Genomic DNA, 1153433 nt, shown 5'->3' with positions numbered 1-1153433 from the left:
TGTGGAATCTAAAAAAAAAGATACAAATGAAGTTATTTACAAAACAGAAGAGACTCACAGACATAGAAAACAAACTTACGGTTACCAAAGGGGACAAGGGAAGGGGGGATAAATTAGGAGTTTGGGATTAGCAGATACAAACTACTATATATAAAATAGATAAACAACAAGGATTTACTGTACAGCACAGGGAACTATATGCAATATCTTATAATAAACTATAATGGAAAAGAATATATATACACACATATATAACTGAACCATTTGCTGTATAACAGAAGTTAACACAATATTGTAAATCAAGTATACTTCAATAAAAAAATAGAGCATGGATGGCAAACTCAAATGCCTACCAGAATGGGCAGCTGACGTGAATGAGCAAAGTGACTCAGGCACAAGACGGTCAGGAACTCACTATGGCAGGGTGTGGACTGAGGCAAACTGCAGAGTTGTGCTCTAGCTGAAAGTGGCAGCAGCTACTGAGCAACAGCCAACCATGTGAAACTGTGGATCCAGTGTAGCCAGTTCTGCCAGCTTTCAAAATAAACTAGAGAACCGTATTTTTTTTTTAATCTTTTTTGTTTAATGTTGGCAATGAAATCAAATGGAAACCTCTGCAAACCAAACCTAGTCTTCAGGGCTGCCAGTCTGGGACTTCTGTGAGAAAATCTTTGACTGGCACAAGGCTGCAGAAAAACACAGGGCTTTTTCTCTCACAGCCAGGAACACTTGCTTTTGCCTTACATCTGATCCTTTCAAAAAGGAAACTTTTTAAGAGGAGTGTTTGTGGGTATGTGTGGGTGTGATATGCAGGCTTTGAAATATTTTAAGCTTATGAAATAAGTATTTATTGCATTTTTTTGGTATATTCTATTAATTAAATGTGGAAAATTGTCATATTAACAATTAAAATCAAGTTGAATGGTATTTAAAAGTGAAGTTCACTTCAAGGATTCAACAATTCCACGAATCTTTCTCCACTCTACTTTCTGTTAACAAATTCCATTTCTATTCATTCATTCATTCATTCAACAAACATGTATGGCACACCTTATGTACTAGGCTCTATTCCAGGTGTTGGTGATACAATAAGACAGACAAACCTGCCTGCCTTCATAGAACTTACATTCTGGTGGAGAAGAGAGACAATAATTAAACTTAAAAAGAAAATTCCACCATACATATAGAGAAGGAAAATAGGGAACTTTGGAGTGTAGGTGGAACTCAGGTTCAGAAGTTTCAGTTCAAACGTGAAAAATGTCTAAAACTATAATCTGACTTGATTGGTGTTTTGAGACATCTTCAAATGCTAAAAAGAAATCATATCACAATTAATCACCAACCTTGTTTAGGAAGTGACTGATGTAAAAAGTTTAGGTCATTGGAAGATAAATAAGGAAGTGAATTATTAAGTGTATGATATAGGAATACGAGTGCAAGAGCTTACTATATTATTGTTGTTATATCACAGTACTCATTTAATTGCTTTTTAAAGTTGATAAAAATATTATTTTTAATTCAATCGGTACAGAAAAGTATAAAGAAAAAAAATCATCCAGAAATAGGTATCATTAGCGTTAGCTGAATTTCATCTTTGCATATATAAGATAGAAGAATGGATGGATGGACGGATGCAAACAATGCCTTTTAATAACTGGGATCAAACTACACATGCACAGCGTCATAGAACGTGTCTGGGGTTAAAATCTTGCCTCTTCCACTTTCTGGTGAGTAAACATGACTTATCCACACTGTGTCTCAGCGTCCTCATTTGATAATGAAGATACTACTTATTCATTGTATTTTTGTAGGTATTAAAGGAAGTAATCCATATACAGCATTTAGGGCAGCGTATAGAATATACTAAATGCTCAACAAATGTTAGCTGCTATTATTATTTGCTTCATCAGCCCATTCATGATATTGGTTTGATCCTAACATTATTTTCTCAATTCTGCTATCTCCCTTTTCTTCTCATTTTGTTGTTTCCTTATCATCTTTTAGCTATTTATTTTCTTTTTTTCCTCTTGTTTCATTGAAGTATAGTTGATTTACAATAGTGTGTTAGTTTCAGGTGTACAACAGAGTGACTCAGGTTGTTCTAACGTGGGAAATGCTCTCGGGGACGTATTTTTAGTTCCCTGACAGGCTGCGTTCCGTGATCATTTCCTCTCCTCCCCACTTCTCTTCCCCTTCCTTCCTCCCGGCACTCTCGCCTATTTGCCTCGCTCTCCCTTCTCCCTTCGCTCATCTTAGCTGCTCATCTCTGGTTTCTGTTTTCTCTGATATGGCATGATTGACTTCCCTTTGACCTGTCTTCCGTACCATCTCTCTGTTCTGTCCTGTTTCCTCGCACTGGTATTTTCATGCTGAGTGTTTGGTGTTCTGTGCGTCACCTGACAGCCTGGGAAGAGCATGGGAAGAAGAGGACAACTGAGCAGAGGCGCCGCGCTGTCCTGGCCGGGGCACCTGCTCTCTGCTCTCCCTTCCCAGATTCCAGGAGACGATCTGTAGTACCCGGGTTCACTGCACTTAGTGGGGAAAGGAAAGGAACTCATCCCTGCGGTGATGCCCTTTTACTTCAGATTATATCTCGCCTTTCAGTGTGGATCCTGGAGATCTTCACCACCATCCGATTCTGCCTCCATTTTTCACTCTCTCGTTTTTCCAGACCCTTCGCATGGTCACTTCTCTTAATGCTTCCTCTTCCCAGAGAATCTCAGCTCAGTGAGCATTATCCCTGCAAGATTCTCAATTCTACCTTAACTGGTCAAGGGCAACTTCACTTGCTTTTCTAGCAAACAGTGCCATCTTCTGCAAAGAATAGTCATGCAAGAAAAAGGATGATTTGTCTTACTTGTCAGTGAGAGGAAGACAAACTTAGAAAGAAACCAAATGCCCAATAATAGGGAATAGTTAACAATGAACAGAACATCCTCTCAATAGGATATATGGAACTATTAAGAATTCTATTGATAACACAACCTTTAATAATATGACCTCAACTATGTAAGAATCATTTATACATTTATTTATTTATAATATGGAAAAATATATTAAAATATTTTAGTATTATTTTAGATTGAATGATTATGGGAGATTTTTGTTTTCTAAATTTTCTACAACTTTCAAATCTTCTAGATTATATTACTTAGACAATCAGCAAACAGAATCCATAAAACATTATTTAAAGAAAAAAGTAATTGTGTCCAGTTTAGCATTTTCAAATGCAAAATAAGACAGAAATATATAATTAGAAAAGACCTACTTCCTCACATCAAGGCTGAATCTTATTTGTTTTTCTTACAACACAAAGACTCAGATATTTATTTTTTACTAACATACATCATAACTTACCAAATATGAATAAGAAATGCCTTTTGTGTGACAAAGTCAATTCTGCAAAATTGTGTGATGATGACTTTGGTAGGAACTAACAGATCTGCCAACATAACCTCCTCTCCACGTGTCATTCAGCTAGCTATTTGTTCTTTCGGAGGACTGTTTTTACCCTAAGGGCCAATTTCATTTAAAAAAAAAAAAAAGAAGAAGAAGAAGAAAATATGCTGATGAATTTTATGATTTTCCTGCTTTTTCGACTGCCTGAAAAATCAAGCCAAGCAATGCCAATGTTCTACCTTTTAGGGGTAGACACAGATTGCCCCCACCAAAACAAAAATCTTAGACTCTGCCTGGTCATGAAGAAAGCTGCTGCTTGTCCAAAGAAAGGCATGAAATCAGGAGTTGACAGAGATTCTCATTCAGGAAAGAATTGTCACCATTTTTGCTGTGCTCTGGCCAGAACAGCATATGGCAGCCCAGCTGACAAATATAATCTTTTCCTCTTTTTTTCCCCATTTCACATGCACATTTCATTTGTGGAATATTAAAACTTCACACCAAGTGCCTGTTAACCCCTTGGCATCCCAGCAGCCCTCGTCTGGGATGTGCTATTTCCCAGGATCCTCTCGTCCAGCTGCGAGAGGGTTAAGGCCAATAGAGAGAGAACCTGTGGTCAGAGGCCTTCTGACCCTTCCCTGCGTCCGTCAGGAAGGGACGACTCTCAGCATTTCCAGGCAGAGCTGTCTTTATGTTAGAAAATGCAGAGCTTCCTGGCTATGAAATATAAACCACCTTGTTTCCCTGCACCCCAGAGCCTTTCGGTTTCCCAAAACAAGAGGTATCTTCAGACACAGCTGTCCTAACATCCTGCTGTCCGTGGGGACCCGAAGGCAGGCCCGCTGTCCACTCCCCAAGCACACTGTTGGCCCCAGTCCTGAAGGAAGAAAGTCTGCACACCTGCTCTACATAGAAAGAGCAACTTGTTCACATCTTCAGCACCCTCCACAGACATAAGCACTGGGTTCAGCTTCAGATGTGTTTGCTGACAGAGGCAGCGCTCACACTTAGCCCTATTACACTGCAGGACGCCCCCTGCGTGCCCAGGCGGCCCAAACGCACTTCCAGCTAGATGTTTCTATATATGTGTCAATGCAAGACTTCTCTTTCCATCCACTCCCTTATATTTTGTTTTTCATTTACTAAAATTGCCTAGCATAAAATAAGGCACTCAATATATATTTGCTGAATAGACTTCAAACACACAAAAAAGGCAGAAAATAACACAAGACATACACCCATGGATTCACCACTGAGATTAAGCAAATTTTGCCATATTTGCATCCAATGACTCTCTCTTTTTTAAAAAATAAGATAACAAAATGTTTCAGGAACATCAGACCACACACCACATTCCTCTTCTACCCGGTTAACCACGACTCTGAAGTTGCTGTGCCTTATTCCCTTCCCAAGTGTTCTAATACATGCATGTATCCATAAAACATATAGATACTAGTAGTTTGTCTTTTGAATATTTTCCATGCTCTATGTAACATTTACATATATTTCACCCTTAACATTGTTTCCTTTTTTTTTTTTTTTGATGTGGACCATTTTTAAAGTCTTTATTGAATTTGTCACAATATTGCTTCTGTTTTATGTTTTGGTTTGTTGACCCCAAGGCATGTGGGATCTTAGCTCCCGGAGCAGAGATTGAACCAACACCCCCTGCAGTGGAAGGCAAAGTCTAAACCACTGAACTGCCAGGGAAGTCCCAACACTGTGTTTCTTTGTGCAAGTTATTTATGTTGATATCCATAGATCTAGGGCACAATTTTAACTGCTTTATACTTTCCCATCGTTTCAATAAACAAAGCTTTATACATTCCCTTAATAACAGACAGATTATTCCATGTTTTTGCTATCACAAACAATCCTGCTTTGAACATCCTTGATCACATATACGTATGACATATATTCTCTAGGGTGGGGACCAGTCCTAAACTATCGGCATCTTCAGTTTTACTAGACTGACAAAGTGTTTTCCAAAGTGATCATAACAGTTCTGGTTTTCATCATCCATTATAAAAGTTCCTGTTTCCCACATTCTCGCCAACATTTGGTGCAATCAAACTTACTAATTGCCAAACTAGTATGTAGGTGATAGCTTATTGTTGAATTAGTTTTCATCTCCCTAATTATTAGGGGGGGTAGGGCAGCCCTTCTTATGCTTATTAGACATTTGTTTTATCTGCTTTGTAAATTGCCTTTGCCCGTTTTCCTTTTAGATTGTTTGCATATTTCTTATTGATTTGTAGAAGTTCTATATAAATAGTATCACCTTCTCTAAGCCAGTCAATAGCTTATTTTTTTTGTTTTTTGCTATATCATTTTTGCTATATATAAAGTTTTATCATCATCATTATCATTATTCCTATTATTATTGAATATAGTCAAATCAATCCATGTCTTATGGCTTTTACTTCTTGTGTCTTACTTAGGAAAATTATTTTCCCATACAACAATGCTAAAAAAAAATACACTCTTGTATTTTCTTATACAATCAGTTCGGCTACAGTGTCTGTTCTGAAAGTGTAAATTTGTTCCAAGACAACTGTTACAGTAAGAAAAAATGTGAGCATAATACAAATATCCAATTTGTTTCTGTACAATTCCATCAGCTAGAAACATTAGGTAAATGCAGAGAACAGCACACAACCTAACCAAGCTGTGTAGGAATACACACAGCGCACGCATGTGTGTACCTCAAACATCTACCAGCTACCTCTGATCACAGGTATGTTATGTGCCACACCTGTTTACATCTGGTGTTACAACTTTCCATGAGACCTCAGATAACCTCTTTCCACTGCCTCACCATAATTCACCAGCTGAAACTCTTCTCATGGCTGCTCTACAAGTAACCTGTCAGTTTTTTCCCAAGGTAAAGTGCCATATTTACTGTAGTATTTATGTATTTTGTAACCACTTCATACCTGAAAAACAGTGCTTCCAGTTTCTTCCCCTATCTTTCTTTTTCTGTGTCAATGATGAAGTTTTTGAGTGTTGCCCCCCTGATTCCACTTCTCTCCTAAGCCCTGTGCTTTTTACAGTGAGATTTTGCACGGTGGGGGATTTTTAGGAACACATATATTGCTGACTGATGAGGTTTGCAGTCTGGAATACTGAAATATTGAGATCATTTTTTTTCCAAAAGAAAAACTACTTAGCCTCCATTTTAATTATTACATATTTCTTTTACTTTTCTTGTCTCATTTCACTAGCTAGGACCTCCAGTAAAAAGTTGGATTAAGGCTGAGATCAATGGTATCAGTGAATTTGAATGCTTCTCAAGTTTCATGATTTAAAATATTTGTTGCAGGTTTTCAGAAGATATATTTTCTCAGGATAAGGAAAAGCCTTCTAGTCATAGTTTACTAGACAAGATTATCATGAATCACTGTTGAATTTTATCAGATATTCTTTCTGTATCTATTAAAAGGATCATATGGTTTTCTCCTTTAATCTCTTTATGTGCTAATTTAAAATAATGGATTTGTCTAATGTTAATGCTAAACTATCCTTCTTTTCTTGAGATAAATCCAAATTAACTATAAAATAGATATATGTGATAAACATATACATATATGTGTTATGTATTACACATGTATATTTTTCTATAGTTTTGTTTTAGCATAGCTAACGAAAAATAAAATTCACTTATTTTAACTGTACAGTTTGAGGAGTCTGGGGAGATGCATATAGTTATGTGACTACCACAGTAATCAAAATATTCTGGAATTCCCCAAATCTTTGTCTTCCTGCAATTTTACAATGAGATGATTAAGCTGTGGTTTCCTTGAACTTTACCATACATGAAATTTATTGAATTTCTGGGAACTGTAAGTTAACGTTCTTGAAAAATTTAGGGAAATTTTGAGCCTTTATTTCATCAAACAATTTTTCTATATAATTTTTTCTTCTCCTTTTGGGTTTCCAATAGCATATATGTTGGAATTATTCATATTGCCTCTTAGCTCTTGAGATTGTTCATTTTTCTTTACATTTTTTTCTCTTTGATTTTTGGATTGGGTAACTTCTATTAAACTGTGTTCAGGGAAATAGTCAATCAAGTCCAGGAAGCACAGAGAGTCCCATACAGAATAAATCCAAGGAGAAACACGCCAAGACACATATTAATCAAACTATCAAAAATTAAATACAAAGAAAAAATATTAAAAGCACCAAGGGAAAAACAACAAATAACATACAAGGGAATCCCCATAAGGTTAACGCTGATCTTACAGCAGAAACTCTGCAAGCCAGAAGGGGGTGGCAGGACATATTTAAAGTGATGAAAGGGAAAAACCTACAACCAAGATTACTCTACCCAGCAAGGATCTCATTCAGACTCGACGGAGAAATTAAAATCTTTACAGACAAGCAAAAGCTAAGAGAATTCAGCACCACCAAACCAGCTTTACAACAAATGCTAAAGGAACTTCTCTAGGTAGGAAACATAAGAGAAGGAAAAGACCTACAATAACAAACCCAAAACAATTCAGAAAATGGTACTAGGAACATACATATCGATAATTACCTTAAATGTAAATGGATTAAATGCTCCAACCAAAAGACATAGACTGGCTTAATGGATACAAAAACAAGACCATATATATGCTGTCTACAAGAGACCCACTTCAGACCTAGGGACACATATATACTGAAAGTGAGTGGATGGAAAAAGATATTCCATGCAAATGGAAATCAAAAGAAAGCTGGAGTAGCAATTCTCATATCAGATAAAACAGACTTTAACATAAAGACTATTACAAGAGACAAAGAAGGACGCTACATAATGATCAAGGGATCAATCCAAGAAGAAGATATAACAATGGTAAATATTTATACACCCAACATAGGAGCACCTCAATACATAAGGCAAATGCTAACATCCATAAAAGGGGAACTCGACAGCAACACAATCATAGTAGGGGACTTTAACACCCCACTTTCACCAATGGACAGATCATCCAAAATGAAAATAAATAAGGAAACACAAGCTTTAAATGGTACATTAAACAAAATGGACTTAATTGATATTTATAGAACATTCCATGCAAAAACAACAGAATACACTTTCTTCTCAAGTGCTCATGGATCATTCTCCAGGATAAATCATATCTTGGGTCACAAATCAAGCCTTGGTAAATTTAAGAAAACTGAAATCGTATCAAGTATCTTTTCCGACCACAACGCTATGAGACTAGGTATCAATTACAGGAAAAAATCTGTAAAAAATACAAACACATGGAGGCTAAACAATACACTACTAATTAACCAAGAGATCACTGAAGAAATCAAAGAGGAAGCCAAAAAATACCTAGAGGGGCTTCCCTGGTGGCGCAATGGTTGAGAATCCGCCTGCCAATGCAAGGGACATGGGTTCGAGGCCTGGTCTGGGAAGATCTCACATGCCACGGAGCAACTAGGCCCGTGAGCCACAATACTGAGCCTGCGCGTCTGGAGCCTGTGCTCCGCAACAAGAGAGGCCGCGACAATGAGAGGCCCGCGCACCGCGATGAAGAGTGGTCCCCACTTGCCACAACTAGAGAAAGTCCTTGCACAGAAACGAAGACCCAGCACAGCCAAAAATTAATAAATTAATTAATTAAAAAAAAAAACCTAGAAACAAATGACAATGAAAACACAATAACCCAAAGCCTATGAGATGCAGCAAAAGCAGTTCTAAGAGGGAAGTTTATAGCAATACAATTCTACCTCAAGAAGCAATAAACAACCTAACATTACACCTAAAGCAATTAGAGAAAGAAGAACAAAAAAACCCCAAAGTTGGCAGAAGGAAAGAAATCATAAAGAACAGATCAGAAATAAATGAAAAAGAAATGAAGGAAACAATAGCAAAGAACAGTAAAACTAAAAGCTGGTTCTTTGAGAAGATAAACAAAATTGATAAACCATTAGCCAGACTCATCAAGAAAAAAAGGAAGAAGACTCAAACCAACAGAATTAGAAATGAAAAAGGAGAAGTAACAACTAACACTTCAGAAACACAGCGGATCAGGAGAGATTACTACAAGCAACTATATGCCAATAAAATGGACAACCTGGAAGAAATGGACAAATTCTTAGAAAAGCACAACCTTCTGAGACTGAACCAGGAAGAAATAGAAAATATAAACAGACCAATCACAAGCACTGACATTGAGACTGTGACTAAAAATCTTCCAACAAACAAAAGCCCAGAACCAGATGGCTTCACAGGCGAATTCTATCAAACATTTAGAGAAGAGCTAACACCTATCCTTCTCAAACTCTTCCACAGTATAGCACAGGGAGGAACACTCCCAAACTCATTCTACGAGGCCACCATCACCCTGATACCAAAACCAGACAAAGATGTCACAAAGAAAGAAAACTGCAGGCCAATATCACTGAGGAACATAGATGCAAAAATTCTAAACAAAACACAAGCAAACAGAATCCAACAGCACATTAAAAGGATCATACACCATGATCAAGTGGGGTTTATCCCAGGAATGAAAGGATTCTTCAATATAGGCAAATCAATCAATGTGATAAACCATATTAACAAATCGAAGGAGAAAAACCATATGATCATCTCAATAGAGGCAGAAAAAGCTTTTGACAAATTCAACACCCATTTATGATGAATACCCTCTAGAAAGTAGGCAAAGAGGAAACTTACCTCAACATAATAAAGGCCATGTATGACAAACCCATAGCCAACATCGTTCTCAAAATTGAAAAACTGAAACCATTTCCTCTAAGATCAGGAACAGACAACACTGTCCAAGGTCATCACTATTATTCAACATAGCTTTGGAAATTTTAGCTACAGCAATCAGAAAAGAAAAAGAAATAAAAGGAATCCAAATCAGAAAAGAAGAAGTAAAGCTGTCACTGTTTGCAGATGACATGTTACTATACATAGAGAATCCTAAAGATGCTACCAGAAAACTACTTGAGCTAATCAATGAATCTGGTAAAGTAGCAGGATACAAAATTAATGCCCAGAAATCTCTTGCATTCCTATACACTAATGATGAAAAATCTGAAAGAGAAATTAAGGAAACTCCCATTTACCAATGCAACAAAAAGAATAAAATACCTAGGAATAAACCTACCTAAGGAGACAAAAGACCTGTATGCAGAAAACTATAAGACACTGATGAAAGAAATTAAAGATGATACAAACAGATGGAGAGATATACCATGTTCTTGGATCGGAAGAATCAACATTGTGAAAATGACTCTACTACCCAAAGCAATCTACAGATTCAATGCAATCCCTATCAAACTACCAATGGCATTTTTCACTGAACTAGAACAAAAAATTTCACAATTTGTATGAAAACACAAAAGACCCCGAAAAGCCAAAGCAATCTTGAGAAAGAAAAACGGAGCTGGAGGAATCAGGCTCCTGGACTTCAGACTATACTACAAAGCTACAGTAATCAAGACAATATGGTACTGGCACAAAAACAGAAATATAGATCAATGGAACAGGATAGAAAGCCCAGAGATAAACCCACGCACATATGGTCACCTTATCTTTGACAAAGGAGGCAAGAATATACAACGGAGAAAAGACAGCCTCTTCAATAAGTGGCACTGGGAAAACTGGACAGCTACATGTAAAAGAATGAAATTAGAACACTCCCTAACACCATACACAAACTCAAAATGGATTAAAGACCTAAATGTAAGGCCAGACACTATAAAACTCTTAGAGGAAAACATAGGCAGAACACTCTATGACATAAAGCACAGCAAGATCCTTTTTGACCCACCTCCTAGAGAAATGGAAATAAAAACAAAAATAAACAAATGGGACCTAATGAAACTTAAAAGCTTTTGTACAGCAAAGGAAACCATAAACAAGACGAAAAGACAACACTCAGAATGGGAGAAAATATTTGCAAATGAAGCAACTGACAAAGCAATAATCTCCAAAATTTAGAAGCAGCTCATGCAACTCAATATCAAAAAAACAAACAACCCAATCCATAAATGGGCAGAAGACCTAAATAGACTTTTCTCCAAAAAAGATATACAGATTGCCAACAAACACATGAAAGGATGCTCATCAACACTAATCAATAGAGAAATGCAGATCAAAACTACAATGAGCTATCACCTCACACCAGTCAGAATGGCCATCATCAAAAAATCTAGAAACAATAAATGCTGGAGAGGGTGTGGAGAAAAGTGAACCCTCTTGCACTGTTGGTGGGAATGTAAATTGATACAGCCACTATGGAGAATAGTATGGAGATTCCTTAAGAAACTAAAAATAGAACTACCATACGACCCAGCAATGCCACTACTGGGCATATACCCTGAGAAAACCATAATTCAAAAAGAGTCATGTGCCACCATGTTCACTGCAGCTCTATTTACAATAGCCAATAGGACATGGAAGCAACCTAAGTGTCCATCAACAGATGAATGGATAAAGAAGATGTGGCACATATATACAATTGGATATTATTCAGCCATAAAAAGAAACGAAATTGAGTTATCTGTAGTGAGGTGGATGGACCTAGAGTCTGTCATACAGAGAGACGTAAGTCAGAAAGAGAAAAACAAATACCATATGTTAACACATATATATGGAATCTAAAAAAAATAAATGGTTCTGAAGAACCTAGGGTCAGGACAGGAATAAAGACGCACATGTAGAGAATGGACTTGAGGACACGAGGAGGGGGAAGGGTAAGCTGGACCGAAGTGAGAGAGTGGCATGGACATATATACACTACCAAATGTAAAATAGATAGCTAGTGGGAAGCAGCCGCATAGCACAGGGTGATCAGCTCGGTGCTTTGTGACCACCTAGAGGGTTGGGACAGGGAGGGTGGGAGGGAGACACAAGAGGGAGGAGATAGATATGGGGATATATGTATGTATATAGCTGATTCACTTTGTTATAAAGCAGAAACTAACACACCATTGTAAGCAATTATACTCCAATAAAAATGTTAAAAAAAATAAGACAAGCCTTAAAATAAATAAATAAATAAACTATCTTCAGGTTAATTGATTCTTTTCTATAATATTTCAAATATCTTTTTCAGTCTATCTGGTGGATTTTCATTTCAGTTAACATAGTTTTCAGCTCTAAAATTTTCAATTGGTTCTTTTCACAATTTCCATTTTGCCATTGTGATTGCCCATTGATTCTCTTATTATGTTTTGCTTTAATTCACTAAACATATTTTAATCTACTTCTTCAAATATAAGATTTGCTTTGAAGTTTTCATCTGCTAAATCCAATATCTGGACCCACTCAGCCACTCAGAGTAAGTTTCTATTAACTATATTTTTTTCTACTTGAGTAAGGCTCACAAGTTCCTGCTTCTTAGGATGTCTCGGAAGTTTTGGTCAAACTTGAAATTGTACATAATATATTGGAGAGACTATACATTCTGTTGTGTTCTACTGACAATTGGCAATTAATTCCTGGATTCTAAATGAAGAATCTGTATCGGCTGTGATGTACAGCCACTGATGTCTCTGCTTAGGTTTTTCCCTTCCAGCTTCTGATTTTTAGCCTGGCCCCCTAGCCATCTCCCCTCCTCCTAGTAATTTAGTGATCACCCAAGGATTTGGGAAGGGATATACTCAGTATCAGCCTTGTGATGGGTAGGGAACTCAATCTGTAAAAGTCTAAGGAAACTCACACCCTCATCATGAGCATCTTGCCTTTCAAGGACAGACCTCTATTATCTATGTGTGCTTTTTCTCTGGGCACTTGGGGAGTCTCTCATTTACACACATAGCTTAGAGTCAACTAGACATTTGGGAAGTATTTTCTTTGATTTTGGATCTTAGTCTTACTAAAGATACTTTTATCTTACCCTCAATCTTGATTTTTATTTTAGGTATGTGTTAAATTCTAAGTTGACGGTTTTTTAACTATATTTTGAAGGTGATGGTCCATTGTCTTCTGCATTATACTGTTACTAATTAGAATCTGCTTCCAGTGTAGCTTTTATTCATTTTTAGAAAATCTGTCTTTTCTCTCTGACTACTTTTACAATCTTCTCTTTGTCTTTGGTGTTCTGCAGATTCGCTATGATCTATTTCTGTGGATGTATTTTTATTTATCTTGCTTGGAATGTGTTGTGTTTCTTGAATTGGTAGCTTCATGTCTGTATATCAGTTCTGGAAAATTCTCAGCCATTGTCTTTTTGAATATTGTCTCTTCTCTTTTCGTCTCCTTTTCTGGAACTCCTATTAAATGTATGTTGAACTTTCTAATTTTATCCCCCATATGTTTAAAACTTCTTTTCACATTTGTATCTATTTGTATCTTCAAATGATGTTCTGGGTAATTGAATTACTTCTTCGTTTTCTAATTCCGATATGTCTTTTAGTGTGTTAATTCTTTCTTCAATTTTATTCAGTTATTCTAATAACTTATCAATGGATTAACTAACTGCTTTTGTTTTTCTGGTGATGGGAATCATGCCAATCATCCCCCACAAGACCAGAAGCTCTGTGAGAGTAAGTATAGGGTCTCACAGTTATGTCTCCATTACACAGCACAGAGCTGTCCATTTGCAGATGCAAACCAACCAACAAGCCAACAATTGAGTCTTTAACAGACTAATTTGCATTTCTAGAAATTTTATTTTATTTTCTTCTTGTCTGTTTATTTCTCATATTGTATTCTTAAGTTTTTGATTCCTTCTTTTACATTTTTAATTATAATAAATATACAGTCTCCATCAGATTATTCTACTGTCTAAGGTTCTAATCTTCCTGTTTATATATGAGTCTGTGCATGTGTGTTGGCTGACTCTTGTTCATTAGGGATTATTTCCATATATGTTTTGTAATTTTGGACTCTGAGCTCATCTACACTAAGTCTTTACCATGGAAATTCTGTGATATGGTTTGAGGAAATGTCCCTCCAGAGTTTAATGTTTGCTTCATCCTGGTACCAAATTTCATGTTGAATTCTTGGCTTAAGAGTTTCTAAATAATGCTAACAGTATAACTGTAAACCTCAACCCCTCATGAAGTTCAGTTTTGGGGTTTTAAACTCTTATGAGATGATCATGATGATAATGATGATAATGATGATGATGATGATTTCACTGACGGCGTAATCTGAGCTTTGTGCAAGTACCTTAGTTCTAACTTCTCACCTCATGTAGTCTTAAAGTCTCATCTTTTGTTGCTACATGATCATTAAAACCCAAGCCCCTAGATGATTAAGATGGACAGTCTCTCCCAGAATAGCCCCAAAATTAGCTTGCATGCTTCTTTCTTTATTTTATTTCTCATATGAATTTCTAGCACTTGGGGAATTTCCATTTTATTTATTGAAAGCTCAGCCATGCATGCAAATTAATGTTGTTGTAGTCTATCCAGTATATATAAATGTTTTGAGCAGGAGAATTTTACGATGATTTTGGTCCATTGTCTTACCAGAAGAAGAATTTCCATTCACTCTTCAACTCACTCCAATTTGGTTCTCATCCATATCATGCTCTGAAATTACTCTTGTTAGAGTCATTAATGACATTCACGTTGCCAAATACAGCAGACAGTTTTTTTGTCTCCTTACTTGGTTTTCAGCATTACTTAACAAATGTAACTACACCCTCCTTTTAAAAGTTCTTTAGTCTTGGCTCCTGTGACAACAAACTCTTCTGTCTTTCTAATTTTCATTAGTTAATCTTTGCCTCAAGGTGTCATCTTCTTCTTTGCTGCCCGGCTCAGCCCTAGGTACTTTTATCTTTCCATATTTTCTCCCACGATGATCTCATCCATTCCCATGGCTTTAACCAAGCCTGTATATGCCAGTGATGCCCAAATATAAACCACTAGTTCAAACCTCTACTTTGAACTCCATACTTGTATATCTAAAGACTTTCTTGAGGAGTGAACTCAGATATCTCACAAGCATCTCAAACATGTCCAAAATTAAAATCTTGATCTTCACATCAACCAAATTAATTCCTCCTCTCGTCTTTTCCCCTCTAGTAAATGGTCCTTCCCTCCACATTAATATCAAGAACCATAGAGAATCATCCATGATTCCAAATTCTCCCTTTCTACCTCTCCACATCAAATGTATTACCAACTTTTTGTCAATTCTTCATCCTATATTCTTCTCAGTTTCTCCACTGCAACCACTATGGTTCAAACAACTATCTCTTCTCTGAACTCCCAAAACAGCCTTTTATCTTACCTTCTGCTTTCACTATTTCCCCCTCTAATTACTTCTCTATACAACAATTACAGTACTCATTAAAACTTTAAAGTAAATTACATTACTCTCCTGATTAAAACTCTGTAATGGCTTCCCATTGCATTTTAGATAACATGTATATGCCTTCCATGGCCCCTACCCTGTATAATTTGTCTCCTGCTGCACCCTAACCTCCTCTCATATTATCCTCTGCCTTGCTTACTCAGCATGCGGCAGCACACCAACCAGCTCTAAGTTCCTTGAATCATCAAGTTCTTTTCCAGATGTAAATACTGTGTTCCCATGCCCAAAATCTGTTTACTCGTACATTACCTTGGCTCTCTTGTTTTCACCTTTTAGTTCTCTACCAAAATGTCACTTCTCTCACAGTTTAAATGTGACTTCTAAGGAGAGATCTTTTCTGTAACCCTACCTAAATGAGGTTTTCATCCTTATTCTCTATTATTGTGCTCTGTTCTTTTCCTTTTCAGTAATTTCCACAATTTTTAATTATATATACTTTCTTTGTTTCCTCACTCACTCTTTGCTTTCCCACTTAACTCTTACTTCCACGCAAATAGGGACCAAATTATTTCGTTCAACCAACAACTATCACAATGATTTACACTTAGTTATCCTCATAAATATTTGTGGACTGATGATGGCACTTATTGGGAAAAAAAGAAAAGAAAAGGGAAAAAAAGCATTTGTAGTGGTGGTGTTCAACATCAGAGAACAGGAAAACTACCTGAGATCATTAGCTCTCAGTATTTGTTTGCAAATGTATTTAATGAATGAAGGAAAACAGCATTTTTTTTGAGGTTCTGTAATGTTCCAGGTTTTTTAAATATGTGTTATTTAATTCTCACCTCTAATTTGAGGTGGATTTTATTTTACCTAATTCATATAAGTAACTTGAAGAAGAAGCACAAAAATGAAAAGGGGAAGATCCAGACTTGAAACTACTTTTATTGGGTCTCCCGATTCTAAATAGAGAACTCTTTCCACAAGGCAATGCTCCCTTTTGAAAAAAAAAAAAAAATTGGTTAAACTGGCAAATGGTTTATGCTTTATGACATCTAATGAGAAGCACATGACACATCCTTCTGATTGTCATCTTCATGGGCATCTACTGTTTCTATTGAAGTTCATCAGCATAGCACATGAGCCTGTGTCTAGACTTGAGGGGCAGCATTGAAACAAACTTGTGAAAGAAACATTTCTAACGTGTTCTAAACAGGTCTTGGCTAAACCTCTCATTCTTTTTTAACTTGCATATATTTTCTAAGTTCTTGATGTTGTTCATTATATAGTTGCCTAGATTATTGAAATAGCTAAAGAGTATACAAGATTTTTGGTGAAGAAGCTCACAGAATTTGACACTGAATGAAACAAAGCCTTTGAAGTAGAGCTTAACATGGTAACACAAGAAGACGTATCATGCCTTGTTCAAGTCCAGCCATATTCGATGATAGAAAATTAACACAACACACACTGAGTTAAAAACTAGGTCCTGTTTTCAGCAAATTGGGAAGTTTATTTATTTGAACATATTGACCTTTACTGTTTATTAATTTCTTATCTAAGAGAAAAAAAAAGAAAAGGACAACTTAGTTCAAAACCAATGAATTGGGCTTCCCTGGTGGTTAAGAATCCGCACTTGGGGATGTACACGTGGACATCCTAGGGCTGATTCTTAATCACTTCCACAGTGGTTAAGAATCCGCCTGCCAACGCAGGGGACATGGGTTCGAGCCCTGGTCCGGAAAGATCCCACATGCCGCAGAGCAACTAAGCCTGTGCACCACAACTACTGAGCCTGCGCTCTAGAGCCCGCGAGCCACAACTACTGAAGCCCGCGCACCTAGAGCCCGTGCTCCGCAACAAGAGAAGCCATGACAATGAGAAGCCTGCGCACCACAACGAAGACCCAACACAGCCAAAAATAAAAACAAATAAATAAATTTATTTTTTAAAAAAATGAATATAATGATCCCAAATCTGCTCAAGCACCTTGACAGCCAAATCAGTATCTTCTATCAGTATATTTATCCTCAGGATTCTGGATTAACAAAATCACTTTTGTTGGTACTTTTTACCCATTAAACGTTTTGCAAGTCTTTGAATTCTGTGGTATTTTGGGGCTGTTGCACAGAGAAGGCTACACATACCTTTCATCACTCAGGGAAGATGTAGGTCCACACACAGGATCACCAGACATCTCTGTGTGCCTCTAATAGTCTTGGTTTAGACCTGTTGTCCAGTGTAATTATTAAATAATTTCCCCTTTCTCACTCCAAATTATCCCAATGTGGACAACAATTTGTATGGAAATCAACACATACCATTTTAGAAACTATATTTTAATGCAGTGCCTGGTGAGAAAAAACACTCTCTGGGAAAGAAGCTACCAATCAATGCTAATCCTTCACAAAAGCATAAAGTCACCTTGGAGGTGATGCTCTTCAACTTATATGTAGAGATGAATGGCCTCCCTTGGTTGAACACATATAAAGTATGAAGTCACCCATACCCCTGGAGGAAAAATTAAATGGGACTCCTTGTAGCTTGTCAGACTGTCCCTCATGCTCCTTAGTAGACAGAGCTGGATACAAGGTAGCAGGTATATTTATATAAAGATCAAGCAGTCTTCTGGGGGGAAAGAGATTAAAATGTTGATGTCTTCCATTTTTAGAGTCAATCACATTATACCTCTCTGATGAGTTTCTAGCTGAGTTTTGCTGGTAGGAAAGGAAACCCCTTGGTTTCCCAAAAAGGAACATTCCAAGGAGTCTAGACTGGGAACCTAGAATCAAAGCTGAAGCCTGGAAGTTCATTAGCAGAAAGGTAGTTGCCATATAGTAGCATGATGTTTGTACTTTGGGAATGATGGCAGAGCATATAAAGCGTAAATTAAGACCTTTAACCATGAAAACCTAAAAAAGAAGTGGATGGTCTCCTCTAAAAAAGAAGAGACTAAACCGGGCAGCATCAGCTTTCAGCGGCCTAAAATTAAGAGCCATCTAGAACCTGAACCCACTGGTGGACTGAAAAGAATTTCCAGTGTTCTCCTTGCCCCGTATTTGGAAGCACAAGTCACCTCTTGAGACTAGTAGATGTCTAGAGCTCTTGGATAATTCAGAGTCAAGGAAAACCACAAGAAGCAGAAAATGAACTTCCTGCTAATATGAACCGATGAAAGAGATTTCATGAAAATTGGGGAAATAAAAGAAATATGACTCTACTGTTGCCCAGCAAAAAAGATACCCCTCCAAATCATCATCCTAATTCCTACTCGAGACAGTCAGGACATTTCCCAGTGTTTAAAGAAGAATCAGTTGGTTGTGAGGAAAGCCTCCCATACATGGTATCTGGAGCAGAAAGGCCGTTGCTCTAACCAGCCTCCTTAACGCCGGGCTCTCCCTATCGAAGTCCATGGACAGTGTGACTTAGAGGCAGTCATATGGAGAGAGAAAGGCAGAGACAGAGACATTTTCAACAATGACAAGAAATCTGCTCATGGAAGAAGAGAAGCAAGCAATTAGTTAAGTGTAACACTGGCTCCTTAATTAAAATCTCCCTTTGGATTCAATCTCTTCCATGGAATGACATTTAATAATATTGAGTCATAGTTATGAATGAGTTTGCCCAAATGTTTTCTTCTTTGATTAAGATAAGCATTGCCCATAGAGAAACAACCTTCCAGGTTAAGTCATCTATGAATGGAGCTTTACCAAATCTTCTTTTTCTTCTGGAGCTCACATCTCCTGTGAGTATGGCCTACCAGACAGTACTATGAGCACATACTTTTCAGAAAGCTACCAAGCAAGACCAGGTGTCCAGCACTATTGCCACTCACTTCCACAGTAAGAACAGACGTATATACAGTTAGCGGTTCTGACCCTCCACAGCTGAAAATCCCGGTATAATTTTACAGTTGGCCCTCTATATCCACAGTTCTTCATCTGCAGATTCAACCAACTGGGGATCGTGTAGCACTGCAGTACATATTTATTGAAAAAGAATCTGCATGTAAGTGGACCTGTGTAGTTCAAGGTCATGTTCACGAGCCAACTGTACATATAATTACATGTATACATGCATACACAGCAACAAAAGACATCCCTCCACTTAAAGAGCTGCAAGAGGATGAGAAAGACTGAATCTTTATTGTACTTTCAAGATAAGATTACCATTTCCCCCTGACATCTTCTGAAACCATGATGGTCAATCTGCCTATGCTTCCACTAAAACATTTTGTTGAGGGTGTAAAAGAGCAAAGGAGGGAAAAAATGCAGTAACAAAGCTTTGGGTTTGAAGGATTTCCTTTTTCTGGCATCAGCTGCTTTTGAAAAATAATATTCATGGCCAGATTTTTGTATCTATACCTCTATTCCACTTCACTTTCACTGTTGTTTATGGTGGGTCACTTTCAGAGGAACCAAAGAACCTCTGGGACAACAGGGACAAGTCTATTTGCTCTTCGCCATGTGGGTCCAAGGGTGTCCCACCTTTGGATTTTCTGACACATTCAAGACCAGTCAGGCTTAATTCATTTGGGCTAAACCTGAGACATCAAGGATGATTTTCTTTTGCTGGAATTATAGTTAGTTGTGAATGTGTCTAGTTAATGAGATCTTGAGGATCAGGATCTATGTTGTATTAATTACTGTGTCCCAATAATAAACATCTGTGGAACGGAAACTGGACTATTACCATGATCTTCTAGCTGGTCTCCAGTGACAAGTGGCAGAAAACCTAACCCGAATGGCTTATGCAAAGAGGTGATTTATTGGTTCATAAAACTGATAAGTCAGGTAACAGCATTAGCTTCAGACATGGCTGAATTCAGCTGTCCAAAGGAGTCATGAGAACTTGACCTCTTGGCTTAGTTCTTTTCCTCTGAGTTTTGGGCATTATTCTCAGGCAAGTTATAAACTTTTCAATGCAAGATGCCTCCTACTTCTTTATTTTCCTGCCCTCCCAGGTTCAAGTACAGCAAAATAGAAGAAGCCTGTTTACTAGTGTCCCATGAAAAACTCTGAGGCTTATTCTAATTGGATAGGATGAGTTACTCATACAGCCAGAGGAGCACGTCCACTACTGGAGCCCAGGCAACGTCCAGCCCAGAAGTGTGAGAGTATCTGTCGTCTGTTTAGCACCATTTTAACACTTAAAAAGCACTTACCACCTGCCAGACGCAGTACTAGTTCTTCACAATAAACTCAGTTAATCCTCACAAAACCCCAGGTGGTAGAGGCTGTCACTAACCCCAGCCTGCACGTGAGGACCTGAGACTTGGAGAGAGTACATCCTTGCTGCAATGTCTGGCGAATCCAGGTCCTTAACCCCTGGTCATGGGAATTTCCATCGTCCCTGAAGGGTCTTACAGAACTTATATTCTACCTTGAATATGAAAAAATAATAATAAATGAGCAGTAAGTTCTCCTAGGTGTCTGGCCCAAAGAGACTGGTGAGAGGCCTTCGGGCTGCCAGGCTGAGAAGCCTGGGCACCTGCCCCTCCTGCCTCCCCACCGCTGAGGGGTTTCCTCTGCCATGACTTTTTAACCTCTTTGCATCTCCAGGACATCTGTCTCCTCTCCACCTGGGCCTCTTCTTCCTCCGTGCTCCTTGTTCCGGCATCTGATAATACTCTCTTCAGGTAACGTGCCCGACACATGAATTTGTTATGTTAAATGTCGGGAACAGCAGTTTGCTATTAACTATTTAACAGACAGCGTATCTGAGCTGAACACCGCCAGGTAGAGCTGCTGTTTTGATGTTTGATCAAGGACGTATTATAATTATCATGTCAGATGCTTAGCGGAGGCTTCTTGGATTTAAAAATCCAAAGCAAGGTGTAAGAGTGGATCAGCACGGCATTCAGTCTGTCAGTTTCACTGCTGTGCTGTTATTGCTGATGCGTGGCTTTCAGACGAATGAGATCATTGAGGACAGTTGATGCAGTCCAGTGTTATTTCTATACAGTGCTGCTGAGGCTATTATTTGACCCCCCAAATCCATGTGACACTTCTGCCTGGACACGTGACTTCCCCATGAGAAACACATTTCCCAGCCTGCTTTTGGTAAATTAGAATGTAAGTAGAAGTGACATGTGACATGACACATGTGACATGACATCCACGTCACTTTCCTTATTTTTTTTTTTTGGCCACATGGCTTGTGGGATCTTAGTTCTCCGACCAGGGATCGAACCCAGCGCCCCCTACCATGGAAGCATGGAGTCCTAACCACTGGACCTCCAGGGAATTCCCAGTACGTCACTTTCTTAAGAAGGGATCCTTTGTCCTGGATTCATTTTTCTTTACCCTTCCTGTGAGCTGGGACACAAATGTGGTACCTGCAACCCAGGGATGAGGGTGAGCTATTCTCCAACCAGGACAGCTCACTTTGGGGCATTTGTATGGTCTCATAAGAGAGAAAAATAAACCTTTGTTTTCTTTAAGCCACTTTGATATAGATCCTCTTTGTTTAGCAATTAGGCCTCACCCTAACTAATAATAATAATACACACGGACTTCGAACAAAGCAAAGAATTGTGTTCCCTTAAGTTAAAACGCAGTATAATCTCATATAACGTAGAGCTGATCTTTGTTATTCACAGATTCCGTATTTGCAAATTCACCTATTCACTGAAATGTATTTGTAACCCCAAATCCAAACTCGTGGCCCTTTCACAGCCATTTGCGAACATTCACAGAGCAGAGAAAACTTTGAGTTTCCCAACTTGCCTGACCCCTGTGGAGACTGAACAAGGCAACACTGGGCCTTCTTGTTCCTGCTCTTTGGCCGCAAACAAGTGTCCTTTTCATGGTATATTTAGTGCCACATTTTTCACATTTTTGTGCTTTGGGGTGGGAATTCCACTGTTTAGAATGGTCCCAGGCATACTGTTGAAGCACTGCCTAAGTGTTTCCAAGCACAAAAGGTTGTGATGTGCCTTACAGAGAAAATCCACGAGATCAGGTTCCTTGGCATGAGTGATAAAGAGCTGTTGGCCCTGTGTTCAGTGTTAGTGAATCAACAACATATATTAAATAAGGTGTCTTTAAACACACATAAAACAAAGTTATGTATGATTAGTTGATGAAAATGTTGTAACCAGAGGCTTGCGAGAACCTAACCCTCTACTTTTCCTGAAAGTGATGGTTCATTATTCACCAACTCAGTGTTTGTGGCCATTTTATAGAACCTAACTATCGTGAAAAATGAGAATTGACTGTGTTGACTAGACTTGCCCCCTATATTGGTATTATCATGTGTCCCATTCTAAGTGGCACTTGCACACTTTGCAGGTAAATGAAAAAAAAAAAACCTGTCAGCTTTACTTATACATCTAAGGATGGGGGAGGGGCACAAATCAATAAACAGTAAACTAAAAACTTATTTGCCTGCATTATAGACGTTTTTGGTCAATAAGACTGAGAATTGAACTCAGCACATCCTACCTTGACAAAATACCCATGGTAGAGAAATGTAATCAAGAAGGAATCCCAGTAAAGAAGATGTGGCACATATATACAATGGAATATTACTCAGCCATAAAAAGAAACGAAATTAAGTTATTTGTAGTGAGGTGGATGGACCTAGAGTCTGTCATACAGAGTGAAGTCAGTCAGAAAGAGAAAAACAAATACCGTATGCTAACACATATATATGGAATCTAAAAAAAAAAAACAATGGTCATGAATAACCTAGGGGCAAGTTGGGAATAAAGATGCAGACCTACTAGAGAATGGACTTGAGGACACGAGGAGGGGGAAAGGGTAAGCTGGGACGAAGTGAGAGAGTGACATGGACATATATACACTACCAAACATAAAATAGATAGCTAGTGGGAAGCAGTTGCATAGCACAGGGAGATCAGCTTGGTGCTTTGTGACCAGCTAGAAGGGTGGGATAAGGAGGGTGGGAGGGAGGGAGATGCAAGAGGGAAGAGATATGGGGATATATGTATATGTATAACTGATTCACTTTGTTATAAAGCAGAAACTAACACACCATTGTAAAGCAATTATACTCCAATAAAAATGTTAAAAAAAAAGAAGGAATCCCAGGAGGTGTCCAGATCAATCCCCTCTTCACACAGATGATGAAACCAAAGCCCTGAGGCTTAAAACCACACTCTTAGTTGGTACTGATGCAGAGCAAAACCCCGGGTCTCCCAGCTCCCCAGCCATGTCTGCACAGGCTTGCTGGGTCATGGGAAGAGGACTGGCTCTTTGGTGTAATGAAAGGAGGAGATGAACTGAGCACTGGAAGGAGGGAAAGTTGGATGGAGAAGCAGGACCACCTGATTCTAGGGTCTATGTTCCTGACTAGGGGCAAACAGGCAACTTCTAACCTATTTAAAGTCAACAAATAGATAACTAATGAGAACCTGCTGTATAGCACAGGGAGCTCTATTCGGTGCTCTGTGGTGACCTAAATGGGAAGGAAATCCAAAAAAGAGGGGATATATGTATACGTATGGCTGATTCACTTTTCCGTACAGCAGAAACTGACACAGCAGTGTAAAGCAACTATACTCCCATAATAAGTAAATAAATAAAGTCAGTCAACAAAGAGTCCTGACTACACAAGACCCTGTACTAGTGCTGGGTCCCTGAACTTACTGATTTCCCAGCAGATGAGTTTATTCCTCTCAAGAGTGAGAGCTCCATGTTTTGAATGGAGTTAGATGCCTGACCCTGAGCTCTGCCTGCCACCCTGTTTCAATCCTATGACTTTGGCATTCTTAGGTGGCCTAGTTTTAAGGACCCAAACCCTTTCCTCCAACGGTATCACTCACGTCATCACCATTAAGTACTTATCACGTCTAAACAGTAACTTCTTGATTAGAGAATATTCTGTCATCTTTTTTAACTTCTGAAGCATAGTTATTTGATATATGAATTTTCCCAATGCCTCTCTGTCAGGATGTTTGAGGATATGAATCCCATTGAGGGAAGCCATAGTGTGTTCCTGAAGATGAAAGAGCCGTCTCCCCCTGGCATTACCTGTGATGGGTGTGTGGGTCAGGAAGTCTTAGAAGGTAAGTTTCTAGAGGACGAGAACCTGAACAACGAGCACGGACTACATGCAGCTAACCTAGTGTGGGGACTTTTTAAAAAGATCAGCTTACACGGTGACTTCGGCATGCTGAAACAATGTCTGCACGATGCCAAAAGCATCCAGATGGAAGTGGAGAACTCAGCCGCCAGCACATGCTTCATCTGCACTGATGTCTTATGGAAACAGCCAGCACGGATCTCTGGGGCCTGGAAGAGTTGCCGGGCAAGAAGCCAGAGGGGAGAAATATTGCCAATCTATGTTTAAATTAAATTAATTAACATTTCTATAACTCTCTACGTGGTATATATTTTTATTCACCTCTCGATCCTCACCTTGGCCACAGGTAACCACGAGAGTGGCTCGATTTAAGGGCACCAAAAAAAAAAGGCACACATGCATGGAAACACAGCACTAAGTTTGGAATCACCAGTTTCTACAGATTAAAAAGCAAAGAACCAAAGTTCCCTTCAGAAAACAAAGAAAAGTGATACCAGATGAGAGGCAGACACACAGCCATGTGCAATAAGTTTCTCAAGTTTCATGGCAACTAGGAGATAAAAACGAGTGGCTGTATGAAGAGAGCACCAATGACGTGTTTCCTGGAGCAAATGCAAATTCCTGAAGCCTCTTAGCTCAAAGTCAGATCTCATATTCAGGGCAGACAGAGTTTTCTAGAACATTAGTCACTTCTCCACAACAATTTAAACTTGCACCCACTGTGAGATGATTTTTGACGCCAACGGATATTCACAGATGTCTACACTCAAAGCCCTGCCTGGACTTCCAAATTCCACCTATTCAACAGCTTCAGACAAAACAAGATTGTAAAGTTACTTCCAAGCAGTCAGATTTGGGGATAATTATGCACTTCCTAAGCTGCAGACTTGAAAACCCAATAGAGTTTATGATTCATGCCCTATTTACAGAAGCATTATATTTTCAGTATTCAATGTACCATGAATTATGCATGTTAGAATTTCATAATTGTATATAATCCTACACATGAAACAGGTACTCCAGCCCTTCTTAGAATTATATCTACCAAAGCTTTCAATGGTAAACACTATGATCATCGCCACATACTTGAAAAACACAACGTTTCACGTCAGCAGTCAGCAAACTATGGCTGGTGGGCCAAATACAGCCCACAGTCCATTTCTGTGTGGCTCAGGAGCTCAGAATGGTTTTTACAGTTTTAAGAACAGTTGACTCTTGAACAACACAGGGGACAGAGGCACTGCCCCTCCACACAGTTGAAAAGTCCCTTATAACTTGACAGTTGGCCTTCCCGAACCCTGGTCCCGCATCCAAAGATTCAACCAACTATGGATTCAACCAACCATGGATCGTGTGGTACGACAGCATTTACTATTGAAAAAATTCCGTGTATAAGTGGACCCGCACATTCAAGCCCATGTCGTTCAACGGTCTATTGTAATTGTTTTTAAAAATCAAAAAAACAAAGCAAAAAAGTAAACAGAAACAAGACTATGCAAAGGAGACCATATGCGTCTGTAAAGCCTAAAATATTACTGTCTGGCCTTCTACAGAAAAAGTTTAGTGACCTATTTTATTTTTAAAGATCGTTTTTTGATTGGACCATTTTTAAAGTCTTTATTGAATTTGTTACAATATTGCTCTGTTTTATGTTCTGGTTTTTTGGCCTTGAGCCATGTGGGATCTTAGCTCCCCGACCAGGGATGGAACCCGCACCCCCTGCATTCTAAGGTGAAGTTTTAACCACTGGACCGCCAGGGAAGTCCCCTAGTGACCTATTTTAAATGATGAGCTGCAAATAAAATGATTTTCTTTTACTTTATTTATTTGATTTGATTTATTTTATTTAATGAGGTGCAACAATACCTGAGCTCAGAGATGGAGGCTTTGATCTCTCGTGACGGACACTGACTGCCAAAAGTTCTAAGTAGGAAACTCTGGGACGGCATTCAGACGTGGCAGAAAGGATGCTACTGTATTATCAATCAGATGGAGGAGGGTGGAATGGAGGCGCAAGCCCCACACACTGCCCTCCCTGCCTTATCCCCTAGGGGGAGATTTTTTTAAGTGCAGTTATATTTATATATGCAATTAAATGTGCAAAGGTAGGAAACACATTAACAATGCAAGACTACAGAGCAAAAGCCAGCCTGGCCTGGAATACATCATGCCACATGTTCACTGGGTGACTGAAATTAACTTTGCAGAGCTGCATACATTAATACTTGCACCCAGAAAATTCAGGTCATTGTTTGCAACTGGGCCTCTCCACAAGGGTGGTTGTAGTTTAGGTGCTCTAGAACCCCGGAGACTCTACACTCAAGCTTCACAATCAAGTATTCAGATCATTTTAGGAAATATTCATAAATATTGGAGGAGTGTTACAAGAGCCACGGACAGCCTGGCAGGCTGCTTCCTTCTAGCAGGTTACATATTTTCATGTGCCAACTCTCTTCCTTCACCTATGAGGGAAGAGAAACCAATCTCCAAAGAGGAAGGCCAGGTACTTCCCTGGAGGTCCAGTGGTTAAGGCTTCACATTCCAATGCGGGTTTGATCCCTGGTCAGGGAGCTAAGATCCCACATGCCGTGTGGCCAAAAAACCAAAACATAAAACAGAAGCAATATTGTAACAAGTTCAATAAAGACTTAAAAAAAAAAAAAGCATTCAAAGAGGAAGGCCAGTTCTGGGTCTGCAGTTACAGGTTGAGAGCAGTAAATAAATTCCTTTAAACTCTGACAAGGACATAAGCCAAAAGCACCACCTCGTTGTCGTACTTCAGTTTCAAAAGCACAGCATGGTATATTTCTGTGGCATTGCTTCAAAACGTATTACCTCATCAATTCATTTCTGAAAAAGTCAAAATAGTGGAGGCAGTCTATTTTGCCAACATTTTGAATCAAAGCTGTTTTGAGTTCTCCAGGCACCAGAAAGCAGCGTTACTTAATGAGCCACATCCTCTCCCGGCACTGGTGCAGCTTTTGGGTTCAGAGCTGAACATAACTTAGTCGTTCATTGGCTCATTCACTCAACAAATACTAATCGAGAGCGGACTAGCTGTCAGATACTCTACTCAGCTCTGGAGACACAAAAGTGATCAAAACACGGTTTCTGGACTCAAAATCTAGAAGAAGAGGTAGATGCGTACGCAAGCAATTAAGGGGCAGCGTAGTGACTGCTGTGAGAGGAAAAGTTTAACGTTCTAGGAGAGCGTGTAGGACGGGCATTTAGCCCAGATCGCTGCGGACGGGGAGCACGGAAAGGCTTTCCAGAGAAGCTGAAGCCTCTGCTGAACTCCCAGAGACGAGAAATCGGACAACACGACTTAACTTGCACCAGCACCTGAGCGCTCAGGGCATGTAAGTGAATAGGACACCCTGCATCTCCAGAGGGTGGCAGGGACTTGGAGAGGAGCACGATACACGCGAGATGGCTCAGGGTAGGACTGGGGACAGCCGTGGAGCGGCAGGGACTGGGCCACACCCAGTTATTTTCAGCCAATCAACCTAATGAAGCACTTGTGTATACTCTCCTCAAGAGACCTATCTGGAGAACTGGGACAGAAAGGCTGTAACGTAGAAGTATATAACAAAACTATCACGAGTTCTGGGGAGAGTGTATGTCCCAAGGGCTCCCTCTGTGTTCATTTGCTAGGGCTGCCATAGCAAAGTACCACACACTTGGTGGCTTAACCAGCAGAAATGTATTGTCCCCCAGTTCTGGAGGCTGGAATTGCACAATCAAGATGGCGGCAGGGTTGGTGCCTTCTGAGGGCTGTGAGGGAGAGTCTGCCCTGGGGGTTTGCTAGCCATCGTTGACAGTCTTTGCAGACGGTGTTCTTCTTGGGTCTCCACATCATGTTCCTTCCGTACATGTCTTTTCCTCTTCACAGGTGTTCTTTTTATAAGGACATCAGTCATATTAGATTAGGGGCCCACCCTACTCCAGTATGACCTCATTTTAACTAATCACATCTGCAATGACCCTATTTCCAAATAAGGTCACAATCTGAGGTCGTGGGGAGTGAGAACTTCAACATATGAATGGGGTTGGGGGGGGGGCATAGTTCAACCCTTAAAACCCTCGTATAAGGCAGAGTCAGGGAACGTCCTTCCTGCTTCTCCCCACAGAGCAGCAACGACCATCTAATGACGCCTATGAGTGGAAGGGGCCAGCATCCAGCCCCCGGAGCCAGGACCTCAGGGTGCCAGGGTGACAGGGACAGGGAACAACAGGAAAAGCCCAGCATAAGAATAAAACTCTCTTAGATTGGGAGTTTGGAACTGACATGTACGCACTGCTACATTTAAAATAGATAACCAACAAGGACCTACTGTAAAATAATTAATTAATTAAATAAAAAAGAATAAAACTCTCCCTTTCAGCCTCGAACCCCTAGGTAGCGCCTTCCTCCACGCTGGCATTTCACCTGTCCTAGTCACTGGCTCACAGAAGCTGGAGCGAGGGCCCCCGGAGGTGAGCAGTTTGTCAGTGTGCCCCTGTACCCAGCAAGGAGGTCAGATAGCCCTCCCGGACCATGCAAAGCAGGCTCTCTCCAGCCCCCAGGCTACGTAAGGACGGGAAAGGAGGACAGAGGAGGACGAGGAGCGGGGGTCACCTGGTCCTGCCCTGTCTGAGAGGCTAGAGCCCATGGCCGAGTGTTATTTCCGAATTCGGTCAGTCACACCAGCACAGCATCACCCGCCTGCAGTCACCCTCCTGCCAGTGGGGGAATTAGGCTAATTATGTCTCCGGGCAGGTATTCCCCTAGTTTCAGGGGAACGTAGGCATAAGTAGGAAAGTTGCTATGGAAAGAAAGTGTGGGCCACGACAGGATGGTGAGTGAGCAGTGAATGAATTCCCCAGAGGTCCGTCCTCCCCAGAGCTTTTGCCTTTGCATTTCAGACAAACTTCTAGAAGCAGGACAGAGGAGACCTCAAATGGGGTCATTTAGGAGGCTTGCATGTCACAGGTGTCAACTCATCTAATTATTTTACAGATGGGGAAACTGAGGACTCGAGACATGAGGACACTTGCCTAAGGTCTCCCGGCGGGAGAATCACCATAAACACCTTATCGCCAAACTTTCCATTCAAAGCTCTTTCACAACATCATTCTGCCTCAAACTGCCTGGCACCCTGTATAAGCTCACTAAGGCTGCCTTAACAAAGTACCCCCCGGAAATTTATTTTCTCACAATTCTGGAGGCTGGAAGTCTGAGATTAAGGCATCAGCAGGGTTGGTTTCTTCTGAGGCCTCTTTGCTTGGCTTGTAGATGGACATCTGCTCCCTGTGTCTTCACATGGTCTTTCTTCTGTGCACGTCTGTGTCCACATTTCCTCTTCTTATAAGGACCTCAGTCATATCGGGTTAGGACCCACCCTAATGACCTCATTTTACCTTCATTACCTTTTTAAAGGTCCTGTCTCCAAATAGAGTCACGTTCTGAGGTACCGGAAGTTAGGTTCTCAACATATGAATTTGAGGGGATAGGATCCAGCCCATAACATCCCCCCAGAGGCTTTTCTCAGGAGTTCCTGCTCCATGACCTGCTTTGCTGGTGCCACATGACCCTGATAGGAAGGGACCAATGAGCTCCCAGGGTTCTGTTACCCAGCGGCCCAGCAGCCAGAAAGTTTCTGTTGTGACAGCTCTGCAAGCAGGGATGATGGGCTGGACCAACTTGGGCTCTTTGGGGGTGGTCTGAACTCAAGGCATGAAGAAAACACTGAGCAGGATCTTCGTTAAGCAGAAGCAAAGGATCAGGCTAGGAGAGCAGGGTCTACAGAGCGGTGTGCTCTGGATAGAACCACAGCCCTGCTGATGAGGAGAGGAAAAAACCACCTGGACCCCAGGGCCGGGCTGGGCTCTAGGTGAACGTCCAACACCCACATGGCTCCGGCTCGGGAAGGCCCCCAAGCTGTGCCTGGGTTTTGAAGCTGCTGGTGTGTGATCTTCCTTATTTCCAGGAGTATCTTGATGTTAAAATCCAATCAACAAGTGAATGTAACCACCACCTGAAATATCCGTGGCATCCAAAAGAACCCTGCTCTAGATCACTCTTTTTTTCTCTTCTCATGTAGAAAATGCACGTTCCCTGTGGCCACGAAAAAACTCACGCATATGCTCTCTATTTTCTCTGAGACTGTGAAAGTGAAACAGTCTGAGGGGTTGAAACAGAGCTGAAATCACCCTGCTCCCTGAAAAAAATGGGAGAATACGCGGGAAACAAGAGCCTGGAGAAGCAGAGTCTATGATGGTCACACAGCAGTGGACCGCACACTTTCTACCTGTATCCTGAGTTGCGTATAAGACAAATCCGACTTCAAATGCAGTGGACGGAAGGAAGAATGGTAATTCATTCAACAAACCTACCATGAATGTCCTCCCCCACCGTCTGCACTGTATTCCTCACTGTCCTTTTGAGAACATTTCAAAACAGAGAAATTTCAAGAGTCCAATGCCATTTATCTCCTTGCTTCTAGTTCACCCCGTTACATGGCAGTTGATTACCCATCTGTCCTTCTCACGATAGTACCTCTAGGTTTGGAAGCAGTTATATTCCATCCTTTGCCATTACATTAGAAGGAATGATTTTTTTAATATACTTCTTTACCTTTTTCCCTTTTAGATTAAGCCCTCTGTTTCTTCGCCCACATCTGTTGTTCCACTCTGGACTCACTTCAATTTTGCCTTCATCCTTTTGATAGACACAATCCCCAGATACACTATAAGACTTCACAGTCATTAGCTGTAAGCCCCTCTGGGGTAGAAAACAGGTCCCTGGTTTTTGTTCCATTTCCCCACTGCGTCTCCCTCACATGGATGGTACCTGACTCATTCCTTCATGCAGCTTATTTGTGGCCAGGGGCCACTGCTCCCCCAGGGCAGTGGGACTCTTCACTTATCTCACATGGAGACACTAAGATCCTGGACCTCTCTTACCTTCTAAATGATGCTTAGTTACACCACTGTCTCTTGTTAATATCTTCCCTTGCTGACCTGAAGCCACATCGAGGCTACCAGTTTACTTCTCACCCCTGAGTCTTTCCATCAGCTCTGGAAAAAATCCAGATACGTAACACACACTCTTCTCTGACCCTAAACTTGCTCAATTGCCAATGGAGGGATTCGAGGTTGGTCAGAAAAACATGTTAACCTTGGTACGACTTCCCCCAGCAACTTCGAGATCCCTGGACCAAACCTTCCTTTTTAGAACGAACAATTTCTTGCCAAGAGATGCCCCAAAAGGCTTCAGAGGCAAAAGCACACTGACAGTAGCTGACGAGGATGCTGCAGGGTTAGCTGAGCAAATACACACTGTACCTCCTGTGGGAAACGGCTGGGGGAGGGGCAGAAGCCTGTGTGGACGGGGGAAAGAAAGGTGACTTTTTTCTGATCACGCCTAAGTATCCCTTTTTCGTAAAACAGTTGAGCTGTTAACTTCCATGCTAAGGCACGTATGCACTTTGGAAAGGTAATCTGAAGGCGAGGTGAGCCATGACAAACAGGGACGGCTGGCCTAATTGAATCATTTGATCTAAGACAGCTCCACTTGCTGATCCTCACTGCAGCCCACGCTGGTATTAGCGAGTGAATCATTAGCCATGAAATCATGTCGACTTTCCCAACTGCAGCGCTCTTGACACGACAGCGATCGCAGCCTGCCTTTCATTATAGCCCCGAGAAGTTCTTTAGTCTGTCAGGAAAAAAAACAAAGCAGCCTGGGAAACTTCTGGGCTTGGCCTCAGAAAGCCATTTGCTCCAACATGCCAGGGAGAGCGTTTCAGAGAAAGACAGGGTGCGCGTTGGCTACAGGAGCAAGCCGGGGGCATCTCAGCAAGCTCACCCAGGCTGGATGCGCCGAAGCCTCCCGGGCGTGCACACCTGCAGGTGAAAAGCAAGAGCGACTTTATTTTGTGAGCGCCAGTCTAGTCACTCGGGAGAGTGGGCTCGAAGTGGAGTCGTGGTAAATACTCTAACACCTGACCTACAGACATCCCTGAGGGAGGCTTCACGTGTGGCGGACAGTCCTGTCATCTCTCATTTAGTTTTTGCAAAAGGAATGCAAGGGGCGAGTTCCTCTTTTCACCGGTCTTGTCAAAGGTGGTGAGGCATTTAAGGGAGTGCAAATGGAGGGGCCGGTCCGCTGGGATGTGGACCAAGCCCTCGGGTCCAGGCAGCACGAAAGCTTTAGGGAAATGCGCTACCTCCTTAATTGGCTCCCTTCTTTGGGTCTCCCCCTCTCAAAATTGCACCCGAGGGGACACTGGCCTCAATTCCCACCGCAAGCAGAGACTGGGACAAAGGCTTCTTTGGAGGAGGAGGAGGAGGGAGACAGAGGAGGAGAGAAAGCCAATACCAGACAGCTCTGAGTGCAAGCGACAGAAAGGAGTAAGCTCTCATTCACGTGCTGCTGCGCCCCGCTGGGCAGAGGCAGCTCCCCGGGGATTCACTCCTCGCACCTCGAGTGTGTGAGCGCGAGCGCTCTCCTTGGCCATGCCACACGGAGCGTCAGCACCGCCCGGGACAGGGCAGCCAAGGCGAGCGCCGTCCAGCTGCGGCTCCACAAGCTTGCAGAGCCTGCCCAGAGTTGGTCTCTTGGTCTCAGAGATGGGCCAATAAGATGTGAAAGAAATCATACTGATACGAGTTATCAGAAACACAAGTGTACCTTGGAAGCCGTTCACAGCAGGCAGAATGTAGACAAATTGACACATTCAAGGATTTCCCCAAAAGTCTGAGTAAACAACAACGGCATTTGCAGATAACTATTATACTGAAAATGACACTGAATTTAGAATGGAATATAGACGAGGCCAAGGAACAAGAATGGATATGGCTCACTTTCACAGCCATCTAAACAGCAGGTGAGTCAAAAGCAATGATAGAAATTTCTTAAAATGAATGTTGAGTTGGAAAGCCCCCTGACGCTGTAGGTACGTGTGTCCATTATGGACACAACAATCACTCTGAATCACAAACTCCCAGAGTTGGAGAGCAGCTTGGAATTCATCTCCTCCATACCCTTGATTATTACGAATGAGATAATCAAGCAACTTCAGATTCCGCTGCCAGGTGGTGGCAGACTCCATCCTGAACCCAGGCCATGCTTCTCTTGCTGGCAAACTTGAACCACAAGATCAGTTTCACCATCTGATGGGAGCATGGCACACCGAGTGAGAGCAATTCGATATCTAGAGTGGGTCGTTTTGTGACACCCTAGTCCTCTACACAGCAAAAATATATTCATAGTAACCATGACATGAAACAAATAAAGATAAAAGCCAGAAAAGAATTGCAAACAATGAAAAAATTTGTATGTACTGCATAAATATAATTATGCCAGGAAAAACACTAAAAATTTTAAATTAGAATAAATATCATAGTACAAGAAAGGGGGAAAAAAGCACAACTATTTATCCAATGGTTTTTAAATGTACCTAACAGTTTGAACTTTGATCCATTAGTTACAGTTTGATAGAATAATATTTTATGTAAATCACTGTCCGGTACATAATTTATAAATTTTAATAAAACCAAAATGTCAGCAAAAAGTACAATTTAGGAATCATTAAACAGTGCCACTTGTGTAACTTTTCATTTTCTTGATTTTGTAATAGATCTAAAGAAATTAATAATTTTAATTAATATTAAAATATTTAAACATATTTTAATATGTTTTAATTTTAAATGCATATTTAAATTCAATAAAATGTTTCATGCAGAGCTAAAATTTGTCTTTACCAACAAAAATCTTACACTTGCCATTTGCACTTGGTTTTACTGTTTTAAATTGTAGATATTAATAAAAACTCCAAGTTGTCACACAGAATGGATAGAGTTAAAGAAATGCAAATTCTCCTTCTTCATCTTGACAATCACTGTGTTACTGTTGTTTATTTCTAATCTATTTTTTAAACTCAGGGATGTGTCACACCCCAGGGATGAGCATACGAACTACACCTAAAGCAAGGCAGGACCATTCGGAACCATAAGAACTTTCTCCTGAGATGAACATGTAGTGTTTACATGTCAGGGGCCAATTGTGCAACCAGGAATTCTTTAAACTAACTTCAGTGTAGAATATCATGTTTACTAGAGGATAAGGAATAGCAATATGCTAATTAAAATATTATTTAAACTCAACAGTAACCCCAACAATCGTCAGAACTTAGATCACAAAGGTTTTTTTCAGAGTATTTTGTTACTGACATTGTTTAGATTGCTGCTAAATGGGACAATAAAAAGCAGACCAGGACTTCCCTGGTGATGCAGTGGTTAAGAATCCAACTGCCATTGCAGGGGACACAGGTTCGAGCCCTGGTCCAGGAAGATCCCACATGCCTTGGAGCAACTAAGCCCGCGAACCACAACTACTGAGCCCGCATGCCACAATTACTGAAGCCTGCGTGCCTAGAGCCCATGCTCCGCAACAAGAGAAGCCACCGCAATGAGAAGCCTGCGCACCGCAACGAAGAGTAGCCCCCATCGCCACAACTAGAGAAAGCCCGCACGCAGCAATGAAGACCCAACGCAGCCATAAATAAATAAATAAATAAATAAATAAAAAAAAAAAAAAAAAAAAAAAAGCAGACCAGCTTTTGGTCGATTTTATAATCGTTTTTGAATTCTCCACAGTTTCGTCGTCTTGTGTGCCCTGGATGGCCGTCCTGTACCGTGAAAGCCACTACTGACATGAGTGACAACAGGCTGGCTCTGGTTTAAGAGCACTGGGGCAGCTTCACATATGCCAAGAGTCTGTTGTCAGGACAGACCCTTGTTCCCATCATGCTCCCTTCTTCATGCTCATGTTCTGAGATAATGATAGAGCTTTATTTATTTCCCTGTCACCTATTTCTGAGGCTTGACTTTAGCCATTTTTTTCTATCAAAAATTTCTCCCATGAAGAGTTTTGATCCTTAAGCTTGTTCAGAGATGAAGATAAACAAGCCAACCTCAAGGATTTGAGACCCCAGCATTTAAACCATGACTTTTTAAAAATCACATGCTGCACATATGTGCAGAAGCCATACCTTCAATGCTCCATAGCTCTGCTCATGTTTAAAAATTAATCTGGGGCTTCCCTGGTGGCGCAGTGGTTGAGAATCTGCCTGCTAATGCAGGGGACATGCGTTCGAGCCCTGGTCTGGGAAGATCCCACATGCCGCAGAGCAACTAGGCCCGTGAGCCACAACTACTGAGCCTGCGCGTCTGGAGCCTGTGCTCCGCAACAAGAGAGGCCGCGATAGTGAGATGCCCGTGCACCGCGATGAAGAGTGGCCCCCGCTTGCCGCAACTAGAGAAAGCCCTCGCACAGAAACGAAGACCCAACACAGCCAAAAATAAATAAAAAAATTTTTAAAAAAAAAGCATTACTGAGGGATCTCAGATTCTTTAAAAAAAAAAAAATTAATCTTATTTAATCAGGTCAACTTGACCATGTCCAGTAATCGATGGACAATGTGAGGCCTGGCAACATAGTACTTTCCAATGACTAACACGCCTGCATATATATGAGGAATCCAAGAAACAAGAGAAGTCAAAAGACTTTCCAGTAGTCACACTGTAATTCGTTGTAGGCCCTGTGTTCTCATCCCCTGCTTAGATCCCTCTCCACTTGAAAGCCATGTTCCCTACACACATTGCCTAGAATCCAGAATGGGAAGATGCCACTGAAATACATGAAACTACTCAGAGACATGACAGGGCATCATCAAGTGCTACGATGAAATCCCTGGAAATTTAGGGAGGTGAAGCTGACTGGAGATGTGAATAAAGGGCCGGTAGGTGAGATGAGGCTTGAGGTTGGCCTTTGAGGCTCTTCAGGATGAAAGAAAATGGAGGAGGAATGGACTCCTGCCGTGGTCCATCAGCGAGGACAGAGGAGCCCCAGCACGTGAGGGAACTATTGCAGGCAGGTCATGTCACCTCTCTGAGCCCATTTTATTCTCTCCTAAATGAGGAACGGGCACAGTTGTAATAACACAGAGAAATTTTATTCTCCAGAATCCCTCATAAAATAAGCCTGTATTTACTAGAAAGAAATACCGTGATAAGCAAAAGCAGACTCAAGTACCAAAGGTATTCCAGTAACTGTTTAAAATAAGAAGAATTTGCAATTTTTTTGAGATGGAGTAGGAGAGTGAGAAGAGGGGAAAAAAAGAGGGAGAGGTGGGTCAAAATAAATGATAGAATGTGGTACCGGATATAATGTGACCCCCTTCTAATGACCTCTCAGATGCTCATTAAAGCATACCCCAAATCACACGTGCTTAGCGTGACGAGATTTCTTATGGATACTGGTAGGGGATGGAGTTCTGCATCCCAGGTGGTCATGGGCCAAAACAGGTGCAGCATCAAGGATGCAGGAGACAATTGGCTTCTGTGCCCCACTGTACAGCGTGAGGGCTCTGAATTCATTTCCTGGGGCTGCCATGACAACTGACCACAAAATGAGTGGCTAAAAACAACAGAAATTTATTTTCTCACAGTTCTGGGGGCCATAAATCCAAAATCAAGGTGTCGGCAGGCTCATGTTCCTTCTGGAGGCTCTAGGGAAGAATCTTTCCCCGCCTCTTCCAGCTTCTGGTGGTTCAGCAATCCTTGGCACTCCTCGGCTTGTACCTGCATCTTTCCAAACTCTGCCTCTGTCATCACATGGCCTTCTTCCCTGTGCATCTCTGGGTCTCTCCAAATTTATTTGTCTTTATAAGGACACCAGTCATTGGATGTAGGGCCCATTCTAATCCGGTATGACCGCATCTTAACTTGATTACACCTGTAAAGACCCTATTTTCAAATAAGGTCACATTCACAGGGTTAGAACTTCAAGGTATCTTTTTGAAGGACATGATTCAACTCACAATAGGTCCTGATATATCCTTGAATACTTTGTATGTGCTTTACTATGAGAAGCTCAAAGTAGCTATATAATAATTGAGTCATTAACTGACAGGCTTGCAGAAATAAAGACAATCCACTTTCATCTGGTATTTTCATATAAGGCCTTTGGCTCCTCTTTGCTGGCCCAGAGTGGTGAGTCTTGGAGAGTGGAAGGCTGGAGTTGATGGATCCTTACAGCCTCCCCAATCTGACAGTAGTTCCAGAGAAGCACTAGGTCCAGGTGATAGGGAAGATTCATCTGCTAACAGGCACTCAAATAGCACAATGCTTGGCCTGGCCTCAGAACTCATCAGGTATCTCTCTGGGTACATAGCACACGTGAAGGCTCTCCTGCTCTGTTTCACCCCTCGCCCTTTCTCTTCCCCACTCCCATGCGGTTTAGGTCTGTGGATCCCAAGTATAGTTGGTACTTTCATCTCATACTACAAAATCATCCACCTCATTATTACACAATTCTGAACGCACGCCATGGTTGATTACATTTTTACTTCTCAGTTGTAATTATTACAAAACCCTAATCAAGGCCTTTCGTAGAACTCCCAATTTAATATACTGTCTGGTGACTTTAGGTCACATGCCTTTCTCCTTGACCTAAAAAAACACTTCCAATTTCCCTCTTCTGGGCTTGAGAGAGTCTGATGAGTTTTAAGGGCTCTTAGACAGCTTGTCTATTTTCCCACATCTCCTTCCCCCTCTGATACTAATACTCTTTGCTGATCCACCACTCTTGCCCCATCTATTGAAGCCAGCCTTGGAACATTTTCAATATTCCCTCACTTAGCATCTCCATGGAACTCTCATAACTTGCTGTTTCAGCCTTTGCTGTTACCCTTATCAAACACACACACACACACACACACACACACATAATTTCAGCTGTGTTGTCAACCCCTTGAGGGCAGGATCTATGCCTCGTTCCTCTCTGCATGTTTTATAACATTGAGCAGAGTATCTAACATATGGTAAGTTTGTTTAAAAAAGTATGAATATCATGAAATTAAACACGGGAGGCTTCTCTTCCATCTTTTCAGGGCCCGGACTCCCCCGAAATCAGAACATTCTAAAGGCAGTGAAGCTCACAAAGAGACATGCATTTCATGTCTGGCTTATTCACATGCACAAGTATAACATCCTACTCATTCTAAGGAAGAGATTATGTTTATGGAGATAGCGTAATTCTTCCAGGAATGAGCCAGGATTGTGCTAAAGATCTGGTGGTACGAGACAAACAACACACCTTTGTCCCTGCCATGAGGATATCAAGGAAGGAAACACACTTCAATGCTCATCTTAAAATGTGCAGCAGAGACCCGGCCCTATGCAAATGAGATGCAAATCTGTTGCTATTGCACAGAAACTGGAAAAATCCTACCAGGCTGAGCTCCCTTTTCATATTTGAAAGAGGACTACCATGCTTACCCCACCCTTTTTGGGCTCTCTGGCCAGCTTCCTCTTACACTGTAACAGGCTTGTCTGAACAAGCTAACTTTTGAATCAAGGTGCTATAGACTGAATATTTGCGTTCCCCCCAAATTCATATGTTGAATCTTAATGCCTCATCTAATGGTATCAGGAGGTGGGGCTTTTGGGAGATGCTCAGTTTGTGAGGGTGGAGCCCTCATGAACAAGATGAGTGCTTTATAAAAGATGGTCCAGAGACATCCCTTGCCCCTTCCACTCCGTAAAAACACAGCCAGAAGGTGCTTGTCTGTGAACCAGAACCTGCCAGGGCCTTGATCTTGGACTTCCCAGCCTCCAGAACGGTGAGCCACGAATTTCTACTGCCTATAAGCCACCCAGCCTATGGTATTCTGTTAGGGCAACCAAAATGGACTAAGGCCTAAGGAGAGCAATAAGGCTTTCACACAAGCCCCTCTAAAATGCTATGTGACTAAGCAAAAGTTAGGAATAATGGAATCTTTGGCAATGGGATCAGTTGCTTTCAAATTTGTGATTTTGTCTCCATTTTTCACAATACAAATACCTCCCTGATTTTTTCAGGGTTAATTGAGCAGTTTGGAAGAGAATGTACCCTTTTTCAAAGCTGTCCAATGTTTTCCCCAAATATTTCCATTCCTTATTCTTACTTGATCTGCACATCATTTTCTCCTGAGCAGACAGCATGCTGTGTGCCAGCTGGACCTGAACTGCAGTAGGTTTGTTTCCAAGGTAGGTTCGTGTCCAGGGCATTGATAAAAGACCAAAGAAAACTGACCAGGAGAAAGAAGATTTTCTAGGAAAACATGAAGCAAAACAATCTAAATCTGGATGGTCACCATTATACATCGGGTGGTGGAAAAGTTTTTAAAGCATAACGTCAGATGCAGATACTACTCTACGTCTAAAAATCTATTTTTCAATCTATATTCCCATGCCTCCATCTCCTTGCCCACTACCACCTATAGGAAGGGAGGGAGGGAGGGAAATTTGCAACAATTTGTTTTAAGACCAAGTAGTTCTGTTTGAGTCCCCCAGTCTTCACAGCACATTATAAACATCACTAACTGCTTTGTAATTAATAATGTAAGAATTTATTTTCAATCAACAACACAAAATACTCCAAGCATCATCAGTGAGCCACTTCTAAGTTATCTGCTACCCAGTTCCTATCAAAACTCCTGCTGTTAAAAGCTATATAAACAAGCAAACAAAAAAATTCTCTGAATGGTACACAGCAGATCTCCTTCTGTTCTATCCTTCGACCTCTGGGAACTATATTATTTAAGTCCCTCACAAACGTGTTCTCCCTGAGTTGCAGTTTCACAATAAGGGAAATTCATCCCTGTATCTGTTATTAAAATCGTGTTGAGGTGAAGGAGGTGGTCCACTGTCAGACGTGGGCCGTGGGCCGTCTGTAAGCGATTTGCTTTGGAATTCAAGGGACAGAAAAGCTTAGTTTCGTCTGGGGAAGTGGATTGGCGACTGTCCGGAGAAATCTGACTCCACTTTTTTTTTTTTTTAAAGCAGAATCTGAATCAGTTGGTTTGGGACTGGACCTGAGATTCTGCATTTTTTTTTTAACCTTTATTTATTTATTTATTATTTTTTGGCCGTGTTGGGTCTTCGTTTCTGTGAGAGGGCTTCCTCTAGTTGTGGCAAATGGGGGCCACTCTTCATCGCGGTGCGGGGGCCTCTCATTATCGTGGCCTCTCTTGTTGTGGAGCACAGGCTCCAGATGCGCAGGTTCAGTAATTGTGGCTCACGGGCCTAATTGCTTCGCGGCATGTGGGATCTTCCCAGACCAGGGCTCGAACCCGTGCCCCCTGCATTGGCAGGCAGATTCTCAACCACTGCGCCACCAGGGAAGCCCCTGACTCCACTTTTGATCTCTGAAGGCTGACGGCTTTTACCCCCCCTCCCCTCCCCTCCCCTTGTGCCCTCATCTGGGCCAGCTGATAACAAAGCCTCTGCTTTGGCACCTGCAGGAGATTAAGACAACAGAGGGCTTCACCAGGCCCCACCTCTAACCACAGTAAAAACCCCGTCCAGCCTCCTGTTCTTCCTCTCTCAAGCCCTTTCGGCCTGCTGGAGAGGCCTGCTGTGCTCTCCCCCGAGACCTCACTTAAGTCAGTAACAAATCCTCCTATACGCTCTCGGTGTGTGTGGGCCATCACCAATGTCGACGTAAACAAATTTTGGGTCGGCGGGGGGTTCCTCCTGCTTTGGCAGAGTGACCATCACAGCTACCTTCTGTCTGAAGTGAGGACTAGATAATGTGTATCTCCCTTTTGATCTTGACCACCATAAACACCAAATAACTGCGGCAGCCAGTGCGGGCTATTTGTGGACCCCTCCAAGTCAGGCAGATGGGCACCTCGTGGTTATGGACATGAACTCCCAGACCCAGTTGGAGGCCCCTTCTTCATGCATGCCTAGTGCCCTGGACTCCCTTGTCACACGAGTGCTTACCAGTCTGACTCTCCAACAGACTGTAAACTCTGAGAGACTGCCATTCCCAGCACCTGACACAGGGTGAGCACTGAGCAAACGTTTGATGAATGAATAACTGAAAGAATGAAATTTAGGTAGAGAAGCGATTTGCATAAAAGCAGGGCAAAGATTAATGTATCACAGGAAAAAAAAAAAAAAAGAGATTTCTTCTGTAGCTTAGAAAATGAGAAATACCCAATAGAAATCCCAGCCTCTGATATTCTAGCACAGTTATGCTGCAGTGTGACATCTAATTGCCCAGGTCCTACACCACCACAGCCCCCCTCACTGAAATACGGGCACAAATCACAATTTACTTCCCAAAAGTTAAACTTCATTAGATATTAGTTTAATTTAATGTTTTCCAGATTAATTCAGGATTAATTTATATCCAGACATTTGCTCAGCCCAAGCAGTATCTCTCCTTTCTGTCATTTCTATCATCTCACAGGCAGCAGAGAAAAGGAAAATGTATGGTGAAGAAACGCTAGGATAGAGTAAGTAGGGGGAGATTTCATTAAACTATTACATATCTTTTCCTGGAACGTGGAAAAAAAAAAACAAACTATAAATTTGCCGGTGAGTAGAGTAGTATGCATATCAGGAAGCCTGGTAAACAAAAACTTTGCAGATATGAGAATTGGTGTTTACAAGATGACCTGAGCTGAAAATCGGATACTGTACTTAACGCTACATATTCTTCCGAAGTCTCATAATGTGTATTTATGCCAAAAGAATCTTTTATCCTTTGTTGCTAGGATTTGTTTTCAAACAGAACAAAAAAAAAAAAAAAAAAGATTGTTGATATTTGATAAGTCTCTTTTTTGTGCATGACTGTCTTTTCCAGAATCACAGGGTCTTAGAGCTCAAAGAATTGGGGGTGGGGGAGCTTCGCCGGTGGCGCAGTAGTTAAGAATCTGCCCGCCAATGCAGGGAACACGGGTTCGAGCCCTGGTCCGGGAAGATCCCACATGCCGCAGAGCAACTAAGCCTGTGTGCCACAACTACTGAGCCTGCGATCCAGAGCCCACGTGCCTAGAGCCTGTGCTCCGCAACAAGAGAAGCCACCGTGATGAGAAGCCCGCGCACCAAAGCGAAGAGCAGCCCCCACTCGCTGCAACTAGAGAAAGCCCGCGCACAACAACAAAGACCCAACGCAGCCAAAAATTAAAAAAAAATTTTTTTTAAAGAATTGGTGGTGGGTTGGGGTGGGGCGCCCCCCCCCCCCAAATCAAGCCCCATGGAATTCACACCATTTTAACACACTGCCCAAAGCTTAAAACAGGTCAAAGCACAACTGCACTGGTGAAATTGGAGGCGGGATTTAATCCCTCCCCCATATCCCCCTCATTCTCAGGAGCTGCCACCCAAGTACTTCATCTTCAGTCCCAGAGCTCAGCAAACAGTCTAAAATGCACTCATTTAATCTGACCTCCCCATTCTACAGGTGAAAAAACTGAGGCAGCCAGGGCCAAGAGACTTGTCAAATTGCACTGATAAACTGTAACATATCCAAGTTAGACCTGAGACTGGGTCCCCCTAAAACCAAGTGCCCCTGCTGAGTTTATGATTGACCTCTCTATCCAGAACTTTATTCCCTTTCTCGTCGTGCCCCTGGTTCCCCTCAGGATTGACCTCAACTCTGCTCTAGCTCCTTCTCAAGCCCACTCCTAGATCCTTCTCAGGCAGACCCCCCGGGGTGTCGATGGACGTTAGTCTGATGCTAAAACCACCACTCCATGTACTCGGTAAGTGTCACAAACTGAGAAGAGTGGCCCTGCGGGCTCAGCTGTGTGAGATGGGACTCTGGTGGCTGCCCTTGCTTCATGCTCCGTTCCTGGTCCTACTTCTGAGCTTCACTCTTCCCTGGAATATTCTTGTCACTATGGCTCTTACCTCCAGTACACAGACATTTTCCCTATTATTGTCTCTCAATCTGATCCAATCCATTTTTCATCTTCTAAAATGTCCTCAAATCTTCTGGTCTGCTGTCTGTTCCCTTTCCTTGATTTCCAGTATTGTTATGCCTTTATTTACTTTTATTCTTTATTTTTAAGCATCTTTTCAGGCACTTCAACAGGACTTAGGGAAACAGGGGAAATTATATCTATGCTCAGCTGTCCATCTTGAACGATGTTCCGGTATTTTGAAATCCTCGATTGGGATGCTAAAAGCTTCCATGGTTTAATGGAAAAATTAAAAATGTGTCCACACTCATGAAGTCATGTACCTTGCCAGCTCTGAGGACAAGTGAGGAAGACCACATGTAAGTGATCAGCAAGCAGGTCAGCCCTGCTCACTTGGCCACTCCCCGACTTCCAGGTGGGTTAACACCCCACCTAACAGCCCCCTACATAAGATAAGAACCTGGCACCAGTAGGAGAAAGACCTAGAGGCTGCAGTCCTGACCAAGACTCCCAAAGATCAATAAATAATCACAAGGGAAGTAGAGATATAGGGGAACTCAGGGATCAGCTAGTTCAACATCTTATGTTGGCCCCTAGGCCCCATGAAACCCTGGGAGTTGAAGCTATTTCATCAAGGCTACATCAGAATTAGTGATACACTCAGAACTTGAACCCAGATTTTTTATACCTAGATTATGACTTTTCTACCCTTCTGATGGTTTCTTTTTCTCCTTTTCTGTTTACTGACCAATAAACCAGAACAATTACCCTCACCAGTAAGTTCCTCTCTTCTGTCCACCCCTTTTGCCACATAACTGCCTCTCTCCACATAACACTCAACAGTAGAGCTCCCCAGTGCTTTGTGACCACCTAGAGGGGTGGGATAGGGAGGGTGGGAGGGAGACACAAGAGGGAGGGGATATGGGGATATATGTATAAGTATAACTGATTCACTTTGTTATACAACAGAAACTAACACAACATTGTAAAGCAGTTATACTCCAAGAAAGATGTTAAAAAAAAAAAAAAAAAAACAGTAGAGCTCCCCATGCATACAAAATCCAAGATGGCAGGCTTACTTTTTGTAATCAGAGATGCCAATATTACCCACTGACTACAGCTCAAGTGAATTCCGTGACTATTAAGCACCTAAGAAATAGAAAGCATTGTACTAAATGTTGCAGGAAATACTAGGATGAATACAAACAATTAAGACAATAGAGAGACATATAAAAAAAAATGACCAATTATGGCCAGTTAGCCAATTCATTAGGGGACTGGTGAAAAAAGACAAGTGAGGCAGACATTACAAGTGCCCAGGGCATCTGGTCTTCACTCCCTGCAGGCGTATCTCAGCCGCCTTGCAGGTAGGTGGGTCCAGGTGACTCATTCTGGCCAACAGAGAATACACGTTATGTGTCACTTCCAGGCTGAGAAGAAGGAAAGCCCACAGGTGATTCTCCAGATTCCTTTTCCTGCGCTGACAACTAGAGTGACCACTGGTTGCAATAGTGCAGCCACAGGATGGGGGAGCCTCTCTAAGCCTGGGGCCCCCAGCGATTGTCTGGAACAGTTTCCTGCTAACCCACGTGGGGCACGTAACAGGAGCCAGAAATAAATGTTCGTCCTTTTAAGCCACCGTAATTTTTGTTACCAGAGCATAATCTAGTCTACCCTGACTAACTAGAGAAGCCAGTGAAAGAAACTGAGAAGGAGCAGTGAGAAATGAGAAGATAGCAAGGAAAAGGGGATCATGTGATCATGGAAGTTAAAGGAGCAGTGAGGGATTTGTCACTAATTTAACAGGAAAAAGTCACTAGGATTTTGATCTCCATATGATAATCATTCCATCAACCCTTTCTTCTTAAATACAGCTTCACTCTGCTTCAATAATTTCCTTGGATAAAAAAGCACGTTTAAAAATACCTCATTGCAAAAGTATAAATTTGAAATGTGAAAAACAAATGCATATTGCAATCAGACCAAAATATTTACATGATGTACAACATTAAATAAGTAAACCATTAGAGTAGTCCTTTTGAATTGAGCAAATGGAATCCAAGAGAACAGCTGTTAATATTATCTTCCTCCATAAAGAGAAACCTTGATGACTCATTTAGAGCTTCATAAATTGTAGCCTTTTCCCTGCTTGGTATAAAAAGGGTTTTCCCATCCAGTCTGTTATTTGGTATACATGGCTAGACTTCATATGCAGCGTAAGATCCTATCTGCCCATTTTGTATCCTGGATCAGGAAACTCCCTGTCCACCCAAGCACCACGCACCTCATCCAAGAAAATTCACTAAAAATAAAGCTGGAAAAAATACACATATTTTAGTGGCAATCTAATTCCTCCTATTTATTTCTTCATAGACCCAATTCCAAGATAGCATGCTTTTTGAATATACATAATGCATTACAGAAGAATCACAAGAAAGTAATTCTTAAGAGATAAATCATCTCAAAACAATTTAAAGTTTTTGTGTATGCCTCTGAAATCGCATCCTTCTCCTTTTCTTTGCCTGAGATAATTGCTTCTTTCTATTGGCTTTACCTGCCTAAGCCCATTATCTTGGTGACAGTTCAGAACACCTGGCCTTATTCTCCAGAACTGTAAATATTTCATTGGACTGCTCAACTGAGCAGTCCTGGTTTGGACTTCCCAAGGAGTCTTAACTGAGAGAGCCCTTGTCCTATTCCCAGATCTGTAATATTTTTACCACCCAGACAAGCACCCTGTGAAGAGGAAGGGAAAGATTTGTCCACTGTCAGCCATTCTGCCCTCTACAGTATGGAGAATGTTCAAAGGGTAGCAATCAGTGATATTTCTGAGTGTCTTAATCACTTTGAAATTGTATAGGAAGAAAAGAAAAAAAAACAGTTGTGGCAGGTATACCATACCCTCTTTAATAAAGGCACTAATAATTCTCAATTATTAAGGGATCTATCATTCAGTTTAGAGCATGTAGGTGGGCACCATGAGAATATACAGTATTTTCAGGGGTCTAGACTTGGGAAACTCAATTCACTGCCACAAAACCATGAGCAACCTTTGCTACTTACTAGTTTTCTGCAGAAATGAATTTTCACCAATGAACAGAGAAGCTGAAGAATAATAAACGGAAGGTGAGATGTTAAAGGCCTCATGTCAAAGTTTCTATATATACATCTTTAAAAGTTCAAGTTCTTCATTTTAACTATGTGTAGCCAAGGCAAGAACAGGATTCTTTGAGAAGGCATTGACCAGATTAATGCAAACAGAATCATGCCATCCCTAATCTCCCATGTTTTCTTTGAAATGTATACAATAAACCAGATAAAATCAATCAAATCAACAGAATTTCTTATACTTTAATAACTGATACAACCACAGTGGGGAAAAATTGGCATCACCTAGTAAATCTGAACTTGCACATACAACCCAGTAATTCTACACCTAGGTATATACCCTACTATATGTCCTAAATATATACCCATAACTTTTTCACAATTAAGAGAGATATATAAGAATGTACATGGCAGCATTGTTTGTGAAAGCAAAAATTGAAACTACTAAAACCCACAAACAGGAAGTTGGATAATTCTGGAACATTCACACCTGGATTACAATACACATAAAAACGAATAAGCCATAGTTATACATGTCAACATGGATGAATCTCATGAACTTACCAAAAAGGGGGCAGGTAACAAAATAATACATAGAGCATAATTCCATTTTGCCAAACCCAGGCAAACTCAAACAACTGTTTAAGGTTACATACAATCACACAGAGTAAAACTATAAAGAAAAGCAAGAGAATAATTCACACAAAATTCACTATAAGGGCTACTTAGGGAGTGAGGAAAGAGGAGGATGCAGTTTTGGAGGGACATATGGTAGGCCTCAAAGGAACTGGTCATCTTCTATTTCTTAAGTTGGGTAGTGGGCAAATGGGGTATTAGTCCTTAATATACATATGTTACATATATCCTTTGTACACGACATAAAGTTCATACACAAATTATTAAATTTAGTGTGCATAAGAATTCCTGTTTAAAACATATATTAACAGGACCAGTTCTCGGGGAATGTGTTTCAGCAGGTCTGGGGAGTAAGGGGAGACCTCAGGTTCAGCTTTTTTAAACAAACATCCCAGACTCACCTGCAGGTGGTCCATGCAGGGCCGTGGACCACCTTATGAGAAATACTAGATTGTTCTTCCTGAGTTATCAAGGTTTATACCAGAGGTTTATGGGCTTTCTCAAATGAAATCTTATTTAAAAAAAAAAAAAGTTTGTAAAAAGAATCAAAACAAGGGGGTTTTGGTTAGTGTTGGGAAAGAGGCCCCAAGACTTGGTTTTTGGTTCTTCCTCTCCCCACTCTGATTGCAGCCTTGGAAGCAGCTCTAGAAGTCTGTAACTCTGGGACCAACAGCAGAAAAACGTCCAGTGTCAATCCCATTCAACATAATCAAAATAAAAAGAACCCATTATTTAGGCTTGACTATAAGACAAAGGCAAGCTGGGAAATAAACCTAGGGTATATTTTAACCAGAATCTGTAAAATGTGTTTACTAATATGACTTGATTATGCACACGATTAGCATATGTGAAAGCACCATGTCTAATACATAGTAGGTATGCAATACAGCTTAAGTGAATAGGTACCTGATTCATTCAGAACCTTCGATAAAATAGGATTTAAGGCAAGAGACATTATTCCGTGATTCTGAGTTTTGGGTGCAATTTACCACAGAGTAATAGCCACAATTTCTTCCACTGGAATGCTTCCAGGCAACAAAAGTAATGGATTTGTTAAGGTACCCATGGCAAACCCCAGCACCCTGAACACCTGCTGAAGGAAAGAATTTTCTAGTTACAAATGTACTTTGAACATGCTGTCTAGAGCAGATCTACCCTGCATGAAACATGTAGCCAAAGCGAGAAAGGAATGGAATGGAATATTCAATAGGGAAAAATAGGTGGGTGGTTACATATTGGTGTAAATGGAACATCACGTAGAGAAATGTGTTCTTTCTCTCTGAATTTACATTTTACACACAAATCATATAATTAATACTAGGCCATAAGCAAAACGTCATGAAGTGGTTTTGGGGGCAATTTGCTAAATTGTTGCCACATATAGAGTCCCTCTCCAACAAATACTGGTCAAGACTTACATGACCTGTAATGGCAAAACGAACACAGAAGTTAGTATTCTGGGTGAAAACCCCCTTCTCCTCATAAGCCCATTGGTTTCTGTTGATTCTCTTGGCGGTCACTCAAGAGAAGCTGGCATGGGCTGTTGCCTAGCAACAGTATGCAGTACACTTTTCTACCCGTCCGTGGAAATGCTGTCTCTGGACCTCGTGCCATTCAGCACCATGGTTTTGTAGATGATGACGATCTCTCAGGAACTCTTCTTCCCTCCCTCCAAATGAGTGCCTGAAGAAGGTTATTGTAATACTTACCCCTTCATCACAAACACTGCACTTGGCTTAACAATGACCAGGAAACAAGAAGGGACGTCCACTGGCAACCCCTAACTTCTCTGACCAACGAAAGAGGAACCAATAGGATCATACATCTTACTGAGAATGCAATATATTTTCTTTAAACTGTGACTGTTTCACACCACCCATAGTAATGTTTAATTAATGCTGCCTATTGCCAGACGTAGCACTAAGTGTTTAGGATATCGTATCTCAACAACACAAACATTGTTTCTCTCCTCATGGACCTTATTTGCCTATTCGTGAATCTTCCTAGAGGCTAAATGTTCACCCATAAAAATACATTCCAAACCCTGGTGTATTCCAGCTAAAATGGGAGGTCCTATTTTTTTAAAGCCAATAAATATTTTCAAGCCTAAATCAGATGACTAAAATCCGAGTTGGTCAAGGTCAGGTGAATCCAAGTTAGGAACTCCAGAAAATCAAGTCAGATGACCAGGAGTCTTGTGTGAAGTACCATGCCCCACAGAAATGGTATCAAGAATTTTTTGACACTCATAGTCATGTCACACAACTGAGACTCTTAAATCCAAAACAAAGGATAAAGGTTTTCAGAGAAGATGTCTCTGAAAGGCCAGAAACTACCTTACCAAGAGGTACGAGACAGATAAAGGACCAGTGTCCATCCTGTATCCTAGCATACAGGCCCAAGGACACCCAGAGAACGTACTGAGAGCTTCATTCAAACATCTTCTAACCTATTCAGAAATATGTTCTAGAATCCTCCACAGAGGTAGGACCAAGAGACCATGACAACTGTTTGAGAACCCAAAGGAACTTGGGATACTTGAGTGTTCTTTAAAGAGCCATATCACTTAGGAAGAAAATACGTCCAATTTGAGGAACAGCAAGACAAAGCTATCAGCAAATGTTTGGGAGTAGAAAATGATGACAATATTAAAGAAACACAATTATTGAGCAAAAGCCTGAGTTACTAAGATCTCTAGGAAAGGGACAGGGGACACTGGGGTAAGAAGAACAATATTAGGACCAAACACCTAGTGATTCTCCTAGAAGTGTATATAATCTAATTTTCATTAGAAATAAATGAACAGATCTTGAGAAAGTGGTATGTTCCTCAAGTTAATCTAAATGTGAACCAGCCACTATGCAAACTTGTCACAAGGTGAACCTAAATCCACAGAGCCCGCCTGCCCATGGAAGTCTGGAGGGCATCTTCAGGGCCCTCTGACTGTGCTGGACCAGAAATGAATGAGACATTTTGTAACATTTCAGGAAAGGAAGTGGGGGGGGGGGGGGGAGAGAGAGCAGAGGGAGAGGAGAATTTCACCAGAAGATTGAATTATGAAGATTTTTTGTAAGTGTTCTAGCCTGATTTTCACCTTATTTAATCCCAGATAAATGCTTTCTCTCCAAACTTTTTAATTAAAAAATAAAATAGGCAATACAAAGTTCTCTGAAAATTTTTTCCCCTTCAGAAACAAAACAGGCTAACAACGAAAAGTAACCCTATCATTATAGTTACATAATGAGCAACTTCTTAAAAAGAAGAAAAAGACAGAGATTGAAAGAAAGAGAGATCCCAAGGCAATTAAGTTTCATGTTCTTGGTTGACAGAAATTACTTTAGTGACAGCCGTACATGTACATAAATGCATTGGTTTTTTTTTTTTTTTTCCCCAAAGTATCTTTTTTGCCTTTATTTCCTCCAGAAGATGGTATAGAGGTGGAACTCAATTATTATTGCCTTTTCACTGACTGTCTGACAGCCCATCTGGGTAGGTGGTAACCATGGTGTGGGCTGCAGCTAAAGCCCCCTTTGTTTTTTTGTTTTTGTTTGTTTACATCTTTATTGGAGTGTAATCGCTTTACAATGTTGTGTTAGTGCCTGCTGCATAACAAAGTGAATCAGCTATACATATACATATATCCCCGTATCCCCTCCTTCTTGTGTCTCCCTCCCACCCTCCCTATCCCACCCCTCTAGGTCATCACAAAGCATCAAGCTGATCTCCCTGTGCTATGCGGCTGCTTCCCACTAGACATCCATTTTACATTTGGTAGTATGTGTATATGTTACTACTACTCTCTCCCTTCGTCCCAGCTTCCCCGTCCACCCCCGTGTCCTCAAGTCCGTTCTCTACGTCTGTGTCTTTATTACTGCCCTGCCACCCACAGTAATGCCACCCATAGTAAGTTCATCCGTACCGTTTTTTTAGATCCCATATGTGTGCATTAGCATATGGTATTTGTTTTTCTCTTTCTGACTTACTTCACTCTGTATGACAGACTCTAGGTCCATCCACCTCACTACAAATAACTCAATTTCGTTTCTTTTTATGGCTGAGCAATATTCCATTGTATGTATGTGCCTCATCTTTATCCATTCATCTGTCGATGGACACTTAGGTTGCTTCCATGACCTGGCTATTGTAAATAGAGCTACAATGAACACTGGGGTGCGTGTATCTTTTTGAATTATGGTTTTCTCAAGGTATATGCTCAGTAGTGGGATTGCTGGGTCGTATGGTAGTTCTATTTTTAGTTTTTTAAGGAACCTCCATGTTGTTCTCCACAGTGGCTGTATCAATTTACATTCCCACCAACAGAAATGCACTGCTTTTAACAGCAAAAACAACGTATAATAAATCCTAAATGGGCTCATTTCTCAATGGTACTGACTGCCTACATGACCCACATATACTTGGGTCATCCAAGCTTAAACCACTGTCTCCCGCCACAGAAATGTCGGAATCGCCATCCCCAACACACCTCACACATTTTGCCTTTTTCAAATTGCAAGATGGGTCAACAGAGATGTCCTCCTTTTTAGGCCCCTGTGCAAAGTTACCTCCCTCACCCGCTTCCTGATGGAGCAGCGATCAAAATGTTGGAGTGCCTGAAACCATAGCCTCTGCAAGGAGTCAGCCAAATAGCCTCTTCCCCGGGTAGGGGACAGCTGGGGGAACTCCTAGAGCCACGTTGGCCCTGAGCACTCCCTGCTAGCTGTGCTGAGTGATGGCGCTGAGCCCGCACGTGCCCTCCGTTCACTGAGGAATGACATGGATTCTCTAACAGAATCTTAATGGCTATGGTATTTTTTTAAAACAATTCCTCATTGATGTGACTTTACTGGTAAGGCATTTTCTGCCCACCCGCCCAGCCCAGCCCCCAGGAAGACCCATCCCCTGTGAGGCTGGGGTTGAGAAGAGGCTGTGACTCAGGACTCACCTCCAGAGAGAACAAGTGGAAGGAAATCTCACTCCTTCCAGCCCAGGAGGGTGGGGGAAGGAGAGAGAGATCGAGAAGGGAGGGTCAGAGTGCCCTGACTCACCCCGCCTCAAGGCCACCTCTGTTCCCCAGGTGAAAACCAAAAGCAGAGAGGATTTCCCTGTTTTCTGTTTAGGACTCTGAGAGGAGATGGTCCCACAGGGTGAACAGAATCTCAGGGAGGCCTGGTTTCCCTCCCATGGTTGTCCTCAGCTCCTGCATAGCCTTTGGAGGCAGCCAGAAGTCAGCAGATGGCACTGTCTGAGGAGCGCTGGGGGGATAGTGACGGGGAAGATGACCAGGCTGGGGACTAAAGGGAGTCAAGGCAAACCCCGGGGGGAGAGGGAGAGGGGCGGTGGGCCGAGTCAGCAGGAGGAGCCCCAGGCCCTCCCCGACCAGCAGGGAACAGACCATGAGTTCAGCGGCTGGTGCCAGAGGGTTGCACTGCAACAGAGGCCGGTACAGAGGCACATGCGTGCAGGCAGACACGCGTGCACGGGCGCACACACGCACCTTCTGATCTGATCCTGCCTAACTTTACAGCCGGTTCCCCACCCTCACTGCCACCAGAGGCTCATGGCACCCTGCACTGCTTGACCACTTATAGCTCCCCAGAGGTGACATTCTGGGCTGCACCCCCATGCCTTTGCCCTGCAGTTGTGTCTTAAGGAGCCTTTATCCTCATGTCCACTTGATAAACTCTACTCTAAAAGATCTAACCCAGGCCTCTCCATCTATGAAGGCTCACCAGCCTCTCAGGCAAAGCTGATCATTCACTTGCTTGCATCTTGTCTATTTCTCTGTGGTAGAACTCAGAGGGTATTTGTATTTGACTCTATTTCCCCACCAGACTGAAAACTACATCTTACACATCTCTGCATTTCCAGCTCTTAAGACAGTACCTGGCTAAGAAAAGGCTCTCACAGCTGTTTTTGAAGTGGATTTAGAGAAATTGGCAAAATAGAAACAGCTTAATCTTTCTGTTAGAAAGCCCCAAAAGTGTTTTTGTTAAGACATCCTTTAATGACTTCCCGGGTGGCGCAGTGGTTAAGAATCTGCCTGCCAATGCAGGGGACACGGGTTCGAGCCCTGGTCCGGGAAGATCCCACATGCCGTGGAGCAACTAAGCCCGTGCGCCACAACTACTGAGCCTGCACTCTAGAGCCCGCGAGCCACAACTACTGAGCCCATGAGCCACAACTACTGAGCCCACACACTGCAATTACTGAAGCCCATGCACCTAGAGCCTGTGCTCCTCGGCAAGAGAAGCCACCGCAATGAGAAGCCCGCGCACCGCAACGAAGAGAAGCCCACACACAGCAATGAAGACCCTACGCAGCCAAAAATTAATTAATTAATTAATTTAAAAGAAAAGAAAAAAAAAAAGATATCTTCTTTAAGCCAGGAACTGTACTGTGCACTTTTACATACACAATCTCATTTGATCCTCACCCCAACATAAAGAGTAAGCGTTATCATTGTCAGCGTACAAATGAGTAATCCAAGGCTCAGAAAGGATGAAAGGACCATCATCCAAAAACACGTAACTAGGAAGCAAAGGGCCAGGGTCAAAATCCACATCTTCTGATTAAAATGGGAGGTCTCTTTTCACATCAGAGGTGTCTACACTGCACTCTACTACCTGTAGAAAGGTTCATACACAGTAAGAATAACACTGCGTAAACCATGGTTTGTATTTCATCTTTAACATCTTTTCACATGATTATAATTTAATAGCACCAACTCACATTAGTCACTTAAAGTTTCTGTCCTAGTGGGCAGCAGACAGGGTGGGGAGGAGACTGGAAAGCCTGGTGTCAAAATCCCCCCACCCTCATGGGCAGCTGACACCTTATAATCGTTGCTGGGTCTCCATGTGACTATGGTCAAAAGAAGAAGAAACGTTACTGGAGTTAACTGTGAGGCAGCAGCTGAATGAAATAAGGACTGGAGGGTGACTCTAGCAAAACCAAGCGAAGGGTTTTAACGATGGACACATTTTTCAAAGAGACGAGCTTTTCCCAGGCCCTACTGGGTGTTTCTTTGAGTTATCATGGTGAGTCATGGGTTTGACAAAGCCTTCCCTCACAACTTTGAGGCACTAGGAGGTTGTCAGAAAACTCACACTTGTGGTGGAGATCTGTTTTTGAAGTCGTACAGAATTACCAATCAATGAGTTCTCGCATTATTGTTTTACAGCTGGGGGCATCTGGATGAGAACCACAAAAGGACCGGGGTTTGTACATCATGAATTCTAACATCCCGAGATGTTTCTGGTCTCACTGTCACCTACTCTGTTTGCCTTTGTTTCTGGAGACCTGATAGCTCTCACTAATAGGCTGATTAGCAAAATCTTTAATTCTTCTCAGGTAACTTTTAAAAATTATTATTACTGCAGATGCATCAAATCCTCTAAGCAAGGCTACAGAGGATTTGGGCTGTCTGTCTGTAATAAGCTCCTCTAGGCAAATACCCATGTGCCAAGCTGTGGGCAGACATGGAATTATAGAACAGATCACAAGTTCTGAAAACCATTTTATTGGTAGTAAACACACTCTCAGAAAGGAACGGCAATTGGTCAAGATATAATACTCAAAGGGTCAGCTTGGCACCTGGCAGGTAAAAATGCTCTAAAAATATTTCCCAAGTAAAAAACGCTGTCAATAAACCCTCTACCATGACATCAGTTGCAATATTCTTCAATTTTCTATCAAGTTCCTATATGATATAGAGAATAGAGAATAGATTTACCTTTTTATTCGGAATAATTTTTAAATTTGCCTAAAAATACAGAGTACAACAAATATCCATATTCCCACCACTCAAAATTAATCAATGTTAATAGTCTGTCACACAACATTTTTTGATAAAAGAAATAATAACTAACATTCATTGAGGGTTAACCATGTATAGTTAGTATTCCAGGTTCTTTACATACATTAATTTGATTAAATCTTACAAAAACCCTATGAGATAGGGTTGTTATTATCTCAGTTTTACAGAGAAGAAACTGAGGTATAGAATTTTAAGATCATGCCAAGTCACAGAGATTTAAGAGGCCACATTAGTTCGCTAGAGTTGCCATAACATAGTACCAAAGATTAGGTGGCTTAAACCACAGAAATTTATTATCTCATAATTCTGGAGGCTAGAAATCTGAAAGCAAAGTGTCTACCAAATTGGTTTCTACTGAAGCCTCTATCCTTGGCTTGTAGACAGCTGTTTGCTCCCTGTGTCCTCACATGGTCTTCCCTCTGTGTGTGCCTGTATCCTAATTTCCTCTTCTTATAAGGACACCAGCATACTGGATTAGGACAGACTCTAATGACCTCATTTTTAATTTAATTACCATTTTTTTAAAGGTCTTGTCTCCACATACAGACACATTCTGAGGTACGGGGAGTTAGGGCTTCATCATATGAATTTCGGGGGACACGAGCCAGTACATAACAGAGGCAGAGCTGGCATTCATTCCCAAGAAGCTGTGACCTTGTTGTCCACAACACAGCTGCCTCTGATAACACTGAAATCCCATCACACACTTTCTCACACCCAGTCTCCCCTTCCCAGCCCCTCTTCATACAGGCAGCACCATCACAAAATCCATGTTTCTTTTAGAAGTTGCCCTACATAACATGCATCCTTAATTTTACAATTTTACAAGTTAACATATCTCCACCCTCTCCCAAACAAGGTAAGAATCTTAAAATGTCTTAAATTCTCTCCAAATAGCATCCCATGTTCGCACCTTTCATGTAACTGAGGTCTAGTATCTTAACCATCATTTTAACCATTTTCCTCCCCAGATCAGTTAATAGTGCCACTGTCTATTAGCCACTATGTATCTGGGCTGACCAACATGTTTGGTTGATTTCTTTGGTCATGACTTCTTCTTGCATTTGAGCTCATTTTCCTCATTGCTGAAGTGTCTGCATGAGCATTTCTTTCAATGAGGGTCTGAAAATAGGAATGTGCTTCATCTGTGTATATCTGGAAATGTCTTCATCACTCTTACTTAGTACACTTTTAGGTTCAAGTTGTTTTCTCTCAGTGCTTAGGTACAGGATTCCAGTATTTTCTAGCATCTATTGTTCCTGGTAATTAACTCCTATAATTTTAATTGTCATTTGTTTCTAAGTTTGAGAGTAACCTGTCTTTTCTCCCTGGTGTCTTTAAATAAATGTTTTCCCTCTTTTTTCTTAAAGTTCTGCAGTTTAACTATTATGTGTCTAGAGATAGATTTGTTTCTATTTACCTTGCTTGGGACACATGTATTTTTCCCATTCTAGAAAACGCTCCATCATTACTTCTTCAGTACTCTCTTTTCTATTCTTTTTATTTTATTGTTCTATATCTCTAATAGAAAAAGTTGTCATTTCTCATTGTATCTTCTTATCTTCCACGTCTCTTAACTTATCTTCATTTTCTCCAACTCCTTATGTCTCAGTAGTGATTTCCAGGTCATTTCCTGCAACACTATTATCTGCTTTACTTCACTAGTCCTCTCCTCCTGTGTATCTAGACTATTGTTTAACCTACAGGGCATATATTTCCTTCCAAGGCATAAGTTCTTCCAAAAATTCTCACTTCCCAGCATCCTGTGATAAGCTAACGTTCATTTCAAACAGCTTTGTTCATAAAGCTCATGACGCTATAGTAAAATGTTTTCCCCAGATGCAACAACAACAGTAAAAAAAAAAAGTCCAAAACCTTACTGCAGTAGTCATTTTTAAAGCAGTTCATAGATTATCTATTATATGCATTGCGTTCACCAAGAATCTGCACTAAGAACGGCAGTACAGTAAAGCAATGCGTTTCCCAGAAATGGTAATGAAGTGCAGCCAAAATAGAGATAATTATTTTAATTAATGGTAATGATTTTAACGGTTGAACATTTTAACTAATTAATTATGATTGATTGCTTGTTACTAATCAAGGAATATGATTCAAAGTTGTAATTGAAAAACCAGGAGCAATGGGTTCTGCAGAGAGCATGTCACAACCCTACTGGGGTCAGGAGCGTAACTTCTGCCTTGAAAACTGCTTTCGGGAGCATTCCAGTCCTTTTTCTTTCATTTAGTCCTTAAGATAAACTGCTAGGGTGTTGATTTTAGTTCCATGTTTAGGATCCTTCATCAGAAATGGGAAACAAAATGTGAAAAGTGAATATATTTGAAGAAATACATATATTATTTTTACAGTTACAGATTTTAATACCATATTATTCGTCTAAATTTTATTCTTGTTAGGCTTCAAGTCTAAGCATTCTTTCTTCAGATAAAGACTCTAGATACAAGAAGCTACCCAACTGGTCTATTCAGACAATATGAATTTTTTTAATAGCATACTGCCTGAGAATTAGTTTACCAGTACTTTTATGTTTAGTACTTAGACATTGGATTGTTAAACCTTTTAAAATCTGACAAACTAAAGATATCACAGAGAGAACTCCTGAGAGCAGAGAATTAAACTTCTCTTCACTCTTTATTCTTCTAATGAGTTTATCGAATTGAGGCAAATCAATATCTCAACATAACCTGGGATTTATCTTGTGATTTACTAGTAATTCATTCTGCATTAGTAAGGGGTACCTTACTATGGTAAGGTGGTTATTTTCATCCTAAATAATCCCTTTACCATGAGGAAAAAGCCATGCTGTCTCACTTTTATTTGGTAGATAAGGAGAGCATTCTCACTCTACAGAAGGAATCGTAGGGTGAGAATCGGGCGTGGCCAGTTTGGAAAAGGGCAGAAGGTCAGTGTAGCCGTGGTGCAGAGTGTAAGGACAGCAGAGTGGCAAGAAATGAGGCTGGACGGATAAGTGAAAGCCAAATTGTAAAGTCTCTTGTTTGTCATACTAATTAAAGAGTCCTGTGGACCAGGAGGAAATACTGGAGCTCACTGGGAGGTGGAGGGGGGATGACATAATCAAATGTATTTTAAGGAAGGCCATACTAGTGCACCTGCTGGAAGATTGCTGGGGATGAGGAAAAGGTCAGGAAGGATGCTGTCCCTATAGTCCAGATGACAAACAATGAGAACTTAGACTAAAGCAATGACAGGGGGCATCTCTGGAATAAGAGTGCCTGGATTTGGTTAGCAATTTATGTATGTATGTATGTATGTACGTATGTATGTATGTAATTAACAATTAAATGCATGGTGACTATCGAGGAGGTTCAAGCTTGAGGGAAAGGATTGAGCTCAGTTTGGAACATGTTAAAATCGAGGTGCTGAGGACACTGGTTATTTCATGTTGTATCCACTTCTTTCTGACTATCCCACCCAAAAACTACACCTCAGCAACCTGTTGTCCGCAGCCATGGTCTCCAGATCACATGTCTACCTTTCAGACTAGACTTCATCCAAAGTCACAGGAGGTTCTACCACCAGGGGAAGTAAGTCTGGGAGCAGAGCCTGTGCCTTTGATTGGCATGGGAGCAAACACACAAACGTTGCCAACATCACACTATTTTTTCTACATCTCATGGTCTAATCACTGATTTTTCAACCACTCAATTCATACTGCCTCCTCTGACATTATTTTAATCATAGTCTTTAAAAGCATTGGCTATGGGTTACTTTTGAAAAATGTGTTCAGAAAGAGTGGCTGGTCTCCCTTCTTTTCTTGTAGTAAATTTCAATGCCTAATTACCTACAATTGACTCTGTCTCCCATTGCCCAGCCCATACTCATAAGGATCTAGTTCCAGATTACCAGACTCCTCCCCTTTTTTTCCTCCCTGCTGTGGCCCTGTTTTGATAAATGCACTGAGGCCCAAGAGACTCGACTGTAAATCCCTGTAATTCTTTCTGTCCATAGTCAGGATTAGACCCAGGGCCTCTGAGACCATGGAGACTGCAGTCAGGGGTCAAGTGACTTAGATGTGAAGAGATAAGAGCTATAGAATGTGGAAATCAGGCCATTCCCTGACAGGCTGGGATACTAGCAGCATTTGCAAACATTTCTCCTTTTCATAATCTTGTGCTAAAGCTCTGGAGGCATAGGAAATACCTTTATTCCTGTCAGATATCACCAAGGTTAAAGTGCACTGTTTGTATCTCAGCCAAGAAATTTGTTTCAAAATCAAGGGAGAAGTGGACACAGAGTTGAAGGAATAATGATATTCAGATCATCAGCTCTTTTTTATTGTCTTGCTGCAGACTGTCCACTCAGTAATTTACCCTTGGACATTTTTAGTCTCAGGTCAGACTTCCTTCTGCCATTTGGCATTCTCCCAGGCCCCATCCTTTTCCATCAGTCAGTGTAAACATTAGCCAAGCATAATTAGGAAGGTAAATCTGCTGGAGAAATGATCATGATTTCATTTAGAGTTAGCCAATGTTAAACAACGGATAGTCAGTTAATTTTCTTTTGCTGGAAATTTAAAAACAAATAACAGACTAATCATCTAGATACATCTAAACTGCATCTAAATTAACTGCTACAGCTTGTTTTTCTGATAATAATACTTCCAGCTATGTTCTCATTTCAGTACGAAGAAATGAGTCTTTGGGTAGGAAGAAAGAAGGGGCACAAAGACTGAAGGGAAAAGTAGAAAAGGACAGGAATAGAAACCACTGTATACCATAAGACTATCAGTTTAATTTAGGTGTTGCCGCTGCAAACAAGATTTACTACTTATATTGATTTGCAGAACTGACAGTCTGTTTTGCCAGAATGATCAACACTAGCAAGGAGCTTCCTACTGTTCAGCTGTGGATTTAGTCTGGAGTCACAGAAGAGGATAATATGCTTACGAGTAGCACCTCTCAGAGTGTGAAGTGCACCTCCTGGGCTGGCAATCTAACCCTGGTTCTGGCAGGGCCCCAAGCAAGGTGAAGGAAAGGGAGGGAGAGATGAATGAATAATATTTCCTCTTTTCCTTAGGATTTGCCAAAACTAGAACCTGGCATTGAATACTCAGAAATACTCCACAGATAGTTGCTTTCACGTGCTGGATTGAAATTGATATGGCTTAGTAAGTAGAAAAATGAGCACTGGGTGTTCTACCCATATGGCAAACGTAAGAGCCTGACAACACCTCCTTTTCTGCCCCATCACCAGCGTTTGCATGTTCCTAATGTTCTGCCTTCAGAAGAGATCTGGATCTGGGATTCCAATCATTGAGTTTTTAAAAGTTCTTACAGTGATGTCTTCAAGATCACGATGAAGGCAGAAGGTTCCCAGATGAAGCAAACAGCAGTATTCTCTTCTGTACCTATGTAGCTAGCCATATCCACGCACTACAATGAGTTAAGCATCTCACAGTAAATAACCTTGCTGAAATAAAAGCCTTAATTGTCTCAGCCTCAAATGAATTATAAATATAATCCATTCACCAATTACATATATGCACAGTGGAAGTTATTATGGTGCAGCAAATGTATATCTTATGTCCAAAGATGATGTTATTATTATATCCCGTGACAGAGTTTTCTCTTTGGATCATCTCTCCAGCAGTGGTAATGAGGTCACACATGGCTGCTGAAATGCTTTCATTTCTTATTGCTGGTGACAAATATCGCCATTTGTTACACAGTTAGCCAGAATCGGGGCCATTATAGCAAAATAGGTTAAAGTTTGTGGATCATTATTACTATCAAGGTTAATTTTTTTACTACCAACAAAATCTGCATAGCCTGTAGACTGAGGTTTTTAAAAATGTTGTATGCTACACTATAAAGCAAGGAAGCACATTATGTACATTATATCCTGTATGTAAATTAAATTGGTTAAGGTAAAATGTTATTTTCAGTAAATTAGTATTAAAATAAGAATGATTGTGAAGAAGAATTCCTTATATGTGGATGATAATTAAATAGAATTATAAAGAGAACCAATGAACTCTTCTCTGAGAAGTTTATAAGTTCTAATTTTGTTGCTTTAGACCAAAAACTAGTACAGAACTAGAAAACAAATATAGGTACAAACGTATATAATTAAGTTATAAAAACTAAATAAAATTAAATAAAGTTAGAATGAACTACTCGGCATTCATTTTGAAAAACAATTAACTACACAGCTATGTCACCATCTCTTTTGAACTCCAGGTTTCAAATAACTTTAGTTTTAGTTTTCTGAAGAACTCAGTACAAACAGTATCTACAGATTTTAAATATTGTGTCACTGTCAGTAACTGACCACTTCTAATATTAATCAAGAGTAAATACTAATTAAAATCTGCTTAGTAACTTACCCCATCGTTTTAGATAAACAGATAAGTGAAAGATGACAAAGGATTTCCCCTATCTTTCAAGCTCTAGATACAGGGTCCCTAGCTAAGGAGATAATATTTGACTAAGACAATATAATATTATGAAGACACAGATTAGGTAATCTCCTGAGGAGGTTTCTTCCAGCTCTGTGACTATATATTTGGGTAATAATCATTAGAAGAAAATGCACTGTCCTTTTAATTTGACATTATTATTCCCTTCTTTCCCCATTCTCAGGATATGTGCTTCGAAGCAGCCTGATGTGAAAGATGAAAGCAAGAAATTTTTAGTCAAAGAATATAGGGCCTTTGCTCTACCAGTTACGAAATCAGCTTCTTTAAAATTATAATGGAACTAAAAACAATACTTTTCCCTACATTCCTTACATGGTGACTTTCAAATGGCACAGGAATATGAGGGTAGTTTGTAAAATGTAAAGTCCTATATAAAGGTTAACGTTGCACATTATTTACTTGTTTTTTCTAATTTTCATAATGATAAACACTAAATCAGACCTAATTGAGCTTGATGAAATGCATTTTCTCAATAGATGGCCATAATTTAGGAATGCAATCTGACATTGAACGGGTTTGAAATTATGTAAAACTAAGGGACAAAAAAATACAGCATCTATAATCAAAACCTCACTGGGTGAGCTTATCATCAAACTGGACACATCAGAAGACAGGATTAATAGCTTAAAGACATAATAATAGAAAATATTCCAATTGAAGCACAGGTTAAAAAAAGATTAAAGGGTGAAAACATAATAAATATGTGAGAAACATGCTCAAAAGTTCTAAAGTGTGCAATTGGAGTCTCAAAACAAGAGAAGAGAAAGAAAGAAGCAGAAGCAATATTTGAAGAAATAATTGCTGAGAACATTCCAAGGACATCAAGAAGCCCAATGAACCTCAAGCAGGATAAATATAAATTAAACCACACAAGGTCACATCTTAGTCAAATCCTGAAAATCAAAGAGAAAAATCTTAAAAGCAGTCAGAGAAAATTCTCCAAATGAGCCTGCAAAGGAGCAACATTGACTGAATGCTGACTGACTTTTTTGTCAGAAACTATGAAATCCAAAGCAAAATGAAAAATCTTCAAAATACAGAAAGAAAAATCCATCAGGCTAGAACTTTACACCAAGTCAAAAATATCTTTTAAAAATTAAAATAAAATAAATATTTTTCATAAAAAATGAAAATATGCTATTAATCACAAGCAGATACGTCTTACAATAATAAACTAAGAAGAGTTATTTAAGGTAATAGAAGATAATTCCAGATAGAAATACAGAATGACAGGTAGAGATGGAGAACACCAGGAAGGGTTTTGTTGCATGAATATAAGATATTTGGAACTTCTTCAGTCATCTGGTAACTGTGAAAGATATATTCTTAATAAATGGATGATCAACTCAAAAGATAGAAAAGGTCCTTAAGGTACCAGTGAGCTACAGAACCAACCCTGGAACTGCCTACTATAGACTTCTTAAGTTAGGTAATAAATGTTCTAATTGTTTAAGAAAATACATATTTTTTAAAAGCTAGCAATTTTTGTTTCTAGCATTATGGCCTGTTAGATGCTCTGAGGATACTCCTGCAGCAGAATGAATACATTCTAGAGAGGACACAGTCTTTGCTGCATTGCTTTTCTTGAAGGAAGTATGTGGAGCCTCCAAGGACCACCCTCGTTCCTCCCAAAATAATCAACAGTCAGCTGGTAGGTTAGGGTTGCCCTGTGAGTGCATATTAACACCACCATTGAAGCCTAGTGTTCTGTATATGTCTGTTAGGTCCATTGATCTAAAGTATAGTTCACGTCCAGTGTTCCCTTACTGATTTTCCATGGATGATCCACTGTTGAAAGTGGGGTACTGAAATCCCCTGCTATTATTGTATTATTGTCTATTACTCCCTTCAGACCTGTTAGCATTTGTTTAATACATTTAGGTGTTCTGATATTGGTATGTATATATTTAAAATTGTTATATCCTCTTGCTGAATGGACACCTTTGTCATTATATAATGACCCTCTTTGTCTCTTGCTACCTTTCTTTAACTTAAAGTCTATTTTGTCTGATATAGGTATAGCTACCCATGCTCTCTTTTGGTTTCCATTTGCACGGAATCTTTTTTTCCATCCCTTCACTTTGAGCCTATGTATGTCCTTAAAGCTGAAGTGAATCTCTTACAGGCAACACATAGTTGGGTGCCTTTTTTTCATCCATTCAGCTATTCTATGCCTTTTGACTAGAGGATTAAATCCATTTATATTTAAAGTAATTATTGATGGGTAAGGATTTATTATTGCTACCTTGTTAATTGTTTTCTGGCTGTTTTATAGTTCCTTTGCTCCTCTCTTGTTGCCTTCTTTTGTGAATGATGCCTTTCCATAGTAGTATACTTGATTCCCTTCTCTTTGTCTTGTGTGTATCTACTATAAATTTTTGGTTTGTGGTTACCTTGAGGCTTCCTTGAAACATCTTATTGATATAACAGTCTATTTTAAGCTGACAACAACTGCAATTGCATACAAAAATCTAACCTTTTACTCCCCTGTATTTTATGTTTTTCATGTCACAATTTACATCTTTTTCTATTGTGTACTGTGTATTGTTAATATAATAATTAACAAACTATTATATGTAGCTATAGCTATTCTTAATACTTTTGTTCTTTAACCTTTATAGTAAAGTAGTTAACACTCCACCATACTATAGTATTAGAGTATTCTGAATCTGACTATATACTTACCTTTATCAGTGTGTTGTATATTTTCATGTTACTAATTAGCGTCCTTTCATTTCAGCTTGAAGAATTCCTTTCAGCATTTCTTTTACAGTAGGTCTAGTGGTGATGAATACCCTCAGCTTTTGTTTTGGGCAAAGTGTTTATCTTGCCTTCATTTCTGAAAGGCAATTTTGCTGGGTAAAGTATTCTGGATGGCAGTTTTTTCTTTCAGCACTTGAATATATCATCTCACTCTCTCCTAGATACAAGGTTTCTGACAAGAAATCCACTGAAAGCCTTACAGCGGTTCCCTTGTGTGACAGAAATTTTTTCTCTTTGTGCTTTTAAAATTCACGCTTTGATTTTAGACAATTTTATTGTTATGTGCCTCAGAGAAGTTTGTTTTGAATTGAAATTATGGAGTGACATATTAGCTTCATGAACTTGGATGTCCTAATCTTTCCCCAGGTTTGGGAAGTTCTCAGACATTATTTCTTTAAATAAGCTTTCTGCACCTTCTCCCGCTCTTCTTTTTCTAAAACTCCAATAATACATAGATTGTTTTTCTTAATGGTGTCTCATAAATCCCATAGGCTTCCTTCATTCCTTTTTCTTTTTCTTTTTGCTCCTTTGACTGGATAATTTCAAATGTCTGTCTTCAAGCTCCCCTACTTCTTTCTTCTGCTTGGTCTAGTCTGCTGTTGAAGCTCTCTACTGAAATCTTCAGTTCAGTCGTTATATTCTTCCGCTCCAAAATTTCTGTTTGGTTCTTTTTTTAATGTTTTCTATCTCTTTATTAAACATTTCATTTTGTTCTTGTATTGTTTTCCTGGTTTTGTTAAAGTGTTTATCTGTGTTCTCTTGTAACTCTCTGGGCGCCTTTAGAACAATTATTTTTAATTCTTTGCTAGGCAATTCATGTTTCTCCATTTCTTTGAAGTCAGTTATTGGAAGTTTACTGTGTTTCTTTGGTGGTATCATGTCTTTCTGATTCTTCATGATTCCTGTAGCCTTGCCTAGGTGTCTGCATATTTGAAGAAGAGTCACCTCTTCTAGACTTTATGGACAGACTTTGGTAAGGAAAGATGTTCAACTGTGGATGGAGGCATGCTGGAGCATGCTGTTACCCTAAGTCTAGTGATAAGGCCATGTGGCATCTCTGGGTCCAGGGGTGTGGGATGTTTCATCAGCTCAAGACACTGAGGCCCACAACGTCAACAACTGCATGGTCTTTAGCAAGTACTGTGGGGAGTTTCAATAGCTACAAGAGCTGTTAAAGTTTTCAGTGGTGCTTCCAGGTCCAGTGGATAGGGACCAGGGAAGGTAGTAGCAATGGTCAGAGTTATGATGTGCACACAGCTGCGGGAACCAGCAGCAGGTGCCTGTATAGTGGCAGGGGTGGCTGTAGACACACATGTAGTGGTGGGGGCCAGGGTCAGCAGCAAGGGCCAGAGCCAGCTGCAGGGGCCTTGGGTGCCAGTGTGCACTCCTACGGTGCAAGGTCTCACTTTGGGCATGCACCCAACACTGGAGGCCAGTGACACGAGCTGGGCCAGTGGGATGCTGACGCATACCTGGAGGGGCTAGCTCAGTGGTGCAGGCCAGTGATAGGAGCTAGGGTTGGATCTGGGCTCACCAGCTACAGGGCCCCTGGATGTTGGCATTCCTGTTCCTGAAGTTTCTCCCCTTGAGCATACGTGCAGCATTCGAGGTCACTGATGGGGGTCAGTTCAGGGGCATGTAGGTGCACAGCTGAAAGAAGTGCTAGCTGCAAGTGAGCCCAGTGGTATAAGCCAGTGACTACAGATGGGGCCAAAACTAAGCCAACTGTGGGGGCCTTGGTTGTTAGCATGTATTTCTGTGGCTGCAGGATCTCACCAAGGACACATACAGACAGCAGGCCATGGCAAGAGTCAGGCTGGCAGCATGCAGATGCACAGCTGGAGGGGCTTAACCTTAAGCACACACTCAGCAGGAGGGGTCACCATCTAGGTTAGCATCTTGCACTCATGCAGCCACAGACTCTTGGACTGGCTGCTGGTGTGAATCTCAGGCTCCAGTTGGGCATGGAGGAGAAAAATGAGTGGTGAGGAATCAGGCAGCTGGCATCAGTGAAGGTGAATACATGTAGGGCAAAGAACAGTGGAATCTGCAGGAGGTCCACTGCAGTTGTGCTGGCCACTGGGGTCCTCTGTAGAGCAGGTCACTGGAAACCACTTCCACTGTGTGGCTAATACTGGTAGCCCCTGCCCTTCTTCCTTGTTCCTAGCCACCTCTATACATCTCAGCTTTGCCAGTTTCTAGATGGGATGAAACCAAAGCAGGTCCTTCATACAGTGTCCCAAAAGTTGCAGGAGTAGAGAAGCTGGTTGCTCACCCCACTCTCCCTTTCCTAGCAAGAGGAAGTCTTCCTAGCTGAGAAAGTCTCTCTTGGTGCTGAGCAGTGCTGGCCTGGTTGATGGGATGACGCAAGCAAAATGCATCTGTTCTTCTTTCCCTTTTTGTGTGGTTATTCTCAGGTGTTTTGTTCCATTGTGTTGCAGAAGTTTCTTAAGTAGACACCTGAGCTCTCCCAGAGCTGTTTTTGCTTGTGGATAGCTGTCTAACTGTTGATCTTGGATGGGGGACAGAGGCTGGGGTCTCCTATTTTGCCATCTTGGTAACATCACTCCAAATATTTCCTAATATAGTCACTGTTGATAAGGAGTTCTTTGGGAAAGCTTACATTACTAAATGGTTGTTCATAACATTCTCAAGAGCAGCACTGTCCAATGGAATTTTGCACAAAGATGGAAGTTTTATTTACCTACGCTGTCCAATATGACATCCATTAGCCATATATGTTTATTGAGCACTTGAACAGTGGTTAGTGCAATTGAGACACTGACTTTTTAATTTTATTTATTTATTTTTTGGCCACACCACACGGCTTGCTGGATCTCAGTTCCCCGACCAGGGACTGAACCCAGGCCGCGGCAGTGAAAGCCCGGAATCCTAACCACTAGGCCACCAGGGGACTCCTGAATTTTATTTAATTTTAATACATTTATATTTAAGTAGCCACAAGTGGCTAGTGGCTACCATATTGGTCAGTGAAGCTCTAGAGCTGTGCTACTCGAAGTGTGGTCTCAAATCCCAGAAGTACCAGCATCATCTGGGAGCCTCTTAGAAATGCATAATCTCGGACTTCACACCTACAGAATTCAAATCTACATTCTAATATGCCCCTATGGTAATTCATGCATACATTATAGTTGATAAGCCCTGTTTTGGAGAATCTGACCCTTAAATAAGGCTACATTAATTGGTTGGAGTTTTGTTTTGTTTTAGTGTTTTCTCATTCTGAAAAAATGAAGCAAATGACTCTAAGTCTGAATCCAAGGAGTGTGGGACCTTAAACATACAATGTCTTTGTGTCTTAGTTTCCATATATCTCATATACAAATCTCAGTTCCACAGCAACCTATGTCACAAGATTATGCATGGGAATTCTTTCAGTATCATGCAATTATAAAGTATAATTCACAATAGGAAATAATCATAATTTGATCTGTATAATGTTACCTCTAGAAGGGCCCATGCAAATAACATTTCATAACTAAGAAAAGCCAGTCCTTCAAAAGTCATTTTCCCTGATTTCATCTTTCTGGGCATTTTTTTAGTCTCATGCCTCTGTTCCTTCAAATGTCTGTTTAGCATATATATCAACATATGGGCCATAGCATACAGACCAACAACTTGCTGTCTCCAGGTGGGTAGTAATTGGCTATGCAGGGCCGTGGATTGGTGACATTGTGTGTGTGTCTTCAACTCATCCTTCAAGATGCTGCTCATCTTCCGTCCCTGACCCTGAGCAAAGTAAAAGAATCACCACCTCCTCTGAAGCCCCATTGTAAACTGTGTCTGCTTCCATAATGGCATGTATCACACAGTGTTGTAAATGTTTCTTTACTTATGTTTCCCCATCACTAAACTATGAGCAACTTGAAGAAAGGGAAACTACATATAATTTGTCTTTGTAACCTCCATGACCAGTACAGTATTGGTGTATAGTTGGAGTTCAGTGAATATACAAGGAAATAAAATGAATGGATGTTTTTCTGAAGTCAGATGGCCTTGGTCAGAGCTGAAATTGATTGTCTGATCCCATCCAGGTCAACGCTCTTTCTTCTGTACCCTGTAGCATGTTTTAGCACAGATAGCAATCTTGGAACATTTGGGGCAACAACCATGAGAAAAAGAATGCCATCTTCTGAAGTAACACAGATCGTAAGAGAAGCAGAGTAGTGCCACTTAAATTCATTCAGTTTATCAGAGGCTCCCTTAGAGATTGTGTATCACTTGTATACCTGGTGAAATCGAGCAATGAAAATCCAAAAACGTGATTAAGAAAAGAACAAAAGCAGGACATTTGTATTTAGAAACACCAATTTATACCTATTAGGCTTTGTGAAAAGATGTCAGGCAGTTCTAGGTAGTCACCGTCAAGAGGAAAGTATGAATTTCATCTGCTATTCAGAACTCTTAACATGCATTACATCGATTGTACTTCTTAAGGGTTATCTGGGTAAATGGCCCAGTTGTAGCTGAGAATGAGCATGAGAGTGACAGTGGGACAACAGAGAGAGAAAAACACACGAAGGTAGAGGGAATGTATGTAGGTGGTAGGAGAAGGTAGAGGGACAGAGGAAAGGAGTTTAGATGAATAGCCAAATTAAGCTTTTAAAATTATATTAATGGCAAAATTTAAGATATGCATATTAACAAAGGGTACTTAATCCCCCCCCCTTTTTTTAATCAACTATGAAGGGTCCTCTATTCTTGTTGGTCTTTTTTATATATTGACAAAAAAAAATTTTTTTTGAATTTTATTTTATTTTTTTATACAGCAGGTTCTTATTAGTTATCTATTTTATACATATTAGTGTATACATGTCAATCCCAATCTCCCAGTTCATCCCACCACCACCACCCCCAACACTTGCCCCCGCTTTCCCCCCTTGGTGTCCATACATTTGTTCTCTCCATCTCTGTCTCTATTTTTGCCTTGCAAACTGGTTCATCTGTACCATTTTTCTAGATTCCACATATATGCGTTAATATATGATATTTATTTTTCTGTTTCTGACTTACTTCACTCTGTATGACAGTCTCTAGGTCCATCCACATCTCTACAAATGACCCAATTTCATTCCTTTTTATGGCTGAGTAATATTCCATTGTATATATGTACCACTTCTTCTTCATCCATTTGTCTGTCAACGGGCATTTAGGTTGCTTCCATGACCTGGCTATTGTAAATAGTGCTGCAATGAACATTGGGGTGCATGACTCTTTTTGAATTATGGTTTTCTCAGGGTATATGCCCAGCAGTGGGATTGCTGTGTCATATGGTAATTCTATTTTTAGTTTTTTAAGGAACCTCCATACTGTTCTCCATAGTGGCTGTATCAATTTCCATTCCCACCAACAGTGCAAGAGGGTTCCCTTTTCTCCACACCGTCTCCAGCATTTATTGTTTGTAGGTTTTCTAATGATGGCCATTCTGACAGGTGTGAGGTGATACCTCATTGTAGTTTTGACTTGCATTTCTCTAATGATTAGTGATGGTCTATTCTTGCTTCTTTTTGCTTGGGTTGCTCTGCTAAGAATAGGTGAAGCCAGTGGGCAGCCAAGGAGCAAGGTGATCACACACGCTCTAAAACAGCTCTAAACTCTGTATTTGTTTTCTATTGCTGTTGTAACAAATTACCACAAACTTAATTGCTTACAGCAGTACATTTATCTTGCAGTTCTGTAGGTCGAAAGTCCAACATGGGTCTCCCTGGGCTGAAATCAAGGTGTCGATCACTGCTGCCCCTTTCTGGAGGCTCCAGGGAGAATCCATGTTCTGTTTACTTAGGTTGTTGGAAGAATTCAGTTCCTTGAAGTTGTAGGACTGAGGTCCCTGTTTTCCTACCAGATATCAAGTGAAGTCTGCTCCCCAGTTGTAGAAGCTGCCTACACTCCTTGAATCACGGTCCCCTTCCCCCATTTTCACAGCCAGCAGTGGTGGGTCAAGCCCCTGTCACACTTCAGATCTCTCCTGCCTGTTCTTCCCATTGCATCTGTCTTCCTCTGCCTGCCACATCCACTGTTAAGGACCCCAATTACACTGGAATAAGCTCCCTATTTTAAGATCTATAAACTTAATTCCATCTCAAACTTCCTTGGACAAGTGCGACAACGTATTCACAGGAGTTAGGGGATGAGATATTAGGGGATGTACATCTTTGGAGACCATTATTCTGCCAACCACACCTACCTTCACTAGACAGAGGCCACAGTGTACATCCAATAGGCCCCTCTTCTCTGCCTACTGGAAAGATATCAGCTAGGAAACAAAGCTTCAGACAAGACTAGGAGTGAATTTACTGGTATCTGTGTGCACATGCCATTAAAATGTCTCAGGCATTCACTCACATGGTCACTGAACAAAGGTTTATTGAAAACCCATTGTGGACCAAAGGTCTCATGGTAAGTACTAAAATAAAAGATGGCCAAGTGCCGGTCCCTGAACTGCAGAAGCTGACAGTAATGTGACAGACAAGAAAGTCAACCAACCACAATGCCATGTGGTGAGTGTGTGGTGAAGGTAGGTATGAGGGCAGGGAGGAAGACAAAGCCACATGGAGAAGGGGGTTCTAAGGACGCTTCTAGAAGGAAGTGCAGCCTGAATAACAGGGATGATACACACAAAGGCTGTGAGATGTCAGGTGTGATGAAGTCTAGGACACATCTGAGGAAGTGATGGGAGATGAGCGGAAGAGGAAGGCAGGAGATGGTTCACCAACATCATGTGTGTGTATCGTAATAAAGAGTCTGGATGGGACCTCAAAGGCAAAGAGAATCCATTAAAGGATTCTAAGCAGAGCTGGCATCAGATTTTCTTTCTTAAAAGATCACTCATGAAGCAGATAGGGAAGGACTAAAACAGTAAAATTGAAAATAATTTCCAAGCCATTCACTCAGGGGTGAAAGAAAGCTCTATGTGTAAAATTAAGCCATAGACGCTGGTATGAAGAACTGTTAAATGCTACTTCCTCTTTCAGTCTCAATTTGTGAATTCTTTGTGGTAATTGTATAGGGACAATCTGAAGGCACATTTTTTTCTCCATAGGGTGTTGTGGCAATGCTCCAGGGAGATCTGGAAACTGGCACAGCAGGTCTCAAAATAGTCCAATACCCAAGAGCACAAGATCTTCCCCCACACTATCGTCTTTACTTTATTCAAACCACAACCTCCCCTCCCATAGGCCCACTCAACTTCCTACAGAGCTAGACTCCTGGGAAACCATGTCACACTTTAAATCCAGCAAAAGACATTTCTACTTAAAGAAATCCTATACTTCCATAACATGTCTTCTGTGTATAAAAGTAATATATTTCACAGTCAAAAATTTAGAAAAATATAAAGAAGTTTTGATGTAAATTCTTTCATTTTTTTCTATAAGAACGCTTCTAAAAATGTGGTTATACTCTAATGCTTTTCTGTTACCTCCTTTTTTTAAACAACACAGTAGGAGAATTATTTCATCCTTAAATATTATTCTAAAACATTGTTTTAATGACTGCATAGAAGTCCACTGTATGAAAGTACTACAATTTTCTTAACATAATTTATTAATCTTCTAGTATTGGTTCTTTCTTTTTGCTTTTGCTTTTTTTTTTGATACCATAATTAATATTATAATAAAAAAAACATTTTAAGCATCTTCAATTTTCTGAGAATAAATGGACTCCTTTTGAATTTTTTTTCTTTCTTATGTATCCAGAATATTTTTTAAAAGTTAGCCATGATCCTTTTTGGTGAAAGGATAGTCAGGACACAGTCGATGACTAAAATCTCCAGGGAGAGAATATTTTAGAACTAGGGATTAGCAATACATAGAGAGATACAAATGTTTACTAAATACCTACCATGGAAAGCCATGCTAAGTGCTGGGAGTATAACCACAGCAAGATAGACAGCCTCACACTCCCTGAGTTCACAACCTAACCAGGTAGAAACAGTTAGAGAAATGACACTGGAGAATGAGGTTAGTACCAACGCAAAAATTGCACCTATAAATAATTTTTTCAGGGCTACAGATTTTTAAGCCTCACTGTCTACTACTAATTCCTCATCTTTCACGAATGTTAATCAAAGTTACCCCCACATCTATACTGTTTCTTTCATTAGATCTTAGACCTTATATGCATCAGAGAACATTTTGCCTTTGTTAGGATTGTAATATCTTGTTTTGAATTTTGAAAAATGGCTCCTTTCTCTGATAGAAGGTCACTCAGCCATACCCCATTAGCCCTACCCTAGTGGTATTTTTAGATCCTGATGTGTAGATCGGTGTTTGAGGAACACAGAATTCTTAGTCCCCGAGTCAGTATCTTCCAGGCAACCACAATCTTAGATTTGTCTTTTTTAAAGGTTCCCAAATTCATGTTTCTTAATGTAAGACAAACAAGTAATGAATTAGATCATCTGCTTAGCTTTTTAAGACTTAAAAAGACCTCCCTATTTGCAGCAAGCTAGGCACTTTTTAACTCAAAGTTTCCAATAGAAAAGAATATTTGCAAAACAAAAGAGAAGGACAAATGGTGGGGGTGGAGGGGCGTAAACTTTTTCTGAAGACTGTGCTAAACTCTTTCGCTATTTAATAGATAAGAATGAATACTGCTGTTTAACTAGATCCAGTCTCTGAAATATCTAATTAAAACTGATGTGCTTATTTAGTTTCCAATTCATCACAGGTGGGCCCACATTAATGTGAAAATGAGAGTAAATTACCAGCATTTGGCAATCTCACTGAATGTCATTCACATTATTAGCTCAAACCTCAAAATGCATTGTAAAGTGTGGTTCATAGGTAGGGCACTGTCTCTCCATGCAAATAAAAATCTTCACTGGTGGGCTGATGGAATTTCACTTTTGTGTAAGGGGCTCCCAGTGGCAAAGTCCACCTACTCCAAACACCTCACGCGTGACCCAGTGGAAGCCGCCTTTGTGGAGGGTGGTGGGAAGGGATGCTTCCTCTCTTTCCAGTCTTAACGTCTCCTGGGAACGACTCTTTACTTTGGCCCAGCTCTCTTCTACCTTGTTGACCGGAGCTTCATATAAAATTCAGCTCATTTCACTTTCTGGAAGAGTCCGTTCCTAGCGGTCCTCATGAAGGACAGCAGCTCCCGTGTCATCCTAGCAGACAGCCACGTCCCCGCTGCAAATGGGCCCTGAGCCCCTCAGCCTTTCTCTTTTCACATCTACAAAGTGTTAAAGTCATCTTCCATCTAATTCATCGGCGGAAGGCTCTTTACATAGTGTGCTGAAATGCATTCTGGAATATCTCATAGATTACAATCTTCAACGATGGAGGACAACACTCAACTATGTTCTGTCCACACAACTTGGACAGTGACTGATCCCAAAACCACTTTCATTTTCCACTTTTTCTACAGCTTCCAAATCCACGTGGAAGATAATTCCTTTCACCGTTAAAGCACCCACTGTTACAGGCTAATTTATAAGCAGGATAAATTATTTCAGGGCCATGGAAAGGAGGTCAAGAAAGCTGTCACTTTACTGATTGACTGACTGAATGGCCATGGGATCTTAGTTCCCCGACCAGGGGTGGAACCCGAGCCACGGCAGTGAAAGCGCTGGGTCCTAACCACTGGACCACCAGGGAATTCCCAAGAAAGCTGTCACTTTAAACATACACTCACACATTCATACCCCCTTTATCTGCTTTTAATGCCCAAAGTCTTAAATGGAAATGTATTCTTTTAGCTTAAAGTTCTGAACATTTCAGACTGAAAATTCAGCTTTCTTGTATATGAATGACCAATAAATAGATGATTTGGTGCTTAATGTCACTAGAAGTCTGGGTAATACAAATTAAAGCAACGAAGAAGTACCCATATTCACCTACTGCCTTGATAAAAGTTTACAAAATTACGAACGTGCTGTGCTGGTGTAAGAAAGTGGACAGACCCCCCCCTTCTCATACATTGGTGGTGGGAGTGTGAATTGCTACAAATGTTTCATAAAAATAATCTAGCAAATTTTACCTTATGTGTATTTTATCACAATTAACCATTTTAATAATAATATTAAATAACAATTTAGCAGTAGCTACTACAATTAAATATATCCAAATCCACTGACTCATCTCCACCTCTCCACCTTTGGGAATCTAACCAATAGAAATCAATACACTGGTATATAAGAATATATGTAAAAAAAAAAAAAAAATTTGTTTGCAGCATCATTAGTGACATGCAGGTGCAGAGGGAGTAGACAGCTGAACATATTGAGTATATTTATACTATGGAAAGTTATGTACTTTATAATGAATCATTTATTATTTATTAACCTGAAAAAAATCCATGAAATACATAGCTAAGTGAGAAAAAAGTTGCAGACTACTATGAATAAAAGGCAATACGGTGCAGTGGTTCAGAGCATGGACTCAAGTTAAATTTTTCTTGGAGCCTATATTTTTAGCACTGTGACTGTAGGTAAGGTGTTTACTCTCTCCAAAGCTCAATTTCCTCATCTATAAAATGGGTATGAAAAATTAATAGGGATGGTACCATCCATATCACAGGGTTTGAGTAAATATTAAATAAAAAGTGATACAAATAATATACTGAGGGGCTTCACTGGTGGTGCAGTCGTTAAGAGTCGGGCTGCCAGTGCAGGGGACATGGGTTTGATCCCTGGTCCGGGAAGATCCCACATACCGCGGAGCAACTAAGCCCGTGTGCCACAGCTACTGAGCCTGTGCTCTACAGCCCGCGAGCCACAACTACTGAAGCCCACGCACCTAGAGCCCATGCTCCGCAACAAGAGAAGCCACCGTGATGAGAAGCCCGCGCACCACCTTAAAGAGAAATTGAGGAAACACTGCCATTTACCATTGCAACAAAAAGAATAAAATACCTAGGAATAAACCTACCTAAGGAGACAAAACACCTGTATGCAGAAAACTATAAGACACTGATGAAAGAAATTAAAGATGATACAAACAGATGGAGAGATATACCATGTTCTTGGATTGGAAGCATCAACATTGTGAAAATGACTCTACGACCCAAAGCAATCTACAGATTCAGTGCAATCCCTACCAAACTACCAATGGCATTTTTCACTGAACTAGAAAAAAAAATTTCACAATTTGTATGGAAACACAAAAGATCGCGAATAGGCAAAGCAGTCTTGAGAAAGAAAAACAGAGCTGGAGGAATCAGGCTTCCAGACTTCAGACTATACTACAAAGCTACAGTAATCGAGATAGTATGGTACTGGCACAAAAACAGAAATATAGATCAATGGAACAGGATAGAAAGCCCAGAGATAAACCCACGCACATACGGTCACCTTATATTTGATAAAGGAGGCAAGAATATTCAGTGGAGAAAAGACAGCCTCTTCAATAAGTGGTGCTGGGAAAATTGGACAGCTCCATGTGAAAGAATGAAATTAGAACACTCCCTAACACCATACACAAAAATAAACTCAAAATGGATTAAAGACCTGTAAGTAAAGCCAGACACTATAAAACTCTTAGAGGAAAACATAGGCAGAACACTCTATGGCATAAATCACAGCAAGATCCTTTTTGACCCACCTCCTAGAGAAAGGGAAATAAAAACAAAAATAAACAAATGGGACCTAATGAAACTTAAAAGCTTTTGCACAGCAAAGGAAAACATAAACAAGATGAAAAGACAACCCTCAGAATGGGAGAAAATATTTGCAAACAAAGCAACTGACAAAGGATTAATCTCCAAAATTTACAAGCAATTCCTGCAGCTCAATATCAAAAACACAAACAACCCAATCCAAAAATGGGCAGAAGACCTAAAAAGACATTTCTCCAAAGAAGATATACAGATTGCCAACAAACACAGAAAGGATGCTCACCATCACTAATCATTAGAGAAGTGCAAATCTAAACTACCATGAGGTATCACCTTATACCTGTCAGAATGGCCATCATCCAAAAATCTACAAACAATAAATGCTGGAGAGGGTGTGAAGAAAAGGGAACCCTCTTGCACTGCTGGTGGGAATGTAAATTGATACAGCCACTATGGAGAACAGTATGGAGGTTTCTTAAAAAACTAAAAATAGAACTACCATATGACCCAGCAATCCCACTACTGGGCATATACCCTGAGGAAACCATAATTCAAAAAGAGTCATGTACCACCATGTTCATTGCAGCTCTATTTACAATAGCCAGGAGAGGGAAGCAACCTAAGTGTCCATCGACAGATGAATGGATAAAGAAGATGTCACACGTATATACATGGAATATTACTCAGACATAAAAAGAAATGAAACTGAGTTATTTGCAGTGAGGTGGATGGACCCAGAGTCTGTCATACAGAGTGAAGTAAGTCAGAAAGAGAAAAATAAATACCGTATGGTAACACATATATATGGAATCTGAACATTAATAAATAAAAATGGTTCTGAATAACCTAGGGGCAGGACAGGAATAAAGACGCAGATGTACGACAGACGAATGGATAAAGAAGTTGTGGTACATACATACAATGGAATATTACTCAGCCATAAAAAGGAACAAAATTGAGTCATTTGTTGAGACGTGGATGGATCTAGAGACTGTCATACAGAGTGAAGTAAGTCAGAAAGAGAAAAACAAATATCGTATATTAACGCATGTATGTGGAACCTATAAAAATGGTACAGTTGAACTGGGTTGCAGGGCAGAAGTTGAGACACAGATGTAGAGAACAAAGGTATGGACACCAAGGGGGGAAAACTGTGGTGGGGTGGGGATGGTGGTGTGCTGAATTAGGCGATTGGGATTGACATGTATACAGTGATGTGTATAAAATTGATAACTGATTAAAAAAAAAAAAGATGCAGATGTAGAGAACGGACTTGAGGACACAGGGAGGGGGAAGGGTAAGCTGGGACAAAGTGAGAGAGTGGCATGGACATATATACACTACCAAATGTAAAACAGATAGCTAGTGGGAAGCAGCCGCATAGCACAGGGAGATCAACTTGGTGCTTTGTGATCACCTAGAGGGGTGGGATCGGGAGGGTGGGAGGGAGACACAAGAGGGAGGAGATATGGGGATATATGTATATCTAGCTGATTCACTTTGTTATAAAACAGGAACTAACACACCATTGTAAAGCAATTATACTCTAATAAAGGTGTTAAAAAAAAAAAAAAAAAAAAGACTGCAAGTCTCATGTCTCTGAAACTGCCACAATTCCAGGCAAACCAGGACAACTGTTCACCCCAAATAGAGGGCAATAGCCAGCTGGGTCTGTCTCACTGTTTTAAGGATCTTTCCCAAAGGTCCTACCCTAATAACTTCTGCTCAAACCTCATTGGCTAGAACTTAGTCACATGGTACCCATTTGCAAGGAAGGCTGGGAAATGCACATGGCCACCTAATAAAACACTGTGTCCTGGTAAACAAAAGAGGAACAGGCAGTCTCTTTCACACTTAGTGAGCCTGGAATGGCACAGTCCTTGGAACCCCATAGTGTTCCTTAACCCTAAAACTCTATTCTGAGCCCAAGAGCATTCGTAGGGTTCAATTCTAAGTACCTCCCACAACAGAGGTGATAATGACTCAAGAATTTAGCAATTCAGACCACCATTTAGATGAGAAAAGCTGGGCTGGGCTATTAAAACTGTAACTGCCTGGAAGCTCTCTGTGGGCTCTGGATCCCAGGGTCCTGTGTAAAATGGCCCCAGCAAGGGGACAAGGACTGGGTTCCACTGACACCCTTCCAATGAGTGTGCATCTCCATCCTGTCTAAGCTCTAGCAAGCAGAAGAAGGAAGAAAGATCCACAGTCCTACCAGCTCTGACAGGGCCCTGATTAGGGATTAAGCTTTCTCCAATCCCGTCTCCACCCAACCACGGAGTGTCGTTTTGAAGAATCATTTGCGGTAAATGAAGAGAGAGGAGCGGTAAGGGCAAGAAATTGGTAGAAAATAATAGGAAAGAAGTGCTATCATTTGATGAGGGTAATAACCTCTCTAAACTAGTGTCCTACTGCATTAGATTTTCCATGAAATTATTTAAAACAGCAGGGAATCAAACATCCCCACATTATTAACTTCTAGTGGGTGCTTACTGAAGAAAATCCAAGGAATATTTATGCGTCTCATGCAGAGGTTGAAACTTAATGTCACAGACTGAAGCAATGAAGCTATGGTATCCTGCCTGTATTGTCTTTTGTCAATAATAGGAATCACAGCTGTATTTCCTGCTTGGTGAACATGCAAAATTGTTCTTCAGCCTATCGCGATAAGCAGAACATCAGTCATCAGTTTCTAGCTTATGGCAGCTTGTTATATAGAAGAATAGGTTTTATTGCAGCTGGTCCTCACTTTTCAGGTAATCTTGGTTATGAGAAACACTAAAAGTTGATACACAAAGTAGTGTATTCTTTTCAGATTCTTTCCTAGGAAGAAACATAATGGTCTGAAAGCTTTGCCCCCATAGCCCTCTAATTGTTATAGTGAACCATTACACTGCCTACATGAGGAGAACATCCAGCCATAGCTGATCACATTATTTGGGAGTAAATCTGTCACAACCTGAGTCATTGTAGAAGTGTTATGGTCAAACATGTTGAATTATGGCCAGATTTTAGCATTAATTACAATAATTATATTATAACCGCCATTTCATCATAAAAACTAGTTTCATTATGACATTTTGTTTTTTGTTCCAGAACTTCCAAAATCCCAAATTGCAAGAGGAGCTTAGAAATAATGTTTGATCAAGGTTACAAAATGTAAGTTTTTACAGATTTATGGTTTTTAAAAACAGCATTCAAATAAATGATAATTAATATACAGGAAAGCTTGCTAAAACTGATGGGACTGCATACTCCCTATAAGTTAGAAGGATTTAATTTTTGCAGTTTTTTGAAGAACTGTGCATGTATAAATTATAGGTAGTTGTGAATTCCAAAGCTATAAATATACTGGAGGACCCTGGTGGTATCATACTGAACAGCTGTTTGCAGAGAATAAGCCTCTCCAGTACCCTGAGGAAGGCACGGAATATTGAAATGTTGGTTAAATGTTCAAACTGTTCAAAGAATGAATACCTCTGAAAACAAAAGGAAAATAGGAATGATGTCCTTGGGTTTGTAGCTTGGTCTGAGTAAGCGCTGTCAAAAGCCATTTCCAGTCTTTTCTCTCCCTCCCTTTCCCTCCTCTTCCCTCCCTTCCTTTCCAGAGCAATTTAGTTTAAAAGCCATTAGCCAGAGCTGAGCAAGGTAGGTATCAGCAGAGGGGAAGAAGGGCGCAGGTCACGGTGGCCCAGAGTAGCATATAAGAGCCCAAGCCAGGTGAGAATGGCACCCAGGAGGAGGAAGGGTGACCCAGCCCAGCGTGCTGGAGCCTGAGATGTCTGTGATGAGGGTACCGAGGTGGAGCTTGAGAGGCTTGACGAGGTCTCCATGCATGGAGGGGAAGGCAGCAGTGGCCGGCGTAAGATGCCAGAGCCCCAGAAGGAAGAGGCAGGTATCCTGAAGAGGGCACCTGAGCCCAGGTGTCTGAGTCCAAGCTGGATGACGAGGATGTTTAGGTAGAGGGTCCCATAACGGGGTGTCAGAGCCTCAGCAGGATGAGAAGTGTGCCCAAACTGGGAGGAGGCGGGCGATGAGCAGCCCAGCAGGGGTGTCGGGACTGAGCAGGGCTTAAGCATCCACATGAAAGGATGGCCTCGTACAGCATATCACAGGCCTAATGGGGAGAAGAGGGCATTTAGAGAGAAAGGGGACAGGAGACGGTGGTGGTGGCCATCATGGACTGTCAGAGCTCAATGGGGTAAAGAGTGTCCAACATGGGGGCTGACCCAGAGCCAACTGTCTGAGTTCAAGCAGGGAGAGGAGATTGGACCCCAGGAGGGCATCCTAATGCCACCTGTCAGAACCTGAGCAGAGTGAAAGGGTGAGGAGGAGGGTTCATGGGGTGGGGGGCAATGGTGGCAGTGGTACAGCATGGAATTTTGGAGCCCAAGTGGGATAAGGTGGTGTACTAGAGAAAGGTGACATCACGCTGGTATCTGAGCTGGGTAATATGTTGCCCAAACAGGGCATGAGGGGAAACCCAGCAAAGGGAGTCAGATACAGAGTGGGGTGTCCATGAGAGATTGGAACCGAGGGGGCAGTGATAGGACTTTGGCTACAGTCAGGGATTGATCAAATAAGCGAATGTGTTAGGGACAAATGGGAGTCAGATTTCTCACTGTCAAAGAAAAGAACTGCAAACATGGAAAGGAGAAAACAAGCATGAGCTGTGTGGTATTCGATTGGAATTCAAACTGTCGGTATGAGTTCATGGTTCTAAACATATTTAGACACGTATAGATATACACACGGATACAAATGTGTGTGTGTGTGTGTGTGCACGTGCACACATACGCACACGTTACCTGGGCCAGTCCGATGAGAAGGCCTGAAAGGAGTGTACCCCAACACCTAGTGCCCTGATCTTCATTTGTAAATGCGATTTTTCAATTAAAAGCATCAAGACTCTTTGCAGAAATGGCAGATTCCAGAGCTGGGAGAGGGTATTACGGAAAGAGCTGAAACTTTTTGGGTGTGCCGGAAAGGAATTGCTCAAAAGATGATACAGACGTGTCGAAAGGACACAGTGCCAGCTTGAAGGGGCTCCTGCTGGCCAAACTTGAGACAATCTGAACATCAAGACAGTAGTAATGAATTTTTAACTCATTCAGTAGTAACAGGAATCCATGAGCCTATACCCATGTACATAAATAAACAACAAATAAATGTACAAGTAAAGAAATAAGAAGTTTAATGGCGGGGGGCAATAAATACGCCTGTTAACTAAAATGTGTAGAATAAAAATAGAGAGAATTGAACCCTAAAAGAAAAGAAAACATATTGAGATAGGATATAACCACTTTAAGAGTTTAAAGACTTCAAACCTGGTTGGGTTGTATTCCAGAGCATATATGAACTTTCCATATGCATCAGAGAACCACAATTGGTAATTTTCAAAGAATTATAGAAGATGGGAAAGAGGCTAGAGATTGCACAAGGGAAAATACCCATTATCACCAAACAGGGAAAATGCTATCTCTGGCCCTTCCCATTAAATGTATTAATCCCCAATGGCCCCATTCCTAAATGGATTGGTGAATGAGTTATTCTTTAGAAAAGACAAAGGTTTTCACTAGGATTTAGCACAGATCCATTATGAACAAGTACATCAAACTATCTTATTTCCTATTTTCTTAGGGAACCAGACAGATTACAAGAGAAGATGTCTAAGTTGACAATGTATCTTTTTTTAAGCAGGATATATTTTACAAACTCTTTACGATATCTTGGTTAAAAAGATAATGATCAACATAATGGACTGCTATTTATTGTGCTCTTATTATGTGACAGATGTGATGTCAAGTGTGTAATGCTCATAACCACCCTAGGAGGTAAATACTGTTATTCCCTATAGCCATTTTTTCACATGAAGAAAATGGAGCTTTAAAAAATTAAATAACATGCCCTAAATCATGTAACTACTAACTGGAAGAGTGGAAATTCAAACTCAGAACTATCTACAAATCTCATCCTCTCAATTCTTATAAGGAACACTACAGTTAAGTATAATCACAGCTAGTTGAATAATTATCCCCAAACAGCCCACATTAATTAATGTCTACTTGACTCTAATTATGGGCCAGTTATACCTGGTGAAAATTTGAAAACATTGGTTGAATTTTTAAGTTATTTTTTAGCTGCCCATACTGAGTAAGTTTAATAAAGAGTCTACGTGAGAAAACAATGAAGGCCTACACAAGGCTGGGGACTGCAAGGCTATATAGTGAGGACAGACTAGGTACAAAGAGAAATAAGACACAGTCCCTGCCCTTCCAGAGCTTACAAACAGCAATTATAAAGCCAAAATGCATGTGCCAAAAGAAGCAGGGATACAGCAACAGAGGTTCCAAAGAGAGAGATTATCTAGTGAAAGACATCAGGAAAGCATCATTGGATAAGATAATTTTACAGGTGGGCAACCAGGGATGAGTGGTATTTTACAGATGCTCTGGAGAGCAAAATCCAGATGAACAAGAAACCTCGAGCAAAGCCAAAGAAGAGGGATGTGTGAGGCTTCGTCAGGGTAGAACAAGAATTCCAAGTTTACGGATGACCAGAATGCACAGCATAACACTGTAGCAGATGAAGGTAGACCTTAGATCACACTACAGATTACAGACGTGTGTAATTTTGTTGAGGAACCGCTATCAAAGACGAGTTTCAAGAAGATGAAGCATTCAATAGTGCTCAATGAATGAATAATTGGCAACAATTTTGAGGGGACATTAGAAAGAGGAGAGAGTGGAGTTTGAGGAGGGTCAAGTTGAGGTACAGTATGGTGGTCTGTTACTCATATTTCTCATTGATCCATGGCTCAAATTTGAATCATGGGAGAGAGTTTCTATAAAAAACCATTACAAACTACATGGGCTCTTACTGAAATTTCTATAAACTATTTGGAGCCCCAAACAGGTTGCTTTTTAAAATATATAAAATATATAATGATGTATATTAAAGTGGAGGCAAAGGATACCTCCAAAGTGCAGCTGCTATTGGAATGTCAGGAGACGAGAACAGAGTCAGCAGCTGGAGCAATGGAGCCAACCAGCATATACCTAGGCTAAAGAAGAGTCAAAGAGAACACCACCTCAGATCTTGAAATCTGCTTTACAGATGGCTGGCCAATTGCAGCAATAACAGCATGAGCATAGAAAGAACACTGGAGTAAGCCAGAGCAGGCCAGAGAAAAAGTTAGATGCCCTGCTGAAAACAAAATGAGTAGCTTATGAACCCACATGAGACATACTCTGGGAACTCTTTGAGCTGAGAGGAACTTGATTTCACTATATCTGAGGAGTCATCATGACATTGGTATTCTGTCCATTTATTTGTTCTGATGTTACTTTTATACCCAGTTATTTATAACACTTGCAATTAATACCTCTTCTAAGATACAACATAGAATAAAGTAACTGTAAGTAGACAGTGCATACACACACACAAAATCACTCTGCCTGGTATGCATAATTTTCAGTCCTCTGAAGAATTAATTTGTATTAAAGACCTCTCTTACATAATTCATGTGCTGTATCTGTCACAAAATGCTTCTAACTATTTTAAATTTCCATTTTGAAATAATTATAGATTCATAGGAAGTTGCAAAAACAATACAGAATCATCTCATGCATCCTTTACCCAATTTCCTCCAATGATTACATCTTGTATACCTGTGGTACAATATCAAAACCTGAAAATTGACATTGGTAAAATCTGTGTGTATAATACTATTCCATTTTGTCACAAATAAATAAATGTACCAAAATTTGTTAACTATTTGCCTATTGCAGGACATTTTGGTTGTTTCCAACTTTGACTTTACAAATAAAGTTCCCGGGACTTCCCTGGTGGTCCAGTGGTTAAGAATCTGCCTTCCAATGCAGGGGACATGGGGTCAATCCCTGGTCAGGGAACTAAGATCCCACATGCCGTGGGGCAACTGAGCCTGCGCCACAACTAGAGAGCCTGTGTGCTGCAACTACAGAGCCCACATGCTCTGGAGCCCACACACTCTGGAGGCCGTGCGCCACAACTAGAGACAAGCCCGCATGCCACAACTAGAGAGAAGCCCACGTGCTGCAGTGAAGAGCCTGCATGTCACAGTGAAAAGATCCCTCATGCCACAACTAAGACCCGACGCAGCCAAAAAAAATAAATTTAAAGAAAAAAATATATAGTTCCCATAAACATTTGTGTATAGAAGGGGAAAAGGACTTTCCAATGAAGAAAAAATTACTTAATAAAGAACACTACTGGGGAAATTGAAAAATTTTAATATGGACTATAGGTCAGATGTCAGTTTTGTGTCAATGTGAACTCTCAATGTGGAATTTTGATAATTTTACTCTGATTATGTAGGACAGTGTTCTTGTTTTTAAGAAATGCACACTGAAATATGTAGGGACAAAGAACCATTTAATTTCAAATGGTTCTGGAGAGAGAGAAAGCAAATGAGGCAAAATTTAAACAATTTATAAACCTGGCTAAAGGTATACAACAGTTCTTAGTACTATCCTTAAAACTTTTCTATACGTTTGAAATTATATTAAAATTAAAGATTACAAAGAAAAGTACTATCAGAAGGACAATCTCCTTTGCATATTTTAGTTAAAGATTCTTGAAAAGTTGAAAAGAATATTAGATGTGTGTCCAGTATAGAGATCCTTTATCTATCCTGAATCTAAACAAGTAAAATGTAGTACTAGTTTTCTCTTTCTTGCCCTCCATTCTTTTGAGGTACTACTATCATGAAAAAGATCTGATCAAAGAGATTTTTTAAATGATGTTACAAATAAAAGATTTGTATAGGATCAGCCAACTTTATCTTTGACAACAACATCCTCACAAAGACCATGTGGCACAGAGGCTTGGGGGTCTGACCTCTGGACCCATGAGGCTTGGGTTTGAATCCTGGCTCCACCACTTCTAGTCGTGTGACCTTAGGCAAGTTGGTTGACCTCCCTGTGCTTCAGATTCTGTGAAAGAAAGAGAGAGAGAGAAAGAGAGAGAGGAAGGAAGGAAGGAAGGAAGGGAGGAAGGGAGAAAGGAAAGAAGGGAGAAAGGAAGCAGAGGAGGAGATGGGGAAGGAGGGAGGGAGGGAGGGAGGAATAGAGGCAGCGATGAAGGGGGAAAGAAAAAGAGAAAGAAAAAAATAATAAAATAATATCTACTTCTAAGGGATTTCTTGAGTTTAAAATATGTTTATATCTAAAATGGTTAGAAGAGTGCCTGGCATATATTGAGTTTTATACAGGACTTTATGGCTATTAAATGAGAGAATTAAAAACAAGTCCCTGGACAGATACAAAAACTGAATGCTCCTTTTTTTCTAGGCATTTTTTCTTTGCCTCATAAACCTCTTCAAATTTGTATTAAACTTCATATTCTTTTACCACTTACATCAGTGGATAGATCATCCAGAAAGAAAATCAATAAGGAAACACTGTCTTAAATGACACATTAGACCAACTGACTTAATAGATATATGCAGAACATTTCATCCAAAAGCAGCAGAATATACATTCTTTTCAGGTGTACATGTTATGTTCTCCAAGCATGATCATATGCCAGGCCACAAAACAAGTCTCAATAAATTTAAGAAGACTGAAATCATACCAAGTATCTTTTCTGACCACAACAGTATAGAACTAGAAATCAATTACAGGAATAAAACTGGGGAAAAAAAACACACACACACACACAGCGTGGAGACTAAACAACACGCTACTAAAAAAACCAATAGGTCAGTAAAGAAATCTAAGAGGAAATCAAAAAATACCTTGATATGAATAAAAATAGAAACACAACTTTCTAAAATCTATGGGATGCAGCAAAAGCAGTTCTAAGAGGAAAGTTCATAGATATTCAGGCCTACGTCAAGAAAATAAATCTCATATAAACAACCTAACTTTACACCGAAGGAATCAGAAAAAGAAGAACAAAAGCCCAAAGTTAACAGGAAAAAGAAAATAATAAAGATCAGAGCAGAAATAGATGAAATAGAGACCAAAAAAAACAATAGAAAAGATCAATGAAACTAAGAGCTGATTCTTTAAAAGATAAACAAAATCAAAAAACCTTTTAGCCATGCTCCAAGAAAAAAAGAGGGTCAAAATAAGTAAAATTAGAAATGAAAGTGAAGTTACTACTGATATCACAGAAATACATTTTGTTATACAGCAGAAACTAACACACCACTGTAAAGCAATTATACTCCAATAAGGATGTTAAAAAAAATAAAGAAAAGAAAAAAAAAGAAATATAATCATAAGAGACTACTACAGTTATACTCCAAAAAATTGGATAATCTAGAAGAAATGGATAAATTCCTAAAATATACAGTCTTCCAAGACTAAATCAGGAATCAACAGAAAATATTAACAGATAGATGACTACTAAAAAAAAATAAACTAAATCAGGAATCAATAGAAAATATTAACAGATAGATGACTACTAAAAAAAAATAATCAAAAAACTCTCAACAAACATACTCCAGGACCAGATGGCTTCACAGGAGAATTTACCAAACATTTAAGAAGAGTTAATACCTACACTTCACAAACTGTTCCAAAAAAAACAAAACAAAACAAAACTGAAGAGGAAGAAATACTTCCAAACTCATTCTTTAAGGCCAGCATTGTCTTGATATCAAAACTAGACAAAGACACTGCAAAAAAAGGAGAGAGAAAAAAGAAAAGAAAAAAAAATTACAGGCCAATATCCCTGATGAACACAGATGCAAAAGTCCTCAACAAATTCAACAATACATTAAAAGGATCATACATCATGATCAAGTGGGATTTATCTCAGGGATAAAAGGATGATACAATAGTCAGAAATCAATCTACATGATACATCGCATCAACAAAATGAAGGATAAAAATCACATGATCATCTCAATAGATGAAGAAAAGGCATTTGACAAAATTCAACATCTATTCATGACAAAAATTCTCAACAAAATGGGTAGGGGGGAACATACCTCAATATAATAAAGGCCATATACCACAAACCTACATCTAACATCATACTCAATGGTGAGAACTTGAAAGCTTTTCCTCTAAAATCAGGAACAAGACAAGGATGCCCACTCTTGCCACTTTTATTCAACACAGTATTGGAAGTCCTAGCCATCGAAATCAGATAAGAAAAATAAATGAAAGACATCCAAATTGAAAGGAAATAAATAAAACTGTCACTATTTACAGATACCATGATATCATAAAGATTTCACCAAAAAACTATTTGAACAAATGAATTCAGTAAAGTTGCTGAATATAAAATTAATATACAGAAATCTGTTGCCTGTCTATACACTAATAACAAACCACCAGAAAGAGAAATTAAGAAAAAAAAATCCCATTTACAATTGCATCGAAAAGAATAAAATACCTAGGAATAAATTTAACCAAGGAGGTGAAAGACTTCTACTCTAAAAACTATAAGACACTGATGAAGGAAATTAAAGAAGATAGAAATAAATGGAAAGATATCCCCTGTTCACAGATCGGAAGAATTAATATTGTTAAACTATCCATACTACCAAGAGCAATCTACAGATTCAATAAAACCCCTATCAAAATGCCCATGGCATTTTTCACTGAACTAGAACAACAAACTCTAAAATTTGTATAGAACCACAAAAGACTCTTAATAGCCAAAGCAATATTAAGAATGAAGAACAAAGCTGGAGGTATCATGCTGACTTCAAATTATACTATTATAGTAATCAAAACAGTATGGTACTGGCAAGGATGTGGAGAAAAGGCAACCCTCGTGCAGTGCTGTATGTAAACTGATATAGCCGCCATGGAAAACAGTATGGAGGTTTCTCAAAAAATTAAAAATAGAACTACCACAGTATCCAGCAATTCCCCTTCTGGGTATTTATCTGAAGAAAATGAAAACACTAATTCAAAAAGATATATACACTCCATGTTCATTGCAGCATTATTTACAATAGCCAAGATATGGAAGCAACCTAAGTGTCCATTGAAAGATGCATGGATAAAGAAGATGTGGTGTATATATATATATAATGAAATATTATTCAGCCATAAAAAAGAATGAATTCTTGCCATTGGCAACAACATGGACGGACCTAGAGGGTATTATGCTAAGTGAAATAAGTCAAACAGAGAAGGACAAATACTGTATGTTTTCACTTATACATATGTAAAATCTAAAAAAAAACAAAACAATTATAACAAAACAGAAACAGACTTGTAGATACAGAGAACTAGTGGTTCCTAGAGGGGTGGGAGATGGGGGGAATGTGAAATATGTAAAGGGGATTAAGAGGTACAAACTACCAGTTATAAAATAAATAAGTCACAGAGATATAATGTACAGCCCAGGGAACATAGTTGATAATACTGTAATAACTTTGTATGGTGTGTAATGTATAAAAAAAAACAAATCACTGTGCTATACAACTGAAACTAATATTATATTGTAAGTCAACTATACTTCAATTAAAAAAAGAAAAAAACTCCATCTTCTTTTAGGGTATTTTTATTTTCCTGCTCTTTGACAAAATGTTTCTTAATCTTCAGCAGTAATATATCAATATGGAGTGACAGTTTGACAATATGGTTCTCACTTTTCATAGTATAAATTCAAAGACAAATTGTGAACGAGTCAAGTGAAACTTGTAATTCACAGCTGTGAGGTCACACTAGTGAATTATAAGCTTTTCATTATGTCAGAATTGTGAATTAAGAAGACTTTTTTTCTGTATTTCCTGTCAGACAATTTATTAGCTACCCTGCTATCACAGGATTTTGCAGCATGCCAGAACCAGAGAACACAGGGACTGTATTGTGGCAATTCCAGAAGAACAATAAGAATTCATATATGTACAAGAAGAATGTTAAAAAGGAAACAGTGATGATCTTAAACTGTACTCCTCACAAGTTCAGAGTCATCCCTGAGGAGCCGTTAGTTTTCTCTAAATTGAAGCCATCGCCATCCCAAATTGAGGGAAGTTATCTTTTTATTGTCCCCTCCTTGTTAGCACCATCAACTATCATTTCTCAAAAGCCACAAAGGGTGTAATTCTATACTGTTTTAAAAAATTAAAAGATACTCTTGTTAACATTAACCTCACTATTATTACTGCTATCATGAAACTCTCAGTGACTATAACCTGCATAGCCCTTTCATGTCTTATTTATTATTCACATTGACCCAATGAGGTACTATATTATATGAGTATATATCCTATATAATTAGGTATATACAGAAAGGTACTATATCCCCATTCACTTATGAGGAGATTGAGGTATAGAAAGCCTCCAAGAAATGATAGAGGCTTATCCAAAGTCATGCCACGACTAAAGGTCAAAAGCAGGAATCATATATTCAGGTTCCAAGTCCAGAGATTATTTCCCACTTTCCACTAAACCTCCTTCTCTCTAGAAGCATGCAACTCAAATAAATCTTGGTGCTCCATACAGCCCAGTCTCTCTTCAGTGTCACATTTGAAGAAGAGTCCAGTATTCTAAAGTAATTTTTTAAAGTATTCCAACATCTGCACCTGCAAATCTTAAAGAAGATTTACTCCGTTTCAGTTTCTACTCTACAGCCACACCAACTCCTGTTTTCTCTTGTACCCTCAAGACTCTTCCTGCTCAGAGTCAGTACAGTTTTTGCCACTTGTCCCCTTTCTCCTTTCTTTTGGTCCTTCTAATCGTGTCCCTCTCTCAGTGGCCCCCTAATTCTGCACCCCTAAGAGTCCAAGAACCAAGCACACACAACCAAATGCTCCTTGAAGTTCAGGGAAGTAGACAGACAAAGGAGACAAAAATAAAATTATTTTTTCATATATAAATACTGGTTGGGATACTGGAAGTTTGTAATACTCACTCATAAATCTTATCCCGATTTTTGTAGTTTCTGACCTTGCTAGCTTGAAGATTATAGTACTGATGACAATATTGTTTTATATGCATGTAAGTGTGATGGGAAAACCAACACTTGGCCACCATCCCTTCCCATGCCTCAAGTAGTCCAACAATTGTTGGACTGTGCAATTCCCTAAACGTGTGTGCACGTTCCCTAAACGTATCATGCTCTTTCTAGCTTCTAGATCAGCACTTTCCACCTTTTACCCACCGTGAAACATTGAGATACACAGCAGGAGTTGCTGCAGGGGCCAGGAGGCATCAGTGTCTGCACTGAGGTGACCTATTCAAGGCACTCCAGTGAACTGAGGCTCACTGACGGTGCCCTCAGTTCTGTGCCTTTGAACATGCTGTTTTTCTACCTAGAATAATCTTCCTTTCCCCTCTCTCTCATTTGTCTAGTCAGCTCCCCGCATCCTTCAAGACATGACTTAGGTGATACATCTCCCAGAATGTCTCCCCGTGGCTTTTCCAAGGCCAGTGAAGGTGATGGGCCCACAGAATTTCTGGGCTTATCCTCATTTTAGTGCCCCTTACTGACTTGGTATTTAGCTCCATCTCCCACTAGACTGTAAGCATCTTGCGAATGGGAACTTCATTCAATATATATTCTCTATATATTCATTTTGATATTTTTGAGGGTACCTAGCAAATGGTTGGCGCTCAATCACTGCTATTTAATGAATGAATGAACTAGCGAACTCTTCCTAGATATATGGTTCTAGATGTCATTGGTGGGGCTTGCAACCCTACTCCTAAAAAAGAACTCACCTCTGATGGTCCTGGCAGTGTCTTCCCAACATAATCACTCATTACTCCTACTACATAACATACTTTTTAGACAAATAGAACAACTTCTGTACTTTCATTCTTTCAACATTCTCGGTTATGAATGGGTGAAGGCAAACCATTCATTCCACAGTTATTTACTGAGCACCAGCTGTGTGCCAGGCACTGTGCTAAACAAAACCAATCAGGTCCTTTACTACACAAAGCTCAATAGATATGCAATAAATACAGACATTAAGACAGTAATTAAATAAATAATTCATTGTTGCCTTTGTGGTATGTGCTGCAAGTTTCTCCAAGCGCTATGAGGACAGACAATGACAGATCTAACTGGGCTGTGACAGCCAGTTGACGTCCTACCTCCTCATCTCTCTCGTCAGTTACAGCTGCTTCCAAAGGGCCTTATTGGCAGGACCATGAACCTCTGGGAAAGAGCTGAAGGGAAAATAATGTCTTCCTTCAAGGAACTCGTCTACCAGAGGCCCATGTATAGGTAATGGTTCCAGTCTAAGAATATCTGGCCAAGAATCGAAGTCACTCAAGGAACCTGGTGGTTTTTTCACTTTCATTGAATATGTGCTTATTTCATTTTTTGAAATATCCTTTTTTCCACTTAACAAATATTTAAATAGTAGACCACATGTCTTTCACGTACTGGAAAGCCTTCCTCTAATCTCTGTGTGCCTCCATCATTTAACTTGATGCCACCTCATGCAGCAAGTGTCCCCATTTCCTCCAACCCAGGTGTGTCATCTGACCTCCCATAGTACTTACCTGTACCTCTCATGTCACCTACCATTTTCTGTGTATTATCTGTATATTATCTTTAGAGATATCCCAACTTTTGAGAAAGACAGAGGGAGGAAAGGAAACTGGGAAAGGAAGAGAGTTACTGACATGTGATGGCCTCAAGGACGGCCAGTCCAATCACTAAAGCTGATTAGTATCCCCTAAGGAGTCAATATTATCATAAGCAGGATGGGGAACACAAAGGATGTTTAAGATTTAGTCACTATCTCCAGTAGGCTTCTCAAGAGAGAGGGAAAAGATAGTACTGTAATCTTTTTAGACATGATTTGTAAAAAATGTAAGAATACCAAGATAATTGAGCCACCTCTAAAATGGAAAGTCGGTGCACATACCTGATTCACAGAAGATTTGATATGGTTAAATATATGTTATGGTATATGGTCCAACTTAGTGTTTTTAAATTGGATAATATTGACTTTAAAGCATCTTTCTCCTAGTTTTCAAAATAGTCAATGCTGAAATAGCACCCGTCAAATGTGTCCCTTGACTGTTATAACAAGCTTGTCCTAGATACAAGAAAACTAATTACAGAGTCTGTTTTTCTCCCTTTTCTATAAATACATTCTAAACAAAGGGTTATGATCATAATTAAATACACAATATATTTCTTGAAAAAAATAAATGTTTTCTTAAGATTTCATTCTCTTGGCAACATCTCCACAGTAGCCAGAGCAATAAAAAATTTAATCTTGCCCAAAACGTGAAATTTTAGTGACACTGGGACTTCTGGAAAGCAGTCATTACACACCAGCATGTTGAAGGAGTGTATTTTACCCATGAACTTGACAGAGTCCTCTCATGAAAAAGTTATACATACTTATGTTTGTGAATTTAGTGGTAAACTGATCTTTTACCTGCCTAAATTACAGTCATTTCTTTCCTAAATCTTGAGATTAACCAACCTTTAAGAAAACTGAGGGGATGTGGGGATATATGTATGCATATGGCTGATTCACTATGTTGTACAACAGAAACTAACACAGCATTGTGAAGCAATTATACTCCAATAAAGATGTATACAAAAAAAGGAAACTGCAAAAGTTAAATTAGAATCACAGAACAAACTCCATTACAACGCAAATAATTTTGAGCCAGCTAGAAGTGTACTTGGAGTTCTAAATCGGAATATTTTATCATTAGATTTGCTTGTCACTTTAGAGGTGAAATTAGATAAAAGAAATCTCTTTTCTTTTTTTCTCTTTTCTAAGATCCTCACCATATTTTGACAACTACTGGAAATTATATAAGGCAGTCTATGATTAGCAGTTAAGAGCATGGATTCCGGAGTCACACCAACATGAGTTCAAGCCCTAGCCTTGCCACTCACTGGTTGTGTGACCTTGAGAGAGTTCATCTTTCCAAGGCTCAGTTTCTTACCTATCAAATAGATGTAATAACTGAACTATATCATAATAATGTTGTAAAGATTAAGTGAAGATGTGTAGACTACACGTGTGTACACTACATGGCTGGCATGTAGTAAGTATTTTGTAAATGTTAGCTATTTATTTCATTATCATCATTTATTATAATATATACTATATACTATTCTAGTATCATCCATTGTCCATGATCTAGGCTACCTTTTTAATCCACCTCCTCCCTACCCTATTCCCCCCCCAACTTTGTGAAATACTCGAGCCAATAAAAGATCCATGTGGATGAAGTTCAGGTGAGGTTATAGTGGTGGAGAGCCTACACTTCCCCATTACCAGGTTGTCACAGGATGTCCCAACATCCCCTCTGAAGTAGTGTCAAAAAGAGTCAAGTGGGGGGCTTCCCTGGTGGCACAGTGGTTAAGAGTCCGCCTGCCAATGCAGGGGACACGGGTTCGAGCCCTGGTCCGGGAGGATCCCGCGTGCCGTGGAGCAACTAAGCCTGTGCGCCACAACTACTGAAGCCCACGTGCCACAACTGCTGAAGCCTGCACGCCTAGAGCCCATGCTCCGCGGCAGAAGAGGCCACCACAATGAGAATCCCACGCACAACGGGGAGTGGCCCCCACTCGCCTCAGCTAGAGAGGGCCCATGCGCAGCAGCGAGGACCCAATGCAGCCAAAAATAATAAATGAGATAAATAAATTAAAAAAAAAAAAGTCAAGTGGGAAACTGGAACTTTTATTCCTGATGGGCAGTAATAGCCCTCCCTCTCCAACAGTGGGGACCACATAGGAAGCCTGGATTTCCACCCCACCTGGCAGTAATGAGGTGACCCATGCTTGCATCCCCCACTCCAAAAAGACATAGCAATCTTAAATATGTATGCACCAAATCACACAACTACAAAGCACATTAAGCAAGCTAATATAACTGAAAGGAGAAATAAGCAAATCCACATTTATAGTTGGAGACTATAATTCAACACCCCTCTCTCAACAATCGATACAAGACAATTGAACAAGACAGAAAATCAGCAAAGATATAGAATTCAACAGCACCACCAGCCAACAGAATCTAATTGATATTTATAGAATGCACAGCCCAACAAGAGAAATTATATTTATTTCAAGTTCCCATAGAAAATACATTAAAAACAAACCATATCCTGAGCCATAAGACAAAATTCCATAAGGAATTTAAATCATACAGTGCATTCTCCCACCACAACGGACTCAAACTAGAAATCAGTAACAGAAAGATGACAGGAAAATCTTCAAATGCTTGGAAGCTAAACAACACACATATATAATCCATGGATCAAAGAAGAAATCTCCAGGGAAATTTTCTTTAGATGCATTAAACTGAATGAAAATGAAAATATAGCATACCAAAATTTGCTACATTTTGATGGTATGTATCAATAGCTAAAGCAGTGCTGACATTAGAAATGCATACATTAGAAAATAGGGTTAGTCTCAAATCAATACTCCAAACTCCCAACTCAGTAAGTTAGAAAAAGTAGGTAAAAGTAAACCCAAAGTAAGCAGGAGGAGGGAAATAAAGAGCAGAAATCAATGAAATTAAAAACAGAAAAACAATAGTGACAATCAATAAAACAAAAAGTTGGGTCTTTGCAAAGATCAGCAAAATGACAAATCTTTAGCAAGAATGACCAAAAATAAAAAAAAAGAAAGAAAAGAAGAACATATAAAAACTACTACCATCAGGAATAAAACAGAAGCTATCATACAGACCCTACATATAGCAAATGGATAAAAAAAATAATACTAGTACCAACTCTACACACATAAACTTGACAACTTAGATGAATTGGACCAATTTCTAGAAATGCAAAAACTACTGCAACTAACCCAATATAAAACTGATTATTTGAATAGCCTTATAACTGTGAAGGAAATTGAATTTGTAATTTTAAAACTCCCAAAAAACAAGTCTCTAGACCCAAATGGTTTCACTGGAGAGTTCTACAAAACATTTAAAGAATTAAAACCAACCCTACAAAATCTCTTCCAAAAAAATTTAAAAAGAGTGAATACTTCTGTATTAGTCAGAATTCTCAAGAGAAAGAGAACCAATGGCATATATATATATATATACATACACACACATGATGACTATTGTTAGGGTTTGGAAACCTGTGCAGAACCACTGGCTTCATGGGGTAAGGGACAGCCAAGAGAACAGACTAATGGTTTCTTAGACTACTGGTGTGTATGTATTTCAAATACTTTAAGTGTAACATTATGTACTGCCTTGAAGTCAATTTTTATTTCCCTGAGACACTGTTGCATTTGCTTCATACTGTTGATCTGCATGCAACAAGGAGTTCCTGCAATGAACATACTCCAACTTGGGCAACCACTAAGCCATCTAAGGTTAAGCGGTTATCTACTAGCATATGGGCAAGAGACTCTTGGCTCTGAGTTAGGCGTGTGGGGCTCGGGAGTCTTGGCACTTGGACGAGGAGAGGGCCATGACCACGTGCTGGTTGGCACTAATGACTTTTGATTGCTGTGCCTCGTGTTGTGCCTGCAGTGCCCAGTATGGTGGTGACCCCATGAACAAGGAAATCAGGAAAGGCACTTTATTCGGTGGGACGTCAGATTTGAGGGGGGGTCTATACAAACTTAAGAATAAGCCCAGAGTCACCAGTGTACACTGACAGGGGTAAAGGACTATGGGAAAGGAAGCAGGGTATATACAGTATAGTATAGATGCCCCCCCACTCTGGACGGCAATAGACCCCATCATATTACTACAGGGGGCTAAGAGCACACAGTTCCCTGGCCGAAGGTCACTTACGTATCAGGAAGCGTTGAGCATGAGCCAAACAACTCGCCTGTCAGGGCAGCAGCAGCAGATGTAATATTGCTTCCCTGTCTTGTGATGGGTGCAGATCAGGGGTGAGTACAATTGGGCTGCGCCAGGAGAGCATGGGACAGAGAGAGAGGCGTAGGATAGGATATTTGGTCCCTCCTGATCAAGGACTGGACGGCTTACAGACCGCGCAATATCGCGGTGGTGCAGGCCTGTCGCGGGGGTCTTCAGGTGGGGGCTTGTCTGGCAGGCCCAGCAGTTGCAGGCGTGCAGTGCCTGGGTGGTAATTTCTGTGAGATGGACATACACATGAGAGGTGTTGGTTAAAGCTCAGAGATCTGGCAAGAAGACGGGGACCGTCCGGTTGGTATGGGAGGCTCCAGATGTCCCCTTGTATTTGTCGGGTACCAGCTCATCATGCAGGTGGAGACCGGAGTTAGGGTTGCAATGGAAGTAGCTGGACCCAACCAAAAGCAATTCCCCTCTGTGTTTAGGAGGACTCAGAGGATTGAGACAGCCTCTAAGTGGCCGTTTAAGCAGGGGTGGGGACCTCCAGAGAAGGGTGAGGAGCTATTAGGCAAGCAGTGTTTTGGGCCCAGTGCGCCACTAGGCGGCTCGAGGTGGTGTCAATCCTCATGTGGTTTTTCCACCCACAGTTTGGCAGAAGGCCTGCATGCAAGAGAAAGATGGGTTTGAAGTTAGACATACTGTATTGCAAATTCCAGGAAAAGAGAAAGTCCAGGGTATCAAACTGGTGGAATCACAGGCGGTCGGGGCCCAGGGCAGCTGGCAGCGTGGCACTCAGCAGCTGGTGACTGGCTGGGGCCGTGGGAACAGGAGGCAGGCTGAGTGTCTGATCATGATGCCATGGGGTGAAAGGGATGGTACTTGACCAGCGCTGTCAGTGAAGCACAACAACTCTCTAGACCCAAGCGGCTGCCCGCCTGCAAGGGACAGCGGCAATGGAGGGGCCACTGGCATTCACCCATCATCAAGGAGCAAGGGGCTGATTACAGGGGAGGCCACTTCCTCCTGCAGCTTAGAAAGGCGCCCTTGATCAAGTTCAGCCCTCTTCTGAAGGTACCATTTCCGTTTCAACAGAGAGGATTCAGTAGCTGGGCCAAGCTGCTGGGTGAGGTTTCATGAACCTAGGGCATGGGGGGTACTTGGGTTCTGAACCCCACTGCCTAAAAGCCTAGGTCTCTAACAATGCCCAATAAGCCACAAAAAATTGCCACTCCAAAGGCATACAGCAGGAGACCGAGGGATGGGGGCATCTGGCCCAGCACCCCATGGCAGTCAGCAAGCATCACGCTTGATCCATAAGCTCCAAAAGGTGTGTTCCTCCATGTCCTGGGCCTCAACTCAGAGGTTGGTACTGCGTGGCACTAGAGGAAGGGCCTGTTGTGTGGCCAGTTGTACCAGTTCCAGGGCACATTGCTGTTGGGGTCCCCAGGTGAAGTTGGTGGGTTTTCTTATAAGTGGCCTCATAAACTGGCCAAAAGAACAAGAGATGTGGTATGTGCTATGGGCAGAACCCAAAGAGGTCAAATAGGTGTTAGACCTTTTTGCGTGTCTGGGAGTTTTTAAGAAAAGAAGCTGTTGTTTGACTGCATCATGAATTTGACTGCTGTCAGAGGAGCAGACAATACCCAGGAATTTAACTGAAGTGGCAGGACCATGAACCTTCTGTGGGACAATAGCCCCACCTCCACTTTAAAGGCCAGTAATCAGCATGATCGAGTCTTGTAAGAGTGTATGGTGGAGCCAGATCTGAGGTAACCATACCATCACCACAGAGATGAAACACTGTCAGTTTTCTTGGAGGAATTTGGTAGATTAGCCCAATGAGGGCTGCAAGTAAATAATAAGGCTTTGAGCAATCCCAATTATTTATTTGGATATTGGAACCCAGGTCAGCACTCTATAAGGAACTTCTGTAGTAAGACACTAAATCACAGGGCCTGTGATGGCAGGGAGTTTTTTTTTTTTTTTTCCTGTCTTGTTTGCTGTGTATCCTTTGTACCTGGCACAGAGGAGGTACTCAATAATTATTTACCAAATCAATAAATTCATAGCTTCCAACACATATGAATCACTGGCATTTAGTTACTATCAGATTAACTATCATCCTAAAATTTAGCATGACTGGAGGTTTCTAATGTGCAGGTTCAATTAACACCTGATGAAAAATTGTTCCTTGGCCACATGCTTCTGCATTTAGACAGACCATTCCACTGTCACTGATGAAGAACCACATCTTCCAGGAACTTTGACACGAAAAGACCTTGGTCCCACCCTCATTCTACCCAGAGGTACAAATATAAATAGAACTCCCTTCTGCAAGCATGACCTTCTGTGCTGTAGTTAAGCCTGTCTTCTCCCTCTTCCATTTCCCACCTTCTTCTCTTTATCTGGGAGATAGGTATAAAACTCTCACTGTTGCAGCCTCGTGAAAGAGCCAGAGCCAGGAGACCATAGCTAAGCCACGCCCAGACTCCCAACCTCCAGAAACTGTGAGTTAATAAAAGTTATTGTTTTAAGACATGAAGTTTGGAGTAATTGGGGTAATTCTGATTTCAAAATTAACTTACAGATCCAAGAAGTTCAGTGAACTTCAAGCAAGATAAATACAAAGAAAACCACACCTGGTCACATCAGAATCAAAATGCTGAAAACCAAAGGTAAAGAGAAAAATAACATACCACATATTGGATGACAACAATAATAATGACTAACTTCTCAATGAAATCAATGGAGACCAGTGGCAATAAAATGTTCAAAGAGAGCAATAGTCAACTCCAGTGAAGACCCTTCAAATTCAGAACAAAATAAAGACACTTTCAGAAAACAAAAGCTGAGAAAAAAAACTTCAACAGTAGACCTGCACTACAGGAAACTCCAAAACAGCAAGCAAGCAAACAAATACATAAATAAATAAATCTCCAGGTTCAAGGGAATAACATCAGATGGAAACTTGGATGTATATGAAGGCATAATATGTACTACATATGGTAAATATATGGATAAATATAAAGATCTACATTTTTTAAAATTTTTCTTAAAGGACAACATACTGTTTAAAACAAAATAATAACATAATAACGTAGGGGCTTACAACATATGTAAAGCAAAATATATAGCAACAACAGCACAAAAAAATGAAAGAGGCATAAGTGGATTTCTATAATGTCGAAGGTTCTCACATTTTACGTGAAGCGATTCACTCTTAATTCTAAGTAGACTATAGTAAGTTAAGAATATATATTGTAATCCTTGGAGCAGCCACCAATAAATAAATAAACTAAAAAGCCAATATAAAATCTAAAAATAAAATGAAATACAAAAAAATACTTGATTAAACAGAAACAAAGGAGGAAAACAGGTACTAGAAGTAGGTGGGACAAATAGAAAACGAATAGTAAGATGGCTGAGGTAAACTAAACCATATCATTAAGTATCAATACATTCCATGCAAATGGATTAAACTCTTCAACTAAGAGGAAAAGACTCAGAATGATTAGAAAACAAGACCTAACTGTATGTTGTATACAAGGTACACACTTTAAATATAAAGTTACAAATTGGTTGAGTTTTTTAAAAAATAAAAAGCGACAATGCACACAATAAGCTGATATGACTAGACTAATACCAAAGTGAACTTCAAAACAATAAGTATTTCCAGGAACAAGTAGAGGTATTTCATAAAGGAAAAAGGGTTAATTCATCAGAAAGACATTACAGTCTTAAGTGTGTATGCACCTAAAAATATAGAGTAAATATTTATAAAACTAAAAGGAGAAAGAGACAAATCCATAATCATGATTAAATATTCTATCATTCCTCTCTCAGTAATTGATAAGACAAAGAGATAAAAAAATTAATAAGGATACAGAAGATCTGAACAATATTATCACCAATTTGACTTAAATCTACCAATAACCAAGAAATTTAGAATTCACATTCTTTTTAAATGCACATAGAATTTTATTCATGAAGTAGACTATATGTTGAGTGCCAAAATAAGTCTCAATAAATTTCAAAATGTTGAATGTTAAAGTATGTCCTCAGAATAAGAAAAATTAAAAAATAACAACAGGACATCTTTTAAAAATTCCCAAAAGTTGGAAACCAAATAATATACTTCTAAACAACCCATGGTCCAAAGAAAGATGACAAGGAAAATTAGAAAATACTTCTAATTGAATTATAATGAAAATACAACATACCAAAATTTCTAGGATGCCACAAAACCAGGGCTCGAAAGGAAATTTATTATTTTAAATGCCTTTATTAGGAAAAAGTTCACTGAGAAAAAAATTATAATAAAAGCTAATAAATTGAAAGATATAACAGTTCATGATTTGGAAGAGTTAATATTATTAAAATATTATCCTTCCCCTAGTTGATCTAAAGATTCAGTGCAATCCAAATTAAATCTGAGCAGTTATTTTGAAATTGGCAAGCTGATTTTAAAATTTATATGGAAATGGAAATTACCAGGAGTAGCCAAAACAACTTTGAAAAACAAGAACAATGTTGAATAACTTAAACTACCTGATATCAATACTAACTACAAAGCTATAGTGATCAAGACAATGTAATATTGGTGTCAATACAGAAAAATAGATAACAGAACAGGATAGAGTTCCCCAGTATACAGCCAACTGATTTTGACAAAGGCACCAAGTATCAATGGAGAAATGATCAGGGTTTGTTTGTTGTTTTTTGTTTTTCAACAAATGGTGTTGGAACTATATACCCACGTGAGGAAAAAAAATTCACCTCAACTCCTATCTCACCAACACATAAACTGATTCAAAATGAACTATAGACCTAAACATAAAAAAATTAAAACTCTAACACTTCTAGAAGAAAACTGAAGAATATCTTTTTGACCTGGAGGTAAGCACAGATTTCTTAGATAGGACACAAAAAAATATTAACCGTAAAAGAAAAGAAAAAAAAAGGTTAATTAGACTTCATCAAAATTAAAACTTCTACTCATCAAAGGACACGATAAAGAGAAGAAAAAGGCTCCTAAGGCTGTTAGAATGCCCCTAAGAATTGAGCACCATTGCCCAAGCAGTGACTACACACCAGCATCTCCCCGTATTGGCTTTCACTTTTTCCTAGTTCCTCACTCCTGCTCCCTGGGGTCAAATTCCAAAATACCCACACACAGCCTTTCACCTCAGGCTCTGCTTCCAGGGGATTCCAGGCTAAAACAATATTCTAGTCAAGAAATTACAGGTAAAGTCTCTTGGCTAGGAAGAAAGGGAAACTAACACTTCCTGAGCACTCAGTATATGCCAGACGCTCCACATTTGCTATTGCACTTGACACTCACCAGAGCTACGAACAGGGAAACTGGGGTCCAAGTTATTCAAAGTTACACAGTTTTTCCAGGGCTACAAAATACAGGTTTCTCTAACTTCAGTTTATACTCTTTCTTATTCTCCATGCTGCTCCTGGATACCTGTCTTTGACTACGGTCTTAGATGTATTTTTGGAAGTGAATTGTCATGATAAATAATAACAATAGTAGCTATTATGCACTGAGTGCCTACTTATGCCAGACAATTAGCTAAGCACTTACAATTAATCCTCACTGTAATTCTATAAGCTGTTACTATCCCCATTTCATTCAATTGAAAATGGAGGATGGCTGGGGTTAACTTTCCCAAGGTCCCCTGCTAGCAAAATAATAGCTAATATTTGTGTTTACTATGTGCCCCTAACATCAATAATTTCATTTAATCCTCACATCCACTCATGAAATAGGTTCTTTATGATCATCACATTACAGAGCCAGCTACTCCAAAGTCCATGGGTATCTTTTTCTCTCCCACGCTGCTTCTCATGACAAGAAAGGGGAAAAAGGAGGAATGCATAACCAGAAAAAAATGTATAGTCTACCGTGATCACTTTCTATATCAGCTGTGTTGATAAAAGACTTGGACAAAGTGCTCTGAACAGAGCAACGCTCTCACCAATCAGTGCCTACTAAACATATGACTGGCATATGGCTATTTTAAGGAAGAGTTTCTTAACTTCACCACTATTTTGAGCAGGGTAATTTTTTGTGGTAGGAGATTATCCTGTACATCATTAGATGTTCAGCATCATGCCTGGCCTCTGACCACTAGATGCCAATAGCACCTGCCCCTCAAGACAACCAAAAATGTCTTCATACTTTGCCAAAATCGTGCCTAGTTTAGAACCACTGGTGTATGATATTTTAACCAATCCTTTTAATTCTAAAACTGAACAAAGCATATCAGGACAATGGTTCTCAGGAGAATTCCACTTTGGGGGGAACTGAATTGTGGATATATGAACAGACTCACAACATCTCCTGCCCTACTCTTACTTCCTCCCTCCTACGCTTTTGTCCCCAACTCCCAGGGATGCCACCCACCCACTAACAATAGACCAAAGCACTGGAAGAGACCTTATTCCTGGGCCATGAGGGTCCTCCTATTTCTCATCAGATATTTCGCCTCTGATTCAAGTTTTTTGTCTAGCCCCGATTTGCATACTGTCATAATCAGACTAAGAACAAAACCTATGTAATTGGCTCTGCCTCTAAACGACAAGCATACCATGTTAAGAACACTGTTTCTATATTTACAAATCCAAGACATGATTGAAAGCATCACGCTCTCACCGTAGGAACAATATTCCCATAATCAAACATCCAAAGCAAACTGTATGATTATTTGTATTATCCAGGATTTCAAGGCTCTGTTTCAGGGCAGAGAAGCCAAGTAGAAATATGCCAACTTATTCAGTAACCCCCTTTCTCCTTCATACACAAATAGAACTATTGTTTACATTATTTTGTCCAAAGTTTTGACATGAATTCCCCTAAACATTCTAAATTTATGAGTTACAAATAAATGTTACTGAGTCAAATCTGTAAGTAAGAGATATGACTAGCCTAAAAAGACCATAGAAGGTTTTCAAATATTTTTCTAAACTATCCATTCTTTCTGGCATAAGTCATGAAACAGTACAATGTGTGTGTGTGTATGTGTGAGCTACAAGGTGGCAAACACTATGAGTGTATACTCTCTTAGTAATCTGGCCAAATAAAATGTCCTTCTACAAAGTTATTCTGTAAATAACTTCTATAAAGTTCTAATCATGTCTTTTAAATAAATCTCCACAGGTGTAGTTAAAATGGTAAACTTAAAGACAACATCAAAATGAGTCCAATCATGAAATTTATCCTTACAAGGAATATTTTACATTTATATAGAGAGGCACTGTTTTCCACTTCTAAAATATGTATTTGAAAGATTGAGAGCCACACAGCAGACATCTGGGCCCTCCCTAATAGAATAGGTTTTATTAGAGTCACAACCCAGTGAAACCAGAGAAAAAAATGTACTTTCAATTTACAAAATCTTTATATATGTATGATCTAGTCCAAGCATTCAAAAGAAGAGATAATTGCATAAGTTAAAGAACTGTGACTTAATAAAAGTTAAAAAGTAATTGGTATCAAAGTTAATTAAACTTTGGATCTTCATTCTTTTGTTCCAATCCCATTTTAAAACTTAGTGCTAAAGTAAAAATGATATCCATTAGGCAAATAATGACAATGGAGACTCCCTTTATGAATGTAGCAATGTGCATAGACCAATGTACATCAAATAAATAAATATCTATACAAATTTTCACCTGAATGAAAATTTAAATTAGATTTTGCTTTAAATGAAAATCTGTTTCTTACAGAGTCATTGTGAGAAACAAGATTATACATGTAAATATACTATAAATCTTGATATGTTATGTAAAATGTGGCATTTGTTCGATTTTCACACAAGTTTCCCCAGGTATTAGCTTAGTGAAATATTTCCAATGATACGTACGTACCATCTTCCTGCTATCCTCCTCCTGCTAAAATCGGGATAAATACCTTACCATAAAGTTATGTTCTATTAAGAAGTTAGAAAACAGAAATTATACCCCTTCAAATCAGTGAGCAAATCACAAGTAAACACTAAACCCCTTTGACTCACCTGCCTTGGCATTTTGTTCCATTTCCTGAGTTAAAAGTCGCTCTTTTGGCATGACCCAGCATATGTACCCAGCTCCTCAGCTTTCCTTGGATTCCTCTGCAGCTGCTAAGTCTTGAAAGCAGCAAGGAGGCCTCCTCATCTGGGCCCCCAGAGCCCATCTCTTCTCTATTCTCTGGTTACTTGGTCTATGATTGCTAAGTGTTCCACTTTCTGGGAAACTGCACACAGGTGGTATCCGATTCAGCCTAGCCCACTCTATGTCGGAGGGCATGATTTTAATACATCCAGAAACTCTTCTGATGCTGTCAATGCCAGGGAGAAAGGAGCTGTAACTCCTTCTTTTATTGTTTTCTTTCTTGCCTAAAAGTTTGTTTCTCTTCTTTATTGGATCTCCAAAGGTCTCTTGAGGTACATGAGGCATACGTGGATTGAATGAGAGCCATGAGACAAAAAGTTAGACTTGGGCAATTACCTTAGGATATACAGTTTTTGAGGAAAAAAACACAGAAAGATGTCAGCCAGATCCAGAGTTCCTTACTTTCCCCCAAACTACAGAATTGTTAAACCTCATTACAGAGGTCTCCAGTATACTGTTTTCCTCTGCACTGTGCTGAGTTGTAAATGTTATTGAAAATTCCAGCCATGTAAAATTTCCTAGGGCTTCCCTGCTGGCGCAGTGGTTGAGAGTCTGCCTGCCAATGCAGGGGACACGTGTTCGAGCCCTGGTCCAGGAAGATCCCACATGCCGCGGAGCAGCTAAGCCCGTGTGCCACAACTACTGAGCCTGCACTCTAGAGCCCGCGAGCCACAACTACTGAGCCCACGCGCCACAACTACTGAAGCCTGCGTGTCTATAGGCCATCCTCCACAACAAGAGAAGCCACTGCAATGAGAAGCCACCACAATGAGAAGCCCACGCACCGCAACCAAGAGTAGCCCCCGCTCGCCGCAACTAGAGAAAGTCCGCGCACAGCAAAGACCCAACGCAGCCAAAAATAAATAAATAAAATAAATTTATTTTTTAAAAAATTCCTAAATTCTACAGTGTCTTTTCTTGATCTCCTGAAAATTTTCGGCTAGCTCCATTCACATCAAAATACCCTCAAACAAAAGCAACAGTAGATCGCAGAGGAGGAAATAATTCTCCATTAAAACACAGAAGGCTCAACCACAAAGGCCCATATTGAATAACAACCAAATGTTGCAAGCAAAGCTGAGTTCCCAAAGGCTAAGAAGGCCCCATGGTGGATTATCTCCCAATGATAAGCGTACATCTCTATTTCCAGGAGTACAATTTTGCTAATCTAACAATGCATGGGCACACTGAATACAAAGTACTTAGAAATGGTAAGTCCACATTTGTGACATTTGATGACTGGCATAATTAATAATGAGGCCATACAAAACTTAGGGTAGGTGGTGACCCTCTAGCTAAACATCACTACTATTCTGAACTTTTTTAGCAAATTACCTAAGCACTCAGCATTGCATCCCCTGTTCCCCATTAATGCACATCTTCTGGTCTTCAAAACTAACTAAAAACTCACTTTCTCCAAAAAATCTTCCCTGAATAGCCATCACTGCCTCTGTTTATTTCTTCCTAACACCCCTTCAATTTATGTTTAACCTGCGCTCTATTCATGTATAATGCTGACCTGGTGTTAAGTATGTGTCTCTCTCAGCCTGCAAATGGTCTCGTTGTAAATTAACAGAAGGAATATGCTTCATCCCCTAGGTCACTTACAGTGGAAATTACTGAACACTCGCTTTGCACTTTGTGCCTGTTAATTCATTAGTTCCTCACACTAATAACTGAGGCAGTAGACCAGCTGCAGTTCAAAACCTTAGTAAGTAGAAGAGAGACCCAAAAATGTCTCTCAAACTCACCCCTTATCTTCTCTCTCTGCCACCATTATATACCTAATAGCAGGCTGTGCCCAGTGAGAAGACAAAAAGTATTATTTCAACTTAATTCAACCAACATTTATGGTGAGTCCAAAGCAAATAATTGTGATGGACACTGTAGAGCAGTGAATCTCAACCAAGGATGATGCTTTCCCCAGGGGACATCTGGCAATGTCTAGAGACATTTTTGGTCATCACAACTGGGGAGAAGGTGCTATTGGCATCAAATGGGTAGAGGCCAGTGATACTAAGCACCCTACATCATGTGAAGCGAGGGGACCAATCTGAGGAAAACACTGGCTGGCTGAGGAGCAGTGCAGTTGGGGTGGGATACAGGGTATAAACAGGAAAGCAATGAGAAATAAACTTGGAAAGGTAGTGGGGCTTGTAGTTGCAACATACCATGGAGACCCAGGTAAGGAATTTACACTGAATTTGATACCTAGTGAGAAGCTGGCTCCAGCTAAACGTAGCTATGAAAGCAGCGTCAGAAGGAATTGCAGTGGGAAGAAATAAGAGGCAGGCAGATTTGCTGGAAGCCTTGTTTTACAATTGTGCAATTGAGATGCAATGAGGAAGCACTAGGAGTTGGGTTTACAAAATATGTGGAATATAAAATCCACATTTCTTGCCAAGTAACTCTATGGAATCAATACATATGGAGTGAATAAGCCAAAAATGATTGCCTAGTTTTGATTCTGCATAGAAAGAGGAAACGCAGTTTGAAAGGTTTGGGGATGGAAGGATTAATAATTATTTTCGGACATAATGGGGTGCAAATGAGAGACGTGAGACCACTGTGGCACATTTTGGAGCACAGGATTCTGGAGCACAGAATAAAAATGAAGGCTAAAAAAGGGAGACTTGCAAGAAAGTAGATGTTAACAATGGTGCCTGTGGACATGAAACACAGCAGGAGACAAGCGAAAGGCCCGAGGTCAGGATTTTGAGAAACTCCTCCATTAGTTGACAAGAGGAAGAAGGGAAGCAAACAAACAAGCAAACAAACAAGAAATGGAATGGAAGGGAATTGGGAAGAGAATCCAACAGTGCTATGTTAGATAGGACAAGAAAAGAGAAGGTGGTCGGGCCCATGAAATGCTACAGAGAAGCTGGGAAAGATGCGGTGTGAAAACAAATCACTGACCTCGACAATTAAGAGATAGTTGATGGCTCTGAGTGGGCAGTTTATGTAATGTGGTCAGGACACAAGACAAATTACAGGGGTGCAAAGGAGTTGATGAGAAAGTGGTGCAGCCTATCATGATGGAGATATTAAGATAACTCTATAATGTACAAGTCTTAACCTTTCTTCTCTTTGGAGCTGCTGCGCCACAGCATCTGTGTGGCAACTTTGGAATGTGACCAATTATCACAAAAGATAATTCACTGGGGAAAATACAGATTACCTAAAGAACGAATGACTCTTAAAAGGTTATCTTTCAGCTATTAAGTTATATGACACTTGAAAATTCTTTCCTGTGGAAAAAAGAAGTTTTTAAAAGTGATTAGATTTCTAGACCTAGATAGTCCGCCAAACTTAAGTCATAATGTACTAAAAATATTTCAAATATATCTAGAACATTATTTAGAATTTTTTTTTAAGAATATTATTTTTTAAGAAAAAATAAAATGAGTTTTTATTCCCTCTCGTGCTAATTACTGCAATATCAATTTTGGAGGTTGAGAATGGTACTTTGGGGATATCAATAGCTTTGACATTAGAGAAATCAGCTCTCTACATTGGTATAAGGGAAAATATTTTACTACATTTGCCTAGGAGGGTAACTCTATAGGCCAGTCCCCTCCCAGCAAATGGGGCCACAAAAGACCCCAGTTATGAATCACAAAGATCTCCCCTTTCCCAACGTTGCTCCTCCCTGGTTTATGTTGTCAGTTGTAAATTATGGTTATAAGTTGGGAATGCTTATATTACACACAATTACCCTCATAAGGGTATTAATTTATTCAATAAATATTTATTAAGGTGAAGGTGACCTTGTCCTGAAGGCTGGCTGACCAGAAAAGGAGTTGGCCTTTTATCAATACAAAGTTTAATGGCTACTGGTCATAGCCCAGCACTCAAGACAAGGATTCCCAGTCAAACACAAGGCTTGGACCACCACCCTCAGTGATGCCACAGGAAGGAGCTTGCATTCCAGATCCTGAAGGCTTACATGGCAAATCACACCACTGCCTGTCACAGCGTAGAGCTACAACTACGAAAACTGAGTTGCAGCTCCCTTATCTGAGCAAGAAAGAGCTGGTGTCACCCCATACGCAAAAAGAGCTGTCAGGACAGGACTGGAGCCAAGGTTCTGCCATTGTGAAATGCTTTTGTATTCAGGGAAGTGGATGATGCTTATCCAATCATGCAGCTTAAAAGGCCCATAGCCTAAGGGTCAGGGACCCTCTAGTCTAACATCTGTACTCGCTAGATCCCTTTGCAATGCCCGGGAATGTGACGAGAAACAGGGGACCTGTTATGGCCCCTGTCTCCGTGAGTTCTCCCCATAAACGCTGCTCCAGCAGGCCCCTTGCATGTGCTGCTTGGCCATTTGCCCTTGATGCACAAGTACCGACAATAAATCAGGCACTGGAAACACAGAAGTAAACAAAACAGAAAGTCCCTGCCTGCAAGCTTACACTTCCCTGGGAAGAGAGAAAGCCAACAAACAAATCAGTAGATAATGTACCAAGTGGTGATAAGTGATATGAGGCATAATAAAGCAGTGGGAAGAGAAAGATCATGGAGGATCAAGGAGGTATACAGGGTGGACTGCAAAAGTGATACCTGAGCAGTCGCCTAAAGGAAGCGAGGGATTGAACCACGTGTCTGTGCAGAGAAAAGCATTCTTGGCAAAGAAGACTCAGTTCAAAGATCTTGAGACAGGAGAATATTTTGTATGTCGAGAAAGAGCAAAGAGGCTCTTGCTGTTCCAGGAGATCAAGAGTAGAGAAGAGTGGGAGGAGATGAGGTCCTTCAGACCATGGCAGAGGCTTTGGATTTTACTTTGATCCAGATGGAAAGCCGCTGGAAGAAGCTGACTCGAATTTCAGAAAGATCCCTCGGGTTTCCTGTGGAGAAGAGGCAGGGTATGGAGAAGTATCTGGTGACATGTAGAAGCAGGGAAGTGATTAGGGACGGACTGTAATAATCTTGGCAAGAGATTTGGTAGCTCGGAGTGGGATGAGTGGTAATAGAGACCATGAGAAGAGGTTGGATTTGGGAAATATTTCCAAAATTGAGCTGACAGGATTTTCTAGTGAATTTGTAAGAGAAAAGTTAAGAATGACACAATTTTGTGGGGTTTTTGGCCCAAGCAACTGGAAGCCATTTATTGACACAGGGAACTGTAGGATGATCACGTCTGTGGAGGCAAACTGAGTTCAAGCTGGGACACGTTAAGTTTGAACGGCCTCTTAGACCAAGAAGAGATACTAAAATTGCATATATATCTCCTGCCATTCAGAGAAGTCATAGGGACAAGATATAAACTTTGGGAGTCACCAGCACAGAGGGAGCATTTAGGCACACAGGCGAGGTCACCTAGGAAAGCCATGCACTAAGATGTGGTCTGGGACCTCTGCAGATCCCCAAGATCCTTTTAGGAGGTCCACGTGGTCAACATTATCTTCATAATATACTGAAATAACATTTGCTTTTTCCATTCTCATTCTCTCACAAGTGTGCAGCAGAGTTTTCTAGGGACCACATGAGCTGTGTTACGGCAACAGATTAAATGCAGAGGCAGACACGAAAATCCAGCTGTCTTCTATTAACCCAGGCATTAAAGAGATCAGCAAAATGTAAAGCTATGCCACTCGCTGCTAAATTTTTGTGTTTTGGAAAATATAGTTATTCTTCATAAAAGTATGTTATTTGGAATTCCCTGGCAGTCCAGTGGTTAAGACTCCACACTCCCACTGCAGGGGGGCACAGGTTTGATCCCTGGCTGGAGAACTAAGATCCCACATGCCTCACGGTGCAGCCAAAAAAAAAAAAAAAATGTCATTTATGTTAATATGTAATGGGTTTTGTCAGGGAGGAAGAAATTTTACTCTACACTTCCAGGTTCTTCTGGCTGATCTAAGAATTAAGTTGACATGAGAAAGATTAACAAGAGAAAATCAAACAAAAGTTTAATAACATGCATACATGGGAAAATCCCAGAAAAACCTGAGTAACTTGCCAAAAATGGCCAAAACTCTCACCTTCAATACCATCTTCAGCTAAAGACAAAAGAGAATGTTGAGGTAGTAGTGGTTTTGGACTTCAAAGGGGAAGAAAGCAATTGACATGGAGATGGAAAAGCAAATGTTTGGTAAACAAATGCTTGCTGGGCCAGGAATGGACAGTGGGACACAGAGTTGACTCTGATCTGTAGGCCCTGCCCAGTGTCCCCCACCTCACTTAGCCCATATCCTTTGCAGACTTCTCTGGCCATAGCTCTATTCCAGGCACAGACCCTCTATCTAAGTTCTTTTAGGCAGTTAAGGGGAAGGTCAAAGTTTCTCCCTGAGTCTTTTGGGCCTTGATGGTTTTCAGCTTGAAATAAGCCACATGCCAAAGAGACATTTGGGGGCAGCAAGGCTTTCTTCCCCATACAGTTTGTTACTGTTATTTTTAAACAAGTTAATGAATTCTTTACATTTCTTGGTTTCAATTGCTAATATAATAATTGTCAGTAGAAATAACCCACATAAGCCAAAGCTCTTTGGGATCCTCCGTAATTCTTAAGAGCTTTAAGAGGTCTAAGACCAAAGAGTCTGAGAACTGCTGACCTGGGAGTAAGTATGGAGGGGAAGGAAAGGAAGTCTAAGAAAGGAGGTAAGAAGGACGAGGAGAAACCTGGAGGGAGAATGAGAAAAAGTCACCAGTGAGTGTGAAGGAAAACCATGAGAGAGTATCCAGAGGGCAAGTGAGAAAAGTTTTTCAAGAAGGGAACAATCATAATCATTCTCCTATTTTACGGTATTTGGATTATTTCCAATTCTAAATAACTGTAAAGAATGTTGCAATGAGGGACCTCCCTGGTGGTCCAGTGGTTAAGACTTCACCTTCCAATGCAGGGAGTGCGGGTTCAATCCCTGGTCGGGGAGCTAAGATCCCACATGGCTCTCCGCCAAAACATAAAACAGAAGCAATATTGTAACAAATTCAATAAAGACTTTAAAAATGGTCCACATCCAAAAAAAAAGAATGTTGCAATGAATACCTTTGCAATTAGAGCTTTTCCTATATTTTTTTGCTTGTTCATTCAGATAGGATCCAAATATTGAAGTCAAACAGTATACATTTTTAAGACTCTGGGTAGAATTGTCTAATGACTTTTCAAAGAGTTCTTGGCAATGTATATAACAACCAAAAATGTATGAGAGTGACTTTTTCCCACAAAACTATCTCATCTTTGCTCTGATTTTCATAATACTTGCTGAAATAGTGAAACATGCTATCTCATTTCATTGCATTGTTATTATTACTGTGTTTCTACAACTTACCATGTGCTTGTTATTTCTGTATGTCTCATGATATATAAATCACACATTTCCTTTATTTTATACATTCTAGTATTGGTGTTATTTTTTTCTTATCCAACTGTTCAAACTCTACATATACTAATGGTAATAATCTGATGATAATACCTAATGTGTTCTGCTTAATGAAAATATTTTACTGTATATTTACCTTTTAATTCTAGTAGGCATTTCTAACCTCACGTGATCTTAAAATTCAAAAAGGAAAATAAACGTATGTCTATAACATGAAGTAGCAAAATGAAAAAAAAAAAAGGAGGCAATCAACTGCATCACATGCCACAGAAAGACTAAATCAAATGAGAACTGACTCTTAGATTTGACAAGGCAGAAGTCCACAGTGACCTTGATAAGAGTATTTTGTCAGAGTGGTAAAGGCAAAAGTCTGATGTAAGGGAATTCAAGAAATAATGGGAAGACAGGGAATGGAGACGGAACCATGATCAACACTTAATGAACTCAGTTTAAAAAGAAAGTAGACATACAGGGTGGTGTCCACAGTGGATATGACATCAAGAGAGAATGTTGTTGCCTTTTTCAAATAAGGGTGTTTTAAAAGATAGTGTATTAATGGAAATGGTGAGGTATAGTAAGACCATCAGATAAGAAGACAATTGCCATTGAAAAGATGGTTTGTTGTATACTCACAGATCCTGAGAGTGAGTACACATCATGCCACAGGGGGTCACACTGAGAAGCACCATGGTCAGTTGTGAGGTTAACGAGAGAAGGGGAACTTCATCGTGGTTTCTGTGGGAAGGAATGAGGAAGGCAGGGCAAGAAGGCTTAGGATTGGCTGGTTTGAATAGTTTCTGTGGGCTCTGGGGCAAAGGAGCTGTCCCTTGTTGTCTGGTACCTGGCCCTGGGGTAGGTAGGGCAGGTGTATAGTGGCCCAAAGTGAGAGTCTGATAAAGGAGATAGTTGGGGGTGTAGATTCTAGATTGGTTGGTTTGTATTTGATTGATCAGTTGATTGATTGATGCCCCAAAAGGGAGATGGGTAATAAATGAGGAAGGCAGGAGGCCAAGGCAAGGTGAGTCAGGCATATTATGAGGTTGTCCAGAACAAGGCATGTCTGGCATATGCATGTAGGGCAGGTGTTAAAGCATCAAGTTTAAAGAAGCTAGAAACATGATTAATACAGAAGACTGTAATAGTGTGTTTATGTGATGATGAGAATTATCCAGGAGTTAGGGGGGAAATTGACCATTTAAGAAAGGAGACACACTATAAAGATGACTCAAAGACTTTTGAGTGGGCAAGAGGGGATGGGATCCTGTGCCTTAAAGAAGTATGGATAGTTCTTTTATTGTTATAGGTCAGAAGGAAGAAGATGTGGGTACAAATCTAAGCATGTTGGTAGATTTGGTAATGGGAGTGTACAGAAGCTCTCTGCAGATTACTTCCATTTTCTCAATGATGGAAGGTCATCAGGGGAAAGTAATGAAAGGACAGGTGATACTGGAGACTTGTTGGAAAGAAGAAGGTATGAAATAATCACATAAGAGAGCAAGAAAATGAATTGACTAGAGAAATGTAGCAGGATTCACTTGAGCTTAGTGGTCGTAAATTTAAAGCAAGGCTAGTTAGCAGAGTTGTGTGTTTTCATCTGGTCACAACCAACTAGAATATTCAGTGATGGCCACACATCTTAAAATCCTTCTCAGCCCTGAATTGAGCTCTGAGGTTTGGGATAATTTTTTGGCCTATTTTGGCACGTTTCATGATTTATCTCTTTCTTTTTCTTTATCCTTTAAAGCAACCAACATTTAGCCCTAGATAAGTGATGACCACATTTAAGTTTAATCATACAAGCTATGATTATGCTATGTCTCCTCCTGAACAATTGGCTTACTAAGGAAAAGAACCTAAGTACTATTAACAGGTACTCAACAAATTCTGAATAGGATAAAATGTTAATGTCCTTATTTAACTAGGATAACACCCACAATCACCACCAAATTAAACCAGTATAAACACAATGTCATCAATACTGCTATCACTTGTTCTGTCTTCTGGGTGTTATGCACAGCAGTGATGACGATTACAAACACAAAGTTCATCTCTCTATTCTCTCAGTTTCTAGTTATCCAATTTATTATCATAATTGACAGTTTTCGCCAGAATCACATTTGTTAAGAGCAATCTAAATGCTGTAAGGCCCATGTTGAAGAAAGAAAATGTGTCTAATCTTTCCTCATCTCCCCATTGCTAACTATAATTAGCTCTTTGAGATTTTTTCATAATCGTCTGGAATCCAGACCTAATAAAGATCATGGTACTAGAGGTAATCGGGAATTCTCTCAACTTAAAACACAAACATAATCTGAAAATCTCCTGTAAGAGAAGACGGTATGATCCCTATACACCGGCCCTGTCAGAAATGTGAAATATTCTCTATAAGCCCTAGTAGGTGAGATTGTGGTACTGTTTCTAGAAAAAAAATGCTCTCTGTTCAAAACTAGCAAGGGCAACTACTGTGTACTGCGTATGACCTACTATTCAGAGGCCTTTCACTATGACTCCTCAAGACTTGGTCCCTGAGACTCTGCACTTCTAGGCTTCTGGACACTCAATTTTATAATTATCATTAAGAATACCAAGAACTCAACATGAGTTATTTTCTGTAATCAATTCAGTGGAAACCACCACTTACCTGGTGGTTAATGCGCACTTGTCATCTTTCTACCTGCCCAACATCTCCAGAACAAGCTCCCTATGTTTGAGGAATTCCCCCCACCATAATCAGCTTTGCCTTTCCAAGACAGTAACCAGAAAATGCGTTTTTCTTGCAACTAAGACACCAACACTTCGGGCTCCGCCATCAGACACGCCCACAGGAGCCTTGAACTTGGAATGGAGCAACCTGAGGAAGACAGACTAGGGCAGAATCCACTTTCTGACTAGGGTGGCAAAGGAGGCATCTGGCTTTTGTGTAAAATAATGGCAGAGCTTCTAGTATTTGCTGTCCCACATCAAGGATATGATCCCAGATGGCGGAAACATTGACTCATTCAAAAGGAACCACAGTGTGTCTCTGCTATCGTGACTGGCTGTGTTACTTCCCACCTAACTCAGCAATCCCAGAAATTCCAGAGCTGATCACTTTTAATATGGTGTTTTTTAAACTGTTGTTCACAACCCATTAGTAAGGTGTAAAATCAATTTAGAGTATCACAATCAGCACTTTTTTTCAATGAAATAGAAGAGGAAAAATGTTTAAATCTCATAAAAGAAGTATTGCTCCATTCAAATTTTTTCATTTGTATTATAAACATGTATGGATACATGAAAACCACAATGTAAAATGTACTTCTTACTGAGGAGAGTACCAGTCAAAAATTCTTTTCACGAGTTCTTTTTCTGTTTTAGCTAGCTAGAGTACAGGTTCTGTTGTTTGCAGCTCAGAATCCACTGATACTGTCTAATATGAACAGACCAGGGGTGCATCTCATTCTCATCTCTTTCCACTGTCCTCTAAGCCCTGCTGATTCATCATCTAGTGCCTATCAGTTAACTCCTATCTCATACCCGACAGAAAGTTAGCTCCTCCCTAAGATGCATGTCACAGTTAGTCTATGTGAAGGGCAACCAGGAAGAAATTCTGCATAAAACTAAAATTCTATAGTTTATGTAGATATGCATGTTTGTGATGTTAGTTATACTTGCCTTAAAATTTTCTCAAATGAGCATGTTTTATGAAGTTGAAACTGGAGGCTGTAATCACCACTTATTTATGCATTTTTTTCTTAATGAGAATCTCCATCGGTCCCAAGCGTACTCTTGACTCCCCTGAGTGGAGTTAGGACAATCTAACCAGGCACACCTTTCTCAAAAGGAGATGTCAAAGACAACAATTCCACCCAGCTTGATGTTGATAAGAAATGTGTTTCTGGTTTTCATCTACAGCATACAGTTTCTGGTTTTCATCTGTTACCCGAACATGCTGCCAAATGCAGTATCTATCCAAAGTTGTGCACCTTTTGGATGCCTAAAGAGTATGTAGCCCCCAAATTCCTCTAGATACAGTACAATTCACTCTTGCATTAAGCCAGAGGAGCAGAATTGTATCCCTAGAATGTATAGATTCGTTCCCTTATTGAATTACTTTGTAGATGACTGGGGTCCCCTCCACATCAGGTGTGCACTGGCCTTGGTGCTGTTTCATTACCCCTTGCTCATTTTTATATTTTCCCTCATGAACTCTTTTGTATGACTCTGCAGTATTTCATAGACTCCTGCAAACAGACCACCTTCAAGTCTTCTTTGGAACGAGACAAGGTATAAACAAACAAGCAAGGTCCCTTTCTTTTCCTACCCATACCCCACACACAGAAGGCCCAATTCGACTCATGCCTCAGTTACCGTAAAAACCTTCTGGCTGGTTTCCCTGCCTCTGTTTTCTCCTCTCACAGTGCGGGATTCCTCTTCCTCAATATCGTTTTCATCACTTCACCCAGCTGCTCACAATCGCGGTTACTTGGTAAGATCACTGCTGTAGATGTAGTCTTCAGGCTTGCATTCAGAGCCCTCCATCATGTGCCCACACACTTCCAATTTTATCTCTCATGCTCACTGACAGGGACCTCTGCTCCGGGTCATTCAAAATGATGCCAGCCTCGCCTTACCACTCGCAACCCTGCGAGCCCAACTCCCGCAACTACTATCTGTATCACCTTCGGAAAACCATCTAAACTGCAGCTTTCAGAAAAAAGAATGTCTATATGTGTATAACTGAGTCACTCTGCAGTACAGCAGAGATTAGCACAACATTGTAAATCAACTATATTTCAATTAAAAAAGAAGAAAATGGGAGATGGACCTAGAGAATATTATCCTTAGTGAAATAAGTCAGACCGATAAAGACAAATACTGTATGATATCACTTATATGTGGAATCTAAAAAATAATACAAATGAATGTATATGCAAAACGGAAACAGACTCACGGATATAGAGAACAAACGAGTGGCTACCAGAGGAAAGAGGGAAGGAGGGAGGGACAAATTACGGGTATGGGATTCACAGATAAAAACTATGTACAAATGGATAAACAACAAGGATATATAGCACAGGGAATTATAGTCAGTCTTGTAATAACTTATAATGGAGTATAATCTGCAAAAAAACACTGAATCACCATGCTCTGCACCTGAAATTAATATTGTAAGTCAACCATACTTGAATTTTTAAAAATTTTTATTTAAAAAAAGGAAAATGGGAATAATACTTTGCATTTTTTTTTGTGAAAAGGGATAGCATATGAAACTAGATTAACTAAATACATAATGAATAAAAATGTCCATCTTCCAAAGTGCCTGGCACATAGTTGGCACCCAATATAAAATGTTTCTGAATATACTAGTTTTTGCTTCTGCTCATACTATTGGTACAACCCTGAAAAGCTCTATTCCCTCAGTCATTAGTTCCTGAAGAGTAGGCAATGGGTACACAGCCCGTGGAGTCAGACAAAGGGAGGTCTGAATCCTGGCCCACTCCACTTACTACCGCATCACCTTGGGGGGGGGGGTAGCATCAGCATCCTTCTGTGGGGCTCCTCCCTGGCTCTGCTGAAGAAGTGGACCCAGGAGCACAGGGAAAGATGTCCAAGACACGACTGATACAGTCATGGGAACATAATCAGTACTGTAACTTCTACTGCTGTTTCCTCCATATTAAAAACTGATAAATGTCTAGTTTGGTTCGGTTTGCAATAAGGTGGTTGAGGTGTTCCTTTTACCCACAGCACCCAGGAAGGGTTACAGTTGAGGTAGAACAATTAACAAATAGACTCTAAGGGTAAGATTTCATTTTCTAGCTACTAGTAAGCTGAGAACAAGCCCAGCAGTAACTGTATCACCTCCTCAAAGGGCCCCAGGCTAAGAAATAAGAAATGGTAATAAATGGGACTTGTGATGAAATAAGAGCTTCAATTAACCATAATACTTGATTCCCAACACACTCAGGTTATGTATCTCATGTTACTTTTATATATCCAAAATATAGAGCTTGACAATGAGCAGGTGCTTTGTATTTACTTTTGACTGAATACAGGCTTTGTCGCCTCTAAAAATACACGACACAAATCACAAAGTCACTTTCCTTCTGTGACAGAGCATCCTCACAAAGAGTAAGAACTCCCATTCATCAGACCCAAAGACAATCCATGGTGCCAACAAATTTTGTCTTGGCATGGCCTTCCTTTATAAGTCTTGCTCATTCTAACAGCGTGCCCTTCTGTAGTTCCCAGTATCTCTAGGTATTAAATTACTGCCTGTAGTTGGTCCTGCCAAACCCCAAAGCAGCACCCGCATCACCTACCCCACCCTACCTTATCCCAGTTCCGAGCCAACTTTCAACCTGTCGTGGAAGGGAGTGACAGAATTCAATTTCCTCTAGGTCCATTCCCTAATGCCCCTTCACTCTACTCTGATTTACCTTACACTGTGTGTTAGGGGTGGAATTTTGTCTCCCCCCATCCCCCAAAAAAGACATGTTGAAGTTCTAACCCCCAGCACCTCAGAATGTGACCTTACTTGGAAATGGGGTCGTTGCAGATGTACTTGGTTAAGATGAGGTCATACTGGAGTAGGTGGGCTCCTAATCCAATATGACCGTGGCCTTATAAGAAAAGGAGAGAAACACAAAAGGAGGAGCCGTGTGATGACACGGAGACACAGGGAGCTAACACACTGTGAGTCTTGCATCTTTCCCAGACTCACTCAGAGCATGAACTCCTCTCCTTACACAGCCCTAGACAAAAGGTGTGTCAGCCTTCCCTGTGCCGTTCTGCGTTGCCTTGAGTTCCTTCTTCCTGAAACTGAATAGTGTAGATACCAGTGGATTAATGGATGCCTTTTCTTTAAAGTCTTTGCACTTTTTTTCCCCAGCAGGAAAGAAGTGTCAGGGCAGTGCAATGACATTGAAAGAGGAGGCCCTTTCAATTCAACAGTTAAAAGCCCAAACAATGTGCACATCAACTACCATAAATACCATTCCCATTGTTTCTAGGCATCACATACTTCGAGCAGCTCAGGGTAATACTCTCTGTCTACACTGACTTCAGAGAGCTGAGCTCTCCTCATCCAGTCGTGTTAAATTCAGGAAAAAATGGCAGCATTGGTCAACTGTACCACCTGCAAAACAGAAGCGAGTATTGCAAATGCAACCAAGGTCTTGTCTGATGTCAGGTGGGGTGAGAGTCCCAGGAATGGAAACTGTTTAGCTGATTCCTCCCATTTTTCATTGTTTATGTTTTTAATTATATCCCAATTCAATGAAACACTCCAAGTGTAGGACACAGATTTGACTTTTAAAAACCAGATGTCTCATGTTTTGGGTCCTCCTTTTAAATTAACATAGGCAAACAATGTTATCTCTGTGTTAACAAAGGAAACCATCTCCCCCGCCCTTTGTGTCCTCCTGGCACATTTGCTCAGGACAGAACTGGTGCCAATTCAGCCAGTTCCTTTATGGGAAATGACATTCGGCAGCCGGGCCTGGATCTCCCGTAAGCCTCACATACTGTGGAGGCGGCTTGGAGGCCGCGCTCCGCTCAGTCAGATGGTGCCCACAGCTGCTGTGCACTGCTCTGACCTCCTGTGCACCGTTTTCCCTGGGCTCTCCCGGAAACTTCCCCCCTTCCCGTCTCTCTACGCCCCTCTGCCCACAGTAAGGAGACGCTCCCAGGGGACCCACAAGTCCTTGGCAGGATGATTAATAATAATAACAACAACAATAATAATATACTTTTGGGGAGCAGACTAATAGGAAGGGAAATGAAGTATACTTTGTAGTTTTTCTTGGGAGGTAGGATTTTTTTTCTCTCCCTTTGATAAAAATGTGAGCGTTCTGCTCTTCTGAAAGCGCAGGCTCCGGTTCTATGCTTAGCACCAGGGGCCAGAGAGGTTCCATCAGGGTGAATCTTTGATTTCAAGGCAGCTTTGGCTCCTGTTTCTCAAACCTGGAAAGCAGGCGCAGAGAAGGCTCGGGCATAGCTTAGAAAAGCCATTCAGTAGGTGCTGCACAGACCTCAGAGAGAGCGAGTGAGCGAGCGCGCAGTTTACAATTTCCCCTTGTAAGAAGTGTGGCTAGCAACCTAGGTGGGGAGAGAGATGTGGGTGGGGTGAACTTATACATAGTTATTTTATACTGTGCCATCTTGCAGCAGATTTTCTGAGAACTTTGTGTGGGTTTGTTAGGGAAGTAAAAATTGGGTCAGAATAGTTTCACACTCTACTACAACATGCCTTGCGTTTTTTTTTTTTTTATAGCCTCAATTTAGGCAAATCATATTCATGTATCATTGCTAATTTTCAAAACAATGACACAAGAAGACTTCGGCTAAAAAGGAATAACATATTCTAACCTACTCTTGTTTTTCCCGAATCTATCACTTCAACATTATAACAAAGGACTCAGAACTGATCTGTAAATATCATTCCTATTTTGCCAGGAAGATGGTTACCATATTTTGTGTCGAAAAAGTGTATTAAACCTGAAATTTTTTTCAAAAAAAAAAAAGAATGTTTTTAAATGGACACAGGATTTTCCACTTTTATTTAGTGACACGATTATCAAATTTATGACTGAAAGGAAATTGAGAGTGCCATAAAATATACTGAATGACAGAATCAGGATTCAAAAATTATTTCAATGCAGCAAAATTACCGGAAAATCTGACGTGATTATATAGCACGACTGTAACATTTGTTATAAATGTAAATCCTGGCACTTGGGGCTCAAAAATAACAATTATATACGGAAGGACGAGGTGGCTACAGTTAAACAGCAACCTTTGGGGAAGGACCAAATAAATCTTGCTGAGCACAGACTCAGCGTTAAGTGACCTGCCAAGCAAGTTAACATCGCAGACAGCCTTTTAACGCCAAAACGAACTCAGACAAGACTCCAGCTCTTCTAACCACAGTCCAAGCCTCGCCTGGCATCTGGAACCTTCTTTGCTTCTAGGTAGTGCTCACTAAAAGGAGCCCACACAATCCAGACCAGTTCTGAAAATTGGAAGATTCCTAAACACTTTAAAAACCTGATGACAGGGGCTTCCCTGGTGGCGCAGTGGTTGAGAATCTGCCTGCCAATGCAGGGGACACAGGTTCGAGCCCTGGTGTGGGAAGACCCCACATGCCACGGAGCGACTAAGCCCGTGAGCCACAATTGCTGAGCCTGCGCGTCTGGAGCCTGTGCTCCGCAACAAGAGAGGCCACGATAGTGAGAGGCCCGCGCACCGCGATGAAGAGTGGCCCCCACTTGCCGCAACTAGAGAAAGCCCTCGCACAGAAACGAAGACCCAACACAGCCAAAAATAAATAAATAAATAAATAACCTGATGACAGTTACGGACTTTCTGTGCAGAAAAATGCATATATATATATATATGTTTATATTCCCTTTCCAGATGTTCACAGATTCCTTAGAAGATCTAAGAGCGACAGTTACCCATGGATCCTCGATTAGGAACTCCTGATACAGAACACAGCCAGCGCAACCAGAATCAGCAGTGCTCTGGAACTGAGGTTCATCTCGACTCTCACATTGAAAGGCCTGCTTTGCTCGTACCTGCTGAAACCCAAGACTGAGCTGGGCGGCTCAGAGCAGCAGTTGGTGACTTTCACCAGAAAGTTGTTATGCTGGCTTTCTACCATCACAAAACCACGCGGTGCAGTAAGTTCAACCATCGCAGCAAATATCAGTCAACTATCTGAAATCCTTCCTTACGTGAAGAGACATGCAACTAAATCGTGTTTGTCCGTTTTGCATAATAGTTGTAATAATGTTAGCTAAGATTTATTAAGCACTCACCACACGCCGCCGCCCTGCCAAGCCGGTGTGAACGTTCTCAGCAGAGCCTCACGACAGTCCTGCACGGTGTGGACCACTGTTCGTCCCGGTTCAGGTGAGGACACTGGAGCAGGAGAAGGTGGGTGACTTAGCGGTGCTCACGCCCACACCACCTGTCTGCTGCTAACCTCAGCACCATGCTGCGTTGCCTCCTGGGGTGATGAACAGAGCGACCTATCTTCCTTCAGGAAGTAGTGGTGGGCGTCCCTGAACTGAGCTCTGGTTACCAGGTCGCATTCACCTGCAAAGACAAAGCAGAACACTCTTTTACTCACAGGGTTAGAGGCTTTGTTAAGTTGCTACCCTTTTAAGTTTTCAATCTTAATTTTCATTTTGCATCTTCCTGAAGGTTTGTGAAGGAAGGACCCTCACCTTTTGTCCCCTTGTGTTTATCTGCTACAGGACCTGTCCTCTTCCAGCAACCTTGAGTTATGAACCTTTGATGTTTGGGCTTATATTCTAAACACGTGACTCTTCACAGTTGTCTTTTTGTTGTTGTTATTCAGTATCATGGCCCTGACCTGAACCCAACACTTTTCATAAACGGGTATGAACAAATCTGGGAGTACTTCCTAGCTCCGGCTCCAGAGGTTGAGTTAATAAAGCTCACCCTGTTGAACACCAGCTTCCACGGGAACTTTAGGTTGTATAATCTCTTTTTCTTGTAGGGATTCAGTGATAGAAGGCAAGATGTAAACTAGAGATACACGTGTCTGGTCCTTCTCTGCCATCTCCCTGTAACTATTTTCTGATGTGCAAGCTTGCACTTGACAGTCTCCTCCCCCTCCCACTTCTCCCACCACCTCCCTTTTCTCTTATGTCCCTAGGCCTTCAGATCCCACGAGTTACCCTCTTTTTCCTCTCTGAATTTCTGGACCAGAGAATGTTGGCTATCCATAAGAGAGTTCCACTTTGTGCTCACTGGACCAAAGAAAGCAGATAAATTATTACGAGTCACTGTAAGTTAACAGAATATAAAATATTCAGATCATACAGTATGGTCTCCTCTGACGTGAGCCTTGTGCTATGGAACTCTGAGTTTGTTTTAAAGAATATGAGAACCCCCAACTTAAACAGCAGCAGGAAGGAAGGGAGGAGATGCCCCCCTGCCCTGATCTCACTAGAAGCACGTTTCCAGCACGCTTGCCCACGATTCGGGTTCCTGCATGATTGTGCCTCACAAATAATCTCACTGCACATCAGGCTGGGAAATGAACACTGGCAGAGGCCTGCTAAATTCTCTTAAACTGGCCCCTGGAGGGAGCAAAACATCCCCAAATGCATTTGTTATATATCAGGGTCATATTTCTAAAGATTGTCCTTAGTATGTATTAACAAAATATCTCCTAATAAACATATCTGATAAATCATGATGATGGCCTCCATATTTCTTTGTTTAATTCTCAGTTTCCTTCTAAGACCTTCTTGAAGTTTGGTTGTAATGGATCATTACATCCATAATGTGCTCAATGTTGGAGTGAATTTTGAACAGTTTTTAGGCTGCATACTGTTTTCTTCCAGATAATTTACTGGATTAAAATTAGCAGTGTGAAAAGCTGTAGAGAAATCTAAATGCCTGCCAAATCAAAGAAATAATCACATTTTTATGAATATTTAATATCATAGTCATGGCAAATAAGGCAAGTAATTAGTACTTACCATAAATTTGCAAAGTATTATTTTATGTAAATGTTACATTCTACTAGTTTGATATGAATTATTCATTGTATAACCAGACACTGACACAAACCAGTAAACATTTAAATCTATGTGCTATTAGTTTACCTACCTTCGATGATTTTGTGTAGAATATATACATATTTTTTTCTGTGAATCCATGTTTTCCCTCTTGCCCCGCAAAGGGACAAAAGACAATGAGAAGAATGTCATTTAAAGCCATCTACGATGTATTCAATAGTAAAGAAACCTAAGATGCAAATGTGAAATATGTTGTCTCCTCATGTGTACCAATGGAGAGCCCCCATCTCTGCCTCTGCCTCCCCACCCATCATGTGGATTTTTTAAATGAAGAGCAGCTATGAGTGACGTTATGAAAACGAACGTGGAGAAAAATAAATGTATGTTACAAACTGTACAGTGAGGACTTAACTCTATCCAAAAGAGAGGTCTGGCCTTTGTCCTTAGCTGCTGAGAGGTGATTTCCAGGCTCCTGGAAGGTCATGCCTAACAGCAATGTCATTGTTTGCCTGGGGCTTTGGCCACCAGACAGTCTAACAATGTGATTTATCTTAAGCCACGTGGCATCAGCTGCTCTCTGGAGGAACTGGAGACTAAAGGTATCAACCCATCTCTGGAAGGGCTGGAGACTGAAGAACAGCCATATGGGCAATCTGTGATGGAGCCCCAGTAAAAACTCTGGACACCTAGGCTCAGGTGAGCTTCCCTAGCAGGAAATGCTCTGTGTGTTGTCACATGTGGATGCCAGCAGCTGGAATGCTGTCCACATGTCCATGGGGAGAGGACAACAGGAAGCTGGGCATCTGGACCCCTCACGGACTCTGCCCTGTGCATCTCTTCCCCTGATGATTGTAATCCGTTACCCTTGCCCTGTTATAAACCATAACAGTGAGTGGAACAGATTTCAGGAAGTTCTTTGAGTCCTTCTAGCACATTACTGAAACTGAGGATGGTTTGGGGAACCCCTCCGAAATTTGCACTTGGCATCAGAAGTGAGGACAGTACTGTGTGAAGCCCCCTCTAACCTTGCCGTTGGTTAAATTTTGCATAAACAGACAATGCAAGGAGACACTGGATTCTGTACCTGAGAACTGAAACAGAACAGCATCTCCTTAGGGGGTGGCTCTCTAAGCCCATCACCAGGCTGCTGTGATAGGTTTTTCCTTCCCATCATTTTTTTCCTGAGAGTCCCACTGCCTCTGCCCTAACTTTGAGAGGTCAGGTGAGCTCTGATCTGATCCCAGAGGTGCAATATCGGAGAGGACCAAGCCATAGGAGTCTCCCAAGCAGAGACTCTCTTAAAAGTCATGGTGCTTCCAGAACCTTCACCATTCTCTGCACAGCTCACTTCCTGCCCTCCTTCCAGTCTGCTCACACATCACCTTCCCACTAAGGCCTCCTTAATGTTCTTACTGGAAATTAAACCACTTCCCCCTACCCCAGCTTCTCTATCTCCCCTTCCTGCTTTATTTTTCTTCACAGCACATACCTCTAACACACTATATATGTTACTAATTTGTTTTATTTTCTGTCTCCACCCATGATAATGTAAGCTACCATTAAGGCAGGGATTTTGTCTCGTTTTGTTCACTCTTATCCCAGTGCCTGGAAGAGTGACTGGGCATAGTGGGTGCTCAACAAATACTTGCTGAACAAATGAAGGATAAAGCATTCTATACAGGAAATGCTTAGGGGAGACAGTGTGTCCACAGGAGGTCTGGGGAGTTTGTCCTGAATCTGACACACTGTTTTCACTTGGATTACATTTAACGTAACAGTAAAAAGGCAAAGTTTTCTAGAGATTTTTTTAATTCACCCTGGTCATAAGATTCATAAGATACTAGGGAGAAAAAGAAGTTTAAAATTTTCAGTGTCAGGGCAGAAAGAGGGTAAATCCCACCACTATCAGGAAAGCCTATCTTAGACTAATTCAAGGTCATTCTCGTTTCAGGAAATTCCTAAGAAGTCACAGTAGCTCTAGAGCAAAGGTGCTCAAAATGACAAAAGGGATGAGTGGAAGGGAAAGGGTGTTGGTAAAACCTGGAAAACATCTTAAATCCTGGGTGGGAGGTGGGGAAAGGCAGAGTAGTTTGCTTAGTTCTATCTGAAGGCAAAAGCCACAGGAATCAGCATCCCCACATCTGCTCCATATTCACATTGCCCTAAGTTTTCCACCCACATGTCCTTTGGAAATATTTAAAAATCTCTCGGTCGATTGTTTCACTGGGATTCCTGAAACTCACACAACCAGCCAGCAAGATTCTTAACACTGCTGATAAAGAATCACTGCAAAAGAGGGACTTCCCTGGCAGTCCAGTGGTTAAGACTCCACGCTTCCACTGCAGGGGGCACAGGTTTGATCCCTGGTCAGGGAAAGAAGATCCCACATGGGGCCAAAAAAAAAAAAAAAAAAGACTCATCAAAAAAGATATAACCCGAACTAAACACGTGTCTTCCAGGAGGGGACACAGGCTAAGTCAAAGCCATTACACTCATGGGGCTGTGATGAAACAGGAGAGTCACTAATGTGTACTGGGTATTGGTCCACTTGTTTTCCATGTGGTCAGTTTCAGACTTGGCCTTTCCCTTTATTTAGGGAGCCAAAAAAACATGGTTACTACCCGGCCCATCCTGGCTCTATAAATATCAATCTGAGAAAAGAAGTCCTTGAATTTCAAGAAAATAGCAATCAGACCAGTGAGGGAGTAGCAATGACAAATGGCCCTTAACACTATTCACTGAAAGAAATGTACTAAATGGAAGTCTCTTAAAGGTTGATGAAAGTGACAAAGAAAGTTTATAGAAGACCCTTTAGCACCATTCTTATATTGAATAAAACTTGCTTCTTTGGCAGGAGAGAGAGAAAAATGGGAAGGTGATGCTCAAAGTTTCAGTTCTGCAAAATAAATAAGTTCTGGAGTTCTACACAGCATGGAGCGTATAGCTAACAATACTTCATTGTATACTGAAAATTTGCTGAGAGAGTAGATCTTATGTTGAGTGTTCTTACTACTACTACTACTACTAATAATAATAATAAAAGGAGCTGGAGGAAACTTTGGGAGGTGATACATCTATGGCACTGATGGCGGCGATGGTTTCACAGATGCATGCTTATCCCCAAACCCATCAAGCTGTATACATTTAATACGCACACCTTTCTACATGTCAATCATACCTCAATAAAGTGCTTTCAAAAAAAACTTGCCAAGGGACTTCCCTGGTGGCGCAATGGTTAAGAATCCGCCTGCCAATGCAGGAGACTCGGGTTCAAGCCCTGGTCCGGGAAGATCCCACATGCCACGGAGCAAGTAAGCCCATGTGCCACAACTACTGAGCCCACACGCCTAGAGCCCGTGCTCTGCAACAAGAGAAGCCACCACAATGAGAAGCCCGCGCACCGCAACGAAGAGTAGCCCCCGCTCGCCACAACTAGAGAAAGCCCGCGCACAGCAAAGAAGACCCAACGCAGCCAAAAATAAATAAATAAATTTATTTTTTAAAAAAATCTTGCCAAATTGGTGCGACCACTATGGAAAACAGTATGGCGGTTCCTCAAAAAGTTAAAAACAGACCTACTATATGATCCAGCAATCTCACTTCTGGGTATTTATCTGAAGAAAATGGAAACACTAATTCAAAGAGCTATATGCACCCCCATGTTCACTGCAGCATTATTTACAATAGCCAAAACATGGAAACAACCTAAGTGTCCACTGAAGGATGAATAAAGAAAATGTGGTATAGATACAGTGAAATATTATTCAGCCATAAAAAAGAATGAAATCTTGCCATTTGTGACAACATGGATAGACCTTGAGGGCACTGGGCTAAGTAAAGTCAGTCAGACAGAGAAAGACAAATACCATATGATCTCACTTATATGTGGAATCCAAAACAAAGAGCAAAACAAAACCAAAAAACAAGCTCACAGATACAGAGAACAGATTGGTTGTTGCCAGAAGTGGGAGTGGCATGTAAGCAAAATGGGTGAAGGTAGTCAAAAGATATAAATTTCCAGTTATAAAATAAATAAGTCATGCAGATATAATGTACAGCTAGTGACCATAGTTAATAATACTGGATTGCATATTTGAAAGTTGCTAAGAGAGTAGATCTTAAAAGTTCTCACCACACACACAAAATGTTATAACGATATGTGGTGATGGATGTAAACTAGACTTATTGTGGGGATCATTTCACAATATATACAAAGACTGAATCATTACACTGTATGCCTGAAACTAGCATGCTATACATCAATTATACCTCAACAACAACAACAACAAAAACCTTGCCCTTTGCCCTGATACAACCATGCTCACAGAAACAGACCATTTCAGCAGGCAATATTATTCAGAATAAATAAATGAAATGAAATGGTTGAACTAAGTGAAGTCAAGGGATTGAGATAGTGTATAAAACTCTAGAAAGCCCTGTTTTACAGGAAATTTCTTTTCAAAATTCCGATCACTCAATTCAATCTTTCTAAGAAAATCAACTATGAAGTTAGATTTCCTGGATTAAAATCTAAACTTCATCACGTAAAATCTATATGACCTTGAGTTGCTGAAAAACTTCACCAAATTAGAATAACAACGTCACCTCACATATGACTGTTGTGAGGGTCCAACGGCCAATCTCCATAAAGCACGTAGCATAATGTCTGGGACAGTATGAGTGGTCTGGCTAAGTGCTAGCTGTTTAGTTATTGTTTTCATTGTTAATCTCACTCTTCCATTTTGAATACCATTCCACTTTGCTGATGAAAAAGATATTGTCTAGTTAGAAACAAGCAATAGAACTTTTCTACTTTGGGGAGATTTTGTTTCCCCTGTGAGCTCTTCATTCAAATGCACGTGTAATTAATTAAAGAGGAAGCAGAAGAGAAACTTTAAATTTCATGTTGTTCAGTGGAGGATGCGTAGATATTCACATATCCACATGAACATAATGCCTCGATTTTAAAACTCAAACACTGACTTAATGTAACCAGATGTCAAATAAACCACTTCAACTTTAATTTCAGCAGAGGCTCCTAGACAATCAATATCACATTTCAAAGTGAGATGCAAGGCCACCAGTCAGAACGTGCACAGGACTTGCTTAAGAACTGGGATTTAACGCTTTGCCAACTCCCCATCCTCAGCCTAGAAAAGATTAGGAGTACTTTGTTATAAAGAAGAAAAAAAGAAAAAAATTAAAAAAAAAAAAGGAGTACTCAAAAAAAGAGTCAGAGATTATAACAGGACTTTGTGGAGAGCTTCTGTGTGCTGTGAGTGGCAGTCCTCCCCAAGATTAAGGGACTGGGGTACAAGTCAATGCATGCCACTGCCCTCCAGTCTAAGGAAGGGACTTCAGTGGGATCCCTCTGAGAGCTCGACATGCATCCTCTAGAGCTGGGGGACATTGGGGACTGGAGTCTGATGCTGGGACTTCCAAAGGGAGGAAGATGACGGCCAGGAAATCCAAAAAAGAGGAGCGATATGTATACGTACAGCTGATTCACTTTGCCGCACAGTAGAAACTAACACAACATTGTAAAGCAACTATACTCCAGTAACAATGAATTTAAAAAAAAGAAAGAAAGATGACGGCCAGCTACTCTGACATGGAAGTAAAGACGGCTATCAAGGCCGGCATGTGCTCCCAGGATGAAGGACTCCTGAGCGTCTTCATGTGAGAAAAACAGCACAGGAGTAACTCAGGACCTACCTGGCTAGGTGAGGTGACCCCTACAGCGAGGGAACTGCTGCATTCCCAGGCTGAGAACCATATCTGAGACGAGCCAGTGGAGACACACGAGCGGTGAGAAAACGCCTTCTTGTGTGAGTGTGAGTGTGTGTGTGTGTACACACCGTACAAGAGAAAAGTCGTTTCACAAATCAGCCAAGTCCGAGGAACACCCAAGCCAACAGCAAGACCTTCCTGCCGCTCTTTCCTCCCCCCACGCCATCTCCGACTCCGGCACTGCACAAGCACAGCTCTGTATGGGGCACGGAAGGAAAGAGCACCACCGCCACCCCAGCGGCACCCCACCATCCTGCAAGGCTCGAGCTAAAGGAACAGCTGACTATCAAATGAAAATAGGGGTTTTACCTATTAGCCTAGCGTGACATATTACTTACAAAACTGACACGGATTTATTACTAAAGATAATCAGAGGATCTTTCGTTTCCTGGAAGTAAGCAGAAAGTCAAGAAGCAAGCCCTAAGGAGGGCAGGGAAAACACAAGCATTTGGGGCGATGAATGAAGGTATTTTCAGAGCACGTCTTGTGAGTCCCAGGTGCTCGACGATTAAGTTATTAGGCAACATCCTTCCCAAGCTCACCCAGTCGGTTCTGCCATACGCTTTCCACACCTGATAAGGCAGCATGACACCAGGGGTGGCACCATCGGGGGGGGGGGGGCTGGGAACACGGGGACTGTTGGGGGCCCCCAATCTACCTATACTAGCCTCACCCCCCTGACACTTCCAGGCCCTCCTGGGGGAAGCAGAGGAGGCCCCAGTGGTGTCTCAATGCCCACAGCTCCTAGCAAGCCCCCTTTTTCCAGCCCACACCCGACTGTGTAGCCAAGAGCTGAGCAGGGAAAGTGATGGCAGGAGTGACTACTGCCGGTTTCAAGTTGAGTGGCCTGACAATATCGAAAACTGCCCCCCAAGCAACTCCACTGAACCATTTTCCTTCCCATCACCAATATTTTTTACAATAAACAGAGGGCCCCACTCTGAGAGATTCCCCTACGGTTGTAATGGCCAGAGAAGCAGTCATTTCAGGTAATACCCGGGGTCTCCCCACACCCAGCCTTGCCCAGCCCAGGCTTGTTTCTAGCAATGAGAGAGGGGATGTTGTTAAATTTAGACCTGACTCGGAAAAGTGTTATTTCTAAACCTAGAATAAAACTCGAAACATTTGGAATTTGTATTTCATTTGGCTCTGGAGAAGATGAGTTTGAAGCTGCTGCAGACTTTGTGATCTTTTTCCCTGGGGAGTCTCAGAGGCTGGGTAGGCAAACGTTTGTGTCAGGCTGGTAGAGCGCGGAGGCCACGAGGTTTTGAAACACATGGACTAGAAAGACGGCATTTCTCAGCACTGATTCGGTTTGTGGTAACCATTTCCGGCTCTCCTCTGTGAGCTGAGACATTGTTAGGTGAGTTGGTTCATCGCCCTGGGAACAATTACCCTTCGTAGCCAGTAATTCTTCCTTACGATGCTGAAACCAAAAGTTCCATTCTTTGACTTTGTCAGGTTCACCACAGGAATGGCTCTGATTCTTTTATCTACCCTAACATGACACACACAGACACACAGACACTCGTACGCACAGAAGAAGTCCACACGTGGGAGGAGGCATCTGACAAGCACGATGAGCAGGAGGGAGCTGGGGAGCTGAGCCACGTGCTCTGTGGGACTCTTCTTGGCTGGAAGGGTTTGGTCTGTGCTCGCAGGCCACATGCCGTAAATGAGGAAGTCCGCTGCAGCTTTGACAGGTAAGATACAGCAAGTGCAGATCAGAAGTCAACTCACAAAACCACGCTTTTGACAACACACCGTGACGCTCAGCGGGAAACATAAAAGTTGCCAGTTGGCCCAGCAACAAGGAGAAGCACATCCAGGAAGCTTAGCTTCCTCTCTCCCGCAGTAAGGGGACAGCCCCTTGTGATTTCAGGTTGGCACGCAGAAACGATGAGAAAGGGAGACAATGATTGCTTATGATCAAAAGACTGTGAGGAAGAAAATAAAACAGTGGAAGTCACTCAGTGCATTGTGCTCCTTCCGGAACCTCGTCAGTACACAGTGAGTGTAAAAGACAGGATCGAGGACCAGAGAATATGAGAGCAGGAGACAGGAGTCTACCCACACAGACAAAAAGATGGGGCTCGTGGAAATGTTTGCCTTTCATTTATTTTGAGCAAACATTTCCATCCTGATCAGCAATTTCCACCTGGTATTCTTCAAACCAGATAGAAGTGTAAATTATTTAAATACATGATCTTCCATTAGCTGTTGAGCTTAAGTGCCTCAAAAAAAAAAATATTTTTTTAAGTGCCTTCCAGGATTCTAGAGAGCATTTGCACTAAGATAGATAAACATATTTTCAAGACACAACTCCAATGACAGCAATTTTTAGATTTTAAAGTACAGTCAGCATTAGCATCTATAAGTAATTATGACTTCTGCAAAAGACTGTTTACACTGTAAAAGTAAAATCAGAGCTAATGAGCTAATTAAGGTTTTTTTTCCCCTCCGCATGACATTATTTCATAAAATCCAAACATGTTCATCATGGCACACTGAAGCACTATCATGACCCATCTTAAATTGTTTCCCTCATTCAAGATTCAGATATGTTTTTTTAAATTTGTTTTTAAGTAAAAATTTGAAGATAGGTTTTGAGTTTAATCAGTTCCCTAAGGGGAAATGTTAGCACTCATGATAATACAATAACCACTGTGTTTATGTGTGTAGGCAGTGTGTGACAAAAAAAATTCATAAGAGTGAAGACATCATAGTTAACTTCCAAAACTGTAATTACTCACTTGATCATGGAATTATAAAGGGAAAATGTTACAGTTAAATATTCAAGATTCAGAAAATTTCAGAAATTGAAAAGACTGTAGAGATCACTTGTTCTTGTTAAAATACAGATTCTGTATTTGAAATCCCTCCTCTTTTATTCACTCTGTCAATATTGTTCTTTATCTCATAAGTTCTTTTACATGGTTTTTATTCCCTATTTGACTTTTCTGCCTTCTCTTTGCTCCTCCCACTCGAGGTGGAAACCGTGCCCTTGGAGATCTAATCATCTCCTTTCCCATAATCACCATCCTCCTCTGTCACAGAATCAGACCATCTCGGAGTGGACAGGGGCCATGGAGGGTTCCCACTCCATCACCCCATCTGAGGTTTCTGTTTTAAACAAAATGGATTTACCGGACCTAGCTCTTCAGAACCCCTGCCTTTTTGTCAAGTTAATTCCTGCTATTGATGGGACTAATTCTAAAATACACTTTCTTTACATTGTTGAGGTTTGAAAGGCTTCTAAATAACTTACTTCTTTGCCTCAACCAAGTTCAGAATTGACACACAGAGCCAGGAAGACAAAATTAAAATATAACCTTTGTTCCTGATAAAGCTGTTGGAGAATTTGTCTCAGACAGGAGGGCTCGTTAACGATGCAGGACAGAATGAAAATTACGAACTGGGTCAAAGGAAGTATGGGAGTGCTGTAATCACAGGCCCCCTTTTCCCAGCCCCCGACACTGGGTGGGCCAGTCCTGCTAAGTTTACTACAAATCGAAGAACAGACAGGTACACACATTCTCTGCAGGTCGGGAAATTGAGACCCAGGTTGAGAAATGAGCAAACTCTATTCCTTCTTCTCAGACTCACCTATTAAACTGCTCTTACTCTGCTCATTCCTCTCCCCTCCAGTAAGAGTGAGTACAGGATTCAGAGAGAGGCAAGGAGTGTTAGGATGTCAAGTCACAGGCAACAAGAGGAGTGGGGACAAGCATTTCCCCTGAACATGGACTTCTACGAGGACAATGTAACATTAAATTTGCCAAGTCTCTCCTTACATATAAATACATTCTCTGGAATTGGCATAAATGAAGCTACCCTGCTTGCCATTAGTTATCAAGTCTCCAAGTGATTTCCATTAGCTAGCACAAATTTATCATACAAGGCATCATGCCAACATTTTTGAGGGATACAAAGTATAAGACACTGTATATGCCCTCAGGATGTTTAAAAATCTAGTTGGGGGGAATTCCCTGGTGATCCAGTGGTAAAGAATCCGCCTTCCAATGCAGGGGACGCGAGTTCAATCCCTGGTCGGGGAACTAAGATCCCACATGCCGCGGGGCAACTAAGCCCACGCACCACAACTACTGAGCTCGCGCACCTCAACTAGAGAGGCCGCGTGCCGCAAACTACAGAGCCCACGTGCCCTGGAACCCACACGCCACAACTAGAGAGAGAAAAACCTGCACGCCACAACTAGAGAGAAGCTCACACACCACAACGAAGATCCCGCATGCCGCAACTAAGACCTGACGCAGACGAACAAATAAATATATTTTTAAAAAAATCTAGTTGGGGACATTAGACTTGAACAAGTAAAATTAAAAGCAACTCAAGACAATACTATGAAAGATGTCATAGATCAGCACACAATTAACTTCCACCTTAACTGAAAGTAAAATAAGGATCCAGAAGAGGAAGAAATCTTGATAGGCTGGGGTGATGGAACAATGTCTTACTGAGGAAGTGTAGCCTAGATCTTCAAACACAGATGAGGCTTTGGATAAAGAAGAGGAAAAGGGAATAATACAAAAGTTCTGGAAGAAGCCAGAGGAAAAATCATAGCCCACAGGGCAAGTGTTTTACAAGGGAAATCTTGGAAGGCAACATAGGAAATCGACAACAGAACGCCAGAGTTCTAATCTGCGAAGAAAGGTATGCCGCCTCCCTGAGTCTCAGTGATCCCGACCATAAAATGGATATTTCACAGTTACCACCTCAATTATTTTATGAGGATTAAGTAAGGTAATATATGTAAAGCAAAAAGAACATAGTAAGCACCCAATAAATGTTTATTATTGTTTTTATTATCATCACTACATTTATTACCAGCTAAACTGCCAATGATTTCTGGAGCATTTGCTGATAAAATTTATTTAATATAGAATTGATTTGGCCTCTCCTCCTGTAGTAACCTGTTCAGACTTCCCTACATATCAGTCTTTAAAAAAAAAACTTTTTATTATAAAAAATGTCAAACATTTGCAAAATGTTGTATTTGCAATAGCATAATAAACTCCGTATGTACCCACCACCCAGATTCAACAATTATCAACTCAAGGCCAATCTCATAGTTTCATCTAAACTCTACCCAGACTATTTAAAAGCATATCTCAAACCTCATGTCATTCCATTCTTAATTTTTCAGTATGCATTCCTTTTAAAACACATAACCACAATATCGTTATCACATCTAAAAATACGATTAGATATCCAAACAGTGCTCAAGTTTCCCCAAAGGGTTCTTTTACAAAATTTTTTTTAGTTTATTTGAGAAAGATTCCAAATAAAATCCACACAATGCAATTACTTGATATGTATCTTAAGACTTTTTAATCCATAGGTTCCATCTCCATCTCTCTCCCTTTTTGGGGGAAGTGGGAGTGTTCCTTAAAACCTTTTTTTTTTTCTTTTTGGCCGTGCCATGCAGCATGTGGGATCTTAGTTCCCTGACCAGGGATCGAACCCAGGCCCCCTACATTGGGAGCACAGAGTCTTAACCATTGGGCCTCCAGGGAAGTCCCTTCTTGAAACTTATATGTTGAAGCCACGTAGTTTTTCCTATAGAGATTCCCACTGCTTGGGTTTTGCTGTTACATCCTTGTGATGTTATTTAACATATTTCTCCATCCCCTATATTTCCTATAAATTGATAGGTATTAATGCTTCCTCAGATTCTAGCTCCATTTTTGGCACAAGCTGTCCTTAGCTGGAGTGTACTCTTCTATCAGCGGACACTAGTGTCCTGATACTTTTCTTTTCTGTTAGCAGTCATTTGTGATCATTATCAAGATCCATTATTTCCTTAGTTCCAAAATGGTAACTTTCTAATGTTTTCTATCTTCATTCCTTTTTCTTTTCCTAGCTTGAATATTTCAGTAAACTTCCTCCCCTCATCAATTATTTGATTACTCTGAGGTCTGATTTATATAAGAGTGATAAGATAAATGCTTGATTTTCAAAATAAGGAGTTGGTTCCCTAGCACTCTCCACAGGTGATTATTGAGGGTATTTTTGCTTTTGATTCATTATTAAATCATAGTTGAAATGTTTCAGTCCATAATAGCTATTATTCATATTGATGACTAAGTGGTCTAACTGTTTGCATTGGGGGCTTCCTCAAGTTGACCCTTGAATCCTTTGAACACATCCCGAGTAATCTTTGGTCTCTGTGCTCTGCACTTGATGAGATGTTACAGGTTCATCATGAACACTTCCTGCCCTAGAGCTGCCATTTTTCCAAAGAATCCTGGTTCCTTTGGGAAGGAAACGGTGCTGACATACCAGGACCTCAGCATTAAGTTTGCTGATTACTACTGGGGTGGCCTTTATTTCCAGGCCTTTTCAGTGAACAGAGCTAGAAACATGTTAGTAGTATTTTGTTGTTGTTCTAAGGTAAGATATATCATGAATTCAAATTTATATTTCTGATTTAAATTTAGGACTATATGTTTTATAACTTAACCTCATACTACATCTTTTGTCCTTTCTCCCATCCCCAAATCCTGTTTCCCAATAATATAAACAGAACTACTCACTTTATTCACACAGTACACATTCAACAGTCTGAAAATAAAAATTCCAACACTACCACCTATGATATGATCACTGAAAACAGTTCAAGATTTTTTTTTTCAATTCTATTTTCTTTAGGGCATATTCCACTAGGGAAATAAGGTCAAAGTATGTTTTAATGTTACTTGAAATAGTTTCTTTCTATATGGTTGGCCACAAATTCAATATTCTGGTGATTCATTTATTTCATTTTGCTTTTAATTTCTAGAATTTTTAATTTAATTTTGTTTTATAATTTTGTGAATATTTACATGATTCCAAAATCAAATCTATAAAATAGTGTCTATTCAGAGAAATATTGTTTCTACTCTTGTCCCCTGTACTACATATACACATAAACACACATACACTTTTATAACCTCTGTTGTGGATTGAATTGTGTCCCCAAAAGAGATATGTTAAATTCTAATTTCAGGTACCTGTGAATGTGACCTTATTTGGATATAGGGTCTTTGCAGATGTAATCAATTTAAAACAAGATTATACTGGATTAGGATGGATTCTAATCCAGTCTCCCTATCTCTTTAAAGAGAAAGGAGAAGGAGTGTAGTATCACAATCTTTCCCCTTCTATTTACCTCACCTTCTTTCCTGGCAAATGAATATCCTTCTCATTTTCATGGCCTAATTTAAATAAGTTCCTAGATGATAGGAATGGTGATGCTAAACCTGCTTTATATTGTATAATACTTTGTATGATGTGTTGCTGGTGCTGAATAATTGTTAAATAATAATAGTAATAAATGTTATGTACTACCAGCAAAAAAAAAAAAAGAGAGAGAAAGAAAGGAGAGGGAGATTTGGACACAGAGACGTAAACACACACAAGGGAAGACGGACGTGTGAATATGGAAGCGGAAACTGGAGTGAAGCAGCCACGAACCAAGAACACCAAGGATGGCCAGCAAGCACCGGAAGGGGCAAGCCTTCTTCCTGAGAGCCTCCAGAGGGAGTATGGACCCACTAACACCTTGATTTGGATTTCTAGCCTCAAGAACTGTAAACCATTGTTTAAAGCCACCCCATCTGTGGTACTTTGTATGGTAGACCTACGTATCCTCACTCCCTACACCCTTGGATGAGTGGTACCATACTAAACACATTTTTCCTCCATCTTACTTTTTTTTTTACCTAAACTATATACCCTGAAGACTCTTCATAGTAGTATTTACAGACATTCCTCCTGCCTTTTTACGGCTGCACAGCACTCCAGTTGTGGATACAGCTTCACTTATTCAACTAGTTCTCTACGGATCAAAATGTGGAACTTTTCTAACCTTTTGCTATTACCAATAGTACTACTAATAGACTTCAGAATGACTTCTTTATATTTTTGCTATAAATTTTTGTGCTAAGTTCCTAGAACTGAGATTGCTGGTTATATATAATATTGCTGAGTATTACCAAATTCCTCTCTTAAAGGTTTTCCCATTTTACATTCACACAAGCCATGTGTGAGATTGCCAATTTCTCGGTGGACTCAACAACAAAGTATGTTATAAAACTTCGGGATTTTTGCCAATTTGGTAGGGGAGAAATGGTTTCTCTTATGAGTAAGAATATCACTCTTCTACAAGTAAGCAAAATGGAACACACATATATTAATAGATTCTTTCTCCTCTGTCTTCTCTTCTTAGTCAAGCTATAAGATACCAAGGTAGCTCATATTTCTCTTTTCTTTTTTGAATGTTCAATATTAAACACATTTCAGATCAAAAAATCACCTGTATGATATTATTTTTAAAATTCAAAGATGTCATCCCACCTCATCAAAACTATATTACACTTAATTCAACAAATGTTAATTTAGCACTTATTAAGCATCAGGCACTGTACAAGGTCCTAGGAAGTATTCAAGAAGGAAATAGACAAGGAGCCTCTCTTTTAAAACCTTACCACCTAGAAAAAAATATAGAAAACTATGAATAACTCCATAAAGCTCTGTATAACTATATAAGGCTATATAAATAATACTAATATAAGCATGTATGCACACACATACAAACATAGATACACATGATAAAACAGAGCATTATTAAAAGAGCTGTAAAAGGATTCACTGAAGGAGCAACTGGTTAAGAGGATTACATCAAAACTTTGTTTTTAAGACACGTTGCTCTGAGGTAATACACTACTTTATAAGCATAAATATTCCTAGAAATAGCAAAACACTTGGCTATATAATCATTCACAGCTTAGTAAAAACTAGCCCACCCAAACATTTTCCCTTTTACAATCACCTGAGATCTGCTGCCTTTCTAGATGAGAAATCTCCCTAGAAATAAAAGGCCTGGATACGGTGTGAAATGAGAGCACTTGACAAGCAGAAAATAACAGGAGAATATGAGGTGAACTAGAAAGGCTGTATAATATCATGGGATGCGTTGTTAAGAGCTGAGGCTCCAGAGTCATAATGGACTGGATCTGAATCTCAACTGTGCAACTAACTAACTCCATAACTTTGTGCAAGTTTTTGGAGCAGTCTGAGGCTTAGTCTTCTCATACGTAAATGATGATAAAAATAATAATATATATATTCCAAAGGATATGTGGCTGTATTAATTTATTTTTTAGGAATATAAATGCTAGCTCTGATTTCTACTTCCAGGTAGGATAAAATAGTTCGTGGCAGTCAGTGTTCCCACTGAGAACAACTAAAATGGCTTGACAGGAAAAGAAAAAATCTGGAGAGTGAGAAACCATAGAAAGTAAGCCGATGTTATGCAGCTGCTTCCCCCTACCCCCTCTGGATGCATTTGCTGATTATGATGGCAAGGTGGTGAATGAAGGATGTAAGATGTGCCTAAGTAGAGGCTGGGGAGACAGAGAAACCAGTAAACATTTTGGCAGTCTTGGGGTTCAGAGAGACAAAATTAGAAACATGAGGGCTATGTTCCTGGTGAAAAAGAAAGGGAAACAGAGCCTGCCACACAGCCAGTTTCCCCTGAGATACAGGTTGACTCCTGAAACTGTATGAAGCCAAGAGTTAAACAGAAAGACTCAGAGAAAAGCAGAGTTTTGGACAGCCAAGCTATGTTACAAAGCAAAGATCAGATTCAGGAACTAGCAGAGCTAAGGACTCTGGTGTATACACCAGGTTCTCAGTTGGAAATTCCAGAGTTCTGTGTGATAAAAGTGGCGCAAACTAGCAAAACCACAACTCAATCTTCAAGGTGACTAGCCTTCAACCTGTCCAGTAAAAAAGGGAGAACCCTCTCTGCTGGAAGATGATATTACCTAGAGTCTAAATTATTTTCATATCAGTATCTAGCAAGCAAAAAAAAAATTTTTTTGGCTAAATGCCATGAGAAAACCATAGGACCAAAAACGTTCTTAACACAGAAAATAGATGGTAGAAACAGACTCATGGTTGATTCAGACTGAGTTAGACAAAGACTTTTAAATGACTATCATGAGGAGGGACCTTCAAGAGGGCAGAGGAGTAAGACTTGGAGATCACCTTCCTCCCCACAAATACATCAAAAATACATCTACATGTGGAACAACTACTACAGAACACCTACTGAATGCTGGCAGAACACCTCAGACTTCCCAAAAGGCAAGAAACTCCCCATGTACCTGGGTAGGGCAAAAGAAAAAAGAAGGAGGGAGGGAGCTGTGAAGGAGGAAAAGTTTCCACACACTGGGAAGCCCCTTCACTGGCCAAGACGGGGGGTGGGCGGGGGGAAGCTTCGGAGCCACGGAGGAGAGCGCAGCAACAGGGGTGCGGAGGGCAAAGTGGAGAGATTCCCGCACAGAGGATCGGTGCCGACCAGCACTCACCAGCCTGAGAGGCTTGTCTGCTCACCCGCCGGGGCGGGTCGGGGCTGGGAGCTGAGGCTTGGGCTTCGGAGGTCAGACCCCAGCGAGAGGACTGGGGTTGGCTGCATGAATACAGCCTGAAGGGGGCTAGTGCACCACAGCTAGCTGGGAGGGAGAGCAGAAAAATATCTGGACCTGCATAACAGGCAAGAGACCATTGTTTTGGGGTGCGTGAGGAGAGGGGATTCAGAGCACCGCCTAAATGAGCTCCAGAGACGGGCGCGAGCCGTGGCTATCAGCGCAGACACCGGAGATGGGCCTGAGATGCAAAGGCTGCTGCTGCCGCCACCAAAAAGCCTGTGTGCGAGCACAGGTCACTCTCCACACCTCCCCTCCCGGAAGCCTGTGCAGCCCGCCACTGCCAGGGTCCCGTGATCCAGGGACGACTTCCCCAGGAGAACACACGGTGAGCCTCAGGCTGGTGCAACGTCACGCTGGCCTCTGCCGCCGCAGGCTCGGCCCGCCTTCCATACCCCTCCCTTGCCCCGGTCTGAGTGAGCCAGAGCCCCCAAATCAGCCGCTCCTTTAACCCCCTCCTGTCTGAGTGAAGAACAGACGTCCTCAGGCGACCTACACGCACAGGCGAAGCCAAATCCAAAGCTGAACTCCAGGAACTGTGCGAACAAAGAAGAGAAAGGTAGGGCTTCCCTGGTGGCGCAGTGGTTGGGAGTCTGCCTGCCAATGCAGGGGACACGGGTTCGAGTCCTGGTCTGGGAAGATCCCACATGCCATGGAGCAACTGGGCCCGTGAGCCACAATTACTGAGCCTGCACGTCTGGAGCCTGTGCTCCGCAACAAGAGAGGCCGTGATAGTGAGAGGCCCGCGCACCGCGATGAAGAGTGGCCCCCACTTGCCATAACTAGAGAAAGCCCTTGCACAGAAACGAAGACCCAACACAGCCATAAATAAAATAAATAAATAAAATTTGAAAAAAGAAAATGCTCCCTATTAAAAAAAAAAAAGAGGGAAAGCAATATTTAAAAAAAAAAAAAAAAAAAAAAAGAAGAGAAAGGTAAATCTCTTCCAGCAGCCTCAGGAGCAGCAGATTAAATCTCCACAATCAACTTGATGTGCCTGCATCTGTGGAATACCTGAACAGACAACGAATCATCCCAAACTGAGGAGGTGGACTTTGTGATCAACTGTAGACTTCAGGTTTGCTTTCTGAATCTGATTTGTTTCTGGTTTTATGTTTATATTAGTTAGTATTTAGAGCGTATTATCACTGGCAGATTTGTTTATTGATTTCGTTATTCTCTTCCTTTTTTTTTCATATATTCTTTTTCCTTTTTCTCTTATTCTGCGTGTGTATGTGTATGCTTCTTTCTGTGATTTTGTCTGTATAGCTTTGCTTTTACCATTTGTCCTAGGGTTCTGTCTGTTCGTTTATTGTTGGATTTTTTTCTTACTATAGTTTTTAGCACTTGTTATCATTGGTGGATTTGTGTTTTGGTTTGGTTGCTCTCTTCTTTCTTTCTTCCGTTTTTTTCTGTTACTTCTTTATTTTTAATACTATTTTTTATTTTAATAACTTTACTTTTTTCTTTCTTTCTTCTTTTTTTTTTCTCCCTTTTCTTCTGAGCCGTGTGGCTGACAGGTTCTTGGTGCTCCGGCCGGGTGTCAGGCCTGAGCCTCTGAGGTGGGAGAGGCGAGATCAGGGCATTGGTCCACCAGAGATCTCCCAGCTCCCTGTAATATCAAACAGTGAAAGCTCTCCCAGAGATCTCCATCTCAACGCTAAGAACCAGCTCCACTCAACGACCAGCAAGCTACACTGCTGGACACCCCATGCCAAACAACTAGCAAGTCAGGAACACAACCCCACCCATTAGCACAGAGGCTGCCTAAAATCATAATAAGGTAAGAGACACCCCAAAAGACACCACCAGACACGGTCCTGCCACCAGAAAGACAAGATTCAGCCTCATCCAGCAGAACACAGGCACCAGTGCCCTCCACCAGGAAGGCTACACAAGCCACTGAACGAACCTTACCAATGGGAGCAGACACCAAAAACAACGGGAACTATGAACCTGCAGCCTGTGAAAAGGAGACCCCAAACACAGTAAGTTAAGCAAAATGAGAAGACAGAGAAATATGCAGCAGCTGAAGGAGGAAGGTAAAAACTCACCAGACCAAACAAATGAAGAGGAAATAGGCAGTCTACCTGAAAAAGAATTCAGAGTAATGAGAGTAAAGATGATCCAAATCTTGGAAACAGAATGGAGAAAATACGAGAAATGTTTAACAAGGACCTAAAAGAACTAAAGAGCAAACAAACGATGAACAACACAATAAATGAAATTAAAAATGCTCTAGAAGGAATCAATAGCAGAAAAACTGAGGCAGAAGAACGGATAAGTGACCTGGAAGATAAAAGAGTGCAAATAACTACTGCAGAGCAGAATAAAGAAAAAAGAATGACAAAAATTAAGGACAGTCTCAGAGACCTCTGGGACAACATTAAATGCACCAACATTCAAATTGCAGGGGTCCCAGAAGAAGAAGAGACAAAAAAAGGGACTGAGAAAATATATGAAGAGATTATAGTTGAAAACTTCCCTAACATGGGAAAGGAAACAGTCAATTAAATCCAGGAAGCACAGAGAGTCCCATACAGGATAAATCCAAGGAGAAACACACTAAGACACATATTATTCAAACTATCAAAAATTAAATACACAGAAAAAAATATTAAAAGCAGCAAGGGAAAAGCAACACACAACACACAAGGGAATCCCCATAAGGTTAACAGCTGATCTTTCAGCAGAAACTCTGCAAGCCAGAAGGGAGTGGCAGGACACATTTTAAGTGATGAAACGGAAAAACCTAAAACCAAGATTACTCTACCCAAAGGATCTCATTCAGATTCAACGGAGAAATTAAAACCTTTACGGAGAAGCAAAAGCTATGAGAATTCAGCACCACCAAACCAGTTTACAACAAATGCCAAAGGAACTTCTCTAGGCAGGAAACACAAGAGAAGGAAAAGACCTACAAAAACAAACCCAAAACAATTAGAAAATGGTAATAGGAATATACATATCGATAATTACCTTAAATGTAAATGGATTAAATGCTCCAGCCAAAAGACGTAGACTGGCGGAATGGATACAAAAACAAGACCCATATATATACTGTCTACAAGAGACCCACTTCAGACCTAGGGACACATACAGACTAAAAGTGAGGGGATGGAAAAAGATATTCCATGCAAACGGAAATCAAAAGAAAGCTGGAGTAGCAATTCTCATATCAGACAAAATAGAGTTTAAAATAAAGACTATTACAAGAGACAAAGAAGGATACTACATAATGATCAAGGGATCAATCCAAGAAGATATAACAATTGTAAATATTTATGCACCCAACATAGGAACACCTCAATACATAAGGCAAATGCTAATAGCCATAAAAGGGGAAATCGACAGTAACACAATCATAGTAGGGGACTTTAACACCCCACTTTCACCAATGGACAGATCATCCAAAATGAAAATAAATAAGGAAACACAAGCTTTAAATGATACATTAGACAAGATGGACTTAATTGATATTTATAGGACATTCTATCCAAAAACAACAGAATACACGTTCTTCTCAAGTGCTGATGGAACATTCTCCAGGAGAGATCATATCTTGGGTCACAAATCAAGACTTGGTAAATATAAGAAAATTGAAATCGCATCAAGTGTCTTTTCCAACCACAACGCTATGAGACTAAATATCAATTACAGGAAATAACCTGTAAAAAATGCGAACACATGGAGGCTAAACAATACACTGCTAAATAACCAAGAGATCACTGAAGAAATCAAAGAGGAAATCAAACAATACCTAGAAACAAATGACAATGAAAACACAATGACCCAAAACGTATTGGGTGCAGCAAAAGCACTTCTATGAGGGAAGTATATGGCAATATAATCCTACCTCAAGAAACAAAAACATCTCAAATAAACAACCTAACCTTACACCTAAAGCAACTGGAAAAAGAAGAACAAAAAAAACCCCAAAGTTAGCAGAAGGAAAGAAATCTTAAGTATCAAATCAGAAATAAATGAAAAAGAATGAAGGAAACAATAGCTAAGATCAATAAAACTAAAAGCTGGTTCTTTGAGAAGATAAACAAAATTGATAAACCATTAGCCAGACTCATCTAGAAAAAAAGGGAGAAGACTCAAATCAATAGAATTAGAAATGAAAAAGGAGAAGAAACAACTGACACTGCAGAAATGCAAAGGACCATGAGAGATTACTACAAGCAACTATATGCCAATAAAATGGACACCCTGGAAGAAATGGAAAAATTCTTAGAAAGCACGACCTTCGGAGACTGAACCGAAAATATAAACAGACCAATCACATGCACTGAAACTGAAACTGTGATTAAAAATCTTCCAACAAACAAAAGCCCAGGACCAGATGGCTTCACAGGCGAATTCTTTCAAACATTTAGAGAAGAGCTAACACCCATCCTTCTCAAACTCTTCCAAAATATAGCAGAGGGAGGAACACTCCCAAACTCATTCTGCGAGGCCACCATCACCCTGATACCAACACCAGACAAAGACATCACAAAGAAAGAAAACTACAGGCCAATATCACTGATGAACATAGATGCAAAAATCCTCAACAAAATACTTGCAAACAGAATCCAACAGCACATTAAAACCCACGATCAAGTGGGGTTTATCCCAGGAATTCAAGGAATCATCAATATACGTAAAGCAATCAATGTGATAAACCATATAACAAACTGAAGGAGAAAAACCATATGATCATCTCAATAGATGCAGAAAAAGCTTCCGACAAAATTCAACACACATTTATGATAAAAACCCTCCAGAATGTAGGCATAGAGGGAACTTACCTCAACATAATAAAGGCCATATATGACAAACCCACAGCCAATATCGTTCTCAATGGTGAAAAACTGAAACCATTTCCACTAAGATCAGGAACAAGACAAGGTTGCCCACTCTCACCCCTATTATTCAACATAGTTTTGGAAGTTGTAGCCACAGCAATCAGAGAAGAAAAAGAAATCAAAGGAATCCAAATCGGAAAAGAAGAAGTAAAACTTTCACTGTTTGCAGATGACATGGTACTATACATAGAGAATCCTAAAGATGCTACCAGAAAAACTACTTGAGCTAATCAATGAATTTGGTAAAGTAGCAGGATACAAAATTAATGTACAGAAATCTCTTGCATTCCTATACACTAATGATGAAAAATCTGAAAGAGAAGTTAAGAAAACACTCCCATTTAGCATTGCACCAAAAAGAATAAAATACCTAGGAATAAACCTACCTAAGGAGACAAAAGACCTGTATGCAGAAAACTATAAGACACTGATGAAAACACTAAACATGATACAAACAGATGGAGAGATATACCATGTTCTTGGATTGGAAGAATCAACACTGTGAAAATGACTCTACAACCCAAAGCAATCTACAGATTCAATGCAATCCCTATCAAACTATCAATGGCATTTTTCACAGAACTAGAAGAAAAAATTTCACAATTTGTATGGAAACACAAAAGACCCCGAATAGCAAAAGCAATCTTGAGAAAGAAAAATGGAGCTGGAGGAATCAGGCTTCCAGACTTCAGACTATACTACAAAGCTACAGTAATCAAGACAGTATGGTAATAGCACAAAAACAGAAATATAGATCAATGGAACAGGATAGAAAGCCCAGAGATTAAACCCACGCACATATGGTTGCCTTATCTTTGACAATGGAGGCATGAATATACAATGGAGGAAAGACAGCCTCTTCAACAAGTGGTGCTAGGAAAACTGGACAGCTACACGTAAAAGAATGATACTAGAACACTCCCTAACACCATACACAAAAATAAACTCAAAATGGATTAAAGACCTAAATGTAAGGCCAGACACTATAAAACTCTTAGAAGAAAACATAAGTCGAACACTCTATGACATAAATCACAGCAAGGTTCTTTTTGACCCACATCCTAAAGAAAGGGAAATAAAAACAAAAATAAACAAATGGGACCTAATGAAACTTAAAAGCTTGTGCACAGCAAAGGAAACCATAAACAAGACGAAAAGACAACTCTCAGAATGGGAGAAAATATTTGCAAACAAAGCAACTAACATAGGGCTAATCTCCAAAATATACAAGCAGCTCATGCAGCTCAATATCAAAAAAACAAAAACCCAATCCAAAAATCAGCAGAAGACCTAAATAGACATTTCTCCAAAGAAGATATACAGATTGCCAACAAACACATGAAGGATGCTCAACATCACTAATCATTAGAGAAATGCAAATGAAAACTACAATGAGCTATCACCTCACACTGGTCAGAACGGCCATCATCCAAAAATCTACAAACAATAAATGCTGGAGAGGGTGTGGAGAAAAGGGAACCCTCTTGCACTGTTGGTAGGAATGTAAATTGATACAGCCACTATGTAGAACAGTATGGAGGTTCCTCAAAAAACTAAAAATAGAACTACCATATGACCCAGCAATCCCACTACTGGGCATATACCTTGAGAAAACCATAATTCAAAAAGAGTCATATACCACAATGTTCATTGCAGCTCTATTTACAATAGCCAGGACATGGAAGCAACCTAAGTGTCCATGGACAGATGAATGGATAAAGATGTGGCACATATATACAATGGAATATTACTTGGCCACAAGAAGAAACAACAAACGAAACTGAGTTATTTATAGTGAGCTGGATGGACCTAGAGTCTGTCATACAGACTGAAGTAAGTCAGAAAGAGAAAAACAAATACCATATGCTAACACATATATATGGAATCTAAAAAAAAAACTGGTTCTGAAGAACCTAGGGGCAGGACAGGAATAAAGACGCAGATGTAGAGAATGGACTTGAGGACATGGGGCGGGGGATGGGTAAGCTGGGATCAAGTGAGAGAGTGGCACTGACATATATACGCTACCAAATGTAAAATAGATAGCTAATGGGAAGCAGCCACATAGCACAGGGAGATCAGCTCCGTGCTTTGTGACCACCTAGAGGGGTGGGATAGGGAGGTGGGGAGGGAGGCGCAAGAGGGAGGGGATATGGGGATATATGTATACATATAGCTAATTCACTTTGTTATACAGCAGAAACTAACACACCACTGTAAAGCAATTATACTCCAATAAAGATGTTAAAAAATAAATTAATTAAAATATCATTAAAAAATGATTGTGATTAATATGATCAAGAATATACATATATATATAGTTTTTTTTTTTGGCGGCATTGGGTCTTCATTGCTGCACATGGGCTTTCTCTAGTTGAAGCGAGCAGGGGCTACTCTTCATTGCAGTGCACAGGCTTCTCACTGCGGTGGCTTCTCTTGTTGTGAAGCACAGGCTCTAGGCGTGCAGGCTTCAGTAACTGTGGCTGGCAGGCTCTAGAGCGCAGGCTCAGTAGTTGTGGCACATGGGCTTAGTTTCTCCGCGGCATGTGCAATCTTCCCAGACCAGGGCTTGAACCCGTGTCCCCTGCATTGGCATGCGGATTCTTAACCACTACACCACTAGGGAAGCCCAAGAATACATTTTTTTGAAATACAGAAAAAATAGATTAAAAATGAGTATTTTACCAGAGTTGAAATCTATACAAAAGGATCAAATGGAAATTCTAGGAGAAAAATATATAACCATTATGGATTGAATTGTATCCCCCCCAAATTCATGTTGAAGTCCTAACACCCCAGTACCCCAGAATGTGACTGTATGTGGAGACAGAGCCTTTAAGAGGTAATTAAGTTAAAATGAAGCCGTTAAGGTAGGCCCTAATCCAATATGACCAGTGTCTTTATAAGAAGAGGAGATTAAGACACAAAGAGACAACAGGGATGCAAGTACACAGGGGTACAGCCATATAAAGAGGTAACAAGAGAGTGGCCATCTGTGAGCCAAGGAGAGAAGCCTCAGAGGAAACCAATCTGCTGACACCTTGAACTTCCAGCCTCCAGAACTGTAATAAAATGAATTTCTGTTGTTTAAGTCACCCAGTCTACGATATTTCTTATAACAACCCTGGTAAACTAATACAAAAACTAATACATAACTAAAAATGAGAACTCAATAAATGAATCTAGCAGTAAAATGAACATAGCTTAACAGGAACACAGGTCAATAGAAAATATCCAAACTGAAGCATAAAAATATTCAGAAAAGATGGAAAATGGAAAAGAGCTAATTGACAAAGTAAAGAGTATTATTTGTATATAATTGGAGTTTCAGAAGGAGAACAGAAAGAGAAGGGGGCAGAAATCATATTTGCAAAGATAATGGCTAAAAATTTCTGGAACAAATAGAAGATATCAACTGATAGAGATTCAAGAAGCTCAACAAATCCCAAGAAGGATAATACAAAAGGAAACCACTCCTAGGCATATTCGAGTAAAACATTAAAAATCAAGAGGAAGGAGAAAAAGATACATTACCTTCAGAGGAGCTACAATAAGCCTAACAGTTGATTTCTTAATAGAAATGATGGAAGCCAGAAAATAGAGGAATTATATAAAGTGCTTAGAAAAAATAACAGCCAACTTACAATTCTATATCTAGTGAAAATATTCACTTAAAAAATGATGGCAGGGACTTCCCGTGGCACAGTGGTTAAAAATCCGCCTGCCAATGCAGGAGACACGGGTTTGAGCCCTGGTCTGGGAAGATCCCACATGCCTCAGAGCAACTAAGCCCGTGCACCACAACTACTGAGCCTGCGCTCTAGAGTCTGCGAGCCACAACTACTGAAGCCTGCATGCCTAGAGACCGTGCTCCACAACAAGAGAAGCCACCGCAATGAGAAGCCCGCACACCGCAACAAAGAGGAGCCCCCACTCGCCACAACTAGACAAAGCCCACACGCAGCAATGAAGACCCAACGCAGCCAAAAATAAATAAATTAATTAATTTTTTAAAAATGATGGCAAATTAAAGGTTTTTCAGACAAAGGCTGAGTGAAGTCATCACTGGAAGACCCACATTGAAAGATATATTAACTAGGAGTACTTCAGAGAAGGAAAGTTATCCCAGATGCAACACAGAAATGTAAGAAACAATGAAGAATGCCAAAAATAACAAAAATGTGGGTGCTATGGACTGATTTTTTGTATCCCCCATAATTCATAAGTTGAACACCTAACCTCCAGTGTGGCTGTATTTGAAGATGAGACCTTTACAGAAGTAATGAAGGTTAAATGAGGTCATAAGGGTGAGGCCCTGATCTAACAGGATTAGTGTCCTTATAAGAAGAGACACCAGAGAGCTCTCTTTCTCTTCTCTCCACAAACATGCACTGAGGAAAGGCCACGTGAGCACATGTAACCGTCTGCAACCCAAGAGGTGAGGTAGCACTCATCAGACACCAACCCTCTTGGCACCTTGATCTTGGACTTCTCAGACTCCAGACTGTGAGAAAATACATTTCTGTTGTTTAGTACCACCCAGTCTATAGCATTTTGTTATGGCAGCTCAAGCAGATTAAGACCAGGGGTAAGTGAATGAATACTGACTGTTCAAAACAATAATAATAATGTCCGAGGGGTTTAAAAACATGTTCAGAATTAAAATGTGTAACAATAACACAAAGTTAGTAAAGAGGTAAAAGAAGTAAAACTATTTTTAAATTCTAGCATTATTATGGAAGTCTTAAAATTAATCATTCATATTAGACTGAATAATTTAATGTATGCTATAATTTCTGTAGTAACCACTAAAAAAAAAAGGACAGTATGATGTATAATTAACAATACAGGAAAAATATGCTATGATAAAAAATATCTGATTAATCCAAAGGAAGGCAAGAGTGAAAGAAGAGGACACATAAAACAGATGGGTCAAATAGAAAACACATAGTAAGATGGTAGCCTTAAACCCAAGTATATCAGTATTTACATCAAATACAAATGGACTAAATATGCCAATTAAAAGAGTGTTGGAATGGATTTTTTTAACTATATGTATAAAAAATGTATACCTTAAATATAAAATGCTTAACATGATGCCTGACATATGGTGTCCCCAAAAGGGAGCTGGTGGTGGAAGCTGTAATTAATATCACTGTGAATGTAATTACCAGTTTCCCAAGGAACCAGGATGAAAGCTCTTCAGAAGATGTATAAAAGGGGTGTGGCTAGTTCACAATTGTGCCAATTATTGGTCCACAGAATAGATATCAAAAGTTCTTTCCATGAAGGCACAATATGAGTTGAAACCAAATATTACATGCTTACATGCTTTGCTTTAAAATTTTTCTTCCTTATTAAGATATTTTACACTGTGTTCAACCAACCACTGACTTATACATAATGAGAATTTGGAGGAAGTTCGTTATCCCACAGTGACCATTTACAGATTTTAATTACTTCATCAAAACAAGGAGTTTTTTTCATATTTAGCTAAACATTAAAGCACTCGGAGGCCAATGTGGTGATCGTTCAAAGTAAACAACTGCTCCAGATATTTGAGGCCTATTTTATAATCCAATATTAATGCTTTAAAGGTAATCTACATACACTGATAAACAGTATTTCCCCAATGAAAATCTAACTTTAATTACAAAAATTTCTCTTTTTTCTTCAGGAAATTTTAGACTTAACTGTTTAAAATTTTGAGAAAAGAGTAAGAGTTTTTAATTTTTCATTTTGAAAAACTTCAAACAACAGAAAACTTACAGAAAAGTTGCATAAGTAGAACAATGAAACTCTTCACGTTGATTTACCAATTTCTAACATTTTGCCACATTTGCTGTACATTTCTGTCTGTCTCTCTCTCTAAATATACACACATAGCAATTATTAGTTTCCTGAGCCTTTTCAGCATAAATTACAGACAACATTACTCTTTACCACTTAAGAGTCTGAATCTCTTAAGAACAAGAATAGTTTCTTGCATATCTACAATATAATTATCAAATTCAGAAAATTTAAAATTAATACACTAGTATTGCATATTGTATTTATTTTATATTGTATATGTGAAAGATGCCAAGAGATCTTAAAAGTTCTCATCATAAGAAAAAAAAACTATAACTATGCGTGGTGATAACTAGACTTACTGTGGTGATCTTTTCACAATACATACAAATACTGAATCACTAATTTGAACACCTAAAATTAATACAATGTTATTGTCAATCATGTCTCAATTTAAAAATAAATTATTTTTAAAAACTGGGGCTTCCCTGGTGGCACAGTGGTTAAGAATCTGCCTGCCAATGCAGGGGACACAGGTTCGAGCCCTGGTCTGGGAAGATCCCACATGCCGTGGAGCAACTAAGCCCGTGAGCCACAATTGCTGAGCCTGCGCGTCTGGAGCCTGTGCTCTGCAACAAGAGAGGCTGCGACAGTGAGAGGCCCGCGCACTGCGATGAAGAGTGGCCCCCGCTTGCCGCAACTAGAGAAAGCCCTCGCACAGAAACGAAGACCCAACACAGCCAAAAATAAATAAATAAATAAATTAATTAAAAAAAAAAAAACTGATATACTACTGTTAACTAAGAGAGTCAGTATTTAAACTTTTGAAATCTAGCTCATATGTGATGTCTTCGAGGAAAGCTTCCCCGACTCCTCTTCCTGCCTGATCATTTTTGTCGGTTCTTCTCTCCCACCTTTTTACTTTCCATATTATTTTAGTGTTGTGCTTGTCCCAGTCCAATTAATTTCCTTTGCATCTTCTCACCTATCAGACCATGGTATTCTGGAGGGCAGAAACCAGGTGTTATTTATTTTTGTAGCCCCAATGCCTAGGACAGTGCCCAGCACTTGCAGATACTCTAAGAAATATTTTCTGAATGAATGAAATGAATGTTATCTCGCCTACTTGGTTTTCTTCTTTGTTTCTTTACCCAAAGCACTAGATCAATGATTTATGTTTAGCTGACACTGATTTATGTCAACTTAAGTATCTCTACTACATCAATTAGACATATTACATTACTTCACACCCATCATAAAATTTGTCTGTACATTTTTAGTCAAAATTTGATCTTTCCAGCTTCTGCCCAATCACCTACTACTGCCGTATAACCAGTTCATTCTAAAACTAATAATATTTTCAAAGGTACATAAATGATCAGAATGCATTCACATAAGAATTATAAAGCAAGTTATTATCAAGCAAAGAAAAGTAGAGGTTAAAATTAATATTTGTGCTCTATGTATACTAGGCTTCAAATTTTAAATAACTCCTCCTTCCCTATCCTTTTCCCACAATCAGAAATGGGATAGGAAAAGAAATTAGAGGGGAAGGGAAAAAGGAGAAAAGTCTGCTGAAGTTTAGTAATAAAAGCTGGACTTGTATCAAGACAGATGTCATTTAAAAGAGAGCAGTCCCAACTATGCATGACAAAGGAGAAAAGAAACATTAAACAGTGGCTTCCATCTATCTCAGTATCTTCTAGATCTAAAGATTCCATCAAGGAACATTCACTGAATGGTTACTATTGTCCAATTCTCTGATAAGTTCAATCACACACTTTATCACATACTTTATCTCACTTTATCTTCGCAACAAACCTGCAGCATCATTGCCATCATCATCCCGTTCTAGAAATAAAACTGAGGTTTAGAGATTCCACATGCCTTACACAGAGCCGCAGAAGTATTGCAGCATTTCACTGAATGCTTTTTTTTTCAACTTTGATCATAAGACTCACCATTAACTTATGTTCTAAGAAAAGAAAAAATGCTGAAAGTTAAAATAAGACAACATGCAAAGATATCATTGAATTGAAAATGCACCTCAATAAAAATGTGTCTCCAAATCAATGAAATAAGATAAGCAGAAGAGCCGGGACTTGAACACTGGTCTGTTCATCTTCCAGCCCAGGGCAAAGTCTGCCTGACCTTGCCAGAGTCAGACATGGTGCTTGCATCCAAACAGGTTGATGTTGGGGATTGCAGATTCCTAAGGCTCAGAGGCGCTGAAGGAAAAGTGACATTTTCTGACCAACCCACCCAGGTAAGAAAGATCAGGGGGTACCTCCCTGGGAGGTAATGAGTATTCCATGCTAACGAGTGAAAGCCTTGAAAGAGGACACAGAGAAAGGCACACAGGGGAGACACCATTCTCTCAATATTCCCCACAACACAACCAAGAGCTGCAAGCAATGGATCTCGCACTGGAAGGCCTAGACACAGAAAAGTTCAGAGACCTGCCCAGTAGTGCAATACCTCAGGGGAGGAATCTAAATGAAAACGCAGAGTTTCTCACTCCCAGGCCTATGCAGAGTCCACTGTGGCATGCTGCTTTCCCTGCACAACTGTGATTCTTGCTGAATAACTGAAGCCCAGGCTTTGTCCATATCAGGAATATTACTGTTTGATTTTTCCCAAAGGGACAGCTGCAAACAGCTGATGCCTCTGCTGGTACTGAAATTGCTAGAGAATGTGGGAAGTTTTTCTAGTTTTTGGTTGGAAAAATCTCCAGGCATTGCACTGGGAAGTGGGGGTCTTCTTAGAAGTTTTTTAAAAAGTGCAAGACTATATGGGTGGGAAGGGAGAGAGGTTAATGAGATGCTTTTCTGCAAGGCAAAACTGCATCTGAGCAGTAAGTTGTAAAAAAAAAAAAAATTTTAATTGTAAATGGAATAACCCAGCCCCTAAGGAACTGAGATAATGCAGAATAAGTTCCAGCTAAGGGAAAGATGTGGATTTTAATATGCACACGTTAACAGCATAACACTGCTCACATACAAAGACCACAAAAACACGCTCCATTCCCCCTGCCTCACCCCAGCAAAAGAACAAATCACAAAAGCTGAGTTACGAAAGAGAATTTCTTCAAATAGAAATTCCCAGATGTGAATTCACAAATGAAGAAGATTGGCTGTAACACCGCCGTATGAATAAGACCTGTGATCTCAGCCTGACAATCCCTGCGGGGGTCACAGAGCAAGAACAGTGTCCTGTCCAGCAGCAGAGTTTGTGTTCTTTGCCATATGTAGCTGCAAATTCCTTTCCACAATGCTTAGTAGTTATTTCTCACAGAAATACTATTGTTAAAATATCTATGGTTTTCTTATATCAAAAAAAAAAACAGTTTGAAGCAGGCACAGAAATATTTGGTTACTTGCTTTAACAAAAAAACAGTAAGTCCATCAAAATTCCCAGGTTGACGCAGAAGAACATAAACAAAACACCTCTTTCTCTGCTTGGTGGTGAAGAACTTAAGGGGAAAACAGAATTCTGGAATGGCTTTTCAGGCCCAAACTTATAAAAAGTTTCAAACAGCTGAGACTCCCAAAGCAAACCAGTCACTCACACTTGCCTTTTTCTCCTCTGTTATCTCACGGCCATAGAAGAAGTACACAATTATGTACAAACATTGCCTACCTAACAAAAAAAAAGAAAAAACAACAAGCTTTAATTGGTCTTTAAAAAGATAGTGTCTATATGGAGTTAGTACATGTGAGAATTAATGAAGAATTCATTTGACGGATGAAGCAAATGAAAAAATAAGAATGCTAAGATTCTGGAATTTTGTCTGAATTTCTGCTTTCTGTAGAGGGAAGAAGCTTGAATTTCGAGCCAGGAGACCTGGGTTCAAATCCTATCTATGTCATTTCCAGCTGTGTGAAGCCTCTCATTTATCCACTCTCTGCCTCAGTGCCCCCCTTATATGGTGGAGGAAAAATTCCCCACAGCATACCCTTGCTGAGAGAGGAAAATGAGATGGTGAAATCTCTTAGCATAGTGCCTGGACTCAATAAAGGTGAGCTGAATATTAATTCGGTAGCCAAAAAGAAATATATTTTGCAGACAGCAAAAAGCACAGTCTGAGAGACTCCCTTGAATAAGAGTCATCTATCGCAAAATATTGTCACTGGGCTTTCCTGGTGGCGCAGTGGTTCAGAATCCACCTGCCAATGCAGGGGACACGGGTTCAAACCCTGGTCCGGGAAGATCCCACATGCCTCGGAGCAACTAAGCCCTTGCGCCACAACTGCTGAGCCTGCACTCTAGAGCCCACGAGCCACAACTACTGAGCTGGCACGCCACAATTACTGAAGCCTGCGCGCCTAGAGGCCGTGCTCCGCAACAAGAGAAGCCACCACAATGAGAAGCCCACGCACCGCAACGAAGAGTAGTCCCTGCTCACTGCAACTAGAGAAAGCCTGCACAGCAACGAAAACCCAATGCAGCCAAAAATAAAAACAAATAAATAAATTTATAAAAAAAAAAATACTGTCACCAAGAAAAACTCTTCCTCATTTGCTCGAAGGCAAACAAGGAATTAGAGGGCAAAGTTTATTTTATTTTATTTTATCTGTTTTTGGTTTGGATTTGGTTTGGGGGTTGATTCCTGGTTTGGTTGGTTGGTTAGTTGGTTGGTTGATTTGGGGTTTTTGGTGTGTGGTACCTACAACGTCAGGTACTCAATAAGTATTTGTTGGATGGAATTAAAACAGGAAGGAATTTGGTCAGAGACCCTGTCCTCTCTGTAATATACTGTATTCCCAGGACTTATCGCAATGCCATGTAGATATCACATTTTTAATGAATTTTTGTTGTATAACTGAATACTAGTTTTCAGCTTTTTCTTTTTTTTAGTTGATATAACTGACATGTAACATTACATTAGTTTTAGTTGTACAACATAATGATTCAGTATTTGTATACACTGCAAAATGATCACAATAAGTCCAGTTAACATCCATCACAACACAGTTATAATTTTTTTTCTTGTGATGAAAACTTTTAAGATTTACTCTCTCATATGTATAACCGATTCACTTTGCTGTACACCTGAAACTAACACAAGATTGTAAATCAACTATACTCCAATATAAATTAAAAAAAAAAAAAAAGATCTACTCTCTTAGCAACTTTCAGATATGCAATACAGTATTATTCGGGTTTTTTTTTTCTTTTTTTTCCTTTTTACTTCTTTTAATGTGGCTAGTTGTAATTTATTTTTTTTAACATCTTTATTGGAGTATAATTCCATTGTTCCTAACAATGGTGTGTTAGTTCTGCTGTATCACAAAGTGAATCAGCTATACATATACATATATCCCCATATCCCCTCCCTCTTACGTCTCCCTCCCACCCTCCCTATCTCACCCCTCTAGGTGGTCACAAAGCATGAGCTGATCTCCCTGTGCTATGCGGCTGCATCCCACTAGCTGTCTAGTTTACATTTGGTAGTATATATATGTCAATGCCACTCTCACTTCATCCCAGCTTACCCTTCGCCCTCCGTGTGTCCTCAAGCCCGTTCTCTACGTTGGCATCTTTATTCCTGTCCTGCCCCTAGGTTCATCAGAACCATTTTTTTTTAAGATTCCATATATATGTTTTAGCATACGGTATTTTTCTCTTTCTGACTTACTTCACTCTGTATGACAGACTCTAGGTCTATCTACCTCACTACAAATAACTCAATTTCACTTCTTTTTATGGCCGAGTAATATTCCATTGTATATATGTGCCACATCTTCTTTATCCATTCATCTGTCAATGGACACTTAGGTTGCTTTCATGTCCTGGCTATTGTAAACAGTGCTGCAATGAACATTGTGGTACATGACAACCTTTGAAGAGTCATCTTAGTGGAAATGGTTTCAGTTTTTCACCATTGAGAAAAACGTTGGCTGTGGGTTTGTCATGTATGGCCTTTATTCTGTTGAGGTAAGTTCCCTCTATGCTTACTTTTTGGAGAGTTTTTATCATAAATGGGTGTTGAATTTTGTCGAAAGCATTTTCTGCATCTACTGAGATGATCATATGGTTTTTAACCTTCAGTTTGCTAATATGGTTTATCACATTGATTGATTTGCATATATTGAAGAATCCTTGCATCTCTGGGATAAACCACACTTGATCATGGTGTATGTTCCTTTTAATGTACTGCTGGATTCTGTTTGCCAGTATTTTGTTGAGGATTTTTGCGTCTATGTTCATCAGTGATATTGGCCTGTACTTTTCTTTTTTTGTGACATCTTTGTCTGGTTTTGGTATCAGGGTGATGGTGGCCTCGTAGAATGAGTTTGGGAGTGTTCCTCCCTCTGCTATATTTTGGAAGAGTTTGAGAAGGATAGGTGTTAGCTCTTCTCTAAATGTTTGATAGAATTCGCCTGTGAAGCCATCTGGTCCTGGGCTTTTGTTTGTTGGAAGATTTTTAATCACAGTTTCAATTTCAGTGCATGTGATTGGTCTGTTTATATTTTCTGTTTCTTCCTGGTTCATACTCCAAAGGTTGTGCTTTTCTAAGAATTTGTCCATTTCTTCCAGGTTGTCCATTTTATTGGCATATAGTTGCTTGTAGTAATCTCTCATGATCCTTTGTATTTATGCAGTGTCAGTTGTTACTTCTCCTTTTTCATTTCTAATTCTATTGAGTCTTATACCTTTTTTTCTAGATGAGTCTGGCTAATGGTTTATCAATTTTGTTTATCTTCTCAAAGAACCAGCTTTTAGTTTTATTGATCTTGGCTATTGTTTCCTTCATTCTTTTTCATTTATTTCTGATCTGAGACTTATGATTTCTTTCCTTCTGCTAACTTTGGGGGTTTTTTTTGTTCTTCTTTCTCTAATTGCTTTAGGTGTAAGGTTAGGTTGTTTATTTGAGATGTTTTTGTTCTTGAGGTAGGATTGTATTGCCATATACTTCCCTCATAGAACTGCTTTTGCTGCACCCAATAGGTTTTGGGTCGTCGTGTTTTCATTATCATTTGTTTCTAGGTATTTTTTGATTTCCTCTTTGATTTCTTCAGTGATCTCTTGGTTATTTAGTAGTGTATTGTTTAGCCTCCAGGTGTTCACATTTTTTACAGGTTATTTCCTGTAATTGATATCTAGTCTCATAGCATTGTGGTCGGAAAATATACTTGATGCGATTTCAATTTTCTTATATTCACCAAGGCTTGATTTGTGACCCAAGATATGATCTCTCCTGGAGAATGTTCCATGAGCACTTGAGAAGAAAGTGTATTCTGTTGTTTTTGGATGGAATGTCCTATAAATATCAATTAAGTCCATCTTGTTTAATGTGTCATTTAAAGCTTGTGTTTCCTTATTTATTTTCATTTTGGATGATCTGTCCATTGGTGAAAGTGGGGTGTTAAAGTCCCCTACTATGATTGTGCTATGATTGTTGATTTCTCCTTTTATGGCTATTAGCATTTGCCTTATGTACTGAGGTGCTCCTATGTTGGGTGCATAATTATTTACAATTGTTATATTTTCTTGGATTGATCCCTTGATCATTATGTAGTATCCTTCTTTGTCTCTTGTAATAGCCTTTATTTTAAAGTCTACTTTGTCTGACATGAGAATTGCTACTCCAGCTTTCTTTTGATTTCCATTTGCATGGAATATCTTTTTCCATCCCCTCACTTTTAGTCTGTATGTGTCCCTACGTCTGAAGTGGGTCTCTTGTAGACAGCATATATACAGATCTTGTTTTTGTATCCATTCAGCGAGTCTATGTCTTTTGGTTGGAGCATTTAATCCATTTATATTTAAGTTAATTATCGATATATATGTTCCTATTACCATTTTCTTAATTGTTTTGGGTTTGTTATTGTAGGTCTTTTCCTTCTCTTGTGTTTCCTGCCTAGAGAAGTTCCTTTAGCATTTGTTGTAAAGCTGGTTTGGTGGTGCTGTATTCTCTTACCTTTTGCTTGTCTGTAAAGGTTTTAATTTCTCCGTCGAGTCTGAATGAGATCCTTGCTGGTAGAGTAATCTTGGTTGTAGGTTTTTCCCTTTCGTCACTTTAAATATGTCTTGCCACTCCCTTCTGGCTTGCAGAGTTTCTGCTGAAAGATCAGCTGTTAACCTTTTGGGGATTCCCTTGTATGTTACTTGTTGTTTTTCCCATGCTGCTTTTAATATTTTTTCTTTGTATTTAATTTTTGATAGTTTGAATAATATGTGTCTTGGCGTGTTTCTCCTTGGATTTATCCTGTATGGGACTCTCTGCATTTCCTGGACTTGATTGACTATTTCCTTTCCCATGTTAGGGAAGTTTTCAACTATAATCTCTTCAAATATTTTCTCAGTCCCTTTCTTTTTCTCTTCTTCTTCTGGGACCCCTATAGTTCGAATGTTGGTGCATTTAATGTTGTCCTACGGGTCTCTGAGACAGTCCTCAATTCTTTCATTCTTTTTTCTTTATTCTGCTCTGCAGTAGTTATTTCCACTCTTTTATCTTCCAGGTCACTTATCCGTTCTTCTGCCTCAGTTATTCTGCTATTGATTCCTTCTAGAGATTTTTTATTTCATTTATTGCATTGTTCATCTTTGTTTGTTTGCTCTTTAGGTCTTCTAGGTCCTTGTTAAACGTTTCTCGTATTTTCTCCATTCTATTTCCAAGATTTTGGATCATCTTTACTATTATTACTCTGAATCCTTTTTCCGGTAGACTGTCTATTTCCTCTTCATTTGTTTGGTCTGGTGGGTTTTTACTTTGCTCCTTCATCTGCTGTGTATTCCTCTGTCTTCTCATTTTGCTTAACTTATTGTGTTTGGGGTCTCCTTTATGCAGGCTGCAGGTTCGTAGTTCCCGTTGTTTTTGGTGTCTGCCCCCAGTGGGGCAGTGGCTTGTGTAGGCTTCCTGGTGGAGGGGACTGGTGACTGTGCTCTGGTGGATGAGGTTGGATCTTGTCCTTCTGGTGGGCAGGACCACATCCGGTGGTGTGTTTTGGGGTGTCTGTGACCTTATTATGATTTTAGGCAGCCTCTGTGCTAATGGGTGGGGTTGTGTTCCTGTCTTGCTAGTTGTTTGGCATGGGGTGTCCAGCACTGGAGCTTGCTGGTTGTTGAGTGGAGCTGGGTCTTAGCATTGAGATGGAGATCTCTGGGAGAGCTCTCGCCAATTGATAGTACATGGGACTGAGAGGTCTCTGGTCGTCCAATGTCCTGAACTCGGCTCTCTCACCTCAGAGGTTCAGGCCTGACACCTGGCCAGAGCACCAAGACCCTGTCAGCCACATGGCTGATTGATTCTGCTGTTCTCAGAAGGATCCAAATGGGGTGATTTGGTTAGGCAGCTGAAGAATAGTGGAGGATATCTCTTTTCGGAGCAGTCCCTCAGAGCTTTATGGGAGGCTGTCTTCTGAGATTAAGTGCTCAGAAAATTCACCAACTAAAACATAACTCTCAACTTTCAGGTTGTACATTTTTTTTCAGTCAACAGTTGAATGATTTGTTGAACAAATATTTGAAATGTAAACAATACTCATAAAACTAAAAGTTACTTTTATTAAAATAACAGGTAGCTATCTATATTTAGTCTAAAAACAAAGAGTTGGTTTGGGGCTGTGGACTGGGAGGCCTGAGTCCTAGTGGGGAGCCACCTGCCCACCAGGGGCTCCACTGCCTTCACGATGGCCTCTCTAGCCCAGCAGCCCAACCCAGAGGCTCCTCCCTGAGCCCGCCAGGAACATGGCCCCGCCGACTCCCCCACAGTAGTATTGTTAACTGTAGTCACCATGCTATGCATTACATCCCCGGGACTAATTTACCTTATAATTGGAAGTTTGTATATTTTGACCCCTTTCACCTATTTCACCCAGCTCCCCACCCCTAACCCCTGCCTCTGGCAACCACCAATCTATCCTCTATATATATAAGTTCAGTTTTTTGTTTGTTTGCTTTAAGATTCCACATATAAGTGAGATCATATGGCATTTGTCTTTTTCTGTCTGACTTATTTCACTTAGCATAATGCCCTCAAGGTCCACCCATGTTGTCACAAATGGCAGGATTTCCTTCTCTTTTATGGCTGAATAATACTCCATTGTATATATATACATATCACTACTTTATCCTTTCATCTGTCAATAGACACAGGTTGTTTCCTTGTCTTGGCTATCATATTGTTGCAATGAACATGGGGGTGCAAATATCTTTTCAAGATAATGATTTCATTTTCTTCAGATAAATACCCAGTGAATACTAATTTTTAAAATAATAATTTTTCAAGTTCTTTTCCTGTTACATTTTTAAATTACCTTTCTGAATTTCATTTTCACTACCCTTTACAGGAGTTACAGCCTCTCCATATTGAAATAGAAAATCCAGACCTTGTCTGACTTTCAGTATTTTATAAAACTTTGTCTTGCCAATATCATGAAACTGTCCATAATACAATATTCTGTCCAATTATCCCCCAATTTAATTCTCTCCCAACTGTTTTCACCATAACAACCCATGTCCCTGGGCTCCTAGTATATTATGCAACCAGCTCCATAAAAGTTCCAAGAGCATCTGAGTCCTCCCAACCTCTTGACCCAAGTCCACAACTTAAATTTATCTGTTTCCTCATCCAGCATCCATCTGCACATTTAAATAACATAAACTCCATACAGCAAAGAGGAGAAAGGAACTCTCATCATTAATTATGCCTTGGTCACAAGAGGGGCCATCAGAATTCTCCAAATCCAAAGGGAATGCCAAATGCCCCAAATGAGTTTTTCCTCCCATAAAGAAATAGAGGCTACCAGAGAAAAGCAGTCACTAGTCCCTTTCTAGCTGTGACCTGGGCTAGTTACTGCACTGCTCCCTGATGCTGGTTCCTCATCTTAAAATTGAGATGATGATAGTACCTACCTCATAGGCTTTTTATGAGGATGAAATGAGGTTTATATATGAAGACGCTGACAAGGCATTTAGTAAGCTCTATCAAGTATGTATTTTTTTTAATGTTAAAGAAGGTTTCTAATCAATGAGAAAGTAGTAATAAAAAAAAAAAGGCCTTGGCAGTTGCCTCCTAAGCTACAGTGTTCATAACCGCATGTAAACAATGCTCACAAAATAAACAAATATCAGACAAAGTCACTCTGTGGATGCAGGGGAATAAGGTACAGACAAGGTTTGTTCAAGGCTGTGTGTACAATGAGACAGAGAAAAGTTTAATAAACATCCCTCACCCATGACTAAATGAGTAACTTCCGCTTCTTTAGCAATGACAGCTCTTCAATCCTCCTGATTCCCAGATAACTACCAACATAGCCAATCATCCAACTGACCCTACCTCCTGACAGCATCCCACCCAAAACTGGCCCCTGCCTCTTTAAGCCCTCCTCAGAACTACCCAGCACAAGCCCAGATCCTACAATAAGCCCCTCCGAGTCCCTCTGAGAGGTCTCCTTTGCGTTCTCTGGGGCGCATGCACCCTCACTGGCTGTGGCAGCTGTGAACCTGTCTTTGGTTTGACTCCAGATGTGTGCCTGGCATTCTTTGCCTGATGGGCCATAGAGCAATACCTCCACCAACAACAAAACCAACAGCTATCACTTACTGAGTGTTCATTCTGTGCTAGAGACCTTCTAAAGGGCTTTACACGTATTAAGTTTAAAGACAAAAAACACAGGCTCAAAATGGTGTCACTTGTGGTAAAGCCTGTAATATTAAACCTAGATTTAATACCTGACCTAAATGCAGTTTTGACCTTCACCATAATAATCTTAATCAATCGGTCTGGAATCTTCTGGTCATACCCCCTCCCCCAGAGGAAGAAGAGGCAATCTGCATGATAAAACTCCTGCCATTCCCTCCCCCTAAAAAGGAAGATATCCTGGCCTAAAAGTAATTCTTGCTTTTCTTTTGCTAATAGCGCCTTTGCCTCAGCCTTCTTCCTATAAAAACCTTCCATTTTGTACAGCCCCGCTGAGTGCCCTTCTAGCTGCTGGAAGGGATGCTGCCTGATTCATGAATCACCTAATGGAGCCAATTAGATCTTCAAATTTACTGAGTTGAATTTTGTTTTTTAACAAGTTGGTGGCAGCAGTGGGATTCAAAGTCAACTTCTGTTGGCATTCAGGGACAAGAAACACAGGCGTGGCACCCCACAAACCCCATGTTGAGTTCACTGCCTTTCTCGCCATTTCCGAAGGTCATTGGTAAGTTCCTCTGGATTGAGCTCTGCTCTTTTTACATTCAAGCTCCTGATCAAATTGCCTTTTCAGGTGACAACTCCCCGGGTGGAAAACCCCAGCCGTTAGTTCTGTCCCTGGATTCCATGCTGGGAACTGCTAACAGTTTAGTCAGTATTCCCTGCTTGTTTGGAATCCTTCCCCAGATGCCACACTGGGAACTACTGGTGGCAGCTGCAGTTCTCCATTTGGGTGGAATCAGTCTGCAGTCCCCATCCTTTTAGTTCTGCAGGTTCAACCCTTTCTCCCAGTCCCAAGTCCCATGGGAACTGGTGGTGGTGGTTGGCCAAAGTTGGACTGGGCCCAGCTTAAGAACTGGACCAGGTCTGGGATCAGACTAGGTCTGATTTGAAAATCAGACTGGGTTTGGGATTGGACTGGGTCCAATTTGAGCTGGACTGGTCCAGTGGGAGGCCTCAGGTGGATATTAAGTAAAAGCTAGTTGCTAATGAGAATCTTGGAAGTACCTAGAAGCTGATTAGTTTGGCTCCAAAAAACCCAAAGGTCTAGCTAAAGAAAAGGGATCCTTTACATCCAAAGAGTTGCGTGTACCACCTTCCCATACACCTGCTTATTTTACAGTATGTTTAGCAACTACAGTCCCAGAAGTTGAAAATATCTAACAAGATGGCAAGATTTTACTAGAATTACAATGGCCATTATGGGGAACACTCCAATTATAGGATTATTCATTAAAGAAGCACACTTGAGAACAAGGGATCCCAAATTGTACAGACAGAATGGGATGCCTACTTTAATTGGTATGCAGAAGCTTAAAAAAGGCTTCATTAAAACTCATTACAAAAGGCTAATGAAAAATTAAGACACAAGAAGTACCGAAAACGAAAGATGATGGAACTGACATGACCCCTACTCTCCCCCGACTTCCTTTTTCGTCTGAGTACTCACGTTTTACTAATTCTTTGTCTAAACTGCCTTTCTGCTCTGAACAGACTACTAGACAATCACCATTTAAAATAAAACTACCTGAGGTTGCAGACAAACCCACTCAGGTAACTTTCAACCCTTGGTCAAAGACTGAATGGGGAAATCAACCTTTTACAATACATAGATGACCACTTCCCGCGCTCAGTTACCAAAAAGGCATCCATTAAAAAGTCCATTTATTTACCACAACAGTTAGCTGAAAAAAGACACAAAGTCTCTAAGGAAAAATTACAATTCTCTCTAGACACTGTTCACTACCTAGGTCATAATCTAAATGCTGAAAGAATTCATCAATCTCCAAAAAGAATTAAGCTAATCTAAGAATTTCCTAGACCCACAACTAAGTGACAGCTTCATGGATTTCCAGGATTAGTTGTTTATTGCAGATTATGGGCTCCTAAAAGCTCTCTGTTAGCTTCCCCACTCTATGAATTGACTAAAATTTCAGTCCCTGAGCTCCTTCCTTGAGAAGATAAACATGAGCAGGCTTTTATAAAACAAAAACAAGAGCTCCAAGAAATGCCTGCCTTAGGGCTACCTAACTATTCAAAATCTCTTACTTTATTTGTGCACAAAAGAGATAACCAAGCCCAGGAATGCTCACACAAGAACATGGTAATAAACATACAGTAGCATGCAACTTGATTCAGTGGGCTTACGCCTATCCCAGCCACCTTAAGACTACAGCAGCAACTACAAAGTTAGTAGAAGTGTCAACAGATGTAACCCCAGGAAATGCCATTATTTACACACTCCTCACATTGTCCAAAGTCTTCTTAACCCTAAATTGACTCAACATTTCTCCGCAAGCAGACTAACCTATGAGATCCTTTTGCTTTCACGTCCTAGTCTACATCTTAAATGCTGCAATCTCCTAAATCCTGCTATGTTACTACCTCTGCCTGATGAAGGCACACCCCATGACTGCGAGCTAATAATGTCCCATTTCGTGACATCTCGTCCTGATTTATGAGATACTCTTTAACCAATCCTGGTTTAATCTTGATTGTCGATGGCTCATACATAGAAATGAAAAAGGGAATTTTCAAGCTGGTTATGCTATTACTACCCAACATGACCTACTTGAAAGGGGAAATCTCCCACAAGCTAAATCAGCCCAACAAGCAAAGCTCCGTGCCCTTACCCAAGCACGCCAGTATCAAAAGGACAAACTGTTCATACTTATACCAATAGCCAGTATGCCTTTGGGATCATGCATGATTTGGGGATATTACGGAAACAAAGGGGTTTCTTTATGCCCTCTGGAACCCCAATCAAACATGGGCAACAAGTAAATACTCTCCTTACTGCTAGTCCCTTACCTTCTACAATTGCTGTCGTCATCACTGAGGCTCACACTAAAAGGACTAAACCTGCGAATCAGGGCGAAGCCCTGGCTGACTCTCAGGCTATAGCAGCAGCAACAGAATCTACACAGGTTGCAGCACATGTGGATGAAGTCCACTCTGCTTCCACGAAAACTGGCCCCTCATTGCCCGACTTCTGCCACCCTGATGTCCTTGTAACATGACAACTGTCAGCTCCTGAATCCGAGAAATTAAGACCGGTGAACAATGGCTGAAAATGAAATGAACAGTCAGGGCTGGGGGAAACCCCACAGACGTCTGCTTGGTTTTCCCCAGCTCCCTGGCAGACCCTGTTTTTCATTTCTGCATTCCTTCACCCGCCACGGCGCATTTAAGATGGCCGAAATTATGAACAGACATTGGTGGGGAGACATCTATAAAATTTCAAAAACGGTTTACCAGGAATATCTGACCTGCCAGGTCTGTAACCCTGAAGAAACTATTTTTTGTCCACAGAGGCCTCAGACCTCCTCCCTCTGGACCCTTTGAGCACCCACAGCTGGACCTCATTCAAGTGCCCCTCAGTGTGGGTTATCAGTATGTTCTTATTATTGTATGTATGCCTTCGGGATGGGTTGAAGCCTTCCTCTGCCACAAGGCCGATGCCCTCACAATGGCAAAGAAACTGTTAGAAAATGTGTTTCCCACTTGGAGTGTACCTTCCACAATCTCCAGTGACTAAGGCACCCACTTCACCAGAAAAATTATATAAGCCTTCACGAAAGCCTGGCAAACTTCTTGAAATTATCACTGTCCCTATTACCCCCGATCATCAGGCAAGAGAACTAATGGGATCCTCAGACTCAAAACTGCTAAACCTGCTGAAACTACTGGATTCTCTTGGCCTAAGATATCGCCTTTGGTCTTGTTCACTGTTCACAGTACCCACTTTGGGAAACATAAACTCACCCCACAGTGGATGGTCCCCGGCAGACTGATGTCTATTGGTATACAACCTTCTGCTGATCCTTGCTGTCTCATGCTAGGATGACCAGCTACTGTAAGTCTCTAATGTCTTATGCTCAAGCCTATCATAAACAGGTTAAATAAGCCTTCCCAGATCCCAATTCAAGGGATCTTATTGGTCACAGTCTAGAACCTGGTGACTGGGTGTTCTGGAAATGTCATCAGAGGAAGACAGCCCTTGAGCCCTGTTGGAAGGGACCTTACCAGGTGCTCCTGACCACAGACACTGCTGTGAAACTAGAAGGTACTGAGGCTTGGGTACACACGCATCTCACAGCTAAGGAGGACTCCACCCGACACCTGGTCCTGTACTAATTCCACCCAAGACGCCAGATCAAGACTTCCTACTTTGGCTAAACATGAAACCCTCTCTTCTCTTTCTTCCTTTTACTATGGCAATGGTCTGGAAAGATCACGCCCTCATCTATATCTCCCAGGCCATTGTTAAGAGGGGTAACCTTTCAAATTACCAGATTTGTCATCAAAGATTCCAATCTATCCATAATTATCTAGGTCAGGTGTGTCCCCACTCACCAAGCACTCTTACCAGCAGCATCCATCTTCACAAGGCATTTAGGGTGACTCTTTATTTCAGGCTGGGAGATTCACTTCCCACCTCCGCTAAAAACATGACTAACTCCAAGATTGAACGTGTAAACACAGCAATCCCTGAGAGTAAATCCATACACTGGTTAGGAATAGATACAAATAAGAATATGATCAGAAACCTCTCCTTAGCTCTTGGAGACACTGCCGATTCCATTGTTAACATGTTAGCTGTCCAGCAAAGATCCTGAGACTCTCTGGCCAAGGCTGTTGCCTTTATTATCCTTAGCCAAGCAAAGAGGTATCTGTGCTGTGCCCAACACCACCTGCCGTACTTGGAGCAACACTTCTGGGGAAGTTGAAACTCAGTTACGTAAGATCACTGAGCAAGCCACTTGGCTTAAAAGGATGACTTCTTCAGTGGGGTCTTTATTTGATTGTTTTGGGTCTTGGGGACCATGGTTTCCAAGTACACACCACACATTTGGAATTATCCTACTTATTATAATCCTAACAATCCCATGGTGACTTACATTCTCTCAAAAGCTTTAAATGCATGTTCGCAGCTACTAACTCACAACAAATTGTCTCCCTAAGACTGGAACTCAGAAAAGAAACAGAGAGAATGACCGACCTAAAGATTGTGAACCTGAAGCTGTGACCTATGAGTGTCAACGGAGATTAGCAAAAACACCATGACTATGGATACTATCAAAGACAAACAAAGCTGTGAGGACCACAGAGGTGATAGTAACTCTAATGCCTAAAATTGTGATCACATCTCTGTTAGGCAGAGAGTCTGATCAAAAGGGGATAACTGTTAAAGAGAAAAACCACAGGCCCAAAAGGGCATCACCTGGTCTAAAGCCCATGATACTAAACCTAGATTTAATACTTAACCTAACTGCAGTTTTGACCGTCACCAGAAATGTAATCTTTTTTAAAAAATTTATTTTATTGAAGTATAGTTGATTTACAATGTTGTAATTTCTGCTGTATGACAAAGTGATTCAGTTTTATATATTTATATATACATTTTTTCATATTCTTTTCCATTATGGTTTATCCCAGGATATTGAATACGGTTCCCTGTGCTATACAGTAGAACCTTGCTGTTTATCCATTCTATATATAATAGTTTGCATTTGCTAATTCCGAATTCCCAATCCATCCCTCCCCCAAACCTCCTCCCCCATGGCAACCACAAATCTTTTCTCTATGTCTGCAAGTCTGTTTCTGTTTCATTGATAAGTTCATTAGTGTCATATTTTAGATTCCACATGTAAGTGATATCATATGTTATCTGTCTTTCTCTTTCAGACTTACTTCACTTAATATGATAATCTCTAGGTCCATCCATGTTACTGCAAATGGCATTATTTCATTCTTTTTAATGTATGAGTAATATTCCATTGTATATATGTACCACATCTTCTTCATCCATTCAACTGTTGATAGACATTTAGGTTGTTTCCATGTCTTGCTCTTGTAAATAGTGCTGCTATGAACACTGGGGTGCATATATATTTTCTAATTACAGTTTTCTCTGGATATATGCTCAGGAGTGGCATTGCAGGATCATATGGTAGTTCTATTTTTAGTTTTTTAAGGAACCTCCATACTGTTCTCCATAGTGGCTACACCAATTTACATTCCCACCAACAGTGCAAGAGGGTTCCCTTTTCATTACACCCTCTCCAGCATTTATTGTTTGTAGACTTTTTGATGATGGCCATTCTGACTGGTGTGAGGTGATAACTCATTGTAGTTTTGATTTGCATTTCTCTAATAATTAGTGATGTTGAACATCTTTTCACGTGCCTGTTGTCCATCTGTATGTCTTCTTTGAAGAAATGTCTATTTAGGTCTTCTGCCCATTTTTCGATTGGGTTTTTTGTTTGTTGTTGTTATTGAATTGTATGAGTTGTTTGTATATTTGGAAATTAAGCCCTTGTTGTTCGCACTCATCACAGAAATGTAACCTTAATGAACCAACCAGTCTGGAATTTTCTGGTCAGCACCAATGAGGTCATCTGTCACGTGGGCCCTCTCCATTCCACCCCCCCCCAGAGGAAGAAAAGGCAATTTGCAAGATAAAATTCATGCCCTTCCCTTCCCCCCAAAAGATGCCCTGGCCTAAAAGTAATCCTTTCTTTTCTTTTGCTAATAGCTCCCTTGCCCCACGATTCTTCCTATAAAAACCTTCTGTTTTGCATAACTCTGAATGCCCTTCTAGTTGCTAGATGGGATGCTCCCCACATAATTCACGAATCACCAAGTAAGGCCAATTACATCTTCAGATTTACTCGGTTGAATTTTGAATTTTGTTTTTTAACCATTTTTAATCCTCACAACAATCTATGTTCTGGACTTAGAGAAGGAAAGTAACTTTAGTAAGCAGAGGAGTCAGAATTCAAACCTGGTCTGCCTGACACAGAGCTGATGCTCTCAACTGCTGCATTCCACTGAATCTCTCCCTGAATGAAAATCAGTTGTCTGGGCAGGCCTAGATATCCTGTCTCTTAAGTTGGAGTTGAGCACATCTCATCCCAATTCTGCACAATTATTTACCAGCTCTTGTTTATTGCCAGAGGGATGAGAAGTTATAAAGGGGGGATGTATCATCTCCCCAAATGGAGTAGAGTTTCATTTTGTATTTGCAGCCGCATAAACGTGTAACTGGGCCTACTAGTTTTAACGTGGAGCTTAGAAGAGCTTCTCAGGTGAGGAAGCAGGATGGCACAGAGGAAGGAGACCTGAGTTCAGTCCTGGCTGCAACCCTCTAACAATGCAGACTTCAGGCAACTTAACCTCTCTGAAGCCTGGCTTCCTATTCTGTAAAATGGGCATGATGATGCCCACCTCAGTGGGAGGTGGTAAATGCCTGACACAGAGAATCACTGGCTATATGAACGCTATGGTTGCTACCATCGTGGAGGGGAGCGAATTTCAGTACCTGCAGAGAGAGCCTGCAATGGCTCACACATCCTGAGAAATCATAAAAGGCCCAGATGGGTCCTGTTCATGGTCGCTGAAAGTCATGGAGGCCATCGGAACCTGGAATGAGGACAGGGGCAGGAGGGCAAGGAGAAGGAGCCATTTTAAAATGAGGGGAAAAAAAAAAAACCTTGTCTGAGATCCTTGTTTCAGGACATTCTAAATTTTAGAAACCGTAAGAATTCAGACCCACAGGGATTTCAATTCATACCCACTGGACAACAAATTTTCATCTCTGTGGTAATCCTGGAGATTTCATAGACAGGCTTCTGAAAGCGAATGGGAAAAAAAAAATACACACACACACACACACACACACACACACACACACACACACATATATGTACTTGCATAACAGAAAAGAAAGCTAAAATTACTACCAGTAAATGAACAATTCCCTATATTTGCCACGAATATCTCTTTAATGAACTGCCACCTATTCATTAAATGGGAGGAAGAAATATGAAGACAGGAGATGGGAAGGGGTGGAGTAGGGGGGCCAGAGAGGGAGAAGAAATCACTTTATTTCTAACATGATGCAGTGAGATACAAATACAGTCAAAGGGGTTAATCTAATCCCTTTGTGAAGCACTGAGTCAGAGAACAAGACAAAAACAAATCTGTGATCTGGAACTTCCCAAGCCCCCAATTGGGGGGATTAATGAGGAGTACACGGCTGTGAAATTACGTGCCCTCTGAGTCAGGAAAATGGTCCTACTGGTGCATGACCTTGAAATGAGGGGATGCAAACTTCACCTGATCCACAATTACCGAGCCCTGGAAGGAGGGGCTCGGGGAGAAGGGAAGGGGGGCACGTGAGAGAGGCTGTGTGACATTCGGAATATGAAACCCACAAATCTCAACCGACCCGAGGCTTGAAAGGGGGATCTAAACACAGTATAAAATATTCAGAGGACTTTAAAAGGATGCTGGCATTGGTGCGGGAAGCATGAGTAGGCAAGCCTGTCCTCTTTATTGACGTGAAGTAGATATTTTGTGGCTGTTGTTATGGACTTAGTGATGTTTGCTCTGTTCAATTTTCCTCTTGCAATGAAAAATCGTTGTGAGATGATTTCTAGTCTTTGCTGCTTTACATGACAGTATTATCAAGGATTCATCAAGAGGCCATCTGTCGAATTTATGAAAAAAATATGCAAAAACAAAACAGATGAAAAGGAAAGAGCAAGACAGACTGGTCCAGGGGAAGATAGATGTGGCAGCATGTGCCTCCGTGTGAAAATTACAACATTTAAATACTGCGGAATAAATTACTGTGCCGAAAAGTTAGCGATGCTCTCTCACTTTGGGTGCCACCCTTACCCTAAGGACATAATGAAATACATCACATAGCAAATCACCCTTTCCTCGGACTATTATTATATTCTAATGAAAAATTAGGAGAGGAGAGACACATAAACCTCAAATGGGAGGGATGAAAATGAGCCAGAGTGGATTTGCTCCACTACTGAGCCATGAGAAGCTTCTCCAAAATGCACAGTCCATATGGAAATAAGAGTTTTCCCCCGCTATTTATTAGGAAGTCAATAAAATAAATTACAGATTGTGTGAAAAACTGAAATAATATATATTAAAATGACAATGAGGCTGGCCAAGCTTACACCCAAACTAGATGGGTTGTAAAAACAATGTATTTCAGAACGGAAATGGGAAGGAACAGAGAGAAGCCTGAGGATACAAACGACCAGAGCTGTGGTGCTGCCCCCTGTAGGCGAGACCCAGAACCACCACTGCTGGAGAAGGAAGGACCCAGACCGCAGCTCTACCAGACCTGAGCACTGTGGGGACAGATTCCTGACAGACCGTGCATGGGGGCAGCTCCCTTTGGAGTCTGCTTCCAGCCCCTAAATCTCATAGCTTCCTCCTTCCCTTGGGGGCCATGTCCCTCCCCAGTCCCCTCCATTCCCCCCTCCCCTCCTAGAGTCTGATCAATAGGAAAACTTCCATTCTGGTGCATTAAGAAGATGTTTAACAGTGTTGCTAAATAACATATTAAAGTATAATGCTCCAAACACACAATGAAGATAATAGCTGGCACCGGTTCTTAGATTCCAAAAGAATGAGAGGAAAAGAGTGAAGTCCTATCTCACCAAGAGCCAAAGAGGGTAATAAGTGTATAATGGAAAATTGTGAACAATCAGAGTATAAGCTAACACTAGTCTAAGTGCTGTGCACTGATTAACTAGTATAACCCTTGCACTAACCCTATGAGATAACTATTATTGATCATTGTTCCCCATTTTACAGATAGAGAAATTGAAGCACAGAGAGATGTAAGTATCCCATTCAAAAATCACACAGTTATGGTACAGGGATTCAAACCCAGGCTGGCAGATTCAGATCAGAGCACCTGTTCCAATCCACAAAGCTTTAATGCCCTCACCCTAGGAAGGCAGCTGAGGTTCCTCATTAATTTTGCTTGAAATGTTACAAATTCTTCAATCAAGAAGTGTAAGAATTTACAGATGGCCAACAGGCACATGAAAAGATGCTCAACATCACTAATTATTAGAGAAATGCAAGTCAAAACTATAATGAGGCATCACCTCACACCAGTCAGAATGGCCATCATCAAAAAGAAGTCTACAAATAATAAATGCTGGAGAGGGTGTGGAGAAAAGGGAACCCTCCTATACTGTTGGTGGGAATGTAAATTGGTGCAGTCACTATGTAAAACAGTATGGAGGTTCCTTAAAAAAACTAAAAATAGAGTTCACATATGATCCAGTAATCCCACTCCTGGGCATATATCCGGAGAAAACCATAATTTGAAAAGATACATGCACCCCTATGTTCACAGCAGCACTATTTACAATAGCCAAGACATGGAAGCAACCTAAATGTCCACTAACAGATGAATGGATAAAGAAGATGTGGTACATATACACAATGGAATGTTAACTCAGCCATAAAAAAGAATGAAATGCTACTTGCAGCAACATGGATAGACCTAGAGATTATCATATTAAGTGAAGTCAGACAAAAACAAAGATCATATGACATCACTTATATGTGGAATCTAAAAAAATGATACAAATGAACTTATTTACAAAACAGAAATAGACTCACAAACACAGAAAACAAACTTATGGTTACCAAAGGCGAAAGGGTCGGGGAGGGATAAACGAGGAGTTTGGGATTAATACATACACACTACTATATATAAAACAGATAAATAACAAAGGCCCACTGTATAGCACAGGGAACTATATTCAATACCTTATAATAACCTATAATGGAAAAAGAATCTGAGAGTAGATATATACATGCACGTATAACTGAATAACTTTGCTGTACACCTGAAACTAACACAACATTGTAAATCAACTGTACTTCAATAAAAAAAGAAGTGTAAGTATAAAAACTATGCCTATGAAAAACTAGGTTGGACTATATCATCCCTCCAACTGTCGAAAACCACAACCCTAAACAGCTCTGGCTCTCTCTCCTAGTTTGCCCTCTTTCTGAGCAGTGGAGAATGCATATTTACAAGTGTTCCCTTCCATCTAATATGAGACCAAAGAAAATAGGGTAATGATAATAAACACAAAGAATACTAATGCTAACAAAAGGTGGAAGGTGACAAGTGAAGCCCAAAGGTCTGGTTTAAGGGAACTAACTACTTGGAACTAAATTAGGTCCTTCCAGAACGCTCTCCAGTTTTACTTTCCATACTGGAGAATCCTGAAACATATTAGATCTATGATATATAAGAATTTGTAGAAATTTTATCAATACAACCAAAACGTCTCTGACCTGCATGGAACATCTGATTAAAGCCTTCACATCTCAACTAAAGCGCTGCGTGTCATTATTAAACCAATGGTTTACAAAAGAGTAAATAACATTATTTGGGAAACGAAAAATAATTTCAGTATTCAAAACATGCAAATAACATTATAGACCCTACATAAGACTATATTAGCTATGTTGGTCCATGTAAGAAAATTTTAAGTTGAAATTGTCTTCCTCATACTTTCAACATAAACAGAATGTTGACCCACTTTAATTCAGTACCTTATTTTATTTTCAACTTTACTTTCACTTTTTATGGAATTATGATTATCTGTAAATAAATACTGGTCTATATCCATTCAGGAAGCTTACTGGTCTCAATTCACCTGGTACTGATGGTGATGAGATTATCCACTTGTCCTTCTGAAATTCACCAAATGGATAATATAATAAGTCTCCCCGTGCAAGCATCTCAGCCATAGCAAGACTGGGTGACACTGTCAGTCATCAATTCCTCTTTTCTTTCATTTCCTATTACACGTAAGCACAATAGACACTGACAACACCTCTTAAACATGTAAAAATAAATTTTTATATATTATTTTTCAAATTATAAGTATAGTAGGATCATATTCATTGGACATCTAATGTAAGCCCAGTCCTTAATCCTAAAATGCAAGGATTCAAAATGCATTTTTGTCTAATTTCTATCTAAAATGACTCCCAAAATGGGAAAAAGATTATACACTGATCCTCTCACACCTGCTGCTAACAGGTTCTTTGGTTTAGTAACTCAAAATATCTTTACTGATACAAGTAGCTTAGATTGAGTCAGATCTTCCCAGTGTGTGAATTAGCCCAGGACATAGCAAAACTACTTCCAGCTACCACAGTGGCCTCAGACAAATTTAAAAATGGATAAACACAAAATACTTTATTTACCAGCAGTGTTTACCCAAACACTTTCACTCTCAGTTCTCCTGTTTCTCCTATGTCACCAGATTAGAGGGCACCCTGCTGCCAAATGGACCATGTGCAGACATCTTCATAAACAGGCATGGAGAGTTGGACTCTGGCTAGTCAAGATCCCAGTACCTGGGATTACTCTCCAGCCAGGAATCCTTCAGTAACTGAAAATCTTACTGGTTTGTATATGTGTGTTAAGAATGAGTTTGTTCATTGAATTACAGTCTGACTTAACTTGCTTATCCTTGACTCAGTGTCCCTGATAGACCTTGAAAAAGACATGATGTTATATATACATCACCCCACACAACTACTTCTAAAATACGATCTCTTCTAGCTCTTCCATTATTTCAACTTTTCTTCACTTCTGTGTCTATTTACCATTTAATTATACTCTTATTAAATCAGAAAGTCACAATTGGATAGGCCTTCACAGACGCATATTTGAAGCAGTTACTGATGACGTTTTTCTCTCTGGAATGTCCTTGTATTTCCCATCCATCAACCCATCTTCCTTGGTCTCTTTCTAAATTAACCTCCTCCAGGAAGCATCCTTTGATTACCCTAATCCACAATGATCACTGCTCTCTACTGTTATATATTATTTTTTTCTCATATGGAGAACACAATGAGCTATTTATGTATTCTTTATAAACTGGGCCTTATATATTTAGGTGTCCATTACGTTTGTTGAATTTAAGCAAATTCTTGATTTATTTTTGTAATTTATCTATTTAACAAAAATTATAACATTTGTAAGTTTGTTACTTTATAACATGTCCCCTATGTGAATATAAAAGTAAATCATTCGAGGATATTATTCTTAAATTTATAGCAGGGAACTCCAAAATGTACAGACAGCTCAGGCAGCTCAATACCAAAAACACAAACAACCCAATCAAAAAATGGGTGAAAGACCTAAATAGACATTTCTCCAAAGAAGATATACAGATGGCCAACAAATGCATAAAAAGATGCTCAACATCACTAATTATTAGAGAAATGCACATCAAAACTACAATGACGTATCACCTCCCACCAGTCAGAATGGCCATAATCAAAAAGTCTACAAACAATAAATGCTGGAGAGGGTGTGGAGAAAAGGGAACACTCTTGCACTGTTGGTGGGAATGTAAATTGATACAGCCACTATGGAGAACAGTATGGAGGTTCCTTAAAAAACTAAAAATAGAATTACCATATGACCCAGCAATCCCACTACTGGGCATATACCCAGAGAAAACCGTAATTCAAAAAGACACATGCACCCCTATGTTCACAGCAGCACTATTTACAATAGCCAGGACATGGAAGCAACCTAAATGTCCATCAACAGATGAATGGATAAAGAAGATGTGGTACATATGCACAATGGAATATTATTCAGCCATAAAAAGGAATGAAATTGGGTCATTTGTAGAGATGTGGATGGACCTAGAGTCTGTCATACAGAGTGAAGTAAGTCAGAAAGAGAAAAACATATATCGTATATTAACGCATACATGGGGAATCTGAAAAAAATTGGTATAGACGGTCTTATTTACAAAGCAGAAATAGAGACACAGACATAGAGAACAAATGCATGGATACCAAGGGGGAAAGGGGGGGGGATGAATTGGGAGACTGGGATTGACAGATATACACTATTGATACTATGTATAAAATAGATAACTAATGAGAACCTACTGTATAGCACAGGGAACTCTACTCAGTGCTCTGTGGTGACCTAAATGAAAGGGAAATCCAAAAGAGAGGGGATAAAAAAAACAAAAACAAACAAAACAAAACAAAACAAAACAAAAAAATAAAACAAAAGAGAGGGGATATATGTATACATATAGCTGATTCACTTTGCTGTACAGTATAAACTAACACAATATTGTAAAGCAACTATACTCCAATTTAAAAATAAAATAAAATAAATTTAAATATATATATAACATAATAGGCATTTCAAATGTAGTAGTATGTCCTAAACAGAATTCTTAATTTTTATACCCAGAAACTGTCCCTCTCCCAGCCTTCATTATTGCTAAAATTGTCACCATCATTGACCCAGTTTCTTAAGCCGAAAACCTTGGATCATCCTTGTGTCTACTCTCTCTCATTGCTAACTCACTATTGGTATTTACGAATGCCCTTGTTACACCAACATCTATAAGATGAGAAGAGTGGTATTGAAGGCTGAGATGCTTCTTCTGCACATACAGCTTTTGCCAAATAATTTTTATAAAATGAAAAATAGGTGACTATTGTGATAGTGAGAACTAAACAGAGACTGAAGATAACCGTTCTCAAAATGTTTAAAGGTACCATGTTTCATTTGGGGTAGTTTTATAAAACATACCTCAAATACTGAAGAATCTGAGTGAGGGTTCCTCTGATAGTATCCAATAAACGTAGGTATAATAAGCCCTTACATTTGCATGGGGCTAAACATGCATCAGCCCTATTCTTATGGTTAATGACAATATTTTATGTTCTCATTGTAGTTTATAATGGCTCTGGTGCCTGTTATGCCATCTCTCCCGACCACAGCACCATGACAACTATTATTGCCATTTTACAGATGGAGATGCTGGTTAACTTGCCCAAGGCCACTTCATGTGTCACTGCTGAAATTCATCCCAGAATCTCAATTTCCCGATGCCTGGTACCGTGCACATTCTACTAGAACTGTCTCTGGGCAATCCTTACCCTATGAAATCAGTTAGCAATCCCAAATGTGTGTGTATTCACATTCACCACACATGTATGCACCTGTACACACAGGGGTGCACGCACAAATACATCCACACACACCACACTGAGCTTCTTTACGGTCACCAAAGAATCAGACTGTTTGAGGGAGTCCACATCTACCCTCCGATTCAGTGATCTGCCTGCCTGACTCCCTTAGACGAGGATATTTCAGGAGAAACCGGAATCAACTGAGACCCCATTAATGCACATTAAATTTGTCACTCCGCGCACGACAGCACCCCACAGTGGACTCGCTGACACCAAGGATAGATGCCCCCTCCCGAGCCCCCTTGGTACACAGAGGAGACAGACCTCAGGCCCAGGAGGGGCGGGGCGTGACACCAGAGCTACGGGGCCAATATCCCGAGTGGCAGCCCAGCCTCAGGATGTACTTGGGTCCATTTTATTCATTTTAATGCTACTGCCTTTAACAGAACAAATCACTTTTGATCTGGGCCTGCTCAGCACGTGAAGAGGAGGCTGAGAGAGCCTGCGCTATCTTCGTTAAATAGCTGCTACACCAAATAAACACTAGGCACACCACACAGCCTTTCAGAAACGAAAAATAAATCATCACCCAAAAGCTTCTTTTACAAACCCACAAATCATCGGAAATATAAATGCTATCCTTTCTCTCCCCATGTTTTAATAAATACTCCCCCCTCCTCTTTTTGCAGACTCACTCAATTACAATATCACTATCGGTTCACATTACAGGTCAGAGATATGGGGCTTAATGTATGTAGAGCCAGTTCTCCGCTCCTAATAACCTGTCATTCCGGGGATTTGAATGTCAGAATACAGCCTGCCGCGGTAATGCTGGTCGGCAGCCCGGTGATGAAAACTTTGGACAAATCATGAAGAACGCTCCAGATCCACATCACTGGAAGGTTACCAGGGAGAGCCTTTCATTCTGCTTCGACCCCTTGATCTGACAAGTGACACCTACAAAATGAACAGCTCTCCAACTTAAATTGTTTAACTGTAGCCTGATCTGTTTTATTATCTTGCTAATCCGGATATCAGCCGTTTCATCAGAATGGAAGATATGCATATCATGAATTATTTTGACACAGGGACCTTTTAATTTTTGCCAGCAATATTTCACTGCCCCAATCAGGGCCTGCAGTCACCGACGCCCTTTGCCTCCTGGGATGTCAGAGGACAGCACACTCCTGACAGCACCAAATCATCCGGGAGCTGTAACGAGCCATTGCTGCAATTATTATTAGCTCCTGTACTCATGCATTTCATTACCGCGCAGGCAGCCGGGGCCTTGGGGTTCAGCGGAGGCTTCTTCAGCAATCTCTGCCATTTTATGGGCTTGCCGAGCTCCAGGGTCTAATTTCCTTTTTCCTTCCCCTCAGTAGACCAGGCAAGGTGAATTTCTAATACAAACAAGACACTAGGCAGGCACTGCAGGAAAAGCAGGCTCAGTACAGGACATTAAGCAGCGGTAAGGCAGCCTGAACGGCCTACTTGAAGTTTGTGAAAGCAGTGGTTACTCAGCAATACGGTTGGCTACAGAGAGTAATAAAAAACAGTTTATCCTGGAAAAGAAGGCTCCTTTCTAAATTGCAAAGTGCTATGAATGCTTCCTCCCTTCTCACCTAGATTCTGTTTCTTAATTTCTCTCTCCCCTGCTAACCATTTTCTTCTTTGGAATGTGCATCCTAAGAGGACGCAGCCCCACTCCAAGCCTGGACCACGTGATCTGCGCTCCTCATCCTGTGCCCTGGCCTTGTGCCGTGAGCACACCGGAAACGCACTGCCGTCTTCATCTTCACTCTGACGCTGTGGTGGGTCGTGTCGCTCACCGCACTCAGGGTACCTTCTTAACGCGGAGCCGAGGGAGAAAGAAAGGTTTTTCTACTCTCACAAACAACTGATGCCGTATTTACTTTGGAGGCACTGGGAATCATGTAATTTATTATGTTTCCTATCTTGAGATGGCCCCTAGAAGCCTCAAAACTAAATCCGATGTTCTCAAAAAATTAAACATAGAACTACCATATGATCCAGCAATCCCATTTCTGGGTATGCACCCAAAAGAATGGAAAGCAGGGATTCAAACAGATACTTGTACACCCATGTTCATAGCATCACTATTCACGACAGCCAAGAGGTAGAAGCAATCCAAGTGTTCACTGACAGATGAATAGGTAAACAAACTGTGGTCTATACATGTAATGGAATATTAGCCTTGAAAAGGAAGGGAATCCTGATACACACTGCAACATGGATGAAAAGTGAAGACATCATGCTAAGTGAAATAAGCCAGTCCAAGTAAGACACGAATACTTTATGATTCCACTTTTCTGAGGTATCTGAAATAGTCAGATTTATAGAGATAGAAAGCAGTTACCAAGGGCTGGGGAGATGGGGAAATGAGGAGTTATTGTTTAATGGACGCAGAGTTTCCATTTGGGATGATGAAAAAGTTCTGGAGGTGGATCGTATGATGGTTACACAGTAATGTAAATGCACTTAGTGCCACTGAACTATACACTTAAAAACAGTTAAAATGAGGGAATTCCCTGGCGGTCCAGTGGTTAGGACTCAGCACCTTCACTGCCGAGAGCGTGGGTTCGATCCCTGGTCAGGGAACTAACATCCCACAAGTCGCAATGCGGCCAAAAAAAAAAAAAAGTTAAAATGGTAAATTTTATGTTGTGTATATTTTGCCACAATAAAAATCTAAATTTGCAGCCAGTCTCTAGCAAATGTAAAGGATCTCAAGGCATGTATATTGTATACTTACCTCATTACTGTCTTCATTTATTCTTCCTACCCTTCCATTAGCTTTGCTTTATTTTCCTCACTGACTTTTTAGAAATATTACATTATTGTTGTGTGTTAGTTTTTGTACTACAATGACTTTTTTTTTTTTTTTTGGCAGAACAAAGAAGGAGTTTCTTATTAAAATATACTCATTCTGGCAAGACAAAGCTAAAGCTGTTGGTTATTGTATGGCAGGGAGAGAGTAAGTGAGAAATACGTTTTTCTGAAGTCCATTAGTGACAGTGAGATGAGGCAGGAAATCTCTGAGAGGCAAGGCTGCCTTCTTACTCCTTGAGTTGAGGGAAACCACTGTCTCCTCAGTGCCGTCAAGAGACTGTCCAGAGCTCTCCTGGGCCCTTTCCCCCAGCTTTCTACTTAACTTACATCATCATCTCTCTCGCCCACACCCAGCCTCCCATGGGTGTCCTCCCCGTGAACTCTCACAGAGCCCCAGGCTCAAAAGGACACTTGGTTTCGTGCCCTGCTGTCAAATATTGAATTTCTAAATAACTTTTAAACAAGGAGACCCAAAATCTTCATGCTGTACCTCACAAACTGTGCAGACTCACAAATTATATAGTTGGTCTTGGGACTTCCCTGGCGGTCCAGTGGTTAAGACTCCACACTCCCAAAGCAGGGGGCATGGGTTCGATCCCTGGCTGGGGGATTAAGATCCCGCATGCCTCACGGTGCGGCCAAAAAAAACAAACCAAAACAAAACAAACAAAAAAAAACACTAAAATATGTAGTTGGTCTTGCCCCCACCAAACAGTGAGCATCGTACAGGAAAAGAGTGTCTTTTCTTTTTTTTTTTTTGGCTGCATCACCAGTCACAACCCCAGTGCCTGATAGGCAATTACATAGGACATAGTCAATAAATATGTTGTACAAATGTTGATGGAAACTAAAGAAGCCCTTTATTTCATAGAACTAAATACTCCTTCCTTGAAATCAATATATCAAACCACCCATGCCAGAAAAAGCCTGCAAAAGCAGCAAGGGCATTCTTCGTGGGGTGAAGGAAGGCTCATGAATGTGACCAAGAATGAAGAAGACACCATGTCCCTTGCTCTTTCCTAGGCTGGAATCCACACACAGAAATCAACTTTGATGTGAGGAATGTGATGTGTCCACAGCTCGAGTGGTCATAGCTCAGCCACTTGAAGAGAGAATCACGCAGGGATTCATCCCAGGCACATCATCATGGACACTATTTTTTAAATTCTCCAGAGATGTGATTTTCCCAAATTCCCTAGGTAACACGGCCTATCCATTTCATGATTCTTCGCACTTTCCCTGGGAAGTAAGGCTTTAAGAGCTCTCCATTTGACTAGATAGAAACTCAGAGACAGGGAGTAGAGCTCGAAGAAACTCATGAGAAGAAGCAGAAAGCTAAGGAAGGAAGACAGAAATGCGGACAGTTAGAAAGAGAAAAATGATCATCGTGGACCAGAGCTTACAGCTCCCTTCAAGTCCAAGGCCTTTACAATATCAAACTTCCAGAGAAGGTCATCCAGAAGTTTTTTGGGGTGGGGAGGGCGTCCCAGATCATTTCTTCCATTTCCCAAAACCTAACAAAATTTTAAGAAATTTCAACAGAAGAATCGTATTTTGGGGTCTTGGAAATTTTTCATTTAATTTCTACTTACCCTGGAAGATCAGGGGCCAGGGTAAATTCAGAGATGTTAATTTGAGGCAGGAAAAGGGAAAATTAGAAAATTGGGTGTGGAGGGTAAGGACAAGATTCGAGAGGAGATGGCGCCCAGGGCAGCATTTTCTAATTTGCAGACTTTCACTAAGCCGTCCCCCACCCACATGCTCACTCTGTTCCTAACAGCATCTTCATCAATTAAGATGCTATGAGACTGGCAGGCTCCAAGATCAACAGTACCATCCACATATTCACTATTCCACTGGCAAGGCGAACAATTCCGAATATTAAAAGTAAAGCGACACATTCTGCCATGCCTTTTGTATACAGACAGCTGAAGCTGCGTGAAAGTTTGGCACCAAAAGGCCAAGTACCATATTTTCAGCCACCCACACGCCAAACCCCATAATAACTACAGACTCTACATGTGAAATTTTCAGACATTTGCAGCGAAGGAAAACTAATAGTCATGTTTCTTCGTGTGCTTCCTTTCCCAACAGGGCAGTTTCTCAACTTTAAAACCTCATCAATGTAAGCTAAAGAGAACAAAGGGTGCTGCGGAGATCTTTTCACCAGATGTCAAATGGTGCTTATTTATTTAAACAGAAAACCCCACTTTGTACATTTTGGTTCATTTAGTGGTATGTGCTCTGTGACAAGTATTTTTTATGAGTAGAAAGCTGCCACCAGTGCACTTAAGTTACAATAGGGCTTCAGGAAAGTCTGTTAACTGAAACTAAATATTGCTCTTTTTGCTTTTGGTTGCAATGTAAATTCCATTCCCATCCTCCCTCTATAACAGGAGAAAAACATTGTTGCTGAAGTCATACCAGGACTAATACTTAGTCCTTCTTCTGTGGTCATGTCTAGAAGCAAAGATGTTCAGTTCACTGAGCTTTTTAAGGTGCAATGTGTATAATATAAGCTACAAGGTAATTGATTTTCTCAAAGATAACAACAGAAAACTTATTACAGTCAGCCCTCCCTATCCGCAGAAAGGACTGTAGACTGTATTTTATTATCCGACTGTAATTCCCTCCTGCGTGAATATTTGGGCTCCTGTAGCCTGAATGGGCCATAAGAACCTAAAGTCTGAGAGTTTATGTGTGCCCAGTGAGGATAATAAAATGGTTAGTGCAACAGTCCTCTGGGCCTCTGCGAATAAGGAAAATGTTACATAGTTCTATACAACAAAGGTCGGGATGGCCCTCATTCTGCCCAATAGAAAATGCAATTTTAGATCAGACCTCTGACAAGAAGTGTCTCACCCATCAAAGATGAGGTGTTTGAGGTACCCTGGGCAGAGATCTCACCTTGTGCACAACAGGCAACTATATGAGACATGTATTCCCAGATTACCAAGTCATCAAGCCACATTCTACAGAGCAGAGTGCAGACTGCCAACCCCCTTAAAAATACAATGGATCAAGATTGTTTATAAGAAGAACTTTCAACAAGTACAAAAAAGGGATCTGGGCATTTTCCGGTAGTTTAAGCCTCCTGATAGAAGAAGCAACCTCCCAGCACAGAACAGCCTGAAGCACAATTGAGGGGGAGAATTTAGGAAAGGGTCAACAACACTTGGACAACGAAAGAGGAGCCCTGGCTGAGCTTATACAGACTATTCACTTAGTTATACTTGCTGAAGGATTTTCACCAGTTCCTTGATGAGGAGAAATTGGTGGATTAAACCAGCAGCACTGTACACCATCTATAATATAGTGCACATAATTTTATTTAATATAATTTTTCAGAAAAGTGTCACAGTTCTCATCCCAAACTATGCTTTATTCATATTTAACTGTTCTTTTTCAAACCCAATAATTCATTCAAGTTTATGTTAATACTTAGAAAACTAGCTTAAAAGGGGTCAAAATATTGTTGTAGTGAAGATTTAGATATCTTTATTTATCAGATATCCATAAATGGAGAATCACAGATATCCACTGGTGAAGTAGCATCGTTCTTACAGAATGCTAACTTCCACTTCTAATCAATTTGGTGGCTCATGTTTCCTGAGAAAACGCACCACTACAAAACAGCTGGAAATATGGATCATTTTTCTTACTTATTTTGAAGGAATATCTAAGCTCACAAAAGAAGTAAGCAAAACCTCTGGGAGCCAAAAATAAAGAGTAAATTGAAAACCAGAGTGGTAAGATATTTCTGAGCTTTTCACTGCATTGAGAACACCATCAGTGCATGAGAGTACCAATTTCTCCACATCCTTGTCAACATTTTTTATTCTCTCTCTTGTTTTAGCAACCCTAGCGGGTGTGAAGTGGTATCTGTGGTTTTGGTTATCTTTTCTCTAATGACTTAATGATCTGAAGCACTTTTTCATGTGCCTATTAGACATCTGTATATCTCCTGGGGAGAAATGTCTACTCAAATCACTTGCTCATTTTTTTTATTTTTTAATTAATTTTTATTGGAGTATAGTTGATTTACAATGTTGTGTTAGTTTCTGCTGTACAGCAAAGTGAATCAGATATACATATATATATCCACTCTTTTTTAGATTCTTTTCCCATATAGGTCATTACAGAGTATTGAGTAGAGTTCCCTGAGCTATACAGTAGGTCCTTATTAGTTATCTATTTTATATATAGTAGTGTGTATATGCCAGTACCAATCTCCCAGTTTATCCCTTCCCCCCACTTCCACCTTGGTAACCATAAGTTTGTTTTCTACATTTGTGACTCTATTTCTGTCTTGTAAATAAGTTCATTTGTACCATTTTTTTAGATTCCACATATAAGCAATATCATATGATATTTATCTTTCTCTGTCTGACTTACTTCACTCAGTATGACAATCTACAGGTCCATCCATGTCACTGTAAATGGCATTTTTATGTTCCTTTTTATGGCTGAGTAATATTCCATTATATATATGTACCACATCTTCTTTATCCATTCATCTGTTGATGGACATTTAGGTTGCTTCCATGTCCTGGCCATTGTAAATAGTGCTGCAAATTGGGTTATTTGTCTTTTTGTTGTTCATTTGTAAGAGTTCTTTATACATTCTGAACACAAGTCCCTTAATAAATGTATTATTTGCAAATATTTTCTTCCATTTTGTGGATTATCTTTTCACTTCTTTATAGTGTCTGTTGAGGCACAAAAGTTTTTTTGTTTTTTGTTTTTTTACTTTTTAAATAGATTTTATTATTTGAAGCAATTTTAGGTTCAGAGAAACTGAGTGGCCCCCACTCATGCGTGGCCTCCTCCATTATCTACTTCCCCTCACCAAAGTGGTACATTTATTACAACTGATGGACCTACAAAGACACCACTATCAGCCAAAATCCATAGTTTACATTACACTTCTCTTTGTATTGTACATTCTATTGGTTTGGACAAATGTATAATGACATGTATCCACCATTATAGTATCATACAGAGTAGTTTCACTGCCGTAAAAATCCTCTGTGCTCTGCCTATTCATCTATTCTCCCTGCTAAATCCTGACAACCACTGATCTTTTTATTGTCTTTATTGCCTGTTCCAGAATGCCATAATGTTTGAATCATACCATATGTGGCCTTTTCAGATTGGTTTCTTTGACTTAGTAATAAGTATTTACTTTTCCTCCATGTCTTTTCATGGCTTGCTGGTGCATTACTTTTTAGTGCTGAATAATTGCCTACTGGTCTGGATGTACTACAGTTTATTTGTCCATTCACCTAATGAAAGGCATCTTGGTTGCTTCCAAATTTTGACAATTATGAATATAGCTGTTACAAACATCCATGTTCAGGTTTTTGTGTGGACATAAGTTTTCAACTCCTTTGAGTAATTACCAAGGAGCACAATTGCTAGATAGCATGGTAAGAGTATGTTAGTTTTGTAAAACACCACCAAACCATCTTCCAAACTGGCTGTACCACTTTGCATACCCATGAGCAAAGAAAGAGAGTTCCTGTGGCTCCACATCCTCACGAGCATTTGGTGGTGTCCGTGTTCTGGATTTTGGCCATTTTAATAGGTATGTAGTGATATTTCATTGTTGTGTTAATTTGCATCTTCCTGATGACACGTAAGGTAGAGCATCTTTTCATATGTTTATTTTTCATCTGTATATCTTCTTTGGGGAGGTTTCTATTAAGGTCTTTGACCAATTTTTTTAATTAGGTTGTTTGTTTTCTTATTGTTGAGTTTAAGGAGTTCTTGTTATATTTTGGTTTTTTTGGTTTTTTATTTTTATTTATTTTCCTTATTTTTTTATTTTTTATTTTTTTTGGCTGCATCAGGTCTTAGTTGCAGCACATGGGATCTTTGTTGAGGCATACGGGATCTTTTCTTTCATTACGGTGTGGTCTCTTCATTGCAACACTCAGGCTTCTCTCTAGTTGTGGTGTGCAGGTTTTCTCTCTCTAGTTGTGGCACACAGGCTCCGGAGCGTGTGGGCTCTGTAGTTTGCAGCATGCAGGCTCTCTAGTTGAGGCGCACGAGCTCAATAGTTGTGGCACGCAGGCTTAGTTGCCCCGCAGCACGTGGGATCTTAGTTCCCCAACCAGAGATCAAACCCGTGTGCCCTGCATTGGAAGGTGGATTCTTTACCAGTGGACCACCAGGGAAGTCCCTAAAGTTCTTGGTATAGTTTGGATAACAGTTTTTTATCAGATGTATCTTTTGCAAGTATTTTCTCCCTCCCAGTCTGTGTCACTCTGTTAACATTGTCTTTTTTTTTTTTTTTTGGCTGTGTTGTGTCTTCATTGCTGCATGTGGGCTTTCTCTAGTTGCATCAAGCAGGGTCTACTCTTTGTTGCGGTGCGAGGGCTTCTCATTGCGGTGGTTTCTCTTGTTGCAGAGCACGGAATCTAGGCGCGCAGGCTTCAGTAGTTGCAGCACTTGGGCTCAGTAGTTGCAGTGTGTGGGCTCTAGGGCACACAGGCTCCAGTAGCTGTGGCTCGTGGGCTCTAGAGCACAGGCTCAGTAGTTGTGGCAAACGGGCTTAGTTGCTCTGCGACATCTGGGAGCGACAGATGGGATCTTCCCAGACTAGGGGTTGAACCCATGTCCCCTGCATTGGCAGGTGGATTCTTAACCACTGCACCACCAGGAAAGTCCCTCTTAACACTGTCTTTTTGCAAAGCAGAAGTCTTTAATTTTAATGAAGTCTAAATTATCAATTCTTTCATGGATTGTGCCTTTGATATTGTATCTAAAAAGTCATCACTATACTCATGGTCATCTAGGTTCCCTCCTCTGTTATCCTCAAGTAGTTTTATGGTTTTGCACTTTACATTTAGTCCTGATCCATTTTGAGTTAATTTTTGTAAATGATGTAAAGTCTGTGCCTAGATTTTTTTTATGTGAATGTCCAGTTGTCCTAGCAGTGTTTATTGACAAGACTATCTTTGTTCCATTGTATTGCCTTTGCTCCTTTGTTAAAGATCAGTTGACTATATTTATATGGATTTATTTCTGGGATGTCTATTCTGTTCCATTGATTTGTCTATTCTTTCACTGATATCACACTGTCTTTATTACTGTAGCTTCATGTAAGTCTTGAAGTCAGGAAATGTTAGTCCTCCAACTTTGTTCTTTTCCTTCAATATTCTATATTAGCTATTCTGGGTCTTTTGTCTCTCCATATAAACTTTAAAGTCAGCTTGTTGATAACCACAAAATAACTCGCTGGTATTTTCACTGGCATTGTATTGAATCTATAGATCAAGACTGGAAGAACTGACAGTTGATAATATTGAGTCTTCCTATGCATGAACATGGGCTATCTCGCCATTTGTTTAGTTCTTCCTTGACATCTTTCATCAGAATTTTGTAATTTTCCTCATATAGATCATGTACATATTTTATTAGACTTATCCTAAGTATTTCATTTTGGGGGGTATTAATGTAAATTTTTTTTCATTTCAAATTTAACTTTTTAATTTTTGGTATATAGAAAAATAATTGACTTTTGTATATTAACCTTGTATTCTGCAATCTTGCTGTAATCATTTATTAGTTCCAGAAGGTGTTTTTTGGTGATTCTTTCAGATTTTCTATATAGACAATCATGTCATCTGCAAAGCAAGACAGTTCTATTTCTTCCTTACTAGTCTGCATACCTCTTATTTCCTTTTCTTGTCTTACTGCATTAGCTAGGACTTCCAGTATGATGTTGAAAAGCAATAGTTAGAGGGTTCACTCTTGCTTTGCCCCTGATCTTAGTGGGATAGGTTCCAGCTTTTCATCATTACATATGATGATAGCTGTAGGGGTTTTTCAGATATTCTTTATCAGACTGAGGAAGTTTCCCTCCATTCCTGGTTTACTGAGAGTTTTTATAGTGAATGGGTATTGGAATTTTCAAATGATCTTTCTACATCTATGAATATAATGTGGTTTTTCTTCTTTAGCCTGTGATGTGATCATTACATTACCTGATTTTCGAATATCCAGCCGCCCTTGTATACTTGGGATAAATCCCACTTGGTAGTTTTCAATGTTTTATGAAATCTAATTTATATTTTTTCTTTTACTACATGTGCTTTTCAAGTCATATCTAAGAAACCATTGCCTAATCCAAGATCACTAATATTTACACCTATACTTTCTTCTAAGAGTTTTATAGTTTTATGTCTTACATTTAAGTCTGTGATTCATTTTGAGTTTAAGAATGTGTGTGGTGTGAGGCAGGGGTCTGGTAACCTTTTTACTCTTATCCTCACACATAAAATACATTCACTGCCTCCCCAAGAGGTACAAGACTTAGTCCTATTTGATCACTATATTCATTTCTGACTTTAAGGTGGCATGCAGTCCTCTCAATCAGATGTTGATGTGGCTCCTCAAGGCTTGGTGACCTATGAACTAAGAACAAAAGTCACCTACTCTTCTAATATGCAAAATACAGCAGTGGAGTTGGATCAGGATAACTACAGTAAAAAATCCATTTAGAAATAGAATAAGAGACATCCAGAAATTACTCATCTTGAAATCCTGCAGGAGAATCCATATAAAAGTTCCATATCCAGGGAGTTTGTGGGGAGATGCAAGCACCCTGATTTGACTCTTTTCTATGCTCTCAAAGGAACTGCCTTGGGAATGTTTCCCTTGATCTCTGAGTTCCTCCTTCTGAAAGGTGCTTCCATGACCATTGTTCTTCATAGCCATACTTGATGTGGGCATTGGGAAATATCCCCTACTTGGAGGTTAAAGAGCTTTCACAACAATAAGTAAGACTTTTATGGAGAAAATCATAAACCTTTATCAAAAGGTATTTTAAAAGAGCTAAATAAGTGGAGAAATATGCCATCTTCAAAAGCTGAAAACCTTAATATCACGTAGATGTCAAATCTTCCTTAATTGCCTAAATTGATATATAGAGTCAACACAATTCCAATCAAAATCTCAGCATGTTCTTGTGTGCATGTGTGTAACTGAAATTTGATAAGGCAAGTGTAAAATTTATACAAAAGATGAAGGGGCCAGAAACTCCTGAAAAAGAATAATAAGGGAGGAGGATTTACCTTACCAGATATCAAAACTTATCAACAGAATAGAATACAGAGCCTGGAAGAAAATCTACACATATATGGTTTATAGCTGGCTGTGCAAATCAGTGGGGAATGGATTTTCAATACTTGGTGCTGAAATAACTGGTTATCCATTCTGGGGGGAAAAGAAAGTAAATTTCTACCTTATACCTTGCCAAAAAGAAGGAAAGAAGCTGGGGGTAGATTTTAGGTGGAGTAAAAATTCAAATATAAAAGACAAAATGATAAAACTTTTTGGAAACAACATAGGAGACTATCTTTATTACTTTGAGATAGGGAATGATTTCTTAAGATACATAAAGCATAATACATAAATTTTAGAAGATTTACAAATTCAACTGCACTAAATTTAGATGCTTCTGCATTCTTTAAGTACAAAACAAAGTGAGGATTTGTGTGCAGAACATATTTTAAGACTCCTAAAAATCAGTAAGTAAAAGCCAAACAATCCAATAGAAAAATCAGTAAAAGACTTGAAGAAGCACATCACTACAGTAACCTGAATAGCCAATAAACATAGGAAAAGATGCTCAAACTCTTTAGATATGGACTGAATACAAATTGAAACCACAATGAAATACCATTTTACATTCACCAGACTGGGAAAAGTTTAAAAGCCTGACAGTATCAGGTTAATAAGGATATGGGGTTTGAGTTAGCACCACTGCTATAAAAAGTAATTTGACGTTATCTGGGCCTTCCCTGGTGGCCCAGTGGTTAAGAATCCACCTGCCAGTGCAGGGGACATGGGTTCGAGACCTGGTCCAGGAAGATCCCACATGCCACGGAGCAACTAAGCCTGTGCGCCACAACTACTGAGCCTACACTCTAGAGCCCGCAAGCCACAACTACAGAAGCCCGCGTGCCTAGAGCCCATGCTCAACAAGAGAAGCCACCACAGTGAGAAGCCTGCGCACTGCAACAAAGAGTAGCCCCTGCTCGCTGCTACCAGAGAAAAGCCCACGCGCAGCAACAAAGATCCAACACAGCCAAAAGTAAAATAAATAAAAATTAAAAATAAAAATACTTTATAAAAAAAAAAAAATGAAATGTTAACCAGAAAATTCAGGACAATGGAAACCTCTGGGAAGAGACATGCAGAGATTTCAAGGTGAAGTTCCTTTGGGGAGTCTGGGGCTGGGGTGTATATATCTTCCCTACCTTTTCTGGAGATATATATATATATATACACATACATACACACACACACATATATATATATATATATATACACACACACACACACACAACCCAGCACCCCCCAGATTCCTTGTAAGATAAAACATTAATAATTCATCAGCTTCATTATTTAAAATGTTTTATGATTTTTATCGGAATATATCTTCATGTGAATTTCTCAAGACTGACTTTGCCAAAACACTGTGAATCTTCTGGCTTCTCAGTTTTAGATCGTTTTTAAAAATGTAAGGAGGCAGGGAATAGTAACAGATTCATCCATAATGAGCTACTGCAAACTGTGCTCTTGATAATATTCCTTCCTTATATCCTTTGCCTCAAACACTTGACACTTAAACACCTTTTACAGTTACATTTTACAGCTTCCAAATGAAGGTTAATGGCAGTTATGGAGAGATTAAACCTAGAAAGACTTTGGTTAGACCTAACAATGAGTTTGGATGTGAGAAAGGAACTGACGGCCTTTCTTTGGTAATCTGTTAAGAAGAATATTGGAAAGAGACTAATAATGATGAATGGCATGAAACCATCTCCTGCTCTAAGTCAGAGCCCCATTCACATGCCACAGTCTAAAGATGGGTCTGGTGTTAGAGGTCAGACAAAATTCCTCTATAGATTATTCTCTTCCAGAATTTTCCATGACGAAATCATCATCTTGCCCATTGGTGTCTCAAGTACTCGTGGCATAACGGCCAAAACTGCTCTGAGCTTTCCAGTGGATAACTTCAAGAGGGGCAGCCCCGTGTGGCGGAAGTGCACGGGCTACGTGGCAGCCCCGTGGCAGCGTCCCACTCCTCCACTCACCATCTGTGTGTCCTTGGAAAACTGATGCAATACCTCCTCGCTTTAGTTTTCCGATTTCAAGATAAGAGAGATTATCACAGAGTTGTTCTGAGGGTTAAAGGACTCAATATATTAAGCACCTAGTACATAGTAGGTGCTTCAGAAAAGTCAGTTGCCTTCCCCAGCCATTCTCTTCACACTGGCAAATGAAATCCTATATTGTCAATGTTCTGAACATCTGTTTTTGGGGGTTTTTTGGTTGCACCAGGTCTTGGTTGCAGCAGGCGGGCTTCTCAGTTGTGGCTCGTGGGTTCCTTAGTTGCAGCTCGCTGGCTCCTTACTTGTGACATGCAAACTCTTACTTGCGGCATGCATGTGGGATCTAGTTCCCTGACCAGGGATCGAACCTGCATCCCCTGCACTGGAAGGCGGATTCTTAACCACTGTACCACCAGGGAAGTCCCCTAACATCTGTTTAGAACCAGCCAAAAGCTAGAATTTGAGATTACTGAAGAAGGATCATTAACAGAGCAGGGATCCCTAAATTCCTATTCTTACTGCCTATGATTATTATATTTCTTCAAAAATGCTTTATGAGCACTTAGAGCAATCTTCTGTTGAATGAGCTTTATACTACAAGCAACTTTACATTTACCTTAAAATCTAATGGGAAGCTAGAAATAAAGCCAAAGCATGATTGATATTATAAATAAACTAATGATAAAACAAAACCACTAAAAACAAATATGAAACCCCAGAGATTAAGGGAATTCATCTGATTTTTACCTACACATTTAAAAACCATTTAAAAGATGTTTAGATTATTTTTTAATTTTGCATTGTTAAATATAGATAATACTTTGACAATCTGGAAAACAAAAAACTATCTGCTTTTTAAAAAATCTTGTGTTGCTAAATATAGATAATATTTTGACAATCTGGAAAACAAAGAACTATTTTAAACCTGGTTTCAAGAGGCTTTATCATGATCAGCTGGTGTTTGCAAGTGTCTCCTCAGTGCATGGCTTTGCATTTTCCTTTGCAGAATATTAAATAACATGAAAATACTGATTCTTGCCCTCTAAGGGTTTACGTTCTAGGATATTTCATTCATTTGGGAGAAAATAATTCTTTCATTTTGAAAACAGCAGGCATATGGTTTAATCCATTGGGTTTAGTTTCAAACAAAACAAATAAAAACATTTTTTGAGGTGTAGAAAAACTAAATGAAACAGATAAAAGCATGTTGAGAGTTTTACATATAATTTGGTTCTAGGGAAACATTCAAAATTAAGTGTTAAATATGTATAAAATTAACACATTTATTCTAAGTCACCAAATTTAACATTCTTCTCCAGTTTCTAAGAGAGTCCACTGAATTCAACAAGTATTTTTCCAATACCTACAATGCGCCTGGTCATTATACATAAATTCTATCATCATTGGTTCACTTGATATTTGTTGAACACCTACTATGTGCCAGATACAATTCTAAGTCCTGGAGACAAGAAGCTTGAAAAATACAAACTTTCTACCTGTTCATTCAATATCAGTGGTATTGAATGGCTTTCTAAATCTGACACCAACAAATATGCAAGGAACTTTGAAATGTGTTTTGTCTGACATTTTCACTTCTAGATGAAAAATACTGAGGCAATATCAAAATGTGTATTATATGCATAGGAAAGCTGTGCACTACAGATGGAGATCAACACTGTGACCAAAATTCCACTCAGAACTTTGGTTCCTAAACACAAATAAGTTTCACATAAGTTAGAATTTGGAGTTAATTGATATTTACTACATATATACAATACTTAGGGAAACTTCTAACTGTGCAATGAAATAATAACAAGAAATGCCCTTGGAAATAATTATTTATTTATAATAGAATATATATTACATAATATAAATATAAATTATTTATTTATAATTATTTATATTTCTTATATATAAGAAATACATAATATAATTATTTCTTATATATAAGAAAGGGTGTTTCTAGGTGAGATTAGCACTTTAATTGGTAGACTGAGCTAAGCAGATTGCCCTTCCCAATGTGGATGAGCATATCCAATCCACTGAGAGACTGAATAGAACAAAAAAAATTACTACCATGACCTGCTGAAGGCTCAGATGACGGTTAGCATTTTTTAACAATAAAGTATTTTCAATTAAGATATGTACATTGGGGTTTTTAGACACGATGCTATTGTACACTAAATAGACTGCAGTATAGTATAAACATAACTTTTATATGCACTGGGAAACCAAAAAATTAGTATGGCTTGCTTTATTGCGATATTGACTTTATTGTGGTGGTCTAGAACTGAACCTGCAATATCTCTGAAGTCTGCCTGTAGACAGGTTGGTTGATAGATAGATAGATAGATAGATAGATAGGTAGAGATATATCTTGTTGGTTCTGTTTCTCAGACCCCTAATACAACAGCCTAAAAGTTTCTGCGTAATCAGCTCCTGCGTGCCTCGTGAGCGTGACTACACACAAATCACCTTCTGCTCCTCGGACTCAGACACACTCACCTTCTTTCTGATCCCCAGACTCTTCCAAAGGCCCAGTCAAACCGCAATGAGACAACACCTCACACCTAGTGTCAGATGGCTATTATCAAAAAGTCTACACACAACAAATGTTGGCAAGGATGTGAGGAGAAGGCAGCCCTCATACAATGTTAGTGGGAATATAAATTGGTGCAGCCACTATGGAAAACAATATTGTGGTTTCTCAAAGAAACTAAAAATAAAACTACCATATGAGCAAACAATACCACTCCTGGGCATATATTCAGAAAAAAAAAATGAAAACACTAATTCAATATACATGCACCCATGTTCACAGCAGCACTATTTATAATAGTGAAGACATGGCAGCAACCCAAATGCCCATCAACAGACAACTGGATAAAGAAGATATGGTGTATATATATAAAACGGAATACTACTCAGCCTTAAAAAAAGAATGAAATTCTGCCATTTGCAGCAATGTGGATGTACCTAGAAAACATTATGCTTAGTGAAATAAGTCAGACAGACAAATATTGTATATCACTTATACGTAGAACCTAAAATATAATACAAATGAATGCATATGCAAGACAGACTCACAGATATAGAAAACAAACTAGTGGTTACCAAAGGGGAAAGGGGAGAGGGAGAGGAAAATTAGGGTTATGGGACTAAGAGATACAAACTACTACTATGTATAAAATACACAAGCAACAAGGATATATTGAATAGCACAGAGAATTACAGCCATTATCTTATAATAACTTTTAATGGAGTATAATCTGTAAGAGTACTGAATCACTAAGCTGTACACCTGAAACTAACATAACATTGTAAATCAACTATACTTCAATCAAAAAAACAAAACTGTGCGAGGTTTTGAGTTTGCCAGTCCTTCGCCTCCTTGCTCTGCTCACCTCTGCCAGGTACTGAGAAGCCTGTCACCTGCGGGTTCAGTCCCATTGGGCTTTAAGCCAACCCTGTACACCTGTACAGAACTGGATTAACCAGTGGACTAATCTTACTGTATTTAGGCATGAGATGATAGCACGCTATCTGCAAAGGTTATTGAGTATCCAACAGGGATGGACCTAGAGAACACCGTACTTAGTGAAGTGAGTCAGACAGAGAGAGACAAATATTATGTCACTTATATGTGGAATCTAAAAAATAATACAAATGAATCCATATACAACACGGAAACAGACTCAAAGACATAGAAAACAAATTTATGGTTCCCAAAGGGGATAGGGAGGTGGGGAGGGATAAGCTAGGTCTATGGGATTAACAAATACAAACTACTATATATAAAATAGATAAACAACAAGGATTTACTGTATGACACAGGGAACTATATTCAATACCTTGTAATAACCTGTAATGGAAAATAATCTGAACAATATATATATATAAATGCATCACTTTCCTGTACACCTGAAACTAACACAATATTGTAAGTCAACTATACTTTAATTTTTAAAAAAAAAGAATGCAAAGAGAAAGAAAAAAAAAAAAGATTATTGAGCATGCATTCCACACCTGTACTTTTGTAGCACTATATTATATACATCATAAGAAGATGTATGAGTAAGAGTATAATTATGTACATATGTAAGAGTATAATTTTTTTTTAAATGAGACAAAAACAAATATAAATGGTTCTGCTGGTATTTCTCTTCTTTGTCCAATGAGTCACCGTGCACACTCCTTAGAATGAATGTTCCCAGCTTGGAGGCCTCTGGTGGAAGCCCCAGTTGCATGTTTCCCATCAGTGTGACTGTGCTTCTGTCTCCTTGATATGCCCTCAGGTGCCCTCTTCCTACCTGCCCACCAAAGGCAGGTGCCCACTCCTGAACCCAACCCACTCATCCGGACTCCTAAAACCTTGATTTATTTTGTTTCCAATCCCTTCTTCCTGGGAGCATAGACCCTGCTCTTAAACCTCAGCCACTGATCAGGAATTTGATCTTCAAACAAACAGAAAACATTTGCAGCCACAAAGGGACCACTCACCCCGCTCAATCATTGGCTCTACCTGGAAACTCTTGCTGTTACATCACATCCTTCAAAGCACTTGGCTACTACATTGCTGCTCCTCAGGAAGAAAGACAGGAGTTGTCTAAATAAAGCAAGCATCCAGTGTTGCGCCTATCAACAATAGGTACTTTTCTTTCTCTGCTCCTGAGTCACATGATACACAAGCAGGGCTGTGTCTATCTGACAGACTACAGCAGCATAAATCCGAGTGTCTATTATAATACATGTCTAATATATCTTTGGTGTCAGTTGTATTGACTTTCCTATTAATCATTAGCATACTAATTAAATAAAAATTCATTTATTACCACATTTTAGATTAGATTGGCTTTTTCCCCCTTAATGCCATCTGGTGTGTCTTCTTTCAGTACACTCTCAAATATGCAATCTAAGGGTTATAAAACTCTCTGAAAATATACTAACCAATACCACAGTTAAACGAATGCCTTCAAAGGACAAGAGAATTCCTTTGTTGAGCCTTCAGACATCAGTGATATGGGTCAGCTATGAGTCTGATATCAGTAATTAGAACAGTCTGGAATGCCAAGCAACTCCAAAGTTACAGGATTCTCTAAAATCAGGAGTAAGGGGCTGAGACTTTTGGCCTTGGCTCCTTTTCTCCCTCTAAAATCCTGTTATTCTTGAAATTCTCAGAGCTAAGTTAACCAATTACCAAAAGAGAAATGTTGCAATCAAGAAATAAAGAAAATTAAATAAAAGAAACAACTGCAAAACAGTTCAAAAACCAAAAATGAAACACAAAGTATTCTAAACAAGATAAGTTTCACTACATTGCCACAAAGGAACATTGGGAATGAAAATATAATGTTGAGAATAAAAATATGATCATATTTAACAATTACTTTATATCAGCTTAAACTTGGCCAGAAAAAGTGAAAGTAAAATAGGAACATTCACCAACACTGCATTATTTCAACAAGGAATATATCATTATTAGAGAATATTAGTGGGGATAAAACCACTTCCAGTTTGATGACTATATTTTTCAATTCTAGAATTTCTAGCTCACTCTCTTTCAAATTTGCAATATCACTTTTTATTATTTTCAGTTTCCTATTGAAATGTTTCAGACTGAGATTTATCTCCATAAGCATAACAAACACGGTTTACGTTAGTCTGCCTCTGGTGATTACACTGTCCAGCTGTCCCATGGATCTGCTTCTGTGGTCTGTTGTTTATACTGGTTCTCATTCATGATTTCTTGTTAGTTATCTTAGTGATGAACCTAGTTATCTGTAGTGATGAACATCATAGTTGAAAAAAGAAAAACTTTTAGTAATAATTTGAAGCTGAGGATGACCTTTGTCTTCCTCCAAAAGACTTCCATTTCCCTCTGCCAGGAGCTCAGGGGAACTGACAACCTAGGATCCATTTGGTCAAACTTCAGAGGCTGAAGTTTGGAGACCCCCCAGACAACTTGAAGCCTGGCTGGAATCCATGCAAGAGATGGTTTATGTCTGCTCACTCTCACTCCTGGGGTGCAGCCTTCTGGCGCCCCATCCACAACCTGGATGTTCCCTTGGACTCCTCCCTGTTGGTATCACTGGACTCCACTTTTGATCCCCCCTGCACTGTGAGGCTATTGAAAGCACTGCTCAGCCTCTCAGCCACCTGTTCTGGGTTGGTAAATACTCCCCACAAAGCAAAGGTGATCCCAAACAAGATCCTGTTTCTGGATTTCTGTCTTCTCCCAGGTCTTGGCAGCATAATTTTTTACTCTCTTGTCAGTTCTTAGATGCTATTTGAAAGATTTTTAAATATTCTGTCAAGCTTTTTTAGTCAATGTCAACGGGAATATTGGCCCAAATTATCTAGTCCATCGCACTAAAGGGGACAGAAGTCAAACCACAGTTAAAGTTTAAAGACCTGCTGAAAGTATGCAATGAGTTTCATACAAATTTTAAGATGGATTTCATTCAATTATGTATTAAATATAATTAACCTCCATATAATAAATCATTTTACAAATGTTTATTGAGCATCTACTATGTGCCAGTCTCATTTTCAGTGCTTGGGACACATCAGTGAAGGAAACAAAGAACTTCCTAGCCCTTATGGTGTTTATATTCTAGTGAAAAGAGACAGATACCAAAAAATTAAATATATAAAAAGGTATATGGTACATTATATATTAATATATAATATTAGAAGATGATAGGTATTACAGAAAACAGTAGAGCTGGGTAGGAGATTTAGAGAGTTAGGACAGGAAGATGACATAATTTTCTACAAAGTGGCCTGAGTAGGCTTCATTGAAAAGATGAAATTTCAGCAAAGACTTGAAGTTGGTGAGGGAGTGACCCATGCGTGCATCTGGGGGCAGAGAGAGCAGCCAGTGGAAAGACACTAAGCTAAGACTGTGTCCATCCTGATCATGGAACATCAGAGAAGCTATATGGCTAAAGTGGAAGGGGAGGGACCTCCCTGGTGGCACAGAGGTTAAGAATCCACCTGCCAATGCAGGGGACACAGGTTCGAGCCCTGGTCCGGGAAGATCCCACATGCCATGGAGCAACTAAGCCCGTGTGCCGCAACTACTGAGCCTGCGCTCTAGAGCCTGTGAGCCACAACTACTGAGCCTGCAAACCACAACTACTGAAGCCCGTGCACCTAGACCCATGCTCCACAACAAGAGAAGCCACCACGATGAGAAGCCCGCGCACCGCAAAGAAGAGTAGCCCCCGCTCGCCACAACTAGAGAAAGCCCACACGCAGCAACGAAGACCCAATGCAGCCAAAAATAAATGATTAATTTTAAAAATAATAATAAAGTGGAAGGGGAGAGGGCAGGAGGAGAAAGGATGAGTGAAGAGAGATAGTCAGGGTAGTGTGGGGTAGAGCAGGTCCTACAGTGTCTTGGGGTCACTTCAGCTTTCACTCCAAGTGCAATAGGGAGCATTGTACTGAGCAGAGAAGGGGCTTGAGCATTCTGGCTGGGGTGTTGAGGACAGACAGAAGGAAAATCAGGTGACCAGACAAGAGCTCAGTGCAGCAACACAGAAGAGAGATTCTGACAGGTAAGATGTGGAGTGTGAGGAAAAAAAAGAGGACGCAAGTATATGTCTTCAAGATTTTTGGTCTGGGGACTTCCCTGACGGTCCAGTGTTAAGACTCTGGGTTTCCACTGCAGAGGGCACGGGTTTGATCCCTGGTCCGGGAACTAAGATCCTGCATGCAGCGCAGCGTGGTCAAAAAATAAAAAAAAAAAAAAAGATTTTTGGTCTGATCCACCAGAAAGATGGATTTGCCATCTACTGAGAAGGGGAAGGCAGAGGGTGGAACAGCTTTGGGGGAGACCAGGAAGGCAATTTGGGTTGCATTTGATGTGTCTACCAGACAAGGAACATACACATCCAAGTCAGATGCTCGAGTCGGGAGATAAGGGGAGAAATCTGAAGTGGAAACAGAAGCTTGAGACTCTTAAGCCAACAGTTTCTATTTTCAGCCATGGGACTTAATGAGATTCCCAAGGGAATAAAAATAGAGAAAAAGAAGATAACAAGGACTGAGCACTCAAATATTAAGAGGTACCGATACCATTCCTATGTATTAATTTTGGAGTAAGAAGAAGAAAAGCTGAATGAAGGGCCAAAGGAGGACAACTGGAGGATAACAGGAGAAAATATAAGAAATCAGGAAGATACAGGAAATGGGGCCAATAATTATTTACATTTCTAGCCACTTCTTGCCAGATACTTTACCTCTCTCCACACGGCTCTTTTATTTTCTTGGAGTTAGAAGTAGTAGATGTTGTTTTAGCCATGCGGTCTGGGGCCATCGGCACACCACACGACAGAAATCTCCTAGCACCCATGAGGAGATTTTCAGAATCAGCAGATGCAGAAGAGTCAGTGAGCACGTTCTCCTCCTACTGACTCCACAGTCATGGAAAACCAGCCCTGTGCAAAATCGTGACAGAGGCGAACTTCATCTCCAAGATCACGCCAAGTCCCTTTCTCTATCCCTTCTTCCGTCCAGTGACCCCAAATCTCCCATCCCAGCAAGTATACAGTGACCTCTAACTGACCCCTGCCTAATACCTCTGATGCCCCAAACTTCTACCATATCCCTCTTCTCCGTCAAATCCCACCTGTTCTGTGTCTCAGGACTTCACAGCCTCACACTCTGCTAGGAGGCAAAGGAGCTATCTTTGGATAGGGATTCGCTGTGCATTTCCTCTCCAAAACATCTGCACTTAGTAGCTGCTTTCAAAACTACCAAATGGATTAAAGTGAATGAAGTAGGGGTTTTCTGGAACAGCGGCAAAGTGTCACAATAGAAATGAAAGGAGGGACAAGCACACTCCCACCGCAAGAAGTCTCGCTCAAACCAATCACAAATGGTTCTATCCATGCCGCTGATCGACCCGGCCAGCAGAGGCTGGGCAGGTTCCCTACTTAGTATACCTCGGGGTCATTTCAACTGCTTGCCAAACACTGAGCTCACATTATGAAATTATGGATCTATAGATTACCACTTAATTCAGATACTCATTTCCAACAAATATCAGGTTGAACCGTGTGAAATGGCCTTTCTGCAGGTCAAAAATAATCAAATATTGGCTTTTCCATTTGGTTCAATCTAATGCACATGTACATATTTAAATACACAGACATAGCTATTTTGTGGTTTTGTTAATCTATCCATTTCTCTTATCATTTGTGATTGCATAAGTCCACATGTCACTGGAAGACATATGTCTCCTTGGAAGTGAATGAACTCAGGGACTTCCCTGGTGGTACAGTGCTTAGGATTCCGTGCTCCCAATGCAGGGGGCACGGGTTCGACCCCTGGTCCGGGAACTAAGATCCCGCATGTCACACGGCGTGACCAAAAAAAAAAAAAAAAAAAAACGAATGAACCCAGCAAAATGCTTTCTATAAAATGCCCTCTGCCACTAAGAGGGCAGGGGCAGGGTTGGTAATTTAAGGCAAAAATTCTAGTCTAGGCTGACTTCAGCCTATAAGAATCTTGGTCATACTAAGAAGCCTTTCTTGCAATCCTGCTTGACCCTTTCAAGCTCATTTCAGAGAAGTAATTAATGTTCTCATCTTGACAGTGGTGGATTTAACTTATTTCTTTAGGTTCCTTTCTTTGTCCAAATCACAACATAAACCTTATGCTCAACAATGTAATTTTCCTCCTTAACGAAGGACGTTTGCTTTATGGGTCCTTGTGCATGTTTTCCTTGAGGGGAAGGCTCTCTTTGAGTCTGCATCTCAGCTCTGCCCCTTGGCACCTATGTGACCTTGGTCACATCTCTCGTGACAAACCTTGGCCAGATGCTCATCACACCTGTGTCCTCTTCTTCCTGGAACCTTGTAAGTACCAGCTCCCTGGAAACTGTGTGTGGCCATGTTACTGAGTCCTTGCCCATGAAATGTGAGCAAAAGTGATGTGTGTCCAGCCCTCCATTCTCCACACCCTCCCTGACCTAGGCTCCCAGCCAAGTGCAAAGGATCCAGGGGTGGACCCTGGGGCCCTACAGATGGCAGAGCCACTAGATGAAAAGAACCTGCTCTCAAATGGCTGTGTGGAGCAGAGCCATCCTCTCCTAGGCCCTCATTTCATGGAGAGAGAAATAAACCTTGATTGTGTTAGGCAACACAGATGTTTCGGTATTAAGAGCAGTTAGGGGACTTCCCTGGTGGCACAGTGGTTAAGAATCTGCCTGCCAATGCACAGGACACGGGTTCAAGCCCTGGTCCAGGAAGATCCCACATGCTGCGGAGCAACTAAGCCCGTGCACCACAACTACTGAGCCTGTGCTCTAGAGCCTGCAAGCCACAACTACTGAGCCCACGCACCACAACTACTGAAGCCCACGGGCCCTAGAGCCCACGCTCTGCAACAAGAGAAACCACCACAATGAGAAACCAGCACACCACAACGAAGAGTAGCCCCCGCTCGCCGCAACTAGAGAAAGCCCGCGCGCAGCAACAAAGACCCAACAATGAAGACCAAACACAGCCTAAATAAATAAATAGCAGTTAGCCTAGCCTGTCTAATAAACTCCCTAATCTTTTACTTCCTCATCAGTAAAAGTGAAAATAATAGAACCTACCTCTCATAGGGCTGATGTGAGGCTTAAGTGAGATAACAAATGTAAAGTGCTTAGCACAGGCTTTGGCACAAAGCAAGGCTGTGTAAATGGTGGCTGCTTTATTGTTACCATCATAATCACCACCATCATCATGATCTCTCGTTCATATTTTAGCTGAAACGTTTTCTATGGCCCTTAAAACAGCCCAGGGGTCCATAATTTTTTGGCAGTGCTCTTTGGACAGCATACTTCTAAGACCCAATATCTGACCCATGCAGTCTGATAGCAGAGCTCGTGGCCTATTGATAAATCTTTTCTGGCTCAGAACAGTTTTCACTGGATAAGGTTAGACTTTTTAATGCCTATCATTTACTGAATAATTAAAGTCATTACTTCCGATAGCTCTTGGGCATGCAAATGTAGAAAATCCTCTTAGAGACACCATCCGATATAACTTACCTGCTATAAATCACATATGTAGCAAGAAACTCCTTACATGCCATGCATGCTCTGTAAGTGCTTGTTGATTGACTAAGTGGTATTTCTTTTTTCAGTCTCAAGTTTCTTAGTTGTCTCCTAAAATTTTTGCTCACCCGCTGCTGTTTTTCAACGAAACATTATTTGTCACTTTGATTAATATCAACAGAACACATCTACTTTTCCAGCTGCAGTTGCCTAAACATCAGGAGACAGCACGCTTGAATTCACAGCAGCAGGGACTTGGCTCTGGTGAGTGAAACTGAGATAATACACACAAGTAAGCCAACTTCCAAAGCAAATTTGAGTATTGACCATTAAATACAACTTCATTAAGTTAAACAACTTTTTCTTCCTAAGGAAAAGTAGCATTTAAAGCAAATTTTGAAAGGAAAAATATAAAAACCTGAGCTGCAAAGAAACAAGCAGCCTTCTAACACATTCTCTAAAAATTCGCTAAAATCTCCTCAAGTAAATAATATTACTTTGCATTTATAATATCTTCTCTTTATCTCTTTGCCCAGCATATGTAAATGCACGCTGGAGTACCACACTTGTGTTGGAGCCACACGGAATGTTAAGAATCACAGGCTTGCTTTACATTTAGCTAACTACTTAAATCTATAGCTTAATAAGCAATCATGTTTTGTTTTGCTATGCCATTTTTCAAAAGCAAATTAAGGTAGTTTATAAACACATGTACAAAAAATTACTTATAGTGAGATTAAACAAAAATTCAAAGGAGAGCAGGGGAAAAGATAAAGATAACACCACAGGGTAAAGTTGGAAAAAAGCAGCAAAAGCGGTGAAATTCTAAATGCTTTCTGAAGATTTGCCGCAAATTTTGCTTTGAGCTTCCGGGCAACCAGTGCACCAAAAGAAACATGATCAGTCACATAATTTATAAAGTCCATGACCAAAACATTGGGAACAATGCCCACATCAATATCCTTACACTAAATATAATAAATTTCACAGGGCTATTTATTTTAACATCCATCAATATAACAAATGTTTTAAAGACTCAACAGGACAAATGTCAAAATGAAAGGTCACATTACCTCCTAATGAGCCTGTAGAAACTCTTGGGCTTTTGTAACTCTTTGAAACTCTTGTAACTCTCAAGATTACAATGTTATTATTTGCGGGAATAGGTAGAACAGGATTAATCAAAGCTTCCTACAGGATTGATTTGGGGTGTTTTTTTAAAGAAAGAGGGACTTCCCTGGTGGTCCAGTGGTTAAGACTTCACTTTCCAATGCAGGGGGTGTGGGTTCGATCCCTACTCAGGCAGATAAGATCCCACATGCCTTGTGGCCAAAAAACCAAAACATAAAACAGAAGCAATATTGTAACAAAGTCAATAAAGACTTAAAAAAAAAAATGGTCCACATCAAAAAAATCTTTTAGGGCTTCCCTGGTGGTGCAGAGGTTAAGAATCCAGCTGCCAACGCAGGGGACACGGGTTCAAGCCCTGGTCCGGGAAGATCCCACATGCCGCAGAGCAACTAAGCCCATGCGCCACAACTACTAAGCCTGTACTCTAAAGCCCATGAGCCACAACTCCTGAGCCTGCGTGCCACAACTACTGAAGCCTGAGCACCTACAACCCGTGCTCCATAACGAGAGAAGCCACCTCAATGAGAAGCCCGCGCACCACAACAAAGAGCAGCCCCTGCTCGCCGCAACTAGAGAAAGCCAGAGCACAGCAACAAAGACCCAACACAGCCAAAAATAAAATAAATAAAATAAATAAATAAATTTATTTTTTAAAAAATCTTTTAAATAAATAAAGACCAGAAAGAATCCAGGGTGGTAGATGTACAAACCAGTGTTTCTGAAAAAAGCATGATGGAAAATACATGAGAACGAGCGATGCAAGAGGTGGGGATGACAAGAAAACTTCCTTGGTAAGAAGAAAGTGAGACTTGATGGGAGAGTGTGGTTCGGGGACAGAGGCGAGGAGGAGGAGAGGAGGCACATGTGCTCCTGCTAGGATGGGAGGGCCGGGGGAAACATCACAGGGGGTCTTTAAACACTGACAACGGTACTTGGTTTTTCGAAAGAGACTGACAAAGAATGTAACATGCGGGCATGGTTGGCGAACCATTTTAACTGAAAGCCACAAATAATTGAATGAATAAAATCAGGAAAGAAGAAACTCAGAAGTGAGGATTCCATGGTCCAGCTGAGTTTGGCTACATTATTGCGACCTCACTGTCCCCTTAATTTGTGAATTCATCAAGAGGGGCGCTGGGGGTAGAGGGGAGAGAAAGGGGAAGGAAGACTGCCTGAATCTCATATCTTATGTATGTGTATTCTCAGTGTGCAACGTAAGAACAGCATGGAGCCAACGTTCAGATTTGAGTTTGTTGTGTAGAAAAAAAAGCATAAAATCCAATTCAATAAAAATAGTTCAATAGAAACAATTTACGGTGACTTAGATTTTGCAAATCAGTGGATGGTAAGGAAAGGAAAGGGAGGCATCAAATATCACCCCCAAATATAAGTACTAGAGAACAGAATAAGAGTGGTATTTTGAACTGGAAAGACTACTTAGGTATTGAGCAGCTATCGCTACAAAGCTCTTTGCTATATTGTTTCAAGGGGGAACGATTCAACCAAGCATTCTTGTGACAAAAATGGGTATGTACTTTACAGAAAGATAGACAAGAATGGTTGATAAAAACTATGATGTCATCTACATACAGGTAATAATTAAATTTCAGAGAATTATGATCTTTTTAAAGAAGAGAGTATAGAATGGAGAATAGTAATAAAACTTAACTTTAACAGAAGGAATACTTGATTGGGAGTCAAAAGACTAGGGATTAGATCTCAGCTCCAGTGCAAGTCCTCCATCAGACTTCTGTTAAGTGACCACCTCTGGGTCCTGGTTTTCGCAACTGTGAAATGGGAGTGAGTTGGATGAGCTCAGTGGTCCTCAACCTGTGTTCTGCGGGCCTCAGAGGTTGCTGGAGGATGGTGAGGCCAACAGGCCAGGCCTCGGGCCCCAGACCCCAGACCCAAGCATGTTATTAGCAGACTAGATCTACTCTAACCTTTTAGTGATAACTTATACTAAAAGACATGGATTAAAAGAGAACTAGTGCTTTCAAAAAGCTGGAAAACCATTAGACTAGATGACCTCTAATGTCCCTCACACCCCTAATAAACCCTATTTAAGTTAGTAACATTCTAGAGCAAAAAGTGTAAGCTGGTACTATTGCTTCCATCTAATGGGTTGGAAACAAGCACAGAAAATCGAAGCAGATTCTCCTTGACAGAAATGCTGAGACTGGCATCTACGTCAGCTATCAAGGCAGAGTTCATATTTCTAAAAGTTTTAAAGCCCTTTGTGTTAGGAAAGAATCCTATCAGATGATTTGGTTATGTCGCAATAAGCATACAGGCACATGATGTCTCACTATGTGAAGTCATTTTACATAAAAATCATGCATAAACATTTGCAGCAATATGTTTGGAGTCCATGGACATCTGTAATTAAAATTACTCCAAAAATATTCTGGTTTTCCTTCCTAAATATAGGGTTTTTTCCTGATTTTGGCCTTCTCTGAACTGCCCCACCCCCTTTCCAGTTTGGGTTCCTGTTACTGTATGATTCTGCATCTCATAACTACAGTTTGATGAATCACAAAAAAATGCTATTTGACACAGAAAACTGACAGTCCACAGTCTTGTCAGGGTAAATTATGTAAAATGTAGCTGTTGTGCAAAATTAACATTTGATGAATATGTTTGTCTTTTTTTTAAGGTATCAATTTAATTTAAGTCAGATTAGCACTACTGAGCCAAAATGAGGCATAATTTATATAAAGCAATATGAGCAAAACCTTAAAAATAGTTGTGGTCTTTAAGGTAGATTACACTTGTGTCTGAATTTGCTTAAGCAGCTAGAGTTGTCGAGACTGTGGCAGCTGTCAGTGGTTGTTAAAAAAATGAGTTTTGAAGCCAGACTACCTCTAATCCCAATTCTGTCATTTACTAGCTGTGTGACCTTGAACTAGTTACTTAACCTCTCTGTGCTTCCATCTCCTCTTCTTTCCTACAGGGATATTAAGGATTCAATGAGTTTTTATGTATAGGTATATAGTACACTTACAACAGCTCCTAACTCATAAATGCTTAGTGTTAGTTTAAAAAGTAAATAAATAAGTTGGCCAAAAAAATTCTATCTTGTCTAAACCACTATTATTTGGGGTCTCTGTCACATATTGATAGGTATTCTAATTAGAGCAGCCTGCTCACACTAACAAGGACATGCTAAGGAGGGAATATAACTTGTTTCACATGCATGGCAGAGACATCACTTTTCAATGCAAACCAAAGAAAGAATACTGAGTAGCAAGTTCTATCAGCATCAGCTTTAAATAAAAAATTAGCCATTTTTTCTTCCTTCCTTCTCTCCCTCTCTCCCCTTATGACTCATTCAAATTAAAAGGCATTAAATTGAAAAGAGTAAAGTAGGAATCTGGAGGCAGGGAGGGGAGGGAGTGTATGTTGGGGAGAGGGAAGTAGCCAGCAGCCCGGTACAGAGTGTTGGAGCCTTTCCTATAGGAAGAAAGAGGAGGGCAGTGGCCAGCACGAGAGCCCAAGACAGGCAGTGGTACTGGGAGATCTGTTACATGGCGAGGGGAGAATGGTGATTGGCAAGATTCATTGCTTACAAGGGCAATCGGTCAAATATGTAAACATAAAGATGATAATGGGATCCAGGACGAAAACTATAATGAACTTTGTGTTGCTGGATTCGAATTTTAAGTGTTGATGTGAACTCAAGATTTTCAATATAGATAGATATTTATAGAAATAAATCTAGTGGACGTGTGCGTATATATATATGCATATTCTCCCTAGTTCTGTCCACTGAGAGGGTCTGAAAGCAGCAATCCCAATAGTAATGAGCACATCCAGCACCCCACTCCTGGTTGCTAAATACTGTTCTCCATTAAAATGAACCCAGGGCTCTTTGCAGAAATGACTGATTCCAGGGCTGGGGCAGGAAAAATATGAGATGAGCTTAGAGCATCTTGTTGTGTCAAATGGTAAGGCATTGCTTAAAGAGTGACAAGTACACATTAAAAAACACAAGCCAGCTTAAAGGGGCTACCACTAGCCAAATCTGAGACCATGTGAATATCAAGATAAACAGTGATAGCAATAGATTATAACCCATTAAACAGAAAAAGAATCCATGAGTCTATATTGGTATACATAAAGAAAGAAAGAAATGGGGAGAAGAAAAAGCTTTTCCTTACAATGGTATGCCATCTGATGAATGTGGGAGGAATTATGGAATCAGAAAATCACCAGTTTGCTACCATGATAGTAATAATTAATTCAGGCAAGAAGCATCAATGGATGTGCTAAAACTAGTGGGTGAAAGTTTGATGAGGAATGGAATATTTAATCTCAAAATATGTCCCCACAAAATACTTCCTGATTACAAAGGGGATAGGAGTAACTTTATGATGGACCTGATAGTTATTTTAATCAAGGGATCCAGATTACCATCACCAGCAATGAGACAAATAAAATTGTGTACCATCTGATAGGGTGCAATGAGAACACAGCATCAATTCTGTGATATTCCTCACCAAAAATAGCATAACCTGGATCTAATCATGAGCAATTATCAGACAAACACAGATTAATGGATATATTCTACAAAATAACTGGCCTATAATCTTCACAAGTGTCAAGATCACGAAACTCAAGAAAAGAAAGTTCCGGACTGAAGGAATCTATACAGACATAACCATTAAATGCAACACATGGTCCTGGATTGAATCCCTTCACTATAAAGAATGGCAGGCTTGAATGGGTCTGTGAGTTCCATGGCTGTAATGTACCGTCTATGGTGATGGAGGTCAGGTGATACACATGGCATTCGGGGTGACAGAGCATCACATCAGCAACTTGCTCTCAAAGGGTTCAAGAAAAATTCTTTCTAATACTCTTGCGACTTTTCTGTAAGTTTGAAATTATTTCAATTTTTTAAAAAAATCATTATTAAAAAATAATAATAATCATTATTTATTATGAGACCAGTAAACACTGTATCTATTTTTAAACTCTATTTGAAAAGCTCTTATGACAATCAAATGAGTTAATAACCTACAGAGCATTTAGCACAATGCCTGGTAAGACCCTAAAAATATAGCTATAGCACAATATACTACAATATTAAATCACAAACACACACATTCCTCATCCACTGGCAAGTAAATATGATCAGGAGAGTCAAATGAAAGGACTCAATCAGATGGATGGAATTGCTCCTGCCATGAAGCAAATGTTAGGACCAGATGACCTTGAGGCACCATTTGTACTTGATTATGTCTGGTCCCATAGTGCTAATTACCATATTTCCTCAGCCCTTTCATAAGCATCTTCCTGATTAAAAATCATTTATTAGGCATAGTACAATTTATACCACCCAACCAAAGCTTTATAAAGGCTTGATTAAACATTGCATTTTTCCGGGCTCCTCTTGTACCCTTATCCACTCTCACTTTGTAAAACAAGAAACTGATTTGAATGATCTCACCCAAGGACACGGAGCAGGTTGAGGGCAGAGACAAGAACAAATACCTAGAGAGTTACTGACCTTGCTTCCCCTCTGGTTCCAGATGACCAGCTAAACTTACCAAATTTGAGGATAAGCCCCAACTCAGGCAAGTTTTAATCATAATAGGAGCCCCAGTGTCTGATTTTCAACTTCAACTTTGCACTTAGCTTCATAGCCAAAAATATTGCCCCTGGGGCTTAAATGCAGCATTTCCAAATAATTGTATAAGAGTCACTCTGTGCAGAAAGCAATGTTCCTTTATTCTGAAAACTGTCATGGTAAAAGACAGAAAGGGAGAAAAGGAAAAGAAGGAAAAATGCAAACGGCTCAGACGCGGTATCTGCTTCTCCTCACTCTGCTTCATTGCTGGCGCACACAGCTCGCTTTGACATCAAGGGGCGCTCTGCCAGGAGAGAGCCACATGGACCGCCGAAGGGGATCAGAACCTGACCCTCTCATCTCCCACTCCTCCCCCTTCCCCAGGGCCCCACTGCCAGCTTCACAAACAGTTAATTGCCTTTTCCTACAAAGACTTTGACAGCCGCTCTCCCACAAACGGCACTAAAATCTTACCCCCTGTATGGTCTGTGAAAAAGACTGTTTCCATTTTTAGGAGAGCATAAGACCTGGCCCATTTTATTTAGAAATTAATAATAATTCAGAGTGCTCTCTTTTCTCTGTTCTGGAAGAGCAGTGAAGCAGCCCTGAAATGAAGAATTTAACTGTGTGTGCCAGGACAAAAACAGATGGACCAAAAAAAAGTTTAGACGGATGAATCTGAAAAATTGGATGACCTTTCTTATACCCCAAAAGTTATAAAAAATTAGAAGAGCAAAACTTCCATTTGCCAGCAAGATTCTCTCCAATTTGAAAATTTCATATAGTGGCTTCAGGGACAGGAGTAAAAGCTGACCCCATTCTCTGGACAGCCAGGGGTCATCTCCTAGCCGTTGGTCTCCTTACATGAAAAGTCTAGAAAACTGTTCTGTTCATAAACTACCACCTTCTCATTCCAATAAAAAGAAGGAAGGTTAAGGAACTCAACTCATGGTCACTTGACATCCTGAGACCCTGAAGCCAGGCTAAGGCCAAGCATGGGTGCATTTCATTAGAACATAATCCAAATGCAACCAAGAACTGGCTCAAGTCTCAGGCAGACCAGCTATCTTCAGGCTGCTGCCTGTTCCCAATGGACGCTACTCACCTCACAGACTTGCCTATGATCAGAACTGATGTAATAAATTGCAGATTTATAGAATGTAACTGGATCAGTGCAAAGCCAGCACCAATTACCAAAGCCATTGAAAGCATCTGCTGTATCAAAGATGGATCAGTGGCATATAACTGTGTCTACGTTTGGGGCATAGGTAAGTTATGGGAAACGTTTACTTCACAGACATTCTGAACGATGCCTAGGCAATGTATAAAATGTACTATTGTGAAGGTATAATATTATTTATAAACAAAGAATGCTGAAGTGGAGACACCAAAGGGTCACCCAAACTCAGCTCTGCTCTGCTTTTGGAATATGGGCGAATTACACTTCCCTACCACCCCATACTTCTATGGGGCAATGCAAGCAGTTCTCGCCAGTGAGCTGTGGGAATGTATCACTGCTGGAGTGACACGCTCCATCCTACACTTCCTCAAACACTGGAAATCCTCAAGTATCATGCTGAGTGGTAGAGTCACAAGATAAGAGAAATGAAACTGAAAACAGAGCTCCCCACCCACCCCATGAGCAATCTTTTTTTTTTTTTTTCTGTTTTAATCTACTGAGGCTTGGGGGATCTTTGTTACCGCTACATGCTTTGCCTATCTCTAAATAATAGGCAAATATTTCTAAATAACTTGAGTCTTATTCCCCAGTCTGACAGGACTTAGCAGAAAAGGTGCAGGGCATGTCAGATCCCCCAAAAAGAAGTAAGAGGTGTATGTCAGTCCTTTTAAGAGAACCTAGTGGCCACATCACAGATAGGGAATGGGGTCATCCGTCTATACTCATATGGGAAGTCTCTGGAGGCATGGGGCACATGCCCCAGAGTTAAGAGTCAGCTACACTGATGTCAAAAAGAGGAGGCAATTCAAAGTCCAGAGAGGGGACGTCCCTGGTGGTCCAGTGGCTGAGACTTTACCTTCCAGTGCAGGGGGTGCAGGTTTGATCCCTTGTCGGGGACCTAAGATCCCACACACCTCGTGGCCAAAAAACCAAAACACAGAACAGAAGCAATACTGTAACAAACTCAATAAAGGCTTTAAAAATGGTCCCATCAAAAAAAATCTTACCCACCAGAAACTTCCATATCATGAAAAATATAATGAAGCATCAGAGCGGCCACTGTACATGAATCTAAACATATCAGAAAAAAATCCCACTAATAATTAAATCTGAACACAAGCTGTTGGTATCCCTTAGGTTTATTGTTTTGTTTTTTTTATTAATAGCAAGATGTTATCATTTGCTCACATTCTTCAGCTTATTAGAAAATTTGGACTGTAATTTTGGATCCTGAGTCAAAAGAACTAATTAAATGATAAATGTCACTTTTTCTCCCAACTTACACAACCAGCATTTTGAATAACACATTTACCTATTGTGCCAAATCAAAAGAGAAAACATTACTCTTTCGGTCTTTAGAGGACCAAAAGGGACTCATAAAAAGTGATTATTTTATAAATAAATGGGATTTTTTTCTATTTACTAGGATTTTACATTTTTGCTTTTTTACAAAAGGCAAAGGCATTCATGATCTCCTAAGCACATCACAAACATGAATTCACTATTTTGATAAAATCCTAAGAGGCTTTAAAATGATCATTAGCCCCATTTACAAGTAAAGTTCAAAGAGGCAAATATATGTATCAAGCTTATCTTACTCAAGAAACAATGGTAAGGGACTTCCCTGGTGGCACAGGGGTTAAGAATCTGCCTGCCAATGCAGGGGACACAGGTTCGAGCCCTGGTCCGGGAAGATCCCACATGCCGCGGAGCAACTAAGCCTGTGAGCCACAACAACTGAGCCCATGTGCCACACTACTGAAGGCTGCATGCCCTAGAGCCCGTGCTCCGCAACAAAGAGAAACCACCACAATGAGAAGCCCACAGGCTGCAACGAAGAGTAGCGCCCACTCACCGCAACTAGAGAAAGCCCACGCGCAGCAGCAACGAAGACCCAACGCAGCCAAAAAAATTTTTTTAAAGAAACAATGGTAAAACCTGGTCTGGACTCCACATCAATTTCCTTTTACCTGAAAGTTGTATTTTAGCTACAGAGTTCAACATGCTAGTTCCTTCCTGCCTTCCCCCTATATCCTACCAAGAGGAAGGAGGAGGAAGAGGAGGGGGAGGGGGAGGGGGAGGGGGAGGGGCAGGGGGAAGGAAAGTGAAAGGAGAGAAGAGGGGAGGGGAGAGGGGAAAGAGGGAGGGGAGAAGAAGAGGGAGAAGGAGAAAGGAAAATATAACAACAAATCCAGCCATCAGAAGAAACTGGCAATGTTTATTTAATAAGTCAAAACATAAATTAGGGACTTCCCTGGTGGTCCAGTGGTTAAAACTCCATGCTCCCAATGCAGGGGGCCCAGGTTCAATCCCTGGTCAGGGAACTAGATCCCGCATGCCTCAACTAAGAGCCCACAAAGGGGCCCACATGCCGCAACTAAAAAAAACATCTTGCATGCCGCAACTAAAAGATCCCACGTGCCAGAACTAAGACCTGGCGCAGCCAAATGAATAAATAAATATTTTTAAAATATTTATTTAAAGATAAATAAAATAAAACATGAACTAAATAATACTTCTCTGGCTCATCTTCACATCATTCCTATATCCTTATATCATTCTTCAAATTCTCACTTCCCCTTAAAAGAACAAATGATGTCCCAGGCATTGACAAACTACATCAACTTGACATTTACTGATGCTTTCAGGTAACTGAATATTAACAGTAATAACTAGTATTTATTGAGAGTTGACTGTGTGCACTCACTGCGCTAAGTGCTGTAGACATACTGTTCGTTGTACCATCAGGACAGCTCTATGAAGGACAGATGGTGAACACTGCCCTCAGTAACTGAGGAAGTGCAAAGCACACAGTTACCTGCTTATCTGGCCCTCGGGTGGTCTGGGATTCAGACCACAGCCTGGGCCCAGGAGTCCCACTGCACTCCATACTTCCTCTCTTGTTAAGCCAGTATTATGCCTGACAAAGACTTATTCCATGCAATTCTTCGATAATTTTCCAAGTCACATAGCAGAACTATACCTAATTTCACTTTTCTTTAGTTATTCAGAAAACATATCAATACTTCGAAGGATTTCAGAATCAGTAACCATAAAATGAAAATAATAATAAAGTCTACCTCAAGAGACTTCAGAGAACTGAGAAAAGTTAGATGAAATACTTCAGTAGAGCCTGGCTAATAATACAGGTTCAATAAATGGTAGTTATTTCTTATTCTTTTTTTTTTTTTAAGACCAATTGACTATGTATGTGTGGGTCTATTTCTGGATCCCATTCTACTCTACTGATCTTTTTTTTTTAATATTTATTTATTTGGTTGTGCCGGGTCTTAGTTACAGCACGCGGGCTCCTTTAGTTGTGGCATGCAAACTCTTAGTTGCGGTATGCATGTGGCATCTAGTTCCCTAACCAGGGATCGAACCCAGGCCCCCTGCATTGGGAGTGCGGAGTCTTATCCACTGCATCACCAAGGAAGTCCCTATTTCTTATTCTTAATTAGATATTTGCAAGAAGAATTTATAACAATAGAAATTACAACTTGAAAAAAGAACATTTGATTCTTTCTTCTAATAATGCTTCACAATACATTTATATCTCTGTTAAAATAATAGAGTCCTAAAATTTTGGTGGTAAATTGAAATTTTTATTTAAAAAGTCATACTTTCTCTTTTAAGGACATTTTATTATCTTCATGTTCAGGGACGCTTTATTATCTTCATGTCTAACTAACTTTCAATTAAGAGTGACTGTTAAATCTTCAACTCTACAGTTTTTCAACCACCCGTCTCTGTCGAGGAATTTAGAGTGAATCAAATATGCAATTACTCTAGAGATCCAAGTATTTATAGAACTTAAAGTAAATTATTTTGCAAAATGCATAATCATGACAATTTTGTAATTTCAAACGCTTATGTCTGAATTTTTCTCCTAGTAGGAAAGACGAAATGCTAAATAACACTCTACCTAGCTCTCCTTTCTCCTTGCTATGAAGGGCAAATTCTTGAGCTTATTCAGACTGAGCCCAGATTACTAAAGGCAGGATGAAGACACTGCAAGAGAAATACATCCCTTTTAATTTCCCTCTTAACAGAAAGCACATTTTGTTTCTTGAGACAGGACACTACAGAAATACAGAATGAAGACTCACTCTGGGGAATTCCCTGGTGGTCCAGTGCTTTCACTGCCATGCCCTGGGTTCAGTCCCTGGTCTGGGAACTAAGATTTCACAAGCCACACTGTGTGGCCAAAAAAAAAAAAAAAAAACTCACTCTGAATTTGAGTCTCATATCAATTTCTCTCCAAGAAAAGGAAAAAGAAACAGAGATGTAAGAACATGATGCAGCCTCGCCTCAGGACAGTAAGAACATATCAGGGCTACAACTCCCTGACTTTAACTCTCCCCTCTAGGTCTCAGAGTGGACAATCTCATCCCTTAGATGGTCAGGCTTTAAGAAATGCCTCTCTATAGGCTGTGGCCAGCCAAATGTAGAGTGGACATCTAACCAATGTTAAATAAATAATATACTAAACACATCAAATTAGCAGGATTTTATTTTTTAATTTTTATTGAGGTATAATTTATATACAGTAAAACACACAAGTCTGAACTGTGCAGCTCAATGCAGTTTTACACAATTCTACACCCATGGAACCACACCCAGATCAAGATATAGGACATTTGGTTGGAAGGGACCAAGATGGCGACAAAGGAAGCTCCTGAACTTCCATCCTCCCACAGACACACCAAATGTACACCTACACATGGAACAATTCCCTCTGAGACAAAAACCAGAAACTAGCTGAGTGGCTTCTACACACAGGGGAAAATACCCACGTGAAAACAAGTAGGAAAGTCTGAGACACACTTTTACCATAAGCACCACTCCCAGCACAGCACCATACAATCAGGAGGGAACTGCCAACTCCCAGATTCTCCCTGAAGAGCAAAGGGGCAGACCCCCTGGGAATTCCCTGGTGGTCCAGTGGTTAGGACTCCACGCTCTCACTGCCAAGGGCCCGGGTTTGATCCCTGGTCAGGGAACTAAAATCCCACAGGCCACATGGTGTGGCCAAAAAAAAAAAGAGGGACAGACCCCCAAAACACCAAGCTCTGAAAGCTAATGGTGCTTGCATCCACAAGTTCCACAGGACTGTAGCAAACAAAGAAGCACTTTTTAACTGTGAACACTCACCACGGCTATCCTCTCCAGGGGCCAGTGCAGAGGGAGCACACAAAAACACCCATCTTCCATTCTTTTACTGGAACGGACTCGACTACATACTTTACAAGCTGCCTGAGGGTCTGGCTTCTAATTAGCTTGCATTTTAGGGGTTGACATATCTTCCCTAGAGCCTGAAAGAGCTAGTAGGCACTTCCCTGCCTTCTCCCTATAGCTCCTACAACAATCAAACCAAGTCATCACTGTCGTCCTTGAAGGAGCTTGTCCACACATCTAGTGCCCCAACTTTTACGGCTTTCAGTTGAGGGACAGCCTCCAACTCAGTTTGTTCTGATAGCCAATGGAACTTGCATTCATGAGTCTCACAGGAAAATAGCAAATGAAGCACCTATTTTTAAACTGGCACAGGGACTCCCCTCACCCCATCACTGTACACTCAAGCTCAGTGCTGAGGGAGCAGGCCAAAACATCCACTCACAGGTTTTCCCTGGAAGAGGCTTAACTACATACTTTCCTAGCTGCTGCCTGAAGGTGTGTTTTCTAATCACCCCTGTAAGAATGTGCTGATGGTGATCCTCTCCTATAGAACACTGATGGGCTGTGGCACACCCGCAACTACTGGGAGCCACTAAGAACAAAGATGGCAGCTTGGACAATCACAAAAGCTTGAGAGACAACCAGGACCTCAGGACATGCTGATGGACAATGTTCATCTCCTACACAAAACCAGTCTGTCAAGACTGGGAGAGGCGGCTGCTTTATCTAATGTGCATAAACCAATACAGAGAGTCAAAGAACATAAAGAACAAGAGAATATGCACCAAATAAAAGAAAAAGATAAATCCCCAGAAACTGATCTTAATGAAACAGATTACTCAACAGAGACTTGAAAATACAGTCTTTAAGTTTTCACCAAGGTCAGAAGATCAATGCATGAACAAAGTGAGAATTTCAACAAAGAGACAGAAAATATTAAGAGGTTACAAAACAAATATCATAGAGCTGTAAAATATAAGAACTAAACTGAAAAATGAAATAGAGGTATTTAACAACAGACTAAATCAAGCAGAAGAAAGGATCAGTGAACTCAAAGACAGGGCAGTGGAATTCATCCAATTAGAGGAGCAAAATTAAAAAGAATGAAAAAGGGGACTTCCCTGGTGGCACAGTGGTTAAGAATCCACCTGCCAATGTAGGGGACACAGGTTTGATCCCTGGTCCAGGAAGATCCCACATGGCGTGGAGCAACTAAGCCCATGTGCCACAATTACTGAGCCTGCGCTCTAGAGCCCGTGAGCCACAACTACTAAAGCCCACATGCCTAGAGCCCATGCTCTGCAACAAGAGAAGCCACCGCAATGAGACGCCTGCACACCGCAATGAAGACTAGCCCCTGCTCAACGCAACTAGAGAAAGCCCGCGTGCAGCAACAAAGACCCAACACAGCCAAAAATAAAATAAATTAAATAAGTAAATAAATAAAAAGAATGAAAAAGAGTGAAGACAGTTTAAGGGACTTACGGTACACCATCAAGCAGACTAATGTACACATCATAGGGGTCCCAGAAAAAGAAGAAAGAGAAAGCAGCAGAAAGCTTATTCAAATAAATAATGGCTAAAAATTTCCCTAATCTGGAGAAAGAAACAGACATACAGATCCAGGAAGTCCAAGGAGTACCCGCAAAAAAAGATGACTCTAAAGAGAACCACACCAAGACACATTACAATTAAATGATCAAAAGTTTAAAACGGCAAAGAGAATCTTCAAAGTAGCAAGAGAAAAGCAACTAATTAAGTACAAGGGAAACCCCATAGGACTATCAATGGATTTTTCAGCAGAAACCTTGCAGGCAAGAAGGGAGTGGAATGATATATGAAGTGCTGAAAGAAAATAGACTGCCAATCAAGATACTCTACTACACAATAGGAAAAGGGTAGTCTCTTCAATACATGGTATTTGGAAAACTAGATAGCCACCTACAAAAGAATGAAACTGGACCCATATCTTATACCATACACAAAAACCAACTCAAAATGGATTAAAGATTAAATGTAAGACCTGAAACCATAAAACTTCTAGAAAACAAAAATTGGGGGTAAGCTCCTTGACATTGGTCTTAGCAATGATTTTTTGGATTTGACACCAAAAGCAAAGGCAGAAAACACACAGACACACACAAACACACAAAGTGGGACTACATTAAACTAAAAAGCTTCTGTATAACAAACGAAACTATCAACAAAATAAAAAACCTATGGAATGGGAGAAAATATTTGCAAACCACATACCCAATAAGGGGTTAATATCCAAAATATACCAAGAACCCATGCAGTCCAAAAGCAAAATAAACAGTTAAACAACGAGTAAAGGACCCGAATAGACATTTTTATGAAGACAATATACAAACGGCCAACAGATACATGAAAAGCTCAAAATCACTAATCATCAGGGAAATGCAAACCAAAACCACAATGAGATATCACCTCAAACCTGCTAGGATGTCTATTCTCAAAAAACACACGAAATAACAAATGCTGGTGAGGAGGTAGAGAAAAAGGAACCCTGGTATCTTGTTGGTAGGAATTTAAACTGGTACGGCCACTATGGAAAACAGTACTGAGTTTCCTCAAAAAATTAAAAGTGGCACTATCATATGATCCAGCAATTCCAAGGCTGAGTATATATCCAAATGAAACAAAATGACTTTCTCGAAGCGATATCCCATGTACTCCCATGTTCACTGTGGCATTATTTTCAATAGCCAAGGTATGGAAACAACCTAAGTGTCCAAAGATCAATAAATAAATAAAGAAAATGTGACCATACACACGTACACACACACAGGAATACTATTCATTCATAAAAAATAAGGAAATCCTGTCATTTGCAACAACATGGATGAAACTGGAGGGCATTCTGATAAATGAAATAAGCCAGACAGAGAAAGACAAATACTACATGACATCACTTATATACGGAATCAAAAAAAAAAAAGTGAAACTCATAGAAATAGAGAGAATGGTGGTTGACAGGGGCTGGGGTTGGGAGAAATAGGGAGACAGTAAAAAAGTAAAAAGTTACAAACTTTCAGTTATAAGATGAATAATGTCTGAGGATCTAATGTAAAACATGGTGACCACAGTTGATAACACTGTATTGTATAACTGAAATTTGCTAAGAGAGTAGAGCTTAAATGTTCTCACCAAAAAAAAAAGAAAAGTAAATATGTGAGGTGATGGATATGTTAATTAACTTGATGGCAGGAATCCTTTCACAATGTGTACGTATATCAAATCATCATGTTGTACACCTGAAATGTATAATAGTTTTATTTGTCAATTATGCCTCAATAAAGCTGAAAATAAAGATACAGAACATTTTCCATATCCCAAAATACTTTTAAATTACTTACAATTTTGCCTAAAGAATGTTGGATGGCAGAAATGGTATTCTTACGTTCAACACTGAGCTGGAGAGATTGTTGGGGAGATGTAGTAAGTGAGTAAAGACGAGGAGGTCAAGGGATTGAAAGTACAGGTCCGGGAATCAGAAAGACCTGCCACTTGGTGTATTTGACATTTGGCAAAGCATACCTCCCTACCCTGCAGTTCCTTCACTTGTAGTACGAGAACAACAGCATATCTGTAGGTGAGTCTTAAAAGGATTAAATGAATTAGTTCATGCAAAGACTCACAAGGTGCCAGCTAGGTACATAACAGGTTAAAAACTCAACAAATGGCCGGCATCAATATTAGTAATTAATCATGTTAATATTCTGCTGATGTTTTAGGTCAAAACATCCTCCTTCTTACTGACGGCTACGTTTTCTTGTGATAATGCCCTCAAGGGAGAGTGACAATATTTTCACCCCTACCATTTTGATTTAGCTGCTGAAGGAAGCTGGACTTCATTTGAACTACTGTATCAGTACCAAATTCCATTTTAAAAGCAATTGTGAAGAATTCTGAGAATAAACTTAAACTGTCTTTGATCAAATAAGCTGCTATAATCAGAATGAATGTTCTGCAATGATCAAGCTATTTATTTTTCAGAGCTTGCAATTTTTTGAAGCCTAAAATGGTTTAGTTCTGTCCACCTAGCAATTAATATGTTCTACTAAGCAAATCAGAGCTGGAGAACCAAATTAACACCTTTCAAGAGTGATATATCAGCGTGGCTTCTACAGAATGCTTTATGACCCTTCCACCTAATTTAATGGATAAATTCTAAGCATCAGAATGCCCCAGTATGGCTTGAATTCTTTCAGAAGGAAGAAAATATAAATTTGTATGAAGTGCAACTTAGTAGAAAAATTAAACTACTACATACGAAATTCTACTTTCAAACCCTTTACCTTAACCCCAAAACTAGGAGTTCATTCATTAACCCAGACTTAATTCGGTTAAGAAAGATGTTCTGGGCTTCCCTGGTGACACAGTGGTTAAGTATCTGCCGGCCAATGCAGGAGACATGGGTTCGATCCCTGGCCCAGGAAGATCCCACATGCCGCAGAGCAACTAAGCCCATGTGCCACAACTACTGAGCCTGCGCTCTAGAGCCCGTGAGCCACAATTACTGAGCCCGTGTGCCACAACTACTGAAGCCCGCGCGCCTAGAGCCTGTGCTCCACAACAAGAGAAGCCACTGCAGTGAGAAGCCCATGCACCACAACGAAGAGTAGCCCCCGCTCACCGCAACTAGAGAAAGCCTGCGCGCAGCGAAGACCCAACGCAGCCAAAAATAAAATAAATAAAAATAAAATAAATAAATTAAAAAAAAAAAAAAGAAAGATGTTCTGTGTAAATGGATAAGAGTTGAGACAAAGGCACACCAGATCCAGCCTCATGTGACTGACAGATCACGTCCCAGGACTGTAGACCACGCAGATGTAACTACCCCATCCTGGTTTTCGGTTCGGGTAACTGATCAACCTTTCTGCACACCGTGTTAAACAGTACACCAACAAGGTCCAACAACCTCAGCCACACTCCAACCAGAGTAAATCATGTGGACCTACTATTACTTGCTCCCATACCCCTCTGTGAGGTAACAGAAAACATATATATTGGTCTTTGCCCAGGCTTCCTGGACAGAACTCCTAAAACCCTTGTGACTTCCTAAGTGGTAAGAACACTAGGAGCATCTTTTGTTCTAATGAGGCAACTCTGGGTGGGCTCCTGGGTGCGAGCTAGTCACCAGACAGACCAAGCCATGATTAGAAGATTGGGATTTTCAGTCCCGCCCCCTACCTATCTGGAGAAGGGGGGCTAGAAATAAGGTTGCTAACTGATTGTGCCTACATGATGAAGCCTCCTTAAAAATCCCAAATGTATGGGGTTTGGTGAGCTTCCAGGTTGGAGAACACATTCACGTACCAGAAGCGTGAGACAACCCAGCTCCTCAGGGACAGAATCTCCTGGGCATGGGACCCTCCCAGACCTTGCCCTGTGTATTTCTTCATCTGGCTCTTCATCTGTATACTTTATCATATTCTTTAATAAACTGGTAAAAGTAAGTAAGTGTTTCCCTGAGTTCTTTGAGCCAGTCTAGCAAATAATCAAATCCAAGAAGGAGGAGGTCATGGGAATCTTCCATTTATAGCCAAGTCAGATAGGAGTTGCAGGTAACCCGGGGACCTATTAATTACATCTGAAGTGGGGGGCAATCTCATGGAACTGCCTTTACCTGTGGGATCTGACGCTACCTCCAGGTAGGTAGTGTCATAATTGAGTTAAATTATAGGACACCCACTACGTGTTGCAGAACCTGCTTGGTGGGGGGAAAAAACCCACACATTAGTTAACAAGAAATGTCAGGAGTGAAGTGTTTTGTGTGAAAGTGAGTGAGGGAGAATGAGACAGGAGAACGGTAGGTTTTTCCAACTCACCCCCCTCCTGGCTTCTATGGACCTGAAGTTGTTTTGGGGGAAAAGGCAAGGAAAATTGTCTTTTTGTCCCCTAAAACTATCTCTAATATTCATTCTAACCTGGCTTTAGGGACTAAATTCCAAAAGAATGAGCTTACCCAGAAGGGCCCTAGATCTATACATGAAACAGAAACGAATATATGTTGCCAGAAATAAATATTAGATAGCACTACTAGACAGTGGAAGGATCCTAAACAGTCCCATGAACAATGAGGTCATTCAAGGCTGCTTCTTTCTCTTGAAATAGATTCCAAGGGGTGCCTTTCCTTTCTCCAGTCCTTCCTCTGGTATATTTTCCTGGGTAAAGAGACTGGGAGGAAACGTCCGTATTTTTTCTCTAATAGAATTTACGGAGTGCCTCTGTCTTAAAAAGGAAAGAAGGAAATAAGAAAAGGAGAACTTGTTGTTGCTATTATTATTTAGTTATTATTATTATTATTGCACCAGAACAAGACCTTAGCAACAGAGGCTAAGTTCAGCTCCTGATTGTTCTGATATAAGGAGTTAAGAACTTATGCTGTACTGGGAAACCAATACAGTAATTGATCGGAAAGCTGCCAAAATCATGCCCAGAAGAGGTGAAGAGGAGGATCCGGCTGGGGCCAGGGACCTGGAACAAGATTCTAGAAGGCTGGATTAGGGAACATGGCAAAGAAGACAGATTGGTTAGGTGATAAACATGAGATTGCCAGGCTAACTACTGCCAGCTGCTGGGGGCTGAGCTTGGCTGATGAAGTCAGCAAAGCCATGAAGGTTAGGAACTTCTGAAGCACAGTCCTCACAAAGTGGTTACATCCAGAGTAGCATCCTAAATCAGCATTCCCTGACAACTCGATGACGTAGAAACTTCCCTTCAGTCATCCAGGACAACGTTCAAGGGATGGGTGAGCTAGAGCAAAGGCGTCTGAATTATACAGTGTAAGTAGCATCAATTAAGGTCAAATACACACACACACACACACAAACACACACAAAATAGCTTGTGATATTCAGGAAAATAGAGTAAGTTCATCCCAGGAAGTCCCCTGGAATTCCAGAAATCTAGAGCTATATTGTAATGTTTTGAACACTCTTAGGAGGAGTAAGAATGGTATAAATTTTAGGGACTTCCCTGGTGGTGCAGTGGTTAAGAATCCGCCTGCCAATGCAGGGGACACGGCTTTAAGCCCTGGTCCAGGAAGATCTCACATGCCGCGGAGCAACTAAGCCCGTGAGCCACAACTACTGAGCCTGCGCTCTAGAGCCCGCGAGCCGCAACTACTGGGCCCACGTGCCACAACTACTGAAGCCTGCACGCCTAGAGCCCGTGCTCCGCAACAAGAGAAGGCACCGCAATGAGAAGTCTGTGCACCGCAACAAAGAGTAGCCCCTGCTCACTGCAACTAGAGAAAGCCCACACGCAGCAACAAAGACCCAGTGCAGCCATAAATTAATTAATTAATTAATTAATTTTTAAAAAGAAAGAATGATATAAATTTTAAAATAACAATGACAACAACCATTCAACAGTTTAGTGAGTAGGTATTGGAGTGACACTGATCTCAGTTTATATGCACCTCTGACCTCGGAAAAGTTTAGACTACCTGTTCCTCAATTCTGTTATCCATAACATGGGAATGATATATACCTACTTATATGTTTGGATTGTACCAAAGTTAAACTTGCATAAAGTGCTTAATCTTCCCTGAGCGCGTAACAACACCCAATCAGTGGACACTTTTGTGATGATGCATTTTAATATAATTTTATATTAAATTATTTTGTATAATTTAAATATATTAATATAAATATATGTATAATATAATACAAAACATTAAATTTCATATAAGTTTAATATCATTCTGATGCTCAAAGAGTTCAAATACATAAGCTTCTTTGTTAGTACTTCCTTCCTATAATCAGCAAAAATAGGAACCTCACTCTGATAGAATCAGAATTCATTCACTTTAAATGCGTTATGTTCATTGGGCCTGAGGAAGTCCTAGCATATAATAAATCAATCTAATAAATGGTATTATATAGTAATGTTATAGTATTAACAATGTCACAGAGAAAATAAGGTAACAAGAGGTAAAACGATAGCTCTCCCATGAATAACTATGAAGGCAAATGCTAAAAGGAAGAAAGAAGTGTTCTCCTACTAAGATCTACCATTAACTGAACATTTCCATGGTACTTTATCATCACAACAACCCAATGAGGAATACATCATCCTCTCTTTACAAATGAGAAAACTGAGGCCTGGAAGTGTTAAGTAGCTTGCTTGAGACTGCTCAGTTAGTAAGGGGAGAAGCTGGAACCTAAATACAGACTCAACTGCCTCAAAAAGCCTCTGTTCTCCACCTCAGCCCTGTGGCTGATCCAGCAGGTACCAAGCCAAATTACTAAATCTGAGACTGGTATTCCAGTAAGCTATACTGATGCAAACTTGACTATCCCTTTCTTTAAAGGAAAACAAACTGAATATAAAACACAGCACAAAAATGGTTTCACCTAGAACGCCATATAAACTCAAAGGCCAAGTATTTTTAAGCTACACCAGGCACCTTTAAAAAGGTAAATAAAAATTTTTATTCCTTTTGCTAACAAAACAGAAATTACTGAAATGAAGCAGAGTGATATAAAACATGAAATTTTGCCCACTGCTGGAACACTTGTACAACCAGTGCTCATAGTAAAACTGGAGGCAGAACATGTGGTAAACGAGGGCAGAAGATCTATGATTCTGTGTTCAACCACGTTACATTAGGTATTTGTAGATATTAGGTATCATATATACATGTGTATATATATGTTATTAAATTTTCTGCAGGATTTAACTAATCTACAACTTTATAAACATATTTATAAATAGATTTGTAATAAAATTCTTTACCCTACCACTACTAATAGAACATTTTGGGGATTTCATTTCTTAAAATTAAACTGCTTCATTAATTTATCCTTTCCTCCTTCCTTTACCTCTTTCTTTAATGGTTTTTTTTAATTGAAGTATAGTTGACATATAACATTATATAAGTTACAGGTGTACAATACAGGGATTCATAATTTTGAAAGGTTATACTCCATTTATAATTATTATAACTTCCTTTACCTCTTTACCACATATTTATCTGTCTGGATAGTTTGGCAACAACCAGAGAATATGAGAAAAACACACAGTATTATGACCAAGCCTTTTCTTAGCACGAACCCATAAAAAAGACATGAAATGCATGTGATGTGTAGAGAAGGCTTCTAAAGAGCCAGCCCATCAGCCTTTTCAGACACACGCAGTCTCATCACCAAAATCACCATGAGAACCATTCATTCAGTGACTATTTATTAAGGGACTATGGTGTGCTTGGCACTGTGCTAGATTCTAGTGCCCATCTAACAGAAAATCAGAGGCTTGTTAGGAGAGATATAGGTAAGCCAACAATTACAGGACCATCTGATCACGGCTGTAATTGTTTCATGCACAAGATGCAGTGGCTATGGAAGTGTGTTCACCCTTGAATACTAAGGACAGTCTTATTCTGATATATGAACGTGTACCACATATAAATATTTGCTGAGAGAAAGTACAGATTATAAGGGGTCACGTTGAGATCTCATGAAAGCTATTTTTAATTTCACTTACTCCATAAGAGATACTGAGATGATTTTTCTAGTATTGCCCCCTAATGAACCTTTATCACGTCCTCATCGGCCCCAAGCTGCAAACCACAGCCGTTCCTGTGCCTTACAAATTTTAATCCCTTTTTCCACCTTTAGTTTCCAAACCAACATGGACTTTGTCATCCACCTTCCAGTTTGCGGTGAAGGTCATCACCTGGTCATTTCTATTGCTGTGTTCTCAATAAAATAGAGACATATGGCTAATGTGTCCTTAATAGTGTTATTTTGTTGGGCTCTGGTGCTATCTCCTGAATTTCCTTCAGCCAATTACTGTCAAGTGCATTTAATTTCTTATATTTCATGTTAGCCCATGGCCAATATTCTCATCCCCATAGGGCTGATATTCTGCTGGGGAAATACTGGGTTTTTACTTTACACTAATACACAGAGTCACTCAGTGATGGTTTCCTGAAAGTAAAGCTATTCTATTCAGGAAGGCCCAGACAGCCATTGTGAGAGCTGGTTTCTTTCAGCCTTTCAGTGTATGTCCACATTCTTTATTCAGTATGTCACTGTTCCCATGTTCCAGGTAATTATATGGTTATGTGGAGAGTGCCACAGTAGTCTGAGAAAATAGGCAGAATTACTCTAAATGTCAACAACAAATGGCAGAGCCCACAGACAGAGCTATTTACTCACCCTCCAGTCACTTAATAAAACATGACTGAGATCTTAGGAGAAAGATCTGAAGGCATAAGTGAAAGATGCAAAATCTCTATATTCCTGTGAAAGGAAATGAGTTTCCCCTAAATATACTATATTTACTATAGTTTCAATAGTTTTCTGTTCCTCCTCAGAAAATGGTATAAGAATCATTTAGAATACCCTTGGTCTACGATACAACTGAAATACTTCATACAGAAATTGGAAAATACTGTGATTATACTTAGTGTACGGGATGCTTTTCTGAGTTCTTACATTGTAGTTTGTTTTCTTTTCACCATAGAAACGGAACAGGTTACTTCCTCCCTCCAGGATAAAATTTAAATTTCTTTATATTCTTTTTAATTTTTTTAAGTGCATTGTTTCCACAAGTTTCAAGAGTTGGTTTCAAGATGGAATTTACAATTTGCATCTTTTAGGTTAGATTACATCTACATGCTTTAGTGCATATCCTAGATGTACTAAAAAGTGAAACCTTTTAAAAAACTCGATATAGCTTAGTCCAGATCATGATTTTCATAATTTTTACTATTTAGGGAAAACATTAACATTTTTTTTTAACAGCACAACATTCCATTGTGAAATCTGCAGTGCATAGATACCAAATTTCCCCACAAAGATCTTTCAAAGGTATGTAGGCACCAAATTTCTCCACAAAGATTTTAAAGAGGACACTAGCAGTGGACTTGGGATGCTGGGTGGCAGCTGGTCTGACATGACAGGCATGAATAAATGTGCCAACAAAGCCCTTATGGTTTATTGGGTAATTATGGGAAGTGACATTGGTGCCAGCCAATCAGATTCCTGGGCAGCTACTTCTCAACCCACTTACTCTTAAAGTAGATCGTTAAAAATGCACTTCGGTGGAGAAGCTTTGCTCCTGCTTGACATAAATAGTCTATTTGCAAAGTTAGTCGTTTGGTCAAAATGCAGCACATCAGTGATGGTACAGTGAACAAGCACCTCTATATCACACAAACATCTTCCATTAAAGGCATTTCGGAATGAAGCTTTCAAACATGAGAGGAACGAATAGGCCTGCAAAGGGCATGTGTTCATCCATTCCCATCATTAAACCAGATACTGACACACAAAGGTGAGTTCATTCCATTTCTGAAATGTAACTCTAGAGCTTACGGGTACAGGGCATTGAATCACGTTTTTTAAAATGCCAAACAGAGGACACACTTTTTTTTTACTTGAAAAGACAAACCTTAATTCCTAGAAGCTGGTGAAGTCCATCTCCTTCTGCCACACCACTAAACAAAGAGGTAATACCTAAAAAGCTTTCCAAAAATTGCTCAGGAAGATTAGAATTTTTCTTAATGATGTGGAGGTAATTATTCTTAAATATACAACCTCCTGTTGCCCAAAACTTTAAAAGTCAAGTTGGCTCCAAATACCACTTGGAGGAGGGATGTTGGGACAATATCTAGAAAACCATGAAGGCTTTAGCCTAGCTCTGAGGAACTGTTTTAAAACTACTATTGGATTAACATGGACGTGATGTTTATTTTCTAATATGACATTTACCTTCATCCCCAGAAGTATATTGATATCTAATCCTGAAGTCAAGCTTTTCAGCAAAAAATTTTGATCCCCAGAAGAGGTATACATGTTAAGGTCTAGAAGGCTCTGCCAATAAATTGTTTCAAATTATGCATAAACAGGGGCAATGCTAAAAATATTCATAACTGGCTTGCATGGGCATCAACCAATCAGAAGGGATTCCTGGATACCATTAACTAGAGTAGGGTCTGAAAGGCCCCTCGATAGGAAGTTCCAAAGGATGAGTTCCAGGGCAGGGGCCAAGGAAGCCAAAGTAGCAGGAGAGTACCCAGAGTCTCAAAAAAGTGGCCATTTACTGACCAGTTCAGACATATTTCAATGTTTTAACTAGTGTAGATAGACTTGTGTGTACTGATTCATATCAACCTTGTTCCTTCCTCTACGAAACATCTATCACACTGGGCTAGACCTAGAGAAGAAGTATTTTTTAAAGAGATGGGGGACTTCCCTGGTGGTCCAGTGGTAAAGGATCCGCCTTACAATGCAGGGGTTCTGGGTTCAATCCCTGGTCAGGGAACTAAGATCTCACATGCTGTGGGGCAACTAAGCCCACATGCCACAACTACTGAGTTCGTGTGCCTCAACTAGAGAGCCCGCATGCCCCAAACTACAGAGCCCATGCACCCTGGAGCCTGTGCACCCCAACTACAGAAGAGAAAACCTGCATGCCACAACTAGAGAGAAGTCCATGCGCAGCAACGAAAGATCCCACATGCTTCAATGAAGATCCCACGTGCCGCAACTAAGACCCGACGCAGCCAAAAATAAATTAAATAAATAATAAATAAATCTTTTTTAAAAATAATATTAAAAGAGACTGGTGGCTTGCATTGAAAATGGAGATGCTGATAAAATGCACTTGAGGTCTTCCCATCAGAACACAATGGGGCAGGTGGGAGGGGAAGGAAGGGAAGAAAGGAGGGAGAAGTTCAAGGATGACTATAACCTATCACAGCAACTAAAGGACTTAGCAGTATGGACCTTGAGAAAAGGGAAGCAATATTAACCTGAAGGGTAAAACCTGAAACAAAAAGGGGATTAAACAGGCAAAAGGTTGCCTTTTCTCTGGGTGACAAGAATGACAAGTGTGCTGGTCACCAGGAGCAATGAGGTAGGCACTGGTTTCCATCAGCATCCCAAATCCAATTTGAAACCATCATTCCATCTTCAAAGTAATAGATGAAAAAGTTTACACTGAAGACAAAGCACCTGAAGTTGAATCACATCATCAACCTGGGCTTGATGAGACACTGAATGGATTTTCTATTACATTTCTACAGACTGAACATCTGTCTTAGAGTGAGCTTATTCAGCCTCAGCCAAAAGCTTTCATATCCAGGCGTACTCATCATCATCTGAGGGCACTGAACTGAAAGATACTCTGAGGAGACAAGACAGACCATTGGGAAATCATTTTAACTCATGAAAGCTTATACTGAAAAAATACCACAGACAAAGCAGAGTGAGAAAGAATCTATGGCCTAGCAACCAGGTTCTTTTAAAAAACTAGCCCTCACACTGTTGCTGTGAGGAAAGCGACCTTTCACTTTCTGAAGAGGCACCAGGTACCAAAGGGTGACTGACTTAACAAAGGCACAATACACTCTCTCACTGAGGCAGGGGGAAATTCATGCGCTTCTATTTTCATACAATAAGTATCAACAAATGTTGACCAAAAAATAAGAGGATGAAGACATCTAGCTCAATTCATTGTGTTATTCTGAAGACAGGGAGTTATGACTTAAAATCTCTTCTCTGAAAACAGTGATGAGGATGAGATCTGGCAATAATAGAGCAGACAGAGAAACATCAGCCATGGCCAACCTTCCTTTAAGAAACCCTTACAGAGACCATTAAAATCCAAAAGGAGGGGTTTCAGAGAGCTTCCAGGTTGGTGAAGCAGAATGCCTCCATGTGCCACCGTGCTGGGCTCCAAACCCCAAGTGGACTGAAGTTTCTTTGTTCTTGAACTCACCCTATGAATCTCTTCATCTGGCTGTTGGTTCCTGTGCTTTAATATCCTTGGTAATAAACCACTCATCTGCCATGTGGCTGACAGGGTCTTGGTGCTCCGGCCTGCTGTCAGGCCTGAGCCTCTGAGGTGGGACAGCCGAGTGCAGGACACTGGACCACCAGAGACCTCCCAGCCTCATGTCATATCAATCAGCGAGAGCTGTCCCAGAGATCTCCATCTCAATGCTAAGACAGCTCCACCCAACGGCCAGCAAGCTCCACAGCTGGATGCCCCATGGCAAACAACTAGCAAGACAGGAACACAACCCCACCCATTAGCAGAGAGGCTGCCTAAAATCATAGTAAGTTCACAAGACACCCCAAAACACACCACTGGACGCAGCCCTGCCCACCAGAAAGACAAGATCCAGCCTCATCCACCACAACACAGGTACCAATCCCCTCCACCAGGAAGCCTACAAAATGCACTAAACCAAACTTACCCACTGGGGGCAGACACCAAAAACAACGGGAACTATGAACCTGCAGCCTGCAAAAAGGAGACCCCAAACACCGTAAGTTAAGCAAAATGGGAAGACAGAGAAATATGCAGCACATAAGGAGCAAGGTAAAAACCCACCAGACAAAACAAATGAAGAAATAGGCAGTATAACTGAAAAAGAATTCAGAGTAATGAGAGTAAAGATGATCCCAAATCTTGGAAACAGAAATGGAGAAAATACAAGAAACGTTTAACAAGGACCTAGAAGAACTAAAGAGCAAACAAACAATGATGAACAACACAATAAATGAAATTAAAACTGCTCTAGAAGGAATCAATAGCAGAATAACTGAAGCAGAAGAACGGATATGTGACCTGGAAGATAAAATAGTGGAAATAACTACCACAGAGCAGAATAAAGAAAAAAGAATGACAAGAATTGAGGACAGTCTCAGAGACCTCTGGGACAACATTAAACGCACCAACATTCGAATTATAGGGGTCCCAGCAGAAGAAGAGAAAAAGAAAGGGTCTGAGAAAATATTTGAAGAGATTATACTTGTAAACTTCCCTAACATGGGAAAGGAAATAGTCAAGTGCAGGAAGCACAGAGAGTCCCATACAGGATAAATCAAAGAAGAAACACGCCAAGATACATATTAATCAAGCTATCAGAAATTAAATACAAAGAAAAAATATTAAAAGCAGCAAGGGAAAAGCAACAACTAACATACAAGGGAATCCCCATAAGGTTAACAGCTAATCTTTCAGTAGAAACTCCGCAAGCCAGAAGGGAGTAGCAGGACATATTTAAAGTGATGAAAGGGAAAAACCTACAACCCAGATTACTCTACCCAGCAAGGATCTCATTTAGATTCGACAGACAAATTGAAACCTTTACAGACAAGCAAAAGTTAAGAGAATTCAGCACCACCAAACCAGCTTTACAACAAATGCTAAAGGAACTTCTCTAGGCAGGAAACACAAGAGAAGGAAAAGACCTACAAAAACAAACCCAAAACAATTAAGAAAATGGTAATAGGAACATACATATCGGTAATTACCTTAAATATAAATGGATTAAATGCTCCAACCAAAAGACATAGACTGGCTGAGTGGATACAAAAACAAGACCAGTATATATGCTGCTACAAGAGACCCAGCTCAGACCTAGGGACACATACAGACTGAAAGTGAGGGGATGAAAAGAAGATATTCCATGCAAATGGAAATCAAAAGAAAGCTGGAGCAGCATTTCTCATATCAGACAAAATAGACTTTATCATAAAGACTATTACAAGAGACAAAGGAGGACACTACATAATGATCAAGGGATCAAACCAAGAAGAAGATATAACAATTGTAAATATTTATGCACCCAACATAGGAGCACCTCAATATATAAGGCAAATGCTAACAGCCAGAAAAGGGGAAATCAACAGTAACACAATAATAATAGGGAACTTTAACACCCCACTTTCACCAATGGACAGATCATCCAAAATGAAAATAAATATGGAAACACAAGCTTTGAATGACACATTAAACAAGATGGACTTAACTGATAGTTATAGGACATTCCATCCAAAAACAACAGAATACACTTTCTTCTCAAGTGCTCATGGAATACTCTCCAGGATAGATCATATCTGGGGTCACAAATCAAGCCTTGGTAAATTTAAGAAAATTGAAATCAAATCAAATATCTTTTCTGACCACAATGCTATGAGACTAGATATCAATTACAGGAAAAAAACTGTAAAAAATACAAACGCATGGAGGCTAAATAATACACTATTAAATAACCAAGAGATCACTGAAGAAATCAAAGAGGAAATCAAAAAATACCTATAAACAAATGACAATGAAAACACAATGACCCAAAACCTATGGCATGCAGCAAAAGCAGTTCTAAGAGGGAAGTTTATAGCAATACAATCCTATCTCAAGAAACAAGAAACATCTCAAATAAACAATCTAACCTTACACCTAAAGCAATTAGAGAAAGAACCAAAACCCCCCGAAGTTAGCAGAAGGAAAGAAATCATAAAGAACAGATCAGAAACAAATGAAAAAGAAATGAAGGAAACAATAGCAAAGATCAGTAAAACTAAAAGCTGGTTCTTTGAGAAGATAAACAAAACTGATAAACCATTAGCCAGACTCATCAAGAAAAAAAGGGAGAAGACTCAAATCAATAGAATTAGAAATGAAAAAGGAGAAGTAACAACTGACCCTGCAGAAATACAAAGGATCATGAGAGATTACTACAAGCAACTATATGCCAATAAAATGGACAACCTGGAAGAAATGGAAAAATTCGTAGAAAAGCAAGACCTTTGGAGACTGAACCAGGAAGAAACAGAAAATATAAACAGACCACTCACAAGCACTGAAATTGAGACTGTGATTAAAAATCTTCCAACAAACAAAACCCAGGACCAGGTGGCTTCACAGGCAAATTCTATCAAACATTTAGAGAAGAGCTAACACCCATCCTTCTCAAACTCTTTCACAATATAGTACAGGGAGGAACACTCCCAAACTCATTCTACGAGGCCACCATCACCCTGATACCAAAACTTGACAAAGATGTCACAAAGAGAGAAAACTACAGGCCAATATCACTGATGAACATAGATGTAAAAATCCTCAACAAAATACTAGCAAACAGGATCCAACAGCACATTAAAAGGATCATACAACATGATCAAGTGGGGTTTATCCCAGGAATTCAAGGATTCTTCAGTATAAACAAATCAATCAATGTGATAAACCATATAAACAAATTGAAGGAGAAAAAACATATGATCATCTCAATAGATGCAGAAAATGCTTCTGACAAAATTCAACACCCATTTATAATAAAAACCCTCGAGAAAGTAGGCATAGAGGGAACTTACCTCAACATAATAAAGGCCATATATGACAAACTCACAGCCAACATCATTCTCAATGGTGAAAGACCGAAACCACTTCCTCTAAAATCAGGAACAAGACAAGGCTGTGCACTTTCATCACTATTATTCAACATAGTTTTGGAAGTTTTAGACACAGCAATCAGAGAAGAAAAAGAAATCAAAGGAATCCAAATCAGAAAAGAAGAAGTAGAACTGTCACTGTGGGCAGATGACATGATACTAGAGTATCCTAAAGATGCTACTAGAAAACTACTAGAGCTAATCAATGAATTTGGTAAAGTTGCAGGATACAAAATTAATGCACAGAAGTCTCTTGCTTTCCCATACACTAATGATGAAAAATCTGAAAGAGAAATTGAGGAAACACTGCCATTTACCATTGCAACAAAAAGAATAAAATACCTAGGAATAAACCTACCTAAGGAGACAAAACACCTGTATGCAGAAAACTATAAGACACTGATGAAAGAAATTAAAGATGATACAAACAGATGGAGAGATATACCATGTTCTTGGATTGAAAGAATCAACATTGTGAAAATGACTCTACGACCCAAAGCAATCTACAGATTCAATGCAATCCCTATCAAACTACCAATGGCATTTCTCACAGAACTTGAACAAAAAATTTCACAATTTGTATGGAAACACAAAAGACCCCGAATAGCCAAAGCAATCCTGAGAACAAAAAATGGAGCTGGGGGAATCAGGCTCCCTGACTTCAGACTATACTACAAAGCTACAGTAATCAAGACAGTATGGTTACTGGCACAAAAACAGAAATATAGATCAATGGAACAGGATAGAAAGCCCAGAGATAAACCCACGCACATATGGTCACCTTATCTTTGATAAAGGAGGCAAGAATATACAGTGGAGAAAAGACAGCCTCTTCAATAAGTGGTGCTGGGGAAACTGGACAGCTACATGTAAAAGTATGAAATGAGAACACTCCCTAACACCATATACAAAAATAAACTCAAAATGGATTAAAGACCTAAATGTAAGGCCAGACAGTATAAAACTCTTAGAGGAAAACATAGGCCAAACACTCTATGACATAAATCACAGCAAGGTCCTTTATGATACACCTCCTAGAGAAATGGAAATAAAAACAAAAATAAACAAATGGAACCTAATGAAACTTAAAAACTTTTGCACAGCAAAGGAAACCATAAACAAGACCAAAAGACAACCCTCAGAATGGGAAAAAATATTTGCAAATGAAGCAACTGACAAAGGATTAATCTCCAAAATTTACAAGCAGCTCGTGCAGCTCAATATCAAAAAAACAAACAACTCAATCCAAAAATGGGCAGAAGACCTAAATAGACATTTCTCCAAAGAAGATATACAGATTGCCAACAAACATATGAAAAGATGCTCAACATCACTAATCATTAGAGAAATGCAAATCAAAACTCAATGAGGTATCGCCTCACATCAGTCAGAATGGCCATCACCAAAAAATCTACAAACAACAAATGCTGGAGAGGGTGTAGAGAAAAGGGAACCCTCCCATACTGTTGGTGGGAATGTAAATTGGTGCAGTCACTATGTAAAACAGTATGGAGCTTCCTTAAAAAAACTGAAAACAGAACTACCATACAACCCAGCAATCCCACTACTGGGCATATACCCTGAGAAAACCATAATTCAAAAAGAGTCATGTGCCACCATGTTCACTGCAGTTGTATTTACAATAGCCAGGACATGGAAGCAACCTAAATGCCCACTGACAGATGAATGGATAAAGAAGATGTGGTACATATATACAATGGAGTATTACTCAGCCATAAAAAGGAACGAAATTGAGTCATTTGTAGAGACGTGGATGGATCTAGAGACTGTCATACAGAATGAAGTAAGTCAGAAAGAGAAAAACAAATATCATATATTAACACATATATGTGGAACCTAGAAAAATGGTACAGATGAACCGGTTTGCAGGGCAGAAATAGAGACACAGAGGCAGAGAACAAATGTATGGGCACCAAGGGGGGAGAGTGGTGGCGGGGAGGGGAGTGGTGTGATGAATTGGGAGATTGGGATTGACATATATACAGTAATATGTATAAAATAGATAACTAGGACTTCCCTGGTGGCACAGTGGTTAAGAATCCGCCTGCCAATGCAGGGGACAAAGGTTTGAGCCCTGGCCCAGGAAGATCCCACATGCCGCGGAGCAACTAAGCCCGCGAGCCACAACTACTGAGCCCGCATGCCACAACTACTGAAGCCCACGTGCCTAGAGCCCGTGCTCCACAACAAACACAAGCCACAGCAATGAGAAGCCTGCTTACCACAACAAAGAGTAGAGAAACAGTAGAGAAGAGTAGAGAAACTCGTCACAACTAGAGAAAGTCCACGTGCAGCAATGAAGACCCAACGCAGCTATAAATAAATAAATAAATAAATTTATTTAAAAACAAAAGATAACTAATAAGAACCTGCTGTATAAAAAAATAACGAAAATAAAATTCAAATATTATTAAAAACAAAAAAACTACAATGAGGTATCACCTCACACCAGTCAGAATGGCCATCATCAAAAAATCTACAAACAATAAATGCTAGAGAGGGTGTGGAGAAAAGGGAACCCTCTTGCACTGTTGGTAGGAATGTAAACTGATACAGCCACTATGGAGAACAGTATGGAGATTCCTTAAAAAACTAAAAATAGAACTACCATATGACCCAGCAATCCCACTCTTGGGCATATACCCTGAGAAAACCATAATTCAAAAAGAGTCATGTACCACAACGTTCACTGCAGCACTATGTACAATAGCCAGGACATGGAAGCAACCTAAGTGTCCGTCGACAGATGAATGGATAAAGAAGATGTGGCACATATATACAATGGAATATTACTCAGCCATAAAAAGAAGCGAAACTGAGTTATTTGTAGTGAGGTGGATGGACCTAGAGTCTGTCATACAGAGTGAAGTAAGTCAGAAAGAAAAACAAATACCGTATGCTAACACATATATATGGAATCTGGGGAAAAAAAATGATTCTGATGAACCTAGGGGTAGGACAGGAATAAAGACGCAGATGTACAGAATGGACTTGAGGACATGAGGTTGGGGAAGAGTAAGCTGGGACAAAGTGAGAGAGTAGCATTGACATGTATACCCTACAAAATATAAAATAGATAGCTAGTGGGAAGCAGCTACATAGCACAGGGAGATCAGCTCGGTGCTTTGTGACCACCTAGAAGGGTGGGATGGGGAGGGTGGAAGGGAGACACAAGAGGGAGGGGATATGGGGATATATGTATACATATAGCTGATTCACTTTGTTATACAGCAGAAACTAACACAACATTGTAAAGCAATTATACTACAATAAAGATGTTTAAAAAAAAAAATGAAAGAAACCCTTGGGGAGGGACTTCCCTGGTGGCACAGTGGTTAAGAATCTGCCTGCCAATGTAGGGGACACAGGTTTGACACCTGGTCCAGGAAGATCTCACATGCCATAGAGCAACTAAGCCCGTGTGCCACAACTACTGAACCTGCGCTCTAGAGCCCGCGAGCCACAACTACTGAGCCCACATGCCACAACTACTGAAGCCCACGCACCTAGAACCCATGCTCCGCAACAAGAAGCCATCACAATGAGAGGCCCGTGCACCGCAACGAAGAGTAGCCCCCACTCACTGCAACTAGAGAAAGCCCCACGCGCAGCAACAAAGACCCAACACAGCCAAAAATAAATAAATAAATGTTCCTTAAAAAAAAAAAAAAAAGGAAAGAAACCCTTAGGGATGCAGAGAACAAACCAGTGGTCACCAGAGCGGAGAGGGGTGGGGAAAGGGGCAAAACAGGTGAAGGGGATTAAGAGGTACAAACTATTAGGTATAAAATAAATAAGTTACAAAGATGGAATGTACAGCACAGGGAATATAGTCAATATTTTATTATAACTTTGTATGGTGTGTAATCTATAAAAATATCAAATTACTATGCTGTAAACCTGAAACTAATATATTGTAAGTCAACTATACTTCAATTTTTTAAAAAATTAAACCCTTAGGGAGGCCCCAGAGGATCCTGGAACTCAACAGACTGAATTTGGAAAACCATGACAACATACCAGAGTATACGTCAGTTTCTTCCATTTCAATGTGTGGGCCTTTCTCTAGGCTCTTCTACAAGGAAGCAACAACTGGAGATTATTAACTGCTCCAATGTAGTTTCCCCTCAATCCCAGTACAAATAAGCAAATTAAATCCTATGTCTTAGTTCTCCCCACAGAGACCTTAAAGAGAAGACTAATGAATCAAAGAAATAACACTCTGGAGCAAGCATAAGTTAAAGCTGCGCCTTCTTTCTCTGGTGAAAATTGATACACGAGCTCCCAGATGCAAATTCTGAAATGTGTTTGCAAGTGGTGTGGAAGAAAATGTGAAGCTCTGTCCTTAAAGAAGCTCTGCTTCCAGCCACTTGATCAGATTCAGTCTCCATGAGATGCTGACAGACATCTCTCAAAGCAGTGGCATCATGCATTTCACAGAAAGCCTCTCCCTGGAAGGCAGAGCTCCTTGGAATGGCACCACGTTGGCCAGAAACCCTTATTTCCTGCAGTGCAGCACCCATCCAAGAAACAGTCTCTCCAGGACCAGTACTGCCAAGAACAATACAGAAAAACATGCTGGCGTTCACGAACTTTGAAGGTAGCCCAGAAACTGAGATGCTCAGCCCGCTTACAGTAGAAAAAGACACACACACACACTCCCACTTCTTTGTCTGGATTCCCTACCACATACTTGACAGATGTAGTTTGCCCATTACTAGCGAACAAAGACTAGCTCAAGGAATAACACGGTCTTTGAAAAAAAAACAGCTCATGCTCAAGAGTCGGAGACTTGGGAAAAATCTGATTCTTTTTAGAATGGTACCTCCCAATGATGCTGGACCACATTCTGCCTGTGTCTATATTCTACTTTGCGACTGAAGTTAGACACGAAGGACAAGGGTCCCAACAGGTCAACTAAAACTACTTAACTGACCTCAGTCTCGATCTGGTAGAATGCACACAATTGGTAAAGGTAACTCGAAGTTGGTCTCAACCAACCTTTCTAATGCCCATGGGCTAGAGAGAGTAGGGGTGTTTCTGGAGGTGATTATCATGGTCCCCATCCTGGACCTCTATCCCTCAGCCTTTTTAACAAGGAAAGGGCAAGTATGCAGAAGTTATAATTGATTTAAATATTGACAGGCACTGTTATAATATTACTTCTATCAATTTCATGGCAGGAAATCTTGGTCAGAATTTTCTGAATTCCTTTCCATACTCCTCAGTAACTACCAACCTGCCTAACATCCTCACAAAACTAATTAATCTCCTCACCTCTTCGGGCTAGTATAATTCCTTACTATAAAAGAGAGGAACCAAACTCTTAAAAGGATCATTTTATTTCAGAATATATACATATTTTAATCTATAAATATTCCCTAACAAATAAGGGTTTTCACACACTGTACTAATAACTTAGCTTATGAAACTATTAATGACTGAGTTAATGCAATTTCATAAGTAACCAATTTATATTCTGGACTAATCTGAACAATTATATTTCCACACACTAGGCTGAGTTTCATAAGCCAAACTTGCAGTTATTTTACAGCAAAGTTTGATTTGACGAAGACTGGCAAACACCCTGAAAAAAATAATGTTAGAAATTGGAATCACAAGGCCATCAAGAGAGGCAGAGTAAAATTAAGAAAGATGAGCAAGGAGAAAATATCTAAATACCTTTCAAATGAGAATTGAAAAGGAGATGGAGGAGCAATGAGGTGTAAAGATAAAACAAAGGCAAACTTTCAGATTTCGAGATAAACAAGCTGACATCATTCACAACCAGTGAGCTACATGACGCAGAGAGGCCATCATGCCTCTCAAGGAGCAATGCTCCCACCTTGCACGTTAATTATAAAAGGAAGTCTAGTCCTTGTCTGCCATATAGCTAGTTGGATTTCTAGTTTTCCATCTCACTGCTCTAAGGAATCATTTATGTTGGCTCAAGCCACCAGAGACTAATGGATATTCCCCACTCCATAAACCAGCAGCCACATTCATGTGTTTCTGTGGAGAGGCTGGGGAGGGGAACACATACGTACAGTTATCTACATAACCAAAACTATCATTCACCAACAACGCCAATGGTAATACACTCCCACAAGTACATCCAGCAGACTTATTAAATATTTCTAAAGTGTTGTTGTTCATCTTAATAACTTAGGCAAATACTTATCAGTTCTGGTTGTGAGTACAAAGCTGCACCAACTAGAAGAAACTCCAAGCTGCACTGAGACTAATCTTTGTGTAACAACAAATTTACGAAAAGTTACCTTGACCTTCAGGTCTGTTAAGGTTCCTAGGTCAAAGAAGCATAACTGGCTGCCCAGGACCCAAATCTGATTAGAGAGTTGAATAACACTGCTTGTGGCCCTTTCTTTCTATGAAAAATACCAATTTTGACCATTCTATTTTTCATCAGTACTCCCATCAAAGAAATTTTTTATTATTACTTAGATTTTATCTTATAAAGATTTAAAGCACCAAAGAAATAAACAGCGAAAAAAAGGCAAAGCAACTAGTTTATTTTTCTCATGTTTAAAAAAGGCAAACAGAATACTGAAATTATAAATAAATTTTATTTGACTGACTAAAAATTGTAATCACTGACTACAGCTAAACATTATCAGGTTTAACCCAAGATAACAGGCACTCAATGGCACCATCTTTTACTCAATTGAACAGACCAGTCACACTTAAAGAAAAAGATGGAAAGCCAAATCATACAAGTTTGAATTAAATTCCAAGTCCCATGAAATTAGCTCCAGAATAAAATGAATTGTTGGTTATTCCAGCTTCATCTTAATAAAGTTCAAATATTTATGCTTGGCTTTTTTGTATGTATATTCGTTTTTTTGCATTTTTTTTATTGTTGCTGTCTACTGAGTTCAGCAAATTCAAAGATAATGCTGGCTAGAAATTTTGCTCTGTAGCTTAGAAGTCAGAGGTCCACCTAACCAAATTTATTCGGCAATAAAGCCAGAAGTCCAGCTGTCATGACCGTCTTACACACTTGGGCTACTCTGGTGGTAATTTCCAGTTCAGGAATAGGAAATTAATCTCAGGTGAAAGCATTTAACTCACCTACTATGGAGCAAACCTAAGTGCTTCTACAAAATGATATCAACCTAGACTATTCCTATACCTGAATCAATGTGGAAAGAGTTGGATCTCTCTGAACAAGGATTCTCTGCAATTCACAGAGAGTTATTTACCCAGCACTGTGGAGAAATCATGATTGTTTTTGGTGGTGGGTGGAAGTGAAAGATGGCACTTAACTTTTCTTTAATAAAATCCTTTGTAAACAAGGGTACTCATCATTTTTAAAAAGACATCATATCTCCTTTGTATTGTTTTTCTTCTTTAATACAATAAATGATGACTTCCTTTTTTATCCCATCTAGTTCTTAAAGACAGCTACAAGGTGGAAACCATGAGAATAAAAAGCTCTATGGTAGCTATGAAAAACAGTCTAGCAGACACCAGAAGAAACAAAAGGGCTTTGGAGTTCCCAAAAGCTCTGTCTCCAGAGAATTATCATCATTTGGTCTGTCTGGCAGCTCACTGAAAACTCCATTCTCAGGGTTTGTCTTTATTTGACATGACTCAGAACTCACTCTGTGCAAACAGCCCTATCTATAGTATATTTGTCAAAAACAATCAGTGGCAAATGTTTAACATTGCTGCTGCTTGAGGCAGCATCACCAAATGGGGTAACAAGGGGCTGACCAAAAAAAATTTAAAAGGAAAAACTGGGGAATGACATGTCCATACACGCTTTGAAAATTCTGAAATATTTCTAGCAAGCAAGAAAGTCATGTGTCTGATCAAGGCTGTGTGCATACCCAGGGCTGTGCACGTGTCCACGTAACACCTAAGAAGGCCACAATTTTGTACCCCTGGCTGACCATGAGGCTCTGCTCAAGCAGACGGTGAAGGCTAAGGCAGACTTATAACCTGCCATAGCACTGAAAATGTGCCCCAACACACACACACAAAGAAAGAGTTATAAAACTGTGTTGTGGATTATAATGTATAAAGATGCAATTTGTATAACAATAACCATACAAAGGAGAAGAGAGCAATATTGGAACAAAAATTTTGTATACTATAAAAATTAGGCCGGTATTAATATAACTAGATTATTTTAAGTTGTTAATTATAATTACCAGGACAACCACTACTAAAAAAACTCAAAAACATATAGTGAAAAAACAGCAATGGAATGAAAATGGCATGCTAGGAAATATCTACTTAACACAAAAGAAACTAGTATTATAGGAATAGAGGAATAAAGAAGCAATAATATACACAGAAAACAAATTATAAAATGGCAGACATAAATCCTACCCTATCAGTAATTACATTAAATATAAATGGACTACTATCAAAAGGCAGAGATTGGCAGAACTGAGGTTTTTTTTTAATGATCCAAGTATATGCTGTCTACAGGAGACTCACTTAAAGCCAAAGACACAAATAAGTGAAAATTAAAAGGATGCAGAAAGATACACCATGAAAACAGTAACCAAAAGAGAGCTGGAGTAACTATACTAGTACCAGAAAAAATAGACTTTAACACAAAATTGTTTCAAGAGAAAAAGAAGGACATTTTATAATGATAAAAAGTTCAACCCATCAGGAAAACAAAACAACTATAAACATCTATACCTAACAAGAGAGCCCCCAAATACATGAAACGAAAATTGACATAACTAAAGAAAGAAAGAGACAATTAAACCACAGTTAGAGGGACTTCCCTGGTGGCACAGTGGTTAAGAATCTGCCTGCCAATGCAGGGGACATGGGTCCGAGCTCTGGTCCAGGAAGATCCCACATGCCGTGGAGCAACTAACCCCGTGCGCCACAACTACTGAGCCTGCGCTCTAGAGCCCATAAGCCACAACTATGGAGCCCGTGTGCCACGACGACTGAAGCCCATGCACCTAGAGCCCGTGCTCTGCAGCAAAGAGAAGCCACCACAATAAGCCCGTGCACCACAACGAAGAGTAGCCCCCGCTCGCCACAGCTAGAGAAAGCCTGTGCACAGCAACAAAGACCCAACGCGGCCAAAAATAAATAAATAAATTTATTTTTTAAAAACCATAGTTAGATAATCCAATACTCTATTTTTGATAGTGGATAGAACAACCAATAGAAGATCGACAAGGAAATAGAAAACTTGAACAATACTATCAACCAACTAGAATTAACACACAACTATAGAACACTCACCTTCTTCTCAAGTGTATAGGAAACATTCCCAAAGACAGTCCACGTGTTATATCATAAGACATGTCTCAAATTTCTTAAATAGATTCAAAGTGCACAAAGTACGTTCTCTGATCACAATAGAATAAAATTAGAAATCTATAACAGAAGGAAGTTTTAGGAAATTGACAAATATGTAGAAATTAAACCATATACTCCTAAAAATCCAATGGGTCAAAGAAGAAGTCACAAAGGAAATCAGAAAATATTTTAAATAATGAAAACAAAAGCACAATATACCAAAACTTAAAGACGCAGCTAAAGCATTGCTTAGAGGAGAATTTATAGTTGTAAACATCTGTATTTAAAAATAAAAATGATGTCCAGCTCGGTGCTTTGTGTCCACCTAAAGGGGTAGGATAGGGAGGGTGGGAGGGAGACGCAAGAGGGAGGGGATATGGGGATATATATATACATACAGCTGATTCACTCTGTTATACAGCAGCAACTAACACACCATTGTAAAGCAATGATACTCCAATAAAGATGTTAAAATTTTTTAATTAATTAATTTAAAAAATAAAATAAAAATGATCTCAAATTAATAATCTAATCTTTCACCTTAAGGACGTACTTTATTCTTCTGTTCCTAGTTTTAGGACTAGAAACTTGAGAAACAATGGAGAAAAATCAACAAAAACAAAGGTTAGTTCCTTGAAAAGATTTTAAAATTTGACAAACCTTTAGATAAACTAACAAAGAAAAAAAGAAGACTCAAGTTGCTAAAACCAGGAATGAAAGTAGAGAGCATCAGTATCAACCTTATAGAAATGAAAATGATTATAAGGGAATACTCTGGACAAATATACACCAACAAATTAGACAACCTAGATGAAATGGACAAATTCTTAGCAAGACACAAAGTATCAAAACTGACTCAAAAAGAAATTGACAATCTGAGCAGATCTACAAGAGATAAAGAGTTTATGTCAGTGTGGGAGACAGAGTAGTGGCACCCCCCCCCCCCGAATGCCTGCCTCTTCATCCCCTGAACCTGTGAATATGTCGCGTTGCATGACAAAGGAGAATTAAGGATGCACGTACAATTAAAGTTTCTAATAAACCAACCTAAAGTAGGGATGTTATCCTGGATTATCCCGGTAGACCCAGTGTAATCACAAGAGTCCATAAACTAGAAAGAGGAGGACAGAGTGGGGCAATATGAGAAGCATTTAACCCCCTGTCATTTAAAAATGGAGGAAGGAGGCCAAAAGCCAAGGAGTGCACGCAGCCTCTAGAAACTGGAAAAGGCAAGGAAACGTATTCTTCCATAAATCTTGTCAGCCCTGCTGACACTTTGATTTAGCCCAGGGAGATCTGGGTCAGAATTCTAACCTTCAGAATTGCATGATAATAAATTTGTATTGCTTTACACCACTAAGTTTGTGGTAATTTGTGATAGCAGCAATAGAAAACTAATAGAGATTATGGTGATGAGAGTAGGGTGCTGATGTAACAAATACCTAAAAGTCTGGAAGTGACTTCTGAATTGAGCAATGGGCAGAGACTGGAAAACTTTTAAGAAGCATGATTGGAAAAGCCTAGATTGCCTTGAACAGCCTGTTAGCAGAAATATGGATATTAACAACTCTGCTAGTGAAGGTTCAGAAGGAAGTGAGGAAGCATGGTAGATAAAACATACATTGCCTTAGAGAACTCCTAAATTGTTGTTAACATACCATCTGTAGAATGAGGGGAAGACTTTTAAACAAAAAGAAACCAGGAGGGAACCCTCTTGCACTGTTGGTGGGAATGTAAATTGATACAGCCACTATGGAGAACAGGATGAAGGTTCCTTAAAAAACTAAAAATAGAACTACCATATGACCCAGCAATCCCACTACTGGGCATATACCCTGAGAAAACCATAATTCAAAAAGAGTCATGTACCCAAATGTTCATTGCAGCTCTATTTACAAGAGCCAGGACATGGAAGCAACCTAAGTGTCCATCAACAGATGAATGCATAAAGAAGATGTGGCACATATATACAATGGAATATCACTCAGCCATAAAAAGAAGTGAAACTGAGTTATTTGTAGTGAGGTGGATGGACCTAGAGTCTGTCATACAGAGTGAAGTCAGAAAGAGAAAAACAAATACCGTATGCTAACACATATATATGGAATCTAAAGAATAAAAAATGGTCATGAAGAACCTAGGGGCAAGACGGGAATAAAGATGCAGACCTACTAGAGAATGGACTTGAGGACACGGGGAGGGGGAAGGGTAAGCTGGGACAAAGTGAGAGAGTGGCATGGACATATATACACTACCAAATGTAAAATAGATAGCTAGCGGGAAGCAGCCGCATAGCACAGGGAGATCATCTCAGTGCTTTGTGACCACCTAGAGGGGTGGGATAGGGAGGGTGGGAGGGAGGGAGACGCAAGAGGGAAGAGATATGGGGACATATGTATATGTATAACGGATTCACTTTGTTATAAAGCAGAAACTAACACACCATTGTAAGGCAATTATACTCCAATAAAGATGTTAAAAAAAAAAAGAAAAGAAACCAGGACTTCATAGTTTGAGGAATTCTCAGCCTTTCCAGTTGCCAGAGATACTGAACTTTAAGTTACTCACTGTCAAGAGAGAGAGAAAAAAAAACAGTGTGTGGCTGCATAAACTTTTGCTAATACCTCATATCAATCAAAAGGTCAGAATATAAAAAGGAAAAAAATAAATTAAAAAAAAAAAAAAAAAGGTCAGAATATTTAGTCACATATCACGGAAAAGGTTCTTTGAAAAGATTAAGTGTGGGCCTCATAAATACCTTCAGCCATCTCCACAGAGGCCAAGAATAAAAATGGGATTATCTAAGAAATATCTTAGAAGGGCCTCTTGGATAATGGAGTGAATCCCCACCACATACACAGGAGACCCACAATGTTCTTGAAGATTTTAAATACTAGCAGAAACACTACCAGCTTGGACCCAAAAGGACAAAGAGAGTACAAAATGAAAGAAGGCTGCCAGACACCCAAAATTCTAGAGGTAGGAAGCTGGCTGATAAAACTGCTAAGCTGAAAAGATGTGCTCCCTTTCGTGCTACAAAAAAGAAAGGATAACTCTGATGATAGAACTGAGAGCCCAGAGGGTGGAGCCAAGATCTATGGAGGATTATTCTCAAGACTTAAACCCTAATGGAGTTTTCCAGCTGTATTTTGAAAGTGCTTGGGACCAGTGGCTCCTTTTTTCATTCCTTGTCCTCCCTTTTTGAACAGGAATGTCTACAATGGTTAACCTACTTTTGTCCCACCATTGTCTTTTGTGTGCAGATAATTTGCTTTCTAGTTTCATAGGTCCACAGATACAGGTAAATTTTGTCCCAGGATGGATTATCACCAGAGCCTTACCTAGACCTAGTTTAGATGATGTAAATTGATTATATTTGGGCTTTTGAGCTTATATTTAGAAGAGATTCTGAAGTATGAATTGATGCTATAATGGGTTGAGAACTGAATACATACGCCCACACAAAAATCTGTACATAAATGTTCATAGCAGCATTATGGATGACAGTCAAAAAGTGAAAATAATTCAAATGTCCACCAGCTGATGAACAGATAAACAAATGTGGTATATTCATACAATTGAATATTGTTTGGCCATAAAAAGAAATGAAGTTTTGATACATGCTACAACACGCATGAACTTTGAAAACATTATGCTAAAGTAAAAGAAGCCAACCACAAAGGCCACATATCATATGATTCCATTTTTATAAAATGCCCAGAATACGCAAATCCATAGAGGCAGAAAGTAGATTAGTGGTTGCCAAGGGCTTGGAAGAAAGAAATTACTGCTATGGCTATGGTATTCTTTTAAGGGTGATAAATATCTGGAATCAGATACTGATGATGGATCTACAACTCTGTGAATATGCTAAAAACCATTGAATTGTACACTTAGAAGAATGAACTTTATGGCATGTGAATTATATCTCAATAAAGCTACTGTTATTAAAAAGTCATTTCTTATCAATATCTTCTTAGGTGATAAGCATGAAAACATTTCTTTTGAGAATAAAAATTTCATTATTTCTTCCTAACACCAACTTCCTAACCTTCGTGGGAAAAGACTAAAATTACTAGGTTCCACTCTATTTCTTACAATGCTTAAAACCTAATTTTTAGTTAATGTGCATTCAATCTTGAGTCATTCATTTTCATTCATTCATTCAAGAAATATTTGTTGAGTGACTATTGTATGTCAGACATGGGCTACACACAAAAACGCAGCAGTAGTCGCTGTCTTTGAGGAGGTTCATAAAGGATTCAAAGAAACAGACACAAAATGTGTTGAGATAAATATGTGCAAACTGCCACCATCACATCTTCACTCCTACTTTCATGTATGTTCAAATACTCTGCCTTCTCTCTGTTTACTTCAAATTATTATAACTATTTCTTAAACCCGTTCTACATTTTACAAGGATATTTCTCCAGCAATTATCCTCCCTCTCCTGCATCATCAATTTTTCCCTTTCTACTAGATTGTTCCCATCAGCATATCCTTTCGATATTTCTCCCATATAATTTTTTTTTAAACTTCTCTTGACCTCAGTTCTCTCCTCCAGCTACTTCTTTTTCCTATCATTCCCTTTACGGCAAAATTCCTTGAAATGGTACTCAGTTACCTCCCATTTCTCCACTCCTATTTTCTCTTGGACACGTCAGGTTTCCACCCCAACTGCATCACTGAAGCTACTCTTTTCAAAGTCGCCAGTGACACAAACACTACACACACTCCAGGTTTTATCCCTAGTTTCTTCCTGCTCCTTCTAAGTCTCTTTTGCTCATATCTTTTATCTCCCAAATCCCTAAAGGTTGGAAAGCCCCAGAGTTCAGTCCTTGGTTCCCTTCTCTCTACATTCATTCTCTATTTCATATCATCCAATCACAAGACCTTAAACACATCCATACACCTCAAGTTTATATCTACAATCTGAATCTCTCCCTGAAGTCCAAATCTATATATCCAACAGCTTACTTGATAATGTAAGTGGATGCCTAATAAACACCTCAATGTAACTATGTCCAAAATGAGCTCCTGATATGCTCCCCAAAATAATCCTCCTAAAGTCTTCCACATCTCCTTCAAAGCAACTATATCCTTCTACTCAAGGCAAAAACCTTAACTCCTCTTGTTGTTCATCTGCTACATCTGGTCCATCAGCAAATTCTATCAGCTTTACCTTCAAAACACATCCAGAATCTGAGCATGGCTCATCATCTGCACTGTCACCCCTTGATTTAAAGATCATGATTATACAGAGTGAAGTAAGTCAGAAAGAGAAAAACAAATACAGTATGCTAACACATATATACAGAATCTAAGGGGGAAAAAAAGGCCATGAAGAACCTAGTGGCAAGACGGGAATAAAGACACAGACCTACTAGAGAATGGACTTGAGGATATGGGGAGGGGGTGGGGTGAGATGTGACAGGGTGAGAGAGTGTCATGGACATATATACACTACCAAATGTAAAATAGATAGCTAGTGGGAAGCAGCCGCATAGCACAGGGAGATCAGCTCGGTGCTTTGTGACCACCTAGAGGGGTGGGATGGGGAGGGTGGGAGGGAGGGAGATGCAAGAGGGAAGAGATATGGGAACATATTGTGTTATGTATAACTGATTCACTTTGTTATAAAGCAGAAGCTAACACACCATTGTAAGGCAATTATACTTCAATAAAGATGTTTAAAATAAATAAATAAATAAATAAAGATCATGATTACTTCAGTTACTTCAGTAACTGCTAAACTAGTTTCTCCCCTTCAGTCCTTTTTCAGAAGAGTCTGTTTTAAAGCCAGTCAGATAATGTTACTTCTGTGCTCAAACCTGCAAAGATGACGTAATTCACTCCAAGTGTTTCCTATGACATAAAAGGTCCTACGTGCTCAGACTTGCCATGGCCTCCCATACCTCATCTTGATGCTCTCACCTTCTCCTTACTTCAGCCACAGTGGCCTTCCTGCAGTTCCCTGAACACGTCAGGCACAGTTCCACGTCAGGACCTCTACACCTGATGGACCCTCAGCCCAGGAAGCTCCTCCCCCAAGTAGCTCCTTCACTTTGTTCAGACCTCTATTCAAAATTTACCTTCTCAGTGAGACCTTTTCTGGCCACCCTCTCATATTCAATATTCCCCAGCAACCTATATTTTCCCTCATTTATTTTTTCTGCAGTTATCACTAAGACTATATCTCACTCATATATCTTATTTATCATCTGTCTCCCTCACTAGAGTGTAAGCTCCATGGGGGCAGATATTTTGTCTATTTTGTTCACAGTGTACCCCAATTCATGGACAGGAGTCAGGCTATGTGCAAGTCACATGGTGTTCAATAAATTAATTACTGAATGATTCATAAATGAAGGCAAACATGATGTTATGGAAACAAAGAAGAAAAAGAATGAAGTCACCATAAAAAAATGAGACTTTGTTCTTAGATACAAATCATAATTTGTCTCTCATATTGGGACAAATTTGACAGTCTAATTCTTACTCATCTTTCAGGCTCCAGCTCATATTTCACCATTTTCATGAATTCTTCTGATAGTCCTAGTACTCTGGGACTCTCTCCCTTGCCCATCTCCTAATTGACATTAATAACTTACCACTAAAGACCTTGTATAGTACTTTGCTGCATGTGTGTGTGTGGGGGGGGTACATTTGCAAACTGTTTCTCCAACCCTCCGTCATCTCTTTGAGAATGTGACCCTCATCTTACACTTCTCTGTGTATCACAAATCCCACCCCTGAGGATTCATGTAATTCTGTGCGTGTGTTTGGTCTGTTTTTATTGGATGTGGGGGAGACCAGAGAGCATCAAGATGTTTTAAAACATGAGGTTCATCAACGCTCACAAAGCCCTGGGCACTGCTGGGGGTCTCCCAGGAGAAATATCTCTGAATAACAGAGGAAGATGACAGTGGTAAGACTGGGGATACAGTTTCTCTTTTTTTCTCTATTTTTTTTTTCAATTGTGGAAGCATATATAGAACATAAAATTTACCATTTTAACCATTTTTTGGTGTACACTTTAGTGCCATTAAGTGCATTCACACTGTTGTGAAGCATCATTACCATTTCTTTCTTATATAAGCCTTTTTAAATGCCTGTTGCATAAGCAAGTGAAAAACTTTCATATTCTGCCACACGTTATATCAATTATATCAATAGCAACCCTCCCAAATTCCTGGGGCGGGCAAAGTTACCCTTAGTTTTTTTCAAGCTAACCCAGGACTTCGAGAGGCATGATTACTGAGAAAGTCACTGTGAATAGCACTGAAAACTAGATAGAAATAGGAAAATATAGAAAAACATCAAAAAGTGTTCAGAGCAAATTTGGCAAATAACTTTTTTTTTTTTTTTTGGCAAATAACTTTTAAAACTGTTCCAAATAAAGCTCAAGATGACTTCCAGTAATTTTACATTACCGAGAAAGCATCAATGTAACCAAGTTTGTTTTCGTTACCCAAAGGTTACTTTATAACTCTGTCTTGCAAGTCCTTCACAACAAATAACTTTGTGCAAAAGATGTTTCCCCTCATCCATTTGTCCATTTAACAGTTGTCCTCTACAAGAAGTGGCCTCCTTATATGTTCCTTTTATTTGCACGGCAGATAAATGGAGCAAGGCAGCTGAACCATGATAAGCAAACTCTTTACATCACCATTGGCTGCCAGCAAACAGTTTTCTCCCTTTAACCATATCCCTTTTCCTCTCCCTATAGTAGTTTTTTTTTTTAATTCATAAATCCTTTATTCAATACATATGTTTAAGTTCAGAAAAAGACATTAGGAGAGTGTCATCTGCACAATATGAATGCGCAGTGAGTGGGCCCCTGCTCAGCAGGTCAGAGCAAAGACCTGGGGTCACACAGCTTATGTTCCCATCTGGTTCCTGCGAGTATGAGCTGAACAACTCAAGTAAGACACCAAACCTCCGAGCTTCAGCTTCAGCCACTGTAAAAGGGGCGCAATAGCAGTACTCACACTTCATGTGACGTTTGTGAAGGTTAAATGCAACAAATGAACTTATGGCACTAAGTCCCGTGCCTGGTACAAAGTAAAAGAAGTGATAATAAGTAATACTAGTATTATTTTCATGGAACAGGAAGAAAAGCAACAGTTACAACAACTAAAATCAACCATCACTAACAAGCTGGGAGTAGGAAAAACTCTAAGAATTTGGATCTTTTCCCCCAAAATCAAAGCTTTTACCAGTTCTTTATATCACATATCCTAAGGGCCAGGGATTCTCCTTTTGTACAGGATAACTCCATGATGGACATGCAGGTTATGAAAGGCCAGGTTAGGAGCTCATCTAAATGGGGAGACTGAAATGAATCCAAATTATGTTTAAAAAAAAAAAGAGCGGGAATCTGGGAAGTTGCTTCTGGATAAGTCCAAGGTTTCAGGAGCCCTGGAAACATGGAAAAGAGAGGTGACGAGCTCTCTAGCTATGAAGAAAGGTCAGCCATATTTAAACAGTTTAGGACACCCCCAGGCGGACTATGGCCAGTAAAAAGTGACCCATGATATAAAGTGATTAATAAACTACTTTTGGGGAAATCATGTCTGATGTTGAATTTTAAATCATTCCTGGTTCTGAGCCGTGATGACTTTGTCACCCCTAAAAGCTTCCCAGTAGTCTGCTGCACACACCACCTAGTCAGTGGTGATTCTGGCAGGCAAGAAGCAGGGGCTGGGTCGCAAGCAGAGCGCTGTGGGATGGAGAAAGGATGGGAGCCGAAGGACAAGGGGTTGGTGAGAGGGAAAATGGACTTGAAGAGCTAGCGTGGATTAAGGGACAAAAGCGAGGAGAGAATGTAAGTTCTACTAGGAATCCTCAGGAATACTGGGAAGGGCCCTGAACCCTCAATATCTGACATGATGAAATCTTTAGTTGTTCTGTTTCGAATAAATGTTAAAGAAAATATAAAAGCTGGAAGATGTGGGGACACTCTGACTACAATTGTTAATTCATATATCTGTTATTAACTTAAAATTTTATGTAATTATACACTTCTATTTGGACGGATCCAAAGATAGGAAGAAACCAAAGTTAGGAAGTTAGGGTTAGGAAACTAAAATTACAATGATATTTTACTTAAAATGTGTAAAAATGGTGTTATCAAATGGTGTTCATCAAAACTCTTGCATTTTAATAAGTGCAAAAGTGTAAACCAGGAACCAAGAAAGATCTTCAATATGTCATATAACATACTGAATACTGAAAGCATCGCTGACAACGGGAATCAGCCAAAGTAAATGCAAGTTCCAGTCTTGACACTCACTGTGTGAGCTGGAAAATTCACTCAAGCTTTCCGCGTCTCATGAGTCTTCATCTGTCAGCGAGAGCTACGCGGCCCCGCTCTGTTGAACAAGGCATCTGCGGCCCTCACGCTCCCACCCCACCATTCATTCACAAGTGGGCTCTCTCCATTCCTGATGCCCTCTGTTCCCCAAGCCTCCTTGGGGTTTGAGGAGCCTCCAATGTCCCCTGTTGATTGGTGGGACGTCAGCGTAAGGTAAGAGCTTGGGTTGGGCTCAGTCAGTCAAGTGTCAGCAGCTCCTCACTCTGCCCCTCTCCTCCGCCTCGGATGTGGACTTTCTGCTCCAGCCACCAGCCCGGCCACTGCTCTTACTCACCCCCGAGAAAGCAGAGCCCAGCCTCCAGCAAGCAGTGGAGATTTGGGCAATAACAACACCCGCTGCTAGGTTCTCATGACAATCAAGTGGGATCGTGTCTACAAAAGCTCTGTATAAAAATAAGAGATTAGACCATGATTTTGTGTTAATAGTCACAGAAAGATGCCTAAATATCCCACATCAACCCTCGAGCTCTGATTCTTTAATAAATGTTATGTTAATCTACATACTGTACTCTCAGTTGCTTTTTCTCTTGTCATGACATTGGGATCCGACCCAAATGTGCAGGCAAAAACATTACTTGTCTTTATTTACACATCTACCTGCCTATAGACGCAAATAGCTGCAAACGTAAGGGCAACACACTTACAAATGTTACCACTACTATGGAGGACTACAGATGTTTCAGATGTGAAAAACTGGGGGTAAACTTCATTTAACAGACTCACAGTTAATAGTTGAGGGTAACTCCCAAATGCATCTACAAGTTAGTCTCAGATTCTCTCCACAATACAGGGCAATATGCAGCTCCTGCAGGAGCCCTTGAGCCCCCTCACACACTCTCCCCCCGGAGCCCCGCCAGCCCCCTCACACAGGTTGAAATCTTCTCCTAAGGGGACGCAGGGCACCTCAGAGGCCCGGCTGGATGCGCTTTGCTCAGCCACCTTCACCTCCCCGAGGTTGCAATGACCTATGCAGCAGTCCTTTTCCTCCCCTTTCTCTTCCTAGCCTCCACTTCACCTTTTTTATAAGTATTCTCAATAGAAGCTTTAACTAAGCTGTTGGCACCTTAGCCCAGGTCATAAGTTCTGCTGGATGGTTCCAGGTGCCAACAAATTTGGTAGCTGTTCCTGAACAATTGAGGTTTGTGTAAAGTTGAGGTACTGAGATCCTGGAAATGAGAAACAGAATTCCGCCCAGCAATAGGGGTTAAACCACTATTTTAAAACTGACAAGACGTTTAGTATTAAATTCATTACTGGAATAAGAAATAGTCAACATAGTGATCACAGAGGGAAGCTGCAAGCACTTTATGCTAAGTCTGTTCTCACGGACTCTAGTTAGCCGGCCTCCTTAAAGCTGTCTTTCCTACCCAAACACTGTCCTGTTTGTCAGCTACAGTCACTTGCTGGCTTAGTCACAAAAGCCCCCTGTCATCTCTGGACAGGACTCCGACAGCTTCCAGAGCATCAGTTCTGTCACTAACATTTACTTCTTTTCCACCTACATAAGATTATATTAATTTAACCAGGCCAGAGACATTCTTTTTCTGTTAAGATCAACCTGGAGGCCTGACGTGTCCTCACTCGGCGTTTTTCTGCAGGGTCCGTTTTCAGGGCTCTCGCTCCCATTCCCTCTCGTCAGGGACTCTGCTCGTAGTGGCCATGCTCAGAAACACAAAAATGTTTGCCTCAGTTGACACTCCATTAACTCTGGAGGTGAATTACTTTGGAGGTGTGCTTCTGCTAAATTATAACGGGCACATTCAGGTCGATCATCCCCCTTCTATCTAACCTGGCATATTCCTCCCTCGGGCAGTGGGAACTGCCACCTCTTTCTCACGACACCCACTCCCCAGAGAGTACCTGAGCCAGGTGACTGCCTGAGCTGCCCAGGTCGGGGCGCATTCCAGGCTGCCTCCTCAGAGAACCCGACGCTCTTTAAAAACTCATACAGCACTCAAGGCGTATCACGGTTATTTTCCAAATGTTGGCTACTACAGGAATTTTCACTGATTTATGTAGAAATGACATGATCTGTGTTAGTGTTTGCTGGTAATATTTAAGCTCAATTAGCCAGCCCATGTAGGAGACCATGTTAAATTGACTGGACTTGAGACCTACTGGAAATGGGAAATGAGAGAAAGTTTTACGGAAGGGTATGTAGAGTGAGTAGGTGGGTGGTGAAGACTAAAGGAATTTCATGAGGAGAAACCAGATAGGAGGAGCTTGGAAGGTGATGGAGCAGAGAAAAAAATGAAGTTGATTTTTTTTTTAATTTATTTATTTATTTTTGGCTGTGTTGGGTCTTTGTTTCTGTGCGAGGGGGCTTTCTCCAGTTGCAGAGAGCGGGGGCCACTCTTCATCGCGGTGCGCGAGCCTCTCACTGTCGTGGCCTCTCCCGTTGCGGGGCACAGGCTCCAGACGCGCAGGCTCAGTAGTTGTGGCTCATGGGCCTAGCTGCTTCGCGGCACGTGGGATCTTCCCGGACCGGGGCATGAACCCGTGTCCCCTGCACTGGCAGGCGGACGCCCAACCACTGCGCCACCAGGGAAGCCCATGAAGTTGATTTTAAATATGTTGTGTTTGAGGTGGGTGAGGGTACCCGTGAAGTAAGAACTGGGAACTGAAACTTGAAAGAGAGACAGAGGCTAAGAAACTGATTCTAGAATGATCATCACAGAGATCGTTCCTAAAGCATGGGAATGGTTGAGATTCATAGAAAAAAGAAGAGAACAGAGAAAGGAAAGAGAAAGCTAGCCGGTAAGACATATTGACATGCATCTTTCGTCCCTTTTGGAGCACAAGTCTATTTATGGAAGGGTCAGTAATTGTGACTGGAGCTTAGGGTGGATGCAGAGACATAGTGTAGCACAAAGAGGAGACTGAAGGGCAGACATTTCAGTCAAGGAAATCATTTTCTCAGCTACAGTAAGATATCTAAGTCCCACTAAAATTGTCTGTATCACCAATGCCCCTATAAACAAATTTTATTCACACCGGACAACAAAGCCCAGTAATCTACCTGTCAAATCTAGAGAACAAAAACCTAATCTCCGTTTAGTTTTTAGTTTATCCATGGCTAAACAATAAAAACCCAATTTGTATATTTTTCTTGTAAGATCTTAAAAAAGTTCACATAGGATTTTGCAAATAAGTATTGATATATTCAATCATAATCATTATATTCCATAATAACATTATTTTCCATAATAACAAAATTTGGATTGCAAATTTTAACTATCGCTTTAAAGTTACACAATTCTACTCAATACTAGCCACAAGGAACTTGATTTCTATCTGCTACCGACCAACCATTTCTGTAAATTTCTAAAATATAAGACTCTTCGTGGTTACACTATACCTATAAACCTATACTGCACAATGAAAACCACAGATTATTCATTTAGTTTCTGCTCCGTCTCTCTGGATACTCAAGGATCTCCTACGTGGGTTTCTTTACCAAGCCCTGCAACCATCTGGCAGAGTCTCACTGAAAACTGTTATTCCGTGTATCTGCCTGCTCTTGTTAACATGAGCACAAGAGAACAAAGGCGAATAAATTACAGGTGTCCATTATGTCGACTGCTTTTCCATGCTCTGCGCCACTGCTTCCTGTACTCTCTCCTGGAGTCCCACCCACTCACACTCTCAGATTTTCTCACGAGGCTGATGTATTAGTCATGTTATAGGTCAGCCACTTACCAGAGAGACTCCCAAAGACGGTGATATAAAAGATATTCATTCCTCTCTCTCACGTAATAGCCAAAGGTCATGAGCAGTCCTCAGGGCTGGTAGCTCTGTGCCTCGAAATCATTCAGGGACCCAAATTCCTTCTACACTCTTGTCCCACTGTCTCAGAGGGTGTTGTCCTCATTTCCATCTTCAGAGATGGCGAACCACACCACAGTGTGCAAGAAGGGGAAGGAGAATTCAGGATAGCACGTGTCACTTCTGTCCACATCCTGTTGGCCAGAGCCTGGGAAATGTAATCCTGGTTGGGCAGCCATGTGCCCCTGAAATTGGGGATTCTTTAACTGAAGGAAGAACTGAAGGAGGAAATGGACTTGGGGGACAGTCAGAAGTCTTTGTCACAGCTGGTTCAGATTTAGACTTAGACAAGGCCAGGTCTGTCCACTCTGGGCATTTCTCACACCAGATCCTCTCGAAGCCTCTGCTGTAAGTCTCAAGCACTGCACTAAGTACTTTATGTACATTAACTCATTTAACTCTCACAACAAAGCTATGAAGTGGATACCATCATGGCCATTTTAGAGATAAGAAAAGCTGAATTTAGAGGACTAAATCACCTTTCCCAAGCTCAGACAGCTAAGTGGCAGAGACAGGAGGACAGGGTAGAGTGAGGTGGTCACAGGGCTTCTAAGTAGATTTGAAATAAACTAGACCATTGAGAAAGCTCTGAGCTAATAAGGATGGGATTGAAAGGTGGGCTCCCATGAGGAGCTAGAGTGAAGACTGGGAGCCAGGAGGAGAGTAAAAGGCTGCTCTGCTTGGAGGATGCATGACGCTAGAGTTAAATGGATGAGACACGGCCATTCTCTCCAAGTCACTGAGCCTTCCCCTCTCCTATAGCGTTTTCCTGGGGCAACTAGTACTCACAACAGACGACATCTGTAAATAACCAGCTGCTATAAAATGTTAGTTACAGTCACTACAATTAATGAAAATAAACTGCAAGAATATCTGTATCATCAGCCCAACTAGAGCACCCCTGGAGCCCTTTCAGTCTAAAACACCTTTGGCAAATATCCATAGGATCAGAAACGTGTACCATCATAAAAGAAAATAAACTGCCTGATAATGGACAGTTCTGATGTCATTATTCACACAAGCCAAGACTAGAGGCTGTTAACTAAAGAACAGGGAAGGCTACCCAGTGGGTGTCTCTGGAGTTTGGACCCTCATGATTGACTAGATCCATAATTAACTCAGCTCAGAGCAACTACAAAGAGTAAAAAAACCCCTGACAATAAGAAAGAAAAAGTAAGAATTTAAGAAGAAGCAGTGCTTGCCTCTTCAGACGGGTAGGTAAGTTCTCCTTTCTTGAGGTACTTTACATCCAGGACTGTGTTGCTGTATAAATCACAAATACTTTATTCATTCCCCAGATATTTACTGAACACCTAGCACATGCCACACAGTGTCCTGGGTACTGAAAATGACACAGTAACAGGCAGACACAGTCCACGCCATGTGCACCAATCAACACACAAACAAATCTATGATTATAAGCTGTGATAAAGGCTATGAAGGAAAACTGAACAGTTTGATGAACATTTTAAGAGGAGAGTATTTTGATTAAGGGGCCAGGGAAAGTATCACTGAATAAGCTATTTAAGCCTAAAATGAATAGGAATAGGCCAGCAAAGCAACAGGAATTGAGAATGGTGATGAGCTTTGAATGCAGAGCATGGGGTTTGACAACCAAGGCTATGGAAGAGGGAATCAAGGCTCCTGTGTAAGTGAGACAGTGAGGTTACCTGTGTTCTGCCCAGGTCCCTGGCTACAGCAAGCCAAGAGGGTCATAAAATCTCCACCTCTCAACACAGCCCCCAGACTCTCAGTGTTCAATTGTTTTCTGTCTTCAGAGTCAGGTAGGAAGGAAGAAGTTATGAGCAGCTTGAATTCTGACTGCTGAGGTTGCCATTGTGTCAATCCTTGAACTCTCCAGGTAAAATGAATCATTAGATATTCTGGGTTCACATAATACTTCGGCCACACTTCACTGTCTCACTACTGCTGTATTATAATTACATCTTTACAAATTTTTCTCTCCTTCTAGCTTTTGAGGTTATAATGTACAGAAATGTTATATTTTTATTTATATCCCTGAAGTCTAGGACACTGCCTGGAAAAGAGTAGCTACATTTATAAATGTGTAATAAATAAATACATGAAAAAATAAGTTAAACAGTCATTACATTCTGTAGAACTCGTATTTCAAGGAGATATGAGTTTATATACATTATGTATTTTTATGTGAAAGTGTCTAAAGATAATAACTAATGAGAAATCACTTCTTTGCTTTATTGGATGAGTCTCAAAATCTTAGTGAAACAGAAAAAAAGAAATTGAAAAATATACTGACCCAGGCATTAAGTATGCAAGCAATTATTTTCTTATAAAAATGTCAGTGCAGGACTTCCCTGGTGGCACAGTGGTTAAGAATCCGCCTGCCAATGCAGGGGACACGGGTTCGAGCCCTGGTCCAGGAAGATCCCACATGGTGCGGAGCAACTAAGCCTGTGCACCACAACTACTGAGCCTGCACTCTAGAGCCCATGAACCACATCTGCTGAAGCATGTGCACCTAGAGCTCGTGCTCAACAAGAGAAGCCACCGCAATGAGAAGCCCGCGCACCGCAACGAAGAGTAGCCCCCGCTCGCAGCAACTAAAGAAAGCCCGCGCGCAGCAACGAAGACCCAACACAGCCAAAAATAAAAAATATAAATAAATTAATTTAAAATAAAATGTCAGTGCATTATGGTCATGAAGGTACAAAGCCCTCCACATACCACATGACTTCAAAATAAATGCATCCATCCTTAAAAAAAGTCAGCACTGAGTTATTTTGTGCCTTCATTGAAAATGTGATGGTTTCAACTAAAAAAGACTTAGAGTCCAAACTAATATCATATGAATGTAATTATTCTCAAAAACATCCTATTTGGAATCACTGCATTTTGCACAACAATGCCAGCCGCCCGCAGTGGCTGAGACACCCTCACCCCCGACAATGGCCAGGTATCAAGTGTAATAGGACCAGACGCAGCAGACAAATTAAAATGTGTCTTTGTCGAATGATACTGTTTCGAGGAACATAAGTGACATGGCAATTAATGTCTGTGAACAGCTGGTTTTAAAGATTAAAGAAAGTGATTATTTTGCCCTGCCAATGGACAGAGCCACCTAAATGTGCTGAGTTGTTGGCATTTTAAGATACACTTCTGTGAAATACTATGGATGAGAGCATGCTGTTTAGAAAAATTTAACCCAGTCTTAAAACAGGAAGAGACCATTCTGAAGTATTGCAAGAGGCAACCCAGAATTGCAATATGCGAACCAGGAACTATGTATTGCTGTTTACATGGTGAGAGCCAAATACAGACTTATCAAAGCAGGAAATCACTGGATTGCAAAGAAGGATTCAGATTCTTCCTGTACATGCTGCTTCTTTTAATCCCATAATAGTGGTCTTTAAAGGCAAGAGAGAGATTGTGATTGAGAGAGAGATGTTGAGAGAGAGAGAGACGTGTTTCCATGTATTTGGAGGACTATTACCAGCTTTAACAGGAGTTTTCCTCAAAATGGCTGTGTGATCAGAAGTCCCTAAACCACGAATACAAAATATGTCCAAGGTCCAAACATCAATTTCTCTTTAAGCCAAAATGTCTCCATTAGCAAACTGGAGTGGTGAGCTCTAGTGACCAAACCCATCATGGTAGAGCCTTGACATCCCAAGGGGATGTGTCCTGTGACCTTCCAGATCTCACGAACATTCAGGAATGGTAACAGAACTGGCAATGGGCTGTGTTTTGAAGGATACTTTCAAAAGTAACAACACTCTTATCACTCCAAGAGATTTACTCCTTGGGAAATGAGGCCAATTCATTAATAGCAAATATCTATTATTGAGATCTTTGTTTTGTAGCTACAAAGGCAGTTAGAAGATGAAGGTGGTCACACTGAAGATGTGAAGAGGTAAGAGTTAAGACATCTGAAAATACAGTTCCTGATTGGACGGATATGGTAGGTGAGGGTGCTGGTGGAATTGTAGATGACTACTGCTATGTTTCTGGCTTAAGGAAGTAATCAGAGGTGTATGATGCCTTTATTGTGATATGGAAACTGGGGGGTGGGTGGGAGCAGGGGATGGAATTTTAAAGAGAAAACAAGGCTCTTAAGGAAAATCTTAAGATACTGTTGACTGGAAAATTAATAAAAGTTATGTCAAGTGTCAAGTATTAGAGCTGCGCCACAATATCCAGATGTATGGAACTCACCACTAGGATGGATGTGAACATTTTGGGCTGATTTATTGGCTTTTTGAGCATCCAAGTGCAAGCAGTAGGGGTTTCAGCGGCAGAGAGGGAGTGAAGCTTGCAGATTGAAGCTGAGTAGATTCTTTGATACGCAAGTCAGAAAAAAAATTACAAATTATTTACCCATCATCAAGTAGCTTATTAGCACTGTCACACTACATATCATTGACAGTAAAGAGTCTAGGCAGGGATGTTCTTTACCATGTTAGTGCCACAGGCAAGACTCAAAGGCAAACAGAAATGTTTGAGGGAAAAAATTAAATGACTTCCCTGTAATGTGTGAGGCTGAATGGCAAAGTCAACATCCTGCCCCATAAGCTCGTGTAATAGAAAATCTTTATTGACAATATTGATCTCTGTTATCATTGCACTAATTGGTATCTAAGAGTCACCATCTCTACCTTAATCCTTATTTAGAAACATCCAGTTGTGAAATATATTGATGGCACCCAGAAGCAGCTAATCAATAGTGCAGGGATTTCTTCTGACTTGGAAAATCAGAACTTGGCAGATAAATGGACTTTCTGTCTCAGCTCTCAAATCAATAGATCAATTGGTTCTGGCTCCAAGTATTCAATATATATTTAACCTAAAAATAATAGACTCTTTAGACCCAGTTCTATGCACCTCTCTTTGCTGGTAAGCTATGTCTATAAGTCACTGGGAAAAGACTAAAAAATAATTGACAGGAAATTATTGAAAAGGCAGGGAAATCACTAGTGAAAAGCCAGGGAATCATTTTCATACGGGCTCCTAGAGACATCTCTGGTTCATTTTCTCCTCTAAGTCTTACAGATTCCACCCCTGTAATAACTCTCAGGTCTTTCCCCTCCTCTCTTCTGACCTATACCCACTCTCATTATCTTACCCTTCGGCGCAAGTGTCTCTGAACTCTCAATGCCCTTTAATTAATTCATTCAACATACATTAATTGAGCAGCTATTTATGCAGCAGGCACTATTCTAGGTACTTGGGACTCCCGGTGCTTAAGGAGTTGACATCCTACAGGGGAAACTATACAAACAGGAAGCACAATAAGTCAATTGTATAGTATGGTAACAGGTGATAAGTGCGATGAAAAAACAAAACGAAGGTAGAGCGAGGTAAGGACGATGCGGGTGTGGGAAGGTATGTTACAGTGTTAAGACAATCTGGCAGGGAGTCCTCGTGGAGAGGACAGGGTAAAATCGGAGCAGAGGCTTGGCAAATGCCGAGGAGTTGGCAAAGCAGATACCGGAGGTAGGGTGGGGAAAGCGGTCCAGGAGGAGGAAACAGCCAGAGCACAAGCCCAAAGCCAGGGGGTGAGGAGGGCCTGGCTGGCTCACGCGAGCAAGTGAGGGGTAGAGAAGTAGAAGCGAGGCTGGACTCTTTTCCCACAACACTCGAGTTGGCAGTGGACTTCTCTTCCCCACCACCACCCATTCTATCAATATATTATGTTGATTTTACCCCATTAATATCCTTCTGATGTCTTTCTTTATTTATTTTACACTCTCATCATTCCTCACAGGGATTGCTGAAGTAGGTCTTACCTTCCAATCCACTGGTGTTCAAACTGTGTTCCTATGAGTTTCAGGAATTCCTCAGAAGGGACTCAGGGCTTGAGGGGGGACCCACTTATCACCCTGATAAGGCTATATCAAAGAATGTTTTTTTTGAAACGTTCATTGGGGTTGTCTCTGGGTGATAGGATTTCAGAGGATTTTTTTTTTTGAAAAAATGTATTTTTATAATAATATTACACAGTTGACCCTTGAACAATGGGGCTTAGGGGTGCCCACCCTCCGCGCAGTCAAAAACGCACGTATAACTTACAGCCTGCCCTCTGTATATGTGGTTCCTCCAAATCAGTGGGTTCAACCGACCTCAATCATGTAGTATTGTAGTATTTACCACTGAAAAAAATCTACGTATTAAGTGGACCTACACAGTTCAAACCTGTATTATTCAGAGGTCCACTGTAATAATTTTTATCATAAAAATATTAATAATCAGCTCTTTCATTTGGGGGAAGAAGGTTTACCCTACTTACTTATTGGCATGGAGAAATGCATTACATTGTTGAGTGAAAAGCAATTTATAAGATGATATTAAGTATATATGACTTCCATAATTTTTTAAAACAGCAATGTTTTTTATATGCTCCATATATTTTATAAAAACTAGTACTAAAACCTTAATACTATGACGTATCTACATGGAAACTACCTTTGTTAATGCTAATTAAGTCTCCTACCCATTCTCACCTCTTGATATGTATTACTCCCCTACTGACTCAGTCACACTGAGAAACCCACGAAAAGACAGTCATGCAATCATTTCTTTTTGTGCAGCGCTAAGATAAGGACTTACAAAATGGCATTGGAGGGACTGCATAGGAGGAGGTTGCCATTCCTCCAAATGTATCCTTATATGGTTAAGGGTTGGGACGACAGACATCAACTTGGAGAGAATTCCCTGGTGGTCCAGTGGTTAGGACTCCACGCTTCCACTGCAGGTGGCTCGGGTTCAATCCCTGCAACTTGGGAATTCTCCACATTTTTGTCCAGATTCCCTACAACAACAACACTGTCTATTTACCTCAGCTGTTTAATACCTGTCCTTTAATTTCTATTTCTCACACCTGGAAGCCTGTTTTTCCTCATACTGAAATAAGTGCTTTATCATTTCAATCTTTCCCCCTCAGAATTCCAAACTCTTGCTCACGTCCTAATCATAAAGGGTTAACTGTGGACCTTACCTTACACTTGTTCCTAGAAATCCTGACCAGGAAAGCTCTCCTCAGTGAGCCCTCGGTATCTTTATTTTATATCTAAGTCATCTTCCTAGTCAATGAACCTCCCTAAAAGATTAATGTAGTTTGAACTTTTATAGAGGAATATCATTTGTGCACTGTCATATTTAGCACAAATGGTGCTTCAGTCACAGCTCAGTAATATTCCAGCATATTATTTCCAAGACATTTGAGAATTAAAAGAATTATTGAAGGGCACACTGTACTCGTTTGGTAATAAGGCAGAGAGCACTGCCGTCTACATATGATTTCAACAAATGGAATCACTGCTAATTGCATCGCACGTAGCAAAATAGTTGTGATAATAACCCAGGTAAAATATCCCACTGGAAGAAGTAGATGAGATAGAGTCTTTTATAAGACCTCCAAGAAGTATGGAAGAGGAAGTCCTAGGAGTTGAAGGCAAGATGCTGAGAAATCATCTTCCCACATTGAATACATACCCTGATACTGTGGTTTTCTCAGCCCTGGGGGTTAGGCCACGGCCCCTCTTGACCATTATTTGTCTGCAGAAGCCACTGAGCTGCACTGCAAGACGTAGCTTGATGCAGAGGTCAGAGCCACAAGAGAGGAAGGAAGAAGATGCTGTCATTTAGAGGGAAACTGTAGCCACAACAAAGCGCAGGTATTTGGGGAGAAAATTCCCTGATGACTGCAGCTTTGTAAAGAGCACAGGTGAGACCAGTTTGTCTTTTTTTTTTTTTTAACATTTGAATTGATAAATATGTTTTAGAGGAAGTAAAGGTCTTGCTCACTGTCAGGTGTCACCAAATAGTTTAAAGGCTTCAGGATGTACACTAATCAGAAAGACAGAGAAAAACCTACTGTCATGAAAGGTCCTTTCACATACAATGCTCCAACTCGATTTCAGATATTGACTTTTTTTTATTAAGTTATCCATTCTAAGCCATGATGGTATTTAAGTCTCCAAGTTATGAGAAACCTGAGAGCAGGAATGGATCTCTTCTGCTGTTTCTGGATTCATAAAGGCAGAATATTGCCATTTGGGGAACTAGCTTATTCAAAACACATTCCCATACAGTGTCTCCTGCTTATTAAAAGTTATAGTCTGCTATTAGAATTAATGAGATGTTCTGAGGATACGGTTACTTGTATTAGTTTGCAAAAAAAAAAATCCTTTATTTAGACAAAAACAGCTCCACCTTGAGGCTTCTCCGTCACCTGCCAGCAACTTCAAGCCCCTCCACCCCACCCGCTATGTCTTTGCTTCTCGTGACCAAAGGAGTTTCAGCCTCTGAGGAGAATGCTCCTGGAACGCTCTTTGGGCAGCATCTACAGGTTACTAATTAAGGGAATATGAAATTATTTCAGTAATATTTTGGTATCTCTCAACTCCTGGAAAAAAAACAGTAAAAGGTACAGGTAGACGTAAAGCTCCTTAAAGTTTTAGACTAGATATAAACTAGATGAAAATCATAAAAAGTATATAGATGCCAGTAACTGGTTCATCCAAATATAGCTGAAGTGACTATATGCCAAAATCCTTAGAAATACAGGAATCCCACCTCACCCGTGGGGAATACATTTCAAGACGCCCAGCGGATGCCTGAAACCATGGATAGTACCAAACCCAATATACACTGGTTTTTTCCTATACATACATACCTACGAAAAGTTTAACTTATAAATTAGGCACAGCAGGAGACGAACAACAGTAACTAATAATAAAATAGAACAATTATAACACCACACTGTCATAAAAGTTATACGAATGTGGTCTCTCAGGTCTTAGACTGTACTCACCCTGCTTCTTGTGATGACGTGAGACGATACAGTGCCTGTGTGATGAGATGCAGCGAGGTGGGTGACGTAGGCACTGGGACCTAGCGGGAAGCTGCTGTTTCTGTGGGTCACCTTCCACACAGCGGGCCAAAACGCGGACGCAGAGGTTTGCCGCAAAGAGACGGTTTCTTTGCAAGGCCGCCAAGCGAGAAGACAGAAGAACAAATCTCAAGCCCACTTCCCCAAAGGCAAAGTGTTTGGAGTATTTATGGGATAAAGAAGAAAGCAGCAGGGCGACGTGAGGCGTGGCGAGCCCGCGGGAAGGACGACTGGAAAAACATACAGGGATGGTCGTTCTGCGCAGGCGTTCCGCACGTCCCGGGGGTGGAGCTCCTGGTCCTCTGACGTCAAAAGGTCACAGAGAGGCTCTCGCGCATGCCCAGTTGAAGGGTCTGTGGTTCCCGCCCAGTCTTAACCAGGTCAGCTCCAACTAGACACAGCTGAGTCTCAGCTCAGCTCAAACTCCAAGTTCCTGGAAAAAAAAACTCAGGCAAACATTTTGTTGTTTAGGCTACGTGCCCCGCTTGCAAGACATGCAAGTCTTGGGACGACCTTGATGGATTTAACCCCCAGTTTCACTGCTGTTGACCTTCTGATGATACATCAGGAGAAGGATCATCTGCTTGGGGTGGTCCTGAGTCATTAAGCCAGGACGACGCCGATGGTTGAGGATCTGGGTGGTGGGGACCGAGTGGACCATGCAAGATTTCATCACGCTACTCAGGAGGGTGAGAAATTTTAAATTTATGAATTGTTTATTTCTGGAACTTTCCATTTTATACATTTAATACACCTTGGTTGGCTTGGGGTAACTGAAACCACGTAAAGTGAAAACACAGATAAGGGGAGATTACTATATAGGAAGATGGTTTTCACAGATTCCCTTAAAATACAGAAAATGGTATCTGGTATATAACACCTGGATTTGTTTTACAGTACTTTACTCCTCCTACGATGTCTTCAACTAACCAACACATCCGTTTCCCTGGCTACGTCACTGTTTAGGGGTGGCCCTGGACCTTAAGGAGGTCCAGTAAACATGAAATTCCGGATATTGATTCAGACGTGTTCTTTCTCCCATTAGATATAAACGATAACAGCATACTGCACTCTGAGTTATTGCAAGTCACTTTGCAACCACCAGGGGGAATCAGGCTTGGGATAAGGTTGACATTCTAGAAGGCAAAATGGAGAGAAGGAAGAAACTGACCTTAATATCATGATTGAGCTCTAAATGAAGCCCCAAAGCCTGGCTTAATTTTCCATTGTTCAGTGACATAAAAAAATCAACCTCTTAATTTTAAGGTAGTTTGAGGTAGGTTTTCAGTTATTTGCAACAATTTAAAAAGTATATTAACTGACAGATCCAGAAAAAAACTGAATTATATCTATTAAAAATCTAAATCAAGAAGTTCCAGGTCAAAGACTAAATAAAGCATTTTTGGCCTATAATTTTATACAGTACTTATCACCAGGCCACCCAGGTGCCGTGACAAATGAACAAGTTAAAACAAGATATCATATCACTTCTCAGGTTCTGCTGCCAAAGACCTCTTTTATTTAAATGTTTTTGTCTCCAAACAGAACTGGAACTGAGGATTACACAAAATTTTCTCTTTTATTCAAGGCCCAGATGGCAGACTGCAAAAACTTAATTTCTGGTCTCTTGATAGCAATTTGAGGACTGTCAGCTCTTAAGATTTTAAGTAATTCAGTCAAGTGGCTATAGGCTCTGTAGGCTTGGGAATTGTGCTGTCTTCAGTTTTGTTGTTGTTTTGTTTTGTCCGTAATAATTGTAACATATCTTAATATTCATAGGCTGTCCTCAGAGAAAATCGGCAGGGTGTCCCACCACTCCTCACTCTCCCCCCCATATCTGACAACATGGATTGTTTACAAGCCAAGGATCCCCAAGGATCCAGCTTTGAGCAGCTGGAGCTTCTGAGGACTGGTGTGATGGAGCTCAGCGAGCATTTGGGAACATTTGGGAACATTTGGGAATTGTGCCATGAGATGCTGCCTTGAGGGAGGATTGACAATAGGAGAATAATGACATGTGACAGAGGCAGACGGGGACAAAAGGAATTTGGGTTGTCCATAGTACCCTGGAGAAGGCTTTTAAAGCTCACAGATTTGATTCATTATAGGGCTTTAGGGAGGGGAGGGGTACAGTGCAGGGAGAACTCTAAGATGGACTCCTAGATGTCCTGCCTCTTTCCCTCACCCCCATACACACCCCCCATAATCCTCAGTATTGTGAATCTGATGGCTTTTTCTCCCATGGTTAGATTATGTAATTTGACACATGTCACTTTAAGAAAGGAAGATTATCAAGAGGTGCACAGCCTAATGGCCTGAAACCTTTAAAAGCTGGGAGTTTTTTCCAGCTGGGAGCAGAAGAGTAAATCAGTGATTTGGAGCATGAGAAGGATTCAACTCACCATTGCTGACCTGAAGATGGAGGAGCCACAAGGCAAGAACGCAGGTGGGAACTAGTTGCTGATAGCAGGTCCCAGCTGACAACCAGCAAAGAAACATAAATCTTAGTCCCAGAACTGCAAACAACTGAAATTTGCCAACAACAAACATGAGCTTAGAAGTTGATTTTTTTTCCCAGAATCTCCAGGCAGGAACTCAGTCTGGCTGACACCTTGCTTTTGGTCTTCAGTTCATCCTGAACAGAGAACCCAGTCACACTGTGCTGGACTTCTGACCTACAGAACTGTGGGCTAATGAATGGGTGCTGTTTTAAGCCTCTAAATTTGTGGTTATTTGTTACACAGCAATAGCTAACAAATACATTTGTCAAATCAAAACAGTAAACAGAGAAAATTATTTTGGCAGGAACAGCGAAGAAAGAAGGTAAGGAGGTGGAGCGGAATGGAGGAAAGCTACTGAAGAAAAAGTTATTCGCATATTAAGGGTAAGTGGCAAACAGTCACATAGTTCAGACCTACATATCTTGATACTACGTAATCACCTTACTGCATTTTGTATAAGACCACTTATCAACACAGAAGATACATGAAAATCACATAGGAATGGACATAGTCTTCATAACTTCTAAAGCCCAGTGCTTCCAGAGCATGGACAGCAATGCTTGGGAATGAACAACAGTACAGTCTTCATGTGATAAGATCATGTGATCTTATCATATGATCACCTAAGAGTATGTTTAGTTTTGTAAGAAACCACCAAACTGTCTTCCAAAGTGTCTGTACCATTTTCCATTCCCACCAGCAATGAGTGAGAGTTCCTGTTACTCGACATCCTCACCAGCATTTGGTGGTGTCTGTGTTCTGGGTTTGGCCACTTTAATAGGTGTGTAGTGGTATGTCATTGTTGTATTAATTTGCATTTCTCTGATGACATCTGATGTGGAGCATCTTTTCATATGCTTATTTGCCATCTGTATATCTTCTTCGGTGAGGTGTCTGTAAGGTCTTTGGCCAAATTTTTAATTGGGTTGTTTGTTGTCTTGTTGAGTTTGAAGAGTTCTTGGTATATTTTGGACACCAGTCCTTCACCAGATATGTTTTTTTGCAAATATTTCCTCCTTCCCACCCCCCGCCCCTGCGGTCTGGGGCTTGTCTTCTCATTCTCTTGACAGTGACTTTTACAGAGCAAAATTTTTCAATTCTGATGAAGTCTAGCTTATCAATTCTTTATAAATCTTGCTCTTGGTGCTATATCTAAAAATTCATGCCAAACCTAAGGTCATCTAGATTTTTCTCCATGTTATCTTCTAGGAGTTTTACAGTTTTGCATTTCACATTTGAGCCCATGATCCATTTTGAGTTCATTTCCATGAAGGGTGTAAGGTCTAGATTCATTTGTCTGTGTGTGGATGTCCAGTTGTTTCAGCACCATTTATTGAAACACAAAGTTTTTCCCTACCAACTTTTATTGAAAGGCACCTGCTTGTATGTTAATGTACATTTGTTTCTAACAATAATAATAAATCTCCCTAAAAACTCAGGATGCAGGCATTTCATATAAAGATCCAGCAATAGTGCTGCATTTATTCATTTCTTTCATAACTGCTCTCTGAGCTGGATTAGTGGCGTGACCTCATTTTACAAATAGAAAAGCTGACAGAGAGAGAGAGGAGAAAAGCTGCCTTGTTTACCCCACAAAACCCACAGCAGTGTAAGGATTCACACTAACTGTCTCTGATTGTTGCCTGCTCACCTGAGTGCCTGATGCATGAGGTCATCCATTTTTACCCTATCATTCAGAAAGCAACGACGAGGATGCGTGTTGGATTCTCCTGGTCCTGCACTAAGGAAGCACCTAGGATTCCATTTTTCAAAAGTGCTCTTTCTCTCCTATTATAAGATAAATGTGAGGAGAAACCCTGAGTGACCCAATCACAAGGAGTATGAAAACCATTTCTTTTCAGGAAAGGAAGCATCTCAGACTTTTAGTCTTTGTATGACAAGAACAAAAAATACGCACCCTGTTCTTTTCCTCTCTTTGGCAGTAATGCTGACAAAAGAAGAAGCATGCTAAATTGTGAGCCTGAGCTAGAGGTGAAGGGACCCTTAAGTCGCATACCTCGAAATGTCATGCTTATTTTCTGCAAATGACTCATCAGAAAAGTTATAACAAAAAATAATTCTGAGAAGTTGGGCAGTTGATAGGTTTTTGGACCAGAACACATACAAATAATATCAGAAGCAGAAAGAAGAAACGTATCTCAAGTTCCAGTGGTCCCAACTTAAATACTACTTTTCCTAATTGAACATAATCCTGCTGACTTTTGTGATGGCTTCACTTGTACACGGCTGAAAAAAGAAAAATGTTATATGACAAATTCATTGGTTCTTTGACAGAATATTCTAGGATTTGTGGGGCCGAGGACACGCCTTTTCTAACTTTGCAGCCTAGCCTTCCTGTTGACGTGCTTCATTTGCTCAGAATCCACGCTGCTGTTGCATGGAAGTTCCCCCACGGCCAGGGTGCCTGACACTGTGCTTCCAACAGCTGTGCACGTGGTCCCAAAGCACTGGGTTCAAACTTGTGTTGTTTTACAACAAGTTGCTTATACATTGATTCTAACAACTACATTTGAGAAACTATGACTCAGAAAGAGGACCCTTCCAAAAAGGTACTGGATTATCTACCAATATTTTCGACACAGAGAAAGATTTTAATTAAAATACAGCTAACTCAGCCTCCCGACCTAATGTATTTTTGTAAGTGTGATAATACTTTGCTCATCATTCCTAAGACTCAGCTTCTAAGATGTCTATCAAAATTCTTCGTTCTTCTCCTTACTGGTGGCATTCAGTCCTATTAGGACTTAAACTTCTTTTCCTCGATCGTACATTTTGTGTCTGTACTAACCCATTGTACTATGTCAGCATCCACGTCTTTAGCTACATCCTGAGAAGACAAAAGTGGGGAGTCAGAAAGATCACACCTTGCAGTGGGGAGGACATGGGGACAGTCTGATTTGTCACATAGGAGCTGAGGGGCTTTGGACAAGTCCACTCACATTAATCCCTGCCCTGTAGGTCTTGTGGGAGGATTAAATGAGACACTGCCTGTAAAACTCAGTACTACGAGAAAAGTCTGTGTGGCACTGGTGTTTGATTTCAGCCAAGCTATTTAGCTTCTTTGCCTCGGCTTTTTTGTCCTTAAAATGGCAGTGATGATATGTGGAGCAGCTCTAAAATGGAAGACAAAGCGTGAGAGTATGTGGGAGGTGTGAGTGCTCAGAGAGTATCAATCCCCACACCATGATCAATACGGAGATGACCATCTGGATAGAAATTGTATGATTCTGTGACTCTTAAAACTTGCACTTTTAATGAACTCTCTGGACTAGGAAATACTGTGACCTTTGTTTTTACTGTGAATTGATGCATCATACGTGTGTTTACAATAATTTAAGAGATCCCTACTCCTCGACTGGTGCTTTTTAAATAAGGCAAATACCGTCGCTACCTGAATGTTTCTAGATCAGTGTTTTCTCCAGTGTGCCCTGGAGCACATTCATTGCACAGCATACTGAATTAGTGTTACAGAAAGAGGCAGTTCAATGGTCAAAGAAGTTTGGAAAATATGAGTTAAGCAGGGTTAAACAGATTCTTTTAATCTAGAAATACTTTAAAGCTTTTAATCATGAACCTCTACAAAGGTAATATACTGTAGATCGTTTTCCAAAGTCCATTAACCTGATGTTGATGTTCCGCCCTAGGGGACATGTGTCTTAAGAGTACACGTTGGTGGGACTTCCCTGGTGGTCCAGTGGGTAAGACTCCAAGCTCCCAATGCAGGGGGTCCGGGTTCAATCCCTGTTCCGGGAACTAGATCCCACATGCATGCCACAACTAAGAAGTCCGCATGCCGCAACTAAAAGATCCCGCATGCCACAACCAAGACCGGGTGCAGCCAAAATAAATAAATAAATATTTTTAAAAAAACTTTCTTAATTCCCTTATTTAAAACAAACAAACAAACAAAAAATACACGTTGGGGAACTTCCCTGGCGGTCCAGTGGTTAGGGCTCCATGCTCTCACTGCGGAGGGCCCGGTTTTGATCCCTGGTCGGGGAACTAAGACCCCACAAGCCACACGGCGTGGCCAAAAATAAAATAGAGTAAAATAAATAAAAATAAATTAAAAAAATAAAAAAGGAATGCACGTTGGGAAATGCCTCACACAGTATGATTACTAGCGAGATGGGCTGTCAAATTAGGGCCGAAATTTATTCTCTATCAGTCCCGGAGGTCCAGAGTCTAAAATCAAGAGGTAGACAGAGCTCTATTCCTCCTACAGGCTTCAGAGGGAGATTTATTTCCTGGACATTTCCAGCTTCTAGAAACTCCTCCATTCCATGGCTGTGGCCCCTTCTCCGGGCCATTCCAGCATCTCCCTTCCATCATCATGCCTCCTGCTACTGACTCAGACCCTCCTGCCTCACTCTTACGAAGACCCTTGAGATTACATTGGCCCACCCACCTGGATAATCCAGGATCATCTCCCCAGCGCAGAAGTCTTAATTTAATCACATCTGCAATCACATCTACCTTTTACTACATAAGATAATATACTTACAAGTTCCAAGAATTAGGACTTGACATCTCTGGGGCAATCATATTTAGCCTACCTACCACATCAATAATTTCTCGATTCATCTACAATGTGTATTGATACATTCACTGTCTAAAATGTACAGGGAATACTTTGGTGCTATCAGGGATCATAAGGATAATAAGACCAAGTCCCCAATCTGAAGGAATTTATGATCTAATAGGGCAAACAAAATAAATTCATAAATGATTTTCAGTTCAAAAATTCATGGGGCTTCCCTGATGGCGCAGTGGTTAAGAATCTACCTGCCAATGCAAGGGACACGGGTTCAAGCCCTGGTCCGGGAAGATCCCACATGCCGCGGAGCAGCTAAGCTCGTGCGCCACAACTACTGAGCCTGCACTCTAGAGCCCGCGAGCCACAACTACTGAGCCCATGTGCCACAACTACTGAAGCCTGCACGCCTAGAGCCCGTGCTCCGCAACAAGAGAAGCCACCGCAGTGAGAAACCCGCACACCACAACGAAGAGTAGCCCCCGCTCGCCACAACTAGAGAAAGCCCACGTGCAGCAACGAAGACCCAACACAGGCAAAAATAAAAACAAACAAATAAATAAATAAATTTTTTTAAAAAATTCATATAAGCAAAGGGGGCAGAACAATATGGTCTCTCAGAGCCCAACGCAGGAAATTAAGTAGGACACTAAATTCAGAACGTGCCAAAAGTTAAGGTTGTCATGGTAACATGAACTCAGCAACATAGCAAAACCTGCTCTTCAAAAGTATACACTTAACAGCTTTGCACAATTATGATCTGCTGAAGGAGCAGCTTTCATTCAATGATCCAGAACCCTTTACAGCTATGGATTAGCTCTTGTTCTGTGGCTGTCAGACAAGAAATGGCTTGCCTCGCCAAATTCAATTTCACAAATACTTAATGTCATCTACTATGTGTAAGACATGGAGCTAAGTCCTGAGCGGATACAAATATGCATAAGATAAGGTTCCTGACCCTAAGGAACTTTTCATCCAGGGTTAAGTGTGCAAATGGTGATGGAGAAAGTCCACTGAGCAGAAAGGGTGCTTAGGAAGGCCAAAGACATGAGAGGCCCAAACTTCTGGAGATGACAAAAGGCCTCCTGGATCCGGTAGCATTTGCAAGAAGGTACTGAGGTGGGAACACCCCAAGGAGAGCTCAGAGGTGGAAAGGGCAGAGGACGTAGGGGAACAGTAATCATCTGGCTGAAATAAAGATCACATGAAAGGGTCTTATAAAGCCAGGGCCAGGAATGATAGCCAATAATGTAATTAGCAGATATCAGTGTTGTCAACAAAGATATTACACAAATTTAAAAGGTCAAAGTTCTCTTTCCTATCTCTACCTCACCTGTTTCCCATATTGTAAAAACTTCCTTTCAGAAAAGCCCTTATCTGATTTTCCAAACTTCTTACTGTTCATGGTGTGTCATGGCCACGTGCCTTGACACATCTTGTTCCCTGTACCTGAAATGCAAGGCAGAAGTCATTGTATCCATTTTCTAGATAAGGAGGTTGAGAATCAGAGATCAATTTCCCAAGGGTACACAAGGAAGGAAGTGGTGAAGCAGGGGATTTAAATGTTGTCTGTCTGACTATAAAGCCCAAGCGATTTCTCACTTTGATTATTGAATGTACCGTACTGCAGTTACTTGTTTGGTGTCTCTCTCCCCAGTTAAACCGGGAGTATCTTATGGATAAGGTTCAGACCTTGCCCAATTTTGTATTCCCAGAATCCAGTTCAATGACCGACACACAGCAGACCTTAAGTAAGTTTTGCTGAATGAGTGAATAAATGAATTTATGCAAGCAGTTACTGAAGGAAAAGTGTTCTTTTCTCTATGAAGGCAAGGTGCTCTTTTCCATGTGACAGTGATGTCAGTTGTATGCCCTGTTACAGCAAATGCTTGGTGGGCTTTATCCATCAACTGGTTATTTATAGTAATAAAAAGAAACAGATACGAGCTTCCTGGATGTCCCTTCCCCTAATCTTGATTTATGCTTGCACCTTTCCCTTCTTCTGTTCTGCCCTAAACTTGTTTCCAGGAGTGTTATTATGCTAGTATCCTGCTTGGAGGATAAGAGAGCATTCTAGCATCCTTGCCAACTGGGTTTTTATCTCCCACGGTCCAGAGACCCCACCTAAAACTTCTATACAACTTGTAATATCACCGGACACCACTGTCTTCTCAGAGCCCTGTTTGAACAGGAGAACTCTGGAGTCCTTCTCGCCCTCCTCTTCTGGAAGCTTCTAAGGGCCCTGCAATCACCTTTTACTTTTTCTAATTACAGTAAGAGAAAACCATTTGCTCTTTACCTATTTCTTCATCTCACCTTGGTAAACCCCCCAGTTGACTTTAACCCTGTATTTTCATCCTCTGAGTTTATGAACTCTGCCTAGTGCTTCCCTACAAGATCTGTTAGATTAGGTGCTTCTCAAGAGACACATCATTTCCTCTTCCTGCATGGCCCTTCCCAGGTTCTAGTTTCCAAGTATTGGAAAGATTGCTAACATCTCTTCAAAATCACAAATGAGAAACTTTGGAGTAGTACTGTTTTCTAACCCATACTCTGAACACTAAATTGGTTGCCAAATTCTGCCAATGTTTTCTGTACCAAATTTTTACTAACTCTTCCTTCCCTTCTATCCCTGGCTCACTACAGGTTTGTTGAGTTTATTATATTTTCCCAACACTTTTTGCCTTTATACCAGCCATATTACTACCGGCAAAGGGATTTTTTGGTGTGTGTTCTGCTTCAAGTGGGGCAGTTTCACTCTTTAAACCATAATGGAATCCCCCAGGCTTTGGATCATGTTAAAGGTTTTCACCGTTTACTTCCTGAAGATGCTGTGAATTACCTGAATCCTTAGCTTCCCTTCATGTTCCAAATCCTCCCCCTATTGTTAGGTTTATCTTCTTAATGATCTCACCCCAGTCTGAACTTTAAATTTCTTCTCCTTGTGCTTCTCTATTCAAGCCATTTGAGAAATTCTCTCCTCCCTGACAGCCTTATTAGGTAAATCCCATACTATCGGGAAATCCAGTTGACATGACACTCAAAATATATTCCACATCTGCCCTTCCACTGCTGCCACCCGGGGTGGACACCATCACCTCTTCCTAAGGTGACAGCGACCACTTGTACAGGTCTCCCTGCCCACCCACTACACTCTGTCTCAACACAGCAGCTCCATCGATCCTTTTAAAAATCGAATCAAATCATTTTCGTCCTCTGCTTACAACCTAAATGGCTCCCCGGGCTTCCCTGGGGGCACAGTGGTTGAGAATCCGCCTGCCAATGCAGGGGACACGGGTTCGAGCCCTGGTCTGGGAAGATCCCACATGCCACGGAGCAGCTAGGCCCGTGCACCACAACTACTGAGCCTGCGCTCTAGAGCCCGCGAGCCACAACTACTGAGCCTATGTGCCACAACTACTGAAGCCCGCGCGCCTAAAGCCCGTGCTCCGCAACAAGAGAAGCCACTGCAATGAGAAGCCCGCGCACTGCAACGAAGAGTAGCCCCCGCTCGCCGCAACTAGAGAAAGCCCACACGCAGCAACAAAGACCCAATGCAGCCAAAAATAAATAAATAAATAAATTTATAATAAATAAATAAATGGCTCCCCAGCTCTGTCTGAGGCCTCATGCCGTGCGGCCTCTTCCCTCTGCCCACGTCACATCCCACCCTCCCCCTGGCTTAGCGCACTCCGACCACACGCTCACTCGGCCCGCTGCTGCCTTGGAGTCCAGGCGGCGGCTCTGCCTCCTCTTCGGGGCACTCTTTCCCCATTCATCCACCCCTTCAAGTCAGTGTTCAAATGTCATCTTATTCATCCAATTGGCAGGGCCTTCCCTGACTGCCCCACTTACACGTGCATCTACTTTCCCTGCTTTGTTCACCTCCTTGGCACTGACCACCCTCTGATGTACTAAGATTAGTCTATTTGCTTACTATCTCTCTCTACCCACTAAAAAATCAGTATGCTGAGGAAAAGACTCTTTTGTCTTCCCCCCCCCCCCCAAAACAGTGACAAGAACAGTGCCTGGCACAGGTACTGAATGCAAACTTGTTGAATGAATGAAATCAAAGCATTAACACACCGCAAGCCTTATATTTTGCCCTTGTTGCTCTTAAAAGTTCATAGTGGGACTTCCCTGGTGGTCCAGTGGCTAAGGCTCCACACTCCCAGTGAAGGGGGCCTGGGTTCCATCCCTAGTCAGGGAACTAGATCCCACATCCCGCAAATAAGAGTTCACATGCCACAACCAGAAGATGTCACATGCCACAACTAAGACCTAGAACAGCCAAATAAATAAATAACATTTTTTTTAAGTTCATAGAGATACGGAACATATGAAACAGGCTCTACCATGCGGAAGTGCACATTCAGTGGTTTTACCTGTTTATATATTTTATCATAAGCAGCAGAGCCATGTTTTGTTTGTAAAAATCACAAACAACAACGCATTCGGTGCATTCAGAACCTAAAAGGCATCTCTGAGACAGCAGACAGGCAGCCGGGAGTCCAGACAATGAAACTAGACACAGTTCAAAAGTGGATCAAGGGGCTTCCCTGGAGGCGCAGTGGTTAAGAATCCGCCTGCCAATGCAGGGGACACGGGTTCGGGCCCTGGTCTGGGAAGATCCCACATGCCGCGGAGCAACTAAGCCTGCGCGCCACAACTACTGAGCCTGCGCGTCTGGAGCTTGTGCTCCGCAGCAAGAGAGGCCGCGACAGTGAGAGGCCCGCGCACCGCGATGAAGAGTGGCCCCTGCTCGCCGCAACTAGAGAGATCCCTCACACCCAACACAGCCAAAAATAAATAAATAAATAAATAAATTATTTTTAAAAAGTGGAACAAGAAGTTATTGTCTAAGAATAGGAAGAAAGGGGCTTCCCTGGTGGTGCAGTGGTTGAGAGTCTGCCTGCCAATGCAGGGGACGCGGGTTCGAGCCCTGGTCTGGGGAGATCCCACATGCCACGGAGCAACTGGGCCCGTGAGCCACAACTACTGAGCCTGCGCGTCTGGAGCCTGTGCTCCGCAACAAGAGAGGCCGCGATAGTGAGAGGCCCGCGCACCGCGATGAAGAGTGGCCCCCGCTTGCCGCAACTGGAGAAAGCCCTCGCACAGAAACGAAGACCCAACACAGCCATAAATAAAATAAATAAATAAATTTAAAAAAAAAAAACAGCTCTCTCTCTCTTTCTCTTTCTTTCTACCTCGCTCTAATCCCTTCCCCCTCTTTAAAAAAAAAAAAAAAAAAAAAGAATAGGAAGAAAATGGTTGCCTAACATGCTAAGAAAAAGTTGTTTCTAATGGGCTTTCTTGCAAAACTTAGGACGTTGAAAAGTGTCGGGGTCTTTTCCCCCAGTTCATCCAGTGCCAGAGATATTTTTCAAAAAGGCACTAGATCCTCAGCTTATATAACCCATGAGAGAGAAGATTCAATAAATAATACATAATTAATAATCGGGCTTGAAAAAGAGTTCTGAATTGGAGTTGTTGCACCTTGTCTGAGACTGAAATTTCCGCCCTTTGTATAAAATGTTTGTCAGCCATCGTATGGAATAATTAAGGGTCTGAATCCCTTGGCTTGGGAAGCCGTATGATAAAACAATTCTCTGCCAGCATTAGCCCCTCCGCGTGCAGCGGTGAGATGAGAAGACGCTGCGGCCGCTTCCCGGCTGGTGGGTGAGGGGAGCCGCCAGAAGGCGGCCACTCAGAACGGCGCCCGAGCAGACAGATGGGGCCTCCGCTGTGCCCCGAAGGCCGACAGACCCGGCTGTGCTGGGCCGCGGGACGGGGTGCATTCCAGGGCCCATTTGCCTCCTTGAGGATACCCTGCCTCTGGGCTCCCGGACTTCACCTTCAGCTCCTTGATCTCGGGCACCCTGGAAAAATCGAGTAGGAGAGTCCTGGTGAGAGCTCGTTTCAATTCTGACTGGCTGTCGAGACAGAAGCCAGCACCGGAACTTGCTGGGCCAGGTACCCCGGGAGCTGGTGCTCTCAGAGCAGCACAGGTGTAAAGACAGCCCAGGGAGGGCGCTTACCAAAATCACTGCTGTGTAACACAGCCTAAAACTTGAGAAAGCGTGTCCCGTCCTTTGTTGCCGCCGTTCAAGACCAGGCTTCACCGTAACACTTTAAAAAAGGGAAGGAGAGTTTATCAGCATGTTCTGAAGTTTACCGTGCAAGCTCTGTCCTCTCTGGCTACAATGTAATTGTAGGATTTTATTACTAATTTCAATGGCGGGGTTCCAGTTTTGAAAGTGTTATTTGGTCAAAAGTTCAGATTTCAAGTACACAAAGAGAAACACACAAAATTGTTCAGTGTGGCATTGTTACTGATACTACAGCAACAAAAAATAACATGAAAAACAACATCCATCAATAGAGGTAGTTGAAGAAATTACGTTGCAAACATACAATGGAATAATATGTAGCTTATAAAACTTAAACACAGAAAGATGTCCATGATACAGTAAATCTAAAACTTAAGTTACAAAACAGTATCAGTGTTGTATGATCTTATTTCATTTAAAATCTAAATGTTTTCTAAAGAAATACCTAGGAGGATATTAACAAACTACCTCAGAGGATTATGGGAGACTGCATTTTCTATGTCATACATCCCTGTATGATTTAAAAGCTTGCTGCAAGCATCTATTATTTCTATAAACAAAAACACATTCAGGGGTGTGTGTGTGTGTGTGTGTGTGTGTGTGTAAGTTCACTAAGCTTTGGGCGTGATGAAATTCAAAGAAATGGTACAGAGTAATGATCATTAATTTGCTATTATATTTGTAGACTAGGCCTATGCCTTTTATCATTTCATAAGAAATACATGACCCTAGAACTAGAAAGCTGAGGCTGTTCACAGGAAAACAACTTCTTTTCTTCTGACTCAAAAACACCTGCAGCCGTCCACTTACTCCAGTTACCCACTGGAACAAATATGTGAAAATGAAGCCAAAAATATAAGATAATATAAACTTAGTTGAAAACTGAAGTCTCTATAGAAATATCCTTTTCCCCAGGCACCCCTCTTTTCTTAATCTACCCTCCACACATACTCCCCCAGATAAACTCAGGCCTTGACCTGAAAACCACTTTCTTTCTCTTTCTTGATTGTTCCCAAGTGATGGTGGGAATAGGCTGTAAATCCCCATAAAAACACACTCAGTAAGATTCCAAAGTTTATTGTTCTCAGTATTCATAAGATTACTTATTGGAGTGCTAACGGTGACAGAAACACATACACCAGCATATACACTGCTTGGCATTTAAACGTGACTCTCACTGCAAAATAGGGTAGACAAGGAAAACGATTTTTGATGAGTAAAGAAAATAAAACCCTCATTACATCTCTCGTAAAAGACCTGAGAAATCACTTTAAAGCTCTCACTGGCTACTCTTTGTTTAGAAAGGACCAAATTACAAAGGTTCATCCATATTATGTTAAAGCATGCTTATAACCGTCTTGCCGAATGATAAATTTAAATGAACATTTCTCTGCTGCCATCTCGTGGATTATCTAGGTAACGCGGACAAAGCTCAGAAGCAGGCAAATTCCCCCCAGATTATGCCAGATATGAAAAGACTTATTGGCTATTTAAAGTCATACACAATGTATATGGACTACTACTTCCAACATATTAAACTTCTTCCTAAGAACCAGGTTAATAGTAAGATCTTTTAGCTTTTAAATGTCGTTACCTTGTTAGAGAAACAAAATACTTTTTGCCACTACTTATGCAATAATTACTATTAAAAAAATTATAAATATCCTCTGTTAAGGCAATGATCCCTTTAAAAATGTAGTTTTTTAATATACACTGTTGGCATTACCTCTACCACCTAACAGTAAAATTTAGGGAAAAAAGGTAAAATCCTCCACTGTCTAAAAAGATAATATCTATGGCATTTAAGCCTAACTCCAAACCCACATGCCATTGGGAAATGACCCCAAAACACATAGCAAGAATTAACTTGTGGCCTTAGACAATGGGGGTCTATGGCCTGAGCTCTCTGTCTGAGCACCTTCCCCCAACACCTGTGAATACCAGCCATCTCCAAAGCAAAGGGACTGAACCGCAGGGGAGGACACGTGAACTCACCTGGTGGTGTGACAATGTAGTAGGAATAGGAACACCCACCGAAAGTATCTGCAGCCTGATTTCTACTTTGTGAATGAGGAGTAGGATAACTGCAGAGCTGTTCCCCCTCCACAAAGACTGGGAGCAGGGAAATGTGGGCGTAGGAGAAGAGGAAACAGTATTCTGATATTGTGATTTTATAATAAGAAATATATATATTTGGTCTTAATTCCCCTCCTGGCACAGAGCTCCTAAAACTCTTGGAATTTCCTGAATGATGAGAGTGATCAAGGCGACTTTCGTTATGTTAATGAGGTGACTTTGGCGTGCACCTAAGGATAGGGGCTGGTTGCCCAAGGGAACCAACAATGTAATGGGCTGGAGGTTGAATCAATTGCCAATGACCAGTGATTTAATCAATCATGCCTATGTAATGAAGCCTCCATAAAAACCCAGGACAGGGTTCGGAGAGCTTCTGTGTTGGTGAACACGTGGAGATGCTAGGAGAGACACATGAAGTTCTGCACCCTCTCCCCATACCTTGCCCTATGCATGACTGTTCCTGAGCTATATATCCTTTTATAATAAATGGGTTATCTAGTAAGTAAAATGTTTCTGAGTTCCGTGAGCCACTCTAGCAAATTAATCGAATTCATTCAAGGAAGGGGTCCTTTGAACCTCCGCGTAGCTGGTCTGTCAGAAGCACAGGTTACAACCTGAACTTGCATTGGCATCTAAAGTGGGGGGCAGTCTTTGTGAGACCGAGCCCTTAATCTGTGGGATCTGATGCCATCTCCAGGTAGTGTCAGAATTGGGTTGAATTGTAGGACACCTGGCTGGTGTCAGAGAATTGCTTGGTGGTGTGGAAAATACACATATTGGAATTGGTGTCAGAATTGTCGGCATCTTCATCCCTTTGCAGATTCTGAACGTGGTCCCAATGGGCGAAGGCTAGTGTGATGAGCAGAGGTGTGCTTAGCATGCGGCTGCCAAACCCACTGTTAAGTGTTGTTACAGATTCATGCTGCATTTCCCATACAATTCCTGGACCTGCAGGCATTCCTGCAGTGTCTAGGTTTTAGGGTCAGCAATAAACCCAGAAAGGGATAGAGGGGAAAAACAGAAACTCTTGTTAGTCATAACACATGTATTGGAGAACTGAAGACAACACTGGAAAAAAATTCTGCTCCCCACACACCTGCTGCCCCCAATTCTTTCCCCAGTAAACCTGAGAAATATAGAATTTTCCCACTTGAGAAGAACCTAAAAGGAAGTATTAGGAGAACCTTTATGAGACTCTTCAAATGTGTTCTTCAGAATCCCATGAACAAGATCTAGGACTTGTATTGATATCTCTACACTCACTGCCAGAATAGCGCCTTTTAGCAGATTAGTGCTCTGGGCACAATAAATACAGTAAAAGGTGGGAAAGCAGGGTAGTAATATGTGCTTTCAGTTGCATATTTATTTACCTCTGCTTGTAATTAAATGGTTGCATGGGAGGAGAAGGGCCCTGACTGATAGATCCTATGTTGTGAGTCAGATCCTGGCCTCAGAAATACTATTTCTCCTTTAGGTTCTGTTGAATCTACCTCTGGGGACTTCGAGATAGTAAATGAGATTGACCAGGAGAAGAGCCTGGGGTTACTAGATTAAGCAGAAGAAAAAAAGGACACCCAGTTAAATTAAAATTTCAGATTAAAAACCAAACAATTGGGACATGCTAATATTAAAAATGTATCGATTGTTTATCTGAAATTCAAATTTCTAGTGGGCTTCAGGAATTTTATCCAGCAACCTTAATCTTCGCCTTCCCCAATGGGAAAGAAATTTGATGTCTCAACTGGAGAAAAAGAAACAAACTGGTAATTCCTTTCTAACATAAAGCTAATATTTCTAAATTATTAAGATAAAATTGCCTAAAAATACACTGAGTAACAAGTTTTCCAAATGTCATGGGGTAAAAACGTACGGCAAATTACATTAAGGTTATAATTACAGGTAGAATTGAAGGTCAAGTAGAATTATTCGCTTCAGTACTTCAGATACTCAGTAAGCACCACTGCATGCAGGCACCACGCTCAACACCAGGAAGAGCGAGAGCAGGCTCATGGTCTAGTAGAGGGGAGAGACAGAGGAGATGGTACGCAGGTGATACGGGCAGGGATCCAAATGACACGTGGACTATGCTGAATTGGGCAATTGGGATTGACATGTATACACTGACGTGTACAAAATTGATGACTGATTAAAAAAAAAAAACAAAAAACAAAAAACTATGATCTAAATAAAATTTTCTACAGAGGCCTAGAGGAGAAAGTGGAAAAAATCCCGCAATGTAAACCAAAAAGGTGAAGCAGTGGAAAATATGAGAAAAAAAAAAGTTGGAGAATGGAGAATAAACTGAGGAAGTCCACTATTAGCCAAATAGGAATTCAGGAAGGAGGGGAAACAGAGACAACTAAAGTAAGAAAAAATTTAGCGTTAAAAGGACATAAGTCGGGGCTTCCCTGGTGGCGCAGTGGTTGAGAATCTGCCTGCCAATGCAGGGGACACGGGTTCGAGCCCTGGTCTGGGAGGATCCCACATGCCGCGGAGCAACTGGGCCCGTGAGCCACAATTACTGAGCCTGCGCGTCTGAAGCCTGTGCTCCGCAACAAGAGAGGCTGCGATAGTGAGAGGCCCGCGCACCGCGATGAAGAGTGGCCCCCGCTTGCCGCAACTAGAGAAAGCCCTCGCACAGAAACGAAGACCCAACACAGCCAAAAATAAATAAATAAATAAATACATAAAAAAAAAAAAAAAAAAAAAAAAAAAAAGGACATAAGTCTTGGGACTTCCCTGGCGGTCCAGTGGTTAGTACTCTGCACTTCCACTGCAGGGGGCACGGGTTCGATCCCTGGTCGGGGAACTAGGATCCCGCATGCAGCAAAAAAAAAAAAAGAAAAGAAAAAAAAACGCATAAGTCTTCAGGCTGAAATGCCACGCTAAGATAAATAAAAAGAAATTTATACCAGGGTATATCCTTATAAAATTGCAGAATTCCAAGGAAAAAGTGAAGATCCTACAGCTTCTAGAGAGTGAAAACAGGTTCCTACAAAAGAATGGAATTCAAAGTAATATTAGATTTCTCAACAGGGTGCCTGAATAACATGAGACAATATCTTAAAAATTAGAAGGAAAAATTGGTATGGCTCTACAATTCTATATTACATACTATTGGGCATCCAGATCAAGGCAATAAGATTTTTTAAAGATAAGAATTGGAAGGAAAAAGATAAAACTGATTATTTGCAGGTGATTTGATCTTCAAGTCAGTCAACTCTTAAAGATAATGAGAATTGAGCAAAGTTCTTAGATAAAAGATAAATTAATCAATAGTGTTATTCCACACTCACCAATTAGAAAATATAATTGAAAGTAAGATACCATTCAGACAGCAAATTCAAGCATGAGGAAAAAATTTAAAGTTTTATAGATATGCAATGACTCCTTTGACACACCCTTATGGAAAAAATTACATAGAATCTGAAAACAGTGAGACTAACCCAGAGTAAAAGAAATTCCACATGGCAGCTAATCAGGACGTTTTAATGTCTGGTTCTAGCCACGCATATGTGGCTAGAACCAGACATTAAAACATGTACAGAAGAATGTTCCAAAAGAATGTTGGAGTGGATTTCATTCAACAAATCATATGATTTAGAGGCTAAAAGAACTAACTGATATGGCAGAGAAGCATTTGTTCTACCTCTCAACAAGAATTTAAAAGAAAACTCTGAGAAAAACATTTTAGAAACTTACCAAAATATCATGGGCCAAATAGGAAGCATTTTCCTTCAAGTGGTAAAGTTTTGGTGAGGCAGAAGTATATTTGTTTCTCTATTGGTCCAATTCTACTGGGTCTGTGTTAAATAATATTATATTCCCACTCACAAAAATTAACTTGAAATGAATTAAAGACTTAAATGCAAGATCTGAAACCATAAAACTCCTAGAAAAAAACATAGGGTAAGAGATCTTTAACACTGGTCATGGCAATGATGTTTTGGATATGACAACCAAAAGCACAAGCAACAAAGCAAAAGTAAACAAGTGGGACTACATAAAACTAAAAAGCTGGGCTTCCCTGGTGGCGCAGTGGTTGAGAATCTGCCTGCCAATGCAGGTGACACGGGTTCGAGCCCTGGTCTGGGAAGATCCCACATGCCGCGGAGCAACTAGGCCCGTGAGCCACAACTACTGAGCCTGCACGTCTGGAGCCTGTGCTCCCAACAAGAGAGGCCGCGACAGTGAGAGGCCCGCGCACCGCGATGAAGAGTGGCCCCCACTTGCCGCAACTAGAGAAAGCCCTCGCACAGAAACAAAGACCCAACACAGCCAAAAATAAATAAATTAATTAATTAATTTAAAAAAAAAACAAAAAACTAAAAAGCTTCTTCACAGCAAAAGAAACAATCAACAGAATGAAAAGGCAACTTACGGAATGGGAAAAAATATTTACAAACCATACAAGTGATAAGGGATTAATATCCAAAATATATAAGAAACTCATACAATGCAATAGGAAAACCCCCACAAAAGATTCAATTAAAAATGGGCAAAGTATCTGAAAGACATTCTTCTAAAGCATATACAAAAATGGCCAACAGGTACATGAAAATGTGCTCAACATCATCAATCATCAGGGAAAAGTAAATCAAAACCAAAATGAGATATCACCTCACACTTGTTAGGATAGCTTTCATCAAAAAGACAAGTGTTGGTGAGAATGTGGAGAAAAGGGAACTCTTGCACACAGTTGGTGGGAATGTAAATTGGTGCAGTCACTAGGGAAAACAGTATGAGAGGTTCCTTAAAAAACTAACAATAGAACTACCACATGATCCAGCAACTCCATTTCTGGGTATATATCTGAAGGAAATAAGGTCACTATCTCAAAGAGACATCTGCACCCCCATACTCATTATTCACTGCAGCATTATTTACAGTAACCAAGACATGGAAATCACCTAAATGTCCATTGACAGATGAGTAGATTTTTTTTAAATGTGAGATAGATACAGATATAGATATAGATACAGATACATACAATGTATTTTTTAAATTGCATACAATGCGATGTTATTCAGCCATAAAAAAAGAAGGAAATCCTGCAATTTACAACAACATGGATAAAACTTGAGGGCATTATATTAAGTGAAATAAGTCAGACATAGAAAGACAAATACTGTATGATCTCATATGTGGAAACTAAAAAAAAAAAAAAAAAAGGACTCAGAAACAGTAGTTGGGTGGTTGCCAGGAGCAGGGAGGAGTGGGGGAAATGGATGAAGGTGGTCAAAGTGTACAAACTTCCACTTATAACATGAGGGCTGTAGTGGACAACATGATAAATACAACGAACACCACTGTGTGTTATACATGAAAGTTGCGAAGAGAGTAAATCCTGAGTCCTCATCACAAGGAAAGAAAATTTTTTTCTACTTCTTTAATTTTGTGTCTATATGAGATAATGAATGTTCACAGAACTTTTTGTGGTCATCACTTCATGATGTCTGTGAGTCAAACCATTATGCTGTGCACCTTAAACTTACACAGTAGATCAATCATATCTCGATAAAACTGGAAGAAAAAAAATCAGCCTCTTTGTTAACGAAATCATTTTCTTTTGTGTTGTGAGATAAATATTTCTTTATAGGTAAACAGCTGACTTTAGTGAACGTGGGCTCTTTTTTAGTTAATCAGATCTGTGTTCAAATCTCAGCTCTGTTTCATATTATCATCCGTTAAGTGCAACTGGCTTATTGATTCACTTTTCTCTCAAATGAGGATAATGCATCTCAAACAACCGTCATGAAGACAATATAAGAGATAACACAGAAACAATGCTTTAGCACAGTTTAGTAAGAACTTGATAATTCATGGCTATCCCTATAGTCCAGTTAATGAAAAAAAAAGAGTAGATTTTTAATACCTATCTATTTATGATAACTTACCACATATTTGCCATTTAATATACAATAAAGTGACAGCAAGATTAGCTGAATTCCTCATCCTAGAATTTTCTCTCCATACCCATTTTCAACCTCCAGTTGGGAGTAAAGATTCTCTACCAATGAGGCAGAACATGAAGCCACTACAGATCCTTAGCTAATTGGCAATAGGATGGTGGGTTGATAGACTGCAGGAGAATGGAAACACAGGGATATTCATGCCTTCACTCATTTTTTATTCCCCATATGTGTATTTACTAAACAAACATGTATGTCAGATACTGCTGGGTTCTGGAGTTAGAGCAATTTTTTTTTTAAAAAGAAAGAAAAGAGAAACTTATAGTGAAAGATTATATTCTTAAGTTTTTTGGTGCTAGGGGCTATTTATTGACCATTTTAGGACCCTATTAAGAGGCTCTCAGAAATAGAAACTAGTTTATTGCAGAAAGCCAATGAAAATATAACATCCAATAGATATTTTCTGGTCAAATATGTCTTTAACTAGAATTAACCCAGAGAATTAAATATCTTGAGAGTATAGTAGACAGGATAAAGGAGAGAGGGCTTGCTGGGCCCTACCTTCCCTGGGGAGAATAGACTAGCTCTGCCCTGTAGGTGCAACAGGGAAGCAGATGCCTTGCAACAAGAGGGAAGCTTTCTCCATGATCAGAGCTGTCTGAGGACCGAAAGGGCAGCCTAGGAAGGGCTAAATCAACGGACACAGAAGCAACTGGGTGACAAATGCAACTACCTTTTTTTTTTTTAAACTACCATTCCTTTCAACTCTGAGACTTTTATCAATGAGATGTTTCACATTGAGAGGATGTTGCCTCCAAAGTTTATGCTGAGAAAATAGACACTTGGGATATATTTTTGATACAATATTTGACCCAGTATGGACAGTGGAATTACCCAAGCTGCCACATAGCGTCAGACAAAACGGAAGAGAACTGAGTTAGCCTAGCAAGTCTTTTAGGGCCCTCGGATCAATCTGTCACTAAGGCCCAAATAGAGTTAACCATCTAGAGAATGGCTGCTTTTACTCCGGCTTCTTTATGGATTGTAAGCCTGTCACATTTCACTTGTTTCATGACCATCATATACAAGCCACACTAAAAGTTAATTAGGGAAACAGAATCGTCACTGCGATTATAGGATGCAGAGAGTCTAGAATCAGGAATGTAATGTTCGCCATAGAACTATCTGGCGAGGCCACAAAGACGGGAGGAGTGCCTGACCATGAGAGGATGATGAATCAAAGTTCCCTAGGCAGCTCTTCCGTGGTGAGCTCACAGTAAAAGAGGAAAAGCTGCGAAGGCCAGTCACAGTCAGCGCAACTCCAAACAACGTGATCAAACTGCAGAAACAGGGGTTGAAGCCAAGCTGATACATCAATCAGAAATAGAGCAGCTAATGTTAAACACGTGACAGTTTTATAGGCAAAGAGCTTCAACTGCAGACACTGACAGGGCCTAAAAATCCCACGTGATTCCAAACTTGAGGACACTGTGGTAGACGGGCAGCTGCCAATGGTGACTCAGGGTCACGTCCGTGCTCCTGCCCTTCACTGCTCTCTGCTAGGAGATCTTACCTCTCTCTGAGATGAGAGGTGGCACAGGGTTGGGTTCATCACAGGGTACCTCTCCCACCCTGGCCATGATGCTGGTCCAGGGTTGGACAACGGCCAAACCCTTAACTAGGAAGCAGACTCCTTGTTGCCTCTGGAATTGCAGCACTGGGTGGGGAGGATTCTGGAGTGGCCTGAGCCTTGTTCTCTACCACTGGGGAAAAGCTCCTCTGAGATACTCTGTGGAGGCAAAAATGAAGTCGACCTGTGCCCAAGTTCCAGTGGCTTTCAAGTCCCTGCGTCCAGCCAGCCCTCAGACGGATGCCATGCCCGCCCTTTCTGCAGTTTGTCCATACGAACCAACGCATTCTCTGTGGCTTTGATTAAAGTTGGGTACTGTCCCCTTGAACGCGGCCTAATGTCTACCATATGTGTAACGAGTTTATGGGAGAGACACAGCTCTTTGGGGGAGTAAATGTAAAACAATTTTTTTAAACTATTGCCTTGAGCTCTACTGCATTGAGTGTCCCTCTCTCATCTTTTAAAGATATGGGCAAATTAACTGCCTTTCAGTTTTTGCAGGGGTCAGAACACTTTTTCTGTAAAGAGCCAGATAGTAAATATTTTAGGCTTTGTGAGTCATATGTGATCTCTATTGTATATTCCGGTTTATTTTGCAATCCTTTAAAAAAATGTCAGAACTTCCCTTGCGGCGCAGTGGTTAAGAATCCGCCTGCCAATGCAGGGGACACGGGTTCGAGCCCTGATCCAGGAAGATCCCACATGCTGCGGAGCAACTAAGCCCGTGCACCACAACTACTGAGAATGCGCTCTAGAGCCTGTGAGCCACAACTACTGAGCCTGAGTGCCACAACTACTGAAGCCCACGTGCCTAGAGCCCGTGCTCCACAAGAGAAGGCACTGCAGTGAAAAGCCCGTGCACCACAACAAAGAGTAGCCCCCGCTCGCCGCAACTAGAGAAAGCCCGCACGCAGCAACAAAGACCCAACGCAGCCAAAAATAAATAAATAAAATAAATAAATTTATTTTAAAAAATAACAATAAAAAATAAAGAAAAAAATGTCAAAACCGTGGGCTGGGGCTGGATTTGGCCCGAGGGTTATTAAATAAAACACTTCAGTGTTTTTTTTTTTTAATTGAAGTATAGTTGATTTACAACGTTGTATTAGTTTCTGGTGTACAGCAAAGTGATTCATATTTTCATATTCTTTTCCATTATGGTTTATTACAAGATATTGAATATAGTTCCCTGTGCTATACTGTAGGACCTTGTTTTTTATCTATTTTACATTGATATATAGTAAAAGTTTGTGTCTGCTAATCCCAAACTCCTAATTTATCCCTCCCCCCAACAAAACCCTTCACTTTTGAGCTTCAGTCTCACTGTTGGGAGAGGCACGCTGGCCCCTGAGTGTCCCTGCACGTTTCTGCTGCGGGCGCTAGGCTGGCAGGCTTGTGTGTCTTCTGGCGCTGAGCGTAGACGACTAAGTCACACAGACAGCTGAGCCCAGGTGACTACCAGGTAGCCCAGCGTGACGAGCAGAGCCAGGATTAGGGCGAGGCAAGCGAGGCGCCCAGAGCACAAAATCTAAGGAGGCTCTCGTGCTTAGGCGCCAACCCTGCATTTGCGCAAGACTGAACCCTTCCCTAAATTGTGCACCGTGGGTGCCGTCCCTGGCCCCATCCCTCTCCCAGACCAGACGGGCACCACCTAACTGCTCATTCTCAAGAAGAAGGAAACTGGCTTTCTCGCTCTTTCCTACAATGTTTACAGCTGGCTCAAAAAGCACTAGGCGCTTGGCCTTGGCTCCTTCTCCTGGAACATAACCCACTGCGTGTATCCATATTACCTCAGCCCATGAAATCACCCCCGTGGGACTTGCGGGCAAGGGAAACCGACAGGAATATGCTGAGGCTCATGCTTCTATTGTGCGGTGAGTAATAAAAGCCATTTGTCTCTGACACAGGAGTCTGATGTCTTCAGCCAGCAGACGTGAAACCTATCAGGCTAACTTGTTAGCTTGCAAGGTAAAATCAGACCCTTCACAGCTGTGGACACTCACGTCGGATGCCAAACCCCCAGCCCATCCGTCCTCCTATGTGCATCTCAACTACGGGATGGGTGGCGGCTCCAGGACTTGTAACAGTACTGTCTGTCCTTGCAGCCTTCTCTCTTTCCTTCTTTAAGGCTGGAGTTCAAGGCAAGGAGGATGGATTAGGGCGTTAGAAACATGTAACTGCCTGCCTGATGATGGTGTTAGGAATTCCTCATTTCTCATTACTACTGATTAGACTTGGTTCTGCCTGATGCTGGTGGTCTCCAAAGAGGCTATGTGTGTTTCTTGGGCTACTGTCAGCCTCACTCAGCTCCTTCCATTTCTGAGAAGCCCCCCAGGGAGGAGGAACCTAGTCTCTCTCACCCACAGATGTGGTAAATGTCTCTTGACGGGAGTTGTCTTCTCACTCGACCTCGGTAATTACACAGTTCCTGCCCTTCTTTAACTTCCAGATTCCTTCCCAAGGATCCCAAAGAGCCTCTAGATAACTCCCCCGTAGCCTCTGAGAGCTGTGGAGTCCTAGAATGGGCTGGCGGTTACCACCCTCCTCTACCTGGGCATCCGCATCCTTCAGACTCTGCCAACATAGGCTGCTCGTGCAGATTTCTTGTCTTCAGAAACCTCCAGACAAAAACAGATACTCATTTCTATGTCCACATACTTCCTCAAATTCTACGGATATATTTCATGCTCTCTCTAGGCTCTGTCCTTGCTCCACTAAAGGGACAATGCAAGACGCACTTTGGGTTCAGATTGATTCTCTTAAAGCCCCACCCCCTCCCTGGGCTTGAAAGAAACCACCCCCCTCCTGCCCCCAGGAGGAGAAGAGGAGGGGTGGCCACTGGCTCCAAACACCATTTCCCCTATGGTCCCTCCTCGAGCTTCTCCTGACGTAACTGTGGGTGAAGAAAGGGACTGCTAAAATAAATTAAAATTTGGCAGTGTCGGACAGTAGACTATGGGAGAATTAGAACCCTTGATTCTCAGCTTTGGGCCTGGCTGCAACTCCAGAATAATAAGACAGGTCTTATTGAATATCCTGACACAGGTATTTGTAAGACATGGGTCTTTTAAAACCACGCCAGAAAAAATCGTAGGCATCAACTTTGCGTCATTGTTAGGGTCCACTCTAAACTGGATCCACAACAGGAAACTTGGTACTATTTTCATGGGTTTTTAGTATATATGATGATAGCACAAAGGAAAGGTCTCCATACACCTTGGAAGATAAAGAACTATTGAAAATATCTCTGTTATCCAGTCACAAAGGAAAATTGGAAGGATACAGCATTTATTATGGTGGAGTTGCATCTCGTGCAGAGTTATATACACAAGAAAAAAAATCTCATGGAGTCAAAATTATGCTTGGAAATCAAAGTCACCTTTAAAAAATACAGTATACAACATTTACAGACCATGTTGGAAGCAGATTCTCAACGTGTCCAACACAGCCAGTTTTTCCTTCAGTGTTCAAACAGATGGCTCAATCTTTGGGTGAGCACCAGATGAAGTAGTTGGCTTGCATTTGAGGCCATCTTGTATAAAAAAATACTTATCTTTAAACACTAGAATCACACTCTGCACAGTGAGAAGCTCACGCCACAAGGCACAAAGAATCTATGACCAACTGAGGGAGCTCACTTAGTCTGGGGAGTATTCGAGAGAAATGGTAGTCAGAAGTGACTGCTGGACAAATCCTCAACCTCTCTCTTTCCCTCTGGCCCAGCACATACACTTGCACTCATAAAACTTGCATGTGCCCCTGATAGGACTCCCCTACATTCATGAAGACACTCATAATAAAATAAAGGTCTTTGAGGGCTTCCCTGGTGGTGCAGTGGTTAAGAATCCGCCTACCAATACAGGGGACACGGGTTCGAGCCCTGGTCCAGGAAGATCCCACATGCCGCAGAGCAACTAAGCCTGTGTGCCACAACTACTGAGCCTGTGCTCTTGAGCCCGTGAGCCGCAACTACTGAAGCCTGCGTGCCTAGAGCCCGTGCTCCACAACAAGAGAAGCCACTGCAATGAAAAGCCCTCGCACTGCAACAAAGAGTAGCGCCCACTCGCTGGAACTAGAGAAAGCTGGCGCACAGCAATGGAAGACCCAAAGCAGCCAATAAATAAATAAATAAATTAATAAAATAAAATAAAATAAAGGTCTTTGAATGGTGGTTCATATCCCACTCCTGGTACCAGATTCTGTTATTGCTCTGCTCAGGTTGTAAATAAAAAACATGCCCAGTAGAAATAGAGACACAGATGTAGAGAACAACCATATGGACACCAAGGGGGGAAAGGGGGAGGAGGGGGGAGGGGAGGGGGAGGGGTGGGATGAACTGGGAGATTGGGATTGACATGTGTACACTAACATGTATAAAATAATAACTAATAAGAACCTGCTGTATAAAAAAATAAAATAAAATTCAAAGATTCAAAGAAAAGAAAACAAGATTACTTAGAGATAATGGAGATAAATCTAAAATACAGTCTGCTAAAAGAGTTGAAACTGATGCCTCTTGTGAAAGTTGAAATGGGGGAAAATGTAGTGGACTGCCTTCTGTTTTCATAGAAAACCTTATAATACCTGTTATTTCTTTAAACCATGCATATGTATAACTTTTGTTTTTAAAAGAATATAAGTTTCCTGATGGCACGGACCATGAGAGTATTGTTCTATTAAAATCCCCAGTGCTCCACCTGAAAAAAAAAAAAAAAAAGAAACATGCCTGGGTAAACTTAAAGGAAAATGATTTATTTTAAGATATATCAGCATCACTAACGGCACTAGTACTTTGACAGTATCATCTCTGTTTATGTCAGGGCATTTTAGCTCCAAATAATCCTAGCTGAAAAGCTTATTGGATCATTTTGTCACCATCCACCATCTCTGACCCCTGAATAGACACCATGGCAAAATGCAAACACTCCTACACCATTTAGACAAAGCTGCCATGGGCTACTTTCCTTTGACAAAGGCAACTTATTAGGAGGCTGTCACTTTAAGGCCCCGACCTCATTTAGTACAAATACCAAATACCAAGCCCTTCCAAATGATCACAAAGATTGTTTAAAGCCACGTTTATTCTTCACAGTAAGTTCACATGAAATTGTTTTTAAAAAGATAATACCTGGTTTAAAAAATTTTGTTTTAAGATTTTTTTTCTTTTATTTATTTGTTCTTAGTTCCCCGACCAGGGATCAAACCCAGGCCCCCTGCAGTGGAAGCGCAGAGTCCTAACCACTGGGGCGCCAGGGAATTTCCTGTTTTAAGATTTTTAAGTCCAAGTTTACTTTCATTTCAAATAATGTTAAAATATTGTCTAAATTGAGCCTCGCATAAATCTTGTGAAGATGGGTATTAACCTTACTTTGCATATAAGGAACTGAAGAGCATAATTAAGTCATATAACACTTAGGTTAGAGCTGGACTCTAAACCCAGGTCTCTTCTGATTCCAGGAAGCCAACTTAGTAGGTTTCTTGATAAGTAAATCAATGGCTAACTTTGGCATAATCATTACAGGAACATGAAAAGTATTTAAAATAGTACACAATTATTTTAACTGTTGAATGTATAAGTCCAAAATAGGATAAGTAGCAGCCCGGGAAATAAAAATTTTACAGTTTCAGCAATGTGTGTAACAGCGCTAGTGAAAACTAGGAATGCCATCTATACCTGTCTTGCTGAAATAGGATAACAAAAGTTTAAAAGGTTCCTGGTAAAATTGCCTTTCCCTTAGCATATTATTCATCAAACTAAAGCAAAAAGATCGAGTAAACAATCTGCATAAAGAATCACAAATATAGTTGTAGCTTAGGAAGTTTAGATTCATTAGAAAAATGGATAGTTTACATTAATTTTATATTCACACATTAATTTAAGGAATTGAGTATAGTTACTCATACATCATTATTTGTTTGACTCAGTTTAGTAAAATGTAATTGTTTCCTACATTTAGTGTTTATGAATGGAGATTTTTTAAATTGACCAAGCCACATTGCATTATAGCATCTGTCAATGATTAAAGAAACATCTCTCCATTAGTGATTTAGGACTTCATGATCTCCTAAAGGCTACCATAATTTTCCTTTGAGATTTAATGAACATACATAACACAAAAAAATCTTCTGTCCCAATTTGTTTTAAAATCTGAAACTGCTACTCATTTATACCCAGATAAAATGTAAAATATCTGATCTAAATTAACATAATATTTTATTAATCAGTAAAGTTATGGTGTTATTACCTACACACACTCAATATATTTATTACCTGCATCTCTACTTGCATTGATGATCCTCAACCCTTGGGACTTTCCTGAGCACTGGAGGACATTTAGCATCCCTGGCCTCAGCACACTAAGTCCCAATAGTTCGTTCCATTACTATGACCACAACAAAGGGTGGGCGTGAACCGTAGACGTGCCCCCAGACATTGTGAAAACCCTATACCACTCTCCTCATCCCCTTCAAGAACCACTGTGATAGATGTTATAGCAGACCTGGACAAAGTTGACAAAGACAGCCAGTTCTTTGGAAGAGGTTTCTAGGAGACTAGATATATTCAATGTAAGATGTAGCTGGGAAATTTTTCTATACTAACTTACAATTTGACTTGCTGACTTCTTTACTATTGAGCTGGGTTTAATTTTGGAGTAATACATCCCTATGATATTGATTAGGAATAACGAATATCGTTTATTCTAGTAGATAATTGTGTTCATTTAAGTTACAGAAGGGTTCTGAGTCAGAACTCGAAACTCGGGAATACTTTTCTCTCTTCCACCCCACCCCCAATCATCACACAGGACCTGGACCTCTTTTTAACTTGAAAGAATAAAATATAATGGAAAATCAGGCTATCTTTATAATTTTCATATATCATTTCAAATTTTTTCTTTAAAAAAATTCAGATTTAATAAATTACTAAGTCAAATATTACTGATTTTATAGAGCACATTTATATGTTAGTTTTAGACATACTTTTGGAAAATTGTTATGCCTGTACATATCACAAATATATTACACTGCAGAGCCCTTGCACAATTATTTATAAGAACTACAAACCAGAAAGCCTTAACTGAATAAGACTGCATGGAGGCAACTATTAAAACACATGTGAATCTGAAATCTAAAAAGTAGGTAGGGAATCAGTCTGCTTTCATCCTTTTTCTTGAAGAGTTCATCTGCAAAAGGGGGGGAGGTAAAATTTCATAAGAAAACTTTCAAATCTTCAGCTGAAATTGAAACCACTCCTGAGACAGCACACAGGCACAGAATCTTTGTATTGAAAATAAACCAAAATATCCATTACATTTGTGTACGTGATAGTTACAAATCATAATGTACATTATAGATCCCTGCATCTACATATGCACATAAACTGGCTATATTTACTTTAATAATGAGATTCCTTCTGTAGAGCAAATGATACAATAAATGTTCAACTATTTTGAATGGTTGCTATTTCTATTTTATAGTCTTCATAGGTCTTCATTGTTTTGAAAATGTAGACAACTGAAATTAAATAGTCATTACCATTCCTCTACAGTTAAGTACTGATTCCTCTACAGTAAGTACTGATATGTTATACATGAAGACAAACACTTATAATAACATACTATGCATTCCTTTGAAACAGGTGAAGAAAAATAACAGCCATAACTTGCTAAAAAGTCATGTAAGATAGCTGCCTTTCTACTGATGACATTTTTGCTTCTAGAGTTGTGAATTAATATTTTTTAATTTGGAGAATTTATAAATATACAGGAAATGTGTGACACCCATTAACCAAGCCTCACAAAACAACATAATTCCATGTTTATAGAATAGTAGAAGCTGTAATTTATAACATATACCAAATAACAATTCAAGCTTATTACAACTATCAAAGGCTTCTTCATCCTAAAACATTTATGCTTTTGAAGAGTTGCTAGCTCTAAAATGTTTATGTCCATTTTAAGTATTCAATTGATTAAATTTAAACCTTCTCCCCAGCAGTGCCTTGAGAAATTTTTGAATTATATTCTTTTTTTTTTTTTTTAAAGGTCCACCTCGGACAACGCACTTTTTTTTTTTTTTTTTTAATTATTATTTATTTATTTATTCATTCTTGGCTGTGTTGGGTCTTCGTTTCTGTGCGAGGGCTTTCTCCAGTTGTGGCAAGAGGGGCCACTCTTCATCGCGGTGCGCGGGCCTCTCACTGTCGCGGCCTCTCTTGTTGCGGAGCACAGGCTCCAGACGCGCAGGCTCAGTAGCTGTGGCTCACGGGCCTAGTTGCTCCGTGGCATGTGGGATCTTCCCAGACCAGGGCTCGAACCCTTGTCCCCTGCATCGGCAGGCAGGTTCTCAACCACTGCGCCACCAGGGAAGCCCTGAATTATATTCTTGCCCTTTTAATATATTTTTACTTGGATCATGACCTAGATTCTGGATATCTGGAGAATCCGGACATTTGTGGGTATATGTGTTGTCGAAATATTTTAAAACAGGTAATACTATTGGGGGCTGAAATAAAAAAGAATTTCAAGGTTAAGAAACTTCAAATCTATAAAGAATATCTGCTATCAAATAGGTGGCACCATGCTGGATGCTATTTAGGGTACCCTGACATTTATAACGGGAAACACTTCAGATATAAGCCCAAGGGCAAAATGAGTACACTAAAAATCATACAAAAGCTGAGTAACTAATAAAACAGCAAAGATATTCAACTAAACATCAAAGGTTTTGTCTATAAGCTTTTGCTCTGAATTTCAATTTGAGCAGTTTCTGAAACCAGTTGGTTGGAGGAAAGGGGCTTTCCTGAACTGAGCAAAAAGTAACATCTCTCACAAGATCTTTAGATCTTAGAAGTACAAGAACTAATTCATGGTTTTCTACCTTGGCTGTATATTAGCATCACCCCAAAGCTGTTAAAAAATACCCATGCCCTTGCCCCATCCCCAGAGACTGGTTCAAGTATCTGGAGTGGGGACAATGTTATTTATTAAAAGCAGGCAAATAGGGGCTTCCCTGGCAGCCCAGTGGTTAAGACTTTGCCTTCCAAAGCAGGGGGTGCAGGTTCGATCCCTGGTCAGGGAGCTAAGATCCCACATGCCTTTCGGCCAAAAAACCAGAACATAAAACAGAAGCAATATTGTAACAAATTCAATAAAGATTTTAAAAAGCAGGCAAATAATCCTAATGTGCAGATAGGGTTGAGACCCACTGAACTAGATGCAAGGATCAAATGAAAGGATCAGAGAAAGCAGATCATAATCTAGGAGTCTGATGATCTTTCATGGAAATAAACTCATCCATGCTAATATAAAAAATGAGTGACTGGAGTATTGAGACTGAGCACATTCTCATTCTGGTTAATTTTAAATAGGCTTAAGATAAAACTAATTCAACTTGTCTCCTTAGTCCACTAGGAATTTAAGAATAGTAATGTAAGAAAATTCCTAACTGGCCAATCCAGCAAGTCTCTGTTCAGCCTTAGAGAAGGATCCAGGGTTCAACTATCAAAGACCAGTCCTTCCAGCCTTCCTCTGGACGACACTCGCTTCTGAACCTCATTCTACATTAAATGTCTCTTTTCTATATCTTCTCTCTCTAGGATCCATCCCACTAACATCTAAACATCTCAGTCTCTCCTATCTTAAAGCATGCGTCCCTAGATCCCTCATCAACACCCTCGCCCACAATCCTATTCTTCTAGTGTCTCCTAGCTCAGTGTCCAACAAGCCCAAAGTGCAGCTGCTAAGGATCTTGGGGGTCTCCCCTCACAACAAATCACCATGTCCTTCTCTGATAATGCATTAAAAAAATCTCTCAAACGTGACACCTCTCTCCATGCCCACTGCTCCTTACCAAGTCCAAGCCACCATTGTCCCTGCATTGCAAGTATGGTAATAGCCTTATAATGTGGTATCCTCCAATCCGTTCTTCTTCTCTCAGGCCCATTCTCCACATGGTAGCCTAAGTAATCTCTTGGGCAAATTACCAATTACCGAACCCATGTTTCAGTCTTTCCTTCCTTCCTTCCTCCCTCCCTTCCTTCCTTCCGCACGAGGGATCTTCGTTGCCGTGTTCGGGATCTTAGTTGTGGCATGCAAACTCTTAGTTGCGGCATGTGGGCTCTAGTTCCCTGACCAGGGGTTGAACCTGGGCCCCCTGCATTGGGAGCGCGGAGTCTTAGCCACTGGACCACCGGGGAAGTCCCAAATCCACTTTTTTTAAATTAACAGACCTCACAGAAGTATTGAGATCAAATGAATACTAAACAAGAGCGATTAGCAACTGTGAAGCATAATAAATGGTAGTTATTATTAGTTTATTAATGTACAAATACTTAATAGCAATTGAACTATTTGCATTAGTAGAGGAAACAAAATATTCAGGGACTAAAAGGGCCTACAAAGTCTTGTTTTATCTGGCCTCCACCAACATTTCCGTCTCATCTTAGACTCAACACATCAGCCTTACTCTTACTTAGCCTTCACAAAGCTGTTCCTTTTGCCTAGGATGCTCTCCTTGTCCCACTTGGCCAATGAACTCCTGCTCATCACTCAAGTTCTGGCTTAAACTTTAATTTCTCCAAGAAGCCTATCTTGACTCCTCCATCCCCCTTCCCAGACAACATCAGGTCTCCCAAACCTCCTGTACTATTCCAGGTGCATCATATTTACAATGAGCTGTTCCATGATCTTCCTTCCTTCCCACTAGACCATGAACCCCACGAAGGACCATGTCTATAACTCCATCCATCGGCACCATGACTGGGACAATATAGGTTTTCAAATGTTTAATAACTAACTTTAATGACCTAACTGAAGAATACCCTTAAGTGTCAGCACGAGTTGGTAATTGTTGGCATTTCTCCATCACTTTGTCTCCACTGAGCTTCACCAACCAGAGTAAGGAAAGTATCTTCTTTTTCCTAGTATTAAACTTATATTTCTAACATAAGGTATGGAGGTGACAAACCATCTGCTTGGCCTATTTTGCTATGACAACACTAAGAAATGGTATAATGAAGGAAAAAAGTTTATCTGCTTTCCCATCCTGTATCGTAACTAATAGCTCGGTGATCAGGACCTTAATTTAGAATACATTTTTCTTTAACTCATTACCTTCTACCAGCCTACACTTGCTACTTACTATCCAATCACAGAGTGAGAAAAAATTCCTGTAGACTGTCATCCCCAAGAGTTTTACTACATACGTTTCCACAAGAAGTTAAATAAAAGACTAGTAGTCCTTAATACCAAGCACCATAAGTATCTACATCCAAAAGTCTTTATACATTGTTTATCGTCCTTCGGTAAAAAACTAGTGTTTTTTACTGAATTTAACTCTCAGTGGGACCTGAAACACTTGAATTTCTTCTCACTAGGTACATCTTGCTTTAATTCCATGTGTGTCATGTGAATCTAATTTTTTTTAAAAAAGACCTTATATTGCCTGGAAGAACTTGATACATTAAAAAAATCAATAAAATCAAAACTAAAAGTATAAATGCCCATGTAAAGAAAGTTTTACAAAGCTTTATTTTTACATACAAATTTCCTTAAAGCAGTACACTTTTTCTCTGATTTTCTACATAGAGAGGTAATGATTCTTTTCCCCTTAAAATGTATCTCCTAAAATGGAGCCCTGCCTTCTAGCTCAACTCTTTCAGTCTGCCTTAGGGTTTTCACCCTATTTTTTCATTCATTGGTAAGGTCAGGGTGACTGATTTTCCATGTATTGCCTCTCTTTTTCCATTTCTTACCTACCAGTCTTCTAGTGCATTTATCTTAAGCTAAAATTTTCCCTTTTTTCCCACCAATCACAAGATTACTTTTTCTTCTGAAAATGTAACTGGATATCTGAAATGTCTGTGTCCTAATAAACTATCCTTCCACTTGGAATATTTAAACATGAGAAAATGGATACTTACGCAACTCATATTTTCACGTTAAAGTCCTTATCGGAAGAGAACAGATTAGAAAAGAACCTTGGGAAACAGGCTAGTCCCGAAGCCATCAGTAATGAGGAGGCTTGGAGCTAGGCTTCAAGGTGGGCTTGATAAGAAGGGGGCAGGGCAAGAGGAAGCACAGCTTTGAAAGTGACCTCTGCTGTTGTAACTTACAAAATAAACACACTTAGGAATGAAGAGACAAAAGACACAACTAAGTGGTAAAGGGTACAGCAGACCAGGTAAGTGCTGAAAGAGTTTAAATGGTTAGGGAAGATTGGCAACAGCCCAAGTGGGCAGGGAAGGCTCCGTGGAATAGCCTTGAAGAATAGATAGAATTTGGTCATTTGATAAAAGAATGCATTTACTGAAGACTAAAGATGTCAATTCAACTAAAAATAAGAATGTCAGATCAATAAGAAGAGCAGGACAGGTTACAGAGAATATTGAGAACACAAGAATAATTTAGATTTGACAGAATAAAAGTCACTAAAGGCTTAAAGCTAGGAGAGTAGAAAATAAAAATATATAATTATTTTGGCAACTATTTGGTCACTAAGAAGGACCTCTGAGATTTAAATCTCAAACCTGGGGACTTCCCTGGCGGTCCAATGGTTAAGACTCCGCGCTTCCACTGCAGGGGGCACGGGTTCAATCCCTGGTCAGGGAATTAAGATCCTGCATGACAACGCAGCACAGCCAAAAACAAAACAAAACAAAACAAAAAAACCCCAAACCTGACACTTATTTGTTATATTTAACTCCAGTTATTTTATTTTCAACCTTCAGTTTCCTCTGTAAAATGAGTACTAAAATCCCAGCTCACTGGACCGTTGGGATGATTAAAGGAGATTACACAAGTAAAAGCCCCAGTACATGGCCTGGAATGTAGTTAACACTCAAGTAATGTTAAATGTTACTAAGAAGCAGGTGGCAGTAATCCAGAAGTACAATAATTAATCCAAACAAGAGAAGACTCAAAATACCAAATACCTATCCCCTCGACATGGAAATACTACTATCATTGTTAATTTACCATCATATCTCATTCGTAAACACTCCCCAAATGTTCGGCACACACAGTATTACACTCCATAGTGTGGCAAACACTAAGAAAACCTAAGAAATACTCCCTCCCCTTACAGATCTTGATCTCAGTAAGAAGTAATATACTTATGGAGAGTAACGGACCATAAATGACAGGTCCCAAACCTAAGTAAGTACCATAGCAGTTAAGAGAAAGAAAGAATCATGGGGTGAAAAATGACCACAGGGGTGTAATGGATTTGAATAAAAAGCAGTGGGAAATACTGTTGTACAGTGTGCAAGTTGCAAATATTTTTAAAGAAATGGACATATCTCTTTAACGTGTTAAAGAACTTCTGTAACTCCAGTAAGAAAAACCAAATCCTTCTCCCCCTACCGAAAAATGAAAAAGGACAGAGAAAACTCACAGAAAAAAATACTCAAACAGCTCTTAAATTCATAAAAAGCTCACTCTCAATCTTCAGAGATCCATTTTTTTAGACCACAAAGGGCTAAAAATGAGATAACACAGTTGGAGAGAATGAAGGAAAGCAGGAAACCTCATATCCTGCTGGTGAGAGAGGAAACTGGAATAATTTCTAAGGAAGCAGGAACTATCTAAATTAAAAGCCCTCACAGCCTTTGACGTAGCAATTCTACATCTAGGAATCCATTCTACAGATATATTTACGTAGCAACATTTGTAGAAGCAAAGGATTATAATCAAAACACTGGTTAAATAAACAGTGGAACATTAGAATGTTAACAATGTGAAGCTGTGAAAGAAGGAAGCTACTTTATACAGGGATATAGAGTAATTTCTTTTTTTTTTTTTTAGAGTAATTTCTAAGAAACTTTTTTTTTTTTTTTCTAAGATACACTTTAAGTGAAAAGAGTGGGGTCCAGGGCATTATCTTACTTGTGTGGGACAAAAACATGAAAAAGTTGGTAAATTTATAGACTATCCTTGATGGGCACACAAACTTCGTAGCAATGGCTGTCCCTGGTGAGGGGAACCATGTGACTAAGTTTCAAAGGAAGAGTCACTCATCACTGGATACCTATCTTGAACATGTTAAAAAACTCAAAGTGTATACTTCCTACCAATCAAAACAAGTGAGAACAAAATAAATCAAAACATTCACTGTTATCAATATTGTCCATCTGTAGGATGGACAGATGACTTGCGTCTTCTTTATGCATTTCTATAATTTTCGTAAGAAAATGTTTTAAAGGAGATGAGAGTGTAAAGGAGGAAATTCTAGATAAAGAATATGAGCAAATCTAGAGGGTAGGCTGAATACAGAATATTTAGGTTATAATACACAGGCAAGCCTAAATAAAGCAGACTTTTTTTTTTAAGTTTTACAAACTTTATCGCACTGATTAAAATTCTAGGTCTCCGTTTCATATTTTTAAAAAACAGTTTCTGAAACGAGATATACAACTGTGCCTCACATATAGAAAGGCTGTGGTAATGCTGCAGAACGTATGAAAGATTAGGTTGGGGGCTAAGCTCTCATGGCATTTTTGGTGCTGGACAAAGCAGTACAAACTAATCCATAGGCCTCTGTTGACCTTAAAGCAGAAAAACGACAAAGGTACTGTTAAGATTAATCAGACACATCAGAATGTGGCTACTCTACAAGTAAAAGTAGCCAATTTCTGGCCACAGGCATGTTTCTTGTGGCTCAGGCAGTGTTTTAAGGTTCTGGAAAAGCAACAGAGTCCAGAAGCTCTGATTGTTAAAAGCCCACAATCCACGCGAGGAAGACGTGGTTTCCCTCTTTAGACAGGCTGGGCACTCTCCGTGTGTTTTCCTACGCTGTGGCCTAAACAGACTCACTTCTTTCACGTACCTAACTCTTCTGGCCTCCAGACAGAGTTCTGGATTGCTAACAGACACCCGGGTGAAGTCACCGGACTGGAGCGCCGGTGGTGGGACACGGGAGGGCTCAGCAGGGGACCCAGGACGCAGGCTGCCCGCGAGAGGCGGAGGCTCGGCAACCAGGCCAGGCCACGCAGTCTAGTCCTGGCTTCACCACTTACTAGTTCTGCAACCTGGGACTAATGAGTTACTTAATTTCTGTCTCATTTTCCCCCATCTATAAAATGGAGACATAACAGTACCTACCTCACAGTTGTTAAGGATTAAATGAACAAATATTTGTAAAGCACTTAGCACAGTGCCTGGCACAGAATTAGTTTTTGTGAAATTTATTGCGTGACCTCAGTTCTAAGAGATATAAAAATTCACGGACTTTACACTTGATAGGTACAGCAAAGGAGAGTGGAACTCTCAAGGATGACAGTAAATGGAGATTTAGAAGGTATCTACACAGAGGTACATGAAGACAAGAGATGAGTTCTTCAAGGGCCAACATTTAGACAAAAATCAAATAGCTGAGGACTTAGCTTCAAAAAAAAAACCATCCCTCTGACTGGATACAGAAAGATGAGTCACATAAAGTGTGACTAGAAAGGCACAGTGTCTTGCTTGAGAATCAAAGACAAGAAGAGAATCATGTCAAACTTCCAGTAATAATAATTCCATCTTATACTTGTACCAGTACTATATATATGTAATATTCTCCTAAAATAATTCTATAAGAATCAGGATATTATAAGTTAATTTTAACTTCATTCAATGGAGCATTATACCCCTTCCCCTGCTTTTTGAAAAAATAAAAACCAAATGACAAAATAAATGGGGGAATTTGCCTAGCATTAATCAGCCAGAAATAAACATGCCCAGAAAAGAAAAAAAAATACAGCCTGACATTTTTCCTATTTGCCCAACGAGTTAAATAGTACCCTCCATTTATTTTTTACTGATTAAAAAAAAAAAAATCTTTGTTCATTCTCTTAAAAAAATATTTGTGCACTAAATACTAGCCAGGTGCTGCTACAGACTTCCTCGGTTCTCAAAGAGCCAAGGAGGGGACAGACACTGGTAAATATAATTTTAATCTAACGCGATAAACACTGCAACGCATATACGTACAGGGGCACTGATCCAAAGCCAGGAAGAAGCAGGTGTGGTGCTGGGAAGGAGACGAATGGAAGATGCCCGGGAATGAGTCGGGTAACGCACTTGCAGGGAGTGAGGAGAAGGTGCCGGGCAGTGTGGATACAAACAGGCTTTCGCGAAATCAGTAATGCTTATACCACAAAAATGCAATATCCATTCAATTTTAATTATGTTACCTTTTATTATTTTACAATATATTTCAAAAAAATGCTGTTACAGTTGCCTTAACTGCTCTATATATAAGACCTGGAATCAAAGAACACTGAGAATTAGAACACACAAACATCAAGCTGTAATACCTACTTGTGCTGAACAATTACTATCAAAAGGATGTCGTTTTTTAAATAAGCAGATGTGTGGCAATGCAAAATAAAATACAAACCTGTTAGAACAGTAAACTTTGTTTCAATGGCTATAGAAAGGAGGTGGTTTTGTTTTGTTTTTTTTTTTTCAACACATCTGGTCTGGCAGCAAGTTGTACTATGCATTTAAAGTAATACATGCCCTGAAAGCTTATATTTTCAGTTGTGCGCATCACCTGAATCAGAGCCCAGGTGAAAAAATATTACTCTCCATACCCTCAACACCCCTCCCTCCATAAGGTCACAATGTTCTTGAACTCAAGATTCTTGTTGGCAAACTATTTTACAATAATTCTTCTCCAGTGACACTGGATGCTTTTAGTTTTCTCTAAAAGAGAAGCAATTTTCATTGCAAGGAAACCCTCCAGGGTCCAATTTTCACTTCACATTCTCCAAGGAGTAAAATAGCAGCTCTACATGTTGATGAAAAAAGTTTTCGATTTCCTCCTATTCATTTTTAATCATATTAGCATTAAACTTTATCTGGAGTTAGTTGGATTTCCAAAAGAAAATTTTTTGTTGCCAAATATTTCAGAAATTTAATAAATCATTACATGTATGTAATTAGCTCTTAAATCTATACCAAAAATATATATGTATATATATTTATATTTATTTATCTTACCTTTGCTGAAGTCCTGTTTTTTTCTGGCAGAAAGTTTAAGTGGACGGACAAATGCTGGCTTTGTTTCTTTATAAGCAATAATTTGAGTCTTTCTTCTTTTCATTCAATATGACTGCATGTTCATAATAAGTTCACAAAAGGCAATACGAGGAAACACCTACTGAATAGGCATCTGCCAAGCAATTTTTTTTTTTTTTCTTAGCAGGGGATAGTGTGTAATCACAAAGTAAGGCCTAGAGACCATTTACAGTCACTCCGAATATTAGGGTGGACATAATTCTCAAGAGCTGATATAAACCAAACTGAACAGTAGTCAACGAGAACCACGTTTGGTCACATTCAAATAGTCTCCAATAACACTTTGCTGATATACATGTTTCCTTCTCGACTGATTTTGTGTTAATCTTTTAAAAATTATAACAAATAAGATTGCCAAGTTTTTGTAGAGTTGTATTTTTAGGGGTTTGTTACGTTGCAAGGAATATGTTTTAATTCACAAAATGTCACTAGTAACGTCCTTTCTATAAACATGGTTGGCAAAATAAAAAAGGCACAAAAGGGGAATTATGAGAAATGCTTTCAAAGCAAGTATCTTTCACGAGAAAGAAAGAGTACCAAAGCAAGTATCTTTCACGAGAAAAGGCAGAGAAAAGTGTTCAGTAATTCATGCACAACTTGAGCTAAAAAAAAACAAACAAACTTCTCTTCAGATAGGTCCTGAGGCTTGAGAAAACAAGTTTTCCTAATCACGTGCTTTGTGTAAAATAAAATGTAAAGCTGCACAAATACATGTTTGGTTTAACAGTGGACCCATATTTTTTAAAAAGTGAGGCAATTTAAACAAAGGAAAACAAAACCAAAACACCTTCATAAACAAAGCAATTCCACCTGTAGCCTCTGTCCTTTTTACCACTTAGCGGGGTAAAATGTCCAGTAAAATGTAAAATGCAGCATTCTTAATCATGTAATCTAGAAACTTTTCATGATAACTTATCGCAAATTGCACTTGACAGTTCACCACAACAATGGAAAACTGGCCCCTTGTTCGTTCACACAGTCCTTGAGCCCCAAACTGAAGTCACCAGTAGAACGATCTGGATAAAAAGTTTGCAGCTGTGCTCAGCCAGCTAGCTCCACCCTCTGGGTGTGAGCCCACCCGGGACACTGCTTTGTCCTGCTCCTTTGTGGGACTCTCGTCCTCAGGCAGGTAGTCGGGCAGCTCTGTGTTCTGTTCTACTTCCACAGGCGTGTCTTGGAATGGGACCAGCATCTGATGCAGAGAGCATGTTAAGAGTTGTTACAAAGTCAACCTAATTGATATAGGTACATGTCATACGTTAAAAGTCAGCTTTACTTCTCATTCTAATCACCATATTTATTCTCAGAGGCTATATTCCTTTAAAGAGTATCCTCTTCTATGAAGGTAGGCCCAATTGTTGAGCACTATGTAAGCACATAGAAGAAGGAAGAAGTACACACGAAAATTCTGATGCTTTTCTCCTGAGGCTCCAGGAATAAATGTTCAACCTCTATTTAAAGATGACAAAAACAAGCATCTGGCTGCTAGGGGGCCCTGAAGGCCCAATGAACCTCCTTTCTATGGAAACTCAAAGGAGCTAAAGCCATATAGATTCCTTTTCCCTATCACAAAGCTAGTGGGAAGAGTAGCAAGATGCAAAGATTATCACTATATATACTTGCCCAACAGTGGGATTGGATCTTTATTTTTGGACTGGCAAAACCAATTAAGGGTTAGAAAGTATTTAAAAACCAATGCAAGGAAACCACATATCCTTTATTTCCACATAAAATCAGCAAGACATCTCCACTGAGATCAAGAACAGAGTCTGAGAGATTCTGAAATCCGCCAAAGATCTCTCCATATTTCTAAAAGCATTAACTGTTAACCAAGAAACATTAGGATAATCTGACTCAGCCACATCGCTATATACTCAGCAGCTATTAGTCTAGAAATACTAGCAATCTGCTGGCCACAAGGGATAATCAAGAGGGAGTCAAGCATAAAGTAAACTAAATAGAGCTTTTACCTCTTCTCCACTTTCGCTTTTCACAACTTGCTGAGCCTTCATAACCTTGGTTGATGCTATTGCTGATGCCAAAGCCTAGGCCAGGATAAAAAGACAACAATTTTGAACACTGATGTGTTTACCCGTAACCTCAAGCATATTTAGCCATTTAAAATACCAACCTCTGCTTTCAGATCTGAACGGATTCGCACCACACATCTTTGAACAGCCATTTGAAAAGTAAAGCTAATAACGCCTTTAATTTTTAACAAAGCCTCTTCACACAGGTTTCTCCGAGACTGAAAAAGTAAAAGCAAATTGTTATTAAAACTAGCAAAATAATAAGGGAAAAAATCAAATCAAACAACACTGAACTAGTCTTTATATTTGGGGGAAAGGAGGGAACACAGGGCCAGGGAAAGCAAATGTCCCTATTTCAATTCTACAATCACATATCTGAGGGCACAGAAAGGGTGGTGCTTAGTCAAGTTTACGAAAATGTATAAGATCCAACAAAATAGTAATTCCTGCTAGATTTTTTTCAAGCTTCATTACTAATATTTAATTTTAATCATTTTAATCAGAAATAAATTTGCCAATGTTAATTTAAATCTTAAACCAAACAGAATGGAAGAATACAGAAAACATGCTGGAAAGCAGAGTTTCCTCAAGCTCAAGGGTGGGCAAACTATGGTCCAACAGCTGTTTTTGTAAATAAAGTTTTATTGGAAACACCCACACCTATCTGTTTACATATTGTCCAAGTCTAGTTTCACCCTCTAGCAGAGTTAGTAGTCATAACAGAGACCATATGCCTGCAAAACCTGAAGTGTTTACTATCCGGCCCTTTAAAGAAAGGGTTTACTGACCCCTGCTCTAGCTTAAAAACCTCCAGGGATAAATTCTAACAGACTGAAGTTAGAATTAGTGAGCATTCAGTGTACGAGTCACTATTTTTTAAATCACTTGGTATTTATATCACCGCATCCCTCATTCATGGCATTCTCGGTGGTTACCACTGCATTCTCAAGGGTTATCAATATCCACTTTTTGGTTCTCATTTTCCTCTGACAACACAATATAACATATGCCCTTCAATGCTTCTTTGACTTCTTAATAATATACTACCCTGGTGTTCTGCTTACACCACTGAGTATTTCATCTCTGTCTCATTTTATCTCCAAGGTCCAGTGCTAAAACTAAGTGATTTTCTTTCTACTTCATCCCTCAGTAGACTATTCAGATCACTTCAACCATCACTACCATGTAGAAGCACAGACGTCTACCTCCAATATGATTTTATTTTCATTTGTCTACAAACACATCCACGTGGATAACAAGTGGTCATCTTAAACACAAGATCCAAAGAGAAAATGAATTAAAAAGTAACTACAGTTCTCCCCATCCCTCCCTCCTCCTCCAGCCCATACATCAAATCAACATCTCTAAATTATCCTGTTTCTGTAATGAGACCAGACTCCGATTCAGTACTTCTGAGGGGGCAGGAATCAGCAAATGACACCAAGTCTCTGGGTCATAGCCTAGGAAGCACTGCCTTCTATTACCTGATTTATTCTTCTCTTCTATTGAATAAAATCAGTCTTCAAACTTATTCCCACATCCTTCAAAACAACTCACATCATTGTTTATCTCCTACTTAAAACTATTTTTCCACTTCTGCGTTTCAACACTACCCAGGCAAGAGTCTCGCATACAGTGGTGCACGGCAGTGCACAGACCCGCAGGGGCTCACGGACTGCACTGCCCCTTCTGCAAAGCCCCTTTGGTGGATTAGTGCCCAAAAGGTCCATGTTTATCTCTTCCACATATTCAACACCAGGTGAACTTAAAAGTGAACAGAAGGGGCTTCCCTGGCGGCGCAGTGGTTGAGAGTCTGCCTGCGGGTGCAGGGGACACGGGTTCAAGCCCTGGTCTGGGAGGATCCCACATGCCGCGGAGCGACTGGGCCCGTGAGCCACAATTGCTGAGCCTGCGTGCCTGGAGCCTGTGCTCCGCAACAAGAGAGGCCGCGATGATGAGAGGCCCGCGCACCGCGATGAGGAGTGGCCCCCACTTGCCGCAACTGGGGAGGGCCCTCGCACAGAAGCGAAAACCCAACACAGCCATAAACAATTAATTAATTAATTAATTAAAAAAAAAAGTGAACAGAAGTTTGCATAGCATATACAACATGAAAGTTAGGATACTACTAGTCTAATCTGTTTCCTTATTTTAAATGTGAGGAAACCAAAACATATAAACGTTAAGCAACTTGCCTGGTTTATCACAAGAGTCTGACGTTAAATTCCAACTATGTGTGACAGTGGAAAAACAGATTCATGAGGCCAATTCATCTTTATTTTAACACAAATTAACACATTTGCAACAGGTAAAGGTGGGGTGTCCAATTCCAAGATGTAAACGTGAGATCTTCAACAGAGCAAATAGGATCAAGAATTAGCTGCGAAGGATGAGTAACTTCTTGATGGGGATAGAGGGTCAAGATTAGGTTTTAAGAATCATAAGCAGATAAAATTAGGAACTGGGCAAGGAGGTAGATGGGTCAAAGTTAAACTGCCTGGCAATTGCTAGGAGAAGAGTCGGGGCGGGGGAGAGAAGAGAGGGAGAAGGGAGGGGGAGGGGGAGGAAGGAGGAGAAAGGGAGGAGGAGGGAGGGAGGGAGGGGGAGGGGGAGAGAGAAAGAGTGTATGTGTATCAATTCAAAAGATGTAGATAGTAGCCTCTCTCCAATTTCTAAAGACTCCATAGTAGCATGATTTGCAGCTGAGGAAATAAAGCAAAAGGAAAAATGCTTGTGACAATCCAAAATCAGGAATATCTTTCTAAAAGCCTTGATACATACACTAAAATAATGTACACTGCTTTCATTACTAGTGAGAGTAGACATGTTTCCCTGCATAGCTGTCCAAAGCAGCAGTTAAGAGCGGGGTTCTGCAGCTAGACCCACGCTGCCTAGATTCAAATCCCATGTCCTTCAATTACCACTTCTACTATACCAGGAAGCTATTTAAATTTGGTGTGCTTCTGTCTCCTCATCTGTAAACTGGACTATAAGTAGACCTTATAGTTTTATGAAAAATAAATGAGTTAACACACCAGAAGGGTACCTGCAAGTACTGCAATAAATGTTAGCTGATACTATTTACTGGAAATTACATCTCTTCCGGGAATTTCCCATTTTCCTGTTAGATTTTCTTTTGTTGATTTTTTTAATATGTATTTTTAATTTTTATTCTTTTTAATTGGAGTATAGTTGCTTTACAATGTTGTGTTAGTTTCTGCTGTACAATGAAGTGAATCAGCTCTATGTATACATATATCCCCTCCCTCTTGGACCTCCCTCCCACCCTCTCCCCCCATCCCACCCATCTAGGTCATCACAGAGCACCGAGCTGAGCTCCCTGTGCTATGCAGCAGGTTCCCACTAGCTATCTATTTTACACACGGTAATAAGGCCACTAACCTGATGTCAATTATTCATTACAAATACTTTCCTACTTGTTTTTACGTTTTAAGAATACATTTGACAAAGCAAAAACTTTACTGTTAAACTAGAGCTCTTTCCTAAAGCAATTTCTTCCACTGCCTTTATGCTTAAAGAAGCCTAGATTTCTTTAATTTCACAGTTTAATATTTTACATTTGACTTTTTAGTACACTTTGGATTTTTAGTATCTGATAAGATTCCCCCGCCCCTTCCCTTTCCATCCCTGCAAAACTGTCAGTTTTCTGGCACCATTTATTGAACAAACTATGTCTGATGCTTCCTTTATCATAGGATAAGTTCTAACATATACTAGAGTTTGTTTCAGGACTTTCTTTACTCTTTTTTTAAATTTATTTATTATTATTTTTTTTGGCTGCGTTGGGTCTTCGTTGCTATGCACAGGCTTTCTCCAGTTGCAGAGAGCGGGGGCTACTCTTCATTGCAGTGTGTGGGCTTCTCATTGTGGTGGCTTCTCTTGTTGCGGAGCATGAGCTCTAGGCGCATGGGCTGCAGTAGTTGTGGCACGTGGGCTCAGTAGTTGTGGCTCGCAGGCTCCAGAGCGCAGGCTCAGCAGTTGCAGTGCGTGGGCTTAGCTGCTCCTCAGCATGTGGGACCTTTCCGGACCAGGGTTTGAACCCATGTCCCCTGCATTGGCAGGCGGATTCTTAACCACTGCGCCACCAGGGAAGTCCCTGGACTTTCTTTCCTTTTTTTTTTTTTTTTTGTCAAGACCACGTCGTTTTGATTATAGAAATTTAATAGTATATTTTAATATATGGCAGGACACATCCTTTTATTACTCTTAGGTATCTTCTTAGTTGTCTATGTGTGAAGGCTTGACATTCATGGCTCCCTTTCTTGGGAACATGCACTCTTCCACAGATATACACTGGCTCACTCCTAAGTTTTGGTTAAATGTCAGTTTCTCCAAGAGGATTTTTAAACCATCCTATTTAAAACTATAATCCACCATCCCACCCCTCAGCAATCCCTAGCTACCTTCCCTTTATTTTTGTCCATGGAACTTACCACTTCTACTATAAAACTTGGCTTGTTGACTGTCTCCTCCAACTATGAGATTAGCTTAATGAAGTCAAACATAGGATTTATGAGAACTTTTGCTTATTTTGGTCACTGCTGTATCCCTGGTGCCTAAAATAGTGCCTGGCACATACTAGGTGCCAGGTTATGCTGCCAAAACATTACAGTACAGTTTCAGAGTTAACTTGCCTTTTTTTTTTTTTTTGGATTTTAGCAATTACATTTTTAAGATATAGTGGCCTATATATTTTTTAATTAATTAATTAATTTATTTACTTTTGGCTGCACTGGGTCTTCGTTGCTGCGCACGGGCTTTCTCTAGTTGTGGCGAGCGGGGGCTACTCTTCATTGCGGTGCACGGGCTTCTCATTGCGGTGGCTTCCCTTGTTGCAGAGCACGGGCTCTAGGCGTGCAGGCTTCAGTAGTTGTGGCACATAAGCTCAGTAGTTGTGGCTCGCAGGCTCAGTAGTTGTGGCACACGGGCTTAGCTGCTCCGTGGCATGTGGGATCTTCCCAGACCAGGACTCGAACCCATGTCCCCTGCACTGGCAGGTGGATTCTTAACCACTGCGCAACAAGGGAAGCCCCCTATGTGGCCTACATTTTTGTGTGTGTGAGCTTTGTTGGGTTTTATTATTTGGTTTCTGCTAGCTTTAAAAAGGAACTGTACTGTTTTCATTCATTAACATTAAACAAATGGTACTGGTGACAATTTATGTATCTTAATATCTTTCATTCAATTAATTTACATTTACCAGAACCTGCTTTCTAGAAACTTTTTGGGATCTTGTGGTCCCAGTTTCGATAAGATAGTTGTTAACTTATTTGGCAATGTCATGGATAATATGCATATGAAAAGTTTTCCCCAACCCCTGTTTACTGAATCCTAAATCCTGAGGGCTAGGTGCCCCAATACCACAATTAGAAAAAGCTGTGGTTAATCCAATGTAACCTACCTGGCACAGCTAAAGAGATAAGTGGTAATCCACCAGTTGCCACCCCTAAATATGTGAAGGTATATAACTTATCACTGCTCAAAATAACTTCAGGGAGACCTCCAATTCCAGTCAAGATGGAGTAACAGGGACCAGATTTACCCTCAAGGCTTAAACAACTGAAAATACAGACAAAATAAAATGAATAAAACAATGATTTCCAGGTGTTGGAAAGCAGACACCCCCGAGAGAAGGAAAGCAAATGAAGTGAGGTTCACCAGCACAGCAGCGTATTGCCTGGAAAATTTTTAGGCTGCAACTCACAAAGCAGGAAGCCAAGCAGAACCAACAGTCTCCCCAAGTTGAGGACACAAAGTCGAAAATTCAGGGAGGTCAAGGCAACTATAAATCATAGCACAGAGCATGAGAGGACACAGTTGCACAAAGGGGGCCCCTCAGAGAGAAGACACACACCAGAGATTGGCAATGGGTTCCCCTCTGGTTTTCAGCTGAGTGATGACGGGTGCACAAATGTGAGGAAACAACCAGGCTGGAAAGGAATAGAAGGAACCATCCTGCGGACTCACACAGGGCTGGGAATACTTCCTGTCCCCATCAGCCAAAGCAGAGAAAACTGATATACACAGGGCATAGACAGAGAACCCAGAAGAGTATGGCCTCAGTAGTGTAGTAAAATTATCCCTAGGTTAAACGGTGCTGTAGTCTGCCTACCAGAGCTTAAAGGCAAGCCTCAAAAACATCCAATGTTTGCAAGTAACTTAACTGATCCAGAACAAAATTCAAGAATATTTAAAGGCTTTGCATACAAATATATGCTGTATCCCAATATGTAAAATTTGTAATATCTGGCATCCAATCAAAAATTATGAGGCATGCAAAGAAGAAAATACAACCTATAACTAGAAAAACCAACCTACAGAAACACACTCAAAAATAACACAGATGACTGAATTAGTTGATGAAGACATTAAACAGTTATTCTAACCATATTCTGTATGTTCAAGTAGACAAAGTATAAACTGTTAAGGAGATATAAAAAAGGCTCAAATCAAACTTGTAGAGATAAATAAAATAATGTCTATGGTGAAAAAAAACACTGGTTGAGATTAACAGCAAAGTAAATAAATACCAGTAGAAGAAAAATTTAGCAAATATAGCAACAGAAACCATCCAATATGAAAGAGAAAAAAAGACTGAAAATGAAATTAACAGAGTATCAGTGAGCAATGGGACAACTTCACATGGTTGAATATGTCACAGGAATCCCTGAAAGACAGAAAGAATACTTGAAAAATTAATGGAAAAAATTGCCCAAATTTGCTGCAAACTATAAACCCAGAGATCCAAGAATAAACATGAAGAAAATGATACCAAGGCACATCATAAACAAACTGATCAAAAGCAATAATAAAAGAGAAACTATTAAAACAGGCAGAGGGAAAAAATAAGATACATTACATATAGAAGAACAAAAAAAAGAATGACAGAATTCTGAATAGAAACAATACAAGGGAGAAGACAGTGGGACAATATTCATAAAGTATGGTAAGAAAATGAACTGTCATCTAGAGTTCTATACACATAAAAATATCTTTCAAAAGAAAAATACAATAAGGACTTTTCCAGATACACAAAACTCAAAGAGTTAGAGACTTCAATATCCATCTGACTTTTTTTTTTTTTTAATTAATTAATTAATTTTTTGGCTGCATGGGGTCTTCATTGCTGTGCACGGGCTTTCTCTAGTTGTGGCGAGCGGGGTCTGCTCTTAGTTGCGGTGCACGGGCTTCTCATTGCGGTGGCTTCTCTTGTTGCAGAGCACGGGCTCTAGGCACGCGGGCTTCAGTAGTTGCGGCATGCAGGCTCAGTAGTTGTGGCTCGCGGGCTCTAGAGCGCAGGCTCAGTAGTTGTGGCTCACGGGCTTAGTTGCTCTGTGGCATGTGGGATTTTCCCAGACCAGGGCTCAAACCCATGTCCCCTGCATTGGCAGGAGGATTCTTAACCACTGCGCCACCATGGAAGCCCATCTGATTTTCAAAAATAGATAGAACAGCTGGACAGGAGATCAACAAGGAAGACGACGACTTAACACTGTAAACCAACTAAACCTAACAGACACTTGTAGAACACTCCAACCAAAGGTATATACATTCTCAAGTCAACATGGAACATTCGCCAGGATAGACCTTTAGGCCACAAGACAAGCCCCAGCAAGTGTAAAAGGATTGAAATCATGCATATGAAATGAGATCAGAAATCGGTAACAGAAGGAAATTTGGGAAATTTATAAATATATGGAAATTAAACAACAAACTCCTTAACAACCAACGGGTCAAACAAGAAATCACCAAAAAAATTAGAAAATACTTTCAGATGAATGAAACGAACAACTACATACCAAATCTGATGGTATGCAGAGACAGCAGTACTTAGAGGGGAATTTATAGCTATAATAACTACATTAAAGTAGAAGAAAATCTCAAACCAATTACCTAATATTCCATTTAAGAAACAAGAAAAAAGGGCTTCCCTGATGGCGCAGTGGTTAAGAATCCGCCTGCCAATGCAGGGGACACGGGTTCGAGCCGTGGTCCGGGAAGATCCCACATGCCGCGGAGCAACTAAGCCCGTGCGCCACAACTACTGAGCCTGCGCTCTAGAGCCCATGATCCACAACTACTCAGCCCGTGAGCCCGTGTGCCTAGAGCCCGTGCTCTGCAACAAGAGAAGCCACCGCAATGAGAAGCCTGCTTGCTGCAACTAGAGAAAGCCCACGTGCAGCAACAAAGACCCAACACAGCCAAAAAAAAAAAAAAAGAAACAAGAAAAAGAAGAGCAAACTAAACCCAAAGCAAACGGAAGGAAGGAAATAATAGATTAGAGCCGGGGAAAAAAAGAAATAGAGAATGGGGGAGGGGTGGATAGAAAAATCGATGAAACCACAAGTTGGTACTTTGGAAAGAGCAACAAAATTGATAAACCTTTGGCTAGACTGACCAAGAAAAGAGAGGAAGAAGACTCAAATTACTAAGAGCAGGAATAAAAGAGGATATATTACGACCAGTCTTACCAAAAGAAAAGGATTATAAGCGAATATTATGAACAACTGTATGCCAACACATCAGATAACCTCTATGAAATGATATATTCTTCAAAAGACAAAACCATGAACTGACTCAAGAAAATATGAATAAACCTATACAACAAGTGAAGCAACTGAATTAATAATCAGAACATTTCCCACAAAGAAAAGCCTAGGACCAAATGGCTTCACTGGTGAATTCTACTAAATGTTTAAAGAAGAGTAACACCTATCCTTCACAAACTCATCCAGACACTTCCCAACTCCTCTCATGAAGCCAGGATTACCCTGATACCAAAACCAGAAAAAGACAGCACGAGGGAAAAAAAAGACTACAAACCAATATCCTGTATGAATACAGATGCAAAATGCCTCAATAATATATCTGCAAACTGAATCCAGAAGCACATTAAAAAGATTATGTACCATGACCAATTGGGATTTATCCTAGGAATGAAGGGTTGGTTCAACATATGAAAATCAACTGATGCAATACCTGATATTAACAGAACTAACTCATCTCAAGAATAAAGACAGGGCTTCCCTGGTGGCACAGTGGTTGAGAATCCGCCTGCCAATGCAGGGGACACGGGTTCAAGCCCTGGTCTGGGAAGATCCCACATGCCGCGGAGCAACTAGGCCCCTGAGCCACAACTACTGAGCCTGCGCGTCTGGAGCCTGTGCTCCGCAACAAGAGAGGCCACGATAGTGAGAGGCCCGCACACCGCGATGAAGAGTGGCCCCTGCTCACCGCAACTAGAGAAAGCCCTCGCACAGAAACGAAGACCCAACACAGCCAAAAATAAATAAATAAATTTATTTTAAAAAAAGAAAAAAAAATAAAGACAAATAATAAGCAATTTTTTAAAAAAATGGATAAAGAATGAACAGACATTTCTCCAGAAGAGAAAATCTGTGATAAATTAAAGACATACACAATAAACCCTAAGTCAACCACTAAAAATGGCCAATAAGCACGTGAAAAGATACCATCATTGTAATTAGGTAAATGCAAATCAAAATCACAATAAGATACCACTTCACACCCACTAGAATAGCTATTTTTTTTAAGAAATGGAAAATAAGAAATGTTGGCAGGGATGTGGAGAAACTTGACCCCTCACACCTTGCTGATGGGAATGTAAAATGCAGCGGCCACTGTGGAAAACAGTCTGGCAGTTGCTCGAAAAGCTAAACGTATCATCCAGCAATTCTACCCTTAAGAATATACCCAAGAGAACTGAGGACATATATCCACACAAAAACCTGTACATAAATGTTCACAGTAGAATTATTCATAATAGCCAAAAGGTGGAAATAAGCCAAATGTCCATCCTCAGCAGACCTATACTACTTACTATAAGAAATGTTAATGGAGTCCTTCAGGCAGAAGGAAAATGATATTAGATGAAAATCTATATTTACACAAAGGAATAAAGAGCCCCAGAAATGGTAAATACGTGGGTAGACAGAAAATATTCTTATTTTTTAATGTCTTTAAATACTTGTAAATGGTTAAGATGGATGGTAATTCTATGCTAAGTGTAATTTACCACAAAAAAAATTTTTTAATCAAAAAAAAGAATATTTAATGTAATAACAAAGTAATTTGGGGTTTATAACATATGCAGAAGTAAAACATATAACAAGAACACAAAGGCAGAGATAAGGCAGATGAAAGTATAGTGTTATAAGTGTCTCATGCATGAAGTGATTAGTGTTAATTGAAGCTAGACTGATAAGTTAAAGATACAGAAAATAAACCCTAAATAAAATTGAAAAAAAAAAAAGATACACAAAATAAACCCTAAATCAACCAATATAAAAGAAAGGAAGGAAGGAAAGAGAAATAAGGCAAATAAGCCAACAAAGGAGATAAAATACAATCATAAAAAACTTTCAATTAGTCCAAAAGGCAGAAAAAGAGGAAAAGAGAACAAGGAACACATGGGACAAACAGAAAGCAATTAGCAAGATGGTTGTTTTAAATCCAGTCATATCAATAATCATATTAAAGGCAAATGATCCCAGCACTCCTGTTAAAAGGTAGAAATTTTTCAATTGGATTAAAAAAGCAAGGCCCAACTATATGGTGCCTATAAGAAATCCATGTGAAATACAGACACAAATAGAAGATACACACTATAACCAAAAGAACGCTTGAGCAGCTAATATTAAAAGCAGACAAGGGACTTCCCTGGCAGTCCACTGGTTAAGACCCTGCCTTCCAATACAGCGGGTGTGGGTTCGATCCCTGGTCAGGGAGCTAAGATACCACGTGCCTTGTGGCCAAAAAACCAAAACAGAAGCAATATTGTAACAAATTCAATAAAGACTTTAAAAATGGTCCACATAAAAAAAAATATTAAAAAAAAAAAGCATACAAGGTAGAATGAGTTGAGAAAAAACTACACTGTACAACTACTACTGTATAATACTTTAAAAGACAGTACAGTTGGTATTACATTTTCCTTAAACGTTTGGTAGAATTCACCAATGAAGATATCAAGGCCAGAAATTGTCTTTATGGAAAGGTTTTTAACTACAAATCCAATTTCTTTGATGGACATAGAGCTATTCATTCAGGTTATCCATTTCTTTTTGAGTGAGCTTTGGCAATCCATCTTTCAAGAAATTCTCCTGTTTCATCTACATTATCAAATTTATTGGCATAAAGTTATTCAAAATATTCACTTATTTTCCTTTCAGTGTCCATATTAAAACATCTATAGCAATGCTGTCTCATTTCTGATACTGATATTTTGTGACTTTTCTCTTTTATTCTTGATCAATTTGGCTAGAGGTTTATCAATTTAATTGATCATGTCAAAGATCAGCTTTTGATTTCACTGATTTTTCTCTGTTTTCCATTCCACTGATTTCTGGTTTTTTTGTTTCTTCTGCTTACTTTGGATTTAATTTGCTCTTCTTTTTCTAGTTTCTTAAGGTAGAAGCTTAGGTCACTGAGACCCTTTCCTTTTTGTATATAAATATTCAGGCATTTGGTGCTAATGAATTCCCCTCTAAACTCTGCTTTAGCTGCTTCCCACAAATTCTGATACTACATCTTATTTTTTAATTAATTAATTAATTAATTTATTTTTGGCTGCATTGGGTCTTCATTGACGCATGCAGACTTTCTCTAGTTGCGGAGAGTGGGGGCTACTCTTTGTTGTGGTGCACAGGCTTCCCATTGTGGTGGCTTCTCTTTGTTGCAGAGCAAGGGCTCTAGGCACACGGGCTCAGCAGTTGTGGCTCGCGGGCTCTAGAGCGCAAGCTCAGTAGTTGTGGTGCACAGGCTTAGTTGCTCCACGACATGTGGGATCTTCCTGGACGAGGGCGCTAACCCACATCCCCTGCCCTGGCAGATGGATTCTTAACCACTGCGCCACCAGGGAAGCCCCACATTTTTATTTTTATTCAGTTCAAAATACTTCCTAATTTCTCCTTTGATTTCTTCATTGACCCATGGTTTATCTTAGAAATGTGTTAGTTTCCAAACTTCTTAGGGGGTTTTCCAGGTTTCTTTCTGTGATTGATTTCTAACTTGCTTTTCATTGTGCTCAGAGGACACACTTTGCTTGGTTCTAATTCTTTTAAATCAGGACTTGTTTTATGGGACACAATATGGTCTATCTTGGTAAATGTTTCATGTGCACATGAAAAGAATGAATATTATCTTGCTGCTGAGTGGGGCTTTCTATAAATATCAGTTAGGTTAAGTTGGTTAGTGTTGCGTCTTCTATATCCCTGTTGATTTTCTGTATACTTGTTCTATTAATTGAGACAATGGTATTCAAATCTCCAGCTCTAGCTGTGAATTTATTTCTCCTTGCATTTCTGTCAGTTTTTGCTTCATATACTTTGAAGTTCTATTACTAGGGCATAAATATTTACAATGGTTATGTCCTTTGAATAACTGACCCGTTAAGCACAAAATGCCCCTCTTTATCAGAATTAAATGCTAATATTGGGACTTATTCTTTTCTTTTTAATTTATTTATTTTTATTTATCTATTTTTGGCTGTGTTGGGTCTTCGTTGCTGCATGCAGGCTTTCTCTAGTTGTGGCGAGCAGGGGCTACTCTTCGTTGCAGTCTGCGGGCTTCTCATTGTCGTGGCTTCTTTTGGTGCGGAGCACGGGCTCTAGGCACGTGGGCTTCAGTAGTTGTGGATCGCGGGCTCTAGAGCGCAGGCTCAGTAGTTGTGGCGCATGGGCTTAGTTGCTCCACGGCATGTGGGATCTTCCTGGACCAGGGCTCGAACCCGTGTCCCCTGCATTGGCAGGCGGATTCTTAACCACTGTGCCACCAGGGAAGCCAGGGACTTATTATTAAAGATTGTTAGCAGGTGACACTGAGATAACCAGTTAACATGATTTCTCTCTCCCATGTTATGAACCATGTGTTTATAAAAGTCTTACCGTATCATCAAGACCATCTATATGCAAAACCACTGTTTTGGCACGTTTGTTTGTGGTTCCCAGAAAAAACTGAGCTTTCCTTCGACGTGAATTCATTTCATTGAAACTATCACCATCTGCCATACTGGAAGACTGAAGAATTTCATAGATTTCAGAGGCCAGCAGTTTTGTTTCTCCTGGAGTTGTAGTCCTTGAAAAGAAACATATAAATTAACAAAGTAGTCTTGTCACTTCTACTGATTCTGTAATTTTATTCCTCAACTTGGCAAAACCTTGTTTTCTTCATTCTGATCTATACTTTATTTCTAGAGTCACACAGGCTACATCTACTTAGATAAACAAAGCAATTACAGACCACAGACTGGCAAAAATGGTTATAGGAAATAAATACTCCCACCACCACTATTTTTAACTTCCTTTTTTTCATAGTTCAAAGTGTCATCATTTTCTCTTTTTTTTTTAATTTTTATTTATTTATTTATTTGTTTATTTATGGCTGTGTTGGGTCTTCGTTTCTGTGCGAGGGCTTTCTCTAGTTGTGGCAAGCGGGGGCCACTCTTCATCGCGGTGCGCGGGCCTCTCACTGTCGCGGCCTCTCTTGTTGCGGGGCACAGGCTCCAGACGCGCAGGCTCAGTAGTTGTGGCTCACGGGCGTAGTTGCTCCGCGGCATGTGGGATCTTCCCAGACCAGGGCTCGAACCCGTGTGCCCTGCATTGGCAGACAGATTCTCAACCACTGCGCCACCAGGGAAGCCCTGTCATCATTTTCATACAGTAATAAATTCCTTTCTGGAAGATTTTCAATTTCTATCTACTTAAAACCAAAAGATTTTAAAAGAATAACACAGTCAAATCAACATGATGGTCCCACTGTTGTTCTAAGTATGTTTTTCTGGTATACCTCATAGGACTAATTTTATTGCTGCCCTTCCTACGAAACAGTTAAGGGAATACCTCTATAGACACAGATATCCCTTAAAGCTAAGTAAAATTTTGTCTTAGGCAAAATGAAATTTGCAAAAGCATATAAGCAAAAATGAAGTAGAAACAAAGTTACAAAAAAATGGTTCTGAAGAACCTAGGGGCAGGACAGGAATAAGGACGCAGACCTAGAGAATGGACTTGAGGACATGGGGAGGGGGAAGGGTAGGCTGAGACGAAGTGAGAGAGTGGCATTGACATATATACACTACCAAACGTAAAATAGATAGCTAGTGGGAAGCAGCCGCATAGCAGCTCGGTGCTTTGTGACCACCTAGAGGGATGGGATAGGGAGGGTGGGAGGGAGATGCAAGAGGGAGGGGATATGAGGATATATGTATACGTATAGCTGATTCACTTTGTTATACAGCAGAAACTAACACAACACTGTAAAGCAATTATACTCCAATAAAGATGTTAAAAAAAAAAAAATGAAGTTACTTCTTGATCTGGGCACTATATGAGGTATCACAAATATCTATGCATGTTGCTGTTCAACAAATTAATTATAAATAATTATTGCCTTACTTTTTAAAAATGCTTTTAAAACCAAAAAGAAAAGGCCAAGAGCATCTACAGATTTGGAAGCAGGTATCTTAGTCTCAAAAAAAAAAAAAAATTGCTATTCAAATACTGTGATTCAAAACATTCAAGTACAAAAAGTCTAGAGTTACATGATACAGTTGGCCATAAACATAAGAAAGACTGTATAATTAAACAAGTATTAATTGCCCTAATCTTCTTAGGCAAGTGAAAATTGAAAGGGCTGATTAATGCCCTGGATTTAGTTCAGTCTTTAAAATATGACACCCGAGAAAAGACTATCTTGAAAAGCTCTTTCATCTAAATAATTGGAATTCTGCTCTCAATAATTTACTATTCCATAATGAAGTATATTGATTCCTCACCACTTTTTCTAAATAGTTATCTATATTGAAAATGTTCAAAATGTTATTCATAAAACACAACTGAAAAGTGAACTCTGATCTTCATTATATATCAAAAATAATTCTCATTTTGAATGTATTTCCTCACTGGTCATAAATACCAATTCACTCTAATTCTATATAGATGCTACTAATAACATTTTATACTGCCTATAAAAAAGCCAGTTAAGACTTCCATATACTTCATGAAAGCAGTGAATATACTATTTTAACGTTAAAGACTTGCTATCATCTTTTGAAGATCTTCACAACTTTTCCTTTAGGAGTTGGTTCTGCTTTTTTTTTTCTGTGTTGTTCACTAAGAAAAAGTGTTCTTATAACATTTATGCGACTCAGAAAATCATCCTTCATCTTTCAATGCAAAACCAATCCTAACTTAAAAAGGGTTCTAAGAAGGCAGTCAACAGCTCTGCTTAGGTAACAATGAAGTCCAAAGGCAGGAAAACTATGATCCTTGAGCAAAAGTCTGTCATTTACATATCATCTCTGGCTGCTTTGACCCACAAGGGCAGAGCTGAGTGCGGCAACAGAGACTGTGAGCCCAACAAAGCCTAAAATAGTTACCATCTGGCTATTTTACAGAAAAAAAGTTGCCACCCTTTGTTCTAAAAACTTTACAGAAAACAACATAAAAATCAAGGCAAAATGGAGCAGCATTTTCAAGAATCACAAGAAAACAAAAGGTGAACCATGGATTCAGTCCAGTTGTCCTTCAAGTATCAAGGTTACAGAAAAGGAGTTTTAAACATGAAAGAACCTCAAGGAATATTAGAGTCTTTCTTGAGCAATCTACTAGGGAATTAAGCTTCAACCAACAAAGAGATGACTGGGAAAACTTCAGCAGAAGGACTGATGATGAGCATTTTACACATTTAACTGTAGATCTAAATTTAAAACTAAAGTGGAAAAGAGAATAGAATATATAAATGTTCTGATAAAGTAGAAATAATGCAACTTTAAAAAAGAAAGGAAAAGGGAGAAGAAAAGGGAAAAGTAGAAAAAGTCATTGACTATGGGAGTGAAAAGATTACCATTAAAACTAACAAGCAAGATGGTGAAAGTTTAAATAAGAAAACAGAAAACTTAGAACATTTCTTTAAATTATAAGTACAAAGGTAACCACTGTAACAATAAGACAAATCAGAAGAAAATTTCAAGATAAAAGAAGAAAACAGCAGGCACAGAAACACAACTATTATAATATACATGGTAATTACAACAAAAATGGGTTAAGATGAAATATATCAGTAACAGCAATAAATATAAATGGACCTAGCTCACTAATTTAAAAGATTTTCTTTTTTTATTTTAATTTTATTGGAGTATAGTTGATTTACAATGTTGTGTTAGTTTCAGGTGTACAGCAGAGTGATTCAGTTATACATATACATATATTCATTCTTTTTCAGATTCTTTTCCCATATAGGTTATTGAGTAGATAGAGTTCCCTGTGCTATACAGTAGGTCCTTGTTGGTTATCTATTTCATATGTAGTAGTGTGTGTATGTTAATCCCAAGCTCCTACTTTATTCCCCCCACTAAAAGATTTTCATTTTGACTCACAAAACAAGACACAACTAAAAGTGATTTAGAAATAAAGGAATGGGGCTTCCCTGGTGGCACAGTGGTTAAGAATCTGCCTGCCAATGCAGGGGACACAGGTTCAAGCCCTGCTCCGGGAAGATCCCACATGCCGCAGAGTAACTAAGCCGTGCACCACAACTACTGAGCCTGTGCTCTAGAGCCTGCGAGCCACAACTCCTGAAGCCCGTGTGCCTAGAGCCCGTGCTCCGCAACAAGAGAAGCCATGACAATGAGATGCCCGCGTACTGCAACAAAGAGTAGCCCCTGCTCACCGCAACTAGAAAAGCCCACACACAGCAACAAAGACCCAACACAGCCAAAAATAAAAAACAAATAAATAAATTAATTAATTAAAAAAAAAAAAAGGAATGGGCAAGTGTAGATGAGGCAAATAGAAACAATGAGAACAGGAATTGTGTACTGATATCACACAAAGTAGAATTCCAGCCCCAAATCCAAGCATTAAACATGACAAAGGACACATTTTTTTCTCCTAAAATACATACTTCACAATGACTACATATAAGTTATGAAGACATATATACCAAACAACAACATGTATGGAGAAAGAATAAAGCAAATGTTCAAATAGTAAAACAAGGGACTTCCTGATGGTCCAGCAGTTAAGACTCTGTGCTCCCAGTGCAGGGGGCCTGGGTTCGATCCTTGGTCAGGGAACTAGATCCCACATGCTGCAACTAAAAGCCCGCATGCCTCAACTAAAAGACCCCTGCACGCCGCGACAAAGATCTCGTGCCGCAACTAAGACCCAGGGCAGCCAAAATAAATAAATATTTAAAAAAACAAAAGAACAAAAACACAGTAAAACAAATGGTAAAATGTTAAAATCTGGGGACTACTGGTGTACTTATCTAGGCATCGGTGTACTGTTTGTACAACTTTTCTAAAAGTCTGATGTCATTTCAAACTAAAGTTTAAAAAAATATGTATGTATAAACATTTAAATGAAAAGATAAATGGCATTATGGATTTTCTTTTTTATATTTTTGAATTTTTATAAATAAACCATATACTGTGTACTTGTAATAAGATTTTAAAATAGTATTTTAAAGAAAATAAAAGAACACAGAAGAAAGGCATAAAGAAGTGAAGCACATACTTTTCATCCAAGATTTTAGCAAGAAGAATAGACCACCATTACTATGGCACTGTTTCAAAATCTAGAATTTTAGGAAGTTCTCCAGATGAAATGAGGTATTTTAAAGTTGAGATGCCACGTTTTATTAAAGTGACTTTTATTTATAGCATACTTCATGTTAGGTATTCACAAGTGCTTTTATAAAATACATTTTGTATCAGAAGTATTACTCCTGAAATACCAATTAACAAATGTCTTAAACTGCATTTAGATATTTTCCTAGATTGACATTTTGAAAATTCTCTTCACAAAGGATCCAGGGTTAAAAATAAAATGTAAAAAGGTTCTAACCTCTAAGGACAAGTTTTCATTTATGGAAGATTAAAATTAGAACACAATGCCAGATTCATTTTGAGTGACAGAGAACTTAAAATTCTCTTTACAATTGAAGAACTGAAAGTAACAGTGACTTTGAAATCAATCCAACTGTCGATCTGTAAGCACCAATTTGACCTAAACATTAAGTCAAACCTACTATTGAATAACGTGCTAAAATCTCAGCAAAATTTTGTAGCAAAACATAATTTGATTAAAGGGCAAAAATTTTAATACGCAGAATTTTCCCTATTTTATAAAACACTGCTCTCTGCTTCTCATGTTAAGAATAACCTCCACTCTCCCCACCTACTTCTGCTTTCTGGTTTCCCCTTTGATCACTCCAGATGAAGGTTTCTCTTCAGTGAATAAAGCAGCATCCCTCCACAACAGATTTTCTTTGTTCTACGGGTCTTACTGGGGTATGGGAAGATCCTTTTGCTGCTTCCCTAGTTGTATAGTGCCACAGAATCATAGCTGCATCTCCCCCTAACTCAGTACTGCTAAACAGAGAGAAAAACTGATCCGAACCCCACCCTGACTGCCTAGCTGTCCTGGGGCAGCCACTTCACTGAAACAGCTGGGGTATATAACATAGATCTCCTGTGCTATGGCTTACCAAGGTGACCTATATAAGAATGGAAGAGTGGTCAATCAGTCACCTGTATCTGCCAACACAGATGTCAAAATGCAAAATAACGTCTAAAGAACATATGTCTACAGTGTCCAAACAATCATGCATATATAAAACTCACCCTGCTCTATATGATAAAAACTTTTCCTTTTGATTATTTAAGAATTTTTAATACAGGTACCCAAAAGAAAAAAGTAAATGAGGAGAAAATAATAATGCCAGAGCAATCTAATTTCTTAAAAAAGGAAAATGAGGGACTTCCCTGGTGGTCCAGTGGTAAGAATCCACCTTCCAATGCAGGGGACTCGAGTTTGATCCCTGGTCAGAGAACTAAGATCGCACATGCCGCGGGGCAACTAAGCCCGCGTGCCACAACTACTGAGCCTGCGTGCCACAAACTACAGAGCCCACGTGCCCTGGAGCCCCGGCATTCTGGAGCCTCCTCGCCACCACTACAGAGACCATGTGCCCTGGAGCCCTGCACCACAACTAGAGAAGAGAAAACCCGCAGGCCACAACTAGAGAGAAGTCCGCGTGCCGCAACAAAAGATCCCGCATGCCGCAACTAAGACCTGACGCAGCCAAAAATAAATAATAAATAAATAAAATAAATAAATATATAAAAAAAGAAAATCATGTCCAAGCCATGAGATAATTCACAACACAAAGCTAAACATGCTGAACCAAAACCTGATTCTAATACTTCACAGTCTTAATGTTTATAAGCTAAAACACACAGTTTTATTGACCTTCTGATAACAGTAACTGATAAATTCTAAGATGATTATTTTGGTAAACAGAGGTGACTTTTAAAAAAGCTTGAAAGGTAACCTTCAAATCTGAGATCTCCAACAGCCAAATGAGCTGGAAAATATACATGAAAATTATTACATCATATCTCCACTTTTGAGAGGGGTATAGGACCAAATTATAATGGCGTATGCAATGAATGCATACCTGTTTTACTGCTGGAAGAGCCAGCGACGATACCGCAGTGTCCTAAAAAACATACCTCATTTGTATTAAAGAGAAGCTGCTTGTGGAAACCGTGGAGACACACTGCTTGGATCTCCCTTTAAGAAGGAAACCTGCCCTTTGGCTATAGGGAGTAGAATAGTAGAGCCACCAGCAGTAGTGGCTTTGAGATCTCTCACACCATTCAATCCTTCATTCCAAGGCCTGACCATTCCCAGGGAGACCCCACCCAATGCCTGGGCAGCGGGGGCACTATAGGGCCTGGCCATTTCTGCCCAATGCAAGACTCATCTACAGGGTGATCCTCGCTTTGGAGCTCCCCCTTGAGCTGTCTGTCAGATTTGCATTGCAATCTGAGACTCTCCTTGCCCCGTTCGGTTTCCTCTTCACTTTCCTTTTACAGATGTCAGATCTGCATTGCAGTCTAATGACTATAGTCCAATCCTTCTTCATTCCCTTCTATCTCTACAGACCATATCTCACAATAAACCTCTTCCATTTCTAACTCCATCTCAAGATCTCCTTCCCAGATGACATTACAAGATAATGACCTGAACTGACACAATACTTCTCTTATAAAGATACAAGTTGTTGGTCTTCCCTGGTGGTGCAGTGGTTGAGAATCCGCCTGCCAATGCAGGGGACACGGGTTCGAGCCCTGGTCCAGGAAGATCCCACATGCCGCGGAGCAACTAAGCCCATGCGCCACAAATGAGTCTGCGCTCTAGAGCCCACGAGCCACAACTACTGAGCCCGTGTGCCACAACTACTGAAGCCCACACGCCTAGAGCACGTGCTCCACAACGAGAGAAGCCACCGCAATGAGAAGCTGGCGTACCACAAAGAAGAGTAGCCCCCATTCGCAGCAACTAAAGAAAGCCCGCGCGCGCAGCAACAAAGACCCAACACAGCCAAAAATAATAAATAAATAATAAAATAAATAAATTTATTTAAAAAAAAAATACAAGTTGTCTCCCTAACATTAAGATGTTACGGAAAACCCCGAACTTTTTGGCCAACCCAATATTTTAGATGTATCTCTCATTTACAGATACACACATACATATGCACATACCACAACCTTAGCCAACCAAGCTAAGAAATTGTTTTATAGGGTAAATCTACAGTACCTCTAAAACTTGCTTTAAATCTTTAAAGCTCAAATTTGAAGCATATTTTAATATCAACATTAACTTTTCATCTAATTTCTTACATTTAAAAATTTTTACCACGTATTTTCAGCTTCAATAACCAAACCTGTTAAAGAAATACACAATCTTAAATTCATCATATGAATAAAATAATCCTACAGAAGCCTCCATATTATGCTTAATCCTGTCACGATTTCCAAAAGAATATGCCAGTTAAAAATAATTACATGCCATTAAAACATACTAGGAACAAGAACAATGCAACCTCATATTTTATACAACACTTCAGAATTTACAGAGCATTTCTACACGTATCATCCCACTGAATCGAGCACTTTGAAGGTGTTAACTGCAGGCATATGGATAAGGAAACTGAGGGTCAAAGAGACCATTTGTCTCAAGTCAGAACTGGAATCCAAATTTTACTAATGGAACTGACCTCAAACCATAGGTAATGATTAATACAACTTATGCCAGTCAATATTTTCTAATATTATTCCTAACTGATCACCTGAATAAAAACAAAAAAAACCCTTCAGTCTCTAACTTGTCATTATTAAAGATCAAGGCACCTATCAGGGGTAACATGATTTAGACAAACAAAAAAAAAGGATTATTAAAATAAAATTTATCTAGAAGCCAAGAACACTAAGAAAAAAAATACATTGCCTTGGAAGTCAGTTTGGATGGTTGTCCACTGATACAATTTAACTTACAGTGTTTGGGAATTATAGAACTTTTGTGAGCACTCAAGCCAAAGAAACTGCAAGTTTTAAAAATCAGTAAATTAAATGTTTATTTATTATAGTCTTAAAGGCAGTCATGTCTTGAATAAGATCAAGATACAAAGTCAACTAAGATAAAGCCTCAGCATAGTTTTTTTGCTTTCAGACACAGTGGAAATATCAAAACACTTAATCTTCCATTTCTAGCCTTCTACAAGGAAATCAGCAAGGCCTAGGAAAGGAGCAAACCAGACGTTCCCAGAGGCAACACAGCTGAAGGACTACAGATAAGAAACTCGGCCTCTCTGTAATTTTCTCACCCATAAAACTATTATCTGCCTAACCTACCTCAAAAAGCTGTAAATAGCAAAATGAGATGATAGACATAAAAATCTTCATAAGATGAAAGGTACAATTAAAAACCACCCATTTGCTAAAATTCAAATTAAATGGCTCTAAATCTCTAAGAGACATCTCAATGATTCTCAGGAAAATCTCACCAAAAGCCCTTTCTGTCATGATACAGATCAAGGTTCTTTCGAGTAAGACTGCGAGGAAGTAAGAAAAGAATTATGTACTATACTATAATGCTGCACATTTTCAAATGCCACCTGTGTTGCACTACTAGCAAATCCATTTACATCTACTTCACAAAACTTCATACATGGTAGGATTGTCTCTTTTTAGAAATATTATTCATAAGTACAATGTGTATCAACATTTTAAATAAAATTTGAGCATTTTCATAAGGACTATTGTTAATATCAACGTTTAGAAATAATCACAACACTGACCATCAGAACATTTTTGGACATATAACCCACGAAAGTATGCTGTCACATTAGAGTACAAATTTCAGTAAAGTAATATGACCCACTTTTCTACTCCATTAGGAGACACTATCTATTGTACTTACTTCTGTATAACACTTTGCAAGCTTAGCATCATACCCAGCTCTCCTTTCATCTTTTCTCTGTTAGCACGGCACTCTGCCAAGTATCGAAGAGCCTACAGCGAGAGCAGGAATAGGTCAGTCCACATGACAGACTACTCAAAATTAAACCTACTACTAACCTACTGCGAGAGGAAAGAGTGAAAAACAGTGTTTTGCTTTTAGAACCAATTGGTTTTGAATGTTTAGAAACTCTTCTTTAAATGTGATAAGCAGAGCAGTCTTCTAGGGGACAAAAATAATCCTTGGAGCTGCAGTAGCTGAATCTGCTCTTTGAAATGAAGGTTCCCAACTTATCTGCAAGGTCAAAATTAGGCTGTTTTGGTTTTATTTTCACCACTTCATCTTGACAAGGATACAAGGAACTATAGTCCATTTATTAATTTCAGGGAGCAGTCCCAATAGCCATCATTTCCCTAGGTGCTTTTTACATATTAATTAAAATAAACTGCTGAGAGGGACAAAACATACAACCCCCTTTACGGAATGAACTGTTTCTAGTTTTATAAAACACCTTTAAAATGTCTTTTTTTTTTTTTTAAACTGAAAACCAAAAGATGAACTCACTCTCACAAATTCCTGTTTTGTGAATTTAACTTTTCTAGGATGCTTTTCTCTTAAGATTTAAAGTACATTTTTGTAAGTATTTCCTTCACATGCTGATTCTTGAGGGATTTTATTAGCTGTTCTACAGACTTCCTGATCTCTGATCATTCACTGCAGACTTTAGTACCTGATTCGCAGGGGAATACCTCTGTGAACTACACCATCCAAAACTGCCCTCTCAGTTCACTGACCTTCACATTTCCTACTAGTCCTCTACACTACATTTCCAAAGTGCCTGGTCCTTACCAAAAATGGTACCATCCATGAAATCACAAATCCAACAACCTGTCTCTGACTGCAATCTCCTATCCTTTCTGTAACTAGTCTTACCTTGATTTTCACTTTGGTCCATAAAGGATTAACTGCCAAGGGAACTGCCCTCCCTTCATAAAAAAACTAACAAACAGGACAACTGGAGGAGAAGCAGCACAGGACTGGAGTCCCTCAGAGAAATGATGAGGCAGATCCTACAACTGCCCCATCTTCCTGCTTTGGAAGCAGTTCCAGACTGCAGCACAGGGAGAGGGAAGCCCAGTGAAGTCCAGTGGTCTTGCCAAGTTAGGGAGACAGAGATCAGAGCTGGGGAGGTTAGGGTGGAGTAGTATAATAAAAAATACGTATTTGGTCTTCTTCTAGTCCCTGGCATAGAGTTCCTAAAACCCTTGGAATTATTTGATAGGAGTTTGTTATTCATAAGGAGGCCCTTTAGATCACACTTGGGTGAGTTCATGTTGAAGAAGTGAGTTAGGCTGTGGCCCCTAGATGGCCTCAGGATGCGGCTCGTCACTGGAAAGACCCAGTGACTAGAGGGTGGGAACTTTCAGCCCCACCCACTGACCTGGGAGGTAGGGAAGGGCTGGAAATTGAGCTCTATAAAAACTCCTGAACAAGGAGATTCAGAGTTTCTGGCTTGGTAAATACATCCACCTGCCAGGGTGGTGTGCCCCAACTCCACAGAGACAGAAGTTCCTGCACGCAGGACCCTTCCAGATCCTGCCCTATGTGCCTGTTCATGTGTATCCTTTATAAAAATCTGGTAAATGCCAAGTAAAGTGGCTTCCTGAGTTCTGGAGCCATCCTAGTAAATTACTGAACTGAGGAGGGGGTCACTGGAACACCCAATTTACAGCTGCTCTGTTAGAAATATGGGTGACCTGATACTTCCAACTGGCCTTTGAAATGAAGGCAGTCTTGTGGAACTGAGTCTTAAACCTGGGGAATTTGATACCTAACTCTGAGTGGTTAGTGTCAAAATTGCATTGTTGGTCACCCAGCTGGTGTCCACAGAGGACACTGGCTGGTGTCAGAAAATACCCCAGGCAGCTAGAATTTGCAGAGCAGAGTAACAGAGAGGAGGGATCAGCGCAGCAAGAGAGCTCCAGAGCTCTGCAGAGGGGTCCCCCAGAATCTGTGGTTGAATGCTGGCTTGCACTTGCCTGGAGTAAAAGACCAAAGGGCCAGAGACTAAAACCACAAGAAAGAGGGAAAACCATTACTGGACCTCACGCTGGGCGGAGAATAGTCTGTGACACCACCGGCCACAAGTGAAAAGACCTCACAGTGCAGGAGGGATCAGGGTGGATCCTCAGAAAAGCATCCCATTAGGAGTCCTGAAAGGATCAAACTGATCCCAAGTAACTTAAGTGCAACCAAGAACGAAGTTGAAGGATATTTATAGGGATACCAAAAAAATCCAAAGCCCATACGATAAAATCTGCAATGTCTGGCATCTGATTAAAAATTACGAGACATGAAAAGCAGAAAAATATGACCTATAATCAGGAAGGGGAAAAAAAAATCAATAGAAACAGACCAAGATATGACAGAGGTAAAATCAGAAAATAAAAGCATTAAAATAACTATTATAATTATGTTCCATATGCTCAAGGATGAGTAGAAAAACCTAAGTATGGTGAGAAAAAAAATGGAAGATATTAAAAAGACCCAAAGGTAACTTCCAGAGGACAAAACATAATGTCTAAAATGAAAATCACAGTGGATAGGATTAACAGCAGATTAGGCACTATAGAAAAAAAGATCAGTGAGCTTTAAAATGCAGCAATAGAAACTATCCAAAACGAAGGACTGAGAGAGAAAAAAAAAGTCTTAAAGAAAAAAAAAAAGGAACAGTGACCTGTGGGACCACATGAGGTATCTAAAACACATACAACTGGAGTCCCACGAGAGGAGTGACAGGGAAGAGACAGAAAAAACTTGAAAAAATGATGAATCACAATTTCTCAAAATTGATGAAAACTATAGATCCAACACCAACAAATCCCAAGCAAAACAAGAACAAAACCAAAACGCAAAGAAAACCATCCATATTAAGCACATCATAATCATCTGCTGAAAACCATTGATAAAGTCACAAAAGAAGCCAGAAAAAGGCTTATATATTATATGCAGAGGAACAAAGGTAAGAATCACAGCAGTCTTCTCATTAGAAATAATTTGAGCCAGAAGATAAAACAACATCCACGGGACTTCCCTGGTGGTCCAGTGGTTAAGACTCTGCACTTCCAATGCAGAGGGCACAGGTTCGATCCCTGGTCAGGGAACTAAGATCCCACATGCCACTTGGTGAGGTCAAAAAAAAAAAAGAAAATGAAACATCTTGTAAAGCACCAGGGGAAAAAAGCCAAGAGCAAAACTGCATTACAAAAAATGTTAAACTTCTTCAGGCAGAAAATAAAAGACACCAGTAGAAATACAAATCTGTATTAAGAAATGAAGAACACCAGAAATGGTAAATACGATGGTAAATATAAAATACACTTGATTTTTAAAACTTTAATCTCTTTAAAAGATAACAGCTTAGAGTAAAAGAAAAAAAAATACTGTAGACTTTTTAAACATACATAGAAGTAAAATATATGACAAAAAAAAAGCACAAAGGATGGGAGAAGGAAATGGAAATATACAGTTGTATGATTCTTACATTATACATGAAGCAGACTGTAACAAGTTAAAGATGTATAATGTAAACCTAGAACAACCACTAAAAAAATTAAAAACAAAAAGGTATAGCTAGTAAGTCAACAGTGAAGATAAAATGAAATTATGAGAACACCGACATATTCTTCAACCTCTCTGGGAACTCTGAGCCCCTGGCTCCCTCCACTCTCTCCTCACTAGGTCCCTCCATGACTTGACTTCCCTTCCCATTCAGCCCAGCACCTACAGTCTATTGTTTCAACTACTCTCTTGCCAAAATCCTAAACTCCCTTAATTACCAACTTGCCTGGCCAAGAATCAACCCCAAACAAATCCAACTATCTGGCTCTCAGGGCCTATGGCAGGCCTGAAGCAGGGTGAAAAAGGAGTTTCATAAGCTGTAAGCCTCGTATCAATTCAGCGTTACCAAACTAAGCAGCCCCTCAACGCTTGTGAACAATCTCACCATCCTCCGCAGTTAGCAACCCTTCCCATCTTCTGTACCAAATGTGAGAGCCTTCTCCTCAAACCCTTCCCACTCCAGCAGCCCCTTGCCTTCTGAATTTAAATAAGTTCAAGTCTAGTCTATTGAAAATAAACAACCCCCTTCAACCCCAGGTCTCTGTCAAGAGACCAACACACTCTCTCCTCTCACCCTTATTCCAATTCTCATTGAAATAGGACCCAAACTAGGGGCCACGCAAATTTCCCCATTTGTTACTACTGTTCACTCATATCAATGTCTGTTTTGCCTAAATAAACGTCATTCTATGAAGGTAAAATAGGAAATCTGTATTATGTACTTTGATTTTTGAAAAGAAACAGCCTATATTATTTTTCTGTATGAACTTGTGAAATTACACTAAATGGGAATTGATCATGGGTCCTTAAGTAAAGGACAATGAGTTTAAAATTTTCTATGAGAGTAATTTTCTTTTAAACTTTTTGCTGTGAAAATTTCAGAGACACAAAAGTAGAGAAAATGTGTGGTGACCCCCATGTATCCATCATTCAGCTTCAACAATTATCAACCACTAGGCAATCCTGTTTCATCCATCTCCCCTGCCGCTAACCACACTGGAGCATTTTATAGCAAATCTCACAGAACATTTAATTTCATTTGTAAATACTTCAGTATATCCCTCAGAAGTTAATGTTTTTTAAAAAATTAACTTAATGATAATACTATTATAATACCCTGCAAAAGTAATAAGTGGTTCTTTAATATTATCTACTGTCTTGTCCACATTCATTTCAAGTTATCTAAAACTATGTTCATGGGTTGATTTGTTCAAATTGGGATCCAAGTCAGGTCCACGTATTATACCTGGCTGATATGTCCCTTAAGTCTCTCTAAATCTGTAACAGTTACTGCTATGCCTTTCGCACACCCCAACTGCCTTTTTAATGCAATTTATTGTTCACTGAACTGGATTATTTGTCTTCCAGAAATTTTCACATTCTGTATTTGCCTGATTGCTTTGTATTGTTCTTTAACATGTTTCTCTAGCCCCCATATTTCTCATAATATGGTAGTTCCTTGTGCATTATTAGCTATGATCCTGTATATTTTCTCTTTTCTTCTCCTTTATCTTTCCTTCCCATCTTGTGTTAAAACAAGTGCCACATCCATCTACTAATGGATAAGCAATCTGGCACACCTATATAATGGAATGAAGGAACCATAAAAAAGAGTGAAGTACTGATACATGCTACAATGTGGATGAACCTTGAAAACGTTATGATCAGTGAAAGAAACAAGTCACAAAGACCACATATTATATGCTTCCATTTATATAAAATCTATACAGGCACTTTTGCCAGAGATATACGCAAATACAAAGAAATAGGAAGTCATGGCTGCTTAGGGAAAGAGGGTGGGGCTGAGAAACAACAGGTAAAGAGCAGTTTTTTTCTGAGGTGATGAAAATGTTCTAGAATTGATGGTGGTGACGGCTGCACAACTCTGCGAATACACTAAAACCCATCGAATTGTACACTTTAGGTAAATTGCACGGTATGTGATTACATCTTAACAACATTGTTACAAAAGAAAAACAAAACAATAAGTGCCTCTTTGAGTGTCTTTCTGTACTGATATAATATAATCCTTAAGATTTCTTAAGTGAAAAAAGGAAGTTGCAGAACATTCCATGCATGTAGTATGCTACCATTTGTGTCAAAGAATAAAAACAATATAGTATGCTACCATTTGTGTAAGAGGACTACACGTACATACGTTTGCACATACAGAAATACATACAAACTTACTATTATTTGCTCTACACTTTTCACTTTTTACCATGTCATCTAGTACTTTTTCAAATTCTCCTTAATTGCAAAATTATAACACTGAGACTGAAATTACTAAAGGCAACTTACGAGCAAAGCCGAGTGGACGACAGGGGGGTTGGGATGGTCCATAAATAAAATAAGGCCGGGCAGACATCCCTGATCCTGGACAATGGCTCTACGGTTTAATGGATCTGCTGCTAGATCCCGGAGCTGGTTAACTACCGAGAGAGCATCAGGTTCTTCATTCATGGTGGAGGAGGACGAATTCATCTTCTATGCCATACACATGAACAAAATCTTCTTAAATTCTGTAGAAATGGTTGGCAAAATTAGTTCTAGACTGGTGAGGTATATTATGGCATTTGTTAAATAATCAGAATCACAGCACTTTCAGAAAGAAACAGATGAATCTAAATCACAAAAACTTAAGCATTTGGCAATTCCAGTCTGAGAACATAGGAAGTTAACTAACTAAAAAAAAAAAAAAAATCAAGTTATTTATGTGTGCACAATGTTTAAAGAACATATGTCATCCTCATTATTCCAATAAACTTTTTAGCAATACATACTTTAACACCAAAGTCACAATAAACAAGATCTTTACAGTTCAAACTTATAACCTTTGCTACACTTCTCAAACTGTAACACTGCCAGTGTTTTTTTCCTCTAGAACAATTCTGGAGCCTAAGACAAGTGTCTCAGGGAAAAGTGGCTGGCTGACAGCTTTTTTTCTAAATCATCTGTGAACAAAACCCAGTTTACTGGGTTTACAAAAGATAACATCCCTTAAGAAGAAGGAGGGAGTCAAAGAAGGTCATGAACAATGAAGCCAAGAAGGGGACCTCGCCCTGTGCCTCGGACCAGTGGAGTCTTCGAGATCAGGGTGGATCTGAACAGAATCTAACTACACCTGTCTGTCCCTGAGTGGGCCAAACTCAGAAGAATGAAACAGATTTTGAGGTGAGGTAATTCATTTGGCAGATAAGGAAACAGTCACAAAGAAGTTAAATAATTTGCCCCAGGTGACGAAAGCTAGTTAGTATAGAACTGGGCTAAAAGCTTATTTATTATCTCCTAAACTGGTCAGCAGTCGTTCCACTTCCCATACCTTCCTTTTAAACTAAGCATACCTTTTTCCCACAAAAGTAAACAAAATATTTTAGAAAATGTAACATGATAAACATACAAGCCGAAATACAAAATAACAAGGAATAATTTTCACAGATGCAGAAAGTTAAAAATAGTAACTTCCGTTAACCAAGTTACACAATATATTTCTTATTAGGAAGAATATAAAGGTGTTGGGGGAGGAATTCCCTAGCGGTCCAGTGGTTTAGACTCTGTGCTTCCACTGCAGGGGGCACAGGTTCAATCCCTAGTGGGGGAACTGAGATCCCGCATGCCATGCAGCAGGGCCAAAAAAAAAAAGAATATAAAGGTGTAAATACTTTCCACAAAGTAATGAGTTAGTTTAATGCTAATTTCAAAAACCATGCCAACTGGGGGAGGCGGGCTGGGAAATTATTCTGTAACTCCAGACAGCCTACTAAAGTTATCTGGGAGGAAAAAGGTAATAAAGCTGAAATGGCCTTCCCATATATTGAAATATACAAAGATATAAAGAGTAAAGCAGTAGTACGGGGTGGGAGGTAGTTGAGAGATACTTCTCCCAGGAAAGCTGTTTATACAGTCCATCTAAGAAAGCAGGCTCTACGTGAATCAGACCCAGACTCCACCACTTGGTAAATGTGATTTTAGGCAGATCGCCTAAACTCTTTGTCTCAGTTTCTACATCTGTAAAATGGGATTAGTCATAGCAGCTTTCAAATGGTATACTGTCCAGATGAAATAACAATACACGTAAAAGGCTTAGGTGACACATTGTAAGTGCTCAATAAATAATGGTTGTAAGTTACATGGAGTCAAAAATCAATGAAAAATAGTAAGATTATTCAATAAAGGGTATTGGAATAACTTCTAAGCAATTTAAAACCACTGCTAAGATCTTTAACTCATAACACATGGGGGAAAAAATCATATCCCAGATAAAATACTTTAAAAGTTAAATTTTTGAAGTTTGCAAGCAAGCGTAAAATAAAGGACTCAGAGAAAACAAGGCTTCAACAGGATAGTATTTGGCAGATAATTTTCTCAAAATGAAAATATAGTTGCTTCAGCAATTTTAAAAAGGATTTAACAAAAAAGCAATAGACTGAATACTGTTCACAGAAATAAGACTGAAGGGTTTGCCTCTTAGGTGCTTCTATTATCAACATCCTGAATATCGCTGTTTACAAGCCAGCTTACGCATGAACTTTATGTGCTGTCACCAGCACAAATCCTATCAAAAATGAAAACTGCAGAACCAATCACTGGCCCAAAGGTCCAAGAACCAAGTCACATTTAAGAACCAAATACCCAGAGTAATGGCCTTTTGCATACAACACTGGCCTTGAAACTGGAGCGCTCCATTCTCATCTAAGTACTTAGAGAACCACTCAGTGGGAATGATTCTGAAAGTTATAGCCTTTCCTGTTCCTTTGAGATGAACAGAAGCCAAGAGTTAAAACGTCTAACCTTATCAGCCCATTCAGAAGGAGAGGGCTCAAATTAGGATCTGCCCAGGAAAATGTAGGGAATAACACAAGGTATACAATCTTATTTTAAAAAGCCAATTCTAATTCAGTAGGTGGGATGAGGTCTGAGATTCTGCATTTCCAACAAACTCCCAGGTGAGGTCTATGCTGCCAGAATGACCCTTTAAAAAGCTAGGAGTTAAGTGATAGATGTGAGGCACCTGTAATTAGGCAGCTGACTGAAAGATTTTCTTTCAGCCAAGATGTACCATTCAACTCAAAGAATTATTTAGCTCTCATATACAGAGTTTAACATAAATACACAGAGCTACACAACCACAACTTAAATCCATATTCAGTTAAGCGAGTTTTTAAAAAAACAACGTAAGCAGTGACATCAAATCTGGCTCGCCCTTTACTAGCAGCTAACTCTTTGAGAAGTTGGGTTACCTCCCTTGAGCCTCAGCTTCCTCTCATAATAATCCTGAGTGGTTGTCAGGATCAAAGAAAATAAGAACTTCAGATGGTGCTAACAGTACCAGCAATTACCAAACAAGAACAATACTTGATCCTGTGGGAACCTCTATTTGGCCACGTGTTGGAGTACACACATAAGTACACTACCACGAAAGGAGCTGCTGTAGGCACAAACGCCCCCAAGAACTGTTTTTAAAATACAGAGATGTGAACACTGGTCTCGCTTGAATGAAGCCGAACCCAACCATGTCCTTCTGCTCTTAGTAGACACGCAGGGGCACAAAGCTAATAGAAAGTTACGAAAGAACAACCTGGAGGGATGAAGAAGAGAGATGACACCTATTAATAATGTTAGGGTTTGTGAATATCGGACGTGCAGGGGGGACGGGGAGGAAGTGAACAAAGCTAACATTTTCCCAGGACACGTGGGAGCAGAGAGCTTTAAAGCGCCTGTAGGGACGCACTGCCTCAAGGCAGGCAGAGCGCCCCGCCCAGGCGGACTGGCCGCCTGCGTGCAGGGGCCGCTTTCTGCGGCCTTCCCGGCTCCACCGCTTTGTCTGCCGTCGCTGGACCCTACTTACCGCTCCAGCGTTCTAGGAATCCGGAGCCTGCCGCAGCATCAGGGCCACACCAACGGATAACGTAGAGGAACCAGCAGGCGCGGAGCGAGTCCCTCCTTTCGCAGACGCGGCCTCGGCGATGACAAACGACCCTGCTGACTTTAGGAGCCAAAAAAGCTAGGACGCTGGCGGGGTAAGGCCTTATGGACTCTTCCCCATGACCCAGCCACCTCGGCCGGTTCTGCCCTCCCATTGGCTAATACCATTCCACAGAGAGTAAGACATCCAATCCGCGAAGGCCTTCTTAGACTAAAGCGCTCATTGGTGAACAAGGGAAATGCCCGAAGCGTTGAACAGCAGGGTCTAGGGAGAACCCGGGAAGAGTGAATTGGACCAAACGACTCTCCGTCCATTAAGCGCTAAGCAATGAAACGTGGTTCCCCCTGAGAAACCGTCGGGCTTTCCCGACTACAATTCCCAGCGTTCCTGCGGTAGAGGAACCTGTCCCCTCCGGCCTTCAGAAATTCAAATTGAACGTAACTTCTCTAGCAACTCTTTCGGTTCCAATAGGGCAGCTTTGTAATATTTCATTGGCTTCTGTGAGTCTTAATTCAGAATCTTTTCAAATTTTTTTCTTTTTACTGAGGACAGTAGCACTGTCTTCGTAGCAGCGCGAAGGTAGCAAAGTGCAGTTTTTTGTTTCTTTTAAATAGAAACTTCTTTTCGGAACTTTTTTTTTTTTTTGTAGGGAAAAAGAGCCTTATGATCAGGGAATTTTCTCAAATTCGTGAAGAAGTATTTTTAAAACATTGTCTTCTATTTAGTTTATCAAAGTAAGGGTTTAAATACTTGTTTTATTCATGGCAGTCACTGAAGTTTTTGTTCTGTTTAGGTATAGGTTTTATATTCTTTAATATATCTCTAAATGTAAGTATAATTTAAATCCCACAGGCCAGTCTGATTATAATGCTTCCGCTGCACTCAATAACCTCACTGAAAAAATTCTGAATTCTCTTTCACAGTTTGATTCTGACACGTACCTCCTATATTAAAGTCCGAAGGAATTTGAGAGGCCTCTAATGGAGAAAGAGGGTGAGTGAGAATAAATATCCCCGACTGTACAGTAGTCTCTCCTAATGTTTCTCCAATACTTTGATTCGTCTGTAAGTGAATTTAAAAACCAAACGGTTACTTCAGCCCAAATTCCTTTGCCTTCACTAGTCCTTCGTTATCCTTCTCTTCCTCCTAATAAGCTCAAGCAAAAAGGGGCAAAGTTGAATAGAAAAAATCTCTTTCACACCGTTTGACCTATAGCAAAAACACGTCTGGCTGGTTGCTACTTTCCAAATTCACAAGAGGGAGTGGTAGTAAGTGAATACCGAATCTAAAATAAAAAGGAGAAAAGAGATGGTGCATGATGTCCAGTGATAGAAGCACCAGCCTCATTTATAAAAATCAACCAGACCAATTAACTGCTGGAACTGAAAAAAAAGAAAGAAAGAAAGAAAGAAAGAAATAGGAAAAAAAGGAATTGTAAATGTAGAAAACTGTAAAAAATATAAGAAGTACAAAGGGCAGAGTCAGGTTAAACATAGCCCATTTGATTGAGAAAATTAAACTTTGTTCAGTACTGTTATCAAAAACAATAACCCAGGAAAATAAACTTGCTATTTTTGCTGAGATTAATTTGTATATTAGAAAAGGAAAAGTCATTTGGGGTTTTCCCAACTAATTATTGATGATATAGGTTTTTGGCACCACTCAGAATATATGTTCAATAGAGTTTTTGACTTTTAGAAGTTCACAATCTAAAGTTAAATATAGTCACACTTCCACATATATGCAATGGAATATTACTCAGCCGTAAAAAAAGAATGAAATAATACCATTTGCAGCAACATGGGTGGACCTGGAGATTATCATACTGAGTGAAGTAAGTCAGAGAAAGACAAATATCATATGATATTGCTTATATACAGAATCTAAAAAAAAACAAAAGACAAATGAACTTATTTACAAAACAGAAACAGACTCACAGAGAATGAACTTATGGTTACCAGGGTGGAAGGGTGGGGGGAAGGGGTAGATTGGGAGTTTGGGAATGACATGTCACATTGCCATACTTCAAATAGATAACCAGGGACTTCCCTGGTGGTGCAGTGGTTAAGAATACACCTGCCAATGCAGGGGACACAGGTTCGAGCCCTGGTCCATGAAGATCCCACATGCCGTGGAGCAACTAAGCCCGTGCACCACAACTACAGAGCCTGCGCTCTAGAGCCCGTGAGCCACAGCTATTGAGCGCATGTGCCACAACTACTGAAGCCCACACACCTAGAGCCCGTGCTCCACAACAAGAAAAGCCACCGCAATGAGAAGCCCGTGCACCACAACGACAACCCAACATGGCCAAAATAAAATAAAATAAATAAATTTATTTTTAAAAATTTAAAAACATAGATAACCAACAAGGACCTACTGTAAAAAAAATAATAAAAATATAAAATAATAAAAAAGTAAAAAAAAAAATTTGTAGCTGGAAATAAATAAATAAATATAGTCACACTTCTTACTTTACAGTATCGAAAAGACCAGTTCTTCCTAGCAAACTGCCATTACAGAGAGTAGGTGACTGACGTTAAAAAGCAGGGAATGTATTCACAAAAAATAATTACCAGTTTCATAAGCACTATGGATTGTAAGCCACAGGAAAGTCTTTTAAGGTTTTAAGAAGTTATATCCCCATATTAAAAATGTATGAACTCAACACCAGTGAAGTTATACTACCTGCCATTGTGAGTCATTGCTTGTGTTTAACCTCAGTCAGGACACAGCTGGAATGTCAAGTTTCTCAATGGCTGTGTTGCTTAAGACACATGAATCACATAATGGCAGTTTTATTCATTCAATTATTTAACAAACATTTTTGGAACACATACAATGTGCCAGAGACAGTCTTAGCAATGGGTTCAAAGATGAGGAAAAACATAGTCACTGCCCTCAAAGAGCTCATGGTCTAGTGCAGTGGTTTCCAAAACTTTTTGATCAAGCATCCCTTTCAGCTTAAAAAAAATTTTCTGAGCACATAGCTATGATATATGTATATGTATTTATTTATTCACAAATGCTATACATATACTGATGTAGACTTTAAAATATGTCGAAATAGAACATTTTAAAGGATGAGAAATAATTATAATAGAAGCACTGAATATAAAATTGTATCCATTATTACCTCATTTACCAAAATATTGAATTCCAGATGGATTAAACACTCAAGTGTAAAAAATAAAATATTAAAAATCCTTTAAGAAAATCTTGGAAACTACAGCAAAGAAGTAGGGGAGACCTTAAACGAAAGTGGGAACCAAGAAATTTTTATAAAAACGAAGAAATGGTCATATTTGACTTGTTTTAAAAAAACATTTTTTTGGTATGGAAAAAAGATACATAAGCAATGTCAATGATAATAGATTTGGGGGTAAGTTTACAACTCGGTGGGCAGATAGTAACATTCAAAAATGGATTACAAATTGGGAGTTCCCTGGCAGTCCAGTGGTTAGGACTTGGTGCTTTCACTGCCGTGGCCCAGGTTCAATCCCTGGTGGGGGAACTAAGATCCAACAAGCCACTAGGCCAAAAAAAAAAATTGATTACAAGTTGTCAAGAAGGGCGTAAATAACCCTATGGAAATTGGGTTAAGAATATAAATTGGTAGTTAATCAAGAGAAAATCCATATGGCCAATAAACACGAAAAGACATTTAAATTCACTTGTAATAAGGGAATGCAAATTAATATAACAATGAGAATAATCACTTGATGCTGATCAGACCAGCAAAAATCAAAATGACACAAAGTTGCTGGTGGGGATACTGGGTAGGAAGAGGACTCTCAGGGAATGCTGTGAAAATGTAAATTATTACAGCCATTTAGAACGCAATCTAGAAAAATCTATTATTAAAAATAATTCATATTTGATACAGCAATTCATTTCTCAAGAATCTAAACCACAGAAACAAAAAGCACCAGTATATAAAGACAGTAAGAACAAAGATGTTTATTGCAGCATTGTTCATGTTGGAAAAAAAAAACAACAAAACCCCTGAAACAACGCCAACAAAAAAATCCAACATCAAATGAATACATATCAATAGTGGAATGTTTTAGTAAATGATGGTATAGCTAAAGACCATGGACCATTATGAAAACTATATTAGAATGTCATTAAGAAAAGGAAATTAGGGACTTCCCTGGTGGCTCAGTGGTTAAGAATCCGCCTGCCAATGCAGGGGACATGGGTTCGAGCCCTGGTCCGGGAAGATCCCACATGCCACAGAGCAACTAAGCCCGTGTGCCACAACTACTGATCCTGCGCTCTAGAGCCTGCGAACCACAACTACTGAGCCTGCGTGCCACAACTACTGAAACCCGCACACCTAGAACCAGTGCTATGCAGCGAAAACCTACCACAATGAGAGGCCTGTGCACTGCAATGAAGATTAGCCCCCGCTTGCCGCAACTAGAAAAAGCCCGCGTGCAGCAACGAAGACCCAATGCAGCCAAATAAATAAATAAATACATTCAAAAAAAAAAAAAAAAAAAAGGCTGCCTTGGCTATTTGGGGTCTTAAAAAAAAAAAAAGAAAAAGAAAAGGAAATTAGAGCTCTAGGAAGAGACACAATGTTTAGTGATAAAAGTAAGATGCTTAAAATTATATGTAGTATGATCTGATTTTTGAAAACAATAACAAATATCCTACACATGTTTATATATCTTTATATGTTATTGTGTGAGCATGGAAAACATATAGAGAAATATGATCTAGGTTTTCAGCATATATTACATGAATAAATAGGGTAGGATCTGGGGACTAGGAGCCCACCACACCAAGAAAAGCTAAAAATAAATAAAGTAACTTTGGGAATTCCCTGGAGGTCCAGTGGTTAGGACTCTGCGCTTTCACTGCAGGGGGCCCGAGTTAGATCCCTGGTCCTAAGAAAATAGGATCCCACAAGCCACGCGGCACGGCCAAAAAATTAAAAAAAAATAAGGTAACTTTACTAGGGGGTTGTAAATGTAGTTTTATATATAATGTATAAATTTGCATTAAGTAAAATATATGTAATAAAGTGTATCTGTGTGTTAGGTTAAAAGGCAAAAGGGTATTTAGCAGTTCCAAGGAGCTACTGTACTTTTGTAAGTATGAGAGTGACAAACTGGGGGTCACCAAACACTCTGAGGAAGATACATAGGAGGCGGGAGGCTGGTGGGGCAACCAGTGAGCCCTACTTAGTGCCTCATTGTCTGTAGGACCTAATTCAAAAAAGCTACATGGTGCCGTATGGTTCAGAGAAATCTGAGTTTGACTACTTGCTGGCTGTATGACTTTGTACTAGTAGTCACTTTGCTGCTGAGGACCTCAGTCTCTTCTAAAAAACAGAGATCATGGCACCTGCCTTCCAAAATTGCTGTGGAAATTAGATAAAATAGTGTAAGTGAGAGCACCCAGACCAGTATCTAGAAGATGTTCCATAAATGTACATTTAGTCCCATGTCTCTCTGTAAAACATCTGCTATCTAGAAAAGATCTGATAAAAGCTAATTTATTATGATAAAATTCAGGAGTGCTTGAATACTGGGGGAAAAAAAAAGAAATGTCACTGGTTACCTTTAGAGAATTTGAAGGAACCAACCCATTTTTCTGAAAACTGCTAAATAAAGAGAGAATCAAACCAAGCATTAAATTTGCCTTTCTTAAATGTACTACACTTCAGTGAAACAAAATTGTTGACATGAGATAATTATTCTGAAAACTGGTAGCTATTAAGAAACCAGCATCAACCTGCTTTCCTTTACAAACATGCCTCAAGGTAACCAATTAGCTTACAAATGAAAAGGGATGATAACACATCCCTTTGTGTTACTGTTTTGCAAACCGTAATCAGATCACGGATCTAGGCAGTGATCATCAATAGCTGTTAATGTTACAAAAAGAAGCACATGAACATTATGTAGCTTCTGATGTAAGAATACACCACCACATATGAAGTATTCTTGCCAAAAAATTGAGCCTGAATCAGATCAAGCCTTTATATCTAATCAGCAGTTTACAGAAAATAAAAGGAGACAAAGGAATTGTTAAATGTCACCATAGGAATGCAATCAACAGAGTCCTGAATGTGGGAAATTTCTATGGGACAAAAGTCTCAGTTTCTTCACTAAAACAAAACAAGAAATAGTGGGGGGGGGGGGCCGGGGGGGCGTGCTATGTAGATTAAAACAGATTTCAGAGATGTATCCACAAAATGTAATGCGTGGCTTTGTTTAACATTCCAATTCAAAGAAACCAACAATAAAAAAAATTAAAAATAAATGAGACAACCAGGTAAATGTACACACTGAATTGATGACATTAAGAAATAATTATTAATGTTTCAAGCCTGATAATAGTATAGCTATGTTTTTCAAAAGACTCCTTCCTGGCGCTTTTGCTGCCAGGGGCCTGGGTTCAACCCCTGGTCAGGGAACTAAGATTCCGCAAGCCGCATGGTGTGGCCAAAAAAAAAAAAACAAAATAAAAAACAAACAAAAATAAAATAAAAAGACTTCTTACCTTTTAGGGATACACACAGAAATATTTATGGTTGAAATGACATGTCTGAGATTAGCTTCAAGAGAATCAAAGAGTTTGCTTGTATGCGGCCTTGTGGTTTATTCCCTGGCATCACCTCTAAAACAGAAACAACAAAAAGAGTCAAAGAGGCCAAGAAAGAGCATAGTTGAAACCAGTAGGAATAGGTGGCTGGTTGTTGAAGCTGTGTGATGGATATATGAGGATTCATTGTACTGTGCTTTTTACTTTTGTGTACGTTTAACATTTTCCAGAATTACAATTCTTTTTTAATAAATTTATTTATTTATTTATTTATTTTTGGCTGCGTTGGGTCTTCGTTGCTGCACGCGGGCTTTCTCTAGTTGCAGTGAGTGGGGGCTACTCTTCGTTGCGGTGCACGGGCTTCTCATTGCAGTGGCTTCTCTTGTTGTGGAGCACAGCCTCTAGGTGCACGGGCTTCAATAGTTGTGGCACGTGGGCTCAGTAGTTGTGGCTTGCAGGCTCTAGAGCACAGGTTCAGTAGTTGTGGCTCACAGGCTTAGTTGCTCCGTGGCATGTGGGATCTTCCCGGACCAGGGCTCGAACCCATGTCCCCTGCATTGGCAGGCGGATTCTTAACCACTGTGCCACCAGGGAAGTCCCCAGAATTACAGTTTAAAAAAAAAAACCATTTAAAAACATAAAAAAGAGCTTTGTGGGTCAGTGTCTATCGCAAGATCTGGTTTAGAGAAGGAAATATCTCCATCTCTGGAACGCAGTGACCTTTTGACCTATTTGGATATACGTCTTTAAGGATATACTGTACATCAGATCGCTTTGTACACTGATCTGAGAAAAATAGTTTCAAGGCTCAAAACAACCAAATGTATCCAATAGTACATGATTAAATCACAATAGCTTAACAATTCTTCATTGGACACCGTGGTAAAACACATTCGTTTGTACTGAGATTTACATGACTGAAGCAGATTTAAACATTATTCTCTCTTAACAATACCTGCCTTGAAGCCAATAGCCCTGAACTATTAGGCATTAACCGGCATCTTCTGACTGTCCCCTTATGTGAGATCATGTTGGCCCACCAGTCAGCTCTGACCAGTAGTCCTGCAGCTGCACCTCTCCTAGACACATCCAGCCTCCTTTTGTCTTAAAGTGTCCCTCACATGGGTACTTCACTGTCCTACCCAGTGGTCTTTTACCAGCTAGGTTTTCCTAGATTCTAACTCAGGACCTCTTGAGGCCCATTTCAGTGTGATATATTTTTTATAGACAGGCAATCAGAGCTGTCAAAAAGCAGAACTAGAGAAAGGGTCTCGATTTCCAAGGAAAGTATTGTGTAAGGCTTGCAGCTTATTCAACCTGTCTCACCAAATAGGGCTGTCCTTAAACCTAATAAGAGAAACAGACTGATGGACACATTTGGACATTTGTCTGTCCCTTACTTTACTAATATCAGGGTCACAATCACATGAACTGACTGTCCTTCATGGCTATTATTATTATTTTTTTAATGTATTTTTTTAAACGCATTGTTTACTTTGTTTATTTATTTATTTATTTTTGGCTGTGTTGGGTCTTTGTCTCTGTGCGAGGGCTTTCTCTAGTTGTGGCAAGCGGGGGCCACTCTCCATCGCGGTGCGCGGGCCTCTCACTATCACGGCCTCTCTTGTTGCGGAGCACAGGCTCCAGACGCGCAGGCTCAGCAATTGTGGCTCACGGGCTTAGTTGCTCCACGGCATGTGGGATCTTCCCAGACCAGGGCTCGAACCCGTGTGCCCTGCATTGGCAGGCAGACTCTCAACCACTGCGCCACCAGGGAAGCCCCATGGCTATTATTAATTGGGCCCTTGTGATAAGGCATGCATTGCCCTTAGTATTTTACAAATGTTACACAATCAGTCCTCAGGGCTACCCTTTGAGGGTGACTATTTTCCCCACTGTCAGGAGATTGAGGTCAGGAAATTGAGACCTGCAGAGACTTACAGTTGGTAAGTGCAGAGGCATATTTGAATATAGGTCTGTCGGACTTAGAAGCCCACAGTCTTTCTACAATAGAATTCTGCCTCACCATCAACCAAAATGAACAAGTGGGAATCTAACCTCTTGTTAAATCTCTGCGAGGAAACTGGCCCACAACTGGCCTTGGTCACCTTTCTGTTGCCTAATATACACTCAATAATGATAAATCTCTTTGCCTAAATAACAGCATTATAATCGTTTAATTTCCTGTTAGGAATCTGGAGGCATATAAAGGTCAAGGGACTTTTTCAAGCCTGTATGTTGAGTAAGAGAGAACTCTGCTGTTTTTTTTCTCCTCTATTTAATAAATACTTCAACTAGCAGATGAAATTTCAGTTATTCTGGATTCTGCCAAGAAAGCTGAGCCATTAATTTGGGTAAAGAATTCCAGGATCAGATACACTAAAAAGAAAAGTCTATTGTCGTCTAAAATCCCCAAATGGATTGCCCTGTAACCTTCTATATTTTAAAAATTAGCTATACAGAACAACCACCTAAGATTCTGGGAAGGAGCCTGGGTATATGTATTTTTTTTTATTTTGTAATTTATTTAATTTTATTATACAAGTTAACACATATTAAATATACAAAAGTTATTGAAATACAGAAAAGAATACAGAAAAGTAAAACCATAATTCTACCACCCAGAGAGGAACACTATTGACATTTTGTTATATATATCCTTCCAAAGAGTTTTCTATGCATATTACAATATATTCATATTTGCTTTTTAAATCAATATGGAATCATATTTTATATATTTTTAATTAATCATGCCTCTCTATGGGTATATGTATTTTTAAACAAATTCCAAAGTGAAATTTAAGAACCACTGATCTTATGAAGGAGTCAGAAATTGTATTAGTTATCTATTGCTTCCTAACAAATTACTCCAAAACATAGTAACTTAACACAATAATCATTTATTATCTCATAGTTTCTGTGCATGAAGAATCCATGTGTGGCTTAGCTGGATGTTTCTGGCTCAGCGTCTCTCTCAAAGCTGCAATTAAGGTGTCAGTGGGGCTGCAATCATTTCCAGGCTCAAGTGGGAGAGAATCTTTTTCCAAGTTCACTCATATGGCTGTTAGCAGGATTCAGTTTCTTATAGGCTGATGTACAGATGGTCAGAGGCCTCCCTCAGTTTTTTGCCATGTGAACCTCTCCATAGGACAGTTCACATCATGGTGGATGGCTTCTCTGAGTGAGTGAAGGAGAGACCAGGAGAGAGCAAGCAAGATGGAAGCTACAATCTTTTTGTAACCTAATCTTGGAAATGACGTCCCATCTTTCTTGCTTTAGTCTATTCATTAGAAGGGAGTCACTAGGTACAATCCACCCTAGAGGAGAGGAAATTACACAAGAGAATGAATACCAGGCAGAGATCTTTGGGGGCCATATTAGAGGCTGCCTATCACAGGGATGTAAACAAAGAATTAAAAAACAAGGCGGTAATATATGTGTACCAGGAGAGGTTAGATTCAATGATATCCCAGGAGCAACTAGTACACCCAGTATCTAGATTTTGATTTCTAAATACCATTCCAGGACTCCTTGAAAAAATGGAGAAATGGCTGACTCTAATGCTGGGGCAGGAAAAGTACAAGGTCAGCCTGCAGCCTCTTGTAGTTCAAAAAAAAAATGATGATCAAAAAGCAAAAAAGGAGGGACTTCCCTGGCAGTCCAGTGGTTAAGACTCCGCACTCCCAATGCAGAAGCAGTTCGATTCCTGGTCGGGGAACTAAGATCCCACATGACGCACAGCGCAGCAATAAATAAATTAATTAATTAAATTAAATTAAAAAAAGCAAAAACGACACATGAGCCAACCTAAGAGAGCTTCCAATGGTCAAGCTAGAACAATTTGAGCAGCAAAATAAAAATCATATATAGAATATAAAATGAAGTATAAAATAAATATACATGCATATTTATAAATAAATTATTGAATACAAATAAATAAATGGGGGTTGGGGAGAGAGACGAATCTTCTTTACAGAAGAATTCCAAATAATTTGTATAGATATTCTACTCCAGGGGGTGAAGCTTAATCTCTTACTCTCCTTCAGTGTGGGTTGGATTTAATGACTTGCTTCCAGAGACTATGGAAGGAGGGGAAAAATGCCACTTTACAGTGGAGAAACTAGCCAACACTACCATGGTCCAGGTGATGGGGGTTAACATCAGCAGTAATTAAGTCGTCATGTACCCCTGATATGATGTGCTGAGAAGGGCATTCCACCCATACGGTATTTTCCCCAAAATTTATAATCCCAGTCTAATCATGAGAAAAAACATCCGACAAATTCAAATTGAGGAACACTATACAAAATACCTGACCAGACTCCTCAAGACTGTCGTGGTCACATCAAGGTTATGAAAAACAAGGAAAGACTGAGAAACTCTGACAGACCAGAGCAGTCTAAAAAGACATGATGACTAAATGCAATGTGGCACCTTGGATTGAATTCTGGAACAGAAAAAGAATTAGTAAAAACTGAGTTAAGTCTGGAATTTGTACCAGTGTTGGCTCCTTAGTTTTATAAATGTATTATGATAATGTAAGACGTTAGCATTAGGGGAAACTGGGTGAGGAGTACACAGGAACTTTTTGTACTATCTTTGCAAACTTTTCTGTAAATCTAAAGTTATTCCAAAATAAAGTTGATTAAAAACAAAAAGTAAAGCATCCTACTTATAATTTCAAAAGTGTGATGACTGGAAGATTTCCCCCTAGGTTAGCTTCTGGCTGAGCACATTTCAAACTCTCTTTCTCTTCCACCAGCTAAATACTTCTAGTGCTAGGTGCCACGGGACACATCCATTTGTGAGATGGAATAAAGCACGGCTAGGAGTATTCCTGGAAGCCATTCCAACACCGGGAGAGTCAGCAATAACTTAGGGAAGTGGCTCAAATTCATCTCAACTCTTTTTCCCTCACCCAGGTTCCCCAAATGCCCACGGCCACTCCAGGGTACCTAGGATGAAGGGAAATGTGAAGGAAAGGAAATTGGAACGGAAAAAAGCCTTAACCAATCCCCGTTGAGGAGAGCTTTAAGACATCTTCCTTTGAAAAAGAGTCGAAAGCTACATGTGATAAGGTGAAATCGGTCCTAGGGGCCCACCTTGGGTCTTGGAAAGACCTGTTGCAGGTCATGGGGCCCGGGCAGAGGCTTCATTAGCTTAGCATAGCTCCACCCTGGAAAGATCTCAGGAGAAACAGGTGAACTTTGTCAGAAATGCCGCCATGCTTTGCCCCGCCCCTTTAGCTCAGGAGATGCTGCTTTCATCCCAGCCCAAGCATTAACTCCTTCCGGACGTGCTGAGAACCCGGGGCAGGCTTAGGCAGGTCTCCCAGGCCCCTCCATTATAACATTTGGTTATATAAGTTGTTTGTTGTTAGCCTGTAGGCTCACTGAGGGCGTGGTTCAAAGCTTTTTAAAATCTTTGTACTGTCATAGTGGGCCCCAACAAGCCCTTGTTGAGTAAATGAATTAATGCTCTTGCTGAAGGAGGGAAGCCCTCGCCAGGGAGAGACTGCGGGTCCCAGGATAAGAACATCGGCGCTCCACTGTCTGCAGACTGACCTCTGGGATCAATTACAATGGGAGGGTAAGAGATGCAGCTAATCAAGCCAATCAGCAACAGCCCCTTGAAAGGCCATACAGAAATAGGTTTCTCATTCTACCTGTGAATCTTTTATCAGTACTACACACGTTACCATGCTTACTATATTGTTAGCTATAAATGTAATGATCATATTTTCATGACAATGATTTGCAATCCAGAGTGTCCTAGGATATTCAGCTATTAAAAACCATGTGTCGCAATGGATCAGACTAAACAGATGCTGGAACTGAAGACTCAGTAAAGTAAAATCCTCATCCATCAGGCACTTTGTACAACCCCACACCCTCACTCTCCCTAAAGACAAACACACCGGGGATACGAAGTCTGTAAAAGGCAGCAGAAGATAAGCCGGGTGAGCACAAGTCCCTACAGCGCGGGATGAAAGAGCTCCACACTGGTTAGCTTAACAAGGGCTTAAGATTCACAGCTTCTTTCAAGGTAATGCACACTTGCGGCTACATTTATCATGTGGTTCTCCCTACACGCCTAGAGCTTGAGGTTTACAAGGCACTTCCCAGGGCAGGGAAGTGAAGACCGAAAGCGAGGTCCACGAGCGAGCGCACGCCCCCGCCGAGCCCCGCGCGTGCGCACACTGCGAAAGGCCGCGCCAGGCGCTTCCGGCGGTCATCTGGCTTTCCGCTCCCGCTCTCAGTGCCCGCCTCAGGGCCGGAGGAAACCGCTGATTGGTCAGCCTGGCCCGGGCTTGGGGCGGAGATCGGGTGATTGGCAGCAACGCCGCGAGTCAGCCAAGCTGGAAGCCGGAGTTGCTGCAAGGAGCTCCTGGCTGCTGCGCGGCCGAGGTAAAGTGGGGCTAGCGACTCTGGAAAGCGGTTGGCGTGGGGTTGAGGAGGCGCCCCCGGGCCAGACGGCGGTGGGAAACCCTGGTGACAGTCAGGGTAGGCGCTGAGGGAGCCGGGCTCGGGCTTGCGGGGAGGCCGGTGGGCTCCGCGGGCCGGTTGGGTGTCTGCGCCGCGGCTGGAGGGAGGCGGAGAGGCTCTGGGGCAGCCGGGGTGGCTGAGGACCCGGGTGGGGCTGGAGCTCTGGCGGAGCAGAGGGAATTTGGCCGACTTGCCCCGAAGGCTGGCATTCACCGCCCCCCTCCCCCCGCCCCCGGGCTTCGGTCGGTCGTCCGGAGCCCGCAGTTGGCCCGCCGGCCGTCTGGGAGGCCCTTGGCTGCGGTTCCCGTGGGTGTTGCTCTTTCCCGGGACCGGCGGCCGGACTTGGCGGGCGCATCTCCCGGCCAGGCCTCGGGGATTCGGAGGGAGGAGCACGCCTCCCGGGCGGCCGGGGAGGGTTAACCAGCCTCCGCTGGCCGGCATTACTGTTTCACTTTCCGCCGCCCAGGACTTTCCCAGTGTCTTACGGACCAGGACCAGGATTTGCATTAAGCCCCAAGGGGGAAAAAAAATCGACCTTTGGACATTTAAAAACACATTTTATTATGGAAATCTGCAAATTCTACAGAGGTCGAGAGAATAGTGTAAAGAACTCGGTGTGCCCATCACTCAATTTCACCAATTCAACAAGTATCATTAAATGGCCAGGGCTTGCTCCCTCTCCCCGGGTTATTTTGAAGTGTATCCCAGACATATCTTTTCACCTCTTTTACATATTTCTCATGATCAGTAATCATACTTCTTTTCCAGTCATTTGCTTTCTAGAGAGGTTGAGTAAAATGAGGCACACTTGAAGGCGTAGACAGCGTTAATTTAGTTTGCGCTGCAAGAATGTGGGCAGTTCTCTGACTTCATTACCTGGTGCTCAGCTTTTCAGAATCAGTGAAAACAAAGGTGCCAAATAATCTAGTTTTGTCGTAGCTTTACTGCTTTTGAGTAGCATTATGTATTGATTATTTATTAAAATCTTTTTTGTATTGATAATTTATATTTACCGAGTTTTTGGTATGTATGAAGCGCTGTGAAATTGTTTCCACCTCTTCATTTAACTTTTACAACAGCTGTGTGAAGTAGGTATTATCCCATTTTACAGGTGAGGGGAAAAGAGGCTTAGAGAGGTTAAGCAATTTGCCTGCAATCACACTGATGTAAGTGGCAGGGGGCTGTAATTTAGGATGCTGACCCTGGTCACTGCAAAGTTCTTGCTCTTTTAACCATAATTGAATGTCCTAAGAATTGTGGAGTAAATTAACTGCTGTGGGAAATTCTGTTGAGCTACAAATCCATAATGGGGGGAGAAAAAAAAAAAACCCTGGGTATTTATGCGTACAGTAGTAAGATAGGTATTTTTGTTTCTTTGAAACAATAAAAGGTTAATACAATTGAATTTAAAGTTATGAGCAAAGTATATAAGTGTAGTTCAGTAAATAGAATTTAAAACATTTATTTTATAGAATATGTCCAGTTAAAGAGGAAGGGAAAAGGGAAAAAATTATGTATCAATGAATAATCTCTACCTCTTTCGGCACTTAGCATATACTGGCAATGTATACTGGATACTTTAATCTGTATCCCTCATCTTTTCTATCTTATATTACTTCTTAGAGAGCATCTTCATCTTCAAGTAGTTTTAGAGGAGTAAGGACTAGAAAGAGACAGCTGGGCTTGTTCGGAGGACAGCAGAGAAGACCTGTTAAACTGGAGTTTAGGATTCCTACTGTAGGGGAGTAGTTCAAAAGTCTAGAAGTAAGGTTAGACTCACGCATGGAGGAACTTGAGTGCCAAGTTTAAGGAGTTTGAATTTGAGCAAAGAAGTGACATGATCACAGTCTCATAAGAAGATAGTGAGCTGGCTCTGTCAAAAATGGCTTCACCTGAGATGTGAAGCAATTAGTGAATTAACCTGGTGGAAATAGAAGTTGGTAACTGGTGAATGTATGGATATAAGGAAAGGAGTGGAGAAAAAAAAAATACTCTGAAGGAGAGGAAGAGGGACTCCGCTGGCGGTCCAGTGGTTTAGACTCTGCACTCCCAATGCAGGGTACAGGGTTTCCATCCCTGGTCGGGGAACTAAGATCCCACATGCCGCATGGTGCAGACAAATTAAAAAAAAAAAGGGGGAAGAGACAGTGTGGTACAGTGGTGCAGCAGGTTCTGAAGTGCTGATAAACTTCGGTTTCTACCCCTTTGTTTTCTTGGGCAGCCTTGGTGATGAGTGTTATTAATATATAGCTGCTTTTTGAAATGTTAACTACTCAGCTGTTCATCTGTTCTTTTATGTTTATTTACTGTTGATACAACTTACACAAATTAGATAAACAAAAAGTGATACTGTAATCTCACCATGTAATGATACAGAAGTGCATAAATATAAAGAAAAGGTAGAGAATTCCATCACCAAGCCTCAGACACAAGCAATGTTAAGATTTGGTATCTTTTCAAATCTTTTCTTCTGTGTACATGTGTACATAAAATATCTATTTCACCACTATTTCTATGCTTTGTTTTATTTTTTAAAAACAGAATCACATATGTGTTAGTCATTTAGATTTTTATCATGAAATCCTTTCATGTATAGCTTTTTGTTTTAATGGCCATAAACTTAGAATGGGTATGTTGAATTTAACTATTTCCTTATTGATGGACATTTAGTTTGCCTCTAGAGTTTCTCTTTTACAACTAATACTTCAGTAACTACCCTTACTAGCTTTTAAAAACTAAACATCTTTCTTGAAACTAACACAACATTGTAAATTAACTATACTTCAATTTAAAAAAAAAGTATTGTTAAAACTTGAGAAAAAGTAAACACCTTTACTTATGAAGGTATAATTTACTGAATTTTTCCATGAGGGAATTTTTTTTTTTTTCATGTAATGTCTGAAACATTTATATTAACATATTTCCATACATATTTCCATACAAATACAAATATAAGATTTTTAGAAATTTCTCTGGTGGTGCAGTGGTTAAGAATCCGCCTGCCAATGGAGCGGACACCAGTTCGATCCCTGGTCCGGGAAGATCCCACATGCTGCGGAGCAACTAAGCCCGTGCGCCACAACTACTGAGCCTGCGCTCTAGAGCCCACGAGCCACAACTACTGAGCCCGCATGCCACAACTACTGAGCCTGCGCTCTAGAGCCCGTGCTCCCAACAAGAGAAGCCACCACAATGAGAAGCCCACTCGCTGCAACTAGAGGGAATTTTTTATACACATAATATGTAGGGGACAGTAATTATTACACAACTTATAAAAATCACGTTTATAGTGAATTTTCATCAATTTGCTTGGCCCACGGAAGCACTTTTAGTTAGTGAAAAATATTATTGACTTCCAAGTAGTGTGAGTGTTTTTTTCTACTGATGTCCAGGACCACTTAAGATATTTGAGCAGTCTTTTCGAAAGATTGTTTTAAAATTGATGCCAGAATACTTAATTCATTTGCATGGGAATACTTAAAATAACACTTTAAGGAAATTCCTATCTCATTCACAGGAGGGTTATATGTCAGAGATCCTCACATGAAAATGGCACATCTTTAGTTCAAATGGAAATATAAAGCTACCTCTAACCTCTTTTATAGCATACGGAGAGAAAGTTAACTTCTAAAAATGTTACAGAAAATGTCCTTTAGAAGTTTAGTTTCATATCTATAGCCCATTAACTTGAAAGAATTTTCATCAAGTTTTAAGTAGATTATGTTCTTAGGTTTCTTATCTAAACAGATTTTTTTTGTTGTTTTTGAGAGAGGTAGTACAGGTCATGAGATTTATTCATTTATGGACTGAAAAAAGTTAAACTTATATGTCAGACTCTGTGCTAGGTACTGGGAATGTAGCAGTGTACTTAATTTGCATGAATAGTATGGAATATTAATTCAGAATATTGCCAGTAAATTGTACCCATAGGTTGAGTACTATGTCATTGTTTTATAGTGTGGTAAGTGTTCTGACTTAAAGTCTCAGCCCAGACTGACTTGAAGTATAGCAGTGGTCACTAGACTTGAATTTCAAGTTTAATTTCCAGAAAGTAGGGTAGGGCTTTGACAACTTTTTATTATAAGTAAGCATTAAAATAAAAAAATCAAAAATAACATTCATCTACTGTCCCCACATCCTAAAAGAAAAAACATTTTCATACCAAAAACGTAAGAAGAACATATTCTCAAAATAAAGGACAGTAACTTTAAATTGAATAAGTTTTTGGTTTTGTTTTTTACGTCATGGTCCTTATTTTTCTTTTGCATCATTGTTTGCAGCCAGATTATAGACTGTCGTTTGGGATGCACTAATGTGGTTTACCTGATCTCTTAGTTTTCTGAGAACAGGAAACCTTATTCCAATAATTTAGCCAACCAAATAACTAAGAATGTTCTATTAATCTTTTTAGACTCCTCCGACCCCAGAATGAAATGGTCACACTCTTCTGTTATATTGTAAAGATAATTAAATGACCATTTCCTTGAATAGTTCCAAAAGACCTTATAAAAATAAGCCTCACGTACTGTTGTAGCTTTTAAAGTTTTTGGAATTTTAAGTTTAATGACAACTTTGGTATCACTGCTAACAGGTTTATTGTGAAACTATTGCTAATAACTTTTTTTATTATAAGTATCTCAAAAACATACACTGCATTAGTTGAAACAATATTATGTTGTATTATCTTTGATTTGACTGCTATACACTTTAATTGGTCTACCTGCACACACATAGTTTCATAATATTTGTGGCGGGAAAAGAAAGTCTGTTTTCACAGTTTACCTGTTTCTCCTTTACTCTTGGTTTTCTCTTCTCCTGCCTTGCCAGCTACCCCACCACGATATTTCTATATGTCTGGTCTACGCTAGAGTAGACTCGACTATAGGCCTATACCGTCATCATATAATCCTAGAAGTTAAATTTTACAAACACACACACATATACATACATAAAGAACCTAGAAAACAAAGTGCAGCCTGATTCTTAGCTATCTTCTTTAAACCTTTTTTCTTGTGAGGTATAACATACACAAAGTGTAACGCAGAAAGATGCACAGACATAAGTATACAGCTCAATAAATGATCACAAAGCAAATATCCATGCAGAGACCACCCAGTTTAAGAAATAGAAAGTTGTCTGCCCTCCAGAGAGCTCCTTTATACTCCCTTCCAACTCTTACCCACCCCATCCAAAGGTAACCACCATTGTAACTTCTTAGACTACAGGTTTGTTTTGCCTTTTATGATTTTCTTCATGCCTTTAAGATCTATAGTGATGTCCCCTTTTTCATTCCTGAAACTGGCAAAGTGCCTTTTCTCTCTCTCCGCAGTAAATCTCATTAGAGGTCAATTCTTTTTATTAGTCTTTTCAAAGAACCAGCTCTTGGCCTGGTTATACTTCTCTGCCTTAATAGTTCTCTGATGCTTTCAAATAGTTGATTTTAAAAATTTTGTCCCCTAGTTTACTTGTCCTCAGTGAGAGGAGGGTTTGTCTGAAATTACCTAGTTCACCTATAAATAGAAGTAAAAGTCCTCTTAAGATATCTGTTTGAAATTGAGACAGTATAGAAAAGGCACTGGCTTGGGGCTTAGATGCCTTTCATTTAATATTCACATATTAACTGAGCAACTGTTATATCCTATATGTTGTGCTACATGCTGGGGTCACTGTGATGAATAAGATAGTCTTTGCACTTACGGTGATTGAAGTGCAGTAGAGGAGGTAAGCAGTTTAGGTACATTGTTTTAATACACTATGTAAGAGAATACATACAGGAGGGCCCTAATCCTGGTTGCTCAGGAAAACCCTCTTTATGACCAAATCATAAAGGACCTACTTTGGTATTGAGAATGGATAGAAAGGGATAGCAAAATCAGGGGAGAGGGTGGTGCAAATAGTCTAGTTAATAGATTTTTACAATAGTATAGACTTAGAAGAGCAATATGGGCAATGGAAATGGAATCTGATATATTTAGGAGGGAAAATAGAACTTGATTGTAGAAAATGAAAGAGAAAGAAGGAATAACTGACTAGGTGTGCCATTTTCTGAGGCAGGGAACATATAAGCAACAGATTTAGGAGGAAAGTTAAGGAGCTCAGTTTCAGATTTCTTTGGTTTAAAAGAAGATGGGAGAAACCAGAAGGTAGCATGTGATTGAATTTAACAGGGGAGAGGAAAGAGAATCCATGTAATACAGGGTGGAGCTGATGTAATGAGACCTGTGGGTTGGGGGTGGGGGGTATAATCCTGAGCACTTAGTTGGAAGGAGGGACAGGAGAGAATGGGGGACAGACTTAGAGAGACAGAATAGGTGTGGATGCAGAGATGCTGTGTGTATGGCATGTGGCGTGGCAGGATGTTGAGGGATTTTCTGTCAGAAGACTTCTCTATTATTTAAAGTAGTAAGCCGGGTCATCTGCCGAGAAATGATGGAGCAAGGGTTAGAGAGATTTGAGTAGCATGGAGAATGCTTGAAATAGCTGCTCTGGAGAATGGAAGAGTGGGAAGAGCAGAAAATAAGATTTTCCTGAATGCTAGGCAGCAGTGAAGGCCCAGTTGAGACCAGAGGTAGTACATTTGTAGCAACATCAAAATGTGAGATATAGTCATTTTTCTACAGCCCAATTGTAGGAAGTGTAGGCTTGTGGACTCATCAAGTTCTGGCTTGTAGAATAAACAAAACAGTAGAAAAAGGAGTTGAAAATACTAACAAAGCAGTGGTTCAAGTGATTTGGGGCTTCATGAGGTAGAAGAAAGTGAAAGTGGGAAGGGATTGATTAGGTCGACGGAAAGTGCAGGGGAGGAGACTGAAGGTCTCAGTATGGTCCAAGGAGTGTCTGAGTGAAAGCTGCAAGGTGAGATATTTGGTTTTTGTAACTTTGATTTTTTTTTTTTTTTTTTTGGCTGCGCCAGGTCTTAGTTGCGGCATGTGGCCTTCTTAGTTGTGGCGGCATGCGGACTGTCAGTTGCAGCATGCATGCGGGATCTAGTTCCCCTACCCGAGATCGGACCCGGGATCGAACCCGGGCCCCCAGCATTGGGAGTGTGGAGTCTTACCCAGTTGACCACCAGGGAAGTCCCTAGATTTTGTTTTTAAATGAAAATTAAAACATGTATTTTTGTAGCATTGTCTAAACAGTACAAACCATACAAAGAAAAATTTACTTCTGCCCACTCTGGCCAGTTTCAAGAGTTTGATGTATATCTTTTCATAAATGAAAAGGTCGAAGATTTTTTCTTTGTTTTACAGAAATGAAATCATACTTAGTATATTACTCTTCCTGTATCATATATATACCATCAAGTCATTACATAGACTGTAAGTCACTTTTTTTTTTTTTTTTTTTTTTTTTATTGATTTATGGCTGTGTTGGGTCTTCGTTTCTGTGCGAGGGCTTTCTCTAGTTGCGGCAAGTGGGGGCCACTCTTCATCGCGGTGCGCAGGCCTCTCACTATTCGCGGCCTCTCTTGTTGCGGAGCACAGGCTCCAGACTCGCAGGCTCAGCAATTGTGGCTCACGGGCCTAGTCACGCCGCGGCACGTGGGATCTTTCCATACCAGGGCTCGAACCCGTGTCCCCTGCATTGGCAGGCAGATTCTCAACCACTGCGCCACCAGGGAAGCCCTGTAAGTCACTTTTAATAGATGCATAAAGTTTGTAATATGCATATACAGTAATTTATTTAACAGGTGTTTTATTGGTGAACATTTAAAGTTGATCCTAGTTTTGTGAGTAGAAAAAGCACTGCAGAAAATATCTTTATATATATTCTTTATGTATAATGCTTTCATTTCTGCAAAAGAAATTCCTGAAAGTTGCATAACTTGGTCAAAGGCTCTGTGTGTTTTTAAAACTTTTATTTGAAGCATAACTTACATTAAGAAGAGTATCTTGGTAAGCTTTCACAGAGTAAACACGTGCAAGTATCTGTCTATGTCAAGAAATAGAACACTGCAGCATCCTCAGAAATCCCTCTCAGGCCTCCTACCAGTGACCACCTCTGTCTCCAACAATTAAAAACAAAACAAAACAAAACAAAAAAAACTAAGTTTAAATTTTAAAAAGAATTCATAATCTATGATGAGATAGCTTTCACTTTTACCTGTTTTAGATCTTTATGTAAATAGACTCAAACAGTGCTCTGTTGGATGCGTCATCTCTGTGAATATTATGATCACCTAGCACCAGCAAGAATATATGTTTATTGGTGTACTAGTGCTTATGAGGCCGAAGTGCAGAATTCCATTTAGGAAAGGACTTGGAGTAGAGAAGAAGACTCAGTTGAAAGTCATAGCTGAGCGATAGGGAATGATTCAAGTGTCCTTAAGTCAACCCTAATGAGGGACAGAGGGTGGTAAAGCAGTGCTTCCTAAGGAGAGCTTTTTTTTTTTTTTTAAATGAAGGTATAATTTACATACAGCAAAATTCACCCCTTTTGGCAGGCATTTCTTTGAACACAGTCATGTAACCACCACCACAATCAAGATGTAGACTACTTCCATTTTTCCAAAACCTCCCTTGTGCTTTGCTGTAGTTAATAACCCTGGTGACCACTGCTCTGTTTTGTTGTCACTTTAGTTTTGCCTTTGAGGGAGGGTTTTTCAAAGAGCTTAGAGCAGTTATTGATTGGAAAGAGCCTTGATACAAAGTGGGAGAGAACAAGCAAGCACAGGACCCTTTGAGAAGGCTTTGAAGCAGCATTCTAAAGGGACAGCCAAATTTCAGTTCAGCGAGGGAGGGGATGCTTACCTTCAAACAGGGTTCCAGAGAGCACAGTGGAGAAGTTCGGAGGAAAGGGTAACTAGCAGGCCACCGACTATGTGACCTCTCCTCTGTGTTTTCTGTTTATCAGTAACAAGAACCATTCCCCTTATTGAAATTTCCGGGTTTTTTTGTTTGTTTTTTTGGTGGCAATACCTCTCTCATTTTTCTATTACCTCTTTGATCATTTTTTTCCCGGTGACTCTTGTTTTCTCTGCTTGATGCGCAAGTATTTCTTGAGGCTTCTATTCTGGCTTCATTTCTTACTCTGTAGGAGTTAGCCCATTCGTCTTAGGTTGCATCTCCATTTTCTAAGCCAGTGCTTCCTAATCTTTATCTCTAGCGCAGACTCCTTCCTGGCAAGAATAATTTTTAAAAATAATTAAAAAAAAAACTATTCACTTAAAAAACGAGCGAAAGGGACTTCCCTGGTGGTCCACTGGTTAAGACTTCGCCTTCCAGTGCAGGGGATGCGGTTTCCATCCCTGCTCGGGTAGCTAAGATCCCACATGCCTCAAGGCCAAAAAACCAAAACATAAAACAGAAGCGGTATTGTAACAGATTCATTAAAGACTTTAAAACTGGTCCACATCAAAAGAAATCTTAAAAAAAAAAAAAAAAAAAACGAGCGAAAGACACTTCTTAATGGAAAGTATCAAAATGTCCCTAAAACCTGTGGAGAAGCTACTAAAATTGCTAAAATTAAAAAGACTGACAATACCAAGTATTCACTGTTGACAATACCAAGAATTATAGACCAACTAGAGCTCTTGTATATACCTGCTTACGGGAGTGTAATTGGTACAACCACTTCAGAAAATTGTTAGTTTCTACAGATTTTTAAAAGATTTATCTATATAATCTATATATAGATAGATATAATATATATAGATATAATCTATATATATATTTTATGTTTATATATAAACATAAAATATATGTATTATATAAATATAATATATAATATATATTATATAATAAAATAATATATATTACATATAATATATAATATATTACATATATAATATATTATATATATTATATAATATATATTGTCTACTGGGTATCTTTCCATATATATAATATATATGTTATATATTTATATGTGTACAATATATATTGTATATATGTACAATATATACAATATGTATGTATACATATATTGTATATATGTATATATTACATATATATTACATATATACTACATATATGTAATATATATTACATATATACAATATATATGTATAATATATTGTATATATGTATAATATATTATAATATATATTATATATTATAATATATAAATTAATATACTATATAATATATTAATATATTATAATATATAATATATGTTGTCTACTGGGTTCTTTCCACATATAATATATAATATAATTATATATATTATATATAATTATATATAATATATAATTATATTATATAATATATAATATATTATATTATATATTATTATATATAAACGTAAAATATATATATATATAGATTATATATGTTTATATATATACATATATAATCTATATATATATTTTATGTTTCTGGAATTCCTTTGTATATATCTGCAGTTCTGCTGCAGATTATCTATAGATAGATAATCTATATATCTATATAATCTATATAATCTATCTATATAATATAGATATGTATAGATATATCTATATATATAATCTTATGATCTAGCAGTTTTACTTCTGGGTATAGACTCGAGAAATTAGTTCTTTTTTCATTTTTGGCTGTGCCGCGCAGCATGTGGGATCTTAGTTCCCCGACCAGGGATGGAACCCACGCCCCCTACAGTGGAAGCGTGGAGTCTTAACCACTGGACCGCCAAGGAGGTCCCAAGAGAAATTAGTTCTTCTTCTTTTTTTAATTAATTAATTAATTTTTGGCTGTGCTGGGTCTTCATTGCTGTGCGTGGACTTTCTCTAGTTGTGGTGAGCGGGGGCTACTCTTCGTTGCGGTGTGCGGGCTTCTCATTGCGGTGGCTTCTATTGTTGCGGAGCACAGGCTCTAGGAGCGTGGGCTTCAGTAGTTGTGGCTCATGGGCTCAGTAGTTGTGGCGCACGGGCTTAGTTGCTCTGCCTGTGGGATCTTCCCGGACCAGGGCTCGAACCTGTGTCCCCTGCATTGGCAGGTGGATTCTTAACCGGTGCACCACCAGGGAAGTCCGAGAAATTAGTTCTTATGTGTACCTTGCTATGTTATGTGTATGAATTGTTTCAGCAACTTTATGGTAGCTAAAAAATGGAAACAATCCAAATGTTCATGAACAGTAAGTTGGGTAACACAACATTGTACATCAACTGTACTCCAATAAAGTAAAACAAAAAAAACAAACAAAAAAGCCCCCAGTAAACTGGGCAAGTAAATTGTGGTATAGTACCACAACAAAATACTGCACATACTGTGCAATACTGTGAAAAAGAATTGTGATTCACAAATTATATGCATAAATGTCACAGACAATGTTGAGTGACAGATGTCAGACACAGAAGAGTACATACAGCTTGCAAAAGTGATAGGCTGTAAAAATTAGAGTGGTAGTTAGATAGGTGAGGCATGGATATCGACTGGGTAGAGGCCCAAGGGAGCTCTTGGGGTTCTTCAAATGTTTCACATTCTTGATCTGGATGGAGGTTCCACAGGTTTATACATATATAAAAATTCATCAAGCTGGACATACTGAAAATTTGTGCACTTGCCTGTGTAAGTTATATCTCAAGTTTTAAAAAAGTGATAGGTTTTCCAATTACATAAAACCATCCTTTTTCTCTGACCAGTTTTTTGTCAGTCATCTCCAGCTTATTTTTGGTCCTTTGCACTTTTTATTCCCGTTACCTGTCAGAATATTCAGTCTTATAGGCAATTATAGATCTTGGTAATATTAAAATATATGTCTCACCGAAGTTCTAGTCCCAACCATTTCTTAGTTATCAATAAATCATATGTTCCTGTCAGCACTTAGAACTCTTTCATTGCATACTTTGATCTGTCCTTAGGGCTGGGCTCTTTCTAGTTCATGTTTCACCCAGTGTCTGGCATATTTGTGGCAACTTTATCCGCACCCCCCCCCCATTCTTTGTAATTCTTCATCAAGTTCTCCTCAAAGTGTAGACCACAAACGTTATTTCTGGTCCACAAAGGGATAAGCCTATATCAGAATGTAAATCAAGTATATCACTAAGTACAGGGGTCCGCAACCCCTGAGCCGCGGACCGGTGCTGGTCCACGGTGTGTTAGGAACCGGGCCGCACGGCAGGAGGCGAGCGAGCGGAGCCTCATCTGCCGCTCCGCATCGCTCGCATTACCGCCTGGACCATCCCCCACCCCGTCCGTGGAAAAACTGTCTTCCAGGAAACCGGTCCCTGGTGCCAGAAAGGTTGGGGACCGCTGACTAAGTACTGCTTTTTTTTTTTTTTTTTTAAAGTCTTCCTTGACAAGGAAGCAGCACATTGATTTATAGTCTGGTGTAAACTTGTCATGTTGGAGACCAACACTTCAGGTAAACTGGTTTATGCCATATGAGTTCATAATTCTATCAGATATACAGTATATTGACGGGGAGGTGAGGAGGGTGAGTGGCAGGGGTTATAGTGCCAGTGAGTGTGGTTTGTCATTATTTTTGACCTTCTGGCCTCTGAATTCCTGTTTTATGTTTCCAGAATTCCTTTATGATTTTGGTGGGAGCCAGAATCGGCTTGTAACTATAGCCAGGTAGATTCGGCCAAGCAAATGCCGCCAGTATGGACAGCACCTCAGAAGCCAGTGGGACAGGAAAGTGGCAACTGGTAGATTCTGTCAGGGGTGGCAGTAGCAGTTGCAGTGGTGTCTTCCAAGACCAGTTCTGCTGCAGTTTTGGATGTCTTTCCTGGCTGTGTAGCCTATAAGTGTCTTCTAAGATTGTTGTCTACTGGGTGTCTTTCCATAAATATATTTTCTACTTATGTCAGCCACAGTAGGTTTTTGTTGCTTCCAAGGTAGAACCCTGACTGGAAAAGAACTACTTAAAAAAATAAAAAAAATTGTACCATTAGTTTATTTAAAGGTGATCACAAGTAAATTTTTTTTCTTTTTTTTTTTTTAAATTTGTTTATTTTGGCTGCGTCGGGTCTTAGTTGAAAATTTTTTTCCTTAAGTAAATTTATTCACACAAAGGTTTAAGATGTAGACTAAACTTACTTTGTGAGATGTGTCGTAGACAGTAAAGATTCTAAATAATAATTATTTCACTTCAGTATTTACATTTTAAAATTTCAGTGTGCTTTATGGACCATGTGCTGCTGTGTATGCCTGAAGTACTTGAAATGCAAATTTGGAGAGACTTTGCCATCTAAATGCTTGGCTGGATTAAACGCCTAATTAGGATGGTTTTTCAACAGGTTGGAAGCATGCAGTCGGTGAGTGCTTGAAATTCATTTTTGAAATCCAGACATTGAGAATTTTTTCTGAGAAAAATGAATCTTATGTATATGGCCAACTTATGTAGTATTTAATTTGCTTACTATTTAAATCAGGGAAGTGAATCTTCACCCAGCATCCTAAGTAAGGGATGGGTTGGTTACATTGAAAACTTAACCAATATTCATGTGACTGTTAAAAGCAATGCATTTGCTATTAGTGAGGAAAAGGCTTAAATGTATATAGAAATCATTGAATAAAATATGTTTGACTAATGCTTGACAACTCTGAATGTTGTAGAACTGTTAATATTGAATGCTCTTATAATGTGGTTTATCACACAGCTGTTTAAAAGGTAAGTCATGTCTCCTAAAATATAACAACTATAGATACAAAGAAAAAAATTAGTGTAATATGGTTATTCTGTGCTAAAGATGTTCGGATCTTGACATTTTTAAAAGTATTTTCTACTAATACATAATTTTTTTTTTTCAGATCCAGTGTAAATTTATTAGAGCAATACTTGTGCCAAGCATATTTTGTGGAATATTTGTTTCTCATTTTCACATTCAGTGTCATTGGTGACATGGAATTACGTTGTATTCATTAAAGATATAGGCAGGTTACATAATTTGAATATGAGTATACTTTTTAATGGACTACTTTTACTTTTTTGTTTTTATTTTGTGTCTCTTTGAATCTTGCTAAGAGAAGGTTGAACTTTTTGTTCCCGCAGTCACACAAAGTTCCATCTATTTTCTTTGGAGATAAAAAGCAAAGAACCAAATAACATTACCCCCCCCCTTTTTTTTTTAAAGATTTTTTTTAAAAAATTAATTAATTTATTTATTTATTTATTTTTGGCTGTGTTGGGTCTTCGTTTCTGTGCGAGGGCTTTCTCTAGTTGCTGCAAGTGGGGGCCACTCTTCATCGCGGTGCACGGGCCTCTCACTATCGTGGCCTCTCTTGTTGCGGAGCACAGGCTCCAGACGCGCAGGCTCAGTAGTTGTGGCTCACGGGCCTAGTTGCTCCGCGGCATGTGGGATCTTCCCAGACCAGGGCTCGAACCCATGTCCCCTGCATTAGCAGGCAGATTCTCAACCACTGCGCCACCAGGGAAGCCCTAAAGATTTTTTTTTGATGTGGACCATTTTTAAAGTCTTTATTGAATTTGTTACAATATGGCTTCTGTTTTATGTTTTGGTTTTTTGGCTGTGAGGCATGTGGGATCTTATCTCCCTGACTGGGGATCGAACCCGCACAGGGTTGGATTCGAAGACATTGGAAGACAAAGTCTTAACTACTGGATTGCCAGAGAAGTCCCTACCCTTTTTTATATTTACATAATTTTGAGTATTATCTTTCGGATAAACAATAGGAAAATGGTTTGTAAAGTTAATACTTTCATCTTTTTCAGTTACGTCTTCTCATGTTTTGAACTTCACTTAATGCAGTATACCACCTTTCTCAATTGCTACTTACCATCATTTGGCTACACAGGGTAGATTAACATTTCAGTACTGACAGCAAAAGAATTTCTTTTCAGAAAGTCAGGAAGCTTTTGTTGCTAATGACTCCCCAAAAGTGAAACTTTACAGTTTATGATTGCTATTTATTTGCAATTTTAGTAAGAAGTATAGTTGAGTGGAAAGATTGTAGGTCTTGGATTCAAACAAACCTGGGTATGAAATTTATCTCTGCCAGTTAACTTTCTTCATCTACAAATTACAGGTAGGAAGAACTACTGCACAATGAACCTGTGGATTACACGGCAGTGTATGTAGAATACCTATCACAGTGGCCTGTATGTAGTGTAGGTACATTCAATGACGGTTAATTTCCTACTGTTTTGCTCTGTCATCCCCCTGCCCCCACCCCAAGTCAGGCAATGTGACCAGTGCTGATTGAGGCCAAAGTGCAGAATTTTGTTTCAGGAACAGATAACATACTTTATTTAGCTTAGTTTACTTATTTAGCTTTGTTCATTTTGAGCTGTAACACGGGTGCCTTTCATCAAAGAATGGACCAGGTAAGAGAGCATTAACTTGCTCCCAATATTGTAATCACAACTGAGGGCCTTTTCTACCAATAGATGGAAAGATCATTTTTTTCTGTAACATATAATCATCACCTTTAATCAGTTAACTGAAAATCTATATAAAAATAAATTTTCTCCTAACATTAAGCAATTTGACCCTTTGGAGTTATTTTCTATCTTAGTTTCTGGGATCTCTTAGCCTGCTGCTTAAGAGTAATCTGAATATAAAAAAAAAAAAAACTTTTTAGTTCCATCTTTCAATGATAAATACATATTTCTCACTGCTTTTATATATAAATGAACTTGGTACTATATTTGAATGTATTCAAGAGCAGAAAATGTCTTCATTCTTTGTATATTTTATATGCTTTAAAAAAAAAAAATGCAGGTTTTGAGATCTGCGTTTTGTTTTTGCCATTAGGCCAGCTGGCGATGATTAGCTCTTTGTATTTTACCGTACACATCAGCACCATCATAATAGCTATCACTGATTGGCTTAGTATGCCCAGTCTTTTACATGTATTTTGTGTGTTCACTAGAACAACACTTTTTTTTTTTTTTAACAGATTAGAAACCTGAGGTTCAGAGTGTTTAACTGACTTGTGCAAAGTTACCTTACTAATAAGTGGCAGAGCTGTAATATGAACCCAATTTTGATTCCAAAATCCTCTTTTTAGTGTACTTTGCTACCTCGTATAATAGAAGGGGAAGAAGACAATATTTATTAAAGTCGTGTTATATTTAAATACCTTAACTCAGTTTTTTAAAAAAATTTATTTATTTTATTTTTGGCTACGTTTGGTCTTCATTGTTGCGCATGGGCTTTCTCTAGTTGCAGCGAGCGGGGGCTACTCTTCGTTGTGGTGCGCGGGCCTCTCATTGCAGGGCCTCTCTTTTTGCGGAGCACGGGCTCTAGGCGCGTGGACCTCAGTAGTTGTGGCACGTGGGCTCAGCAGTTGTGGCTTGCAGGCTCCAGAGCTCAGGCTCAGTAGTTGTGGCGCACGGGCTTAGTTGCTCTGCGGCATGTGGGATCCTCCTGGACCCGGGCTCGAACCCGCGTCCCCTGCACTGGCAGGCGGACTCCTAACCACTGCGCCACCAGGGAAGCCCCTACCTTAACTCATTTAAGGCTCATAGGCTTATGAGGTAGATACTGTTCCCGTTTTATAGATGAGGAAAGGGAAACATAGAGGGATCAATAATTTGCCAGCTTTACACAGGCAATAAATGGTCGAGCCTACTTTTAAAACCAGGCCTATATGCTGCCGTGGCCTCATGTTTTCTCTTCCCTGCGTTCCATTTGGCCTCAACATGTTTTGAATTTAAAACTATATACAGTTGACCCTTGAACAGTGTGGATTTCAGCTGCTTGCATCCACTTAGATGCAGATGTTTTTCAGTAGTAAGTACTATAGTACTACATGATACATGGTTGGTTGAATTGGCAGATGTGAAACCCCGGGTACAGGAGGGCCAACTGTAAAGTTATATGTGGATTTTGTTGGGAAAGTGGGGGAAGTGTTTGGTGTCCCTAACCTGAGCATTGTTCAAGGGTCAGCTGTGTTCACATTTGTCCAAACTTTCTCCTCATTCTATTATTACTGTATTTATGCCCTTAAGTAAAAATGTTTTTAAACTAGAGAAAGCAAGCTATGAAACTAATGTGATTCTGGTTCATCTCAGTATTTTATGTTGAAAAGTTACAGCAAATATCTAATTTGTATTAGGAATATATTTCCAGTAATACTTAAGAATTGCAACCTTGTTTTCCTCTTCTGTTCTGGAGGAAGAATGTGAATGTGGCTAGGAGTTTAGATAAGGAAGAGGAGAACTGAGGGAAGGGTTGTCTTCAGTTGGGGATTTCAAAATTGTTATAGAATTTCATCTTCCTATCTCCACCCCCTTCTCCCCAACACATACTTTTTATTTTCCTCTGGTTCCCTTGGAATTAAGAATTTATACTTTGTCGGGTCCTGGACTCCCTAAAAATTTGAATAATGGTATGGACCTTCTTCCCAGAAAAATGTTGTATATGTGCATAATTTTGTGTATAATTTCAGGGATATGTGAAATTATATATCAGAAAAAGAACCTTGGGTTAATATTACATAGTTTTTCTTGAGAAAAATACATTTGATTAGAATTAAGTGTATATTTTTTCTTGCTAGATGGTGACTCTCAGATAGAAATATAGATTTAACTAGTCTCTAAGAAATGAATTACCGTATAAAGCTTGAGTGCAGTCATCATGGTGAGACAGATGACAGTTTCAGATTCCAGCCTCACACTTCAGCACTTCGACAGTAGCATTTCACGTGTTGAAGAAGAACAAATTGCTTCCCTGTTGTCATCCTCCTCCTTGCTGTCATCACTTACAAACCCTGTTGCTCGATGCTATGGACTGTCATTACTAGACTCGGACATGCAAACATGCACGCCCCACACAGATTCATCATTACATTGTTTATCAGTAGTTCTTATAAATAAAGCAAAGCAGTTTTTTTGTTTAATAATAATAATAAGGGCTTCCCTGGTGGCGCAGTGGTTGAGAATCTGCCTGCCAATGCAGGGGACACGGGTTTGAGCCCTGGTCCGGGAGAATCCCACCTGCCACGGAGCAACTAAGCCCATGCACCACAACTATTGAGCCTGCGCTCTAGAGCCCGTGAGCCACAACTACTGAAACCCGCGTGCCTAGAGCCCGTGCTCTGCAACAAGAGAAGCCACTGCAGTGAGAAGCCCGCACACCGCAACGAAGACACAACACAGCCAAAAATAAATAAATTAATTAAAAAAAAATTACTATTACTTAATTTTTTCTTAATGGAATTGAATTCTTGTTTTTTTTTAATAAATTTATTTATTTTACTTATTTTTGGCTGCGTTGGGTCTTTGTTGATGTGCGCGGGCTTTCTCTAGTTGCGGCGAGCGGGGGCTACCCTTTGTTGCGGTGCACGGGCTTCTCACTGCGGTGGCTTCTCTTGTTGCGGAGCACGGGCTCTAGGTGTGCGGGCTTCAGTAGTTGTGGCACGCGGGCTCAGTAGTTGTGGCTCACGGGCTCTAGAGCGCAGGCCCAGTAGTTGTGGCGCACGGGCTTAGTTGCTCCGTAGTATGTGGGATCTTCCCGGACTAGGGCTCGAATCCATGTCTCCTGCATTGGCAGGAGGATTCTTAACCACTGTGTCACCAGGGAAGCCCAATTCTTATTTCTTAATGAAATCGAATTATCTAGCAGTGACAGCTTTCTCCCTGCCCTCTTTCTTAGATCTGAAAAGATACTAATGACAGTTCATCTTCAGAGGAAGCCTTTCCTTCTCCAAACGAGTATACTGACAAGACACAGTTCAGCCACCAGTTAGGGTAGGAGATGCACTTGGGCCGTACAGCCTCCCAGTGCACAGATGGTGACTTTCCATACCATCTGTTCATTATTTCTTCATAGCCATTTACAATTTCTCCCCCTCCATGAGGGCTGAATAGAAAAAATAAAGTTAAGACCTAGTTTTAGACTTCTTGGAAGTTAGCAGCTCCTTCCCCTTACTTTTTCTTCAATCCAGTAAAGGTTATGGCTCCTCTTCTTTCTAAATATCCCAGTCATTAGCTTATATAGACTCTTGCTTCATAATTTTTGGTGCTAAATGCTATGCAGTTCACAAGTAACAGGACAACGTTATGTTAGTCCACTGTGTATACTTGAAAAAATAATCACATAAGGCAATCTGTTCTTTTACTTTCCTTAACTTTGTATCAAAAGCCTAAATAGTCTACTTTTTCCTTATAAGTAAAAGCGGAAGCTTTGGCCACCTTCCCTTGTTGAAGGCACCTGGTATTCTTTCCTTCTGATATAAAGCAGATGGGAAGATAATAGTTGAAACTTAGCCCTGAAGCATGCATAGCAAGGAAGGCTAAAAGCTGGCAGAAATCTTAGTTTCTGACCTTGGCAAGTCCTTTTTGAACTTTTCTTTGTGAGCTTTTTTGTCCTCTTTATCTGCAGTTAAGATCTTTGCTTACTGGAGGGATGGAAGATTCACATTAGACCATGTAATTGTCACATTGTGATGCATAAATAGCATTCTCCTACATCATAGGAGAGTTTTGACTTATGGCTAAATAGAAGACACGAGAAATGATTGAATGGTGTAGTTACTATTGCCCTATGGATATGTTTTTAAAAGATCAATGCCTATTAACGTGTATAAGGTAAAGAGTTTGCTTAAATACTGTCTGTTTTAGAATTACTTGCCCTTCTTATTTTTTCTTGGCCTCTTTTTTTTTTTTTTTACATCTTTATTGGAGTATAATTGCTTTACAATGGTGTGTTAGTTTCTGCTTTATAGCAAAGTGAATCAGCTATACATATATCCCCATATCTCTTCCCTCTTGCTTTTCTTGGCCTCTTAGGTTGAGTTTGTAAGACTGTGATCCTTCCCTTTTTCCTCTAGTCAGATGATTTTCCTCCTCTTAGTCCTCATGTGTTATTAACGCTATTCATGTGATAATCCTCTGTATGATCATTGGTTTGAATGATTTGCTTTCCTGAACACCACGTAATTCTCTTCAAAGCTTCACAGTAACTTTACCTTTTATGTGCTTTGTTTAATATTATTTCAGTATTGATGTCTTCTTATCTTTCCACTGACCAGTTTTCCAATCTGTCCATCCTTTTTATTTATATTTCTAAAGCAGAAGTTACAGTTCTTGTTGGTTATAGTAGCCAGTGTAGGTTATAGTACTTTCTGGAACTCTCCCAGGTAAACAGTCAGTGAAACTTCGAACATTTTTTTAAATCCATTTTTAAAAAATTGAAGTATAGTTAATTTACAGTGTTGTGTGAGCTTCAGATGTACAGCAAAGTGATTCAGTTATACATATATTTGTATATATCTGTTCTTTTTCAGATTCTTTTCTATTATAGATTATTACAAGACATTGAATATAGTTCCCTGTGCTGTACAGTAGGTTCTTGTTATTTATCTGAAACTTTGAACATATTGATGATGAGAATTATATGAGCAGAGGCAGATGCCAGAGGTATTATATATACCCCATGATCCTCACTTTGATTCATACTGTTAACCTTAAATTGTATTTGATTGCTAAAATCTAAGAAGTCAGATTGCTTCTATGCTCGTTTTACAAGTTGTGCATGCTTTTAGAATGGTCTAAAGGTCTAGTTAGGGTTGGAGCCATGGCTGTTTACAGTAACATTGCTTGGTCATACTGTAATTCCATTCTTTAAATTAGAATGGGCATGGAGTGACTTTAAAAAGGGGTCAGTGTCCATTGCTCAGAATACATGCCAGCTGATTTGGTACTATTTTGGTACTATTTATTTAATAATTTTAGGATGCAATTGAATATCTCAGTTGAATGAATTAGTAAATAGTCATATCATTCTCATTCTTTTTTTTCCAAATTGCTTTTAATAGTATACCACCTCTCTTTACCTCTTCTGTCCAGGCTTTCAGGTATAGCACTCAAAACAGATGGATAGTTTTTCTCTTTAAGGAAAGAGCATATACTTGGGGAGAAGTATCAAGGTACAATTCGTAATGATTTAACATTCTGCCTGTGCATTTTTTGTTTGCTTTTTGCTTTGGAGGTTTGTGTTTGTTTTTGCTTTAAGCATAGCATAATGTCCTCTGTGTATTATGATTTTATCTGAAAAATTCTGCTCATTAGGGTTATCACTAACCTATTTAGTACTTTTGTATAAATTAGGAAAAGACACCTTTCCCCTGAGACAAGGCCTCACAAGAAGATGTAGTACAACTGGATTTGGGCCCCCCACTCACCCTTGGCCTGGCCTTCTTGTGTAGCAAACAAAATGCAGCATCCTGCATTGTACAAATTCAGATTCTGAACTTTGTACTGATTTGCATTTGTTTTGAAAGTCTATTATAAGTAGCTTGTAGTTTTGAAAAACTTATAGATAAAATTCTAAAAATATAGCAGAGGAGATAAAATAGTTTCCTCTGCAGAGTAGTATGAAAACCTAATGAAAATAGATAAGAGTTTTTACTCCTAATATAATTTTATTTTACAATCATTAGTAGTTCTTTTTTTCTTTTTTTTTCCTTTTGGCCATGCTGCACGGATTGTGGGATCAGATCCCCAACCAGGGATTGAGCCACCAGGGAACTTCCACTAGTTGTTCTTTTACATTTTTATATAATGACTTACATTAAACGTTATTGCATTAGTAACAACCTGCTGTATATATTCTTTAATTTTTAATTGAGAAATATTAGCTCATTTCCCGTAACATATAGAGCTTTGTGATCCCATAATTAATGTGTCAGCATGTCATGCAATTAATTGTCCAGTGCTTTCTATTAACAGTTCTGTAAGTCTTGTAATTAAACTTTTGGTTTTTCCTACTTAGGTACTTTGGTCTGGGAAGCCATATGGTTCATCTCGAAGTATCGTAAGGAAAATTGGTACTAATTTATCTCTGATTCAGTGTCCAAGAGTTCAGTTTCAGGTACTGTATTTTATATATTTCAAATTTTATATTAATATGTACATTGGTGATGTAAATAGGCCAGACAGCTTTAAAAGTACTTTTTGAACCTCTCCCCACTATTGATGCTGCTATCAATAAAATAAAAGAGGATAAAAACCACGGTAAAGTCTTTCTAATTTTAGTTCCTCTGTGAAGTGATTATTCAAGCTCTGTAAGACATTTATCCTTAAGAATACAGATGCAGACTTAGAAGCATATAATAAGCCAAGCAGTTGTTAATTCCCAGGTGACCTTGAGCATTGTCTTCTAGCACCAAATCAGGAGTAGCTCAACTCTGCTTGGAGATAAGTTCCTATTTTCTTGATTTGGGTTTTTGTTCCTCACGGGTGTTTTAGTGTGAGACATGTATCACATAGCTTTATTCTTGTTTTTCAGTAATTCTCTACAGTAGTAATAAGAAAATCTTTTAGTTCAACATTTAAGTATATAAAGTTCAGCAGATAATCTATACCAATTTTAAATAATAGATTAGCATGTGAAATGTGGAAGATAAGTTTAAATCATAATTCAAAAGGTCAAAAGTGCCCCTGCGAGCTTATTAGATGTCTTACTTATAAATCACTCCTCCTTGTAGAGAGAGTTAAAAATCTGTTTCTAAGTAAGTGGTAGAAATTAGCATTTGTTCAGGTTGACTAACAAGCTTGGTCATTGTTATGCCCACTTGCAGATTGACTGGCAAGACCTTTGTGCATCAATCTAGAGATTGACAGATTGGAACTTTCCAGAAGTAATTTTTATCAAATGATGGGCTTTTTAAAAAAATCAAAATAGAGAAACCTATGATAGTAATTCTCTCAAGCACAATTTCTGAGAATTCAGTTCACTGAGACACCAATTGCTGATTGCTTTATTTGCCAGTTTCCTTCAAGTAACTATTGTGTTAACTAAGACTTAGTAACTTTTCTTCTGATTGCTCCATTCCATTAAAATTTTATCTATTTATCTGCTTAACCTAGTTGCAGGAGAACTTGCTTCAGCATTTGTGTTCACATGGCTAGAGATGTATGAAAGGACGTAGAGATAATCCAGCATTTTCTGGTAGCAACCCAAATCTGCCTTGACAGTCAGTGGGCCGAAGTACTAGGGCCAAGTGCGTTTTCTTGGCAGGATTCTCTTTCTCAATGTTATTAGCCACTTAGAAGCGTCTGAGCAGAATAAGAGTTTTAGGATTAGTACAGGAGCTGCATTTGAAAAAAGATAGATTAACATAAAGGAGAGGAGTAAGGTAAGAGAAATGTTGGTGACCTACTTGAGAATGTAGTAGAAAACAGAAGACATTTGTTTATAGTGAGATTTTTTACTTCCAGGCAGTTTTGTAGCATGCTGAGTCTTTTCAAATTCAGCATCAGTCTTAAAGTGAGTGTTTTATCTGCTACTTATTTAGATATTTTAAATCTGCTATCATTCTTCTGTATCTTCTGTTTTTTTTTAATTTAATTTTTTTTTACTACATCTATCAGAAATATAAAAAATGTAGAGTCTTCAAAAAATATAAGGGATGCAGTTTAAGAGTAATAAAATTGACAATTCATTTTTGCTATTTTTTTTGGCTCATTTGGAGGTTTGATATGGAATGTATTTGGACTGTCTAGGAGTCCAACATGAGTAAATACTGCTATAGAAAGTCTGGAACTGGGGAACCACTGTGGGACCCAAGGAGGGAGACAAAAGTTGAAGTAGATTAAACTTGAGAATGAGGTGTTCATGGGTCAATTCAGAAGCAGGAGTTAGTAGTCAAAGCCAGTCCTTTGTTGTCCTGGGTGATTTCACTGTCTTTTGGAACTTAGTCTCATATTTTCTTTTCTTCCTCTGCTCCTGTTGACTTTCACTTCTATTCCTTTTCTTGTACCCAGCACTCAATAGGCATCACCTCAAGTTGGCCGCCCTCACAACAGTTTCACCTCCAAAATCTTAAGCCTCAGTATGTTCCTTCTAAATCACACCATCTTTTCATTGTTGTCAGCTGACCCATATATCTGCAGACAAGTAAGACTCTCACATAAATGATGGGCAAGACAGGCATGTTACTTTGTGTTGTGAGGGTTAGACAAGATAATCCATGCAAAGCCCTGAATATCGTAACTGGTACATAATTAGTGCACAATAAAAGTATGCTAGTGGTGGGATTTTATTGTTATTGCCACCTTGCAGCAGAATAGCAGATTAACTTACTTGGTTGTCTAAGTGAACTCCCTGATTTTACAGATTGGATTTTTTTTTTACTTTTGGCCGTGCCGCTTGGCATGCGGGCTCTTAATTCCCCGACCAGGGATCAAACCCATGCCCTCTGCATTGGAAGCCTGGAGTCCTAACCACTGGACTGCCAGGGAATTCCCAAAACTTTTGCCGTTTTTTTTTTTTTTTAAAACAAATTGGTCTGTATATTTATAGGTTCGCAAATCAGAATACAGATCAGCACATTTATTTACACCTTCATCCAGTTAATGGGCCCAATGAATATTGGGCTGGGAATAAAATGAGGTAATGAATGTTAAAAAAAACATATAAAAGCACTCAGTATTTCTTTGCTCTGTTTGTTGGAATGGAGTTCAGAGGTTTTGATTTGCAGTAGTTCTCAATACTGGCTGCATAATTAAATCACCAGGAGCTTTAAAAAATAAAATATCCATGCTCAGGCCCCATCTTCCAAGGCCCCAGCCTCCTCACCAAAACACTTATGGAACATATAAAGAATATAAGGTGTCATCCAAGGCTTACTAAATCCGAATTTCATATATTCGATTTTTTTTTTCTTTTTTTTTTTAAAACCTCTTCAGAAACTTCTTATGCAGCCGAGGTTGAGGACTTCATTTACAGATTGTGTTTTAGTATTTTGCTAAAGAAAGTTTACAGCAGTAACATAATTATCTATTGGCAAATTATGAAAGTAATCACTAAAGCACCTTTGGGGTCATTTTTATAAATTTCAAATTTTATGAGTTAAAGAAAAACATGAAATTTAAGTGTGGCTTATTGGGGTAATAAATACTACACTTAGAAAAATCTAAGGCAAAAAAAAAGTGCTCTTGCATACCATCAGATAAGGGGATGGTGGGGACTCGGCCCTGTGCTAAGGTAGTTTGAATCCCTGCTCAGTAACTGGCAGAACTCTGGGTAATTTAACCTGGATTACCTTTGTTTCCTGTGGAAACCCTGCCCCAGGCTATTTTCTTGGATTGCTAGGAGTGATTGTTGGAATTGGTGGTGGAGGGAATGTTCTGTAACCAAACAAGTAATGAATAAGATTCTCACTAAAGTCCACACACTGTGAGTAAAGGTGGAAGTAAAACAGCCACCTGGCACGTGGCAGCCCATCTTTTTTTTTTTTTTTTTTTTTTTTTAATTTATTATTTATTTATTATTTTTATTTTTGGCTGTGTTGGGTCTTCGTTTCTGTGCCAGGGCTTCCTCCGGTTGCGGCAAGTGGGGGCCACTCTTCATCGCGGCGCGCGGGCCTCTCGCTATCGCGGCCTCTCTTGTTGCGGAGCACAGGCTCCAGACGCGCAGGCTCAGTAGTTGTGGCTCACGGGCCTAGTTGCTCCGCGGCATGTGGGATCTTCCCAGACCAGGGCTCGAACCCGTGTCCCCTGCATTGGCAGGCAGATTCTCAACCACTGCGCCACCAGGGAAGCCCCAAGCCCATCTTTATTTAGCAAATCATCTTGAAATCCATGCATTCTGTTAGGTGCTGTTGGTCAGTGGTGAACCAAACAGACACAGTCTCTACCCTTACTGGGATATGGTTCAGTGGGAGAGGGATTAAACAAGGAAATATGCTAATAAACATAAAATTATAATTTGTACTAAGTGCAGTGAAGGAAAAATTGGTATAGCATGGGGAGACTAACAGTGGTGGTCTGGGAAGGCGGCCCTGGAGGAATGACAATTAAGGATTAAAAAGAGCCAGCCCCTCAAAGAGTTAGGGAGAGGAATGGAGGTGGGGCAGTGTTGGCAGAGAGAACAATAAGTGCAGAGGTCCTGAGGCAAGACAGAAGTTACTGTTGAGGAACTAAAACAAGGCCCCTCTGTCAGGAGCTAGTGAGGTGGGAGACGTAGTGTGATATCGTGGTCTTTGATGTCTGAGCCATCTGAGGATAAGTACCTGGATTCGTACTAAAATTCATTGTTAAACTTCATATTTTTCCCAGTTACTGTCTGATGATCTGGACTCTGCTAGCATGTGATGTCATACTGTATGTGATGTCCATTTCTTGATATGTTTAGCTATAAAATGGCCCTTAAGGGTAACTGAATCCAGATATATGCATTATGTTTTATAAATTTGGTAACATGGCGTAGTAATTTGAAGCCCAACTCAGTAAATAACTAATGTTTGTGATGTTTTATTCATTCTCAGTAATTGACTTCTTATAGACTTGTTTTTCCATGGGGATACTGTTACTTACCTTCCTAGGTTATTTTGAGTGATACACACACGTTTCCTTCCCTCTTGTCTCTCTGGTCCTTTTTCTTCTCCCTGGTCTCCCCTCACCTTCCTTCCCTCCCCCATTCTAGGTGTGTCATGAATAGGAAGGGTTAATAAATGCTCAATTTTTTTTAAAGTGACCACATTACTCAGCAATATTAGTGCCTGTCTCAGCTAGAATATTTAGTTTGGTGTTCTTTACTCAGGTATACCTCTTGGCCTATTGGTGTGACTGTATGTCACTATGTTAAAATGCAGAAATTCTGCTTTTAGTTTTTCTTACTATGACAGGAATTGGTAGAAAAAGAGGAATAATTAAATCTGTAATTAAAAATCTAGAAGTTTTTTTACCGTGTTGCTTTTAAGAATACATGTTTTGCATTTGGCTGTAAACAAAAGGTGGTAAAATAGACTGAGTATATTTACTGTTACACCGTTTTTGGCAAGAAACTGAGAGAATCCTAGTTCCCAGTACCAGTGTGTTTATTTTATGAAAAGTCACATGAGGACAAAGCGAGCTCTTCTAATATTTTATTCTAAGTATTTCAGCTTTTGTATAAGCTTTATATTTTTCTTTTATGCATTTTATTAAATAAATCAATTTCTTCAGTGTAGTTTTACATTATCAGAATATTTAAAATTACTTCAGTAAAATTCTTGGAATATAATTGAATCTTAGATAATTTATATTGTTTCAAATGTTGATTTGAATTTCTTAAGGTCAGTAAAAATACAATGCTCTTACTGAATTTTGCTCTGAATGAAATGCTTTTCTTACTTTCTGAAAGGAATTTGGATACTGATAAATCAATAAGCACTAATTTTATTTTAAATTTTATAATGCCCTTGATTTTGAAAAAAAATTTTTCTGTCGTTTTTTTTTTTTTTTCCCCTACTAACAATAGCTGTGGTAGGACAGGACCTTGCTGGAACCTTCAGTAAGTTGACCTTTTCTTTTTCAAACCTCCCATCCATCATCCATGCATGTCAGTTGTGGTGTCTAAATCATACCTCCAAGGATTCCATGCCCTCAGTCCCCTTGCCTACACTGACCTCACCTAAACTAGTACTTTACTAGGTGAACTGTACTTCCTGTTTCATTCTTATGCTACTGAGTGCCCATTTCGGCAACAACTGAAGTGGCCTTTTAAAAAAAGATTAGATTTTTTTCAGTTTTATTTTGTTTTCTGTTTGAGTTTCCCCAGGGACTTTGTTAGGCTTCTTTTTTGGTGGCATAAATCACTGTTATAATGTAGGTACGTGACTTAAATACTAAAACTACTTTGTCTTGTGGGGCAGGATGTCAATTAGAAATGATACAGGTATTATCAATTCTGGAATTGGTTCTTGACAGTATCATTAACATTTTCATCTCATTGAGTACATGTTATAGACATGGTATTATTTCAGTGATTAAATATAATCAATGCTCAGTAAGATTACAGACTAAGTCCATGGAATAATTGGTTTTTGTTTTAAAGTTTGTGCAAAAAGCAACCTTTCATGTTTACTATGCGAAGTGTTACAGATGTAAAATTGAGAAATATAGTATGATCTTTACATTATAAAATAAAATACTTGGAAAGGCTGTCACAGAATGGGTTTAACTTATATTTTTGAGTATTCTTAGAAAAGTATTTTGCTTCCTTTTATGGGCAAAAATATCTGGGAAGAAAACAGCAATTTTTGTAGCTTTTATGGGAAGGTAAGAAGTCTTAAGGTCAAAACTAGATTTTTATTTATCTTAAATATACCTTTCTTCCTACCAACTAGTAAGTGTATTGGAACAAAATTTTATTTTCTAAATAAAGAGTTAGGTAACCAAATTGATCTCATGAGCTAGCACCTTAAGGAAGGGACCATTCAGGTTTTACCTTTATGATTTGTCACTTGTACAAAACAGCCCATTCAACACTGTATCTTCTAGGAGCCTCCACAGAGCTTGGGGGACCTTCCTGTTCCTGAATCTCCATGTAACCCACTTAGAATCTCCATTTTATAGTGTGACGGGAGTATTAATATACCATTCTGTTCTCAGGAATGGATAGAAACAGAATATTGCCAGATTCGCAGGCTCTTGAGACCAGATGGGATGCCCAATTCATTTATATTATTTAAGTTGTACAGTACAGATACCAATTTACTGAAAACTGTTTATTGACTTATTTAGATAAATTTCTGAAACGTATAAGGGAGAAGTAGAAAAATCTTCTTTTTGATTTTTCTTTGATCATATCCCTTGACAATGTACTTGCTAAAGGTTATACTTTTTTTCTCTTCTGACCAGTTACTCCACTGTGTGCCTTAAAACACTGGCATTTTGAAAGCTTTTTCATCTTAATTCCGTTATTAGTTTTTTTGTTTTTGTTTTTGCCCAGGATTAAGTTCTTAAATCTCTACTCTTCTAATATACTTGTTTTCTTTCTTGCCTGTACCCCTGTCCTTCCCAAAAGCCACAATTTAAGGCATTTTAAATACTTGATATTCTTTTAGTATCTTGTTGTTAAAATGTCAGTTTTCTAGTACTACTCTATGAAGTTGATAATGTTGGGTAATTATGATATCTGAATGCGTGCACATGCCAGTAACCAATATGTTCAGTTAAAATTTTCTTCATAATGTTAAAGATATATTATTTAAAAATTAAAGATATATTATTTAAAAATTTTAACCATATTAGTATTATGTGTTTGTAAGGTATATTTTATAGTTGAGGAACAAGTATTATTTAAGTGTAGCTTCCAAAAGCTTCATCTGGCAATGATAATAGTAAGAAGTTTCAAACAAAGCATGGGTTACTGTAGAAACTTTCTGATAAATACGTGTAAATCTCTTTGGCCTCTTAAACATTTTTCTTCAATTAAAAAGTCTGCATTTTCTTTTTTATTTAAACCTTACTTCAACTTGTAGGAAGTATTACATTAATCTGATAACAATTATTCATTAGCCATCTGGCAATATTCTTAGAACAAAACTTAAATTTAATTCAATTAAGTTATTTTTCCATTTTTTGAAGGTCAATTTCAGAACTTGCACGCTTTTTCTTTGTTATATTTATTTCAGAATATTCTGTTCCTTCTCTAGGTGTTTAAGGTCAGCTAGAGAATTCTGTTCTACTGCTATTTGTATTTTTGGTTCTTTAATATAGTTAATACTTTAATTTAAAAATCAAGAGATCTAATGATATTTGAAAATATATTTTCATTATTGTAACAGTGTATCTATATAATATCCATTTAAAAATATTCCCAGATTTAGCACAAATTGGTCACTATACTTTTTACTAAATCTCTTCAGAAAAGAACTGATTTATAATGTTTAAATTCTAAAAATTTTCTTAATGTTTTAGGATGAACAGAGGTTTTTGTTTTTTTTTAACGAGTCTCATTTGACCTGTAAAATAAAAATTGAATGAGTTAAATTATAATTCAGAGATTGCATGCACTATTAAACAACAGTGTGACATAACTAAAGGTCTCTTTCGTGGAGACCTTCAATGGAAATGCTAGAAACTGTCCATGTGTTTGTAATGCTAGAGCTGGTGATTTTCCTTAGGTAATAAAATGTTTTTATTCTATCATTTTGGTGCTAGATGAAGAACCTTCCCTATTTGTAACTTACAGCTTGCCAGCCCTACAACAGAATGGAGCCCCAGCCAGCCAGGAGAGGACGCAGTGGTGTCTTTTGCCGATGTTGGATGGGTAGCCAGAGAAGAAGGAGAGTGTTTAACAAGACGAAGGTCAGTCTGGATGGCTGTCAGAGCTGAGATGCGGCATTTAGTATTTTAAGATGGTACATTGGAATCATCTTCTTATTAGGCATCAAGGATACATAGATAAAATAAGACACAGTCCCAGCTTTCCAGGAATACTTGGAAATACTTGCTAGAGGAGATTACAAAAGGAAATCAATAATAGCGATACTGGAAAGACTACGAAATAAATACAGAAGGCCACTGTGGGATGCGAGGTTCAGCAAGGCTTCTCAGGGGGAGGGGATGATAGAGCTGAGTGCTGGGGGGCAGTAGGAGCCACTCAACTAGGAAGGCTGTATTCCAGGTAAAGTGAATGTGATTAAAGGTACTAATCAGGAGGCCACATGGCATGTTCAGGAAACTCCAAATGGCTCCATGAGGCTAGAGAGTAGCAGAGAAGGGTAGGCTGTAGGAGATGAATATGGAAAGTAGGTCGAGGTTAAAAGGTCATACATGTTAGGCTAAGAAGTTTACACTTTTTCCTGAAAGCACTGTAGAGCGATGGAAGAAATTTAAGCATCATAGTAATATTATCAAATTTGTATTTTAGTTAAATTTCCTTGTAAACAGTGTAAAGAATAGAAGGGAGCCAAGTCAGGAAATAGGCTAAAGAAGAGATGATAAGAGTTTGACTAAATTAAGAAACCGACAGAGAAGGCATGGAGAAAAAGGACAAAATCAAGAGATACTGAGAAGAATTTTAAACTTTTTAAAGAAACTTTTTGGGTATTGGGGTTGAGAAAGGAAGAGTCTAGGATAACTCCCAGGTTTCTGGCTAGGATATGAGAATGGTGGAACAATTAATAAGAATATAGGAAAACAGATTTCTTTCTGGAGGGTGGGAGTTAGAGGTAGTCCAGTGTGGAATATGCTGTGTTTGAGCTTCCTGTGGGACATTGACATAGCTCTGGAGACAGTTTATGTAGCTAGATATTGATAAAGAATGCTTGCACTTCAACATGTGGATAGAATGGCTGGTACCCAGAGTGCTCAAGGAGCATATATAAGACATGAAGAGCATTTGTATCCTGGATAAAGCTGGCATTTGGGAGTAAATCAGGAGGAAAAAAAAGAAGAAAAGAGAATGAAGGGACTCCCCTACCTGCCAGAAGTAGCTCAAGAGGCAGAAGGAGAACCAGCAGAGAGTGTTGTCATGGAAGCAGAGGTAGGAGAGCTTCAGGGAAGTAGAGTAAACTTCCATCAGTGTCAGATACTTAGAGGCTAGGTAAACCAAAAACCTAGCAAGTTTCCATTTTGTTTTGCAGTTGAAAGATTATCATTGACTTCAGCAAGAGAGTAATTTCATTTGAGTGGTATTAGCTGAATAAAATAAGAATTAAGTAATCCAAGAGCAAAGAAGGAATTTGATTTGAATGACAAGTAGGAGGGAGGACATAGCAGTAGAGGAACAGACCAGATTATTGCAGGATTAGCAGGTAAAGAGCCTTTCTTTTGTAAGATGTTTATTTTTTTGATTAAACTTTTTGAGATAATTGTAGATTCTTCACATGCAGTTACAAGAAAGAATACAGAAGCATTTCCTGTACCCTTTACCCAGTTTTCTCCAGTGGTAATATCCTGCAAAACATGGTACACTATCACAACTAGGATATTGACACTGGTTAAGTCAAGAACATTTCCATACTACAAGAACCCCTCCTGTGGCCCTGTTATGGCCACACCCACTTCACTTCCATCTCCAACCCCTCCTTAATGGCAACCACTTATCTCTTCTTCATTTTCACAATTTTGTCATTTCAAGATAGTAATATAAATTGAATCATACAATATACAACCTTTTGGGACTGGCTTTTTTCACTAAGCATAATCTCTAGTGATTCACCCAGATTGCTGTATCAGCAGTTCCTTCCCTTTTAGTACTGAGTAGTATTCCTTGGTATGGATGGACCACAGTTTGTTTAACCATGCACCAGTTGATGGACATCCGGATTGATTCCAGTTCTTGGCTTTTGTAAGTAAAGTTAATGTAAATGTGTACAGGATTTTGAGCTAGCATAAATTTTCATTTCTCCGGAATAAATGCCAATGAGGGCAATTGTTGGTTTATATGAGTCATAAGGTAGTTGCGTGTTTAGTTTTAAAGAAACTGACACACTGTTTTCCAGAATGGCTGTATTATTTTACATTCCCACCAGCAGTGTATGGCTAAGCCAGCTTCTCTGCTTCCTCACCAGCATTTGATGATGTTACTTTTTTCCTTTTTTTTTTTTTTTTTGCCATTGTAATAGGTGTGTATTGTGCATCTCATGATTTTAATTTGTGTTTCCTTATTGGCTAATAATGTTGAACATCATTTTATATGTTTGCCATCTTCATATGCTTCTGAATAAAATGTCTCTTCATGTCTTTTGCCCATTTTCTAATTGGGTTTTCTTTTGCGAGTTCTTTATATATGCTAGATATGAGTCATTTTTCAGATATGTGGGTTTGTAAACATTTTCTCCCAAATGTAGGGCAAGTAGGACAAGTTAAATCTTATCTTTTCATCTATTTAACAGGGTCTTTCACAGAGCAAAAGTTTTATATTTTAATTCGTTTGTTTTTCCCTTTTACGGATCATGTTTTTGGTGTCAGTGTAAGAACTCTGTGCCTATGTTAGATCCTTTGGATTTTCTCCTGTTTTTGTTTTTTTCAAGTTCATAGTTTTATGTTTTACAATTAAGTCTCTGATTGTTTGTCTGGTTTTGGTGTCAGAGTAATACTAGCTTCAAAAAATGAAGCTATCTATTTTCTGAAGAGATTGTATAGAACTGGTGTTAATTCTTTAAACATTTAGGAGAATTATCCAGTGAACCATCTGGACCTGTTGATTTCTTTTTGGTGAGATTTATTTATTTATGTATGTATGTATTTATTTTATTATTATTATTAGTTTCACAGAAAGGCATTTTATTTTAAACATAGCAGTGTGTACCTGTCAATCCCAAACTCCCAATCTATCCCTCCCTCCCACCCTTCCCCGCTGATAACCGTAAGTTCATTCTCTAAGTCTGTGAGTCTGTTTCTGTTTTATAAGTTCATTTGTCTCATTTTAGATTTTGCATATAAGCGATATCATATGATATTAAGTGTAGTAAGCCAGACAGAGAAAGACAAATATCATATCTTTCTCTGTCTGACTTACTTCACTTAGTATGATAATCTCCAGGTCCATCCATGTTGCTGAAAATGGCATTATTTTATTCTTTTTATGGCTGAGTAATATTCCATTGTATATATGTACCACATCTTCTTTATCCATTCATCTGTCGATTGACATGTAGGTTGCTTCCATGTCTTGGCTATTGTAAACAGTGCCTGCAGTGAACACTGGGGTGCATGTATGTTTTTCTCTGGATATATGCCCAGGAGTGGGATTGCTGGATCTTATGGTAGCTCTATTTTTAGTTTTTTTAAGGAACCTCCATACTGTTCTCTATACTGGCTGTACCAATTTACATTCCCACCAACAGTGTAAGAGGGTTCCCTTTTCTCCACACCCTCTCCAGCATTTATTGTTTGCAGATTTTTTGATTGATGGCCATTCTCACTGGTGTGAGGTGATATCTCATTGTAGTTTTGATTTGCATTTCTCTAATAATTAGTGATGTTGAGCATCTTTTCATGTGCTTCTTGGCCATCTGTATGTCTTCTTTGGAGAAATGTCTTCTTAGGTCTTCTGCCCATTTTTCGATTGGGTTGGGTGTTTTTTTGTATTTTGAGCTGCATGAGCTGCTTGTATATTTTGGATACTACTCCCTTTCTGGTTGCTTCGTTTGCAAATATTTTCTCCCATTGTGTGGGTTGTCTTTTTGTTTTGTTCATGGTTTCCTTTGCTGTACAAACACTTTTGAGTTTAATTAGGTCCCATTTGTTTATTTCTGTTTTTATTTCTGTTACTCTGGGAGACTGATTGAAAAAGATATTGCTGTGCAATTTATGTCAAAGGGTGTTCTGCCTATGTTTTCCTCTAAGAGTTTTATAGTGTCTGGCCTTACATTTAGGCCTTTAATCGATTTTGAGTTTATTTTTGTGTATGGTGTTAAAGAATGTTCTAATTTCATTTTTTTACATGTAACTATCTGGTTTTCCCAGTACCATTTATTGAAGAGACTTTTCTCCATTGTATAGTCTTGCCTCCTTTGTCATAGATTAATTGGCCATAGGTGGAATTGAGTTTTGGTGTGTTTTTAAAATTATGAGTTCAAGTTCCTTAATAGAGTTATGTGACTACCTTACGAATTTCATATTGGAAGAGATGTAGTAGTTTGTATTTTTCAATTAATTGGTCCATTTCATCTAACTGGTTAGGTTTATGTGCATAGAATTGTTTGTAGTATTTCCTTATTATCCTTTTGATAGCTACGTGGTCTATAGTAATATATCCCCTGTTTCATTCCCGACATTAGTAATTTATGCCTTCTCTTTTTTAAATATTTGTCAATTTTATTAATCTTTTCGAAGAACAAGCTTTCTCTTTCATTTCTTTTTCTTTTTTTCTTTTGTTGGTTTTCAATTTTATTGATTTCTGCTCCTATCTATTATTTTCTTCCTTCTGCTTGCTTTGAGTTTATTTTGCTCTTTTTCTAGGTTCTTTGGGTGAGAGTTGATATTATTATTATTTTTTTTTTTTTAGCAGTCATCAGTTTTATACACATCAGTGTATACATGTCAATCCCAATCGCCCAATTCAGCACACCACCATCCCCACCCCACCGTGGTTTTCCCCCCTTGGTGTCCATACGTTTGTTCTCTACATCTGTGTCTCAACTTCTGCCCTGCAAACCGGTTCGTCTGTACCATTTTTCTAGGTTCCACATACATGCGTTAATATACAATATTTCTTTTTCTCTTTCTGACTTACTTCACTCTGTATGACAGTCTCTAGATCCATCCACGTCTCAACAAATGACTCAATTTTGTTCCTTTTTATGGCTGAGTAATATTCCATTGTATATATGTACCACATCTTCTTTATCCATTCGTCTGTCGATGGGCATTTAGGTTGCTTCCATGACCTGGCTATTGTAAATAGTGCTGCAGTGAACATTGGGGTGCATGTGTCTTTTTGAATTACGGTTTTCTCTGGGTATATGCCCAGTAGTGGGATTGCTGGATCATATGGTAATTCTATTTTTAGTTTTTTAAGGAACCTCCATATTGTTCTCCATAGTGGCTGTATCAATTTACATTCCCACCAACAGTGCAAGAGTGTTCCCTTTTCTCCACACCCTCTCCAGCATTTGTTGTTTATAGATTTTCTGATGATGCCCATTCTAACTGGTGTGAGGTGATACCTCATTGTAGTTCTGATTTGCATTTCTCTAATAATTAGTGATGTTGAGCATCCTTTCATGTGTTTGTTGCCAATCTGTATATCTTCTTTGGAGAAATGTCTATTTAGGTCTTCTGCCCATTTTTGGATTGGGGTGTTTGTTTCTTTAATATTGAGCTGAATGAGCTGTTTATATATTTTGGAGATTAATCCTTTGTCCGTTGATTCATTTGCGAATATTTTCTCCCATTCTGAGGGTGGTCTTTTCGTCTTGTTTATGGTTTCCTTTGCTGTGCAAAAGCTTTGAAGTTTCATTAGGTCGCATTTGTTTATTTTTGTTTTTATTTCCATTTCTCTAGGAGGTGAATCAAAAAAGATCTTGCTGTGATTTATGTCAAAGAGTGTTCTCTCTCTGTTTTCCTCTAAGAGTTTTATAGTGTCCAGTCTTACATTTAGGTCTCGAATCCATTTTGAGTTTATTTTTGTGTATGGTGTTAGGGAGTATTCTAATTTCATTCTTTTACATGTAGCTGTCCAGTTTTCCCAGCACCACTTATTGAAGAGACTGTCTTTTCTCCATTGTATATCTTTGCCTCCTTTGTCATAGATTAGTTGACCATAGGTGAGTGGGTTTATCTCTGGGCTTTCTATCTTGTTCCATTGATCTATGTTTCTGTTTTTGTGCCAGTACCATATTGTCTTGATTATTATAGCTTTGTAGTATAGTCTGAAGTCAGGGAGTCTTGATTCCTCCAGCTCCGTTTATTCCCTTCAAGACTGCTTTGGCTATTCGGGGTCTTTTGTGTCTCCATACAAATTTTAAGATGATTTGTTCTAGCTCCGTAAAAAATGCCATTGGTAATTTGATAGGGATTGCATTGAATCTGTAGATTGCTTTGGGTAGTATAGTCATTTTCACAATATTGATTCTTCCAATCCAAGAACATGGTATATCTCTCCATCTGTTGGTATCATCTTTAATTTCTTTCATCAGTGTCTTATAGTTTTCTGCATACAGGTCTTTTGTCTCCCTAGGTAGGTTTATTCCTAGGTATTTTATTCTTTTTGGTGCAATGCTAAATGGGAGTGTTTCCATAATTTCTCTTTCAGATTTTTCATCATTAGTGTATAGGAATGCAAGAGATTTCTGTGCATTAATTTTGTATCCTGCAACTTTACCAAATTCATTGATTAGCTCTAGTAGTTTTCTGGTGGCATTTTTAGGATTCTTTATGTATAGTATCATGTTATCTGCAAACAGTGACAGTTTTACTTCTTCTTTTCCAATTTATATTCCTTTTATTTCTTTTTCTTCTCTGATTGCCGTGGCTAGGACTTCCAAAACTATGTTGAATAATAGTGGTGAGAGTGGACATCCTTGTCTTGTTCCTGATCTTAGAGGAAATGCTTTCAGTTTTTCACCATTGAGAATGATGTTTGCTGTGGGTTTGTCGTATATGGCCTTTATTATGTTGAGGTAGGTTCCCTCTATGCCCACTTTCTGGAGAGTTTTTATCATAAATGGGTGTTGAATTTTGCCAAAAGCTTTTTCTGCATCTATTGAGATGATCATATGGTTTTTATTCTTCAATTTGTTAATGTGGTGTATCACATTGATCCACGTATATTGAAGAATCCTTGCTCCCTGGGATAAATCTCACTTGATCGTGGTGTATGATCCTTTTAATGTGTTGTTGGATTCTGTTTGATAGTATTTTGTTGAGGATTTTTGCATCTATATTCATCAGTGATATTGGTCTGTAATTTTCTTTTTTTGTAGTATCTTTGTCTGGTTTTGGTATCAGGGTGATGGTGGCCTCATAGAATGAGTTTGGGAGTGTTCCTTCCTCTGCAATTTTTTGGAAGAGTTTGAGAAGGATGGGTGTTAGCTCTTCTCTAAATCTTCGATAGAATTCACCTGTGAAGCCATCTGGTCCTGGACTTCTGTTTGTTGGAAAACTTTTAATCACAGTTTCAATTTCATTACTTGTGATTGGTCTGTTCATATTTTCTGTTTCTTCCTGGTTCAGTCTTAGAAGGTTATACCTTTCTAAGAATTCGTCCATTTCTTCCAGGTTGTCCATTTTATTGGCATAGAGTTGCTTGTAGTAGTCTCTTAGGATGCTTTGTATTTCTGCAGTGTCTGTTGTAACTTCTCCTTTTTCATTTCTAATTTTATTGATTTGAGTCCTCTTCCTCATTTTCTTGATGAGTCTGGCTAATGGCTTATCAATTTTGTTTATCTTCTCAAAGAACCAGCTTTTAGTTTTACTGATCTTTGCTAATGTTTTCATTGTTTCTATTTCATTTATTTCTGCTCTGATCTTTATGATTTCTTTCCTTCTGCTGACTTTGGGTTTTGTTTGTTCTTCTTTCTCTAACTGCTTTAGGTGTAAGGTTAGATTGTTTATTTGAGATTTTTCTTGTTTCTTGAGGTAGGCTTGTATAGCTATAAACTTCCCTCTTAGCAGTGCTTTTGCTGCATCCCATAGGTTTTGGATCATCGTGTTTTCATTGTCATTTGTCTCTAGGTATTTTTTTATTTCCTCTTTGGTTTCTTCAGTGATCTCTTGGTTATTTAGTAACGTATTGTTTAGCCTCAATGTGTTTGTGCTTTTCACGTTTTTTTCCCTGTAATTGATTTCTAATCTCATAGCGTTGTGGTCAGAAAAGATGCTTGATATGATTTCAATTTTCTTACATTTACTGAGGCTTGATCTGTGACCCAAGATGTGATCTATCCTGGAGAATATTCCGTGCGCACTTGAGAAGAAAGTGTAATCTGCTGTTTTTGGAAGGAATGTCCTATAAATATCAATTAAATCTATCTGGTCTATTGTGTCATTTAAAGCTTGTGTTTCCTTATTAATTTTCTGTTTAGATGATCTGTCCATTGGTGTAAGTGAGGTGTTAAAGTCCCCCACTATTATTGGTGCTACTGTCAATTTCCTCTTTTATAGCTGTAAGCAATTGCCTTATGTATTGAGGTGTTCCTATGTTGGGTGCATATATATTTATAATTGTTATATCTTCTTCTTGGATCGATCCCTTAATCATTATGTAGTGTCGTTTCTTGTCTCTTGTAACATTCTTTATTTTAAAATTTATTTTATCTGATATGAGTATTGCTGCTCCAGCTTTCTTCTGATTTCCATTTGCATGGAATATCTTTTTCCATCCCCTCACTCTCAGTCTGTATGTGTCCCTAGGTCTGAAGTGGGTCTCTTGTAGACAGCATATATATGGGTCTTGTTTTTGTATCCATTCAGCAAGCCTGTGTCTTTTGCTTGAGCATTTAATCCATTCACGTTTAAGGTAATTATCGATATGTATGTTCCTATGACCATTTTCTTAATTGTTTTGGGTTTGTTTTTGTATGTCCTTTTCTTCTCTTGTGTTTCCCACTTAGAGAAGTTCCTTTAGCATTTGTTGTAGAGCTGGTTTGGTGGTGCTGAATTCTCTTAGCTTTTGCTTGTCTGTAAAGCTTTTGATTTCTCCATCAAATCTAAATGAGATCCTTGCCGGGTAGAGTAATCTTGGTTGTAGGTTCTTCCCTTTCATCACTTTAAGTATATCATGCCACTCCCTTCTGGCTTGTAGAGTTTCTGCTGAGAAATCAGCTGTTAACCTTATGGGGGTTCCCTTGTATGTTATTTGTCGTTTTTCCCTTGCTGCTTTCAATAATTTTTCTTTGTCTTTAATTTTTGCCACTTTGATTACTGTGTGTCTCAGCATGTTTCCCCTTGGGTTTATCCTGTATGGGACTCTGTGCTTCCTGGACTTGGGTGGCTATTTCCTTTCCCATGTCAGGGAAGTTTTCGACTATAATCTCTTCAAATATTTTCTTGGGTCCTTTCTCTCTCCCTTCTCCTTCTGGGACCCCTATAATGCGAATGATTTTGCATTTAATGTTGTCCCAGAGGTCTCATAGGCTGTCTTCATTTCTTCTCATTCTTTTTTCTTTATTCTGTTCTGCGGCAGTGAATTCCACCATTCTGTCTTCCAGGTCACTTATCCATTCTTCTGCCTCATTTATTCTGCTATTGACTCCTTCTAGAGTATTTTTCTTTTCAGTTATTGTATTGTTCATCTCTGTTTGTTTGTTCTTTAATTCTTCTAGGTCTTTGTTAAACATTTCTTGCATCTTCTCGATCTTTGCCTCCGTTCTTTTTCTGAGGTCATGGATCATCTTCACTATCATTATTCTGAATTCTTTTTCTGGAGGTTGCCTATCTCCATTTCATTTAGTTGTTTTTCTGGGATTTTATCTTGTTTCTTCATCTGGTACAAAGTCCTCTGCCTTTTCATTTTGTCTGTCTTTCTGTGAATGTGGTTTTTGTTCCACAGGCTGTAGAATTGTAGTTCTTCTTGCTTCTGCTCTCTGCCCTCTGGTGGATGAGGCTATCTAAGAGGCTTGTGCAAGTTTCCTGATGGGAGGGACTGGTGGTGGGTAGAGCTGGCTGTTGCCCTGGTGGGCAGAGCTCAGTAAAACTTTAATCCGCTTGTCTGCTGATGGGTGAGGCTGGGTTCCCTCCCTGTTGGTTGTTTGGCCTGAGACGATCCAACACTGGAGCCTACCTGAGCTCTTTGTTGGGGCTAATGGCGGACTCTGGGAGGGCTCACACCAAGGAGTACTTCCCAGAAGTTCTGCTGCCAGAGTCCTTGTCCCCACGGTGAGCCACAGCCACCCCTTCCTCTGCAGGAGACCCTCCACCACTAGCAGGTTAGGTCTGGTTCAGTCTCCTGTGGGGTCACTGCTCCTTCCCCTGGGTCCCGATGCACACACTACTTTGTGTGTGCTCTCTGAGTGGAGTCTCTGTTTCCTCCAGTCCTGTCGAAGTCCTGTAATCAAATCCTGCTAGCCTTAAAAGTCTGATTCTCTCTGCTTCTCGAAGTCCTGTAATCAAATCCTGCTAGCCTTAAAAGTCTGATTCCTCCTCCTGTTGCTGGACCCTCAGGTTGGGAAGCCTGACATGGGTATCAGAACCTTCACTCCAGTGGGTGGACATCTGTGGTATAAGTGTTCACCAGTTTGTGAGTCAGCCACCCAGCAGTTTCGGGATTTGATTTTATTGTGATTGCGCCCCTCCTACTGTCTCATTGTGGTTTCTCCTTTGTCTTTGGATGTGGGATATATTTTCTGGTGAGTTCCAGTGTCTTCCTGTCGATGATTGTTCAGCAGTTAGTTGTGATTCCGGTGCTCTTGCAAGAGGGAGTGAGAGCACATCCTTCTACTCCACCATCCTGAACCAAATCCTCTTTTTCTAATATAAGCATTTAGTGCTGTAAACTTCCTTCTCAACACTGCTTTTAGCTGCGTCCCACAAGTTTTGATATATTGTTATTTTAATTCAGTTCATTGTATTTTTAAATTTCCCTTGAGACAACTTCTTTTAACTGTTGAAGTTGGAAGTTTGTTGTTTGGTTTCCAAATGTTTGGAAATTTTGCTATTATTTTTCGGTTATTGAGTTCTAGTTTGATTCTTTTGTGGTCAGAGGACATAAACTGTATACAGTTGATCCTTGAATAACACAGGTTTGGACTATGTGTTCCCACTTATATGCAGATTTTTTTCTGTAGTAAGTACTATAGTCCTACACAATCTGAGGTTGGTTGAATCTGCAGATGCAGAACTGTGGATACTGAGGAACTGCAGATACGGAGGGAGGACTATAATTTATATGCAGATTTTGGACTGCAGGGAGGGTTGGAGCCCCTAACCCCTGTGTTGTTGAAGGGTGTATTTCCATTCTTTTAAAAATTTGTTGAGGTTTTTTTAAATGGCCCAAGGATATGGGCCATTTTGGTTTATGTTCTATGGGTACTAGAAAAGAATGTGTACTCTTGTTGTTGTTAGTGGAATGTCCTATAAATGTTAAATAGAACTTGTTGTTTGATGGTGTTGCTAAATTCTTCTGTATCATTCTTGATTTTCTGTTTGTTTTAACAATTGTTGCAAAGGGGGTGTTGAAGTCTCCAGCTGTATTTGTGGATTTGTGTATTTCTCCTTTCTTTTCTATCAGCTTTTGCTTTTCATATTTTGGAGATCTGTTGTTTGGTGCATACATATTTAGGATTGCTGTGTCTTTTATTTTTTTACTGTAATATAATGTCCCTTTCTGTCCCTGATAATTTTGTTTGCTCTTAAGTCTACTTTATTTAATATTAATATAGTCAGAAGTGTTTTTTTTTTTTTTGGTTAATGTTTGCATAATATATCTTTTTCTGTTCTTTTACTTTCATCCTGCTGTTAGTATTTGCCTTATATTTTGAGATGCTTTTATGTTGGGTGCATATATATTTACAATTGTTATATCTTCTTGGATTGATCCCTTGATCATTATGTAGTGTCCTTCTTTGTCTCTTGTGACAGACTTTATGTTAAAGTCTATTTTGTCTAATAAGAGTATTTCTACTCCAGCTTTCTTTTGATTTCCATTTGTGTGGAATATCTTTTTCTGTCCCCTCACTTTTAGTCCATATGTGTCCCTAGGTCTGAAGTGGGTCTCTTGTAGACAGTGTATTATATGGGTCTTGTTTTTGTATCCATTCAGCCAGTCTGTGTCTTTTGGTTGGAGCATTTAATACATTTACATTTAAGGTAATTACTGATACATATGTTCTTATTGTCATTTTGTTAATTGTTTTGGATTTGCTTTTGTAGTTCTTTTTTCTTCACTTCTTTTTTTTTGTTCTCTTGTGATTTGATGACTATCTTCAGTGTTATGTTTGGATTCCTCTTTCTTTTTTGTGTGTATATCTATTGTAGATTTTTGGTTTGTGGTTACTATGAGGGTTTGGTATAGCAAAACCTCATAGTATGTGTATACAAGATTGTTTTAAGTTCCTGCTCTCTTTTTTCAAATGCATTACCAATATCCTGCATTTGTACTCTCCTCAAGATTACTAGCTTTGATATCATATTTGTGTGTGGATGATTTCCTACCTTTATTGTATTTTTACCTTCACTGGTGAGCTTTCCCATTAGTAATTTTCTTGTTTGTACTTGTGGCTTTTTCTTTTCCACCTAGGGAAGTTCCTTTAGCATTTGTTGTAAAACTGGTTTGGTGGTGGTGAATTCTGTTAGCTTTTGCTTGTCTGTAAAGCTTTTGATTTCTCTGTTGAATCTGAACGAGAGCCTTGCTGGGTGGAGTATCCTTGGTTGTAGGTTTTTCCCTTACATCACTTTAAATATATTGTGCCACTTCCTTCTGGCCTGCAGTGTTTCTGCTGAAAAATCAGCTGATAACCTTATGGGGATTCCCTTGTATGTTATTTTTGGTTTTCCCTTGTTGCTTTTAATATTAATATTTTCTCTGTGTCTTTAATATTTGTCAGTTTGATTAATATGTGTCTCGGTGTGTTCCTCCTTGGGTTTATCCTGTATGGGACTCTATGTGCTTCCTGGACTTGGGTGATTGTTTCCTGTTCCATGTTAGGGAAGTTTTCAGTTTTATCTCTTCAAATATTTTCTTAGGCCCTTTCTCTCTCCTTCTGGGACCTCTATAATGTGAATGTTGGTGTGTTTAGTGTTGTCCCAGAGGTCTCTTAAACTGTCCTCATTTCTTTTCATTCTTTTTTCTTTATTCTGCTTTGCAGCAGTGATTTCCACCATTCTGTCTTCCAGCCCACTTATCTGTTCTTCTGCCTCATTTATTCTGCTATTGATAACTTCTAGTGTATTTTTCATTTCAGTTATTGTTCAATTGCTTGTTTGTTCTTTACATCTTCTAGCTCTTTGTTAAGCATTTCTTGTATCTTCTGAGTCCATGCCTTCATTCTTTTTCCGAGATCTTGAATCATCTTTACTACCATTACTCTGAATTCTTTTTCAGGTAGATTGCCTATCTGCACTTAACTTAGTTGTTCTTCTGGGGTTTTATCTTGTTCCTTTGTCTGGAACATATTCCTCTGCTGTCTCATTTTGTCAGACTTTCTGTGTTTGCAGTCTCTGTTCTGCAGGCTGCAGGATTGTAGTTCCTTTTGCTTCTGGTGTCTGCCCCCTGGTGGGTGAGGCTGGTCTGGAGGCTTGTGCAGGCTTCCTGGTTGGAGGGACTGGTGCCTGCCCACTGGTGGGTTTGTCCCTCTCGTGGGTAGGGCCATGTCAAGGGGTGTGTTTAGATGTGGCTGTGGGCTCAGAAAGACTTAGGCAGCCTGTCTGCTGATGCGTGTGGTGTGTTTTCACCCTGTTGGTTGTTTGGTCTGAGGTGTCCCAGCACTGAAGCCTACAGGCTGTTGGATGGCCCAAGACTTGGTGTCAAAATGGCAGCCTCCAGGAGAGCTCATGCTAATGAGTACTCTCCGGTACCTCTGTCACCAGTGTCCTTGTCTCCACAGTGAGCCACAGCCCTCCTTACCTCCCCAGGAGACCCTCTAAGACCAGCAGGTAGGTCTGGCCTAGGCTCCTCTGAAGTCACTGCTTTTTCCTTGGGTTTTGGTGCACACAAGACCTTGTGTGTGCCCTCCAAGAGTAGGCTTTCTCTTTCCTCGAGTTCTGTGGAGTTCCTGCGATCAAGCCCTGCTGGGCTTCAAAGCGAAATCCTCTGGGGGCTCCTCCCAATGCCAGACCCCCAGACTAGGGAGCCTGACGTGGGGCTCAGAACTCTCACTCCTATGGGAGAACCTCTGCGATATAATTACTTTCCAGTTTGTGCGTTGCCCACCCGGTGGGTATGGGATTTGATTGTATCATGAATGCGCCCCTCTTACCGTTTCGCTGTGGCCTGTTCTTTGTCTTTGGATGTTGAATATCCTTTTTGGTAGGTTTCATGCTCTTTTGTCAATGGTTGTTCAGCAGTTAGTTGTGATTTTGGTGTTTTCGTGAGAGGAGGTGTGTTCAAGTCCTTCTACTCTGCCGTCTTGTCTCCTCGCCTGTCTGGGGCCCACAGCATGGTCGCAGTTGCTGTCCCGCTGCAATGTGGCCTCGTTGTTTGGCCACAGACTGGCCTGCCTTCGGCGCCCATCAGGCTGGAACTAAGCCCTGCCATTATTTTTTTAAAGTACTTTTTCAGCCTTGCTGTTTTACTCCTCTCCTTCTGGGACCCTGATGACACAATTATTAGATCTTCTGTTGTAGCCACACAGGTCACTGAGACTCTGCTCATGTTTTTTCCTAGTTGGTTCATTTTTTGTTTTCCAGATTGGATAATTTCTATTGTTCTGTCTCTAAGTTCACTGATTCTTCCCTCTGACTTCTCCATTCTGCTCTTGTTCCTATCCGTTGTGTTTTTTATTTCAGTTATTTTACTTTTTTTTTTAATAAACTTATTTATTTATTATTATTATTTTTGGCTGCGTTGGGTCTTCGCTGCTGCACGTGGGCTCTCTCCAGTTGCTGTGAGTGGTGGCTTGTCCTGTTGCGGAGCATGGGCTCTAGGTACGCGGGCTTCAGTAGTCGTGGCTTGCGGGCTCAGCAGTTGTGGCACACAGGCTCAGTTGCTCCGTGGCATGTGGGATCCTCCCGGACCAGGGCCCGAACCCGTGTCCCCTGCATTGGCAGGTGGACTTTTAACCACTGCGTTACCAGGGAAGTCCGTTATTTTACTTTTTGGTTCTAAAAGTTTTATTTGGTTCCCCACCCCCCCTTTTTTTTTTTGCTGAGACTATTATTTTCATTTGTTTCAAGGGTGCTGCTAAATGCTCATTGAAGCCTTTTTATTATAGCTGCTTTAAAATCTGTCAGATAATTCTAACATCTCTTGTCATCTCAGAGTTGGTGTCTATTGATTGTCTTTTTTCATTCAGTTTGTGTTCTTTTTGGGTCTTGGCATGAAGAGTGATTTTATTGAAATCTAGATATTTTGAGTATCTGAGACTTTGGATCTTATTTCAGCTTTTTCTTTTAGCTGGCTTTCACTAATAGCAAGGGAGGAGTGGGTGCCATCTTGTTACTATGAGGTGGGAGCAGAAGTCCAGGTTTCCCACTCGGCCTCCGTTCACCCCCAGGGCAGTGCTCCATATTACTGCTGGGTGGCGGTGGGTGCCCCAGCTCCCCACGAGGCCTCCTGGGGCACCATCCTAGCAGATAGGGGAGGCTGCCTCATTGATGCTGGATGGGGTGTAATTCTGCCCCCACCCTCCACCCCAGATTGTCTCCACTGTCTTACAGGGAGGTGGGTAAGTCCCTGCTTCCTCTGACACCATCTTGTAGGGTTTGAGGCATCTCATTACAGCCTAGAAAGGAGGGAAGTTAGCCTTTGTTGCATGGTGGAGGTGGGGCCGCAGCATTTTCTGTGATGTTGGCTGGAGTAGAGCAGTTATTTTATATAAGTTATTGATTGTGGGAGGCTGCCCCTTTCTTGGTCCTTTGGCTAAGAGAGCAGGCTTTTTTTTTTTTTTTAAAGATTTATTTATTGATTCATTCATTGATTGATTGCTATGTTAGGTCTTCGTTTCTGTGCGAGGGCTTTCTCTAGTTGCGGCAAGCGGGGGCCACTCTTCATCGCGGTGCGCGGGCCTCTCATTATCGCGGCCTCTCTTGTTGCGGAGCACAGGCTCCAGACGCGCAGGCTCAGTAGTTGTGGTTCATGGGCCCAGTTGCTCCGCGGCATGTGGGATCTTCCCAGACCAGGGCTCGAACCCGTGTCCCCTGCATTAGCAGGCAGATTCTCAACCACTGCGCCACCAGGGAAGCCCCCGAGAGCAGGCTTTTGTTGAGACTTTTTCCCCTGCATCCATTGGCATTTCTGGGTTACCTGTTACTCTAGTGCCCAGTCTGGGATATATGAGGTAAAAGGAAACTCAAGGAACTCACTCCTATGCTGGGGTTTTTTTTTTTTTTTTTTTTTCTTTTGGATCCCAAGGTCCAACTCAGTCTGCCTTCTCTCTGCCTGAAAGTCTTCTCTCTTTTTTTTTTTTTGCACTTTTATTTTTCTTGTTTTTTTTTTTTAACTTCATTTTTCTGCTGCATTGTCTTTTTAAATAATTAATTAATTAATTATTGGCTGCGTTGGGTCTTCATTGCTGTGCGTGGGCTTTCTCTCATTGCAGCAAGCAGGGGCTACTCTTTGTTGCAGTGCGCAGGCTTCTCACTGCAGTGGCTTCTCTTGTTGTGGAGCATGGGCTCTAGGCATGCAGACTCAGTAGTTGTGGCGCATGGGCTTAGTTGCTCTGTGGCGTGTGGGATCTTCCCACACCAGGGCACGAACCCATGTCCCCTGCATTGGCAGGTGGATTCTTAACCACTGCACCAGCAGGGAAGCCCCTGCATTGGGTCTTTGTTGCTACATGCAGGCTTTCTCTAGTTGTGGCAAGTGGCGGCTACTCTTCGTTGCGGTGCATGGGCTGCTCATTGTGATGGCTTCTCTTGTTGCGGAGCACGGGCTCTAGGTGTGCGAGCTTCAGCAGTTGTAGCACGTGGGCCCTACAGCATGCAGGCTTCAGTAGTTGTGGCATGTGGGCTCAGTAGTTGTGGCTCGTGGGCTCTAGAGCGCAGGCTCAGTAGTTGTGGCGCACGGGCTCAGTAGTTGTGCACGGACTCAGTAGTTGTGGCGCGTGGGCTTAGTTGCTCTGCGGCATGTGGGATCTTCCCACACCAGGGATCGAACCCGTGTCCCCTGCATTGGCAGGCAGATTCTTAACCACTGCACCACCAGGGAAGTCCGAAAGTCTTCTTACATTTGTTTTATATATGATGTCTAGAGATTATAGTTGTAGTTAGGAGGAAGAATAGTGAAAAGTTTATCTGCTCCATCTTCCTAGAAAAGTCTCTAAAGGGTTTTTAATACAGATGTCATCTTTGTACTTGATATGACATTATGGGGTAGCTATTATGGGGATTGTGATTATAGAGTAATTGAGTTGGCACAATGGATTTGGATAATGGATTTTGTCTATGATGTTGAAAGTAATTGGCTAAAGGATCTTTGAAAAGGTGCCTGGAAGCATTCTAGGTAAAGATAATCTGAACCTGAACAAAGTGAGAGGGAAACAGAGTATACCCAGCTGGATTTGCGCAATGCTCTGGAGGAGGAAGTTGACAGACGGGTGGGAAGTGGCCCCAGAGTTCCAAGGTTAATGACATGGCCCATGTGACTAGAGAGATTGGGCAGACTTATTGTTTTGCTGTGTGGTGCTATATCACCTTTTGCATCAGTTGTGATTAACTGTAGATGTGTATAATAAATCTAGATGGCTGGGAAAGGTACTCTCTGTTATGTTCCTGTGGCTGATATCCTGATAATCAGGCTGACACATCTAAGTCTCACCATCTTCCCAAGGACAGGAGCTTTGAGGAAGCTCTATTTGATCAGTTTCACATACCAGATAAAGTGTGTTTTGTACAGATTGATGAGATAGCAGATTTAGCATATCATGTATTTTAATCAATAGGACAAAATAGAAGGATGAAAGTTGGTGTAATTTTACTTTGTCTTGACAATTATTTAATACTAGTACTCTTACGAGGCAGTTTGAGTCTTTTTTCATCTGTCATTTTGATATTAACTGCATTTCCATGGCAATTTTTTATAGCTTAAACTTGTAACTTAACTCATAACTGTAACTTAAATCTTAAAAACATAATATGAAGTAGAGTACTTTCAAGATTTATATATTGCCATTTGAGTGTTTCCCTGCCTGTCACATTTATATTTATATGAAAGCCAAAGCTATTCAATGTATTTGTTTCTTATTTCTCCCTTGAAATTTGTTGAGGGCATTTCTGTAATTGTTGGTTACGATGTTACGGTATTCTCTCTCTGGGAAAGTGGCATACACATGAGTTCTTAATTGGTCATTGTACAGTTGATTTTTTTTTTTTCAAATACACTGAACTTCAGTTTTTTCATCTCTAAATTGGAAGTACCAATACCTACTTCGAGAGGAGAATTCTGAAAGATAACATGAGAAAACTAATAGCACAGTGGCATGCACAAGTAAGCTCATTTTTTTCTGTTCTGTACACGTTTTCATTTCCCTTTGAATTAACAGAATGGCTTCAGAATTGGAAAGAAATCTTCATTTTTATAAGAAGCATTGAGATCCTTTGAAAGAATCAATATAACTGATAGTCTTGTCTCAGATAATTAACTTGTTCTCTTTCATAATAGTAGGCTATGGAGAATGTGTAGTCTTTGGACATAGACACAGCATAACATTTGCACTATGTGTGATGAAATTAAAGACTATAATCTCTGTGGCTTCTAGCAGACATCATAGGCATTGCCATCAAGTTTTGTGTTTTTTTAAAAAAATAAATTTATTTATTTTATTTATTTTTGGCTGTGTTGGGTCTTTGTTGCTGCACTCGGGCTTTCTCGAGTTGCGTCAAGCGGGGGCTGCTCTTCGTTCTGGTGTGCAGGCTTCTCACTGCAGTGGCTTCTCTTGTTGTGGAGCATGGGCTCTAGGCCCACGTGTTTCAATAGTTGTGGCTCACGGTCTCTAGAGTGCATGCTCAATAGTTGTGGTGCACGGGCTTAGTTGCTCCATGGCATGTGGGATCTTCCCAGACCAGGGCTCGGACCCGTGTCCCATGCATTGGCAGGCGGATTCTTAACCACTGTGCCACCAGGGAAGCCCCTGTCATCAAGTTTTTGATTGCTTTTGGAGTAGAACATTTTAAAAAATTATTTATTTTTTTAATTGATGTATAGTTGATTTACAATGTGTTAATTTCTGCTATATAGCGAAGTGATTCAGTTACACATATACATATTCTTTTTTACATTCTTTTCCATTATGGTTTGTCCCAGGATATTGAATATAGTTCCCTGTGCTATACCATAGGACCTTGTTGTTTATCCATTCTATATATACCAGTTTGTATCTGCTAACCCCAAATTCCCACTCCATCCCTTCCTCACCCCATCTCCCCCTTGGCAACCACACATCTGTTCTCTTGTGAGTCTGTTTCTGTTTCATAGATAGTTCATTTGTGTCATATTTTAGATTCCATGTATAAGTGATATGGTATTTGTCTATGTCTTTCTGACATACTTCACTTAGTGTGATAACCTCTAGGTCCACCCATTTTGCCGCAAATGGCATTATTTCATTCTTTTTTTATGGCTGAGTAGTATTCCATTGTATATATATACCACATCTTTTTTATCCATTCATCTGTTGATGGGCATTTAGGCTGTTTCCATGTCTTCACTATTGTGAATAGTGCTGCTATGAACATAGGGGTGCATGTATCTTTTTGAATTAGAGTTTTCTCTGGATATATGCCCAGGAGTGGCATTGCTGGATCATGTGTCAGCTCTATTTTTAGTTTTTTTTTTTTTAATTTTTTTTATTTTTAGTTTTTTAAGGAACTTCCATACTGTTTTACGTAGTGGCTGCACCAGTTTACATTCCCACCAACAGTGTAGGAGGGTCCCCTTTTCTCCACACCCTCTCCAGCATTTATTTATGTACGTATGTATGTATGTATGTATTTATTTTTGACTGTGTTGGGTGTTAGTTGCCGCACGCGGGCTTCTCTCTAGTTGTGGTGTGTGGGCTCCAGGCAGCATGGGCTCTGTAGTTTGCGGCACACAGGCTGTCTCGTTGAGGTGCACAAGCTCAGTAGTTGTGGCGCGTGGGCTTAGTTGCCCTGCAGCATGTGGGATCTTAGTTCCCCAACCAGGGATCAAACCCGCGTCCCCTGCAATGGAATGCGGATTCTTTACCACTGGACCACCACGGAGGTCCCTCCAGCATTTGTTATTTGTAGACTTTTTAATGATGGCCATTCTGACTGGTGTGAGGTGGTATCTCATTGTAGTTTTGATTTGCATTTCTTTAATAATAAGGGATGTTGAACATCTTTCCATGTGCCTGTTGACCATCTGTATGTCTTCTTTGGAGAAATGTCTATTTAGGTCTTCTGCCCGTTTTTGTTGTTGAGTTTTATGAGCTGTTTGTATATTTTGGAAATTAAACCCTTGTCGGTCCCATCATTTGCACATATTTTCTCCCTGGAGTAGAACATTATTTAAGGAATATTGAAATGTTTCAAGTTTAACTCCACTTTGTTCATTCTTTATTAATATGTTAATTTCTGTTTGTATCTAATTCTTAATTCTGAGTGCCCATGTACATCTCAAACTGAGTATGTATTAAATAAAAATTTACAGGTTCATAGGACTTGAAAGTATTTGAGGTAGCCCTTTTTCTTATACCAGAATGTTTGTAATCTAATGACTTAAGATGAACGTATTTACAAAAATCTGATATAAGAATAGTGAATAGAGTGAGACTGAAGCCTTTGACTAAAGATATCAAGTGTTAAATGGAATGTGCTGTTTTTTAAGGAGTGTCGGGGAAGAACCCCAACCTCATAGAGGATGACAGTGAGTAACAAGACTCCAAAGGAAATGACTCAGCAAGCAAGCAGGCTGGCTGGCCACAGCGCCATAGGTGCAAGTGTAGACCAGGAGACACAAAGGATCAGGGCAGGACGGTTTCCTACTCACAGCATGCAAACAGCAGGTGTTACTCATTCCCAGTTTAATCTTAAGTATTTGACACTAGACATAAACTAGTAATGTACATCAATACAGTACTGCATTCAAGGAAGAAATGTCATTGCCACTAAATATCACTTATAGCAAGATCCAGCTTTTAAAATACAAAACAAGAGACTTGTGTTGAACAGAATCTAGAATAGGCGATGAATCCCACTAGTCATCTGGGTCTGCAGCCTCATGACGGTCCTGACTATTCCCCACTATGGTCCTTTCATGGATTACTTCCCTCAGAATAATTTCCCTAGTCCAGTTGTCTTTATCCAGCTATTTGCTCACTTTGAAAAATACTGTTAGCTTTCTACCCAACTTTGTGCTTTCAGGGAACTAAATTACCAGTTTTCCCCCCTTCTCTGCACCCTATTGACAATAGCACGTATTTCTGTACCTTTCTAAGCTATTCTCTCAACTAAAACAGTGAGGGAGAGTCAATAAAAGTCATCCGGGGAATACCACCTTTCATAGGGCGCTGGGCTCATTTAAAACAATCTCAGATTTTGAGTTTTCATTAACTGTGAGGTAAGGGGAAAGGACCCCAGAGGTACATTGTATTTAATTGAGGATTTTCTTTAAAATAGTCAGTGGAGCTTAAAAAGCCCTTCATGTCTGTGTATGTTGTACTTCAGAGTGGCCGCCCTTGATACTAACATTGAACAGGTAAGCGGGCCAGACACTTGGTGCGGATGCGCCTCTGAAGGGGGGCCTGCACCCTTGTGCCATGAGGCACTTCAGCGCCAAGTCGAACAAAAAGGGTGGAAATCTCGCCAGCACAAGGCAGTATGCAGACAGTATTTTTTTTTTAACATCTTTATTGGAGTATAATTGCTTTACAATGGTGTGTTAGTTTCTGCTTTATAACAAAGTGAATCAGCTATACATATACATATATCCCCATATCTCTTCCCTCTTGCATCTCCCTCCCTCCCACCCTCCCTATCCCACCCCTCTAGGTGGACACAAAGCACCGAGCTGATCGCCCTGTGCTATGCGGCTGCTTCCCACTAGCTATCTATTTTACATTTGGTAGTGTATATATGTCCATGCCATTCTCTCACTTCGTCCCAGCTTACCCTTCCCCCTCCTCAAGTCCATTCTCTAGTAGGTCTGCGGCAGACAGTATTTTTAAGAAACGATCATACTTTGGCTGTTTGTCTTCTGCTTTTGGGACATCCGTACTTGACGCCTCTTTTGTTCTTTTTGTTTTTATATTTGTTTTCTTAAAATTTCTCTGAATTATACACAAATTTAGTAGAAAAGAGCATTTCTTAGTTTGAATTACTTTTGCCTCTATATTCTAGCTCTTTAATAGCCTTGTATGCTGAAGGATGGCAAAACAGATTGGTTCTGAGAACGAGTTATTTGTAGACTGCCTTATAAAACAGATGTCTGTGGGAAAAGGGTGTGTGTGTGTTTATAGTTTTAAAGGAAGGGACATGTATGAGAATTTTCATAAAACCTAAGCTTTTCCATATATAAGAACATTACAGAGCAACTCTTTTTATTTTTTTTGCCTTTGGTTCTCAAGCTTCTGTAAATGTCAAATCTTTCTGTGTCTTTGAGAATACATGATCATTTCAGGATTATTTTCCTTTTCCAGCTTCTAAAAATCCACATTTAAACTTCCACATTTCCTATAATTTGTTTGAACCCATAGCTGTCAACAGTGCTTCCACACAGGGAAATGCAGAATCTATACCAAAGTTATAAAAATAGTGTAGACATATAAAATATAGACGATCTGACACTGTTACTTAAATTGTTTTGCTAAAGGTCCTAAACTTTTTTTCTCTTACCCTGGAACACTGGTTTTCAAGATTAATGAGTGTTTATCCCTTAATTCTCAGTAGATGCAAAATCAAAAGGATAGAATTCATCTGGAGGAGTTATGGGGAGAGGTAGAAGCTTATTAATTCTTGTTTTTCTTAAACAGTGTAGTTTGCTGTTAAGTATTCGTTAATTTCCTCTTACAGTGTATTTTGGCTGGAAGATATCTTAAAGAAAGGAAGCTGTTCAAACATCAACTGATCAACTGATCTCTTAATTCAAACTGCCCTATTATCTTGTTCCATTTCTGGGTATCGAAGAGTAAATGTTCATGGGATTAGACAATTGGCTTACTTGAGTGATAACATTTTAAAACAAACGTAAAAGCATATACTACTTTTGGATCCTGTGATCTGGGAGGGTATACTCACTACTAAAGTGACTATGAGTTCTTGAAAAAACAGTTATTATAACATCATTTTTTTGTTTAGTAGCACTAAAGATTCTGGCATTCAAAATTTATCTTTATTTGCTATTATAATATAGACTTTATGAAATCTTTGCACTCATACATAATACGAAAACAATCATCCTCGCTTACGTTCCCAACAAAGTATTCATTCTCTTAGGTAAGTTTAGATAAACAAAGCAAAATCCAACTTTCATGGAAAATGGGAGACGGCAGGGGGTAGAGATGAGTCTTTACCTCCAGGCTCTCGTGCTTCTCTCTGCTCAGCTCCACTTCCATCCAGTGGTCACCCTCCAGATGCCCCACCCCGGCTGCCTGTGGCGAGGGCATCTGTCCTCTGTCCTGAGAACTCTCTGCTTCTGATGCGTCTCCTGCTCGAGACCCACAGTCTCCGTTCCTACTGGCAGTCTTCCTCCTTTCTCCACTGTTGTTTTGAACAAGTGTGATACTTTAATTGTACATTTATTTGAGATTTCTATATTTTACCCAGATCTTTTCTCAAGACTAGAATTCTGTCTCTGCCAATATTCTACCAACCAGTGGTTTCCTTAGTTCTTTCAAAAAGTAGTATTTTTAAAATAATATTTTAAAACACTATTTTAAAAGTAGTATTTTAATATGTTTTATTAAACAGTTGTCAAGAATATAGTTGAAGCATATTAAATATTTGACATTATAGTGATTAAATAAAATTACTCTATGTAAATATCCTCCCCCCAAAAAACTTCATTCAGTAGATTGACTAATTTCTATCTTCTTGTAATTTAATGTGTTTATTGTATAGAGACGTTTAACGAAATTATTTGACTTACCCTATGAAAGGTAAGTAGAAATTAGAATTCAGTCTGTTATATTAACAAAAAGCCAAAGTGATTTTAAAAAAAAAATTTAATGTCTTATTAAAATTACTTTCTTTTTTGCAGGTTGATTAGAGCACAAGCATCTGAACTTATATAACATGTAATCTTTCAAAGAACATATTAATGTATTTAATCAGAGCATTGGTATTGTTTCTTATAAAAGTTTTTACCTTTGTTTAATCGTCATGTACTTTTTTTAGACATTTCATCACCTGTTTCTTCCCAGTGTGGGCTAAGAAAGGAAATGGTAATTAAAGCTTTGCAAGCCAAATATATTTCCCTACCCCACAGATATTCCAAATTAAATAAAGTGAATAAGGTTAGTACTATTAAAGTTGGTTGCTAGCTAGGTAGTAGGGTTAGGTAATAACGAGCACATTTATTCTCCAAATATTTTTGTTTAATAATTAATACTACAGGTAAAAATCAATTTGCAAGCATCCTCTGTGTATGATAGTTTAATTACCAGGGCATAATCAAAATTAGATATGAAGAAAAACAACTGAATTCAGTGCAAAATACCAAAAGCTAAAGGTCCAAGAATTCATTCATTCAAACACCAGGTAGAATGAATTATCATGGCTCTCAAGCAAAAATAAAATAGCAATATTCAGTTAAAGGAAAACTAAAATACAATATAATGTTGGTGAATGTTATAACAGTCAATCTAAGTTTGACTACATCAAACAGAAGCCCAAAATAATGGTGATGGAAGTTTATTTTTCTCAAGTCAAAAATATCCAGAGTGGGTAGTCTGAAGGTGACAGTGGCTCCACTGTGTCCTCAGGGACCAGCCAGGCTCTTTGCCATCCTTAGCTTTGGCTTTCCTGTCAAGGTTAGCTTCTGGCCTTCAGCGACTCTCAGGGCTCTCAGGAGCAGGAAAAGTGGGTAGGGCTAGAGATGAAAGGACTTTCTTTCTTGTGGAGTTGAGTCATTGCCCTCTAAGCGGCCTTCCGAGGTGGCTTACCATCTTGTTAGACACAGCTCGGTCACATGACCACATGAGACTGTGAGGGAAACTGGGATATGTTAATTAACTTGATTGTGGTGATTATTTCAAAATGTATACACATTAACAAATCATCATGCTGTACTATATATGTGTGTGTGTGTGTGTGTGTGTGTGTGTGTGTGTATAGATATATATACACACACACACACACACACACACACACACAATATTTGTCAATTATTCCACAATAAAGCTGGATGAAGAAAAAAAGAGAAAAGGGCTTAGAGGCCGGAAAAACCTAATTGTAGAAAATAGGAGGAAATGGATATATAAATTGACAGTTGAAATCTGAATTTTATTCTCAACCTACGAAGCAGTGCATATTAGAAAACCTTTCTTTACGCTCAAGTGAAAATGAGACCATCTGTATAATTACTGCATGGGTTCAATTATAATTACTTTTTCCCCCCCTTTTCAGTTTCTTATGCTGTAATTTGGCCCATATTGTTACAGTGTGTCTTGCAGTTTGGTATATTCAATCACAAGTGGAAAACATGGACATCGAAATGCAGAAACCAAGACCCTGGGGGAAGGGCTAATGGATTACTGATTTGATTTGATTGTCAAATATAACCAATAATTAGCTTACCATTTTTAACAGCATTAAAAGTTGCATCACCTTAGTTCAAACCACCAAACAAAACGTAAATTAGCAAAAACATTGTTGGAATCTGATTCCTCCGGATAGTGCTGGCTTGCGCATATAATGTAGAGAGAAAGATTAGGAAGAACGATGCCAGCAAGAAACCCGGCGTGGCGTGTCGCTACATCAGGTTGACAAGTGCTTTGTTGTTGTGACGCTTACAGCAGGGGTTTTATGTCAGGTCAGCCTGAAAAGTGGTTCTCAGATGTTATGTTCTGCTGTGTTCTGATTAACTTTGAAATGATGATTTTTTATATTCCCTAACAAAGCCTGTGACAGCCAACCTTCTGTCTTCCTTGCAGGACAGAGATCCGGTTGAGGCAACCCCTTCAGGATGATCTTCCTTTCTTTGAGAAGCCCCCAGGCAGGCAGTTTTCCTTACCAAACCTGTCTCTGGAAGAGCCTCCACTGCAGACCAGGACACTGGCCAACGAGGAAGCACTGCAGAAGATCTGTGCCCTCGAAAGTGAGCTTGCTGCCCTCAGAGCTCAGATTGCCAAAATTGTGACCCTCCAAGAACAGCAAAACCTCAGTGCAGGTCTGGAATTCCTACATTTGTTTTAACCAGGAAACTGGAAATTAGGAGAATGCCACTAATTTGAAAAGAAAAAAAAAAAATGTGTATATAGAAGTGTAACTGAATCACTTTGCTATACACCTGAAACTAACACAACATTGTAAATCAACTATATTACAAGTTAAAAAAAAAAAAAGTAACAGCCATTGGGCTTGTTGGAAAATCAGGGGTCAGTCCTCTGCATTGTCCAGTATAGGACCCAGTCAAGGTTAAGTAGTTTTTGTTTGTTTTGAACAATCTTAATGCTGTCAGAGAGGATGATGAGTGTATTTTGAAAACACAACATATACATACATTGATACAGTTGAATTGCTACTCATGTGAATGCTGTGGTAAACTTAGTTGTCTGTGATAATGGCATTCACATCAGACATCAGACAGGAGGTAATCCAAAAAACAACCCTGACAGGGTTGAATGCTGTTTACCGACCTACACGTCCTTTACTTGGCCTTTCTACCTCCCTTTCCTGCTCTAAGGCAAGTACTTGGCCTTTCTACCTCCCTTTTCCTGCTCTAAAATGGGGATAGTTAGTTACCTATGGTAGGGAGTAAACCTGGAGATTATATAGGATACCTTTAGCCACACAGTAGCTATTCAGTAGTCATTTTTCTCCCTCTTGCCTGGAGTGGAAACTGAATTCAGGTCCTTGGACTCCTGGACTACTACTGTTGCTTTTATTTGTGTGGCACTGTCACTTTGGAGAAGAAACTATAGCCTTGAAATCCTAGCCCATTAACCTGCTGGTAGGTAGTGGTTGTTTTTCCGAGTGTTGTTCCTGAGTCCTGGCGAGACTCAGCATAAGCCAACTCTAAAGGTTAAAGGATAGGACAGTTATTCTGCCTCTGAGCCACGTTGCTTGTGGTCCTAGAGTTTAATGTAACCCCACATGGAAACCTCATCCAACCTGGGTCAGGCCAAGATGGGCAGAGGGTGAGTGCACTCCCTGCACCTGGTGTTACTTACGTGAAATTTGCACGTAACTTATGAAAAACCAAAGTCCTACCCTTTCCTGTTTAACCTATGAATTACATGTCTCTTTTGCTTTACCTCCCTCTTCTGGCAGACTAGAAAACTGCTGTAAATTGTGAGATAATTTGGGGATTTATGTTAGACTTCTATTTACAATCCAAATCCCTTGAGTAAAACTCATTTGCATCGAGTTCCCCCTAATCAATATAGTTCACCCCCAAAACAACTCTCTAATCTCCAAATATGCAGAAAGATGAATTTTTAGGTCCTTATTTTAGAACCACTTTAACTCTTGGTTACTTCTTGTTTTGGAAATTAACTATATAACTTTTTTTTTTCTCCCAGAAATTTGTTCAACAGTAAATCTAAAACTTTAAACACACTTTGGTCAATGCACATTGTAGTTAATGCTCAATTAAATCTTCTATGTAAATATACTTAAAATGAATCACAAATGTATCAAATGGTTTTTTCAAATAGTTACTCTAGTACTAAATTGTCAAACTGTATATACTGAAGATAGTTAAGTGTGCAGTACAGATGCTCTGTTTCATCTAAAAGTAGCTACACACTTGGCAGCAGTCAGACCTGAACACTAGAGATCACAAAAGCGCCCTGTTAAGTTAAATGGAATGTTTCCATCTGGAGAGTTTGGGATTAAATGATAGTGACTGAGATGCAGGCATTTAGATTCCAACCAAGTAACTGAAACTTCCTGTCTACTTACGTAACTTCGATTCTTTTTAAGGATACTGTTTTCAGATATAAAGTCCTTAACATAATGTTGCTTTTAAAATAGTTTATTTGCCTATTACCAGCAGGATCAAACTGACTTTCCCTTGTTTCTGTAGGTGACTTAGAATCTACGGCATCCATTGCCACAGGGCCACCCTCTGTCCCGTCACCTCCCCCTCCGCCACCTCCCCTCCCTCCGTCAGGGCTCCACCAAAGCACATCTGCTATTGATCTGATTAGAGATCGAAGAGAGAAAAACGCCTGTTCTGGAAAGACTTCAGTCAAGAGCAGTCCAAAGAAATCTGATATACCAAATATGCTGGAGATCCTTAAAGACATGAACAGCGTGAAACTTCGGTCAGTAAAAAGGTGAGGATACATTTGCCTTCTTTCTCACTTCCCTTGATTTTTTATGCCTAAAACCAAGTACTAGGTTTCTTTTCTTTTTTGAATTTTTGAATTTTATTAAATTTTTTTATACAGCAGGTTCTTATTAGTCATCCATTTTATACACATCAGTGAATACATGTCAATCCCAATCTCCCAATTCATCACACCACCACCACCACCCCCCGCCAGTTTCCCCCCTTAGTGTCCATACGTTTGTTCTCTACATTTGTGTCTCAATTTCTGCCCTGCAAACTGGTTCATCTGTACCATTTTTCTAGGTTCCACATATATGCGTTAATATACGATACTTGTTTTTCTCTTTCTGACTTACTTCACTCTGTATGACAGTCTCTAGATTCATCCACGTCTCTACAAATGACTCAATTTCGTTCCTTTTTATGGCTGGGTAATATTCCATTGTATATATGTACCACATCTTCTTTATCCATTCGTCTGTCAGTGGGCACTTAGGTTGCTTCCATGTCCTGGCTGTTGTAAATAGTGCGGCAGTGAACATTGTGGTACATGACTGTTTTTGAATTATGGTTTTCTCTGGGTATATGCCCAGTAGTGGGATTGCTGGGTCATATGGTAGTTCTATTTTTAGTTTTTTAAGGAACCTCCATACTGTTCTCCATAGTGGCAGTATCAATTTGCATTCTCACCAACAGTGCAAGAGGGTTCCCTTTTCTCCACACCCTCTCCAGCATTTGTTGTTTGTAGATTTTCTGATGATGCCCATTCTAACTGGTGTGAGGTGATACCTCAGTGTAGTTTTGATTTGCATTTCTCTAATAATTAGTGATGTTAAGCAGCTTTTCACGTGCTTCTTGGCCACCTGTATGTCTTCTTTGGAGAAATGTCTATTTAGGTCTTTTGCCCATTTTTGGATTGGGTTGTTTTTTTAATATTGAGCTGTATGAGCTGTTTATATATTTTGGAGATTAATCCTTTGTCCACTGATTCATTTGCAAATATTTTCTCCCATTCTGAGGTTTACTTTTCGTCTTGTTTGTAGTTTCCTTTGCTTTGCATAAAGCTTTTAAGTTTCCTTAGGTCCCATTTGTTCATTTTTGTTTTTATTTCCGTTACTCTAGGAGGCAGATCAAAGAAGGTCTTGCTGTGATTTATGTAAAAGAGTGTTCTTCCTAGATTGTTTATTTGGTATGTTTGTTGTTTCTTGAAGTAGGATTGTATTGCTATAAACTTCCCTCTTAGAACTGCTTTTGCAGCATCCCATAGGTTTTGGATCGTCGTGTTTTTGTTGTCATTTGTCTCTAGTATTTTTTGATTTCCTCTTTGATTTCTTCAGTGATCTCTTGGTTATTTAGTAGCGTATTGTGTAGCCTTCATGTGTTTGTGTTTTTTACGTTTTTTTTCCCTGTAATTGATTTCTAATCTCAGAGCATTATGCTCAGAAAAAATGTTTGATATGATTTCAGTTTTCTTAAATTTACTGAGGCTTGATTTGTGACCCAAGATGTGATCTATCCTGGAGAATGTTCCGTGCGCACTTGAGAAGAAAGTGTAATCTGCTGTTTTTGGAAGGAATGTCCTATAAATATCAATTAAATCTATCTGGTCTATTGTGTCATTTAAAGCTTGTGTTTCCTTATTAATTTTCTGTTTAGATGATCTGTCCATTGGTGTAAGTGAGGTGTTAAAGTCCCCTACTATTATTGTGTTACTGTCGATTTCCTCTTTTATAGCTGTTAGCAGTTGCCTTATGTATTGAGGTGCTCCTATGTTGGGTGCATATATATTTATAATTGTTACATCTTCTTCTTGGATTGATCCTGTGATCATTATGTAGTGTCCTTCTTTATCTCTTGTAACATTCTTTATTTTAAAAGTCTATTTTATCTGATATGAGTTTTGCTACTGCAGCTTTCTTTTGATTTCCATTTGCATGGAATATCTTTTTCTATCCCCTCTATGTCTGTATCTCCCTAGGTCTGAAGTGGGTCTCTTGTAGACAGCATATATATGGGTCTTGTTTTTGTATCCATTCAGTGAGCCTGTGTCTTTTGGTTGCGCATTTAATCCATTCACGTTTAAGGTAATTATCGATATGTCTGTTCCTATTACCATTTTCTTAATTGTTTTCGGTTTGTTTTTGTAGGTCCTTTTCTTCTCTTGTGTTTCCCACTTAGAGAAGTTCCTTTAGCATTTGTTGTAGAGCTGGTTTGGTGGTGCTGAATTCTCTTAGCTTTTGCTTGTCTGTAAAGCTTTTGATTTCTCCCTCGAATCTGAATGGATCCTTGCTGGGTAGAGTAATCTTGGTTGTAGGTTCTTCCCTTTCATCACTTTAAATATGTCATGCCACTCCCTTCTGGCTTGTAGAGTTTCTGCTGAGAAATCAGCTGTTAACATACAAGGGAACTCCCATAAGGTTATTTGTTGTTTTTCCCTTGCTGCTTTCAATAATTTTTCTTTGCCTTTAATTTTTGCCAATTTGATTACTATGTGTCTCAGCATGTTTCTCCTTGGGTTTATCCTGTATGGGACTCTGCGCTTCCTGGACTTGGGTGGCTGTTTCCTTTCCCATGTTAGGGAAGTTTTCGACTATAATTTCTTCAAATATTTTCTCGGGTCTTTTCTCTCTCCCTTCTCCTTCTGGGGCCCCTATAATGCGAATGTTGTTACGTTTAATGTTGTCCCAGAGGTCTCTTAGGCTGTCTTCATTTCTTTTCATTCTTTTTCTTTTTTTTTTTTTAGCCGTGTGTCCAGCAATTTTACTCTTGGCAATTTGATGCAGAAGAATAAAACAGGGACAGAGCTGCAGGGTCAGGGAAGGGAAGTCTGTTTCCAAGTGATTGTCCCTTGTAATGCGGAGCTGTCAGGGCTCCTCTTCATGGGCAATTCTGTTGCAAGCAAGACACAGGCATTGTCAGCAAAGTCCGAACATTTATGATGCGACAGTGGGCAGGCCGGGCCTGGGAAGAGGTGGTGACAGAATGGAAGAGCCTAAGTGTAGGAAGGGACAATGGAGGTCACCTTGCCCAACCTCGCCTCCCAGTCAGAATTCTGCAGTCCGGTGTCCCCAGCATGTGATCATCCTGGCTCCTTTTGAACCCTCCTGGGCTGCAGGGTTCACTGCCTCCTGAAGCAGCCCTTTTGTTTGCTGGACAGCTCTGGCTATTAAGAAGCATTTTTTTTTTTTAATAGTCTATGAAGCTCTTTCTCTGTGTAATGTCCACTTCCATTCATCTCAGCTCAGCCCTCTGGAGCCAGCCAATATTTACTGAGGACCTACTATGCCCCACTATTCTAGATTCCGAAGTTAAGGTGATGAACGAAACAAAGTCCCTTGGAGTGTTTAAATCTACTGGGCCAGTCCACTGTTTCCTCCACATGACACAGGATTTTTCCCTTCTCCCCAGACTCTCTGGAGTCCTATTCATGTTCAGTTTTCAGTTTGTGAGGTCTCTGAGGGCTAAGTGCAGTTTCTCCTTGGAATTCTCTGGTGGTCCAGTGGTTAGGACTCCGTGCTTCCACTGCAAGGGGCGCAGGTTCCATCCCTTGGGAGAAAGTATCGGAGAGAGTGAGGATCCAAACGAGGAGGCTCAGCGTGCTGTCTGCCCGCCGTCCGCGGCTGGGGCCCCGAGTTGGCGAGCTCATTCTTTTTTCTTTATCCTGTTCCGCAGCAGTGAATTCCACCATCTGTCTTCCAGGTCACTTATCTGTTCTTCTGCCTCAGTTATTCTGCTATTGATTCCTTCTAGTGTTATTTTTCATTTCAGTTATTTGTTTGTTCTTTAATTTTTCTAGGTCTTTGTTAAACATTTCTTGCATCTTCTTGCATCTTTGCCTCCATTCTTTTTCCAAGGTCCTGGATCATCTTCACTATTATTATTCTGAAATCTTTTTATGGAAGGTTGCCTATCTCCATTTAGTTGTTTTCTGGGGTTTTATCTTGTTCCTTCATCTGGTACATAGCTCTCTGCCTTTTCATGTTGTCTGTCTTTCTGTGAATGTAGTTTTTGTTCCACAGGCTGTAGAATTATAGTTCTGCTTGCTTCTGCTGTCTGCCCTCTGGTGGATGAGGCTATCTAAGAGGCTTGTGCAAATTTCCTGATGGGAGGGACTGGTGGCAGGTAGAGCTGGCTGTTGCTCTGGTGGGCAGAGCTCCGTAAACCTTTAATCCGCTTGTCTGCTGATGGGTGGGGCTGGGTTCCCTCCCTGTTGGTTGTTTGGCCTGAGGCAACCCAGCACTGCAGCCTACCCAGCTCTTTGGTGGGGCTAATGGCGGATTCTGGGAGGGCTCACGCCGAGGAGCACTTCCCAGAACTTCTGCTGCTAGGGTCCTTGTCCTCATGGTGAGACACAGCCACCCCCCGCCTTTGCAGGAGACCCTCCAACACTAGCAGGTAGGTCTGGTTCAGTCTCCTATGGGGTCACTGCTTCTTCCCATGGGTCCCGATGCGCACACTGCTTTGTGTGTGCCCTCCAAGAGTGGAGTCTGTTTCCCCCAGTCCTGTCGAAGTCCTTCAATCAAATCCTGCTATCCTTCAAAGTCTGATTCTCTAGGAATTCCTCCTCCCATTGCTGGACCCCCAGGTCGGGAAGCCTGACATGGGTATCAGAACCTTCACTCCAGTGGGTGGACTTATGTGGTATAAGTGTTCTCCAGTGTGTGAGTCACCCACCCAGCAGTTATGGGATTTGAGTTTATTGTGATCACGCCCCTCCTACCATCTCATTGTGGCTTCTCCTTTGTCTTTGGATGTGGGGTATCTTTTTTGGTGAGTTCCAGTGTCTTCCTGCCGATGACTGTTCAGCAGTTAGTTGTGATTCCGGTGCTCTCGTAGGAGGGAGAGCACGTCCTTCTACTCTGCCATCTTGAACCAATCTCCCAAGTACTAGGGTTCTTGAGAACTTTGTTTTATAACATGACTACATGAGTAGCTCTAAGTTTTTAATTTAAAAAAGATAGTTAATGGTGTACAGGAGCCTAAGAGATTAGCAGAATAATCACTTGCAGAGGTAACTTTCCAGTTTCACTCCCAATTGCATTTGAAGCCTTTTCGTTACTGTGCAGTCATTCATCCAGTGAAGCTGTGTCACGTCCCTGCTATGGTAGTCACCAGGCTTTCGGAGAAGAATGGAACCCTGATTGCCCTGAAGGAGCACATAATCTCTGCTCCTGAGAGGACCTGAGTGACTGTTCATTGGGGCACCTTTGTGCTCTTTCATTGAGCCTTAAATCTAGGGTTTTCACTTCGCTGCATCAGTATGTGTCAGTGTCTTTGTCAAGTGTATCTGACACCAGGGAAGTGCTGTCAGGCTCCCCGTGTGCTTCCCGGAGGGATCAGCGCCCCCTTGGTTTATGTTCATTTCTCTCAGGTCAGAAGAAGATACAAAGCCCAAACCGGTGGACGTTTCTGACCCTGCTGCCCTCATAGCAGAGGCTCTGAAAAAGAAGTTTGCTTATCGGTATCGATGTGATAGCCAAGGTGAAGTTGAAAAAGGAATTCCAAAGTCTGAATCAGAGGCCACCTCGGAAAGAGTGTTGGTGAGTACTGGGCAGACTTCTCTCCTAGGACAGCCTGGTAGTTCACTGCACTGCGGCACACTGCAAGCCATTCAGCTGTGTTCGCCTGCAAGATTCAAAAGGATGTGTGCTACAGGATTTAGTCCCTGCCTACAGCTAGATTACCTATTATAGAAGAACACAGAGAAGGAAGCAAAAGTTAACCCCTGGTTTCATTGCTTAGTGTCTCCTGTGTTAAATTTTCCATGCTGTTTTATTTAAGTATAATGAAGTGAAATTCATTACAATAAAATTTATATCTGAGGACAATAAAAATGCTGTGATATAGAAAGGAAAGATCATTTTCTCTTAGGGCACCTGTGAGGAAGTCTCCTGAAGAGGGAGAGACATTTGACCAGGGCCTTGCAGGCTGTGGGCATGCCAGAGGTGGAGACTGAGCAGATTTCATGGAAGCTCTCAAATATATTAATTTATACATTACCTTTATTCAGGGTACTGTCATGGGGGATATGTGTTTATCTATTCCAGAGATGTAGATATCTTAGAAATTCTAGCATGTTTGAAACTCTTCAGACATTGAAAAGGAAACTCTGTACCTTCCTTCTTTTATTTGGAGAAGTAAAATTGGACTAAGCTAGGCTCTTGCTAAGGTAATTATAGTTTTCTAGGGTATAATATTGTTAATTTTGTTGTCTCTTTGTCTTTCACTCTTTTGCTATGTCATGTTTATAACAACCTGTCAATTCATAAAGGTTTTAATATTACCTAGCTGTTTGGTTTTTCATGAAGAACATACCTTTGACCCATGATTGGGAGGGGGGCATATCATTACTGTTACATGAACCAGTGTCTTTTTTGTTTCTTTTCTAGTTTGGGCCACACATGTTGAAGTCTACAGGAAAAATGAAGGCTTTAATCGAAAATGTTTCAACTTCCTAATAGTGAGCTGAGGGAGACTATCCTACTAGTTCAGCTGTTGGTGGATTAGGGCTGTTCGGCTAGTAGAGATCAACACTGTTTGGTAAACACCTGAATTTAGTGTCTCCTTTTAAGTCTCAGAGGATTAAGCTATAACAAAAGCACTCTTAAGTTTGTTTGCTTTTAAGAGAAGGTCCGTTCTGAAGTTTTCCATAACATATTTATATTCTGACATGTTTTTAATGTGTAGCCAAGATGTTTAGATTTCCAGTCTGGAAAACAATTATATAGATTTCAGAACAAAGAAAGGACCTTTGTAGATGTGAGTTTTTAATTCTTAACACTAATTTATCTGTACAAATGTTTTATGTGCATGTACTTGGATATAAAACAGGACATAAGATTTAGCAAGGAGGTGACGAGGGTGCTGATAGTGTCATTTGTTTTCAGTGATCATTTCTATTCAGTGATGGAGCAGCTGGGATAACCAGGTTGTTGGAGTGAAGTGTTTTTGAGATTGGAATTTCTTCTTACCTTGAACACAACTTTTTAGATTCTCTCTTCACGTTTTCTTGGATTGGGGACGGGGTTTGAGTAGGAACCTGCTCATGTTTGCTGCTGAAATTCCATAATGCTTTCCTTTAAAGAGGGAAGTCAAGGATCATGGAAACTGTTTTCACTGTAGTGCTGTCCAGTGCTGAGGAAGAAAATGTTTTCAAATAGTGAGGAATCAAATGATTGAATTAAATCTCTTTTAAAGTAAAAACTAGAATGTACCATCTTTTTCTTTCAGTTTAATAAATGACATGAAGATAACTTGATGCTAATGCTAATACTTCTGGAAATGTCAGCATAATGGAGTTAAAAAATTTTTAATATTGGTCGAAATAGTAGCTTTATAATGAAACATTGAATAGGCGAAAGAATTTTCTGCAAGTTGCTTATCATTGGTCAGAATGCTGTTTTGCTGAATTACATTATGTAGCATAAACCTTAGGTGCTATTAGGAAGTAGACAACTGCCTTTCTCCTCTACGACTTCTAAGGAATTGCTACAAGTGATCATTTTTAAATGCTGCATGTATCTTCATGATTTTCTATATTTCTGTTAAACACACATAGTTAGTTAATGTCAGAACCTCCTACTATGAGTAAATATTTGGAAGTATTATTTAAATCTAGTGAAAAGAAAGTTGTACTTCCTGGGGGGGATTAGGAGATGTGAAGACACTTTTAAGTTATTGAAAATATGTGCAGTGTTCTAAGTAATAGCAAATATTAGTTGGAGGTAATTTTCATGGTTTGGTTATTCAGCTTAACTTTGAACTGTGGCTTATTTTACACATGTTGTTATATTGTTTCTGATTGTTTTCTATGGTTTAAAACTTCTGCCTTTAAAAGGAATTCAGAAAATTCGCCTGATATAAATTTCTTAGGAGGTCAAAGTATGTATATTTGTATCAGTATTGAATTTTGGGCAGTGCTCCAATTACAAGGAAGTTACTGTTTTGAAATAAACTTTTACTTTCCTTGGGCCATAATGGCTATACAAATGCTTTCCTTTTTTTTTTCCCCACAATAGGCAAGATTCTTTTATATTATACATGCAGCTTCTTTAGAATTATTTGCTTTCTGCATTTTTCAAGTGTAAATATATTGCCTAAAATGTATCACCTCTCATTCATCTTTCTCTTCAAGGGACTTAATTACTTCATCATTAAAAAGAGAAAGGCAGTCACTGGGGATGAGTTTCCTCAGGATTCTCAAGCCTATAATCCACCTCTGGGACTGGTGAAAGCTCTTTTCTCATCTTCCCCTACACCCATCTCATTCAGTTTCCGGTTCTCCCACTCAACACATTACCTGAAGTGAAAGATCTTAAAAATAGTTAAAGTCTACATTTTACAGCTGAGGCTCAAAAAGTTAAATAACTGGTGTAATGTTTTCTCTCCTGTGATTTTGACTAGTCTAGGGGCTCACTCTTATAGAGCGGACCCTTGAAAACGTGGGGGGCGGGACTTCCCTGGCGGTCCAGTGGTTAAGACTTCACCTTCCAATGCAGGGCCTGTGGGTTCCATCCCTGGCCAGGGAGCTAAGATCCCCATGCCTCCTGGCCAAAAACCAAAACATAAAACAGAAGCAATATTGTAACAAATGCAATTAAAAGACTTTAAAATTGGTTTATATCAAAGTTTAAAAAAAGAAAGAAAACATGGGTGTTTGTTAGGGGCACTGACTCCCTCTCCTCCCCAGTCGAAAATCCACGCATTGCTCTCTCTACCTCAACAACAAATGAATTGGTAAATGACTCACCCAAGGGTGGGTAGGAAGCTGAAACAGTTTGGATAGGATCAGGACTCAAACCTTAGTTTCTTTGACTCCACGTACTGTGATCTCTGGTCAAACACAAACTTCTCCCCGTATGTAATTTAAAGATCTGTAAAGTGAAAATACAGGTACTATATTATTTATTGAAACAAGTCCACGTGTAAGTGGAGCCATGCAGTTCAAACCTGTGTTGTTCAAGGGTCAACTGTGTACATAGTGAGTGTGAGTCAGAGCGCTGCTGGACCGGAGTTAAACACGATCCATGTATGTGATCCTGGCCAAGTCACACCTGTTTTTAAAATGGGAGTCATGCTCAGTTCAAAAAATTAGGATTAAATAATGATTCTGAACACGTTCTGTGAATGGCAGCATGCTAAATAAGTTATTACATTATTTTACACAAGGTCACTGTAGTTCCCAGTAGACGGATTTCTCCAACGTTCCTGGCGCCTGGAAAAGGTGTCATTCTGCGCACGGGCCTGGGTGGAGCGGTAGGTCTTAGTCTTCAGTTCTGGTTGTCTTCCCAGTCATAGGTCTTTCTGCAGAAGAATCCTGTCAGTCATTTTTTCTTTTTTTTAAATTTTTTGACCACACTGCATGGCATGTGGGAATCTTAGTTTCCCGACCAGGGATCGAAACCGCAACCCTTGCTTTGGAAGCACAGAGTCTTAACCACTGGACCGCCAGGGAAGTCTGCTGTCCTCTTGCTGTATTAAGAATTCCTATGAGTCTGTGCCTCAGTGGTGAAGGAAGAAAACAGGTAACAACTAGAGACAAACCATCCTCTGGTGACTCCTCTCTGTAGGTTAGATCTGGCAGATACAAGTTTAAACTTGCAGGTGTTAGCCCAGTAGCACCAGCTCTGGGATTGCCAGGCAGAAGGAGGCACTTGGTTTTACAACAGTATCACTGTTCTGCCTGTTACTGTCACAGTCTTTCCCATGAGCCTTTAGCCATTCCCGAGTCCTCTTCCCCCTTCTCATCCTAGAGTCAGCATTCTTCTGAGCTACCCCACTGAGCCTTTTTCTTAAAATTCTTACTAGTTTTTCCTTGTAAACCTTGTAAGCAGGCTAGTTCTTCATTCGTACTAGTGTGATCACTTGAGAACAGATAGGATAATAAAAATAGCATACCCATGGAAGGATCCAGAAATCTTGGATGTTTCCCTGAAAGCTGTTGTCCTTAGTCCACTTGGTAGGGACTGGAAAACTTAATGTTCCTCTAGCTGGAGCTTCTCAAACTTCTCTCCCCTGGAAGATTCTCCAGCCTCTTGTAAAGGTCAGAGGGCTCCTTCTGTAAGCTGAGAGAGTAACATGAGTGTAATTTAGACATCACCAGGAAGCTAAGTAAGACGATCCAAACAGTGCCTCCCATTCCATCCCACACTGCTACGGCTGTTACAGGGCAGTCCAGTCCCTCCTAACCGCTGTCTTCCCAGCTGGAAAAGCCAGAATTTGGGGAGAAAGACACTCTTCACAACAGGATTTTTACCAGAGCTGTGAACAGCTTTCTGTTCACATGGCCTAGGAGCCGCCCCCTCTTCATTGGCCAGTCATGCTTGCTATCAGAGGATGAAAAAGGGTGAGAAGCAGGTGTGGTGGGACATTGTTCTGTAACGCAGGTGTGAGCAGTGACGGCGGAGAGCACGTGATCCTCTGCAGGATGATCTCTCTAACGCAGCTCTGGCGCAGACTGCCCTCTGAAAGGGGAGCATCAGCTAATGCAGAGACAATCTGTGACTCAGGACGCAGCCCTGACAAGCTGGTCCAGATCCTCCCTTGGGAATCTGAATAGGAAACCTTGAGAGAGGGGCACAGTTGGTACCTGGAGCTCAAGTAAGCATGCCATGAGGTACAGGTGTGCCCACGAGCAGTTTATACAAAACAGATGATGAGGACATGAACAAGGACACAGACTGAACTGTTGTCAGTACATTATTTTACCTTTACGAGGCAGACATTTTACAGGTTAGGAAGCCACTCAAAAGATAGGTGACTCGCTAATACATACAAAAGACCTAATAAACACAGTCTATCTAGCCATAAAGACAACACTTTAAAAACTTGACTGCCTTTCCAAGCAGACACTCCAAGGTAGAGAAGAGACGGGAAGAGGAGCAGAAGTGTGGGAAGAAGCAGATGCAGCAAGAAGTTACATCTCAGAGAGCTTAGACCCCAGGTTCTGCTTCTGCAGCCTTCATAGGGTTTGTCTCATTATCATGAACATGAATCCTCAAGATAAAGCTCCAGTTACCCTGCAGTGATCTGAGGGAGACTATGTCCCCGACAGTGGAAAAGTTAACCCCTATCTTGTGAGGATTCTTAGATGAAAATTCAGAAACTGTTTTCTGTACATGTTCAACTAGGAGCTTTAAACACATTCCTTTAAGATACTTTCTGCAAAAGGTAAAGCACCTTGGGGTACCATGCAGCCTCCCGATTCTTTATAGGACGCGGCTCAACAGTAAAGAAACACTTCAAATTTACGCTCAAAAATCTCAAACAATGCATAGCTTAAACATAAATGTAATATAAGATGAACTTTCTTAACAAGACTATTGATGGGACCAGTGGAAAGTTGCAGTAAACCAATAGGTCACTGTGCTTCAGTTTTAAAATACAGCTAAAAAGAATCTAATATTAAAAATGGGGGTGTTTCTCTTTCCCTGGCCATTCTACCAGACTTCAGGATAGGTTCAGGACAACTTAGCATAGCTGTAAAAGTAAAAAAAATGTTACTGTGATTGATAAAAGTTATTAGTATTTTACTAAAAGTATCACAGTGAACATCTAAGACTTATATTTTAGAATCAAATTTGAAAGCTGTATGATTTTACCAGTCACGGATGTTAATAAGATTCAATAATTACTGGAAATGGTGTCATTTTCATCATGAACCCAACAAAATCATTCATTCTCAACAATACCCCAACACTTTACACTCACTTTGTGCAATATAGAAACCTCCCATATTACATAACAGATGCTTTCCACACATCATTTTGTCACCCAAACGTTTTGAGAACAGAGACCCCGTCTCGGTATTTAGTTTTAGTACCTTTATTACATCCAGTGCAGTTCTGCACACAACAGGAACTCGGATACTGTGACCACGTGACTTCGGCATTGACAGACTAGTTTCCACATAGTTGCTCATGATGATAGACTGATAGCTAAAAAGGAAACACAATACCAAGTTAATCTGTTCAGCATTTACTGACGGCACAGTTTACGCTAGCCCTAGGCTAAGCACAAGAGACACGAAGGTGGAGGAGACGGCTGTGCGCCTCCGGCAGTCCACCCCAAGCAGCGGTCACTTCCCCTGGGGACAAGGGACAACTGGGGGCCTTCCAGAGGACACAGGTTGTCTGCAAATCCTTAGCAAACAAGGAATGGCTCAGGCGAAGTCTTGCACATATCTGGATAACTACGTGTTTCAAATATATGCTGCTAGTATGGTGATTAATGTCACATTTATTTAAAAACATTACTGAATGCAGATTAGCTGTCGGTCATTGTCCCAAGCAGGAGATACTGATTGGGAGGAGATTTAAACAAAATATTTATACATTTAAAAAAGTACACATGAAAACACTGTAAACCTCCAATGTGAAAATTTTAAAGTGTTAAGAAAATCGGAAGCTTTAAGAGTCAAGAAAGATTTTTGGAAAGAGAGGCTGTCATAGGAATCTTCAAAGAATTATTTGCACCTCTAACCTGTACCTAAGATACAAACATATTTCCCAGGTTGGACAAAGGACATAAAATATTTACTTCTTTTATGTAAAGAGGATCATTATAAACCACCACACTTACGGAGTGCACATACCAGGAACCAGATTGTTTTTGCTAAGCTAAGGCTTACCACAGTTCTCTCTCCGGGGACCTTTAGCCTAGAGCAGAGGAGCTGCCCCCATGACTAAGGGCTGGCCCAGAGCCCCAAAGGGCTGCTGCAACGCTCAACAATTCTTTGAAGTCTCCTGTTTTATCTTAAAAATTTATGTGAATTTTGCATTCTCTTCCATAATATTTAATTACTTATTTAACATGTGACCTTCTAAATTACTGTACTGTTTCCTCAAATTTTTCTAGAAAACCAATGTTCAAAGAATATAGGTCCTGTTGAAGAAGCAGGGCTACAGACGGGTAATACCACATACATGTAACAAAACATATTTTGCAGTGGGTTTATTTTATGTGTAGGCAGGAGATGGGAGCCACACTCAGGTGTCTCCCCCTTGAGACTGGCAGTAAGAAGATAATCCTCTGAATATCAAACAGTGAGAAACATGTAACAGGTCAGAGAAGAAGAAAGCAATCATACGCTGGCAGATGGGGCCCAGGCAGGCTCAGCTGATGCAAGGCTGAAGGTCTGACGTGTCTGCTGGATGTGCCAATCAAGCAGGCGTGGAGAAGCAGCTCCTGACAGAGAATCTGTAACCTCATTCAGGGGAACCGTGGTCCACAAACGAGTATCAGCAGGTCCGTCCCTGCAGGACGCGTGAGGCGACTTGCTTCCCTTGCTCAGAATCCACGCTCAAGCAACCGGCTGATCGGCGTTTGGCTTCCCGAGAACGTCTGCCTAAAGGGAGAGAATGATTGATAGTTATATTTCTCACTGTAAATTAAACTATTAACACTTAAAAAAAACCATCCGTTTCTGTGAAATTGGTTAATGTGAGTTTGCTATGAGATACAGTTCTACTCTCCATGTGCTGACATACTAGGTGTGTGAGCTTGCGAGTTTCCTTATCAGACACTGGATGCGTCAGCTTTGCCAAGATGATACTCCTCATATAAGTGGCCAGCTGACCTTCCCGAGGTGGCCCTCGGCTCCACCACCATCAGACTCCTGCACCCAGCTGTCCAGCGTGGTGGCCACGAGCCACATGTGGAGACCGGGCACCTGAAGCATGGCTGTTCCGAACTGAGACGTGCTGTAAGCATAAAATACACGCCAGATTTCAAAGACTGTAACAGAAAAAGGAATGTAAAACATCTCAATAGTTTTTTATAATGACTACATATTGAAATGATAAAATATTTTGGATATGTTGGAATAAATATTATTAGAATTAATTCCAGCTGTTTCTTTTTCCTTTTTTTAAATGTGACTCCTTGGAAATTGACAATCACTGACTCGGCTCACACTGTATTTCTATCCAACATCACTCTTCTATGCAAATAACGACTATGTTTGAGTTCAAAGTTTACACGTATCCCTTCTAATGAAATGGACTTGGGAGGACCCCGGAGAGGCCCAGTGGTACCTTTCTTACGCTGATACCAAAAGTAGTATTAAGTGGCCATTTCTCATTACTTGACTTTTAAAAGGCCAATAAATACGAGTAGTATGTTAGTACCTGCACGAAGGCCTGAGGTTCCCGCCGTGGGAACAAAGGGCTGTGGAGTCAAGAGGCTGGGCTCAGAGCCGACTTCTCCCGGCTGTTAGGACTCTGTCCACTACATCCCGGCCTCCGCTTGCTCACCCGTGAGGTGCAGGCAGCACACGGGCCCGCAGGACTCTGCCTGCGCCCAGCTCTGCCTGAACAAACGTGCGGCGAGCGAATGCCGGAGCCGAGAAGCGAATTCTTTGCTTCCCTAGTAATTCAGCGTTATGATTTCCAACGGACTGACTTACAGGTAAATATCAAAGATGAAAATGTGAAAAGATAGGTTTTTATTCATCAAAAGTTAACAGCAACAGGCACGTATTAAAATGAGTATGGCAAAGCCTTTTACAAATGGCTTTACACTCAAGCTTTCTCCCAAGAAAATGACTGTTGCAACAAACTTGTAAACATAATTAATAAACAGTCCTTTACAGTAACAAGGGAAATACAATTGAACTAAAAGAAAGCACCGGTTTCTCTTAAAACTAGATTACAGTTGTGCTTACTACACGTAAAACATTTTAAAACAAATTACAAAAGTGGAATGTTGTAAGTTTAAAATTAGTCCTTAGATTTTGTCCTAGAAAACATCTGTTCACATCAAAAGGCCCATCAAAGGGTAACGTTTCATCAAAGGGGGAGGGACAAGAAAACAATGCACTTTTTTCAAATCAAAACAAGAAGTTTGGTCACTTAGCTTTGTGCATAGTTTAAGGCATCTGGAGCGATCTGTTACAGCTGACCTCCCTTCCCCTCCCCACGTGTGGCTGCTCGTTATGTCACATTCTAAAATAATAAATAAAAGCTGGCGTTCCCAATCCCTCCCACGTGGATAAATAGAACACATGCACAGTCACACATGCACGAGCGTGCCCCAGACACACATCCGCACACACACAACACGCCTCTCACTCCCTGCAGCGAGAGGGACTTTAGTACCCTTGCTCTGAAGGACACACTTGCCCATCCCACTTTATTTCAGATTGGCAATACCCTGAGCTGATTATGGTGTTTTAAACATTCCACCCTTTTCTTGCATGTGCAGGTCAAGTGTACATTAGTGAAAACAACATGCAACGTCTTCACTGCGGAATCATAATACAGCTAGGACACTGGGGTTCTGCCCCTCCCGCCCCAAATTAAAAACTAAGAGTTAAAAAAAAATTGCATTGCCAAACAGCACTGGAGTGAAAGCTCGGCGGCACTCTAGGATAAATGCTCAGTTTCCAGTGCACAAAATAAAACGATAGCAAATGGGAGGCTTTGGTGGCATCCAAAGAAGAAGAAAGGCAAACCGGGGGAAAGAGCTGCAGTTTAGGTTTGATCTTTAAAATTCTTAGTGGTTCCTTCACAATCGTGCTCCAAGGCGGATTGAGAACCAATATTTCAGAGTTGGTCTGTAAACATCGAGTCTGGCCAGAGGCGCAGAGGCTGGGCACTTCACATTTCCATTTTCTCCGAGAGAACTTAGTGGAAGGTACAGATACACACTGTTGCATCAGACGGGTTGAATTCCAAAGATTTCTGCTGAAGGCTTCGGTTCAAGTTTCAGGATGCTTCGAGAAGCACGAGGGCCACCGCACAACTTCCTGCAAAACTTTGTTATTCCCTTCGGTTCGCTCCCGCTGGGCTTTGCATATTCAAGGTTTCACACGAAAGCCAAATGCATATTGCTGTATGTTCGGGTCTTATAATTAAAAAGTGGGTTCAAATGATCCAACAGAGGAAATCTTGGAAATAAATAATGCTGGCGTCATTCACTTCCCTTGGCAGTCAGGAGTAAAGTTCTCTCACCTCAAGACCCCATTCACATTTCTAACGACCTCCAGAGGCAGTCTGCCCCCTGACGGGGGAGGGGGGGTTAGGATAACCGGTTCTCCTGAGGTAATAACTGTGAGCTCAGCTCCTCAAATGCAGCACCAGTGTCCTCGCTGCTGGACTGTTCTCGCTGCAATCCCTTCCAGCTGGCTTTGTTCAGCCCCACGTGTCCAAGCATTGTCTGCGACAGCCTGGTGTTGGAGAACCGGGCCCATTCTGTGAACAGAGGCTCCACGAGATACGTCATGAAACCTGAGACAGTAACAGAAAAGGTATTAGTGGATGTCCTGAAACTTTACAACGTCGAGATAGTGTTTACTCTCTTAAGTCCTATTCCAATATTACCTCTTATTTTTCAGAAGATGTGTGTGTAAATGTACGTATCTTCTCTGAAGAATCTATTTAGGTAACTTACTGAAACCTGAAGTAAAGGTGAACTGACAAACATAGCCCATCTCTTCTGACGACTCCTCTCAGCTGCACCAACCATATCCTTCTATTTCAGCAAACCCACGGCGGCCCTCAACCCTGAGGAGCAGGGCACAGTGTGCCCAAGGCTAAGGGGGTCCCCCCGGGGCTGCGGGTGACGAGGCCGGACTGAGGCGCGGCTGCCCGACCGTCCGGGCTGGTAATCGTCACACCTGGTCATGAGCACAGTGGGCCCGCTATGAACCTCAGGATTTATAAAGCCAAAACGCATGCCACAAAGTGTGAGTCTAAAACGAACAGAGGAGATTAGTTTAGACAATTAGGAAAGTGAACATCAAAAGTGTACCAGGGGCCTACTTTACAGACACTTCCTACAATTGATCTCCCTTAATTCACAGTCAGAAAAGGAGAAGGAGTGGTCTCGGGCCTGTCTGCATCTCGGGGTTACACAGCACTCGAGCCCACATTACAGCTGACTTAACACTACATAGTGTCTTACACAGGGTGAAAGAAGCCTCCTAGAAAATGCCTTAACAATCAGATCACATCTATTAGGAGAAGCAAATAACATTATCTTCCTAAACTTTTGATCAAGGACAGGAAAATGTACATTCAAATTCTATCACTGCTTGTTTAACAGTTTTAAAATTTTCTTCATCTCCAAAACCTTTTCTTTTCAGCAAAAGACCACATGGACCACAGACAACACAGGTTCCGTTTAGCCAACAAAAAAAAATCTCACTGGAAATAAAGCACCCACTTCTTTTAATTAGAAAAGTCATATACGGCCTGATGATTGAATTTTTTTAATTGTACAGATTATGGTATCTGAAGTAGTAGTTATGGTAGTGGAAATAAGGCTTTCTTCCATTTCTTTCTTTTTTAAAAAAATTTATTTATTTATTTTTGGCTGTGTTGGGTCTTCGTTGCTGCGCGCGGCCTTTCTCTAGTTGCGGCAAGCGGGGGCTACTCTTCATTGCGGTGCGCGGGCTTCTTATTGCGGTGGCTTCTCTTGTTGTGGAGCACCGGCTCTAGGCACACAGGCTTCAGTAGTTATGGTACATGGGCTCAGTAGTTGTGGCGCACGGGTTTAGTTGCTCCGCGGCATGTGGGATCTTCCCAGACCAGGGCTGGAACCCGTGTCCCCTGCACTGGCAGGCGGATTCTCAGCCACTGCGCCACCAGGGAAGTCCTCCATTTCTTTCTTTCATCTCTTCCATCCCCTCCACACATGTTAACTGAGAACCTTCTGGATGCCAGGCACTGCTCTGGGGTGGCCTCGGATAAGCAGTGGACAGACAGACAAGATGTGCTCTCCACAAGTTACGTCTGGTGAGGAGAGAGAGGACACGGGAAAACGGCATCACTGCAGTCAAAGAGCAGAGTGGCTTCTGGCAGCCAAGCCACCCCCTCCCCCCGGGTCAGGCTGAGGCAGCCGCCAGAGCCCTGTCTTTTCCAGGTGCCACAGTCAAGGCGTGAGCAGCCGGAGTGTTGTACGCAAACGCAGAACCTTATTACCACAGGTTTCACGCGATCCATCTTCTTTGATTCTCCCGCTGTTCCAGCTGGTTGAGAGCTGCATCCTGCTTCTCACATCCAACAAATCAGCTCTCGCTTCTGGCTCTATGGTACCCAGGATTCTTTTAGGTCTTAAGTACCTGATAACAATGCACAGGCCGGGGCCACGGACACAGCCAGGTGGCAGGATGCTACTCGTGAGCTCATCCACCTGTGAACCCCCTTAACTGTCCCAGCCCACGCGCCTCTATCTCTTCTCCTCAGATACCGCAGGACGCCGTGTCCAATGCCTCACCCTTACCCGGTACGTGACAGGACCTAGTGTTCCTACCAAAGAAGAAAACCGTATTAATTAAACACGACTTCTACCTACTGACCATATGCTGGGTCCAAGTAACTGCTGCTTAGCATGGAGTTCATTCTGATCGTCCTGACTTACTCGAGGAAGAGGATCTCTGCAAGCCCCATTTTACCTAGGATTTGATGTCAGAAAGACCAGCACCTGTCAGCTGTACAAACTGGGCAAACTATGTGGAAAAGAACACCAGCAGCGCCCGCGTCCTCGGGTGCCGTGAGGGGTCGGCCCACGTCAACCGTCACCGCCTTCTACCTTATCCCTGCCCCCGGGGGACCGGGTCCACAACTGCCCAACGCTGACAAGGCCAAGAACGGTTTAAGGGATCTAGCTTCTTGTCCCTTTTAAAAACTGCAGTTTTTTAAACCTCATTTGCAACGTCTCTCATGAATCAAGGGAGGAATTTACTGAGGCAAGAAGTAAGCTGGAGCGTGTGCACAAGCCACTCCCTCCTCTTCAACTCAGTCCCCTCTGCCCACATTTCATCCGCTCGTCTGCATTCGAAGGTTATTCCCTTGAGGACCAGGCCAGAGCAGATGGGCTTCTTGTCCCGTCACCCCCTCCCCTCCCGCCTCCCTCCCCCGCGCTTCTGGCCAGTCCGAGCTCCCGGGGGACCCGGCGTCCCCGCGCTGTCCCCGCGCTGTTCCCACAGGTTGGGCCTCGCTCTCCCGCATCTCTACTGCCTCTTCTGCAGCCAGATCATTACTACCCACTGCCTCCCCCGGAGGATCCTCTGCAACTGCTGTACAATGTTAGAATTCTGTTTCTGAATTTCTGACCCTCCAGCACAGTCCTCTTTTCCGGGTATTATGTCACAGTGTTGTGCTATCTTCCGAATTTCTAGAAATTTTCTCTCTCTGAAGTTTCTGGACACACTTCACTACTGTCAACCGCGTCCTGAGAGGTCCTGTTCAGTATCAGCCACCAAAATCACGCCCATCCGTCCATATCCTTCTGAGTGACCCCCACCTGGCAATCCACCCAGCACACCCCAAACCTGGCCCAGCTTCCCTCGGCTCGTCTACAACAAGCTGCACAGTCTTGAATCGCAGCCCCTTCGTGGTGCTGCCTCTTACAGCCACAACCCACTCAACAAGCAGTTCTCACGTGACCGCGCCCCTGGCAACACCCCTCCAAAGGCCAGGTCAGCACCTGGCAGCTATGACGATGGGCATCTAGCGCCTCCAGAGGGGGGACGACTGCCCGGAGAGAGTGAAAGGTGGCTTCTGGGGGTGACATCTGAGGTGGATCCTCAAGAAAAAGGAGCCTATTAGGCAGATGGGGGGCCTGGCGAGGCACAGAGTGAAGGAGCACCAGGGATTTGGGGAGCCCCGGGGAGGCCCAAGTTGCTGTAGGGAAACAAGGGGGAAGGTGTTGGTGAGAAGACGGAAGAGACAATTAGAGGCCAGGTTACAAGGGGCCTGTGTGAGGTGCTGAAGAGTTAGCTTCAAGCAGCAGGCAGCGGTGAGAGAAAAGCCGGCAGTCGTGGAAGCTGGTCTTCCCCTGACCGTCAGGCCCAGCGGTCCCAGAATGACGCCAATGAGGCTCCCGCATGGCAAAATGATGCTTTCTTTCCATTTTAGAACAGAAAGTTATTGCTACCTGCTCTGCTTTTTAGGAACTAAAATCAAATGAGAGTAAATTATAAGAGCCAAAAAAAGGAAAAACAAGAATAAAATTTCTTAAATTATTTAAAAATTAGAAATAGGCATAATTTTAATACTGGTATTTCAGATGTACCTCTCTCTTCTTGACAAACTTAAAATCAGTGGCATTTTAAAAACCAGTTACATCTAAGTGTGCATAGTTACCAATCTGGATGTTGGCAACAGATTCGGTCTGACGGTCGCAAAGTGGACTCACAGCCAGATGGTACTTTTTTTCTACGTCTCCTAGAAATTAAAAAAGAAAAAGGAATTCTTAATGTGGAATATACCTACTGGTTAAATATATAACGGAAGTCTTCATCTTACCTGTAAACTCCTTAGGAATAATGTAACACACTTAATCCTCATGAGAGGACGCCTTCTAAATTAGTTCTTTTTTTAAACTTTAAGTTATTCATACATAGAAAAGGCTGCCAAGCCGACATCCTATTTTAAATGGAGAGGGTGGAAAACTTTTACTAGGTGTTATCCCAAGACTGTTAATTCTGTCAGCATTTTAATTTAAAACTCAGATTTCTGAAAGGAAGGTGCATGGAACGAAGATCCTTGGTTCCTGGCTTTAAATCACAAAACATGTCTTACAGGGTCATGTGGCCATGACCTCCACACAAGACAAGGATGGAGCAAGGGCAGGAAAATCTTTCTGTACAGAAAAACTTCCAGCCTGCTCCACATCTAATTCACACACACATGCCTACACACACATCAGATCATTTCAAAACAGAACTGCTAATTTTCAAAACAGATGCTCAATTTGTGCATTATTGGTTATATGTACACATCTACTGTGAATTGTCACTAAAACTATCAGGCACCTACTGCTAGACTCTGCAATTGTCTGAGTTATTTTATTCATATGATGCTAAAAAATGAACTGAATAGATTATCACTCAATACTGTAACTTGCCTTGATGGAAGAACTCCTCTGTTACTTTTTCACTCCACTGCTTGCTTAATTCCCAGGTCCGACAGGGGTTACAAATATCAGCACATTTCAAAGCCATCTAGCAAGGAAAATATTAAAACTGTCTTAAGAAAAAAAGTAAAATTTCAATTTTACTAAGCTTAATATACGCTAATAGTGGGGAAAAGAACACCTTAGAAAAGAAAAAGAAAACGTTGCAACAGGAAATTCATTATCCTTTATACTGATTTTACGATACTATTAGTTGTAACAATCATTTTTGCAGAAACACTGAAAGCCTACTAACCAAATTATACACGCCTGATAATTCTGGAGAGGCAAGCATAGGACTGCACGAACCAGAAAGCTACAAAGAAATCAGCCACTTCTCTCTCGTTTTTTAGGTATGAGAACTTATTAAAATAAAATGAAATGCTTTCCCTCAAGATTTAACCACTCAGAAGACTACACGAGAATATTCCATTTTTATTCTAATAGTCATATGATTTGCTCTAGAAATAGAATCTTTCCAAGCTCATTTTACCTGTAAAACCAAATGCCTATGCCTGGCGTCTTCCAGACGTAAGTCGCCTTTGTCCAGATGGGCCCTAAACAAGGACAGGTACTCGTTCTGCCGGCTGATGTCCGTGGCCAGGATCAGAGCGCCTATCTGAGCCTCCATCTGTTGTCTGGAATTAGAGAAACATAAAGAGAAATACAAGTCTTTCAACTGAATAGCCACTTCTTGATGATTTTTTCCTTAAGTCTTTTTTTTTAATCTTATTTTAATTAATTAATTTATATATATATATATTTTTTTTTATTTTTGGCTGTGTTGGGTCTTCGTTTCTGTGCGAGGGCTTTCTCTAGTTGCGGCAAGCGGGGGCCACTCTTCATCGCGGTGCGCGGGCCTCTCACTGTCGTGGCCTCTCTTGTTGCGGAGCACAGGCTCCAGACACGCAGGCTCAGTAGTTGTGGCTCACAGGCCTAGTTGCTCCGTTGCATGTGGGATCTTCCCAGACCAGGGCTCGAACCCGTGTCCCCTGCATTGGCAGGCGGATTCTCAACCACTGTGCCACCAGGGAAGCCCTTTTTCCTTAAGTCTTAATACTCAGAAAGCTTTACAGGGCCCTAAGATATTCTAACTGCCATTCAACTTTTAACCTACCAAAAAGATGGATTTAAAGAATGCATTTTAAAAACCTACTAAAATAATCGAAACTAAAACCAAGAAAGTTTGTAGGAAAATACCAATATGCAAACACTCCAAAAAGAATGCCTAAAGGTGGAATTACATGCCTAAGAAAGTCTATGTAAGATTGGCATGCTGCTTGAGAAAATTCTTCGCTGGGATGCAGTGAACAACTTTGGACTCTCTTTTGGTGCCTGAGATCTGAGAGGCAGAAGGAGGGTCAGATGGGGGAAGAACAGCCCATTCAACCACTGACTTCTGCAGACATGTGAAGATGTCTGACTAAAACCTGATGAAGTTCCACCAATTTAATAAAGTTTAGACTCAACTATGTTTTCAGGGCCAAATTCAAGAATTAATTATCCAGATTTTCTGGAAGGGAAAAGGTAACATGTTACTACAAATAACAAATACATTATATCATTTAAAAAACCGCCTCAAAAACAAATACCGTATGCTAATGCATGCATATGGAATCTAAAAAAAACTGTACTGATGAACCTAGTGGCAGGGCAGGAATCAAGACGCTGACGTAGAGAACGGACTTCAGGACACAGCTGGGGAAAGGGAAGCTGGGACAAAGTGAGAGAGTAGCACTGACATATATACACTACCAAATGTAAAAGAGATGGCTAGTGGGAAGCAGCTGCATAGCACAGGGAGATCAGCTCGGTGCTCTGTGACCACCTAGAGGGGTGGGATAGGGAGGGTGGGAGGGAGGCTCAAGAGGGAGGGGATATGGGGATATATGTATATGTATAGCTGATTCACTTTGTTATAAAGCAGAAACTAACACACCATTGTAAAGCAATTATACTCCAATAAAGATATTAAAAAAAAAAAACTGTTTCAAGTCAAATAAGAGAAATGTTTAAAAATTCCTTGTTTCAATGGACCATCACAAACATTATCTTTGTATAATGATCAGTAAAGAGCGGTCAACAGAGTAAAAGGCTCTAAGATGGTTGTTTTGGGGACCCTAGTCCGCCATCTTCTTGGTCTGCCAACTTTCCGAATAAAGTCGTATTCCTTGCTTCAGAAAAATATAAAATAAAAAAATAAAAGGCTCACAATATTGAATAGTAAATAAAACAAATCCTAAGCAAACATGAAAGAATGCTATTACGCAGTATTCCTTATTTTCAGTTTTTATCTGTATTAAAATATGAGAATTCAACAGGGTTAATCATCAAATGCAAAACATGATAAAAAGGGAATAATGAAGCAAACAATTTAATCTGCCTTAGTCAAGAAAAAGAGAACTTACATATACAAACACCATGTGGTGTAAGAAGTTTTTATATTTGTACTATGACCAAGAAACAATTTTACTTACCAGAAGTACTGTCATAACTCCAAATGGTATCCATGAATACAGATTTAAAAAAATAAAAAGTCCAGCTTTTTTCTCCCCGACATTACCAAAAACATTTTTGTTTTTTTATGAAGTTGTTTTAAATTGTGAAAGGGAGAAAGGAAAGAACAATGACAGTAACTTAAATCTTGATACCCAAATGTATTTTTATGTCTCACACCTTTTTTCTAGAAGTAGGTGGTATATATCCACTGACATGGTTTTCCTAAGTGCACCTTCTCTTGCTGAGGCATCATTAAAAGCTTCAGTTTGTGGACCAATGACATGAGATTTTGTTGACCACCACCATCACTATCATATTGGGCTCATTTACATTAATGCTTTTTATTAGCCTTTCAAATGGCCTGCTCAACATCAAATGATATTTTCTAAAAAACATGTAGTATTTTCTGTTCTTTCAATTCATTATTTTATCCTGTAACTCTAGCAGCAGTGACTCTAGGACTACGTTATTGAGGATACAAAGCATTCTTTTCACATCTTATAAGTTTTGAAAACTTCCTGGAACAGATTTTAATGATCTATTTCTTATACAGATTGTTTACTTTCTATCCAATTTACCTTTACAGCTAGAACGTACGGTTTTATTCAAAAGAGCATAAAATGGAAATATGTAATACCATTTACATAAATAAGCAGTAAACCATGACTGAGCCATTGTGTATTTGGAGTGGATTTTATAGTATCTATGAGTGATCCTTCATAAAAATTCACTGAAAAAAAATTACTACTGACTGTATTTCAGAACAGGTTTAAATTATTAAAATTTTGATGTAAATTTGTAAAATAAGATAATTTACCCAAAAATTGTGGAACACCTGAATATAACAACATAATTTTAAAAACTTTATACAGTTGTTTTTGCAACTTAATTTCCACAGTTCATAACTAATTAATTTTGTCTTAATCCAACCTACCTGCTTTCTAATGGCATATGTGAGAATAAACCGGATTCTCTCAATAAACCCACTGCAGATCTCCAGTGGTGATTTTCCAGTACTGAGGTATTCTACAAAAAAAAAAAAAAGGGCATATCTGAGTAAATGGTTAAGTCTTTTTCTGAACATAAAGAATTATTTGTAAGTAATATTAATCTGATTAAAATTCAAACATTCATTGAGAATTTATTTACTCCTTTCACTTCTTTAAAACATGACACATTTTCTAGAATGCAAGAATATTAAATTTTGAGGATAAAATTGCACTAACCTTGTATAAAGTTGCCAAGTAATGGTTAGTTTTAATAAGGAAAGGTTGATTAACACCTGGATGATCCAGATCATGAGTGGCAGCTGCAATTAAGCTCAGCAAGACGTCCCAAGGAGTTACAGAATTGGCAAGCTGGAGTGCGGCAAGGAGTAACTGATTACAGACATATTGGAAACACGCTCTGCGCCATTACAGTAGCTGTTCTAAATCAGCCCCGAACGAGTGTCGATGGTCTCCTCCCGCCACGTGTCTCAGACTGCTCACCCAGGCCACGGCGTGCCTGCCAGGGGCTGCCCTCCTCCCGACCCTGGCGGCAGGCGTGGTATAATGGTGTCCCTGCCCGCGTGGAATTCAAGGATGCACCTCATCCTTCATTTGAAACTAGCATAATTAAGATGACAGCTAAAGTATAAACCACCTTCTTGAGAAATAAAAGTTTTCAAACAACAAACAGAGATTTGAGTATTTCTGTTACTGTTGTCAGAGAAGGCCTATGAGGTTTTAAAAAAATTTTTATCATGGTGAGAACACTTAAGGTGAGATCTACCGTTCTAACAGATGTTTTAAGTGTACAATACTGCAAACCTATGACTGAGGGTGTGTGTTTATCAATAAATTGGTTACTGGGTTTCAATCAAGAACCCAAATGCAAGGTTACTTCTGAGGTCCCAAATGTTGAAGGAAGCTACTGAGTCGTCACGGAGCGGAAGTTTATGTCAAGTTGGGAATGAAATCCTCTCCCAATGGATGGACAGTTCAGAACAGCATACACAGTGCATTCATCTCAGGAAAAGCCATCCTGTACACTAGCCATTATAATTTTACTCTCCACAGTCATTTACTATTCTTGATAAAATAATCACAATAAATAAGCTTATTTACCTGACTGAAGTTTTCAACGATAAAAAATGCTCACCCAGGGTGTGTCGCACCTGCTTTTCATGAACCACCTCTCACTTCCCGGCAAGCTTCTACTCTCCCTCTAAGGCCCAGCTCCACCAGTGCCTCGCCACCCCACCTCCGTTCTCCGCCTGCAGCCCAGCCCTCGCCCAGCCCCGGCCCACAAATGACTGACTGCATTCTTGCAGCACATTTCACATCCCGCCACACTAACGCTGCCAGAGCGCAGCGTGCGCCTGTTTAGCTTTACACTAGGGCAGAGCTCTCTAAACGTGTAGGGTCCTGTGCCCTAACAGTAGAAAAGTATTCTGAGCATATGCCACCAATATAGGTATACTTACTTACAGATTACAACACGGAGCCAACCCACATTGCACATGATAAAACACAGATGAAAACTGAAAAGTTTTAAAATATGAGATAAAAAAATTTCTGATTCAAATTCTAGTATATTCTTTCTATGCCAGAATGGATTTTTTTTCCATCCCCTGCACCAAGTTCATCTTGGTCTGAAAAAAACCACTGTCGGAGGGCCTGAATCCACTAAAATAGTGTAAGCTGTTTGAGGGCAGAGAATGTAAATTATTTTTGTATTACCTGTAAATGGTATATAGAGAAACTCAATGAATGGGTAGAAGATGATGAGGACAATTATTTCCTCTTTAGGATATGCAAAAGCATTAAAAAAAAATAAAAGATTTTAAAAGTGCTGCTTGGACTTCCCTGGTGGCACAGTGGTTAAGAATCCGCCTGCCAAGGCAGGGGACATGGGTTCGAGCCCTGGTCCGGGAAGATCCCACATGCCGCGGAGCAACTAAGCCCGTGCACCACAACTACTGAGCCTGCGCTCTAGAGCCCATGAGCCACAATTACTGAGCCCACGAGCCACAACTACTGAAGCCTGCGCGCCTAGAGCCCGTGCTCCGCAACAAGAGAAGCCACCGCAGTGAGAAGCCCGCGCACCGCAAGGAAGAGTAGCCCCCGCTCGCCGCAACTAGAGAAAGCCCGCGCGCAGCAACGAAGACCCAACGCAGCCATAAATAAATAAATAAATAAAAGGAGTGCTGCTGACTAATCAAGATGAACGGAAGGCATGCTCCACGGAGCACCCTGCATGTAAAGCTACGTCCCCTCCTGACATGAAAATGCAGGCATGGCTGTGGATATCTTAAGAACATGTGATTTGTTAAGCAATATTCAGAAGTTATATTCTCATGATAACTTTGGCAGAAGAACAGACGTGTACCAGCCTGGGAGAATGCAATAATCCAGAATTGTTAAAAATTAATGTATGACTTACACATGACATCAAACAGTCTCAGGTAGATTAAAGAGTTAACTATTAAAAATAGAAACATGAGAAGCAGCAGTTGGGTTGTTAAAGTTCTGTGAAGGAAAAGTAAGTTCTAAGTTTGAAAACAGATCACACATGCAAAAAAAATTTTGAATAAAAATGCAATATTTCTGCTTGTTACAAAAATCTTTCATCAGAAAAAAAACTTTATGAGTTTCCTAACAAAGACAAGGAAGTCAATGACATTAATGCAATTTTTAAAACTAGATTTTCTTAAAAAAGACAAATGTTATTCCCATTTCTGACTGTTGCTATTAGATGCCGTTAGGCTCAACTGGAACAAAATTATAATCTATATTCTGAGGTTCAGCTTTGAGGACATAAAAAATAAATACTAAAGTTAGAGCTGATACAAGTACACACAGAAGGAACTTTCAATAATTTCTTCGTTTTCAAATATTTTTTCTTTCTTTCTTTTTTTTTTTTTTTTTACTTAGAAGAGGCAGGGGGGCTTCCCTGGTGGCGCAGTGGTTGAGAGTCTGCTTGCCAATGCAGGGGACACGGGTTAGAGCCCTGGTCTGGGAAGATCCCACATGCCGCGGAGCAACTAGGCCCGTGAGCCACAACTACTGAGCCTGCGTGTCTGGAGCCTGTGCTCCGCAACAAGAGAGGCCGCGATAGCGAGAGGCCCGCGCACCGCGATGAAGAGTGGCCCCCACTTGCCACAACTGGAGAAAGCCCTCGCACAGAAACGAAGACCCAACACAGCCAAAAATAAATAAATAAGTAAATAAATAATTTAAATTAAAAAAAAAAAAGAAGAGGCAGGAATTAGCTCTTACGTATAAATCATAAGATATAAAAACTGAAAGCAGGACTTCCCTGGTGGCACAATGGTTAAGAATCCGCCTGCCAATGCTGATTCCCCCGTGCAGGGGACACAGGTTCGAGCCCTGGTCTGGGAAGACCCCACATGCCGCGGAGCAACTAAGCCTGTGCACCACAACTACTGAGCCTGTGCTCTAGAGCCCGCGTGCCACAACTACTGAGACTGCGTCCTAGAGCCCACGTGCCACAACTACTGAGCCTGCGGTCTAGAGCCCATGTGCCACAACTACTAAAGCCCACGTGCCTAGAGCCCGTGCTCTGCAACAAGAGAAGCCACTTTAATGAGAGGCCTGTGCACCGCAAGGAAGAGTAGCCCCTGCTCGCCACAACTAGAGAAAGCCCGTGCGCAGCAACGGAGACCCAGCACAGCCAAAAATAAATAAAATAAAAAACAATAAAAAAAACTAGTAACAGCACCAATCCATAAAATAAAAGTTGGTGTTTAAACAAACAAACGGAAGCAGATTTCCCACTAAACACTGTATATAAGGCTTTCTCTTTACGGTTCCCTCTGCACCTGGATTCTTCTCCGTGGCTGCCTCCTTCTCAAACACTGCCTCTCGGTTTATATGGTTCCCGACCGTCTGTCTGAAGTTGTGAGCTCTCGCCAGCCACCCATTCACTCCCCAGCACATTACCCTATTTACGTGACTTCACAGCAGCAGTTACCACAGTAGAGGTCAAAGTTCTGTTTATCTGTTTAAAGACTGCCCCCCCTGCCCCCCAACTGGGAGGGCAACTTTTTGAAGGCCAGGGACCTTTCCTGTCTTGTTTACCACTGGATTCCTAGCGCCAGGAAAACGGACAGAACAAATGAATGAAAACACTCGACAATGCGATGCCATGTAAAGGACCAGGAAGTAAAAGAGGTACAAGTCAACTCTGAGTGACTCTATTTCTATTTTCTTATCTCTATGATAAGGGAGAAGGGAATTGCTGTATTTTAAATCTTAGTGATCTTATCTGTATCCTTAACTGAAGCTTTGACTGAAGAGTTCACTGGGTATGTTAATGATGAAAAGTGTTTAAAATAAGAATGATCAGAGCTACATAGGCAAAAAGTGTTTAAAACTAGTGCTGCCAGAGCTGCACGGGTAAGACAGTGTCTGTACCCACGTTCACCCTGCACACTCTCTGCCCCTCTGGTCCTGCTGGGTGCCTGGCTTCGGGCTGGGCGTGGCCATTAGCTCCGTCATTCCACTTCCCTGGCTGTATGGTGATTACTTACCAACTTCTCCCACAAGACTGTTAAACAGACACTTTAGGCTTGGCCCAAAGTTTGTTTTAAACTTTAGTTAAAAAATTGGGGTGCATGGGAGTATTCATTTATCAAAACTACACACATAAAATGTATGCATTTTACTACTGCATATAAATGATGCCACAAAAAATTTTTTTTTAAAGTCATAATATACTTTAAAAATTGGGGTACTTTCACATACTCCACATCTCTTGAAAAATCAGAAGACTGGCAAGCACACGGCTGTATTCTCAGAGTTGGCATCAACTAGCATCAACTGGCTCCGTCAGCCTGCTTCCCTCCCAACATCTGGCCGGAACTAAGATCCCTGCGGAGGCGAGTTCGGAAGTAGGGCTAAGGGTGGCAGATGTAACTTTACAACCTCCAGGAACAGGAAACGTCCGTGGGCAAACACGGCTTCCATTAACATCTACAGCTGATGGTCCCCAACTCTGATTTCTCTGCTATGCTTCAGACTCCTATGCAACTCTCTACTAGACACCTGCATTCGGATATGGCTCGAATACATTTAACCGCACGTGCCCACAATGGAGCTCATCATCTCTGCCAGCCCCCCGTCCCTTTCTACATTCTCTCCCTCACAGCGACTCCCATCTGCTACTCGGCGGCCGGGGACAGTCTCCACCGACTCCTCTCCCTGTTTCACTCCCCTAGATGAATCCAGACACCACATCCTCCACGTTCTGACTCCCAAGAGATCTCACCAGCCGGCTGCCTCTCTCCTGCCCCAAGGCTATCGAAACAGCTCCTGACAGGCAGCGTGCATGTTTCTGGTCTTGTATGAGTTATTCTCCCCCCCACAGCCAGGATAGCTTTGTGAAGTCTCCTGCCTCCCTTCCGTAGCTCCCTATTCATCACGGGACCTGACCAGTGTCATCCCTGCCCTCGTGGAGCTCAGCGTAAACGCCAGGTGACTTGACACGTGTGGCCGGGCCGTACGGCCTGGCCCTCGCTTGGGCTTCTCCAGCCTCACTCTCGACAATCACCCCAGTTCTCTAGCTGTCAACTTACAAATACAGCCACACCTGGAAACTTGATCCAGCTACATCTCATTCTCGTGAAGGAAGCTTCTGATTTTAAGTCTGATTAAATCATTCACTTAAGGAAAAGTATTCGAAATTAAATCAAGGGCATTTTCTCAGGATTTTCACTGACTGTAAATGCCAACAGCTTACCTTAGGTTCTTTTAGGTAACAGTGCATGGCCTGAGTGACATCTGCAGCGTGGACTGCATTGTGGTAAGGGTTCTGACTGTGGTAATCTTCTTGGATCATAACTGCGTCAAAGAAAAAAGAAAGACCCCCAAATTTAACTGTCAACAGGAGGCATGTACAAATACAAAAACTGCAACAGTTATGCATTCTCCACTTACCCTTCTCATGTGGCTATCAGCTAATTGTTCCGATTCGGGGAGATGATAATCACTTACCATAACTCACATGTATACCCAAGGCATCAACACCACTTTGACTCTTGTTTGAAACTCTTTAAATGGCATGAAGGTATTCATGTCAAAATTATAAAATTATTTTTTCCTTTTTTTCTCTTTTTAAATGTCAATCTACCATTGTGCCACACTCCTCTGACTTTTTTTTTTTAATTTAAAAAGAGTTTCTCAGTTTAATAAAAACTGTACAGTTCATTCAACAAATACTCATTGTAGTAGATACTGTTCTAGGAACTAGGAATTCATCAGAGAACAAAAATCTTTATGAGGCTAAAATAATACAGATGTTGGGGAATGTGAACACGATCCTTGGGATGCCCCATCAGTGCGGTGAGTTTCAGATCTGCAATTAGTTTTTCAGTGGTCGGGAAGGATGATCTGTTAACCCTGCCTTCTCTGCTCAGTGTCTGCATTACGCTACCACGAAAAAGTAGACTAGGATGAGGGGGTAGAGCCGTCCCCACTGCCACCAAACCTGCACTGTGGCCCCCACAGCCTAACACTCAATCCAGTGATCTCCAGGTGCCAGCCCCAAGGTGGTGAACTAGGACTCGCTGGTGGGAGGCGAAGAGCATTAGAATTCTGTATTTACTTTGATCCCATCCTTTAAAATAGTTTTCTAAATACTCGTGTTAATATCTATTTATGTGTTTTATAACAGATATTAGTACAGTACTGCAGGCATACAATTTGTAAATAAATATGCATTAGAAGTTTCTCAACGTCTTAGGTAATAAATTTATCTCAGTTTGCTAATTAAGAGGAAAGAAAACATTATCACCTTCGTTACAAAAATAAGAATCCTCATGCTAATTTTCTTCTAACGTTTTTCTTTATTTGGTGAAAGACTCCAATTTTTTTCCTAGCAGAGTGCTCTTAAATATCACTCTGCACATTAAAACATATTCAAAATAATCTCTGAAGTTTACTGTCACGAGATTTCTGGGATCAGAAAAAGAGGAGACCCCAGTGCAATGTACCTGGATCTTTTAAGGTTTTAGCCTTCAAAAATTTAGGAAAGGGCAGAAACTGTGTCACCTTTGTGAGGAAGCCGTGGCTGACGTGGGAGACTGACAGCAAAGCTGACCTAGCTCCTCACCACACACCCCCGGCCCCCAGCGGCACTGGGCCTTCGCAGCTCCCCCACCCAGAGGTGCGGCCCCCCCCTCCACCTGACGGGCTCTGGCCACCGGCATGCGGCGGACAGCAAGGCGGGCCAGCGTCCAGGCTGGGCTCGGGGGTCTGGATGTGCCAGCGCTCTCCTGCCAACTGGCCACCGCTCTTTGAACAAGCTCGGCTTGTTGTAAAATAATTTTTTTTCCTTTTTTTGTTTTTAAAGTGGCTCTATTATGGTGCCAAACTCCTCTGCCTCCTTTTAATTTAACAGGAGATCATGTAGAGCTGAGCCGGGTCAGGCCCGGTGTCCCAGCTGCGGCCCACGAAGCCGCTGTGCAGCTCACTGGGTGTCAAAGGCGGGGACACAACCAAGCTCAGCCAGACCAGAAGCAGCGCTCCACGGCCCCGCAGACTCGGGGCTAAATAAACGTGTGTGTTTTTTTAAGCCACTAACTTTGGGGTGATTAGTTTTAGAGCAACAGCTGATATAATTGAGAGAAAAGTTAAACAAGTACCAGTATAAATCTTACTGCTGTTAAATGGGTTAGAATCACTTACCTAAAAATCTACGAAGTTTCATCATATCTAAATGGAAGTACTCAATTAATCCATGAAGACTAAATAAATGAAAGGTTAAACTTACGAGACTATTTCCTAAAAAGGAAGAAGAGGAGATATTAGCAGGAATACAAGCTAATGTAACTGCACTGTGCTTCCAAATATAGGTTTGAATATAAAACATAAAGAGTACTAAGTCCTACTTTTTGTCTGTCTAAAATTTACAACTTATTTTACCAGTTTTGAATTTTAAATATCACACGTTCTTTCTATTCTAAGAAAAAAAGATTTTTTGGTTTTATTTTTCCAAAACCAAACAACTGGAAGATAAACATTTTTGAATAGATGAGTTGTTTTTTTTTTAAAGACACCAAAATAATTAGAATTGATAGAAAACTTTGAAAATGATCCACACTGAGTAAGTTTAATTCAATTTCCCAAAGCAACTAAAACATGGCTGCACTTAACCTCCTCATAACCATCCCTCCACCACGCTGCTCTGAATGGGGGTGTCCCAGAGCAAAGCGCCTTGGTTGCATATGCTATGTTATTTAGCAATTAAACAGACTGTAGGTTTTAAAGCTGTGTGAGCTCATAAATTACTGCCAGCGTTCAGACAATAACAATAACATAAACATGATTCCAGTATTCTCGAAAGAAATCTATGATTCTTACAAACATGTATAAAAGACCCAACTAGTTCCACAATGAAAATCTGTGGTAATAATATTTATGAAGAATTACAAAGAACTATCAGGCTAAACTAATTATCCAGAACTGCCTGAACAACTGTTTAGAAGCCCACAGATGAGGAAAAAAGTAAACTAACTGGAACAAGGTTTGCATAAGTAACACTGGAAAGGAGGTGGCAACCAAGAGAGAGTCTTCCCAAAAACCATCTGACACATCACCTTCCAACAGAAAGAAAAAACCGTTCCAAATCTTTTACCTTTAAGGAGTTAAATGTAAAAATGCATTCAAATCCTAGTAACACTCTACTGGTACAAACATGAGCCCATGTGGTCTAGAATCATTTGCGAAGAAGTGAGCTATGTTTCTGTTATAACCACTGTAACAATCAACTTTTCTTAAGGCATATATAGAGATATTTCAGAATGTATATTCAAAAAACAATCTGGTTTTAAAAAATGGGCAGAGAATCTGAATAGATATTTTTCCAAAGAAGACATACAAATGGCCAACAGGTACAAGAAAAGCTGCTCAACATCACTAATCATCAGGGAAATGCAAATTAAAACCACAATGAGACATCAACTCACACCTGTCAGAATGGCTATTATCAAAAAGACGAGATAACAAGTGTTAGCGAGGATGTGAAGAAAAGGGAACCCTTGGTGCAACTGTTGGTGGGACTGTAAACTGGTGCAGCCACTATGGAGAACCATGGAGGTTCCTCAAGAAATTTAGAGTAGAACTACCGTATGATCCAGCAATCCCACTTGCTGGTATATATCTGAAGGAGATGGAATCACTATCTCGAAGAGATACCTGCACCCCCATCTTCACTGAAGCATTATTTACAATAGCCAAGACATGGAATCAACCTAAGAGCCTATCGATGGACGAACAGATAAAGAAAACGTGGTGTATATGCAGAGGAATATTACCCAGCCATAAGAAAGGCGGAAATCTTGCCATATGCGACAACATAGATGGAGTTTGAGGGAACTGTGCTAAGTGAAGTAAGTCAGACAGAGAAAGATAAATGCTGTATAATCTCACTTATATGTGGAATCTAAAACAAAAACAACAAAATCTCAAGCTCACAGATACAGAGAACAGACCGGTGGTTGGTTGTCAGAGGTGGGGCAAGGGGACAAAATGGGTGCATTGTGTATTTGAATGCTGCTGAGAGAAGGTCTTAAAAATTCTCATCATAATGAATAAAACCGTGACTATGTATGCTGACGGATGTTAACTAGACCCACTGTGGCAATTATCTGCAGTACATACAAATAGCAGATCATTACATTGCATGTTTGAAGCTAACTTAATGTTATATGTCAATTATGCCTCAATTTAAAAAAAAGAATGTATATTCATTCTGTATATTTAGGTAATCACAGGATTCTCCCAAAATTGTTTCCCAAACCTAATGAAATAAATTACCAATTTCTAGGGTCTAGAATAAGTTTTAAGAAAGCTGCAATCAAATGGTAAAATTCCCTCATCTGGAATTCAGGCAAATGGCAGTAAGGAACGTATGTTAATGTCCTCCACCAAAAACCCTAGGGGAATCTGACAAGAACCAATCTATTCAAGTGTGCCACCCACATCAAAATGAAAAACTGTATGCAACATTTTTTCTCATTTTCAGTTTATAAGATACCAACTGACTTAATGCCAGTAAATAAGAACACAAGTCAACGAAACATTTCAAAGCAAGTGATAATGCTTAGTTGATACGTTAAACAAGAAACAGGCATAGAAGAAGTTATTTTATATGAGAATGGAAACACCTTCTTGGAAAAGAAAATTGTACTTATAGAAAAGTTACCCTTTATATAAAGATATATCGAAGGACGGACCTGCCTAAGGTGTTACGGCTCTCGACAGGTTTTAGGATGTGATTCTCTTCAATACTTGGGAGCTGGCAGGATTGGGCTACGGCTATAACACAGGCCTGGCAACGAGGGTCCTCATGCGCCAGGTGACTTTTGGGGGTGACTAGCCCTATCTTGCTATCTCATGTAACCTAACTCATTCCTGCAAAAGCAACATCAAATATATCCTACCAGATAGTAACTACTTCCCGCTTTGCAGTGGACAAGCTGGGAATCAGAGTTTTGTTTCTTCCCTGCCCTCCTCACAGTATCGTTTGGGAAATCACCAGAGGAAGAAACACAGAACACACCGGATCAATAGCAAGAAGGGAAAACTATATACTTGGATACTATGTACGGATATCATCCAGAATTCATTTCAGGCTAAGCAGCTTTGAAAGGAAAGCAGACCCAATTAAATAATGCAAGTTAAAGGAATTTTCTCCTGCCCATTTGTTTCCCAATAATATCTCTTCGTGTATAGAATTCCTGTAACTTCTGGGTGACTGTAGTGCACTGAACGTAGATATCACCGTCTGTAAAAGCACAGGTGGGTGCCTAACCATGGGTCGTTGCTACTGACCGCTAACAACTCCAGGAAGAAACCACTCGGCCACCTTCTCCGCAAAAAGGAGTGAGGCGATCAAAGGACAGCCAAGTGCTACGTTAACTGCCGTGGAGTAGTGGCTACTACTTTTGCCCATCCTGCACTGTCACCCTCATTCCGCTTTTATCGCCACGCCCCCTGACTAGCAGGCATGTTCTTTTCAAAAATAAAATCTAGAGAAAAACAATCAACTATTTCAGTGGGCGACAAGTGTCCCAGGAGACTAAGAATAGGCTAAGAGCTGTTAGTGCTTATGTGAGGCTAGACCTTGAAGGTGTTACTGCCTTATCTATGTTTATCTTGAGATAATGACTGAAGTAACATTTGTGGTGCATTAGGGAAGGGGAGTTTCCCAGATCTAGAAGAAGCTGAGGCACCTGTATTTTCAAAAAGGGGGACGGCTGCAAGGAAGGACAGCTGATAGTAAGAGCCTCTGATGGGCCCTAAATGATATTAGAGCCTTTTCTGTGTGGACAGACCCAAGGGGGGGCAGGGAGAGGAACAGACACTAGTCACCAGAGGGCAAAAGAGAGGGGAGCAGGAAGAGAAAAGGGGGAAACACAAAAGGCAGGGAAGCGGGAGGGAGGCTCTGCCACTGAGGAGAACTTTACTGTCTTTACACTTGTGCCTGGGTCGCTCCAGTTTATTTTCGGTCAGCAGTCCACAGACAACTAGAAGGTGATCACAAAGGTATCCTCACTATGCCTGACCATACAGCTCAGAGCAAATGATGCAGTGATACTAAAAAGCTAGGCCCATGCTATCTATTCTCAAGATGAATACAGTTCTGTTTGCTTGTCCATTTCCCATATTTGGCTTTCTTAGGAAAGGAGCTTTATTCTAAAGTAAAATAAGAAAAAAATAGTGATTTCAAAGTACGGCAGTGAATCACATATTTATTTCATTCTCAACCATCAGAACTGACTTCCTCTCAGTGAACTTTCCACTCTGCTTCATTTAAAACATATTAAGGCAAAAGGGGCAAAGTCTAGTCGGACTACAGGTACCACCTTTTTTTTAATGCCAAAAATTTTACACTAAATAAAGAATGATTCTCAAAGGGAATTCTGTTCCCATTCCCAAACAGAATAAAGAAAAATGAACCCTTCCCACAAAGCAAAACAAAACTCAGAAAGAGGTAAACAGATCAGAATCACCTGTCTTTTTCAAAGCACTCATACTTCCCGTAGATTCTGATACGCCCCCTCAAGAAGCCACGAGCTCTTCCCCACCCCACCCGACCCCGCCACGGAGAAGCAGGGCCAGAAGGAACCACTGTTGCTGATCACAACACACCATCTGTCAAGTGCGCAGAGAAAGGAAGGCCTAGGGGCCAGAGCTGGAAGAAAAGCCATCTCTCAAAAGGTCAGTAATCTACCACATATCTGGGGCTGTCAAAACTGGAAAACAAGATCAGAGGATGTCACTGTGACTACAGTACAGAAGAAACCAAAAAAGAAAAATCAACAACAGTGAGATGGTGATGTTCGCCTTGGGTTATTAGTAACAGTAGCATTAATAAGGGGCGCCCAAGTGATGACGACAGTGGTTATTACCTTGGATTACTACTAAGAGTAATAATCAAAAAATAAATGTTTAGATTGATTCTCTAGGCTTACAAGTCAGTCACTAAAGAAGCAACACAACAATGCTCCCTCTGCCAGCGGAGGGCTCCTAACCTAAGTAAATGAAAGCGGCAGCCCACCAGCGGCTGTACCATCAGTGCAGCAATCTCGAGAATACATTAACTTGAGTAAGTCAAATTCTTCACTTACCATTTGTTAGTCTATCAAATAGAAAGATATCAAAATTCCAATTTCCAACTTTTTCCAGCATACACTGAAATGAAAACCAAACATTCCTACTGTAATTTAATTTCAGTAACATTCTCCATCTTTTGTAGATAGTCCACAGGGAAGTTAATGAAAATGGGAAGTGGTTGATTTACTTTAAGAAATGTTAAGTATCATTCTCCCTTTAATCATGACCTTTCCAAACGGCTCCAGAATATGTCCAAAGGGATAAACTCCATTTGAAAAAACAATTATTATTTTGTTTTCCAGTTAATAAATGTATAGGTCAGGTTAGTGTTCCCTTCGACTTATTCCTATACTCCCATGAACGGTCAAGAATTCTAATATAACTTAACATCACAGAAGTGTGGTTCATACACTGCATGGTCTAGAAACCAGATTTTTAAAATCGAATAAAAGTAAATTATAATAGCCGAATACTTGCTATATCCCAGGTACTGTTAAAAGTGCTTTACTCTTTACTCACTCTTAGTCTTCATACCGACACTATCAAGCAGGCATTGTTTTCAATCCTCATTTATAGATGGGGAAAGAGGCAAAAAGTACTAACTTGCTCGGCAAGAAAGTAACAGAGCTGGGATCTGAAGTCAGGTGGTCTGATTCTGGAACCTAGGCACCAGACACCTACACTATACTACACTTAAATTATTTGTTATTCGTTTTCTGAAAATACACTCCCAATTTATGGGTATTTATTTATATTCTTTAAATATCCTTATAAAATAGTCAATAGCATTTACTATATTCATTTTTAGGTTGATGGTTATTTCAGCCAAGTAAATAAATCCCACAACCTTAAAACTCAAATAGATATTATTACACCATATATTTGTAACCTGAAAATTTTGTGGACTTTATTTTCAAGAAAAAATTTTTATTTTGTATCCAAAAGTTCACTGTCGTATACATTTATGACCTAATCGACATAAGCAACATTAAGGTACTACTGGTTGAGATTATAATACTAACAACCAATGATACACATAATATTCTCATTCTAAAAAACAAAACTTGTGAACTTTTTAAAATTTAAGGAAAGCATCAGTACTTTTCCACTGATCTGTTTTATCAAACTGGGAGGCAAATTTTTTCACTTTAGTATAACCGTAGAGTGGGTACCCTGACCCTATCTACACAAACTGACAACATCTGGCCTGTAAGTATTAAGTCAAAGAATACTTTTACAAATATTAGAAACATAAGATTATTAAAAAATCCTCATTTGGTCAAAAACAACCTCAACTAACTTCCACCTTCATTAACATACTTCTTTTAAACTATATAAAGAAAACGATGCACAGAATCACCGAGTTTAATTTAAAAAAAATCTAAATCTTCCAAATATCTCAGTGATACAAGAGACTATGAAAAATCATTTGACTGAAAGTCATGAGTCTTCCTGTGCTGGGTTTACTTCTAACCAGCTGGGGGAGCTCAACCAAGTCCCTTATACTATTTAGGCCATAGTGTTCTTTTTTTTTTTTTTTTTTTTAAGGCCATACTGTTCTTAACTACAGAATACAGAAATTAGATCAGATAATCCATAATATTCTTCCCAGCGTTAAGTGTGATCTTATAGCTTAACTTTCTATTGATCTACTTGCTGTTATAATAAATCGAAAACATTTTCATTATTTTAGTTACTTCAGAAATGTTCCTTGCTCTGTAATACCTAATTATAGGATGAACAGCTAGCTGCTCTAAAGGGAAAACCTGAAAAATGGGTTCAACTGATTTCACATACAAAAAAAGGCTCTATAAATCAGTACCATATGGGAAAAACAAGGCTTCATTAAACTTATCTAAAAATTAATGTTTTCTTGAAAAAGCCATACACACCTTGGCTTGTCCATTATAATCATCATCTAAAATGTTTAGAGAATTCGAAACGCTGGTACCACGAAAAAAGCGTGACGATCTAAGATACCTCTGGAAACTTAGTAACCTTCTGATATTCCTTGCAGACACAGAAACTTCGATTTCAGATTGAGCTGAAATAAAAGGAGTAAGAGGTGAGTAGAGCGACTCAAAACTGTGCATACCGTATCTTTGTTGTACCCCTTCTAGTTACATACAAATATTTCTTTAAAATTAATCAGCTGCCATGCCATATTTCTAGGAGAGAAGAGGTACTTTATTTGTACTTTCAATTAAAGAGCTAAGAATGAAGGGGCAAATTGCCAATTTTATCAGCATTTAGAAAGCTAAAGAGGAGGGAGTGTGGTTAGATTAATAATCAGTTCTTTTTTTTTAACTTCCTAAGAATTATTACCTTTCACTCCATCGCTTCAATACACTATACAAACACTATGAAGCAGAAAGACAAAATCTAGTTTCAAACTATCCTTCATATTGAGAAGCCAGGTCCCAAGTTATATATGAGACTTTAAGAATTAATTATTCAACTCAAACATCTCAAATCCTAATGAGGTATCATTTCAAATCTTTCCTTAAGAGAATTTTATTCAGAGGAAAATGAGATGGAATGGAGAATAAAGCAGCTTATACCCTGTAAGAGTTCTAAAGGATAGGGATAAAAATCCTGCAAGATGAAAAACTCTAGAAAAAAAAATGTGGTTCCACATTGGATACGGATATGCTTTCTTTCCATGAGTCTAACGGTCATGTGTCCCTGCAGTGTTAGAATGAACCAAAGTTTCTGGGGCACCAGACAAAATAAAAGACATTGGTTACAAGCTGTCTTGTGTCATGAATGTTATCTTTAAATTCTAGACTCTAACTAAGTTAAGTGAAATGTTCATAATACAAAACATGAAAGTGAAGACGAAGGATCAACAGATCATCATCTCTCATCTTACCTTCCATTAACATCCCACTGGTGGAATGACAGGTAATCAAACACATTCTCTCTTGTGTGTCCAGTCACTAACTGTTCTATTAACCTCTATCACCCAGTGCTTTCTCATCTATAAAATAATGGCAATATCTAGTTCAAAGGATGCTGGATTAAATGAGATAATATACACATGAGTCAGATATATAATAGGTATTAAATAAATGATGGCAATGTAGAGGATAATAAAATTGATGTTGATGCCACTGCTTGGAGGTATGCATCTAGGTAATTATCCTAAGTTCCAAATCTGTTTATGTTGCTCTAAATAAAAGTATTCACTGATCCCTCATCATTTTAAAATGAACTCATCTTCTTGGCCTGGAAGAAAAGGCTTCATGTTCCAGGTTCTGGCCCTCTCCAGACTCAACTCAGATGACACCTTCCCTGGGAAGCACACCTGGACACCTATATATACACATTCCCCATGTAGGAGAGATGGGAGGCACCTCCTCTGGGTTCTCAAGGCTACCCGTGCAGACACCTATCACACTACTTTTGATGCTGTTATTACAATTGCTTATTTATCTGTCTCCTTCAACAAATGATGACTTCCAATACAGGCACGGATTATTTTTTTTCATCTTTGTATTCCAAAGCCTAATAATAGTGCCATGTAGGTATGTAGAAAACATATTGAGTAAATGAATAAATGCATACTGTTTGTGAAATACCTGATGAGTTTTGAGGTTCCCATACACTCACATAAGCCAGAAATAAGATAACGCAGAGTTACGTGGGTTTTTTTTCATTTTTCATCCCAGTGGATCTAAAATAGAGTATCTAGAACAAGTGTGGAGCTAAATTTTGATCTTTATCAGTGTAACTTACATTAAAAGGACTAGCACCAAAATGGTAACGTTATTAATATCAAGCGATTATGTTTGAACTGGAATTAGGATGTTTGAGGAAATTAGGTTAGTTTAATAAGTTCAGTGAAAGTAATGTTCCAAGTGCTTTAAAAAAAGGTATCTAGGGCTTCCCTGGTGGCGCAGTGGTTGGGAGTCCACCTGCCAATGCAGGGGTCACGGGTTTGAGCCCTGGTCCGGGAGGATGCCATATGCCACGGAGCAACTGAACCCATGCACCACAACTACTGAGCCTGTGCTCTGGAGCCTGCGAGCCGCAACTACTGAGCCCGTGTGCCTGGAGCCCATGCTCTGCAATGGGAGAGGCCACTGCAATGAGAGGCCCGTGCACCGCAACAAACAGTGGCCCCCGCTCGCTGCAGCCGGAGAAAGCCCGTGCGCAGCGGCGAAGACCCAGCACAGCCGAAAATAAATAAATAAAATGAATAAATTAAAAAAAAAAAAAGGTATCTCACCTAGCCCTCAACAATGTAAAAAAAACGAGTATTATTATCTTCCACTTTATACATGAGCACACTGAATCTACAAGAGATTATATATCAGATCATACAGCCAATATAGGGTGACAACTAGATTTTTTTTTTTTAAATAAATTTATTTATTTATTTATTTTGGCTGTGTTGGGTCTTTGCTGCACACGGGCTTTCTCTAGTTGCAGTGAGCAGGGGCTACTCTTTGCTGCAGTGTGCGGGCTTCTCTTTGCGGTGGCTTCTCTTGCTGCGGAGCACGGGCTCTAGGCGCGCGGGCTGCAGTAGTTGCGGCACTTTGGCTCAGTAGTTGTGGCTCGAGGGCTGTAGAGCGCAGGCTCAGTAGTTGTGGCACACAGGCTTAGCTGCTCCGTGGCATGTGGGATCTTCCCGGACCAAACCCGTGTCCCCTGCACTGGCAGGCGGGTTCTTAACCACTGCACCACCAGGGAAGTCCCTGACAACTAGATTTTAAAACACAGATCTGTTGACAAAGGCTGTGTGTCCACAGTATTACTCACAAGTTTCTTATTACATCTCTACAGTATGGTTTGTTGACTGTTTATGATAAAATTCTGTGTATACCATTATTCAAAATTGTCCTTATTTAGATGAAAGTATGTACAGAAAGAAACAGAGGGAAAAAAGCTAATGTGCAGAAATAAAAGTATTTAATTAAATACATACATATATATATACTTTATTTATTTATTTATTTGGTTGTGCTGGGTCTTAGTTGCAGCACACGGGCTCCTTAGTTGTGGTATGCGAACTCTTAGTTGCGGCATGCATGTGGGATCTAGTTCCCCGACCAGGGTTCGAACCCAGGCCCCCTGCATTGGGTGTGCGGAGTCTTAACCACTGTGCCACCAGGGAAGTCCCAGAAATACAAGTATTTAATGTGACCCTTCTAGTCTTATTCCTAGAAAAGACTGGACCTGGAAGGGACAGAGTGGAATGACACGAATACATGGGGAGCAGACGAGAACTAATTAATGCAATACGAGTACTGCCATCTCTGCATTTAAAAGGCACTTTACTGTTTTACAAAAAGCACGTTCACATCTGCCATCCCATTTAATAATCACAACAATCCTGTGAAGATGGCAAAGATTATCATCCCCATTTTACAAATATAACCTTAGAAACCAAAGTAGAAATGCAATACAATTAACGCATTAGAGCCAAGGCATTTAGAAAGCTTCTAAAAAATGTTGCAGAAGACACGTATTCTATTCATTATGGAAAAGCAACCTAAAAGAGTTCAAGGTCATAAGCATGACCTCATGAACATTCCCTTCAATTTACTATCTTAAATCACACACAAAAGGTAACAATTTTATCACTGGCAATTCCTTTGCATCCTGTGCGTGGACACTGATAGTAGGATCACTGCTCCCAAATTGTATGTCCAAACGAATCCACCCTTGAAGTAAACTTGAGAATCTCTTTGGGAGGATAACTACATAAGGTCCAAAAAATTAATAAGCCTCATTTGAAGGGGCTCAATCCACTGTGCTAAGTCCCTACATCAACATGGCAGGATTCACACTGTCAATGGTTAAGACAGATGGCACTGTCTGGGAGTCAGGGCTCTACCCACGAGATCACTGCTGTACCTCCCCCTGCCTTATTCCTATTTTCCAGGTTGACTTCTCACAAGTCACAACTTCTCAATGTCTCATTTTCCTTAACTGAAAAAAAACTAACCATAATTCGTGTCTTTTTTCCTGTTTCACAGAGCCCTGAAGTTGGGACTCATTATCAAGAGTTCTGTTTTGACCATGTTAAGTTGAGCATGAATATTAGATATTAACTGAAGGAGAAAAGCTCACTCATCATAGGAACCCAATGCCTTCCGGCAAGACTAATCCCACAAATAACCTACACAACAGGACAAGAAACAGACCTTCACTTAGTGATAGAACCAGCCTTAACAATTACTGATTATTTCACATACAATCTAAGAAAGGACAGAGAGCCTGTCCAAATGAAATGGCAAATCATCCAGTGAAAAGAATTTTCTTCACCTAGGGGGCCTGAGGAGCCTATACCTAAGAAGATTACATTCTAGAAAGAACTGAAAATCCCATGAGACTTTGCAGAGATGGTAATTAAAACTACCTCAAAGCTTTGCCTGAGACTTATAGGACCAGAATGGGGGGAGGGGTGGTATCTGATTTTTTTTCATTAATCTAATTTTTAATATGTACTGCACTCACGTTTCAAAAATGAAAATCAAGGAGGGAAAGAAGGAGGGAGGGAGAAAAGAACACAGTGAAAAACCTTACCCCTAACCAGTTTCTGATCCAACCAACTGCCAAACTCTCCCCTAAAATGATCACCTTTTAAAAGTTTTGCAGGTATCCTTTCTGAGTTTTTGGATCAAATATATGGAAACATCATTATATACTATGTTTCTACTTCTTTGACGTAAATGGCAGCATACCATATAACCTGTTCTGCACTGTTTAAATTTATCTCAGAGCTCTTTCCCTATCAGTGCACAGAGACCTTCCTCATTCTGAGGCTACAAAGTATTCCATCATATGGATGGACCATAATCTACTGAACCAATCCTCTACTGAAGGGCACTGCTACAACTTCACAATTTGCAAAAATACCTTCATTTTATTAAATATGCTTATATTTCCACTACTTGTTTTCCACTACTTGTCAGCTTTAGATATCATCCTTTAATGTTTTATTATTACAAACAGGAAATAACACCATACAGGAAATCACTCTATATCCCATCTTCTTTCCCTTTTCCTCTTCCAGTGTTTGTTAGTTGTTAGAGTGCTTTTTTCCCCCTTTCACTCCAATCCCCATTTGCATTTTAAGTTCAGCTCTAGCATTAAACATATTCAATATTCAGGTGCTTTTACCATGGCTGCCCCAGTTATCTTTCTTTTTGCCTTTGGGTTTCAACTATTTGTCTATAACGTATCTCTGTGTGGATCTCTTTGAGTTTATCCTGCTTGGAGTTCACTAAGCTTCTTGGATGTGTATATCCATGTCTTCATCAGATTTGGGAAGTTTTCCACCATTCAAATCATTTTTTCTGCCCCTTTCTCTCTTCTTTCTCCTGCTGGGTCTCCTATGAGTCATATGTTGGTACCCATGATGATTCCCCCACTGGTTTCTTGGGCTCTCATCATTTTTCTTCATTCTTTTTTCTTTCTGCTTCTCAGTCTGGATTATTTCAATGTTCTTATCTTCAAGTTCGCCAATCCTTTCTTCTGCCTGCTCAAATCTGCTGCTGAATCCCTCTAGTGAATTTCTCATTTCAGTTATCATACTTGCCAGCTCCAGAACTTGTTGGGTTCTTTTTTATAATTTCTATTTATTGAGATTCTGATTTTGTTCATACAACGTTTTCCTGATTTCCTTTAGTTCTTTGTCCGCAGTTTGCTATTTAGTTCATTGAGCATTTAAGACAGTTGATTTAACATCTTTGATTAGCAATTCCAATGTGTGGGCTTCCTCAGGATGGTTTTTGTGAAGTTCTTTTTTTCATATGTATGGACCATACTTTCCATTTTCTTTGTATGTTTTATAGTTTTTAACTGAGAACTGGACATTGTGAGTATTATGCTGGGGCAACTGGAAATCTAATCTCTCACTCTTCCAGGGCTATTTATTTCTGCTTGTTGTGGGCGGAAGCCATCTATTTTGTGACTCTTTTGTGACCAAACTATTTTTGTCTTTGCATATCTATTTGACTTTGTTTATTCCTTGCTGGGTGTGGTCACTAAAATTCCTGCTACAGTATCTCTGCAGTCAGCCAAAGACCCAACAGAGAGTTCCCTTAAATGTCTGGCTCCAAAGGCTGGGGGATGGGGAGAGAAGTCCCGATTCTTTAAATCTTCTGGTAGATGCTTCTGGGCAAAGCCTCTGCAGCTGAAAGGGCTGAAACCAAGGCAAACATCTGTGCCTAACCCTCAGGATCTGCCAGACTGACATCTAGAAGCAACCCCAAACTTCTGGAGGACTAGGTCCCCACTGCCCACCCGGCTTCAGCAAGTCACTAAAGAAACACGGGCCACTCTCCCCACAGGTCGAGGGGCTGAGGAGCGGGGGATGAGCACTGGTTTGTGCACACTGCTCAACTGCCAAGGAACAGCAGCCCCTCCCTCATCAGGCACTCCCCTGGTTGTTATAAGTGTCCAATCAGGGTCCAGAGTCCTGAAATCATTAATTCTGCCATTTTCTTTTTTTTCCAGTTTAGTGGTTGTTTTGATGGAGGAACCAACCCCTAGAGCTTCCTGCCCTGTTATTTTTGAGCCACACTATCCCTTTCCTTTAAAAGGTGTTTTTCCTGGTCCTTTCTGGGAGTAACTGCCCTAAGCCTTCTCTTTCGCTCAACCGGGGTTTGAGAATGGGGACAAGTTGCATGGAAAGGCTTAGCAGTCCAGAAACAACAGCTATCAACAGCCTGGTGCTCTAGGTATTTTCTATGAATTACTTCCTATATATGCGTAAACATACAGTTTCTCTTTTATCCCAGAGAGTTCACAGCATTTTTTTAACTTAAAAATTCACAAACATCTTTTCAAGTCAATAAATGGCACTTACATGTGCCATCATTTTTACTAGCCACATATTATTCTAAAGTATGAAACTATCGTAATTTACTAAATCTTTTTGCTGTTAGGCTGCTCCTAACTTTCATTTTTCTTACCAACAATTCTGTAATAAACATTCTTATAACTAAATCTTCGCACACGTCCTGATTCCCTTAGAACAAACCCTCAGAAGTAGAACAAGCACATAGGAGCACATTTCAATGGCTTCTAAAACACATTATCAAACTGGAGAATAGGTTTTCCAAAAGAAAATTAGAGAGGTTTCCAGAACTATCCTAGAATAGCTTCCAAAATATGATCTAAGAAAAGGGAATCAGTAACTATAAATCAAGGATGAAGCATGATGAGATCATGTTAAGATGGAAAATTTTAGTTTCTTCAGGTTTGCTTCACCCCACCCCCAGCCTTCCTCCACACACAGATACACACTGATTCCCCATAATGATTAAAAATAAAATTCCTATACTGAAACAAGCAAGTAGAGGCCACTATTGAGAAGGTGTCAAGTTGAGTAAGTAGTATCATTTAGGAACAGATAAAAAGAGGATACATGGGGAACTGGGAACACGATCCTGAGAACTTAACTAGTACTTTCATTCAGTTAAATGGCTAAAAGGCTCACCCCCTGACCATATTACATAAAATCTGACCCTATTAACCAATATTCTCACGAACTCATTTTGTGACATGAGACACACCAGTATTTATTTCACAGCATAACAGACAACAGATTAAAGTTGTCTTTATTAAAGCCCAGCTTCCACCAGGCTAGGACTATTTATTTTAAGTCTCGGGCTTGTTCTAGTTTACATGGTTACCTACATTCCAATCCAGCTTAGAAAGCCGACAGGGCTCAGTGACTTAATCAAGTTACTATTAAGAACTGTTGGCGCTGCTGGTTGTCGTCTAAAATATCACATTACCTCACTCTGTGATCACGAACGAACTAATCAACCCACCAAAACTAAATGAGCATCGTTACTTAATGATCATGGGGATTACTTCCAGTCATCCACTCCTGGCTTCTCTGAGCCAGTAATGAAATGTGGGATAGCAGCAAATTTAGAAGCCATGTTTTTCTCTTGCTTTTCTCCCTTCATATCAGAAAGTGGACAGAAAAAAGAAATATAGGTAATAGGTTAAGGAAACAAAAGGGCTGGAAAATCAACACGTCTTGAGCAGTATCACTCCCCACTCTCCTACAGACCCTCTTCTCTCATCCAAACGGCATGGCCAAGATGTCACCGATATTTAGTTATTAGACAAAAGAGGTTTTTAACAGAAAAGCCTTTGGATCTTGAGACTTGACCACCACTTGCTTTAATTGTCCACAAGAGGGAGTCCTGCAGTCACTATATCTGCTACCTTAAAACCGTAACTAACAATCATTTAGATGCATTAGCATGAATTACCCTTGGAGACTGTTAAAAAATGTTTTTTAAAATTCAGTGCTGTAAGGTTTTAACTCTAGTCTAAGGCAAGGTCATATTGAATGATAACTGAATAAAAAATATTAAGACATTCTTCGTTCTAATCTCCTCTTTAATTTTTCTTAAAAAGAACAGAAGCCATATCAGAAAGCCTACTGTTAATACTGAATAAACACATTTAGCTACATCTAAATTCAAGTTTTCCTGGAAGAATTTCTACATTTAGCATGCATGGATAAATGGAGAAAAAACAGCTAGGTGTTTAGAGCAATGGTCTTCAGTAGAGTAGCTTGTTCTGATACGGAGAAGCAGTACAGCAGGGCAAATAAAGACATCAGCTTTGGAGTTACATATCTGATTTTGAATCCCAGCCCTGCCCCTTTTACTAGTTTTATGACATTAGGAAAGTTATTTAAGTTATTGAACTGATTCTCAGTTTCCTCATTGTAAAAACAGGTCTTACAGAACTGTTGTAAAAATCAAATGAGATAATACAGCAATATGTCTTTTTGGGCAAAGAATAAACACTAACATTAATGGCTGTAGTTGTTACAGATATCAATTTTTTAAAAACAATATGTATAATTGACATATAACATTGGTTTCATGTTTAAATATTTTTAAGCACATGACTTCATACTATTTATTTTAACAAAGCCAGATTTATTCTTCATGATAGCATAACTTCATCCTAAAGACCACTGTATACTTTTACATACTGTAGAATTAAATGCACATATTTAAAGATTTCAAAATATGCATGCATCATTACTTTAAAACAAATATATAGACATTCCAAGCTTCACTAGAAATCAAAGAAATAAATGAGCTACTCATAATCTAAAATTAGATCAATGTTAACATGAGAATAAACTAATATTCTTTCCCTTAAGCAATTCTTATAACTTTAGTTTGCAGAATTCAATATTCACTTTGACAGGATTTGATAAAAGTCAATATAAAACCCTCTTTAAAAGATTACTCTTATTGTTATGGATTAGGCATTTCTTTTCTCCTTCATATTAGAAAGTGGACAGAAAAAAGAAATATAGGTAATAGGTTAAGGAAACAAAAGGGCTGGGAAATCAACACGTCTTGAGCAATATCACTCCCAACTCTCCTACAGAGATGAGATATGTGACATGTTGGGTCCCTCTTATGCTCAAACTTAGGACTTGAACACAGCTCCTTATTTGTTACATTCCTAATTCCCTTATTAGTGAGCTGAGAGAAAAAGAAGGAAAAGAAAGCACACAAGCTTTACTGTATTACATACAAAATAAAGCTTAAAGTTAAATCTCCAGTTTCTCCAATTCTCCAAAGGACAGGCAGAATTAAACTATCATTAAATTTTATTAAGGTTAAGGTCCAAACCGTATGGGTTCCCTAATTTATGCTATGAAGTTAGAGAAGATATCTAGGAGATAAGATATTCTTTCAATCTGAGACAAAAAAAAAGAAACAAAAATCAGTGGTTTTTCAAATGCAGGCACTTCACAATCACCTGGAAAACTAGATACATTTTAAAAAATACATACAGGTGGGGCAGAAGGCTCTGTTTCCTAATTCGATTCAGCACAGCAGTACTCATCTCTACAGGCACTGCTTGGCAAGGGGATTGTTATAGGAAGGAGGCAGGAACATGCATGATGAACAGACAGGGGAAAAGGACATGAGATTGTTTCCTGTGACTATGAACTATTACAGAAATGTTTCTGAAACAACCAGACATGATTTCAAGATAAATGAATGACTGGGAACAAACTAAAATTTAATAGAAACTCCAGACAGATATGACCTTAGTCTATAATACCAGAACTATAAGTAGAGGCTGGCACACTCACATCTGAATGAGAGACTAAATTACAAATCATGGACAGCCACCTTAGCAAATCAAACAAATAATGGTTAAAAAAAAAAAAAAACGCTTGTAAATAGGAAAGTGGTGACCAGGCAGTACAGTATGAAAGATAATAAGAAAAACAATGTAACAGAAAAAGTCACGGCTGAGGGAAACGCCACACAACAACTTCTATTCTTAAAGGGAAGAAGCAGTAAAAGCTTTGGAATATAAGAGGACCTGAGTTTGTGTGGGAGTTTACTATACATTAAAGACTAAGATAAACTAAGACAATAAAATCAGTATGACATAAGCTTTTAAGCTCAAAATAAACACAGAAACAGATGTTCTTTCTGATCATATCACTAAGTATGAAACAAGTATCCAAGTCTAACACAGCCCTGTTAGGAAGATAAGAAACAACACAAAATCAAATGCACCTGAGGGTCTAAGGCAAAACTTAAGAAGAGTTTTGTCTGCTTTCAGAGTGGGTCATTCTAATAAAGACAACATGAGACATTTGATTCAACGGAAGGGCAGGAGCCAGCCTGAATTCAGTTTACAGCTAATACAGATCATACTTAGAGAAATACAAATGGGACCCTATGAAGTCTAACTGGTAGAAGATAATACAGTTTTAGTCAATTTGATGCAACAGGAATATATTCAATCTCTACAATGAGCCAGAGGCTGCCAGAAACCAGGAACAAGATGAGTAAGGCTAAAAGCCTTTTAGGCTACAATGTAAATATCCTGAAAGGTTCCCTAGTATGGGGTGGAATAAAGTGCTAAAGTGAATAAAAAGGCTCAAGACAATGGGCGAAACACATTTACATAGAATGGAACATTACCACGTGTCAGGAGTAAAAGAAAACGGAAAACTGCGCTTGTGTGGACATGAAAAGACATTCTCCTCCTATTACATCTTGTCCAACGTTGGCAGAGAGACCACGGCTTCCAGTCTGGATGACGTCAATGGGCTTTGGTGAATTCCATGAAAATTTCAAGCTGGCAGCTTCCCTTACTACTTAATAACCATGCCAGAATCTTTCAAAGGAAGATATCAGTTTTTCTAAGTGCACATGTGGAGCAGAATTATAATAACGCTTTTATGTTTCAAGATATTAGAATTTGTTACTATGTAAGCTAAAAAGAATGTGTAACTAAAAGAATAATTTACTAAATTTAGGGGCATTACATTTAGAGCAAACAAGAGATGAGTTCTGACAAAAAGTCAATATGGAATCCATTTCATTAAGTCCAACTAATTTAAAAGTGAAAATATTGTATTTCAAGAGACCAGGTGTACGGCCAATTGGACATAGAAAAATATCTGTAGGAAAATGTGGGGCTCTTAATCCACCCTACGGAAAGCTGGTGACTAAAGCCAACATACTCAAAAGGAGGGAACTGACAGGAGGGAGGCCCCGGGTTCTCTCTCCACAGAGAGCCGAGTGGAAGCAGAACTTGAGAAAGCCTGCGGAGGAGGAGCTCTCACGTCAAGGAGTGATGCTCAGGGCAACGCAGCCTCGGCAGGGAGACCCAGCTCCGGGGCACTCTTCACTTCACACCACCCAGCCCGCAGCCTAACAGCTCTGCCGCTCTCTAATCAATCAGCTTCTCTCTCCCCAGCCTTCTCTACCCCGCCCCCCAATTCCCTCCTTCTCCCAATTTGGTAGTGTATATATTGCTCATCATTATCAGGTGCCTCGAACCTCGAATTTTCACAACATAAGGTCAGGAGACTAAATAGGTTAAAATTCGTTGAATGCGGGACATCAAGAATCAAGTTTGGAGGACCAGAAATCTGGACCTTAGTGGGAGTAATTCCTAGATAGGGCAGGTCTGAAAGGTTAGGGATCTTCTAAAAATGGGATGGAAGCTGAAGTTTTCCAGTAGGTGTCAAAGAAGTATTAATGTTAACACTGAAGTTTAAATATTTGTCAGAAACTAATCATCTGCCTATTGAGAAAGTGGACCAATCCTTAAAAAAACAAAAAGTTATATAAAATGATCACATGCTTAGAAGAGCTATAGCTGCATTATCTGCTGGTAATCCGATAGCCCTAAACACCATTACAGGATTCCAGGTACAGCTCTGGGGGACAGACAAGGGACAAAGAGGTTAAGTAAGAAGCACCAATCTTAGTGTTTTGTTATCTAAACAAATAATTAGTGATTAGCATACTGTGAATACTCATGGACTGTCATGACACCTCTTAAGTAGTACAACCAGAAACTGCTTTCTATTCAATAAGCAATTTCACATCTCCTTTTGGGCTGAATAAAAATTTCTGACTAACATGAGCATCTGAAAATTTCAGCAGTATCTTTAATGAGCTAAGATCTTCCGAATTTCTTAATAAACACAACCCATCATATAATTCCCACTGATACGCATGTTCTATCTAAACGGCAAAATGGAACACTCTCCAGAGAAGAAAATATTAGTTTGAAAAAAAATTTTTTCCTTTGGAAAAAAATATTCCAAGGAATGTTTCTGATCATCCTAAAATAATGTCAACAATGACTTCCTTGCATGAAAAATCCCTTTCTCAAACTCAAACTATGTAAATATGTATGATATATATTATCTTTTGCACTATAACATAGGTAATAAGAACACAAAGGTAAAAGAATGCTTCATAAAATCTCTTCAGTGAGAGATGATATCTGGGAAAATTTGTTTTCTTGCCCCATAGAACCAAGATAATAACACCTGATAAATTCACAAAGAAGTTAGCATGAACAGTCTACTTAAAGCAGCAGAGACCAAAAAACAAAAGAACAAACAAAAACCCCGAAACAACAAAACCTAGTTAAGAATGAAAGCTTCTGTATGATAACTTAAAAATTATAGTAGAATTTAGTGATTAAAGCAGAATCTGTGACAAATTGCCAGACTAACCCTGACTGCAGATTTATACCAGGTCTTTTGCAAACACTTCCTGGCAAAGAGGATTCATGATCTTCAAAATCCCTCCACCCCCTGTAACCATGAATACAGGTTAGTTTCAAAACATCTTCCCAAAGTTTGAATTCTCCCACTTCTTTATAAACAACCACAGACCTGGTCTAATACCAGTTAACAAATCGGCACTCCGACTATAAACCCATGATTTTTAATAAATGCATGATTTAATTACCATACTTTAAAAACTTTTTGTTTAGAGATCGTGTTGAAATACAAATAAAAAATGCAAAAAGTTGCAAAACTAAATAGTACAGGGAATACCCTTTATCACGTACCCTTTACTCAGATTTGCCATTGTTAACATTTTATCCACCTGCTTTACCATTTGTACTGTGTGTGTGTGTGTGTGTGTGTGTGTGGTGTGTACTTGATTCTTTTTCTGAGCATCTGAGGGTAGGTTATAAACATTCTGGTCTTTTACCCTCAAATACTTCAGTGAATGACACCACAACCTAATACATGTTCCTATTATAAATAAGACCAATGTGAATGTCTTCGCACATACATTGACATTTGTGTAAGATTATTCCCTTTGCATACATATCTAGTGCTGAAAACAAAGAGAAAAAAAAATGTTTAAGACTCCTTATGCATCGTGACGAACTGCCTCCTAAAAAGTTTGCAATACGCCAACTTCTATCACTAGCACCTTAGCTGATCGTTTGCTTAACTTTCTAAATTTGATAGGAATTTGTTTAGTAGTGAAGTTGAACACTGTTTCTGTATTTAATGTACTCATGTGTACAGGTAATTTTCTTCTTTTGCCTCTTTATACCCTTTTAGAAAGACTCAAAGTCAGAACTTGCTGCATGATAATGCCCATGGCAAATCCTATTGTGAAAATCCATTTACAGGCCTCACGAGAACGAGAATAAGGATATATGACAAAAGATAATCCAAACCACAAAAACTCAAGGCAGAAAAAACTGCAATATTTACATAATAAAATTATTATTGAGGTCTCACTTGCTAACTTTGGAGCCTGTAATTGTTCTCTAACTGGATAAACAGCTAGAGGAGAATGCACCTTGAGATGGTAAACCCAAACACTGTTTATAATAAATCGTATATATAAAAGAATCTTTCAAAAAAAGCTCAATATTGCAGTGTAGATGTCTAATTTCTAGGCAAGTTTAATAAAGACAATTATGTGCAACATGGAGAAAATCGTAATCCAGAAACAAGTTAAAACTATTCCAGCACCTAAACACACATCAGCAGCACCTCACAAATAGAACACATAGAAGAAATACAAAATTACAGACAAGTAGTAGTTATAATGTACTAATAGTATAATATATGTTTCTAACCTGTTGATATGCATTTTCTCCTGTATTTTAAGCTTTCTCTCTCTTTAAAAAGACCCTGCCCTGGGAGGACAGATTACAAGACAGAATCCTAAAAGGAAGGACAACGGTTAAGAGAACACCAGAATAACCCCAGACAGTGGTAACAGAGGTCTGAATCCAGCAGGATAGGAGATAAGGAGGACAGAAAGGAGAGGAGAATGACAGCTATTTTCGGTTACTAAATACATGGGACTGAATGCAGACTGGATGTAAACAATGAAAGAACTGAGAGAGACAAGAATTTTACAACAGGGAAAGTTGACAGTGAGTTTAAGGTAAAACCAAAGAGATGCACAGAAGGCGTGGGGTGAGGAGCTGTACACAGAGAAAATTCTAGCTTCAATGCATTTAATACACCTATCCCGAATTTTGTATTCAGAACATTCTAGAAACTATTTTAACTTCAGCATGCAAATATTTATGTCATCGTGAAAATAAAATCTTATTTTTAATTGTATACAAAGGAGAGGGCACATTACTGAAGCCCGACTGCTCAGGCCCTGGAGAGATTACGCCCACCCCGCAGCGCTGGCCAGGTCCGCGGGGCACGGCCTCAAGGTGGCACTCGGGCGGCTTCAGCCACAGCAGGGGCATGTGCTCACCCCCTGATTAGATCACATTTCACAAAATACGCTCGATGAAAATTTTTTCTTTTCAGAATTCTGAGCTGTGTGATAAACAGAACCTATGACACGAGTAGGAAAGAATGACTCATTTTTCTCTATTTAAAAAACCCCTCCTAAAAAAAATAAAAAAAAAAAAAAAACAAAAAAAAAAACCCCTCCAAATTACGCTATCATTTTGGCTTAGAGAGATACTCTTGGTTTTATAATAACTACAGGGTCAGTTCCACAGTTGACAATTTCCAGCTACAGCCTAGAGTCTCAGACATTTGTCACGATGGGGTCGTGAAGAGAATCTGCATACCTAGAAGCCGAGTGGGCCTCTGCTGTCCTGAGACACCAGACCACAGAGGCCCCACGTCAGGAGGTCAGGATGCAAGTGGAGATCCCCAAGCCCGGGGAACATCCTCCAGCCTGGGATTGCTGCACACTGCTTTCAACCATTTCTTGCCACTAGGTTTCATTTTTCACCCAATCTGCGCGTCTTTATCTCTTAGAAGGAATATTTTATCTGTTTACCTTTACTGCCATCAGTGATACCTTTGGTCGTACTTTTCTCATTTTGTCCTTAAGATTTTACATCATTTGCTCCTGGTTTCATAATGATTTAGAAGATAAACATCCTATTTGAATTCCATGAGAGAGTACCTCCAACAATTTGGTCATTTGCAACTTCCCTCTCCCACAGAAATGTCCCATTATGTCTCCTATTTAAGACCTCCAGCACCTTATAACAATTATAATTTTCAAATCCTCTCTTTCACTAAATGCAGTAGAAGACAAGGGGTAACCTAGAGACTCCCAATGCAACTGTGCTTTTCTTTAGGTCAATATTGAGACTTAACCACTTTACTGATATCCTTACTCAGAACCAATCTTTGTATATTACAATATTTACAAACAATTTTATTTAAACTTTTCAGCGAGTCATATGTTCACTTGAATCCAAATTCAAAAGGGTGTACAACAAACAGCTTCTTTCTCTCTCACGTCCTCAAGCCACCCAGTTTCTCTCCTGGAGGCAACCCATGTTACTAAGGTCTAATGTGTTGTTAGAGAAAAAAACTACATATTGAATCACTCTTGCGTCCTTCCCCAGACAAACCCACCAAGCCTGGAGTATTATTTTTATGCTATTGGTATTCTTTTTGCTAATATTTTTTCCAAAGATTTTTTTTTATAGATATTTACACTTAGAGTATTACATTTGCCTCTTGGAAGTTATATTTGCTCTATAAAAATAACTCTGAATGACTCCTTTTTTGTAATCTGAAAGAATTTAAAGTGCTGTGAAACTAATTATCAGTCTCTTAAAGATCTTGAATAATTTGCCTGTAAAATCTCTGGACCTCATGCTTCTACAGAGGTAACTCTTGTGCAGCTTTCTCCAACATGTTGACCCCAGAACTCTTCTACATTCTTAAAATTATTTACTGCCCCAAAGAGCTTTAGTTTATGTGCGTTATATCTACGGATATTTTCCATAATAGAAATTAAAACAAAAATTCAAAATACTTATTTATCATTTCATTTAAAAATAACATAATAGGACTTCTGGTTTCTGGATCTGCATATAAGGAGCTTAGAAGTTGCCATTCTGTCCTAACAACACATAAAAAGCTGAACAGACTGAAACATCAACAACTGTTCTAGGATCCACTGAAGAGGTGAGGACACAGGGCAACTCGCTGCCCCAAGATTGGAGAGACGGGCGAAGAGAGACAACTTACTGGCACAGAGACTCACAAATGGAAACCTCCTTGGGAACCGGTGCCAGGGCAGAGAAACCTGAACTATAATTGATGAACTTCTGGCGGCTTCTCTGAGAGTTAAAAACTCCAGGGAAATCCAGTCATGGGGTGGGAGGGGGGGAGAATTTTGTGAGATTTACCTCCAGGAACTTGACCAGGTTAATCCCACAGTAAATGTCTGCCAGAATTCACACAAGAAGAAGGTACCAATCTGAAAAGGCCTATATCTATTAAAGAAATTGAATCAATAATCAGCAACCTTCCAAAACAGAAAACGTCAGGCCTAGAGGGGTTCACTGCTGAATTCTTTAAGGAAGAAATTATACCAATCCTCTAAAATCTCTTTCAGAGGCTAGAAGCACAGGTAACACTTCCTAACTCATTCTAATCAGACATTATAAAAAAAGAAAACTACAGACCATTCTCTTTCATGCATATAAATGCAGAAATTCTCAATAAAATATTAGCAAACCAAATCCAAGAGTCTCCTTCCTCCAAAGAGGATTAACACTTACTTCTAAGCAGGTGGCTTAGAGGCACTAAAATCACAGATCACCTTAACCTAATCATTATTTGAGAGAGTTTAAAGCTGGGATTTATTTCTAATATAAAGCACTTTGGGTCTTTAACTGAAGCATAGAGAGTTTACCAGGACAATTTCCCAACCTTGGTGAGCTGTTTTTGTTTTTCTAGCCTCAAGTGTCCAACAAAAGCTCTGCTCAGCTTCTCACCCACTTTTCCCAGCATCAGCAGATGCCACTAAGGGGAGAAAAGTAGCCTGAAATGCCTGGCTCGCCCCTGCCTCAACAGCACTCTGATACACTCAAATACACGTCTTTTCTATTGTGTCCAGTTTTTCTAATTTTTTTAATTGTAGTGTTAATCCAAATAATTTATGCAACGTTACCAAAAGAGGAACTCCTCCAAAAACAGATTTAATATGGTTAATATTTAAGGGTTTTAGAAGTCCTGTTTTTTCCCTTTTTCTCCCGTTATGTGCCGGAACAAAACAATGTTTGTCTTCAAAATACGCATTCTACCAAACACCTTTCAGGGGTATGTGTATTTTTAAATAAATCCAAAGGATATACACCTTGTTAACTATGAGATACCTTTATATAATGTCACCTGCACAAAAACATTTTATCTAGAGTAGTGAAGACAAAACATTTAGAATAAAACAACTTTTTGAAAATATAGTTTTTTAAAAGAAAAAAATGTACCAAAGTAATTTCACATTTAAATTTGAAAGAAGAAAAACCATATCAGCTTTCATATTTTGATACTTTCCAATTCTACTTGCCTCTAAACATTTACAAGCATTATTTAGAAATAAAGTGTCATTTATCATGACCCAGTATTTTAAAAACATTTTAAACATAATATGTTTTTCCTTGTATTCGTTTTCCCTTGGAAAATTACATAATTTTATGAAGATCTTTTACTGGAAGTCTGAGAGAAATACTGTATCTGCTAACACTTACCGTGAAAAATACGAAAATCAATATATGGATGAGAACCTCTTCTTTCTGATTCAAATCCTGCTCGACTCCTTACGCGTACATCTCCTGGACAGAATCAGGAATAATACATAAGTTTAGAAGGCTGCCGTTCAGGAAGAAGCTCCCACATGCAATAAAGGTCTATGTGGGATCATACCCATAACTCAGGCTACTAATGATATAAATGGAATAAGTAATTAAGAGCTGATTTATTTGAAAGGGTTTACAAATTTCTGGCACTGAGTTATAAGGCTAGATGAGGTTTTTTTTAACCTACCCCTATAATAATTATAATCTCTATTTTAGAGTCACCTTCTGAAAGATGATTCACGTATATGATAATCCAACCTCATATCTTATTACTCACATGGAGTTAAAAAAAATCCTCAGCACAAAACTTTAAAAAGCCACAATGAGAAGCAAATGTTTATTAAGTGTCTACTCTGTGCCTAACACTATACTATAAGGGATATAAAGAAATAGAAAATATATTACCTATTCTCAAGCAGCTTATAATTTTTTAAATGCACAGAAAATTAAAATGTTAAAGATTTTGCCTGAAATGTTTAATTTGATCAATCTTCTTTTTTCTCATTGACAGTGGGTATAGTCAAGGTCTTTAGTTGGGTCTTAAACTTTGTTGTTTATAAGCTCAGTACTGTTTCTTCTTGTATTCATATGACGTTTGGATCTACTTCTCCATACAGCAACATAACCACTTCAATCTTCTGCCAGGTACTCTTTTTGTGCCTAGTAGACATTATTTCATTTAATTCTCTAACCAACTCTGAGAGACAGGAATCTTAACCCCCATTTTCAGATGCAGAAACTGAGATTTTTAGATGTTTAAGAGCATGCACATGCCACAAAGCTAGTGTAAAGGTGTGCCAGGGTTTAAACCTAGCTCTGCGGGCTCCAAAGGCAGCACCTTTCCCACTACACTTCCATAGCCTCCGAGTTTATAACCTTTAAGTCTCCAGTCCCTATTCCTGTGCCCTCACAATTCCGCTTGCCTGGAAGGCTTTCCTGCTTATTCTTTGTTTCAAGGTGCCTGTCATCCACCATGGGTCCATCCCATAACGACTAATCACTTCTCTCATGTGGAGATGCCTTCACTCCCTATCAGATGTTTACTGAGCACTCACTACGTGTCAGGTAACACAGCAGTGAGCAAAATATATAGAGTCCCTGTCTTCATGAAGCTCACCCTTTCATGGAGTGACACAAATAATAAAACAAATAAATAATTTCATTCTATGGAAGATGGTAATAAGCACCATGCAGAAAACTAAAGCAAGGAAAGAAGAACAGGGAGGCAGGAGTAGGGGAGAAGTGATTCATGACTGTGGTCAGAGACCTCAGTGAACAGGCGGCATCTGAGCAGAGCCCTGAAGGCAGTGAAGCAGTGAGCCACACGGCTACCTGGATGAAGACGGGCCCAGACGTAGGGAGAGCAAGCATGAATACCCTGAGACGGGAGCATGCTTGTCACGTTCAAGGTCAAGCAAAGAGGCCCGCATGGTTGGAGTGAGGTGAATGAGGGGAACTGGTAGGAGGTGTGGTCAGAGAAATAGTAGGGCCACATCACACTGGACCTTCAATGGGCCATTATAATAGCTTTGGCTGTTACTCCAAGATAGAAAACTATTGGAAGATTCAGAACAGAGGGGTGAGATGGACCTAACTTAGGTCTGAAAAGGTTCACTCTGGCTGCATAGACAAGAATAAAGTAGAGACGCACAGGTAGATGCAGGGAGACACTTAAGGAGTGAGTGCATTCAACGAGGCAACAGCTATGGCCTGCGGGGAGGGGGATATGGGGAGATGCTGGTCAAGGGGGTACAAAGTTTCAGTTACGCAAGGGAAGTTCTGGAGATCTAATGTACAACTATGTGACGACAGCTACCGATAAAAAACCGAGTAACTGTGGTTCAGTTAGGGATGGTAACAGCATTGGGGTGGTGAAATTCTGCATATACTTTGAAGGTATCAGCCAAGAGGATTTGGTGATGAAGTAAATGCAGAGGAAATAAGAAATAAGAGTCAAGAATGACGCCAAGGTTCCTGACCTGACAACCACAAGAACGGAGTTCCATTTCCTGAGATGGTGAAAGAATGCAAAATCACAGACCTGGGGAACACAAATCTTTTAACACATATGTTAAATGTGAGGTACCCATAACCATGTGGAGATGTTCTACAGAGTGAAGAAGACAGGAGTCTAAAACTCTGTTTTAAGGAGAGCAGAATCCTGACATGTCTACAGAGAGAGATGGAGACAGTAAAGAAGAAAAGGCTCAACATTCCTGGGGGAAAATGTGTGCTAGAGTAGAATGGTACTAGGCAGGTAAGATACACAAGGTAAATTAAAGAGGGAAAAAGGGAAGAAGAGCAAAAACAGGACACTGGAGAACACAAAGGCTTAAGACTATGAAAAGGAGTTAGTGAAAGAGGCACAAACAAACAAACAAAAACCCCAAAACCAAATCACCACCCCAGAAGCAGGTGAAGAACAAGGATGACTAAATATCATAGAAATTGAGTGAGGAATTCTGAGTATAAGGAGAGCAGTCATGAAGAAAAGACAGTAAGAAAAGATGAGTAAAGGTGCCTACTGGAATCTTTACAGTATGTTTTTGTTTTTTTGTTTTTAAATTTATTTATTTCTTTATTTATTTTTGGCTGTGTTGGGTCTTCGTTTCTGTGCGAGGGCTTTCTCCAGTTGCGGCGAGCAGGGGCCACTCTTCATCGCGGTGCGCGGGCCTCTCACTATCGCGGCCTCTCTTGTTGCGGAGCACAGGCTCCAGACGCGCAGGCTCAGTAGTTGTGGCTCACGGGCCTAGTTGCTCCACGGCATGTGGGATCTTCCCAGACCAGGGCTCGAACCCGTGTCCCCTGCATTGGCAGGCGGATTCTCAACCACTGCACCACCAGGGAAGCCCTACAGTATGTTTTTAATAGTATGAATTAAAGTACAAGGGATCAAGGAGTGTGTGGATGAAGAGGAAAATCCGGCAAAGAGAGGGAAAGAGAGATATATATATATACACACACACATACATATATGTATGTGTGTGTATATATATATATCAATTATATATGTATATATACACACATCAAATTCATTTTACCCTCTGGACTTGAGTAATACATTAAAGATTTAAGAACTGAGACTAGGAGAAGACAAGTGGCCTTCTCACCAGCCAACTGAGAACAAACACATCCAGTGACAGGACTATGTGATCAGGTAATTCACGGTCTCGTCTTTGTTCATGTTACTGTTTGGTATTCAGCAACTGTACAAATCTAAGACTCTTTTTATGAAGAATAATCAGGATGCAACTTAAAATTGTATACTAATCACAGAGTCCCAGTTATTAAGCCAGAGATTTCTCAATTACTCAAACTCTAAGATGCCCCTCTTTATTCACATCATATTAATTTTGGCTTCTAGACTCAACTTCAAAGTAATAGGTCATTTCTGAGGCAAACAGTGATGAAAAGCTACCTAATGAAAGATATCTCGATCTTGAATAACAGCAGATAACAAAATTAACTGATATTGGTGCAAAATAAATAATCCTTACCTAGCATACGAATGTACAACGCAGTCTGATCAGAGCTGTCATAGGAGATAGCTCCACGCCTCTAGAAAAAAACACACATATTTTAATGCAGGACAATTTAAAATGGGATATAAAATTCAATTCAACAAACATGTATTTATTATTTTTTGTGACACACTGTGCAAGAGAAGTTGGGATATACAAAATGAAATTAAATACAGCATTTGCTCTTGAAATCTCTAGTTGTGAGGAAGACAAATAATTATAATACAATATGATTAAGCATTACTGGAGATGTGGATAGAGAGTGAGGAACACAGTAGGTGGAAATTTAATGTCAGAGTACATCATACAAGCCCACTTGAAGAGAGAGCTTCTGCAGAGGTAGACGGAATTGATGGAGAGACACAGTTCAACTACTTCACTATTCCCTTCATTTAAACATGAATGAATAAGCAAACAAGAAACATCAGACATTTGAAGAAACTCTTTAGCTAGAAGTAAATGGAACAAAATGAAAAACCAAATGGCCCAGAAGCTACAAGAAATAAGAGAATTTTAAAAATGTAATCAGTGCACTCAAAGAAATTTGAGTAAAACAAAAAATGAGGTGTCACTGAAAGAGAACAGACTTAAACATACATTTTGAGCTTAAAAATAAACAAGTATAAAAAGTATCTTGCAACATTACTCATAATGGCCCCCAACTGGAAACAATCCAAATGTCTACCAACTAATGCGGTACAGCCGTACGATATTATTCAGTATTCAATATCTAGTGTTGTTATTCAGACATAAAAAGGACTGAAGTACTAATACATGTTACAACATGGTTGAACCCTGAGAACAGTATATTGAGTGAAAGGAGCCAGTCACAAAGGACCACAAAGCACATGTTTCCAATTATATGAAATATCCCAAACAGGCAAATCCATAGAATCAGAAAGTAGACTGGTGGTTGCCTAGAGTTGGGAGAGTTGGTGGGAACTGGAGAGTGAATGCTAATGGGCACAGGGTTTCTACCTGCAATGATGAAAGTGTTCTCGAATTAACTGTGGTAATGACTGCACAACTCTGTGAATATACCAAAAAGCACTGAATTGAAAAAAATCACCCACTTTAAATGGGTGAATTGTATGGTACATGAACTATACCTCAATAAAGCCATTATAAAAAATAACGAGTATTGCAAATATTTTAAATATAATTACCAAAAACAAAAACAAAAAAAATAAAAAAACACCTTTGTAAGACTTGAAACACCCTCAGCAAGTTCTGCCAACTCCACCTTCACACTCATCTCCCTTCCTCGATCTCCACTTCTTCGTTCTGTCTCAGGCAATAGCATCTCTCACCTGGACTCCTGCAATGTTCTACCCTGCTGACTGGTTTTCCTGCTGCATCTCTTGGCCCCCAGTCCATTCACACAGAAGCAAGAGTGAACATTCCAGCTACTGCTCGGAAGTCCTCCAATGGCCCCCACTACACTTGGAATAAACTCCAAACACCTGACTCTCCATGACCTGCCTACCCCTCAGCCCTCTTGTCCTACCGCCCTCTTTCTATCACGAAGAGCCAGCCACCCTGGCCGCCTTGCCCTTCCTCAACCACGCCAAACGCACAGCCTTGATACCTGCTGTTCTGTCCAGGATCACTGCATCATCGTTCCCTTCTTACCTCTCAGGTTCCAGATGAAATGTCATCTCTTCAGAGAGGCAGTCCCAGACCATCAAACCTAAAGTCACCAGACAGTCACCCTCGCCAAAGCTCCCTACCTTCATGCTCTGTACAGCACACCTAGCTGACCTACTCTTGTTAGCTTGTTCTAAAACAAAAGCTCCACAAGAGCAAGAACCATGTCTGACTTACTCACCACTGTATCCTTGGCCCTTAAAACTACTATTATTTAGTAGATGTTAAATAAATATTTGGTAAATAAATGATTGAATGCACTTATTGTAAATAAATTAGTGAATAATCATTTACAAATTAAGTTGATGAATAAATTAATGAACAACAGAATTGATATAAAGACAAACTAAACATCTAGAATATAAAATTAACCAAACCTCATATCAGAATCTAACCTCTGTGGAGGCAGAGACTTTGTTCAACGCTGTATCACCAGATATAGAATAAATCCCAACATTTAGAATAGTGCCCAGCACATTCTAATGTAATCAATAATATTAGCTGAATAAACAGGCAAGCAAATTCTTAAAAAACAGTAATAAATAGAACTAGCGTCATGAGCTATTATAAAGTAGTGTGACACTACAAAGAAATAGACAAAATATTTAACAGAGAATCTAGAATCAAATCCAAGAATATACAGAAATTTTGTATATGCTAAATAAAGGATCTAAAATCTGGGGAGAGGAAATTCCCTGGTGGTCCAATGGTTAGGACTCAGCACTTTCACTGCCGAGGGCTGGGGTTCAATCGCTGATCGGGGAACTAAGATCCCACAAGCTGTGTGACGCAGCCAAAAAAAAAAAAAAAAAAAAAAAAAAAAAATCAAGTCTGTGGGAAAAATAGTAATTATTTGATTTAAAATGTTAGATTAAGTGGTTGTTATCCGGAAAAACATAAAACTGTATTATTACCTTCCTACTCCAAAATAAATTACACATGGAACAGAAATTTTAATGTAAATAAAAAGCATGAGGGCTTCCCTGGTGGTGCAGTGGTTGAGAATCTGCCTGCCAATGCAGGGGGCACGGGTTCGAGCCCTGGTCTGGGAAGATCCCACATGCCGCGGAGTGACTGGGCCCGTGAGCCACAGTTACTGAGCCTGCGCGTCTGGAGCCTGTGCTCCGCAACAAGAGAGCCCACGACAGTGAGAGGCCCGCGCACCGCGATGAAGAGTGGCCCCCGCTCGCCGCAACTAGAGAAAGCCCTCGCACAGAAATGAAGACCCAACACAGCCAAAAATAAATAAATAAATAAATAAATAAATAAATAAATAAATAAAACAAAAAACACACACACTTTAAAAAAAAAAAAAAAAGCATGAAAATATTAGAAGAAAACATGACTGTATTAAAAAAAAAATCTCAAATAACAACAAGGACCTACTGTATAGCACAGGGAACTATATTCAATATCTTATAGTAACCTATAATGGAAAAGGATGTGAAAAAGAATATATATATGTATAACTGAATCACTTTGCTGTACACCTGAAACTAACACAACATTGTAAATCAACTATACTTCAATAAAGTTTTTTTTTAATTTAAATAACGACTCAAAAAGAAATCTTAAATAGGAAAGGCCTTTTTAACTGTTCTATAAAATCCAGAAGTCACGAAAAACAGATCAATTCGGCCACATAAAAGTTAAATTATGTATGGCAAAATATATCATAAACATAGGCAAAAGACAAACTCCAAACGAAGAAAAATGAGTTCAACAGATACGACAAAGGGCTAATTTTTCCCTGCTACACCTAAAAATGAAGGGAGAAAAAAGAAGTGTCTTACAAATCAATTACAAAATGATGAATAATAGTGTAGAAAAACAGGTAGGACATAAATACACTACTCACAGAAAGAGAAATAATAAACTAATAAACACAAGAAAAAAATGCTTGACTTCATTAACAAAATACATATTAAGGAAATGAGATGGTATTTTTACATATTAATGATCTTCTTTCCTCACAAACCCCTAGCATGAAATTTACAACTCTTCAACATATACCTAGAAATCTCAAGGAAAAATAATCATGTTTTTTTTACTGTTATTATAAAGAAAAGTTACTGTATTTAAAGCCCTCATTTGGATTTAGTATGCAAAATAGCTCCCCTAATCATTGTTATTATCTCCTCGGTGCTTATCATTTAAGAGAAAAACATCAATTAAACTGCTGTATGACTTAATGTAGCCTTAAACAAACAAAAAACCCCAACAGTTCAGGAAATATAAAAGGAACACAAGTCACAAGCAAAAATAAAATTCTAATTTTCAACATTGGCTGCCTCCAGGGAAGCTGAAGGACAGACTCAAGGGTAGGAAGAGGACTTTTCAATGAATATCTTTTGAATTTTGTAGCATGTGTAGTTATTATATATTCACAAAATACATCAAACTAAAATTTAAAGCTACAGTAAGAATGTACTACAAAGAAATCTACAAAGAAATGGATGATCTCAAAACCTCAGGGACTAAATCATACAGAACACACTCCTGGCAGCATCATGCTTAATAAAGTTAGTGTCTTCCACCAACAGAAGACCCTAAGCCTCCTGCAGTGTTTCATGGTAAACTACTTATTCTGGAGCAAACAGCCACTGTGATCACTTGGTATTAAAAGGCACGACTCACACCTGCTGTTCCCATCTCTACCCCAAGATATTTATCTTATTAGATTTCAAGACTCCCCTTAATACCACCATATTAGAGGAAAACCTAGTAGTCTGGAGAGCACATATGTGGAAATAAATATTTCTATCGGCCAAATCATAGTCATGAAACCACAGATATAATTATGTAATAGTTTGTCATGGTCAGGACCTATCAACCCACTAGTAGTATCCAATCAAATTGAGTAAATAGCTTGTTAAAACAAATTTTAACCTGTTATCTCTAACAGTTCTCTTTAGGAGAAGGGTTGCCTTTTTTTTTTTTTTTTTTTTTTAAATGAGGGGAACGGTATTTACTAAGAGAGCCACTAATTAGAAAGGTAAAGTCTCATTTATCACTTTAAGGATTGAGAAAGACTAACATCAGCTGTTAAAATAGTTTAAGTAAAAAACTGGGTAATGAACAGAACCTAGATTATAACTATGACACTAAATTTATTTTAAGGTAATCGCTTTAGACTTATTTATAGAGGCACTAACTTAGGGTCTGTATTAGTTAACCATTACAAAAACTTGGCAAAAAGGGTAGAATTTAATTTTAATGCATTTTAACAAATTACTTAGGGATGTGCAAAATATTCAAGTTATTTTATTCATTACTAATTTAAGTAAGCCTGGTCCACAAATACTTAGCTTAAATGCTATCCTAACCTGCAAGACACAACTCTCATGAAACAAATCCAAATGAGATAACAGAAAAATTTTTTAAGAATGGACTTAAAAAAAAGGTGGACCCATCAATGAATACACTGAGTGATAATTTACTCATTTATTGCCTCACAGACCAAGATTTAAATGAATATTATTAAACTGTAAGCAGTCTAGGTAAAATAAAGTAACTCTTTTTGGATAAATATACTATAAATTATAAATTGTAATGTTAAAAATTTGATTTCCATGTTAGAATGTTACTTTAAAAAATAATTATATGTGCTTTATACACCAAGACTGCAGCACAGACTTAACATATATCTTTGTAAAAGACTATCATTTTTAAAGCCATATACTAGTAAAATTGTTTTTAATAAAGACAGTAAAACAAATTTAATCAAATTCCCCTGTCACACTGTCAGTCATAAAACACTCGGAGCTATCATCCACATTCCCACCTCACCTCGCCAGTGAATGGAAATAACTGAGAAGCTTCTACTCGTGACTTTTCTAATTTAGCCATCCTGGGAACAGCTCGTAAAGCAAACTAGTGTAAGTCAAAACAGGGGTGAGGCCGAGCTAATCAGAAACTGACAGCCGCAGCATAAACAAGTTAAACTCGAAGGTTCCAAAGGATCCACCACCACACAGGAGTTTTGAGTGCCCTGGTAAGACACTCAACCATGCATCAGGGTGAATTGCCGCTCTTCCGCAAAAGATCTGACTTACAAGGTAAATGACAAAAGGCGTAAAAGTTGTTCCTGATATTAGCTAATACATAACTTTTAAAAAAAAATTTATTTATTTATGGCTGTGTTGGGTCTTCGTTTCTGTGCGAGGGCTTTCTCCAGTTGCGGCAAGTGGGGGCCACTCTTCATCGCGGTGCGCGGGCCTCTCACCATCGCGGCCCCTCTTGTTGCAGAGCACAGGCTCCAGACACGCAGGCTCAGCAGTTGTGGCCCACGGGCCTAGTTGCTCCGCGGCATGTGGGATCTTCCCAGACCAGGGCCCGAACCCGTGTCCCCTGCATTAGCACTTAGCAGGCAGACTCTCAACCACTGCGCCACCAGGGAAGCCCCAATACATAACTTTTAAAGACAGACATGTTTTTTTTGTTTTGGCGCGGCTTATGAGATCTTAGTTCCCCAACCAGGGATTGAACCCGCGCCCTTGGCAGTGGAAGCTCCGAGTCCTAACCACTGGACCGCCAGGGAATTCCCAAGACAGACATGTTTTAAAACTGAGCAAAGATATCTTAAGTGCTATGGTTTTTATCTTGTTTGGGTTTTCCAGTAAAATAATCTATTGTGCAAAGGCGTGTGTATTTCCCTTAGATGGTGAAGTAGTGATATATTAACTCCTTGCTGCGCTCCTACTCTGTGCCAGAAAATGCTCCAGGCGCTTTCATACAAAACCTCATTTACCCGCACAAGACCTCTGCGAGGCAGGTCTTATACGCCGGGTTTTGGAGATTAGTAAACAGGTCACAGGGCTTAAACACAACAGCACTAAATACATTTTTGGGTAACGTTACAAAAATGGTAATACACTACAAAAGATGAAGCCCAAAGTTCTGAAAGCAGTTTTCTCTGATGCAGTAAAGCGAGTTTTTTCAGACTGTATTCATCTTACATATGCTAGGAAAGTGTTCGCACCTGAGTGCCTATCCAAGTACGAATCCATCCATTGAACACTATCCTTCCCAATCCTCTTCCCTATGCAAACAATATATTAAAAAAAAAAAAATCACACTCTTAAAATACTAGCATTCTTTTTGTTTAAAAACTTAATTTAAATTTTTTGGTGGTTATAACAAAACTAAAAAAATCTCTGAAAACATCCACAATTCAACTAATGCATTATTAATATTAACTTGACCTTCATTCAGTAACTTGGCAAGCTAATCCTTTAAAAACAATTAGTAAATTGGTGTGAGTGCAACAAAATTAATTCTTAACTTACAAAACACAAGATTTTAAAAATCTGAGTGCACTGTTTTTCTTTAAGAGATTTCTTCAATCGTATTCACTAAGAAAACAGGACTGCTTCAAGAAAAAGACAATTATGCTTAAAACAATATGCTTAAATGTGAAAAACATTACACTATCAGGGATTCAAACCTCGCTTGAAGAAGAAATATAAAAGAAGCTTTTGTGTTGCTTATTAGCAAACAGTGATGGCCTTATACATTTTAAGTTACTATTCACACTTTTCAATTTCTTAATAAAGGAAGACAAAAGCTGCCTGGTGGATGAAAGACCATCATTTTTATACAAGTATAGAAAAATAATTTCAAATAGTATAATCTTAAGTATTTCCTACTTCGGACTCTCATTCGGATGGCAAATGGCTAGCATTCTAGCAAGCATTTCTTTCTTTTTTTTTAAATCATAGCATAATTTTAATAGGGAATAATGAAGACAACTTAATACGGAATGCTAGATTCAGCTGATGAAATACTATAGCAAGCATTTCTTAAGCCCGATATTTGGAATCCAAATTTAAAAACAACAGATATATAATAATCTTACTCTTTTCAACATATTATAAGTAAGGCATATATTTCAGCAGCAGGAAGACCTTAAGTGAGAACATGAGAGACAGTGGTATTTAGTTTTTAAAAAGTTTTTAATTGTTTAGAAATCCTCAATAATTATACTTTAAATTTATAAGCAACAGTAAATTTGCTATCTCCAGAAGAGAATGTTTAAAATATGTACACCAAATGTCTAAACTGGTTAATTCCATAATCTTAAAAGTTGAACTTCTTTAAGTGTAAACACTTCTTTAAAGGAATGATCCTGAGGAAAGCTACCTCAATACCAAGGAATGATACCATAAAAAGCCCTTCAGGAGCAATAGGTGGGAGAAGAATAAAAATTACATGCAGTAATCTCAAGCTTCTCAGCTGACAGGTAAAACGTGTAGCTCTTTTAATCAGAGAAATAAAACTGAGGCAAAAGGAGAAGAAATTTGACTAGCCAGTTCATTCCTACCCATATATAAACTAATGATTAATGTCACAATCCTAAAAATAAAGATGGCCTACCTTAGAGGCGATCCACTTGATAAGAACCAAGGCCAGACACCAGATCAATGTAATTCCCATTGGATCAATGAAAAGCCCCCTGCATAGCCTCCCTCCTCTCCCAGAGAGCAATGGGCAAGGAAGATTTGTTAGGATCTGACAATAACCAGCTGTCCCGAGGCAGAAGAGAGGGGACACTGCCTGCCTTGAACCTCACGCAGCTGCCTTCAAACAAGGGTCACCTGACTCTCTGAGAAAACGCTGCCAGCCGGCCCTCCTACCAGCGCGTGGTTAATGCCACAGCCCAGGGCTGGGGAAGGAGAGTCAGTAAAGCTGGAAGAGGGGAGGAAACACCTTCGTGAGCGCTGACCTAACAGTCTCACAAAATGTAGGCAAACGAGGTCTCCAGCTGGCCCCAAGCACATCCTCGACCTTAACACCAGGAATGCTTTCAAATAACTTCCAAAAAATGTTTGGCAGTACTAAAAATTTCCTCATTTCCTCCACGTTAGACCAGCGTCACAGGTATAATGTCCTGGCATTTAAAAATATTAATGCATTTTATTCTATTTTTTCAACTTTTAATACTGAATTTGGTCAACTCTTTATTTCCTTTAGAGCTAGGATTACTTTATGAATGCTAGGGGCTTTCACAGATAATGTTGTGCTATTTAACATTATAATTCACTCATTATGGGTTTATTGACAAAGGCCAGCCTATCTACATTTTTCAAGCAATTAAAAGTACACTAGGGGCTTCCCTGGTGGCGCAGTGGTTGAGAATCTGCCTGCCAATGCAGGGGACACGGGTTCGAGCCCTGGTCTGGGAGGATCCCACATGCCGCGGAGCAACTGGGCCCGTGAGCCACAATTGCTGAGCCTGCGCGTCTGGAGCCTGTGCTCCGCAACAAGAGAGGCCGCGATAATGAGAGGCCCGCGCACCACGATGAAGAGTGGCCCCCGCTTGCCGCAACTGGAGAGGGCCCTCACACAGAGGCGAAGACCAACACAGCCATAAATAAATAAATAAACCGAAAAGTTAAAAAAATAAATAAATAAAAGTACACTATTTCTAAGCCCGACTTGCAATCTAGCTTACATGATAATATTTGTGTTACGCGTCTCATTCTTCTCTCTGCTGGCTGTGAGTGAGCTTGGTGAAAGCAAAGTGGGCCTCTATTCATCTTCATGATCTCTCACAGCAGCCAGCAGAGAAAAAGCCTTCCATGAAACTTTCATGCAAGTATTCATTAAGCTGCAGCTAGGTACCAGGCCCTTTGCTGGACTCCAGGGGTATAATCTTTGAGTGAAAACGGAAAGGGCTCCTGCCCTCCCGAAACGTACAGTTTAGTCAGTCTACATTAATCAAAGTCTGCAAATATGGGACTTCCCTGGTGGCGCAGTGGTTAAGAATCCGCCTGCCAATGCAGGGGACACGGGTTCGAGCCCTGGTCCGGGAAGATCCCACATGCCGCGGAGCAACTAAGCCGGTGCGCCACAACTACTGAGCCTGCACTCTAGAGCCTGCGAGTCACAACTACTGAAGCCCGTGTGCCACAACTACTGAAGTCCATGCACCTAGAGCCCGTGCTCCACAACAAGAGAAGCCACCACAATGAGAAGCCCGCGCACCGCAAAGAAGAGTAGCCCCCCGCTCACCGCAACTAGAGAAAGCCCGCGTGTATCAACGAAGACCCAATGCAGCCAAAAATAAATAAATAAATACATTAAAAAAAAAAAAAAAAGTCTGCAAATAAATACAAAACTGCAACTGAAACAAGTACGATGGAGCTGTGACAGGAACCACCAACAAAGCCCCGGGTCTGACCCGGTTAGGAGGTCAGGGGCTTCTTCCCAGAGGCCCTGAAATGTCCCTGAGCTGAACTGAAAGGGCAAGAACACGAAGAGGATGGGAAGAATGGTCCTCACAGACATGGCAACGCGCAACAAAGACAAGCAGAAGATTCGGGAAGAACAGCAGAGGAGGCTGGAGTGCAGGCTGTGGGACCGCCACAGCGGAGGCCCCAAGAAGGGGCTTCGTCTGCACCGTAAAAGCTACTCCCACCCTGCTGGAGACTTTAGCAGGTTTTGGTCAAGTGCAGTTCATTGGGGTAGGGGCTGGGGGGCGGTCAGGAGGCCACAGCGGAGGCCCAGGAGAGGCGCTCACGGCCTGTGTTGGGGGGAGAGGTGGACGGGCTGCGAAACACTCCGGATGCGACGGGACTACGTCACGGGCTGCAGTTCACGGCGAGACAAAGGCATCTGCCTAGTGGCGGTACCCACATGACGGCTCTAAAATATTTGAAAACAGCCCAAATAGTTCAAATACCAATGCTGTTTTCATTATCCAATCCTCAGTAGGAAGAGTTTATTTTTTTTTTAAAGTTAATTCTCCACCTGTCAAAATGAGGCATAAATTCAAATTACAGATGCACATCACAATTTTTCTAAATTGAAGCTATACATAACATACGGCCATACATTTCCCACTACACCTTATACATTACATATATATATCTCTCTTCTTTCTACTGAACTAACAAGCTGTAATGCTAATCCTTGCACAAATGGAGATAACTTTTTTAGTCTGTCACGAAACTAGGTGTGACATGAGATTGTCAGGGTCTTGGATTACTCTCTGGGCAGTAAGGTTCCAGCCAGCAAACTCAAAGGATGACCAGGAATAGGACAGAGCAGCCAAATGTAATCAGCTCCACTCTCAGGAGAATTGCTGGTGGTCATCATTCATTACCTGCCGCGCTAGCCTGGGCTGCACACTCCAGATAAGCCTACTACCTCGATGCTCAGCCCAGAAATACTTCTTATCCTCACAGTTCCAAGCCAGTCAGCTGCTCGAAAAGTTGAGTTCTAAGAAGCAAATACGATACTGTTATTTTTGGTACATTTTGATAAATGCCTTTTTGGTTAACGGTGAGGTCAAGAATCTCAACTTGCTTTTCGTCTAAAAGTGGAGGATTGGGACTTCCTTGGTGGTCCAGTGGTTAAGACTTCGTGCTTCCATGGCAGGAGGCGCGGGTTCGACCCCTGGTTGGGGAACCAGATCCCACATGCGGCAGGGCGGAGCCAAAAAGAAGTAAATACATACAAGTGAAGGACTGAACAAGGGAAGAGGGAAAGAATCAGAACTGAGACACACAGGAAAAAAAGAAAGGCAGTCCTAAAAATTCTCTCATTTAAATGAACTTCTGTCGAGATTATCCCACCATCTCAAAACTCTACTGGGTTTGGAGTCAAGAGCCTGGGTTTATTTCCCAGCTGTACTGCCAAGAGCTGAGTGAACCTGGGTGAATCACCACCTGTAAGGGCCTTGCCTTCCTCCCTTCACAGGAGCTTAATAACATCTGTAAAAGAATACCGCACTCATAGCAGGCTCTCAATAACATTTAGCCAGGTCCAAATTAAATAATTAAGACCTAACCATGATCATGACCTAACCCCTCCAGCTCCACCCCAACTCTGGGCTTAACTGAAATCACATGGTTCATGAGGGCAACGTGTGCCGTGCTTGCCCAGTGCCCTGGGAACCTCTTCTGAGGCCTGGTAGGGCTAAGGTCATTTTTCACACCAGTGAACAGGCTGGCTCCTTCAAGGGGTTCCCCAGCATGCTCCTCCTTCAATATCTACCGTATGTCTGACACTGAAATACAGAGATAATCAAGACACGGTCCTTCCAGATCAGACGATTTCCTATTTGAATAGAAATAGCTACTAAGTTTATGCCTAAAATCATAGCTCCTTCGTTGCTGATGACACATTTACATCACTCAAATCTTACAAAAAGCTCAGGCAATACAAGTTTTTCTTAAAACAGTACACTTACCTTTCTTAATGGCACGGACCTAATGGCTTTAAAAACTTTTTCCTATTCTGAGATATGAAATATTTATCACTAATTTATCTTGACAAAATATATAAGGCCTCTCTTAATAAAATATTTTCAATAAGACAAAATAGAAACAAAAGCTGTTATCAAATTGTATTAACACTCCTTTACGACATTATGTCTATTTCTTAGAAGATTATCTTAAAATTAATCTTTCTAAATATAAAATAATTTATTATCCCATAAAGAAATAGTTGCCTCTTTTACAATCATAACAAATGTATTCTTTTACATAACTTTTCTCACCTGTCTCAAAGCCTTAGTGAAACATGACAGAGCAACAAAAAAAATCACTTGACTCTACTAGAAAAATTAATGCATAGGAGACAGCTAAGCTTTTGAAAACAGAATTTAATACTATAAGAAAAAAGTATAAAACTCTTTACCTTTCTGGGGCTTATAAAAGTAATATCTGAACGGTCAGGGTATTAAAAGCAAATCTCACTATTTTAGGAGCATGATCTATAGAAGGAAAAGGTACAGCTTTGATCACTGTGTCGTAAGGGAAGTAATCCAAGCGCAAATTTTATCCCTGGGGCTCTTTGCCGCTCACAGGACACCTGTCAATCTTGGCAGTAGCCTTCAGCTATCCATATAGAGACTCAGCATGTCCTTCTCTTGACCAAATTAGGCTAACCTCATCTGCACTGACATCAGTGTCTATAATTTTGGAATCCTGTTGACAAGAAAGGCCTATCCCAGAGTGCTTTATACAAATGCAGTGTCTGCTGGAAATTATAACCAAGTTTATAATAGAAAAATGTGAATACTGTAGTCTAAACCTTCCAAATGTGCTTTTATCATGTTGAATTCCAGCCAATTTTAATACCAAATAGTACATCAGGGTGGGTTTTTTATTTCTTTTACTAAAAGCCACATATCGGAGCTTATTATTTTTCAAATGTTATGAATTTCAAGAGATATGAAACTGACCAAAAAATTAATCCTTGATAAGTAACAAAAATTATTTTAAAACTATGGTAACATGGGAGTTTTACCACTTAATTAAGACCTTTGTGTCATACTGATTTAGAGTTCCGAATTAAGTTTTCTGTTGGATAGTAATTAATGGCAATGAACATGTGATTAGTCTTGGTATGAAGGCAGTATTCAATAATAAAAACACCCTGACCTTTTACAAACATTCAAGTCTTCTGGTCCAGGAAACTACATTTCATGCTATTAAAAAAACTCAGAGATTTGCTTATTGAACGACTGTTCACAGTATTTAAAAAATTATGGGAATTTGCTCCTCGCCATGTCTTCTCACAAGACTTTGAGGATCAAGTGATTCCCGGCCAAGAAACGAAAGCAGAATCGTCCCATTCCCCAATGGATTCGAATGAAAACCGGTAATAAAATTAGGTACAGCTCCAAGAGAAGACACTGGAGAAGAACCAAGCTGGGTCTATAAGGAGCCTCACGTATGAAGTGGCACACATATTTATGCTGTGTCAAGGTCACTTGCATCTTACCATATCACTCTGAGAACATCACTACTATCTGAACAGCTGGATGTGTTTTATTGGGAAAATGATTTTTCTCTTTGTGCTTCTGCACTAGTGCTTTGGCTCAGTAATAAATATGTGAGACCTTTTGTCGGAAAAAAAAATTATGGAAAAGTAGAAATGGTCACAATTTCCAGAAGGAAAAAAAAAAAAAAATCAGTGGTGTAGATTTGACAACTGTAGAGTTTGGACTTAGGCTGCTAGTATATAAGACCAAGAGAATGTCACAGACACCCGGACACTTTAATTTCAGCAAGGCTGCACACATAGTCTCTGGAGGCATCCTTGAGAACAAAACAGAGCAATGTTAGGCTGACTCCTAGCTGACTGAACAAACATAACCAGAGTTTAAGTACCGGATATCAAGCTAGTGGAAGAATTCTAGAGGTAGCTAACAGAACTCTACATTTGACTTTGTCTTGTTCCACAGTTTATTTATTGGGATGCAGATCGGATTAATGCATATCATATCTGCATATAAAACACAAAGTATAAACCACCGTGCTTAATTACAAAATAACTTAAAAAGAGAATGAAGTATGAATTTTAATATAAAATAAACTGCATGCATATGGAACGGTGGAAGTGGAGTTTACAAGTTTCCTTAAAAAAAAACAAAACGCCAGAATGTTTAAACTCTAAATTAATAAGAGACAGTAAGTAAAGGCAATCTTAGGAAGCACTGAGAGTCAGATAAGTATCCAAATCAAGGATACTCCACTGTTCTCAATACAGGCCACATTTATAAGACTGAATTCAGTTCTCAATATTACACTGGAAGATGCATTCATACATAACATTTTTAAATGCAGATAAGGATAATATATAAACTGCTATAAGATAAAATAAGCCAAGGAGTTCAGCTTTATTCTGTGAAATTATGAAAGGTGGAAGTAGACCAATGGGTACAAGTTTGTGGAAAATAGAATTTGATTCAATATTACTTTCTAGAACTTTCTACAGTTAGAACCATGCAAATTGAAAGGAGCTGCCTCAAACTAGCCTCTGTCAAGGGGGTTGTGGAGCAGGCTAGAAAAAATGACCTTCAAGGTCTCTGCCAGTTCTAAGATCCCACAATACTATACCTGACTCGATTTCATAATCAAAGAAGCCTTTCTAAGAAAGCTGTTATTAAAGGCTCTTCAATGGGAAATTCATCCCCCACCACACCCCACAGACCTGGCCATACTGATTTCCTCAAAGTTACTAACATCTAAGTGGTTACTGGTATTTATCTCAAAAGATAATTTTTAAATGAGAACTATTTGTAGGTAAGGAAAAAAACTTCACGCTAAAAATAATACTACGAACTGACCACTACTTGTGGGTAAATATATATCAAAATATTTATAACATAAATACTAAAGAAGAAAAATACTAATCTCTCAGAGATTGGTCAAATTTAAAAAGGAAACGCCAACTGTCAACAATTGTTCCCCTCTCCAAACCAATCAGAGTAGAAGCACAAAAAATTTCTGAAGTATACTTGAGGCACACTGAATAGTACTATTTCATCTCCACATATAGTACTGCAAGGGACAGAAGGAGACGCAGAAAGAGATTTTGAGATCTCCACTGTGTTGGGCATGAAGGATATAACATAAATGGACACAGTCCTTGCCTTCATACAGCTCAGATTTTTGTGGGAACTACAAACAATCATAACAAATAACCACAATTACAAGCAAATGTAAGATGCTATGAGTGCCAAATATGACACTTAACCCAGGATTCAGTAGTAGCTAGGAAGACCACTGGGAAAGAGTGACACATAATCTGACCCTTAAATGATTTCATAAGAGTTTATCATACAGGAGGTGGGGGAAAGAGTTCCAAGCACAGAAAAAGCAGTATGTGCAAAAATCCGAGGTAAGTAAAATTACGGCTTGTTTATAAAAATATAAACAAGGTTCAATAAATGATAGGACAACTGGTAGTGGACCAGCACTCCCATCATGAACAACTAGAGAACTAGGCTATCTATGTGAAACATTGCTTTCAGATGTTACACAAGAAGTATAGGACTTTAATCCCTGAGAGAAGGGGGAAGAAAACAAACAAGGTGAGACCTATAATTGCCCAGGTTTCTTGAAAGTAGTTACCAAACCCCAAAGCAGAGCAGAGTAACCCTGCAGAGCAAGAAGTCTCACAAAGTTGAGGACACAGAGACTGGAGTTCAGGGAGGGTACAATACTTGGATTTTACAGGGCTGAGTACCAGACAGGAAGAGCCGTGAAGATAACGGGCTCCAGAAGCCCGAAAATGGGTCTCCTTGAGTCTTTGGCTAAATACTAAGCTAGCCATGTGTAGAATGAGATACCATGAGGCTGGGAAAAGAACAACTACAGGGGAGTTGGGAAACATTTGGTCCCCACCAACCACAGTGAAGAGCTCTCACAGAATACCTGGGACATTTCACAGAGACCCAAGAAATGCCATAGCACAGGAGAAAGGTAAATATAGCCCATCAATGCAGAACGTTCTACTGGACAGCATTGTTCTGGACCCACACTAACAATGCTTAAAATATGCCTAAAAGGATCAGGCTGATCCACAAGTAACTAAATTGCTTACCAGATCAAAACTCAACACTCTTTTAAAGATGACAAGTGAAAAATAACAAATTAGGAGAATAAAGAAAATGTGACCCCAAACGGGGTGATGGTGGGGAGTCAATAAAAACCCAGAAATGAACAAGATGATGGAATTGGTAGATTAAGGACTTGTACAATGTTATTGTAAATATATCCAAAGGTTTTAAAGAAAACATGCACACTATGAAAAAAGAAATTGAAACAAACAAACAAAAAAGGATCACTTATAGCTAAAAAATACAACATCTAAACTAAAAATTCGCAGTTGGGCTTAATGGCAGACTAAATGCTATAGAAGAGATCAACAGAAATTACCTAAACATTTTCCAAATTTGATGACAACTATTAATCCAGATGTCAGAGAAGCTCAATGAACCCCAAATAGGAGAAACACAAAGAAAGCCACACCAAGATACATCACAATAAAATTACTAAAAAAAACAACCGATACCAAAACCAAAGACATTACAAAAGGGAATCATAAACCAAATCACTCATAAACATAGACACAAAGATCTATAAGAAAATATTAGTAAATCAAATCCAACAATATATAAAAAGGAAATGCATTATGACTAAGTGGAGATTATCCCAAGAATCCAAAATTGGTTTTCTGTTCAAAAAAACAATAAATGTAATTCAACATATTAGAATTAAAAAAAAAATCACATAATCATTTCAACTGATAAAGAAAAGGCACTGAACAAAATTCAACTCATTTATGCTAAACACTCTTACTAAACTAGGAATAAAAGGAAACTCCCTCATCTGATAAAGAACATCTATTAAAAAACCTACAGCCATCATCATACTTAAAAATAAAAAATTAAATGCCTTTGCCCTAAGATCACAAAAAAGACAAGGATGTCTGCTTTACATCTTTAATATGGTATTTAAAGTCAGAGCCAATGCATTAAGGCAAGAAAAAGAAACATACAGCATACAAATTGGAAAGAAAGTAGAAAAACTGTCTTTTATTTGCAGACAATATTATCATCTATATAGAAAATCATAAAAACCCTACAAAAGAATTTCTGGAACTAATAAAAATTTAGCAACATCACAGGACACAAATTTGATATATAAAAATCAATTGCATGTCTATATACTCGTAAAAAACGATTGAAAAATGAAATTAAAAAAATACTACTTCTAATAGCATCCACAAACATGAATGCTTAAAGACAAATAGAATATGAGCAAGATCTGTACAATGAAAATTATAAAATATTTTTGAGAGAAATTAAAGACCTAAGTAAATGGGGAAATATATCATGTTGTTACAAGACTGAATTGTGTTTTCCCCAAAAGATTTGTCAAGGTCATAACGCCCAGTACCTATGAATGTGACTTTACTTGGTTCCTTGCAAATGTAATCAAGTTTAAGATAACAGTATACTGGGTTAGAGTGGGCTTGAAATCCAATATAACTCACGTCCTTATAAGAAGAGAGAAATCTGGACACAGACACACAACCACACAAAGGTAAAGGCCATGTGAAGACAAAGGCAGAGACTGGAGTAATGCACCTACAAGCCAAGGAATAACAAGGATGGTCGGCAACCACAAGAAGCTAGAAGAGGCAAGGAAGGATTCCTCCCCAAGAGCCTTCAGAGAGAACATGGCCCTGCTGACACCTTAACTTCTGACTTCTAGCTTCTAGAACCACGAAAATAAATTTCTGTACTATAAGCCATCCAGTTTGTAATACTTTGTTTTGGCAGCCCTAGGAAACTAATACACATGTTTACGGATTGGAAGGCTCAATATTGTTTCCAATTTTTCTCAAGTTAATCTATAAATCCAACACAATCCCAATTAAAATTCCAGCATTTTTTTTTTTTTTAAAGAAACTGACAAGCAAATTCTAAAATCTGTACGGAAACACTAAAGATCTAGAATAGCCAGAAATGTTTTGGAAAGAAAAAAGAAGATTGGAGGACTTGCACTACCTGATTTCAAGACTTAATTTAAAGCTACAGACAATGTGGTTTTTACATAAAGGCAGACGTAGAGCATCAGAACTCAACAGAGAGTTCAAAGACAGACCCACATTTATGTGGTCAATCGATATTTGACAAAGGTGCCCAAGTAATTCAAGGGAAAATGTAATCTTTTCAACAAATGGCACTATATAAACTTATGAAAAAAAAAATCTCAATGTGCAATCTCATGCTATACAAAAAATTAACACAGATCATTATATCTAAACATAAAGGCTAAAACAATAAAATCTCTAAGAAAAAGTACGAGAATATATTCATGATTTAGGGTTAAGTAAAGATTTCTAGATACAAAAACACTAGTCATAAAAAATGTTAACTATGCTTAATTATAATTAAAAACATCTCTTCAAAGACAGTGTTAAGATATGAAAATGCAAACCACAGACTCAGATATTTGCAATATAAATGTCTGACCAAGGATTTGATCCAGAATATATTATACATATATTAATGACAACTCATATCTTAATCACAACTAATTCAATTTAAAATATAGGCTAAAAACTTCAACAACAACAACAACAAAAACTTGAACAGACAAGTCACAAAAGAGGATATACGAAGATATACAAATAGCTAATACACACACGAAAAGATGCTCAACATGTTTAATCACTGGAGAAATGAAAATTAAATGAAAATTAAATTTAATGAAAATTAAAACCACAAGATACCACTACACACCCAGTAAGAACAGCTAAAATTAAAAAGACTGGCAATATCTAGTGTTGGGATGGGGAGCAATTAGAACTCTGCAAATGAAACATATGTCCCCCAAAATGACCTGAACATGAATGTTCATAGCTTCATTCATATAGGCATCCCTCAGAGATAGTAAATGTTCAGTTCCAGACCACTGCAATAAAGCAAATGTCACAATAAAGCAAGTCACATGAATTTTTTGGTTTCCCAGTGCATATAAAAGTTATGTTTACACTATACTGTGGTCTCTTCAGTGTGTAAGAGCATTATGTCCAAAAAAACAATGTACATACCTTAATTTAAAAATACTTTATTGCTTAAAAAAAATGATAACCATCATTTGACAATGCAGGGTTGCCACAAATCTTCAGTTTGTAAAAAACACAATACCTGCAAAGTGCAATAAAATGAGGTATGCCCATAGTCAAAGCTGGTAACAACACATGCATCCAACAACTAATTAATGGATAAATAAACTGTGGTATATCCATACAATGGAATACTGCTCAGCAATAAAATGAAACTACTGATATGTGCAATGACATGGATAAACCTCAAAAAACACTGTGCTAAGTGAAAAAAAAATCAGGAAAAAAAGACTACATTTTGTATGATTCCATTTATAATGAAGTTCGAGAACAAGCAAAACGAATCAGTAGTGGTGGTCTGGGGCAGGAGCCCAAGGGAACTTCTGGGGGTGATTGAAGAGCACAGTATCTTGATTAGGATAGTAGCTGCATAGGTGTACACATTTGTTAAAACTCATCACATTGTATAAATTATACCTCAATAAAGTTTAATTTCAAAAAGAGGAGCAAAATCTATTCCCTCCCACCCACAAAGGAAGTTCAGTACAGGTTACAGTGTAAAGTGAAGGTGGGAGTGGTAAGGGATTGAGACTAGAGAATAAGGACTGGGAACAATATTGACAGGTCTGAATTGTGTACGAAGGACAAAAGGAACCCACTGAAAGGTTTTATTTAGGAGAGTGATGCATAAATTATATTTTGGAAAAAATACTTTGGGTGCCAGTGGATGGAATGGATTAATACAGTGGAAGACTTCAGGCTTCAGGAGCTCTGTAAGAAGGCTGCTGCCTTAATCCAGAATAAGACGATGGCTGAGATTAGGGTAGCGGCCACAGGAACAGAGAAAGGTGACAGGATTCAGGAGACTAACGGGCTCAGTGTCCCAGGGACAACTAAGTGGAAATGTCCATCCAGGAGTCTGGCTTGTGGTGAGCTGAAGAAGGGATTTGGGAGTAATCCCCTCCCAAGCACTCAAGACCGTGTGGTAAGATTACTCAAGGAGAGAAGATAAGACGGTTAAAACCAAAATCTTCAGGCTTACAAACAGGAAAGGACCGGGAGGGCAAAAGACCAAAACTCGCAAATGGTAACTATTCAAACTAAACAGCACATCCCCACGCGTTTATTTTCTCTCACACATAAATATAAATAACATTCCCTCTTACACCTCTGTAACATTAAAGCCAATTAGAAACAGCTTTAACTGTAATACAAAAAGCAAGTGACAAGAAGGCCAACGCTCAACAAATTTCAAACTGCATCCCCTGTAGGGCTTGTAATAGTTTCTTCCAGACCTAGGCTAGAGAAGGAACTTTTGGTTCAGCCACTTCCTCCAATCTAGGCTCCCTCAGTTCCTTTACAAAATGAAAGCAAGATATAGCAGATAATATTAAAAATTCTGCCATCCGGTTCTGTAACAGACACTGATTTGGAAGAAGCAGCCAAGAATAAATTATAGCTAATAATCAACACAAAACCTGTGTTCCTATTCCTATTATTTACCTGGTGGCTGTAATGATTCGGTTTAAGTCTCTGAGATCACAGGAGTCATTTGATCACAGGATCATTTCCAACAGCAGACTAGTTTAGAGAATGGACCCTACCATTGAAAACAACTGAAAATGCTGGAAAATACAGAAAATACCTACTGAAATGAATCCATGAGCTGGTAATAAAATAAGGAACACTCAGGCAAAAACTAAGTAAAGGCAGAAATGCATAAAGGCAGGCAGAGTACTGAAGCTGGCTCTCACTGCAAGGTCAAAGTAAAGTGGGTGAACCTGAACTCTGCGTTTTTCACAACCTCCTGAGTATATCGAACAAAAAAAGCCCAAAGCCCAGGGTCTGGACAACGTATAGAGCACCTCCCAGTAACTATTACTAATGGAATACAATGAGCAATAATAACAACATTCTGTGCTCATATAAAAAAATAGCTTGAATCAAATCATGTGCAATTTGACAACCATCAGCTAGGAGAACATGATACAAATTTATGCAGGCTAGCAAAAAGATTGTCATCTTTTGAATTTGCTACCATTTTGATGAACTTAATTGCAAAGGCAATTAAGACTAATGCTACCTTAACGAGCTCGAACTGGAACAATGTATAAAAAGCAATTTGGTAAGGTTCAGAAAAAAGAACTATTTTCTCTTCAATTAACACCATTTGTTTACATTTAATAAAATGAGAACACGAAGGCTTCTGTACTTCCTATACGTAATTATAATATTTTGTTTAAAATAGAACAGGCAAAGAATTAAAAGGGCAAAAATAACTTTTAATTTACATTGAAGTACATGGTACTTCTTTGTTCAAAAGAATTGCCTTTATAATCAACACTCTACAAAGTAATTTAAAACTTATTTTATATCATCTAACATCAACAAATTCTCTCATTACAAAGAAACTTTCTTCATAGACACAAAAAAGCACAATAGAGGTTTCCAGGGGCTGGGAAAGAAGGGACTAGCAATTACTGTTTAATGGGTACACAGTTTCTGTGCGGCCAGTGAGAAAGCTGGGCAAATGGAGAGAAATGATGGTTTGTACATCCAAAAATGGTTAAAATAATAAATTTTATGTTAGGCGTATTTTAGTACAATTTTAAAAGTACAGAGGAAAAATATTTTCATCTAATTTTCCTCAAAGTCTGGAATTCTCTTAAGTTTGAAATTCATGCCAACAACTATCTTCTTAAAATTGAACCAGGAGAGCAGAGACTTTGGATCACGTATGCGATCATGGGTTCAAATCTGAGGTCTACCCTTCCTATCATGGAGTCTTGATACAAAAGTTACATTCTAAAAGCCTTGGCTTCCTCCAGCTGGATAATGGGAAAGTAGACAGCTAAGGTATGCTTGAAGATAATCCAGGAACATCACCGAGGTGTTCTTACCCAATTCTCCAACACAGTCCAAGGGAAGCGTCATTAACTAAAATTTATAAGCCTTTAAAAATCATTTAACACTCTCTAACCAGTGCTTTAATATATTCAGGCATATCAAAGACTCAAATCAAATTCTATAAAATGGCTTTCCCCTCTCTACAGAGCAGACATTAATCAACCTAGCTCCTATTTAAATTACCAGGTTCTCTAAGTTCCAATGTAAGACAGCCATGGAATTAAAGAAAAAAACAACTCATTAACTTACTCACTGTTTTTGCTCATGGTAAAAGCTTGACCATAATGCTCCCCTTATCAAATTTTTGTCAGTCATTACCCAATGGTAATAGTCCATTTTCAGTCAGTGGCATCAAAAACAGGCAGGCACGTAACAATCAGAAATTTGCCCAAGTAATTCAGGGTCTAAGTCACAATTCTACCCCTTCTGGAGATCAGACATGGCGGGCACAGACGGCGGTTAACCTTCCTAAGTGTCCAATAGTCTGTGCACCCCACACAATACGGGTTACTCTTCTGACATCCCGCACTGCATGTAATTTTATACCATTATTATCCGCATATAATGCTGTTTTGACATCTTAAAAACCTTTCTGACTGGGGAGACTTGCCCCTCCATGGGATAGCCAACTCTTAAAGATAGCCAGAAGCATGTCTTTGATTATGCAAACCAGCCAATCCAGAGCCAGACCTCCATCAGACCCTTGCATCTCAAAACAACTAATCATCCCAGGGTCAGGTACCAGGCAACTAGGGACCACTCCTGTAGCCCAAAGCCTGCAAAATAATTCAAATTAACCAATCCTGAACCATTCACTCTGCCCTGCCTTGCCCTTCCCTAGGAAACCTGAATAGAGGCCATGGCCTAACTAGCCCTTCACTCCTGTCTTCTGCCTTCTGAACACCCTGGTGTTTTCCCACGTGGCCCTGTGTGGCGTACCAGGGCTCCGGTCTCTAGGACCCGTGAGCATAATACACCTTGTTTCTTCGTGAGCTTTTCCCATGTCTCCTCTTGTGGCTGACTAATGTGACTGACCATCTCATAAAAGAATATAAAACATATCCACTGATCGAGAAAATACAAAGTGATATAACACTGAGAGTTCAGTAGTTATGTTTAAACGAATTTGATTTAATTAATCACAGGTGTATCTACTTATATTTGAAAAACAATAATATATATATGTATGAGTTTGGTTTTTTAAGTTTACTATTGCAAATACATGTGGATTCATGAATCCCTTGCCAAAACCCCAGATTCTTCTGGGATTTGCCATTATCAATTAGGAACTACTGGTCAGAGGATGGTAAGGCCAGGTGTGTGTGTATGCATGCCCTTCCCCCATCCCCCTCATCCCCACCCAAATACACACACTTCTGAAAGAGATATGCCCCCTTCAGTATACCATCATATCACTTAAAAAAAACAAAACAAACCTGATTAAACTGAGGGGGGAAAGCTGATATGAGAAAAACTGATATAAGAAAAACCTGTACGATCAAGGTTAAAAGGGGGACACTCCAAAGAGCACAAAATCTTTAACCCTCGCATCAAATTGCATACACAGCACCTTATCATGCATCCTCCCCTATACCCTATTAGCAGCATTATTTTTTATTACCAAGAAGATACAGAAAGCCAGTTAATATTTGCCTTTTATGGCACAAATTTAACCTTATTATCTCATTTTCACCCTTTATGTACCCCAATTCCAACCAAATAATTTGCTCACAATTTCCTGATCAGAGCCTGGACATGACCACTGCCACACCTGTACCCAACTCATTTCCTCTATCTGGAATAAATTCCCTTCCACTTGGGAAAGTCACATCAGTTTTAACATCTCCAACATGCAGTTGTATAAAGAGGAAAATAATCAGTCATTTGGGCCATCCAAATGGCTTATTTCAAGATTTACTGAGGAAGTGTTAAAAAACAAACAAACAAAAAAACTAACTGAAATACGTAATTTGATACAGCTGAAAGATTTATTGTATGAACAATTAAGAGCCAGTTACATAAAGTACAGGCAATTTACAACTGATGAATAAGATATATTTAAAGAGTTTCTTGTTTTGAACCTGGAATACAAACTGGTACTATGCAGCTGCATTCCTAATTTGAGGTAATGTTTCAAGTACAATTGATTTAAAAATTATGACTCCTGTTCACTGAAAAGTTTCTGAAGTGTTGAGGAGAAAACAATTTTCAAAATTAGACAAGTAAACATTTAATTGAAAGGCAGTTATGAACCTCTCTCCCTATATACAAATTTAGTTACTTGTATTATTATATTTTACAACTTACATGAGTCTTTCTTACATTACTGTTTGAGTATAAATTGATATAAGCTTTCTGGAAGGTAGTTTGGCAATGTTTATCAAAAGGCTTTAATCTACACCTAACATTTTAACTAGTCACACCACTTCTAGGAAATAATCTTAAGGAAATTACCGTAATGGACTGACTGGCTGATTACTAAAGTGAAATATGGACTACCTACAATCATTTAAAGTGAATGCTATAAAACATAAATGTTCTGTCTTCAAAAAGATTTAGTTTAATTCTTGGATACTTCTAACTATTTCAAATTTGTAGTAAAAACAATGCACATATTCCATATGTAAATACAGGGAGAAAGCAGATGACTAGTTGCAGGGGCTGGGGAGGGAGGAGTGAGGAATGACTGTGGGTAGAGTTTCTTTTTTAGGTGATGAAAACGTTCTGAAATTAGATCGTAGTGAAGGTGTACAATATTGCAAAACTTTGTGAATACACTAAAAAGCACATTGTACATTTTAAAAGGGTGAATTTTATGCTATGTGAGTCATTTCTCAAAAAATGCACATATTCAAACATTTAAATTTTAACTCTTTGGGGACTCCTACCAAAATATTAATTTATGCTCCCAGAGTAACATATTTTCACATATATCTTAAATTAGGCCATCCTCTGGCATCTCTGTATATGGATCTGACTGTTTCATACACGTGTTACTGATTAGCAAAGTTTGGGCTCTGAATTAACCTTCTCTTTTTTCATTTGTGCCTGTGCATGGTTCCTCGTGTAAAACTGTGCTCCACCAAAGGAACTAAGCTCCATAAACAAATGCAAGGCAAAGCTCAGATGCATCTGTTCAGCATATATTTTCATTAAAATGAAGCAGTTTTATACTAACAGATGAACATGTAAGAACACACTGGGGTTGTGTATTATAATTTTAATGCTTAGTACAACTCTGGCTTACTTTTCTGACTTTATGACAAACAAGATGGACAAAATTTTAGATATTATTACTGACAATACATTGAAACTAGCATTTCCGACTATTTTTCCTTCAAACTTCTGGATCATTAATTTAAAAATATTCTGAAACTGCAAGGAAATCTCTAAATAAAATGCTGTTAAGATTTTTTAAACAGCTTTCTTGAGATACAGTTCACAAATCATACAAGTCCCCCATTTAAATACACAGTACAATGGTTTTCAGTGTAGTCGCACATATGTGCAACCATCACCACTGTTAATAATATTTTTCTCACCCCAAAGGAAGCCCCATACTTGTGAGCAGTCAGTCCCCATTCTCCCTCCCCCAGCCCACAGCAACGACCTGTCTTGTTTCTATCCTTACAGCAATCAAATTTTTGGATATTTTATATAAATGGAATCACACCCAATGTGACCTTTTGTGTCTGGCTTATTTTGTGTCTCAGCATGTTTTTGAGGTTCACCCAAGTTGTAGCATGTATCAGAAATTTATTCCTTTTTATTGTTTAATAATATTCCATTATGGACATAACACTTTTTGTCTGTTTATCAGTTGATGAACATTCAGGGTATTTCTACCATTTGGTTATTTAATAATGCTGTTACTGATATAAACATTCATGGACAAATTTTCGTGTGGCCCGGTTTTCCTTTCTCTTAGGTATATACCTAGGAGTGAGACTGCTGGGTCACGTGGTAACTCTACGTTTAGCATCTTGAGGAACTGCCAAACTGCTATCCAAAGAGGCTGTGCCATTCCACATTCCCACCAGTAGTGCACGAGGGCTCTGATTTCTCCACACCCTTGCTAAGACTTATCTTGATTTTTTTATTCTAGCCATCTCTCATTGTGGTTCTGATTTGCATTTCCCTGATGGAAAAGATGTTGGAGCATCTTTCATGTGTTTTTTGGCCATTTGTATATCTTCTTTGGAGAAATGACTATTCAGACCCTTGGTCCATTTTTTAATTGCATTGTCTTTTTTTAAAAATTTATTTATGGCTGTGTTGGGTCTTCATTGCTGCACGCGGGCCTTCTCTAGTTGCAGCAAGCAGGGGCCACCCCTCGCTGTGGCGCGTGGGCCTCTCATTGCGGTGGCCTCCCCTGCTGCAGAGCACAGGCTCCAGTAGTTGTGGCACGTGGGCTCAGTAGCTGTGGCTTGCAGGCTCTAGAGCGCAGGCTCAGCAGTTGTGGCTCACGGGCCCAGTTGCTCCGTGGCATGTGGGATCCTCCCGGACCAGGGCTCGAACCCGTGTCCCCTGCACTGGCAGGCGGATTCCCAACCACTATGCCGCCAGGGAAGTCCCTCGAGTTCCTTTTCTATCCTAGAAATGACTCCCTTATTAGGTATATGATTTGCAATTATTCTCTCCCACTATGTGGGTTGTCTTTTCACTTTCTTGATAGTGTACTGTGAAGTACAAAAGTTTTTAACTTTGATGAAATCTAATGTATCTATTTTTTTCTTTTGTTGCTCATGCATTTTTCTGATCAAAGAATCCTTTCCAAATCCAAGGTCATAAAGATTCACCCTATGTTTTCTTCTAAGTTTTATAGTTTCGGTTCCTAAAATGAGATCTTTGATCCATTTTAACTTATAAGGGTCAGCTTCATCCTTTTGCATGGGGCTATCCAGTTGTTCTACCACAGTTTACTGAAAAGGTACTCTTTCTGCATTGAATGGTTTTGGCACTTTTCTCAAAACTCAGTTGATCAAAGACACATGGGTTTCTATCTCAACTCTCAATTCACTCCATTGATCTATATGTCTGTAAGTACAAAAGGTAAGTACTGCAAGCTTAAGTGCCAGTACCACACTGTCCTGACTGCTGTTGCTTTGTATTAGTAAGTTTTGAAATCAGGAAGTGTGAGTTCTCCTATTTTGTTCTCTTTTTGAAAGATTGTTTATTGCTATTCTGGGTCCCTTGCAATTCCATATAAATTTAAGTCAGCTTATCAATTTCTATAGAGAAATAAGCTGAGATTCTGTGCTGAAACTATAAATCAACTTGAGGAGTACTGCCACCTTATCAGTATTTCATCTTTTGATCCATGAACATAGGGTATTTTCCCATTTATTTGGATTTTTGATTTCTTTCAATGTTTTGTAGTTTTCAGAGAATGTTTTGCACTTCTTTTGTTAAATTTATTCCTAAGTATTTCATTCTTTTTTTTTAAATTGAAATATCATTGGCTTACAATATTATATTAGCTTCAGGTATACAACAGAGTAATTTGATATTTTTATACATTACACATCACACAAAGTTATTAAAATATTAACTATATTCTCTGTGCTATACATTATATCCTGTGACTTATTTATTTTATACCTGGTACTTTGTACCTCTTAATCTCCTTTACCTATTTTGCTTATTGCCCCACCCCCCAATTCATTGGTTCTCTTTATCTGTGAGTCTGTTTCATATTTGTTAATTTGTTTTGTTTTTTAGATTCCCACATATAAGTGAAAACATACAGTATCTATCTTTCTTTGTATGGCTTATTTCACTTAGCAAAATACCCTCTAGGTTCATCCATGCTGTCACAAATGGCAAGATTTCATTCCTTTTCAGCACTGAGTAATATTCCACTGTGTGGCACATACACACACACATATATATATATGTATGTATCTATGTATAAAAATAAACACCATGTTTTCTTTATCCAGTCATCTGTTGATGGACACTTAGGTTGTTTCCATATCTTGGCTATTGTAAATAATGCTGCAATGAATATTTCTGTGCGTATATCTTTTCAAATTATTGTTTTTGTTTTCTTTGGATAAATACCTGTAAGTAGAATTGCTGGATCATATGGTAGTTCTATTTTTTTTTTTTAATATTTATTTATTTATTTAGCTGCACTGGGTCTTAGTTGCACACGTGGGATCTTCAGTTGCAGCATGCAGGCTCTTAGTTGCGGCATGCGGGATCTAGTTCCCCAACCAGGGATTGAACCTGGGCCCTCAGCATTGGGAGTGTGGAGTCTTGACCACCGGACCGCCGGGGAAGCCCCTGGTAGTTCTATTTTTAACTTTTTGAGGAACCCCCACACTGTTCTCCATAGTGGCTGCACCAATTTACATGCCCACCAATAGTGCTTAAGAGTTTCCTTTTCTCCACATCCTCACCAACACTTGCTATTTCTTGTCTTTCTGACGAAAGCCATTCTGACAGGCGTGAGGTGATATCTCACTGTGGTTTTGATTTGCATTTCCCTGATGATTAGTGATGTTGAGCATCTTTTCATGTGCCTGTTGGCCATCTGTACGTCTCCTTTGGAAAAACGCCTATTTGCGTCCTCTTCCCATCTGTCAGCCAGATTGTTTGTATCAAAAAAAAATACCTAAGAATAAATGTATCCAATGGGGTAAAGGACCTGTGCTCTGAAACTATAAGACATTGATGAAACAAACTGAAGATAACACAAATAAATGGAAAGATATACCATGCCTGTGGACTAGAAGAACTAATGTTGTTAAAATACCCATACTACCCAAAGCAATCTACAGAGTCAATGCAATCCCTATAAAAATACTAATGGCCTCTTGCACAGAACTAGAACAAATAATCCTAGAATTAGTGTGGAACCACAAAAGACCCCAAATAGCCAAAGCAATCTTGAGAGAAAAGAACAAAGCTGGAGGTACCATGCTCTGTGACTTCAAACTATACTACAAAGCTACAGTAATCAAAACAGTATGGTATTAGCACAAACACAGACACACAGATTAATGCAACAGAATAGAGATCCCCCAAATAAACCCATGCACATGTGTTCAATTAATCCACGATAAAGGAGGCAAGAATATACAATGGGGAAAAGATAGCATCTTCAACAAATGATATTGGGAAAACTGAACATCTACATGCAAAAGGATAAAACTGGACCATTTTTTTTACACCATATACAAAAATAAACTCAAAATGGATTAAAGACTTAAATGTAAGACCTGAAACCATAAAACATCTAGAAGAAAACAGACAAGTATGTGATGTGACACTGGTCTTAGCAATATTTTTTTGGATCTGTCTCCTCAGGCAAAGGCAACAAAGGCAAAAATAAACAAATGGGACCACATCAACCTAAAAAGCTTTTGCACAGGAAAGGAAACCATCAACAAAACGGAAAGGCAACCTATTGAATGGGAGAAGGTATTTGCAAATGATATGTCTGATAAGGGTAATATCCAAAATATATAAAGAACTCATACAACTCAATATTAAAAAAACAACCTGAGGATTTTATTCTTTTTAATGCTACTGTAAATGGAATTGTTTTAATCTCATTTTCAGTTGTTCTAGAGTATAGAAACAACTGATTTCTGTATATTAACCTTGTATCTTGCAACCTTGCTGAACTAATTTATTAGTTCTAATAATTCCTTAGTATTTTCTAAAAAGAAGATCATGTCATCTGTGAATAGAGTTTTTCTTCTTCCTTTCTGATCTGGATGCCTTTTCTTCTTCTTGCCTAACTGACCCGGCTAGAACCTCTAGCACAATGTTGAATAGAAGTAGCATGACTGGACATCCTGCCTTGTTCCAGATCTTATGGAGAAAGTTTCACCATCAAGTATGATGTTAGCTATGGGTTTTCATAAATACCCTTTATCAGGTTGAGGAAGTTCACTTCTATTCCTAGTTCTCTGAGTGTATTATTATTGACATGGTTATTACGTTAACTGATTTTTGAACGTTAAGCCACCCTGCATTCCCTGAGATAATCCCACTCGGTCAGGGTGTATTAATTCTTTATATATGTTGCTGGATTCAGTTTGTTAGTGTTTTGTTTAGGATTTCTGTGTCCACATTCATACGATATATTGGTCTGTGGTCTCCTTTTCCTGTGATGTCTTTGTTGGGTTTTGGCATCAGGGTAATGCTGGCCTCATAGAATGAGTTGAGAAGAATACTGTTAATATTTGCAATTTTTCTCGATGAATGAAAAATTTTATCACACAGTCAAAATAAAATAGAAAAATAAATACCGAAGCTGATAATATGATTGGAAGAGCCATCCACAACCCTGTGCAGACAACACTGTTGGTCGTATATTCAATACCCACCCCTCCTTCCCTCCTTCCTAAAGCAACGTTTTGTTCAGGTGTCTGGGCAGCCATGTGCTTCAGGGGAGTGCGGGAAGCCTCAGCCCTGAAGAGTGGGCCCTGACTGGTCCAAACCAGTCATAATGGGTCCATCTCTCTTGCCAGAGACTGAGTTAGAAATGGCCACATAAAACAGGTGTGACGCCAAGTCTGCGGTGGGGAGCCTCCTGGGATGGGTTTCTTTGAACTTAAAATGAGACAAAAGGGAAGACAGCCCACTTCTTCCTCTGGAAGCTGTCATGTCGGAATACATGGAACTACTAAAGCCACTGCGCAGCCGTGGCATGAGCACAACGCCAACATACTGAAGCTAGCAAAACAGAAAGACAGAAAGAACCTGGGTCAGTAATGATGATACTGAGCTGCTGAATTAACCAAATCTGGAGCCACTCTTGAGTCTTCTTGGTAAGTCTTTTGTCTGCAGAAACTGGAATTAGTTTTTTTTGCTACCTGCAACTAACAACACTCTATCTGTATAACGAGTGGTGAGCTGCAGCCTGCGCACACTTGCTCAAGACAGCCAGTTCTGCACTTGTCCCAACACCTCGTTCACTGATTTTACACCGAGAGCTTCATATCGACCATGCTAAGAGTAAGGACACTACAGAAACTGGCAAACACCACAACTCAGAGATCCAGTCATTATAAACACTTCCCAGCACGCCACTGGATACAACCCAATTTCAAATTTTCTGTTCATTAAACCAAAGTTTTTATTCCCATAATGAAGCTATAAATTAGCATTTACCAAATTTACCAATAGAATACTGCATATATTTGGGTTTCTAATAAGATTTTATTTAGGAAAAAAAAACCCTCAAGTATCTGAAATACTGCTATAAAATACTCCATATGAAAAATTACTGATAATGTAAATTAAAAAAAGATTATAAAACATTATGCACAGTAAGAGACAGAAAGAGAGAATATATTTAGATAGACAGATACTAGGATTGTCTTGAGCTCGACACCAATATGTTCACACTGTCATCTCTGGGTGGTAGAATTACAGATGATTCTTATATTTTTTGCATGACTATTTTTTTCCCTAAATTTTCCATCATGAACATGTATTACCTTAGTAATGAAGAAAAACACAATTTATGCTCTTAAAAGGATGAAATTTAGTGTTTTTTGTTCATGAACACAAGAAGACACTATTTTTATTTCACTTGTATCCAGGTAGAGCCTATATAATTCTCTGCAGGTAGTAAGATAGTTCCAGTTTTTAAATCGGATGATTCTGTGCTACTATCTATAGTACAAAGTTATAACCTTGTTCTCTGACACTACCCCCAAGAAGATGTTGCAGGCAGAAAATGAATTATAATATGCATTATAAGAAGAGTGCTGAATTCACATAATCATTTTGAAAATAAAATCTAAGCCAAAATCTCTCCCATTTTGAAATACGTATGTGATACGATCCGTGAAACTGCATTAACTCTATTCTTAAAGATAATGAAGGAGCATTGGCCATGAGTCAAAAGATTTGGTTTCTAGGTCTAGAGGTCCACCTTATTAGCCCTATGCCTCTGGCAAGCAGCAACCTCTCTGAACCTAAACCTTTGCATTTGTTAAATGGGGCTAATACCTACCCATTTCTCTTCACAGTATGAGACAAAGTAGATGAAAGAACTATTAAGTGAAAGATGGTATTATGTGTCACCACTTCATTACAGACACATCTTAAGTCTTGTAACAATTGTATTTTGTTCCACTTTGATACAAAAGACATCCTTATAACTAGCAATGTATGATGCTAGTTTCCCTGGTAACCAGTTAACTTCCTCACTGCTTTAAAAAGCTTTGAATTTAAAAAAAATTTTCTTTTCTTTGCTGCCTTACTGTTTTTGACTTGCCTCAAAAAATACAAGAATGATACCAACAGAGTACTATTACCGCAACATGATACTGGATGGGGAGAGAAAGCTATAGATAATTTTCAGTAAGGGATATTGCCGCAAAAGTCCTATAGCAAAATACTAGCAAGTAGAACCATTAAAAGAATAATATACCTTAACCAAGTAAGAATCATTCTAGGAATATAACAGTAAGTTAATTTTAGATAATTTAGGATAATTTACCAAATTAGTAGATCAAAGGTGAAAAACTCTAAGCATCTCAAATAACCCAAAATGCATTTGAATAAAATAAACAACCATTCCCAAATAAATACTCCCAATGAAGTAAAGATAAAAGGGCAAAGTTATCATTATTTGCAAGTGGTTATGAAATAAACAAGAAAAGGTACTGAAAAACTATTAGAAAATTCAGTATGCAGCTGACGACAAAATTAACATACAAAAATCAATAGTTTGTCTATTTACAAACAGAAACCATAATGAGAGAAAAGATTCCGTTTACAATTGCAACCAAAGAGAAGTAAACCTGGGTATAAACAACAAAAATGATAATGGACTCTAGCTTTCATCTCTATTGAGGGATCTCAAAAAAGACTCGAATAGAAAGATTCAGTATTAGGATGAGAGCAGCTGTATCAGTCAGGCTCCTGGCAGGAAAACTGATGACACACTTCAAGGAGTAACTGAGGAGAAATTCATGAAAGAACTATTTACTAAGGACTGGGCAGGGTGAAGCTCCCAGAGGGCAGCAACAGCAGCAGGAAGCTGTTACCACTGTTACCTCCAGACCCTAGTGAGGACTCTCACTATGGACAAGGAAACATCAGGCACAAGGTGAGCCTTCGGGAGACAAACAGTGCTAAGAGGGTGACAGGCTGGGAAATACACCCTAACCTCTCTTCCCTCCCACCCTCCCATCTCCCACTAGTCCTGCCAAGTCCAACAAGAAGCCAGTGGCAAGACAGCCCAGATGAGGCAGTCCATAAAGGTCAGCCTCCTGAAGCACAGAGCAAGAGGGAGGGAGTGAATACATTGAAAGCGCAAAAAGAATATCCAGCACAGCAGCTAGTCTCTTTTGACTGTTTACTCTATGCCAGGCACTGCTCTAACCACTTTATTTGGATTAATTCTAATAATGCCAGTTTGCCCAAACAACAAATTGCAACAATTCCAGTAAAAATACCCATAGGATATTTTACGGGTAGTGAGAGGGGAGTTTTTGACTAATGATAAATTCTTCTAGAATAATAACCATGCATGCACAATCAGGTAGGAGAGAAAAGAGGGGAGAATAGTCCTATTACATATTTTAAAATATTATTAAGCTATAATAATTAAAACAGTTTAATCCTGGCACATGAATAGACCGCTCACTGAAACACAATAGAGCCCAGCGGTAGACCAAACAGACACAACTTCACACACGATAAAGGTGGCATTTCAAATACATGGGGGAAAAGGTGTGTTATTTGATAAACGATTTAGGGGAAACTGGATAGTAAGTAGAGGAAAAAAGCTGGGTTTCTGCCTTACTCCTTACACCACAATAAATTCCAGAGATGGAGCAAAGATCAAAACAGGAAAAACAAACTGTGGAAATAGAATTATTGAAAGAATAATGTAAAAGACTGTAGGGGAATACATGAAAGATCTATTATCTTGAGGCATAGCAGATAATACTCTGTATGACATAGAACCAGAAGCCTTAAAAGGGGAAAAATTATACATTTCACTAAATAAAACTACCATACACAAAAAATTACCATAAAAAGTAAAAAGAAATTAGATTAAATATTAGTAATATTATAAAACGAATTTATTTCCTTAACGGTGGAAAATTACTCTTGTGATACAAGAAGATATTTTACATATTATTTTAAAATGTAAATGCCATTAAAATAAAAATATGCATAGTATCACTTATAACTAAAGAGAAGCGAAACAGACCTAATGAGACACCTTTTTATTTTAACCCATCATGCTGTCAAGGACTAAAAACACTGATAATACCTCACTGCCAGTGAGGGTGTGGAGATGCCAGAAGAAAGAAACAGCTGGTATTCTGCATTATTCAAACCCTCACCATCTAACTCAGGAACCAGAGTACGGTCAGTTTTCAAATGGACCCCTCATTGTCCAGGCCGTCCCTACTCTGGCCATCCAAAGCTCAGGAACGAAACGGATTTCAACAACACCTCACCTTTCACTATTTGAACTCACTGTACAAACTCTCACTATGCTAATTTAAGAAAAGATCTGGACAACAAGGAATACACTGTGAAGTTGTAGTGAGAATGTCAACTGATGCAACCCTTTTGGAGCTAGCAACATTGTAAATGCATGTAGCTTTCGACCCAAGTTCTTCCCCTTCCAGAAATGTATACCATGGACATACATGGGAATGTAAAGATATGTGCACAGGACATTCACTGCAGCACTGTTTATAAGAGGCACAAAAAAATACTGTTAGCCTAAATATCTTTTTTTTTTTTTTTGGCCGCACCAACGTGGCCTGCGGGATCTTAGTTCCCCCACCAGGGACTGAACCCAGGCTCCGGCAGTGAAAGCGCTGAGTCCTAACCACTGGACTGCCAGGGAATTCGCTAGCCTAAATATCTTAATTGACAGGGACCTAAGTTAAAGTACATCCATGCAATGGAATTCATGAGTTCCTAGTCTTCCGGAGATGACTGATACTGGGAAAAGGCCACTTAGTGAACTCTCTCAAACTAAGCACCAAAATGTAATTATAAAATTGAAAATGATAACTGATTTTCAAGATTTTGACTTGAAAAATAACAAATATAAACACAAGTTTAAGTTATAGTTAACAAGATTTAAGTTATAATTTTAACTATGCACAAATTCTAAGAATAAAAAAAGAATCGTGCTGACTTTATTTAGTGTAAGCTTTTCAACAAAATTGTATGATAACATAATATAATACATCCTTCATGTTTTTTTCTCAATCACAATGATCATCTTTTCAAAAATATTGAATGGCTTCATCCATTTTTCCTAAGGGTCTCTCTATAATCATTTGCATCAAAAGTCACTGCAATCGAATCGGGCTCCCTTAAAAAACAGCTAGCATGGGGGCATCCCTGGTGGCGCAGTGGTTGAGAATCTGCCTGCCAATGCAGGGGACGAGGGTTCGAGCCCTGGTCTGGGAAGATCCCACATGCCGCGGAGTGACTAGGCCCATGAGCCACAATTGCTGAGCCTGTGCGACTGGAGCCTGTGCTCCGCAGCAGGAGAGGCCGCGATGGTGAGAGGCCCACGCACCGCGATGAGGAGTGGCCCCCGCTTGCCACAACTAGAAGAAGGCCCTCGCACAGAAACGAAGACCCAACACAACCATAAATAAATAAATTAATTAAAAAACAAACAAACAAACAAAAAACCAGCTAGCATGTTATTACGACCCAGTAATCCCACTACTGGGCATATACCCTGAGAAAACCATAATTCAAAAAGAGTCATGTACCACAATGTTCATTGCAGCTCTGTTTACAATAGCCAGGACATGGAAGCAACCTAAGTGTCCATCGACAGATGAATGGATAAAGAAGATGTGGCACATATATACAATGGAATATTACTCAGCCATAAAAAGAAACGAAACTTCATTATTTGTAGTGAGGTGGATGGACCTAGAGTCTGTCATACAGAGTGAAGTAAGTCAGAAAGAGAAAAACAAATACTGTATGCTAACACATATATATGGAATCTGGGGAAAAAAAAATGATTCTGATGAACCTAGGGGCAGGACAGGAATAAAGACGCAGACGTAGAGAATGGACTTGAGGACATGGGGAGGGGGAAGGGTAAGCTGGGACGAAGTGAGAGAGCGGCATGGACATATATACACTACCAAATGTAAAATAGATAGCTAGTGGGAAGTAGCCACATAGCACAGGGAGATCAGCTCGGTGCTTTGTGACCACCTAGAGGGGTGGGATAGGGAGTGTGGGAGGGAGATGCAAGAGGGAGGAGATATGGGGATATATGTATATGTATAGCTGATTCTCTTTGTTATAAAGCAGAAACTAACACACCATTGTAAAGCAATCATACTCCAATAAAGATGTTAATAAAAATAAAAACATCTAGTATGTTATCATCTTTGATCTTCAGTTGGCAGTCTGTCAATAGCTTTGAATTTTTTAATGTCACACCCACGAATTTTATGAAAACCTGCATACTTTTTGCAAGATAAGCAATTTCATTTTGCAGGTGATTTTATTGTATTTGACCAATAAAAATGTTAATAATGCAACAGGAACAATACTTAAGTGGGAACAAATTTTAACAGCGGTGCTTTATTACTAAATTTTTTTCTTCCAATAACCAATCTAGTAACATACATACTAAGCAGTCTCTAAGAGAATGACATACCTACTATACTGATACAAAGATGCTCAAGATGTGTGTATTTACGGAACAATGTTTATTATGATCCCATGTGCTTAAAAAAGATTTTCCTATGTATACTTGTAATACATATCAAGGTGTTTAGATGTGAACAAATTTGCCAAAAAACCTTCAAGAAACTATAAACACTACTTACCTCTGGGGAATTGGGAAGGAAAGGTTTCCTTAACTGCATTCTATACCCTTCTGAATTTTTTAATTTTACCACAAGGAGGTATTACTTTTACAATAATGATGGTGGCGATGATGATGCTATAACTAAGCTTTAAATTAAGTACCGAGTAATGATATAGAAAATCTGTGATTCCAGCTCCCAGGAGTTTAAACTAAGTCCTAACTTAGAAATCTCAAATGCTAGTTAATGAAAAGCCTTTCAAAAGACATTCTTACGCAGTACTTGATTACCCTAATAGTTTTTTTCCAAATGTATTACTTCAGAGAGCAAACTTTTTATTCCATTATCCTTTAAACAGGAATGAGTTTTTTTTTTTTTAAAACTCATTCTTTTTTTTTATTCTTTATTTTTTTTTATTTTTATTTTTGGCTGTGTTGGGTCTTCGTTTCTGTGCGAGGGCTTTCTCTAGTTGTGGCAAGCGGGGGCCACTCTTCATGGCAGTGCGCGGGCCTCTCACTGTCGTGGCCTCTCTTGTGGCGGAGCACAGGCTCCAGACGCGCAGGCTCAGTAATTGTGGCTCACGGGCCTAGTTGCTCCGCGGCATGTGGGATCTTCCCAGATCAGGGCTCGAACCCGTGGTCCCCTGCATTAGCAGGCAGATTCTCAACCACTGCGCCACCAGGGAAGCCCCCAGGAATGAGTTTTAATGGAACAAAGTTTAATGTAACAATGAATCAAAAAATTCACTGATATATTTTAGATCCCACATTGCAACTAACTTCTCAGAAACTACCATTTCTTGAGTTCTGGTTCATATCAAAGAAAAATATCCGCAATTATAAGGACAGGCTACTACAATACCCCTCTCTTTTCCAACTAGCAGGGCCAGATTTTCTTCATGTACTTCAGCCAAAGCAACAAGTTCCAAGCAGACTGTCTGGTATTAAGCCAAAACTAATGAGATTTGCAAAGTGTAAATCAATGCCACTCTCCTCATTAACTTTTTTGCTTTGGAAAATATAGATTTTTTTCCATTAAAAAACATTATGTTAACATGCAATTGGTATTACAGTTATTTTTAAATGAATTCTTCTATTTGAATTCTTCTATTTTATTTTCTAATACAAAAACATATCAATAGATGAAACCCATATAAACAAAAGCTCTTTGGAGTCTTCAACAATTTTTTAGAGTGGAAAGGGGTCCTGAAACCAAAAATTTTGAGATCGTACAGACCAAAAGGCAAACAGCTGGGAACAATTTGTGTACAACTGGGATGAATGAATTATAACATGGTGGAGGTGGGGGGGAAATGAAATGTTACAGATACTTAATTTGTTTTTAGATATAATTCAATGCCTTTTTAAAAAGTTAAGAAATGGGAAAAAATGTATTTAAAGTTTTCATATTAACCTACATATTTAGATTTCCAGTGTCTTCATTTCATCCTGTGGATCTGAGTTACCATCTGGTGTCATTTCCTGACAACCTTAAGAACTTCTCATATTTCTTGTAAGGCAGGTCTGCTTGCCACAAATTCTCTCAGTCTCTGCACAGGAATGTATTTCACCCTCATTTCTGAATGATAGCTTTGCTAAATATAGAATTATTCATAGACAGTTTTTCTTTCAGCACTTCAGGTGTGCCACCCCATTGCCTCAAGTGCTTCTGACGAGAAGGCAGTCACTGATCATACCCATGATCCTCTGTACGCAATGAGTGCTTTTTCTCTTGCTGCTCTCAAGGTTTTCTCTTGGTCTTTCAACAAGATTGTCTATGTTGTGTCTAGGCACAGGTCTCATATTTATCCTACTAAGATTCACTGAGCTTCTGGATGTGTAGTTTAAAGTTTTTCATCAAATTTGGAAAGCTTCCCAAAAGGCTATTTTCTGCACCTTTCTCTCTCCTTCTGAGACTCCCATTACACCTATGTTGTATGCTTGACTCTGAGGCTCTGTTCATTTTGTTCCAATCATTTTTCTCTGTTTTTCAGACTGAATCATATCTACTGGTCTGTCTTTAAATTCACTGATTCTTTTTATTAGCATCTCAAAACTGCTGTTGAGCCCCTCTAGTGAATTTTTCATTTCAAGTATTGTAGTCTTCAAGTCTAGAATTTCCATTTTAACTTTTTACTTCGGAATACATTTAGATTTGCAAAGAAGTTGCAAAGGCAGTACAGAGAGTGCCTGTATATGCTTCACCTAGCTTCTCCTAATGTTAATATCTTACATAATCATGATACATCTGTCAAAAGAAAGAAATTAATATTAGTACAAAACTATAGACTTTATTCAGATTTCACCAGCTTTCCCATCAATGTCTTTTTTTCTGTTCCAGGATCCAATACAGGATACCACATTGCATTCAGCCATTATGTCTCCTTAGTCTCCTCTAATCTGTAATAATTTCTCAGTTTTTCATGACCTTGACAGTTTTAAAGAGTACTGGTCAGGTGCTCACGTAGCATGATCCCAAGTTTCACTCTGTCTGCTGTTTTCTCATGATTGGACTCAGGTTCTAAGTCCTGGGAAAGAACAGTACAGAGGCGAGTGGTTTGTTTTTTGTTTCTGTTTGGTTTTTATTGTTTTTTAAAATAATTTCTATACCCTTATTGAGAATCTCCATTTGTTGATTTACTGTTGTTATATTTTCCTTTAATTATTTAAATATGCTTTCCTTTGGTTCCTTTAACATAGTTATAACAGTTGATTTGAAATCATTACTAAATCTAACATTTGGGGACGTTCAGAGACACTTTTCCTGACTGCTTTTTTTTCCTGTGCACTAGTCACACTTTTTTTCCTGTTTCCTTCCGTGGCTTGTAATTTTGTTGTTGTTAAACCTATGGATTTTATATAATATAATATAGCAACTCTGATTCTTTTCCCCCTAATAGGTATTGTTGCTGTCTTACTTTTGCTTCTGTCTGGTATCACGTCTGGCCTAAATATGTGAACTCTGTCTCCCTGTGATATGCCACCACTGATGTCTCTGCTCAGTCTTGTTTTAAATGTATCTTTTTATTTTTAAGCCTGACTTCCTAAGCGGTTGCAGCTTTGCATAATTTCATGGTCAGCTTGTGACTGGACAGAGGTTATGCTCAAACACCTCGAGCCAGTGAGGCTCCCACCTCTGCTGATGGGTATGTGCGTGGGTAGGGGAGCTCCTGTGACATTCAGTCTGTTTTCCAGTTTGCCCCAGGTTTATCTTTCCTCAGGCCCTTTCACATCTCCTAAGTGCATGCATGGAACTTCAGGGAACTTCAGTCAGAAGTACGTGAATACCCTGGGCCTGCTCAGATCTCTTCTGCGCTTATGCTCAGCCTCATCCAGGAATCTGTCTGCCCCAAACAGTACTGCAGTCTGCTGTATGAGCGGAGCCACTGGCCCTCCCACGCACCTCTGAAATCCACACCCACAGGAAATGCCACTGGGCATCACCCGCCACTCCAAAGGGCTGAGCCCTCTTCAAGGTGAGGTCTTTCACAGCCTGCTTCTTGCTGGCAGAACGTCATGCCAACCGAGCTGCGAGAGAGTAGGGTGGAATGTGCGCAGCCCCAAGAATGCCAGAGATTCCCATTTTTCTTACTCCAAGTTCGACAGCATTACACTTTTCAAAGCTTTATGCAATTGGCCTCTGGTCAGTCTCCAGAGTAATGAAATGGTTGCTTCACAAAAGTAATGTAAAAATAAATATTCTATTCAAATGTTCATACTCTTTGGACCAGTAATCCCAGTTCTATAAAAACCACCCTAGGGAAACCCACAATGTGGAGTAAGCTGTTTACAGCACGTTCCTACTGTGTTATTTCTCCCTTCCAGCCTCCTGTACGGCTAAGTGGAGCCACGTAAGTTCTCATCAACGCGACAAGAGTGGAAGAGATACCACAGCTTCCTGCTCACCTCCTCGATGTAAATAAACTGCCCTGACCTTCCTCTCGTTCCCGTTCCCACAGACTGGCAGCAGCTCACAGACAACCATGACAAATGAAATCCCTGTATTACTTCAAGGAATGGAATCACTTCACCTGCCTGTATCTATTTTCAGGCTACTGTATGACAACTAAATAAAAAGGTATCTTATTACTGAGTAACATTACAAATCTACATTTTAAAAAGTAACATATTCTAAAAAGCTACAAAATTAAATGTACCCATTCATCACAACTACCTTAAAATACATATAAAAACACGGCAACTGCATAAAAATAATAATGCTATAATGGTAGGATTATGGATGATCATTCCTTTCAAACTTTCAATAATATTAAGTTAGTCTGATAATTTAAAAAGTTGAAATTGTTGAATTAAATCTGCTTTGAAATACTTCCCATTCTGTTTTAAGACTGTATTAAAAAATGGTTTCAAAACAGATTTAAAGGATTTAAAAAAAAATAAATTTTCCCTATTTTTTATTTATTTTTAATTTTTCAGCCGTGACACATGTGGGATCTTACTTCCCTGATCAGGGATCGAACCCGTGCCCCGTGCACTGAAAGTGTGGACTATTAACAACTGGACTGCCAGGGAAGTCCCAGGTTTAAAGGATTTTTATCCTATACACTTTCATAGTGGCATAAAGCATGGATCCTCTGGCCAACGTTCACATCCAAGGTACCTGGTCTGCAATCCTGCCATTGTGTTCTTTCTTTAACAATGCAGAATTATTTACCAGTGTTCCTCTAGGGTACCAGCTAGCAGCCTTACCCAAACAAGACTGGCTTCACATAACTAAACTATTTCTACTTTGTAAAAAACAAACAAAAAACAAAACAACGACAACAACAAAAAACCTTTTGCTTCATCTTTCACATTTGTATTTCTTAGAGGAAACGAAGTCTAGTCTCCATGCGTGCAAGGGGATATACAGAACCTGAACCAACAAGAAGCTTTATGCCTTTTCTCACCAGCAACTTCCCTCAACCTAAAAAAAATCTTTCTGGAGAAGGACAAGAGCTGGCCCCACTATGAAAAGCATAGCTTTTAAGATTGAAGTCCCTACACCCCAGAACTAAGAAACTAAAACAGCCAAGCACAAAGAAAGCAAAACAGAGCTACTAAAAACTCTGTTGTCCTCTCATTTTTCAAACTACAGTAGTCAGCAGTCCCCTCTTATTTCAGGTTCCGCACTCCACGGTTTCAATTACCCCCGGTTAACCGCAGTTCGAAAATATTAAATGGAAAATTCCAGAAATAAACAATACACAAGTTTTAAAATGTGCACCCTTCTGAACAGCGTGATGAAATCTCGAACTGTCCCACCTGGGACATGAACCATCCCTTTGTCCAGCGTATCCTGCCCATTAGTTACTTAGTAGCCATCTCAGTTATCAGAACAACACCGTATCTCAATGCTTGTATTCAAGTAACCCTTATCTTACTTAATAATTCTTCACTTGATAACAGCTTCCAAGTGCAAAAGTAGTGATGCTGGTGACTCAGATATGCCAAAGAGAGGCCGTAAAGTGCTTCCTTTAAGTGAAGAGGTGAAAGTTCTTGACTTAAGGAAAAAAAAACTGTATGCTGAGGTTGCTAAGATCTATGATAAGAACAACTCTTCTGAGAAATTGTGAAGGAAAAATAAATTTGTGCTAGTTTTGCTGTCACACCTCAAACTGCAAAAGTTATGGCCACAGTACATTTTAAGTGCTTAGTTAAGATGGAAAAGGCATTAGATTTCTACACTAAGATTTTGAGATACATCCACTTAACTTTTACTACAGTGTATTATTATAATTTTTCTATTATAATTTTCTATATAATTGTTCTATAATTGTTCTATTTTATTATTGTTGTTAATCTCTTACTGTGCCTAATTTTTAAGTTAAACTTTATCACACGTGTGTATAGGAAAAAACAGTATGTACAGGGTTTGGTACCATCCACAGTTTCAGGCATCTCCTGGGGGGTCTTGGGACATATTCCCTGCAGACAAGGGGGGGGGACTACTATATACAATCTCTCTAAAAATGCAGCTAACTTATACTGGTACCTTGCTATTTCCAAGCCTAATAAGTAAACAAGGTTTGAATAGGGGAAATGTACAGAACCCCATAAAATGTAACAACAAATGTGTCTAATTATAGAAAAGAGAGGTGGCCTTGAGCCCTCTAACAAGGTGTACTATAAAATATCATTATTTCTAGAGCCACGCAGCCCAGTGAATCAGTAGCCACTGTGGCTACGGAGTGCTTGAAATGGTGCTGGTCAGAACCGAGATGTGTGCTCCAAAAGTACATAACATTTATCACTAACATCTTTTTTGTATTGATTACATGTTAAATTAATAATATTTAGGATAGAGTTGGTTAAATAACATACATTAAAACCAATTTCACCTGTTTAATTTTACTGTTTTAAATGTGGCTACAGGCAAGTTTTAAATGACATACATGGCTCACACTGTATTTCTATTGGGTATCACTGGTGTTACACCTGAACCAAGCAGTCTAGTTTCTAACAAGAAAAATGTTATAACCATTTTCTTTTGGCTTAGTGTTCTCTAGTTCCACACTTATATGCTAAAGAATAAAGAGGGTGTGTTGACCTGGGGCTACATCCCACAGTGTACTGAAGAAAAGGGCTACCTAAAGTCATCACCTGGTTACTCAACAACAAGGGTCTATAATCCATTACGACAACCAAAGCCCCAGGAGAAATCCAGAGACCATTTTTTTTTTTTTGTCATTTTATTTATTTATTTATTTATTGGCTGTGTTGGGTCTTTGTTGCTATGCGCTGGCTTTCTCTAATTGCAGCGAGCAGGGGCTACCCTTTGCTGTGGTGCGCGGGCTTCTCATTTCCATGGCTTCTCTTGTTGTGGAGCACGGGCTCTAGGCACGTGGGCTTCAGTAGTTGTAGCACGGGGGCTCAGTAGTTGTGGCTCGCGGGCTCTAGAGCGCAGGCTCAGTAGTTGTGGCGCACGGGCTTAGTTGCTCCGTGGCATGCAGGATCTTCCCGGACCAGGGCTCGAACCCGTGTCCCCTGCCTTGGCAGGTGGATTCTTAACCACTGCACCACCAGGGAAGCCCTAGAGACCTTTTATAAAGTCCTCAAGGTTGAAAGCCCATCCCTGACCCTGACCATGTCATTTACCAGCTTTATATGAGGGGATCTGAATACTACTACCACTTTGAGGCCCTCCAGAAATCCTTCAGTCGTCGAAGAATTAAGAGTGGCCACCTTGAGAGGGCAGAAGATCCTTTAAGACAGAAATGACTGTTGCCACAGCAGCGTATGAGGTGGCATCATGGGAAGGGGGAAATAGGAGGGAGTGTGGGGAGAGCAGGAAGCTGGACTCTGTAGGATGGGTCACTAACAGGACTTTATAAAGGTTTGACGCCCTCTTTTCATTTGCTAAATATCTACTTTGTATGAAGCACTGGGCTGAACAGAGCTAAATAAACAGTGACCACTCTTAAGGCGCTCATAGTTTAACCAAACTGAAATCAGGACAGATAGGTACACAAGGTGGCTCTCCTAAGAGTTAACCCTCGGCTGGAACCTTAAGGATGGAAATCAGTTGGTTAATAAAATTAAATAAATCAGTAGACAAAGAGCTAATAAGGCTAAGTGCACTCAGGAGGCAAGGCAGGTTATGGTTAAACGGGAACGCGAGTATTCTAGAGGTATGATGGACGGACTCCAAGAACCCTTTGAAATGTTGTGTATGTTCCTGCATGACGTGTGTGTGTGTGTGTGTGTGTGTGTGTGTGTGTGTGTGTGCATGCACACATGTGCGTGTGAGAAATACATTACAGTCAACAGATTCTCTGAGATAGTAGTCTCCAAACTTGTCATGCATTTATTTATGAATTAGATACATATAATTTTATGTACTCCATGTAACATAAATAAAATTAGGATCTGAAACCATAAGGTTAAAAATAAACATAAATAAACATTCTAAAATTTTATTTTTACATCTTCAGTGGCTTTTCTTGCACAGCCCTCTTGAATCCTGCTCTAAGGGACTTAACCAAACAAACAAAAAAACGACAAAAAGGAAATTAAAAAACACCACTGATGGGGAAACAAATGTGGAAAGCCTTGAAAAAGTTATTAAAACTACACCTCAAATGGAAATGAACTGAGGCCAACCACAAAAAATTCTTGAAGTCACTTCTGGAAAGTTTTTCTCTGAAAATGAATTTGGAGTATTTTCACTGTGATGAAAGAAAAATGAAAATGTTGGTTCTACACACTGCAGGTAATCTATGTTTTTGCTTTTATCTTCAAATTGTCTTCTTTTATGTTAATATTATAAGCCATTAAAAATCCTCTTAAATGTTTGTAAGACATAAATTCTCTCTAAAATTTTAGAGATTTTAGAAAAGCCATGTAAAATGGGTCCTACTTTCCATTTTTCTTACTACAAAATTTGAGTTATTATCACAAAATTAAAAATGTTTGCATGAGGGAGATAGGTTACATGCCAATTGCTTTAGTGGTGAGAATGCTTAGAAAGTACATTCAGAAGTTCTCAAGTCATTCATTTTCAATATATTTTCCAAGCATAAAATTTTTCCTCCAATTTCACATTCTTGGTTCTATTCTGGAAAAGTATTTATGTCACCTTCCTTTTACAATATATTTAAAATACAAAGAGATAATTAGCTATAATTTGTTATTGACAATCCATACAACTTACTAAAATGAAAAAGATCTTTATCAAATTACTACGCTGAAGATAAAAAGTTTGTGTGGAAGAATTTAAAATGCTGAAAACTTTTATTAACAAAAATTCCCTCTGATGACTACATCATTAAAGAGATAAGACTTACTAGATAAAGGCTTAGCAGTACAGGTAGAACATCATTTTATTAAAAATAGGTCAAGGGACTTCCCTGGTGGCACAGAGGTTAGGAATCCACCTGCCAATGCACGGGACATGGGTTCGAGCCCTGGTCCAGGAGAATCCCAGATGCCGCGGAGCAGCTAAGCCACAACTACTGAAGCCCGCGCGCCTAGAGCCCATGCTCCGCAACAGGAGAAGCCACCACAATGAGAAGCCCGCACACCGCAACAAAGAGTAGCCCCTGCTCACCGCAACTAGAGAAAGCCCGCGCGCAGCAATGAAGACCCAACACAGCCAAAAATAAATAAATTTTTTAAAATAAAAATAAGTCAAAAAGGTGGAAGTTTGCCACAAATATGACAAAATTTTCATTATCAATATAAAATTCAAAAACTGATTTAAAATATACTAAGCTGCCAATAGAAAAATAGGCAACGGATATAGACAATTCCAAGATAGTTAGTAGGTAACTAATAAACATATATTCCAAGTTTAATATCAAGAAAAATCCAAGAAGTGGATTCTACCACTCATCCTTTCATACACAGTAAACACATAAATGGTTTAGAGAGTGAGCTCTCTGTATATCAAGAATATTTTTTTATTTGCTAAAATTCTTTTATTCCCTAAAGTGGAAAAAAAAGTTTTATTCTTAAGTTAATTTTTGAAATACAGGTGAAATATATGTTCCTTTTTAAAAGGTTATTCCTGCTAAGTTACACCCAAATCACATTTTAACAAATATCTTCCCAACAGGCCCAATACACTTTCAGTAATGGTTTTGCTTTATCTGACTATATTTTAAGTAGAAGTAACTCAGACATCTTAAAAATTGAGTGTGTTTGTCCTTTAACTTGTTCAAATAATCACTGGTCTATCAGCAAATGCTACTCCAAGGAATAATGTTCACTAAAGAAAGACTGCTACTTACGGAAATCCTACAAATCAATCCTTTTATAAGGAAGTAGGGGTATTGTGAGAAAAGCAACAGATTAAAAGTTGGAAGAACTAAGTTTACAGCTTTAATTTTTCCACTTTCTAATTGCGTGATCTTGGAGAAATCCTGACCTTTCTGAGTCTCAACAATCAAATCTTCAAACTGTTGAAGATCAATTAAATTACTTATAAGGTCTCTTTCAAGCATTAATATTCTGATTCCATCCCTAAAGAAGGCCTAGAATGATTAAGTATGGAGATCCAGGATTATGAGCAATCAAAACCAGGAAAAAAAAAACCTGACATATAAGGTATTATTTCTGTATGCCTATGGAGAACAGTAAAATACAGCAACAAGGTAATAAGGTGAAATACAGTAAACAGTGGTCTACAAACTGGGTCATGCATACATACCCTGAGGAGCACCTGGGCATGGAGAGTTTCAAGGGAATTGATTTCTAGGTCTTTAACTTCCATATGTACAATTTTCTAGAACCATTCTACTGACACGTCAGTTTTCATTTACCTCCTCTCCCCTTTCACCTCTCCTCTTTTGCCCTACATAAATCTCTACAAGTCCTGAAACTTACTGTGGAGCTGGGGCCTAACAACAGCTGAGGAGCCAAAAGGAGAGTTTAAAATATTAATGTTGAAAAAGTTAATTGCTCTCCAGACAAGGGTATCAAATTTTTTTCAAATCAAGTGGTCACCAGCTCCTATTTCCATGAAAATGGAAGGAGAACCAAATCCATGTGCTACTTGAGAAAGCCTTAAAAGTATTTTTGATTGTGGATCACTTTGCTGTCAACTCAAAAGAATGGGTGATACTGCTAAAATAAAGCACTTTTTATTACCATCTACTAAATCTGTGGACAAGATTTCTCAATACTTTAAAGTAAAAAAGGAAGAGAATCAGTGCAGAACCTCATCTTTTCTAATAATACTTATAAATGGATAAAATAGATTTCTAAATGATTTAAAATAAACAAAATGCATTTCCAATTAAATTTTCACTATTTAATACTTATTAAATTTAATAACTCACATGTTGTTTTGATTGTCTACTGGTTATCACTGTATTGGTAACTCGATCCAAAATAAATCTGACACAGCCTTACAGACACAGGAAATTTCAAATGTTTTAAATTATAACTGTTTTTGCATAAAACTCAGAAGAACTGGGTGACACTGCTTAAGTACTTTCTATTTACATCTATTAAATTAATGAATGAATTTACTTTTGTTGTAGAAAAGTATGACACTGTGATTGATAAAATGCTTTCAAGTATAAAAGAATACATTAGGATAAGAATATGTAGAGACTGTCAAACAGAAATGAGTTCAAAGAGAAAAATAAGGAATGTAAAGATTCTGTTAAAATTAAGAACTTGCTCACGTTTTATTAAAACAGATGATGGGGATATCAAATTTTAAAAATTCCCCTGGATGTATTTAAAACTGTGATTTAAATAATACACCAACATCTACATCATTTACAATTACACTTGGAAGAAAAATTCTAGATATGTAAGAAGGTATCCAGTTTTTTGAGAGTTTTTTCCCCTAGTTTTTCAAAGGGATATGTGAGCAAAAAATGTTTGAAAACCCTTGTAATAGAAGTCAAAATATGTCATTAGTCTTAACCTTCGTCCTAAGATACTGCCTACTGGACATCCCAACCTGGAGGGCTCCCAGACACTTGAACTCAACATATTTAAAAAGTAAACTTATAATGTACTCCACCACCCTCCCCCAATCCTCCACCACCCTCCCCCAGTCCTCCACACACATACACAAAAGAGGACAAGAAGAAAAATAAAACCTGCCTCTTCTTCCTTTTGTATTTTTATTACTAGCTTCATGATCTACCTGGTCTCCCAAATTTAAAAGGTGAAGTTTTTTGTTTGTTTTTAACCTCTCAAATCAAATCAGTTCCGAGGACCTAACTCCTGACTTCCTATCTCTGTTCCTTCCACCACTGCCACTGTTCAAGATCTCTTCACGCGCTGTCATCCAACAGCTCTTCTTTAAAACAATAACTATACTTAAATTTACTTCCCAACATCTCCCATGGAGAGTGAAGCTACTTTATCCTTATCAGAGCTATACAAAAATACCTGTCACGCATACAGCTGAGTCACCCAAAGAATTACAAAATCGTGAAGTCAGACAGAACCAGAAAAGTCAAACCCCCTGACAAGAACCTCATCCAAGTATCTTTCGGGACTTTTTAATCTCATGAGGCAGTGTACTTCCTCTCTGGACATCTCTGTCAGAGATCTGGGCCCAAATACAACTTGTTTGACTTTTTCTAGGATTATTGTAGTTAAAACGGAGATTCATGTGAAAAGAAGAACACGTAAAATTACACAAAATTCTAAACAAAAAGTTAAAAATTACTTATAATTTCAGCATCCAGAGATAACTTCAGTTAGCATTTTGGAACATATATTGGCTTTTTTTCCTTTTGCAATCATGCACAGTATATGAATATGTATATATTTTGTGATTTATTTTTAAACAAAATCGGGATAAATCTGTAAATACCCTGAGGTTTTTTTTTGTTTGTTTGCTAGCTTAAGGTTGTAAGCAATTCTTCATGCAATTAAATATTCTTCAAATTCTTCCAAGTATTTTAGTGGGTACACAATACAGAAATAGTAGAAAATACTAAAATTTATTTAGCCATTTGTAAACTATTTACACTGTACATACTTTACATTCTTCAATGCATTTTAGTGGTCATACAATATAAAGATAAATACCATATACTCACAATAAGAAATACTATAGTTAATTTAACCATTTATAAATTATTTGTTTTCAATTTTTCAGTGATAAATACATGATGAATATCCTTGAAGACCATTAATCTTTATCTACATTTCTAGTTATTTGCTCAGGACAGATACCCAATAGTAAATTATCAGGCAAAAGTATTAATTTTCTAAGTATTAATTTTTTTATTCAATTGCCAAATTACTTTTCAGAAAACGTAAAACAATTAGACTCCTACTAGCATTACATGAGTATAATCTTCAAGCTATACACTTATTTTTTAAAAATTTGTCAATCTGAAAGCAAAAATCAGTATCATTCTTTTAACCTGCATTTCTTTTATTACTAGTGTGCTTAAACACAAGATCTCCCTTTCTATTTCTATTGTTTCTACCTATTGGTCCTTATCTACCCTCTGAGGTAACATCCTTTTTCCACGCAGGAAGAGGAAGTAGAAGAGAATGCATGAGCTTTAGGGTCAGAATGACCCAGAGTTTAATCCATTTCCAGTACCTAGTTGTATGGCCTTGGACAAGTGACAACTTTAAGCTTGGATCTCTTCCTGTATATTAGCAACTGACCTCACAAAGTAGGAAAAGGGTATAGCAATCAAGAACATACAACCAATCAAAATCTAAATTAATCCTCTTCTCCTCCCTCTCATTCACATGGCAATCCTTCAAATACTGGAAGACAGCAATGCTCCACCATCTCTCACCAAGTATTTCCCACCTCCATTCCCACCCCTCCTGGCCCAAAACCTGAGTCTTTTTTCTCCAGACTAAATGTCTCCAATTTCTTCAGTCACCTGTCAAACAATACAGTTTTCAAATTACCTCACCACTCTTGGTCACTATCTTCAGAGTCTGATTTAGCTTAATCATCTCCTCCTAGAACACGGCATCTAGAACAAAATATTCCAGATATGGTTTGAAAAGACCAGAGCAAAGGTTATCATTTCAAATAATCGTCTCAAATCATCAAATCTGTTTTGTTTATCAAGATCCATGAACCAACAAAATCTATAATCCGTAAACCTAAAAGTCTAACTATATTCCACTCACCTTCACCAATGAGGGAGACCAGTTTGAAAGTAAGGGTGTGGAACATGACAGGCTCTTATCCAAGATCTTGCCTGATGCCTCAGACAAGCTATTTAACTTGCCTGTAAGCTCAGTTTACTTACTTCTTGGTAAAAATGGGATTTAATGTCTCTAAGCTCAGTTTACTCACTCCTTGGTGAAAATGAGAGTACTGCCAATTATCTCATAAAGTAATCTTTTGTAAAGATTAAAAACATCAATTGCAGTATCTGGCATGTAGGAGGTCATCAATAAATGGAAACAAATAATTATAATTAATACTGAAGCAAGACTACTGCATCTTTATTAAGCACTCTTTACCAAGTACTTTACATGGTCCTGAGCTGGAGTTTGGTTTACTCAAAACTTCGAGAAACAGAGTAGGTTTTGCTGAAATTTAGTTATCTGATTAATAATTTTTCTTCCCCAAATTATGCCCTGCCTTTGCCCTCTCCTCCCTCTAGCCATCATCTTCAGAAAACGAAGAGCCATCCCTACCAGCAGGTGGAGGCATGGAGCAATAATCCAAAATTCCTACTCAAAATTATAAGCAAGAGAGACTCTGATGTCAACCACAGGATCAGTGGCACAGATCCCTTCAGAAGGCTTCCTGCCCTCAGCCAAAATGAAGCCCCGCAAATTTAAAAGGCTCATCTACAAATACAGTTTTTATTCCTTTCCTCACATACTGATCGCATGAACACTTACACCTGAATGCAACCATGCAAAAAGTGTCATTTACTTGTGAATAATCTTTTGAAAGGCAACATTTGGCAACAATGATTTGGCAACAATGTTAAAAATTAACGGTCTACCTTATTTTCAGGCAAGAACAGGCCATTTAAATGTGGAAGAGAATATACACTCAATTTTCTCTCCATTCAAAATAATCATAAAATACGAGCAATTTGTAGCCAGAAAAAAATATTTTGAGTTGTTTTTAAATTAGAAGATTAAAAATTAATTGTTGAAGTTTTCTGGAGTGGCCAAAGGGAATGTAAGAATGTCCAGAAAACTTCCACTAAAGATACTGAGTGAAGAGACTTCTAACAAAATTAGAAAGATTTTATAGCCACACAACAAATGTGATACACACAGTCTTTAGTACAGAAAAAGAAAAAAATTAAATTCATTAAGAGGATCTGCGTGCAATAAGGGTTCTTTATCATCTAAATTTCCTAGGTGTCTTTATGACTATTAATGATCCCAGACAAAAACTGAGTTAAGCTAAACTTTGTCCGTTTCCCTTTCTTCAGCTCTCTTCTTCCAAGCCTGTCTCTATATCCATCCCCAGAAAAGAAGTCAATTCTCTGAAACTGCTGTAATCCTTTCTGAAAAAGGAAAAAAAGAATGAAGGGAGGAAGGGAGGGAAGGAGGGAAGGGGAAAGGAAGAGTTGAAATTTACACTAAGGGGCTTCCCTGGTGGCGCAGTGGTTAAGAATCTGCCTGCCAATGCAGGGCACACGGGTTCGAGCCCTGGTCTGGGAAGATCCCACATGCCGCGGAGCGACTAAGCCCGTGAGCCGTAACTACAGAGCCTGCGCGTCTGGAGTCTGTGCTCCTCAACGGGAGAGGCCCGCGCTCCGCGATGAAAAGTAGCCCCCGCTCACTGCAACTGGAGAAAGCCCTCGCACAGAAACGAAGACCCAACATAGCCAAAAATAAAAAAATATATAAATAAATTAAAAAAAAAAAAAAGAAAGAAATTTACACGAAAGTGTTAGCAGAAGTCTTATCAAACTGCCTCGAAGAGAATGGATGGTACATCCGTCTCCCTCCTTCCACCCAAAGCGCGCGCCCTAATCTTCCTAACTCCTGCAAAGAGCCTAATATTTTACCTCTTGCAGGACATTTGTGTTTAAAAAAATTTTTTTTGAGTAGACAGTATGTACAACTGACAGAACTCTAGGCATTGCAACAAAGCAGCAAAATCTGGACATAGGTCTAAAACCTCTCAATTCACGTCCCACAGACTACACGCATTCCTGATGACAACTTATAAACCAGTAATTTGAACACCTTACTCCTCAATCAAATCTGCAGTCCAAATACACTATAAATTTACATTAATATTATGCTTGAGCATGTTATTTGAAGTATAGTATAAAGACATATTTGTGCTGAAGTATAAGCCAAAATACGGTAGTACTGAATTTAAATCAAAATACGAAGCATTTCTGAAAACAGAAAAATGAAACCAAGGTCCCAACCAAAGGAGTGTCTTGGGAGTGGGCAGGGAGGAAGGTGTCAGGAAAAGAATCACTCCCCGGTTCACCACTGTTCACACGACCCCTGTACTGGCTTCTGAACGCAGGCTTGTGAAAAGGCAACAACTATGCTAACAATATTTGAAATGATGCTATTTACAAACTGATTAGATATATAAGAGCCTCCATAAATAAGCACAGGATATGCAAATGAAATGTCACAAAAGAGGTAATGCAAATGTACAAAAAACAGTTGAGAAACTGTACACTCTTGCCTACTGCAAGTGAAAACAAACTCGGTGTACCACAGCATATCTACTGAAGCAGTAAAACATTTATATAAATGTTTATAAAATATTTATAAAATGGTTATTTAACATATAAGTATTACAATTTAATACTATGTGATTGGAGATGAAAGAAATATGCTCATTCACCTGTGCACTGTAAAAGAAGAGAGAATTCTAGAAAGTCAAAAAGTGTTCCTACCTCTCGACCCAATCTAGTGCTTCCACTCTAAGGACTTTATCAAACTTGCATGAAGGTATTAAATGAAATTTTGCAGCCAACAGCAACAACCTGAAAGTAGCTCTCATGTTCCGCATCCGGAGAATGTGCTACGGACAGATCAACATGACATCACTACTAACCATCATTAAGCACACTACACACCTGCTCTGCCAATACAGTAGCCACTAGCCATATGGAGTTATTTAAACAAAACTGTATTTAAAATTCAATCCCTCAGTCAAAACTAGTCATATTTCAAGGGCTCACCTAGCCATACGGCTAGTGACTATTATCTTAGATACTGCAGAGAACATTTCCATCATCACAGAAACTTCTTTTGATAGTGCTGATCTACATAGCTACCTGCGCCATCCTCTCTCCTCCTCCCCTACATGCACCCATTTACCCAGAAACATCTCCTTAACCTTCAGGCCTTAGCCTAAGGCTTAACTACCACGTGAGGCTTCCCCTGATTTACCCAGGAAATTTAGGTAGTTCTTGTGGTCTCATTACACCTTGATAACCCCAGTACAAAAATTACATCACATATAAGCATACCATTTTCCCCACCACAATCCTGTAAGCTTTTTCAAGGAGAAACCAACTTTTACCCAAGGGGCTCTGAACTGTTCTGGCACATACAGGACCTCGATAATTTGTCATATACTTAGAACATTACCACAGACAACAGAGAGGTAGACTGTGACTACAGGTGAAAAATGTTTATGAATAAGGAAGGCAATGCTTCAAAAGAAAAACTTGGTTAGGTTGGCAGGCTCACAAGTGATTTTTTTTTTTTTAAACTACTAATTCTTTACATTTTCTCAGCACCTAACACAAGGAGCCTCGTTCACAGAGGTGTTCAGTAAATATTTGTGGAATAGTTTCTGGATTAAAAAAAAAAGACACCAAGAATGAACCCCGTGGTAAACTATGGACTCTGGGTGATACTGATGTATTAGGGAGGTTCGTGTACTGCTCATGTTGGGGATACTGATGATGGGGAAGCTATGCATGTTCCAGGTGAGGGAAATCTCTGCGTGTTCCACTCAACAGTGCTGTGAGCCTAAAACTGCTCTAAAAAAATCAAGTCTATTTAAGAAAAAAGATACAGATGCTAAATTAGAAATCCAATTTAGCTTATTATGGTATTAAAAGCATATGTTTACATGTTAGATCCCAAAATTTTGTTCAATAATAATACATATCATAGATTTATGTTAAATTTTAAAAATTAAACCTCAGATTTCTAACCCAAATAAGATTTGTTTCCAGTGCATAGAAAATCTGACTGAAATAATCCCAGGTGCGGTGTTTTGGCATGCTATCAATACACTAACTCAACTTCCATGCTTAATAAGCACCTACCTATGCAAAGCAATGTGGCCACAGCGGTGAACAAGATAATTTTTGCTCTCACAATATTTTTTTCCAAATAAGAAATGTATTCTGCAAGATGAATGTTTTTATACTCAACTATCAACAACGGATATCCCCCAAATGGCGAAAACAATGATCAATCATCTTCTATTATCCTTATTTTTCAAATAATTAAAAAATTCGTATTAACCATTTGAGAAAGTAGTACATGACCTGGTTTAAAACAAAAAGTTAATGCTTCATTTACTTGGCATCCTTGGGAGAGTTGGTGCTCCACATAAATGAATTTTCCAGATAACTCGGGCTCGTCCATTTAAACATCAACACTTAAACTGTTCGGCATGGAGATTTTTCTTTTTTTTTTAACAGTACAAATCTTTCAACTTTTAAAAACAGACTCTATTAAATACTATTTTGACTAATGTCAAAAACATAACTGTGTTGTATAACACTCAAGATGCCAAACTCTATGTCCTTTTTAAAAGTTTTTGGCTTTGAAGAGTGTTTCTTTTGATCCGGAGCCCTTGGTGCGTCAGCTGTCAACTTTTGCTGCTATCAGTATGAACCTGACTCTAGCAGCCTCCCATCCCCCTTCAAATCTGCTGCTACTTGGAAAACGAGTTTGTCAGAATTTTGCCTAAAACACACTGGCTTTGAGAGGATCTCCAAATCTACTTTGGTTGCTCAGAGTCTTCGCTTACTTCCTGAATCTGTTAAAGTCTGGATAGCCAAGTTTTGGATAAAAGAGTTACTGCTATACCTGGATGAAAGTCCTTTTGTTGATGTCCTATTCTCAACTGATGCTCAGTCAGAGTTAACTTCATTAGCCATTCACTCATTCAACCAATATTACTAAGTCCCTACTAAGAACTGGGCTCCCATATTACAATGAAAATTGAGAAGACTGCTAGTTGTGAACGTATTTTAAAATACAAGTACTCTAATATAAATAACTGTTCTACTTAGTGCCTAAGGAAAAAAAAAGAAAAAGAAAAAGAAAAACAGATTTCTTAAAGTCTTTTAAATAAAACTATAAAACCACCCAAACTTTTTATAATTCCTGTAACTGAAGACTTAGAAACTGAAGATTCAAGGGTAAAGAAAGCTTTTGATTTAACCAAATATTTACTTTATAGAGCTCTAAATAAGATTCCAAGATTTTCTACCTCTTTTTCAGTCTATTACAAATTCCCATCTGGCCCTAAAGAAATCACTATGACATATGTTTTAGTATTAAATGATAATCAAAGTCTTGATAATGATAAATATACCCATTCAGCATCATGGTAAGTTTACTGTCATTTTAATGTTGTGCATCGCTAATTTGAAAAAAGTGTTAGTTCAGGAAAACTTCTGTCCAAGTTTTCAGAAGTTCCTATACACTTCACTTTGGGGTACAAACAATTTTTTTAAGTTTGAATAGTAAGTATGGTGTGACTATACAATATTTGCTTTATCTGCCAATCATATTTTTAAAATTCCATTACCCATTTAAATCTAAGGCTAGGAAATGAGTCAAGAAGGAATGGAGCTTAAAGGTGGTCTCTGTGGATTAATTACGACATCAGGTAAACTCCCTGGCATCAGCCTTACTTGTTTTAGCTCCCTTGGAATCTCCCATCTCATTCATTTTCTCCTTGGGGAGCACAAGTAACTTTATTCACATTTTATAATTTTACAAATGATTACTGATTGCCTTGATTATTTAGACTGAACCGGAAATGGGTATTAGTCATGTGCTGCTGATATAAGAAATGAAAAAGTTACTGCCATTAAAAACCTTTTTAATGCATTAGTATCTCTTCAGTATTAAATTTGGAACCTGAAAATGCTTTAAGCAGTACTGGAAAGGCAGATCACGGACCTAACTTTAAAAGTAACTATGTAGCATTATTTTTAGATGTCACTTAATATTATAGTGATCTTTACAAGTTGGCTCTGACCTCATTAGCATACCACCTTGTCCTGCGAAAGAAGTCTGATTTTAAATAAAAACAATTCACAGAGAAACCCAAATGTAGGCTACTGCTCTCTCTCTACAAACAATTTAGGCAAAGAAGCAAATGGCAAATATTTACTGGACACACCTACTGTAAGTAAATCTCTATCGGGTGCTACCCACACTACCAGTAAAAACCAAAAGAAATACAGACCGGGCTCAAGATATTTACAATATAATAGGAGAGAAAAACATATACCCCCATAAAAGAAGCTAATATTAATCAACAGGAAAAATAAATATACGTGATTCAAAAAGTGATCGTGAACATGTGACGTTCTGGCAGCAGAAATGGAGGGCACTCACTCAGTTCAAATGTAAACAAAACAAAATTCTTTTAGCCTCCCTATTTTAAATCCGGCAATCAAAATCAGCCAGAAGTAGAAGCTGGGCCAACAGCATCACCATAGAAAAAACAAAACACGAAATTCTCAGGAGCAACTGGTATTGGACCATTCAAAACAAAGTCTTTCTGGGAGTGCTCCATCAGTAGTTTTTCTATTAAAACCTCCTTATCCAATTAAAAACAAAACTGGTTCCTGCCTATCAACTTTACGAAAACCGAAGCTTCGAGGAAGCACTCTGGAGACCGATACCACTTAGGGTCCATCCACATCATCGAAGGAGTCGGGGAGAAGAGCAACCGGGAATCGGCCTATTGTTCGGAGGACCGCAGGACCGTCCGAGCACCGCAGGGCGCGCGGGAGCTGCGGGGGGGGAGGCGCGCACCTAGCACAGGTGTGTGGGCGTGAGGGTGGCCAGGTGTGCCCAGGGCCACCGCCGACGAAGAGAGTCCCAACTTCCAGACCGAGACGTCGAGAAAGGGAGGAAGACGAAGTCATTCCTGAGTCTTAAGCTGCTGAGCACGGAGGGGGGCGGGCCTGGGAAGGGTCTGCAGGGCTCCCAGAGCCCACCCGGGTCCAGGCTTGAGTAGGCCGGGGGGCTGAAGCCCCGAGGGTTAAGGAAAAGGCTCTCGAATCGAGGGGCCAGACTAGAAATCCCCGAACAATGGGCAGTGGTGGATCTGGGGTGAACGGCGAGGACTGGGGAGTAGGGGTCGCGGAGGTGAAGCCAGGTGGGAGGAGGGAAACAACAGAGAAGCCCCCAGGCGTGGGCCACCGGCGGCGGCGGCGGCGGCGGCGGCGGCGTTTACCTGTGAGAGCTGCCGGGGATTGGGGCAGCCGAAGAGCGCGGAGCTGGAGCTGAAGCTGATGGCCCCTCGGCGGCTGAGGACGTGCTGGGGCACCGGCCTGTCCAGGGGCAGCACCGGCAGCTGGTAACATACTTCCATTGAATACGCCCGCCCTGCCCCCGCGCGGCGCCCGCCCTGCCGCGGCCGCCGGCCCCTGCGCTGGGAAGGGGCCGCGGCTCGGGGGCTCCGGGCCGAGGCGGGGGCAGGGCGGGCGGGCGTCGACCCCGGGCCGGGAAGCCGCGCTCACGCCTCCCCCACCCCAACACTCCACCCGGGCTGCCGGCGGCAAGGCGCTGCGGGGGCCGCGGCTACGGTTACGAAGAGTAGCGCGCGCCCGGCTCCGGGGTGCAAGCGGGGGCAGCACGAGCCAAGTCGGAGGGGGAACCCCGGCGCCGCCAGGCTCTTCGGCCGAGAGGAGAGGGTCCGGGCCAGCGGCGCAGGAGCGGAGCAAGGACAGAGTAAAGCGGTGCAAGAAAAGACTGCTGGAGCCAGCGGCGAGACGCAGGGCGCGCGGAACTCGGGTGCAGCCACCAGCTCCGGCCGCCGCCGCCGCGGTCCTGCCCCTCCCCTCCCCCGGAGCCTGACTTCACTCCGCCGCCAGCGCGAGCCCGGCGTAATTCACACTTTGTAGCCGCGGACCCTGCGCCAACCACGGCCGCCGCCACCGTGACGTCACGACGCTGCGCCGCAGGCCCCGCGCCGCCGCAGCGTCCAGGGAGACCGGCTAGCAGCGGCGGGGTTGAGTCGCCTGCCTCCTGTGCCGCACCTTGGAGCTCAGTCACCGTTTTCTCCCGCTTCACGCTGCCCTCCTCCCCCACCAATCCTCGTCCTGCAGGCCCCCCAGCCAAGGCGCGTGCGCACGAGGCCCCGCCGTTTCGGGACATTCCCCTTATCGCTAAACTCTGGCGTTCGGGCGCGCTGAGGGTGTGGGGTGGGCTCAGCCTACACTAGAGGCGCGGTTTCGGCTTTTCGGCTCCAAAAACCCAAAGCACGCGGCCCACTCGCTGCGTCCAGCCCCGACCGCGGGGTCACCGCCGTGTTTCCCTCCTCGAATTCCCGTTCTTGGGCTTCGCTCGGGACCGCTGCGGCAGTGACGTCAGCGGGCCGCGCGGGCACCGTCCTCCCCGCTACGTCACTGCCAGTCCCCCGGCGGGGTCGGGCTGGGCGCTCCCCTGGCAGGTGCGGCCCCAGGGCCGTCCCAGGCGGAGGGGCCAAGAGCGGAGCCGAGAGCGCGGGCGGGGGGAGGGGGCGAGGGGTGGGGGTGGGGGGAACACCAAGGCTGAGAAAGAAGAAGTGAGAGTATGCACTGGAAAATATGAGAAGGGAAGGATGAAAATGAGAAGCCAGAGGGGGAAAGGAGACTGCGTGCCCTTTTACCAAAAGTGTTTTCGTTTCTTGGCTTTGATTTCTAGAAGGCAGGAGAAAATAACTCTTGACGTGGTTTGTAAACTGCAGGTTCATTTTGTCACATTTCTTCCCAAACCATCAAAGCTTTTCAGCTGCAACCCTTTGTTTCAAGTGCATTCCAGCCTCTGGGACATCAGCCTGCACAAGCTTTCCCCTGCTGGCAAAATTGTTGATTTGGCTCTGCTTTCAGGTCACCCAGGCTTCCACTTCTGTGCTATGCCCAGCCAACCACTGGCAAGGTGGCAGGTCTCTGAAAGTACTGCATAGCCAGTACCGATGAGATCAGGTGACATGTGCTCTTGATCCCATAGATCAACAGAAGTCTACAAGACCTTTTATCGTCTTTCCATGACATCTGTTTCTTTTATATCACTTAAAAGTTTCTACCTTCTCGTGAGCATTTTTTTACTTGTCTGCTTTCTACTATTAAAAGGATATCACTTCCAATGTGGTTTCATGGATTTTTGTCCTCACTAGAGGGTAAGCTTCCCTTCAGCGCAACTGTTACCAACCGGGGTTCTTGTATTCATTCCTAAGAGGCCAGACGGGAAGCTCAAGCAAGGCTTTATTGGGCCTCTTGCTACTGCAGGAGGGAGTGAAAACAAGTAACAGGTTCCCTTGCTAACTGGGCGGGCGGGGGGGGGCGGGGGGGGGGGAGTCCTGAGCTGGTCCCTTAGATGGGGTGAGGGAGGGGAGGATCCTGGGGTCGTGCTGGGGGGGTGGCTTAGGCAGTCTACCCACCCCTTTGACGGTGTTGTGTGCAGGGATCATGCACCGTACCCTGCTTTTGCTCCGGACACCTCAGAAGTGGCAGTTGGGTTTTTGGTCTTTTTGTAGCTTGTTGTTCATAATTTGCCCCAGCTGTGTATTCATGCATTTATTTTTAGTCCCTTATTGTTTCTTTTCGTTCTCTTGCTTGAGGAGCTGTTGGTCCAGGTGTAACCACTGCAGCAGATCCCAGCCTGTCTCCCAACAACTGACCCAAGTCATCTTTGAAACCCTAATTACTCCCACGACGTCTAGCAGATTTGAGCATCCTCTGTATACTTGTGATTAAGCTGAGTTCTCCCTCGTATTTACATCTGACAAAAACCCCATGAGGTAATAGTTTCTAAATTGAAACGAGGCTCAGGGAAACATGACTTGCCTTAGATATTCCACAGATAAATGGCAGAACTTACCTCAAATAATGTCTGAATTCTGTGTTCATCTAAACACCCAGAAAGCAGTATTGGTGTGATATCAGACAGTATATGCCAAGTAACTCTGTCATACTTAATAACATCTAAGAGACTTGATGAAATCGTTTAACAAGACTCAGATCTCCCTCAGCAGAGAGGGGAGCTAACATTTACTACGCACCCACTGTGAACTGTGATAGGTATTCTATATACAGTGTTTCACTTAGCCCTACGCAACAGCTGCAAAAGTAAAAACTGGATCCCAACTCTACAGATGGGGAATCAGGTTTCGAGGCCATAAATCATTTGTGCCACTGAACTCTGTTCTGTATGATTTCAGAGCCATGCGTTTCCACCACACCGTGTGGTTGCTCAAGACCAGACCTTCAGCTGTTTTCAGTGTTCTTTACTGTATTGGAGAGTGTATTAGGGTTCTTCAGAAAAACAGGACCTATAGGGTATATACAGAGCGAGTGAGAGACGGCTAGGGAGAGAGAGCAAGAGAGAGAGCGCAAGAGAGAGAGTGAGAGAGAGGGAGAGCAAGATTGATTTGCCACACATGTTCCTCCTCCAGAGGGCAGAGAAGCTGGAGGAGCTGCCCCCTTGCCAGTGAGGAGAGCTAGTGGATCATGTGCAAAATAACAGTGGTGCCTGGGACCCTGCAGGGACCTTTCAAGTGTAATGGCTGGTGCTTCACTTCCACTTTTTAATCCTTTTGCAAATTTCTATCGTGGCCAACCATAACCAAAACTATAAAAGGAAGAGAATTCTGGGAAATGTAGTTCCAACTTAGCTAAGCTGTCAGAACATAACCACCCCGGTCCAACACTTGCCAACTTGACATCCATACACACTCTTTTAATTGTATTTAATTTTCAAATAAAGACGATAGCAAAATCATGCCTCTGTCCATATGATGCAACTCTCTTTCATATAACCCAAAAGAGCTCCCTCCTTCCCCAAGAGGATGGAGTCTTTGAGTGATGTTAATTACTCTTCTTGACAAGTCACAGTATATACCTTGGCTATCCTGTAACTTATATACTAAGATATAAGTTTACCTACTATTAACACATCATAGGGGAATGAGAGAGGAGAAAAAAAATAATTGGTTAATAAATACAGATAAATTCATATCAAAATTAGGAAAAATGCTCAGAACTATTGTAGTCCTTGTATCTGCAACTGACAACATGATCATAGTTACTATTTATAACTATTTTCTTGCTTCCATGACCTGTCTCATATCCCATTTGCCTTCAGCAAGCATCTCAGCTGAAAATGATGTGGGTCACTCTACTTGCCTTGTGGAGTGACCCAAACCTTCATTCCTAAAGGATCTGGGCCAGCAGAGGTTCTACTGCTATCGGTAAAAGTATTCTTGGTTGTAGTTCTCCACTGTCATAACACGGAGCATTGGAGTACTAAGTACTAAGAGGCACCCCCAAAGAATCTCCTGCTTTCCAGCCATGTTCCTCCCTTTTCCCATTGTGTAGCAACAACTCAAAATCTGCTTAGTAGCCAGGGTCAATCACCCCAGGCAGTAGAGTAACCCCTTTCTTTGCATGTTGGTTAACTAGCACAAGGCTCCCCAAATGGCCAAGTGGCTGTCTCAACTTCCAGTTTAATTGAACTCTTGCTGTGTACCCTGGTGGAAACATTCTTCTTTGAGAACGAAGACCTCTGGACCAGGAGAGCCCAAAGTTGCAGGAATGGGAAGCAAAATTTTGCACTAGGGGTAAAAGTAAGAGGATCTACTCCCAAGCCCACTCCTTGATTCCGGGATCATGGATATACATTTAGATTTAGAACATATGCCAAAACCCGGAGAATATTATCCTCGCTACATGAGGTATTGCCACCCAGTTGGTACGATTAATTATTGAGTCTTCAAAAGGCCATTCCAATGAACCTTAAAACATGCTAAGTGAAAGAAGCCAGATACAAAATGCTAAATATTGTATGACTCCATTTATATGAAATATTCAGAATAGGCAAACCATAGAGACAGAAAGCTAATTAGTGCTTGCCAGGGGCTGGCGAGAGGGAGGAATGGGGAGACTGCTTAATGGGTATGGGGTTTCCTTTTGGAGTAATGAAAAAGTTCTGGAGCTAGATAGAGGTGATGGTTGCACAGCATTGTGAATGTCCTTAATGCCACTGAACTGTACATTTTTAAATGGTTAAAATTGTAATTTTTATCACAATAAAGAGAAAGGCCATTTGATCATCCTATTAAGCCAGCTACTTCAGGGTAACAGGCAACATAATAAGACCAGTAAATTCTATGAGCAGGAACCCATTGCTTTATTTGCTGTAAAATGAGTTTCTTGGTTAAAAGTAACACTGGGTGGAATAGTGTGATGGTGTAAGTCCATGCATGGTGGTTTTGATAGAAGCACTGCAATCAGGGAAGGAAACTCACTTCCAGAATAAGTATCTATTCAGGGAGAAAAAAAGGGCTGCTTCTTCATAATGGAAGAGGCTTCATGCAATGTACCTGATGGCTAAGTGATACCTCCAGGAAATGGAAGCTTAGTCTTACACTCTGCTGTAGGCAACTTGAGCACTTAGCAATAGCTGTAGCCAGATTGGCCTTGTTGAGTGGAAATCAATCCTGTTAAAGCCACATCTAGCCCTCGTCCTGCCACCATGGCCATGTTGTTCATGAGTCTGTTGGGCAAGGCCAGGGGTAGGTGGAGGAAAAGGCTGACTGACATACACAGAATGTATCATCTCCTCCACCTGATTATTATGATCATCCTCTAATGAGACTCCTCTTAGGAATCACATGAGACACAAATATATTCACACCCTGCTTATTCAATCTATCCACATATACACCTTTCCCAGACCTCCTTATCACCAATTGTCTAATTATGTTCCTTCCAAGTTCCAGACCATACAGCCAAACGGTCAGACACTGCCCATCAGTATGATCTGCATATCTAGCTATCTCTCTTCAGAAAAAATGAACAACCAGGAGTACTGCTCCAGGTTCTCCCACTGGGAGTATTTCTCTTCACTACCTTCAGGGCTACCCCCAAAGAGTGTTCATAGTGCTGTAGCTATCCACTTTCTGCACCACAGAATACAGAACTATCTGTAAGACAGTCCCAAATAAAATCTTTTTCTTCTATCACTCAACAGGAGATAGGGGGCTCCCCATGATACCTTAGATGAAAGTTGAGAGGGAGGAGACATTGTGGTAGTAATAGGAATGATGGGCATCTGGGCCACTAGATTATAAAATTTACCTGCACCTCAAAAGACCTGCTTGAGCCTGATCTCATGTATACCACTTCCACCTGATGGAGTGCTGCTAGGCACGACCAACTTTATGGTTTGGTGTATCAGAATACATTTAGTACACTTTGGGTTGCTCAGGTCACAAGGTAATTTAATAGTTTGTGATCAAGCATTTAGTTTCTACTAGGGCCCAGCGGAAGCAAGAATAGTTTCTCAAAAGGGGAATAGTTATGTAGAGAAGATGACATAGCTTTGTTCCAATATCCTAAAAGCCTGCACTGATTCAATTATAGAGGATCACCAAAGGCTTTATATGGTATCCCTAACCTATCACAGCAGCATATCTGCTGGGTCATATGGCCCAAGTGACAGAGAAGCTTATATGGCAGTATGGATTCCTTACATACTCTTCTCTTGCTCTGAGCTCCACTCAGCCTTTCATTTTTTTTATTGTCATAAAATATAAATCACATAACTTTTACCATTTTAATCACTTTTAAGTGTAAAAGTCAGTAGCATTAACTACATTCACATTGTGCAACATAACCACCACCAGAATTTTTCATCATCCCAATATGAAACTGTACTCATTAAACAATAATTCACCATTTCCTCCTGCCCAGCCCCTGGTAACCAGTATTGTACTTTCCATCTCTATGAATTTCACTACTTTAGGTACCTTATATAAGTGGAATCATACAGTATTTATCTGATTGTATCCACCTTATTTCGCTTAGCACAGTGTCTTCAAGGTTCATCCATGTTGTAGCATATAACAGAATTACATTCTTTTTTCAGACTGAATAATATTCGTATATATTCATATATAATATTCATATATCTATACGTAATTTATCCATCTGTCAATGGACATTTGGGTTGTTTCCACCTTTTGGCTACTGTGAATATTACTACTATGAACTACTATGAACTATGGGCGTATAAATACCTGTTTAAGTCCCTGCTTTCTATTTTATTTTACTTTATTTTATTTTTAAATTTTATTTATTTATTTTTGTCTGCGTTGGGTCTTCGTTGCGGCGTGCAGGCTTTCTTTAGTTGCCGCGAGCAGGGGCTACTCTGTTGCGGTGCGCGGGCTTCTTATTGCGGTGGCTTCTCTTGCGGCGGAGCATGGGCTCTAGGCGCACGGGCTTCAGTAGTTGTGGCTCACGGACTCTAGAGCACAGGCTCAGTAGTTGTGGCACACAGGCTTAGTTGCTCCGTGGCATGTGGGATCTTCCCCAACCAGGGCTTGAACCTGTGTTCTCTGCATTGGCAGGCGGATTCTTAACCACTGAGCCACCAGGGAAGCCCCTTGCTTTCAATTTTAAAACATATATCCAGAAGTGGAATTGCTGGATAATATGGTAATTCTATATTTAAAATTTGGGGGGAACTTCCATACTGTTTTCCACATCAGCTGTACCATTTTACATCCCCACCAGGGATACACAATTGTTCCAATTTCTCCACATCCTTTCCGACACTTGTAATTTGTTTTTTGATAATAGCCATCCTAGTGGATGTGAAGTGGTATCTCGTAGTTTAGGTTTGCATTTCCCTAATGATTAGTGATGTTGAGCATTTTTTCATGTGCTATTTGATCATTTGCATATCTTCTTTGGAGAAAAGTCTATTCACATCCTTTCTTCATTTTTGAATTGAGTTGTTTATTTGTAGTTGTTTTAGTAGTTCTTTATATGTTCCGGATATTAATTCCTTAACAGATATGTAATTTGCAATTATTTTCTTCCATTCTTTGGGTGATCTTTTTATTCTCCTGATAGTGTACTTTGATGCTCAAAAGTTTTGAATTTTGATGGAATCTAATTTATCTATTTTTTCTTTTAATGCTTGTGCTTTTGGTGTCATAGCCAAAAACCATTGCCACATCCAAAGTCATGAAGCTTTCCTCTATGTTTTCTTCCAAGAGTTTTACAATTTATGTTTAGGTCTTTAATCCCTTTGGAGTTAATTTTCATATATGGTGGATGGTAAGAGTCCAATCACATTCTTTTTTTTTTTTTTAACATCTTTATTGAAGTATAATTGCTTTACAATGGTGTGTTAGTTTCTGCTTTAAAACAAAGTGAATCAGTTATACATATACAATCACATTCTTTTGTATGTGGATATCTAGTTTACCCAGCACCATTTGTTAAAAAAGACTGCCCTTTCCCCATTGAATGGTCTCAAGATTCTAATATCCTTAGTGATTTATTTTTTGACCATTGACATTTAAGGATGTGTCAATTTCCACATATTTCTGAATTTTCCAGTTTTTTTGCTGTTGATTTCTAACTTAATTTCACAAGGGTTGGAGAAGATTCTTTTGTATAATATCAATCCTTTTACATTTATTAAGATTTGTTTTGTAGTCTAGCATTTGATCTATCCTTGAGAATGTTTCATGTGCACTTGAGAAAAATGTATGTTCTACTGCTGTTTGGTGGAGTGTTCTGTATGTTATGTATGTCTGTTAGGTCCAATTCATCTATATTGTTGTTAAAGCCATCTATTTCCATATTAATCTTCTATCTAGTTGTCTATCCATTATTGAAAATGGGGTATTCCAATGTTCATGCAGCGTTATTTACAAGAGCCAAGACACGGAAGCAACCTAAATGTCCTTTGACAGATGAATGGATAAAGATGTGGTATATATATATACAATGGACTACTACTCAGCCATAAAAAATAATGAAGTAATGCCATTTGCAGCAACATGGACGGACCCAGAGATTATCATACTAAATTAAGTAAGCCAGAAAGAGAAAGGCAAACGCCATATGATATCACTTATATGTAGAATCTTAAATATGATACAAATGAACTTATCTATGAAACACAAACAGACTCACAGACATAGAAAACAAACTCATGGCTAGGGGGAAAGGGGGTGGGGGAGGGATAAATTAGGAGTTTGGGATTAGCAGATACAAACTACTATATATAAAATAGATAAACAACAAGGTCCTACTGTACAGTACAGGGACATATATTCAATATCCTATAATAAACCATAATAGAAAAGAATATTTAAAAAGATATATATATATATATCTGAATCACTTTGCTGAACATCAGAAACTAACACAATATTGTAAATCAACTACACTTCAATTAAAAATTTTTTAAAAAAGAAAAGAAAATGGGGTATTGAAGTCTCCTGGTATTACTGTGGAACTGTCTATTTTCCCCTTCAGTTCTGTTAATGTTTACTTCATATAACTTGGATCTCTGATGTCTGATGGATACATATTTGTAATTGTTATATCCTCTTGGTGAATTGTCTCTTTAATAGTGATATCAATGTTCTTCTTTGTCTCATAACAGTTTTTGTCCTAAAGACTATTTTGTCTACCATCACCAAAAAGTCTACAAATAAGAAATGCTGGAGAGGGTGTGGAGAAAAGGGAATCCTCCTACACTGTTGGTGGGAATGTAAATTGCTGCAGCCACTATGGAGAACAGTATTAGTTTTCTTAAAAAAAAAAAAAAATAGAACTACTATATGATCCAGCAATCCCACTCCTGGGATTATATGTCTGGGCATATATCTAGAAAAGATGAAAACTCTAGTTCAAAAAGATACATGCACCCCAATGTTCATAACATCACTATTTACAATAGCCAAGACATGGCAGCAACCTAAATGTGCATTGACAGATGAATGGATAAGGAAGATGTGGTATACATAAACAATGGAATACTGCTCAGCCATAAAAAAAGAATGAAATAATGCCATTTGCAGCAACATGGATGGACCCAGAGATTATCACACTGAGTGAAGTAAATCAGACGAAGACAAATATTAACTGATATTTATATGTGGAATCTAAAAAATGATACAAAGTAACTTATTTACAAAATAGAAATAGACTCACAGACACAGAAAACAAACTTGTGGTTACCAAAGGGGAAAGGAGGGGGCAGGGATAAATTAGGAATTTGGGATTAACAGATACACATTATTAAGTATAAAACACTGGGTTGGCCAAAAATTTCATTTGGGTTTTTCATGTTACAGAAAAACCCGAATGAAATTTTTGGCCAACCCAATAGATATGCAACAAGGACCTACTGTATAGCACAAGGAACTATAGTCAATATCTTGTAATAACCTACAATGGAAAAGAATCTGAAAAAGAATCACTTTGCTGTACACCTGAAATGCTGTAAATCAACTATACTTCAATAAAAAAACGATTTTGTCTAATATTGATATAGCCACCCAGCTCTCTTTTGTTTATTATTTGCATAGAATATCTTCTCCTATCCTTTCACTTTCAACCTGTGCATTCTCTTAGAGCTAAAGTGAGTATCTTATAGATATCATATAGTTGGATCATGTTTTTTAAAGTTTATTCTGCAAATCTATACCTTTTGTTTGGGAATTTCAATCCATTTACATTTATAGTAATTATTGATAGGAAAGAACTTACTTTGTCATTTTGTTATTTGTTTTCCATGTCTTATGGTTCTTTGGACCCCCATTTCCTCTAAAACTGCCTTCCTTTGTGTTTAATTGATTTTTACATAGTGGCATGTTTGGATTCCATTCTCATTAGATATTTTCTTTGTGGTTACAATGGGGATTACATATATCATCCTAAAATTGTAACAATTAATTTTGAATTGATACCAACTTAACTGCCATCACTATAAAAACTGTACTCTTTTACAGCTCTCCTCCCACTTTATGTTATTGATGTCACAAGTTTTAGCTTTATGTATTGTGTACCAGTTAACATAAATTAATACTTATTTTTTTAGGTATTTGTCTTCAAAATCCTGTAGAAAATGGAAAGTGTAGTTACAAACCAAAATTACAATAATACTGTTTTTTATATTTGTCCATGTATTTATCTTTACTGGAGATCTTTATATCTTCATATGGCTTCAAGTTATTGTCTAGTGTCCTTTCATTTCAATTTGAAGGACTGCTTTTAGCATTTCTTATAGGACAAGTCTAGTGGAATGAACTCCCTCGGCTTTCACTTATCTTGGAACGTTTTAATTCCTCTCTAAATTTTGAAGGACGATTCTGCCAAATGTAGAATTTTTGGTTGGCAGTTTTTTTTCTTTCAGCACCTTAAACATCATCTTACTGCCTTCTGGACTTCAAGCCTTCTTTTGAGAAACTCGTGGATAATCTTAATGAAGATCTCTTGTATTAATATATCAGGAATCACTTTTCTCTTGTTGCTTTCAAAATTTTCTCTTTGTCTTTGTCTTTCAACAGTTTGACTATAATGTGTCTCAGTGTGGGTCTCTTTTATCATAGTGGAGTCCATTGATCTTGGATTTGTAGATTCATGTTTCCACAAACTTGAAAAGTTTTCTGCCATTATTTCTTCAAGTAACCTCTCTGCCTCTTTCTCTCTCTCTTCTACTTCAAGGACTCCTGTAATACAGGTATTGGTCCACTTGATTCCCTTAGACTCTGGTCACTTTTCTTCAACCTTTTTTCTTTCTGCTTCTGAGACTTGATGACTTCAAATATCCTATCTTGAAGTTTGCTGACTCTTTCTTCTGCCTGCTCAAGTCTGCTACTGAGCACTTCTGGTTATTTTTTTCAATTCAGTTATTGCATTTTTCAATTTCAGAATTTCTATTGGTTTCATTTTATAATTTCTACCTCTTCATTGATATTTCCATTTTGTTCATATATTATTTTCCTATTTCCTTTAGTTGTTTGTCTGTGTTGTCCCTTAGCAACTTGCATGTATTTAAAAACAGTTGTTTTAAAGTCTTTGTTAAGTATGATGCCTGTGTTTTTTTCAGGGCTGGTTTCTGCCACTTCATTTTCTTCCTTTGAGTGGGTCATGTTTTCCTGTTTCTTTTTATGTCTTGTGATATGATATTTAATTGTTGATCACTGGACATTTAAAAAATAGCCACCTATCTCAGACTTTGTAGACTGTTCCTGTGCCAGGGAAATGTGTCACTAATTACCTGACCCTCGGTTCTAAGCTTTGGGATCAGTCCAAGGAGAAATCATAAGGTCTTTACTGCGCATGCATCTTGCTTGGGGCTGTGTTTGACTTTTTTGATTTCCCTGTGTATACAACTGCTTTTAATTGTCTTAATATCCCAAAGTGTCTCTTTTTGGGGCCTCTACCCATAATCTCTTACTCCAAGTATCTGTGGGCCAGTCTCCCTTTAATTTTCCTGAGCAGCATTTACTGCTTCTTCCTGCTTGAAATCCGAGTTAAACAAAGCAGAGACCAGTCCTTCAGGCAGCCCCAGGTAAGTTAAAATGTTAAAAATAATATATGCTCTGCTCTCTCTGGCTTATAGTTTTCTTTCTTTTTTTTTTTTTAACTTTGTTTGGCTTTGGGTTTAAGGTAATGTTGGTCTCATAAAATGAGCTGGGAAATAAACCTTACTCTTCTATTTTCTAAAAGATTTTGCATACAAGTGGTATCATTTTTTACATAAATATCTGATAGGATTCACCAGTGAAACTATCTGGACCTGGATTTTTCTTTATGGAGGATTTAAAATTATTAATTCTATTTCTCTACTTGATAATGCTTATAAAGTAAGCTCTGTATATTCCCTCCAAATAGTCCCCAAGGTACATCCCCCAAATGTTAGAAGTGGTCGGATTATGGTTTTTCCTTTTCTTTTAAAATGTTTTCTTGATCAAGTCTATTTGCCAAGTTTTCTAAGATAAACATGTTATTTTGTAACAAAAATTAACTTGTTAAAAATATAAACTATGAATAAAAATAAAATGTTTAAAATGCAATGATGAATGTTTAATGAAATAAAAGACAATTGAAGGAAGTTTTCACCTGAGGGTTGGTTGCTCTAGACTATTTAGTAGCTCAACACTAATTGACAAGCACCTTTCTTGGTGGTACACTAATGAATAATCAGTCAGAGGACATCTGGCTAAACACAGCAGACTACATACGTGCATCCATCATTGTTCCCTCCCCAAACCCTAACTAAATGACACTGAAGGAAGAAAATAAGGCATAAACCCAGAGAGACAAAGAGAAAAGAAGGGGAAGTGAAAACTGACAAGTTTGTCTTCTAGAAACTGAAAGGGAATGGACAAGTTGTACTCCTCTTGGCAGAACAGAAAGCTAAAACCTAAGCTTACAAATGGGGAGGTCTATATCCAGCCAATTCCTGCTGCAAAGACCCAGAATAACTGCAGAAATTAGAGGCCCTAGCTGTTTTGGAAGGCAAGGATGTAAGTGGGCTGAAAAAGAGACAGGTCAATTGAAGTTCTTTAAAACAAGTGGTTAGAACCCCAGATCTCCTCCACAACCTTGTGCTCTCCTTCACCTCAGCAGAAGATTGGACAGACTGAACCAAACAGGCTCTGGACGTGGGTTCACCAGGCAGAACTGAGAGTGGGGTTAGAGTACCATACGGAAAGCAGTGGAGTAAATGAGAACCTGTCTGCTTGTTGACAGCCAACTTAATATCCTTGAGGCAAGGGGTTGGAAGATTCCTCTTTTAGAAAGTGAACCTATCAAAGGCAAAAGTTTTACAGGTTCTATCAGTTTGGAGTCTTCCAACCAAATAAGTGGGTCCACACATAAATCTAAGGTAAGTCCTACCCATATACATGGAGTTACAAATAGCATTATCAGTGTCTCATTCTTAAATGTGAAAGAGCAATCAAGCATTACCAGAATTTGAATAAATATCATAAAATGAGAGACAACAGAAAAAACAAAAACAAACAAGAAACATAAACAATAGAGAGAATCCTCCCTCCAAAAAGAAAAACACCAATAATATCTATTAATAGATAATATCTAAAATTGGGATGTGAGTTAATAATATGGAGCTAAATATTGTTAGGAGCAATTTAAAACAGTGAACATTCTTGCCTCAGCAGAGCAGGAACTGGTAGAATATTGAGATGGAACAAGACACTCCTAGGTTTATTATAATACAGTAGAACTATTGAACTCTAAAAACTATGTATTATTTTTCTCATTAAAAAATTAAAATAGGGCTTCCCTGGTGACCCAGTGGTTAAGAATCTGCCTGCTGATGCAGGGGACACGGGTTCAAGCCCTGGTCCGGGAAGATCCCACATGCCGCTGAGCAACTAAGCCCGTGAGCCACAACTACTGAGCCTGCACTCTAGAGCCCGTGAGCCACAACTACTGAGCCCACGTGCCACAACTTCTAAAGCCCACATGCCTAGAGCGCGTGCTCTGCAACAAGAGAAGCCACTGCAATGAGAAGCCTGTGCTCTGCATTGAAGAGTAGCCCCTGCTCGCCTCAACTAGAGAAAGCCCGTGCACAGCAACAAAGACCCAATGCAGCCAAAAATAAATAAATAAATAAATTTATTAAAGAAAATTAAAATAATTATAGTGAGTTCAACTGTGTTCCCCAAAAGATATGTTTAAGTCCTAACTTCTGGTACTTATGACCTTATTTGGAAATAGGGTCTTTGCAGATGTAATCAAGTTAAGATAAGGTCATATGGGATTAGGGTGGGCCTGACACCCGACAACTGGTGTCCTTATAAGAAGAGGGGGATTTGGAGGCCCACATAAACACAGGGAAGAAAGCCATGTGAAGACAGAGACTGAGATTGGAGTGTTAAGTCTACAAGCCAAGGAACATCAAGGACTGCCAGCGACCACGAGAAGCTAAGAGAAAGGAATGAAACAAATTCTCTTCTAGAGCCTTCAAGAGGGAGCATGGCGTTGCCAACATCTTGATTTTGGACTTCAAGCCTCCAGAACTATGAGAGAATACGTTTCTGTTTTTCTAAGTCACCCAGTTTATGGTAATTTGTTACGGCAGCCTAAGGAAACTAATACAATCCTGTTACTCAACTTCTGTGTATCTGAACTGGAGCGGGAGATGTTTGACAGAGGGTCAATTCTTCTAAGTACATTTCCACACTTGAGGTTAAAAAAAAACTAATCAAGTTAGCTGGGTTTTTTTTGTTTGTTTTTTTAGGGCACAGTATAAAACCCATCTGTTCAATTAAGGGACGTGGGAGAACTGGCAAATGTGAAGCACGAATTTTGGTCTCTAGTTATAAATATTTAAGTGTACGCCTGCCTGAGATTTACTTTCTGTTTTTTAAAATACCCTTCTCTCCTGCTATCTCTGGAGAAGAATAGTTATAAAGGATAGGGCCCTTTTCCTTCACACCCTGCACAATAATAATGTAAAATGTTGAACAGAGTGAACATTATTCAAAACAGCAAACTTTTTTTTTTTAATTAAAAAAAAAATTTTTTTTAAAAATTTTTGGCTGCGTTGGGTCTTCATTGCTGTGCATGGGCTTTTCTCTAGTTGCAGTGAGCGGGGGCTACTGTTCGTTGTGGTGTGCGGGCTTCTCATTGCGGTGGCTTCTCTTGTTGTGGAGCATAGGCTCTAGGTGTGCGGGCTGCAGTAGTGTGGCTCGTGGGCTCAGTAGTTGTGGCTCACGGGCTCTAGAGCGCAGGCTCAGTAGTTGTGGCGCACGGGCTTAGTTGCTCTGCAGCATCTGGGATCTTCGCAGAGCAGGGCTTGAACCCGTGCCCCCTGCATTGGCAGGCGGATTCTTAACCACTGTGCCACCAGGGAAGTCCCCAAAACAGCAAACTCTTTTAAAGTGGACCTGAAAATTGATTACTAAACATTTTATCCAACTAATAAGTATCTCTGAACTTGTTAACTGTCATTTTTATATGAAATAGTAACAGATTTAAAGAAACCACTGGTGTTATTTACATTTCCTATACTTTTAATTCCAGTGTCTTGTCTTAGGGTCCAATATCTTCTTAAAAATAATGAGATAACTCAAGTAATGAGATATTGAAGATCTTAAAGCAGTTGGTTACAGGGTGTTATGGGTTGAATTATGTCAGCTCCTCCCCACCCCTTCCCCCCACAAAAAAAAGATACATTGAGATCCTAACCCACAGTATCTCAGAATGTGACCTTATTTGGAAATAAGGTCATTAGAGATATAGTTAATTAAATTAAGATGAGGTCACAGTGAATTAGGATGGGCCCATAATCCATTATGACGGGTGTTTTCATAAGAAGACAAACATGTGAAGGTGGAGGCAGAGACTGGACAGATGCATCTACAAGCCAAGGATCACTGGCTGTCACCAGAGACTAGCATGGAGACATGGAACAGAGTCTCCCTCAGAGCACTGAGAAGGAACCAACCCTGCAGACACCTTGATTTTGAACTTCTGCTCTCCAGAACTGTGAGAGAATAAATTTCTCTTGTTTTAAGCCACCCAGGTTATACAGCATAACATAAAATTTACCATTAGCCACCCAGTTTGTGAAACTTTGAACGGCAGTCCTAGGAAACAAATATTCAGGGCTGGGACTTCCCTGGTGGTCCAGTGGTTAAGAATCCGCCTTCCAGTGCAGGGGACACAGGTTCAATCCCTGGTGGGGGAAATTAAGATCCCACATGCTGTGGGACAACTATGCTTGTGTGCTCTACAGCCCGCGTGCTGCAGCTACTGAGCCTGCATGCCACAACTAGAGAGAAGCCCACATGCTGCAACGAAGAGCCCATGCACTGCAACTAAGACCTGATGCAGCCAAATAAATAAATAAATAAATAAATAAATAAATAAAGCAAGATGTCCAAAAAAAAAAAAAATATTCAGGGCTTTTATCAAAATTATAATACCTGGGGTGAGGGAAAGAGTCCTTTAAAATTTTTTCAATTCCAGTTTGTTCATTCATTTGTTTATTCATTAAATAGTCGTTGAGTGACTACTATGTGTTAAGCCCTCCTCTAGTCACTAGAGATAAAATAAGACAGAGAAAGGTCCCTGTCTGAATGAAGTGAAAACTCTAATGGAGAAGAGTGGTAAACAAATAAACACATAGCATCACGTAACAAGCTAGTTTTAGGTGCTGTGAAGAAATATAAAACAGGGAAGTGTATTAGAAAGTGGTATTTAGAAGTTTATGGAAGGTATCATTGAGAACATGACATCTGAGTCCTGAATGAAGTAAGGAAGTAAGCTAGGCAAGGATCAGTGGGTACAGAAGAACTTTCTTGATAGAGGGAAACAGTACAAACACCCGGCACATGAGTAAGGCCGATGTCGAGGGAATACAGTGATCGAGAAGCAGGGAAGGGAGATGAGACCAAATCAATGTAGGCTCTGATAGGCCTGGTTAAGGATTTGGATATCATTCTAAGTGTGACGGGAAGCCACTGGAATGTTTTATTGTTTTGTTTTGTTTAACCAGAGAAGTGACATTCTCTGATTTGTATGTTTTAAAGATCTCTCTGGGTGCTCTGTAGACAATGGTTTCTAGATAAAAAGTGGAAGCAAGGAGATCAGTTGAACAGCTTTTAAATAGCCTGAAAGAGAGATGGTGGTTATTTATAGACAACCATCTAAGCCAACAAACATCATCCCCTTTTCAAGCTAAAAAATCACAGAATCATGGGGTTCTTCCACATCCACTGAACTTCCTTTTTTTTGGCCATGCCATGCAGCTTGTGGGATCTTAGTTCCCCGACCCAGGATTGAACCTGGGCCCTCGGCAGTGAAAGTGCAGCGTCCTAACCACTGGACCACCAGGAAAGTCCGCCCGTGAACTTCTTTAGAGCAGATGCTAGCCAGAGTTTCTGAATAAACCAGTTAACATCCATTTAGAACATCTTATTCACAGCTCAAAAACAAAATAACTGTAAAGTTGAGGAATAAAAATGAAACTGCTATTGAAAAATCTCAGCATTAATTTTTTTTAGGTAAACAACTTATATAATTAAAAATTTACAAGGTATAGCAAAATATTATGTATATATTAGCAGTATCAAATCAATTTTTAAATGCAACCAAAATAATTCTTCTATTTACAGTACTTAGAAATCTCACATTGTCTAAGAATTAGTAAAACTTCACAATTCTTAGAGTGAAAGGAGTCAGTATTCAAAATTCAGTTAAGTTTAAAGTGAAATTTGTTCATTTGGAAATAAGTGAATATAATTAGTAATAATGGTCATTGACTCTAGAAAATGAAATGATCCAAGGTCAAAGCTTTAAAAAAATTTTCCCAGGACAAACAACTCAGTTTAAAAATGGTCAACAGGACTTCCCTGGTGGCACAGTGGTTAAGAATCCGCCTGCTAATTCAGGGACAAGGGTTCGAGCCCTGGTCCAGGAAGATCCCACGTGCCACGGAGCAACTAAAGCCCGTGGGCCACAACTACTGAGCCTGCGCTCTAGAGCCCGCGAGCCACAACTACTGAAGCCCGCGCGCCTAGAGCCCGTGCTCCGCAACAAGAGAAGCCACCACAATGAGAAGCCCACGCACCGCAACGAAGAGTAGCCCCCGCTCGCCACAACTAGAGAAAGCCCGTGCGCAGCAACGAAGACCCAACGCAGCCAAAAATAAATAAATTAAATAAATAAATAAAAATACCTCTGGAACCACAAGAAACAAGTTGCTTTTACTTTAGACAAAGTTCAGTCTCATGAAAGAGATAACTGGAATAAATGTTTTCCTTAATCTGTGGAGAGTTTCACCTGACAAATAACCCACAGACGCCCCTCCCGCACTCTATCACGTATAAGTGAAATCACGCTGTTCAGACTTATTAACAAATGCAGCGGGCTTCCGTGGTGGCGCGGTGGTTGGGAGTCTGCCTGCCATTGCAGGGGACACGGGTTCGAGCCCTGGTCTGGGAAGATCCCACATGCCGCGGAACAACTGGGCCCGTGGGCCACAGCTGCTGAGCCTGCGCGTCTGGAGCCTGTGCTCCGCAACAAGAGAGGCTGCGATAGTGAGAGGCCCGTGCACCGCGATGAAGAGTGGCCCCCGCTTGCCGCAACTAGAGAAAGCCCTCGCACAAGAAACGAAGACCCAACACAGCCAAAAATAAAAATTAATTAATTAATTAAAAAAAAACAAAAACAAAAACAAATGCAGCAATGACGAAAATTCTCAGAGAAGTAGAAATAAAAATGTTTGCACGGCATGGATAAAAGTTATCAGTGAAAAAACATGCCAATTGTTCTGGAAAACAAGTGGCCAGAAATGGCAGTGAGGGGAGAGAATGCTCTGGCTTCTGCACAACTCACATGACTTGGAGTCTCTGGAGTTACTGGCATCCTCACAGCCCTCATTCTAGCATTTCTAAACTTCTGTTCCCACAAGTGCCTTGCCCTTTTGTCTACACGTCTTTGCTCATGCTATTCTCTCTGAATTGAGGACCCATTCCTTCCCACCCAGCCCGCCCAGGTTCCCCAAGTTCGAATCCCACATATCATCTGATGCAGTTTAAATATCCATCTTCAATGAAGCCTTTCCTGAATTCTCAGCTGGAAGCAATCTCTCTCTTAGGAGGTCCTGTAAGACCGTCTGTACTTCTCTTAAGGCACTCCCATTTCTGCATGGTATGATTTTATTTATTGTGTACATAAATGATCTCTCCGGACCCCTAAATACAGATGTTCTCCAAAGATCTCTCCTGGACCCTATTCTCTTGTCAGTCTACACTACTGACAAGAGTGTAGATTCACACACTCAGATACACATATCTCTCCACCACAGCCATCTCTCCACTGCTTCAACTCTCTCTCACCTCTATGAACGTGACTCCAAAATCTCCATTCCCATCTTCAGTCCTATGGTTCTCTCAAGTTTCAGCCCCTTATTTCTGACTGCCTGTGAGATTTCTGCACCAAGTTGCCTCTTTAAACCTTAAACTCACTAAATCTACAGTGGAAATGGTCATCTTCCCTGCCCAAATTTCTTCCTCTGTTCTCCTTATGCTAATGACACCATTGCCTTTGGGTGCAAACGACCCTAATGCACCTGTCCAAACCTCTCATGAAGTCTTGCTCACTTTTATGTGACAAAGGGTATTAAGTCATAGAAAAAACACTAGAATCAAAGTCGGCAGTTCTGAAACCCACTGTGGTCATTAACTGATCATGTAGTTTCAGAAGAGTTCTTCATCTGTCTAGCCCTCAGTTTCCTCATCTGTAAAATAAGTTTGGAGAAATGATCTCTTTAAGTTCCCCTCCAGCTTTAAGAATTCCCCGAAATCTATAATCAAAATCCAGAGTATGTCCAGCATCTCTTAGCAAAAACTAATTATGAGTTCTGAAAATATTCATGATGAGTTTTTCCTTCCATCTTTTTCTTGCTCTTGCCCAAGTATGGCTGCCTCTGCTATGTTATTCCAATCAGATCTTTTGCTTTCCCAGCAAAATCCTGGTTCTGCTCTCTGGAATTCCCTTCCTGACTTACAGCGGTCATCTGCTCAAAAGCTGTTATCAGAGCACAGTCTCTGCAAGGCTGGATAGGTCAAGTTTGATTATTACATAGTGAAGTTACCCATTTACTGAAGTCATTTCTATGTACTCGGTACTTTGTTAAGTGCTTCGTAAATACTATCTCATTTATTTCTCACAACCACCCAATGAAGTAGGTATTTTTACTCACATTTTACAGATGAGAAAACAAGCCTCAAAGAGGGTTAGTGAACTGCCCAAGACCACACAGGGCATTCTCTAACATTTTAAAAATTAGACATAAAACACTCTTAACAATACTGGTTGTCTTTCTAAGCTACACTGCTTAGAAACACATGTCTGGCTACTGCATTGTGACCTTGCAGTGTTCAGTTCTGACCCGAAGATATCCATAAGACCTACACTGCAAGCCAAACTGGTTTCCTTTTTGCTTCAAGGAGAGAGTTGTGGTATTGTTGATAACAGTCATTAAGATTATTGTGGCAGATCAAGGCATCTGTTTTCATCAGACTGCCTTTAACTCTAAATTCGAGTAAAGCAGTGAAGATTGGTGTACTTTAGACACTGTCTTTCCAAATGAAACCTTCTAGAAATGGCACAGCAAAATTCTCAAGAATAATCTCCTCTCAACCCTTGGGATTCCATTCCAACTGCTGATTTGCCAGATCCATGTTTTGGTGGCCTTCAACATAAAGTTTCTTTCAGAGAGGGTTTGGTTTTGTTTTGGTTTGGTGGGAAAGGTTATTATTTCTGTCTCTACTTCCAGAATGCACTTTGTTTTGATTTCGTGAGTTTTACTTTCCTGATTTCATTTACATTTTAGCCAGTTAAGTATTTTGGGCAGAAATTCCATTAAAAAATTATTATGCATTGAAGATGGTATTTGAATCACTTGGGCTTATTGCTTTTGAAATAGAATTCAGTGTCATAAAATTAATTATTTTAGTAGAAAATGAAAAGCCATTGAAATTGTCCATTCTATTAATCAGCCTTAAAGAAGTTATTATCCCAAGGAAAAGCAAATTCTCACTCATCAAAAGTTAGGATATTTCGAGTTACAACAAGATACAGTTGGCCCTCCATATCTGGAATCCCTGGATGAGAAGCCAGCAGATATGAGGGCTGACTATAATACAGCCATTTGATAAAAGGGACTTGAGCATCTGAGGATTTTGGTATCAGGCGGGTCCTGGAACTAAACCCTTGTGGATACTGAGGGTCGACTATAACTCTATGAAAGAGAATCTGTTGACTCTTATGAGCATAGTTACTGCTTTTTCAGCATCATGACAGAAGCAACTTCTTTCCTATAAGGGGTAATCAGCCTTCAATTGTTCTGTCATCAGCTTCTCATTATTTCTCCCTTTTAGAAAATTTCCTTTTCCTTACCCTGTAGATGATTTATTTACTCATCTAATTTTCTCTATTTTTTTCTTTTCCTGAGGCCCTTTCCTACAGACCCTCCCCCAAGTTTTCTTCCATATCTTCTGTTTATCAATTTTAAAAAGCTTACAGTTTTCTTACTAGTTTATATCAACTCAAAAATTAGAGCATGTAGAATAATGATAGACATCTTAGGACTATTTAGCTTTCATTTTGTTACTTATTAAAGTAAAAGAGAAAGGAAATAGATGGCTTAGACTGGAATACTGAGTATCAAAGGCTGCTAAGAGAAATTTCAGTCTATTATTTATGTGATATTTTTCATACATGGAACTCAAAACTCTTTTGTGTATTTGTCCTTATATATGGTTTTGCAAAGAAGTTCTGGCCTGGCATCCTACCTTAGAAGATCTTTGGGAGATCTAGTCTCTACAAGCGTAATTGCTATGGAAAACAGTATGCAGGTTCCTCAAAAAATTAAAAGTAGAACTACCATATGACCCAGCATTTCTACTTCTCGGTGTTTATCCAGAGAAAGTAAAAACACTAATTCAAAAAGATATCTGCACCCCCATGTTCACTGCAATATTACTTATAATAGCCAAGACATGGAAACAACATAAGTGTCTACCAACATATAAATGGAGAAAGAAGATGTGAGGGGTGTGTGTGCGTGTGTGTGTGCATGTGTGTGTGCATGCATGTGTGTGTATACACACAATGGAATATTACTCAGCCATAAAAAGAAGGAAATCTTCCCATTTGTGACAACACGGATGGACATAGAGGGCATTATGCTAAGTGAAAATGTCAGATAAAGACAAACACCATATGATCTCACTTATATGTGAAATCTGAAAAGAAAAGGGGGGGTCATAGATCATAGATAAAGAGAACAGACTGGTTGCCAGAGGCAGGGGGTGGAAGGCAGAAGGACTGGGTGAACAGGTTGAAAGGTACAAATTTCCAGTTATAAAATAAATAAGTCATGGGAATGTAATGTACAGCATGGTGACTACAGTATTACAGTTAATAATACTGTACTGCATATTTGACAGTAGCTAAGAGAGTAGATTTTTTTTGGGGGGGGGGGCCACATTGCGCCGCATGCAGGATCTTAGTTCCCCAACCAGGGATCGAACCCATGCCCCCTGCAGTGGAAGGGCAGAGTCCTAACCATTGGACTGCCAGGGAACTCCCGAGAGTAGACCTTGAAAGTTCTTATCACAAGAAAAAAATGTAACTATTTACGGTGACCAGTGTTAACCAGACTCATTGTGATCATTTTGCAATGTATACAAATATTGAATGACTATGTTGTACACCTGAAACTAATACAATGTTATATGTCAATTATATCTCAATTTAAAAAAAAGAATCTGTACAGGATAAAGTCAGATCTGACAAGTCCCAGCTTTAAACTTTAATGAAAGTTTCTCCCTGTCACAGACTTTAACTGCTAACAAAGCCATAGCATGAATCCAATTTTCTGGTCCCTCAGGAAAACAGATAGAGAAGAGATACTTGGGAAAACCATGATAAATAGGTAGGTAGATAGATAGATAGATACAAAGATAGAAAGGAAGGAAGGAAGGAAGACAGTGGGACAGAAAAAGGAGAGAAGATGGAAAGAATAAGAGAAAGGAAACTCAAAAGCACTGCTGCTCTAAGTATATCATCTTAACAAGAGATAAAATCATCAGAAGTGTTCCAGAAACATACAAGACTTGAAAGGCAAACTATACACCCAACTCTGAATCTTTTGTGATGTCAAGGTTCCGTTAATTCATTAAATATGTTTTAAACACAGATATCATTCCCATCTCAAGTCTTAACTCTTCATTATAACAATTAAGCATTTAGATGAATGCTGTTTTTAAATTCAGAATTAGACAAATGCTTTATTAAGGTGGTATGATGCCATTTTTACTTCAGTGCTGTCCTCTCTTTTCTAACCATTAAAGAATGAAATTGATAATTTATTATTTTATCAAAGTCTCACAAAATCCTTGAATTTGTAGATGACTCTCTAAAACTTGGAATTAAGGTCCACATGGCTTCTGTCATAGATAGCTGTCACTAGGAGTGGGACAAGCTTTCTCTTTCAGAGCTAAGAAATAAAAGAAACCTCTGGAGCAGGTTAGGGGAGAGGACTCAGCTGTTTATTGTCTAGCCCTTTGTCTTGAGAGGTGTTAAGCTTATAAAATGATTTCTGTTATTGCTTCCCTCACAGTGAGGTATGGAAATAAATTCCCAGATTTAGTCTTTCCTTTGAGAGCACAGCTACTGTCTTGTTGGCTTCCAGATGCACCGGGTTGAGAGGTCGCAGGCAGCAAAGCCAGACTACATGATTCTCTTTTTTTAACCAAACGATGCACCCATGATTCAAATCATTGTTATGGAGATGCTGAGAGAACAATGAGATTAAAAACTTTTTTGAAAAAAAAAAAATTACTCTCTCACCCCTGACGCTCCAATTCTTTTCATTTTTGCATGTTACTTTCCAGTCCTGTTGATAGGTAAATATATATTTGTGTGGTTGCAATTTCAGATCCTCTTTCTTAAAATAATGGCATTATTCAAAAGCTCATTTTTCAAAAGTCATTGTTGCCGTTTACCTCCTTGGGTGACATTTAACTAAGCCTGGGTTCATAAACATCAAGTGTGAAGGGCCAGAGAGGAAAGCATTGTTGTTACATAATCTTAGTGCTGATTACTCAAATCTCTAGCATGTTATCTGACCTTCCCAGTTTGGCCTAAATTTCATTTTCTGCTCATATTTTAAAGTATCCCACCCCCAATATTTCATTCAATTTTGGGGGAAAATAAACAGATATAATATCTGACATTTTAAGGAACTATATAATTTTTTAAAAAAATACAACCAAGAATTTTGTAGCTTATTTACAATAGACTGACAGAGCGTTGCCATGGAAGATGTGACATCACCAGGACAATGAACATGAGAAAACTGTCGAGAGTGTCACAATTACAAAGGAGAAATAAAAGGAAAGGAAAGTTTTAACTTGTCAGGAGGTCAAATCTCCTAGGAAATGAAAATATTAGGTACAGTTGAAGTTCCATGATTTTTCTAATTTAGTGTTCTAAGGATCATTAAAGCTGTAATATTTATCTAGAGAGACTGCTGCAGAAGAAGTGTTGGTTTTCCTAGCTTAATGGTCTGTTAGGAATTCAGATTTTACATATTACTTAATCATACTTGTGAAAATTCTGTCATATTCCTATTCAAATAGAAATGGAAAAATTAATTGAAAGAACCTAAAGAAAATACATTAGAGAATAACATTTCAGTGATTTTTCTATGGTATTTTCAAGGCACATTTAAAATCATCTCACTGCTTCTTTTCTGTTTTCTCAAATGGGAAAATTATAACATCTTAAATATTGAAAGGCTTAAAGAGCCTATAAGATTTATAGAGCATTAAAAGAATAGTTTTCAAATCCACACGTCTGTCATTCATCCTCCCCTGAGAATAAATTTTCATCCTTTTTTCATATGATATCATAGATTGATGACGAATGCTGTCAGAAATCATCTGAAATCATCTAATCACTTCTGCTTTCAGGTACAAATAAGTCTTGATCTAATCTGGAAGGAAAGTTTTTTGTAGGGAGCTAAAACGCTTTTCTCAACACTGCTGGTTTTCCTTTCAGTTGTGCTGACCTGCTGGGATGGCCTCGGATTCTGCGTCTAGATTTCTTTTAGGGCACCTGGTAAAATCTGCCCCAGTCATTAACTCTGGAGATAGCCCAGTTCCTCTTTGATGTTTCCCATTTCCCCTAGTGGGGCCTCCTTTCTTCCAGGCCCTACGTGGTGCCCTGCCTGGCTCACACCTGTGGTAACAGCCATGGGCTAGCGGTCCAGGCAGGCTGGCTGAGCTGGCACTCAGAGGATTCTCCCTGATTGCGCCTGGGCTTCATTTCCATGGTATTTGTTCCTTATTCTCTCAACTAGGTAATTTCCCTTCATCGTCCCTAGAAAATTCTACTGAAAATTCCTGAAGTCTCAGAGAAATATGGCTTCAGTTAGTTGTCAAGTTTATTCGCTATAATAGGAAGTGAACTTCTTTCTTCTGGAGAAGCAGACTTACTTCTTTTAAATCATGATTTATTTCTGTGTAGAGATGTATGTGCTTCTCCATGTGTGCCTCGCCGGGTGAGCATTCCAGAAGTGAGATAAGATGGGATCAGGAGGGCTTCCCTGGTGGCACAGTGGTTAAGAATCCACCTGCCAATGCAGGGGACACAGGTTCGAGCCCTGGTATGGGAAGATGCCACATGCCGCGGAGCAACTAGGCCCGTGAGCCACAAGTACTGAGCCTGTGCTCTAGAGTCCACGAGCCACAACTACTGAGCCCATGTGCCACAACTACTGAGCCCACACGCCTAGAGCCCATGCTCCGCAACAAGAGAAGCCACGACAACGAGAAGCCCACGCACCACAACGAAGAGTGGCCCCCACTCACTGCAACTAGAGAAAGCCCGTGCGCAGCAACGAAGACCCAACGCAGCCAAAAATAAATAAATAAATTTATTTATTTAAAAAAAAAAAAAAAGATGGGATCAGGAGCAGATGGGTTAAAGCGGGGGATGCTGAAGCTTCAGGTCCTCTTTTTACACCGGTCTTTCCAAGGCTTTGGGAAAGGCCTAAGCAATGTGTTCACGTGCCATATGTTTTTGCAAAATTTGTAAAATGAAGATATTTAAGCCACCCTCAGTTAACAGTACTCTCTCGCCCCTTTGACTTGCCCCCTGTAGTGTTTGTCCTTGTGTTAGGTGTGCTGGAGTGGCTGTGGACATTATGGGATCCTGGTAAGTGGAAGTTAAGTTGGTGGTACTGTTAGTTTAGGTCTCATAGGGCATCTTTATGTGGTTTGCAGTCATTTCTGTGGTAAGTTAAGTTACAGCTAGGTGTCCTGGTGAAGGAATAGCTTCCAGGAAAACTTGTAACTCCCATTATGCTGAGCTACCTGGCGCCATGACATAAAGGGGCAAAGCCGGGTTTATACAACATGAATGGGTCCTATCACACCTCTTACCAGGATTGTGCAGGCAAGTGGTGGAGAAATGTGTTTGAAATGTCCTAAGCTAGTGTGTGGAAAATTCTTCCAATCATCAGATGTATAAAACTGTGAGTAGAGGATTCAGTTTGCATAGAAGCCTAGGCATAACCATGGCTTTCCAGTTGGAATACATATGATGATGTAATGTACAATTATCAACACACCATATATGTCTTTCTTTTGTGATGAGAATTGTGTGAAATAGAATTGATCAAAATTCTTTTGATTTTAGGCCACAAACTTGCAGCAGTACGAAAAATAGCAAGTATGTCTGTGTATGAGGTTGTGATGATTTATGCATCCCAAGTCTCAATATGTAAAACAAATTTTGATCAACTATACCACAAGAAAGACTGAATTACTTTTCTATTCTCTTTATAGAAGATGATATTACAAAATAGCTGTTGTATAAAGAAGCTACCGAAGTGCATTAAACCAAAAAAATGTATAAGAAAGGTAATATAATGGTATGTCAGGAGTTAATTAATAAAAATATCATGTAATTTTCCTGAAGTTTGCATTATTAATGCTTATTTGTCAGCATTAGAATGTTTTTAACTTATTGTAATTTGTATTATCATTCTAATTTTTAACCTCATTTTGCATTCATAATTTTGTATTCTTTTTTTTTTTAAACAGATAACTTTATTTTTTTTTAATATTTATTTATTTATTTGGCTGCGCCGGGTCTTAGTTGTGGCACGTGTGATCTTTAGATGCAGCACGTGTGATCTTTAGATGCGGCATGTGGGATCTAGTTCCCTGACCAGGGATCAAACCTGGGCCCCCTGCATTGGGAGTGTGGAGTCTTAACTGCTGGACCACCAGGGAAGCCCCATAATTTTGTATTCTTTTATTTAAAGAAGGGCCCCCAATTATGTAAGCTTGCATCTGTACAAAACCTGAATCTGCCTCTGAATGAAATGAGATGATCTAAGTCAAGCTGATCCCTGGCATCTGACACAATGAGCTAATCAAATAAAAAATGAAGTTAGTAAGAAAAATAGTAAAAATAAAAATAATCAAGGTGCTATAAGCTAGGCAAGGAGCAAGACGTATCTTTTTTTTTAAAATAAAAACATATTTTCTCTTGGTGGATATGATGGTCATAGGTTTAGATGAGATTACATAAGGGAAAGTATGTGACTTGCTTCTATATTTAAATTTTTACTGTATTTTTTGAGCTTCACTTCTTCTCTCCTATTCCAAAATACACTATTAGTTGCTTAGCACTGGAGGAATATTAATGTTAAACATTTTTTTAAAAACTTACTTTTGAGGGTGTTTTTGTCACCAGAATTTTTTATGAATTCTTCCATTTATATTAGAGGAATTTTCTCTAAACAACACAAGCCCAAAACATATACATAAGGTACTCAGTGGATTATTGAATTGAATTGTCTTTCCTACCTACTGAAGCAGGGTTCTGTCCAGGGGAGCCTACTTTTCATTTCAAGTGTATGTACAAATTCAGCTCCTCAGAAAGTGTAACTAAGTGTCAGTGACATGTCAAGCTATAGATTATTACAGTGTCTTAGAACCAGTTTTCTTGGTGCTGCCTCTATAAATTCTTATTAGGATGATTAGTTAATTCTTGCTCTTCATTCCAAAGGTCTGAATTTCCGGGGCAAGCAAAGGCACATTGTTGGTGGTAGATTCTTGTGTCTGGAATTTGCATTCCTTGTTATCTTTTTGAGATCTGGGAGTTTCTGATCCTATCTATCCCAAACATGTACCCAAAGCCCTCAAAAGTGCTATTCACTCTTGGTTTCCAATTGACCGACCTTCATAATGAAAGGGTAATGGTATTGCAGGGAAAGCACAAAGAAACTGTCTTCTACTTCCGCTGCTGCTTGAATTTTTATCCTTTCATTCTGGAGTTAGATCCTTTTTTCTGGAGTGTTTATTATCAGGTTTTCATTCTCCAGCGTAAATCTTACAGGCAGTATGTAGTTGATTAATGATAATAACTGGATTGAGACTCTGTTAAGATCCTGCCCTGTCTGCTTTTCTCTCTCTTTTGCTTGAGCTCTGCTAAAAGAACTACAAGACAGTTTTGCTCAAACTGTGATGGAGCACAACAAAGCATTTAGAAAATCCAATGACGGGAAACAGTTGCATCTGTCATGTTTTCCACACATCCTAATGCAACATGGATGTATAAAAATATTATATCGGGGACTTCCCTGGTGGTGCAGTGGATGGGACTCCGCACTCCCAACGCAGGGAGTCCAGGTTCGATCCGGGGTCAGGGAACTAGATCCCACACGCATGCCACAACTAAGAGTTTGCAAGCCACAACTAAGACCCGGTGCAACCAAATAAATAAATAAATATTTTAAAAAAACAAACAACAAAAACAGTTACCAAGGTCACTGGCCTCTGGGCCAAGACTTCAGGAAAAAAAAAATATTTTATCAAAAAAGTTTTGAGAGGATATACAGAAGTTGCATTAAGCTTCATTTTTAAAAAAATTTCATAAATTTTATCCACTTGAGGAACTACATTTAATCTACATGTTGGTTTTATTGCCATTAAGTATTTGTAATTAGTTAAATCTATTGTGTTCCTTGTGTTGGAAGAATGACTCAGTAGAGGTTTGTGAACTGCTAAGCCAGTATGAATGACTTTCTGTAGACTGTTACACCAGATCAGAAAAATCAGTCCCCAGAAGCATGGCCGCAAATCTGCCAAATGGCACAACTTGGCGCTTATCAAGTCAAAAGCCTTTTCTGTTTATTAAACTGTTCAAGGATTGTGAGGAGAATATGAACCATTATACCTCTACTGCATTTTACTCACAAAAAAACAAATTTCTTCCAGGCAAATGCTCCATAATCTGAAAATACTGATAGTGTAACACTTTTATTCAAACATTCCAGCAAATCATTAGCCATTGTGTAACACTTGCCACAGAATACTCAGATTCTATTTGGCCAAGTTTGACCCTGCCAGTATTTTAAGTAAGTTTTTATATACGTCTATTATTAAATGTATTATCTAATATCAATATTATATAACTTATATACATATATAGGTAATCGTTATACACAAAAAGATTTTAACCCAAACCCCCAAAGGATTAACTACAGAACTGGAAATCAGAAGACACGGATTTTCTCATTTTGTTTTCTTATAGTTTTGTTTTAATTATTAAAGCAAAACATATACGTAAAATGCTCATTTTAACAATAGATGAACATAAAGAAAAAAGGTAATAGTCTTTCCCCGTTTCCTTTCCTAAATCGCTACCTTCTAGTAACTAAAACTGACAATTGTTAGATATTTTCTCTTACCTTTCTCTAAGACAACACAGCTCTATAGATCAGATTTTGCCCATGACTAGCTGGGAAACAAAGCACGAGACTCAAGACTTGCATCCTCTTGCTAAAAATAAGAATGATTCAAAACCACAATGAGATACTACTTTAAACTCATTAGGATACTTAAAACGAAAAATACAGGCAATAAGTGTTGGCAAGAATGAAGAGAAACTGGAAACCTAGTATACTGCTGATGGGAATGTAATACGGTGCAGCCACTTTGAAAAATAATTTAGCAGTTCCTAAAAATATTAAACATAAAGTTAATATATTTAATATATTTTAGATATAGTGTTTAATATATTCTTTATATATATGTATGTATATCATATAGCATATAATGTGTTAGAATATGACCCAGCAATTCTACAACTAGGTATACAAACAAGAGAAATGAAAACATATGTCCACACCAAAATAAATGTTCTCAGCAGCATTGTTAATTATTGCCAAGAAGTAGAAACAACCTATATATCCATCAACTGGACAAACAGAACGTGGCATATCCACACAACAGAGTATTATTCAACCATAAAAAGAAACAAGATACTGACATGAGCTATAACATGGATGAACCTTGAAAACATATTGTATGATTCCATGCATGTGAAATGTCCAGAACAGGCATATCAGAGACAGAAAGTAGATTAATGGTTGTCAGGGGCTAGGTTGTCAGGCTTCTTTTAACCCACAAAAATGTTTTATAATTAGATTCTTGTAATGGTTGCACAACTCTGTGAATATACTAAAAACCACTGAACTATAAACTTTAAATGGGTAAATTTTATGGTATATGAATTATCTCAATAAAGCTATAAAAAAAAAAAAGACTGTAACTTAGTTGCTCTACAACATCTCTTTAGATAACAGAATTTCTATCTCTTACACAATGTGAAGACACTTCCATGTTCTTTCTTACTTCGTTGACAAATTCATTTCAATATCAAGTTCTTCACCTGTTCATTGGAGTCACTACATTTCCTCCATTCTCTTAAAATAGTTCTTCATATTTATGCTAAAGTTTAATATTTATTCTATGACATGAATAAACTTGACATGAGCTTTTATTTAGGATAACATAGAATCCAAAATATCTTAGTAAAGAGGTAAATAAAAGTGAGTTGTCATGACTAGTGTCCTTCTGGCTTCGTATACGCAGTAGGGTCTGTTATTCGTCCTAATAATTGATCAGAGAGTCAAGAGAGCAAAATATTGGACCAATCCTGTATGTATGGGATATCAAATTTTAGTTTCTAATATTTTTAGTACAATTATCATATTTTGTAGCCTCAAAACAAAATATGCAAATAAACTTAATTTAGCCGTCATTTTGGCCAAGTCAAATGTCCAACAAAGGAACCATCCCCGTACAGATCTTCAGTGACTGGTCTCGGATATCTCAGAAGGCAGGGGCTTCTGGGCTGCAGCCTGTCGCAGTGGGGGAGGGGACCAGAGACTATATTTGCAAAAGATTGAGGAAGCTCCAAGTGATCATTTATGTCCACACATATTACAGGAAGATGTATGACAATTAGGGTGGGTCAGGGGGAGCGGGTAAAGCCTGCCCCCACCCTTTTCTTGGTGCTGGCACTGGCTTAGCATTTTCTCAGTACTAGCAATAATTTTCTCCTTGCCTGTACTTCGAAGGTAGAAAACTCCTCTATCCATACTCAGAGAAGGCAAACCTGAGCATGACCCTGACTCCTAGACGGTAGCCAACTAGACCAGTGTTGGGCCTTTTATTTAAAATAAACTTATAGCACTCTCTCTTCTTAGAACTCTCACTTCTTGGAACTGGAGTCAGTGAGGTCATATATTTGACTAAAGTAAGATACAACTTAAAGTAAGGGAGACAGAAAATAGGTTGAGAAAAGTAAGTTGAGGTCGGGTTGTAGAAGGCACAGCATGCCAGATTAAGAAGTTTGAATTGTGTCTTAGAGGTGAAAGGGAGAAATGAAAGGTTTTGAATAAGAGATTGACAAAAGTAAAGAAATGGTGCACGGGAGAAGCTGATGGAAGACGGACTCTGAAGATAAGTCGTCTTTGCAGACGACTGCCATGGTCCTGTTAAAGGGTCTGGACTCGAACGCCAGAGGAAGGGGTGAAGGAGGAGGAAGAGGTTTCTGAAGCGTTGAGGGGTAAGAGTCAGTGGAAGCTTGTGGCGGATCAGACATGGGAGGAGAGGGACGAGGACAAGGAATCAGCAAGCATGAGGGTGATGTAAACTCTCAGAACAGCGAGACTGCCGATGCCGTAACATAAACAGGAAGTCTGGAGCGGGAGGCATTTGGGGTCTAGGTAAATGGTTTAATCAGCAATTGTCAGGGCCAGACATGTGAAATGAAAAGTCCAGCAGGTCACTGAAGCCAGGGAACTGGAGCTGAGGAGTGGTCCTAGTTACACCTTGGGTCTTCATAGTGCGACAGCTGATGCTGTGAAGCTGGACAAGATTTCTGAGGGAGGGCTTGGGGGGCCAGGAGCACAGGGCTGACAGCTGACCCTCAGGGGCCACCACTGTCCTGGGACGGGAGGAGTCCAGGAAGCAGCTGCCGGGGAAAGAGGGGGTACGCCAGAATCTCACCGCATCTCTGAACACCAGGAAGAAAGGGGTTTCGAGGAAGAGAGCGGGGAGTAAACTGTTTCAAGAGCTGCTAAGAGAATGGGGATGGAATTTAGTGAGAAGTTGAGCTTAAGTGCCTAGTTGCAATGGAATCCTCGGGCCGGAATTCACATAATAAGAGAGTAAAAGGAGAGTAGTGGAGAGAAAATAGAAGCAGAAAGTAGGGTCACTCCTTATAAGAATTTAGCAATGAAGAAAGTAGAAAAATAGTAAATTATCTGGGAGGAGTGGAAGGGGTTAAAAGAAGAGTTGCCTTGTTTCACTTTCTCTCCACTAGAGAAGAGACCTGCATGTATGAAGATGGCCAGGAGAGAGCAAAAACAGTTAAAACTACTTAAAAAGAAAAAAATGAGAGAGAAAGGTCCACATATTTCAACGGTTTTCAATTTCTGTTAGAGCTGTTTCTTCAAATCAGTCTCACAGGGAAAACTAATAGGTAAAATAAAAGTGGAGTTGCTCTGTTGAAGTTTACTCTGTGTGTGTGTGTGTGTGTGTGTGTGTGTGTGTGTGTGTGTGTTGGTTGGGAGGTGTTGCCTTGGGGTTCACTTTCTTCCATGAAAATCAGTGACATGCCTCATTTGGCCTCCACATCAATGGGGAAGGCATTTCTATTGTTCCTAGTTTACACTTGAGGAAAATGATTTAGAGTGGCTTAGTGACTTATTTAAAGTCACACACCCAGTATGGGGCAGAGTCAGGATTAGAACCCAGATCTTACAGCCCCAAATCCCTGTTCTTTCTGATACACCACTCAAAATGCCTTGTTCTTTCTGCTACAGCACACTATCTTCCCTGTCTAAAGGAGGTCCTTTGAAGAACCAGGAGAAACAAAAAGAAAATAAAGTTCTGGGGAAAATATGTGGTAAATAATAAGTAAGGAAAGTCAGCAAAGTCGGCTCATTTGTCTCATCAGAGGCCCTAAAAGGTAGTGCATTTTAGGAGGGAGTTGCCATCACATGGCATCTTTTTTTTTTTTTTTTTTGGCTGCGTTGGGTTTTCATTGCTGCACACGGGCTTTCTCTAGTTGTGGCGAGAGAGGGCTACTCTTCATCATGGTGTGTGGGCTTCTCATTGTGGTGGCTTCTCTTGTTGCAGAGCACGGGCTCTAGGCGCGTAGGCTTCAGTAGTTGTGGCACGTGGGCTCTAGAGCGCAGGCTCAGTAGTTGTGGCGCATGGGCTTAGTTGCCCCGTGGCATGTGGGATCTTCCCGAACCAGGGCTCGAACCTGTGTCCCCTGCATTGGCAGGCGGATTCTTAACCACTGCACCACCAGGAAAGTTCCCCCATGGCATCTTTTAAAAAATGATTCCTTATTGAAAAACATGATTTTTATTCTTTTCAGAAGAGACAGGCAATCCTGATGGAAATGTAAAATGGTGCAGCCTATGTGGAAAACAGTATGGTGGTTCCTCAAAAAATTAGAAATAGAATTACTATACGACCCAGAAATCCCATTCTGGGCATATACCCATAAGAATTGAAAGCTGGGACTTAAAAAGATATTTGTATATCAGTGCTCATAGCAACATTATACACAATAGCCAAAAAGTAGAAACAACTCCAAAGTTCATCAATAGGTGAATGGAATACACAAAATGTGGCAAATACATACAGACAATTGGGATGTTGTTCAGCTTTAAAAAGAAATAAAATTGTGATACATGCTACAACATGCATGAACCTTAAAGACTTTATGCTAAGTGAAATAAGCCAGACACAAAAGGATAAATATAGTATGCCTCCACTTGTGGGAGGAGCCCCAAAGAGTCAAAATTATGGAGTCAGAAAGTAAAATAGTGGTTATCGGGGCTAAGAGAGGGAGCATGGGGAATTACTATTTAATGAGTACAGAGTTTCTGTTTGGGATGATGAAAAAGTTCTGGAGATAAATAATGGTGAACGGTTGCACAGCAATGTGAACGTACTTAACGCCAGTGAATTTATACTTAAAAATGATGGAAATGGTAAATTTTAGGTTACGTGTATTTTACCACAATAAAAACAAAAGAAGAATTTTATCCTTTGTTGCCTTCTCTGCCATATTTAGAGTAATTTCTTGGCTTCCATAATCACTGTTTTAGTTGAAAAGCAAGACAAACTTTGTTTTTGCTTGCAATGGGCATGCTTTGGCTCATCTTTAGTTTTTCTTAGCGTGCCTGAGAGACCCTCAAATGAGTGATCATCAAACCTCTATATTAAAAATGATTCTTATTAGATTTTTCTATCTCACCTAGATTTTCTAGGCATATGTTTCTTATTTCTGGATCAAGAAATGTAAATGAAATCAAACAATAAGAAGCCCGAAATTTTTTTCCAGGAAGCATGGAAGCCTACTAAGATACATCCCAATATTAGCTAACTTATTCTGATGTGGACAGCAGTTTGATGATATTAGTAAACTAGGAAGATCATCTAGAGCCTTGATACTTAAACTGTGACCTGTGGACCAGCTGGGACAGCATGACCTGGGAACTTGTTAGAAATGCCTAATCTTGGGTATCATCCTAGACCTACCAAATCAGAATCTGCATTTTAGCAAATCCCCAAGTGTTTCCTATGCATATTTGATGTCTGTGAAGCACCAGTCTACCCTGCTTTCTTAAATGCAACACAGAAATATTTTTCTCCTTGGAGAAAGAGAGCTAGAAGTAGGGCACAGACATTTACTGCAGATTTGCTATGTAATAGGCACTATAGTATGAGAATCACCAATGCTATATCATTGAATACCTACAATAACAACAGAGGTATAATCTATTGCCCCCAATTAGCAGATGAAAAAACTGAGGCTCAATCTTCCCATTGTCATCCAGCTAGGAAATGCCAAGACTGGCATTTGACTTCAGGTGTTTCCAACGCCAAAGCTTTTTCTATTACACCAAGCTATCTTTTAAGCATATGAAAGAGGGCATTCTAAAACCTTCTATAATAAAATATTACTTAAGACTTTCACTAAGGAAAACATGGCATGAGTCAGAATCATAAAACTATAAACATTGAGCATTTATTTTTATCACTGCACAGTCCTTTCCTTTGTTAATCCTCACAATAACCAGGTGAGGCAAAAATTATCTCCATTCTGTAAACAAAAACGCTGAAGCTCAGAGTAGCTAAAGGTTTGCCCACAGTCATAAAGCCGTGAGTCAGAATTGGAATTAAGGTGAGAAAGCTTGACTGTTAACCGCCAATACCCTGACCGACTCTCTGAAGTCATTTAGATACTTAGAGAGCCAAGTTAACTCTTCTACAGCTGTTAGCTACTGTAGTTTGTAGCCAGCTGGATTGATATGGGGCATTCAACTTTCCTTAATGTGACTAAATGAAACCACGTGGAACCCACCCATGCATTACTGCCTGGCTTTGCCGTGCACTGTCCACCAGTATGTATTCATTTATGAGGTCCTATGACCACATTCTCAGAAGATGGTAGTCTGCAAAACCAGCGTGATGTGAGCCCGAGCCTCCCTGCCTATTCTCTCTCTTCTTATGTGACTTGTCTCTGGGGTCAGGATGCCCAGCCACCCCGGTGTTCTCTCACCACTGCCTAGAATAGGCTGCACCCCTTCCAAACTCAGGCCTGTTGCACAGCTATTTCCTTGGCTTCTACTGCTCACACTCTTCTTTGCTAACGTTGATTCACTCATTCTTCAGGTCTCAACCTTCCTTTCACTTCCTCAGGGAAACTCTCCCCAGTGCCCTAGTCTAGGTCTGGCTCCCCTGTTGGAGACCCTCTGTCATGGTACTTAACACAAATGTAATTTTTTAATTACTTGGTCAGTAATTTCTTCAAGGTATAACTTCCTCCACTAAACTGTGGGTTCTGAGAAGGCAAGAACCATGTTTATATTTTATACTATTCTCTCCGGGCACAAATACCTAACACATAATTAATTTTCAATAAATATTTGTTGAATTAATCAATGCATATCAATAATGTCTGTGAAAACATTTTTGTACACTGTAAAGTTTTATACACATGGTATTGCTATAATCATTATTTGTACTCTACTTAGAATTTATCTTATACTTCAGTGTGATGGATGATAAATAATAAATTTATACATGTTAAATTAATTGTAATACATTTTCTTTTATTTTAATAGCTGAGACTAACTTTGGTCAATCTTGTGTTTTTATATGACATGCATAGGAAGGGCAAAAGTTAACCAGACAAAGGCAGGCAGATTTTCATTCAACCGTGACAGGAGAATCCTAACTAGAGGAGAAGGGTCTAAATTCCACACTTGACCTCTTGCCCTTAAGATGAGGAGTCAATTCTAAGAGATTCACACTCAAGCTAGAGAAGTGGTGGCAATCTTTCTGGTACTACTTGTGTTTGCAGACAAATGTGTTTGGTGTTTTGTTTGTTTGTTTTTTGGGTCAGAAAACGTAGATCATGTTACACAAGATGCTTCCAACTTTTGCCACAGTTTCCAAGATATTAAAATAAATTCAGTGCCCAACTTTAACTCTTCAAAGTTTGGCATTCTGTACTTTTCTGCTCTTTTTAAATGACTTCTGTTCTTATTCCTAATTGTCCTGTTTTACATTGTGTTAAGAAGTCCAGAGTCATTTTGGGCAGTAGGCATGATAAAAACCTAAAAAAAAAATATATATATATATATATATATATATATATATATATATGATAAAAACCTAAAAAAAATGTATGTATATATATATATATATATATATATATATATATGGCCTGAGCTATCAGCAGTTCAAGAAGTAATGGCGTTTTAAAGGAGGAGCTGGCAAAAATAAAGCTATTATCTTTACTACAGTAATGGAATTCAGACACTGTGGCATTTGGATTGGAGAAATATATTGTGCATTAAGCTTTCTTTAGTGTTCCTCAAATTAAAATCATATATAACTCCCCTTCTGACTAAGATGAAGTTATCTTTAACAGGATCTCTAAGGCTAGCCACTATTTTTTAGTTCATGGTATAAATTCAATAATGCATAAGAAAGCACTTTGTAAACGTTATTTAGTAAAGGTTCTACCCAAGTGTAATTCTACAGTTATAATTATTCTTACTCTTATTACATAAAAAATCATTTAAAATGTGAAATGTATTGAATCTTGAATATTGAATCTGGGCATTTTGAGCATCTTAAATAGCTGTGTACTGGCTTCTTTCATTTTAAGAAACTAATTTTTTGCTAGCAAGCTAATGACAGCTAACATTTATTAAGAATTTACTGTATGCCAAGCACTGTGTTAAGTACCTTAAGCAAATGATCTCATATAATCCTTACGATCCTAAGAATAGAGCCATTATTCTTTTCACCCTCATTTTAAGATGAGAGGAGAGGTTAGGTAACTTACTTAAAGTCAAGTTTGAAGTTTGTTAGATATAAACCAGGGTTATGTTCATAGCCTTTCACAGTAGTTATGGCAGGGACACCTGACAATCAGAATGGATACTGACCGTAACCCTGCAGGGTCCAGAAGGTCAATAAATTCCATTTAGTTCTTGGATTACTGGCCAGTCCAGAGGTGGGATCAATAGCCTGGGAATATAGCTGAATATCAGCTCTGAACATAAAACAAGACATTTGTGTGGTGAGTAAATGGAGTATTAGACTGAGAATTCAATCCAGCAGATACCTGACTCTGTGCCAGACACTAAGCAAGCCCCTCAGGGCGGAACAGGAATGAGGAAGATGTGATCTGTTATTTTAAGTAGCTTGGAATTGGAAGACCTGAGACTTGGTCTTAGATCTGATTTTGGGAGCTGGGTGACCTTGAGAAAATCACTAGCTTCTTGGAGCTTCTTGGAAAATGGATTAATTTTCTAATCAGTACAACTCAGGGTAAGCAGAGGGTGACTGATTTTTATGGAGCCTTAGATCATTAGTGACCACTTCTTAAAGATCTTCTTAAAGATCTTCCTTCACATATATGTCATGTTACATTTAGCTGATGTTATTTTCTTTTTTGGTGGCACTGTGATAGTCTGAGTTTGAACCTCTATAAGGCAGTAAAATTGATTCAAACTGTTAAATAATTTAGACCAACTAAACCCTGTACACAAATATGTAATTACGTAAATTGCTGTTATTGATGTTGGAAGGTAACTGTTTACCCAATGAAAGCTAAAGGTGTTCTCTAATTGAAGTCTTTTAAGTTCATGCTGATATTTGTACAGTTGAGATGCCATAATTATGTTCAAATGAATTCTTGGAGCTTCAGGGAACATGTGGCTATAGAAAATAATAATCTTGCTATAATTATTTTCAGTGTTTAATGATGTAATGGCTTATGCAATGTTAATGTTCAGATGCAACGGGTTGTTAATGACGTGATTACTGAAAACAGCTAAATATGTTATCATTTAAAAAATCTGTGACTGACAATCTAATTTTTGTTGCATTATGCTAAAGCAATACTTTCTTCACATGCTGGATGATAAATGTCATGCGTTACTTTCATACATGGTTCATCTATATAAATATGCTGGGACAGGACTTTCCAAGGTTCACACTTAGTGTGTACTGAGAATGCACAGACTCTGGTATTTATCCATCCTCATAGAAACACACATTTCTGAATGTTGTCAGCAACTGACATTCTGGTAAGTGAAGCAACACAAACTAGGGAGATGGGTAAAAAGAAGCAAAAGACTGACATGATATTTCATCTTATAGGACCAATTCCTTTCCTACCTGTAGCACTGAGAGAGCATGCTACTCCTCATATTGGTTTTATTACTCTAAGGCCTGAGTGAACTATATTCAGTGAACGCTTCCATGAAACAACTACACCTGCTTCAACTACCGAACAAGACTGCATTGTCCAAATCACCAAGGCAGCGGTTAGTTGGAGCTGGACATTTGTATGTTCAGAGTTAAGAGACTAAAGAAGTCCTCATATCATTGTGTATGAATACACCCATGGAGGGGCCATTAAGTTTTGCTTGTCACAGGACAACTGATGGCACAGTACTGCATGTGGCAAAGCTGGAAAGTGTCAGGTGGACCTGGGTTCAGATCATGGCTCTGAAACTTAGCTGTGACTGTGGTCAAGATACTTATTCTCTCTGACTCTCAGTTTCTTTAGACCAGGGTTTCTCAACATTGGTTCTACTGACATTTTGATAATTCTTTATTGTGGGGGAATGTTCTAGGCATTGTAGAATGTTTGGCATCTCTACTCACTAGTTGACAGTAGAAGTTCCCCCCAGTCATGACAATCAAAAATGTCTCCAGACATTGAACATCACCCCTGGCTGGAAATCACTGCTTCAGATGTTAAAATTATGAATTATAGAACCCACTTCAGAGGTATGGTAGGCAGAATAATAGCCTCTGAAGATGTCCCTATCCTAATGCTTGGAACATATGATGATGTTACCTTACATGGTAAAGGCGGATTAAGGTTGCAGATGGAACTTCGGTTGTCAGTCAGGTGACCTTAAAATAGGGAGATTATTCTGGATTATCTGGGTGGACCCAATATAATCACAAGTATCCTTATAAGCGAAAGGATGAAGCAGAAGAGGTCAGAGTTGATATGATGTGAGAAGGACTTGGATTACCTTTGCCAGCTTTGAAGATGGGTAGAGATCCACAAGCCAAGGAATGTGGGTAGCTTGTAGATGCTTGAAAATGCGAAGAAAACAGATCCTACCAAAAATATACAGGAAGGAACATAGCCCTGCCAATGCCTTAAATTTATTCCAGTGAGACCCATGTCATATTTCTGACCTACAAAACTGGAAGATAATAAACTTGTGTCCTTGTAAGCCATCGAGGTTATGGCAACTTGTTGCAGCAGCAAACAAAAACTAATACTATAGGGCCATTGTGAAAATTACGAGATAATGCATATATGTTACTATCGCCTGACAAATAGTAAGTGCTCAATCAATGTTAGTGACTTTTTTTTATTATTTTGGGAAAAGTTTAGGTCATAATTCATTCATCTGCAAGTTTTAATGATGTCCTAGGCCTTTTTTTTTTGAATTTTACTTTATTTTTTTATACAGCAGGTTCTTATTACTTATCTATTTTATACATATTAGTGTATATATGTCAATCCCAATCTCCCAATTCATTATCCTAGGCCTTTTAAAAGTATCCATGCATTTCATGCAACATGCAGTCTGAGCATGGCACTTGTTCAACTGTAGCAAGAAATCCCTCATACTACTGCTTGTGTGTTTCAACCAACAATTCTATGCTCTATGTTCCCAGCTCTCTGAGTCTTTGATTCCCTTCTCTAAAGCCTTTCTTCCTGTGGCCACTACTCTAGACATGTGCCTTTGGTTCTGGTCCTTGGAGCTCTCTCTTAAGTGTGGTATCTTTTCTTGTCTTCTGGTTCGTTGCATACCAGCTGTGATAAGCCATGTAAGACTTTGTCCTAAACCCACTGTAATTACACATGTTGTTCTAGCCCACCAGCCAGCCCCTCTCCTGGAGTGGGTACAGGACAACTGGAATACCTTTGTTTTATGTATTTTGATGCTCTGTTGTTTGGTGCTGTTACATTTAGAATCATCATGTCTTCCTGGTAGATTGATCCTTTTGTCATTATAAAATGTCTCTCTTTGTCTCTAGTCATTTTCTTTTCTCCAAAGTCTACTTGATATTAATATAGCCACTACTGCTTTTAAAAAAAAATAATGCTTACATGATATAAGCATCTTTCTCCATCCTTTTATCTCCAACCTACTTATGTAATTGTATTTGAGGTGAGTTTCTTGTAGACAGCCTATTGTCAGATCATGTTTTTTAATCCACTCTGCCAATCTGTCCTTAAAGTGATATAGTCAGGCCACTTACATTTAAAGTAATTATTTATATGTTAGGGTATAAGTCTACCATTTTCTAATTTCTTTTTTATCTGTTTCCTGTTTCTCATTCCACTGTTTCTATTTTTACCCTCCTGTGGGTTACTTGAATATTTCTCAGATTCCATCTTGATTTATTTACTGTTTGTTTTGTTTTGTTTTGTTTTAGTGTATCACTTTATATAGTTTTCTTAGTGGTTGCTCTAGGTATTACATATACACGTGTAATTTCTCACAATCTACTGGTATCAATGTTTTCCCAATTTGAGTGAAGTATAGAAAACTTACTTCTATTGAAGCTTCTTTATCCTCTCCACTTTTAAAATATGGTTGTCCTAAGTGTTACAATAAAATGAGCACCACATTAGACAGTGTTATGCTTTCTACTTTCACCATCAAAATGATTTAAGAGAAACATGAGTCTTAAGGATTACAATGAATAGATTGAGAGTCCAGAAATAAACCCTGATACTTATGGTTAATTGATTTTCAACAAGGGTACCCATTGTTTCAATGGGGGAAAAATAGTCTTTTCCACAAATGGTGCTGGGACAACTGGATATCCGCATGCAAAAGAATGAAATGGGACCCTTACCTTGCACCATATACAAAAACAAACATTTCTCCAAAGAAGATACACAAGTGGCCAACAAGCAAAGGGAAAGATGCTCAACATCATTAATCATCAGAGAAATGCAAATCAAAACCCAACTAGGGTTTGGTTTGGGATCTCTAGTTGAGATCCCAACTAGGATGGCTGTAATCAAAAAGTCAGATGATAACAAGAGTTTTCAAGAATGTGAAGAAATTAGAACCCTCTACATTGCTTGTGGGAATGTAAAATAGTCCACAGTTGGACTAAAACTTCAATCCATGGTTAGTTAAATCCATGGATGTGAAACTTGGTGATACAAAGGGCTGACTGTATTTTGAAAACATTATGGTCCATGAAAGAAGCCATTCACAAAAGGACATGTATCATATTATCTAACTGACATGAAATGCCTGGAATAGGCAAATCCATAGAGACAGAAAGTATCAATAGATTAGTGGTTGCCAGCAGCTGAGAGGTGGGAGTTGGGGATAGAGAGTGACTGTTAATGGGTAAGGGGTTTCTTCTGGGGTGATGAAAATAATCTGGATTTAGATAGTGATGATGATTATACAACTTTGTGAATATTCTAAAAATCACTGAATTATATCGTTTAATAAAGTGAATTTTTAAAAAAAGAAATGTATGAGGATAATCTATTATATTTACCCCCATTTTTATCCCTTCTGATGTTCTTTCATTTCTCTCTGAAGTTCCAAGCCTTCTTGTGCTATCATTCCTTTGCTGTTTACAGAAACTTCCTATAGCTATTCTTTAAGGGTAGGGTTTTTTTTAGCAAAGAAATTCTTTAGTTTTCCTTTGTCTGAGAATGTCTTCATTTCCCTTTCATTTCAGAAGGATATTTTTGACAGATATAAAATTCATGGCTTACAGTTCTTTTCTATCAGGCCTTGAAAAATGTGCCACTTTTTTCTGACCTCCATGGTTTCAGATGCAAAATCTGCTGTCATTCGAATTGGTGTACCCCTGTAAATACTGCATCATTTCTCTCTGGCTGCTTTCGAGATTTTTTTCTTTGTTTTTAGTTTTCAGAAGATTAATTATGATTTACTTGATGTCAATGTATTTGGTTTTATCCTACTTGGGGCTTTCTCAGCTTCATGAATCTGTAGGTTTATATTTCCCCAAAATTTTTTGGAAGAATTTTCAGCCCTTTTTTTTCAAATATTATTTTAGTCTCACTTTCTCTTTTCTCTCATTCTGGGATTTCAGTGAGTCAAATGTTAGCTCTTTTTTTTTTTTTTAAATTATTTATTTATTTATTTATTTAATTTATTTATGGCTGTGTTGGGTCTTCGTTTCTGCACGAGGGCCTTCTCCAGTTGCGGCAAGTGGGGGCCACTCTTCATCACAGCGCGCGGGCCTCTCACTATCGCGGCCTCTCTTGTTGCGGAGCACAGGCTCCAGACGCGCAGGCTCAGCAATTGTGGCTCACGGGCCCAGTTGCTCCGCGGCATGTGGGATCTTCCCGGACCAGGGCTCGAACCCGTGTGCCCTGCATTGGCAGGCAGACTCTCAACCACTGCGCCACCAGGGAAGCCCAAATGTTAGCTCTTCTGTTATTGTACCATAGGTTCCTGATACTGTTGTTGTTGTTTTAAGTTTGTTTTCTCTCTGTTTTTTCAGATAGGATAAATTTTATTAATCTGTTTTCAAGGTACTAACTCCATTCTCTGTCATCACTCTACTATTGAACCCATCCACTGAGCTTTTTATTTCTGAATTGTATTTTTCAGTTCAAAATTTTTGGGTTTTTTATAACTTTTTTTTGCTAGATTTTCCATATTTTCATGTGTTTCAGGAGCATTTGTAACTACTTTTTGAAGTACTTTTATGATGGTTGCTTTAAAATCCTTGTCAGATGAGTCTAACAGGGCTAGAATGGATAAACAAATGCAGTAAACAGTATTGCATAAAGAGTGTTGGCATCTTTTTATTGTTTTTTCTTATGTAAGTTATAATTTTCATGGTTATTTATATAACAAGTAATTTTCAATTATATCCTGAACATTTGGGATATTATATTAAGAGTCCAGATTGTCTTTAATCTTCTTTTAAAGCAGCAGCCTCCTTTTGAGGTGTATCATGGGACAGGTGAGTTTGCTTGCGCAGCTTAACAAGCCCCACTCACACCTTTTTTGATGAAAATGGGGCATCAGCTTGCACCACCTTGTTGCCTCCAAGTTGGGGAAAGAGTGTCAGCTCAGCTTTCCACTGGCTTCTACAGAACACCAACACCATCAAGGTTAGAAGCAACAATACCTGACACAAATTTCAGGACACCCTCCTGGGCTCCAGCTCATGTTTGTGGGCTCTAGCTCGTATTTGCTTTCCCCAAACTTATGTCAATCTTCCCTTCCAATTTGCCTGCATCAATCTTCAGCATCAGAAGCAGAGACAACAGCCTTACAGAGATTTATTAAGCAGCTTCATAATTACATAATGTCTGCTGTAGCCGATCCTCTTTTGTATATATTCATATCTCCTAGTAGTTCTGCCTCTCTGATTGAACTTTGACCGACACGCCAAAGCCAATATTTCTTCAACAGTTTACTGATCTCCCCATACTGGACCTCCATCATTTTAAGCAATAGTTGGGGATGGTGACATCATGATTTTTTAAATAAATGTTTTATTTTAGAATAGTTTTAGATGTGTAGAAAAAGTGGGAAGATAGTGCAGAGAGTTCCCATATTCCCCACACCTTAGTTTACCCTATTATTAAATCACAGCTTTATTGATATATAATTCACATACCATACCACTCACCTATTTACAGTTTATAGTTCAATGGCTTTTAGTATATTCAGAGTTGTGCTTCCATCATTACAATCAATTTTAGAACATTTTCATCCCCTCTTTCCCCCAAACCTCTACCTATTAGCAAACACTTCCTATTTCCCTCCCACCTCCCCAACCCTAGGCAATCACTAATCTACTTCATGTATCTATGGATTTGCCTATTCTGGACATGTCACATACTTGGAATCATACAATATGTGGTCCTTTGGATTGGCTTCTTTCACCAAGCACTATGTTTTCTGCGTTCATCCACCTTGTACCTACTACTAATATTTCACTTATTTTTATTGCTGAATAATATTCCATTGTACGGACATGCAGGAGTTTTAAAAATCTATTCATTAATTGATGGATGTTTTTGGCTATTTGTATAATGCTGCTCTAAACATTTGTGTACTAGTTCTGGGTGAACATAAGTTTTCTTTCTTTTCTTTTTTATTTTTGGCTGTGCTGCCACATGGCTTGTGGGATCTTAGTTCCCTGTCCAGGGATCGAACCCTCACCCCTTGCAGTGGAAGTGCAGAGTCCTAACCACTGGACTGCCAGGGAATTCCCATGAACATAAGTTTTCATTTCACTTGGGTATATATCTGAGAGTGGGGTTGCTAGGTTTACATTTAGCATTTTGAGAAACTATCAGGCTGTTTTCCAAAGTGGCTACCCCATTTTACATTTCCAACAGCAATGTACAAGGGTTCCAATTTCTCCACATCTTTGCCAACACGTATTATTAGCTGTCTTTTTTTTTTTTATAGCCATCCATTTTGATTATAGGGTGTGAAGTAGTAGCTCACTGTGGTTTGAATTTGCATTTCCCTGATGACTAATGATGCTGAGCATCTCTTCTAGTGCTTTGTTTGCCATGTAACATTTTCTTTGGAGTAATGTCCATTCAGACCCTTTGCCCATTTTTAATTGAGATATTTGTCTTTTTATTATTGAATTGTAAGAGTTCTTAATATATTCCAGGCACAAGTCCTTTATTAGGTATATGATTTGCAAAAATGTTCTCTCAATTTGTGGGCTGTCTTTACACTTCCTTGATGGTGTCTTTTGAGGCACAAAAATTTTAATGTGGATGATGTCCAATTTATCTACTTTTTCTTTTGTTACTTGTGCTGGTAACATCATCTTTTAACTGAAATCCTGAACATTAACCTATTTCACAACACCCTCACTGGCAGTAGAGTCATTTTAAAACAAAACAAAACTGGTAATTTTGATAAAATTAGTATCTCAGTAAAACTATAGCTTAAATTCTCATCAGATGAACTGGTGCATGTGTGCAAGGCACCACAAATGCCCGATACAGTCTACAACTTGCACCACTGAGATATGCTCTACTGATAACTGACTCTTCGAGATGAGGGCCGGATATAATCTCTAAGATAAACCAGACTTAAAATGGGAAGCCCAGTGAAATGACCCATAATCTCCATTCCTACAGCTGTTCCCAAGATCATAACTAATATTCCTCATCGCCCTTCTCCACAATTCATTTTATATTTTCTTCGGCCTTGATGTAGATATGAGAAATACAAAACAACTCTTTAAAATGTGAAGACGCTTTCTGGTTCTGGACTTACATTCTTTTTCCCAGAGTTTTGCTCTCCTTTCCCCATCAAAGTAAACCTTCTAGAAATTGACCCATACTATGCAGTTTTATGAAGAAGACATTACTCAGTGAAAGACAGTAAAGCCCAAATAAAATCAGCTTCATTTTCTCTATTCTGATGCTATTTCCCCATAATAATGTCCTAGGGAAGGAGTATCTGATTTTATAACGTTCCACTGCCAATTATCTTAATGATTCTATATACCAGCAATTTATCAGGATCCATAACTGACAGTAGCAATTATTCATAATTGTAACTTTTTATAACCACATTTACATTTACATCACCTCTCTATCCATTTTCAGTGAGAAAAAAAGGACAAATTAGAAAGAACTAACTTTTCTTTTGATTCTCCCCTTTAAGTACAAGAACAGGTAAAAGATATTTTAAAATCTTGAAAGAACAAATTTTTTAATCTTTTACACTTAGACTCTATGCAGCTAAGCAGTTATAGAGTATTTGGGGCTTATGATATCAAAATGAAGATCCTTCATTCTATGCTTCTATTATAGCATTTCTCACATTGAAGTGCAATTGAGTTTTTCCACAATCATGTCTCTCATTGTGAGTTCCTTAAGAAATAATAGCCATTCAAAATGTCTTCATAGGATGCTGTATATATTACATAAGTTATAATGATCACAACCAACGATCATTTTGCAAGAGATAACTAGTTGGTGGCAAGTAAGCAAAGCAATTCTAGGTAAAAGGACAAATCTGAAAACCAGAGCTGATCAATTTCAATTTCTATACATCAATAATCTCTTCTCTACAAAAGAGCTGCATGTTACAAGCATGTCTCAGATAGGAACTTCCCTAAAGGAATGATGAAACTTGAAGTTAAAGAGTGTACCGAATTTGATTCTGGACCTGGGAGACAGCTGACTTCAATGACAGCCTTCTCTGTGAGCTGTATGGCCGTCCATGAGAAAGGGTATGATGTGGGCTCAGAGCAGTAAGTAAAGAACCCTGCTTCACTGAAGGTCAGAACCTGCCTTAAAAATGCTCAGAGTGGAAGTCTCAGGCCTGAACAGAGAAGAACCTGTAGGACATCAGAGGGTGAGAAGAAAGTGGGATCCCTGGCTTGCTCCTTGCTGGGGGCTATGAGTGGCTGTGTTCTCTGGCAACCCTCTTCAAACGGCACTTTCTCTGGATTCTGGCAACCTCACCGTTCATGCCTAGAGGTGGTAAGAGCTCCCTGCAATTGCTAGCACCAGGGTTCTTCCCCATCTTCTGTTGGTTTCCCTAAACCCTGCTCACACCTCTATAAATAGACTAATTATTAATTCTCTTTAATTCCTTAGTTGAGTTGTGCTGTTTCCTGCTGGGCTCTGAGGGATAGACCCATGCTGCTGTGTGATTCTCCTCACAGTCCCTGGGGGGAAGGAGAGTACAGATTTATTTACAGTTCACCTGTGCTCTGAGGGTGTAGACTTTTGAAGTCCCAACCTTATGAAGAAGGAACACTTGGCCTGAGAATTCTTCTCTTCTTTTATCAGCTCACTAATGCTCTTAAAAAGATGATGTTTTACCTTTTATCCAGGACTCTCAATTGTTTTCAGCATATAACCACCATATTACCAGAAATGGAGGTCCTCTGTTATTTTTTTTTTCTGTGGCAGATGAGAATTTTTATCTTTCTCACACCCTTTTCCTCTCCACTCTCCATCCTCTTGATTTTGTACAACACAGGGGCTTTCAGTTTAGTTTAGCTTTGTTTTTGTTTTGCTTATTCTATATTCAATGTTTTCCTGCTTTGACTATGAAAATATTCAATGCTGAATCAGAAAAATGTACTATGATTACCTTTTCTATTTTTCCAGTTGATAATCAACTTTCCTTAATTTTCCTAGTTTTTCTTTTAATCTATGACTAATCTTTCTGTGCCATACTTACCCTAAACATCTTGACTGATAATTTGATTGGGTATAAAATCCAGGGATACAAATCATTTACCAAAAGATTTTTAAATGCATTGATCCATTGTCTTCTAATTTTAACGTTGCTACGGAAAAGTTTGATGCCATTCTGATTCACAGTCTTTTGTATGTCTGTGTTTTTTCCTCTCTCTGGAAGCTTTTAGGATCTTCTTTTTTTCCCCCTACAATTCAATATAGTGAAGTTGATATGGGTATTTTCTTAAAATCTATTTTACTAGGCATTTAGCCACTAATATCTGGAAGTTCTTGTCCTTCAGTTTTGGACAATTTTCTCAAATTATTTGGTAACTTTCCCCACTTAGTTTTCCTCTTTTCCTCCTGGAACACTTATTAGTTCGATGTGGTACCAGTCTTCTAGGACTGGTACTCTAATATTCTTATGTTTTATGTTCAAGCTTTGTCTGCTTGTTTTACTTTTGTTGAGATTTGTTTAACTTTTCCTTCTAACACTTCTATCAAATTTAAAAAATTTTTTATGATATTTTTATTTTCACGAGTTTATTCTGGGAACTCTCTGGCGGTCCCGTGGTTGGGACTCTGCGCTTTCACTGCTGAGGGCCCGGGTTCAGTCCCTGGTCAGGGAACTAGGATCCTGCAGGCTGCGCAGCACGGCCAAGAAAACCCCAAACAAAACAAAACAAGAGTTCTTATTCTCTGTTTTTTTTTAAAATTAATTAATTAATTAATTAATTTATGGCTGTGTTGGGTCTTCATTTCTGCACGAGGGCTTTCTCTAGTTGCGGGAAGCGGGGGCCACTCTTCATCGCGGTGCACGGGCCTCTCACTATCGCGGCCTCTCTTGTTGCGGAGCACAGGCTCCAGACGCGCAAGCTCAGCAGTTGTGGCTCACGGGACTAGTTGCTCCGCGGCATGTGGGATCTTCCCAGACCAGGGCTCGAACCCGTGTCCCCTGCATTGGCAGGCAGATTCTCAACCACTGCGCCACCAGGGAAGCCCTCTCTGTTCCTTTTATATAACATACTTTTCTTGTTTAAAAATGAAACATCTTCCTTTATCTCTCTGGGGATATTAATTACAGTTTATGATTTCTTTTGGTCTCTATCTTTTGTGTCAGAGGCTATGCTCAAAGAACTGGTGACACACCAGAAAGTAGATTAGAAACTCTGTGTAGGGAGTGGCTTGCAGACTGATAAGCATCATTGTCAGTCTGTAGTTCTCTATACCACCTGCCCCACCACCTAGGGACATTTGACAGCAGTGTCCCCTCTACTCCTGCTCCCCCAACAAAGAATTATCTTGTCGAAAATGTCAGTAGTGCTTAATTAAGAAACCCTGGTGTAGGGGTATGGCCAGCATGCTTTCTCATTGTGGACCCCCTATGTCAATAGCTAAAGGACTTTCCTCTGGTGCGTCTGGTCAGTTTCTCCACGGAAGAATCTTCCAGTCCCCTACCAGAAGGTAAAAACCTGGATGCTCACGTTTAGAATGGGCAAAGGGAGGGTGCTGGCAGGGCTCTTGAGCTTTAATATGCAGACTTTTGCTTAAAATCCTGGTTTTACTCTTGTTCACCTGACCAATCTCTTTGTTAGTATCCTCTCTAGTTCAAATTTCTCCAGAGGGATGGTCACCAGGCTGAGAGAGGTAGGAATGAAGACGTGACAACTCAATGTTTCCTTTTACCAACTTCTCAATGATCTTCTTCTTATTAACACTTCTTATTAACATCCTCACCTTTCAGGGTGCTGGTGTCTCTGCTTTCTGAGCCATACTGGGATCCTGTGAGTCAAACTGGCTTGCTTCTGGCCAGTATCACCTCTGCAGGCACTTAGATTTGACCTCCCTGTGTTCTGCTAAGTCATTTATCATTCTTCCATCTGGTTTCCCTTCTAGTATAATGTGGGTTTGGGGTTACAGGTGTTTCCTAGATTCAGAGATGAAATTTAAGCTTCTGTTTCCTATTCTCCATGTGAGCAGAAAGCACTGGAAATGTCTTTAAGAAGGAAGCAATCAGGACTTTATGCCAAACTGCAGAAAACTCTTATTCTCGCCATCTTTAGTTGCTTCAAGTTCACAATTAAGCATAGTGTCTTCCTTTGCAATTCGATGATAGAAGCTCTTTGAGCCTCTCTCTTCTGAGCCCTCATGCCTCCATCACAGAGGTACTATAGCTATTCTTTTTTATGCAAAGAGGACAAAAGTAATGAATAAATACTTTGGAGGCCCAGAGGAGAAATGAATACTTTGGTAGAATGCAGGAGGATTTGAGAGAGGGGAGTGTTTGGTTGAAATTTAAAGGCCGTTGAGCACCTGGCTGTGGAAGAAGGGAAACAGAGTGGAGGGAGCAAGGTGGAGAGAATGCTAGACAGAGCAAACTACAAGTAAAAAAAATGTGGCAATGTGCAAGAACGGTTAGGGAGAATAATAACGGCTGACTCTCACTGGTGCTTAACTAGCGAATTCATCTAATCTGAACTCGCGTTAATCCTATGAGGAAGATACAGTGATTATTAACATGCCCCTCACTACACATATGAGGAAACTGAGGCATAGAGAGGGTTAGCAACTTGCCCAAGGTCCTTCAGCTAGGAAGCAACAGAGAGGGGACGGGAGGCCCAGGCAGTGTGGCCCCACAGAGCATGATCTTTATGACCACACTAGACTGCCCCTTGGTGAGAAGTGTCACTACCGAGGTTGGTGAGAGCTGGGAGACAGGACTGGTGAGGGAGTTGGAAGCCAGTTTGTTAAAGGATGTTGTATGACAGGCTGAGGGGTTTAGAATTCATCATATTTATCATGTTTCTACAACTCACTAGCCTGGGGATCCTAAGCAAAGCCAAACTAAGAATTTATCTCTAAGTCCTCTTGATCAATAGCTCCCATCCACCAAATGAAAAGTTCTCAATGCTTCTTTTTTCTGGGATGTTTCTTAAGTCCTAGGGCTGCGAGTTGCCTCCAGAGCAGCTGGGTTGGCCTAAACCATTTTTCAAATCTTACTGCTGTTCCAACTATCCCCCCACCCTGAGCTAGTATGGCCTCTCCCAGTCAGCGGCACTACTGATGCTCTCTGGTCAATTGACCTTTTGCAAATGGGTTCCGGACCACACATACCTTTGCTGATTGTCTCTGGAAGGATCAGAAAATGGAACAAAAATCTAGAGAGACATTTACAGAAGGAGTGTTTATATGCTGATAAAATATTCCTTGGAATGTGGGGCAATTTCTCATTTTGTTACCAGAGACTAACATGCAATGGGGATCATTAAATAATTAATGGTCATGGATATATTTACATAAGTATGTTATAGTTATAATGAATTATACATTAAAGTCTCTTTTCACAAAAGTGTAATACAGTCTTACATTGGCAGAAGATTTTGAGCCTACATGCTATTGAGCACTTGTTAAAAAAAATCAACAAATATGATTGAGCACCTCCTAAGTGTATGGGAGATACGAAGAAGGGTCAGGTATAGTCCAAGACTTCAAGCAATATATAATCTAACCATGTGCCGTTTGGAATAATTTTATATACATTTTTGTTTGTTTCTTATTCTTCTTTCCATGTCTCAATTATAAATTACTGAAGTAAAAAGGTCCTGCTAGATATTGGCCCTTTTATCAGACATTCATACGTCTTACAAAACTTAGCACTGTGCTAGTGTCATACCAGGAACTTAGTCATCATGGCTTCCTTTCTCATTTGCAGCTTCTATACGCTTTAATGGTCTCTGCAATAAGGTAAATTCTTTATTCACATCAATAGTGGAAGACCTAAACATTTCTTAGTAGTATCATTTATTTCTGGATATATATTATATTCAACTAGTTAATTCTTTCCAAGTTCATGTAAATGTAAATAATATAAAGGCTATACTTTTAATTTTCTTCTGATTATAAAAGTAATACAGTATAGAAAATGGTAGAAAAAATAAAAGTCACCCATAATTCCCCCACTCAGAGATAAGATTGTTAATACTGCAAAATATTTCCTCACCAGATTTTTATATTTATCCTGAGGAAAGCACCAGAAATGATAAGGGTCTTTTCATCTTTTATGCATATGGATGCCTATTATAACATTATTTATCATATTTAAAATTAAAAACAACATAATTGTTCAAAAGAGAGTAATTATTTTGGGGAAGTGTTCGTAAGAATTGGTATTAATTTTTCATTGGTAGAATTCAGCAGTGAAGTCAGGGCCTGGGTTCTTCTTTCTGAGTAGTTTTGATTCAATCTTTTACTTGTTAAAGGCCTGTTCAGATTGTCTATTACTTCTTGAGTTAATCTTAGTAGTTTGTGTTTGTTTTTTTTTTTTTTAAAGGGCATTTCTTTTTTTTTTTTTAGAAATTCACATTCTTTTATTTATTTATTTATTTATTTATTTATGACTGTGCTGAGTCTTCGTTTCTGTGCGAGGGCTTTCTCTAGTTGCGGCAAGTGGGGACCACTCTTCATCGTGGTGCGCGGGCCTCTCACCATCGCGGCCTCTCTTGTTGCGGAGCACAGGCTCCAGACGCGCAGGCTCAGTAATTGTGGCTCACGGGCCCAGTTGCTCCGTGGCATGTGGGATCTTCCCAGACCAGGGCTCGAACCTGTGTCCCCTGCATTGGCAGGCAGATTCTCAACCACTGCGCCACCAGGGAAGCCCAGTAGTTTGTGTTTTTCTAGAAAGTTTTTCATTTCATCTTACAGTATTTGATGTTCAATTGTTCACAGTATTTCTTTGTAATCCATTTTATTTTTCTATGGTTAGTAGTAATGTCCTCTTTTTCATTTCTGATTCTAGTAATTTGAGTCTCTTTACTTATTTCTTGGTCTATCTTGCTAAAGATTTGTCAATTTTGTAGATATTTTCAAAGAACCAGCTTTTTGTTTCATTGAACTTTCTCTGCTGTTTTTCTATTCTCTATTTCATTAATTTTTGCTCTAATTTTTATTACTGCATTCCATTTGTTTGCTTTGAGTTTAGTTTGTTCTTTATCCAGTGTCTTAAGGTAGAAGGTTAGATTATTGACTTGAGATCTTTCTTCTTTTTGAATATAGGAATTTATAGTTGTAAAGTTCCCTCTAAGCACTGATTAGCTGCATCCCTTAAGTTATGGTATGTTGTATCTTCATTTTCATTCATCTCAGTGCATTTTCTTATTTCCCTGCTGAGTTTTCTTTGACCCATTGATATATCTTTTTCTACTCTTTCACTTTCAATCTATTTGTATCTTTGAATCTAAAGTGTGCTGTAGGCAGCAAAAAGTTGGATCTGGTTTTTTAAATCCAGTTTCATAATCTCTGACTTTGGGTTGGATTACTTAATCCAGTCACATTTAATGTTATCACTGATATGGCTGAATTTATGTCTGCCATTTCACTTTTTGTTTTCTATATGCCTCAAGCCTCTTCTGCTCCTCTATTTTTCCTTTACTGCTTTCTTTTGCATTAAGTGAATATTTTCTAGTATAATATTTTAATTCCTTTAATTATTTTTTTCATGATTTTTTGGGTTATTTTCTTAGTGGTTGCTCTAGGGCTTATCATATGCATCTTATCAGAATCTATTACAGATTGACACTCACTATTCCAGTGAGATATAGAAATGTTACTCCTATTTAACTCTAGCCCTTCTTCCCCACTTTTGTGCTATTGTTATTACTTTACATATTACACCTATATATTTTATACATTCAATAATATAGTTCTAAATATTATTTTATATAATTTTAAATCTTTTAAAAAATGTGGAAGTAGACACCCACATGCAAAAAAAAAAAAAAAAAAAAAGAATCTAAACACAGACTTTATAACTTTCCTAAAAATTAACTCAAATGGATCATAGACCTAACTGTAAAATGCAAAACTATAAAACTCCAGAAGATAACATAGAGGAGAAAACCTAGATAATTTGGCGTATAGTGATGCTTTTCTTAGAAGGAATACCAGGGACTTCCCTGGTGGTGCAGTGGTTAAGACTCCACACTCCCAATGCAGGGGGCCCAGGTTCAATCCCTGGTCAGGGAACTAGATCCAGCATGCTGCAACTGAAAGATCCCACATGCTGCAACTAAAGATCCTGTACGTGGCAAAGAAGATCCCACGAGCCACAACTAAGACCCAGCATAGCCAAATAAATAAATAAATAAATATTTTTTTAAAAAAGAAAGAATACCAAAGGCACAATCCATGAAAGAAATAATTGATAAGCTAGACTTCATTAACACTGAAAACTCCTGCTCTGTGAAAGATGATGTTAAGAGAATGAGAAGCCAAGCCACAGAATGGGAGAAAATATTTGCAAAGGACACATCTGATAAAGGACTATTATCCAAAATATAAAAATAACTCTTAAAACTCAACAATAAGAAAACAAATAACCCAATTGAAAAATGGACCAAAGACCTTAACAGACACCTTATCAAAGAAGATATAAGGATGGCAAATAAACATATGAAAAGATGCCTCACATTGCAGGTCATCAGGGAAATGCAAATTAAAACAACAATGATATATCACTACACAACTATTACAATGGTCAAAATCTAGAACACTGACAAGATCAAATGCTGGTGAGGATGTGGAACAACAGGAACTCTCATACATCACTCATGGGAATGCTATACCCATCACTCGTGGGTATAGCCACTTTGGAAGACAGTCTGGCAGTTTCTTATAAAACTAAACATATTCTTATCATATGATATAGCACTGGTGCTCTTTGGTATTTACCCAAAGGAACTGAAAACATAGGCAGAACATTCTTGGACATAAATCACAGCAAGATCCTTTTTGACCCAGCTCCTAGAGTAATGAAATAAAAACAAAAATAAATAAATCAGACCTAATTACACTTAAAAGCTTTTGCACAGCAAAGGAAACCATAAACAAGATGAAAAGACAACCCTCAGAATGGGAGAAAATATTTGCAAACGAAGCAACTGACAAAGGATTAATCTCCAAAATATACAAGCAGCTCATGCAGCTCAATAACAGAAAAACAAACAACCCAATCAAAAAATGGGTGAAGACCTAAACAGACATTTCTCCAAAGAAGACATACGGATGGCCAATAAACACATGAAAGGATGCTCAACGTCACTAATCATTAGAGAAATGCAAATTAAAACCACAATGAGGTATCATCTCACACTGGTCAGAATGGCCATCATCAAAAAATCTACAAACAAATGCTGGAGAGGGTGTGGAGAAAAGGGAACCCTCTTGCACTGTTGGTGGGAATGTAAATTGATACAGTATGGAGGTCCCTTAAAAAACCATATGACCCAGCAATCCCAGTACTGGGCATATACCCTGAGAAAACCATAATTCAAAAAGAGTCATGTACCACAATGTTCACTGCAGCACTATTTACAATAGCCAGGACATGGAAGCAACCTAAATGTCCATCAAGAGATGAATGGATAAAGAAGTTGTGGTACATATATACAATGGAATATTACTCAGCCATAAAAAGGAACACAATTGGGTCATTTGTAGTGATGTGGATGGACCTAGAGTCTGTCATACAGAGTGAAGTAAGTCAGAAAGAGAAAAACAAATATAGTATATTAACACATATATGTGGAATCTAGAAAAATGGTACTGATGAACCTATTTGCAGGGCAGGAATAGAGACGCAGACATAGAGAATGGACTTGTGGACACAGGGTGGTAAGGAGAGGGTGGGACTAATTGAGAGAGTAGCATTGACATATATACACTACCATGTGTAAAATAGGTAGCTAGTGGGAAGCTGCTGTATAGCACAGGGAGACGAGCTCAGTGCTCTGTGATGACCTAGAGGGGTGGGATTGGGGGTGGGGTGGGAGGGAGGCTCAAGAGGGAGGGGATATATGTATATGTATAGCTGATTCACTTTGTTATACAGCAGAAACTAACACAACATTGTAAAGCAATTATACTCCAATTAAAAATAAATAAATAAAATGAGATGCCATTTAAAAAAAAAAAAAGAAAACTTATACCACACAAAAACCTGCACATGGATATTTTTAGCAGCTTTATTCATAATTGCCAAAACTTGGAACCAGGGCCTTCCCTGGTGGCGCAGTGGTTGAGAATCCATCTGCAAATGCAGGGGGCACGGGTTCAAGCCCTGGTCCGGGAAGATCCCACATGCCGCGGAGCAACTAAGCCTGTGCATCACAACTACTGAGCTTGCGCTCTAGAGCCCGCGGGCCACAACTGCTGAAGCCTGCACGCCTAGAGCCCGTGCTCGGCAACAAGAGAAGCCACCGCAATGACAAGCTTGCACACCGCAACGAAGAGTAGCCCCCGCTCACCGCAACTAGAGAAAGCCCGTGTGCAGCAATGAAGACCCAATGCAGCCAAAAATAAATAAATAAAATAAATTAATTAAAAAACAAACAAAAAACTTGGAACCAAAATGTCCTTCAGTAGGTTAATGGATAAATCAACTTTGGTACATCCACGCAATGGAATATTATTTAGTGCTAAAAAGAAATGAGTCATCAAGCCATGAAAAGACATGGAGGAGGAATCTTAAGGGCATATCCCTAGTGAAAGAAGCCAATCTGAAAAGGCTGCATACTGTATGACTGTAACTATAAGACATTCCAGAAAATGAAAAACTATGAAAACAGTAAAAAGATCGGTGGTTTCCAGGGTTGGGGTGGATGAAAGTGGAGAGACAAATAGGCAGAGCACAGAGGATTTTTAAGGCAGTGAAACTGGTCTGTATGATATCATAATGATGGATATATGTCATAGTACATTTGTCCAAACTTATAGAATGTGCAACACCAAGAATAAACCTTAAGGTAAACTGTGATCTTTGGGTGATCATGATGTGTCAGTATGGGTTCATCCTTGGTTAAAAAAAAAAAGTGCCATTCCTGTTAGTAATGTTGCTGTTAAACAACAACAGGACAACGAAAACCTTCCCCCAGAATATCTTCCTTGTAAATTCCACTTTCTCTTCATTGACAAGAACTGTTTTCATGACCACTGTCATCTTCAAAAGAGTTTGAAAGAAATATCTTAGCTCTGGAGTCCCTGTAGTTGAAAAAGACAAGGGGGAAGACTAAGAGTGGCATTTGGGTCATCAGTCCATTATGTGACACACCCCAAGTTCATATAGCTAGTAAATGGTGCAGGACAACTCTCTTAGCCTCTCTAACAATCCGCCTGCAGGTGTTCAGAGATTAGAATATACAAGTGATTAGTATAACATTTTGCAGTTTTATGACTTTTAGATTTGTATCCACAGAGCCAGACAGAGGACTGAGAGAATTCATGATCCATGACATTAAGATGACATTAAGAGGGCTGGAAAGCTGTTGTCTGAGAAAGATCTAAAAAGAATGCAGATTCAATCATGCAATAAAAGGATTAGTTTAATTCAGCTAGGGTTAACAAGGGGAGGGTGGCAGGTGGTTTGTAGAATTCCATCTACCAAAGTCAACGTATAATAAATAAAAAATAATACAAATACAAATTAAAAATAATAAAGCTGAAAGAAGAAAGGTAAAACAAAGCCAGGGAACAGGTATTAGAATCCTGTCTTACATAGCTTCTGTCTGCAAGCATGTATCCTCAGGGCTGTGTCCTGCCTGGAATCTCACCTGATAGGTAGCCGTCTCAGGGTCTAATGGTCAGCATAGTCACCTCAACTTGCCCAGGATGTTACAACTTCACTTCTGTCCAGCTAAGTGTCCTTCCAACCACATGGAGTTTTAGAATTAAATTTAAATATAATAAATTTAACCAAACCACAAATAATACTTTTGTGTAAAGTACAGGAATAAGTAATAATTGGGGTAATCTATATTTGTTGTTTAAAGTGTAATGCTTAAGGAATCTGACACATCACCCATGTGCTTTCAGCTTTACCTGCATTATTGATTTCAGACTTATAATTTTAAATTAATAGGCATAATAATTTGGCTAATCTTATGAATAGTTCTTAAATTTTTAGGATAATTTGAGATTCACTAAATTAGCATTAAATTAGCTCATGAATTGTTTTGCTTGTAACGATTATTTAGTTTACTTTAATATCTTAAAAGAGAACAGTAAATATGTGAAATTTGCAAATGTAGTTGAAATATTTAAGGAAGTGACGAAATAACTTGGGGAATTTGTAAATGGGAATGATTATTAAAAAGAATTTCGCTTGTTTCGTTTGCTTTAATCAAATATTAATAAAAGAATGAGTAAAAATGATTCATATTTTATCAGAATTATAAATAGAAGAATATGACTTGTAAATTGCACTTAAAATGTAAGGAAATTAGGTTTTAAATTTTGTAATGTTAATAACTAAATATTAATTTAAAATTAAAGTAGCTGTAAATAGTCCTTTCTCTGCACAAAGGCCCCTCTTGGACTTTAAAGGCTACTTGTTGACACATTTTCATTCTGGATGAATAGAGGCTTTATGTAGCAAGTCAGTGGTTATGCAGCCCATAGCACTTGTCTAGACAAGGACGATAAGCTGGTTAATGCCAGATATGAAGGGAGCAGCAGGTCCCAGGAACTCGTGGTGCACTCCGGTCCCTGGAGGGGATCTTGCTCTAAGAGCCCAGCCACTCTAGTCCTTGCATGACATTCTACTTAAAACCATTTTTTCTAACGATAAAGAGAAACATGGCCTTGAATTGAGGCAAACCAATTTGGGGCAAACCTGTCCCATTCAGCAGGTTTGATTACTCTGACAATGGAGCTGAATTTATACTGCTCAGAGGATACCTGAACACATGGCTTTGGGCCCATGTTCTCTTGGTGAGAGGCTCCAAGACCCTCCAGAAAAGGGAGAATTTGATATTTTCTGTAGAACAAGTGAGTTTAGGTTGTATCAATATCCTTCCTTGTTCAATAGAACTTCAGTTTATTTATCTTGGTTATGTCAAAATTGCTGGATTGAGAATTCATCTGCTGAAGTATCATTCAATTCACTGTCCTCTGTGGAGTATTTTCCTTTTCACGTGTCTAAATTGATTATCAGTAGAATAAAGTCCTGTTTTGTCAGGAGGAAGGGAGGGCTTACTTGGTTGTTCTTTATGGCATCTCCCTTATGTGGAGCTGCAGGAGAAGGCATTCACCAACGGGGTTTTTGTGAGTTTGACGTTTGTTGGCAGACGCGCCCCTTGAAGTAGGCAACAGTGTCTCTGTCTTTGCTAATGAGTCACCTATTCCTTGGTGACAATCTGCTTCCCAAGTAGTCAAGAACCCCCTAATGCACTCCTTCCTAAAATCTCTATTACTTCAGCAAAGCCTCCTTTGTCAAGTGGCTTTATTTTAGTTTTAAAACATTTACCTGACACTTTCAAGAGCAACCTCAGTTCCAAAGCCCTACCGTGTGAGAGGACAGAAGAATTCACAACAAGACGGCTTCCCTGATGGCAAGGCAGATACACCGGGAACAGGCCGCTCAGCCCTCTGGCTTCCAGAGGTGATGTCTCACCACACAGCGTCCTCAGGGCGGCAGGGATTTGGGACGGGTCTCCAGCCGCATCTGGGGCGCAGGCCTCCGTGCCACGGTCTGTGCCTCCTGCGGGCCTTCCATGTGGCCCCAGGTACCGTCTGTCCTGGGCCCTTACCTGTGCCCTCTCTCAGCTCTGTTAACATCCTTGCCTCCCGAGTCTGGCATCTGGCCTGGGCTGTGTCTGCTTTCTCCAGCTGGGGCACCAGACCCAGGTGTGGAAGAGAGCGTGGCGGGGCCCCTGCCACCATCGGGAACACGGTGCCGCTCACTCTCACGCGCTACAAACCACCTGGAGAAGTGTACATTCCAACCTATCTTCCTCCTCTCCTCTCCCTTTCTCCCTCCCTCCCTCCCTTCCCCTCCTGCTCTCTCTCTTTTTCCCGTTCTTCCTCCCTCCCTTCCCCTCCTGCTCTCTCTCTCTCTTTTTCCCGTTCTCCCTTCCTCCCTCCCTCTCTCATTCCCCCTCTCTTTTTGTCTCTTCCTTTCTTTCTACTTCCTTTTCCCCTTCCTTCCTTTTGTTCCTCTTGTTACTAAGAATCCTGTGCCTAATTAAGGTTATGTGATTTCTGTCTCTTCTATAAACTTGAGTTATACTTCGGAACATCTCCTTCTACACCCAGACCAGGATCCAGGGGAAAAAGATGTGTGGTGGTGGTCGTGCTGTGCTGAAACTCATTTTGTCATCCAAATGGCAGCCTTTTTAAAATGTCCTTCAATTCAAAAACGGCTGCCTAGATTCACTATGGATACTTGTTTATAGCGTGTCAAATAAGACTCTGAAGATAATTTTCTTTATATCACTTGTCTTTACATCACTTGTCTTTACTTCCTTTTGAAAAACAAGGCTCAGTTTTTTGTCTTGTTTTTTTTAATTCACTCTTTAGAAAAAAATAACGTTCCTACTAAATTCTGGTGACATGACTGCTGTTGGTTCTCAGAATCCCCATCAGTAGTTGTCACTGATGATAAAACTTATGTACAAAATAGCTTGCCCATTATGCAGGGATGGGGAAAAATTGTTTTCCATAATTAATTTTTAAAAATCCTGAATAAAGAGGATATAAGTTTTGTTAAAAAACAGAATTGAACCGAGAAAGTCTGAAGATCTAATTGGCCTTATTCAGTGATTCATGAATCAGGCAGCACCCCATATAGCAAATACAGGCGTACCTCAGAAGGTATTTCGTGTTTGGTTCCAGACCACCACAACAAAGCGAATATCGCAATACAGCAAATCATGAATTTTTGTTTCCCAGGGCATATAAAAGTTTTTTATACTTTACTGTAGTCTATTAAGTATACAATAGCATTATATCTAAAAAACAATGTCCATACCTTAATTAAAAAATACTTTATTGCTAAAAAATGCTAAACATCATCTGAGCATTCAGTGAATTGCAATCCTTTTGCAAAAGTAACATTAAAGATCACTGATCACCATAACAAATACAGTAATAATGAAAAAGTTGGAAATAATTTGAGAATTACCAAAATGTGACACAGAGACAAGAAGTGAGGAGATGCTGTTGGAAAAATTGCACCGACAGACTTGCTCAACGCAGGGTTGCCACAAACCTTCAGTTTGTAAAAAAAAAATGCAGTATCTGCGAAGTGGAAGTGCACTAAATCGAGGCAAGTCTGTCGAGAGACGCTCAGAGAGGTTGTACAAAATGGAAGATTTTTATGGGCAGAAGGAGGGTGGGGCAAGAAGGTATTAGCAAAAGAAAAGAAAGGGTTGTTTCAGGCCTGGCCTCCTTCTTTGGGAGGAAAGGAACAGCAGGGGTCTTTATCCTGCAGATTACCCCAGCAGTGTTGACCAGGAAATTTCAGATTGACTGTCATTTCTGGGAGGGATTCAAACTGCAATTAAGTCTCAGTTTGGTATCCTTGGGGGCAAATGACTCCATTTTGGGCCTTCTGCTGCTCTTTCTTTTTTCCTTTTTAAAAAAAAAACAGTTTCTAGTCCTTAATTTTAGAACTGAGGACACTGCAGTCATTATTTTGTATGGCATGTGCTCTTTAAATTATAGTGGCTTCTGTATTCTTTCCTACTATCTTTTTTTTTTTTTTTTAACTCTTGTAGCAGCAGCTGGTCTCATACACTTACCAAAGACACTGGGTTTCCTCCCTGTGTTGTCATGTCAGATGTGGTCAATGAGATCCTGTTTCTGCAGGAACAAGTACAGCTTCCTGCATGCTGCAGAAGCAGAAGCTGCCTCTCTGAGAATTAATAAACTCCATGCAGAAGAGTATTCTAAAAATTATCATTATAAATTAACTTTACAAGAGAGGAAGCTCTCAGGACAGCTAAACATTGTTGATACCACTCTATGTGCACTTCCAGTTTCCCAACCTTTGCCAAAAGACCTTGAGCAGATCAAGAAGATGCTGAAAATGTTGCTGGGCCTGGCACCCCATTATACCCTTCTGGTGCTGAAAGGAACACCTTAAATCTGTGAGGCTGACTCCTGTTGATTTCAAAGATGGGCGGGATGCTTGCTTGGGTTTGGGTGGTCAGTAGAGGCAGTGGGATGGGCCTGGACCCTTAGAGGAACTCATATTCAGCAAAGTGAAACAGTAGGTCAAAACTGCACACTGCACTTTGTTACCCTCCCTCCTTAAAAAAGGACCCATTTAAAAAAAAAAAAAAAAAAAAGGACCCATTTATCATGCTGTCAGCTTCTAGTTCTGCCAACATTATTTCTATCACTTCCCTGGCATCTAAAAATCATTTAAATACGAATATAGCACTAGCACTATTAAGCATTTACTATGAGCCAAGGGCAGTTATTTAATTCTCTCAACAACTCCTTGAAGAAATTATCTCCACCTTGCAGACAAGGAAACTAAAACTCAAAGAAGTTAAGAAACTTGCTAAAAGTCCAGGAGAACATCAAGAAGTGGATGTGGATGTGGTCTGCCCTGAGTTCAGGCAATGAGGAGGTGCACTGGCTGCTGAGATTTAAATATAAAATAATACAACTGACTAAAAAGTCAGGCTCTCTTTTTTTTTAGCATTTAAAAAATTTGTGGTAAAATGTACGTAACATAAATTTACCATCTTAACTATTTTTAAGTGTACAGCTCAGTGGCACTAAGTACATTTATATTATTGTGCCACCATCAGCAGCATCCAATCCCAGAACTCTTTTCATCTTGCAAAACTGAAAATCTGAACGAATTAAACAATAACTCCTCATTCCCCCCTCCTTTCAGTCCCCGGTAACCACCCGTCTACTTTTTGTCTCAATAGCTTTGACAACTCTAAGTACCACATACAAGTGGAATCACACGGTCCTTTTATGACTGGCTTATTTCACGTAGCAGAATGTGTTCAAGGTTTATCCATGTTGTAGTATATGTCAGAATTTCCTCCTTTTTTAAAAGGCTGAATGATATCCCATTGTATGTATATAGCGCATTTTGTTTATCTTTTCATCCATCAATGTACTCTTGGGTTGCTTCCACTTTTTGGCTATTATGAATACTTTCCTATGAACGTGTGTGTGTGTGTGTGTGTGTGTGTGTGTGTGTGTGTGTGTGCGTGTGTCTGCATGCATGTGCGCACATGCATGCGTGTGTTTAAATCATTATATACCAGCAATTCTAGATAATGTCACGGATAAAATATTCCTTAGAAAAAAATCTTTTGCTGGCCACATTTTAAGCAATTGTTGTGGGTATTATGGAATTTTAATAATAGAGTATATGCCTCAAAACTAGCACTTCTTTTTTTAAAACTAGCACACTTTAATACTTACTTTTCCTTTAATAAACACTGGATTCTACATGGAAGTGATCTGAGAACAAGAGTTATAGAGTCTTCCTCCATCTATTTAGAGAAGTTAGTGATGGGTTGAAATTGTTTGAGCTTGCTTTGAGTGCAGTTCATATCTTGAACCCCTGTGGAACTACCTATTCCTGTGTTTAAATACTAAATTTAAAATAAACAATGATAGCACATGATTGTAAATACAAAGAACAGAACTTGAGTCACTTTAATGCTGTCATTCTATGCAAACAGTTTGCAGTTTTTGTTTTTCTTTAAAATTTAAAGTAATAAAACAACTGCCAACTCTGAGGTATAATCTGTTCACTTATTAAATATTTGGCTGAATTTGGATATCGTTAGCTTCGAAATGTACTATTAAAAAACTGTTAATTGCTTTAAAACTAAAGAATTAATCAAGAAAATAATGACCATTTACCAATTATGACATAAATATTACTGAAAAAGCTTTGTTGTACAGCAGAGAGGATGTTAAAAATAACGGTTTACTCAGGTTGTCAAATATTCTAGGTACATCAAAGTCACAAGCTTATAAATAGTAAGGCATGTGTTCAAATCCAGATTTGTCGAATTCTAAGCTTTTTACCCCTACTCTAGGCTATTATTAGTAAGCATGCCCATTTTCTAAAGATAGTCTACTATCTAGCAGTACTGCGTAATGGTTAAAACACCTACTACAGAGCAAGTACAATGTCATGGTGAACATGGCACTCTCCCTCTCCTCTCAGTGGAAAGGAAAAACTGTGTAATAGGTGGAGTGTTTTTTAAAAATTAACTGGCATTTTGGTTTTTATATTGCTTTTGTTTTGAGTGTGGAGCAATGCAAATCAAGATCTTATTCTATTTCTACCTAGATGGAGAGCCCTGCATTGTGCTTGTAAAGCCCAGTTACCTTTTACCCATCCTATCCTATGTGGTTGTAAGGGTGGCCCTGAGTTTGCCAGCGAACCAGTACCCAACTGGTTGGCACACACCTTATCTGCTTCTAGTGGACTGAGGAAGAATATTCTGGTTTGACTCAGGGCAGAGGAAAGAGACTTAAGTGGGAAAGACAGGAACGCTTAGCTCTGTGTGTGTGTGTGAGTGTGTGTGCACGTGCACACGTGCACGCGCATGGGGGAGACGGGGAGTAGAGGTCTCCCTAGATGTAAATAAAAGTAAGGACTTTGAGGGCTGCTCTCCATGGTGGGGTGTATAAGGTGGGGTGAACTCTGCCTTAGTGGGGAGTCAATCCAGACTGGCCAATCCATGCTGAGGCTTTGAGTGGCTAGGAGGGCTCTGTGTCCTCCTGCCACCAGTGGAGAGGACTGCTGGGGTGAGGGGTGGTCCCTGAACTCACCAGACAACCAGCACCCAACCGGTCAACTGCAGCATCACACGGCTAGAGAACCAGTTTTCTGGTATTGCACGAATTCAGACATCTCGGCTGACTTCACGGGAGGGTGGGACACGGAGGAAGCTCAGAGACTGAAGTTTTCTGATTCAGGAGGATGCGAATGAGGAGCACATGTAGTTTTGACTTTAGTAATAATGGAATGTGACACTTCTTGCACCTGAGTAGTGAAGAGTAAAATTCCTTGCTACATAAATAAGCAAGCAAGGGCAACGCAGAGGGAAGAGCAATGCTGGGTGAGGCAGAGGCAATAAAGGCACAAAGGCCAGACGGGAGAAAGAGCAGGAGTCTCTGAACAGGTAGGGTGGCTGGAGAAGAAGTTATAGGGGGAGGGTTGGCACCAGGTGAGATAAGCTGGGGACAGATCAGGAAGAGCCCACTCTGGGAAACTGGGGATTTATCCTGAAGGCAATGGGGAAAACAACTGTTGTGTTTTATGCAGAGGCATGAAGGGATGAGATGTAGGCTTTGGGAAGATCACCCTGGTGGCCAAGGGGAAAACAGACTGTAGTAGGGCAAGACCAGTCAAAGGGAGCTAAGTCAGGAGGCCATATCTGATGTTCCGTGAAGCCTCATCAGAAAGCTATGAAACCCTTGAGGCACCCCAAATCTGCATTTTTCACGAATCCCATGATAAATTCATTCTCCACAGGCACCTCAGATTTTATATGTTTCCTAGGGCTGCTGTAACAAAGTATCATAAAGGGTGATTTAGGACAAAAGAAATTTATTCTCTCACAGTTCTGGAAGCTGGAAGTCTAAGATTAAGATGTTGGCAGAAGGCTTCCCTGGTGGCACAGTGGTTAAGGATCTGCCTGCCAATGCAGGGGACATGGGTTCGAGCCCTGGTCCGGGAAGATCCCACATGCCACGGAGCAACTAAGCCCGTGTGCCACAACTACTGAGCCTGCGTTCTAGAGCCCACAAGCCACAATTACTGAGCCTGCCTCCTACATCTACTGAAGCCCACGCGCCTAGAGCCCGTGCTCCACAACAAGAGAAGCTACCGCAATGAGAAGCCCATGCACCTCAACGAAGAGTAGCCCCCGCTCGCCGCAACTAGAGAAAGCCCGCGCGCAGCAACCAAGACCCAATGCAGCCAAAAAAAAAAAAAAAAAAAAAAAAAAAAAGATGTTGGCAGAGCCACATTCTCTCCAGGGCTCTGCGGGAGAATGTGGTCCGTGCCCAGCTGCCAGTATTGCCCGCAATCCTCGGCATTCCTTGGCTTGTAGATGCATCACTCCAGTCTCTACCTCTGTCATCCCATGGCTCTGTCCTGTGTGTCTCTGTGTCTTCATATTGTCTTCCCTCTGTATGCCTGTCTGTTCTCCTCTTCTTATTAGGACATCAGTTAGATTGGATTCAGAGCACACCCTACTCCAATATGATCTCATCTTAACTAATTGTATCTGTAAAGATGCTTTTTCCAGATAAGGTCATATTCTGAGATTCTGGGAAAGACATGAATTTCGAAGGGACACTCTTCCAATACAGGTTCCGTGTGAGCACATCAAAGCTGATCACTGCTGGCTCTGAACCCAGAGGCTCCGGGCTGCTGTCCCGATAGTTACTTTCCTTTACAGAGTTAACCTCAATGCAAAGAGGGACTAGCATATTCCAGAAATACGTTTCCTTTGATAGTTATGCATAGATTATTGTACAGATTCACTTGGCTTTTTCATATCTGGAAAGGCTGTTATTCAAGTTCCAGGGAGTAGAAAGACTGAAACAAGCATCAGCCCTGCTTAAGTATATTTTCCATTGAGACAACATATATTTTCAACTCAACATAACCTTTACTCCATGAAAACAGAAGCCAAATAAATTGTTCTTTAAGGCATAATGCTATGCAAACATCCATGCTGATTTTATTAAACACTAAAGGGAAAGTTTGAGTAATTGTTTTAGGGGCAATAATTTAATTTTAATTTTGAGGCTAACATCTGTGTATAATTTGGAAACTTATCAGAAAATTGAGAGAGAAAGCTTGTATTTTGTCACCAAAAGTTAGTTTTGCTGTTTACCAAAATGATAAAACCAGGACATTAAGAAACTGAGTTAAATTCTTATTATATCATATTGCATATGTGTATTTAGTACAAAATAGTGACACAGTATGATTGTCAGAACTATGTCTCTCTTTCTGCAGAAGGAATACATCTCTAATATATATATATATGTTATATATATATATTATATATATATTATATATATATATATATATATATATATATAAGATGAGTACTTTAACATTTTCCTTGCTTTCAGTCTGGAGTCGAGCACTTAAGCTTTATTGTTTCTCTGTAAATTCAGACCATATAGTCTACAATGATCAAAACTACTTTAAAGGGCTTCCCTGGTGGCGCAGTGGTTGAGAATCTGCCTGCCAGTGCAGGGGACACGGGTTCGAGCCCTGGTCTGGGAAGATCCCACACGCCACGGAGCAACTAGGCCCGTGAGCCACAACCACTGAGCGTACGTGTCTGGAGCCTGTGCTCCGCAACAAGAGAGGCCGCGATAGTGAGAGGCCCGCGCACCGCGATGAAGAGTGGCCCCCGCTTGCCGCAACTAGAGAAAGCCCTCGCACGGAAACAAAGACCCAACACAGGCAAAATAAATAAATAAATAAATTAATAAATTAAAAAAAACAAAAACAAAAACCTACTTTAAAGACTACACATAGAGAATAAAATTCAAGGAGCCTAGGTCTGTTTTTCCGGTCTGTGGAGAGAGCTCCTTTTGGGTCCTGAATCCATCGTGAAACATATTGCTTATTTCGTCTAATGAGAAGTTATATTTTGTCAGACTGCCATTAAAGCTCTTTTCTAATTTGTTCATAAAAGTTTTGAACTGGAAGGGCAGAACAACGGCCCTATACACTTCTCTTCAGGTTTACATCACCCTTTGGTAAGCACCATCAGCCACATGCAAATCCACCTCACTGTACCATCACCAGGACTAACCTAGTTTTCCCAAATGCCTAATGGTGTGGTATGGGAGACTGCCAGGTGCCTTGCTAAACCCACTAACGTTATGCCTACTTACCTCTTTCTTTATCTGACTTGTTAGTAACTAGGTGTCGGGGTAACTATGCCAAAAAAGCAATGAGGTTAATCGTAGCTGATTTGTTAGTGAACCCGTTGTATAGCTCTCTGTGGTCACATCTTTATTAGGAAAAAAAAATATTTTACAGTTTTTGAATCTTGCCCAGGATTAACATTACCAATACATAGTTTCCAGATATAATAATAACCCCAATCATTGCCATTTTATTGAGTGGCTACTCTGTGCCAGGCATTGTATTAAGTGCTTTATTTACGTTATTTCATTAAATTTCTATTACAAGCCTAGGAGGTAGATTTTACTCCCAGATGGAGAGTGAGGGCCAGGGCTATTTAATTGCTTTTCCAGATCCACATGGCTTGTATGAGACAGCCAGTATCAACTGCACATCTGTCTCTTTTGTAAGCCCATGCTCATAACTACAGCTCTGATCACCTGATGATATCCTGCACAAATCAATAATGCACTTCCCAAATGTTTGTGTTACCTGCTAAGCATCTCCCTTCTCTAGGAACCATGTCTTATTTCTCTTTTTACCCCCAGTGTTTAGCACAGTACTTGTTACCTCAGAAGGTTCTCAATAAAGTTTTGTTAAGTAAATGCATGAAAAAACGTCTTCCTATGTCTGAAAATTAGGAGGCCTTTTGCCTTATCCAAAACCTATCTTCTTGCCTAGGAATTACAGATAGTGGCACAATTATCTCTGTGTTTCTGGCAGTCAGGGGTTCTCATAATATCCTCTCTATCCAAGGCTTAAAGAGAGCCTTTGTCTTAGTTTTTTTAATATCATGATCATCACCTGTGCAGAGAACACACCGCAAAATGAAAAATGGCCCTCTTCTTTCAGGGCCATTAACTTTTCACCAACTGCCAGATATGAACTTATGCCTACTATATTCTTTGTCTCTAAACACAATTTACTTCTCTTATTGCCCTTAATCTTATTCTTTATGAAATGGATGGCCATCTTTAAATCCATAATATATTGGGGTAATGCACTTAAAACTTTGAACACTGAACACTTCTAGGCCTAAAGACTCATTCTTCTACTTATTCATGAAATCACATTTAAAATATAATTTTAATAATGTCTGAATACTGGGAGAAGAATAAGTTAATAAATGTTCCCTAAGACTTTAAGAATTTTGAATTATGTGTATATACATAGCAATCTCAAAAATGGAGAAAAAAGCAAAAATGATGGGTTTATTCTTTAAAATAGACATATACTCTATTTTGGCTTTGACTAACATCTACCGATTTCTTCCTCCTTGCCTATTCTCTCTCTCTCTCTCTCCTCCTCACACACACACACACACACACACACACACACACACACACACACAGGAATACATGCTCAGCCAGTATGCTTTGATAGCTATCTCTTGCCAGCCAGGAATACTGTGTTTTGGGTCAGTACTTTGGAATGGGCTTGACATTCAACTTAATGTGGTCCCTAACTTATTAGTCCCCAGGGAGGGAACTGCTTGGCAGAAACCAAGATCTTCCCTACGCAAGGGTTGAATGCATCAAACAGATGAACTTAGCAAATGCCAGAAACAACAATGAACTCAGGAGAGCTATTTGCTGAGATACCCAGATAGGAAGGAATAAAGCTGGAGCTTCTCCAAGTCATAGCGGAACCAGATAAAGGTCAGATGTGGGGTGGGAGTGGAGGGAGAAATGGATAAAGGAGATCAACTGTATGGTGATGATAGGAAACTAAATTTTTCGTGGTGAGCACACTGTAGTGTAGACAGAAGGAAAAACATAATGTTGTACACATGAAACTTAAAAAAAAAAAGCCAGATGTGAATCTGGGTTAAAGAGAATACCATGGCAAACAAATGGAAAGAGAGGTCTGTCCACTGATCTCATCAGGAAGGTTTGTCCATTTTTTATCTCTCTTTGTCCACGCTGTATATCTCATAAAGTGGTAGAAATTTATTGCCTCCTTTAAGTGCTGTTTATACAGCTATTCAATTCATTTAGTTAATTCACTCATTAACCACCATTATTAGGAACATTACTAGATGTTAAGGATGCAAAAATGAGTTAAGTCAATATATTTTCAGAGTAGCAAGTGAACCAATCATACCTATCAGTACACCTGTTCTCCATCATAACATAAAACAAAGCAATTAGAAAGCTTTAGCTCTAAATCAATGTTACAGGTAACAGGAAAAGGGATACCTTATTATGTGGTATGCACGCTTATCAAAGTGCCTATAAATGTAGTATTAAGTATTTTAAACATATGATGTGTATATCTCAAGCCTTACCAAGATATGATTACAAAATAAAGGCACCTGTATGTCCCAGACCTTACCATGATGTACTACTTGATACATCTAAAGTCACACTTTCAATAATAAATTATTATGCATTGAGTGCTCACCTGTGAAATTACTGCTTTTCAGTGTCTCACCTACTTTTCCTCTTTCTCCCCTTCTATATTCACAGATACACACACGTGCACACATTCACTTTATTACTACTGTTAATTTTTTGATTAAACCATTGGAGAAAAAGTTGCAGACATCATGACCTTTCACTTCTAAATACCTGATCTTATCTCCTAAATACCTAAATACGTCCTAAGGACAAGAACATTCTCTTACATAACCACAACTCACTAATCGAATTCAGGAAATTTAACAGAGCTATATTAACTATTATCCAATACGCATCCCATATTCAAATTTTACCAATTATCCCAATAATTAAATGTCCTCTATGGCATTTATTTCTTGGATCCAGGAGTCAATTCAGGATCACACATTTTATCTGGTTGTCACGTCTCTTGTCTCCTTTACTCTAGAATAGTTTCTCAGCCTCTCTGTGCCTTTCATGAAATTCACATTCTTGAGTACAGGCTAGTTGTTTGTGGAACATCCTTCAGTTCGGTTTCTCTCATTCTTTTCCCACGTTATTTTTCAGAGTTTCCCAGGGCACTGCCTCATGTGTGATCTGCAGCCGGTCCTTCTGGGTCTTCTGTCTGGCTGGCTGACTTCACTGCCCTCCATGTGGCTGTCACCATTGCTCTTGAACTTCAGGAGAAGGCCTGGTTGTCTACTGCTGGCACCACCACTCAGATCCTCTCAGACCTCCGAGAAAGTGTGCTGCGGGCCTATGGCCTCTCACTCCAAACCCTGGATGGGTGCTCCTTAATTCCTCACAGCACACCTGAGGCCAGGCTAGAGCTTTTTAACAAAACTTCATTCAGTGCTTGAGGGGAGAACACAAGCAGAACACAGAGAATAATGTCAAACTGCTACTGAAAATTTACTACTCTTAGAGCCCACAAAACATGACCTCAGAGTCGTTGAATAAAGTAGCTCCTGCCTCCAAATGGAAGGCTCGACTCACTCTACCACAGAGGCTCCCACAATGTCCCTTCTAGGGAGTCCAGACCCAGCACGGCACCTGGGCCTAGAGAGAGAAAAACGCTGTCCCCAGTGCCCTCACTTCCCGATTTAGGAGGATTGTCTTCCCAGGATGAGTAATACTGAGGAGAATCATCCCCTTACAGGGAACCACACTTTTAAGTATTAGGCTCACCTACCTCAGCAGGTCCCATCCTCCCAGACCACATTTACTAATATTAGGCTGTCTAGTTTATGTAACGCCACATGTGGGCCACCAAGAATCCAGCCTGGAAGCATTACCACAAGCCAAATACAATTCCTTTACAGCCTTTCCTCCAGCGTGTGGTGAAGAGCAGAATGGTCCTTCACACACCCCTACTACAGCCGGGTTTTCATTCCTGATCTCCCGTAAACAAATGCTTGGGCAAGAATCCATCAACACATCACCCAAGAACAACCAGCAATTTTCAGACATAAGAAATTCTAAATGTAGATTGAGAAAAAAATTGTAACTCTGAAGAAGCATAACTGAGCTTAAGATACACCCAATTTACGTTACTAAACAGACTGTTCAAAGCATTTGCATTTGGGTTACTTCATCGCATTTTGTCCTTCTTTAAGAAAAACAGTGAGTACTTACTTGCCCTCATATCTACAAAATTAAAAGGCCCAATGAAGTTATGTTTACAAAAACTGATTTAGCAGTTTGGCCCCAAAGGTAAATTCCAGTCTCTACCCGAGAGATTGAAACTGCTTATAATTTCAAGACTGGAAGGTTTTCTAGCCTCAACTATTTTTACTATTTTAAGGCAGATTTCCAGCTTCTTGAAATACGCCCTACCTTTCCAGCTTTGTTACCTACAGTCCCCTCTCAGCATCCTGTGCTCCTGTCAAAAAAAAGCACTTTGCTGATCTCTGATTCTACCCCTTACACTTCCAGACTCTTGCCTTTGTGGGCCTCCTATCTTTAATACTTTCCCCATCATCCCAATCTCTCAAAATTTTACTTAGCCTTCAAAGACCTACTCTAATGCCATCTCCTGATCTTCCCAACTGGATGTGATTGATCTGTCCTCTTAAAATCCCACAGCACAATATTTGCACCTTCTTCTTTCTTACAGCAGTTATGTTCTACCTCATGTTGCAGTTACTGGGTTCATGTCTTATCTGTTCCACTAGGCTTTCTCGAGGCCGGTGACAGAGTCCTGCTCACCTTGGAATCTCTCCCATCATCTCTCATGGTACTTTGTAAATACTAGGCATTCAAAATATTTATAGATTTGAATTGAACTAAAACCTAGTGAATACAATATCTCACAGGAAACTGATAGCTCTGACCTAAATTACATCACATGGCAAATCTGAAAATATTAGTTCAAGAATGAAAGATGAAATGTTTCAATCTGTTGTTAATTTGCCAACCACAACTTTGGCTAAACATTAACAAAGACAGGCATTGCAAAAAAAGCCCCCTTTCAGTCAAAACTAATGGGCATATGATGACACAGAGTAGAACAACTGGATGTTAATGATTCCTGGGTTGTACAGCTTGAGATTTATGAGAAAATCTCATACAGTCTCTGCTAAATGAGAAATAAATTGCTTCTGCTCTCTCTACTATTTTGTTGGCTATACTAAAAGGAAAATAAAAAGTAGAACACAAGAATGTAATGTTCAAAAAGACACATGCACCCCAATGTTAACTGCAGCACTATTTACAATAGGAAGGACATGGAAGTAACCTAAATGTCCATCAACAGAGGAATGGATAAAGAAGATGTGGTACGTATGTACAATGGAATATTACTCAGCCATAAAAAGGAACGAAATTGGGTCATTTGTAGAGACACGGATGGACCCAGAGACTGTCATACAGAGTGCAGTAAGTCAGAAAGGGAAAAACAAATATCGTATATTAACGTATATATGTGGAATCTGAAAAAACTGGTATAGACGATCTTATTTACAAAACAGAAATAGAGACACAGACATAGAGAACAAACGTATGGATACCAAGGGGGAAAGGGGAGGGGGTGGGATGAATTGGGAGATTGGGACTGACATATATACCCTATTAATACTATGTATAAAATAGATAACTAATGAGAACCTACTGTATAGCACAGGGAACTCTACTCAGTGCTCTGTGGTGACCTAAATGAGAAGGAAATCCAAAAAAGAGGGGATATATGTATACGTATAGCTGATTCACTTTGCTGTACAGTATAAACTAACGCAACATTGTAAAGCAACTATACTCCAATTAAAAAAAAAAAAAAAGAATGATGCTCTCAGTGCAGACGCATTTGGAAAAAAAAAGAACGTAATAGACTAAACAAAGATCTTTAGTGACACATTTCTGGTGATATTTTGGTCATTGTAACACTATTATCAAATATAGTCACTGAAGGCTGATGATAATGGACTGCTGATCAGCTACCTCGATCACAATGTAATGAGATGGAAAAAATATTATATAACAAGTGTACACAGGTTCTTCTTGGGGAAGGCTCACCTTTCTTATGAAGACAGCCTCTGGAAGCCTGTATTCATAAGAAATAGTACTTCCCTGCAGCGTATAGGTGCTCTGAAGTCTTCTGAGGAAAGAAGAGAGTAAAAAAGATTTATTTGCAATTGGGGTGAGGCAGAGGGAGAAGGGAGAGAAAGGAAAAGAAGGGAAATGAACATGAGCAAATGCCATGTTGGCTGGAATACTATGAACTCAGCAAGGTGACTCTTCTCAGTGACCTCATGCACATGCAGGAAATTTTACAAAATCACAAAAGCTTGAGGCAACTGTACTTCTTATGAAAACCAGTAAAGTGGCCAAATTCTGCATCATGGCTTTTGTGGGAAATAAAATAGAGACAGTAAGTTCTGGTGCCGGGGCCTGAGTCAGAGGAGATCCGGAGGCCTTAAGTGGTGAGAGTCCCCAGAAATCCTGGGGACTTCCCCACCCCCTGAAAATTAGAGGTTTCGAAAAAATTTCCCCCAGAGCACAGAAATAGAGAGGCTCTTAGATAAAATCAGCATTACAGCAACTTTAGTGGTCACAGGCTTATAATCTAATATTCTAGGGATATTAACCCATGACTTATTTACATAAACACTACCTCCATTTATAAGAAAGGCAAATAATGCTTGAGGCAGTATAATATAGCATTTATGAGCACAGACTCTGGAGCCAAATGCCTGAGTCTGATTCTTGGTTCCACTTTTTACTAGCTATGTGATCCTGGGTATCCTCTGTGCTTCAGCTTCTTCATTTGAAAAACGGGGGAAATAAAAATACACATCTGTGAGCAAAGGGTTTAACAAAACCTATTATCCCTCTGTAAGACTTAAACATTGGTTGACTATCCAGCTCTGTTCTTGTGGTAATCTGGGAAAAGTAGAAATGTCAACCATGTTACTAGACATCGTTGTTTATGGTAAAAATGAACTCTGAGTGGCAAATTGCATCTGGACTGGGAGGAATTAGAAAAAATCTATAAATGCCCAATGGGCATTTATGGGGATGCCACACTTTGGGCTTCCCTGAGTACGGTGACCCTTAAAACTAGGCTTGTATCTTTCAGGATCCTTGTAGTTATGCCTATAAAAATCCTACAGGAAATATTAGCATACGATCCAGGAATCATGCTCCTTGGTATTTACCCAAATAAGTTGAAAACTTAGGTCCACACAAAAACCTATACACAAACGTTTACAGGAGCTTTTATTCATAATTGCCAAAACTTGGAAGCAACCAAGATGTCCTTCAATAGATGAATGGGTAGACAAACTGTGGTACAAACATACAATGAAATATTATTCAGCAATAAAAAGAAATGAGCTTTCAGGGACTTCCCTGGTGGCACAGTGGTTGAGAATCTGCCTGCTAACGCAGGGGACACGGGTTCGAGCCCTGGTCTGGGAAGATCCCACATGCCACGGAGCAACTAAGCCCGTGTGTCACAACTACTGAGCCCACGTGCCACAACTACTGAAGCCCACGTGTCTAGAGCCTGTGCTCTGCAACAAGTGAGGCCACTGCAATGAGAAGCCTGTGCACCGCAACGAAGAGTAGCCCCCGCTCGCTGCAACTAGAGAAAGCCCGCGTGCAACAACAAAGACCCAACGCAGCCAAAAATAAATAAACAAACAAACAAATTAATTAATTAATTATTTTTAAAAAAGAAATGAGCTATCAAACCAGGAAAAGACATCGAGGGATGTTAAAAACATATTGCTAAATGAAAGACCAAAAGGGCTACATATTGTATGATTGCAACTACATTACACCATGGAAAAGGCAAAAACTATGGAGAGAGTAAAAAGATCAGTGGTTGCCAGGGGTCTGAGGAAAGAAGAGGATGAAGAGGTAGAATACACGGGGGTTTTAAGACAGTAAAACTATTCTGTATGATGCTATCATGGTGGATATGTGACATCACACATTTGTCAAAACCCACAGAATGTACACTAAGAGTGAACCCTAATAATATACTAGGATGTTAATTAATAACAATCTATCTTCATTCATTCATCAAGTGTAACAAATGTATCACGCTAATAAAAGATGTTAATAATAAGGGAAACTGTGTATCGAGGGCTGAGGGAGTATATGGGAACTCTCTGTACTTTCCTCTCAATTTTTCTGAAACCTAAAACTGCTCTAAAATATAATGTCTATTAATTAAAAGGGGGGAAAAACCCTACAGGAGGTATTGGCTCTGGTGAAGAATGAGGCTTCTAAGCCAGGCAGATCCTACACTTATCCCATGTGGGTCCTATTTCCTGCCCCCAGGCTGTTGCACTGTTTCAAGAATTGCCACTGAAGAGAAAGGTCTGAAGTGCCCTGCTGGTGAGCTTTGGTTCCTCTCCTATATCCTGAATAGGCTGGTGGTCCGTTGTCACTTGGTGAGTCTGAGAGTTTGGTTGAGCCTAAGAAGATCTCTTGGCGGGCTATGCACTATCTCATAGAATTGTTGTGAGAATTAAACGAGCTAACATCAGCAAAATACTCAGAACAGGGCTTGAGACATGTAAATGCTATAGAATTGTTAGTTATAATTGTTATAGGGATGAGTGGCTATAGTTTACCATTTTAATAATTATATCCCCCGAAATTATGAGTGACATGCCATCTGTAATGTCAGATCAATACATAGTGTATATATGGATGTATCCATAGACATAGATATATCCACAGATACAGATATAACGTATGTTCTCATTATATAATGCCTTGTGTGTAACTTGGTGTTTGTTTTGTATTCTTTTATGAAATGGTCAATCAGGTGCAGCCAGAAGAGAAGACACAGGAAAGACTCAGGAAAACCAAAACAAACAAACAAACAAACAAAAACAAAGCTTATTAAACTCACAGGTTCTAGAGACAGGAGGCACAGACCACTTGGGCCACATGAGAAAATATGGGAATGTTTCAGAGATTACAGCATGGAACCCATGTCAAGACTACATCTTTAAAAAGTCCTGTCCTCAGCACAGCTAGGTTCCCCTAAAAATGAAATTAACTGATCCCTGACCTGTTCTGGAGAATTTATCTGCCTGAAATCTGTGCTTTCGTTGCTATTGTATCCCAAGGACCTAACATAATGCCTAGCACATATTAACTTACTCATTTATATCCACACTTATGGAGGGCCTACAATGTGCCAAGCTAGGCTAGTGGCAGTTAAAAAAATCCTAATTGAAAGTATGAACCCTGTACTGAATACATCCTATGTGCCACCTCAGATTCCCCTGGCCTCACCCAGCTCTTGGGCCCTCTGCCCCTTGCTTCTCCTCAGCTGTTTTTGCAGCAATTAGCTCCCTGCCTGAGTTCTGCTCAGTTCCAGACTGTTCTACTGCCTGAGGCCAATGCCCAGAGTCTTTGGTGCCTCCCACTACTTCCTTACATGCACTCGGATGAAACACCATGTCACAGGTTACATAAAGCTGGCTTCACATACTGAACAGGACAGGCAACACCACAGGGGTTCGGGGGAGTTAACTCCATGGGCACACACTTTGATCGGTGGTGATGGCAGATAAATTTCTTCTCTGCCCCTCCCTACAATGGACTGTTCCACGGTACGGTGTTCCAGTACAGTGTAAAGGAAATGGCCCCTTTATAGTAGAGGTCCTCTGTGTCTCTTCATGAAGGAGTGACACCATCCTGTTTGCTTCTAGCCTCATTTCCTTTCTCCCTCATTTTTGCAGCCTTGACATTGCGCCTCCCAATGAAGCATTAGCAATTAAGTGTTGCTCTAGGCTCTGTTTTCTAGTGAACCTGGGCTGAACCTCGCCCTTAACAATCCCAGTTACCAACCCTTCTGCTCACCGTACGTGGGTCCTCTCCTGGCCCCTTTCATTCAGTTCACATTCCAATTTCACTCAGCTCAGCACCATGACTCTCCTGATTAAATCTTGACTTTGGCTCTGTGTACTCACACCCATCTTAGTTTATCCCAGTCCCCTTGGTGTCTTGTGTTTGCTCTTCTGGCCTCCATGCCTCCTTCTTACTATACTATTTTAACAATATTTTAGTTTTTATTTTGTTTTATTTTTTTGGCTGCACCGCATGGCTTGTGAGATCTTAGTTCCTCAACCAGGGATTGAACCCGGGCCCTCAGCAGTGAAAACATGGAGTCCTAACCACTGGACCGCCAGGGAATTCCTAATATTTTTATTTTTATTCGGGAAATTTCTCTTACCCTTAGTGCAGGTGGTCCAGGTGGAGCTAAACTTCTTTCCTACACTGCCCAGGTCTTGGCCAACCAGTGTATTCCCCTAGTCACAGGGATTAGTTTGGAGATAGGCATATGACTAAATCAGTACAAACAGAGCCAGTCCTGAGATCTCTGTTGGAATTACTGAGAAAAGAAGCTCTTTCTCCTCTTAGAAAGAGACAGGAAGAGAGCCTGGACACGAGTCAGTCTGAGAATGAAGCCAGACCTGAGGGAGAAAGAAAGAGGCTGGCTTTTGGTGGGGAGGTTTGAACTACTGAATTCATTCATGCCTGAAGTTTTTTGTCCTGAAACCTTTCAGTTTTTTAAGTGAATAAATTGTATTTTTGCCTTCCTGTTCCTGCAACTGAAGGTAGACAAACTAATAGAGTTCTCTTTCTCTATAAATCCTAGCCTCTTGGGCATTTATATAAAAACCTGGGGTACCCAAAGTGATACAATAGCAGAGCTCCCTAGAACCTTGTGATCTCTATAACTTTCCACTACAGTGTTGTGGGATGAGCTTAGATGCGTCACCGTGTAGAGGCACGGACTGAGTTACTGGTCCTGAGGGCAGACACTCCACACCTCTACACCTGGTACTCAAGTAGCTATTCTACAGCACGCTCCGTCCTGGCACATCTTGCCTCTTCCCTTTCCCTCCTGACCTGTGTTTCTGTCTGAGTGCTTTGCCAGCAATCTGATGCAACTTCTTAAATTCTTAAAACTGCAGGGGAATTTTATGGCCATTCAGGCACATAGCTCTTAAGTAGAGCAGAGCAGGTGGAATTTCTGGCACCCTACCAAACTGGAGAGACAAAAGTGGGTCTCTTGCCGCAGGATGTAGAGGCAACTCTAGGAGGAACTTCCCAGCCTGACTATCCTGTGCCTTCCAAGGTCGGCTCCTGTTTATCAGTTCTACTTGACTCACGTTCCTGTCTCTCCTAACTCTTGGTTAATCCCACCTCTCCTCTTAATATGGTTTTACTTCTACACTTTGGCACACACTCTTACATTGCCCTGGGTAATGTTTCTTCAGCATCCCTTGATGCTTTGGACTCTCTTCCTTCAAGTTGTCCCTGTAAGAAGGCCAGTCTTATAAATTCTGTTCCAATCTGATGCATGGGACCCAGACACTGGTGAAGTCTAATTACTGTGAAATAGAGCTACTTAGTCTACTCCGACTCAAGCTCACGGTGTACCAGTGTGTCCTCGACCAGCACCAAAGGACAACTTAGGAATTCTTCCCCTCCCTTGCCAGGGTTCCAGTTGACCTCGAGAGTTTATGCATCCTGCTCTGTTCTCAGCAGGCTGTCCTCATGCCGTGATCAGATGTGTATTGGGCAAGGTCTAATGCACATGCAGGGGATTTCTTGTTTACATGATGAGTGAATGGCTGATGGATGAGACCGTGAAGCACAGACTGAAAAATATTCCCACTCATGTAATGGGGCAATTTTCTCTGATATGTTAACCCATTTAGTGCAGCACACTTTCTGGGTATTTTCTTGGTGTCCCTTGCAGAAGCCATACCTCCAGTCTACTGGACAGAAACACCCTGGCCAACCAAGTGAATTTTCACATAACTATGATGGTAGAATTCAGGTGTAGGACACATGGAACAAACAATAACAGTGAAACATATTGAGTATCTTCTATATGCAAGGCCCAAGCGAGGTGCTAGTGGTTCAGACAGTAAAACACTGAATTAAAACATTATTACAAATTGTGAAATGTGCTTTGAACGAAAAGAGCGGGAGGCAGAGACAGAATAATAGGGGAGGGTGACCATTCAGGGAAGGCCTTTCTGAGGAGGTAATGTGAGGTAGGACAAGAAAAATGAGGAGACAGTAATCATGCAAGCAGTTGAAGGAAGGGAGAGTGTCACAGCCAGAAGGAACAGCATATGCAAACTCCCTGAGGTAGGTATGTTAAAGAGACAGAAAGAAAACCAGGGTTGCTGATGGACAGTGAGCAAGGGGCAGAACAGTACAAGATGGGAAGGGAGGTACGGTCAGTGGCAGGACGGAAGGCCATAGAGAGCTTGCATATAATTATGTGTGAAAAATAAAGCCACTGAAATGGGAGAATAACATGAAATAATTGAAATTCCAGGTCATCCTTGCTTCAAAGTGCATGAAGAATGGGTTGTAGGATGCAGAAGAGAAAGCAAGGGGGGGAAGCAGTGAGGAGGCTGCTGCTGAGTGCAGTGGCCTTCGGGAGGAACCAAGGCCTTCTCCACCTACTTGGTGGTTGAATCAACACGACTTCCTGTTGGATTCTATCTGAGAAGTGAGACAAAGAGGAAGCGAGTATGACTTAGATTTCTTGCTTGAAAGACCGGCCCATGATGGTGTCATTAACTAAGATGGGGAAATCTGAGGGGAAAATGCACTCGTGAGAGTGAGCGGAAATCCATTCAGGTTTTGGAATTAAGTTTCAGCTGTGTGTGAGACAGACAGAAGGAGAAGTCCAGTGGGAAGCCAGAATACACACCTGGAACCTGGAAGGGGAGGTCTGATCTGGAGGCAGGGATTTGGGGGTCATCAGCATACAGATGGCATTTAAAGCCATGGGATACACAGAGATCTGTTGCATTTCTATATACTAACAATGGAAGATCAGAAAGAGAAATTAAAGAAACAATCTCATTTACCATTGCATCAAAAAGAATAAAACACCTAGGAATAAACCTACCTAAGGAGGCAAAAAATCTGTACTCCAAAAACTATAAGACACTGATGAAAGAAATCAAAGATGACACAAACAGATGGAAAGATAAACCATGTTCTTGGATTGGAAGAATCAATATTGTCAAAATGACTATACTACCCAAGGCAATCTACAGATTCAGTGCAATCCCTATCAAATTACCTATGGCATTTTTCACAGAACTAGAACAAAAAAAGTCTTAAAATTTGTATGGAGACATAAAAAACCCTGAATAGCCAAAACCATCTTCAGGAAAAAACAAAACCAAACCAAAACAAAAAAAAAAAAACGGAGCTGGAGGAATTAGGCTCCCTGACTTCAGACAATACTACAAAGCCACAGTCATCAAAACAGTATGGTACTGGCACAAAAACAGAAATATAGATCAATGGAACAGGACAGAAAGCCCAGAGATAAACCCAACACTTATGGTCAATTAATCTACAACAAAGGAGGCAGGAATATACAATGGAGAAAAGACAGTCTCTTCAATAAATGGTGCTGGGAAAACTGGACAGCTACAGGTTAAAAAATGAAATCAGAACTTTCTTTAACACCATAGACAAAAATAAACTCAAAATGGATTAAAGACCTAAATGTAGACTGGATACTATAAAACTCTTAGAGTAAAACGTAGGGAGAACACTCTTTGACATAAATTGCAGCAATATCTTTTTTTTTTTTTTTTTTTTTTAGCAATATCTTTTTCAATCCTTCTCCCAGAGTAATGGAAATAAAAACAAAAATAAACAAATGGGACCTAATTAAACTCAAAAGCTTTTGCACAGCAAAGGAAACCATAAACAAAATGAAAAGACAACACACAAAATGGGAGAAAATATTTGCAAATGATGTGACCGACAAGGGATTAATCACCAAAATTTACAAACAGCTCATGCAGCTCAATATCAAAAAAACAAACAACCAAGTCAAAAACTGAGCAGAAGACCTAAACAGACATTTCTCCAAAGAAGACATACAGATGGGCAAGAGGCACATGAAAAGATGCTCAACATCACTAAATATTAGAGAAATGAAAATCAAATCTACGAGATATCACCTCACACCAGTAAGAATGGCCATCATCAAAAATTCTACAAACAATAAATGCTGGAGAGCATGTGGAGAAAAGGGAACCCGCCTATACACTGTTGGTGGTAATGTAAATTGGTGCAGCTACTATGGAGAACAGTATGGAGGTTCTTTAAGAAACTAAAAATACAGCTACCATATGATCCAGCAATCCCACTCCTGGGCATACATCCAGAGAAAAACATACATGCACCCCAATGTTCATTGCAGCACTGTTTACAATAGCCAAGACATGGAAGCAACTTAAACGTCCATTGAAAGATGAATGGATAAAAAAGATATGGTACATATATACAATGGAACATTACTCAGCCATTAGAAAGAATGAAATAATGCCATTTGCAGCAACATCGATAGACCTGGAGATTATCTGACTAAGTGAAGTAAGTCAGAGAGAAAGACAAATATCATATGATATTGCTTATATGTGGAATCAAAAAAATTGATACAAATGAACTTATTTACAAAACAGAAACAGACTCACTGACTTAGAGAATGAACTTATGGTTACCAGAGGGGAAGGGTCGGGGGGAGGGGTAGATTGGGAGTTTGGGATTGACATGTACACACTGCTATATTTAAAAGAGATAACCAACAAGGACCTACTGTATAGCACAGGGAACTCTGCTCAGTATTCTGTAATAACCTAAATGGGAAAAGAATTTGAAAAAGAAGAGGAACATGTATATGTATAACCACTTTGCTGTACACCTGAAACTAATACAACATTGTTAATCAACTGTACTCCAATATAAAATAAAAATTAAAATAAAAAAAAAAGCCATGAGAACAGATGAGGTCCCCAGGGGAGTGTGTGGTAGGAAAATAGGAGAGAGAGGTTCCTTGGCCCCAGTCCCTCCCCTCAAGTCTTCTCCACAATTCCTAGTCCTTCCTTCTTTAGACTCCATAAGCAAAAGATACGGTGCCCTTCTTCCCCCTCACTAAGGAGCCTAATGGCCTCTGAACAAGTGAGCCAGTTCTGGTCATCCTCTCAGAAAGCCCAGGCCTTAAGCCCGTCCCCACACTTCTGTCTTCTACTCTTTCAGATAAGTCTCCTCTCCCAACTCCTAAGGTGGACGAATGGTCTTCATGCTCAGAAAAGAAACGAAGGAAGGAAGAAACCTCAAACAACACTACCATCACCACCCAGCCAAGCAACTAAACCAACTAACAAAGTACAGCATGAGCTCTCAGAAAGGAGGTTACCCCACTGGCCAAGGCTTGAGGGACTGTCTGCTGTACCTCTGTTAGCCTTGGGGTGAATCATGCTACCAGATTGCTCTGCTTTGCCCTGGCAGTCAGTTTTTCAGTGTGTAGCATGTGTCACATTCAAGGCTGAAACATGATAACTTGACTGGCTCTGGGCCAACCATGCCCACTCAGGATGAGCATATGTTCTGTTGAAAGTGGGTCATGAAGCCAACATGCACCTGTAAAGACATCACGTATCTTTCTGTGTGGTGTGTGAGCTCCAAACACTCCACTGTGTAATTATCTGTTCTTTATATGTGAAATGGTCAGGATCTTCTCTTACCTCTCTGTGAATACTCCCTACTCCTGGCAGATTCACCCTCTTACCCTTTCCCACCAACAGCTCCCAGACTGAGCCAGGAACGAATTCCTGTACCAGAAAGAAGCAAACAGGAAGTGTCCTGGTTGTAGCTGTAGACTACCCACAAAACTGAGGTTTCCTTTCGGTGTTTTGCACCTCTACTTTGTTCATTCTGCCCTGCCCCTTTCCTTCCGGTGCAGTGTCAGGCCGCTTTCCTGGCCTTTCTCTGCAGTGCGTAAAGCCACTTGTCTCTTACCTTCCTAACTGGTTCTTACCCCACTACTTTCCCTGACCAGTCATCACTGTGCTGCTCAGACTGGTGGTCTGATCCACAGCTTTGCCCTGATGCTTCATTTGTGCGTGCACCCAGGCCCCTGGCGCCTTATCAAGTTGCAAAGCTGCCGCGCAGCCCAGATCCACGGCCTCTGCATGTTCTTTGCTCTGCCAGCCCCAGCTTCCTGCCTGTCTTTCTGCTAAGCCAGCACCCCTGGAGTGCCTCTGCTGACATGTAATGCGCGCATGCACACGGCTTTTTGTTTCGTGACTGCTCTAGGTACGTGCCTGCTGGTGCTGTGCATCCTTATTTATATATTTCACGACATTCTGGCTCAGCAGTATCTACTCCATCTCTGATTGCTTCCCACCAAGAGGGTCTGCCTCCTACAGCTTTGCCCGGGTGGTCAGCATTGATGTGTATCACTACACCTAAGCAGCGTTGACATTGATTCTTAGAAGTGTTTCTTATTTCCGTCCTAGGAACACCGCTTCATGTTAGCTCATCATCCAGAGCTTCTTGGGAAATCTGCATTCAGCCAGCACGTGCAAAGAGTAAGGCAATGGTGGGAATAATAAACTGATGGGTTCCAGCCTTCATTGATGTTTAATATTAAGTCTGTCTCATAAGTGGCATTAATGAAATTGCCTAAGGGAAGGAGGTGTGATTGTCCTTAGTGCTGGAGATTGACTGTGTGTCCCCTGAGTGCATTTAGTTTGATAATATTTCCATTCCCCTAAAAAAGTTAGCATGCACATGTGATTTGTTTTGGACAAAGAAATATGAGAAGTTATATGTGTTATTCTAGGTGGAAACTTTAAGAACTAGTTTGCAGGTTGGCACATTTCCTTTTTTTCTGCTGACTTACCATCTAATTATTAGCACCATCTAATAGAAATATAATACAAGCCATATATGTAAATTTAAATTTTTTAGTAGTCACGTTAAAAAAGTAAAAAGTGGGATTTCCCTGGTGGTCCAGTGGTAAAGAATCCACCTTACAATGCAGGGGACTTGGGTTCGATCCCTGGTCAGGGAACTAAGATCCCACATGCCACGGGGCAACTAAGCCCGTGTGCCGCAACTACTGAGCTCACGTGCCTCAACTAGAGAGCCCGCGTGCCGCAAACTACAGAGCCCATGCGCCCTGAAGCCCACGTGCCACAACTAGAGAAGAGAAAACCTGCACGCCACAGCTAGAGAGAAGCCTGTGCACCACAACGAAGAGCCCGCGCGCTGCGATGAAAGATCCCGTGTGCCGCAACTAAGACCCAACGCAGCCAAAAATAAATAAAATAAATAATAAATAAATCTTTAAAAAAATGGTAAGAAGAAAAAACTAAAGTTAATTTTAATGACATAGTTCATTTAACCCACTATATGAGAAATATCATTTCCATAGGTAATCAATATTAACAATTATTCATGAGAATTTTGCATTTCTTTTCCATATTAAGTCTTTGAAATCTGGTGTGTACTTTACACTTACATCTCATTTCAGACTAGCCACATGTCAAGACTCAGCCAGAGATGGCTAGTGATTACCATGTTGGATAGACTAGGCCGTGGCCTGTTAGGATGTATCTATATGTCCCACCAAGTTTTAAATTTAACCACCAAAAAACCATGAGCCAGAACTTTAAAAGTCTGTGACTTTCAAGACTTAAAAAGATCCTTGGGTTCCCATCTTTGGATGGGTAGGAGACTAGACCCCAAGGAAGGCATATTCTCCAATGTTCACTTCAGATGTGGTCAAGGAGGATATTAGAACAGAGGGTCAAAGTACATTCTCTGCTCCTGAGTTGCTCCTTACAACACTTATCCAGTGGGATTTCAGAGTTCAAAATGACTGCTGAATGTACATCATACTTTCCCAAATTTTAGTGGAGAGAGACTATTAGAGCATGAAGAGAAAATACTAGAGCAACTGAGGGATGGTAGAAATACTGAAAACAAAGGGAATGAGAAATTATGGATAAGCAATTAGATTGTCTTTGGGATTATTTAAGGAATAAATTTGGAATTACATTTAAGTACACTGGCTACTGGGCTGATTCCCAGAATATAACCCCTTACAGGTGTTGCTCTCAATGTGGCCATGACACTACGTGAATTACCGTGAAACAAATCAAACCTGGTGTCAGTCATCATTAGGAACTGCCATATCCATCCTCCAGACACCAATCAGGTTGGTCACTATAAATGTAAATGAGACTGTTCTATTCCCCCACTGAAATGCTCCAAAGGCTTCCCACTCCCTCTAAGATGAAATTTAAGCTCGTTTAACGTGGTATCCAAGGCTCTTCATTACGTGGCTCCAATTTTCTTCTGCAGCCTCATTTCTTGCCACTCACTTCCTTTTGTTTTACACTTCAGGAACACCAAAATATTTTGAGTTTCTTGCTCATGCCATGATGCTTCCCTTTATTCATATTTTGCTAGAATCCCCTCCCTTCCTTTTTGCCTGGTTAACACCTCCTAGTTGCTTAATTCAAGTGCCATCTCAACGAAGTCAGTGCTGTCTTCCAGGATGATTAAATGTTCTCATTTGATCCACCCCAAGACCTTGCATATCTGTCATTAAACTTATCACTTTGCATTAAAATTATTTATTTATGCATAGCTTGTTCTTCAGGGCTTGGCAGATGCTCACTAAGTGTTTCTGGAATAAATATTTCTGAAAGACAGAGCCAGGGACCACAGAGGATGGATGCGGGGATCCTTCCCAGAGAGCAGGGTTATCAGGGGTTTAAAAATGTTTCTCAAGTAAGTGGCAGTTGAACAGTTTGTTGCTGAAATAGCAGAATCTGACTGCAGTTTATAGTTCTTCCTCGCATGGCAGTGGCATGTCTATGCCCACAATGGGTCATAATCTCCAGAACTTTATATTTTTTACTTGATAGGCCACTGAAATTCTGATGGTATAAGCTAGTCACCTTTTCCTTGCCAGCGTATCAGAGAAGAATCCCAAATGCCTCATCTTTTACCATGGCTTGCTGACTTCCTAGCATGGAGACAGAGCTAAGACAGAGATTAGAATCCAATGTAGTAATTTCTGTGGCAGAGGGAGCTACTTATGTGGTAATTGTGATAATGTCTTGTCTCATTGTGCAACCACAGCTAAGGCCGTAATGGCCCTCGACACAGCTACGACATTTAGAGTATATTTTTGGACTATAACATGAAATAACAGACACTTGGTAAGCAACTTTTTATCAAGTGCCAAGATTATTAGAAATTTGTGGGACTGTCTGCCAAGGAAACCACCTCTACAGCTTCTTTTCATCTTAAAACTTGTATTGCCTCTTCCTTGTGACTACCTTGGAATCTTACTATGCATTTACATGACCCCCTGATCACAGTGAATTGATTTATGAGTGGACCAATCATAAAACTCCTCAACTGGAGTTTAAAAATCAACATATTTGATTGCTACAGAGACTGTCACCTGACCTAAGATTGACAAATAAAATCCAAGACTGTTGGGCTTGGTAAAAGAAAGGTTGAAAGTTGTACGATGCAAGACTTGGAAGATGAATGTAACCAATTTGCAAAGAGAAAAGAAATGAAAGATATAGCTCCTGGTAGATTTGAGGAATACTTCCAGCTATTCCTTTGAACCAACTACCCTTCCCACAGTTTTATCACACTTTCTTTGATATAGTGAGGCAACGAATTCCCATTTTTGCTTGCACTTATGTGAATTGGATTTCTGTCAATTGTAGTCAGAAAAATGTGTCAGGCATTGTGCTATGTACTAGCGACTTAAAGATAAAAATATACTAGGGTCCTTATCCCCAGGAGCCCACGTTCTAGTGAAACAATAGTTTTAAGTCAACTGATTACTTTTTTTTTTTTTTAAAGATTTAATTTTATTTATTTTTGGCTGTGTTAGGTCTTTGTTGCTGCGGGCGGGCTTCCTCTAGTTGTGGCAAGCGGGGGCTACTCTTCGTTGTGGTGCGCGGGCTTCTCATTGCGGTGGCTTCTCTTGTTGCAGTGCATGGGCTCTAGGTGTGCAGGCCTCAGTACTTGTGGTGCGCAGACTCAGTAGTTGTGGCTTGCGGGCTCTAGAGCACAGACTCAGTAGTTGTGGCGCACGGGCTTAGTTGCTCCGTGGCATGTGGGATCTTCCTGGACCAGGGCTCAAACCCATGTCCCGTGCATTGGCAGGTGGACTCTCAACCACTGTGCCACCAGGGAAGTCCCCAACTGATTTCTTTTATACAGAGGATCTCATCTATTATTTTAGCAACTCTGTGAAATAGATATTATCATTGTAGTAGACTCTCTTGTTTTTCACGATACATGTAGAGATCTTGGGAATTCCAAAGTTGAAGATATAGAAGTAGACTCTGCATTATGTATTTTAAATTAACAAATGGAATATTGAATTTGATGGTATATGCATTCCTATTATAGTATTAGAGACACAATCAATTAAGCATTCTTCTATTTTTTTATCCAAAACTTTTGCTAAGAGCTACATCTTTTTTTATTGAATGTTTTTCCCTACGGAAATAAATTTCAAATAAACCATGAAAATAATTGCTTACGTGACATCAAGAAGAAAACAAAGCTCTGTTGAGTTGTCTGCAGATGTTGGTAAGCTGACTAAGTGCAGCAGCCTCACAGTAAGCATAATTTAAATGGATACCTCAGCCAAATGACAAATTATTTCATGTTACGAACCTTCAGGATGATTCTAATATAAATGTAGCCATGAATCTTAAATTAAGGAATATTCATATCCTACTGTATTTATAAATGAAGAAACAGAGAATCAGGGAAGGAAAGTGACACCAAGATAATAATACACCAGTTAAGGAGGCCAGACTTGGGATTCAATCATATTGGCTTATCTTCTGGTTCGGAATTCCCTGCCCTGTTAAAGTAAGGAGAACAAAAGATTCACCTCTATGGTGGATTAAAGATGGTCACAAAATCTCTGGCACTTCTCCCACTGAACGTAGAGTCTATGTTTCCTCCACTTGAACCTAGCTGGGCGCTATGACTGCTCTAAAGGACAGAATATGGTGAAGATGACACTCTGACAGTTTTTGGGCCCAGGCCTTAGGAGATTGATGGCTTTCACTTCCTGTCATTTGGAACACTCACTCTTGGAAGCCATCCTCCAGGTAGAAGTGTGGCTACCCTGAGAGCACCATGTTGTGAGAAGTCAAAGCCCTGTGAAGAGGACCTGGAGAATGAGACACCACGTGGCACAAGGGAGAGACCAAGGAGCACTGAGATGCTAGACATGAGTGAGACATATGAGCCATCTTGGAAGTGGATACCCAGCCCCAGTGACCCCAGCTGACAACAAACAGATCAGACACACAAGTTGCCCAGCTGAGGTCATCCACATTCTGAACCTCCAAATTTTGAGCAAATAAAATAGTTGTTTGGGATACTTAATTTTGTGGTAGTTTGTAATGCAGCAATAGAAAACAGGAACAGATATAGGTGTTCTCATTACAAAAACCGAAAACATGTGGCATTGATTTGGGGACTGGACAGTGGGCAGAGATTGAAAGAGTGTTAATGGAGAAGGACAGGAGGTTATTATTGAGGTCTGGTAAGAGGGCAACCTCTATTTTTTGGTTGTAGAAGGTTTAATAAAACTGTCACCTGACATATTTTGGAAGATATAAAATGTACCTAATAAACTAGTAGATCTCAATAAGTAGATTTCCAGGCAGAATGTTAAGAGTGCCAAATAGTTCTTGTATCCGCATACAGTAAAGTATAGATAGGGAGAAATTAGCTAAAGATGTTATTCAATTTTTTAGCAGAATTTAGAGGAAATATATAGAACCCAGGACTTGTTGGCTTCAAAACAGCACTATTTCTGATCTGCTTTCCAGCTAAGAACATACTTTTAAAGCAAGAAATAGCCTCCAGGTAAAAGTAAAAACCAGGGCAGTAAAACAAAGTAAAAGAAAGACTCAGGGTAAAGATGAAGTCAAAGCTGCAAGCATAAATCCCTTTGATAAGATCTCAGAAGCATTTAAGTTGATGCCCTATCAGCTAGACAAAAGATTTTAAGAGTGCCTTATCATCCTTCTCTATTAAACAATAGATTCTAGTAATCTTAAGGCTACTGTACCATCCTTAAGCAGATTTCCAAAAGGCCAAAGGCAGAGAAAAGCCTATCTCAAAAGGATTTGTGGGTAAGACTCTGCTCTAACAGAATGGATTACAGTTTGATATACAGGAATCCCACAATCTTTTTAAAGGAATTAAACCACCTTGGAGTGAAAGGGTCAGAGACAATATCAAATTAAAAAGAGGGCTTTGGACCCCTAAACTAATACAGGAAGGACTCGGGCTGAGAAACTTACTCAGCAGAAAACATAGGCTATTTTTTATGGAAAATGAAGACTGTCTTAGAGGGCAGAACCAAGAGCCCAAAGGTCAAAAGCCAAGAACCACAGAGAATCATACCAAGGCTGCAGGTCTAGAGCTTCATCAAGAAACTGGCAACATGTGCCTACCTGGATGTCATATTGTTATGGAACAGTGACTGCTTTGTGTCCCGTCTTCCCCATTTTTGAAAGGGCGTGTCTACACATGACTGCCCCAGCATTGTGTGTGTGTGTGTGTGTATGCGCATGCATGTCTGTGAGCACACGTGTGTGTGTGTGTGTGTGTGTGTGTATGCAGGTAACTTACTTTCTTATTCAGAGGACTTCAGATTGAGAGGATATATACCTGAGGAACCAAATATAAGGAGGCTTATCTGCACCTCTCCCTGAGATCTGCAATTTAAACCTAACGACATAATGGGGTGAGACTTCTGGAGACTGTGGAAGGGGGATAGTGCATTTTGCATGTGGGAAGAATATAATACTTTGTGACCACAGAGCAGACTGTGGCCACAAATTATTTGACGCTCCTCCCACTGATGAGTGGGGAGTCTGGGTCCCTCCCCTTGAATCTGGTTAGATTCTGTGACTGTTCTGGTCAGTTGAATATGGCTAAAGTGAAGCTGCACCAGTTTCTGAATCCAGGTTTTAGGAAATAGGCAACATTTTTTTTTAAAATTTTTATTGGAGTATAGTTGACTTACAATGTTGTGTTGGTTTCAGGTCTATGAAATTGGCAACTTTTACTTTCTGTTTCTTTGAAGTCAGCCACTACTTGAGAGGTATGACTATCCTGATACCACCATGCTGTGAGAAGCCCAACCATGTTGGAGAGGCCTTGGAGGATAAGACATCATGTGTGGGGAGAGTGAGGCCATAGAGAACTGATGTGCCACATATGAGTGAAAGAGTCATCTTAGAAGTAGATCATCCAGTCTCAGCCACCACAGGTACCTCATGGATCAGAAATAAACCCTTCTAGAATTCATAATATATAAACATCGTGAGCAAAATAAACTGGTTGTTTTAAGTCACTAAGTTTAGGGTAGTTTATTACACAGCCATAGGTAACCAGAACAACTTCTATTTTGAATTCACTGTTTAATCAAAAGCACTTGCTCTCCCCATTCATAGAAATTGTTAGTTATATTTACAAAATTTGAATCTGACATTATGATTTCTGTTGATAGATGTGGCAGAAGTGATAATGTCTTAGTTCTGAGCCTGGGCCTCAAGAGGCTTATGTGCTTCTGCTCTTTCTCTCGGAAAGTTTAGAAGTTGAAGAAATGAGTCATCCCAACTGACCCCCCCCCCCCACCCTCAGTTGACTGTATACTTATGAGCAGAGCAGCTGAGATCATCTGAGCCCAGCCTGGACCAGAAGAACCCACCCAGTTGACCCAGCCTAAATTGCCAATGTGAAGAATCATGAACTAAAAAATGGTTGTTGTTTTAAATTGTAAGTTTTGAAGTGGTTTGTTACATAGCAATAGCTAACTGGTATATTAACCTTCTATTTGATTTATTGTCAACCAAGAACAAGGTGGAGAGAAGTATTGGTAGTTCTGTCCAGTTTTACATAATTTATTTATTTTTGTTTCTTTATAAACGTGAAGATGAAACCAATAAACTAACTTTTAGTATTTCTCAGTGGCAGAAACAATGAAAATATAGCAACACTGTAACATTCCTGCCCAAAATTCAAAAGCTGAAACCAATTATAAGAAAAATCAGGCAAACTCCAATTGAGGGACATTCTTCAAAAGTGTCAAGGTCATGAAAGACAAGGAAACATCAAGAGACTATTACAGTTTGAAGGAGACTAAAGAGACATGACAAAAAAAATATAACACATGATTCTGGACTGGATGCTTTTACTATAAATAGCAATTTGGGGACAACAGACAAAATTTGGGTGGAGTCTTATGGCTTAGATGGTAGCAGCGCATCAGTGTTAATTTACCAATTTTGATCTTTCTTTGCAGGGGAGTGTTAAGTGGGAAATGTCTTTGTTTATAGGAATTCTGTACTAAAGTATCTGGAAGTTTTGGGGCATCATGTAGACAACTTACTCTCAATGGTTCAGTTTTTAAAAAATTAAAAAAGAAAAGAAAAAATATTATAGAAAAGAGAAATAATGGTAGGGCAGTTCTGGTCCTGCAAGATAATAAAGAACAGGGATCTCCCAGTTAAGTCAATAATTTGTTCTTGATGATCAGACTTACTGCCCAAAAAGTGCTGACTGAGAGCCTATTTCCTGCTATTTTAATGGGAAAAATTAAATGGTTGGTACATTAACATAAAATACCCAACTAATTTTCCTAACATAAAACCAGAACAAAGTAAAATACGTGTATATCAGAGACATTAGGTTAGTATATACTATGTTTAAAATATCACTTTCTCACCAAACTGTATGGTTATTAACAAACTTTGGCTTTGTATGTAATATCCCAGATGTAAGCCCCATTGCTGTCACTTAGTGTGCTTTTCAAAACGGTCTACACATTATTATATCGATATGACTCTATTCTACTAATTTTATTTCACTCAAGACTTATTATGTATTTTTATTATTATTTATTAACTCAAGTCTTATTCTATCCATAGTTTTGCTTAAAATGTGGTATTGAGTTTTATGGAAAAACATCAAAGTTTCCTATGTAACCAGTGGTGAAAAAAATATTGTACCAAAAATAAGTATGTTCAATGATGTCCGTGTAGTACAGTCCAAGAGGCATTCTAATGAAAGAAAATGTTACCTCTGGAGACATATGGGTTGTGCCTGTATATTATAAAGCTACAATAATTTCAGCTGTAAGTCTTAAACTGATAGCTCAATAAAACAGAACAGATTGACCCTCAAATGTAAGAATTACTTCTGTGCCATACAACATTATAAATATTCAGCAAATAAATAAGAGTATTAGCTAACTATTGAGAAAACAGCTTAGAGCAATACCTCATTATGGACACTAATTCCATATAAAGAGTTAAACAGAAAATCTGCAAGAAAATGGAATTGAATTTGTCCATTTTATGCATGGAGAAGGGTTTCCTAAGTTTAAAAGCAACTTCTTTAAAAGAAGTCAATGAAGGAAAAATACACATATTTGGTTACAGTAAAAAATTTTAAATATGGGTGTATGAGTTTAAAAGTAAAACAAATATTTATAGCAAATAGCAGACTAAAATATTAAATAGTATGAGCACTCACAAATACATAAGAAAAACATTAAGACACAGAGAGATGTGGGAAAGATCACAAAAAGACAGTTTGTTTATCAGAGAAGAAATACAAGTAGTGAACCAAATTATGAAGAAAAGAACTCTGCTGGGGACTATCATAGCCATCAATTAAATCAGAGAAGTCATTAAAAATATCACAAAATCCAAAGGCAAGAAGGGTGTGTGATAAACTAACTGGGTACTCTGCACATAACTAGTGTCTGTATAAAAGAACAGAATCCTTTGGGAAAGTAATTTGACACGCTGACCCAAGAGTTATAAATATTAATACTTTTTGATCCACTGTATTTTTGGAATTTGCTATTCTTTTCGCACAGAGATGATCATTACAAAGTTGTTTATAAAATCAGAAGAAAATATGTGTGTTGGAGTTGGCGGTGGGGGGCAAACGGAACAGCTACTGGCTAAGTAAGCTATGTTGCCAACACTTTATATAATAGTTTGAAGTTGTTAAAAATGACTCTATAAATGAACAAAAGTGAAGACACAACCTTTCAAAAAAAGTAGAACACAAAGTTGTATACCTTGTATTATCACACAACTTCGTCACATAAGAACCAATGCATACAAATAAGTGGTGAGGTTATAACCAGGATATTAACAGTGGATGTAAGAAGTGATAAGATGATAAAAGATTTTTAAAAAAAACTTTTCTCTGTTTTTCCAAATTAAAAAAGAACATACATTGCTTTTATACTTAAAAATAGAGTATAGAGAAGAGATGATGTTTTGCTGCTTGCAGTCAAGTAGAAAAATTTTCTTATGCAACTATTTAACAAGCATCACCAAAAGTCCAAGAAACAATCATACAGATGCCGGTGACTGCACCCTGGAAAGCATAATTGGATCATAGACCACTGTAAAAAGCCACTATCCTACAAGGAGCTGATGACAACTCTAAATAAGGCTGAGGTCATGTACCAACCTGCCCAAGGAGACTTTCCATATAGTCATAGCTGCTGCAATACTTTACGAGGCTTCATAAACACATCAAATGCACTGGCCAGGAAATAAGCCTGGTAGTTAGGTATTTTTGTTGATGTTCAACATAAAGTGTGTCTGTGTTTTCCAGCTTTTCATAAGGTTAAGGTCACTGTGTTTTTCCATTATAAAATTGCTTTTGGAAGAAAAAACCCAGCAGTCCCACCGTACAGCGCGTTTTTCACGTAGGAGCAATCAGTAGAAGGATCCAATTTTCGTTTTTCAAAGATCATATGAAAAGTTCAAACTGGACTCGTGCTGGTAGTATTTTAAATCAAGGAAGTGCATTGGTGATATCACTTTACTTGTAGTTTTGCTGCTTCTTAGACTGGAGGATGTTTAAAGTGAACGTAATACAGTAGGGGGTAATCTTCCATTTAGCTTGACAATTCTATCAGCAAAACGCCAGGGGAGAAGGACTATCGTGTTCTCTTTGAATTGCGTTTTTGCAACCTGAGATTCAAGTTCGGGTTTCTTGACGCACCCCTGGGCAATGAATCTGAATTAATTATTGTCTCCAATTTCCTCCACCTAGCCCCTAAGACAAGCGCAAACAAGCCAGCAACGGTTACCCTCATGGCCATTAGAGATTCTATCAAAGCAAAGTGCAGATCAGTACAGTGTTCTGCTGATAAGAATTTATCCGTTGAGAAAGATCGAAGGCAGAATCAGGATGGCACAAATTGAAAGCTATTGGATACACTTAATATCTTCTAGTTTAATTCACACCTTCCAGGTATGGATTAAAACACATCACAAAGAGCTTTGCTGTAATGATTGAAGGAGGTGATTTCTTTCTTTCTTTCTTTCTTTTTGTACCCTACGAGAAATTCGCCGGGCACTGTCTACAATGCAGAAGGCAGGCCTCATGCCAGGTTGTATGTGTGCTAGCTGGTTTGCCTCCCGTTCTTATGAAGAAAACAGTTTTTTTTTTAATGACAAGTCTGAGATTTGTCCTCCTTAAATAATGACTCGTGAAAACGGAAAAGCAGATTCAGGCTTTTTTGAAGTTTCTGCTTCTCTGAAGATTTCAAAGGATTGGTACCCACCCTCAAAATGTCTTATTTCCTGTGATATAGTTCCCAATAAATAGTGAGTGGATTACCAAAGGAATTTCATCACTTTGTCCTCTGAAAACTGTGCACTTGCTCTCAGATTGTCTTTTTTGCCTTGGCTGTAATTCTCCATAAAATCTATTAATGAAGCACTCCAAAGGCCGGAGTTCTATTGCCACAAACCAACCTAGGCCACCAGAAGCTGGGAAGAGGAAAGGAAAGATCCTCTACTTAGAGGCTTTGGAGAGAACACGGCCTTGCTGACACTTTGATTTTAACTTCTAGCCTCCAGAACTGAGAGAATAAATTTCTGCTGTTTTAACCCACCCAATCTATGGTACTTTGTTACAGCATCCCTGGGAAACTAATAAAGCAACGGAGGTATGCCATGCTTGGGTGAGTATCATTCAGTATCATGTATGAGATAACTCTTCTGCAGAAAGAAAATGCAGATAAAGAAAAAAACTATTTTTTCAAAGCTGTATAGGAGTTTGGGGTTGTTGACCATGAAATTTTGTGACTGGCTAGACATCTGCAAAGTTCATCAGCAAGTTCCCTAATGTTCACTGAAGGTCCTGATGTCTCACCCATGTAATCCATGTCTTGATAAGGTTGATTAAGATGGCATAAATGACCAGGGTGACAAAGCCACTCAGGCAGTGATTAAAGGCCTGAGCCAGGAGTCTGCCTCCAAGAATTGCTCCCAGAAAATCAAGACTGGGCCCTTGTAGGGTAAATGATCCCTATCTTAGCTCTGGTCTAAGGATTCTCAGTTGGAAGTGGGGTCCAGGTGTGGCCTTCAGATTCCTGGCTGTCCCTGTGTTGTTAGGCTGTGTCCTGGGCATGGCAGGTGTCAGGACAAAGTGCAGGATCGACAGACTGGTTCTGCTTTGAGGTTGATGCCGGAAAGGCCTGAGTGGACTGATACCGACTGCTGAGAGCCGGCTTGTGCTGAGAAGGATTCTGACGCTACACCTGGGCCCAGCGGACAGAGCCGTGACTGATGGATTCTCATTCGTGAACTTACACGAGGACATGGGAATGGGGAATGTCTGAGCCTCAGCCATGGATTTGGCGACCTGGGGCTAAGGCATGCCTCCTACAGGCTGAAGTAGTTGATAATGGAAGACTGAGAATTACTGTTCCAAAACTGAATAATCCAAGATGGTTAGCAGTTTGTTTACGATGTAGATCTTAAGAGCCCTGGTCTAGGAAAGATTCACGCCCCCCTCAGTCCCCTGGGACCTCGGAGTGGTCAGAGTCCTGAGGGAAAGGACTCTCTCTAGCATAGTAACTGAGGCAGTTTTACTAAAAGGACTCTTTTGCAAAGATGCGGGCAGGGTTTAGAGAGAGCAGCAAAGGACACGGCTTACTTTAGGCCGGTCAGAGCAGGAAGCCATTTCTTTTTTTTTTTTTTAATGAAAGCTTCTTTCTTTATTTATTTATTTTTATTTTTGGCTGTGTTGGGTCTTCGTTTCTGTGCGAGGGCTTTCTCCAGTTGTGGCGAGCGGGGGCCACTCTTCATCGCGGTGCGCGGGCCTCTCACTGTCGCGTCCTCTCTCGTTGCGGAGCACAAGCTCCAGATGCGCAGGCTCAGTAGTTGTGGCTCACGGGCCCAGTTTGTTCCGCGGCATGTGGGATCTTCCCAGACCAGGGCTCGAACCCGTGTCCCCTCTACTGGCAGGCAGATTCTCAACCACTGCGCCACCAGGGAAGCCCAGGACGCCGTTTCTACACTGCGGTGGGAAGGGGCGAGGGAAGGGAGAGGGCTGTGCGGACAGGCGCCTGACGGGGGCTGTGCGTTCTGGAAAAGCTTGCAGACAAACTGCGGGGGCCTGGATAGAGCAGACGCAGGCGAATAAGAACCCAGTCTCCCCCTCCTCCTTCCCTCTCCCCCCTGCTGGTGACCCCGCTGGAAGGGGGAGGTGGCTGCAGTCCCCACAGCCAGCCTCTGGGGGCGCAGGGCAGGGTGGGGACATGCGTAGAAAGGCTGCTGAGAAAGTGGAGCTTAGCCACCCAGACGTCTTTAGTCAGAATCCTTCTGACTGCAGGTGGCAGGACCCTGTCCTGATCTAACTGAGACCAAAAAGGAGTCTCAGAGGAAAACGTACACGCTTGTTTGAACCTCAGGAAAGCTGAACCACGATGCAAGCACTGCCATCTTGAGTTCTCATCCCCGCCTTTTTCTCTGTTTCAGCTTTTTATTCTCTTACGTCTGTTTCGTCCATCAGCAGCTTCTACCCTTGTACCTTCAACACCGAAGGCAGACTAAATCCCTATGTTCCGTGTGAGAAACCTCGGGACTGGTTTGAGGTTCACACCCACTGACGGGTCCTAACAAAGCAGCTGTTTCCAGGGCTTCAGGGTGCTGTGACTGGCTGACCCCATTAGATCCTCTACTTAGAGGCTTGGGTTGGAGACAGGAAGAAGTCCCCAGAAAAGGGTGCCAGTCCCAGAAAGAGGGAAGGGTCCTGTGCCGAAAAGAGGAACAGGTGCCACTGCAGGGAGGATATGGAAGCGGGGCTGAGGGTGGGGAAATCGAGGAGGGGGAGGGGCATCCCCGCTATTTGCCGTGACAGGGGCTCAGGCTGAGACCTGTGGAGAAAGGGCAGGAGTGGGCTTTACTCAGAAACTGGGGCCTTCACTCAAATCGTTCTCCCTCCTGCTCATGGGGCAGACACCTCACTGACTACATTTCAGGCGGCCAAAAAGCGTGAAATTCTCAGCCTGGTGTGTGACCTGAGTCTGGCTTTCCTATTCAGTCATCGTGGCTCTCACGCACACTGTGGCCTGGGGTGCATCTCCATCTGTCACAATCCTGCTCATCATTCAAGACCCTGCTCGAATCTCACCACCTCCATCAGAACATCCCCCTTCCCACCTGCAGAAAGGAAGCTTTCCATCCACTGGTCTTCCGTCACTATCAGAAAGCTATTTAAATATTTATCAAGGGCAGCTTTCCATCAGACTTCTTTATCTACTTCAGCCTCCCGAACCAGATACTCGGGGCCTGTGCATTTGCAAGAACCCTGGGAGTGGTGGAAGGAATGGGGATTTGGTGCCTGTTTTGTGCCCTCCCTCCTACTTTACATTCTCCCAGTTGCTTTCTCCTTCCTCTCATTCTTCCTTTCCGCTCTTGGTTCTTCATTTGTTGGTTATAAATATAGTCACTCTTCTTAGACAGATTGGGATATACTGAGGATTAGAGTTTGGCTTTTAAAAGCATGTGCCTACAGGGAGATCAACTCGATGCTTTGTGACGACCTAGAAGGGTAGGATAGGGAGGGTGGGAGGGAGGCTCAAGAGAGAGGAGATATGGGGATATATGTATACATATAGCTGATTTACTTTGTTGTACAGCAGAAACTAACACACCATTGTAAAACAATTATACTCCAATAAAGATGTGGGGAAAAAAAGCATGTGCCTGCAACACTAGCTCCTGACTCTGCCATGGCTAAGCATGCGATGAGGGTTGTAAAGCAAATGTGACTGTATTTCCTTTTAGAAACTGATGTGCCTCATAAATGCCAGAGTTGAAATTCTTTAGGGGATGCTATTTTTATGAGAACTCTGACAAAAGTATTGATTATGAAGTCAAATTGGTCAGATGTGCAAAGGCATGAAACATCACTTGCCTGTAGGAAGGGAGAGCTTGATCTGACCTCTGCAGCTGTTGCTACATTATAACTCTTTTGTTCAGATATTTTACCTCAAAATCGGTTTACACTTTACTGTTAAGAAACAGAAGTGAAACTGTTCATTGAGTGGATTGAGTGTTGATGGGCTTTCCTTCTTTCTTTTTTGGTGTTAGCCACAGGTGTCTTCAACTGTACACAGGCTTTCTAAATGACCCTTTCGGTTTCTATAGTTACTACTTTGTGGACTAAAGTTCAACAGTTTATGGGTTGGACAATTTGACTTGGTAACCCCCTAAGCACATTAAAAAAACAAAAAACAAAAAAATTTAATATCCCTGTGAAAGGGATCTGCTGCAATTCAGGTAAACAAGAAGCTGAGTTTTATGACTACTAGTTAACAGCACATCTGTGTCAGGCCATAGTAATCAATCAAATAAAATGTAGCTTCTAAATAGTTATCAAATAAAGCCACCATTTTTTTTTTTATCAGAAGAGGTAAAGGAGAGGACTTAAACCTTTCTGTTACTTCCAGATGTCAAACAAGCAATCCTACCTCCTTCATCTTTTTTCTATCAAACTAAAGAAGGAGGAAGAGACAGAGAGGGAGACAGAAAGAGAAAGAGAGAGAAGGAAAAAATTTAACTTCTCAAGAATAGGTGCTATGTTTCTTAGATGAAAATCTTTAATTTAGCCGAATAAACTAAGAAACAGTAGCACTATTCCTGTTTTGTCACTAAGCCCCCATGATGACATTTCATTGAATCCACATTTCTACACTAATTACTATAAATTTTCTAGCAGTAAAACAGAACAGTAGTACAACAAATGTGATGACATTCAAAGTGTTCCACTGTGACACATGACTGACCCAAGTTGCAAGGGAGGTTGGGAAAGAGGATATTTAATGTTTCCAGCTTCTATAGTGGAAGATGGCCAGAGGAAAAAGGAAGTTAGGAATGACAACCGAGTTAGTCAACCAAGTGAAAGAAATGGCTTGGGCACTGCGAGGGGGTGGGATGTTCAGGGTATGTTGAAGAAAGGTCAAGTAGATGGCATTTCACTGGAGCTGAGGGTAGGTGAGGATTAAGAGATGAGATTAGGGAGATAGCTTGGCATCAGGACCTTACCCACCAAATCAAGGAGTTTGGGATTTATCCCTTTAGCAATAGAGACTCACTGGAAATTTGTGAGTAGAAAAGTGACATGATTAAAGCAGTGTTTGATCACCAATAATCTGGCCAGAGCACAGAATGTATTGAAAGAGGGTGAGCCTGAAGGAGGGGGCAAGGAGACCACTACAGTGGTCCCTCCACGAAGTAATAGGACATGAGTCAGAATGGTGGCAGTGGTATTGATTAAAAAATACAACTATGGAAGAGATTATAAAGTATGAATGATCAGGGCTTGTTGACTAATAGAGGACCAAGAAGAGGGAGCATCAAAGATGACTTCACAGCTTTAAGCCTGGGTAACTGGCAAAATACATAATAGAAGCAGGAAATCAAGAAGGGAGCTGGTTTTAGGAAGAAGTTGATTAGTTCAAGGTTGTTGTTTTTCTTTTTTTAATTTTTATGTTTTGGCTGCGCCGCGCGGCATGTGGGAATCTTACTTCCCGACCAGGGATCAAACCCGCGCCCCCTGCAGTGGAAGCACAGAGTCTTAACCCCTGGACCACCAGGAAAGTCCCTGATTAGTTGAAGTTTAGATGTTGAGTGTGAGGTAGAGGCAGCAGGATGTGCAATGGAAACATATAACAGGCAGATAACACATAGCCCACAAGATGTTGGACATTAAGAATACTGCTGCCTCTGGTGTTGCTTCCCAGGATCTATATATTTGGCACAGGAAGTGTGATGGTGTTTCTTAGAGGACAGTTTATAGAGTAGAGGGAGGCAAATAATTCTATATATAGTCTGTACTTGGTACAAGTAAAGCCTGAAAACTCTGAGGTTAGTAATAATAGCCCCCAGCACAAGAAATGGACATTCCATGGCCAGTAGGATGAAATATCCAGAAGTATATCCCAAAATCTGGGAAAAGAGCATCTGGGCTGTATAAAAGCTGAGACAATCCCCAAAACCACACTGACTAAGTGTTGTCACCAATTTCTGAGTAAGAAAGAACTAGAGAGTATTCAGAATCATCTGTATGTTTATATCCAGCTTACTTGTTTAGTAAACTTTAGGTGTAGTTCTCTTTCTAAAGGGTGCTGTCATTCCAACAGATTCCTTTGTCAGATCCCTGACTTTTTTTTTTAAATAAATAAATAAATAAATAAATAAATAAATTTATTTATTTTTGGCTGTGTTGGGTCTTCGTTTCTGTGCAAGGGCTTTCTCCAGTTGCGGAGAGCGGGGGCCACCCTTCATCGCGGTGCGCGGGCCTCTCACTATCGCGGCCTCTCCCGTTGCGGAGCACAGGCTCCAGACGCGCAGGCTCAGTAGTTGTGGCTCACGGGCCTAGTTGCTCCGCGGCATGTGGGATCTTCCCGGACCGGGGCACGAACCCGTGTCCCCTGCATTGGCAGGTGGATTCCTAACCACTGCGCCACCAGGGAAGCCCAGGTCCCTTACTTAAAGATCCTCTCTATCAATTGTTACAGAAAGATAACTAATCTGGGTAGACAGGAACTAACCAACACAGTTGAGATGCTGTCCCGGAATCGACAAAATCAGGACAGACATTTCAGAATGCTTTCTTTGCGAGGCCTGTTTTGGTCTGATCACGCCTGTTGCTGCAGAGCTGATGCTGTCTGAAGCGTAAGTTGAGCAAACGTTAATCTCCGTGCATCCAGTCATTCACCTTGAGATTAAGAGGACTTGATTTTCAGAGGTAGAGGGAATAAATGTGCTTATCAAATTTTCTGCATGGAGTAGGAATACCTTGGTTTTTAGAAAAAAAAGTTAACAAGAAAAACTCAACCCAGAAAATTAAAATATTGTTCAAAAAAGTTTTTGAAGGAGCTATAACAAGGTGATTGCAATCGTCCTTATAATAGTATAGCTTTGAGTATCTGACCTTCTTTCCATGGTTTTCATCATGTCAGAGTTTGTACACTGGGATACTAAGGCAACCAAGAAACACACAGTAGGACTTGAACACCTAAACTAATTTTATGAATGCCAGCAACCAGATTTCCTTTACCTTGTGTTATATAAAGCCCAGAGACCAGCATTTACATTCTACTTTGGTTTATATTTTGAACACTGTTTTCACTTTATAGAGAATGATGGTTATGAATGTATGCTAGATATAACTGTATATGGAGTTACATGATGTACTGTTTATGTAAAAGATGTAAGATGTGTGCATCCATGTATGGGGAAGAAAGTGTGTGTCTGTTTTAAAAATGTAAATAGGGCAACAGCTACCAAAGAAAAAAAATCTCAAAGAACAAACAATAACAACAAACAATCTTGATTATATGTGAATTAATATTAAAGGCTAAGTTTTCTGGATTTTTTTCCAGAAAAAAACAGACATGTAAAAAAGTCTAATTGACATCAGAGATTTATTGAAAATGCCATTGTTTTTGCTCTGGCACTTTCTACAATGAGTGTCCTTGTCAGTCAGGGGCCTGGGGAAGCAGGGACGTCTGGGAAAGAGGGCGCAGATGTGAGTAATAACGGTGACAGGGGCTGGTCAGGAGACTCATGGGGGTCCGGAGGATACCAGTGCTGGGAAGCAGATGGGTCCACTTAAGGTAATCAGTCAGAAACTGGGCAATTCAACTCCATAAATATGCATCAACTCAAACTCTGGTGAACAATGCAGTCAAACCCCTGCCTTCACCATTTCAACTTGTAGCCTGGGCACAACAGAAAAACTGAGGTCTTGTTCCTCAGCCTTGACAAAAATGCTTGGAAGCCCTCCATGTCAAACCTTGAGTTCTATCAGGCCATTTCGGCTCGTTTCTGGCTTTGGGCGCTTGGCTGTAACTGACTGAGATGCTTGGCCAGGACTCCTGCCCCCTGGTGCCCAAACCCTTTGCCTGGTGGGTCACTGACTCCATGGCCCCCAAGGCTCCTCACCTGATTTCTCCTTTCTCCTCTCAGAGGCTGGAACCTGTTTGCCTACAAGACCTTCCTGAGCCTCTACCGTCTGGTCTTTGCCTCCCCCCCTCAGCCCTCCCCATCCCTCTTCCTAGGTGATCCCGATCCTGGCTCCTAAGCCTTTCCACACTGAATCATGAAAAGGAAGATCTCCAGGAGTGCAAGGTCTTCAACACTGTAAGCTTGGTCAAAGCTGGAATGTGCCTGTGAAGTTCAGTGCTGCTTGCCCAGCGGCCAACAGTGCCCACACGTGCTTGGCACACAAGAGACATGAACAGAAGAATAAAAAATGAAAGTAAGCTGAAAATGTATTATTTATCCCGAGTAGGAAACTGAGAAAGATTTTTAATATGGATTGAAACAAAACGTGTTTCTGCTTAATCATCAGCTTATTAGAACATTTTAAAAATGAAAAAGTTTATCTATTTATAATTAAGTGAGATTTAAATCCTAAGTATAATATTTCACGCCGGCCTCCTCAGTGTGTCTCAAACACATCAAGCAGCCTCCCACTCTAAGGCCTTTGTATGTGCTATTCCCTCTGCCTGGAATTTTCTTCCCTCAGTCACTGCAAGGCTCATGAGTTTTCTTCTTCCACGTCTCTGCTCAAATGTCACCACAGCAGAGAGGCCTTTTCCTGACTCCCTATCCGAAATAACACCATCCCATCAACTCTAGATCCTTTGCCTTGCTTCATTTTCTCCTCACCTGACATCCTGCATTCTTGGGTCCATTTCTGTCTCCTCCCACTGGAACTGTATAAGCTTCACGAGGGAACACCTTTCTTTTCTTCACTACTGTATCCTCACTCCCTGGAATGGTGCCTGGTATAAGGCAGGTGCTCAGTAACTATTTCAATGAATGAATGACTGAAGGCAGACACTGAAATCGGATGCTTGAAACTATGATCTTGATCAGTACTTCATTTCAATGGAGTAACCATTATTGTTGGACCATATAAGAAATTATGAAAGCAAACAGCCTATTGCATTTAATTTTGCTGCATTTAACTACAGACTAAACTTATGTTTATAAACTTCTTATATTGGAGTACATTTTCCTCTTATTTACCCTTTTGATCCCCATTAACCTATTCTAAAATATGTTACTGCTTACTCTGTAATATTTTATCTGCAGGGTAAATAAGACAGACAGGGCTTCCCTGGTGGCGCAGCGGTTAAGAATCCGCCTGCCAATGCAGGAGACATGGGTTCGAGCCCTCTTCCCAGAAGATCCCACATGCCGCGGCGCAACTAAGCCCGTGTGTCACAACTACTGAGCCTGAGCTCTAGAGCCCGCGAGCCACAACTACTGAAACACGTGGGCCTAGAGCCCATGCTCTGCAACAAGAGAAGCCACTGCAATGAGAAGCCCGTGCACCACAACGAAGAGTAGCCCCTGCTCGCCGCAACTAGAGAAAACCCGCGCGCAGCAATGAAGACCCAACACAGCCAAAACTAAACAAACAAACAAATAAATAAGACAGAACGTCTGCCTCCTACACCCACATAATGAATCATAGAAGTACAGAGCCACGTTACGTATAGCAAATGCAGACCTCTTCAAGCACACTCATGTTTAATCTTTATTATTATTATTAATTAATTAATTTATTTTTTTAAACAGCAGGTTCTTATTAGTTATCTATTTTATACATATTAGTGTATACATGTCAATCCCAATCTCCCAAATCATCACACCACCACCCCTACCCGCCGCTTTCCCCGCTTGGTGTCCATACGTTCGTTCTCTACATCTGTGTCTCTATTTCTGCCTTGCAAACTGGTTCATCTGTACCATTTTTCTAGGTTCCACATATATGCGTTAATATACAATATTTGTTTTTCTCTTTCTGACTTACTTTACTCTGTATGACAGTCTCTAGATTCATCCACATCTCTACAAATGACCCAATTTCGTTCCTTTTTATGGCTGAGTAATATTCCATTGTATATATATACCACATCTTCTTTATCCATTTGTCTGTTGATAGGCATTTAGGTTGCTTCCATGACCTGGCTATTGTAAATAGTGCTGCAATGAACACTGGGGTGCATGTGTCTTTTTGAATTATGGTTTTCTCTGGGTATATGCCCAGTAGTGGGATTGCTGTGTCATATGGTAGTTCTATTTTGAGTTTTTCAAGGACCCTCCATACTGTTCTCCAAAGTGGCTGTATCAATTTACATTCCCACCAGTAGAGCAACAGGGGTCCCTTTTCTCCACACCCTCTCCAGCATTTGCTGTTTGTAGACTCTGTGATGATGCCCATTCTAACTGGTGTAAGGTGATACCTCATTGTAGTTTTGATTTGCATTTCTCTAATAATTAGTGATGTTGAGCAGCTTTTCATGTGCTTCTTGGCCATCTGTATGTCCTCCTTGGAGAAATGTCTATTTAGGTCTTCTGCCCATCTTTTGATTGGGTTGTTTGTTTTTTTAATATTGAGCTGCATGAGCTGTTTATTTTTTTGGAGATTAATCCTTTGTCTTTTGACTCATTTGCAAATATTTTTTCCCACTCTGAGGGTTGTCTTTTCATCTTGTTTGTAGTTTCCTTTGATTTGCAAAAGATTTTAAGTTTCATTAGGTCCCATTTGCTTATTTTTGTTTTTATTTCCATTACTCTAGGAGGTGGACCAAAAAAGATCTTGCTGTGATTTATATCAAAGAGTGTTCTTCCTATATTTTCCTCTAAGAGTTTTATAGTGTTGATTACTGCAGCTTTGTAGTACAGTCTGAAGTCATGGAGTCTGATTCCTCCAGCTCCGTTTTTCTTCCTCAAGACTGCTTTTGCTATTCGGGGTCTATTCTGTCTCCATACAAATTTTAAGATTTTTTGTTTTAGTTCTGTAAAAAATGCCACTGGTAATTTGATAGGGATTGCATTGAATCTGTAGATTGCTTTGGGCAGTATAGTCATTTTCACAATATTGATTCTTCCAATCCAAGAACATGGTATATCTCTCCATCTGTCTGTGTCATCTTTGATTTCTTTCATCAGTGTCTTATAGTTTTCTGAGTACAGGTCTTTCACCTCTTTAGGTAGGTTTATTCCTAGGTATTTTATTCTTTTTGTTGCAATGGTAATGGGAATGTTTCCTTAATTTCTCTTTCCGATCTTCCGTCGTTAGGGTATAGGAATGCAAGAGATTTCTGTGCATTAATTTTGTATCCGGTAACTTTACCAAATTCATTGATTAGCTCTAGTAGTTTTCTGGTGGTATCTTTAGGATTCTCTATGTATAGTATCATGTCATCTGCAAACAGTGAAAGTTTTACTTCTTTTCCAATTTGTATTCCTTTTATTTCTTTTTCTGCTCTGATTGCTGTGGCGAAGACTTCCAAAACTATGTTGAATAATAGTGGCCAGAGTGGACATCCTTGTCTTGTTCCTGATCTTAGAGGAAATGCTTTCAGTTTTTCACCATTGTGAGTGATGCTTGCTGTGGGTTTGTCATATGTGGCCTTTATTATGTTGAGGTAGGTTCCCTCTATGCCCACTGTCTGGAGAGTTTTTATCATAAATGGGTGTTGAATTTTGTCAAAAGCTTTTTCTGCATCTATTGAGATGATCATATGGCTTTTATTCTTCTATTTGTTAATATGGTGTATCACATTGATTGATTTGTGTATATTGAAAAATCCTTGCATCCCTGGGATAAATCCAACTTGATCCTGGTGTATGATCCTTTTAATGTGTTGTTAGATTCTGTTTGCTAGTATTTTGTTGAGGATTTTTACATCTATATTCATCAGTGATATTAGTCTGTAATTTTCTTTTTTTGTAGTATCTTTGTCTGATTTTGGTATCAGGGTGATGGTGGCCTCATAGAATGAGTTTGGGAGTGTTCCTTCCTCTGCAATTTTTTGGAAGAGTTTGAGGAGGATGGGTGTTAGCTCTTCTCTAAATGTTTGAGAGAATTCACCTGTGAAGCCATCTGGTCCTGGACTTTTGTGTGTTGGAAGATTTTTAATCACAGTTTCAATTTCATTACTTGTGATTGGTCTGTTCATATTTTCTATTTCTTCCTGGTTCAGTCTTGGAAGGTTATACATTTCTAAGAATTTGTCCATTTCTTCCAGGTTGTCCATTTTATTGGCATAGAGTTGCTTGTAGTAGTCTCTTAGGATGCTTTGTATTTCTGCAGTGTCTGTTGTAACTTCTCCTCTTTCATTTCTAGTTTTATTGATTTGAGTCCTCTTCCTCTTTTTCTTCATGAGTCTGGCTAATGGTTTATCAATTTTGTTTATCTTTTCAAAGAACCAGCTTTTAGTTTTATTGATCTTTGCTATTGTTTTCTTTGTTTCTATTTCATTTATTTCTGCTCTGATCTTTATGATTTCTTTCCTTCTGCTAACTTTGGGTTTTGTTTGTTCTTCTTTCTCTAGTTCCTTTAGGTGTAAGGTTAGATTGTTTATTTGAGATGTTTGTTGTTTCTTGAGGTAGACTTGTATTGCTATAAACTTCCCTCTTAGAACTACTTTTGCTGCATCCCAAAGGTTTTGGATCATCATGTTTTCATTGTCATTTGTCTCTAGGTATTTTTTGATTTCCTCTTTGATTTCTTCAGTGATCTCTTGGTTATTTAGTAACGTATTGTTTAGCCTCCATGTATTTGTGTTTTTTACATTCTTTTCCCTGTAATTGATTTCTAATCTCATAGCATTGTGGTCAGAAAAGATGCTTGATATGATTTCAATTTTCTTAAATTTCCTGAGGCTTGATTTGTGACCCAAGATGTGATCTCTCCTGGAGAATGTTCCATGTGCACTTGAGGAGAAAGTGTAATCTGCTGGTTTTGGATGGAATGTCCTATAAATATCAATTAAATCTATCTGGTCTATTTTGTCATTTAAAGCTTATGTTTCCTTATTAATTTTCTGTTTGGATAATCTGTGCATTGGTGTAAGTGAGGTGTTAAAGTCCCCCACTATTATTGTGTTACTGTTATTGTGTTATTGTGTTAAACTGCTATTAGCACTTGCCTTATGTAATGAGGTGTTCCTATGTTGGGTGCATATATATTTATGATTGTTATATCTTCTTCTTGGATTGATCCTGTGATCATTATGTAGTGTCCTTCCTTGTCTCTTGTAACATTCTTTATTTTAATGTCTATTTTATCTGATATGAGTATTGCTACTCCAGCTTTCCTTTGATTTCCATTTGCATGGAATATCTTTTTCCATCCCCTCACTTTCAGTCTGTATGTGTCCCTAGGTCTGAAGTGGGTCTCTTGTAGACAGCATATATATGGGTCTTGTTTTTGTATCCATTCAGTGAGCCTGTGTCTTTTGGTTGCAGCATTTAATCCATTCACGTTTAAGGTAATTATCGATATGTCTGTTCCTATTACCATTTTCTTAATTGTTTGGGGTTTGTTTTTGTAGGTCCTTTTCTTCTCTTGTGTTTCCCACTTAGAGAAGTTCCTTTAGCATTTGTTGTAGAGCTGGTTTGGTGGTGCTGAATTCTCTTAGCTTTTGCTTGTCTGTAAAGCTTTTGATTTCTCCCTCGAATCTGAATGAGATCCTTGCTGGGTAGAGTAATCTTGGTTGTAGGTTATTCCCTTTCATCACTTTATATATGTCATGCCACTCCGTTCTGGCTTGTAGAGTTTCTGCTGAGAAATCAGCTGTTAACCTTATGGGCGTTCCCTTGTGTGTTATTTGTCATTTTTCCCTTGCTGCTTTCAATAATTTTTCTTTGTCTTTAATTTTTGCCAATTTGATTACTATGTGTCTCAGCATGTTTCTCCTTGGGTTTATCCTGTATGGGACTCTCTGCACTTCCAGGACTTGGGTGGCTATTTCATCTCCCATGTTAGGGAAGTTTTTGACTATAATTTCTTCAAATATTTTCTCGGGTTCTGTCTTTCTCTCTTCTCCTTCTGGGACCCCTATAATGCGAATGTTGTTGCGTTTAATGTTGTCCCAGAGGTCTCTTAGGCTGTCTTCATTTCTTTTCATTCTTTTTATTCCACCATTCTGTCTTCCAGGTCACTTATCTGTTCTTCTGCCTCAGTTATTCTGCTATTGATTCCTTCTAGTGTATTGTTTATTTCAATTACTGTATTGTTCATCTCTGTTTGTTTGTTCTTTAATTCTTCTAGGTCTTTGTTAAACATTTCTTGCATCTTCTTGATGTTTGCCTCCATTCTTTTTCCGAGGTCCTAGATCATCTTCACTATCATTATTCTGAAATCTTTTTCTGGAAGGTTGCCTATCTCCACTTCATTTAGTTGTTTTTCTGGGGTTTTATGTTGTTCCTTCATCTGGTACATAGCCCTCTGCCTTTTCATCTTGTCTATCATTCTGTCAATGTGGTTTTTGTTGCACAGGCTGCAGGATTGTAGTTCTTCTTGCTTCTGCTGTCTGCCCTCTGGTGGATGAGGTTATCTAAGAGGCTTGAGCAAGTTTCCTGATGGGAGGGACTGGTGGTGGGTAGAGCTGGCTGTTGCTCTGGTGGGCAGAGCTCAGTAAAACTTTAATCCGCTTGTCTGCTGATGAGTGGGGCTGGGTTCCCTCCCTGTTGGTTGTTTGGCCTGAGGCGACTGAACACTGGAGCCTACCCGGGCTCTTTGGTGGGGCTAATGGCGGACTCTGGGAGGGCTCACGCCAAGGAGTACCTCCCAGAACTTCCGCTGCCAGTGTCCTTGTCCTCACAGTGAGACAAAGCCACCCCCCCGCCTCTGCAGGAGACCCTCCAACACTAGCAGGTAGGTCTGGTTCAGTCTCCTATGGGGTCACTGCTCCTTCCCTTGGGTCCCGATGCACACACTACTTTGTGTGTGCCCTCCAAGAGTGGAGTCTCTGTTTCTCCCAGTCCTATCAAAGTCCTGCAATCAAATTGCACTAGCTTTCAAAGTCTGATTCTCTAGGAATTCCTCCTCCCGTTGCCGGACCCGCAGGTTGGGAAGCCTGATGTGGGGCTCAGAACCTTCACTCCAGTGGGTGGACTTCTGTGGTTCTCTAGTTTGTGAGTTACCCACCCAGTGGTTATGGGATTTGATTTTATTGTGATTGCGCCCCTCCTACCATCTCATTGTGGCTTCTCCTTCGTCTTTGGATGTGGGGTATCTTTTTTGGTGAGTTCCAGTGTCTTCCTGTCGATGATTTTTCAGCAGTTAGTTGTGATTCCGGCGCTCTCCGAAGGGGTAGTGAGAGCACGTCCTTCTACTCTGCCATCTTGATCCAATCTCCCCTTAATCTTTAAGTGGATCCTCTAAGCAGGGCTTTTGACAACCTGGTAGCCAAAGTGCATTTATGAATTAATGCTTTTAAAGCCACCTACTACTCAATCATGGATAACTCTATTGAAAAGTTTTTTTTTCCTGTCTAATGGGAAGTTCCAAGATGATACCGTGGAAAAATATACATCAAATGTGGGCATGTGTCATGATACATTTTAGATATCAGATCCTAAAGTTTGGCTTCCCTGCTAAGTCAGAGCACCCAGAAAAGTATACATACACTTGTCATCAAAATGGATATAAAAGGATTATAAACAAGGATCAGAATAATTGAGGCTGTGGAGGGTCAGTGGTGATCCAGAATGTCCAAAGAAAATTGTGTGGGGCACTGAACAGTGGTTGGATTCTTAGATTTTTTTTTAAGCCTCCCAAGCAAGATTTAAACTTTATTCTTTAGTTACTGAAACATAAGGCAGAATCTCCTGCTGTTCTTACTCACGTCTGAACTGTTACTAAAGCTTTACAGTGAAGCCCCAAGGCCTCTCCCTCTCTCACCAGAAGCTGGATTTAGCAAATAAGATCCCTGGTCTGGAATCAGAAAACCACTCCCCTGGTCTTAGGAAAGTTACTCAACTTCTCTGAGTCTCAGTCTTCTCACCTTTTAAATACAGATAATAATAATATGTATATCATAGGTCATTGTAAATATTAAACGACATAATACACAAAAGTGCTACGATGAAGACTTGTGATTTAGTATGCACTCAATGAATTAATATTAATGATTACTTCTTCCACATTCTTTTTATACATTAACTTTTTCTCTCATTTCCTTTTCCTTTGTTTTTCCCTTACCACAGAGCCCAACTATAATTATTATTTGCAAGTATTTATTGAGCATCCATCAATTACCATTAAACAAAAGAAGAGTCAATACGTTTGTCAGGATTTACTAAGCAATTATCAGAAGCAACGGGCTGGGAGAGACTGTGTACTTGGTCCCTGCCCTGTGGGTACACAATCACACAGCCATGCAGTCGGGTTGTTCTTCCATAGCTTGGGGCAACACTGCTGTAGAATTGCTGATGATGGCTAACCTTGACAGAGTAAAGACCTGCAGTGTTTGGATTCTCAGGAAGCCCATTCCCATCTGGGAGCCAGAGGCTCCTCCGTAAGTGTTTCCTGGGATGGGGGGGTGGGAGGGGGTTCCTTTCTCTGCCTCCTAGAGTCCCTGAGCTCCGGAGAACAGGCTCTGTGAACTCTGGGGCAATGACTCTCTCAGGGCTGCTTCTGAGAAGTGGGCCTATCTAGAAAAAGGCTGTGCGAACCAGAGACATTGGGCTCAACTCTAGCTGGACAGCAAGCCGCGGAAGCAGTTTCATGGGACCCCCTCTGCTCTTTTCCTGCTCACACCTTTGTTCTACCTGATCTGCTCCCCACCCCTTACCACACCCTTCACAGGACTAGCACTCCCAGCCTTCACATTTCTACTTCATCCACTCTGACATGTTGACAATTGCCTGAAGGAGCCTTGTCTTCTCTCCTTCATTTAGTACAGGCAGGGCGGCTTCCTCTGCCTTTAATATTCTGCTTGGCCCAGCTCCTATTTGTCTTCCAGACTCAGCCCAGGTGCCTCCTCTGGGCAGTCTTCCTTCGTCCCCATCCTACACCAAGGTGATCCTCTGTGCGCCCCTGGGGTTTCAGTGCTTGTAGCCATCGTGGTCCTCAGCAGTGAGTGTGTAGCTGCCACGACTGCCTACTCTCCTGGAGGTGCTTTGAGAGGAGAGACCAGGTTTCTTTGTTTAATCTCTGCGTCCCTAACACAGCACAGTGTCTGATGCTTAGCAAGTCCTCAGACAATGTCAGTGGAACAAATTAATTAGAATCTCCGCTACATTTCTCCCTACACACTCCGTCTGCAAGTGAGCTGCCGTCTGCTCTCCCTAAATAGTTCGATAAATTCATGCTGATAAAGTGTGCACTTTCACCCAACTCCTCGAGTACTGGAAAGACTAATGTCTATTTGGCAATGAAAGTTTTGTAAGAAGCCTTGGAGGAAAGAGATGATGCATGTCTGAAAATTCAGTAATGACTCTGATCCGTGGTTACTGCCGCATCTCTCCTGGATTCCACTTATAAAGAACTCAGGGCCTCTGAACTACTTAGGAAAGTGGTAAAATTTTTTTAATGACTAGAAATGACCCTGTATTACCCTACATTCTTGTCAGATGAAATAAAAGAGATATTGTGAATGAGCAAACAAAACAAAACAACCACCGATTTGATTCACATACTCTCCAGCCTCCAGTTGGGGAGAAACAACCTGTTTGTTTGTTAGTTTTTTAAAATAGTGTGGACTTCCAAATGTTTCTTTTTTCTTTCCTGAGATAATATGTCCAGACATCACATGCTACGTTGCCATAGGCAGTAATTACAGAAATGAATCCCAAAGAAGAATATTCGCGGGGTATCAGTGGCTGTTCGACTTGACTTCTGAGAAATCCATAGGGAGGTCCTCGGCTGAGTAATAGTGAGGATTTATTGAACACAAAACACTTCCCCGCAAACAACTAGCACTATTGTATCCTTTAATTTTCTTCAAAATAAACTCTTCCACCTACCTTTGCTTCAGGGTGCCCTTGGTATTGATGGCTGTCGTTCCATGAATGACAACGGGTAGAACTGGGGGACTCCAACTCCAACCTACTTTCCAACAATATCACCACCTAGAATTTGTGAAATAAATGTAGAAAAAATGGCTTTAAAAGCTTGAATTTTTGTGGAAACCTTCAAAGATGAGCATAAAAATATGCAGTGAAAACAGAATGGTTGAAATAATTCTTGTATCCCTGGAATACCTCCAAGAAAATGCCCTAGGACTTCCCTGGTGGCACAGTGGTTAAGAATCCTCCTGTCAGTGCAGGGGACACGGGTTCGAGCCCTGGTCTGGGAAGATCCCACATGCCATGGAGCAACTAAGCCCATGCGCCACAACTGCTGAGCCTGTGCTCTAGAGCCTGCGAGCCACAACTACTGAGCCCACGTGCCACAACTACTGAAGCCCGAGCGCCTAGAGCCTGTGCTCCGCAACAAGAGAAGCCACTGCAATGAGAAGCCCGCGCACCGCAACAAAGAGTAGCCCCCGCTCGTCACAACTAGAGGAAGCCCACGTGCAGCAACAAAGACCCAACGCAGCCAAAAATAAATAAGTGAATAAATAAATTTATTAAAAAAAAAAAAAGAAAATGCCCTAAAAATGTCACCATAAAGAGATAAACATTATCACTATCAGCAAAGAAAATTTACATAAAATTTTCTAAAGTATAAGAAGGGCTTTGCCCAGCTAAGAGGTGGTGTAATTATTGTAAACAACAGGTATGGGCTGTAGTAACAGACCAAGATCAAATTCTGTTCCCTCACTTAGCAGCTGCATAACTTTGGGCAAATTACTTAACTCCATGAAGCCTATCTTTTCTATCTTTAATTTGGATTCCTGACTGCCTCATAAACTTATTGTTAATTCATTTGTGCAATTATTAAGTGATTATTTATTGAGCTATTACTAGAAACCAGACACGATGCTGGGTGCTAGAGATTCAGTAATAAGATACAATGTTTTCCCTCAAGGATTTCATTGTCTAGGAGCAGAGACAGTTGAATAAATAAAATAATTGCAATACATTGTGATACCTGCCTTAATACTGGTAAGTTCAAGGTAGTACAAAGGAGAAAATGATGAGTCCATGTAGGTCCATCAAGGAAGGCTTCAAAAAAGAGATGAAGTTTAAGTATCCCCTAAGGTTTAACAGAAGAGCTGAGGTAGGGAATAGAAAGACATTGAATGCAAACACAACGGAATGCTCAATGGCATGATGTGAGAAACTTCGAAACTTCAAGAGTTTAGGAAGCATCAAGTGGCTCAGCATGTCGATACATTTAAGTATCAGGAGAGGACTGGTGACCATCCGGATGAGAGGGCTTAGCGAAGTAAGGATGACACCCAGGTTTCTGTAGTGGGTGACTAAGTTGAGGCTGATGCCTTACTGAGGGACCTAAGAGGAGGGACATTAAGAAGAAGGGATGATGAAGATAACGAGGCAACTTTGGGACAAGGTGACTGTGAGGGTTCTGTGAAATGTCTGGATGAAACGTCTTGTAAGCAGTTTAATGTACTGGTCTGGAGCTCAGAAGAGAGAACTGACCTGGAAATTCAGGTCTGGAGCCCAGAGCCTCATATGTAAGACCAGACGAGCACTTGGATCTTTTCTCCCACACAGGCTGGCCTCAAGGAAAATGAGGAAGTCTGAGTTGTGGGGCTGGTGTCCAAGGGGGAATCCATGCTTCAGTTCGTAGTCTTGGGGGGAGGAGTTGTAAGCTTGAGAAACCCTGTGGTCCATCTTTAGAGCAAAACTGCTGTCATAATCTGCCAAATCCCACAAGTACCGTCAAAATTATTCGTTATTCGCTTTCACTTCTTTAACATTTTGAACACAGACCATAGCAATACCTCTTAAAAGCCTCGTCTCTTTCCCATTTATGTCCCTCTCATCACAAACTGCTCCTCCAACCCTCATACATGTCCTGAGAAGCCTTCCTCGACTCCAGACTCCACATCTCCTGTTCCTATCTCCCTCCCACTTCCCCAAAGATGAGTCTGGTAAGGGAAGAGAGGCTTCTCTGGGGGGTGAGGGAGGAGAAGAAATAAAACCTGCAAAGTCAGGATCCTTTTAGAGGCCAGGAAGAGGGGAAAGGTTGGAAGGACTCATGCATTAATAATTTTGTTCTTGTTACAGTAGACTCAAAAACCAGGCTGATCATCTAAATAAGTCATGCATGCAAAGAGGCTTAGCAGAGAGCAAGGATCCTGTTCCAGGAAGTGGGATGGAAACCAAACAAGAGAAGAAGGTTCTAAGCAGTGGATGAATGGTGTTGTCTAGAGAAATTCCCTAGGCTGCAGGGAATTGCTGCAGCAACTCGTATAGGTTCTAGTGATCTCTGACACCAGGAGAAAGGAGCCGTTAAAGGTCCTGGTGAGGCCTGGACATCACTGGAAGAGGTATAGAATGAGAAGAAAATAAGAGTCAAGACAGAAGCTTAGGGAGCAGATTGTAGGAGAAAGTCAATGAAGTGTTCTGGTGAGAATCTGTCAGGAGGTGGAAGAGAACCAGGAGTGTGTGGTGTCCTGGAAATTAGGAAGCAGTTTTTAAGGAGACAGTGTCAAGTGTGTGTCCCATAATCATCAAGTTTGATGAGAAATGGAAAGTATCCACTGGATTTGGCAATTGGGAGGTCACTGGTAACCTTAGCAAAAGCATCTTTAGTGAAATGGTGGAAGCAAAAGGCAAGCTGCAGTGTGTTCATAGAGAGGGAAAGAAGAGAAACTCGAGACACGAGGACAACTGTCCTGGGAAGCCTGTCTGAGGACAGGAGGCAAGACAGCAGCTAGAGGAGTTTTCCCCTCCTCTCTTCTTCCCCTCTCCCTCCCTCCCTCCCTTCCTTCCGGACGGGCAAGACTTGGACCTCTTTAAAGGCTCTTGGGTAGGATCCTATGAAGAAGAGTCTAAAGTCCAGAAAGGAAATGACAGAGAAGGAGGGTGGGTGAGGGGGAGACTAGATGGAGGGATTCACCTTGAATTAGAAGAAGGAATACCCCTTCTTCTGAGAGTGGAGGAAGGAAGGAAAGTGGCACATACAGGAAGGTTTTAGTGGGAAAGCAGGAGGTGATCAGCCAGGAAGTTGAAGGAGTTTCTGTCTGCTAGCCTTCAAGTTCTCTGCAAGGCAGTTGGCAAGGTCATCTGCTGAGAGTAAGGTATGGAGGCAGGAGCTGGGTAGAGGGACATAGTGAGAGGTTTGGAACAGTGACAGCAGGGAATGGGATAGGGGAGAGAAGATACATGGCAAAAGGCTCGAGTGTGTGGGACCACACGTTACAGACACCTAGTATATTTGAGACTTATAGTATATTTTTCCCCAGCTGCACCTGGATGAGGTGCAGAGATGCTATCATGAGATGCGTTCAGGGACAGCAGGTTGAGACAGGTGAGGCCTTCGATAAATATCTGCTCCCCCACTACGAAGTACAGGTTGGTAGTATAGAAAAACATGCAGTTGTGACTTTCCAATGGGAAAAAAATGTTTTCATTTGGTGATGTTAATGTCAAGACCATGAAGGTCTTCTAAGATGGTTGGTTTCAAGTTTGGAGAGATAAACTGTAATATCAGGTGGTGCCACTTGGTTACTGGACCTGGGGTTGTGACTGCTCTTATCCTGAGAACACAAAAGGGGTAATCAACTCCCTTTTTGCCCTGCTCAAGTCATGGGAGACAAAAGAATCCCAGCAAGTTCAATTCTATTGCCCTTGCAGACAACCTTCAACATTCTAGAAAGCAGTAGGACAGTGACTTCTGGGGAATATGCTCACAGAGGGTCCACATACAAGGCCATTTCTTACAATTATTTCATGAAGGCAGAAATATTTCTTTTTTAGAAAAGAGATTTGAATTCAGATGAGGCAGGCTAAACGTAACAGAGCAAGAGCCAGAATCAACCAATTTGTCCTCTTTTGCCTGGCTAAGAAAGTGAACCAAACTTCCAGCAGATACAAGTCAAAGCAGGAGAGGGACATGGGGGTGAATCAGACACACCCCCCAGAAGGTACTGAAAGGACTTAAAAGTAGGGCTGAGGCTTCCTTGAAGAAGAAGAAATTCTACCTGTGGATAGCAGCTTCACTCTGTGCCCCAAACCCCAGGCTACCCTTTCTTATGGATTTTGGATTCTCCTAGTCAGCTCCCATAATCCTGTAAACCAATTGCAACAAATCTCTCTTTTTTAAATTGAAGTATAGTTTCAGGTGTATAGCATAGTGGTTCAGTATTTTTACAGACTATACTCCATTAAAATTTATTACAAGATAATGGCTATAATTCCCTGTGCTATACCACATATCCTTGTTGCTTATCTATTTTATACATAGTATTTATATTTCTTAATCCCATACCCCTAATTTGCCCCTCCCCCCTTCCCTCTCCCCCTTGGTAAGTAGTTTGTTCTCTGTATCTGTGAGTCTGTTTCTGTTTTGTGTATACATTCATTTGTATTATTTTTTAGATTCCACATATAAGTGACATCACAGAGTATTTGTCTTTCTCTGTCTGACTTATTTCACTAAGCATAATCTTCTCTAGGTCAATCCGCATTGCTGCAAATGGCAGAAATTCATTCTTTTTTATGGCTGAGTTCCATATATTTTATATATATATATATATATATATATATATGCCACATCTTCTTTATCCATTCATCTGTTGATGGGCATTTGATTTGCTTCCATATCTTGGCTACTGTAAATAATGCTGCTCTGAACACTGGGGTGCATGTATCTTTTTGAACTAGTGTTTTCATTTTCTTTGGATATATACCCAGGAGTGGAATTGCTGGATCATATGGTAGTTCTAGTTTTAGTTTTTTGAGGAACCTCCATACTGTTCTCCATAGTGGTTGCCCTAATTTACGTTCCCACCAACAGTGTACGAGGGTTCCCTTTTCTCCACATCCTCACCAACACTTGTGATTTGTAGACTTTTGGACGATAGCCATTCTGACAGGTGTGAGGTGATAGCTCATTGTAGTTTTGATTTGCATTTCTCTAATAAACATATTTCTTGATATCTGTCTCCTACTGGTTTTGTTTCTCAAGAGGAACCCTGGTTGATAGAGTACGTCCTTCAGATGGGTTGTGAAGATTAAATGAAGTAGTGTGTTACTGTATAAGAAGCACCTGACACAGTGCCAGGAACAACAAAACGGAGTTGCAAAATGCCAGTTACTATCATGATGGCTTGGAAAACACAAAGTTGAGTCTAGCTGACTCCCAACTTGACTCTTCACCCAATAACTTGATAGTTACTGGTCTGGCCTCTATCACTAATTCAATGTAACCTTGAGCAAGCCACAGCCTCTAAGGGCCCTGGTTTCCTTTCTGTAAAATGAGGGACTGTGAACCAAATGATTTTTGTACAAACTCTTTCAGCTTTGATGTTCTCTGGGTTAGTTTTGACCCAATTTATTAGATTTTTATTAGGTCGCTCTACTTCTTCCAGCCACCAGACAAGATCTTTTTCATTACTGTTACATTCAAGGCTGCTTCTATACAAATGACCCTCTAATTACTGGGAGGTTTATGGCCTGAGAATGCAAACTAAGTTTAATATTAACCCGAGCAAAGCATTTCTGTTATTTTAGTCAGTGATTATACAGCTCCTGTTCTACCCCAGAATACTGGTCATATGGGATGTAAAAAAGCATTCAATCTGTTCCCTGCCCTCAAGGAGCATAGGGGGACATCTAAAAATCCAATACTACTATGAGGGAGTATATAATCAAGTCTAAGAACCACAGGCTTTGAGAGAAAGGGGACAATAAGATCACTCTGAGCTGGAATGATCAGAAAGGCTTAGTAAAAGAGGCAGGGATTTAGATAGATGAAATGCCTATGTAAGAGATGAGAAAGAAGTTAAATCTTCTGCTCTTGCTGTGTGTCATGTATTCCAAAATTGAATGTGTGAGATTTGGGGAGCTCTTTATATTGTTGCTTGCCTTTGTCGCCGCAGATGATAGAAAGGTGGCTGCTTCATAACTTCAGGCTTTCTCTCCTGTGCTCCCTGGCATGTCCTGTGCAAGGATGAATGGGCAGCAGGTATACCACCCTGCATGAACTTACCTGCAGACACCATGGCAACCCCCATCATCCATGTATTTGGGGACCCCCCCTACGGGAGATTAAGTCCCATTAAGGTGGGGTCCATGCTTCTCTTGTCTACTGCATGAATATTTATGGACTAAATCACTAAAATCACTGCTCTCCAGAATATAGGAGACACAAAGGGAAAGGTTTCCTATCTGAAACTTTCAATGGCTTTAAAACTCTAAAAATAGTGATTCTTATACTTTGGAAATTCTTTGATTTTCAATGTCAGCCCAATCTGAATCCCTGCTCCCACTCCCTGCAAAGTGTTGCTTAAACCCTACTGGCAGGGCTTCTTATCCAAAGAGCCATTGACAGAACTACTGCCAAAAACTTGCTGGAGCTGAACAAAAAACCAGTGGGTGTGGATAGAATTAACGTTATGCTTGAATGACAAGCAAACACCAGAAGAATTAATTTTACAAGCTCACCTTTGAGATCAGATAACAGCAGCTTGACTTTTTAAAGACAATACTCATTTTTATCAGTTTAATAAATAGCTCTTAGCAACACTGACAGTTATCTTTAATGGACAGAAACAGAGAAGCCTTATTAACAGTTACATTTAAATTGTTCACTAATCTTACTTTAGTTTATTGCCTCTTTCATGATGATCTTTTGCTAAATGAGTTTAAAAAAATACTTGGTGATGTGTGTAAACAAGCCAGAAATTCACAAGACTGTGGTCTAATGAAGGCAAATAAACAGGGCTTACAAAATAATTCAGAACACTGAAAGAGGCAGTGTTTGGGGCATAAATATAGATTTTTACAAACAAGATGTTAATAATCATAGGTCAATATTCATATAAGGATTGCTAAAAAGATTGAAGTGGAAAAAAATGTCCTCTGGACTCAGAAATGTCTCCTAGTCAATTGCAAAATAATTCTGTACATAGGTTATTAACATTTATAATCCAACAGATTTTTGCAAATGTTTACTGACCTCCAACTACGTGCAATGAATAGTTCTCAAAACATACTGTCTCCCATCAAGGCAATCAGTCATTGCATTTTTACCCAGGGCTGGACTAGGGGTAGTCCGGGTCATGTAGTGTACATACGATGTTCTTGCCTGTCCCGCCTCTACGTATTCCCCCCTCTTCTGTTAACAACACCTGAATTTTCCTTTGGGGAACCACTCTCCCCCATTCCACACTATGTGTTTCTATGGGATTGATCCCATCCTCCCAGCTCCAAGGGTATTCAGGTGATCATGACCTGCTCAGTTGTCCTTTGGCCACAGTAATTGATTTAGAGGTGGGCATAAATATAGACTGAAATAGAGATGAGTTGGTGATATAAGCCAGGCTAACAAGACTACATTCTGGGCTTCTGTTGGAAAAACATGTGCAAGAGAAGCTTTCTTCCCACAGATTGCAAGCTGTAAGGGTGATGAGCTAAGACCCTGCCTAGAAAGACACCAACACAGAAGATGAAGAGGGAGACCAAGTGCTGTTGGGTATTTTCCACTTGCCCCCAGATCTCTCTCTTGCTCTCTACCAGCTGACTAAATGGACTCGATCTACCTCTCTTCCCCTTTGGCTTTGAGGTGGGAATGCTGTCAGGAGATCAGAGACATTAGATCATTTATTTCCCAGTCCCTTTCTGTGGGGTCCCCTCAGATTAACTGTCTCTCTGCTGAAGGCTATGGCTTCTGTCAGGGGACCTGTTCATATAGCTCACTGTCTTCAGGTTCCAGGATCCGTACTTGCTTTACTCCTTTAGGCCTAGAGATGGTAACGATGTCCCACTATTAACTGTTACTTGCTCTGGCACTTCAATACCCCTTGTAATTTCCCTAAACCCTGCTCTCATCTTTGTAAGTAGTCCTCTTTTTAAAATCTGCACACAACACCACCAAGGGGTGGGCAAAACACCTAAGCCACCCTCTGGCCCAACCCCTGGACACACCCCTACCCTCACCCCATATAAGGAACAAGCTTGCCCCCCCGCTCAGGGAGTGAGCAAGCAAGAGAACCTGTTGTTTGTTCCCGCCCCCTGTTGCTGCAGCAGGGGCCCCAGTAAAGCCTTGCCTGAAAAAAAAAACCAAACACCTAATTGGATGGAGCCATCTAATCCTGCCAGGACCCCGACAAATCAAATGACATTATTTGAGTTCTGGATTCAGACATACTTAAAGATAATGACACTCCTGACTTCTCAGTTACTTGAGCCAATAAATTCCCTTTTTCCTTAAGGCTGTTTGAACTGAGTTTTCTGCTGCTTACAACAGAGGGTCCTAATACAGTTTGTTAGGTTCTTTTGATTGCATAGACTTACACAAGACTCTTAAAAAAGGGGAGGTGGCATTGTTATGGACTGAATTGGGCCCCCTCAAACTTATATGTTGAAGTCCTAACCCCCAGTACCTCAGAATGTGATTGTATTTGGAGATAGGGTCTTTAAAGAGGTAATTAGGTTAAAAGGAAGTCATTACATGGGCCCTAACCCAATCTGACTGGTATCCTTATAAAAAGAGGAGATTAGAACACAGACATGCACAGAAGGAGAACACTGTGAAGACACAGGGAGAAGACAGCTATCTATGAGCCAAGGAGAAACCAACCCTGCCAGCACCTTGGTATCAAACTTCTAGCCTCCAGAATTGTGACAAAATAAATACCTGTTGTTTAAGCCACTTAGCCTGTGGTACTTCGTTATAGCAGCCCTAGCAAACTAACACTGACACCTATAAACTACAACTGGGAAAGACATTTCTAGAGACCAATGACTTTCTCCAGCTCTCTGAGCCAACATGGTCTCTTAGCTAAGTTATCTGTGTCCCTCTGTAAATTGGTTCCATTTACCTTTATTACTCACCGGCCAACCTTTCCATATTCCCCACAATCCAAAGGAACCTAAACTAATTGGCTTGGCTAACTACCATTGATACTACTGGAGCGAGACCTTTGCACTGATCTACCTCATGGTATTTCTGGCCAGCAGTGGGTAAACTGCTTTTGGATCATATGCCTTCATCTGGTTCCACCGGCGGCTGCCATGTGTAGGGGACAAGTACATGCTGGTTCCCTGCATAGGAAGTGGTGGGAGGGTCAGTTTCAGGGAGAAAGAGAAGCTGGATACAGCTGGTATTTGACAAGTCCAGCATTTGGTCTCCTGGGCTACTGGCATTAATAATTACAGGGAAACATGAATACCAACACATACTGCTCATATTTGGCTTCAATTTTACTGTAGTAGCCAGTTTCTCATTTGAGTTACTCACAAGACCCACTTTCTTGACCTTGAGTTTTATAAGATACCCTAGAATCCTCACAATAACCACACTGCTTTGCTTGACCCTGTTTGATGTGTTTATTACTTGAAAACAAAAAAAGCCTTGATTAAAATAATTTCCAAAGAGAACAGTAATTCTGTCCAGGGAAGAGGAATCTGTTAATGAGTAAACATGACTTTCATGGATTATTCCTGACATGCTATCAACTTCGTGACTATGCTTTGATCTCTTTACTTCCTCGTGCACAGAAATGGAAGGAATGCTAAAGGACGTCTTCCACCTCCCAGTAATGCTGCCAGAGAATCTTAAGAAAGTGCCTCATGGGGTCATCTACTCCCACCTCAGACAGGAATTGTTTTCTTCTAGTTTCTGGAACCCTAAAGAAGAGAATTTTTTCACATTTCCTGAAATGTTAACTTTTTCCCCTTCTCCACTGACTTCCCAGCAGCTCTTTCTTTACTTACTTCCCGATACCACAGAGACAGAATCAAATGGGCACAGACGTAAGTGTCACAATTTGTGGCGCTGACGCCACGTACCCGGCAGTGTGATCCCATCCCTGTCAGTAGCCATTTCCCCCTTGGGGGAGGTCAGGAGTGGTGTGTGGCAGCTGGGCTGGGGTGGGGGGGAGCTTGTGGGGCCCTGAGGCTCTCAGGCCTCCTCCTGCCCAGGAGGTCCATCCAGCAGGGTGACCAGGGCCATTTCCCTGGCATCCAGGGGCCTGCAGGTGTGGGAGTCTGAGTGCATGGGAGAAACTTGATCCTTTTCCAAAGCTGAATATTTGGGGACAGGCTGGGGGGCGTGGCACACGTGGAAAGCCATCTTTTATTTACTAGAGACAAAATGTAAAAACATTGGAAGATTTAAGCTGAGAGAGCCGCAAGATCAAATTTTCACCCTGGAGAGATTACTCTGGATCACTTTGAATGGAGAGCGTTTGGAGATGGGCAGGCTGGAGGTAAAGCCGGGCTCAAAGGCTGTTGTAGGAAGCCAGGCTAGAGGTGACGATGGCCTACAAGAACTGGAGCCAGTGGGGGGTGAAGAGAGGAGGGCACTGAGAAAAATGTAGGGATTACAAGTGTGGCTAGGCCTGCTGTCCAATACCCCAGGAGGGACATGTGCAAAGGTACATCTGCGGGGCCAGGATCCTTGGCTTTGGTGTTGAGAAACTGGATGCCATGGCCAGGACCAAGGCAGAGCCCTTCTGCCCTCAGTCCTCCTCTCTGCCCAAGGCCAGGAAAGGACTTAGAGACCGGCAGCACATTGTAAGTTCCTGAAAAAGGCAAAAGGATCATCCCATTCAGAAGAAGGTGGTAAAAGAGGATTCTCATATGCAGCAGAGGTAGCAGGGTTGGGAAGAGAAATCTCTGGGTCATGCGGAGATGGACACAACTGGTGAAGGGCAAGACAGCAGCCCTTGGGGAGTGCCGAGGAGCATTTAAGTGTGGAGCTGAAAAGTCTCTGTACTCCCCTCAGAAATTAGATACTGACGCAGCCCAGCTCTGGCTGGTCTTTTAGGGAAAGGAGCTATTTAAGAGGGAGGAAAACGGGGATTAAAGCTTTGAGTGGCAGTAGATGTAAAAAAATCTTTTCCTAACCATATTTTTACCCCTCGCCTTCCAACTCCCCTCCATTTCAGGGACCACCTGAACGATGAATACTGGAGGCCAGACTTTTGTCCGGTGAGGTAGAGTATATTATTGTCATGTAACTATTTGCTCTCTCCTCTCCTCCCTCCATTGACATTAGGTCTGACGGTGTGACTTGCTTTGGTCAATAAAATGTGACCAGAGACTTAAACTGTGCTTGTGTGGTTTAGGTTAGCCTTTTGCCTTCCTGCCCTTTGCCATAAAAAGAGCCTTTTCCTTCTGCTTAGGCCCTAGAGCAGGGGCAGAGAAGCAGACCTGGACCACCTGCAGGTCGGAGCAGAACCACTGCAGGCAACCTAAGATCCATGAGCCAGATGCCTTTGTTTTATAAGTCATGGAGATCTGGGGGTTGTTTATTACACAGCATTATTGCAGTAAAAGCCGACTAACATAGAAATTAGTCCTTGAAAATGTGATGCTGCTGAGACGAAAGCGTAAAATATGTGTCTTTGGTCTTGGGACTAAACAGCAGACAGCAAGAAAGTGTTGGAAACTGGAAAAATGATGATCCATCTTATGAAGCAGTAAATATGTGGTGAAACTGTCACCTGAGATAACCTGAAGGCAGAAGATACAACTCATGAATGCGTGGTTTGGGGTGAAGAGATTTCAGGATACACTGTTACTAGCATGAGTTGGTTGTTGCTTTTCATAAGGTCTTTCAAGAAGGCACTGACCTGGGCTTCCCTAGTGGCGCGGTGGTTGAGAATCTGCCTGCCAATGCAGGGGACACGGGTTCGAGCCCTGGTCTGGGAAGATCCCACATGCCGCGGAGCAACTGGGCCCGTGAGCCACAACTACTGAGCCTGCGCGTCTGGAGCCTGTGCTCCGCAACAGGAGAGGCCGCGATAGTGAAAGGCCCGCGCACTGCAATGAGGAGTGGCCCCCGCTTGCCGCAACTAGAGAAAGCCCTCGCACAGAAACGAACACCCAACACAGCCATAAATAAATAAATTAATTAATTAAAGAAAAAAAAAATTTACCAAATTAACAACTATCCAGCTCAAGGAAAATTAAAAAAAAAAGAAGGCACTGACCTGCTTGCAAGCAGGAATGAAAGAGTGAAGAGTGACTCCATAAATTCCAAGACTTGTAAATTTTAAAATAGAACTGTTTCCCATCTTCAAATAGAACAAGAAAAATTGAGAAATGTTTAAAGCCACAAAGGCTGATTAAGATACTAATAAGACCCAGTCTCAGGACAAAGAGCAAATAAAAGTCACCATCGTACTCTCTGTAAAACATTTGAATGGATTAAGGTGGCACCCAATAAATTCTTTCATCTGGACAAAATAACTTGTAGAAAAGAAATAAGGACTAGGTTTCACAAAACTTGATAAACTCAAACTATCTGTAATTAAGTCTAGAGAGAGGGAGGCATGACTTGAAAATGATGTGGATATGGCTGTTGCCTCACAGAGCTAACTTGAATCCACACACAAAAAATTTTAATAGTTTCTGAGAGACATTTAAGTCCCAAAGCAGCCTTGCCAGGATTAAAAAAGACTGTGATTTTTTGTTTTTTTTTCCTAAATGAGATTGTGACTCTTTGAGCCATAATGAAAGATCTTAGGATAATAATAATGTATCAATATTGGTTCATTAATTGTGACAAATGCACCATATTACTGTAAGATGTTACTAATAAGAGAAGCATGGTGTTGGGTATATGGGAACTCTCTGTACTCTCTCAGCAACATTTGTGTAAATCTAAAACTATTCTCAATTAAGATTTTGTTTTTAAAAAAAAGACCTTAAGGTCCCCAACATCCTAGAGGCAGATAGCAGGATGAGGAAGCTGCTCAGCTGCCGGGGAGGACACATACTTCTTCAGATGTGACCAAAAGGGGTAATGGAAAACTACCTCCCCCAAGGTGGAGCCAAGAGCCATGAGAACAATGGAGAGAAGAGCTATTCCCAGGGAAGAGAATTGGAGCCTGAGCAAGGAACATTCCCTACCTCCAGGTTGGGAACTCGGCAATGTTTGCCCAGTGAGATTTTAGAATTGCTACAGATCTGTGACTGCTTCCCCTTCTGCAATGGGCTATTTATTTTCGGAAGCCTGTCTCTGTTCCACTATGGTATGTGGTGTCCCAAGTAATCTAGGATTATGGTATCCCAGAATGAAAGACCCATAGAACATACCTGAACCTGACTCACAGCTCAGAGTACGGCTGCCACAGCTGCCCAGCCAACCTGTAGGCAAGATGTAAAAGTTTTGTTATCGTAAACCACTGAGAATTTTTTGGTACACGGCAAAACTTGATTAATACATCTGGCAAAGGTTCCCAAAGAACTAAGGAATGGCTCTAGATGGGATGTGAGCCTACTAAAGGTGAGAGAGTAGGTGGAGGAGAAAGTTGTAGTGCTTCTCTAGACAACGATCAGCTCTATTTCCAAAATCAGGTTAGAGTATTGCAAACATCACATCCACAAGATATATCAGAAATGTCCTCAAATGACTAGAGTCCAGAATTTTATATCAAACTTTAAAAATTAGTGATACTATTAAAACCCAGACAATAACTATAGTTCCAAACAAGGTCCTATTACAAAGAAATTCCTTGGGAATGAGACTGAGATATAGAATGCTAATGAATCTTAGAACCTCTTAGATAATTTTTTTGTTTTTGTTTTTGTTTATTTATTTATTTATCTATTTATTTATATTTTTAGAACCTGTTAGGTAATTTTTATGAAGAACACACAAATCTTTATAACAAAATCTCAACTGCATTTTTCTAATAAGTATCTTGAAGGCAATTATTAAAATAGACATCTGAGATAAAAATTAACTTCTCTATTTATATAAAAACATTAAAAATTCACTTGTTCATTTTTTGAGCCATAAACTTGCACCCATTAAGATGAATATAGGAAGAATTAAAACTCTTTTATTGCAAAATTATTTGAGTCTGCCAACAATGGATAAATTAATAATAATTTTGACATTTATTTTGCTCCAATGCAAACTTTATATATTTAATTTCATGCTAAGCAATATTTGATACAACAAAATACCAACATAAAATAATTCAGATTTATCCATGGAGTTTGTTTTAATGGGAACTGACCTATGTTTAATGACTGCAAACCACTTTAACAGGTTTTACTTGTTTATATAAGAGACATTTTTAAAAAGACATTTATTTTTCACTTTTCCTGGCATTAACTAAGGACAATCTTGCCACAATTATACTTTACAAAACTACAAGGAAGGAACACTCAATTTGATGTTCATGTGAAACATAATTACCCACTTTTCTTCCTTTACAACATGTACTCCATAGACAGGATGACAAGCCAAGAGGTACATAATACACTGCCTGTCGTTAATAACAAGTATGTGCTTCTGAAATTATTTTACAATAGCACTTATTCAGAATACCCTTTACTTGCTTTTTGGACTACTATGGATATTATAGCACTTTAACAAGTATCGCCTGTTTCAAATCAAAGATGTAAATAGGAATTTATTAAATAAATGAATAGAGCAGGTACAATCATAAACAAGTATTGTAAATTTTAACATATACAAAGTTTCATCTCTGCCCATGACTCTTAAGGTGGTTACACGGGCAGGCTCTGGGTCCCTATGCCAGGATTGCAGAGAGATGCAGCTCCTCCACATTGCCCTAAAGAAATATCACACGTTCTCCAAGGCTCTTCAAAGCCCACCTACTGAATGAAGTCTGTCTTGAGTCTCCCAAGCATATGTGAGCTCTTCTTCCTTAAAATCCATACCATATCTGGTTTACCCCTCCATAATCATGATAAAGCTAATAACAGCCCAAATCCCACTGACTTATCCTTGAGAACTTCCAATATGCTTCATCCATGCTAAACTCTACATTCGCCATCCATCTCATTTCTTCTTTGCAGCGCTCCTACAAAGCAGGGATCATTATTCCCACTTTATAGATGAGGAAACTGGGCAAAGATTTGCACTCAGGATTTAACTGAGTTTTTGTTGTTGTTGTTGTTAACAGTCTCTGATTTTAATGATAGTCAATCTCAAGGGAACGTCATAACCTTCTCCATGTGATCCTTGACTTAAACAGAATCTCATGTGTTTGGCCCAGCTCCCTTAGATCCCTCTTACCCCAGAATTCCAGTGTATTTTCTCCCCTTAGTTTCTTGGCTCTTTTCAGCCCCACCACCCAGCATACTGCACCAGCCTCAAACCCAAACAGGGTGCTCTTGGCTGAGTACTAGCTTGAGTTACTTCTCTCTCTCATTTCTAGCTGATGCTACTCATGATCACAGTATCATCTGAGGAGGAAGGTGTAAGCTGGAGGTAGAATATGCTACCACAGCATTTTGTCAGTTTAAAAAAATGTTAGGCCCCGGTCCCCTCCATTTTTCCCCTCTTATATCCAAATTCTGACACCACTGGCCTGTAGCAGTCTGTAAGAGGCATGAGTTCAAGGTGCCATATGCTTCTCTGGTGCCTGTCTGTGGGCCAAATAGAGGAAGAGTATGCTGGAGAGAGCACTGACCAGGAAGATGACATCAAACCAATGGTGACAGAAGTTGAACTGCAGCTCTCCGAGAACTTCGGTGCCTGTGGTGCGGTACTCCAGAGGCATGCTCACTCGGATCAGCAGCACAGAGGAGATGAAGTACATGCCCATTATCTGTGCTAATAGCAGGACAATGACACTGGAAGACTTACTGCTGGATATGGCATAGAAGAACTTGGTAAGAGTGATCAGCACTGCTCTAATAGACCTGACAATGATTATTCCAATCAGAATGAAGGAAATGTGCTGGGACCGGAACTTCACATCAAATTGGATCCCCAGATAATTCACAGTGATCTCAATGCCTCTTGTGACTGGATCAGTTTTCCCAGCTTGGTCAAAAACGATATTAATGGTTGCCATGAAAATTTTCCAAACACAGTAAATAGAGAAAAAGTAACCCAGAAAATTAAAATATTTCCCCTTGAAAGTTTTGGAGTATTCTAGTCTCTCCTTGGTAGCATAGAGATCAGCCGTTTCCAGAAAAAGCTGCCTGCTTAGTTCTTCCAAAGAACTGCCTGCTTAGTTCTTCCAAAGCATCCACTTCCTGTTGAATAAGAGTAAGATTTTCACTTCCTGGTACTGAAGTGGTAACACTCTTTATCATTCCCCAGAATCCTGATGGTTTGTTATGCACCTCCCCCTTCTGGAACATAGTAGCTTCAAGGACAGGATTTAACTCCAAAAATGGTGATCTTAACAACTCAGCTGGAATACTTGGTTTGCATTTGAATTGTATGTGATTTCTGTCTCCCTATTCAGTCGGGGAGTTCTTTGGGCAGGTACCATATGTGACCGGCTCTGTATCACTTTATATCCCTTCATAGTGTCTTGCATAGTAAGAAGTAAAAACAAATACTGGATTTTCTATATTCCAAAAAGCAGCTACTCTTTCCACATGTAAATGTCTCTTAAATTGGAACACACGTTCAATTGGTGTCTTGATTTACATGGTAGTCTTTTCCTTCTTTCATCTCCTAAAAAGCTGTTATTAGCCCTTAGGTGTTTCCTATCGATATAATCTTAGGATCAAGTAGTAGTTAAACTTGGATAGAAGTTTAACTACCAGAGAAAAGATTAGGTCACTGTGGAGGTAAGTTCCTTTAGATTTCTGAATGCCACCTGAGTATTAAGCAGAACAGAAATTCAGAGAGGAATCCATTTGAAAGTGAAAGGGAAGGTAATCAGAGGGAGCTCATTAGAAATAAAACGTTGTGAGTTCAGTGGGTTTCAAGGGAACATGCAGATTATACTAAGATCTCATGAGGAGGGGGAAACTGCTGAACGTTTATATCTCTGTGATGCCCAAACTGAGGTAAGACAGAAACACAGATGGGGGGTAACCAGGAGTCCATGTCCATCTGACTCTAACTGCACATACTCTCCTACCAGATGTCCTGGCAATGGCATTAGAATGAGAAAAATCATGTGAAAATACTGTAAACAGTCTTTCAGGCAGGGACATGAGTAGCTTGTCTACTAGCTTGAAGGAAGTCCTAGGAGAGTTTGGGAGTGACGTCATGAAGGGAGTCATTATGTATAACACAATATCAAACCTGGGTACTTTTGTATCCTCCCTGTCTTGCTTTGGACATTGGTACTGTGGCTTGAAAGGTAACGCAGTAGATTATTCTTTCCATTAGCTTGGTTTGGAAAAGGATGGAAGAGAACTGAAAGTAGCTGTGTCGGGGAAAGGGGTCTGGGTTTAAGGGAGGGTTTGTGTTTTTATAAATAGAAGAGACTTGAGAATGTTTTTATGCTGAGAAGAGAGAGTCAGCAAGAGACAGAGAGAGAGAGAGAGAGAGAGGTAAAAATTAGCTAAAGGGGATAATTAAAGGAGCAAGTTCCTTAAAGTAGCCGCTGAGAGCCTGAATAGGGCTCAGGGCACAAAGAGAGGTATTAGCGTTGGTCTGGAGGAGGGATGCGTTTTCAACTGAGCTGAAGGAAGGGTTAAGAGAGGGTACAGATGTGGATGTGTTCAGAGTGGTGTGGGGCTCGAGTTGGGAGAAATAACACGATGACTTCTCAGTTCTTTGCAGAGGAGATAAGTCTCACTGCTAAGAGTGAGAGGGAAGTGGGTCAGACAGAGGGCTTCAGGAGACTGAAGAAGGTTGACAATGACTGTTCAGTGGACAGTGGAAGAGCTGCCTTGTGTTGAGGGCATGATTGAGGTTGCAGACCATTTGTAGTGGGAGCACTCTGCATGGTGTTATGAGTTTCTTCAGCTGGGATAACTATCTGGGGTAAAGAAAGGGGAGAAGAGGCAGATTTACCAAGGGTTGAGCTGTTGCTGGAAGAGTTCAACAGGACACTGGAGCAAAGCATCTGAGGTGTGCACAAGAGAGTGGTTGATGGGATGATGGCATCCTAAGCTAAACAGGGTAAATTGGGAAAATTGGTATGGTCAGTGGAATGTAGGCTTCTGTGAGTTTCACAGAGCAGTTTAATAGGAAGTGGTCGGTTTGGAACGACCAGAGGAGGTGATCAGAGAGCGACTGGAATTTAAAAATTTAGAACTGGGTGATAACAAGATCTGGGGGACTCCACGGATGTGAGTGGAGCCAGCAAAGTTGAGCTGAAGAACCCTGAAGTTGAGGAGGATGGAGTGTTGGATTGGATCGTCCATTAGATAATGCAAACCACCTGTGACAATGTCAGGCATGCAAGTGTTGAGGATTTTTCCTTAAAACAAAACAAAAATTTAACTGTAGTATAACAGAATCTACCTTTATTTTTAAAAATAATAGACTTTAGTTTTTTTGATCAGTGTTAGGTTTATAGAAAAATTAAGCAGAAAGTATAGGCATTCCCATATAATCTTTAACTATCCTGTTATATGTGTGGTTTAATCATATGTTCTCGTAAAGCCTTTGGAGTGGATTACAAATAAATGCATATCCTGATTGCATTTTATAGCACTAAGAATTTGACTTGATTAGAATTATTGATAATAGATAAGCTCTAACCCAGCTGTACTCAGAAATTCCTTCTCACCTCTCTCATCTTACTTAGCAAAAATGTACCCATCCTTTCAGTCATTTCATATGTCTTCCACTTCACGAAGCTTTCCCTGACTGCCAGACCTAGAAGTTGGTTCTTTCTCCTTTAATATCTCATGGCACTTTGATAATAATTCTCTTACGATACTTATACATTGTTTTCTGGTAGAATTTTTTTTTGCTATTTAACTTATGCACCATTAGGCTCTAAGCTCTGAGGACAATGTCTTTGTTCCAACTCATCCCCTGTAGCACCTGGCACGGTGCCTTGTGTACCACAGGTTTGAAATTAACATTTGTGGAAGTGGATGAATTATGAAGTGGAAATCCCAACTTTACAAAGGAGGTAAACTAGGATGTAAATATTCTTTCTTTCAACAAAGGGATTGACTTCATGTTTTTGCTAAATAATTCGTTCCCTTAATGCATTTAATATATAATTTACAAAATTTCAAGTGAACTAGAAACAGTTCAGTTCCAAAATTTTAACTGACCTAGAAACAATTTCTTGGCACAAAGTATACGTGTGTAACCACTAACTTTGGATTATTTGAAGCAAATCTTGCTCTCGTGTTTTTGTTAACAGAAAGAGTTGATACCAAAGGTCTTTGTTCAGACCTTTTACTGCCTCTTGTTTATTTGTGCTTCTCCTGGGAACTCTAGCTCAGCTTTTAAGCCCAAACATACTACCTTCTCCAATGTAGGAGAAGGTGTAAGTAATATAACTCATGTTAGGATGATCCAGTATGGGGGAGAGAGCACACAACCTCTGGGGTCAGATGTTCCTCAGGTTCAATCTTGTCTCCGCTCACTACTACGAAGCTCAAGGAAAATTTTACTTCTCTGAACTATGTCCTTACAGATTAAATGGCGATAATAGTATACCTACCTCACAAGAGAGTGGTGAGGACAAAATATAATGTATGTCAAGTACCTAATCACAAAGCTCAATAAATGATATGTTCCCTTACTCCTGAGACATGATTGTGTCTGCTTCTGTCATGGGTGTAATAAGTAGAAAAATTTTCTGAGAAGGTGGCTTGCTGGGAAAATTAGACCAATATCAGCTCCAGTCTTTGGGAATGTAGATCTTCACAGTGTGTCTTATGTTTGGTTTAAAGCATTTCCAAAAGACCGGGTCGTGGGACTTCCCTGGTGGTGCAGTGGATAAGACTCCACGCTCCCAATGCAGGGGGCCCGGGTTCGATCCCTGGTCAGGGAACTAGATCCCACATGCATGCTGCAACTAAGAGTTCGCATGCCACAACTAAGGAGCCCAGAGCCACAACTAAGACCCAGTGCAACCAAATAAATAAATATTTAAGAAAAAAAGAAAAAAAAGACCAGGTCGTTATGTCCAAATGGAATAATTTGGACATACATGTGTACATGTAATGTAACAAATACATTACAAAGCAAAATATAAAATTTTAAGAATTTCCTAAGATGGCTGCGTTATTGGTCCTGTATATAACTTTCTGTTCTTCAGAGAGGAGCCACCTAACAAAGGCGGTCCTATAAGGATCACCTTACAGGATCTAAACTGAGGAGTCCCTGAGACTTTAATTATGATATGGTAGAAAATGTCTCTGCTAATGTCTTGAGCATTGTATTTCTTGGATCTGTGATCACTTATTATTTTAACCTTTCAAAGCCAGTAATTTTAAAGCGTTTGACTCAATTACAGTACTTTTATTAGTCTGGAAATGTTTTATTGCAGCTTGGCTGACATTTTCTTTTACTAATGTCATTAGCACTACGTAAAAATGAATTATGCTGAGGTGTACAGTACTATCTTTGGTTAGAGAAAATATGATGATGTTTATGAGCACATGAGGCGGGTCTCCGGGGGGTAAACATTAACAACATATATCTTTCTCATCCTCCAGGCATGCTTACATTGCTAATAAGTATAAGTACTTTGGCTTGGAAAAAGGCCTGGATTTAGATTTACTTTTTCAAGATTATGTTGAATTCTCATAACATCCTTTAAAGAAAAGTCCAGCTTCAGAGTCACTAAGGCTTAATTAAAATCTCTAGCACACAGTCTGGTCACATCCCTTACCTATTTTGTAGCTTTAGCTCCTGGTAACTGTTGTATGCTAACATTGGTGTTCAAGAGGTCATCGAAATCAAATTAATGCAGGCATCTTTGAAGTCAGAGATCAGCTGTGTTCATCTACAACATTTTCATGTATAACAGGTACAAAATAAAGGAAAAGTGATTTTGTTTAACCTTGGAGAATCCTGAATGGATGGATGAAAACTGCAAGCATTTTAGTGGGAAAATAAAAATTATTTGTGGAAAAAAATTCTAATTAAACAAAATAAAAAAAACAAAGAACAAAATTCCTTGGTATACAAACCCTTTTCTGAGTCTTTAAGAGGTAAAGACTCAAGGTCCCAAACCGCAATTCCTAGGTCTTTTTTGCAAGTGCCTTTAGAATTTCCTACTTTCTTGGGCAGAGCACAGGGATTCTTAAAGTGTAGTCCTGACCGTCAGCCCCTTCATCATCTGGGAACTTGTTAAAAATATAAAGTCTTGGGCCTCCCTCAGGCCCCAGAACCAGAATCTTTAGGGTAGGGCCAGTGATCTGTGTTTTTTTAAGCCCTCAAGACCCTCTGATGTTCTGCGCTAAAATGTGGGAGCCTTTGACCTACAGCAATTCTTCTTAAACATTTCTGTGCAGCAGAAGCCCTTGGAGGGTTTGCCTAAACACAGGTCCCTAACCCAGCCCCTGAGATACAGTGGCACTAAATTCTGGAAGTTGTACGGGAACCTGCATTAATTTTTTTTAAGATTCTGGTGTAGGTGATCTATAAAGCACAATTTGAGAAATTCTGGCTCCAAGTGGATTTAAGTGTTGACAAAATTAATATTTTTATTTTTCCACAAAATTCCCCTCCACGACTGAGCAAAAACCTTTGAACTCTGATTTCCAAGCGTCTATAACATTCATTTAGCCTGAAAGTGCCTGCTCATGAAGGTATCCCCTCACTGCAGGCTTCCCTCATCCCACTGTTAGAGGGACGGAAACCTCTGTGGGCCCCGCTGTGAGGCTTTGCCCACCTCTTCCACAGGTGTGATGTTTCATCACAGAAGCCTGTGCTACAGGAGAAGGGATGTAACCCATACATCTGCAGAACGTAAAGTATTAAGTACATGCTCAGCCAAGATAAAACACAAGTGAGGACCTAATTTTTTAAATTATTATTATTATTATTTTTTCTGAGATGATAGCTGGAGAAAGATCACTTTGGGAAAAGGGAGCTCCATCTTTGCAAAGCCTGCCACGAGAACAGTCTGTTCTAAGCAAGGTGACCTTTAAAAGAAGTTTGGGGAATTTTTATTTAATCCACGGACACTCCTAAAAATATTAATGAAATTAGGAAAATTGTTGGTTCATTTTATGTTTCTTCTAATGTATCCCTGCTTGCTCAACAGGTCTTTCCACTTTGTGTGGTAGGAAGAATATGGTAATGAATATTTTTGCTACCAAAAAAGAAAAAGAAAAAGAAAGATGCATGTTGTATACTGGCCTCATTAGCTTATTTAGCTAGTTGTGATATAAAAATCTATTATAACATTTCTGGTTCAACTGAGAAAAAACTGATACTCATTCATTATGTTTACAAGTATATTCCTTTCAACATTTTTATGTTTTATTTTCTACTGTATTAGATTTTTTTAATAGCAAAAGTAATAATGCTTGTTAAAGAAGTCAAACACTACAGAGATGTATATATGAATATAAATGTCCCATATTTCCCTCCAAATTTATCTCCTAAGTATTTGTATTTCAAATAGCCGTTTTTTTTTTTTTAATTTAAGAACAATACATGCCCATTCTAAAACATTTAGAAAAGGTAGTCAAGCAAAAGAAGTGAATCACACACAGTCTCCCATTCTCATATAACCACTGCGAATATTTTGGTGTAGCTCTTTCAATTTTCCCAATACGTGTATCTATTAAAAATGGTCCCTAGGGGCTTCCCTGGTGGTGCAGTGGTTGAGAGTCTGCCTGCCAATGCAGGGGACACGGGTTTGAGCCCTGGTCTGGGAGGATCCCACATGCCGCGGAGCGACTAGGCCCGTGAGCCACAACTACTGAGCCTGCGCGTCTGGAGCCTGTGCCCCGCAACAAGAGAGGCCACGATAGTGAGAGGCCCGCGCACCGCAATGAAGAGTGGCCCCCACTTGCCGCAACTAGAGAAAGCTCTCGCACAGAAACGAAGACCCAACTCAGCCATAAATAAGTAAATAAATAAAATTTAAAAGTCCACTGTTTCAAATGTTTCTTTAAAAAAAAAAAAAAAAAGGGTCCCTACTTTTTTGCAACTGATCTTTTTTGCTCCCTACTATCTTGTGGGCATTCTTCTATATCATTAAAATGGAGAATCTTGTATTTCCTAAAGCATGATATGTAACATGTGCCACAGTTGATGCATGAAATGATTTTTTGGTGCTATATGAACACATTTTAAACATTTTTAATGGTTACATTTTTTTGTTTGTAACTGAAAAATATTAACTAGTACATTGAACCTGTAATTTTGCAGATACTGTTGCTTATAATAAGGCTAAAGAAGGTAGAACTTGATAATCGACTTTATGAAGAATGTGTGGATTACCTTAGTAATGTGTGACCCTTAGTCATGCCCATGAATGTTTCAGATAACTTCTTGGACTTGACGAGTGTGGGAGTGATGTGCTCACCCTATCAGTTCCAGTGGTCCCTTTCAATGACAAAGTTTTTACTCACCTTGCCCAATCCCAAAATGACAATCAGAGATAGCCTACCTATCTACGTAATTTAATAAAAATCAATATAATGCCCTACCCTAGATAAAAAGGAGAAACAAGAGAGAATAATTTGTATAAAAGAATATACATTTCAGTGAATTAAGTGGTTGGTCTTAATGATGGATGTACTACCATGACGGACATAATGAGAGAGTCACTGAGCATGTGAAGCTGGGAGTGCAGATGGATACAGGTGAGTTTCATGGTGACTCAGACACTGTGAGCAGCATGGCCATTGGTGATACTCATTTTCCAAAATTGTGAACAACTTTTGGTAAAATTCTGCACACAATAAACAACGGTCTTCCCTGATGTACAAAGTAGCTGCATTTCTGGAAAAACCAGCATATATTAAAGCTGGGCAAAAATTTTGCATTTACATGTGAAATGGATTTAGGTCTGGATTAGGTAATTATGAATATAGTACTCTTTAGGTCTGGCTCAGTAGACTTTTCACCAGCTTGGAGTTTCTTTTTTTTTTTTTTTTTTTAATTTATTTTATTTATTTATGGCTGTGTTGTGTCTTCGTTTCTGTGCGAGGGCTTTCTCTAGTTGTGGCAAGCGGGGGCCACTCTTCATCGCGGTGCGTGGGCCTCTCACTGTCGCGGCCTATCTTGTTGCGGAGCACAAGCTCCAGATGCGCAGGCTCAGTAGTTGTGGCTCACGGGCCTAGTTGCTCCACGGCATGTGGGATCTCCCCAGACCAGGGCTCGAACCCGTGTCCCCTGCATTGGCAGGCAGATTCTCAACCACTGCGCCACCAGGGAAGCCCAGCTTGGAGTTTCTGAAAGACATCTGAAGTCACTTGGAATTACCGGTCAATTCCTGGTCACGTGAGAACACGCCTGGCATCGCAGCTGTCTAACACCTCCGGCTCCTCCCCAACAAAGGCAGCAGTGCTTCCAACCCCCAATTAACAGCAACAACCAAAAAATTTTAGATTTCTAAAATGCTCCCCAGGCACAGTTTCTGAGAACTGTGAGTGACTGCACAGAGAGCTTGTGCAATTACTAGCACCGGCCCTCTGACTACTGTGACAGCTGACTGTCAATGTGACAGCTGTGCTCTTTTCTGAGGTACAGCAAAGGCCACTTCTGGAAGTTAACGGTTATTTAGTATGCAAGGTATGTATAAATATGCATAACTGCGATTTGGAATCAGACCTGTACTTCGTTTTTCTTACTGGCCCTGCTGTACATCAGTGAGAAAAGAGATTTTTAGTGCAGAAAGGTTAGGTGTGTGACAGAAATAAAGGGTATTAATTGTGATATGGTTAAATCAGTTGGTGGTTTTTTTTTTTTTTTTTTTGCTAGGTTTTAGGACCAAATCAATGCATTAATAGCCTTACTATGTTTTCTTTATATTTGTTTTTATGACTATCTGATACTGAAGGTAATTATACTGTACTTCCACTTATGTAGTGATAAAAAGTTACCTTTAAATATTCTTATCTCAGTAAAATATGTAAGTTAATTTAAAGGAAGATGTTAAGTAGATATTAGCACAGATGGCAATATTCCAAAGATAGCACATGAATGATTAAAGATTGGGAAAACCTCACCTACAACACTGTTTTCATGAGTTAAACATAATCCTTTTTACCACTTTTCTAGTGTTGAGCTTTTAATTTGTTTTCTGTTATAAACAATGCTTCAAAGAACCTCCTTTTTTTGGGCCAGGCTGTGCGGCTTGTGGGATTCTTAGTTCCCTGACCAGGGACTGAACCTGCACCCTCGGCAGTGAAAGTGCAGAGTCCTAACCACTGGACCGCCAGGGAACTCCCTCAAAGAACCTCTTGTAGTTAAATATTGTTCATATCCGTGATGATTCCCTTACTAGAATTCACAGATGTGAAACTGTCTGGTGGAAGGGCAATGATTATATTATTTTAAAGTTTGAAATTAACAATTTCTCTAAGTTTTTATGAAGACATTTAGGTTAGCAAAGTGGTATTTATGACCCATGGGAATACTTTCTTCCTTGTTACTCAAAGGACTGCTTAATGCAATTGCCTTCAGGTGTGTTCAGGGACCAAAGCACGATTCTTCCCACCCTTTGGGGAAGCGGGTGGTGGGCAAAACGCTTGGTTGGAAGATCTGGTTTGTAGTTAATGTTACCCTTTCCATTTAATTAGCTTTGTGATCTTGTGCAAGTCACAACCTCTCTAAGCTATAATTTTCTTACCCATAAAATTGTCCTAAATATAATACACTATTTACCTCACTGAGCTGTGAAGATTAAGTGAAATGATATATGTGAAAGTGGCTTGTAAATGCTAAAGCACGATATAAAATGTTAGTTGTTGGTATTATATAAGTGCAATATATATTCCCCTCTTGAGAGATTCCAAAAGCACAATTCTCTGGCTTCACAGATACAAGTTGTCTCATGCAATGCAGATAATTTTAAAATACCACATGGGGAGAGTATCTAGAAAAAGTGAAGGGTATGAAAGAGGAAAGAACTAAATTCCAGTGAGAATCTATTTCTTTACTGCTTGTCCCTTCCCGTTCCCTCCTCAGCAAACACTAGAACCTGATTTGGCACTGCAGCAACACTAATCTTGGGCTTTTGAGCTTTGTTCCTTACCATCAAATCTCACTGAAAACATCGGTTACCCAGAAGTCACATTACTTGTTAATCTAGGATTGGTCTGGTAGCTCAGGATTTCTGAGTTCAGGCTAGGACGAGAATTGCTATTTCTGGCACCTATAGATTGTTGGAAAAACTAATGATTTTCATGAGACTCTGTTCTCTTTCCATAATGCAAGTTATTTGAATGGTCTCTTTTTGTGGATGGATTCAGGTAAGAACCATCCCATGAGCTGCTTATCAGATGCTGACAAAATCCAGAGAGTGGAGCCCGGGGTGAATACAGTGTGTGCAGAAGGGTGAGGGATGACACCGAAGGCACCTGGGCTTGAGATTTAACTCTGCCACTCAACCCCCCCCCAGTCTCAGTTTCCCAGCTGCAAAATAAGGGAATCAGACCGGAATTTAGTCATGAGGTCTCCCATGTCTCTGCCCGCAGTAAGATTCTATAATTCTGTGGGCCAGTTTAGAAATTGGGGGTGGACCTTCCCAATCTCCTGCCATGGGCAGGAGAGGAAGCGTTGCAGCTGGAGGGTCTCAGCTGGGCCTTTGGGAGGAGCAAGGGTTCTACTCTGTGACATCACAATATCCAGCCCAGGCTCAACCCTGGCTGAGAAGGAGAAGGTAACAGGAGGTTTGGCTACTGATGTATGAGAGGTGGGACGCTACCTGATGGAGCTAGAAGGAATCAGCCAGCCATGACTCCGGTTCAGGTACGTGACATCTGCTGAGCTCAGAACAGAAATTACTGTGTCTAAAGGAACAAGAGGAGAGGACCACAAGATGGGCGTGTCTCCAGGCTTAGGGATAACAGCATAAGCACAGAGACTATGCACCAGTTACTTTAGGGTAATGTAAAGAATCCAAATGAGCAGACGAAAGGCCACAGGTGGTCCCACCAGAAACAGAGCTGGGGCACATGCTCCCAACAGCCAGACTTACTGCCATGAAGCCGGACCACAGGACATTTCCAAGACTGTCAGCTCCCCACTGGCCTCTCCCCAACCACCGGGGGGTGCAAAAGAGGCACAGGAGGGTGCCTCAAGAGGTCAGTGTAAAATTACTTTCTACAATCGTCTACAATTGTTGCCTAATGATGTTTATTCTTTTATCTAGGTGTTTTTCTTTTAATAGCTTCTCCCCAGAACGATAGGGAAGAGTAAGCTAAATAAAAACTAAGTTAACTGAAAGAGGTATTGTAATAGAAGATAGTATAAAAATGCAAACAAAAGTAATAAAATAAAAGAAGAGAAAAAAACTTATTAATGGGTTAGCAACCGATACTGATTCTAAAGTCTGGTTTTGAAATTTCAAGGCTTAAAAGGCAAAAGGCCACCCCCTATAAACAGTGAAAGAGAAGGGCCTTCTGGTTGAGAAGTAAGTAAAACAGTTCAGTGGAAACCATCTCCAGCTCCTCCCCCTAAAGAACTCACACCAGTGAAGTCATCGCGGATGCGGACAGTTCTGTTTTCTTTACCTTGCCTTAGGGTTTTGGCTTCTAAAATATTTGTTTCTTCCTGGAGTCTCAAGGCCCTGAGAGGCTCTGAATGACGGCACATAGCCGTTCTGTTTACCAGTAGGGCGGAGCACGGGGGTGGGTGCCAGGCCCTGACTCATCGGCACCAGCCTCCCTGAGCACACTGGGACCCCAGAGCCAAGTACAGGACACTGCTCAGGCAGGCACGCTGAGATTCGTCTGCAAGATCCAAGTTTACTGCCATGCTCCCCCGTGGAAGCAGCAGTCCAGTGTTCTCACAGGTAGATCAGCTGCCCACAGAGGACCCCAAGGGCAAGAGACAAGGTGGGGAAGACCCAGTGTCTATCCACAAGACACAATTTTAACACTCTTTGGCCTCCAACCCATTGGGAATAAATATATCTCAGCCGCAAGGCCAAAACTCACTCTATAAAAGTAGTAATAATCCAAAGCATGTAAATAAATTCAGAGGTTCAGATAAAAACAAAAGGTACCTGCACATTGACTCTAGCACATATTCAGCTTCCGTCTAGAGAGGCTACTATGATTTTCACAGTTAGATTATGACCCAACCTCTTTAGTCCTTGGAAATTAAAAGCTCATTGGTCCAGTTTTTAGACTTTATTCATTTTATAGTCATCGAAACCTACGTTTAGGTTTAACCTAAAATAATATCCACAAAACACAGAATGTCCTAACTTGTCTACATTTATATTTATTGACTATAATGTTCTCTGACCATTGTGTTAGTCACATACCACAGGCGTTTAGACTTGGAGGAGAACTAAGAGATCGGCCATTGCAACGTCCTCATTTCCAGAGGAGGAAACCAGCACAGACAGGTTAAGTGTCTTGACTTAGGCCATTGTGCTAGTTAGTGCCAGCTTGAGACTAAAGCTTAAGTCCTCTCTCTCTTAACCTGGTGACCTCTTCAGTCCTCCCTGCCTCTAATTCACCCTGAAGGAATTTATTGGTTCATACTTGAACTATTTTAATTTCCAAGTCAGAATATTCTAAGATGAGGAAATCTCATTTTATCACCTTGGTGTGGTTATTGGTAAATTCAGGTACTCTAGGTAGGTGACACTATTCACCAAAGCTCTCCCAGCCTTCACAGCTCCAAACGAAACAAGCTTTGATCAAGGTCAAGAGAAAGCACCCAGGACCCCATCCAAAAGGCTGAGAATACAATGAAAATGAATCCAGGGAAACTGACAGGCTACTCTGCCTTGACGCCTGATTAGCAGTAGTCCATTAAAAAAAAAACTTAAAAAGGCACTTATACAACTAATGAGCTTTTTGCTTTATAATAAATATACAGACTTCCTATGGCCTTTTCTAGTTTAGGTAGATCCCTTTGTTTATGTGTTTGCGTGTGTATACTCTGTAAATGCACATATGAGTAAACACTTCATCTGGCAGGTGTGAGGCTTTACACCATCTGTGGTAAGTGACCTATCTTTATTACATAATTTGTCTCCTATATGAGCCTTTCCTGACTTAAACCACGAATTAGCATTTTATTTAGAGTTATCAATAATTTAGGAGCAGTCTTTGTCCAGGTTTTGCTTTATGTAGAGCTGTCTACGTCTTGCATCTCTAATTCATCTGTAAGTTTGAGCCCAGGCACCCCCTGGATACAGATACTCAGAGCTTTTTCCAACTGAATTCATTGCAAACGTATTAACATCAGCCTGAAGTCCCCAAATCTGAAAGAAAATGAAGAATTGTTGGATATAAGCATAGACCTCATTTGCATAGTCGTCAGCTCCAAAGGTCTGATTAATATTTTCTAGGACACTAGATTGTTTTTTAATCCACTGAAATGTGTATATCCTATAAGGATCTTCCATATGTTTCTGGTTTTCCAAACAGATTGTTTTTAATAAAAGAGAATTATGAAATAATTACCAACAGGAAAGAACATTCCATCATGGCATAGGGCTTAAACAAAGCTGTGGTAATATCTTTCAGCTTCCATATTAATTTCAAAAGTTGTGTAATATATTGAGTAATCTTGCACATACTACCGCATAAAACCGCAGGAGAAGGCTGACTACGAAAAATGGAGGGATAAAAGGAGCTTTAGTTTCAGATTCTTCATTGTGGGTTTTGAATTCTCAACGCTCTCCAGTAAGCTGAAACACAGGTAGGCCAAGTGTACTTCTGAAATGTTTTCCACCTGAGAAGATGCATCCTGACAAGCCTTATTAACAGCTGTGGGAGGAAAAAAAAAAGTAAAAGCCACCTCGCCAGAGATCCTGAGACATTTGATCCTCTCTCTTGTTGCCACCACCTGGGGTGCCTTGGCAAACAGCTACACCTGGATCTCTGACACATGCCGGACACGCCCCTTCATCTCGGCCCAGCCCACATGCCCACTTTCCTAAGTATTGTGCAATGAGCCCTTTGTGACCGGAGGTCTGTGAAGTCTGGAAAGGAATGTGGCCCAGAGCCAACAGGCGTTGCTGCCACCAGGGCCAGGAAGGAGCTCTCCTGCTGTTTACCTCACACTTGGGGGAACCTCAGAAGGGGAAGGGTATGCTCTAAAAGGAGAGGGAATCTAGCCCTTGGCAGGAGTGTGAAGAAGCACCCCAGGGCCTTTCGCCCTTGTCTCTGCAGACCTCCAGAGGCATGCTCTGTGCTGCTCCCAAGACTCGGATCCACTTTTGAGCCATTTCTTTTCCTACTCATAACTGTGCCCCCTACTGAAAGCTGTGAGCGTTAGGTCCCGTTGTTCCAGTGCCCCTGTGTAGGGTGAAGGGTGATCGTAATGGGAGCTTCCACTAAATAGTGGTGTTGATAGTAGAGTGCCAGGCGCTGGTGGCAGGACAGCTGGAGAGGGCGCTGTGATCAGAGGCCTATCGGTACTCGTCAAGCGGTAACACAAAACCAGCTTCCTATGTCTTCTCTCCACCTCCCCGACAAACAACATCCTGCATCATGACAAGTGCACAAGCTGGCCACTGGCAATACTGGAGGTTGCCTCACCTCTTCTGCCCAGGGAATTATGTCACGGGCTGAGCCATGAATATCCTTCTTTTAATTTGCCCAACATCATGATGGCCACACAAGTGGACCTCTAACTAAAAAGAACTAAAAGGAAGTGCAAGACTTAATTCTCAGTCTTGCCATTTGAGCGCTGTCTAGTACAACTTAGTATAACTAACTGTAAAAGACAAGTTCTATACTTATTCTACCAATACCGCTTATAAACAAAAGGTGGTCCAAGAAAAACAGACTTTTTAGACAGTTGAGAAGACCCCTTGGCAGTTAGAACGCCAGTATTCTTCTCCTTTCAAGCATATTTAGAAGGCAAAGTCATTTTTATTAGTAGAGGGGAAAGCACTGCTTTCATGTTAGAATGTTCTTTGTATGTTAGGAACTGACTCGTATAACCAACATATTACCTCTTGTATCCTGTCCTTTCAAGACAGTGATTATCTTTCTCCTTTCGACCCCAAATGAATTCAGTGTCAGTTTCAATCGAATTTGTAGTTTTTGAAAACTTAAGATGTACCAGGCAGTGTGGCAATAACAAAATAAAATGTTTGGCATAAATTGGGCTCTTTAAGAATTAAGGATTTAGGTGAGGAGACAAGATATACACGTGTGAAGAGTTCAGACGCAAAGGAGGAACTGCTTAACTATGTGAAAAATGTCCCCGTGGACTTCAAGGCGCCCCAGGGGCTCAGTGCTGGGCAGAAGCAAAGTTGTCTCCAGGGTTCTGGTTGCTCACCACGGCAGAATTAGGACTTGAGAGGAATCTTGAAGAGAAACAGAATAGTGACTGACGCAAGCTTGAGGAGGAAAACAATTTTCTGGTGCAAATTTTGGCCCCAGCACAATGGGTCTTGTCCCACTCACAGGCCTTATCTCCTTTCTCCTTGTGCTTTTACAACTCCTGCTTTGCATGCAATGCAAACAATTCACGTGGCTTCTTTGGGACCGGGAAAACTGGAGTCATAGTAACATGCTGCCAGGAAGGATGAAGCCCATCCTAACAGGTGGTTTCTGTGGAAGGCCCTACATGCTATAACCAGGGCTGTGTCTGATTTTAATTATGGATGTGTGGGCTTCCTGACCTTACACCCTAAGTCAACATGTTCTAAATCTAATTCATTATCTTCCTCCAAATCTGACCTCCTTTTGTGAGTCCTGTCTCCGCCAATGACCTCATCATATTCCCAGCTATTCTGGCTAGAATCTCGAGTCCTCCGTGATTCCCAGTTCTCTCCTCCCTGGCCCTTGGTCATCAGGCCCAGGAGGTTATAGCTCCACATCTCTTTCGAATCCATCACTTCCTGCCAGTTCTGCCCGCTGCTGCCCTGGGCCAGGCTCTCATCATGTTTCCCTAGGATCACTCATCTCCCCAACTCCATTCCTCTGCACTCTGTTGGTCACATCTTTCTAAAATAAATACTAGAGTTTGTCACTTGCCAGTTTTAAAACAGTTCAAGTTTCCCCATTGTTTAAAAAAATGAGGACTCAACTCCTTATCTTGGCTTCCAAGGTCCCTCACCTTCTCTAGCCTCGTTTGGCCGCTCCTCTCCTCTGCCACCCGTTCACCCAGCCCTCCCCGCCAGATGCACCAGACGCATCCCTCTCCTTCCCATTCTCCAGCCTGCCCAGCACTTTCCTGCTGCTATGGTCTTTCTCACGCAGGTCTCTTCTGACAGTTGAACTCCTGCAGGATTCCTCCTCAAAGGGGTGACCACTTTCTTCCTCCATCATTTATGATCTTCCCATGACACTCTTATTATTTATGACCCTATATGCTGAAGGAGTGAAGCAGGTGTGGTTGAAAGACCAGTGAGAAGGGAGTAGAAGAATGTTTTAAGACAGGGACTAGCATGTCAAAGACTCGGAGGAAACAGAACACGGTGTTCAAGGAACTGACCAGTGCACAGCAGTTGGTGGAAATAGAGTCTGAGTTGAGAGGAAGGAGTTGGGAGGACATGGCACTGGAGAAAGATGCAGAGGCTGGCCCTGATAAGGAGCTGGGATTTTAGCTTACGATCAGTGGGCCACTTTAAAGGGTTATAAGCAGGGGAGTGATAGGACACTCCTTGCATTTTAAAAGAATGTAGTGTCCAGAGAACAGCTGGGAGTGGAGAGAGACTGGAGAAGGGACTATCAGTTAGGAGGCTGGCCAGGTAAACCAAGGAGGTGATGAACTTGGTCTAGAGAAGTGACAGTGGGAAGAGAGGAAGGCAGTAGACTTCAGGGAGCTTTAGAAAGGAGAACTGATGAGGCCTGGCTGATTGACCAGACACGGATCAAATGGAAAAGGAGAAGTGAAGAAAGACGGCCAGAAAGGCCCAGAAATGATACTGTACTAGTTGCAGTATCACTTAACGACAATGCCTCACATGAAGGAGACTGGACTTTATCCTGTAGGAAACAGGAGGCAACAAGGATTTCTTGGCTTAGGTGAACCTACATTTCTGAAAGAGAAAATTGGAAGTGGTGTGGAGGATGGCCAGAAAGGGGAACGCTGACCGCAGACGGACCAGAAGGCAACGCCACTGACGTGGGGTGTTAAATACTAACAGTACACAGCTGCTCGAAGCAGTGGCCCCTCTCAGCACTGGTGATTCTGCCCCAAACATAGTTTAATTTTAAAAAAAAGAGCGTTTTAATCAAAAAGTTATATTAAACAGTGTAAAATGTTATGCTATGAAAAACGATTCTCCCTCCCACCTCAGTCCCCAGTACGTTTCCTCCATGGAGCTTCTGCAAGTTTTACATCTCTCCAGAAATGTCCTCTGCAGACACAAATGTGTCTGAGTATGTATTATGCACATGCTTTCTGTGTATGTATGTATATAGCCACACACATAGATCCACTTTTTAAAATGAGATTACTATACATATGCCTTACTTTTTTTAAACTGGGAAACTGTATTTTGTTAAACCATTTTTATATCGGCTTGTGGAGCTCTGCTTCATTCTCTTCAATGTCTACAATGGCTATGCTCCTACAGTGATCTCATAAACCCCCTATTGATTAATACTGAAGTCAAACTTGGATTTAAAGTCCTCTTGCCTGTCCTTTTCCTTGTCCACCACCCTCAGCTCGTGATGTGCTGGCTGCTTTAAACCACTCATGGTCACTGGGGCACTCTCCCCTTCCACCTTTTCACACAGCTCTTTTCAAATCTGAAGTAAGAGAACTCCCTCTGCAGCCACACGAATTTAGCACACCCTTAATTTTCTTCCATCATGGAGTCATCTGTGATGGTAGCATCAACTTGGCTTATCAGATTCATATTCCTTGAGCAAAAGATCAAACAATCCTCTCTAAATTTGTGAAATGTACTTTGAAAATCCTGTGTTTATACAGCCGCACCAAGGGCATCATAAACTCTAAAATGTCAGAGCCCCATTGCCAATCAGAGTTAAGCTCAGAGTAACAGGGATTTTTCTTCTCAGAGATGACATTTTCAACAAGGCTGGTCAAGAGCTCTTCAGACACTTTGCTTTTAGAGGACACTGCAGTTGATACAGGCCTTGGATCTCATTCATTTGCTAGAGTCCCCAGAGCACATAGGTATTCAATAAATTTTGATGAATAGACATCTGTGCCTGTAAGTATTGTTCCTGATAGTCTTCCTTCCCATTTTTCTCAAAGAATTGTTGGGCATTTTATCCTCTGTTTCCCTTCATAATGTAAACTGTAATCAGACCCTTTCTTCCTCCCCAACTTGGATTTCAGTGGAAAGCCTTAATTAGGAGACAGGTCTCCTGCCTGCCAGGTCATTGATGGCCCTCAAAGTCTTCCTGGCATTCCTTACAGGGTGTCTATTGTCTGGTCATCACCAGAAAACCAAAAAATGTCCTTTGACACCACCCCGAACTAGCTGTCTGCTTCCTACATTTTCCTTTCTCAGCCATAGCCTGTACAAGAGGAGATTAAAATACCCCCTGGAGCCCAGTGACCTTTATTCCCACCTGGAACAAAGTCACTGAACACTGAGTTTCCTCTGACTGCATCTTTCCTCTCCTTATGAATCATTTTTTTTTTTAATTATTTATTTATTTATTTATTTATTTATTTATTTTTGGCTGTGTTGGGTCTTCGTTTCTGTGTGAGGGCTTTCTCCAGTTGCGGCAAGCAGGGGCCACTCTTCATCGCGGTGCACAGGCCTCTCACTATCGTGGCCTCTCGTTGCGGAGCACAGGCTCCAGACGCGCAGGCTCAGTAGTTGTGGCTCATGGGCCCACTTGCTCCGTGGCATGTGGGATCTTCCCAGACGAGGGCACGAACCCGTGTCCCCTGCATCGGCAGGGAGATTCTCAACCACTGCGCCACCAGGGAAGCCCCCCTTATGAATCATTTTAAGGCCCCTCATGTCATCAGGAAGCAGCACATCTCCAGCCTGACCAGCCAAAGTGGACTTGGTCCATCTTCCTTGGCCACCACTGTCCTCTCCCCCGTGCCTCGAATCTCGCTGTGACAGTTTTCTCTGAGTCCCTGCTTGTCTTTGTGCTGGGGTCCTTCACTACCTCTGCAAGCTGCAGAGAAGGGAAGCCATTGAGGGCTTTCTTTACCCTCTTTAGACGAAGGTCAAGTTTGCATTTCAATGATTTCATCTTAGTTAAGATTCCTCAGTACCAATATTATATTAGTATAAATTATATAATTTTTTAATTTTAGAAAGCCATACAAACAGAAAATAATTATCAATACAAATCTAAAATGTCTTTCCCAGAGTTTAAGGTCATAATATTGTCAAGATTACATATATAATTTAATAAATAATGAACATAAAATATATACACATATATAATATATACTATAATACATAATGTGTGTGTAGTATCTTGATATACACATACACACATGTTGTTATAAGTGCTTGTTTTAGATGATCAAATTACATCTTCTGAATAGCACATGAATAACAAGTGCTATTTAAACCCTCCTGGCATTTCCCCTGTCTCTTAAACAACAAATTTACTCAGCTTTATGTACAGGCAACATTTCTTGCCAAATTCTGAAATAACAGAAATAGAAATCATAAAAACAACCTTTTTTTTTTTTTGGGGGGGGGCACCTGCTGTATTAGGGTTATCCAGTTAAACAGAACCAATAGGAAAGATATCTATCTATATATCTGTATATTATTTATTATAAGGACTTGGCTCATGCAATTACAGAGGCTGACAAGTCCCAAGACCCACATTCAGCATTTTGGAGACCCAGGAGTCCAGATACCATCAGGCTAGAGACCCAGGAAATGCCAAAGTTTCAGTTAAAGTCTGAAGGCAGGAAAAAAGCTATGTCCCAGCCCAAGGCATTCTGGCAGGAGGAAATTTCCTCTTACGTGCAGGAGGGTCAGCCCTTTTGTTTTATTCATGTCTTCAACTGATTGGATCGGCCCACCCACATAGGGAGGGCAATCTGTTTTCCTCCGTCTATTTTTTTTTTTTAACATCTTTATTGGAGTATAATTGCTTTACAATGGTGTGTTAGTTTCTGCTTTATAACAAAATGAATCAGTTATACATATACATATGTTCCCATATCTCTTCCCTCTTGCATCTCCCTCCCTCCCACCCTCCCTATCCCACCCCTCTAGGTGGTCACAAAGCACAGAGCTGATCTCCCTGTGCTATGTGGTTGCTTCCCACTAGCTATCTATTTTACGTTTGGTAGTGTGTATATGTCCATGCCACTCTCTCACTTTGTCACAGCTTACCCTTCCCCCTCCCCATATCCTCAAGTCCACTCTCTAGTATGTCTGTGTCTTTATTCCCGTCTTACCATTAGGTTCTTCATGACCTTTTTTTTTTTTTCTTAGATTCCATATATATGTGTTAGCATACTGTATTTGTTTTTCTCTTTCTGACTTACTTCACTCTGTATGACAGACTCTAACTCCATCCACCTCACTACAAATAACTCCATTTCGTTTCTTTTTATGGCTGAGTAATATTCCATTGTATACATGTGCCACATCTTCTTTATCCATTCATATGATGATGGACACTTAGGTTGCTTCCATGTCCTGGCTATTGTAAATAGAGCTGCAATGAACATTTTGGTACATGACTCTTTTTGAATTATGGTTTTCTCAGGGTATATGCCCAGTAGTGGGATTGCTGGGTCGTATGGTAGTTCTATTTTTAGTTTTTTGAGGAACCTCCATACTGTTCTCCATAGTGGCTGTATCAATGTACATTCTCACCAACAGTGCAAGAGGGTTCCCTTTTCTCCACACCCTCTCCAGCATTTATTGTTTGCAGATTTTCTGATGATGCCCATTCTGACCAGGGTGAGGTGATACCTCAATGTAGTTTTCATTTGCATTTCTCTAATGATTAGTGATGTTGAGCATTGTTTCATGTGTTTGTTGGCAATCTGTATATCTGCCTTGGAGAAATGTCTATTTAGGTCTTCTGCCCATTTTTGGATTGGGTTGTTTGTTTTTTTGTTATTGAGCTGCATGAGCTGCTTGTAAATCTTGGAGATTAATCCTTTGTCAGTTGCTTCATTTGCAAATATTTTCTCCCATGCTGAGGGTTGTCTTTTGGTCTTGTTTATGGTTTCCTTTGCTGTGCACAAGGTTTTAAGTTTCATTAGGTCCCATTTGTTTATTTTTGTTTTTACTTCCAGTTCTCTAGGAGCTGGGTCAAAAAGGATCTTGCTGTGACTTGTGTCATAGAGTGTTCTGCCTATGTTTTCCTCTAATTCCTCAGTCTATTGATTCAAATGTTAATCTCATCCAAAAACACCCTCACAGACACATTCAGAATAATGTTTGACCAAATATCTAGACAATCCATGGCCCAGTCAAGTTGACACATAAAATTAACCATCATACCTATCATGTCACCAATAGGCTCAGGAATTTTCTCATTTACTTGCCACAAAGACCCATATGGAAAGTAGTCTTATTCCCATTTGCTCAACAGATGTTTACTCAATAAATGTTTGTACATTTTAGAGATGAGGAACCTGAGGCTCAGAGAGCTGAAGTAACTTGTCTAAGGCGGCACAGCTAGTAAATGGCAGATCCAGCATTCTAACCTAGGTCTAAATGACTCCATCTGAATTCTTAACCTGTGTGGCCACTGCCTGTCAGTGCTGGGGCTGCATTCCCCATGGTCCTGAGGCTTGGGGTGGGACAGGTCTGAAGGTATCCGCTACTGCTCGAAGCTCTGGGCAGCAGTGGGGAGGGGCCCCATTTTTGTCGTCACAGGTCTGAACGTGTCAGACTTGAGTGCAACGTGGAGCTGCTAGGAGGGCTCTGCTTTCCTTTGCCTCTGAGGTCCTCCACAGAACATTAACAGATGCTACTCTTCACTGAAACGTTCATGCTCGTGCTTTGCACGGATAATATTATTTAACGTTCACCATGACCCTGTGCTCTCCCCACCCCCCCCCTCTGCTGTGGTAGGGAGAGGGCTGACAGGTCACCATGGGCTGCCAAGGGCTGGGACTGAGACATCTCTCTTCAACTACTGTCCTCAGAACCACCAAGAGTACCCTCCATTGCCTTAAATGTCCCCGTGGGCCAATCCAACCCTGTTCTACCCCTCCCCCAAACCTGCCCATAAAGCCAGCATGAATCAATAATTCTACAGGTGTGTGCCATCTGCTGACTCACCTACGGAACAGGCCTGGGCTTTCCCTTCATTTGCTTTGCTCCTCGCGGCCTGACATGTTGCTGCCCCTCACTTTCTACCTTCACCAGCACTTCCAGGAAATGCTGTCCAGTGGTACACTTGCCGGGAGCCCCTAAATCAACCGCGTTTAAAGGAGACTCCTCTGGCCCCTCTCCCTGTAGCACTGGGCTGCCTCCTGGGAATCCCTTTGTCGTGACAACATAAGCAGTCCGTTCAGTGCTGCCGAGCTCGCTAGGCCACGGCAAACCTCTTGGCCCAGAGAGGAGGGATTTGAGACTCAGGGGGCGTGTGTCTCACCCAAGTTCACAGTTAGGAGCCAAGGCATCTGTCTCCCAGTCCAGTGCTCTGGTGTTGCCCACAGGTACCAGTTCTGATGGGCTGGGGGCGGGGCAGCCTGCCAGTCCCAACCGGCGGAGGCAGGCTGAGGAACAGCGTATCTCCAAGGCGGCGTCTGAGGGGCAGATACGCAGGCTGCACCAGATGACAAGGGACACGACATCAGCACCCCTTTTGCACGTCTGCCTCCGTATACGATAACGTACAATGATGTAGGTGCAGCACAAACAAAGCAAGGTATTGCTAGAGAAACTGGGATAGGGTGGACCCTCCTTACTAACAGAAGCAGATTCCCTTTGGTCTCACGCTTCACCGGAAGGCCCTGGAAAGAGCTGAGACTCCTATCTGCCTAGAGTTGCAGTGAATGTCTCCCTCTGGCCCCCATTCCCAATAGAAGAGGCTTTGGATTATATCATGTGTTCACAGAAACTCAGCTCGACTGTAAGTTTGTGTGGCTCCACGCAGAGGATTCTCCATGGCAGGTCAACAGGCGCGCGTTCGGGCTCCACGGGGTGATGTCTCTAGATTAGATCCCTGGTCTGGCTCCCTGCACTTCATTGCTGGTGTTGTTTCCAGAGCCTGCGAACCTGATGACAGGAGCCGAGGGCAACTGGGCTTGTGTCAGCCAAGGCTCGGAGAACACCACCAGATAAATACTTACACAGAGAAACAATCATTGGTGGGAACAACTCTCAAAATAAAGTAAAATAAAACTGCTTATTGTTTTCAAGATCACTTAAAAAAATTTTAAACATAAAGGGTAAATGAACTACAGGCACTTTGAGAGCAACAGAGCCATTGTTGAGAAGGCAGCACACTCTAGAGGTGGAGACAGAATGTGGAAGGTACTCAGAGACATGGGTGCTCGTCCTGGCTGCCAAGGATTCCTTGGTGCCCTTGGACAAATATCCACTTCACTGCTTGACTTGGGCTTCTTGGAACTGGGAGACCTGTGCTCCTACCCAGGCTCTGTTAATAACTGTCTCACGTTAACATGAAACTCCTCTGAGGATCAGAGGAGTTTCTTGGTTTGTAAAATGGGAATAAGAACACTTTCCTTGCCTACCTGTCCCAGATGCTGTGTAGGTCAAATGAACCTACGTGAACATACTTTGTTAACAACAGAGTACTCTATCTTTTTTCCTGCGTAGGACATAATGTCTTTTGATGGAAGTGAGGTGGGAGCTTAGGAGGAGAGGGGTGGAGAATGGTGCAAGGATTAGGGTTCCCCTGGGACATGCAGAGGGTATGGGGCAGGGTTGCAGCTGGGACTGGAGACCATGGGTCTGTGGTGTCAACATCTGCCTTACCAGTGGCTGTACAACTGAATGTTGGCTGCGGTGGTGGAAGGAATTAGGAGTATGGACATGGGAATACTATAATTACAGTGGTGATGTCGGAGTCTAAGCTGAACAGGGAAAGGGTTGAAGAAAGGAACGAGGCTGACAGATTTAGGGAGCTGGGAAATATTAGTGAGATGTAAGTACCATGAACACGGGGGCGTTAGCTGGCGAGGTAGGCAGTGGTGGGTGAGGCTGGAGTTAAAGGTTTGCGAGCTGGAGGACATCCAGGTATCTGAATAGGACGAGGAGCCATAAGGGAGAGGGTGCCGTCTGGGAGGACCCCACGGGAGCTGAAGGGCCCCAAGTCAGTGACAGGACTTGGGGTGGAGAGAGTGAGAGCTGAGTGCCAGGGTCCCGAGAGAATCTGGGTGAGCTGACAGACGCGGGGATGGCCACGGGGAGAACAGGACCTGTGGATGGTAGGGACACCAAAGGTTGGGGGCAGAGCGTCTGGAAGGGCTGGGAGGAGAATGCTGACGCTGTTTTGGGGTACGGGAGGCCCAGAAAACAGAATGGCTAAAGGCGTGCTCAGATTTAAAATTTGATATGCGGTATACACAAATCAGTCATTTTATGTACAGATAATAAAAAGTTGTAGGGGCACCTTGGCCTCAATATGTAAACATATAAAACAAATTATAATGGATAACCCCTTTCAACCATTGACATTTTAAAATATAATAGGCTCAACAGCATGCGGGAGCCGGTTAGTACCAGTGGATGAGGGCCACGCACTGCTAAATTTTCTGGAATTTTTGCAAGCCAGGTATTATGTTGGTAGATTGAAGTAGGCCTAGGAGGGAATAGTTACACCATGGAAATCTGCAAACACCACATACTAGGGCTTTTTCTCCCCTGGAAATCTGGCTGTTAAACATTTTCCAGCATACCACTGAATAGGCCTAAATATAACCTCCAAATCTGCCCAACTTTACGGTCCTGTTGTGAGTTTAACTGTGTCACTAAAAGAGATCTGTCCTAATCCCCAGTACCTGTGAATGTGACCTTATTGAAAGTAGGGTTTCTGCATATGTAATTAAGATGTAAGTTAAGATGAGGGCATCCTGGAGTAGGGTGGGTCCTCAATCCAATATGACTGTAGTCTAGAAGAGGAGCTGCAGAGACACACACACACAGGAAAACACCAGGTGAAGGCAGACACAGGGGGACCGCCATGGTGACAGAGGCAGAGACTGAGGTATGCCAAGGATTGCCAGCAACACCGGAAGCTAAGAGGATGTCGTGAAATATGTTCCCTCAGAGCTCCCAGAAGGAGCCCACCTAGCCAACAACACCTTGATTTCTGACCTCCAGAACTGTGAGGTAATAGGCTTACAGTGTTGTAAGTCACCCAGTTTGTGCTACCTTGTTCAGCATTGCTAGAAGACTATACACCTGCCACGCCGTCAAGTTTGGGCACAAGGCGCGTGGAAGTTCCCCAGCGTGAGCTGTGAAGGGAAGGCCCCTATGCCCTGTGCTCTGGTTCCCAGGGAACCTTCTCTCCTACGTCCTCCGGACGTCTGTTCTGTGCAGCCGGCTGCTACTCCTTGTTAGCTGCCTTGTGTTGTGGATTATGCTTTAAGTGTAGACGTGTTGCCTCCTCTTCTAGGTGGTAACCAGAAGTTGTAAACTCAGACGCCTCGTGTGTGGCTCAAGGTTGCTGAGTGCGACTCTGGGGGAGCCACTGCGGGCTGGAATGTGCGTCTGCCTTTAAATAAAACACTTACCCCACCCTGCTGGCCAAGGAAAACCTGACTAAGACCTGCCATCTGGGGACCTATGCAATCAATGTGCCAGAGAGAGAGGGAACGTCTCTTGGCCTTTGCCTTCCCCGGCAGCAGCCAGCAGGCATTGATTCACTGTTTGTGACTTTGCCGCCTGGATCTCGTGGGTCTTCTGTCCTGGCCCAGCAAGTGGGTCTGAGACCTCAGAATTTCAACAATTGCCCTAAAGTGTCCCCCTTCAGACAGAAACTTCAAAACAGATTTTTATAGGGTCATGATTTAAATCCCCTAGCTGACTAGCTACTCCACACTACTGCAAAACTTCAGCTTCAGAAGAATGTGGCGGAAGGGTGGTGTCCCCTCTAGACACGGCTTGCCCCACCCTGATGTTTCCATGAGTTTTTCTTGGTGACTCTCACAATCTCAGGTGGCTGAGGGAGAGGCGTCAGGGATACTGAAAAGAAAGGGTGATTTGGGGTGAGGAACCTTTTGAAGTTGAAACTCCTATTTATAGTTCATTACTTTTTGAACACCAGAGGGCGATACAGGCATAAAGATATAGCTGCTCTGCCTTGCTTTTTTTAATGTGAGACCAAATGCTGAGTATTGCTCATTTGACTCTTTTGCTCAGGTCTCTAAGAAAGTTACAGAGAAGGCTTTTGAGACCATTTTCCGGATGTCCAAGCCCTGGGGCTGGTACCCCCACGAAGGGTGCTGGGTAGGGTTACAGCTTCCTTCACTCACCCTCCCACCCCGTCCTGAGACTGTCTAGTTCCGGTCAGCTCTTTGGGAGGGTTTGGACTGTGTCCCAGGTAAGAGCTAACTTGTGCAGGGACCCAGCTTGTTACTTCCAGGGCCATTCATTTAAAACTGGTTTCGTGAGTTCTACTTAGTACCTGGCCCTGAGAGAATTGAGAAGCCTGAGAGACGAGCCCCCGTGAGGAGGGATGAGGGATTGCAGAGGTCCTAATGGTTATCACCTGGGCGGTTCGTGGGGCTTTGGTGATGGTGGCCAGCTGACCAGGCTGCGTGTCTGTGGTCTTGGACCAGCTCCCGCCAGTGACCTCTGATTGTGAGGACAGTTTGGCAGAATGTTCATGGTTTCTGGAGCATTATGGAAAGCTGTGCATGCCTCATGGGAGAGTCTGGGAGGAGCAGCAGTAGAGCAGTTGGGGTGCCCATGGCCGGCCTGACTGGTGGTGAGGGCCCTGGGAAGGGGCAGCTGGGCTCAGCTCTGGAGTCTGAGGCCTGTGAGGAGAGCTTAAGCTGCACAAGTGCCCATCTAGGTGGGCAGCAGGGAGACCAGCATCGGGGCCCATCTAATTCTGCAGGCCTAGAAACCATGGGTGTGTGTGTGTGCAGCTGCGGAAAAATCTGCACCTGACTACATAACTCATTCAGAAAGGAGCCTGTCTACCTTCACCCACTGGGAGAGGCGGCTCAGCTTTAGCTGTTCAGTTCTGGGCACCTTCCAAAGGCATTCAGCAGAGACAGAGACTGTTCTTAGCAATGACATGTTGTCAATAATAAAGCACCACTTAACTACACAAGAGAGAAGAAGGCTTTGCAGACCAAAAAGCTGTGCTAATGGGTTGATGACAATTTAGTGGGCTCTAGTTGTTCATCTGAAAGAGAAAACTTCAGCAAAATGAGGGGAAAATGTGTATCTACGATAGAGGGCACAAAGTCACTGCCATTATCCCAATGAGTACGTTGAAATGTACCACTGGAAAATCCAGCGTGGACACTAGAAATCGGTGCAAGGCCATGATCCGTTTGGCGCACAACAGGGCACCGCGCTGCCTCCCAGTCCTGTGATTGTTGCAGGGGCCTGGCCGCGTGCACTCACAAGAGAGGATTCTCCGCCATTTGTGATTCTATTTCTCAATTCAGCCTTTTAAATGAGCAAGGATTTAAAGGAACAGATTTGGAAGCAGAGCACTTAGATTGGACCCCAGTTCCAGCTTTCTGCCCCTCATTATTGATGTTCATGCTGGGGGGAAGTGATATGACCACAGGTAGTCAGTTATCTCTTTCTTAAAATGGACACTGAGTATCAGATAATGTATTTCACTTGTGAAAAAACTTATTAGGAAATTACCAAGGGTGGTTTAAGTGCAGTTATTAATCTCTAGAGGGAATCCTTTAGTATTTCCTTCCCTTTCAAACACATGTCTATTACCTGGGCTGGGTGAGGCTTCATTTGAAAGTGGGCTTTATTAGAGTTAAAGATATGTCTTTAGGCCAGTCCTATTAAACTACCACTTAAATGCCCCCCAAAATAGGAATGACAACTATTTCGGTTTCTATGTACTCTGCTGGTTTTGTAGTCTGTTTAGCCACATTTAGATGACAATTTGTAGAACAATCACTGTAATGGAAACCTTATTGAAAAGAAATGTTGCCTTGAGCAAAAGTTTATGTCTTTGTTTTTATCTTCTATCTTTTTTAGCTAATTAACATAAGAGACATCTTGAGCTAAGGTGAATGGGGAACAACCATCAGCAAAATCAAGGATCAATGTTCTGCTTACAGACATTTTGTCAAATAAACACTTCTGTTGGACTTGAAGTCTCCTTGGTTTATCACAGCAATTGCTTACTGTAAGTAAGCAACAAGGTGTTTAAATTTCACATCTGTGAAGTACATGTTATGTTTCCTAGCAGCGGACAAGACACAGTCAATATTTTTTCAGTAATACAGGTCTCAGATTCAGAGCTTTACTTAACCAAATAAATACTGTCCTTGACACTGAACTATGTACTAGACCTCATTAATGAACATGCTTATTGGTAGTTCCTTGTTTAAAGCCATTACTGCAATTTTTTTCTTGAGCTTTAAAATATACTCCATCTGGCTCATTCACAGATTGATAAGCAAGGGAATATAGCAGGCAACACCCCCCTGGAATTAGACTGTGAACTCCTGAAGCAAAGCTCTCTGGTGAGTTACAGCTTGGGCTGTGAAATCAGTCAGCCTGGTTTCAAAGCCTGGGTCCACGCTTACTAGCTGGTGACCTTGTGCAATTCATTCAGCCTCTCCAATCTTATATTCCTCCTCTGTAAAATAAGGACATGAAAGTACCCACCTTATAATTCTGTAGGATTCCAATGAGAGAATCTAGTTAACATGCTAGTTACTATCGTCACCAGCACCACCATCACCACCTCTGAAACCCTCACAACCCCCAGTATAACGCCTTGCACTATATTCATCGCATAGCTCATTCTACCTACTGATGAATTACAGATTTGGGATGAAATCTACCAGGATTGCCCATTCAAATTATTAAAATACTTCCAGCATACTCTGTTTCAATTTTAGGGGGCAGAGAGAGAGAGCACCATCTTAACAATTGCTCAAACCCCAACCCTAGAAAATAATCATTAGATTTGTGTTTATAAAAGTACCTAGTATCATTCTTGGCACACCTATACTAGATATTTGATAAAAGGTCTGAGAGGTAAAAAGTGTTCATATTTTATTACTCTTTTACAGAGAAGACACAGGTTTAAAGTGACTTGCCCAGAGTCTACAGGAATGTTGTTTTTGGATACTCCTTCTTGATTTAAACTATGCAAAGCCAAATTTTATTTTCTGTTGAATCACACAGATGCCATTATCTTTGCTAAGTGTTTTCTTAGGAAATCCAGGCAATGGAAAGTTCCTCTAGAGAGCTGCTTGGTCGACAAGTGCTTTCCATTTTACTTAACTAAAGCTGTCAGGTCCAGTGAATAAGGAAACTAGTCAGCACTGGCTCTTAATGTGGGCAGCTCTATAGAACCACCTGGAGCCCTAAAAGTGCCTGAGCCAGGCCCACTCTGCAAGATTTTGCTTTCGGATAAATCTGAGAGATGTTGCTTTTGGACAACATGGGTGGGGTCTAGACATCAGAATACTTAAAATCTTTCCAAGTGATTCTAGAAAGAGCTCCTATCTAGTTCTTCCCCCTTAGTCTTCTATGATTCTTTTTAAAACTGAAGTATAGTTGATTTACAATATTATATTAATTTCAGGTACATAGCATAGTGAGTCAGTGTTTTTATAGATTACACTCCATATAAAGTTATTACAAATAATGGCCATATTTCCTTGTACTGTACAATGTCCTTGTTGTTATTTATTTTATACATAGTAGTTTGTATCTCTTAATTCCATACCCCTATCTTGCCCCATCCTCCCTTTCCTCTCCCTACTGGTAACCACTAGTTTGTTCTCTATATCTGTGAGTCTGTTGCTGTTTTGTTATATACATTTGTTTTATTTTTTTAGATTCCACATACAAGTGATAACACTTGTCTTTCTCTGTCTGACTTATTTCACTAAGCATAACACCCTCTAGGTCCATCCATGTTGCTGCAAGTGGCAGAATTTCATTCTTTTTTTTACAGCTGAGTAATATTCCATTGTGTGTGTGTGTGTGTGTGTGTGTGTGTGTGTATCTTGGCTATTATGAATAATGCTGCTCTAACAGTGGGGTGCATGTATTTTTTTAGAATTAGTGTTTTTGTTTTCTTTGGATATATACCTAGCAGTGGAATTGCTGGATCATATGGTAGTTCTAGTCTTAGTTTTTTGAGGAACTTCTGTACTGTTTTCCATAGTGGCTGCACCAATTTACATTCCCACCAACAATGTAGGAGGGTTCCCTTTTCTCCATATCCTTGCCAAAATTTCTTATTTGTAGGTTTTTTGATGATAGCCAGTTGCACAGGTGTGAGGTGATATCTCACTGTGGTTTTAATTTGCATTTCTCTGATGATTAGCGATGTTGAGCATTTTTTCAAGTGTCTGTTGGCCACCTGTATATCTTCTTTGGAAAAATGTCTATTCAGTTCTTCTACCCATATATTTCATTGGGTTGTTTGTTTTTTGATGTTCAGTTCTATGAGCTGTTTATATATTTTGGATATTAACCCCTTGTTAGTCACACCATTGGCAAATATTCTCTCCCATTCCGTAGGTTGTCCTTTTGTTTTGTCAATGATTTCCTTTGCTGTGCAAAAGATTTTAAGTTTAATTAGGTCCCATTTGTTTATTTTTGCTTCTGTTTCTTTTGCCTTAAGAGACAGATCCAAAAAGATATTGCTGCGATTTATGTCAAGGAGTGTTCTGCCTATATTTTCCTCTAGGAGTTTTACAGTATTTGGTCTTACATTTAGGTCTTTAATCCATTTTGAGTTTATTTTTGTGTATGATGTCAGAGAATGTTCTAATTTCATTCTTTTATATGTAGCTGTCCAGTTTTCCCAACACCACTTATTGAAGAGACTGTCTTTTCTCCATTGTATATTCTTGCCTCCTTTGTCATAGACCATAAGTTCGTGAGTTTATTTCTTGGCTCTCTATTCTGTCCCATTGATCAATATATTTGTTTTTGTGCCAGTACCATGCTGTTTTGCTTACTGTAGCTTTATCGTACAGTCTGAAGTCAGGGAGCTTGATACATCCAGCTTTGTTCTTTTTTCTCAAGATTGCTTTGGCAATTCAGGGTCATCTGTAGTTTCATATAACTCAGGATTATTAGTTCTACTTCTGTGAAAAATGTTATTGGTATTTTGATAGAGAGTGCATTGTATCTGTAGATTGCTTTAGGTAGTATGGCCATTTTAACAATATTAATTCTTCCAACCCAAGAACATGGGAGGATATCTTTCCATTTTCTTTGTATCATCTTCAATTTCCTTCATCAGTGTTTTACAGTTTTCAGAGTATAGATCTTTCATCTATTTGGTTAAGTTTATCCCTAGGTATTTTATTCTTTTTGATGTGATTTTAAACAGGATTGTTTTCTCTTTCTGATAGTTCATTATTAATATTTAGAAAAGCAACAGATTTACGTATATCTTGTATTCTGCAACTTTACTAATTCATTTATTAGTTTTAAGAGTTTTTTGGTGGAGACTTTAGGGTTTTCTAGAAATAGTATCATGTCATCTGCAAATAGTCACAATATTAGTTCTTCCCTTCCAATTTGGATGCCTTTTATTTCTTTTTCTTGTCTGATGGCTGTGGCTAGCATTTCCAATAATATGATAAACAGAAGTGGCGAGAGTGGGCATCCTTGTCTTGTTCCTGACTTTAGAGGAAAGGCTTTCAGCTTTTCACTGTTGAATATGATGTCAGCCATGGGTTTGTCATAAATGGTCTTTATTATGTTGAGATATGTTCCCTCTATACCCACTTTGATGAGAGTTTTTATCATGAATGGATGTTGAATTTTGTCAAATGCTTTTTCTGCATCTATTGAGATGATCGCATGATTTTTTTACCCTTCCTTTTCTTAATGTGGTGTATCACACTGACTGGTTTGCGAATACGGGACCATCCTTGCATCCCTGGAATAAATCCCACTTGATCATGGTGTATGATCCTTTTTATTTATTGTTGAATTCAGCTTACTAATATTTTGTTGAGGATTTTTGCATCTACATTCATCAGAGATATTGGCTTGTAATTTTCTTTTTTTGTAGTGTCTTTGTCTGGTTTTGGTATCAGGGTAATGGTGGCCTAGTAGAATGAATTTGGGAGTGCTCTTCATCCTCTTCATTTTTTTGGAATAGTTTGAGCAGGACAGGTATTAGCTCTTCTTTATATGTTTTGTAAAATTCCCCTGTGAAGCTCTCTAGTCCTGGACTTTTGTTTCCCGGGAGTTTTCAAATTACAAATTCAATTTCGCTACTAGTGATCAGTCTGTTCAGATTGTCTATTTCTTTCTGATTCAGTCTTAGAGAGTTGTATGTTTCTAGAATTTGTCTGTTTCTTCTAGGTTTTCCAATTTGTTGAAATATAACTGTTCACAGTATTCTCTTATGATATTTTGTATCCCTATGATATCTGTAGCTATATTTTTCCTCTTTCATTTCTTATTTTGTTTATTTGGGTCCTCTCTCTTTTCTTGATGAGCCTGGCTAAAGGTTTATCAATTTTGTTTATCTTTTCAAAAAAAAACAAAACAACTTGGTTTCACTGATCTTTTCTATTGTTTTTTTGATCTCTATTTTATTTCCTCTCTGATCTTTAGTATTTCCTTCCTTCTGCTAACTTTGGGCTTTGTTTTTCTATTTCTAATTCCTTTAGATGGTAAGTTAGGTTGTCTGAGATTTTTCTAGTTTCTTGAGGTAGGCCTGTATCACTATAAACTTCCTGCTTAGAAATGCTTTTGTTGCATTCCTTTCCTAAGATTTTGGAAAGATGTGTTTCCATTTTCATTTGTCTCGAGGTATTTTCTGATTTATTTCCTCTTTGCTGTCTTCATTGACTCACTCGTTTTTTTTACTATCATGTTGATTAGTCTCCATGCTTTTCCCATTTTTCGTCTTGCAATTGATTGCTAGTTTCATACTGCTGTGGTCAGAAAAACTGCTCGATAAAATTTCTATCCTCTAAAATCTGTTGAGACTTATTTGGTGGCCTAGCATGTGATCCATCATGGAGAGTGTTCCACATGCACTTGAAAAGAATGTGTATTCTGCTGTTTTTAGATGGAATGTTTTATAGATATCTATTAAATCCAACTGGTCTAATATCATTTAAGACCACTGTTTCCTTACTGATTTTCTGCCTGGATGATCTGTGCATTGATGCAAGTGGGGTGTTAAAGTCCCCTACTATTATTGTATTTTTGTCAGTTTCTCCTTTTATGTCTGTTAATATTTTCTTTATATATTTAGGTGCTTCTGTATTAGGTACATATATGTTGATGAATGTTATATTCTCTTCTTGTATTGATCCCTTTATCATTATATAATGCTCTTCTTTATCTTTTGTTATAGACTTTCTTTTAAAGTCTGTTTTTTTTCTGATATGAGTATTGCTACCTCTGCTTTCTTGTCATTTCCATTTGCATGAAGTATCTTTTTCCACCCTCTCACTTTCAGTCTGTGTGTGTCTTTATTTCTGAAGTGAGTCTCTTGTAAGATGGATCTTGTTTTTTTGTTTTTTTTTCAATCGGCCACCCTATGTCTTTTGATTGAAACATTTAGTCCATTGACATTCAAAATGATTATGGATAGGTATGTACTTATTGCCATTTTGCTGCTTCTTTCTGGTTGTTTTGATAGTTCTTCTCTGTTCTTCTTTTAGTTTCTTCTTTTGTTGTTTAATAATTTTCTTTAGTGGTATGCTTGTTTTCCTTTCTCTCTAGTTTTTGTATATCTATGTAGGTTTTAAATTTGTGGTTACCATGTCCCTTAGCCTTCTATGATTCTATGCTTTCTTCATATTTACAGATTTAGGCACATTAAAATTCCATCCCCTTTGTAACCTCTTTTTAAAAGGGACATTTTTTAACTTTGGAAAATTAGGCGACATAATAGGAATTAACCAATTTGCATTCTGAAACATAAACACTTGATTTTATAGAAGAATTGCCAGAATTGTTCTGTAATTTTGTTTGAGGTGTTGCTGGAGTGGTCACCAACAGCCTCTTAATTTTATACAGTCAAGGCAATAACTTATCTTTTTCCTTTCTAAATTCATTTAACAGAATGAAGCTTACCCAGATGACTCGTCCCATGAAACTTATAAAGTGGGTGGCCTGAATTCCATATATAGCAGTAATAATAATAATAATAATGTAGAAGGGTAATAATAGTAACAGTGATAGCAATAATAATGCCTTTGTTCACTGCATTGGGTTGTTTAGATTAGGATTTATTTGTTGGAACTATGTGCCCTTGGACATCACATGTTCAAAATGAGTGGTGCTTGCACCTGCTGATATATGAAGTTTACGTTAAACACTATGTACCCTAATGTTTATGATTCTTAGATTATTTTGGTCAAATATTCAAATTCATCTAGTACCTGCTGCAGATTCTATGCTGATGTACTGGTACTAGTCATTTATTATAATAACCCTAACCCCATGTGGTAATTCAGAGAGGTATATAAAAGGTCTCTAGGAGCACCTAAGGGAATAGTGAAGACCCCATAAATAGAATACACAGGGAAAATTTGCATGCAATGCCCCCACCCCCAAACACACACACACACACACACAGACTTCTCTCTCCAATTTTCTAGAAAGGCCACATTGGTTCAATCTTGGAATATTTTCTAGGTTCCCCTCTTCAAACTTCAATGAGTACACTGGCAATGCTTTTACAGTACATTTGGTGCATTTTACATCAAGGAATTATTTATGTGCTTACCATGAGTTATGTCCTTTTACAAATATCATTTGAAGCTCACCATTTCCAGAAAGCCTCACCTGTTTCAGTGGACTATGATTCCATTAATCTCCGGCTGTATCTTTAGATTATATATCAGAAGCCATATGTGTATAGGCATGTGCTGACATCCTATGTATTAGAGCACACATCAGCATGAATCTTTTATTTCTTCAATTTAAGTGCCCAGGGCCATTGAATGTACTCTTCCACCTGCCTAGAATATATTTGCTTCTACAAACAATCCCTTCATCTAGTTCTTTTCAGATATCTGCTTGGTTATTTTTGTTCAGGGAATCTTTTTCTGATCTTCCCCTGCTCCACTGATTTACATAGTCTTACATCTCTCCAAAGTCTTACTTTTATACTTATTTGAGCGATCATTTGATTAATAATCTGTCTCTATTGGTAGGTTGTAACTCTGTAAACCACAAACCCAGAGTCTGTATTTGGTTTTGTTTACCAGGATATTTCTAGCATCTAGCCCTACTAGACCTAGTAGGTAACCAACTGTTGAATGACTAGATGAATAAGAAACTATGTTTTCTCTCTGAGAAACAGCTGTAGTTTTACTTCACCTAAGAGTTTTGCAATACGTAAAACAATTATAAACTCATGGTTTAGTCAATATTAAAAAATTAAACAGTAATGATTTAAGAAGAGAGTGGTTAATTGTGTAAAAATAATGGATTTTACTAAAACTATTTATTAAACTGAATTTGAGGCTTTAAACCTCAATTTTAAAAAATGTCACCCATAATCTCACGATATTAATATAGCAACTATTTTCTTTTCATCAAAGGACACTGCCCTACTAATTAAACTTAAGAGCTTTTGCACAGCAAAGGAAACCTAAGCAAAACGAAAAGACAACCTACGGGTTGGGAGAAAATATTTGCAAACAATGCTACCGACAAGGGCTTAATTTCCAAAATATACAAAAAGCTCAAACAACTTAATATCAAAAAACTAACAACCCAATCACAAAATGGGCAGAAGACCTAAATACACATTTCTCCAAAGAAGACATTCAGATGGCCAACAAGCAAATGAAAAGATGTTCAATATTGCCAATTACTAGAGAAATGCAAATCAAAATTATAATGAGGTATCACCTCACACCAGTCAAAATGGCCATCAGTAAAAATCTACAAACAATAAATGCTGGAGAGGGTGTGGAGAAAAGGGAACCCTCCTACACTGTAGGTGGGAATGTAAATTGGTGCAGCCACTATGGAGAACAGTACAGAGGTTCCTTAAAAAACTAAAAATAAAGTTACCATACGAGTCTGCAATCCCACTCCTGGGCATATATCCAAAGAAATCTCTAATTTGAAAAGATACATGCACCCCAATGTTCATAGCAGTGCTATTTACAATAGCCAAGACATGGAAACAACCTAAATGTCCACTGACAGATGAATGGATAAAGAAGATGTAGCATATATATATAGATAGATAGATATATAATGGAATATTACTCAGCCATAAAAATGAATGAAATAATGTCATTTGCAGCAACATGGATGGACCTAGAGATGATCATATTAAGTGAAGTAAGTCAGACAGCAAAAGACAAATATATGATATCACTTATATGTGGAATCTAAAAAACTGATACAAACAAACTTATTTACGAAATGGAAATAGACTCACACAGAAAACAAACTTATGGTTACCAAAGAGGATAGCACGGTGGGTGGGGGAGAGATAAATTAGGAGTTTGGGATTAACATATACACACTACTATATATAAAACAGATAGACAACAAGGACCTACTGTATAGCATAGGAAACTACACTCAGTATCTTGTAATAACCTATAATGGAAAAGAATCTGAAAGAGAATACATACATGCATATATGTATGTATACATACATATACACATAAATATATAACTGAATCACTATGCTGTACACTTGAAACTAACACAACACTGTAAATTAACTATACTTCAATTAAAAAAAAAAAAGGACATTGTCCTTAAGCTGAAGTGATGATGGAACTTGGGTATTTAGCTTTAAATGTCTTTAGTTCCCCCCACCCCTGCCCCATTTATCTGCATGATGGTTGGCTGCTTTCTAAACTCTGGCTGGAAATCAGGATCTATGAGAAATAGCCTTTGTATCTGAAAAAAAACAATGATATCTAGAGGTGAGAGCGCTCTGAAATGTTTATACAAAACAGCACTAGGATTTGCTACCTGTCATACTAAGCAGCAAACTTAAACACTACCTTCAACTTCAGGAGCCAGACCACATTTTGCAAAATTCAGGAGTAATACCTGTCTCATTTGACTTAAGACTTTTTCAGTCTGTACGATCTTACTCAAAATCATAGGGAACTATTCTCTCTTGTGACCTTCTATTTTATATGAGACTTTGAGCATTGTTTTAACAAGAAATCCCTAATTTTTCTGTTGTCTGTGCCATTTGGCATGCGGGATCTTAGTTCCCTGACCAGGGATTGAACCCATGCCCCCTGCAATGGAAGCGTGGAGTCTTAACCACTGGACTGCCAGGGAAGTCCCAAGAAATCCCTAATTCTTAAAACCACCTCAGTCACCACTGTGACTCAGTGCCTCTTAACTAAGATTAGGGTAAAATGTTCAGATATGAAAACAGTTGAATTAATGTAGTGAGAAATTACAGTTTCACCCTTATTAATGTTATATGGTCCTTCCAGTAATTTTAAAGCAATTGATTAGTACTAGCCTTAGACCAAAGGAAAATAAAATTAAAAAGAACCCACTGTGACTCTGAATAGCTAAAGTAACCTTGAGAAAGAACAACAAAGCTGGAGGCATCACACTCCCTGATTTCACACTATATTATTAATATAAATGCTAGAGTAATCAAAACAGTATGGTATTGGCATAAAAACAGACACACAGATCAATGGAACAAAACACAGAGCCCAGAAATAAAGCCATGCTCGTATGGTCAATTAATCTATGACAAAGAAGCCAAGAATATACACTGGGGAAAGGACAGTCTCTTCAATAAATGTGTTGGGAAAACTGGACAACCACATGCAAAAGAATGAAACTGGACCGTTATCTTACACTGTACACAAAAATCAACTCAAAATGGATTAAAAACTTGAAGGTAAGACCTGAAACCATAAAAGTCCTAAAAGAAAATGTAGGTGGTAAGCACCTTGACATGGGCGTTGGCGATGATATTTTGGATTTGACGTCAAAAGCAAAGGCAACTAAAGCACAAATAAACAAGTGGGAATATGTCAAACTAAAAACCTTCTGCACAGCAAAGGACACCATCAACAAAGTGAAAAGGCAACCTACCAAATGGGGGAAAGTATTTGCAAATCATATATCCGATAACGGGTTAATAAGTAAAATATATAAAGAATTCATACAAATCAACAGCAAAAAAGCAAGCAACCCAAATAAAAAAATGGATAGAGGATCTGAATAGGTATTTTTCCAAAGAAGACATGCAGATGGCCAACAGGTACATGAAAAGGCGCTCAACAACACTAATCATCAGGGAAATGCAAGTCACAACCACAGTAAGATATCACTTCACACCTGTCCAAATGGCTATCATCAAAAAGTCTACAAATAACAAGTGCTGATGAAAATGTGGAGAAAATGGAGCCTCATGCGCACTGTTTGTAAGAATGTAAATTGGTGCATCAACTATGGAAAACAGTATCGAGGTTCCTCAAAAAATTGAAAACAGAACTACCATATATTTCAGCAATTTCTCTTCTGGGTATTTATCCAAAGAAAACATTAACTCGAATAGATACCTGCACCCCCATGTTCATTGCAGCATTATTTGCAATAGCCAAGATATGGAAACAACCTAAGTGTATATCAATGGATGAATGAATGGTTTAAGAAAATGCAGTATATATCACTTAGCCATAAAAAAGAAGGAAATCTTGCCATTTATGACAACATGGATGGACCTTGAGGGTATCATGCTAAGTGAAATAATTCAGACAAACACTATATAATCTCACTTACATGTGGAATTAAAAAAAAACTAACAAACCTGAGCTCACAGATACAGAGAACAGATTGGTGGGTGCCATAAGCAGAGGGGGGTGAGGGGGGGTGTGGTCGTGGTAATGGGTGGGTGAAATGGGTGAAGGGGGTCAAAAGGTACAAACTTCTAGCTATAAAATAAGTCATGGAGATGTCATGTACAGCAATGGTGACTATAGTTAATAATACCGTATGGCATATTTGAAAGTTGCTAAGAGAGTAGATCTTAAAAGTTTTCATCACAAGAAAAAAAATTTGTAACTATGTATGGTGATGGATGTTACCTAGACTTACCATGGTGATCTTTTAGCAATATATACAAATATTGAATCATTACATTGTACATCTGAAACGAATTAAATATGTCAACTATATCTCAATAAAAAAGAAAAGAAAAGAACCCACTTTGCATGTCAGGAGACAGCACATTTTCTTGATTTAAAGTTCTGGTGGAAACCTGGAAGCAATTCCATAGCAGCATCTGGCTGAGCCAAGCACCAGTTGACTAATGATCAAATTAGAGGTAGCATGTATTTTGGTATCACTGGATGCCTTGTAATGGCAACCTTTGTGGTCATGCATGTTTTATTCTCTCTTTGTTATGTTTTCCAGAGGGATAACCAATTGGCTGATAGAGTAACAAATCAAAAGTAACTCGACGCCATTGACCCGCTTAAGCTCGCATGGGAACGACGGAAAGGAGCAGCCGTTTACTCTGAAAGAGCGGAACAGGTATGAAACAATTCCTTGTTGCTGCCTTTATTTCTTTGCACATCTATTTCCAGACCAGTTGAAAACAGCAAGTTATTCCTGTTTGAAAACACAGAATCGGAGTTATAGGAACAGGTACTGTGGGTTATTTGTAACATTCCCAAGTTGTCTCATCTTCAGGTTGCTGTTTGTAGAAGTACCAGTGCAGTCAAGAGGTAATTATTTTTCAATAGCAAACTGTAATCACACTAGGGAGAATTATTACTTTAAAACATAGGTTAGCATTTTGGATGTGTGTTTAGCTTTAAGATACAACGCCCTTTGAATAAGGAGATCTTGCTCCAATAAACAGATTTCTATAGAGGAATTATAGAAGTAATTAAAAAATGGTAAAACATGTTGGTTCCTCCAATCACAGCCATCAGAAGTGTTTTTGCTGTTTAATGATCTAATCTCCCCTGCTCACATTCATTTTCTCAGCCGTGAAGGGACCCTGCCAAGAAAGGCATAGTTTGATTTTTTTTCCATTTTCAGAATTCACGTAATAGACAGGTGAAGCTTCTTTTACTCTGAAGGAAACATTTCATGTCAACATGAAAAATTTAGAACAGCATTTGTAGGGCTCCTGGAATTAGAACCTTTAAAATATGTGTTTATTTTGAATTGGATGTCTGTCACCATTGGAGTGCTGAACGTTCTTTCAATTATATCTTTATCAAGAGACAGGTAAGCTGTATGTGGTTTGGTAGTGACTTTAGTGGTCAGTGGTTTAAGAAATTATGATATTAATGGATTGTAATGCAGCTAGAAAGTAATTTAAGTTCAGATGATTGTCATGTACTTATGATCAAAATTAAATTACTTAATAACTTTGCATAAGTTTTTTCTCTATAGGATAGTATAGATGAGAGACTATGAATAAATAATAAAGACTTGAGTTTTGCATAGGAATATTAGCATTCAAAAGGCTACAGAGAAAGAACTCATAAAGATTATATTTTATATAAGGAATTAAACAAGGGTATGACTCCATTATTTAAGTTTAAGGAGAGTTTTTAGGAGATGTTTTGACTATTGCTCTGTAGTTAGTATGTTCTTGGAATAATGTCTTTATTTTCACACAATAAACAACTAAGGGTTTCAATGTATTACTCTATTGAATTTGACACTAAATGTCATCTGCATTAATAATATATGAAGAGTCTGGTTTCCGGCTCAGCAAGGGCACAGAAAAATAGCAGGTTGTTGCTTGACACACAGAAAGCAACCCTGCAGTCTCTGTGTTCCTTTATGTTTCAGTTTACAGAGTCAGCCAACTACTAACAACACTGACCAGCTATTGATCAACTATCTTTTTCTTGTGTTCCAATATTGATGTAATTTTTTTTAAGTACCTCAATTAAGAGATGTTGATGTTGTCGTCTAAAAAGAAATATTTTGATCTTTTGGGAATAGCGCAAAGAAGATGAAACAGAAAATAAACAAGTTCCGAACTCTCTAACAACCCATTCTGAATATTATTCAATCCACAACATAAAGAAAGTCAGCTACTGGATTTCACTTAGCAGGAACAGATTACAGTGTGATTAGATTTCTAAATAAAGGATGATATGAAAAAATACATAAACTAAAGGAATAGCCAGTTACCATGTCTTCTTGGGCATGAGTTTCTATGTACAGAACTACTGAGAGATGGAATCTGCCTTCTTTTTCCATTGGGGAGAGGAGTATGTAAAGGGACGGCTGTGGGGTGGGGAAGGGTGAATCCCAGATTGTTTCCAGGACTACTCCAGCCCCCAAGTGACCCCCCTCTCTTGTTCCTCACCTGGAATAACTTTAGGGGGCAGTCAAGGCATGTTTGTGCCTTGTTGAAATTGATTTTAGGACAATCTGTTGATTTATGCAAGCCATGGACTCTCTCTTATTTCATGAGATAGATGATGAAGAGTGAATACATTTTATTCCCTCAGACTGAAACTGTTTCTTCTGAATATAGAGAAAAATAAAGGTAACTATTTTTCACACTTTTATTTCTTCTTAGTTCTCTTGACTAGCTCTCTACAAACTTTCTTTCTGAAAATGTCTTGACCCAGATTTATCACTGCTTCTTTTATCCATACTAGTAATGTCTATACACTATATCTGAATCTGTTTGGTTTGAATACCTTAGTGTATGTATATATATACATATATATATGTGTGTGTGTGTGTGTATATATATATATACACACACACACACATATATATATACCATTGTTATGTCCCTGAAGTATTCATTCTCAAGTACCTGCAAGCCACTTTCAATTTAAAGGTAGAGTAGGTTGCAGTGATTTAAGAAAAATCCACAGTGGATAAGCCTGGCTTAAAGGTGCTCAGGGAACCGCTACTGATGTTTAATTGAGGTACATGACACTAAGGAGTATTGGTTGACAGTGACCAGAATCTATTTATAGCTAAGACATGCTCAAAAGAAAACAATGTATATACATTTGTGTACAGGGAGGAATTTTACTGGCTCAACCCAAGGAAGGGATGATGGACAAACTGTGGGAGGGGATGAGTTGCAAGTGTACCCGAAAACAACTGGAACCAGGGGACTGAACCCCACTGAGGCTCTCTCTCCATCTCCTGCCACTGCTCCTCTTCTGCAGGTCTGTTTCAATCTCTCTCATTTCAGGCCAGCCAACAATACCCAAACTTTACATTTTACAGGTTTTACCATCTGAGAGATTGTTCTACATCCAAAACAAAAAAAAAATCTTAGGGAAGGACTCTGGTTGACCTGGTTGACTTGGCTTGGGTAAGGTACCCACTCCTGGTCTATTCAACTGAGATCAGGTAAGACTGAGGCAGGTCTCACAAGACGCCTATGTTGCAGTGCAGAAGGAGGAGAAAGGAGAACTAATAGGCTAATAGCAAAGTTGTCTGCTACAATGATCTCTGGTCAGAATGCCCCAAAAGGCATTTGTTAAGTTGGCTTAGATGACCTCTAACTCCATATTCTACGGTCCTAGGATTTGAATCATTATGTTGATATATTCTTAGTTAGTGACTCTGGGGATCTTGCTACCCAGCGAGATCTTAAAATCTCCGAGACAAGTATGATGACCGTGGTCCTATTCCTTGCCTACCAAGCCACACAGAAATCCCTACTTTCCAAATCCCATTCATTCATGGCATTTAGTGTGACTAGTGAGAAACCTACCTACCAGTCGCCTCCATTCCTGGGAACAGTTAGGTGGAAGTGTAGGGCAGAGCATCAGTATCCTGAGCACATGTGTGTGGTGGCAGCAGGAGAGAGGGGACAGAAAAGAAGTAGGGAGGGTGTCAGTTACTTGGGCAATTTTTCCTTCAATTGTGAATATTCAGTTGGGCTGTGGTTCCAGGATAGGGCTGAGCTGCAGAACTGGAACCCAGGGATGAAGGACCCAGCCCCAAGTCCTGAATTACTTACTTGCTAGGGAAACTGTGATGGGTACGTGAGAGAGGTAAGGTAGAGCAGTAGTGAAAATAAGCGCTACGATTTACTGAGTGGCTGCCAGTCAGTATGGACATCTGCTAGATTTTGTTTCGTGGCAAGCAAAATTAGGATTCCTCCTCCTCTTGTCCTTGTGTGAACCAGACATTTGGGACTCGGCCCCTCTGGCCTCCAGAAGCTCCACTTTCATGGAAGGCTAACTGAGGAGGGGACAACACAGTCAGGCCAAAAGAGGAACCTCTGTCCTTGTGTTGTTGTCCTCTGTTAAGTCAGTTTTCTTCCCCAGTGTCTTCAGGGCTGCAGGAGTTTTGCTTGGGGTCTGACTTTCTTCAGCACTGGCTTCCTGTTCTCCCCTCAAGAAGCTAAATGCTCACAAAAACATTTTGAAGTTCTTCACGTTGTCCTTCTTAATCGAATTACTTAGGACCACAGGCACTCACTGTGCCATGCTGCGGTCTCAGGGGCCTCTAAGACCACCCTGACCCACCAAATGACATCCAGAAGGCTCTGCTCTTGCCTGTGTTGGTTCAGTCATTAGTCTGGTGGAAGCAGAGCTCAAAGGTTGGCTTCAACCAAGCCCATCTACCACTGGGACGTGCCCATTTGGGTCTGCTGCTGCCACTGTTGTCACCAGGGATTCCTTGTGTTGAACATGAGTATTGCCACAGCCCTGATGCCATCTCTTGAGCCCTGGTATATACATTCATTGACATTCATTCACTCTTACAGCACTTGCTGCACAAAGCCCAAAGCCCAGAGATGGACAGTAATTTTCAAGGAACTTCTGGTCAGAGGAGCTTGCAATCTAAGTAATTTTATTTATTTATTTTTTCTTGTTTTGTTTTTGTGATAAAATACAACATAGAGTTTACTTTTTTAACTGTACAATTCAATGACATGAAGTAAAATCACAGTGATATTTAACCATCACCATTATCTACTTCCAGAACTTTTTCATCATCCCAAACAGAAATTTGTACCCATTAAGCAATAACTCCCCATTCCCCACTTCCCCCTCACCCCCCCACCTCTGGTAGTCTGTATTCTACTTTCTGTCTCTATGAATATGCCTATTCAAGGTACTCATAAACAGGGATCACATTACAATATTTGTCCTTTTGTGACTGGCTTATTTCACTTAGATAATGTTTTCAAGGTTCATCTTATTGTAGCATGTATCAGAATTCCATTTCTTTTTATAGCTGAGTAATATTTCATTGTATGTACATACCACGTTTTCATTTATCTGGCTTTTATGAATAATGCTGCTATGAACATTGGTATTTTTGGTTTTTTTTTTTTTTTTTAATTTTTATATATTTATTTATTTATTTATTTATTTATGGCTGTGCTGGGTCTTCGTTTCTGTGCGAGGGCTTTCTCTAGTTGCGGCGAGCGGGGGCCACTCTTCATCGCGGTGCGCGGGCCTCTCACTATCGCGGCCTCTCTTGTTGCGGAGCACAGGCTCCAGACGCACAGGCTCAGTAGTTGTGGCTCACGGGCCCAGCTGCTCCGCGGCACGTGGGATCCTCCCAGACCAGGGCTCGAACCCGTGTCCCCTGCACTGGCAGGCAGATTCTCAACCACTGCGCCACCAGGGAAGCCCTGTTTTTTTTTTTTTTTTTTAAATTTTATTTATTTATTTATTTATTTATTTATTTATTTATTTATTTATTTATTTATTTCTGGCTGTGCTGGGTCTTCGTTTCTGTGCTAGGGCCTTCTCTAGTTGTGGCAAGCGGGGGCCACTCTTCATCGCGGTGCACGGGCCTCTCACCGTCGCGGCCTCTCCCGTTGCGGAGCACAGGCTCCAGATGCGCAGGCTCAGTAATTGTGGCTCACGGGCCCATTTGCTCCGCGGCATGTGGGATCTTCCCAGACCAGGGCTCGAACCCGCGTCCCCTGCATTGGCAGGCAGACTCTCAACCACCGCGCCACCAGGGAAGCCCTTGTTTCTGTTTTTTAATATATTAACTTATTTAATTCTTCAACAGCTCTATGAGTTTAGGCACTTTTTTTGTCTCCAATTTATAGATAGGGATGGTCATGCAGCTGGTCATGGCAAGGCCAATATTCCAACCCAGAGGGTCTGACTACAGGGCACTCCCTGACTTACACACTGTGCCTCCTTTAATAAAAATAGTTCTTTGAAGTTACTATGTCCTGGGTACATTATACGCATTAGTTCTAAATCCTTAAGGTATCCTTATGATGTGGGCTTTATCATTCTCACATTGCAAGTGAAGACATTAAGGCTTGGCGAGGCTGAGCGTGGACGCAGGAATGCCCCCAGAGTGCTTGCTTCTCCGTGCTTCCCCCCTAGAGCCAGAACACAGCAGGAAGATGGCTCCTTGGGACTTGGGACAGCACAGCCCTTTCTGTGCTGTGCTATCTCGTGTGCAAAACCCATGAGCACTGTCGGGGGACTTGGTATCCCACAGCTGCAGAGAAGTTCTAACCAGGCTCCTAAATGAGACCAGGATTTTTTTTTTTTTTTTGATACTCACAGAAAGTTGGTTTTTTGTGTTTTGTTTGTTTTGTTTTTTTTTAAAAAAAACTCATACTCTAACAATGGCTAGGCCAATAGAGTCAAAGTAAAATAGATGATTATTTCCATTGCTGGCTAAATTTGGAAAAGATACAAAAAAGGAGTTATGCAAATTCTGACCAAAAAATCTATATATGCCTGACTTGGGAGGACTGATTTTTAACAATTATGAGTTAGCTGGATATTTAGATAACATTTTGCTTCTATTTACCCATGTGGACAAAGCCATATTCCATTTGCATGGCTGCCTGTATGTAGCCTTTAAAACCCTGACTGGCTTGAAGCTCTAGTGTTGGCTTTCCTAACCTTTTTCTCCCCTCCTTTTGCAGCTAACACAAAGATGTACTTCAGATTGCCATTTTATAAAAGGTCAGAAATGAACTATCTTCCCTTGAGAGAGTGGGATCCAGTATGCATAACCCTCATGGCTATTTCCCCTCTGGTTTTGCAGCTTGAGAAAATGGCAGGTAACATACCTAACCAAAGACAGCGGACTATGTCAACATCTGGAGAAGCTCTATATGAAATTCTTGGTCTGCATAAGGGAGCATCAAATGAAGAAATTAAGAAAACCTACAGGTACAGAGGAAGTTCAATGACGGTATTTCCTGTACTGCTAGTGATAGTTATTTTGTGATTGGCGAGTGCCTCCAATTAAAGACATAAGCTTCCTGCTGAGACCTGGTAATCAAGAGTTTTGGAACTCACGTTCCATTCCCTATTCTACAGCATAAGCAGTTGGGAATGGACGGCATCACACTGATTTTATGAAAAGAACTCTCTTGTGATGCTGGGCCTTAGGAAAGGGTAGCCGGTGTTCTAGGCCTGCATTGTTAGAGAGAGACAGACAGACAGACAGACAAACACTGCAAATGACCAGGAGTTGTGATTTAACCCACATGAGATAGCATCACCAAATGTGGTAGAGGGATTTAAAAAAGTAAATAAAGGGGAGCTTCTTTGTAATTGCTGTACTGTGCTATGCTTTTCAAGTCTTCAGTTCTGATCTTTCATATCTGATCTAATTCCAAGTTAGCTACTTTTGGGAAAAACTGAAATATCTTTTTCTTCAAAGCACCAAGGAATTTTAAAAAGGATTAAGTAAAAAAATAATTTACTTATTGTGCAAAATTTGGAAATCACTAAAAATGAAGATAATAACATTTATCCATAATTCTACCTCTAGTGATAATTATCATTGATATTTTTTCTTCCAGTCTTTTAAAAATAATCTAGAGAAGACATTTTACACTCGAATTGGATTTATCTATATTCTCTAACTAGCTGTCTTATTTTTTGTCTTGTCCCAATTTTATTTATTTTTATACAATTTTTAAAGGTTACTTTCCATGTACAGTTACTACAAAATACTGGCTCTGTTCCCTGTGTTGTACAGTACAGTATAGTACGTCCTTGAGCCTGTCTTACACCCAGTAGTTTGTCCCTCCCCCTCCACCTCCCCCGCCACTGGTAACCACTAGTTTGCTCTCTATACCTGTGAGTCTGCTTCTTTTATGTTACATTCACTAGTTTGTTGTATTTTTTCATTAAAAATTTTTTTTCCAGCCTCTTGCATTTCATATTTTAGGAAAATATAATTTTTTCTCTCTTTTTTATTTAATTTTTTCAATTTTTATACAATTTTTAAAGGTTAATTTCCATTTACAGTTATTACTAAGTATTGGCTGCATTCCCCTTGTTGTACAATAACACATCCTTGAGCCTATCTTACACCCAGTAGTTTGTACCTCCCATTCCCCCATCCCTATATTGGGCGCATGTATGTTTTCAAATTAGTGGTTTTGCTTTTTCAGATATATACCCAGGAGTGGAACTGCTGGGTCATATGGCAGTTCTATTTTTAGTTTTTTGAGAAACCTCCACACTGTTTTCCATAGTGGCTGCACCAATTTACATTCCCACCAACTAACTAGCTTTCTTTTTAACAAGATCCTATCATGAAAATATTTTGGTGCTATTTAATATTGTGATTTTTAATGCCTGCAGCCTATGGCTATTCTGTAACTTAATTACTTTATGAGCTACTTTTTAACATGTAAATTCTTTTAATTTTCACTATACTTAATATCCTTGTACATAAATGATGATGCATATTTCCAATTACTTCCTAACTTATTGAGGAATAAAGCTGTGCCTTTAGAAGAAAAATGAATCAAAATACAAATGAAAGTTTCAGATTTTAATCAGTTACTTCTTGATTTGGCCTTGAATTCGGTTTTTAAACTTATTTTTGTTTGTTTTTTGTTGTATGGAAGTTTAATATTTTTAAGTAGGCAAATTTGTTAGTCATTTCCTTTATGGCTTTTGTTTTATCTGTTGTGGTTAGAAAGCCTCTCCCGATTATAATATTATAAAAATATTAACCATTATCTTCTTCTAGTACATTTATGATTTTGCTTTTATATTAAATCTTTGATCCATTTGGAGTTTATTTTGACATGAGGAATGAAGGTAGGATTCCAGATTAATTTTTTTCCCAAATCACTAGCCCACCAAAATGTATTGAATTCTCCATTTTTATCTACTGATGGAAAATTCTTTGGCTTTGAATTGGAACCTTCACCGTGTGGTAAACTATGGGACCTGAAACGTCTTCAAGAAGCATGTGCTGAAGAATAAATGACAGTGGTGAAAATTTCCATTTGAATCCACAAAGTTCTGTGAAAATGGTAGATTTTGATCAAAGTCAATATCAATCTTCTAGTTTATATTTCACTTAAGGTGCTGGAGAAGAAAAAGTCTTTGCTGTTTCGTTGTGCCCTAGAGCTACCCAGGAGTGTGGCTGGGAGCTGTTCAGCCCCCTGTGGGTAGATGTCCTTGGTGAAGGGTCACTAAACTTGACCTTTAAGGCTTGGGGCTGAGAAACTGTGCTGGGGTGGGACTGGGAATCAAAGTTTATGCACTGTAAGCATAATACCCTACCAAGATGACCCCCAAAATGAGAAAAAAAGTGATGTCTCACTGTAAGTTCTAAAGCCCGCTTTACTTTACAAATGTGACTTTTCATTGCCTTTATTTATTTTGTAAGCTAAAATTTCAAGTCATATCCTAATTAAGACACTAATTATGCTGAGTAGTTTGCAAGTTTAATAATTACAACCTAAAGTCTTTTCATGTAATCAGTGTCTTCCTATTAATTTTGTTTTAATGTCATACAAATATTATTTTTTCAGCTGATTAGGGTACTAGTATGCTGCCAAAAGCATCTACTTCTAACTAAATTACACATTTGTATTCTGCAAGTTATTCAAAATGTATGAGCAGGCTGAAAATCCACTGAGAATATTATTCTTATATTCAGGGATCTGGATCAAAGCAGTGACAATATAGTGAAATTAAAAGTCGGTGAAGTTTAATAAAATTACCAACTGTTGAGACCATACGGTGCTTGACCTCTGTTGTAATCCTTGGTTGTGCTCTTGAAAACAAGGCTGAGCTAGAAGACCTCTTTCTTTTTTATATTTTATTTTATTTTTGAATAGATAATATATTCACCTGATTAAAATGAGAACACATAAACAGGTATACAAAAAAATTCTCCCTCCTACCTCATATCCCCCAGGTTCCCTCCCCAGGGAAAGAAATTGCTGTGTACCCTTCGAGAGAGATCTTATGCTCTATAAACATATAAAGAGACCTTCTGGTCTAGGCAAGATGGTATAGGCTTTTCTCTCACAGATCCTCCCTGCTAATAAGCATGACGAAAACCCTTGGAAATAACACAAGAGACAAAAAAAGAGAACCTTCGAAAGGTAGATGGAAGAAGAAGAGATGAATTGGTTAGGGATCACAGGACCAAAGGAGCAACACAGTGACAAGGCATCTTACAACTCCACACCCAAGAAAAGGTAATCCAGGCCTGGCCTTTCCCAACACCCACTCTAGCAATGGAAGGCAGCCAGGTAGTCCTATTCTTCCTCTAAATTGAACGGAAGTCCTGCCAACAACTCTAGGTAATCCCAGCAGAAACAGCAAAGAGGACCAACTGAATGTCCCCCTAACAAGAGCCAGCCAGAGGACTTGCCCACCCGCCTGAGACTCCCCTCTCCCACCCAGAGATCCCACTTTACAGGGGAAATTAACAAGGGGGATTCTGCCACAACCAACACCCAGCCCAGGAAATGTTTTTGTCCCTGCAGCCTGGAGATTCCCTTCCCCCACCTAAAGGCACCAGACATCCAGCCTAGGAAGGCTCCTTTCACTTCCTCAACTAGTACCAACAAGCACCAGTAGCAGCCCCAGAGGCAGGAGACAAACCAAGCAGACCAAAATAGCACCATGGAGGTTCTGAAAACTAGACTGTCACTGGAACCACTGACCACAAAAGTAGGCTAGGACCTGCATGCTAAACCCAAACAAACTGACTGTCTATTAAAATGAAATATTTAAATAGGACCCAGAGTCTCCTAACATAATAGCCAAAATGTCCAGATTAAAATCACGCATTTTATACAAAGAACGAAGGAAATCCCAACTTGCATGAGAAGAGATAATCATCTGACTCCCACATAGAGATGAACCAGTTATTGGAATTATCTAAGTATTTTAAAGTAACCATCATAAAAAAGATTCAACAAGCAATTACAAATTCTCTTGAACCAAGTGAAAAAAATGGAAATTTCAGCAAAGAAATAAAAGTTGTAAAGAAGAACCAAATGGAAATTAAAGAACTGAAAAATAACAGAAATAATATAACTAACTGGATGAGCTCACTAGTACAGCAGAGATGACAGAGGAAAGAATCAGTGAAGTTGAGGACAGATCAATACAATGTATGCAATCTGAACAAGAGAACATAAACTGAAAACAAACAGTCACAGGAAACTGCGAGGCCATAACGAAAGATCTAACATTTACAGCATTCATGTCCTAGAAGAGAAGAAAGAGAGTGAGACTGAAGAGTATTCAAAGAAATAACCATCGAAAATTCCCCAAATTTGGCAAAACATATAAACCTACAAATCAAGAAGCTGAGTGAGGGCTTCCCTGGTGGTGCAGTGGTTAAGAATCCACCCGCCAATGCAGGCGACAGGGGTTTGAGCCCTGGTCCAGGAAGATCCCACATGCTGTGGAGCAACTAAGCCCGTGCGCCACAACTACTGAGCCTGCGCTCTAGAGCCCACGAGCCACAACTACTGAAGCCTGCATGCCTAGAGCCCGTGCTCCACAACAAAAGAAGCCACCACAATGAGAAGCCCGCGCACTGCAACGAAGAGTAGCCCTCTCTTGCCACAACTAGAGAAAGCCCGCACGCAGCAACAAAGACCCAATGCAGCCAAAAATAAATAAATTAATTAATTAATTAAAAAAAAAAAAGCCCAGTGAATCTCAAATAGTATAAATCTAAACAAGTCCATGCTAAGACACATCATAATTAAACCTCTGAAAACTAAAGACAAAGAAAATAAAAGCAGACAGAGAAACAACACAATGCTTATATGGGGACAATAATTCAAATGACAGCAGATTTCTCATCTGAAATAATAGTGGCCAGAAAGAAGTGATACAACATTTTTCAAGTGCTAAAAGAACTGTGAATTCTATACCTGGTGAAACTATACTTCAGGAATTATGGGGAAAGAAAGACATTCTCAGATTAAGGAAAACTAAAAGAATTAATCACTAGCAGATCTACTCAAAGAATGGCTAAAGGATGTTCTTCAAAAGAAAGAAAATGATGAAGGAAGCAATCTTGGATCATCAGAAAGGAAGAAAGAACAATGAAGAACACAGAAATATGGGTAAATACAATTGACTATCCTTCTCCTCATGAGTTTTCTAAATAATATATGATGATTGGTATAAAAATTATAATACCATCTGATACTCCAGACAATGATATTTAAAAGTGAAGAGAATAATGGGACCTAAATGGGAGTGAGCTTTCTGCACTTGACTCAAATTGGTAAAACACTGTTATCAGTAGACTGTGATAACCACTAAAAAGAATACACAAAGTAATACACTCCAAAAAACTAGAAGTAAATCAAGATGGAATCCTTGAAAATGCTCAAATAACCCCCAGGAAGACAAGAAAAGGGAAATGGAGAAATGAGAAACAGAGGAAACAAGCAGAAAACAAATAAATGGCAGACTTAAGCCCTAACATATTAATAATTATATTAAATGTAAATGGTCTAAGTATGTGTTATATTTTTCCTTTCTTGTTATACAAATGGTGGTGTACTATCACTCCTACATTGTGATTTGCATTCTTCTCTTCATATACCTTGGAGATCATTCTAGGAAATGATCAGTTCATAAAAAGTTTCAGTTTTTTCACATTGCTGTATAGCTTTCCATGGCAGAGCTGTCTCATGATTAAATCATTTCTCTATTGATAGATAGTTAGGTTGTCTTCCATCAAGGCTTCCTTTTTAAACCAACTTAGAGCTTCTCAGAGAGGCAAACAGAAAGTTTCCCATGGTCCCAGAAAGGCAGATAGAGGTGGGAAGAGGGAAACTATCTTGGTGTTCCTGTCCACTTTCCAGTTTTGCTATGTACCAATTCTAAATTCCTGAGCAAGTATCTAATGGACCCAGCTGGGTCAGATGCTCACCCACGTCTACCTGGCTCTAACTGGAGATCTGGAATCGCAAATCCCCACTACCACTTAGCAAGGACTGTAGGATCCAACCCTATGGGAAGGAAAAGTGGCTATGTTCTCTAAGAGGGGTACAGAGTTGGGAAGGAAATTGTCAATATCTCTAGTTCTTTATTTTTTAAGAGAATACCATAAACAGCCTCACAGACCTATCTCAGTGCCTTCCTATGTCTATTTATAAACCTTTATCATAGAACCTTCCTGTCAATAAACCATCTTGTCTTCCTATATCATTGTTTTCCCTACATTACAAGTACAACCATACTTCACTAGTCAGCTGATGAATTGGAGTCCCCAGCTATCTCAAAGGCCAGCAGGGAGGGTGACGAGAGGAAGGTTTCTACCGTGTCAATCCATAATGTACTGAAGCACTTGCCTCATTGAGATTTTGTAAAGAGAAATGAGATCACTTTTTCAAAGCGCTTGGAGCCCTTTGTGGAAAATCACAATGAAAATACCAGGTAGTATTATGAATGGACAGATACTCTCATCCTTAAAAGTCTAAAATTATCCTGCCATTTGGTGCTACTGTTCAAAAACCATTTATCTAGCATAAAGTGAGTTTTTGCTCCATGTCAAAAGTGCCATAGCACAGAGTGAGACTCGTGGTATGAGTCTTATCCAGGGCCTTCATTATGGAATAAATCTGCCTTCCATACTACAGAGCATAATAATTCCAAGGAGTTTGAAGTCTAAGCCTTATTTAATTCAATTCTCTCATAGCTGGGTCATGTCACTTAATCCTACCAATGTTTCTTCACAAGATGAACAAATATTTTCCCCCTATTCTCCCACTGCCTAAGAGTCTTTACTGCCCCTTTTCATGCTGTCTGAAGGAGACTCACTTGAGTTAAGCTTTTAAAGTTCAGATACACCTGGAATGGCTAAGAGGTTACCCATCTTTCACATATTTGCTGTAGCTTTAAACAGGCATGCTTTCCCCTCTCACCTAATTAAAGCAGTCTCTCTGAGCCAACAGAAATTTTGAGTTAGGCAGCTGGCGGAGGAGGAGAGGAAGAGAGAAATACTAGTGAATGGTGGGACATTGGCTGGGGACATGGTAGGTTGCTGAAATAAGAGACTCAAAGATTATTTTCTATATAGCCCCCAATGCCAGTCTTTGGCCCCTTTCAAGTGACTCAAGAGCTTAGGTTCCCTGTAAAGTCTCCACCACCCAAGTCCTTCTAGGAGGCTCCCCTGGGAGAGTCTCCCAGGACCCAGGAATCAGTTCATTCCCATGTAGCAGGACTGCTCCACCAAACCAAGTTTCCACCCTGTTGATGATATCTGCCTTGCCATTCACTCAGTGACATGCCCACGGCCACTGCTAGGTACAACTTGGGGCATGCTAGGCTCTGCTGCTGCAGGTCCCTGGTTCTCAGCTGGGTACAGCTGCTCTGCTGCTGTTCTGTGCCACTCTCCCAGGCCTGGCAGGCGTAGCAAGTGCTCCTTGCTAACTACTCAGTGCTCAAGTCTTCTGACTACTCCTCCAGGCCAAGAAGCTGCCTCTGCTATTTCTCTTGAGACTCAAAGGAGTCATAAATGCCTGCTGGGCTGTGCCCTTGGGAGGTGGGGTGGGGGGTGGATGTAGGGAATGGCTCCCTCATTTTTGTGATACTTTCTTAGAGCCCCCAGTGAATGTCAAAGTTTGGTAGAAAAGCTTCCAGCTTTTCTTGTAGATCTCTTTTTCTATAGGACCCAGATACGTGCTCAAGGGTGAGTCAGAGACTAGCAGTAATGATGCTATACCCAGAATCTCCACCCCCTCTGACAGATAAACATTTGTTCCCTTGATAAAGGGTCAAGTTTATCATGTCTGGCTCTTCCTTCCCTAAGACAGCATCCTTTCCCAGAACACTCTGCAGTTCCCAGCCCACCCCCAGAGAGGCTTCTGTCAGGCTGCCCTACCAGTTTGTCAGACTCACCCAACTGTGACTGCCCCAGCAGGGTATATGGCTTAGATTCCTTCTGGAAGGCTCTCTAGCCCTGGGGGATTTCTGGGAGGCTGCCATCACCATGCTCTCAAGCACGCCCTGATTTGTTCAAACTCCCGGCCGTGCAGAGCAGGCTGTGATGGCTACAAGATGCATCCCTACCACAGCCCTAGAGCAAGGCTACCTGACTGTGTTCTCCTCAAAAACCCGAATTACGTAAATGCAGTTTGTCATTAACCTAATGCTCAGCAAGCACTTTAGGTGTGTGATTAGAGCCTTCTTTTCTTGTATTGACTGGCACATAAAAATCCTTCACTCCAAAATCAGTAGATTGTTGATCTATACCTCATACCTATCTAATTACTGCAGAAGCCAGGAAGGCTCAGCAGATCGTTTAGCAACCACTGGTATGTTTAGAGTCTCCTACAAGCTTAATGGCTTTATAGCAGCAACTCCTGTTTATGACCCAACAAAGATTTATTGAGCACCTACTATATGTTGGGCATGGTTTTACGCACTGAGAAAATAGCAGTGAACAAAACAGACAAAATCCCAGCACTCCTGTAGCCTGTATTCTAGGCTGGGGGAAATGAGGGAGGCTTAATAATAAACAGAGAAGTAAAATATACAGTCTACCAGATGCTGGTAAATGCTGTGGAGAAAAGCAAAGCAGTGCTAGGAGTGGTGCTGGAAGTTACATATTCTCTTCGAGGTGTTCCACACAGATTTTAACACTAAAATCCCTTTACTGCGGTGAACTCTAAGTATAAAGTAACAGTAAACAGTGCAGGATATGGAGTCAGAAAGACCTGGATTCAAACCCCTTCTCTTAGCCTCATTTTTCTCACAGTAAAATGCAGATAATGGTACTGACCTCAGAGGGTTGCTGAGGACTAAATGAGATGATACATGTGAAGTGTTTAGCCAAGGTCTGGCACATGGGCACTGGCTGCCACAAAGGATACGTAAGGAGCGAGAAAAACAGCCTTAAAGAAGGGCATTCTTCAAACCTGGCTGGGGCATGGGTGCCAAGAGACTCTCTAAGGAATGTCTGTGTGTGTGTGCATGAATGTGAGAGGGCGTGTCCGTGTGTATGTGTGTGTGTAAGAGAGGTGTGTGTATGGGGGGTATTTAGATTCTGTGACATTTAAGTTCCACTGAACACGTTTAAAAGAGTGTTACAACTGTTATATTTAACATGCCAATGTTTGTAATATGCTGAAAATTGCACCCTTTGCATCTATTCGCCTTTTTTTTTTGGCTGCTCCCCGCAGCATGCAGGAACTTAGTTCCCCGACCAGGGATCGATGCCCCTGCAGTGGAAGTGAAAAATCCTAACCAGTGGGCTGCCAGGGAATTCCCACATCTCTTCACTTTTATCATAAAAATTTTAGATACCAAGTTAAGATTGTGGAAGGAACAATTTCTCAAAATTTTTTAAGGAGCATATAAGCAGAAAGTTAGACTCTGAGAGAGAGAGAGAGAGAAAGAGAAGGGGAGAGAAGGAGAGAGGCAAGAGAGACGAGAACAAAAAAAGAAGAAACCCAAACATCATACCTAAAGTGATTACAAGGAACCAAGGAACCACTGAGGTGGGTTTGAGGAGAGGGGCCTGTGGGGACCTTCCTTGAAGCCCTCTACACGCTCCATGGCCCACTGTGCTGTCCCATCAGAGCATGAAATCCTCACAGTTGTAATTCCCTCTTTATTGCCTTTCCTGCTCCATCAACTCCTTGAGGGCAGGCAGTACGGTTTGTCTTCCATTGCACCTCCAGTCGTAGCACCAAGCCAATATTTACCAAATGCAAGAATGAACTGGTCAGCAAATAGATTTTTGCCTGTGGGTTTTCTCCTCGATTATATTCTCAGCTTCTTTAGGACCATTTCTCAAATATTTGGTCACCTAGCTGAAGAGGGAGTCATATGCTGACCCAGTACATAGAGAGGGGCAGATCAGCAAGGAGGACAGACCATAGTTTCAGTAGGGACACAGTACATTTTACATGGCTGTGGAGCCTTCAAGTGAGAAGTAGTTAGGGGATAAGGAAGGGAAAACTCTGTAGAAAATAGAGCCGGTTATGCAATTAAGAGAGTCTAAGTCTTGAGTATTCAAAATCTCATATGCAACCTAAATGTTAGTTTTTATTTACACTGATGTGTACATTTTTGAAGTTAGATAAAAACAAATTTAAGATGGCTGAAAGGAAGGCTGAGTGGTTTCCCTGCTGTACACGGTGCAAGAGCCTAACATAACACTGGCCCGCTGGGTAAGAAATCAGATATAGATCGAGCTCTTCCTTAGGTCCTCAGAGAGCCACAAAATCAAAGTGAACTGCTTTGTATATTAGCACCTGGGTCTCTGTGCCCATGGATGAGCTTAATTTCTCCTTGTTGACAAGGTACCAAACACCTTGGTTCACAGGGTAGCAGGGACTCAATTGATTTTTCTATTTCATTCAATTTCACATGGAACTTTCTGGAAATTATCTTCCACCTCTGAAGAGGTGAGTTGCCTCATAGTAGACCAAAGTGTGGCAATGCTGTTTTCACAAGGAGCAGGAAAGAGTGTCATTTCCATAGTGATCTGTGGCAACCCCAATCTGTGGTGCTTTTACCCATCTTTATTAGCAATTACAGGTCATAACAGAGGCTGCTTATGAATAAAGTTTAAATGTCAGGGGAATGCATAGCTAATAAGAATTGTAAATATTTACAAGGCAAAGTGATGATTCAAGCTCACAAAATAAATTGAAATTAATCTCTATCAAGCACTAATTTGTTTCCCGAGTTCTAAAACCTTCCACTAAAAAGAAGAGTATATGAGGCTATGTCAGAGTTATCTTCCAGGTCAGTGCATAACCTCCCTTCTCCTATGGCAAATCTTCCACTTGATCCTTTTAGTTCTTCATGCAGCTTCTCCTTCAGTTATTCCTGGGCACTAGGATCATTATGATCAATGACTTTTTTTTTCCACTCACTCATTCACTCAATACCTATTTACTACTAGATACTTAATATCAATACATTATTACTATGAAAGATGAATATACATATCTATCTATATATCTACATCTATCTATACCCATCTGTAACCACCAACTTTGTACCATTTAAAGAACTTACCTTATAAAAAGTTAGATTTAGTAAGGTTTAAAAGACACATACTAGAAGACAAGCAAAACAAGGGAAATTGTGGTGAGGGGTTCTGGGGATACAATTCTAAGCAAACCATTGTCACTGATCTCATGTAACTTGAGGTCCAACAGAGGAGACAAAAAACAATCAAATGATGAAAAAAATGAGTGTATAATTACTGATGAAATAAAGTGTTGTAAAGGAAAAAGGATGGCTTCATCAGAGTATATAACAAAGCTGATCTGGACTAGGGGTTAGGGAAGTCTTCCCCAAGAAAGTTAATGCAGTCTTAATTTTAGGACAATTTACACCAATTTATATAGTACAAATTATACCAATCAAAGAAAAGCCAGAAGGACAATCACAAGAGCCACAATGAGTCATTAATAACAAGAATAATAAAAATAACCAATATATATGGAATGCTTACTATGTGCCAGGCACTATGCTCAGTGATTTGTATTCATTATTCAATTTAATTCTCACATCTCTGTATTGTAGATACTATTATCATGTTCATTTTACACTTGAGAAAACTGAGGCTTAGGAAGGTAGGATAAGTAGCTGTCCGAAGTCACACAGCAGTAAGTAGTGGAGTTAATACCGGCATTTGGGTCGCCTTACTCCAGAGCCTACTACTCTTAACCATTACATCTCTGATTTTAGAATAGCTACCATGAATCCAAAGGATTTAAAGGCCTGAATCTGAGTGATAGGCCACACTGAAGGATGGAGCAAAGATCAGTGTCTGAGAAGGAAGATTGGGGATGAAATTTAGGGTTCTTAGGCCCAGGTTGAGATTTAAAGACAGCAATAGTGAGAAGAATCCAGAATTAGCACAGAGCTGTAAGTTCCAGACAGTGTGGGGAAGTGGGTCCACTGTCAGCACACCCAGGAGATGACCGCACATCCCAGCTAATGTGATGTTTACTCTTATACTGGATAGGAGTAGCTTTTGGTATTTACTAGCAAAGTTCTAGATGGTTAAATGAGTCAGAGTTGCAAGGGAGTCCATATAGGTCCTAAGGTAATGTAAGGCACCTCTCTCTGGCAATACTAACTGTTAAGTCCAACTGCTTCTTAAGTCATCTATTGATAAAATAAAATCATGGCATCATTCAGAGCATTTTATGTGCCAGATACCCTGAACCTATAGCTATACCTGATGGACTAGGTACTTAATAAATAACTGGTAAATAAATGCATGCATGAAAAGTATAAATGAATAAATCAGTAAGAAAAAGCAATCCTTTTTTTTCTGGGTGCTTTAGCAATGGCCATCAAGCCAAATAACCTAATACAGTAGTTGAAAGAAATTATGTGGACATAAATTTAAACAACACTAACACTGTTTATCTCATTGAATATTGTTACATCTATTAGATATCAAAACGTTCCTTAAATCTGCTTTATGTCCATCAGTATTCTTGAAAGAAAAGCATAAATAATAAAAGAATACTTTCAAAGAAATGTTTTTTATAAACTTAATACATTTTACTGGAATTGATATAGATATTAAACTATTGATAGGTGATGATATCAATGAAAATGGTAGAATAAGGAACTCTAAAAGTCTCCTCCACCATAAAAGCAACTAAAAATCTAAAAGATTTTTAGAACTATCAGAACTATCAGAATAAACCTTTTCAGAACCTGGAAACTATACAGAAGCTTGTGGCAACTGGGGTGCACTTTTTTTTTTAAGTTGAATCATGGTAAGAACATCGAACTTCATGGCATTTTAAATTGTCTTAGTCCCATACCCTGCTCCTCAGCTCAGTTGTAACCTTGGAAATAGCTGTCTGCATTCCTGGTACCAGTGGTACCAGAAGAAGCAGAAAAGACTTCATTTGTAAATAATTGTCATTGGATGATCTGTCTGGTAGCCCCCTGGAAGACCTGCTTAAAAGGCTTGTTTTAAAAGTTGGGGGAACAGTAGACTCACTAAAGAAACTTGGGAGAAAAGGCTGGGGAATGAGATGCTTTGGGGAGGAAGGGTTTTGAAAAGCTCTGACCTATTCCTGGGAATCTAGAAGCTACTACCATGCCCAGGGGTCTGCACATGCTCAGGAAAGACATGAGAAAGCCCTAAGCTCTCACTTCTGGCTGACCTTGAAGAGCTGTGCAGGCAGGAAGTGAAGGCTAAGGCAGAGTTGTAAACTGCCTAGCTGAGTGCTGAAGGTGTGCCCTACCATACACACAGAGGCCATCTGCAAAGACTGGGTGATTTTTGGTTCCAAATATGTAAGAAAATCTGTCTAATCTTTAGCTGACCATTAAGCTAATGGAACAGAGACTTCAGTGGCCACACATGACTAAGAATACAGACTTTAATTGCAGCATGCAGGCTCTTAGCACACAGCAATGACAATCCCATGTACCGCAACTAAGACCTGGTGCAGCCAAATAAATAAATTTTTTAAAAAAAGAATACAGACTTTATAAAATTAGGTCAGAATAGTCACTAAACAAACAACAACTACAACAAGCAACAACTGAAAACCATAGGGAAAGAGGAGATTCTGATATGTAGAGTTGCCAGATTATACTATTCAAATGTCCAATTTTCAAAAAAAATATTATGAGCCATGCAAAGAAACAAGAAAGGCCCACATGCAGTGAGAAAAAAAAATCAACAGAAACTGTCCCCGAGAAAGCTCCAAATATGGACATATTAGACAAAGACTTTAAATAAGCCAAATATGTCAAAGGCTAAAGAAAATCATGCCTGAAGAACTAAAGGATAAAAATGATATCTCATCACATACAGAATATTAACAAAATAATAAAAATTATATAAAGGAACCAAAATAGAAATTCTGGAGTTGAAAAGCACAATAACTAAAATGAAAATTTCATTAGAGGGCTCAATAGTAGATTTGAGTGGGCAGAAGAAAGAATCAGTGAAATTGAAGATAGGTCAATTTCATTGCATACACCATCATGCATACCAACACATACATAATAAGAGTCCCAGAGGAGAGGAGAAAGAGAGAGAAAGGGGAGAAAAGAATATTTGAAGAAATAATGGCTGAAAACTTTCCAAGTCTGATGAAAAATATTAATCTACACATCCAAGAAGCTCCATGATCTCTAAGTAAGATAAACTCAAGAAAATCTTCACTGAGACACATCATAAACAACTGTTCAAAGCCAAAAAGTATGTTGAAAGCAGCAAGGGAAAAGTGACTCATCATGTATAAAGGGTCCTCAGTAAGATCAACAACTGATTTCTCATTAGAAACTATGAGGCCAGAAGGCAGTAGGATGATATATTCAAAGTGCTGAAAGAAAATATATGTCAACCAATAATTTTATATTTACCAAAATTATCCCTCAAAAATGAAAGAGAAATCAACACATTTCTAGATAAATAAATAAATGAGTCATTAGCAAACTTTCCCTATAAGAAATTCTAAAAGGAGTCCTCAGGCTGAAATGCAAATATATTAGGCACTAACTTGAACCCACATGAAGAATTAGTGGACACCAGTAAAAGTAACTTCATAGGTAAATATAAAAGACAGAATTAATCTGTTTGTTTGTAATTCCTCTTTTTTCCTATCTTATTTAAAAAACAACTGCATACATATACAACTCAACATCAAAAAAACAAACAACCCGATTGAAAAATGGGTGGAAGAACTGAATAGACATTTTTCCAAAGAGGAAATGCAGATGGCCAACAGGCACATGAAAAGATGCTCAACATCACTAATCATCAGGGAAATGCAAATCAAAACCACCATGAGATATCACCTCACACCTGTCAGAAGGACTATTATCAAAAAGACAAGAAATAACAACTGTTGGTGAGGATGTGGAGAAAACGAAACCTGTGCGCACTGTTGGTAGGAATATAAATTGGTACACCCACTATGGAAAACAGTATGGAAGTTCTTAAAATTAAAAGTAGAACTACCATGCAATTCCACTCCTTGGTATTTATCTAAAGAAAAAAAAACACTAACTTGAAAAGATATCTGTACACATGTTAACTGCAGTGCTATTTACAATAGTCAAGACATGGAAACAACCTAAGTGTCCATCAGTGGATAAATGGATAAAGAAAATGTGATATATATTCAATGGAATACTATTCAGCCATAAAAAGAAGGAAATCCTGCCATTTTTGACAACATGAATAGACCTTGAGGGCATTATGCTAAGTGAAAAACTCAGAAAAAGACAAATAATGTGTGATGTCACTTATACGTAGAATCTAAAAAAACCCCAAACTCATAGATACAGAGAACAGACTGGTGGTTGCCAGAGGTAGAGGCTGGGGCTGAGTGAAATGGGTAAAGCTGGTCAAAAGGTACAAACTTCCAGTTATAAAATAAATAAGTCCTGGAGGAAAATACAAATTAAAAAAAGCAAGAAGAATAGGCTATAAATGTTTTTAATAGAGATCAAATTGTCATAACTTGATGTTGTATGTGTATAATGCTTTGCCATTAATATTGTACAATGTGCTTAGCTATTTACCATAGGAAAAAAAAGCATCAAATAATTAATAGTATAATAGCATTCCAACAAAGCTGTTAAGAAAGTGTTAAATAGCTTTGAATCTAGCAATTCATGTATACATTAAACAAAACAAAACAAATTTCTATCTAAGTAATCACGCTTAAAGAAACAACATAGAATTGTGGTTTCCAGGGACTGAGGGAAGGAGGAAATGGGAAGTTGTTTAACAGATACAAAGCTTCAGTTTGCAATGTAGAAAAGTTCTAGAGAAAGAAAAAGAAAGAAAGGAAAGACATATATATGACATGACATGTGAGTTTTTAAAAAGAACACCCCTTCACAGACGATTCTTAATACCAGATGTTGAAAACCACTGATTTAACTGGTGCACAGAGGAGAAATGATAAGCATAGATGACTGTAGTAACACAGTCAGATTATCCACTCTGTTCTTGGTCCTTTTATGAGAAGTGGCCATCCTCTGGCTTGTAGGGAGTGAATCAAATCCTGTCTCTGACGTGTTCACTCTACACTCCAGTTCCTGCTCTTGCTTTCCCAGTTCTTTGCTCTGTCCTTATTCGATGTTTGAATAACCGCTTGCTTTTGGTGCACTGGTCACTTTGGATAAGACACACTCCTTCTGCCAACCTTGGCCCCAAGGGACCCACATGTTTGTACTACCTTGCCTAGCCTCCCAGCCAGGGCAGGGGAAGACTCAGGAAAACATCCTAGAAGCCAAGAGAAAAGAAGGAGTGGCCAATAAACCTTGCAGAAAGGCCAAGTAGAATGAAGGTGCAAATGGGCCACTGGATTTTTCAGTTAGGATGTTGTGGAATGGAGAGCAAGTTGGGTAGAGACCTAGAAGTAGAAGTCAGATTACAGTGGGCTGAAGAGTGAATGGACATTGAGAATGCAACCTTCCTGTGTAAACTACACTTTGAAGAAGTGTATGGGGAAGAGAAGGAGGAGATAATAAACATTTCAATAATTTGAAGGGAAGGGGAGGACAAAAAAAAATAGTTTCCCTTTTTAAAAAACAATTAGCATGGGCTTCCCTGGTGGCGCAGTGGTTAAGAATCTGCCGGCCAATGCAGGGGACATGGGTTCGAGCCCTGGCCGGGAAGATCTCACATGCCGTGGAGCAGCTAAGCCTGTGCGCCACAACTACTGAGCCTGTGTTCTAGAGCCCGCAAGCCACAACTACTGAAGCCCACGTGCCTAGAGCCCGTGCTCCTCAGCAAGAGAAGCCACCGCAATGAGAAGCCCGCGCACCGCAACGAAGAGTAGCCCCCACTCGCAGCAACTAGAGAAAGCCCGTGCGCAGCAACGAAGACCCAACACAGCCAAAAATAAATAAATAAAATAAATTTATTTAAAAAACCCAAACAAACCAACAATGAGCATGTTTGCTTGCTGAGGAGAAGGAGTTAATAAAGACATTATTGAAGATACTGGAGTTGGGGGTAGAGATTGATGACTGATGGACCAGGATTTAGGAAAGTGCACAGATAAATAGAGTCTAGAACACACTGGCAAATTTAATTTTAAAAAGGAGAGGTTCTTCTTCCCTTAAATAACAGGAGGAGGGAAAGATGGGTGCAATTATGCATAAGTATAGAAGTAAAAGGGTGTGAAGGAGTTTCTTTCTAATGAACTTTTAACCCCTTTTGAAGTAGGAAATGAGGTTTCTTGCGGAGAGGGGGGAAGCTGTTTGTCTTTATTGCCCCTGATTTGCATAGTTTTGCAATCTTCTCCAGCAATACTGCTCTCCCAGAAATGGGAGTGGAAGTAGTGGATAGCTAGAGTCATCTCCTTGGAGGTATGACAGGAAATCAGAACTTTTAAGGAAGTGAATAAATTGGTTTGAGTAGCACTCCTACAGTATGACCATGAGGTTGAGTCCATATAGTCAAGGAAATTGAGTCAGTGAAATTGACAGTCTAGAAGAATAGATCCTGGTAGTTTTAATATATTGGTTTAGGGGGGGAAAATGGGTTTAGGGAGGACAAGAACGTGAGCACTGGGAGCCCTACGAGAGCCAGGGGCTGGGCCTGCTGCAGGTAATTACCAGGACCTGCTTGTAGCTTTGACATGATACACTGTTACTGAGCTTGAGCTAGGAGCCAGCAGGAGGAAGGCTTACAGAGAGCAAGCGCCTGCTGAGGGCTTTGACAGGCACCAGTGGTTGGAGCTGCTGTTGGAAGAAGGAGACAAGGTTCGTGCAGCCATTTCTCCCACATCCTGGTCTTGTGATCCCTTGAAGTTCAGAGTTCAACAGAGATTGCCGGCTTTGAAAAAACAAGAATGCAAAAATTTCCCCAGGAAATGTAATAAGGTTAGGGGCACAGAAACTTTTGTTGGGAACCTGGGCCAGACACAGAGATCTTGTATTATATGCAGCTCTCAGATTCTGGGTGAGCCGTAGGCTGTGGGGAAAAGGATTAAATATAGCACACCATCTTAGTGGCCTGCTGAAGGCTGTCAGAGGCCTACTGGTGTCCGAACTTCAGGTCCCCATCCCCTGAAAAGTAGTACTCTTATGACTGGTATAGATAAATACTTCTAATATTGGCCACATTTTATCTACTGTGTTTGCACAAATATTATAGTCTATCCTATTTTATTAGGGAGGGTAAAGAGCTGCCCTTAAAATTAGCCATAGAAAAGAATTGTAGTGATCAGAAAATGCCCTAAAACAAAGCTCTATCAATTGGCATTTGAACTTTTCAAAAGTTTAAGTATTTTTAAGTCATATTAAAAAAAAAAAAAGCATAACGCCTCATGAAGTAAAAATTCTAGTAAAAATCTGGCAAGGGATCATTGAAGCACGATGGGATCACTGTCTCAAATGCCACTAGAGGTCAGCACTGGACTCTCGATGTCATTCTATATGAGAGAAAGGACTGTTCTCTAAAATAGATCATCAGTTATGGTTCCCATCGTTATCTCATGCAATCTGTCCTGAATCTTGAATGTGACTGTGGATCCCAGAAAACTAGAGAAAACGTTAACTATTCCTGGGGTGAGCTGCTCAGATATTCCATCTGTAAGTGTGAGGAAATCATAGGACTGTGGAATGTGGCCTTCAGAGGGCCCTGGGTGAAGCCTTGGTAGTCAAAGTACTTGAATCATACATTATGGCAGCAGGTGTTTCAGAAATAATTACACAGTAGGGGTAGTATTGGCATCATTACTTGCAATGTGAAGTCAAATGGTGCCCTGACCTTGCTATTCTGTCCCTTGACTCTACACTAATCCTGCCCAGTGGCTCCTGCTTCCTTGAGTCCCCCTTACATTCTCATTCCAGCTTTTTCTCAGCACCTTACTATATTAAAGTGTCTCATGAGGAGGGAAACTGTACTCAGTACAAATGTACGAAATGGCTGTGGGGGGTTGAGAGATTTGGCAGCTGGTCAACGGAAAAGAATGACCATAAGAGCCAGCAATACAACAGGTTTACTGGATGGTGCTTGAACAGGGTTGCATGAGAGGGTAAGTTCCTCACAGCATGAGACCATCCAGAGGCTTATGGCATGGGGGTTACCATCAAAAAGGCAGGAGGTCAAGGGAACACCCAGGTGAGAGGAAGGTTGGAAAGGGGGCTTATGCACCTAGGTGATGTCACTCAGGAGCATAGTGCGGAGTCTCTGAGTCAGAGAGTTCCAACGGGCCATAGCAGCTTGGAGTCTTATAACCATAAGGCTACCAATGGCCAGCAGATGTGGGGTGAGTCTTGCAGATATGTAAAGTAGACAGGCTCTGAATGGCTAACAATCTGCTTGTTTGGGTTATCTGAAAAATAACTGAGGGAATTCCCTGGCAGTCCAGTGGTTAGGACTCTGCTCTTTCACTGCCGATGGCCTGGTTTCAATTCCTGGTCAGGGAACTAAGACCCCACAAGTCGCATAGTGTGGTCAAAAAAATTTTTTAAATAAAAATAAAAATAACTGAATGTGTGAAAATTTGAGTTTGGCACTGGCGGGCTTTTGAGCTAATGGGTCTCAGTCTGCAGTAAAGAAATAAACAATGTAGGGGTCAATACACAGAGGCACTCTTTGGCTCATTCATATAACAGTGGTAAAAAGCTCTCTGTGAAATTAACATATAGTTGAAAGAAGAGAATATAAACATGAAAGATAACCAGGAGTTTCTGAATCAGGAGTTTCTGGTTATCACTGGCTAGGTAAAGTACCAGTTCTCCCTTCTGCTAAAAACTAGAAAAACTGAAAGGAAAATTATATTTATATATGTACATCTTAAAAGCATTTTAGAGTAAAGAATCGCTGCTTACTAGGTCATGATATGGGAGAAGAGAAGCTGAGAGGCTGAGCAGGACTCAGTCTTCAGAGAAGGGGGAAAAAAACCAGGACCCTGGCCCTATAAGAATGGAAATCCTGCAATTCTATTTAGACTCCAAAGTGCTGCACCCCAGGAGAAAGGGCAAAAATGGAAGTAAACCATCTGTGGTTAACAATTACTTTGGTAGTCCTCCATAAACCATATCTCCTGGTATTCATATCCTTGTGTAGTCTCCTAGAATTTGGGCTGGCTTTCCGACCTGATTTAACTAACAGAATATGACAGAAGTGATGATTTACCTAAATCTTAAAAAGGCCTAGCAGCTTCTACTTTTGCAATCTACTTTTGACAACATCTAAGAAATATGACTACCCTGAGACCATCACGTTGTGAGGCATCTCACCCAGCCACGTGGAGAAGCCACATGGAGGAGAACAGAGTGCCCAGCCAACAGCCCTAGCTGGGCTTCCAGCCACAGCCAGCACTAACTTACCAGCAGGTCAGTGAAGCCATCTTGGAAGCAGATCCTTCAGCTCAAGTTGAGCAGTTCCAGTCAAAGGCAAACAGAGCAAAGAAAAACCGTCCCCACGAAGTCCTACCCAATTACAACATTGTAGGCAAATAAATAAAATGCTTGTTGGTTTAAGCTACTAAATTTTACTGTAGCTTGTTACACAGAAACAGATAATGGAAACACCACCCTTGTATGGGCTGTAACTGAACTCTGAGCCATCTGGGTGACTGAGAAAATCTCAATTCCTAATATTGGATTAACATGATCCCAGTTTTGTAAGTGCCTCCAGACATCTGAAAGTAGGACATAAAAATTCTCTCTGGTATAACATCTTCTTAGTACTCCGATTATTCTTTATAAGTTTTAAATATCTGGCATACCAGAGATAATAAGGACACAAGTCAAGACAATAAGAACAAGAATCAGCCGAAAGGAGACAACAGAAACAGAACTTTGGAAAACTCAGGCATTAGAATTATCAGATAAAGACATTAAAACATCTATGATCAAGAAGATAAAATACAAGATTGAGAATTTTCAGAGAACTCAACATTATGAAAAGGGACATTCCAGATGTTTTAAATAAACATAAATTTTACAACTAAAAAAATACAACAATGAAATTCAAGAATTCAAAGGCAAGGTTTAACAGGTCAGACAGCTGACTGGACAACAGACCAGAAGAAAATAACCAGAAAGAATTACAGAGGACAAAAAACAAAACAATAAGATAAAATACACAGAGGATCTATTAAGAAGGTCTTAGATAAGTGCAAAACTGGAGTCTGAAAAGAAGAGTAGACAGAGGATAAGGGGAAAGCTATTTGAAAACATAATGTATGTGAATTTTCCAGGTTCATGAATGATATCAATCCATATATACCAGAAGCCCAATAAACGCCAACCAGAAGAAATAGAAGTCTATATCTAAGCACATGACAGAAAAACTGCTGAAAACCAAAGATGGAAAGCCCCTATGGAAAAGAACAAAAATTAGACTTACAGCAGATTTTTTCAAGAGATAATGAAATCCAGAAGACAATGAACTGAAATCTGGATGAAAGAAAATGGATGAAAGAAAATAACTGATAGCCTACAATTCTATATCCAGGGAAAATACTCTTCAAAAACGAAGGTGAAGTAAAGACATTTTTAAGCTAAACAAAAACTGTAAGAATTAATCATCAGCAGATCTACACTAACAGAGATACTAAAGAGTGTTCACAGACAGAAGGAAAATGATCCCAGATGTATGGTCAGTGATGCAGGAAATAACTAATGGCAACAAAATTGGAAAATATGTGAGGAAATGTACACAAATACTAATTGTATGAAATATCATCATACAGTTGACCCTTGAACAACAGGAGTTTGAACTGCATGGGTCCACTTATATGTGGATTTTTTCCCCCCATACCACAGTACTACACAATCCATGACTGGTTGAATCTTCAGATGTGGAACCACAGATATGGAGGGCCAGCTATCAGACTTGAGCATCCACGTATCTGGGTATCCACAGAGGATGCCAGAACTAATTTCCCATGGATACTGAGGGACAGTTACATACTAATTGTATTAAATAACATTTTTTGAGGGCTTAAAAGATTTACAGAATTAAAGTACGTGCTACCAACAACACAAGTTGGGAAGACAGTAATCGTGTTAGTGTTCTAAGATTTTTATATTGTCTTGGAGAAAGACAAAAGTACATTGACTTTAGACTTTGATAAGTCAAGAATTTTCTCATTTCTAGGAGAACCCCAAAAGGAATAATAAAAGAATGTGCATTTTCCAAAGCAACAGAGGAGAAAAAAGTATAATAATGAAAAATAATCAATCTAACAGAAGGCAAGAAAGGAGAGGAAAAGAAAAATATTTTAGATGGGACAGAAGAATATAATGAAGTGGTAGATTTAACCTGTAATAAATCAACAATTAGATTAAGAGTAAACATAGACTAAATGCTTCAATTAAAAGAAAAAGATTGTCACTGTGAATAAAATAACCCAAAACTATATGTTTACAAAAGACACATCTAATATATAAGGATACAGAAAATTGGAAAATAAAAGGAGAGAAAATATATTCTATGTATAAGCCTACCCAAAGAAAGCTGGTGTAGCTTTATTAATATCAAAGTAAAGACAAAAAGTATTACTAGCAAAAAGAGGTGTATTTCATAATGATAAAAGTTCAATTCACCAGGAATATATAACAGTTGTGAATTTGTATGCTTCTAAAGAACATGGCCTAAACTATAGAAAGCAAAAAGTGACAGAACTATAAGGAGAAATATGCAAACCTACAGTAATAGTGGGAGATTTCAACATACCTTGCTTGTAGAACAATAAAATGGCAAAGAATACGGAAGATTTGAACAAAAAAAATTAGCAAAGAAAATTTATTGTTCTTATATATGAACAAAGCACCCAATAGGTACAGAATACATATTCTTTAAAGTACACATGGAACATGTATAAAAACTGAACATATAATGAGACATAAAGCAAATCTCAAATTTTTAAGGATTTAAATCATATAGAATATGTTCTCTCACTGCAGTGCAATCAAGCTGCACTGTAGTGAGAGCAAAAATGAAAAGATAGCTAGAAAATTCCCATATGTTTGAAAATTCGGAGGCACAATTTAAAATAACTCCTGGGTAAAATAAACCACAATTAAAATGAGAAAATACCTAGAACTGAATGTTTCATATTAAAACTTGTGGAATGTAGTTAAAGTAGTACTTAGAGGGAAATTTACAGAATTAGATGCACGTATTAGAAAACTGAGTCCAGCAATAAGTAAAATAATACATGATTAAGCTGAGTTTATCGCAGGAACACAAGTTTCATTTAGCATTAAGAAATCAATCACATTAACAGATTAAAAAAGAAAAAATGTATCTTCTCAACAGATGCAGAAAAAACATTTGATTAAAATTCAATATTCATTTATTCTTAGCAAATTAGTAAAAGAAGAAGGAAAGAAGAATGTCTGCTTTAGTCACTCTTATTTGACATCATACTGGAGGTCTTAGCCAGGACAATAAGGAAAAACATAAAATGATATAAGAATTGAACTGAAAAAAAATTCATTATTTGCAGATTATATGATTGTGTATGTAGAAAATGCAAAAGAACCTATAATTTATTAAAATTAATAAATAAGCTTAAGTTTGTAGGATAAAAAATCAATATATAAAAATCTTTTACATCTGCAATAAATTAAGAAAAATATTTTAATATCAAAGCCACACAAAAAATAAGTTCCTAGAAATAAAGCTAATAAAATATATGCAGAACCTAAATAGTAAAATGATAAACTTTGAGTTCTAAATAAGTAGACATACCATACAAATGTCAATCTCCAAATTAATCTATAGAGTCAAATGCAATTGCAATAAAAATCCCAGTAGAGAGAGAAAGAGTGTGTGTGTGTGTGTGTGTGTAAACTAACAAACTAATTCTATAATGTATGTGGAAATATAGAGGGCCCAGAACAGCCACAGAACTCTTGAAGAACAACAATATGGAAGAACTTGCTCACTAAGATACTAACACATATTTTAAAGGTATAATATTTAAGACTTTATTAGCCCAGAAGTAGCCAAATAGACCAATGGAGCAGAATAGAGATCCTATTTAAAATATAGGGAAAGGATTTTATCTTTTTAATAAATGATGCTAGGATAATTGGATATCCATATTTTAAAAATGAAAGCAAGCACTTTCTACCGCATTAAAAAATCAACTACAAATGGGTCATTGACTTCTATGTGAAAGGCAAATCTATAAAGATTTTAAAGAGTTTATAGGAAAATATCTTCCCTAATTCAGGAAAAGATTGATTAATTAAAGTAATTAAAATTAAGAATTTCTGGACATACAGATGGCCAAAAAGCACATAAAAAGATGCTCGACATCACTAATTATCAGAGAAATGCAAATCAAAACTACAATGAAGTATCACCTCACATCGGTCAGAATGGCCATCATCAAAAAGTCTACAAATAATAAATGCTGGAAAAGGTGTGGAGAAAAAGGAACCCTCCTACACTGTTGGTGGGAACATAAATTTGTACAACCATTATGGAGAACAGTATGGAGGTTCCTTAAAAAACTAAAAATAGGGCCACCTATGATCCAGCAATCCCACTCCTGGGCATATATCCGGAGAAAACCATAATTTGAAAAGATACATGCACCCTAATGTTCATTGCAGCACTATTTGCAATAGCCAGGACATTGAAGCAACCTAAATGTTCATCAAAGGAGGAATGGATAAAGAAGATGTGGTACATATATATACAGTGGAATATTACTCAGCCATAAAAAAGAGAGAAAGAATGCCATTTGCAGCAACATGGATGGACCTTGAGATTATCATGCTAAGTGAAGTCAGGCAGAAAAAGACAAATATAAGGTATCACTCATATGTGGAATCTAATTTAAAAAATGATACAAATGAACTTATTTACAAAACAGAAACAGACCTACCAATATTGAAAACAAACTTACGGTTACCAAAGGGGAAACATAGGCAGGAGGGATAAATCAGGAGCTTGGGATTAATATACACACACTACTGCATATAAGGTGGATAACCAGCAAGGACCTACTGTATAGCACAAGGAACTCTACTCAATATTCTGTGATAACCTATATGAGAAAATAATCTGAAAAAGAATGAATATATGTATACGTATAACTGAATCACTTTGCTGTTCACCTGAAACAAACACAACTTTGTAAGTCAACTATATTCCAATAAATTTTTTTTTAAAAGTTAAAAAAAGAATTTCTGTTCTCCAAAAGATTCCATAAGGAAACTAACAACAACAAAAAAGCCTTAGAAACAAAGAATACATATGCTATACATAAACTGACAAAGAATTCATATATAGAATACTATAGATATATTTTAAATCCTACAAATTCATTTTAAACATGAAACTAAAAACTGGTGAAAGACCAACATACACTTAAATAGAGGATATCCAAATGACATATATATCAGCCTCATTAGTAATTAGGAGAATGCAAATTAAACCACAAAGGGATACATATATACACACACACACACACACAAACTACCAGACCGTCAAACATTAAAATGTCTGTCAATACCAAATGTCTGGGAGATGTGCATTGGAACTCATATACTGGTTTCTTATACTTTCACTTGGGTGTTGCCTGAGTCCAAGAGGGCACAAGAGTTCCACTGAACTTCTACTATGAAGACATACTATTAAGTTCCATAGTTCCAATACTTGCCAAACACGTAGGGTTACTAGTCTAGGGTTTGTTTTCACCTGAAAACTCTGGTTTATAGCAGTTCGTTTTCCTATCTACCACCAGTCTTCTTCCCATTATAGTCAGGTTTTTTTCCTAGAAATAATAGTCTATATCTAATATGAGCTCAGATTTTTTCTTTTTTCTTTTTTTTTTTTTTTGCTCCCTTTGCTGTTGATGCTGCCGCCTCTGCCATGAGGGCACTTTTATCGGTTCTAGGATATAGGAAGTGCGTCACCCTCCCTCTTCTACTCTTTCATTTTAGGTAGCAGGTAGCTTTCTTCTGGGACATGGAAGGGGCAATAAACTTTGTGGCTGAGGGAGTTTAGCAGAAAGTCACACAGCAATGGGGAAATCTTTGAAATAGGAAGCAACAAAAGGTAATTGGAGAAGGCAGCTAAAAATGTGTAGAGTGGGGAAAGGCAGCTACAGATACAGCTATGTCATGGTGGAACTTAGTTCCCTGAGGCTCAGGGCCAGCTTTTCCAAACAAGAAGGTCTCCTCTGACATTCCAACCCCATGGAGATAGATTTGGTCTTGAGCTGGGGCAACATGGTCAGAATTGGGTCTTAGGTGACTCACAGACTGGTAGAGAGTAGTAGGTAGATCTCACCTGAGTGTTAGATAGTGTGAGGAAGAGGACTGGGCATTACAATTCTTAGAATTATTCCACTGCCTCAAAATAGGTAGATCTTAGGAGCCTTTGGTAATTACAACTATAAATCCACGTTGATCCTATCTGCCACTCAGTTGAAAGCTGTTATTGGATTTTGAAGTGGAAATTACAGGTATTGATGCTATTTCTAATATTAGTTATAGCCATAACAGATTAACAGTGACTAAGAGTATACAGAGATTTGAAATTAAAGGCTCATGTTCTGGTTGAACATCACATCACTTTTAAGTATAAAATGAGAAATTATAAGAAAGATCTTTAAAGTGAATAGGCAATGTTATCTTTAAATGTACTCCAAGCAACTCTCCTTTCACCCTAAATTCCATACGTGTCTTCCTGCTGTACAGACAACACCAAGGGGGTGAGTCATCGATCAACTACCTCCTTGAGCAACTGTGTAACTCTGGCAGCTGCCTCTGCTAGCCATATTTCCTGAGGATTCCTCAGAGCCAAGGGCATCTGCCAAGAGGAGTCAGAATGCTGCTGATTACCAGGAATTGGATGTGTTACAAATGGAGGTGCTCCAGCCCTCTGAATTTGCCAGCTCCATTGTTAGAGGAATGTGATAAATAGTTGAGTGCATCTGCCCTTGAAAGCTGACAAAGATCCAAGCAGCTTAAAATGACACGTTTCTCTGGATAAGTCTTGGGTAGTGTGCATCAGTCTACAACTGAACCCTAGAAATAAAGAAATATATGTAAAGAGGCATTTTCCAGGGATTTTTTTCTTTCAGGGCAGAAGTAAGAGCCTTTGCATTTGGTTGGCCTGGACATGATCTCTGGAACTGGTAGGGGAAAATGCTGCAATTGTATTCCAGGGCACAGAGTGAGAATTCCAGGAATATTGAGCCATTAAAATTAATGTGCTTAAAGAATCCACTTGAGGCTTTCTGATAATGATTGTTGTATTATTAAAGTTTGAGGACTTCTTCCTTCCTTCCTCCCCCCCTCTAATTTGGTAATGGGTCATTTAAGGGAACAAACTCTAAACTTTCAGTTATTAAAGGAGCCTAAAATTTTTAACTGGAGCTTAAAAATACTTAGGGAAGGAAAGTGCACAAGTAGTATGTATATTTTTTTATAACGAGAATAAACAAAGAATCACCTATAATCCCAGCTATAATCACAGTTAAGCATGGTTATAACCTTTCATTTTTCTCTTTATTTCTACTTATTTTTCTGCTTTATTTTCCCTATATAAAGACATATATACAATTGTCTGTGTGTGTATATGCATATATGCATGTGTATATGTGTTATGTGTGTATGTGTGTGCACATGTCAAGGTCACCAAAGACTTCTATAACACTAAACCCAGTGATCACTTCTTAGTTGTTATTGTCCATGACCTGTCAATAGTACTTGACACAGGTGACCACCCTCTTCCTTGAAATACTTTATTCACTTGGATCCCATCACCCCATATTCTCCGGATTTTTCCTTCTGCATCACTGGTCTTTCTTTCTTCATCTCCTCTGTAGTTCTTCCTTCCCAAAGCTCAGCCCTTGGACTTATGTTGGATCCAACTCACTTGGGAATCTTTTCAAGTTCCATGGCTCTAAATACCATCTACCTGATGAGAACTCCCAAATGTACATCTCCCAGAGTAACTCTCATTTGAACTCAGGCTCATATATCTCTCTACCTCCGTCACACTTGTAAGTCTAATATGCATCTCACAGGTGTTCAAAATTGATCTTTGAATCCTAGCAAATCATTTCCTACTACCAAAAAAAATCTCTTGCCAACTCTTTAAATAGTAACTCCAAAATTCCAGTTGCTCAAGCCAAAACTTCGGTGCCATCCCTCATTCCTCTTTTTCTTTCACATCCCACACCCAATCCATCAGCTAGCCCTCAAAGTGTACCAGAATCCAACCACTTCCAACTAATCATCCACTACCACACTGGTCCATCCAGTACCACCATGAACTTCCCCTAAAAGAGTCTCCTGCTTTTGCCTTTGTCCTCTCCAAGACTGAGTGATCCTTCTAAACTAAAGTCAGATCATACCACTTTTCTTCTCAAAACACTCCAGGGGCTTCCCACATCACCTAGACCAGAAGCCAAAGTCCTTGCAATGTCTTACTTTTTTAATTTAAAAATATGTAGGAGGCAGCATAATGCTCAGGGTCAGATTGCCTGTGTTCAAAGCCTGGTTCTAATTGTTAGCTGTATGATGTTGGACAAGTTACTTAACCTCTCAGTGGCTAAATTTCCTAACTGTAAAATGGGATTATTATAATACCAGTCTCATAGAGCTGCAGTGAAGATTAATGAATTAATATTTATAACAGGCTTACAATAGTGCTGGCATGTAGTAAACATTATAAAAGTTTTTTAAAATGACAAAATTGGCATTTAGTGCTATTAGAAGATTTTATCATAAATTCTGCACATAAAAAAATGTCTCCAATAAGAATTTATAGATACCCCAAACATCTCTCAAAAAATAAGGATAGGGACTTCCCCAGTGGTCCAGTGGTTAAGACTTTGCCTTCCAATGCAGGAGGCATGGGTTCGATCCCTGGTCAGGGAACTAAGATCCCACATGCCGTGGGGTGCAGCCAAAAACTTAAAAAAAAAAAAAAAAAAAAAGAATGAAAAATGTTTGATTAAACAAATTTAAAGTGAACTATTATTGTTTTATTCTTTTTGTTTATTCTGAGTTCAGAGTTAGAATGTATTATACACTATGATTTATGCTTTTAAATATTTTGGTACTTTTTAAGCATTCTGATGTTAAACTGCTTAATTATTCACCTACTTCCTAACCAGCAATGCTTTAATTCCTAAAATAGGTGTGATTTTTTTTCAGTTTATTGTACAGATTGGCTTATAAGATATACTTTATTTTTTTGCTCTACTTATGGCCTTTTATTATTGCTTTAAAATGAAGCAATTTAATCTAAACCGATAAAATAAACAAAAGCTTAAGGTGCATTCCTACATATACCTATAATAGGCACAGCAGGGAGAATAAGTCATGTGGAATTTCCAGTAGAGAGTTTTAAAATTAATTGACTTTGTAGAGGAAAAATTACTAGACTCAATATTGAACACGGCTTTCATCAATTTAAATCTGTCTGTGGAAGGAAGTGAGGGAAAGAGCCCCTAGCCAGAGCCTGATTATCATAGCTCAGTTCTTACATCCATTTTACATTTTTAATACTTGATTATAACTGAAGAATAAAGAATACTCACAAATCACCCCCCTGCCCCCAATACTCACAAACTGCAACACAACACACACTCATACCCTTCTGGAATTGCTTTATGATCCACAGAGGAGAGAGGGCCTTGTACTCACAAGTAAATTTCTACAGATTATTTGAAGTGGGAAGACCTATTTGAAAAGAGGTCAGATACACATTTGAATACAAGGTAAGTCACGGTATTTGTCCATAAAAACAAAAGGGAGTTAGGATTTGTGAAAATATTGTGAAAGGGTCATAATATTTATTCAAGGGTGTATAAATCAGAGATCTTTTTTTTTTTGACAGTTGAGTTTAACTTTTAGAATATGTGGTGTGAAGTTTTGTTAATTCTGGAAAAGTCTTCCAGTTCTAAATGAAATTGTGGTATAAACTGGTCCTGTTGCTGGAACTCTTAATGGCCTCTGCATGTTGAGGTGGGCTACTGATGAGCTTCCAGGTAAAAATAAACTTCACATATTTGCCAATAGCAAAATGTCTCAGACTCAACAGCTATGCAGCTATTGAGAATTCCTTTGAGGATGTGAGGGGAAAAACAATACTATTGTGCCTGCACATTAGAAACACGAGGCAACGTTTAATGGAAACTTGCTTAGTTAAATCAACATTATTATGAAATGTAACATTTCATGGTATTTACATGTATAAAAGATGTACAAATGAATAATGCCCTTCCAAAATGTCATTGTAATACCTGTCAAGTAACACTTTTCCTCACCTTTTTTTTAAATTTTAAAAGAAAATTGGCCTTGAAACACCATCCAGACAAGAACCCAGGTGATCCAGGTGCTGCTGAGAAGTTTAAAGAAATCAACAAGGCCCACACGATACTTACCGACACATCAAAAAGAAACATATACAACAAGTACGGATCACTGGGACTCTATGTGGCCGAGCAATTTGGAGACGAAAATGTTAACACCTACTTTGTGCTGTCAAGCTGGTGGGCAAAGGTGAATCGGATTTTTTGTTTCTCTTGAAAACAATTTCTTAGAAGATCATGATATTATTCACTCTTTTAGACTCCATCTCAAAGAAAGTCTAACCTTACTATGTTACTAAACTCTTACAGATAAAAGGAGCTGTTATTTAAGGATCATTTTTGCTTTAGCTCACCAAATAATTATAAAATGCAGCAGGACTTAAAATACTTCTAGACATTAATTATATTTGAATTTGAAGCTTCAGGTTAATTCTGACTGCCCTCCCTACCCACATAATGACAAATTAAGAACTGACTCATTGCTGGAAACCTAAAATAATTTATTAGTGTGACAACTGTTTAAAAATTATTATGGGACAAATTTAGCCATGTACTTTCCTATCTATAGCATAGGCTACATCAGCAAACACAATACTGCGGAGAATACATGGTAATTAGGTCATAGGTTCACACGGAGCCTGCTGTGAAGTAGTGGAGAAGGAAATGAGGGGAAAAAGGTAAGAAGTAAATAGTGGAGCACACTGAGTTGGAGAGAGAGAGAGAAAAAGGATATCTAGTCAAGAAAAAGGCAACATCTTTAAGGACTTAGTGCAACTGGAATTGACTTTTGACAGTAAATTTTGTGTGATTTCCTAAGAATCCCTAGTATATGCATGCTTGGTGATAGTTTTATATTTGTTTATGAGTATTAATATCCTTATCTTCTGATAAAAGTATATTTACATATGAATCATATATAGTCCATCTGCATCTTTTCTGGACAGTTCACATACATGTAGTAAGTTCACAGTTCACACATTTTGTGAAATCATATGAACTCACATTCATATGAGTTGTAATTAATAAAGAAACAGCAGATCTCCAGAGGCAGGTGTCATGTTCAGTAGTACTCTGATTGCTACTTTCTTCCACTAAAATAAATCTTGCTAAATTGAATAGTTTTATATACGCAGGACGAGAGAGAATATGTTTTTGTTCATAGGCATGGGGAGAGAGAGTCTGCAGCCTAAAGCCTCATTTGCCTTCTGCAGTCCTCAGAATTCCTTTTCTTGGGGATAACTGGGATTCCCACTGAAACCTCCTTTCTTTATCATTGAAGACTTGGGAGGGAGATAAGTTTCTGCCTAGAGGATTTGGAACTTAGAATGAGAGTGTACATATTGTCAATGTCATTTATGATGATAGTTTGAATGTTTATGTAAAATACAGGTTTCTGTGGGAACCTAACCCCCAGGTATGACACTGTTTCCATGGGAAGGTACATCTGGAGTTCTAGATAATTTACACACTAGCACCTGACTGCCTATTGGGGCCTACCTGCATAAAAAGGAGAATAGATTTCCTTGCCCAGGAAGTTGACAAAATTGATCAAAATTCATATAGGCAAGCAGAAGCTGTTCAGTAGTGTAAGAGATATACATAAAATAATTCCTGATGTGGCTCTTTAAAAATAAGGCTACAAAGAAATCTACCTTCCCCTTCTGCTCGTGCCAAAGCCTAATTGCCCAGTGCCCTTTAGAGTGGCCTGGCACATAGTGATCATGTATTAAGCATGCATTACATGTACGAATCAGTGTACCAATCTGAAAATATTTTAAAAACAATGGACACCTACTTATGCCTTGTACTGCACTGAGTGCTTCAAGCATAACGCAAGGTTATTTCTGCAACAGGCAAGTAATCTAGTTGGAATAATTAAAGAACAAAACAATACATGTATTAAAGGAAATTTTCAGAGAGGAGAAAAAATATGGGAATGGAATAGTGAAAGCAAGAAAGGTCAAAAGTAGGTAAAAAAAAAAAAAAAGGGGGTGCTTGTTGGGGCACTGGCTCAGGAACACTGCACAGGAGGGTCTTAGAGGCAGTTGGTGAGGAGGAAGTTTTTTTGTACTTTTCAGAATAATTTAAGAAATTTATGACTCTGAAAATGTAGAGAATCCATAGCAAAGAGATTATAGGTGTGAGGGTGTATAAAATCACTATTTCAAATAACATATTTTTAATAAAATCACAAACTTATTTTGCTCAATTAACAATAATGGGCTTTTTTCACTTCAAATTGGGTTGGGAGAGTTTAATCTTTAGTTATGGCGAACTTAGTGAGGAAACCTTTTATATGCTCGTGGGGAAATCCGGGTGCTGTTCACTAGGAGGAACAAATCATTTGTTTATCTGCTAATCAATTAATACATTCATTAATTCAGTAGGCATTTACTGTCGACCACACTCCAGGTACTAAATCCTTAGGCAGAGGAGGGATTGAAAGACAACTAACATATAGTTTAGCCTTGAAGAAGCTCACAGTCTGAGACAGAATTATAAACTAATCACTGTCTTAAAGTGTCAACAAAACAAGACTATGGTAGACATTTGTATGGAGTACAGTTGGGGCACAAAGGAGGGAGTAATTGTTCTGGAGGAGGTGGGGATCAGGAAAGATGTCAGACAGAGGATCTTTGAGATAATCTTAAACACGGAGTGGGTATTTGCTAGATGACTAGGGAATGGGACAGTGGGTGTCTAGGCAGATGAATCCATAGGGAGAGCAAAGCTCTGCAAGGATGGCAGGAACAGGGCCATGCTGGTGCAGGGAAGGCACCGGAAGAGGCCAGATGACCATTAATAAGGAGCTCCAGCCTTTTCTAAGAGGCAGGAGAGTCGCTGCATGGGGTCAAGAGAACATGCCAGAAAGCTCCAGCAGCAATGTGCAGAGTGGGCTAGAGGCAGGAGTGGAAGCAGGTAGGTCAGCTAGGAGGCTACTGAAGTGTCCAGAGCAGAGATAAGGGGATCCATTCTAAAGCCCTTCCAATCAGGAGAGAGACAATGGGGAGGGGGCAGAGATGGTGAGGAGAGAGACTGCAGGACCTGGTGACTGAGCGGAACGTGGTGGTGTCAGGACTAGCTATCCCTAGCTCTTCTTGGTGAGAATGATTCAGTGCCCTGGGTTAGCTCATGTGACCTGTAGAGGTTATGTTTGTTGGTTTGTCTGCTCTGCTCTTAATAATGATCACCATGGCTTAGAGAATAAAGAAGAAAATGTCATGCTTCATTACTTTGGCTGCAAGTCACTTGTTCCTGGCTTAACTTGTTAGGTAAAACTTTATGAGGAATTTGTTTCCAAGGAAACTAAAAAGATAGTCCTCCATGGAATAAGGACGAGGGTGAACTGTGGTGCCTTCAGGTCTCTGGAGGTACATGGGTACACACTTGATTTCTGGGGTCTCCTACACCCCCCACTACCCCTCACCCCTGTTTTGCTTTGCCTCTGTTTCCCCTAGACTTTGTTTGTCATCATTGGCCTCTTGACCGGCTGCTATTTTTGCTGCTGTCTGTGCTGCTGTTGCAACTGCTGCTGTGGACGCTGCCGGCCTAAATCATCGATGCCAGAAGAGGACTTCTATGTGTCCCCAGAGGATCTTGAGGAGCAGATCAAGACTGACATAGAAAAAGGTACAGTAAGATGAGAACAGAGTAGGGGGTGTCTCTTCATAGGCCTGGCCAAGCACCGGGCCCCATGGTGATGGCTATCACTAAAGTGAGAGAGGTACAACAACCAAATGGGGGGAATGCCATAGACTTTCACCTTTGGTACCTCTTTTGGAGAGGATGAAAGGACAGTTACCTTTACCAGCCACAGAGAAAAGCAGAACCTGACACTGTCAGAAAGAAGTCATGAAATATGCTGATCACAAAGCAAAGCTAGTACAATTCACAGTCGCGTTACAAAAGAGTGAACTGTGGGTTCAGGGAGGTTTGGGTGGGAGTGCCCAGGGGTAGGAGAACCAAGGTAGAAATTTCTCCCAGGAAAAGCATTTCAGCCTGTTACTTTAGGATCTCTATTTAGATAGAAGGGAATGGACATCAAGAGAAGTCAACAACCCTTGACTTTTCTTCTTTTTGATTACTTGATAATGAGTTTTGGGTAAAACTGGGGGAGGGTAGTCTTTCTTCCCCAGAAATGCAGCTTCCTTCCCAAACCACACATTCAGAGCTAGCCTCAAACCAGCATCAAGAATACTGTCCGATATAAACGGGACTGTCTGCTCTGCTAAACCATCTGCACATGTCTATCAATGTGTGTGCATGGCCATGATAGATTACTTGATTCTTCAAGTTCACTAGACCCAGCAATGATAAAGAAAAAATATAAAGAAAGACAACAATCTCACAGAATTCACATCATCAGGAATACTTCATATTCTCTGGGAAATGCCTTTGTTTAAACAAACTGGAGTCAAACCTGCCATCATCCTTTCTGTCTTGCAGCCATAATCCTACTGTCATTTTCTCCTGCAGAATGCATCGTTATTCTGGATAATAGACTTTATCGCTAAGTCACAAAGAAGCCTGGACAGCCAAATAAACAATTCAGCCAGTGACCCACTGCTGTCAGAACTGCGGAAATTAGGCATGGTGCACTTCTGTGTACTGTACTCTGATTCTTTTGATCACAATGAAGCAGAAATTCCATGACATTAGACAGAGGAGAGACTGTTTAAAGGCTTCCAGATACTTTCAATTCCCTATCAAATGTGATGCTAAGTAATATCCAGTTATTACCCACCCTGAGTCCAGCTTAAAGAAAGGAGTCTTCAATCATGTGAATTGTACTTAGTCTCAGACCATTTTAGGATTGGGAGATCAGAGAGGACAGAAGGGATTTTCCTGCAAGCTGTCATTCCTTCCCATGGGGACCACTGGGTGGCCAGTCTGGCAAACAGGGGGTTTGCTCTCACCATTTTTTATTACTGCCCCTGGAGCCAAATTGGAGGCCCATGGTGAAATATAATTACAACTTTCTTTTGCTTTATTTGGGATATAAAATGACAAATCTTCTAACAGGGCACACACCCCAAAAAGAGCAAGCAAGCTGTATTACTCGTAAATGGGTTAAACAGAGATACACACGTACAAACTCTTCTTCAGGGAAGAGCCAGTGACTTCGGCATAAGTTGCTTAAGAATGATGAGCCCAGTGCATTCGTCTCATCTGCTCTTTTGAGGGAGATAAACTGTTATTAGATCATGTCAGGGGTCGCTGGGCCCATTGTTCATAGGATCTCCCATAATAGCCATCAACCCAGTCCAGTCACTGACAGAGGATAGGAAGGGGCAGTTAGACAAGAGAGTACTGCCATCGTCACCCACTGTGTCAAGCTTATCTTAACTTTTCCTTTATAGTGCGGGAACCAAAACTAGGTGAACTGAACCTAGATACCTCAAATCCAGTCTGCCACACTTTTCTGAAAAGCCTCAAAGTCTTTCCTTTTTTAAATTAGATAAAAGCTCCACCAGGGCATTTCAGCAGACCTTCTTTGCAGAAGATTTCTTTTCTGGAACAGAAATTCATACTCAGTGCCAAATTACACCCAGATTTCCTTCCTGCAGAGTCGCTGGTGATAAATCTACGTGCCGCTCACTGTTCTCAGTTCTGACACCCCAGAGCTACCAATTCCATTGCAGAGGTCAGATTCCAGACTTAGTAAGTCACGAACCCATTTGACTGTGTTACTATTAGTCTTAACCAAAAGGAAAAGCTCTATCCTATTACTAAATATTTAAAAGCTCCTATGCAGAGTTAATCAAGGTTTTCAAGGGCCAGAAACTTACACAATTTGGACAGTCCCTTTAGAGAAAAAGAATATAAAATTACAAATACAAAATTAGATCTGAAAGTGAATACTTATTTATAACAAAAAAAAGAAATTACAAAAAATTGCAAAGCTTAAAAACTGATAAATATCTTAAATATCATAAAATTTGAAAAATAACAATAGTTTAATTAACTGCCTGACACACCTTTATAATACTTTCCCCCTATGCTTTCTGGGTGCATATTCTTTGATTGCCTCTTCATTTAATAATAATTTCATTAATATCACTTCCTGTAGGGAGAATAGAAAAATAATTGTCCTTCCTCTAGCATGTTTCTTCAAAATTTTTTTTTTATTATTGGTAGATTAGAAAAGTTTCAGTATTACAACTCATTATAGATAATGTTGTCTAACTTTTTAGGGATTGTTGTCAGATTTAAGAAAACTCCTATCTAGTTTATTTCATATACAAGATGTAAATTTGGAAGAATTTTTCCACAGACCAATTCTGACTACACATTTCAAACCTTGTTGCCCCTCCATCACCCAGTACTTCCAGGATCAGAGCCCACTGGACACATTCATAATGTGTGACACCATGTCTGGCATGGATCTTCGTGTCCCCTGAGCAATTAAATTGGGATAGTGAGCTATAGGAGTTATCTCTAAAGCCATTCCTATGCCAGTATGACGAGCAATAGTTATACACAGAGTTGCTGCAAGCCACAGAAACATAGTTTCTGTTCAAGAGTAGTTGTACAGGGTGGGATTTGCTAGTAGAGAGGAGAGATTTGCTTGGGTTACTGTGTCTCTTTCAAGTATGTGAAAGAGTGTAATCTAACTTCTACCCTTAAGAAATAAAGGAGGGAAGTTCAAAACAGTGGCATCTTCAATATTCCCTGGAAATTTCAGAACTTGTAAACTGATTCCCATCTCTTTCTCAGAATAAAAATATAATCCCAGTGGCATTCTAGGAACACAGGGGAATTCTATTATTCTTATGAATCAATTAGGAGCAAATAGAAGAGAGACAGTGTCTTGGGGGGTTGTCCATCCCCCCTTTTTTGTCTTGGAAAATTTGAAGCTTGAAAGATAAAGGTGACAGATACCAGGTTATTTCACTTCCTTTCAAATGTTCACAAATTAGAAGTTCCGCTTTGTGAAATTTTGAGTGTTATATTTAAAACAAGCTCATTTAGACCTTATACTCCTCTGTTAGATAAATGCCACAATGAAGTCAGAATTCTACCAGTCAAGAGGGCTTTAGAGACCATCTTGAGATAGAACACCATTCCCTGGGACTGTGTGTGTGTGTGTGTGTGTGTGTGTGTGAGAGAGAGAGAGAGAGAGAGAAAGAGAGGAAGGAAGGAAGGAAGGAGGGAAAGGAGGGAGGGAGGGAGGGGAAGGAAGGAAGGAAGGAAGGAAGGAAGGAAGGAAGGAAGGAAGGAAGGAAGGAAGGAAAAGAAAGGGAAAAATGAAGAAAAAAGAAAAGAGAGGAAGGAAGAAGGTATAGAAATGAGCATAAATGGAAACCTGTTATCTCTAAATACCCTGGCAAAGCAAACCAAAAATACAAGAGATAAGTTCAATTTTTTTCCAAGCTGCAAGCAGTGGACTGAAAACTTTCAGTTAAACTCTAAAATTTTCTTGCAGAGTCATGATTTCCCCACTTTTTTGAAGGAGAGGAAATAAAGTATTTAAGGGAGAAGATTTTATAGTGGGTTGACCTTGGATCTAAAAATGTGAGATTCAGAGCACAGAAAAATCTGTTGACTGCTTAACTGTTCTTGCTACTCACCTGGGTGAAACCCAAATAAATTCACAGCCATTGAGCTGAAGAGGCCATATGGCTTGTAATTAGACTCGCTCTCAGCCAAGATATTGAGACATTTATTACATTTGCTGTTCAGCATTCATCACACTTTACTGCCCAGGAAAAGGGCACCAAGGAAGAGATTAAATTCATCCTTCCTCTTTTCACCAATCCCACTCAATCTCCTTCCTATCCCCTTCCCCCCAGTCAAAAGGAACTGATTTCTAAAAATAATTCATGGAAAATAATTCTTGCAACTAGTCCAAAGCCCTTTGCTGCTTCTTTATAGGAAAATAACAAGTAAGCACCATCAAGGCCCTGGGCCGGGAGAGCAGGACAAGTGAGTCAGCTCACAATGCTACCCCAGAAGCTGCTCAAAGTGGACCCAAGGTTTCTTCAGATTTTGCCTGCTAAGGTTCAGTGAGCAAATTTACTAGACAGGTTTATCAAGACAGTCTTTTCACAGAAAACATTCATTGAGCACTTAATATTTGCCCGACACTACACTAGGGGCTAGAGAAAAGAAAGACGCGGTCCCTGCTGTCTTGGACCTTACAGTATCGCAGAGGAGATGGGAAGACAAGTACTCAACAAATAGTCACACAATGAGCTAGCTAACTTACAGGTATGATAAGTCTGCCAAAGGAGAAGCAACGAGGCTGTGACAGTGAACGCTAGGCGGGCCTGACCCGGATGCAGGTGAGGACAGCTTCCCAGAGGAGGTGACATTTAAAGCTGAAAACGTAAAGAATGAGGAGGAGTTAGGGGTGGGAGATTATGGGGAAGGAGAACCCTAGAAGGGAGGAATCTTGACACCAGCACAGCATCTGGCACAGCACCTCCCAGCACCCTGTGGATAATGGTGAATGGAGCTCTAGATGCCGGGCAAGGCAGGGATAGTCACATTAGGCTGTTCTAGTGATCAGTTTGATCAAGGAACTGAATGAAGAGGAAGTTACGCAGAGAGCATATTTGCAAATAACCCCAAACTGGGATATACCCAGACAAGGGCTCAGACCATCAAAGTGAAATGTGATGGACGGAAAGCAGCTGGAATCCTGGACAGTTTGCTAGATAAGAGCAAGAGCAGCAGGATTTTAACTAGGAAGAGGGGAAAGGGAGTTGAGAGAAACCCAGGAGGTTCTGAGGAAGAAAACGCAAAAAGGTACAGGTGAAATATTATTCAGCCATAAAAAGGAATGAAGTACTGATACACACTACAGGGTGGATGAACCTGGAAACATTATGCTAAGTGAAAGAAGCCAGACACAAAAGGACAAACACTGTATGATTCCATTTACATGAAATATCCAGATTAGGGACATTCATAGAGGAAGAAAGCATACTGGTGGTTGCCAGGGGCTGGGGGGAAAAGAGGAACAGGGAACAACTGCCTAATGGGTCTCCTTTTGGAGAAATGTTCTGCAACTAGATAGAGGCAGTGAATTATATATTTGGTACACTGTGAATGTACTAAATTGTTCACTTTATTTATTTATTTAAATTTAATTTTATTTATTTTTGGCTGCGTTGGGTCTTCATTCCTGCGTGTGGGCTTTCTCTAGTATGGCGAGCGGGGGCTACTCTTTGTTGTGGTGCATGGGCTTCTCATTGCGGTGGCTTCTCTTATTGCGGAGCACAGGCTCTAGGTGCGTGGGCTTCAGTAGCTGTGGCACGTAGACTCAGTAGTTGTGGCGCACGGGCTTAGTTGCTCCGTGGCATGTGGGATCTTCCCAGACCAGGGCTCGAACCCGTGTCGCCTGCATTGGCAGGGGGATTCTTAACCACGGCGCCACCAGGGAAGTCCCAAATTGTTCACTTTAAATGGTTACTTTTATGTTATGTGAATCTCACTTCAATTAAAAAATATCTGTAGTAGAGGAGAGAGGAGATTTGACTACAGAAAGAAACTAAACACCCTTTCTTCAGAGAAGGAGAAGGTTGTTTGTTTCCTGCAAATTCACCCATGACAGGGAGTAGAAGATACCACAAAGCATCAGTATTCACAAAGTGTGGGGAAATGGGCAAGTTGATTATCAGTCTTTTATGCAGCTACCTTGAGAGCAGTACACTATTAGTAGCTAAGACAGAAAAGGGCTTTGAAGTCAGTCCCATTTCAAGCCCCGACTCTATTAGTTACCAGTAGAGATTTTGGGGGTAATTCACTTAACCATTTTATCCCTTATTGTTTTTACTTATCAGGAACATACAAATGAACATTATGTGCCATTACCTTTAAGTTCTTTGCTTGTTGTTCCCTATTTAGAGGTAACTGCTATCCTAAATCATCTGCAATCATTTTCCTTTTTTAAATTTCTATTTAACTGACATACAGCACTGTATAAGTCTAAAGTGTACAGCATAATGACTTGACTTACATATATTGTGAAATGATCACCAGAATAAGTTTAGTTAATATCTATCATCTCATATAGACACACAAAAAAAGAAAAAAATGTTCTTTTCCTTGTGATGAGAACTTTTAGGATCTACTCTGTTAGCAACTTTCAAATATGCCACAGAGCAGTGTTAACTGTAGTCATCATATTGTATATTACGTCCCCAGTATTTATTTGTCTGAGAACTGGAAGTTTGTACCTTTTAACCACATTCATCCAATTCCTTGTCCCCTCACCCTCTGCCTCTGGTAACCACAAATCTGATCTCTTTTTCTATGAGTTTGGGTTGTTTTTGTTTTTTTAGATTCATATATAAGTGAGATCATACAGTATTTGTCTTTCTCTATTTGACTTACTTCATTTAGCATAATGCACTCAAAATCCATCCATGTTGTCACAAATAGCAGGACTTCCCTCTTTTTTATGGCTGAACACTAGTCCACTGTATATATATACACCACATTTTCTTTATCCACTCATCCATCAACGAACACTTAGGTTGTTTCCACCCACATCTTGGCTATCATAATGTAATCATTTTCTTACTATTTTTTTAGTATTACAACTATATATATTTATGTTCCTAATCAGTTTATTGTTTGGTTTTACATTTCTGAACTTTAAATCAATGAACTTATACTCAACAATTATCCTTCAACTTCTTTTTTTTCACTCAACATCATATTTCTGAACTTCATTCGTACTGTGATTGTCTTTTCATTCATTTTTCACTGTTGTATAATATTCTTCTATGAGACTATCCCATAAAATTTATTTATCCATTCTACTGCTAGTGGATATTTGGGTATCCAAATCCACTTTTTTGCCATTACAAACAGGGCTATTACAAATATTCTTGTTATGAATGTCTCCTGGTGCATGAGTGCTAGAGTTTCCTAGGTATTGGGTTGGCCAAAAAGTTTGTTCGGTTTTAAGTAAAAATAAAAGACACATTTTTCATTTTCACCAAGAACTTTATTGAACAACGTATTCATTAACCGAATGAACTTTTTGGCCAACCCAATATATACACAGGAGTGGAATACCTTAGTCAAAAGGTATGCATATCTACAAGTTATTAGATAACACCAAGTTGTTCTACAAAGTTGCTGCACTAATTTCCACAAGCTAATGAGAGTTCCTACTGCTTCACATCCTTGCCATCACTAGGCTATAAATGTGTGTCAGTCTGGTGGATGGGAAATGGTATACCATTGTGGTTTTAATTTTTTTCTCCTTGAATCCTTTCATAATCTTACTGGTTGTTTGGGTTTCTCTTTCTTTGAAATGCCTATTCAAGTCTTTTGCAGGTTTTTATTATATCATTTGCTTTTTTCTTACTGACTTTTTTGGGGCGTGGGTATTGACTCTGTTGATCATGTTTGTTTAAAATGAATTTTCCCAGTTTGTGACCTGGTGTTTCACTCTTTATGGTATCTTTTGATAAGCCAAAGTTCTTGATTTTAATGTAGTCAAAATGTCAATCTTTGCCTTTATGCTTAGTGATTTCTGTGTTTTGATTAAGAAATCTTTCCCTATCCCAAGGATACAAAGGTGTTCTCCTATATGCTCTTCTCAAAGTTTCATAGTTTTGCTATTCATGTTTATGCGTTTAATAACCTGGAATTGATTTCTGCAAGTGGTATGATGTAGGGTTCCAATTTCATTTTTTTCCATATAGAAAACAAATTGTCCAGCACACTGATTTCTAGTCTTGGTTTTGACATACATTAAGTTTTAATAGATATATGGAACAGTTTCTGGGCTTTCTGTTCTGGTCCATTGGTCATTTTGTCTATCTATATGCAACACCAGGCCCATTTATAATAATTCATAACACTGTTCAGGCAACTTTTCCTAATTTGTTCTTCAGGACACTCGCACATATCCTTGGCCTTTTGCTTTTCTATATAAATTTTAGAATAAGCTTTGTTAAGTCCTGTACCAAAATTTCTTTAAACAAAATATTTGGGATCTTGATTAGAATTGCAGTGACTGTAGATAAATTAGGAAGAATTGACATCTTTAAAGAATGTGAGTCCTCTAATACGTGACATGGTATACCTCTCCATTTTTTAGGTTTTCTTCATTGGCTTTCAATAAAGATATCTCTTTTATATCTTTGGTTGCATTGATTCCTAATACTTTATCCATTTTCATACAATTATAAATAAATTATTATATATTAGTTGTTGACTTGTTTTTTAGTATATAGAAATGTACTTTTTTTTTAACATTGATTTCGAATCCAAGAAACTAGCTAAGCTCTCTATTTCTAATTATTTATCTGTAAATTCTTTAGGGTTTCTACATACCTATCTATACATCATTTGTGAATAGTGATAGTTTTGATTCTTCCTTCCCTTCCCTTATCATTTTTTTAGCCTTTTCCTTGCCTTTCTGTGTTTGTTGAGACTGCCAGTAAAATGTTGAAGAGAAGATGCTTTCAAGATTGCATAATGACAGTGAAGTTTGCTGTAGGCTTTTGATCAGGTTAAGAAAGTTGTCTTCTATTACTATTTTTTTAGAATACTTTTTTCTTCACCAATTGAGATGGTAATGATTTTTCTCCTTTAAATTGTTCACATGAAGAACTATATGAATTGTTTCCCAACGTTAAAACAATCTTGAATTCCTGAGATAAACCCAAAGCAGTCATAATGCATTAAATATTTTATTTTTTTATGAAATGTGTTTGCTAATATTTTGTTTTAGATGTTTGCATCTGTGTTAATGAGTGAGACTGGCCTATCATTTTCCCATCTCAAACTTTCCTTATGGGTTCTATATCAAGATTATGCCTCATAAAATAAATTAGGAGTGTTCCCTTTTAACTCTTGAAAAGTCTGTGTATTACTGGATTTATTTCTTTCTACAGGACTGTGTAGACCTTTCTGGGCTAATGTGTTTTTATACAAATTTTAAATTATTGATTTAATACATTTAATGTTTATAGGCCATTTAGGTTTCCTTCTTTATTAAAACAATTAGTTCTTCAAAATTTCCTCTTGTTACCTTTTACACATCTATAGTATCTGCATTTTTGTCCCATTTTTCATTCCTTATATTGGTTATTTCTGCTTTCCTTTTTTAGCCATTCTCACCAGATATTTGAAAATTTTATTCTTCTCAAATATTGTCAGTTTTATTGATTCTCCTGTATATTCTCTCTACTTAATTTCTATTTTTTATTATTTCTCTTAATTTATTGTTGTTAATTTTCTAACTTAATTTTTATACTTCTTAATTTTCAGTCCTTCTTCTTCTCTGATATTAAGCTATTAAGGCTATAAATTTTTCTGTAAGTACCAGTTTGGCTTTACATACACACACGTACATATATGTTCTTATAATCTAAGTCTGAAATATTTTCTTATTTCCATTATGATTTTTTCTTTAATCTATAAGTTAGGTCTATATGTGTCTTAATTTGTAAACCTGTGGGGTCTTTTCTCATTCTTTATTATTGTTTGTGTCTAACTGAACTGCATTATTGTCAGAAAATGTGGACAGCATGAAACAATATTTTGAAATGTCTTGAGGCTTGCTTAGAGCCTAGAACTTAATTGATTTTACATATGTTCCACATTGCTTCAAAACAGTACATTTTGCATTTGTTAGGTTCACTGTTCCATGTATGACTATTAAATAAAGCTAATTTGTTGTATGTATTAGTTTGCTAGGGCTGCTGTAACAAAGTACCACAGGCTGGGTGATTTGAAAAACAGAAATTTATTCTCTGGCAATTCTGGAGGTTAGAAACCCAAGATCAAGGTGTCACAGGATTGGTTTCCTTAAGGCCGCTCTTCTTGGCATGTAGATGGTCATTTTCATCTTGTGTCTTCACAAGGCCTTCCCTCTATGTATGACTGTGTCCTAAGTACACAAGTCATACTGGACTAAGGCCCACTCTGAGGACCTCATTTTAACATAATTACCTCTTTAAAGACCTCCTCTCCAAATATGGTCACATTCTGAGGGACTGGGGATTAGAACTTCAACATATGAAGGGGGTTGGGGGGCAGGGACACGATTCAGTTCACAACATTACACTTTTCAAATCCTTTATATCCTTAAGGATATTTTTGCTTGCTTTATCCGTCAGTTACTGAGAGAAGCATTCAAGTCTTCCGCTGTGCTAATGGATTTTTCTATTTCTCTATAAAGTTCTGTCAATTTTTGCTTCCTATATTTTGAGGCTATGTTATTAGCATATATAAGTTTAGAATTTTTATGGCTACTTGGTTAATTGAATATGTTATTATTATGTAGTTACCCTCTAGCTCTAGCAATGCTTTTTGTCTCATACTTTGTTCTTAAAATACAGTTATATTAGCTTTCTTTTCATTAGTGTTTGTGTAGTAAATATGTTTCCATCCTTTTATTCTCAACGTTTTTTTGTCCTTATGTTTTCTGATGTGTCCTTTGTAAACAGCATATTGCTGGGGGGATTTATTCAGTCTGGCCATGTTTTTTCTTTTAAATAAAGTCCATTTGTATTTTTTATAACTAATGATATATGTTTTTTTCTATGAACTTACTCTTTGTGAGAGACAGTATAGCACAGTCTTTAAGAAAACAGATTCTGAGAAATACTGCCCAGGTTTTTTTTTTGTTTGTTTTTTTTAATTAATTAATTAAATTATTTATTTTTGGCTGTGTTGGGTCTTCGTTTCTGTGCGAGGGCCTTCTCTAGTTGTGGCAAGCGGGGGCCACTCTTCATCGCGATGCGCGGGCCTCTCACTATCGCGGCCTCTCTTGTTGCGGAGCACAGGCTCCAGACGCGCAGGCTCAGCAGTTGTGGCTCACGGGCCTAGTCGCTCCGCGGCATGTGGGATCTTCCCAGACCAGGGCGCGAACCCGTGTCCCCTGCATTAGCAGGCAGATTCTCAACCACTGCGCCACCAGGGAAGCCCCTGCCCAGGTTTTAATACGAGCTCTATTCCTTACTACCTGTGTAATGTAGGCTAGTTACTTAAAACATTCTGTCCCTCAGTTTATCTGTAAAATAGCTATCATAATTACCCTACCTTGTAGTGCTATTATTGAGTTAATATACATAAAGCACTGAGAACAGTGCTAGACACATAATAAGTACTATATACATGCTTTCTGTTAATATTTTATTATTATAATTATCACTTTAAGTTGGCATATTTTTTCTGTTTCTATTTTCTTTCCTTTTTTTCTTTCTTCTGTACTGATAGAATTTTTTTTTTCACGTTCCATTTCTTTCTCTCCTCCAGTTTGGAAATTATATTCTCTGTTCTATTTTTTTAGGGCTGCCTTAAAAATTTATCAAGCATACTTAAGTTACCAAAGTTGAAAGTTAATTCTTATCTTTACCCTCTCCTGAACAATACAAGAACTTTATAACTCTTTAATTCTCATCATCTCCTTTCTGATTTACATACTATTGTCATAATTTTATCTCAATTTTAAGTCTCATAAATTATTATTGCTTCATATAATACATAATTGTTTAGTTTTACTTACAAATCTACTAATCATTTCTATATACAGCACAAATTTTTCCATATGATAACACTTCTTTCTGTCTGAATTATAACTTTTAAATTAGGTCTGCTGGTGGCACAACTTCTGTTTTTACTGTCTGAAAATACCTGTAAATCATGCTTAAAAAAATAAATGTAGCAATAAGAGGGTTTATCAACAAATTTAGGTTGATATCTTCTTATAGTATATTGTAAATATAATTTCATAGTTTTCCGGCTTCCATATCTGCTATTGGAAAGTGAGATTGCTTTAAGAACCGTTATCCTTGGTGTTCTTCAATATCACTAAGATGTTTAAATATGAATTTCTCTTTAATTTACCCTAGTTGGTTCTTGAATCTGTGGATTGGTGTCTTTTATCAATTTCAGGAAATTCTCAGCCATTAAATCGTCAAATATTACCTCGACTCTTCTTTTCTTTACATTTCTTTACGAAAGTCTTATTAAATATAAGTCAGAATATCACTCTATTCTTCATGTCCTTTAACCTCTTTCCTATTTTATATCTTTGTTTCCCTGTGTCACATTCTGATTAATCTCCTCAAATTTGTCTTCTATTCCATTAATTCTCTCTTTAGCTGTTAAACCCATTCACCAAGCTTTAAAAATTTCAGATGTTTTAATGTCTAAAAGAGATTTTTTATTATTATTAATTTCAAAATCCATTTGATCATTTTTTTTTAATGTCTGAAACATTTATATTAACATATTTCCATACAAATAACCCAATGAAAGTTTAGTATTAGTTGTTTTGTTTGTTTGTTTTTTTATACTGCAGGTTCTTATTAGGCATCAATTTTATACACATCAGTGTATACATGTCAATCCCAATAGCCCAATTCAGCACAACACCATCCCCACCCCACCGCAGTTTTCCCCCCTTGGTGTCCATATGTCCGTTCTCTACATCTGTGTCTCAACCTCTGTCCTGCAAACTGGCTCATCTGTACCATTTTTCTAGGTTCCACATACATGCGTTAATATACGATATTTGTTTTTCTCTTTCTGACTTACTTCACTCTGTATGACAGTCTCTAGATCCATCCACGTCTCAACAAATGACTCAGTTTCGTTCCTTTTTATGGCTGAGTAATACTCCATTGTATATATGTACCACAACTTCTTTATCCATTCGTCTGTCAGTGGGCATTTAGGTTGCTTCCATGACCTAGCTATTGTAAATAGTGCTGCAATGAACATTCGGGTGCATGTGTCTTTTTGAATTACGGTTTTCTCTGGGTATATGCCCAGTAGTGGGATTGCTGGGTCATATGGTAATTCTATTTTCAGTTTTTTAAGGAACCTCCATATTGTTCTCCATAGTGGCTGTATCAATTTACATTCCCACCAGCAGTGCAAGAGGGTTCCCTTTTCTCCACACCCTCTCCAGCATTTGTTGTTTGTAGATTTTCTGATGATGCCCATTCTAACTGGTGTGAGGTGATACCTCATTGTAGTTTTGATTTGCATTTCTCTAATAATTAGTGATGTTGAGCATCTTTTCATGTGCTTCGTGGCCGTCTGTATGTCTTCTTTGGAGAAATGTCTATTTAGGTCTTCTGCCCATTTTTGGATTGGGGTGTTTGTTTCTTTAATATTGAGCTGAATGAGCTGTTTATATATTTTGGAGATTAATCCTTTGTCCGTTGATTCGTTTGCAAATATTTTCTCCCATTCTGAGGGTTGTCTTTTCGTCTTGTTTATGGTTTCCTTTGCTGTGCAAAAGCTTTGAAGTTTCATTAAGTCCCATTTGTTTATTTTTGTTTTTATTTCCATTACTCTAGGAGGTGGATCAAAAAAGATCTTGCTGTGATTTATGTCAAAGAGTGTTCTTCCTATGTTTTCCTCTAAGAGTTTTATAGTGTCCAGTCTTACATTTAGGTCTCGAATCCATTTTGAGTTTATTTTTGTGTATGGTGTTAGGGAGTATTCTAATTTCATTCTTTTACATGTAGCTGTCCAGTTTTCCCAGCACCACTTATTGAAGAGACTGTCTTTTCTCCATTGTATACCTTTGCCTCCTTTGTCATAGATTAGTTGACCATAGGTACGTGGGTTTATCTCTGGGCTTTCTATCTTGTTCCATTGATCTATGTTTCTGTTTTTGTGCCAGTACCATATTGTCTTGATTACTGTAGCTTTGTAGTATAGTCTGAAGTCAGGGAGTCTGATTCCTCCAGCTCCGTTTTTTTCCCTCAAGACTGCTTTGGCTATTCGGGGTCTCTTGTGTCTCCATACAAATTTTAAGATGATTTGTTCTGGTTCCGTAAAAAATGCCATTGGTACTTTGATAGGGATTGCATTGAATCTGTAGATTGCTTTGGGTAGTATAGTCATTTTCACAATGTTGATTCTTCCAACCCAAGAACATGGTATATCTCTCCATCTGTTGGTATCATCTTTAATTTCTCTCATCAGTGTCTTATAGTTTTCTGCATACAGGTCTTTTGTCTCCCTAGGTAGGTTTATTCCTAGGTATTTTATTCTTTTTGTTGCAATGGTAAATGGGAGTGTTTCCATAATTTCTCTTTCAGATTTTTCATCATTAGTGTATAGGAATGCAAGAGATTTCTGTGCATTAATTTTGTATCCTGCAACTTTACCATATTCATTAATTAGCTCTAGCAGTTTTCTGGTGGCAGTTTTAGGATTCTCTATGTATAATATCATGTCATCCGCAAACAGTGACAGTTTTACTTCTTCTTTTCCAATTTGTATTCCTTTTATTTCTTTTTCTTCTCTGATTGCCGTGGCTAAGACTTCCAGAACTATGTTGAATAATAGTGGTGAGAGTGGACATCCTTGTCTTGTTCCTGATCTTAGAGGAAATGCTTTCAGTTTTTCACCATTGAGAATGATGTTTGCTGTGGGTTTGTCATATATGGCCTTTATTATGTTGAGGTAGGTTCCCCATTTGATCATTTGAAAAACAAATCTAATTCTTTCTTATTCTGTGTCTGGTAAGTGCAGGATTTGAAGTCTTTCTGGGTCTGACTGGCTTTCTGTTGTTTCTACTGGCTCTCACTCAGTGTGCATTGTTTCTATGGGTAATGTTTCCCCTCCCCTCATCTCTCTCCCTCTCTCTCTATTTCTCCCTATCTCTCCCATCTCTCTGTTTTTTACTATGAGTTTATGTTTCTTGCAATTTGGGGGGGATTCTTTGAGGCCTGGGTTGAAGGTTGGGGCCATTCACTTCTGCTCTGTGCTTTTGCATTGGACCATTTTAAACTAAATTATCAGCCTGAGGTTTCTTAGAACACACAGGTATTGTAAATTTGACCTGTCAAACTGTGTGCTCATTAGCTTGCTAACAGACATTTTTAAGGGAACTCTTCACTTCCTCATCAAAACTCAAGACTAGCAAATTTCCTTGCAGATTTAAGGGTATGGTGATTTACATAGCACATAACCATTTGGGGTACTAGCTTTATGTGGAGAGCTTCCTATTAGACTCTTCACCTAAGCAAACTCTGGCTATTGACCTCTCTCCCAACTAGAGCCATATATGCAATTGTCCACTGCACGATTCTAGAGGTATTTTTCATATAGATACACACTGTAGTCTATATGACATGGGTGGCAGCCCTGTCCTCATCCCCACAAAATGGTGAAAACTAAAGCTCAAGTTTATCAGCTTTAGAAATTGCCTCAAAGTGAAATCTGGGCTTAGTGCTTTGGTTTTATAATTCTACAACTAATAGAACTTAAATGAAGAATAAAGACAGTGTATCCTCCCTTTTGAAGTCCTTTAAAGGGTAGGATCCTTAGTATCTTAGGAATTGAATTGATTTGCTAATCATCATTTCAACAAAAATATCTACCACTTGCCCCATTAAATGAAATGTAACATAAGAGGGTGTTTACTGGTTTTCTTTGTTTATTTTTAGATATGGACTTTCCAGTTGTCCTCCAGCCTACAAATGCAAATGAGAAAACACAGCTAATCAGAGAAGGACCTCGAAGTTATTGTACAGAATCTTAATATTGAGCCCATTGAGGGTCCACAGTACCTCCTCTTGGTTCAGTCATGTCTCCAGGTGGTCTTGATGGGGGACGGTAGGGGACATGAAATGCTGTGAACTTTTCCACATTTGTATTTTATTTTTAGGTTAAGGAAAGATGATTGCTACATAATTTTCTCAGTATGCAGATTCACTCTTTGAGTAGAACTCCTAATGGAAACACACATTCCATTTTAATGAATAAAGGCCTGAAGAGTTGTTTTATGCTCCTTGCATGAGGTAAGACAGTGGCATTGGACAGGCTTATGAGCCTGCCCTTTATGTGAGTCAGACCTCATTCCTTATAGACTAAAGTAGTATTTCAAAACCGAAGCCACTTTTCATCTATTTAACGAAACGTAGTATTCATATCTGCCTTTAAATATCATCAGCAAAACAAACATGAGAATTTAGGAGGAATTTTTTTTGTGTGTGGAGATTTTTCCTGTCATATTCAATATGGCTACAGAAATATTTCAAAGGCAGGAAGAAATTATTAGGTAAAGACAAATCGCATTATTTTAAAGTATATTTTTGAAAGATTACAAATTGTCACTTACTGAAAACTGACAAATAAAACCAGGAAGGAAGAAGTTTTGTGTGTACTTGTAGATTGGCATAAAAACAAAAACAAAAACAAAACTTCAGCCTGGTTAAATGATATAAATGATCCAGAAAATCATTCTGGACCCAAGCCAGCCCCAAACAATGTGTTTGACAATTTTAAGTTAAAATAATTTTTGTCCAACAGGCTTAGATTAGCCAGACTAAGAAAAAGAAACACATGAGGTAAAGGACAGAATTCTAAATTCTACAGCCTAAATTTAAATTTAAAGGCATATCACTCACCCCATTTTCAGTGGGATTAATAACACTGACCAGAAAATGCTCTGCTCTGTGCACGTTGAACATTTATGCTCAGAGGTCATCTCTTCATTTACTTGTTTGATCCTTATATTCATCATGTGGTAGAAACCATATGCTACTTCTAAAATAGTAAGCAGCAAGTGTTTGTTTTTCCCCGGGTCTTCCTTAGTTCTTTATGTAATATTGCATTTTTCAAGATCTTGTTATGTTTTTATGTAACACTGCATGAAATGCCATTTCCTTTTTTCTTTGTTTCTTATTCTGCCTCACCACCAAATTACCGTTAATTAAAGTTAAATATACATTGTAAGTGGGAATTGGTGTTATAGCTGATAGTTCTGACATAACTAAAACTCTGCTCTAACTCTTGAGTTACTGGAATTCTTTTTTTAAATTGACATAATTAAGTAGAAAGAGCCCTGGTTTGAAAATTAAGAACCTGGTTCTGATCTAAGTGCTCACAAGCTAGCCCTGTGACCAAGTGAGATGAGAATAATATGGCTAATCTCTCTGACTCTGTTTTCATATCTTCTGTTTATATTCCTAATTGCTGAAAGACCAGGTGAAATAGCTGAAGTGAAAGAACTCTGAAAAGTCAAGTATTTAACAAGTATAAGATGGTTTTACATGAGTTTGTATATGTTGATACACATAGACAAATGTAATGTGACTTCTTATGTATATAAACTCTCTCATCCAACAAGACCCATGAAAATACCCAATACTAACAGTGCCAGTGACCAGTAAGTGCTCAGAACTCTACTCAACAATTGAGTGCTACTTTCCATTTGAAGGGAACAATGAGATAAACAGCCTCATCTGGGGATAATTTGAGCCGCTACATTTCCTTCCTGAGGACTCTAAGCAAACCATCAGTCCTGTTTTTGAATAGGAACTTACAAGTCACAAAGCTCATCTTCTCTTTCTCTCCCAGACCTCTTTTTTCTTTCTCACACGGAATTTTTTACTTCCACTCCCAGCTTTCCCAGAGAGCTGGTACAAGAGTGGCTGCGATGAGAATAGGGCAGGAATTAGAATCAGAATCAGATGGTGGAATTCCTGGAGGCATTCTGGCCAATGTTTCCCACATAGGGCTAGTTTCTAGTTACCACGGTTGTGGCAAATGCACGCACATGGATGTCTCTGAGTGAGGGAATGAATTCTACAGAATGCCCCTCAGCTACATAGAAACAAGGATCAACTCTCCATCTGAGGAGGGGCCACGTAAGCATCTTGTGGAGTTGCCATCTGGAATCACCTGCTATTATTCTGAATCCACAAGCATCTCAGCAAAGAAGCATCGAGGAAAGAAAGGACATGCTGACCATGATCCTCAGCAATGGTTGCATGGCTCCGGTTCATGCAGGGTTAAATAAACTGCCACTTCAGTGGCTCACTACCTAATCCTGGTCTCCAGGCTATCAGAGAAGGGGATTTCATATAAGGTTTCATAGGTCAACCATTTATTTATTTTTTTGCTGTCTTACATCAGAACATAAAAATATATATGCATTTTTATTTACCAAGATACACACATTTTATTTCTTTGAGCATAAATGACATTCTATTTCTACATTTCAAATGGTATGTAGACTAAAACACATTTGACATGGCCTGGTCTGGAAATACACTTACCTGGCAATGCACTGGCTGGTCTTCTGACCTATAGAAAGGGTTCCGATTAAGGCTACCTGATCTGTGACAGGCACAATCATGGTCCCCCCAGATGTGCACATACTAATTCTCAGGCCTTTCATGGCAAAACAGACTTTATGGATGTGATTATTAACGACCTTAAGATAGGGAGATTATACTGGATTATCCAAGTGGGCCCAATCTAATCACTCTGGTCCTTACAAATGGAGAGCCTTTCCTGACTATGGAGAGAGAGATGTGACTACAGAAGAATGGTAAGAGAGATAACATTGAAGATCAGAGAATGACTAGAGATATGCTTTACAGATGGAAGAGGAAAAGGGCCATGAGCCAAGGTGTGCAGGCAGCCTCCGAGAGCTGGAAAACCCAAGGAAATGGATTCTCCTCTAGAGCCTCCAGAAAGAAACACAGCCTAGCAACACACTGATTTCAGCCCACTGACACCCGTGTTAAACTTCTGACCGCCAGAACTGTATGAGTTTAACACTGAATCAGTGCTCCTCACTTGCTTCTTCCTTGTCCTTCTGACTCCTTGTTCTATATTTCTCTCTTGTTTCGCTCCCTCATCCTGTCTCTTTAATTTTATTTTCTGCTTTGTCCCTTCTCTTCCATTTCTCAACACTCCGTCTCCTTCCCTGTCCCCCTCCTCCCACTTCCACCTTTCTTACACTTGACCATCGTTTCTCTGTTTTAGTCTCCTAATCTCTGCTCACCATTGTCAACTCTCTACTTTCACATTTACTGGAATTTTTAGATAAACTGAACTTTTGGCAATCTACCCCAACTGGTGTGGGGTGGAGAAGGGAGAGACAGGAAATAGTCTGGGTAACAGGATATTAGTAAAGGAATGTCTTCCCCCCTCCAACGTCAAGCACAAATAATCATAACGCTAATAGGCAAAGGGGGAACAAAAGTATTCTTCATTCAGTTCTCTGAGTATACTGACAAATAGAACTAATTTGTAGAGACCACATTATCTGAACGAATGGCAAGGTAATTTATTAGACATTAATTTTGGTTTGTCCTTAGTACTTTAGGAATCTCACTCGAAGGAATGAGTGCTCTCCTGATTTATCTTTAAAAGGTCACTCCCTTGCTGCCCTAGCCTCAGAGGTTAAAAACAAAGGTAGTCAGACACATGGAAAACAACCACCTATGTATGCTTTTGTTTGGGCTGTTGGAAAGGTGCGTGCTGGGAACTCCCTGGTGGTCCAGTGGTTAGGACTCCACGTTCTTATGCCCAGGTTCAATCCCTGGTCGAGGAGCTAAGACCCCACAAGCCATGCGGCGTGGCCAGAAAAAAAAAGAAAGAAAAAAAGACGTGTGCTGAAATTTTAGGAAGAGAAGTACCCCCATCATGAGGGGCCTCTAGACTAAAGACAGGTTGGAGAGTTTTGCGGTGAGTTCCCAGAGTAGCCCAGACTTGTGTCCCCACAGGGGAGAGGCTCTGGTGAGATAGCACTTGGATGCCTGGGTGACAAAATTAAGTCAGGACTTTGTAGACATTAAGATTCCTGGGCCCACATCTGGCCCCTCCAAGTAACCACACAGGGTTGGACACTGAGACCTCAGGGGCAACCAGGCTGGAGCAAGATGAGGGGCTCAAAACTTACTTAGGGGACAAAGACATAAACCCTTGCAGACCCCTTATCATCTGAAGAAGGGGAAGGACTCTCAGAACCCAGCTGAAGTGAAATTTCTTGCTATCCTGTTAAACTGCAGCTCTAAGCCAAAGTTTAATTTAGAACACACCATCAAGAGACTTCCCCCAGATCTCCTCCCAAACGGCATTCTTTGCAGGCTTTCTAGACCCCCTGCCTGGGGCTGTTAGCACGCTCCACCTCACACCTCCTACTTCCCTTCTCTGCTTTCTCTCCTTACACCTTTTTATCTTTCTCCCACACCACAAGGCCTAAGATTTTTGTCTGTTTTGTGCCCTGAATTCCCATTGCTTAAAAGAGTGCCTGACACATGGTAGACAGTTGGGGAATATTTGTTAAATGAGTAAATTTTTAACCTGTGTCATAGAATAAAGAAATTCCTACCTGCTAGAAATGCAGAAGCTGCTAGGATCCTTAGTTTTTAGGGAGGCTTAGCATATTAATAGCAAAATTAATTAAGTTAATTAATAGAAAAATTAGTACATTAGCTTGGCACCCAATCAAACCTCTGACTCAATTTCAGAGTTATCTTTTTTTTTAATTTCAGCAGCCAGCCATCCCTTACTCCTCCCTGATAAGAAGGCAAATGTCCATTTCCAGGCAACAGTCCTTCTCCAAGCAGAGAAGGACCTTTATTCAAGAAACACAAGTCCTCCTCTCCAAAACCCCTCTTCTTCCAGCCTGCAGCCCTCCTAAGCACCTAAGTAACAGTCATCTTCATATTATTCCTGAGCAGTTCTAGACCACAAAGGGCCAGAAATTTAGATTCAGTCACATATAACCAGTTTCTGTAAAACAAAGTCATTTCCAAATTGTAGGTGGCTCAAATTAGCAGTGATTTCCGGAACTACATCTTAGAGTCAGCATTTACATCTGTGTTTTGCACAGTGCTAAAAATGAAGAGACTAATAAATACCTGTTGATTAATTCTCACAACATATACCATTTCTGAGAAAAGTCTTGCTCCAAAAGGGGACTTAAACATGCTCAGTGCCAAAATGTGATACAATTTTCTGGAATTTTCATGCTATTCCAGGGCTGTCCCCAAGAAGCAAAACTAAATTCCCAGAATCATATCAGCACTTACAGGACAGCGGTTAATTCTGCTCACAGCTGGGCTGCCAACTGAGATTTCTCATAGCTGAAAATCTGATTATCAGCTTCTCCAATGCCTGAGAACCCCCAGGCACATCCCTGTTCCCAGGGCCAGGAAGAAGGATCTTACCTGGGAGGGTTTTTTCTTCTTACTTCTGAGTAATCTGCTCTGGTTCCCGAATATCTCCACTCCTGAGATGTCCAGATTCATCTCCTCTCGAAGTTTCATCTACGACACACTTTCTCTTCTGGTGAAGAATAATTGGGGGAAATTTTTTAGTACAGATATTCACTTTGGGAATGAAATTCCAAAATTTTCTTTAATTTTTTAAGAATGATCTATTTGGGCATGTATACACATTAACTATTTACTAAACTGATATTTTCAGAATTATTATAATTGCAAAAAGCAATATTTTAAAGCTAACCTAGATTAGCTTTATAAAAGTAAAAAAATGAAAGCCACCAAGCAATGAAAAGTATTGCCTATATACTGATTAACTTATTAGCATAACAATTTTCTATAAAATGCCTTCATTTCAAAAGTTTATTGTATTTAGCATGGAATTTATTTTTTTAACTCAATATATAGCATACCAGGAAATTTAATTTTCAGCTATCAAAACCTGAAAGATACATGTTATTCTGAATAAGAGGGTAAAGTTTTAATAGATTTTAAAATGATTCACTTCCCTGCTTATCTCCTGGCTTTTCTTAGTTCTCTCTCTTACCTCTTCTCAGCACATCCCATCCCCCAAACTAAAGGATTTGAAAGGAGGTGGAAAGTGTTGGTTTTTAGGATCACAGGTGCATTTGTATTTGAAAAAACATGATTCATTTTTCATAAATTAAAAGTCTGTTGAACGAACTATAATAACCAACAGTCACTGTGCTCAGGACCTGACACTGTCCTAAGAGCTTTATATTAGCTTTATATATTTAATATTTACATATTCACTTAATGCTCACAACCACCTGTGGGACAAGTACTACCAGCATTATTATTCCCCATTTTTCAGACAAACGAAAACAGAAAGGTGAAGTAACGTGGCCATGATCACCCAGTTAGTGAGGGGTAGAGCAGGCTGGTCCTCAAGTCCATGACATTAACAGCTGCACTATATTGCCTCTCCACAATGATCTTATATTTCCAACTACATTTGTCCTTCTTGAAAACGAACCTTCTACACCTCCCTGCCCAGATCCTTCCCAGGTTTCTTTTATTTTCAAAAGAACTGTCACTCCTTTTATTATCTACCTTTCTCTTCAACTGCCCTTTGCCGCTCCAGAAGATTCCTCTAGGGAATGGCCCTTACTTAATTCCCAGTGACTTCCTCAGGTAAATCCCCAAAGACTCGAAATCCTCAAATTCCTCAAGAGCAAATTCCTAAAGACTTCCCCTGTGTCCTCCTCCTTCTACCTGCAGCACCTGCTTTCTCAGGAAGCCCGTGTGCCTTTCACAGGGCTACCTGCCACTTCTCTTGCCTGATCGATAACTGCAACGTTAATCAAGCGAGTGAGAAGTTGGATTTTTTTTTTCTTCAGGGTTTTTTTAGTCTGTGTTAATCATACAAATATTCACGTACACAGTCAGGAGAAACCGCCTCATCTTTGTCGCCTCCCAGGCACCAGGAGGCCCCACCACAAACACCCAGCCAGTTTCTTGCTGCACACCAGCGTCCAGACGGAGAGGGCGGATACTGCCGCTCCAGCAGCACCCCAGGAGACAGAGAAAAGGCGGGGCAGGGTGGGGCGGGGAGTCAGCTTGCAGTTCTGGGCCCCGGCAATGGCAAGGCCACCACCCTCTCCCGCTGGGGCTCCCATTGAATCTGGGGAGGGGTTTATCCTTATGCCCACTTCCCACTTGGGCCACACCAGCTGTCTTGGTGAGGTTCTCTCCTGGCTGGAAATGCCTTTGAGGGACGTTACGTAACAGCCAGTCCCTGCTGGGGGAAGAGAAGGCTGTTTCTTGTAGAAAAATGCCCCCAATTCAACTGTCCCCATGGGAAAAAGAAGAAGAGCCGGCACGCGTGCACACACGTCCACGCACACCTCACTTCGTGCACACACGCAGGTTCCTCCCAAGCCTGAGCCCCTCTGCCTCCCCTGCTGGCCTCAGGTCCTTAAGGATGCTGCCTGCCTCTCCTCGCGGGTGCCAGACACTGGTGGTCCTGCCCAGAGGCAGCCTGCCACGTGGTGAAGAGTCCAAGAGGAACAGACTACTGGGGCTGAGAGGGTAGCCCCTGCTGGCCTACTAGGCAGTGGAAAAGAGGGGCTCTAAGGACTTGCTCAGAGCCAAACCAGCGAGAAGAGGCAGGATGAATAGCACTAAGCGCCGCCAGGTCCTGGGGGAGCCGTGGACTCCTTCCACCCCTACTCCGCGGCTTGCGCTCGCTCTGGCCTCTGCAAGGAGCTCACCCCTCCAAAGATGTGCACAGAAAGGGTTTGTTCTTGGGAGGGAAGCCAACGTGCTTGGGACAAGTACCTTGCCAGGTGAGACTGCCTAAAAGCAAGAGGGGGAGCAGGATCCTTCTGGCAGGGCCAGACCCACTGACGGTGACCTATGAAGCCACTGCTGAATAACGGCAGGCAGCCCCTCCTGGGAAAAGGGGAAGGGGCACCTAGTGTGGGGGAGATGAGGAAGCCCGGAGACCAGCGGGTGTAAAGCCTCCCATGATCCTGCAGGGGCAGCTGGAGATGTGATGCGCTGAGGGCTATCCAGTGAGCAGAGCGGCTGGGCATGTGTGGGCTCCAGGGTGGCGGTGTCCCCGGAGGCTGGCAGCAACAGTGGCACCAGTCTGGGCCCAACAGGGCCCTCAGACAAAAAGCCATCGTGAGCCCCTGGCCTGGACCTGTGGTGGCCTGGGCACCCCTGCTCTGCTGGGAATGGGGTGTTCTGTGAGTGCACAGAAAGCAGGTGCTCCGGTGTGAGCTCTAGTGCGGCCCCGGCCCCAGCGGCACTGCCCTTTCAGCAGGCAGGCCCCACCCCCCCCACACCCCCCGGGGCTTCTCCAGTGGACCAATGTTTACGCCCCCTTTTATTTGGGGGGAGGTGGGGAGGCAAAGAGAGGATTTCATACAAGCTTTTCTCTCACCGTCAAGCTTGAAAACAACAACCATCTCGGAAGAGGACGAGGAGGAACAAACAACACGCGTTTCGGTAACTCAGACACCCAGACAGAGCCAGACAGGCAGGCAGACTCAGCCACACCCAGGCTACGTGACCCCTTGCGGCCAATCATCGAGCTGGACTCCCTGCTGTCTCACAGCCCCGGGGTGGGTGGGGGTGTGGCAACAGGCAGGTGGCCCAGCAACGGCGCCCTAGATCCATATCCCCGGGTCCAAACGAACCAAGACTCGAGGGAAGGAGGGGGTGAGGAGAGAAGAGGGACTCTGCATACTCCTGTATCTTTGGCAGACAGCTGTTCCGGCCTGGTGTGAGCTTCCCGTGGAGATACCCACATCTCAACCTGCTCGGAAGCCACAGGATGCCAGTGGGGCCACCTGTCCCAGCGAGCGGCCGGCCAATCAACCTGTGCTCCGGCTGGGCTGTGCCTTGCCCGCCACCTCCCAATAACTAAGCATCCTGCTCAGGGCGGGGGTCCTTTCATCCCCAGCAAAATGTGGTCTCCAAGATCACGCAGTCAGTCAGTGTGGCCCTTCCCCACGGCAAACTCCCCATCTGGGGCTCCATTTTCAGACCTCAGCAGCTCAGCCTCCACTAACAGGCTGCGAAAACACCCCGAAGGACAACTGGAGGGAAACACAGGGAAGCGAGTTATGTGACTACAGAGAAGCAGGGGACACCCTCACGTTCCCCTGCTGCACACTCGCTGGTGAGCTGCACCAACACCCGTGTGTGTGCACGCAGCACACACATATACACAGCACAGAGGCAGCGTTCCCAGAATGAATGGGGAGCCGCTGTATACCAAGAATCCAAAAGAGCAGTAAGCGTGATGGCGCTTCTCTCCGCCAAGAGAAACATGGAAGGAAAGCGATTTGAACTGTGACAAGTGTGTGCAGGAGGACACCTCTCGGCCTCACAAACTCCCACGTCACCTGAGATCTGTCCTCCAGGCTTCCTCTGCTGGCCACACAGGCAAGTTTGGTCTTCAGAGAGGTTCTGATGCTAACAAGCCACAGGGCTGACGAATACAAATGTCAAAGGTGTAAAACAACAGAAGATTAAAGAGAAAAGAAGAGGACAAGCGTGATAACCCATGGGCTGATGCCATTAAAAACAAATGGGGTCAGAGTCTTGTGGAATCAGGTGGCACGGCAGCTGTCCTCCTACAGCACCTACCCGCAGAGTCCCCAAGCAGGCCGTGCCAGCTTTGAACCTGAATTGCTACCAGAGCAAGCAGCTATTCTATAAACAGCATGTTATCCCTTATCTAAAAAAATAAAAGTGGGGAAAGAGGGGAAAAAATTAACATGTGCTCAAAACTACAACCTGTCTGTAGGCAAAATAATTTTTGTTTAAAAAGATGGCTTTTTTCCCCCCATTTTAAACATTTTTTTCCTTCCCGAGTGCCCTAATGACTTGTTAGACTGACGCCTAATAAACAAAACCCAAAGTGGCTGCAAGGATTTCTTCTTGGTAGCCTTAACACCACTCAGCATTCACATACACACACGCTGAGTTTACTCAAAACTAGTCTTTCTGATTCTTCCTCTTCTTCCAGGATGGGGGTCAGAGCCACGGGTCCCTGCGATGTGGTCTGCAATCCAGAGGAACCCCTTGCCCTCACCTCCCAGAGTCAAGCCTTGTGTCTTTCGTTAATTTTTCTTCTTGGTGACACCTGTTTAAGACTGACTGAAGGGGTAAGGCCCATGGAGCCCCTTACTGTAAGTCACTACTGATAAGTTGTTTGCGTGACCGCTGGGGGACAGATTTACAGAGTTCTGTGAGAGCCTACTCTCATCGTGCTCGGTTTGGTCAGGAGCAGGAGCCCATGTGTTTTTGCTGATCGAGTCGAACCCGGAACCCCCAGGGTCTTTTGTTTTCATCTGACTGTCGGTTCTTTCGGGGAGAGGCAAACAGGGTGAAGTTTCCTTCTACCTTGCGATGTGGCTGTGTGTGGAACTCCGTTTCAAAAGATGACAGCTGCTGCATTACTCCTAAAAGTCCACCCACCTCCACACTGAGAATGACCCAGATGACATCTCCATAGTAGAGTCCTGTAGCAGTGCACATCCGCCACTGTCCCTGACACATTCCTGCTCTGATGGGGCTTCACATCTGGACGCTGACGTCTGCAATCTCCTGGGGCTTCAGCAATCTCACCAACACCATGATCACATGTCCAAACTGGTCTCCCCTGACATATTTAAGACAAACCCCTGGAGGCCAGGCCTCTGCCCCAGAATTTTGGATCCGCCATGTTTTTATATATTGAGCATAAGGATATATCGACTCCCGTTCGCCTATGGTGACATCTTCAACAAAGGACACAGATGGCACACTGATGTTTGGGCTCTCAAAGTCATAATAGGTGCCAATTTCTCCATGTAGGTTCCAGTTGGTCATGTCCAGGAAGAAGGCACAGCCGGCCGGGTTGAGCTGGAAGCCGAGCAATCGTTGGAACTTGGAGATGAGCTCGTCCTTGGCGGCGGTGCCCAGGCAGCTGAACTTCTGCATCAGCCCAGGGTCCGGGCCCACGTCCATGCCCTCCACGGCTGGGGCCGGACACTCGCTTCCCCGCCTCCTCACAACTGGGCCGCCGCTGCGCCACCGGGCCCGGGGACCAGTGTGGGGGTGGGGGCGCTGCTAGCTGGCGCCGCGACCCCGCTCCTCCGAGGTAGGCCCCGGGCCTCTCACCGCCCATAGGGATAAACTCATTCAGCCACCGGCTCACTCTCGCGCTCCACACACCCCCCACCACCACCGACACCCCGCCGGGCCGCCTCTCACTTCTCCCCTGCCTCCGCCTCAAGTTGGATTTTTCTTTTTACTTTAAAAAGTTATTCTAGAGTAGTTGGTATTGGTAAACAGCTGTGACTTTTAAATTCTGATAAAGTTCCTGCCACAATTTTCTAGGATGTGTAGATAGTGTTAAGAAAACTTAATATGTTTTTTAATAACAAACAAACATATGTATGGTGCTTACTATGTGCCAGACCCTATTCTTAGCGTAGTGCTTAATATAGATTGACTCATTTAATCCTCACAGCAACCCTATGAGGTAGGTACTATCATTTCCCATTTCACAGATGGGAAAATTGGAGACATTAACTTGTGCCCTTAATAACAGAAGAACGAGCATTTGGGCTCAGGTAGTCTAGCTCTCCCATCTACCTGCTTAATTACTATACCACCCTGGTGCCCTAAGACATATGTGAATTCTGTAAAGTCAGAAACAATACTTATTTAATGTCAAAACAGAGTTTACCCTCAGTATATTCTAACTTGTCCCCTCCCCACTAAAAGTGAATACATAGGTCTATAAATCCAAGTTAATATATCCTGTTCCATTATTCTGATTCCATAAGATTGGAATGAGAACCTTTGCTATTATATATAAAAATAAGGCATTTCAATACCACTCATACAATGAGATGTACAATCTTTTCATGACTTTAAATGTTATCTATTCATAATAAAAGTGAAATTATACTCAATTTCTCCATTGTACAAAGTAAGGTACAAATTGTGAAATTTCTATTAGTAAAAATATACCATTACTTATGTCAGACTATTAAATTAGCAATCCTTTATTATTTCTTCATAGTACAAAGGAAATACAACGTAGCAAACTTTAACTTTTTCTAAAGGAATTTTATCTGCAACCATTTAAAATAAATGTATGTGTGTGTATGTATATGTATATATACTGTAGCAATTTATTTTGCTTTTTTCCTACGTCAATTTTCCACTGTGAGAAGCACAGTACCCTCCACACTCTGGATCTACCTGTGCTTTATTTCTCCCTCTGGTACTCACCACTGTTGAGTCTACTCTATATGTTATTTATGGTCAATTTATTGTCTGCCCCTTCAGAATGTGTGCTCCACCAGAGTAGGGATCTGTCTGTTTTGTTTACTGCTACGTCTCCAGCACTAGAACAATGCCTAACACATAGTAGAGAGTAAATAAAAGGCTGTTAAAGGAATATGAATCTCTGAAGAAATTCTCCCTGCAACATCCTCCCCCTCCCTCCCCCACCCCCCAAATCCTATCTTGGGGGAGACACTGTGTGAACAAGATGAGAGCTCTACTTTCCCTGAGTGTGAAAGACTGCAAGTGAGTTTGCAGAGGCTTATGGAGCCCTGGGAAGTGGATGGGTCAGTCTTGCCGTCTCCCTGTAGTACAAATGGCTCCTGTTAACCTGCTTAACGGAGGTGGGGAGCTGGGGGTTAGTCTCATTAAGATCTTTCGAGGTAGTGATTTGGCATATAATTCAGGATTTAGTGTGACTTAATAATATAGTCAATTCTCATTATCACAGATGCCATATTTGCAAATTTGCCTACCTGCTAATATTTATTTGTTACCCCAAAATCAATACTCAGGGTGCTTTCGTGGTCATTCACAGAGATATACAGAACAGCAAAAAATTCCAGTTGCCCAGAGTACCTGCTCCCAGCTGAGACTGACAACATTCTTTTTGTTTCACCTTTCTTACTGTAAACAAGTGCCACTTTTTTTGCATTTTTGTGCTTTTTGTTGGTAATTTCATTATTTAAAGTGTTTAAAAGCATAGTGCTGCCTAATGTTCCTAAGTGCAAGAAATTATGATGTGCCTCATGGAAAAAATATGTATGTTAGATAAGCTTCTTTCAGATATGAGTAATAGTGCTGCTGGGCATGAGTTCCAAGTTACTGAATCAGTAGTATGTATTAAATAAGGTGTCTTTACAGAAACATGCATAAAACAAGGTTGTGTACTGATCACTTAATGATGAAAACGTTGTGAACAGAGGCTCAAGGGAACTTAACCCTGTATTTCCCCCAGAAGCAATGGTTCCGTATTCACTAAATCACTGTTTGCGGTGACTTCTATAGAACCTAACCACCACGCATAACAAGAATCAACTGTAGCTCCCCTAGAGGTCTCCAGAATGGTTCCCTTTCTGACTCTGGAAACATCATCTCTGTGCTTTCTCACAAATAACCATCCTGGACACAGTAAATATTTACAGAAAGCCATGGATGAGGAATCAGTAAACCTGAATTCATCCCTCCTCCCCCAATTTGGAGGGTCATTCTGAGGAAATTATTTAACCTTTCTTGGTAGAGCCTTGTGATCTGCAAATGGTTTCCTTAATTGAAAGGAAGAACGTGAAAGTCCTTTCATGTTGATATGTGTAAGGTATTTTTCCAAGTTGAACAACGGCTTTTTCCTTCAGATCTCAGGGCATCTTGGCAGAATTTTCACGGAGCTCCATTGTTAACAAATTTCAGGAACTTGATCATTGGGTTCGAGAGATGAAAAGACAGTTCCCTTGAATAAACCAACACTCTCCTACTTCCAGAATGTCCTGGTCAACACTGAACCTTGCCTGACATCAGAAACTGCCTTTCAACCTCCCTTCTCCCAGGGAGCAGTCCAGCATCCAGTCCCTCTAACGCAAGTGTCCAACTGGCGACAAGTAGTGCCAAGCAAGGAGTCCTGGCTGGTGACTCAGGAGATCTGAACTCTCATCTGCCGTTGTTCAACTTTGTTAATGAAGGTAAGTGATTTTACATCTTTGGGCATCAGCTCCTTCATTTAAAAGCAACTGTTACAAGCCGCTTAGATAGCCTCATCCACCAGAGGGCAGACAGCAGAAGCAAGAAGAACTACAATTCTGCAGCCTGTGGAAGGAAAACCACATTCACAGAAAGACAGACAAAATGAAAAGGCAGAGAACTTTGTACCAGATGAAGGAACAAGATAAAACCCCAGAAAAACAACTAAATGAAGTGGAGATAGGCAACCTTCCAGAAAAAGAATTCAGAATAATGATAGTGAAGATGATCCAGGACCTCGGAAAAAGAATGGAGGCAAAGACCAAGAAGATGCAAGAAATGTTTAACAAAGACCTAGAAGAATTAAAGAACAAACACCTAGAAGAATCAAAGAACAAACAAACAGAGATGAACAATACAATAACTGAAATGAAAAATATACTAGAAGGAATCAATAGCAGAATAACTGAGGCAGAAGAACAGATAAGTGACCTGGAAGACAGAATGCTGGAATTCACTGCCGCGGAACTGAATACAGAATGAAAAGAAATGAAGACAGCCTAAGAGACCTCTGGGAGAACATTAAACAAAACAACATTCACATTATAGGGGTCCCAGAAGGAGAGGAGACAGAGAAATGACCCAAGAAAATATTTGAAGAGATTATAGTCGAAAACTTCCCTAACATGGGAAAGGAAATAGCCACCCAAGTCCAGGAAGTTCACAGGGTCCCAGGCAGGATAAACACAAGGAGAAACACGCCAAGACACATAGTAATCAAACTGACAAATATTAAAGACAAAGAAAAATTACTGAAAGCAACAAGAGAAACACGACAAATAACATACAAGGGAACTCCCATAAGGTTAACAGCTGATTTCTCAGCAGAAACTCTACAAGCCAGAAGGGAGTGGCATGATATATTTAAAGTGATGAAAGGGAAGACCCTACAACCAAGATTACTCTACCTGGCAAGGATCTCATTCACATTCAACGGAGAAATCAAAAGCTTTACAGACAAGCAAGAGCTAAGAGAATTCAGCACCACCAAACGAGCTCTACAACAAATGCTAAAGGAACTTCTCTAAGTGGGAAACACAAAAGAAAAAAAGGACCTACAAAAACAAACCCATAACAATTAAGAAAATGGTAATAGGAACATACATATCGATAATTACCTTAAACGTGAATGGATTAAATGCTCCAACCAAAAGACACAGGCTGGCTGAATGGATACAAAAACAAGACCCATATATATGCTGTCTACAAGAGACCCACTTCATACCTAGGGACACATACAGACTGAAAGTGAGGGGACTGAAAAAGATATTCCATGCAAAAGGAAATCAAAAGAAAGCTGGAGTAGCAATACTCATATCAGATAAAATAGACTTTAAAATAAAGAATGTGACAAGGACAAGGAAGGACACTACATAATGATCAAGGGATCAATCCAAGAAGAAGATACAACAATTATAAATATATATGCACCCAACATAGGAGCACCTCAATACATAAGGCAACTGCTAACAGCTATAAAAGAGGAAATTGACAGTAACACAATAACAGTGGGGGACTTTAACACCTCAATTACACCAATGGACAGATCATCCAGACAGAAAATTAATAAGGAAACACAAGCTTTAAATGACACAATAGAACAGATAGATTTAATTGATATTTATAGGACATTCCATCCAAAAACAGCAGATTACATTGTCTTCTCAAGTGCACATGGAACATTCTCCAGGATAGATCATATCTTGGGTCACAACTCAAGCCTCAGTAAATTTAAGAAAACGGAAATCATATCAAACATCTTTTCCAAGCACAGTGCTATGAGATTAGAGATCAATTACAGGGAAAAAAAAACGTAAAAAACACAAACACATGGAGGCTAAACGATACGTTACTAAATAACCAAGAGATCACTGAAGAAATCAAAGAGGAAATCAAAAAATACCTAGAGACAAATTACAACAAAAACAAGATGATCCAAAACCTATGGGCTGCAGCAAAAGCATTTCTAAGAGGGAAGTTTATAGCAATACAAGCCTACCTCAAGAAACAAGAAAAATCTCAAATAAACAATCTAACCTTACACCTCAAGGAACTAGAGGAAGAAGAACAAACAAAACCCAAAGTGAGCAGAAGGAAAGAAATCATCAAGATCAGAGCAGAAATAAATGAAATAGAAACAAAGAAAACAATAGCAAAGATCAGTAAAACTAAAAGCTGGTTCTTTAAGAAGATAAACAAAATTGATAAACCTTTAGCCAGACTCATCAAGAAAAAGAGGGAGAGGACTCAAATCAATAAAATTAGAAATGAAAAAGGAGAAGTTACAGTGGACACCACAGAAATACAAAGCATCATAGGAGACTACTACAAGCAATTCTATGCCAATAAAATGGACAACCTGGAAGAAATGGACAAATTCTTAGAAAGGTATAACTTTCCAAGGCTGAACCAGGAAGAAATGGAAAATATGAACAGACCAATCACAAGCACTGAAATTGAAACTGTGATTAAAAATCTTCCAAGAAACAAAAGTCCAGGACCAGATGGCTTCACAGGTGAAGTCTATCAAACATTTAAAGAGCTAACACTCATCCTTTTCAAACTCTTCCAAAAATTGCAGAGGAAGGAACACTCACAAACTCATTCTATGAGGCCACCATCACCCTGACACCAAAACCAAAGATACTACAAAAAAAGAAAATTACAGACCAATATCACTGATGAATATAGATGCAAAAATCCTCAACAAAATACTAGCAAACAGAATTCAACAACACAGTAAAAGGATTATATACCATGATCAAGTGGGATTTATCCCAGGGATGCAAGGATTCTTCAATATATGCAAATCAATCAATGTGATACACCATATTAACAAATTGAAGAAGAAAAACCATATGATCATCTCAATAGATGCAGAAAAAGCTTTTGACAAAATTCAACACGCATTTATGATAAAAATTCTCCAGAAAGTAGGCTTAGAGGGAACCTACCTCAACATAATAAAGGCCATATATGACAAACCCACAGCAAACACCATACTCAATGGTGCAAAACTGAAAGCATTTCCTCTAAGATCAGGAACAAGACAAGGATGTCCACTCTGGCCACTATTATTCAACATAGGTTTGGAAGTCCTAGCCACAGCAATCAGAGAAGAAAAAGAAATAAAAGGAATACAAATTGGAAAAGAAGTAAAACCGTCACTGTTTGCAGATGACATGATACTATACATAGAGAATCCTAAAGATGCCACCAGAAAACTACTAGAGCTATTCAATGAATCTGGTAAAGTTGCAGGATACAAAATTAATGCACAGAAATCTCTTGCATTCCTATACACTAACAACGAAAGATCAGAAAGAGAAATTAAGGAAACAAACCCACTACCATTGCAACAAAAAGAATAAAATACCTAATAATAAACCTACCTAAGGAGGTAAAAGACCTGTACTCAGAAAACTATAAGACAGGCTTCCCTGGTGGCACAGTGGTTAAGAGTCCGCCTGCCAATGCAGGGGACAGGGGTTCAAGCACTGGTCCGGGAGGATGCCGAGGAGCAACTAGGCCCGTGTGCCACAGCTACTGAAGCCTGCGTGCCTAGAGCCGTGCTCCGCAACAAGAGAGGCCACCACAATGAGAAGCCCACGCACCACAGCGAAGAGTGGCCACCGCTTGCCGCAACTGGAGAGGGCCCACGCGCAGCAACAGAGACCCAACGCAGCCAAAATAAATAAATAAAAATAAAATTAAATAAAAAACTATACGACACTGATGAAAGAAATCAAAGATGACACAAACAGATGGAGAGATATACCATGTTCTTGGATTGGAAGAATCAATATTGTGAAAATGACTATACTACCTAAAGCAAACTACAGATTCAATGCAATCCCTATCAAATTACCAGTGGCATTTTTTACGGAACTAAAACAAAAAATCTTAAAATTTGTATGGAGACACAAAAGACCCCAAATAGCAAAAGCAATCTTGAGAAAGAAAAACAGAGCTGGAGGAATCAGACTCCCTGACTTCAGACTATACTACAAAGCTACAGTAATCAAGACAATATGGTACTGGCACAAAAACAGAAATACAGATCAATGGAACAGGATAGAAAGCCCAGAGATAAACCCATGCACCTATGGTCAACTAATCTATGACAAAAGAGGCAAGGATATACAATGGAGAAAAGACAGTCTCTTCAATAAGTGGTGTTGGGAAAACTGGACAGCTACATGTAAAAGAATGAAATCAGAACACTCCCTAACACCATACACAAAAATAAACTCAAAATGGATTAAAGACCTAAATGTAAGACCAGACACTATCAAACTCTTAGAGGAAAACATAAGAAGAACACTCTTGGACATAAATCACAGCAAGATCTTTCTTGACCCATCTCCTAGAGTAATGGGGAAAAAAAATAAAGAAATGGGACCTAATGAAATTTAAAAGCTTTTGTACAGCAAAGGAAACTATAAACAAGACAAAAAGACAACCCTCAGAATGGGAGAAAATATTTGCAAATGAGTCAACAAAGTATTAATCTCCAAAATATATAAACAGCTCATACAGCTCAATATTAAAAAACAAACAACCCAATCAAAAAATGGGCAGAAGACCTAAATAGACATTTCTCCAAAGAAGACATACAGATAGCCAAGAAGCACATGAAAAGCTGCTCAACATCACTAATTATCAGAGAAATGCAAATCAAAACTACAATGAGGTATCACCTTGCACCAGTTAGAATGGGTATCATCAGAAAATCTACAAACAACAAATGCTGGAGAGGGTGTGGAGAAAAGGGACCCCTGTTGCACTGTTGGTGGGAATGTAAATTGATACAGCCACTATGGAGAACAGTATGGAGGTTCCTTAAAAATCTAAAAATAGAATTACCATATGACCCAGCAATCCCACTACTGGGCATATACCCAGAGAAAACCGTAATTCAAAAAGACACATGCACCCCAATGTTCATTGCAGCACTATTTACAATAGCAGGTCATGCAAGCAACCTAAATGCCTGTTGATGATGAACGGATAAAGATGTGGTATATATATATATATAATGGAATATTACTCAGCCATAAAAAGGAACAAAATTGGGTCATTTGTAGAGACGTGGATGGATCTAGAGACTGTTATACAGAGTGAAGTAAGTGAGAAATAGAAAAACAAATATCGTATATTAACGCATGTATGTGGAACCTAGAAAAATGGTACAGATGAACCGGTTTGCACGGCAGAAATAGAGACACAGATGTAGAGAACAAACGTATGGACACCAAAGGGGGAAAGCGGGGGCAAGTGTTGGGGGGGGTGGTGGTGGGATGAATTGGGAGAGTGGGATTTACATGTATTCACTAATATGTATAAAATAGATAACCAATAACAACCTGCTGTATAAAAAATATAAAATAACATTCAAAAATTCAAAAAAAAGAATGCAAAAACACTGTATTGCTAATAACGAGAATGCCAAGCATTTACAAACATTACCAAATAAATAAATAAATAAATGCAACTGTTATTAAATGCTGTATTAGATGACAACTATGGGACTGTCTGCCCCACACGTGTTTGCATGTGGTCAAACAAACATGGAAACCATACCAATGGATGCAGAAAAGAAAGCAAACTTCTCTTTCCTCACCATGCCTGTATTAGTTTGCTAGGGTTACCATAACAAAATACCACAGACTGGGTGGCTTAAACAACAGTTTGTTTTCTCACTGTTGTGGAGGCAAGAGGTCCAAGATCAAGATGTCAGCAGGCTTGGTTTCTTCTGAGGCCTCTCTCCCGGGCTTGCAGGTGCGTGCCTTCTTGCCGTGTGTTCACGTGGTCGTCTGTGTGTCTGGTGTCTCTCCCTCTCCCTATATCCTCATCTTATAAGGACACTAGTCAAAGTGGATGAGGACTCACGCTAACAACCCCATTTTAATTGTCTCTTTCAAGGCCCTATCTCCAAATATGGTCACATTCTGAAAGTTCGAGGTTCAATATAAGTGGGGGGGCGGCATAAGTTAGCCCGCAACACAGGTCATCAATTTCTCAAAATCATGCCAGATTTCAGTTTGCCTTATATTTGGACCATGAGTTCTTTATAAAGCTCTATGTACTTTTTTAGAAATTCCTAATTAGTTTTGGTTTGCTTTTTGAGAAAAGCAACATGCCTTTACCATATCTCTAAGCTCTTCCTGGTCCTTAATCGCGTTTACTGTGAAAGAATCCATTTTCTTCTTCAAAGATCATCTTCCTAGAGCCCTCTGACCTCTTCTGTTTTTTCCTAATTTGTCCTGATTGCTTTCTTGGCTTCCTGCATCACTGTTAACCTGGGATTTACGTTGAGTTCCTGAGTTGGTTCCTTTCTTCTTTTTAAATCCTGGGTACTCCTCTTTCTTGGATTCTTGTTTTGATGAAGTACATCTGTGGCAGACATAGAGTATTTGCTCCTAGACTGCCTTTCCAGAAAGGACTCACTGCCCAGCTGCAAGGAGGATGGTTAACTGAGAGCTTCCTGGTGTTAACTTCTTCAGGATTCACCTCAGTTTCCTGGCTAAGGTTGTCAGTTTCTGACAAGGAGATTGTATAAGGGCCTAGCCATTTCTGCCCCACTCAGGACTCCACTAAAGGGAAATCTGCTCTGCAGCTACCGAGGGGGCTGGCAGAGACTTTGTCAGGTCTGCGTCACTGTCTGATGGCTACCCCCACCCAGTACTGTGTCTTCCCCTTTTCTGTTCACGGATGTTACCGTCCAGTAAAATTTTGTACTCTAATTCTGTGTCAGCTTCTGCTTCCTGGAGAAACCAATCATTATAAGAACTTCAAGTAATATTTTTTCTAAAAATTTGTTTCAGAAAGGAATCACGGGATTTAAACTTTGAGACTTTGTGTGAATTATCTATTTGTCCTCATATGTGATCGCTACTTTGATTGGTTATACAATTCCAGGTTCAAAATTATTTCCCCACAGAACTTTGAAGGCCTTGCTCTACTGTCTTCTAGTGTCCAGTATTTCTGATAAGAAATCTGATCATAATCTGATTCTCATTCCTTTGTAGCTAGCCTGTTTTTTTCCCCATCTATGAAAGCTTTGGGGGTTTCATCTTTATCCTCAATGCTTTAAAATTCCACTAGGCTGTGTCCAGACACAGCTGTTTTTCATTCATCCTACTTGGATGGCCCTTTCAATAACTAGTGTCTTTCTTCCATTCCTTTCCTTACATTGTCTCTGTTTTCCCTTTCTGGAACTCTGACTAGATAGCCATTGTGTCTTCTGGGTCTAACCGCCATGCTTTTAGGTGTATATTTTCTCCTCTCTCTATTCTGGTGTCCTGGGAGATATTTTCCATTCTATCTTCTATAACTCAAAATTTGATCTTTTGCCATAATCAGTGTTATTTTTCACCTTAGCAATCACTCTTAGTTTTCAAGAAGTCAATTTTTCTCTCCTGGCTCCTTTTAATACCACCTTGTTCTGGTTTTTATTGCTGCAATATCCTCTTGGATGTCTCTGAGAATATCAGTTAGCATTTTAAAAAGTGGTTTTGTATTATTCCTTGCATCATCTGTTTCCTCCTGGATCAGTTATTTTGTTTGTTCATCTTAGACTTTCTTAAGTTGTTTTTGTTTCCTCTCAAATGTCTGGTAGACATATGCTCATATTCATGAATCAAGGACTACGTTGATTGGTGTTTGTAAAATGCCTGGGTCCTGGGGATAAGCAGGGTTTTTCATTTCTATGGTGCTGGCCCAAGATGCTCCAAACTGCCAACTTAATTGCGAGTGGGGTGGGGCAGCCTTTCTTTCTCTCCAGGTGTCTTATTATTAGGCTCTCCTCTGCCTCTCTCCCCAGCCCTATACTCACCCCATAGGCTCTCCCCAGGCAAATCTGCTCTGCTTAAGCCGTTCTCCAGGTAGCTCCAGCTGGGGCAAAGGCTGCAGCAGCTGCACATTGTTGTGGGCCTCCGACCTTTGAGCTGCTGCCTCTGTGCCTGAAGCCTCTTCGGAGCTCCATGGGGAAAATGGTTGTTTCTGCAAGCTTCTAGAACGTGTATTCTGAGCTGTGATTTTCTCCATTTTGGGCCATGTATCTATTCAATCTCACTTGCTTTCCACAATCCCAGAAATTATTTTAAAGCTCAGGTTTGCTGAATGTATCTACTTCGTTTTCCATGTGGCAGGAAACTTTTTCTTCTTTTTTATCTTTATTATCTTTCACTGACATCCTAGGAAAGAGGGATGCAATCATGTGTCCAACCCTTCTCACTGTATGCTCACATGACTGGAAGAGAGGAGGCATCTCTCTGAGGCCTCTTTGATAAGGGCACTAATCCCATACGTAAGGGCTGTGACCTCACGACTTAATCACTTCCCATAGACCCCACCTCCTAATACCATCACTTGGGCATTAGGTTTTCAACATATCAATTTGGGGCCAGGCGGAGGGACTAAATATTCAATCTTCGGCAATAGACTAAGGGATAAAGGTCAGGAACTTTTAGGGTAGTGGGGATGGAGGGGTGCAGCACCATGTTTCCAACTGTGTGTGCACTAGAGAAGCAGAGAGAGAAGCTGAGAGGCACTGAGGAAAGCCACAAGGAGGCTTGGTTACCACTCCTCCATGGTTTCCCTGGGACACCCCTGTATCACCGTAATATATGCCACTTGCTTACATTAGCTCTGTGTGGATTTCTATCACAAGTAAGAGGGCCAGAAATCAAGAAACATCTTGGCCCTCCTGGAACGCGTCACTCTGATCTGGCTGGCTGTTTTGGAAGAGGGTGCATCAGGAAGGGGTTCTACCAAGGGGCCAGGATTCCACCACAGTGCAGTGATGGCCACGACAGTGACCTCTGCAGATAATAAACGCCTGACTTGCCACCCTATAAAATGAGACAGTACGAATAAAATGAAGGCCCTTTCCTCTTAGCCTAATTTACAAGGTTCTTTCCATAAACTTGGGAGGAGGGGTGCGACACATCTTCCCCGCCTCTCACAGAGACAGTATTTTTTTTAACTCTCGGAAACACCATATAACTTTAAAAAGCTACCGGCTTGTTACGTGCGAAAAATGGCAAAATGTTCACTAGGAAACAAAAATAAAGCCCACCATTTCGTTCAAGTAGTCTGTGCTTGCCCCACCCTCTAAATTTTTAACTCCTTTCAACCATGTTTGTGTAGCCTTAAGGAAGCCGCTTTCCCCCTTAATGACTAGCCCTTTTTCCTAACCTCGCATTTTCTCCTTAACTCATCCTCACATTTTATTAAAACTTTTACTTTGGGGAGCTGTTACCTTACTTGGGGAGACTTAAGAACTAATTCTAAACCCCTTTCCACAAATAAGATCAATAATTTCAAAATAAAAACTCAATTTGCTCAAACCAACATTATGCCCTCTTGGTTGAAAGGCCCTTCAGGGCAGAACCCAAATCATTAGATGGTTTTTCTGCTCTGCTGACAACCGAGAAGGGGTTTGTTAAATGAAATGTAAAATGGGGGCGGGCTCCAAAAAACCTTGTAAATAACTTTGTTCCCTGTGCGTTGTCGGGCATGGCTGGCGTGGTTTAGTAACTGGGTGACCGCAACGTCTTCAAATACCTTCCAAGACCCGACGAGCTGAGCCGCGGTAGACGCAGCCCCGCGACATTAACCAGCTTTGTCCCGGGAACTGCAGGCTTGACCTCGGGGCTCCCTCCCCGCTTCCTACCTGGAGCCCGCGGGAACCACCCCTCCTTTCCTCGGCTTTGCCCCGCGCCGTCCTCCTCGCCCGGCCACCGGCGTCCCGTTATTAGTGTTCGCGAACCTCTCAACATCTCGAAAGTTCGACAGGCGGCATCGGAAGCCAAGCCCGGTGACTCTCCGCCCTCGAGGTGTGGTAAACTCTCGGCATTTGTGCTTGGGAGAACCCCGAAGTAGTAAAAATCTCTTATTTTGAAAACTAAGGGGACAAAAACGCCAAGACTGGAAGGAATCGTACCTACAGTCCTCTGATTCGTAGTCGGACGCATCACCCTGCACCACGGACCCCTCACATGAGGGGTGAGGAGACATAAAGGTTACAGAACAGGGAAGCCACACCCGACAGTAACTCCCCTAATACCGGGAGTAAAGAAAAAGTGCGACAGACACGCGGAGGAGTCTTGAGTCTTGACACGAGAGTTCGGAACTAGCTCCTGCCGCAGTCAGGCTCCGCGAGCCACAGCCGGGTAGTCTTTCTGCGCACGCGTAAAACAACATTCGGGCACGTACTCCCTTCGCGCCCCACTCCCTCCATTACGCATGCTCAATTTCATCTCTGGCTAAGGGTTGCGGGCGCTCTGGTTCCTAGGTATTGAATCTCAGGGGGCGGGGGCATAGGGTTTTCCCGTCCCTTCGATAGCTCAGCTGGTAGAGCGGAGGACTGTAGTTAATACCCTCAAGAGGCATCCTTAGGTCGCTGGTTCGACTCCGGCTCGAAGGAGACAAGGACGCTTTTGTCGAGCTTCCTGTGATTTATGGTCCTTTCCGCATAAGGATTTCTCTGATAATACATTACTTTCCAAATAACAGGTCGAAACCCTTAGCTTCCTCGGTGTGAATCTTTTGCGAATCCCGGAAACGGGGACATGCGGTCCGAGTTCTGAGCGAGCGGGGCACTGAGTCTGCGCTCAGCGGGGGAGGCTGCCGGGTCACGGCCTTCGCTTGTTTCTAAAGCGTCTTCGGCGTTTCCCGAGACCCTGAGTGCCAACGCGGCGAAGCCGCGTCCCGGGCCAACGGCCGGCTCCCCGGGGCCAGGCCCCTGACCTAGTCCTCAGAGCCCGTGCAAGGTCGGCGATGCGAGCGCTCGGGGCGGCTGCCGTGAGGAGCTGGGAGGTCCGCAAGGAGGATCTCGTGTCCAAGGAACCTGGGAATCACGAAGGCAACGCGGTAGAAAGCACACGAAGCCTAGAAAAATGACTAAAAGTTATGAAGATGAATTGAGACCCTACTCCGCCACTCCCTTCGATAGCTCAGCTGGTAGAGCGGAGGACTGTAGCGTTGTGTCCATAGTTATCCTTAGGTCGCTGGTTCGATTCCGGCTCGAAGGAGAGAAACAATTTTTTGTTACTTTGGCCTTAACCATGAAACAGGGACAAGAATGTGGTCAAGAATATTTATCTTCGCTTCTAAACGCTCTGTTCTCTCTCTAGAGGAAGAGATAAGCAGCCGTGGCCAGCGGTGGGGGATTAGCTCAAATGGTAGAGCGCTCGCTTAGCATGCGAGAGGTAGCGGGATCGATGCCCGCATCCTCCAGTTTTTCTCCTGCTCTCCAGTGGTCCTTTTTCTTTTGATTCTCATTCAACTCGAACAAGAGTTGAAAGTAGTTGGGCGAGCTTGAGGTTACCGCTATTAAAACTTCCCAGACGAGGATACTTGAGGGGATAATTTTTCTAATTTTAAAATTTTAGACCCATTTACTTTGTGAAGTTCACGAAATTGGTTCTCTTTCTCTCCAAAAATGGAGACAGATTGCTATCACGTCTGTCGGCACTCTGAGTCTTTTGTGATTTGTGATTGATGGCTGCACTTACAGGGACCCATCTGAGTCTAAACTGCGCATAATTAAGGGAACCTGACAGAAAAACAAAATAAAAAACAGAACTTGGAAAAGGACGCTGCTACTTTAAACTTACGTTGAGCTGAGGAGGCGGGGACTATTCTGGTCCATCTCATCTGCGTACAGTGGGGTGCCTGGCTCGTGGCAGATCCAAGGTGGATATGATAAAGCAAGGCGGGTACCTGAGGACAGGTGAGGAAGTGGAAAGACCCTGGACCCAGAGGCTTCTTGTTGGAGGAGGATTCTAACGCCATTTTCCTCCTGGGAAGTAACCTTGGAGAGTTAATTAGAGACCACCACAGAAAGGGAATCAACTGGAGAAAAGTTCTAGCTCGGGCTGCCCTTGAGTGTGGTCTGTTTAGTTAAACAAAGACATGACAAAAACAAACACAAATACACACACTCATTGAAAAATTCAATTTAGCAGAACACACACAAAGTCTTTTCTGGTAATGAAGTCTCTCTATCCTAATTTTCTAGAATAGAGCCATGAAAAAAAGCTGTTGAAATGATACTGCAATTCTCAACACAAAATATAAACCTAGACAAAGGCAGAGATAATACCTTTTATGAGGATGACAATTGAGAAGTGAAAATACTTTTATCTTATTTCCATTTTAGGATTCTAGACAACCTGTATATTTTTGTTACCAATGTGTACAACCTGCTGTTTTTTATTGGCGTGTCTTTCATTTTCTAGGGCAGCTTCCATTTTAAATTCTTTTCAATAAAGTCTCTTTATTGAATGTATAATGATTCACTTAAAATACATCATTCTTTTCGTGAAAACAAATTTACAAAGTAGGAAAAAGAATCCTTTTATCAGATGATATGTCCCAATTTCTGGTTGGGATGACGGGTGTTCTAGCTGGTGGGCTGGAGGAGCTGGCAGTGAAACCAAAAGAACTACAAGAGCAAGAAACGGGTAATAAGTAAAGGAATTGTTAGCAACTGCACCCCAAATTCGGGTGGAGAACACATGTTTGGGACAAGTGGGCTGGGTAAGAACTCGAACAATATCTCAGGATCATCAACTCAGGTGTGGAATGGAATTCATATAAAAAGTCTATAGATATAAGCTGAGAGGCACTATTGCCTAATGGTTAGTCATGTGGGCTGCAAAACCTGATAGACTTTCTTGTCTTTGCCATTCCCGATCTCGGTGACCTTGGGCAAGTTGCTTGACATCTTGGTACTTCAGTTTCCTCATCTGTAAAATAGGGATGATAATAATGGTACCTACTTTTAATGTAAAGCCCTTCTTACAGTGCCTGGCACATAGTAAACACACGGTGAACATTAGCAGTTATCCGTGTATGTTATTAGCACACCATAGAGGGAAGGCCTGGAGGGAATATTCTAGAGTTTATACGAGTGTTTATATAAATATATATGAAAGTGCAGGAAAGAGGTGCTTGGATCTCCTCTGCAGGGAAAGTAGAACAATTCTAAAAATACAAACTGATGGTTAAGTGAATTATGGTATGACCATATAATAGTATAGCCTTTGAAATTTTATTTATTAAGAACTTCTGCTGACTTGGGAAATGTTAATTATTGAATATTAAGTGAATAAAGTAGGCACAGAGCAATATAAACAATAACAATATAAACAAGCATGAATTACCTGTAGGAAACACTGAAGAATGCATTAAAATGTTAATACTAGTGATCTTTGGCTAGTAAGATTACTGTGATTTCTTCTTCCTTAAAATTTAAAAATATTTTCTAAGTTCTGTAATAACCATTTATTACTTTAATTGAAAATATAGACGAATTCTAAAAACTTAACAGCTAACATTTATTCATCACCTCTGACAAGCCAAGCACAGTTCTAGTTACTTCACATGTGTTAACTCATTTATTTCTCTCATAAAGAAAACACCAGGCCCAGATGCCTTCAGTGGTGATTCTACCAAACATTTAAGGAAGAAATCACACCAATTGTACACAAACTTCCGTAAAATTGAAGAGGAGGGAGTATTGTCTAACTTATTCCATGAAGCCCTCATTATCTTGATCCCAAAACCAAGCAAAGACATTACAAGAAAAGAAAACTACAGACCAATATCCTTCATGAACATAGATGCAAAATTTTTCAACAAAATTTTAGCCAGTTAAATCCAACAATATATAAAAAGGAAAATACATCATGACCAAATGGGTCTTTTCCAAGAATACAAGACTAGTTCAACATTCAAAAATCAAGGTAATTCATCACAGTACTAAAGAAGAAAAACTACACGATCATTTCAGTAGATGCAGAAAAAGCATTTGACAAAATTCAACATCCAGTCCTGATTTTTCAAACTGTCAGCAAACTTGGAAGATAGGGAGAAGGGAACTTTCCCAACCTGATAAAGGGCATCAATGAAAAACACACAGCTAACATTATACTTAGTAATATGAATGCTTTCCTCTTAAGATCAGGAAAGAAGCAAGGAAAACCATTCTGGGGTCTCTAGCCAGTGCAATATGGCAAGAAAAATGAAGTAAAAGACTTCCAGATTGGAAGGGAAGAAATAAAACTATCTCATTATTTAAAATACTGATTATATGTTGAAATGATAATAGTTTATATGGTTGGGGGTTAAATAAAATATATTAATAAAATTAATTTCATTGGTTTCTGTTTTTTAATGTGGCTACTAGAAATTTAAAATCTTATATATGGCTCATATTTGTCACTCACATCTTATTTCAGTTGTACAGTTAGGTCAGAGAGGTAGGTAGGGGCCAAATCATGTCAGGCCTTAGGGATCACAGTGAGGATTAATGTCTTTATCCCTAGGGGTAATATGACCATTAATGGGATTTAAATAGAGTGTAACACATGAGAAGCAGATTGCAGAAGGCAAGAGTAAATTCAGAGACATCAGTTAGCAGGTTGGGGCGGAGGGGAGGTAAGACTAGATTGTGTGCGTTGAGGGTGGAGCCCAGTGTCCTTGATCTTGGAGCCAAGGTAAGGAGTTCAGACATGGCCATTGGGAAGGCCTTACGCTAAAGTATTTGCTACTTTTAGGGACTGTCACATGTGAACTATGCCAAGAAATGTTCAGAGGAAAGTACAATATGTTAGTTTTCTAACATTTCCTTAGAGCTATGTATGATGAAGTAAAATTTATAAACAACAGATTTGGAGCAGGATTAATTATCAAGAAGAAAAAAAGCTTTCAGCCAGAAGTTTGCAAACTATCTAATGAAAGAAATGCCACTTAGCTTCTGTTAAGTACTTTTCAAGTTAGTTAATTTCATTTTTAGTTTAGCTTTTGTAAAATGTTTCTTTTCACTAAAAAATTTAAAATTACATATTCAAGCTGCCTATTGCCAGAAAAACAGCTAAACTGAAAAGATTGACAATGTAAACAGAAGGAAAATGTTAAGCATTTTGTAGATGTCAAGAGTCCTTGGTGTAAGAAGATGGATGGATGGATGGACGGATGAATGGATCAATATTGCAGGGAAAAATTAACAACCTCATTGTCTTAGTTTAAGAGGACCTGGTCTGTAAACTATTAAGCATTGGCCTTTGTTTTGGCATGGGATTAAAGTGATTTTCAGGAGACTTAACTGGTGCTGGAGTTGACCTGAAAGTCTCAGTCCACTCATGACTTAGTGTTCCGGTCTAACTAAACCTTCTTCTCCAGCAATGCCTACTGTCTGCCTCCATATCCACACAGTCTGGTGTTTCTCTCCTTGTTTTAATGATTTTGTCGACCACCAACTTTCTCACTTCTGGTGGGTAAAAGAAGGAAGAATTCTCCTTCCTCTACCTTAGAGAATGAGCTGAAATCAAGATCAGCCTTCCAGCTCCTCTTGTTTTCTCTTCCTCCAGGGCTGCACTCTGCCTCACTGCTTTGCTTCAAACTATATCTATTTTTTACTTCCCTTTAGCTCCACTTTCCATCTGTTTTGTTTGATGAATGGCTAGCTAGTTCCTGGAGCTAAGCCTAGATTATTTGCAAGTACCTGGATTTGCAATTATGTATGTTAAAGAGACAAAAAGAACATGGGTAAATGAAATGCTGAGGACATTCTGGAATCCTTGGGAAGTATACTGATTCTGACACTGATTCTCTGGGAACTTTCTAATGCCTCCTATTCCCCAGAGTGCTCTGTCTTGTTTTGCAAGTTGGAATCTAGAGTTGATGTTGCTTTTCTAACTATTCTGGAGTTAGAGGAGTTTCATATCACCCTAACCAGAAAGTACAAAATCCACCAAAAGAGAGGAACCCAGTTCCTGCCAGAGAATGCTTCATATATATTTCAATTTTCCCCAAAGGTTTTTTAATATCTTATGTTCTAGGACTGGTGTCCAATATGGTGACCTCCAGCCCCATATGGTTATTTAAACATGTTTAAATGGAATAAAATTAAAAATTCATGGACTTCCCTGGTGGTACAGTGGTTGGGAATCTGCCTGCCAATGCAGTGGACACAGATTCGAGCCCTGGTCCAGGAAGATACCACTTGCTGCGGAGCGGCTGAGCCCGTGCACCATAACTGCTGAGCCTGTGCTCTGGAGCCCACGAGCCGCAACTGCTGAGCCCACGTGCCACAACTACTGAAGCCTGCGCACCTGGAGCCCATGCTCTGCAACAGGAGGGGCCACCGCAATGAGAAACCCATGTACCGCAACAAAGAGTAGCCCCCACTCGCTGCAACCGGAGAGAGCCCACATGCAGCAATGAAGACCCAATGCTGCCATAAATGAATGAATGAATGAATGAATGAATGAATGAAAAAAAAATTCAGTTCCTGAGTTGCACTATACACATTTCAAGTACTCAATAGCTACCTGTGGCTAGAGGTTGGCCAGCACAAATGTAGAACATTTACATCATTGCAGAAAATTCTAATGGACAATGTGCTGTAGAGTATGGGGTGGGGTAGCTTAGTGGATGAGTCAAAAGGTATCATTCTGCGCAACTACTTAACTTCATTGAGCCACAGTTGGCTCAATGGAGATAATAATATCTACTCTAGAGAGCTATCCTAAGAAATGATTGGTACTCTGCAAATATTTATTATGTTTGTTGTGGTGGTGTAGTACTAAAGTAAGGGATTGTACAACCTCATTTTCTCCCTCCCTGAGATTAAGAACACACTGAGATCTACATTTCGCTGGACCCTGAAGTCTGGGTTCATTTGGCCTGGTAGCTAGAGGTTGAAAGAGGTCAAGAGTCTTCTCTTTCTGTTGTCACCCCTCAGTGCTAAGTCCACCGTGGGCATAAACTCAGGTTCTTAGGGACCCATCTTGCTTCCTTTGACTTATCTGGGGGATTTGGGAAACTTCTGGAGGACGTGAGAGCCATGGTGGTTTTGCTTCAGCTTCTCAATGTGTCTAAACACACCCGTACCGCAGTGTGGTAGGACTCAAGAATGGGGGGAAATTGGTGCTTCAAACTATGGCAACTTCCTGTGTAATTACCCCTGATTGGTTTCAACCCCCTGTGCTAGGGTGTGGGTAGGAGAGGGGAGGAAGTCATGCACCACCCCTATAGAGTCCAGGGTACCTTCAGGAGCCTAAGCTGGTTTTCGCATCTCTGTGGAGGCCCAGGTCCACTGCAAATCCCAGAGCCTTGAAGCTGACTTCAATTCTGATTCATTTCCAGAATTTTTGCCATCTCTCAGACTCTGAATGATTTGGGAGCAGACTAAAATTTTCTGGTTCCTCCCTAGGAACCAGAGTGCTACCCCTGTGTCCCACTCCCAACTCACATGCCCCCCCTATAGATGGCTGGTCTCTGAGAGGGGGAGGAGCAGGAATGGAGGAAAGAGGATGAGGAGGGGAAGGTGGTTCTTATCCATCAACTTGGCTCTTCTTCCTGCGGGCTTCTTGCTAGTATCCTCTGTAGCTTCCAGGGGCAGTTCTAAGACAAAATGAAAGGCAGAGAGCAAGAAGGAGCAGAGAGTAAAAGGAGAGGGTAGGGTTCAACTCTCCATCAAATAATTCACCTGGGGATTCTCAATGTTCATGCAGTTTCAGAGTGTTTTTTTCTACAAATACTGCTAAGTTAGGTTATGAACCCCACTCACAGATAAAAGAACTGAAATCCAACTAGGTGAGGTCACATTCCTAAGATCACCAGGTGAGGTGGACATGGGAGCTGGACCTCCTGACTCCCTGTGCAACCTCTCACTGCATCATCTTGGTTGCTCTGGCTCAGGCATCTGAGTCACCCCTGAGGATTCTACTCTCATAGCCACCAGAGTCCATTTCCTCCTTTCCTTCCCCACTGCCATTCGTCACCCGGTGCCAGGGTGTCATGACCTCTCACCTAGGCTATTGGCAACAACCTCCCATCTGGTCTTTAGCCGGGTCACCTTCATACTGACCTATCCCAACCACCACTGAGATTAATTTCACCAATGCACAGCTCTCAGGGAAATGTCCCTGTGAGACACTCTCAACGACTTCCTGTTGCCTAATTTATTAAGTGGTAAAAACTCTTCAGCCCAGTGTTCACGGGCTGCCAATGTGCCAGAAGCGTGCTCTGCACTCCAGCCCAAAGCACCACACGCTCCGAGCGGTCCCGGCACTCCTGTCTGCTTCTGTGCCTTCTCTTGGAAGCCCCACCTACGCCCCACTGCCCACAGAACGACATGCCCATTGGTGTCTAGGTTCCTCAGTGGATCAATGCAAATGCCACCCGACCCATGAAGCCCTCCTGATTCCTCCAACTCTGGAATTCTCTGTATTTTTTTTTTTTTTTTTTTTTTTTTTTTTGGTTTTTTTTGGCCGTGCTGCACGGAATGGGGATCTTAGTTTCCCGACCAGGGATCAAACCTGCGCCCCCTGGAAGCGCAGAGTCTTAACCACTGGACCACAAGGGAAGTCCCTGAAGTTCTTTATCACATTTTGTTTTGTACTGGGGTTCTGTATATGCGTGTCTTATCTCTACTATTTATTAGACTGAGCTCCTTGAGGACAATGACCTGTATCTTGTTCGTCTTTCAAGACACATGATAAACACTCAACAAATATTTTTTGAAAGAATGAATTCCTCTTAAAAGGATAGGCTTGGCTATAGTGTATAGTATTAGTTTAAGTGCTTTTCCTTAGGTTGCAAGGTCTTTTACAGTAGAAACTTCATCTTTCTTAGAAAATAGCTCTCATATTTTGCTCAGACCTCCATAGCCCATGTAACAATAAACACAGTTAACTGTCTAGGCTAGGTGAACTGAATTAACTCAGTAAAACAATGTCACCAATTCCCTTCTTCACTGTAAACAGACATTGAAAGGAATAACAAAATTCTCCAAAGATCCCTGAAATGTTTATGAATACGTATAACTTATTATTAGTTAATAGAGCTTATTAGATTCTCAATAAACTCTCAGTGCACACAGCACTAAGGGCACACATAACCAGTCACAACGATCTACTCCTTACTGGTAATTAAGTGCACCCTGGGGCTGTGTTAACAAAATGTGTTCATTGTATGGGGTTTTTTAAATCAAGGAGAAATAAAGCTGCAAATTCATTACATAAAAAAATAGACATGTGTTTCTTATTTCATTTTGGATCTGATTTTAAATCTTTAAATAAAACATATAGATGAAACAGTTGTTTCACAAAATCCTGGCAAATATCAGAATTGAAATTGATGACTCAAGAGCAGACCAAGAATTCTCAGAAATGACCAGGGAAACTATCATTTAAAAAATCAACTTGGTAAATGAGACAAATGCAGAGGGGTATAGATATTTCAGACCAGATAAAACCCAGGTGTGGAAGCAGGATTCCATTTTCACTTCCACTGAAAATGGCACTGATATTTGTCCCCCACTATATGGCAAAATAAAATAATGAGTCTGCCACCCCATGTGCCAGTTACTACCTCATTACTGATTGTTGGTGCAAACTAAAATTTTTAAAGATTGCCAAATTTTTTTTGTGTTTCTAGGTGTGTGTAGGGGTGGTGGTGTACAGGATGAAGGAGGATTAGGAAAAAGAGAGAGAAAAGAGCATACTAGAGCTTTATTACACAACTTTAAAAAAAAATTGGATCAACTGGTGTTTGGATTTTTAAAAAATTTTGCAGGGCTTCCCTGGTGGCGCAGTGGTTGAGAATCCGCCTGCCAATGCAGGGGACACAGGTTCGAGCCCTGGTCTAGGAAGATCCCACATGCCGCGGAGGGCATGCCGCGGAGTGACTGGGCCCGTGAGCCACAACTACCGAGCCTGTGCGTCTGGAGCCTGTGCTCCGCAACAAGAGAGGCCGTAATAGTGAGAGGCCTGCGCACTGCGATGAAGAGTGGCCCCCACTTGCCACAACTAGAGAAAGCCCTCGCACAGAAGCGAAGACCCAACGCAGCCAAAAATAAAATAATTAATTAATTAATTTAAAAAATATATGTACTTAAAAAAAAAATTTTGCGGATACTTTTATGGTGAAAAGATTTGAAATCAGTTTTTAAGTTGAAATTTTTCCCATTTCACAACCCTCACAAAGATGAAATATTTAACACTAAGGAAGTCTTTTTAGTTGATTACCCTTGTGAAGCCAGGATAATGATATTCAAGACGTGCTTTGTTTGTTTTCACCTAAGATAGTATGATCATGCTACTTTTGGTGACTCGCTTCCTAAATTCTCAAGACAGAAATGGCATTCGTTATACCGTGAAACTCTTGGACTACGTTCTCCCCGGTCCTGGAGAAGCCCATCACCCAGCCGTTACTGATTTCTCACAGGGGGCATAGCTCAGTGACTCGGCACCAACATTTGCATTTGTTGTTGACAACTGTCGGCTTCACCTCCCTCTCCTCACAACCCCATCTAAATGGGGTTTGTAATCCTCCTTCCCACCCACTCTCTTCACTCCCTGGGGTGGGAATGTTGGCCCCTGTTCTCTGTCACCTGTCAGAATCCATCCTCCTGTCACTGGCTTATATGGACAAGTCTGTCTGCTGTCATGTGACCCTCGGCTGCTAAAAACAGCTCCAGCCCCACTCTGAACCTGGGCCTGAAACAATGTCCTCCACGGAAAGAAACGTAAAGGACACTTGATCACACAATCCTTGGAATTATTTCCAGGAATCACTTGCAGAAACCATTCGAAGCACCCTTTCCCTGGCAGAGCGCACAGGGACGGCCAGGAGATGAGCGCATCTTTGAATTACAAGTCTTTTTCCAAAGAGCAGCAGACCATGGATAACTTGGAGAAGCAACTCATCTGTCCCATCTGTTTAGAGATGTTCACGAAACCCGTGGTCATTCTCCCCTGCCAGCACAACCTGTGTAGGAAATGTGCCAGTGACATTTTCCAGGTAGGTTTGTTTGGAATGTAGGGGGTGGAAAAGATTCCCTCTTCTCCGAATCAAGCGCTTAACTTTGAGGTCATTTCTTTAGAAAGCTGTATAAGGTTGCATTTGTTAAAAAAAAAAAAAAAAAGTTTTTAAAGTGGTTTGCTTTGTACTTTGCTGTCAGCCTCCTTCTTACTCTCAAATCTAATTTTATTTCAATACCAAGAATCATACTTGTTTAAAAAAAATTGAAACTGTCTCAAAATTGTAAATAAATTACTGCCCAAGACATTAATGTTGGAGTTTCTGGCTGGAACTTTTGGTTATGAAAATGCTGGGTGGAAAAGCACCTCATGCTGAAGATGGTACATGGCACTTGACTGTGGATAAGTGCTGGGCCTGCAGTTCAGGACCACTTGCTGATAATGCCCTAAGGGATGATCTCACAGCAAGCTGAAAGCAGGAGTTGATGTTGTTCATAGTGTAACAGAGAGTGAAGGGAAGCCTCTGAAAAGCTACCTGTGGCATTACTCAATTCCTCTTTTCTTGCTTGGCGAGAACAGGCCTCTAACCCGTACTTGCCCACAAGAGGAGGTAGCACTGTGGCCTCGGGGGGCCGATTCCGTTGCCCATCCTGCAGACACGAAGTGGTTTTGGACAGACATGGGATCTACGGGCTTCAGAGGAACCTGCTGGTGGAAAATATCATTGACATCTACAAGCAGGAGTCCACCAGGTAGGGTTCTCCTGTGTGTCAGACACATCTGAAGCTTGTCTTTATTATTTGTTTGTTTGTTTTAGTGGGTCACTATACTGAATGCTTGTTTACCAATCAGGGGCTAATTGTTTTATAGGAAAATGTTTTTCCAAGTCAGTCCTTCCCAATGGGAGTGAGAGTTGCTCTTGGGAGGAGAGAAGGAAGCTGGGGCCCATGCTTTTGTATCAATTTCAGAATGAAGTAACTCATTAACACTAATCCAGTCCAGATGGTGATATTGAAAGAGGCATAATGCTGCCCTACCCCCAGCCTTGTATTACATCCCTTGTAGACAGTTTCTGCACTACACAGCTCCTTTATAGCTCCAGATTCTACACAGCAGAAAAATTAGAGTGCAAAACTTTACAGAAAATGAACAGAAATGGCATCTCCCAAAATCGGCCTGTCCTTAGTTCAGACAGTCTCATTTTAAAATTATCTAGAGGATAATAATAAAAACAAAATCCTCTGACATAGTTAGTCATGGTAGTGACTCTGGGAAGTAGCAAAGCAAGGTAGACTCCTGGGATTTAGCAACTTAGAGTTTAGAGACATGGGAGGAAAAAAAATGATGGAGCTCAGGTTATGTTTCCCTATTCTCTAGGTTATTCTTCCTGAATACTCGTGGCATTCACCTGCTGATTGACACGCAGCATATACATCAGTCATCTTTTTATTTTTTTGAAAAGGGCTTCTTATTCATCGAATCACACTGGCTATAGATTTCCTTTCCTAGAGACAACACAGGGGGAGTTCATTCCTAGAAGTGCTGGTGTGAGGAGCCCTTTTTCAACTGTACACAAGGCAGTCAAGTCCATAGCGCTTGACAGCAATACTGAGACCATCTAGAAATGATCTCACTGTGCTTCCTAGTAGGAGACACGGATTCACGGAACATCTGCAGGGCTCGAAGAGCCGTGTGCTCTTAGAAGGAAAGCTGTTCTATAAATCGAACATATAATTATTATAATTGCTATGGCTATTCATTTCTGCTTAAGATTCAAAACTAAATTAGGTAGTGCCAGGATATAGATGGCACTGGGAAGAAGAATTGCTGATGACATATTGCAGAGATACAGAGTGGGCTATTTCCCTCGCTTCCAAAATCTCTTGAGAAGAAGGAAAATACCGCTGTTGTAATTAAGATCTGATCTCATTTTTTTTCATTATTTTAAGATGCAAATAGATACACTGTCTCTTAAAAAAGTTAACCAGCCAATTAATAACCAACTAATTATTAAGGCTGTTTATATAACAACTGATTCAGTGCCTGCAACAGTGCCTTGCACAGAATAGTTGCTCCATAAGTACCAGATGTTTAAGCAACACCATAAATCTTCTTACATGTTCTATTTATTGCAATAATTTTCTGTTTTGCTACTTGCCACAGTGAGAGCTTGAATGATGTGAAATAATAACAATAATTGTTATGTAATCCCGAGAAGAGGAGATGTTAAAATCTGTAGCGTAACACTACATGACACATCCTGGCTTTAAAGTCTATGCAATGCATCTGCCAAAACTAGTGCCTAGGTGAACAAATTAAAAGCAAGGAACCAATTTCTAACAATGAAGCGCACAGCTGAGTAGCCTAGTGGTGTTTTTGTGATTATCAAATTCTTCTTATGCTGCTGTTTCTTGAACCTGAGACTTGCCTTTGGGACATTTTTAATTAGTAGCAAACCCACAAACTGTACAGAGAGCTCGGGCACATGTTTGGACATAAACCCAGTTGTTCCCTGAGGGCTGGCAGCTTTACCAGCCCAGAATCCTAAGCCTCAGGGTATGTGAGGTGACTCTGGAATAACTTTGATATACAGAGTGAGATGAACCCTGGCCCACATTAAGGTGGCAGCAGAAAGGGCAGGGGCTGGTCAACTCTGGCCTCCCACAGAATGGCTAGAGATTGTAGGTCTCAATAAAACCTGGGCTTCTTATCTAGAATTCTGCCTGGTGCTGAACTAGCCACAGCTTGGGGGTGGTGTGGGGGTGGGGCGATGCGAGAAGGAACGAATTTCACTAATATTAATAATGAACATAATGGGACTTCCCTGGTGGTCCAGTGGCTAGGGCTCCGTGCTTCCACTGCAGGGGGCATGGGTTCAATCCCTGGTCGGGGAGCTAAGATTCCACATGTCCCACAGCCAAAAAAAAAAAAAAAAGAACATAATAATTAACTTTAAAATACAGCAAGTCAAACCAATATGTGTTGAATATGCATCAGCCACTGTTCAGGGTGTTATACACATGAATCATGTGTAATTCTTTAATTCTCACGAGTATTTTAAATATTTTATTGAAAGTAATTCCTATGCATATGCATAATTTTAAACATTCCAATCGCACTACAAGGCCTCTAAAGAGAGCTGCATTCCCTGCCCTACTCTCTCTTTGACCCCAAGTCTCACTCCCTAGAGTTGGCCACGTTTAATTCTTTCAGCTGTTCTTCTGCCACTTATCACCCAGTGATGTGTGTATGCTACTAGCAGGCTCCTATTCTTTGGTTTTTCAGTTTTAGACATTATCTATTGACTTCACTGTAGACAATTAGGGCTGAGCCCCCGCGTGGTTGGCTTTACCTTCTACTTTTCTTTTACTCTCCCCTGGGTTGAAACCCTTGTTTCCTGGATCCTTTGTCGTCCTCTTTGTTGGTTTACTCTACTGTTTTTGTGGAGCACATCCTCAAGTAATCCCCTAAAGTGTGCAAAAAGTCCTCCTCTTTCCAGTACCCCCCACCGCCCCGCCCTGCACTCCTGCCTTCTGGGTGCCTGGCCTCTGCAGTCCCAGGGCCTTTGCCTGTAAAGCTGTAAAGCTGTAAAGCCTGTAGGGAACCTGTAAAGCTTGAGCAGCTTGTCCTGTGCGCCTTTACCCTGCAGGCTCTCAGCAGAACCAAGACACATTTCAAGCAGGTCACTTCCCTTCGTCCAGCTGTTCCCAGTTTCCAACATTTGGTTGCATCTCTCCTCTGCTGTCATTTTGCTCATTTTTTGTCCTTATTGATTTATACCTTTTTATTCCCTTACTCTCATTTTAGTGGAATTTCAGCAGGAAACATAAATAAATAAATGCATGCGTTCATTCTGTCATATCTAATTAGAAGACTCCTAGTCCAATTTTCAGATATGAGTAAAAGCTGAGCCTGAAAGAGTTGAAGGAACTCGCCTAAGGCCATACGGCCACCGCTTGGAGAAACTGAGTTGGGATTAAACTTTGAGATCAGTTTGACTGTAAAAGTACTGCCTGAACATGGAAGCAACCTAAGTGTCCATGGACAGATGAATGGATAAAGAAGATGTGGCACATATATACAATGGAATATTACTCAGCCATAAAAAGAAACGAAATTGAGTTATTTGGAGTGAGGTGGATGGACCTAGAGTCTGTCATACAGAGTGAAGTAAGTCAGAAAGAGAAAAACAAATACTGTATGCTAACACATATATATGGAATCTAAAAAAAAAAAATTGCTCTGAAGAACCTAGGGGCAGGACAGGAATAAAGATGCGGATGTAGAGAATGGACTTGAGGACATGGGGAGGGGGAAGGGTAAGCTCAGACGAAGTGAGAGAGTGGCATGGACATATATACACTACCAAATGTAAAATAGATAGCTAGTGGGAAGCAGCAGTATAGCACAGGGAGATCAGCTCGGTGCTTTGTGACCACCTAGAGGGGTGGGATAGGGAGACGCAAGAGGGAGGGGATATGGGGATATATGTATACATATAGCTGATTCACTTTGTTACACAGCAGCAACTAACACAACAATGTAAAGCAATGATACTCCAATAAAGATGTTAAAAAAATCCCAAAAGTACTGCCTGCAATGCCTCATCAGCACCAGATGCCCATCCTTCAGGAAACTTGAGGATGGTCCCCGAAACCCCAGAGAGCAGAGGGAACAGGCTACAGACTCCCTGAGACTCGCCTGCGTGGAACGGCTGGGGGCCACAGCCAGCATCTGGCACTGAGACCCGAACCACAACTGAGAGCTCGGACACCCTCACCTCATGAAGTTGCCTTTGCGTCTTTACTCTACATGCCACATTTGTCCCAGGTCTGTTATGTGGCGTAAGGTGTCTGAAGGTTTTCATTCTCTGCCCATTTGTAAGTGGGGGAATGCCTCTCGGCCTGTGTTGCCACCTGAACAAGAACAACCTAATAAGGAATATTGCAGGCAGTCCTTGGTCTGTATTGCATAATGAAAAAGTAATCACAATCGACAACTAAATGAAGAGCCCATGGCTGTTTCCACATTTTCAGTATTGCATACCCTGCAAATATCTGAGCCCTACAATATCGTCTCTGGTCAGAGCTGCTAACATCGGAGCAGCACGTGGGACGCAGGCTACCCTCGGGAAATGCCTCGGGGAGAGGGGCCGCAGTAGCATCAGCTGTGCCATCTCCCAGTTAATGTGCTCTGGACGCTTGCTTGACATTTATTACGAGGTGGAGGTACAGGGGAGGGAAGGTTTTAGAGGTAGAGAAGCCTTTGGCCAAGCAGAGACTGAATCACCACTCCTAGTCTCTAGATAACCCCTGGAGGCCTTTGTCATTTATAAGTGGAGTCTTCAGGATGTTGTCTGGTCTTTTCCTTTGCCACTCAGGAGAGCCAAGTGACTAAGCTTTGCCCATAGTTCACACGCCTTCTCCAGATGAGCGGTTTTATGTTAGAGCACAGGGAACACTGTCCACGAATCTGGCAAATTCCCTTTTACTTCTCATTCATTCAACAAATATGTACTGAGCACCTACTCTATGCAAGGCACTGTTCTTGGCACTGGGAACCCAGCAAAAAAGGAAACAGACCATGGCCCCTGCCCTCATGGAGCTCACATTCCAGTGGAGGAAATAGACCATAATATATATAATGGAATATTATTCAGCCATACAAAAGAATGAAATATTGCCATTTGCAGCAACATGGATGGACCTAGAGAATATTATACTTAGTGAAGTAAGTCAGAGAAAGACAAATATTATATGATATCACTTATATGTGGAATCTAAAAAATAATACAAATGAATCTACATACAAAACGTAAAAAGACTCACACCAGGGCTTCCCTGGTGGTGCAGTGGTTGAGAGTCTGCCTGCCAATTCAGGGGACACGGGTTCGAGCCCTGGTCTGGGAAGATCCCACATGCGGCGGAGCAACTGGGCCCGTGAGCCACAATTACTGAGCCTGCGCGTCTGGAGCCTGTGCTCCGCAACAAGAGAGGCCGCGATAGTGAGAGGCCCGTGCTCCGTGATGAAGAGTGGCCCCCGCTTGCCACAACTAGAGAAAGCCCTCGCACAGAAATGAAGAAAGCCCTCGCACAGAAACGAAGACCCAGCACAGCCAAAAATAAATAAATTAAAAAAAAAAAAAAAAAAAAAGACTCACACCAGACATAGAAAACAAATTTATGGTTACTAAAGGGGAAAGGGAAGGGGGAGAGGGATAAATTAGGAGTATGGGATTAAACAAACTACTATATTAAAAAAATAGATAAGCTACAAGGATTTCCTGCATAGAGCAGGGAATTATATTCAATATCTTGTAAAAGCTATAATGGAAAATAATCTGGAAATATATATATGTATAACTGAATTGCTTTGCTGTACACCTGAAACTAACACAATATTGTAAATCAACTATACTTCAATAAAATAAAAATTCAGTTCCAAATCTGAGATGCTTCTAAATAATCATATGTTTGGGAAAATGAGGAAAGATTTTGGATTTGTATTTAAATTTTCCAAACAATTCTGAAAACTATTAACAGCCTCAGTCTTTGGATAGGACATATCAAAATTCCAGATTTTGTATAAGTAGGCTAAAACCACCCTTCCTCCCATGATCTCCAGAGGGAGCCTATGGCATCACAAGGTGACATAATTTTGATCTTGATGTATTCTAACACCTAAACCACGATGATGGTTAGGGAAATATACCAGGTCCTACTACGTGACGTGAACCTGGGCTCTCCAGGTGATTTCGCAGCTAACAGGTTATCCTTAAGCAGCAATAACTTGTCACTACCTCTCTCATGCTTCTTCATTGCTTGGACATGGTGGTACCCTGGAAGTGCAAATCTCACTAGCACATACAAACCCAATGCTCCATTATGACCTGGGCAGCTTTGAAAAGTTTTGGTTGGTTTGGTTTGGGAAAACTGAAACTTGCAGATTATCTGTGAGATTTGGACTTCCGGGGTACCACCATGTCCCAGAACAACATTTTGCACTTTTCTTATTGCCTAGAGTATTCCGTGTAATTGTTCACATTCACTGAGCACATACTACCCACTCTTAACCACTGCTGAGTCCTCAGGAAGTTACATACATTTAATTTTCTGTGCTAATGGCAGGAGAAGACCCAAACAAATTAATAAAGCACTCGCTGATATTTTTCCTCTTTACACACAACTACTTCCAACCAGCGCCGAGACGAATTATCAGAGATTTGGGCTCCCCCAGCCCACCTCCACGCTCACTCCTTTTGCTGGGGCCAGAGGCTGCAGCGGTGGGGTAAACGGGCCTCCCCAACGCTGGTGCAAACTTGAGATTTAGTTTATCGGCAACCTTCTCCTCTTTACCCGTATTTGTAAAGTCTCTCTTGAGAGACTTGTGAGCATGTGGAGATGGTGCTGAAGCAGCTCCTAAGGAAAGAATCCGGTGTTCAGCTTTCAGGAATTGCACTCGCCCGTTTTTAAACCTTGAAATCGGCCAATGGGGGTAATCCTCACACCACAGAAATTGGCAAATGCTACAGGTCACAGTCTCCATGTCCTCACCCCCAGGCTGGTTGGAAATATGTCAGGACACCGCTGATAAACCCGTAGAGAATGTGGAGGGCTCTGAGCGCATGAGAGGGGCTCTGGAAGTCTGCGGGGGTAGGGTTGCTGCGGGTACAGGGCCTTGCGGGGTACGATGCGATGCTGATCACCCCGTAGAGCCCCCCGGATCAGCTCTGCCGCAACCGGAGCTGACACTTATCCACGTTATCTCCTCCCAGACCAGAAAAGAAGTCCGACCAGCCCCTGTGTGAGGAGCACGAAGACGAGCGCATCAACATCTACTGTCTGAACTGCGAAGTGCCCACCTGCTCTCTGTGCAAGGTCTTCGGGGCGCACAAGGACTGCCAGGTGGCTCCCCTCACGCACGTGTTCCAGAGGCAGAAGGTAACAGAGGCCTTTCCGCCCCTCCTCCGAAGCCCCTTCCGAGTGCCTGTGTCACTGACCCGCTGTCCCCGAAGGAGAGATGCCCAATGCACACAGGACCCTGAGGCTGGGCGGGCGCGGAGGGTAGAGCCGGAAGGGATGCTGCGCCCCTGCCACGCGCTTAATGCCCTGGAGGCTGGTGGGGAAGGTGGGGGAGGGAGGAGATGCAGAGGGTCAGGAAGGGGTCCGGAGGGGAAGGGTCGCTGTGTTTGCGCCCTTTGGAGGTTGCTGAAGCTGAGCACTGTTATGGGGCTCGGTCCGAGCTCAAGCTGCTCAAACATTATTTGAGGTTCAGACTATAGGTAATAAAAGGATAACTTTTTACTCCACTCAGAATATTTTTCTTCGTTCACCAACCAAAGATTCCTTTGGCCTTCCTCAAGGCCTTTTCTCCCGCACTCCTAGTTGGTAGAATTACAATGAATGACATTGCGTTAAACGTTCCCTTGGGCTGGCCCTCAAGCCTGGGTTAAACTGGCCTCCTAGCCTTTCAACCTAGGCCAGCACTGAGGGCACCGTCCATGCCCTCACCCCAGGGCCTCAGCCCCCTCATTCTGACCAAATACAGGGTGTCCCAGCTTATCACTCACCTGCCAACCTGGTTTCACCCACCGGCAAGTAGAAGCTTATCCATTTGATGCAAATAAACTGTGGGGTTGTGTGCTCGGAGAGCTGCAACCAAGTCTTGGCATCTAGAATTTGAGAAGCTCCACATCTCGGCTTCTTTCTGTTAGAATCAGAGATTCCACATTTGGTCAGTGTTTTACACCAAATACAGGATAGAGTTGGAATTAAATTTGGAAACCAAACTTTGGGCAACACCAGTTGCAACCAGTGAGTACTAACTGCTAAAGAAGCAGGATTTAGCAAGATGTCCATAACATTTATTTATTTTTCAATCCACTTAAGACTTATCCCCTGTTTCCCTTTTACCTGAGCCCCCAAGTCATACCTGTTAGAACTGAATGGTACCTGTGTCACACCATTCCCCTCAGAGCCCTGAGGCCCATGTGGGATGGACAGAGGCAGGCTGGCAGAGCTTCCATCCCGCTCTGGTTTGGTCAAAGCAGCCTCACTTTTTACCTATTGGGATTATTTATTAGCTTCCATTTGAAGAAAGGGTTCTGCAACTTTAAAATGTTTTACAACCACTCTTCTGGTCCAGTCTTCTCACTTTATATGTGAAACAATGAAGGTCCAAATTGATTACATGTTTTGCCCAACATCATAGAGAAGTTGAAGGCAGAGCTGGACCAAGCATGTAGGTTTCCTGCGTCCCGCTCACTCAGCGTTTCTTGTGCCCCAGAGGCCAGCCTTGCGAGGGGGTAAGTAAGAACAACGGAATCGCTTCGGGGTCCAAAGAGTCCTGAGAGGAATTTCAAGTTGAAATTTTTTTCCTGGAAACAGTTGAATGTTATAGTTTCAAGTTTGTAATGATTTGGTCTAGAATATGAGTATTTGTTTGCATCTAGCATATAGAGGCTGCGTAATAGGTATACGTTGAATAAATGAATATTTCTCTAGTGAAACTGATCCTGAGCTGCACTAGACAAATAATTCATTTTGGGCCCCTGATGTCACATTTTGGTCTTCATTCAATAAACAATTCTTAGAATTCTTTACCCTGAATGTGCTATTCTCTATGGCCTATAATTCAGTGTTCTTAATGTTTTTAGCAGGGTCACAGTCTCTATTAAGAATTTGATGAAAACTGTGAAACTTCTTCCCAGACAAATGCATTTATACACACATCCATTCAGAATTTTATTTACAAGATCAGGAGGTTCTCAGGCCTCCCAGCCTCACTGTTCCTCCTTTGGGGGTTCCATGGACCCTAAATTAAGAACCCATGAGGACACTCCTAAGATGAACTCACAGTCAGTGCTGACTAGAAAACCCCTAAAATCTTGTACCCCTCTTTTCTCTCCGTTAGTCTGAGCTCAGCGACGGCATTGCTGTCCTTGTGGGAAGCAATGATCGGGTCCAGGGAGTGATCAGCCAGCTGCAGGACACCTGCAAAACGATCGAGGTGAGTCAGGTGGCCTCAAGGGAGTGTGAACCGTGCCTGAACCGCTGGGGTTTTGTGGTTTCCTCAATGCCACCCTAGAAATCCCCATTCCAACATTTCAGTCTTGACCTCCTTCCTGATGTGTCTCTAAAATATTGACCTCCTGGCACAGAAAAGAGAAGTTACCACATGAGGCAACAAGGCAGATCTTACCACATTTATCAAGGTGGTTGTTACAGGTGTTGTTCTTTCTTGGGCAACCCGTTTTGAAAGATTAGCTACAAGAAAAATCAGTTTCCAGTAGTGACAATGAGTGTTTTCCACCATCATAGCACAGTCTCTTTGTGGAAATCTAAACGGTCTTAAGAAACGCTAGTTGGTGCTTTAGAAAGTCATGTGCAGATTTGAGCTGCATATCTAAGCTCTAACAGTGGAGTTGCTGCCTGCCTGCAGGGAGAGAGGGGATCAGTAGCTGGGAGCTCACTGAGGCTAGAGTCCCGGCTCCTTCATCTCCACTGTCCCTCTGTCTGGCCCGGTGCCCGGCACATAATAAACACTCAATTAAAAACTTGATGAACAAATGGCTCACACTTAGGTTTGGCATGTGAGAAATATTGGGAATCCACTTTTTCTCAGGATCAAATATAAACTGTATAAATGCTGAAGCCAAAGGGGTTTTGCCACGTGGCAGATGTCTTTTCAAGAATTGAAGGTCCACAGGTTAAGTCAGCCCTGCTGCATGGGGGCAGGTGCAAGCCACCTGGGTTTGAGTCCAGGTCTTTGGCTCTCTAACCTGGAGCAGTTTATTACTACTCCCTGCTCTAAGCTGTGGGGTTGTGTTTTATTTGGACCTCAGAAGCCTGTACTGCTCAGTTAATGGCATGTTGTCCTTATTGCTGTGGGCACGGCCCCTCTTGTTATCTATTTATGTCCTTTTATCCCCATTTCCCACTCCTGTTCTTTTCTCTGTAAATAACTACTCTAACATGTTTAATGTTCCATTTACCTGTATTCCTACAAAATGTGTATCATTTTATATGCATGTCTTTTAATTTTATAAGTGGTATTTTGTTGTCCTTCTCATTCTGCTTCTTACTTTTTTTAAACTAAATGTTATGTTTTAAGATCCATTCACATGTACATTCATTCCTTCAGTTTTCTCCTGGAAAAATAGGGCAAAGTACCCATTTTATAGAGTTAACCGTGAGGAGTTAAATAAGCATAAACATAATGCTTAGCCCAGTGCCCAGCATATGGTGAGTGCCTGATAAATGCTCTAATCTTACCATTTTATCGCTTGAAAGGCAAATTCTATCAAAAGCCAAAGGCCAGTTCCTAGATGATGACTTCAAGATGTTGGCCAAAATCATCTCATTTTAGATTTACACATCATTAAAGTCAGTCTCCTCTCTTCCCCATACTCACATTCCTGAAAAGATTCATGATGGATCTGGAATCCATTTATAGAAGGACAGTTTTCTCTCGAAGAGCTCAAAGAGATTCTGAAACGGACAATATAAACTTTTTTTTTTTACTCATTCACAGTAAAGGCCAAATACAACTTAATCATTAGGCCATGAATCAGCACTCAGTGTGGTACACACTGAGTCCTAAGTGTATAAATAGGAATGTGTTGCTTGTGGGCAAGTGAGGTCATCTCTATGCTGGTCTCTGCTCGGGCCTCCATCAGAGTCCTCTGTCAGGGGAACGGGCTTTCTGTCGGGGACGTTGAGGCTGGAGAACACAAACGAGAGAAGTCCTGTGCGGCACGCTGGGCCTTGAGCAAATGCAAAGGGCTCTGCTCCATTTAGGCAGCATGGGAGGACACTAAGAGGGCGAGGAGAGACTTGACAACAGGTTTGCTTCCTGGAGGCCTGTCAGGGGCACAGTGGGAAGCAGCTGTTTGTTCTTTCATTGAGAACAAGACAAGAAGGAACAGGTTTGAAGTTAAGCCCGCAGAAGGGATTAAGTGTAGATATCAGAAAGAACTTCCTGAGAGTGAAGGTCAGGATTATAACCCCTACTGTTACTGATAAAAACATTGGTTGAATGTACACACTTTTACGAGTATTTTCACAGTTCCCCAGAGGAAGCTGTGTAATTTTCCCCCAGGAGGCTTCAAGATGAGTCAGCAAATTGTCAGGAGGAGTCCATCCCCTTTACGCATTTCATGCACCCCTGGGATTTTAACTTAGGGAAATCAGATGAAGACGTGGTATATAAACAGGACAGAATGTCTGTATTCATAGGGGGAAAAAGGGCCAGAAACCAAAAGTGTAAGAGCAGGGAATAGTGGGATGACAGGTGATTTTCAAGGCCTTCCTTATATGTGCCTGTATTTCACATTTTTCTAAAGCGAGCCTGAGATTTTTAAAATAACCAATAAAAGAAAGAAAGAAAGGATACATGAATGAATAGGGCTCAGATAAGCACAGTTCTTTCAGATCAGTTTAAGTGGCTCACCTGGAAACGTAGGGATTGGCTCAGAGCCCCACAGAGGTCTCTGATTTTATGATTCCTGCTTGATGCAAATACCCTCCATTTGAAGAGGCCCTGAGGACAGAGACACAGCTATAAATGGCCCCATCGTGCGCCTGGAATCACTTAGGTGGCCTCCCGCAGAGCCAGGGCCCTATCAGCTGGCCAAGCAGCAGGGCAGCGCACAGTGAAGCGCACAGGGGTCTACCTTGCCAAGCAGGTGAATTCTGCACCAGGGGTCAGGGTCACAGAGCTCCTGTGTCTCCTGTCCTGCCTGGGGTGGTGGTTTCCCTCTGTGGCTCTGCTCATCACCTGCCTGGAAACATTTTCCGAGAAGCCATTGGTGGCTCCCAGCCAGGGGGTGGGGAGCTGTTTTGAAGAATTCTCTTTTCTGATTGGTGAAGAGCTCCCTAGGGACAGGAAATGGAGCAGCCCCTGGGGTGGGCACTGTCCTTCCCTAATTACATGGCCTCCCACTCGGGGCCCTGACACCTGCCCTTTGGTAGTAGTGCCCGTTCCTGGCAAATGTCTAATTTTGTCCCTAATCATGTAATGTCTTGCAGGGCTGGCCTGGGCAGGCAGCCGGCCCAGGATCAGCCCTGGAGAGCTGCTGAGCTTAGGATAAATCACACTGGGGATTCCTTGTAATCCTTTAAACACAATGTATGCAGTTGATGTGAGTTTGCAGTGATGATGAGAGTGGCTTTGAGACAGACCACAGTCACAAAAGGGAGTCTGAACTGAGTTGTGGAGGAGTGGCATTCCCTCTTTGCTGTGGGCCGATGGCGGATGGAGGAAACTGCAGTCTTCTTAGCCCTCCTGGCCGAGGTGGCTCAGCCTGAAACGTTCTCAGAGCTTGTGATTGCAGGTTGTTGGAGGGCCTTCTGGGCTGTTCTAGACGAGCCCAGCATGATCTAAAGCTACACTTGCCTCTCCAGGCCTGGAGCTGTTCTGGGATGGGTTGGGACAGAGTAGGGGGGCTGCTGGTGGGGGATGGAGAATTGCACTGCCTCGGGAGCTCTCTGCTTCCAGAAAAACGTGCTTGACTTTCATTCCTCATCCCTAGAAAACGTAACCTCCCTCTTGTGGTCTTTCCGAACGGCCCTTATCCTAGGTCACTGGAAACCCAAGAAAGAAGGCTACTCACACTAGCCGTCCCGAGGCAGATCGGCCTAGAAATAATGTTGTTCTGCGTGGATGTCCGTCTAGGGGAAACAGCTACAAGCTGAATCATAAATATTTGATCTTGAGCATTTCCAGTATCTGAAAAACGGCACCTTTAATAAAATCCTCCAATGATTCTGCAATGACAACAAATCCATTATATTTCCAAATCAGTGATTTTAACCAAACAGCTTTAAGACATTGTCCGTGCAGTTACAAATATGAAGTATGAATATAGTAAGAATCATTCTAATAAGCATGCCAGAATTATGACACATGCTTAAAGAACAGATTTCAGAGTTTGAATTTTGGCTCTGCCACTTAATGATATGACCTTGGTCAAGTTACTTCCTCTCCCTGTCCCTCAACTCCCTCAGTGGTACAGGGGGTGAATAAACCTTCACAGTGTTGCTGTGATGACTAAGAGGCACATGCTGGGGGCCCCGTAAGTGTCACCTTGTATTGCTGTCACACTCAGCTTGGAAAGAGTACACTTCAACTAATGATGCTAATAATTGTTTGAACCACTGGAGCATCTTTTACATGGTGTCGGAATAAGACCTCAAGGTCTTGATCAATTATGATGGCAGGGTGAAGCAACTCCCTGCAGTGGGAAAAACTGAAAATGAATGGAAGTAGATATTAGCTCTATTCTTTGAGGCTTTGTGATAACTCGAAATACTGGCAACAAAGGGAGGCTGAGCCCCTTCCAGGAAACGTGCTGATTATCCAACAGCAGACAGAAGTGAATGAAACAGCGGCTCAGCTTGGCTTGGTCTGGTCTCATGCTTTCGCTGAACCATGGGGCTCAAGTCAGGGCAGGCTCACCTGACCCTCAGCCTTCAGAGGATTTCTCAAGGATCTTCTAAATGATCTGGACTAGTCCAGAAAACCCCTAATACCAATAAATCCAGGAATAAGAATTGAAATGCCATAAGTTATAACATAATTATTCTTCTAACACAAAGTGGGTGGTAATGCAACATGGTGGAAAAGAGCATAAGTTTGGGAGTCCTGAGACCCATGGCCATTGAATAGACTTCTTCCACTAAGCCCTGCACAGAGCCACTGAGTGGATGGGGGAGGGGCTGAACTCCAGTCTGTGTGCCTTGAGGGATGATATTTTTCTAATTTGTCTGCCCCTTTCCTAGGGCAGCCTGTCAGAGACCTGGGTTCTCATCCTAGTCTGCGCTCATGGGGCTTCTGTCATGTGCTCGTAATTGGAATTGGGCCTTACCAATGAAGGGTTGGACTTGAATTCCTCAGGAGAATCTTCCTACCTTAATATAGTTCTTTCTTTAATATTATTAATCTACTGTCTGATTTTTTTTGGGGGGGGAGAGGGGTGTTGAGGGGAAAGGGAAGGAAACCCTGTTTGGTTTAATGAAGGGAATTTTGAAGTACCATATGTCAAATGAAGCTGAGTGGGCCCTTCCAGACCCGGAGCTGCTGTTTTGAACAAGCGTGTCTCGAAAGTTGAGGAATGTGGTGTAGATATGAATGGGCCGAGTAGAGCCACAGTTGCTCAGTGACAAGTGATGGGGCTCAGAGCTTATCTTCAGCTCTATTTTGGTCACAGAGCTATGCTCCTTACATGGTAAGAGCAGTGGTCACAATTGTCTTAGGTTTCCTGTCGTGGCCTTGGCACATTCCAAAGCTGGGACTGACGTTGCTGGGCTAGGATGTGTAATTCACATCTCAGTGCTGTGATGACCACTCTGAAACTTGCCATGAGTGGAAAAAGGCATTTTACATATAAAGAGGCACTTTATAGTCTAAAGACTCCAAATAACTCCACATTTACCTGAAGTTGTAGAGCCTTGAAACTGTAGAGTGGGAAGGGACCTTAGCAATCATCCAATCCCATCCCTTCTTGTACACATTAAAAAGACTGTCCTGAGTTAAATGTCTTCCCTAAAGTTGCCGAGCTATTTTTTGCTGTTTTCTTTTGAGTGTTGAAAGAAGAAGAGGTTTGGAGTATCCACTTAAATACCTATGTCTTGGGAACAGAACAAAGTAGGAACTTGTGAGTGAGGGCTGACTATTCCTAAATACAAGTCATATATCATTCATTCATCCAGTCGTTCAAACATTATATGCCATATTCTGCACATGTAATGCTGGGAAATAGATAAAGATGAGATAAACAGAAAATGTTCCTGCCCTTAAGAAGGTTTTATTCCAGTAGAGGAGTTAGACAATAAGACAAACTAATAACAAGATCGTTTTCAAAGAGTAATAAGTGCCTGGGGAAAGGGTGAGCCACTGAAAATCTAATGATAAAACCTCATAACGGTGCTTTGCTTGGCAGGCTACTCTTTAGTATATGATCATCTATTGCTGATTTTTTTCCATGAAAACTTCTCTTTGCAGTCATGTATCTTATTTTTTCTTATTGCCACTAAAATATAAGGATGGCTAAAAATTAGAATCTGTCAATTTTAACATTTCTATAAAGGCAACATCTAAACAATGTTTCTAAGATAAATATTGAAGGTTATCTACTCACTTCTAAGGAAACAACCAAATGACTACTCAATTTTTTTCTTTTCATCCAGATATTATGGCATTGGTTAGAAACAAATATCTACCTGTCATTATTTTACCATTTCAATGTGGGCAAACTAGTCTTCCTTTTATAAAATCACCCCTTTTTGGTATATTGCCCCCATACTGGGTTCTCCCTAGAGATGGGATGGATTTTATTTCCATTAAAGTATTACAGACAAGTTTAATTTGTTCTTCTACATAAATAAATATAAACATAACTGTCTTGGGAGCCCCAGGAGGAAGGTCATGTTGCAGTCAGAGGCTTTGCATCACAATATACTTGGAGGCCAACACCAGTGCATTTATGATGGAAGTTACTTCAATTGCTAAACACACTCATGCAGAAACACGTGTGTGCATGCACACACACACACATCCAACACCACACCCCACATAGAGGGGACACAGGAACTACAGGCGTCAAAAGGAATAAAATGGACAATATTTGAAAAAATAAACTTGAAAGTTCAGAATGTACAGATGTGGATTCAGTTAGGATACAGAGAAGTGGGGGGAGGTACACAGCCTGGAACTGGGCTTAAAGATACATGCCTTTTTACTCAAATAAATGAAAAGGTATGATAAAAGCAAGGAGAAATCTTTGAGGTGAGGAAGGTTTTGTGCAGAAGAGATAAACATGGTTGCTATCACACTTTTGCAGGTAACAATCATCCTTTAAAGTGCACTCTCGGAAGACGTTTTGATGATGCAGAGGTCCACGTTTTTCCCATTCCATTTTTATGTTGCTAGAAAGACTCTGTTAAAAGCATTTCAGGTCCACACTTACAAAGGCACAGTAGGTACTGATATCAGCGTAATCAATCACTGTCAGTAGCAAGGTGGCCTCTGAGAGTATGGTTTTTTGTTTTTGTTTTTTCTTATAGCATATACACCTGTTCCCTAATTACCTCAGAGGACAAGTTGATAAACTGAGCTGTTTGACTTTCACCGCACTTTGAAGGTCTCGTAGCCAAGAAAGATTGAAGGGTGACCACATTAGTATCTCATGTATTGCTCCTACCTCAAAGAGTATGCGTGAAAAATAGAAGAATTTCAATTTCATGGAGTATTTCTATTTTTCATTTTAATCTGACATTAGGTTAACCTGAACATCTTAAGTGAATTTCTAAAAGTCTGTAAGTACCAAAGTACCAATTTCATAATTCCAAAAAAGAAACATGCATTTTTCCTCTTTTAGAAACAGTTGTCCAACTCTTACATATTTTGCATAGAATTATTAAAGGCAAGTTCAGCAAGAGAAAAAAAAGAAGTGAGGCTTTTTCTGTTAGAAATTAGAAAATACGATAATTTTTCTACCATCCCCCTGAACGCTGGGAAAGTATGGCCGGTTTTTAGATCTTATAATGCCTGATACATAGTAAGCACTTAGTGAATTTTGTTGAAAGAATTATAATGAATATATTTCTGAAATAATTTGAGGATTCTTGCCTTTAAAAGCCTACTTTCAGCATGGTAGATTTGTTAAAAGGTATGTATTCAGTACATAAGCAGGTCACACATTGTTTTTCCAAGTTACTTTAGAGTATATCACAGCTGTGTGGTGGGAGTGGCAATGACCCAGGAGTTCAGAGACCTTGGCTCTATACCAGGCACCAACAGTAAATGGCTTGAGAAAGTGACTTAACTCTGCCGAGTTTCAGTTTCCACATAAGTGAAGTGGTTAGTTTGGAGCAGGTTACTTCTGGTAGTCTGTGCAGCTTCAAAATTCTACAATTGAATGGCTCAAATTAAGGAAAATTGAATCTAAATTTAACAAACACTGACATAGTGCCTACTATGTGCCAGGTAATATTATAAGTGCTTTACACACTAGGTAGTAATATAATAATAATAATTAAGCATATACTATGCGTGGGGTAGTATTTCCTACACTGTAAAGTATAAGCAAATGATAGTTGCTATTAAAACGACAGTAATTTTATTAAAGTTCAATATAGTACAAATCATTAAAAAAGCAGAGTAGAAATAAAATAATACTTGGAATTCAAAATAATATAAGAATAAAGTAGCTATCCCATTTAAACCACTAAGTAAACTTCAGATGGCTGAAATAAGTGATCTAATTTTTATTTGACTTAAGAGAATACACTAGCTGTGACACTTGACTTCACATCGCTCTCACTGCAAATCATTTGGCTTTCATAGGCTTGAATGTTCACACATATTAAATCATATAGAAGAAAACTTTTATGAAACAAAGATATTCTACCAATAATACATCTTAATATAGTATTTATTATAAATGTTTCAAGTGCACAATTTGTTTTAGAAAAATAAGCTAGAAACCAATGTGTGATCACAGAAAACAGCAGAGCTTCTGGATATCAAAGGCATATTTGAGAAATGCAATGGGCACATGGCTGCCGGTAAGCTTAGAACAGTAAGTAATACGATGGAAGAAATTTTGATTGGGAAGATACTAACAGGCTACAGTTCCTAGGCCTCATAATGGTCCAGATCGCAAGCTAAATGGCTAAAAATGGATGGAAATTTGGCAAGTCCAGCAATTTCCACGTCTGGACATGCTGTGTGGGCCCTTGTCCTATTACTTTGACAACTGCCGAGACCCCAAGCATTTTCATCATCTCCCTGTACTTCCTCTGCTCTTACTCATCCTTTATGGCCAAACTCGGGCACCACTTCCTCTAAGAAGCTTTTCCTGAGGCAACCCCTCCCTGCTCCCCTCAAATGGCCCCCGCCCACACAGGGGGTTGATTAAGGCCCCACCTCTATGCTTCTATAAAACCTGGTATGAATCTCTAACATAGTTTGATTATTCAGGCTACTAGGTCGTATTACACTATTGGCCCATAGTCTTTCTCATTAAGTAAACTGTGAGCTCCTTGAGAACAAGAACTATGTTTAATTCATTGTTGGATCACCAGAGCCTTGGATAGTGGTTGACACAAATGTCCCACTTAAGAATTGTTTGTTAAATGAATGAATGGATGGGTGGATGACAGCAATAGCTATTATTCACTAATAAAATAATTTGAACCATTGGCTCTCCTTTGTGCGTTATAATTATAATTGGTTGGAAACTGTGATGAGAATTGACTGTGTCCAAAGGAGGCAGTAGGGTGAGGGATGTATTTCTTGCACATTTGAGGAGTATCTTCATAATCAACAATTTGGTTTGGTTCATCCTCCCCCGCTTACTCTGAGAATAGTAGGTAAATTGTGGGAAAATAAAACATCATTTAAAAAAAATCTATTCAACGGAGATTTACTGAGCATCTACTATCCAAAGTGGTATGTGTCCTAGGCAGACCCAGATTCTATCCTCAAGGAGACCATAGTTTAGATATTTAAGAAAGGAAGAAAGTGACACATGACATCAAAGAGACCAATGTTTACTAAAATGAAAAAACATGTAATAAGGGTCATACAAAGGTCAGAGATGTCAGAGATAAATGGCTGGATTCACAAGAAGCCCCTACCAGGCAGGAGACCTAGGTTGGATCATTATGGCTCAAAACCTGCTCTAAGTTGTAAAGGTCTTGGGCCCAGAGATGGTCGGGTCCAAGGAAATTGGCCTACACACACACACACCAAGCTTACTGGAACTTGGAAGACCAAAAGGCCAATGACAAGGCCAACTGGAAAGTTAATGAGGGCTTAAACATGGATTCAGAGTAAAGGGAGCTGGATGTAATGGGAGATGCTTCAGCCACACACTGCAAGTGCACAAGCCTGACCTCACATGCAAACCTTCTCTCCAGGAATCAAAGACTAGATCCAGTATTTCCCTCTCTTGGACAGTACTGGATAGAGGACCTGGTGGATACAGGTATATGCCATACATAGTAACCATTATAGGATTTCAGAGGATTAAAAGATGACATTCAGTCATAGAGATTCTTTATGGAAGAAGGGGTATGTCAACAGTGTCTTTTAAGATCGCTTAGAGTTTGCAACTGTGAATTGGGGAAAAACATTCTAAACACAGGGGAGAGCACGAGCAAAGAAAGCGAGTGGTTCATTGTTTGCTGGACACAGGGTATGTGATGGAGGATAGTAGAATATTATGAAGGAAAGCTGGAAACGGGTCATGGACAGGCTTAAAAGCTAGTTATAAAGTTAAATGTTATTCTTTGAGCAGTGGGGAGTCATAGTAGAGAAGAAACACTGTACGCCTGGAAAACGAATTTGGCTACAGTGTGTGAGCTGACTTGAAGGAGGGAATCCCAGATACAGAGGCCATTGGGAAGCTTCGGAATCTACAAGGGAGGACTGAAGCTAGGACAATAGCAATGTAGATGGAGCAGAGAGAGTCTGAAGGGTACTAATCAGGAAGTGCCATGGTTTTTTCCAAATACACATATATACTCATTCCAAAGAAAATATAAAATATATAATTTAAAACCAAATCTGTCCTAATTTCTGTGAAATTCTCCACTTATAAAGAACAGAAGACTGAAAAATCATCCAGGGAATTCCCTGGTGGTTCAGTGGTTAGGACTCGGCGCTTTCACTGCCGTGGCCCGGGTTCAATCCCTGGTCAGGGAACTAAGATCCCACAAACCATGTGATGCGGCCAAAGAAACCAAAAATCATCCAGCCATTTAGCCAATTTGATTGATTTGTGATGGTCTAAGTATCAAATATGATAAAAATGGGATTTTCAACACATCAACACAGTGGGTATGTATACTTAAGGGACAGGCTAAGGGAAAAGAAAAAAATATCCTACGTAAGTAAATTTTCTTTTCTCCTGAAATGTCCAGGTGATTTCTCCAGATAGACACTCTTTTGAACACTTTCTAACATTAGCTAACCCAACTAACAGGAATGCTGCAGAAAACAGAAACAGGAACTTTGTGAGAAGTTTGATTACCTGTATGGCATCTTGGAGGAGAGGAAGAACGAAATGACCCAAGTCATCACCCGAACCCAAGAGGAGAAGCTGGAACATGTCCGTGCTCTCATCAAAAAGTATTCTGACCATTTGGAGAACGTGTCAAAGTTGGTTGAGTCAGGAATACAGTTCATGGATGAGCCAGAAATGGCAGTGTTTCTGCAGGTAAGTATCCCTTTGGCCCCTGAGGAAACAAACCAAGACGGTGGGGAGATGATCCTGAATAGTTGTCATCACATTTTCATTATTTTCTGTACATCTCATTTTGATCTATCTTCTCAACCAAAATATATGTGCTTATATCTCCATCTGTTTAAACTATTTCATAAGCATATATTTAAGGGACCATGGCATTGCTTAAATATGAAAGGGTTCTGGTATAAAACAGCAGTTCTTTACAGCATTGAGAAACTAAGCTATGAGATGTTCAGAGTCAACAAAGGAAAGAATTAAATCTCAACACCATCTTTGATGAAAAGAATTTAAGTAGGCTTGTCTTTTGTTTGCTTCCACAGAATGCCAAAACCCTGTTACAAAAGTAAGTAGTTTTCAGTTCATGAAAAAAAGTATACTTTTCATTTTTACCCAAGGCTATCAAACTTAACACAGTGACAAAAAGTGGCAACTTGTCTTTGTTGCAGAATTTCTGAAGCATCGAAGGCATTTCAGATGGAGAAAATAGAACATGGTTATGAGAACATGAACCACTTTGCAGTCAACCTCAGTAGAGAAGAAAAAATAATACGTGAAATTGATTTTTACAGAGGTTTGTTATTCTTCTGACCATTTGGCCAAAATTGCAGGTGTGTGAAAGCATTAGATGGGTTCAGTGGGAGGAAAGGGGGATTCAGGATCATCTCCTCAACGGATGTCAACAACTTTACAAGGATCATAATCCAACGTGAAGCTCTATTTCATGACAGAATCATATAGTTTGTTGACGGTGTTTATTTAGCTTTGCATATCACAGTGCTTATTATAATTCTGGTATTAGGCATTTAACTCTGGGTTGTCAAATATTTAATAATCGATGGTGATTATAATATCTCAACTTCAACCCTACACAAGGTGTGAGCCATAATGATAATAATGTGAAGTGTCATCAGGTGCAAGGTTAAGGATGAGATAAAAATAAAACATAGTAGACACTTGGATTAGACATTGTAGCACTTTCACTTAAACTTTAGAGGGCAAGAAAAGCAATGGGTCATAGAGTAAGTCACACCTGGAAATAAAACTGAGGCTATGTGATCAGATGCACTCAGTGAGTTCTAAACACATCCCTATCATTTGGCCTAGAAATCCCAGGCTTGGAAATTGATCCTGATGAAAGAGTTGAAAAGAGGAGCCCATTTAGATGATGAGATTCCTTGGCTAGACCACTATAATGCCATAAACTTGTATCAGTGCCCACAGATAGAACTTTAGAAGCAAATCTTCAGGATGAATCTTTTAAAACAATCCTTAATATCGTCTCTCATTAATATTGCCTGAGGAAATATTAAGATCAGTGGGTTAAGAAAAGAGTCGTGGCGTTAACTGTGGCAAACGTCAGCATTCACTGAACAAAGAATGTGATAAATTAAACAGGGCCGGTGTTTTCTGACATAGGGAAGAGAGTTGTGTTTCCATTTTATTTGACAGAGATAAATGACAGTCCCAGCCCTCCGGGAGCTTGCAAATGTGACAGAGCATGATAAAAATGGGGACAGCCTCTGGGGGTCAGGTGGATGGTGCCCGGGGGTGAGGACCGCGCTCAGTACTGGCGAGGGGAACAAGGAGGATGGTGATGATTGGAACCATTCTCACAGTTGTCCACATTTAATTAGAAGCGCAAGCCCCCCCGTGGCGTACTCGGGCCACAGTTAAGTGTCTGATGGACAGGATTTCCCCAGCCCTGACCTTAATCTGAGCTATAAATACTGGCCAGTAGTGTTTTTCGTGGCCGCAGTGGTAATCATAACGATATGAAAATGCATTGCCTTACCAGAAGATGAAGATGAAGAAGAAGAAGAAGGAGACGGAGAGGGAGAGGGAGAAGGAGGAGAGGGAGAGGGAGAAGGAGGAGAGGTAGTAGAAGTGGAAGAGGCGGAAAATGTTCAAACAGAGTCATCAGGAGGAGATGGAAGTCCAGAGAAAGGCCTGGAGCCCTCTCCGCCCGCCTCGGAGCTCCAGGCTGCCCCAGAGCCTCCTCCAGCCCTGCCACCCGCTGCCGATGCCCCGGCCACACAGGTAACCGTTCCTGAGCTCCTTCTTACAGGCCATGCACGCGTGCTTCCTTGCTGAACGGCCTGAACAATTTATTCTACCTCAAGGAAAGGAAACTCTATGCCAGACACTTGCATGTGGAAGATAAAAGATTTCAGGGCAGTCGCAGTGTCAGGGAGAAAGTCCTCTAGGTGACTCAGCAGGTTCTTTGTGGTTATAACTGGTTGGCAAGACTTAGTGTCACATGATTTTCTCACCAATGACACCCTCAAATCTGAGGTACTCTTTGGAGACTGTGTGTGTGTGTGTATTGTGTGTGTGTGTAACATGTTAGTTCACAGAGAGCTGATATCATGAGGATTGAGTACAGATGTAGAATAGAGGTTGAGAAATAAAAACGGTTACACTTTCGGAACTTTGAATTTTCTGTAGGTAATAAACGAACTAAACAGAGAACCCATGCTAGTTTATGTCCCTGTTGCTTACCCGGAAACAGAACTATAGCTTTTGTTCCATGGGCAAATAGATGAAGCTTAGTTTTCTGTGTACCTGTCATTTGATGAGATTATGTGTTGACAGAATGGTTTTTAAAAATTTCTTAGGAAATTAGCTCATCCCAGATACTGTACTTGATTGACTGACTTTATGTTTCTAAGATGTCACTGTTTGGTGTTCAAGCCTCTGTACTGACTGCATGACACCTTTAGCAGACAGATCCCAACCTGTTGAGTTTGTGGACAATGAAGACGCATAAAAAAAAAAAAAAGTCCTGGTTTCAAAGTGGATTGGAATTATCTATAGCAATAAAACCTCAGAGAGGGAACTCAGAGATGGAATTATATCCTATGCTCTGTCTCCGTAGGAAACTGGGCTAAAATACTATTTATAGTTCCTAGAATCTTGAAATTCTGGGTATACCAATTGCAGTGAGATCGAAAGGGGTATGGTAACTAAATGAGAGTTGGGTTTGATCAATCAGATCAATTTTCGGTTTTAGAAAAGAGGTTTTGGGGGCCCACATATAACATAAGAAAAAAATTAATGCTGGTCAATAATTTGCCCTTTCTCCCATATCTGATATTTTATAAGCAACCTTTGTTTTAGGCTTCTGCTGTCTGCCTGCCCAGGCCACCATCTAGTGAAAGACAAGCCCAGAAAAGAAGAGGGGGCACATGCAGATGCTGAGACAGAGGGCAGCTGGCTGCATTCTTGCCCTTAGTGCTTGCGGAGGGTGGGGTGAGCTGAAACCTGCATTAGATCTGGCACTGCGCAGAGACCTATCAGTTTTCAAACCGCAAGGGAACTAAAATCGACTGCCTTTTTTTTTTCTTCTTCTTCTTCTTCCTTTTTTTTTTTTTTTTACTTTTGAATGCATCTGTCCTATGAAGGGGGAGGTGGTACCCACTGGCTCTCAGCAGACCACAGAGTCTGAAACTCCAGTCCCTGCAGCAACGGACACTGCGGATCCCTTGTTTTACCCTAGTTGGTATAAAGGCCAAACGCGGAAAACCACCACCAACCCACCTTCCACCCCAGGGAGCGAAGGTCTGGGGCACGTAGGGCCTTCAGGTTCTGAGGACCCGAATGTGCGGAAGGCAGAAGGGGCAGAAGCCGCAGCCAGTGAGAGGGCAGCAGTGAGTGGTAAGGAAACTAGCTCACCTGCGGCTACTTCTCAGGTTAGTGTCGATGCTCCGGTGTCTGAATGCTACCCTCCCCCCGTGCCGCCCGGGGTCCAGCCGGGATGACGGCAAGAAGGAAGGGCTTCCGGAGGGGCAGAGAGAACCCAGGGCCCTGGGCAAAACAGAGGCAACTCACGCCCCCGTGTTGGCTTGTTTCTCCAAGCCTTACATGAAACACAAGAAACACAAATTTGACTTCACTCTGCCCATGCGTGGCGACCTCACAGCTGGCTTCCCAGGGGAGGGGTGCAAGCGAGCCTGGCCCTGAGGCCCGCGGGTGAAAGCTGCTCCCCCTGCAGTGGCTGCCTGGTGTCCCTAGCTCCCCTGCAGAGGCCACTTGACCTTGCTTGGCCTCTTCTGCATCCTCCTTGAGCTTCCGAAGACTAATCACCTGCTTTTGTGTCGTTCCCAACAACCCCTGGGGAACACGTTTGAACTGAGTTCTGTGTCCACTCTGGAAAAATAACCTGATTCATGGGTTCTGGGAGTGTGCCGGTGACAGCTGGGCAAAGATAGTCTTGGCTTAATTAAACTGGTGCTTCCTAAGCATGTGCCCCTGGGAGCAGAAAAGCACAGGTTTTCTTCCTTTAGAATTTTTTAAAGGGTCATTAAATACCTCTTTTTTTTTCTTTTTATAATGCAAGTGTGAAGTCCACGTCTTCTTCCTAACACTGGGTTAGGATGTTTGCATGGCTCAAAGATTCCATAGAAGAAATCTTGCACAATTTCTTCACACGGAAGAATGTTCATGGTTACTCCATACCCATGAGTATTCTTACATGACGTGTGCGTGTGAGTGTTGCTCAGACACGGAGCTGGCAGAGAAATATGCTCCAGTTCTGTGCTCCTGGGTCATCAGGTGATTAGGAACAACAAATAGCATATTTTTCAGAAATCATAAAATTACTCTCTTGACTGTTATCTGCTCAAGTGAACCTCGATTTCCATGAGGTAATAAATGGAAATGATTTTTGGAAAATTCAAAGATGAACATGCTTTTGTGCCATGTATTTATTTTCACAGATGAAAAATGACAAAAATAAATGTTTGGTGTAAGGAAACCTTTTGTGGTTGTTTTTAGGTTAAAAAAAATGGAGTAGAAAGTTTTCTAGAAAATTGATGGGAACTTTATTTCTAGGAAGTCTGTGGGATTCCTTACGTATTTAGTGGAGGTTGAGTCAGGAGAAACTGCTTTCTGAAAACAGTGATACAATGATAACCCGAAATAGGAGAGCGCTCCAAACGAAACAGAAAACTCTATCTAAGTGATGCTGAAAAATATTATTTGTGATAATATCAGTGAAGCTTTCTTCTTGTTCTCTCACAGGAGTTAGCAATCTGCCTAGCACTTTCGGCTTTTCTTGTACTTCACTACATCTGGCGTCAGATTCAGTGCTTGATTTTTACTTTAATGGGTAGGAAATATTTTCTTTTCCCTTGACTAACATCTCGTGTAGCTCTTCCGTAATGTTCCTCTTCCGTAGGCCCAGGGATGGATCTCTCCCCAACTCTGAGGCTCAGCCACCTAAAAAGAACCAAGTTCTTAGACAGTACTCGTGGCCTTAAGGCACCTTCCTGAGGAGAATCGCTCCATCATCTAATCCTGCATGGAGGGGGACCCTGACTCAGAACAGAGACTCCGTGGGCAATTATTCAGTAATCCAGTGGGAGTGGACCCTCCAGAATAGCCATTAGGGGAGGCCAGTTTCAAAAGATGTCCATAATGCTGCGAGGACGCACTGCTCTTAAAGCAGATCGAGGACCAGCAAAGGCCTGATTCAGGAATACGCAGGGTTTCCATTCGATTGTGTAGCAGCATTTCATCTGCCTCACCAGAGAGGAGCCCAGGAGGTGGCCAGGTAACTGCATTGATGGGCAGGTGGACCAGGTGACTTCTAGTTCTTTCTGAACCCTCAGACTCTACAGTGTCTCTCCTGGGAGAGGGGAGCCCTGAGAGAAGGGTGCCATGGGGACAGCAACATCAGGGACATTTCAGCCAGGTGAGATCTGAATGCATAAGGAGCCAGAAGGCCAATGTTCATCTACTGGCCATAAAGAATCAGAACCAAAGAAAAGTCACAAAGCCAGCAAACAGCATATTATTTTTGATATACTTTGATATACTCATGGTCAAGCCTATTCTTGATTACTGTTAGGAGGTTTGCTTAGGGACTGACATCTTACTCCTTTTGCAGCTTTTTGAAAATTATCAGCTTAATGAATCATATTTAAAGATTCAAACCCCATGTGCTTTTGAGTAAATGACCTTGCTGGACCCGAGACCCAGCTCCCTGCGCCTGTAGCTCAGAAGTGATCCGGGGCGACTGGTGCTGAAAGGACTCAGCTATTTCTGGCTTGCTGACTTTTCCCTGGTTGACATTGACTCCTCTGGAAGCTCCAATCATAGCTCCTTTCTGCCTCATTAGCTGCCTGCTCAGCAATGGCAGTAGGCTCTCCATGGGTCCCTGTCTTGTCTATAACCGTGTGTGAGTAGGACCTGCCCCAGTGTCTAACAGTCAGCCAGAAACCTGTGTGCCCTAGAATGTTCTGAGTGTCCTTATCGTCCGCGCAGGTGCATAACTCCTCCTCCTGTCATTATTTGCGGTGAAAAGCAGGGGAGGAAGTATTGGCCATGGACTCAGTGGGGCAAATGGGGAGAGAGAAAACTCCATGCATAATTGGAATATCCTGAATAACTGGATCTGAATAATTGTCTGAGGAGTTCAGTTTATATTCTGAGAATTCAGGTTTGGGGCTTTGTTGCCATATATCCGTGTAATGCTTCCCTGAGGCTGCAGGGGGAGAGTCATGCTTCTTGTCTGCCATCCACTGAGCCCATGTCATGGATGCTGTCATTCACATGCCTGTCATGAGGCTGAGGCAGGTGGGGCGGGGTGGGTAGGGTGAACTGACCTTATTTCAAAGAACCTTGCTTGTGTCATTCCTGGGGTTTGAGAAAGGGCCTTTCACGTAGCGAAGGAAACCTATTCATGATGCAGGACCACTCTTTGATCCCTGCCTGAAAGAGGGTATGGACAGATGGACAGAGATGTCACCACAGCATCAGATCCCCACCCCTGTGAAGGTTTCGCAGGCCTGATTCACCTTCACTACCTCAGAACCCAACTCACTAGATTAATATTTGTCCAATGCAATGTTAGCTTGTTAGAATTTCACACTTCATCATTAGTCTTTCCCTGAACATTTAGGATGTGACACAAGAGTTCTCCTTGATTCACTGGTAGTCTTACCTCTCTTAACAATACGGTCCTGTGTCAGGAAACGAGGTTGCCTTAGAATTTCAGAAGCATCTAAGGATCTTGCTGATCTGTAAACTCACTTCAGCCCCATCAGTGGAACTGCAAACCTTTTAAGAAGGCAAATGTTTCCAGGTGCTTTCCTCATGGCCATTCACACAGTGAAGCCTGCCCTTGCTTTTGCTGCCTGTGATTTCTGATGCCGTATTAACTCTACTTTATCGCATACCTTCTCTCTTCACCTAATTACGTAGGCAGATTATGCGTCAGAAATTGGCCATGGCAAAAAAACAGACGTTGACTCTGCACCGGTGGTGAACCGGGATTCTGCTTTTTGTTAGATCAGAGGTACATGTTGCCTTCCCCACCTTCATTCTCGAAGAAAAACTAATTTCTCAACAAGGTTTGGATTTAGCCCTATATCACACTGTGCAAAGCCCATATACATGACCTGTTTTTGGTTTTTTTTTTTTTTTGGCCGCACTGCAAGGCGTGTGGGATCTTAGTTCCCCCAATCAGGAGACTAGGAATCAAACCCGTGCCCCCTGCAGTAGAAGTGTGGAGTCTTAACCACTGGACCACCAGGGAAATCCCATGAACTGGTCTTTAGCTGCAAAATGGCTCTCTAAGTTCCCACCTTCTAGACCAGGCCTACTCAGGTATGCTCAGTCAATGCAAAGAGAGTTTGGAGGAAACAGCATTTGATCTACTTCATGTGTTAATTTTAAAATTTATTTTTTAAAAACTTGCACCACGCCCTAGTCAACCTCAGAAGACAGGGCAATAATAAGATGGGGAGCACACAGTGATGAGGCCGGCCGCCCTTGGAAAGCAGTCTCTGCGAGCCCCATCTCCTGGGTGATTTCCTTGTCCAACCTGCTTCCTCTGCTGCCCTTCTCTTCCTACCTACTTACATGCAAATCACACCCAAGTGTTAACACAGGGACCATGCCCACCCCCATGGATAACTGGGTATTTTATTGGGCATATGTGTGGCAATTAGATTTTTCCAGAAGTGGGAGCAGCAACAATTGAAAGCCCCTCCGTGTTCCCCTTCCTCCCTTCCCAGTGAGGCTTAGTGGCTTTGGTTGGAAGAATTTATTCAAACCATTTGATGAGAGCTGTACAGGGAACAGGGATTTCCAGAGAAATGTCTCCCTATTTGGTAGATAAACTTGGCAGCTGCTCTGGCTGACATTTGCTCTGGACCATGGCAGCTGCCTCAAGGTCGGAGGACACCAGCCCCACTTCCACCACACACACACACACACACACACACACACACACACACACACACACACACACCCCTGCAGAAAGCCAGTTGCTTTGGAGATGGGGTTGTTGACATTAAAATCTCTGCCACATCTACCTCTGTAAAGAACCACAGTTTATCTAGTTCATCAGAGCATGAAGCTGTAGTTGTCAGAGACCCTAAAAGCTTTCACCATATCATAGCTATTTGTAGTTGCAAGGATAGAATATCCACTTTCCACATTCCATTCTTCAAGTCTGAAAGTAGACAAACAAGTTGGATAGAAACTCTGCTAAGGCTTGGGGCTCAGGAAAGATCAATGAAATCAAGAGACAGGACTTAGGTTCCTGTCCTGTTCCTTCTGCATCTGACTCTGGACATTTAATTTCTTTGAGTCTTAGTTTTCTCATGAGGAAAAGGAAGCAACTACTCTATGAAAGGATTCATCTATTTACACAACATTAGAGAGTGAAAAATCTGGTACTAAGAATTTTATAAATTGTTTCAGGATGTTTTCATTGGGAGGGGTATGGACTTAGGCCTGACACAAATCATTCTGGACGACAATAATAATAATACATTTTCAGTGAAATAGATAGCCCATTGCATTTCTCAAAATGTATTTCTTGCCTTGAGGCTCTTACATAAATCCCTAATTCCCAAACTGTTTCCAAATCTCCTCCTAGGCACCCATTTAGCTGAATGTTTACACAGCTGTGATTACCCTTATAGATGCCATAAACTCCACAAAGTCCATGTCTGAAGTCCACCTAAAGGTACTTAGGCCTCATTGCCCAGTAGAGCAAAGACTTAGAATGTACACAGTAAAGGTAGTCACGGAATATTAGATGAATGAAGAGATGACAGATGATGTGAATTTTTAAATTTACCTATTCTAAGTGTACGGGTCAAGAAGTTTTGACAAGTATGTAGCATTGTGTAGCCACTATCACAGTAAAGCTATAGAGTATTTCTATCACTCCAAAAAGTTCCCTCACGTGCCTTTGCAGTTAATCTCCTTCCTGCATCCCAGCTGCTGTTTTGCTTGTCATTATAGTTTTGCCAGTTCTAGAAGATTGTATAAGTGAAACATCCAATATATAGACTTCTGTGACTGGCTTTTTTCACTTTGCATAACGCTCTTGAGTCACCCATTCGGTTGCATGTATCAGTAGCTCGTTTCTTTTTATTCCTGAGTAGTATTTCATTGTATGGAGATCTTCCAGATTGCTTTCTGTTTGATTTCTGGTTTGATTCCATTGTGGAGAGAGAATATTTGTTATATGATTCCAATCCTTTTAAATGTATTAAGATCTGTTTTATGGCCCCAAATATGAGCTAACTTGGTGAATGTTCCATGTGCAGTTGAGAACCTTGTATTTTATGTTGTTGTTGGGTGGAGTGTTCTATAAATGTCCACCAGGTCAGAGAGTGTTGTTCAGGTTCACTCTATCCTCACTGATTTCCTGCTTACTTGTTTTATCAGTTGCTGAGAGGGGAATTTTGAGATCTATGACTCTCATTGTGGATTTGTCTATTTATCCTTGCAGTTCTATCAGCTTTGCCTCATGTATTCTGAAACTCTGTTTAGGTGCCTATATTAGCATTGTTATATTTTCTTGAAGAATCTATCCCAAGATAAGTGTTAAAAAAAAAATAACTCTTTTTGTGTCTGCCTGCTTGAATGGATACAGAGAGGTCCTCGCTCTCAGAGATCAATACTATTTTTTAGGGTTGGGTAGAGAAGTCAGAGGGCCGATGGGGAGAGCCTGGAGGAGGAAGATGCTGACAATCCCTAAGACGTTCCAAACGGCTGGCCACGGAAGACCTCACGGCCTAAACCCAACACACGGGTCCCCCCTTCCTTTCACAGCCACGCACAGGGCCAGGCATCGCAAAGGCCGCGATGGCTGAGCTGCCTGATGCTTTTAAGTGACAAGGCTGAACTTTACAGTCTGATGATTAGTTTTCACCGGTCTGTGGGGCCCTATTTTTAGTTTAGATGTAAATTGCTTTATGAGCTAATATGTCTGTACATTTTAATGACATGCCTCTGCCCCAGTTCACTCCTTGTCCTGGCTACAGCCCTTTCCATGGAACTGCAGAGGCCACCCTGTCGTGGGCCAGGGACTTCCAACCCTGGGCTTGTCCTCTTGGCTGAGAAGGTCCAAGGTTCCCAACCCAAGTGTTGACAAGAAGGTGCAGATGGTCCTTCCTCCTGTCCTGAGTGTTCCCAGATGCTTCCTATCGAATATATCATGAGCTCAGAGACAGAACATCTGGGACAATGTGGGTTACCCACACCTTTGGGCTCTTCACTCTAAAATAGCAAAAGGGATATGTGGAGTCCAGTGCGGGAAGTATCTCCAAGGAAAACCAGCCCATGGCCATCTTAGTCCCCAACCCAGGTTCTATAAATGTTGTCCTGTGAGGTTATAAATGCGCTCCCAGGGGAAAATAAAAAACATTTCTTAGAAGAAAGAAGGAAAGAAGGAAGGCAGGAAGGAAGGAAGGCAGGAAGGAGGAAAGAAAGACACATGGCACTAGCCAAGATTCTTAAAGCCCAGGGTTTATTTCCTAGAGTCTCAGAAACCAATACATGTGTCCCCAGACCTGAGATCTTATCAAATTTCTCATTAATCCAAGATTCAGTCCCCTTGAAAATATTAATATCTTCTTAAACTGGGATGAACAATAGCCAACGTTCCAAGGAAAAGCAGGTGTGTGGAGCCCTGGGTCCCCACGAGCTGTCACACACAAAAAGATAAAATAATTTTCATGTAAATAACCTTTGAGACCAAATCATTCACTCCGATCTTAAGGGCAAATATCAACTCCGGCTGCCACTAGGGACTGAGAGGTGAGAGATGCCTGAGGCTATAGGTCCAGAAAGCTTCTTTTCTGAGCAAGATTAATTTCACAAGGTATCACAGAACGTTTTAAAGAATAAAGCAGGAGACCAAGAATATGATTTCCCATGAGTGTGACTATAGGTCCTGTGTTCTTTGAAATGATCTATTTAATTTTCCAAAACAAACTGAAATGAATGAAAATTCAACTATGTTCTCTAAATTTAATTGAGGGATTCAGGGTGTCAAATTATTTTCAAATAGAAACCCCTACTGAGAGCAATTGCTTGTGTTTTACAAATTAGGAGATTCAAGCTTATAAATCGAATTGCTGATAAGCCAGGCACCCTGACTATGCTGGAATTTCACTTGGTAAAAATAGAGAGACAACCAATCAGCACTCAGGACTAGCCTACATTTACTGCATAACATTGTCCAGTACTTAATAGTCCCGGAAATTATAAGAAGTTCTGATAATGAAATGCAGGCATTTTTACATAGAAAAAATTTTGGAGTAAGGTTTTTATTTAAAGAAGTCAGTTTTAATGAGACTATTATATGAATATTATTAATGCTTTTTCATTTGTATCCTGCAACTGCAATTTTCTCTTTCTGGGTTTTTTTTTTTTCCTGCTGGGAAAGTGACATCCTAATAACTGTCAATGTGGGGACTTTTCTAGAAGGGCCAAAAAAAAAAAATTCTATACTGCAACTGTAGGCTATATTTCTCAGGATCAAATAGCTTCCTTAGTAAGTCACTTTAATAGGAAGCTAAAATGGATGTATTTGTTTTAAAGAGGGAAATGTAATGTAAATTGTATGTGAGCAGCGTAATGAATTCATTTCCCCTGGCAACCTGCGCCTACAGCTCTACGATTCCTGAAAACAGTAACGCAGGCACTGGGGAGAGCTCTCTGGGGGAGTTGTTATGACATAGCTAGTTGGGTTTTGCTTCCCGTACTTTTTAAATGTTTATTATTCTGACTCTAAGACTCTTGCTAGTGTTGTACATCCTGTGGATTTTTTTCTGTCTTTATTTATGTATCTCAGTGATTTCCAGGCCTTTTCCCCACTACAACCAACAAAGCAAAGAAGGAATCCACCATCGTGAGAAACCAGTGCCACGTGGTAATGACTGTAACTAATGCGCAAGGTCTTTCACAGAGATTCTCTCATTTAAACCTCCCAACAACCCTGCACAGTAAGAACTGTTAAACTCCCTCATTTTTTAGTGGAGGATTATAGGGGATGAGTGACCTGCTCCAAATCATGGAGCAGTTGGGAGCTTGGTGCCCGGTGACCCCTTGTCCACCACCACGGAGTGTGTGCATGCAGTAGGATGGAGGCCATGCCCACATCTAGGAAAAGTGGGTGAATCCCCACTTTACCTGGGTTGACGTGATTGAGGCAAAAATAGTGTGACCAAGGGTTCTCTGCATTGACTCACCACTCATGACACACGGGCATAGAGAGGTCGGTTCTCGGCCTCCACCGCCTGCAGTGACGTGCGCATACATTGCAAATGAGTGCACCAGTCCTTCGGCTGCACCCCACGCTGCTGACCCACCTGCCCCCCTGTCTCTGACTTCCTGGGGTGGAGTCAGCCTGTCCCCTGAGTCTCACACGCTCAGCAGCACTCGCTGCCTCTTTTCTCCTTGGCTTTATGGTCTCAGCATAACCCATAGAGTTACTTTGAGCCAATTCCTCAACCATCCCATGTTTTCTTGTCCGTGAATGGGGCATAGCAATACCAGCAGCCTCCCACAGCTCTTGAAAACCTGTTTGCCTGTTTCCCTCACACAAGGCAAAGAAGTCCCGTTTGTGAGGAATTAAAGATCTAATTAGCATCCTTTGTAATTCAGCTCTCCGTTCAGAAAGGCTGAGAACACACATACTCTGTGCTGGACACACAATGTCGGGTCCATGCCTGAGAAGAAAGCTGCCTGTAAGTTTTTGCAGAACTGTGATATCAGCATTTTCACTTCTCCTTCCTGCTCCCCACCGACCCCATCAATTCCTAGACACCATGTTTGAAACAGACCAAAGAGAGTACACCACACATCTTCCTCCAGGTTAAGAAAAAGTGAGTGAGTTTAATTTCTTCTCGTTTCATAGTCCTGGTTTCTGATCTTCCCTAACTTAGCAAGAGGGAGACAGCTCATGGCAACGAAGCCCCGAGATCAACTCCCTTCATCCATCCCTTCCATCCCTCAGTGTGCAGAACTGTAAATTCTCCCAAGGGAAAAAAAGGCTCTTTAGTGAATGTTTTCCTTCCAGGGCTCATTTGGTGGGGCGAGGGGTACCTCTTTCCTCCTTCCTCTAGCATCTGTGGAGCGCGTGCTGTATTGTCACAGCTCTGTGCTGCCTTCCTAACATACCTTGATTGCTCTGCCACTGAGCAGAGATGACTGCATTCCTGTGAAAGAATTGCCCATGATGGACCTGCCCAACCGAGTTTCCAGGGCTTAGACCCTTGGCTGTGAGTCACCGACCATGCCCCAGTCACTTCTCAGGCATTGACGACTGGCCCAGGGTCTTGGCTGTACTCTCTTTTCCAGTCTGGAATCCATAATGCTTAAGCTCTCCAGGGACCTGAGGTTCAGGAATGCTAAGCAGGGAGCAGGCCAATGCTTGGGTTGAATCTTTCTGAATAAACGTTCTACCCTTGACCTCGGCATTCCTCCTCACACCTGTTTCCAGCATCTGGCTCTGATTCTCTGACCCAGCCCAGCAGGTGCAGGACAGACACCGGTGGTCGCCCACTCAGTGGCCTCAAGTCTAGCCTTACCCTTCTCACCCACATTCCTTTAAGTCAAATGGCTTTCACTGTAGATGCTCAAGGCTTCTTTTGGATTGACCTAGAAAGACTGGCATTTAACATGCATGGTAACCAGATCCTTCCATCAGGTTGAATTTGTGATTGGCATTCATGGCAGCAGAGAGGAGGGCGAGGCCCAGGTGTGGGGCTGGACACAGTTTCCTCACTGCCCCCGGCACCTCCTTCCGTGCTGGGCATGTGGCGGACATGTCCACAACAGCCCGGCCCTCAGGGTGAGGCAGGGCCATTTCTAGGTAAAATGGTATCTGGCAGGGGTGGACCTGGAGCCATCAGCATCCATTAATGTCTCAGTTACAATTCAGTTTATCCAATCAGTTACTATCACTTGGATAAGCCTGAGGGAATGGAACGCAGGACAGTTACGTTGTAACGGATCAGAATCATGGGTGGTGTACACGACGCTCATTTGGGGAAGGGCTGAGGCTGGCACCTTACGGAGGCCCTGGGAAGCTTAGAGGCAGCCTGCAGGCACCGGTTACTCATCAGAATGACCTGGCACAGCTCACTCGTTTATTCCGGGCTCGCAAAAAAAATTCCTCTCATAAATGTGGCTACCCTGTCTTATGCCAGAGTGAATATCAGGAAAGCGTCTGTTTCGTTTTGTTCAGTCAGTGAATCAAGTGGGCCAAGCCGCATTTAGGTAAAGGGGGCTACTGGTGTCGCCCCCGAGCCCAAACAAGAGCATTTCCTCCAAAACGGCCCCCAGTTATATCCCCTGCGCTAAGTGTCCAGGGACACATTTGGTCTCAGTGAAACACCGAAGGCAGTTTCACGCTTTGATTGTCAAGAATATTGCCACAAGAAGCGTGTTGGCTTTTTTACAAAATTCATCCCATTTAGCATAAAAATCAAGCCAAAGACTCCACTGAGTATTATCCTCTCTTTTCTTTGACACCTTCCTACTAAAAACTAACCTTCTGTTAAGAGCAACAAGCTTGTGTGCCTTTACAGACCAAGAAGGTAAGATTAATGAAAAAGCAGGTGAGGTGAAAGAAAAAATGTTGATAGAAGCACAAATATAATACATGATATTGTTTGCTTTCCTCTTAACTTACTTTGAGCATAGCAACTGTACAAGCACAGTGATAAATGGCCGCTGAAAACAGCCTTGCAGCGGGGGAGGCAAAAGGGAGTGGTGAGCACTGTGGGAAACTCTGCGGGGGAGTGCATCCCAGCCCAACGGGACCGTGCCACTCAGCCCTTCCTGCAGGTTCTGGGTTGCTAAATTTCTGCTTTGCCAAGAGGACCTGCTAATCCAGATTTTAATGGGAAATCTCCTAATTAAAAATATTGTTTTAATTGTGGTTAAAAACACATAACATAAAAATGATCGTCTTAACCACCATTTTTAAGTGTTCAGTTCAGTAGCATTGAGTAAATTCCCACTATTATGCAACCAATCTCCAGAACTTTTTCATCTTGCAAAACTGAAACTCTATACCCATTAAGCAGTATCTTCCCATTGCCCCCTCCCCCTAACCCCTGGCAACCACCGTTCTACTTTCTGTTTCTATGAATTTGACGACTTTAGATACCTCATGTAAGTGGGATTGTACTGAATTTGTCTTTTAGTGACTGGCTTATTTCACTTAGCATAATGTCCTCAAGGTTCATCCGTGTTGTAGCATGTGTCAGAATTTCCTTCCTTTTTTCAGACGGAGTAATATCCCATTATATGCATATGCCACATTTTGTTTATCTATTTACCCACTGACGGATACTTGGGTTGCTTTCACCTATTGTGAATAGTGCCACTGTAAACATGGGTGTACAAATACCTGTGTGAGTTCCTATTTTCAATTCTTACTGAATTTCAGAATCATACAGTAGTTCTATGTTTAGTTTTTTGAGGAATCACTATTCTCTTTTACACTGGTTTACATTCCCACCAACAGTGCACAAGAGTTTCTATTTCTCCACACCCTTGCTCCTAATTTTTTAATGTTTGCAGCTAATTAAAGCCTTTTTCAAAATGCCATGCACAGTTCAGGCCAAGCAAACACTGGCCATAACCTGGAACTGTCCTGTACACAGAGAAAGATATCCACAAGCCTCTGGCAGAATTCATGCTACTTTATCCCCATCAGCAAGAAATGGTACTTGATGACGTAACAAGGATGATGCGTACACATCACTCAGCCCTGAGCAGAAGCACGTCTCACCACCCTGCTCTTCAGGGCAGGGAAAAGATAGCCTAGTACCATAATCTGACATTAATTTTTTTCCCTTTCAAATGGCATTTGATAGTAACAGGAAATAAATCAAAGGAAAATAAAAGATTTTGTGTTTCTGAGTGAGTCTGGTTCATGAATACCCAGAATTTCTGGTCAAGTTCACGTGAGAAAAATGGTCTTTCCTTTAAGCAAAGGTATATCATTCCCTTCGGCTAGTCTTCTGTGGATCTTGACTGAACTGGGTCTCCCAGTTGAGATGGAAAATTCTGCCTCCCTGTTCCATTTCCAGGTTTTATTTTATGACTAAAACTCACATTTCTCAACTTATCTGAAGCCCCATGCTGATAGAGCAGTGTTAAATGATGGTTGTTAAGTTTGTTCATTTGTTACCTGAGGAAAATGTGTAAAATATAGAAATAATATCAGACTAACAATCCTTTCTTCCCCTTGTCATACATCTCAGAATAAACTGGAATGCAGGGCAAACTCAAAAGCAGGTAGAGGAGATCAGTGCTTATCATTCTCTGTCCTTTGTTCAACTTCAATGAGACATCATTATTCCCAAGAAATAGCACTTCCTGTGATGAAGGAGAGCCAGCATTTGGAAAACTATTTAAGGGAATACATATATACATTTCTCTTGGGGAAGGCTGTAGGGAAAATGTCTGCTTATGATTGAATGGGCTGTGCTTATAGAGAGATTTCTAAATTTTTAACTCCTTCTCCCTTTATGAGAGAGCCATATATAAAGTCGGGCCACGTGGAGGTACACTGGACTGGGTGATGAGTAACCGTGATTACAGCATGCCAAAGGAACTAAACTTATACGTGACGCCCAGTTCTGGAAAGATGAGCATCACAAATACAACTGTCTTTCTTTACTGGGGCGTCTTGGCTGTTGTATATCGTTCCTCACAAACAGTCCCCAGGTGTTTCTGTGTGGCAGAGGAGCCTCTTTGCTAATATGAGAAGAAAATGAAGGAAGGAAGGGAGGGAGGGAGGGAGGGAGGAAGGAAGGAAGGAAGGGAGGGAAGGAGGGAGGGAGGGAGGAAAAGGAAAGGAAGGAAGGGAGGAAAAGGAAAAGAGGGAGGGAGGAAGGAAGGAAGGGAGGGAGGAAGGAAGGAAGGAAGGAAGGGTGGAAGGAAGGAAGGAAAAGGAAAGGAGGGAAGGAAGGAAAAGGAAAGGAGGGAGAGAGGGAGGGAGGAAGGGAGGAAGGAAGGAAGGGAGGAAGGGAGGAAAAGGAAAGGAGGGAGGGAGGAAACGGACATTTATGAAGCAGTTAATATAAGTGAGTTGTGTGCAAAGTGCTTTAGGTGCATTACTTTATTTATTCAGCCCTTACAACAACCTTGTGAGATAGGGTGTCATCTCTATTTCACAAAAGAGAAAACTAAGGCTCAGAGAGGTTAAGTGACTTGCCCGAGTCATACAGCTAATAAGTTGTTAGTCTGGGATTCAAAACCAGGCTAAGCCTCTTTGCATAAAACTTCCTTGCTGAGATGGTTCGGGGCGGGGTGGTCCTCAAGTTCACATAAATAAGACCAAGGAGACGGTATAATCACCTATAGATACTCAGGATAATCTCCGCTCTTAGCCCCCTGCTCTGGCACCGGCCTTTCTGCTCTGAAAGATAGCATTGGTCCATATTGTTTGGCATCTAATAACTGACTAAAAACATGAGAGTGTAAAAGTAGCAAACCCAAGCTATCTAATACCAAGTTTTGAAGGCTGTAGGGTATTAACAGCTAAAACATTGAAAATGGAAGATAGATTTTAATCTCGAGTATAAAAAAAAACGCACTAAAATATATACAGATTCCAAAAGCAGCCCCAAATGGCTTGCAAGCCACCAGCAGTGTCACAAAGATTCTATTCCTCTGCAGAAAATACCTTACCCAACTCTAGTTTCACCCTTCAGATATTTCAGAACAACTGTCATGGAAGTTTCCTCTAGATTAGAAATTGCCTTCAAGGAAAAGAGGCTACAAAATGAAGCCTGATGGTCTGTTCATCTAGGCAGAATTCACTCTTCACTCACACAGAATGGCTAGAGAAAAGTACTTTACGCATTAATGATATGCCTAGATCACCTGGGTTTTTTTAGGATTCGTGAGAGTAAGGTGACTATGATGGAAAAGAGAAGAGTTCAGCATGCATACATAGGCACAGGGTTCTGTCAGGATGATGTTTATTCCATATCAACTTCAAGGACATTGAGGTGGCTAACCCCTTACCCACAGAATCTAATAACAGCCTTTTAAAAAAAGCCCGGTCACACTCGATGTCTCAACTATTCCTTTATAGAAATCTACCTGCTTTAGTTTTATTCTACTGTGGCTAATATGATTCCATGGCCCTTCTTAACTTTCTATCAGGGAACAACATGGCAGGGGGAAGGATAATCCTAAAGCCATAAGGACTTGGGAAAATTTTAGTGAGCTTGAAACATCAGCACCCGGTATATACTTAGGGTAAAATCTGGTAAAGTGCAGGACAAGCACTCATTTTTCTCTTGAAACTAGTTTGAGTGGCAACAAAACAACATAGTTATCAAAGTTCTGCTTTGCCTGTGCCAGGTATTGTCCATTCATACAGCAGCTTCATAACATCACCCAGGGATTCTGGGTTGAATGCATGTGCCTACCTCATTGCTTTGGCATCAGTGGCATTCTAATCCCATGTGATAACTTTACCAGTGAAGTCGTCAGAATGTTAGTCTGTGCTTGGTAGTTCTCTGAGGAAGTTCTCTGTTTGTCATGGTACCTTCAATGTAAGCAGTCTGAATTTTTATTTCAAGTCGCATTTCAGCAAGACTTCTTTATGATTGTCCCTCCCTCATTCCACTGAGTGATTATTTTTTAAATTCAAGGCATCATAAGTAAATTTCACTTATGAGATTAGATAGATCAATGACTTCAAAATCATAACTTGTATCTGTCTGGTATCTATAAAAGATATCTCTTTAGAAATGTCTATGTAATTAGATTTTATTGCCTGGAGAAAAAAGTCCTTTTATTCATGATTTGCTCACAACTAAGCTTGCAGTTTTGAAAAAATTACATATATATATATATATATTTTTTTTTTTCTTCATATGCTGGTAGAAATTCTTACTTTAGCAGTGGAGAGATTATAATATGTCATGTGATGTAGTGAAGTCATTTAAATCAGGATTTTATTTATTTTGCAGACTTTTCTAAACCCAAATTCCTACTAGTTTTAATGTTATTTTCATCTCAGTAAATCATGTACAAGTGGACTTTAAAAAAAAGTAGAATAGCCTGTACTGTTTCCCAAGGGGCATGCATTCCTGTTGCCCCTTTTTAGATCATGAGTGTGAATCCCTTCCATGGCTCTTGGCCATAGCCAAGATAACCTGAGCTTGCTCTCCATTCCTAATAATAATTATGTCCTATATAATTATTATTATCCTTTCCCCTCAATAGAAAAGTGACTGGACCAACTCAAAAAGGACTGGCCTCTTTTTCCTCTGATGCAGATTTTCTTCTGTTGCAGACTGGATTTGAGGACCCTCCCCTCCAGGGACAGGCTGCAGCTTCAGGGAGTGGGAATGGAGCTGATTCTGAGCCAGCTCGCCATGTCTTCTCCTTTTCCTGGTTGAACTCCCTGAACGAATGATGTTCATTCCAACTGCTGCACCTCTGTCTGCCTGGCTGAGATTCACACAGGCAGCAGGGAACCTAGATGAAACTAATATTATGCAGATGATGAAAGGGACCTCTGAACGGGATTTCTACCAAAAATACCCTTTAATTCCAGATGACTTAGCTAACACATTGAGGGAAAACAATGCTTTGAGAAAACAGTTGCAGAAAGCATTGGGAAAAAAGGAACTTGATCTTACGCAAATCTTTTATTGTGTGGGAAACATTATGAAGGGTTTGTAGGTGTGGTATGTGTGTGTGTGTGTTTCAGTAACAAGTGGCAGGTGTTGAAAAATGTGGGCACTACACTCTCGTCTCTAATAGGCACTGTCTTTTGTTATGATATCATAGTAGCTCTTATTCTCTTTCCTCTTTAACAATGCAGGTGGTCAGTGAAATTCAGTGTTAATTCAGAAGTGACTGATTTATCAATATATGGACAAAAGGTAAATCATTGACCAAAGATATGAGATGCTTCACAAAGCTTTCCTCATTTCCACCATAGATGTCGCTGAATGGATATCCAGAAATGTTCTTTGACTCTGGTGACACTTTCATAGTCCAGAAGGCTAAAGGCCAAGGACATTTCTTGTGACATTTTTCTAATCTTAGTTTTAGATATGCAGATATCAGGCACTTTAACTAAAAAAGACTTTTCAACAGGAACTGGCTATTTTCTTATGTATCCACTGAGGCACCAATCTGCTGAACTGTAGAATAACTGCATGTATTTAAATATATATATATATACACACACAATACACATTATACATGTACAAATATATATATATATGTATTTAAATCATGCTTTATTTGTTCCACCATAATTTTGCCTCCTTCGAAACATAAGTTTTAACTTTACTCTGTATGAACTCTTAAATAAATGCTGTTTTTAACAACTTAGTCTCACAATGATTTATTATGTTTCATATCATCTTACTAATCCACTAATCAAGTGAAGTTAAAGGGTCTTACGGGAAGAAGTATCCTCATCCATCCAGATTAATTCTGAAGTATTAAACATTCGATTGAATTTTTAAAGTTATAACTAAGCTACCAAAGGCGAGTGCATTGTAAAACTAATTAGGTGTGCTGTTTGATTTTAGAAGTGCATAGAGATAGTTTGTATTCCTAAGAATTAAAGCGATTAGGGTTGGCATAGACATACATGAGGTATTTGTGAAGTTATTCAAGTCAAAATGTGCTTTATAAAAAAAATGTTCCCAAGGGCCATTTTACAGCAACTACATTTAGTTCTTTTAAGTGGAGAGGATACTAAGTTTCTCCTACTAGAAGACAGCAGTGGAAAATAGCTTAGAAAAAAGATAATTAATGGTACCAAAGTAATCGTTTGATAAAGTAAGCCTTTCTCATGGAAAAACAATGCAGCATTTTGGCCCCTAATTGGAGGAAAGCCCCCCCACAGCCCTTGTCCTCTTTTCCTTTCCTCCTTCCCCACTGTCCCCAATTATTTCACATCTTATAGGTAGTCAGGGTTAGATGTTATTTCCATTATGAATCAATCTTCTATTTATAGAATTACCAAGCCTTAGAACTGGAAACAACTTTCCAAATTATTTAACTCAACCTCAGAGGAGTAATCTGGGGTGCAGAGATGAGTCTAAGGTGGTTGCAGTGTAAGCCACTGACATAGGTTTGTGTTTTTAGTAGAAAATTAAATGCAAGGGGTTTGGTTTTCTCTTGTGCTGAAGTCAATTTGGAGGAAGTAAGGAGCTCAGAGTATATTCCCCTGTGAGCACTGAAGAGGAAAAATAAAGTCATGATTACCTTTGCAGCTTTTATTAGAAATATAAATATTCAACATTCTCTTACACAACCAAATTGACCAAGGATTGGAAAGCTGTTTTATTACTGAAACGTTTACAAGGAAAAGTTGGTTCAAAGAGCTTACAGATTTTGACTCACCCACCCAAGAGAATGACATTCTTTCTGGCTCAAATCACAACCAAATCAATTGGGTGACTTCTGTCTGCTTCTTCAAAACATTTCCTCCTGGGTCTATACTCGCTTTAAAACACTGTTAAAGACACCTGGAAATAGAAACTATAAGTACACGGTACAGATTACAGGATGTTGCGTTGCTGCGCGTGAATACATTTGTGCATGCTCACTAAGGAGTATGGGCGCTCTCGCTGTACATCCTCTGCGTCTCAAGCTATATAAAAATAAACAAATGGTATCAGAGCAATGCCGTGGTACAGAATACTGCATTATTTTTTATTTTTACTTTTTGTGTTAAATGCAGAATCTTTCTGGCCAAACGCACCGTTTCATTTCCCAATAATCTCCATCAGTTTCCTGTTGCTGTGAGCTTGCTGCGCTAACTGCTCAGCCCTGGCCATTTCCAAGACTTCTCGGAGGAGGTGGAAGGTGAGATCCAGGGAGATGGGAGGTTCCTCGGCTCGCCTCTCCCTCTCCGGTGCCTCCTGGCGGCCGCCGAGGGCGTTCTCGGCGCCGCGTTCCACCGGACTCGCAGGGCTGTCGAGCGGGCGCCGGGGCAGCGGCAGCTGCTGCAGCAACGCGCGGAAAAAGTTGGCGGCCACCTCGTCCGGCGAAAGGCGGCTGCCGCTGCTGCCGGCAGGAGGCGAGGAGGCGGGCGAGAGCGGAGCAGCGGGGCTCTTGTTGAGGCTACCCAGGCGGAGGAAGTACTCCTCCCCCAGGCGGAGCAGGACGGGCCGAGCCTGCGGCTGCTGAGGCTGCGACGAAGGCTGGAAGAAATCCAGGGGCTGGGGGCGCTGCGAGGCCTGCCGGGCCCCCGGGACGGGCCCCCGGCTAAGGAGGGCCCTGCACGGCGGCCAGGGCAGGAGAGCCACCAGCAGGACGCCCGCGGACACGAGCAGCGGCAGCCGCATGTTAGGGGCGCTACGTGCGGCACCGAGGTGGGCAGAGGGCGGAGCGAGAGACAGAAGGAGAGAGAGGGAGAGTTGATCAGAGTTGAGCTCAACTGGGAGGTGCACTCGGGGTAGGGGGGGCTTCCTACAGGACCACACCCACAGACCTGGCTCGGGGGCTTGGGCGGGCGCTGTCCGCGGTGCTGAAGCGCGCAAACTCGGACTTCCCGAGTTGGAGGGAGACCGAGACGGGGAGCAAGAAAAGGGACGCCTGCAGGGCTCGGCGCCAAAGCTCTGCCCCTCGTCAGGCCGGACTGACTCTTCTTACGAGACTCACGAAGGGACGGACGGTCCCTGAGTCCCCTTTGTAACGGTCCCCCAAACCAATCCCCCGAGCTCTAGAGAAGACCTCCAAATTTAAGATCTCACCTGTTCTACACATCTCCCCCCACCCCCCCCACCCCACCCCTTCCGGATGTTTCAGCGTTTTCCTCCCAATTGAGAACTGCTGCCTCCTCCTCCTCGTTCTCCATCCCTGCGCTTGCATCCTTCTCTCGGCGGCTGGGATGGATGGGGGGCTCATTTACGCAGCCAGCGAGGGATAACTGCCAGTTCGGGTAACGATGAGCAGCCGTCTAAGTTCGCTTTAGCCACATCCCAGCTACTCTCGGAATCTTGAGGCACAGCCGGTAAACACACACACACACACACACACACACACACACACACACACACACACACACACACACACACACACACACACACACACGCCTAGGGACAGCTGGCTGCGCGGCGCGCACCGTGGCAGCTCGGGCAGCGCAAAGTTGGAGGCGCGTTTCCGTCTAGGCGCTCCCTACCTTCCGAGGCGCTTCTGCAGGTGAGCGGAGCGCTGCGCCTCTCTGCAGAGGAACGTGTCCGGGGCTTTCTCAGGGGTTTTCTTCCTTTCTCCCTTCTTTCCCCACTCTCTTCTTCTTTCCCTCTTCTCTTTCTCTTCAGTCTCTCCACGGACTTGGGCTCCGAGTTTCTCCACTCCAGAGCCCGGAGTGGGATTTTATAGCGTCGACCCTCTTCAGAAACCACGCGGCATCTGCCTAATAAGCTGACGCTCTCTTGACAGCTCGATTGCGTGCTGCCTCTGCTCCTGCATAAATCACAGGGCCCTGCCGGGGAACGAGGGGCAGAATTTTTGCTCTCTCAACACTGAATCTCACATCCAATTATATCAACAGATATTTATCGCCTCCTTGGTGACGTCAACGAGCCCTAAAATGGAAGGGCTTCTTATGACTTGTCCATTGACAAAAATTCTTGAATGAGATTTCCCAAGTGTGAAAACATACTGACCTCTTACTAGGAAAGGCCAAACTGAAGGTCAGGAAAGAGACAGTGACTGAGAGGGGAGAGGAAGGGAAAGAGTGAAGGAAGGGAGGTCTATCAACACACGGTCTTGTGGGAAAAGCAGTAACCAGTTATAGGGGGTGACTCTGGATCCTCCCCTCCCCTCTCCCACCTAACTTCTCTGACCAGCTGTGTCAGGCAACACCTCAGTATTGGAAAATATCCCTTTGCTAGAGACAAAGTGTCCCATTACCTTTCTGCCTGGATAAGAATGAAGAACAAGGAGATGGGAGTGCAGAGACGTCCAGCTTTTAAGCCTCTAACTGCTTTTTCCTCCCAAGAACAGATGAAGGAATTATGAGTCTGCAGAGGCAAGACCAATAAGTCTCTTGAAACACTGCCCAAGTTTTTAAAATGATGCAAGAGCTACTCCCATGATGAAGAGGCACAAACCAGGTTGTCAGGAAAGATTTTAAGTTCTCCCAGAAACTCACTGTTCCTCCTCTCAGAATCTGAAATTAATTTTGGACTTTTCTGTTTCTAAATTAGAGAAAGTACCAGTGAAAGGTGAGTGAGTTAAACTATCTTTATCTAGTTTACTCAATGCAAGCCCAATGACAGAAGCATTCATTCTAACTTCCTATTCTATACTGGGAAAGGCTTAAACTGCTTGATTACAGGGCTGAATTTGTCAGTTACATGTTTTCATTGATGAATATTGAGCCTGTAAAAGATAACCTCATTCATTTCAGTTCCAAATACTATTAATATCCATGATAGTATCCACATCAGGAGCACCCAGGTTGTTGTTGTTTTAATTATTTCTTTTTCCAAATTCAAATGTGCTGCATGGGAGACTGGTAAATAAATAAATGCTCTCTGGCAGTACCACAGAATGGAATGCCTATAAAACCACACTCAAATTTCAAAATAAATCGATACTATCATATAGGTGGGAGGCAGTTACCTCTAATTCTGCAATTCAAAATTCAATTCCAAACTCTGGTGTCTATGATTCAATTCAGCTTCTATATAACCATCAGAGCTGTTTATCAGAAATTTCCTTTTCCTCATTCCTGGTTACCTCTGCTACTTCCTTTGTAGCTAGCATGACAAATGATGCAATGCTTATTTCAGCTCCTATTTTTGCGTCTATAATAATCCACAACTGCTCTTAGAAACAAAAGGAAGGTAGAAAGAGAAATTCTGGCAGTTTCCAGAGAAGTCAGCCCATAGTTGGATCATTGCACTATGGAATGTACTTTTGACATAAGAGAACAGAGAAAGAAATGTGTCTTCTGGGGAAGATGTGAGTTGTTAATAGAAGATCATAATTATGAAACTGGTTGAGATTTTAGAGGAAAACTGTGTTTTATGTTAGTAAGAAAAGAACCCTCTTCTGTCCCCATTGGCATATCTCAGCTTGGATATCAATCAACCTGGAGGTGGAAGTAGATTTGACAGGGGAAGTTGAGGTTAACGGACACAGAAGAAGAACTAGGAAAGGGATAAGACCATGGGTTTACCTGGGGAGACCTGGGAGGTCCCTCCAGAGAAGATACAACTTATTCTAGGCTTTGACTAACCCCAAACCTTTTCAGATCTCTCTCCTCTTGGGCCACATGGAGGATGTTGATTTAGTATAGCTCCCTCGTCACTGCTGAATCCTTGCTGTGAGATTTTCCTAGAGTAGGCAGTTGGTTGGGCAAAGTGACTCTGACTAGGGGTGAGGAACAAAAGGCCTAGATCTCAGGGGAGGAGCAACTGTGCAGAGTAGCCCCTACTCGCCACAATTTAGCCAAAAGTTAGATCTCATCAAATCACTGAGTATTCACATTAGAAATGACTGGAAGAGATCATTTAGTTTTAATGAGAACCAGAGAGGTTAAGTGACTTACCTGAAGTCTCTCAGCTAGTTAGTGATAAAAGTCAGAATTAGAATCCAGTTCTTTTGACTACCAGCTGTAGTATTTCCATAATATAACAATACCCTTTGACCTGCCTTTTCCAGCAGAGACACAGAAACAAATTGAAGTGAGAAGATGAATTTAGGTAAAGCAACATGTTCACACACCCATCCTGAGTTACCTTTTCTCCGACTTTCGTATATTGATAAGTCTCCTAAGGCATGAGAGCACAGAGATTCTCTGTGCATGCTGATGCCCTAGCACCTGATCTCTGTGCACACACTGCAATTTACCTGTCAGCTGAATCTTGTCATTATAACATGAGGTTTTTAAATGCATTGCCAACTTAAGTTGCATTAATTTGATTTTCCACCTTAGTTTACTTTGGAAAAAAGAGATCTTTTGATAAAGTATAGAGTTATGTGGTTCTCAAAATAATGATACAAATGTGTGATTGAAGAAATAACATATTGCAAGAGGACTTATAGGTACAGCAAACTAAATACCCAAGTCTGTAAAAATTACCACTGACAGATTCAATCTTACATGTAGGAATAACTTCTTGAAAGGAGTCACTGGAGAACCAATTTAAATGCTTTTACAACCTAAAAACACAATCCAAGAAATACGGGCACAAAACAGGGATTATTTCATGCTTTCAACCGTATTTTTCAATAAGAACATAATACAGGGTCTAGTTAAATTTAAAAAGATGGCACAGCAGTCCAATGAATAAAGAAATATTAGAAATAATAGGTACCTGCTGGGCATATTCCTGCCATCTGCATCTCCCTGACTTTTGAGGAGATCCCAGCATATGCTTCTACTAGCAAAGTTCATGGCAAATGAAGGCATAATCCAGGTTTGCTAACTGAAACATTTGTTGAAATGAATCTACCATCTCCAATGACAGCCTTTAACAGTGCCGAGGGTGGATAGGTGATTTGACAATTGTTTGTAACTTCCATAGGTAGGGCTAGGGAGAGGACCTCAAACAGCACAAGTATCTAACTGCTTCACTAGTAACAGTAACTTTTATCAATCTCTTCTGATTATCAAAGCCATTCATCCTCCTTACAGAAAACTTAGAAAAATTGGAAAAGTATAAAGAAGAATACAAAATTCCTTACATTCCAGAATATAATCTCCATTAATATTTTGCTGTTTCCCTTGAGAATTTTTCCTGAGCTCACATATTTTATGTAATTGGGATAAGACTGTGTTCCTAATTTCTGCCTAACAACAACCCCTCCTCCTCCCCCTCCTCTTAACTTAAAAGTAATTGGTCGGAGGAATCTTTCCCAGATTCCTAGATTAGGTTTGGGACCTGTGCTCCATGTTCTCCTAATATCATGAATGTCCTCCATCATAAAGCTCACGTTTTGGGCTTCCCTGGTGGCGCAGTGGTTGAGAATCTGCCTGCCAGTGCAGGGAACACGGGTTCGAGCCCTGGTCTGGGAAGATCCCACATACCGCAGAGCAACTAGGCCCATGTGCCGCAACTACTGAGCCTGCGCATCTGGAGTCTGTGCTCCGCAACAAGAGAGGCCACGACAGTGAGAGGCCCGCGCACCGCGATGAAGAGTGGCCCCCGCTTGCCGCAACTAGAGAAAGCCCTCGCACAGAAACGAAGACCCAACACAGCCAAAAAAAAAAAAAAAAAAAGTTGTAGAACCATTAAAATCCCTTATTAAAAAAAAAAAAAAGCTCACATTTTTACATCCTTACTGGTACAATATGTATCTTCCTTGCTGGACTGTCAACTGTGTGGCAGAGACTTGATTTTCTTTATAAACTGCCATTTTTGTTACCCCAGCCCCTAGCACAGTGCTAAAACATGGTAGATACCCAATAAACCTTTTGAATGGATGAACTGTAGACAATGAATGGAGTATTTGTTAAAATCTACAAACCTATCATATAGAAATTACTAGATAACATTTTATAACTAAAAATTTATAATCTACTTTTTTCCACTTAAAATAATACCTCGGGCTTCCCTGGTGGTGCAGTGGTTGAGAGTCTGCCTGCTAATGCAGGGGACACGGGTTCGAGCCCTGGTCTGGGAAGATCCCACATGCCGCGGAGCAACTAGGCCCGTGAGCCACAACTGCTGAGCCTGCGCGTCTGGAGCCTGTGCTCCACAACAGGAGAGGCCACGATACTGAGAGGCCCGCGCACCGCAGTGAAGAGTGGCCCCCGCTTGCCGCAGCTAGAGGAAGCCCTCCCACAGAAACGAAGACCCAACACAGCCAAAATAAAATAAAATAAAATAAATAATTAAAGGTGCTAATAATTTAAAAAAAAATACCTCAAACATTTTCCTATATCTAAATGACATCTGTTTTATTGACTGCATGGCATTCCATCAAAAGGTACCACTTTCTATTCATTCTTCATTGTTGATCACTATCCTAATGACCTGCTTTTTAATTTTTCTTCTACATCTTACCCTTGCACCTTTAAGTAATACATTCATAGAATCATTTCCTGATCCTTCCTATATAAACAATATCTCTTAACTCTCTGGATTGTAAAATGAGAATGTTAGTATCCTTTCAGCTTTTCAAACACCCTCCTGCACCTTGATATCCCAGGATCTCTCAACTGTACTTTTAGATTGTCAGTGTTAATACTTACATAGCTATAGTTAAAGCACTTTGTGTGTTGACTATAGATTGATCTAAAAGTTAAAAATCAATGTAGTTTGTAATTATTGACTATGTAAAAAGTGTTCACTGCAGAACAAAGTCATAGACTCTGATATATTTCCTTTCTTGTTTTTGTTTTTCTACAATTACCAATTACCTTTTTTATATTCCCAGTTTGGTTTTTCCCAGAATTACTGTCTTACTTTTCTTCCCAATTTCTTTCAGATTTCAATTATGACAAGCAATCTATCAAGCCCTTCCCCTATTTTTAAGACCCCTCTACTTGAGTACTCTAATCTGCTGCTTTCAGACTGGTCTGGTGCACAGCTGTCTTCCTGGGACTTCTCTTTTTTGTTTATTGATTGAATTCACTATCCAGAGTCATATGATTTATTCCTTCTTGATTTCTGCATTTATTTTGCTAGAGCACAACCACAGAGATAACTTTCTAAGAAAAGATGTATGGCAGGTAAATTTTCTGAGTTCTTGAATTGCTTTTTTTTTTTTTTTGTACAAAAATGTTTATAGCTGCTTTATTCATCATGGTCTCAAATTGAAACACTTCCAATTGGTGGTATCATACAATGGAATATTCCTCAGCAATAAAAAATAGTGCAAGTTCTTGAATTTCTGAAAAGGGTTTTATTTAACCAAGATAATTGAGTGATACTTCAGCAAGGTATGCAATTCCAGGTTGAACATAATCTTCCTCCAGAACTTTGAAAGTATTGTTCCCTTGTGTTTTATCATTGAGGGTTGCTGATAAAAAAATTCAATGTCATTCTGATTCTCATTTCTTTTCTTTTTTTAAAACAAGAACAGAATGTATTGGCTTATATAGCTGGGACGTTCAGGAATGTATCTAGCTACGGACATGGCTGGACCAAGCTACTAATGTTATTTAGTTAGGATTGTCTTTTCCCATCTCTCCACTTCTCTCCTCATCCTTCTTTTATTATTATTACCATTATTATTATCATTATTATTGTTTCAGGTGTACAACATAACTCAATATCTATATACGCTATAAGTGACCATCCCCAAAAGTCTAGTTACCACCCCTCACCGTACAGTTGACTTCCTTTACTCCTTTTGCCCACCCGCAAGCCCCCTTCCACTCTGATAGCCACCAATCTGTTCTCTATATCTGTGAGTTCTGTTTTATTTTGTTTGTTCATTTGTTTATTCACATTCCACATGAGTGAAATTATATGATGTTTGTCTTTTTCCTTCTCACTTATTTCACTTAGCATAATACCCTCAAAGACCATCTACATTGTCACAAATGGCAAGATTTCATTCTTCTTTATGGCTGAGTAGTATTCAGGGTGTGTGTGTGTGTGTGTGTGTGTATGTGTGTGTGTGTGTGTGTGTATATACCACATCTTCTTTATCCATTTATCCATCAGTAGATACTTACATTGTTTCCGTATCTTGGCTATTGTAAATAATGTTACAATAAACATAGAAGTGCATATATCTTTTTAAATTAGCATTTTTGTTTTCTTTGGGTAAATACCTAGAAGTATAGTAGCTGAATCATATGGTAGTCCTATTCTTAATTTTTTGAGAAATCTCCATATTGCTTTCCATAGTGGCTGCACCAATTTACAATCTCACCAACCATGTATGAGGGTTCCCTTTTCTCCACATCCTTTCCACCACTTGTTATTTCTTGACTTTTTGATAATAGCCATTTTAACAGGTATGACGTGATATCTCATTATGGTCTTGATTTGTATTTCTCTACTAATTAGTGATGTTGAGCATCTTTTCATGTATCTGTTGGCCATCTGTAATGGGTTCTTTGGAAGAATGTCTATTCAGATTTTCTGTCCATTGTAAAATTGGGTTGTTATTTTGTTGTTGAGTTGTATGAGTTCTTTATATATTTTGGATATTAACCCATTATCAGATATATGACTTGCAAATATCTTCTCCCATTCAATAGGTGGTCTCTTTGTTTGGATGATGGTTTCCATTGTTGTATAGAAACTTTTTAGTTTGATGTAGTCCCATTTGTTTATTTTTGCTCTTGTTTCCCTTGCCTTTGGAGTTAGATCCACAAAAACACTGCTAAGACCAGCATCTCAATAAGATTACTGCCTAAGTTTTCTGCTGGGAATTCTATGGTTTCAGGTCTTACATTCAACTCTTTAATCCATTCTGAGTTAATTTTTGTATATGGTTTAAGACAGTGGTCTAGTTTCATTCCTTTGCTTGTGGCTGTCCAGTTTTCCCAACACCATTTATTGAAGAGATTCTCCTTTCTCCATTGTAAGTTTTTGGAACCTTTGTCATAAATTAATTGTCCATATATGTGTGGGTTTGTTTCTGGGCTCTCTATTATGTTCCATTGGTGTATGAGTCTGTTTTTGTGCCAGTACCATACTGTTTAGATTACTGTAGCTTTGCCACTATAGTTTGAAATCAGGGAGAATGATACCTCAGCTTTGTTCTTCTCTCTCAAGATTGTTTCAGCTAGTCAGAATCTTCCATGATTCCATATAAATTTTAGAATCATTTGTAAAATATGTCATTGGAATTTTGAAAGGGGTTGTATTAAATATGTAGATGGCTTTGGGTAGTATGGGCATTTTAATAATTCTTCCAATCCACAAGCATGGAATATCTTTCCATCTATTTGTGTCTTCCTCAATTTCTTTCATCAGTGTCTTATAGTTTTCAAGGTACAGGTATTTCACCTCCTTGCTTAAATTTATTCTAATGTATTTTATTCGTTTTGATGCAATTGTCATGGGATTGTTTTCTTAATTTCTTTTTCTGATAGTTTGTTAGTAGTATATAGAGACACCACAGAATTCTACATATTGATTTTGAATCCTGCAACTTCATTTATTAGTTTTAACAGTTTTTTTTGGTGGGGTCTTTAGAGTTTTCTATATATAGTTACATGTCATCTGCAAAAAGTGACAGTGTTACTTCTTCCTTTCCAATTTGGATGCCTTTTATTTCTTTTTCTTGCCTAGTTGCTGTGGCTAGGACTTTCAATACTATGTTGAATAAATGTGGCAAGTGTGGGCATCCTTGTCTTTTTCCTGATCTTAGAGGAAAAGCTTTCAGCTTTCACTCTTGAGTGTAATGTTAGCTCTGGGTTTGTCATACACAGCCTTTATTGTGTTCAGGCACATTCCCTCTTTACCCACTCCGTTGAAAGTTTTTATCATATATGAATTTTGAATTTTATCAATGGTTTCTCTGCATCTTTTGAGAGGATTATATGACTTTTATTTTTCAATTCACAGATGTGCTGTATCACATTGATTGATTTGTGAATGTTCAACCATCCTTTCATCCCAGGAATAAATCCCACTTGATCCTGGTGTATGATCCTTTTAATGCATTGTTGAATTTGTTTTGCTAATATTTTGTTGAGGATGTTTGTATCTATGCTCATCAGGGATACTGGCCTGTACTTTTCTTTTCTTTTTTTTAGTGTCCTTGTCTGGTTTTGGTATCAGGGTGATGCTGCCCTAATAAAATGAGTTTGGAATGCTGGTCTCATAAAATGTGTTTGGAAGCGTTCCTTCCGCTTCAATTTTTTCAGAAGTTTGAGATGGAGAGGTACTTCATCTTCTTTGAATGTTTTGTAGAATTCACCAGTGAAGTGTCTGGTTCTGGACTTTTGCTTGTTAGGAGTTTTTTTGATTGCTGATCTAGTCCTCTTAGTAGTAATTGATCTATTCAGGTTTTCCATTTCTTAATGATTTAGTCTAGGTAGATTGTATGTTTTTAGGAATTTGTCCACTTCTTCTAGGTTATCCAATTTGTTCATGTATATTTGTAGTACTCTCTTATGATCCTTTGTATTTCTGTGGTGTCAGTCATAATTACTCCTCCTTCACTTATGATTTTATTTATGTGAGCCCTCTTTTTTTCTTGGTTAGTCTAGCTAAAGGATTATTGATTTTGTTTACCATCTCAAAGAAGCAGCTCTTAGTTTCATTGATCTTTTCTGTTGTCTTTTTAGTCTCTATTTCATTTACTTCCACTCTGATCTTTATCATTTCCTTCTTTCCTTCTACTAACTTTAGGCTTTGTTGCTCTCCTTTTTCTAGTTCCTTTAGGTGTAAAGTTAGATTGCTTTTTCTTGTTTCTTGAGGTAGGCCTGTATTGCTATGAATTTCCCTTAGAACCACTTGTGTTGCATCCCATAGATTTGGTATGTCGTATTTCTGTGGGATTTTTTAAAAAATTCTCCTTTGATTTCTTTGATGACCCATTGGTTATTCAGTAGTATGTTGTTTAATCTTCACTTTTTTGGGTGGCTTTTCCATTTCTCTTCTTGTGTTTTCTAATTTCATACCATTGTGGTTAGAAAAGATGCTTGATATGATTTCAATCTTCTTGAATTTATTGAAACTTGTTTTGTGGCCTAACATGTGATCTATCCTGGGGAATATTCCATGTGCACTTGAAAAAATGTGTATTCTGCTGCTTTCGGATTGAGTGTTCTGTATATATCTATTAAGTCCATCTGATCTAATGTGTCATTTAAGGCTGATGTTTATTTTCTGTCTGTATGATCTATCCATTGCCATAAGTGGGGTGTTAAAAGTCCCATACTATTATTGTATTTCTTTCAATTTTTTCCTTTAGGTTTATTAATATTTGCTTTATATATTTTGATGTACCTATGTTGGGTACATATATATTTATAAATGTTATATCTTCTTCCTGGATTCACCACTTTATCACAATGTAGTACCCTTTTCTTTTATTTCAGTCTTCTTTTTTTAAAGTCTGTTTTGTCTGATATGATTATAGCTACACCAGCTTTCTTTTCATTTCCAATTGCATGGAATATCTGTTTTCAATTCCTTCACATTCAGTCTGTGTGTGTCCTTACTTCTGAAGTGAGTGTCTTGTAGGCAGCATATAGATGAGTTTTGTTTTTTTAATCCATTCAGTCACTCTGTGTATTTTGATTGGTGAATTTAGTGCATTTACATTTAAAATAATCATTTTAAAGTAAGTATGTACTTACTGCCATTTTGTTCATTGTTTTCTGGCTTTTTAAAAAAAATTCCTCTCTGTTCCTTTCTTATTCTCTTTCTTTCTGTCCTTGTGGTTTTCTGGATTTCTTTAGTGTTATGTTTATGTTCCTTTCTCATTTTCTTTTGTGTGTTTACTATAAGTTTTTTCTTTGTGGTTACTGTGAGGTTCACATACAACATCTTATGTATATAGTAGTCTCTTTTAACTTGATAGCAAACTAACTTTCAACACATTCCAAAGCTTTACACTTTTACACCCTCCCATGTTTTATATTTTTAATGACACATTTTACATCATTTTATTTTATGCTTCCCTTAACTAATTATTGTAATTTTAGTTAATTTGACTACTTTTGTCTTTTAACATTCACACTTGCTTTTTAAGCAATTGATCCACTACTTCTACTATTTATCTACCTTTTCCACTGAAATTTTTACTTTCATATTTTTAAAATGATTAATTAGTGCCTTTTTTTAGATTAGAGAAGTCCCTTTAACATTTCTTATAGAGCCAATTTAGTGGTAATGACATCCTTTTGCTTATCTGTAAAAATCTTAATCTCTCCTTCAATTCTGAATGAATTCTCTACCTTGCCAGGTAGAGAATTCTTGGTTGGAATTTTTTTCCTTTCAGCACTTTATATATGTCATGCCACTCCCTTCTGGCCTGTAAACTTCCTGCTGAAAAATTTGCTGATAGCCTTATGGGGTTTTGTATGTAATGAGTTGTTTTTCTCTTGCTGCTTTTAAGATTCTCTCTTTATCTTTAACTTTTACCACCTTAATTATAATGTGTCTTGGTGTGACTCTCATTGAGTTCATTTTATTTGGAATTCTCTGGGCTTTCTGGACCTGGATGTCTGATTCCTTCCCCAGATGAGGAAAGTTTTCAGCCATTATTTATTCAAATAATTTTTCTGGCCTTTTCTCTCTCTCTCTCTCTTGTCCTTCAGGGATCCCTATAATGTGACTGTTATTTCACTTGATGTTGTCCTAGAGGCCCTTAAGGTATATTCACTTAAAAATTTTTTTTTCTAATTTTGCTGCTCTGTCTGAGTGATTTCCATTGCTTGCTCTTCCAGCTCGCTGCTTCATACTTCTACTTCATCCAGTCTTCTCTTGAACCCTCTCAAGTGTATTTTTCAGTTCACTTATAACTTCTGTTTGGTACTTTCTTATATTTTCTATCTCTTTATTGAAGTTCTCACTGTGTTCATCCATTCTTCTCCTGAGGTGAGCAGTTTTATGACCATGACTTTGAACTCTTTATGTGGTAGGTTGCTTATATCCACCTCATTAAGGTCTTTTTCTAGGGATTTATCTTGTTGTTTGGCTTGGAATATATACCCCTGTCTCATTTTGCCTGACTCTTTCTGTTTGTCTATATGTATTAGGTGTAACAGCTACCTCTTCCAGCCTTGAAGGAGTGGTCTTGTCTAGGAGATGATCAGTGGGGCCCAGAATCACAAAATCTCCTGGAGCCAGGTGCTTCAAGGAGTGTCCCTTGTGTGGGCTGCACTTGCCCACCAGCTGTGGTGGGGCTGCAGCTGCTGTGCAGGGAAGGCAGGGCACAGTGTCCTCACCCAGCTTGGTTGTGGTACAGCTGCTGCCCTCACAATCCCGACTCTTGCATCATCTCTATGATGATTTCCTACATTTTCTCTGTTTTTTTTCTTTCTGGGACTTATATTATAAGATGTTCCTCCTCCATTGGCCTTCTATGTTTATTATTTTCTCTCCTTTTCAGGACACTTTGTTTTGTCTTCTATGTTCTGGAAGGGCTCTTAAATATCCTCTAGCTCTTCAATTAGTTTTATTTTACAACCATGTATTCAACTTACAGGCTTTTAATTTTTTTTCTCTATCCTTTATTCATAGTTCCTATATTTGCTTTGTGGTGTAATATTTTCTGTAATTTCTTTAAGAATATTAACTATAGACAACTAACTGCTGAACAATCATCGACAGGAAGACACTGGAACTCACTAAAAAAGATACCCCACATCCAAAGACAAAGGAGAAGCCACAAAGAGACAGTAGGAGGGGCACAATCACAATAAAATCAAATCCCATAAATGCTGGGTGGGTGACTCACAAACTGGAGAACACTTATACCACAGAAGCCCACCCACTAGAGTAAAGGTTCTGAGCCTCCTGTCAGGCTTCCCATCCTGGGGGTCCGGCAACAGGAGGAGGAACTGCTAGAGAATCAAACTTTGAAGGCTGGTGGGATTTGACTGCAGGACTTCGACAGGACTGGGGGAAACAGAGACTCCACTCTTGGAGGGCACACACAAAGTAGTGTGCGCATTGGACCCAGGGGAAGGAGTGGTGACCCCATAGGACACTGAACCAGACCTACATGCTAGTGTTGGAGGGTCTCCTGCAGAGGCGGGGGGTGGCTGTGGCTCACCGTGGGGACAAGGACACTGGCAGCAGAAGTTCTGGGAAGTATTCCTTGGCATGAGCCCTCCCAGAGTCCGCCATTAGCCCCACCAAAGAGCCCGGGTAGGCTCCAGTGTTGGGTCCCCTCAGGCCAAACAACCAACAGGGAGGGAACTCAGCCCCACCCATCAGCAGACAAGCAGATTAAAGTTTTACTGAGCTTTGCCCACCACAGCAACACCCAGCTCTACCCACCACCAGTCCCTACCATCAGGAAACTTGCACAAGCCTTTTAGCCTCAACCACCAGAGGGCAGACAGCAGAAGTAAGAAGAACTACAATCCTGCAGCCTGTGGAAAAAAAGCACATTCACAGAAAGATAGACAAGATGAAAAGAGCTATGTACCAGATGAAGGAACAAGATAAAACCCCAGAAAAACAACTAAATGAAGTGGAGATAGGCAACATTCCAGAAAAAGAATTCAGAATAATGATAGTGAAGATGATCCAGGACCTCGGAAAAAGAATGGAGGCAAAGATCAAGAAGATACAAGAAATGTTTAACAAAGACCTAGAAGAATTAAAGAACAAACAAACAGAGATGAACAATACAATAACTGAAATGAAAAATACACTAGAAGGAATCAATAGCAGAATAACTGAGGCAGAAGAACGGACAAGTGACCTGGACGACAGAATGGTGGAATTCACTGCTGTGGGACAGAATAAAGAAAAAAGGAAGAAAAGAAATGAAGACAGCCTAAGAGACCTCTGGGACAATATTAAACACAACAACATTCGCATTATAGGGGTCCCAGAAGGAGAAGAGAGAGAGAAAGGACCCGAGAAAATATCTGAAGAGATTATAGTCGAAAACTTCCCTAACATGGGAAAGGAAATAGCCACCCAAGTCCAGGAAGCACAAAGAGTCCCAGGTAGGATAAACCCAAGGAGAAACATGCCAAGACACATAGTAATCAAATTGACAAAATTAAAGACAAAGAAAAATTATTGAAAGCAACAAGGGAAAAAAGGATAAATAACATATAAGGGAACTCCCATAAGGTTAACAGCTGATTTCTCAGCAGAAACTCTACAAGCCAGAAGGGAGTGGCATGACATATTTAAAGTGAAAAAAGGGAAGACCTTACAACCAAGATTACTCTACCCGGCAAGGATCTCATTCAGATTTGATGGAGAAATCAAAAGCTTTACAAACGAACAAAAGCTAAGAGAGTTCAGCACCACCAAACCAGCTCTACAACAAATGCTAAAGGAATTTCTCTAAGTGGGAAACACAACAGAAGAAAAGGACCTACATAAACAAACCCAAAACAATTAAGAAAATGGTAATAGGAACAGACATAACGATAATTACCTTAAATGTGAATGGATTAAATGCTCCAACCAAAAGACACAAGCTCGCTGAATGGATACAAAAACAAGACCCATATATATGCTGTCTACAAGAGACCCACTTCAGACCTAGGGACACATACAGACAGAGAGTGAGGGGATGGAAAAAGATATTCCATGCAAATGGAAATCAGAAGAAAGCTGGAGTAGCAAAACTCATATCAGATAAAATAGACTTTAAAATAAAGAATGTTAAGAGACAAGGAAGGACAGTACATAATGATCAAGGGACCAATCCAAGAAGAAGATATAACAATTATAAATATATATGCACCCAACATAGGAGCACCTCAATACATAAGGCAACTGCTAACAGCTATAAAAGAGGAAATCGACAGTAACACAGTAATAGTAGGGGACTTTAACTACTCACTTACACCAATGGATAGATCATCCAAACAGAAAATTAATAAGGAAACACACGCTTTAAATGACACAATAGACAAGATAGATATAATTGATATTTATAGGACATCCAAAAACAGCAGATTACACTTTCTTCTCAAGTGCGCACAGAACATTCTCCAGGATAGATCACATCTTGGGTCACAAATCAAGCCTCAGTAAACGTAAGAAAATTGAAATCATATCAAGCATCTTTTCTGACCACTACGCTATGAGATTAGAAATCAATTACAGGGAAAAAAATGTAAAAAACACAAACACATGGAGGCTAAACAATACGTTACTAAATAACCAAGAGATCACTGCAGAAATCACAGAGGAAATCAAAAAATACCTAGAGACAAATGAGAATGAAAACACGACAATCCAAAACCTATGGGATGCAGCAAAAGCAGTTCTAAGAGGGAAGTTTATAGCTATACAAGCCTACCTCAAGAAACAAGAAAAATCTCAAATAAACAATCTAACTTTACACGTAAAGGAACTAGAGAAAGAAGAACAAACAAAACCCAAAGTTAGCAGAAGGAAAGAAATCATAAAGATCAGAGCAGAAATAAATGAAATAGAAACAAAGAAAACAATAGCACAGATCAATAAAACTAAAAGCTGGTTCTTTGAGAAGATAAACAAAATTGATAAACCATTAGCCAGACTCATCAAGAAAAAGAGGGAGAGGACTCAGATCAATAAAATTAGAAATGAAAAAAGGAGAAGTTACAACAGACACTGCAGAAATACAAAGCATCCTAAGAGACTACTACAAGCAACTCTATGCCAATAAAATGGACAACCTGGAAGAAATGGACAAATTCTTAGAAAGGTATAACCTTCCAAGACTGAACCAGGAAGAAATAGAAAATATGAACAGACCAATCACAAGTAATGAAATTGAAACAGTGACTAAAAATCTTCCAAGAAACAAAAGTCCAGGACCAGATGGCTTCACAGGTGAATTCTATCAAACATTTAGAGAAGAGCTAACACCCATCCTTCTCAAACTCTTCCAAAAAATTGCAGAGGAAGGAACAGTCACAAACTCATTCTACGTGGCCACCATCACCCTGATACCAAAACCAGACAAAGATACTAAAAAAGAAAATTACAGACCAATATCACTGATGAATATAGATGCAAAAATCCTCAACAAAATACTACCAAACAGAATCCAACAACACATTAAAAGGATCATACACCATGATCAAGTGGGATTTACCCCAGGGATGCAAGGATTCTTCAATATATGAAAATCAATCAATGTGATACACCATATCAACAAATTGAAGAATAAAAACCATATGATCATCTCAATAGATGCAGAAAAAGCTTCTGACAAAATTCAACACCAATTTATGATAACTCTCCAGAAAGTGGGCATAGAGGGAACCTACCTCAACATAATAAAGGCCATATATAACAAACCCACAGTAAACATCATTCTCAATGGTGAAAAACTGAAAGCATTTTCTGTAAGATCAGGAATAAGATAAGGATGTCCACTCTCACACTATTATTCAACATAGTTTTGGAAATCTTAGTCACGGCAATCAGAGAAGAAAAAGAAATAAAAGGAATACAAATTGGAAAAGAAGTAAAACTGTCACTGTTTGCAGATGACATGATACTATACATAGAGCATCCTAAAGGTACCACCAGAAAACTACTAGAGCTAATCAATGAATTTGGTAAAGTTGCAGGATACAAAATTAATGCACAGAAATCTCTTACATTCCTATACACTAATGATGAAAAATCTGAAAGAGAATTTAAGGAAACACTCCCATTTACCATTGCAACAAAAAGAATAAAATAGTGAGGAATGAACCTACCTAGGGAGACAAAAGACCTGTATGCAGAAAACTATAAGACACAGATGAAATAAATTAAAGATGATACCAACAGCTGGAGAGATATACCATGTTCTTGGATTGGAGGAATCAACACTGTGAAAATGACTATACTACCCAAAGCTTCTACAGATTCAATGCAATCTCTATCAAATTACCAATGGCATTTTTTACAGAACAAAACAAAAAATCTTAAAATTTGTATGGAGACACAAGAGACCCCGAATAGCCAAAGCAGTCTTGAGGGAAAAAAACGGAGCTGGAGGAATCAGACTCCCTGACTTCAGACTATACTACAAAGCTACAGTAATCAAGAGAATATGGTACTGGCACAAAAACAGAAACATAGATCAATGGAACAAGACAGAAAGCCCAGATATAAACCCATGCACCTATGGTCAACTAATCTATGACAAAAGAGGCAAGGATATACAATGGAGAAAAGACAGTCTCTTCCATAAGTGGTGCTGGGAAAACTGGACAGCTACATGTAAAAGAATGAAATTAGAACACTCCCTAACACCATACACAAAAATAAACTCAAAATGGATTAGAGACCTAAATGTAAGACCAGACACTATAAAACTCTTAGAGGAAAACATAGGAAGAACACTCTTTGACATAAATCACAGCAAGATCTTCTTTGATCCACCTCTAGAACAATGGAAATAAAAACAAAAATAAACAAATGGGACCTAATGAAACTCAAAAGCTTTTGCAAAGCAAAGGAAACTACAAACAAGACGAAAAGACAACCCTCAGAATGGGAGAAAATATTTGCAAATGAATCAACGGACAAAGGATTAATCTCCAAAATATATAAACAGCTCATGCAGCTCAATATTAAAAAAACAAACAACCCAATTCAAAAATGGGCAGAAGACCTAAATAGACATTTCTCCATAGAAGACATACAGATGGCCAAGAAGCACATGAAAAGCTGCTCAACATCACTAATTATTAGAGAAATGCAAATCAGAACTACAATGAGATATCATCTCACACCAGTTAGAATGGGCATCATCAGAAAATCTACAAACAGCAAATGCTGGAGAGGGTGTGGAGAAAAGGGAACCCTCTTGCACTGTTGGTGGGAATGTAAATTGATGCAGCCACTGTGGAGAACAGTATGGAGGTTCCTTAAAAATCTAAAAATAGAATTACCATATGACCCAGTGATCCCACTACTGGGCATATACCCAGAGAAAACCATAATTCAAAAAGACACATGCACCCCAATGTTCATTGCGGCTGTATTTACAATAGCCAGGTCATGGAAGCAACCTAAATGCCGATTGACAGACGAATGGATAAAGAAGATGTGGTACATATATACAATGGAATATTACTCAGCCATAAGAAGGAACGAAACTGGGTCATTTGTGGAGACGTGGATGGATCTAGAGACTGTCATACAGAGTGAAGTAAGTCAGAAAGAGAAAAACAGATATCGTATATTAACCCATATATGTGGAACCTAGAAAAATGGTACAGATGAACCGGTTTGCAGGGCAGAAATAGAGACACAAACGTATGGACCCAAGAGGGGAAAGCGGTGGGGTGGGGGGAGGGGAGGTGGTGGTGGGATGAATGGGAGATTGGGATTGACATGTATACACTAATATGTATAAAATGGATAACTAATAAGAACCTGCTGTATAAAAAAATTAATTAAATAAAATTCAAATATAAATAAATAAAGAGGATCATTTTCCTCTTAAAAAAAAAAAAGAATATTAACTAGAAATTTTCTAAGCTTTCTTTCCCCAAATTATCTATTACATCCATGGTCATTTAAAACCATTTATCTTGGTTTCTCTATTTTATGTTGGAGACTCTCCTTAAATCTCTTAAGGTAACCCTATGTATAAAGAGCTGCACTTTCATATTTAAGAATTAGGCAATACAAAGCTGAGTGGGAACTCTTTGTAAAGGACAAGGACCTTGTCACCAAGCAGCCTTCCTTTTAGGGTGATCAGATAGTGAAACAGTCATTACTTTGGAGATACCCATAACATGTCACATTACAGAGATCTTTTCTCTGGTGCTGTTCAGTTTCAGATAAGGAAAATATATGTATTAGTGTGTTAGAGCTACCATAACAAAATGCCACAGACTGGGTGGTTTAAACAACAAAAATGTACATTGTGACACCACTGGAGGCTAGAAGTCCAAGATTAAGGTTGATTTCTTCTGAGGCCTCTCTCCTTGGTTTGCAAAGGACTGTCTTCTCACTGTGCCTTCACATGGTCTTTCCTCTGTGCATGTCTATGTCCTCTTCTGTCTAAAGACACCAGTCACATTAGATTAGGGCCACCCATTTGACCTCATTTTACCTTATTCACCTCCTTAAGGGCCCTGTCTCTAAATACAATCACATTCTGAGGTAGTGGAGGTTCAAACTCTAACATATGAATGTTGGGGTGACACAATTCAGCCAATAACAATATATTTTGCAAATGTTTGGTTTTTATTTGCTTTTTGCCTACCAGGTAGACATGTGAATGTTCAACATTCCCCCACGGGATGAGAAAGGCTGGTAGAGGGGTTGACTCTTCCATATGCAGACTTTCAAGCATCCTACCTGTTTCTGACCCCTTTTTCTCATTCCTGCCTTTGGTGATACTTGGAGTTTCCAGTCTCTGAGCCTCTCCTGGGTTCTGCAGGTGGCTCCTTCCTCAGCTGCCTGCTTCTTTGTGTGTCTTTTGCAACGGCCTCCGCACCGTTCTCCTCAGTAACCACTCCATGTCCTCTGCCGTCCCTCCTCTGCTGACCCTTTACAGCTGCTTCCTCAGACACCACTTCATCTTTTCTGCTCTCCTTGTTTCAGGCGTTTATTAATCCCTTTCACCTGCTTAAAGTCCTTTCCCTGTTCTCTTCATCATTTGGGGTTTATGCTACCACTTAAATGGGGTCTCAGAGGGAGGGGAGGTAAACATAAGTGCATTTTGGAAAGACCTCTCTGAATGCAGTGGGGAGAGTAAACTGGGAGGATGAGACGGTGGACAGGTAAGTCATGGTCTTTGGGTCATTACCACTGGTCCTCTATAGAATGAGCAGCACGTGCCAGTGACGGCGGGAGCTGTACAGGGCAATGCCAGGGCCTGCTGTGGATTGCTCCAGGAGCCCAGGGCACTAACTGTGGGCAACCACACTGCTGTTCAGGGGTTGGTGATGACAAGGCTTCCTTTCAGTTCCCCATCAGTCAATAGTTTGTTCAGCAGCCAGAAATCATCATTGGGTGCCCTACCTCCTTTCCTCAGAAAATGGCAAGGACTTTGTTACCTGTCCCTTTATTTGTCCAGAAGTTAGGCAGTAACTCACCCTGGGGAGATGACTCAGAGCATTGGAAAGGGGTCAGGTTTCTGCTTCTCTAACAAGCCCTTGTCTTGATAGACATGACTGACCTTTCTATTTACATCATAATACATCAAATTTTCTGTTTTAGGCTCCAGATAATGGATGGAGGGCAGTGAGAGGACGTGTGTGAACTCTCTGTCATGAAGGGCAATTTGCAGGAACTAATCATCTTACAATAGTTTGTCATAAGAAAGAAATCCATCAACCAAGCATCCTAATTAGGTATTTATATTCATGAACATTTCTTGACTCTAAGGAAAGTTTTCCCAAAGAGCCCTCCTAGTAATGTTATCAGTGTTACAAAGGCAGAAAAATGAGGGGATGTTTAAAGAAAAGTTAAACACATTTTTTTACTGCAGAATTTTCTAGTGTTTTAAAATTTTTATTCTGCAGTGTAAATCCCCAAGATTTTAGCATCTCCCAGACTTATTTGACCACAGAGCATGTTTGCTGTGGGACAAGTTGGGAGATGCAATAAGCCAAGGCATTTTATGAGGAGTTCAGCTACACTTTCTTCGCCATCCATATTTAAGTCCATGATTAAAGCTACTGAGTAATTTTTTACTACTTGTGGGAGAAAAATTTTGACTGACACGTTTCACCCTTGAAGAGAGGGTTTCAGGGTATGGATATATGTCTATTTCCAGTGTTTCTGAGGATCACCTGCCTGGAGAAGGGTCACCTTACAGCAAGGAGCTGCTGAGCCCTCCCTTGCTACCCATGAAACTGTTTGCACACTTCCTGGGGAAGGAGTTGGTCTCTACAGTAATTTAGCCCAGGGAAATCTGTGGGCCTGCCTTGGAAAGCAGGACCTTCTTTGGGTGTGAAAAGGCAGAAGTTTCCTACACAAAGCTGATTGCAGTTGGTGATGTCGAGTTTTTCAAAAAGAAAATTTGATTACTCCACAGGCCGTAGGTAATGAGAGCTGCAGGGGTGGACAGAGGCAGATAGCCAATATTCAGGAGCTGTGGATTTCAAAGATGTTGTTACTGGCTGTGGTTTCAGACCTTCTGTGAACCTTGCTGCAGGCTCTTTTCATCTCCCGAGGCTTCTGTCATCCATCTGTGGAAAATGTGATGTTAGCTTCCATTATGAGATCCTCAGTTAATTTTTCACGTGTGTGTGTGCTTATTTATATGTCTCCCAGCTTGTTGTGAGCTTATTTCCCACTTCTTTGTAGTTTGTAACTCCTAGTACACTGCTTACACATGGTGTTTGCTGGTTGTTGGAGACTGACTATGTATGTCCTGCTTAAGAGAAAGGCTACATCAGTTCAAGGTGGTCTCATAACTCTAAGTCAATGAACCCTTGAAAGGATGGTTATATGAAACCTGTGTGTGGGAAAGAAGGGATCTGTGTGATTGGCCACATTCACTGCTCTCTTTTGCATAAAATTTGGAAGTGATCTGCACAACAGTGTTCTCAGGATAATGGAAAAGATTTAATAGCCTCAAGCTGCAGTGAAGTTTAATGTTCCTATTCATATAAAGTTAAATATAGATACATATTTGAGCTTCACTTCATTTTCCAACTTGTTTTCTTTGTACTTTAATTTTTAATAGCTGTAAAGTTCTGCACTGTGCTCATGTACTTTTATCTTCCCAGCAACAATAACTGCAATGAAGGAACTTTTTTTAATTTTCAAAGAGAAATAAAATTATATAATCTGATAGATTTCTTTTCTTTTTTTTAAAATAAATTTATTTATTTTATTTATTTTTGGCTGCACTGGGTCTTCGTTGCTGCGTGCGGGCTTTTTCTAGTTGCAGCGAGCGGGGGTTACTCTTCGTTGCGGTGCACGGGCTTCTCATTGCGGTGGCTTCTCTTGTTGCAGAGCACGGGCTCTAGGTGCGTGGGCTTCAGTAGTTGTGGCACGTGGGCTCAGTAGTTGTGGCTTGTGGGCTCTAGAGCGCAGGCTCAGTAGTTGTGGCACACGGGCTTAGTTGCTCCGCGGCATGTGGGATCTTCCCGGACCAGGGCTCGAACCCGTGTCCCCTGCAGTCCGGCAGGTGGATTCTCAACCACTGCGCCACCACGGAAGCCCCTAGATTTCTTATATAAAAAGTTATGGGGCTTCCCTGGTGGCGCAGTGGTTGAGAATCTGCCTGCCAATGCAGGGGACACGGGTTCGAGCCCTGGTCTGGGATGATCCCACATGCCACGGAGCAACTGGGCCCGTGAGCCACAACTACTGAGCCTGCGCGTCTGGAGCCTGTGCTCCGCAACAAGAGAGGCCGTGACAGTGAGAGGCCCGCACACTGTGATGAAGAGTGGCCCCCGCTCGCCGCAACTGGAGAAAGCCCTCGCACAGAAACAAAGACCCAACACAGCCAAAAATAAATAATTAAATAATAATTTTTTTAAAAAAGTTATGCAGATTTTTGAGGCAGAATACCATATCTGATTCCTTTTTATAACAGAATTTGTTCTAATATCTTTACATGAAGATTTCACTATGAAAGCAGCACTGCAAACAGAATAAAGAATGTTACCTGGCTCTCCCTTCCTGGGGGGATACACTAGATTTCTGAGTATGGCAGTTGTCAAATTACCTCAGTACAGTTTTTACTCTATTACTTCCTAGCTGGGTGACCTTGGACCTTTATTTAAATTTCCTAAACTTATTTCCTTATTTGTCAGCTCATTCTAAAATGCCAGTTTCTTTATTTGTTCCTTTTAGGGTTGTGGGATGAAATGAGATAGAATATAAAAAGCATTCAAAAAACATTGGTCATTGTTGTTGTTGGGCTAATGATTCGGCTGCTGTTTCAGCTGAAGACAGTATTTCCATCCAATCTCAGCTCCTCAGAGCCTAGGATTGTGTGCAGTACTTATTAGGCTTGATACACGTTTATTAACAACATAAAATAAATATAACCACTAAGTTTTTCTTCTTCTAATACCAGAGGCTTTTTGCCATCCAGCTGATCTAAAAAAAATTTTTTTTAATCATTAGACTTCATCTCCTAAGAGCAGTTTTAGATTTATAGCAAAATTGAGCAGAAAGCACAAGGAATTCTCTTATAGCCTTTCTCCCCCAGCCCTCCTCGCCTTAGATTTCCTCTGTTATTATTTTTACTATTAACATCTTGTACTGGTGTGGTACATTTGTTAACAACTGATGAACCAATATTGATACACTGTTATTAACTAAAGTCCATAGTTTACATTAGGGTTCACTCTGTGTTGTACATTCTGTGAGTTTTGACAAATGCACAATGTCATGTATCCACTGTGACTGTATCACAAAGTATCGTTTCACTGTCCTAAAAATCCCCTGTGCTCCAGCTATTCATCTTTTCTTGTCTCTCTCCTCCCAACCCCTGGCAACCACTGATCTTTTTACTGTTCCTATAGTTTTGCCTTTTCTGGAATGACATAAGGCTGGAATTATACAATTTGTAGCCTTTTCAGACAGGCTTCTTTCACTTAGTAATATGCATTTCAGGTTCCTCCTTGTCTTTTCAAACAAAGGTACATTTTTACTTAGGAATAGCATCATTTGACTTGAGAAATATCTGTTACTACTATTTACTACTTAATAAACGTCTGTTCACTTAAGGATTATTTCTGTGTTGAAACTACTAATTTCAACCTAATCATTTATTGATCTAACTGAAAATAGGTGCACTCAAAAGGGAATTTTGCATCTTGAGGGGTTAAAAACAACAATTAACATTGATGATTAAGATAAAAACACAAGAATACGTACTTCTCTTTTCCATTCCGAGATCACTAAGTCCCTCACTTCCCGGTGGAAGCCTCCATCGCCCCAGGTTACTATGGACCTGTCAGAGTCTCCAGACGAGACCTGGATAACAGCTCACATCCAGCTGACTGAGAATTCATTTTTCTCTCCACACCCTAATTGCTCCCGGGGAACCTTACTATTGTTCCATTCTGAGTCTCTGCTATAAGATCAGGCAATAGAAAATAATCATTCGTAATACATTTTTAAATCCCTTTTATTCATTTATCTCTCTCCCTGACCAATCCCTGGAGGATTGTCCCCTTTTCCCATCCAGAGGGAGGAGATGGAATCAGCACAGGTACAGCTGCCTCCATGCCTTCCCAGAGGCCAGCTGTAGACTAGCCTCTTCCAGACTTCATCTTGATAATTCCATCCTGTTCTACCAGATACTATAAGATATAGCTTCTTTTGAAGCCCTTCAGCTTCCTTTTACCTTTTCTTAATGTTTACACCTTTCAAATACAAATGGTATGTCTCTCCACTGGTCTAAATTTAGAAAATGCATAAATATATTTATTTGGATCCTTCAGTGCTGTCTGAAAAGCCAGCTCCCTGGGCACTTGAACTTGTCATAGGGCTTTTTTTTTTTTGTGGAGGAGATGGGGAAAGAGTAGGCTCTTCACCAAACCCACTGAAGCTGGGTCATCTCTGGATTTCTCCCAAAGAGCGATTGTTTCCCTCCTGTCCCGCTTCTGTGTCTAACCATGGGGGTGGATCCTGGTCGTATAACGTGGTGCCACGGGGACCTCCATCCTTAATAACGGTCTCCCTTGTTTACACTTCTTCTAGAAGCATTACCTTCCTTATCTCTAATCCTCACTGGAACCCTAAGAGGGAGTAGATATTATCCACATTCCATAGACGAAGAAGCAGAGGCTCAGAATGGGCAGGAAACTTGGCTGATGTCTTCCAGCTGATATGAGGAGGGGCCCTGGGATCCCCAAAGAGCTCCTCCTCTCTCTCCCATTCCTCTATCTCCCTCAGGCCTCCCAGGAGCTCTGGGGAGGGGTGGGGTGTTGACAAGTGGTTTTGAAGGAATAGGCACCCTATTTATGCCATGTCCCGCGATGTCTCCTTCCCCAGCACTAAGCACCAGGTGTGACTGTGAGGAATAGCACACTGTTAAGGCACATGTCACCCATGAGAGCACTAACTAAAATGCCTGGGTTCAGTGGGAACAGCCCTGGAAACTTACCCGGGCATTATCCACAGTCATCCTGCTGTTTGCTCTTGGTTTTTCCTCCTTAATTTTAATCCTCACACCTTTTCTGTATAAACCATGCTGAACATCCCATTCTGTCCATCCTTTGCTGCCATTCCCAGAGCAATTTGGACAATCTACGAACAAGTGTGCTTAGCCAGTTCCTCAAAATAGTTTCCAACCTCCCCGTATCTCTGGTCCTCGAAAACATTTGTGTGGTTTCTCATTCTATAATGGATGTTATAAGTTGATGTTTATGCTTCACACCAATTTCTAAATTAATATTTGCTATATGGAGTCCTGCTAATTAATATGTACCTTCCCTGAAATTTCAAATCAGCTTTTTGAAATGGGAGAAAGGCAGAAAGCAACTTGCAAATTCTATGCATAATGAAGTGAGGAACAAGCTCACATAATGAAGACAAACAATTATACAACATTTGCATGATTCTTTTTTCTTACACCATGAGACAAGACACAGGGAGCTGATTAGCACGCTGCCTTTGCTGTGAGTCTTGCTTCTTACTTCCCCACCATTTGGTAGAATTCTCAGAGCCAAGAGCAGGTCACAGCGTTTTGTCAAAGTTTTCTTATATTATCCTACGGACCATCAGGCAGTTAAGACCACCCTGCCAACTTCAGCCTGACACAGGTGACTTCTGTTTCTGTGACTACCCTGGGGTTGCGTCCCTCAGCTGATACACTTGTGTCCCGAGTGAGGCCCCCATTCAGGTTCTAACCACTGAACTCAACTGGCCAGAGACTACCATAAACATTTCTTTACTAGTCCCCAAAGTATTTCCTAAGCATCTACTATGTCCCCGCCCCGGGGTTGGTGCTGGAGATAAAAATGAACAATTTTTATACAGCTGCCCTTGCAGTATCCACTGCCAGCCGAGGAGGACATGTTAGCAACAACGACATGTATGGTGAATGCTCTGTGCATACAGAGAAGGGAGTCCACTCTGATGGGGGGTGGGGGAGAGGGTTTGTGAAGAGCTCCCCAGAGGGGGCAATACCTGAGATGAGACTGGAAGGGAGAACAGGAATGGTCAACAAGCAGAGGAAGGGTGGTCATTCCAGACAGGGTGGCCTCAGATGGAAAGAAGGAAAGCTGGAAGGATGTTTCTGGTATTCCAGGAATGACAGGTGGTAGGTGGTTTCCTATACTGAGTGAAGATGTGCAGAGAGGAAAGTGCTCGAGGGTAAAGCTAGGGAGGTTGAGAAGGGCCAGCTCCTGAAGTACTCTGAACATGAAATGTGATCCTGGGCTGATGGAGAGTCAGTGAGGCTTTAAGAGGGAGATGACAAGGGAAGATTTGTATTTTAGAAAAAACACTCAGGCTAGTTGGACTTGATGGATAACATGTAAAATGATGATGATAATAAACACTTTGGGTGCCTGCCGTGGGCAAGGCCCAATGCTGGAGAGAAGACACCAGTGAGAGACCTTTAAACCAATTCAGGCAAGCGGGGGTCAGTCCAAGGTGCTTGAGAGGCTGTCAAACAGCATGGTTAAGAGCCTGCCTTCTCGAATTCAAATTCCAGCTCTGTGACTTACTAGTTGTGTTACTGGGGAGGTCATATAACCTTTTGTGCCTCAGTTTCTTCATTTGTGAAATGAGGCTACTAATAGGACTCGCCTCATAGAGTTATTGTTGTGAGGATTAAATAAGTTGTATGCAAAGTCCTCAGTATGGCTCTGGAACAGCAAGTGCTAAGTGTTCGCTCTCATTGTCTGAACGATGGCAGGGACTGGAGATGGAAGCCATGGCCTCAAGAAATGTTAAATGTGAGAAAAGGCAGGATGCGGGGCAGAGGGGGAAGTCCAAACCAATCTCATCATTCTGTCTTGGGCGATGGGGCAGATGGTGAACATAGCGGGAGCGTCTGGGATGAGAAGATGACAAGATTGATTTGGGAAATACTGAGATTGCAGAGCCAGGGAATATTCAGGTAGGAACAGGTACGCGGGAGTGCGAGCTTGCAGGGAAGGCTGGGCATGGTTGGAGAACTGGAACCCTCAGCAAGAGGTGAAGCTATGGCTCGGAATGACCCAGGTGGGGCAGGAGGAGACGAGCAGAGCGAGCTGAGGAAGGCCAGGATGAGGGGCGGCGGGAGATCTCGGGGGAGACTGAGAAGGGCTGGTTCAGAGCAAGAAGAGAGTCAAGAAAAAATGGTATCAGGAGGCCAGGGGCTGGGAGCGGGGAAGAAGAGCTCTTGAAGGAGAGGTAGTCAGAAAAGCAAAATGCTATACAGAAGTGCCACGATATAAAGGTTGAGAGAAAACCATTGGATTTGACAACCTGGAAGCTTTTGGTGACTGTATCCATCAGGGTCTAGTTAGCAGAAGAGAAACCACACTAGTTATTCCAACAGAGAAAATTTAATATAAAGAACTGGGTAAACAGGGGTTAGAGAGCTGAAAAAGCAAAAGGGAACACTGAGAAAGCATAGACATTAACTACGGAAGCAATGGCCTCCCCTAGAGCCAGGGAACCAAGGGCAGAGGTGGGAGTCACTGGGATCCATCTCCTGGAGGAGAGACCCCGCCCGTGGAGCTGGGTGCTGCCACCTCTGCAGCTCCGAGAGGGGCCTCAGGGGACTGGGACTCAGGGGAGGGGGTCCCACTCAGCTGGAGCTGATGCCTTAGAAGCCTGGAGGATAGACCCAGCAGAGCAGGAGCTGGGACCTCTGAGGAGGGGGTCGCGAGGTGGCACTGGGGGTGCTGGTAGAAGCCGGAAACTGGAACCAACTACCGCGTCTAGCATGTGGGACTGTTGCTCTGGAGATGCTAGCAAACAGCAAGCAAAGCCCCTCTGGTCCCCCCGCGTGCCAGTCTCACTCTGGTGTCCCCTCTCAGCAAGACCCAGTGGAAACCAGATGGAGAGAGAGAGTTTGCAGACTCCTGGCCCTAGGATCCCAAAGCAGCGTCTAGAAAGGTGGTTTGAGGCTAAGCAACCAGCTTTATAATCTGCCCAGTAACGCTCCCAAGTATAATTTAATGTTTTAAAGGAAAGCCATCTAGCAATGGGTTGAGAAGCCAAAGTCAAGACAGTGTATCGGGACCATTTTTCCAAAACGTTTTGCTGTAAAAGAGAAAAAAAAGAATGAAGTGGTAGGAAGAGGTACATGCAACGTTCAGGATGGGTGTTTAATTATTTATTAAGAAGGACTATGTATAAAATAGACAACTGAGGGGAACATACTGTATAGCACAGGGAACTCTACCTAATGCACTGGGGTAACCTAAATGGGAGGGTCGTCCAAAAGGGAAGGGATATCTGTATGTGTATGGCTGATTCATTTTGTTGTGCATGGAGGCTAATACAACATTGTAAAGCCACCGTGCTCCAATAAAAATTAATTTAAAAAATAAATAAAAATTAAAAAAAAAAAAAGAAGGACTTAGGCCCTAAAGCAAGTTTCAACCTGAGCTTGCAGAGAGGTGACAGCCTGTGCTGGTGAGTGTAAGCACCTGAAGGAGGTGAGAAGGTGGAATTTGGCACAGAGTGAGGGGATTGGCTGAGACAGAAGAGAACGTCAATTTCTCGAGAGGCGAAGAAAGATGTTTCACCAAAACCAACCAAACAAAACACACCCTTTGTAAGTCATGTGCTGGGTCTACTATGAAGTGATCCCAACAGAAAGCGCCCCTCATCTCTTCGTGGAGGGAATCTTCCGGGTCTCCACATGGATCTTCACACAGGCCTTCTCTGAACCCCCTATCTAAACTTTTCACCCGTTCTCCCCACCTACTTGAAATCGCCCTTTCTACTTGTCCTGAGCGCTCACATTCCATCTGTCTTACTTAATTATTGGATTTATTGTTGTCTCTCCACAAGAGCAGCAGTGTTTGTTTTGTTCACTGTTGTAACTCAGAGTTAAAACAATGCTTGGAACAAAATAGGCACTCGATAAATATGTGTTGAATACACGAATGAATGAAATCCCCATGCAAGCACTATTGAAACAGAGAATAGAACACTCAAATCAATCAGCTAGGATTCGGCCACTGTCTGCTGGGCCTTATGGGGGATATTGAAAAAGAATATGGAGGAATCGTTCTATCATAGAATTTATATCATTTGAAGAATTGACAAATTAGCCCACGTGGTAGCAGAAGAATGACAGATCTCTGCCCGCCTTCTCCCCAGGCTGTACTTTCCCCTGCAGATTGGTCTCCAGCCATCTGTCCCTTTCTTGGATCCCTGGAGACACAGTCCACAGCATCCTTTCTGCTTTGCAGCCCAGGATTCACTGCCTTCAGCTGGTCAAGGTCGTGGTTCCACAGGGCTGAGTTCTCAGCCCCTCCTGGGAGTGGGATTAGAGGGTCTGGGCCCAGTGGTACAGCTCTCGCGCACCTGACCCACGTATGTGTTTTGAAAGCCTCATGAGAGCTGACTTTGATGGGCAGCAGGAACCCTCCAGGCAGCAGGCTGCCAGTACTGTCAACCCCACCGGGGTGATGGGGGATTGGGGTCAAATCACCATCTGTCAAGGTGTTAGAAGAGACCTCAGACTGCTTTATGGATGCAAAGGATGAAAATCCGCAACACTGAATGAGCGTGTGTTGTCCTTAGACAAAGCACTGGCTGTACCTTGGACTATTCCCATAAAATTCAGTTTCTTCCTTTTTGAGCAAACCCAAATTTAGTGCACCCAATGCATCTGCACACATACACATGCCACGTGGAAATGCACAGACATCACACACAGCCACAACACACACACGGGTAAGGCACCTGAGTCACACACACACACACACACTATTGTAAAGCTTGTCCTCAGCTAGAGAGTTTTGGGAAATAACTAAAAGAATAAATGAGTGGAAGAATGAAAGAATGAATGAATGAATGACACTAATGTTTTATCTGTAATCATTCAATAGAGGATGCAGCATAGCAGCCATCTACTCTCAACCCTCCCAGTTTTAAATGGAGTTATTTACTGATACCGGAGTTTAATTTCTTTTTAAGAAAATTTTGGGGTAAAGTGTTCCTCCCAAAAGCTTTTGCTGTTACTAGAGTTTATTATTTTTAAAAATCCAATAATTTGTTGAGGACTTTCTCCTTTAAAGAGAGATCTCTCTGAAGAGAATGGCAGTGTGTTTACTAATAAATTATGCTGAAACAGCAGAGTTGGGTTAGTGGAAACTGCACTGGACAGGGAGCTAATTGAACTGGATTCCAATCCTGTCTTTTTACTATTACTAGATGCAGCTGTGTGAAAATTACTTCTTCCCTCAGAGTCTTGGTTTTCTCATTTATAATCTGGGAGAGGTGGAGAGTCTTTACTTAAATACAGTGCATTGACCAGCCATACTCATCTACTTTCTGTCCTAAGATCTCCTAAAATATTAAAGAAGGAAAAGGGTTAAACTCTTTAACCATGAGAACCCATTGTGGATGCAGGACATCAACAAATTTCCAGAAGATGGAAAATATAGGTTGGGGTGGTGACTAATCAAACGAGGTAGAGGAAGCCACAGGATATAGTAACAAAGAAAGAAATACAGCCATCTGCATATTAAACTTGGAGAGACCTGGGATTCTGGAACATCAGTTGTAATAAAGGATTGGAGAAATTCACAGATTGCCTCTCAACTAGTGGGGGATTTTGCCCTACCCCCAGGGGACATTTGTCAATGTTTAAGACATTTTTGGTTGTCAGGACTAGCACCTAGTGGGTAGATGCTGATAAACATCCTTCGATGCACAGGACAGGCCTCACACAAAGAATGACGCAGCCCAAAATGTCAAAATGCCAAAGTTAAGAAATTCTGCTCTAGACCCAAGAGTTAATCTCACACTTTAAAACACTATCCTTTATCGGCAGACTGACAGATATCCATCTATGGATTGAATTGTGTCCTCCCAAAATTCATATGCTGAAGTGCTAATCCCCAGTACATGAGCATGTGATTATATTTGGAGATAGGACCCTAAAAGAGTTAATTAACTTAAAATTAGACCATTAGGGTGGGCCCTAATCCAATAGGACTGTTGCCCTTATAAGAAGAAAAAGAGACACCAAGGATACACACACACACACACACACACACACACACACACACACACACACACACAGAGAGAGAGAGAAAAGGCCATGAGAGAATACTATGAGAAGCTGACCATGTGCTAGCCAAGGAGAGAGGCACGGGAGAAACCAAACCTGCTGACACTTTGATCTTGGATTTCCAGCCTCCAGAACTATAAGAAAATAAGCTTCTGTTGCTGTTTAAGCCACACAGTCTGTGGTATTTTGTTATGGCAGCCCTAGAAAACTAATAAACCCACTATACAAGTAATGAGAGGATTCTTTTCCAAAGAAATGGAATGCCCATACAGAAAAAACCTGCCAATTATGGGTCCCTAGGATTGTTGCCTACTTCCTCATATCACATTAAAAGGAACTGCCAGCCTGTAAGCACTGCCAACTTCCCCTTCAACTGCCCCTCCCCAACTGCCCACAGCTCAAGATCAGCTTATTATCTGGTTCTTACAAATGATGGAACAGCCAAAGAGCACTGGACTTTGAGGAAACTCTACAACACAAAAGAGAGAGACAAAGATAAGAAAGCAGAATATGTAACTCTGAAAGGAACAGACATAATTTAGAAACACAATTTAACCTTTAAAAATTCTCTGATTAATATTACTAGAAAGTAAAAAAGTCATTGCATCAACAAAATAGCTAACAAAGAAGAACTATTATAAAATAAAAATGTGACTCTGAAATTCAAATAGATTGTATGTAAATTCGAATACATGACCAGGTAGTAGAACAAAGAGATGTACAAAAATAAAAGGAAAGATATATAGAGTATCAATCCAAGAGGCCCCACATCTAATCTACAGAGTGACACAAAGAGAAAACAAAGAAGAAATCAAAGAAATATGACAGAGGATTTTCCAAGGGTCAAAGGACATGAGTATACAAATTAAGATGTCAATCAAGTGCCCAAGGCAAGGACTCTTACCTAAGTCACGTACAAGCATGTACATGCACACACATACACATCTAGACCCAGCGTTAAAAAAGCTCAGTACATCAGTAATAAAGAGTAGATACTAAGATGCTTCAGCAGGAAAGAGAGAAATTTAAAAGATACCCGTAAAAAAGAGAACTCCAACCAGCATCAGACCTCTCATCGTCAGCTACAAGGGATCTGAGAAGACAGTAGAGCAAAGCCTTTTAAATTCCTGCATTAAAATGATGGTCAACCTTGAATTTCATACTCAACCCAGTAATGAAGGATGAGGGTGGCTTTAGAACTGCATAAACTGAGAAACATTACATTTCACTCTTGCAAGCAATACTGCCCTGAGACTACTGGCCTTTGGGGGTGCCTTCCTTGAAGTTCTAAGTCTCCTCCTGGGCCTGGGACTTAGCAGTGCTTGGTAGGGCAAACCAAGCTCAGACCTGATTCCGCATGGGATCTGGTCTCCAGAGCATCTTCTTTGAAATTTCCTATGGCCTCCTCTGGTGCCTGAGACCTTCCAGGGCCAGTATAACCTCCTGGTGGGGCACCCACGCTTGGACCAGGATCCCTGTGTGCCCCAGTCCCCCTTGTTCCCCCACCACCCCTGGTGCTCTCATACCATCTGCCCTGCACATGAGTTTGTCTAGATTCCCCAAGGAGTTCTGGGACTCATGCCATGGGGTTTCTTGAGGTTCTGGGCTGACCTTGGTTCCAGGAGGGCATCCTGACAAGTGGATTAATCCTGCTGCCTGGTGTCATATTTCTTTCACAGAACCACATGAGATTGGGCTGCCAGAATGGCACTGGTGATGATTTTAAGTGACTCTCAAACATCAAACACAGCACAAGTTGAAGATTCAATATCGAGGACCCTTGGCCTGAGCTGCATGTCTCAGCTCTTGTCTGGCTTTGTTTTGTGGTGCTGCCTCTGAATTTAGCACCCAAGGGCAACCCAGGGTGACATCAGGCATCCTTTATTCTGTGTGACCCCAATGATGTTCTCTCCTGCCTCCATTGATGTGAGGACACCATGCTTTGCCAGGTCAGCTGAAGCCATCCTGATGAGGGACAGACATTCCCATATCAGTGAGGCCACTCTTCTCATTTCTCCTACAGTCCTCTCCTCTGGTGGCAGAGAATGGAAGGCAGGGCGTAGTTAACATTAAAATAACCACACTCTAGGAATGTAGTGATTACTGCATAAAGAATTCAAAAGAAGACAGAGTTGGAAGATGTATTGTCCTATATTTATGTTATAACATTCCTAGTGGAAAATTCAACATAACCAGAAAACAAATTACTGTTCACATTTTCCTGCATACTCTGGATAAGACTTGCACTTGTGGTCATCATCAATGAAATACAGCAACAACCTTTGAGGGAGACACTGGAAGCCAATATTCATGAGTGGCATGATGGATGATACAGCATCATAAGTAGCGATATAACCAGCATTCAATAAATGGTATTACATTAATGCATAAATATGGTTCCAAATTGTTTCAATACAAATAGGTTCTCAAGATCTTGGCATTGTGAATAATAACAGTCTTGAGAACAGTATGGAGGTTCCTTAAAAAGCTAAAAATAGAACTAACATATGACCCAGCAATCCCACTACTGGGCATATACCCTGAGAAAACCATAATTCAAAAAGAGTCATGTACCACAATGTTCATTGCAGCACTATTTACAATAGCCAGGACATGGCAGCAACCTAGGTGTCCATCAACAGATGAATGGATAAAGAAGATGTGGCACATATATACAATGGAATATTACTCGGCCATAAAAAGAAATGAAATTGAGTCATTTGTAGTGAGGTGGATGGACCTAGAGTCTGTCATACAGAGTGAAGTAAGTCAGAAAGAGAAAAACAAATACTGTATGCTAACACATATATATGTAATCTAAAAAAAAACAAAAAAAGAAAGGTTCCTGGTCAGGGAACTAAGATCCCGCATGCCGCGTGGCGCAGAAAGATATTATCTTCTAGTGAGTGGGATCTGAGGTGCCGTGGGGGTAGGAAACTTGTTTTTCATCATAAATATTTTACTGTAAAACTATAGGCAGGCATATCTTTGATAATAAATACAAAATAAAGTATAATGACTGAACAAGATGATTTCTAAGCTTCTTTTTATATCTAAAATCCAAGGGAATAAGCTCCCAAAGCTTAGTCTACTCAGAAGGAGCCCTGGGGAGTTTTCCCTTCAGAAAGGCTGACTATCTGATCAGGAGCCAGTCCACGCCACTGGGAATCTCACAAACATTATTTTGATGAATGTCAAATTTTCACTCCTGACCTTATTTTATCTGCTCGACAGCTCTAGGAAGCAATTATTATAATCATCTGCATTTTGGACATGAGATTCAATGAGATGAAATTAATTGTCTTGAATGACATGAGCTTTAAATTGGTAGAATACTACTGGATGTATGGCCTCATCACTCCAAGTTCTTTTCTTTCCCACCATATTATGCCTCTCACTGTGCAGAAAGAGAAGAGTAAGAAAAATTCTCTGCCCAAGAGCCAATCCTCCAGTGAGCTGTTTATATATAAATGCACAGCCCTGTGATTACAGGTTAGCTCCTTTGGGAACCTGAAGGAGGAAGCTGCAAATTATAGCCTCCTTCTTTATTTGGGCTCGTGAACATAGGTGATCTGTGAGCACACTTCACCAAGGCTCATCAAAGGACCTGGAAACCCCTACCCTAAGTGATTGGCACCAACACAATATATAGCATCCAAAGGGCACCAGCTATGATCCTTTGGACTCCCAACTGCAGCATTTTTCCTGATGTTTGACCCATGTTCACTCTTGACATTTTTTGCAAGTCCCAAGTCATGGTGAGATACTCCTGCATTTCTTTCCGGTGCTGCAGTGTAGAGACTGCTTCCAGGACAAGTGACTGTCAGGAGTGGGGAACTGCAGGAAGATTCTGGCTGGGATGCTACTCGTGCTTGCCACGGAGAACCTCCCAATACCCGTCCCCCAGGGAGCGCTGGGCCACTCAATGTACCTGCATCGGACTCTTTCTTAGTGCCACAAGGCTGCAGAACTTCTAAAGAGGGTACATTTCATGTTAATATAACAACAGAGTCCTTGACCCACAGAAACACCACGGGAAAGTGGAGACAGCAGATGCAAGTTTCCACTGAGAATATGACTTGATCTAAGTGGCTCTGCCAAACTGGAAACTGCAGCTTCATAGCACCTTTGTAAACTCCTTACGGTCCCTGTGGTTCTCACCTGACCCCTCCTCCTTTCTTTTCTAGGTGCTCTCCTTTCCCCTCCCCCAACACTGGCTGCCCAGAGACAGGCTCCAGAGGGCTCCCTCCATCTGGGCCAGAACAACGCTGCCTCTCCAGAGCCCCTCCTCCTTCGACCCTTTGGCCCCGAGCCACACTTAGGAGACGGGCCAGTCAACCTGATAACAATGACACAGGATGCTATGTATTGATGCACCTTCCCTCCCAATAGCATGTCTGCATTCTCCAGGAAGCCTTCAGTGCCTAAATCTAAGTGCTTGACAGATGGAGAACATGTGGCAAGTAGACTAATGTGCTTGTCACTTTGAAGCGAATAACTCAGAACTCCTCAAATCACCCCAAAGCAGCGACACCTGATGTCGTCCATGCATGGGGCCAGAGCTGTCCTGGGGCTCACTATGAATGACATCAGCCACTTAAAAGTCCTATCGTCAATGGTGCTTTACTGTAGTAATATTAGAATGCTTTTCTCTTGGCCCCTACATATTTCTTGGTATTACCTTTTAATATTATTTCAGTTTTGTACTCAGGTCTCCTTGGTCATAGTAAGACCCGATTTACCAAAATTACATGATTCAGGAAAATAAACTCAGAGTGTTGATAGTGATCACCTCCTCAATCCAAAGAAATGAGTGTAAAAAGTTCCCTTGATATGTGGACTTATGTTTTTAATTCGTTTTTCAAAACATTCAAAAGAGACATAAAGGGAATACATTCAAAGGTTCAAATTCAAGACTTAAGAAGAACAAGAAACAAGAAGGTAGTGAGATAAGTATGAGGTAAAGAGCAACTTACATGATAAGTCTTAAAGAATTGTTTGTCACATTAGACTCGTATATTCCAAATGAAACAGGAACAACATGTTTTAAATAAAAACATAGGCTCTCTCTTTTAGTGGCTGGGATATGTAAACTTAGCCTAAATTTCTTGAATGGATATGCAATAAACTATTTATAACATTTTCTCTGTCCTACTTATGACTAATCCTAAACAATTAGAGAGTCAGATGGCTGAGTATTTAAAGAAGCAAACATCCCAGATAAACAGTGGGTAATTTCTACTGCAATCCAGAGGCCTGAGCCCTTGTAGATACATGGTTATGGGGCAACTCAGGAATAGCTGCAAATGGAAACTGCAAAAGGAATCCTCCAGAATTCTGAGCCTCAACGTAAGGAAAAATGAAGGTGCCTTAAGATGTGGGTGGCATGGTCATCTGGTGGGGCGCAGGAGGACTCTCCAGGCACCTAATAACTTCAAAAGCAACTTTCAGTTTTCTATGTATCTCATGAAATTCTACCATGTGGATCCTTCTCTTGAAAATTTGGAAAATAAAAACATGTAAAAGAATGAAATTAGAGGGGGGTGGTGGTGTGATGAATTGGGAGATTGGGATTGACATATATACACTAATATGTATAAAATGGATAACTAATAAGAACCTGCTATATAAAAAAATAAATTAAATAAAATTCAAAGATTCAAAAAAAAAAGAATGAAATTAGAACACTCCCTAACACCATACACAAAAATAAACTCAAAATGTATTAAAGACCTAAATGTAAGACTGCACAGTATAAAACTCTTAGAGGAAAACATAGGAAGAACACTCTATGACATAAATCACAGCAAGATCTTTTTTGACCCACCTCCTAGAGTAACGAAAATAAAATCAAAAATAAACAAATGGGACCTAATGAAACTTAAAAGCTTTTGCACAGCAAAGAAAACCATAAATGAGATGAAAACACAACCCTCAGAATGGGAGAAGATATTTGCAAACGAAGCAACTGACAAGGGATTAATCTCCAAAATATATAAACAGCTCATACAGCTCAATATCAAAAAAACAAACAACCCAATCAAAAGTTGTAAAGCAACTATACCCCAATCTAAAAAAAAAACCTGCATCCACTGCTGGTTATTTTATGATGCCAACATCATGAAAATCTCTCAACCTCCCTCTAAAATAAATGTTTTATAAAGCAAGGCTGGGTCTGCCCCCAAAGCCTATCATTTCACTAACACTTAAAAATATTTTCTCAACATTCTCGAGCAGTGCTCAAAATCGGCCTGATATATATAGAGTCTCCTTTGTAGAATAACAAGATTATTTTTACCATTTTCCGATTCTCAAAAATCTGACCTGTCACCAGAGAACTTCTAAAAATATCAAGATGATAATGACATCCTTCGTCATTTCCCTCCTAGCTTATGGCTGCATTACTAGAGTTGGATTTTTATTTATTTTCTGAGCGTCCTCTCTGATCACAGCACTCCTCACTTCACTGCTTTCAAGATGTGGGACACAATAGCTATCTTGGGAAGGTGGCTGATTTTTTTTCCCCACCTTTAAAGGCAAGGATTTTTTGCAAAACATTCAGTTCAATTCACTTTCTGCCTATCTCTTAAATCACATGTTTGAGTTGGAAGTATATTGGAAAGGATCCTAGAAAACAAATGCTGACTGAGGAGAAGCATTTTGTTCTTTCACCACAGCCAATTCAATTCAGCAGCAGCATTACCGAGTGCCTACTATGCGCCAGGAATATAAAGACGGATAAAATAGTCTTTGCCCTCAAATAGCTCACAGCTTACCAGGATAGACAGTCTCCCTAACAAATAACAGTTGTAAGCCGTGGTAGAGCTATAAATCTCATTGCTATTTGTATAAACATACAAGAACGAGAACACCTACAAGGGAGCAGCAAATACTGTTGAGGGAAATCAGAAAGGAAACAGAATGGGAAACCGAATGATACTTTAGCGAGAGATCAACCCCAGCAATCTCTTTTTGATTAGAGATGTGTCTCAATCGTGATGTATCTGGGGTTGAAGAAAAAAAAAAAAAATCAGCTCTTGAGAGCTGTTAGCAGCATCTGCTTTTTGGGTAGAATTTAGAATATATTCTTGTGGGCAGGTCCTCTTCCATTTGTTCTTGGCAGTTCATTTTGGTGAGTCTTTCGTCATGCTTAGAGAGAAGTACCTACTTGTTGGTCTTGCAGAAGCCCTGAACAGAAGGAGTGCTCCAACCACAGATGCTTCACATGGAGGCTGTTCATTACTCTAACAAACTCTATACTCAGATTGGGCGAAGATGCATCAATTTTATTGCCAACTATGATATTGTTTATTATGTTGTCAACAGGTTTTCCTTCACTTCGACTGTAGGACGACAAGATCAAGGAGACTTCCAAGCATGGAGAAGAGTAGGTCTTGTTTCAGTGGCAGGAAGCTAGGGCCAAAGGAGCGAGAGAACCAGTGGGGGACTGTCTACCATGTTCAAAGGGACATGACGACAGAATCAACAAGAGACATATATGGTATCTTGTTTTAGGTTCTTCTTTTCTCTGTAGTAATACTTGTTGAACATCATTACCTCATGTTGTTGTGTCAATAAGCATTGGGGAATGAAGAGAAGGTTCTGTATCCATGCTTTGGGGTAAAGTGAACTTAAGGCTGTAGCAAGATCAGAAAAATTCTTAGGAGATGGCCAGAGGTGATCATGGAGAAGCTGGGAGGGAGGTGAGACTCGGGTAGCCGCCTGGCTGAGTGGCAAGGGGGAGACCCGGGGTCCCAGTTCTCCTTCTGCAAACTTTCAATCAAGCCTCCTGCTTTTAGCTCTTCTCAATATCCCTGCCTTCAGTGGTTTCAGGACTCTCCTGTTCTAAGTCTTTCCAAGGTTCCATTTCAAAATTGGTTTTTCTCTCATTCCTTCTTGTTGGCTTTTCCCCTCTGCAGACACGAAGCGTTCAGCTGTCCCTAATCCACTAAGCATGTTACTGCCCTTCTATTTGCTTTTTAGTTGCCAAAATTTTTTCTCTCTCATCACCTCTCCCCTTCTCTTGTTCTTATATATAGGTTCATGCATTTTAAATTCCTTTACTGTGAGGTTTTACACAGGAGTGGAGATGAGTGCAAGTGTTCAATCTGTGGGTTTCTTTCTGTTATATTTTATTTATCTATTCATTAATATTCCACCTAGTTGAAAATAACATGACACCAGATCTTGCTTAGAATTAGCATGCAACCCCCTTAAAAGGCCTTATAAAATCAAGACCCTCAGGTTTGGAATGAACTATAAAGGTATCAACGTATCTAAGGTCTTGTCAGATGTTTAATCCAGGAAACTCCTTTGCTTGCCTGATAGAAATTTAATTTATTGAGTGAAAAAGCAGAAAGCTATGTTGTTTTGCTTATCATCATGCATCATATTTAATAACGATGGCTGCCACTTACAGCATGCTTCCCATGTGCCCCACTTGTGCTAAGGGGCATTTATGCCCCGCAATGATCCTATGAGGGAGAAATTACTATACTCCACTGTGCTCCACACACACACCACTTTGCAGAGAAGGAAACTGAGATTTAGTTCCGGTTTCACTCATTTCTCAATTGCTTGTAGCTTGTACATGACAGGCATAGCCTAGTTTTGAACCAGCTTTTTCAGATTCCAAAGCTTATCCTCTCAGCTGTGATGGTTCCCAGATTTAGGACTGTATGACTCTTAAGGAACTTACTTGATTTTGCAGGGTGGCTTCTGTGTGCTTTCTGCTTTTTTTCCACTGGCAGTTTTTGTCACTGATGTTGTTGTGCCTGTTTACTGTTGCCTGCATTTGGGTCCTTAGGCTTAGGACCCTCAGTGGTCCCGGCTGACTTCGATCTGCTATCTAGATGACTTCTCTTTTAAACTGATATGAGCCCAGTAAACAAAAAAATAATTTTAAAATGGACCAAACAATGAAGGTAAACCTGTTATCACAAAGATGTGCGATACATTTCTAGGTAAACTATCAATGGCACTGCATATATCATCCATTACATCAAGTCACTATTGTTTACATGCTGAGTAGAGTTAAATTAGAATGTTGGCTGAACCAAAGATTTTGACTTTGATGAGTTCTTTTTGGTAAAATAACCACACATTTTTCCTGTCAACAATTTCAGTGGTTGAGGGCACACTATTAGAATGGGCGGGTATAGTAGAAACTACCCAGAACCCAAATCAGAAGCCCCAGGGTTGAGTTGCAGCTCTGTGTCTCTGTGTATTTTGAATAGTTCACCTAACTTATGTGAACCACAATTTCAGGGTCTGTAAGCAAGAGAACCTAACGCACAACAGTATTTTGAGTGCAGCTGAGACAATGTATGGGCAAGGGCCTGACACAGAGTAGGGGCTTAATAAACGCTTCTTCATCAGCCTGTTTCAGCAAGTGTGGTAGAAATACTTATTGAATATGAATGGGAGATAGACACTGGGAATATGTATAAGCAAAGAGAAGAGCCTGGATGTCTGAAATCTCACATCTTTCTAAAGCATCCCCAGGACGCCCAGCGATGGCGCCTCTAGTTCTGACAACCGCACCAGTCATGGAGATTGGCTCAGAAACTCGGAACTGTCAGCTCATTTAACTGTGCCACGAACTGCATTGTGCTGCCTATGACTTCCTTCTCCTCCACCACTATTGCTGCAAACCTTGCCTGGCAAAACTCTGAGCAGAAGATAGCAGAATTTCCTCTGGGACTTACTATGAATGTCTTCTGAGGATAAATACCGCCATGGGGAAGGCAATTTATCTGGGTGAACACAACAGTCTCCTAATGTCCAAAGTGCGCTAGACATAAATTTAAACCCCAGCAGAAAGCCTCTGGAAGCTTCGCCTCTGTAGTAGGGCTTCCAACATCAGAAGGACTTAAGGGAAACATTTTTACTCTCTTGGGTATTTGGGAGTCATGGTACAGATTTGGGGTGAAACTGGGGTTCCCACAAAGAATTGAATGCCTGGGCTTAAATCACAATAGCTCCCATCAACAGATCTCCCTAATACCCCACTAGGGACCCTTAAGCCAGGAAGGCTCAGCACACAACCCCAGAGCTACTACAGATTGGAGCAGGCGCCTTAGAGATGCTTGGTGTTCAGTCTCAGTCCCCCAGAGGAGGCTGAAAATGACTCAACATTCATACATTTGTGAAGAAAGGAAAGCATGGGGCAAAAGAGATTAGATTCATCTTTTTTTCTTGATTGTCTCCCAGATGGCCCTTATCCTAGAGACATGTACCCCTCAGGCAAGAAGCCATTCTGACTTTGAAAGATTTCTATAGGAAGTGAGTCTTCAGAGTGGTACAGTGAATAGGGTCCTTAGTAAGCTGGGAGCTGCAGGATTGAATTGCAGTCCCAGCTCTGTCACTGACAGAATACTTCAGACAAGTTGCTTAATTTCTCTGGGCCTAGGTTTCTTTGTTTGTTTTTAATTAAAAAAATTTTGGTTTGGAATTCCCTGGCAGTCCAGTGGTTAGGACTCCGCGCTTCCACTGCAGGGGCACAAGTTCGATCCCTGGTCAGGCAACTAAGATCTCGCATGCCACGCAGTGAGGCCTTAGAAAAAAAAAAAGTTTTACTTTTTAAAAATGAGAACATGGGACTGGGTTATCTCTCTGGACCCTTCTAATTCTAAATATCTGTTACATCTATTACCCTGACAGGAATGAGCTGAGCTAACAGAATCATATGACTCATAGGGAACAGCCCATAGCTAATATTACAGTCAAATACTTTTTGTTTCTTTGCTGAGTGTTTGACAGAACTAAGAGTTATAGGCTGGGGTTTCTGGATCCTGCCTGGGCTTCTCATAAAAGAAAAAAAAAAAAGGATGAGAGCTGTGGCCTTTAAACTGTTGAAAAGACATATTTCTCATAATCTAAGTAACTTTGACACTATGCACCACAGCCTGACAATTAAATTTCTCTCTGAATTTCAACCAGTGGACATGCTACATTGAGAGTTAAACTGTTCTGATGTGAAGACATCTCTTTTCTCTCATCAGAGACTCACAAGCTGTCCGCATCAGTTTCCTTAGTAACCAATCTGCTTGCTCAGACGGTGTCTCAAGGTTTATACCCAGTGAAAATGCTGCTCTCCGACAGCAGAAGAGCAAACACAGCTGAGGAATAGTAGAGCTGGGATGGCTTGCAGAAGGCCCCAGCAGCTGAAATTAAATGTGCTGCTCACCTCATCAAGCCCAGGGAAGAGGAGTACCTCTTAAACCAAAGGGAAACTTTCCTGATTGGTGATATGCACATGGTGCCCTGGAGAGCATTCTCCAAGCCTGCATCATGGAATTGCCCAGCTCAAGCCTTGGTCCGTGACAGCTTTCCCCCTTCATTAGGCAACTCTCTTTTTAATCAGCACAAGTGACAGAGTCTTCTCCAAGGGAGCAGCCGCCAACTTGACAAAATAACCAAAGAACCCCATTCCTTCCCTGCCCCTGCATGGGAAACACACCGTGTACCAAAAGCATCCTAAATGTACGACTAGTTTGCAGGGCAAGAGAGTCTGGAAGCCTGGTCTGCATCCCCAAAAGACTCTAAAGCCCTTGAGCAAATGAGCCTCAAGGAAACCAGCTGAGAGTGGTTTGTCACAGAAGACCAAGAACTCCAGACAGGTGGCCATTAGTCCCAGTAGAGGAAGTAAAGCAAGAAAGACACCCAAAGGAAAAAGTTTTCACAGAATTCCATGTGAATATCCTGGAGACATAGGACATGGGTAATCAAGTGAAGGATAGAAGGTGGAATGAAAACTGGAATCCTGGAAGATCCTGATCAGAGAGAGCCCTGGATCTGAAGGGGAAGGAAGAGAATGGGGACTCCAGCAAAGCCCATATTTCATCCGGGCATTTTTGTCATCCTCCTTAGTCCCTCTCCTCCTCAGCTGATGCAGCCAATGCTTCTCCTGTTCTGTGGTCTTTGGTCCCTTCAAAGGAACGAGTAAGCAATTTTCTGCCTCCAATGGACCTTATATTGCTTGATTGTCCCTTTACACAAGGACCAGAGTTAAACAACCTTTCTGGAGATTTAAGCAACAGTACCTGTTTTACTGAAATGAAAATGAAAATATATTGTTGAATTAAAACGTCATCAGAAAGGTCAAGAAAGTCAGCATTTGAAATATGACCACTGTAAGTCTCAATGTGAGTTCTTGTGTGTTCCCTAATAATACTCTGATAATACTCACTCTTCTCTAATAATACTCAAACCACATACAAAAATAGAACTCAAAACGGGTTAAAGACCTAAATGCAAGACCTGAAACCATAAAAGTCCTAGAAGAGGATATAGGCAGAACACTCTTTGACATAAATTGTAACAATATTTTTTTGGATCTGTCTCCCAAGGCAAAAGAAATTAAAGGAAAAATAAACAAGTGGGACCTAATTAAACTTAAAAGCTTTTGCACAGCAAAGGAAACCATCGACAAAAAATGAAAAGACAACCTAAGGAATGGGAGAAAATATTTGCAAATGATGCAACTGACAAGGGGTTAATATCTAAAATATTTAAACAGCTCATACAACTCAATTAAAAAAAACCTAATCAAAAAAATGGGCAGAAGACCTGAACAGACATTTTCTCAAAGAAGACACATATATGGCTAACAGGCATACGAAAAGATGCAAATCAAAACAACAGTGAGGTATCACCTCACAACTGTCAGAATGGCTATCATCAAAAAGTCTACAAGTAACAAATACTGGCAGGGATATGGAGAAAAGGGAACCCTTGCACACTGTTGATAGGAATGTAAATTGGTGCAGCCGCTATGGAAAACAGTATGAGAAGTTCCTTAAAAAACTAACAATAGAACTACAATATGATCTAGCAATTCCACTCCTGGGTATACATATCCAGAAAAAAAACAAAAAAGCTAATTAGAAAAGATACATCCAACCCCAATGCTCATAGCAGCAGTATTTACCACAGCCCAGATAGGGAAGCAACCCAAGTGTCCATCAACAGACAAATGGATAAAGAAGATATATATATATATGTACACACACAATGGAATATTACTCAGCCATAAAAAGAATGAAATATTGCCATTTGCAGCAATGTGGATGGGCCTAGAGAATATTATGCTGAGTGAAATAAGTCAGACAGAGGAAGACAAATACTATGTGATATCACTTATATGTAGAATCTAAAAAATAAAACGAATGTATATAGCAAAAGAGAGATGCACGGATACAGAAAACAAACTAGTGGTTATCAGTGGGGAGAGAGAAGTGGGGAGGGGTGAGATAGGGGTATGGGATTAAGAGATATAAACTATGTATAAAATAAATAAGCAACAAGGATATATTGAATAGCACAGGGAAATATAGCCATTATCTTGTAATAACTTTTAATGGAGAATAATCTGTAAAAATACTGAACCACTATGCTGTTCATCTGAAACAATATTGTAAATCAACTATACTTCAATAAAAAATACTGTGTTGTACACTTAAAAATTTCTCGAGGATAGATCTTATGTTACACGTTCTTCCCACAATAAAATAAAAAATTTAAAAATACTACTCACTCTTCTGTCATAGCTTGGTAATTATTTAAGTGTAAGCACTTCATTTTTAATTTTTTACTGCAACAAAATGTACATCCAATAAAGTGCCCTTATTGGAAGCATAGACCCTCACAAACCGAATGCACGAGGCAACCAGCCCCCAGATCAAGAAATAGAAATCATTGTCAGAAGCCCTTCGCCTCATCCTTCCCATCACTCTTCTCCCAAGAGTAACTATTATCTGGCCTTACGACAGCACAGGTTAGTTTTGTTGGGTTTGTACTCTATACAACTGAGATCATACGGTATGTTCTTTTTTGTATCTGTATTATTTCCCTCACCACTGTTTGGGAGATGCCTCCATACTGTTGGGTGTAGCTGTAGATTATTCTCATCACTAGAGAGTACCCACTGTGAATACACCACACTGGATCCATTCTGCAGCTGATGGGCATTTTGCTGGCTTCCAGTTGGCAGCTATTTCCAAGAGCGCTTCTCTGAACATCTTGATACATGCTTGTGGGAAACACAGGTAGCAAGTCATAGTTTTTAGTAATATCTTGCCCCACAGCAGGTGGTCATGTATTTTTACATCTTTTCAGGCCCCATTCGAGAAAGCTCAATAAGAAAGTATATGCTGAGTGTACTTAGGAATATACTAGAAAAAAACAGCATGATTTGACATTCACATCATCTCTCCACAACAGTTTGGCAGTTTGTTCTCTCTAAAATCAAGCAGCAAGAACTCAGCTTATACCACGGCCTTGATTCTTCCTGCTGTGGGATCCTGGCATTCTCACCTGACAGGCTCTTCCTGCCTCCTGACAACAGCTCGCAATCACCTCAGTCATGGCATCTATTTTCAGGTCATATAAATATTTTTTTTCAAAAAATCCTTTATCCCGGGACAGTTTTTTCTTCTTTAAAATTCTTTGGTGATTTTTACGCATATATGTGGGATCTAGAAAAATGGTACAGATGAACCGATATGCAAAGCAGAAAGAGAGACAGACGTAAAAAACAGACGTATGGACACCAAGGGGGGAAAAGGGGGGTGGGATGAATTGCGAGATGGGGACTGACATATATACACTACTATATATAAAATAGATAACTCATGAGAACCTGCTGTAGAGCACAGGGAACTCTACTCAGTGCTCTGTGGTGACCTAAAAGGGAAGGAAATCCAAAAAAGAGGGGATATACTTATACACAGAGCTGATTCACTTCACTGTACAGTAGAAACTAACACAACATTGTAAAGCAACTCTACCCCAATTAAAAAAAATTCTTTGGTGATTTTTAAATTAATAGATATAGATCTACTAGTTCCACCTAGTATTCCGTCTTCAAAACAACACTGAAAATGTTTTATGGGGGCATGGGGGAGAAGAGCCTTTCTTTTTCCTCAGAGGATACCCCGTGCTCTGTATTTTAACATGGAAGTCAAAAAAGCAAATGCAGAAAAACTATCCCCAGGCTGTGTGTGTGGTGGGATGGGGGCAAAGCATGGCCCCAGATTCTTTGCCATGCTACCATCAAGTGGTAGAATCTGGGTGGATTGAGACTGGTTTGACAATTGAGCACAGCAGAAGTGACGCTGTGTGACTTCAGGGCTGGGTTGTGAGTGGCCATGCGGTTCCCAGCTGATGCTCTTGGAATGCCCACTTTCAGAATCTAGCCACCATGCTGTGAGATGCCCAGGCCAGGTGGAGAGGCCACATAGTAGGTGCTTTAGTCAACAAAGGCCAGTGAGCCCAGCCTTTGAGTCATCCCAGCTGCTATGGGGCTGAATCATGTCTCCCCTAAAGATATGTTGGAGTCTAACCCCTAGTACCCCAGAGTGTGACCTTATTTGGAAAAAGAGTCATTGCAGATGTAATTAGTTAACATGAAGTCATATTGGAGTAGGATGGGCCCTTAACATGTCCTTATCAGAGATGAGAACACCATGCAAAGACACAGACGCACAAGGAAGACAGCCATGGGCAGACAGAAGCAGGGATTGAGTTATGCTACCACAAGCCAACGGCTACCAGAAGCTGGGAGATACAAAGAAGGATCCTACCCTGGAGGCTTTAGAGGGAGGATGGCCCTACTGACACCTTGATTTTAGACTTCTAGACTCCAGAACTGTGAGAGAATACATTTCTGTTGTTTTAAACCACCCCATTTGTAGTACTTTGTTACAGCAACCCTCGAAAACTAACACACCAGCTCAGGCACCAAACATGTGAGTGACAAAGCCTTTGGTGATGCCAGCCCCCAGCCAATCGAGTCTTCCCAGCTGGGGCCCCGGGGTTGTAGAATAGACAAGCCATCCCACTGTACTCTGAATTCCTGCCCCATAGAATATGTGACCATAATTAAGTGGTTGCTATTTTATGCTACTAAGTTTGGAGTATTTTGTCACACACTAATAGTAAGTGGAGCAGGCGTCCTCAGAGTTTGACACGGCAGCCCGAGGCCTCAGTCTGCACTACATGAAGGACAGACCAGTCATCTCTGCTCTGCAAGTGTGCTGAGCGTCAGAGTGTCTGTCGACAGAAAAGATGAACTCAATCAGTGGTCCTGTGGGAAGCATGGGTATTGAACCAGAAGTAACAGGTACTGTAAGCCAGGCAATGCTGTAAAATTTCACATGGCTTGTCTCATTTAATCTTTCCAACAGTCCAGTGAAGTAGGTCCTATTATTAGGGCTATGTTAATAAATGAGGGCACAGAGGCGACCTGCCCTGAGTCACATAGTTAGTTCAGGGTAAAGCACAGGCTTCACACTTAGGGAGATGGCACCAAGAATCAAGTTTACTACAGTCATTGGAAAAAATGGGGGTGATGCAACTAGTTTCCAGTGCAGGACAGTGGTCTGAGTGTTTATTTGCTTACTTAGTGGACATTTCTTGGGTTCTGCAATGTGTCACTGTGTCGATTAGGGAAAGCATGGTCTAATGGAAGATGCAGACAGGTAAGTAGATATCTTTTCTTTTTAGTTCAGTCCAAAGTTGAATTATTTCAAAAGAAACTGTTGTAATTGGGAAAATAAGAGAAAATAAAGCAAACAAGAAAAAGGGAACAATGGGCTTTCCTTGCTGACAGAAGCAGAGAGAACATTAAAGTCAAAGGAAGTTAAAAGTTCTTAACTAGAAAACAGAAGTTTGGGGTAAATCAAGGTTGGGAATGTGAGAGTCAGCTGTGACCTGGTTCTACAAATCTATGCTATGCCCCATATACTCTCAGTGGCCCAAGGCATGTGATTAGATCAGATCCAGCACAGTTGGAACAGAAACGGTCATGAGCCCATCCACATGAGTCCCCTTTGGGACTGTATTTCCCCCTCGATCCAAATGAACCCTTTGAGGTTCCAAAGGAATGGGGAAAGGAGGGAAAGGCTGAAATAATATGTTCAGGGAGGGGTAGAAGGCCTTCTGCACTCGCGCTGCTCAGACCAGCCTGGCCACCATGCTCCCTCACAGTGGTCACCTGGGCAGATGGGCAGAGACACAAAGTCCAGACTCAGGGAGGATGCCCGTCATGGGTGGCCCTGACTGCCATCCGACCACTCGAAGGGTGAGGGATGCTGCCCTATTTTGCAAACCCGGCAGAAATAGGTCAGTGAAGCCCCTGGAACCTGAGCTCAGTCTCATGGATTTTTGTCCCCTCAGCCCAGTCACGACTGTTTTAACCTTTTCTTCCAGTGGAATGTTCCTTCAACAACCTAAAATAGTTTCAAAAAATGTTTCACAGAAAAAAGCTCAAGGTTACACGGAGCTGGCTCACCCATTTTGTGAGCTAAGATGAGACCTTTGATTTTTATTTCTGATATATTTTATTACTGCTTTAAAGGGAGAGAGTGAAAGGCACTTGGGGATGTTTGGTCAGCGGAGGAGTGGCCTGGCACAAGTCCAGGATTTCCGCAGACCCTCCATCACATCTTCCCTTCCTCCCACTAGTTGTCTGGGAGGAATGGGGAAACTGGAACCCCTAAAAGCCAAAACTTTCCTTGCTTCTGCTCACCAGATGCAACTCATTACCTACTGGATGCAGAGTGAGGGAGTCATATTTCTAACAGAACACTTAGTGTCTGCTTTTGAGGACCTTTTATTATCTCGATTATCTTTATTGTGTCCAACTGATGTGAAGCCAGGGCCATAACCAGAGCATACTTGGAAATGGTTTTAGAATTTTCCCAGTTCCCACTAGATATGCTCTAAAGCGCTTACTGATTTTTGCCCTTTCTCCATATGAACTCATCAAATGAGATGGAGAAGAACAGTTGACAGAAGGTCCACTGGGAGGAAGACCTCGTTGACTCTCTTGTCACAGGCAACAGTGAGCGAGGATATGATAGATGAGGGATATTTCCTGCATCGAGTTAACTTTGGTGAGAGAGGCAGTATGGCTAGAGTCTTCAGGGCCAGACCTTGTGGGTTTGAATCTGCGATCTGCAGTTTAGCAGTTGTGCAATTTAGAACAGTTACTTAATCTCTCTGGGTCCCTTTTCCTCATCTGTAAACTGGAGATAATAATAGCATCTACCTCCTTAGGTGGTTGTAACCAATAAATGAGTTAATACAGGAAAGACCCTTTAATAACCGTGCCATAATCGGTTTGCTATTATTGTATTCATGTAGAAAAGGGAACAAAAGAGTGGAATAAAGTGAGGCAATTGAGACCCTGAAAGAGAGAAAGCTAGAGCCAGATCCTGGGTCCTCCTTCAGAAACCACCTTAACTGTCAGCGCCTGTGGTGGTTCTCCCATCCATGTGGGAAGCACATTCAGCAGCAAGAAAGAGCCCTTAATACTTGTTCTCAAATCACCGTAAACCATGGGAAGTCACAGAAAACCAAGGGAAGAACTCTTGCTTTCATACCTGTATAGGTACTGTACATTTTGTTGGCAAGATGCCCAAGAGATATACTTTGTAGGGCCAATTAATCAAGGATTATTAGAGACTGATAAGATTGAGTGGATTTACCTACCCATCAAATTGCTTGATGTAGAAAAGTAGAGTGAGTGGAGAATGGATAAGAAGAGGTGAACCGTAAGGGTTACATCTTTCTAATCCTATACCAGGTGGGCCCTAAATCCATAAATAAGTGTTCTTCCATGGTGATGTCTTAGACTTCCGCCTTCAGGAGTCTGTATCCCTTAAAGGCTATAACCGCCCTCCTAGCACAATGCCTGACACACAGCACTCCTTGTTTTTAGAAAAGAATGACTGCATGGATACATGGATGATATACTAGATAGATTAGATAGATAGATAGACGTAAATTTCTTCAGATACCTAATCCATTTGAAAGATAACCATTTAGTTTTTCACAAGTCCCCAAGATCTTAATTATGGAAATTTCTAGATTTCACCCAAATCAGTTTTCTCTAGACATAGGCTTCTTGTGCATATCATTATACCACAAATTGTCTTTTCAATTTCCACTAAAATTTTATCTCACTTGATGAGCAATTTTTGTACTAGCTGAGACACCAGCTGAAACTGTTTCACAAAGTACTTTTTTCTTCTTTTTGTGGAGAATATATGGTGAATTGCTTATATTCATAGAACCGGGTCACTGCTGAATTTCACATTCCACTGCCTGATTTACCCCGAACTTCTGTTTTCTAGTTAGGAACTATAACTGTCTTCAACCTCAACTTTCTCTTTACTTCTATCAGCAACACTGGGTTACCCTTATTTTCAAATCTTTTTAAAAAAAAACACAGAAAAATCTAATTCTTTTATTTCATGAACACACCATGAGATGTGGTGGTCTGGGTAGGCGGCTAGGCGAACTCACTACCTAAGGGTCTTGACCTCACGTATCAGTCTGGAAAAGTGACACATCATAGAACTTGCTCCCAACTTGAGTCCTCATGATGTAATATCTCAACTTGCAGGCCACCTCCACTCACACTTGTATGACTGTCCTCGTTACAAACAAGACACCTCAGTAACAACAAATCTCAAACGTACAATCATCTGAAGAGTGTGACATCAACATCATCAATATTTCAAAGCACTTTCTATAAAGTAAGACAGTGACATTTCTGGGGGTTTTTGTTCTCCAACATTTATTCAATGGTTTGGGAGAGGCCCTCCCTTTTTTCAGGTAGTATAATATAGTGTCTATTGGAGACAACACCATTTACTTTAAGACTGAGAAATGAAGCAAGGTTTTTGGTAAAGAGTGATGTCAAACAGTGTCTGCTATGAGGTAGTGTGTGCAACTCATACACATATATCCTTGCTTTGTGGGCTGATCTTTCAGTTCCTATTCCAAGGAGGTTCAAAAACCAATCTCTTGGATTTCTGGACTTGATTTTGAGACTTGAGCAGATAGAGTACTACTTGCTTTTCTGGAATTACTTTGCTTGGGTTACACCCTGGGACATATTCCAGGTGTTACTGTCTATTAGTTTTGAACCTATCAAAATGTTAAGATATATTATCTCTAAAGATACTTCCTTTGCTGCCTGGAAATAGATTGAGCTTAAATTTCAAGTCTGCCAATAAAACTGCAAATCCTTCCACTAGGAAGTCTTCAAATTGTCCTTGCACAATGGAAGAATGTTCTTTTCTCTCCCCAGTTGGCCCTTGCTCTATTTTCATCTTCATCTCAGCCCAGCCCATGCCTCATTAAAACCATTTCATTGTGGATTGATGAATGAAATGAAAGCAATGACATGTAAAAGAACCTCTTTTCTAACAACCCCAGCTTCATAAACGACAAAATCTCCTTAACGATAACAATGCCTGAGTTGGAGCAGTGCTTTAGCTTTTCAAAGCCTTTGGTTCCACAGATATTCTCTCCGTGGAGCTCTCTGGGGTTGGCAATTATCACAGTGAAGTGCTTGTAATTATCTGCTCAGGCCCTTGGACTGTTGGGAGACAACCCTGGGGTCTCCATTCAGGGCATTAGAAGTAACTAGGCTTCTAATTACCACATTATGCAGTTTGAAATTAATTGAAATTTTGGATTTTATTCAATTAAGAAAATACATCTGGAGCCCACTTAGAGACACAGTACCCACTCACGCAGCTAATGGCTCTGACCCAGTGGTAGCTAAATGGCAATGTTACTTAACCACATATACCCACCTGTTAATGGTGGTCACTTTGCCCAAATCAATTGGGCAGCAATATGAATCAATTATTAAGAGGCTGGTAAAAGTCCTTTCTTTTTATGAAACAGATACCCTGACATAATAGTTGAGGGTTTATAGCATCCTTTGAGATTACAGCAATTTTCCCAAGTGGTAAGAATATCAGAATGCCCCGAGGACATGTTAAAATTCGCTACTTCAGATCTATCAAATTAGATTTTCCAAGGGATGCATGTGCCCAGGAAAGTATGAGAAGCACCAGTTTCATTACAATCTTTATCTAAAAAAATGATTGCAAATACACAATTCAATTTTATTTCAAATATTTATGAAGTAAATATTGCGTCCTTCCTGCTAGGTTCTCTGAGAGATAAAAAGATAAAGAAGATAATAAATATATTACAAACTATTCTTTTTCTCCTATGTACCTGGTGCTTTGCATATTCACCTCTAAATCTTCATGACAAATGTATGAGGTAAACTGCAGATTCCCATTTTCTAGATAAGGAGAATGGGGCTTAGAACACCGAAGTCACTTGCTCATATAGCTGGTAAGTAATGGAATCCCAGTCATCCGGGCCCCTCGTAGCATGCCACACCCACCACCTCCACTGCCTTACATTTCTCCTCAAGTGAGGTAAGTTATGTGCCCAGAGCAGAATACAAGGCAAAATATTGTCTGTGCCCAGTGAGGGTAGAGATGCAAGTTCTAATGGCATTAAGCAAAGAATGTGTTAGTGTGATCTGGACCAAGTCAGAAAGGCTTCAAGGAGGAAGCAGGAAGACAGGTGAGATGAGGTAGGCGGGAAGAAGAAGAAGAGAGCGTGTGATACTCGGCAGCCAGAGGAGGCAGGGGGAGCAGCTCTGATTGTCTAGTGGAGACGAGGCCTCTGCACAGCACCTCCCAGCACAGGGGACGTGCTAGCTCGTGCTAGGGAAGCTTGGAGGGTTCAGGGAAGTCTTCAGAGACATTCATCCCGCTGTCTCCCTGCCGTGTTTCAGGGTCCCAGGTTTTCTCAGCCAAGGCCCTGACCCTAGCCTGACAGACCTGCCTCAGCTGATCATTCGAGCTCCCTGAGCTCTGCAATTCTCTCTAAAGACACGGCTCACCTGGGTCTCTTTTTAAGCTTTCAGAGAGAGCCTCTGGCTCCCACAGTCAGCCTTTAACTGCTTGTCAAAGGTCCTCCATTTCTCACAGAGTGGTTCCCCTCTCATTCTCAGCAGGGCATTGGGACAACTACATAGTAACCTGTTGACTCCCCTGCCTTTGTAGACAACTCCCTCAAATGCGAAATCATTGCTCCCACAAGGGGCTTCCCCTCAATGGGGGTTTTCCCACATCACCCCTGCTGAAGTTTACACTTGGGCCTCCACCCTGTGCCGGGGATCACCCATGCCCTAAATATCATGCAGGATGGTGCCCTCTTTGCCTTCCAGGCTGTGAGTAAGCCCATTTCACAACCCCATCTTACCCCCAGCTTTCTCAGACCATTCCTGGCACCACTTGTGTTAGTCTGGGTCCTCCAAGGGTTGGATATGCAGGAGATTTGTGGAGGGAAATGCCTGTGAAGGTAAAGGGGAGAAGCAGAAGGCAGGAAGGGCCTTTAGACCACAGTGCAGGTTTGCTACCTGTGAATGAGAGGGGAAGGGAGGGGACTGGGTAGGAAGAGCCTGGGACTGCAGCACAGTTCCTAAAAAGTTCAGCCGGGCTGACTGGGGAGTGCTGGAGTCAAAGTCACTGGTTGGAGGAGACCTGCCACCTCTTAGGAACAGACCTGCATTACCAACCTCACTGTGGTCAGACCACGTGTCGTCGCCTGGTGCAAACATGGTGGAGGGGGCTAGCAGCTGGGGCTGCCGGTCAACACCACTCCCTCCAGCAGAACTGAATGGTGCATTTTCACGAGCACACAGTAACACACTAAGGATCAAGCTAGTCTGGCCAAGATGTTAATGACCGATAATGGCTTGAGGCATTAGTCACTCTAGATAACATTCACATTCTGATAGCTCTATATGAGGGAATGACAATAATAGAGTCATTTTAAGATATGCAGCAGGACCAATGGAAAAATAATTTAGTGCAATTGAGTCTTCCTTTGCTCTCCTCAAATCATACTACATAGGATGCTTTTCTGTATGGTACATATGCCCTGATAGCCTCAAAAATAATACCATTTTAGAACTCAAAGGAAGATGATTCAGTCTGGGAGTAGGAAATGAAATGCTCAAAATAAAGCCCATTTCCGCCTCCCTATCTTGGGTTGAGAGGTGAATAGTATTACAATTGAATGAAGCAATTTTTCCACCTGCATTTTTAATAACCAGGGAAAGAGACTGGTGACGCTAGCCTGCCCGGACTCTTAAAATTAGAAAGGACCCTATAAATCATGTTCATTGTACGTCAACCTCCTGTCTGGCAGCAAACCTCTGTGCAAGGTTCTCATCCCAAATTCCCAAGAGATTCATTGTCCTTGGCTTGCACACCTCCAGTGACAGGGAACTCACTGCTTCCTGAGGTAGTTCATTTTGTTTTTAAAAAGTGATTGAATCAGAACTCTTTGCCATACATGGCCATGGTTTTTTACATATTATCTCATTGACTCCTTATTATCACCAGGGAGGCTTTTTTCCCCCCATTTTAAAAATGGGGAGCCTGAGACAGAGTGACTAAGTGATTTACCTGATGTCACACAGCTGGAATTCAACTCCAAGCCTGGTTCCCTTCCTCAGTCTCCCCACAAATGCCTTAGATTGTGTTGGAATCTGTCTCTAGTTTCAACTTTTACTGATTCTAGTCAACACAGAACAAGCCGAAGATTATCATACACAGGATGCCCCTTCAAATACTTGAGTCAGGCTTCACATTATTCTGGATGGCTTTTTAATCTCCAGGTTAAACACCCCATTTCTTCCACCATTCCTCAACTGCATCATCTCCAGATGTCCCCAGACATGCTCACACAGATGCACTCAGGTTCCTAATATCCCCTTTAATGTGACGCCCACTAAACGGAGCAGTCTAGGCATGTTATGACGTGTGCAATGTGGCAGGAAACCGTCACCTCCCTTTCCCCGACACACTATACTTCTGTTGATGAAAGCACAGATCATGCTATTGACTCAGTAGACTTATAAGCAAATAAAGCCTCTAGGCTTTTTCATACAGGCAGCTCTTAAATTGTATCTCCCCCGTTCTGTATTGGCATGAGTTTCTTGGATTATCTTCATTCTGCTTAACTTTAAGCATATTAAAAATCAGTCTTGGGGTTTCCCTGGTGGCGCAGTGGTTGAGAATCTGTCTGCCAATGCAGGGGACACAGGTTCGAGCCCTGGTCCGGGAAGATCCCGCATGCCGCGGAGCAACTAGGCCCGTGAGCCACAACTACTGAGCCTGCGCGTCTGGAGCCTGTGCTCCGCAACAAGAGAGGCCGCGATAGTGAGAGGCCAGCGCACCGCGATGAAGAGTGGCCCCCACTTGCCGCAACTAGAGAAAGCCCTCGCACAGAAACGAAGACCCAACACAGCCAAAATAAATAAATAAATAAATAAATAAATGATTTTTTTAAAAAACAGTCTATTGTTCTAGCCTGTTAAAATTCTTAACCCCCATGGTGGCATTTGAAATCGTGTCATCATCTATAAAGCAGTGGCTGTGAACGAGCACCTGAGTATTAACGAACACTGTAGAGACCAGACTGTCCCATCACCACCTATAAGGGGACCTATTAAGACCTCGTTTCCTCCTTCTACTTCTACTCTCCCCGCCACCATAGTGCTTCCCTCTCCCTTCTGACTCACGGCACAGCCCCTGTACTAGAAGCATCAGCGCCAACCCAGTCTTACAGAATCAGAACCTGCACTTTAAAAGATTCCAAGTGATTTCATGTGCACATCAAGTTTTAGCTGCTCCAGTCTAATGCACCCTGAGCAGGTGACTTCGCTCAGCTTCCTCATCCATCAAACGAGGGAGAAGGATAAGAAGCTGAGAGTCTCGCAGCTCCTAAGTCCCCTAGTCCTCTGCTTCCTCTTACTTCCTCAGGTGCCTTGGCCTGTCCCCAGAGTTGTCGTGCAGTTCCACCGTGAAGACAAGGGAAAATTGATGACGGATGTAAAGATATGTCCCATCCCTTTCAATATTAATAGCTGTAAATGAGAATCTTTAGCTCAGGAGAGGAAAGGCACTGTTTCTGCAGCCTTGTCATTTGATCTCTGTCCTAACTGAATACCAGACTTTTAGCTGAGTTCCAGAAACACGGCACTAGCACAGAGACCCATGCCACGAAAGGGCTCTGAGAGTGTCTTGTGTGCCTGGGAGTAGGGGAGGTTGAAAATGCACCTTTCCATGGGGGAAAAAAATACAGGCTCCTTTTGAATCAGTTGATCAGAGTTCAAGTTCTAGCCAGTGTGCTCACCTGTAAATTAGGGGTAGTAAGAGCACGCATGCCATGGGTCACCACGAGGTGTACCTGAGAGTATTTCTGCGACATGCTTAGCCCAGAAGAACTTGATACATACTCAGTACTGTTTTAATTGTTATTCTTCCATCTCTAAAACAGGGATACTTTTACTTATACCACAGGGTTGGTGTAAGTATTAAATAATGTGTACCAATATACTTTGTAAATGGTTATAAATTACCCAACATTTGCTATTTTCTGACTTTTATTGACCATCCATAACATAGAGAGCAATTAGTGAGCAAAGCTGTATAGGTATCTGTCCCCTAAAAACCTGAAAATCAAATTGAGGGTAAAAAGGAGAAGAGAAATAAGCCAAAGACAGGCAGGGCTCCAACCGAATTTGTCACCCGTAATGTCACCACAAATCAAATCAATATTTCATTTGAGCGTATTAGTCAGGATTCTAGAGAGAAACAGAACCAATAATAGATAAAGAGAGAGAGAGAGAGAAGGTGGGTGTGGAGAGAGAGAGAGAGAGAGAGGATGAATGAAAATGAGTGAGAAAGATGAAGAAAGATTTATTTTAAGGAATTGGTTCATGCAATTGTGGAGGCTGGTAAGTCCCATATCTGCAGTGGAGGAAGGTAAGTCCAAATCTGCAGGGTAGGCTGGTAGACTAGAGACCCAAGATTGATATTGCAGCTTGAGTTCAACCTCAGTCTGGAGGCAGAATTTCCCCATCCTTTGGAAACCTCAGTCTTTTTCTCTTAAGGCCGTCAACTGACTAGATGAGGCCTCCCCACATTATAGAAGTAACTGCTTTATTCAAAGTCTACTGATCTGAACGTTAATCTCGTCAAAAAAATACTCTCACAGCAATAGCCTGACTGGTGTTTGACCAAGTATCTGGGTACTGTGGCCTAGCCAAGTTGATACATAAAATTAACCGTCATACTATGTTATAGGTAAACACTTGCTCAATACAGTTTTTATTATATCTTTGCATTCTCGCCCCATATGCCTCTTATTTTACCAGAAAAACCAGTAGATTGCTTTATTTTGCCTGTCCATTGAAACTACAGTGAGGCACTGATAGGTCCCTTTTATTTATTTTTAACAAGGAAGAAGTCCTCCAACTTAATGTAAATAATAATAGCTAATTTTGTCACATGAGTGCAATGTACCAGGTAGTATACTAGGCACTTTGCACACCTTCTCCACAATAACAGCAATCCTGCAAGCTTGCAACTATTCACTACTTAACTGACGAGGACTACTTCAGAGGTTTCTAACAGTTGTAATACTTCATCCAATATCATAAGTGAGTTGCAATGGAACCAGCATTTGAATCAAGTTCTATCTTAATCCAAAGTCTTTACTCATTCCATGCGTTGTACTGCTGAAGGCAAAGACATCTTAGTACAGTGATTTTTTTTTTTAATGATAGAAATTTTAAAAAACTGGAACAAGTGGTTCTGCTAACTTTTCTTCCCTCTCACTCTTTATTCCAATAGTATTAATATCATTTTAGGTAACAGAGAGAACAGACATTTGCCATTCTCTGTATGTTATGATTTATTCTAACAATATATTTCCCTCCATTCAAACTAATTTGCCTTCACCAATTAGTTACCGTAGGTCTATCAAGAGAAAGTTATTGCATTAGTAGATGATCAAACCCCTGGTCAGTTGCAAAGGTACCTTCTTGTCCTTAGTGGTCACTTAATGGAACCAGTCTTCAAGACGTCAACGTAGCCCCTCAGCACTCTGCTGTGCCCAAAGAGAGTCATTCTAGGAGAACTATGAGTTGTCCTACGAGGACTTTAATAAACACTTTATAGTCTAGACAGAGAAGTGAATTGCCAAGGAAACTCACTAAACTCATAAAGAGAAGTTGACGCAACTATAATGGATTGATGAAAAGAAAAAGGATTTTTTTTTTAAGATACTTGCTTTTGGTTAACTACATAATGATCTTCTAACTATTGCTACTGCCCCCTAGTAAATGTTGCTGTATAAAAGCTGTTAACACAGATGTTATGTCTTCAGCATGGAGCCCAAAACAGACATGTTCTGTCACTTTAGGTAAGATCCTCATATCCCTTTAAATCTCAAGATGCTCATCCCACAAAATTAAGAGAACTAAATGAGATAACACATGTGAAAAGTGGCTTGAAACTTTAATCAAACAATTCTAAGATTAAAAGTTTATTTAAATGCTTAAAACCTGGCTTGACAGCCCTTGAGCAGTCTAATCTTTATCTGAACAGTTGAGAACACCCAGTAAATGGTAGTGCTGGATTCAAACACAGTCATCAACACCACATCCATGCTTTGAACAGTTCCCCTACTTCACGTATGTCCAACTTCCTTAAAACAGTACATGAAACCCCTAAGTTTATGGTGCAGAGCAGAAAGATGTATTACAAAGAGCAAGCGCATCTGTGACAGCTCACAGAAACTTGATAAAGGCTTCCCATATTTGTCAACAGTTCTAAAAATTTACATAATATGACACTAAGTTGTGAAGCTGAAAGAAACTTTTCTGAACTATCAGTAATAATAACAACACGTTATAACCAACTGCTATAAAGAGAAGACTGAGTTGTCTTTCCATTCTCGCTATAGAAAATCTTGCAAAATTGTTGTCATAGGAGAGATGGTAAAGAATTTACGGCCAAAAATGTAGGGGAAAACTTCTATGGCAATGTGTCAGGCATTTAATTTTGTGATATTTGTTCTCATCAGCTCTTATAAAATCTGTACTTTCTTGTGATTTCTTGGCATAGCTAATTCTGTACCTAATTTTGTATTTTTAATTTTGCATTCTTTTTCTTAATGAGAAATATCAAAATTATGTAAGCTTTACACCCTTCAAAACTGAGTTCTACCCTGACTGTAAATTCTCAAGTTGGAGAGACTGTGATGAAAGTAGTGATTTGGGGAGGCAAACAAGGAATTCATGTTTAAATCCTATCCAAGTTTTGATTCCATAGTAATTATTCTTCTTATAAGAATATAAATTTATCTTACTTTGGGAAATACAAAATAATCTTTATACAAGAACTGTCATAAAATGGGAGTGTTTATCATACTGTAACTTCAATAAAATAGTCACTAAATATTAATTGGGGAAATGCTTATAATAAATACTATGGTACATTCTAGCTCCTCCTTTTTTATAAATAATAAAGAGAACATATATTTTATTTGAGCTAATACAATTGCATTATTAAGTGAAAGATAATAGAATATAAAAATTAGCAAAATGAAAACTGAAAGCCTGAAAATATAGCACCCAAGTCTATGACAGTTAACAAGATTTGTTGAACTAAACAAAATTACCATGATGTGAATTATACACCTGTGATATTATGATTTATAAAAGAAATATATATATTTGGTCTTCATCCTTATTCCTGACACAGAGTTCTTTTTTTTAAAAAAGATTTATTTATTATTTTATTTATTTTATTTTCGGCCACGTTAGGGCTTAGTTATGGGATTTCCCCTGAGGCATGTGGGATCTTTTGCTCTGGCATGCGGGCTCTTCGTCGTGGTGTGCAGGCATCTCTCTAGCTGTGTTGTGTGGGTTTTCTGTTCTCTAGTTGTGGCGTGCAGACTCCAGGGTGCATGGGCTCTGCAGTTGTGGCACACGGGTTCCAGAGCATGTGGGCTCTGTAGCTTGCAGCACACGGGCTCTAGTTGAGAGGCACGAGCTCAGTAGTTGTGGCGGGTGGGCTTAGTTGCCCTGCGGCATGTGGGATCTTAGTTCCCTGACCTGGGATAGAACCCCTGTCCCCTGCATTGTAAGGCGGATCCCTTACCATTGGACCACCAGGGAAGTCCCCTGACGCAGAGTTCTTAAACCCTTGTAAATTCCTAAGTGATAAGAGCACTAGGGGCATCTTTTGTTCTAATATTTGGGCTTTGACCCCAGTTCCTGACACAGAGCTCCTGAAAACCTTGTAATTTCCTAGGCGATAGGAGTATCTTTTGTTCTAATGAGGTGACTCTGAGTGGGCTCCTGGATGAGGGCTGATCACTGAAAGACTAAGCCATGATTAGAAACTAGAAAATTTCAGCCCTACTCCTCATTCTCCAGATAGGGAAAAGGGTCTGGAAATAGAGTTAATAATTGATCATGCCTATGGGAAGAAGCCTCCATAAAAATCCCAATAGTGTGGGGTTGGAAGAGCTTCCAGGTCGGTGAACACATTCGCATACTGGGAAGGTGACGCATCCCAACTCCACAGGGACAGAAGTGCCTGTGCTCAGGATCCTCCCAGACCTCGCCCTACGAATCTCTTCATCTGGCTGTTCATCTGTATCCTTTATCATATCCTTTAATAAACTGGTTCTTTTCTAACACAATCCCATAATTTAAAAAAGGAAGAAAAAAAAGGAGGGAGGGAAGGACGGAAGGATGGACAGAAGGATGGAAGGAAGGAAGGAAGGAAAAGAAAATCATCATTCTTTCATCAGCTCTTTAATGTAAGGACTCGTTATAAAAGAGAGTAGAGAAAAATAAAAATATATAGTATATATATAAAAACACTATATATATATGTATATATATATATATAATACATATAATTTTTAGCACAATGCTCTGGGTGTTTAGACCGAACTAATTTTTTAAAGAATTAAAAAGTTGCTCTCTCAAAGAATATGCAATTTAGGTAGAGGTAAAAAGACAAAAATCACAAATTATTATAATGACAAGGTGGAATGGCAAGATAGAGATAGGGTTATTAAGCAATGACACTATTGTGATCTATTTATATCTGTTATATTTTTGTATTTTATTTTTAATTTGCATTTAACTATTAGTATATCAATCTTACAGGCACATTACCAATGTAATAAATAATTAAATTTTGCATAAGTAACCAAATTTGTCTGCCATAAGTGTGGTTACTTCCTTTTTTATTTAAAATAATGTAGAGTTTAGTTTAGTTCTTTATCTTATCAGAATTGCTGCATGTTCAATGAATGTTATAAGGAAACACAGGATGCAAATCACACAATTGTTCTAGCTGGGAAAAAATCTGGTTAATTTGACTTTCCTAAACTCTTTCTCTCAGGGCTATTCTTTAAATCTGGGAAAAGAAATGACTTAATACAAAATTTCCATAAGAAAAGACTAGGCTCTTCTCCAGAGGAAGTAAAGGGAGAGTTTAAACTAGAAAAGGAAGTCACTGCATCTGAAATCTTTAAGAAAATATGTTCTCAATTCTTCAAGGTTTAGAGACAAAAGTAAAAAGACATCATTTGATAAGAAAAAGTATTCTCATGCAAAATTGCCTGAAAAATTCACCCAGAACTCTCCTCAGATCATTACTACCTTGGTAGTGAATACAGAGGAAAAAAAAAAAGAAAATGTAGGTTCATCAGTGAAGAGTTCTACCTTTATAAGCTACCCAGTCACTTAGAATCCAAACACAATGTGTGCCCTAATTCTGGAGGACATTCTTCAGTGGAGTTCATTTTAAAGTAAACATAAATATCACGTGACATCCCATAACAATGAAAAATAAAGCAAATTGAATTTTGGATAAATTCCTCTTATTTCAGTGAGACAGCAAATTTGGGCCCTTTCCCTTGTTCCCACCTATAAGAAATCTACACTCTTTTTCTACACAGAACCCTTTCTTCCAAGAAATTCAGGAATTTGCAGTGCAGGCACCAATGTAAAGAAAAGAGAGGTAGACATGAAAGGAAATATCCCCACGGGTAGAGGTGGGCATGCACACATGGGGATCATCAGAAAGGGAAAGAACACAATTCCAACACAAACTGAAAGGCGGAAATATTTTTGCCTGTTAAACACTGACTTCCATTTCTTCATATATTCATCAAACGGCATTTGGGGGGCATTAAGCACAGTTCTGGGAACGCAAAGATGAGAAAGGCACAGTCTCTCAAGAACACAGTCTAGTGGGAGAGATAGAGATAAATAATTACAAGGCAATATGATTACTGCTGTAAAGCAGGGACATGTGAAGAACTATGAGGGGGACATAGAGAAAGGGAGACTCTAGCTATGTTTTGGGAAGTCAGGGAAGGTTCCATAAATGTCTGAGCTCAGTTTTGCAGTATTAGTAGAAATTCCAGAATTACGCAGTAGAATTCCTATTATGTCTGAAGTAGGACTATTAGTCAGGTCTTCATAAAGACAGCCAAATACGAGTTGGGAAGAACAGAGCCAACACTGAATTACTCTATGGATTCCTAAATAGTTAGATACTAGCGCCAAATACAAAAGAAAGCACAAATATTAGACACCAAGGCCTCCTCTCAGAGAGACATATCCAGAAGTCCCAGCAGTCTTGGAGCTTGAAACCCTGTGCTTAGAGGCAGGAAGCGAGAAGGAGCAAATTCAGCTACCATTTGACAGTTCACCCCTGCTATTAATAACATCACTGAGGCTAGCTTTAGTCAAATCCCTGTCTCACTGGCCTGGCCTGTTATTGTGGACTCAGTATCAAGTCACCGATTGAGCTTAATGTTTCCATATGAAATAGGGATTCATCTATTTCATGGTAGTTAATATCCAGTTGTATTGATTTGAGGAAACATTTGGTATTTACTTCACATGATGCTTGTTAAATCAAAATCAATGTAAATTAATTAACTTGAAAGTGTTATCTAATTTCCTCATCGGTATTAATGCTGGTTTCCAGTAGCAAATGCTTTGGAGTGAAAAACACTCATCTACGTATTTTTCCTAAGTTTTCCCCCACTGTATTCAGTTTTAATTTGCGTGACAAGTTTCACCTCACAAAGTGCTTCCTCCTATTTGATTCTTTCCAAACACACATTGAGGTCTGTTTATATATTAATTTCTACTAGAATCACAGACGTCTCCTCCTTCATCTCTCCTCCCCAAAGGACCAAAAAGGCCTCTTGAGTGGCTATAAATGTCTCATTATAAACACTTGATTAAAAACTGTGTCTCAGTTAGAGTCAATCTGGCCGGCACTCTCATGCCAAAAAGCCAAGTCTTTCAAGCTGTGCATTTTTACTATTAACTTTCCAGGGTAGCTTTCGCATCTCAATCAATTCTTTAAGAAATGCAAATGTCTCTTTTCCCTTTGGCTTAGCAGTAGCCACTGGGAAATACATACGTATAATTCCTTCCTGGCTACGCGTGTGCTGTCACAATTATCCAAGAAGCTATTCCAGAGCATGCTCAGCTTCCAACCTGCCATCACAGGCCATTCGACTTTCAGCCTCGCCTTGGCCCAGCCAGGTGGGTGGTGGGTAGTGAAGGGGCCTCTGCAGATAGGCCTGTTTGCAGGATTCATCTTAACCTGTGCTCACAACTCTACTTCCGCTTCTGCTGTCGGGCTCCTCACCCACAGTGCCCCCGCCTCCCACCTGCTCTCCACTGTCTCCCTAACGCGCTCTGGGGCCCTTCCCGGCCTGCCCCAGACAGCCCTCTAGGTTCATCATCTGCATTCCCCTTAACGCCCGACCCCAGGAACTGTCCTACGCTCGAATCATGGCGAGCAGTTCCCAAACACATCACAGGGTTGCGTGCCCCTTGCCTTTGCACACATTCCCTCTGCCTGCAGCGTCCTGGTACCCCTGGGGCTCTCCCACCTAGGCTTCCAAACTCAGTTCAAAAGTCATTTCCCCTGTGAAGTCATCTCTCACTGCTCTTCCCCACCCCCAGCAGAGCTGAGAATTCTCTCCGCTACTCCCAAAAGCATAGTGCGCCCTTCTTTATCCTAATATTTATCCACAGTATTTAATTATGAGTTTCATGACCGTCTCCCCACTAGGCTGTGAGCGCCTTAAAAGTAGGGATTTGTTTTTTTTTTTTCATTCTTATATTTCCAGCTGCTAGAACCATGCCTGGCATCTGGCAAGCAATCAAGAAGTTTTCGTGGAATGAACAGAAGGTGATATACATAAATGCGAGAAGTGTGGATTTTCCAGCTTACCCATGTCCCTGGAAGCATGGGAATCCCACACTTACCGAGATGATGACCTCTGCTCAGAGGGGGCCTAAAGCTCCGACCAAGAAAAGAAACCTGGAAATGACACCGTCATTTGCAGCTGCCCTCTCCTCAGCTGTGGTCTCCGTGCCTAATGGGACACAGGCATGGGTCATGGGAGCATATAGTCCATGAAAGGGTCCAGAATATGCCACTGTGGCATAAAAATTATTTTGAGCTGAAGGCATTTGAGTTCCTGAAATCCTTAATCTGCCTAACAGCAGAGCCTTCCGAAAGAACTCAGAACTCAACAGTCATAAATCCCCTCTCCAGAGGCAACCAAGAAAGACTGACTCTTATCACCACATCCAAACAGATATCATTAAAAAAAAAAAAAACCAAAAACCAAAACAAAACCCTATCATATCTCTTATCTATTCTTCTAAGGGTCCATTTATCTTTCCAAAAAGTCATTTATGTCTTTTGTTTGTTTGTTTGTTTTAGGTCATTTGTTTTCTTAAGTGCCCCTTGTTCTGCCCTTCCCTATTAAGAAGTCATTTATTTTTCCGTAAGTGCCCTTCACCCTCTTACCTTCCCTGATTAAGATGGTAAATAAAGCCCCAAGTTCTAACCAGCCCCTTGAGTCACATTTTTCTGTGAACTCCCACATATATACATGAATAAAAATCTGTCTTTTCTCTTGCTCATCTGTCTTTTGTCAGTTTAATTCACAGTCCTGAAAACATTGCACCTAAGAGGGTAGAGGAAAAGTTTTTCCTCACCTACACACATACACACACACATCTGTATTTGTGTGCATCTCTATGTGACTAGGTACACATAATCACACGGACCACTGCACATGTCTGCAGAGCAAGGGGAGGAAAAATTCTATTAGCTTTGTGATTTTCAGGTGGCTGGACCTCAGGGTGAGGGGATTTTATACTAAAAACACTAAAAAACAAATAAGGAAAAGTAATAACAACAAATGACTCAACAGGGAAAAAACGCCCTGAACTTTGCAAGAGCCCCTGGTTCTCTGTGGTCATTGCATTGTCAGAGCTCGGATAAACCGAACCCATGGAAAATCTCCATGTCTTATTCCCATTTCCAGCTTCCTCCCAATTAAGCCTTGTTCCAGCTGTTAACTAACGACATTGGCCTTCCCTGTCAGCCTTCGGGTAAAGATGCTAGCGAGCAAGAATAATGTGAAAGAAAGTGAAACCAGAGGGAGAAAGAGAATCAAAAGAACAAAATCTTCCCGCAACTGGACCTTTCCTTGAGTGAAAATGCCTGGATGCCTGTTTTCCCCTCCTAAGTCTCAAGTACGATGATCTAGACCAGTAGTTTCAAAGCAAGTTCTCCTCAGTCTGGGGAGGTGGCCTCCCAGTGGCATTGGAGGTGAGAGGTGATACCCACCCCCGACCTTCAACCAGAAAGTACCCAGCTTTGTTCTGTTTCAAAGTTGGGCTCGTACAGAAGATTCTGTTTAAAGGAAGAGTTCTATAGCTAAAAAAAAATTAAAACAAACAACAACTCCAGTCCAGAAAATGAGGCCATTGCTCTGATGAAATTCCATCTGGCTTTTATAAAAATAAGAATGGCCTAAGACTGACCGAGCAGGCTGGGAGGTAACCTGGAGCTCCCGTTCAGTGTAGTGTAGGAGAAGGAACCCCATAATAGAGACAAGAGACCAAGATCCAAGCTGCGCCCTGCTGCATGTGACTGTCTGTCTTCCAGGCTCCATGGGGGCAGTGACCCTGTCTGTCCTGTGCATCATGGAATCCTCAGGGCCTAGCCCAGTGTCGGGGAGACAGCAGCTCTTTGATGACCACTTGTAGAGCAAATAGATGAACACCCTCCTGTGCTTGTCTTGGGAGTTCTGGATTCTCACCTTGCTAAGGAAACTCTATAAGCTTCAGTGCCTTCACTGATAAAACAAGCATAACGACAATACCTACCCCAGAGAACTGTTTTAAAGATTAAGCCAGATAACTCATGTAAAATGTATAAGCACAGTGCCTAACACAAAAAGGTGTCAATAAGTGTTACCTATTATTTTTACAATTAATATTACTATAGTTCTCTTGAAGTACTGTTTTTAACCTCTCAAAGGCAAGTAGATGGGCACTGGGTATCCTAGGCAAACTCCTTGCCTTCTCTGAATCTATATTTCCTTACCTTAAAATAAGAGTAATAATGAGTAATAATGCCTTCCTTCCAGGGATACGGTGGGTATAAATAAGACGGCATAGATAGTCACATAGTGGGCTTTCAATAAGTATTTGCCGATTGTCAATCAACATGCCCATCTTGGCGGTGACAGTGCTAACGGCTTTATTCACAGAGTACATTCTATGAGTTTCCATAGATCATTTAGTCCTCACAAGGAAAGCATTATTGGCCCCATTTTATGATGCAGAAACCAAACCGAGGTTCAGAAAGGTTAAGAAACTTGCTTGACATCACACAGCATTAGCTAGCAGAGCAGTGGGATTAAAACTGAGATGCATCTCACCCCAAAGCACAGGATCTTTTCTCTGCTTCAGTCCTGCCCCTTCTGGAAGGCTGGCCCCATGAACACCTGCCCGCCTGCCTGTCTGCATCGTCCCTGGGGACGTGCTGGGACCTGCCACACCTCTGCCCCTCGTGAATCTGTCAGCCGTGGAGACTGACGTTAGCCCCAATGGCACAGGGGCAGGGCTGTCCTTTATGTGGTTTGTGAGAGAAGCAAAATTGTCATCCACCCACAAGCAAGTGTAAAGATATTACAGTCTACATTTTGAACTGGCCTCATTTCTACTCCGTTTTGTCTCCACTCTTGTTTTGCCTCTTTCTTTCTTAATTCTTTCTAATCTATATCTTACGTATATCTGTTAGAGATCTTAAAGCATGTTTGGAATAAGGTAGGCGTACCACCAATAAACCAGCAAGCCTACTTCTCAGGGGTTTGCTTGAATGTCCCAGGAAAATCAAGAAAACACCGAGAAGAAAGCTCCCTTCCCTTCCTTTCCCCGATAGAAGCGCTGTAGCATCTGCCAGAAGCCCTGCATCCCAGCCCGACCCATGCGGAGGGCCAGGCGAAGCCCAGCATCCCAGCCCGACCCATGCGGAGGGCCAGGTGAGTCACGCAGGAAAGCTCCGTACCTCCACAGCCACACGGCACCAAACTGCCTCACCGAGCCCCAGAGTTGTGAATGAGCTGGCGGCTGTCCTGGACACAGGTGGGGGAAGAAACTGGGGCTTAGAAGCCTAACCTTGTGACACAGCACAACTCGGGCAGGAAGACAGAATCAATGCCCTGACAGCCACAGGTAACCCTCAAGGCAGGGAGGGACAGAAAAGGGGAGTCTTGTACCCAGTGCCCTGTCCCAGGAAACGGCAGGGGATGAGACTTAGGCAGTGTTTTCAGAGTGATGAGGAGGAGGAGTCTACCTCAAATCTCGCTGGCTTTTCAAGGTCCAGTGTCACCAGTTTCAGGCCAAACCTGAAATTTTGTCTGAAACCAACCCAACCTCAGGTTTGGGTGGGTGCTGGTGACATGTTAACTGCACAAGGGGAGGGGGATAGTTTTACTACGTAAACTAAATCATGTATCTCCCTTGCCTAAAGCCCTCACATCGTTTCCCATCTCAGTTAAAATAAAATCCTGAGTCCTCACTGGACCCTACAGGGGACGGGGTCCCCGCCTGCCTCTTGAGCTGACCTCCCACGCTCTCCCCTTGCTCACTGCATACAGAGCTCCCCATGACCTGAAGGGCTGAGCTCGCCCCACTGTCCTCTCAGCCTGGGATGCCCCTCACTCGAGAGCTTTGCAAGGTGGCTTCCAGGTCTCAGCTGAGTCCACAAGCACCTCCTCGGTGGAGTCACCCCCAACGCCCCAAGCCCACAAAGGGTCACTGTCCATCTCACTGCCAGAGTTTCTCTTTTCACGGCAGTGTTACCATCTGAACTTATATTGTCCTCATTGTTTATTTGTTTATATTTCCTCTTCCCACCAGAATGGGAGCTCTGTGAGACAGGGCACCTTGTCCCATTACCTCATCAAGCTGTCACCGTGTCCAGACACTGACTTCACACTGCACATCCAGGCCCCCTTGTCACCCTCTCCTCACTAGGAGGCTCCATGTCATGGAAGGACCTGGCCCAGCATCTTACTGCCCGTGTATGACATGTGGACGCAGGGCAAGCTGTCTCCACATCCTTAAGTGTCGCCTCCATAAATACACGTGGCAGAAAGGCAGGAAGCGAGAAAGGCGGAAGGGAGGAGCTGCGTGCTCTTCCCCAATTTCCACAGTCCCCCACGCTCCCGGCCACGAGGACTCTGATCTCTCTTCTGCAGAACGCAGGCCTTCGCTCATCCAGCCGAGAATCCTTGGTTCCTGGGAGGGCAGGCTGTGTCCTTCCTGCTCAGCGGTGTGTCGGCCAGGTCACGTGGCACAGCATCTGGCCCAGAGCCAGCCCTCGACAATATACTTGTTGAATGAATGAATGAATGAATGAATGAATAAGAGTGAGGGAGATCAAATTCCTCCAATCCCTAATAGCACAGTCGGTGATGGTACCTCTTGGAGCATTACGGCCGTCCTCTCCCCAGAGCCAGGGAGCTTCTGAAAAATACAGATTCCTGGACCCCACCTTGCAGATTGTACTTCCAGGTTGGGGAGCTGATGCAGAGCCAGGTTTGGGAGTCATGATATCCAATCTTCAGGCTTCCTGATGATCGGAATCTGGATGGTGATTTTTTTCTCTGGTTCGGTCAATGGCCCCAGATTTCTGGATAATGGCAAGGCTGTGCCACTCTCTGTGCTGTACAGAACCTTGTGCCCTGTTGGGCATCTGGCGAATGTTAGTTGATATTAATAGTAATAAAGCCTTTTCCTTTCTCCTTCTGAGCATCTTCAAACAAGGAATCCAGTTCTGCCCTCTCACTAGGAATGGTTGGCTTACAGGTCTTGAGCTGAGTATGATGTAATTTACCTCGTTATGAGATGGGAAGATGAGTGCATCCTTCCTGAGTGTAGCAGAAGCTGTTGGGAGAGAGGCCAGGCCTCAGCTCAGGCGGGAGAAAGTGAGTGTGGTCTTCAGGGGAAGCATATCAAGTGCTACAAGGGTCCCTTGAAAAGAAGGCGATAGAAAACCACCAATGGAAAACTGGCCTAAAGCAATCTGGGTCTGAAAGTGAGACTTAAAGGAGAACCAATCTGGGAAAAGGTGAGGTTTGAATGGAGAGAAATCAAATACTGAGCATGACTTCCCAGCAGAGTCGAAAAATGTGGCCTTTCCCGCAGGGAAGATCTTATCAATAATGCTGATAATATAATAAAATGTACAGTTGCGAGGTATTTTCCTTCCAAGAGGTCAAAGCATTTTCCTGTATTGTCTCACTTGAACCCTCCCCAATCTGATTTGTTGGTGACTGTGGCTGGGACTGAGGTGGGGAAACTGAGGCAGGGAGGGGGGCACTAAACAAAATGAAGCCAACAGCATGATCCGTGTGGGGCAAAGGCAGACCCCACGTGAGGGCTCCAGACCTGAAACCCAGGGTTCCTTTTCACTGACATCTCATAATTACAGTGATGAAGTACAGATAAATCAATAAGATCAGGAAAAAAATGGGCATTTGGATTTGGGAGTTTTTAGGCCCAGACGGGCAAACTAGCTCAGATCTCTAAGATGGGGTCCCCAAATGCCACCCCCCGACCTAACACAGGGCAGCCCTCTCCCCTCTGAATTCCCACCGCAGCCCTGCCCTGCCTGTTCTTGTGCCCTGATTGTACCAACAAACATCACACTGTGTCCCTACCTACTCTCCTGCGCTGGGGGCTCCCTTCCCCTCTTTCTCCACCTGTATAACCCCTGAGTCCTTGCATTAGTGTCCTACTTCCTGCAGTAACAGAACGGAAGTTTACGGTCTCACAGTTGTGGAGCCCAGAAGTCCAAAATCAAGGTGTCTGAAGGGTCATGTTCCCTCTGGAGGTGCTGGAGAGGGCCCACTCCAGGCCCCTCTCTGGGCTTTTGGTAGTTCCTTGGCTTGTGGCAGCATAATTCCAATCTTCTCATGGCGTTATCCTTGTGTGGGTGTCTGCCTTTGCGTCTAAATCTTCCCCTTTTAATAAGGACACTTGCTGGGTTAGGCCCACTCCACTCTGATAACCCTCATTTTAAACTTATCTCTGTAAAGACTCTAAGTCCAAATAAGGCCACATTCTGAGGTACTGGAGGTTAAGACTCCCACATATCTTTTGCGGGGGGGAAACCATTCAACTCCTTAAAGCCACAAATTGATTGTCACCTCCTGGCTGAGTTGGGCTGGGTGCCCTTTCCTCTGCGCTTCTCTGGTGTCCTGCCTAGTCCTCGTCACGCCACATTATCAAGTCCACTCATCTGTGTCCCCCACCTGACCATGACTCTGAGAGAAAGAATCCAGAGTTTCATCTCCATAGCCCCAGATCCTTCTCAGCCCAGTGCTGGGAACATCGTGGGCATCAGATGTTTGCTGATGAATGAACGCAGATGGTCATGGATTTTGCAAGCTGTGCTGCTGGCCCCATTACCTGCCTTCACTGCAGGATTACAAGGGAACACATGGTCAGCAGGCTTGAGTGACCTCTGTCCAGACTCTAGCATCAAGGACAACTAGGTGAGCTGGCAGATTTAGTCCATTTGTCTCACACCAGCCTGGTCCCAACAGCTGGAAACTTCAGCAAAGACAGCAACCCAACGGGGTGAAATTTCAGGGCCCCAAACCTTTGCCCTGAATGTCATCTTTCAAGCTCTGCGCATGAATGGTTGCCAAAATGCAGAAGGATGTTTTTCCGGTTGTTTTCCTAACTGGCCTTTCTCTGAGCCCTGTGAACCTGTTCTTCTAGATGAAGATCCTTGAGGTGGAAGAGCAACAGCAGCCTCACTTCTCTTCCAGGGGGTGCGAAGTCGCAAGGCCGGCGCTGTCACTGCTTCTTCACGCTCGCGCTTCCTGCATGTCAAAGGCCACTCGGAGCTGCCCCCCTCCACCCCCCTGTTGTGACTGGAGCAGCCAGGAACACTGCCTGGTGCCAGGCCCTTTGCTACCGTCTGTAGCACCCGGCCTTCTCAAACCAAGTTTTAAAATAAAACCACTATCTTCTACCTCAGCAATGGTAATAAAGCTGAAGATTCATTTGGAAGTGAGGCCACAACTGTCCTTTCAGTAACTGGCACACCTGTGTTGACCTTTTCATCCCCTACTTAAAGAACTGTGAAACGGGGCTGTCGTCTCTGTGCAGCTGCTCACCCAAAGGAGCCCAGTCAATGAATGTTGCGGTGGATTCACTCTTTTGTTCCCAGTGTGCTCTGGTGCGTTTGTGGCAGCATAATCCCAATTTGCCTTATACACTTCCTTCCGATGTGCTAAGATCCTTCATGGTGAAAGCAAAGTACACAATCAGGTTGAGAGGAACAACACAGCACAGATGGAAAGGTGCCCATTGAGGAAGAATCCCACCACTTCCATTCAGCAGAGATTCTTTAACGTTCTTGAGGGTATGATTTCCCCATTCCTTATAGCCTTTGCTTTCTACCACTGGTCATTTTGATAATAATGGCTAGCTTTTTATTATGTATCATTTCATTAATAATAATTGTGATCATTTATTGAGCACCTGCTAAATACCATGAAGCCTTCAGAGCAGTCCTAGCTGGAGCACTTAGGCAAGAAAAAAAGAAAGAAAAGGCATTTACATAGGAAAAGAACTAAAGTTGTCTATGTCTGAAGATGATATAATTTTATATATAGGAAACCCAAAGATTCCACCAAAAATCTCTTAGAACTAATAAGCAAATTCAGTAACTCTCCAGGATATAATATTAACACACAAAAATCAGTGGCATGTCTATATATTAACACTGAAATATATAAAAGAGAAATAAACAATTTCATTTACAATAGCATCAAAAACAACAAAATATGTAGGAATAAATGTAACCTGGAGAATTAGAAATCTGTTCACTGAAAGCTATGACACTGATGAAAGAAACTGAAGAAGACACAAATAAATAGAAAGCTATCCCATGTTAGTGGGTCAGAAGAATATTGTTAAAATGTCCATACTACCCAAAGCCATCTAGAGATGCAATGCAATCCCTATGATAATGCCAATGGCATCTTTCACAGAAATAGAAAAAATAATCCTAAAATTCATATGGATACACAAAAGACCCAGAATAGCCAAAGCAATCTTGAGTAAGAATAACAAAGCTGGAGGCATTACACTTCCTGATTTCAAACTATATTACAAAGCTATAGTAATCAAAACAGTACATGACTGGCATTAAAAACATGTATGTAGACTAATGGAACAGAATTAAGAGCCCAGAAATAAACCCATGCATATACTGTCAACTGATATTTGAAATGGGAACCAAGAATACTCACTGGGGAAAAGACAGTCTTTTCAATGAACAGTGCTGGGAAAACTGGACATTTGCAAAAGAATGAAACTAGACCTCTATCTTATACCACTCACAAAAATTCACTTGAAATGGATTAAAGATTTAAATAAAAGACCTGAAGCTATAAAACTCGTAGAAGAAAATACAGGGGAAAAGTTCCTTTACATCAGTAGTGGCAACAATATTTTGGATATGATACCAAAAGCACAAGCAACAAAAGCAAAAATAAACAAGTGGGACTACATGAAACTAAAAAGCTTCTGCACAGCAAAAGAAACAATTGACAAAGTGAAGACACAACCTACAGAATGGGAGAAAATATCTGAAAACCATATATGACATAGGAGTTAATATTCAAAATATATAAGGAACTCACACAACCCAATAGCAAAAAAAAAACCCCAAATAATCTGATTAAGAAATGGGCAAAGAACCTGAATAGACATTTTTCCAAAGAAGACATACAAATGGCCAACAGGTACTTGAAAAGACGCTCAACATCACTAATCATCTGGGAAATAAAAATCAAAACCTCAATGAGATATCAACTCACATGTATTAGAATAGTTATTAGCAAAAAGACAAGTGATAACAAGTGTTGGTGAGGATGTGGAAGAAAGGGAACCTTTGTGCACTGTTGGTGGGAACATAAATTGGTGCAGCCACTATAGAAAATAATATGGAGGTTCCTCAAAAAATTAAAAACAGAGCCACCATATTACTCAGCAATCCCACTTCTGGGTATATATCCTAAGGAAATAAAATCATTATCTGTAAGGGATATCTGCTCCCCCCTTCCCATGTTCACTACAGCATCACTCAAAACGGTATTCAAAATAGCCAAGACATGGAAACAACCTAAGTGTCCACCAACAGGTGAATGTATAAAGAAGATATATATATACACATCTATGCACATACACACATACATACACAATGGAATATTATTCAGCCATGAAAAAGAAGGAAATCCTGCCATTTGTGACAAAATGGATGGACTTTGAAGGCATTATGCTAAGTGAAATAAGTCAAAGAAAGACAAATACTGTACAATATCACTTATATGTGGGATCTAAAAAAAAGCCAAACTCACAGAAACAGAGATTAGAATAGGCATTGCCAGGGGCTAGGATGTGGGGGAATTGAGGAGATGTTGATCCAAGGGTATAAACTTCCAGTTATAAGATGAATAAGCTCTAGATATCTAATATATAGTATGGTGACTATAGTTAATAACACTGTATTACATACTTGAAAGTTGCTAAGAGAAGATCTTAAGTGTTCTCACCTCACATAAGCATATTGTAATTAGGTGAGGTGATGGATATGTTAATCAATCTCATTGCGGTAATCATCAAATCATCACATTGTATATCTTTTTTAAAAATTAATTATTTATTTTTGGCTGCATTGTGTCTTCGCTGAGGTGTATGGGCTTTCTCTAGTTGCCACGAGCAGGGGCTACTGTTCATTGTGGTGCGTGGGCTTCTCATTGCAGTGGCTTCTCTTGTTGTGGAGCATGGGCTCTAGATGCGCGGGTTTCAGTAGGTGTGGCACGCAGGCTCAGTAGTTGCGGCACATGGGCCCTAGAGCTCAGGCTCAGTAGTTGTGGCACACGGGCTTAGTTGCTCCGCAGCATGTGGGATCTTCCCGGACAAGGGATCAACCTCGTGTCCCCTGCATTGGCAGGCGGATTCTTAACCACTGAACCACCAGGGAAATCCAGAAATAAAACTTTGAATTGAATGGAACTTAACTTTGTCCTCTTGCACTTCCAGCATAGAGCACATACACTTATGTCATATCTTACTGACATAACTGGAATCTTCCTCAATTGTCTCCCCCACCCCCTGCTGCCCTCCAGTTGACACAAACAGTGGGACGAGGCAAGAAGGCAACCTGAATGGAAGCACAGAATGAAGCAGCACCAAAGAGATGAAAATAACCTCCCTGAACCCCAGTAAAACTCCAGCCGACTGGGTCCCAGGGGCATCCTCGCGCAGCCTCACTGTAACAGCTGTGCCTTCGATTCCTGTCCCCACACTTTCTACAGACTGTGCAGAAATGATACAGGTTCCTGCATGCCTCACAGGGCAAGTAACTCAGCTTCCATCAGGCGAGCAGAGACAAACACATGTCATGGGCTCCTACAGAGGCCATTCACTGTGCCAAGGCCAGAGGCCCTGCTGGACAGGAGTCCAGGGCTTGAGTCACAAGCGTTTGCAGGAACTGAGTAAAGGAAGAGACGAAGCTGAGAAAGGACCTTGGCTGATCCTGGAGACAGGACCAAACACATGAATTTTCTTCCTTTTAATTCACTTCTAATTCCTCCACATGGATAAAATGAGTATTCTTCTGGGAACATTTACAAAGGTGGACTTGTGATATTTAACAAGGGGCTTGAGTCACAAGCGTTTGCAGGAACTGAGTAAAGGAAGAGAGGAAGCTGAGAAAGGACCTTGGCTGACCCTGGAGACTAGACCAAATGTGTGAATTTTCTTCATTTTAATTCACTTCTAATTGAGTATCATTAAAATGAGTGTTGTTCTGGGAATATTTACAAAGGTGGACTTGTGATATTTAACTAAAGCATTGTTGACCCTGCAGGAGGAGCTGGAGGTGCTAAGGCAGGAGAGGAGCCTTCATCCCCCTCCACTGCTTAAAGCCTTCCAGCAGCTCCCATTCCCCTTGGGAGGAAGTCCAGGCATCTTGGCCAGCACAGCATGGCTCCTGCTCCAGCCCCAGGCCACCTGCACTCCTGTGCTCCTGGCTTCCAGAGATCCTCTTAGACACCCTGCTCTCCCGTCCTCAAAGAAGCTGTGCCCTGTGCCTAGAACAATACCCCGACACCTGCTCATCTTCACATCACTGCTTACTCACCACCTCCTCCTGGAGACGTCTCACCTCCCCAGAGGTGCAGGTCAGTACGTTTCCTAAATTCTCTCCTAATGCCTCTACTCCCCATCGAAGTACTTGTGCCAATGGAAATTGCTCGTTACTCGATGGAAAGCTCCCTGAGGGTAGGGTTCAGTGGATCATTACTGTGCATCAAGAGGATGACACCATGTTGAAAACCTGAACTTATAAATGAATGAGTAAATAAATACAGGGTATTAAGCTTGATTTATTCCCTCTGCCCCTGGGAGCCCTTTTCCATCTTCTCTAAAAATAGACCCCTCTTGTTGACAGGGTCTGTCCAAGCAGGGAGTGTCACGCCAAGGACCCAAGGGTTCTTTGAGTTTTGACTGTATCCCATTAAAAATATAATCCATAAACCTCGGCCCAGGCTCCATTCATCAGACACCAAAGGCCACACCTGCCATCATCAATAACAGGGCTGATCTAGCTGTCAGCACCAGGAAATGAGGAGAGTGATGCAGGTCCAGTAAGTCAGGGACACCAGCAGCTGTACTAGCTCTGACGTTGCCTTTGGAGGACCAAAGAGCGTGTCTAAAGGCAAAGGGGACTCCTTTTGCTGTAAGAAGAGAACTGTGCAGCTATGAAGCTTAGTTGCTGGAGGGAAATTAATAAAATGCTACTTTGTCATTTTAGGTGTAAATTTATTTTTCATCTGGATCAAAGATATACTGCATTTTCTTTATGAATACAAACATGCTGCCAATTAGTGTTGACCTGCTCAGGAGGAGGAAAACCAACGTAGATTCCTTTCAATACTAGAGCAGGGCTGTAAAGCTGTTTATTATTAAGGTTAACCCAATTAGGCTGAGGATATTTTGGCACTTTTCTGCCTTTGGAGTTGTCTGAAGGAGACTTCAGGGAGTAGCAGCAACGTACCAGGGAGACCAACGGCAGCATCTGCCCCCATACAAACTCCAGACTGAAGGACTCACACTCAACATCCTCCCCAACCCTCAGACCCCTGAAAAGTGCCCTGGGGAAGACACCCTGTAGGCTGTTCACCCAGTTCTCAACAAGCCCCCGTGCCAAGCTAGGCATGCCAGGCATATCTGTACTCTGTGACCCACCCTCCCAGCTATGGGTGGCCTAAGTTGGGCCAGAGTTGGAACTTTGGAGTCAGGGCTAAAAGCATCCAGTTTCAGTCTGGGCTGGCCCCTGAAACAGAGGAGATATAAAGACCCAGGGGCCTTGAATACAGCCATTTTCTGCCAAGTGGACCGAGCAGTAGAGAAAGCCAGTGTAGAGAAAAGGAGCAGGAAGCAGCTGCAGAAGAAACAGAGACAAGAGAGGGCCTTCCTGGGTCTCTCACTTAGACCCTCTCTGCTCCCTCCCTCCAACCCTCTCCCCTCCAACCCTGGACCCCTGTCCATTGTAAGTGGATGATTGGACACCCTCAAACCCCACAGAGCTCTGCCTTTACCTGACTGACCCTCCTTGACTTGGTTGAAAGCTGGCTCAGAAGGGAGCTGATCTCAGTACAGCATCAGGCCTCTCTCCCCAGATCATGATGGCACCGTATGTGCAAAACACGTATGCACTGAGTAAGTTGATATCACCTTCCCTTAAGGCCTCTCAGAGGAGGTTGCTCATTCACTCGTTTCTCACACACCAGGAAGACACATGGGTATTCTTCCTGCTCCCTACTGCTGCTTCTAGACATCACTCCTCCTCCCTTATAAACCCAAAAAGCACAAGTAAAAAACCAACAACAACTACTCCTCTGTGAGATTTGTGACATCACAGCCATCACCCATTTTCACCCCATTCCTCAAGGCAAGTTCTCCCATCCTAACGTGGGCCCTCATCAGCCCATAGTCTGACTCCATCCATCAATAATTTCTCCTTGAGACAGAAGACCTGTATGCAGAAAACTATAAGACACTGATGAAAGAAATCAAAGATGATACAAACAGATGGAGAGATATACCATGTTCTTGGACACAAAGAATCAACATTGTGAAAATGACTATACTACCCAAAGCAATCTACAGGTTCAATGCAATCCCTATCAAACTACCAAGGGCATTTTTCACAGAACTAGAACAAATTTTACAATTTGTATGGAAACACAAAAGACCCTGAATAGCCAAAGCAATCTTGAGAAAGAAAAATGGAGCTGGAGGAATGAGGCTCCCTGACTTCAGAGTCTACTACAAAGCTACAGTAATCAAGACAGTATGGTACTGGCACAAAAACAGAAATATAGATCAATGGAACAGGCTAGAAAGCCCAGAGATAAACCCACGCACATATGGTCACCTTGTCTTTGAAAAAGGTAGCAAGAATATACAGTGGAGAAAAGACAGCCTCTTCAATAAGTGGTGCTGGGAAAACTGGACAGCTACATGTAAAAGATGAAATTAGAACACTTCCTAACACCATACACAAAAATAAACTCAAAATGGATTAAAGACCTAAATATAAAGCCAGACACTATAAAACTCTTAGAGGAAAACATAGGCAGAACACTCTATGGCATAAATCACAGCAAGTTCCTTTTTGACACACCTCCTAGAGAAATGGAAATAAAAACAAAAATAAACAAATGGGACCTAATGAAACTTAAAAGCTTTTGCACAGCAAAGGAAACTACAAACGAGACAAAAAGACAGCCCTCAGAATGGGAGAAAATATTTGCAAACGAAGCAACTGACAAAGGATTAATCTCCATAATATACAAGCAGCTCATGCAGTTCAATATCAAAAAACACAAACAACCCAATCCAAAAATGGGCAGAAGACCTAAACAGACATTTCTCCAAAGAAGATATACAGATTGCCAACAAACACATGAAAGGATGCTCAACATCACTAGTCATTAGAGAAATGCAAATCAAAACCACAATGAGATATCACCTCACACCAGTCAGAATGGCCATCATCAAAAAAATCTACAAACAATAAATGCTGGAGAGGGTGTGGAGAAAAGGGAACTCTCTTGCACTGTTGGTGGGAATGTAAACTGACACAGCCACTATGGAGAATAGTATGGAGGTTCCTTAAAAAACTAAAAATAGAACTACCATATGACCCAGCAATCCCACTACTGGGCATATACCCTGAGAAAACCATAATTCAAAAAGAGTCATGTACCACAATGTTCATTGCAGCACTATTTACAATAGCCAGGACATGGAAGCAACCTAAGTGTCCACTGACAGATGAATGGATAAAGAAGATGTGGCACATATATACAATGGACTATTACTCAGCCATAAAAAAAAACAAAATTGAGTTATTTGTAGTGAGGTGAATGGACCTACAGTCTGTCATACAGAGTGAAGTAAGTCAGAAAGAGAAAAACAAATACCATATCCTAATACGTATATATGGAATCTAAAAAAAAAAAAAATGGTTCTGATGAACCCAAGGGCAGGACAGGAATAAAGACACAGATGTAGAGAATGGACTTGAGGACATGGTGGGGAGGGGAAGCTGGGACAAGGTGAGAGAGTAGCATGGACCAATATACACTACCAAACGTAAAATAGATAGCTAGTGGGAAGCAGCTGCATAGCACAGGGAGATCAGCTCGGTGCTTTGTGACCACCTAGAGGGGTGGGATAGGAGGGGTGGGAGGGAGACGCAAGAGGGAGGGGATATGGGGATATATGTGTATGTATAGCTGATTCACTTTTTTATACAGCAGTAACTAACACAACATTGTAAAGCAATTATACTCCAATAAAGATGTAAAAAACCAACCAAACAAACAAAAAATTTCTCCTCAGGGTTTCACAGAATGCATTTCAGGGTAAATTTGGGAATGGCCTGGTGAGAACTAAAATGTCAGGTCGAGCGTAACTATATGGTTTAGATATGCTAAATAAAGAGGGGAGTTGAGTCAATCCTGGTGTGTTTGGCTCATGTAAGCAGCTAAACTAGAAAAGTCAGCTTGGAGAAAAGGCTCTTCTCCCTTTGACCTGGTAGAGTGCCTCAGTTCCCCACTAAAATTGAACTGAGTGGACATTACAGCTTTGGGCACTTCTCTAAGACAAGAACTTACTTGGCACCGTGAATAATACCCCAGATTCTTTACATTCCTTCAGCACCAGCCCAGAACAACGTCGTCCATTTACCCCACTGTACAGAGCCAGGATGGGAAGACGCCTCGGGAATGCAGTGGGTGTGCTGCTGGGGGTTATCTAGTCTCCTCTTGTAAGGCTCTCGAGACCTCTCTATGGTTTAATTATCTGTGAGCAATTAAACCCTTATGGGGAGAAGTACTGCAAAAAAAATTTCAATTATACACACGTGTAGCTGCCTGCACCTCTCTTCAAACCCCTTTTATTTCTTGGTCCCTCTGAGGCATGACAGCTGTGCATGTGGAAAACGATTAGGACTGGGAGAGCTTCTTCCCACAGGATCAGAGAGCAAGTGAGTGGTGTGACCCCCCTGCCTGCAGCAGAGGCTGCCGGGGGGAGCCCAGCCTGGCTGGCACGGTGTAATTCCACATCCCTTCCCAGGGCCCTAGCACCATCCCCCAAAAGTCAGAGAGTTGAAATGGGCTGGCATTTGAGAATCAGCTACTCTGGTGCCCAATTGCTGCTCACTGCACACTGCCCACTGCTTCCTGGGTGAGAGGAATCATGCAGATGGCAAAAGAAGACATTTCCCCTAGGAGGCCCTGACTGGTAATATCATGGTTTACAGAGGGCCAAGCAATACTCCCTCACCCTTGACCAAATCCAGATACCTCCAGGGCAGCTCCAGTGACAGGTGTGCACAGGTCTGCAGAGTCACACCCATCGGCATGTTGGGCCCATAGAGCAGTAGCAATGACTCGTTCTAGGAATTTGTCAGGAGGGCCCGCCGCTGGGTGTTCATCCCAGAGTAGCACACGCCACCACACACACACACACACACATGCGCACACACTGTTCTTTGCCTCCCCGACCTGGAGCAGCCCCTGCGTGTGGCGCCGCGGTACAAAGCAGCCCTGGATGCTCGCAGGCAGGTGGCATGGCAGGGACGTTTCATGTCCTCTTGCTCAATGGTCTTGGGTGTTGCCTAAACTCTCAAGCTCAACACTTACAATATCGTAATCAAATGGCAAAATTATCTAAAGCAATCACATATATCTTACTTTCCATGTCATATATCATATGAAGCATGTGGCATTATAGAGCTCAAAAGCATGTAATTGGCCCGCAAAATTCTTAATGTTCCAACTGTCCATCTTAGGAAATACCAACCAAAATAGAAATAATACGCTGCATGAGACTGCCTTTCCAATTCACATGCTCATGCAGACATTCGACCAAGCACAGGGGCATGTCTAAATCCATCACTGGTGGCCACGCCGCGAGCTGACTTCACATGAGCCGTTACTGGCCATCCCTCACTGGTCTTCTCCTGGACTCTGTGACCCCACTTCCAAGCCACATCTCTGGAGCTTCCACGCCCACTCTTCTGACAGTCGGCCCACTCCACTCCTCCATACGTCTGCTAAGGAGAGGGCCTGGCCCCTTCCCCTGAAAAACACACCCAGTTATCGGCAAGGTGCAACATCCCTGACTCCAACCAAACTACATCATTCAGACCTAAATTGTTTCTAGAAAGCTCGAGGCAAATTTATCAGACAGTTGCCAAAGTCTGTGCTTTACTTAGACGCAGCAACGCAAGGGCCGATTGAACCATTTCCAGAAAGACGCTCTAGTCATTCGTAAACCTGACTGATGAAGGCTCCATTCAAGCAAGGCTGGATGGGGGAAATGACATGATTGACAGGAGAAAGGGGAAACCAACAGGAGCAGCAAGACTCCCCTCCTCACACAGGAGAGTGGGGGACCAGAGAGGGGCTTACCGTGGGTGTTTCGAAAGTTTAGAGTTCTGTTTCAAAGCCCAATGTCTTTCGCAAGAGATTCTGATGAGTTAATTTTGATATAAACTGGTATCTTCCCAGTTTTAGATGAAAATAATCTGCACAGCAATTCATCTTAGCATTGTTTATAACTGTGAAAAACTAGAAGTCTATGTAGGAGACAACATAGTTAAATAAAATAAGATGACTCCACTCTGTGGAATATCAGGACATAATTAAACAAGGATTCTGAAGGAATGTTATACTATGGAAAATGCTTAGGATATAATGCTAAGTCAAAAGTCTAAGGGAACAAAGTGTGCATATGTTATGATTTCACATTTTCAAATAGCAGTTATACAAAGAAAAAATATAGCCTGGGAGACAGTTCACCAAAATATAAATGGTGAATATGTTTAGGTGGTGGGATTATAGACTTTTTCTTTCTACGTACCTATGTTTTCCAAATTTAATGAATGTGTACAATTTTTAATGAACCTATTTGATTATAAATACTTATTTGAAAATATAAGTAAACTGTCTCAGACGCCGCCCTATAAAAATCACAGGGAATCAGAAGACGTAGGTAAGAGAATTAGTATATGAAACTAACCTGTGCATCTGAAGGAAGATGAGGGGAAACTGAAGCAGGTTAGAAGCTGTTCATCTGATGGAAGATGAGAGAAAGCTGAAGCGACTGAGAAGCTCCTGGAATCCCTCTGGGAAAAAAATCATGGGACTTAGGCTGTGGACATGACCCCGCATTTCTCCTTTCTCCCTTCTGCTTTACCACAGGGAAACAAAGGATCAAACGACACTTTTCTTCTGAGAACTAGAAGCAGTACATTGAAAGCCTGTCTTCACCTGGTGCATTTTTAATTTTGACATTTCCTGCTCTGAAACTCTCAGGAACTTGAGCCAGACACCAGACACCTTCTATATCCTGAAAGAACTGCAATTCCAGGAGAGGTTTTTAATCCATTAGAAGACTGTATTCCTGCAGACTATCATCTCTCTGTGGAAAGGAATCAACTTTGTCTTATTTATTATTGCAAATCCGATGCCTAGCACAGTAGTTGGTATTAAAGGGTGTCTCAAAGCGTATTTGTTGAATGAACGCTTTTAAAATATTTTCTTAGAATCAGGGTTAGCCTAAGAAGAAACTGAAGTGAGTTCGAGGTTACTGAAAATTACATTTTATCATATTGTGGTATTTGGCTTTTAATTTGCTATGACTCTATGTTATTTAGACAAATAACTTTACTGTTTTAATTAGTTTAGCCAAATTCACATGTGCTGTTACCTTTAACACAGTGGTTCACACACATAAGAGAAAGAAGCTGAAGCCAAACAGCACCATCCACCTAGTGCAACTTACGTGGATCACGGATGGGCTGCAAAGGAGGAAACGGCCTCTGGAACACCACCCTTGTACACCCAAGTCAGCGGAATGAAGGCACTGGGCCCTGACCACTCCCAGGAAGTGTACCTGTGGGTCAGCCATTTGGTGCCAGGGCTGGAAGGAAAACAGGAGCAGCGCCTTGAAACCTCCCAGCCGACGACTAGACAATCACGGCACCCACGAGTCTCCCGTGATGCCTTGCTCTGAGGCCCTTCTGCCAGGCGCCACCTGGAAGCTCAATTCAATCAAAGTTGCTTTACAACATCATTGGCTTCCATCATTAGTTTACAACGTGTCACCAGTTCGTGGGCTATACAGACAGTTCAAAGATTTCAGTGGCTCTCTCCTTTCCTGTCAGCCCGTCAGCTCTCTGCCATCTCCTCAGTGAAGGGCTCTGTAGATTCTTCAGAGTGAATATAAAATAATAATAGTTAAAATGCTTTAAATAAGTGAAGTTCTGGCAGGTTTCGAGGGCTCTCCCATTTAGTAGCAGACCCTCTAACCGTCAGAGAATCAGAATTGGGAAATAAAACTTAGAAAAAGTTTTAAGGAAATAGGATTATTGAGTTTAGCAAAAAGAGCTGTGTAACACTGTCTTTCAAGTGCGGGAATGGCTTTCACACAGTGAAGAGGTACTTTTCATTTCCTCTACAGGAAGAACAAGAAGAGCCCCCTTTTAGTTGAAACTTGAGGTTTCTAACTTAGATATGTTACCTTTGGTTCTCTGATATTCCTCCCCCGGAATTTTTTTTTTAAGTAGGGTAGCTTCTCAACTTTCTGAGATGCTTTTAAACAATTCAACCTGAATGCAGAAGACGGAGCAGGTGGTCTCTCAAGCATTCTCCCTCTTCAAGATGTTGGACACTCAAGAGTTTCAGGGGGAAATTGTACCTTGTCATTTGATGGCCAGTTCAATTCTAACAACATTCCTAAAACACCAGACACGTATTTTCATACAGATGATGACCTGATAGCTTTCTCATCCACTTAAACCTACTGGTTGATTTGATCTCCTAGTTATTGGGTACTGTCCACCCTTCCTCCAGCTGTTCTGACCTGTTTCCTCTGACCCTTTCATCCTATCCAAGTCCCTGTGAACTCACACTGTGTCTTCTGCAATGAAGAGGGTTCTTTTCCCCTTAAGTCATATAGTCCTTTAAAAAAGGATTATTAACCACTATGTCTTGGTCAGATTCCAACATGGGAAATTACATTTTGCCTCCCTACAATTTCCCCTGTCATTTTAATTAGAAGTACTATTTAATATCCCACTCAAAATAAAACCTGTTGCAGAGAGGGCTGCCTCCGAGGGAACTGCCTTTTCTAGCACAGAGGAGATGTTTCAGAGATGTGTGACTAATACTCCTGGGGCAGGAGCTGAGTACATTGGGATCCTTTGGGAGTAGAGGTACCTCCAAAGGATCAAATTGATTTTTATTTTATGCCTGCGGCAGACAATCCCATAAGACAGATTTTTCCCTCCAGCATTTTGCAGTATCTTCTGAGGTTCAGAATCAAGGCAAGAGCTGCTTGGTGATCTTGTGTGGATGACGCATTACACGGAGCTGACTATGACATCATGTCATCTTGTTCTCAGTCAGAGCAACCCGATGTGCCCGCCCTGCACACCCCAGCTCTGTGAGTCACTGTGTGATAGATTGTCCAGGAAATGCAAAACGACGCTCTTCTAAAAACTCACCATTGAAAAATTGAGGCTTCCGGCCAGGGAATGTAGAGAGAAAAAAAGTAAGCTCTCGGGAGGGGCAAGTTCTCATTTCTGTTTTTCTTTTCATTATTGTTCAAATATAAAATCCTACAAGGGATTGTGGCATTGCTAGTGATTTTGTCATTGATGTTTTATTGCCTCAGAAACGAAGTTTATTTTCCACCAATTTAAACTTTCTGTTATGAACAGCTATGCCAGTCCACATCCTAAGGAGCTTTTATCATCAAAAATGATGGACTGTCTACGTGTGCATTGTGAACGCTGAATACAATTGGCTACATAAGCTCCACTTGTGCCTGAAGAATCCTGTAATATAAAACAATCTTGATACATACAAACTTATAGCGGATTTGAATAATGATAAAATAAAATATCAAGGATAATCTACTAAAGAAAAAATCAAAATTTAGTCTTATCCAAATACTTCCAATCTGAAGGGGGAAAAAAATCATGTGCTGGACCCCAAACAGTGGGAATTCAAAGTTTAAAATCTTTTCTTCTGTTTCTACCTTCCAAATGTCAGTAAACAAAAGAATTACTGAACCAAAGATCCAGTGAACAAAAATTGCAGAGAAAGAGAAACAGCAGAGATTAAGGAAACCAAGATGTTAACAAGGATAGAACCTCATTCTGGCAAGGCTGACCTTTCCAACCCAGCACATACTACTTCTCACTCCTCTGGCTTAAAACATGAGGACAGTCAGACAAATTAGCAAGAGCCCAGACCGCCACGGCTTAAAAGCAGTCAGGCAGCGAGCACATACTAAATATCTTCCCTTGCCTCAAAACCACTATCCTCCTGCTAGAAATGCACTGTTAATGGGCAGGGCAGCCTCATTTTGGGCTTTGGATGCTATAGGCTTGGTTTGGATCAACATCTGGTTAAATCCCAAGGAAGTTTGCCCCATGAAGGTGACACTATGGGTTCCATGAAGAAGTCACTCCGTAGTCACTTCAATGGACAAAGAAACCCCAGGAACCACTACTGGATTTGGAGTCTGCCGACCAGGCAAAACCTGAAGGACCCTCTGGACCCAGACACTCTAATACACCCAGAGGAACTTTAGTTCTCTCTGTGCCACACTCCACTTGTCTAATCACATGGAGCAAGTTCTCTTCACTGGGTGTGAGGCTGAGAACACAGTGGGGTTTCCAGAAATACTTCACATTACAGGTGCATTCTTGCCCAACAATGCATTCCCTTTGGCTTCACAGCTGGAGCACAGGATGCAGAGGTGAGAAACTGAGAATCAACTCTGGCTTTTTCCCAATATTACTCAGGGAAAGTCATGGGAAACCTCAATAGGAGTCCTAAATGGGTTCAAAGTCAATGTCCTGGAGAAAAACAGTAACAGTGACAGCTATTTTTTAAAGTTGTCAAAATTTCAAAGTTGTAATGATGTTCATCCGAGAACTTAGAAATCATGGGCAATAGCATGGCTTAAAATCAATGCACAAGAGTACAAGATACCCAAATGCATCGGAGACAAGATGGCTCCCAGGCTTGTGGATTTGACCATAGCTTCATTGAAAGTAACTGCTATTTTTAAAAAGAACAAGTCAATCAAAAGAAAGATGAGTCAGCTGTGGAAGCTCTTATAGGCACTAGCTATTGATGTTATAAAAAATAACTTAATAATTGCATAGACAGAAACTGCCAAACTGTTTTCCAGAGAGGCTGTGCCATTTTCCATTCTTATCAGCAATGTATCAGTGATCCAGTTTCTTGCATCCTCATCAGCATTTGGTATTATCATATGTATTTTTTCAGCCATTCTTAAAGGTGTGTTATGATATCTCATTCTGCTTTTAATTTGCATTTCCATAATGGGTAATGATGTTGAACATCTTTTCATGTGTTCATTTGCATACGTACATCCTCTTTGGTTTTAAAATATCTCTTTATGTCTTTTGACTAAATAATTGGATTATTTGTTCCTTTACTGTTGAGTTTTGAGAGTTCTTAATATATTCTATGTACTAGTTCTTTGTCAGATATGTGGTTTGCAAGTATGTTCTCCTAATCTGTAGCTTTTCTTTTATCCTCTTAACAAGGTCTTCCACAAAGCAAAAGTTTAAAATTTTTATCGTCTGATTTATCAAGTTTCCTTTTATGAATTGTGCCTTTGGTGTCCCCCTTAAGAACTCTTTGCCTAGTCCTAGATCCCAAATTGAGTTTTCTCCTATGTTTTTCCTAAGAGGTTTATAATTTTGCATTTTACATTTAAGTCCATGATCAATTTTGAGTTAAATTTTGTATAAGTTATGAGGTTTAGGCAAGATTTATTTTGTTGTTTCTGGATGTCCAATTGCTCCAGGACCATTTTTTATAAAGCCTATCCTTCCTGTATTGAATTGCTTTTGTACTTGAGTCAAAATCAGTTGCAAGTATTTGTATAGATCTCTTATTGAGTTCTCTATTCTATTCCATTGATCTATGTGTCTAACTCTCCATGAATACCAAACAATCTTGATTACTATTGTTTTATAATTAGTCTTGATACTGGGTAATGATTCCTCCCACTTTATTCCTCTCCTTCAAAATAGTTCCCTTGCCTTTCCATATAAATTTTAGGATAATTGTATCTATAAAAATTTTGCTAGAATTTTAATAGGAATGGCATTAAATATTTCATTGAGAGAACTGACATCTTTACTATGCTGAGTCTTCCAAACCATGAACATGATATGTATCTTTATTTATTTAGATCTCTGACTTTTTTATTCAGTATTTTGTAGTCTGTGGAATACAAGTCTTATTTATGTTTTGTTAGATTTCTACCTATTTTTTATTTGAGCAATTGTAAATGATATTGTACTTTTTTTGTGTGTGTGTGTACTTTTAATTTCAGTGTCCACATGTTCATTACTCATATACAGAAAAATAATTCAATTTTATGGTGGATTCACTTAATTGTTCTAGGAGTTGAGATTTGTTCATTTGTTTTGGGGAGGGATTCCTTTTTGTTGATTCCTTGGGGTTTTCTACAGAGACAATTATGTCATCTGCATATAAGGACAGATAAATTTCTTCATTTCCAATCTGTATGCCTTTTATTTCCTTCTCTTGCTTTGTTACACTGACTAGAATTTACAGAACTATACTAAATAAGAGTGGTGAGAGCTGACATCCTTGCCTTGTTACCAGCTTTAGGGGGAAAGCGTACAGTCTTTCACCATTAAGTTTGATGTTAGGTTTAGGATTTTTATAGATTCACTTTATCAAGTTGAGGAAATTCCCCACTAGTCCTGTTTTTCTGAGAGGTTTTTTTTTCATCAAAAATGTAAAAATTTTCGAAAAAGTTTTGCATCTATTGATATGTGATTGCATCTATGATCATATGATTTTTCTTCTTTAGCCTGTTAATATGGTGAATTACATTATATGATTTTCAAATGTTGAACCAGTCTTGCATCTCTGGAGAAAACCCCATTTGGTCGTGGTGTATAATTCTTTTTATAGAATGCCAAATTCTATTTGCCAATATTTTGCAAAAACTTTTGTGTCTATATTCACGTGGATATTGGTCTATAGTTTTCTTTTTCTTTTTTGTACTGTCTTTATCTGGTTTTTAGTATCAAGAAATACTGGCTTCATAAAATGAATTGGAAATGCTTCCTTTTCTTCTATTTTGAAGAGATTGTGTAGAATCGGCATTAGTTCTTCTTTAAACATTTGTTAGTATTCTCCAGTGAAAACTTCTGGGCCTGGAGATTTATTTTGGGAGGGTTTAAATTATTATTTTTTTATTACTTATTATTTATTTTAATTTTTTTGTCTGTGTCGGGTCTTAGTGGTGGCACACGGGATCTTCACTGAGGCGTGCGGTCTTTTCAAAGAATCAATATTCTTTAATAACCTAAATGGGAAGAATTTGAAAAAGAATGACACTTGTATATGTATAACTGAATCACTTTGCTGTACACCTGAAACTAACACAACATTGTAATTGATGATACTCCAATATAAAATAAAATTTTTAAAACATTTAAAAATTTTAGAAAAACCCAACTTTTTGTTCCACTGATTTCCTCTACTTTTGTTTTTAATTTCATTGATCTCTGTTCTTTTCTTTATTATTTCCTTCCCTATGCTTGCTTTTCACTTATTTTGCTCTTCTTTTTCTAGATTCTTGAAGTAAGAACTTAGATTACTTTTCCTCTTTTCTAATGAAAGCATTTTAATGCTATAAATTTTCTTTTCAGTAGTGCTTTAGCTGAGTCCCACAAATTTTGATATGCTGTATATTCATTTTCATTCAGTTCAATTTATTTTTACTTCAATATAATCAAAACCCATGGATTACCTAGAAATGTATTGTTTAGTTTCCAAGTACATGGAGATTTTGCTGTGATCCTTCTGTTAGTGATTTCTAGATTAATTCTACTGTGTCCAGAAAGTACATACCATGTGACTTCTATTCTCTTAAAGTTTTATGGCCCAAGATATGTCCTATTTTGGTATATGTTCCATGGGCACTTGAAAAGAATATGTACTCTGCTGTGGTTGGGTGAATCTTTCTATAAATGTCAATTAAAGCTTGTTGGCTGATAATGTTGTTGCGTTCTTCTATATCCTTGCTGATTGTCTGTTTAGTTGTTCTATCAGTGTTATTAGAGGAGTATGGAAATCTCCAACTATAATGAGGAATTTGTCCATTTCTACTTTCAGTTCTATCAGTTTTTGCTTCACATATTTTGCAGTTCTACTGTTTGATGCATGCACATTTAGGATTACTATCTCTTCTTGGTATACTGACCTTTTGTCATTAAATAATGTCCCTTTCTGACTAATTTTCTTTGCTCTAAAGTTTACTTTATATGATATTAATATAGCCACTTCTGATTTATTTTGATTAATGGTTGCATAATATATCTTTTTCATCTTTTTACTTTCAACCTTTCTACATTGTTATATTTGAAGTGAGTTTCTTATAGATCGCATACAGTTATGTTTTTTAAATAAACTCTGCCAGTGACAGTCTTATAGTTGATATATGTAAACCATTCACATTTAATGCAATTATTAATATGTTGTGAATTAAGCCTGCCATTTTATATTTTGTTTTCTGTTTGTTCTCTCAGTTTTTCATTTGCTTCCTTTTTCCTATCTTCCTATGGGTTATAATAAATCTATGTTATTTTTAAATGTATCTCTTTGTACAGTATTCTTAGTGATTTCTCTGGGTATTGCATTATGCATAGATAACTTGTACTTCTACTGACACCATGGGGGCCAGGGAGGTGGTCTCATCACCACTGGGCAGTGGTAAAAATCTTAACGCTCCATGCGGTCTCCTCTGACACCACTCCAGGTGAGGGGTTTCCTTGTTCCAGTGTGGAGAGGGTAGGAGTCTTTTCTCGTGTTGGTGGAGGTGGGGCCTTGGTTCTTCTGTGGTGTTTGGCTAGAGTGGAGCAGTTATTGTCTAAACGTTTTCTGTCTTCCTAAGCTGCCCCTTTCATGGTCCTTTGGCTAGAGAGAGCAGGCTTGTGTTGGGGCTTTTTCTGTCTGCACTTGGTGTTTCCAGGTTACAAAGCTCCAAGTCTGGGATTTATGAGACAAAAAGAAAACCCAGGAAATTTACCATTATGTTGTTCCTTGTGTCCTGAGGTTCCTAGCTGGTCTGCTTTCCTCTTTTCATCTTTCAGAATCTTCTTATGTTTGTTTTATATATATTGTCCAGGGTTTTGGGTTGTACTTAGCCCATGAAATGGGGAAAAGTACGTCTACTCCATCTTCCCAGAAGTGAAAGTGCTTCTTCCATAGCTATTTAATGAAGAATATTTAAAACGATAGAAAGACTACCAGCACAGATGTTTTGAGAAGACAAATCATCAACTAGCCATTATATTGTCAGATAAATATATTTATTATCAGATAAATATATTTATTGTCAGATAAATACACGTAGTTATCATAAAATTTAAATTGAATCTGTATTTATTCTGATTCCTTTCATCACAAAATTGGGTTTCAATTTAAGGCAAAGAAGAGTTTTTTTGTAATGTGGAATGGTTCCTTTTAATAATTCAGAAGGTTTTCAATTGTAATCTTGATATTATAAATGTTCTTATATGAAAGTACATTTGTATCAGATTATTAATAAATGCTTGAATTTTGTGGTAGGTTATAGATAAAGCAGTTCTCAGATTAAATTCTGCCACTAATATAAGCACTTATTGGCAGATAGCACAAAGGCAACCTGTTTTCTTAGCTAGATGAAGTCCCAGGCTCTGTCTTTTTTTTTGGCCAGATCATGGGGCATGCAGGATCGTAGTTCCCTGGTCAGGGATTGAACCTATGCCCCCTGCAGTGGAAGCACAGATTCTTAACCACTGGACTGCCAGTCCCTTTTTTCTTCTTCTTTTTTTCCCCCCCAGGCTCATCTTCTTAAATGCTCTAACCACACTTTGCATTAAAAAAATATTCAAGAAAATCATGAATTCTAGAGGCAAATTCAGTTAACCTCTCAGTCAGCCTCAAATGACCAGAATCTTCTAAATTCTGGGAACACAAGAACATATTGTATTCAAGTCTCAGGCACCAACCTCACATGTGAGGGAGGCAGGCTTCCTAGCTTCTTATACCCTATCATGCAAAATGGGAGAGTTTCTCTAAAATATTTTGATCAATCCATATATCTTAAAGACCAATAATTTCAGCAAAAAAATTCTGAAAGCCATTGTACAAAATAGCAAACTATTAATTTCACCAAGGAGAACCCATTAGTAACGTTTAACAAAATGTCTAGTCCCATTTTAATCCAAGATAAAGATGGCTGGAAGGGTTGAGGGGCTGTTTGCAAAGTATGTCGTTTGGTTAAATATCAACAAACTATTCCTAGAAACATGCATGCAGCCTAGGTTAACTGACCGCCCAAATGTGAATGAATTCCAAACAATTCACACACATATACTTACATGTCTATACTGAATTATTTAAAACATAAAGTTGTTGACCACATAATGCACACACTGTTTTAAATAACTTACCCTCCTATTCTCAACAACCTACTTAGAAGGAACAGCATATTCATATATATGTCAGTGTAGGATGAGCCCTCCACACCAAAAATTGTGCAGCACATTACTTTTATATTTTTATGCTCTTGTAAAAGCTAAGTAACTATTTATGCCCCATTTCTCATTTTTCCTGAAAACACCCACCAGCGTCACGCTGTACATCATAGAGAATGCCGATTTAATCGCTGAGAAGTCAGGGCAGGAGGAAGGACAGAAGGAAGGCAGAAGTAGTGGACAGAGCATCTTACAGTTTTTCCAGAAGTGAAGCAGCTGGTAACCACCCTTTGTTGCAGAGTCACCTCTTGTAAGCTTCTGAAAGTCATTGCTTTTCTGACACTCATACTAGGGTGGATTAAGCACAGCATTCTTTAGAAAAGCTGTTTTCAGACTTTTTAAAAAAACTTCTATTGTAGTAGAACAGAGGGAAGGGTTGATAAAGCTACTGCTATCCAGCCCCCTCCCAGGAGGGTGGTTCTCAAAATGTGGACCCCATCCCAGACTTGCTGAGTCAGAATCTCCAGAATTAAGGTCCAGAACCAGCATATTTAACAACCTCCCAGGTAACTTGGGAGATCTCTGCCTTCCTGCCTTGTGGAACACAGTTTGAAAATCACTCACTGTTACAATTAGTTTAATAGTCAACATAACACAGAGAGGAAATTAGATCTCTGTGGGCAACACTGTGTGGAAACAGAACGACCAAAAGCTCCAGTCACAGTGAACAATTAAAGGGCAGCCAGCACAGGTGGTCCTGGGGTCCAGAGCAGGAGTGTCCCTGCCCACCCAAGACCAAACCCAGGCCAGACTGACTTCTGGTCGCTTTTGCTTTGTTGTGCTATGAGGTGAATGGTCACATAGGAAAAAATAGGGGCTTTTTACTTTCAAATTCCTTTCTTTATGAAATAAACTTCTTTAAAAATTGTAACTTATTGAAACACTTTAGTTCTTACTGAAACCTCTTACCATGGAAACGTGACATTTAGAGAGAAATATATTAGTCAAAGAATGTAATTAATAAAAGGCGTTCTTTCTGAAGTTGACACCAGGGATTTAATTGATCAGCACCATAGGCTAACATCAGTCACCAAAGGGACACGGGTAGCATTCCAATCAGAGGACAGAAAGGAGGAGTTTGGAGGAAGTGTGTGGTATAAAATCAAATATATGTAGAATAAACAAATACCTGTGCTCTCAAAAAACAAAACAAAACAAAATTAGCCCTCATAAGCCAAACCACTGCAAGCAGGCAATATTGTTGTTAAAATTGCTTTTACATGAACTGTTTATGTTTTCAATGTTTTCTGACTTCTTGTATTGCTTTTCCTGTATGTAGGGATTTCACAATTTTGGATATAAAAACAAAGCAATGTTTGACTACACTTTTAATACCCTAAAAAACCTCAGAATGTCCAAGAAAGGAATAAATAGATTTAAAAATATGTATTTCCAAAGAATATATAGTGGCATATGGAAAAGTTCTTTATTAATTTAATTTTTTTAAAGAAAAGCAGAGATATGAAACTATATTTCAGTATAATGAGCTTGATCCCAATTTTGTAAACATATGAACATCTGTGTTTGAGATATATTGAAAAAAAAAAAAAAACTGGAGTGAAATATACCTAAAATTTTAACAGTTAACTTTACTCTGGGTATTAAGAGTATATTATTTTCTACTTTATACATTTTTGTTTCAAAATTGTCTACAATAAATGTGTATTCATTTTATAATTAACATATTTTTTAAGTGACCAAGTTTCCATTCTCTCAAAATAATTCTAGGATCTTTTTCTATTTATTCATGCGTGATTCATGTCCCTTTTAGCACTACCACCCCCAACCCATTTGAAAATATCCTTCAAGCACAAAGACATTGACCTCAAACTTCAACAAAGATCACTGAAGCTTTAAAATTCTATGATTCTAGACATCTCTAGGTGCCATATATTGGCGCATTTATTTCATATATAAACAAGTTATAGGGTAATAAGAAATTTTATTATTTTTATCATATCAGGCAGAACCTGATGTGTCTGCCATTTTGCAATTCACATTCTGTTGTACTAATTGTAGGCTTTATAGAGGATATTTCAAATACAAACAACTGAGACTTCACCTGTTGGAGAGTTATAGCTTGCGGATATAAATCATGCATACATCCTGTTCCTAATTAAGGAGGAAGATTGTCATATGTCATTGGAGACAACATAACAGACAGCTGCTTCTACCATGCCAGCCCTTGCATCTGTCAAAATATTGCTTAGAAATACTTGTGAGGATAAGACAAGGATAAATACACTCATGAGGCTGAGGATGATCACCAAACACACATGCACAAGAGAGAAAATTCGCTACATAAAATCTTTATTCTTGGGGCTTCCCTGGTGGCGCAGTGGTTGAGAATCTGCCTGCCAATGCAGGGGACACGGGTTCGAGCCCTGGTCTGGGAAGATCCCACATGCCGCGGAGCGGCTAGGCCCGTGGGCCACAACTACTGAGCCTGCGCGTCTGGAGCCTGTGCTCCGCAACAAGAGAGGCCGCGATAGTGAGAGGCCCGCGCACCGCGATGAAGAGTGGCCCCCACTTGCCACAACTACAGAAAGCCCTCGCACAGAAACGAAGACCCAACACAGCCATAAATAAATAAATAAATAAATAAATAAATAAATAAATAAATAAATAAATAAATAAATAAAGACTAATATTTAAAAAAAAAAATCTTTATTCTCAAGTTATTCCAGTGGCATATATAGCAAAGAGAGGGTTTGGGATTCACAAGGGAAAAGGGAAAGGGAATTCAAGCTCCAGAATTGTTATATACAGGAGAGAGCTGGGGGCAGTAATCTCACTGATACAGAAGAAAGGTACCTGGTCCTGAAGCTGCAGTCAAACAGTCTTTGGTTCAAGTGCCAATTATCCCACTTATTACCTTTGTGACCACTGATGAATCACACAACTTCTTTGATCTCATTTGCTTCATTTGTGAAAGGAGAATTAAAATATCAAATGGATAGGATGACTATGAGAATTACATGAAGAAATATATGCAAATTATTTAGGTCATAAGTCTTTGGGTTCCCCAGTAAATGCCCATTCATTTCTGGTCCAACTCTGAGGAAGAAATTAAAGCATTTGGTTGTTGTCCGGAATTGGGTTCCATTGGCTCAGGTAGGGCAGGCTTGCTCCCAAGGTAGCACAAGGCCCTCACAGCAAAAGAGCAAAAGTCAAGCCTGAATCCTCTAACACTATTTTTTCCAACTATGGGTGACGATACATTAGTGGGATATATAACAATTTAGTGTGTTGTGATTAACATTTTTTAAGTGAAATGGAATGGACCACATTAGAGCTCATCAAACGTGGTAAGGGTGAATTTCATGGAACTCTTCTTTTGGTTTCATATATGTGTGCATGTTCACGTATACATACTTCATTTTTATGTGAAAGTATTTCTTACTGTGGATCAAGGTCAAAAATGTTTGAAAACTACTTCTTTAGAGAAAGCCGGGTTTCAAAGTCCCAGCCCAAAGGCTCATGTCACACTGATTCAGAGTTTGAAAGAAGCGAGATAGGAACTAATTAGGAAGAGTGTGAGGGCAGGAACCTCAGTGATTGCTGGAACAAGCTTGAAGTATCCACAATTCCTATACTTGTCAATGGTTATGTAGTGAGCCAGGCTTAACATGGGCATAGCAGACCCTAGATACTAAACAGATTTGGTTCCCAGGATGCTGGGGGTTAGCCGCTTCCTTCACATTCCCCAGGAAAACCACTGACCCCCTCTACTGGGGCACCTGGGCTTTGTTCACCTCCTGCTCTGTGGTACGCCTCACCTAGGACCAGTTTTCTTACCTCCCTCCTGCCACGCACAAGTCTTGGGGCTGAGCCCTGTTCTCATCCTTCCCCGCTTCACCTCACTCGGTGCTCTGTGGACTCAGGTGCCCTTCGTTACATTCTACGGCCAGTCCCCACACTCTCCCTCCCCGTCACCTCCCAGCATCTGGCCCCAAGTGGAAGTGATGGCCCACAGCTCAACTCGGAAAATCGGAACAGATGAAACCCTTCTCCAACATGAAGACCTTCAAATATTTGTCACCTCTTTAAATGTGATTAAATTACCTTGTACGTCTTCACCTAGTCGCCAGAACAGTCACCAGAGAGATGGAGTATCACCAGGAGCCTCCTCCTAGGGCCCTGGTCCCAGAATGTTGCCGCCACCAGCGGGCAGGAGTCCTTCTGTTTGTCGTACCTCCCAGCTTATATTTGCCCACAAGGATCTCATGTACCGTTATCAGGGGTCTTGCTGAGGTCCCAACAGCCTAGGTCTACCACTGTCCTGTGGGGCATTATCTTGATGCCACTGCAGGCTACCAGAATGCTGAAAATACTACCCGGAGGTCATGGGATGGTTTGTTAAAAATCCATTTGTAACACACAGTGAGAAAGAAGGGAAAAGAGACCAGGATGAGTTAACACACTTAAGATAGGGTGCAGCCAGGGTGGAAGGACCTCACTGCTTGAATCCTGGGTTAGCAGTGTTCATTTGTCTTCTCTCTCTCTCTCTCACTCACACACACACACACACACACACACATGTCTTTCCTACTGATGCCATAGTTACAAAGATCAAAATTGAGATTTGAGCAAGGGGGCCCAAGGATGGAAGTTGCCCTGGGCCCATCACACATTGGCTCCATTGGAGAAACAAAGGGACAAGTACCTCTGGCCATAGCTATAGCTCACCAGTTAGCTGATGACCAGCCCTGGGTTTATGTGTGTTTCTTGGGCAGAGGATACATGGGGCTAGAATGGCTACGTGAATTAGGACCTCATTAATATTATGTGCTCATTTAGTAACCTGAATACCTTATGCCTTTTTTTATATTTAGTATCTCATATATCCCATATACATTTATATGACTGAATATTTAGTACCCAGGACCTCATGAATATCAGATATCTTTTGGTCACTTTATGCCTTCACATCTATGTTTAACACATATGTCCTACTTACTAACTGCTTGTCTATATCTAACACACCTTAAAATGTTTCACCTATATTTTACAAATTTATTCATCTTCTATAATAGAATTGACTTATTTCAAAAGCAAGTGCACATTACACCACTCTTCTCTGATTGCCAGTTTAGTAGGCAATTCATTTAAGGAAAGTTAAATTTCCTTCCATTTAGAAGGAAATTCATTTAAGCCAACCTAACTGACCTATATTGACATGGGGACTCAGCCTGGCCTCCAGAGCAGGCTGGCTGGGTTTAAACCACTACGAGCCGCGTGAGTTTAGTCAAGTCACTTATCCCCCTGTTCTTCAGTTTCCTCAGATGTAAAACAGGGATGATAAAAGTATCTACTGCACACAGCTACTGTGAAGATTAAATGAAACCATCTAAGCAAAGTAATTAGAGCAGTGCCTGGCACATAATAAATGCGATGTAAGTGATACTGTTCTAATTTTCCATAGACTCCTCAGGCAGGCGCCTGGGAACAACTCTTTTTCATCTAAGCCATCATCTAGACTGAATGCCATCTCTAGGTCTGGAATCTACTTCTATCCCCTTTGGGAAAATTAGGATGGTGCTTATCGTATTCCAGATTATGTTGACAAGGCAAAGCAAATGTAAATGTGACATGACTGCAACACAACGAGGTCAGCCCAATGCCTAGAGTACTACAATCTCCAGTTCACTTCCCCAATTGTCTCAAAATCACAACAATTTCCCACATTTTTATCCTTCTTTTAACTCACAATTCCTATTCTCTGTAGAACGAATTTCAGTGATTTACCTGGCTATGGTTTTCTCTCTTCTCTGGCCCTGCTCAGTGTAAAGCTCTACATCTGTTAGCTACCCTCTGAACAAATGCAATCTGCCCCTCCGTCCATTCTTCACACTTAGCCAGGAATGCATCATCCCGGTGTCTTAAACCACAGCTCGCACATCCAAATTCCATTTGTCAATACCATCTGCATAGCCAGCCACCTCCCTCCAAGACCTTCCCCTATCATGCAAAGGCAGAAATGATGAATAATGATCATAGCGACCATTTGCCAAATATCTGCTATGTGCCAGGGAGTGTGTTTAGGGCTTTCCACTGATCTCTAATCCTGGTACCATAGGCACTATTGTTAGCACCCACCGGCTTTCGTGTGAAGTGCCTCCCAGAAACCCAGAGACAGGAGAGACCAATACATAATAGATCAGAAATATGCTGTCACCTTAAATACCCAGAAAGTGAAGAGTCTTGCATTAATTGATCAAAACCAGATGGAATGTGTCAAATTATCTAAAGAAAGACTGTGTCACAAAAACTCTAGAAAAAAGAAGTCAGTCATTAGTTGGTGGACCTAAGAATCATTCTCAACTCCTGCTCCCTTATCACTTTCCACTATACAGGATGGAAAAGCCAAACACTTGCCTTCCCAGCCTGCTTTGCAACTGGAGGGGTGGGGAGCAGGCATGTAAGGGGGCCATGCAGTGGGGTCATACAACACAATTCTGGCCAGTAAGAAATAAGTGGGAGTCTTCTGGGGATGACAGAGCAGTTTTTGCTCTCATAATAAAAGGGACAGGTAAGGATGACGCCGTCCCTGCCTTCACCTCTTACTGCCTTGAATGAGAGATGTAATGGTTGCAGCCAGAAAAGACATGACATTTAGATTCAGACAGATCTGCACTCAAATCTGTTTCCCCACTTACTGGAGGTGTGGCATTGGGTAAATTCCTTAATATGCCTCATCTGTAAAATGGGTTTAATAATACCTGTAGATGTTCCAGTGATAAGGGAATGATGCACCACAATGGTCAGATGTTCAGTCCTCAGCTGGTACATACAGTTTCCAAGTGGCAGCTCCATGGGATTGCCAATTATCATCAGAAGGCACTCTCCACTGTTGCTGTTCTCTGGGTGCTTCATCCTTTGCTGATTTCCTTGGCCCTGTCCATGTCTCTGAAAAAATCCATTCATTAAACTCTCTCTAAGTGACCATTTCAGTGTGCCATCTATTTCCTGCTACAGTCCCAACTGACGCAATCACTGATCGAGTATGCTCGTTGTGGAGACTTCACTCCAACAAAGAGTAGCCAGCCCAACCAGGTCTCAGAGGCCCCTTTGATCTAAAGGCCCCCAAGCCAAGCCTTCCTTCCCTTCATGTCTGCTGTTGATCCCTAAGTTACCAAGAAAGGATCCTGGCCCTGGCCTCCCTGCTGGAACATCATGTACCTGCCTCAGGGACACACACAAACACACACACAAACATACACACACGGCCATCCCACCCCAACCAAAGAAGAAGAAATAGCATCTAGGCAGGGTCAATAGCTGGATTAAGTTTTCAGAGGAATAAAGAAAAAGCAGGAAGGACTAAAACACTTTAAACTCCATCTAGTTTCATGCTATATCCCTAAAGCCTACTACAATGCAGTGGGTGAGCTCAAGAAATGAATGTGCCTCTTCCCACATCCCCACCCCAGGCCCAGGAGAAGGAAAAGCAGGGGTGACAGGGCAAAGCCTCCCTTATAACTCTGCTGGAGAGAGAAGAAGGCCAGCAATTATTAGGTAATCTCAGTAGTCTGGAACTACTTTCCTGTTACATATCATGCACACACCCTCCATTAATTTTGATCACGTTATCAAAATCTTCAGTTCCCTTGTTTCCATTTGGCATTACTTCTCTTATTTTATCCTGGATTCCTTCAAGAATCCTGACACACTGAGGTGTTGAGAAGCAACTTCCCTTAAGCTTGGTGGCCAACTTCCATTCATCATTGAATATAAAAATTAACACAGCAAAGTCCCAGTTCCTGCTGAATCGTGCCCTCTGTCTCCACACTTTCGGTAGCCTTGGGCTCCCAAGAGAGCTTTTGCTTCTGGCTCCCCTTGCTAAGTGGCTTGTTGGGCTGACTAGGTATTCTGGGCTTCTGGGTGTAGGCACCCCAGCACCACCTACACCATTCTATCCCTACTCCTGTTATCTTGGGACAAGCCTTTGCTGCTGCCAGGACAGTCACTTGCTATTGCCAGCAATTCATCAGCAATCAGCAGCAATTAGCAGCAGCCTGAGTTAACACACATTAGAAACCACTCAGCAAACTCAGAAAGGAAAACCTCTGAGAATTTTAGAGAATGGCTGACCTCTTCCCATCCTCCAGCTGCAGTGAGAAGCCTTACACCCATCTCTCCAGAACTCTAAAGAGGCTGCCAATGTACACTAGATCTTGTAAACCCAGGAGAGGCTATACCTTCTTTGGGGTCTGCAACATATCTTTCCGGAGCTCCCACCTTCAAATATGGTTTGGCTAGATGGCAAGCAACTAGCTTCATGCTGTCCTGTGATGAAGGCTCAGAAGTCATTCACCTTGAGCTCCTTCCATCAGCAAAGTGGCACCAAGGGATGAATCTTAACACCTTCATTATTCCATCTAAGCCACCAGTTGGCGGTGCACGCCAGCCAATGCCCAGATGTCAAAAGTCTTAAAAGACAAGACACAGCAATCAGTATGGAACTGCTGGTCATCTCTTGGAGAAAACCACTCAGCTATCTATCTATATATCATTAAACAAATATTTACTGAGCCTCTCCTATGTTCCAGGCACAGTGCAGGCACTGGTATTCAGAGCTGAGGAGTTCACAGCCTGGAAAGATAGAGAGAGATCTAGGTAGACAGTTACCATACAGTGTGATAAACTGTGGTAGCAAGAGGCATCGGGTGCTGGGGAAGCCTATAAGAGGACACAAGAAAGCCTTCCTGAGAAGTTGATGCTCGAACAGAGCCTTAAAGAACAAATAGGACTTAGCAGGGCAAAGACAGCAGAGGGCACATCGCGCACAGATGCTCTGACCCTGGGGCATCTGGGGAGCTGCACTGGTAGGTCAGGGGATGGGATGGGCACAACGTGGCAAGAGATGAGACTGAAGGAGGAGGGTCAGTGGAGGCAAACCTTAAGAGTTTCTTGATGAATTCCAAGGTTCTTTCAACCACTATCTCTATTTTCTAAAAATAGAGCCATGAAGGAATGGAATTTTAGAAACAGAAGAGAACTTGGACATCAACTAATGTCACCAAGTAAGCTAAGGCCCAGGAAGGTCAAATTAGGATTGGAGGCAGCACATGGAGATGATGGGATGCCAGTAGATCACATAAGACTTTACAGTCCACCAAGCTCTTTCATCATCACATATCAAGAACAGAGGGAAACGCAAACAAGTCAAAAGACCTAATCTATAAGCATGCCTCAACCACTGCCTGGCCTTGGGTCTTCAGTGAATCCTTTTATGGCTCTGGATCTGACGTTCACATCTATAGGAGGAAGAGGCGGGATCACTAGTGCTCTTTCCAGTTCTGACATTCCTCGTTTCTAGAATCTGATACTATAGAGCCTCTACTGTCAAGTTGGGAAAAGGTAACTTCTCCTATGAAGACCTACAGTTGTAATTTTCTGAAAGTTTTCAGGGTGGCTCTAACTCATATTTCTAATCATAATCCATTTCCCATTTAAATCAACTGGTCATGATTAATCTAGCATCACCCTTATTGAAACTGTCTGCAATTAAACCTCCACACGAGGTGCCTCTGTAATCTCTAGAAAGCCCTCTGACCCCAAAGAAGTCATTGTCTCACTCCAAACTGACACTCTTTCATGATATGCACGAAAGGCCCCAAAGGATAGCTTGCTTTCTTTTTTAGTTTAAATTTGGGCACTGAAAATCTACAGGGACATTTCATAATAAAGAAATGAATGTATCACACCTTCTGCCGTCCTTGTCATTTATTATTAAAGACATTTGCAGGACAGCAGGCTCACATTACTTTGGATCCACCCAGGCCTGCTGGTAATTCTCATTATGAGGTGAGGAGCACAGCCCGAGAGGCCCTTCATTTATCATGAGCGGAACAACGTGGATGTCACCGCAAGGACTGAAGACGCGGGAGGGACCGACTCAGCCCAAGCCAAAGGATTCCTCAGCAGCGGTGACCATGCTTCATGCAAACAACCTGAGAAACAAGAGAAAAGAAAAAACAGAAAATGTAAACTTGCTAACTTTTCAACAGTGGAGGGTTTTTTTTGTTTTTTTTTTTAAATCAGGGTTATGTGCTTCTAGGCACTGTGCTCTAGTGTAGGATCCGAACATGAAAAAACTCAGCCCTGCCCTCAAGGAGCTTACAATCAAACAGGGGAGATGGAAAAGTGAAAATAGAAGTTGCAAGAGATAGGTACCACGAAACCGGAAGTTGAGTTCAGAGAGGAGAGAAATCCCAGCACCCTGGGTGGGCAGTGACACCTGCAACAAACAGGGCAGGGGCAGGACTTAGGCAGGAAGTGGGTCTGCAGCATCCGCTTCCCAGGTCGCCGGGGGCCACCTCCCTCTCACCCTGCACTCTCCTTCACTCAATTATTTCCCTCATAGTTCTCATACCCCCTGAATTTCCTTCCTTCCTTCTTCCCTTCATTCTCTTGTTGACAGTGTGTCTCCCCCACTAGAAGGCAAGCATCATGAGAGCAGGACTTGTTCTCTTCAGTGCCCAGAACAGTGCCTGGCATGGAATTGGTGCTCAGTCAATGTGTGAAGGCAGGAAGGCAAGGCAGGCATGCAGGAAATGAGGGAAGAAGGGAGGGACAGAGGGGGGCAGGGAGGGAAGAAACCATCCACAGAAATGGATTCATGTCCCTACTCATCTTTGCCTTGCATCCTATTGAGATTTTAAAGACTGCTGTGGATTACTTCCACCGAGATATCTGCCCTGATGCCCTCAGCTCACCTAATTCTTAACCTGGTCCTAAATTCTTCTACAGTCTGGCTACTCCCCGCCACACATCCCACAAAACTGCATGATCACTTGCACATGCTGTTCCCTGTGCCAGGAATATCATCCCTTTGTTACACCTTTATGTGCCAGATAAACACCCACTCATTCTTCACAACTAAAGGTGGCAATTTAGTGATATATAACAAAATGTTAAATACACACCCCTTTTGACCCATCAATCCACTTTTGTAAATGGACCCTTGGGTCTTCTCACACAGGGCAAATGTCACCTCTTCTGCGAAGTTCTCTCTGAACTCTGAAGCAGGCCCCTGGCTCCCCTGTGACCCCGTAGCACACAGAGCACCCCTTTCATATATCACGTATCCTGCAGTGTATAACTGTCATTTACAAGTTGTTCTCCTGATACTGAACCTGAGCTCTTTACGAAACTTAACATTCTTGTGAGTAGACAGACAAAAATGTAAGTAAGAGAGCAAATAAATGCATAAACACATACTTTCAGATAAGGGCTGAAAATAAAAAGGATAATGCAATCTCCAAGGAAAGAATGAGAATCTCCCTTTTCTAACTTATTGTGCACTTACTGTGTGTGTATTATGACTGTCATGTTTTAAAATGTAAATTCTCCTCTAAGGGTCTGTACTGTGTATGCATTTTGATATACTATGGGATGTTGCAGGCATCTGGGTCCTGTCTGCCCAAGTATGCTGTAAGATTATAACAGCAGAAACCATATCCTGTACATCTTTTGCCTGCCCCATGTCATCTAACATAGCAGGATTTCATTACCCCCTGGTTGATTAGTCATAAAAGTAACTTAAAGCACAGGTGCTACTGATGAGTCTGAAGCATCACCTTTGAATTAAATGTTCAAACACATGGAGACAGATGAACCCCAAAGTGGAATGTTCACCTAACAGAGATCTGTGCCTGGCCCCTGACCAGTTCAGATTAAAAAAAACAAAAACAAAAAAACCCTCTAAGCCTATAGATCAGTATAATTCTAACAGGTAACCTGAATTTATTGTCTTTAAAGTGAATTTGTGACTTATGAGAATCTTTATTTTGAAAGAGTATAGAAACTCATAGGAAGCGAATCATGCGCAGCCTCTAATTTCTATACCCTCTACTTTCTGTTTTATAGCAGCCTCATAAGAGAATAATTGCTATCATTAGAAGTATGCTTGTAAAAGAAAACAATAATGCTTATTTAGAAATTCCTTCAGAATGCCAGGGAATGTTGCAGGAAATCGATATTACTAAATGAGTAAGATTTGGGGTATCTTTTGCAGTAACAAATCTAAAATACCTATTTAAGAGAAAAATTACTTTCTCAGTCTTAACCTATAATATTCATACAAAAACATGCAGTAATTGTTCTTATAATTATTTTCCTGTTTGGCTTTTCTCTTTTGGTTTTCTAATGGGCAAACAATGTAGTCAATGAAGAAAAAGGAAATTCTTTTTAGAACAAATAGGAGGGTAAAGAGAGGCTCTATATTGTTTGTACATTTAAGATGGGAACATTTCCTACATGAGGAAGAGAGTAGATGTGAGCTAGTTTTCAATGGAAAAACATCACAGTGACTGAAATGTTTACTTTTTATTGTTGTTACGCACACCAAACTCCACAGGGTTCTTTTGTTGTTTAAAAATGAGGTTATCAAAATTGTTACGATGATAATTTTCTCCAAATTGAACTATAGATTCAACACAATGACAATTATGATCCCATAAGAATTTTTAGTGAAAATTGACAAGCTTATTCTAAAACATATATGAAAATGCCAAGGACTTAGGAGATCCAAGACCTTCTTGAAGAAGGAGGAGGAGTGCGAGGAGAAGGAGGGGAAGGGGGAGGGGGAGGAGGAAGAGAAAGAGAATCATACATGTAGTTAATAAAAATGAATAGGCATTAGGAGTTTGGGATTAACATACACACACTACTGTATAGCACAGGGAACTATACTCAATATTTTGTAATAACCTCTAAGGGAAAATAATCTGAAAAAGAATATATATATATCTCTGAATCACTTTGCTGTACACCTGAAACTAACACAACATTGTAAATCAACTATACTTCAATTTTAAAAAAATGAATAGGCAAGTCACAGATTGGGAAAAATCATCACCATATATATTATTATCATATCACCATATATATATTATTACTACCAGATGGGCAAAATTTTTTAATCTGTTTAAAAAACATTTAAAAATTAATAAATATTTTCAAGAATGTGGCTCATTGGAAACTCTTATACACTGCTGACAGAAGTATAAATTTCCAACGACAGTTGATTCTCATTTGTTGCAGTAGTTATATTCTATAAACTTGCCACAAACATTGAATTAGCAAATATTGAACCACTGCTCCTAGGAAAAATAAAGGGTTACTTCCCTGCTAGTAGTCTCTAGTCACAATATTTTTGTCAACCAATCAACACATAACCTGGTTTTATGTGTATTTCTATTCAAAGACACCTTATTTAACATATACTGTTGATTCATTAGTATTGAACTCACAGCCAACAGTACTGTAACTCATACCTAAAGGAAACATCCAACACACATCTCTGTAAGGCACATCCTGCAGACAGTTCCTACTATGTGACTCTGCTCTTTTGGTCATAGCTGATTGGATCATTTGTGGACACCTGACTGAAGCTGGGCCAATCAGAATCTACCCCTCAAGAATTTAAACTGAGAGCCATAGTGCAGAAGCATTGGCAGCTGTAATATTAATGGCCAATTCTCAAGTGAAGTTTGAGCTGTAGAGGTTCCCAGAACTGCCCTGCTTAGCCCCCCTTCCTGAATACTAGTTTTTCAGGTTTTCCTAGAATTCCATGAGGTTTCTTCTCCGGAATCTATGTTCCACAAGTTGTAACTAAGACAGTCATTTATTCATTCAACAAAATTTTCAAGCATTTACTACACACCAGGCACATAGTTGGAAACTTAGAGGGTGGACCCAGATGTCAAAACAACTAACTACACAAATAAGTATATAGTTACTGGCTGTGAAAAGTGCCACAGCAGAAAAGCATGGGTGCTCTTAGGGAATTACTTTTGTCACAAATGAGATAATGTATGTAAAGCACTTAGCACAAGCCTTGGCTCCTAATAGGCTCTCGGTATACTATATTCTTTGGCCAAATTCTCTCTAAATAATTGTTCTGGCACAATGTCTTCCTGGGTGAGGCTGGCCCATATCCTGCCAAACTGTTCTAATTGGCTGCTAGTTTACTCCTTGCCTTTACTTTCTGATGCCAAAGTATTAGTCCCAAAATATCACTTTGATTATACTGCCTGGTTGTATACCATGCCAAAGAGTTTGGACTCTTTCCTGTAAGCCAGCTGTGAGGTCTCAGATGGGAGAAATGTAGGTAAGCAGGATTCTTGGTCACCTGTCTCCCTACTCCAAAGAAAACAAAAATGCTGCTACTACAGAGGGAAAAAGGGAAGGACTGCGTGTCAAGCAGGCCACTGCTGCGCTCGTTATTTCTACTGAGTTGATTAAGTTATCCAGTTGTCCAAATAAGTATTGACCAAGAGGGAGGTGAGGAGGGAAGGAGAGAGCAGCTCTGAGGTAGGCCCTTCCTCCTTCGGCACTGGAGAGAGGGCTTTGACTGCTCAGAACAAACTGCTACAGGGATGGTCAGTTCAATAGAAAAAGTTCAGCCACCTGCTCTGCCTTCCGCCCCAGAGCCCCAGTGGATATCTGGGTGCCAGAGACATTCTCTTTGAGGGGTCCCACCAGGTGCTACTCTGCCATCTCTTCTCTCCTCCTCCTTCTCCTTCTTTGCTTTATTCTCCCATTCTAAAGCATTTTGTGGCATTTAATATGGCTACACAAGATAACAGTCAAATGTAGGAGGACCTAGCTTGTTTACAATAGGACTTACAGCTTCAGGAAATAGGGTTTATTCCTGGAAAGGATAATTAAGACATAAGAGCTTTATTTTATGAATCATACCATCCTGTGTGGAAGCAAAGTGTACCTTATGAAAAAATCATTACTGTTCATAAAACCAAAGCCAAATCTGCTCCTAAAAGAGTAGTGAGTTTGATGGAATGCACTCCTCTCTCCAGGGAAATGCTATGATACCCATTAAATGGCAACTTTGAAATGACCTGAGACTTAGAAAAATTGCTTATAAACTAGCACTTAAATGTAAACTCCTTGATTGTCAGCTTTTCTTCTCCCTTCAATTCTTAAATATAAGTTAAAAGAGATCCTCAGAGAAAGTTCAGCAGATAGGGCAGAATGAAAGCAACGTTTTCTACCTCCACAGTGGCTTCTGTCAACGCAATCACTTCAATAGGAGTTGGGCTCCTCTCGCCCTGAGTCCAGGAATTTCTGCTTTCTTCCTTACCACGAAGCAGGATTCTGGCAGGGACAGAGGCCACCTGTCCGTGGGATTAGTGGGTTTGGATCCCAGCTACCTGGCCTGCCTCCCTCCCATCACTGACCCTTAAATTCTAGCATCGCTTTCTCAGGAGGACAAATGGAAAGGAGCTAATTTAGAGATTCTCAAAGATGTTTTCTGGGGATGATAGTTTCAAAAGCCATTGTGCAAAAGCTCTGGGGGCCTGAGAGAATAAAGTAGAAGCACTTTAGAAAGGATGAATGCTATTCGGAACAGGCTTTAGAATAAACCCATATCTTTAAAACTGAGGGCAAGAACCACTCACTTAACAAACACTTAACTGAGCCAGGAACTCCACTTGGAGCTACGTATTCAAAGATTAATATCAGGTAGTATTTGCCCTTAAGGAACTCAGAGTCTAATAGAAAGACAACCACTTTAAATACTTCCAGGAACAATACACATTTATGCAATATTGAAAAGTATATTTGCTGTTTTGATGCCCAACATCAATTCCCCCTTCTGATATCAGCACCCAATTTTGCCTCCCTCACTGGATGCAATCTGGGTGGAATAACTCAGTCATCGTATTCTGCCCAAGACCCAAACTAAGTCAACTGGACACCAACCACTGAGAATTATATAAAGGTGCCATAGAAATACAGGGAAGGATTCATAACTCTGCCAGGAAAGATCAGGGAGGACCTCTTGAAGTAAGTGATGGTAGGTTTGAGTCATGATAGCCAATTAAGAGTTAGAGGAACAGGGTCAAAAATAAAGACATTCTAGGAGCATTATATGTAAAAGAAAAGAGACATAGCAAACAAAAGACACACAAAAAAGAACAGCACATTTGGAGACCAGACAGGAGCCAGGTATGACTGGAGTAGAGGTTGAATAGGCATGTAAATTTTATTCCGATAAAAAGTTTGAAAACAATATTGGTGTTCAGGCCTCACCCCACACCTACTGAGTCAGAATCTTTGGGACTGGGACCAGGCATTGGCCTTATATAAAAGTTCCCCAGATAATTCTCACTGTAGTTGGAAAACCAGCACTCCAGGAAATAGAAGGCAAACACCTTACCTGCATAGCAAACCCTTCACGGTCAGGTCCCAGACTTCACTTTCTATTTATTTTTCCATCTCTTGTCCCTCTGACTTTTTTGTGCCAAAAATACTAAACTTCTTGCAGATCTTCAAGCATACCATGCCTCCTTGACCATTTTACATGGGCTCATCCTTCCAGCAGGGTTACCTTCTTCCTGGCTGGACATCTGAAAAGTTGTCATTCTTCATGGCCCAGCTGGAGGTCTACCTTCCCCAGAGAGCATCCTCTGACTCCACGGCAGGTAGAGGACTTTCTTGCCCCACATTCCCCAGCACCTTCTCCCTCTGGTCCAGTGGAGTGACCATCTTACTGTTTTACAACAGTTTTCTTTTTTTTTTCTAACATCTTTATTGGAGTATAATTGCTTTACAATGGTGTGTTAGTTTCTGCTTTATAACAAAGTGAATCAACTATACATATACATATATCCCCATATCTCCTCCCTCTTGCATCTCCCTCCCACCCTCCCCATCCCATCCCTCTAGGTGGACACAAAGCACCGAGCTGATCTCCCTGTGCTATGTGGCTGCTTCCCACTAGCTATCTATTTTACATTTGGTAGTGTATATATGTCCATGCTACTCTCTCACTTCGTCCCAGCTTACCCTTCCCCTTCCCCATGTCCTCAAGTACATTCTCTACGTCTGCGTCTTTATTCCTGTCCTGCCCCTAGGTTCTTCAGAACCATTTTTTTTGGTTTTTTAAAATATTCCACATGTATGTGTTAGCATATGGTATTTGTTTTTCTCTTTCTGACTTACTTCACTCTGTATGACAGACTCTAGGTCCATCCACCTCACTACAAATAACTCAATTCCGTTTCTTCTTATGGCTGAGTAATATTGCATTGTATATATATGGCACATCTTCTTTATCCATTCATCTGTCAATGGACACTTAGGTTGCTTCCATGTCTGGGCTATTGTAAACAGAGCTGCAATGAACATTGTGGTACATGACTCTTTTTGAATTATGGTTTTCTCAGGGTATATGCCCAGTAGTGGGATTGCTGGGTCATATGGTAGTTCTATTTTTCGTTTTTTAAGGAACCTCCACACTGTTCTCCATAGTGGCTGTATCAATTTACATTGTCACCAGCAGTGCAAGAGGGTTCCCTTTTCTCCACACCCTCTCCAGCATTATTGTTTCTAGATTTTTTGATGATGGCCATTCTGACAAGTGTGAGGTGATACCTCATTGTAGTTTTGATTTGGATTTCTCTAATGATTACTGACGTGGAGCATCCTTTCATGAGTTTGTTGGCAATCTGTATATCTTCTTTGGAGAAATGTCTATTTAGGTCTTCTGCCCATTTTTGGATTGGTTTGGTTGTTTTTTTGATATTGAGCTGCATGAGCTGCCTGCATATTATGGAGATTAATCCTTTGTCAGTTGTTTCATTTGCAAATATTTTCTCCCATTCTGAGGGTTGGCTTTTCGTCTTGTTTATGGTTTCCTTTTCTGTGCAAAAGCTTTTAAGTTTCATTAGGTCCCATTTGTTTATTTTTGTTTTTATTTCCATTTCTCTGGGAGGTAGGTCAAAAAGGATCTTGCTGTGATGTATGTCATAGAGTGTACTGCCTAAGTTTTCCTCTAAGAGTTTTATAGTGTATGGCCTTACATTTAGGTCTTTCATCCATTTTAAGTTTATTTTTGTGTATGGTGTTAGGGAGTGTTCTAATTTCATCTTTTACATGTAGCTGTCCAGTTTTCCAAGCACCACTTATTGAAGAGGCTGTCTTTTCTCCATTGTATATTCTTGCCTCCTTTATCAAAGATAAGGTGACCATATGTGTGTGGGGTTATCTCTGGGCTTTCCATCCTGTTCCATTGATCTCTATTTTTGTTTCTGTGCCAGTACCATACTGTCTTGATTACTGTAGCTTTGTAGTATAGTCTGAAGTCTAGGAGCCTGATTCCTCCAGCTCCATTTTTCTTTCTCAAGATTGCTTTGGCTATTCAGGGTCTTTTGTGTTTCCATACAAATTAGGAAATTTTTTGTTCTAGTTCTGTGAAAAAATGCCAGTAGTAGTTTGATAGGGATTGCACTGAATCTGTAGATTGCTTTGGGTAGTATAGTCATTTTCACAATATTGATTCTTCCAATTCAAGAACATGGTACATCTCTCCATCTGTTTGTATCATCTTTAATTTCTTTCATCAGTGTCTTAGTATTTTCTGCATACAGGTCTTTTGTCTCCTTAGATAGGTTTATTCCTAGGTATTTTATTCTTTTTGTTGCAGTGGTAAATGGGAGTGTTTCCTTAATTTCTCTTTCAGATTTTTCATCATTAGTGTATAGGAATGCAAGAGATTTCTGTGCATTAATTTTATATCCTGCTACTTTACCAGATTCACTGCTTAGCTCTAGTAGTTTTCTGGTAGCACCTTTGGGATTCTCTATGTATAGTATCATGTCGTCTGCAAACAGTGATGGTTTTAAGTCTTCTTTTCCAATTTGGATTCCTTTTATTTCTTTTTCTTCTCTGATTGCTGTGGCTAACACTTCCAAAACTATGTTGGATAATAGTGGTGAGAGTGGGCAACCTTGTCTTGTTCCTGATCTTAGTGGAAATTATTTCAGTTTTTCACCACTGAGAACAATGTTGGCTGTGGGTTTGTCATATATGGCCTTTATTATGTTGAGGTAAGTTCCCTCTATGCCTACTTTTTGGAGAGTTTTTATCATTAATGGGTGTTGAATTTTGTCAAAAGCTTTTTATGCATCTATTGAGATGATCATATGGTTTTTATCCTTCAATTTATTAATATGGTCTATCACATTGATTAATCTGTGTATATTGAAGAATCCTTGCATTCCTGGGAACCTCACTTGATCATGGTGTATGATCCTTTTAATGTGTTGTTGGATTCTGTTTGCTAGTATTTTGCTGAGGATTTTTGCATCTATGTTCATCAGTGATATTGGTCTGTAGTTTTCTTTTTTTGTAACATCTTTGTCTGGTTTTGGTATCAGGGTGATGGTGGCCTTGTAGAACGAGTTTGGGAGTGTTCCTATTTTGGAAGAGTTTGAGAAGGATAGGTGTTAGCTCTTCTCTAAATGTTTGATAGAATTCGCCTGGGAATCCATCTGGTCCTGGGCTTTTGTCTGTTGGAAGATTTTTAATCACAGTCTCAATTTCAGTGCTTGTGATTCATCTGTTTATATTTTCTATTTCTTCCTGGTTCAGTCTCAGGAGGTTGTGCTTTTCTAAGAATCTGTCCATTTCTTCCAGGTTGTCCATTTTATTAGCATATAGTTGCTTGTAGTAATCTCTCATGATCCTTTGTATTTCTGCAGTGTCAGTTGTTACTTCTCCTTTTTCATTTCTAATTCTATTGATTTGAGTCGTCTCCCTTTTTTTCTTCATGAGTCTGGCTAGTGGTTTATCAATTTTGTTTATCTTCTCAAAGAACCAGCTTTTAGTTTTATTGATCTTAGCTATTGTTTCCTTCATTTCTTTTTCATTTATTTCTGATCTGATCTTTATGATTTCTTTCCTCTGCTCACTTTGGGGGTTTTCTGTTCTTCTTTCTCTAATTGCTTTACATGTAAGGTTAGGTTGTTTATTTGAGATGTTTCTTGTTTCTTGAGGTAGGATTGTATTGCTGTAAACTTCCCTCTTAGAACTGCTTTTGCTGCATCCCATAGGTTTTGGGTCATCGTGTTTTCATTGTCATTTGTTTCTAGGTATTTTTTGATTTCCTCTTTGATTTCTTCAGGGATCTCTTGGTTATTAAGTAGTGTATTGTTTAGCCTCCATGTGTTTGTATTTTTTACAGATCTTTTCCTGTAATTGATATCTAGTCTCATAGCATTGTGGTCGGAAAAGATACTTGATACAATTTCAATTTTCTTAAATTTACCAAGGCTTGATTTGTGACCCAAGATATGATCTATTCTGGAGAATGTTCCATGAGCACTTGAGAAGAAAGTGTATTCTGTTGTTTTTGGATGGAATGTCCTATAAATATCAATTAAGTCCATCTTGTTTAATGTATCATTTAAAGCTTGTGTTTCCTTATTTATTTTCATTTTGGATGATCTGTCCATTGGTGAAAGTGGGGTGTTAATGTCCCCTACTATGATTGTGTTACTGTCGATTTCCCCTTTTATGGCTGTTAGCATTTGCCTTATGTATTGAGGTGCTCCTATGTTGGGTGCATAAATATTTACAATTGTTACATCTTCTTCTTGGATTGATCCCTTGATCATTATGTAGTGTCCTTGTCTCTTCTAATACTCTTTATTTTAAAGTTTATTTTGTCTGATATGATACTTGCTACTCCAGCTTTCTTTTGATTTCCATTTGCATGGAATATCTTTTTCCATCCCCTCACTTTCAGTCTGTATGTGTCCCTAGGTCTGAAGTGGGTCTCTTGTAGACAGCATATATACGGGTCTTGTTTTTGTATCCATTCAGCCAGTCTATGTCTTTTGGTTGGAGCATTTAATCCATTTACATTTAAGGTAATTATCGATATGTATGTTCCTATTACCATTTTCTTAATTGTTTTGGGTTTGTTATTGCAGGTCTTTTCCTTATCTTGTGTTTCCTGCCTAGAGAAGTTCCTTTAGCATCTGTTGTAAAGCTGGTTTCATGGTGCTGAATTCTCTTAACTTTTGCTTGTCTGTAAAGGTTTTAGTTTCTCTGTCAATCTGAATGAGATCCTTGCTGGGTAGAGTAATCTTGGTTGTAGGTTTTTCCCTTTCATCACTTTAAATATGTCCTGCCACTCCCTTCTGGCTTGCAGAGTTTCTGCTGAAAGATCAGCTGTTAACCTTATGGGGATTCCCTTGTATGTTATTTGTTGCTTTTCCCTTGTTGCTTTTAATATTTTTTCTTTGATTTAATTTTTGATAGTTTGATTAATATGTGTCTTGGCGTGTTTCTCCTTGGGTTTATCCTGTATGGGACTCTCTGTGCTTCCTGGATTTGATTGACTATTTCCTTTCCCATATTAGGCAAGTTTTCAACTATAATCTCTTCAAATATTTTCTCAGTCCCTTTCTTTTTCTCTTCTTCTTCTGGGAACCCTATAATTCTAATGTTGGTGCATTTAATGTTGTCCCAGAGGTCTCTGAGATTGTCCTCAATTCTTTTCATTCTTTTTTCTTTATTCTGCTCTGTGGTAGTTATTTCCATTATTTTATCTTCCAGGTCACTTATCCGTTCTTCTGCCTCAGTTATTCTGCTATTGATTCCTTCTTGAGAATGTTTAATTTCATTTATTGTGTTGTTCATCATTGTTTGTTTGCTCTTTAGTTCTTCTCAGTGCTTGTTAAACGTTTCTTGTATTTTCTCCATTCTGTTTCCAAGATTTTGGATCATCTTTACTATAATTACTCTGAATTCTTTTTCAGGTAGACTGCCTATTTCCTCTTCATTTGTTTGGTCTGGTGGGTTTTTACCTTGCTCCTTCATCTGTTGTGTGTTTCTCTGTCTTCTTATTTTGCTTAACTTACTGTGTTTCGGTTCTCCTTTTCACATGCTACAGGTTCATAGCTCCCGTTGTTTTTGGTGTCTGCCCCCACTGGCTAAGGTTGGTTCAGTGGGTTGTGTAGGCTTCCTGGTGGAGGGGACTGGTGCCTGTGTTCTGGTGGATGAGGCTGGATAATGTCTTTCTGGTGGTCAGGACCATGTCAGGTGGTGTGTTTTGGGGTGTCTGTGCACTTATGATTTTAGGCAGCCTCTCTGCTAATGCGTGGGGCTGTTTTCCTGTCTTGCTAGTTGTTTGGCATGGGGTGTCCAGCACTGGAAGTTGCTGGTCGTTGAGTGGAGCTGGGTCTTCATGTTGAGACAGAGATCTCTGGGAGAGCTCTGGCCAATTGATATTACATGGGGCCAGGAGGTCTCTGGTGGTCCAGTGTCCTGAACTCAGCTCTCCCACCTCAGAGGCTCAGGCCTGACACCCAGCCAAGCACCAAGACCCTGTCAGCCACACACCTCAGAAGGAAAGGGAGAAAAGAAAGAAATAAATAAAATAAAGTAAAATAAAATAAAATAAAGTTATTAAAGTAAAAAAATTTAAAAATATTATTAAAATTAAAAAATATAAAAAGTAATTAAAAAAAAGAAGAGAGCAACCAAACCAATAAACAAAGCCACCAATGATAACAAGTGCTAAAAACTAAACTAAGATAAACATATAAATCAGAAACTAGTCAGTTGCATACAGCAAACCCCAAGTCTACAGTTGCTCCCAAAGTCCACCTCCTCAATTTTGGGATGATTCGTTGTCTATTCAGGTATTCCATAGATGCAGGGTACATCAAGTTGATTGTGGGGATTTAATCCGCTGCTCCTGAGGCTGCTGGGAGAGATTTCCCTTTCTCTTCTTTGTTCACACAGCTCCTGGAGTTCAGCTTTGGATTGGCCCTGCCTCTGCATGTCGGTCACCCTCTGGCATCTGTTCTTCTCCCAGACAGGACGGGGTTAAAGGAGTGGCTGATTAGGGGTCTCTGGCTCACTCAGCCTGGTGGGAGGGAGGGTACAGAATGTGGGGTTAGCCTGTGGCAGCAGAGGCCAGCATGATGTTGCAACACCCTGAGGTGCGCTGTGTGTTCTCCCAGGGAAGTTGTCCCTGGATCACAGGACCCTGGCAGTGTCGGGCTGCACAACCTCCTGCAAGGGGAGCTGTGGATAGTGACCTGTGCTTGCACACAGTATTCTTAGTGGCTGCAGTAGCTGCGTTAGCGTTTCATGCCTGTCTCTGGTGCCCACGCTGATAGCCGCAGCTCGCGCCTGTCTCTGAAGCTCATTTAGGCGGTGCTCTGAATCCCCTCTCCTCGCGCACCCCAAAACAGTGGTCTCTTGCCTCTTAGGCAGGTCCAGGCTTTTTCCCGGATTCCCTCCGGGTTAGCTGTGGCTCACTAGCCCCCTTCAGGCTGTGTTCATGCAGCCAACCCCAGTCTTCTCCCTGGGGTCTGACCTCCGACGCCCAAGCCTCAGCTCCCAGCCCCCACCCGCCCCGGCGGGTGAGCAGAGAAGCCTCTCGGGCTGGTGAGTGCTGGTCGGCACCGATCCTCTGTGCGGGAATCTCTCCACTTTGCCCTCCGCACCCTTGTTGCTGCTCTCTCCTCTGTGGCTCTGAAGCTTTCCCCCTATCTACCCCACCTCACCCCCCATCTCCACCAGTGAAGGGGCTTCCTAGTGTGTGAAAAGTTTTCCTCCTTCACAGCTCCCTCCCAGAGGTGCAGGTCCCGTCCCTATTCTTTTGTCTCTGTTTTTTCTTTTGCCTTACGCAGGTACGTGGGGAGTTTCTTGCCTTTTGGGAAGTCTGAGGTCTTCTGCCAGCGTTCAGTGGGTGTGCTGTAGGAGTTGTTCCACATGTAGATGTATTTTTGATGTGTTTGTGGGGAGGAAGGTGATCTCCACGTCTTACTCCTCCGCCATCTTGAAGGTCCTCTAGACAATATATTTTAAGAATTCAGTCTGCTCTCATGTCCTCCTTACAGCCATCATTATCTTTTCTATCCCTGGAGATTTCTTCTTTCCTTCAACAAATATTTATTAAGAACCTACTTTGTCTAGGTGCTGGGACACAGCAGTAAATTTTAAAACAAAAACAAAAAACCCCAATAATCTCTGTCCTCACAAAGTTATATTCAGTGTGAGAGACAGGTAACAGAAAAGCAAAACAATAAATAAATATAATTCTAGACAACAAGTGCTATGAAGGAAATAATCAGGGTGTTAGGTTATAGAACTTTTCGATTAAGCAAGCTCAGTAGAACCAGAAAGAAGAATCTCTCTGGAGCCCGGCTGACATTAAGCGGCCAGGACAAGGGCTTTCCTTCCCTCCCCTGGGGCTGACAACCCTCTCTAAAAGATACCAAACTGTTAGGAAGCAAGGGATTCTGATAGAAGTGCTCAATCCAGGAAGTACTTTTGTACCCAGCAGACCTCTACGCAGGCCTAGGGAAACCCCTTCTACTCTCTCAGACAGCACTGGCAGGATTCTGTGAAAGCTACAGGCACCAGATAAACCAAGCAGATCAAAATAGTACCACAAAGGCTCTGAAATTAAAATGACATTGAAACCACAGTTTCCAAAGTAGGCCAGGACTTACATACTAAACCTAAACAGGGTGACTGTCTTTTAAAATTAAATATTAAATAAGATCCAGAGTCTTCTGACATTCATGATATTCAGGATACAATCAAAGTCACCTATCATATTAAGAAATAAGAAAATCAAAATTTGAATCAGAAAGACAATCAACAGATACCAACACCTAGATGAATCAGATGTTGGAATTATCTGGCAAGGATTTTGAAGCAGCCATCATAAGAATGCTTCAACCAGCAATTAAAAATGCTCTTGAAATAAATAAAAAATATAAAATCTCAGCGAGGAAACAGAAGGTTATACGAAAGAATCAAATATCAATTATAGAACTGACAAATACAATAACCAAAATGAAAACACTCACTGGATGGATTCAATAATAGAGTGGAGATTTCAGGATAGAATCAGTTTGCATAGAATTAACCTAATATGAACAACAGAGAGAAAATAGGCTGAAAAAAAAATGAAGAGACTCAGGGACTCATGGGGTAGCAACAAAAGATCCAACATTAGTATCACTGGAGTCCTATAAGAGAAGAAATAGAGTGGCTAAAAGAGTATTCCAAGAAATAATGGCTAAAACCTTCCCAAATTTGGTAAAAAGTAAAAATAAAAAATAAACCCACAGATACAAGAAACTGAGTGAATTTTAAATAGGCTAAACCAAAGAAACCTATACCAAACACATCATAATTAAACTTCTGAAAACTGAAAACAAAGAAAAAATCTTGAAAGCAGCCAGAGAGAAATGACATTACCTATAGTATGAACACCAATTTGAATGATAGAAAATTTCTCAGATTTCTCACCTGAAACTATGATGGCAAGAAGCAAGTAGAACATTTTTCAAGAGCTGGGGGGAAAAAACACTGTCAACCATGAAATTATATCTGGCAAAACTACCCTTCAGGAATGAGGGGGAAATAAACACATTCCCAGATGAAAGAAAACTAAAATGATTTGTTGCTGGCAGACCTACCCTTAAAGAACAGCTAAAGAAAATTTTTCAACAAGAAAGAAAATGGTAAAAAGAAGGAAACTTGTAGCATCAGGAAGGTAGAAAGAACAACAGAAAGAGTAGAAATAATGAGCAAATACAATAGGCCACCCTTCTCCTTGTGCGTTTTCTGAATTATATCTGATGTTTGAAACAAAAATGATAACACTATCTGATACTCAAGACAATGATATTTAAAACTTGAAAAAGTAAATGGATCTAAATGAAAGTAAGTTTTCCTCACTTCACTCAAAGTGGTAAAATGCTGATACCATTAGACTGTGATAAGTCACATGGGTATACTGAAATACCCATAGCAACTACTGTGAAAATGATATAAAATGATATGCACAAAAACACTCTTAGCTGACAAGTTAATCATTTGTACAAATTCACTGAGGCTGGTTCTAAAAAACACAATGTTTTATGTTTAATACTTGACAATTTAAGAAAAATGGGTGTTTGACTCAACCGGAAATTGTTATTATAGCCTATCAACAATATATAAATTACTAGATGGCCTGTTTGATATTTTTCTCCTGAGATGTGTTTAAGAGGATTTTCTTTATCTCATACTGAACTTTATGATACTCACTTTCTTGGTAACATAGATGAAATTACCATATATTCAACAGACAAGATAAGATTAGCAGGAAAGTATATTTTTTAAAATCCCCCCCAAAAAGTTGGTCCCTTTATTAGGACAAAATTAACCATTGAGGTTAAAAAAATAAATTTCTGGCTCAGAGAGGGTTACTTTAGAGAGAGAAGTCAGGAAAGGTCTCTCCTTAAAGACAATGCTTGAGAAGATCCTAGGATAATGAATTCCAGATAGAATGAGTACCTTCCTTACGCAAGGATTCTCAAGCAGAAAAGAGCTTGGGTTTGGTCAAGTATTCTACGAAGTCTAGCACATTCATGTGTGCACCTTCTCTTATAGTTTTTATTCCCTATAACACATGGGTTCTTTTTTCCATAAAAGTTTTATTAACACTTGCTAGATGGAGAAATAACCAAGCAATAACAAAATCAGCAAAAATGGGGAAGTTACTAAGATCCCAGTAAAGTCAGAGTAAATGAGGCCTGAAGTTGTCTTGTACCCATCCTCTGCATCTCTTTGCAAGTGACTCCACGGAGATATCTATCTTTCTACCTTACCCCTCCCTAAGACACACACAAACACACACACACACACACACACACACACACACACAGTTTAATCTTCTGGATCACTTTTCTAGCTTGGTACTTTTAATATGGAAAATGAGTGTCAACTCGTGAACATTTAAAGTGACCTTAGATTACTGGTTCTCAACCAGGAGCAATTTTGCTCCCCAAGAAACATTTGGCAGTGCCTGGACACATTTACACATTTAGATTATCACGAGTGGTAGTTATGTGCTACTTAAGTGGGTAGAGGTCAGGGATGCTGCCAAATAGCCTACAATGCACAGGACAGCCCCAGATAGAATGATCTGGTCTAAAATGTTACCTGACTTAGATTATGATTATAATTTCCATCCCAAGGGAATTTCAAGACCTCTGTCTCCCAATCCAGTGTCTAATCCGGACTTCTTCTTGAAAAGTTACCTTACTCATTTCCAGAAGATCAAAACACTGTGGGCAGTAATTCCCAAAGGATGTTCCATGTTCCAACAATTATATGACAAAATTGTTTTATGGTTAAATAAATTTTATAAATGTTTGGTCATCATAGGTTCCTTTTGTATAGGACTTCTTTGACCCAGCTAGGTCAATAGCATGGCTAAGGCCACAGGTCAGAATGGAAATGAACACCAAGCATTATAGCAAGAGCTCTTTAATGACTACCAAAAAGGTAGACAAAGAGACTCGAGTCTAGCAATTCTGCCGATGGAGACTAGAACCAAATAGCACTGCTGTTACGCACACCCATTGATTATCTTCACCCAGACACCCAGCTGGGGAAAGCTAGGGAGATACATGTAACACCAGGAACAATAAATATCTAGGTAGGAATTTAGATCCAGTATTAGTTTCCTAGGGCTGTCATAATGAAGTACCACAAACTGGGTAACTTGCACAACAGAAATACATTGTCTCAGAGATCTGGAAGCTAAAAGTTCAAGATCAAGGTTTTTGCAGGGTTGGTTCCTTCTGAGGACTATGAGGAAGGAGCTGATCCAGGCCTCTCTACCTGACTTATGTACAGTCTCCTTACATGGTATTCCCTCTATGTATGTCTATCTCTGTGTCCAAATTTCCCTTTTATAAGGACTTCAGTCATTCTGGATGAGAGCCTACTCTAATAACCTCATTTTAATTTGATTACCTCTATAAAGATCCTATCTCCAAATAAAGTCACATTCTGAAGTACTGAGGGTTAGGACTCCAAAACATCTTTTTGGGGGAAACACAATTCAATCCATAACACAAGCTAGTCCAATCTCTTTGTTTGGGCCAATGGCTGTAGTCAAAAGCCAGAGTAGGGAGGAGAACAGAAGAGAAGCCACATGTTGAATAATCGGGACTAATTATGGGCATTTGTGCTTTCCAAGGTAAATAAACTGAGCTTTCATAAATGCGTCAGCATTTACTTTCAGACTTAGTGTGACAAGAGTTTAGGCAAAGGGCAGTTGTTCTTCTCACTGTCAGAAGCAATCCCAAAGTCTGTCAGACACTGGACACAAAGCTCACATCTGCAGAGGGTCCCCCTGTGGTGGCCCCTTCAAACCTATCCTGTCTTCTGCACCTGCTGCCATTTATTCATGTTAAATGGCATTGCAAACTGCAGCAATTACTTGGATGCTGACCCAAAAGTCACCAGTGCTCATGAACCCCTTCCCAGACATTGTCCTCCCCTAGAGCACAGGCTGCTTTCTGTTAGGAAGTCTGGGTCTCTTGGAAACTAGTCTGTGGCTAGTGTGGACAGCAATAAGTGAACCGCTGAAGCTGGCGTGCTTTGAAGTTTGACTGGGAGCCATAACCCAGGGAGATGTCCTTCCATATCAACTGTCACTGGTAATCACATGGTGCCAAATGTCTGCACGCTCTCACTCCTCCTCTCTATATTTTTAATTTTATTTACAATGTCCTTACTATGTAGCAAGGGCACAACAACCCTGTGAGGTAGATACAACTTCTATTCCCATTTTATACATAGATGGGTAAACCAGAAGGCATTGAACAGTTAAATAACTGGCGCAAGGCACACAGCCAGTGAGTGGAAGAACTCACATTTCAATCAGGCAACCTGGCTCCAGAATCCAAGTTTTAATCACTGGGCTCTGACTTTCTATTGGCTTTGAGGGCCAAGGTGGGAGGTTTCCAAAGTGACATGACAGTATTTGCTTAGACATGATTATTGAGGCAACCTCTGAATGTTCCACTGTAAGTTCTAAATATATGGACACTGCTCAGAATAACCCCATGAGATAGGTACTATTTCAATTCCCATTTTACAGTCTGGTAAACAGAAAGACACAAGGAGGTTAAATAACTTGCCCAAGGTCACTTAGAATGTATCTCCAAAATAGTGCTAGATGCTGGAGATAGATCCGTGAACGAGGTAACCACGGTTTCTGTCCTAACTGAGCTTACACCACACACAGAGGCTCAGACAAGTAAACAGGTAATTGGAACACTGTGGTAAGCGCCAAGGTGAAGTTCCACGTGCTATTGGAGCACATGGAAGCAGTATTTAGCCCTCCCTGGTGATGTTCAAAAGACTTCTTGAGGACTGATATTTTGGCTTAAGCCTCACAATTGAGTTAGATAGGCACAGAGGTAGAGAAAAGGAGGAAATTGTTCCAAGAGAGGAAACTGTACTTGTAAAATCAGGAAGCAAGACAAAGAGCATGGTTCGTGGGCTTCCCTGGTAGCGCAGTGGTTGAGAATCTGCCTGCCAATGCAGGGGACACGGGTTCGAGCCCTGGTCTGGGAAGATCCCACATGCCACGGAGCAACTGGGCCCGTGAGCCACAACTACTGAGCCTGCGTGTCTGGAGCCTGTGCTCCGCAACCAGAGGCCACGATAGTGAGAGGCCTGCGCACCGCGATGAAGAGTGGCCCCCGCTTGCCGCAACTGGAGAAAGCCCTCGCACAGAAACAAAGACCCAACACAGCCAAAAATAAATATAAAAATAAATTTAAAAATAAAAAGACCTAAAGAAGAAATACATGGCAAATATCTTAAAAAAAAAAAAAAAAAAAAGAGCATGGTTCGTTCTAGGAGACAAAAGAAATGTAGTATGGCTTAGTGTGTAGAATGCAAGCAAAGGGAGCGACAAGAGATGAAATGAGAAAATAACACTATGCTTGAAGAGCAATGAGGACTGGCTGAGCTTTAGGAGGTAAAGTAGCATCATCAGGTCTACGTTTCAGAAAGACAAGGATGGGTTGGTGGGGGGAGACTAGAGGCAGAGTGACACATCCCTCCATCCTGGGAGTCACTGCAATAAGCCCTGCTTAATATTATAGTGGCCAGACCTAAACTTGGTGATTAATTGTCTATGAGGGGTGTGTGGTATAAAGATATATGTTTGGTCTTGCCCCCAGTTCCTGGCACAGAGCTCCTAAAACCCTTGGAATTTCCTGAGTGATAGGAGTGTCTTTTGTTATTCATAGGGAGCCCTTTTAGAGCACACCTGACTTATATTACGTGACTTAGAGTCACAGAAAAACCAAGAGATTAGAAGGTTGGAACTTTCAGCCCCACCCACTGACCTCTGGGAAGGGGGAGGGAGTTGCTGGAGATCAAGTTCTATAAAATATCTCAAACAAAATTTGATGAGCTTCTGGGAGAGAAAACATATGGAGATTCTGGGAGGGTGGCACAGCCAGAGAGAACGTGGAACCTACATGTTGCCTCCCCCATACCTGCCCATGCATCTCTTCCAGCTGCCTGTTCCTGAGTTGTATCCTTTTATAAATAAACCAATAAATCTAGTAAGCAAATTTTTTTCTCAGTTCTGTGAGCCATTCTAGCAAATTATCAGACCTGAAAAGGGGCTTATGGAAGTCCCGATTTACAGGTCAGAAGTACAGGTGAGAACCTGGACTTGAGACTGGGGTCTAAAGCGGGGGCAGTCTTGTGGGACTGAGCTCTTACCCTGTGGGATCTGACTCTGTCTCCAAATAGTGTCAGAACTGAGTTAAATGTGTGGGACACCCAGTCATTGCCCACTGAGAGCTGGAGAATTGCTTGGTAACTGAGAGTTGGAGAATTGCTTGGTAACTGAGAGTTGGAGAATTGCTTGGTAACTGAGAGTTGGAGAATTGCTTGGTAACTGAGAGTTGGAGAATTGCTTGGTAACTGAGAGTTGGAGAATTGCTTGGTATGGGAAAAACCCCACATATCTAGGATCAGAAGTACTGAGAGTAGAGGAGAAAAACAGAGTTTTCCTTTGCAGGGTGAAAGAGAGAGATGTCCAGTGTAACTCCTAAGTCTCTGATTTATACAATTAGATAAGCAGCGTTGCCATTTGCTGGGTGGAGAACACAGAGGAGAAATAAGTTGCAGCACAGCAGCAAAAATGCGTTCCATCTTGGACATTTTGAATGAGTTCCATTTTGAAACCAAATGGTTTCAAAAGCTGTAGGACTTCCAAAAGCAAACGGATAGATGGATCCAAAGCTAGAGCGAAATCTGGACCTGAGACAGAGCTTTTAGAGTCATCAGCAAATAGGTGGATATAGAAGCCAAGAGAGTGGGTGCATTGACTCAGGAGAGTGAAAAAAAAGAAGAGGGTCTCATGTGACATCATTTAAGGGTCAGCCAGGAAGAGGAGCCTACAGAACAGACTGAGAAGGATCCTTCAGAGAGGTAGGAAGGAGTGCAAGCAAGTGGGTATCATGGAACCCACAGGAAGCTAAAGGAAGACTTTTCACACAATTTCGTGCTCTAGACAGGTCACTTAGGACAGTGACCGGGGTGTGTCCATCTGATTATGCCATATTAGGAAAGCAAAATGCTTGTTTCTGAAGGTTGTTTAGGAAGACAACAGCGAGCCCTATGAAAAGAGATGAAAAACTAACAAGCAATCATTTCTTGTCCTTTACCATTCTGGGCTTGGCTGGTAATTAGATGGATAAATCACTCATGATCTTTGGATGTCACTTGCAGCAAAAGGATAGCATCTTCAACTCTGTTTAACAGGCAGTCACATAATAGTATCTAATGTTGAGCTAATTTTCTATCTTTGGGTTCTTTTTCTGTCAGAGATTTCTGAAGAAATCCGATTATAGTCAGAGATGGAGTTGGATAAAATTGTGAAGGAGAGAAAATTTGACTTAAGGATCCTTAACTTCTACCCCCTGCCAATGATCTAGTGTCCTACATTTTCCCATTCCATCTCCCCAGACACTATTATCCCTCAAGGCAATACTTCCCACAGCTGTGTGGGCGGCAGACATGGTTTAAACTTTTCCCTATATTCTTTCCGCTTTCCACCCTCAAATCAGAAACATCTTTCCTAATTCCCTCTTCTTTACAGCCCCGTGGGCATGAGATAAACCACCCAAAGACATTGCAATGTAAGGAAAAAACCTATTGAATTTAGAATCAGAAAACCTGGTCCGGATTCCCAGTTTTACCTCTTATCAGAACTGTGTGACATTTGGTAAGACATTTTTCCCACTAATCTCTCTCAGCCTCAGAATTCCTACCTCTCAAAAGTATACAGGTTAGATTTAAACAAATGTATGTAAAAACTTTTTTAATGTAGTACAGAGTCATACACAGTTTTCCTAACTGTATCTTATAGAATTCTTAAAACCACAGTTTTTCTGGCATGGAGTGAGATTTCTTTGGTATCTGGTGAAATAACAGACTTTTTTCATGTAAGTTTCTGAGAGACTGTTATTTCTGAAACTCTGTATGAAGGAACAAACACCTCATTTCTGGGTGGGCTGAGTTCTAGTGTGTTTAAGTCAAAGAGGTGTGATGCGCCTCAGAGGAGGAATTTCCTGTTACTTCCTGTTTTAGCATCTCTGTATAGAAACAGCTAACTCCTAGCATTTTTATGGTGCTTTGTCATTTCTAAAGCATTATTGCACATATGATTTGAAATTACCCCAGGGTAGCCCTTCCAAAGTGTGATATCACAACAGATTGAAGGCAGAAGCAGATATGAAAAACTCAACTGTCTTCTATTAAGCCAAACATAAAAGCAATCAGCAAAAATGTAAAACAAGGTAACTTATCACAAATATTTTTTTGATTTGTAAAGTATACTAGGTCTTCACAAAAATGTGTTACTTATATTAAAATGTAATGAGTTTTAAAAAATGAATTAATGCATAATTGTTTTAATTTCTAATATGGAAAATATCAATAGATACAACCCATGTCAGCCAAGCTGGGAGACTTAATAATTTTTAAGAGTTTAACAGGGTCCCAAGACAAAAAGAGCTTGAAGATTGTTGCCCTAGTGTGATGTCCAGCAAAATGGAACTTTATTTTTTGTTAAAAGGACTGCCATTTGGAAATTGCTAATTGTTGTTTGGTTTCTAATGGTAGCAACATGCAGCTGCCTTAAAGTCTTCGCTTTTCCCAGACAAGTCAACCAATTGCCCATGAATCACTCAACAGTCATTGTGCCGGCATCAGGGCCCAACTCCCTCACCCCGACCCATACCCCACTGACACAAGCTTAAAGATGGGCCAACAGGGTTGCTTAAGAGGCCCAGGGGCTTCTGGTGGGGACCAAGAGGAAGGAACTGAGAACCCCACCTCCTTTTCTGCCTGCTTCAAAGTTACTTTAACTGTCACCTGACCTGTGTTGAGGGGCAGGTAAACTCAACAGTACTCCTCAGGGTTACCCTGAGGTCAGGGGTCAGGCAGTCAAAAGGGGTCTCACCAGGCCATGGAGGCAGATAGGCCCAGAGAAGTGCCTGCTGTTCCAAGAACAGACTGGAAACGCCATTTCAGCACAGAAAGTTATCACTGAGAACCTGGGGCTCTGTGCGTGGGGCACCCCCAGGTGAGAGAAGAATTCCCCTTCCCCATCCTGCCCCAAGTCAGTTGCGCCAGAGCAGCAGTGGCAGCGGCAGCGAGCCTTGTATTTGTCAGTCTTTGTACCACCGCACTTTCTGCACCCCAGCCCTTGAGTGGGCCTAAAGGATGCCCAGGTTGGGGCAGGGCGACAGCAGCATCGGGCTGGAACCGTGCTCTTACAGCCCTGACCACTTTCCTCCCTGAAAGGCAATACTGACCAAGGCTGACCCCCCTGGATTAAGTCCCTGGGGCTCATGGACTCATCATAAGAGGGCCCCTTCCCACCCTCACCTCAGATATAGGACATCCTGCTAGAAAGGCAGGTGGGTGCTTGGGTGTAGCATTTTGAAAAAACAATGAGGTGGCATTGTTTGCACTCTAAACTGATGGGACTAGACACCCAGTTTCAGTTTCATTCCTGTGGTAGGCAGAATAATGTCCTCCCAAAGATGTCCATGTCCTAATCCCTGGAACCCATGAATATGGTACCTTATGTGGCAGAGGGGCTTTGCAGATGTCATTAAAGTGAAGAATCTTAAGCTCAGGAAAGTCTCCTAGATTGTCCAGGCAGGCCCAGTCTAATCACAAGAATCCTTAAAGCAGAAAACCTTTCCCGTTATGGTCAGAGACAGACTTGACCACAGAAGAAGGTGCAGAGAGAGGCCATCTGAGGAAGGCTCTCCAGGCCCTTGCTGGCTTTGAAGACAGAGAAAGGGGGCCATGGGCCAAGGATGCTGGAAAAGGTAAGGAAGTAGACTCCCTCCTAGAGCCTTCAGAACTGAACTCCACTCTACCGACAACTTGATTGTTGTGCAGGGGAGACCCATGCTGGAACTTCTAAGCTCCAGAATTATAAGATAATAAATTTGTGTTGGTTAAGTTTGTGGTAATCTGTCACAGCAGCACTAAAAAACGAATGCCATTACTAATCAGTGCCTTGCTCAGAGGGGATTCGTAAACTCTCTCAAAGACACTAGCTTGAGAATCATGTGTGGAAAGAGCTGGAAGGGCCAGCTGAGCACAGAGTGAATGAACACCTCTGGAGAAGCTGAAGCGGGGGATCCCAAGTAGCAGAGACATTGCAGGAGACTCGAGGAGTCCTGTGGTTGCCCACCCCCAGGCCCAGGAGCCCGTGACCTTGAGGACTACCTGAAGAGCTGGGATTATTGCTCTGTTGCCGATCACCTCAGGTCTTCATGAACTTTTGAAATTACCTTAGGACCCATCTAGTCCTTGCATCTGCCCAATATATGATTCTCCTCCATCAAATGGCAAAAGTTCTTTCTGTGACATTGTGAGCATTTTGTTTGCAAGTGGGGACCTTGCTATTGGCTTCCCAGAGGGCCAAGGGGAGGCCATTCTCTCATACTTCTAGGCAAGGGCTTGTGTCAGAAGAGGTCGAGGCAGTACAGCACCATGGTTAAGAGCACAGGCTCTGGAGTCAGACTCACCACTAACCAGCTGTTTGACCTTTGGCACTTTCTCCGTTAACCTCGCTGTGCCCCAGCAGCCTCAGCTGTAAAGTGGGGAATAATCACAGTACTTCCTCATGGAAGATTTAATGAAATGGGGCATATAAAGTACCTGACACATTAAAAGTGTTTTTATTAACATGTAGCCAAGGGTTACATTACTTTATTACAAACCAAACAAATGATCCTTAAGGAAAGATTCATCCATGTGTTCACGCCTCTCCCATCAGTGCAGCTGACAGAAGCAAGTCACAGCTGCCAGCCAAATTAAAGTTGGATCACGTCTGTTCCCAAGAGTAGTACAATTATTCTAAAAAACTCAAATAATAATATTTAACCCTTATTGGGGATTGGCCATGTGCCAGGTACTATTCTAAGCCCTCATTTAATCTTTGTTTAATCTCCTATACCATAGTACTATGACTACCCCCATCTTACAGATGAGTAAAGCAAGGAACAGAGAGGTTAAGTAATTTTCCCAAGATCACACAGCTGGGAAATAGTGGAGCCAGACTTGCATCCAGTCTGCTCTGAGGTCCATGTTCTTAATCACTAAAACATACTGTCTTTAAATCAAGCCATAATATGAAACATAAGCCATGAATAAACCCATATCTTAAGTACTGGCCCCCTCACCAAGAAATAGGCAAGTATTGATTGGTCGTTAATGATTTAAAGGAGCTAATCTTCTTAAAGGGTCAAAGGTTTCTTGGTAAGTTTTCAATAGCACAGTGTGGAACAGTCTTAACTGATCTTACTTAAATACTTTGGTTGGGTGCTGTGAGGTGTTTGAAAATTTTCAACAAAACTAATATAGCTTATAATATTACTTTAGGAGGAACATGAGAAGTACTTTCAGGTGATTTATTCTGCCTGGCCCTATGCAATCAGGGCATTGTGCAAAGAAGGAAGTGGTTTGGGACACTATGGAAAGGAAATACTAACCCAGGCACAGGCCTAAGATGTGACAATATCCATTTATCCCTTTGCCCCTCGAGTTTCTCCCTATAGGCATTCTTCTAGCACTTTTCCTTGCTGGGTTATTCTGTTTTTCAGTGGCTGCCCAGTGACCCCAACTGAGTTGCTGGTTGATCTCATCTCTAAACCATTACATTCTACTTTGCGCTTTCCCTAGGTAGATCTCAAGAGGCTATTTAAAAACTAATTACTTCTCCTCTGAAGGAGGCCCCCTCTGAGACCAGAGAAGAGTCATTCTGGGTGTAAATGAAAGAAAATGTCATGGGAAAGGGGAAATTTGAGCCTCCTCTTCCCTGCCTGACGCTGTCCTTGCCATTCCAGTGAACGTTTCGTTTGATCCTGCCTGGGTCTCCCTTGTCCTTGCATTTCCTCCTGCCCAGCTGCTTTCAGGGTATTTGGGTTGAGGCTGTAAAGTTAAAGTTCTTTATACTTAGTTTTCTTCCTTGCTCTCCACGCCCCATTCCACCATCTCAGCCAAAGCAATTCCCCAAAACAATGTAAAAAGACCCTAATTAAAATGTTCTCACGTGGCTAAACTTGCTGCTAAAGCTCCTACCAGGGGCGCAGCAGCCTATCTGTCTCTTCGGGAAGTTACTGAATTATCTCAAATGATACAAAAATCAGTTTCTAAATCGAAGTCACATTCACTGTCCATCATCACCTCTCGCCTCCCCGGCGCTTCCCCGCTTGGCTAGATTCCATCACAGGCCCTGCGGCGTCGGGACACCATCCCTATCCTCTTAGCTCCTACTGAACACTTGCCATTGATTCACTGCTCAGGAAAAAGCCATGGCTCTCCGTGACCGAAAGGAGGCATTTTGAGTCCCCGAGCCCTTGCATCAACTAATTAGCAGCAAAGGTTGTGAGCAAGGAAACCCTGTTCATTGCCTCATTAACTCGCATACCCTATACCTGTGTGGCAGAGGCGGAAGCCTCGAGCAAAGCCTGGGGCTCTAGGAAGGCTTCCCTGTCAGTCAGGAAGGAGCTAGAACAGCGATCACAACGTTACCCGCGATGGCTCAGTGCGCCTGCGCAGAGCCGCTTTCCTTAACAAGGGAGAGGCTCCGAAGCCTCCCACGCCGTAGGAAGGAAGCAGAGCCCTACAGCGCTACATCCCGCTTCCTTTCTGTCCTTAAAACTCGGTTCAGCGTTTCTTTGTGATGTACATCACTTCTCCTACCAGCTGCGAGGGCAGCAGGAAAAGCAATTAAGGGCATTATTAATCACCAAGTTCCCGCTGAGAAGGGTCGAACTGCAGCAGGATTTGACAAAGCAACAATTCTATCACCAGTGGAGGTATAAAAGTAGATAGCTCAACATCTTAGAGCTATATTTGGGCTTATTCTTTCTTGGCCCTAAAAATCCTTATTGAAGGTGAACATCCCAGAGGTGATTAAAAACTTGCCTTCCTTTGAGTTTTGGAATTGTTTGAGTTCTAACAATACTTGAGTTTGGCAAGCTTTGAGTCTCCATTGGGAAGTTGCAGCACAAATGAATTGGAAAATGTATCTGTGCTTTTACAGAAAAGAAGAGAGAGGGTCTAATTGCCTTTTATTATGTCTATACTAGAATTTCTTCTTTACTGAAATCCATGGAAAATCAGGAAAACATTTTACAGAATTAGCTATGTAAATGCATTAAAAATATCTATTGAAACTCTGTTCATTTTATAGGATTAGTTCTATTCAAAAATTCTGAAGTGGGCAGTGTTTCTTTCGGTGATTACAAACTTTTACCCCAACCAACACTCATGTAGGGGCCCACTGGTTACTGCCCCTGAGTGATTTGACTGCTCTTCATGCTGCACTTTTATCTGTGTGGTTCCTACATATTAATTTACTCAATCAGTCAAGAAATATTATTAAGCATCTATTATGGGTCAGGGATACAGTAGAGAATAAAACAGGCGTTCTCCTCCCTTGTGAAGCTTATAATCTAGCAGGGAAGACAAATACTGATTAACCAGAATTATTAAACATAAATTATAGATATCACATTGTAGATCCAAACTAAAATGAAGTCACTTATGCCAGGGACACAACGGAGAAGGTTAACGCAGGTGCATAAAGGAAACTTAACCTAACCTTACAGGAATTTACAACTCTTCTCAGAAATCAACAGAGGACATCAGCCAATACCCAAATGCCAATTCTGTTCATGCCATCTCTGGACTTCCTTGTTCCCCTGATTCAGGTACCCTTAGCAAATAAGAAAGAAGACCACTAGGCAACCAATCAGTGGAAAAAGGCAAATAACTTCCATATTTGTTCACATAAAAATCCCTCGGCCTATGAGCAACTAAGACCTCATTGCTCCCACAGTCTTTAGTTTCCTGGCTTGCAGGTCGAAAGCCTTGCAGTAAACTCATCCTTCTGTTTTGTTTCATTCAGTGTGCAGAGTTTAGTTTTATACAACATCATTCTACCTTTAAATCCATGAGTATGTACATCTAAAAGATAATCTCAGGTTTTCTTACCTATGCTGCTAACTATATTAAGGGAGTAGTTTCTCTCCAGCCCTCAGGGTCTCTGTTGCCTTTAGTTCAAAACAATCCATATGCCAAAGTGACACATCTTGGGGAGGCCTGTTCTGTTGGGAGGGTAGACAGCCTCAAGCAGCAGATCATCTTGAACTTAAAAAAGGCAAGGATCTGAAACCTCAAGGAACTCTAGCCAAGAGAACATCTGCAAGATACACAGAGACTGATTGTAAAATGTATTGAAGGGGATCACCCCAAAATATGCCACTCTGGCATAAGGATTATTTTGAGCTGAAGGCAACTGAGAAATAGCAGACACAGGAGGAGCTTTATGCCCTCCTCTATCTGACTAAAAGCAGGACATAAACTTCCCTTTCATAAAGGAAATTTCCATTTATAAAGGTACCCCCCTGTCCTATACCAGGAACAGAACAACAAGATGAATCTGCATAAACAACCCTTATCTACTATTAGTTTCCCCCATACATTTCTTAGTGACCTTCCCACAATCTAACCCCTAAAAACTCCCTTTTCCTTTGTCTAATTACTTCTCTGCAATTTTTATCACCCTTTGTTAGAATGATATATAAGTCCCCAGGTCTAACCACCTCTTTGGGTTTTTCCATTCTTTTCTGTGAAGCCCCTGTGCACGTAAAAATATTAATATCAATCAAGTTTGTATGCCTTTTCTCCTGTTAATCTGTCTTTTGTCAGTTTAATTCACAGGCCCTCAGTCACTGAACCTAAGAAAGTAGAGGAAAAGTTTCTCCTCCCCTACAGTTTCAATGATGAAATAAATGTCACTAGTCCTCTTTGGCTCTTATGTTCTCTTCAATGTAGATTTTACTTAAGATTTCATAGGAGAAACTGACAAAGGAGGTTACATTATATACCTTATGGGATTCAATGTAAAAATACTCCATTTGATATTTCAGTTCTCCCAAAGTTCCTCTTTAAAGCCAACTATCTCTGAGGCATCTTATTTCCTCTGATCCTAGGGCCTTCCTCCACAATTACAAAAACATTTCAGCAGAACTCCAGCTTCTACCACTGAATCTGCATACCTCAATCCATTTTAGGTTCTGCTGAACAAAGAGTACCCTAGTTCATAGACTCCCCATCCTTGGAAAGTAATTGCTCACCATTTTTACTACTTGCACAAGTCCTTCAGGTTAAAATAAGAGAAGCCATCTGGATGCAGCCAAGTTTCTTCTATGTGTGGCTGGTGAGGAGAGGTGAGAAGCAAATGTAGAGATGGGAAGGAGGTCCTTCCCAAAAGATGGGTCCAATAATCTAAATCTTGTACTTATTTCTGAGTTCTCTCAGGACGTTCAGTTATAAACTTTCCAAAACCCATCTCTTTAGGAAAATTGAGGAAATAAAATACACTATTTCTATGACAATAGAGAAATGTCTAAATCTATATGTTGACTTCACTGAGAATATCTTTCTGTGATGGTCCAAAATCTCATTTTACTAATTGAATAGTAATCTGAATATATAAAAATGAAAGTAACCTTTTCAAGATGTTGAATTTCCATGGGCTACTGGCTCCCTACCCCAAAATCAACCCTGAAAAAAACACATAGATTTATAGAAAAGTGACTAGTCTTTTCTTGCATTCTTAGAATATTAACAAAAATTGAATATGTGAGAGGCCATAAAAAGAACAATAAACTTCAAATAATCAGTATCATACAAACTCAGCTCTCTAACCATAGTCCAAAAAAATTTTAATCAATAACAAAAAGATAACCTTTTCAAAAAAAATCTCATATGCTTAGAGACTAAAATATTACTAAATAACTCTTTAGTTAAGACAGAAATAAAGAACTATTTAAAACTGAATGATAATGAAGACATTGCAAGTCAAAACTTTGTGGAAGGCAGCTAAACCATACTTGAGGAAAATGTATAGCTTTAAATATATTTACCAGGAAACAAATATCAAAAATAGATGACTTAAGGATTCAGCGGAAAATGTTGAGCATTACAGAGCAAAACCAAAGAGACAAGAAGGAAACAAATAATAAAGATAACAGAAAAAAAGAATCATTTTCAAAAAAATAGATTAACAAACCAAGAATTAATTTTCCTAAGATTAATAAATAATAAATAGAGTTTTGGTAACACTGATCAAAGAGAAAAACAGATAAAATGGAATAAATAAAATACAGAAAAAAAGAAAATACCTAAAGATACAACAGGCACACTGACAAAGTTTAAACTGACAGTAAGTATTAAAGAAACTGAATCTAAAATATCACAGCCTCGGATGGTTTTACAGGTAAGTTGTTCCAAACTGTCTTATAAAATCTAACTTATACAAGTTGATCCAAAATAGGAAAAGAGTAAAAGATTCCCAGCTCATTTTACACCACTAGTATAATCTTTTACTCAAAACCAGGTCAGAATATAAAAGAGGGAAATTTAAGCCTGTTTCAGTTTTACACATAGTTGCTAATAAACTAAATAAAATATTAAATAATTGAATCCAACAGTGTATTTTTTTAGGTATAAAACTGTATTCTATAAGAATTAGAGAAATCCTAGCCTTTCTGAGAACATAACTTTTAACAATGAAATTTAACAGAATATAATAGGTTTATAAGAGAAAAGTCACCTTATCATAGCCATATAAAATGAGCACACAGGATAAGAAAAATAAGATAACATATTTAAAAAGAAGCAGAAAAGGGCTTCCCTGGTGGCGCAGTGGTTGAGAATCTGCCTGCTAATGCAGGAGACACGGGTTCGAGCCCTGGTCTGGGAAGATTCCACATGCCACGGAGCGACTGGGCCCGTGAGCCACAACTACTGAGCCTGCGCGTTTGGAGCCTGTGCTCCGCAACAAGAGAGGCCGCGATTGTGAGAGGCCCGCGCACTGCGATGAAGAGTGGCCCCCCGCTTGCCACAACTAGAGAAAGCCCTCGCACAGAAACGAAGACCCAACACAGCCATAAATAAATAAATAAATTTATAAGTGATGTTTAAAAAAAAAAAGCAGAAAAAAATAGTAATTATACAACCACAGTATATATTTTTTAACATCTTTATTGGAGTATAATTGCTTTACAATGGTGTGTTAGCTTCTTAATTGTTTTTTTTTAATTAATTAATCAATTTATTTTTGGCTGTGTTGGGTCTTCGTTTCTGTGCGCGGGCTTTCTCTAGTTGCGGCGAGCGGGGGCCACTCTTCATCGCGGTGCGCGGGCCTCTCGCTATCGTGGCCTCTCTTGTTGCGGAGCACAGGCTCCAGACGCGCAGGCTCAGTAGTTGTGGCTCACGGGCCCAGTTGCTCCGCGGCATGTGGGATCTTCCCAGACCAGGGCTCGAACCCGTGTCCCCTGCATCGGCAGGCAGAATCTCAACCACTGCGCCACCAGGGAAGCCCTTAAGTGTACTTTTTAATACATCATAATCAAGTAAGTTGTATCCCAGGAATGCAAAGAAATCTAACCACGTAATTCATCATATTACAGATTAAGGAGGAAAAAAGCATATGATTAAATCATTTTTAAAAAAATTCATTTGAGGATATATATCTAAAAGAATTGAAAACAGAGTCTTGAAAAGATATTTGTACACCCATGTTCATAGCAGCATTATTCACAATAGCCAAGAGGTGGAAGTAATCCAAGTGTCTATCATGGGTGAATAGATATTGGGTGGGCCAAAAGGTTCATTTGGTTTTTTTCCGTAAGATGGCTCCAGTAGCACTTAGGTGTCTTTAACTTCATTCGAAACAACTTTGTTAGACTGTATGTGACAGCTGGCATATCAGTGTGCATTTTAAAAAAGACATCAAAATTGGTGAATTTTTGTGTAGCCATTTTAATATTGAAGATGGAAGAAATAAAGCAACTTTTTGGCATATTATGCTTTATTATTTCAAGAAAGGTAAAAACACAACTGAAACTCAAAAAAAGATTTGTGCAACGTACGGAAAAGGTACCGTGACTGATCGAATGTGTCAAAAGTGGTTTGCAAAGTTTCGTGCTGGAGAATGCTCCACGGTCAGGTAGACCAGTTGAAGTTGATAGTGATCAAATCGAAACAATAACTGAGAACAATCAACGTTATACCATGCGGGAGATAGCCAACATACTCAAAATATCCAAATCAAGCTGTGAAAATCATCTGCACCAGTTTGGTTATGTCAATCGTTTTGATGTTTGGGTTCCACATAATTTAAGCGAGAAAAACCTTCTTGACCATATTTTCGCATGCAATTCTCTACTGAAACGTAACAAAAATGTTCCATTTTTTTAAAAAATTGTGGTGGCGATGAAAAGTGGATACTGTACAACAATGTGGAATGGAAGAGATTGTGGGACAAGCGAAATAAACCACCACCAACCACACCACAGGCCGGTCTTCATCCAAAGAAGGTGCTGCTGTGTATATGGTGGGATTGGAAGGGAGTCCTCTATTATGAGCTCCTTCCAGAAAATGAAACGATTAATTCCAACAAGTACTGCTCCCGATTAGACCAACTGAAAGCGGCACTCAATGAAAAGCGTCCAGAATTAACAGAAAACGCGTAATCTTCCATCAGGATAACGCAAGACCGCACATTTCTTTGATGACCAGACAAAAACTGTTACAGTTTGGCTGGGAAGTTCTGATTCATCTGCCGTATTCATCAGACATTGCAACTTTGGATTTCCATTTATTTTAGTCTTTGTTTCCATTCTCGTAATGGAAAAAATTTCAATTCCCTGGAAGACTGTAAAAGGCACCTGGAACAGTTCTTTGCTCAAAAAGATAAAAAGTTTGGGGAAGATGGAATTATGAAGCTGCCTGAAAAATGGCAGAAGGTAGTGGAACAAAAGGGTGAATACATTTTCAATATAGTTCTTGGTGAAAATGAAAAATGTGTCTTTTATTTTTACTTAAAAAACTGAAGGCACTTTTTGGCCCACCCAATAAAATGTGGTATATACACACAATGGAATATTATTTGGCCTTTAAAAAAAGGAAGGAAATTTTGATACATGCTACATGGATGAACCTTGAACATATTATGCTAAGTGAAATAAGCCAGTCACAAAAAGACAAGCACTGAATCACTTTGCTGTACACCTGAATCGTTGTAAATCAACTATATTTCTATTTTTAAAAAGTGGATTTACAATGATTCAGGTGTTCAGCCAAGTGGTTCAGTTATACATATATGTATTCTTTTTCAGCTTCTTTCCATTATAGGTTACTACAAAATATTGAATATAGTTCCCTGTGCTATACAGTAGGTCCTTATTATCTATTTTATATTTAGTACTGTGTATCTGTTAACCCCTAACTCCTAATTTATTCTCCCCCCCTTCCCCCTTTGGTAACCATAAGTTTGTTTTCTATGTCTGTGAGTCTATTTCTGTTCTGTAAATAAGTTTATTTGTATCATTTTTTCAGATTCCACATATAAGTGATATCATATGATATTTGTCTTTCTCTGTCTGACTTACTTCACTTAGTGGGATAATCTCTAGGTCCATCCATGTTGTTGCAAATGGCAATATTTCATGCTTTTTATGGCTGAGTAATATTCCATTGTATATATGTATCACATCTTCTTTATCCATTCCTTGGTCGATGGACATTTAGGTTGCTTCCATGTTTTCGCTGTTGTAAATGGTGCTCCTATGAACACTGGGGTGCATGTATCTTTTTAAATTAAGTTTTCATTTTTTCCAGATATATGCCCAAGAGTGGGATTGCTGGATCATATGATAACTCTATTTTCAGTTTTTTAAGGAGCCTTGTATAATTCCACTTAGAATCCACTAGAGTAGTCAAATGCATAGAAACAGAAAGAAGAATAGTAAGAATTAGCGTTATAAGAGTCACAACGTTACCATGTTTAACCTTATCCTGGAGTGGGGAAGAAAATTCATACAACATAACATACGAAAGAAAGAGAGAAAGAGGAAGGAAGGAAGGAAGGAAGGAAGGGGAAAGAAAGAGGGAGAGAGGGAGGGGGAGGGAGAGCAAGAGGTAGATTGAAAAGGAGAGAAGGAGGGAGAAAGCAGGGAAAGGAGGGAGGGAGGTAGAGGAAAGGAAGAAAGAAAAGAAGAAAGGAAGAAAGAAAGGAAGAAGGAAGGAAGGGGGGAGAGAGAGAGAGAAAAGAAAGAGGGAAAGTATCAATAGAATGTGGTTGCCAGGCGATGAGGGGAAGGAGGAAAGGACAGCTGTTGTTTAATGGGTAGAGATTTTCAGACTTGCCAGATGAAAAAGTTCTGAAGATTGGCTGCACAACCAACATACTTAATGCTACTGAACTGTCCACTTAAAAATGGTTAAGACAGCTTCCCTGGTGGTGAGGGGATAAGAATCCACCTGCCAATGCAGGGGACATAGGTTCGATCCCTGATCCTGGAAGATCCCAAGTGCTTCGGAGCAACTAACCCCATGTGCCACAACTACTGAGCCCACATGCCACAACTACTGAAGCCTGCACACCTAGAGACCGTGCTCCGCAACAAGAGAAGCCACCACAGGAGAAATGTGTGCACTGCAACCAAGAGTAGTCCCCGCTCGCTACATCTAGAGAAAGCCCACACGCAGCAACGAAGACCCAACGCAGCCAGAAATAAATAAAATTAAATCTTTAAAAATGGTTAAGACAATAAATTCTGTGTTATGTGCATTTTACCACAATTAAATATCCCTCTCCTACCCTTCCAAAAAATTACATACGACAGAAATGACATTGCAGGTTCTTGAGGGGAAAAGACAGATTTTTAAATGAATAATGATAGAATGATTGATTATAAGGAAATAATAAAATTGGATCCCTATCTTACACAAAACCAAAAACATCAATTCAATATAAATTCATGTGTAAAAGACAAAACTCAAAACATTTTCAAAGAAAACATAGGGTAACATACCTATGACCTCAGAGTAGAAAAGATTTACTGTTGGGGTGGATGATCATTATGGTTGCCCAACAATGTGACTGTTAGTTAATGCCACTGAACTGTACACTAAAAACTGGTTACATGGTAAATTTTATGTTATGTGTACTTTATCACAATTTTTTTTAGAAATTAAGATGAACAAGTTTATCACTTTTGATTATTTAAAATTCTTAGTAACACTAGAAATCAAATAGAAATTTCTTAACTTGGTAGAGGTTATACCAAAACTCCAGAGCAAGCATATACTTTTTTTAAAAAATATTTATTTATTTATTTTGGCTGCGCCGGGTCTTAGTTGCAGCATGTGGGATCTTCATTGCAGCATGTTTAGCTGTGGCATGTGGACTTCTTAGTTGCAGCATGAGAACTCTTAGTTGCGGCATGCATGTGGGATCTAGTTCCCTGACCAGGGCCCCTGCATTGGGAGCGTGCAGTCTTACCCACTGTATCACCAGGGAAGTCCCCCAAGTATATACTTAATGGGACAAAAGTACACACATTCCTCTGAAGACAAGGAATAAAAGCAAAGTTCCAATATGATTTTAGAGGTTATGGTTAACTCTAAAACAAAAGAAAAAGAAATAATAGGTATAAGGATAGTATGGGAAGAAATAAAAATATTATTTGCAGGTGATAAGATCATCAATCTAGAAAATATAAATGTATGAACAGACAGTGAGCGTTTGAGAACTAAAAGAGTAGAGCAAAATTAACAAACACAAAATCATCAGTAAAAATCAACAGTAATTGGGACTTCCCTGGTGGTGCAGTGGTTAAGAATCTGCCTGCCAATGCAAGGGACATGGGTTTGAGCCCTGGTCCAGGAAGATCCCACATGCCATGGAGCAACTAATCCCATGTGCCACAACTACTGAGCTTCCGCTCTAGAGCCCACGAGCCACAACTAGTGAGCCCGTGCACTGCCAACTACTGAGCCTGCGCTCTAGAGCCCACGAGCCACAACTACTGAGCCCGCACACCTAGAGCCCATGCTCTGCAACAAGAGAAGCCACTGCAGTGAGAAGCCCGTGCACCACAACGAAGAGTAGCCCCCGCTCACCGCAACTAGAGAAAGTCCGTGTGCAGCAACGAAGACCCAACGCAGTCAAAAATAAATAAATTAATTAATTAATTTTTAAAAAATCAACAGTATTTCTCACACCAGCAATAGCCAACTAGAAAAAATAATAAAAAATAAGATACCATTGAGCAGAGCGACAAAACTCTAAAATATCTGGCATTTCATTTAACAAGGATACACAAGAACACTGTGGAGAAAACCTTAAAACTCTAATTTGAAAAAATAGAAGATTCACTGTATAAATGGAAAGTCACTTCACTATACTTGAAAATGACAACTTAATATTATAAAGATATCATTAATAGGCAAGTGAATATACAAATTTAATGCAATCCCAATGAATATTCCACTTGGATTTTTTTTGAGGAACTTGTTAAACTTATTCCAAGTTTATATGTATATTTAAAAGTCCAAAATTGCTAAGTCAGCCTAAAATTGGAGGGATAAATAAGGGAGCTTACCAAATAGTAACACATACAACAAAGCCACAGTAATAAAAACATTCTTGTTCTGGTACAAGAAAAACATATAAAATCAATGGAATGAAATAGGAAGCTCAGAGTCAGGAACCTAATATACAATAAAAGTAGTACTACAAATCATTGAGAAAGGACGTATTACTTAGTTCCTCATTTAAGAAAATAGCAGACTCCCCTGGTAGCTCAGTGGTTGACAATCCACCTGCCAACGCAGGGGACACCAGTTCGAGCCCTGGTCCGAGAAGATCCCACGTGCCACTGAGCAACTAAGCCCGTGTGCCACAACTACTGAGCCTGTGCTCTAGAGCCCACGAGCCACAACTACTGAGCCTGCGTGCCACAACTACTGAAGCCTGCATGCCTAGAGCCTGTACTCCACAACAAAGAGAAGCCACCGCAGTGAGAAGCCCATGCACTGCAAAGAAGAGTAGCCCCCGCTCACCGCAACTAGAGAAAGCCCGCGTGCAGCAACAAAGACCCAACACAGCCAAAAATAAATAAATAAATAATAAATTTATTTATTTAAAAAAAAAAGAAAATAGCTAATCATGTGGAGAAAAATCAAAGTGGATTTCTACCTAATACCCTAATCAAAGATAGACTCCAAATGGATTACAGACCTAAATATGAAAGATAAAATATAAAGTTAATAGAATGAAACACAAGAAAATATCTTTTTGATCTAACAAAACAAGTGATAGCTTTTATTACCTCAAAATTAACTATCATTTTTCAACAGAGGACAACATGGATAAAGTTGAAAAATTAAAAATAAGATATTTTCAGTTTCTTAAGCTGACAAGTGATTAATATACAAAATATATGATAACTCCTGCAAATCAATAAGATAAAGGAAATCAGCTCAATAGGCAAAATGGGCAGACAGTATGAATAAGCAATTTATAAAAGAGAAAACTGAAAAGGCTAACATGCATAGAAGAGATTTCCAACTCACTGGAAATCAGAGAAATGAAAAATAAAACATGGATTCTTACTCTACCCTTGTAGATTGGTAACAAGTTGAAAACTGAATAATGCAAAATGTTTATAGGAACATGCACTCCTCATAGGAGTATAGACTACTGCCATTCTAGAGAGCAATATGTAATTACTTAGTCAAATACACATACCTAGACTCTAGAATTCTCAGAGAATAATAAAAATGCTGGGAGAAAACAGTTACTATACATATAATATATAAATATATTTATATTAATAAATATTTTAATATTAAATATTATAGAAATATAAATATATTTATCCAACAAAGAACTAATATATAAAAACTCATAAATTCATAACAAAAAGACAAAAAATTATAAAAAAGCAAAGAACTTAAATGGACACTTCACAAAGAAATATACATAAATGGCCAATAAGCAATGAAAATGTTCTCAATCTCTTTAGTCATTAGGGAAATGCAAATTAAAACTACAGTGGGTTACCATTTCATTTAGCCACTAGAATGGCTAAAATTTCAGTGACAGTGGAAAATGTTGACAAGAACATGAACATTGAAATATCATGTATTACTGGTAGAATTATAAAATGATACAAACACTTTGGAAACTTATTTGTCAGTTTCTTATAGCGTTAAACATACACCTACCCTATGACTCAGTAATTTCACTCCTAGGTATTCACTCAAAAGAATTGAAACATACATCTACAAAAAGACTAGTACAAGAATGTTTATAGCAATGTTATTCATATTAGGCAATAAACTGGAAATAATACAAATGCCTATCCACAGAAAAGTGGATACTACTCAGAAGATAGAATACTACTTAGCAATATAAAAGAATGAACTATTGAAACCGAGTCCTCCTAAAATCAAGCTCCCCTGTCAAGTTTATGATTAACCTCTCTATCCAAAACTTTATTCCCTTTCTTGTGCCTCCCCTATTCCCCTCAGGATTGAGGAGTATCAAAGAAGAGAGGGGACTGAAATCAAGGGACACTGCAGGACCCTCCAGGGTACAAAAGCCCCTCTGCGTCCCCTGTTTCTTATTTGTAGGAAAAGGCTTTGGTCTCCTAGACCTTCCATGAGTTCCAAAGAGCAGACTCAAGCAGTTACTAATTAGGGAAGTGAGGGAGTGCAGAAACAAAGGAAAACCAGTCAAGAAACAATAGTTCAGCAATAAAATAGAGTCCTAGTTCCTCCTCAAGGAACATACATAACAATCTGATGCATATCTTTGAGTTTTATGTAGAAACTAAGACTCCTGCCCAGGTGGAGGATGGTGATTACATGCTGACCACAAGCATGTAGACCCCAGATTGGTAAGAACTGGAAGGTTGATGATTAAGATTCCTGAAATATCACCCTGTTACCAATCCGAAGAAAATTATACACCTTACAGCCCTCACCCCAAATGTTGCCTTGAAAAACCCTTCCCTGAAAGCCATTGGGGAGTTTGGGTCTCTTGAGCCCAAGCTGCCCACTCTCCATGCTTGGTATCTGGCAATAAACGCTGTACCTTCCACCACAACCTGGTGTCAGCAGATGGGCTTTGCTGCAAGGCTGGCAAGCAGACCCAGGTTCAGTTCGATAACACAATTGATACACACAGCAACTAAATGAATCTCAAAAACATGTTGAGCAAAAGAAGCCAGATACTGTGAACTAAGTACCGAATGATTCCATGGATACGATGTTCAAACACAGGCAGAATAATCAATGGTGATGGAAATCATAACACTGTACATGTAAAACTGTACCCTGTAACTTACAAGGTCCATAATGTAGAAACAAAATGATACACCAAGAACATCAAGCCGGTTTTGCAGAACACCAGGGAAACCGCAGATATGGAAACAACTTGCTGACAGCACCCTGACTAAACATTACACAGGTGCTTTAAGGGACTAGGATGACTCATAGGGAACTTGAGACCTCACAGGCCAAAAATCCACTGTGTGTTGCATACGGAACACACCCCCTCCCCATTTGCACACGCGGCCCATGAAGAGGCATGATGAACAGACATGCCTGCCCTGAGCAGAGGACTCTTGAAACTTACATTGAAGCTTACACTGACTTTCCACCAATCATTCCCAAGCCCCTCCCCATCTTGCTCTCTACTTCCAAGATAAATACCCTACTCAATAGCCAATCAATGGGGGAGACAGATCTGAGCATCGCCTCCTGTCTCCATGCCTGGCCACCCAGCAATAAAGCCTTTTCTCTCTGCAAAAGACTATTGCCTCAGCATTTGGCCTTTCTATTGTGAGGCAGGCAACCAGACCACTTGCTTGGTTACACATGTGGGTTGAGAGTTGACTTGCTGGGTGAATAAAGGAACTTTCTGAGGTGATGGAACTGTTCTTTATCTTGATTGGGATGGCAATTATACAAGTATGCATTTGTCAAAACTCAGTGAATTGTGCACTTAAGATCTGTACATTTGACTTTTTTTTTTTTTTTAAAGGTAGAGGAATGGGGACATTTTAAATTTATTTATTTATTTATTTATTTATTTTTGGCTGTGTTGGGTCTTCGTTTCTGTGCAAGGGCTTTCTCTAGTTGTGGCGAGCGGGGGCCACTCTTCATCACGGTGCGCGGGCCTCTCACTGTCGCGGCCTCTCTTGTTGCGGAGCACAGGCTCCAGACGCCCAGGCTCAGTAGTTGTGGCTCACGGGCCCAGCTGCTCTGCGGCATGTGGGATCTTCCCAGACCAGGGCTCGAACCCATGTCCCCTGCATTGGCAGGCAGATTCTCAACCACTGTGCCACCAGGGAAGCCCTGTACATTTGACTTTTGTCCAAAAAAAAAAAAAATCACCTAATAAAAATATTGGGGTGATATCACCAAGAGAAGGAAGAAGAGATATGGACAAGTAAAAGCTGTGAAAGTTAACTTTGGGGGAAAAAATGCAATGGTGAAAAGAATGAAAGTAGACACAAAAATCACAGATCTCACTGATTAAAGCAATGTTCCTTGAGATTAACTGAAATCAAACTTTTCTATCTCATTTGGCTCCAGAAAATATTTTCTGAATCCTATAGGATAAATCTTGACCACAATTAATTTTTTTTTTTTGAAACAAACAAGTTTTCAGTGATTTTTCTTTTTTTGTGTATGTGACTCAAAATTTTCTTAGATATTCAGAACGAAAAATGAAACTTGAAAATCGCTTTATGTTATTCTGGTTGTTGTTTGTGAAGAATTAACATGATACTTTTAAATAAATTTTGAATTAAAATTCATCCAGCAGCCTTGTTACAACCTCCTACACGTATCCTGATATAGCTGCAACATTGCCTTGGGAAAGCTACAAAGTCCTGTTCGTTTTATTTTATGATCATCCTTCATTCAGGTAATGCAAGAAAAATTCAGCAAGCATGAGGCAAAGTACTGTAATAAGGCTGTGAATTCCAGAGTCCCTTTTAAGTTAGCCTGTTTTGTTTTTATCTTGCATTCTGATATTTTGTCTTTTTTTTCTATTCTCTCTTTATTAAATTCTGCATTCACCTTTTAAAAACTCATCACATATATTATATTCAGATTTGCCAATGTAATAAGACAAACGCTGTAAGGCTTTTTATCAAAGTCTCTCCCAACCCTGTCTTCAGTCACTGGTAAATCTAACAAATACTTTAGCTGAAATGGTTCATATTTAGTCTTGGACAAAGGAGTAAAACATTATTTTCCAGCACAAGGAAAACTCCTAACTCATATCTCCTTTAAAAAAGTTTTCTAATTTTACTTGCTAGTATTAAAAAATGAATAGCATAAATTCCCCACATGTTATAAAATTAGTGGCAAGTTTTTAAAATAAAAAATCTCTATAGAGAATATAACATATCAAAAATCTCAAAGTTGAAGATTCTCTGAATATAACAACAGAAAAGACTTACAGATATAAAGAACAAACTAGTGGTTACCAGTGGGAGAGAGAAGGGGGAGGGGCAAGATAGGGGTAGGGAATTAAGAGATACAAACTACTATGCATAAAATAAATAAGCTACAAGGAAATATTGTACCGCACAGGGAATATAGCCAATATTTTATAATAACTTTAAATGGAGTATAATCCATAAAAATCTTGAATCACTATGCTATACACTTAGAATTAATAAAATATTGTAAATCAACTATAGTTCAAAAAAATTAATTCTTTTTAAAAGTTGAAGATTCTCTTCAAATCACTATTGTGTTGGGTAGGAAAAAAACCATTACTTCCCAGTTTGGGTCAATGGAATATGAGTTGCAGAAGGACAGGGGCGGTATCTTTTCAGTTCAGCATTGGTACTCCTGCCTGGCATCATGCCTAGCACATAGTAGGTGCCTATTAATATGTATTGAATGAACAAAAGGAACAGTTGTTCTCAACCAAACAAGGTATCGTGAGATGTTGGAGTGCCATCATCTATTACAAGATATGTTCAAAGCAATTAGTCCTGATAATAAACCTTTCTTCTGATAACCAAACTGTTTTAAAACTTTTTATTCTTGACATACTTTTAGATTTACAGAAGAGTTACAAAGACAGTACAAGGAGTTCCTGCATACCATCACTCAGTTTCCCCTAATGTTAATATCCTGCATAATCAAGTTACATTTACAAAACTAAGACATTAACATTGGTACAGTTCTATTAACTGAACTATAGACTTTATTTGGATTTCACTGATTTTTCCATTAATGTTCTTTTGTAGGTTGTTTTTTTTTTTTTTTTCAGGATCGAATCCAGGATACCATCTTGCCTAACCTTGATTATTTGGGAAAGATAGTAACTTTCAGGTTTCTTCACTGTAACGTTACTATTTTTCCCTTTCCATACCCTATTCCTTAAAAGCAAGCTGCTACAGGGAGATCAGCTCCGTGCTTTGTGACCACCTAGAGGGGTGGGATAGGGAGGGTGGGAGGGAGGCTCAAGAGGGAGGGGATATGGGGATATATGTATACATATAGCTGATTCACTTTGTTATACAGCAGAAACTAACACAACATTGTAAAGCAATTATACTCCAATAAAGATGTAAAATAAATAAAAATAAAACAATTAAAAAAAAAAGCAAGCTACTAAGTCAAACTCACAATCAAAAGGAGAATTAAGCTCCCCTTCCTGACAGAATTTGTGAACATATGTCAAAAACACCACAGTAATTAATACATGTAATTAAATATCTTTGGGGAAATACTTTCAAGCTATGCAAATATCCTGTTTTTCTTTAAAGTTTCACTCACTAATTTTAGCACTAAGTGCTAAAAGAACACTTTTCTCATATGGTTATATAAATGTTATAGCCAATTGAAAATTACTCCTATAATGTCACTTTCACTTTAATAGACACTGTTGGTTGCCTGTCCCTTCCTGACTGCTAACAGAACTCTAGTTTCAGAGAAGGTGAGCCTCTCTGCCATTTCCCTTGCAACAAATGTTTGGTTCAGAAATTGACCCATGGGGACTTCCCTGGTGGCACAGTGGTTAAGAATCTGCCTGCCAATGCAGAAGACACGGGTTTGAGCTCTGGTCCGGGAAGATCTCCCATGCCGCGGAGCAACTAAGCCCCGCGCGCCACAACTACTGAGCTGGCGCTCTAGAGCCCGTGAGCCACAACTACTGAACCCACGTGCCACAACTACTGAAGTTCATGCACCTAAAGCCCATGCTCTGCAACAAGAGAAGCCACTGCAATGAGAAGCCCGCGCACCGCAATGAAGAGTAGCCTCTTCACCGCAACTAGAGAAAGCTCGCGTGCAGCAACGAAGACCCAACACAGCCAAAAATAAATAAATAAAATAAATAAACCTAAAAAAAAAGAGATTGACCCATGACAGAATTTAGGCCAAGGAGACATGAGAAGAAGTCTTGTCAGGGAGGTTCCAGTAGATTCTTCTTCACTCTCAAAAAGAGACACAAGAAAGGGATGCCCTGTTTTCTATCCTGTAGGCATAGCTATGGGAAAATATAAAGCTTGGAGCTGCCATAGCTATCTTGTGGCCATGAAAGGATAAACCTGAAGACAAAAGCAAACACACTGAAGACGGTGGAGTGGAAAGACAGAAAGAGCCTGGTCTTGATGTTGTTGACTTGCTGAACTAACCAATTCTGGATCCTCTCTAACTCTGGATTTAGTTTTGTGAAAGAATAAATCCCCCTATTATATGAGCGATGTTGAGTGTTACTTGCAGCTGAAAGCACCCTGATGCACTTCATTTCGAGAAGCTTTCTTGAGAAGTGGAGAAAAGGGTAGATTTACAGCTCCCAGTTAGAAATTGTACACAACTCTGGATATGCACATGCATATAAACTTCAGCGCGGGAGTGTGTCACAACAGAGGAAGAAAAGGGGTTGAGAAAAGTGGCTGTGTGAAAACATACCTGGTTACAGTGTCAACTTCTAAGAGTCAGCCTCAGCACTAAAGATAGGTTCAAAATCATTCTAGGGAATTTTAGCAAGTAGAAACTTTTATTATCCTCTGTTTCTCATTCTTTTTGGTTCTCATTATTTTTTCTTTCAAAATATTCAGAACCCAAAAAACTAGTATATAAGGTTCAAAGTAGAACTAGAATTATTTTAACAGGAGGTCAGTAATTAAAAACACAAGATGTAATATTGACCATCATTTTCTTACCTATTCATGTATTTAACAACTTTTGTGAATTTGTTATAGTACACGTAAACTAAGTCCCTCATGTTATCTTAACTCACTGAGTGATCCCATCTACCCCTTGATTAAATAATTATAAGCACTACCTAATTCCTTTTTGAAAGTCAACAACTGCTACTTTGATTTCACTTCAAAAGGACTACTTTTTTTTTTAACATCTTTATTGGAGTATAATTGCTTTACAATGGTGTGTTAGTTTCTGCTTTATAACAAAGTGAATCAGATATACATATACATATATCCCCATATCTCTTCCCTCTTGCATCTCCCTCCCTCCCACCCTCCCTATCCTACCCCTCTAGGTGGTCACAAAGCACCGAGCTGATCTCCCTGTGCTATGCAGCTGCTTCCCACTAGCTATCTATTTTACATTTGGTAGTGTATACATGTCCATGCCACTCTCTCACTTTGTGCCAGCTTACCCTTCCCCTTTCCCGTATTCTCAAGTCCATTCTCTAGTAGGTCTGCATCTTTATTCCTGTCTTGCCCTTAGGTTCTTCATGACCGTTTTTTTGTTTGTTTTAGATTCCATATATATGTGTTAGCATACGGTATTTGTTTTTCTCTTTCTGACTTACTTCACTCTGCATGACAGACTCTAGGTCCAACCACCTCACTACAAGTAACTCAATTTCGTTTCTTTTTATGGCTGAGTAATATTCCATTGTATATATGTGCCACATCTTCTTTATCCATTCATCTGTTAATGGACACTTAGGTTGCTTCCATGTCCTGGCTATTGTAAATAGAGCTGCAATGAACATTGTGGTACATGACTCTTTTTGAATTAGGGTTTTCTCAGGGTATATGCCCAGGAGTGGTATTGCAGGGTTGTATGGTAGTTCTATTTTTAGTTTTTTAAGGAACCTCTATACTGTTCTCCATAGTGGCTGTATCAATTTACATTCCCACCAACAGTGCAAGAGGGTCCCCTTTTCTCCACACCTTCTCCAGTATTTATTGTTTCTAGATTTTTTGATGATGGCCATTCTGACCGGTGTGAGATGATATCTCATAGTTTTGATTTGCATTTCTCTAACGATTAGTGATGTTGAGCATCCTTTCATGTGTTTGTTGGCAATCTGTATATCTTCTTTGGAGAAATATCTATTTAGGTCTTCTGCCCATTTTTGGATTGGGTTGTTTGTTTGATATTGAGCTGCATGAGCTGCTTGTAAATTTTGGAGATTAATCCTTTGTCAGTTGCTTCATTTGCAAATATTTTCTCCCATTCTGAGGGTTATCTTTTTGTCTTGTTTATGGTTTCCTTTGCTGTGCAAAAGCTTTTAAGTTTCATTAGGTCCCATTTGTTTATTTTTGTTTTTATTTCCATTTCTCTAGGAGGTGGGTCAAAAAGGATCTTGCTGTGATTTATGTCATAAAGCCTATGTTTCCCTCTAAGAGTTTGATAGTGTCTGGCCTTACATTTAGGCCTTTAATCCATTTGGAGTTTATTTTTGTGTATGGTGTTAGGGAGTGTTCTAATTTCATTCTTTTACATGTAGCTGTCCAGTTTTCCCAGCACCACTTATTGAAGAGGCTGTCTTTTCTCCACTGTATATTCTTGCCTCCTTGATCAAAGATAAGGTGACCATATGTGCGTGGGTTTATCTCTGGGCTTTCTATCCTGTTCCATTGATCTATATTTCTGTTTTTGTGCCAGTACCATGCTGTCTTGATTACTGTAGCTTTGTAGTATAGTCTGAAGTCAGGGAGCCTGATTCCTCCAGCTCCGTTTTTCTTTCTCAAGACTGCTTTGGCTATTTGCGGTCTTTTGTGTTTCCACACAAATTGTGAAATTTTTTGTTCTAGTTCTGTGAAAAATGCCAGTGGTAGTTTGATAGAGATTGCACTGAATCTGTAGATTGCTTTTGGTAGTATAGTCATTTTCACAAAGTTGATTCTTTGTGTCCAAGAACATGGTATATCTCTCCATCTGTTTGTATCATCTTTAATTTCTTTCATCAGTGTCTTATAATTTTCTGCATACAAAAGGACTACTTTTTAAAGCCTTAGTAGGTTATTTAAATACATTAAATGCTTACCACTAGTCAGTACATACCATGGCTTTCCTGTTCCTAATTCTTTATAGTTGTGATGTATCTTAGTTGTCCATATTTCATCATCAAAATTTTTTTCCAAGCAGAGCTCATTAATACCCTGAGACTATGCATATTGGAAATGTCTTTCTGATATACTTATTTGTAAAATAACTTGGCTAGGTATAAAATTGGAACTCTTCGTAGAAATTACTGCACTTTTTTCTGGCATTTAATATTGTCATGGACAAGTCTGAAGCCAGCCTCATATTTTCCCCCTGTAGGTGATGTTTTCCTTTGCTTGGTTGGCAAACCAAAATAGGGTCAATGCACTTTAGTCTGAATTTCCTGATTTCTACTTTTTGCATTCATTGCAATAAGGAAACTAGTTAGTTCTTTAGGAAATTATTAGTTCTTTAGGAACCTGTCAGTGAAAGAGAATGCCAGAACAAGTATTGCTCAACATACATATGGATTCTTTAAAGCATGGTTACCATCATTCTCATCCTTTAAACTCACACTACTTGGTTCCAAGCTTTAAAGTTGAATAGTTTTTAATTCCTCTTTGAAGCAGTCACAGAAGAGGTTAAGGTTGAACTGCTCTCCTGGCCTCTTCCCCTTAATGGTTGAGAGAGTGATTAATACCTCTTTGGCACAGGGATGATTTCATCCTGGGATACAGCAGAAGTTCCATTTGCTTCCTCATCCTTAATCTCCAGTTCTCTCTCACTGCTATGCCAAACTTTTTCAGTGTAGTTAATGGGAAATGTGTCATGGAGCCACTGAATTAATTGTTCTTGTTCCAAGCACACTGGGAAGTCTAGCAGCGGACAGAATCACATGACTCCAGAATAGATAATTCAGACATCAGACCATTGTGGTGTCTGTCCAAAGTGAAAATGTCTAGGAAAGGCCACAATCTCAATTTATTCCCGGTCTTTCTTGCCTTATAACACACTTGACAATACACTTTTGTTCTCTTTGTGCCAAATAACATAACTACATAGCCCAGAGTGCTAATTATTTCAATTCACATGAGCTGAGTGATTGGAAGTTTTTTCCTAAGACCTTCAGACAATCGTACAGATTGCATCTCAGTTCTAAACCCATCCATTCACTACTTCTACACCTTCCTTTTACCTGCAAAAAGTAAAGCAAACCTTGCCCTCTTTTTTTCATCTGGCTATCTGCCTCCACAACACCCAGGTGACCTCAGTCCTGCCCTGAACTGGAGAGGCAAGGAGGTTATCTAACTGGTAAGGATCAGGGGACCTGAAGACTCATTCGCTCACTCACTCATTCATTCAATATATATTAAATGACTACAAAGCATTGTGCTAAGTATTGTGAAAAAATAAAGATGATTCAGATCCAGGGCTTATCCTGAAGGAGTTTACTGTCTACCAGTAGAGATAAAATATGCATATAAATAAATAACTATTATAATGCCGGGAGAGAGTATGATGCAATCCAAGGAGAAAGAGAGCCATAAGGAAAAGCTATTGGGTACTAACTGATAGAATCTGAGAAGGGTTCATAAAGAAGGTGGCATGTAAGGATAAGTAGGGTTTGAACCTTGGAAAGGTAAAGAAGGACATTTAACCTCAGCTGCAAGCCTGAGCAAAGGCATAATGGTGGGACACAGCACCAGAGCATACAGCATCTCCCAACAGTTAAGTACAGTGCAAAGAATCCTAGACTTGAATCAAAAACATGGGGCAAGCCCCAGTTTTCTAGCTTTTAGTCCTGTAACCTTAGTCATTTAACTTTTCTGAGCTTCAGTTTCCTTATATAAAGTGGGAAAGATAACTATTGCTCAAACTTGCATAATATTGTGCAAATAAAATAGGGTAATGAAGAAGTGAAAGTGCATGATTATAATTAAACTCACATCCCCTTTTCTTAAGACTCTTCTCCCCATTTGCCCTGAATTTCTACCACCTGATTTCTTCCCACATTTTCCCTCACCTTGCCTTCATAACCCCATCCTCTCCCATCAGAAAAATAATACAAATCTCATAAAACAGTCATCCCTGCTTCTTCCGAGGCTGAGTGTAGGTGGTATTGTTTCCCTTCTGAGGATGGCTCCAGATTGACACCCTTATTAACCCTGTCCACAGAATTTACACCCTTTGATGAGCCCCACTGAGAAACAGAAGGCTTCCAAATTCCAGCACATTGGAGTTGGTATTTTTGGCTCCTCTTTCATTGCCATTTCACTGCATTAGAGATATAGATGAGATTATCTAATCATGGGTCAAAGTCAAACACACATACAGATCCTCAAACTATTTCTTCTGATAATCACGTCAGGATTTCCTTGAACCTTAGGTTATAGATTATAAGCAATTATGTTTGTATGATGAAACTCCTTCTAATTCAAACCTATAATCAAGCAGAACTAAAAAATATAAATATTCATTCCCATTATAAGTTATATTGTTGATCTTGATCATTTAAATTTATATATCAATCGAGGAAAGTCTTCCTCTTGGTCCTGGGTCAAAAAGCTGGATATAGCAAAAGGAAACTCACGGGGACAGAGTTTACGCTTTTCATCTTTGTATTCCCAGTGACTGATACAGTGCCCGGCATATACTAGAAGCTCAATAAATATTCACTGGACAAATTAAAGAATGAGTGAAAACTACATCTCAAATCCTGCCTCTAGCCCCAAATTCCAACACAAAGCATGTTCCATTGGTACCTTAAACTCAACAGGTTACAAACCAAATTCATCATCTTCCCGCTCAAAAAAAAATCCTCTTTTCATGATTTTCTATTTCTATTAATGGTACCACAATTCTCTGAGTCACCCAAGCTCAAATCTGCATTGCTTCCTCATCTATACTCAGCCCCTTCCTAACAGTTATCAATTCCTATTGATGATTTTTTAAGGATAATCTTGACATCTGTTCCTTCTTTTTTCATTCATCTCCACTGTGGACCACCTAAGATCATGGACCAATTTATCTTCCTATGGCTATGATCATTTTGATCCCCAGAGGGTAGGGGGATGCTTCCTTTGTCAGATGAACTGTCTAAGCACTTCAACCTGGCACTATGGATCCCCCATGATCACATCCAGAATTACCTTTCCAGCCTTAACTTGTACAAGTCCATTACATACACCTTATGTCCCGATTCAACAGGATTACTATTTGCCATTCTCTTCAGACCCTACACCTTTTCTCTAGCCCGAAGGGTCTTATGTATCCTTGATGTCCAGCTCAAACATTTCTTCATCCATAAGTCCTCACTGACCTCCTCAGCCAGAATAAGTATCCCATCTATGACCTCCCAGACAACTTAGTTCAAATCTCTCTTACGAAACTTACCACATTTGGCTTTACATTTTAGAAGTTGGTGCCCTTGTTTTTATCATCCTCACTAGTTCATAAATTCATCTACTTGTTCAAAAATTTGTATGGAGTTCCTGCCATGCTCAAGGAGCTGGAATGGACACTTAGGAGTCAGTAATAAAGAAGACAGTCATGGTCTCTGCCCTGGTGAATCTTCCTTTGCAGCGAAAGAAATAGGAGTGCTCAAGGAACAGGAAAAAGCCAGAGTGGCTAAAGGGGGAACACAGATGGAGCAAGCTCAGGGATGTGGACAGGGTCAGCCTAGAAGGGGCCTTTTGGGTCATGATAAGGAATGGAGTAATCTTCTAAATGTGAAGAAGCCCTTGGTGGGCTTTATACAAAGGAAAGAGATATTGGATTTGGATTTGTCAGAGGTCTCACTGGCTGCTGAGAATGGGTTGTAGGAAGACCAGTTTAGGAGGCTATTCCCATTTCTAGGCCAATAATCACAGTGCTTTGCTCTAGAGTGGTAACAGTGAAGATGGAGAAAAGTAGATGAACCAGGGGTACATTTTGGAGATAAAGTCCACAGGACATGTTGATGGATTGAATGTAGAAGGAGAAAGAAAGAGGAAGTAAGGATAACTTCTAGCTGTTTGACATGAGCAACTGTGTGGACATCATTTACTGAAATGGAAAATGTAGGCACAGCAGGTTTAGGAAGGTGATGGGTAGATGAAAGAACCTTAAACATGTTTGAATGCTGACGGAAATAATCCAGTGGAAAGGAAATGACTGAAGATACATGACAAAGAAGGAATAAGTCCGAAGGGGCCCCAGGGTCACAAAATCTGGTGACAGTCTAGGTGTTGGAGGGCTCAGTGTCACTAAGTAAATGAGATCTCAAACAATGGACCCTGGTTAGTTAGGATGGAGGAACACTGGGTTACACATGCATGCATGCATGCATGAATGAATGAATGAGTCTGTTCAATGACCACAACTCTCTACCCTGACCTTTATATCTTTCAGAAGCAACATTAAAAAAAGAAATATTAGAACATTTTTATAATTGGATTACGAATAATTTTTTTCATTGTCTGCATTTTATACGTTTTCTACAATGAACATGTACTATTTTGTATTAAAAAAGAAAATGAATAAATTTTTTAGATAAATATCTTGGGCTTACAGAGATAACCAAGTTCTGGGCGATTTTTCAGAGGGAAGGAGGAGAATAGCACGGTCAGCATCATAGTGTTACTCAAGGCACTTGCTCTGTTTGCCTGGTCTCTTCACCTCATCCACACTGAGCACGTACATCCTCCCTAAGTCAGCTGCTCAGGTCCCAGGCACCACCTTCCACCTGCAGGAGCCACCACTCATCTGAGAAATCTCCTTTACCCACATCGAGAGTCTAGTCAAGGTGCCATTTATAGTTTTTTAATTTTTATTATTTTTTCAATAGGTATTATATTCATATATTTTAAAATTCAAAAGTCCAAAACACCATACAATATCACTTATATGTGGAATCTAAAATATGGCACAAATGAACCTATGTACAAAACAGAAATAGACTCACAGACATAGAGATCAGATTTGTGGTTGCCAAGGGGGAGGTGGGGGAAGGAGAGGGATGGACTGGGAGTTTGGGGTTGGTAGATGCAAACTATTACATTAGAATGGATTAACAACAAGGTCCTACTGTACAGCACAGGGAACTATATCCAATCTCCTGGGATAAACCATAATGGAAAAGAATATTACAAAAAAAGAATGTCTTTATGTGCATAACTGAATCAGTTTGCTGCACAGCAGAGATTGGCACAGCATTGTAAATCGTCTATACTTCAATAAAAATTAAAAATTAAAAATAAATAAATAAAATTCAAAAGTCCAGACAGTACATAGTGAAAACTTATACTATACCCCTGTTCCCCAGATACCCAGCTCCCCTCCCTAGGGGAAACAAATGTTAGCAGTTTCTTGTGTAACCTTCTAGAGATAAATTTTGAAACAATAATTTTTTTTTAAAACATCTTTATTGGAGTATAACTGCTTAACAATGGTGTGTTAGTTTCTGCTGTATAACAAAGTGAATCAGCTATACGTATACATATATCCCCATATCCTCTCCCTCTTGCGTCTCCCTCCCACCCTCCCTATCCCACCCCTCTAGGTGGTCACAAAGCACCGAGCTGATCTCCCTGTGCTACGCAGCTGCTTCCCACTAGCTACCTATTTTACATTTGGTAGTGTATATATGTCCATGCCACTCTTTCACTTCGTCCCAGCTTACCCTTCCCCCTCCCTGTGTCCTCAAGTCCATTCTCTACGTGTGCGTCTTTATTCCTGTCCTGCCCCTAGGTTCGTTAGAACTTTTTTTTTTTTAGATTCCATATATATGTGTTAGCATACTGTATTTGTTTTTCTCTTTCTGACTTACTTCACTCTGTATGACAGTCTCTAGGTCCATCCACCTCACTACAAATAACTCAATTTCGTTTCTTTTTATGGCTGAGTAATATTCCATTGTATATATGTGTCACATCTTCTTTATCCATTCATCTGTCGATGGACACTTAGTTTGCTTCCATGTCCTGGCTATTGAAACAATAATTTTTTAAATGTATTACATAATGGAAAAAAATTTAGTTCAGAAAAATTAGAAAATACAAATAACCACTAAGAAGACAATAAAACCATCCCTCTGATGCTGCTATATATTTGGGTGTATATCATTCCAGATTTCTATGTGCTTAAATTACTTACGTATATCTAAAAAATTAGAATAGAACAAAATAATTAAAATAATTTTTAAAAATTATTTTATATCTCTTTGTATCAATTATTTCTCAATATCCTCTTTCAAAATTTAGATTATACTGTAAACTTTTTCTAACATATTGTGAATATCTTTCCATGTCAACAAAGATACTGGTACATAATAGCTTTTTTTTTCTTTGAATTTTTGAATTTTATGTTATTTATTTTTTTATACAGCAGGTTCTTTTTAGTTATCCATTTTATACATATTAGTGTATATATGTCAATCCCAATCTCCCAGTTCATCCCACCACCACCCTCCCCGCCACTTTCCCCCCTTGGTGTCCATACGTTTGTTCTGTACATCTGTGTCTCTATTTCTGCCCTGCAAACTGGTTTGGTACATAATATATTTAATGGCCAAACAGAATTCCACCATTTGAACATATTATTTAAACAACCCTTTCTTCCAGGACATTTAGATTGGTTTATATTTTTTAATGTTGTGATGAATATTCATGAGTATGTGTGTGTGTATCTTTCTATGTATCACTGATGATACCTAGAGCATATATTCCTATGAGAAAACTGCTAGGTCACTTTAAGCCTTCCAGAAGGGGCATCTCCAACAGCTGCCCATGAAAACTGGCACTTCAGTTTTGAAAGGCTGCTGGTTCCTGATTGGCCGTGAGAGGAAGCCATTCTCATCTTCCTTTCTAGTTACTTCCACGCCCAACACAATGTTAAGAACATAATTAAGAATTCACTAAATACTTTTTGGATGCAGGAGCTGAATTCATTTAAAAATGGCTACCGTTTCCTAACACCCAATGCCTCTTCAAGCCTCTCCCTGTACCTCTTTTCCTCACCCCTCACCCAAGGATGAAGTCAAATTTTTAAAAATCGATGAGCTCAAACACAGAGTTGGAGAGAACATAAGTACTATAAGTGCTTTCTTCACAAAAATACTTTAGCTAAAATGACTGACAATCACTCACACATAATCCAGTTATCATTTTTTGAGGGCCTACTGTGTGCTGTGCCAGGTACACCATTCATATGATCTTTTATTCTATTCTATGGGGTAGGTGTTTTATTATCCTCAATTTATAGATAGTAGCTAATGATTTTTCAAAGGGACTCACATTTATGGGGTGCTTACCATGTTTTGGGCACTGTTCTATGCATTCCATATTCATTCATTCAACAAAATACGCCTTTAATATCTGCTATGTGCTAGGCAATAGAACAGTGAGCAAAACAGACAAAATTTCTGGCTTCACAGAGCTTATATTGGGGAAGGTGAACACTTATGAAGCTAAACAAGGAAACTAAAGTGAGATTGTGAAAGGTACCTAAATGGAAAAATGGTGATATGAAGTTCTCATTCATCCTTGCAGCAACTATATGCAGTAGAGACTGTTAACTTCTTTTTACAAGTAAAATAATTTGAGAGAGAGGTTAAGTAACTTGCCCAAGCTTTATGGTGCTTAAGTAGATGAGCAATGGATGCACCAAGGGGGGCTGTGGAGGGTACACAGGCCCCATCCCAAGCTTTGAAATGAGTAACTTGTGTTTCCTCTGTCTTCGCTATAGAGCCCTGGAAAGCAGCCTCGAAGCCCCAAGGCCTACCAAACTTGCACAACACTACCATACGATCACCACAGCCACTGCTCTGTGGAAATTCTGCAGCTGCTGCAACAGATAAAGGACAGAGCTGGTGCGTGATTTACCAATGACAGAGCGAATTAGCACTCATCCTGAAGACAATCGTGGGAGACAGGCATTATTATCTCAGTCGGGACACCAAGGCTTTTCAGATGAGCAAAAATGAGAAAAGTTAAGTCTCTTGCCCAGTGTCATACAGGTAACAAAGGCTGAGGCAGGATTCCAACCCACATCACTCCAGTTCCTAAAGCTAAGGGAGACGATGGCCCCAGTGTGGACACGGCTCCAGACTTCGAGATGCCTTCCCAGAGTCACCTCTTCTGAGGGCAGGCACATCAGATGACCTAGAGCACAGCTGTCTGACTCCACCAAGGTCTTTGAGAGAAAGCGATAGGTGTATGGTGAAAGAAAGTACTTATGAAATCATTTCTGAGGAAAGAAACAGAAAGACTCTTCACAAGAAACCAGCCTCAAAGCAGCAGTGTGAAGAGGTTGGCTGAAAGGAGAGGTGGTCTTGAGTCTTAAGTACTTTTCCACTCCCTGAACAATTTATTGGGCTCCCCACCTCTCCCACCCTTATGATTAATAGAGCTTCAAGAGCTGTTCAGTCTCCAGGCAATTTTGCTTTAGGAAGCTTTGATTTGAAAAATGAGACAAGTAGTTTCAGTGCTGTCATCAATAGGAAATTAGGGGATAAAAAGAAATCTATTTAAATGGCTTTTAAATATTCACAGGGAGAGCCGTAGGGTCTCAGCCACATTCCTCTCCTCTGTCCCTCTTGCCCAGACAACCTGTCACATCAGAATAATGAACACAATCTGTGCCACTGTCAGCGGATGCTGAAGACAGTGCGGCCAACATGGCCTGAGCACTGGCCCCTCAGGAACTTGTGTCTTCAGGGATGTGCTTCCATAAAGGGTCTTTGACATGGTTTCTCTCAAGCAGGATGCAAGACAAGATGGCCGGAGAGTTACAGGCACAGGAAAATGACAATCTGATTCAAAAGAAGCCTTTAAGATTAGTTCTATACAACTATTTCCCTTTCTTTCAAGCATCCAAGAGGATCAGAACCAAATCTGAGGATCAAGCACAACACTTGAGGCCCCTGCAGTCGACAAATTTGTGGTCTTCTGTTCCTCGGAGAGGCAGGACAGGACAGTGCTTAAGGGTACAAATTCCAGTATCAAACTGGTTTCAAATACTGGCTCTACAGCTTACTACCTATGTGACTTTGAGTATCATATTTAATCTCTCTGAGCCTCAGTTCCCTATCCCTCAACATGAAGATGATAATAGCACTTGCCTAAAAGGACTCTTTTAAGGATTAAATGAAATAATGTACACAAATTCCTTTGCATGCAGGAAGAACTCAATAAACATCAGCTGCAATTATTGAAAACAAAAAAAGCCTTTAAGGGGGTAAAAATTGGTACAACCTCTTTGAATGCAACTTGTCAAATGTATCAAAGTTTAAAATGCGGATTCCCTTTGACCTAGTGGTGCCACTTCTAGGACACTTATTAGAACAAGTGTATAGATACATGGAAGGATGTTTGCGTGCACACTTAGTAATCTGAAAAACAGCAAAGTAAACATGCATCCATGGAGGAATGGTTAAGTGAACTACAATTCATCTATGCAAAGCTATGTATTATTCAGTGAGTAAAAAGGATAAGATGTTTCAACAAAGAAAAAGGTTCACAAGATATTATTCTGTGCACAGAAGTAGGATGCAAGGCACTGTATTTGGTATGAACTCATTTATATAAAATACACAGATACATATTTATATTTGCATTTAAAAGACCAGAACGATCCACACCAAACACTAGCAGTCATCAGCTCTCGGGAGTAGGACAGGCTGGGGCTTGGGGGGAGCAGGCATTCACTCTTTACTGTATGTGGTTCTCTATTAGTTGAGTTTTGACAAGCAAGAGATATTTTATAATTTTTAAAAAATATTTTTAAAGATATACATTTTAAGAGACCTCATACTTTTTTGAGCTTAGCCACTCATAGAAAGAGAAAAATTAAGCAAATCAGGTACACTAGCAAATGAAGCTTTAAGCATAAGATTATGTGGTTCATTTTAGCCCTTCCAGTTCGATAAAATTCAAGGCAAAAAATAATACAATTATGAAAGTTTTACTTTGGGACACACAGTGCACATTTGATCTCAAACTGTTTAACTGAATATATACTTTGTTTTCATCTTTATCATTGCAACCTTAGTTTTATTTTCTTTTCTGATCTATGAATTCCCTTACAGACCTGCATACCTGCCTGACAGGTGCTTCCATGTGGATGTTTCAATGTACTTCAAACAAACACGTCTGAAAACAAATCTATCATCATCCCAAAATATCCTATTTTTTCTAAGGATAGTCCCATTCTCCCCACCACCCAGGCTCAAAACTCTAACTCTAGTCGACGAGCGCTCTGTCTTACTCCCTCAGCAGACTGATGGGCAAGTACTTCTTGTTCTTCAACTGCAGTATCTCTGACATCACTTCCTTCTTTGCCATTCCCAAGGCTAACCCCTAACTGCAGGCCTCCCACCTCAGGGTCACCTTGTGTCTTTAAGACAGTACCTGTAATATTGTGTCGATCAACCCACCACGCCTACACCCCAAACACAACCCCTAACAGACCATAAACTTCTCAAAAGAAGGTTCATGTTCTGTTCTTCCCAGCGCCCAGCATCCTGCTTAGGGCCCAGTGGGTGCTAGATTAATACTTTTTCAGTGAACAAATAGATGGAAAGAAGTAATTGGTCTTTATTTCTAGCAGGTTCTCCTCTTCCCGTCTCCTCATCCCCCAGCCATTTTCTTCAACAGTTCCCCCCAGCTGATAACTCAATAGCAGCAGCAGCGGTAATTTGCCACTTCTCAGATGAGAGCACAATCCTTTCAAGTTCAGCCATGAATAGGATTTAAAGGGCTTTATTTGATATATTCAGTGGTTTTCAAAGAAAACTTGAAAGATTCAAAGCTACAGAAACTGAAAAACTCCAATTGGCCTTAAACTTCCATTGAGACTCTTACAAAACAGTAGAAATGAGCATTTATGAATCATCAGAGGGTTAAAGACCAAGTTCCTTAATTATCAATCTTTAAATATTATTTTATGATGGGAATGCACATGCATTAGGAACAAATCACGTAATTTAGAAATCAATTCTAAATAGCTCTCTGACTATGATGTCCAGCTTATTAGGCGTTGTTAATATTCTATTACTCGGAGGTAATTAGCACACTCTAGCTAGCAGTGTAGATCATATAATGTCAAGTGACAAGGGGAGAACATGAAGTATCCCAATTACGATCTCTTTTTAAAAGGTCTGTCGTGACCTTCTCCCCAGAGTGTGAACTATATCTTGCAAAGTCTGAAAATACTACAACTTTTCTCCATTCAGTGGGCTACTGGGCGGGGAGGGGAAGATTGCCTAAAGAGAAAAATAGCTGACATTTCTTACATGCTTTCTACATGCCAGGCACAGTTCTAAACGTTCACAAAGACTTTATGAGGTAGGTACTGTTATTATCCCCGTTTACAAATAAAGAGACAGAGTCCCCAGTTGAGGTTAAGTAACATGTCCAAGGTTACATAGCTTCTAAAAGGGAGCCAGGTGTGGTAGACACAGAGATGTACTACCCAGACCCACCTTCAAGGAAGGACTTGTCTCAGCTTCTGGGAGTGTTACCAGCGACAGCCTCAAGCTGTCAGCTCCTTCAGGGTCCTCCTCAGCTGTGTACAGAGCACCTCGCCAAGAGCACACCCTCCCCAGGGCAGCCCAGACCCAATGGCTGATCACTGCCAGGGTAGAAAGGTCTGACCAATGGGGCTCTCTGAGGGACAGCTGAAATGGGTCATGCACACTCCAGGGCCCCCCATCGAGTGGGCTGATGCTTTGCTGGACCTGCAGTCAGTTCCACTCCTCCCCCTGCCCACACCTTCCTCCCTCTCCTGTCCACAGGGGTGCATCCATCTAACTACCACGCATACCAAACTCTGTCCAAAGACCCCAGCCCAGGACACCAGGATTGGAGTCAAGTAGCCTGATTCCGCAGCCCTCACTCTGAGCTCTCCACTGTCTTCTCAGGTAGAATGGCAGACAGAAAGAAACCTGCAAAGCATTCTATAGCCGCATCTTAGCTATTTATTTCTGCCCCTGCTTATACCAAACATCTCTTAGAACTGTTAAGCATAAGCAATACTATGCCATGCTTTGGCTCAAATTCTAGAAGGAGAAAAAAAAAAAACAACTGAGGTCTTGATACCAATATCAGGCCCCAAATTACAGTTTTCTATTCTTTGAATATCCTGAGATATACATATGCATTATGTTTAATTCTGTAATCACCTCACCAATCCATAGGCTTTCTCTCCTTCTGTTCATCTTACACTACTCACTGCTTAAACTGTGAACTACATGTAGGCATGCTGACAAATTTGAAGGTTTCCGTTAACTCCAAGTAGCTGATTGCACACTCAGTGTCCTGACTCAAGTAACTTTAAACTTTATATTTTCTGCAGGGAAATGCTAGCACACAAAGGAAAGAACAGTTAATTTTTCTCTCTCTCTCACTCTCTCATTCCTTCCCTCCCTCTCTCCCTCTCTCTTCTCTCTTGCAAGATATCAACAGGCCAACTTAGAAACGAAAGCTAAAAGGACAAGTGCAGACCCAGAGGTTCCCAGAAAGTTTTCCCAATATCACAAACTCCTAGGTGGAACACCAACCAAATGCTAATGGAACTGTCAGTTGGGCACTGATTCATGCTTAAGGTGCAGCGAATTTATGAGAGCCTCAGAAATACTTATCCTTTAATACCAGATTACCTTTAAAGTACCTTCCAACCAGAAGAATCTGTACTTCCAAGTACATAATGCTGTGGTAATTTCAAATAGAATCAAGAAAGAAAAATCACCTGGGTGTATAAATGAATGAATCCAGGTTGAAATAACACACACCTGCACTTGCTATAAACACTTTAATTTTAAAAATAAAACAAAAACTTCCATTTCATATAGCTTTGTTGCTTTTTTCTTCACCAAATGTTAGTGTGTTTTAGCGATAAATGCTTGTAGTACATTACAAAGAAACAAAGAGTTTTCTAAGAAGACACTCATAAATGATAAACAGAAAACCTAGTCTATAAAACTTGAAGTGAAATCCCAGAGTGGCAATTACATAACATCCTCTGAAAATGTGTAACAAGGCTTGACCTTGGTTCCTGCTAGTACTTTTAGATCATAAAAAAAAATCACCCAGGAGGGTATGAAATTCAGTGCATAGAACATAGGTGAACACAAAAATGCATGTAGAAAAGAAGCCACCACCAGATCATCTCAAAGCTGTTCCTATAGTTAAAACGCTGCCTTTCTGACTTGCTTGCAAGGAGCAATGGTGTCCCATTGAAAAATTTCATCCTCTTAATGCCATCAGGCACTTATATGAAGATGAACGTGCAGGCTTTTAACACACTTCCTTCATGTTGCTAAGAGTACACACCTCCTCTGGAGAATGTTCATTCTCTTCCTTAACAAAGAGCATGATCGTCTCAACCCCTGGCATTTCTTCTTTAATAAACAGGGAACTTGTACATAGGCTGAAAAACGTCATTAGACACACTTCCTCTAGTCATGCAGTAATTTAGTTGTCATGGTAATCTTTGGTAAACTTGAAAAGTACTTTGGAGGGGTCATTTCTAATGCTTGTTTTTAAAATTCTAGAACTTTTAAGTCATAGAGGTTAAAGAGGCTGAAAATGCTTTTTTCTTCAATGCCTCACCATGGACTCACCGAATTGAGCATAGCTCTTCACAATATGACATCCATTACATCTCTGACAATACTCACTTCATCATTTCCCACCTCAAGATCATTGTTATAGACTGCCCATATCTTCCCAACTGAGTGAAAGCATTAACCCAGGTCTCTGTGTCAGTGAAGGGAATTAATTCATGAAATAAGCACTTTCCCTAATAGTCCCCAAAGCTCACAATTGAGCACTGTCACTTTGGCCTTCCATCAATAATAGGGTGACAAAGTACACTCCGAAGCAGTTTAACAAAGGAACATCAGATAACTCGGGACTTGAACATATCCAGGCTGCTACCCTAGGAGAGATGGTCAGACAGGAGGCTCTGATGATTCACGGCTCTAACCCACTTTGTTCGTCAACCATGTCCAGGCTCAAAAGGCTTCAGGAGAGGCTTCCCTGGTGGCGCAGTGGTTGAGGGTCTGCCTGCCAATGCAGGGGACACAGGTTCGAGCCCTGGTCTGGGAGGATCCCACATGCCGCGGAGCAGCTGGGCCCGTGAGCCACAATTACTGAGCCTGCGCGTCTGGAGCCTGTGCTCCGCAACAAGAGAGGCTGCGACAGTGAGAGGCCGCGATAGTGAGAGGCCCGCGCACCGCGATGAAGAGTGGCCCCCCGCTTGCCACAACTAGAGAAAGTCCTCGCACAGAAACGAAGACCCAACACAGCCATAAATAAATAAATAAAAATTTTTTAAAAAAAGGCTTCAGGAAACACTATCTGAAAGACTTTTTGACTAATAGCCACATTTAACAACTGACCTTTAATCTTTATTTCACATCATCCGTCTATCGTTAGCCAAGGATAATACACGAGCATTTTTCAAATGTAATTTCATGGACTGAAGATGTTCTAAAGACTTCTTAACCAAAGAAAGACACTATTATGAGCTTTACCAGATTTTTTTGAAAGAACTTAATTAAATAAAATTAATGGTTTCACTAGAGTTGAATAAGCAGTCACACACTGTTCCCTTCTTTCCTGCAGGGCTCTCTTGGTCACATTACAATAGGATAACACACATGAACTAAAGCGGTCCAGGCTGCGCGGTAGAAGGCGCGCTGACCTGGAAGACAAGGGTCTGCTTTGACCTTAAGCAAACCGTTTAATACCCCTTAGTCTGTTGCCTCATCTGTATCTATGAGGATTGAACAAAATAGGAGAGCATGTGACTCCAGTCAGCGTAGCTGAAACACAGAGGAAGAAGTAAAACAAGGCAGGATGAGGTTTGGACAGGTAGGCAGGGGTCAGGCCATGTCTTGTAGGTCTCCTCAAAGATTCTGATATGTACTTTAAGAGCAGTAGGATAAAATTCACTTAAGTATTTAAGCAAGGGGGTAATGTTGTTACCAGCCAGGGTTCTTGGCCTTCCCCAATCCATAGAAATTGACTACAGACCAGACAAGAAGTTCAGGCGAGGCTTTACTGGGGCCCCTGCTGCAGCAGTGAGGCGTGAGAACAAACAACAGGTTCCCCTGCTTGCTCACTCCCGGAGGTGGGGCAAGCTTGTTCCTTACCTGGGGTGAGGGTAAGGGTGTGTCCAGGGCTCAGGCCAGAGGGGTGGCTTAGGTGTTTTGCCCACCCCTCCGGTGGTGGTGTGTGCAGGGGGCAGGCTCACTACCTGTGCTTTTGCTCCCGACACCCTGTTTTTGCTCCAGGCTCTTCAAAAGTGGCAGTTGGGTTTTCTGGTCTCTTTGTATCTTTTGGGTCCAGAATTTGCCCCAACTGTGCATACACGCAGTTATTTTTAGTCCCATACAGTTTCTTTGTATTTTGTTGCTCTAGGAGAGGTGTGTCCAGGTGCAAGCACTGCAGCACTGCAGCAAAGGGTCCCAGGTCCCAACCTGTCTCAGTGTGATCAGAGATGTATTTTGGAAAGCTCCTTGTGGAGTTTAGACTGGAGATCCCAGCACAGACATGGAAACCAGTCAGTAAACAGCTTTAGCAGCCCAGGTGATAGATGCTAAGTATTTAGACTAGAATGATGGCAATCAAGATGGAAGTAGGCTAATGGATTTAAGAGATACTCAGGAGGTAAAATCAACAGGATTTTGTGGTGGAGGATAGAGAGAAGCACTTGTCAAGAATGGCTCCAAAGTTGACAGCTCATGCAGCAAGCTAATTGGTGAGGCCATGGACTGGAATAGAAAACACTGGACAAGAACCAGTCTAAGAGAAACTGTTCAATGTTTACAAGTTCAATTTGAACAACTTGAGTTAGAGGTGCTTTGAAATATCCAAATGGGGGTGTCAAGGCAGTAGAGGGGTCTGGAGTTTAGAGAAGGGATCTGAGCTGGAGATATAAATTGGAAAGTCACGGGTGTACAGAAGGCAATTGAAACCATGGTAGGGAGCAAGTATAGAGTTAGGAAAGAAGTCCTAGAGCCAAGATCTCAGAATCTTCAACAATTTAACCTCAGAGTGTGGAAGCAGGAGCTGTGAAAGAGACTGGGAAGGGAGAAGCCACATAATTGAGGGGGAAACCAGAATGCAGTGTTAGAGAAGCCAAGGAGGAAAGTATTTTCTTGGAGGGAGAGCTCAACATTGAATTTAGTGACTGGAGGTCACTGATGATCTTGTGAAAGTATGTGAGCTCAGAAGCAAGATTAGAATGAGGGGGTTAAGTCTTTAAAACTTTATTTACATGTAACAATTTATCCCAAAAGAATGTTAGATAAAGGGGAGTCACAAAAAGAATACTTCAATGAATCATGTTTAAAAAGAAAAAAAAAAAAAGATTGTCTTCTGAGCAGAGTTCTGTTAAAGACCCAGGCTACTCTGTAAATATAGCTACAGTGCATGTCTGCTCCCTCCCTCCCCAGCACAGTGCCCTTAGGTGGAGAATTTATACTGCATTCGAGTACAGGGCAAGCCTTCATGATTCACAATCCCAACAATCCCCAGAGCCCTATTAGTTCTCAGAGTCTGGTCAAGGAAAACACTAACTACATGAAACTGCCTTACTGCAAGCACTTTTGGCACTTAGTCACCATCACAGACACTTGCAGAGCATATTCTATGTCCAAGGGACCATGCTACGTGCTGGAGGACAAAGAAAAAGTCTGTAGGTCAGTTTAAACCTACGGAGGGACTACCCTGGGGGTCTTTCCTACATATGACTGCATGATTCTCCCTCCCAATATGAGCCAAATGGGAAACCATTACATTTTTCGGAGGCATCGAAGTTTGGTTCAATCAGCTCTTTGAATACGATGAAATGATCCTGGGGATAACACCACCTTCCTCTCCCCAGTCTTCTTCGGCAACTGTGCTCATTCAGTCAGTCAGTCGTCATCACTCTCCAGTCATTCAACTATGTACCAGGCTCTGGGAGTGGCACTGGGAATTCAGTGGTGAGCAAGATGGGCATGGTCCTTGCCCTTGTGAAACTTACTGGGTAGGGGAGGCTTCTGTTAAGGACGTAATGGCCTGCACAAAGCTGAGAGGTCAGTGGCCATGACTGATGGGGTGGGGCTATCAGCCTTTTACAGATGGCTGTGTTTAGGATCAGGGTCCATCTGCAGCCATTATGGGAACAGTTTGGGGGAAGAGTGAGAGAGCCTCCCAGGAACCATGGAGTGGCTGGCGGTGGGGAGGGGTTTGGGAAGGCACCTGTAGGCGCCCAATAAACACACTGATAAAGAAAGACCTTACCAGCAGCACTTTATTTATAAAATGATAGATGCTACAATTTGGAAGGGACCTTCAATGTCATGTAACCTCCTGCTATTCTCCAACACAGGGTTCTCCTCTACTGCAGAACCAGCATCCAGCCTGTTTTACAAAGCGGCTGATTTCATTGCTGGATGTGGTGGTATGGCATTTAGCCCCTACCTCCACCCCTTTCCTTGGTCCCAGGATGATCTGCTTATGTCCCTGTCCCTGTGGCTGTGGCCACTTCACTACTATCCGTAGTAGATCCAGCCCTGCCCCAATGTTGAACCAATCCTTTTAAATGAAGATATATCCCACCTTCAATGGATTGTTACAAAGTGCCCAGCACGGTGCTTTATCAAGCTGACTGCTGTCTTACTCCCCGTTCTCCCTGCCTTGGCCCCAGGATCTTCTGGTTATGGGATCTTGGGATGCTTACGGCTACCAGGGGTCCTTCTAGAGACTCAAGACCTATCACCAAATCCTAGTTCCATAGCTGGGCCTCTGCTTCCTGCTGCAAGAGCCTCTCCCTCCCCCGAAAGCAGGACAATGTTCTGCGCACCCATTAGAATGTCCACCTGTTTGGTCCTGGACTCAGGATTTCTGAGTCTCAGTCCCTATTTTGATACTTCCTGGCTATGTGAGCTCAGGCAGGTTGCTTACTGTTTGCAGCCTTGGGGTCCTCCTCTGCAAAAAGTAGGGTAACAACACCTATCTCATGGTGGGATCAAGATGATCAAATGAGGTCACCTACATCAGTCATACTGCAGGCCCTGGACCTTCAAGCCGTTCCACTGAGGATCGTCCCCTTCCTCAAATACATGAAACCATCATATCATCACATCAGGTGATGGCCCCACCCGAAGGTCCTCCTTTGTCCTCAGTACTATGTGGTAACACCCCCTCTGGGATACTCCTTTTTTCCCATAATGTCACTTTCTCTCACTATCATCCTCAGTTTTCATCATACTGCTGCTCCCTCCCATCCTCCTCTACAATTTTCCAGTTAATGACGCCAGTCTAGACTCTTCTTCTAAGAGAAGTGAGGGTAGGAAGGCGAGAGGAGGCTGGGAGTCCCACGGAAGTTCCCGAAACATGTGTGCATGAGGAGGGTGGCTGCTGCTTTTGAACAAACCTCATTAGTTTTCCACCTGCCTCCATGCGTGGATCTCTCTATTGACTGTGATTAGGCAAACTTGGTATTTGTTTTAATGAGCATGTCAGGTGTGCTGTGCTGTAACATTATATATGATTGACTGTGGTATTAACGTAACAACTTGATGACAAGCATAAGAATACATGGAGCCGGGAAAACACAGGTCTGGCAAACTTCTCTCCTCTAACAGTGGCATAACGTCTGCTGGACAGTAGGAACCTCAATATTCTCTAAAGCAATTCCCACAATGTGAAGAAAATTCAGATAGTGAGGACCCATACCTAGTCATTATTTCTGCCAAACTCCTTTGGAGGCACACGAGTGGCCTGGGGCCCCAGCCGGCCAGTTGACTACTCCTCGTGAGCTGGTCTTCAGACCACATGTGGACTTTTTGTGGAGCTGCTCGGACTTGGGGGAGGGGCATACTTTATTTTGGGGATGCAGAATGCCAGAGTGGTTTTAGAGTCACATCACACCTGAGTTTGAAATCTGATTTCCGTTGCATAATCTTAGAAAACTTACTTTCTCTGTGGATCTTGGTTTTCTTATCTGTAAAGTGGAGATAAAGGATAATGCCTACTTCGTGGGGTGTTGTAGGAATTTAATAATGTTCTAGCTGCCAAGCACGTAGCATAGTACATGGGCCCTCAATACGCTGTTTATTAGTGGCTAGAACTGCCAAGGCATTAACTGTCTGTTCACTGTCACAGGTGTTGGGGAGAATATTCAACCCTAGATCTGTCCTCCCTTATTTTCCTCCTCCCTCCAGCCTCGGTTCTCCCTATGCTGACTGCCTCTCTCCACCTGTATTGCAAAATGTCAAACTCTCTTCTGAAGGATGCACGTAAGTGACCGAAAGGACGGGAACTGCTGACCTCTCCTCTCTCTGGCTCAGACAGTCGTCTGGCAGGATCAGGAGAGGAGCTCATTGACAGGGAGGCGCTCCCCCTTCAGCGCCTGCTCTTGCGTTACACGTGTTGGGTAGGGAGAGAGGGCAACCTGCTGGAGGAAGAGCCCCAGCATTCTCTGGGGTGCGCACACAGCAGCACCAAGGAAACCAGCACATCACAACTGAGTCAGTCGCCGAGACAACCACTTTGGACAAAAATCCATTTTCATTTCTTCGATTTCACCATATGGACTCTAGTTATGGCTCTGACCCTTCCTTTCACAACACACACTTGTACATATTTCACCCAAATCACATAAAGTTGGTAGTGAAGGACCAAACATCATGGGCCACCACTTGGCCATTTTATCTTCCTTTCCTGACTCTAGAAAAGTGTGCTATGGGAAATGCACAAACGACGAAGAGGACGACAAAATTGATGGAATAGCTGCATTCTTATGACAAATTATAGTAAGCCTGAAGCCTTCTGAGCATTTCCTGTTGTCACAAAGGCAAAAAACATATTTCATCATCTAGAAAGTCTGAGCATCAACAGGGCAATAACGCTGACCTTTAGGCTTATTCTTTTTCCAACAGTATACACGTCCTTCTTAACTTGGGGTCAGCACTGTAGCATTCTGTTCTCTTCAAGTTGTTCAATTCACTGTTCTTAAAAGGTCAAACTCTCTATATGTACACACACAAAATGGTTTGCCTTGTGGGTTAAGGCCATCTACTCCTTGTGCCATCCGTGGACCAATGATAGTTTCAGGGTGTGATCAGCTGAGGCTGGGTGTGAATATAATCTATGCTCTCCTTGGGTTTCCAATCTATGCTCTTCTTAGGTTTGTAAAATGAAATTGTAAAATGAATTTACACATTTCAAATATTGGAGGCTTTTTTGAAACTTAAATATCTAAAATTTTTAAAATAGCTTGGCTTTAAGATCCACAAATAATCCAAAAACTTTTTAATAATTAAAGGCCTCAACCTTCTCCCTCATGAAAAATTTAGCCAGAATTCCTAATGAAATAAAGTGATTTGAACCTTAACTCATATAACATAGGATTAAATGTTTCCAAACCAGTTTGCTCAAAAAGATCCAAAAGGCCTGAATAATTCATTGACAGTCAAGAATTGGATATCGTTTCTAAACCCTAAGACTGGAGTTGAGCTGAATGAGCGGACAAATAGCACATAAAGATAGACACAGCTTGGTGAGGCCTTCCCAAGCGGGCAGCACAACACCTCAGCCCTCACAGCAGAAATAGCAATTCATCACCATATGCTACTATCTTTTTTATTTAAGAATAGCATTTAACAAGCTTATTTTAGAATCTGATTCATTATCATTTTTAGGAAATTTAAACCTTCTCCATATTGTGTGTGATTACACTTAATTAAAGTTCACATCTTTTGCAGAAAGGTGGAACATCAGTTCTAATTTTATACACAAGTGTGATCGAGAGCGTAACGTATGAGATCCAGGTTCTATTTCTGACTTGGTCACTACTTTTCTGGCTTTTCTTAAATGCCTCAGTTTTTCCATCTATAATACATGGGCACAGTTCATTACAACTTGTCAGAGTTCATGACAACAAATTATGTCATCAGCATTCATGAAACTATCAAGCCCATACTGTGTGGTAGACACCATCCTGTTTGCTAAAAATACAATAGTGAACAAGAAAGGCGTGTTCCTAATCTCACAGAGCTTACATTTGTTCCAAATATTTTTACTGCCATCCAATCACTGATATGACACTCTCAGGAACCACTAAGGACACACAAAGTCACTAAGGCAACCAAGTCAACAAATATTTGTTGACTACAGACAATGTGCAAGGTATTGCTCTAGATGCAATGGGAGAAAAAAACGTCCCTCACTAGACCTATGCTGCGAGAGGATAGAGGTCATGTCATTGCGCTCTGTGTTCTCAAAGTCTAGCAGAGTACCCGGTACTCAGCAGGTGCTCAATATATAATTGTTGAATGACCAAGTGAGTGAGTTTGTGAGTGAAAAAAGAACTATGAGTCCTGCTCTCAAGAATCTAATGGTGACTTTAAAGCATCTGTGCATCTATGCATCAACTACAATAAATCACAGTATGTTATAAAACGATGTGAAGGATACAAAAGAATTAAAAGCATGAACTCAAACAGATAGTTGTACACCAATGTTCATAGCAGCATTATTCACAATGGCCAAAAGGCAGAAACAACCCAAATGTCCATCAACAGATGAATGGATAAACAAAATGTGGTATATTCATACAATGGAATATTATTCAGCCTTAAAAAGGAAGGAAGTTCTGACACATGATGCAACATAGATGAATCTTGAAGACATTATGGTAAGTGAAATAAGCCAGACACAAAAGGACAAATATTGTATGATTCCACTGACATGAGGTACCTAGAATAGGCAAATTCATAGAGACAGAAAGTAGAGTGATGGTTACCGGGGACTGGGAAGAGAAGGAATGGAGTTAGTGTTTAATGGGTACAGAGTTTCTGTTTGGGATGAAGAGAAAGTTCTGGAAATGGATAGTGCTGATGGCTTTACAACAATGTGAATGTACTTAATGCCACTGAGCTATACACTTAAAAATATTTAAAATGGCAAATTTTATGTTATGTTATATTTTGCCACAATAAAAAAATAACGATAGTTATAAAAAGACATACAGGAGTATGGGAGGCAGTGACAACATCTGCCTGGCTTAATCAAGAAGACGGTTCCTAGACGCAGTATCATTTGAGCTTGCTCTTCCTTTTAATGCCTACAAATCAAAGTTTTCATTGATACCAATAAGAAGCAAGCATTTGTTTTCATATGGATCACCAGTTTTTTTATGGCTCCTTCTTATACAAGAAACTGGTAAGAGCGGTTGCTCCCAGGGAGAGGCACTCGAAGTCTGGAGGGTAAGGGATCTAATGGCCTGGGGTAGGAAATGACTTACTTTTCACTGTACATTTATTCCCTTTTTATCTTGTACATTTATTCCTTTGTTGTTTAAAATACTAATATTAAAATTTTAAAACAAATGACTCCTGATCCACTTTACAAAGATTTCCTAAATGTGGTCTGAAAGATACACCAGTTGTCTTAATTTCCTATACTTCTTTTATTCAAAGGACATTAAAACAGTTAATGTTCCATGTCAGAAGCATTAATCAGATAACTACCGAAGCACCTTTTCAATTTGAAACTCTTAACTATCTGAGGATGTAAGTTCTGTGATTTTGAAATCTCCCTCCCTGTTAATCACCCCTCAACACACAAACATAAAGAACTAATGATATCAAATTATGCAGACAGTACAGTTTTAACTACCAACACTTCCTTCCAGGCATGATTAAATCAAGGTCTTGGTCTGGCTCTTTTATGCTCTGTGTTTTAATTTTGGATCCTTTTCTAATAAACTGTAGTTTATCCATTTATTCCTGTGGCATAGATGTTTGTGATGGCAATGCCCAGGTTAAAATACCAGTTTCGTTAGACTCTTTTATAGCTAGCTAGATATGGCTAGGTAATTAAGCTCTAGCCTGTGAGAAGTATTGTGTCATTTTCTAGAAGATTCCTCAGCCAGGAGATGCACGCTTTTGCTCTTCCCTTTGCCTCCTTCCAGGAAGCAATTTTGAGGATAGAAGGCATGCGCTGAGGATGGAGACCAGATGCTGGGTCACTGATGGGATCCTGAAGCTTCCATACAAACCTGGCTCCCTCCTATGGATTTCTTTTATGTGGTGGAATAAACCACTGTGAGGTAAGCCATTGTTTTTTGGAGAGTCTGTTAGGTGCTGTTTACATAAGCTTTCTGTCTCTTCCTCCCCCCTCGCCCTGCATATTCTTTTTTCTTCACGCCCACTTTTCTTTTCTGTAATTCCTGTACTTTTGCACACTGCGATACACTCTCTATTTTCTGGAAGCTTTAGCTCTCCTGCACACCACACCTTTCGGATCCCCTCTGTCTTTTGCTTAGGGCCGTTACTAGGTGCTCTCCACCACCTCTGACTGCTGTAGCTGCTTTATCAGCCCCATCATGCTGTCCTCCACACAAAACGCTGCACACTCTGCAGCTCTGCTTTTTTGCTCCTAGTTTCCTAAGGAACGTCAGCTCCAAGAAGGCAGAGCTGTCCTATCTATTCACAGCCATATTCCTAGAACTTAGAACAGTGCCTGACTTTGAGTAACTACTCCATAAATATTCCATTGAGTTCACTAAGCAAATATTTATTGAGCACCTAGTATGTGGCAAGCACCTTTCTAAGCACCTGGGACACCTCAGTGAACAAAACAGATAAAAATCACTTCCCTGGGGCACTTACATTCTAGTGTGGGAGAAAGAAAAGTAAACAACTAACATTAAATCAATCAATCAATCAATATAAAAAATGAAAACTAATCCAGTATGTTACCAGGGTAGAGGTGCTATGGAAAACCAGAGCAGAGCAAAGGGGGTTGGGGTCTCATGGTGAGAAGATGGGCAGGAGGGAAAGTGGGTCAAAGTTTTAAATAAATAAAGGGGTAAGAGCTGGCCCTCAGAGAAGGCAACATTTGAGCAAAGAGTTAAAGGTGGTGAGGAAGAAAGCCATTCAGATATGCGGGAGAAGAGCATTCCAGGCAACTAGTACCATGAGGGAACAACTAGTGCGAAGGCCAAGTGGCTTCAAGAAACAGCATGCAGGATGAGCCCAGAAGAGAGTGAGCAGGTGGAAGGGAGGTGTAAGAAAAGGTCAGGGAGATCTCGAGCCCTGCAGGTCAAACTCAGTTTTCTGGCTCTTATTCTGAGTGACATGGGGCTCAGGAAAGAAGGACAGGACATGGTTTTTATTTTAGAAGAACACTCTGAGTGCTGTGTTGAGAACAGATTATAAGGGAACAAGAATGAAAGCAAGGAGACCAGTAAGGAGATCTGCAGTTATTCAGGGAAGAAATGGTTAAACCCTTGGACCAGGATGTAGCAAGGGGTAGGGAAAATGACCAGATTCTTCATATACTTTGAAGGTAGGGGGCGGGATTTGTGAGCCAATTGGATATGGGATATGGAAAAAAGAAAATGACTTCTTGGATGACTCCAAGTTTTTGGCCTGGGTAACTGGAAGAATGGTGTTGCCATTAACTGAAATAGGAAAAGCTGTAGGTGAACGAGGCTCAGAGGGAGCATTTTAGTTGCTGTGTGAGGTGGGAGAAGTATACTATACATTCAAGTACAGGTGTCCAGCAGACAGCTGGATATACACACTTGGAGTTCAAAAAAGTTCTGGGTTAGGAGGATAAACTTTGGAGTCATCATAAATATATGAAAAAACGGCTCTGGACAATGATAAAACATGTTTTTTTTTTCTTCAAGGAGTTCTAACATTTTGTAGCTGAAGGAATGGCTTCCAAAGAGTGTGAACAAGACCAGTTATCAAGAAAACAAGTCAAAACCTCTGTAATGCTTTCCATTCCTTCATTTTTAAAGCATCGTGTCTCAAAATATGGTCTGCAGATCCCCTGAATCAGAATAAAGCTGACTTTTGTAATTAGCACACTTAGTGATTCACATGCACACTCAAATCTGAAAACCACTCACTCTGTGTGTAACTCTGTGGCATGGAGTGTCATTTGGAAATTTCCGCTTTCACATGTGGGTTACACATGATGGGCATAGCCTAAGGACAGTCACTAGGAATCCCTGATATCCAATTCATTGTATAATAGCCTGACACATGTTGCATGGGATTTATCAATATTCAATAAAATAAATTTCTGGGCAATATTCTGAATCATTTCCTGCATCATCTCCATAGCAACCTTCATCATCCACCTTTGCCATGTATCTCTCTTGCTATGAGTTATAACAACTTTGGTCCAAATAAGCATGATGCTTCAGGACAGATGTTGCTGTTTCTCAGCCATGCCTGATTCTCTGGTGTCAACATTTAGAATCCTGTATTCCCATCATAGTTTTTCAGTTGTCTGTAATCTCAATTTTTTTCCTTTACTATTTTTCGCTTGCTGTTGAAGTTTAAGAGCATATGCGACTATGCTATAGTCTGATGAACTGGAAAGTCCTTACAAAGTAATTGGTTACTCAGAGAAACAAACACAGCAGACACTTGAAAGGATTAGCCAGGTACCTTTCAGGTTAATGCAAGTTCCAGGAGATTGTGCAAACACACTTAACAGGTTTCTTGAGTAATTATTTTAGGCCCAGATTAACCTATAGTAATTAAGTAAGATATTAGAAATGTCTGGACCAGGGAAGCCATAAATCCAAAGATCTCTTCAGATAGTTTGTCAGAATGTGTGGCAGCTATGGGCTTCACTCATGTACATTTCCTGCCTGACCCTTTTGGGTACTGGAGTTACCATTCCTACCTAGATCAATTGTTCTTATAGGTTCGAGATCCTGGAGCTACACTTTCAATCTCCTATATCAAAAAAGAAAAAGAAAAAGCCACTTGACTCATTATGCTACCGTGAATCTGATATTAGAGAATCTTTAGAAAGTACTTAGGTCATTTTTAAATCATAAAACCCAAATTTGTGGTTTCTCTAGGTTTTATTTTCCAAAATTCTATGCATTTCTGACTTCGGCTCTGCTTGACAAAAGGTTTGCTTTAAATTATAGTTGTCACTTTCATTTGTCTCAATTCTAAAATGGTATCATATTATATTTTTATAATTCTTTGGTACAAAACACTATTAAGTTGGATTGACAGGTGCACCTGAATTCAGCAATAGTGCACGGAGACTGAGAATCCAGAACAGGAATTAGAGATCATAAGGAACCACAGTTATGTGCTTATGAGAGAGCCTGAGACTGAGGTCGCTGGCCTATAACATCTCTGAAATGGGCTCAGACCTGACACTTGTAACCCAAAGAGGACAGGACCCAGCAGTGGGAAAGGCAAATGATGCAGAGTCAGAAAGTGCCAACTCTGATGACTCATTGGCACCGTCCTAAGCACCCGCTCTGGCCTGGACTCTGGTGCTGGTGGGAGGAGAGCACAGGGGAGGCCCCAGTCAAAGACAGTAGTTGGAGGACAGGTTCCCTGGGGAAGTCACTCCTCTTCTCTGAATGTAAACAGGAAGGAGCGGTAGCATCAAATAAGGAAACATTCACTTTTCCTAATTAAACTCATGAGCTGATGACTCTTGGCAGGCAGCAAGTTTGTAAGTTATATCATTTTTTTATTTTCCACTGGTTACTACTAAACCAGTCAACAAGGACTACATAAATATGAAGCTACCCTTTCAAACTTTTATCTTCCACTTTATTTAGATGGTACTTCATTCAGATCTTGTTTCCTCCTGGGAGGCATTGGATCTTATTCCCAAAATTGTGAGGTAGATGATTTCCATTCTTTTTCTACACGTAAGTAGGAAGCAGGTGGTCATGAAAAATATTGGGACCAGTATGGAGTATGATGGGAAGGGAGCAAATACATGTGCCAGGGGTACATTACAGTGTCTGGGAAACCCTGCCACACTTTTTATATGCCTTCCCATGGTGGCATTTTGTCCTTTCAATTAGAGTAACAGTCCCTATAATGCAGGCAACCTGTTGTCTTTTTGTTCTGTTGCATTAGGCAGTCACCAAGTGTCTGTTGATTCATAATCGATGCAAACCAGAAAAGGAGAAAAATAAAGTATCCTATCATATGTCCATTTCCAAGCCTGCTGCGCACACGAGAAGCTGTCCTGGAGGCTTGGTAGAAGAGCTGCAGTGTGCAGTTTATGTATATGGCTAACCTGGGAGTCATAAACAGGGAGAAAAATATAATGTAACAAAATGTTCTCAACACTTATTTGCTTAGAAGAAATTACGATTTGCAAGGTATCAATAGTGTCTGCTAAATCGTGTTATTAAATATGTTGCCAAGGGAATAAATCCTTTTGTTGCATATTATGAGAAAACAGATTTCAACAAGATGCCAAGAGGAGGGAAAGAAAAGGGAAAGGATATTTGGTAAAACATACTTTGTTAAAATGGCAATTGCCATGTCCCCTTTATTTTATAGCTATTAAAAGATGATGAAGACAACAAAAACTAATAGTCCCTAAATATTTCAAACTATATATATTTATACATAGAATTATACAATATTTCCTCATTTAGCAATTCTTTTTATAACAATTATATAAGATAATTCACAATTGCTAAATTGCCTCATTTAGCAATTCTTTTTATAACAGTTATATAAGATAATTCACATATCTGTAAGATAATTCACAGAATTTCCTCAAAGGGATCTCCAACTGCTCTAGTAAAAACTAAGAAAATAACTGAATTCCTCCACAGGAGCATTTCCAGTAAGTCAATTATGATGAACTAGTGGACTGTGAACTCGAACCTGGCTAACAACATCCTGTGTTTACTGGAAATACAGACGCAATGCTTCAAGCCATGGGGAGCAAGATGGGCGGTTAGACTCTCTCTCGCCAAGAACCCATAAGAGGCAGAAATAAGAGCCGAGACGTAGAAACATCATCAGCATTTTTAGACCAGACAAGGATGGATGCAGCTAGAGGCTACTGGCATTCTTCCCTCTCCAGGTCCTGCCTCCTTGACCTTTTCCCTGGCCCGTGCATGCCTCTCTATTACCTCTGCTCTACCAGCTGCCATCACTCTCCAAAGTCCAGGCTTGCATCATTTTCTCCCTTGAACTAAGGCAGTTTCCTACCTATTTGGAATCCTTGTTTCCAGTCCCTGTGCCCTTGACTGCCACTAGACTGAACTTTCCATCAATCTACAGGCTTAAATCACTCCATTCCATCAGCTCCTTAATGTCTGTAGCTCCTGGAGAGTAGGAACACTGTCTCTCTCACTCATCTATCCCCAGTGCTGGCACGGTTCCTGGCACATAGGAGGTCTTCAGTAAATGTTGGTTGAATACAGAACAAAGTGTGATATGCAAAGCCCTCCACAATCTGGCCCACCTGATCGCCACAGCCTCATTTCCTGCTAGCCCTCCAAATGTCTCAGCAACTCTGAACTGTTCTGTTTTCCTAAACACATCATGCACTTTCACATTTCTGATCTTTGATGAAGCTGCTCTCTATTTAAAATGTTCCTCACCCATTTCTATTTTGTTACCTCCTAATTCATCTGGTGAAGTTCAGACTGAGATGCGCTAAATGAACAAATGAACACACAACTCTCGGAAGAACCTGGCCTCTCCTCCTGTATGTCGCTGGCAGGGCTTCCCTGTCAACACTCTTCTCTCCGTCTCACTGCTTCCTGTCAAGCGTCATACCCCACCATATCCTAATATTGACTAAAACAAGCTATATGACCCTGAACCAGATTCAGTTTCCTTATTCATTTTAAAAATGCAGTTGGCAGACAGATTCTGGAGTGATGTCAGCCTGGGTCTATGTTTCTAATACTCTGATTCTTATTTCTCCCACTTTCTGCTAGAAGATCTGGAAATGAGAACGTATATCATGTGTTCAGGAAACAGAAGAATAATTCAGCACTTACGAAGCACTTTGTGTGTGGAGAAGCAGCAGGCAAGGGGACCAGGAAGGTAGATTTGGGCTGGATTATGAATATGTCCATGAGTCATACTTCATTCCATATCATTTAATAAGCAAAATAAACAGCTAATGGAGAAAGAGGTGTGTGGATGTGTGTATGTGTATGGTGGGTGGCCCACTGTTACAGACAGAGGCAATCCCACACCCATCTGAGACATCTGGTTCCCAAGAAAATTGAGCCAAGCAGCCAGTGGAGGATGCATACCTCTGGAATGTTGTTTACAACTCCAGGCGGACTCAGCCACTGCAGAGAAAACTGGCTTCTCCAGCCAAGCCTGGTACAGTGCTAAGATTGCCTGAAGGGGAACCAGAGCTAGAGACCCTGAACCTCCCCAGAATTGAGAATCATGCTGCTCAAAGAGACCCCAAATCCTGCTCCATATGGGATCCAACCCCACCAGCTGACATGAGCAGGCAAAGCGTTTACAGACCATATCTGAACGGGTGGCTCCTATTGAGGCAGATTTAACGGGGGAGAAAACCTAAGGAGAACTTTAATTAAAATGTAACCAAAAAAAAAAAAAAATGTAACGACAGGGGCTTCCCTGGTGGCGCAGTGGTTGAGAATCTGCCTGCTAATGCAGGGGACACGGGTTCGAGCCCTGGTCTGGGAAGATCCCACATGCCGCAGAGCAACTAGGCCTGTGAGCCACAATTGCTGAGCCTGCGCGTCTGGAGCCTGTGCTCCGCAACAAGAGAGGCTGCGACAGTGAGAGGCCCACGCACCGTGATGAAGAGTGGCCCCCACTTGCCGCAACTAGAGGAAGCCCTCGCACAGAAACGAAGACCCAGCACAGCCCAAAAAATAAATAATTAAATAAATAAAAATTAAAAAAAAAAAAAAGGGCTGTTATAAAAAAAAATGTAATGACAACTCTTGGGTAGATTTATTTAAAGGGAAGAAATATGCTTCATCATGAGTTACTACTTAGTCATTTTGAAAGAAAAGAATTGTGCTCCAAGAATTCTATGCCTGTCCAGAACATCATCTATATGGAAGCTGGAGAGTCCTCTCATTGGTGAGTCCCCTCCCTCTGAGACTTCCCTCACTTTGCCTACACCTGAGTGAGTAACAAACCTGTGAATTACTTGCTATCATGGCTCTGGCGTAGTATGTCTTGACATGAATATTTTTAAAGGAGCGGAGAGTGGGCCCAGCAGTGAACAAACCACAAAAGAGGTCAAAGAAGAGCATTTTCAAACATAAAAGAACTCGGAAGTTATAGGGTTGGCCAAAAATTCATTCCGAATACCAGTATACCACCATACCATATGGAATACCATAGGTGGTATTCCAGTATACCACCTATGCACTTTTTCTGAGGAAATTATGATAAAATATAAGAAACAGTGGTGTTCCATAAATCTAGTAAAATATATAGTTATATCAAAATACATGGAGGTATTATGTTTATGTAATACGAAAGACAGCCCACTTCTCAAGAGCAGGAATGGAAACCAAAAGGGTGAATAATATCTTCAAAGTACTGAGAGTAGGTGACTATCAATCTAGACCTGCATATTCAACTAAACTATCTTTCATTAATTAGGACATTTTCAGATAAACAAAAACTGTAAGAGTTTGCTATCAGGAAAACTTAATGAACGAATCTTACAAGAATATACTGCAGGAAGACAGAAAATGACCCTAAAAGAATTTTAACAGACAAGAAGGAAAAAAGAGCAGAGATATTTGTAAACATCTAAACAAATTGGTAAATTTAAACATATTATCTATAACTAAAATAATGTCTAATTTAGAAGTTTTAAAAAGATACAACCAAAATACTGGCCAAGAATAGTAAATAATTTGATGGAGGATGATCAAAGTTCACAACCTTCTATTATTTGGCAGGGAGTGTTAAGATACTGATTAACCTTAGACTTCATGAAGTTAAATATAAATGGAAAAAATCCAGATTCAAACTTGAAAAGAAAGAAAATAGTGTCTAACTTCTAAACAATTAGAAAAAAAAAGAATTAAAGAATAAAAACAAACTATTCAGAGAAAGAGAGAGGAAAAAAAAAGGACCAGAAAACCCCAAAAACCTGAAGACAGTTAAAACAAACCCAAATATATTCTAAATTCCATTGAATGTTAATGAATTAAGCATGCCAGTTAAAAGAGACTTTTTTAAAGTCCAGCTATAGGGCTTCCCTGGTGGTGCAGTGGTTAAGAATCTGCCTGCCAATGCAGGGGACATGGGTTCAAGCCCTGGTCTGGGAAGATCCCACATGCTGCAGAGCAACTAAGCCCGCGAGCCACAACTACTGAGCCTGTGAGCCACAACTACTGAGACTGCGAGCCACAACCACCAAAGCCTGCATGCCTAGAGCCCATGCTCCGCAACAAGAAAAGCCACTGCAATGAGAAGCCTGCACACCACAATGAAGAGTAGCCCCCGCTCGCCGCAACTAGAGAAAGCTCGTGCACAGCAACAAAGACCCAACACAGCCAAAAATAAATAAAATAAAATAATTTAATTTTTTAAAAAAAGCTTTAAAAAATATTTATTCCAGGAAAATACAGAGAACTGAGTGAAAATCAAAGTACCATAAGTTTTGTGAGAAGTGGTGAAAGTATTACTTGAAGGGAAACGTACAGCTTTAAATACTTACATATAAAAAACAAAGTCTGAAAATTAGGAACTTAAGTTGAACTACAGAAGTTTTTTTTAAAGAATAACAATATCTAAGTTGAAGGAAGATGAATAAAAAAGCAGAAGTTAATAAGATGGAAAATAAAGATACAATGGAGAGTATCAAGTTAAAAACTAGATCTCTGCAAAAACTAATTAAATAGAAAATCCTCTGGTAAGATAGATCAAGAAAAAAAAGAGAATAGACAAAATAATATTAGGAGTGAAGTGATAGGCATAACTTCCGATAAAGAGGAGAATTTTCTGAGAGACTATTATGAAAATTTTATGCCAATAAATCTGAAAAATTAGAAGAAATAGACAAATTTCTAGAAATATGTATCTTACCAAAACTGTTTTGAGAAGTCAAATGACTCCATCTCATAAAATGAAATCAGAACTTTAAAATCTACTCACAAAGAAAATACTAAACCTACATGATTTTATACGTGAATTCTACAAAACTTTCAAGTAATCAGGTGTTCCAATCTTATACAAACACTACCAGAGATGAGAAAAAGAGGAATACTCCCCAGTTTAGCCAGTAATGTTACTGTAGCATTGATATCTAAACCAGACAAGGATAGTACAAAGAGGAAAAGTAACAGGCCCACCTCACCCATGAACAGAGGCAAAAATGTAAACAAAATGTTAGCAAACCAAATCTAGCAGTACAGAAAAAGATAACACATCGTGATCAAGCAGGTTTATCCCAGAATGTGAAATTTGTGAAATATATAAACATAATTTACCATATTAACATATTAAAAGGGAAAAACCTTTATGATAATTTTAATTGATACAGAAAAGTTTTGATAATATTCAACACTAACTCATTAGAAAAGATATCTGCAAATCAGGAGTTGAGTATAGAGTTAATTACCCTATACAGGGCATCATTCTTATTATAAAACGTTATAGAAGGATTCCTCTGAAAACTAGGAATAAGATATCTACAGTCCTCAGGGAAATGCAAATCACAACCACAATGAGATATCACTTCACACCTGTTAGAATATCTATTATCAAAAAGACAAAAAATAACAAGTGTCAGTGAGGATGTGGAGAAAAGGGAACCCTTGTGCACTATTCGTGGGAATGTAAATTGTCACGGCCACTATGGAAGACAGTATGAAGTTTCCTCAAAAAACTAAAAATAGAACTACCGTATGACCCAGCAATTCCACTTACGGGTATTTATCCAAAGGAAACGAAACCCTAACTTGAAAAGATTATTTGTACCCTCATGTTCACTGCAGCATTATTTACATTAGCCACGATAAGAAAACAACCTAGTGTCCATCAATGGATAAATTGACTTTTAAAATGTGGTGTATATATATATATACAATGGAATATTATTCAGCCACAAAAAGAATGAAATTTTGCCATGTGGAACAACATGGATGGAGCTTGAAGGCACTGCTAAGTAAAATAAGTCAGACATAGGAAGACAAATACCATATGACCTCACTTATATGTGGAATCTTAAAAAAAAAAAAAAAAATAACAAAAAACCCCAAAACTCACAGACACAGAGAACAGACAGGTAGCTGCCACAGGTGGGGAGTGCGGAGGGTGGGTAAAATGGGTGAGGGTGGTCAAAAGTATAAACTTCTACTTATAAAATAAATAAGTCCAACAGGTGTAATGTACAGCATGGTGACTATAGTTAATACCGTATTGTATATTTGAAAGTTGCTAAGAGAGGGTATCTTGAAAGTTCTTATTAGAAGGAAAAAAACTGTATGTGTGGTGGCAAATGTTAACTAGATTTATTGTGGTGATCATTTCATGATATACACAACTACTGGATCATTATGTTATACACCTAAAACTAATATAACATGTTAACTATGTCTTAATTTTTAAAAAAAGGAAAGAAAACTAAATCAAGCTAATCAATCAATACAGGAGCAGAGAAAAATAGGTATAGAAAATACCATGTAAATAGAAAGCATAAAATAAGATAATAAATACAATATAGCAGTACTCACAATATATTAGTCTAAATGTACTGATGAAAAGTCACAGACTGTCAGATTTGATGTAAAAAAACAAACCACCAACAAAATCCAGCTATATACTGTTTACAAGGAACATATCTAAGGCAAAAAGACATATGGAGTTTGGAAATAAAAAATGGAAAAAGATAAATCAGACAAATACTAACCAAAAATGGTAATAGAGCTATAGTACTGTTGAAAGCATTATTCAGGATAAAGATGGTCACTATGTTGTGATAAAAGGATAAAAAAAATTCATCAGGAGAATTTAGTAATGCTAAATGTCCATGCTCTTTTATAACATAACATCAAAACATAGAATGGAAATTTGGTAGAATTACACATTGATAAATCTATAATCAAGATAGAAGATTTCAACACACACCTCACTAACTGATAGGTCAAGAAGACAGAATATCAGTAAGAACATGGAAGATTTAAAAATATAATTAAGAAATTCTATTTTGGTTATGTCTTCACTGGTCTAAAATCCTCCATGGCTCCGTATTACCTCTGGCATCAAATCCAAATTCTTCCTATAATCAAAAAAGTATGGTACTGGCACAAAAACAGACACAAAGATCAATGGAACAGAAGAGAGAGCCCCAAAATAAACCCACACACTTATGGTCAATTAATCTATGACAAAGGAGGCAAGAATATACAATGGAGAAAAGGCAGTCTCTTCAATAAGTGGTGCTGGGAAAACTGGACAGTTACATGCAAAAGAATGAAATTAGAACAGTTTCTTACACCATATACAAAAATAAACTCAAAATGGATTAAAGACCTAAATGTAAGACTGGAAACCATGAAATTCACAGAAGAAAACATAGGCAGAACACTCTTTGACATAAACTGTAGCAATATTTTTTGGATCTGTCTCCTAAAGCAAAGGAAATGAAATGAAAAATAAACAAATGGAACCTAATTAGACTTAAAAGCTTTTGCACTGCAAAGGAAATCATTGACAAAACAAATAGACAACCCACTGAATCGGAGAAAATATTTGCTAATGATATGACTGAATAAGGGGTTAATATCCAAAATATATAAACGTGGGAGAAAATATTTGCAAACGAAGCAACTGACAAAGGATTAATCTCCAAAATTTACAAGCAGCTCATGCAGCTCAATACTAAAAAAACAAACAGCCCAGTCCAAAAATGGGCAGAATACCTAAATGGACATTTCTCCAAAGAGGATATACAGATTGCCAACAAACACATGAAAGGATGCTCAACATCACTAATCATTAGAGAAACGCAAATCAAAACTACAATGAGGTATCACTTCACACCTGTCAGAATGGCCATCATCAAAAAAATCTACAAACAATAAATGCTGGAGAGGGTGTGGAGAAAAGGGAACTCTCTTGCGCTGTTGGTTGGAATGTAAACTGACACAGCCACTATGGAGAACAGTATGGAGGTTCCTTAAAAAACTAAAAATAGAACTACCATATGACCCAGCAATCCCGCTACTGGGCATATACCCTGAGAAAACCATAATTCAAAAAGAGTCATATACCACAATGTTCATTGCAGCTCTATTTTCAATAGCCAGGACATGGAAGCAACCTAAGTGTCCACTGACAGATGAATGGATAAAGAAGATGTGGCACATATATATACTAAGGAATATTACTCAGCCATAAAAAGAAATGGAATTGAGTTATTTGTAGTGAGGTGGATAGACCTAGAGTCTGTCATACAGAGTAAAGTAAGTCAGAAAGAGAAAAACAAATACCGTATGCTAACACATATATATGGAATCTAAAAAAAAAAAAAAAATGGTTCTGAAGAACCTAGGGGCAGGACAGGAATAAAGACACACACGTAGAGAATGGACTTGAGGACACGGGGAGGGGTAAAGGTAAGCTGGGATGAAGTGAGAGAGTGGCATGGACATATATACACTACCAAATGTAAAACAGATAGCTAGTGGGAAGCAGCCGCATAGCACAGGGAGATCAGCTCGGTGCTTTGTGACCACCTAGAGGGGTGGGATAGGGAGGGTGGGAGGGAGACGCAAGAGGGAGGAGATATGGGTATATATGTATACATACAGCTGATTCACTTTGTTATAAAGCAGAAACTAACACACCATTGTAAAGCAATTATACTCCAATAAAGATGTTAAAACAATTATATATACATATATATATATATATAAACAGCTCATACAACCCAACATCAGAGAAAAGAAAAAAAAAACCCAACCCAATTAAAAAATGGGCAGAAGACCTGAATAGACATTTTTCCAAAGAAAACATACAGATGGCCAACAGGCACATGAAAAGATACTCAACACTGTTAATCATCAAAGAAATGCAAATTAAAACCTCAGTGAGATGTCACATCACACCTGTCAGAATGGCTATCATCAAAAAGACCACAAATAACAATGTTGGTGAGGATGTGGAGAAAAGGGAACTCTTGTACACTGTTCGTGGGAATGTAAATTGATGCAGTCACTGTGGAAAACAATATGGTGGTTTCTCAAAAAACTAAAATAGAACTACCATATGACCCAGCAATTCCACTCCTGATAAAATCTCCGAAAAAAATGAAAACACTAATTTGAAAAAATACATGCACTCCAATGTTCAGAGCAGCATTATTTACCATTGTCAAGATATGGAAGCAAGCTAAGTGTCCATCAACAGATGAATGTACAAAGAAGATGTAATATACACACACACACACACACAATGGAATATTACTTAGCCACAAAAAGAATGAAATGTTGCTATTTGCAACAACATGGATAGACTTGGAGGGTATTATGCTTAGTGAAAAAAGTCAGACAAAGACAAATAATGTGTGATATCACTCACACGTGGAATCTAAAAAATAAAACAAACTAGTGGATATAACAAAAAGGAAACAGACTCACACACATAGAGAACAAACTAGTAGGGAGAGGGACCACGGGAGGGACAAGATAGGGGTATGGAATTTAGAGGTGCAAACTATTATGTATAAAATAAATAAGCTACAAGGATATATGGTACAACACAGGGAAGATGGCCAATATTTTAGAATAACCGTAACTGGAGTATAACCTTTACAAATTGTGAATCACTATGCTGTATACTTGTAACTTATATAATATTGTACATTAACTATATCTCAATTTTTAAAAAACTGAAAAATAATCCAAATTCTTCCTCTTGATCCTAAAAGTGCTCCACATTTGGTACTGCTCTACTTATCTACCCAAGCTTATTAGCTTACTTCTTACCTAGCTTATTTCTTAAAACACAAATCATCTATCCTAGACAAGCAAACTGCTAATGGACCAGAGAGAGGAAGCTCTATGGGGTAGTGCTTACGTAGCTGGGTTGGAATTAGACTGCAAAGATGCAGATCCTGGTTCTACCATGTACTAACTGCATGACTTTGGGCAATTCACTTAACCCTTATGATCTTCAGTCTTCTCATCTGTAAAATGAGGATACTGGTAATATCTACCTCCTAGGCCCACTGTGAAGATTTATAAAAATAATCATTTCCTGATACATTGTACTTGCTCCATAAATACTGGCTACATGTCTTTATTCACGTCGCTACCATCTACTGGAATGACCCTCTTCCTCCTCCCATCTATTCAAATTCTATGCAGGCTCAAAGGCCAAGTTATTCTTCCATAAAATCTTCACCAGTTGCTCCCTTCATTATCTCCCTCTTCTACAGTACACTAGTTCTCAACCTTGTAGGGGAGGGGTAGAGAGTCACAGAGGTCTTAGAGAATCTGATGGGGAAAAAAGAAGATCTTCTTAAGAGTTCTTTACAAACGCGTGTTTGAATAACTTATCTCCCACTCATAGAACTCTAAAACTGAGAAATAATGTTAGCCCATTTTTCAGATGAGATGATGATCCCTTGGGGAATCTGTCCCCAGGTAATCAGGCCAGAAATCACCAAGACTCATTCTCAGAATGATAATTACTAAACATGCCAGCAATGTTATTATATTTTATTCTATAGGAATACCTTGTTTTATTGTGCTTTGCTCTATCGTGCTTTGCAGATTCTGTTTTTTACCAATTGAAAAGTTTGTGGCAAACCTGAGTTATCAGATGATGGCTAGCATTTTTTAGCAAGAAAGTGTTTTTAATTAAGGTATGCACACTGTTTTTTTAGACATAATGCTATTGCACACTTAATAGACTAAAGTATTGTCTAAACATAACTTTTATATGCATTGGGAAGCCAAAAAATTCATGTGACTTGATTTATTGCAGTATTCACTTTATTGCAGTGGTCTAGAACCAAATCCGCAGTCTCTCCGAGGTATGCCTGTACTTTACCTTCCTTGTACTGAAATTCTCTGACTAGCTTTCTCTGAAGCAACACCAAACTATGAAACACAAAATTGCCCCAATTTTATTATTTGAGGGAGTTAACTTTGAAGCTTTCTTTAAAACTTTTCTCTAATTATAATAATCAAAGAACATCATCAGTTCTAGGTCTCAGGCCAGACAAGATACAAATAAAGCCAATCCACCATAATCTTTCATTCCCAGACATGACTTTATAAATATAAATATTTTATAAATATTTTAAAATATAGCTTCTATCTTCCTACCTACAAGAAATTTTTCCAGAACAACTAGCAAATAGTAAAATAATCTATACTCTGCTCATTCTCTACCCTTTCTTCCAATTCTCAAAGAAGTTTAACGGTAAGCAAGAAAAAAAGAAGAAGGAAAAGCATCATGAATAACCTACAAAGCACAATAATCAACCTCCACGTTATTAAAACCTGATTAGCACATCTGTAGTCACAGTCTCCTTGTGCACACAGGAAGCTGTTTCACTATGTGGAGTCATACAACCAGCCTAGGAAATGAGATAAATGACTCAGGAAGAGGGGGAGGTTTGTAAATGGATACATCAGTCAAAAACTTTAATCAAAAACCAGGAGAGAAAGCACTTTATAAGAAAGTAGTATTGGAGTATCTGAAGAGCATAATTTTTTAACAAAAGAAAAGGATCATAGAGATGAATCGGAAAGGCCACCTAGTCAAAATCCTTCATTTTCCAGATGAATAAACTGAAGGCTGAGACCTAAACCATGGATTCCTTTGAAATCCACAGGCTTTCCAGAGAAGGGAATCTAGGAACCACCATAAGAAGGCAGCTTCCTCCCCAGCTGAAATTCACACTGTCTTGTATAATGAGGCAACTGAAATAAATACTGGAAAATGCCAGGAACATTATTTATACATTCTAAATTATAACTCCTACTTCGGCCTCAGGGGAGAGTCCACACACCACAAGCAACTGGATCTTCTGGGTTAGCAAATGCCCAGCGAGCTGGCTTAGACTGCAGTGCACCCCTGGGGTGCTGAGAGGGATGCAGTCGCACACCTACTTGCCACTCAGAGATCGTTTCCTTCGTCGTCTTCCTTTGGCAAGTAAAAAGACCTAGAAAAGAGAAAAGTGTACGCTACAGAATTTACCACATATACGGTCACACTTCTTAGGTTTTCCACCTGTTGTTTTCATTTTTCACAGACATGTTCTAAAAAATAACGGGTTAATAATGTTTAGAAACAATTTTTGGTTAAGAGGGCTAAGAATTAATGTTTATTTGGCATAGGGATAACTTCCCTGCGCATTCTTTTTTAAAAAAATAAATTTATTTATTTATTTATTTATTTATGGCTGCGTTGGGTCTTCGTTGATGTGCGCGGCTTTCTCTTGTTGGGGCGAGCGGGGGCTACCGTACATTGCGGTGCGCGGGCTTCTCATTGACGTGGCTTCTCTTGTTACAGAGCACGGACTCTAGGCGTGCGGGCTTCAGTAGCGTGCAGGCTCAGTAGTTGTGGCGCACAGGCTTAGCTGCTCCGCGGCGTGTGGGATCTTCCTGGACCAGGGCTCGAACCTGTGTCCCCTGACTTGGCAGGCAGATTCTCAACCACTGCGCCACCAGGGAAGCCCCCTACTCATTCCTGATATTGCTCATGTGGGAAATTTAGAAGAACATTTTGATTGGCGGATCGGTGTATGTTCACACATGGTCTATAACTGCGAAGACAAATCGAAGGCCGTGTGGTGATGCAGTTGCTTTCTTTAGGGGAATGGCATTCAGGACTCGGTTGCCTAATTGGGAGTAAATCTACTTTCAAGTCATTTATAAAAACTGCTCAGATTTTATCGACTTAAGAAAAACACAAAAAAGATTTCTTACTCATTGCCATTTTACTTTTGTAAGTTAAAACAGAATAGAAAATGATCGTTTAATAAATGGATCTAAATTTTTCTGTTACTGGACTCTAAATACAAATATCTGTAAAATTCTGGACCTTCGGCTTTCCTTTGTATATCACTCTTTCATTTTTATATTGAACTCTAAATCTAAAGCCAATTTCATTCCCTTGGGATTTGGTGATGAAGTCTTATGAATGAAAACCATCAGCCAGCGGCGCTTGCTCAACTCACAGGTGATCAAGATTTTGGCAAACGCCGATTTCTGAAGTGCAAACGTTGTGTATTTTACAGAGAACAAAACAACGTCAGTTCTAAAATGCTACCATCATTTTTTTTGTCCTAAAGTCCAAAGTTCCTTCTAGGTAAATGTACAATGTTCAAACTGCTTCTCCACTAACGGCACAAAACCTTAACACTGTATCTTTTTCCTTTTTAAAACGAAATAATAGATTTTGTGTACGGGTTTCTGACTAAAACTGAAGTACATGAATACACAGATTTTTATCTATGATTAAGAAATTTTCAAAATTAAATTTTCACTTCAAGTACTTCCAAGTTAAATTATAAATCAGTTAAAAATGAACCATGTGGAAATAATATAAGTGTTTTAAGGGTCCTTTTCTGTTATTTTATCAAATTACTGGAACATTGGATTTCCTAGACAAAAATACTCAAATTAACTATGTTCACAGCAGGATTAAAGAATGGTTGAATCATCCCTAATGATTTCCTTTACCAAAAGGGGCAACTGAGAAATGTTTAGAAAGTAAATCTAAGTTAATCAAAAGAATGAAGAAAGAAATTGCTTACAAAAATGTTTTACTGACTAAACTAGTTGTTTTTTGAGGGAACCTGAAAGGTAGTACTTTCACGTGTTTAACCTTCTTGCCCACGGTTGGGGGGAGGGGAATCTCCCTATAGGTTACATTGCTACAAAAACATAATTGTTGCTTTTTCTGTCCTGTCCCTCATTTTTGCCTTTCTTGAGAAAAGTTCTTAAGGCTCTAGAAAATAGCTAAGATGGAAAATAGGAGTGGGTAAGAAATATCTGTAAAACAAGCTAAGGAGCAGTATCATCCCATGTGAGTAAAAAGAGTAGTTTGGGGCCAGATCACAAACATCCAAGACCAAGAACAAGGTACAGAAGGGAGTTTTTGAGGAGAATAGTGATTTGGCCAGATCTGTGGAAGATAAATCCTCTAGACTAGCTCAAAGAGAGAACGAAGTAAGGAAACGCTTAGGATGCTCCAGGGATAGGTCCCCGGGTATCAGTCAAGGTCCTGGCAGGAAACAGGTAGCAGTCAGGCTGGGTAATTTAAGATCAACAAAGGCAATACTACAAGAATGTAGACATGGTTTAAGGAAATTCACAAAGGATAGGACTACAATGGCAAAAGCCATAACCACTCTGAGGCCTGCAGGAACCAGGGGAATAATTAGAGTAGCTGGGAGAGGGTGCCTGCATGGAGAGAGCTGCCTGACTGGAGCTATGGCCTTTTAGAGGAACCAGCCAACCCACAGTAATAACCACAGAGGGCTAGGGACAAACATGCCCTCACCTCTCCCTCGTCACATCCTCTGATCTTCTGTCACTGCCTCCTCTGGCTGCACGCAGCTGAAAGCCAGGGGCAGGAGCAGAGTGGAGAGAGTACCGGGAGAAGTAGATAGAAGAGTCCCAGTCTAGGGGTAAGGTCACGGTAGTGGGAATGAGAAAGCAGTAATACAGAGACAAATTTAATAGGACTTTTAGACCGATTGAATTTAGAGATGGGAAGAGAAAAGCCAAGGATGACATCACAGGTTCAAGCCTTGCTAGACTAGAATGGATGATTACATCAACTGAGCCTGTTTTTACTAACCGTTGTATTCCCAACGCCCAGCACAATGCCTTGGTCATGAAAAACCTTCTACAAACATTTGTTGGAGGGGAAAAAAGATGGATGGATGATGGAAGAAGCAAATTTTCAGGAAGATGATGTGTTATGTAGTCTTAGACACACTGAGTTTAGAGTATGGTAGAAGAGCCCAGCAGGTGGTTCGAGATTTGAGTCCAGAGCTCTGAAAAGGAAAGGGAGAAAGATGTACCTCTAAGAATCATCTGCACAGAAGTGGCAGCTGACACAATGAGAGTGGATGAAATGGCATAGAGAGCAGGTATAAAGAGAAAAGAAGTGGGGTCTGATGACCAAACTGGGGATCTATCTGCAATATGGGACAAAGGAAGAAAGACACGGAAAAACCAACAAAAGGAAAAGACAGTATTTACAACCTTTTGCCGTACTGTTATATTATATTCACATATATCTGCACATCCCTGGTAAGCTCTCTTTTTCTTAACACTGTACAATCTTGCCCAACATAAAGATGATACAAATGCAAGCTGGAGACCAGCACATACCTATCTGCCTCAATAAGATATTTTTTAAAGCCCCAAATCCCGGTCTTACTAGTTTTGCTCACCTTGAATCTAACAGCCAACATTAATCCCTTTTTAATTTAGAAATTAGGCTTATTCTTTCAAGCAACCATGTACTGAATACCTATTATGTATCCAGCACTATGCTCAGCAAAGTGGAAGTAAAAATCAGTCTCCAGTCATCAAGGAAATTAAAATCGACTTGGATTATAAAGAAACACTTGAGCACAAAACAATTAAAGTTCGGTTAAGAGCTGACCTATATGATTCGAACCAAATAGCATTTCATCCAGTGAGAATACCATCCAACGCCTATCGACATCTGCTCTTTTTTTCCCCTAACTCAGAAGATTGACAAAGGAGCTAAATTCTACACAGCTGTACTTCCTATTTAAGGCCCAACCATGCCATATTGTAAATTTCTCTTAACCTTTCTTTCTTCCCCACTGTTCCATAAGGTCTCGATAATCTTTGTATCTAGTGTCTCAAACATGGTAGTCATTCAAATATTTGTTAAATGAATGAATGAATCAGAAGCTAAGCCAAGCCCAGAACAGCCGTATCAGTGTCCTTAACTCTCTCCTATGGCAAATCCCAAAAGCTTTAAGGGTCAAGGAAGTTACCTAATACGACCTTTGACCTGGCCTTGGCCCCATGGGATGATTGGTATTAAAGACTTGGTGTTGAGTGTTAAGACAAAGGCTCAGAAAAACCCCAGCAAATCTTAAAATGCTTTTAGAAAAGAGGAAGAAAGAATATTAGAGCCCAATTCCTGAGGCATGAAATGTGCTCACTAAATGTTTGATGAGTGAATGAACAAAGGACAGCTGAGGAAAGCCAATGAGCTCAAGAAGAGACCAAACTCAGGGGGGCAGGTGTGATAGGTGGGGCTGTATCTAAAGCCCTCTCTAGCTGACACTCAACTGAATCTATTTCCTAACTAACGGCTATTATGTCCATTTCTATGGATTAATTCTCCAGCTAACCCCTTCTTCACTAATCCCAACTTCCCATTAAAGGAAAACAAATCCTGTAAATCACACAATCATCAGTGCCTCCTACACTGGACTGTACATATTCATCACCTAGATATTTTGTTAAAATGAAGGTTTTGAATCATTACATCTGGGGTGAGGCCAGAGATTCTGCATCTCTAACGAGTTCCCAGGTGATGCTATACTGCAGGTCAACAGACCACACTTTTCCAGCATCAAGAGCCTACAAGAAATTGCAGAGAATATGTATGTAGTCTGAAAGTCACAGTTAAGATACCTCCTGCTCCCACACTTCCTAGTGGTAAAATCTTAGACAAGTCATCTTACTGAGCCTGCCTTTGGAATATGGTGCTTACTATGTACCAGGAACTAATGCCGCAAATTTATCAACTTATGAATAGGACTTAAGTTAAACAACCTGTCCAATGTGGATACAATAAACTCAGATCTTATTCTAGGAGTTTGATTCAAGAACCTGGTGCTCAGGGCTTCCCTGGTGGCGCAGTGGTTAACAATCTGCCTGCCAATGCACGGGACATGGATTCGAGCCCTGGTCTGGGAAGATCCCACATGCCGCGGAGCAACTAGGCCCGTGAGCCGCAACTACTGAGCCTGCGCGTCTGGAGCCTGTGCTCCGCAACAAGAGAGGCCGCGACAGTGAGAGGCCCGCGCACCGCGATGAAGAGTGGCCCCCGCTCGCCACAGCTGGAGAAAGCCCTAGCACAGAAACGAAGACCCAACACAGCCAAAAATAAATATAAATAAATAAATTTAAAAAAAAAAGAACCTGGTGCTTAATCACTGTATAAGATTGCCTTTTCAGCATAGCTCCCAGAGCCATTATGAAGATTAAATAATAATTGGTACTTAGCTCACATTATTGAGCACTCATAGGCTCCAGACCTCTGTGTAAGCTCCCTTGGGAGCATATTAACTCATTTATCTTCATGGCAGCCCTAAGAGGCAGGTACTATTAGTATCCCCATCGTACAGGTTTTAAAATAGGCCCAAAGAAGTTAAACAGCTGAAGGTCAAACACTAGTGCAGTCAAGGTCGGAATCCAGGCAGTCTCATGGCAGAGCCCGGCGCTCTTCTGCCACAAGCCAGCAGAGGATGCGGCCCAGGGCTCCGGGGACCAGATATCAGCTCGCCCACTCAGGGCGGTCTAACTGCCAGGTCCGCTCACTCCCAGAGCAAACCAAGCCCTCGTCTACACGTAGCTTTACCTACATCTGTGGGAAGTGTCTTTCTCGGCCCACACGCCGGACCCCCATGAACAGGTCAGGGTTCTGGCGAAAAATAATTTGTCAAGTCCTAAGAAGAGCTGATTAGCTAAACACCTTCAGAACTGACTTACACTTAAACTGTTAACACAGTCGCTCCGGGACCCCCTTAATCGGCGGTCCCCAAAACGTGCACCGCAATCTGGGCTCCGCGCGCCTACTCCGCCTACATCCGGGCTCGAGCCCAAGGGCCGCCTCTAATCCCATTTGCTCTCCAACACCGCCCTCTGCCGGCCTTTCCTTGGGTCGCCGGCATTGTGAGTCCCTTCCGGGTGTCCCGGAAGCGGAGCTTTCTCTTCCGGGACGAGCGTCTGGGCGACCGCACGTGGTTGTAGTGCCGGGGCTTGAACCTAGCTGGCAGAGAAGTGATTGCAACTGTCTCCCAGAGAGAGGGAGCCGAGCCGGAGCCATGGAGGGCCAGAGCGTGGAGGAGCTGCTGGCAAAGGCGGAGCGGGACGAGGCAGAGAAGCTGCAGCGCATCACGGTGCACAAGGAACTGGAGCTGGAGTTCGACCTGGGTAACCTGCTGGCCTCGGACCGGAACCCTCCGACCGGGCTGCGGCACGCGGGACCCACGCAGGAGGCCGAGCTGCGGGCCCTGGCGCGGGACAACACGCAGCTGCTCATCAACCAGCTGTGGCAGCTGCCCACCGATCGTGTGGAGGAGGCGCTGGTGGCGCGGCTGCCGGAGCCCACCACTCGTCTGCCGCGCGAGAAGCCGGTGCCCCGGCCGCGGCCGCTTACACGCTGGCAGCAGTTTGCGCGCCTCAAGGGCATCCGTCCCAAGAAGAAGACCAATCTGGTGTGGGACGAGGGGAGCGGCCAGTGGCGCCGCCGCTGGGGCTACCAGCGCGCCCGCGACGACACCAAGGAATGGTTGATCGAGGTGCCCGGGAATGCCGACCCCATGGAGGACCAGTTCGCCAAGCGCATTCAGGCTAAGAAGGAACGGGTGGCCAAGAACGAGCTGAACCGGCTGCGTAACCTGGCCCGCGCGCACAAGAGGCAGCTGCCCAGCGCGGCCGGCCTGCACCCTACCGGACACCAGAGTAAGGAGGAGCTGGGCCGCGCCGTGCAGGTGGCCAAGGTCTCCACCGCCTCTGTGGGGCGCTTCCAGGAGCGCCTGCCCAAGGAGAAGGCGCCCCGGGTCTCTGGAAAGAAGAGGAAGTTTCAGCCTCTTTTCGGGGACTTTGCAGCCGAGAAAAAGAGCCAGTTGGAGATGCTGCGAATAATGAACAGCAAGAAGCCTCAGTTGGACGTTACGAGGGCCACCAATAAGCAGATGAGGGAGGAGGACCAGGAAGAGGCGACTAAGAGGAGGAAAATGAGTCAGAAGGGCAAGAGAAAGGGGGGCCGACAGGGTCCTGGGGGTAAGAGGAAAGGGGGCCCGCCCAGCCAAGGAGGGACGAGGAAAGGGGGCCCACCCAGCCAAGGAGGGAAGAGGAAAGGGGGCTTGGGAGGCAAGATGAATTCCGGGCGGCCTGGCTTGAGTGGCAAGAGAAAAGGAGGGCAACACCAAGGAGGAAAGAGGAGGAAGTAAATTTCACCGTCAGACCTGCTTGTAAACCAAGAACTGTACTTGATGTTAAGTTCTAGGTACAGTAGGGAGATGCAGAAGATGGGGCCGCTGCCTGCATCGAGCTTCAGGTTAAAGGGCTAGGCTTGCCTTCCTCTGAAGATGGTTGTAAATGTTTGATTCGACAAATTAATGCATTTCCCACAACTAAAACTTTTGCTGGAGATTAAAGGATGTATTTAAGGACATACGAATTAGGGAAAGAATGTGGAAACTAGGAGTGAGTTCTGTTTTTAAACAGCCATTTTTTTTTTTCTCTTTCAACTTTGGATGGGGTGTAAGGGAGAGAGCTGGTCATATTTCAGAGACTTTTAATAGATTGGTTTCTGCATTATTTTGATAACAAGCTTGTGTATTTATCAAAGGAGGGAGACAGGTTACATTTTCAGAACTGTTGTAAAGGTTATTTAATAGAACTGTCTGTGTGTAATGTTGCCTTTAACTTTTTGGCTACTGGTACAAATCTTAAGTAAAGCTTATGACCTGAATACCTGGCACAGATTATTTTCATTTACTTTCTAGAAAGCATAGCAGCTAAATTATGATTTCAGCGAGACCACTTTTATTAGAAAAGCTCATACTTCTTTTGGTATCAGATATAATATTGAAAGTGTAGTACAACTGGTGCCTCTTTCAACACTGAAAACATTAATTTGCTGTAAATGATAAACTGGGGCTTCACTAATAGTAATAATCCTCATTAATCCTAATTTTATACTTAAATCTTTATCAACATCTATGTCCCCAGTTTTTTTAAAGCTTCAGGTAGGTCTGTTTGGGGAAGAGAGAAAGAAACAAAGTCCTTACTTGGAACATTACCTTTTGATTCATTTGTCAAATTGACCTGAACTGGTTTGATTAGGAGGTGAAATGTTTACAGCTATTCTGGGTCTCTTTCCCTAATTGATATCAGTAACTCACCTTCGTAAAAATATATATCTCCTGAAAAGGATTCATAGTACATCTGGAATGGGGGGCGGTAGTGCTTTTTTGCTGCTGTTATAGGTCTGGGGAGCCACTCTACTCTTGCTTTTTGGTCTGACAATTGATAGGAAATTAAAATTGAGAGATCGTTTGTCTCATTTTTTCAGTGTTGTCTCTTTATAAGTTACTTTTAGAAATTGCTAGGAAAGAAAAGATTAATTCAGATTTCATAATAGGTTACTAAAACACAGATGTTCAATTGTTACTGTCTTAAAATACTTTGTGATAAAGTTAACTTTGCCATCATTGATCATTGTTTCCACTGGGACCTGGAAACTTGGAGCTGCTAATCCCTGGCCCTCCCTTCCCACATAACCGTGGAAACTTTTTAACTACTGATAAAACCATTTAATGGTATCCTGAACAACTTCATCAAAAGCCAAAGCATTCATAGACCATTTAACACCTTTTAAATTCTTCTCAACTGTCCGGGATTTTTTGTTGTTGTTACTGTTTTGTTTGGGAATTTTTCTGGCTTTCGTTTTGTGACTTGATCTAGCAGTTGGACGCAATACTGGCCTTGTAAAAAAAAAAAAAAAAAAAAGACCCTCGGGCTTTTTGCAAAGTTCTTGTTTACCGTTAAAACAAATTTAAATGCAATGTCTTAATTTATTCCGAAAATACTCTGAGAAGCCAAAATAGCATTTTAAAGGAGTCAGAGTGGAAAAAGAATGCCCTTGTTTCTCCCTTTCCCCACGTCCCCGACTTGTGAAATGGAGCGTTTTATATAGAGACTTAGGAAAGTACCCCAAATCCCTACGGAGCAGTTACCTGTGTGGCAATTTCAAAGGTGGATGGTGAGACTTTGTAGCTGGGGCACTCGTAGTTCCGACTGGTGGGAAAATGGTCCTCCGCCAAGGGCTGTCGCTGGCGCCGGAGACCGCGGCGCGGGTGGGCGGGCGCGGCGGGGGTGGGCGGAGGAGAGGCGGCGGCCGGGATTGGCCGGCGGCGGAGGGGGCGGGGCCGCGGAGAGGAGCACTCCGCGCAGCCATGGCCGCTCCTCGCGACAGAGTAGCGCACTTGCTGAGGCAACTGCGACGCGCAGCGTAAGTGCGGGCGGCGCGGGCTGGCGGGCAGGGGATCGGAGGGTGCGGCCGAGCCCACGCAGCCCCCGGGGAGCAACCCGCCCGGGCCGGCACGTTCTTCCTCGTGTCACTTTTGAGAATTTGGGGACCGCGTACCGCAGTGCGCGGCGGCCTGGACGGCGCTGTGTGCCAAGCAGCCAAACCGCCAAGCGCGGCGCGGTGAGGCTGCTATTCCTCTGCCTGATCTGCGGTTTAGGAAAGTAAGGCCCAGAGAGGAGAGCGCCTGGTCCCAGATCTACGCAGGCAGCGGAGAGCTTGGAACAGTGACCCAGAGAAATGCATGTATCCAATCAACACATATGTATCGGGTGTATGTAATGTGCCCAAAACTATTCTAGGTGCCGGGGATACAAAGACGAAAGACTCTGCAGCAAAGTCTAGCAGGGAATTGCATGAGGGGACAGGAGTGAAACGGGCCTCTGCAGAATGCAGCGGACAGAGGGTGTAGGAGAAAGAGAGGGATGAGAGAAATCACCAGGAGCTTGACTCTCTGGCATGTACAGGGCAGTCAGGGTATTAAACGTTATGACACGTCTGACTCGCCCTCCAGAAATGCCAGGTACATAGTAGCTGCCTGATAAATACTAGTTGAATGTGCAGGTGCACAAGTCCGCCTGGGAACACATGGGGAAAACATGAGCTAACAGGTGGAGATAAATAGGGGGAGAGGAGGGGACTAGAGAGGAATTTCAGGCAAAGGGAAGAGCAACACCAGAGGCAAAAGCCGTAGTTCCAGGATCTAAAAATAGCTAAAGACTGGACCTACCTTTATAGGAGGACGTGAGGAAAGAAAAAACAGATGGCGAAAGACCATGAATTAGAAAATAGCCAAATTTACTGGGCACTTACCAAGCACAGGGCGCTGTCCTACACACTTTACATGTACTACTACTACTAACTCTAATCCTTACGACAACGCTATGCCAAGCTGTATTATTATCCTCCTATTACATATAAAGAAATAAAGGCATGGAGAAAAATAATTTGCCCAGTGTCATACACTAAGCAAGTGGCACACCCATAATCTGGACCCAGGTGTTCTGGCTTCACTGTCCTTGTTCTCAGTCCTATGCTAAGGAATTTTAATTGTGTCCTGTAGATAATAGAAAGCTGTTGAAGCAATAGTCCTCACTGTGAAACATACTCTTTGAGATGCCCCATGAAAAAAAGAATCCCATGGCCAAATAAGTTTGGGAAACTAACCAACTGCTGCATCACCCTGTGGAGAGTCAGGATATACGTCAGCACACGAAGCGCCCTGAGAACTCCTGCAGGGAAGAAAAAAAAAAAGTTTAGCTGTATTTAAACTCTTTGTTCCAAACCTGTGTCATCACAGAACTCTTTATCAAGCAACCCCATTCATATCCCTTGGAACCAATGTCACGTAGAACATGTTTTTGGAATAGCTGCATGCAAAGGAGTGTGGCATGATTAGAATTAAGTTGAAGCTTTCTGGTAGCAGTGGAGAGGAAAGACGAGGTAATTGTCAGGCTCCAGCTAAAAGGCACCAAGGAGCGGCAGTGGGTACAAGAGGGTAGATGTAAGAGATATTGAGATGCAAGAAAAATTGGTTAGAATCAGCAGGATTTTGTATCTGATTAGTGAGACAGGAGAAGTGGAGGTTTCTGGCTGGGGCATTGGTAAACAGTGGGGCCATTTACCAATGTAGGGACTGTAAACTTTAGGAGGAAGATGATAATCATTTTGAGTTGGACATGCCTCAGGTACATCCAGGTGAAGACCCCGAGCAGGTAACTGAATACACTGTTCTGGAGCTCAGGAGCGAGTTGGAAGCACACCCATATATAGAGGGCAGTTGACACCACGGATGTAGAAGCAAAGGCCTTGACAAACTGTATTCCTAGAAGAAAAGGGCTGAGGATGAAGTCCTGGGGAGCATTACTGTATGGTGCTTTGTTCTGTGCATTTTTTTTTTTTTTTAATCCCATGTAGAAAGAGAGAGATTGCAGGTAAAAATCTTGGAAAATTGGGAAATGGTACCACTGGGCCCACGTTTTGCCCGGGGAAAGTCTGCCGGAGCTGAGGTGAAGCTGTGCCCACCTGCTCTGGATGGGGCAGCACTCCAGCTTCCTGAGAGACAACTCCCTCCACCCCAGGGCAGCCCACCACTCAGTCCACACACACGGCAGCTGTGCTGACAGCCAGCTGCTCTGGCCTCATTTCCATTACCTGCTGGCCTCTTTAGGCACTTGGATTTGCACTCTGACTGCCGGAAAAGGAACCAGCATTAAAGGATAGGAGGGGTGACCAAAGAGGTGAGAGGAAGGAAGGGAAGGAGGGAAGGACAGTTTGCAGTGCTCTCATCCCCGGGGTACCACAGGGAACCAAACAGCCTAACATCCATGGGGCTTAAGTGTGTGCGTGTGTCGTTGGGGGGGGGCGGTGCGGGGGGGTCAGGCAGGGCAGAAAATAAACAATAAACTAGTAAGTAAAACTTACAGCATATTTGATGCAGATAGGTACTAAAGAGAAAGAGAAAGCAAAGGGGGATGGGGTGTTGGAGGAGAGGATGCAATTGTAAAGAAGACAGAGAAAACCTCAACTACTAGTTTCCTGAGGCTGCTGTAACCAATTACCACGAATTAGTGGCTTAAAACAACACACATTTATTATCTTACAGTTCTGGAGTTCAGAAGTCCAAAATCAGTTTTCCTGGGCCCAAATCAAGGTGTCGGCAGGGCCACATTCCCTTCAGAGGCTCTAGGGCAGAGTCCATTATCTTGCTTTTAACAACTTCTAGAGCCGCAGCGCCTGCATTCCTTTGCTGGTGGCCCCTTCCTCCATCTTCACGGCCAGCAACGTAGCACCTCGCTTCAGCGGTCACATTGCCTTCTTCTGTGTCAAATCTCCCTCTGCCTCTTTCTTAGAAGGACACTGTGATTACCTTTAGGGCCCACTCAGATAATCTAGGGTAATCTCTCCATCTCAAGATCCTTAACACATCTGCAGAGTCCCTCTTGCCACACAAAGTAATGTTGACAGGGTCCAGGGATTAGGACCAGAACAGCTTTTGGGCTCAGCTCAGCACACTCACTGGAGAAGTAACTGTTGCAGAAGGACCAGGGAAAGGAGGGCGCAAACCACGTGGCTCTCTGGGGGGGCATCTGGAGGTGCAGCACACCTGGCATGGTTTCAGAACAAGGCGTCTGGATCAGACTGAGCGAGAAGGAGGTGAGGCCAGAGACACGGTGGGCATGTCGGGGTGGCCAAGGATGACCCTAAGGTTGTTTGGCCTAAACAACCAAAGTTGAAGTTGTCATTAAGCTGGGATAAGGAAGAGGCTTTGAGGGGAAGACCAGGAGCTGAGTCTCAGGGGAAATGTGAGATGCTTAATAGACGTTCAAGTGATGATGTCGAGTAGGAAGTTGATTCTGGAGTTCAGGAGAGAGGTCTAAACAGAAAGATTAAAGTGGGAGTCATCAACGTAGAAGGTGATCGAGGCCATGGGACCAGGTTGAGGTCACTCAGGGAGTGAGTGTGGAAAGAGAAGAGAAGGATCTACGGGCTGAATGCTGGGACCCTCCAGCATTTAGAGTCAAGAGCGTGAAAAGAAACTAGGCCAGGAGCAGCCAGTGCAGTAAGAAGAAAACCAGGGAATTGTGTCCTGGAAACCAAGGGAAGAAAGTATTTCCAGGGAGGAGGGAATGAACGGGAGGATGCAAATGACAGGTCTGAACTGAGAACTGAGTGGTGTATTAGCACCGAGGGGCGGGCCTTCGTGACCTGGTAAGTTTGTCAGTGGAGTCATGGGGCAAAGGCTCATTGGAAGATGTTCCAGAGAGAATGGGAGAAGAGAAATTAGAGAGAGCAGGTGTAGTCGGCTGAAGGGAAGGGGGCAGGCGGGGGCAACAGTGGGAAAGGGAAGGGGGACAAGAGGAAGTTGTTGGATGATGGTTGATATAATATGCGGAAGTCAACATTTTCGTACTGATGGATAAGATTTGGGGAGAGGGGGATTTTGATGACGCAGGAGAGGAAAGGAAGAACTGTTGGTAGTGATGTTTTGAGTCGCTGAGCAGGGCTGACGTTTAGTGCACAGGGGAGAGGTTGGCCTTTGCTAAGAGCGTGGCCAGTTTATTAATGATACCAGGAGGGAAGCCAGAATAATCGTGCCAGAGCCAGATGGTGGGTAGATAAGAGCCTTGCTCTAACCCTGCGGATTTCAGGGGGCCAAGGATGCGTGGGAGAAAAGAAAATGGAGTCAGTGGTTGTAGGCGAAGAGGAGAGAACCAGAGGTGAGCAAGCAAGCCAGAGGGGTTAAGAGGTTGAGAGTTTTAAGCATGAAACTCTTAAATATGATGACAAGGATCAAGTAAGGGGGAAGGCTAGGACATACAGAACAGATGGAGGTCCCAAGAAGGCAAGAGGGGGTGGGATTCAGACCACAACTAAGGAGTAGGAATGATGAATTGAGGTAGCCTGAAAACTTGAAAAATATATAATAAAAAGAGAAGGGGGGATGGGTGGAAGGAAGCCTGTGCTCCCACGGTCCTTCGTGTTGGATAGCTTCAAGTTTGGATTTTTCCTTCCCTTTGAGTCTCTTTTCTTGTCCTGGAGGGGCGTAAAGCAGGGAGAGACCTCGAAAGTAGTGCCCTGTGAAGGACAACGCCAGGGCCTTGCCTAATGCCGGTTCCCCTGCGGGAGCCGGCAGATGGCTCAGACCCGCCTGGATGCTCTTGGGAAACAATTCCACATGGCGTTCTCAGCCGTGCCCACCAGATGGCAGCCTCGGCTCATGGTGGCGCTCACACCCGCCCACGCCCGTTTTCACTTAATTCACAATTTTTGAGATCTTGACCGTCATTGAGTTTAACCCTTTTCCTTCCTTCCCCCTTTCCCCTCTCAGATGTGTTCATTCTAAGTTTGCAGGCGGGGGTAGGGGGGGTGGTATGTACCCACGTACCTACTGGACCCACCGGGACAGGGTCCCCTGGGCAATAGAGAGAAACATAAACCCTTTTGAGAGGCTCAATCGGACGGCGAACAGCAGGAAGAGAAGCCGGAGAAGGGACCGTCCAAGAAATCGGAGGCGACCAGGACAGGAAGGGATACGGAGGTCAAGGGAGGGAAAGTCTCGAAAGAGGAGGACGTGGGAAATCCGTAGAGGAGCGGACTGAGAACTGAGCCGGGGTGAGGGATTCGGTGAAAAGAAGGTGACAGGTGTGACAGTAGGTGACAGTAATTTATGCGGACCCGGAGGGTGGGGCCGGGGAGGGGACGAGCAGGTGGAGCTGAGAAGGGACGGAGGCGCGAGGTGGTGGGTGACCAGGGTGGCCTGCAGGCCCACCGAGGGCTACGGAGGAAACGGCCCAAAGCCTGTTGGAAGAAAAACGAAACACCCTGAAGACAATGCTACAAAATAACGCGGAAAGCTCCGGGGGAGAAGGATGGGGGGGATGAGGTGCGAGTAGTTAACACTGGGTCAATTTGGCCAAAGCTCCTAACCTAGGAAGAGCTGAGACCCCATCTTTTTGGGGGGGCTTAAACAATAGAATTTATTTTTCCACAAATCCGGAAGCTAGAAGTCTGAGATCAAGGTGTCAGCGGGGTTGGTTTCTTCTGAGGTCTCTCTCCTTGGCTTGTAGATGGCCGTCTTCTCTCTGTGCCTTCACACGATCTTCCTCTGTGTATGCCTCGCGTTATATGAGACTCCATCTTGCTAGCAGGTTCGCTCTGGAGACTCTCCTTGCTGACCTGATGAAGTAAGTGGCCTTGCTGGCCCATGAATCCCAGGTGCCATCTAGGAACGGAGGGCAGTCTCCAGTGGACAGCCAGCAAAAAGCCAAGGTCTCAGTCCTATCGCTCTCCGCGCCGGTTCCTCAGGTCCCCCGGAGTCGCCAGAATGGGTTTGCGAGTTGCTGCGTACATGTAGGTCCCGAGGCGGCAGCGGCCGCCGGGAATAAACCCGATGAAGCCGGGAAGCGGACAGAAGTCTTTTGGGAGAGCGCGCAGCGAGGCCTCGGGTGCCCGGCCGGAGAGGCCCTCGGGCGATGCCGGAGGGAGTCCAGCGCCCGCCCCGGGGCCTCGCCTGGCCTGCCGGTGGGGTCGGGGGCGGGGGACCCTTCCTTAAACCTTCCTGTAGCCCCAGAGCGCTCATCCCAGCTCCCCGCAGTTATTTAACTATAGCTTCAATAATTCGTGGAAGAACGATCCTACAATGCTGGAAAGACTCCGAGTCAACTTTTTTGTCCATGGTGATTTCTGGCTTTTTCTATCGTGGGGTGTTTGCTGTAGCTACTACTTTGATAGCCTCTTAAGACCAGAATGCAACGTGTGTTACTTTAAGGCTTCTTATATTCGGGTTTTCTGGTTTCACGCTACTCTTTCTTTTCGTTTCCCTAGATGCCAGTGCCCAAGTCATTCTCATACTTACTCCCAAGGTAATAGTACATTTTGTGTTTAGCCACAATTTCAGTTTCCACTGTTGGCAAGACGTTTGGGCAAAGTGTAAAGTAAGAGAATCAAGGCATGTGATAGGAAGACTGGTGAAAATTTTCACTTGAAATTGGTAGTATGTAGTTCTAATTATACTATCTCAGCTGAATGTATGCTACTGATTATGTTTTTGGCTCAAATATATATTTAATGCTATTTACAATGTCTTTCTCTTTTAAACAGAATTATTTGCCAAAGCGAAAAGTGGTGACACAAATAGGATTTTAGGGTTGTCTGAGTTCATCAAACAGAATTAATCAAGATGAAATCTTTGAAAGGTTCTAATACATCCCCAAAAAAGAGTCTGAAGAACAAGGTGGTTCCCAGAAGGAAAAAATTTGTTTGGATCAATTTTTTAAATAACACTCTATTTCTTAATAATTAAAAATGACAAAAGTTTTCAGTTCCTACAAACATCTTAATTCTTACCAGCTCCATTGTCCACAGAGCAGTGGGCAGCTCATTGTAGCTTCAACGTGTCCTCAGAATGTCACATGAATTATACTGACACAAAAACAGATTTCACCTCTTAGGAGAAAAGGTCAAATCTAAACAGTGGTAAGGGATGGAAGGGAGGGGCCTGCCCACACAGGATCCTAAGCAGAAACTCACAAAGAAGCCTGTTGGGATTAGAACAGATAGAGTAACTAACTGAGGGCTTTTTCCTGCCTAGAGAGTGACTCATCCTTCAGGACCAGCCAAGGGACCCCACCCCACCCCAGTCATTAACAGCCATGCACTAAGCAGAAGCATGCGGTGCCTTCCAGGCCCTCATGGACACATGCAGAATTTTGTCTTCAGCTGATTTTCTGCAATTCTTAATTGGTTTCAACAAAGAATCCGTAATTTTCCTATTTGGGGCTATAAAATTAGTAATTTACAGAAAGATAATCTCAGTGTTTTCTAGGATCCAATTTATGTCTTTTCCTAAATTTTAGTAACAGGAGTAATAGATTATTTCTTTAAAGCCTGTTGAGATCAAAGAAATTTGGATTATGATTAAGGATACCCTTGCCAAAGGTAGATTTTGGTCCCGTTGTGGTCTCTTTGTCTTGTAAAAAAAAAAAAAATGGTAGTAAAAATTGTTCTGTAGACTTTTTTCAATCTTATGACTGGTCAAGACTGATAAAAATAAGTAGATGAAAACAAAGATAAAACCCACTAAGTAGAGCCCTCTTATTGTTCCAATATAACAGAAAATCATTTTTGCCATAACCTGATATTTTGTAAAGAAATATCAGTTTATAAAAATTTTTAAATTTCCCAAAGAAAACTAAATAGTTTACATGTATAAGCCTGAGAAATATAAATATCTCACTGTGATAAGTACCCCCCATAGAGAAAATCTTAATTTAAATAAATTATCACAGTTGCTATAAGAAGTGTAAGCAGGACTCTAATTAATGAATTTACTAATAGTTGTTCTCTAATAATAATTGAATTGAGTCTAGAGGATTTTTTTCTAGTGGATTTTTACACATTATGTTTTCAAAAGTATATTTTAATTTCAACGGAGAAAAGATTTTAAGTAACTTTATTTTCACACGATCTGCATCAAGCTAGCATTACATTCTCTTAAAATGCAGGTTTTAATTTTAATCTAATAGGCAACAATGAAACCTGAAAAATGTATTTTAGGTAAGGCTTCAAGGGAAATGTTTATATTCACTGCTGAAAATCCAATTCACTATCAAATGACAATATTTTTGCTCTGTTTTTGAGGCCTACTCTGATGCTAATTTTTACATTTCTAGCTCCTGGACTTTCACCTTCTGGGAAAACAACAGATTATGCCTTTGAGGTAGATTTAATCATTCATTCTTTCTTTTATGAATGACTTGAAAAAAATACAATCAGAGTATTTTGCTAATGCATTATTATCTCATTTGAAGTCTGTTATTAATAGATGTTCCCTAACCTTATTATTTGATCAGCACCTATTCAGCAAAGTACTTTGTCAGGATAATGGAATATAAATCTTCTGATAACACGAGTAATGTGTAGAATACTGTTTTCTGTACAGCCATTAAAATAGAGCAAATTCCCAGTTCTACGAACTCTCCAACTTATATGTTGTATGATAAATCTTCTTTAGTTTTGTAATTATAACAACCCCAAAAGAGGTTCAAGTAATCGGTTGAAGCAAGAATAACGGAACAGTTAATTCCGATGAATTTTTATCATACTGTAATTACATAATTATTTGTATAAATCCCTGTCTCCTCCTAGTTCAGGGGTCATAATTTAAAATGTGACCAGAGGCCTGACAGTTAGTCATTCCAGGAGCAGGCTGGGGGAGGACGGTGCTGTGTTTGCTGAGAGCACAGGCCCATCTCAAGGGTGCAACCTGCCCTCAGCCCCCTGTGATTGCAGCCACACTGGAATGCAGCCGGTGCTGCCCGATTATTCAAGAAAGATAGAAATCCAGATGGTCACATTGCTTTTTATTTTTAATTAGATAATAAGAGTTATTATCGAAACCAAGAAAAAAAAAAAAGAGAAGAAGAAATTTAAACATAACATCGATCAAACAAAACATGTCTTCAGGCCAAAAGTGACCCATCATGCATTGGTATAAAAGCTCTTCTCTCAGCTGTAAACGTTATGAGGCCATGTTTCTCTTGTTCATAGTTGTGTTACCAGAGCCTAGCACATGCCTGGAACATAGCAGATACTCAGTAGTGTTGGTTGGATGGGAGGATGGATGGATGGATGGATACACGCATGCAAGGGTGGTTGGATAGACGAATGGTTGGAGGAGTGAATGAAGGCACTAAAAATACACAAAGATAACAATATTTACATTGGAAAATAAGATATTTGTTCATTTACGTGTGGAGGCAAGAAGAGGCAAGCATTTCAAGCTGAGGGAACAATTGAGAGATTATGATATATTTGGGGAAAATACATAATTCCAGTGTGACTGGAGCCAACGTTTGCTTAAAGAAGTATGATGAGTGTGAGGCCAGATGCGATGACCTAGAAGGCCATGCTGGGGAATATATACTTTATTCTCTAGACAATGGGGAACCATTTCAGGGTTTTAGAAATGAAATGACCAACTCTCTAAACACCCATCACCTAAATCTTTTCTTTATTTTCAGATGGCTGTTTCAAATATTAGATATGGAGCAGGAGTTACAAAGGAAGTGGGCATGGCAAGTATTTAAGATTTCTACAGTCTTCTACTATAAATGTTACTTTTATTTTATTTTATTTAGGCTTTTTAAAAAACATATTTATTTATTTGGTTGTGCCGGGTCTTAGTTGCAGCATACGGGCTCCTTAGTTGTGGCATGCAAACTCTTAGTTGCAGCATGCATGTGGGATCTAGTTCCCTAACCAGGGATTGAACCCAGGCCCCCTGCATTGGGAGTGCAGAGTCTTATCCACTGCGCCACCAGGTAAGTCCCTGTATATTTTAAAACAAGTTCAAATTGACAGCAGTTGAGTCTTTTGTTTTGGACTCAATGATAAGTTTGCCAGAAGTATCTATTACATTTCTAGTGTAATCAAACCTAACTTATACATTATTTTTGTTATTGTAGGACCTACAAAACATGGGTGCTAAAAATGTTTGTTTGATGACAGACAAGAACCTCTCCCAACTCCCTCCTGTACAGACAGTGATGGATTCCTTCGTGAAGAATGGCATAAACTTTAAGGTTTATGATAATGTGAGGGTGGAACCAACCGATAGAAGGTATTCTTTGATTGTAGTTAAATTTACTCTAAGCAGAAGCCAACACATACCAGTGTTGATTGAAACTTGCCCCAGGCCTTATTTAATGGCACGGCAATTTATTTCTAAAAAACCCGACATATGGCCTTTATTTTCCCTTCTCCAAGCTTCATGGAAGCTATTGAATTTGCCAGAAGGGGAGCTTTTGATGCCTACGTGGCCGTAGGTGGCGGCTCCACCATAGACACCTGCAAAGCCGCTAATCTGTATGCATCCAGCCCTGACTCTGATTTCCTGGACTACGTCAATGCCCCCATTGGGAAGGGAAAGCCTGTGACTGCGCCTCTTAAGCCTCTGATTGCAGGTAAAGACTGTTTGTCTCTTTTATTTTGCAACTGGCAAAAGGCCTCAGGAAAGACACAAGGCAGTAATTTTTGGGTGTATGTTTTCCAAAGTTTCCTGATTTCTTCATTTCCATATAGTACCTTGTTTGGAGATCGAAACAGAGAGCAATTCATTCATGTTTAAAATTCTGATTTTCATTATTGCACAGACAGAGAAAATTTGGGTCAGTAGTAGGAAAGTTTGCAGAGTTAAGCTATGAAGTCACTATGTGGAAGAGAAGGGAAGGCCATCGTCTATAGATTATTAGATCCTCCTGTGGGCAGGTTTGTCTTCTGAGCCCCTCTCGGTTTTGTCCCACTTTGCCAGCCACTGTGGAGTTTAAGGGGAACGTTCCCTTTTATTTTTCTGATGTTGACTCAACCCTTTCTTCCACCTAATGGCTCCTCAGCTGACCTGGGGCTTTGTCTCTGCCCTGGGACATGTGGCCAGCGTGGCCTCGTCACTCTGGGCGACACCCGCTCTGTGGCTGCCCAGGGCACAGACACGCACATCCAAATTAGGATCGCTTGTCTGTTCCACACAGACCTAGGGATCTTTCTGTCTTGTCTTGCCTCCCAATTTATGGCTGTCAGCATATCACTGTCTAAAGTCTTACAGCTAAAATGTACTAGCTGGAAAATATCAGGTTTATTTTTTTAATTAAATTAATTTATTTTTATACCACAGGTTCTTATTAGTTATCTATTTTATACACATTAGTGTATACATGTCAATCCCAACCTCCCATTTCATCCCACCACCCCCAACCCCAGGAAAATATCAGTTTAAAGTCTTGTCCTCTCTCCTCCCGCTCTCCTACTCCCACTGTGAACAGGCCCTGTGATGGGGCAGGAGTGAGTCGACAGCAGATGAACTGCTTTGACGTGAATGAGTGATCAGCAGGGAGCAGCATAATTGATGTCTGGCAAATGGAACCCTCTGGTGAAACTGTGTCGGCATCACACAGAGGGGTGATTAGTAAAATTTAGAAACTTGACAGAACTACAAAACCGCAGAGTCCGGCAAAGGCAGAGTGTTACTGTTCTTGCTGCCAAGAGGGAATAAAGATGTCTTTTAGAGACGGCAAATACGAGTTTTCTTCCCAGAGATGCCGAGAGGCCTGCTTTTGAATTCCCAACTGCAGCTGCTTAAGCTCTGACACTAGAGGAGCCCGAGGCTCCCAGAACTCCTCCCTGTTAATACAGAAACAGACATCACACATACACATTCAGCACACGTGTGTGTAATCCAGGCATGGACATCATGCATACATATTAGGCATACATACATGTTAGTGCCAATATGGACATCAACATCTGCTAACACAGATACAGGCATCATGCATACATATCAAGTGCACATACATGTTAGGTTTACATGCATGTTAATGCAGACACAGACATCATACATGCTAAACATGTATGCGTATTGATGCAGACACTGCCATCACACACATATGTTAAACACGGATGCCGGCATGTTAATGCCAACACAGGCATCAGACCTGTTACTCACATGTTAATGTAGACACAGTCATACACGTGAAGCATACATGTATGTTAATACAAATACAGACATCAGGTGAGCAAACAAGGGCAGCAAAGCTTTCTCCTCTAACCTTGCTCCTTATTTCCTAAGACTTAATTATCTCCACTGACCTTTATTTAGATGCTTTATTAAAATTGACATTTTTTTTGTTCAAGTCCCAACTACCTCAGGAACTGGGAGTGAAACTACTGGAGTTGCCATTTTTGACTACGAATACTTGAAAGTAAAAACTGGTAAGAACTTTGCCCATAAAAAATTTTTTTTAATTCTCTCTCTTACCCTTCAACTAACTCCACCCCCTTTTCTTTAACCCTAATATTTAAAATTCAAGGAGTTACAGAGTTAAGGAAAGGGTATATACATAGACACATTTTCTTTCTTTTCCCACATACATATAAAAAATATGAAGCAGTCTAATAAACTTGTTTTTGAGAATTACCTACAAAAGCTTATTGAAATGCCATGAATCTTGATTGGCCATTCTTCTGCCCAAGTTAGTGACTATATATCAGTGATAAATGGTTATTCCCTTTCTTAGACATCTTTTTTACATTCTAACTCAATTTCATTGAGGTGTAATTTTTATATAATAAAATGTATACATTTTAAGAGTCTAGTTTGATGAGTTTTGACAAATATATACCACATGTACCCACCACCCCAATCAAGATACAAAACATTCCCACTTCTCCAGAGAGTTCCCTCATGCTCCTTCCCAGTCAATCCCTCCAGCCCCATTCCCAAGTAACCACTATTCTGCTTTCTACCTTCTTTGTCATCTTTATCCTGTCTTCTTCTCTGACTCTCAGCTAATGTGGGGGAAATGTCCCTCTCCTTGAGTCTGGTTCAATATCCTTCTTCCAGGCCTTTGTAGTGGAATAAATTGGCATTGAACTGCACATTTATGGTAACTTCTCTTTTTAAACTACATTATCCTTTGACATTGTTAAAGATAATAATAATAGTAACCAACACTTAAATTCTACCTTAAATCTTTTTAAAGACTTTCCCGTCATATTATCTAATGTGATCCTTACAACAGCTCTGGGAGGGACGGAGGACCTGTGTTTATATTAGAGTCTAATCTTACAGAGAACTCAGAAAGGCCCAGACACGTACCAAAGACATGCAGCAAATCACAGAGCAAGGACCCAAACCAGTGGTTTTCTAGTAAACCAGCTCTCTAGAATTTAATGAGTAAATAAGCCCCGATTTGGAGTGTCTGCGTGGTGTAACTACTCTGCCATAGCAAATGACGTCACTCAATCTGGAGTTGGGAAGAGATGCATATAGTGGCTCTTGTAAACTGCAAGGAGCTTCAGCTGCACCAAAAAACCTGGTTTCTGACTCCAAATCTCTTTCCACTGCTCCTTGCTGCCTCCCTATATGAGAATGAAATCTTATCTCATATTTTAATTTTTTTAGGATAATTTGTTACCCTAAAGTTATTTAATTTTTAAAAAATTGTGTCCGTACCTATAGCCTCTGTTGAAAATCCCTGCCTTAGGTATTGCTTCGCGAGCCATCAAACCCACACTGGGCCTGATTGATCCTCTGCACACCCTGTACATGCCTGAGCGGGTGATCGCCAACAGTGGCTTCGATGTGCTTTGGTAGGTACCCGTGCCACCTGCAGGGGCTCTTTCGGGACTCGGTTGACGGACAGTATTTTACTGCTGAAAGCACTTGTTAAGCACTCATTCACTGTGCTCCACAACAGCGCTGGCTTTGGCTGTCATTATCCCCTTTCCTGAGAGACAAAGCTAAAGCTGTAAAGATGAGGTGAGGTCCGAGGTGAGCCACAAACCTGCTGTTTGGGATGGACCGGCCCAGCCACAGCTGCAGCCACGGGGACACAGGGAGAGGAGCAGCGGCAGCTGGCAGGCAGCATCTCAGACCCACAGCACTGCCTCTGCTGCGCTAACCAGGGGATGCCAGGGCTGTAACCTCAGGCACACAGCAGGGGCGAGAGGGCCCACTGCCGGAGCTGGAAGGGCTCGCTTGTCGGCACTTCACACGCATCATCACTTCACCACAGCTCTGTGCCACACAGAAAAGAAAACTGGGCTGGAGATGTTGAGCAGCTCGCCCAGAGTCACACCACGTGCTCCCCTGGCTTCATCTGCCATGTGCTGATGGCTCCCTCATCAGTGTTTCTGCCACAGGCCTCGCTCCCGAGCTCTGGGCCCTGCGTTCCAGCGGCATCACGGGGACCCACGGGTGCTTCACATTCACCTGGTCCAAAAGACCCTATTCCACCCCTTTGCACATGCACATTTCTTCTCATTTTAACATCTCTGAAATCAAGGCATATCTGTATATCTGTGGCATGGCAGTATGGTTTTCTTCCTCAGTGGTACTTTTTTTTTTTAATGGTGCATCTTAAAAAGCATGGCATCTTGAAGTTGATGAAATCTGACAGTTCTCTCAATCCCCCCACCCCTCACAGCTTCTCCTCCTGGGTCCCTCACCTCAGTGCGCAGCAGGACTCAGCATGGACTTCTCCCTTGCCTCGTGCCCACACCCAGCCACAGGGCCTCTCTCTTGTCTGACCGAACCTCTCCCATCTGCTCCCGCCTCAGCTCAGGCCTGCCCCAGCTCTTGCCTGGACGGTAATCCAATCTGCTTATCAGTCTCCCTGCTTCCCTCCCACAGTCCTTCTGTCTGTCCTGCATACTGGCCTCAACAAGCTTCCAGAAGGCAATATGACCACCGCGCAAACACACGGGCATTTATACACACACACACACACCCCTCTACCTTACAAGTCTGTCATTGCCTTTCCACACCTACTGTCTGAAAGCCAAAGCCCCTGGAATGTCCCCAGTGCTGAGCGCTTTATCTGCTTGGAGAACTCTTCTTTCACTTTTCACTGGAGCATTCTGTCATTGATGGAGCCTTTGCTGACCCTCCCCTCCCCTCCCCTCTCCTTAAGAACCACTCTGTCCTTTGCCCTTACCCACTGGGGGCCTGTGCATTGCTTCGGAGACACCGCTCTTCACACGCCAGTCTCCCTCACTGCACTGCGGGCTTAGCAAGGACAGGACCATCTTATGCGCTTCTCCATCCCTGCCCCTTGGCACAGGGACTGTCACATCGTCGGTACTCAATTAACAACTGTCGAGTGAAGTTCACACAAGCAGGAGGCAGCAGAGTTAGGATTCACACCCAGGTCTACCCAAGTCCATGGTCTGCTTTTCTTACTGCATTACACTGCCCGCCAAGAGACTGGAGAAAACCGTGTCCAACTCCATCCTGGGCAATGTTGTCAGTACTCTGAAGAGTTGTCCTCGAATAACTTGGAAATAAGATTACCCTCCCTAGCTGTGAACTGCATAATAAACATATAACAGACTAAAGCAGTCACGTGTAAATGAATGACTCACAGACCCAAAGACTCTGCTGTCAATAAAAGCGGGGAGTGGGCTCAGAAGAAAGGAGAGTGATGGCAGTGGCCCTTCCAAGGACTGACCACGGGAGAGCGCACGTGGCCCGAGGACTCTGCCCCTGAGGCCCAGTAGCCTGTTCTGAAGGTGGACACACCCATGTATTCAACCTTAGAGGCAGTTCCCCTCGTTAGGGCTCCATGGGCTTTCTGACCATAATTGGGCATCCGTAGACTTGCCGACAGGGAGAATAGATGCCTAGAAGACTCAGGTGTCTGTCCCCCTCAGCAGTTATATTTCTTGTTAGAAATCGATAATCAGACTTCCAGGTTTTACACATAGTTTCTGTGAGCTCAGCTCAGTGAATCTGCCCCTTAAAGACAGATCTGATCTTGCGCCCAGAATCAAGATGCACAGCAGGGCAGAGGTTTAACACTGCACCTTGGTGGACTCATCACCACCCCGTCCACCCCACGTGGACACCTCCTTCTTGCCTTGCCCAGATTTCCTGTTTAGCACCACAAACCCATAGCTTTTGTCCACCAACTAATTCTTTTTGAAGTTCTAATACTTTGTTCAAAAGATGTTATCTGCTTCACACATGCAGAAGAGAGTAAATTCTCCATTCTAAGACTGAAAACTATACCTCATGCACAAAGCAGTTCATGTTATACTGTGTTCCCAACAAATCGTTGATCTAGATGATTGTGTTTATTCTCATCTTCTGCAGTCGATTAGCTAGAATTCGTGGCAGGCCAGTAGGTAAAGGAAGCTCTGATGCTTTATTCTTAAAACAGCCAACCCTGAATTTAGGCCATGTAAGAAGAAAGAATTAGATTTTTTGTTCAGGCCAAGAATTAATAATAATGGTGAAAGGTAAGTTTTACAAAGTGCTGGTACTTTACATATGTGAACTTAATTTTCACAGCAGCACCATGAAGAAAGATTTATGATTTATCCCCATCTTAGAATCACAGGGAGGATGGTGACTCCCCCCAGGCCCACAGTGGGAAAGTCTGGTGCCAGAATTTACATCTGGGGGGCCAACCCACTGCACTGTACTCTTATAGAAGGCTAGTGTAACTATGACCCTTCTTGGATGGGTAATATGGTGTTTGATCAATGCAAGGTATAAATGGTAAATATACTTTAGAAGGAAGTCATTTTTCAGATTCAGTGCTTTTCTTCATGACTTAAATGTTTAAAATTTCAGCATCATAAAGATGTACTGGCACTAGAAAGGAACCATATGTAATCTTATACATACTGGTCAAAAACACTGTAGTGCTGTTAATGTCAACTTCACTGTGTTAATTTCTATAATAAGCAAAGACTGTCGTGGACAAGATGCTGATTATTGAGATGAGTTGTGATTATCAGCACTACGAAGCATATCCACAGGGGAGTGAGTACCGAGCGTTCTGAGACAGTTTGTGATCTGAATGGAGCAAAGGAGGAAAAGGATGCTTTCAACTGTGTATTTTAAATATTCCTTGTTAGTCACGCCCTGGAGTCCTACACTGCCCTCCCGTACCACATGCGGAGCCCCTGCCCTGCAAATCCCATCACTCGGCCAGCCTACCAGGGCAGCAACCCCATCAGTGACATTTGGGCAGTCCACGCACTGAGGATCGTTGCTAAGTATCTGAAGAGGTATGTCACCCAGAGGGGACGGAAACAGAACAGAAAAACCACTTTCCACCTTCACGTGAAATGTGGCGCACCAGATCCTGAAATGTCCTGAGCAACCCTGCTCACCAAAAAAAATCAGTCACTGTACATACAGAAGCACCAGAGACCAGCAACCTCTGGAGGGAGCCCCATGAGGACAGATGAAAACTGGATCCTTTGATCTGAAAAGGCAAAGATCATGAGGGGACAACATAGGAGCCCCTAATTTATGAAGGATGCAGGTAGAAGGTTTATTCATCAAAGCCTCAAAACCAAACCTGGGGGAGGGGAGATGTCCTTTGAGATCTGGCTACCAAGGGCAGAAATGAGAACCACGAGACAGATGTTGGCCCTGCCCCATCAGGCCCTGTCCAGAGGCACACGGGGTCGACCCATGAGCAAACGCACATGAACTCAATTTAAGAAATAGATGTGTAGAGACGTCTGTCCTGGGAGATATGAAAGCCTTCCTAAAAAGATTCCTAAAAGGTTTGGAAAGATTTATGCATGAAATAGCCATAATAGACTCTTGAGAGAGAGCAAAGATGTACTTAGAGATGAAAACTGATCCCTGAGACATTAAGACTTGTGCAAAGTCGAACTGCCCTTTGTATTTATACACAACAGAGGGCAAGAACAGGGCAGGTTAGGACTAGATGTGAGCGCGGTGCCTCCTCCGGCCTAGAGGGAGAGGGGCCTAGGACAGCATTTTGTAGTAGAGGTATGGGAGGGACACAGACCTCTCTCCAGCTCAGAGCCCAGCAGGGAGGATTTGTCTGGGTAGAAGCAGATGCAGATGATGGCCAGCCAGCTGTCTGACGGGGACACAAGGCTTGGCATGGCAGCTGTGGGAGGTGAGGGGGCGAAATGGACAGAAGAGAGGCTGAAGCTCCATCACCTGCTATCTCACCTTGTTATTTGGGAATAAGGAACGAACACTGGGTTTTGGAAAGAGACACAAGTGCCTAACTATTCCAGATGAAAGGAGGAAAAAGGCTGTGGCACTTTTATTTCATAGCAAGAACCCTTACTCCAGGCAGGATCACAAAAAGTCACGTGGGAAGGGGTGCCCTTGGCTGTCTCAGGGTTCCTCCCTGGGACAGGGTTTCCAAGCCCAGGAGCAGGAAGGCTGAGCTGCATCTGAAAGGGGCCTTTGAGAATTTGCTTTTCCAAAGTGGCACTGAGGAGGGATGGAGCAAGTAAAGGCTTGTCCTACAATAACATCCCACTTCTTCCACAGTAATAAGTATTAAAATAACATGTGCGATTTCCACAGATACCAAAAGAGGTCTCCAGTGGGTCCGATTTTGGGTGGTATCACAGAGAGAAAGATGTCTGGGCGGCTCATTTGGCCAGTAAGTAGCCCCAGGCGACAGGAACTCACTTCAGCAAACCAGCCTGGGCCCTGTGCCTTCTGAGTATGTGTTTACTCTGAGTCCACTCACAGCCCCAGTCAAGGTCATTGACAAGTGAAGAAGAAGAATGAGTCTCAGGGCACTTTTCTTGAGCAGCTTTCATAGTCCAAGGGTCAGTGCTTTCTTCCCCTGGCACTTTTATCACATGAGCAGCCTGACAGCATATTTATTATGCCTTTGCTCAAACTGTTGACGAGAAAATATGTTTCCCTTTGGTTTTCATCTAGAAGACAAGGTGTCAATTGAATAACTTGCCTAATTTTTCTTCCTATCGAGTAGCATTTCTTTTTTTTCCAGATCTTTCCCTAAGGCGGCTCTTTATTCACTAGGAAATGCCAATGTAGATGTGTTATTGTTAGGTATTTATATCATCCACAGGGCTGTCAGAAATCCTGATGATCTTGAAGCAAGGTCTAATATGCACTTGGCAAGTGCTTTTGCTGGCATTGGCTTTGGAAATGCTGGTGTTCATCTGTGGTGAGCAAATTTGAGATTTTATTTCTTCACCTAAGCTATTGCCCTTAAATTTTTTAAATGTTTATAATTTAGGACATGTGGTAAGATTTTAAATATGCTATAGAAAGAAGATATTTAACTTAGTGTCCCATAATATTTTCTTAATTCAAATGCAGTTTATCGGGTCATAGATTTTTTTCTTTTTAGTAACAGCTTTTTTGAGCTATTATTCACATACTATATAATTCACCCATTTAAAACGTTCAGTGGTTTTTAGTATATTCACAAAGTTGTGCTACCATTACCACAATCAATTTAGAACATTTTATCACCTTAAAAAGAAATCCTGTCCCCCTTAGCTGTGGCCCATCAATCCTCCTATACCCCCAGGTCTTAAACTACTACTAATCTACTTTCTGTCTCTATGGATTTGCAAATTCCAGACATTTCATATAAATGGAATCATATCATATGTGATCTTTTGTGCCTGGCTTCTTTCACTTAGCATCATGTTTCCATGGTTCATACCATGCACATATTAGTACTTCTTTCCTTTTTATTGCCAAGCAATTTTCCATTGCACCGATATACCACATTTTATTTATTCATTCATCAGATGATGGACATTTGTGTTGTGTCCACTTTTTTGGCTACTATGAATATTGCTGCTTGAATAATCATGTACAAGTTTACTTGGTGGACATATGTTTTTATTTCTCTTGAGTATATATCTAGGAGTGGAATTGCTGGGTCATATGGCAACTCTGTTTAAATTCTGAGGCACTGCCAGGCTGTTTTCCACAGCGGCTGCACCATTTTACATTCCCACCAACAGTGGATGAGGGTTCTGATTTCTCCACATCTTCATCATGTGTCATGGGTTTTTAAAACGTCAAACGCAGGATTTTTTTTCTCCTAATCTCTCTCAAAAAGAAGGGGATTAGAATATTTGTCAATAGCCAGAATTAGTCTTTTGATCAGAACTTTATTGGTATGTTGCCTTAAACTTGAAAACCAGTGAACACGGAGAATTAAGAATTGGCCTTTGCTAGGGGAGCGCAATGAAATGTTCACCCTCAAATTCTGCTGCTGAGAGGAGCATAGATGGGTACCACCTTTCTAAGAAGCAACTGAACAAAATCTGCCCAGAGCTTGGAAAATGTTTATACCCTTTGCCCCACTGATGTTACTTCTAGAAATGTAGCCTAAAGAAATAATCATGATATGATCAAAGAATATCCTTATAAGGATATTCACCTAAAAGTTATTTATAACTGAAACATTTAGGAACAACCTAAATTCCCAACAGTTTGGGAATGGTTAACTGAAGTTTAGTACTCAAAGAATAAAATATCTATTAAAATAATATTTTAGAAGAATAGAAAATGGTATGGGGAAATGTTTATAAAGAATATTAAGTAACAAAAGCAATGTCAAAAACAGTGCACAATACGATCATAAATTAAACATATCCGTAAGAAGACTAGAAGGAAATATTCTATAATGGTTATCTTGAGGAAATAGGATTATGGATCATTTTTCTTTTTTACAAAGAATATATATAACTGTTAAAATAAAAGAAATCAAACTAAAATATTGGCTGTTGTTAGAAAGGTACTTTGAAAGTTACATGAACCCTCTCACATCACGGAAGCATGCTAAGCAATATTTTTCTGAATACTATGAAGCCCGAAAACAGTAAAGCACGTCCCTAAGTATCCAACAACTCAGAGAACGGATAGCTTCTGATCTGCCTCGTGAGAGATGACAGGCATGGGGCACCTTTTTTTGGATAATCATACAATTCACCAAAATACTTCATCTGTCTATGAAATGTAAATCTTTTAGCAAATAAAAACAAAGTCATCCAATAACCCACATTAATAGACTTACAGACCATTTTACTATTGTAAAACATTTCTTTTTCAATATATTAACTGTAAATATATTAACTTGTCACAATGTGTATCTTCTGGGTCATCTAGTAAATTATCCTGTATTGTCCTATTTGTTCACTAAGAATTCGAGAGGATAAAGAGTTTTCCCATTAAAACATACCAAAAAATCCCCACAAATAAAAATGAAAATGCCTTTTCTGCATAGCCTTTCAGGCTGAAACAATCATGTATGATTCAACTCCCATTAGTACGTAGCATTTAAAAGAAGGTATCAATCATTGGCAAGACAGATCACTGGCGGAACAAGCTTGCATATCTAGTGCAGTACATCTTGGCTCATAAAATTCCCACCGACATCTTCAGTTTGTGAAGGAACACACTGCCAAGGCAGTGCAGAGTAAGATAGAAAATGCATACCCTGAAGATTATTAAAGAAACTTCAAAGTGAATTCTTGATTTCTTCAAGATCATAAGCTTAACCAATGTGCTTGGCCAGCAACTTAAGCATCAATACTTTCTAATGGCATACAATTCTATGAGCATTTGAATTTTAACATTTCAGAAGTCTTGTGAATGAAAACACCAAATATCAACTGCATAATAATATATCCTCATAGGAATCAAAGAAAACAGAATGTCTAACTTTGTGGGTTAATAATATTGTCAAGAGACTGTGAGGGTCTCTCCCATAGAGTATTGTTAACTTGAATTTCTGATATCTGTATGTCAACATAAGGACTTTCTTTCTTTTCTAGCCATGGAATGTCTTACCCAATTTCAGGCTTAGTGAAGACATATAAAGCAAAGGATTATAATGTGGATCACCCACTGGTGGTAAAATCATAATAAATTCTTTAATTTAGTCTTAGATTCCTCTCAATTGCCATAAATGTATCTGTCAATTCTTGATTGCTTGGAGTACAAGGTAAAGTAATTTAATATCTAGAATACGCATGTTGAAGACTGACTTTGCCACGTTGGTCACCATGTTTCCTTTCTCCCCAGCCTCACGGCCTTTCTGTGGTACTCACCTCCCCAGCAGTGTTCACTTTCACAGCACAGATGTCTCCTGAGCACCACCTGGAGATGGCAGAAATATTGGGTATGAACCGTTAATCATCAATCTGTGACCCACATATGTGGAGCATTTCCTAGGATGCTTCTGAAGATAAACCATAAAGAATAATACCAAAAAATATTGCTTGGGATAATTTAATAACAAAATGTCAGTGACCTGCCCAAATTCCTATCTAGCACTAAAATTCTGTAATTTTGTGTTTCTAAGAGTCTATTAGCAATGAAATGGAACCAAGTATTGCTTACGTTAAGTTTACAGTAATAATATTTCCACTGTTTTCGTCCCCAAGGAAAGTGAAACTGTTTATATACTATTCATGTTATATATGGTTTTTGTCTTGTTTAATAGGAACTAAAAATGAATCTAAATCAGGAAGTAACAGTAAATTCCCAGTTATAGAGAACCTAAACAACTAGAAACTTTATAAAAAGTTCCCCAAAGAAGAATTTGTTTGCTGTTCTGTAGGATAAATAATGTCTATAATAATATACCCACAGTGCCTTTTAAATCTTACAAGAAATACAGTTACATTTAGGATCGCTGTAGTGTTAAGTAAAATATTGGTATTTTTCTAATACAAGAATTCTTTTAGGTAAACTTAAGTATTAATTAACTTTTAAAACATCTATTCCCCTACGTGTTTTAGAAAGGGAAAAGCTAAAAAGAAAACCGCATTTTGCTCCTCTAGCTCGAGCCGTTGGAGAGATTAGTTCCAAGAAGGTAGGAACGACCCAGATATCCTTCCGAATGTGCTGCTTCATCTCCACCTCCCACTGCTAGATTTCCCGGCATGTGCTGCCAGAAGCATGGGGCCTACTTTTCCAAGGATCTTGTATCCCTTTTCCCTTTTGGACTGGGGATACTGTTCAGCTCTATGTTGGGACTCAGATCCTTCATAAATATGCAAACAGTGTAAACAGGCAGGAGCCCAAATAGTACGCTAGATGTATGGTAAACGGGAAAATTTTAGACAGCCTAAACCTAACATTCCAGGCCACCAACAAAACTATTGAGAAAGCAAGGCCTCTATTAGACAAAAGCCAGGCCAGAGGAACTACCGATACTTTCCTCTTGCAAAGGAATTTTTGGTTAATATTATTCCATATTTAGCCATTAAATATTTTTGTTTTAATTTTTACTGGAGTATAGTTGATTTACAATGTTGTGTTAGTTTCAGGTGTACAGCAAAGTGAATCAGTTATACATACACATATATCCACTCTTTTTTAGATTCTCTTCTCATTTAGGTCATTACAGAGTATTGAGTAGAGTTCCCTGTGCTATACAGTAAGTAGGTCCTTATTAGTTATCCATTTTATATACAGTAGTGTGTATATGTCAGTCCCAATCTCCCAATTTATCCCTCCCCCACCTTATCCCCTGAAAACCGTAAGTTTGTTTTCTACATCTGTAACTCTATTTCTGTTTTGTAGATTAGTTCATTTGTACCCTTTTTTTATATTCCACATATAAGCGATATCATATGATATTTGTCTTTCTCTGACTTACTTCACTCAGTATGACAATCTCTAGGTCCATCCAAGTTGCTGCAAATGGCATTAAATATTTTGATTCCCTATGTAATCTCAGATTGTCTTAGCTTTATACCAATGTATTCTCTTTCCTACCTTCTCTTTTTTTCTAAAACACTTCATAGGAAAACCTGGAGCTTTGGATGGCAGCGATACCGGGAACATAAGAACCTCATAAACCCCGTATCATGTGTTACCCTCCACTTAATCCATATTTGAGCTGCCGCTGTGTAATACAGACTGGTCTTGTTGGGCAAGTTTTACCTTCCATCCAGCTGCTCTCCCAACTAGCTCTGTATCTGGTTCTATTTATACCTTTTCCTGGATAACATAAACAGGTCTCTGTCGGAGAACAGAAAGGCTAAAACTGATTTAATAAAATACTTCAGTATGGAGTGAACCATACCTTCTAGTCTCTTTTTGACTTATACAGAGAAAGTGGACTTGGACCACAGCATGAGGCATTTTGGATAATAAATAAATAATGCTACCTTCTGTTTACAGATTGCAGCACGTCCCGGCGATGAATGTGTTCAACCAGAACAGATGGGGGCGTGGGGCATGGGTGCTGAGGGTTTGGGATTGATTCCCTTCATCTGGGAACTTTCACTGCCACCCTGCCTGAGGGCAGAACCCCCTGGCTCTTCCAGATTGACTTCTCTATGCTTTTGTGTATTAATTAGTAATTATGTCCAAATTCTGCCCTTACAAATCTCCAATCCCTGGCAACCTTCTTCCTCATTCATCGATATCATTATTATCTACATGTTAAATACTGCTTTCTAAGAGTCTCCTTATTCTTAATTCTGCCTGACAGGTTGTATAATATATATTTAGAGGGACCTGCCCTTTGGCAACAGAGTCCAAAAAAGTTTTCTAGCTAGAGAGAGGAAATATACTCCTTCCCCGGCCACACCTAATCCATTTTTGTCATTTTCCTCCTTTTTGGCAGTTAATGTTGGAGTTTTTTGAACTTCTGTAGATCCTTGTCTCACAAAGTGTTTGCAAAGGGTTTGTCTTCTTCTAAGCTGTCGCCTTGAGAAAGGACACTGAATGTGTAGACCTCTAGATGTCAGCAAATTCCAAGCCTTGAAAGTTACATAAGCTGTGTTTTCTCCTACAGATGCTCATTCCTCCTCATCCAAACACCAGCCTTCTTTCTTGGTCTCCTTCCTGTGCCTCTTTTCTGGGCCGTTTCTCTTCTTCCCACCACACAGAGGGCGAGCAGCCCACTGGAAATGTGAGAGCCAAGCGAGCCCCCCTCCCCGCTCTCCGACTTCTCTATGGAGGCTCTGGGGGCTCCCAGGCTGGCCTGTCTTCTGCGGGGCTGACAGCTGAGCCGGCCTCCCGGCTGGGGGCACAGCGGTGCCCTTGTCCTCAGTGTGAGGGGCCGGCAGTAGGTTATGTATTCAGCTATCTTGTGACTGAATCACACCCAGGGCCAGCTTCCTCCTCTCTACAGTCAGTGCTTTGTGTCTTCCAGGAGCCGACACCCGCACTGCCAGGGTCCCAGATGCTGGGCCTATTTTGGCAGACACGCTGCGGAAATTCTTATTCGATCTGGATGTGGATGATGGCCTAGCTGCCATTGGCTACTCCAAGGCTGATATCCCCGCATTAGTGAAAGGAACACTGCCCCAGGTAAGAGACGCAGCCCACCCTCGCTGCCTTCTAAGAAGCACCAGGCTCCAGGAGAGACACGGTCCATTTGGGGCATCTTAGGGAAGGAGGTGACAACCCAGGTCTCCCCCCACCAGGCAGCAGCTCTCCCCTTCCCCAGGGGGAAGGGGCCAAGTCTCCCTCGCCTTTATATTCTTCCATTAAACTGTGGCTTACGTGAAGCTTTGATGATGTAATGAAAGAATCCTTTATAAAAATTTAAGGCAAAAACAACCAAGTTTATCTTGAGTATAGCAGAATTTCCCTTTTCTCCATTTCTGCTCTTTTAAGAGTCCCCTATAAAACTATGTGAAGCTCTTCCAAAAGGGCCACTAATATTATTTTCCATTATAAAGAGTTACAAATTCTACTATTTTGTGAAGAATAGACATGGCTTTTAAATTAAGATGATTACAAAATCACTTTTTAAACATATTTGGGAGATTATATATTTTATACATATATACTTATTTGTGTCACTTTGAGTCTTATTTCATTTATTTATATGCTCCTAAAGAATTTAAACTGAAAAAAAAAAAAGAATTTAAACTGAGCAGCTATCATTTATATGGTAGAATTATAGTAGATGTAAAGTTTCCCCTCTCAAGGTTCTCATGAAAAGAGTTTATGCCCCATTGGACCTCTCTTCCATTTAGGATGAGATACCCTTGTGTTATAGCACCAGAGCCTAATAGGCCAAGACCCTGTTTGTTGTAATTCACCATAAAACAGAGAGCTCAGAGCCAGGAGATGACACCATGCTCACCAGGCCCAGAGCACTCACTAACTCCTCCTGTCCAAAATGCGAAAGGCAAGGGTCACTTAAACACTATGAGGATATACGGAAAAGACAAAAACTCTAATTTGAAAAGATACGTGCAATGCTCATAGCAGCGCTATTCACAATAGCCAAGACGTGGAAGCAAACCAAGTGCCCATCAACAGGTGACTGGCTTCAGAAGATGTGGTATATATACAATGGAATATTACTCAGCCATAAAAAAGAATGAAATATTGTCATTTGCAGCAATGTGGATGGACCTAGAGAATATCATACTAAGTGAAATAAGACAGAGGAAGACAGATATATGATATCACTTATATGTGGAATCTAGAAAACATTACAAATGAGTCTATATACAAAACAGAAATAGACTCACAGACATAGAAAACAAACTTATGGTTACCAAAGGGGAAAGGCAAGGGGGGAGGGATAAATTAGGAGTATGGGATTAACAGATACTAACTACTCTATATAAAACAGATAAGCAATAAGGATTTACTGTATAGCACAGGAAACTATATTCAATATCTTGTAATAACCTATAATGGAAAATTATCTGAAAAAAAGTACATATATATAACTGAATCACTTTGCTATACACCTGAAACTAACACAATATTGTAAATCAACTATACTTTTCTTAAATTTTATTTATTTATTTATTTAGTTATTTATTTGGCTGTGTTGGGTCTTCGTTGCTGTGTGCGGGCTTTCTCTAGTTGTGGCGAGCAGGGGCTACTCTTCATTGCGGTGCGCGGGCTTCTCATTGTGGTGGCCTCTCTTGTTGCAGAGCACGGGCTCTAGAGCGCAGGCTCAGTAGTTGTGGCGCATGGGCTTAATTGCTCCACGGCATCTGGGATCTTCCCGGACCAGGGCTCGAACCCGTGTCCCCTGCACTGGCAGGCAGATTCTTAACCACTGTGCCACCAGGGAAGCCCTATACTTCTATTTAAAAAAAAAACCAACAAACAAACACTATGAGGATAAGGCAGTCTCCCCAAAATTAAGGCATTCATGTATCTATCCCTGACATTGGAACAGAGTTAACAGCTAGAATATCCACTCACACAGCATCCTGCTTATCACAAGTGGTGCTTTTCCCTCAGCCCACTTCAGTTAAGCAAAGGCCTCAAACTGGCTTCTTCCCCACTCAGCAAGTACTTAGAATGTTGAAGACCTCACCACTCACATAAGATAATATTTGTGTGGATTGGGTTCACAGACTTATCTGTCCATAGGAGCAAGGTAAATAATAGCAATGAACAAAGCAATTTAAGGCACTAGGGAATGGTGGGGACTTTGGTGAACTGGAAAGCACGTGACCCATCTCATTGGGTGAGCAGCTTTTCAGCTACAATTTATTAACACCAAGCATAAATTCAGTTCCCAGTGTTGGTAGAATTTGCATTTTTAAGAAAAATCAGCAATTGGGATGTTTGTGTTGAATTCCCTGATTTCCCAATGTACAAACAAAACATGGCCCATGGGCCACCAGTTTCCCTGATTTAGGGTCAGGCCCAGTGGGCTCAGTTGCATCCAAAAATATAAATGAATGAGAAAAAGAGGAGTCTCAAAGTACAGCAGAGACACTAGTTCTAACCCACAGTCCTAACCTGTAAGTCGAAGGGACTAAATAAAAAGTATGACCATCACAATCATTTTTTCCAAACCTATTAAAGTTCCATGAAGGTAGGAGCCTGCCTGGTTTGCTCATCTATCTTCTATAGCACCTAACCCGGGCTAGTGAACATTTAAAGGAGCACATTCCTGCAACCCTCTCCTCTTAAATCTTCTGTCCTTGTTTTTGAGCAATTTCCTTAGACTTAATAGGACTCAGCCAATGAAAAGGAGCCATGAAAGCCTGTCCAGGAATACCAGAGACCAAGTGGTCACCACGATTTTGATGTAGCCTCTGGCTCTTATAGCATGGTCCCAGCAAGAGTGTCCACTCTTCAGGGGGTCCTCTGAAAAGTTCTGCTTGTTATCCCAGGAAAATGTTCAGGCATATGTATTTATCAACCTCCAAGAATGGTATTCATGAGTTTCAGATAAAACTGGATGATATTCTTGGCCATTTAATTGCTGTGGCAATGCATCTTCCAGCCATCAGCACACACTGGCAGGTGTGGACGGTTTTAATTCTACTGTACTCAGGCTTCCACTTTCAAAAGCTGTTCCAAACAGCAACAGATCCAGAGTAACACTTGAGACCATCCTCTAAAATAGCAAGTTAATTAGGTATCATTCTGAATGCCTCAGTGCACATGTCATACTGGGAAATCACAGATAGCAGAACCTTAATTAGACAAAACTAATTTCTTAGTTTCACAAAGGATGCAAGGTAAATTGAATCTTTCTAAACAAGTCATGTCTATAAAGTAGGAAACCAGGATTTCCTCAAGCTATGTTCATAAAGCAGCCCCAAGGTGGATGCTGCCTTTTTTTCCTTTGATCATGTTTTCACGATTAGGAGAAACACAGTTAATTTTAATTCACTGGCACTAGTTCAGTTTTGAAGTCAATATGACAGATTTATATGCATATATGGGGAAGGGGGGAATATTCATAGGACTTTAGAAGGAATATTGGAAATAAGCTTGCCTGTTTTGCAGTTGAACTACTGTTGGGTTTTTGTTTAGTTTTTTGTTGTTTTTTTTTTAGTGAACATTTTACAGGAATGCTATGGCAACTTCAGAATTTTACACATGCAGCAGACAAATCTTCACTTATTAGTATTACAGGATTTAAGGTAGTGAGAGGGATATATTCTTCCTGCAAAGAACATCACCAGAAAGGATATTTCATGCAGTCAACATTTGATAAAGCTTCTTTTATGTTCAGCAAAGAGGGATCGGTTTTCTCTGGAACAACCAGGCCAGTATTCTTAACCAAACACCACAGCCCATACTGGTGGCAGCAAATAGCAGCCCTGTGTACAGAGGTTTCCAACTGCCATAGCCGCGCTGCTCGGGGAGCAGGCAAGAATAAATTAATCTTCCAAGCTGGATTTCTGAAACCTCTGGCAAGAAACATTTACATTTCCCATCAAAACATTTCATTACCGAGGAGAGCTGTCTACCAAAATGAGCACTTCCACTCCCTGGCAGACAGGCCCGCTGAAATGTTATTTTATGAATGTGCTAAAAGTAGTAGTCTGAATTTATTTCAGTGCCCATGTTAATCAGTTGTCCTTCGGTCTTACGTGTCTATAAATAATAGCACAGTGCGGAACACATCTGAATCCTGAGAGGTTGGCTTTTATATGGCACAAGTGATACGTGCAAGGATATATCACAAACTTTACGTCCTTGCCCCTGTTGAACCAATCGTTGGGGGTTAGAAATGTGAAAGAGAAACTCACCTCAGCTTGGCCTGAGCTGAGAGTCCTGAACTACTTCATGCAAGATGAACAGGGTTGTTTTAAGGGCGCTTGAGCTCATCAGATGAGACTCTCTGCCATTATAAACAGAATAATGTGGCAACTTCGGCCATAGCAAATACCGAACTTCCGTTCTGGACCCTGCCACAAATGTGTGCGTAAGTCACCGTGAACAAGTCTCTGCCTTGCTATGGATTTTCAAAATTCTTTAGGGTCTCTACAAGATGTGCTGGGATATGAAGCTTTACCTTGGCTTCACCCATACTCTTCAGCATTGTCCCCCATCCTTCTCCCATATGTCCATCCATTCTTTTTTTTTAAGTTGTGGTAAAACATACCTGACATAAAATTTACTATTTTAATCATTTTTAAGTGTACAACTCTGTGCCATTAAGTACATTTTACAGGGTTGTGCAACCATCATTACTATTCATTTTCAGAACTTTTAAATCATCGCAAAAAGAAGCCCTGCTCTATTGCTAAATGGTAAACAGTAACTCCCCACTCTCCTCTTCCCCCAGCCTCTGGTAACCTCTATTCTACTTTCTATCACTGTGAATTTGCCTATTCTAGGTACTTCATGTAAGTGGAATCATACAATATTTGTCCTTTTGTGTCTTCAGTTTGCATAATGTCCTAATAAATGTGTCAGAATTTCATTCCTTATTATGGCTGAATAACATTTCATTGTATGGATAGGCCACATTTTGTTCATCCATTCATCTGCAGATGGACACTTGGGTTGTTTCCACCCTTTGGCTATTGTGAATAGTGCTGCTGTGAACATCAATGTACAAGTATCTGTTTTAGTCCTTGCTTTCATTTCATTGGGGTATATACCTAAGGAATAGAATTGCTGGATCACAGGGTAGTTCTGTGATCACAGAACTTTAACTTTTTGACAAAACTGTCAAACTATTCTCCATAGTGGCTGCACCATTTTACATTCCCACCAACAATGCACGAGGGTTCCAATTTCTCCACATCTTCACCAACACTTGTTATTTTCCATTTTTTGGATAGCCATTCTAATAGGTGTGAAGTGGTAACTCGTGGTTTTAACTTGCACTTTCCTAATGACTAATGACATTGAGCATCTTTTCACATGCTTATTAGCTATTTATATATCTTTTTTGAAGAAATATCTATTCAAGCCCTTTGCCTATTTCTGAGTTGAGTTGCTTGGGGTTTTTTGTTATTTAGTTGTAGCAATTATTTGTATATTTTGGATATTAATCCCTTATCAGATATATGATTTGCAAATATTTTCTCCCATTCTATGAGTTGGCTTTTCACTCTCTTAGTAGTGTTCCTTGATGCATAAAAGTTTTTAATTTTGATGTAGTCCAGTTTATCTATTTTTTCTTTTGTTGCCTGTGTTCTGGTGTCATATCCAAGAAATCACTGCCAAACCCAAAGTCATGAATATTTTCCCATTTTCTTCTAAGAGTTTTAAGGTTTTAGCTCTTACATTTAGGTCTTTACATTTAGGTGCGTTTAAAGTTAATTTTTGTATACATCCTTCCTTCTTTTTATTCTTCCTTTTACCTGACGAATACTTATTGATGTCTTACAATATACCATGAATTGTATGTGACACAGTTTAGAAAATAAAGTCCCTTCCCTCCCTCATGCAGCTTACGTTCTAGTAAGGAAGACAGACAATGGTCATCTAATCAAATCTACAAATAAGATACAAATAAAATCATTTCAGGGGCTTCCCTGGTGGCGCAGTGGTTGAGAATCTGCCTGCTAATGCAGGGGACACGGGATTGAGCCCTGGTCTGGGAAGATCCCACATGCCGCGGAGCAACTAGGCCTGTGAGCCACAACTACTGAGCCTGCGCATCTGGAGCCTGTGCTCCGCAACAAGAGAGGCCGCGATAGTGAGAGGCCCGCGCACCGCGATGAAGAGTGGCCCCCGCTTGCCACAACTAGAGAAAACCCTCGCACAGAAACGAAGACCCAAAACACAGCCAAAAAAAAAAAAAAAAAAAAAATCGTTTCAGATAATGATTAGTGGTCTGAAGGAAACCTGGGTGATGAGATAGTGATTTCACAAGGGACAGTGTGGCGGGAACTCCAGCGAGTGTGGTCAGAGAAGGCCTCTGATTGGAGGTGGAGGCAGCCAGGTGAAGATCTGGGAGAAGCATTCCAGGCAGAGGGGAAAGGCCCTGAGATAGGGTGAAGATTCGCATTTTCATGGGACTGAAGGGGGACCACGGGTCTAAGTGAGATGAGCGGGTGGGAGAAGAGTCAGAGCTGGGGTTAGAGGACATGGTTTTGTTCTAATTGCAGTGGGACGTCATCAGAGTGTGTTAAGCAAGGGAATGGTGTGATCAAGCTTGCAATGCGGAAAAATCACTCTGGCTGCTGTGGGGAGAATGACCTCTAGGGGGTGAGAGTGGAGCGAAAGTGGAAACAACTCTAAGAGGCCTTTCAAGTAGGACAGGAGCATGAAGTCACTACGACAGGTTGTGATGGATCGGGAGGTGAGAAGTGGTCAGATTTGGGATTTAATTTGCAGGTGGATCCGACAGACTTGCTGATGGACTGAACTTGTAGGGAAGGGAAAGAGGAATCCAGGATGACTCCTAGGTTTTTCCCTGAGTGACTGGGTGACATTTCTGAGAGAAGGAAAAATGGAAGGTGGGGGAGTCGGAGTACTATCTCGTATGTGTGAATCTTGAGATGCCAGTATCCCCCCTCCCATCATCTTTATTAATCCAACCAGTAACTGCTGAGCACCTGTTTGCCATGTGGGGCGCTGGGCACAGCCCTGCCCCATGGAGCTTCGCTCTCCTACCAAGTGTTGTCCCACACAGGCGCTCATCACAGAAAACGGACCCAGAGACCCACAGACATGCAACCAAAACACTGGCACGTTTCTTAATTTCATTTAGGCCTGGAAATTTGGGGATTAAGGAGCCACTGACGGGAGTGTCAAGAGCAGTAGGAGGTGCTGGTGTCTTTGCTGACTTGACTCAATAATCACTGGAGAAAGTAAGGAAATCACTGAATTCATTTGGGAAGGTAGAGATAAAACCTTAGTTAATTTTTTTTTTTTTAAAAAAGAGTCACTTGCTGCCCATAGCCTGAAAGTTAATGTCCTAGTGAAGTCCTTTGTAATATACATGAAGTCCAAGTTGCAAAATCTATGGTCTTTGAAGCCAAGGGTGACCCCGTTCTGTTTTCCCTGGCTGCACACGTTGTACCTGGGACAGTGCCCTCCACACAGGGAGAGCCTGGCAGGGGCACCTGACTGGCGTGGTTTGGTCATTGTAGGAGGTGTTCTTCCTGAGGCTGGTTGGGTTCTGTACATTTGAGTAGAAGGCTATTCTCAGGACCTCAGGCAAGAGTAATGGCTTCTGAAAACTTCGCAGGAAAGAGGCATCACTTGATAAAACTTCTGAGTTGGGAATCAGCTAGTAAGAAGCAAACAAGAAATATGATTTTTAAAGCTGTGACTATTATCAAGTCACTGTTTCTCATGACTGAGTTAATTCACATACCTAGTAGCTTTTACAAACTGTCTTTGCAAAGCCCTGAGTAATTCTTTTTGTTTACTGTTTCAGGAAAGGGTCACCAAGCTTGCACCACGCCCTCAGTCAGAAGAGGATCTGTCTGTTCTGTTTGAAGCATCAATGAAACTGTATTGATTTTCATTTTCACTGAAAGAATTACCATTGGCCATCGTAATTCTGAAAACAGAAGTTGACCTAGCAAGGGCTTTGTCTTTTCACCTCCACACATAACTTCCCTGTTACCAGCTTGAATGTGATATAATTTTATCCTGTAAAAGATTCCCTGATGCTCCAAGTCCAGCTACTTCCATAGAACACACTGAACAAATGCCCACCATGCTGGACCCTCAGCCAGACTTCAGAGGTCCCTGTTCCTGCCCCAAACCCTGCAGACTACCCCTGCTCCATGTATCAAAAGGGCAAACACTCAGTATCTACCAAAAATATTAATGTGTATATCCTATGCCCAGTAATCAACCCCACATCTAGAAATTTATCCTATAAAATACTAGCACAAGTGTGTAAAGAAATATGACAAGGATGTTTCTGGCAGCGCATGTTCTAATAATAAAAAATTTGAAAGAACTTAAGCATTCATTAATATATAGATAAATAAATCATAGTGTATTAAATAATGGAATGCTTTTGTGCTACTAATAAGAATGAGAATAACTCTACTAGAAATACGTCCATGATAAACTGCTAAGTGGAAAAGAGTAAGTTGCAGGACAGTTATATATTAATATGGTCTGATATTTACTTTTTAAATTATATATAAATATATGTCTCTCTCTGTATATATATCTAGAAAGAACGTTACACATCAAACTTAAAAGGGATCACTGAAGAAATGGAATTTGGAGGACAGAGAATTAAGAGAAAATGTTTACTTTATATTTTATACTTTCACTTCTTATTTTACAAACATCTGTATTGTTTGCATTTGTTACAATAAGCACACGTTTTCTAATTTTAAAAGAGGAAGAGAAAAGAAAGAAAAATATCACTTTGCTGTTTTAGGTCAGACTCATAAAAATACTAGTAACTATATTTAAAAGGTAAAAACAAATCCAAAGGGGTAAAATATTAGAGATGGATCCTCTGGTGGAGCAGTTGTTCTTTTGAGAAAAACACAAACAACCTACATGGTAATTCCCTCTTTGGAAAATGGTTCTGGTGCTCAGAATAAATTAATTCAAAAGCAAGCCGTTTTGCCGTTTACAGACTTCAGGATGCAAGTCGAATCCTGGTAGCTGGGTCATCTGCCTCCTGTTATTCCCAGCCTGCGGAAACGTCTATGGCTCGTTTTTCCTCACAGTGGTGAGTGCACTGCTCGAGCTTCGGCAGCCTGGATCTCAGTGTACTTGCAGATTTATCCATATTTTAAACTGGATTAAAGTTTTAATCAGAAAGTATATCAAGTAGAGTATATAATTACATATATAATTATATGTAATTACTGGGCATAGGATATATGCCTATATAGTATATAATTACATATTACAGTATATAATTATATAAAGTATATAATTACATCAGGATTTTACAAAACATGAGAAGGGCATTACTGTGCCATTCAACCTGCCTGGCCCTACTTTATCTCTGTAAACAGCTTTGTTTACTTGGGATTTTAAAAATAACATTAAAATGTTGTTTATTGGGAGTCTTTCTAGTTACACACCTAAGATATGTTCAGTACCAAAAACCGGTAGTACAAAGAGACACACAGAAGGAAATATTTGTTCACATTGCACCATCCAAGAGAGAGCCACTGTTAAAAAATAACAAAATTTAAAAATATATGTTCTCCCCATAATTTTATACACATATATAGATACATTATAGATAACTATGTGTGTATGTGTATGTGTATATATATATATATTTTTTTTTTTTTTTTTTTTTTTACTTAGGAACGGTATCATTAAGGTATAGTTTTAGTTCCTACAGAGCATTCAAATTCTTTATGCCAAGTGCCCAAAAGGCGCTTAAGCACAAGAGAGTCCCGACAGAATTTCACCTCTACCATCAGACTATATCTAGCTAAAATTCCCTCCAGCTTTTCAGGAGAATTATGGATTCTGAGAGCAGAAGCTTTGTGAATAAGGCAGAGAACAGTGAAACTGCCAATCTGAGATCCTTCAGGAAACTTTAGTAAAAGTTGTTAATCAATGTCTCAAAATACATTTGGTGTAGCAAAAATATATATGTGCCCCACCCCCCCAAAGAAAGTCCAGGTAAATTCGAGACCTCTTGTAATATATTTTGCAAGGTGATGTGGCATCATTAGAACAGCATAAGACTAGGGAGTCCAGGGGTCCAGGGCCCTGGATTCCACTCCAGCCCCTTGGTCTGTCTAAGTCTTACTTTATTCAACCAATTCCTCTCCAAGCCTGAAAATACCATAACTAGATTTTATGTACTACCTTGTCCTTAATGTGAGATTTTGAGTTTGGGAAATTTAATGTAAAATCATTTTAGATATGAAAATGCATTCTTTATCTCTCTGAAATGTTCGATGCCATTTCCACCAGTAACCAGATGTCTCACTGTGACTCACCAGGAGGAGTGTTTGGCATTCATACTGATGATGACTTTGTAGAGGAAGGATTTAAAGGTCAAGCATGAAGAAACAGATTTAGGAAGCCTTCGTGTTTTTTATCCTAATACCCGTCATTTTGGCCCTTACAATTTGAGAATATAGAAAAGATGTGTTTCTTGACTTTACCAGCTATTAAAAGAGCGTGAGAGATTATATCCATTTCTGTAAACCAAACACATTCATGTTTCTGAGAAAACAATTAAGTACATTTTTCTAAGTCAAATCCTATTTATCTATTGATTTCCTTAGAAGCTCAAACAGTCCTTAGGGGTCACAGCTCCATTTATATGGATTAATGTACTTGCTAAGGAAAGGAAAATTAAAGGAATAGTATTCAAAAGTTTATATAATATTACTTTCATAAAATTATCATATATGGTGGCATTTTCACTTAAAATAAATCATCCCTAATTTATTTCTTGACACAAAATTACTAATTTGTTTCAAGCAGGTCATGTTTCTCTGATTTTTGCCAAGTGCCATAATAAACAGCTGGCGTGTTGCACTCCTGTCCCTCCCCTGTGCATAGGGAGGGTTGTGCTGGGTTTGGCATTGTTAGTGTAGCTGTGGACACAGCTGTAGGGTATTTTCCAGTGGTCAGTGAGGTAAGTCTGCTCTTGTAAAATAGAGACAAAGTACAGTATCAAAATAGAGAGCAAAAATTGCTTTTCTGGCCTTTTAACCCTGAGAAAGATTAATGGTTGTTTGCATTAGAAACTACCCTAATCAGGGACTGTTGCCTCCGGGGAGTGGGTATGAGAAAGGGGGCTATTCACCTCCGGGTCAACATTGCACAGGTTGCTGGGTCTCTGATGACCAGCAACCCCGAGCTGAGACAGCTGCCCGGGCTCCTCCATTAAATGCCTCGTCCTCTGGGAGCTGTTGAGGAGGCCAGGCCACATCCCGCCATCACCATCACAATGGCCTGCGGGAGGCAGTCTCCAGGGACAAGTCACACTTTGAATGGGCAGAAATTGGCTCTTGAAACCCTAGGTTGAATTACTGGCAGCTGGGGGTGGGAGGGTCTAGTTTCTCATGCTATTATGCTTTCCAACCACCCCAACTCTCAGAATAAATGCATACCCTCCACAAATTGCAATAACTGTTTGCAATTTTGGCCCATGTGAAATCCCTCATGAAATTATGTGCAGGAGAGCTAACTTTGTGTGTTTGTGTGTGTGTGTGTGTTTCCCAGATCCCCACTCTTTTTCTTTTTTGAATTTTATTTTATTTTTTTATACCGCAGGTTCTTATTAGTCATCTATTTTATACATATCAGTGTATACATGTCAATCCCAATCTCCCAATTCATCACACCACCGCCACCACCACCCCGGTTTCCCCCCTTGGTGCCCATACGTTTGTTCTCTACATCTAGGACAGCTAACTTTAAAGTAACTCCATTTCATTCTTTCTGGCTTTAAAATTGGCTTTTTTATTTGAGTGCTTTTAATTGGTTTTCTAACTTTTAAAATTGGAAACTGATTAAAATAATCATGAGCAAAAAGGAAAAAAAAAAAACTACCATCATGCCATTACCCAAACACAGCTGTTATCATTTGCTATATTTCTACCTTTTTCATTTGGGTGGTGTCATCCCCTAAGGAATGACATTTTAAGTATTTTCTATGTTGCCACATAATCTTCATAACCATTACTTTAAAAGGCAGACAACAGTTCATTGAATAGGAATTTAATAATTTATTTATTCTTATTATAGGGCACCAAAATTGCTTTCAAATTTTTACTCCTACCAATGCCACAGCAATGAATAAATGAAAAGTTGTATGTGGCTTTTCTCATATTCTAAATTAACTTCTTAGGTTAATTAATCCCCGAATGGAATTTTTAAAGTATGGACATTTTTATGGCTCTTGACTCATATTATCAGATTATAAATACCTCACTATTGTTTTATGATGGTGTATCTTAACAGTGCACATGAGCAAATTCAAATTCTCAAAATTATGAAACTTACTTTAGTGTTATATTTTTGCATCTTAAGTGAAACTGTAAACCACCAAGTCTACTTTTTTGTGTCACTTATAATTTTTTCCCCTTCCAAGCCTATGGGCCTGTGTTATTACATTCATGGTCCTCAGTTTTGCTGGCCAAGGAAAAAAAACCAAGAGAGCAACATATAAATGTCCTTTTCTATACTGGTGTTCTAGAATCGTCTGGGGCTCTGAGTGAAAAGACTGCTACACGGGGAAGGAGGTAAGCAACGCCAAGGAATCACCCACCAATACCCCTTCCAAGGATCTAAGTTGCTCCTCTAATCAGAAACCTCCCAGACCTCTGCAGGTGTGCGCATTGGTCCCACCTTGGCTTTGGCAACATTACTGGGGACCACGGTGAGCTTTATCACAAACAGGGCATAAGAGAAAAGAATGTGTGTAAAGCAACATATACATTAATGAGATGTCAAAATAGTACCAACAAGCTGAGTGGCCACCTGAGTAAGGACAGGCTAATTTTCTTTCATTTTTTTACATCTCGTTTAACCACTACATACTCAGCACATAACTCAGTACCTTGACAAAGCAAGTTCCCAAAGGAGAAGGAAGGGGAACATGGATTTGGGGGGAAGAAGGAGGCAGGGATTGGGTTTGTTTGGGGAGTGGGGGTGAGCTGGGGAATGATTACAAAAACATGACATTTAATTGTATTTTTTAACCAAACTATTGATAATTTATAAATAAAAATATCAACTCTTATGAAACACAGTGGCCTATTTGCTAGGGCATCTTCCACAGCTGGCAACAATAATAAACTAAAGACAATAATAAGTTTATTTATTGGGGATTTATTGAGCCCTTAGCCTGTGCCAGGCTCTTTGTCAAGGAGTTGCCTACTACGAGAAGCATTGCTATTATCATTTTTGTACAAATGAGGAAATTAAGACTCAGGTTAATAAAAACAAACCGCCCAACTTCACACAGCTGATAAGTGGCAGAGCCAGCTCTCAATCCCAAGGTTCTCCTGACCCTACATTCCCGCCACCAAGTTCACTGCCTGTCGAATGCCTTCTGTTGTCAGAGACTTCCCTGAATCCCATTTACACACTGCAGATGCTTGTGTACGACGCAGTACCTTGAACACAGTAGGGACGCCATAAGTATCTGTGGAACAGAGGACTGTATTTCATTAAAAGAGGGAGAAGGAGAAGAGAAAAGGAGATTCTGCAAGCCTTTGACATGTCAGAGGGGAGTCAAGCTGCCCGAGCTGGTGGCCACACGGATGGGTGTTAGAGGTAACAGAGCCGCCTCGGGGTGAAGCCAGCCCTGATCGCCACTAACTGAGTACCTTGGGTGATTCACTCAGATTCTCTGAGCACAATCTTCACCTTACAGGGTTGTTGTAAATGTCTACAGGAAGTCACGTGTGGTAAATGCGTAGAACAGTGCTTGGCCTAGAGTCTTTGCCCAGCACTTGTGAGTTCTCTTCCCTTCCGGAACACTAAGCTGGCATCAGATCTCTACACGATGTCAGCTGGGCACCAAGGGCTTCTAAACTTCCCTCAGTACAAGAATGACCTGGGATGCTAGTTAAAGATAGAGATCACCAGGCTCTTCCCCCATCCCCCAGAAATTCAGATCCTGTCAACCCAGGTTGGAACCCAGGGATCTATTATTGGTTGGGTAAGTTTCACTTAGGAAAATTAAACAGCACTTGGACCAGTTTGGCAGCCTCTCAGCATAGGTGGTGACAGAAACAGAGCATCAGTCCCAACCTTCAGTGTGCACAGAAACTTCTGGAGGGCTTGTTAAAACATGGGTTGCTGGGCCTGGTCCCCAGAGTTTCTGATTCAATAGGTCTGGCTGGGAGCAAGAATTTGCATTTTGCACTAGTTCCCAGGTGACGCTGCCACTCTGAGATCACACTTTAAGAACCACTGAACCCATGGATTGCAATTTTCTCATATTTCAAATTCAGGAAATACCAGCTGGAATTAGTTCTACCCAGCATGTAGCAGGACCATGGGTCCATGGTGAGGGTCAGGACAGGACCGGGGCTCTGACCACAGGACACACCTCTCCACTAGACCAGGGCCCCCAGCCCCAGGCGCTGGGCCCCCTCTTCCCCGCCATGACTGCCTTGCCAAGAAGCCCCTGTCTCCCTTGTTTCCACTTTCTGTTCAGGCTGAGGCCCTTCCGGGGTGTGAGGAGGTTCTGCCTGTCAAAGCCCAAGCAGAAAGGAAACACTCACGAGTGACTGCAGCGTTGAGGAAGGCCACGGTATTGGCTGCAACCACAATGAGACTATTAAAAAATACACTAAGTACCAGAGCTCTGGGTTTCATTTCAGTATAATTGGTATAAAGAATATAAAACTCTCAGCTACGATGTTAACAGACTGGTAAGACCACTCTGTCTTATCTCTGTTGAAAAAAGAAAACAAGGGCTTCCCTGGTGGCGCAGTGGTTGAGAATCCACCTGCCAACGCAGGGGACACGGGTTCGAGCCCTGGTCTGGGAGGATCCCACATGCTGCGGAGCAACTGGGCCCGTGAGCCACAACTACTGAGCCTGCGCGTCTGGAGCCTGTGCTCCGCAACAAGAGAGGCCGCGATAGTGAGAGGCCCGCGCACCGCGATGAAGAGTGGCCCCCACTTGCCGCAATTAGAGAAAGCCCTCGCACAGAAACGAAGACCCAACACAGCCAAAAATAAATAAATAAATAAAATTAAAAAAAAAAAAAGAAAACAAAAACTCTCCTCGTTACGCTCCTGTTTAAAAAGTTATGCTGGGAAAAGTTTCCATTTTACCTGGAAAGTGGATATAGAAAGAGTAAATACATATAGAGTTGTGCATGTAATTATTGGTAAAGAATCGTAGGATACGAATTAGAATAAAATGAGCTGTGCTTCAAGGGACAAAGAGAAGGACGGCTACTCACATCCAGTTAGGAAAAGACAACCCAGGCGTCCTGAGCTCACTCAGAGGCACCCCAGGCTTCTCCGCTCTGGCTTTTCCTCCTGACCACCTTGAACTATCACGTGCCTGCGAGCAAGGGTGTGGGATGCTCTCCCCGGAAATGAGCAGAGGCCGGGAGGGCTGGTCCCCTGTCATGCTACCGAACCACCAAAGTCTGTGGATTTAAGAATTTCGACTTGAAAGTTGAAATTGAGTACAAAGAAAAGGATATTCCCTAAGTGTGTGGAGGGGTAGAGATGGAACAGCTCTCAGACTTTGCCTGAACGCCCGCTATGCCCCTGCACTGGGATAGGAGCTGCTGCATAAACGAGACCCAGCCTCCCCACTCAAGGGACTGGAACACAGAAAGTTCCGTGGGGGCAGAAATACCGTGAGTGGGTGAGCACTCATAGCCTCTACCCATTCTGGCCCCTACAAGGAATTTTGGCTTTGGTAGCTTGGGCCCCCAGCCTTCTCTGGGGCAAACTGGGATACCCAGCGTGATGGACTGAATTGTTTTTCCCCCAAATCATGTGCTGAAGCCCCAACCCCAGTACTTCACATGTGACTGTATTTGGAGACAGGGCCTGTAAAGAGGTGTGTGGTTAAACGCAGTCCAGTGGGTGGACCCTAATCCAATCTGACTGGTGTGCTTTTACGAAGAGGAAATTTGGACACAAAAGGAGCACCAGATATGCACACAGAGGAAAGGCCATGTGAGGACACAGCAAGAAGGCACCATCTGCAGGTCAAGGAGAGAGGCCTCAGGAGAAACCAAAGCTGCCAACGCCTTGATCTTGGACTTCCAGCCTCCAGAGCTGTGAGAAAATAAATTCCTGTTGTTTAAACCCTGTGGTATTTTGTTTGGGTAACCCTAACAACTAGGGTTTGCTAGCAAAAGAGGGGCAGCCTTGAAGATTTTACATCAGAAAGGGCTAAGAGCCACTGGCAGAAAAAAGATACTTGTAAATCAGAAGGCAAGAAAGAAAGGACTGGAGGCCCCAAGTTGTTTAGAGAGAGTCTTGGGGGAGTTTAGGAGAGAGGAAGAGATTAGGGGCAGCTGCAAGCCAGGCGTTAGAAGATAAATAGGGAAGAGAGGTTTGGTTTGGTTTTTAAAGGTTGTTCTGTGTTATGAATAGAACTCCCTTTGGAGCTTCTTAGGAGATGGTGATGATGATACAGATTGTTTTAAAATTATCTCTGCATGTCAGACTTTTGCGGTGATGGTTTTGCTAAATTGCAACACCAAACCAAGACCAGGTCCAAGTTAAGGGGTGTTATGTTATAATTTTAAAACAATGTAGTAAGCATAGTGATAAAAAAAAAAACAACAAAACCAAGTCAGGGAAGGTTTCATGAAAGAGAGGACTCCTGGGTTGAACTCTGAAGGAAAGCAGAGTTAGATGGGAGATAGGAAGTTGGAAAGATGGTCCAGGTAGAACGAACAGCATAAACTATAGCACGGAGTAAAAACACAGGGTGTGTAAAGAGTGTAACAGTTTGGTATTGCCAGAGTGTCATGTGCAAGTCAAGAGGTGGTAAATTGAGGCTGGAGAAGTCAACATGGTGCCCAGTGGAACTTGGAACGAATCCCGTAAGGTGCTAAAAAAAAAAAAAATCATTAGGGACCAACTGGAGTGCCAGAGACAGATGTGTGTTGGAGATCAGGCACTCAGACAAGAAGCTAGATTAAGAAGTGACTGATATAATTACAGAATAACGAAAAAATCATGATAAATAAGCTAACATTTCTTTCATCTTTCTCTAGATCTTCTTTTAAATTTTCATTTTGAAATAACTGTAGATTCACATTCAGTTGAAAGCAATAACACATTTTAAAACAGTATCAGTCAGATATCAACAGATATTGTATAAAGTATGAGACTTAGGTTGAGGTTCTTTTTTTCCCTATGCCTGTCCAGGTGCTCCAGCACCATTTATTGAAAAATCAATCTCTCCTCCATTGAATTTCTTCACCTTTGTCAAAAATCAGTTGGGCGTATTCATGTGGGTCTACTTTTGGTTTCTCTGTTCCATTGATCTATATATCTATCTCTCCATCAATACCACACTGTTTTCATTACTGTAGCTATCTAGTAGGCCTTAACATTGGATAAAATGATTCCTCCTATTTTATCCTTCTTTTTCAAATGTGTTGTTAGCCATTCTAGATTCTGCACCTTTCAGTATAAATTTTATAATAAACTTGCCTATGTCAACAAAAATATCTTTCGGAGATATGATAGAAATTGCATTAAACCTATTGATAATTTGGGGAGAATTGGCATCTTTAGTATGTTGAGTTTCCAATCCACAAACACAATTATGTCTCTCCATTTATCTAAATCTTTGAATTCTTTCATGAGCATTTGTAATTTTCAGGACACAGGTCCTGAACATGTTTTGTCATATTTATACCTATATACTTCATTTTCTTTGAAGCAACTATAAATGGTATTGTTTTTAATTTCCATTTCCACGTGTTTATTGGTACTATGCAGAAATGTGATTGATTTTTGCATGTTTACCTTGTATCCTGCAACCTTGCTGAGCTCACTTATTAATTCTATAAGTTTTTTTGTAGATTCCTTGAGATTTTCTATGTAGACAATTATGGCATCTGCAAATAGGGACAGTTTTATTTCTTCATTTCCAATGTGTATGCCTTTTATTTCATTTTCTTGCCTTATTGCATTGCTAGAACTTCCAGTACTATGTTAAATGAGGGTGGTGAGAGCAGACATCCTTCCCTTGTGCCTGATCCTAGGGAGAAAGCATTGAGTCTTTCATATTAACTATGATGTTGGCTGTAGAGCTTCTGTAGATACTTTTTATCAAGTTAAAGAATCTGTGTCATCTTTTTAAAATATTATAACATAGTAGCTTTTCTTACTTCCTGGTGTTTATGCTTAATTTATTGGAGTTAGGTTATTTTTGTAATCAAAGGACAAAGCGATCTTCTCCATTTCCATTATAATCCTGTTAAGGTACCCATGCAGGTATTATAATTTCCATTTATCACATAAACTTTTTAAAAATAGAGACTCCAAGAGGTAAATTGATTTGCCCAATTTACATGTAAATTAGTAGAGTCAGACTGGGTCCTAGGGCATTAGTTCAATAACATTTACTGTAAGACTAATATTGATAATATGGTTGAACTCTTATGTGCCAGGCGCTATAAGTGCTTTACATGCATTATGCCATTTAATGCTCAAAACAGCCCAATGAGGCAGATATTACTATCATCCCCATTTTACAGATGATAATACAAAGCCTTAGAGAGGGTGGATAATTGAACAAGGTCACACCACTAGCAAGGAGCAGCAAGTGATTTGGACATAGACACAGCCCTTGGTCTTGAAAACCACCCAGTGCCAACTCCTGTGCCAGGTTTTAGGGATACAAAGCTGGATGAGAGACAGTCCCTCCCCTGAAGGAGCTCACAGTTGAGCAGGGGAAACAGATCAGCATATTTGCAGCTTGGCTCCTGAAGAAGCCATAGCCCCAGTTAGTGAGATATCTTTCCAATATTAGAGGAGCTCAATAATATTTGTTGATTGAATGGCCAAGCAGAAGGGAGGAAGGGAGGAAGGGAGGGAGGGAGGGAGGGAAGGAAGGGAGGGAGGGAGGGAGGAAGGAAGGTATTATTCTGGTTTCTTGGACAGATCTAATGTTGGTCATATTTTATGTAGAAGGTAGTTCTTTCTAGTAGAAAGTACTTTATACTTTCTAGAAGTAGAAAGAATTCCTTAAACCTAAATATCTACCTGCCTCTAGCCAGCCTGGTCAGTTTGCATAATTGTGCTGGGTAACAATCACTGAAAACTATCAAATATAAAGAAAGGGACTGAAGCATCATGGAATATCAGAACCAAAAAGTAGCAGGATCTGGTCATCCAGAAAGAAGAGCAAATCCTTCACACACAGCTCCGTGGAATACCCAGGTTAAGCCACAACTGCTGCCCGGAACAGGCTTTACTTTCCAAGTAACTTTGACCTCAGTGTTCCCAAAACTCCCACCATCCCACAAGACCACCAACACCAAGCTCACCTCTCCTTCTTCAGAGTCTCATCAGCAGGTAAGGTTTCCTACAGGGCAGAGACTCGAGGAGACGTTGTGGAGGATGCTCTCCCCTCCCCACTGTGTCCTTTCTCCCCTCCCATCCCCTAATTATCCCCCTCCTTTTACTCCTCTTCCTGTTTTTCCTCTGCGCTATTCTATGACCACTGGGAATTATTCATTCCCAAAGAGGAAAAAGAGAAACACCAGTTAACACTGATTGAGTGTAGATTGTGTAACAACTTCTAAGCACTTTACTTATTTTACAATGTTGACATTTCAACAACCTTATGAGTTATTATACCTTCCTCTTCACCCCAAACGCAGACACAGACACACACACACACACCTCGTTCAAGCCCACCATCTCTCACCTGGGTCACTCTAGTCGCCTTTTTTTTTTTTTAATTAATTAATTTAGTTAGTTAGTTTTGGGTGCATTGGGTCTTCGCTGCTGCACACGGGCTTTCTGTAGTTGCGGTGAGCGGGGGCTATTCTTCATTTCGGTGTGCGGGCTTCTCATTGCGGTAGCTTCTCTTGTTGTGGAGCACAGGCTCTAGGCGTGCGGGCTTCAGTAGTTGTGGCTCACGGGCTCTAGAGTGCAGGCTCAGTAGTTGTGGTGCATGGGCTTAGTTGCTCCGTGGCATGTGGGATCTTCCAGGACCAGGGCTCGAACCCATGTCCCCTGCATTGGCAGGCAGATTCTCAACCACTGCGCCACGTGGGAAGCCCTCTAGTCGCCTTCTTAATGGTTTCCCAGCCTCCACTTCTTAACCCCCTGAAATCCATTCTCCATCCTGCCCTCAGGATGGTTTTAATAAAACACAGATTGTCTGAAAGCCAATGGCTTTCCCTTAAAGTCTTTCAGTGGCTTCCCGTGGCCTTTACAAGGAGGCACACACCCCGCAGCAGACAGGCAGGACTGTCATGATCTTGCCGCTGCCTCCCCGCCCAGGCTCCTGTCTCCCCATGGACCCTTCACTGTGGTCACACCCTTCTCCCTGGGGGAGTCAAAGAACCCCCCTCTGAGGTCTCCTCTGAACTCCCATAACATCCTCTGCATCCTGTACTATGCTGCAAAAACGTCTTACTCCGTGCGCATTTATTTTCTTGTCCATCTCCCCCTCTAATCTGGTAACAGAGGATAAAATCACGTCTTAATTTATCTCTAGAGCCTTACTGCCTAGCAGAATAGTGTGCATGTACAGCAGTAAGTTTCCAGTAAGTATTTGCACAATAGAATGGAAAGAAGAGAATGAAATTCTCATTAGCCAAATTCTCCAACTTGTTTTTTTTTACTTTTCTTTTTTACTTTTTTTTCATTGGAGTATAATTGCTTTACAATGAATGGTGTGTTAGTTTCTGCTGTACAATGAAGTGAATCAGCTATATGTATACATATTTCCCCTCCTTCTTGGACCTCCCTCCCACCACCCCCATCCCACCCATCTAGGTCATCACAGAGCACCGAGCTGAGCTTCCCGTGCTTTATAGCAGCTTCCCACTAGCTATCTATTTTACACATGGTAGTGTATGTATGTCAATCCTGATCTCCCTCCAACTTTTCAAGTGAATTAATACAAAGCCTGTGAGCCCCAGATCCTCAGCAATAACCAGTGAGTGCTGGAACTAACATCTTTTGCCCAATATATCCTGATATAAAAAAACCTGACAAAAAGCAAAAAGTGTTCTAGGACCCACTTTTTAAAGTCCTGGTCCATTGAGAATGTTGGGAGGGTGGCTTGGGGGCTCCACAGAACTTAGGAGCCTCCTCTTACAGATCAATGCAGAGAACCCCACAGCTGAGCCAATAAGGAACAACTTTATAAAGAACAAACAGTTATTTAGCCATACAAAAGAAAATCTTCCTACCGGTAGTAACGCCATTAACATCTTAGCAGCTTTTGCATTATGAATCTGACACTGCTTTCTTCTTCAAAGCCCAATCTGAGTGCTTTTGATTTTTTTTAATGAAGTAATAAAGCCATCAACACACAATAAAAGCTATGCAATATTTATAATCAGGTGTCTCTAGAGTATATTTTCTGTTGAAGAAGAGATTGAGTTACTAGGCCTTCCCTTTCAAATCCCTTAAAACCTCAGCTTTAGAAAGAGAGACTCAAACTCTTCTCTCGGGTCTTAATTTTTATATGGCTTATTACTAATTTATCCCCTCTAAAACTCTAAATCTCCTCAACATAGCTTCAGCTCCTTCCACCGGCTGAACTGGCAGCCGGCTGATCTTTTTATTGGTGGGTAATGGATTTAGTTTGCTGACACGGGAACAATGAGAGGATAAACAATTCCATTTGTGGCCATGAAATTCCCCATCTGTTGGGTACGTTCAGGCCTGGAGAGGGCTGGGCAGAGACAGAGGAGCAAGCCGCCACGCCTGATGTTAATGGCATCCGTCACACAGGTTGAACCTGTGGCTTCATAAATCAAGAGCTAACAGCATCTCTGGTTGCTCTTGTCATTAACTCGCCAGCCGTTGAAATACCCAAGAATTTACCGTAACGTTGAGCCTAAAGACCTGATTTGCGATTCTGATCTCACCGAGAGACCAGAGGTAGCAAGGGAAGCCAGAAATCATTTTCCTAAGTCAAAGAAAAAACTTCCAGGTGCACATTCAAATATCTGTGAATGTAATATATAATACTTGGAATGGGTTTCAAGATACAGCCCATTGGTTGGGGGAGTGGGAAGATGTATAGGTGCAAAAAGATTGGCCATGAGCTGATCATTGGTAAAGCTGAGTGATGGGAGCCCGGGGGTTCATTATACTATATTCTTTACTTTTATGTTTGTTTAAAATTATTCATAATATTAAATGTTAAATTATTCAGAAGTTAAAGTTAAAAGAAATACTTGAAGATAACTGGAAAATGGAAGCTTCCATTGTTTAGCATAAGCATGTTTGCCTAATTCTTCTTTTCTTAAAGAGAAAGAAAAGAATTGTGCTCACACAATAGCTGGAGCATTTAACAAGGCAAATCAGCCATGGCCACCAAGCAGGAAAGCGACACACCTCGGAGGGAGAAGATTGCCAAGCACCTACGGTGGTTTTTAAGGAAGCCACACCTCCCACAGCCCAAGCGCTAAGGCGGGGAGCCCACGGTGCTTGGGAAGCCTTAGCAGTCCCCCAACCCGTCCGTCTCTCTTTTCATTTTCCTCTGCAGCGAGTCACCTACTATCACCATCACTTCTGCGTTTGGCAGCCTCTTTCCACGGATGTTCAGTCTTAGGTGCTTTAATTCAGCGGCAACTTTTTGTCAAAGAAATAGAAAATGAAAGAACAATGGGAAGGGAAACAACCAAAGGAAAGTGACGGCGCCTTGTGCAAAGGACCCATTCAGTTCATTTCTGTTAAGCAAGTCCCTCTTAATGCCACCCAGGGCACACTACCTCAAGTTCAGCTGGATTCCCCAGAGGAACCTCTAGGTGTGTCCCCATTAATCCGGAAATTGCTGGAAGGCCGGAAGGGGAGAAAGAGAAAAATGCACGTACCTATCAGCCTCCCCACCTCTAAATCCTATGCAAATAGAACGTTGCTCTAACTTACTCAAGCAAGATATAATCACTGAATACCTACTCTGTGCCCAGTACTACGCTGGGCACTGGGGTTACCATACTGAACATGGCACATGGCCTTCTGGGGGCAGGCAGACAAATTAACAAGCAACCACTACTCAGTACAGTGCGGCAGTGGAGTTCAGGCCCCTGACCTGCCTTGGGAATCTTCCAGTAGAAGTGATGCTGAAACTGAGCATGTCAAGGGCAGAGTCCAAGAGTCAGTAGAGGGATTTGGCTGGTGGAGAACCTCTAGAACCATGGCTACAGAGCCTTTGAAATGTGACTAGTCCAAATTGAAATGTGCTGTAATATAACTGTATAATACACATAGATTTGGAAGACTTAGCATTTTAAAAAGTCAATATGATTAGAATATAATATTTTTAGATCTATTAGGTAAATAAAATAATATTATTAAACTTAATTTCCCTTATTTCTCTGAACTTTTTAAGTGTGACTACTACAACATTTTTAGTTAGATATGTGGCTAGCGTTTTATTTCTATGGGACGGTGCTGCTGTAGTGGTTCAGCGTGAGCTGGGGAACAGTATGGGTGAGGGGCACCTTGAAGGAACTGAGAGAATGTACAGGCCCCTGGTGTCAGCAGAAAAGAGACAAGAGTCATTTAACGTGTCCCCTTGAATATTAAACTTCACAGGGCCAAAACTTAGCTCCCGATCCATAGTGAATGCTAGAGTCGCCACCCTGATTCTCCAGGACCGAGACGCTCCTCTCCCCTTCTGAGTGTTGGTGACTGACAGCTCACCGCTGAGTCCCCCCAGAGCTTGCCCTCCACTGGGGAGGACCGCCTTGCCCAAGGTCACACCCCTTCCCGAGGCGGCCTCCATCCAGGGCTAGTCGAGGAGGAGGCCACTTAGGACGCCTGACCAACCACCTTGCCCCAGTTTGGATAACTCCGGAGGTTCCTTCATGTAGCTGGCTGAGTTCCTTGTTGGGATCACAGAGCAGCTCAGCAACTCTCTCTGCTCCATCTCACTTCCTTCACTTCCAGGGGCTGATCCTGCGACCACTGGCCAGCAAACTTCCTGCACACACATCTCAGCTGAGTCGGCTTCCTGGGAACTTGACCTGCGATGTGACCCCCTCACCCCCCAAATCTCTTCCTCTTTCACTCTTCCCCTGGTGCCATCATTAACTCCTCTCTTTCTCTCGCACCCACAGCCTACTGGTCAGAAATCCTATCGGTTTTACCTTAAATTATATCCAGAATTTGACCAGTTCTCACCACCCCTCCTACCACAGCCCTGGTCCAAGCCCCCATCATCTCTCACCACCCCGCCCACCACTGCCCTCTTCCAAGCCCCCATCAACTCGGGCCTCCCCTTCCATCACTGCCCTCGTCCAAGCCCCCATCAACTCTGGCCTCCCCTTCCACCACTGCCCTCGCCCAAGTCCCCATCATCTCTGGCCTCCCCTTCCACCACTGCCCTGGTCCAAGCCCCCATCATCTCTCACCACCCCTTCCACCACTGCCCTAGTCCAAGCCCCCATCGTCTCTCACCGCCCCTTCCACCACTGCCCTGGTCCAAGCCCCCATCATCTCTCACCGCCCCTTCCACCACTGCCCTAGTCCAAGCCCCCATCATCTCTCACCGCCCCCTCCACCACTGCCCTCATCCAAGCCCCCATCATCTCTCACCGCCCCTTCCACCACTGCCCTCATCCAAGCCCCCATCATCTCTGGCCTCCCCTTCCACCACTGCCTTGGTCCAAGCCCCCATCATCTCTGGCCTCCCCTTCCACCACTGCCCTGGTCCAAGCCCCCATCATCTCTCACCGCCCCTTCCACCACTGCCCTCGTCCAAGCCCTCATCATCTCTGGCCTCCCCTTCCACCACTGCCCTGGTCCAAGCCCCCATCATCTCTCACCTGTGGTACTGCAGTGACCTCCCAACTCCTCTCCTGCTCCTGCCCTTGCCACCCTTCAGCACCTCTCAACAGAATGAAGCTCTCAAGTCAGGTTACGGAGCAGCTCTGCTCAAAGCCCACTGGTGACTTCCCATCCCACTCAGAGTAAAGGCTAAATCCTTGCTATGACCCAGCGTGGCTAGGACAATCTCAGTTTATACCTAATGTCCCAGCATAATTTTAATAGCAATTGCTTTCACTTTCAAAATTAGCCTCGTTTGGATCATCAATTATATGGTACCTACTATAAGGCCCTTCATGAAGTAGCCTCCTGCTACCTCTTGGACCTTATCTCCTACTATCCTCCCCTTGTTCACTCTATTCCAGTGACTCTAGAATATTCTGCAAACAAGCAGACAAACTCCTGCCTCAGGGTATTTGCACTTGCTGTTCCCTTGCCTGAGATGTTCTTCCCCCAGTTACTTGTAGCCTAACTTCCTCGCGTCCCTCGGGCTTTGCTCAACATCACCTTTTTGATGAGGTCGTCTCTGGCCACCCCATTTAAAATTTCAAATCTCTACCTCAATCCTTCCTATCTTCCTTCCTTACTAAACTTTTTTTCTCCTTTTTTACCTTATCACTGTTTAATACGTTGTATATTTTACTTATTCATCCTGGTGTCTTAGTCCATTCAGATTGCTATATACCACAAACTGGGTAACTTGTAAACAACAGAAATTTATTTCTTACAGTTCTGGAGACTGGGAAGGCCAAGATCAAGCCACCAGCATAGCCATGTTCTGGTGAAAGCCCTCTTCCTGCTTCATAGCTGGTGCCTTCTTGCTGTGTCCTCGTTGGTGGAAGGGGCTAAGGGGCTCTTTGGAGTCTCTTTTACAAAGGCACTAATCCCACTCATGGGAGTTCCACCCTCATGACCTAAGAACCTCCCAAAGGCCCCACCTCCTCATACCATCATACTGGGTATTAAGATTTCTACATATGCATTTTGGCGAGGCAGAAACATTCAGACTATAGCATCTGATTATCATCTGTCTCCCTCAATAGAAGATAAGCTCCATGAATTTACACTTAATCATCCCCAGTGCTTGACACATAGTAAGTGTTCAATAAATATCTGTGGAAAAAAATGAATGAATGAAACATGGATGAACTTCAGAAAGAGTATGCTAAACAAAAGAAGCCAGACACAAAAGGTCATATATTGTATGATTCCATTTATATGAAATAACCAGAATAGGTAAATCCATAGAGACAGAATGCAGATTAGTGGTTGCTAGAGTCTGAGGGAAGGGAGAATGGGGAGTGATGACTTAACGGATACAGGGTTTCCTTTTGTTTTTGCTTTTTTAAAAATTGAGGTAAAATTCACATTGCATAAGATTAACCATTTTAAAGTGTACATTTCAGTGGTATTTAGCACATTCACAATGTTGTGCTACCATCACCACTGTCACCACTACCTAGTTGCCAAACGGCAGAGATCAAGCTGCAATAATAGGTCAAGCAAAAGTTCTGTCATTTTCGGGACTTCTCTGGTGGTCCAGTGGTTAAGAATCCGCCTTCCAATGCAGAGGACGCGGGTTCGATCCCTGGTCGAGGAACTAAGATCCCACATGCCACAGGGCAACTAAGCCCGAGTGCTGCAACCACTGAGCCCGCACGCCCTGGAACCTGCGCACCACAATGAAGAGCCCGTGCAAAGCACCGAAAGATCCCGCATGCCGCTGCAAAAGATCCTGCGTGCCGCAACTAAGACCCAACGCAGCCAAATAAATAAATATTAAAAAAAAAAAAAAGTTCTGTCATTTTCAAATGATTTTCTTCCAAATAAATGTGATATGATAGATTCCTCTTCCTTCCTGAACTTCTCCCTGGATAAAACCATTGCAGTGTCTAAGAGCGTACGCTTTGGGGCAGTCTGCCTGGCTCTGATCCTGACTCAGCATCTAATAGCTATGAAACCTCGCATCAGTGGTTCTCAACCAGGGGCAAATTCGCACCTCAGGTGACACTTGGTAATGTCTGGAGACAAGTTTGGTTACAACTGATGGAATGCTACCAGCAGCTGATCTGTAAAGGCCAGGGAGGCCACTAAACATCCTACAATGTACAGGGCAGTCCCCACAACAAAGAATTATCGGGCCCCAGATGTTGAGAACACTGCAGTTGAACACTCTGCTTTCAACCAATCTCTGAGCTGTTTTCTCAATCAACTGTTTTTTCAACCAATCTCTGAGCCTCAGTTTTCTCATCTGTAAAATGGGGATATTAGTTCTGAGCCGATTTACAGGGTTGTGAGGATCAAATAAAATAGTGAGCAAAGGTCTCATAGCATAGTGCTTGACACATAAGTGCTATTTTTAAAGTATTACTAGATGAAGCCTGTACCTGATTATCTCGATTATTGCAGAACCAGGAATTAGGTGAATCTTATTCACCTAGTAAGACCAGGTGAAATTTGCCTTCTTCCCCAACTCAAGCCCTAGATGCAAGCTTCTAACATGGAAGCATCACAAGGAGATGGAGCACTCCAATAGGCTTGCCTGATTTAGCAAATAAAAATACAGGACACACAGTTAGATTTGGATTTCAGTAATTCAAATAAATTTTTAATTTCAGTAAAAACAAATGTTTTAGTATAAGTATGCCCCATGCAATGTTTGGCACATACTTATACTAGAAAAACTATTTGTTATTTCTCTTAAATTAAAACTTAACAGGGTAACCTGTATTTTATCTGACCACCTACACCCCAAAGCACATGCCCTCTGACAAGGAGAGTCTTCTTCACGCACAAAGAGCCTCACTTTGCATAAGTTAGAGATCGAAACCACCTCTCTCTCTCTCTGAGGAACTGAAAGGAGAATGTGCTATACCTGCTATAATTACAAATGTATCCCCAGTTTCACAAAACAAGCCACTGAAGATGAAACACAGAGGTTTCTCAGAGGCCCACAGCCTGGCGCCCCCCAGTCTGCAAAGATTGGTGCTGGGTGTGGTGGTGGGGAGTCCAGGTTTTAGAGCCATGACTGACCCGGGTTAGGGACTTTCTTCTGTAAAATGGCAGTAGGCCCACCTCCCAGGGGTATAGTAGGCTAATGTATAAAATGCCTGGTACACAACAGGTGATCGACAGTGATATCACTTGCATGGTGTCTGGCTCATGATGGGGTTGGTAAATACGAAGTGAGTGAATGACTGCTGTATGGGGCCAGCCAGGAGGCCACAGGCCACCATTCCTGTTGGAGGTCCGCCCCACCTCTGCTCAGCCACTAAATCTGCATCTCTCAAGTGCTTTTAAAGCCACACACTCCTGGGCACCATTCCGGACCTTTGGAATCAGAAAGAATGGGCATGGGGCCCAGGAATGAGGATGTTTATCAAGCTGCTTAGCAGGTCTGGGTTAAGAACCACCAGGATGAAGAACCATGGATCCAAATCTTGGAGGAGGGCTCTGACGAGAACCCTCTTCTTTCTTCTGTTCATCAGAGGTTCTTAGACTTTAGCGAGATGATAAGCCCTGGAAGAGCTTGTAAAACACAGATCGCTGGGCTGTACCGCCGAGTTTCTGATTTAGTAGGCAGGGTGGGCCTGAGAATTTGCATGTCTAACGAGGGTGGTGCTGATGCTGCGGTCTGGGGTCAACTTGAGAACTACGTCGCTCCATCCAAACCCAGCTGCGTGTCGTCATCACCGGGGGTATTTATAAGTACCGATGTCTGGGCCCTAGGGAATCATATGTAAGTAGTCTGGTGGGGGACCTGAGCTCCTCATAATTCTAATGCATCCGGGTCAAGAATATCTGCCCTCCTTAAATGAGCTCCATGCTTGAACCCCAAAGTGTACCCTGGAGCCAGCGAGGAGGGCCTCTCAGGAGCTCCTCGAAACTCAGTCTCTTAGGCCTCACTCCCAGTATGTGGAACCAGAGTCTGCATGTTAACAAGACCCCCTGGCAAACCCATCACAGTAAAGTCTCAGTAGCAGCGCTTAGGCTCCAGCCTAAATGGAATGTCTTCAGAGAGGGCTTCTTCTAGCACCTCTGCCAGGGTAGGTCTCCAGAGCCCTCAGGTTGGAGAGAGAAACACAGAGGTAATACCACTCAGCCCCTCCCATCAGCCAGTCAAGCAGGTAGCCAAGCATGCAAGAAAGTCTTCCACTAACATTGATTGACAGCCTGCTGAGTAAGTGTAGAAGCAAAATTTTAAAACAGAAGTAAGTGTGCATCCACACACGAACAGTGTAGAACTCTCCGCAGTGACTTCCCCCAACCTGGGAGAAGAGGACCCCTAGGGCAGGACAGACTCTGTTAACCTAGGCTTAGCCTGGTCCTGGACAGGGGTGGCGACCAGTACTCAGAGGTGTGGTGTATACTTACTACTGCGCACAGATTATAGAGTTTGTATTCCAACATGAGGGCTCAGCCATCCACCCCTCCACGGATTGTAAAGTACCTGAGCTAAGAGGACCATAACTGTCAATCACAATCAATATTCTGGACTCAGAATACAAAAACCAAACAGGATCATTCTGGCAAAAAATTAATAATGTCAAATTTCGCCAAGGGTGTAGGGAATAAGTCCCTCATATCCTATTGGTGAAAGTGTCAAATGATGAGAATTTTTGGAAGGCAATTTGGAAAAATCCCTCAAAATTTTAAATATGCATATGCTGTGACCCATACTCCCACAACTAGAAATGTAACCTACAAAAACATTAGAAGAAGACATATATAAAGATACATATATAAGGATGCTCTTTGCAGCATTGTTTCTAATTTTAAAAAATTGAAATAAGCTATGGGTCTATCAAGAAAGGAGTGGATAAATTCTTACAATGCAGTAGTCTCCTGCACATTTAAAGAATGGGAGCTATATATGTCCCCACATGAATTAGTGTGTGCATGTATGTGCGTATGTGTAGTATAGTTCCATTTCTATTTTTTAAAAATTATACACACATATACATGAAAAAAGTCTGCAAATACACCCACCAATCTGTAAACAATGATTGCTTTTAGGAAGTGAGGCTTGAATGGGGGAAGTGGATTTCACTTTTTCCGTATACCTATCTGCAATTTTTGAATTTGTTATAATAAGCAGGTATTATTTTTATTATTTAAAATATATTTCAAACACGTAAAAATGATTTCTTAAGAATTGTTTATCTCTGGATGTGTTTCCTAACATAAGCTCATTTAGTTACATGTTTCAGTCTTATTCATTAGACATAGTACAATATACTCTAATTAAGATTAGGCTTTCTTAGAAAAAACCTAATCCAGCATGGACCCCTTGAGATTAATTCCAGGTAATCCTGACTGGATTCTGGGTGCCCCAGAGGGTTCTTAATTTCAATTTAGTATCAGGTCCTTGAAACTACATTTGTATCTTTTAGGCCCTGTCCTTTAATATTGCCTCTTATTAAGCATGTGTTAACCAAAAGCCAGGATTTTTTTTTAATAAATTGCTGTTAAACCAGGTCACCCCAATTCTGTACTTAATTTTTTTTAATGTAAAGGGAGATGTTTTCATTTAGTGTTAAGTTTCATCTTGTAGTTTTTATTACCTAGAGTCTGTTACATAATTTCTGTCTTCAACATAATTTTGGATCTTACTTTCTATTGTACTAGGTACTCCTCTAAACTTTATATTATCTAAAAATGTAATCGCTGTGGAGGTTACAAAACTTATAGACATATCTTTTAGACACGACTCTGTTTAGCTGAAAATGACCAAAACCTACTTAAACTTAAGCACAAAGGAAATCTGTCAGATGGAGACAGAGGTATCTTATTGACCATGAGACAGGAAGACCACGGGGCCTGAGAGAGACAAGGTAGAAAATGGGAAACTATCAAGCCAGGGCAATACTCCCTCCCTCCCTCCCTCCCTCCCCTCTGTCTTTTTCAATCTCTCCACATCCACCCCTCGCTCTCCCAACACCCCCCTCACCCTCCACCCCTCCCACTGGCCCTTACCTGAGTGCAAACAGAACCACAGACCCACCTGGTGTAGGCCAGGATGAAAGGATGTGCTCCCCTCCCCCAGCTAAAACTCTTTACCCTGAGTTTGCATCTGGGCCTCGGGCCCCTTCCAGAGCAACAGTTCCATCTCTGTCCACTGGCTTGCCCTTAACTCTGCCCCCACTGGCCCTGAAAGCCACCTCAGATGTTAAAAGTCAGTACCTTCCCTCTGGCCTCAGGCCAAGGCCCAAATTTTGTTTCCAGGAAGCAGCAGTTTGGGCTATATGTTCACTCTGGTTCAATCAAATGTGGCCAAGGGGACAAATTCAGGTGGAACAAACATGGCCCCCCAGAGCCATCCTCTGTGGCTGGGGGCAATTCTCAGAGACATAGGTGTAATGTTGACAACCACCCAATGAGTAAATGCCCCAGATTTGTCTACAGTAGAAATATCAGTGGTCACCAAATCCACGTCTAAGAGAGTATGGCTCAGGTTCCCCCTGGTTCAAAGTAGGGGGGATGGCTTTGGAGGTAAAGAATGGACTACAATTTAGTGGTTAATTACATTGCCTTGGGAGTCAAGTTACAGTTTAAATTCTAATTCTGCCATGAACTACGTATTTTAATCTTGGGCAAATTACTCAATCTCTTTATACCTCAGTTTCCTCACCTATAAAATGGCAAAAGTAATAGCTAGTCTCATTGAGTGGTTGTAGACATTAAATGAGATTATAAATCAGGCTTCCTGGCTCTTAGCAAGCATTTAATACATGCCAACTATCATTATTAGTATTACATCACCATCTGGCCGACAGACACATGAAAAGATGCTCAATATCACTAATTATTAGAGAAATGCAAATCAAAACTACAGTAAGGTATCACCTTACACCAGTTACAATAACCATCATTAAAAATTCTACAAATAAATGCTGGAGAGGGTGTGGAGAAACCCTCTTACACTATTGGTGGGAATATAAATTGGTGCAGCCATATGGAAAACAGTATGGAGTTTCCTCAAAAAACTAAAAATAGAGTCGCCAAATGATCCAGCAATTCCACTCCTGGGCATATATCTGCAGAAAACTATAATTCAAAAAGATACATGCACCCCTATGTTCACAGCAGCACTATTCACAATAGCCAAGACATGGAAACAACCTGAATGTCCATTGACAGATGAATGGATAAAGATGTGGATGGAATACAATGGAATACTACTCAGTCATAAAAAAGAATGAAATAATGCAATTTGCAGCAACATGGATGGACATAGAGATTATCATATAAAGTGAAGTAAGAAAGAGAAAGACAAATACCATATCACTTATACGTGGAATCTAAAATATGACACAAATGAACTTACCTACAAAACAGAAATAGATCTGCAGACATAGAGGACAGACTTGTGGTTGCCAAGGGGGAGAGAAAGTGGGGACGGAATGGATTGGGAATTTGGGATTAGCAGATGCAAACTATTATATATAGAATGGATAAACAACAAGGTCCTACTGTAAAGCACAGGGAACTATATTCAATATCCTGTGATAAACCATAATGGAAAAGAATCTGAAAAAGAACGTATATATGTATAACTGAATCACTTTTCTGTACAGCAGAAATTAACACATTGCAAATCATCTATACCTCAATAAAATAAATTTTTAAAATATTACATCATCATTATCAACATGAAGAAATAAATCTGTAATGGTGTAATGAAAGGCCATGGGTTTGACATAATACACCTATGCTTCAACCATACCTTATTTTTGTGTATGTATATTTTTGTGTATGTATGCATACCTTATTTTTGTGTATGTATACCTTATTTTTGTGTATGTATATTTTTGTGTATGTATTTTTGTGTATGTATGCATACCTTATTTTTGTGTATGTATACCTTATTTTTGTGTATGTATATTTTTGTGTATGTATATAGAATATATAGGATAAAATATAGGAGATATATATAGGACAGTAGGATATTTAGGACAGTATACAATATATTAGGACATTTAGGATAATAAAAATACAACCTCCCTGTAGTTGGGCACCTCAAGCGTCAGGCACTGCTTGTTACCCCCATTCCTGCAAGCACCTGCAGGCTTGTACAGGAGATGCTAAACACACAGCTCTCTAGAAATGTCAGCCTTGTCATGTACTGGCATGAGGCGAGAACGCTCTGGAAGAACAGTCCTTTTGTTTAAAATAGAAACTTTCAAGGAAGCCAAATTGACACATGACAAATTACTGAATAGCCAGTTCTGGAGGGAGGGGGAAAAAAAAGCGCCTCTTCATCTCTGAAATGAAAAGGGAAATTGCTGGTACCAAAATTCACGTTTCCTTTTCGGTAAAATCCTCCAGCCACGCTTGGCGCTACGCTACCCGAGTAGGCGATTTCACTTCATCACCACTTCACAAAAGACTTCCAAATTCACTGCGGCAGACACGGCAAAATAAAAATGTTAAATACATCCTGGCCGCGAGGGGACTGAAGCCTCCAGGCTCCATCAAAGGTTCGCAATAATAGGATTCATAAAAAAAAAAAAAAAAAAAAGACAGATGGGATTAGGAAACGTTGCGGTGAAGACTCTGGAATGAGATGAGATCACAGCACCAGCCTGTCTTTCGTGGACCGGCACAATGACCCCCGAGCCAGACTGGATTAGGAAACCTCGCGACTAGGGGTTCAGAGAGAGGCCTCCGGTTCCCAGGCACTTTTGGGGAGAGAAGGCTGAAACGATGCATCAGATTTACAGCTGCAGTGATGAAAATATAGAAGTTTTCACCACCGTGATTCCTTCCAAGGGTGAGTAAAATTGCCCTTGACTGTTTCCTTAACGTGGCAGGTTAAGCAGGAGGGTAAAGACAGTCATATGCTGTCTTACTACGGTTTACCCCCAGGTTTCTGAGGTCGGATGGTCTCTCTGTTTTGACGGTGTTTGTGGTTGTTTCTGAAAAGGAGGCATATGGATGAACATCAATCATTGAGAAACAATCCATCAAAGGGGAAATGAGGGCAGCTAACTACTCCTCGTTTTACTTAATTCGATACTGGCAACCCAGTACGCCAAACGAAAGTGACAGCAAGCCATTGTTTTAGGAAACAGACATGAAAACAAAATTCCCAGGGCAGATAGATTCTTTCCTCTTCTCCAGTGAGCAAGTGGGTTCTGAAATGAGAAGCAGCTGGCTCAAAAGTATGATTTCTAACTGTGCCGTGAAATATGAGGAGGGATCCTGCTGGCAGTGGCCTGAAGTCCAATGAAGTGGTCCAAGAATGCCCTGACCCGGGCTGGCCTCTGCACAGACCCCAGGGCCGCGCTCCCAAACTTAACCTGGCACTGGCACCGCCAAAGAGTGTGACTTTGTAAAAGCCCTGCTGCTCTGAGGTGAATGGTGTCAAGGCCCGGGAAGGGCTCTGTGTCCCTGGATAGTTCCCTTGTCCCCTGCAGAGCTGGGCCCTGTCTCCTACCACCCCTGTGCTCTCCCTGCAGCCTCTGTATTGCTGGGAGAGCCCGGGAGCCCGGCTTAGCCCCTGGTCTCATTGTCAGACTGAATGAAGAGGGCCGGATGTCTGCTGGTGCTGTGACCCCCTGTTCAAACAACCCCTTCCTTCTTCCCATGTCAGCCATCGACATGGCCACTCCTGGGGGGAAGGGAGAGACTCAGTCTGGCCACAAAGAGAAAGCCAGCAGAACATAAATTAAGCTTTAGACATCTATTGCCAGACAGAGGGAGAGAAAAAAAAGCTGGGAGTCTGCCCACGTGCTGAAGTTGGGATACCCTCTGGAGACTCGGGAATGTACCTGAAAAGTCACAGCCGACCCTCTGACCCAACAGTTCCACTCCTGTAAATGCTCTTATACGTGGATGCTTACAGGGCCACTGGGTCTCCAAGGGCAAAACTGAAAACAACTTAAATGTCCTTGAAGAGGGGAAGGGGTAAAATGTGGTGTCATCAGACTCTGGAATACTCCACAGTAGTCAACAGGGAAAAGAACTGGATCTATGTGTGTGGACACAGCTCTCAAGAGCATCATGTTGAGAGAAAAAAAAAAGCAGGCTAAAAATTATTAAATTTGTACAGTACTATATATTGTTTATGGATACATATCTAGAGAAAAGCATAAAAAACATAGGCTGGAAAGACACAGATAAAGTTAGTGATATTAGTAGCCCTGGAGAGGGAGGAAAGTAGAACTGGGGAAGAGTAGAAAAGGGACCAAAACTTGTCCTCTCATTTGTTATTTCTTTTGTATGAGAAGAAAACAAATTGAAAGCAAATATGAAAATGTTAAAATGTCTATGTTCTATAATTTTTTTCCATTTAAAAAAATTTAAGGGAGAAAAACATCAAAGCTGAATGGCCCTATTAAATTTAAAACTTATTACACAATTCAGGAGCAATGTCATACTTCACCTGAAGAAAATCATTCAAAACAGGGCCTTTGAATCCATTTGCTTAGCAGAGTAGTCAAGAGACCCACCACCACTTGTACGCTGTGTGACCTTGGGCAGGCACTTAACCTCTCTGGGCCTGAGTTTCCACTCTTATAAAAAAGGAAGAACTAGAACTTACCTAACTCCCAAGGTTATTATGGGGGGAAAAAATGAGATATAGACAAAATACATAAAGCATCTAGAACAGTACCTGGCATGGTAGTAAGCACCATTAAATACATCACTTACAAAGTGATTTCTATTTTTATTCCATATTTTGAGCAATGAATACGTTTAGTCAAAGATAAATATTCCATCCTGTATTTCTTTCTTGCCATTTTTATTCATGGCCACCTCCTGGTATTAAACCAGTCATCAGTATTCATGGACATGTCACTGCTCAGGAAGCTGTTCTCTAGAAAAGGAATATTCGCAGTTTTATATCAGACTGTAAGTGGAAGAAGTCCGCCTCTTCCTACGCCTTGTTTTGCCTCATCTCGCCTCCTCCAGAGCATCAAGCATAAGGCTCTCAGTGGGCGAAGACGGGGCCAGGTCCTCCTCAGTCACTGCTTATGAGAGAGATTGGTAACTCTTCACTCCATCCCCACGTTCCCTGCCTGCAGAAATAGAGGTTGGTTTGATTTTCTCTAACAAGGGTTATAGTCTTCCCTGGTATGCCCTTTCCCACACGCTCCTGTTTAGCCGTGTGTCTTCAACGTGCAATGAACAAAACATTTACCGAGCACAAGTTCAGCAACCTAGTGTTTAAGAGCGCAGGCCTTGTTCCACCACCAACTGTGTGACCCTAACCCTCAGTATCTACCTAAGAAATAGAGTTAATGAAGACACCCAACCCCAAAGAGTTGCTGTGAGGAGTGAATGAGAGAAGGAAATAAGTCGTCACCTAGTAAAGCTCAATGCGAGCCATTATCACATTTATCGTCGTTGTATCATATCCCTGTTTCCAACATACACACATACATATATAATGGGTTCAACCTAAATCTATGTATTTTTTTTAGCTGAGCCATCTTAAAGCTCACAAAAATATGGCGACAGCAAGTGTTATGGTGTTTCTTAAGTATTTTAAGGCACAAGACATAGATCAAGTCTGTAACTGAGGACAAGTGTGTATTTTTACTTCCGGAAGAGAGAAGGAGAGCCCTTTAAGGGAAAGATTTCATAGGCACAGTTCACAGTAAATATAAAAGATAAAATCTGTGGTTTTACCAAGAAGTTATACCAGAAGTTATTTCCTGAAGCTCACCAGTGGGTTTAATTCTAAGGTGAACAGCATTCAAAATAATTCTCTTGGGGATAAACAACAATGCGGCAGGGTTGGCAAGGGGAGTCGGGGAACAGCAGGGGGAAGTGGAGAAAACTCCAGAAAGACAACTCCTGACAGAGGCTACAGTCTCTAGAAGTTATCACCTATTCCTTCCACCTGCCCTCACCTTGCAGAGAAAGAGGAGAATTATATCAATAATAATCACCAGTAATTCCTGGGAACTCACTCTTTGCCAGGCGCCGGGCCAAGGGCTTGATAAAGATTAGACCATTTAATTCTCACCGCAGCCCTCTGAGGTAGGTGCAAGTTTTACCAGATGAGGAAAGTGAAGCTTAGCAAGGATGAGTCATTCGCCCAAGTCACACAGCTGGCAAGTGGTCAAGTTGGGCTTTACACCCAAGTGAAAGGAGTCCGGAGCCCTGGCTCTTAACCAGCCTCTGCTCGCCTGGCTTTGTGGCAGCAGGCGCCCTGCAGAAAATAACACAGCTCTCACCGGAGCACTAATCTGAGATGTGACAACAAGTCATTTCCATTCTAGGCAGGGCAGTGGCAGGGTGGGATTTCACTTCCAAGTAAACCAAGTAAATCACTTTAGCGTCAATGTGCAAAAGAGATGTCCGGGTGCCTCCACTTTCAACCAAATGCACACCTTTTTCCCAACCAGGTAACTTTTTTATGGCTAACTGATGCTTCAAGTTTTTTTTTTATTTACTGTGGTAAATAAAATTTACCATTTAACTATTTAAGTGTTCAGTTCTGTGGCATTAAGTACATTCATATGGTTGTGCAATCATCACCACTATCCATTTCCTGAATTTCTTCATCTTCCCAAACTGACACTCTGTACCCATTAAATAACAACTCCCCATTCCCTCCTTCTTCCAGCCCCTGGTAACCTCTGTTCTACTTTGTGTCTCTATGAATTTGACTAGTTGAGGTATCTCATATAAGCAGACTCATACAATATTTGTCCCTTTGTATCTGGTTTATTTCACTTAGCTTAACGTTTTCAAGGTTCATCCATGTTAGAGCATGTTTCAGAATTCCATTCTTTTTTAAGGCTGAATGATATTCCATTGTATGTCTATACCACATTCAGTTTGTCCATTAATTTGTTACGGGACATTTGGGTTGTTTCCACCTTTCAGCTATTATGAATAGTGCTGCTATGAGCTTTGGTGCACTGGACCAAGTAACATCTAAAATTGCAATTGCCCGCCTCCTAGAGTAATGGAAACAAAAACAAACAAATGGGACTTAATTAAACTTAAAAGCTTTTGCACAGCAAAGGAAACCATAAACAAGACAAAAAGACAACCCTCAGAATGGGAGAAAATATTTGCAAATGAAACAACAGACAAAGGATTAATCTCCAAAATATACAAACAGCTCATGGAGCTCAATATCAAAAAAAAAAAAAAAAAACCAAACCAGTTAAAAAATGGGCAGAAGACTTAAACAGACATTTCACCAAGGAAGATATATAGATGGCCAAGAGGCACATGAAAAGATGCTCAACATCACTAATTATTAGAGAAATGCAAATCAAAACTACAATGAGGTATCACCTCATGCCAGTCAAAATGGCCATTATCAAAAAATCTAGAAACAATAAATGCTGTAAAGGGTGCGGTGAAAAGGGAACCCTCCTGCACTGTTGGTGGGAATGTAAATTGATACAGCCACTATGGAAACCTCCAGTATGGAGGTTCCTTAAAAAACTGAAAATAGAACTACCATATGACCCAGCAATCCCACTACTGGCATATACCCTGAGAAAACCCTAATTCAAAAAGTGTCATGTACCACAATGTTCGTTGCAGCACTGTTTACAATAGCCAGGACATGGAACCAACCTAAGTGTCCATCAACAGATGAATGGATAAAGAAGATGTGGCACATATATACAATGGAATATTACTCAGCATAAAAAGAAATGAAACTGAGTTATTTGTAGTGAGGTGGATGGACCTAGAGTCTGTCATATAGAGTAAAGTCAGTCAGAAAGAGAAAAACAAATACCATATGCTAACACATATATATGGAATCTAAAAAAAAAAAGGTACTGATGAACCTAGTTGCAGGGCAGGAATAAAGAGGTAGACATAGAAAATAGACTTGAGGACATGGGTGGGAGGGCGAAGCTGGGGCGAAGTGAGAGTAGCATCGACATATATACACTACCAAATGTAAAAGAGTTGGCTGGGGCTTCCCTGGTGGCGCAGTGGTTGAGAATCTGCCTGCCAATGCAGGGGACACGGGTTCGAGCCCTGGTCTGGGAGGATCCCACATGCCGCGGAGCAACTAGGCCCGTGCGCCACAACTACTGAGCCTGCGCGTCTGGAGCCTGTGCTCCGCAACAAGAGAGGCCGCGATAGTGAGAGGCCCGCGCACCGCGATGAAGAGTGGCCCCCACTTGCCACAACTAGAGAAAGCCCTCGCCCAGAAATGAAGACCCAACACAGCCATAAATAAATAAATAAATACTTTAAAAAAAAATGTGTTAAATGTTTAAAAAAAAAAAAAAAGAGTTGGCTGGTGGGAAGCAGCAGCATAGCACAGGGAGATCAGCTGGGTGCTTTGCGATGACCTAGAGGGGTGGGATAGGGAGGATGGGAGGGAGGCTCAAGAGGGAGGGGATATGGGGACCTGCGTATGCATATGGCTGATCTGCTTTGTTGTGCAACATCAACTAACACAACTAACACAGTATTGTGAAGCAATTATACTCCAATAAAGATTAAAAAAATAAAATAAAAATAAAATTGCAATTGCACCCGCCTCTTCTTCCCAACCCCCCTCCTCTGGGCCCTGTCCCACTCCAGGTGCAAACCCTCTCCGTATTGCTACTGTAGCTACATCAGTCTCACAGGTGTTCTCTAAAACCATTCCTTTCTCTCTCTTTGCAGTGTCCAGTCCAGCCAGAAGAAGAGTCAAGAGCTCTCAACATCTCTTAACCAAGAATGTAAGAAAACTTCAGTTTTGATCCCTTTTGTTGACTTTCATTAAAAAAGCAGTGTCTAGCTTCTTCACTCCCCACCTCCCCCCTCCATCCACGCTCTCCACGGCCTGGAAAGTTTTCCATAGCCCATGTTGCTGTTGCATTCTCCATCCTCCACGTAACCAAAACAACTGACAAATGTCCACCAGACAACAAACAGTCCTGAACTGGACCCCCTTCTGTCATTTTCCCCACAGAGAGTAATTTTCATTTTATATACACATTTTTTTCTTAAACAGAGTCCACAGTGTGGGTAGAGCGTCCCTGACTTGGGTGTTCTATTGTTGGCATTTGCAATGTTCCACTTTTTCACTATTATAAATAGCAGTACAATGAATTTATTTGTACAAAATACTATTTTTTGGATTAATCCTGTGGTGCATAGGCCTCAAAGTAGAATTAACAAGTAAAAGGATAAGAACAGTTTCATCCATCCATCCATCCATCCATCCATCCATCCATCCATCCATCATTTGCATTCCTACTCCTGTGCTAGAGCGGAGAATAGAACAGTGATTTTTAAAAGATGGTTTCTGCTTCTAGTTTCGTCACATACTACCGGGAATTCTGGACAGCTGCCAGGCTTCCAACAATGCTTTTCCATTTCCCTCCAGCCTCACCAGCACTGGCTTTCATTTCTTTGTATTATTTTTTGCTTCTTTAATAAGCACATGCATTACCTTAAAATTAGTTTACATGTCTTTAGAGCCTGTGAATTTCTCATTTTACTTACAGATTTCTTTATATATAAGCTGTCAATACATCTTTGCACTTTAAAAGTTTTATTTTAATTGCTAATTGTTCCCTCTTGGTTATACTGGAGTTTCTATCACAATTGTTTTTGTAGAACACTATTTTGATTTTCCAAGTATCTCAATTTTTAAAATTCTATTCTCCATTTAAAAAGATTTTTTTAAGTGTCCTGGGAATGAGATTGGTCTTAGTCGTTGTTGTTTTATATACATTTATTACTTTTTTAATTCCCAAAGCAGGATGGGCCCATTACAAAATTTCAAATACTGAAAAGATGTAAACTATGATATCAGAAAATCCTGAGAAGCTATAGAACATAGTGGTTAGGTATGCAGACTAGAGTCAAACTGCCTGGTTTCTTCCATTTCCCAGTTTTAAATCCCAGTTCTATCCATTTCTAGCTATATGACCTTGGGCACATTGCCTAACCATTCCAGGACTTGACTTGCTTAGCATTAAAATGGGGAGAGTGAGAGCGCACATCCCAAGAACCATTGGAAGGAGCAAATGATTTAATACATGTCAACTGCTTAGTCCAGAGCCTGATACATACTGAACATTCAATAAGCACTGGAGTTTTTTTAAATGAAAATTTCTCATGTAACAATGTATAATTATCACACTTTATTGCTCAATAACATGCTGTTTTGCAACTTGCTTTTTTCACTAAACAAATTTTGAGCATCTTTACATGCCAATTAATACATACAGATCTTCTCCATTCTTTTTAGAGGCTGCATAGTATGCCACTGTATGAATGAATGTACTATAATTTTTTACCCAAACCAAATCTGATGTTTTCTAGATTATTTAACCAAATCATCAATAAATGGGGTTTCCCCATTTTTTCCACTAAAACAATGCCACAAGAAATATTCTTGAACGTATTTTTTATGTTCTTATGCAAATGTTTTTGAAGATAAATTCATAGATATGAAAATGCTGGGTCATCAAATCAACACCTTAAACTTACACAATGTTATATGTCAATTTTAAAAAAGAAAGAAAATGCTCAAAGCATATGAGCATTGAAAAAATTTTATAGCTATTGCCAAATTCTTAGCAACTGTTTTAAACTACCTTTACCAGAACACCTGAGCCAACACTATATGGTATCAAATGTTGTTAACCTTTGACAATCTGATAGGTGAAAACATCTCATTGTTTTAATTTGCATTTCTTTAGTAATTAATATCATTCTTCATCGTTTCATAGATTTTGATATTTTCTCCCTATGGGTTAAAAGACATGTCTTTTGCTCATTTTTCTGTCAGTGGTTTATCCTTTTTTTAAAATGACTTTGAGAATATTTATATACTAAGAAAGAAAGGGCTTTTAATGGGTTCTTTGTTGTAGTGCAAGAAATTCTTGTATTTCTCATGATCCCTAAAAACTTAAGCACACAGTCTAGAAGGAAAATGCTCCTGACTTTCAAGGAGCAGTGGGTGTCACCAAAAATGGAAAGGGGAGGGGTTGTTTGTAGGTAATTTAGAGTTTGAGCACAGACTTGAGTTTGGCATTACAGTTGGTCCCTGACTTATGACAGTCTGACTTTCATGATTTTTGTCTTTACGATGGTGCCAAAGCGAAATGCATTCAGAGACCATACTTGGAATTTTGAATTTTGATCTCTGCCCAGGCTAGCGATATGGGGTACAACATACTCTCTTGTAATGCTGGGCAGCACAGCAAGCCGCAGCCTCCCACCAGCCACACGATCACGAGGGTGAACAAGGATACACTCAGAACCATCCTGGACCCAGACAAGCATTCTGTTTCTCACTTTCAGTACAGTATTCAGTCAATTACATGAGATATTCAACACTTTATTATAAAATAGGCTTTGTGTGAGATGATTTTGCCCAACCATAGATTGATGTAAGTGTTCTGAGCACGTTTAAGGTAGGCTCAGCTAAGCTATGATGTTTGGTAGGTTAGCTGTATAAAATGCATTTTCAACTTATGATATTTTAGGGGTATTTATCAGGACGTAACCCCACTGTAAGTCAAGGAAGATCTGTACTCTGGATTTGAAGGAGCCACAAGTCATTCATGACTCAGGGAAGATCCTTTGGGAATTAGGAATATTTAGTTTTCAACCAAGTTCTTGCCTTGAATTTCTAACCTTAAACAGTGTTTCTGTCTGAATCACCACTTATACCAATACCTACTGGCTTTATAAGGACAAAACTGTGATTACAAAAGCTTAAAAATAGAAACTAAATCATACTGTCTAGGATATAAATAGGGTGCTAGGGAAGAAATTTCTCAAGGGATTTAGAACCCAAATAAAGGAGACAACTCTCTATGGTGGAACTGAAGCTACAGGGGCATGAGATTCACGAAGCCCCCAAAACATGGGGCACTGCCTCCTGGAGCATCCATTGACTTCAGCCAGGCTCTGTAGAACCAAGCTCCCAGCTTTCCTGGGAATGGCTTATGACTGTCCCTCCCTAAAACATTTTTACTCCAAGGGGAAAAAAAATGACTCAAGTATATGAATACAAATAAAAATTGCTTTGGAAGTAAAAAAGAGAAAAAACAGAAGCTAGGGTCTTGTCTTCAAATATGCATTCTTCCTCCAGGTAAGACAGCTTAATAATGCTCTCTGGCCTTTGAGCTCTCCTCTGAATTTTTAATTTCCCCTAACAGCATGACTCATCCTTTGCTCATAAAACTCAGACCCAGCTGTACAGAACAATCAAATTAGAAAAGACAGGAAAGGTCTTAATCCACCAAAGACGGGGGAACTGAGTCCCAAAGAAGAAAAAACTATCTCTGATCTTTTTTCATCCAACTGGCTCTTGGCTTCCCTTTGAGTCCCCGAGAAAATCGTTCATATTTTGCAGCTGCTCTAATGTACCAATATTTATGACTTTGTCCTGAAATTCTTATTTGTCTCTATTCTCACCCCTTGGGCTACCATATGGATGTCAGGTTCCTGCCTTTACAAGTATCTCTCTCCTCTCTGAATCATCCTTAGTGCGGCAGTTTCCTCTCTCTCTGGACCCCTCGTAAGTTACATTTTCTTCTTCTACAGCCACCCACTGTTCCTTCTCTAGATCGTTTCACTAGTCTTTTTCTCCCCAAACTCTCCGATTCTTAGGCAATTTTACTAACATCCTGATCATCCTGATGCCGCAGACATCATAAGAGTAGCTTAAAGGAATAAATTTACACCAAAGCGTGGGTTAGTTAGGCCTTCCAGTGCAATGGAGCCATTGACACCGAGATTCGCAGCCCCTTCATAATAAGCAGCCATCGTCAGGAAAGATGGAGGAATGGAAGTGCAAATGTCACATTCTTCCCAGATTTCAACCTTGTGGAGGAGCGGTGATCTGATTTTTCTGTCTGGTGATCTGATGTTTCAAAATGCACTGAGCAATCAACTGCACTTGAAAATTCTTACCTGGATGTCAGCACTTCCATGGGTCTTACAAAGAGCACTTCCTTAGAAGTTATGAAACCATGATCCTTGTTCAGGCTCTGCCCCTTATAGCTCTGTGACCTTGAAGACACACGGCTTCCTTTGGCCTCAGTTTCCCTGTGTGTAAAATTAGGGAGTTGGGCTAGAACTTTACTCTGGATGCCGTCAACCAAAACCACGATGATCCTCCACCACCTAGGTCTCACCTGTCTTTCTAACTCCCTACCAGCCCCCAGGTCTCTGATCTGAACCCAGCAGGGAAGCATCAATTTATCACAGTGAATCTGATACACAAGGACATTCCCTACTTTCAGCAGGCAATTTGCTCAACTTGGAAAGGAAAATCCAACATTAAACACATCTCCCCTTCACCCCTTCCCCATTCCCCAATCTCACCCTTGTACTCAGGGTGCTAAAGAGCCTGTGCTCAGACCAGTTTGTTCTAAGACCAGCTGCAGTATCCAGCCCAGACCATATCCTACAGACCAGAAAATAACCAGGCTGTCGGGAGGCTTTCAGGAGGCCACAGCCACGCATCCAGCTGTCCGTTCCCTGGTGTGGGCCTGATGCACTGCCCCTGAGCCCTCTCAGAGCCTCCGCAATTGTGGGGCATGAGAAGCAAGCACGAGGCCAGCTAAGAAAGGGAAATCTTCCGAGCTGAGCCCTCTCCTCTTTCCTTTACTGCTTTGGCAACCTTCAGGGCCGAGAAGATACCCTGCTGAGGCACTGGGCCCTAAGTCAGGACCTGGGAGGTAACCAGCCTCACTCCCACCCCGGGAAACCTACATCCAACCGGGGGCAGAGCAGCTAATGCCTCTCCACTCTCTCCCTCCCCATTCCCTTCTCCCACCCACAATGCAGAGGAGGGATGGCTGAGGTTTCTTGTTCCTAAAAGGAAACATTTGCTTCCTTTTCAGGGGAGGAAATGCTGGGCCTCCCCCCTGGACTCCTCAGGCTTTCACATCCGGCCTTACTTCCTCCTTCTACAAAATGGGTCGGAAAACACACCAGTCCTCACTCCTCATTAGAGGGATGCTGAAAAAATGAAAACAAAATTCAAAATACCTGTGATGAGAGGTAGACAGCCAAAGGCTTGAATGTCAGTAATGAGGCTCAGGTCTCTCCCGTTTGACCTGGAGGTCCACATTCCAGGGGGAACCCTGAGGCCAAATGGTACATGTGTCCAAAATGCCATTAATCTAGGAAATTCCAGTATGCTGGGCGACACCACGGCAGAGTGCAGTGCTAAGAGGAGGGAAGGAAAGGGAAAAGCTGAGAGGACTGTCTGTGCAGGGTGGTGAGTCCAGACCACCCTCTACTGCACCTCACAGCCCCCAGTGAGCTGGCGTAGGGCGGACAGGTGCTGCCCCCAGCCTGCACTGAAGGCTTGCTGGAAAACCAACAGAAACACCACCTTCTAATCATTTTGCAATTTACAAACGTATCAAATCAATACATTGTACTCCTTAAACGTATACAATCATATGTGTCAATTTATATCTCAGTAAAGCTGGAGGAAAAATATTTTTAAATTATTGGGGGAAAAATCCCACATTCTGCAGTGCCCAGAAGAGAAAGGGCACTAATCCTAAATGATCCTTAATTACCATCATCTTTCTCCAAAGGCAAAGAATGAATGAGTCTGGGTCCTAAAACGGGCCTGAGAAGAGTTAATTTCCTAAGCCAGATAAGACCAAATTTGGGATATATTACTTTTTTAAGCAAAGGACTATTTGTGATAAACTGAAGCAAAGAGTGACAGCTCCCCTTCCTCTGTTGGGGACATGACCGTTTCCTGATGCTGTAGGTATACAGGTGGCACGGGGAAAGAGAACCTGCTGTGTTCCTGAAATCTCTGCGAATGACCAGCAGTGACTCTGCCCCAGTACAGCAAGGGTGGTCAAGAGGATGACCCCTTTCCACGTAGCCTCGAAGTACCAAAACTGGGGTTTGAACTCAGGTTCGCATGACCCCAAATGGAAATTTATCTTCATCATCATTGACAATCTGATAGGAGAAAAACCAACTTTGTTTTAATTTGCATTTAATTATTATTGTTCAGCACCTTTCATGTTAACCGGCCATTTGCATGTCTATTGTCAATTGTCAGCTGGTTTTTGGCCCCATTTTTCTATTTTTTTTCCTCTTTATTGATTTGTAAGAGTTTTATGTACATAGCGATAATTCCCTATTATATGTAACAAATGTTATATTGAGCCATATTCTATTCTAGTGTTTGCTGTTTGTTTGTTTGTTTTTTAACATGCATCTTTGGTCTGTCTGGTATTCATTTTCGTATGAGAAGTGTGGACATGGATCCATTTCCCCCAGTGGCCTGACATTTACTTCAACAATATTTATTAAAGGTCCAATTTTTCTCCACTAAACTGAAATATAACCCTATTATAATACTTAAAGATTCAGTCTTATTTGCTTCAGCTTCCTCCACAATTGTTACATGTGGACAATGGAGGGGAATTCATCAAAGGCTAGACGTAAAGGCTGAAATGGGTCCACCTCACTCACAGATAGACTCAGTGCCAGGATCTGGCACAGAGGTGCCCTCGCAGGATGTCTGTGGAAGGAAGGAACGAGTGAGCAAGAGAATGGGTAAATACAAACCTCAGAGAAGCTGCAGTGTAATGTTGGAAGTTCTAACCTGCTTCAAAGGAGTGAAGACATTCAGAATGAACAACCCCAGTGTCATGGCTATGCATTCAAACATGCACGATATGAGTCCAAAATTGCTAAGATTCCCTTTGTCACTCCCGATATTAAGATAAAATATGGTACTATTTGTCTCAAATTTGTACATTTAAATTATTTCAATGACCTAAGTATTTTTATTATAATTTTAAAGGCCCATTTCAGTGGGCCCTGACAAAAGGGGTATTCCTCTTCATGTACTTTCCCAAAACCACTATTCAGCAGGGGATCATTATTGAAAACACCTTAGCGTGTAGCGCTCCGTTCTGGCTTGCCAGAATTTCCACTTACCAAGCCACAGGTCATGGAAACTCATCTCTCAGCTCCAGCTGACACAGGCACTCTGCAAAGTAGAGGAAACCTGAGCGTCTGGGAGCCGTGCCTGCTTCTTCTGGCCAGCAGGTTCTTCCTTTTTACAACCTGGGAATCAGCTGGGCCCCGAGTCCTCTGCCTAGGTCTCCCCTCAGCTGGAGCATCCAGAAAGCTGTCCTCTACATGAACAAGGGCGCCCACTGAGCTGCAAAGACAGTAAGAGCCCGCTTTCCAGGGCCTGTCCTCATTTCAAATAGCCTGTTCCATTGTCAAACTATGTCCAGCCCTGGGGCAGTTAACTGGCCCCAGTCTGGGGCCTGAGGGCCCAGGCTTCTGACTCTGTGAAGGGACGGCTGGTAAGGAGCCCCCAGAAACCTCATTTTCCTGCACCATGGTGCCGCCGGACATGCTGAAGTTAAACACAACAGTTCACCGTTTCAGGCCAGTCTCCCCAGGTTTCCTCGCTGCTCCCAGCAGTGGCTGGAGTCAGGAAGGCTCCGTGTCAGCACGAGGTCCGTCCGCAAGGCTGCAGTCCTGGCCTCGGCTGTGGAGGCTGAGATTCTAGGGGAGGAACAAGCTGACGGTCCTTCCTCCCCGCCGCAGGTGGTGATCGAGTCCGACCTCTACGCGTCCCGGCCCCTGGAGCTGCTCCAGCACCGCAGCGACCACCGCGACGGCGAGGGCCGCAGGTCGGGCCGCTTCCAGAACGCGCGGCCGCAGGGCGCCCACCCCGCCAAGACCCCCGCCAGGCCTGGTACGTGCGTCACGGCCCGGGTCCCCGGAACCTCCCTGGGGGGGGCAGTGGCCCACTTAGAGCAGCTGCCACGGTGTCCGCGAACTGGCTTGCGTTGGCTCCAGCCACGTCGTGGTCCTCGCGGGCGTCCTCCATCACGCCCGGTGGGCGGAGCACCTGCGCGTGGGGCCGCCGCCTTCCCCAGTGCATGCCGGTCCTGCTGTGAATGCACCTGCTCGGTGCCCCGCCACTGCAGCACCACAAAGCACCTTCTACCTTAGAACACTCGCTGCTGGGTCTGCGTGGTGAGCAAAGATGCTCTCATCTGCCACCTAGCTCCACAGGCAGTCCTGCGGGACTCAGGAGGAGGTAGACATCATTAGACGCTGGGGGGAGAGGAAACCAGGGTACACATGACTCATGAAGCGAAGGAAGCTTACGTTATTTTACAGGGTGTGTGTGTGTGTGTGTGTGTGTGTAATTATACAGGCTCCTTCATCAGCTGCCATCTTAAAATCCCACCATGTTAAATTTGAACGACTTAAACTATTTCAACAATTTTTTTTTCAGGGTTTATTTATTTATTTATTTATTTTTAATCAGTCATCAATTTTATATACATCAGTGTATACATGTCAATCCCAATCACCCAGTTCAGCACACCAAAACTATTTCAACAATTTATAAAAAGAATTTAGAGACAAATTTGTTTTGAAAGCTGGAAACATTAGAGTCTTACCTTCCACACTATTTTGAAAAATGGCTCCCACCCCGAGCAGTTAAACAGGAGTCTGTGTCTAGCCTGCTGAAGTCTGTGATCGTATTTAGCCTTTAATTCCTGGTTTAGGTTATTTCTGTTATGCCCACAGCCTCAAGTTATTCCTATTTTTAACTCCAGAAATACACAAAAAGTCTTGGACATCCTTTTCAAAGCTGTTGGGTGTCAACAGTTTTGTATGTTAGAAGAACTGAAATTAGATTCCATTGAGTGTCTCTCTTTATCCATCCATCTCCTCTCTTTCCTCCCTCATAGATGTTAGATTGGATCTCTAAGGTTTCTTTGGTCACTAACACCCTGATCCTGTTTTTAAGATCCTACGTGTAAGAACCCATAAGTCAAGCTGTATTCTCTAGTTAAGGGATTACATATATACATTTTTATGGAGAGTGAAAGCCTTAGGGAAATCACAACGTGCCTTGCAAATTGAGAAGATAATTTTTTTTCTTCTGTCTATATATAAGTGGGTGGGTGGTTGGGTGGGTGCCTGTGCGTAGAAAGAAAAAGAATATCTTCTCTACAAAATCACAAAATGAATTTAGAGCCATGTTTCTCAAATTTGAATGTGCAGAAGAATACCTGGGAATCTTGTTTTTATGCAGAGTCTAATTCAGTAGGACCAAGTAGGGCCCCAGGTTTTGTTTCTAATAATCTTCCAGATGATGCTGATGATGTTGGTCCAAGGACAACATACTGATTAGCAAGGATTTAGGGACGATCTAATGGGTGGTTCTCCAAGTGGCATCCCTGGAGCCACAGAACCACCTGGGAACTTGCTGGAAATGCAAATTTTGGGCCCCACCCAAGACCTATTTAATCAAATTCCGGGGTAGGGCCCAGCAATCTGTTTTAACAAGCCTGCTCCCAGGGTGACTTTCCCCCTCCCTGAAGGTGGAGGCCCACTGATCTCTGCAAGCACCCCCTGCCGATCTACAGAAGAGAAAACCGAAACCATGGAAACTGTTTGACTTACCCAAGGTGCACTGCTCATCAGCAGCAGAACTGAGATTAAATCTCATGTCTCCTGATTTGCTAGCTAATTGCGTCTTTCCCCCAGAAAATAATGTCTTTCCAGCTGTCTGGTTTTAGGGGCTACTTTCCTCCCTAAGTAGCTTGTGGAAGCTTGGACTGAAGGGGGGAACAGCAAGTTATGAAATGGAAAGACTCTGCCTGATATATGACAGTCAGCTCATGCAGGGAATGTGCTAGTCAGGTTTTAAAAAAAAGAAAAAAAAGATGGAGCTGGGCATCGATTCAATTCCTTCAGCTCCCACAATCTGACAGATTCCAGAGGGGATGAGAGGGAGGGAGGGTTTCTGAGTCAAAGCCAGACCCACAGGAAAGGCTGGGCACCGGCCTTGGGCACGAGTTTTCCATCCTCCCATCAGAAGGATGTGTGTCTCCAGGGATCTCAAATCTGGAGACGTGTTTCTTTTCTGAGCTAAAGGAGAAGGCTCCTGGGTGCTGTAGGCTTCTCACGTGGGAGAAATATGCTCAGAGGAACCTTGGAAAGAGTGGGAACTCTGAAGCCTTGAGCAGGTGAACCTCAAGTGCCCAGAAAAGGGGACACCCACCTCCTGGGCCGGTGGAATGTCTCCACCAAGATGTCCTTGGGACATCTCAGAATCAACTTGTTCAAATGGAATTCGTCTTCCACCTTCAAACCTCTCTTCCTTTCTCAGCTGGGGCCACTATCCATCTTTCCAGCAAGCCGCTGGGATGTTTATCCCAGTACCCCCTTGTCCTCCCCACCCCCGCTCCACACACTAACCACTGACAGTGTCAGTTTCTCCGTATGTCTCATCTCTCCTTGGTACCAATCTCAGGCTACCGGCTCAGACTCCCTTCATCCCTTGTGTGTAGCAGCTAAGCCTGGTCCTCAGCTACCAGTCGCTCTTGCTCCACAAGGCTACCAGAGGGTAGCCTAACGCAGAATCTGCCTCTGCCAACCCTCTGCTTTAAACACTGTGTCCTCTCCACCGCCAGCTGCCCTCCAGACCATGCCCAAGGCTCTCCAGGACCCAGTCCTCTGCTCACCTCTCCAGGGCCACCTCCTGTGACACTCCTGTCCCTGCCAATCCATGCACAGAACAGCCCTGAGCTGTGGTGTAATTGTGACCACTCATTATATTCTGTTATATTCTGGACCTTCCCCGACACTGTTCTCTCTGCGGATTGCCCTTCCTGGGTCTCTCCACCTGGCAAACTCCTCCCAGAATGGGTTAGGGGGTCCCTTGGTCAAGTTTTACCAGCCTTGCAAGACCACCAAAGAGGTCAGCTTACCATTCCCTAGATCTTCCTCACCCAGCTTCATCGTAATTGCTGTGCATCTCTAAAGCCTCTGTTTCCTCATCTATTATGACGTCTACCTGTGAGGGTTGTGGTGAGGATTAAATGAGACAATGTTTATGAGTCTTACACTCAGCACAGCGACTGACACAGTAAATGCTCAAAAATATGAGCTACTATCGTCACTTACGCCAGAGCACGGCACACCGTGGTCTGACCTTGGTAGCCTGTAACATCATTTTATTGGCCTTGAGATGTTTTCCTCAGGGTGGGGGGTGGTATTTCTCTACGCTGTAGTCTGATAGCATGGGGCTCCTCCAGGAACATCTGCCCCAGGAGGGACTCTATTGAAGGCCAGCCTCCCCACTCCACCCCACCCCCGCCCATCACCAGCTACCTCAGCTCAACATCTGGATTCCCAGCAGTGGGTCGAGCCTCAAATAAAGGCATAGAAAGAAGGTTCTCACATACATCTCATGCCACTGCCTCAGGACTCTGATAACCTCCAATCCTCCCACATTATGAGGCTTACTTCCCACAGCAGGCAGGACTTTGGGCTCATTTTCACAGAGGCGTGTCCAGGAGCGGCAGGTTAAAGGACTGATCCCAGCTATAAAGACTTAACTGCTGATAACCTCCTGTGATCTGGCGCCTTAGGAAGAAAGGAGGAGCTAAGGGCACATTCTCTGAGCCCCTACTGCAGGCAGACCCCGTACTGAACACCTCCACACACGTGATCTTATTAGACCTTAGTTCTAACCTCCCCAAGAGCGCCAGGGGTGCAGGTGACCCACTCGACAGTTGTCCCATTGCCTGACCCTAGTGCGTGATTTTGCTGCTCAGTACAAAGGCCGTTAGAATATTCCTGGCTTGTGATTGATTAGCTATGGGATAACTGATGCAGAACCCGGGGGAGCTGGAACCCAGAGTACCACTGAGTAACGTCCCCTCCGTTCAACTTTGCAGTGGGGATTTCTGAACCCAAATCAGCAAATCTGTGTGGGAATCGAGCATATAGCAAAGCTTTGGTAAGTAAAATCAACCTGGTTAGCTGTATCTGCTGTGCTTTAAACTTCTTGTCCTGTCTGTGCCATGAAGACAAAGTGTCCTTTGTTCCAGGCCTGAGGATTACTAGAAAAGTGTAGCTGAGGGTTCTTTGCTCCTAAAGCCTATCAGCTGGTGGCACACCACTGGCTGCCCCTCTCTTTCTTGCCAGAAATTCAGCTCTTAGGTAAACAGAAGGTATTACCTAGCGGACACCTCAAACGGGGGGGGAAAGAAGCAGTTTGTGTGGCAGGCCCCTGCCAGGTGGAGGTGTCTGACCAATTCGCAGGGGCAGCTACGGGGGTAAAAAGATGCAAGGGTCTCGAGCACTGTGAAAACACAAAACACCATCAACTCAGAGGGAACTGCTGAAGCACCTCCCACCGGGAGCTCTGGGGCAGGGATTGTCCATCTGGGTTGCCCGAGTTGGACCCAGTTGACCAATCCTTTATATTTTCTTCCTGCTCTTTTAGGGCATGCAGGCTGCCCAGGAGGGCATGACCTTGGGCGAGGTGGCCCTCTGTAGCCAAGGACACCTGAAGGAGCTGAAAGCCACCTGCTCCCTGCCCTCTCCCAGCTGGGCGGCTTGTCTTTCCCTGAAGGGGGAGCGGGTAGTGCATGTCTGGGTCTAGCTCAGCGTCACCCTGAAAAAAATACATCTCCTTCACCATCTTCTGGGCATGAATGTGGGTGTCCCCTGGGTTAGCACAGAAGGGGTGGAGTGGTGGCTGGAGGTGAGGTCAGCTTGGGCGTCCTGGGCTCTGCGGGCATCAGTTCCGAGATTCATAGATCCTGAGAACTAGAACAGACGGGAGAGAGTGTCTGAGTCACCCACTCGTCCTTATGGAACAAACTGGACAGAGACGTGAGCGCTTTGCTCCTGGTCTGGGCAGGAAATCTAATCCAATTATTTCATTTAGGTCATCCCTGTACTAGGAAAACCACACAAAGGGCAGGGATGGGACAATCAGGATTCCCCTGTCCCGACCTGGGACCCAGGGGAAACTGAGGATGGCTGGGCCGTTGCCACAGAGTGAAGGTGGTCAGGCTGTGACAGCTCGAACTGCTGCCCTCAGCTGAGCCCAAGGCTAAGGGGAGAGGGCAGCTCACTGCCTTGGATTACTTGCCCCCAGCCCCTGGGCTGGACTCAGTGCCCTTGGCAGAGAGGTAGCAGCAGCTGGGAGGCCAGAGCGAGGTGGGATGGGTCAGGGTGGTGATGGGGAGGTGGCCACAAAGGAGGGGGCGACAGTAGTGCAGAGGACAGAGCGGCAGCATGACTGATCCTTTCCTCTGGGTCTGAGACGGTGGGGCTGAGGTCCTGCAGCTCATTGGAGGCCCCCATCCCAGGGCAGAGAGCAATTCAGAGCTCGAACAGCTAAATCTGATTTGATGCTAACATGCACTGGGGCAAACAGGATGGTGGACAGCCCGGGAAGAAGCATGTTTCTGGGCTGCGGGCACGATGGGGAGGGACAGCTCCCGAGAGGCCACAAGGTGGCACAGTGACTCTGCCCACAACCTTTGGCCCTTGCGGGAGAGAAGGGGCAGTGACTCCTGGTGTCCTCAACCTGGAATTTTCCAGCAATTTCAGGAATGTGGTGATCTTAAGCCTTCCCTGGGGCGTGGGGTGGAGGAGCAAAGCAGAGGTCCACTGACTGAACGAACTCGGGACCTAGCCCTGCTTAGGCTACCAGTGACTTTTCAATTCGGTACATGTTTCTTGAGCACTCACCACCTCCTTTAAGGACAGCTGAGGAGGGCCACCAAAGGGTAAGTCCCAGACCCTGTCGTACGCATGCCATTCCTGGGGAGACTGCACCAGCATAAGAAACAAGTAGACAACCGTAAAGAGACAGAATTGGTGGGATGCCAAAACATGTCACATAAGGACTCAGTGCTGTGGGGATGCAGGAGACAGAGAGAAATCAGCTGGGGCACCAGCCTGAGGGGAGGCTTCCTGGAGGAAGTGGTCTTTGAAGGGCAGGCAGAGATGAGGCTTGATCCAGAGAATGAAGGAAAAGCTGGGTGAGGATGCAGCATTGCGTGTGGGCATCAGGAAAGGCAGGACCAGCCCTGCTGGGACAGAAAGCAGAGCTGCACAGATAAGGTGGAGTCCTGTTGTGAGGGGACTTAAAGAGCAGGGTGCAGAGCTGGCCTCAGTCCACCCTGCAGTGGCGAGACCCTGTGAATCCAGGAGGGGCCCAGGGTGCGGGGCGGGTCTTGTGGGAAAAAAGGAGGTCCTGTCCCAAGGAGGACTGGTCCTGAGGCTGCAGCAGAGAAAAGGGAGAGGGTGACACTGACCTTGCAGAACCTGCAGGATTTGACAGCAAAGTGGACACAGACCATAGGGGTGCAAGGGGGACAGAGCCCTCGCAAGATTGAGTTGCTTGCTTTCAAGTTTCTCTAGGTAGGTGGTTCTCAAAGTGGGGTCCTGGGACTAGAGCACTTGGGAACTTGTTAGAAATGCAGATTCTCGGGCCTACGCGAGACCTACTGACTCAGAAGCTAGGGTGGGCCCAGCATTGCGTTAACAAGCCCCCCCGGAGTTGGGGGGGCGGGGGCTGGTGCCCGCGGCCGTATGAGGACCATTGCCCTGGGTTGATGGTAGTTCAGTTTAGCTGATGCCCTTTCCAATGGCTCCAGCCACTGCCGGAGTTGGGGACATGGCGCCATCCTCACACTCCCTTCTCACAACCTAGATGCCTCCGGTGGCCCGGATCTCGGTGAAAGCTCCCGCCGTCCTGGAGGCGGCAGCTCCGGGCTCGGAGAACGGAGCTGTTCTGACCAGAGGGTAAGTGCTGTGCCTCCAATCTGGCTGCCTCGGGGCTCCCCACCCGCTCCCGTCCTGCTCCTGCGGCCAGAGAGTAACAGGTGGCCCGGCTGTCAGACCCTCAAGAAGCTAAAACAGAATCCCTGCCAGCTGTAAATTACCTTTTAATGAGGGCAATAATCCTGGGTTTCTGTCACGCCACATCAGCTTTTCCCCTAGGATTAAGCTGAAGTGTTTTTGATGGTTTCCACTTCATTAACCCCACTCTTTAGACTAGGAGAAGTCTAAAGAGGGAGGGGTTTTGGTTAATTAGATAAATGTAATCACAGGCCATATGCAGAGCCTCCTGAAGGCATGCTGGTGTCAGAAACGCCTTGTGAATTAGATTAAGGGCCCCTGCCCAGGTAAAAAGTACGTGAGATACAAATGTTTCAAGCCAAATTTATAACCAGCGCGTTACTATTAACTCTGACCCAGAACCAGCAGCTAGAGTAGCAGGAGTGATAAGCCCCCTGAGGAACGCCCTCACTGCCTTCAACATGGCACAAAGAAGATGGCAAGCAAGAGCCTTAAACTCAACTCAACGTGTACATTTACGCCCCCACCATGATCTTCCAGACTGGAGAGAGCAGAAAAGTGGCTTCGGGGATGATGAAGGGTGTGGGTTCTTGACTCAGATCTGCCTGCGTGCCCGGCACTGCTGCTGACTTGCTATGACTTCAGGCAAGTTATTCAGACCTCTGTGTCCTCGTTTCTTTAAAAACAAAACCAAACCCAAAAAATGGGGATGATCATAACCTCTTCAGAGATTATTGTGAGTATAGGATGAGATAATGTGTGAAGAGCTTAGCTCCAACGGTTGCATCATTTTTTAAGAAGCTTACAATCTGGGAATCGGAAAGACACGTGCTTGGGAAGGTGATAGATGCTCACATGAGGGACCATGCACCACAATATCAACCCAAGGTCTGCACACCTTGAAAGCTGAGGGAGTTAGAGGAGGAACAGACCAGTGTGAAGCCCTTTTAGGTGAAAGAAAGCCATCTGGAATGAATGATAAAAGCCAAGCCACTCAACGTATTGGGACCTAGTTAGAGAAAAGTATCTTTTCGATTGTATTGAGTTTATAGTAGCAAATTGTTCTGAGCAGCAATGGCTGTTGCTGACTGCTGCAGTAACCAGCAAACACGAACCGCGTGCCTCAAGAGAGGCGCCCTTTCCATTCGCGCAGCTGCATTGCAAAGGGTTCTTCTAAATGGCCCGTTTCTCCCTAAGGTTAGACGTTCTCATTTCCATTTGTTCCTGGACCCTGGCTATTGAAAAGAAAACAAAGGCCATTCTTTCACTGAAGGAGAGCAAGTGAGAAAAATGAACATTTATTGAGATGGACGATGTGCCGGATGCTTTATGACCTTATTTTCCTCCTCACAAAAGCCCCTTGAGTTAGATGAAATTATCCCCATTTTGCACATGAGAAGACTGAGGCTGGCTGAGGTCAAATCACTTGCCTGAGGTCACACAGTAAGTAGGGAGCAGGATTCAGCCCCAGGGCTCATGGGCTTTCAATAGCTGACGCTTTGTGACATCTGCTCTTTCCAGCAAGATCGTTTGTGCAGAGGTGGAGGGATGGGGGGTTGGGGTGAGGAGGGGCAGAGTTTGGAACAAGGGCAGAACTTGGGATCCATGAGCCAGTGTGCTCAGGGCCACCTCCTTCCCTCTCCCCATGCAAGGACCTCCCTGGGGCAGGGGGATGGGGTGTCATTCCTGCGTGGGCCCCAGCAGTGACCCTCCACCGTGGTCACAGGATGTATGAGCAGAGGACGAGCCAGGGCTCTGGCGCCTCTTCTCAAGGGCAGCAATTAAAAGACGGGCTCAGCACAGTGACCGCCCTCCTCACCCACCTGCGAATTTTCTGCAGATCCAGGCATCTCAAGAAGATGACTGAAGAGTATCCTACCCTCCCTCAGGGAGCAGAAGCCTCCCTACCGCTGACAGGAAGTGCCTCCTGTGGCGTCCCCAGCATCCTCCGGAAAATGTGGACCAGGCACAAGAAGAAGTCTGAATACATGGGAGCTACCAACAGCGCCTTTGAGGCTGACTAAAGGTGACCCTCCCCAGGTGCCCTGCACTGGCCCGAGTTCACTGCACAAGGGGAGGAAACTTCCAGATCGGAACTGAGCGACGTTCACCTCTGCTACTAGCTGGTCCACGCACATCACCCTCCAGTACTAACTAATCGCCCTGGCTCAGGAAACGGGAAAGGAACCTCCCTCGAAGGCAAAAGAAAACTGTTCCTTCTTAGAATCGATAAAGCCATTGGTCTGAAAGTGACTTCGGGAGGTCATCAAGTTTATATCCCTATGTTCAAGCAAAATGGCACCAAAATCAAACTTTCCCAACCCATTTTAAAGACCTCCAAGGAAGGAAGCAGGCAATTCCTCAGTCTTCCTTGTGAGTCGTTCTAATTTCCAGTATAAATGTAAGAATTTGATGTTTCAGGCACTTGTAAGCACAATGGTTCTCACTGTTCCTGTCACCATATTTATTTCATCTTGATGAGGTAGGAATTTTAGTGACAAAGCGCTATATATATTTACTTAGTAGTTCTAATATTCATTTGAGGGTATCGTCAAGATCAGTTCTGATGATCATTTGGCATGACTGCATGAATTCTCTATTCTTTTACATGTGATTTTTCTATAGGAAAACATGATTTAAATTTTTGAATGCTAATATTTTCTGAAATGACACAGTCTAGTGGAATTAATAATACCTTGCTTGGGTATAATTATTTTAACTTTTGAAAATGCTCCCCCATCCATTACCTCTTATATTCACAAAATTCCTGTTAAAGAAAGCACAATCATTCCCAATCTACAGATGGGGAAGCTAAGGGCCTTAAGAGGTTATGTGACTAGATACCAGATCGTGGAACTAGATACCAGGTCCTCAGCTTCTGTACCAGACTCCTTGCTTTGCCTACTCTAGTAACTGATTTGAGGATGGTTTTGAGGGGTAGGAATATGTCTCTGGGGGCAATATTTGAAGGAAACGATTTGACAAAGTTAGAACAAGTACATGATATAAATGATATAAACCATTCATATGGTTTCATAATATATCATATTAGGCTTTCCTTCTTTTAATGGAAATGTCATCATCAATTCTATCATCAACATCAGTAGCCTCAAAATGATAACATGATAATGATAGTTACCATTTATTAAATGCTTACTATGTGCCAGGTGTGATAGTGAGCACTTTACATACCTTATCCCGATCTTTCTGCCAACTCTGAGTTAGGTGGCCTTCCCCATTTAATAGACATGGCTTTAAAGTAGTTAAATGATTAGTCTGAAGGCACCTAACCCATATGGGTGTCAGGCTCCAATGCCTGTGTTATAGCTACTCCTTCACACAAGAATATTCAGAACATAGAGAAGAACCAAGGCTAGTAAATAATTTTCATATCAAATGCTAAACATAATTGACTGGCACAGGCTGCCTAGAGTGCTGTGTAGAGCTAGAATCTGAGATAAAGGAGTGCGGTGATCGATTGGTAATGCCTGCCTGTGGAGCGGATTAGTGGGATGTGCCTCGTATATGTGTCATCTGTGGCCTCAACTCTGCCCCCAGGAGGCCTGTTTTCTAATTCAGAAGCTTAAATTAATCCAACCCACTTAACAAAACCAGCGACTCCATGGTGAATTTCAGTCTAAGACCAGGTTGGAAATTGCCATTTTTTGGTTACAAGGAAGACCTGGGCCACATCACTGGTCTCAGACTCAACTGTTACTCACATGCTGCTGCTCCGTGACCACATGTTGCTTTTTGATCTCTGAATTACCTGCTTCCACATCTCCAGGTGAAATGTAAGAAGGCATGGGGGATAAGAGGCCTGGGCTTCTGGGCTTTCACCTTGCTGACCTCTGCTCTTCAACCATTGTTTTAGACTCCGAACACCCAGTCTTCCCATCAGAACATGACTTGGAGATTTGGGCATCGAGTGCTCTTTCAATGAAGTTCCCAATGGACTGTGTAATAGTCTTACAGTGTATGGGTGAAGGGACCCGGAACAAAGGTAGGGAGAAAACACGTAGTTTACACTGGACCTATCAGAGTATCCTATGACTATTTATTTTAACTTATTTACTTTATAACTGATGTCCTCTATTTGTATGTGGCAGCTGGAGATCTACGTAGGCTGGAACTTATTTATTTTTCATTTAAAAATTTCATGATGAAGTGTTTGCCTTGTATAGAACATTTTCATTGGCCAGTTCAAATAAAAATAAAGCCTGCTTTGTTTGTGACATTAATAAATCAGCACAAGAGTATGCCTGGGGCTCCTTCATTGAATGAGAGAAGGCTTTCACAAAGGGAAAGAATTATGCATCTGTACCTCATTGCTCCTTTACCTAAATGAAAAGGATTGTGAGAAAGAACCCAGCATGTTCTTTCCATCCTAAGGCAATGTCTGGTTTTGATATTACAGGCCCCGCCCAACAGTCAGCACCGGGGCCACTTCTGTTGCGGTCTGGCCTGGCCTGACCTGTGCTCTCAGGGTTCACCCTCCTCCCTGGGATGCTGCCCTCTGTCCCCACCACAAACCCCAGGGGGCTCAGTGACCATCCCTCTGTGCCCACCTCACAGTCAGCCTGTCTGGAGACTGCCCCCGTGACTCACATCACAGCCACTTGCCGAAGGACGCCAAGGCTGGCTGCAGACAGCTGTCCGGGAATGAAGGAGCCTGGAGTCCTCTTGAGCCAGAGGCAACAGGAGTTCCAAGACATTTAGGGTAATAAAGTCACCTCTGTTAGGACCAAGTCCCAGTCACATATTTCAGTTCTTACTGGATGCTCTCTGTGGCAGGCCTCCACCCCGCCCCTAGATCTGGCAGATGGGCAGTGGGTAGGGAAAGCAGCGACAGCCAGAGCCCGATTTGAAAAGGCATCATGTGACACGTTGTCTCTGACTCTAAGTTGGCAGAGACCTAGGGACATGCAAGGAGAAGCACAGACAAAAAGACAACTCTCCTAAGGATTACAATTCCATTTAGTTTTCAATTTCTTATAAGAATGTCAGCCTCTGTTGAGAGGTTTGTGGTGAAGGCACTGCCATGGTGCAGAGGGACAGAGATCTCAGGGGGCAGTCACTTTGGCTATGGGACAAGACTCATACCTATGAATGTCCTCTGTTGGGAGAGGCATGTGCTGCCCAGGGAGTGGAACTGACCTAAAGAAAGACCTGACGTGTGACTCCATCATTGACAGGGCAGCTGGTTCTGTGCCCCTTGTTGGGTCTGTGGAGAGACAAGTACGGAGGCTCATACCACCTCACCCATAGGCCCTCCTTCCACCCCTCGTGCTCCTGGAAACCTCGTTAAGTCCCAAGCCCGCGGCTGGCCCCTAGGAACACAGGTTGCCATGAGGCTAAACTCCCTTCCCCTGGAGCCAAACAGCCAGGGCTTTGCCTGTTGGCCTAAGAGGTGCCTGTGCTTTTCCAGGAAGGACAGGGGGATCTGGATCCAGCCCCCAGTGGGGAGGGCTACTGGAATTCCGGGCAAGTGCTGACCCACGTTTTGGACTCCATCCGCAGAAGAACAAGTTGAATTTCCTACTCTTTGACCACCTGGGTCCCAGAATTCTTCAGGGAGAAGCTCCACTTAACACCAGCCAGCTTTTGCTCACAGACTCCACGGAGCTCAGGGTTATGGGGGGAAGAGGAGGTGGGGAGGACATCAGGAGTTCATCAGCAGCCCCTGATGAACCAGACACAGCTATTTCTAAAATCAAATGCCACAGCCAGTCCTCCAAGGGATCACATTCTCTGGGCGACCACGTTCAGATACAGGGCAAGAAGCAAAGCAAACAATGGAAATGGTTTCTTTGTTTCACTCAGGACTGGCTCTGGCCACACTAAAACTGCGGTGACAGCGGCTTGTTCTCAGTTTCTCAGTGTCCGCCCACCCCACCCCTGCCATCTTCCCAGTCTGCATAAGCACACACATCATCTTTCTGTCCCTTTCCCCACTTTCCCTCGCCCTGCCCCTTGACCTCTGGTGGGGCCTGAGCCCTCCCGGTGTCCTCTGCCCACCCAGGGCTCCGACCTCCTTTATCCCACAAAGGGCCTCCCATCTTGGGTACCCCATGCTCTGAACTTCTCCAACTGCCAGAAACACTCACTGGCTATGAAAGCTTGAGAAGCTGTTGAACCTCATGGACACTCAGTTTCCACAGTTGTTAAAAAGAAAATGTGGTATCTTCCTCCGAATGTCCTGGAAAAGATGCAACGAAACGTGGGCGTGAATATGCAGCCAGTAGGCAGCAGTATAGTGGTGCGCGTGGGAAAGTGTGGCCGTGCTCCCACGCTAGCTGGTAAAGTTCAAAGCCCAGTGCTCCCTGAAGCACCACCCACCCAGCCCCGGTTACCCAGGCCCTCGCCGGGACCCTTGCAGACCGCCGCCCCCTGGACCAGCTGCTGGGGGTAACGCCCAGCTCTAGGGTGCAGGGGCTCCAGGGCCCACTCAGCGCCAGGACCAGCGTTGGTTCTCATGGGTCGTTTGCCCAGGCAGCGCCAGTTGTTAAAAAATCTGTGCTTCCCTCCTGGAGACAATGTGTTTGAATGTGCCTGTGTTGTAAGTTGAGGCATAGACCACATGATCGTAAGGGGGGCTAAGGTATGGAGGGGGAACCCTTTGAACCGTATCAGTCATTTGTGCCTTAGAGTAGGTGAACAAAGGAAAGGAGAAGAGGGTTTCTTAGGGACCAGGAGGTAAGGTGAAAGGAGGAGGTGAAATGCTGAGGCAGGAAGGGAAGAAAGGGCCTGGAAAGGGGAAACAAATTCAGGCGACTTTCTCCACTTTGTCTAGAGACCTGCTTCTCACCACCAGTGTTTTAAATTCCTTGGAGCCGAAGTACAATATGCCCGGAAAACTCACGTCCTCCAGGAAGAAGAAAGGAAGTGGCCAGCACAGGCGGTACTGCAGGGGCCCGCTTGCCAGCCTGTGCCCCACGATCACCCAGGGGCCGGGGATGAGCACCAGCCTCGTGGCAGGAAGCCTGACTGTAGGCCCAGCCGCACACTGACTTGCAGTGTGTGTGTGTGTGTGTGTGTGCGCGTGTGCATGTTGTGCGTTGTGTGTGTTTGTACATGTGTTGTGTGTGTCCTGTTGGTCAAGCTGCTTACGTCTCTCTGAGCCTCCACTGCCCCTCCTCTGCGATGCATGGATTCAGTCACCTGCCCAGTGGCCCTCACAGACTGATGAAAGCTCGAAGAGAGCCGGTGCATAGAAGGCCTTTATGAATTATGAATTGCTTTTCCACCATATGGTGTTGTGATAATCCGCTCCATTCAGAAAGAAGCAGAGCTGGGAGTGGGGAGGAGTGACTCAGGAAGCTCAAGGCGGGAGTGAGGGCTGAGGAGCTAGTCAGCGGCCCAGAATAGAACCATTCTCAGAGCCTGGAGCCCGACTCCTGGGCCAGGCCCGTCGGCAGCTGGTGGGCTCCAGGCCGACAGGGCCCCAGGCTACCTGCTCCCCCCACCAACCCACCCTCACCCCCCTCCCCAGGTGGCCGCCCGCCCGGCCAGGCCAGGGCAAGCCGGCGGCCCTCGGCTCCCAGGCAGGAAGTGGAAGCAGCGACTCCTCCTTCGACTTCGCCGAGAATCCAAGCGGCCCTCCCGCTCCAGGAGCTGAGTGCTCACTGCCAAATGCCGCCCCGGCCCCTTGCCAACGATCCCCACCATCAAAACTCCCCCGCAGACGAGACCTACAACGCACGTGGGCTCAGGAGCTCCCAGGCCCCGACGAGGCACGCTGGCCCCCGTCCCACCTGCCCCAGCCGGGCTCCAGCCCTTCCGTTCCAAGGCAGGCAGCAGACACCGGTCCCCGCAGGGCTCAAGACCCAAGAAGTATGAGGGCTCGGGGTCTGGAAGCAAGCTGGCCCGCCTGGGCGTAACTAGGCGGGGATTTGATGTTTCACAAACAAACAGGGCTCCAAGGCATTCCTGCCGCTTGCTCAGGCCAAGGAAAGCAAGGTAATTACTCAAGGAATAGTGACCTCATCAGGAAAGTAGGCTCCCCAGTCTCTCACACAAACCCCGTATCCCCAAACAACCCAGGAGACTCCGTTTGTCATGAAAAACCCCAGAGAGGCACTGCCGTGTAGACGAAGCAGGTGGCCAGTTTAGAAGCCGGCTGGAAAGCGGGTTGGAGACTTTTCCCTGCTGTCTGGAGAAACCACCCTCCCAGGGGAACGGGTTCCAGCCTCAGGGTCCTGCCCTCTTGCCACACATAAAGAAACCAGAACAAAGCCAAGGCTTTTGTCATCTGGGCTCCCTAGGACCCTGGCGGTCAGCGTGCTGCCTCTGCAGCCCCTGGGAGCTGGTGCTCCTGTGAAGCCGCTCAGCCTGGTCCTGTTTCACTTTCCCATCTTCTGCTTTGTTCTTCCTCAGGATGCGGTGGGAGGCGGAGATTGGGGAAGGAAGCAGGAAGTAGGAGAAGGGATGCCTGGCTATTCTGTCTGTCTACTCCCTGCTCCTTCAGCCAGGGGGGAGGAAGGACAGAAAGCCAAGCCTGGCCTTTGAAACTGGATAAACACACTGCTAGGCGCCTAGGGCTGTGTGCCAGGGGCTACCCAAAGCCACAGGCTAAACCCACACATCTTCCTGGGCCCTCCAGCTGGGGTGCAGTGAACTCCCTTACATTTAGATAAATGCAGCTATATCAACAAGAGCGAACATTACTGGGTGTTTACCATGTGCCAGACACTGTGCTAAGTGCTTAAAGTGCCTTGGCTCACGTAGCCCTCCAAACAACACTGTGAGGCAGTTCTTTCTTTTACCCACTCCATCTACCCCTACGTAGAGAGAGAGAGGCTTGTCTGAAGTCACAAAGCCATCGGTGACAGGCCTGGAGATCTGACTCTGGAGACCACTGAATGTAGATGTCCGATTTGTGCACTGCCCTCAGGAGCCCTACTAGAGGCAAGTGTCATTGCTTTCTCCACACAAAGACACTGCTGGCTGGCCCTGAAGGGGCACCTACCCGGAGGGGGCAAACTTGACTCAAATATTTCAGTTACACTTTGAGGCTCTCTTTGGAGGTGTTGTACCAAAAGAGCAATAAATTTTACATATAGATAGACAGATGGATAAATAGATAGAGAGAGAGAGAGAGATCTTCCTCTTTCCTTCCCTTCCTTTTCTTTCTTAACCAACTTAGTCCTATAGTTGTCTGTCCTGGCAAAGCAAGACAGGCATCCATACAGGGTAAGAGAGCAGGGCCATAGTGACCCAGAGGGGAGGAGGGCTGGATCCTTTTGAGATAAAGGACACTACTGGAACAATTGGAGAGACGGGAGCAGAGTGTGCAGATAGATGGCAGTCGTGTGTCCATGTTAGTTTCCTCATTGGCTGGTTCTGTTGGGGTTATATAGGGGAAGGTCTTTACGTGGAGGCTATCATGCCAGCAACTTACTCTTAAAATTTTATTACTTTTACCTTTTCATTTACTTTTAAAACAAACCAGCAATGCATGCATATACTCTCATGGTAAAAAAAAAAAAAAAATCAAGCAATACAGAAACTGCAATAAGGAAGAACCTTTGTATTCTATTACAAGTTAATCACTAAAGGGATGTTGCCTATACCCTTATATTACACATAATGGCCCATCTCTGGGAACCCTGCCTAAACCCCCCCCCCAGCTAATAAACATTAAGCTAAAATACCTTTGTTTAGCTCACAGGAAACATCCTGACCAGGCCTACCTGTGAATGACTGCAGGAAGGAAGAAATTAACACACCCCCTCTGGAGGCTGACCAGAACCAGGAAATGTTTGACTTTACTCCCTCTCTTTTTAGTATAAAAGAAGCCTGAATTCTAACTTAGGCAAGATGGTTCTTTGGGACACGAGTCCACCATTTTCTCGGTCTGCTGGCTTTCTGAATAAAGTTTCTAGCTATTCCTTGCCCCAACAACTCGTTTCTCAATTTACTGGCTTCTCGCATGGCAAACAGTACGAGCTTAGACTCAGTAACAAATCTATTCCTTTAAAAACATAAATCTCCACCCCACCCCTTCAACCTCAGCACATTTTTCAGAAGTCAACACTATTATTGAGGTGGCATTTTCATAGAATACAAGTATATAGGTAAGAGAATAGATCTTCAAAGTTCTCATCACAAGGAAAAAAACTCTATGTGAGTTCATGTGAGATGATAGATGATAACTAAACTTGTGATGATCGTTTCACAATATATACATACATCAAATCATTGTGTTGTACAACTTAAACTAATACAATGTTCTATGTCAATTATATCTCAATAAAACTGGGGAAAAATAGAGAGATTGGTTCAAGCTGGCAGAGTAGAAGGACATGCGCTCACTCACTCTTGCAAGAGCGCCGGAATCACAACTAACCACTGAACAATCATCGACAGGAAAACACTGAAACTCACCAAAAAAATACCCCACATCCAAAGACAAAGGAGAAGCCTCAATGAGACGGTAGGAGGGGCACAATCACAATAAAATCAAATCCCATAACTGCTGGGTGGGGGACTCACAAACTGGAGAACACTTATACCACAGAAGTCTACCCACTGGAGTGAAGGTTCTGAGCCCCACGTCAGGCTTCCCAACCTGGGGGTCCGGCAACAGGAGGAGGAATTCCTAGAGAATCAGACTTTGAAGGATAGCAGGATTTGACTGAAGGACTTCGACAGGACTGGGGGAAACAGAGACTCCACTCTTGGAGGGCACACACAAAGTAGTGTGAGCATCGGGACCCACGGGAAGAAGCAGTGACCCCATAGGAGACTGAACCAGACCTACCTGCTAGTGTTGGAGGGTCTCCTGCAGAGGCAGGGGGTGGCTGTGGCTCACTGTGGGGACAAGGACACTGGCAGCAGAAGTTCTGGGAAGTACTCCTTGAAGTGAGCCCTCCCAGAGTCTGCCATTAGCCCCACCAAAGAGCTGGGTAGGCTGCAGTGCTGGGTCGCCTCAGGCCAAACAACCAACAGGGAGGGAACCCAGCCCCACCCATCAGCAGACAAGTGGATTAAAGTTTTACTGAGCTCTGCCCACCAGAGCAACACCCAGCTCTACCACCACCAGTCCCTCCCACCAGGAAGCTTGCCCAAGCCTCTTAGATACCCTCATCCACCAGAGGGCAGACAGCAGAAACAAGAAGAACTACAATTCAGCAGCCTGTGGAAGGAAAACCACATTCACAGAAAGACAGACAAGACGAAAAGGCAGAGGACTATGTACCAGATGAAAGAACAAGATAAAGCCCCAGAAAAACAAATAAATGGAGATAGGCAACCTACCAGAAGAAGAATTCAGAATAATGATAGTGAGAATGATCCAGGACCTCGGAAAAAGAATGGAGGCAAAGATCGAGAAGATGCAAGAAATGTTTAACAAAGACCTAGAAGAATTAAAGAACAAGCAAACAGAGATGAACAATACAATAACTGAAATGAAAAATACACTAGAAGGAATCAATAGCAGAATAACTGAAGCAGAAGAATGGATAAGTGACCTGGAAGACAGAATGGTGGAATTCACTGCCGCAGAACAGAAGAAAGGAAAAAGAATGAAAAGAAATGAAGACAGCCTAAGAGACTTCTCGGACAACATTAAACGAAACAATATTTACATTATAGGGGTCCCAGAAGGAGAAAAGAGAGAGAAAGAACCCAAGAAAATATTTGAAGAGATTATAGTCAAAAACTTCCCTAACATGGGAAGGGAAATAGCCACCCAAGTCCAGGAAGCGCAGAGAGTCCCATGCAGGATAAACCCAAGGAGAAACACACCGAGACACACAGTAATCAAATTGGCAAAAATTAAAGACAAAGAAAAATTATTGAAAGCAACAAGGGGAAAATGACAAATAACATACAAGGGAACTACCATACGGTTAACAGCTGATTTCTCAGCAGAAACTCTACAAGCCAGAAGGAAGTGGCACGTATATTTAAAGCGATGAAAGGGAAGACCCTACAAGCAAGATTACTCTACCTGGCAAGGATCTCATTCACATTCAACAGAGAAATCAAAAGCTTTACAGACAAGCAAGAGCTAAGAGAATTCAGCACCACCAAACCAGCTCTACAACAAATGCTAAAGGAACTTCTCTAAGTGGGAAACACAAGAGAAGAAAAGGACCTACAAAAACAAACCCATAACAGTTAAGAAAATGGTAATAGGAACATACATACCAATAATTACCTTAAACATGAATGGATTCAATGCTCCAACCAAAAGACACAGGCATGCTTAATGGGTACAAAAACAAGACCCATATATATGCTGTCTACAAGAGACCCACTTCAGATCTAGGGACACATACAGACTGAAAGTGAGGGGATGGAAAAAGATATTTCATGCAAATGGAAAACAAAAGAAAGCTGGAGTAGCAATACTCATATCAGATAAAATAGACTTTAAAATAAAGAATGTGACAAGGACAAGGAAGGACACTACATAATGATCAAGGGATCAATCCAAGAAGAAGATATAACAATTATAAATATATATGCACCCAACATAGGAGCACCTCAATACATAAGGCAACTGCTAACAGCTATAAAAGAGGAAATTGACAGTAACACAATAACAGTGGGGGACTTTAACACCTCAATTACACCAATGGACAGATAACCCAGACAGAAAATTAATAAGGAAACACAAGCTTTAAATGACACAATAGACCAGATAGATTTCATTGATATTTATAGGACATTCCATCCAAAAACAGCAGATTACATTTTCTTCTCAAGTGCACAGAGAACATTCTCCAGGATAGATCACATCTTGGGTCACAAATCAAGCCTCAGTAAATTTAAGAAAACGGAAATCATATCAAACATCTTTTCCAAGCACAATGCTATGAGATTAGAGATCAATTACAGGGAAAAAAACGTAAAAAACACAAACACATGGAGGCTAAACGATACGTTACTAAATAACCAAGAGATCACTGAAGAAATCAAAGATGAAATCAAAAAATACCTAGAGACAAATTACAACAAAAACAAGATGATCCAAAACCTATGGGATGCAGCAAAAGCAGTTCTAAGAGGGAAGTTTATAGCAATACAAGTCTACCTCAAGAAACAAGAAAACTCTCAAATAAACCATCTAACCTTACACCTCAAGGAACTACAGAAAGAAGAACAAACAAAACCCAAAGTCAGCAGAAGGAAAGAAATCATCAAGATCAGAGCAGAAATAAATGAAATAGAAACAAAGAAAACAATAGCAAAGATTAATAAAACTAAAAGCTGGTTCTTTGAGAAGATAAACAAAATTGATAAACCTTTAGCCATACTCATCAAGAAAAGGAGGGAGAGGACTCAAATCAATAAAATCAGAAATGAAAAAGGAGAAGTTACAACGGACATGGCAGAAATACAAAGCATCATAAGAGACTACTACAAGGAACTCTATGCCTATGAAATGGACAACCTGGAAGAAATGGACAAATTCTTAGAAAGGTATAACCTTCCAAGACTGAACCAGGAAGAAATAGAAAATATGAACAGACCAACCACAGGTAATGAAATTGAAACTGTGATTTAAAACCTTCCAACAAACAAAAGCCCAGGACCAGATGGCTTCACAGGTGAATTCTATCAAACATTTAGAGAAGAGCTAACATCCACCCGTCTCAAACTCTTCCAAAAAATTGCAGAGGAAGGAATACTCCCAAACCCATTCTATGAGGCCACCATCACCGTGATACCAAAACCAGACACAGATACTACAAAAAAAGAAAATTACAGACCAATATCACTGATGAATATAGATGCAAAAATCCTCAACAAAATACTAGCAAACAGAATCCAACAACACATTAAAAGGATCATACACCATGATCAAGTGGGATTTATCCCAGGGATGCAAGGATTCTTCAAATACACAAACTAATCAATGTGATACACCATATTAACAAATTGAAGAAGAAAAACCATATGATCATCTCAATAGATGCAGAAAAAGCTTTTGACAAAATTCAACATGCATTTATGATAAAAATTATCCAGAAAGTAGGCTTAGTGGGAACCTACCTCAACATAATAAAGGCCATATACGACAAACCCACAGCAAACATCATTCTCAATGGTGAAAAACTGAAAGCATTTCCTCTAAGATCGGGAACAAGACAAGGATATCCACTCTCACCGCTATTATTCAACATAGTTTTGGAAGTCCTAGCCCTGGCAATCAGAGAAGAAAAAGAAGTAAAAGGAATATAATGGAAAAGAAGAAGTAAAACTGTCACTGTTTGCAGATGACATGATACTATACATAGAGAATCCTAAAGATGCCACCAGAAAACTACTAGAGCTAATCAATGAATTTGGTAAAGTTGCAGGATACAAAATTAATGCACAGATATCTCTTGCATTCCTATACACTAACAAAGAAAGATCGGAAAGAGTAATTAAAGAAACATCCCATTCACCATTGCAACAAAAAGAATAAAATACCTAGGAATAAACCTACCTAAGGAGGTAAAAGACCCATACTCAGAAAACTATAAGACACTGATGAAAGAAATCAAAGATGACACAAACAGATGGAGAGATATACCATGTTCTTGGATTGAAAGAATCAACATCGTGAAAATGACTATATTACCCAAAGGAATCTACAGGTTCAATGCAATCCCTACCAAATTACCAGTGGCATTTTTTACAGAACTAGAAAAAAAAATCTTAAAATTTGTATGGAGACACAAAAGACCCCGAATAGCCAAAGCAGTCTTGAGGGGAAAAAATGGAGCTGGAGGAATCAGACTCCCTGACTTCAGACTATACTACAAAGCTACAGTAATCAAGACAATATGGTACTGGCACAAAAACAGAAATATAGATCAATAGAACAGGAGAGAAAGCCCAGAGATAAACCCACACACCTATATGGTCAACTAATCTATGACAAAGGAGGCAAGGATATACAATGGAGAAAAGACATTCTCTTCAATAAGTGGTGCCAGGAAAACTGGACAGCTACATGTAAAAGAATGAAATTAGAACACTCCCTAACCATACACAAAAATAAACTCAAAATGGATTAGAGACCTAAATGTAAACCGGACACTATAAAACTCTTAGAGGAAAACATAGGAAGAACACTCTTTGACATAAATCACAGCAAAATCTTTTTTGATCCACCTCCTAGAGTAATGGAAATAAAAACAAAAATAAACAAATGGGACCTAACTGGGAGAAAATATTTGCAAACAAATCAATGGATAAAGGATTAATCTCCAAAATATATAAACAGCTCAAGCAGCTCAATATTAAAAAAACAAACAACCCAATCAAAAAATGGGCAGGGGCTTCCCTGGTGGCGCAGTGGTTGAGAGTCTGCCTGCCAATGCAGGGGACACGGGTTCGGGCCCTGGTCTGGGAAGATCCCACATACCGCGGAGCAACTAGGCCCGTGAGCCACAACTACTGAGCCTGCGTGTCTGGAGCCTGTGCTCCGCAACAAGAGAGGCCGCAACAGTGAGAGGCCCGCGCACTGCGATGAAGAGTGGCCCCCACTCGCCGCAACTAGAGAAAGCCCTCGCACAGAAACGAAGACCCAACACAGCCAAAAATAAATGAATAAATAAATAAATTTAAAAAAAAAAAATGGGCAGAAGACCTAAATAGACATTTCTCTGAAGAAGACATACAGATGGCCAAGAAGCACATGAAAAGCTGCTCAACATCACTAATTATTAGAGAAAAGCAAATCAAAACTACAATGAGGTATCACCTCACACTAGTTAGAATGAGCATCATCAGATAATGTACAAACAACAAATGCTGGAGAAGGTGTGGAGAAAAGGGAACCCCCTTGCACTGTTGGTGGGAATGGAAATTGATATAGCCACTATGGAGAACAGTATGGAGGTTCCCTAAAAAACTAAAAATAGAATTACCAGATGACCCAGCAATCCCACTACTGGGCATATACCCAGCAAAAACCATAATTCAAAAAGACACATGCACCCCAATGTTCATTGCAGCACTACTTACAATAGCCAGGTCATGGAAGCAACCTAAATGCCCATCAACAGACGAATAGATAAAGAAGATGTGGTACATATATACAATGCAATATTACTCGGCCATAAAAAGGAACGAAATTGGGTCATTTGTAGAGACTGTCATACAGAGTGAAGTAAGTCAGAAAGTGGAAAACAAATATCGTATATTAACGCATATATGTGGAACCCAGAAAAATGGTACAGATGAACTGGTTTGCAGGGCAGAAATGGAGACACAGATGTAGAGAACAAACGTATGGACACCAAGGGGGAAAGTGGTGGTGGTGGTGTGATGAATTGGGAGATTGGGACTGACATATATACACTAATATGTATAAAATAGATAACTAATAAGAACTTGCTGTATAAAAAATAAATAAAATAAAATTCAAAAAAAAGAAACTAGGAAAAAATAAATAAAGAAAAAATGCCAAGAAACAATAATATAAAAAATTCCTTTTAATACTCACTATAGAAAAAAGAAATACTGTTGTTAAACTTTCATTACATTGGTTGTTAAAGTCAAAAAAGATTAGTAAGATATGTGCTGCTTTTGGGGAAAAAAAACATATAAACAACAGACCTTTAAATGGTTCAGGAGAAAATAATGTTCTTTGCACTGTGCTTTTTAATTTCTAAATTAGAGATTGCTTCAAATAAATTTTAACTAAAAAGAAAACACACACACACAAAGCATGAGCCTTGAAAGAAAATTGGTTCTTAGGTTGAGACCCCCAGGGCACATCTTCATGGTCTTCTGCTATTAGAGGCACTAAAATAAAAATGTCTGGGGAGTCTGGCCCCAGACAAGCCAAGCTGTCTGGAAATTCCAGGTGCTCTGAGCTCCCCTGGGAGTGGAGGGTTCCCTCCTGCAGATCCATGCTGCCGTGTCTGCTCACACCCTCCAGCCTCTACTTGGGAGTTCCAGCCGTGAAGGTGGTATAAGAATCATGCCTTGGCCTGCAGGTTCTCCACCGCCTAGGAGACCCAGCTCCCACCCACCACCGGGAGCAAAGATGCCTGCCAGGTATCATCTTACTGATCACTCTACCAAGAAATGGTGTTTGTACTCTGGGTTCCCTCTCCACAAGGCACTGGTTACCACTGATGGAGAAACTGTGGGAGGGAGGGTGGCGTGAAAAAGTGCCAGCCTCACTGATGGTGGCATCCCCAGCCTGGGGTTGTCCCTGCACAACTTCTGCACCATGAAGACTGCTCCTACCTGCTCCTCTGGGCTCAGAGCAAGGGGCACGGATATCTCCCCCATTTCCAATGACCTGACTGTGCTGTTGGATAGTCTTTCATTCTAAGGACCCAGAGAAGGCTGGAAACTCCTTCAGTGAGCCTGACCAGCACCACAGCTGACTTGCAGAGGGACAGAAAGCTGCCTGGGGCTCTGGGAGCCTGGAGGAGGGGGTCAGGCCCTCAGCCGGCCCATTACTCAGCAGGTGAGCCGGTTGCAAAAGAAGTGGTTGTGGTCCAGTGTCCAGTGTAACAGCACAAACAGTGTGGAGGTGCACAGTCAGTGCCCCGGGCTCCTTCACATAAAATTGCTGCATCACATGCGCTTGGAGACGGGTTGGGGGGGGCAGGCACAGAAAAAAACAGGTTGGCTTCTTGATGTGAGAACATTTCTCCAGCCTCAGAACATTTCTAAACTCCTTACTCTGATCACAAATGCAGGTGAGAACCATGGGCCTGATTCCTCAGTAACTCCCAAGTAAATTCACGGAGCGCTGGGGATCTCCAGAATGAAAGACCCTCCCCCCACCAAGAAACCTGGATTTGTGGCAGAGATTTCAGAAGCACGTCCTCCTCCACAGTTTAATATTGTGTCTTGAAATGCAATCCCTGCCTTCCCTGTAAGACAACAAAAAGCAAAAGTTCTCCTAAGGAAACACCAAATTTAACAGTGCCGAAACTGGAATTACGGGGCAAGCAAGAGGAGGAGGTTAGGAAATATAAGCCAGCAGAAGTGAGCTGGGAATCAGGTGTGAGAGTTTGCAACAGGAGTCAGAAAGAAAAAGAGAAAAGAAAAGGAGCTTAAAGAAGCTTAGAATCAGAAAGCTGGATGATTTCAGACAGGATAAACTAATCATTCAGCAAACTGTGCCAGACACTGAGAATGCACAAATGAAAAGACAGTCCTTTCTCTTGAAAAATGCAATGGTCTAGTGGAAGACACAGACATAAACCAATTAGAAAACCACATGATCCTTGGTACAGTTGAGGCCTTTACAGGCTCCTCAAGGATAATAAAGGAGTGAGCCTCTGACTGGGGGAGTTGGGGACATCTGAGCTGGGTAGACGAGCACACGTTTTGCCAAGAAAAGGGAAAGGGCCTGAGGACATTCCAATGATAAGTCAGTTAGAAAGGACTCCAAGGAAAGGTGCAAAGAAACCAGTCCAGGGAGATTTCTCTTCCTGTGAGAGAGTAGCATTCCTGGGCAAGATGTCTGGACCCTTTGGCAAGAGGTTTGGGGAATGCAATGCAGGTTGGCCTGAACTCAAGGGGACGGTGGGCAGGGAGAGGGAATGGTCTGGATTATACTTTACATGTAGGCTTTCACCTCAGATTACTTACGCATAAAATAGGGATAATAATTAGTACTCTGCAAAGTGATGGTAAAAATATCACTAGAGATTATCATACTAAGTGAAGTAAGTCAGAAAGAGAAAGACAAATACCATATGATATCACTTACATGTGGAATCTAAAGTATGACACAGGGCTTCCCTGGTGGCGCAGTGGTTGAGAATCTGCCTGCTAATGCAGGGGACACGGGTTCGAGCCCTGGTCTGGGAAGATCCCACATGCCGCGGAGCAACTAGGCCCGTGAGCCACAACTACTGAGCCTGCGCGTCTGGAGCTTGTGCTCCGCAACGAGAGGCTGCGACAATGAGAGGCCCGCGCACCGCGATGAAGAGTGGCCCCCGCACCGTGATGAAGAGTGGTCCCCGCTTGCCACAACTGGAGAGAGCCCTCGCGCAGAAATGAAGACCCAACACAGCCATAAATAAATAAATAAATAAATTAAAAAAAAAAAAAAAGAGTGGCCCCCGCTTGCCGCAACTAGAGAAAGCTCTCGCACAGAAACGAAGACCCAACACAGCCAAAATTAAATAAATAAATTAACTAAAAAAAAAAAAAAAAAGATAAAGTATGACACAAATGAACCTATCTACGAAATAGAAACAGATTCACAGACACAGAGAACAGACTTGTCATTGCCAAGGGGGAGGGAGGTGGGGTAGGGATGGATTGGGAGTTTGGGATTAGTAGATGCAAACTATTACATAGAGAATGGATAAACAACAAGGTCCTACTGTATAGCCCAGAGAACTATATGCAATACCCTGTGATAAACCATAATGGAATTTTAAAAAAAGAATGTATATATATACATATATATATATATGTATATATATATGTATATATATATATATGTATATATATATATGTACAACTGAATCACTTTGTTGTTCAGCAGAAATTAACACATCATTGTAAATCAACTATACTTCAATTTAAAAAATATTATATAATATACATCCTAAAAAAAAAAAGTTAACCACCCTCAGTTTACCCAGAGGAATTCAAGATGATCCATCTCTTTCCTGGGAACTAGAATGCCTGAGAAAGCAGGGTTGGTACCGTGCCCTCTAAAGGAGAGAAGAGCCCTTTCGACACTCCCACCTCGCCAACGAGTGGAGGGAGCTGCAGGAGAGGCCCTGATGGTGGCCCCGCAGGCAGCCATCACCCCAGCCCCACCCCTGTGAAGCCAAACCTGAGGCAGGTCACCCATCCCCCCCAATAGCTGAGGTCATTCCTGAGTATAGGAGCCTATGGCTATGAGGCGTGGAGCTCACAGCAGCGATGGAGGCTCTTGCCCAGGGCACAGAGCTCCGTGGCACCTGTGGCCCAGGAACAAATATGACCCCATGGCTGGTTGTGCCTCTCGGAAGAAGAAACTCTGGGCAAGGGACATGGAGCCAACCTTCAGGGGAATGATGCTGGTACGGGCCGAATTGTGTGCCCCTAAAGGGTCACATATCGAAGTCCCAACACCCAGTACCTTGGAACGTGACCTTATTTGGAGAAAGGGTCTTGACAGAGCTAATCAAGTTAAAACGAGGCCATTAGTGTGGGCCCTAGTCCATTATGACCGGTGTCCTTGTAAGAAGAGGAGATTTGGACACAGAGACACACTTGGAGGGAAGAGGATGTGATGAGACACAGGGAGAAGACAGCCAACTACAAGCCAAGGAGAGGGACCTGAGACAGATCCCTCCCTCACAACCTCAGAAGGAACCAACCCTGCTGACACCTTGATTTCAGACTTCCAGCCTCCAGGGCTGTGAGACAATCAATTTCGGTTGTTTAAGCCTCCTTCCACCCAAGTCGGTGGTGCTTTGTTACAGCAGCCCAAGCAAACTAATCCAGATGCCCACGCAACTCCATTCTCCACTGTGGCCCCCTTCAGGCAGGGTTTCTCAAACCTGAATCATGTGTAGACCCCTTTTAAAGGAGGGGAAGAATTCTCTAGCTCCACACCCCACCCCTATGACAATTTAACTGATTTTTTTAATGTTACTTAAATAGTTATAAGAATCAAGCATAAATTTTTATTTTTGCTCTTGTAAAACGATAAAATCAAAACTGTATGTTCTCTGTATTGATTCTTTAAGATTATCAATTGAAATAAAATCCGAGAATTTAAAAATTCTTGTAGAGAGGTCATAAACCCTATGGTTGATATGAACTCTGGAATAGGATTGAGCTGTTATCCCCAGGGTAAGTTGCTCCGTTGATCAATATTTTGGATCAACATGTGATAAAATATTTTGACTAGCTGGTCTAGATGTTAATCACTCGGAGGATATTTTATTCTCCAAGGTCATCCCAACCAAAATTTTCGGCCCATTTAAAGTTTTGTTATCCCTTGATTTGGTTGATTTTTGTTGTTTTTGGACTAATTAATTAAAATTCCATGGAGTCAAAAGAAAATTCTTGTAGAGATCTTGGGGGTTTCACTTTGAGGAAAACTGACCTAAAAACTTTATGTTTGGGGAAGCTTCTATGTTCCCCTAAAGCAACACAATGAGTGGACATCGGTGAACAGCCCCAGGAATCATAGAATCACATGGACACCAGGATGGTGCAGTAACACTGGTGTGTCTCTGAGAAAACAACTTCTCTGTTCCCCTGCAGAGAATCTTCTTGAAATTAAGAAACTGATAGCTTCCCAGGGCTCGGGGCCTGTAGTCAGATGTTGAGCAGGAAGGAGGTTATGGAAGAGATAGTCACATGGAGATGGGTAGCTCCCCAAATGTGACTGTCCCTCCACAGTCACTGTGTCTATCTCATGGCAGATTTGCAGGCTTGGTTTAGCAAAATAAATAAATGAATAAACAAATAGACAGATAAATCATTTTTAAAGTATCCCATGTGTTATGGGCTGAACTGTGTTTCCCCCAAATTCATACATTGAAATCCCAACACTTAGTACCTCAGAATGTAACCATATTTAGAGATAGGGTTTTTAACAAGGTGATCAAAATTAAATGAAGTCATAAGCCTGGGGTCCTAATCCCATAGGATCGGCATCCTTATAAGAAGAAGACACCAGGGGTGCACAAGCACAGGGGAAAGGCCAGGTGAGAACACAATGAGAAAGGGCCATCTGCAAGCCAAGGAGAGAGGCCTCAGGAAAAACTGAACCTGGTAACACCTTGATCTCAGACTTCTAGCCTCCAGAACTGTGAGACAATACATTTCTGTTGTTTAAGCCCTTGTCTGTGGTATTTTGTTATAGCAGCCCTAGCAAACTAATACCCCCCCACATAGATGATCTTTCTCCAGGTCAACATTCCCCAGCGCATTATTTTGTTCATGATCTGAGTGGGCATCTTACAACACTGTGGAGGGCATCATGCTGGCTTCTGTGGGAGCTGTTGAGACCAAGGTTGGATATCTGTGGAAATGTCTCATCTCCCCCTACCAAACTGTCATTCTTTAGAGGCCAGAACTGCATCTTGTTTCTCTGTGAACAAGACCACGTAGGGGTCTCCCAGTAAGTATTTGCTAGCTGTGTGAATGAAAAATAGAAACAGGACATGATCTAATTTTATATTTAGAAATATATAAAGAATATATACTAAAACATTCATAAGAGATTATCTTTGCATGTAGGATTATGGATGATTTAACTTTTAATATTTTCATATCAGTGTTTTCTTTATTTCCCACAATAAATGTGTATTATTATTATTATAATAAGATAAGATAGGGGGTATTTATTTTGCCTTGCTTGTTGATTTGTGTACCCAGAGCTGTCACTCACTGAGATGATGAGAATGGAATTTAAATTCATTCCCCTGCTGATCAAACCTGGAAAAAAACCTGGGCCCTGATGAAGACCAGGGCCACAGTGACTTGTCCCGCTGTCCCCCCGAGTCCAGAGCACAGGTTCTTACACAGAATAAAGTCCCCAGATCATCGGCCAGCCCTAAGTCCTGTGATGTCGTAGGATACAAGGCCTGGTATCCAGGAAGGGGTGTCCAGCAGGCTAGGAGGAAGCAGGGAATTCAACACAAGGACCAGCGTGTTGCCTGCACTGGGGGCCACTGACAAGCCATCTAGATATTCATGTTGCTGGTCCAGGGAAATGAGGTCTGTGTCCATTCATGGAGCTTCTCAATGCAACGGTCACCCTGTCTCCTATGAAGATTTGTCATAGGATTTGTCAATGACATTTGTCAAATGTCAAAGATTTGCACAGGCTGCAGCTCACTCTTGGGCAAATTCAGCATCCACTATGTAACATAAATGGTCCTGAGACCCTCCAACCAAAATGATCTCTTATTTTATCCAACAAGAAGGTCTAAAATCCCCACCACCAGAAGCCACACTTAAGGTCAGGCATTATCTACTGGAGGATCTGAGGGTAACTGCTCGTTAATCCATCAGCATGTTAGCCTTCAGAAGTAGAGTCCCAAGGGATTGAGATGCAGGCCATGCACCTTCTGACACATGAAGAAGTTGAGTATCTACAACAGCTCTTCTCGAACATGAGCAATGCACAGACCCCTCTCAAAGGAAAAAAATCACTTGTATCCCCAATATTGACTCAATTTATTGTTATTCTAAAGCAACTTAAATACTTGCAGACACATAATTAGGTTGAAAAACATGCTTACAATATGGAAATGTATGTTGAATATGGAAAACTTAAATACCAATAAAATCCAAACTACTCTATTACTGTAATGTGACAAATTGAACTGTTTTGCTGAAGCTAATTCACTGTGTACAACTGGAGTGCAGTACTGACCACAGCTGCAAAGTTCTCATTCTGGAGACATTCAGGCCTGCAGCTCTCCTACCGAGTTCTCTCTATTTGAACTACCGTGAAACCTGCTCTGTATCAGCCACGGTCCAGTCTGGCTTTCTCTTGGCTCCAACACATCACTTACATATTCCATCCTCCTCCGTTCTTTTTCTACTAGACGATTAAAGATATTCTTATCTACTTGACACTTATGCCATTGTAAGCAGCAACAGTGAAATCCTGGCACCAAAAAGGAATCACTGCAACTTCAGTGACAAGACAATTACCCAGATCACCAAGACGATGCTAGATTATCACAAATGAGAGCACATCTTCAAAAATTCTCATTGATAACTCTGTGGATCTCCAGTTTGAGAAATGTTTAATCATAAGGTGGGCTACTGTCCGGAGAAAATAAACTCAGGTAGAGAACAAAGTTGGAGGAACCTTAAAGGAGGAAGCAGAAATTGTAATTGGTTGCTGTTAGGAAAATTCAAGAAAGAGGAGAAGGAGTTCGAAAGAAGTTAAGGAATGTAAACAGATAGAAAAGCAAACAAACAAAAAATACCTACTTTTATTATTGAAGATGACAATGATGTTTGGTTTGGTTTTGGCTAGGGCTGCCTCTGGATTTAACCTAACCATCTTAGCATATAACCATCTTATTATATAGTAGTATTTAGCGTGTGGTTGAATCAGACAACCCTGAGGAAAGATTTCAGTGCCACAGTTTCTCACATAAGTTCAAGAAGTTGCTTGAGCTCTCTAAATCTCAGCTTCCTTCTTTGCAAATAGGGATAATAATTGCACCTTCCTCAAATGGTTGTTTTGAGGATTAAATGACATAATCCATGTTTTTTAAAAATCACCAATGCAGTGAATGGCACATAGTAAGTGCTCAATTAATAACTATTTCCAACACAAAATTTATTTTAGCCACATTGACCATAAAAATAAACAAGGGACTTAAGAATAACTAAATTAACTAGTGTACAAACTTGCATTTGGTCTTATATTTTAAACTATTTTTCCTAATACATATTTATGAAATAAAATTTTATAAAATACATTGAAATGATTTATTAAAATTCATGTCAACAAAGAATAACAAACATTATCCAAAAGATCAATCTAAACTTGCATTGTTTCCCAATGATTGGCTTCCTGTATACCAATTCACTAGTCAGTTCTCCATAAGGCCACATATAAGAATTGTGTGAAATTTTATCATAAAATAACTCCACTTTGTTAAATATGTTTAAAATATTCAACAGGAGAGGAAAGATAAAACTACTTTTACATGTTTTAAAGGCTGGTAATTGCCGGGCTACTTAAGAAATTTGATGCAAAACAACTTTCACAGGAAACAGAGATGCCAAAATTAGTAGAAATTTGATTTCCAAGGAAATCATTCCTGGTTAGGGAAAAAAATCACTGGAGTCAAGTTGAGATAGGCTCTTTTCTCGTTTGTGTGTTTGCGTGTGTGTGCGTGCGCATGTGTGTGTATCCTCCATAAGAGGAAATGTGAAGTAGGACTCATCCAGGAAAAAGGAATTTGAGGGCTTCCTTCTTTTTAATATAAATTTATTTATTTATTTATTATTTATTTTTGGCTGTGTTGGGTCTTCGTCGCTGCACACGGGCTTTCTCTAGTTGTGGTGAGCAGGGAATACTCTTCATTGCGGTGCTCAGGATACCTTCGTTGCGGTGCTCAGGCTTCTCACTGCGGTGGCAGCTTGTCTTCTTGCGGAGCACGGGCTCTACATGAGCAGGCTTCAGTAGTTGTGGGTCACGGGCTCTAGAGCGCAGGCTCAGCAGTTGTGGTGCACCAGCTTAGTTGCTCGGTGGCAGGTGGTATCCTCCCGGACCAGGGCTGGAACCCATGTCCCCTGCGTTGACAGGCAGATTCTTAACCACTGCACCACCAGGGAAGTCCCTAAGGGCTTCCTTGAGATTAACAAAGTAGTTTTAGCAAGAGTAATATTAGCTGGTTGGAAGAAGTTAAACCCAGAGTACAATCATGAAGCAGGCAGGTCATCAATGATTCTCAAATAAATCAGCAAAGACAAAAATCCATGTGACTAACAGAGAGGTCAACAGGCAGCCAGTGCCCCAGGGCTTATAGATAAATGAGAAAACCCATAAGCAGGCTAACTATTTATCTCTCAAACCTATACACTTTTGAAAGTGAAAACGAACGCAAAAATAAATTAAAATTATATAAACTTTGAAATATGTATTTTTAATGGGCAAATTGAATTTATTGCATTGGTGAACTCATAAAATAGTTATATTCCAAAGTTATTTTAAAAAGTAAAATTCTTTCTTTAAAAGTAGCCAAGATCAGGAAACTTGCACAAGCCTCTTAGACAGCCTCATCCACCAGAGGGCAGACAGCAGAAGCAAGAAGAACTGCAATCCTGCAGCCTGTGGAACAAAAACCACATTCATAGAAAGATAGACAAGATGAAAAGGCAGAAGGCTATGTACCAGATGAAGGAACAAGATAAAACCCCAGAAGAACAACTAAATGAAGTGTAGATAGGCAACCTTCCAGAAAAAGAATTCAGAGTAATAATAGTGACGATGATCCAGGACCTCGGAAAAAGAATGGAGGCAAAGATCGAGAAGATGCAAGAAATGTTTAACAAAGACCTAGAAGAATTAAAGAACAAACAAAGAGAGATGAACAATACAATAATTGAAATGAAAAATACACTAGAAGGAATCAATAGCAGAATAACTGAGGCAGAAGAATGGATAAGTGACCTGGAAGACAGAACGGTGGAATTCACTGCTGCAGAAGAGAATAAAGAAAAAAGAATGAAAAGAAGTGAAGACAGCCTAAGAGACCTCTGGGACAACATTAAACACAACAACATTCACATTATAGGGGTCCCAGAAGGAGAAGAGAGAGAGAAAGGACCCGAGAAAATATTTGAAGAGCTTATAGTCGAAAACTTCCCTAACATGGGAAAGGAAATAGCCACCCAAGTCCAGGAAGCACAGAGAGTCCCATACAGGAAAAACCCAAGGAGAAACACACCGAGACACACAGTAATCAAATTGGCAAAAATTAAAGACAAAGAAAAATTATTGAAAGCAGCAAGGGAAAAATGACAAATAACATACAGATTTTTTAAATTAAATCTTGTAACATCTGAGCCCTCAATGTTTAATTGTTCAATTTCTCCTTTGCCTTTTTAGGGATAATTTTCAGTATACCCCTATTTGCAACTTGGTTTTTGATGGCTTCAGTTTGTTAAAAGCTTCCAACATTAAAGTTTTTTGGCCCTTCCTTCATTGACTACTTCGATTAAACATTTAAAATTGATTTTAATCTAAAAGCAATCAGAAGACTTATTTATAAAAAAAAGAAAAGTTTCTTCTGCTACCAATGAAGCCACATTAATATCAATTGCTTCCCTTTTTAGTATATATATAGGAAAACTTGGAATTGAAAATGAGTAAAATTAATCTAGAAGAAATGGTATTTGATCTAAATAAAAAGTCATGCTTCACTGAGCAATATGTAAATACATCTTGTGCAGCTGAGCAAAACTTTTAAGTAGATGCTGATGCAGCCTCAACAGATGTGTGTCTTCCGCTTTTTCTGCAGCCAGTGATATCATTATGGTTCCCCCACTGTGGACCATAAATGTCGACAAATGCTTTGTTCATGTTATAGTTTCATTATTGACTATCATTGAGACACAGACATCTGAGCATCTAATTTTTCATTAAGTACAAACTTTTCATTTTTTTAGCTGATTGTTGGCAGAAAGATTTATTGCAAAATAAAAAGGCATTCTAAATGGGCTAGTTTCCCATTGCTGCTATAACAAATTACCACAAACTTAGTGACTTAAAATAATACGAATGTATTGTCTTACAGTTCTGGAGGTCAGAAGTCCACAATCAGTCTCACTGGGCTAAAGTCAAAATGTCAGTTAAGCTGGTTCCTTCTGGAGGCTCAGAGGGGAGAGTCCATTTCCTTGCCTTTTTCAATTTCTTGAGTCCACTTGTATTCCTTAGCTCATGACCCCTTCCTCACATCACTCCAAACTCTTGGTTTGGTGGTAACATCTACTACTGACTCTGAGCTCCTGTGTCCCTCATATAAGGACCCTTGAGTACATCAGGCCCACCTAGATCATCCAGAATAATCTCTCCATTTCAAGACCCATAACTGACCTACATTTTCCAAATGGCTTTTGACATGTGAGATGTAATATATTCACAGGTTCCAGGGATTGGGGCAGGAACATCTTCAGGGGGAGGAGGACATTTTCCAGCCTACCACACTAAGCAATATAAACACTAGATGCAGATTTACACAATATGGTAAACGACACAACCAATGTAGCAGCAGCTTTCAGATACTCCCTATAAGCTCTGAGGTAGAACTTCTTAGCCTCTTCCCTAAACATATCTCAAGTACACCTATATTAGTCTGTATTTTCTCATATTTCACATTGGCCCCATTGACTGCAGACCGGCACTTTGAGGATACAGCGTCGCACAGACCAAAGGATGGGTCACAGCACAACTGGCTGGTTTACCAAGTCAGCAGCAGCAACCAGCACCTGGTCCAGCAGCATCAACTGCCAGCACCTGGGAAGAAAGGGCGTTCGTTATCCCTCGCTGCCCCTGTCCAGAGCACTTCATTTCATCAGCAAACATGCTGCATACTGTCTTTGAAAAGGAGTTAGGCTACATCTGGAAAGCTACTAGAAAAGAGGCCTGATGCTTAGCTGTGTTTCAGACTTAACCATGTGTTGAAGGGAGAACTCTGGCTGCTGCACTGTGTCTCACATACTATTGGTCAAGGAGTAAAAGCTACCAAACCCACCCCTGCTGATCTCTGTACTAGTAGAAACAGTACCTCCCTTAAAAAGGAACATCTGGGGACTTCCCTGGTGGCGCAGTCGTTAAGAATCCATCTGCCAATGCAGGAGACATGGGTTCGAGCCCTGGTCCGGGAAGATCCCACATGCCGCAGAGCAGTTAAGCCTGTGCACCCCAACTACTGAGCCCGCGTGCCACAACTACTGAAGCCCGCATGCCTAGAGCCCGTGCTCCACAACAAGAGAAGCCACCGCAATGAGAAGCCACCGCAACGAGAAGCCACCGCAACGAGAAGCCACCGCAACGAGAAGCCACCGCAACGAGAAGCCACCGCAACGAGAAGCCCACACATCGCAACGAAGAGTAGCCCCCGCTTGCCGCAACTAGAGAAAGCCCACGCGCAGCAATGAAGACCCAACACAGCCAAAAATTTTAAAATTAATTTATTAAAAAAAAAAAAAAAGGAACATCTGGGACAAAGGCAAATCCAGACGGGATGCCAGAATAAGAGGCGAAATCAGGGACTGTCTCAAGCAAACCTAGACCTATAGTTTTACTCTAATAAGTATGATTCCTTTAAATTAGAAAAATTCCTTTAAAATAGGAGAAAACAAAAAAGCCAAGACTTAGCTAAGGAAAGACTAATAATATAATTGAGTTTAATGTCAATGGAATTTAACCTATATTTAGTTACTCTAAATTATGTAGCACTTTCTTTATAAGTGGAAATTAATAATAGCTTATTTTTACAAAGGAGATACATATTTTAGAGGAGATTTCTATTTTAGAGGAAAATGCTAAGAGACTGGATGGTAGGGCGATCCATCTATGGTCTCCCGGTTATTCATGAACCAATCAAACTTAAGCAGGGCAGCACCTACTGGCAACTATCCAAACTGCAATAACTATACCTGGCAGTTCAAAATCTAGCAAGTGACAGCAAAATCTAGTAACTCCCGGGCTTCCCTGGTGGCGCAGTGGTTGAGAATCTGCCTGCTAATGCAGGGGACACGGGTTCGAGCGCTGGTCTGGGAAGATCCCACATGTCGCGGAGCGGCTGGGCCCGTGAGCCATAATTACTGAGCCTGCGCGTCTGGAGCCTGTGCTCCGCAACAAGAGAGGCTGCGACAGTGAGAGGCCCTTGCACCGCGATGAGGAGTGGCCCCCGCTCTCCACAACTAGAGAAAGCCCTCGCACAGAAACGAAGACCCAACACAGCCATAAATAAATAAATAAAAATTAAAAAAAAAAAAAATCTAGTAACTCCCCTTAGGTCAAAAGCTACCTTCACTGTGCGTGTTTATATTCCGTACTGGCTCCTGATTGCATTCCCTTTCTTCAGATTTGCTTCCTAGGCTTCTGGCCACAGAGCACTCCCAGGTTCCCTTATCCCCTTGACTTTCTCTTTCCTCACTCCTTGGCTGGTTTCTCTTCCTGCTCCCACGCCCTAACTGTAGGTGTCCCCCTAAAACCAAGGTCTCAGTCCTTTGCTCCTCCTCTTCACAAGCACCCTCTTGGAGCTTCACTTACCATCTGTCTCACTGAGTAACATCTCCTTTCTTGATTCTCACACAGACTCCAGGTCCCGTGCTCACGTTTGAGCTCAAGCCTGCCTCCAGACCTGACTATTTCCTTTCTGTGAATTCTAACAGCAGTTATAACCCATGCCACACACTCTGTATGTACACGTGCATGCATATATATGTATGTGTGTATGTATCTCCTGTGTTCTTCTTGACATGTTTCCTGTGTGTACCTTTGCTCCCTTCCCAACCAGAGAGAAAGGTTTTCAGGCATGAAGGTGAGGTCTTTCATTCATTCATTCAACAAACATTTACTGAGAAGCTACTGTGTGCAAATACTTAGATACATAAGTAGATAAATCGAAGATCCCTGGCTTACAGAGCTTATACTTTAGTGGGGTGGGGTGAGGTGAGGGCAAGGAGAGACAATGAACAATAAGCTAATAAATAAGCAAATTGTGTTTAGTACACTACTGAGTGGCAAGTACTCAACTCACGTGGCTTGTAGCTATTGTATTGGACAGCGCAGGTCTAAGGTCTTCATTCCTTGGATGTCATTTAATTTAACCTGGAAAAATGTCAGAAACAAATCAAGCTGCCATATTAGCGTTCATTTTTCTCAGATGCAAAGCAGCCCCCTGTATCCATGTTTATCCTACCGCAATGCAGGTGGTGGGAGCAGGCTGGGGGTGTTGGTTTGTTCGCTTTTTCTGTTACACAAAAAGCAAACAACAGCACGACCACATTAACAAATTCAGGTGCACAGACAGCTTCACATTTTTGTCCCCGGGGCTCACACCCCCCCCACCCCGGCTCAGAGTCATCAGATGATCCCCTTTCTCAGTTTTAAAAAATGCAACAAAACAAACTGTCTGGCAGACTCTGAAGGCCAATTACAGAGGAGAGGTTCCAAAAACATTTGAGAGATGATGTCACCGGAATGAATGGACTGCTTGCCAAGGTCTTGAAGAGAACAACCCTTAGATTATACAGCTTTCACAGTACTGTCTAATCAGAGACAGAAGCAGGCTGTTTTGATACAGCTTTGGGGGGGCAGCGATTTTGCCAGAACTGCCTCAGAACCACCCTGTCAAACACCTCTCTCGGGTATCACCAAACCCCATTTGAACCCCTGACCTTGCTCCATCCCTGCCTCCACCATTTATGGGGGATTTTTGCCTACTCTATTGTTTTCTGTTCTGTATTAGTCTTATATTTTATTTCCTTTTAATGAAAATTATATATAACATGCAATATTTGTATTTAAAAAGATAGGAGATCATATTTACATGTGCATGTGCTCGGAGAGAATACCTCTGGAAGGATGTTTTTTAAACTGACAAACATCACTGCCTCTGGGGTGGGATGCAGAGGACTGAGAATCAGAAATGGGGACAACTCCCTCCCCACAAACTCTGTATTTTTTTAAAAATAGTTTTTATTGGAGCATAGTTGCTTTACAATGTTGTGTTAGTTTCTGCTATACAGCAAAGTGAATCAGTTATATGTATTCATATATCCCCTCGTTTTTAGATTTCCTTCCCATTTAGATCACCACAGAACATTGAGTAGAGTTCCCTGTGCTATACAGTAGGTTCTCATTAGTCATCTATTTTATACATCGTACATTTTTTACCATATGCATCTTTTACTTATTTTTCTAAAGTCTTTTTTTTAAATTTATTTTTGAGCAGTTTCAAGTTTACAGAAGAAATGGGCAGGAAGTACAGGATGTACTCCCTCAGCTACCACACCCCATCACTAACGTTGTGCACTGGTGTGGGGTTCCCGTCTTACAATTGATGAGCCAATACTGATAAGTGATTGTGAAAGCCCCCAGTGCACATTAGGGTTCACTTGATGTTGAACATTCTGTGGGTTTTGACAAATGTATATGACGTGTGTTTGCGCTTATCGTATCACACAGAACAGTTTCACTGCCCTCAACATCCCCTCTGCCCACCCATTCCTCCCTCCTTCCCTCTAAGCCCCAGCAAAGACTGATCATTCTACCGTCGCCATAGTCGTGCGTTTGATTTTTCTTTTGCCGTGTGTATCTTTTACTCATTTTTCAAAAACCACTTTTAAGGCAGCAAAAATATTTTTGAAAAGTCTATTCAAACTGAGTCTCACAGGAGGGCCCCCTCCAAACTGTCATCATAAGGGAATTTAACAATATTGAACAAACCTCTATAAAATGTGTATTGAGAAAATTATTAAAAACATAAATGAACATTTTCCGGACCGCCTAAGGAAAAAGGACTACATTGTGTCCCAAATAACTTCCTTTCCCTTCACCCCCTCTAGTGTCTGAAGAATAATTAAGTTGACATAATCAAGAAACTTACACAAAGCAGAGGTATTTGCCAATCTATTATTAATCGAAAGTAATAATTATGGGTGTTGCAACTCAGAGAGCAAAATTAGAGGACACGAGACAGAGAACTCCCAGATTCTCAGACAAGAAACGACACTCACTCAGGATGACAATGCCCTTCCTGAGGGCACATCACTGCTGTGTCGTTACTAGCGATTTTCCACCAGCTACCGCCCACCCTGATGACCTGACACACCCCTGGTGCCCAGCTTCTTCCCAGTTCCTACATCAGAGGAGTTCCGGAGGATTAGCATGGAGGTGACGTTCTGGGACTGGATGGGCGGGGATGGGTGAAGCTCTTTGTCTTACTTCATTTGGTAATAAAACAACTGAAAACTAAGAGATTTTTAAAGGCTTTTTTTAGGCTTCATTTTTAAGGCTGTATCAAATGTACTTGTATCAAAACAACGGCGTCAAAATGCCATGTGCCCTCTCCGACTTAAGGGGAAGCTAGTACACCTGTTGCTCCAAGGACAGGAAATGGAAGCAGACACAGGTGGAAGGACCATTCGGCCCCCAAAGTGCACGTCGTGACTTACACAAACCGATTTCCCTGGATTAAATGCTCTCCACCCAAACAGAGTTGATTCATTCATTTTGTATTCCCTGTAGAGACTCTCAGAATTTCTGAATTTTCTAAATCAATGCCAAATAGCAATATCAGAATGAATCTTCTTGCTTGCTTCTAATCACAGGCTGTGATTTAAAACCCCGGTGCTGCAATTCTACCATCTCCATGGTCTTCCTTCCAAAACACATGTCAGTTTACCACCTTCAGGCTTAAAAGGTTTGTATATACAGAAAACCAACAAGGGGTGTGACAAATGCCAAACATGGGTCTGAGGTCTCCTGAAGGAAGAACCGTGCCCACAGCAGGGAGACTGGTTCTCCATAGCACCTTTTGTTAGTTTGACTGAATTAAGAAAAGCAGCTGAGTCATCCTAAACTCTTAATCCTTATAAGAATCACCTGATGAGTTTGTTTCTCACTAAAGTTACATCTCCTTTCTTGACACTCACCCACACTCTAGGACTCCTCAGCTAGAGATTATCCTAGGTTAGGATGGGGTATTAAAGGGGATTCTGATGCTAATGGTCCAATTGGCTCTCAATCCTCAGTGAGTGAATGAGTTTCATTCATTTTTATTTTACCTTCACTTCACTGTGGCCCACATTCTTCTGGAGAAGAAACAGAATCCCAAAGGACACCCTTATTTAAATATTCAGATATATCATTGACTATTTGCTCGTAATTTATATCCAAACTGTTTCTAGAATTGCTTAAGCACTTCAGTGCCTGAGCAGGATTTTGATGAGAAAGAAGTGTTGGGGAAAACTAGGTGCTGGGACCTCAGGTTCAGCAAATATTTGTGAGCGGCTACTGTAGGCTCAGCACCTGTTTTCACGAATGCGTGCTCTCAGGTAGTGCCCCCAGCAACCTCATTTTCTAAATGAGGAAGTGAAGGCTCAGAGAGGTTCGATAATTTGTCCAAGATCACACAGATACTAGGTGTGTTTGTGTTTCATCGATCCTAGAGTGGTCAATTACCCACAGGTGCAATCCATCTAAAGAAGGAAACAAGCAAGCGTGAAATCACCTGTCTTTAAATTAAAGGCAAAAGAAAAAAACCTCTTGAAAATAGTTTGAAATGATGGCTCCATGAGCATGACCAACAATAACCCCTCTGGAAAGGGGAAATAATCTGGCTACTTGTGGTTCGAAAATGCTGCCCCACCCTCAAAGTCATACCTACCAAGTCAGCGAGCTCCCTACATACCGTGCCCTCCTCTTGAGTCATATAAATGAACCAGGGGCAGGAAAGAGGGGGAATTCCATTCGACACTGAGGTCTTGTTTCAGGAATGAGTGACTCAGATGCCGCTGACAGACTTCCTACCCAACCAACAGCCTTATTAAGGAGGCACTAGCTTCCAGCACATACTTTATGGGACTTAGGCTTCCAGAGCCCCAGTTTTTAGCATATGGCTAAATATGGGTCCCACGTCTGCAGACAAAATCTTCAGAAAGCTCTGGGGCAAGTGCTTTAGCCTCCCTGAACCACAGCATTCCCGTGAACACAATAAGGTTAATAATACCTACCATGCGGAGAAGCTGTGAAGAAGAAATAAGACAGGAGGTAATGAAGTTGACACAAAGCAGGTCCTGGATTGATGGGAATTCCTTCTGGACGGCCAGGAGAAAGGAAGAGGGATTATCGTGAATAGCGGTGGTTAAAGTGCTTTCCCGTGGACTCCATTTCTTCAACGAGCATGAGTTGGGTGCCCACGGTGGGGCTGGAGACAAAAGGAGAAGGTAGGTGGGCCAGAGTAGGGCTCCATCGATAATGCAATGGGATGAATGAAGAAACAGAGGAGCAGCAAAGAGGCCCGGAAGACTCACTTGTTCTTTCTGGAGTTTCAGGAGGACCCCAGGGGAAGGTGGGATTGGGCAATTGGACAGCGCGGGGAAAGGGAGGTTGCCAGGTGGAGAGAAGGCACTTTAGGCAAAGCGAACAGGAAAAGCAAACACACGGAGCCTAAGCATGTGCTCAGGGATTGGAAAAGAGTCTGTCTGGAGGGAGTGGAGAGTATGGTGGCAAAGGCTGAAAGATAAAGCGGAGAAAGGGCACAGGGCGGGCACCTAAGGGCCTAGGAGGCCCTGCTCAGCAGGGGTCTTGACTCTGGTTGGCAGTGGGCAGGCATTTGAAGCCCAGGAAGACAAGGGCTCTGAAGAGATCTCTGTTACAGTAAGCTCGCACTAGCAGCTCTGCATATGACATGATGAATAGTGCCAAAATGTTGAAAAGTGACCAAAAAGAAACAAGGAGGGAGAAATAAGCAAAAAAGGCTAAGAGCCTGGATACTCCATGGGCTCTATAATTAGCATTTGCATAATTACACAGGATTGTAGTGAGAAGTTGCCAGAGGTTCATAACACTAAAACCCAGTGTATGGTGACTGCCATATGTTATGTGGTGTGTCCTTCCTAGTGGCACATTCCAAAGTATAACTGGGAGCCTATGGTATCCAAAAGGGCATATGGTCCAGTCGGTTCAAAATGGTCCCTTTCCCTAAGCAATGAGGTCAGCTCCTGACAGAGGTCAGTTTCCATAGAACACCTTGATTTGTTTTCTTGGACTCAGCTTTCTCTGAGGGGCACAACTGTGCCCTGGAATACAGTTTTATAGTTTTGCTTTGCCCATTCATTCACTCACTTATTCATATAACAAACATTTGTGAAGACTTACTGTGTGCTGCTAGTATGAGGGTTATAAAAGAAAATGTGAAGATAACAGGAAGAGATGGCTTCTACCTTCAAAGCAATTGCTCCTAACGTATACATAGCTATAACAAAATGAAGTCTGCTAAATGGGCCTTAAGAACAGCAACAAAAAATTTACCATAGCCAAGACATTGAAGCAACCTAAATGTCCACTGAGAGAGGAATGGATAAAGAAGATGTGGTATATATATACAATGGAATATTACTCAGCCATAAAAAAGAATGAAATAATGCCATTTGCAGCAACATGGATGGACCTAGAGATTATCATACTAAATGAAGTAAATCAGACAGAGAAAGCCAAATATCATATGGTAGCATTTATATGTGGAACCTAAAAAAAATGATACAAATGAACTTATTTATAAAACAGAAACAGACTCACAGACATCAAAAACAAACTTACGGTTATCAAAGGGAAAACGTGGCAGGGGGAGGGATAAATTAGGAGTTCGGGATTAACAAATACACACTACTATATATAAAATAGGTAATGAAGGGCTTCCCTGGTGGCGCAGTGGTTGAGAATCTGCCTGCCAATGCAGGGGACTCGGGTTCGAGCCCTGGTCTGGGAAGATCCCACATGCCGCGGAGCAACTAGGCCCGTGAGCCACAACTACTGAGCCTGCACGTCTGGAGCTTGTGCTCTGCAACAAGAGAGGCCGCGAGATAGTGAGAGGCCCGCACACCGCGATGAAAAGTGGCCCCCACTTGCTGCAACTAGAGAGAGCCCTTGCACAGAAACTAAGACCCAACACAGCCAAAAATAAATAAATAAATAAATAAATAAATAAATAAATAAATAAATAAATAAATAAATAAAAATAAATAAAGGAATTCCTTTAAAAAAAAAATAGGTAATCAACAAGGACCTACTGTATATCACAGGGAACTCTACTCAATCTTCTCTAATAAACTATATGGAAAAAGAATCTGAAAAAGAATGGATATATGTATAACTGAATCACTTTGCTGTACACCTGAAAGTAACACAACATTGTAAGTCAACTATAATATAAAATTAAATTAAAAAAAAAAAAGAACAGCACCATTATGTGGGCTCAAAGTGAGAAAGGTGATTTGAGAAACTTAGTTACTGCACATAATTTGAAAATCATGTATTTCTCAAGGTGTGGTCCACAGACCAGAGCACAGGCATCACCTGGGAGCTTGTTAGAAATGTGAAATGATAGACTCTACCCAGACCTACCAAGTCCGAGTCTGCATTTTAGTGAGATCCTCCAGAGGTGTGTATGCTCATCCAAGTGTGGAAGGCACTGGCTTAGAACCTCCAAGGTCCCAAAGTTTGTTTTAAATATGATGATTGTCTTTTTCAAGTAAATGATAAGCAGAAAGTGATCAAAACTAAGCTCCTCATATTGTGAGATTATCCTAACCACAACATAATCTTCAAAATTAGTACTTCTTTTCCTTAAGTGCATCTTGTATTTCCAATTCTTCCTTTATTCGATATGAGAAGGATGCAGGTGTGTGGGGCTCAAAGAATAAAAGAGAAGGGGAAAAAAATAGGTGCCCTCTGGGAGGCAGACAGGGCTGGCAAGCTACCAGCAGATTCTGTTCTGGAAAATAAAGCCTCTGTGCTTTGAGGTGGTCTGAGGCCATTTGCTCTTAGATCTTTGTTTCACCTGGCCTGGCACCTGTCCTGCACTGCTACATCAGCACCAATGCATGGGCTTTTTTGCCACTTTTATTTCATATGTGGATCTAGAAACATTTGTTGAGCACCTACTAAGGGCACAGCATGGGCTAAATGCTCTAAGGTCCACATAGGCATAGTCAAAGGTGTGTAGAAATAATTATAAGAATAGATAGAAAGCAAGTTGTACCAAAAGAGAGATACAAACCAAAGGCTATGAATGCTCAGATAAGGGAGGGAAAATTCCTGGCTCAGGAAATCCAGGAAGGCTTCATGAAGGAGGCAGCAAAACCAGCTGGGCCTTGAATGATGATGAGGATTTCAAGAGGTAGATCTGGGATTAGAGTTTTTGAGAAAGAGTATTTAGTCCAGAAAAAGTAAGGAGGTGGGAAGATGAAGGATTTCTCTGAGGAGGAGTGTGAGAAAGATGGAAAGAAGATTTGGGGGTAGTTATAGATGGCCCCAAATGCCCAAATGTGGGCAGCAGGAAGCCACCAAAGATTTTTGAGTAGAGCAAAGACATCACCGTATCTGTGCTTTGGAGTTCTTATACACCAGGCACTCTTTTCTGGGGAAGGAGGGAGGCAGAATTTATGAGGCTCTCTTATTGCTTCCTAGATTCCCAGTTGAAGACATAGTTATTATACTCTTCTTTCGTGTCCTTCCATCTCCCCACACCAGTACCACCCTCGCCTTCCTGCCAACCATGCAGTTAACAGATGCTCAGCATCTCAAAGTTAACTGGGGCTGGATGAGACTCCAGCCCCCACGGAGGCCTGCCCTGAGGCTTGGGAAGTGGTACCAGCCCTGTGTCCAGCAAGACAGCCATGGAGCAGGGGTGTGCTCTGATGGCAAGTATGAAAGCAACCGATTTATCAAAGTCAGGGGCTGTGATGACTGTCATTGGGCATGTTTATCATCAGAAAGGAGGGCTGATCAGATAAGAAGCCCCATTTGACAGTAATCTCCTTTCACCTATGCTTGTTTCTGGGTACGTGCTGTTCTAAGAAGAAACGTTCAGTCCTTTTTCCTGTGAACCTGGTTCCCCTGAGCCGGCTGTTTCTTCTTTCTCCTAATAGCATCACAAAACTTGGGGACTGGATGGAACTGGCGAGTCCATCTTGCCAATTCCCTTCTTTAATGGGGAGGCTGAATGGCTTGTCCAGTTGCAGTTGGCCGAGCCAGAGGGGAGCCTTTTAAAAATATATAAATTATAAAAGCTAGAGGGGCCCCTCACATCCTCCCACCCTTGGAAGCAAGGGCTTCTCTGTCAACCATGTTCACAAGGCTGTCTTGTGTCCAGGAAGGGCCAGCTCCAGCCTTACTCTGGGCCACAGGCCAGCGGGAGGGTCCTCCCACCAGGTGCCAGGGCGGCAGTACCTCTGACAGCAGAAGCAGGCGCCCCACCCGCGGGACCCAACCTGGACATCCCAACCCCTGGACTGACTCCCATCCAATGTTCTGAGACCCTGCTTTCACTCTGAAAAACAGAAATGTAATGGAATTTTAAACTGTCTGACGAAAATTTTAAGCTAAGAAAACAGAACTTATTCTGCCTGGCCTAGACCAAAGTACAAAGAGGTTGGTGTGAAATCACTTCCTTGGTGAGAACTAAGTGAGACATCCTTGGTTGCTTCCCAGAGGGGGTGAGAAGGAGTTGTTCTCCCTAGGCATTCTTGTAGAGAATCACTGTACGTGCGGGGGACAGTCACTCCTGACGAAGTGCTCAGAGAGGGAAAGAAAGACACCTTCTCCAACATGCGGCCACGAGTCTCACTACATCAAAACATTCCCTTGGGCCCTAACCATCTTCTGCTTTGATTTAAACTTATAAAGGAGAAAAGCAATGGCCAGTTAAATAAGGCATGAAATACAGGAAGGTCTTGGCAGATTTTCCTTTTGTCCTGGGCTTTCTCTAATCACCTGTGCTAAAACGTTAAGGTGCAGGAGCCAGAGTCCCATTTCTGAAACACCATGGGTCAACCTGAGGGCAGAGCTTTGCTTTGGTCTTGATTTATAGAAACAAGGCAAGATTCACAGCCTCAAAACAACCTCACGTCAGAAAACACTGAAGCCAGAAAAAAAATATAAAACAAAACAAAACAAACAAAAAAAGAAAAAGAGAAGAAAACACTGAGGCCAGAAAGACTGAGTTTCCTAAAGAGTAAGATAAAGGCAGATCAGAGACTTCTGTCACCCAACCAGCCAGGCTCATGAGGGAGGACAGGGCTGGACAGTAAGAAAGGTAAGCTGTCCTCAGTGTCCACTGGAGGCTGGTGCCAGAACCCTCCACGAATACCAGAATCAGCTGATGCTCAAGACCCTTATATAAAATGGCATAAATTTACATATATTCTCTACACACATCCTCTTGTATACTTTAAATCATCTCTAGATTACTTACAATACCTAATACAATGTAAATGCTATGTAAACAGTTGTAAATACACTGTAAATGCTGTGTAAATAGTTGGAAATACAATGTAAACACCATATGACTAGTTGCTGGAGTGAGGCAAATTCAAGTTTTGCTTTCTGGAACTTTCTGGAATTTTCTTTCTTAATATTTTCAATCCATAGTTGGTTGAATCTACAGATGCGGGACCTGCAGATACAGAGGGCCAACTGTAGTCTTCCTGATATTTATGTTAGCAGTGTCCAATTTAATATAATGCATTCCATATATATAATTTTAATTTTTCTAGAAGCCACACATAAAAAAGCAAAAATAAACAGAAAATTAATTTTCATATTTTTATTTAGCCCAATGTATCCAAATATTATCATTTCATCATGTAGTCAACATAAAAATTATTAGTGAAATCTTTCACATTCTCTTTTGTACTAAGTCTTTGAAATCTGGCATGTATTTTATACTTAGAGCACATACCATATGATCCAGCAATCCCACTCCAGAAAAGATGAAAACTCTAATTCAAAAAGCTACATGTACCCCAATGTTTATAGCAGTACTATTTATAATAGCCAAGACATGGAAGCAACGTAAATGTCCATCAACAGATGAATGAGGACCATGTGGTACATATATACAATGGAATAGTACTCAGCCATTAAAAAGAATGAAATAATGCCATTTGCAGCAACATGGATGCAACTAGAGATTATCATACTACGTGAGATAAATATCATATATCACTTACATGTGGAATCTAAAAAAATGATACAAATGAACTTATTTATGAAAGAGAAATAGACTCACAGACATAGAAAACAAATTTATGGTTACCAAAGGGGAAAAGGGGGGCACGGATAAATTAGAAGTTTGGGATTAACAGATATAAACTGCTATATATATTAAAATATATACATATATATAGATATAGATAAAATAGATAAACATCAAGGACTTACTATTAGCACAGGGAACTATTTTCAGTATCTTATAATAACCTATAATGGAAAAGAATCTGAAAAAGAATATGTACATATGACAAATACATATAACTGAATAATATAAGAATATATAATATATATAACTGAATCGCTTTGCTGTAACCTGAAACTAACACAACATTGTAAATCAACTATACTTCAATAACAAAACAAAAATAAAAAATAAAGAGTGCATCTCAATTCAAACCAGCCACATTTCAAGTAATGAACAGACACATGCAGTTAATGGCTATTGTACTGAACCTCTCAGAGTCAGGGAATTAAAAATAAAGGGAAAAAGGGGCTTCCCTGGTGGCTCAGTGGTTAAGAATCTGCCTGCCAACGCAGAGGGCACGGATTCGAGCCCTAGTCTGGGAAGATCCCACATGCCGCGGAGCAACTAAGCCCGTGTGCCACAACTACTGAGCCTGCGCTCTAGAGCCCGTGAGCCACAACTACTGAAGCCCGCGCGCCTAGAGCCCGTGCTCCGCAACAAGAGAAGCCACCGCAGTGAGAAGCCTGCGCACAGCAACGAAGAGTAGCCCCCGCTCGCTGCAACTAGAGAAAACCCGAGTGCAGCAACAAAGACCCAATGCAGCCAAAAATAAATAAAATAAATTTAAAAACAATAAAGGGAAAAAATGATCTAAGGACACCAGTATTCATCCTGCCTGCCTACTGCAGTAGGAGAAGAGGCCATCACAAGTATCGACGGAAATATCACTGTCATCTTCATGGTCTTCAGAGAGCTTGTTCCACCTTCACCCTGACCCTGTGAACTGGGGGTTATTCGCTCCTGATTAACGATAAGGAAACAGGGTCAGTAGTCTGAGGGTTGGTCCAAGGTCACACCATGAACAAGTGGATGTGGGATGTGGGATGTGGGATTCAAACCCAGGACTCCTGACTCCTCGTGCTGGTCATACAGTGCTCTGGAAGAGCCTGCTTCCAGGCGACAATTCTTGAAACTCCAAGGGACTCTCGTGGCTTTGTTCTGTCCTGTCCCACACAGAATTCACTCTCTTTTTAGATGACCCGTGACACACCACCCCAATGCAGATGGACACCTATGCATATTGTCCAGGGTTACTTCTTAGAAATGCAGGGTTAGGTGGGAAGGTGGGACCCAAGCAGGCTCTCCCTGGGCAAACGTGTGGGCAGGGGCTTTGGGAGTCCCCTGGTGCGCCCTCTCTCTTTGCCCCACCCCCCAGTAGGGACCTGCTGGGCCCTCACCTGCTCTGCCTGTCCTCTCTCACGCTCACCCCAGGCCTCTCCCAGCCCCTCGGGTCCCCGTAGTGCATTTGCGCTGGGAGCGCAGCTCTCCGCTTAAGTGATGGGACGTGCTAACGTGATAGACTTGGGGACACCACTGCCAGCACAACAGGGCCTCCGGAGGGAACACCGAGACCTGCAGAGGACAAGGCAGCGGGGCAGATATTCAGAAGAGAGAGAGGGGTTTTCACACAGCCTCCCTCATGGCTACTGGTCCAGGAGAGTGATGTTCTAGAACTCAACGCTCCATTCAGATCGAAACAACAGGGCCTTCACCACGTCACCTAAACGATGCCCAAGCCGCAGGCCTGGATAAGTCAGGTTTACTATAGTTAGAAAGGGTCACCCCAGATGGTGGAGACCCTGGGGCATATGGCAACAGATAGAGGAAGGCTCTGCTTTCCTCTGCATCTCCCACCACCCTCCCCTCATCACACACACACACACACACACACACACACACACTCACACACACACACACACACACACACACACACTCTCTCTGCAAATCAACAGTTGGTCAAGGAGCTGCCACATCTCCTACCTGCTAGGTCTTGCTCTGCCCATGAACACTGGGCTAAGATGTAAATTGGGGGATTCTCTCTGGGGGGTCCCTCCTCACCACCATCCTTTCTCTCTGCACGTGCAGGCCCCCTGGACCCGGCACAGATCCACCCCTCGCTGACATCCTTTGCATTCAGAGTCCTCCTAACAAGGGCCAGCCGTGCTCACCGGAGTGCAAACATCGCTCCGCGCTCCGCTCCCTGAAATGCCAGATGGACAGCCCCCCACCCCTCATTTGTGGGTCCACATCTGACAGAGCAAAAGGCTTTTATCTCAGAAGGAAAGAGACCGGTTCTGAGCGGCAACCCCGCCCCCAAGCACACACGGAGTCAAAAAGACATTTGTCCAAAGGGCCTGTCACAGGGAAAACTTTTGTTTTTTTGTTTTTTGTTTTTAAGCATTTTCTCTTCCCGCCAAAATATCTCGTACCCGATGCAGCAGCAGCAGCAGGTCCGTGGAAAGCCTGCCATCTGACCTGCTCGTACGTCCCTCTTCGCGTCCCATCTGGTGTCTGGCGCACACAAAGGCCCCCGGCCGCCCCGCCCCACCCTTTCTGCAGCCCGGGGTGCTCTGGGGCGGCCGCACCCCGCCAGCGGCCACCGGTCGTCCCGTCCCTCAGGCCCTCCCCACGCGAGGTGCTGGTCCCCGCGCGCCCCGCAGCCCGAGGACCGACAGGTGATGTCAGCGGGTGTCCGAGCCCGGGGACCCATCAGGCGCTGGCACGAAGGATTAACACGCGCGCCTCTGACTCAGCAGTTCCCAACTCCCGGGAACGAACGCGGCCTGGACTGCAATTGACGAGGGTGCAAGGACCCAGCTGCCACGGAGCCGCAGAACTACCTTTCTGCTCAACAGCAAAAATCTGGGAACAACTCTGACAGTTAAGAATGGGTTGGGTTTCATCGATCGTGGAAATAGCGATTACAGATGATGCTGGAGACCTGTGTGTCTGTTGGCATCAAAGGACATCCACAAAAACACTCTTAAATATCAATAGCAAGTTTCAAAGTAATATGTATAATGTGATTCTGTTTTGTTATATAAAAAATATATATGTATATACACATATATGTATGTATGTAGAAAAAGTATCTATGCCAAGAGGTTAAATGGTTATTTCTGGATATTGAGTTTATGATTGATTTTATCTTCCTATATTTGATCATATTTGCTGATTTTTACACATGTCCTTAATTGTATAATAAAAAAAGAAATCTAAAAAATGAATGCTGGAGACAGCTTTCTCATTTACTTACAGATATTATTTAAAGCCATGGACCAGATGAGGGGAAATATAGAAAAGAGAAGGAGGTCCAGGACAGAGGCCTGGGGACTCCAGGGTTTAGAAATTGGACAGAGGAGGAGAAGACAGGAAAGGAATCCAAGAAGGGGCAGCCAGTAAGAAGAGAGAAAAACCACAAGGTTCCCAGAGGCCGAGAGAAAGAAGTGGCTCAGGCACTGTCACTTGTCCCTGAGAGGTCAGAGAATAAGATTAGGACAGCAAATTGGGCATGGGTTGGCAAGATGGAATTTTATCAGATAAGAGGGAAGGCAAGGAAGTGGAGTTCTGCAGAGAAATGCGATATGTGGAGGGCGGTGTCCACCAAGGCAGGGTTGTTTTCTCAGAGTGGGAAACGTTTCAACATTGCTGTAGGATGATGAGAACGATTAGGTAAAGAGGGAGTCAGTGATCCAGTAGCTAGGGATGCTGGGCAGAGAAGGAGGATTTGCAAGGGCAACCAGCTAGGGTGGGTGAGAGGCCAGCCGTCCAGCTCCTGGGACAGCTCACCCTCCACAAGGAGAAAGAAAGCACAGCTTAGGTGGGCTCGAGTGCAGGCAGTTTGGTAGGTGTGGCCGGGGTGAGATGAGGTATTTCTAGGATGTGTGGCAGCTACTTGAGCTTGGACATGGACGTACATTTTACAAAAGATCAGCTGGTACTGTTGTGTGTTTGCCTCTAGCTGCTCTGCAAAGTGCTTCAGCCCATTACTGGAAGGAGCTTCTCCCACCCCTGCCTAAAGCCTATTCTGACTTAAGACTTAAGGGCTGCACCCTCCAGAAAGGTGAGGGAGGTGCTGTCACTAAGCCTGTTTCTAAAATTAAACTAGGAGGTCCTTTATCTCCTGAATTCTTAGTACAGAACTTAAAAAAAAAAAAAAAAGCAGGAGCTCAATAAATAGGTGTTGAAGGAAGGAAGGGAGGAAGGGAAGAAAGAGGTGGGGGAGGGAAGGAGGAGGAAGCATCTGTGTTTTAGAATTGAGGAAATCAAAGCTCAGAAAGGTAAACCTAGGTCTTCTGATTCCAAACCCTGCATATAAAATCAACCAAGAGTTGCATAGAAATATGTATTGTATTATCAGACACGATTAGCGCTACAGGGACCTTGCATATGATTAGCTTATGCTTAGTGTCGCCACGTAATGATTAATAGCACCACATTTCAAGCTCCAAACTGTCCCTGGGTTAGGTGATCAATTATTTGGTCACCCAGTTATAGTATATAGAGCTACTATAGCAAGTCAACAAAGGCCCCCTGAGTCACCCTCCCTTGAAAACACTCCCGTTGGCACCTTGCCAACCGAATGGAGTCATCAGTGGGCACTGAGTTCCGACTGGGGGTGGGTACTTGAGTCAAAGCATTCAGAACCACCTGCAAACTGAAAATTCAACCTTTATCATACTTTCATGTGGTTCAGTAGCAGATTCTCCCTTTTGACCATCCCTGCATAGCCCTCAGTATTAAATATGAGTGTGAACTGGGCTACATTATTTTTATTTTATTATTATCATCATTTTTTTTTTTTGGCCAAGCCTCAGGGCATGTGGGATCTTAGATCCCCGACCAGGGATGGAAGCTGCACCACCTGCGGTAGAAGCGCCGAGTCTTAACCAGTGGACGGCCAGGGAAGTCCTGCTGTATTGTTTTTTAAGTGTTTTGCTCCTATTCTCTTATTTTGTTACTGTTTTACTGATTATACATTCCAAACAAAACTAGATGAATTTTTAACACCTTTTTTGAGGTATAATTAATATACCATAAAATTCGCTCATTTTAAGTGTTCAGTTCAACAATTTTTAGTAAATTCACAGAACTGTGTAACCAACACTACAATAATTGGATTAATTTTATTTATATAATGGAAATCATTCACATCTCGAGTTTCCTATTAACATGAATTACTTCATGCACACAACTCCATCCCCAAATATATACTCCATATACCTCTCTCTCTCTCTCTCCCCTTCAATTTTGCACTAATTTATATCTGTCTCAGGAAATGACTTCATCTCAGCACTTAATAAATGGGAATTATAAAATAATGATCATATTCTCGAGCATAATAGTCTGTTAGTATTTTTTCCAGGACACACCCCATCTTATGTTTTCATGCAAAGGGGGGAAAATATCATAACTGAGAAGACAGCTCTCTCCTTACAATGTAGGAGACAGGCAATGGCTGGCAACTGATAATTTAATTACGTGACTCAGAGAAGTTCTGCCTCCCAGGTCCCTCTCATCCCTCTCCTCAAGCGCTGTACCTCCTCAGCCAGCCACTCACCCTTTATGGTTATTAGCAAACAGACACACTGCCTTGTCACTCAGAGCCATTTTCTCTGCATTATAAGAAAGGGAAATGCATGCAGCCGTGGGGAATGTAATGCGCCTTATTTCCCGTGAGCCTCTTTGCTATTTGTCACAGTCAACATTCTATATGAGGATTCAGGTTGAAATTTGCCGATTAACTTCTCTTTCATCACAGAACCTAAAAAGACATCATCATGGCTGCACTGATTTCTACCACCACCATGTTCTTCTACATTAATGTTATGAAATCAGCTACTCTGCTGAGTGCTGTGTCTGATATCCATGTGCCAAGAAAACTTAATGGCAACAAGGGTTAAATCCTAACCTCTCACCAAGCTTGATGTCCTAGTTCACTGGCCACCAAACACATTCAAGAATATCAACAGTACAAGGAAGGACTTCCCTGGTGGCGCAGTGGTTAAGAATCCGCCTGCCAATGCAGGGGACATAGGTTCAAGCCCTGGTGCAGGAAGATCCCACATGCTGTGGAGCAACTAAGCCCGTGTGCCACAACTACTGAGCCTGTGCTCTAGAGCCCGTGAGCCACAACTACTGAGCCCACATGCCCCCACTACTGAAGCCCGCGGGCCTAGAGCCCATGCTCTGCAGCAAGAGAAGCCACCGCAATGAGAAGCCCGCGCACGGCAACGAAGACCCAACACAGCCAAAAATAAATGTTAATTAATTTTTAAAAAAATACAAGGAATTGCCTAGAGGAGGGTAAAAGTCTTTCTAGAACCCTACAGCAAAAAGCTATGGAGATGATATTTCTTACCCAAGAGCCCCAGGAGTGGTTCTCAAACTTTCAAATTTCATGGACCTGTAAGATTTCAAAAATATTGAGGATTTGGGGGAGTGACATAGATTTGGAGTCTGGCATATCTTGTCAAATAAAAAAATCCTCATCCTCATTTTAAAACAATCCTCATTGTTTTAAAATTTAAACATCCCCAAAATGAGAAGAACATGTTCTCAGAATAAATGACTATTTGACAAGTTAATTAAATTTTGTTTTATAAATGAGAATATATATATGTATAAATGAATCACTTTGCTGTACAGCAGAAATTAACACAACACTGTAAATCAACTGTACTTCAATTAAAAAAAACTTTTTTGTTTTACTTAAAAACTTATGCCCACCCACTTTCCTCAAATAAGAGCATATCCTCACCCCAAATAGACCAATATTGTCTTTCATGTAGACAATGGAATTAGAAAAACATTTGTTTCTAATTCTCTACCTAGATCAAAAATTGATAAAAACGATCCCAAACTGAATGCTAGAATTCAGGCAATAAAATATGGTGCTGTAATTCTAGTGAATGCCAGAGATCCTATGTTCTTATCCTATCCGTCCCCACCTCCTTAATTTGTATGATGGCCTAGGGAAATAATTCCCTTTGCCACTCTTTCTCCATCAGCAAACCTGAGAAAACGTTCATCTTTATCATCACATCGTGAAAAGTTACAGCAAAAGAAACTGACTAAAAGACTCAAAACCACACAAATAAGTTCCCACTAGACCTACAGAGCTCAGCCATTGCAGGAAGTATAGATTTTATCATCACATCTATCCCCCAGATTCATTTATGACACCCTGGTGACATCATACACTTTCTCCTTTAGAAAGTGAACAGTAAACCAAAATGAAAGTATAAATCACATTTACTCCTTTACATTGGTTACCTGATGTTTATCAACCACCTGCTGGTGCGCTGCCCTTCCTGCGTCCTGTGAGGGAACAGACGTGAATTCGATACCGTCTCTGAGAAGGAAGATGAGCTGTGGACACAGAGCAAAGCGCTTCAGGAGCCAAAGGGTGGGGACTCCGCTGGGGACACAAGTTTTACATTATTACAATTATAGTTCTCATATCCAGCTTTTTTTTCACCTGATGTTCTGTTTATACTTTTCTGTGTTTGTATCTACATAGTCTGAAAATAGAACAGGCCTTGGAATCAGAAGACCCAAGTTGAAATGCAGCTCTACCACTTACCACCTACCTGCAAAGGCAGATGTAGGTCTTATGAGGCCCAAGGCTTGGGGGCCACTCTTTAAGAATAGAAAACTGAGAGCAGAATTGAATATTTCTTTGGAATGAAAAAGGAAATCACAACACATTTCTGGAGATTTCAGTCTTTTCTTCTGAGATCTCTTTAGACAATTTACCAGAAATGCTTATACAGAAATGCTCTCTGATTACAATCTGTTCCCCCCGCCCCCGTCCCAGCCACAACGTCCCACCTCCCCATGCGACTTCCCCGCTCACAGGGGCCCATGCAAGTGGGGGCCCTGAAGTTTAAGCTTCATTTGCTTTATAGTAAGTCCACCCCGTCCATGTGATCTTGGGCAGGTCACAGAACTTCTTTGGTCCTCAGTTTGCTCATCTACAAAATGGAATCATAATAGCTACCTGCGAAGGTTGCTGTGAGGACCAAAGAAAATAATGCAGAAATCAGTGCTGGAACCCGTGGGGACCACACAGTCTGGTTATTATTCCTCTAACGCCAGTGACTGGGAGGTGGAGGCTATGTATGGGACACCCTACACTGTTCCTCCTAGAGACCAGTTTCCTTCCAGTTAGATAGACTATTGCCATTTTTCAACAATCTATGCCTGCCTTCCTTATGTCACTTTTAATGGATTTTTAGACCAATAGATTTTGTGAGTTTTTATAAAGTCTTCTCTAGCAATTTGCAGTTAAAGGAGGAAGTAGGTAAAGCAACAATTTATCTGGGTCATCCCCTTAATTATTTCTTCTGAAAACAATGTCTGAAAAAAAATCTTTTTCTTGGGGGGGCGGGGATGCATTGAAGCGATTAGAAGAATGTTAAAGGGACTCAAGAGGTTCAACGGCTCTGGCCTGTGAGCAGACGGGCCATTCATAACTTTGTAGTTTCTAATTCAGAGCAGTCTCCGATGAATTTCCTAC

The 1153433-nt window shown here is 40.7% G+C and overlaps 9 protein-coding genes, 6 long non-coding RNA genes and 3 pseudogenes across 44 annotated transcripts; 9 read left to right on the top strand and 9 right to left on the bottom strand.

Moving 5' to 3' along the window:
* Positions 1-68947: 68947 nt before the first annotated feature.
* On the bottom strand, positions 68948-150213 carry LOC309615375. The gene is made up of 2 exons (XR_014236782.1): positions 144071-150213; positions 68948-75114 (listed from the first exon to the last, which is right to left on the bottom strand). It is a non-coding gene; the product is annotated as an uncharacterized lncRNA (long non-coding RNA).
* A 151301-nt stretch (positions 150214-301514) lies between these two features.
* ARMC1 (armadillo repeat containing 1) lies at positions 301515-336515 on the bottom strand. Its single transcript, XM_082364863.1, has 7 exons — positions 336286-336515; positions 332739-332959; positions 326778-326869; positions 317391-317580; positions 304566-304682; positions 304405-304479; positions 301515-303626 (listed from the first exon to the last, which is right to left on the bottom strand). Exons 2-7 carry the CDS (start codon positions 332919-332921, stop codon positions 303435-303437), a joined length of 849 nt encoding a protein of 282 aa, XP_082220989.1. The 5' UTR covers positions 332922-332959; positions 336286-336515; the 3' UTR covers positions 301515-303434.
* A 12693-nt stretch (positions 336516-349208) lies between these two features.
* Positions 349209-415434, top strand: MTFR1 (mitochondrial fission regulator 1). 4 transcript variants are annotated; one of them, XM_082364836.1, is made up of 8 exons: positions 349209-349328; positions 362441-362580; positions 371005-371103; positions 379195-379310; positions 405101-405264; positions 407197-407449; positions 412817-412985; positions 413835-415434. In XM_082364836.1, the coding sequence occupies exons 2-8, from the start codon at positions 362518-362520 to the stop codon at positions 413901-413903; spliced, it is 933 nt and encodes a 310-aa protein (XP_082220962.1). In that variant the 5' UTR covers positions 349209-349328; positions 362441-362517; the 3' UTR covers positions 413904-415434. The 4 variants fall into 4 exon arrangements, with proteins under 4 accessions (XP_082220962.1, XP_082220960.1, XP_082220963.1 ...); XM_082364834.1 differs by having other exon boundaries at positions 405101-405336; XM_082364835.1 differs by having other exon boundaries at positions 349286-349424; positions 405101-405336.
* Positions 415435-421871: 6437 nt separating this feature from the next.
* On the bottom strand, positions 421872-526214 carry PDE7A (phosphodiesterase 7A). 2 transcript variants are annotated; one of them, XM_082364830.1, is made up of 13 exons: positions 525946-526214; positions 468353-468413; positions 464748-464831; positions 446357-446508; positions 444479-444542; positions 439533-439628; positions 437587-437687; positions 432069-432200; positions 431777-431868; positions 428837-428981; positions 428296-428392; positions 427533-427613; positions 421872-423671 (listed from the first exon to the last, which is right to left on the bottom strand). In XM_082364830.1, exons 1-13 carry the CDS (start codon positions 526081-526083, stop codon positions 423463-423465), a joined length of 1452 nt encoding a protein of 483 aa, XP_082220956.1. In that variant the 5' UTR covers positions 526084-526214; the 3' UTR covers positions 421872-423462. The 2 variants fall into 2 exon arrangements, with proteins under 2 accessions (XP_082220956.1, XP_082220957.1); XM_082364831.1 differs by lacking the exon at positions 525946-526214 and adding an exon at positions 476399-477110.
* On the top strand, positions 479252-482717 carry LOC309615365 (large ribosomal subunit protein eL39 pseudogene; annotated as a pseudogene). Its single transcript has one exon. The product of its transcript is annotated as a large ribosomal subunit protein eL39 pseudogene (transcript).
* A 15322-nt stretch (positions 526215-541536) lies between the features above and the next one.
* LOC309615376 lies at positions 541537-1057422 on the bottom strand. The gene is made up of 2 exons (XR_014236783.1): positions 1056227-1057422; positions 541537-542483 (listed from the first exon to the last, which is right to left on the bottom strand). It is a non-coding gene; the product is annotated as an uncharacterized lncRNA (long non-coding RNA).
* LOC309615373 lies at positions 563163-574858 on the top strand. The gene is made up of 2 exons (XR_014236780.1): positions 563163-569094; positions 569419-574858. It is a non-coding gene; the product is annotated as an uncharacterized lncRNA (long non-coding RNA).
* Positions 579839-806348, bottom strand: LOC309615364. 3 transcript variants are annotated; one of them, XR_014236768.1, is made up of 5 exons: positions 796778-806348; positions 793935-794071; positions 755979-756096; positions 638770-638874; positions 627792-636201 (listed from the first exon to the last, which is right to left on the bottom strand). It is a non-coding gene; the product is annotated as an uncharacterized lncRNA (long non-coding RNA). The 3 variants fall into 3 exon arrangements; XR_014236769.1 differs by lacking the exons at positions 627792-636201; positions 793935-794071; positions 796778-806348 and adding exons at positions 579839-580990; positions 651928-651978 and having other exon boundaries at positions 755979-756098; XR_014236770.1 differs by lacking the exons at positions 627792-636201; positions 793935-794071; positions 796778-806348 and adding exons at positions 593079-597130; positions 651928-651978 and having other exon boundaries at positions 755979-756098.
* Positions 589453-1024987, bottom strand: CRH (corticotropin releasing hormone). 6 transcript variants are annotated; one of them, XM_082364867.1, is made up of 7 exons: positions 1024888-1024987; positions 1016020-1016076; positions 930586-930831; positions 927598-927784; positions 911284-911389; positions 830056-830358; positions 828131-829229 (listed from the first exon to the last, which is right to left on the bottom strand). In XM_082364867.1, the coding sequence occupies exon 7, from the start codon at positions 829217-829219 to the stop codon at positions 828638-828640; it is 582 nt and encodes a 193-aa protein (XP_082220993.1). In that variant the 5' UTR covers positions 829220-829229; positions 830056-830358; positions 911284-911389; positions 927598-927784; positions 930586-930831; positions 1016020-1016076; positions 1024888-1024987; the 3' UTR covers positions 828131-828637. The 6 variants fall into 6 exon arrangements, 2 of the variants coding, with proteins under 2 accessions (XP_082220993.1, XP_082220994.1); XR_014236765.1 differs by lacking the exons at positions 828131-829229; positions 830056-830358; positions 911284-911389 and having other exon boundaries at positions 916640-927784; positions 929077-930831; XR_014236764.1 differs by lacking the exons at positions 828131-829229; positions 830056-830358; positions 911284-911389; positions 927598-927784; positions 930586-930831 and adding an exon at positions 589453-589811 and having other exon boundaries at positions 1006529-1016076.
* On the bottom strand, positions 651986-661284 carry LOC309615358 (Golgi pH regulator pseudogene; annotated as a pseudogene). The gene has a single exon. The product of its transcript is annotated as a Golgi pH regulator pseudogene (transcript).
* On the top strand, positions 695974-755966 carry DNAJC5B (DnaJ heat shock protein family (Hsp40) member C5 beta). Of its 2 annotated transcripts, XM_082364865.1 has the most exons (4): positions 700593-700720; positions 731044-731257; positions 734526-734697; positions 750456-755966. In XM_082364865.1, the coding sequence occupies exons 1-4, from the start codon at positions 700602-700604 to the stop codon at positions 750548-750550; spliced, it is 600 nt and encodes a 199-aa protein (XP_082220991.1). In that variant the 5' UTR covers positions 700593-700601; the 3' UTR covers positions 750551-755966. The 2 variants fall into 2 exon arrangements, with proteins under 2 accessions (XP_082220990.1, XP_082220991.1); XM_082364864.1 differs by lacking the exon at positions 750456-755966 and having other exon boundaries at positions 695974-700720; positions 734526-738162.
* LOC309614632 (protein ILRUN pseudogene) lies at positions 759206-774605 on the bottom strand (annotated as a pseudogene). The gene is made up of 3 exons: positions 774262-774605; positions 770885-770978; positions 759206-761621 (listed from the first exon to the last, which is right to left on the bottom strand). The product of its transcript is annotated as a protein ILRUN pseudogene (transcript).
* Positions 784666-826696, top strand: TRIM55 (tripartite motif containing 55). 5 transcript variants are annotated; one of them, XM_082364828.1, is made up of 11 exons: positions 785099-785405; positions 785945-786117; positions 793140-793305; positions 795278-795373; positions 806355-806588; positions 806939-806961; positions 807065-807189; positions 808414-808655; positions 810020-810272; positions 811638-811725; positions 826198-826696. In XM_082364828.1, the coding sequence occupies exons 1-11, from the start codon at positions 785238-785240 to the stop codon at positions 826301-826303; spliced, it is 1674 nt and encodes a 557-aa protein (XP_082220954.1). In that variant the 5' UTR covers positions 785099-785237; the 3' UTR covers positions 826304-826696. The 5 variants fall into 5 exon arrangements, with proteins under 5 accessions (XP_082220952.1, XP_082220954.1, XP_082220951.1 ...); XM_082364825.1 differs by having other exon boundaries at positions 785100-785405; positions 810020-810307; XM_082364826.1 differs by lacking the exons at positions 811638-811725; positions 826198-826696 and adding an exon at positions 810955-811371 and having other exon boundaries at positions 784666-785405; positions 810020-810307.
* On the top strand, positions 1021836-1023627 carry RRS1 (ribosome biogenesis regulator 1 homolog). The gene has a single exon (XM_082364832.1). The coding sequence runs from the start codon at positions 1021966-1021968 to the stop codon at positions 1023094-1023096; it is 1131 nt and encodes a 376-aa protein (XP_082220958.1). The 5' UTR covers positions 1021836-1021965; the 3' UTR covers positions 1023097-1023627.
* Positions 1025049-1058638, top strand: ADHFE1 (alcohol dehydrogenase iron containing 1). Of its 10 annotated transcripts, XR_014236762.1 has the most exons (16): positions 1025076-1025162; positions 1030808-1030924; positions 1031565-1031602; positions 1033412-1033458; positions 1034762-1034815; positions 1035206-1035360; positions 1035507-1035703; positions 1037427-1037504; positions 1038779-1038884; positions 1042158-1042310; positions 1044122-1044220; positions 1046853-1046931; positions 1047103-1047199; positions 1050191-1050348; positions 1057433-1057532; positions 1058105-1058638. XR_014236762.1 is itself a non-coding variant. In XM_082364817.1 (15 exons), the coding sequence occupies exons 1-15, from the start codon at positions 1025107-1025109 to the stop codon at positions 1058186-1058188; spliced, it is 1518 nt and encodes a 505-aa protein (XP_082220943.1). In that variant the 5' UTR covers positions 1025077-1025106; the 3' UTR covers positions 1058189-1058638. The 10 variants fall into 10 exon arrangements, 7 of the variants coding, with proteins under 7 accessions (XP_082220945.1, XP_082220949.1, XP_082220947.1 ...); XR_014236761.1 differs by lacking the exon at positions 1046853-1046931; XM_082364817.1 differs by lacking the exon at positions 1057433-1057532 and having other exon boundaries at positions 1025077-1025162.
* A 24680-nt stretch (positions 1058639-1083318) lies between these two features.
* VXN (vexin) lies at positions 1083319-1108942 on the top strand. Its single transcript, XM_082364866.1, has 6 exons — positions 1083319-1083870; positions 1089702-1089757; positions 1097595-1097745; positions 1101758-1101819; positions 1104535-1104626; positions 1106524-1108942. Exons 1-6 carry the CDS (start codon positions 1083804-1083806, stop codon positions 1106705-1106707), a joined length of 612 nt encoding a protein of 203 aa, XP_082220992.1. The 5' UTR covers positions 1083319-1083803; the 3' UTR covers positions 1106708-1108942.
* An 88-nt stretch (positions 1108943-1109030) lies between these two features.
* On the bottom strand, positions 1109031-1138589 carry LOC309615370. 2 transcript variants are annotated; one of them, XR_014236776.1, is made up of 3 exons: positions 1138499-1138589; positions 1134866-1134936; positions 1109031-1110882 (listed from the first exon to the last, which is right to left on the bottom strand). It is a non-coding gene; the product is annotated as an uncharacterized lncRNA (long non-coding RNA). The 2 variants fall into 2 exon arrangements; XR_014236777.1 differs by lacking the exon at positions 1109031-1110882 and adding an exon at positions 1124127-1129886.
* LOC309615368 lies at positions 1138560-1151771 on the top strand. Its single transcript, XR_014236775.1, has 2 exons — positions 1138560-1139057; positions 1146998-1151771. It is a non-coding gene; the product is annotated as an uncharacterized lncRNA (long non-coding RNA).
* The last annotated feature ends 1662 nt before the right edge of the window (positions 1151772-1153433 follow it).

This window comes from Balaenoptera borealis (assembly GCF_965194805.1).
Source record: "Balaenoptera borealis genome assembly, chromosome: 17".
Classification (NCBI taxonomy): domain Eukaryota; kingdom Metazoa; phylum Chordata; class Mammalia; order Artiodactyla; family Balaenopteridae; genus Balaenoptera; species Balaenoptera borealis.
This window is presented reverse-complemented; position numbering and strand designations above follow the sequence as displayed.

Bases quoted from the DNA above. Each gene is read 5' to 3' on its own strand.
- ARMC1 (XM_082364863.1), bottom strand. From the start codon at position 332,921: ATGAATTCGTCCTCCTCCACCATGAATGAAGAACCTGATGCTCTCTCG. The intron at 304,480-304,565 runs GTTGGTATTTTA...ATCCTGGCCTAG, and splicing joins GTTCAGATCTGAAAGCAGAG to GCTTTGGCATCAGCAATAGC. The intron at 303,627-304,404 runs GTAAAAGCTCTA...TCTCTGCATCAG, and splicing joins AAAGCGAAAGTGGAGAAGAG to ATGCTGGTCCCATTCCAAGA.
- MTFR1 (XM_082364834.1), top strand. From the start codon at position 362,518: ATGCTTGGCTGGATTAAACGCCTAATTAGGATGGTTTTTCAACAGGTT. The intron at 362,581-371,004 runs GTGAGTGCTTGA...TTTCCTACTTAG, and splicing joins AGGTTGGAAGCATGCAGTCG to GTACTTTGGTCTGGGAAGCC. The intron at 407,450-412,816 runs GTGAGGATACAT...CATTTCTCTCAG, and splicing joins AAACTTCGGTCAGTAAAAAG to GTCAGAAGAAGATACAAAGC.
- PDE7A (XM_082364830.1), bottom strand. From the start codon at position 526,083: ATGGAAGTATGTTACCAGCTGCCGGTGCTGCCCCTGGACAGGCCGGTG. The intron at 428,393-428,836 runs GTAAAATGAGCT...TTTCCTTGCTAG, and splicing joins ATAGGCATTTGGTTTTACAG to ATGGCTTTGAAATGTGCTGA. The intron at 427,614-428,295 runs GCAAGTTACAGT...TTTAATTTCTAG, and splicing joins AGAGGAGTTCTTCCATCAAG to GAGACGTAGAAAAAAAGTAC.
- DNAJC5B (XM_082364864.1), top strand. From the start codon at position 700,482: ATGTACTTCAGATTGCCATTTTATAAAAGGTCAGAAATGAACTATCTT. The intron at 700,721-731,043 runs GTACAGAGGAAG...AAATTTTAAAAG, and splicing joins GAAATTAAGAAAACCTACAG to AAAATTGGCCTTGAAACACC. The intron at 731,258-734,525 runs GTGAATCGGATT...TGTTTCCCCTAG, and splicing joins TGTCAAGCTGGTGGGCAAAG to ACTTTGTTTGTCATCATTGG.
- TRIM55 (XM_082364828.1), top strand. From the start codon at position 785,238: ATGAGCGCATCTTTGAATTACAAGTCTTTTTCCAAAGAGCAGCAGACC. The intron at 786,118-793,139 runs GTAGGGTTCTCC...ATCTCCTCCCAG, and splicing joins TACAAGCAGGAGTCCACCAG to ACCAGAAAAGAAGTCCGACC. The intron at 808,656-810,019 runs GTAACCGTTCCT...TGTCCTATGAAG, and splicing joins CCGATGCCCCGGCCACACAG to GGGGAGGTGGTACCCACTGG.
- CRH (XM_082364867.1), bottom strand. From the start codon at position 829,219: ATGCGGCTGCCGCTGCTCGTGTCCGCGGGCGTCCTGCTGGTGGCTCTC.
- RRS1 (XM_082364832.1), top strand. From the start codon at position 1,021,966: ATGGAGGGCCAGAGCGTGGAGGAGCTGCTGGCAAAGGCGGAGCGGGAC.
- ADHFE1 (XM_082364817.1), top strand. From the start codon at position 1,025,107: ATGGCCGCTCCTCGCGACAGAGTAGCGCACTTGCTGAGGCAACTGCGA. The intron at 1,035,704-1,037,426 runs GTAAAGACTGTT...TTTTTGTTCAAG, and splicing joins TCTTAAGCCTCTGATTGCAG to TCCCAACTACCTCAGGAACT. The intron at 1,046,932-1,047,102 runs GTAAAATCATAA...CTTTCTCCCCAG, and splicing joins ATGTGGATCACCCACTGGTG to CCTCACGGCCTTTCTGTGGT.
- VXN (XM_082364866.1), top strand. From the start codon at position 1,083,804: ATGCATCAGATTTACAGCTGCAGTGATGAAAATATAGAAGTTTTCACC. The intron at 1,083,871-1,089,701 runs GTGAGTAAAATT...CTCTCTTTGCAG, and splicing joins CACCGTGATTCCTTCCAAGG to TGTCCAGTCCAGCCAGAAGA. The intron at 1,097,746-1,101,757 runs GTACGTGCGTCA...TCAACTTTGCAG, and splicing joins CAAGACCCCCGCCAGGCCTG to TGGGGATTTCTGAACCCAAA.